The sequence below is a fragment of the Erithacus rubecula genome (assembly GCF_903797595.1).
Source record: "Erithacus rubecula genome assembly, chromosome: 5".
NCBI classification, from domain to species: Eukaryota; Metazoa; Chordata; class Aves; order Passeriformes; family Muscicapidae; genus Erithacus; species Erithacus rubecula.
This window is the reverse complement of record NC_136687.1, coordinates 9,165,805-10,300,789: the sequence shown is the minus strand read 5'-3', so window position 1 is coordinate 10,300,789 and position 1,134,985 is coordinate 9,165,805. Positions and strand designations below refer to the sequence as shown.

General features: G+C 38.5%; 10 protein-coding genes across 41 annotated transcripts; 7 read left to right on the top strand and 3 right to left on the bottom strand.

Annotated features, from left to right (window-relative positions):
- Positions 1-2,179: 2,179 nt before the first annotated feature.
- S100P (S100 calcium binding protein P) lies at positions 2,180-6,523 on the top strand. The gene is made up of 2 exons (XM_079307147.1): positions 2,180-2,521; positions 6,233-6,523. The coding sequence occupies exons 1-2, from the start codon at positions 2,384-2,386 to the stop codon at positions 6,380-6,382; spliced, it is 288 nt and encodes a 95-aa protein (XP_079163273.1). The 5' UTR covers positions 2,180-2,383; the 3' UTR covers positions 6,383-6,523.
- Positions 6,524-46,840: 40,317 nt separating this feature from the next.
- Positions 46,841-111,314, top strand: KIAA0232. Of its 8 annotated transcripts, none has more exons than XM_079306849.1 (9): positions 46,841-47,052; positions 64,731-65,234; positions 79,064-79,201; positions 92,015-92,081; positions 93,399-93,480; positions 94,739-98,036; positions 105,664-105,745; positions 107,615-107,712; positions 109,722-111,314. In XM_079306849.1, exons 2-9 carry the CDS (start codon positions 65,004-65,006, stop codon positions 109,737-109,739), a joined length of 4,014 nt encoding a protein of 1,337 aa, XP_079162975.1. In that variant the 5' UTR covers positions 46,841-47,052; positions 64,731-65,003; the 3' UTR covers positions 109,740-111,314. The 8 variants fall into 8 exon arrangements, with proteins under 8 accessions (XP_079162975.1, XP_079162974.1, XP_079162977.1 ...); XM_079306848.1 differs by having other exon boundaries at positions 108,689-111,314; XM_079306851.1 differs by lacking the exon at positions 107,615-107,712.
- Positions 111,315-117,732: 6,418 nt separating this feature from the next.
- Positions 117,733-182,651, top strand: TBC1D14 (TBC1 domain family member 14). Of its 2 annotated transcripts, XM_079307028.1 has the most exons (14): positions 117,733-118,055; positions 123,317-124,049; positions 139,099-139,219; positions 153,829-153,947; positions 156,534-156,616; positions 158,637-158,754; positions 160,269-160,375; positions 161,225-161,305; positions 162,719-162,813; positions 163,802-163,873; positions 165,138-165,266; positions 168,192-168,301; positions 177,882-178,140; positions 179,349-182,651. In XM_079307028.1, the coding sequence occupies exons 1-14, from the start codon at positions 118,013-118,015 to the stop codon at positions 179,412-179,414; spliced, it is 2,136 nt and encodes a 711-aa protein (XP_079163154.1). In that variant the 5' UTR covers positions 117,733-118,012; the 3' UTR covers positions 179,415-182,651. The 2 variants fall into 2 exon arrangements, with proteins under 2 accessions (XP_079163154.1, XP_079163155.1); XM_079307029.1 differs by lacking the exons at positions 117,733-118,055; positions 123,317-124,049; positions 139,099-139,219 and adding an exon at positions 149,664-149,820.
- A 1,226-nt stretch (positions 182,652-183,877) lies between these two features.
- On the top strand, positions 183,878-190,014 carry TADA2B (transcriptional adaptor 2B). Of its 2 annotated transcripts, none has more exons than XM_079306708.1 (2): positions 183,878-184,213; positions 185,419-190,014. In XM_079306708.1, the coding sequence occupies exons 1-2, from the start codon at positions 183,944-183,946 to the stop codon at positions 186,409-186,411; spliced, it is 1,263 nt and encodes a 420-aa protein (XP_079162834.1). In that variant the 5' UTR covers positions 183,878-183,943; the 3' UTR covers positions 186,412-190,014. The 2 variants fall into 2 exon arrangements, with proteins under 2 accessions (XP_079162834.1, XP_079162833.1); XM_079306707.1 differs by lacking the exon at positions 183,878-184,213 and adding an exon at positions 184,503-184,685.
- Positions 190,015-191,734: 1,720 nt separating this feature from the next.
- On the bottom strand, positions 191,735-197,702 carry GRPEL1 (GrpE like 1, mitochondrial). Its single transcript, XM_079306709.1, has 4 exons — positions 197,563-197,702; positions 196,630-196,798; positions 195,066-195,147; positions 191,735-192,642 (listed from the first exon to the last, which is right to left on the bottom strand). The coding sequence occupies exons 1-4, from the start codon at positions 197,631-197,633 to the stop codon at positions 192,296-192,298; spliced, it is 669 nt and encodes a 222-aa protein (XP_079162835.1). The 5' UTR covers positions 197,634-197,702; the 3' UTR covers positions 191,735-192,295.
- Positions 197,703-245,850: 48,148 nt separating this feature from the next.
- SORCS2 (sortilin related VPS10 domain containing receptor 2) lies at positions 245,851-775,982 on the top strand. Of its 5 annotated transcripts, none has more exons than XM_079307023.1 (28): positions 245,851-246,210; positions 417,776-417,843; positions 541,526-541,625; positions 663,072-663,236; positions 667,797-667,870; positions 677,516-677,580; positions 679,920-680,038; positions 683,261-683,350; positions 693,377-693,556; positions 698,701-698,847; positions 700,239-700,341; positions 709,136-709,212; positions 716,014-716,105; positions 717,569-717,676; positions 731,185-731,305; positions 732,590-732,723; positions 733,334-733,462; positions 735,119-735,290; positions 738,759-738,945; positions 742,767-742,900; positions 744,048-744,171; positions 745,898-746,010; positions 747,620-747,745; positions 752,314-752,413; positions 753,897-753,999; positions 762,782-762,927; positions 765,062-765,141; positions 765,478-775,982. In XM_079307023.1, the coding sequence occupies exons 1-28, from the start codon at positions 245,854-245,856 to the stop codon at positions 765,499-765,501; spliced, it is 3,438 nt and encodes a 1,145-aa protein (XP_079163149.1). In that variant the 5' UTR covers positions 245,851-245,853; the 3' UTR covers positions 765,502-775,982. The 5 variants fall into 5 exon arrangements, with proteins under 5 accessions (XP_079163149.1, XP_079163148.1, XP_079163151.1 ...); XM_079307022.1 differs by having other exon boundaries at positions 762,782-762,939; XM_079307026.1 differs by lacking the exon at positions 245,851-246,210 and adding an exon at positions 379,639-379,758 and having other exon boundaries at positions 762,782-762,939.
- A 4,302-nt stretch (positions 775,983-780,284) lies between these two features.
- Positions 780,285-892,443, bottom strand: AFAP1 (actin filament associated protein 1). Of its 3 annotated transcripts, XM_079305319.1 has the most exons (18): positions 892,335-892,443; positions 843,620-843,748; positions 838,457-838,554; positions 825,546-825,654; positions 820,477-820,688; positions 817,292-817,471; positions 807,947-808,039; positions 806,425-806,509; positions 803,037-803,186; positions 799,544-799,755; positions 798,006-798,151; positions 794,395-794,512; positions 792,701-792,958; positions 790,779-790,893; positions 789,538-789,702; positions 788,736-788,926; positions 787,863-788,024; positions 780,285-783,530 (listed from the first exon to the last, which is right to left on the bottom strand). In XM_079305319.1, the coding sequence occupies exons 2-18, from the start codon at positions 843,744-843,746 to the stop codon at positions 783,504-783,506; spliced, it is 2,448 nt and encodes an 815-aa protein (XP_079161445.1). In that variant the 5' UTR covers positions 843,747-843,748; positions 892,335-892,443; the 3' UTR covers positions 780,285-783,503. The 3 variants fall into 3 exon arrangements, with proteins under 3 accessions (XP_079161445.1, XP_079161443.1, XP_079161444.1); XM_079305317.1 differs by lacking the exon at positions 792,701-792,958; XM_079305318.1 differs by lacking the exons at positions 792,701-792,958; positions 892,335-892,443 and adding an exon at positions 891,618-891,729.
- Positions 892,444-902,180: 9,737 nt separating this feature from the next.
- On the bottom strand, positions 902,181-1,027,973 carry ABLIM2 (actin binding LIM protein family member 2). 11 transcript variants are annotated; one of them, XM_079305328.1, is made up of 21 exons: positions 1,027,801-1,027,973; positions 993,350-993,493; positions 981,973-982,156; positions 972,521-972,636; positions 968,581-968,707; positions 966,554-966,647; positions 951,331-951,418; positions 948,643-948,701; positions 945,618-945,695; positions 940,946-941,092; positions 936,308-936,428; positions 934,492-934,590; positions 929,021-929,122; positions 927,927-927,980; positions 924,412-924,464; positions 923,656-923,785; positions 919,458-919,516; positions 917,452-917,506; positions 916,079-916,143; positions 915,827-915,907; positions 902,181-903,907 (listed from the first exon to the last, which is right to left on the bottom strand). In XM_079305328.1, exons 1-21 carry the CDS (start codon positions 1,027,814-1,027,816, stop codon positions 903,794-903,796), a joined length of 1,986 nt encoding a protein of 661 aa, XP_079161454.1. In that variant the 5' UTR covers positions 1,027,817-1,027,973; the 3' UTR covers positions 902,181-903,793. The 11 variants fall into 11 exon arrangements, 10 of the variants coding, with proteins under 10 accessions (XP_079161454.1, XP_079161452.1, XP_079161455.1 ...); XM_079305326.1 differs by lacking the exon at positions 1,027,801-1,027,973 and adding an exon at positions 1,000,286-1,000,323; XM_079305329.1 differs by lacking the exon at positions 934,492-934,590 and having other exon boundaries at positions 1,027,801-1,027,943.
- An 11,864-nt stretch (positions 1,027,974-1,039,837) lies between these two features.
- On the top strand, positions 1,039,838-1,067,755 carry SH3TC1 (SH3 domain and tetratricopeptide repeats 1). 7 transcript variants are annotated; one of them, XM_079307019.1, is made up of 18 exons: positions 1,039,838-1,039,972; positions 1,045,031-1,045,282; positions 1,047,618-1,047,692; positions 1,049,824-1,049,951; positions 1,052,390-1,052,495; positions 1,052,702-1,052,845; positions 1,053,520-1,053,688; positions 1,053,997-1,054,070; positions 1,054,877-1,055,072; positions 1,056,032-1,056,159; positions 1,058,268-1,058,309; positions 1,059,865-1,061,550; positions 1,061,912-1,062,092; positions 1,063,983-1,064,133; positions 1,065,296-1,065,418; positions 1,065,726-1,065,876; positions 1,066,765-1,066,961; positions 1,067,180-1,067,755. In XM_079307019.1, the coding sequence occupies exons 2-18, from the start codon at positions 1,045,075-1,045,077 to the stop codon at positions 1,067,408-1,067,410; spliced, it is 3,990 nt and encodes a 1,329-aa protein (XP_079163145.1). In that variant the 5' UTR covers positions 1,039,838-1,039,972; positions 1,045,031-1,045,074; the 3' UTR covers positions 1,067,411-1,067,755. The 7 variants fall into 7 exon arrangements, 4 of the variants coding, with proteins under 4 accessions (XP_079163145.1, XP_079163146.1, XP_079163144.1 ...); XR_013774408.1 differs by having other exon boundaries at positions 1,039,873-1,039,972; positions 1,065,296-1,065,380; positions 1,065,731-1,065,876; XR_013774409.1 differs by having other exon boundaries at positions 1,039,873-1,039,972; positions 1,065,296-1,065,380.
- A 30,267-nt stretch (positions 1,067,756-1,098,022) lies between these two features.
- On the top strand, positions 1,098,023-1,122,855 carry HTRA3 (HtrA serine peptidase 3). Its single transcript, XM_079305316.1, has 9 exons — positions 1,098,023-1,098,728; positions 1,106,647-1,106,746; positions 1,108,426-1,108,648; positions 1,109,299-1,109,493; positions 1,112,015-1,112,047; positions 1,112,704-1,112,818; positions 1,119,239-1,119,287; positions 1,120,588-1,120,683; positions 1,121,883-1,122,855. The coding sequence occupies exons 1-9, from the start codon at positions 1,098,299-1,098,301 to the stop codon at positions 1,122,046-1,122,048; spliced, it is 1,407 nt and encodes a 468-aa protein (XP_079161442.1). The 5' UTR covers positions 1,098,023-1,098,298; the 3' UTR covers positions 1,122,049-1,122,855.
- The last annotated feature ends 12,130 nt before the right edge of the window (positions 1,122,856-1,134,985 follow it).

The following is a 1,134,985-nucleotide window of genomic DNA, read 5'->3' as shown; positions in this document are numbered from 1 at the left end:
AATAGAAAACTCTGAGCAGTACTGATGTGTGTGCACATGCATGAATACAGATAAAATACACATTAAAAATAAAGAAGCCCAGCCAGGCAGCACTACCATGGTGACCTTTCCATTAGTAGAAATTCAAGTCCTGTGGTTTATTCTGTGTTTTAGCACTTTTGCAGCCATAAAGAACTGTGAGTCACCTATGTGTGCAGAGGAAAATGTGTGAGAACACCTCTCTGCCATATTACGAGGCAGAGTTGTGGACACACTGACACATCCTGTTGACTGAAGCTGATCTCCCTCTCTGCCCTTTTGGGAACATTTCTTTCCTTCTGTATAGCTAACACAGATGTTCAAGATTCAAAGTCATAAAAATGCATGAAACAAACATTTTAATTTTTAATTTTTTGCTTTAGAGGAAGAAATTGATTTTTCTTTACTGGCCATGTTTAATATTCATGTTACAGGTGGATGTCAGAAAAGGACAAATAAAAGTCCCTTGCACTTGACACACACCAGTGACTGCACTGTGTATGTGTGTGCAAAGACAAGATCATGCTCATAGCTGACAAGGGGCAGTTGTTTGCTCTATTTTTATTTCTTCTTCTAAAGAAATCCCACAGGTTTCAACATGTACTTTAATGTAAAAATTTCAAACTTTACTTAAAACCCCTACCTCTAAAACACAAATCAGTTGCAACTATGTAATAAGGTTGAAGTCAGGAACAAATTATTCTCATGAACTGCTTGAATAAAGTATACAGCCTTAGGTGCTGCTGTGATTTTTTTGGAAATGCAAAATCACTTGTTGGAAAATGTAAGACAGGAAATCACAGGGGTTTTGCTTCAGAATAGTTCTAGATTTCTACATACATGGGATATGTAGTCTTGCTCTGAGATATTGTTGATGTTAGAGGACAGTTTTTCCTGGGGAACAGGTGCCTATAGGCATTTGGAAGAAAGGAGTTTAATTGTTAAAGTTTTTCTTAATTAAAAACCATTTTTTGCTAGCTTGTCCATAACATATGCATGAAAATTATCTGCAAGCTTCAAGGATATCCAAAGATATCCAAACTCAGGTTTAATTTTGGGAAACCATAATCAGGGTCTTCTGCAGAGAACACAGCACCCTGGGGTCTGTCAGCATTATTCATGCACGATGCCCCAGTTTTGATATATTGCCCCAAATAATTTGCTCAGAGTATGTCCATTCTGCATACCCTAGATGTCACCCACCTCAAATGAGCTCCTCCAGGTGTGGTGTAGGCACCTGGAATTGACCAAGTTACCCTGGGCTTGACCAGAAATCAGAACTTGTTCAAAACTCAGCGTGGCTGTAGCTGATGAGCTTCCACCAGCTGGGCTCCCACTGTCCTGGTGCCTCCCAGGTCCCAGCACAGAGCTCAACCAGCTCTGCCCTGTGGAGTGTGAGTCCAGCCAGTTGGGTGTCTGACAGTGGGGGACCTTCCTCTACAAGCAAATCACAAAGTTCATCAAAGGCCACAGAGGCACACAGGGCTTGAGAGCGACCTTTTGTTTTCGGTACAAGTCATTTTATTGTAAAATTTGTGCTGCATAAAGTAAATAGCAAGTTATTTTACTGCAAATGAAGATGGATTTTGATACTGGCTGTTTGCTAAGTATCAGATTTATTGCTTCAGATATCTCTGCCTGAGCAAGCTTTTTGTGAAGCAGCTCTGCAAGGCTCCCTTTGCTGGCCCTGGACAGATGCAGGGCTCCCTTTGCTGGCTGTCGAGAGATGCTGGTTCATAAAACCCTTTTGAGACATCTGCAATGGGCTGAGCACAAGCCCAGAAGGACAGTGTTAACTGTCTGCATGGCAGATCTCCACTTTTGCCCCAGCAAATCCCACCCCAAGTGTGTACTACTGATTTCTGTGGTATGACAAGGTCCTTGGTATGGCAGAGAGAGCAGTCCAAGTCTGCAGCCCCTCACAGTCCCTACTGTGGAGGTGAGGGAGAGGTGAGATGCTTGTCTTCCTCCTGAGCAGGATGATGCTGCACCAAAACTGGGCTGCCAATCCTCTGGTCCCACAGGGATATCTGAAAGAACAAATCTTGAGCAAACAGCCAATAACAAAATCTGATTTTCGTTTGTTAGTCACACTGTGTACCTTGAAGGAGAGGCTGGTTTCTACTGGTGAGCAACTGGTTGTGCCAGTCACACCAGGGCAAGAAACCTTTAGTTTGGAAAAGGTGTTGGCACAGAGGTGTGCACTCCAGATAGAGGTGTTTGTTAATGGATAACTGTCCCGTGGGTGTGCAGCCAGTGATTGGAGGGGACAGAAGCATAAAGAGCCCCAGGAGCAGAGCAGGCTCCATCCTCCCAGAGCCCCGAGGCTGTGCCTGCTCAGGAGAAACCAGGCTCCAGAAGAAACATGTCTCAGCTGGAAACTGCCATGGGGATGACCATTGCTGTCTTTGACCAGTATGCAAGGACTGATGGCAACAGGCAAACCCTCAGCAAAGCAGAGCTAAAGACTCTGCTGGAAAAGGAGCTCCCCAATTTCCTCACGGTAAGAGAACAGGCGGCACCGTTTCTGTGCAGTGGGTGGAGAGCAGCCTGCAGAAACTGCATTTGGTACATAATTAGGGAAATTACATACAAAAATATGCAATGGTTTGTAGGAAAATATGAAATTCAAAAAAGGTTTTGCACTAACTGTGTAAAGCTGGTTTTAATATGCAGGGCCATTCCCTGTTTGCTAAATTCATTACTGGAGTTATCAGGACAATCGCTTTGAAATAGATCAGGTTTCAACTTCAGATTTCACTTACTTCTGTTTATCCCTGGATTTATGGTCTCACTTCATGAGATGTCAGCAATAAAGAACCTTGATTATAGATGGGAATCTCTCTAAATTTGCCTTCTCAAGGTATTTATACTACATACATTGAGGTATTTATACTACATATTCAGTATGCTCATCAATGCATAAACCAGAACAACAGATTTTTCTGTTGCTCTGTTTCTCTTTTTCAAACAGAGCAAACTGTTTGGCATTTGTCTTTAATAGTAAAAGAACGCCTGGATATATATTGCACAACATAAATTTGTATGTAATCATAAAATGCATTTCAGTAGGTATTCAAAGTGCTTATTATGTTTTAGTAAAAGCTTTAGCTGCCAGGGAGACAATATAAATTCTTTTGTAAAATTTGTTTCTCTTCACTAAAAATCCAGAAAACACATTTAAATACATTGTTCTTTCCACATTGGAGTAATGTTCCCTATTTGTACTGTTTTGTTGCTGCTCTTAATGCTAAAGTCTAGAATCAAATGCTCCTTGTGTGGCTCTCAGTTTTTGTATCCAGCATAGTTTGGTGCTTTAACAACTATTTCAGGGCACTGCAGCCAGGGCATTGACACATTTCAGTGTCTTTCCATGCAAGCTGTAAGAATTCACCATATGACATCCATGCCTGCTGGAGTTATGTCTCACAAATTTAAGAGGTGCAATATTCAGAATAAGGACCTGGGTGGCTCAGGGTGGATGTATTCCAAAGTTTCTGAGAAATCTGTGTAAGACAGGTGGGTGCTCACAGAAGGGTCCTGCTGCTGAGCATGGAGCTGTGGCACCCACAGCACTTCCATTAAAGAGAAACTAAACCAACAACAAAACCACAACTCTACAGCAGTGTGGCAATACCCCAGGCACTCGATATTTGGTCTAAACAAGGCTGGGGAGCCCCTGCAGGAGGCAGCCACCAAATGGGATGATGCTCAGAGGTCTGTCCTCACTCTGTTTGGGGGCCTAGCACCACTTTTTCCAGTTTTTCACAGCTGCTCTTACTGGAATTTTCCAGGAAGATAATTAGCTAATTGTCCACTTATATTCCGGTCACCATCTCCCTTTCCTGCTTTACCTCTTTTAGGAAAAACAAACAAACAAACAAACAAACAAACACACAAACAAGCAAACATATTTAATGTCAAGATTTTAAATAAATTTAAACCAACAATGCTCCTTGTTCCTATCTTGCCAGACTGATAACTGCAGGAAAAGAACTGAAAACATAAGTCTGACTTACAAAAAAGAGCTCTACCTCCATTTTTCTGCCATTTATATCTGTATTTTTTCATTTTCAAGAAATTCTAGGGAAAAGTATTTTCTAATTACTCATGAATACTTTTGACCTTAGAATTGGTTATAGCTGACATAGATCACAACTGCCTGGAAAGGTCTTGAATCAATCAGGCATAAATACCACAGGACTGAAGGACTGGACTCAGTTATAAAGATTTTCCAAAAATTCTCATTTTTGCATCTCAGAAGTAATTCCTATGCAACAACTAGCTCATATAGATCCCTAAATAATTTGAAATATTCACTTAAAATTAAAGCAATGTAATTTACAAAGTGAAAATTAATTAAAGCTTCCAGACACGTTCATCAGTCAAATATAAGGAAATGGTTCAAATTTTAGTGATTTTAAAAGCTCTGAATTTGAAGTGAAGCATTAAATTACAGAATGAGAAATTTCATTAATTAGATCATGATCAAAAATTGCCTTCAGATTTAAATTTAGGTAGTAACAGTAGACATATTGGTGGACCAATACAAATTGATGGACATTTTCCAAAAGTTTATAACATTTCTTTCTATTATAGCAGATCTCTTCTACAAAGCCACACATTTTCTAGATTTAACAGGTCTGTTCTGCCATCTCCTGTTTAATGTTAAAATTGCAGCTTTGAAAATCCCTGTAGATTAGCAGCCAAAAATCCCTCCTCCTGTAAAATTATTTTCTTTGTAATATATTTTGGCAAAATGAGAGAAAACAAAAACAAAAACCAACAACGAAAACAAACAAACAAAACACACAAAAAACCAAACCAAAACCAAACAAAATAAAAACAAAACCAAAAAAACTAAAAAACAAACAAACAAATAAAAATCAACCCATCAACAAACAAACACTTTTTAATTTGATGATGCTTTGATTAACATCAGCCTTGAGATGTAGTGGTTCACAGAACCCCAGAAGCACAGAATATGCTGAGTTGGAAGGGACTCACAGAGATCATCAAGTCCAACCTCTGGCCCTGACCAGGTCCCTTTCTGGGGTGCTGCTTTCCAACATCTCATTTCCCAGTATATCTGTATATCCAGGGTTGCCCCATCCCAGGTGCAGAATTCCAAACTTTTCCATGTTCCCTTCACATGGTTGGTGATTGCTCAGTCCTCTCATTTGTTGAGGTGTCTCCACAGGGCCTCCCTGACTTCAGCAGATTCAGAAGCTTTTCCCAGTTTTGTATCATCTCCAGACTTGCTCAATATCCCTTCCAGTCCCATGCCCGAGTCATTTATGAAGTTGTTGAAGAGCACAGGGACAAGGGTGCAGCCCTGTGAAACCCACTAGTGACAGGTCCCCAGTCTGGTGTCACCCCATCATGTTCCACCCATGAGCTATTTTCTCACCCACCCCATGATGTGTTCATCCAGCTGTGTGCTGGATATTTTGTCCAAAAGGATCCTGTGAGAGACAGTATTGAAAGCTTTACTGGAATCCAAAAAGATCAACTGGCTTCCCTTGATCAGCTAGGTGTGTTACTTTGTCACAAAAGGAAATCAGGTTTGATAAGGAGGGCTTTCCCCTCATAAAGCCACTCTGGCTGTGGCTGATGACAGTGTTCAGTCATTCCATCAAAATAATGGCAATTTCAAAGAATAATGATAATTTTGAGAAAGACCTGCTGTGTTAACTCAAGCTCAGCATCGTGCAGGCCTCAGGAGGCACCTTCCCAGCCACCAGCTCTGTGAGCAGCTTCTGCTGGGCCATAAGGCCAGTGGCAGCACTCAAAGCACTTTGAGGCTGTTTGCATATTTTCTGGGGTGGAGGTATGCAGTGAGGCTTAAATTTGACATTTAAGGAAAGCATCTTTTTGCAAACTGCAAACTGCCTGAGCTTCAGCTGAGCCTTTCCAGGGTAATGGGTGAAGAACTCATGGCATTTAATTAATCTGGATAGTGTTCTCAGGGCTTTGTGCTACACAGCTTTAGTGGTGATAAATGCTGTTTTAGATGTAGCCTCTCTGTGTCAGTGCAAGACTGCAGCTCTCAGGTGTAATAAACCCAGGAGCACATGCCCTTGGTATTCACTGCTGCTGTGCAGACAGTGGGACTCACCAAGTGCCCAGAGCCCAGCCAAGGACCTTGTTCAAAGAAGTTGCTGCATTGGGGTTGTGCATCCCCTCACCTCAACCTGCTCTTTCTCTTTTGCAGTCTGGGAAGGACAAGAATGCTATTGATAAAATCTTCAAGAACCTGGATGAAAATGGAGATTCCCAAGTGGACTTCAAAGAATTTGTCATCTTTGTGGCAACTCTGACTTGCTGCTGTCACAAATATTTTGAGCAGAACGCAGCCAAATAATTGTCAAACTACTCACATAAGCTGTCTTTGTGTGTGCTCCATATGCTAGTGATATGGATCCCTTCACTCCTTCCATGTACTGCTGTGAAGTTTGCAAGCACACTGGACTGTAAAAATAAACCCTACTGAGCTTATTCCCTACCCTCAATGCTAATTTCTTCTCATTTGTGAAACAGCCTGGGTTTAACGACTCCCACTAACTCACACTGTGTAGTTTCTCCCTTTCTCTGGTTTTAAAATTCTTTTCTTAGCTAAAAGGTTCAATATTCTTCCCAGTGCAGAAGCTGCACAAGAATAAAGGCTGCTGGAGCCATGAATCAGCTGGAGGCTGTTTTTGTACATCAGCATCTCTGGGATGCATCCCAAATCCACACATGTGCCACCACAGCTGTACAGGACAGGCTCACAGGCTCACTGGCACTGCCTCTGAGCCTGTTTGGTACCCTCAGCTGTGTGGTTGCTGTAGGGCTGCCTTGTAGCTTCTTTCTTGGTTAAAACAACAAAACAACCCCAAACAAATTTTCTACTTTTTTTTTTTCATCAGGGATGATTCTGTGCAGTTTTGTGTGCTAATGAGCCTATTCATCCAGATCACATAGATTTATTTTCTATGACACCATAAGACTTTTGTACCAATATATTGATATTAGTTTAAAATAAATTTAATAGTATGCCATAGTGTTTTTGCCTAAAGCAAAAAATGGCAGCAACTGTTGCTTCCTTACCTGAAAAATGTCTGTGTGAGGAAGTGGAAGAATTTGTTTTCAGAGTAGACAGACATAGACAGACATCAGCTGAACTCTGCAACTAAAGCCAAACTGCACACAGAATCAAATCTTTATTTTGAAGCATTTTGCTGGTGATCATCCCACTGCAAACTGCAAAAGCATTAAATTTTGTCCCTTTATCTACAGAGCAGTACTATACTGTGCTATTCCTATGCTATGCCAGCAGCCAAATATTTCCCTGTCCTACTGCAAGTGCCAATGTCCTGTGTTGGCAGAGGTGACACAAGTCCCTCATGAAAGGTCATGCAGCACAGCAAAAGTGGGAACAGGAGCTCAGTTTCACTGTGTTCCCTGAATCTTTTACCCCATGGACTTTACCCATTCATAACCCCATACAAACATACATGGTTTAGGTGTATTCATCTTTTGGGGAGTTTGATGAGAAAATTAGGTCTTATTAGTTTATCTCAGCCTATCTTAACCATTGCAGGTATTGTTTCATCTACCTTGCTCTGGTGCTGAATAGCTGGACATGAATTGCAGCACATCCATTACACTTGCAGAAGTACCATTATCTGTCTTATTGACAACAGCAATAATTTTCTGCATTACCTGAGCATGAAAACTACTCATCACCAAAATGTGAATAAGTCTTTTCAATCTAGGGATCCCAAATCAGCCCTTTCTTCAAAGACTGCTCCATATTATTGCCATTTTTGGGATATCTTTACAGCTCTAATCCAGCATGGCTCTGCCCTGTGGCTGCTGTGCCACTTGTAAGGACTGATTTCACTATCACATCCCTCACTATTTTGTCAAGGCTATAAATGAGCAAAATGCTCTTCTTGTTGCAAAGCAAGCTAATTCTAAATACAGAGTCAAAATTTTCCTACAAAATGTACAAAATTGTACATTTTTCTAGCTAGTGGTTTTCATCCTTGGACAATGAAATCTTGGTGATGCATATCAAAAATTGTTTAGTATATCATAATTTTTTTAACATGCATTTTTACTTTTACAAAATTAGGAATAGTACCTAATGTTCTGCATTGCTTCAGAATACCCAGCTTCACTGAATTTTTTGTTTTTATACCACTACGTGGCACTAAATGCAGCCTTTTTATTGCTTGTTGAGCTCAAAATTCCATGTATCATTATTGAGTTAGAATGGAAAGAATATGTGTTATGATTAGAAAAAAAAAATCAGAAATGTTCATAACATCATTTTATGCCAATAAACTGGCAATTTTATGTCTGGACAAATACCATATGTCCCATCAAGGGCATTTTACTGATTGCAGTGGAAGCAGCAGGAGCTGAGGGACAGGCAGAGGCTCCATCTCGAGCTTTTGGAAAGGTTTAACTGCACCAGCCCAATCTCACCCTTGTGAAAGGGTTTCCCCTTACTTGTCAATTGCAAATTCCCTGTGCAATTTATTGCAGTGTTGTTCTCCAAAGCATTGCATTTTTTTTAAACACAGATCTTAAAGAGGATGGTGGTGAAAAGCCAAGGGATTCACTTTGTTACTCCATTTTATTTATCAGATGTTTAAAACCACATTATTGAGCGGTAAGAGCTGTGACATACCCCACATTTCACTCTCATTTCATAAACTTCCTGCCCCCAGTCCAGTATCCACACCATTTCACTCAGCCATTAATGCCATTTTGTCCATTTTCCTGAAGATCTGTAGGTTTTTCCAGTGCTGGAGGACTGCTCACAGCAATTCTGGTCACAGCAGCCCAGAGCTCTTTGTGACTGCTCCACCTCCCAAAAGGGCTCTGACTGACCATCATGAGCTCAGGTATCTTTGTCTCCTTGAGGGAGTACCAGGGCTGCCCCTCATTATTCTCATTGTTCCTGCAGCCCTCAGCCCTCAAAACTCTCACATTTGCAGTGACCCCTTGGCCCCACATCAGGGGACACCTGGAGAGCTCAAAGCCCTTGCCCAGAAGCACATGGATGCTGTGTGCTGCTTTGCTAGCCCAAGCTGTGCACGTTCAGAGCTGCATGAAGAGGGGGAAGAAAAGGGGTTTGGGGCTTTTTTTTCCTTTTCCCTACAGATTTTTCAAAAGTTGTAACTCTGTGATGAATATTCATTTCAATGTAGTACTGAAAACTCAACTTGATGACACCTCAGAGAGAAAATGATCCAGGAATAAAAGAAATTAACATATAGCTCCCACCTTACCATAGAACAAAAGTGACTTTTCAGAATATATTATTTAACCTAAAAACATCTGAACAGAGTCACTTTAGTGTCTTTCAATCAATTTTTTTTCCTAGTATTATTAATTTCAACTATAAACCTAGAGTTTATTTAGAGTATACTGTGCATTTCCTTCCCTCAGTAAACATTTGTAACTCAAAGTTCAAGCTAGAAATGGTAGACCTGGTTTTATACCTGCCATTTAATTTTAACTTTTAGGCCTCAATGTCTTGTGTATGATGAGATAATTTAAGAAATGGTATAGGCAACTGTAGGGGAAAGGAAAAGAACATAAAAGGCAGCTTAAAATATATAAGCTAACAGCTGTGGCTTGTGCATATTTGTCTTGGCTATCTGAAAGGAAAAAACATATGGGGAAATATATTACCAGCAAATGACTTTATGGGAAATCATCATTTGTGATGAGTTCCAAATTAAGCAAGTCTTAAAGGCAACAGTGAGAAAGTCAACTAAGCAGCAAATCAGCCAATAAATATTGTTATAATGCAGAAAAAATATCAATTTCTATTAACAACAGTTCAATTCTATAGATTAAAATACTTCAGTATCTGTAGTTGCCATTTTGAAATAGAGTGGGCTGCTATCAACACTCTTCAATTTTTGAAACAACATATTGATATCTGATTTCTGAGTGTATACACAGGAGAAAACAGTCATAATGCTACCTAATCTTTAAGACACTCATGGCCACTTGTGCTGCAGTTTTGGCTGGAAATATTCCTCATTATTTTACCTCTAAATTCACTGAGGTTCATCCAGTCAGGTACACTGTTTGTCTCCCCAGTAACTCCAGGGAGATTTCTTTCCCCAAACCCTCTGAGCATCCTACACTAGCAACGTGCACTTCCAACACTTGACCTGGAGTGTTAAGATCGAGCTTTTCACAAAATACATTTTAGCTGCTGGTTTCCTTGCAGAAGGCAGGCAGGGAGGAGGAGGAGAAGGAGATGTTACCTGTCTTTTATGTAACAGCCTCACTGAGAATCGCTCCTGTAAGAGCTGGGAAATTGTGTTCAAACCTTTCCTTGAGTGAAACCCACCCACACCAGCTGCATGCACCAAACAGCAGGAGCCCAGGGCACCTGGCACTGACTCCCTGCACAGGGGCAGAGGCTCGTGGGGCTGAGGAGGCCTGAAAAGGGGTGCAAGAGAAGCAGCACATCCCTCTAGCCTGGCAGAGGGGTGCATGGCCAGCCCTGCAGGTGTCTGTGTCCCAGAGACACAGTAAAACCACATTCGGTATCTTAGTCACTTGATACAGAGTATTTAATACAAAACACACAGCTGAAATTGAAATTTTCAGTTGAAATTGAAATTTTCAGTTATGTGTGTGAAACAGACAAATAATTGAAAAGGTGTTTCTTGCCATGTGAGTTCCCAAACCACTGAACAGTAGAAGTCTGGTCACTGCTCTGGTCCTCTCTCTTGGACAATGTTCTAAACAACAGGATGAAAAAGTGCCAGTGGAGGATGAGAGAGAGCATCTCCTCCATCATTTTCTCCTCCTCCTCTTTCTTAGCCTAATCTTCCTCCCTGAGAGAGTGTCTCCTGCTCCTGCCCTGAGGAGCAGCAGGGGATGCTCAGCCCCACCAGCAGATGCTGGCACATCTCCCCTGCGTTCACCACTCAGCAGTGCTCAGAGAAGCTTTTAAACAAAAAGTGAAAAGAGCTGACTCCTGCTCAGGTACCTGGAGGGAAGGACTGAGGTCTCTGTTTTGCTAAAAAAGGCTCATGAGTGCAGCCCAGGGGAGGTTCAGAGCTTGCCATGCCCTATTGACTGTGCCATAAGCCTCCCCAGCAGATGTGCTCACGCTTTTGGGTCCCTTGCTGAGGTACCTCTCTCACATGCTGGGAGCAGAGCCTTGGGGCTTAACACAGGCTTCTGCAGCCTGCTCAGATCCACCCACCCAGAAATTAGTCATTCCAGCAGCTAATTTACTATGCTTTTGTTCAACTTTTACAGGCCATTTTCTTCTCCAGACAAATTCCTTTCTTTTTCTTTCCTAGTCAATAATTTTTTCTTAATCCTGTACCAGCCTCTAAACCTCTGGGTCACAGCTCCATTCTGGAAGCTGTTCATTATTTGAAAGGAGAGAAAAATCAATTTTTTAAGCATACAGCTCTGCTACTCTCCAGCAGGTGATCAATAGATGTATACACTATATTATACTGCAGCACTAGGCACCAGAATATTTTATAAATGGGTTGGAGTTTGTCTTTTAAACTTTTCTATTGTATCCAAATAAATGTACTGATTTTCTTTTCCTCCTGATTTTATAACTGCAAAAATTTTTATATAAAATATATAAGATGCAATTGCCAACAGTATTTTCTTTTGTTTCGTGACAAGATGAAATAGGTTACTGTAGTATTAGGTAACTATTGACTGTTGCCTTCAGAAAGAAGAAAAGGTTCCTGGAAAGAAATGGATAAGAAAGCTGAGAAGAGCCAGAAACTTCCTTTCCAGGAGGAATGCACAAGAACACAGCAAGTGAAGCAACCTGTAGGTTCCTGCTATAGTTTTAGCCATGATACCTAAAAGGGTTTAAACCTGATGAGGGCTTGAAAACCAAGGATTATGGGTTTGTTTTGGAAGCATTTTAATGTTCAAGTATTTAGTTCCCTTAGCCTGCAAAATCCTTCTTTCTCCTCATTGCCAAACCCCACTCTAATTAAAGTCTTTGATGCTTTGACCAAGCAGTTTCAGATGGAGATGTCCTGGAAGTCACCAATACATCACAAAAGTCAATTTTGTGTTTCTGAATTAACTTCCTCACCTGTGCTGACCTCAGTCTCCCCATACTCGTTGTGAGATTTCCTATATGTCAAGTTAATATGTTTACAACACTGAGCAGTAAAATCTGCAGAACAGGCAAAAGGTCAAAGACCCAGTGCCCTCTTGCTCTTTCTGCAGGTACTAAGAGGGCTGTCTGAAAAGAATATTTATTTTTCCATGAGAAAACCAACTTCTTCCTTCCTATCACTGGCTTCCCAAATGAAATGGATGACAGAAAGAGAAAACCCAGAGTTGCAGCTGTAGGGGAACTGGAAAGGACCTAAAGTAAATAAAAATCCCAAGTAAGGCAGGGATGATGCTAGGCTTGTCTTTGTAGGTCTTTGTAGTTGGAGGAGAACATGTGTACCTTGCCTAAGGCTCAGCCTGGGGATCAGCCTGGGACTGGGTTTAGGAGAAAAGAAAAGCCCAGGCTGCAGTTTTGGGGTGCTGGGAAGCACCTTCCAGAGCTAACTTGGGGCTGCTGCTTGAATATTTGGTCTGAACATGCAGCTGGGTATCCAGCCATGTGCTAGCTAACCTCCCAAACTCACAGGGATGCTGAAAGACACACACTCCTTAGGCTGGTGGTGTTGCCAGCATCATCACAGGGGTAGGTTCTTTTCAGTCTGGTTTTGGCAGGGATAAGTGCAATTCCTAAAAACCCAGGTACTGGATCTTTCCATCAGGAGATTCTGTGAGCTCTCCCTGTGCTGAGGCAGCAGCAGATCCCTGCTGCCAGCCTGGCCCTGCTGATGGACTCAGCTCCACCAGCTGGAGAGGCTCGGGACCAACAAAGGGCAGCAGAAAGCCAAGGCAGAGGAGTGGGGTGAGGCAGCCCTGCAGGACATGACACATCCCCCATATCCTTGTTCTTCCCTGCTTTTCATGCTTTCCTTCTTCTTTTCCTTCCTATTTTCTTCCAGCCCTAATATGAAGGAGCCTTTCAGCAGAAAGCCACTGTGTGGTTTATTCTGTAAATTACAAACCAAAGTATTTCTGTCCTGCAAAGTCCTCCAAAGACAAGCAAATGAGCTGTCCTCTTCTCAACAGAGGCAGCTGCTGTTCTGCTCCCAATCCAGCCTGCACAAGGCAGTCCTTTCTAGTGAGTCCCACCCTGCATGGCAGCTCAGTCTTTCAGCCCTGGAAGAATGAGCACATTGGGAGCTGAATATAAGCAATGTGTGACTCCAATTTGCTCAGGCTATGCCCAATTACTTTATTAATGGACTGGTTTGCAGCAGGGGTCAGATAAAACAAAGCCATGCTTTGGGCTGGGTTTTGCAGCCCTCTCAGTTTTAGAGCAATAAAAGTGAAGCAATGTTAGCTTTTTTTCTGGAGGATATTGTCTAGACAAGCATGAGCTAAATATCCATGGGCAACCTGTCCTCTGCAGAGCTCAGTGCTAATGACAGCAGAAGAACAAACAATTTTATTTTCCTGATACCTTTAATTAGGAAATGATGGCTCTTCAAGAGACAGTTCAACAGTACTAAAAGCTGTTTAATCTTTATTTTGGGAAGTGCAGTGCCAAGCAAGTCCAGGGTCCATTTGGCTCAGTCTCCTCCTGCAGGTATGCTTCTGGATGAAGTTCTCCTCCACAGGAATGTTTTAGGTAATCAGGAAAGCTGGGGAAAGACTTCTAAGAGAGATCCAGGGAAGCTCTGGATCAGTTCCCTGAGGATTAAGAACTGAGTTGCTGACAGCAGCATGCAGGTAGGGCCAACCACATGCTCCAAATCTGAGAGAAGCTGCCAACCCCAGACAGGAAGGGGAGACAAGAATCACCCCCACCACCCACCTCAGATACGAGGTCTGAGTGCTGACAGGGTGACAGGAAGAGGAGGTAGGTTTGCATAGGTTTCTACTATTGCAAAATAATATAATTTTGGCCACATTAGTACTTTGCCTCTCAGAGATTAGAGCATCTCTGGGCTTTCACATTAACTGGGCTTGGAAATGTTTCCTGTAGAATCGGCACAGGCAGAGCCATCTCACATAGAGCAGTAGAAGACACAGAGCTGTGGAATCACAGACACCTGGAAGGCTGCTTTCCTGAGAGGTGATGCACAGAGCCCGCTGCCAGCTGCCCTGGACAGTGCTGTCCTGCCTGTAACTGCAGGAGGTCATGTACAATCCAAAGGTTTCAATGGTGCCACCAGCTGCTGCACTCTGTAGATGCTGGTATGACCTCACCCTTTCTTCTAAATCTACATGTTCTTGGAAAGAATAATCTCCAAATTAAAATAAACTGATTATTAGTATATTTTACCATCCTGTGGAGTCTTTTATTGTATTTTGGCCTTTAAAAGTTTTTTTAGATTTCAAATTTTTAAAAATTTGAAAATTTATTTCTTTTTTTAAAGACATGAGCTTCATATAGTGTTGTAAAATAAGTTAAAAATAGAAGTTTTTTGGCAGTTTCTGTGAAAATGGATGATACTGAAGCACATTTAAAAAAAGAACATTAAAAGAAAAACACAAGTACAGGCCTGGTAAATGTGTCACAATTTATAGTCACATGATCTTTCCAAACAGCATCAAAAGTCAACTGTTCTTGGACCAGAAGTGGTGACCTTCCTCTTGTCTGGCTGCAGGAATGCTGATATCTGGTCATCAAACTTTGAACCTTGGTATAAAGATGTGGGGATTAAGATTTTTGGTTGGAAAAGCCCTTAATGTGATTTTGGGGGGGGGGGGGGGGGGGGCGGGGAGGAGAGGGGAAGTGTTGGATCCCCAAATCTAGTGGATAGCAGAGAGTACTAAGTTTCACAGTTAGTCAACAATATGGGGTGATAGAAGACAATTCATGATAACACACAAAAGAGCTTTGCTGTAGGACATGGTTTGTTCTCTGTTTGCATGGTGCCTTTGTTTCAAAGTACAAGTGAAGAATACCAGTAGGGAAACAGAAACAATACTTGACAATGAAAGCAAACAAGTCATCAGCTCTGGACCTCAAGAGAGAACAATAGATTGGGTTTACAAAGGAAAAGAAAAGATAAAGAGAGTGGGAGAAGCAGCATAAAATGAAGGAAATAGATTCCTAAGGCAGTATTCAGAGCTGAAATTGTGAATGATAAGGAAATATGTTTTTGCTGCATCTCCTTGAGGGAAGAAGCAAAGACCATGTCTACCTTTCTTTTAGACCTCTTCTAGTGCTCTGCTTTGTTCATGATGGTGCCTAAGTCTGCAATGCCCCACTGAAATAGATGCTACAAGTTTTGGATTAACTAGAGTCTGCCTACCTTGCATGGATTTATCTGACATTGTGAGAAGCATTGTAGTGCTTAGCAAAACCATTTTAGCTTTGTTTTTGTCCCTCAGACAGACAAATTGCCCATGCCCTTTGCCCTCCTCTTCCACTAAGAGATTCTGCCTCACCCTTGTCATTATCCACCCTCCACTATGAGAGCTGGAACCCCTGTTTTCCTCTCCATGCTCTCCTGTGTCCATCCAGTGCTGCCTCTGCTGGGCTGGGAATCACAGCAGCCCCCAGGAGGACAGCAGAAGATGATGTGAGAAGATTAAAAAGTACTCTTAAAGAGAGCAGGGGGAAAGGATGGAGATGGCAGGGGGCAGGGAGGGGGGTGGTGAGAAATCACCTCTCAGGGCATTAAACAAGCCTGAAGTTACTCTTTCAGTGTAGGAAGGATCCAAACCCTTCACAGTTGTTCAAATAAAACCAGCTATATTAATTTCCATAGGGCATGGATAAAGAAATGCTATGAACAACCAGCAGCTGAAGGATTAACAGTGATGTCTGTGTTGTCTTGCAACCAGTTCTAGCCTTGTGCACTGGACAGAAGCAGACTCTGTCTTCCCCATCCAGCACGGGAAATCTTGAAAGCAAACATTTTGGGACATATGGAGAAACTTGAGGCCTGGAGATAAGTGAAGATTCTGCAAAAGCAAGCAATGTTAGCAGACACAAGAAGGCTTTGACCTTCTAAAAACCCAATAATTAAAATTATAATTAACAGCTGTGACAACAGGTTTTGGCTCCACTTAACATGATCCCTCCAACCAAAGCTTGAGCCTTCATTTTCTTCCCAGACTGGTTTCTGCAAGATCAAGGACTATTTGCTCCAACAGGCTGGCTACTGACCTACACAGAGCAGCAAAGCCCAATGAAATAGAAGGAAAATCCAAACTTCCTTTGTAAAAATAACCTAAGTTAAGAAACAATTTAGATGCTGATGTAGCTGTGTGTCTCCAGAAGCTGTGGAGCCTAAAGCCTGTGGTTTAATCCATACCTGGCTCTTGGCAGATCCTGTTCTGCTTCTGATTTTCCAGCTAAAAAAATACTTATTTAAGGATTTACTAGTTCTGAGTGGCACAGACATTGATGGAGGCACAAAGCAACCATATTTCTTAATATGTAAGAGTTTCTAAACATAGTATTTTATATTTATTTAAAGAGATCTGCTCAAATTTATGCATGGTGCCCAACTCAAAGGAGGTTCCAATTCCTGATCTAGGCCCCCAGGCCTAGATAAGTAAAAAGTATTAATAATATCTCTCATTATGTCTCTAGTTGCTTACAAGTATTCTAACAGTTTTCAGAGCTGGGATTTTCCTTACTCCTCAGTGTTGGTCTAATTCCAATATTGTTGCTTCCAGTGATTGAAGCATTCATTCAGAATAGATCCCAATATGAATATATAATTTGGGATGTGGAAATAAATTTATTTCTATTTTAATGGAGTTATATTTTGATGCTTAAGTCAATCTTCTGTCATCCCTCATATAATTTCTCCTGGTAGATCCCATGTTCATCTCACTGTTGTTGAAAGTAGTTGATGTTTGATGACCCAAGCAGATAGTCAATCGTATAATTTCTTAATTTGTATCAGGAGATTTTAGAAGTGCAACTCAACATATCTCAGAAAAAAAGCCCTTACATGTGACATATTACTGTCCATCTATTTAATGATTGGACACATAAAGCAAGATTAGTTATCATCTGTAGCTCAGCTGTTATTTTTACTGGGTTTTCAAAGCCCTGGGGAGGATTTTGTAAAGCTATTTAGCCTGAAGGAAGGGATTAAAGAGGTTTCTCTCCATGAAGCATCTGTTGCAAATGTACTTTCTAATATTCAGAACACAATGTTAAAATTAATCAGAAAGGGCAGGAGTGTCTTCCCTGGACAGCAGCCCTGCTCTCTGCTCAGCCACCCCACTGCTTCTTTCCCAGCCCAAACCAGAATCTGCCCCCAGCACCATGGACCACAGGATTTCTTTCAATGCTGTGGCTCTCAGTGCCTTGATGGGATACTTCAACTTTTTCCTCAAGCTCTCCTCCCTTCTGTCAATTAATGAGAAAATAGGACTTGAAGTGAATTTTGCAGCCAGACAGTCCAGCCATCCATGAACTCCTTTCCTTCCTGCCCTAATTCCCAGACTCTACACTCATGTGTTTTGGTATATGCACTTGCACACACTTTCCCCCCCCCGCAAACAGGTTCATGCTGGAACAGTGTACTACTACTTTGAGCAATAGCTGAATATTTTCCCAAATGGAGCCCACCCTCTAGAATCCCCCTGTGTGACCTGGGTGATTTTAAAACCAAAATAAGAGACTAGAGAATTAAACAAACTTGGGTACTAGCAGTTCTGACACTGGTAGGGCCCAAAAGCTGTTGTCTGTAGCTTTCTTCTCCTGACCCAGGGCTCTCTCAAGCCCTCTTAACTCCAGAATAAAGCTGTACTTCAAGGGAAAGGATAACTTTTTTCTCTAGTAGCAGATAGGACTAGAACCGTGCTGTGCTTTTAATGCTCATAGTATTGCTTTTATAGAAAACAGTAGAGGGGGAAAGGAAATATCTGGCAATGAGCAGGAATATTCACTACAGAGCAATATATACTGAGCAAACTCGAGTGCTAAAAGAATTTGGATAAAAACAAATTCTCAGTCATTCTCTTTGTTCATGCAGATGAGATTTCCAGAGAAATTGAGGAGACCAAACTTAGTCTTAGTGCTTTCACTCATTATTGAGTTTAAGAAAACAGTCAGGCTTTTTTTTTTTTTTTTTTTTTTTTTTTTTTTAATATAAGTGGGAAAAGAATTGCAAACTCAATTGTAAACTGAGGCCTCAGGATGGTGGGGGAATGGCTTACTGGTAGCATCACAGCAGTATCCTAGTCAGAGCCATAAGTGACACTGATCACCCTGCATTTCTGTCCTCAGTTCATCCAGAGAAGCTCTGGCCCCATTAGAAGCACAATATCATTGCTGCTGCTACTGGTGACTCATCAAACACAAGAACTGGAGGATCAGGCTATGGAGCAGAATGCTTAGCAGGACACAGCTGTCCTTGTCACCCCATGCCCCCAGATCAGAGGAAAGGACTGAGGACTGAAGTGCCCCAGTCCCTGGGCCAAGTCACTGCTGCAGGTGTGCTGCTGCCAGCAGATGTGAGTGCAGAAACAGTGGGATGCACTCACAATGCTTGTGCTAGGAAATAACAAAGCAAGGATTCTCAGGCAGCAAATCCTAAATCTGGATGCTTGGGGATCTCCCAGGAGGGCCCTGGACCTACACTCTGTAGTCATCTGGGAATGGAAGAGGTTTATTCTTGCAGGGCCAGCTGGTGCTAACAGAGTAGAACATTTTTGAAGTGCTGGTTTCAGGCTGATGTATGGAAGAGTCAGAGAGAGAATTTCCAGTGGTGAGCATGAGGATAAGGTCATAAATAAGAAGGCACACAGTAAAGCTCCAGCAAATGCCTGTACCTACTGCTACATTGCAAATTGCAACTCAAAGATTAATTGGCATAGGTAAACCAGCCAAGCTTTTCTGCTATGGCATGGACTTTAGGAAGTCCTTAGGCACATCAATTGCTTGAGGTTGTGCCAGAAATCCTGGTGAATACATGCTGAAATCTGATACAATAACCCAATGACCAGGACTGAGACAATGAGGAAGGGACGAGCATCACTTATAGGCATGGGTCATGCTGTGATAATTTGGGAGTCCTTCAGTGCTTTTTCAGACCTTGTGGCTGACAATAAAAAATTAGTGAACCATGTGAGGTCCTGCCTACTAAAGACTGGAGTAAATCCAGAGCAATGTCACAACAGGTCATAAACCAGCCTGCAAATAATCGCTGAAAACCTGAGCTGTATTAAAACTGGTGATATGTGATTACAAAAAGCTCTCATTCCCCTCAGACTACATGCCCACATCCAGGTGACGTGCTGCCCCCTCCATGGGGATAGCTGGGACACAACAGTTGACTTGGCAATTGCTGCTGTAATAAAATACTTTCCCTCTAGATCAGAAAGCAATAAAAACATAGTCACAAAATGCACCCTGCATTTTTTTTTCTCATGTAATAAATCTGCCTTTATATTTAAAGAACATGCTTTTTCTCCTGGGAGGACACAACTATGGAATATTTCTCTCATCAGAATACACTGCAGCAGCCAAATTTCCATGCAAAGGGGTGATGCAGACGTGCAAAAGAAAGGTTCTGTGAAGGTTGCTGCTGATGGAGGATATGTTCAAAGGATATCCATGGGCTTTGCTGAAGATTTTGCAATGAGCAAGCCATGATACAGCCTGCAAAATCAGCTGGCTAATGGGCAGAGCTCTGCCCAAGCCTTCCCTACCTTGGGAAAAGGACTAACACAAACTCTAACACACTTGAGAACAGCCCATGGCAGGTGAGAGCACTTACTTGAGCTGTAAGATCCCTACAGAATATGTACAGCAGCTGTGACCTGCTCTTAAAGCCTTTTGACTCAAAATATTCAGATAATTGCTTCTGTTGAGAGGTGGGTGTATGAGAAAGGAGCTAAAGCAATTTCCAGGAACATCTTGCCTTGGAGGGCTCCTGCCTGGCTTTGGGGGATATGGAGCTGTTCCCTGAAAGGAGGAATTAGAAATAACTGCAATCTTACATGGCATCTGCAGCCAAGTCTCAAACAGAGATGACAAATACCTTGCCTTTAATATATTCTTGGCTTTTCTATGTAATAGAGGTATCTATTCACTAATCATCAGCCAGGGTTATACAACCTTCCCAAGTACAGCAGAACCAGGATTTGTTGGATTTTTGCATGATTTTGCTACATTTTTTGCAAAATAAAGGCATGCAATGAAGCAAGCCTCTGAAACACACTTAATTAGATAAGCTGAATCTGCAATGCAGAATTTGGAAACTGTCCAGGTTCAGGATGGATAATTCAGTAATCTGGCTGGGTGATAGTGGACTCTGCTGATTTGTGTGTGAATCAGCTAGTGCTCCTCTGGCTTTCCCCTCCATCTCAGGAATGCATTTGACCACTCCTCCTCCTTTCTACACCTTGTGGGGTTTTTCACACTGCCATTCCTCTGCCCTGAAACACAAACATACACACACACAGAAGTAGAGAAGTGAACTTGTACAATATTATAAGTTGAAACTCAAGGTGCTTGTGGTCCTTGCCCAGGTAACTGCACCTCAACTATGGACTTGCAGGTTGAATTTAATTCACAGTGACCCCAGCCACCATTATTTAACATTGTCTGAGAAGAATTGGAAGTGGGTACATCCTCTGCATGCCCATTCTGGGGCCAGAGACAAAGCCCCATGGGGCAGAGGGCAGTGGGGAAGGGGCCAAGCTCCCAATGAGTACAGTGGTGGGTTCTGCTGCAGGAGGAAAGAGGGAGACTGGGATCTGGAGGAACATTTTCAAAGGAGGACAGAAAGCTCCAATGCTCAAAATTGCACAGCAGATTAAAAAGAGGAATCATTGACTGGCATTTTCTCTCTCAGCAGCAAACTGCTGGCCAGCTGCTGTGAGAGGAAACTCATCAAATTGCTTCCAGTGTCGCCTGGAGATCTAAAATAATTCCTAAATAGCTAGAAAATAATGGGACTAAACTGACTGTGGTATTGCTGGAACCCCATGGTAAATACGGTGAGGAAGTGGGAGCCAGGGCTGAAAGTGCAAGAACGTGCTGTGTTTGCACAGCAGGCTGCTGGTCCCTGGGCAGCTGTCAGCTCTCCCTGCTGCTCACAGAGCAGGTACTCCACGTGTACTCTGCAGGTACTCCTGCAGAATAACACAGAGTGACACATCTGTGCTCCAGAGGGTGCTTCAGCTGCACTGGCCTATGAGCAGGGATCGAGGTTTGTCTGACAAATGGAGAATTTTTAAATGACAGATCATGTGAAGGTTGATTTCAGAGGGCTTTGTGTGCTTGGCTGGGTTATTATGTGTGTAATAAGGTGCAGGCAGTGATTGAAACATTTCCTGCAGCTCTCTCCTCCCTCGTGTGAGTTCCCTGGCACTCACTAACACATTTGCTTTCACAGTATAATCTGCCTTGCTGTGAGGAGTGCTGATTTTCATCTGGTTCCCTGAGGAAGTTTTGCAAGGCTATGAAAGCAGACTATCTTTGAGACATCCAAGACTCGATTCCCCTAGGTTGAAAATTTTGGGGTTCCATTTTGGGAAAACAGTCGTGGTGTAGCTCCATTGCAGGAGACCTTTTTAAAAGCCTGATTCCTGATGTCTCTTTCAATTAGTTATACTTTCCAAGAAAGTTTGTTTAATGTGTCAAACAAAAGTGCACATATATCATGCAGATGAAAATAAATTACTTGTGCAACTCCAATAGCATTGAAGCCTCATGAAATTCCTTTGCTGGTAGCTGGATGGATTAGCTGAGAACATTCTGCATAAGTATAGCTCCTCAAATTAGAGCTAAACCCATTGTTTTTGGTGACAGGACAGCAAGGAAGCCTGTGCTTTACCAGCTTTAAAAAAGAACAAGAGCAATAGAGTTTTCTTTTTCCAACATTCTCCAATGAGCTTTTTTCAGAACCAATATATTTTCTTCCTTCAAGGTAAACATATTGCTCTTTTGCTGCCTGAAAAATGAAGCCAAAGAACCTATATTAGTCTCATCATTTTAAGCTGAAAAATGCCACTTGTGCTCTAAGAAGCTAACAAGAATGCTGGCTCACAGCATTAAGGTGTCCACTCTGGTTAGACTCTTGCTGTGTGTCTTCTGTCCAGACAATTCCTGAACTACAAAGGCCAAGGTGCACTTCAGCTCTAAGCAGGTTTAGCTGTGGGCACATACCAACCCCATTTCTTCTAAAAGAGATCTCCCCCTTTGTCTCCCCAGCACACACCAGCACATTTTCTGCAGAACAGTCACTGCTGCTGCTGGTCCTGTATTCAGTGACCATGTCTGTGCAAGACAAAGCAAAAAACTGAGAAAGTCTCAAGCCAAATTAAATGGCATAAATTACAGGTTCTGTAGGAATATGGTGAGACTGGAATAATTTAATTTACGGTGAACAGACCCAATTCTGGCTAATTTCAACCAAATCTGATCCACAGCTCCAGAAGTCAATGAGAACTGAGAGAGAGATGAACAAGCAAACAGAAGGTTCCCTATAAAATCAGAAAAAAAAAAATCACCCTGAGACTGCTTTGTCCTGATAGGCCTCAGCCTAGAAAACAGATACCACTCATATGCTAGTTCACAAAAGGGAAGGAAAAGCTTCTTTAGTAGATAGATATTCTTGCTGACATGCTGCTCTATGTGTACATCTTATTGCATGCACAGATCTTTACCAAAACACACCTTCCAGCTGAGTTCCTGTTTCTGTGTAGGATAGATGATTGGCCAAAGCAGTATCTTTTGCACAAAAGCCCAATTCTCACCCCACTTACCAAGGCTTAGAGTTCCAAAGTGTGTAGGGGTAAAGGCAGCATAAGACTTCTTGTGGTAATTTTTCTACTTTGGAAACAGGCAACTGTACAGAAAAGAATGGTCTTGCAATGTGTTACAGATGTTTTTTACCTCTTACACACAGAGTGTGACTTATAAAACAAAAATTTTAAGATTTTTACAGGTCATAAAAGGCAGGTATTAAGAGAAAATGAAATATTATTGAACAGATTTTTGTATATCTTAAATCCTTCCCACAGTCTCTTCTGCACCAAGACCAGTCTAAAAGCATAACGCCCAAAATAGATTTCTCTTAAAGTGCAAAGGAAAATCCTTTTATCACATCTGATGTAAACAGAAAATTCAGGGCAGCATGTTGTCCTAGACATTTTCAGGCACTAGCATCTCATTTACACTAAGATTCTGCTCAGAGTCTCAGTGTTGCACCTCTAGCAGTGGCATATTCACTGGGTTTGAATAGTTTAACATGACTTCAGGGAAATCACAGAGCTTTTAAGGAATATCAGCAAGCCAATGTAATGGTACAGGTTGTGTGGCACAAAGAGGCAACTGTGGAATTCAGCCTTGAGAGGATCATTCTGGCCACAGATATAATCCAGATTTAAAGGACAATCTATAGGAGACCTAAGACCCATCAGAATGAAATTAAAACAGATAGGTACTTCAAAGGAGTGAAGAGCTTAGTTAATTAAAAAAAAAAAAAAAAAAAAAAAAAAAAAAGGCAAGTTCTAACCTGATATCATGAAAAAAAAGGGATATTAAGGTGTTCAAAAGTTCTTCATTAGGAAGTACAAAGATGCTCTAATCAGAGGAGGCCCAAACTAATGTGCTATTAGCTGTTGGATGGTTACTATGTGCTTCCACAACATAAAATGATGCTGAAAAGTATCGAAAACTGTTTCCTAATATATTAGGATGGGGTATAGAAGGAATTATTTGTGTTTTAAAGTATGTAATGAAGAAATGGAGCTGCTAGTCAAGGTGATGACCAGCCCCAGCTGTGTGCCACTTTGTTTGCCTACTGTACCAGGATAACTTTAAGATTACAGCCTTTCCTCCCAGGTTAAAATCCACTGTGCAGGTGGACTGTCAGATTAGCCCCATTCCTGAGCAGATTTGCCTTTCCCTTTTATCTCTCAGGTTTCACTACTTTCTGCCTTTCTCCATCTGATCAGATGAATTACCAAAGCATATTTTTGCTGAGCAGAAAACCCCATCCCAGTGCAGCTTGGACAGATTTTCAAAAGAACCCAGTCTTGGTTTTGATGAATAGAGAAGATGAAGCCCGACAGCCCATGCAGAGTTCAGCAGGTATTCCTGGAGATTCACCAATGGGTTTAATTTCACTGAAAACCTCTAAGATTTTACTTTTTAAACTCAGGCTCCATCACTGTCACCTCTCTGTCTGCACAGCCTCCTCTGACCTTCCTGCTGCCTCCTTGCCCTGAGCCTGCTGCTGATATCTGCCACATTGCCTTATCCCACAGCTCTCCTGCAGTCCTGGAGCCCTGGTGGAGTTTATCAGCTCAGGATCTGCCAGCAGCAGGTTTGAATCCCTCTGGGGCTGGAGTTCCCTGGCACCAAGGAGTGTCTCTGCTGGCTGGAGCAGGGCAGGCACTGAGGAGCCTCAGTGTCACCCAGAGCCAGCAGCACTGTCCCCCCAGCCATGGCATGCTGCACCAGGAGCTCTGTACAAATAAATCACTACATCTGTGCAGGGTGGAGATCTGCCTGTCCAAAACATTACCTGTGGTTTGCAGTGGGTATGAGACTGCTGCTGCTCCAGGGCAGTGAGCACTTGCTCTCTGCAGGGCCAATTAGTCTGGGGAGGATGATGCCTTAATTCACTCACAGCACTGGCTTGTTTTCTAGTCGTGACCTTGTTTGCCTCTAATTTGGGTACCTTTGCATGTTGTCACACTACATCCTCAGACCTGGCAGCATCCATACCACTTCAGAAATGCCCCTTAGTCCTCTAGTTCATATGAGTTTTGTCATACTCAGCAGAGCTATACATAAATACATTTTAAACATCATGCACCAGCACACTCCTCAGGTGTTTCAGGAATCCAGCCCACACAGCCATTTAATGCCAACCTGGGAATGGCTAATTGCTGCTACATGCAAAACCTGGACTGACACATTTTTTGCTGTATCTATCACAAAAGGAACCAAAAACCAGCATAAAATACAATAATCAAATTAAAATTCTAGTGATCACCACATTGTTAGTTCATGTGAGGAGGGGACAGCTAGAATGGGCACCTAGAAGGATGAAAATCCACAGGAAAATATAAGTTTAGTGACAAGTCCTGAGAACTGACTACATTCATTTGAAGACTGAAATCCTGTTCTGCCTCCCTCAACTTGCTCACGAGGGAGGAAACTAACACTTTAAAGTTGTATATAAAGCCTCCAAGAAACATTTCAAATGAGGTGGCTGTCTTCAGTTTTACTTTCAAAATAAATTCCCTTACACTGGGCTCAAAGTCACAAGGCTCAAGGCAGTGATAGCAAAAAATATCAGTATACATTTAGTATACCTTTACTACAAAGACTTAACTTAAATCAAAAGAGAATTTGTTTTTTTTTTTAAATCATAAGAAAATTTCCCATTATATTTGCAATAACCTGAATTATTGTACCATACCCATATTTTAATTTTACCTAATCATCAAGGTTGAAATATCGTGTTATTGCCTTAATTCTCCCAGTAGCAACTGTATTACTAAAGACATTAAGGAAAAAAAAAAAATTACTGAAGCAGTGTAGCAGGACTGAAAAAAAAAACCAAAAAAAAAGAGAAAGGTTTTATTCAGTATCTTTGAGGCATAGACAGAACCAAATTTCTGTAAAATTGTCTCTTTCATCTGTCAGAAAATTGAGCCTGTAATTATGTTTTAGATCTTGGTAGAGACTTGGTATTTATATAATTGTTATCCAGTTCTTCTTTAGATGCATGTTAATGTGCCAATTTTTGAATTTTCATAATTTTTATGTATAGATGATTCATTTTCAGCAGCAGCAAAGGAATCTTGAAAATGTTCATCTCTTTTTTTCCACGCATTTTTGCAAATCCGGCCATAGCTCTGCACGGATGAGTTTGTAACCGAGTATTTTCAGGCTGCATATTTACAGGCAGAGCTCTGCACTAATGGGAGGTAACCAGGGAAGGCTTTGTACACCAGCAGTGCTGTAAGGAGCCATTGGAAAGGAGCTGCTGTTGGGAATAACTCTGCTCAGTAGCCAGCACAGATGTGGAGTGGGGCGTGGGCCAGGCCGGCAGCGTGGGCAGGCGCGATTAGCGGGGCCCGGCAGGGACGGGGTTATCACCAGCGGGGACTCCTGCCAGCTCACGTCACGGGGCAATATTTCCCTGAAGCTGCAGCACAAGCTGCGGGAGTTTAGCCATAATAAAACAGGATAAAGCGTGTTTTCGTAAACACGGACAGGCTGCACAAACAGCTGCCAAAACGGTCCGTGTTTCGTGGTCTGACTTTATCAGCTTCAGCACTTCAGATATTTAATTCTGCATAGAACATTTGAACAGGGGTCAGAGGGCATGAGTAGAAATGTAAGGTCTGATTGCAGGGAAAATATTTTCAAGGGAATATGGTGTTTGGGATTTTGTTTATGCAAAATCTGGTACAAAAAGAAGGAATTGAGAGGGGGGGAAAGAAAGTAAAATTTTTTTATCGGACACACTTTCCCACAGAATGATCAGCGAAGCACAGACACTTGTTTCAGTTTGTGCAATATCCAGTTTAGGGAAGTACGTGAATATCACAGGGGGAGTTTCAGAATTAAATGTCAGGATCTCTCAGACTCAGATTCTGCACAGAGAAACCAAAAGAAAAACCTCAGGCACTGCTGGCACTTCCAAGATTGCATCAATAACTGTGTTGCTTCACTCATCGCATGCTCGCTGCAGGGTGGTATTTTTGTCTACAGTTATAATGCTGCAGCACAGTGATAACACACTGGGAAAGTGTGTGGGGCTTCACTGTGTAGTTTCCCCTGGCCTTGGGCTGATCTTCCAGCTTGAGTCCTACCAGGTGCCTTGGCAGAACTCTGGGTAGCTGTGTTTCAGACTATGTCAATGCCTTTTTTCTTTTTTCTTCCTTCTTTTTTTTTTCCTTTTTCCATAAAAGGGTTCCCACATTTAATCCTTATTTTCTGCTCAAATTTTAGAGATTTGTTAACAGAGAAAAAAGTCGCATGTGGGCACCTAAATGTTTAATCCAGCTCTGTGTCTACTGCTAGATGACTTGGGCATTACTCATGTACTCTTGTGCAGCTCAGAAGCTGGTGCTCGCAGTCCTTGCAGGACTAGGGCCATACTTCATGAGTTAAGAACAGCTCTCCATGCTCAGCCATGTTTGGCCTTGGCATGTTGCATTTGACAAGGCCAGCTGTACTCATCAGGGTCTGGGTGTCTAATCAAGCAGAAAGAGCAAGCAGCTATCTCTGGCGGCCTCCCCCGTCCCCCAGCAGAACACATTTTTCCAGAGCCACTGATACTCTTGCAGCAAGCCTTACAGATTTTACAGTCTCACAGATTTATGACTTGTGCCCTCAGGAGCTACTGCAATGTTCCTACTTAATTTGATAGTAATAGTTACAGTAGCACAAAGCAGCACTGATAACATTTACAGAGGATCTTTCTGTAAATTACTTGTACTTACAGAAGGAAAAAAATCTATTAATATTTCCTTTCTTTCCAATATCCCATTCTATCAATACATGTGGTCCTGCATTTGTATAAAAATATCCTCAAGATACTCATGCCCAAACATCATTGTAGCATGCACATATATATATATATATAGATGTACAAGAGAAATACAGTATGATAATTAAAGAAAAGAAATACACTCAATATACTCTATCAGAGAAATGCACCAAATAAATACCTGTTTTAAAATGCTCATCCAGCCCACACACAGTCCAACAACTACATTGTGCAGTGGGAAGGTCCCCTCCACTACTTTCAGTTGAAGCACACAAAGCTCAATTTAGCAATTAGATAAAAAGGTTCAGCTAGTTTCTAATTTCCACATGTTCAAGCACATGACTCAATTAGCAGAAACATTTTGTGGATTAGCTTTTGCAAGCCCTGCTAGAGGGGCCTCATGTTCTGAGCCTTGCTGGAACTGCCCAGGGATGAGCAAATGCACAGGTGAAACCTGCACAGCCCCGTGCTGCTCACTGGAAACACTCTGCATTTGGGGGAGGGTCCCTTCTATTAACTCCAAATGTTCTCAGCATCCCAAAATTATTTGTTTGGTAGGGGGCAGTAGAGAAAGGTGAGAAGGGCTGTCCCTTTGACCCACAGTGTAGTGCTCTGCAGCAGCATGCAGCAGCCTGGGGTGGTTTTTATGGCCAGGATTAACAGGGATTGGGAAGGATGCCGAAGCAGCATGCTGAATCAAGGGTCAGAAATCGCTTTGCAGGGCGATTTTTCTGGGGAGATAAAAAAACAACGATGATTTCCAAGTGCAAACAAACACCCTAATGACTTATTTTCATAATTTATTTAATTTCAACTATCGTACAGTAAACTGTGCATCTAAGACTTTGGATGATCTGTGTTTCAAGGCACAGAAGTTTGGCTGCAAGTGACAAAATTATCAGAAATTTTGGGAGAAGTTAATGCAAATAAGTTTCTTAGACTTTGACAGCAAATAAGAGAGAAGAGAGGACATGTTTTTAATCAGAGACATCATATTATGTCCTCTTTTTCCCTTATTTTTTTCCTTATTAGGGAAAGCAGTGAAGCATTTCTGTTTATGCTGAACTTACTTCTGGTAATTGTGGATACAATTACTTTAAAATATGAATTATTTTTAAAAATCTGTATCTTCCAACTATTGAACTTCAACAACTACAACAACAAAGAAGAATTTCTTGCATCCATTCTCAGTCAGATGGATTTCTATCTCTGGCTTTATTTTTCCCCTATTCTCATTTTGACCATGTGAAAAAAATCAGTATTAGGTAAGGTGAAACTTTTCTTTTGCTGCTAAGTCCTTCCCTCATATAAGCATCATGCCTTTTTTTTCCCTCATCCTTCATTCTCTATGCCTTTGGTCCATTTCCTCTACACAGTGTCCAAGCATCACAAACATTCTCTTTACCCTAGGTTTCTAATAATGATCTCTTACTTGTTTCTACAATTTTTCTTCTATTATCCCTGAAGAAAGTTGCCAGTATTCTACAAAATGCATATTAAATAATAAACAACTATTATTGCAGGCACTATTATAGCTGTAAGCACACTCATGAATTATAATTTAAGTTTGATTGTGAATGAAGATTTACATTTAACCTTGCCTCAGATATATACATGTATTGAGAATATCAGTAGTATCTGTTACAGAAATGTCTCCAAATTTTCTGGGTTAAGAAAAAAAATCCTGTCTTGATTTCTTATTTTTCCTTAACTGAAGGACAAATTCATCATGCTGAGCTAATGTATTTATGGCCCAAAGAGTTCTCACTCCCAGACTTGAGGCTTACAGTGGAATCCAAGGTATGTAACAATGATATGAACATGATATACTTTACTGTAACCTGTGCTTCAGGCAGCTGTTAATGCCAGTCTAGCTTTCTGCAGTCTCCAGCCAAAGGAAATGTCTGCAGCACACCCACAGCTCCAGTCCCCAGCATACGTCCCTTGAAGTCAATGGCACACTGAAGTGGACACCACAAAAGCAAACAGCCATTTGTTGAAATTCAAGTCTCGGATGCTAACATATATTTGGGGTTATTTCCATGCCTAAGAAAGAAATTAATTTCCTTCCTGCCGTATTATAATTGTGGCAGTGTCTAGAGTCTTGCACAGAAACCCAGAGACACGTTCTGCTAAACTTTATGGAAACTCTGAGAAAGATGGTCCAGCTCCAAAGAGATAAAAGTCAAAGGTGGCAAAAAGGTCAAAACACAGAAAGGAGAAACCAAGAACTTCAGTGGGAAGGGAAACAGAGAAATACACCGACCTCTTCACTCTGCTGAGCAGATCAAGAACAGGAGAATTTGAACTCAGTCTATCGGCTCCTAGTCAAATCTTCTATTGTATCCTGCTGCTTGTGACAGCCTCGGTCAGGAGGGACACACCTTATTTTTCAATATTGCTCCAAATAATCTCTTTTAAAGTTGTTTTTGCTATGCAGACCCTTATATACCCCCAGTATGCCAAGTAAGTTTGCAGATGATGCTAAATTGGGAAGAGCTGTTGACTTCCAAGGCAGAGAGGCCTTGCAGGGAGACCTCAACAAATGAGAGGGCTGAGCAATCACCAAACATATGACTGGGACAAGGAAAAATTCCAGATTCTGCATCTGGAATGGGGCAACTCTGAATATACAGACAGCCTGGGGAATGAGATGCTGGAGAGCTGTGCTGTCAAAGGGACCTGGGGATCCTGGTCAATGGCAAGTTGAACAAGAGCCAGCAGAGCCCTGGCAGCCAGGAAGGACATCTCTGTCCTGGGAGGCATCAGGGACAGCATCACAGCCAGGCCAGGGAGGGGATTGTCCTGCTCTGCTCTGCACTGGCAGCTTACCTCAAGTGCTGGGGGCAGTTTTAGGTGCCCAAATAAAAGACATTAAACTATTAAAGAATGTCTAAAGGATTGCAATGAAGATGGTGAGGGGCCTTTAGGGGAAGCTGTGTGAGGAGTCACTGAGGTCACTTGGTCTGCTCAGCCTGGAGGACACAAAGGAGGAACCTCAAAGCAGCTACAGCATGTTCTTGAGGGGAAGAGGAGGGGCAGGCTCTGATCTCTGCTCTGGTGACAGTGACAGAACCCCAGGGAATGGCCTGAAGCTGTGTCAGGAGAGGTTTAGGTTGAATATTAGGGAAAGGTTCTTCACCCAGAGGGTGGCTGGCCACTGGAACAGCTCCCCAGGGAAGTGGTCACAGTGCCAGTCTGAGAGAGCTGAAGAAGCTTCTGGACAACACACAGGCACATGGTGCAGCTCTTGGGGATAGTGCTGTGAAGGGTCAGGAATTGGACGGGATGATCCTTGCGTGGGATCCTTTCAATTCAGGATACTCTAAAATTTTATGTTCTTAAATTTTCAGTCCCAGTTTATGGAAATCATATGCTGCTTTATTTAAAGGGAGATTTTTTTTTTATTTTTTTTTTTTGTGAGTGCAAATGCTTTCAGTGCATTCAGGTCAACAATATCCTACTCCCTTAGTTTATGAACATGCTACACTTATGTACATTATGTGGATCAAAAATGTGCATAGTGAGCTTCTCTGCAGCCTCTGCTAGTGGTTCTGGTTCTGAACTGTCAGGGAAGGGAATCAATCAATCAATCTTATTGCTTGTCCTTGGACTCCTGCTCTCATTCATCTGCAAAAAACAAGAATATTATCAATTTTGAAGTTTAAACATTCAGAAAGCTAAGTAGTGTAGAAGGATTATTTGTTTTTATTTACATAAAACATTTCTCCTATGACATCCTCATAGGATATTTATTTTTGTGCAGCAGTATAACATTGCTTTCATATATGTGCTCTGTTTCCCTTCTTAAAATATTTTTATACTGAACTGGTGTGGTAAGAAGTTTCCATTTTTGGATTATTAATTTTAATTTAGTAACATTACATGATGTTTATCAGTATCTAAATGTACCTCAACTATGAAAATACCAAGTGAAGTCTTATCAAAGGCTTCATTAACCTCATCACATACAGCTTCTCCCTATACGATTATTTATGTGCATACATTAGTGAAAATAATGGAAACATGTATTGATTCTACTGTGGATTAGTGTAGCTAACATCTTCTACAGATTAGATTTTAATTATTACAGTTCATAGAACAAAGACATCACTAAGTTCATGCAATGCACAACTGCTGGAGGATAACTTTACCTTCTTTGCAAAATCTTTTACAAATCCAGTTCCCTATGACATGACTGGCTTCAATCACACTGCCAAATTATAGAACATTGTTCATAATTCAGGTGTGGAACACCAAGTACATTTCCATTGTGGGGGGGTCTCAATAACATTTTGGAGTGGAGGGGCATCAAACACACTTGCAAAGAGGGCAGCTGAGGTATGGCTGCAGCTATCACCCATATCATATCTGAATTTCTCAATTTCAGTGCCAGCTATTGAGGCTGAATTTGCATGTGCACAGTGACAGGCATGCTTTGTGGACAAGTGAAGATAAGAAGTAGGTGCAAAGTTTGCAGCTGATCAATGTGGACAGCACAGACATGCTATTTATCTTCCCAAAGCTCCTTGGAAAGGGCTCAAGGCACCTTCAAGGACATTTCCTCTCACAAGAAAGAAAGTGAGCTCCTCTGGCTAAACTCCTTAGTGATCTATAAAGGATTAATCGTAGGGTGAAACAAGAAGAGCCAAAGTTGAAGAACTGATTTTTGACTGAGAGGAGCACTCAGACCTACAGATTTTGCAGCAGCAGGCAAAACTGATTTCTTGGATCTAGTGCTGCACCAAATTAAGGAAAGGGTGTAGACAGGAAAAGATGACAGCAAGACCACAGAGAAAAAGCAGAGAGTAGAAGCTGGCTGCATGTTATGAGGAGATGGAAAAGAAGGCAGAAAATATATTAATGTACATTTTCTTTCCATAAAATCAACACACTCTAATTTTTTTTTTAATTAGGCTACAATTTCTATAATGGTATTTGTTCATTCCAATAACAAATCTAACCCACAGTTTTTATATCCCATTATTTAATGAGATTTTGTAACTTTTGCAATTTGATTACTTGCACATTTCTATCTGATTATTTGCACGTTTCTACTAGTGTATTTGTCTGTGTGACATTCTGACCACATTCATCACAAAACACACTTGGAGTAAATGTAACAGTGTGGGGTTTGTCTGCCAGATCTTTTTAAAAATTGAAATGCAATTCCAAACCAGGACCTAATCTGCATGTGTGCCATCATAAGATTACTTTAGCATCCTTCAAACATGTTTGCAAAGAGCAAAATTAACCATCTGAGCATGCTGATCAAGGCATTGATTCTGCAAATACTTACTACCGGGCTTAATCCCTTTGAAAGCACGGGGACTATTCACGGTCAGAAAAGCTGTGCCTGTGAGTAAACATTTGCCTCTCTCAGCTCTTGAAAGCGATTGCAGGCAGTATTTTTCTTCTGGATGGACAGTGCTGTCTTGCTGGCAGTCCACAAGTATGAAATGACATATATTGTGATTGTGGAAATGACACAGGACTGTCCCTAATGACAGAGTGCAGCCAGCAATGGGCTCGGCGGCGAGAGAAGCGCTTAGTCACCCCGTGAGAGGCGGGCAGGAAATGTCGAGATGAACTGTCGTAATTAGACACGTGTTATTAGTGTTTATTAAAACACAACTAGTTACACTGGTTGTGCATATTCTGTAGGCAGACCTTGTGCAAACCTGAGTCATCTAGTCTTAGCTGTGCAATATGGACCTTGTTTACAATAGAGAGTTGTGCTGACCTAACTATATTATTACAGTTAAAGCTGTACATCTCCAGTTTAGGAGCTGTATAGCAATAGCTTATGTGTCCTTAGCAGAGGTAAAACCCCTGGCAGTGTAAAACACCTTCATACCAGTATAAACATATCTAGTTTTAAACAGTGTAATTAAATGGGATGTAAAAATTCACACAGCTGAGATAATATAGTTGAGTTGGTATATGATGTATGAAGACACAAGCCTTTCTATTTCACAAATAAAGGTCAATGGATGAATCTCACTCCTCTTGCATGTGAGAAGGAGGAGAAGTGAAAATAACCAGTGTTTACGATAGAACCTTTTTGTCTGAGCAACTTGTGACCTAACCAGCATTTGCAAACTCAGTGAAATGCAATGTATTCATCTGGTGGCTGCCTGTAAAAGTATTTGAATCAGTCTAAACTGATTCTTTGAATAGGAATGGAGAGGGAATCACCCTGGCTGGATGGAGACAAGCTGCTCATTTAAGAAAACAGTAAAAGATCACAGAGGCATGTTTCTGACAGCATAAATTTTATTCTAATATTCCAGTTTCTCATCTTGAAAATGGGAGGGAATTTCCATCAATTTTTTTTCTTCCATTTTCATTCTTCCAGTCAAAAAAAGTAATGTCTGTATATGAATAAGAAAAGGCCTGTGCTATGGCAAAAGCTGGTTAATATTCCCTGAAGAAGATTTCTGTTTCCCAGTGATCACAGATGAACACGATGGTGCTGGTGGACAGATGGCAGAACCAGGCAGGAGAGAATGGGCTCCTGCATAGGGCCCTGCCTCTGGCAAAGGTAAAACCTTTGGTAAACGACCTTCTCTCTCTGTCTCAGTTTTCTCCTTTACAAAATGAGAGGAAGTCAGTTTGCAAAGCAATTTGAGAAATAACAATGGCAAATAACTGCTCTATATTAGTTGGGTAGAATTCTTACTAGCTTCTATACCTTCTTTTCTTGTGCAAGAGCCACTAGATAATTAACTAATTTTGCATCTAAATCTAAATTCAAATTTCAAGTGAAACTCAAAGTTTAAAATTATTGAATGTGTTTTTGCAATTTCATGTTAAATAAAATACAATTTTAGTACAGAATATTTCAATAAAACACATTTTGTTCCTACTTATGGTTATGAGTATCAAAATGGAGGCAATAAATCTGCTCAGCAATGCTATCGCTTTTTGAAGATTCTCCTCACTATGTATTTATAGAGAAATTGATCCAAACACTACCAGTAATTCCATTAGGTTGAATCATTAAGCACTTTGTTTCTGACACTATAACCAGATATATCACATGAAAGTAGTGAACTGAATGCATCATGCACTGGGTGGCTGCTGAGAAAGATATACTGAAAGTTAGGAAAGAGAAAACAGCAAACAAATATGGGATCTAACAAACTAAGCAAAGGCTTGGAGCCAATTGTTCCTTTCTATATCTTACTAATAAACTTAATACAATTACATTGACAACAACAAAAAAGTTTTGATTTGCATAATTACCTGTAATGTGGCACATCTTTTACATAAATTCTAAAATATGGTATGGGGCATCCACTGCCTCGCTGAGGAACCTGTCTGAGTGTTTCACCACCCTAATCATAAAAAATTCCTCCCCTACAACTAGTCTGAATCCCCCTTCCTTTCATTTCAAACCAAAAGGTCCATGGCTTTCTTCTGCTGAGGATCCCTAGCAGAATGCAGCACTCAAGGTGGAGTCTCACCAGAGTGGAGAGTCCAGGGGCAGAATCAGCTCCCTTGACCTGCTGCCCACACTGCTCTGGATGCAGCTCAGGATACTTTCTAAGCCCCAAGTGCACACTGCCAGCTCATGTCCAAATCTTCATCCACCAGCACCCCCAAGTTCTTTTCCACAGGGCTTCTCTCAATCCATTAATCCCCAGCCTGTAATGATACCAGGGGCTGCCCCAAAATAGGTGCAGAACCTTGTACTTGACCATGCTGAACCTCATGAGATTGCCATGTGCCCACTTCTTCAGCTTGTCCAGGTCTCCCTTGCTTAATTGAAATTGTCTCTACTTTGTTTTTACTGTTATCTCAATTTTGTATATACTAGCTAAATTTATGCATATTGATCACATTTTATATTTGAAATATTTGTTATGTTTTTTGTTGATATAGCACAGAAAATAATATAAAACATACATTATAATACATTCTTTGTCAAATTATTGAATCAATTTCATAATGGACCACTCCTTTACTCTTTCATTTTCCGCACTTACCATCATTCTTTTTAAGTACAAGAAATTCTCTTTATATGTCATCAAATCTATTCATTATAATAATACATTATTTTATGTAATATAGAAACTTTGTTGATATGAAAATGGTCCATTACACAATTCCTGCAAAATCTTTCCAATATTTAAAGGTATGATCCTGAACATTGGTGATCCAGACCCCACTGGCTTTATCAGTATGAATTTTTGTTGAGCTGTTTGCTGGGATTCACATAATGAAATATGTAAATAGCTTTTGTTTTAATAGTCTTTTGGATATCATCCCATCATTTTCTGGTCATTCCAAGTCATGTTTACAAGAGATGGGCTTGAAGCAATTCTCCAAATTCAATGACTTCTCAGTTCAATTAAGTTCAGTGGCAGGCTCTGATGTACTCCCTTCTCTTACCAAGCTCTAGTTCTGCCCAGATCTGTATGAAAATAGATTTGTAAACACACATATATGGATGACAAGAGCAGTCTAGGAGCTAAACAGGTTGTGCTCTTCATGTCCTTTAGTTGTAAACTGTCTATCTTTCTGGCTGTAACTCAGGAAACCACTTTAAGCTGTGATTAAATACCAGTGAAATCAAGACTTAGCACATATTTAAAGCTCAGCCTACACTTCAGTGCTTAAAGGGGCAGATTAATAGCATGCATTCCTGAAAGAATATTTACCATGGTAAACCATTATTTCTCTGTGATTGGAAAATATGGGCAATCCGCCAAAAGAAATCTATGAGATCATGAGACTCTTGAAAATACATTAAATAACACCGAGACAACCTAAATAATCAATTTTTTGTGAGGTTTGATGTAGTAGGTTTGTAGCTCCACCCCTTCCATACACTGCAGGTGACTCCTGGGGTTATCTCAGGCCTCCACAACCCTCATTCCCTTATCACTCACCTTCAAGAATTCAGTTGATCTCTTGAAACATGCATGGATATTATGTACACTTATACTGAGAAATCCAGGGACATACCATCTACCACTCCTTGCTGAAAAATCCCTATAATTTATAGACATGAATATATAGTATCATATGCATGTATATTTATGGATTTTTTCTTACATTTTTATGCACATCTGCAACAAACTTTGCAACACCAGTATTTTCTTCTCTCCAGGGAAATAAGGACTTTGTGTATATTAACCAAGTAAACGTAGATTCATCTCTGTGTAGCACCTTATCTAACATCATTCTGAACTGCAAATTGGCTACATCAGTGTTATTCTGTGCTTTCTAGAAGTCCTCAACTAAGCTGTCAGCATGCTGAAGGTGAGAGACTATCAGAACGTTCTGTATATGCTATATCCTGTCAAAATATGGCAGAGCTCACATGATCCTTCCACAGAGACCTTCCAGGTATAGGGATTTTTCTGATCTGACAGAACCAAGTGTACACCACTTTTTTTTAATGAAACCTAAATATTTTAACTACTGCTTAACCTTCAGAAGCAGGTTTTCCAATCTCATATAAATGGAAATATTCAGTGGTGGCTTCTTGTCAAGTCCCTTATATTGTAGGTGCACAAATGGCTCTTCTGATTGTCTTATGACATGGAAAAGGGACTGAAAGTGTAAGAAACAACCCTAATGCAAGATGAAAGGAGTATTCACAGCAGTATGTGATAAAACCTTTCCAAAGAAATAAATTATGAAACTTTTTTTTTCAATTGGCATTTCATTAACTTCTTACCAAGACATTCAGCCACTGCAAACAACAGCCAGTACTGCCTGCAGCCATCATACACTACCATGGGTGTTGCTGCAGCCAAACACAGCCCACAAGACAATTCCTGTCATACCTCCATTACCACCTTGTACAACCTTGGACTGGAGATGAAAGAAAATTACCAACTCAGGAGGTGCATGAATCTCAGCAGAAGCTGCTGCTCCCACGTGAAGGAGTGATTTGCCAATTCTTGGCAAGGAGACACTGGCATGTTTGTCTAGCAGCTCAAGGGTTAAAGAAGTGGACAATGCATCAACTTCCATAAATCTCTTCACCTTCTAGGAATGGGTTGCTGCTGCAGTAATATTATCACTCTGCTCTGTCTGTAAAGAGTTCTGACACCGAAATGTTTTGGTACAACCTCTCTATTCAGCCCTGGGTAGTCTGAGAGCCTGGTAAGACCAGTGGAAAGACAGAGCTTTTACCAGCAGAGCAGCACCATACTATCCACTGAGCCAATGATGACATACTCTTGACAGGTGGTAAAAAAACCTCTAGAGCTGCTCTATTTATGGTGATGTTTTATCTTGCTGATTTTAAATATGATGTATTAACACATGGTGCAGAGTAATCAAAATGCAATTAAGCAAGTAATTGTAAAAGCCAAAATTAGGATACAGAGAACAATGTATATCAAGTTAAGTGGGAACAAGATCACTTGCTAGCTGAAAATAATGGCCACCTTCAGTGCCTTATATATATATACACAAATGATGTGTGCCAAAGGAATATAATCTCAGCTGACATTACAAAATCTACCACATCTTATTTTTTTGTGAAAAATAAGACCAGTGCCCTGGAGAATCTAATCATTATGGAATTAAAATAACCCCCCCCCCCAAATCCACATCACAAGCAAAGAAGAATGTTGATTCAACATGCAACTGCATAAACTCAAAACCTGCCTGCTTCCAGTGAGACATGACTCAGGTGAGCCCTTGAAATAGGGTGGTAAGCAATTAAAATGTTCTCAGCATCTACAGTTTAAAAATAATTACCAAATCATGGGAGCTTGTTATCATCTGTACATCTGTATCATAACTGTACATAATTCTGTACAAAGCAGGACAGTTAATGCAAACAATCACACACTCCAAATTTGAGACCAATCAGAAAAAATGCAAGCACTTATCATTGGCTTTGGATGAGACCAGCAGCAGCAGCAGCAGCGAAACCAGGCACTTACTAAATTTCAGCGGAGCTATTGCTAGGATTTTCTTTGCAAAACAAATGAGGCAGTACTTTTCATGTACATTAGAAGTACTTTCTATCACTAGCTCACGTAACAGTTTTCAAAACTCCCTTGTCACAAATGACAAGCAGTGCCTAGAAAAGTCAGTTAACGAGTTTGCTGAAAAGAAATTGCAGCTGAATACCTTTCACTGCATGATGCACTACCAGGCAGTTGGTGGGGAACCCATGAAACAAGGGACATGGACTGTAGTGACATATATATGGATAATTTCATTCACTGAAGGAAAACTGCACAAACACACAGAAAATGTATCAATTATCTCAGGGAGTTGAATCCAACCTACGGGAATTTACCCCCTCATTTAAAATTGGGTGATTGGAAGCAGGGAAACTGCCTTCTTTACTTTTCCAAATGTGCATGTTTTGAAGACAAGAAGGCAAAAAACATGTTTCAGTTATAAGAGCATATTTCTGCTCATTGGTCTTCCTGTCAGTTTTGTAATAGCTCCAGTCTGCGCAGTGTCTAAAATCCAAGAGAGTTCTTCAGGTCACCTAATATCCATGGAAGAGCTTAAAATTTTCTAAATTCTCCATATCCAACTTCAAAATTTTCTATACAGACCCCACCTCCCCAGACAAGTACCCCAAACTGAACTCTTCAAGCTGTAACTGAGAAAGAAATGCCTAAGTTGATCAACAAGGAGGCCATTCCCACATCTAGCATCCATGACTAGCTCTGAATTTAGCTCAAATTCCATTTAGCACTCCCAGTTGACATTAGCACTCTTATCCTGCATGTAGAGTGAGCTCTTCCAGAAGACTGCTCTAACCAGCAGTGTAGAGAATACCTTAGGATGAGGCTCACATCTCCCCCCTTTCCACTCTCAGTAACCTGCTCATGAGATAACGACAGTATTTGCAGTTTGCAGTGCAAAACTGGGTAAACTGCATACATATAAATGGAAAGAGTTTGAATCCCAAGACTTTTAGACTTGTCATTTCAAAGGAGGATCTTCAGCAACGAGATAAAGGGAGTTTGGGTCTGGTTTTATATTCTTCTTGGTTCTGTCTTTTCTTTCTGAACAATAACCTATCTGCAACAAGAGGGATGGAGAGTAGCATTGGGCATTCTACCATTTGCTCATTCCTTGGGAAAATCAGAATCAGTGGGTTCAGCCCACTCAAGACTGAAAAGGTCCTAGACCTAGACCTAGAAAAAACATTTCTGTCTTCCAGAATGCCCAAATTAACAGGTATCTCTGCACAGGACTACAAAGTACTTAACTGTTAGCACAGCTGGCCAACAACAGCTGCCTAGCATCATCAGGAGGTAGCTCAAGTAAAGAATCATCCCTGATAGGAAACCTGGGTGGAGCCCCACTGGCTTCAGGAGTGGGAAGAAAGAACTGTCATGTGAAGTGGGAGCCTCCCATGGCTCCTACTTACTTGTAAAAATGTCTTGGTGTCAAGAGTTCATTCTGGCAAAGCCAAACCTGCTGACTCTTCAGATGGTTTTCAAGAATGTTTTGCACTGATGAGCTCTAAGCAGTGCTCCATTTCAGCATGTGGGAGTGCTGGATCAGCTGGCAGACGTAGGCAGTCAGAGCAGAGAAGCTGGTGCCTCTCACAGGTGCCCTGAATTCCTTTTCACAGGGCCTTATAGTTTTTCATTGACTATGGAAGAAATGTTGTCATAATATTTTTTGCCACAACAATACTTCAATTCCAAATACAGAAATCACTTTTATGCACAACAGCGAAGCATGGAATTTTCATCTTGTTTCTTAAGGATATGATTTCTTACCTGGAAAAGTTCAAAGTCAAATACTGTTCATTGTACAGAAGCACGTGCATTTGTGAAATTATGCTCCCAGGAATAAAAATCTATAAAATCAAAACATTGCAATAAGCCAGAAAGTGATGCCTTTGGCTATCAATTCTTATTCAATGCTGTGAATATTGACATTTACATTTAGGAGGAAAATATTTATTCTGAGAAATAAACTATTCTCTTATTTAATGTTACTGCATTCATTTTACCCCTTTAACAAGTAATATTCAAGTGATCCATCTTGTAGGATTATACTCCCATCTGTGATCTGTACTTGTGGCCCAATCCTGCCATCTAATATTCCCCTGATATACCACCCTGCATAGCTTGATTAGCTTGATTAGTGCCTCCTCCCAATGTAAGGTAAACACAGTATGGCCTGCAGACAACCTCAGAAAAAAAATATTAAATTCTTAGGAGAAATGACCCCTATAAATGAATGCTCTACACCCAGCTGGCTGGGTTTAGGCATCTAAATGTTCCTTTATTTCATGAGCTTTTCAACTGCCAAAATATGTGGGGGTGTTTTAACACCAAGACAGCGATTTTTGTTCAGCCAGTTAAAGCTAAGCCTGCTTTTTTGTTTCTTTACAGTTGATATTGAAATACTATCAAACTCAAAAGACAACCCTATTTTAACGAAAAACAATCCTAAAGAAACCAGAAAACAAGTAGTTTTCATCTCAACAGTGATAACTCTCTTGAGAGAAAACACTTTTTTAGCATAAACACATAAACTGGCCTTGGAAAGCGAGGTAGTTTTCTTCCCATTAACAAGTTCCAAAGACTAACTCTTTAAATGGGCATCTAATCTAATGCAGTTAGAATTACAAGCCGAAATATCATGAAATATACTTTTGAGAGTGTATCAGTCTAGTTGCAAAATATTGAAATATTAGCTACTTCTTGACAGAAAAATACCCTCTCCTTCTCTCGTGCTGCTCAAATGGTTTCTATTTCAGGCTGACAGCCCTGTAGTCAATCACACCAGCTAGAAATCTCTTCCTAGAGCAGCTACAGCTTGCAGATACAGAAATGCAGATACTAGAGCTCTGCATGTACTGTAAATTTTTTCCCCCTCTAATATCAAAATAACAGTATATTTGGTTGGAATTCAATACCTGTTTTTGAACGCTGCTTTTGTCAAATTTGACTTTTCCCCCTATTGTATATGAGCTCTTTGTAATGATTACTGGTATTAATCAGACACTCTTAACAGTCCTTTGATATCTACAGAATTATTTCTTTCTAATGGCAGCACTTCCCAGCCTATCAGTTCTATCAGAAAACAGCAATGGCCATTTTGCCTTTTATTCCCACATATATAAAACAGTTCACACACATGAAAATATCAACATTTTTATTATTAAGAACAATAATAGCAATCTTATTACAGTAATCTGTAAGTCATGTATGCAGATTCCTTCACTTTCAAATCTCAGCTTTCAAACCAATTTTGAGGGTGTTTTTGCTTTTTTAAGCATCTGAAAACATGCAACCTTTTTGCTTTGCATTTTTTTACTATGGGATCAGATAAGAAAACTTTTTGATCAGTCAAAACACAAAGCCAAAGTGCCAGGACAATAAGCCATTAATACACAAAGGAATACTTTTCTATTACCAGGGTCTGCAAAAGAATATCTTGTTAAGAAAATGCTAAGGAAAAGAATAATACTTTCAGTGCAATTTCTTTAAGAACTCAATAAAATTTCAAGTGTTTCTTTCACCTTTCATTTTATGTAGATCACTAATAAAGATGGTAGCACATTCATTCCAAAAGCTGTGGTCAGATCATCAGCTATGAGAATGCATTCAACTCTGTTTTCAATATTTTCAATGACTGAGAATATGGCCAACATCTGAGGGAAAAAAAAAAAAAAAAGAAAGTGGAATTAGTATAAAACAATATTGTATCTCTGATGAGCAAGGCAAGGATTGGATGCTGATGCTGCAGGCTACTCAAGGATGTTTAATTGTATTCATGAACTATTTGTAAGACAGTGAGCTGCCAAAACCTCAGACATTTCCAACATGGTAATTCTGGAATGGCTGTAGAATATAGGAAAAACCAGATGTCATAATCTGTTTCAACTAGTTTAAAACTTAACATGTAATTAACTTAATAGCTTGACAATAGCTGATGTAGCAACAAATATAATGCAATTAAATTCATACCTCATTATGACATAAAATTCTTCCACATATGCATTACAAAAAACGATCAGATTTTGAGACACTGGTATATTTAATGGTGACTAACTGTCCTTAAAATGCAATTGCATGCAATACTTGTTTTGAATTTCATCACTTGTGAAAATTATTTCATTCTTGTAACACTGTACTTCCTGTAGTCCTTTCATTACGCCACAAGTGAAAGCTATTCCTTGGTGTATAGTTTCAAATGCTGCATCTAGGTACTTAAACCTTTACACTTATCATGCAGAGTAATGTTTTCACTTTTAAAAATCTTTTTGTACTGCTTCACTGTTTGTCCAAACTGCTACAGACAATTATTATGGTTGTTTATAATTTCCTCTGAGTACTTTTTACAATAGACCTCAGGTGGTCTGTTCTATGCACACAGCACTATGTTGAGACAGAGTCCTGTTCATGTATTACTTTGGGTTGCCCAAAGGCTTATCAAGGTATTATTAAGGTTTCTCAATTGTTAGTGCTACAGGATAAAAAAGGGTAAGAGTAGCACTGAAGCAAAATAATAAAAAAAGTAGAGTCCCAAAGAAATACCAACACCGAGCCCAGACACTTGTTACAGAAAAGCACTGCCTGATCCGCAGTTTCTGTGACAGTTTCCAACGTGCAGTTTGTGTTCAAAGAAAACAAAAATACATTTTGAGGTTATAGTGATCAAGTAGCATTAAACAGAAAATAAATTTACTCTGAATTATGTAATTGATTTTTTCAGTGACTCAGATCTTCCAAGCTCACCACGCTAGTGTGTTCCTATTAAAGATATTGAAACCTCTTTGAGATAAGTCTGAAAGAAAAAAGGTTGAACTGTGGCCTAATGAAAGCCCCACTAAAATTTAATGTCACATTCCTTTCACTGCAGTAGATGAGGTCCTTGATGCTGACAACAGAGTGCTCTTCTGATCCTGTGGGTATGTACAGCCTAGTTTTTTACTGCACAGGGATATTATTAGGAAAGAGGGACCAGTAAAAAGGAATCTGAAACCTGATCTAGTGCCGAGGAATGCCTTTTGAATGTGTCATATAAACCCAGTTATTACTTCTGGGAGGTGTGAACGTCTTTGCTCAAAATCTGAACTGGACCCTGAAAAGAAGTAAAAAAGTTAGGCAAACCTTAGTGGAATTAACAAAAGTAGTTCAAAACGGAAAATTATAATTTTGAATCTGTGCATCAAGAGTTCAAATAAAACTCATCATGAGTCTGTTGGTTATTCCCTGTTTCAGTTCACATTAACATCCATCCATTTTCTAGATCTTAGAAACACATTATGAATTATGTGTATATTTAGATCCCGCTCACTTAGGTGATTTTTTAAGTTCTTAAACTACATATATTCCCTCACAAATGGTACTATATCTTCATTTCTAAAATGCTGAATGGGCAGATTGTTTTGATCCAGCATTTCATATGAACAGTTTATGAACTGTGAACAAGAGGATTGTCTTCTGATTAGTTATCATGATTTTCAAAGCTAACTGATACATAATCCGTGCTCTGGGAAAATCAGGGGATTTTTATTGCACCTACAAGGAAATTTTAGGGAATATAATAAACTGACTGATTTTAAGGAAGTAAGAGCAATGGTTGACAATAAAATGTTTACAAGCTGTGGCTATGTAATACTGAACTGATGTGTAATTTCTCCTTCGGTTGGTTACTGAAAGGAAAAAAATTATGAAATGGATACATTTTTAGAAATTTATTAGAGACCCTTTCAGCAGGGATCACAAGGAAAAAGGGAAACAGTGCTACTTGCTGTGGGTGACAGCTAAATGCACAAATCCATCAGTCATTCAGTTGTGGTTTAGCATTCAACACAGATCATTTAGCCTTCATTTTCCAAACAAGTGCTGTCACCTACCATGCACACCCACATAGTTGTTCTCACAGGGTGCAGGTTGTCACACAGAGGCAATAAACAGAGTTTCCACAGAAAACTTTCATCTTTGATAGCACTGGAGAAAGGAAAAACCACTGATTGCAGCTCACGTGCTCTATCCCTCTGCTTTTTGGAGGAAAAGTTCATTAGCTGCTTTGCATGCCAAGGGACCAGCTGTCCTTCAGCACATGGAGCAACTCTGATTGACCACGAGGACAAGTGGGAAATAAGCTCACAGCAGTGCCAGAACAGCATATGGTCAAGTACCAGCTGTTTCTGAAATGCTTGCCAAATGGAGATCAGAACTGGGTTGGTTGTTAGGAAAATAAAACCCAACAAAAACCAACAAACAAACAAAAAAAAGTTCCACTGTCAGGATTCCTGAGATCTGACCACAAAACCAGAACTGTCAAATTGAAATGTCACACAGCAACTATGTGAATATTCAGAATAATCTGTCATTGGCCTCCATGCTCTGACTTGCTCCTTTAGGAGAACATCAGTGTTCTGAGCATCTGTTCTTTCTACAGAGCTTTCAGATAAAAAATGTTTAGAAAGGGTGAAATAGAATAAGTGGATTTGTATTGATGAAATACATTACTAATACATCGAGGGTGTGTGCAGAAGACTATGGAGATTCACTTAAATTGGTGCCATTTGTTACTACAGACAAATCCCAGGTGCCCCATATTTTAGTATATCTTATTCTACCTTGAAAACGGGAATTCGAATTCTGAGCTCCTGAACAAAACGAGGTTTGATTGTGATTGGTGCGAGTTTTGTCACAGGGGTGGTGAAATGCTTCTGATAAACCCGGGGAATGACTCAGCAGAAAACAGTCAGCAGGATTTTTCCCCCAAAGCTTTTCAGTTTCAGCTTTTTGTAACAAGAAAATAGCATGAACAGTAATAAATTAGTTCAGAGAACTAATTCTGTCCTTTTATCATACAGTTTAATGCACTACTTTCTCCTTAGATTTCTCCCAAAATACTCCTGCTGCAAGGTTTGGAGAAAGTAACTGATTAACTGCACGTTCATACGACATCAATTAGTGCCTCAGAGGCATTTAAGAGAATGCTGGTCGTTCATGTAGCTACACAAATCCTGCATACTTAACTTTTGGCTAGCCTAAATCAGATTTATCACTAAATTAGGTGCTAAGGATTTTCAAAATTGGCAAACACTAGCTAAAACAAAAATAATGTTGCTCTGTGTCAGGAAATGAGTATACAGGCTGGGAGGCAGTGTTTGCATTCATGTTTATTATGAGATGTATTTTTTTACATACAGACTTGACTTGTTGAAAGGCCTAAATGGGACTACATCCGGCACTGGGGGATCGTGTTTTCAAAGGCAATCTTGGTTCCAGTGAGTGAAGATGTGCACAAAAGCAGCAGTGTGAGCCAACATGGATGACATACTGCATTTTGGAACTCCAGGAGCCACACGTCGAGCAGTGAACAAAAGGAAGAAAACCCTCAGGATTACACAGACAGAAGACTCACTTTGACATCTTACATAATATTGACTTTCCTTAGGCCCGTATGTGTTCACGTATTTGAGAAATGTGGGGTGGTAGTGTACTCCTGAAAAGGGCATCATTATTTTCCCAATTAAGAAGCTTAATGAATACTTTGGCGTGTCTTGTCATATTTTCAGCCTTACAGTGGCCCATTTTCACCCATCTACTATGCTAAAAATGTTGCCCTTTCATTACTACACGGTTGTGTAAACAGTTGTGATTAAACTGGCATTTAATCAATTGGAACAAAATCTCCGTGGCTCCCGAGGAGCTCACCTACTAAACCCGACTTTCAAAGGCAACAATCTTCGAACAGACGACTTTCCTTCCAGACGGGCTTAGGTTGCGCAGTAAAGTAAACTTTTATTTGCTACCCTTGCCCTCGGAGTCGCTCAGGATTTCAAAAGGACCTCACATGACAAACACCGCTACGCTCCATCATTATCCCCCGCTCCCTCCCTCGCATTCCTGCGCCGGCCGTGCCCGGGTGTTCCCGTTCCGGGTGCTCCCGTTCCGGGTGCTCCCGCTCCCGGGGCGCGGTGGCAGCGGCGGCTCTCCCGCCGGAGCGGATCGGCGCTCCCGGCCGCCACTTCCCTCCGCAGGCGCCCGGCGCACAGCGCGGCGCGGTCCCGGCGGGCGGGGGCTGTACAACCAGGGCAAAGGACACTTCCCCTCCTCCCCCCGCCCTTCCTGCGCCGCGGCCGCGACACGAACGCGGCTGGCCGGCTCCCGGGCCCTACGGCCGCGATAGGGACAGGGATGGGTACGGGAGGGAGCGGAGCGGCCCCGTCACGGCCCGCATCCCGCCCACCGGCGCGGCGCTCCAGAGCCCCTTTCCCCGCGGCTCGGGGATCGGGGATCCGGGCCGCCCTCTGGGCGGAGGGATACGGGGCGGAGCCGGCGGCGCGCTCCGCCGGGGCGCTGAGTCCCGTTGCCGGGTGACGAGCGGCCGGCCCGGCCTCCTCCCTCCCTCCTTCCCTCCCCGTGGCGCTGGAACCGCCGCCGCCGCCGGTTTACGTAACGCCTCCCGGGGCAGGTCCCGGCTCCGTCCCGCCCGCCTCACTCGGGGACGGCAGCAGCGGGACGGAGTCCGCCGCCTCCTCCGGCTGCCAGAGGCCCCAGGGCCCCGCTCTGCGCCACCACGGCAGGTAAATGCCCGCCGCGGGCCCGGGGAGCAGAGGGAGGGGCAGGGCTGAAGGGAGGGAGGGAGAGCGGCAGCCGCCCTGCCCGTGGAACGGGAGGACGGAGCCGGGAGGCGGCGGCGGGCGCCCTTCCCCTCCCCCGCCTCCTTCCCGCCGCCGCGCTGGGACAGCGGGCGGGATCCCCGGGAGCGCCGGGCCGGCGGCTCGGGACCCGGCCGGGAAGGCCCGCGCATCCCTGTCCTCTCCGCTAACAGCCCGGGAAGAGGAGGAGTTCAGGGCCGGGCCTGGTCCCTCCGGGAGGACGGTTTCCCGGGACGGCGCGTCCCGCTCCTGGGCTGTGCCTGGCGGGAGCGTGCCGGGGGCGCGGGAGGAAGGGGCCGGGGAGGGGGTGACAGGAGCGCCGGGGGCCGGGCGGGGGGCGGCTGCCGGCCGGCGGCGGGCAGGGCTCGGGGGCGGGGCCGGGGGCCCGGCCGGGGTGCCCCGGTCAGAGCGCTGCCCGGGAGGGGAGCTGAGCCCTCCCTGGCTGCCGCCGGCTCCGCGCTCTTCCATCCCGGCGGGACCCGGCGCCAGGTGAGCGGCTTGCGCCGCGGCCGGGAGGGAGGCGGCAGCCTGGAGCGGGAGCCGCGGCTCGGTGCCCTCAGGCCGGGTCACGCCCGGGAGCAGAGGAGGGGAAGGCGGGAGGGGAAGGCGGCACCCAGCACCCACCCGCCGCGGGTGCCGGCCCGCGCCCGTGTCACCCGGCGCCGGCAGAGGGAAAGCCGAGGATGCGGCGGCTCGGGTCGCAGTAGGGAGATCCCGATCCGGGCAGCTGCTCGCCTGCCCCGCCTGACCCCGAGGTTGAGGTGGCGGGGATGCGCCGCTGCCGGGCCCGGCCGGTGCTCACGCCGTGACCTTTTATCCTGTGCGGGCGTTGAGAGCGCAGCAGCGGCCGCGCACCGGGGAGGGGGAGCCGGGGCCGATGGAAACCGCCCCGGCTGAGCCGCGGAGCTACAGCGCTGCCCCGGGGGCCGATCCGGCGGGGCTCGCTCCCCTCTGCCCTTTTTTTTTTTTTTTTTTTTTTTTTTCTCCTTCCAGCAGCATTGTCCTTTGGGGCCTATTGAAGGCAAAAGGCGGATAGGAAGGCTAGGGCTGCTGCTGTTTGAGGAGGCGGAGCTGGGCTGATGCGAGACTGACGGGAGCCGCATCCTATGGGCGCTGGGAGCCGGGCGCCGCTGGGGCGGGACCGCCGGCCGCGGGCGATGGGCGGGGTGGGGACAAGGTTTGGCGAAGGTTACAGCTGAATGCAGAAGTGACACGGGCTGGCACTTGGCTCCAGCAAGCTCGTTTCCATCTTCTGCTCGTGTCGTCTCGATTAAAAGTATACACGTATTGAGTCGTGTTATGAAACTTTGAGAAAAGGGAGAGCGCGGTGCTTTTTTTGCTGTCTTGTCTTTGTTTTAATTACTCATTGCAGTACCTGATACTGATCTGAAGGGTGAAAATAGTATGATTTGCTTGTCTTTTCTTTCAAATAAAACGCATTCTTGTATTCTGATGTTTTCTGTGTATAAGTTATTTGGGCTGTAATTTATAAACTTGGGATCAGAGGCCTCTGGTATGTTTAGTTGCTTTTCTTCATTCAAACCCTTAAAATGTTTGTGGTTTCTGTTGTACATCATATATTTCATCTGTGTTCCTGGAATTAAGCAGGAATTGCTGATCGACTTTGGTTTCTTAGCTGTCTAAAGTGAACTCGTGATGATTCAGTAGATAATTGTGTCAAAGTACTTCACTGCAGTGCTTAAACCCTAGGTATTGCAAGCTCCCCACAATCCATGGGAGCCTGTGCTTGGCATTTTTCTTTATTATTAAACACAAAAATATACCTTATAAAAGTAAATTGCATGGAACTTGATTGTTAGTTGACATGTAACGACATATTTTATTTTGTATACTAATCCTCCATCTGCTGTTTCTTGTTAGTATGGATATGCTAAAATGGTAGTGTACAATCCTTCTCTTCCAGTCAATAAAGCGTATCATATAGGTATCAAAAAATTCTCTTTTCATTGAGATATAAGAGGAGATGTAACTGACATAAAATGAGTAGTATGTTATATGTTCATAATGTAATTTATTTTCAAAGACTTGAGAGTTATAGGGGAAATCCTGAGACAGGCCATTCAAATCCTCAGCAGTATATCCCTGCCATGTTCTACCTTACAGATATTAGCACATGTACAGTGACAACTTTATCCATCTCTTTGGGGCACCACTGGGATTAAGATCCTTTGTGTCCATAGATTTTGCAAATTTGGATTGGGTATGTGGCCCTTCTGTATGTGACCTTTTCTGGTCATGAGCAGTAGAATTCGAAGGAAAGTAAGGGTCAAAGAGATCTATATGTGACCAGAGAAGAAAAAAACTGAGGCCTTGGACTTCTCTTGCCTTATTATGTCTGTTTCATAGGTGTGTTTCAGCAATCCCCACTGCTTTTGTTTTTGCTATTTGTAATTCTTCCAAGTAAGAGAAATTTCATAGGGGCAAAATGATCTCAGCATTTTGCTTTGCTCATTTGTTGTCCATTTTAGCAGGAATAGGGACTGAGGAAGATTTAGATACTGCTCAAAACTTCATTATTTGTCCATCCTGAGCATCTTGTTTCCAGGCGAATTGGGGGAATGAAGCAACCAAGAGGTTGCACAGATGAATTTTCTTGAGGGATTTCAGGTATAGTGTTGTGGAGTCTGAATAGGCACTTTATATACTTAGCTAGAATCCTGGCAAAATAATGTCTCAGATTGCTTCTTCTTTAAGCAATAGCTAATAACTAAAAGTAATAATTTAGTACTGTAATAGGACAGGCAACAATGTCTGGTAAAGCGGAATGTAGTGAACGTAAGACTTAGAATTCCTGTAGAGTTGCAGAGGTAACAGGAAATATTCCCATTATCTGCATTGCTAATGGAACTTGAAATACAAATGATCTTGTAGAAGCTATTTAATATGTTCTGTTTATTGGGATATTGTGGTTTTGGGATATTCTTCTATCTTGTGGAACAGAGATTGGAATCCTTAATTTTTGTGCAAGAAAAGTGACAGGCTAGTTGGATAATTTTTAAATGTAATTGCAGAAATGAGTTGTGTTGTCCATCTCCATAGTCCTGCACCAAGAATTTTTTTCAATAGAGTCAATTACATGATACAAAATTAAAAAGTTTAAATTAGTATTGGTGTGCTTAGTTACATTTCAATACAAAGACAAAAGGAAGATTGATTGGAAGGAAAATTTTGTATTTTTATTAATCTGGAAATAATCTACCAGATTTTTTCTAGTCAACTGCAGGACTGTCAGAATATTTTAGTAGAAAAATATCTAGATGAGCTAGTTATGATATTTTTACTGAAAAGCTTCTTGTTCTACTTTACTGAAAGTTGGCTGGGTACATTTTTGATTGATATTATGAGATTGAATGTATATATTTTATTGGCCCACAGAGGTGGTTGGGGGTGGGGGGAAGGGCTGAGTAGCTTAAACATTCAGTACAAAGATTATTCTTTCACAGACATCTTACTAGCAGCTGTTTCTGTAGCTCTGTTGGAAGCTACTGAGTATTCTAAATTTTTAATAATCTACTTCCTTTATAATTTCATGTGCAGGATGTTTGGATCTACCTGCATAATGCTATACATTATTTGTTTTGTTTCGCATTTAAATTCTGTTCATAACTTTGATACCAAAGAGGACATATGGAACCTGTCTTTCCAAGTGATTTATTTCTGATGCAGTAGTGTGGAAATTTAAATAATAAAGTATTTAAATTCATTTTTCACTCTTACTATTACATGTAATAGTTTAATTATATTAGTGTGGAAATTTAAATTATTATGTATTTAAATTCATTTTTTCGGTTCTGATATTACATGTAATAGTTTAATTATATCCTGCTAAGTCTGGGCTCAGGCTTGCTGTAGTGATTTTCATTTTTAATATAATTTGGGGAGTGCTTAAATTTCTGGGTTGTGCTGTATTGAGGAAGAAATTTCAAATATGCAGTCCATGCTAATGTTACTTGTGCCTGTAACTTTCTAGGCCTTATTCTAGAAAGGATTGCATGTTAAAATTTCATACTCTGTTCACAAAAGTTTGTTAATAAATAAATTGTAACAGGGATGAAATCTGAATAATTTTGTGGGGTTTTTACAGTTTTTAAAAGTCTTCCTCTAGTTACTATTAAATTTCCCAAAGGAACAGAGTCTGCTGGATAGAGTGCTGGGCTAGGATTGAGAAAAGAGACCTGCAGGCAGTTTTCTATCAGATGTATGACTGAGTGAATTCAAGTGAAATTTCATCTTCATGTGCTTGTGTTTAAGGTGCTGTATGGAAAGCAGTAGCTGTTATCCCTTTTGTAGGTTGTTAAATTGTGCGAGTTTGTTTTTATGGTTAGGGTAGATGGACTAGCTTGCTTGTAGAAGAATTCTGAAGGGAGATAGTTGCATTGCTGATGAGATTTTTGCATATATAGACTGTGGAAGAAAGTACAGAGAGAGAGAGATAAGGGAGTAAGAGACTGGGGGTAGCTGAAAGCCAGGAAAAATAAAGCAACCTGTCATAAAGTGGTACAGCTTTAACATCAGAGCAGCAGAGCAGAGTTTCAAGATCCATATCCTCTGCAGGGTTATTCCAGGTAATGTTACTGTAGTCAGGACTTAGATTGAGATAATCAACATCAGCAGTAAAATGGGAAAACATGCTAAAACATACACAGACTGATTTCAGTAAGTTATTTTGTTAATTTAGCATGTGTCATATGTGCTTTTTAAGAACACAAAATGTTTTATTAGCCTAAAGGAAAAGGTCTGCTTGAAGAGTCACTAATGAAGAAATCAGTAATGCATATTGCTGCCTCTGGATTAGCAATTAATTCTCGCTAGATCCTTGTAACACTGTAATGTGTTATTATGAACTTGAAACAAATTTGAAGGCTGTGGCTGGGTGGATGTGCAACTTTAAAACCTTGCATTGTATTTAGGACACTGGAATATCCTGAAAGAAATGGAGCCAGCTTGCAGTTATTTGTTGGATTTATGTCTTTACATTTAAAAGTACAGGAAAACTTTTTGCTGTTTCATGATATTTGATTCTGTTCTCTGAAGATTTTGAGCTAATTACTGCTACTAATTAGCTGAAGACTGCTGCTCAGTGAATTCCTCTTCTGGTTCTGTTTTCTGGGGTAGAAGTTCATTCTGCTGCATATTCAACTCTTGTATTTGACAGTGAAACTGAATTACCTTTAGTAATTTTTGTTTTATTGATGTTTTTATAGCAGTTTTGATGGATGCCCTGTCGAATTGCGTGAGGTGACCCAAAAGTTTGAAAATGTCTCTGTAGGTTCAGATATTAGTTTATCTAGTGTAGATTTTTTTTTCACCAGCCTCTCTAACTGAATATCTTACTGACTTCAGGGAAACCTCAGAGTTCCAGTTTTTAGTAACCTTGTTCTTGAATTGTGAAATAAATGCCTTGGTTAACAGTACAGTAACTTCCTTGAAGAGAATTAATGTAATGCTGACCTGCTGTTTTTGTAAGAGGTTTTCTGGTTGCATTTTAGTAGAATGACCTTTTCAGCAGTCATTTGAAGCATCAAGCAGCAAATGTATTATTTTAAGAGCAATATTAAACTGTCCTACCTATTCAGTTAGTATTTTTTTTTAAATATATAGTGTTTTTAAACAACATAGAAGTGGAGATATGGTAACAAATTTCACCACTGTTTTTGTGGAAAAAGGCAGCCTGGCAGCCTTGCAACATAAACTGAACTATAAATGCCTGTGCAAATTCATTTAAATGCTAAAATGTAAATTATTTTATATTGACTTGTTATTCTCTTCATAATTGCAGAATATCCTACTTTGGATCTCAATTTCATAAATAGATAGAAGTTAATTTACTAACATTTTGGAATAAAAATTACAGGTGGTGGAGGGGCAGGGAAAAAGTATCTGAAACCATTTCCTTTATAGGGCTACCATATTTTATGTGCTGTAAGGTCAGTATCTTCTCTGCTGGTTAAGTCATAGAGCTTGCAAATTCAACTTGTCAGAACTCTTTGTGGTTACTGAACCTCTTGTGGCTGACACATCTTTTAAGTTTATATACTCATATTAATGAAAATGTTGTCTATATATGGCTTCCTACTTAATTTATAGAAACTTTTAAAAATTGAAATAACTACTGAAAAGACTATGTAATTAGGTGAAGTTATATTTCTTTTTAAACTCTTTATGAGGTTATTTTAAAGCTTTTCAACAAGATAGTAATTAACTCCCTGAAATGCAGACCAATTATAGAAAACATCAATAGTAAGTATTCAGAAAAGACCTTCATACAAATTAAAGAAACTAATAAACCAGAGTAAAATATATAGTGTGGTCTTTAACTAGTTAGCTATTTATATACAGCTGGATTATTAACCTTGGAAGTATAAATAGCAGGACAAATATCATAGCCTTTAAATGAACACTGGTGGTTGAATCTTTGGCATTCATAATTCATTCTCCTTTTCCTTGCCCAACTGAAAGATGCAGTGTGTGCCTAAGAGTAAATTGTATATTAATTAAAATAAATCTTACATGGTTGTAGTACAAGAGTAGCCACTGGATTCCAGATATGAAGAGCACTGAATATTTTATCGGGTTGGTCCCACTGGTGGCCTGGGGGATGCCTTGGAGGATTCTGTGACACAGGTTGGGGTACATGGGTGGGTGCCTGTGTCTGCTCACTGACATGTCTGTTTTAATGCACACGTGTAACTTTGTTGCATGGGCCTCCAAGCATTAGCATCCCACTTGGGAATGGAGTTCAAACACAGGCAAGAACCTGTTGGTAGCAGATAGTTCAAACTGCTCTAAAAGTTGAATAAATAAAGGACATCAGGAGGGCAGAAAAGAAAATGATCAGATAGCCAAGAGCATATATCTAGTCTTTCCATTACTTGACTGCATCCTCATTGTGTTTTTAAGTGCTGCATGTATTCTAGGTGATTCTAAAGCTAGTAAATACAGTGAGACACAAATAGTAGAAAGCTTCCACAGTTCACCTGCCAAAAATCCTGAAGATAAATGTCTTGGTGAACTCAAAATATGTGCATCTGTGTGATTGCAGTTCTGTTTGGTTTTGTTGTTTGTTAACTTCATTTATGTTTCCTTAAATCTGAGGGAGTTGTTGAAGTATGATGGTAATCAATGATCTGTGGTCTATTGCTTGTGTTCATAGTAAAAGATACTACTTTCAATGAATAGTGTCCATGAGAAGATTCTCATGGGACTGAACAGAAAAGACTGTAGCTATCTCCTCCTTGAAGTTGCATCTAGAAAGGTATTTCTCCCCAGGATCTCTCATGCCTGTAGCATCCATCCAGGCAATCCCTGTACAATAGACTTGAGGTAAACAAGAGAGAGCAAAATAAGTGTCTCTGACATTGCTCCGGTTCACTGATAAGATCTGCAAGTTTAAACTGAAAAACTTAAATCCTACCACTGTCTTCAGTGGTATAAGAAATGTAGCAGAGAGGTCTGAAAACTGATGTTTGTGGTACTGAAATTACACTGATGGTTGGAGAGTAAAATATGAGGTGAGGCAATTCCTCAGTGTTTCTGAGGTCTGCACATCCTGCCTTCTGTACCACCACCATGTTCTCTTGGGTTCTCCACACTTGGGTGATCCACCCTATTCTTGGTTAGTTACTGCCTCTATTTCAGCAAATGTGAAGGAACCAGTAATTTCTTTGTCATCACAGGCTACTGTTTGAGACTGAATCTGCTGAATATTACAAGTACAGGGTATGGTTGTATGGGTGCCTAGTGAATTTCTGTAGAAATATTGGAAGTAAATATCATACCTGTTGAAGTACCTGGATTGATTTCCACACTTCACATTCCTAAGAATAATCATTGGCTGGAAGACTTGGATTTGAATTAGCTAAAATGTAGCTTCTGAATTCTGCCTTCCTAATGTTTTCTTGTTATTTTAAGTAGATCTAATAGTGGGTTGCTGCTGAAAGGGGCAACCCCACCTCCTGTCTTATGCCACATGTAGAAATTTCATGGCGAGAGAGTGAGTTGATCACTGATTTGTATTTTTTGAAGACTGATTTACCAGAAATGAAATCATTCCATCTGGAACAAAAAATTGATGCAGTTCATCTCTGTGACCACACAGTGGATGTGTTAAGTGCAAAGACAAGAGGGTGAGAACATGGAGGGGAGGATGAGAGAAGCAGTGGAATGTTTTGTCCTCTCTTGGTGCCAATGTGCGGAGGTGGTGCAGTTCCTGTTACACTAACTCACCTTCCAGTCATCCTCACAGGTTTTTCTGTCAAAATGCTGCTGCTGTTGTTCCCTTGAAAGTTAGTTACTACTGCTATAGAAACAATCACTTCTGATTTTTGCATGCTGGTACTTGTGCTGGTAACAGTATTAATTCCTTTAAGTTTTTGTGTGACATTGTTTTAATTAATTTTCCATGTGAAAAATATTTACCTAAATTCTTTGTCATTAGATGCTGATTTGTATATTTAAACATCTAAAAAGTTACCATACATGTAAGTTATGCTATATGTGTACAATTTTCTTTTTTCAGCTAAGATTTTTTTAAAAAGTGATCATCTTTAAACAAAGTAAAATTTGGTTCAAAACCCAGTGTAGACAGTAACAAACTAAATCTGAAAAAAAATTTCTCATGTCAGTTTATATTTGTTGTTTTTTAAGGATAGAATAGAATTATTAGTACTCTCCTGGTAGCTGGATAACCTTTTGGACAAATTCTTAATGTAATTGTGGCCATTGTTAATGGCAAATGGGCATTTGATAATAGTGAGGTAGCATTTCACTTCTTTAGATTCAGGCAATTTACAGATGTCTTCCCATTTTTAAAATCTGATCAATGGAGATATTTTTAACAGTTTTAAGTCTTTCTTAAATAGCAAAATTTTTTGAGCTATAATTCTTTGGGTTGAGGTGGTTGCAGGTTACAGATGTGTGGTACTTAAACTGACCTGGTGCAATTGCATAATCTGTGGTACCAGAGAATGTTTAATTTGTCATGTTTTGTTTTGTCAGAAATGCTCTGAGCTCCATTCTGTTTATTGAAATAGAAGTGATATCTATGTGCTGCATAATCAAGTGCTTGCTTTTGGGTTTTTTTGGATGCAGCTTTAATATTGAGATGACCCCTTGAAACAGTTTCTTGAGTGATGCTATGAGATATCTTGAAATAAAATATCTTGATATCTTGAAAATAAATTTGCTTCCCAAATTATCAAGACTCCCACTGAACCATGATTTGCAAAACTTGCCAACTATTAGGCTTATTAATGAATTTTTAGAAGTCATATTAGATATACTGAAGGACCACTTTGTAAGTCCCCACTCTGCAGAGATGATTCTTTACAAGCTTGCTGTATGTAATGAGAACCTTTCCAAAAGTGTCTTTTTTATGAAGGTGCATTCAAATCTTGCAATTGTGTGAAATGATTAAGTTTTGGGGTGTACACAGCATCTGCAGGTTTTGTTCTGAGGTCCTGATTTTCCCCTTTCTGTCTTGGTCTTTTTTCTTAGTTAAAAAGTTTTACATTTTCCCGTTTACATACATATTTATTTTGCAGAAGTGAAGAATACACAAATGACAAGAATTTGGGGTCTTTGTTATGCAACTGATGCCCTAGTGCAGGTGTCTCACCTGCTAATTCTGCCATCCCTTAACAGTTGTTTGCCAAAGCTCAGTTTTTACTCCCTGGCAGGATTGATGTTTGGACATCTTTTAACAAAGTTCTTGTGTGTTAATAATAAGCAGCCCTGCGAGTGGATCAGCTTGTTATGCTCCTCCAGCAACTGTTTTTAGAAGTGTTGTTCTTGCATGATGGTAAACATAAATGTTTTATAAGAACAGCTGTACTGGTTCAGACAAAGGCTTTGACAAACCCTGTACTTGTCTGCGACATCATCTCTAAAGGAGCAGTTAGGACAAAAAAAAATACAGGGAGAGCGATACCTCTCCTAAATACTCCCTCATCCATAGACTATCTTCAGCCTAGGGGATTTTCTGACCCTGATATGGTTTGTCTAGTTGAAAACTCTCAAGGGAACTCTTACTCAATTTCCATTGAAAGCTATCCATTTTTTTTTCCTTTGTGTTTGGTATCTTTTGCAAGGAATTCTACTAGCAATTCATTAGTACTTTCTAGTAACAAGAAATAGATGTTGAACAGTCAGTCTCTGTCCATGGAGAGACGTGGATTAGTAGCTCACAACTCATTGATTTATGCATGAATAACATCAGGTGGTTATTGCTCCTCTGCCTCATTTCAAGTTTTCTGTTGCTGAATTTTGTTTACCTTTTTATTGCCCAGTCCAGTTTCATAATGTTCTTCTGTATTTTTTCAGTTGCTCTGTAGTCACTATCCCTGATCACTTACTGTCCTTTGGTAGCTTCTAAACTGTGTCACCCATCTCATCTTCCAGGCCACATAGGAATTTATCAGGTAATGCGGGTCCCAGAGCAGAATCCTTCAGAACTGAGCTGGTGACTTCCTCTGGTGTCATCTTTATTATGTCTGTTCTTTTTCTTGGCTAACCTAAGTATCTGAGGCTTACATGGTAGCTCATGAATCCTTTGAGTAATTCCATTAAGCTTTTATACAGGATTAGCAGCTTCAGATTTTCATTTGGATAAGTGTTATGAAAATAAGATTGCAGATTTGCAAGGAAAAAAAATCCTGCAGTAACACCCACACACTGGTTTCTGTCTCCCCTGTGGGTTCTTTGACTTGAGTTAACCCTAGAACCATAAACCCAGCCAGTTAGATATCAATCCCCTCTAAGATATAAACCCACTGTGAATAGGACTGTATCACTCCTGCACCTCTTGATAATGCTTCTTAAAAAAAGATGAACCTATGTGTATTTAAAGTTGATTCACAGAGCTGCTTTTATGCTTCTGACCACTTTTAGTGCTTTGATTCCAGCCAGGTGTTCAATTTGTTTCTCATGGCAGAACAATATTTCTGTAGTTTCAGTGCCTTGGTCATGAATCAAGCTGCTGCTCTTGCTGTTTGTTGTGCAGTAACATCAAACATCACCAGTGCATAAAAAGCTGTCCTTGCTCTGAAGACTACACAGCCAAATTTCTTAGATTATCAAGGAATGTGGTTAAAACATAACAACTTCTCTTGCTTCTGAATTCACATGTCTTTTAAAGACCATGTGAAATTTATTAAGCACACAGATTCCATTGTTTGCTAGACTTTAAATAGGCTTGGGTTCTGGGCTTTGACAGTGCCTTTCCCAGTGTGTAGCTGCTTGATTTGTCTGTTAAGGATTTGTTCAGCATTTTTGTGGAAAGAAACAAAGGAAATTAGGGTAAAATTGCAGATTCTTCCATAATGTATAAGATCAAATTGAAATTCTGTTGCCATCATATAATGTGGTCATGCTTTTGACTATCAATTTTCTAAATGGGACTGAAATGTACTACACTGTGTATGTGATTTTAGTATGTTGCTGAGCAACTTGGTAAAATTTTTGCTTTTTTCTAATACTGATTAGAATTTCCATATTTTTTCCTATCTGTAGTTGCCAGAGAGAGGACATATTGTTTGCTTTTAATAAAGCCATTCTGTGAAAAAGCATTAGTTTTAGAAACATTGGCCTGGTTAAGATATGTGGACACTTCTATCCACATTAAAAAAAAAGTATAATCACATTTTTGTTCTCTGTTCATTGAATAAATGTTGTACAGTCAAAGTGGAGAAAAAAAATTTTGAAATGAGAGCTGTTAATTTAAACTTTGTAATGCACTGGTGTATTTCAAAGAATAATAGAGGAAACTTTTTTATAAAACAGCAGTTTCGACTTAACTATTGTATGAGAATGTGTTGGATCTAATTGTTAACATGTAGCAGTAGGCAGCATGAAACACTGGAAACACAGATGTTTTTGGGAATTGAAGGAAGGAAAAGTAGCGTCTATAGATTAGCCAAGAGATTGGTTTCTCTCTAGAATTCTATCAAAACGTGTGAAGACTAAATTTGAGTTTTTAGGGACTCGCAGGTTATACAAATTAGCAGCAGCATATTAGTTTTCATCCTCTTTCAGTATACAATCCAGTAACATTTTTTTTTATTGATAGTTTAGATACCAGTGTAGTGAATTTTAGCCTGCAGACAATTTGCTTCCTTTTGTGATCTCCAATACATTGTCTGTGGAGCTTTAGTTTACCTGATAAGATGATTGTTTTTACTCTCTTATTCCAATATCTTCTGCCGGTTTAAAAGTTGATATTGAAGAAAAGTTGAAAGATTATTAAATCACTGTATTGTTCTGGTGTGTTTTTTTGTTTTGTTTTGTTTTGTTTTTTGGTTTTTTTTTTCGGTTTACACAAAAGGTTGGTTTGGAACCTTGCTGCATGGATACACAATTTTCAGAGGCCTCTTGGTGCTGGTAAAATAGAGATCAGGTTACCTTAGATTAATTCGGTGGCTTTTGTGGTTTGGCTTTGGTTACTGTTTTCTAGACAATATGGAGAAAAAAACCTGTTAAATACATGTAATTTTCTTGCTTGGCATGAACTTTTAGTTAATCTTTCTGTTGATAGTCCATACATTAGCACTTTCTTGGTGTGCTTGTATCAAACTTCATTGAAGACTGATTTAATTATACCTTTCTTTTACTGCACTCTTCGGTGATCTCTGATTTTATTCTGTCATCCTCTATCCCATAGACACAATTACCACAAGAAGTTGTTTATTTTACTTTCATTATTGTATTACCAAGACACTTAAAAAAATAAAGTTCTATGTATTTGTTATTGCAGTATCCATATTCCAGTTATTTTACAAGGAAGACTAGATGACTTAGTCTTCAAAAAAGGTTATTTACCATGGAAGAACAACTGTGTTGTCAGGAACAAACCTGGAGAGTTGCAGCATCACTTTCCATATCATTGGTCCTCCTTTCTGTTGCTTGCTATAGGTTATGTAAAGCTGTTGCTTTGCCATAGCTGGATCTCAGACTAAGGCTTAGTTATTTTCTTCTGATGTCTATTGTAGATCAGAAGAGTATTTAGTATTATCACACTGAATAGAATTTCGAGAAATACATGTATTCTAAGATTGTCTTAGTTGAGAAATCTGAGTGTTTATACAATATTGTGTTCTCACTCATTTCCCTCCTTTAGAAGACTCTTCATAGATTGGCTCTTGTGCCTCTAGTGGTTAAGCTGCTGACAGTTTATCTAGTGTGACCTTCTTAAGGTCATTGCTTAGTATTGCAAAAACTGAAGGTTATTTAATAGGAAAAATTATACTAAAAACTAGAGTAAGGAGAAATTATTTTGAAATAATTTTAACACTTATTTTTTACCTGGTAAATAAGTAGTTTTCACAAAGTATTAATGCAGGTGTTTTAATTTTTATTTGGTAAATCTTGTTATAAGGCATATTTGTCTGTCATATTTCATGGCTGGAAATGGAGAATTCTTTCTGACTTAGTTAAAATAACTAGCCTTCCACTAATTATTTAGGCTGTAATGTGCTCCCTCTGTTCAGATTAGCCCTGGCCTTGTGAGGGTGGAAAAATTATTTTTAGTGAGACAGTGTGAAGTAGATTTAAGAGGGATAATAACTTATTTGACAGAAAGTGTTACCTCTAAAATCAAGTCACATCTCTCAGCAAAAATGTTTGCTCTTTGAGTGACTTGTATTAATTTGATATGGAAAGTCTCTCTAGTATTGTGATGCAAAAATACTCAGTATGAAATTTTGTTAATTCTAAAGCATAATAGAAATGTTTAAGACCATCTGTGAAACAAAGTACTTGAGAGTTGTAGAGTGAGAACTCTTAAATAATGCTTAGTAAATTTGTTTAGATTTCCAGGTTTTATATAATGTAACTGAATAGTAAAAGAGGTAATAGAGTATGATATTCCAGAAAGCTGGAATGCGAAACAAATTACAAAAATTTTGTGGTCTGATTTCACAATTCCTTTTATAATTTGTCTCTCTCTTGCTGTCTTTTCTCTTTCCTCCCCATCTAATAAAAGCAAGATACACTTCAGCTGGTCAGCTGCAGTCAGTCGGATTTTGTTAGCCTAGATGTGGAGAACTGAATTTCTCAAATGTCTCATTAAGTAAGTGTTAAGATAGAAGGGAGAGGCCCCATTATCATCTCATTCAGGGAAAAGCTGAAGCATAAACTCAGTCCTTACTAGGTTTAGCTAAGCCGCTAAACAATATGTCTAAGTTTTGATTGAAGTGACTCAGTATCCAGAAGCTTTGCCACATAGAATCAGAGTGGTTTGAGTTGAAAGGAATCTTTCAAGGTCGTCAACACTCACTTCTGTGGGTGTGGAGATCTTTCATTAATTAGATGAGGTTGCTCAAAGCCCTGCCCAGCCTGACCTTGAATACTTGGAATAGATCCTGCACAGCTCCTCTGGACAAGCTGTTCAGTGTCTCACGCCTTCAATGTAAAAAATATCTTCCTAATGTCCAATCAAAATCTACCAGTTTTTAGTTTAAACCCCTGTCACTACAGACCCTGATAAAAAGTCTGTCCCCATTTTTCTTCCAAGCACCTTTTAAGTTCCCTCAGTGCCTGGGGATGCATTTCATCAGGTTGATGTCCCTGGCCAGATTTAATTCTATCACATCTTTAGCTTTCCTAACCTGATTTGTGGCTGCTTGGACAATGTGTCTGTGTTCCTCCCAAGATACCTGGCCATGCTTCCATCCTCTATAGGCTTCATTTTTCTGCTTGTGTTTGTCCAGGAGTTCCTTGTTCAACCCTGGAGATGGCTGGTGTTTTGCCTGATTTCCTTTGGTAGTCATGCATCCCACCTGAATGAGGTGATCCTTCAATATTAACCAGTTTTCTTGGGGCCCTCTACCAGGCAGATCTCTGAGAAGACCAAACTGTGCCCTCCTGAAGTCCAAGACAGTGAGCTTGTGTGTACCCTTGCTGCCCTGAGGATCTTGAACTCCACTATTTCATGGTCACTGCAGCCCAGGCTGCCCTTGAGCTTGACATTCCCAGCACTCCCAACATTTTGGTGAGAAGGAGACCCAGCACAGCACCTCTCCTTGTTGGCTTCTCTGAAGAAGAAGAAGAAGGGGAAGGAAGGTATCACCATCATCACATTCTAGGTACCTCCTGGTCCTGGATTGCTTATGCTCTGCTGTGTTGTCCCTCTAACAGATGTGGGCATGGTTGAAATCCCCCATGAGAGCCAGGGCTTGTAAACTTGAGGCTGCTCCTATCTGTCTATAGAGGACTTGATAGCTCAGTCTTCCTGAGCACAGAGCCCCAGTACAGACCCCCAGTACAACCTGACCTGTCCCTGCCCTCCCTTTCATCCTGACCCAAAATCTTTCAGTCAGCTCCTCTTTCGTTCTGAGGCAGAGCTCTGTGCACTCCAGGCAATCACTGACACAGAGGGTAACATCCCCTCCTTTTCTCCTGTGCCTGTCCTTCCTAAACACCCTGTATCCTTCCATTCCAGCACTCCAGTCATTGGACTTATCCCACCATGTCTTAGTGATGCCAGTAAGATGATAGCTGTGCAGGCATGTGAATGTCTCTAACTTCTTTTTTTTTTTTTTTTTTTTTTTTTTTTTTTTTTTTTTTTTTTTTTTTTAATTTATCTTTGCTACACTCGTTTCCATAGAGGCATTTTAGCTGGGCTCCCAATGGAGCTGACTTACTGGCTGGAGAGGCAGAAGTTCCTTTGTGCTGCTCTTTTGGTGCTGTCCTGCTGATCTGCAATCCTTTCCCAGGCTCTGAGCATCTTTTGCTGGCTCTGGAAACAAACTGGTAGCTCCCATTCTCTTGAGCCTTTAGGTAGTTCTGCACCATGTCTCAAAAAAGATAAATGAAGAGCGTCAGTTTTCCCTATCTATGAAGGATAGGATTTGGAGGGGTGACAAGGACTGTAGCATTGACTTGGGGAGAGCATTCATCACAGCTGTGGAGAGTCAATAGGACTAAACAGATTTTCTGGCATGTTGTTCCTCAACAATTAAGAGTGTGGACTTCTTAATAGTTTGGACCTGTGGCTCTGGGATTTTGGCTACCTTGGGTCACAATACTACACTTTTCTTGTACTTCTGTTCTCTGTGGGATGGAGCTGTAACCTCCAGTGCACTGCAGCATGTTTCTACCTACTGTTATTTGTGCTTATTTGAGTAATTGAAACATGCTGCTGAGCAAGATTGAATAATGTTGTGTTATCCCCATTCTCAAAATGAACACTGCAACCAGAACAGTAAGGTCACTTTAGGAGAGGGAAGGGGTTTTGTGAGCTCGTTAGCAGCTGATCAGAATGGGTTTCTTTTTGGTGATAGTGCAATAGACTCAGAAAAATCTGGATTATACAGTTGTACCTGGGTGGTGGTGTAAAGAAAGCTCTTAAAAACTATCATCTTTTGTTGTGTTGATGTGTATCGACTGTCAGTTTTGTTTGGCCACCAAACACATGCTGCTCTCATGAAATGCTGCCCCCAGTATCTTGTTCAGATAGTTGTATTAGGTGATGTCTGTTGTGTGTTGGTTATCTTGCACTGGGGGTGAAACAAAACAGCCGATTTTGCTTAGTCACTTGAGTCTATTTTGTTTCCTTTCAGTGGAGGGATATTTCCTGCTTGGATTTGAGCTTTGTTTTCTCATGCTAAGAAGCTGGAGAGGAGAAAGAAGGCAACACAAATGCCAGATTGGCATGTGGTTGATAAGTAGACCAATCCAAAAATGCCTTTTTTGGGCTGACATTTTCTGCATTTGAGAGAAGAATGCTGACGTGTGTGGTGCTTGCACCTTCTGCCCCTTGCTTATCAAGATTGATTTGTGATTGTGGGTGGTGTAAGTCTTAGGATAGTTTGTCTATTTTAGGGCATGGTTTAGAGTTTAAGCTCTCAGGTAGGACAGGTATATGCTTTGTGTAAAGAGGGTTAAATGTTAATTTTTGGCACAAATAAATTATGTTCTGTTCAAATTTTTTGAGTTATTTCAGGGATTTACATTTTTATTAGGACAGATTTTGGATGATAAAATGTTTTACAGTCCTGGAACAAGTCAGATAACTGAAACTAAGAAAAAGCAACCCAAAAACCCACTACCACCAACAAATCTGAACCTGAACGTGGTAGTAACTATAGAGTAATAGGATTTATGAAACTCCTGGATGACTTTCATTAATTCAGTGCTTTATAAACAAAACACTTCTACTCTAGAAATGGGTACCACTGTGAAACAGTAGAATTATTTTGTCTTCTAGTGATGCAAAAGTTACAGTCTTTATTCAAACTAACATAGATTTTTATTATGAAAATGGTTTTTTTTCCAGCTGATAGTGAAAGTAATAAAATCTCCATTTTCCCATAGATCTAGATCAGACATACATTTCAATCGACAGATTGTGAAGTCTTTGATGAAAGAGTCTCTCTTCCTACAGTAAAAAGTACCTTTTCTAAAAGTCACCTTTAAACTTGTAATAATTCCTGTCACTCTTCAAAATGGCACTGAGTAGATGTACAACATGCTTGGAGTAAGCAGTATGTAAATGACTGCTTTCTACTTTGGATGTTTTTTTTCACTGTTTAATATTATTCATGTATGGATACATATTGTCACAACTTATCATTTTTTCCTCTTTATAGGTCCTGCTGGGGACTTGCATCTGGCCTCAATGTGAAATTAAGGTAGAAAAACACATCTACATATGTGTTTGCTATTAGGATTTAGTTTATTCACTGGTCATGCCTGAAGAGTGATGTTCGTCTGTAGTCGGCTAACAGCCAGGAAATATAAATGATTGTCCTAGAAGTCAAGCCTCTCTCCTATTTACTGGAGTGAAAATCACCTCCAGATATCGACGGAAAACCAACTACAGAAAATGCTTCACGTTATAAGGATGCCAACCACCTAGATTCATGCGCCCTATCTGTACAGTTGTTGTGGATGGTTTGCCATCTGAAAGCTCCTCAAGCTCTTATCCAGGCCCTGTATCTGTTTCTGAAATGTCTCTGCTACATGCTTTGGGTCCAGTGCAGACCTGGCTGGGACAAGAGCTAGAGAAGTGTGGCATTGATGCCATGATTTATACTCGGTATGTCCTCAGTCTTCTGCTGCATGATAGCTATGACTACGACCTGCAGGAACAGGTATTTACATCTTTTAGATGTTGTCCAGTGAAAGTGAGTTTTTGTACCAGTTATGTTTTGTGTATTATACCTGGGTATGCCTGAGTTGGGGGGGTAGTTGTCTTTAAGTGTGTGGGTGGAAGGAGGGTATAAGCCACACAGGAGTCAGATTTGATGGGTGAACTGAGATTAATGTAGTTAGGTTGCTGTATAGGCAATTACATTAAACAATGATTAGCTACAATTGATGTCAGAATTGATAACACTGGAATGTCTGTGTCCTAAATGGAGACCATCACTACTTGTGATTATAAGCTTGATTTAATATTGGAACATTAGTAAATGAATGTAATTCTTGTAACTGTGTCAAATTGCCCAGCTCCACAGTAGTTTGTAGACCCCTCATCACTTCCTGTGGAGTTCATGTTGTGCTATTTTCAGTAAAGAATAAACACCCCCCAAATATCTTTTAGTGTCCAGGTATTTGAAATACATTATTATACATACATTATTAATCTCTTTAATGTTAATGCTGAATGCTGATAAAAAGCATGCAAGAGAGTTGTGACACTAGAGCATACTGTTCAGTCTTGATACCTTTTTTCCTTTTTTTTTTTTTTTAATTTATTTTTTTTATTTTTCTTCATCATGAACCTGTGTAGAAATATTTTAAATAGTGGAGTTTGATGAATTCAGGACTCACAGAAATTACAGTGTTTTCAGAAAAGGATGGCAATGCTGTTAAACATAGACTTTATCTTAGAAGGTGGTTGTGGTGACAGGGGGAAGGGAGGAAAGCAGATGCCTATTATTTGATGGATTAATTATTAGTCCTTTTTCATTACTGTTGTTTTGGTTATACTTCAAACATTGCTACCTAACTGATTCAGAACTTCCATTGTCACCTAGTTTACCTTTTTAAAATCCAGCAAGACCAGAGTAGGTTATTGTGAGATAGATATAAGTGTAACTGAAGCACAAAAGATTCATGTCAGATGCTGCCAGTTTTTGAACTCTTAGCAAGCATTATTGTGCATAAAAATCTTCTTGCTTCCCTTGTGCAAACCAGAAAACTTGTATCTGTAAAAGCTTTTTTGTTTCTTTTTGTTCTAAGGTGTATCTGGCAGCACTAGGTGACATCAGCAACAACCCCATGATTAATATTAATAATATAAAAAACCCAGTGTAAGCACTTTCTGAAATGCACCTTAACATGTAGGTCTTGGTCAGGCATAAATGGCTATGTTTAAAACGGTGCAGGAAAAGGTTCCAAAACCTGTTTGAAAAAACATGTGGGATGAGGACATTAAAAATGAAACCAATTGAAACCACATGAGAACTTGAGGAGCTTTAGAGATAGGCCAGTGGCCTTGGGGAAAATGAAGATGTGTTTCTTTTCAGTCCATTTCAGACCACAGTCATAACTTTGAAATTGCTACTGTGATATTTCAAATTACTGAAGTGCCAAAATTAGTTTTCTTTTTATCACGCTTTGCAAGAAGCAGGGTAACTATATTATGAAAATCTCATTCAGTTTATTTCTCATTTTGATACTTTAACTGGATCCTTTGTGGGTTTGATAACAGAGTTTTAAGGAATGTGTCTGTTCTTTTTCCAAGTTGATTATGTGAACCTAATGAGCCAAAGGGAGAAGAATACCACATGCTGACAGGGTAGCCAAAACCTATGTTGCTGAGTGGGTGCTGTGGTGCAATGTACAGGATGTCTTCTGGACAACACTGGGCTTTGAAGCTGAAAGATTTTTTTCCCACCTCCTCCAATTTGATCCAGTTTATAACATACTTTACTGCATTTGTTCGCCCTACTTCAAAGAACCGTTTTCTCAGTTTTGAGACCTAATATCAGTTTAGTTTTGGGATTGTGTTCTGTAGTAATGATTAGATGCACCTGTTATGAGACATATTGCTCCCTAATTCCTTTTTCAAATAGCTTAGTCTATAAAACCTGCAAGTACAAATTTCTTACATGCAAAACTGGAAATCTTTAAACACATGTGCTTGTTTTGTTTTTTATTCATTATTGATTTAAAATTTATTTTTATTTTACTTACTGCTTACTGGTTCTTTGTATTGCCTGACATTTTAAATTACTTTTGGTTTACTGAAGTTACTCAGAAACAAGAAAATCTTTAAAATATGTATTTACGTATAAGCAAGTTCAATCCAGTTTTGGTGGTGGGCACAATATTAAGACAAAGGGGAAAAATATGTACTAGTGTTGTTTACAAATGGAAGTCAAGGAAGAGAACAGGAATTAAATACCTAAATTAGAAGTAATTTAGGAGTAAAATACTTACAGTTGCTGAGCTTCTTTAACCCAGATTAATTTCCATTGAAGACTTGGTCCTTGGTATCTCAGGAATTTTTTCTCCCATGTGATACCTTTAATTCTTAACATAGATAAGAGAATTTCCTTGGAAAGAGCTATTCTCAGTAGTGGGCTTATTGCAGTGATTTCTCTCCAACTTAGAGGACAGCTACAAAAAAGACTGAACTACTCTATTCACATGGAGAAGACAAGGGACAATGGGTACATGTTGCACTGGAGCAGTTTCATCTTGATATGAGATTTTTTTTTTCTTTTTCTTTTTTCTTGTAGTGAGAACAGTCATTCACTGGAACAACCTCCTCAGGAGTGATAGAATCCCTGTTGCTGGAGGTTTTTGAGATGCAGTAGGGTGCTACATAGTCTTGTCTATGTTTTCCCTTGGAAGGGCAGACCACATGATCTTTTGAGGACTAATTTAGGAAGTCTTATAGACACTGTCATCTTCATCAGAAATGTTAGTGACTGAAGCTAAGATGGCCATTAAGATCTTTCCACATCAGAATGTTGATGCTATCATTAGCACTGTTTTAATTACTTCAGGGAGCCTCCTTCAGTGCTTTCTTTATAGTTCTGGTGTCATCAGGTGTAGCAGGGAAATGGAACTCTGAAGTCTGGCCTGAGGTTCTGTCAGGTAAGTACCAAAAGATATAGTATCAAAAATAAGTAAAAAAAGCCATTCCCAATCTTACTAGGCATATCCAGCAATTTAAGGTATCACTTGTCACGTTATCAGTCACTTCTGTTTACAGTTAAAATAAGAATTTCAAAAGAATATGGGAATCTTGATTAACTATGGGAGTCTTGATTGATTAGACCTTCAGGGTTATTTTTTGAGAATGAACAGGATATTCCCTTCTGCTTTGTTAGTAATATTTAATATGTGGGTTTTGGTCTTGATTCTGATGCAGTCTTCTGTGGGTTTCTCCAGTGTAACTCTGAAGCAGATTTATGTGGTTTTCTCCAATATTATCTGGTTTTGTACAGTGAGCTAGTTTGATAGAAGATTAAGGATGTGTGTTGGGGGGGTGGGTTGTGTTGGTTTTCCTTCCCCTGTTTTTATGTATGTGAGGGTGGGGTTTTTTTGTTTGTGTTTTGTTTGGGTTTGTTACTGGTGTTACTTCTATACCTTAACCAATTAGAGTGGTCTGTGTTGGGTATTGTTATATGGATTCAGGCTTAGTATCACAAATTGTTAGATTGGTAAGTCATGAGTTTCCAGAGAGTTCATTGCAGATTTTTGCAAGTACAGAAAACATAGGTGGAAGTAAAACCCTAATGCAGTGCAACCAAATTTTACTGGAATGTTTGCAGTTTCTATTCTGGCTCATTGGCTTAAACTGAAATAGCTGTTAAAATATTGGGATAATTTATAAACCAGTATTTTTTTCCCAGATGTGTTTCAAAGGAATGGAGAATTTCCAATAAAGGAATCTTGTTTATGGTAGATTGTACTGAGGTATAGGGGTCTTCAGGACTGCTATGGGTATGCATATGTTGTACATACCAAGAATTGTTGTACATATCAAGAATTACTGTAAAATTCTTTAAATGCACACACTTTAAATGCATGTTTGTTTGTTTGGTTGGTTTGTTTTTAAACACTCAAGTACTGAAGGTAACTTAGTTATTGTTGGCACCTAGAGCACAATTCTTATCCAACCATGCTTGCTACTTTTGGAAGTGAGTCTAAGCGTTCAAGATGTAAAAATTCTTAAGATGTAAAAGTTCTTAAGATTCTTTTTTTCTTTTCTTAATGTCCCTCTCCCCTCAGGTTTTTTTGGCAGTGATGATATTGCTGGTGGGAGGGTTTAGGTGGGTGGAAGATGGAGTAGAAAATACAAAGATAGTATGAATTGAGTTTGTACATTTTCCTTGATTCCGGTGAGGGAGTTCATAGAAATAGTTTTGGGGGTTTGTGGTTAGTTGAGGTTTGTCATATCAGAAGACAAGTAAGGATTTCAGTGGTAGACTTGCCCTTTTTTTCCTACAACCAAAGATGTTGCTTGCATACAGTCTTTCTAGAGAACAATTCTCAAATTGATTTGCACATATATTAGATGTCTACATGGCCCAAAGATTGCTAAAGAAATCTCTTGGACCATTCTATAAAATATATTAATTATTTAGGTGTGTGAGGGGTTATTTGGTTCAGTTTGGTTTGGATTTTTCTTTAAGATTTGAGGCCTATCAATGGTCTCTTCAAAATGTTTGGAAATCACTGGTATTTGGTGCTGAGTTAGATGAGTTTTGGTCTATTAAGGAAAATCTCATAAAATTCATATGGGTTTACAGACTGTTTAATGTAAGTAAAGTGCAGAATGTTTCTGCCAAGTGTACATACTTTCATCATTTGCATTTTATTACTGAATTTACTTACTTTGTAATAGATGATAAATTAAGCAGAAAATCATGAAATTGTTGTCAAGTTTTTAACTTTTGGGGACCCACAGAATTGCTGTTGGTGCAGATCTGAACATTGTGAGACAGCCTTTTGACTTCACACTAGACTGATTTTTAATCAGAATATATTTCTCTTAGTTTCCTAGTGGCAAATCAACTAGGTACTTTTAAGATTTAACTGTTGTTAAAATGCTAATTAAAAATATAATTGTGGATGCATGTGTTCTCAAACCATTTTGTGATACAGTAAGTATTGCATTAAGATAGTATAATCTGTGTGAAGCAGAAGGCATTGCCTTAAAATATACTTTGTGTGAAACAGTATCTCATTGGTCTTTCTTTCTGAAGTATTAAAATCAGTGTTCTATGTGATATCTTTCACATAATATTTGTAAGCCTTTCTGATTTTAAATATAACAAGTTTATGGTTTAGTGCTATAGACTTGTTACTGTAGACTCTTCTCCCTTTTGAAGGGATAGAGCCTTTATTTTAAAAAACCCTAAAACCTAACCTCAACAGCTAGACACTCTGAGAGATAAAGGCTTTATTTGTAAGCCTTTGGTCATGCAGCACAAAGATTGAAATGCATTTGTCACGCATAGTTTTCAAATCAAGTGTCTTCTGTTGCTTTTGATCTACTTCTTTCAACTTGTTTTTGGAAGTTAGTTTTTTTCTGAACCTCAAAAGTAAAAATGCTTTTTATTTTTTTAAAGGTGATATTTTCCTAACTCTCAGAATTTATTGGCTATTGCACTGCAAACTCTGTACTTCTGTGACCAGGTTGAGATTTTTGCTTTTGAATTTTCAATTTTTAACAGGGAGGCTTTTTTTTTTAGGGAAGACTAATTATTTGTAGACTGATTTGAAGTAGTTCCATTCAGGTAGTCTTTTATATGGATGCATAAAAAGTCTTCAGAATGATAGTTAAGCTTCTGCTGACTTTGATCTTTTCATCATTTCATCATTTCATCATTTTCACTTACACATGTAAAATCCAAAATGTAGTTTTCTTTTTTTTTATTAAGATAGGAAGAGAGCAGCAAAAGAGACACATCAGCCCACATGTGTTATATTTTGGGGCTTTACCTTGTGATTTTAAGTCCATAAATGATTTTGGCCTATCCTTCTGCCCTGGGATGGGGATATCACTGCCAGCTTTAGTCTATGTTTGGCTTGCATGTGGTAATGACACAGGACACTTTGATGACTTGGGATGCACTTGCTAGGTTCCCAGATCCAGTGGAATGTGGGCTGTTTGTTCCCCTGCCATCCCATATTAACCCAGTAGAGGGACCTGATGTCTGGATTTATATTCTAGTAATAGATACTTAGTTTTTCCCGTGTATATTTTGGGGGGGAAGAGGATGTGGGGTTTTGTATGTGTTTTGTGTGTCTCATCCATAACCTAAAGAGAGGAGGAGAAATGAGCATTTGGTCCTCTGCACTCCACTGACCATGTGTTAAATGTTAATTTGGCTGGTATGTCTATTTGAGAAAAATAACAGTGAGGCTTCTAGTATAATTGCACCTATTCTTTTATCATCCCTAAGCAATACTTTTGGGTCACTCCAATACATTTTTTCATAACGCATTGCAATTTGTGGAGTGGGTTCAGCTACCGTAGGGAAAGCTGTGTGACTGCTGTACACAAGTGTCAGTAAATTTCAAAGTAGCAACGTGTAGAAATAAATTTCTTGAATGCAAAGCATTTTCTGTTTAGTTGTGCATTGTTCCTGTAGTAACAATTTTCTGACCATAGTTTTTTAGTCAGTACCCCAACAAAGTATGTAAATTTCAAATTGTGGGAATCAGTGTATGAAGAAAAGAATAGGTGGGGGGGAAGGAACTGTGAGACCAAGACTTTTAGCTGTCCTATTTTATATGACTAATTTGAGATCCTTAGATTACTCAAATGAGTATGTTTATAACCAACAGGAATAATCCCCTTGTTCTTCCCATACATAAATATGTAAACTGAAGCAAGGACCAATTAATCATATTTAGAAAATGGTACTATATCTTGAATTAATATGCCCATAAAGCTTATTTATACAAAAGTTAAGCCACATCCTAAAAGCTCAGATAACTAAATTTAAAAGTTCATAGAGGAAAACTTAGCTGTGGTCCTACCCTCCATCACTTTCTAGGAAGAGGGGCCTGTAACTGGTGACTATATAATTGAAATTTTGGGAAGTAATTTTTTTGTGTACAGCATTTGTTTTTTGAGAAAAACTAGGTGGATATGGATTCCTCTTCACTTAAGCAATGGAAGATGGCTGAAATACCTTTACTGTAAAAGCATGTGTCTCAAGAAACTTATTTATTGATTTTTACCTGGCATTTGGCATGTTAATTGTGCAGTAACTGTTCTGTATTTCTCTGTCCAGTGACTGTTAGATACAGGACAGGTTTGGAGTATCAAGGACTATGAGTTTGTGCTCTCTGTTCTGTTTAGGGGTGGGAATTGTGGTGGCAGGGATTGGAGCTCAGCAGTAGGTTTGCATATTGGTGCAAACTGTATGAGTTCCAGGGCAGTCAGCTTCAGCTCGTGTGTTAGTGCAGAAGAAAAGCATTTATTCTCAAGGACTTTGCTTATCTGAGAAACTTTATTTCCATACCTCTGTGCTGTGTTTGTGTTGGTGTGAGTGATCATGTTGAGCTGCTTGTTCCTTTTTTATGAAGTTGTGACTACTAAGGTATTTTCATAAAGGCTTACATAATACAAAGCAGAGATGGAAGTTCAGGTGCCAGGTTGGTGAGTCTTATTAACAGTGAGGATTTCTTTGCAGCCATCTCTGATACAATTGTACTCTTTGGATTTCTGGGGATAATTGAGCTATTTCCTTTGTGTTCTTTGGGTATAGAGTATTTCATGACAGTACTCCAAGCATAGATGTGTGTGGCCTGTATTCTCTGAAATCAGATGATTACAGTGGTCTGTGATGCTTGCCACACAACTTTATCTCTAAGGACAAGAAAGCAACCATAAATGCTATGAAGTAATTTCTCCAGTCATGACATGCCCCTTTCAAACACCTTGCCTCTCTAGTGACAGTTTCTGTTGAGTTCCTGGCTTCCTTTTCTGCAGTGTAAGTCAGACATGTAAGTGAAATGATGTCTTTACAGCTCTAGCTATAGCCTTGCTAAATTCTCTTCTCTTCTGGTTTTACTTTAATGGGAAAGTCTAAAGGCAATCTGCTCAGCAAACACAAGATTTTAACAGATGCAGCATTTGCATGTTCTTTCATTCTTTGGAGTGGGTGTGATAAATTTCTTCTCCTTACTTTTAGCCTAGATGTAACTTCTAATTAGTGAACATCACATAGACTGCCCTTTCAAACTGGTGGGATTATAAACAAAAGTTTATAATTGACAGAAACTCAGATTACAGGATTTTATACTTGGATTGATTAGTTTTGGTAAGTAGAATTCTTCCCTGCCTGCCATCACTCCTGAACACCCTAAGGTCATAGCAGTGGTCATTATGGGCTGTTCTGTCACAGCCAGGCTCCACAGGGTTATAATGTTCTGGTTGTGACATGTGGGAAGGAGGTGACCCTAGTGGCTAGATGATTCCCTGGTTTTTCATATAAGTCTAATATGAATTCTTTCCCTGATAATACCTGGATTTGGATTTATTATCTGACATTAAAGAACATTTCCCAGTTCTCTGTGTTCTGTGTTTAGCAATTCTTTTTGCCATGGAGAAAATGAAATGTACTCTTTGTCTGTATTTCCTTTGGGGCATTAGCTGAGTTTGTGCTTTCTTCTGAACTTTCTCACCTATGTTTTATCTTCTTTGTCTCAGTCTGAGGCAGCCTGTAAGGAATGATCCTAAGCTGATCCTGGCCTATCAGGACTTTTCTCAGTATTTATAATGAATTTCATTATGAAAAAGCATCCATCTCTGTGGCTTTAGGCAATCTATTAGAGTTTTTCCTGAATCTCAGTTTAGTGGAAACATTTTTTCAGGCAAGATCACTGAAGGTCTTTATATATTTTATTTAGTAATTTTAAAGATTAGGTACACTTGTGATCTGTTGCAATTTTCTCCAAATTCTCACTTGTGAAATCCTCCAGAGGCAGTGATGCTCCTTTTTGGATATAATTTGTCATGGAATCATTGAATGGTTTGGTTTGGAAAGTATCTTAAAGACCATCTAGTTCCTAGCCCCCTGCCATGGGCAGGGATTCCTTCCACAAGACTGGGCTGCTCAAAGCCCCTTCCAGCCTGGCCTTGAACACCTCCAGGACGGGGCAGCCACAGCTTCTCTCAGCAACCTATTAATTGTCTTATAACCCTCAGAGAAAGAATTTCTTTGTGATATCTAATCTAAACCTGCCCACCTTCAGTTTAAAGACACCCCATGCCCCTTGTGCTGTCCCTCCATGCTCTTGTCAGAAGTCCCTCCTGAGCTCTCCTGTAGGCTTTTCATGTACTGGAGGGTGTCCCTGGAGCCTTCTCTTCTCTAGGCTGAACAACCTAGAGAAAAACTCCGTGTCCATAGCAGAGGTGTTCCAGCTCTCTTGTGGCCCTTCTGTGGACTCACTTCCACATGTCCATGTTCATCTCATGTTGGGAGCAGATCTGGGGTGCAGTACTATGGGTGGGGTCTCATGAGAGTGAGAGGGCTAGAATCACTGCTTTGCCTGCTGGCCACACTGCTTTGGATGCAGCCCAGGACACAGCTGTCCTGGGCTGTGACTGCACATTGCCAGCTCATGTTCAACTTATCATCAACCTAAGTCCTTTTCTTTGGGGTTCCTCTTGATCCTTTCTCTGCCCAGCCTGGATTTGTTTGGAATTGTGTTGTAATAAAACAGCTGAGACTCCGTTTTCTTCATGTGGGGAAAACCCAATTCTTTATTCACACAACTCATTTTATAATTTTTACAGACCTCGTGTGCAGCTGTATTTGGTTAATAGCTTTCTTGCCAATTACTCGGTTAGTAAAAGGTATTTTACTTGTCCATCAAATCTCTCTGTGCTTGAATTGTTTACATATTTCTTTACTAATTCTTATATGCATACCCAAGTACAGTCGTTTTTCATCCTAGAATAATTTGTGTGTTAACAAACTCTCAATCCCATGGCTATTTTCATATAAGAACTTACAAACCATTTAACTGCACTTTAAAAAAGTGACAAGTGTCCAGGTAGTTGACATCACGTACTCTTCTCTCACCCACCAAAGCTGTTATCCTGTCATAGAAGGCCACCCAGTCTGCCCCCAGTGAAGCCATGTTGGCTGTCACCAGTCACCTCCTTATTTTTCAGGTGTTTTAACACAGTTTCCAGGAGGATCTGTGTCATGATCTTGCCAGTCACATAAGTGACACTGACTGGCCTGTAGCTCCCCAAGTCTTAAGATTTTTTCTTTTTTAAAAACAGGTTATGTTTTTTTCTGGTGTTGCCATTTATGTGGACCATGAGTTTCATGATGTTTTTATTTCAGTTGCATCTCAAGGTGCCACATTTGTTTTCTTATGGATAGTAGATATTTTTCTTTACAGCAAATGAAAGGGGAATCACTAAGAATCACTATCAAACTTGCTTTTCTGCTCCAATTTCTTGGTGGTTTAGAGGGAAGTGGTGGAATTGCTGCTTTTGCATAGTTGAATAGAATAAACCATTTCAAAATCTTTCTGAAATTTATGCCTATATCTTAATTTAAAATTGAATTGAGCACTCAAAATACTGGATTTCTTGAGGCACCATTAATATGAAGAAAACAGATACTTCAATAGCTTTTTAGCTGTATTTGTAGTTATTCAGTTACTTGTCAGGAAACTTTGCATTTTCAGTGTCTGCATGATTGAAAATCTCTAATGAAATTATCTAATTATGTAGTAGGTAGGGCATAGTAGAACTCTGAAAAGTAGATGTTTAAATAGCACTTTAGATACACAAACTTGGGATTTTTTCAGTATCCAGAAGGCATTGGCTTTCTATTGATATCTCTTTAATATTGGATTGTCATCTCTTGAAAATTTTGGTAATGGTAGTCTGGTTTAAATATTTGAGTTCTGTAAGCACAGTTTTAATTTTTCTTCTGTGTATAGGCAGAATTTTAAAATCTCTAAGTTTGGAGTGGCATTGCTTTTGTGAAAAGCACAGTGACTGGTGAAGAGCTCCTGCATTGAAATGAGCTTTATCTTATGATCTTGTTAGGAAACAAGATAAATGAAGGCATCTAGTAGGTAAAGAGATCAGAAGTCCTTGGTCATTCTTTCCATGTGGAGGAAGTAGTTTACCTGTCTTCATGCATACAGAATGATTTGCTGAGCTGCTTTCTTTCCTGTTTGTTATGGATCTGATACTTTCCAGTCCAAGGAGTAAACTACTAATGGGATCCTGACTGCTGAAGACAGAGAGAAAAAGAGAGAGGGGGGAAAAAAATTGAGACTAATTTAACTAATTTAAACTGTTGGGAACTACTGGGTTGTCTTTTTTTTCCCTTTTCCTTTTTTTTGTCAATTTAGTCATCGTAAAAGAAGAGAGTGACTGTGTCTCACTGATCATAAACTCACTCTCTAGGGGGTGTATTAAATTTTCTTCTTTCTCAGGCATTTTACTGTAATGTTTGGCTTTGTAAGAACTCTGTCATTGATCCAGAGTGGTTCTGATACACAAGAATTATGCTTAAGGATTTTTTTTTCTTCACTGTTCTGTAGGGTTTTATGGGTCTGGTGTTTGATTTGTATACAGGAGGTGCAAGATCATCAGTAATGTAGGCTATGTCCAACACTTACATAGTGCTGATAAATACTGATAAATAAATGTAGTTTAGATGAGGATTTTAAACTGCAAAATTTTGCATGGAATAGCTGTAATCCATGGTGTTTGCTAGTCTTGTAAAATCTGTGGCTGTAAAACATACAAGTTTGTCCAGGAAAAAAAATCCCTACCCAAGTTTTAGACTTGGCAGCCAGGTGTGACTGAAAACCATGTGTCCAAAATTTTTTTTTGTGTGTGTATTGTTTAAAGAAGTAGAAAGAAAACAAGGATTCTGTTGGAGCTGTGTCCTCAATCTCTGCATCCTGAAAGACAAGCTGTGTTGTTCCCAGAGTACACAACTTGCTCACTCTGGAAGGAGGAGGGATGAGACCATGAGACCACAGCTCTGGGTGGGGGCCTGAGCAGGAATTCCATTTGGCTTCCCTTCCCCCATTAAAAAATTGCATATCTCTTAAAAGAGATTTTGCAGTTTTTAAAAGTTGAAAACTGTCAAAGTTTGTAGACAAGTGTCAGGTATTTTTCAAATTACATGTGTGAAGAACTGAATGAAATGCTTTATAAAAATTTCTGTGAGCATGAAGGTTCTTGCTGCTCTGCTGACAGATAGTTGGTAAAGCTGTGATGTGTCAGTACAAAGCAAACCTTTGTTAGCATAGAGAAAAACAGTAATACATAGCATTTTGGGAATGTTTTCCTGCTGCAGATGTTGTTTTTGTGAACTTTCCACATAAAATCAGAATAAATGAAGTTAACCCAGTGCAGTGGTACTGGTGTACCTGGATTTTCACCCACACAGTTGGGTCTGTATTTACTATTTGCAGCTGTGCCCATCTGAATGAGCTGGAGGGGTTTTGGGAGCTGGTGGGGGTAGATGATTCTCATCAGTTTTCTGTGAATGAATATTGGGGAGAATTAGAGAGCTCTATAGCCTCGTTGGATAAGGAGATACATAAACTGCAATTTTAGAAAAGGCTTAAAAAATATTTTTAAAAAATGAATTGGAGATATGCACAGTCTTTTAAAGTTATTTTCTGATTTTTTTCTTATTTATTTCTATTATTTCTTTTGTTAGTCCTTCTAATAACAGTACTGTAGCCTGTTAAAATTTTTTGTTTCAAGTGAATCACTGGCACAAGTGCTAGGAAAAACAGTGACTGGTAGTTTTTGTTCTTTCAGCACTAAGTGCAATTCTCCAGTTTTGCTGCTCAAATAAGACTTTAAGCAGTAAATCCAGCAAATTGCTCTGCTCCTACATGTGAAGTCACAAATGACAGACTTTTGGTGGCTGCCTCTGAAGATGATTGGTCTCTCTTGGCCTCTGTTTTTTTCCCATCTTGCTCTTTGATTGCACAGGGACAATTATTTGCACCGACAACTTGTTTTTACTTTGTTTTGAAACCATAGGGAATTAGGAATTCTTTTAAATAAGGGTAGGCTTAGCCTGGTTTTCTTTGGAAGCAGTAACAGATGCATTGAAAGGGTTGGAACAGGTAGGCTGAAAAGCATCAGTTGTTTGTGACTCTCTGAAGAAGATGATTTTAAACAAGCATACATTTTAAAATGCTAAAGAATATTTTACTGATAGCCAAAATACTTCTTTCATGGGATATATATGGGAAATCATGATATGTATGTGAACAAGTAGTAAAGAACTAGCAAGTCTGGTAATAAATTTTGTAAATTCTGAAAAGCCATATAAAAGGGATGCTGCATATCTTCAGATGATTGCATATAATACAATAGCATTCTACTTTGATTTTATTGTTCTTCATCATTCTTACTTGTATTAGAAGCCAACCCCACCTACTCACTCTCACATCTCAGTTATTTGAATTTTCTTCTGAAATAGTTCAGGTTTATTTTATGATAGGTAGTGCTATCTCTAGCTGTAATCATATTCATTCTAACACTGAGTTGAAGGCTTCAGGATCTAACACTGCATTTTCTTCTTCCTCTGGCTTGTTTGACTTTCTCTTAAGTTTGATCTTAATTCAGAACTACTTAGTTTTCGTTCTTACTATTTCAGATATCAGTGAAACTAACACATTTTGTGTAAATTACAGTAATACATTCAAACCTAAGTTTGCCATAAAATTGCCTTTGTGGGTATACTTTGCAATTGGAAAATATTACAGTGAAGTGTGAGTTGCCTCTATGTCCTGTGAAAGATACATGTGCTTTTCTAACTAGTAAGTGCAAGTTTTATGTAATCAAACTAATCTTTAATTTGGCAAAAAGTAGTTTATAGCAGATAGAAAAGGGTTGGTTTCATTTTGCACAGTATGTTATTTGTAGTCCTGTTCTGCTATAGTACTGAGATATTAATGTTTTAAATAATGTAAATTCTTTATTTAATTTTAGGAGAATGACATCTTCCTGGGCTGGGAAAAGGGAGCTTACAAGAAATGGGGAAAGAGTAAGAAAAAGTGCTCTGATCTAACACTAGAGGAAATGAAAAAACAGGCTGCTGTCCAGTGTCTTCGCTCTGCATCTGATGAAGTAAGTTTGGACTATTTAGTAGATTCTTAAAGCTTTTATGTCCTTCTTTGTGCTAGATAAATTTGGCTTGTGATGATTGTATTTTAATTTGTGGCTTCTTAAAGTGCTAGTTCACCAAGAGTTCTCCAAGAATCATTTCTTTTTATGTAGGAAATTATGAAATCCATGTATGTTAGAATGATTTCACAAGAGATTCTGTACTATGTAGGGTCATGCTTTCCTTTCTGTAAACCCTTGCCTGTTCTTGTCAGGGACAGTTGCAATACACCAGTTTGACTTGAAATTATCACAAAGCTTTGCATAAAGATAATTCTAAAAATTCTAAGTTGACTTTGTGTTGTGTGTGAATAGAAAGGACTGGAATATGGGGGCAGAAAGCCATCTTGCTCTGTCTGTGCAACGTGTAATCCAGAATTCCTAAATAATAAGCTATGTATAGTAGCAAATGTTCACTTTCCAGATTACATGATTGAGTGGAAGTGAAGTGCACTGACTAGAGTAGGTGAGGAGAGGTGAAGGCAGCAGGTTGAAGGAAGAGACCAGAGGCAGAGATGTTGTATACTTGAGCAGAAAAGTGGACGAAGGGAGAGACAGTTGAAGGCAATGCTTAAAAAATGAAGAATGATCTGTAGCACAAATCAAAGGAAGCTCTTCAGGGAGTTTTCTCAGACAGCAGAAATGAGGAACTGCTTTTTAATTTACAGAACTATAAATGCTCTAATCTGTCACTGCTGTAAGAAGAAACTACCCCACCTATGCAGCCTGGTTGCATTATTGCTCTACACACCTTCCTAGTCATAGCTTGTGCTTGCACAAGCATTTGGGTGGTCATGTGGAGAACTGGTTTGGGAAAGTGAATCAGTTTCCTGAGATTAACCTGGTTGGGGCAGAGGAAATGTTAACCCAGAGAGGTTTCCTGATCAGATTTGTGGCACAGACACTCGTGCCAGCAAGGCTGTGGAGGAGTAGTGAAGGAAGTGGGGGAAGATTTGGTGGTTATTCCCAGCACCTTCAGCAGCATTACCATCACATTCTGGCTCACTGTGTAGCTGCTTGAGTATTTGTTCAGTTGCTAAATTGCTAATTGACTAACAGGGAGATTTCTGAACTCCCATTTTCCCATTACTTATTATCCTAACAAAGTGATGCAAACTACAGTTTTGTTGGTAATTTGCTCTGCTCTCATTGTTACAGAATATTGAGGTCAGCACTCTAACTACCATAGAAGTCAATTTGAATATGAAACAAATATGGAGAAATAATTGCAAGAAGTAATGTCTTTCTTGAGGATATGTTTGCCTTTGTATACTCATTTTATGAACAATAAAATGTACAACTCATACATAGACTACAGGAATACTGACGATTGATTCTTAACTTCAGAAATTACACTCTTGATGCATCTCCACACATAGCTGAAAATCAAGAATCATTACTTAGAATTATATTTATGTTCTATAGAGAAATTTAGTTGCAGAGCAAAAGGAAGGAGATGAATAACCTATAACAGAGAAGGGAAGAAACTATTCAACTACAGTTTTGAAAGAAGAAAAATACATGGGATCTGAAAGGTTGAAAAATAACTTCACCTTTGACTCCTGTCACCTTGTCAAATTTTTAGTGTTCAACATTAACTTACAATCTGCAGTCTGTAGACTTGAGTTATTTCAGAGCTATTTTGACTACTGTTGTCTGCTCAGACAATTAAGCTTGCACATTTGTTGTCACTAAGGAAATTGTACAAATTGGAATTGCAGGTCATATTCAAACACAGAATTGAACCTTTAAACTTTTTTAAAAAAATTGCTTTGGAGGTGGTTTAACACATACATTGTATGAAAGAAATACAGACTTTTATCTTTTCCCCCAGAATTAAAGGGAAGGGTGATCCTGCTTAAATGCTAGTAATACTTTAACTTGTAAGATATCTTTTATTTCTGATTTTTCAAACACATTTCTCATGTTGTTGGGTTTTTATATTTAAGTTTGTGTGCTGATCTGGGAATAATGAATAGATTTCAGACTGTGAAAGGTAATATTAAATACTATTTTTGCTGAGGTATTCAAGCTGCTCCATACAATGCTCATGGTTTCATCTCTACATCAAGATAAAAATACTCGGTGGATTGTAGTTGTAATTGTAGATCAGTTGTGTGTAAGGAGTATTTATAAGAATTGTTGAGATACAAATAAATACTTTTTTCCCAGTGTCACTTGAATTTTTTAAAATAGTTTTCTGAATCATCTGAAAACTGTTTACCTGTGATTTTTTTTTGTTGCCAGATGAGGTAGGTGTGTTCATTAGGATGTTCTCTTTTGGCAAGTGGCCTGATCAATAGTTATGGAACTTGTTCACAGTTTTATTTACCTTCTGTGGTCCCTTTTTTGATGCAGAAAGGCCAATCTGCTCACATGGATATGGAGCACTTGTTCTTCCAGCCTAACATGTTCTTTCAACCCTAGTATTGGAGCAAAACAAGCAAATTTGAGCCCCTTTATTGGAAAAAAGTCTTACTGGATTTCAACTTGAATATATTTAAATAAAATTGTCTTTAAATTACTATAGTATTTATCTTGTGTGTGTCTGTAGACAGAGTATATATATGCACCTGTGTGTAGGCACACACAAACACACAAGAGCCAAAATAGGGTGACAATTCAATGAAGGATTCAATTTAGGCTTTTGCAGCTGGATCATTTTAGAAAGTAAATGTGCAGAGGATGAAAAGGTAAAGAGGATCAATAGTAAGTTTTCTGACTCTCATAGGAAATTACAGAGATGTGGTTAATGTAATTTTAACTTTAGCATTTAATTATTTAAACCAATAACATGCTAAGAAATGGCAGACAGTCTGTCTCCCCCACCTACCAGTAACCAAAAGCCTTAAAATTGGGTGGTCACTTCAAAAAGGTGCTTGATGGAGAGAGGAAGTCATAAAATAGATTATATGAAAGTTGGCTTGATAGCAGTAAGCACTCTTTTGTCAGACTTTCATTTATTGGTTGAAACAATTATTTTGAAATCACCTCTTGTGAATTTTCATTTCCACAGTATTCATTCTTTGGGTGTACTTCATTTGGTAGCTTAGTTTTGCTTGAATTCAGTTTTTCCTCTCTTATTAAAAAGAATAATGCTGTAGAAAATTGAGACAGAAATCCAAGGTTCTAGTTTTAATTTCTCCTCTGACTTGAAGAAGCCCAAGTTTGGTGTTGATTTCTAAAACATTTCCTACATTGTGGAGAGTGATGAGTCAGAGAAGCTGCTCTGCCTCACTGTGCCTTTGCCATGGCAGAACCTGTTTTGGACTAAGTGTGTTTGTGAAGGGAGGCCTGATTTTGGCAGATACCATCTGGTATATGTAAGAAATCAAATCGTTAATATATGTACATTCTGAGGAGAGTATTTTTTGTGTGAGAAGCATTTTGGTGTCTCAAATTGTCTATATTCGTATGAATGAGTCTTTGGCTGCAGATGCTCTTGATGAAGTCAGGAGCAGAGGAAATGTAAGTACATTACAACTTGCCAGCAAATGGAGACAGAATGATGGTGAGAATGACTTTTAAGACAAGTACTTTAATGTAGCAATCAATTGCTATTCTTGCTGTAGTTCTGAAGTTTATTTTTTCTGACACACTTAATAAATAGCAGTTTAAAGACATGGTGAACAATTGCTCAGATTTTAAAAAGCTTGTTAATATTGACCTTGAGTAGAGATTTTGTCTTAATTTTTATCCTGCTAAAGTATGGAAGAAATTTTGAACCGTTGGTTTGCAATTAACTGATCAAGTAAGGATATCCATTCTAATGAAACATTGGGTAAAAAACCCTAATGTTTAGGACTGGGGAATATTTATATAAATGTCCTTTGATGAAAATAAGAAATATCCTGAAATTTCTGCCTCAAATTTTAAATAAAAACAGCTGATCTGTCAACATTAAATAACTTGATGGTTAGTTTTGTTGTTGTTGTTTTTAATTCCTATCTGAAACAGATCAATTTGTTCCCATGTAAGTGGAGATCATTTTTTCTTTTTTTTTTCATACCTCCTGATTCTGAAAGTACACTATTTTGTATTGGAATATTGAAACTTGTCTTCTTACTGTAAAAAGGCAGAAAGCACCATCTTTGAGACTCAGAAATTTATTAAATAATAAATAGGAGTTTAGAAATTCGCATGTGTTACTTTTTACAAGGTGGATGCTGTCAGCAAGGTTGGAATTAGAGGTTACTTATGGAGACTGATACATGTAAGGCTTTTCAATAGGTATATTTCCTAGTAATAATACTGAAATTACTTAGGTGCCTGTCCATTGGTCACAAATGCAAGCTTAATTAGCTTGTACCTGACTATTTTCTGCTCCAATGTGCTTTGCTCAATAGAGCCAGCACGTCTCCAGCTGTGTGACAGCTGTTCCTGCAGAGTGCAGTTAATTCACAGAATTGAATTGCAGTGTGACACGTGAGCCTGCACCCCAAGATGGTGCCAGAGTTTCAGTTCAAGAGCTGCCATGTCCTTCTGCTGAACTGTGTGAGGACTTTTTGAGAATGAGCAAAGCAGACAAGTTCCTGTGGATCCTACTTTCTGCACTGATGAAGCCAGTGCTCCAAGACTCATTCCTTCTCCCAGTGCAGGGGCCACTGTACCTAAGCTGTTCCACAGCACATTGTGACATTCCTAGTGTCCAGTGCTGGGGTTCAGGCAGTGTGGTCCATTCTGAACCAACCAAGCTCTCAAAATCTAACTGCCACATAAAAGAGTGTGCAGCGTGTTCAAAGCAAGAGCTAGTCTTGGTTGATAATTACGTGATGAATTTTGAAAGAGAACTGCTCTCTCATATATTTGACAAGAACACACAGTGCCTTCCATCCCACTGTTCTAAGAAATTACTAGTTGGAGGTAGCATGGAAACATAATTGGTGAAACTTCATAACAGTAATTTCTTTTAAATGTAGTCAGGTGTGGGCATGCTAACAGCATAGAGCATTGGCTTTGCTTACTTTGAGTCACGAGGGGGGAATATAACTCTTCTGATACTTGTGTTATCATATGGGACCATGTAGAAGAACAAGTGTGGCTCTAGTGAACAGTTTTGTTAAAAATTTAAAATGATAATTTTATTCTCAAATGTGCCTTGCTTTCAGCACAAACTTGAGATGTATCTAAAATAAGATTTTGTTGAAATTTTCTTAGTGTTTGTCATCTTTTTTACTTGAAGTGCAGAACTGTCAAACTTTCATAGAATAATAGAATCCTAGAATGGTTTGGGTTGGAAGGAGCCTTAAAAATCATCTCGTTCCAACCTCCTGCCATGGGCAGGGACACCACCCACTACACCAGTTTGCTTGGAGTCCCATCCATCCTGGCCTTCAACATTTCCAGGGGTGGAGCATCCATGCAGTTGTTACATTTCTGCACATAAACCTTCTTTGAGGAAATAATCTGCTAATCAGGCCAAATGAATCAATTGTTTGTGATTGCACATCTGAGTATGTGTTTATTGATGGGTTACTCTGGCCAGCTATTGCTGCCTCTGGGGATTATGGTATCTGTGTGCCATTTGACCAAGGCACTGTTACATAATCTGTCTTGCACTTTGCAATAGTGATAGGCAAGAACTGAGGAAAAAGGACTTCTGGAGTTTGTAGCAAGGGGACAGTCTTTTCCTCTTAAGTAGAATGGCATTGTAACTAGATGATTTTAAATTAATTTTAATCACTAATTTATTCCTGCTGTTCCCTGCTTCTCTAACATAAGCCAGTATTAATTAGGTAATACTCACAGACCACTACACTAGGGTACCTGGGAATCAGGTTGTAAACATTAGATAGTTTCTTAAGTGATTGAAGTTACATATTTTTGTATAACTAGAAGTGACATAAACAAGAGTGTTAATGTAAAGATATGGACAGCACAAGAATGAATCAAGTTTTGCAAAAGCCATCTTAACAAATCAGAAGGGTGAAGTGCATGTTGAAAATTGGAATTTATTAAAGCAAAAAAATGAAGTTAAAATCCCAAAAGAGCCTTAATGGTTCTTGAAGCAAATCCTGACTAGCTCAGTAGTAAGCATTTCTGTGTGTCTAAGGATTGTTGTTCAGTCTTTTACTGGAAAATGCCAAAGCACTTCACAAAGTCAGTGAATATTATCTTTCTTTTGGGTTGCATCCAGTTGCCTTTATTGAAAGGGATATACTAGCTGTTTTCAGAACACTCAGCATTCTTCAGGAGAGAATTTTAAAAATAACTTCAGATACCATATAGGAAATGAAAGTAATTTGTCTTGCCAAGGTAACCATCACAGGATAAATTAATTACAATAAATCAATTTCTTTTTTTTTTATGACTGTGGCATTAAACAGATATTTGTAGTGCCACATATCTGATTTATCATGTTACTAAAACTGTTTTGCTGTCTGTGATAGTAATATTAATTGAAGTTGACAAAAGTTTTAATTATTAAAATTTTTGTATGCATTTTCTCAATATAGAAAAGACATTGAACTGAAGAAATGCCTTGTGGGAGCTTAGTCTATACAAAAGTCACTTCATAGCATTAAGTATTTCTGATAGTATAGGTAGATTACCGTCTTGCAGGCTGAAAGTAGGTGTTCAGTGTGATTGAAAGTTGTATGTGCTTCCAATGAAAATGGGAGCAAACTGGGGCAAGGCAGATGTGTCCTCACAGCAGCTCTCTGATAAGCCTGGGACAGAAGTGAAGTTGGGATATGCATTTCTTGGAGAGAGGAGCAGCACAGTCTTTGAGGCACAAAGGAGTGGCCAGGAATATGTCAGAGGAGTTGGTTACAGAGCTCTCTGAATAATGCCTTGTGTTCCATCACAGAGCAGTGTTATTATAATTTTCCTTAATGCAGACCAAGCATTTTCACCAAAAGTTTGAGTTGGGGGTCCATTATGAATTCTTATCATACACACAAACAAATTTTAATGAGCACCTGCTGAGGAAAATTGAAGTGTCCTTTCCTAATTTCACTTGATGCAGAAAAGAGCTTTTTCATAATTGGTGAGAGCATATTTTAAAAGTTTCTCCCATTTCATTGATAATACAGATAAGAACATTTTAGCATGAGCAAGCTAAGTACTGTGATTAAGTGAAATCTCACAGCAGCACTGCTTACAAGGATAGCAAGTCTGTTGTGGCTTTGAAGTCAGTGTGTTTGTTTATAAGTGATGAATAATAATCAGGAAGAATAGTTTTTAGTGAGGAATTATCCATTCTTAGGGGTGTAACTTCTATTTCAGTGCAGCCTGCTATAGGAGAGATCTAAAAGAATTAAGTTTTAAATAACAGAAGTCAGATTAGCTGCTCTGGTAACCTACATTTAGGGATAGCATGTTCATTTGAAGTTAATTTGAGCTGGCAGATGATCTCTTTTATCTAGAATTAGTAAATAACATGTGCTATTTATTCTCATTTATTCTCTCTCTCTTAGAAGGTGTTGTGTGAAGTGGTGAATCAGCTCTGAAATCTGAGCCTGATCCTAGCTGTGTTCTAGATATGTAATTTTTCTTTCCTTATGTTGCTTTAATACCAAGAACAGAATTAAGAGAGTTGAAAGGAGAGTATTTTTATTTCCTTGTTGGAGAGCAATTGGTCTCATATTTCTTAAAATGGCTTGGATTTTTGTGACATTAAATTAGTTTGCTTGGAATTGATATTCTGAGGTCACACATTGATTGAAGATTACTTTGGATCAAGTATTCACAGGCCCCAAAAAGATAAGTTAATAAATAGAATCTATTTTTCTGATTGGTCCAATATCGTTCTTGTTAATCATGATGTATTCAGGTGAACAGATAAAGATCTAATTGTGTTCTTACTTCTAGAAGGTCAAAAAGGTTGTACAAGTATTACTCTTAAATGTTTCTTAGAGTCATCCACCTTATTATGATGGCAGAAAATTCCATAATGCAAGCTGGAACATTATTTTACTCTTTTGAAGTTCACCTGGGTTGAACAGTCCAGGGAAGCTTCTGTTTTAATGGATTGATTTCTTTATTCATTTATTCACATAGTGCTGATCTTGGGCCAAGACTTTCTTTTAGTCTTTTTTTTTCAGTCTGTCTTGAGCACCTCTTTTGAGAGTACTTGTAATCAGATGAATTATACTCTATAAAACTGTTAAAAAATGAGAACCTAGACTTCTAACTTTCTCTCATCATCCTACAAAATATAGAAATAGATGTGTGGTTGCAGTGAATCACATTTTGTGCCTTCCTCAGTTCACGTGGTTTAACAGCTGATTCATATAGAAAAGCTGTCTAATCCTGCACTTGGTGACAGGAGACATGCCAAGAAAACAGTCCTGGTACACTCAGAATACCATCTTCTCTAGGGAGCCCTATGGCCTGTTAAAGCAATGATTTGAAACTATGAACATATTGATTTACTTTAATTTCTAGATTGTTTGAATTTGTGTTTTTTGAAAGGAATGTCAGTGTTCTCTAGTTTATCCTGTTTTATCAGGGGTTTGGACTAGATGATCTCCAGAGGCACTTTCCAACCTAAACAGATTCTTTGTGTTTGGGAAAGGGAAATGAGGATTTGTTTTGAAAGTGTAAGCTAGAAAGCTCTCAAAACCCTAATAGCAAATGAGTGATTATTTTAGTTGTTCAAGTAAAAGGAATTGTAATGCTTTTGTTTTTCAAAATTATTTAAGAGGGGCAAGGACCTCTCCTCATACCTTATAGGCATGAAGTAAAAAGCCATATTTAGTAAATATTTACAGTGCACTGGCCAAAGCTTCTAGAGGAAGCTTTTAATGTATGTTAGACTAGAAGCTAAAAAATTGAACCTGCCAAAAACATAAAGCCAAACATCTCCCTAAACCACTTCTCTTTGAGTTATACAATCTGATGGAATTTTTCAGTTTCTGTATGTATATTTGTGGTCTGTCCGAGGTGAAAGATCTTCTTCTAAATACTATCAAAATCTTGTTTTCCTTTGTTTTGTCCAGAAGGCTTGGCTACTGCATATGTGCAGACCTGCAGGACAAAATACATGTTTGTATGGGGCATTTTTTTGTTGGAAATATGACACCCCTAGCCAGATATCATTACTGGATGATGGGAGGAAGTGAAAGCTCAGTGAAAATGAAAAACTTTGTTGAACAATCCCTGTCTCAGTTCCATAGTATGACTATGTGAAATAATAGTGGTGCTGTTTGTGATCAAATTCAGGAAAAACTTCTTAAATTTTCTGGGTAGTGATTGTGCTGTGCTTGTTTGCAACATTTGGAAGTAACCTGCTAGCAGAGGTGAATGTCAGCTCAGAATTCAAATGATTTGTCAAGCATATGAGAGGAGCTAATGTTTCACAGTTTTTTACTAAAAACTGTGAAAACATAGAAGCCAGTGCCCACTGTTAACATAGACAACAGTTTTTAGTGAATTTAAAATTGCTGCACATAATACAGGGTTTCTCCATGGTCCTCAATTTAACTGAATATTTTAAATTTATAAAAATATTTCAGAAGAAACTGCACTTACAAATTTAATATCTTCTGGGGACATTTTCTGCAGCTATACAGAGTTGTGAATGTGCATACGAAAGCAATTGGGCTGCTTTGGGCTAATGAGTTACCACTTGTCATCTCTGACTGCTCTACTTCCAAAGTAGACAGTGTTTAAAAGGTCTTTGATTTAATATTTGACATCATATATATGTATGTGCCTGTGTGTTTAGGGAAAAAAAAAATCCAATCCAAAAAGAAGTTGAAACTACCAGACAAGTTTACAAATATATATAAAAATGTGTGAGAGCTTTGCTCTTTTGGTTTTTTGGTTTTGTTTTTTTTAAGTAGTCTTATTCTTCATTATGCAGAACTGCATTAATTAGGCTCTGAATAGGGGCATAGTGGTCAGTAAGGAAGACAGTAGTTACTGCAGTCGTGTAACTCCAGCAGTCAGATTGACTGTTCTTGTTCATGCTGGGTGAGTTCAGAAGCTTAATTTATCTGTTAGCACCATCACTCCTATGCCAGTAACATAACACCTATCCTTTATGTAATCCTACCCTTGCTGCAGCCAGCTGATAAAAAGCCAAAAAGAATAACTTTTGGTGAAACTGGATGTACGTTAAAGTAGGGGAATGAAAGAGAAATACTTTTAAAACAGTAGAACAGAGCAAAATGTCTTTGATGTGCAGGAAATATTGTTACGCAAAATTAAAGATATGAATTTAAAAAGTATGCAGCGTCCTTTGCAATTCGAATGAGAGAAATAGGTTGGTGGAAGTCTGGGCCAGACAATTTTGAATTTTAAGCCTTTCATGATGAAGTTAAAAAAGCAATCGTAACTGGCCGCTAAAATTTCCATATTTCAAAATGTTTATAAGTGCTCCAGTATTTGTAGTCTGTGGGAGCTGTCTTTAAATTTGAGCATAAGCAAAGTGCTTCAAGCAGATCACCTGGTTTTGTTAGCTAGCTGTGTCCTGTTGAACCAAGCCAGTGCCTGGAACATGTTACTTTCAGGCCACGAGGTTGTTTCAGCTCCAATGCATTAAGGTAAACAACAAAAAAGGAGCTAAATGTCATATTCTGAGAACCCGAGTGTCATAGATGAAAGAACTGCCGTGGCATTAGTTGCATGGAGCCTGCGGCAGGTTCTGGTGTGCTGCGGTGGGAGTGAGGGGCTCCGGGCTGTGCACTGCGGGTCCCACCCCCGCTGTTCACAGCGCCCGCCGCGTCAGCTGACTCCAGGATTAGTTTCATGGGACAGGAGGAAATGAGGCGCTGGATTCCAAAAGTTTTCTCTTCTTCGGTGTAATGGTAAGCGTATTGTTGCTGCTTTGGGGCACTTTTTTAGCGTGATACTGTATTAACTCAAGGAAGTGAATCTGTATTCCTTGGAGTGTTTGCTACAGGTGCTTGTTCGATTAGACAGTTCGGGGAGCTGAGGAAAACCAAGGCCAGCTCCTCCTCTGCTGACCTTTTTGAGGGAGGAGGGGGAGTCAAGAGTGCTATAGGCATAAAGTGACAAATTATTACAACTACACAGCTTTGTCCGTGTTACTGTCCTGCTTGGTCCTTGCTCAGTGATTTAATTTGTACTGGTAAATTTACTGATCTAGGATATGCCTTCTGAAGTTTGATATTGCTAAGTCATCCTCGGTTAAGTATGTGGCATAAAGGTTTATATTTAGCACTTCAGTGCAGCAATGCAATTAGGAATAGAACATTGCTTTCTTTTTCACTTGACTGCAAATAATTAAAGTTCAGAGTTAGCATATAAATCATTGCTTCAGTGTATGATTTTTTTTCAAGTGTATTTTTTCTGACAGTGAATTAAACAAGCTAGTCTGACCGTATAAATTAGTATTCTCTTTTCTATAATATTTACTTGTGCTTTAGCAACATATATTCACATTTCTCAGCAATTTCTGGACAGCAATCAGGAGAGACAAGAAACTCTTAGATCTTGGAAAAATGTAATCTTTGTACCACCAGGGTGACACAGCAAGTCAGACTCTTTTCTGTGCATTTCTGTAACTTGATATTTGGTCGGCATTACCTTTAGAGAGAAAACATGCCCCATAACTACACACACAATAAGATCATGTTAAATTCAGAAGATAAGATGATTTTCTTTGAGGGTTTGTGTAAGTTTCTCCAAGTATAATTGGAACTAGACTTCCAACAATGATGGAGTTGATATTGAGGAAACAATATATATGATATTGTGCACAGGACACAATAAGCTGCATGGTCCTCCCTCATTACCACTTCCAGCTGTAGGGTGATGTGCAGGGGAGCTCTTGTGTCCTCCTCACCAGTTCCAGATTGCTGTGTTTAAATGTGATTCTGGTTCTGTTTGCTGTTATGGAAAGTGTGAAGTGCAATCCCTGAGCACAGTTCCCAAGCATTGGATAATGACAATACAAATATCCACACAGTGCCCACCTCACCTAGTTTTCCTTCCAACCGGATTGGTTATTTTAGGCTCTAAGTTGGTGTTTAGTATTTCACTGACTGGAATTAAAATTTTATTCCATTGGAATGAAATGGAGTTTTTCCTCTGTGGGTAATATATTGGACTGTTTTGTGTGTATATTTATTTTCAGTATTTCAGTATTTATGCAGAGGAATAAAGGAGGAAGTAGAGGCTTATGGGAATATTAATAAGATGTTTGTTTTTGTCTGTGCTGTGTTGTTAATAAGAGAGTGTTTAAAAAGAAAAAAAAATACCTGATCATTTTTTAAATTGGCAAGACTATGGGAAGTGTTTAGCATAACAGATACTGTGGAAGCATTTCCTCTCCCTCTCTGCCACATACATGGATATGCCTTCCTACTGTTCTCCTTTCCACCTTCATGCCTGATCTTCTGTATCCTTTTAACAGTCCCTTTCCCACAGGTATAAATTGTGCAGCCAGAAGCATCAGGCCTAGCTTTTTGAAATGCATCTTAGTGATCAGTGGGTCATTGAATTTCTATCCTGAGACTCCTGACTAAGTCTGCAGCAATACCATGCAGTAAATGTGACATGCTGTGTTTGCAAAACCTTGGATATCCAATGATGCAACAATGTGACCTGTAGTTTGAAACCTCTGTGTGAATGTATCTTCCTGTTCCAGGGAATCGTTTTGACCTCTAACTAATGTATTTATAGGATTGGATTTATACTAGTAATAATTTTTGTTGATTTTTCATATGTAGTTACTGTGCAAAAAGAACAATATGTCTGCTGAGATATGTTTACTGTATTGGTATATTTCTATGACATTAAAATTCTTTTTAGTAAGTTATGTTTTCCATTTTTTGACTTTTTTTCCCATGTGGTTTTGTTGTGCAGAGCTCTGGGATTGAAACATTAGTGGAGGAGCTTTGCTCCAAACTGAAAGACCTTCAGAGTAAGCAAGGTGAGGAAAAAAAATGTTTCTGCTTTTGAGCCCATGTACTGTATTTCTCAACTCTGCAACATTCTGAGATGGGGGTGGATGTGGGGGAGCAGGCTGTTATTTCAGTAGCTTTTAGTACAGGCCATGCAATTTTATAATACGTTTGAAAAATTTCATTCAATAATTTAAGCAATTTTGTATTGGTATACTTTATTTACCTAAGAAATAGCCAGTCACAAATGGAGTTCTCTTCATGAAAAGCTCTAACTATTCATATCCAGCTGTGTCTGCTTTTTTAGTAAATATTCCAAATTCAGCATTTGCCCCCCTACCAAAAGTAATGAAAATAAAAAAGGCTTGATTCTATTCCTTTTGTGTATTGATGCTTGCAAAGAGCAGATTTGCCTCAAAATAGTTATGTGGAAACTCTTTGTGTGAAAAGCATCCAAATAACATCACTAAAATTTTCTGGGCTATAAGGCACTTTATGATGTCAAGCTTAGGGGAGGGAGCATAATATTGTCTCCAGTGAAAGTTCATTGCACATAAATGTTTATTCAGGCACATAGCAGCAGCCTTGGACACTTAGAGTAAAATTAATATGCTTATTATATAGTGTAAGTAGCTGTAGATAAGAGATATAAACATTTACCTGCTTGAAGCATTGTTTTAGCTGTTTACATTCTTTTTTGTTTTTAAACAGTAAACATTAGTCAGCTCTTAATATTTCATAATGGAGTGGGTTTATTCCTGAGCCAAAGTGATGTTGAGCATTTATTTTGAAAAAATATAAATTGAAAGAATAGTATGTTTCACCTTCTTATTTATTCTAAAGGTTTTAATATAAATAATTAGAAAATCTTCAGAGTCATCTCTCCTACAGGAAATATGCCTTTACATCCACTCAAAGCACAGCAATTACTGCAAGGATATTTCCTTTTAGTGAAACACTTGAAGTTAGATGTGGCCAATGATAAAAACATTTAGTTAAATAGTTGATTTTTTAAGTGATATTTCCTGTGTGCGTAGCAATGCAAGAATGAGATAAGGATTTGGATATGAAACAAACGTTCAGCAGGAATTCTCCCAGTGGGGCATTGCTAGCCATGAGGTTGCATGGGGCTGCTGGCCAGTCGTGTTTGGTCAGATTTGCAGGTGAAAAACTTGAATCTTGGGTGGTAATTCATACTTTCTTAATGTTATTTACAGTGTTGTATGGAAATTTTGCTACTCTTACAGTTATACATCCTGATGCTTTTTCATTAAATACTTTTGTTATAAAGTCCACTGGCTCTTTTGAATTTTTTGTTAAACATTTGGAATTTTCTTCCAAAACAGAGGAGAAGATTCACAAAAAGTTAGAAGGCTCTTTGACTCCTGAGACTGATTTATCTCCCACAGCAAAGGATCAAGTAGAAATGTATGCATTTTTTTCTTATTATTATCTGAGATGCTTTTCTCTTTTTATTGCCATATTTTAACATTGTTAAGTTAACTTAATGGGGAATCTGGAGTTTTGTGGATATTAAGAAATACATTTATTTTCATGCCATCTTCTTTTGTTAATGTTATGTGTTTAAATATAAGCACTTGGTACCATGGGCTAGTTTAATTTCTCTCAAAGCCCAGATAGCTTTCATTTGACTATATACAGAACTCAAGCCATACTTTATTTTTAGTTTCCTGAAGACTAAATCAGGGACAAAAACCTTTGAAACAACATTAATTGACATGTAAATTTGCAAGGAGGGAATAATCTGTTTACTGGATTGAGATCTTGCTGTCTTCTATTGCTGAAATGGCAAACAAACTCTCTTATAACCTTTAAACTCTTGATAACCAAAGTGATTTCCTAGTTAGCCAGTACCTGAGTCCAGTGTTACTGAACTACCCAGGAGTTTTGTCATTGACCTCTTTTGGAGATACAACTGCTTCTGTATCTCTTACTAGTAGCAGCAGCCTAGTAGAAATGTTATTAAATGGATGATCTGTCTTCAGGGAACTGGTTGTGCTAATGTGCATTTCATTTAACTGACTTGTAAAAATTTTTAATAAGTTTTCATTGAAATATATGTGATTCAGTATATATCTCACTACCACCAAGCACATACTACTATAAATGTGGCAGAAAACTGTATTTTAGTCTTGTACCTCTTGCATAAAGCTGTAAAGCATCTTAAACTACTCAGAAATTAATCTTTTTTAAACAGGTTTTTCTTAATAACTGGATGGTCAAACTATGTAGAACTTAACAGATAGTGTTTCATTTCATAAAAGAGAATTTTAAAAACTGAAATTCAGGACTTTCTCATTTATAATCTAAATCAAACATTTAAGAAGACTGTAGTGAATTGCCACATGATCTGATAGATCTGGAGCCACTGTTGTAAGCATCCACAATTTCTCTCTACAGTGATATTTAGTAGTCTCTGAAAAGGAAACTGTTTTGCTTGTATGCAGAATATTTCTAAACATATATTAATATAAGCACTTTAAAGTTCATTTTAATTTTCCCTTTGAGATCATTCAGTAGTCCAGTGGGTGGGATGTACATATGTAGTGCAAACTATATTTTTAGCAATTAGACAGGTGTTTTCCTGTGTTTTTAGTAATGCTTTCTAATCTTAATGCTTATCTGAAGCTCTACAATCCAAATGTCACTTTTGTTTTGCTTTCAGGTACTATGAAGCATTTCCTCCTCTTTCTGAAAAACCAGTTTGCCTGCAGGAAATTATGACTGTATGGAATAAATCCAAAGTATGTTCTTACTCTAGCTCCTCATCTTCATCCACTGTTCCACCAACTAGCACAGATACATCTTCTCCAAAGGACTGCAATAGTGAAAGTGAAGTAACTAAAGACAGAAGTAATAAAGTATCTGCCACTGTACAGGAAAGAACCCAGCAGAAGAAGAGTAAAAATGAGAAAGAAAACAACTTTAGTAACAGCACTGTTGAAGAGAAGCCTGTTTTGTACAAAAAGCAAGTCCGCCATAAGTCTGAAGGGAAGATGCGTCCCCGCTCCTGGTCATCTGGATCCAGTGAGGCTGGCTCAAGCTCTAGTGGTAATCAAGGTGAATACAAGGCATCAATGAAATGTATCAAAGTGCGACACAAAACGAGAGAGGTTCGGAGTAAAAAAGGGCGTAACGGGCAGAGCAGGCTGTCAGTGAAATCTGCTGAAAAGGTTGATAGAAAAGTCCACAGCGGAAGCAGCAGCAGCAGCAGCAGCGGGTCCATCAAACAACTGTGCAAAAGAGGTAAAAGGCCATTAAAAGAAATTGGAAGAAAAGAAGCTGGTGGTAGTGATGGAAAAGATTTGTATTTAGACAGTAGAAATGAAAAGGAATATAAAGAAGAGCCCTTGTGGTATACTGAGCCGATTACGGAGTACTTTGTTCCTGTTAGCAGAAAAAGCAAGCTGGAGACTACGTACCGCAACAGAGAAGATATATGTGGAGTAACATCAGAGGCTGTAGAAGAGTTGTCTGAATCAGTGCATGGTCTTTGTATTAGCAACAATAATACTCATAAAACATACCTCGCAGCAGGTACTTTCATCGATGGTCACTTTGTAGAAATGCCTGCAGTTCTAAATGAGGATATTGACCTCGCTGGGACCTCAATATGTTCTCAACCAGAGGACGACAAGTATTTAGATGATGTTCATCTGTCAGAACTAACACACTTCTATGAAGTGGATATTGATCAATCCATGTTGGATCCTGGTGCCTCAGATACGATGCAAGGGGAGAGTCGGATTTTAAATATGATTCGACAGAAAAGTAAAGAAAAAACTGATTTTGAGGCAGAATGTTGCATAGTGTTAGATGGAATGGAGTTGCAAGGGGAAAGTGCAATATGGACTGATTCGACCAGCTCTGTTGGTGCTGAAGGGTGGTTCTTGCAAGATCTTAGTAATTTAGCTCAATTTTGGGAGTGCTGTTCATCTTCTAGTTCTGCTGATGCAGATGGGGAAAGTTTTGGAGGAGATTCTCCAATCAGATTCTCCCCCATCCTAGACAGCACAATGCTTAATTCACACATGCTTGCTGGCAATCAAGAGCTCTTTTCAGATATTAATGAAGGGTCTGGTATAAACTCTTGTTTTTCAGTGTTTGAAGTGCAATGCAGTAACTCTGTTTTACCATTTTCTTTTGAAACACTCAACTTGGGAAATGAAAATGCAGATTCTAGTAGCACTGCTAATATTCTTGGGAAAACACAGTCTAGATTGCTAATATGGACCAAAAATAGTGCCTTTGATGAAAATGAACACTGTTCTAATCTTTCAACAAGAACTTGTAGTCCATGGTCACACTCGGAGGAAACACGTTCAGACAATGAGACTATAAATATTCCATATGAAGAATCCACGCAATTTAATGCAGAAGATATTAATTATGTAGTTCCTAGAGTGTCTTCGAATTATGTAGATGAAGAAATTCTAGATTTTCTGCCAGAAGAAACCTGCCAGCAACAAGCTAGAAGTTTAGGAGAAATGCCCACTTTGATTTTCAAAAAGAAATCTAAGCTAGAATCTGTCTGTGGTATTCAGCTAGAACAAAAAGCAGAAAGTAAAGACTATGAAACTACACAAGGGTGTAGGGAAAGCAGTCCACATGGAGATGGCTACAGCTCAGGGGTTATTAAAGATATTTGGACAAATATGACAGACAGAAATTCTGCAGCGATGGTAGAAATAGAAGGAATAGAAGATGAATTGTTTTCAACTGATGTAAATAACTATTGCTGCTGTTTGGATACAGAAGCAAAAGTTGAAACCCTCCAGGAACCCAATAAAGCAGTGCAAAGATCAGAGTATCACCTTTGGGAAGGTCAAAAGGAGAATGTAGAGAAGAGAGCCTTTGTCTCAAATGATTTATCAAAAGTAGATGGTGGTGACTATACCACACCATCAAAGCCCTGGGATGTTAACCAGGATAAAGAAAATTCATTTATACTTGGTGGTGTGTATGGGGAGCTCAAAACATTTAACAGTGATGGAGAATGGGCAGTGGTGCCACCTGGTCACTCAAAGGGGAGCTTACTGCAGTGCGCAGCTTCCGATGTGGTGACAATAGCTGGTACAGATGTTTTTATGACTCCAGGTAATAGCTTTGCCCCTGGCCACAGGCAATTATGGAGGCCATTTGTATCGTTTGAACAGAATGAGCAATCCAAGAGTGGCGATAACGGATTAAATAAGGGTTTTTCTTTTATCTTCCATGAAGACTTACTGGGAGCTTGTGGTAACTTTCAAGTCGAAGAACCAGGGCTTGAATACTCATTCTCTTCCTTTGACCTGAACAATCCATTTTCACAAGTTCTTCATGTAGAGTGTTCGTTTGAGCCAGAAGGAATTGCATCTTTCAGCCCTAGTTTTAAACCTAAGTCGATTCTGTGCTCTGATTCAGACAGTGAGGTTTTACACCCCAGGATATGTGGTGTGGATCGAACGCAGTACAGGGCTATACGGATTTCTCCGAGGACTCACTTTCGCCCAATTTCTGCATCTGAACTTTCTCCAGGTGGTGGAAGCGAGTCAGAATTTGAGTCAGAAAAAGATGAGGGAGGTATTGCTGTCCCTCCTCAAGTAGATGTGTTTGAGGATCCGCAAGCAGATCTCAAACCTCTGGAAGAAGATGCAGAAAAAGAAGGGCATTATTACGGAAAATCGGAGCTTGAATCTGGAAAATTCCTTCCCAGATTAAAAAAGTCTGGAATGGAGAAGAGTGCACAGACATCATTGGATTCCCAAGAAGAGTCGGCCGGGATGTTGCCAGTAGGAAACCAAGACCCCTGTTTAGAATGCAGTATGAAGGAATCTCTAGAAGGGAGAGTGGTGGAGAGCTCTAAAGTAAACTGCAGAATAGTGGAGCCACGTGAGGAGACTGGCAGGTTTTGCAGTTGTAAAGCAGGGTGTCATTTCCCCACGTATGAGGATAATCCTGTTTCTTCAGGAGAGCATGAAGAGGTATGTGGATATATAAAATTGCAGAATTTGCAGCTGGCAGCTGATAACCAGCAGTTTGTCATGTGACAGTTCAGTTTAAATGTTTGTGATTGTATAGATCTCTAGAAAATACAGTTTTGTAGAGAAACTGGAGGTCTCATCTGAACATAAGAATAAACTTGCTAATTGTAAGGGTGACTGAGTGCTGGCACTGGTTGCCCAGGAAGGCAGTAGAGTCTCCATCCTTGGAGATTTCAAAAGACATGTGGACAAGTTCCTGGGCAGCCTGCTCTACTGGGGCCAGCTTGAGCAGGGGCAGTTGGACATGACGACCTCCAGAGTTCCTTTTGAACCTCAGTCGTTCTGTGATTCTGTGAAAAATTAACCATCTTCAGGTATTTTGGTGTCATCTTGCATACCTTTAGAAATATATGCATGTGTACACTCATGTGACTTTAAAAAATCTGTTTACCTTAGGTTTTTAGGTTATCTGATTTACATATAAAATGTTAAAATATGCATAAATTTTGAGTAATGAAATATTACTGATTTTGATTCAAACATATTTTTAAAATTCTGAAGATAAAGATCTGAAGCCAGTCTTTTCAATATAGTTTCTTCCAAGTAGAAGTATTTGGAGTTGAATTACTGGATGTATACTTCAGCAAAGAGAGACTTGTAAAAAGGCTTAGTTGTCTGGAAATTAAAGCATCCTCTTGTCAGCATAGAGCCAAAAAGAAATAAAACATGGATGCAAAGTATCCATCACTACCACAGTACCATAAGAAAGCCTCAGCATAGCTATGGGTTAAGCTCAGAGTTTTCTTTCTGGTAATTGTAGCCATAAGTTAAGTAATAATCAAGATAAAAAAATCCATTATAGCAAAAAATACTCTGAGTTTTTCTTGCTGTGAGCTTCTTCTGTTCTTGAGTAGAAACATTTAAATATCAAAATAAATTAAATGTGTGGCCAGCCTAGAGATATTGTCTGGATAGGTATAAGTTACATCTTATATTTTCTTTTCCTTACATCTTATATTTTCTTTTCCTCTTCAGCCTCCTCTTGCACATACTCAGCAGTTGTAGTATTTACATTTGGAGGAAGTTTTTCCATTTTCAAATGAGTTGCACTCCTAGCTTGTGTTGTGCAATTGCATATTTCTCAGCTGTAAGTTTGAAACACTAACTCATACGTAGGCAAGCTAACCTTTCTCTTGCTAAAACTAAAGCTCACCTTTTTGTTGAACAAAATCAGACCTCCTTATTTTCCTTCTTCTTTATTTGTTTCTTCTCTCATCTTCTTTAAATTAATTTCTTCTTTTCCCAGCATCACTAAGTTGATAATCTGCTGCTTGCACAAGAGAATCAAGTTTAGGACTTTGCCAGACCCTTTCTAGACATCTTGGTTCCTGCTGCTCTGTTAAGTTAACAGTGGCTTCAGAAATCTTTACTGGAGTCTGGGAAGTTTCTGTGTTTGTGCCAGGCCTTGAGAAAGAGTCATCAAAAACATTAATAAACTTAGGCTGTAAGTCAGAGCAGATTCTGGAATTGCCTTTTGCCAGGAGTAAGTGAAATCTAACTTCATCATGCAGTAGGGCATAATGAATGAACAAGTGATCATACAGTTATTTGTGGCAGCAAGAGCCTGAAGTTCCTTCCAGCCCTTTCTGGGTCTTCCTTCTGGATGTGGAATGCTCTGTGAGGCTGCTTATCCTCATCTTCACTTCAACCACTTATCCATTCAAGAAATTAGTAAGTGGCTGACAGTGGTACCATAGCTCATGGTAACTCTGTGACTTGTAAAAAGTCTTTTGGTAATGAAGAGTGCTCAGAAAGCTTTGGTATTTCATTTTATTGAAGTTCCTTGGTGCAAGAGGAAAACTTACTGCTTCCCTTGCTCAGGTCACATGATTTTTTTGGGCGTTTTCATAGCTTCAAAGTGATAAACCACTGAGAAATACAAAGGGCCAACAACTCTCTCAGAAGTCTAGACTCCAGTTTGGTTTGCAATTAAGCTCTTCCTGGGGGCTTGGGGAGTTGATTACCCCCTAAGCTCAGACAGCCTGGGTTAACTCATCCCCCTCTATCTGCCCTGTCTCAAGAATGTGTCTCAAAAAGGCTCTTCTAGTAGTAATAGTTGGAGTCTGAAGGTAATTGGCTTTTTATTTCAAGAGCATTTATTTAAATTTCTTACTGTGTCTGTAAAAGATGTGTGTGAGTTTTATTCTTTTTAAGAGTGGTATTTATTTTCATGGGCATTTAGAAAAATCAATATAAAATACTTAGAATTAGGACAGTCTAGGAGAAATTTTTTTTCATGGACACCCCACACATACTTACATGGGGAAAAGCAGGCACTATGGGCTGGACTGATTAGTGTAGATCAGTATCTGTAAAGATTTTTTCTTTAAATGAAACTTTCTGTGTTTCTGTGCTTGACTTTGAACAGAAATTAAAGTCATTGTTTAACTCAGTCATCTAATGTAAAGTTTGAGTTATGTTCTGAGGTACCTCCAATATTTTTGCATAAACAATGGACATGAAAATACTAATATAAACCACAGTGTAATAGTAACACATTCTGTTTTTGCATCATTTAAACTTGAGTTATATTTGTGCTGTGGAAACACACATCTCTGAATACCTCCTATTTATAAACAAGACTGTAGGAGAATCTGGTTCAGTTTCCTCCCTCTTACCTTCTATATTAGAGCATTTCTTTCAGAATTACAGTGTATTTTGCAGCAGGAATTTGCAAATAGCTCCTGCAGAATTTTTTCAGGCATGAATGATACTTATGTATCTAGCCATAAGATTAAAAAAAAACAAATTAAAATGAAACAAATAACAAAATGAAACAAATAAAACAATTAAAAAAAAAATGCCCAAACCAAACAACCTCTACAAAAAACCACCATCACATGCTACCCAAACAACTACATAAACCCACACAAGCACAGCTCCCTTGCACCCCCATAGTCCAGTTCTTTTCCTTCTGAGTAAATGCTCCTACTGTTTAGCTGTGGAGTCATGGGTAAGTACACAACCTGGACCAGTTAATGGCCTGTGAATATACCAACACTGCATCTCCTGTCAGCAAATTTTATATGGGCTCCAATCCAGCAGGTGTGCTCAAAGAATCCTCATACTGTTGGATCCTTGAGACAGATAAAAGGACCTGCAGGGTTTTAAGGCCTGAACATACTTAAGACACTGGTTTTGGGGATGAGGAAATTTTACTGACAAAACCTGTGTTTGTCTGTCTCATGACTGAATTGGCCTTGAGATTTGGTGAGGTTCTGTACTGGACTGGAGTGGTGCAGTGGAAGTGCATAATCCCTTTAGAAAGGGCTGTCAAGAGAGGAAGGGAGGAGGAATGCTTTATAAACATTGGTTCTGAGGTCAGCAGTGTAGAAGGTAAGCTGTCATAAATCCAGGTAATGATAAGAGTGAGACAAAATTCAGAGGTGTCTGCTGTGTGCCTTACAATCAGGGAAATCAAGTGGGAAAAGAAAATGTATAATCATCCATGTACAAAACAAAGGACTGACTAAATAGTGAGTAATTTGGGGACTACCTAAGACAGGACTGGTCCAGATAATCCTGGGTAAGTGCTGATCATGGCCAGTGATGAAAACATCTACAAAGACTTTTAAGCTCTGACCTTCTAATTAAGAAAACGTTATTTGCAGAGATATTGAAGGGCTTGTATGAAAGGACTTTAAAAAGAAAGACTTCACAATAACAGTTTAAAAATCATGAGGGAAAACCCCCGAGGTTTAAAGAAAGCAAATAAAAAAGATTTGATACACCTAAATGTTCTAGCAGTAAATCAGAAACATGACAGAAAGGTATTTGATAAACAGAACTAACAAGCTTGGAAAGCTATGAAAATATAATATCCAAGGTATTGATTAGTGCATCTATTGTCATTGTTAATGAAAATACAGATATTACACTTTCAGTTAGTCACAGCAGTACTCACCTGAGTATCATGAAGAGCAGCAACTACTTTGAGAAAAGCCTACTAGAATACTTATTTGAAAACACATGGAAGATAGAAAATATATAAAAAGCAAATTTTTATTTTAAAGAGGAAAATGGAACTCAGGAAAAATTGAACCAATGACCCTCTTAAATTGCCTAAACTCTACTCAAACTGTAAATGGCCCAAACATGTGAGTAACGAAGTTTCTAAGTATTAGTTTAGGAGAAAGATTGCACTCTCAAAGTAACAGTCAGTGGCTTACTGGAGGACAACAGAGATGATTATTTTTTCTAGTGTGTGGCTTGTTTATAAAAATCCCTGATAAAAACAAACTGGGAAGGTCTGCAGTTACACTGGAAGACAGGATTAGAATCAAAACGCTGTTAAATCTGAGCAGCATTTGAAACATGAAACAGAATCCTGCAGGGGCAAATAAAATTTCTGCAGAAAATAATAACCCTCTTTACAAGCACTGTGGTAGGAGTGGCAGGTGAGGAAGTGATGGGAAACAGAAAAGCATCTTCAAATAGATAATAGTTGAATGTAAATCAGGAATGATACACTGCAAAAGACTGCAACATTGAGATCCATGAAGGAATACTCTCCTCTAAGAGTGGAGTTGCTCTGCTGGAGTACCGAGCTCCTTGTATATCAGGAAAGATGTCTTGAGGAGAAAACACAAAAGTCACTACTTACAAAAACAGAGTGAAGGAACTGAGAGGTTTTTTTCTCAAATGATAGAGACTTAGAGCAGAGGCAGTGGTTTTGCAGAAGCCTTGTTCACAGTTAGAGGAGATAAGGGGAATAAAGCTCTGTTCCCTGTAGGCTCCTGTAAACACAAAGGAACTGGATGTGATGACCTTAAATCACACTGAGGGAAATTGAAGAATAAGAATTTTAACCAGACAAGGAGGATAATATAAGGCTCAGTTATTTTTTAGGGAAGCAGTGAAATTCTGCCTTGATGAGACTGAACATATGAATTGTAGTTGATTCCAGCTTCATGCAAGAGTAGAGGCTAGATTATCTCATAGAGTCCCTTGCACATATATTTTCAGTGAAATTCAATGAGGTTACTGACAAATAGGTTTTAAGAATATAAAGTCTAGACTCAGCTCCCTTTGTTAATTTGTGACTGGCTTCTTGAGCCAAGTGCATCTTCATTGGATGGCTGATGAACAAAAATTAGGACCTGGTCTTTTGGAATGGGACTCAATGGGTTCATTGCTGCTTTGACTTCTGAATTATTCATGTGTTATATTCTTCCTGATAGTAAGGAGTTGCAGAGCAGGTTCAAAGAAATACATGCTTACAGATTAATATGATTTTTTTCTGTCAGTTGTAACAGTTCTGATTATATTCATTAAGACCATACTGAGGCTTTAGTGCTTATTCTGTTCACATTCTCAAGCCTCTTGTCACACTTGTCAGCCGTGATCCTTGTCAGCAAGTGTTCTGAAGCAGTCACTGATGGTGTTTCCAAATTAGTATCTAATGGTCTGAGAGAAGCCTCAGTTACTCTATGCCTAGCTGTAAAACCAGAAAGGTAACCATCAATCTTCTCTCAGACCTGCAACAAAACTGGGAGTGAAACAGCATTGCAGCTGTTTTTGCCCTGCTGTCTGAGTTCAATTTAAGAATAAAGCAAATTAAATAATAAGTTTCAGAGAGGAGAGACTTCCAGTCACAATATTTAATATCAGAACAATTCTCAATAATAACTGTTTAGATGGTTAGCCAGAAAATTTAATACAACTTTTCATAGAACTCTGGAATTTTATATGAGTATGTGTGAGAGAGAAGACATAAATTGAAAATCCTCTTTTAAAAGGGAAAGTTTGCCAACAGAGGAAGGTAGACTCATGGTGCTGTTCTGGAATAGGTATTTTGTATTTATTGATTGAGAGTGTCTCATTAACAAAAAATATCACAATGTGTGTATTTCTAGAAAACACTTAAGCAACTGTAAGAAAAAACTTATCTTCTGCAAATGTATAAAACAGACATTAAAAATGTCTTCTATTCCCTCCCAAACAAAAATTCAGCACTGAGCTGGGAGCTGTCTGTGACCTGCTCCAGCTCTAGTGTGGGGGCTGTGCTGGGAGCACAGGGGGGCTGAAGCACCAGTGCCAGTTCAGTCAGGGAGCCCTCCCAGAGCAGGTGCTGAGCTCTGCCAGTGCCTCAGCCTGAGAAGTGAGGCTGCTGCAGCTTGTTGTGCCCTGCCAGACTCAAGCTGCCTTTGCCTGTACCTGCTGGGGTTCATCCAGCTTATCCCATGTGCAGGTTTGACAGCAGCAGTGGGAAAGACTTTGAAGTTAATAACACATTGTGCCTGTGGAGTTTAGATGCCTCCATCTATAATCAGCACAGAGTGAGGCTTCCATGATTGAATGTATTTGTAAATGCACATGTTTTTTTACTATGTCCTGCTTATACCCTTGGGCTGCTGCTTCTTTTTGGTTTTTTTTTTTTTTTTTTAATGTTAAAAAAGACACCAACTGATGGTTTAAGTTCCTAAGAACTCCCTTTTCTGGAATTAAGGGTTTGAACTTTTGAAAGGTGGTTCCAAAAAGACTCCTGGGTCTTATGACAGGAAACCTGCATGGATAAGTTCAAATAAGTTGAATCTAGGACATGTTTCTAAATACAGCACTCTTGAGTCACTCCTTTGGTTTGAGAGGGGCTTCTCTTTATTAAGGAGTAAGTGTTTGTAAGTTTAAGTTCTATGGGTGTGTAGTTCTACAGTAGGTTAGGGAGGAACAAAAGGATGCTCATTAATCTTCCATGTTTAAACATTCTCTAGTTGACTGAGGAGAAAGCTGGCAAGAAAGTCAGTGCTGAAACTCATTTGTTAATGTTTGTTGTAGGCATTTGCACTGTCATTTGTTTTTTGAGTAATTTTAATATCTATAGAGGATATTACAAGGCATAATCTTTTGAAGGCTAATGGGGTTACCTCAGGTGCAGCCATGAAACTGGGGTCATGTCTGTTGTGACAAGCCATTGTTATTTTAGCCATGTCCATCAATATCAGGAAAGGCTTCTGTTTAAATTAAACCAGTATTAAAACATGGGGAAAGGGAGAGTATTTTGGCAGTCTTAGCGAATGGATTACTTCTAGCATAAAGATGAATCATTGATCATCCTCATAACCTCTTTGTCCTAATGTTGACACATAATTCTCTAATTCTGTGTTTTTCCATTAGGTCATGGTACTGCTAATTCATCCTCCCAAACTTTAAACATGAAATTTTGTTACTTTTTGTTCGCTGTCTTCTCTGTTTTGTTTAACACTGAACTGTTTGTTATGTTGGCTAACATTTCACTGTACTTCCATCTCTCGGTTACCTCTCTCTAGATTATAAAGTGTAGGGCTGGAATTAAATTCTTTTTTCTGGATTTTTATAACTCTGTATGGGCAAAGTCTAAGCCCCAGCATTGAGTTTATATTGGCTGTAGGAGTTCAGAGAATGGATGTTCCACTGTAGTTTGACAGTCATTTCCAATTAGTGCTACAAATTGTGCAGTGTGACCTGTAAGACTTAGGAAAATTCATTGTAATACCAAAATTTCCTCCTTTACATGTAAGTATATTATTTATGGGAGAATGAAGTGTGATTATTGTCTAAACACTTTCCTGTATTGAATACTAATCTGCAGAGAATGAGTGGCAGCCAGGAAAAGCAGTGCTGGTGGGAAAAGGCGCTCTATTCTCCCCTTTTTCCTGCATCACAGTGTGAAGGTAAGCACCTCTGCCTGCTAGAACTAACTTGCTGTTGCACCCATGTTAGAATGAAATGCTCCTTATTATGGATTGGAGTTGCTGCAGATGAAATGGATTTACTGTCTGTATTTTAAAAACCCACACCAGTAAGCTTCCATAAAAAATTCTCTCATCTGAGAGAACTGGGATGCTTCAGTTACACTTGCAGTAGACCTCTAACATGTTTCTAAATTGGTTTTAAAACAAAGTGGTTTAAAAGTAATCTTAACATTTACACAAATTTACTTAATTCCAAAGCCTGCAATTAAATAAACAGAAAATCTATTTTTATGAAAACACTTTATTACATTTTTTAATGTTTCATCCTGAAAAATACTTATTAGGTAGGTAAGTTTAAAAGAATGTGAAAACATGATGATTACCTTTTATGGGTGTGCATAAATAACATGCCAGTTATGCAGTGAATGTGCGGAATCTCTCTGAGACTGGGAAGGAGAGGGATTTGCCACTTGGCCCCTCCTTTCACACTGACAGTCTGGAAATTTTTCTGTCCTGCACAGAGAGCAAGTCCAGCCTTAGTAGGCAGGCTGCTCGTGACCAGAAGCAGGTGTGCTTCCAGCACTCCCAGGAATCTATAGCATCTGACCATTGACTCAAACCCAGGTTTTCAGTGGATTGGCAAGAATCCAGGCAGCATGGTTTTTTTTTTTTTGCCTGTATACCAATTCACCTTTCTGGGGACAAGGCAAGAAGCCAAACAAGACCATGCTGTATCCTGAATTGACAGGATCTCTGGTGCTTTCTCTTGTTACATGCTCAGGGTGAGAAAGTTTTTATCAGAGACCTGGTTCCTCAATAATCTGAAAGAAGATTAGCCAGTTATTATTTTTTAAGTGTAACCAGCTAAACTGTGTTCTTGGTTCCAAAACAGCCTTACTTTGGTGTTTAGGACAGTTGGGTGACTTTCAAGAACATGTTAACTTTTATTTCACTCCCAGCTATAGAGCTGTGCACAGTGCAAGAGCAGATTGGCGCTCAGAGCCGTCAGTCTTCCCGAGGGGGGAATTTGGGGTCCCCCTGCGAAGCCGCAGTGCCGTGCCCGGTGCCGGTGCCGTGCCCGGTGCCGGTGCCGCTGCTGTCCCCTGGCGGCGAGCACCCGTCCCTGCGGCAGCGCTGCCCGGGAGCTGCCGCTGCAGGGCCGGGCTGTCTCCAGGAGCAGCAGAGCCAGCGTGTCTCTGTGCGGCTCCGATTGTAAACAAGACCGGGACGCTATCCTCACAGCCGATGTTACTCTTCCACAAAGCTTTTTCTGTATCCAGTTTTCAGTATGGGTACTTTTCATATGTGAGTGTTGATGCATGTGATCCATATGTGTCTATCTACATGAGAGATGTTGATATTATATATGTACGTTTACTCTGGTAAGTAGGAATCACAGCCATTCACATCAGCTGGGGTTTTGAGTTTCGGTGAGGATAAGGCTGCTGTTTCAATCTATACTGTGTGGTATAGAAATAGGAGTGTTGTGGAACACAATGCAATATCAGAATTGAAAAATTTACTGAACCATCTATCATAAAAAGGTTATTCTTGTTGTTTGGTATTTTAGGTGTTTTCATTAATTAAGTATCCTCTTCTTGTATTATTAGTTATCCAGGTAGGATTTGATGAGGCTTCCGTGAGGTATTATGCTGGTTTCTCTGTGGGTGTCAGACCATAAAAAGCCCCACAAGCTTTTACCCACAAGAGTTTACATGGCATTGAGTGTGAATTCCAAGAATACTTCTCTAGATGCTTTAATTTATGGTAAATGTAAATAACAGTGTTCCTCAATTCTGTTTTTTTTTTTTCTTTGCATCTGAAACACCCCCACAAAAACAATATAAGAGTGCTATACAAATGCCAAGGGAGAAAATGGTGTAGGAGAACTTGCAGATGTAAAGGAAGTATCCAATGATGATGAACATCTTTTAGATTTTAATATGGTAAGTTTGTCAATGGCTTTGGGGAGGAAGTTTTTTACTCATTTTATAAGGGTGGGCTACTGCATCTTTCATCACAATTCAGTCTACCCTCAAATGAAATTCCTGCAAAAACCTTCAAAAGCTTCTCTTCTCTTACTTTGTTTTTTCACCTGCCTGCATCTTGAGCATCCTTCTGAAAGTTCCTCAGGGTGTTGTACTTTGGGGAGTGCAACCCTTTGTACAAACAGCTGTACTTCTAGTAGATAAGCAAAGCCAGTTTCCTTTGGGAACGCTTGCCATTTGCTTGTCATGAGTGTTAAACATGAGTCTTCTTTTCCTTCAACTTCTAATTTCAGTGAGTGTAGAGTGAGCTGAAGTGCACTATGAGGGCAAAAAAACCCAGTAACTAAAGGCATAAAGATAATATATGCTGAATACTGTCCTCATTATAAGCAAAAAAACCCTGTTTTTTTTTCTCTAGGGAAAAAAATTCATGTACAGATGTATTTACTGATATATCTTTGAACTTCATAGTGATTATAGCACTTCGTTTAACATTTTGACATGCTTGTTATATAGCTTTACTCATTCAGATGAAAATACATGTAAAGTACATTTGCTTGAAGTTTAGTCAGATCTGTGCTGTGTTTTCTTACTATGTAATAGTTACCACCAAGATTTGGAAATAACTTTTACAGTAATTTTTCTAATGTGAACTGTGATAAAGGTACATCCCGAGTTCAACTTTGATTCTCTTGCTTTTTTGTGCAAATCTTAAAATTAAGCAATAGGAAAAAATAATAAAAGCCCCACCTTTTTTTCCCTGCTGTTCTGTAGTCCTTTCTACATAGTGGACTAAGTCAGGAAAGAGGAGGACTTGCCCTGTAATCATGGCATCTCTCTTGGACAACTACAAAACCATATAACCTCCCAGCCCAGAGAAAAGCAAGCATGTTCTTTATTGTTCCCCATCAACACTGTCAGTTTAAATCCTTAGGTTTCTTCTGTTTATGAAGCAAGATGTGCAGATGATATAAATGCTGAGGCAAAACCAAATGGCTTCAGGAAGAAGATCTACTCCAGTGATAGCTCCAGCTCTGAAGACACAGCTTCAGAAGGTGGAAGCGAGTGGGCTGATCCGTGTGAGGAGGAGCTTTTTTCTCGAACTCAACTGTAAAAACTGCAGAGTAGAACAGATGATTGAAAAGTAACATGAGATGGAAAACTATCTTTCTTGAGGGTCTGTAGCTCTAAAACAACAACTTGAGTTTCCTCTTCAGTTAATGGATTCAGATGTGTATTTATCTTTCTCTTCTTGCTTATTTTATAGATGAGGACACAGCTGTCCTGTTGAAGTTTTCCCAAAAAATACTGTTAAATTCTTGGCTATTTGAACTAGACTAGATTGTGTTGTCAAATCAAGAATGGATGTGCATGTGCTTGTCTTAGTAGTACCACCGCTTTTTTGCATCTTAATTGCAGTTATTTTCTTTCATAACTGTAGCCCTACCACTATTATGATCTTCTTAGCATCGCAGTGTCTACAACTACTTCTGCTATTCAGAGACTTCAGCTTTCTGCACATTAGGCTTTGTTCTTTAAGAACTGGGAGATAAATACTTAACACTGTAATCTATCAGTGCCTTTCTGAATGCAGGAGAAAAGCATGAATGACTTGTCCAGTCTTCATTCAGTAAATCTCATAACTTTGAAGTAGGAACAACAGGGTTGTGCTTTAGAGACTTACAGAAACTGTGTTTTCTATCCTATGATTCCCCCCTCCCACAAACCAACACTGAGGATACCATGGTTTGTATTTTTGCTAACTGGAGAAGCCAAGGATTTTTTGTAGGTATGGAGGCAATGTGGGGGTTTTTTTTCCTTTTTTTCTTTTTTTTTGTCCTTTTTAGCAATTTGCCGATGTGGGGCAGAAGTTCAAAAAATAACACCAAAAATAATAAACCACTGGGGTGATGTGTGGATTGTTGTGAATTTTGTTAATGAGTAATGAGAATGTTGTCTTGTTGCAGATGAAGGCATTCATGTAACCCGCAAAAGCATCCTGTAACTGAACTTGAGCCTGAATGACTGAAACTCTCTAAAATGCTCAATGTTTTAAATGCAAAGGGTCAGTGCTTCACTTGAAAGAAATCCTGTGGCTGCTGCAGTTAGCTGCTGTTGTGGCTGTAATTTAGTAAATCTCGTAGTTCATTTTGTGTTTCTGAGAGAATGTGTGGGGCAAGTTATGTGTGTGGTGGGTGGGGGTAGGGAAGGTGATGACTTAAAACATACATGTGTGATTGCAGTAGTGATTGTTGCTTTATGTGACTTGCTTTTAAATTTTCTTTTGTTAACTTAGAAAGTCAATACATTGTCAAGTTGCATCTGTACAAGACTATCAACTCCTTCTGCTTGTAACACATTATGCAAAACATATAAGCCAGGAGGAGCAATATTTGCAAAACTAAACATTCTAAGTTTTTACCAACTCCTAGTTTAAAAAATGACAACAACTAACTAGTCTACACGATCGCAGCATGTCTGTAACACCAGGAAGTGCAGAAAGTCCAATACTGACTTGAAAAGCTTCACCATTATTTTTGACAGGCAATAAACCTCACACAAAACAGCTGTTTGAAATGTGAGCTGAACTGCCTTTGAAATATGTTCTGCGCTAGAAATGCTTTCTGAGGAACTGGGTTTTGTTGCCTTTATTCAATTGACAGTGTAAGAATTTAAACACGTGGTTGGGAAACCATGCCAGTCTTCATGCAACGCTTTTGGTGAGACCCTTACTAAAACTGGCTTGGTTGCCCTTATCCAAGGACTTTCTTTAAGTCCTCCTCTTAGACTGTGTTTTAGGGTTTGTATTCATACAGCAAATCTTTTGACACTTTACAGTTTCTTTTCTTAATTTATTTGCAGACTTTGAATAGATTTTTATGTATTTTACTTTCTTCTGGAGCTTCCTTGAGAGGTTGTTTAGCACCTGCACTGAAACTAGTTAACTGTAACATGAAAGGAAAAAAGAACTTTACACACAAATTCTTCAAATCACTACAATGAAGAATTGAATAGAACTTCATCTGAGAACAGGAAATGACTAAGTGGACATATTTCAAACACAAACTTCAGCTCAGTTAATTCTGGCTAGAGCTTCTTCGTTGGTAAGAAAGGGCTCAAAACTAACAAAGGTGTTGCTCATAGTTACACTGTGGCATGTAATGATTCCAGCACCTTTGGGGAAAATAAAATCCTATATTGAGCTTGGGCAATAACAAATTGTCTTTACTTGTTTTCATAGTTTAATGGCTAAAGCTCTAAGGCTTTCAGTGAGAGTTGAAGTGTGGTTTTTAGTTTTTTCTATATGGATAGAAACACACACCAACAACAATAACAACAAAACAACAAGAGCATTAAAGGTTGGCATACGCTGAACCGCACTGGGATGAAGCGCATTGCATATCCATAGCATTGAAGTATCAGTTTTCCATTCCTGGGCTGAAATTTGTTTCTACTTTTTGCTTCAAGTGGTTGTATTGTTCTGATTTCACGTACACCAGAGTAACTGATTTTGTTTTCTTGTGGAGTTACTTAACACCGAATAAAATATAAAAGGACAATTGGATGGTGTGTGTGTCTCTTCATTTTCTTCGGCTGACGTGTATAACTTAGATACAACATGCAGTTAAGCATTAAATATTCTGGAGAAATAGCATTATGTACCTAATTTGGGAGTCTTTTTCACTGCTGAAATTTTTTAAACTATTTTTAGGATGTGGGATGTGCTGTAAGTCTGCAGCCAGAGTGACCTGGGATTCTGTGCAGAAAGACTCCAGCCTCTGTCAAATTAGAAGTTCAGTGAAAACAACACAGAAACACACACTTGGAAATAGTGGGAGAGTTCCTCTGTAAGGTCCTTGCTGTTCATACTTTGTAGTTGAAGCTTTTAAAGGCATGTATTATTTTCCATTATTTCTCAAATACAGAAGTAGTGTATTTTCATTACATTTATAGAAGATACTTGACAAAAGAGCTACATTTCATCAGCCAGGCTTTTCAATTCCTGTATCTGAATTAATATTAAATACACATATGGTAAAGAATTAGTTTCCAGTGTAAACAATGCTTCTGTCATGCACAAACTACCACTCTATACCTAGGCAGCAAGCACATCCCTCAATGGTAGAATATACTGACTGTAAATGCATCACACTGGGCCTTCATGGGAGTGTCTGATGTGAAAATACATGGGAAGGCAGTGAACTTTCCGGAAAGCCAGGATTCCTTCACGGTAACTTGTTCTTTCCCTGCCAGAACGAATACAGTTAAGTATTATCCCCAGGGAATTAGTCATTACTTTTTACCTACAGCATCTGACATAATTTTCTTTTATTACCTGTGAAACTAATAGCAAAAAGACTCCAGAGGTTTGGGACAAAGAAATCGTTACCGATACATTTTAGCTTCCTACTGTAAGACTTCTGTTCCATTATTCAAGTTCCTCTCAAAATGTGGTATTACATGTAAATGCTTATAAATTTTATGGTCTACCTCTGCTGTATGTAATGGATGTAATGGGATGAACAGAAGAAAGCAGCTGACAGGGCTGGCAGTGGGCCAACAGACTGCTGAGAAGCCACTGAGTGACAAAACACTGATGTCCCTGCCCTACTTCATCCATGGGTGACAACTTTACCTATTAACAGTGAGGACAGGCTGAGGTGAGAGGCTGCCATGGACGCTGCCTTCTGCCTGACAGCCTTCCTGCAGGGCAAATGCCTCTGGAATGAAGTGTCTGTCATTACTGTATTTGCGGTTAGTTCAAGAATGAGGGGCTGCAAAAGCAGTGCTGAGTCTCTGTCCCTCGGTAATGATGCAGGGTCCCTTCTGTTAACAGCGACAGCTGTTTAATAGTGCTACAATTGCTTGTCACATAAAGATTTCGGGATTTTCCAGCTAAGGGTTAACTGCCAATCATTTCTGCACAAGCCTTATTTTACTCACTACAGGCAAACAGGCACAGGAGAAGCAGCAACTTTCCTTGTCTCATAGAACTGAGAACTTTCAAATACTTGAATTTCTTTTAAAACCATTCTAAGCAATCATGCCTGTTAAAAATACTGTTAAGTATGGATGAGTACATTTTCAGATTCATCTCTGCTTTCCTGTTTGTAGCTACGGAAATGCTCAAGCAAAGAACAGCACAGAACAGTAGCAGTACTGAAAGCAAATTCATGAGCACTGCCTAAAAATGGGATGCCACTTCTATCACTGGAAATTTTTAGGAACATATTAGGCAAATGTGTCAGAAATTATATAATGACTGACAGAAGTGTAGTTTTTTACTTTACTGATCCCCAACTTACCTTTGAAAAAATGTACAGCTTTTGTGTTGGTTTCTTCTATTGTCCAAAGAATAATTTGCCTCATTAATCTCTATCTGCTATGATGGGCCAGCCTGATCCCTTACAGATATGGGACAGAAACTGGTGTTTTCATTTTTGCAGTTACTTTATTTGTGCAATAATGAATATAAAAAACATCCTTTATCTTTCCAATACCCTTTTAATAGGATTTTCCCTTTTCCCTTTTTTTCTTACATAACTTCTAATTTTTTCATTGATATTTGGCTTCTAATTGTCCTCACTTTGCAATGGAGTTCTAGCCCTCAATCATTTGACTCTGGAAGCCTCATCTATTTGACAAGTCTTCTTCAGGAAATATAAATTGTCATTCATGGGTTTTAAATATTTTTCTACCATTTTTCCTGTAATTGTATTCAGTACAAAAATATTAAATTCTTTGAAGCACTGCAGATCCATGGAGGCATAACAATGGGATGTTACCTGCCCAAACTGAATGTTACTTAATTTCATTCATTCTTACTAGATTTGGACAACATCTGATTTTTAGTTCAGTACTTCTTTTTATCTTTATAGTGAGTTCCAGTAGATATTGCCATGTTGGCAACTGCTACAGAATAAATCTGTTTTCTTTTGGAAATGTAATTTAAATTGTGCTTACTTAAGAGAATAAATCTGTTACAGAACTCCAGCATCACGCAGCTGTGCATGATAACAACCATGTTTCCTTCTCTGGTGTGATTTACTGATGAGTGAAGATCTGTAACAGAAGTACCATGGAGACTTTGATAGCAATTATTTATGGGCACTCAGAATTCTGTAATTCTGAGATATTATACAAGGAGTAATAGTTTTAGTTGATACAGTTTTACTCCTTCACACCTTATTACTCATATTGTCTTTCCTAACACCTTGTAGAGAGCGATAGAAACAATCCTGTCACGCATGGTGTTTCAGTAATACCACTTCAAAGTCTCACTCTGCCACTGCCTTTCCTGCTCTTCATGTTCTTGCTGTCTCATGGAGAGGAACCATCTCAGTCTGTTCTTACTCAGTGGTAACAGAAGGATGAACACTGATGGTAGTAGCCACAGACCAAGCTTCCTCATCCTTTATCAGGTTTAAATTCCTATAGGAAGAGGCAGCTTTTTGGGATAATCAAATGGCATGTTCTCCAGCTGTTCCTGATTCATCTCAAACCTCTTAAAATGTATAGATAGTCTGCTTCTAGTAGGAATGCCCATGCAGATGATGGCCATGCTGAAAACGGACTGCTATCAAATACAGACAGGCAAAAATTGCTTTGTGTGAACAAAATTAATTTCTGATAAATCTGAAGTAGAAGAGCATAATAACTTCTCAGAAACATCACCATTTGCTTCCAAGGTATTGAATTTTTCACAGAATTATATTCTTTTTCATTGCTACCAGTCAGTAGGAACCTGAATTTATTGTTTTCTTGTGCCATACAACATGCACAAATTATTTCACAGTGCCAGCAGTAATTCTGTGCAGCAGGGAGGAAAAGGAGCAATGTGTCCTGTCTGTGCTAACATTTGCTTTCAAGAGAAAGCTTCTCTGTCTCCTGGTATGATGGATAATAACTCGAGTATCCAGCACTGCCACACTTGATACCCTTGTACTCTGGCTTGGGTGAGCCAGAACTGCCTTAAATCAGTGATGGCAAGTGGAGGCAGGAGCTGTTGGTCAGCTCACATTCAGTGATACACAACTGTTGTTCCTTCACAATATGATAATCTTTGGTTAACTAAAGAAAAAAAAAATAAATTTTCCCCTAGCTTATGACAGAGAATTAACTGACTTTCAAGAGCTGCACAGCAGATTCAAATGAAGCCCAGTTTGGCTGGCTCTGAAAGCTGCTTGCATCACACTTGGCTTGTGATGAATGAAAATTCAATGTTCTCATCTAACTCTTTAAAAAAAAAAAAAAAAAAAATGAAGTTGTATCAATTGCAAAATTGCTGAAGCTTCAAAACAGAACTGAAGGCCTAAGCAGAGAATGCTCTCACATCTACAGGCATAGGAAGCATGACAGAAACTTGCATTTCTGCTCCTTGGCTCTAATGAAACAGAGGAAGGACTGGAATTTGGTGTACTTCTATAATATGTAGTATATTTTGGAGAAATCACAAATAACAGAGTACAAATTCTTCATGCTTTCGTGCAGAATAACCATAAAACTTGGATATTGGACTTTGCTGGCATGAATATGAGTCTGTATGACAGAGCTTTTGAACAGAATGTTTTTAAAAGAATTAAATTCTCTAGCATCAGTCTATTATTAGACATCTACAATTTTTTTTGCCCACTAGGTGAACTTGAATTACCAGTTTGAGGCTGCTCTATTTACCATTTCATTTCTACACAACAGCTGCAGGCAAGACACTCTTAAAACATGATTTTATACTAAGAGTTTTCATAACATTAAGTGTTCTACAGGTTTACCTGACCCTGAATCAGTGGCAGAAGACTGGTAATAATCATACTGATTAACCACAATTAACCATAATTAACTTCTTATCAAACTTCTGAGGATTTACTTACAACTCATGTGTTTAAACAGGAAGACTTGACTTCTGTGTGCCCTTCTCTGTGGACTTTAAATTTTGCACAGGTGCTGCAAAAGAAAAGTGCTAAAGGTCCTCTCTGCACTGAGTTATGCTTTTATACTTCCAGTACCTGGCAGTACCTGTTCTGTTTCCTTTTAGTAATTAGCACATGCCACACTTCATCAGAACCAGTGGTGTGACACTGCATTTAGTCACAATGTGAGCCTTTCAGCTTTTCCCCCACGGAGAGGAGTAATACACAACATTTGCAGACAGAAATTGACCTTATATAGGATGGAGAGGGCATGAGCGAACTGATGCTAACTGCTAATGCAAAACACCTTTTGGTAATGGCTCATGACAACCAGAAATACTACTTCTTCTTTCCTATGAGTTATACAGCCATTTATATGCAAAAGAGAGGTGGTTTTTAAGTATTGACTAGGCTGCAATTTTCTGAGACTTTCCATTTGCTCTGCTACTGCTGAAAGATTTTCTGCAGCAGGTTTTTCTAATAGCTTCTTTAGCCTAAATTATATTAAGCTGGGAGTATCATTATTTCCTGTGTGGGCACTCTGCATAATTGGAGAATTCTTAACCATTTCCATTCTATTATTTATCCTGGGAGTCAAACAACTGACCTAAGTTCAATGACATCATGATGACAATACTCTCTTTGGATGCTCCAACAGAAGAATTGATTCCCACTCTCAAAAAGAGAAGAAAAAATTTAATATGGAAAGAGTAATTAGTGACAGTATATTCTCCAAAAATCTTGCATATAAACAAGTTTACAGTGCCTCAAAATTGGTTTGCTTTTATTTACATTTAACATGGAAGCTCTCTTATAGAGATAACAGTCATTTTCAAAAGAAGGTATCAAGAAATTAGTGTGAATCTTAAATAATTTTATGTTGATACCTATCTTAGAAATACAGCAGATTCAGGACTGATCCAGTCACAGAAACAAACTATCTGCAGAGGTATGATTTTTGATTGATGGTAGATTTTCAGAACAATTTCATAATTCTTATCTTTATAGTATGGAATTGCTATCAACAAGGTCATGGTGGCAAGGTACAGGTTTACCTCAGCCTCTCACCATTCATTCAAATGTAACTTGCCCATATCAAAGCTTGAATAATCATGGGTTTGCACTGTTCAATAGCGAACCAGTTACACCAACACAAGTTCAGGTATTTCTACATTTTCTGCCCTCACACTTCCAGCTTCAGTGTAGACATGAGAGGTGTGAGTTGACGAGTGCTTGTATCCTCGGTTCAGATGGGGGACAACTTTTATCTTACTACCGTTCTAGAGGCATGATCACCGACTCTAGGTGCAAAACACATGACCTCTGCAGGAAAAAAAAAAAAAAATCAGCAGGGCCGAGTTTCACAGATGATAAGGAAACACGACAGCTCTGCTCCTGTCAGTCAGGTGCTGACTGCTCGGAATTTCAGTATGGGGGTAGAGCAGGCTGTGCACAGCTCCACCACGTGAACGGCAAAGGCCGCACTTTGAGACGGAAGGTGAAGAGAATGGAGCGATAAACACACAAAAATCGCAATTACCACCCTAGAGCCTCCACTTTTGGCATTACAGAACGTAATGCCAAAGATCCACAGAGCTAAGGACACACCTGCACGTAATGCCTCCACACGTTCCACAGCTCACTAAGTTTTGCCTTCCTCCTAAACGCAGGCGGCGACCTGGGTGCAGCGCCCTGCTCCCCCCGGGACGGCCAGGGCGGCCCGCAGGCCGGCAGTAACGCGGGACGGGCTGCAGCGCCCTCAGCCAAAGAGCGGCTCCCGCCGAGCTGCTCCGAACGAGCGCCCTCAGCCACAGCCCCGCTCCCCTCCGTTCCAGGGCTCCTCAGAAACAGTGCCCCCCATTCCACGGCTCCGCGGAACCAGCGCCCCCAGCCACAGCCCCGCTCCCCTCCGTTCCAGGGCTCCTCAGAAAGAGGGGCCCCATCGCCCGCCCCGCCGCCTCTCCGCGGGCGCTGAGGCGATTCAAAATGGCGCCCGGCGGCGGCCGCCCCTCGCCCCCCTCCGCGCAGGCGTTCCCTCCCCCGGCGGGCGGTGCTTCCCCCGGCGCGCCGGGCAGGGGGAGCGGCGGCGGGGCGGGAGGAGTCTGAGCTGCGGGGGCTGGAGCATCGCCGGAGGAGCCCGGCACCTGTCCCGCAGCCAGGTGTGCGCCGCCGGCGCCATGGGAGGCCCCGCGCCACGCCGAGGGGGCGCCCGGCGAGGGGCAGCCGCTCTGCCTCAGCTCCGCTGAACCCGGCGCTGCTCCGCGGGGAGCGGAGAGCAGCGACATGGACCGCCCGCCGCAGCCGCTGGCCGCCTCCTAGTCCCGCAGCAGCGGCTGTGGGGCGGGTCGGGCATGGCCCAGCGTGACGAGAGCGACGGAGGGCAGCGCTACCCCGGTGAGGTGTCTGGGCTGCTCGGGGCTCTTCCTGCTCGGGCGGCGGCGCAGCGCTGCCGGGGCTGCGGGTGTTGGTGGTACCTGTTGGTGTGAGGGGCAGAGCGGGGCAGGCACGAGCAGCCTCAGCACTGAGGGAGCCGCGCTGGCTGCGGCTACTGACTTGCCCGGCCCTGGCCACTGTAAAAAGTTACCAGGAGCAGGTGGGCTGAACCTAGGAAATATTAACCGAGGGGGTTAAAGACTGCAGAAAAGAGTGAACGCTGCTTCCTCAAGGTTTTTTGTTGTTGTTATTGTTGTTTCAGTTTCTTTCGGTTGTTTTGTAAGCGAAGGCCGCTAGCTCGGAAACCTTCGCGGAGCGAGTCGGGCTCAACCCGTGAGAAGGAAGAAACTTTGATCTCGCTGCCTCTCTTTTAGTTGAAATCTCCCAGGCAGTTCCTAAAGACCAAACAAAGCTGCGTCTCACATAGCTGAAGTTCTCCTGACGTTGCTGCTAATCTAATGTGGTTTACAGAGTTTTCAGTAATAATGCTGTGGGGAGGGTAAAAGCCCCGTAAAGCGCTTCTGGAGCAGAGGCTTTAGCAGAGCACTGTAACTTGTTTGTATTGCCGGCCTGACAGCGCGAAAACAGCCGAAAAGCGGTGAATGGCTTACTTATGAGTGCTCTCCGAATGCTGCGCTCAGAAACCAGATTTGTAAAGCTCACGCTTCTAAAAGGTCATCAGCTGAGAGTTAGATAACAGTCATTTAATTAAAATAAGAATCCCCATTAGTTTCTTTTCTTTTTGCCGGTAAGGTTTTGGCAGTACTTACATAGGTAGCCTTAATTTCTGTATCCCATGGTAAGTTTAAAAGCAGGCTTTTTGTAACTTCAGGAGTTCTTCACTGTTGGCAATGCTGTGGCTGTTAGAGCATGCACGTAAACAAACAGAACCAGGAAATCTTTCATAAACAAAACTGTGTTTGATGCTCCGGTGCACCAAGGTCACCCAAAGCTGTCCTTGGTAACAGCAATGTGTTTCTTGGTATATGCAACAAAAATATTGTTAAATTCATGGAGAATATAAACTGGTAATTAAAAAAAAAAAATCGTTTAAGAAGAAGAGAAAAGAAAAATGCTGCAACTTTGTAATTGAAAAAATTCCTTGTTCTTAAAAACTTAAGAGAAAATGCTGGCAGAAGTATTGAAGAGATAATGTGTGATGTTAACTCTTTGAGAACTGGACTGTATATGCAATCTTTCCTCTTTTCATTCCTGCTAAGCAAGAAAATATAAAGTTTTGCAAATTGTTGCCTTACTCTTGTTGCTTTCCTAAATTGCATCATAACTCCCACCAAACTTGGAATAATGGACCTTGAGTTAGCATCTTTCTGGTTTTATTTTACTCTAATGGTTTGGCATTGCTGTTATCTTTTTTAACTTTTATATCATGTGTGTTAAAAAGATATTTTTTGTAGATCTTAGAAAGTACAATCAAATATGACTTGTTCCCTTTGTATGGTTGAGTGATATGCAGAGCCAAAATCTATTTTAAAGCCTCTGGTTATTGTCAGAACATGCCTTCTTGCATGCTGTGATCAGAATTTGGGGAATGTGAGGCCGTGTGGACAGCCCTGCTTAGACAGATCAAAACTCTACCTGTCAGAAAAAAAGTTTACCCAGGAGAGGGTCTGAAAGCAGAATTAGTGTATGTTGGTGTTTTCATGAAGTTCTGATATTTGTGTTTTAGAGCCTTTCTTTTTGTTTAGGAATCATCAGTGATTTTTTTATTCCCAAGCTTAGATGTAAATTTCTGGCATCCACAGTGTTCTGTGGCAGAGCTGTGTGCAGAGTAGCTGCCCTTTGTGAGAGTAGTTGTGTCCTGATGTTAATTTTGAACCTGTCTGTATCAGGCGCTCCTTAGCACTTAAGTTGGAAGCGTTAATGAGTAAATAACATCTACCTGCTCCCTCATCCTACTTGTGACTTTGGCTGTATTTTCCTAACTCCCTTTTCCTTGTTATTTCTTGTGGTGTGTTCCCTCTTACAAGGTCACGTTCTCTAAAAGACATCAGATGTTAAGACTTTACATATACTGATTTTATTTAGATTGTAATATATTTAAATAAACAATGAGGATTATGCATTTTGTGCAGACAAAATTGCATACTATTTCTCAATCGTTTATTGTACTCAGATGATAATGTTTCAACATTGTTATGTTAATAAATGTTTTATGGGAAGAAGTTAGCATTGGAGTACATGACAGAATATTTGACATCTGTTGTCAGATTTTGCACTTACCAGCGAGGCAGCTAAAACAGAGTATAAATATCACTCCATCCTTAAAAACAATCCTACAAAAACTTAACTCAAAATGAATCAAGCATTCTTGACAGCTGATTGCATCTCAAGTTTTTGCTTAAAGCCCTTGATGGGTACACTTCAAAGCCTCCCACAGTTTCGCTGAACTGTGTAAAACCTTTGTAGCTTGCTGTTGCATAATTTGCTCCAGCAAGCTGTAGTGTTGTATACTTCTGCATTTCCTGCTTGCCCGTTTAAAGATCTCTTCCTGTTAAATTTCTTACTTGAAAAAATACCAAGTCAAATTAAAATAGCTTCAGTACCCAGCATGGAATTTCATTTTCACTTTTTAAAAATTCTTTTGTTTACAGTATTTGGCCTCTTAAGCTGCTGTAGTTATTGCCTCTGCCAAGGTCACTTGATTGCTTACCATTTGTAAGCTTGGTGGAGAAGAGCCGTGCAATTAAGCTAGGGACTGGCTGCAGCCTGGGAAAATCATTGAGCAGAAGTAAAGGCAGTCATGGGAGGAATTCATAATGGGAACATGCTTGCACTGTTTACCCAAACATCATCAAAGCTGGTGCAGACAGATTACATTTTTGTGTTTTGTGTTCTGGACTTCACTTTTTTTGCATTTATAAGTTTGACTTCTTATAAGTCAAGCCCCTTGGTTGTGCTGTTCTGAAGTGTGTATGTATATATGCTTAAGGATAACATTGGGTCTGGATGGGCTGTGGATTTGAAGAGCAATGTAATGTATATGAAGGAATAAAGGTGAACACAGGGAGAAGAAAACAGTCAGACTTTAGAAAACCATGTGAATTCAAATAAGGTCTGAGAACAGGAGATTCCAGTATATACGACAGTAATTAAATCTAATGTTCCATGTTATGTCTTATTTGTACACTTGAACTATCACTGTTGACTTCTTCAGTATAGTTTGTTGCCTGCGTTCAAGGATTGCTCTTTAGGATTTGTTTTTTTGCTGGTCCTTGTAATTTTAATTTAGTGAATAGAGAATTCATAATGTACACAGTTGGTGTGCCAACTATTTCAAGACATCAGTTTAATTGCAGGGGATGTAAACTTTTCAAACCATGGTAATATGAAAAAAAAGTTGCTATAGCAACTCTTTAAGAAAAGAGTTCACACATCTTCACAAGCTTTTTAGTCAAAACAATGCACTTGAAACCTTGCTTAGGCAGAGGACTAAGCAATTGGTGCATTGATTGTTTTGGATGGGTAGCATATAGCTGGCTGTTAAAAAGTTCTGAAGAAGTCTAAAACATGAAATAGCCAGGGTTGTTTTTCCTTTAGTTTTGTCTATGCTTAAGAGTGGTTTGAGCTGCAGTTTCATATCTGCTAGTGAATACCATTTGGGTAGTAAGTTAAAGATTTAGTGTACTATACAAAATGAAGTTGGATTCTTGAACTGTCCACATGACTGAAAACTTGTGGAAAAAAATTCTGTTTGGACTAGTGAGATATATTTGAAATGAGTTTTCTCTCACTCGTTGCCTGTTGGTATCACAATGCCAAACTGTACTTGATGTCCTCAGAACATGTTCTAAGAATGGACTGTGTGTCAGACTGGTGTTGGGCAGGGCTCAGGTGATATTAGCCAGGGGTTTAGAACTGCTGGGAGATAACCATTTTTACTGACGTTTGAAATTGAGAACTTTGGGTCTTCTTTTGGGGTGTGTGTGTATTTGTCTTTTAAAAATAGAATGTGGGGAGGACTCTCTAGTGCAATTGGCACCTTTAATTAAATGCTGTACTTGAAAGAGAATAGGAGACCAGAAGCAGTAGACCAAGGCTTCAGAAACTGAAGAAAAATCTGTGTAGAAAGCAGTCTGTTTGCAAGATAGAGTGTTCTTCACTCATTCACACTTATCCCAGAGTGTTTCAGAGAGAAGAAATTGAAGCAATATGTGCATATTTGTTCTGCCAACTGCTGCAGAGTAATTGCATTACAAACTTCAGAAGAGCTGTAGACAATTTAACTAGTCATATGGAAAGAGAAGATACGTGTGATGTCAGAGTAATGACCATATAGTGTTTAAAGGGTCAGCAGCAGTTCTGGAAGCCAGGCAGTATTCCTGATGGTGTTCCAGGTGTGTGAAAGTTGCCATTGAGTTTGGTGCATCCAACCTGTAGCTCCTATTTGACAGCCCTTGCTTTGCAGGTCATTGAGATTCAGACTGGAAGTGGGGCACTGACTGGATTAACTGACCTGCTAGCAGCCTCTAGGGAGACAGCTTGGTTGGATATTGCAAAGATGAAGGATCACAGTCCCTGAGTGCTGTAAATGCAATGTATTTGCAAATACCATCGTTACTGGATAAAGTGCATTGTGTGTGTTATCAAAACATTGACTACATGGGTAGTTTTATAGCTGTTTGGATTTTGCATCCCTTGCTTAATGCAACAATGATACATTATGCATTTTTTTCTGTGACAAATTTATTATCGGTTTTATGGTTTCCAGAAGAATGCTGAGAAATTCTGTTTAAATGAACATTTCCAGATCTGGTCTAAGTGTATGGAAACAAGCTGTTTCTGCTACCAGTAAATATGAGTTTTTGTCCGTATAAAGATAAATTTCATATATTTGCCTCAATATCACCAGGGATCATTAAAATACTGCAGGTTTTACAGTATGTAATTTCACTTTCAGGAGAGATGTAAGAAGCAAACATGGGCACACAAACTGCTTATGAAAAGCTTTTCATGCTTGACATTTTCTTGAAGCCTAATTTAAGTTGCTATTGTCTTGGTTATTCATGCTGGGGGAAGGGATAGTGATAATATGAGAAGACAAATAATTTTTAATTAAAAACCTAAATTAGGAGAGGATCCAGTGCATTAAAAAAACAAACAGAGAAACAACCATGAAAAAAAGCCAACCCTGCTAAACAGACAGTCAAGAAGAAACCACAACCTTCCTGCAAACTCATAATATTTTCTTTCTTTTTAACCAGTTAACAGCTGGACCAAGACAACCGATGCAAATTTATCCAACTCTTTAAATGATTTGACCTTTGTGGGAATTCTGGATGCAAGAGTGGGCAGTAGTTTCCATGGCCTTCAGAACCTGAACTCGGGGACCTCGAGAGATATCTCATTGCCTGAGAATGTACCTGGCCTGCTGTCCAGTGCTTTAGAAGATTGTCATAGCCTTAAATCAGTGGATTCTGGTATTCCAACTCTAGAAATAGGAAATCCAGAGCCTGTTCACTGCAGTGTGTTGAATGTGAAGAGAAAGCCATCAGAACCTGAACTGGTGCCTGACAGGGCTTTCCAGAGCGCGTGCACGCTGCCGCCGTACGTGCCTCCGCATGCGCTGGCTGCTGAGCACGAGCACGCCGTGCGCAAATCCTCCACTTTCCCCAGAACTGGGTATGACACCGTCAAACTTTACAGTCCAACCTCAAAAACTCTAAATCGAAGTGATGATATCTCTGTTTGTAGTGTGTCTAGTCTTAGCACAGAACTGTCAACAACTTTGTCAGTTAGCAATGAAGACATTTTGGACTTTGTGGTCACCAGCAGTTCAAGTGCAATTGTGAATCTGGAGACTGACGAGGCGCACTTTTCGGATGTTACCCTGAATTCCTCTAGAGACAGCAATGACCAGAACCAGCAGTATTGTCACGAGACAGACGTGGACAGTAAACGGAAAATACTGGGACCTTTTACAAACTTCTTTGCCAGGTAATGTTTCCATAAAATATATTTGGATGGATTCTGTAAGATTTTAGGAGAAAGGTCTTGTTTGGTGTTGTACTTTGAAAGATAAAATAGCTTGGTGTTTTCATTTAGATCAGTATTAACATATTTTTTCTGTTATTAGTAAATAGATAAATACTGCTGGGGTTGAAGGCTCTCCATTCCTACTCCGTGTTATGTTTATAGTGTATGAAAGGATCTTAAATCTTGAAAGATTCCTTCTGTATTACAGTAACAGGATTTTTGTACAAGGTATTTTTTTCTTCTGAACAGTGACTTCTCCAGTGATATCTTTTGTGATTTTGGCCAAGGTCTTTAATCTTGTGTCAGATAAATAGATAAATATAGGTAGGATCCATACCTGTATTAAAGAACTTTGACAGTAGTTTAGTAGTGGTGGAATATTTTATTGATCATTCTAAGGGTATGAAGCTTAAAGTACAAATACTTTACAAACACTTGGTGTAACTACTCTTGATCTTTCCAAATCTCAGTTACTGTTTTTTTTTTATATCCTTTTCCTTAATTTTTGTATGGGATGAAAACATCTGACATTGTCACCCACTTGTTGAATTGATAACATTGGCTACCCAAAGCAGTTTCTAAATTTGGCCTTTGTATGGACAATAAGGTTCTAACTGCAGATACCCCAGGGAAGTGGGGAATGAATGAGGAAGTGGACTGATCTGCGTGTGGGCGGTTGAGTTGTTTGGTGATGGGTTCTTTTTTTTTTTTTTTTTTTTTTTTAGGTTATGTAAGGCCTTCATAATGTCTCTTACTCTTAAGTTGCATCATCTGAAGTTTGATATATATTAGATAAATTGTTCTAGGAAGAAATTTTAGACATCAGGTGAAGTTGAATGTAAATAACCTGTTTTGCAATGGCTTCAGCTAATATCTTTTTCCTTGTGCAATTATGCAATTTTTTTGCATAAGTAAGCTAACGAAATACATCAAGAAGTGGCAAAAATCATTCTTTGAAAGGCTGCCTTATTTGCAAAGTTTAAGAAAATCAGTTTGTTTAGACCTACTAAGCTGGCTGAAGCCTTTGTTGAAAATTATTCTTAGGTTGAAGTACAGTGCAGCAGAACTCCAGTCATCAGTCATGTTTGAGATGCTGATGTTTTTGTGGACCCTTGTCTGTTTGTTGCCATGGAACCAGACTTAATTCTGAAGCATAAGGTTTTCAGCACTTCAAAGCATAAACTTTTGTTACCCATTCTGTTAGCACAACTGCAAACTCAAATGCTGTCCTTCAGCCAGGAAGGGAACGCAGTGAAACAGGCACATTTAGACCCTACTCAGAGTAGGTTGTTTAACCACTTCTCAACTTTTCCCATCCAACAAAGCAAAGCCATCTGTCCAAGTTCTGTTCTAGTGTAGTCTATGGTTTTACCAGTGTTGCAGAAACTGTAGGACTCACTAGAATGACTTTTTAACCTGAATCTGTGCAAGTACATTGAATGCCAGGAGACAAAGGCTGTCATTTCTACCTTTTAAATGGGGAACAGATAATCTTGGTCACTAGGTGATGTCATTGTAATAATATGAGGATTAAGTTCAAACTAGGTGATCAGCTTTGAAGTTCCAGGTGCTCAGTCTGTAACCTGACCTTGAATATCCTTCCCTTCACCATCCACTTCCTGCTCTGTTTTGGAAACAAGAGTTGCCCAGTTTTTGTCTGTACTTGCACACCACACCCCCATATTTAATGCATCTTCTCATGTCATGTGACCTGGTAGTGAGTTTCACAGGTATTGAACAAGCTGAGAGCCTCAGAGATTATTCTCTGCCACAGGGAATGCTGTTTATATTTTTGCTGTCAGCATTGTTAAGGTTCAAAACATGCCTTTGCTAGTTTTTGTTGGTGATTGTAAACTGCCATCCATGGGTTTGAAAACTCCCTTTTCCCCTGGGGTTCCTGTGAGCTCCTTGGATTCACAGAACTTAAACCAGTACTGAAGTAAATGTACCTGAGCCTTGCAGTGTTTTGATTGAAAGTAGTTGCTTTCTGGAGGCCTTCCTACCCAACTCACCCTGTGCTCTGTACTGGGGTTTGTGTGCAGTGTGAAATAAAGAGGAGGTATTTTGAATAGTATTGTTAAAGACCAGCTTGCTAAGAGGGAGCTTCCTAAAGCAGTTTGTTACAAGTGCTGGAGTGCTGGGTATAAACAGAGTTCCAGAAAGGAGTGTGTTCTTAGCAGTGCACTCTGTACTGAAAGTTGTGATTCAGTCTTGCAGGTTGACTGCATAAACTTCACTTTAGAGAACCAAGGGTGAGCCATGGCAGGAAAAAGTCAAATTACCTTGGCTTTGGTCAATGGCTGGAACACATGTATACAACATGGAGTAATGAGACCTGAGTGCTTTGTACACAGCCTTCCAGCCTGATGGTCATGGGGTAAGACTGCAGTGTGGAGACATCCTTAATCTACAGGTTTAGTTCTTTGAGGGCTTCTCTGGGTAATAGGATACAGGTTTGAACCACTGAGAGAAAAAATTACTCAGCTTAATTTTTTGCCAGGTTTTTGGTATTTGTTGAAAGGGAGAAACCTTGCTTCTTGAAATGGCACCTGTGCTTGAATTGAACCCCATCTGGCCTTTGAGGATGTGTCAGTTTCTCTGATCTTATCAGAGTAAACTTGGCCTTGACATGTCAGTTAAGATTTGTGGCTGCCTGTAGAGATAATACTGACAATAATTAGATGCCTCCAGTGCTTGGTCACATGTGCTTAAGCTACTTACATATCAATTAGGGGTAAATCTTTTGCAGTATCAAGAAAATGCTTAGAAAAGTATTTGCTTTAGAATATAAAGGTTTTGGCACTCTGTACATTTATCTTTTCTTTTGAGACTATATGTATGTGTGCATGTGCACTGTGCACAAGGTTGCATGTTCTGTGTCGGTTCTGTGGTGTGTTATGAAGTTTTGGTTTGAGACTGCAATTACAAAATGAGTTGTAGAAGAGATCAAAGAAAAAGTGAACCCTGTTGGCTCATTTCCTTCAGTCCTGGCACTTTCAAGATCACTTGGAAATGGAGTGCCCTGCCCTGCCTCCTTGAGCATTATGGTGAAGAAAGTTTCCTGGACTGTTCTGGCTCAGTTTGTGTCCACAGCAATTTGAGTATCTATAAGGTGTGGTTGTTTCCTCAGGCTGCTGGATGCATCTTTAGGTGTGAGCAGGAAGATCCAAAGTGAGAAAGTGGCTGCTTTCTTGCTGACACACAGCTTTTCTCTTGAAAGAGCTTAAGGCACCACAGGTACTGTGCTCTCATTAGGCTCCAGGTTGGCACATGAAAATGAATTACTCCTTCTGAAAGTAGCTGTAATGCTGACTGTTGACAAAAACACCTGACATGTTGGTTGTTTTCAAGTGTCACTTGTATCAGCTTTAAAAGCCCAGAGGTTTTTCACCTAAGCATGAGTTGGAATTAACTTCCTTCATTTGAATGTATGTAGGCACTTAGTTTGAAAACTAGTGTGAGCAAATAACTGGGTAGGAGACTAAAGAGTCAGTGGCTTGTCTGCTTATTTGCCTATTGACCCAGAGTACTGTGGGTTAATAAGTTTTACCTTTGGACTTTACTTCTGTACAGTACTGCTGAAACTTTTTAAATGTGTGGATCTTAAAACAGTTTTGATGAATTAGGACTATAGTGATCTTAAAAGTTTCCCTTTTCATTTATCATGAAGATTTTTGTGCTTACATGAAGAGTGACCATAAAGGGGTTAGGGCTATGTACAGTTAAATAATAAACCATGCAGTTTCACTTTAATGGATTACAAGTTGCCTAAGTCTTAGTCCACTGCCGTGGATGTTGTCTGTTTTCTCAAGAATCTGGATCTTCTTACTTTTCAGGCCACTCCTAGAAGTTTTTGATCCGAGTGTTCTAAGTATTTGGATCTCAGGAAGCCTATGAGGAGCATAGGGACTACACATGAAGTAAAGGCTTTAAGAAAAACATTACATTTTACTATTTGCAAAAAATCTCTGCCTTTCTGGAAGAAAATTTCTGAAGCAAAATTGACATCCTATACCATTAAAAACAGTAGCTACTACTATCAGTGTTAAGTCTGAAATCATGCGAATTTAATATGTTTATATCACATATGTACACCCGTGTTTTGAGATTACTGGTCACACATAATTTGTAGTCTTGAATTTAGGAATTAGGTCCATCGATGACAAAAGTCAGTCATCTGTGTTAATGGGTAGGACCCTTTCATAATGCTGCTTGTTGCTTTTATTGAGAGGACAGCTTATTGTACTTCTCAATTTTGGTGTTAAAAGGAAGATAGAATCACAAGGAGCACTGTAGCGTTGATTTCCCACTTTCATGTCTCCAAGAATGGGAATTCACTGACCACTGGAGGGAAGAAAAATTACGAAAATAATTGCAATTGACTGATCTGATACATTAGTTATGATGTCTTCCTTTCCATGCAAGCTTCTGTTCAATGAAGCCTCTCAGAGGCTGTTCAGGAGGAGATGGACTGAAGTGTGTAGGAGAAGGAACAGAAAGAGCTGGATGTGCTGTGAGGGCAGATATAAGTTCACTTCTTCTAACTACAAATGAACAAAGCCAAACTGGGCTGCAGGTGGAGTTGTACAGAAGCTGAGGGAAGGACTCCAGAAACGCAGCCTTTGAAGGAGGGAACCTGCATTGCCCCCAGCCCAGGCTGCTTCCCTGCCCTGCTGTGCTCTGGGCTCCCAAGCGCTGTAGTTGCCTGGCCCTACAGGATTCACTGCCCTGTTGGAGGGCAGCAAATGATTTAGTGGCAGTTTTGTCCTTCTCTGCTACTTTATCTGGGTGTGTTTCTAGGAAATTATTGTCACTAACAGGCAGCTAAAAGGGCCGGGAGGAGAGGAGGGCACACAGGCTTCTGCTCCAGTGCTGTGGGAAGCAGCATAGGCACTGAGGATCTGTTTAATACAGGATACTGGCAGCAGTACTTCAGCAGCCTGTGAGGCATTCAGGTGTGCTCATCTGAAAGGTGCTTCAGTCTGCACAGTGTGGTTTTGGATAGTTCTTATTTGAGAGCCACTCTGTCTACTGGAATTGACAGACTAAAAGTCCTCTCCCCACCTGTATTTATTACCACAGCTGTGTGTAAAACAGAAAAAATCAGTATAATTTACTGAAATAAACATTCTCTCTCAAAACAAATCTTCCAGAGGTGGAAACTTGGAATTCTACAAAGGTAACAGCCTTTGCTTTTGATAAAGGTTGCAAATTGTATGATACGGCTTTCAGAATTCCTGTCTTATTCAGAGAATGAAGTTTTGAACTTTGTCATGTGGCCTGTTCTCCACTAGGTGTTGAACTGAAACTGTCTAAATTAGTTGCAATCCTTATTTTCCCTTTTTGTGTGGGATAATGTCACTCTTTACAATTACAGTTTTTAGTTCTGCCTTAAACTTATCACTAAATTTTGAGATGTGACTCTTTAGAATAACAGGAAATTGCCTCAGTAGATTAAAATCTTAGTTTTGCTGTTGAATAACTGAAAACAGTTTTACATAAACAAGACTTTAAACAAAGAGGCTTGTTGAACTTATTTGTTCATTGTGGAAGCTAAATGAAAATCTGCTCAATGATACTTTGGAGTTTTTTTAGTAACTGTACAAAACTATGCAGTGAGGACTTAATGTGGTCTAGTTATTACTTAAAAGTCGGTGAAATGTGTGTGTTTCTTTTCTAGTGGCTGGTGGGAAGCATTGCAGAAGTCTGATACTGGCTGGTGGATGAAATTTGTGGCATAGATGTTGAATGTTGCTTGCATCATGGAGATGTAATGCCCCCCTCCCTCCCACCCCTTCCCTTGTGGGGTCACAAGTGCTGCCAGCAAACCTGCTCCAGCATGGGCTGCTGGTACTGAGGGGCCACAGGTGCTGCCAGGAGCCATCCTCCAGTTCTCACAGGGTCAGTCTTCTTTAGGCATGTCCACCTGCTCCACTGTGGGATCCTGCATGGGCTGCAGGGGCATCTCTGCTCCATCCTGGAGCTCCATGGGCAGCAGGGGCATCTCTGCTCCATGCTGGAGCTCCATGGGCTGCAGGGGCATCTCTGCTCCACCCTGGAGCTCCATGGGCTGCAGGGGCATCTCTGCTCCATCCTGGAGCTCCATGGGCTGCAGGGGCATCTCTGCTCCATGCTGGAGCTCCATGGGCTGCAGGGGCATCTCTGCTCCATCCTGGAGCTCCATGGGCTGCAGGGGCATCTCTGCTCCATCCTGGAGCTCCATGGGCTGCAGAGGCACAGCTGCCTCTCCATGGGCTGCACTGGGGGCTGCAGTGGAATCTCTGCTCTGGCACTTGGAGCACCTCCTGCCCCTCCTTCTGCACTGACCTTGGTGTCTGCAGAGCTATTCCTCTCACACAGTTTCACTCCTCTCTTTTGACTGCTGCTGTGCAGCAAATTTTTTTCCCTTTTAACTATTTTGCCAGGGAAGCTACCACTGTCTCCATTGGACTCAGCCTTGGCCTGTGGCAGGTTTGTCCTGGAGCCAGCTGCCATTGGGTCTGTTGGGCATGGGGGAAACCTCTGACTGCTCTTCACAGCAGTCATTCCTGTAGCCCCCCTCTACCAAAATCTTGCCATGCAAACCCAGTACAGCACTGCACACACTTGCTTTTGAATAGGATTGAAAACTACAACAGTTTCTCACAGATGTGCATGAGACTTTAGGAACTATTTCAGGTTAGTGAAATTGAGCTCTGTTTTCATTCTGATTCACTGGTTTAGTGAATTGATGGGTTAGATGGTCTTTGCATCTTCATTTAACCTGCAAGAGCTTTCCTGATGTTTTCCTTTGTTAAAAGGAGCTGTGAGGAGTAGATGACGTGGGGAATGGAGACTATCAGCATAATTACTGCTGTGTGATGCTCTGTCTCTCTCTCCATCTGATCAAAGTACTGTTTAGTGTTCAGCTGACTTTTTCTTTCCTGAAAAATGCAGTGAGCAAGTGGAATTAAATGGAATAAATATAATTTTTGCTCCCTGATGTTCTGATTTATACAGTATTTCTTCCTGTGTTACATAATCTGTGGAAGAGTTGGAATCAATATTAACTTTGGTTTTAAACACATTTAAGATGTCTCAAACAAGAAGTTATCTGTTGAAGTTTTCATCCTTACATAGAATTTTATTAACAGAAATGGTATATGAAAACTATACATTTTCTGAATCCATTCCTTATTTCTGTTAAGCCTCTCTTTCTAGTGATTAAATGCCTCCAGATTTCTCCAGCCATATCATAAGAATAATAAAGAAAAAACCCTACAGTAAATATTAGGGTCATTTACACCTTGGAGCTGACAGAATAAACACAACAGCTTGGCAGCAGTTGGAGGTAGGACAAGGCTTGTACTTGGTGTTTGGACTCCCCTTTGTGAGCAGGGAGCATGGAATCCCAGAGCAGTTCAGGTCCAAGCTGGGAGTTAACCTCCCTAGGCTGCACAATTCAGGATTTGTATTCTGCCACTATGATTTTTTTTTTTTTCCTCCTCTTTTATCTTTGTTGTAGTCCAGGAGCCCCGCATTAGATACAGATATGGTCTTGTAGGAACCAGGAAGAGCTTTCATTCATTTTTTCCTTTTGATCTTAATGCAGACAGGTCCATATTTAATCTCTATTACAGGAAGGTCTTAGAGTTTACTTGGTTTCACCTTTTTGCTTACGATGACATTTCATGTATTCTATTTTTTTTATTTGTGTGGTAATAGTACTTCAATGAAGAAATCTACTTTCAAATTCTAGGAATGGAATTTTCAATTACTCTGATAATATGAGGGTAACTGTGAGGTTGGTAAGCTGGGAAAGAGTCATTCATTAGAGCTGGTTGATGCTAATACATTAATTAGAAATTGGACCCGACTGTTGGTTTTGTATGACAGTCCTTATTTGCTGAGACTCCAGTTCCTGAGAATTCTTCTGTATTTGCGTGGTAGACCCGCATTGTGCATTATCCCTGTGGAAAATGGTTCTTGGCTTGCTGCTTGCTGCAACCAGTCCTAAAGCTAAACTCTGTGTTATTGCCTGATTTATCTTTGCATGTCTTGGATACTTCAGTGCAGTCAGCACTGCTTTGTTCCCCTGTAAAATGAGGGGAATCTGTAAGAAGAAAGATAAATGGAGAATACTGTAATTTTGATCAATAGTTTATTATATCCTGCTCTTTTTCCCACAAATCTAGAGAAATTTCCAAGTTACCCTATTGCAAGCTATAAGGTATCCTATACTGCTAATTTACCTTGTATTACTGTTTCTCTGAACTGTGGAAGTCTTTCTTTTTCCAGACCAGGTATCTGTTACACTGTAAAGCATTGCTGTTTTTTTATTCTTACTGAACTTACTGGAATGTTAGTGGTTGGAAAACTTTGTTTATAAAATGTGGTAGGAATTTATAAAACACAGTTCTGTGATTAGTTACCTCTTTCATAGGTTATCTTGTAGGCTGTCTGGCTCTATTTCTGTTGATTTGTTTATCCATAAACCAAGCATTGTTCTTCCTTCAGTCTGACCTTTGGCAATCTCCCAGAGACAAAATTCTGCAAACCCTGCTTTAGTATGTAATTTTGGAATCTTATTTGGTGCATAACTTGTTTATGGAGGTTCTTCACCACAGCCAAAGTACTTGGACTTTTTTGATGATGTTCTCTCTGTTGGTTGTTTTGATGTATAGCTTGACTGAGAGGTGATCTGGGTTTGAGAGGAAGGAATGTAAGAACTGCATCTAGTGAATTATTTCTAGAAACCAGTGTTACTGGGTCATGGATGCCAACTGTTGACTTTTCCCTTTGGAGAATGTAGATTTAGGGCATTTCAGGAGACTTTGGTATATCTCCTGATAACCATGCCTTCTCAAGTCCCCATCAGTTCTTCAGTCATCATTTGTCAGTCCTGTTCCTCCACTAATCAGGTAACAGAAATTCCTTTGATAGAATATGTTTCTGGTTTTTCAGGATTTCTCAGTCTCTGGAAATTGTTTAAGTGGGCAAATTAGGAACATCTAGAGAGGAGTCTTTCTTCTGTTTATTGGTAAGTTGCAAAAGTCATGATTAGTACAGAATAGAAAAGGTCATTGGAGGATGAGATGAAAATGATGTTATTGTTGGGAATATTTCCTAGATATTGTTAATTGAGTTAATACCACATCAGATAAGATGTGTGGACATTTTTGCTGACATTTCAGTAAATACTTAATGAAATTAATATATTATTTTTTGCTTAATAGGTGCTGTATGTTATTTAAAATGTCTCGTTTAAATGTAGTTTTCTGGATGCATTGTGCAGCAATGTCTGTGGAGACATCTCTTACAGTGCCTATGTGCTCAGTGTGGGTTTACCTGATTCTTATGATTAATATCTGCTTACTTTAGATAAAGTCTATACATGGACTTAGCCTTGGATAGGCTGAGGAGCTCAGTACCTTGGTGCTCTCTCCTTGTGTCATTTACAGTTATCAGGGCAGTTTCAGGGTCTTCCTTCAGAAGCAGCTGAAATAAACTTTGACTTGCCTCTGTTTCTTTCTTGCTTCTTAAGAACACATGCGAGTCTGATACTCATTTGAAAAATTGTCTTTCAAGATAAAATTGTTCTACAAATCTGAACCTTTTGAGCTTTCTCCACTGTCCTTATTTTGCATCTGTTCTGCTCATAAGACTGGTAAGTCCTTCCAGTAGTTAATTTGCATGACTATTCCACTTGTTTTGTCTTCTGAAAATAACCTTATTTGAAAGACTAAAATTTGGAGCATGCATCTTGAGAGCAGGAGATGACGTGTGTTTTTTAAAACTTGTAACAAAAATGTACTTGCATTTGCAAATTAGTGTTGGTTAAATGCAGATAAGAAATTGCATCAGTTTGCATGAGCTGGGTCAGTTTCTAGACAATTTTCATACATGTTGCTGTACACTAATTGTCTTTTTAAGAGTAAGGAACCCATTTACTTGAAAATGTAATCTCTGTGCTAGGTCTGTGTTAGTCTACCACACAGCAGCATATGCCATCTACTTTTCTATTGCTTGCAGTTGTGATTCTCTACTGCAAGTTCAAGTACTGCACAACTTCTTCTAAGGAGCCCTGGCAAAATAATCCCATCAGTAAAGTTGAAATTCAGATTTTCTGAATAATGCAAATGCTCTAGTTGTATGAATTCCTAAATCCTTAGCTCCTCTACCCCTTTTTTTCTTTCTTCCAGTAAACTTGGGCATTCTGGTAAAAAGGTACCATGTGGTGCCTGGAAGTTCAGAGGGGTGTTTGTGCACCACCAGGTGTCTGTGTGTGTGCATGTGCCTGCCTTGATCAGCTGAATCCTCTGACAGCTCCTGTGGGAGCCCATCCTTTTTTCCTGTTGTTTCAATGACATGTGCCAGAGAACCAGTTCCTTGACTGTCATGGTACCAAACTTCAGAGATATCTAAATGGGCTCAATGTTGAGTCTGCCTGGCTTGAGAAGACTTTGAGACTTTTCAGAAAGGAGCTTTGCAGCTGACTTCAAGGCTTGGAGTAAATGGGCAACAGAAACCATAGCAGCACTGTCTCTGCTGCTTTAGTGGATAGGTTTGCATACTGAATGGGAGGGATGTGGTGGAAAGGAATGACCCCTTAAGAGGTGACTTCACATAAGTGACTAACCTTGCTTGGGATAAAGCATTACTGAAATGTGGAAAAAATGAATAGCTGATTATTTGTGGAGCTGCTGCGCTCCACTCCTCATGGGGCAGTAATTGCTGGCAGTTGTGTTGCAGACCTCCTGTCTTTTTGGAAAGAATTGGACAGAACTAGATAAACTTTCTGCTTCATTTTAAAAGCAGAAGCTTGAAAATGCTCCAATAGATGCAATATGGATAGGTTTGACTTGATAACTTGTTATTGATGTGGTTCTAATATCCTTAGAACCACGTTTTTCAAATTTGATTGAGGCTTCAACCTGATCATGACAGCACACAAGGCTGCATTAAGAGTGGCAATATACACATGTGCAGTACATATATTAGCAGTGCTTAGAGAACAAAAATGGAATAGTTTCTTAAGTTTTATTAAAAAAATAAGGTTTTCCTGACACTGCTAAACTTGCCTCTTGTATTAACTTCCTCTTTTCCCACAGAAAAGGCAGCTGGGCAGATCAGTATAGACTGGTGATGCAATATCTGTCTGTTCAAGCTAGAGATTGTTCCATCTCTGTCCTATACCACAGAATGTTCTTTGTATGTAAAAATTAACCTTGGTGTTAGAGTTAATTCTCTTCAGGTAGGTAATCCCTCTCTACAGCTCAATTAAGATAACAAGGTTGAACAGCTGTTTGGTGCCAAATACTGTATTTAGGGGACTGTGCAAAAGCAGGGTTCTGATTGAAATTTGATCTCAGCTTCTGTGCTTGGCTTTTCTGAAATAATCGGCTGCAGATACTAAGTGTAAAATAGTGAGCACTTACCAAGGGAATGCAGATGTAACCCATGACACTTTAATGACTCCACACTAATGAGACTGCAGACATCATGCCTTATGTCAGATGTTCTTCTTAATATCCCTATTGTAAATCATCATGATGTGTTCTGATAGTTGTGAAGAGGACAGTGAGACTGAACTTGTGATGAGTGCGTAATCTTTTCTTTCAAGGCATGTCAGCCCTTTTTTCCATTCAAGATCTCAAATTTATTTTTGTTATCTTAAAACACTTGTAATGAAGCTTTGACATCTTTTACTCTAGAATTTCTGGGCTCATCTTCACAGTAAAGATGTGTTTGTTTAGAGTTTAGTTTTGTTTTTTTTTCAACTAGAGAAGTTTTGCTTCTAGTTAACATGTATTTTTCATTAGTAAGATCTCCTAAAGTTACTTTTAGTGAATTTGCTCAGGAGTGAAACGGCTTAGTGCTGTTCTTGAAAAAGGGAGCTGTGTAAAAATAGGAGGAAACTAATTCCTTTTTGTGCTGTAGCAGCAGGAAAATTAAAGGTTTTGTTATGAGTTATTTGCTCTGAAATATATATGGCAGAAACTTCCTCCAAGGAGTTGCATATTTTAAGGGTTTACTTTCACTTCAGGAGTCTCAAATAATGGCTTTATCAGGACCCTGTGGTGGTGTCCTGATCTATTGCAAAGCTCTATAGAAATTGAACCAGAGAACTTCTTTGTTTGGTTTGGGTTTGTTTTTTTTTTTTTTGTTGGTTTTTTGTGTGTGTTTTTATTTTGTTTTTGTTTGCATATTTGTTTGTTCTTCCTTAGGTTTTCTCAGAATAGGTCCAAATCAGGTGGCATCTCTTCTGCTCCTTCTGTGCCATCCTGTCATATATTACCTTTGGTGTGTTTCAGTCTGGGACAGATTAGGGTTTAATGCTGTATGTCCTCAGTCAAAGCAAGAACAGGTAGTAGTTTGGTCTTCTTCATCTTATTGTGCTGATTTGTGGCTGCTTATAATGTTAAGCCTTTGGGGTATATTGACACTTTCTGGAGTCTGTAAAGAGTGTGGATGCCATCCAAACATTGGCACTTAGGCCCAGGCAGAGGCTGGAGGAAAAGGACAGTACAGAATTAAATTTGTATATGCTGCTTTCAGTTCAATATATATTTATATATATATTTTAAATTAAAAGTGAGCTGAAAACCCTGACATAGTACAAGGGAGGAAGAGATGCCTGGTGCCCTAGAATGTAGGGATAGAGAAGAGTGAGCTGAACAAGTGTTGTGCCATCTGCTAGATAAGCTGTAGAACAGATTATTTATTATGACACTGCCTGTAAAGGGAAAGTAGATAGTTAGGATTGTGGAATTGAATTGAGAGGAAGTGTGTGAGATGGGCTTTTCTGATTTAGTTCATCTTATGCAAGCAGTTGCAACAGAGAGCTGTTACAATTTATCATTCCTATTCATATTTATTTTGCTCAGAGGGTAAAGACCTACTGCTGTTCTTAAAATCCCTTAGAGGAGACTGAAGAAGTTACTGCATGTACACGTGTGCTAGCAACTTCTAAAGTGGATAGAGACAGAGAAAATTGCTTTTAATTTTTGAGTTATTGCGTTGTTAATGAAGTGTGGTGAAAGCCTTTTACTTGCAAAAGGATTTGAATGTGCACAGAGCTGTCACAAAGATGTGCCTCCCTACAAGGCTCTTCCAGTGGTCCTGATGCTAGAAACTCTTGTTTTCTCTGAAGATGGTTGGAGTATGGAATTTGCTTGCTTCTGAAGTAATAATAATCTGAAAAAAAACCTCTTGCAAAAACAGCCAGTCTGTCTTGCATTGTGTATCCTACTTACATGCAGTAGGTTTTATTATGTTTTTTCTGTTATTCTTTTTTATTCTTAGATACATTTTAGAAATTGCTTGATATTTCTCCATTTTAAATGGACTATATATATATATAAATAAATCTCTTGTCTGTCTGTCTTTATATTTTATTTACCAGGTATCTGTCTCGATGACACAGGTCCATCCTCTCTGGCTTTAGTTACCATACAATCTCTGCATAGCTGAAGGGTTTTTGGAGAAGTACAGTTAGTGCTTAGCTTTGGCAGCAGTTGTAATTGACTTACATGATTTCTTTACATAAGCAGTTTGTTCTTACCTTTTAATATGATAATCTGTTCTTGGTTTGAATTTCAAGGTAACTGTACCCTTGTGATACAGAAGCACGTGATAATTTGTATAAATATATGCATATTTAAGGATGGCAGTGCATACTGTTAACATTATAATATATTTCAGCACACTTTGATGTTATAACCTCAATTGTTTTTCACATATGAAACATATCTATTGTATTCCAACATGTTATCTCTGTTGGTATAGCTATGGTATTGTTCATAGCATCTGACACAAAATGACTAGGAAAAACTACTTTGATGTGCCTAGGTTGTCCCTTTGCAGACTTGTATTCAGCTCTTCTAGAATGAGAAGCTCAGTGTAGTTTTATTTCCCAAACTACCACACTTTCTATGTAAGAAACAATCTGCACTTGATTGCCAACAGAGAGGGCATTAAGGTGGTAACTGTAAGAAAAAGCAGTTATGTCAGAATGTGGTTTGAAGGTGCTGGAGCTGCCTGCTGAGCAAAAATGCTTGTCAGCTGGAGCTGCCTGCAGTAGCAAAAATGCTTTTGTCTCACTGGAGTTTTATTTTTTTTCTTTTAAATAAGGGAGCAAAAAATAGTTTCCAGAAAAAATCTGCCCTGAGGTGAGTAAATAATGGAACTAACCTGGACATACTTGAATATGTGATAAACTGGACAGTAGGACAAAAGAAAAATTGTTGCTTTAATAATGCAGACATGCCATGGGGGTAGAATAGCTGTGCTCTTGGAGGAGCTGAGTGCTATCAAAAGCATGAAAACTGGTCTGTACTGCATGTCCAGTTTTGGAGCAAAGTAGTTGTGCTGTGAAGATGCAAGTCTGGCAAATTGCTTTAAAACAATTTTGTTTAAAAACTAACAATGTCAGTAAACATAATCTCATTTTAAGTGCCTTTACATCTAGCTTTATAACTGTTCCTCCAGTATTTAAGCTAGTATATGCTAGACATTTCAGAGAGACTTTAGAATTAATGTATTATGATAGCTGCTTTTAAGCTTATTTAGAAAAATAATCTTTATGAAAGCAGATCAAATACAGTAAAAGGATACTATGTCTCCAAGGTTTTTGTGATTTTTGGTAGCAGTGTGTTGCAACAGGTGGGTAAAGAATTTTGTGTCTTAGTCTTTTTTTTTTTTTTTTTTTTTAAAGACTGAGGCTGAATAATCTCCAGGAATGCTAAAAAAGGGTGTCTACTTTTAGAAAACTGGAAAATGAACTTTTTTATGTACTAGAAGTTATAATTTAACAAAGTCCATTGCCTGGTATGGTGATAATACTGCATGATGTACCTTTTGAAGCTGGGAAACAGTGTCTGTCTGTCGGCATAACCACAAGAGGAGTTGGAATATCTGATTAGGATACATGAGGTTAGCAAATGTTCATCCTTCTTTTTATTATAATTAATCATTTTTATTAATAAAGTTTTTTGGGGTTTTTTTTTGTTTTGTTTTTTTTTTTTTTTAGGAATTTGTTTACCAGAAAGCAAAGTGCAAGATTTGAAAAACAAAATGATGTGCGATGGAAGTTATTTGGAAAAGTACCTCTTGGAGAAAACTTACAGAAAGACCCAAAGAAAATGCAAAAGGTATTTGTTTAATTCTGTGTTAAGATGAATGATAAATGAAGAAGCCAGTTAAGTTTATGATCTGTATATAGAACTGTGCAGCCTGTTTGGGTTGCATACAATTTACCAGAAAAGGCTCTTTGTTGAAATTGTACTTGTGTTACAACAGTGCTGTTCAGAAGAATGTGCTCTACTTGGTCATTACCCTGAGTACATGAGGCATGAAGAGCCTTCCCTAGTGTGTCATAAGAGAATAAAATCCTAAGCAAAACTCACTTTTTTTCAACATTGTTGAAAGCAACATTGCAGAGAACTGGTTCTACTACAGATAAACCCAAGCTCTTGGCTAGTGAATCAAATGATTTGCCTTTCCAATGGGGAAAAATCTTGTGAAATCCAGCCATGTGGTCAGTAGTTCATGAGCTGCTCTTTCAGTGATGGGAAAACAGCCTCTTTCAATTTGTCTGACATGATCTAGGATTTTTGGATTGAATGTAGCCTTTTTATGTCTTTGGAGCTTTTTCTGTATTTCAGTTATCACTTCCTTGTTAAAATGACTGTGGGAATAGTAATGTTTGCATGGAAAGAGACCATGTAGTAAAACTTCAAAATCAGCTGCTATGTGAAACGCAAATGGTGATTTGAAGGATTGTGCTGCTTAATTCAGGGTAAAGTATTCTAGAAATCTACATCATGTGACTGTTCTTAGCTGTAGTTAGGCTGTTAAGTAAAAATGAGGCAGCTTTTTGAACTTGTCGCTGTACTCAACCATTTAGACTTTATCTATAACTTGTCTTGATACAATTAATAATTCTGAAGTGTTCACCAAAGATTTTTGATGATAAAATTGAAGAGGTTGCATTTTGAATAAGTGAAGTATTGAATTGAATTGAATAAGTGCAGTACTATGACATTTAGCAGTGTATTTTATTGTAGTGCCTGTTCTTTAATAAGTGGGTAAATAATTTCTTAATGTTTTGTCGTTGCTGGTGCTATGAATATTTTTCCTTTGCATCCAAACTATTTTAAATTGCAGCTTTGAATGGTGGTATTAAATTTTTTACAAGACAGTCACTATTAAGTTATTATGTGGTATGGCATCCAACCATTAGTGAGTTTCTGGCAAAATTGCAGTCTAAAACAATTGTCTCCAGTGCCTCTTGGGTAACAATAACTAATCTTTCCTAAATGATTTGGTATTTTTTGAAGTTATTTTTGACATGTAGACTTGGAGTCATGAATAGTGCTGTAAGTCACTAATTGAGCCTCACCAGCATCTAAAAGCACAGTTGATTTAGGTGACCCCTCACCAAAATAGTAGTTAGGCTCTTTGAGCACATGAGCCTTTTCTCAAGCCCTGTAAAAACTCTTCTGACAGCACTCACTTCTCCAAAAAGTGTATCCAACATAGCATCACACTGTATTTTGACAATGTAGGTATTAAAATCACTCCAGCTAAGATGTTGCTTGCCCTGTTTTTAATGCTGGAAATATAAGTGAGCTTTAGTCTTCTGATGAAGAAGCAGTATTGGTATATGCTCAGGCTGGGTTGCTTTACTGGGTTACTGAAAACTTTTATATAGTTTTTATCCAGTTAAATGTTTCAAATCTTAAAAGCTGTCAGGATGAGTAATTTTGGAGAAGCTGGAAGTGCATTTGCAATGGAGGTTTGCATTATTAATTTTTTATATCAGTTCTCTTCAGGAATTCTACTTGAGCAGAACTGGTTATGCCAGTTGCTTTTGCAGTTGATGTTTGAAAATGTACTAGGTCAGATGACAGCAACTCACCAAAAATAACCACCAAAGTTAAAATCTCTCCTTGTAGACTGTAGAACTGAACTAGGCTTTGCAGCCACTGTTTCTTTTAGAAACTCTTTTCAAGCTTGGCAAGCACAGAAATATATGTAAATACCATTTATAAATACCATTTATTTGCAACAGCTTCTCTCCCCCTAGTTTTGTTAATGAATGCTCTTCAAAAGAAATTTGTTTAAACATTCAAGAAGAGATAACCAATGTATCACTTGGTTGTCTCCCTCATGTGATCTGTCTTCACAGAACTTGTTTGCATGTGGCCAGTCAAGATTTTGTGTATTAAGAGTAAGGCCAGAGGAAAGAGGAAAACCAGATTTTGGCTGTAGTCTAGCGACATGTTACAGCTTTCTTTCCCAGTGAAATTAAATTACTTTTTTTAAAATTAGTCTATTTGTTTTAATTTTCTTTTCTATAATAGCAAAATCCACTTTTAATCAGCAAGTTTGAAAGTTTTTTCCCATCCAAGTGTGCTTTGACCCTATGAGGGTTGTACAATTTAACTTTCACTATGAATTCCAATAAGAGCTCAATGGAATATCTTCATATTTTTAAGTATCAGCATTGATAAAATTCAGCACATATAACACTTTGGGCCTTTCAATTACAGCCTTTACTCAAAATTTCAGGTCTAAATATTTTATGATCTCCTTTGCTGATATTTCATGTTGGAATATTTCAAAATTTTAAGGGCAGTTCATTAATAATTAAAAATAACCATGATTTTTGACTTGGGGATTGTAATTTTCCCAAATGTTTTTCTGTAATGAATAGGATATGGTTATATGTGAAGGGTCAGCATTCCAGTCAATTAAAATCAGTTGTATTGAAGAGGCTCACTCTGCACAACATGATAAAGTGAAAATGAGCTCTTGAAACAGGAAAATAATTTTCTTAGCTTGCAGGTGATGGATGAACAGTAAAGCTTATAACATTACTGTAGAAAAAACTTTGTAAGATGAGTTGGGTTAATTATAATTCAATTCAATTTTCACTTGATTTAAACTATAATCCTAGTTGATGAAGTCAAGTGATTTTATCGAAGTTTATTTTCTGGCTTGGATGTGTTAGAAAAGAGTTTCAAAGCAACAGCACCTAGCAAGAAATATGGAAAGAATTTACTACAACCCATGCTTGAGGCAGACAGTGATGAAATCTGCCATTGCAAGCAGTGCCTTTTCTGCAGGTTATACAAAGAGCCGAGTCCCCAGCGTGCTGCTGGAGGTTCAGGCGCAGCTCCGTGTGCCCAGCAGTGCGGCTGGAGGCTGTGCAGCGCAGCGCGGGGAGCCGCTGCCTCGCCTTCCGCATCCCCACATCTGCAGCCTCTGCTGCTGCCGGCCCGGCTAAAAATACACAGGCAGCCTTTCTGAGCGCCTGCCCCAGCCCTGCTTTACTGCCTTCACGTGGCCCGTTCGAGGCTTTCACAAGGGAAGTGCTTGGTCCAGGATGCCTGCCAGGAGCTAGAGCTACAGCTCTGGGTAGGGCACTATCCTCTGTTTATACTGAGTTTGTTTCTGGGTAGCCTGAGTAAGTCACTGTCACTGGTGGCTATAGCTGCCAATAGGGCGAGTTTTTGCACATAGACTTCGCTGCCACTTTGAAGCTAGAAACTGTTTAGTTCATTTTTTGTGTTTTGCATGGGAAGTCCAGGGGTGTAAATGAGTCACTTCCTGTGTTCTCTGCTGTTGGGTTCATTTCTATTTGTCAGCCTTCAGAAAGGCAGGATTTAGAGTGGTAGAGTTCCTTTTTTTTTTTTTTTTTTTTAGAAGAAAGTAAGTGCAGTGTAAGAAAGTATAGTTACTGTGGTTAGTCTAACCTATCCCTATTATTATTACATTTATAGAAATAAGTGTAACTTCCTTACTTAATAATTATTAACCCAAAACTTGCTACTTGCTTTAATTCACTGTTCTTTCGTGTCTTTCCTTCTGATCCAGTTATAAATACCTTTATTTTATTGTAATCATGTGTAAAGGGCATCCAACTTTTGTGAGGGTAAATAAAAATAAGTAAAGAAACCTATTATATCAATGATGATGTCCTTTTCTTTTTCCCCAACAAGAGCAGTACTAGAAAGATCATTCAGCAGTTCCAGTGGGCTGTATTAATCTACAAAGAGTGTGTTGCCCTTGTCCTGTCCTGAAAATCACCTGCCTCAAACAAAAATACTATCATATTTAAACAGATTCAGCAAGAGTAGTAGCTTCCATTCACAGTAAATGAAAGGGTGATTTAATACTATGTCAGGATGATTGTTCCTGAGTATTTTAATAATAAAAGCATTTAATATGACCCAGTCAGGTATCATAATCTAGAAGAGTGTAGCTGACAAAGTGCTGCTTTTGATGCTGTTGGAACTACTTCCTATATGTTAACAGCATGTGAAAGTACAGAATATGTTAAAAGCATCAGACAAACAGAAACAGTAAACTTTGAGTATTGGTTTAAATAGCTATGACAAGCTACAACATACTTTTGAAAGGAAGCGAGAGGTTCTTTCCTGCTTTTCCAGATTGAAAGCTTTTGTTTTAGCTTTCTCACTCTCTAGAATGCCTACTAAATTGTGATGATCAAAAGCCCTGGAAGCTGGAGGGATCCTGAAGAGGTGTAGCAGGCCGTGTTGGAGGACAAGTATCTGCTTTCAGGAGTAAATATACTAAATAGAAGTATGAGCTTGGTGAGTTGGTACTGCAGTTGCAAAGTCAGCTGCTGGTCTCTGCTGCAAGCTCTGTTTCAGCGCTGGTGGTATATTTTGGGGGGAAGTGCAGTAACTTTGAAGTTATTGTTGCAATAGGGACAGTTACTTTGTAGCCCAAGTTGATACTTAGCATTAACTGGAATATAAATGCTGATAGCATAAGACTATTTTTAAAATTCAGGAAGCCACAAATTCATGGAAAAATGATTGACTTTTGGGTATCAAGTACACAACTCTTTCTAACCCCAAAATTTCAAAGCCAGAGATTATAACTTTTCAGGACAGCTGATACATCAGTGAAAAATTGTTCTCATTTGTGTTAAAAAAGAATCCATCAAGCAACTGGTATTTGTGTGTCTTCCAGTGCTAATAGAAAGATACTTACACACTTGCTTCTTTGTGTAGTCAGTAAGCTTTTTTCCATGTAGCAACTTTCCACTGGTAACACACAGGAGGCTTTCAGATTCCTCCCCTCCTCCCCCCATGGACTTTTAAATGAAAATAGATGTCTACAGAGAGCAAGCCTGGAGATAATGCCATGTGCCTTTGGCTATTGCATTGCACAAACACTTGGCTAAGCATTGCTGTGAGGCAAAGCTGGCAGTAAATTTTTGAAAACGAGTGTGTAGCCCCTAAAAATTGTTGTGGAACTGCCTGTTCTAACTGGAGACTGGAACATTTCCATTGCTGATAAGTAAAATTGAGAAAGCTTTGCTACACTTCATTGTGCTATTTGTGTGTTAAGCAGAAGCAAATTCCAAAGAAACTTGACCCAAAGATTTTCTTTGTCTGTCTTCCAGTTTATATATCTCAAACTTCATCTAAAATTAAAGAATGGAGGTAGATACAGGTTTTGAAAGACTAATTCTTGCCATACTCACTAGCATCAACAAACAAAGTTGATGTTCTTTAGCTCTGCAAAATGGATGGAGGCACTGTGTGTTACTGGAAACCCTGATGATATGGATGTAAGGAAAAGCTAGACTGATGATTTTTTCTGAAATGTCTTTCTGAAGGAAGACTAGCTAATTTTATGTTCTCATTATCCTTCTCTCTCTGAGGACTCCTGGTCCTATTTTTTGCCTCGATTTTGCTACTATTTTGTCATGCCTGTTAGTACTTTCACCTAATTTTCTTGGGCTCTATTGAGAAGTTGTCACTTGAGCACAACAAAGATCAGTGGAAACAGCTTCATGAATATTAAAGCCTAAAAATAGAAATCACTTTAAATCACACTATGAAGGTATGTTGCCTTCCTTCATATATTACATTTCTATTTGTGTGTAGCTTTAAAAATCTACAATCTCTTCTTGTCAAGACTGAAGTTGTCACAATGTTAAGTTGTGAAGATGATTGTATTCAGGAATATTTACATTTTGATAGAGTTAGGTTTTTGTTTGGTTTTTTTTTTTTTTTTTTTTGTAAAATTAAAGAATGCACAAGGGTCTGGACAAGTGATGAGGGAGAAGATGGTACATGCTATCAGTATGAATACAAAAGAAGCTTTTATAAGGTATGTAAGAAATTTGCTCTAGTAATGGCTTCAAAGGTAATTTCAGGGATCAGAGAAGCAAATGTAGGTGGAAAAAAACACTCAGACGTCCTAATGCAGTAGACTTATTTCCTTATTTTTCTGTAATTTCCAAGGGCAGACAAGCATCAGATTTGAAGAGGTCAGAGACCCTTAAAGATATCCAAATCTTGATAAGGGGGCAAAAGAGAAATTAGCAGAGAGATTTGAAAACAGGGGAGAATTAGAAAATGGTTGAAAGTATCAAGTGAAGTACCTTTCCCTACTCTACTTCCATGTATATGCTGGAGTCATGGAACTAGATACTAATGTGCACACACTTACCTTCAAAGATAACTGTTTGCAAACCAAAACAGCAACTGTGATGTGGAGGGTCTCTGAACAGCATAAAATACAAGTTATGCATTGTAAAGTAGGTGGCATTCCTGGGTAAATACTACAAGGATTGGTATTTGCAACCGATTTGAGAACTTGCAAGATGAAATCTGATACTACTGTGACTCCATTCCTCTATATCCTGGAGTTAACTTGGATTTTTTGGCCGTTTCAGAGTGGTATCAGCATCAGATTGATATGGCATGGAGAGTTCTTTTATTTTAGTGTCTTCCTCAGAATGAGGGGGGCATGATCTGAGTTCTAACATAAACTTCAGCCACAGTAAGAGTGTTATTTGAGACTAGATAGGAAAGGTAAGTTTTCATCTGCAACATAAGCACTAACATGAAATGTCAGAAGAAATAGTTGTTGAGAGATTATTTGGAATGTTATGAGGCTGAGACTATACAGATAATTAAGGTGAAGACATGGGCAGGCATACAGATTAAGTAAAGTTATATTTTCACGTGAAGTCTATATCCAATGGAATTCCAGTCCTTGGAAGTAATGTTTATGGGATATGCTGAAAGCAGGTGTTTATAGCGTTTTATTCTGGCAGATGCTCACAAAAAAATAGCAGTAAAATAGAGCAACCGTTTAGTTTGTATTCTCTTGCTCAGACATTTCCCAGATGCTTGTCCTGCTGGAGGCATTTCTTGCAGATGTTTCCATTTGATTAACAGATGTGCAGATTAAATTGTGTCCTTTGCAGTGTTCTAAACAGGAGAGCATTGTTTTTTTTGTTGTTACTGTGACTCATGTTGGAGTCACTTGTAATAGTACACTGCACAATCTGATTGAATATCCCACTTTTGACAGTAAAAAGCTGTCTATAAGCAACATGGTTGATGATATGCTTTGTCTCTGAGTACTTAAAATATTTTCCTTCCTTTTTTTAAATGAAGCATGTCACTCTATATAACCAATACCCACTTAAATTATTTACATATAGCACAAACGAAATGTGAACCCTGAGGGTGAGAAACATCTGATACACAGCATGTTGAATGACCAGAGGCAACAGAATTCAAAACAGCAAACTTCTATTCTTTCTTGGAAGAATTTACCTGGCCTTGTCCATGCTTAGGTTTTAAATGTTCCTTAATCTAGTGCCTCCATTGCTCAAAATATGATATTGTAAAAATATGTATGTGGAAAAATTGTTAGTAGTCCAGTGGCTGGAGCACAGGAATATAAAACAGAGTATGTGACTTCTTACTCTTTTGCTTTACTCGTAACTTTCTGTAAGATATATGGATTATTTTATTCATTTAACTTTGGTGTGATTGCATGGGATCACATCAGTTGCCAGCCCAGGTTCTGTATCCCTTGTAATCTGAAAGGAAAAGTAGATGCTTCCCAGGGGAAAAGAGGCAAATTTCAGAGTATTTGAAGTGATGCCTACAAATAGTGTAAGGTTTTCCTCACAGCCTGGCCATAGTGTCTTGTCTTATCTTTTACATTGCTTAGGCATTCCTAATTTTTCTAGTATGGAACAGGAGAATACTGTGGTACTAAAGATGAGAAAGATGTCCTGAAGGAAGATAAAACTTAGCACATATGATGTTATTATAGTCATGTCATTGCTGTCTTCTACTCAGGTGTCCTTTCTTTAATGCAAGGTGTTTAAACATATGTGTACACATAGAGAGAGAGCTGTGTAAAGCAAGTAGGGCTGATGATTCTTGAACCATTAATTATTTGTAGAGCTTGGCAGATCACTAAAGTGTACAGGTTAAGCATGCAATTCTGATTTCTCTAGCTGTTAGATCAGTAACTAATAAGTTAATTGCATTTCAGAATAGTTCTGTACTGGTTTTAAAGTTATATAAAAAGTTTCCAAAGAAATTGTTTGAAAGTGTAATATCTGAACTCAGAAGTATTTTTTCTCTGCTAAGTTTTGAAGGATAGTCTCATAATCTAATCTTTACCTGAGGTTTCATTCTTAAATTCTCCTCAAATTCTCTTTGTTTACTGTATAAATAAGGGTCTTCATTAAAATTACTATATTATGGCCCAGTGCCACGTGAAGAATCAGATCTTAGTTTCCCAACCCAAAGATCGTCACAAATTTCACTATCTTGTGAAATCCTGCTGCATATTCTTTCCTTCCTTTTTCCTTTCAAGTTTACATTGTCCCACAGTAGGCATTGCAGAGTAATCAATCTAATGGAACAGAACAAAAGGTGTGGTTTTGTTATCATTTCCCCACTCCAGCATATTGAAAGCCACATGGCTGTGTAATGGTGGCACAGAAATGGTGTGAGGAGCCAGAAGGGGAGTGGGGGGCAGTGAAGTGCTGAATATTAACCATCTGAAATTTGTCTAGTAAACAATTTCATTTAGAAAAGGTAAAAGATTTCAAGATTTCAGGTGGACATGGATTAGACAGTAGACAGTCATGAAACAATGGAAAGGAACATTGAAGCACTGTTGAGATAGTGGTAAGAATTTTTTTTTTTTTTTTTTTTTTTTTTTTGCTTGTGCAATTCTGATCCAGTTCTTATTCCATATGCTGAGTGAGGCCAGCATATGTAGTTAAATCTTGCATATCACTTGTCTAAGTAGTCTCAGGTACTATTGTAAGTGCAATAACCTAAAAATAGTGACTGCTACCAACTGTAACATGTGGCTAGCTGTGGTTTGAGTTGCAGGGAGCACTTCACTTTTCACCCTGCAGGATCTTCCTGTGTCACCAGGCATCCCTCTTTCCTAGTCAGCGCTTTGCAGAAGAGCTGCAATATAATTCTATTTTCAGTGTGAAAGCACAGACATCTACTGCAGGAATATCAGTGCCCACCCAAGGGTGCTCGTCTGCAGGAGCTGCTTTTTGCCTGTGCTAATGGCCATAACTTTGCATGAATGGTTTTTAGATATTTGCGATAACAGTTCATGAGATAAAGCGTTAGCACTGGAGCCCGTAGTGTTTTGCATGAGCTGTGTTGACTTGTGCTCTGACGTGAGATGCTTGGATGGCAGGTGTCTGTAACTAATTGGCTGTGGTGGGAATGAAGCCATGATACTTTTGAGCAGTGAGCTCTTCTGTATTTGGCATCATATTGTTGCATCTGTGAAGTAGATGTGAAGTCACAGGTTGAAAACAATAGCTGATATATAACCTAGCAATTCTGAGAAAATTAGTTAACTCCTGCGAAGCCACCATTTGAAAGCAGAATACTTAAGTGACTGGTTATTTTCAGATCAGTCCTTGCTGATCATTTTGGAATTGAGGATCAGACTTTGATAAAGATCATGAGCAATTCACCCTGGCAGCTGCGTATCACAGTCGGTGATATTTAAGAATATGAAATCCTTAGTGCAGAGCTGAGAAAATGGCAACAGTTGCCGCTGAATAGATAATATTTTAAAATGCAAGTCTACCAAAGATGGAGCCACAGTAACTTGGGTATCTCCACTGAGTTAAATAACAGAGCCATTGGACAAAGGAGATTAAAGCTGATATTCTATCTGAATTGAGGCAAAATGTTTAGCAAGAGGCAATGTGGAACTTGTTCATACTGTAGGAGAGATTTATGTAGCTGTCTCTTAGGGCTGTCACAGGTGGACAGAGCATGAGTGGTACTGAAAAGATGCCTATGCTGTAGGAAGTATTTCAGCACAACACTGCTGCTGTTCCTTCGGCACTGATGTAGGGGTTGATGAGTTTTAGCTGCCCTTGCACTCCGGACAGATACCGAGGCTGTCTCAGCAAGGCACAGCAGCGGGACTCGGTACAAGCAAACGCCTGGCTTAGAGCCAGGGACGCGGCAGTTGGGAGACAATGGAGAGAGATGCCAGTGTTTGAGGAACGGAGCTGCGTCCTAAACCAGCGCCCGTAATGCTGAGCTGACAAAGACTGCGGCTAATGCAGCCGAGCTTGTGCGAGGCTTGGGTTGCCCGTCATGGACTCGGATCTGCACCGGGGCGGCCCGGGAGGCGGGCAGCGTGTGCCAGGCGGAGCCGTGCGTGCCCAGGCAGCGCTGGGCGAGGCGGAGAGCAGCGATGGTGTGCGGCGGCTCCGCGGGTGATTAGCGCGGCTGGCGGGGCGGGGCGCGGCCGGACCCACCCGCGGGAGGCGGCCCGGGCGGGGCGGGCGGGCGGCCCGTGAGGCCGTGCGGGCCCGGGCGGCGGGAGCCAGGCCCGCGCTGCGGGGCGGGCGATGGGGATCCGGCGCCGCCGCCCGTGAGGGACCGCAGCGTTCATGGTGAGCGGGGCGGCTGCGGGGCGCGGGGGAGGCGGCAGGGGCGGGCTGGGACTTGAACGTGCGTCGGTGAACCCGGCCTCGTCCGCTTCTCAGTCGCCTCACCGAGTCCGGGCAGAAGCGGCTCGCCGGGAAGAGGATTCTCTTTGTGCGTGGCGAGACTCCGCCGGGATGGAAGGCGGCGGCTGCGGCACCGCCGTGCCGGGTGTTGGGGGTGTCGGAGCATGGGGGATGCAGGCTGGACCCCCGGCGGTGCCGGCCATCCCTCCTGCCCCGCAGTGCTGCCGCCCGTGGAGCCTGGTGCCGCTCCGGCACCCTGCATGCATATTTCATATGCGCCTTTGTCAGAAAGTGGCTGCCTTTAAACACGCAGGGCCAAAACAAGATGACCTTGATGGAGCAGTTTCTGTTATTGTAGGTTCAGTTCTGCTGTGCAGCTCCTGCTTGGGGAGGCTCGGGGCGTGTGGGAAGTCACACAGCGCTCTCCGGGTAGAGCAGTTGGTCCTTCGGCGCTTGCCCTGTGTTCCAGAGGGTTATTTGCGTCTCTCGGTAGAGATTGTTGAGGTTCTCTTTGTATGTTGGCTTGTCTTTCTTGAAGAATCGCAGAGGATCACCACAGTCAGAGCTTCTTGCATCTTAACTGTAAAGCTGTCAGGTTCCACCCAGAATTAAACTTGGTTTTGGGAGGCGTGTTTCTTTGTTTGGTTTGAATTATTTAAATCAGTGCTGTAATCTACAGCATGCTCTTATAGAACATCTTCAAATCCTAGTTCAGCTCTTGGGAACAGCTAAAGGTGAAACCTGGAAGAAAGCCTAAATTATCCCAGTGATAAAGCTAAATTTTAAATCATGAACAGTCAACTTATCCCAAGTTGATCCTAAAATTAACTTGCAACCATATCAGGTTAGTAACCCTTAATTGCAGCATAGCATTTAAACAGATCCGGAGTTATTTGTACCCGTGAGAGATTTGAGTCTGGCTTAAAAGGAAAAGCTTAAAATGAGCTATTGTGTAGCTCAGCCTATTGCAGTATGCCTGTATGTGCAAATACTTGTATTTGCTCAGTCAGCAGATACTCTTAATATGAGTTTGTGGAGTCTTCAGTGTGTTTCATTGCTGTATCATATGTTGTGCTCTGAAATTGCATTATCTTCTCACTGGAGTAAAAGATAATTTTAATCAACTTTTGTTTTCTGTGAATTTTGGGGCATTTGGTTTTTGTGGTTTTTTTGGGAGGAACTGGGGTGGGAGGTTTCATTTGGTTGGGTTTTTTTTAATTTTCTCTAATTAAAAAGTAGTCTTGTAGATAATATCACCAGAGGACATTTCTATTCTTTTTTGGCTACCACTGAAAAAGATGAAATTGCTACAAAGGAATCATACTTGTAATCTGATCAAATGTGCCACTCCCATTTTTGTGCTGGTCTAGCTTTTTACTGTCGGGTAGTGCTGAGTAGAACACCAGTGAATACTTGCTGAAATGCAGGGTGGGCTTTGGCTCTTTTGAGAGGTTTGCGTAATTGTGCTGATACTGTAACTAGCTATCCATATTTAGAAATAAAGCATTTTCTTAACCAAGAAATTCTTGTAAGGAGATGCGTAGTGCTGGTATACAGGATTTTGTGCTTAGCTGAAAGGAATTTCCAAGTAAATTTGGATGTACAGAAAAAAACTCCCATTGCAGCACAGTGTGGACATTCTTTTCTCACTTTTCAAAAGCAATTTTGCTCTCCAGTTGGGTATGGTGAAAGAAGACCCTGAATATAATTTTCATAAGTCAAAATTAAGCAGCTTTTCTGGAACTTCTACTATAATAAACATTGGGTGCATATGTTTTCATGTCAAATTCTGGGATGCTTTAAGGGAGTAAGAGAGGTTAATATTTGACTATGTTAATTTGTCCTTACTCCTTAAAAAAAATCAGTCTCCTAATAGAAGGTGGGAGAAGGAAAAGCCATTTGCTTCATTCCTATCAGCACAGCAGATTTACTCTGCAGCTGGTGCAGCTGAAGCCCTTTATGATGGTGCACTTACACACTGGTCGCTCTCAGTTGTTTGCTGATGCAAGTGACCAGTGTAAGACTTCTGCCTGTGCTTTCTAAATATGCTCTCTATCTCAATACTTTTTTTACAGCATTTTTTACTTATTTTTTTCTGAATTTTTTTTTTAGTGAATGGTTTTGTCAGCATGAGCACTGTCCCGTTACTTGACAAAGCTAACTACTAGTCTGTAGTTTAAATGCATTTTCCTTGGTTCTTTTCCTTGTTTTAAAACTGATGTCATGCATAGCAGTATTAACTGGTATTAATGAGCCAGACATTCCAAATTCGTGACCATGTTTCCTATTACAGCAATGTAGTCATCATAGGATTGATTTTTTGAGGCAGTGCCCAGTTAATAGACAAGGAAAAATAAGGATTTTCTTTGTCCTGAGGGCTGCACAGACCTCTACCCATGAGTCCCACAGAAGTAGTTTGAACTAGGATTGAACCATACAACACAGAGTAAAAGACCAAGGCTGTGCTGGTCCACATTCATTGCATCATATCTTTTTTTCATTCATCCCCTTTTTTGAGGTGTGGTTGCAGATGGCCTTTCTGGAAGGGGTGGATCCTGTTTTAGTTGCTGAATGAATCTCATTGTGCTGGAAATGTATCTATTGCTGAAGGAAGTTTGGATGAGATAGAGAGGTTAGGTTGAGAGAGAAAGCAGAACTATCTGAGGAACTTCTTGTGCTAGCAGGAAAAGGTCTATGGCTGGAACATTCTTCATCGTGTTCATTGACAGTGTACATTGTGTTTTTCTATATTTTATTTTAATAGAGATGGTATCAAAAAGCTATGCATGAAAGCCTTTGAGTTTTGGAAGTAGCAAGAATAATTTTAAAGTTGAATGTACAAGTAACTGTAATGTGGATGTAATTTTCCATAGGACTGTTTGACCATGTTTGTTTGTGTATCACTGATACTTTGTATTCTTGATGTTTGCTGTAATACTTCAAGCACTGAAGTAGATGGAAGTTGTGTAAAGGTAGTTTTATCCCATTAGGTCATGCTTTTAGTGTACTTTTTTTTTGAACCAGTGTTTGTAGGAAAAGTAAAGATAAAATGGTACCTGAATGCCTAGTCCTCTCCTGTAGGTCATGGTGATACAGTAATTAAGGGTAGAAGGACCTCTGAGGGACTAACTCTCCTCTCAGGACAGAGTCTACTTAAATCAGGTTCTCAGGGCTCATTCACCTGAGCTTTGAATGCTTTCAGGGTCAGGAGTTCTGTCACATCTCAGGCGACTTGTCCCAGTGCTCACCTCCCTTCCCTACAAAGCCTTTTCCTCTGGAGCCTGAGCAAGCCTGGTTCCCTTTGCCTCTCTTCATGTGGCTTCATTGCTCCACACCCTGACATCTCAATGCCTCTTTGCTAGTCTTGCTCCAGTGTGTGCCAGTGTCTGAGTACACAGTTATGTCTATTGTGATTTAGGATTGTGCAAGGTGTTGTACCAAAGGTGGATTTTCTGTCTAACAACTGATTTTAACCTTTTTTTTTGTCTCCCCATTGTTGAGCTGTTGCATATGAAAACAGCTTGCATTGGAGAAATCTTACAATGAGATTGTAAGAAATGGAGCTTGTGGTAATTTTTGATTTTAATTTCAAAATCATGTAAGTAAAAAAAAAATTAAATAGGTCCTATTTTTGTACTTCAGATAGTGTCTGCTGTTTGTAAACTCCTTAGTAATACTTTGTAAAAGCAGGCTAGAGGAACTTGAGATGTTTTTACAAATAGAAAGAATGGAAAAAACATCACTCACTCAAAGACTCACTCCTGAAGAAAAATTTTGTCATTGTTTTCCATGTTGATGTTGCTCTAGCTGAAAAGCTTCAAAGGGACAGCAGTAGGGCTGAGATGTGAAAGCGTTATCTTGAAGACTTTTTTAGATCCCTTTTTAAATTCTCGAGTGTATCATCTTGGTGCTTTCCACTCCTGTAAGTTTCCCTGTCTTTTTCTTCTCTAGGAATATGAAGAAAAAACTGGACGAGCTCAGAGACCACTCTCTCCTAAACAGAATGTGAGGAAGAATCTTGATTTTGAACCACTCTCCACAACAGCACTTATTTTAGAGGACCGACCAGCGTAAGTTTTGAAAGTGCCACAGTGAAGGTCTCTCTAAAATTAACCTAGAAAAAATTTTCTAACTCAGTGTATTTGCTTACTCTTAACTTCAATGGATTATTTAAAATCTAAAGTAGATTTTTTTTCAGACTAGTGAATATAAAATTGGGTTGATTATGAGAAAAATTATTCAAACAGAAGGAACTTTATTTTATAATAAAAGCAATGACTTTTTTTGAAGGTAGTTTATTAGGATAGCAGAGCTTTAGTTTTGAGTAATTCTACCTCCTAAACATGATTAAGTGATTTTTATTTTCCGTGAGAGAACCTAAGCATAAAAACAAAGCTGATGTATGCTAAAGAAATTGAAAAGCAAGAATACAGTGTCCTGTTTACACAGAGAAAGACCACACCTCCATAAATAATGAAACAGTTTACTGATTGCTCTGCAGTGAGTTCAGCATCACATTTTAAGGGTTGTCAAGCACTTGATGAGTTGTTTCATACTTTTTACTGCAAGGAGATTTTTGCATGTGCAGACTGACTCCAAAGCAATTTACCAGCAGCTGCTTTACCTTGTTTTTCTCCTGAATTACATGAATTCAGTCATGCTTAGTCAATTTCTGATTATGAATGTGATCTGGCTTTATGGGCATGACATCTGCATTTTTAGTATAGCTGTGCGTTGGTGTGAAGAGCTGGCATAACACAGATCTGTGTTTCCATCAACAAACCTGCAGGAAAAATGCTCATATCAAAGGAGTCTATTTGTAGGATTACTTAAGCAACTTTCTAGCTTGACTGATGGACTGTGTGGCAAGATACTGGGAGATGTAGAAAATTTTTACAGCAGGCTTTATTTTGTACAACTGGAAAGAAAGCATACTAGCTTGTCTGTTGTATTTAAAATCAGTCTGTTAAAAATATCTTTATTTTTGGGGATAATCTGAGTAGTATGGTGTTCAGATAGATGGAATTAGTGTTACATTACAGGAAAATGTTCAGATTTTGTTTTCCTACTGTTGGTAGAGTAAGGAACTTCTAGTAGAGAGGTATTTTTAAAATTAAAGACAATTGAAACATTCTTTTCTCTAATGGGAGAACTGCTCTGGACAGCAGTACTGTCATCTCACTCTCACTAAGGAATCTTTTTTAATTGTTTACCTATAGTTTGCATACTATTTTTTTATGTTTACCTATTAAGCTTTGAGTAGTTTCTTTTTTAAGGCTTCAGAAGAAAACTGGAGTGAGATTATTTTATTTTTTAAATACCTGCTCTTGATTTCACACTGATTTGTAGGGCTTAGGTAAAAATTCATAGTAAGAAATCAATAAATATTCCATAGTGCCTCTAGCTTCAACTGGAAAAAATATTAGTTGAATTTAATAGGTACTAAATATCATCTCACATGTGTGTTGGTGATGTTAAAACATAGGGCAAATAGTTTGAGTAGTGGAATTTAAGTTAGCAAAACTTGACTTATTTAATCTGGTTTTCCTTTCCAAACTTCCCCTAACTTAAATAATTTCTAAAGACTTGGATTTAAAAAAAGATGCAGATGGATTTACCAAAGTGAAACGGGAAAAAGAATAGATTGGTCTCTGTGGTTAAGAAACCAACATTTCACCAATGTGAAAATTTACTTTCGTTTTTCTAGTGACAATCCCGATTTGGAAAAATACTCATAGGCCAGTATCTCATGGTTGTGTGTACATTGCAGACTGTGATTACATAAATAATAATGCATGCTAGCTATTAATGGTGTTGGGGGCTGTCACCTGCCTGATGTGTGACACCTTACAGGAATGAAAGTGAATTTTTGCTTAGCTTTTCTATTAACCAAAGATAACAACTGTTCTAGGAATATAATTCAGTGTTCTACAATATGGAGGAACAAAATAGTTAGTCGTTTCCTGTTTTGATGTTTTGCTGGTCCTGTAGTTGTAAGAGATACGTATGGTTATGTTATTTACAAATATGATTAGCTGAAAGGTCATGTGAACATATGCATTTGTATGGCAGAGTCTTAATCACAAATGAAAATGTTTTGTTAGTATTAATAAGTGGAGAATAGTGAGGATGTATGCTACTTGTTGGTCTGGAAGAGTGGGAAAGAAGTTAAGTCTTTAAAATAAAAATGAGGTTTCAGAGAGCAGAGGGAAAAGGCTGGGTTAGGGAGTCATTGTGTGTGGGTGAAGAAAGTTGTGGGTGTAACTGTTAGACAAGGTGAACAGTAAGAAAGAGTACAATCCTGTATCTTAGCAGTTCAAATCTAAACCAGTCAGCTTTGTATATACCACTATATTCTCTTTAGGAAGATCAGCCTGTGTGTTCAGTTGGTTTAATAATAAAAATGCTGAAATTACCAAATGTAAGGAAATTACTCAGCGTATTTTATGTATAAACGTAGTCATGGCTGGTCAGTGTTCTTCCCTTCTGCTGACTCTGGCAAAAAAATGATTCTTTCCAAGGATCTGTTGTTCTGCTCTTTGACTGGTTATTTTGACAAGAAACAGAGTGTGCTTTTCGTTTAGAAGTGTCTAGAATTTTATTTAGACAGTCATGCTAACTTGTAACTATTTTTTTTTTTTTTTTTTTTTTTTTAGGAATCTTCCTGCAAAACCAGCAGAAGAAGCTCAGAAACACAGGCAACAGTACGAAGAAATGGTAGTTCAAGCAAAAAAAAGAGGTGATGGGATTTCTTGTCTTCAAAGAAGAAAAATATAGGGGTATTTCTAAACCTGGAATGCACTTGTGTCAGCCTGTTGCTCTGTAATGTGAGGGATCTGTGCCTCCTCTTAAAGAACCATCACTCCCAAGAGAGAAGAGCAAAGGTAGTTTTGTTGAAAAGCCCAGCCCCAAGCTGAAAAGAAAATGGTCCTAAAATCCAGCAGGAAATAATTTTTTAATCTGTAACTCTTAAATGAGTGGCATCTATTTGTGGGTTTAAAAACTTAGTAGTATATTGAAGTAGATTGTTAATCAAATTAGTGAAGACTGGACTTAAAACTGCAGGATATTTATCAGTTTCATGCTGGAAACAACCTTTTCAGGCTGTAGCACATAAACACATAATTTTCCACATAGGAAAATGTACGCAATTATGTTCATTTGATAATCTCTCACTTAAAATTTACAGCTTTCTCAGGGATTTATTCAATTTCTTGCCTGATGTTTTTCACAGAAGTGTCTTAGTAACACTGTACCATGAACATGAGGTAGAGGGTGATGGTAGTGGTTTCTTTTGGCTGATGTTTTTGACCATCTGGGTTTTCTAATTAAAAACAAGCATTGCAGTAATAGGAGATTCTGACTTGAGTTTTGCATCCAGTGGGAGCTACGGGAAATATTTTTTTCCAGCTGGCGAGACTCTTGAGCTGTATGAAACAGTGAAAAGGGTATATGAACACAGGACTTACTTGCATTCTGCAGCTGACAGACTAACAGAGGTATCCTCTTGTGATTTTGGACATCATACACCCACCAGGAAATTCTGACTTCATGTGACTCCTATTCAATATATCTACTACTGTATGTGTAGTCTAAAGGAGTTTCCCTGTTCTTTCTTTGCAGGTAGGGTGGGTGCGTTGGGGAAAATGGGATGATTGTTAGGCAGTGGACCAGGTCCTTGTGCTGTCTTCATGGAACTGAGTATGTGATTCTGTCCTGACAAATACCATGACAAACCCATTTTCCCTAAAGCCACTCCAGATGAACAGCTTTGCAGAGTGATACATTGTCTAGAGGTCAGGAGATCAAAGACTATAAACACCCTGTTGTTGGTTAGAGAAAAATTGAAAGCCTGCATTTCAGCAGGCTTGCAAAGAACTTGTATCAAAGCTGAAAACATTATGAGGCAGTTGCTATGGTTCTTCTCAGGCACAGCTTCTGTGGGGCTTTAAAATGGACCCATCAGGTAGAATGTTTCTTTTCCAAAGACCCTGTTCATCATACTGCTGTTCTACTGTGAGTTCTGCTTGCCTGGTGAGCACCTCCTCATACTGTAGGCAGCATGTGAATGCACACCCATGTTGTGCTGCAGAGACTGCCTGCATTTGTCTAACAAAATTGCCGGTGGAAAAAGCAGTAGTTGATAATGCAGGAAGAAAATACTGAGTGGTAATTCTAAACTGCAAAATACAATTAAACTAGAACATGAAATATGTTTTCTTGTTAGTGAACTGAAGGTTTCTATTTAAGATGTGTAACATTTAGATTATCCATATGTGAAGTAGCATAAAAAATGTGCCTCTTGTGATTTCTTGACAGTATACCTAAATTGTAATAGAAGAATGAACACAAAATAAAAATTTGTGTTCATTTTGTCTGTAGTTTTGAGTCTGCCATAAAAGGGGTGGGGCTTTATTGGGAAATACTCTGACTTGTTCTACTAGGTGAGGCTGTTGGCTGCCTGAAGTGTTAATTAAAAGTTAATAGTGTGGTTAGATTTGAAGAGTCCAAGAAATTATACATTATCTAATTCCCTTTGTCCCATCTGTTGAAAATGAAACTTATAGTTCCAGTTTGTTCTTTATTCACGTTTGCAATCACTGCTCAAGCACTTGCTGTGCTTGGGAAATTTTCATACTTTGGACAGTCCACTGTACTTTAGGGTGAACACAGTGTGCTTTACATGCTGCATAGCCATGACTAACTGAATATTTGGTTTCTGGTTTTATTAACTTAAAAAGGTACTTCCTTTTTTGCAGAGCTTAAAGAAGCCCAGAAGAGAAAGAAACAACTGGAAGAACGCTGTAAACTGGAAGACAGCATCGGCAATGCTGTTTTAACTTGGAACAATGAAATCTTACCCAACTGGGAAACTATGTAAGACAGTATGTTATATTGAGTTTTAATTAAAAATTGCAGTCTATATCCTGAAAAGAACTTGCAAAATTAGGAAGCATAATTTCTAAATGGTCTTGGAAGCTTTTGTTAGGAAATCATTCTTGGACAGCTGCAAAAAAAATAAGCAACATCTTTATTTCTACAAGGTGGTTGGAAGTAATGCGGTGCTAAATCTTACTTGTCTTTAATCAGGGCTCAAGATACTCAGAAACAGAAGCACTGAGGAATGATGTGGTAGAGAGTGTAAAAGCATAAGGCATGGTACTTGAACATCATTCATTTATCAGAAATGAGCTTTCCTTGACTGTTTGAGCAGTTAATGTAACATCAATGTGGATAAAAGTATGGGAGTGGTTTATGAAGCCTCTTTCCAGAATGGAATACATGCTGGGATAATCAAATGTTGGAAAAAGAAATAGGGAAAAAGTTATTTATATAAAGTGCTAGAAGATTTCCTCCAAAGGCATGGGACAGGCAATTGATGAAGTACCTTGGTGGAGTTTGCTAGTTTTCCTAAAAAAAAAACAAAGCAGCTCTCAGTGCTCCAAATACAGCCACCACAGCAACATAGACTGTAAACCAACAGCACTCAGAATTGCAGTTTGCTTAACAATGGAATTCAGTTATCCTGGGAATATATATTAACAGTATGGACAGAATTTGTTGGAAAATGTGTTTCTGGAAAACTGAAGTATAATAAACAAAATCTAAACAAATTGTAGATTTACATGTTTGCCTTTAGTATTTGAAGATGCATCTGTTATGGTTGTTGTAAAAATTAGGTCACCTTTTCCTTTATTGGTTTATAAATTCGTAAGTTCCCCAGTGTTTCACTGTTTTACATTTTAGTTTTTAGACTCTGCTGAAAGATAAACGTTGTGGTTTTAGCACTTTTCATTGGTGTTTAGGTGCTATTTTGTTCCTCCTGCTGGGCTCTCAGATTGCTGAACATCCACTGTATCTATTTCAAAGCCTGTTTTCTGTTAAAAGTTGTTTTAAGCTCCTGCCTAAAAGTTAGTGCTTTTCACATCTTCATGCATTTTTCCAGAGGCACAGAACTGCAATGGTAGGTGGGAAGCTGCATGTCTTTGCACAGCAGGTGATGACAGTGGGCAGACTTCCATAATTTATTCCTGTGTTTAGTCTTGTATAGAGCTGTCCAGTCTTTAGCATAGGTAATGGCATAGAGTGGACTTCCTTTCCATTTGTTTACTTTTTTCCCATGATTTTTGCTAATGAAGTGTGGCTTCAGATTATGTGTGTTGTGATTGCCGTGCTTCTGTCAATATAAAGCCATTACATTGGAAGGAAGATTTCCTTTGCAGTTCAAAGCAGAATAGTACTAAAGAATGGGTATGTGCAAATTGTATTTGACTTCTTGGGTCGTTGATGTTCATTTTGGTTTGAATCTCATCAGCAGTGGTAGGAGGATATATTTGCAATTCAGCTGGCAATGAAGTATTTCTTAGACTAATCTGTCTTACTTTGAGCAGGTGCTGTTCCCGTAAAGTCCGAGAGCTGTGGTGGCAGGGCATTCCACCGAGTGTGAGAGGCAAAGTCTGGAGCCTGGCAATTGGAAACGAGTTAAACATCACCCATGGTGAGGCTGCTGGTTTTTTTGATGTTTTTTACAGAGTGAAATAGCATAGGATATTCTTGTATCTGTTGTGGTGTGGGTGAGAGGAAATGTTATCTAATTATGCTTTTCTTGTTCTGCTTTGATGTGTTTTGTTCAAAAATACAGCGTCTTTTAATCTTGTAGCTGTTCTAGGACTGCTGCTGTGAATTGTTTCTGAGTATTGCTGTCACTGTGCCTTGCTTTGATGTTAGATGGAGATGGTCAGAATTAACGACTCAAGTTTTGTTGTTTTTGGGGTTTTTTTTGAAACATAAAATTGTTAATTTTGAAATACCTATGAGTATGTGTATAGTGTGCTTCCTTTGATTTGAAGCAAGACAACAGGTTTTTAAGAAGTTAAAAGACCCTGACAAGATTTGTAATTTGTTTTATGAAAATAGAAATAATCTATTCCTTCTGAGTACAGAAAAATTCAGCTCTTAAAGATTAACATATGTAATTAATTCCAACATGGAAATGTAATAGACTGCCTGTAATCCTGCTGTATTGTGCTGCTTTTCTGGGCATTGCTTAGTTACCTTGGGTGTAATTCTTACATGTAATTTGCTAGATTTTCCTAAGACTGTAATTTTGGACATCAGTGCTCTGCAAGAAAAATCAAATATTTGAACATAAAATGCAACTTGGATTGTCTTTCCTTTTCACTTAATATTAAGTTAGAGGTGAGTGGAACACATCTTTCAAAAATGTAACCCAGTTAGAAGTTCTGCTACTGTTAATGCCTAGGGCAGCATTGCCAATGTGGTGGGTGGTTAATGGACTTGAGTGTGCACATATAGTGGACTTGGTTTTGTGTTTCTCTTTTTTCAGAACTGTATGATATTTGCCTTGCTCGGGCCAAAGAGAAGTGGCGGTCACTTAGTACAGGAGGGGCTGAAGTCGAATGTGAAGGTATGCTTTTTGTAAATGATTTATGCTGTGACAGAATGAGACATTTTGTAAACTAATTCCTTAAAATGAAATCATATATTTTAAACAACAACAAAAAAAATCAGCTATAAAGTTGTGTTCTGGTAAAAAGAAAATGTCTTTTAGTGAAAGCAAGGAATAGCTGTATTTTTCTCAATGAAATTCTGGTGTTGTACAAAACACAATTGTTTGGGTTTTTTTAATAAACAATTTCTGGGTACTGTTCTTATTTTGGTGCAAATTTGTAGGAAAAATATGAATAGTAGTTTGGGGAATGTATTTGAATTGCAACACTAAAATACTTTTCTGCATCTATAGTTTTAGGATTGCAGCTCAGATTAAAGCAGAAAATTGTATTTTAGTCCCTTATTGCAGCTTTGAGCTCAAGTAATTGATATTTCAGAGAGCAGCAGGTTTTTTTTTGGAGATGAAGTAGTTTGAGATTTACTAATTAATTGGAAGAGTTGACTGTGTTGGAGAGATTATGAAACTACATGCAAATGATTGAAATTGCCTTCAGTAAGTAATTATGCTGAGCAGAGAAAAAAAGGAGAACATACGTACTGGCATTTATAAGCAGAAAAATGTTTTTGATTGGAAATTCCCTTTGTCCCCTTGTTCCCTTAATATTGTTTATATCTTAAATAAGATAACATCTAGTATGTTTTCAGTTTCCTCTTGTACTTTATTTTCTGAGTGTAGATGCTCATGTGATTGATGCAAGCATTGCCTAGTGACAGCTTGCTCAGTAAACAGCAGTAGGTAATTCCCAGCTATACAGAACAGGCAGAATACCAATAAGACATCTTGATACCAGAAAGAAGACTAATGATATAGAAAATATACTTGGTATGAGATCTGTTCCAGTTATAGAGAGTGTATTACAGTGTCAGTAACAAGATCTGCAAGACTCAATAAACATGAATCTGAAAGGAGAGCTTTCACAGTAGTAAGGATAGGTGACCTCCATCACAGGCTGCTGCTTTAGGACTTCCCCCTTAGACCACAACTTTTCCACAGAGGCAGCTACTTCAGGATCCGCTGGGAAGCCTTGTTGGGGGTGAGGGGGTCACAAGTTAACAGGCTTCTATCTGGCTAATGATTTATCAGCAGATACAGGAAAAGTGCCTGACCTGGCTTGCCCTGCATTTTTCCCCACTTTGGCTCAAAACATCTTGAGGGTCACTGGGCACTGTACAGTTGCTCTAGGTCAGGACGTACTTTCTGCTTAGCCTGTCTGCTGAATTTGGGGAATTGTTCTGTCTGTGGCCTTATTCCCTAGCATTCACATGAAAATAAATTAACTGTGCAAAGGGTAAACCTTACTGGAAAATACAAACAAGAGCAAGTGTACACTGTCCTTTGTAATAAACATAGTAACTTTGGCTTTTGCAGATGCTGGATTTTCTGCAGCTGACAGAGAAGCAAGCTTGGAGTTAATAAAACTGGATATCTCAAGAACGTTTCCTAGTCTCTGTATATTCCAACAAGTAAGCAATGTTAACTTTTGTCCTGACATCTTGAGGAAATTAAATTTACATAATCTGGCCTGTTCCTTGGTTGGAACAGGCTGTTGAGTTTTGAAGCACACTTGAGAGGATGAAGTTACTAGAGATTGTGGAAAACTAGAAGTAGTCTAGAGGAGAGTAACATCAAAGTGCATACAAAACCCCAAACTGTTTGGTAATCATTGTGATTTATCTAACCTAGTTCATGCTGGCTTCTGTCTAATGAAGTGATGTAGGTGAGTGTTCCAAGGTGAGTGAATCAACACTGCTGGTTATAAATACACAGTAACAGAGAACATCTCAAACAAATGGGACTGGTTGGCCTTTTTTTGGTTTGATGCAAAACTGATTTAACTTGTATGGTTTTGGTGTGCTTTAGTGACTCCATTTAATTGGATTTTGTCCTTTTATGCACAGGTTTAAATTGTGATAAATCAACAATTTTAGGCAAAAAAAATTCTCCCTTTGGAAATTCTCAGTCAGTACTCAGTGCAAGATATAGCAGCTGTTAATAGAAATGTGAAATTCTTTTTAGCTGTTCATGCCCATCTCAATATGCTGTTTCTGTATTATGGCATATTTTTGTTTTGACTCTTTTCTTCTTGGTTGATTTTTGCTCCAGTCTCAGAGGCCGTTATGTGGTTTGCCTTATTGTTCTACTCCTTGGCACTATTGCCAAAGAGCTGCTGAGCTGTAAGGAATCTCTTAGGCTTTCATTCCTATTGTATAAGTATTTAATACCTAATCAATGTATTGGATGAACTGTATGTATTTATAATAAAAGGTGTTTGAAGACTTGTTTCATTTTGTTAGAGTAAAAATTATTTGGAATAGTTCAGCTGTTCCAAGCTACACTGGGAAAGAATGTGTCCTTTCTCAGCAGTAATAGAGACCATCTGTAGCACTGAAGGTTTTTTTAACATGCTTGTTGTATAATCAAATGTATTGTGCTGTTCTTGTTTAATTATAGGGTGGTCCTTACCATGACACGTTGCACAGTATTTTAGGAGCCTATACTTGTTACAGACCTGATGTAGGCTACGTAAGTGAAGAATTTATTTTTTCAGGGGTGGGGAGGGAGATATTTTTTAGGGGGAGGAAGGATTTTATTAATCTGTCATTTTTAGACTAGTATAAATGGGGAATTTGTGTGTGCATTTTTCTATTTCAGTACATGCTTGAGAAGTGTGTATCATTTATTTTGCTAGATTTAAGCTTTTTACAGGTTAAGTAATTGAAAAGTCTTACTTGCACTGAAAAGTACGTAATTTGAAAATTGTAAGACAAGGTATAGTTATATTCTTATTGTTAGTATCAGTCTTACTGAGACTGCTGTTGAATTGAAATGATTGGCATTTCTATGCCTTAGCATTGTGAGTTTCTGGACCAGTCTCTAAAGCAACGCCCATTGGAACTACACAAGCTCAGTCATAGTGTTTGAAGTAGTGATTATGAGAGGACCAAGTAGATTTCATTTAGTTTCTGTATGCAGAGCAGGATTATACACAGTCTTATTCTTTATTCAGGACCAGTTTTAGACAAGGTAAGTGTAGAGAGAGACATTCCCACTTTGTAGGTAGCACATAATGCCTGGCAAGAGCTGCTGAACATGACTGCTGGGAAATGAGACAAAGGGCAGATCAGCTGCTGTGCTTCATGGGGCACAGCAACAACCTGTTGTGTTGGGAAGGAGCTTGTTCCTCAGGTTTGCAGGAATGACAGTCACGCCTTGCTCCATGTGACTCACAATGGCAACACTGCACCCTCAGGGTGAGAGAGGTTTGCCTGGATTCTACAATAGACTTTGTAGGGAAAGGGAACAATATCATGGTCTTATGGTTAATGTAACAAGAGTGTAATGTTAAAATGGTTTTATTTATCAAATGAGTCAGTGCAGTTGTCTTTAACTGCTGGTAGTTTATTGAAAAACAAAAGTACAGGCTTTGTCTCTAGGGTTCAAGTCCAGCTTTCCACAAATAAGGATCTAGATGACCCATTCCTGAGAGAAAAGGAATTACTTTGAAACACCTTATTCTTCTTTATTCTGTATATTTGCAAGTGTTGTCAACCTCAGGTATCTTAGGAGTTCAACTTGGAGACTTTGTAAGAAGGTGACATGGGAATCGTTAGTTTCCATGCACTGAACATGTAATATCAAGGGGCATGTGGGTTAAAAAATCCTGCTGTTCTGAAATTTCTCAAGATGCAGAAGCTCAGTGAGTGCATCAAACACTAGTGAACACAAGGGAAAAATAAGGCAACATAATACTGTTATTGCTAAAGGGTAACACTTCTCCTTTCTTTAGGTGCAGGGCATGTCATTCATAGCAGCTGTATTGATCTTGAACTTGGATACTGCAGATGCCTTCATTGCTTTTTCTAACCTTTTAAATAAGCCCTGTCAGATGGCATTTTTCCGTGTGGACCATGGCCTTGTAAGTATACAAAAAACCTGTAATCAACATGCTGTGAATAATGTATAGAAAAACTTTAAATAAATATAACTTAACTATTTCAGCAGCTTGGAAAATAAATCAGAATTTATTTGAAACCAACACACTTTATAAACAAAAAAAACCCAAAACAACTCAACACAGGTATGCAGAATCCCTCAAAAAAAGTGAAACCCAAACCAAATATCCTCTTTGAACAGGACACATGAATGAAATTGTTGAGTAGCTATTTTATGATGCTCAGAGGATAGTTCTGAGAATATTACTGTAGGTGGTTTTCAGCGCTGCAGTTGAAAGCTGAAAACACCTTAATATCAAGTGTATTGAAAGTACTTTTTATCAGAGATAATAGGTTGCTAAAAACAGACTGTTGCACAGAGAACCAGATTTTCCATATCTTCTTGCAGCAGCTGTGTTTGAGTCCCATAGGCTTATTTTCAGAAAAAGAAGCCTCTGACCCCTCAAGTTTTCACTTGGAGCTGATTGCCTGATTTTCTTTAGAGTTTCTAAAATTCCATGTCAGCAAGTACACCAGCAAAATAAGACACATCTCCTCAAATGTGGTTTTAATTTACTTCAAAGTTGGTTATTTTTTTTGTAAAATGTATGGCATTCTGTATTTCTTTCTCACTTTCCTCTTAGCACTATGAAAATAGGATCTGCCTCTTAAGAGTTCAAATGCAAGAAAATAACGTAAGGGAATGGATGATGACAACAGTTACTGCTTAAAAAGTAGACACTAGAAATCCTATCAGTATTCCTGCTGGAAAAACATTCTCTGTTCAGTCCCTGAATTTCATCAGTTGTAAATACCATGGGAAAACGTGCCACAGGGCAGACAGCATTGCTAGGAGCAGTATCAACTATCTCCATTACAGTACTTGGAAAAAGAGGACACGCTCATGCATTCAGTGTGTAAATATGGTTTTTGTGAAGATGATTTTAGAATTGAATTGGATAGAATAAGATAAATATTTTTTTAGCTGAGCTGGTGGGGTTTGCAGTTCTTTCAGATAGTGCTGTTCGGTTCTGTTAGCCTGGCCAAACAGGGACTATGGGATAAATGTGTGATTACAGAGAGCAGAGATGGTGATACATGAAATATTAATGTCATGAAAGCAAACCCATGATTTAACAACACAAGGAAAATGTCATCTGATATTTCAAGAAGGCTAGTGACACTTGAGTGACATAATTTTTGCTTTCTGTGTGCATACCAATCTGCAATCTACCCTCATCTTTGTGTTTCAGCTTAATAAGCAAATGCTGATTTGTTGTATAGTAAATTAATAAAAAATAATACCAGCCTAAGTTAGTTGTGTGAATAACAGTAATTTACACAGGCTTATCTTGACTTCTTTTGTTGGTCCATTTTATTAAATGTTTTCTTCATTATTGCTAAGGAAATGTCTTGTTAAGCATACATTTGATCAAAATAACTACTGGAACTGCTGCCCACATTGCTATCAATAGAAATTACTGTAGCAGTTTTGTAAGGTCCTGCCTCTGCAGTACTTTTGAAAGTAGGAACTTCAGTAGAACTGTCTTAGAGTGGTGCCAACAGATTATTTTGAAAGTAAGACTGTCTGATGCATTACCTGCTTCCTTCGTTATACTCACAGGTCTCATAGGTGCTTGGATTTCATGCATTTAAAAATCCACACTGGGAAGCTGTTTCAGGGGCACTGTTCTCTAAAGTGGGTTCCTGGATTTCATGTTTGACATGAAACTGTTTCTCAGTAACTGATGGTTCAGAGATTTCAGTTATTTCTCTAGCATAATCCATCTCTGATTGACTTAAAGCCTTATACTGACTACCAAGCTCAGGTGTTTATTTGTCACTGTTAAAGAAAATAGTCCACCATCTGTCACTTCATTCAGAGAAAATGGGAAGTACTTCTGTAAGAACATGAAAAAAACCTGGAGAAGAAACTTTTCATCCTTTAAGAGGATTTCACACAGAAGTCTCCAAAAGATCCCTTTTCCCTTTACTGTCCTGATGTTTTGGGGAGAAGTATGCTGTTGCAACTTATACTTTGAAGGAATCAGAGTCTTTCTTCATTGCTTTTATTGGGATTTGTATTACTGAATCATTCAAGGACTTTGCTTAACTTTTTTCTCTGTAGTTTTAGGGAAGGTGATTAAATAACCTTTTGATTTTAACTCCTACTTAAATGGGAAGATTTATTTTTAACATGCTCTCTGTTATGAAATTTGACTAAACACCCAAATTCTAAAATAGGATAGAAGTCTTAGTGTTAAAAGCTGTGAAGTTCAGAGTTTATGATGTCAGAGTTATAAACTGTTTCTCTTGCATAGCTGTTTTGTCCCAGTCTTTGAATGTTTTGTGTGAAACTTGTATCTTTCTTTTTGCAAAATAAATGTCTATTATCTAATTGTAGAATGCATGGTATTTGTTGGTATTAGGCTATTAGAATAGCTTTGGTATTAGAATGTGACTTATGACTGGAACATACTGGACTCTTCACTGTTGCTGTGCACTATTAACATTACTTTAGTTTTGTATTTCACTATGTTCCATTGGGTCTTGGATTTTATTCAGTATAATATTAAATTACTGCTGCAAGCATAAAGCACCATTCTGTTAGAATTATTTTGAGAAATCAGCAAAAAACTTCTTTCCTGCTGGTATTTTTCTTTCAGCAGGAAGCTGGCCAAGACCCAACACAAACGTTACATTGTTTAGTATGAGAATCCTATATAGAGTGGATCTTAAACTCTTAGTGCTTGCAGATGCTGCCTTTTATGTAAATGTTTAGCTCTTTTTAGTATCATGTAACTCATTGATCCTATTTTTGAAGAGTGTTAATCCTACAACAGATACTACATTTAAGCTTCTTAATAACACAGCTAACTGTTTATTTTCTCCCTGTTATATTTTCCCAGATGTTGACTTACTTTGCTGCATTTGAGGTATTCTTTGAAGAAAATCTGCCAAAGTTATTTGCCCACTTCAAAAAAAATAACTTAACTCCAGACATCTATCTAATTGATTGGTAAGATGTTGAAAGTGTAATTCTTAATTTGTGTGACATACAGCTCCCATGACAGAAACTAGAATATTCTTACCTGGTTTAATATTCTTCTCAGTTAAAGGCTTTATTTTTTATTCAGTACTTGATTTGTCAATCCAAATCATTCCCACTTACTTCTGTGATGTTTAGCATTTGTCTAACCTTTATTACTGTACTTGTGTTAAATTGGAAGGTTTTTTTTAAATACTGCTGGATAGAAGTGTTAATCCATATTTAGTGCCTTTTAGGATTGATCTGGGAAGATCTGTCTGTTGTATGTGCAGGTGTGTATCAGGGTCATCTATTCAGAAAATATTGCCAGTCTTGCATTTGAAATGTATACTTTGTCCTGCACAGATCAGGAAAAGCATAATTAAAACATTCATCCATTCAGCCTAAAGCTACAGAACAGCTATTCCACTTAGCAGATAGGCAATTAGAGTCTTTTTATTAGATGAAACTCTCTTCCCTTTAAGTTCTAGTATAATCAGAACATTTTTCTTAAAGAGAAAAAAAGACAAAGATCTTATTTGTACTTCTGCCAAGTTTCAGTCATGAATTATGCACTCCAAATTGAGTGTTTGCATTTATGCCTATCAAACCTTGGTTTGGGGCAGTTAAAAAGTCTATTTTCAGCAGGACTTTGTTGTCAGTTTTGAGATTACAGGAAAGATTGTGAAAAATTGGTTTGCCTTTACATTGTTGACAATTTCTTCTTTTCTCAGGTATCTGACAAATACCTTAAGTAAAAGAATAAATGCCCAGTTGTAACAGTGAGATTTTTTTTTTTTTTCCTAGGATCAATAAGATGTTCTTTTGGAAAATAATTGTAATGTTAATGCAATTTTACATGAACACCTCTGGCAGTACCCTGATCTTTAAGTCCTAGTTGGTCTAGTTGGTAGCACTCAACATGTTGCTGATCTCTTAGACAAAAACACATTTAAAGTAAATCAGTCCAATACAAGCTCAAAGTTTGAATATATTAATTTTCATGAGATCACAGAATTTCTGAGGTGTTGGAACAGTCTTCTGAGATTATCTAATCTAAACCCACTGCTCAAGGTACAGTCAATTAGAGCAGCTGGCTCAGGACCTTGTCCAGTTGGGTTTTGAGCATCTTCAAGAAACAATACTCCAGTCTCTTAAGACAACTCTGTTCCAGTGTTCAACTACACTTGGTGGTTAACAAGTTTTTTATTTTCCTATGCATAAAATTAAATTTCCTGTATTTAATTTTGTGCATGTTGGCTCTTGTCCTTTCACTGGATACAAGCAGGAAAAGTCTGGTTCTGTCTTGTTTTCATCCTCCTATCAAGTGTTTTTAGATATTTAGGTCCAAGCCATCTCTTCCAGCTGAACAGTACCAGCCTGCTCAGCCTCTCCCTCTGTGTCCAAGCATCTCATCACATTCATGTGAGCTGGACTTGTTCCAGTATATCCATGTCTCTTGTGCTGGGAAGCCCAGAGCTGGCTTGTCAGTGCTGAGTAGATGGATGACCTGCCTTGGCATGCTGGTAGTGGTGTTTTCTTCTGCAGCCCAGCAATTTGTGAACTATCTTTGAACAGCCTTGCTGCAAAGGCACATTGCTGGCTTTCATTCAGCTTGGTGTCCACCAGAACCTCCCTGTTATTTTCTGCAAAGCTGCTTTGCATCCAGTTGGCTTCACAAATACACTTTAACCTGGGCTTACTTGCTACCCACGTGCAGGACTTGGCATTTCCCTTTGCTGAACTTCATGGGACTCCTGTTGGCTCATTTTTCCAGTGTCTTAACGTTGCTGTGGAGTGCTATCAGCCACCCACCCCTCCCAGTTTTAAATCACCTGCAATTGTGCTGTGGGTACAGTCTAACCCATCATCTAAGTCCTTAGTGAAGGCATTTAGAAGATATCAAACCCTGGAGTACACTACCAGTGTATTGGCTCAAAGCTATACTTCATGCCACTAAATGACAACCTTCTCAGCTTGACAGTTCCAGGCAGTTTTCAGTCCAACTCACTGTCTGTTTATCTAATCCATACTTCATCAGTTCATCAACAAGGATTTTATAGGATACAGTGTTGAAAATCTTGCTGACATCAAGATACACGATGTCCATTCCTCTCTCCTCTTCCACCAAGGCAGTCATCCCACTGGATAAGCTCTCAAGTCTGTTTGGGCATTATTTTGCTTTCATAAATCCATCCTGAGTTCTTGCAATCACCTTTTTGCTTGATAATACTTTGTGAAATGATCTTGGGATGACTTCTTACATTACTTTCTCAGAGATGGAGGTGAAACTGACCAGCCTGTAGTTCCCTGGATCCTGTCTCTTAAAGATAGGAGTGGTGTTTCAGGTCCTCAGGAATTTCCCCTGATCACTGGGATGTTTCAAAGATAATTGAGAGTGGCCTCACAACAACATTAGACAGTTCCCCCACATATCTGTATATGCCAAATTGATTTAAATGTTCCCTAATATGATCCTCTTCCAGCTAGGGTAGGGTTTCCTTATACTAGGCTTTTCCACTGGTCTGGAGGACCTGGGATTCCTAAAGGCAAGTCTCAGTAAAGACTGAGATGAAGTTGGCAGTGAGTACCACAGCTGTCTGCATATTCTTGGTCACCAGGTTTCTTGCTGTGTTCAACAGTGGGCTCATGTTTTCCTGAGTCTTTTTTTTTTTTTAACCCCTGCTGATGCAGGAAAGCCCCTCTTGTCCTTAACATCCATTGGTTGATTCAGGTCCAGATGGACTTTTTGTGCTCCCTTTGCTTGATTTGCATGGTTTGTATATGCCTGTTGCACAGAGGGTGGTGTAATATCAGCTTTGTGTGACTTGGCTGTTACACTGGGATTAAATTTTAATGCATCATGTGTTTGGGGAGTTGTTTGGGGTTGTAATGAATAGGCTCTTTTCTCCCAGCATTTAATGGGAGAAACACCATGAGAAGGATTTTATGACTGAAGGCTGAGAATATTAAACTGAAGTAGATCTGTGCACAGAGAATAGAAAAAGTATTAGGATAAGGTCGAAGGGAAGAAAGAGAGCAGAGGCTGGTACATTCATTGATAAGAGGAAAGATGTTGAAATTGTATTTCCTTAGTGTTGTGAAAGCCTGTGTGTGGAGAACAATTGAATAAGAGGGACATCAGAATAAGATGACTGTAAACATGTGGGAGAGTAACTGGATAGAGAACACTGAAATCATCAGGTTATTGTATTTTTAATGGACAATAATGCCAATAGCAGTCCAGAAATTACATCAGCCTGTCACCTTACCAGCAGGGAAACAGACAAGGCAGAGATACTTAATGCTGTCTTCACTTTGGTTTTTGACAATGATGATGTGCTTTGGGGGTCCCAGAGCTGTGAACTGGAAGACCATGGCTGTGAGGATGATAAACTTCCATCCGATCCTGAAGTTGTGTGGGATTTGCTGCTCCAGCCTGATGGTCTGTGGGTCCTGATGGGATTCATCCAACAGCTGGCTGATACCATCATGAGACCTCTCTCAATGATTTTTGCAATGAGCAGTCTTGGGAATCTGGAGAAGTTCAATTTCTCTGGAAGCTGGCAAACATTGTCCTGATTTTCAAGAAGGGTGCCTCTGGAAACTGAAGGCCTGTCAGTCACTACAGTGACTGGTAAAATTATGGAGAAGGTAATTCTGAGACATATTGAAAGATACCTGGAGGGTAGCACAGCTAGCACAGGTTCACGAGGTGAAAGTCTAGCTTCACAAACTCAATTTCCTTTTATGACAAGGTTGCCCACCTAGCTGGGTAGATGTGATGTTTTTAGACTTCAGTGAAGATTTTGATACCATATCTAATAGTAACCTATCCAGATTCTGTACCTAGGATGGGGCAGTCCTGAGTATTCAGATATACTGGGGAATGAGATGTTGGAAAGCAGCAACATAGAAAGGGACCTGGGGATCCTGGTCAATGGCAAGTTGAACAAGAGTCAGCAGAGCCCTGGCAGCCAGAGGGCCAGCCCTGTCCTGGGGGCATCAGGCACAGCATCATAGCCAGGCCAGGGAGGGGATTGTCCTGCTCTGCTCTGAGCTGGGGAGACCTCACCTCTGTGCTGGGGCAGTTTGGGGCCCTGCAATGTAAGAAACAGAGTTAACTATTAGAGGATGTCCAAAGGAGGGCAGTGGAGATGGTGAAGGGCCTTGAGGGGAAGCTGAGGTCTGCTCAGCCTGGGGAAAAAGAGACTGAGGGGAGACCTCATTGCAGTTACAGCTTCCCTGTGAGGGGAGGAGGAGGGGCAGGCACTGATACTTTCTGTGTGATAGTGAGTGAAGCTGTGTCAGGGATGATTCAAGTTAAATATTAGAAAAAGATTCTTCTTCCAGAGTGTGGCTGAGCACTGGAATAGGCTCCCCTGGAAAGTGGTCAGAGCACCATCCTGACAGAGTTCAAGAAGCTTTCAGACAATGCTCTCAGGCACATGGTGTGATTCTCAGGGTGGCTCCTGTGCAGGACCAGGAATTGGACTCAATAATCTTTGTGTGTCCTTTCCAATTCAGGGTATTCTGTGATACTATGGATAACTAGTTGGATATGATGCTGTCATAAATAAGGTGATTGCTATGTAGGAGAAACTAAAATTGAGAATCTTTGTGGTACAGGCATGTTAATAACATGCTATTGTCTAACATTACATTGTAAAGAATAAATCCTGAGAAACAATACCAGAAATTAGACATTGAGGAAAAAAAAATGTTTTCACAGAATGTTGAAGGTTTACATTCCCTTCAGCAATTTTGCTTTGATGGAATACTCTTTATTGTATTTTCTTGATTGAATATTTATGTTATTAGTTGTTCTCTTTTAGTATAAGGAAAAAAGCTAAACACAAAACCCAGATAAACCAAAAAGAAAAATTATGGACTTGTGGGTGAAGAACTGAATGATGTAGTCTGTGTTGAAGTGTTATTGAAGTGTCTTGAGGCATATCAGGTCCCCCTTTTGTAACATCTGTGGGTGTTAAGAGCACTTGAAGGAGACTTCAGTTAGTGCTTCTCAAGGTCTTCGTATCAGTGAACTGACAATTAACATTTCTTGCTGACTATCTGCATCCATATTCAAGCTGTTTATTTTAATTCCAAGGACAATTTACTGTGTTCCTTCCCATCCCTAGAGAGTTACAACACTGATCTTGCACAGGAATGTAGGCTATTTGAGCTAGACCTGCCTGATACCTTATTAAACATTTTCACACTTGATCTGCACAGCTCATACCCCTCTGTCTGTAATTTTGTTAGACAATGCACATTGTATTTAGGTAAAACATATATTTTACTTAAAGATATGTGTAAATGTATTCATATGTGTGTGCGTGCATACATATACATACTTTGTACTTCAAAATACTTTGATCCTATGGGAAGCAGATTTAGATTTTTTTTTTTTAAATTGCCACTAAGAGTGTGGCTGCAGTGTATTTATAGTCAGGGAAGAATATGGTACAGCATTGCTTTGAGTAGGCACACATTTTGCTTATAGGTAAAAATCTCTGTGAAACAGCCTTGCTCTAATTACTTTTTATTTAAATGAACATTTGTTCTGAGCTCCAAAGGGGTGCCTGCTGCTATTCTAGTGGCTGGTGTGGTTACTGTGCAGGAATGTGTGCAGTAAATCTCAGCTGGTGCCAGCTCTGGGAAGCTCCAGAAGCCAGTGCTGCACAGACCAGTTGCTGGGAAACCCTCCTGCTCCTGCCACAATTAGAGTGGAGACAGCTAGTCTGCTTTGTGCTTCTTCCTGTCACCCGTGCTGCAGGGAACAGCAGTAAAATTGGTGTGCTTAAATCATTTTTGAAGGGATGTGTCCCAAGAAAAAGAAATGTACATGAGCCCAGCTATGCAGGTTTTCTTGGAGCTGATAGAGAACTTAGGGAAGAGAGCCCCCTGCCAGTTTAGTTCCACTGCTGCTTTCTATGATGGGAAAGCTCCAAGGACTTAATAGTTTAATTAAAGGTACTGCTTAATTAAAGGACATGATTATTGGGGTATACCTGCCACAAGTAAGGCATCTCATTTAAAAAGGACCCCATGTGCTTTAAGCCTAAACTGCAACTGATAAGTCTTTTACAAGAATTCAAAAACGATGCACAGTTTAACTTTTTTCAGTGAGTATAAAGGGGATCAAGTGTGAAAAAACCATAAAGAGCAAAGTGCAGTCAGGTTCACAAAGAATAGGGGAAATAGTGCATCTGAATAGCCCAGTTTTGCCCTCTCACTTTGTCAGCTGATGCTCTGCAGGCTCTTGTGAGCAGAGTAGAATGTGGATTTGCCAAGGACACATGCAGTCTATTTATGGCCTGCTGCTGCTATACAAACACCTCTTTATCCCTTTCAGGAAAATGATTTTGGCAATAATTATAGCCAAGGGCTGTGTTTGTACGGATGGATTGATCAGTGGTTCTTTAGTTTACATGGACTGTGATTGTGCTTAGTGAACATGAACTTTCTTTTGACACCCTGTGCTTGTTACAATAAATGTCCAAGCCTCTTTGTGTGGCCGTTTTTAGTTGGTACTTCCAATTAAGTATATTTAAGTTTACTTTCTGTTACTTTGAGAAAAGCATAGTCCATGGCCCTCAGAAAATGCTCTTTTGCAGTCAGCATTTTATATTAAATAGTATTTGCTTTTCTTTTTTTCCAAATAAGAAACAAAGTGAACACTTCTACTTTTTTTTTTTTTTTTTTTTTTTAGACTGAAATTATTTTACAATTTACAGACACGGGAAAGGAATGTGTAGTGCAAGAATACCTAAGATCTGATTTGCATCAGTGTTGTGTGTGTGTTGCCAATCCAAAATCTGGCTTACCTGTCTGCATTGCTCTTGTTAATATCTTATATAGATTTTATAATTAGAAAGAAAAGAGAAAAAGGAGAGGGGGGGAGAAAACGCAAAGGGAGGAAACATGGAGCTTATGATTATCATGATAGCAGTGTTTTTCTTTCTTGATGGCTTTATGGTTGTATGCTTTTGCTGTGAGCAGCAAACCAGCCAGGACTTCATGCATCTACCTCAAAGTACACTTTTATCAGGAACAGGGGTGGGGAGGAGCAGGAGCAGCTGCTGCTTCTTTTCTTCCTCTTCCAAACAGAGAGAGGCCAGGAGCCTGCACCTGCCTTGCCCTGACACTGGACATCTCTGTGTGAGTTAGCTGTGTTGTCTGCACCTGTGACTTGAGTGGCTTGCAAGAGAGCAGCAGACAGGAATCATCCCACAGTGCAGTGGCAGCAGGTCGTGCAAGGAGTGTGCCAGTGCTGCTCAAAGATGCTGCTGGAGCTGCCTCAGTCTGGCAGCTGCTTTACTGCGGAAATAAATTCCAGCTAAGTTTCAGACCAGTCTAATAAAAAATATCTTTCAGTAGGAAATGTTTGAAGGGATGAAATTTTAAGCAGTGATTCCTACTGATGTTTCAGTGCTTATTCTAGGGGGCCCGGTCTCTGCTGTTAGGGCTTGATACATCAATTCCATGCAAATATTAATGAAAGTTAATTGCCTTGTGAGTTCCTGTAAATGGTGCTTCCATCCAAATTATGAAGAGCTCAATGGCAAATACCTGACTTTATGTGCCAGCTTTTTTGATGTGAGTGAATCCTTTCATAGAATTTAGAAGTGTTCTGCATAGTTGGAGATTTAATACAAATGGGTTATTCAGGTTAGATCTGAATCATGACAGAACAATGGCTTTTGTGAATAATAACAGGTCCATAAATTTGGCATTGTTACTTATCTTTAACAAGGACTTGTTTCTGGCTGGGTGTTTCCCTGCTACGTGTTGACCAGGAAAGGACTCAGTTGAATTGCTTCCTATTACACTGTTCCTTTTAAATTGAAAACCTGTTACTGTTTCCTGTGTGTATGTGTGTACCAGACAAAAGTCTTAATACTGCCATGTAGGCATTTACATGGTGTGTGACTATACAAGAATATTGAGTGTGCAATGTAAATGAAGTCTGCAGTGCAGGATCAGCCAGTAACCCAAAGAAAGAGTTTGTAGCACGTTTCTTACACCTTCATGTATGTGTGATGAACAAGTGTGTGGGGTTTTCATCCCAGACCAATACTTTTTTTATAATTCCAATTTAGCTTTTTGGAGAACAGGACTGTGTTTCTACTTCTTATAATAGGATTGCAATGAGATGTAAAAATACAGTAAAACAGTAAAATCCTAAGTTTCATAAACCTGCAATTCTCTTGTCACTTGAATTTGTGCAAATGTTAGTTCAGTTTCTTCAGGATGTTAATAAAATGAATATCTTTTCCCTTTTTTCTGAAGTGTGGTGATTCACACAGAAGCCATATACTTAACGACACATCATTCAAACAAATTTTTATACAGTAAAAAGCAGGTAATGCAGAAAACCTTAGGTTTTGCTGTGAAAATACATTACTTCATATTCTATACCTATATATGTGTGTGTGTATATATCTGTTCCATTTTATCTTTTTATTGTGAATCCAAATTTCACAAATTAAAAAAAAATGGAGGAGATAGATGGTAGTTTTAAACACAGGAAAACTGCTGTTCAAGTCAGCATACTTGAAAAGGAGCTTTTAGTTAAAAGCTGTGGGAAGGTTTGATTGAAATTTGAGTCTTTGCTGACCTCTGCTGGAGAGAGAATTCTTTGCAATTTTACAGAGATTTTTGTGCAGTGCATCTGTGAAAAAGTTATTTCTGAATTCTGAAAGAAAAAAGCCACTGTAACTCTTTCCCCTTATACACTGTAAAATGATTCCAGGAAACTCAATTCTCATTGCTTGCTGTTAGGTCATAGTTGGTGGCAGCACTTCTGCTCTGCTGTGCAGCGAGATGTTTGATAAAGGACAGAGCAACTTTCTGGTTGCAAGGCTGTCAGCATTTTGGTGAAGGAAGAAATATGCTCATGGTAGTTAATGAAAATAGAGTTTCAGCAGCTAGGAGGAAGCTGTTGATTCTGATATTACCCTTTCTCTTCAGGGATCACATCTGTACAGACACATTGACCCACCATCTTACCACCACTATCTACAGCTCTCTGGACATCCTGTCTTGCCTGTTTCTCTCAACTCAAGGGAATTCAAGTTGCTCCCTCCTTCAAAACTTAGGCTATTACTACTTTGCCAGTCAATCAAGCCTGGAACACAAGAGTTGATTTTACTCATCTCCTTTATCTGAACCACAAAATTACCATTGCGGTTTATCTTAACATTCAGCTTTTTGAATTTTTGCAACTAAAACTGCATCAATTCTCAGCTTGGAAGTGATGATTAAATAGGCCATTGATTATAGTTGTGGTCATTTGCATGCCTGTTGTAAAACCATGTATATTGTTTCTCTGGTAAGATCCAAGAAAAATCAAACTTAGAGAGTATGCCTTAATGGTTGTACAATTTTATATTGTTTCATGGATTGCTGTGCTGCAACTAACAGAAGTCCTTCTGAAATATAAAAAGAAATATTCAGTTACAAATACTTGAGAAGCCTCAAACTTACTGATGATTGGTATGTGTACTTCTGTGAGTACTTCTGTTACTTCTTGTCCAGTAACTGAACATTTTGTTCTGCATTCCAGGATATTCACTTTGTACAGCAAATCTTTGCCACTAGACTTGGCTTGTCGTGTCTGGGATGTGTTCTGCCGTGATGGAGAAGAGTTCTTATTCCGTACAGCTCTGGGAATATTGAAACTTTTTGAAGATATTTTGACCAAAATGGATTTCATTCATATAGCTCAGTTTTTAACAAAGCTACCAGAGGACTTGCCTTCGGAAGAATTCTTCACATCTATTGCTGCCATTCAGATGCAAAGTAGAAACAAAAAATGGGCTCAGGTAAGGAGGATATCAGTCTTTGGTAACTGATGATTTTACTTTACTCATTAAAATGTTTGGCAACATCTGGAAGAATGATTGTATGGGTAAGTAGCATTGTGTAGCTCACTCTGTGCTTTTAGCACACATGGAAATGAGTGGATTCCATCAGCTTAATCTCTTTTGGAAAGGGAGAGTTTAGTCAGCATTCAAAATTGAAATATTGAGTGAAATTTATGAAGTAAAAAGTCATACTACTTTGAAAATTTATTAATTACAAAGGCTGCTGGCAACATTACTACTTGATACTTAAAAGCAGAAATCCAATCTTTGGAAGAAGATGACAATTTCTCAGGATACTATTATACAGTCATTTTAATCTTCTTGAAGATCTCTACTCTAATTTTGGACTGTACAGAAGTGATTGCATCTCTGACTTCTTTATTGGGATTTAGCATGGGATTTCATAAATCATTTCATCTCTGTAATCTCAATTAAATTCCAGTTTAAGGAAAAAGGATGTGTCATCTGAATATGGAAATCATTAAGTGGCTGTAGCAGCCATTCATGATGGAGAGTTTCGCCCTTGTTTTTCCCTTCTTTATTCAAAGCAGCAATACAGCCCACTCTGTGAGTCATTCCATAAAAGAGCTCTGCCCATTTTATCCAATTACTTTTTTGCAGAGAAAATGAAAGGCGGTGTTAAATGTAATGGTTGGGGCAATTCAGCTGCAACTGAGTGTTTCTGGTTCTTTCCTGGGGTAGCAGTGCCTGTAGATGCTGGGGATTGCCAGCTTTGTCTTCCAGATGAGGATTTCTAACCATCCCAGCAGGAGTGGCTCCACAGGTTGTTCATTTGTCCCACCTTCCTTGAACTTGTCATGTGTGCATGAGGATTGCATTCGAAATAAATTCCCAGCCTGCTGCTGCTTCCCTCATGGGGAGGAAGAGACAGGGGTCCTATTCTGCCAAGTACCCCAAATAACAGGCTTCAAAAGTGTGTGTTGGGGGGAGATGGAGTTTAAACCTCTATTAAATCTGTTTCTATCCACCATGTAACAAGGACTTATGGGAGAGCTCTCTTGTCAGTGGAGTGATGCTCTAAATTCAATTACATTTGATAGTTAAGATAATATTGCTCAGACATAATTGGAAACTCTTCAGAATGTATTATTGAGTAATTTTAAAATCTAATGCTTTTCTTCTCTCTCATTTTTTGAAATATCTAGATACTGGCTGCTCTGCAGAAAGATAACCGGGAAATGGAAAAAGGAAGTCCTTCACTCAAACGTTAATGTTGGGTTTGCCTCCAGTGACTCCCAGAAAAAGAGCTGAAGTGGCAAAATTATTGATTACTGTTTGACATGTATGAGCCTGCAAATCAAAGTGTTAGTTCAGAGTTATATTTAGTAGTAGAATAGCCTTAAAGGGGAAAGAAGAAAAACAAGGAGGATGAGTGAAAAAAATAAGAAAGGGGAAAGGAACTTAGGGGATAAACCCCTTATAAATAAAACCTAGGCCTAGCCTTAACCTTTTAGTGGTATGAGCATATGCTGTGGGAGAGCATTACACATTCTGTACTTCTGATGAGGGCAGTGAAACAAAATGACATCAAGGGTTTGGGATTTTCTAAATTGTTTTTCTTAGATGTTTGAAAAGACTGGACATTCAGCAATGTTGGTTGCTTTGACAGCTATTCCTGTTTTTCTTAGGCAGGATATATTTCCAATACCTGTAACAGTAGCTGGATCTGGATTTTAGATAACCGGTGCTGGAATTTTAAATGATGTAAGGACCATTTCTTTAGAAATGCTTCTAATTTCATAGGCTGTGGGTCCCATTTACCAAAGAAATCATGTAGGCATAGAACTACATTCCTTTCTTTAATAAGAAAAAATTAAGTAAGCTTGGAAGGGAAGTCAAACTAGCAGTGCAAAGCTAATTATTCTTTGGGATGCCTTGGAAATTTATTTTTCCAATCTGGATGCATATAGAGGAAATTCCACCCATCAGACTTAGATTCCAACCTCACCAAGAGGGTTCTGGTATTAAGCTGGCATCATTTCCCAAGTGTACTCTCTTTCCTCTGTTTGAAGCTGAGGTCATATACTACTAAATGCATATTTCCATGTGTTCCTCTCCTGGGGCACTGCTGTTTTGGGATGGTTTTGTCTACCAGCTGCTTACTCATGTGCCATGTGTCGAGTCATGGAGATAAACTGGGCTTAGCAGATAAACTGATAAATGGTTAAAAGCAATTTCAGTAGCTACTTAAAACTCCGCTTTGCTCACTGGCAGAACTAAAGGAGGAAGTGTGGTAGGGAAGCAGTTAATGTTTGCCAGTGTTGCTGCTGAAAAGAATAGGTTTTGTGGAATCTCCTGAAGCTGCTTTTGTTCCCACAGTGGGAAAGTTATGTGGAGCTGATCCATAGAGTGACAAGTAAAAGAAATTTATTGGGAAGTGTGCCAGACCACCATCAGGATAGGTACAAGCTGTCATTTCTGAGCATTTTATCTGACCTCTAATATGAGTGAGTTACAGCAGCAGCAAACTGCCCTTACATAAATCCATCATACATCTTAGATCTTCCCTGCATTCAGGTGAATGTTGAAGGGCAAATCATGAGTGCCTCTGATTTACAAGAATGTTTATTGCATAGTGTATAGTGTAAAACCTATTTTATACTAATGATGATCATTGAAAAGGGAAATGTAACTGAAGCAATATTTGTGATGAGAGTGAACAGGCATTACTAAATCCTCCAGCTGTATGGTCAGAGGTTTCCCAGTGCTCTTCAGCTGGTTTATGCTGATTATTTTGGCATTGTCTGAATAAAAACAAGAAGAATAGTTGCACACTGCTCAGCCCAATATACAGTGTAAAGGACTGTGGGACATAATGAAAACACTGTCCTTTGGTACAGACACTTATTTCTATGAGGGATAATTTGATTGTAATATTGAGAGTGAGAACAAGATTCCCTGGTAAGTGAGGACTCATAATCACTTTGAACGATGTGTAATGCAAATGCAGCCTGCAAGTCCAATACCTCATTGACCTCTTCCCCTGTCCACTTTATGTAGCTGGTGTAATGGATGTGGATTTTTTGTTAGTCATCTCAATTTTTCCTCAAGACATCACCTAGGTCATCACTTACTGAAAATAGATGTTAAGATATGATAAGAAATATGAATTTGTACAGAATTTGTCCTGGTACTCGTATGCTCCATTGCTTTGAAGTGCAATAGAAAGCAGGAAGGTCAGTAAGTGTTTTTTAATATTACTTTTTCTATTACTACAACAAATAATGCCTTTCCATGAAAAATACGAGAGGCCTACCATCTGAAACATTTGCACTATGCTTTTTAAATGGTTTGTTGAACACAGAGATCACTCAATACATGTTTAGGTGGTACTGTAACTGGCTTTGTGATTTAAGTCTTCATTGCAACTACATTTGTATTTTCTTTTAAAGCAAGTCCTAAGTGTGGCTCATTTATCTGGTTAAAAAAGCATTTTTTAGCTACTAGGTATCTTGGCAGCCATCTGCAGCCTGTTCTTTTTCTCTTCTCAATAAGATGTTGAATGTAACAGAGACAGTGGGCATAGTTGTGGGGAAAAGGCCTGCTGCAACACTTGTGCACTGTTTGTTACTTGCAAATGTAACTACTTTGTTTTGTGATTTGATCTGTTCTTAGAAGTTGTATATATTTTCTAAATGATTTCTTTCTGTATATAAGGTATGTTCTTTAATGAAGAAACAGCAATGCAATAAGGAGCTTTGCACAGTTTGTTTTCAAACAAAATACATGTGAAAAAAATCACCTGCCTAAACATGCAATTATTTCAACTTCTCAGTAACTTGATTTGAAGGTAATGCTTGAATTTTGATAAAAACAGAGCTGAGTAGTAATGGCATAGAATTTTTTGCCACTGAGCTTTTCAAGTTTCTTGCAGTATACCAAATCTCTTAATTAGCTAATACAGAAATCTTCTTTAAGAAATTCAGGGAATTGCATTAAAAAATTGACAATTTCATTGTTCAGATACTTGAAAGTATCTGTAACAAGATGCATGAGATTTTCTTTAATGGAGCAAATGTCCCCATCAAGCATTCTTTTCTTCATGGGTTTAAAGAAAAATAAAACTGCTGCAATACATGAGAAGTACCACTGTACATGCAGCAGATCAGAGAAACCAGAAAACTCCAACCAGCTTTGGGATTCTTCACAATCTGCACTTTATAATAAAGCAGTTTTGCAACTTCAATCTGCAGTCAGTCATTAATGTTATTTCATTTAGTAAACAATTTCATTCGGGGGAAAAAAGGTACCTTGTAACAGCTTATTTTTGAATGTTTTAAAACAAGAATGATATATAGAGAAGTGTTGGTACATCTCCTGTACATCATGTTTAAATGGGGTTATGTAGTTACCACATTTGTTTTGTTTAGATATGTGTATCAAACTGGAACTTTTTTCAACTGTAAATATATGGTTTTGTTAAATAAAGTCATGTAAAGTTACCTTAATCATCTGTTGTCAGTGTAATTCAGATATTAGAAATTCCAGTACTAGTGTTTTTCTTCACGGGTGGCTTTAGCAGTTTTTGTCTGTTCAAAAAGAGGACTTTGGACCATTGAAGGTAGAGTACTTTTTGTGATACTTTACAAGTTCTCATGTTGAAATACCTGTTAAATTCCCTGAGACATTTAGAAGATTTGATACTTACTGTGCCTGTGGTTTATCCCTTTTTCATATGTCTTTCTCTGGACTAGGCCTGAGGTCTAGTAATTGTATTATGAAAAATAGTGGTAAATACATCTTTGTGACATGCACAGAACTCAGGAATATTTAAATACTTATCCTGGCTTTGTTGAAAAGAAGAAATCTTAGTTTATTTTAAGTTTCATAATCATAAAGCATTTTTGTGTTCACGACAATGTTATTTTAGTTGTGATATAGGCATAACTTCAGAACTTAAATCGGAGAAGCTTCCAGTTGCTAAAGTGAAAAGTAGAAGGACCAAATAAGAGGGGGGAGAGGAGGCAGTGCCTGTGCAGCAAGGGAAGGTGTGGAACGCAGGCACTGCCTTGGCTGCCGAGGGTCTGCTTTATCCAGGGGCAGCTTGCCCTTCCTTTCGCTGAACTACCTCCTGCTGTGCAGGACTAGAACGTGAAATCAGATTTGCCCTCTGTAACACCGATTCGGTACTGAAAGATATTTATATTGTATCTGTTACAGGAGTTGCACACCCGCTACCTTCCTTTTGAGCGCCAGGATTTCATACAGAGCCGAGCTCGCTCTTCACACGCCCAGTCCGTGGAGCCTTGACCAGTTCTCCGGGCAGTCAAGGTGCTTCCAAGCGTTTGGAGTTCACGCCTCAGCCTGATGTTTTCTCTGTGGGCCTAGAGGAATAGAACTAAGAGAAGAACGGCTCTGTTTCTGCGCTCCTCCCCTGCCGGGCAGAGGTGATTCCGTTCGGGATGTCGCGACAGGTCCGAGGCTGCTCCCCCGGCCCCGCCCCGCTTCCCCCGTTGCCAGGCACCCGCTCGGCCCCGCCCCCTGCCCGAGCGTGGCCCCGCCCCCTGGCGGGCGGTCTCTGCACGGCCGCTCCGCTGGGACCGACGCTCCCCATTGGCCGCGGGTCGGGCAGACGGCTCCGGCTCGGCCAATCGCAGCCGTCCCCTCGCGCTGCCGCCCCCGCGCCCGCCAGGCTCAGCCCCATTGGCCGGTGCTGGCCCAGGCCCCGCCCCTCCAGCGCGCTGCCATTGGCGGCGCGGGCGCAGGGGGCGAGGCCGCGCGCGCGCGCGGGCGGGGTAAGATGGCGGAACTGGGGAAGAAGTACTGCGTGTACTGCCTGGCCGAGGTGAGCCCCCTGCGCTTCCGCTGCACCGAGTGCGCCGACATCGAGCTCTGCCCCGAGTGCTTCTCGGCGGGCGCCGAGATCGGCCCGCACCGCCGATGGCACGGCTACCAGCTGGTGGACGGCGGCCGCTTCACCCTCTGGGGCGCCGAGGCCGAGGGCGGCTGGAGCAGCCGCGAGGAGCAGCTGCTGCTGGACGCCATCGAGCAGTTCGGCTTCGGCAACTGGGTAAGGGGCGAGGGGCGAGGGGCAGGGCGGGGCGATCCTCCTGCGCGCAGCGGCGGCACTGACAGAGCCCCGGGCGCTCCTGCGCCTCTCTCCGGCGGCTGCTCCGAGCAGCGCCCGCAGCTCGCACCTGTCGCTGCTCCGGTCCCGCGGCTGCCTCTCGTCAGGCCGGGTCACGCATCCTGCACCTGCCTCTTACCGTGCTCGGCCTTTCCCTTCGCTGTGTCCGGCTGCGGGCCAGCTGCTCGCATTCACTGTCACTGCACGGCCAGGCTTGGTTTTAAAAGAAACCATCATTTCGCAGTCACGGGATGGGTCAGGTTGGGAAGGACTGCAGTGGGTCATCCCAGAGCGCAGTGCCCAGGATTGCATCCAGACGGTTCTTGGCTATCTCCAGTGAGGGAGGCTCCACAGCTGCTCTGGGCAGCCTGTCCCGATGCTCAGTCATCCAGTCAGTGAAGAAGTTCTTCCTCATGTACGTGTGGGACTTTCTGGGCATCAGTTTGTGCTTGCTGCCTCTTGTGCTATTGCTTGGCAGCACAGAGCAGTGCCTGGCCCCCAGTCTGACACCTCCCTTCAGGTACTGATGGACATTGGTGGTGTCCCCTCTCAATTGTTTCTTCTTGAGGCTGAACAAGCCCAACTCCCTCAGCCAGTCCCCCAGTCATCCTCATTGCCCTCCGCTGGAGCATTTGAGTAATTTTTGATGTATTTGATTTGTTGTTACTTTGTTGTTTTGCTTCATTAAATATAAAGACTTTTTCAAAACCTTAAAATGTCCAATCATTGCAGCTTGTTTAGTTTTTAAATAACTAGAAAATAATAAATATTTGTTACTCTTACAGTAAGTGCTGTTTGTTTATTTCCATGTTGCTCCTGAATAATGTGAGATAAACAAGCAAAACCCAAGTTGTACAGTGCTCTTGGTGTTGGCTTGGGACTAGGAAAGCATCCTGGCTTTGGTCATGGTGAGCTGGTGTGGGACAGGCTGGCTTTGTGGGAGTGCCAGGGATGCTCAGGAATCACCACGTGGTGCTGTTTTCGTGGCTTGCCTGCCTCCGTGCACTGTGAACACTCATCCAGAGCTGATAGAAATACGGCTAGTATTGCTAGAGGAGTTTAAGTACTGGGAGTTGGCTTTTGAGGAGTAAGGAAAAAGGAAGATGTAATGGGAATCGTTTTGTCACTCCTCCTTTTTTTCTGTTTAGGAGGACATGGCTGCTCATGTGGGAGCATCCCGGACACCTCAGGAGGTGATGGAGCACTACGTGAGCATGTATATCCACGGCAACCTGGGAAAAGCCTGCATCCCCGACACTATTCCCAACAGGGTGACGGACCACACGTGTCCCAGCGGCGGGCCGCTGTCGCCCAGCCTGACGACGCCGCTGCCGCCGCTGGACATCTCGGTGGCGGAGCAGCAGCAGCTGGGCTACATGCCCCTGCGCGACGACTACGAGATCGAGTACGACCAGGACGCCGAGACCCTCATCAGCGGCCTCTCGGTCAACTACGACGACGACGACGTGGAGATCGAGCTGAAGAGAGCGCACGTGGACATGTACGTGAGGAAACTCAAGGAGAGGCAGCGGCGCAAGAACATCGCGCGAGACTATAACCTGGTGCCGGCCTTCCTGGGGAAGGACAAAAAAGACAAGGAGAAAGCTCCCAAGCGAAAGATCACGAAAGAAGAGAAGGAGCTGAGGCTGAAACTGAGGCCTTTGTACCAGTTCATGTCTTGTAAGGAGTTTGAAGACTTCTTTGAGAACATGCACAAGGAGAGGATACTCCGAGCGAAGATTCGGGAGCTGCAGCGGTATCGGAGAAATGGGATCACCAAAATGGAGGAGTCGGCAGAGTACGAGGCGGCCAGGCACAAACGGGAAAAGAGGAAGGAGAACAAGAACATCGCTAGTTCCAAGAGAGGGAAAGAAGAGGGTAAAGAAGGTGAATTTGCTGCCATTGAAAACCTGCCTGGCTTTGAACTCTTATCGGACAGGGAAAAGGTGCTCTGCAGCTCTCTGAACTTGAGTCCTGCACGTTATGTGACTGTAAAAACTATCATCATTAAAGACCATCTCCAAAAAAGACAAGGAATTCCTTCAAAGAGTCGCCTTCCTAGTTACTTAGATAAGGTACTGAAGAAAAGGATTTTAAACTTTCTGACAGAAAGTGGTTGGATATCCAGGGATGCTTCATGAAATTCAGCTGATCTGTAAAAGCACAGCAGATGCCCTTACAGCCTCAAGGACTCCGTTATTTTTTCCCTCCCTCCCCAAAGATACAGAAACCATGTCGCTTAAAAACTCAAAAGAGCAAATGCATAAACCCCCCCCTCAGTCATCATGATCCATGGTGGTTCAAATAGACTATTGCTTTGGATCATGAAAAATCCTTAATTGTGAAACTTCTACATTGGATTTCACTGCTTTTGCTACATTATTAGAACAGATCTTTTCTTGTGAACTTTCTCAAGTCCGGTAGTCCCAGAGTAGTTGCTTTAGTCCGTATTATTGGATAAATGTTTATCAGTGTAATCCTTGCTTTTCTTTGAAGGTAGGAGATAGTTTCCAGCAAACGAAACTTTCTTCACCCTTTGTTTTGTTTTTTTTTTTTGGCATAATGCTGGCAGCAAAGTGAAGCTTACAAAAGTCCTGTGCTCAGGAGCAGGTGAGCAGGGACTTTTGTGATCATTGCTAAGCTTTTGGAACATTCTCCTTAGTAACTACAGCCAAGGCGTGGGGACACCAGCATGAGAGTTCCTGTCGAGAATGCAGCAGGGGTGAGCCGTGGCAGGGAGTGGAAGGAAGGAAGGAAATGTGGTAGGTGAGATGCCTCCAGGGACTTGAGCTGTGGAGGGGGGTTCTTGAAGAGCTCCTGGCTCATCTGGGCATTGCTTTGACCTGAGTTTCCTGAAACAGGCCCCTCTGAAGCTTTGACGTTTCCTGCTTGGTACTGGAGCATCAGGAATCCCCAGCAGCTTTGGTGCACTGCTCCAGAGAGGGGTCAGCTACAATGAGGTACCTGATTTGGGCCAGAAATGGGGTTTGGGAGAATAGGCAGTGAGGTGTTTGGCAGAAGCTGAGAGCCTCAGGCAGCAAAATCACTCTTCTTCCTTGTTGGGGAAGGCTGCTCCTCCTCCTTTGGGATCTTAACTGCTCAGCTCATACGGGCTGAGGAGGTGTAGCTGCCTCCTGAATTTCATTGGGAATTCAGGCAAAGGGAGCAAGATTCTCAAATGGAGCCTGATTACTGAGATTGATCTTTAAAAACAAAAATAACAATTGATGCAGATTTGGTCAAAATGCACAAAGTGTCAATTTGGAGTGCTTAATCCAACCACTGTAGGGTTCTAATTGCACATACCTTGAAATGTACCGGCCCAGACACATAGAATCTGAGTTTACTGACAAGCAGAAGAACAGTGCACCTTAAGAGATCTCCTCCAGTTCTTACAGCTGCAACCTGGAGTGTGCTGGAGCCAGGCACCAGCTGGGATGTAACACAGGGGAAACACAAATGTCAGACCCACAGTACTGTTCTAGTAAGATCTGTTAATTAAGGGAACGATGTTGAAGGAGGATTAGAAAAAGATTTTTGTGCCCATTTCATCCTTCAATTCTCATGCTGGTATTTAATCAAATTAATAAGAAATGGTGCTTTCCATGTGGAAGATGCAAAGTTACTTGTGCATAAGCCTCTCTGCTGGCCCTGTCTGGAGCAGGAAGCTGTGGCTGGAGGCAGGCCGGGCAGGTCTTCTAGAGTGCAGGTGTACCAAAACTTGGAACCTGACTAGCTTCCATATGAGTGCAAGATCTGGAAATGTCATCTTGCTTTGGGCTGTGGTCAGTGAGGATACCACAAAATCCTAAACCAGTATTAATTCTACAGTTTGACAGAGGTATTCTGATCAGAACTGGGTTTCATTTAATACATCCAGCATTACCAAACTAGTGTTACCAGTGAGTTTAGAATAAAAGGGGTACAATTACAAAGCCAGCATTTCTAAGGAAAAAAACCCAAAACTCGAGTGCCTTTTTCTTTTGAGCTTATGATGTTATGTCCCTTCAAAAAAGGTAAGGGCTATGTCCTCTGGGATGTAATACTTTGGCCTATCTGTAAGTGGTTTGTTGTGGCATACTCGAGACAAACCTGTCTCTTCCTGGCAGCAGTGAGCTCACTGCAATGTGCTGAGTAGCTTTAATAACCACTTCCACCCTATATGCATGTACAAGCAGCACACAAGTTCATAAGGTATAAACCCTTGGTTATTTTCTCTGTCCTACTCCCGTGGGAAGGAAGCTCAGTCTTTCTTTTGAGCATTCTAGTTATGCAATTTGGTTCTTCCTGTAACTTGTTACCTTACTGCCATGCTGTTTTGAAGCCTCAGTTCTGCATGTAGTTGGGAGTTTGAGAATTGTTTTGGTTTTGGTTCTTTTGGGCTTTTTTCCCCTCAGATCTGTGATTTTCATATTTCTACACTGTTTTGGCACATCTAAGTTAAACTGAAGCAATAGTGTAAAGCCCATCTGAACAATAACTTAGGAAAAAATCTAGGCACCAATGAGTCATTTAAATGTTGAAGTGAATTCTGCATTTACACTTCGTAGCTTCTTAATTCCTCAACCTTTCCAAAATGTTTCTTTGGTGCTAGATGTAACTTATTGAACATCAAAATGAATGTAAAATAAAGTATTTTTAATGTATGCAATATGGATATCAATATTTATTTTGTACTTGCAAGCTAACTCAAGGTGGTAAATGTTTGCTTTAGCAAATACTAGTCCCTTGGAAAGGGCTTCCCCAGAAGCAATGTCTCATTGTCAGCTATGCTTTTAATTTTAAAGGTGACTTGCACTAGAGGATGCTGCTGTTCCATAGTTCACATGGAACTGATTTAGTCTTTGTTATGAGCTGCTGGTTTTCTGTTTGGTTGCTTATAAATTGAGATGCAGTTAATGTTAATCCAGCAATTTACTGCAGCTATGCTGCTTCTCTTCTATGGTGAAGGGACTGACATGGCAAAGAGCTCTTTCAACTTTGTATTTTGTGTTGATCTGGAAGTGCTTCCTGTACTGTACAATAACCCAGCCTTCATGTTGCTAATGACAAGGTGTTTTACATGCTTAATGCTCTTGACTTTTCTAATTAAAGTTATTACTAATGATAGTATCTGTCTTAACAGCATTGATGTGAGCCTATGAAAAAGCAGCACTCTGTAAGCTGTTCAAAGTGCTGATCCTGTGCTCTGGGAAGGGGCTATGCTGTGTCCCAGCCACAGCCCATCTGTGTGCACTGCCCAGTGCTGGGCTGGGATGCTGCAGTGTTCTGGCTGCAGCCCTCCTGCTCCCTGCCCATGGCAGGCCCTGCACAGAGAGCAGTGCTTGCAGGTTTGCACTGGTCTGTGACCATCAACTGCCTTGGAAATCACCCAGACTAAGCACTCTGCTCTTACTCTTGTGTGGCTGCTGCATTCAATTCCTTTGCAACTGGAAGAGGCTTCATGAGCCTTCTTCTTTACTCTTCTTATAAAATGTTCTTGTGTGTGCCCCAGTCACTCCCAAGTGATGACACATTAAATACTGTGAAGCAAGATACCCCATGAGCATGTTCAGCTCATCAGCTTCTTTCTTCTCAAGAAAGGGAATGTTGCATTCATTTGAAGTTTACATTTGTAGCTGTGCCAGACACACGAACGCCTGTGCTGAAATCACACAAAGCCTAACTGATGTTGTGCACACAGCATTTTGCTAGATTTTTGCATTGTGTATTGGTAAATAAACTTGTATTAAAGTTTCTTTCCATGATTGATTTAACAATAATGTAGCTTGGGCAATGAGGAAAATAGCTTAAGTCTTTGCAATAACAAGTGGAGATGCATTGTAGCTAAATGTGATGGGTGGAAATGCAGTCTATGGCACTGGCAGCTGGCATTGATGGTAGATTTGTTGGGTGCTCAAATTTCAGAACTACTTTCCTCTGTTCTTTGATTTCTTCAGTGCTCTTTCCTGGGGTATGGCAGAGTGCACAGGTGGTTGGAGCTCTCCATAGACTGACCCCCTCCGTGCCAAAGCCTCTCTGAGGGTGGGCCAGGGAAGGAGAACCTCAGTTACCAGCTTGGAAGATGAACATTGTGCTGAACATTTAACAGGACCCTGTATTTAATTAAACACCCCGAATGAATTGATAAGAGTCCAAAAATGACAATTAGTGTGAAGCACTGGGAAGCTCATTAACAAAATCTTTGTCTGCTAGGGAACAAGATGTCTCTATGTTTTAACTTCCTATTGGACAAATTTCTACACTAAGGACGTTACTATTACATTTAGTTTAGATCCAGAGGGATTGGGAGGGGACAAAACAACACATGACAATTCTTAGAAGGTATTTAAAATGGAACCTGGTCCCTTTTTGACATCAGTTGTGAGAACAGGTCCCAGTGAAAGTGCAACAAAACCATTTCTTCAATCCTACTTCACACAACTACGGTGTATATTTAAACCCAGATGGAGCAAAGATACTTCCAAATTCAACTTCAGGATATGGAATTCCCTTTTTTCCTGGTATTTTTAAACTCAGTCTTTGCATTTTTTCCCCTGTACTTGATTAGTTTAATAAAATTAACATTGTAGTTGTCTTCACACATCAGAAACAACTCTTTCCTCTGCCCAGTTGAAGCATTTTCTTGAAAGTTGAGAAGGAATGAGTCCTTAAATAGGACAAACATGACTAACCTCCAAACAGTTTAATGCACTTAGGCTGTTCCTGGTTAAGTGCTTAGTTCCCATGAAGGAAACCAGCACTGGGAAAAATGTCTCAACCACAAAAAATATAATCAATACCTGACTTCAAGGTAAGAAGCTCCTTAACCCATAATAACCAGAAACATGGTAAAAATTCACAAGTACTTAGTTTTTACAGGGCCTAATAAGTTCCCTAAGTTTGAAGATTCTGTCCTGTGTGTTAACAGTGTGGGCTTTCATGATACAAGAGGGTGGCTCCTTTGTCAGCTGTGTAATTTGCCAGGTTCCACCCACTCCTATCCAGGTGAAATGTCCTTCAGGTAATCATGTGTTGTATTTCAGCCTGATTCTGCAGGATTGGGAGCAGCAGGTGGAGTTGGACAGGGCAAGGGAAAAGTTCTGGTGCACCCTAAGATCCAAGTTGAATAAATGTAAGAAATAATGAAAGTAAGTTCACACTTTTGTTTGAGCCTTTTGTTTGAGCCACTTACATGCAATTATTTATGTAAATCTAAGAGAAATCATAAATCCAACTCTCAGCAACTCACTTCTTTGGCTGTTCTGGCTCTCAGCAGGACTGTAACTACAGTTTGCATAACAAACCAATTGCAAAGCTGGAAGTTACAAGATTATAAAAATTGTTTAAACCAATTTATATATTAAATTAAAAATCCAGAGATAGGATAAATTCTATTGGTTCTTCAATGCCATACAAATATTAGATGGTCTTCTTGATTCAATGTTAGTACAGGACAAAAAGGTTGAACAATTACAAAATAAATCTAATCTCCATTGCCATTTATTTACAGTTCAGAATTCACACAGGTTGCAGTTGTTCAGAGAGATTATTTCTGAATAGACAAAAGAGGGCATTTATCACATCAGTGTGTAAAAGCTGATGGGTACCTGCAGAGAGCAGGTTATTTATTTGTACTACATCACCCACTTCTGCAGTGAGAGATTCTACAAAACCAAAGGAAGTGTTTGAACCACTACCTGCATTTTCAATCTACACACAGTGATAAACTTGAAATTGCAACATTCTTGTGAGCATTTCATTCTTTCCAATTTAATACACTTTCTCGGGAGCAATAGTTTAAAAAACATTATCTAATCTAAAGCATCAGAGGGCTTAATGGCTCTTGTAGTTCACACCAAAGAAGAGCTTATGGAACAGTGATGTTGAAGGCCACTAAGCAGGAGAATTTCATCAGTTACTTAATTTTCACTGGGAGACCTCAACCAACTCATTTAAAGCTCTCAGGGAGCAGAGGAACGAGGGAAGCGTGGTGCGAGAGCCCATCGGCCGTTTAATAGTTGCATGGCATGTGAGGGTGCGGCTCTAAGCGTCCTTCACCACGCCCACCAGGGCGGGCCGCAGCGTGCGCCCGTGCAGCTTGTAGCCGATCTTGGACACCAGCGCGATGGTGCCCGGCTCCTGCCCCTCCACCGGAGCGTGGAACAGCGCCTCGTGCTCGTACGGATCGAACTTGGCTCCCACAGGGTCCACTCGCATCAGCCCATGCTTTTTGAACACTTTCTGAATCTGCATTTCTGTCATGACAAGACCTTCGTATAAGCTCTTCAAGTGAGGATTGTCATCCTTGATTTCTTCTTTTGGAACGCTTTCTGTTGCTTTCTCCAAAATGTCTGCAACTTCTAGTAAGTCCTTACAGAAGCTCTGGATCCCTGAAAATGTACAGAGGAGAGAATGGGATTAGTGAATGTTAAAACTCCCAATCTCACAACCCCAAAAGCTACAGCAATAATCACCACTCTCAGACTTTTAAGAAGGTATGTGATACTGTAATCAGTTGGGATATAAAATATCCTTTCCAGTTTTGGATGATAATAAAGAACTATTAAGGACACCTTGATATTACACCATCACCTCTAATTCTATGGAAAAAAAATATGATTTCAACTCAAAAGAGTTACATTATGGTAATGATCTAACAATAACAGTTTAGATTCTTACCAAAGTCACCAAAACCTTCAGATGACTTTTCCTCATGTCCCTCTCATCATCTAATGTCCAAAGCATGATGTTGCCCTATTCCTACCCTTGAATCTGATGTCATAAAAAGGTTTGCAGAAGACAAAGCATGTAATCAGACAGATGAGGATTTCAAGAGATGAACAAGGATCTTTGCTGACTGATAAGAACTTGCACCTCTCTCTCTGACTGCAACCCTCTTTTTTACAGTTAGCAGCTGTGCCTTGCAAATACAGAGTGATTTCCAAGTTAATCACACTACTTGTTCTGAAGCTGTTTTCTGGCTCATGCTAAAGAGAATCTGGACTAATCTCACTTAAGGCATTAGCAATCAAGAAAAAAATCAAAACAGTTGAATCAAATAACACATTTCTACCTAGAGGTAAGCAAAGGACAAACAGCACTGGGTTCTGATTTGTTTTTTGGGTTCCTTTTTTTATGCCTTTTAAATTTTAGCTCACATTTTGGATGTTTTTTTTTTCCTTACCAGGACTTGGAATGACCATTACTAGAGGCCAAGTCTTTGGTTAAAAAAAAAAAAAAACAACAACAACTCACAACTATGGAAGCATCTTACAAGATCTGTGGGGATCAGCTAGTTCTCAGAAAAGGGTCTCTCTAACAGCTGCACAACTCTGTAGAGACTCAAGCTCTTTACAGAACAGTAACTAACAATGTCCAAGTAGTTAAAAGAATCTGAAAATAAAAACTGTCATGGTTTTAAACTAAACTAAAGCTGTGGTTGGAGCTGGACTGTACCAAATGGATAAATCAGCTGTCTTGTTATCTGGATCAAATCAAGTAACCAAACTCTTAAGAAGGTGGTTTGGTTCCGTTTTCTATTGCGTACATTGTATTTGCAAATATCTCTGACTGCAACTCAGAATTTATTCAAGTCTCAAAATTAGTTTCTCTTTACAGAACAAGCAATTATGCACAAACAATAAAACTTACAGATTACATGTAATCTAGTTTTCAAGATAAATTCATTTCTATTGTAGCATCTCTGAGCTCTGACATGACTCCAAGTCCTTTGCAGTAAGTAGAACATTAGTGAAACAATGTTGATTGCAAATTAACCTCAGGATGAAGCACTCAAACATCCATGAGAAAGAATGCAAGAGAACTGTGTATTTTTCTTACAGTACACTTAACTGAAGACCCTGTACTCAGAAATTAGAACTTGAGTACTGAGAATTGAACTATACAGCTGTGTATGGTGTGTGGTGAAAAAGAGCAACTCATTTTTCAAGGCAGAGTATCAGTCAAACACCAGGATAAAACAGCACTTTGCTGCTGCAGCATTTGCACACAATTTCTGTTTTACAGATCTGTGCTGGAAATGTCAAAAGCTCAATCAGATGTTACTAGCCTGGCTCTTGAAGGAAGATGTGCTGCTAGCACTCCTCACAGCCAGCAATTGTGCATTCCTAGCACTGAAAAGAATCCATTCATTTCGAGGTGTTACTTCGATTTGAAAACTATTGCCTTCAACAGATAAAAGGCAAAAAAAAAAAACCCCAAAATATCACACAAAAATATCCCAAAATCAAAAAAGAAGCAAATTCAAAACAAGCCAAATCTGCCCCCCAAAAAAACAAAATAAAAAACCTCAATCGACCCAAAAAACCCCCCAAAAAACCAATCCACCAATCAATCGAAAAAACAAATAAACCCACAAAAAAACTCCCAAACAACCAAAAACACCCCTCCCCCCCCAAAAAAACCCAAACCAGAAGTCAAACCAATATTCCATACTCTTGGTCAGATTTGAGACCAAAATACACGAAAAAGGCAAACTTCAGGCTGCAGAACTTACTAAAAAAATCTACTAATGCAGTACACATTGTAGGAAATTAAACAGCAAATTTAAAGAAAATGTCAGCTGCTGACTTCAGCAGTTTAAGTCTGGCCCTTGGCTGGGGACATGGTCACAAATTCTGATGCAAGCTGAAGAACTGTTCAAACCTCTCTGCCTCAAATGCTTTTTTAAAGCAAGTAGTCAGAATCATTGGGAAGTACAACTTGTCAATACTGAGAGCCAGTCAGCTTCATTTTTCCAGGCTTTGCATTTCCTGGCTCTTACTGAGTAAGCACCAGAGGAGTCTCCACTGACCATATAACTTTGCTTCTTCTACCAGTTTCTGGCTTCTTTGCCTCACGTTTTCTGCATCTGCCAAGGCACGCTTGTACTTGTCCTAAAGAAGAAAAACCAGTAACAGAAGTTATTCCTCCTAGTCAGGCAGCTGACAATAATTCAGTATATTTGTTATAAAACAGCATTTTAAACAGTTTTACAGCCTAAATGCACCATTTAGGGTAATCTGAAACAACATGCCAATTATCACACCATCCCTCCTACCAAGACAAAAGTTTGCTTCACTTCACAAGGACAGAAAGGAGGGAAAGGAAATCAGAAGGTAATACTCTTAGTATTTGTCAACAGATTAGCTAGAAAAAAAATCACTCTACAGATATATAAAGTTTTATGAACCCAGAATTTCTGCTGTGTGCTCCCAGAAATCCTCATCAGTCATGAGATACACAGACAATACAGTAAATCAGATTCAACCCAGACATGACTTTCAAACCATCTCTTACATCTCCATACATACCACAGAGTGCCTTACAGTTTTCTCAGCCTTCACAAATTATGAAGCCTAATTCCTCTGTTGTTTAGGTCAAGTTTTGGTCTATTCCTAGAAATATGGTCATTTACCAGCAGATGTACTAAGATGTGAAATACACTAAAATGAATGAAATTTTACACTGAGTGCTTCACTGACTAATCCTGAATGGTTTCCACACTGAATATGCCTGAGCTTTGTATGCCAGTGAAGAACCTCAAAACAGAATAAAATTGTCAACAAGCTGCCTGAAGAGCTGCATTAGGCAACCAACAGCAAAGAAAGACATTAAATGACATCTCAAATTTTTCCTGTAGAGCTTTGGGAAGGGCAACAGAAAGCAAACTGAATCCACAGATGATCTGCAGGTGTTGGTTCTATAGAAGGTTCTGGGCTACCTCGTGAAGTCTCAAATGCTCCAGAAAGACATTTTATATAAAACACTCATTAATGTCTTTGCTTAATGCCCACCTCCCACATCTCAAGGCATCCTTCAGCTGCTGGAGTCGTGCATGGGAGAGAATGCAGGATACATGAGGCCACAAGAAGGGATGTGATGTTCAGCCTCGAGTCTGAAGGGCTCTCAGACAAGGTTTGAAACTTCTGAACTTAGTGCACGGCCTAAGTACACCATTGTATAAAAGCTAAGCATCATTAACTCTGACCTTTGGAAAGTGGGCAGCTGTTTCCATTAAGTCTACTCTTAACACACACAAATGCACACACCAGGGACACACACTCCCACCTTTCCATGGCTCCCAGAAATTACTTCACTGAGAAAAACCTATGTAAAACTCAGTAACAAATTTTCAGACTGAGAAGGTCCAATTCCATCCAGAAACAATAAATTATCCAAGATCTTAATTTTGGACCAGGGATGCATCCCAAATCTTGTAGTACATGAACTCTAAAGTTTAAAGAAATTACCGTATTGTGGATTTTATACAACTAAACAGGAGTCACATAACCAGACTGTGCACTGAGAACCCACAGTGCAGGCTCTCGGGCACACGATTTGTAACTTGTGCAACTCAATAATCCAGAGACACTTACAGTAACATCTTTTAGCTGTTCCTCCAGTTTGGCCTTTTCTTCAGCTAGCAGTTTCTCAGCAGAGCTGGGTTCCACCTTCTGTTCATTTTGGCTCTGACTCTGGTCCTCTTCCAAGTTCTGGCCAGTATTTTTCTGCTGTGTTGCTGCACAAAGCAGTCGTGGAGATGTTCTAAGGCAAAAAGATGAACATTACTATTCTGTTGCTTATTTTGTAAGATTTTAGCATTTTCTAGACATACACTTTGACACATAATTTCCACAAAATTCTGACATGAAAGCACGAAATCATACCATTCTAGGCCTGTGAATACTGCGTTCAGAACCCTCCGTCAAAACCGACATATTTCCAGTCATTAAACTGCAGCAGGAAATAACTACTACAAGAGATCAGCTTGTAAGTGTCCACTACATTCAGTTTACAGCCACAGAACTTTTACGGGGACGTTTTCAGCACTGTGCTCTATCAGAAACGAATTCCGTGATGCAATCGGCGGCAGCGGCGTCCCTGCAAACACAGCAGCCGAGCCGGGGCGCAGCCGGCGCCGCCTGTCCCCGCCGTACGGCGGCAATCACGGGCTGCCCGTGTTAACAGCGACTCCTCATCCCGCCTGACGCTCCCAGGGCTGAGCCGCCCAAGGCCGAGGCTGCGGGATCAGCGCCGCGCTCACACAGGCTCGTATCCCCGCATGGCGCTGGGGCCTGCGGCCCTCAGGCTCCCCGCACAGCCGGGCCGCTCTCCCGGAGAAGGGGAGCGGCGAAGAGCGGCGGAGGATGGGGAGCGGCCCCCCCGTCCCGGCTGTCGGACGGAGCTCCCTAGGGCTTGGGACCCCTGCGCGGCGAGACCGAGCCCCGCTCTCCTCCCGCTCCGGCGGTGAGCGCGGCCCCGGCCCGAACTCCCGGTGCCGGGCGAGCGGCGCGGCGCGACCCCCTCACCTCAGCGCGACGCTCAGCAGCGGGAGGCGCGGGCGCAGCGCACCCCGCACGCACTGGGCCACGGCCGCCATGGTGCCTTGCTGCCCGCCGGCCGCCTCGGCCCGCCCCCCTGGCCCGCCAATCAGCGAGCGGGCGGGCCGCGAGTGACGCGGCCGGCAGCCAATCAGCAGCGCGGACGCGCCGGCCCCGTGAACAGGCGGCTATTCCGGGGCGCGGCGGAGCGCCCAGAGCCGCGCGCGCGCCTCGCCACACCGTGACGCGCGGCGGGCGGGGCCGCGGGCGGGGCGCGTGCGCGGCGGCCATTTTGTCTCGTGACGGGAGGGGGAGGTGTCCTGTCGTGTGGGTGCCGCTCGCGTCATTCACGTCGTTCCTGCCCCAGCTGGGACTGGAAAAGTTTGAAGATTTTAGCTCATTTTAAGTGCTTTATGACTCAGTTACCAATAACAACTTGTATCACCCATCAGCAATTTGCACCCCTCCACACAGAGGTGTCCGTCCACACACGCTGCGTGTGACTGCTGTGTGCGCTCTTGCTGGACAATAATTTCATTTAATGTAACAATGAGCTTCCATTAAATGGGATAATGTTGCTAATCCCCTGGTTCCAGATCTGCCCACCTGTTTGTGCAAGTGTCCTGTGTAACTGGAGGCTATGGGAGCCCTGCTCCGTGATACTGGGGTAGCTGAACTCGGGCAATTGATCAGGTACTTTGTCAGTGTCTTGTTAAAGGAGAGGGGGAAAACAAACCAGGGTCGCATATTTATTGTAAAACGGTGAAGTTGAGTGCTAAATTATGCTCAAATGCCTGAACACCAGCTGTTGGCCTCATTGCCGCATGCGTGTGTGCACTCTCCAAGTGAAATCTGAAGGATAAAGACCCGAATTCCATAATGCAAATTTAATAGCTGTTATATTCAAGTGAATAATTAAACTGCATACTGAAGAAGAAGGTGTGGAAGCCGTTTTTGGCTTGCTGCATGAGAATCGTGTGGGACCTTTCTGAGTGCAGAGGCGCTTTGGCAGAGCGCTCCGCGGCGCGGCGTTACCGAGCGCTGCTTTGAGCACAGCCCGTGCAGAGCAGCGTGATCCTGCTGAGGACAGAGCCTCAGCCCGCCCCAGCCTTGGGTCCCTGTGACTCCTGTTTTGCCAATGGCAAATAAAGTAAAGATGCGGTGCAGAACACAGCAAAGGGGAAGGCTGTGTGCCATGCCCTGTCCGCGTGGAGTGGTAGGCAGTGTCTGCTCTCCAGAAAGTTGATGAGCCACAAGGTTCAAGCTTCATCCGCAGAAATACTGGAAGAAATAATTGAGGAAATAATTGAGAAATTACTGAGAAGGAATTGGAGAGAACAAGGAGAAAACCAATAACAGCCATAAAGGATATCCACAGAAAGCCACAAAGAAATGAGACAGAAAAGGCAATTGGATCTTTAGGTCTGATGTTTTTAAAATGTTTCCTAAAAAGATTATTCCTTAGACAAGCAGTCTGTCTGTCTCATCTTTCTTGTCGGTTGTTTTCCCCCACATCTGGATGTAGATTCCTATTTCAGCTTGTCTCCATTTCTTTGCTGCCCACCATCTTTGGAAGTTGTGCTTGATTAACAATTAATCACAAAATCACAGAATGAATAACAAAAGGTTGAGAAGAACCCACCAATTCCAACGTGTCTCTATAACTGAGGATGTATAATAGACTTAATTTGTCTGGAACAATATCCTTCTTGTATGTGAAGCCATTTACCCCAAATGATATTTCACTGGTCTTCTGCAAATAACCTTTTGAAATAACGCACAGTGAAAATGCATTTTGTTGTGAGTTGTGTAAATTGAGCATCTTTAGTGAAACACCTTCAGCTGGCTCAGATGCTGATGGGGCAAGACTAAGCAACATCTGCAGCTTCAGAAGAAGAACATGAAAGTTTAGTGGAGCTTGTTTGCATCATGGCAGGTGTTGACTGTAAGTACTGTCCCACTCAAGACTTTTTCATGTCTTTTGTTTTGGCTCAGGCTATTGCAGGCTGTTCTGGTTTTATTGCACTGTCAGCTCATGAGTTGAGTGTTTTTAAACTCAGCTACTGAGTATTCAGCATCTATTTCTGGACCTGGTTGACTGTCATGGTGTTCAGGAACAAGCACAGTTTTTTCTCATCCAGTTTTCTCCATATCAAGTGATCTTTAGTTCTTCACATAAATATTGGGTTTGAATATGAATTGAGGATAAGCAATGCTTAGTCTAAATTCTGAACAGTCAACCATCATCCCTATACAGGCCTTTCACTTAAGAGTTGGACTCAATGATTCGTGTGGGTCCCTTCCAACTCAGAATATTCTGTGATTCTGTGAACCAGCTGCTACTTTTCAGCTTGTGGTTTGAAAGTGATTCTAACCTCTAGTTTTTGTGAGCTGGTGATAGAATCAAATAGTCAGGATAGCATTCCCACTTCCTCTAGTGATTAACTTTGTGGTCTTGGGCCACTTAACCTCATTTCTGCATTTCTACAATTAAGGGCAGTAATGTTTCAGTAACTTATAGGAAAGTTGTGTAGTGAGCACAAGGGAATTCCTGTGATATTTTGAAAATTCAAAATATCAACTGATTCTCTCTTTTATTATTAATATTGCACTTACAGTAAAAAACCCATAATCCTTCAAATGAACAATGCCACAAATGTAAGATTTGTGCTTGAAAACTTAAATGAAAAATTAAGGCATTAAAAATTGCTATTTCTCTAAAAAATCTCCCCAAACCTTGTTCTGTTTCCAAATGCTGAGACAAAGTTTATTGATATTGAAGCAGCAAGCAGAATGTCATTACATTTGTGTTTCAGATATGAACTTCATTATCAATGTTTTGAGGGTAAAGGAAAAGGCATATCCTATTGTCTCCAATCAAATGTTATGTCCTAGCCAGAACCAAATATTGAGCTGTAGTGGGAGCAAACTTGGGGTGGGGAGGGAACCACTAAAAATATCTCTGTAAATATTCTTGCAGTGACCTTTCAGGCCAGTAACCAGGAAATGCCTAAATTAAATTTAAAAATATTAATGCAGCTGTAAGACTGTTACTGAACTTTATAGCAGTGAAGACAAACATTCGTACCTCTGCCCTTTAGAAAAGATCACAGATCAGACCACATAGCCACAGTATTCTCTAGTCTGCTCTGGGAAGATGCCTGGTGGCAAATTAAGGAATTGATTCTTGTATATAAAATAATGGCAATTTTTCTTCTGTAAGGGTTATCAAGACAGAATCAGATACTCCATGTGTCCATTTCAGATGGAGGACAATACGTATTAAATCAGTACTTGAGTTCAGAAACTTCTAATCCTGAAATGCAGGTTGGGATGTGTGTTTGTGTAGGGAGACAACTTTGCTTCCTTTTAATTAGAGCAGTACTAAAATAGTTAATCTGTACGTTCAGAATTTATCATTTTCAATGTAAACATTTGAAGAAAACTCTCCCAAGAGTGAATGTGTAATACTTACATTCTGCCCGGTTCCTCCTTAGGCTGAAAATACAGATTCATACATCTTGCTGTGATTATAAAGAGTACTTTCGAGTTCCCATAGCCTTTTGCTAACTAGTTTGAAGGGTGTATTTTGTAACCATCTTGTTGCCTGGAGAGTGTTGTCGCTGTGTTGGAAAGCTAATAGCTATAGCCACAGGGCTCTGAAGAGCGCTAATTAGAGCAATTTAGAATAACAAAAGTTCTGTTCCTGGGAGGACACTGAAGTGTTCCTTCCCCAAAGCAGCATGCCACAATTTCAGAGGCAATTTATTGTAATAAAATGCATAAGTCATCTGGTATCCCAAGGATTTACAAATCTGGCTATCTATTACAGTTCTCTTAGCCCTCATGTTATTAGGGACACTTGTGTATGCCTTGTAGCATTCCTGGAGATGTAAAAATGAAAAAACTCTGTCAATCAGGCATTGTCTATCTTACTTTATTTAGTTACCAGTCAGAACCAAGCTGTTCAAATGCACAGAAACAATTCACTGTCATGCTGATGTGGCTTTCCACCTTGAGAAAATATTATTGAGCATTGAGAGGAGAGTTGTCATATCCATTGTGATTCTCTGAGTGTGGTGTCATGGATTTTCTTGAGATTTTTTTTTTCATAAAAATCAATTGTTGCCTCTCTCTACTTACCAGAACAATTGGACAGAAGGGGAGATCAGCTCTCTGGTCACATTCAGTTTTGCCAAGAAGACAGCAGTTGTTGGTCTATTTCTGCACGTTGGCTAACAGTGGAATGGTGCTTTGACATTCGGATCTACATTTTCCTCTCTTAATTTTTCTTTAAGGTTTGATGAATTAGTTGCTGTGGGTTTGTTTCTGCTGCCCTTGTGTACAAGTGGTTTGTATTAGTCAAAGCAAGTGCTATACAGTGAAGGATTGCCAGGCCAGATGGCAGCAAATAGGCTGCCAGTAGCACCATAAAAATCTGAGGTGGCTATTTAGTGCTCAGGTGTCACTTCCTCCTTTGCTTATGACATTTTTTTTGTGGTGACTGACAGGATGTTGAACAGCAGAATTGTTTGGGCCAGTGCATGGAACTCTTTCATCACAATGTTGTAGGGCTCAGAATCCCAGTGCAGTCCCATAGGCTGGCTGAAAAAGGGGGAATGCTCATTCTGCTGATGCTGTACTATGGTTTTGAAAAGCTATGAATGAAAGAAGTGCAAAGCAAAATTTTCTGCTTTTATTCAACTCTAGAAAGCAGCAAGAGCTTTTAATTGTATTTCTGTGCTTAAATTAATGAGGGGGTGAACACTCACATGGAACCACTGCTGTGCTCCATTTAATCCTAATCTGGCTAGATGAGTTTGACCAGAATGGGGACAAGGAGTTCAGCTAAAAATAGCTGTAGTAGGAGGGAATAAAAAGCTTTCAAAAATTTGACATATAAATAAAATCTACCTAACACATTTTTGTACTTTGTGTGAAGATCACAGTCTCTGAAGCTGGACTTGAACCTGTCCCTGCAATGAAAGCTTCACATTTTGTTTGCTTTCCACAAGCATCTCTGAAGGTGCAATTTCAACCATTTCATAGGAGCTCATATCACTAAAGCTAGGCTCATGACATTTAAGTGTATGTTTTTGTCAAATTTTCCTCAAAATCATTTAGGTTCTGTTACTATGGTGTGTCTCCAGATTTTGGATATAAAATTTGAATGTAAATCTTGTGTTAGGCAAGTACAGACAGAACTGAGGGAAAACTCTTCAATTGCATTCACATTGTTTGCACCTTGTTCAGAAAGCAAGAACATGGCTGCTTTAAGTTTTTTAAAAGTTGTCACCCAAAATATTTCCACTGCTGTTTTAAAGGTCACCTCAGATTCATGAGTCACCTGGGGTTAATATGTTATTAATCATCAGAAACTGGATGAAAGTTACTGGTTAGTATTGTGAATGCTCTTGTGCTAGATGTTTATAAAATAAAATAAAATACCATGAAGGGAATGACTGGTGTTAAATAGGAGCTCTGCTGTAGCTGAAATCATGTCATCTTCCCTTCTGACTCCACTACCGGCTTCTGCTCCCTGCACTGTTCTCTGATCTGATCAGATGAGCTGTTTCTCATCGCCTCTACAACACATCTCTGGTCCTTGGCTTTTGTCCTTATGTTGTTTATTCTCCTTCCTCCTCTTTTAACTTCTGCTCTTCACTTTCCATCATTACATCTGCTGTGCTCAGAGTGGAAGAATCTCTTTAACACACTGCTTCCATCTCTTCTTACTCATTTCTGGGTTTTGCCAAAGCTATCCCCCCTTTAGATCTCACTCTGATCAAGAACAACTTCACCTTTTGGATACTGACCACTGCTTCAAGAGCACTGTGTTCATCCCTAGAGATGGTGTGACCAGCACCTCCTGCTCTGCTCCTTGATGTTGGTGTTGGCTGGTAATTATGCCTGTGCTGTGGGAAAGCATTGAGGTGGAGAATCCCTGCCCCACCAGGCTTCTCTTTTAGTTCATCGTAATTATCAAATAAAGCAGGCTTTCCGTTTCAAAGAAATAGATTTTTCTTATGACTAGTGATGTCTGTATTTTTATTAGACCACCTTTTTTTGCTTGTTTTATTTGTATTTTGACACTTTAAAAAATTATATTTCTATTGTGTCTTTTTTCATGTGTGTATAACTTTTTTACGATTTCCCAAGTGTTTTGGCTGGCAAAGTCTTAATGAATAAAATTACTGTTGTGTTACAGCTATAAAAATCCACTTCCTCCTTGGAATGGGACATATAAGTTTGAAGATGCTGAGGAAAGTAAGAATCATATAATCATAGAAAACTTCAGGTAAAATAAGAATACATGGAAAAAATATTTCTAATATAATCTTGCAGTTAAGGTCTGTTGAAACATTGGTCTTCCTCATTCTGCATTAAGCACATATACTGAATGGTGTGTTTGTGCTATTTTTGCAATGTTGTTGGCTCTATAGAGCAGATTCCCCCCAGACTAACTTGGTGTAAAGTCAGGAGGTACCAAAGAATTCTGTTTGAGCTAGAAAACCTGCTTAACTGTCCCAGTACATTGTCATGTTAATTAACTCTGAGCTGCTTTTGGAAAGCTGGAGTACCTGAGGCAACTTGTATCTCATGCAGCTCTACACTGCTCTGCAGATAAATTAGTAACTGTCTGCACAGTGATCTGACAGTTTTTCTGTTATTTGGGGCAGAAGGAGCTGTTTGGGACTGTTGGTTGTTTTTCAATAACTATTATTAATACTTTGGTACAAACCCAAGTGAATAAAATATGGATAAACAAGAAGTTGTGAATTCAGAGATAACTCAGAGAGATAAAGTAGATTATGTACTTTTCTGCCAGAAGACAGCATGACAAACTCAGAGGATCTGTTCTCATGGTCCTCTGCATTGCAAATAACTGTGTTTCAGAGCCAAATTTTCCATAAACTCCAGCTAAACTATGTAGGTCGTGTTAGCAGTTGGCCAGCACAGCTACAAGCAAGGTCAAGCAACAGCATAGCACAGGAAACATTTATGTGTTAATGGCAATTTCGTTGTTACAGTGTATGGTCTGTAAGGAATAATTTCCCAGCTGGGGGCAGTTCCAAGGCATAAAGCAAATTCACCCAGCTTTTTACTTTTCAGATATTACCTGCCTTTGTAAGGGCTCTGCAGATCACAAAATGTGTGTAAAATGCTGATAAAAGTCAAGTGATGACTTAAAGTCAGTCTCAGCTTCTCCAGCGGAGTCAGTGAATGGGAGAGACAGGATACATTTGTCTTCCTCTGGTGATAGAATGTGATGGGTTGACCCTGAGCAGCAACAAAGCACCCACCAGCTCCTCTCTTACATCCTCCCACAGCAGGGATGGGGGAGAGAATTGGAAGGGCAAAAGCAACAAAAACTCGTGTCTCAAGAAAAAAATAGTTTAATAAATGAAGATAAAAATGGAAAAGGCAATCACCACTGCTCACCTGAAGGCTCATGCCCAGGCAGTGTCCGAGTCATGACTGCCTTGGGAAGATTCCCTCCTTAGTTTCATTGCTGAGCAAAGCATATGGCATGGAATAACCTTTTGGATAACTTGGGTCAGCTGTCCCAGCCATATCTCCTCCCAGCCTCCTGTTTGCTGGGGGACAGAGAGAAAACCAAAAGTGGCCTTGGCACACTGTAATCACTGCTCAGCCTTAGCTAAAAATCAGTCTTTTATTAACAGTTTTAACCATGAATCTGAGATACAGCATCTTATAAGTAGCTGTGAAGAAAATTAACTCCACTCCAGCCAGAACAATACCTAAAATAATAGATAAGCCTGACCTTGCAGTGAGATTAACACCCTGCAAACTCTATTACCTGATTCTATTGATGTCTTTTTTTTTGTATTTTCTTTATTTGATGTGAATGATATGTATCCAGTTGTCATGAAGACATACCAGTATTTAAACTTCTAATACATTTTATGAAAGCTATAAGCAAAATTTTCAAATTTATTAGCTGAAATTGTGTATCTGATCTCTATTTATGCACATAAATATTTTGGTCTTCAGACATATTATTCACTTGTATTTCCAGAAAATTTGTATTAGGCTTAATTTTACAGTGATTGTGTTTTCATTAGTTTTTGTGTGCTTTTCATTACATATTTTCATTGTATATTTAGGTGAACTTCTAGTTAAGTGAATTGATAATGTAGATAAATATAAACCTCTGGTTTAGACAAACTTGTTCCTGTAGAACTCTGTTTTCTTCTAGAAAAGCCTGTGTTGCCCTGTGGTGAAATATCCCTTGTTTAGGGACTTTCTGGAATGTAATTTATAGCAATCTTCCATTTGACCTGTAAACCCTCTTACTTCACTTGAAGTCATGTTTTTATGTGAAATTTGTTACATTTATTTCTGGAATGGAGGACTACTTGAAGCACAGAAGCTGAGATGACATATAGTGTGAGATACAGGTGGTGTTAGGCTGGAAACAGTAATATTTTCAAAGCCAAGCAGTGTTTTAACATACAAGTGCTAAAAGGATAAGGCACCATTAGTCTTCATTTTGTTTGTCCAGTGAGAACACTGTGGAACTTCTGTATCTGACTTTTGTGTCCTTTCTACCATGTCAGTTCCAAATTAAGTGATGCAGGTACTAAACCTGTGCAGCCCTGTTGTGAACAGCTCATACCCCACCTGCCCTCCAGCCACTGTTCCAGCAGTGCACATGTCTTAGTAAGTCCTGTTCTATTTCCACCACTCCCATACTGATACCTTTACATATCTGTTTTTAGGCACCCATATCATTTTTTAAATATCAGTTCTAGTGGATAAATCTGCATAAATCCTGTAAGCCACAGTTCTACAGGTCCTATATCAGCCATGTCATTGGAGGTGCTGTACAGGCTCCTCTGTGCATGTCAAGAGAAGGGCCTCAAAAATATTTAAGACCCAGTAAGTTGCTCTCTGTCTTGCAGTTAGCATGCAGCTTTGCTTCATTTGGGTTTGTCTGCATGTGTATCCCCTGTATTTGTGTATCTGCTTGGCTTTTTGGCAAAATTATTTATGCTCTTCCCAGTCTGCCTTTCAGAATCATCCTGAGACCTTGGTTTGGCTTCATCTTCTGGTCTTCAGTCTGTTTTTCCTGGCTCTGCTCTCATCTGCTTCACAGCATTTCTTGTGGCTCTGGCTCTTGTCAGTGGTTTATTCAGCTTTTTCAGGAGGTGTTTTGAGTCTTGACTCTTCCATTTTGTGCTGTCTTGTGAGTTGGCCAGAAATGTGAGGGTCACCATACCCTAGGTCTGAGTCATCTGAGTGCATCCTTATGTCTCATGTTGAATTCCTAAATACTTACCAGCATGTTTTTCTTGTTTTGAACCCTAAGACAACATCAGAACACCGATTTTTCAACCAAGCCATTGGCTTATGAAGGCTTTGTATGCTCCTTAAGATCCTCCTGTAGCTTTGGATGACTCATTCCTTCTAAGTGAATAGAAAGGGAGATCAAATGTTTGGTGCTTGGACCATATTGAAAATAAACCCCATTGCATTTTGCAATAAATGCTGCCCCAAGTGCCACAGAGAAGTGGTAGCCAGCATACAGCAGATTGGAAAGACTTTCTATTATTATTTTTTTTAATTCTGAAATAAAAAGAACATGCCTGTGAATATATTTGAGTGATATATTCTTTTTATACTGCACTTTGTGTTCTGTAAATGCCCCTGAAAATCAATAAAAGAAAATTGTACCTAATGTATTCTATGTTTTGCAAAGAAACCAAGCCTTTCCTCTTGATTTATTAATGTTTGGCAAAAAGCCATTTCACATAAAAATCTTATATTAAAAATAGTAATTCATGATATTTTCATATCTTTTCCCCATTGTTAAAGAAGAGTAGGAAGTATAGGAGTATTTTTTTTGTTGCTCTTAAAGTATTTCTATTTTTTGACAATAACTGGCATCAAGAATAACAACAAAAATAATAAACCATACTGAATATTTGTCCCCTGATGTTTTATGTCTACTCAGAAAAGATAGGGTACAGACTATTCTTCAGCTGCAGTAAATTTCTCATTTTTATAGTGCAGAGCTAAATTTATCCTTGCTGTAATTTTTCTGAAATCAGCAGAGTTATTTCTGCTAGGCAGGAGAGTGACCTGCTCTGATTGTGTTGCTGTTCTAGGAGGGGTTACACTCCAGCAGAGTTTCTTCTCTTGGTTTGAATACACACATGCAGGTAAATTGTGCTTATCTGTCCAACTGCTTATATGACTGTAGCCAGCACAGACAGGGGAGCACAGGGACTTAATCTGTGCTTTCAGATGCAGGAGGCAGCTGCTGTTGTTTCAGGGGGAGGATGCTGCTCCTTATCACATGCTTCATCTGTAAAGCTTTACCATAGACATGATTAGGCAGAAGCCTTCTTCAGAAAAAGACTTGAGTTAGAATTTATGAGATGTCCAGACTTGATATTTTGTAGAGAGTTTCCTGAAATCAAGGTGGGGAAAACTTTGGTTTTTAAAATAAGCTTCTCATGTTGCAGCAGAATGTTTTGTGGTTATTTAAAAAACCAAAACAACAAAACCATACTGACAGGTGGGACAAAAAAAGAAAAAAACTAGGCAAAATAGGAGTTCTTCCAAAGCTTCTATTTTAATAAGTACATCAGAAAGGAATAGAGGAATATGAAGTTTAGAGAGAAGTAGAATCAAACTGAGATTTTTACATCCAAATTCTATTTTGACATTATTTCTTTTCTCCCTGTTAGAACTGTACAGACCCAAATTGGGAAAGTTCTCTGCAAACTGAAGATTCATAATTGACTCCCAGCATTTCATGTTCCAGTCCCCCTTGTATTGATTTGAAAATCTTGATTTTTAATTGAGCTGATTAAATTTTTTCACCTTCTCTGGAAGTATCATGTTTCCAGAAATGTATATGTTTCTTTTCTGTGCTTATTTTTATTTATTTTTAATGAGTTCTCTCACTCTCATCAGTAGCATATGTATGATACAGGTTGCCATGGTAAACAATGAATTTTTTATTAACATTGTAAATATTAATTTAAAACATGAGTAGCTGGTAACCAAGATGTTAACACTGCTTTGGAGATTTTCCTGCTCCTGAGGTGACAGAAATTATATATGGAGTTAAATATGTGAAAAGCAACGTGTCTTGGGAAGGAGGTTCTTTAGTGATAGTGCAGCAGCCTAAGGGCACAGAAATGTAGGATATTTGGACTATGAAGCAAAGGCAATAGAAGATCAGACATAAGCTGCTGAATGTTATAACTAGAGATGACATGGAACCAAGTTCAAGTTTTAAATTCCTTCCTTAAATTTCTGGACGTTTTGCTGTCAGTTTTTTGTGTCAGAGTGTGACCAAGTGGCTGAGCTGAATCCAGCACAAAAAAAGAGAAGAGAGTGTAAAGTGATGTGATCAGCTTCAATGCAGGGATGGGCACAGGGTAGGCCCATGCAGTTTCATTTATGATGTTACATCTAACTTGCTGCTTTAATTAAGTAATTTTATTACTTAACTTTTATTACTTAATTTTAGTATATTTAGGCACATCTTTGAACACTCCTAGTTACCCAAATTTCACTGAGCTCAGTGGGAGCTATCTGTTAGGACATTCTTGAAAATTCACTTTTTTAGACATAGGATATCTCTTAAACTCATGTCCTTCATCTGTTGTGAAATGAGTCCATTGGTGCTTTCTTTCTTGGAACATAAGGAAATGAAAGTATTTTTGGATAGGTGATAGTTTCATCCAGTGTCCTTTTTTTTGCAAAACCTGTAGTTCCTGATGAGTTTCTATTCATCCATTAAGTCCTTGGTGACAGAGTGTTAATTTTTCACATTTTTTTTTACATTTGCTTTTGGAGCAGAAAGTTATAGGGTGGTTGTTGTATTGCCTTGGGGCTTTCACTCTTATTTGATGCTGTCACTGAAGAGTGATTTTAGAAGAAGCTACATGATAAGAGGCACTATCTTTCAGCTGATATGTTAAATTGAGGTCGCTTCTGTCAATGGCCCTCTTAAAAATCACCTCTGTGTCTTGTCAGACATTCCATTTCCCAGTGAAATTAATTCTAAAAATCAAGGACTGTGTCTGAGATATTACAAAGCCCGTAATAGTGGCTCTGTTTGCCCCATCATCTTTGGCACTACTGGTATTTCACTTACTATTTTTGTCAGGACTTATATTAGAAAACTCAATTTTACTCCGTTCTGTATCACAAAGCAGCATATGTCACCCTAACTCCACTGAACAGAGTAAGATTACTGCATGAAATCTTATATCATCCTGTGATATATATGTACACACAAGATTACTCAGAAAATAACTTGTCACTATTGTAGACACTTCATGGTTGCTGGAAAAAACACTCCATACTGAAGGTCACATGTATATATACATAGGTTTAACAGCTCTATTCACCCTTTGCTGAACAGTGCTGCTAGCAGAATGACTAGAGACCAGTAAAGCTTCATACTTCCAAGGAAAAATTTCTGATCCCCTCTGTTAAAAAACTGAAGTCCATTATATTGGAAGGAAATAGAACTTAGTCACTACATTGTTTTGTGAAAGTCAAAGCACTTTCAACTCCATTTCACCTTGGACTCTGTTATAAGGACTCCAAATGTGTGACAGATGTTGCTGTACAAAACACCTTATTGATTTCTGCATTAGATTTGACTTTCAGAGTGTTAATTAATTTGAATCATGTTGGGGATTTTTTTTTTAAAGTACTGATAAACAGTTTAGCTAGTTCAGTGTCTTTTACCTGAGATGTTATAAAACAGTTTCTTTCAGATTCCTTGTAGACTGAAATCTTATAACCCATTCACAAGAACAGGACTTTGTAAAGCTTTGGTGCATCTCTCTCCTCTATACTTTGTTCAGTGTCCTGAGTGCTTCTCTCCTTGATGCAATACAGTCCTGATTTCAAAGGCAAGAAGGCTTCCCTTCTGCGGGTCTCAGGAAAAGCCACTTGGATTTTGCCATATTGTAACCTCTTGAAGTTGCTATCGTGTCCTGTGCCTTTGAGGTCGCTCTCGAAAGTCCAGCATTTCACTTGGTGTTCTGAGTACTGTGTGTCTAGAACTAAAGTTTGTTTTGCCTATGTGATGCTGGTTGTCTTAAAACATTTCACCAAACCACTAAGTTTCTTTTATTTCTGTGGGATGTATTGGATAAAAAGCAAAAACATTTGACATTCTTATTTTGTCCACAGAAATTATGTTCTGAGTAATTTGTTTGACTTCTAACAGACCCACACTCAGTTTTTCACAAGGTTGTGATGTGGCTTTATGTTAATTGATTTTGTTAATGGTTTCAGTGATATCTTACAACAGAAGAATGTTATATGTGGCCCAGTAATGTTGTGTTCTTTGTAGTCCATGGAAGACACCTGTAGTGTTCTACAGTTCTAAAATCATTAGTTATAGATACAAGCAAAGGTTGAGGTCACTCACTGTCAAATTTCTCTCCCTGTCCTATTTCTTAAATAAAGAAATTGCAAAGCAGCATGACGTTTATGAAGGCTAGTGACAATTATTCTTGTATATGAATTAGACAGTGCTTGTTCCCTTTTGGAAATCCAGTGGAGAAATTTCAGTGAGCAAAGTTTCCAACTTGTTTAATAAGAATGGAGGTCTCTTTCTGAGTTATGTAACAACAATAACAACAACAAATCCAGAAGCATCATTGTGCTCACTGTCAGTATCTCTGTGTGGAATTACTTCTTGATTGTTAAATGGCAGCTGACTCCCTTCACTTTTACAGCAGGCAAGCTGAAACCTAAATTAATATTCTACCTCTTTCATATGAATTTTAGCAATTATATAAAATAAATAGATAGACATCTTTTGATATTTATTCAAGTCCTGAATGTTTAATTAAAATGTAGAGCTTCCTAGTTATGTCAAATGCTGTCATGAAGAGTTCACTTGAAAGAAATTCAGCCATTACAGAGGACTGTATGGCTTAGTCAGCTTATTTTTCTTTCACTTAACTTGAGTTCTAATGTGAAATTTCTTTAAAAGCTTTGTTTCTTTTTAAAACTTTTTGTGGGCTTTCTTTCTCCACAGAAATTTTAGTTGTCATATTTAATTTAGGAATCTTTCCTTAATGAAATTTGTGTTTATAAAAGTTGACAGCCTTGTAGGCAAAAATGCTGTGTTTATTCTCAGGTTAGATATAGCATAGACAAGAATGTAGTGCTGAGCCTAGCTGGGCATGGTAATTTGGGTCAATTTGCAGTTTCAGGCACCACAGTATTAAAAAGACATTGAGCTATTAGGTAGTGAGTGAGTGAAAGAGGGCCACGAGGACAGTGAAGGGTCTTTGGGGGAATCCATGTGAGGAGTGGCAGAGGGCACTTGGTCTGTTCAGCCTGGAGGAGACTGAGGGGAGACCTCAGTGCAGCTACAGCATCCTCTTGAGGGGAAGCAGAGGGACAGGTACCAATCTTCACTTTCATGACCAATGACAGGACTTGAGGAAATGGCATGAAGCTGACTTGAGGGAGGTTTAGGTTTGAACCCCCAGAGGGTGGCTGGGCACTGGCACAGCTCCCCAGGGAAGGGTCACAGCACCAGCCTGACAGAGCTCCAGAAGCATTTGGACAATGCTCTCAGGCACAGGGTGTGACTCTTGTGGTGTCCTGTGCAGGGCCAGGAGCTGGACTCAATGGTCTCTGTCAGTCCCCTTCAACTCAGCATATTCTATGATTATTAATTCAAGTCATCCCCACAGCCCTTGGTAATGGCAGCGCTGTGTCCAATGCTCTGCATTGTGCAGGTGCTCTCAAAGCATCTCCTGGAAAAGTCAGCTGAGACATCCAGTTTTGCACTGAAGGAAAGGAAGAACATTTGCTTGTTTCTTCTACTTTCAAAGGTTTGGGGGCCTTCGTCTGTGGCAAGAGATAGGAACAAGCCTCTGCAAATAATTGATAACTGAGACATTCTTCCTGCAACCATAAATGTGAACCATTACTTGAACTTACGTTTTACTTGTTCAGTGATACTTCAGGTCTTATTTTGAAGTAGAACAACTTCCAGCATTACAGATGTGCTCATTTTGTTCTGCTACTTTGCAGTGTGACTTGTGCTGCAGGTTGCCTACACCAGTGTAATGGGAATGAAAAGCACATTTGCTGTGAGTTAATAACACTTCTGCCTTATTTTAAATAGCTGAAAATTATGCAGAATTATGATCTAAAGGGTTTAGAGATCTTTCCACAGTAGGGAAAGGATTTGTGCTATCTATATTAGAACAAACATGTAAAAATTTCAATGGCATGTGGTATGTTCACAGCCTGCTTTTCTATACCAGACATAATTTTGTTTGTTTTTAAGGCAGTATTTACAAGTAATTATCATTCTACTTTTTGAAATGTTAGCTTCTGCATAAGAACTGCTCTACCTGTTTTTTTTTTGTTTTTTTTTTTTTTTGTTTTTTTTTTTTTAATTTTAGCATAAAGTTTTCTACCAAAATCTGCAATTTTGGTTTGAAGTAAAAAAGCACAGTTGAATTCCTGTTTGAATCTGTGATTCTGAGCCTGTGTGGATGCTGATGAAGCGTGGGTAGACCTGCTATCCAGAAAGTGGGTAAAGGGAGGGACAGACACACTCTTCAGCTGGAGGTTGACATGGCTTATGCAGAGCATCAGATTGCTGAGTGTGCAGAGTGGTGCAAAATCAGCCACTGTAGCCCCAGCCAAGACAGGTAAGTTTTGACCTTGTCCTGAGGAAATGAGGAAATGAGGACTCACATATTCTCACTTCTTGGCTCTAATGCAAAGGGAGTAATTCCAGCCAGGCAATGGTAACATGCAGCTCTAGGGCAGTGACACTGCCTAAGGCAGTGTTAGGGTAGTAACTGCTCCAGACGGCTGCTAAAATTTTATTTTTCATTTGTTAGTTTTTACCATAAAAATATACATGTAAAGTCTCAGAAGCTCAAAGAAGCAGTTGTAAACAACATAGGTGTTAACCAGATTATATGTAGCACAAGAATGCCATAATATTCATGCACAATACTTCAAAATAGCATTCATTAATCCTATTCAAGTTACAAAGAGATTTGTGGGGAAGAAAGGCTACTACATTACAAAGATTAAGCCCCACTGTCTAAATCAACTTGGGCATTGAAAAGAATAAATGTCATGGAAAGTCAATAATATTTGGCTCGTGTGTGACCCATGTTATTTAAAATGTCATGCTCTGTACTAAATTGTGATTCATTTTGTACATGTTACTGATTTTTTTTTTTAATTATCTAGATTAGACTAAGATGAATTATCCTGTGAAAGGAACAGTCGGTCCCTGGCCATCCATTTCTGATTTTTTGATTCTTTAGTATTGATACTCTTGCAAAGGGTCTAAGAGAAAAAGTGGTTCATAAACTAAAGGTGACTGAAATGCCTAGTAAAGATCTGTAGCAAAGAAACCAAAAGTGTCAAATGCTGTGTGAATTCTGAGGCAGAAGTGTATAGAGAGGCAGACAATTGCAGCTGCTAAGTGTAGTTTGGGTCTGAAAGAGGGTTTCCCACGTACTTCAGATTTTCCAGAAAATATTTCACTGAAATTGTGCTTATGCTAAAATAAACATTTGTAATTTACTGAGGTGAAAACTTTAGTGTTTTCCAGTTATTTCTCTAAACTGTGCTTAAGTGCCCTCCATGTAATGCAGATGGTTTTGATTGTCAAATAGTTGTTAACTTTGAATTACAGATTGTTTTCTAGGAGAAAGTTGTTTTTTCTGGCTCTCAGAACAACTTCAAATTGAATATATGGTGGTCTCTTCCTTCATATTAGTCATGTATTCAGGGCAATCAATGGCTTAGCCTAAATGAACATACTGCAAGCAGGAGGAGGTATTCTGTTGTTTAGTAGGAGCTGGGCTTCTGAAAGGAAAAAAATCATCCTCTGAGGTGAGAATCCATTTTCCTTTCTGAAATTTTAAATATATTTCCTGACTTTTTAATGAACATGAAAGAGATTTTAAAGAAGCATCTTTAAGTCTACCAGAGAAGTTGAATAAGCAGACATATCTTGTCTTGTTTCTGTTCTAGCCAGATAAATGCTTGATTATAGTGTCCTCCTATATGACACCATGGAAAAGGTCTGGCAGTTAATAGGTCTGTTTCCATAATTGTGCTTTGGCTTCAGATTGCATTCCATGTGGAAAATCTGCACAGCAGGTGTCAGGTCAGGAAATTCAAAATTCTTCCTTTCTCTGCTGCTGCATCAGGCGCAGGAAACATTGTAAAGATTTTGTAGTTTTACGTTTTTGGGGTTTTTCATTCTAATTGCTTCTACTTTGCATCCAACCAATTGTTGCACAGGTGTATTAAATCAATGAGATTGTACAAAAATGTAAGCAGGGGAACTATATGAACTGGAGTCTTGGTAGCATCTGTCAGTCCTTGAAGAGATTATGGAGGAAGTCATGTTGAAAGCTACTTCTCAGCTATTTGGAGAGCAGGAAGATAACTGAGTACAGCCCTGATTTACCAGGATAAATGATGCCTGACCAATTAATTGCTTTCTAGAATGAAATGAATGCTCTGTTGTAAAGGAATAGCCATGAATGTTGTTTACTTTGACAAGGCTTCTGATGTGATCACCCACAACATCTTTGTAGCTAAGTTGGTGAGGCATGAATTGTGTAGTTTTGAAAAATTGGATTGCTTGCTCAAAGGGGCTTCTGTATGGTTTGGAATAAAACTGGTGAGTAACTACAAGTGATCTTCAGCAATCAGTGATGGGCCTGATACTGTGCAACATCTTCATAGGTTTATAGAATTATAGAATCATTTAATTTTGGAAAGACTTGTAAAATCATCATATCCCACACTTAAAACAGCACTGCCAAATCCACCACTAAACCATGTTCCTACGCACCACTTCTACATGTCTTTAAATATACCTCTAAGGATGGTGATTTAACCCCTCCCCCAGGGTAGCCTGATTCAATACATCAGCCAAAAGGGGCAACATGCATGCTCAGCAAGTTCATGAATAATGCAAAATTGTGTGTGTGGAACAAGAGCAGTTGGTATGCTAGGCTGGGGCAGAGCTTCAGCCTACAGAGGGACCTCAACAAATTGTAGGAAAGGGCTGGTAGAGTCCTCATAATATTTACAATGCAAAGGCAGTGTTCTACCAATACAGATTAGTACTGGGAGGGCTAAGTGACTAGAAAGTGATGCTGCAGAGACACCTGGGGGTTCCCAGTGGGCAGCGAGGTGATCATGAGTCAGCAGGAACATGCTCAGCAATGAAAGCCAGCTGCATGTTGGGCAGCCTTGTCAAGTCTGTAGCCAGCAGGTCAAGTGGTTATTTCCCTCTGCTCATTACTTATAAGAACCCATGTAGAGACCTGTGTTCAATTTAGACCTGCTGTTCAAGAGAAGGAGGAATGAACTGGAGCAGTCCTGCAGGGAGTAAGATGGTTACAGAACTGCAGCATAGGAAAAAGCAGGGCAAGGAAAAGTTGAGAGCACTGTGGTTGTTTATGCTGGAGAAGTTAAGGCTAAGGGAGGATCTAACTGCAGTCCTCCACTTCTCTAGGAGAGATGGAGAGAGAATGGAATTAGAAATGCACAGAAGGGCCAGATGTAATAGATACAAGTTTCTGCATAGGATTTCAAAGGCATTAGTCACATTTTTTAGATATTATGTAGTTTTGTTTTACTGGAAGGGGTTGGTGTTTAAGTAGTGAAATAGATTATCTGGAGAGGTTGTGGAGTCTCCATCCTTGCAGATGCTGTAATTTGTTGTAATTTGTTGCTGTTAAGTCTTTGGGCAACCCAGTTTTGCTTTGAAATTTGTGATGTTTTGAGGAAGAGGTTGATCTTAAGAGATCTGACTGACTATTCCATAATTGTCCCATTCTGTAAGAAGTCTTTACCTCTGGATATGACATTCTTCTGAAATGTAGGAGAGGTGTAAAATTGAGATGGGAAAGAAGTGTGGAGTTTGGAAGTTATTCTATGCACTTTCACAGAAGATGTTTTAGGTATTATTTTAGTCCTTGAGTCATCTTGCTTCCTGGTTTCCATCCTTAGAAATATCTATCCTTAGAAGTGTCACAGAGCTCAGGTAGTCATGGTCTCTTGTGGAAGTCTGAGCTGGCTTCTGGACTTGAACATACTGCAGCCTTGATAATGGACAGAAGTCACTGGTTTGTTTTCCTCTGCCATTCTTTCTGTATTTAGACTGCAAACCTTTTGGCTCAGGAAGTGAATTTTAACTAGCTGTTTAGCATACAGCACACCAGGGCCTCATTTTGGGTAAGCCTCTAAGTAAAACAGCATCTGAAAGTGAACAATATTGTAAAAATGCAAAATGTTATATCTGGATTTTCTGTCTGTCTACATTTGTTGTTTAACAGCTAGAGAAAATGGAAGTCCTCAGTATTGCACTGCTCCAGAGAGAGACTTAAATTAACTTGTATTATAAATGGAAGTGCTAGCAATGGTGGCTGGGAACAGATTGAATTAGAGTAATGTGGAGGAGAGAGGCTAGAGGACCTTGTTACGATTAATGGGGCAAGACAGGGGAGAAGAATCTGTATTTGCTCCCAAGACTCTGCTTGTATCTTGGCTCCCTTCCCTTTTCTCCACCCAAAATAAAAATAAAACCACAAGGCTTTATTGGAGACTGAAATCCTTATGTTACTTGGTGGAAGACTTTGTGTCTTCTGTAGTGTTAATTCCTGGAGGGTACTATGGACCTTTGACTTTCAATTAATGTTCATGCAAAGTGCTCACAGAATTTATGAGTTATAATTAAGAAGAATAACTGATGTGGGCTGCTGCCATAGTCTGTTGAGATTCTTTGTAGCCAACTTTGCTGCCACTAGAATTGTCTCTGGCAGAGTACTACAGCTTCCTTTGTTTCCTTTTCCAAAACAAGGAAATGGCTAATCATGCTGTTTCCTTGCAGATTCTTACAAAGGCAACTGGAACAGCTATTGAAGAGTTCAGAACCAGTGAATAGTTCTAGTTGTGTTGCCACCCATGAGGCTATAGCAGAGCAACCCTAATCCCACTCCATGGGCAGGGCCCAAGGAAATCACTTGTGGAAGAGCACTGTTACTACTTTCTCCTGGTCTGTGCAGCTGTGGGTACCATCAAGACATGATGTGATGCTTCAGTAGAGTTAAATAACTGAAGAGCCTCTTTTTAGTCCTACACACAGTATCTGCCACAACAATTTCTGACTATTGGCTAAGGAAAGTGTGAACTGTGTTTGCTGATTTCTTTACCATTCCCAAACTGAAAGCCTATATCTGAGACAGCTCAGGATGGGCTAAAACTTTTAAAAATATTAGTTCCCGGCAATTATTTTTCAGAATTCACCCTTCTCATTAAAACAGCAACAAGAATTCTTACCTACTGAGAGTATAAAGCTATGATTTGAATTACTCTGGAGGTGGTATTTCTAAAAAAAATACTCTTTTTGGGTTTATATTAACCTATCTTTTGCTCAGTTTTGCTCTGATAAAAATCCTAGGAACATATAACAGGTATGTTGAAACTCAGAAAGCTTTAAATTTTATTTTGTTACTTCCCCCACTTGTCTTTTTATTCCTTGTGAAGTTCCAGGATGTGATCTATAAGTGATTTGTTATTATATGCAACTAGAAAGGTAATGTTGGTCTTGCAGAAAATCACAGGATTTGATGACAGGAGATATGGGATTTTTAGCTTTGTTACCTTTGTGGCCTCCAGCAAGTCTGTTGGATTTTGGTGTCTCACTGTTCCTATCTGCATTAGTGGACCCTGTCAAGTGCAACAGAGACTCAGTGTTTGTGGTCAACTCTTAATGGACTGTTGTGTGAAAGTGTTAATTATATGATTTTGTGAGTCTCAACCCAAAATTTAGAGCTCACCCAGGCAGCACATGTCTGGTGCAAATATTGCTGTTCTCAGCTCTGTTGTTTGGAAAGTGGATTCAGTGTGTGCAAGGGAGGAGAGCCAGCAACAATGCCTGAAGTCTGTGAAGAGACTGCACAGCTTCTGCCTTTATGTGCAGCCACACTGCTCTCTGTGGTAACACTGTTTGTATGATGGTCAGTATGGGAGCTTCAGAGAGGAACTGAAATCCTGCTGAAATTAACAGGCTAGAAATTGAGTATCTAGACTAAATACGTAGGTGAGGAAAGGTCTCTTCCAATAGCAAGTCTTCTGACAGAAAATGCTTGATCTGTGAGAATCCTGGGAAAACTGATTTATAGTGTAATTCTAAACACAAAATGGGTTAATAGGTGGCCAGCAGTAACCTGATGTCTGTATCAAAGATAACAGTCCTATTAGATTAAGGCTTTTTTTAGATGTTCATTTTGTTGTAGATTATGATAACTGTTTTGCTTGGGGACACCTGACAAATAGCTAAGTAAAAGAGACCATTCTAAAGCATAATCTATCATCATTAATTTTTTTGTTGAAACACATTTGTGATAATAGACTTTATTGTTTTGTTTGCTGAAAAGGAAGTATCTATGCACATAATACTGTAAAATTCAGTTTGACTTCTATTACTAATATATTTTTATGTGATAAAGAGAGAGAGATAAAGTGATAGAAGAGCCAGAAGAAATGTTGAACTATACTGATCTCAAACTGTGTGCTGGAGTCATGGGTCCATTTAATTGCAGTATGAAGAATTCTGATTCCTGAATACATTTTCTTTGGTCTGATAATTTTTAAATAACTCTTTAAAGTTTCTGTGGTTTTAAGAATTTAGTAGTTGTCTTTAAATTGTGTAGGGCTAATGGATTGACTTGTAGCATAGAGAAGAATGAGTAAATTTTTTTTTCCTTAGGCTTATGATTCTGGCACCTAGAAGCCTACCTGTCCTTCCAGCTGATTGAAATTTGCATTGATAAAAGTTTGATTTGAGAACAAATACTAGCCTTAGTATTCTTAATATACTCACACTCTACGAGGATAACACCTTACTTCTGTTTTTTCAAGTGATCTCATTAATTTCAGTGGAACTTGTCACAAGAATCAAGAATTTTTATGGGTTTGAGGACTTTTAAACTGGTTCCAAATTGGACAGTTAGACATGAATGCTGTTCTAAGCTTTGACATCAAAAAGCATAGCTCTGTGCTGCTAACCAGCTGCTGTGTTCCACTCCACTGTTTGTGATTCCTCTGTCTCCCCTTAATTGTTTGATTAACTGGGAGGTATTGGTGTCTGTCAAGGGCTTTGAAATCCACATATAAGTGGTGGTGTAAAAGTGAAAAGCCATTCTTTGTAAATGCCATAAAAAACAGGCATTGCTTTGAATGTGGCCCATGGAGTTATCCTCAGTCACTCCCTTATCATTACTTGGCTGTATGAAAAAATAAATAAAACAATGGGGTGTGACTGTGCTCATTAAAAACATATTTTATTATTAGGCATCCTGTAAAGAACAAACTGTAATATCAATTTTTGGCTTCAGCAGTTTGGGAAAAGGGAGCATCAAAGTGCATGAGAACCAATATGCACCAATGGTATAGTCATTGATTTTCATAGGACTATGGGAGTCAAAAATGGAAATTGATATTACAGTGATGACCTGGGTAATTGACCATTTAAGTGATTCAGGAGTAGTCCTGTAGGTAAGGGAAGACATGCCCTTCTTTGATGCCTGCTCCATATTAATGAGTTTTGTACTTAGTCTTTTATGCTTGTTTCATTCAGAGTAGAGCTCTAAGTACCTTATCTTGACTTGAGAGTACTTGGCATCTTGCAGGATCAGGAACTGTGCTTGCTGAAGCTTGCTGCATTTAATTTAATTGTATCATTTTATTCACTGTTACTCACTCCATCTGTCCCAACGGGAACATAGAGAAAGGAAAAGAGAAAGGAAGAGTGCCAGCAAACTATAATAGCAGAAAGAAGGAACTAATTTTAAACTGCTTTGAAACATTTTTTCTGTAAGCAATGTTGCCCTCCCAAGTGGCAAAGTGCTTAATATAGAGGAGAGCTGCAATAAACTTTGGTTTTCTTCCAATAGGATAACATAGTTTATTGATAACACCTGCTTTTAAACACTGTCTAAAATGTTGGGGGTTTTTTTTGGTTTTTTTTTTTTAGCCAAGGGAAATTGTCAAGTGGATGGGACGCAAAAAACCACAGAAATCCATGTTTGATCATAAGTTATATTCACAATCATACAGAGGGTTAATAAAAGACTTCATAGATAGTTGGGTGAAAAGGAAAATCAGCAATTACAATCCAGTAGGTTGTTTATTATCATTGCCTTTAACTAAAGATTAAATCTTCTAATAGTATTGTCAGCCTTAGTATGTGAATCTTATACAAAGAAATCTATACCATCTTTATAACATTATGCTCATTTACCCTTTAAAAAAAGATTTGTAAGTGGAACCTAACTGTAAGTGAAGCCCATATTTTGTGTTGTTGATTTCCACCCTGCAGCATGCTGCTTGTTGTGCAGATCAATATTCTCTTATTGCTTCTGTGTATTTCTTCATCTGCCTATATGTAAGAAAAGAGGATTTTTTTTTTTCCTTTAGATTAGTATCCTATTGCTCCTCTGGAACTGTGCAAAGGTGTTTAATTACACACACAAGTATTATGAATGACTTCCAAGAGATCAGTTCAGGAAATGTCAGAATTAATATTACCTGTTCCAAAACAGGAATATGCAGCCTCAATGTGAAGGGCTGCAATCTCACAGTGGTTGAAATTAGGAGTTAAGCCTCTGTGTGGTGTTGTACATGAAACAGTGTTCCTTCCCTTCTTCCTGTGCCATGACATCCTACCATGTGGCAGGACCAGCCTGATGGCCTGGGTGGAAGGAAGGTCTGGGTTCTATGTGTCACTGGTGGATTCACTGCCAGCCCAACTTGAAGCAAAAGAGTATTTTTGAAACAGATCTCCCAGTTGTCAGCAGTTACCATGCATTGCTTTGCATCATAGAGCAGTCACAGTTTGAATGACCTAAATTGCTTTCAGAGGAAACTAAACCACAAGGTTTGCTGTGGGTATGTACCAAATATGCACCAATCCCTAACAATGATGACTGAAACCATCAATTGATGGTTTCCAGTATGAATCGAATGCACACCAGGAAAAAGCTCCTGAACATTTTTGGCACTTTGTGCAGCAGCCAGAAAGCACTTCCCATGTGCTCCCCACACTGACCTGGTTTTAGCTCAGTTGGGCAAAGCATGGCACTAAGAATGCCAAGGTTGTGACATCAATCCCTGTGTGGGTCGTTCACTTCAGAGCTGGACTCCATGATCCTTGTGGGTCCCTTCCTCAGACTATTCTGTGATAAAGGCCCATGTGGCAAATATGCCTTGATGTTTGACTCCTGTTGACCACCTTGAAATTTGCTCCATTTTTTCTTTCTTTTCTGGGACTACTCCTTCTTCAAGATTACTTTTTAAAAAATATATATAAGTATTTTCTTGTGTTGAGGTCTGTCTTTGCTGAACCTTGGTCTCTTACACCATATCTCTCTTTTTTCCCAGCTTGTTATTATTTTAGTCCACTCATATCTTATTGCTTCAGACTCCCAGAATGTCCAGCAAGGTACATGCTGAGGCCCCAGGAATATGGTAGTGTTAATACTGTGTGAAAATATGCTTCTTCCTCTTTCTTGGCCTGTGTGATAATGAAAAATCAATTCTATTAAGTTGTTTATCAAACAGGCTTGCAGTGATAAAGTAGAATAAAGACCAAGTAATTTTAAATTATTTTAAAAATTAAAAGTATTTTCTTTTGAAAATCCTTTTTAAAAAACTTCTACATTTAAAACATGAGTATATAGTAAGCTATGATATTATTAAAATATACGTTTAGTTGCATTTTAGTTATTTTCATTCCATAGAGGTTTATTATATTGTCAATACTTTTAGTAGTCAAACCACTGCAGTCACTGAGTAGGTGTTTTAAACTATTAATTACTGAACCTAAAATACAGGTTAATTTTTTTTCTGCAGATATAAAAAATGCTGCCTTATTTTTGGACTTTTCAGATAGTTCAATTCAATAATTATTTAATGCCAAGCTGAGAAATTGACCAGTGCTGAAAGAGCAGAAAAAGTTGGTTTTCTCTCAAACTCTTGATTGGATGATCAGATCTACTAATTAAAGATTTGGTTACAGCAGGAATAAGAGACAATCAGATTCGTTTGCTAATTTTAGATTAGAAAAGCCTTCCTTATCAATTAGGAAATTTTGTAGAAAAAATATGAGTTGACATTTTTCTTCAGGTATACAGCAGACTGAAGATTTTTACTTCTCATAAAATAGGTTTGAGTGCTCTGTTACGCATTTGGGATTAATCAGAATTTATAATCCTGAATTTATAATTTATTTTGAATTTATGTTAATATGAATTTATAATTCATTTTGACAGAAGTTACAAAGAAGCAGACATTTAACAAACAAGACAGATGCTGTTCACAGGAGTCTGACTCTAAGACCCTGAAGAGTCCAAACAATTGTGTATTACTTAAATAAGTTCTTACTTAATTTCTGTCAGTAAAGAGAAAAAGACAATGCATGCCAACAATGAAAATTAACTAAGTAAAGAATACAATTGCAAAACAAAAGTAATAATTATTTAAGGTTTTCTACATGTTTATTCAAATTATCATTAAAATCTGTGGCAATCAGCATAGCTGCAAATTGTCAGTAGTTCAAAGGCAACAGCATAGCTTTCTCTACTTTTCAGAGAGCCTCACTATTCAAAGATAGAAATTTCTGTGACCAGATGGGAAATAGAAGAAAGATTGAGAGGCAGGAGACTGACAATTATGTTTTCAGTAATTCCTTAGTGGCAGAAGGCTTACTCAGCAGTTAAAGCTGAATTGAAATGTTCTTCCCTATATTGAAATGCTAAGTTACTCTGCAGGAAATCCCATCCACTGCAGCCTCAGTTCCATGGTGGTTAACCAGTCTGTGACTGTCAATGTGACTGTCAAACTCTTGCTTTTTTTGGTATTTATTTCTCCTTACTCCTAGTAACACCCTCTCTCTATTTTTAACTATATGGACATAAAGTAAACTGACCACACATAGGGAAATTGAGCCAACAAAAGCAGCTCACTGTTGGATATGAACAATAATGAAAAAACAACAACAAAAGACCATTAGAAGCCCATTAATTTGGACTGAAAATGCTGAGCTGTGTTTTTAATTGTAACACTTTTAAATTCTGTGCTGTTACTTCAGGTTGTTTCACAATGGATTTAAATGGTTTGTGATGAATAAAATATAGATTGGTGGTTTTGGATGACAGATGCTTCTAAATCTGAACAAACATAACTAATATGAAATTCAAATTATGATCAAACAAAAAAATAATATGAATTTATTATTTTCTTGCTTTTAATAAGCACAGATGTCTTGCCAGTGGCTCAGGCGCTTTCAAGCATCACTGCATCACTTTTTGTGGGCTCAGACATGAAGGTGTAGAGCTCTTTCTATGGATGTGCCTTGCATGCAGAATCAAACTGATGGATATTCAAGCATAACTGATGTTGCCTTTCTTGAATGGAGATTGTGGTCCTAATGTAAAAATCCTGAAACACTTTGCTTTTCAGGTACAATATGTACTTAGTAATTTAAGACTAGAAGGGTCCAGCCTCATCAGTGAATCCTGTCCTGGTCTTGCAGGCAATTAAAAAATATAATCTCCTTAACAGGCTGATGCATCTCTGGACCTCTTACTGATTGACAATAAGTAAAAAAAGATAAAATTGCTGATATTTGTTTAATCTTCTGCCAAGTTGCTGAAGATAACTAATGCCCTAGTCTAAATGAACTATCACTTTAGTAAGCAATGAAGTATATGAACACAAGAATTGCCATGTATGTCAAAATACTGCATCTCTAGTCTGGTATCCCAGGTCTGACAATGGCCTGTTCCACAGTGAGATTTAAGAAACCCTTTTCTAAAATCACACAATAACCTTCCTCTGGGAGAGGCACTTTTGTAAGGGCTGTGAGAAATCCACCCAAACATGAAGTTAAATGTTTGTTGTTTTTTTTTTTTTTTTTTTCAATTCTGCTATAAAAGCTGTGTGTTTATCCTATTTATATTTTTCTTTTTTTGAAGATTTGCTTTTAATGCCTGATGGTGTTGAATTTCAGAGGTTAACTGACAATTTTTGTATTTAAAATGCCTTTGCCTTTTATCTTCACTACTTCCCTGATTGAAGGTATACCAAACCTTGGCTGATGTGGCTATACCACTGATTACATATGTCCATCATATGTCTCTTATTGTTGACATCTTGCTGAAGCACTTATTTTCAAAGATAATAGAGGAAAGTAAGATTCCCAGAACTAAATGCACTATTTCAGCTGAAGACATACTAATGACTAGAATAAGATGGCATGCTAAATTTTTTTATATCAATCCATTACAAAAAATAAGTCTGAGAATCTCAAGAAATCATGTTTTCCCTCCTTGTCCCATAATCCTACACAGTTTGCCTTTTTATTTGCAGTTGTGTGTTGATCAAAAGCTTTTGTATTCAATCTGTTTACAGTAGTACTCCTGTCTCTTTCCTGAAAGCTTCTAATTAATTTAGGATTTATCTGTGTCTATTTAATTCAGACAGGATTAATGTATAGTGAGCTGTGTCTGGATTAAAACCCTCACGTGTTGGATTGCTAAGTGGACTGGTGAAGGCATGCAATGCCTTTCAGTTCTAAGGCATTTTGATATGGTAATGAATAAAAATTTTCACCAATGGGAACAGAATTTGTGGTGGTATCATCTGGGCAATTTTTTCACAGCTGGTATGTTTTTAGGAAATCTTCAGCAAGAGACCAATGCTGGCATGAACCAGAGCCTGTGCAGGTGTCTTTGAGTGATGGGCAGGGAGGGAGAAAGCTGCATTATTGATTCTAAGAAGGCCCTGGGGAAGGGCACAGGAATAATATATTTTTTTCAGCCAGGGACTTGAAGATATTTCCTGCCTTCCCAAAGAGATGTCCTGACTGTGTTTTTAAAGAAATCGTAGAATGCTAGCATGGTTTGTGTTGGAAGGAATGGTAAGGATCATATTGTTCCACCCCCTGCCATGGGCAGGGACTCCTTCCACTAGAGTGGGTGGTTCAGAGCCCCATCCACTCTGGTTGCCTTGAACACTTTCAGGGGTGGGACATTCTCTGGGCAACCTGTGCCAGTGTCTCACCACCCTCACAGTAAAGAATTTTTCCCTAATACCTAATCTAAACTTTGTCTCTTTCTGCTAAGGTCATTTCTCCTTGTGCCATCACTTCATGCCCTTGTCAGAAGTGCCTCTCCAGCTCTGTTAAAGGCCCCTTTAGGTACTGGAAGGTGTTATAAGGTCTCTTCAGAACCTTGTCTTCTCCAGGCTGATCAGCCCCAACTTTCTTAGCCTGTCTTCATAGCAGAGCTGCTCCAGCCCTCTGAGCACCTTCATTGCCCTTCTCTGGACAGGCTCCAGTAGTTGATGCTCCTCGGGTCAATGAGTCAGACAAATTATGTTATTCCCTTAACAGCCTGAGCAAACTCAGCTAAAGATGGACTGGTGATCACAGCCATGGGCAAAGGATCCAGCAGGAATAGTACATCCTGATTAGGAAGCAACAGTGCCTGAGAATTGTAGCTTCATTAGCTGCAATTAGCATGAATAAGCAACATGCTGAGATATGTTCAAGAGTGCAGGATGAGAAAAATCTGAAGAAAATTGTATCAGTTTTCCTCAAAACACTTAAAATGGACAAAAAAATGTGTGTCTGTGCCAGAGCAATACTATTGCTCCTGCAAATTACTATAGATAATAGGCTATACACTATTACTTGTTTGAGTCCTGATGTGTGTATAGACATGAAAATCTCATTTCATGTCAGGAACGTGCACAGTGTGTTCAAAGAGTGAAAAAACACAATACACTGTTAATTATACAAATTAACAATATATGAGTAGTTACATATCAGAGAGAGCATATGCTTTCTGATACAGAGAGTAGATCTATAGTATATGCACATATATATGAGATACAAGAACAAAATAAAAATTGTTTTTGCCCAGCAGTATACATCTATCATCTTATTAATTGCACACATTTTATCTAAACTGCTGGATGATGTGATGGAAAAAAATAAAGAATTTATTGTTTCCAGAACTTTCAAGTGCACAGCAATTAAAAAAATCTGAGAGTTTATTATATACTTTCTGTGATTATAAAAGAATCTTCATCTGATGCATGAGTCAACCTGTCACAATAGGTCTTTCCACAGATCATAAATTATTACTTACAAATTCAGCATTCATCCCTGGTGTTCTCTCCTTGTAGCAGTCAGTCCATGCAAGACTCATCTGAGATAAACAGCACTGGAACAACATGAGTCTGTCTTGGTTCTGAGTTGTTCAGGACTCTGGCCCTGGTCAGCACTATCAATAATGTGTGTCTCACTTGGAGGAGCCAGAGAGGACCAGGGCTTTTCTCTGCTTAATGCTGCATGAGGCTGATAGCAAAGTGTCTGGCTTATATAGTCTAAGGTTCAAGTGGAGAAACATAAAAGCATTCTAAAGAAGTGACAATTCCATGTGTAAACTGCACATGTGCATGTATCTGGGTGCACATTTTTGCCAGAGTAAGTAAAGAAACCAACCATTTTACTTAATTACATGTTACCTCATTTCATCTAGACATCATGGCAGAGGTGGATAATGGTAAGAATCTCTGTATTAGGTATATAAATTGGAGAGTGCTAAACCACTGAAGAGACCTGCTGAGGTTAGGAGTGTCATTCCCTTGTCCCAGTCTTCTTAGGGTTTGAGTCCACAGAGGGACCTGGCTACGTTGATAGTTCTCATACAACACAAACTGGGATTTGTTCTTTCAGTGCTCATAACTTCAGGTACCCTGTTCACCTTTTGCACTCTGTTCATAATTAATTATACACATATTAATTATGAAAATAACAGGTGCCAAAACTGGAAATTTTTCATGACACTGAAAGATTTATTTACTATACTGAAAAAGCAAAATCCAGCTGTCTTTCTGCATTTCTTCTCCTTACATTGTTTCTGTCGCTGGTGCGTTATCAGCCAGCTAATACAGTTTTGTTTGTCTTGTTTTTTTGTTTGTCTTCAGATTAGCTCACTGCACAGCAAAGCTGTAGCTACAGTTTCTAGTGAGATATTTTAAAATTCTAGTTCAGTCTTGCTACTGCTCAATATGTCTGCAAACTGTCAGATTGATCATAACATTCACATCACTCAGTGGTCTTCTACGTAAGGACATGTTGCAGCACTTGAGCAGCTTTGATGCTTTCAGGGTACTCACTTCTGCTGATATACATTCTGCAAGGAACTCAGAATTAATTCACCAGTATTTTTAAAAAAAGAAAATAAAAATATTGGGAGAATTTTATTTTTATTTTGTTTATTATGTTCTCTTTTGTGATTATAAATTACAGAAATAACTGTTCCTTGTATCAAAGAATGGGGGTTTTAAGAAATGTTCTCCTGCAGTTTGTAGGAAAACTTTATTTTAAATGCATTTTCAGGTGGGGTGCATTTTTTGTTTGTTTGGTTTTTGTTTTGGTGGTGTTTTCTAGTTGTTGTTGTTGTTGGTTGTTTTATTTGTTTGTTTTTGTGGAATATGAGTTATTTATTACTTTTGTCTTTTCCTTGTCATGGAGTGTGAAGATCTCAAGGTCTTATGGAGCTGTATTTCCACAGTGTACCCCCAACAAAACTGCTTTTGATTTCAGTAGGTGCCATTGCAACAAGAATTGTCCCTTTGATTTTAAAACTCCTGGCAATGATTAGCTTTTATTCAGAGATTTGAAAGTCAAGAGAATGCTACAAATTGACCTAAGAGGAATGCCATAATGTGAAAGAAGGGGTGCTGCTGGTTGCATCTGACCAGTGGTATGTGCTCCTTCTGCTCCACTGCTTTCCTCACACCCACAGTACCTTTGTGAAGTGTAGGGACAGAGAATGGAGTGAAGCACCATGCCCTGACTTTCCTCCACAGCCACTCTGACAACAAGAAGCTCCTTCCTTTAGGGTCAGATTCTGACATATTAGAAATAACCTTTTCACCCCTGCTCCTTTCTTTTTTATTTCTTGCAGTTGTGTCTATTCTATTTTTCTAGACAATGGTGTGTTCTTGCAGATGGATGTTCCACTTGTAGTTTTATCTTCCTTTATCCTTTGAGCAGTATCAATAAATTTTTTTTGAGTCACTTAGTGACAATAAATAATAACAGCCTCTTTGCTAGGGAAAGACACAGCCAGGTCTTGTTTCACCAATAGTTATGCTTAAATCACCAGAATTTGAAAAGGAGTAGAAATATAATATTCCTGCATGGTTTTTGAGAACAGGTTGGCTGGGAGGAAGGTGTTTGTGTTGGAATAGCTTTGATTCAAATGTGTTCAGGCATCAGTGTCGATCCATCTTGAGTTTTCTTAATGCTACTAGTTGTTGAAGTGCATATTTTAAATTGGGGGACCTCACTGAAACATAGTTTGTTTTGATTGTGGTTTATAACAGGAAGACTTGGTCTGTGAATAACTGTATTTTCTGACACTTTTTCTGCTTAAACTAGACAACCTTTTGAATATACAGGAAATAATTGTTGAAATTGTAAAGGTTCTCGGTGTCCTTAAAAATTATTGAAAAAAAAATTCTAATTTATTTATCGTAGAGTTTCTACTGCAGGAAGCTGAAGGCAGATATCTCAGCCTCCCTAAGAATCCTGAGCTTATCACCTCCCACATATTTTAAGAGCATATTTTTAGATGTAAAACTCAGATCCTTATGTTAGATCCTTTTCCAAACTCACAGAAATCAGGTACATCATGATGCTTTCAGAATGTAAATATTTAATACACACTTTTTGAAAGAGATGGAATGTTATCCATCTCATGCTCCTAATCTTTACAACTTTGTCATTTGACTGAAATTTGAAAGCTGTCCTTTCTGGGGTTTGGTGTTCTTTTCCCATTTGTTCTGAACAACTTGACAAAATCCCAAACTGTTAGGACTTAATTTGTGTAATTCAGTTTCTCAGCTTTATTGGAACAGTGTGTTTTGGTTCATTATTAAAATAGACTGCACTCCCTAACTAAATTGTAAATTGAGAGTCCAGGTGTGAATGGAAAATTCTGAACTTCGTATTCAGGAGGTGTAATTCAACAAACAACAAAACAGATATTTTTCAGAAGAAGTAAAATAGATTAAAATCAAAGCTTCCAACACCCTTTCTATCTTGAGATTGTAAGGATAATAAAAGTTTTACTAAAGAGAATTAATTAAATGAAGTTATATGCAGACCATAGAACCAGTAACAGAACATTCACTATAACTGTGATGAGTGGGCACTTGATTTTAGTAGAATCTGCTGTCTTTTTATGTAATTATTATACATGTTTTTCATGGTTTAGAGCCAGAATTTTAATAGGTAGCAACTACACCTTACTTCTATTCAGATTGATAGAGACCATCATTTCTGGTGTTATTTGTTGGTGACAAGACTTTGTCCAATCAACTTGGAATAGACTTTGCACCTTGTTATAATGCAAAGGAACAGGTAGGTGCCATGTAATATTTTAGGAGTAGGCAATAAAGAGGAGATTGGTGTGGGCAAAAACTCTAAAACTGAAGTTGTCATCCTGCATGAGGCTAAAATGGAATGTTTAGAAACCTAATAGTTTGCAACTCCTTTTTACTGGTGAGCATTACTAGATTTTACCATCACTGTGCAATAAATTTAAACCAAAAAATGTCACTGAAAATGTCTAGTAACTAATAATAATCTATCCAGCACGTGCATGTTTCTTTCTACAGTTCTGTTTTTGCCATTATGTCCTTAATCCTATTTGTCCAGAACTCATACTCCAGTCTACCCTCACAATTTCTGAGACACTAAATCATTTCATTTTCCTAAATCCCTCTGTGTCTAGATGATTATTTCTTACAATTCACTAATCTTCCACGACTTCCTTCACTGAAATAGCACATTCCTTAAGAGGGAGACTTCAAGCTTGGTGCTTTTGCACCAAGTTTCTTGGGCCCCAGATGTTCATATGGCTGAATTGCTTAATATCTTGCAAAAGTCAATTAAAGGTCATGAAATTAATAGCATTTGGATAAAATTCAGGCAGTTGTCTGGTTAGTTTGATAATAATCATGTCGGTCATTGAGTTTTACATGCCTTCATTATTATTTTGTTATTATTGCTTTTTATCTGAGTGTAGTTCATAGAGACAGAAAGGTGTGCTTTTATAGTTTAGCTGCTTTGCATTTAAAAAGTTAAAATAATGATACAAACAAAGCAGAGAAATATAAATAGAACTCTTTCTCCCAACATCCAGTAACAGATGTTTGGAGAAAAATAAAGGAAACAGGGCAAACACTGAATAATCTTTCCCTGGTGCCATCCAGACTTTCTGTAAATGGCAATTCATGGACTTTCAGATCTGGCTGGATATTCCATCTGTATCATGATGCTCAATTGACTTTATGTGCCATTACCTGTCTCTACTGTCTCTTTATACTTCTGGCTTCTACAACATCTCATGTAGAGTTTAATTATACTAAGAAATGTTTATTTCAAAATGTTTTAGTCCTTCTTCCTGCCAAATTCATGAGCTACTTTCTCCCTACCAATTATTTCATAGAACTATATTGTAGTCCTCTTTAGTCAGCTAAGCTGAAGAGTCTGACCAACCTCTTCTGATACAGGTGTTGTTCATACTTTCAATCATCCTTGCACATTTCCTTCTTCAGGTTCTGTTATATCCTTTATGAAATGGCAAGATCAGCATGGCACTCAGAATTTCATAGAATTGTACAATTGCTTGGGTTGGAAAGGACCTTGTCCACCCACCCTTTCACTAGAACAGGGTGGTCAGAGCCCATCCAACCCAGCCTTGAACACTTCCAAGGATGAGCAATCCACAACTTCTCTGGGTAAAGTATAAACACAACAGTGATAGCTGTGTTTGCATCTATTCCCAATTTAAATTTTAACAAATGTTACCATACTAGGGGAAAATAATGTTTGAATACCTTGTCATTACATTTTCAAGGTCTTTACAAGGCATTGACCTTACAATCAGCTGTGCAGTTCACCCAGGAAGATGAGAATTTACCCCTTTAATCTCATCTAGTGCATCCTTTCCTACTTTTGAGGATTTTCAGAGCACCCAAATGGCAAAATTCTCTTCACTGGATATGACAGGTTCTGTAAGAGATACATCTTTAACCTGTACTTCCTTTAGCCCTTTCACTTCTGAGCTCCACAGCTGCCTCTGGCTGATTCTTTGGTGTAGCTGCTGCTCCCTAGGTTATGTGTGCAGAAGCCCTCCCCAGATTATACATGCCAGTACCTGCCAAGTATATGCCATATTCTGCTCCATGCAGTATATATACACACATCTACTCTAAGTATATATATATATATATACATTCATATACTGTATCTGCTCCTTCTCCATTAGTTTGTTTATCAAGTGATAACAATTACAGTCAAGATGATATTTTCTTGTGCCTTAGACTCACCTTCAAGTGAAGATGTCAAAAATCCCCAGGTCTCTGCAGCTACAGTAATAAACATACTAAATAAAAATGCTAAATACACAGTAAGGTTAATAACAAGCACTTCCTATCATAAGAATATTCATGGTTTTATGCACAGGAAGTCTTTTGTACTCATACATGATGAAAAATTATTATTGATAGTTGGAACATCTGCTTAAAAAAGCTACAAAATACTCCACTGTTAACAAACTTCTACCTAAGATATATTTTTCTCCTCATAATCTTAGGCCTGTATGTACAACATGTAAGGAGCTTTGAGAATAATAAATGAAAGTTGCTGTGGAAATAATACAAGAGTGGTTAAGAATGACTTTTAAATGGTTCGGTGAAGTAGATACTGGAAAAGCAATCTAAATTCTATCAGACAAGGTAATGGAGGGTAAAGAAGCTGGCAAGCAGAGTGACTGGAAAACTAAATGATAATATAAGCCTAAAGCATAGAACAGCTTTGAAAATCTGTATGCAAATGGGCCAGAAGGCCAAGGAATACAAGAAGGATTGTAGCTTGAAAGGAGTAAAAGGCATATCTGGTTGAAAAGTGGTAGAGGAAAAGCTGAGCCAAAGGTATTGCTGAGTACTTGTGCTCTTTTGAAGGCTGAATTCCCATTTGTAGTATTCTGGTTTAAAATAAAGGCCATGCACATGTGAAATATAGCTCGTAATGGCCATCTGGTGAACCTCTTGGCTCCAAACCAGGGTCATGTACCTCAGCTATTCTCCAGAAAGTCCTGTTCTACTGGTGCTTTAAAAAGTGCTCAGGGATCTGCACTCACCAGAGGCATTCTCTTCCTGGTGTTGGCAATCCACCTTATGGAGCATTTCCTGATACCTTACCACGACATTTCTTTCTGCTTTTCAGACCCTTTACTTTCAGCCACCTCCTCAGCTGATGAGAATGAGATCTTGTTGCCATATTAGGTGAATCTCAAACTTGAGTTCTCTGCTCCCCAAACCATCCTTAGTGTGTGTATGATATCCTTGGGCTCTTGTCTGGAGTGATCTGATCACCTCTGGAGATAGGGAACATGTGTCATCAACAAAATAGAAGAAATATTGTATTTCTGTCTAGTGTATTTTACACAGAAATATTTGCATATTGTCCTGATAGCTTCTTGTAGCTACTTTTTTGCCTGGATATCTAGTACTCAATTACAAATGTATGAATGTACCATATTAAGACTGGATGAAATGCCTGGCTTTAAAAAGAGAATGCTTCCTAGAGAAATCCTTGGGAATACAATCTGGGATGGAAACATTCATAGCTGGTGAATTCATCAAAAGTGTTGTGACAATAGAGTGATTACTGGTATTTTTTGAGAAATACATAATAAAATAGCAGAGAGACAAATTCAGTTCTCATATGAAATGGTGTTTCCAGTGCTTTTCTAGAACTAGACAAGTATTCACAGGTTTCTTTAGCAGTAAGAAGTGCTCTGAAAAGAAAGCTCAGCAACACAGTCCAGCCACATGACAAGGGATCCTGAGTGAGTGAATCAGTGCATCACATGCTTACCACAGGAGGATCCTGTGGGAGTTTCAGAGATTTGGTGGGTATTGATGGCCTTGCTGCTGTTGAATATGGTAAAATAACAGATGCTGTGCTTAAATTTTGTGTGAGGAGAGGACTGTTTGAAAGTATCTTAACCAATATGGTTCCTTGAGGATTTGGAAAGAAGGATGTTCAGACAATATGCCAGATGAATGCCCTTTCTGTCCTACAGCTGCACTCAGTCTATAACCAAGCCTAAGCTCAACACATATGTTGTTTGGAACAATTACCTCTGTTGACTTCAAAAGGGTTAAGAATTTGATGTAATTTGCTCTATTTTTACCCAGCTGGGTAGTGCCACATATTATTTCATTTTGATTAGCTTTGTCAATGCACAGAGCTAGTACATGTTAAACCCTAAAATTAATCATATAGCAGTGCCAGTTACCAATTCTGAGCATTCTTATGAGAAGAGTAGCCAGAAGTGCAGGTGTGCAGATGAGGACTGTGGCATCAAGAGCCAAACCTTTCTGCCTCTTACACCTGCACATGTTTGGAAAATAAATAGAGCCAACTAAATCTCTTCTGAAATATTGTCCAAGGATTCCCTACCCAAACCCTTGTGGCACACATATATCAAAGAGGCAGATGCTATTCTGAGAAGTGTAAAGCATGCTATTGCACAGAAGGTGATGTGATCTACTTATGCTCATCAGAACAGCAGGAGGTATTTGATTACCTGCAGTCTGGCCCTGACTCAGTAGACTGGTGTGTGGTCATCTAAATAGTCTCCTCTTGCTCCCTATTAAACCAACAACAGTGTTCTCATCTTGTCATTAAGGGGTCAAGTCTTGGCAATATTTCATGAGATTGTATTCACATTCATAAGCTTTCAACTCAAATCTTTGTAAAAATCTTCTTTATGGTTAATTTAAGGAAGACACTTAAACTTTCCACCGGTCCTCTTTTTTTTGTTTTGTTTTGTTATTGTTATTTTATTGTAGGCTAATCTATTTTAGCACTCAAAATTGCAGGGTCAAATTAAATAAAGAAATAAGTGGTGCATTTGTTGATTCAGTGGTAAACGCCTCATTCACAATCTGCATGGCAAAATCTGGTTTTTGCAAGAAAACTACTCTGAAAACTGTTGCTCTACTTTTTTGAAGATGTTGATTCAGAATGCTTTAGAAATTTGGTTAAGTGGATTTGTGGAAACAATAAATCCCATGTGATAATATTCTCTGAAAGCTGCACAGACCCTCATGAAAGTTTTGCTGCTGAAAAGCAAGGTCCTCTTGTAATACAGGATGCACAGATACCTAATACGTATCTTCTGGAGGTCTGGAGGAGACAAAAAGATAAATAATTATACAGAACATTTATACAGTAAACCTTTTATGAAGAAAAGTCAGATCCTGACTTGCCACTCCAGGAAGCTCCCTAAGGAAAAAGCACACATGGATGTGAATCTCTTCCTGGTGTCCAGTGAGGTGTGTGTCAGGGAGGAGTTGGTGCAGTTTCAGCTGGGTAACTCAGCATAAGCCCAGCAGCCTTGGAAACATAGCTGGGGCCAGCACAACTGACCTTAAACAGAGCTAGTTGGGTTGTCTCTTTCAACCCTATGTGTCAATCTAGTTTAATGTGTAAAACTTGGAGAAACCACAATTACAGGATGACAGTGATGGATAATACTGGCAGAACTCTTCAAAGTAATAAACTACAAGAAAAGAAAGAGTTAAACTTTTTGGAGAGATTGAAAGGATATCTAACTAACTGGAAATAATGGAACCTAATGAAAAAAACTGTTAGGAAACATACCTTATTTGCTTTATGGCTCTAATGGAATCTTTCTTGAAACATTTTCTTACACTTCAGCTTATTTAAGGCTTACATCCACCTGTAAAAGATGCCTGTAGGTTTGGTTTGCATATCACTAAGAGTGTCTAAGGTCCAACCCCAACATTTATAGTAGAAGAAGCAATAAGTGAATGGCTGTAGCTGTTAAGACATTATTAAATTTGATGTATATGTCAGAGGTGGTTAACTTCTGAATGGCCAGAGGCTGCTTTTATTCTCTGGTAGGTGTTTGGGGGCCAGAAGTAGCAGCAGTATTGCTGTTGCATTGACCTGTCCTAGATCAGCATCCTCTGTATAACCCATACACTGAAATAACCTTTAATTTGGCTGGTCTGTTGACCTGATGATGTACCTGGGATCCAGGTATGTCTAGGGTGTCATCCCTTTAGGACCTAAAAACCTTAGATTACTAAGTGGCTTCTCCCTTTAACTGTGCTGAAAATGGATCTCCAACCTGATTTAGGGATCACAGCATGAATAAGGCTGTAGAGTAAGTTGGAAATAAAAGGTCCAGATGGCCAATATGATAGCTTATATTGAGGCATCATTAGTATGGAAATACAACCATGAAGTGAATCCTTCTCTGAAATGCTTAGTGGATGCAATGGACATGAAGTCAGTATTTGCACCATTTTAACCCTTCTAAAAATTCATTAAAATTATTTAAAATTTAATTTAAACAATAATTTGAATTTATTTCAAGGGATGCAAAGGAAGATTTCTAGTGAAATCAGTGGATCCATTTGCATGATTTAAATTAAATTAGTTAAATATGTGCTCAAGGTCTTTGCTGTTTTGTGAGCCTTGATAAGGATCTTTATTTACCTTTTTTTTTTTAATTGCAAAATCAGTAATGTATTCAACATATTTTCCATAATTTATAACCTAACAGTGACAAGCATTGTATCAAATGCTGCTTTGGTGACTGATTAAACTAATGAAGTCTAGGAGCCATATGCAATACTCCACAGCTGGACAAAGAATTAGGCTGGTTTTGGAAATGGAAGAATACTTGGGCAATTTAAAAAGAAAATTCAGTATGCACCTGATTCACAGTAATACTCATATCCCTAGGGATTGCTACAGCTGAGGTGGAAAACCTAGAAAATTAAGGTGCTTTGAAAAGAAAGTGGTAGAAATAAAATGGGGATGAGGAAAATTCTGTATCAAGATATCTACAACTGAATCTCTTCACTGATATTTTCTGCTGACAACAGAGACCCCATGAGAAGCTTTTTTTTTTTTTTTTAAATTTTGTTTTTCCCAAATCAGAAGATTTGTGTCCTTTCATGCAGTTCTGTGCAGGCTGAAACTACAAGAGCTGGAACCTACTGCTGGAAAATTGGAGGAACAATGATTTATTCCTGTATCAAAAACTGAACAAGGGAAAACATATAAACACTGCACTATTTGGTGCAAAGGGTGATTATTTTTGCCACATAAAACAGTTTTAAAATTCATGGGGAAAAGTAATTTTTGACAGTATGGTGTAGGTGGTTTCAGTATTATAAAAAATAGCTATGGATGGTTTATTTGCTTTTCAGACTGCTATTTTTTGCTCTACCATTCAGGTATTTTTAATGGCTTTTCTTGAATAAGACTTATAGTAGTTATGTTTATGGATGGATGAATATATATGATTACAGCAGGCTAAAACTGCAGAATCTTTACAATAGCAGAAGCAAATTTGTGGGCTTACTGTATTTTTCTTGAGCAAGTTCTCTTGAAAGAAAATATATGATCATTCTGTTTGATTAGTTTTTTTTTTTAGCCATTGTATTTATTTTAAGTATTTTGGTGGATAAATGTGCTTCTCTGGCTACACTCTGAATCACATCTGAAATTAGAATGAGGTGTGGGACTTTAGCAGCAGTGTTGTCACTAAAATGTATATAAAAGTCATTCTCTGTTACTTTGTCAATTTTTACAGTTTAGATGATGCAAATTCAGATTTCAAACACTCTTTCATGAGCTCTAGGCAGATTTGTTTTGTTAGGTGTTTCAAATGTAATTTTCCCCAGATTTTGTGTCTTCTATAGTTCAGGGATACAGAATTATTGGCCAAAGATGGAAAAAAAGAATTCTAGCTTAAGTTCCTTTTTTATAAAAATTACTTCCCATATCCATGCTGGAGGGTGCTTTAAGCAATCTGATCTAGTGGAAGGTTCCCTGCCCATGGCATCTAGTCGAAAGCAGATGATCTTTAGGATCCCTTCCAACCCAAACCATTGTGTGATTCTAGGTAACATTTCAAAAGTAGGGACCTTAAAGATCATCCAGTTCCACATCCTGTCATGGGCAGGGAGCCTTCCACCAGGTTACTCAGAGCCCCATTTAGCCTGGTCTTGAACACTTCCAGGGATGGAGAGTCCACAACCTCTCTGGGCAAGTGAATTGTTTGCTATGGAAGCACATTTGCTCTCACTTACCTCTCACAGGGTCCTTATTGCCAAGTTCAAAGTGAACAATGTACCAGGCATATGGAAGAAACATAGATGTTTGCCAGGCTTCCCTGTTTTTGATAATTCCAGAGAAAACTGAAACAGCCACTAATGCCAAATTTCTAAATGCAGATTCATTTTCTGCTGCATATGGGCTCACAGCTCCCATTGCTCTTCCTAGAAATTAGGATCCAAGACCATTGAAAATGCCTACCTGCATTTTTAGACATTTAGACTCATGATTCTGACTGAAAGGAAACTTCACATTGGGCCACAAATGTTTGGGACTGGAGAGAAAATATCACATAGAAAACAAAAAAAGACAGAGAAATACTTTACCTTTTCATCCTTTGTGTTTATATGAGGTACCAATGATGGTATTTATAGAGGGCTGTTGAAAACTGTATGATATTTATGCACCAGTTTGGTTTTTCTTAAAGTAGTTGGGTCATCCTGTGTTCATAGGACAATGACAAAAGGTACCTTTTCTTTGGGAAAAATAGTATTGTGTCTTGATATAAGTAACCTGGCTTGGTGCATAGAACAAGATTTTTAAGATGTTAAAAATATGGCAGGGTTTTTGTTTTGTTTTGTTATACTGCCTCAAATGCAGAGCACGTGTGACTTAAAGGGAATGAATGCTTGAGTGGAGAAATGGAATCGATAAGGGGTGCCTTGGAAAGTGTGAAGTGCTCTGTATTTCTCCAGCTCGTGATTCCAAAGCCCTCCAGCCTTTTACTTACATAAAACATCTGCCTCCAGCTGTTTTGCTTTTCAAAAACAATAGTTTGTAGGAGAGGAATTGGCACCAGTTTTCTGTTGTTCTATTACTTTAATTTTCACTATTTCTTATGCAGCTTTTTTTTTTTTTTTTTAAATTATCTACTCCAAAATGTGTGGCAGTCAGGTTCCCTAGCATCTGATAGTACACATTTTTCACAGTGCTACATTATTTCAGTAACTTCCTTTTTTGGGGAAAGACTTATCTCTATCTATTCACCATGACCACACAGACTTTTATAGCAAGCAAACAAGGAAAAAAAAAAAGGCCATGAAAAAGAATAAGCCAGCTTACTACCTTACCAAAATTCATGTACAGTTCTGTTAATTATTCATAGAAGACACTCCTGAAGGTTGTTACTTTAAGTAAATCTATTTCCCAGCTTAAAAATAGTGTGGTTTTCTGATGTTTTAGCTGAATATGTCTTCTGCAGAAAACCCTCTCATTTTTCTTGGTTTGGCTTTGGACCAGCCAGTGCTGTATCTGCAAACCTCAGCCATGAGACAAAATTTAGCACACTCCCTGGAAAACTCAGAGCAAAAGCCCTCCCCATCCCTTGGAATAGGCATGCAAGACCACACAGTTAGGTCCCAGTCCCACATCCACTTAAACTTGCACTCTTGCAGCAGAAAGGATTTGCTCTATGGTCAAAACATATTAACCATAAATTGGATCCTACTCACATCTGCATTCCTTGCTAAGCTCTTTCCATGAAGAGTTGGAGGGGACTGAGGTAGCTGTAAACATGTCATCCTGACTTCCCACTAAACATCTACCAGATGGGAACGTCTCCTCCTAGAAAAGTGGTGCCTTTATGAAGTCTTCAGATCTTACAGCTTGAGCTCTGGATACTTTGCAAAAGACTAAAACTGATTTAGAATGGTTTGATTTTAGGTGAGCTTAGTATTTATTTTTTCTCACACCAGTTTCTCAGAAATGCAACTATAGCAAACTGTTTAAAAAATGACACTGATAAAAGAGCTGTTAAGATTAGGTCAGAATTCATTAACATTATATTTGAAATAAAAGGAACTTAAGTGACAAATATGAAGCTGAATTTAAATCTGAGGATTACATCCTTCACATTGCATTGTGATTATCTAAATACCCAAATATTTCTCAACTTTCCATAGTTTGCCAAATAAGCTCCATGAAATTTTAGGGCAGAAAACACGAGTGCAAAGCTGTTCTGGGAAAAACAGGTTCCCACAGTCTAGCTGGCCACATAAACAAAACACATTTTGTTCTCTTGTGAGATCTTAAGGTGTAGACAATGAATCCAATTCTCATCTTTTCAGAACTCTGCTCATTTATTGTTGATGAGAAATTATGAAGGCTGAAGACAGATAATCTTACAATAGCCACAACAACATTGCACTTCATCTTTTATATTCTGTTTCAGACTAAGCTACTGTTTCAGGGTTTGTGGCATAACAAATGCACAGATTAGTTGTTTTCCCTTTTGATTGATAGAAGATAAAACCTAAGGACATCAAGACAGCTGGTATTAATTGTCAGCCTGTTTTCTCAGTGACAGTGATTTTACGAGTTGTTTTCTCCTTTATTTTATGAGCTAGAACTAAACAAAATTATAATGTATATTTACCTACTCAGTAGTAAAACTGCTGAGCTGCTCAATTACTTTTGATTGAATCAGGGACTGCCTGTTTACAGGCTATTGGCCAAGGGCTGGTTGTGTCAGTTTTTTCTGTGTACATGCTGTTTGCTAACTTGATACTGGTAAAATTGGAAGCTATTTAGTTTTTCCTTAAACCACTTACAGCTCTTCCAAATTTTTTCTCATAAGTGAATGTCAGCTAGTATACCCATACCTGGAGAGAACTCTCTGTAATAATCAAAGATAATAAACTATACTGAAATCCACTCTTTTATATTGTTCAAATTTGAACAGGATAATTGAACATGTACTTTGTAGCTTAGTCAGTTCTTCATAGAACAAAGGTAGTTGCTCACTTTTTTAGACTTCAGAACTTCCCACAGAAGTAGAGTTTTTTTTCTTTGTGACAAGGAATGCTACCTATTAATTAGGCTTTCTTCTATGGGCATCTGGGCTGGCTGCTGACAGCAATGTTTCAATGAATTAATGAGGATAAAACAGCCTGACACCTGCTTCATTTTTTATTCTGTCAAAATGAGGAGCTATGGAGAAAAGTGCTAAGACACCTACATTTGTTGACTATGTAAAGATCTTTGTTTTGTAGTTACAGTATACAAATAAAAATAATTTTGGAACCTCAGAAGCATAGCTAAATAAAAGCTCTGTTGTTTGGCTTTGCTCTTTATTCACTTTTTATCTAATGATAGGGTCAGAATGAAGCATAAGGTGTTTTGGAGTTGAGCATTTTGATAAACATGTGAGATTAAGTTGCTTTCATGCATGAGCATTTTGTCAAAAAACCTTCAGGTCCCAGTGCTTATTTTGATGTGCCAAACATAAATACAATGTAACTGGAAATTGTTTTGTATCTAATGAATGCAATAAGGTGTCCTAAATGCACCTTGATACATTAATTTAAATCAACCTTTAAGAGAGGCGAACAATATACAAGGAGCTTGCTTAAATGGGTAATTCTTCTGTGATTTTCCACCATATTGTGCATCTGCAATCATCTTGATTTATCATCCTAAGGTAGCTGTGAGGGTGAAACATGTAACAAATTGTTATCAATATTTTTTATTTGCAAACAAAAAGAATATTAGCGCTGCATCTTGGTTTCTACCTGAGCAGAATTTGAAGCTTTCTGTAATATTTCCAGTATTTTATCAGAAATTAATGTGGTAAAAATGAAGGGGGTTAATTGACAGTCAGTAAAGATGTAACTAATAATTCTGCCATTAACAGGAAAAAACTTGCCTTCCATTTCAAGCCTTTTCTTTTTCTATTCTGGGACTAGAGGAGCTTAGAGGTTTGTGATATAGTAGATTTGTGATACAGGTTTGTGCTAAAGATTATTTATCTTTTTATCTGCACCTTTGTATTTGCTGAGCCAGAGTTTATAACAGACATAAAAAAATTCAGACATTTAGGGAAGCCTCTTTGCTTTAGGAATCCTTAAACTAAATCTAAACCATCCTTTTGACAACTCTTAAGAAGTTCTAGTTAAACAAGATTTTAGACTGGGAGAGCTCCTCACTTATCAGAGTTGGTCTCTTACATTGCTTAGGTTGCTTGGGCTTTCTAGACAAAATTATATTTTCTAGTCTGTCAATTAGCTTCCTTTCTTTATGAACAACCTTGATGCTAACAAACCCATAAATATCAGTAGCACTTCTGTTCTCTTGTGTTTGCATTTCACCTAGAGTTGTCACAACAGAATAAGAAGAAATTAAATATTCTTGACATGCTTTGGACTACAAGTATGTTGATTGTCCTTCACATAACCAACATTGTGGCTGGAAGCTGGATCAACTTTTGTTTCACTTTTTGTACAGTACCTTCCTAAGACAGTTGGGCTCTGATCTGTGACACAGTCGCCTGCCTTTGGACAAAACAAAGACATCATTTTATCTCTTAGGTAACTTAGCTGCAGGACTTTGAATGCATTAATGGGAGTTGCATAATGAAGCTTCTTTTACAGTTTTGCAAACCTGAGCATTCTCATCCAACCTGCTTGATACTCGTATTTTGAAACTCTACTGTCATTAAGTGTGCACCACAGTGAAATAATGCCATGTAGGTATTGTTTCTACAGCATCTCTTGTCTAGAGATACACTTCATTATTGTGAATTACTGATATATTAAGTTTTCATTCTTTATTAGATTGCAATATTTGGTAAGTATGTATTAATCTGGTTGATGTAAAACCAGCTTCAACAGTCATTGAGGAAGCCAGGCAAAAGCCTTTCACTAAGTGGCAGAGATGAGATATTGCAAAGATTTTCACAGTGTTGCCCACACATCTGTCTTGGTTATGCTAATCTCTAAAGAAGGGAAAATGTAGAAGTTACTTTGGGTTCCATCAAATCCATGACCTCTTAAAAGCCTGATACCAAGGGATTCAATTAGTGACAAGTACGGTTGTAGGTTGAGTGATTCATCCCCATGTTCTCATGTCTTACAATTCATACATAAGAATTACATCAATTTCTCTCAGCTTTAGCATTCTTTAGGTGAAATATTTAATTAAATTGCCTAATAATAAAAGGCTTGGTTAGTCCTTGTCAGTGAGTGGTTCATCGGTCTGTGGATCTGTCCATCCACCTTGATCAGAGTTTTCTGAGCCCTTAAGACAATCTCAACTAAATTGGCAAATTGGGGGTGATCACAAAAATAGATGGCAAGTTTTGTGATTGGGCAGATGAGGAGAACTTTATTACTGGGTTTGCTAGGTTCCTGTGAAAATCATGGAAAATTCTGACAGTGGGGAAAGACTTAAGCAGACCTTGCAGTTAAGTTGCAAGGTTGGAGGAGACCAGGTTTCATCAGTTCTGCAACAACTGCTTGGTTTTCTTTTCCTTTTTAAGTCTTCTTATGGGAAGTGTCAGTAACTGATGGATACAGAGAGCTTGACTCTTAGTAATATGGATGTTACCATCTCTTTGCTGCTGCTCATGGGAGCCCAACCTGTCAAACATGGTGGTGAATGCAAAATGGATGAGCATGACAAAGTCCAGCTGCATTTATTCAGATGAAGTATTCGATTTTGCATACTAGTTTTAACATGTAGGGTCTTGGGCCGTTCAATTTCTTCTGAATAATTTTAGGTTATTCTACAAACAGTGGGTAATCGCCACAGTTTCACAGGAGATATGCCATGATGTAAGAATCAAAATTATTGTATTCCTAATAATGGGCAAATGACTCCTTCATGTTGGTTGATACAGTTGTGGTTGGTTAATGTTTTCTTAACAATTTGGCATTATGTTTTTTCTCCTGTTCCTCTTTGTGCAAAGGTGCAAAAGATGGAAGGTGACTCACTCAGGATGGAACTGTTATTCCAACAGGAATCACCTTCTTCCTGTGTGTCTTCTGTGAACTGTTGAATCACTGCCCAACTTTTGTGTCCCTAAAGAACATGCCCAAACAGCAGTGATTCCAACAGGAGTTAGACCACAGCTGTCATTGAGACCAGTTTACAAAAGTCAAGAGGGTTTTGTCTGGAAAATTAGCTTTCTGCTCACTTAAACCCAGGTGGTTTTTGCTTTACAAGGGTAGTGTTTCAGAGGGATAAGACACTGTGTGAAAACTAAATGGATGCAAAGTCAGTCATGTTTCATGCTCCTGTTTCACCTTCCTTAGACAGCTCCCTGTAGCTTCTCCTCAGTCTTCTGAGCTTTTGATAATGTCTCCAGAATCAAGATCTGAGATCAAAAATTAACTTGCTCTTTACACAAGATGTACTTCAGAAATGAATTTGATACATGGCGCCTTCAAGAGTCCCAGAGGAAGCTACTGGTGACCTGGGTCATGTGGTGCTGCCTGCCTGAGTTTCTGTCACTGCCTGGGCCCCTTGTTGGCAGGGTGTTTGGAACAGAATCTCCATAACTGTCATCTGGAGACTCCTAGATAAGGGGCAATATCTTCTTTTGGTTCAGACACTGTGCTGGAAGATCAAGGGCGAAGGCTGAACAGAGGCTGTTTTGAGATTGTGGGGCTGTGCTTGGAACTCTGAAAGAGGATTTTATTGGGAGCCACAGAAAAAACACGTGATTTTTTAAAAAAAAGACTATTTTAATTTTTATTCTGTGTTTCTTTTGAAATGGAGAGTCATCCTGAATTTGAAACTGCCTTCTAGTTCAAGATATTACAGTAATAACAGGGCAGGTTACTGAAGGTGTACAACTAACACGTAGTCATATAGCTTGCTAAAAGTAATTTTTACACAACTTTGGTACAACCAGGTCACTTTAGGTCACTGTGGTAGTCATCATGGGCCTGTAAATGGTACAGTTAAACCAGTGGATACTATTTTTTCTATTAATCTTCCTAGAAAAGCCTTTGTAATCCTAATTTTCTAGGCCATTAGGGTAAAGGCAGATTACAGCTAAAGCTGGTTTATTAACTTTACTCACCTTGGGTTTAATCAGCCCAGATCTCTTCTGTTGGGTGCCTGTACCTGGAGTCATTACTTTCCTCAATGATATATCAAACTTGTTTTCTTAAATTTAGGCCTGAGAATCCTTATCTTACTGTGAAGTTATATTCAGCTTCAGCTGGACTGAGCAGCAGGTTGAACCAGGACTTCTCCAGTGGTCCATGCCAACCTCAGTTATTCTGGGTTTCTAACTTGTGCCCTCTTCACAGCATGAGGCAAACTGCTTCATAAGTCCCAATTTATTAATAGTTACACAGCACAATACAGTGAAGCAGGAAGAGCACTCAGACCGAGGTGGCTGAATCTTCTTCCACCACTTCACCTCTCAGCTGAGTGATGCCACCCTGCACAGATCCAGTCATTGTCCCCTTTGGCTGTGACCATGCCAGGAGAGCATTTCTTGGGGCTGCCATGGATCAATCCCAAATTACAAGGCACATGTCCCCACAGTGGGCAACAATGGATTAGCAGTTGGCTCTGGACAATGCAGGTGATGAGCCTGGTGTCTTCTAGGAACTATGGGGCAGAAGAATGGACAGGATACTTTTCCCCATGGAGGTGCTTGTCTTAATGACAGGAATCGTATTTTTGCACCGGCTTCATTTGCTCCTCAGCTCCCAGCTTCTGACCACAGAGCCCTTCTGACCGTTTCACTGCAGCCTCGTGGGATGGACGGCCGAGCCAAGGCCATCCCTCGTGTCCAAAGAGGCAGCGGTGGGTGCTCGCCCCCAGCGCCCCTCGGGCTGCAGCGCACCTGCCCCGAGAGGCTCCATGGATCCTGCTCGGGCGCTATCAGAAAGCCTCTCCCCGGAGCTCTGTGTGAAAGTTCACAAGCGGCGGGGCTCCGCCGCCGCCGAGAGACTCCCTCAGTGCGAGAGTGTCCGTGTCCGTGTCCGTGTCCGTGTCCGTGTCCGTGTCCGTGAGCCGGAGCCCGCCCGGCGTTTCGGCGCGGACCAGCAGATGGCGGCGCCGCCCCGGCTGGGCGCGCAGCCCCGCGCACGGCGCTGCTGCTGAGCCCCGCTCCGGTTACAGCCCTCCCCCGCCCCCGCCCTCCGCCGCGGTGTCTCCCTCCCTCCCCGCCACCTCCCCGCCTGTCACTACCACGCCGGAGAGCCACCATGGCGCACGGCGGGCCACGCGTGTCCGCCGCTGCCGCTCCGCGCGGGGCTGCCCGGCTGCCGCTGCCGCCGCCGCTGCTGCTGCTGCTGCTGCTGCCGCCGCTGCTGGGCGCCGCCGCCGCGCCGCGCTGCGCGGAGCCCTGCGGCCGCCCGCGCCCCGTCGCCCTGACCCGCGGGGCGCGCAGCCCGCCGGAGCCGCGGCGCGGCGGCGGGGCGGCGGCGGGGAGCGGCCGCTCCAGGAGAGCATCCTTGGCGTCCGGCCGGGAGCAGGTCTCCCTCATCAGCACCTCCTTCGTGCTGAAAGGGGACGCGTCTCACAACCAGGCGATGGTGCACTGGACGGGCGAGAACAGCAGCGTGAGTGCGAGGGGCAGTGCGGGCGGGGTTTGGGGTCCCTGCCCTTGCCGTCGCTTTGCTCCTCCAACTTGCGGGGAGCAGCAACCTGCGCTCCGCCGGCCTCGGTGCGGCCGGAGCGCGCTGCTCCCGCCTCCCGCTGGCCGGCCCGGGGTGCGGAGTCCCCGCGGGCAGCGCTCGGGATGCTGCGGATCGTGAGGTGCCGCCGGGAGGCGAAGCGCCGCCGCGGTCGGGCCGACCCCGCGTACCCCTCGCCACTTCCCCAGAAGTTTGGAAAGTTTGCGAGCGCGCATCTTGCAGAGGCGCCGGGTGCGCGGTGCGCGCCGCGCTGCGAGGAGGAGGAGGAGGCTGAGGAGGCGGAGGGAGGCTTAGCTCCGGACCGGCGAGGCAGTGTCCGTGTGCGGTCGGCGTGCCCCGGGTCTATGCCAGGGTGTCCGGGTAAAGGAGAGGCAGGGACGAACTGCGGTGTGGGGATTATCTCCTCCAGCCCCGCATGAAGTCCCAGATTAAATTGTCGAGGCTTAATCGATTCACCGCGATTCAGTCATCCCCGTGTAATCTCCCCCGCACCGCGCTCTGCCTCCTCAAGCGTCGGGAAAAGAAAAACCCGAAACAAACCGAAAATGAAATAAAACGTAGCTCTGGGTTTGGGGTGATGTGAGCAGCAGGAGTGAGAGAGCGGGACGACCCCGCCGGGCGCCGCAGGACGTCCCACAAAGGTCCGGAATAGCAGCAGCTTTCTGAGTGGGCTTTTAGAGCCACGTTGGTGGATTAAAATCTTGTGCTGGGACCAGTAATACTGCATAGAGCATCAGTGTTCACAACTTTCCACGGTTAAATCAATGTGTCTTGCCTTTATCGTTTATCTGTTTTAGACAGCAGCTCTCACGGTGGGTGCCACTAGAATTCTTTAAACTAATTTTCAATTTCAGTTAGTCTTCACTTCTTTATGTATTGATCTGTTAATAGTTGTGTATTCACACGGGTAGTTTCAGGGATTTGCTGCTTCTAATTTATTCTTCACTGAAACATTATATCATAACAGTGGGCGTCATGGGTAAATATTACATAGCACCTTACACTGTCTGTGTAACTTCATAGTCAGGAAAATATCGTTATGAAAGCTTAAGATGAACTTTATCCTGAAGGATTTTAGTGTTTCTGGAAATCTCTTGAGCGTTTTAACTACAGTTCAGCTAAGCTCTGACTCTGCTTGAACTTTGTGAATTTAGTATAAAGTTTACTTAAACTTGGCTCAGTTCAGATGTCTGTGTTATACTTCTCATAAGTATGTGAATTATCATCCTTTCTCTAGGACCTGAAGTCCTGGGTTTTTGCCTGTTTTGCTAGGGAGTCAGCCAGAATGTGGAGCTGCTAAGGCTCCACTGCTGAGGATGCAGTGACTCCCTGGAGCATGCTGAGCGCTTATGTTAATGCTCTTGTATAATCAGGTGTCAGAGTTGAAGTCAGCATCATAAAGCTTGACACTTTCAAACGCAGTTTTTGATTTGCTCAGGAAGGAAGGAAGATGATGGTCATTTTCTGTGAAAAGAAAGTGTTGCAAATCAGCAGCATCAGCTATTCTGATTCTGTGCTTCCTCCATTTCTCTGCTATTAGACTGCTGCCTTTTTTTGTGGACAGTGCTTGCAGGCTGTTAGGACAGCTTCCTTGAAGAATTCAGTATTAAAAAGTTGGCATAAGTTCATTTTTTGACATAGAAGGCAAGTAACAGCTTTCATGCAAAGCATTCTGCACTCTAAAATGAATATAGTAGAACCTTGCTAATCCACAGTTATGACTAGCGGTCTCGCCTCGCCTCTCTGCAAAGATTTAATAACAGATGCTGCAGTGAGGGCTTGTATTGCTAAAATGTTATTATTTTTTCACAGTATGCTACAGCTCACTTACTAGAATACTATCATGTAGTCTCTTCAAAAGCAAAGATAAATGGCAACTGTCAGAAAAAATGAAAGTGGCTGGAATCTTTGCTACAACTTAGCTCTTTTTTTGTTTGCTTAGTTGCAATCTACTAATTCAGTATTGCAGAATGCCTGCAGACGTTCTGTATGGTATTTATACATTCAAGAAAAATACTTTTGCAGAGTTCCTTACAATGTATGACTCTTACTCTGCCTGCCATCAGGTGACTACTGTCAAGCAAGACTGTTTGAACAAGTGACCTGTTAATGAAAGACTTTTCTGCTTTAACCCAAATGAAAGCAGCCAGTCTTTGCACTGGATGTTTTACAGTATGGCTGTCAGCATTTTTTCATCTTCTTTTCTTGTTAATTAGCTCTGTTTTATTGCATGCTTCCAGAAGAAGACCTGATTTTAACAAAGGCTTTCACAGAAAAATGATTTGTAAAGACAGTTCATAGAATCTTTTTTTTCTTAATTTTTTTTTAAGGAGTGGAAGAAGTATATTAAGCTCAAAGGAAACAGAATGGGCTCAAGGGGATTGGAGAGAATTTTGCTGCATGTTTGTATGTTATATTCAAACAGTTGAAAATAAGCACCTGATCGTATTTTAAGTAGTCTTGAATGTCTATTTGTTTAAGTAGATGTGTATTTATTTATATGACTCTGGGTTGTTTAGAGGCAGGAACACTACAGTCTAGTGCTTCTCAAACCCGCCACCTTATTCTGTGTTCTTAAATCTGTGAAATGTTTTTCCCTGTGTTGGAAGCACAGGCTTGAGTCTTGAAGCTCTGTTCTGTCCCAGGCACAGTGCAGTCAAGGGGAGGGCTGTCATTCCTACAGTGGGGTTTTGGATCAGGCCCTGCAAACCTCAGGAGGCACTCAGCAATCTGAAAGTGTCACCACACACATTTGGCACCTCATTGGAGGTACTCAGCACTTAGTAAACCAAGGAGCTAAACTAGTTTCTTTGCCCTTTACAGCTGCATGGCTGAAAATTTGACAGTGATGAGCTCCAGATGACCACATATCCTCTTAAACACCTCGCCTAGTAAAATAAATGAAGAAGAAATATGCAATAGGATTATTCCTTTGATGAAGAGACAAATAACTATAAAAGCAGAGGGGGTGGCTGTGTCTCTCAAGGATGTTCACCTGCATGAATAGTTCATTGAAAGTGCTGCCATAGAGTACTCATTTGTGTGGATCAAGGGCAAATACATAAATGTGAGAGGAGCAGGGATTAGGTTGATGTGCATATGGAGTTCTAGAAAAATAATTTGCGTTGTGTAAATCATCCTGTGCTGCAATAGTAGGAGCATATGATTTTTGGTTACATCAGATGTCTTGAAAGAAGGGAGGCTATAAATTAAATTGATCCTCTCTCTTCCCTCTTTTCTGTACTGTACAAGTCTGATGTTTACTTATTTTCCTCTTGCAATGCTGTTAATTTGGTGAGTTAGAGAAATGGTGGCTTTGATGGCAAACCAGAGGACACTGGTGTGGTTGCAGGGATTGTAAAGTGGGATTGAATCACTCGGAACATCAGGGTACAATTCCTTGCTTTGTCAAGAGAGAGCTGTAACAGGAGATAGGCAAATCACTTCCCGTTTTTGTGTCCTTGTGACTTTATTTTGTAGTTTAATAATTATTTGCAAATCTTATAAACAAGAAACATGTCCCCAGCCTTTCTTTGCAGTGGGATGTGTAGTGAAAACCATCACTGATAATGCAGGTCTTGTAAAGCTGATAGTTGTCACAGTAGAATGTATCCGGTTAGCAAATTCCAGCAATTAGTATTTCTGCTCTCTGTGTCCTCTGCCCACAGAAAGCTGTTGTGTGGTCTTACTTTCAAACAAAGGCTCATGCAAGTGGAATTAATTTTCCTGCCAGTCCTAAAATATCATAAACTGAAGACATGGCACACCATTTACTGTGGGAAGGGCGAGTAATTGCCGTCCGTGTGACTGATAAGTAACACAGAATTGGAATATATACAGGTAGCAGGCTAAAAGAATAGCCCTAGTGTCTTAAACTAAATATGCATGTGCCCAGATTTACTAAAAATATGTAAGCCTTTCTGATTTGGGTGAAAAATAGTCAATCATGACAGCTTTTAAAAATCGTACTTTTCCTTTGGAGAGACCTTAGTCATCCCAGGAGCTTTTTTTTTTTTTTTTTTTTTTTTTTTTTACTAGATAAACAAACTTTGTTTGCAAAACTATATTCTTTTCAACCCTCTTGAAGAATTCCCATTCTGCATTCATGCTAACCAATTAAAAAAAAATAAAAAATCAAAGCCAAAGTAGAAATAGGGGGAGAATGAGACTTGTATTCACAATTGATTTTGATTCAGGGGCTGCTCTTCATGCTGTGTGCAGACTGCTAAAGTAGTGTGAACAGAACTTTGGCCAGCTACTTCCAAGTCTGCAGTTTCATGATGCCAGTATTTCGTTTTTTTTGTTGTTAAAATATTAAGCCCATGCAGGTGCTTATTTGTCCAGTAACTTGGTGTCATTTCCATGCTTGTTATGGAAAATAAATATAAATATGCAGATTATTTTTTAAGTCCTAAAAAGCAGCGACTTACCAAAAAGGAAGATTTATTGCATCTCTACAGATATTGCTACACACAAAAACTTCAGCTGATCCAGACTTGTCTATATTTGATATACAGATACTTTGTTTGATTTAGAAACTTATTCTTTTTGATACAGTTTCACCATATGTGATTTGTAGAGGTTAGTGATCACTACATGTATTCTTCTGGCAGGTATTTTATTTAATGGGTTTTCTGTTTTGTTCAGTTTGCAATCAGTTATGAGGAAAACTATAAAAAGCATTGACTTCAACATTACTGTAGCAGTACCTGTAATAGTAAATGCAGTTATCTATGCAAACATGGGCTGAAGTCCATTTGTGGTAAAGTTTGGGTGCTGTTTCTGCAGAGTAGTCAGACTATGTTTTGTGAAACTAAAAGGAGCATGAGGTCAAAAATCCTGACAGCTCAGACCTTTGATAAATGGCAGATATATTGCAAAGTGAAAAGTAGATTTCCCATAGGGAGGGTTTTTCTTAGCATTCCTTAAGATGATAGTGTGATTATAAAAACAAACAGAAACCAAACCCAATAATCATATTTGAGTGGAACAGCAGAATCCCATGTGGACAACAGACTGATTTTAATCTGATTGAAGTAACTTAGGAGTTTAATTTTTTTTTTCCTTTTTCTTTTTTAATATTATAAAGTTTCTGTCTTACTTCATCTATTTGCTTCTACCAGCTGCTGTTTTTCCTCTCTACCAACCTTACATCTGGCTGCAAGTCAGATTGCTGCCTGCTGAGCTCTATTCACATTTCAACAAATTCCAGCTGAGGAAAGAAAGATAGCACCTCTTCTCATCCCCTAAGTAGACACTTACAGTTGATACATACTTTAATTAGTGAATGTGTATTTCAAGCATGCTTCAAAGTCCTCCTCCCTGAACCCTCCATACCTGCAGCCATACCTGGTTTTACCTGGTTTGCTGGTTTGACTGGCATTATCTGTTAGCAGTATTACTGTGCCTACATTGGGACAAGCTCAGTTTAAATCTAAGAGGGAAATGGAGCAATTGACTCTAAAGAGACACCAGATTGAAATCCTCCCTCTGATACTGCTGATGTATTACATGTGCATGATAAATGAAGCAATCCTAAGGGATGTGTTTAGGCTGGGGATAGCAGTTCACATATCACAGTGGGAAAATAATGCATTCTTCCCAAGTTTAGTCTTAGAAATCTACTGATATAGATCTTTGGAGAAAGAATTGAGGACATCCCTTCTGACTTTATTAAAATTCAATAGAGTAAGTAGATCTTTTTTTGAAGAATGGAAGGGGAAAATAAGCTTTTCATAAAAACAGTAATTGTTCTGCTAAAATGGGAAGCTCTGTAAGGTATGGACCACCTTATGAATTTAAAAAGTGAAACTGTCCAGATTACAGAAGATATTATGCCAAGTTCTTTGTCTGTCCAAATATCATATTTTATGGTTGTGTCAGTTAAGACCAAAGGTTGTTCACATAAAGGAGAGAGAATCTGCAGTACAATCAAATGAGATCCTTCTGTGTTCTGAAAACTCAGCTTCATTTACACAAAAACAGAAAGTATAGGTTGAAAGTATTCTGCAGTATATGACTTCTTACTGTAGCTCAGAATGAAACTTGTTAGCCTGCAACATCTTCAGCATTTTTATTCTCAAATTCTCACATTCCTTACCAAACATTCCCATTCCCAACCCCCTGTCCCAGTAATAATAGTTTAAAACTCTAACAAATCACCAATGACAAAACTGCTTTTAAGGAAATAATGGGTGGGATCCTTTGCTGTGCTTTACTTCTTTAGGAAGGAGAAAATTGTCCACTGCAAGGGTGGTGAGACACTGGAAAAAGTTGCCTGGAGGAGCTGTGGGTGCCCCAGCTCTGGAGCTGTCCAAGGCCTGGCCAGATGGGGCTTTGAGATACCTGGTCTAGTGGAAGGTTTCCTGCCTATGGCAGGGGGGTTGGAACTAGATGAGCTTTATGGTCCCTTCCAAGCAAAACCATTTTGTGATTCTGTGATTCAGCCATTAAGTTTAAGCTTGGACTTCTGCAGTAGGAAGAAGATGGAGATGGTCTATGGATTGGTGTCTGACAATCTTAACAGGCAAGCTTGAGAAAGCTGGGTGGATTTGCTGGCTTTAGTGTGATGAGTAGAGAAGTGCTGGGCTTACAAATCCTATTGGATGCCATCAGCCCTGGATAAGGCTGTTGTGGAAAAGGAGAGATGCTGAGGTGCTGCTGTCTTGCAGGACTGAGAGCCCTTGGCAGAGCTGGTGATGCTCTGCACAGCCCTGTCACCATGTCTGCAAGTTCTAAGCAAGAGTGGAGGTGCAGTTGATGCCCAGGGGAAATTTAAGGCTTGGCCAGAGACAGAGCATGAGATTCCAAATGAGCAGCTGTTGGATTAAATTGAAGCTGAATAGTAGTGCCAAAGAACTTTCTGCCAGTTACCTCACCAGTATCTTCTGAATACCACTTGCCTTACATAGGTGATTTTGCAGTTTCCTACCTGCAAGGTAGGAATAATAATAGTACTTCTCTATCTCTTGGATGGCTTTTGCCTAATAATTAGCTTTGCACTTTGATATCAAAGTAATAGTTATCACCATAGCCTTTAAAAGAAGCAGGACTATAGAAAATCACATCTGTGATTTCTTTGTTCCTTTGACAGTACAGCCCAGGAATTAGAGAAGAAAAGACTCACAGGTCATGCAAACTTGTCTTCTTGTTCTGATGTTTGTTTTGATCAGGGCTCCTTTTAATGTGTAGTCCAGTTTAATTTAAATGCCTAGACTCTTGCACTTCAAGACCATTGAACAGTCTGAAGATTATGTGACTAAAAACAGTATCAGTGAAACTTAACCTGTATTTAATATGATTTTTCTGCATTTGTTAAGCAGTTTATTGAAAGAATTATGTTTTTTTTCTCAGTGTTTGTACTTTTTCTGCTGTTGTAGACTAGTAATTATTTCTCTTCATAACATTTATTTTGACCTTATAAGTTTTACTTTTACAGCTCACTTTTGCTAGCTCTTTCATTGCACCATCTGGATAGGACAGTACCTAGATATAATAGTACCTGTCTATTGTGTATCTGACAAGCACATTTTTAGAAATGTGCTTGCACACAGAGATTATTGTTAATTTTTGGCATCCTTCTCATCGCTCTCATGATTATCTGTTTTCCTAAAAAGAAAATCACAAAACAGTAATTTTTTTTAAGGGAAGTCATAAAAACCACTGAAATAATTAGGTCATCTGCAAAGAAAGCTGTTTTTTGTGGTTTCTGTGCAGTAACATTGTTAAAAGTTTGTTCTAGTTAATGAAGTAGATATTTAATGTTTTTTTCCCCATTAACTTTATGAACTTTGTTTTTTTGTCACTGGAGGCTCAGTAAAGCTGCACAAGTGTTGCAGCAGTGTATTTGGGAACACCACCCCCTGTGATGTGCCCTTACTCCTATGGAGCAGCAGTCCTATGTTTACTGGCCAGTGTGTTAAGTTTCAGCAGATGGCAAGCTACACTTTGTGAAAACACTTTTTTAAAATCACAGTAACTGTCTCTGCTCTGGCCCCTGGACTGAAAGAGCCCAAGGAAAGAGTCTTCCCCCTGCATGTGTATGAGCAATAGGTTACTGGGGTTCTGCTCTGAGTTGGCAGCATTTAGGTGCTGTGTTATACCAATAAATGATGGTTGAGAATCGAGCTATTCCACCTGTAAATTTTACCAGTGCACAGCTTGTCCTCCCTAGCTGAGCTATGGTGGAGAAATGTCACTTTTCTCAGGTGGTGAAGAAGAGCCCGTTTATGATTAATGCATTCCCATCCTTCCCTCCACCAGCAATCGTCACTGCCAGACAGATGCCCAAGGGGATGGAACTGGAGAGTGAGAGGAGTATGTTGGAATCACTCTTTGAGCTTTTGGCAGTGTTTCACAGTGGTAAAAGTGACTGATTCTGAAGAAATAGTTGTTTCTTCACTGAAAACAGTTGTATTGGGGTAGTAAGTTGCCATAAAATCCTCAAGGGGTACAATGAGATATTTTCCCTGTGCTTGCTAGCAAAGATACCTTGTAACTTGGTCTTTTCAGAGGATTGGAGCTGTTTGTGAAGCCTAACACATCTAAATCTGCAGCAGCACTCATTAAATCTTGCCATTTATGGAGAGCAGAATATGCTTCTATCAGCTCTTGTTGTATGCTCTCAGCAATTGTTTTGGGTGTTCAGCCTAAGGAGGCACCAGTGTTAACACAGGTGGAGATAAGAGTTTAGCCCCGAGGAAACTCGTGAGCCCCTTTTGTATGGGCAGCTCTGTTTTATGCATGGTCTCTGAAGGGCTCCATGGATGAGATACACAAACAGAAATAAACCAAACAAAAGCAGCATGTGCCAGGAGCAGGTGGATTATTGGATTACTTTCTTGGTGCACAGATCTTTACTTCAATTGCCACGACCAGTCGATGGGGATCCAAATGGATGTCATGCACATATGCAATGCTCTAACAATCAGCCTGGTACAGAGCTCCTGAGCTGAATTCTAGGGAGATTTGTGGCAGCAAATGCCTGGAGATTCCCACGGATTTGGCTGGTGATGCTGGAGCACATTGGACTGCTGGAGCAGTTGGGTGTCATAGAAAGACTAATGCTCTTGTGCCCACCTTACCTCAACCTGCAGTGATCTTCCCAGTGGAAAAGGAAGTCAAAATCAGATTTTTAGGATCTGCTGTATGTTTGTGTGTTTGTACTTACTGGCTCTAACTTTGATGAGTCTTAAGTAAAGAAACCCCAGTATCCTACTCCATGGTTGATATCAATAAACTTCTAAGTCCCAGCTGGTTTTGGGAGGGATCCCTCTGTGCTCTTTCTGAGCACTTTGTAGGGCCCTGTTGAGAGTAGTACAGTTTCATATTAGATGTGGCTGCCATACACTGCTCTACACATGTGCAAAGTGAACTTTATTCTTTCTGGCCTCTCTCACTTGTAACCTGCACTAGTTTAATTGCTGTGAGTAAGGCTTGCATAGGGCTTTGGAATCTTCAGTATTGTAGTACTTCATGAGCTTAGAGCATAGAAAAAAGCTTTCTTCTCTCAAGCACAGATGCCTCCTCACAGGCAGTAGGAGTTATCAAAGTTGCAGGCTTTGATGTAAAAGACCATTTCTTATTTTGCTAATTTGTTTGGCTTTAAATCAATGGTTTCCTGTGTTTCTTTGCCTGTTACCCAACCACAAAATGGAAAGTATGTGGAAAGGTCTCAGCTGCCTTGAGAAGAGTCTTGAAACATGTTCTTTGCTTGAGAAGTACAAGCTGAACAGAAACTATGCAAAACATTTATGCTGGGAGTAGGGTGGCTCCTGAGTGAGAGCTGTGTCCTGAGCACCAGTGACAGATTACAGAGGACTGACAGTGAATTCTCTGATTGCCCTTGACTGTACTGGTGCTTGGGGTAGAAAACTGGGCAGCTGTTACTATTAGTGGTTCTGAGCTTTTCCTTCTCCTTAAATGAAGGAGGCCAATAACCAGCGGAGTCAGCTGGGATCTGATCCTCTTCTTCTTGTAGTTCCCCAGCCTGATAGAAAAAACAAATATGAAAGAATCCAGAGCTTTTTCTTTCATCTCTTGTATGTGGCATCCACCAAGCTGCTGCTGAGCACATGCAGGAGTGAAGAGGATGTGTGGATAGAGCAAAAGTGTCCATATTTTTGGAGCAAGCAGCCCACTATCAATGCACTAAATTTCTCTCAGGTCACAGATACTATTATTTAACACTGTCTAAAACCACTGTAAAGAAGAGAAGTGAAAAAATGTGTTGCATGTCAGCTGAACAGAATTTTTGTAGTTTCTGTGAAACCCACTTTCTGATTCACTGATTAAGATGTTGGTTCCTGTCAGCTTCTGTGAAGTAAGATGCAGAAGGACCACATTCCCTGCATATAGGCTGAATCAGGCACCTTTGCTTTAAAGTTGTAGGATGTAGCTCAGTGAACATATTTTTAGTTCATAATGAAATACATATGTTCATCTTCCTGCAGCATCTCTCAAGGGCTACTGGGCAGAGCACTGAGGGCCACTAGAAAGTTGTTCTTTTCCTTCCTTCCTTTCTTCCTCCTCTTTCAACTCCTTTAAACCAGATGGATTTTTTTCTAAAATGGGCTTCATTTAGAAGGTTTTGAACCTTTTAATAATATCATTGCTCCTGGAAAACCCTAAGAGAGAATTTTTAAAATTTATTATATAAGCACCTTGTGCCCTGTGTTCCATTTCTTGATTTAAAAACCCTTGGGAGGAAGATGACTGATATCAGACTACCATATATAATCTAAGTGAGAACTGGGCTGTTAGCTGGTAAATTATCAATATAAAATATTTTTGTGGTTTAGTTAACTGCAGAAAGGCACTTAAGCTGACATGAACTGCTACAACATAAGAATTGAATGAAAGACAAGTTTCCTCATCAGTGGGTGGACTTGATTTAGTATGATCAGTCTCCAAGCACACAGGAAAGTTCAGTGTGCTTTTGTGTGTGTTTCTGAGGCAAGAGATACTTTGTGAACACTGGAGCTGCATGAAAAGAAATGCCTCCACTTCCTGTTTGAATCAATGTGAGGGATTACATCTTGGCTCTAATGGTCATGACTGTGAAGAGGCTGCTCCTGAAGATGGGAATGTAAAGCTACAGAAGGATATAATTTTTATCTTGTTTGCAGAAACTGCCAGCAAGTCTGGTTATTGCATTGCTGTACTTTGTGAAGCACATCAAGGCTTCCCTGAGGGAGCAGAACTCAGCCCAGTGTGATGTTTCACAGGGGTTGGTAGCTCAGAAGTTGAGCCTATTGAGATGAGAGGACTGAGATTCACATTTAGGTGTAGACTCTGTGCCAGGAAATAATATAAAGAGTTCATCGTCTTTGATCCACAGTCTGTTGTGTGTGGATGGTTTGCACAAGGCAGGCAAGTTTTTTATTTTTTGTAGCCACTAAATAGACTTGTATTTATTAAGTGAACCTCAGTGTCACAGTCACTATCAGTCAGTCAGAAACTTTGTTCCCCTTGAGGCAAGTTCTGCAGCTGTCCTTTGTTTCTGTTACTTTCCTGTTTGCCTTAGTTTTTTTTATTTTTTTTTTTTTGTATGTCTCATTCCTTCTTCCTCCTTCCTTTGTCTCTGTGTGTCTCCTTTGTTATTCTCCCTTCATTTCCTTCTCAGTATTAAATCACCTTTCTCACGCCTGAGGGCTGGAATAGCATCACCTTCCCCATTCCATCTGAGAAAAAAGAACTGGAAAGACTTGGTTAGTTATGACACTGACATGTCATCAGTTTGCAGTTGCCATTCCACTGAAAATAGATGTTCACACTTGGTCACATGTCGTGTGTAGAATTGGACAGACTGCATGACATTGCTTAAGGAAACCTTGTGCTCATGACAGGATCTGTAGCTCTAGAGCATAGCAATAGCAGGTGATTCAAAAACAACTGTCCCCAAAATACATCATCTTAGTTGAAACCGGCCCAGGAGCAATATATTTCACATAGTGCCTCAAATATAAAGCTGTGAAGAGATCCCTTAAACTTACCTAGGGTTAGTTTTGGACTGGAGACATACTATGAAATACACTGCTTCTGTGTTAAGCTTCCAGGTGAGTTTAAATAATCATAACTAGAAATTAAATACTCAAATTTCCATTTCCAGTTCTGTGATGTGCACATGCCCATCTAATAAGAATTTAAAATTATTTGGTTGCTCATCCAGGTGTAATTGAAAAATAATCATAATCTATTCAGTGTGAGATTTAATATATAAAAGAGGTCCTGTGAGCAAAACACAGCTTCTGAAATGTCTATTACCGTGGATTTTATTGTCTGGATTAAGTTCAGATATTAGCACATGTCATTTTCATACTTGGGTGATGTCATTCTGAAGTGGGACTTTGCCAAATATGCCTCATTATTATTTTTGCAGCTGATAGGCAATGATTTCTTTTTTCTTTTAAATGAAATTAAATATTTATAAGCTGTTACTTATTGCAGGAATTTAAATGAATGAAGTTTTTTTTGAAAACACAAGCTGAGGAAAGCAGAGACAGCAAATGAGTTTGAAGTTGTCACAGGAGGCAACTTTGAATCTCATATATCCAAGCTGTCTCTTTATCAGAGCCCTGAAAACATGGGAGCCAAGAGCAGAAACATGTAAGGTCTTGATTTCTGGCATAGTTTATTCCTCTGATGCAAGTGCACTTGCTGTGTAGTCACTGAGGTTCATGGATTGAAAGAAGATGAACAGATTTAAGAGTGCTTTTATCTAACATGAAATTGATACTGTCTTGTGGGAACAACTTCTAAGAAGAACATGAGAATGTCTGCACTAGGCTAGACCTAGGATATTTAGGGAAGAGCCTCAGACAAACACTTTGTGATCCTTCACCAGACAGCTTTTCTGGCCAACAGCAATTTGTGGCTCAGGGATAACTGTAAAAACTTCTCAGGTACAAGGAGCACCTTGTTTGTAAACATGAAATGAGAGGGAAGATGAGCTTATGTGCTTGCTAGTACTGGATTTCTATTATCCTTTCCATAAAGCTAAATGAGTTCAAATTTTGGGGTATGTTGTCTAAGTGATTTAGATTTTGTGGATTTGTCTCTACATTTTAGAATTTAAAAACCATTTATTGATTCTATATTGATTTCAGTAGTATTTAGATTCAGAAAAATATATAAAGTACGAAGTATATCTATCAACACAATTTAAAATTATGGTTTTTGTTCTATTGTAAGTTTCTCACCAATTTGAGTACTTCAAAGAGTGTTATTTCTCTTGAGTGAATGTTGTTTCTGGACAGAAAGGTGCATGGCAAAAGCTGTTTTAGGTGTCTTTTTATTTCTATGGGATTTATTAAAGCATCTTTTTAGATGTGTGGATGATGGTGCTGCCATATGCAAAAAGTACAAAGTATCCCAAATTTTTTCCTTGGTTATTTGAAGTTGAATAAATGTTCATTAAATGGACAACCTCATCTAAGCCAGGATTAATTTTAAATTCAAACCATTATTCTTTTGCAACATAACCAATACAGTGCATGTTCTTATCAACAAGTGAGTCTCATTTTTAATTTATGAAAGTTTACCTGAGAGTATTCAAGTGTCTCACCCTTTGCATGTATGAAAATATGCCTTTGATGTTCAGCATTTGACTTTAAAACAGCTGATCTTCTGGTGTGCTGTATAATAAAGTTGTTTTGATACATACAAGAAATTCTGCTTGTTTGTTCCAAGTTTGCATGGCATAGTTAAGGTAGGTTTTTGTTCAGTAAAAATTGGTGATTCTTTTGAAATGGAAATCAATCCTTTTCTCTTAAGTTGCTTTAAAGGTTTATTAAACAGTCGTGATCAAGTTTCTTAGATTTTAAGAAGTGCTGCAGGTGAATTTTGAAAACCTTGCTCATTCTTATTTACAAATAGTTCATGATTTTTAAATAGAGATATCTAATGTTCTCTTTCCCTTTTAAATATTGTTTCGAAGGACATCAGTAAAAACATTTAATTATAGTGCTCTGTCTACAGACTCCCTGGGAACCCAGGCTGTGATTGTATTTTTCAGAATGAAGCAGCACCATTTCATTGACTTGAATTTCATCCATGATGGAAGGATCCTTGGCTTTCTCTCAGAGGTAATGGAAAATTAACAGTACTGGAAAGAAAGAGGTGCAAGAGCCTACAAAATGGAGAAAAGTAAACAGAAACAAGTAATAACCCAAGAATTAGATTTTAATTGTTGAATTCCACACTGTTCTTCCCCTTAAATTTATTTTCTCTAAAATTCTATATTATTGCATTTTTCTGGAAGAAACAAGGCTCTTTGCATGAGCTGAGAGTTGTTGTTTTTTGCTTTTCTTTGTCTTCTTAATCTCTCTTAGTCCTCTACCTTCCTTTCTACAGATTGGTTAATTTAATCTTTCTAGCTGCTGTGTGTTCAGCATCACCAGGGTCAGCATGTTACATATGGAAGACACATCAGCTGAAGGAAACTAATATCCCAATCAACTTACTACCACTGCAGATAGAGGGAAACCAGCTGGCATGAGTGAATTGATTTCTGCATCAGTCTCCTTGCACAGACAATCAGTTCAGCAGAGAGAAACGAGACCTGAGTCCTCATCACTGGCCTGTAGCAGAAGGCTCCCTAGAGTGGAGTTTCATCATCTGGGCTCACTGCTGCACTCACTGAACTGTGAGAGCAGGGCTTCTCTGATGGTGTCACTGAGCCCAAACCCTGTGAAAGGCCACAGCAGCTTCAGTGTGTTTTGGGTCAGATCCTTGGGCCAGTGCTGTACTCTACTAGTCACTGTGTTAGCTAACAGGTGTTTAAACCCCCAAAGCATTAGGTGGTTCTCATCTCTCTTTGCTAACAGCAAAGTTGTCATCCTGACAACAAAAGCACCAATTCTATTTGTATTTTTTTTTTTTTTAGTTTCTGAATCACATGCTAATAATTCTGAGGAATGACACACAAGTAGGCATCATTATTATAACTACATGGGGAAAAAAACTGGTTTTCTTCCTTCACTTTTTTTTGGTGAAGGAACAGTGGTGTAGCAAACCAAGTCCATTCAGTGCTAAAAATTTTATAGTACATTATACTGTGTAACTTAGATAATTGCTTAAATAGTCAAGTTAAAGAGAATATAATTAGAAGGCTAATTTGGATTCATCCTTCCCTATTACCACTTAAAGATGTTGACTGTAGAGTTCTGTTACTGCTTCATTTAGCTTGACTATTGCAATGGACTAACTCCTTGCATGTCAGGCTGTCCTTGTTCAGAGGTGAGGTAGGGTGGTTGAGTTGTAGGATCAGAGCATGTAGCACTTGTGGCATTCCTGGTACTGTAAAATTAGGAGCAAATAGGCTGACATTGACTTACACAAGGGAACAGGCTTGCTGTGCTTTGGTCCCAAAGGTGTCATTGATTGTATTTGTAGTACATGGTCAAATATTTGTCCATGGTGTCAGAGAGGTTAACAAAAGGTTGTCATAGGGCCGTGTTTGTCACAAATAGTGACAATAGGATAGTATAAAGTCAGCATGTCGTGGTTCAAATGTCATTATTTTGTGATGTGACAAATTGTCCCCAAGGACAGACTTTTTAAGAGATCCTAACAGATGTTGGAAAAATGAGTAAGTTTAGATTGATTTTATTTGTGTCATATTCAAGAACAATCAGAAGTTTAGAAAGCAAAGCTTGCAGCAATTTCTATCATTTTTCATTCTTGAAAGGTCTTTGCTATTGTCATAAACTTTAGTCTTTATATACACGATGCTTCCTTAGCAGGCAAATTTGTAGATACATCATGCTTCAAGGCAGTTCCAGAGATGACAATTTTTTAGTAATAAATGTGTTTAATTGGACTGTTCTCCATTTGGAGCAGACTGGATTTTCCTATTTTAACCACAAAATAGTAGGAGAATTTGGACGGTTTCCAGTCTGTCAAAATTTAAGTAGAATAGGAAGTAAGATAATTTTGTTTGTATTTGTTCTGTCCTTCATTCAAACCTTGTTAAGGGAGACAACTGTGAAGCATACTAAGCAATGCTACTCATACTTTATCTACAAGGCAAATTCAGCTGGGATGGCTGTGCTGTGTTAACACAACTAAACCCAACCTCACTCATATTTGATATTGCAATGTATTCCTGGGCCACTCCTGTGTATACCTGATACATACTGTGAGAAACTGGAGGAGAGGATGTTCAGTAGTTTCCAGAAGACATTTTAAATAAAATTCAGACATGCAACTTGCACTGAAATCAGAGCCTTTGAGAATGCTGATTGAGTTTCTTAAACATGAGGGAGATATTCTGGTGAGAATGGAAGGCTACAGCTTTTTGTGTGGAAATAGTAGATTTCCTGTTCTGTAGAAACAGGCTGTGTCCTGGCCCCTCCTCCTGAAGAGTTTGTGCTCATTCTAAACTGGACTTCAGATGAGTGATCTTGTATGAAACTACCTTCCCATGCATCCTGGTTCCAGCCAGGACAGGGTTATTTTGTTTTGCAGTATCCAGGAGGACACTGAGGTTATTCTATTTGTCACTGCTGGGATGGGGGAAAAGAGAATTCTGGGGAGAAGAGAATTCCAGAAGGAATCCCTTCTGGTCAAGCAAACATGGTGGAGGGATCCATCTAATATTGTCTACTATTGAGAGTTTTCCTGTATGAATAATTTCTTATACCTTTTGTTATTATTGTTGCTGTTATTGTTTGTTTTCTGATATTTTTCCTCAGTGCTATTTGCAGCAAATTGTTCTTGCCTCAATGAGTGCCTCCAATTGGAGGAGGGAGGAGAGCAGCATGTGGTTTTAGAGGGAGTACAAAATTGGAGAATATCATTCCTAAACCACAACAGCCTTATTTGGCAACAGAAATGACTGTGTCATGGTTTCACCCCAGCTGGTAACCAACCCTCATGCAGCCCTCAGTCACCCACCAGTTGGATTGGGGAGAGAACTGGAAGGGTAAAGTCTAGAGAACCTGTGGGTTGTGATAAAGACAGTTTGATATGGAAAGCAAGAGCCACACACGAAGAAAAACAAAATATTAATACTGTGCTTCCCATGTGCAGGCAGGTGTTCAGCCACCTCCAGGACAGCAGGACCTATCATGGTAACAGTGACTTGTGAAGGCAAATGCCACCACTCCAAATATCCCCCTCTTTCCTCCTTCTTCACCTCACTTTATGTACTGAGCATGATGTCACATGGTCTGGAACATCCCTTTGTTCAGTTGGGGTCACCTGTCCTGGCTGTGTCTCCTCCCAGCCTCCCATTAATCTCCAACTTCCCTGACAGAGTGGAGTGTGAAAAGCAGAAAAGGGTTTGGCACTGTGGAAGCTGAGCTCAGCAATAACAAAAACATCTCTATGTTATCAACCTGTGTTCAGCACAAATCCAAAACACAGCCCCATAGCAGCCACTGTGAAGCAAATTACCCCAGTCAAAACCAGCACACACTAGATATGAAAGATCTGTTGAAATTTGTGCTTTCCAAGTTTGTATGTTCTCAGCTTTCTTTTCACACAGAAACACATTTTGTGTTTAACAGTCTGCCTATATAGTTTGTAGATTAAAAGTTGGAGCTGCTGTTCTTTGAAAACACAGATTGATATGAGTAAAACATAGTATATTGGCTGAGTGAGGCTAGGATGGGCAATCCTTGAACAACTCCCCCCCAGGAGCTGGGGAAGCCTGTCCACTCATGTTGGCTTTAACTGTGATGCTCCTGTCAAGAGAACTGTGCTCCTGTGAACTTTCCTTGCTGTACTTGGCCAATACTGAGCTAATTCTCTGTGGTTACACCTGGCTGTAACTTCCTGTATAGGAGGAGAAATTGAATAAAGAAAAAAACATAGTGTTTGATGGCTATGAACAGTGTTGAGCAAACTTTAATCAGCTTTCTAATCAAGGTATTTGGACATTGTGCTCCTTTTTCAAACTATTTGGTCCAGAGCTGATGAAATCCAATCTTTCTCCTCAGTAAGTTCCTCAAGTAAGAAATTTTTGCTCAGATTGCCAACAGTGTTGTGGCAAGCCTCTGCTTCCATAGCTCCTGTCTCAAAAGCAGAACTTGAGGTGAGTTTTGATTTCTCTACAGAGGACTGCCTGGTTGCACCTTGATGTGTTCCTGCAGAAATGGCAAACATGGTGGGTCCAGTTGTTTTCAAATCTCTTGGGCTTCAGGAGAACCACTTTTGGTTTGTGAGGCTGTCAGAGGCTTTCTGTTCAACCTTGAGCAGGTAACTTGAATCTTTCTATATCTAAATAACAAATATGGAAGTCTCGTTCCGCCTCTTCGGTTATAAGGGCAACATCAAAGATAATTAAGTTGTTGGATATTCTGGAAGTTTATGTGATCATGTTACCATAGGTAAACAGAAGGGAAAGAGTAGCAATCTACACAGGGAAGTTATTTTTCTGATGTTAGTCTGATATAAGGGAATCTCATTTTACAGTCCCTTATCCAGAGCTTTTATGTGGCTTTACATCCTCCCCGGTATTGCTTTCTAAATGCTGTGCTGTACAAACAGTAGAGCATTGTGAATGGTTTTTCATTTTCATACATTTTTAATGTTTTATATTTGCATTAGTGAAAAATGCTTCTTATTTAACCACTTTTAATTTTGATATATATTATTTTCTCTCATAATAACATCTATTTTAAAAATCTTTGGGAAATTTAAACTTTCTTAAGGAATGTTTGGTATTTTAAATTTTTTTCTCAGCTATATTTTTTTTTAAAGTTTAGTTTTGTAAGAGTTATAAATTTATTAGAATCATTGCGTACATAATAATTTGAAATGTGTCTGGCATTAGTTCTGTAAAAACAATCTGGATGTTCTCTGTTCTGGATCTACAGGGTCATAAAATATATATGGCACTGTATTAAGTTTTATAATGCTCATTACTTCACTGTTGTACCTGTTGGGTAGAAAATCACTGAAGCGAATGAACAGTATTGTTCTATGGGCAGCAGAAATATTGGAAGTGCTTTTCCATGACCCTTTCTAGAGATGAGTTTCTGCAGGGTTCAGCAAAGAAATAATTAGTATTTAAACTTTTTGCTAAAGAATATGACTTCTGAAGAAGAATTACAAATCAGTGAAGTGCTGCAGAAGTTTTATTTGGGCTAAAATAATTGCCACATGACGTCTTCAAGTTATAATGAGGGGTATCTGTGGTCTAGGAGGCTGAGCTTATAACTCATTATAGTAGAACCTCGTTTTGATTCCTGAGTCTTTCACATGACTGTCATGGCAATTTGGGGCAATGCTTTTTGTTCCTGTTCCACTTCATAGAGGTGTATTAGCAATGTAATGTGTGTCTTTAATATTAACTGGACCTTCATATTTAGTTACTTTCAGGATCAATTGGTAAGCTACTTAGAGAACAAATTTAACCTACTTGCTTTGTAATTACTGTAACTCTATTCTGGAAGGCCTGAGGGGATTACATGTGTTGTACAACATTGACCATTGTACTCTAGCAATGAGCTCCAAAAGGATAAATATTTAGATAATGCTGGCCAACCTTCTGCTTATAACTATTGCCCTAATAAACTTCAGTATTTGCCTTGATAGCTTTCTATTTTTGAAAGAGATTTTAATTTATGTTCTGTAGTAGATGTTTTTATTTAATGACTATTGCGTTAGCATTGCTAATGGTCATAATATGTTTAGTTTCAAAAGATACTTGTTTTGAAATTTACTGCAAAATAGTGTAAGTGCAACCATTTACTTTGGAGTGTCTAGGAGAAAGTCAGGTTGATATTTTAATTTTAGATTATGTCATTGTAGCATTCCACTTTCATTACTGAACAGCCAGTTATTTGTTCTCAGGAGAGTTGTATAGGGCATGAAACAGCCCTGTAAGGATGAAGGTGCAATGATGTTAGTTTGTGGTGGATGTATAATCCCAGTGCAGTTTTGCTTGATAAGAGCTTGTAGTCCAGATCTCATATGTCAGCAGTTCCTGAGCATCAAGCATGGCATGCAGGCCCTATTTATGTGAGTGGCTGAGGTTCAGCTGTTTATTGGTGGGTTTAGATGCTTTGCAGTACGTTGAGTTTGCATTCTTCCAGGTTCTAGCCCTCTTAGAACAAACCCTTGGGTTTAGACCCAAGGTTTTTTTTAAGTGTACTGGTGCTTGGTGCAGCTCTGCAGCCACTGTGCTGATACAACCAAGATAGATGTGACACAGGCAAGGGGCTGAGAAAACGTGGCCAAAGCAGTAGAGAAACATGAACATTGGGGAAGTAGCTTCATTGCTGAATCAGTGTGTTGTGAAACAGATTCTTTAAAGTATAGTTTGGTACCTGTTTGTCTGGGTAGCAGTGCTGCCTTAAGCAGCTAGGGCATTTACAGACATACAAACTGTCCCAGATGTTTCACTGTAGTTGTTTGTGGAGAACTGAACTGAAGAGAATTTATTGTGATAACAAGAACCTGGACTGCTGAGTTAGACTATTTCTTTAATGTCTGATTTAAATCTGCTTTGCTTCAGTTTACTTCTTTCCCTATCCACTCCATATGGAGAAAAGTTTATTTCCTGTCTGTTTTAATCAAGCTTTAATATCTCTGAAAGCCTTTATTAGACTTCTCCTATGTATTGTGTCTTTAAATTTAATAACCTCAACTTTGTCCTCCTTTCCTTGTTGCTCATTTGGTGCTGCTTTTCTAGACTGCTCATCATTTTTATGGTGCTCTTCCAGGCTCTTTCCAATTAATCAGCATTAGTCCTGTGATGCTCTGGCAAGAACACACTCTTCCAACTGTGGCCTTCTAGGTAGCTTTGTTTATTTTATTGGGAAACTCTGTGAATTTAATTATTTTTTTTGCTGACGAAAATAATGTATAAGTAAATGAATATTTTAGAAAAATAGGAACTTTTGTATTTCTGTGGCTTTTACTCCTCATGGCAAACTCTGCTTCAAATTAGTACATCTACTTCAAGTCTTGCATAGTGTCATTGGGTTTTGCATGCTGTTGCCTGGATGTTCTTCCTTTCTGGCATATGGACACACAGAATATGTTCTCCCACATCTCCTTTCACCTCTACCTCACTTCACTTTTACTGCTGAGCAGTCTCCTGGTCTCCTGTAATCTGTTTTTTTTTCTTTATTTCTTCTTTTTAGTCTCCTGGCACTGCTGGAATTTTCTTTCTATCTCTCTCATCCTTAATTTTTTAAACTACATGAGCTTTGTAATACATTTCTGGATTATAGACATTTATAGGTAAATTTTGTATAAGAAAAGTGTACAAGTAAAAACAAGTTCTGTTAAAATTAGATCTGTATGCATGTATATATACTTATTTATGTCTCACTTGAAATACTTTATAGGTTAACCTCTGCTTTATTTTCTCCACAGAAAATAATTGATATGTTTACAAATAATGATCTCTATTGCCTTGGTTGAATATTGCCTTTTCTCTGTCACTTTTCCCATGTGGCCAATATGAAATTTGTGCTTCTGAAGCAGTACCTTGTATGTGCCTTAGATTTTGGTTTTGGAGTAGGGTATATAGATGCTACAGTAAAGCAGGTAATAATATTCAGCAGATGTTAATGCATTAAACATAGGAGTTCAGAGGCAGGATTCTCACTTTTATTATTATTACTGCACAGCTATAAGTGTCCCTGCATCTTCCTAGACAGATATCTGGAATTTATTGAGTGAAGTAAATTCCTTCAGGGTGTTTACAAGAAAAAGTGACAAATGTGATTTGAAAACACTGATGATTGCACAGTTCCCTTTCTGCTGATGAATTCTAAACATCTTCTGAGAGCAATATGAAATTAAGTGCTACCAAGACCAGACATGGAATTAAAGTAACACCAAAGATTGGTTAAACCCTCAGAACTGCAGAATTTCTTGCAGAGACATTCAGAGAACAGAAAAAAAAAAACCAAAACAAAACCAAAACCAAACAGAATATCAATATGCTTTACATCTATAAGAATTAAACTGATTTTTCAGATAACTAGATGTGCATATCTTGCTGAACAGAACAAAGAAGAAACATTGCTGGTGCTTCTACCAAGCCATTGCTACTGACAGGGCAAAGAAATTGTTGAGCAATCTGTTGAAGAATAACCAGTGGAAAATGGGACACCAGTGAGCAGAGTGTGTCTGCTCTGCTATGGTAACTTCACAAAACATTAGGTGGAGTTTTTGGTGCAGTTCAGGTGTAGCAAAATGCCTCACTGTCCTGCATGTTCTTCATTGGAAGCTGAGTAGGTTTCATAGGCTGCTACTGGCATCGGTTTAGGTACTAGAAGCTGAAAACTACAGGGCTTGCTTTGAATTGTGAGGAAACTGAAATGCTGAAGGCATGGAACTGTGTGTTTTCCCAATATTTTTTCTGAGGTCAATGAAGTTTTATCAGCAGTTGTGTATGCTGTTCTGGGGGACCTGTGTTGTGAAGAAGCACTATGAGTTGTAACATGAGAATTACCTCTGGTAGGGTCCAAGACTTAATAAGCTAAGGACAGTACAAAGCCAGAGTGCTAAAGGAAGGCTTAGCATCCTAGAAACAAGAGGTCTTGCTTAGATCTGCAAAAGAAATGGTAAAAGATTTGGTGTTTAGGTAGTTTGTCTGAATATTGAAGATTGCTCTGGATTTGACATTTTTACTGCTTGGACTGTTTTTTAATGCAGTCAGGAAGTTTTTGAAGCTCGTGGTGTTTTTGTTGTAGGAAGAAACAAAGGTAAATTTTTTAAATAGGTAACAGAGACTGAAAATAATTTGGGACCTGGAAACAAAGAGCAAAGGAGGTTGGGCCAGTGGGAGTTGCTATTGCAATTTAAAGTCTGCCACCTCTCTTGGGAGTCAGGAAGTTTAGCTTTGAGGTAGTGTGGGCTCATGTTGAATGTGTGGGTATGTTTAGAGATGTGGGAGTTTTGTGATGGGGAATAGTGATACTGTTGTCATCAGGCTCAGTTTCCCATTTTGGCTTTACTATGACTGGGTTGGATTTTTGAACCCTGAAATCAGTCTCTTTCTTGATTTGGATAATCTGCATTTTATTTTGATTTTGATGCTTTTAATCTCTCCAGATAAAACTTCAGGGAAAAAGCAGTTTCTTATCATGCATTTCTGTGGCACAAAGTGCAGAGGAATCCCAGATTTGAACAGAGTTTTGAAGTTTTGTAATGTGGAAAGCGGAGTTCACCAAAAGCAGAGTTGATGCTCATTATTTTGCCTGCAGAGCTGTAGCAGATCTTTAGAAAAAGTTTACAGAGAGAGCATTGGCTCCACTTGTCTAATAATCTATGCTTCAGTAGTTTGTGATCCCACATATGTTCTGCTTCAGGCTAGATAATTAGTGTTGCCAGTGGTTATCTCTTTCTGTGTAATAACTCATATCTGTCCTGGACTGCAGGATGATAAGCTTTTGTTGCATTCAAGGGCTGCTGTGCATCCTCATGCCACTGTATATACAGTACTTAATCAGTAATATTCTCTCTGGATTTTCTTGCTCTTGCTTTTCTGTGCCAGTGAGCATCTTTCAGGGTTTGAGAGAAGAGGGTGAGTGAGTGCTAAGTTTCACTGGGGAATGAGGACTGTTAAGAGCAGGTCATGCTATATCATGCTATGGTATTTTGTTAACTTGGGCAGACAAGAATTGTTTTCACCAGGAACCATATTTTAAACTTCCAGGGTGAGAAAAAAATGCCAGTGAATTTGCTTCCTGGTGAGAGACATGTCATACAGGGCCATGCAGCATGCAGAGCTTAACAGGAATATTTAGCCATGGGTCTGTATCAGCACACAGGAGATCAGCCTTGAGAGTTTCTGGTAGTGATGGCAGCTTGCAGAGAGCTTGTGTGAAGATGACCCTCTCTCTGTCTGGACAGCAGTGGTGGCATGGAGTGGGCACAGGTTTGACTCTATGCTCCCAGTTTTCTTGGGAGAAATGTCACAGCATCCAATTATGACTAAGGAATAGAGAAAAATGGGGAACAGAAGACCATTGCCACAACTTCTAATTGTAAATATTCCTTCAGTTAGTCTTACTCTGTACCGAATCTAAGTCAATAAGGAATAAACTATGAGGAATATACAGAAGTTATGAGTGAGATGTATGCAGTGTAACTGAGTCCCAAAATGTTTACAAGATCACGCTTTGATTTTTAAACAATTGCTTAAACAGATAGTTTATTGACAGAAGGACATTTCTTGAGCTTGAAAATGATTTATAGTTTATACAGTAATTAAAGTGGCAGTCACTTCATCACACTTAAGTTTATTGATTCCATTAGTACATTGACCTTCTTTCTGCTGAATCACCAGCTTGAATGTCTGTGCTGTGTGGGATAAATTGAAAGGAAAAGATGTCATTTTTCCTAACTATGCAGGATCCAGTTTTCTGCAGTAAATAAGGAAATGACAACAAGGAAACTAGTGGAAAAATAAACAGTGCAGGCGAAAACATGTTTTGAATCTCTCTAATATTTGATGGATTTTTTTGGAGTAACTTTGTGTCTATCACAGGATGACTTTTCTGCAGGTCAGTCATGGATGCTGAGTTAGCTTGCTCTGTTACAGTGGCCAGCATCTGTATTCTGGCAGCTTGAATACACAGAATTCCAGAAGAAATGAAAACTGTCATATGAATGGGAGTACAAGGCCAGCTGGAAAATTATTTCTGTGTGATTCCACTATGTATATTTTACATGTTAAATAACAGTTTCCACACTTTTATTTTTCTCCAGAAAGATTGCTCATAGTTGGGTGATGCTCAAAATTGCAAAAATAAAATTGGAGAGCACTGGCACATGTGAGCTGAAAGACAGAAATGACAGAAAGATAGAAATTGCAGAAAGACAGTAATCCCTCTTTGCTTATGTTCTGCTGGGACAGCAACTCCCCCCTCCTCTGGCCTCTTTAAGAGCGAGCTGCCTTCTGCACTCTTGCTCAATCTTATCTCTCCTTTGGGAAGATAGTGGTTTTCTGCACCAAACTGCCTGTAAGAGCAGGAATTGCTACCTTGCCAGAAGCAAGGGATTCTTTGTCTCTGTCCTCTCTGAGTTCCTGGCATTGTTCAGCTTGTGGCAGTTCCCCAGGACAGAGTGGTGTGAAAGCTGCTGGTCTGCTGACACTGAGTGCTCATCCAGCCTGAGTGTAGCACTAAGGAGGGAATATTTTGGCTTGTGCTGTGTGTCCCTTAGATTTGATAGGTTTTCTCTTTCTCCCCTTAATCACTGATGAAAGTCAGCCAGATTGAAAGGACATGTTTTGCTCTTTGTAGCTGGGAAACAGAACAAAACAAGGTAAAGATTTGACTCTTGGGATAACTGAAATGAGAATAACCCATCATTCTGTGTCTGTTGGAAGAATAGGTAATATTTTTACCATTGATAGTATATGCTGGGCTAATGGATTTAAAGCTTCAAAAGCTCCTGTAGGAAATTATGGTCATTTAATAATGCATTTCTGAAAAATTAAAGACTTTGATTACGACCAAGGCTCCAATAACACTATCTAGCTAACATTCAAGGTCTCTTAGTGGTACTTAGTTAGTGGTAGAAGAGGTATTTAGCAAAGTCATTGTGGGAGCACAGTATTTTTAAGAGCATGGTTGGGCCTGGGTTACCATGAAGTGGATTTTGACATGATTCCAGAAGCACCTTTTCATTGGATTTGGCCCAGGCATGCTGTGCTTTCACTGGAATAAGCCTGGAAAAGCTAAAGGGGAGAAAAAGAAACTGGGAGCTGTCATGTTCTTTCCAAAAGTCTTTTTTTAGCAGATTTGTTTTCATCCTATTGTATCCTATTGCAAGAGGGAAAGTTCTGGATGCAGAGTTTGATTCAAAAGGGATCACATAGTCTTGTCTTTATTAAATTGTGATGTGAGTTGGGCCATATGGCACAGAAGTGGAACAGGGAGACTGTGAAGGATTTTCTCCAGGGATCCAGCTCTCTTTCTGTGACTACAGCAGTTATTGCCATTTTATGGTGCAGGCATGCTCAGGTGCTGTGCTGAGAAGTGCAGTATAGGAATCTGAAGTGGATTGAATTAATTTCTTCTATATGAAAGCAAAGTCTCTGGCCATATTTTGAGGTTGGTTATATTAGTGTTGTTGCTCAGAAGTTTACAAGCTTTCTAGCAGCCAAGTAGAAAGGGCATTTCTCATTACTGTACTGATGCATGAGGGATTAAATGCTTGATGTTGTGTTCACAAATGAGTGTACAGATTTTTGGCAAAACCTAAGAGTTGTATTCAGTCATGCAGATTAAGGTCATATTACAATATCTCCAAGGGGGTTATATACACCCTGGTTCAACCACTGTGTCTTTCATGTGAAATGAGTTGGTTTTTGCTAAATGATACAATTGACATAATATTTTATCAGGCCTTTTTCTTTTCTTTTCTTTTCTTTTCTTTTCTTTTCTTTTCTTTTCTTTTCTTTTCTTTTCTTTTCTTTTCTTTTCTTTTCTTTTCTTTCTTTTCTTTTCTTTTCTTTTCTTTTCTTTTCTTTTCTCTTCTCTTCTCTTCTCTTCTCTTCTCTTCTCTTCTCTTCTCTTCTCTTCTCTTCTCTTCTCTTCTCTTCTCTTCTCTTCTCTTCTTTTCTTTTCTTTTCTTTTCTTCTTTTCTTTTTCTTTTCTTTTTTAATCCATTTGATTAAAGAAGAAAACAGGACCTAATTTAATTTCTCTTCCTGCTCCGTGTAAAAATCTGTTTTACTGGCAAATTAGAATTTCTGAAAATTTTATCATTTTATCCATCTGACAAGGCTGAAACTACAAAGTTGCCAGGAAACAAAAAATCTAGTGAGATATTAATTAGAGAAGATGGTCTGGCTTTTCTTTTGCCCCCTTAACTTCATTTTTTCATCTTTGCATAATTTCAAAAAGTTCAATAACAATTTTAGGTTTGGTAGCCAGCTGATTGTCTTTTCTTTAATATTGCACAGCATAAATGAAGAAAGAATTTATTTGGTGAAGTATAATGAAATAGTTGACTATTCTACCTATGAAAATAAAACCCTTTTTTTGGATTTTATGTGGCCTGTGCTTAAATGAGAAAAGGTGGAATAGTAACCAAAAGAGTGGCTAAGCACGTATAAACTGCAAGAAAAATCTTCCACTAGCTTATTGTTTTCATTTTATTAGAATGATTAGGAACCAGTATGAATACTTTGAATACAGAAAGGTTGTTCTTCCTACCTCCTGATTTAAGGAGATGCATAAGAATGAAATTAAAGCAAATATGCCTGTAATATACTGTTGTGTGCGTTCAGCATACTTTTGTTTGACAAGCATCCAGCTCTGTTCAGTGCCAGCTACTTCCTCACCAAGTAATAGATGAGGCTGGAAGGAGCTGCTCAGCATATTCTGGTTGAGTTTTGCTGCTGGTAGAGAGGTTTAAGGGAGCCAGATGCAGAATAAGCAAGATGAGGCAGGATGCTATAGGAGCATGGATGCTGCTTCAGCTGCTTGTTGTAGGCTTTATTTATTTATACTTCTTATTTTCCTGGAAGGATCATTGGTTAAAGTGCATAATAAGTGATTGTAACAGTGGATTTATTGTATACAGTTGTTTTGTATATACTTGTGTCAAATGAAGTGATCCACTGTCACTATCTCTGGCTAAGGATTGCAGGACTTTCTGGAGGAGGTGATTTTGGATAGATCTTTCATGTCCATGTTGCTAGCCCAAATATTAGTTACCTTTTATGACATTTAGCTTTCACCATAGTGGTCTCTCACCTTGTGAGATTTATGATCTGCAGTCAAAAAACCCAAACAACAAATTAAGAAATAAATATGAATTTGATCTGAAACTACTTTAGTCCTGGTATCACAGGGACTGACCACATCAATTGAGCCACAATGTAGATGTAATAGGACTGCATCTTCTTCAAGGAGAATTAAACCAGATATTAGGGATGAGTTTTGACCATCCTATGGAAATACTACAGGATAATGTGGGTTTAGACTGTGCCATAAAGTGTATCCATTTTTCATGGAAGTATTTATATGTAATTTTTTGAGAATTTTGGTTAGAAGCATGACTTGATTGGAATCCTTTAAGTAACAGTAATGGAGATTCCTTTGTGTTTGATGATGGATGCCATAGTCTCAGATCAACAGAAGCCAGATCAAAGTATCCAGTCCCTGGGATCTTAAGCTTCTGCTTTGACTCTGTAAACTGAGAACAGCGACGATTCCTTGTGTACATATAGTTACCCTGAAAATTAATTTATTAACCTCCAGCTGCTGGTGGTGGTGATGTTGGTATTGAGTGTAATTACATACACGCTATATCCATGGAATGCATAGTAATGTTTTTGAGGTTTTCTAAAGTTTGGTACATTGTAGTATATTGTAGAGATAAGGTCAAAAATGGACTTGGAAGTTCTTGTTTTTCTTGAAGACTACTCAACTCACGTGACTCTTCTTTGGAACCTGAGATTCTGTTCTTTCCAATCATGGTTCGGGTTAAAACAAAAGAAAAATGTTTTGCATTGTCTTCCAATAGGCATTGGAGCATGTATTGGATATGTGCATGTGCCTCGATTATGTTATAAAATCATGTAATAGCAATAGGTCTGGTTTGTGTTAGAGAGCTGAGTCCTGCAGTGTGCTGGACATTCCTGACAGTTCTCACTGCCCTTGCCTTAGAGTGTTCAGGGTGCCCCTTAGGACTGTGTAACCAAGCAGAAACACACTGCATCCACAGTATTCATGCTTTCATTCTACTGTTTTTCTTTCTCTCTTAACTCTTTGTCAGGCTTTGGACTCTGAATATTCTCAGTTCCATGGATTAACAAAGTTTTCCACTACCTGTCTACTTTGTATTCCCTAATTGGAGCCCTTCTATGTAAGAGTAGAAACCTTCAATCTGTGAAGATCTGGTGAGCTAAAAAGCCTTTTTGCAGCCAAATTAATTTTTAACAGTGTATTGATTCGGTGTCTGGCAGCTTACATGTCAGAGTGTATGAAAGTCACCCTTTGTCCCATCACTAATGCATTTCCTTTGGGCAGTCACTCTTGGTGCATCCTTTTGGTTTTCATTTCTTAAATTCAGAAATGCTCTGGTGCTGCCTCGTTGCCTTTTCTTTGGCAGGAGTGGATTGTGTTGGAGATGAGGGGAGCTGATGAGCACGGGCAGTTCAGTGGAGCTCAGCACAGCCCGGTGTGCTGTGCTGGGCTCGGTGCTGCTGCTCTCCCTGCTGACATATGCCAGAGTGAGGCCGTGTTAGCAGCGTGCCATACCTCACTTGACTTTCACATTTAGTGTGCTGTAACATAAAGCAGTCTGTCATGAGCAGGAGCTGACATTCCTGGGACTGGCAGATTGGTGAGAAGCTGAGATGCAGACTTTGGAATGCTGGTTGTCCTGCTGATTTGTTATTGCTGTTCCTTACCAGAGTCCCTAAGCATCCCAGCCAGGGAGCTAAACATCTTTGTTTTGTATTTTCAGTACACACTGCACAAAATGAGCTTTGGAGAACACTTTCCAAATTTGTATTAATAAAATTAAATCTCTAGAGATTATGCTCCAAGTATTAAGATGAACTTGACTCTTGGTTTGTTTCCAGGAGGGATATTCTGCATTTTCACTCTTAATAAAGACCAAGGACCTAGATCTTCCAGTAACAGAAATAAGATAGCAAAACCAAGTGGTTTATAAGTGATTAATTATAATTATAATTATGTATTTCCAGCTATTTAATTACTTTAAATATTGAAGATTTTTGCATACCCATTTTGAGGTTTTATTTTCTTAAAGGATCATTTGAGAGGACTGAGAGCACAATACTTTCTAAAAATCAGATCTAGTTAAGGTTGCTTAAAGTGAAGATAAGTGTTAGTTCAGCAGTAATTTTTGAAAATCTACATCTACTAATATTGACAAGCTTAATTTAAGATTCCTGTTTGGAAATAATGATGCCTTTTTTTTTCCCCAGCTTCATTTAATCACTCTGTGCAGGGGACTAAAGAGATGCACTTCATCATATTGTTGTCAGAGTTAATGCTTTTGTAAGACTCTGAATGCTTCACAAATTACACCTCTCAAGTATTACTTTGTATATTGTTGTGGCCCCGGTGGACACACACTTTTCCTATCTGTATCTCCCTAAAATGAGCACAGTGATATTATTTGGTGTTAATATATTTTTTCTGTGGAGAATGGAAGCTAGCTGATGGAGATAGGGAATTTTCATGAGTTTCCCCTTTGTAGGTTTTGAAGCTTAAGAGTTCCCTGAGCCACACTGCTAGCCCCTTAAGCTGAAATGTTAAGCTATTTCTGTCTCTCATTTTGATGCCTACTTTGTAAAATATCCTATTAACATCACTTTTGTATCCTGCATTATATCTGGTGCTGCTGTGTAGCTGAGAGATGCAGGCATTTCAATCCAGAGTGAGTCTGTGGCTTGTATTCATATTTAAATTTTGGTATCATCCAGCTATGAAATTATTAATCATATTCCTGTTTGAATGCTTTTAATGGTTTAATATGTTCAGCTGATAACAAACTGCATGCTCAAACCTAATGTTGCTCTTTTTAGACTTGATTAGACTCTATCCTTGATTGTGATTTAATGGCTGTTCACAAGCTTGTTCGCTCTTGCTGTTGCATATTAAGTACTAAAGTATCCAGCCAGGTCTGCCAAAGTCTTTCAAGAGACCATGGTTTCTCAAGGAGATGAAAAGCCCTAAGTAGGCTAACCTTTTGATTCAGGATTTGGATTGTTCTTGATCACCAAAGATTTTGTCCATAAATCTCTCTGGAAATGTTTGAAGTGTTCAAAGACCTGTCTCAGTGCTTAATTTTACTCTCCTAAAATGCTATCTAAACAATCAAACAAAATCCCTTTAAAAGCAATTAGCACAAGCAATAGCAGTCAAAACAATTCCAAATACAAGTTTTATTCACCTCTTTTTCCCACACGTGTATCTGAGCTATTGTGCCAGAAAAAACAGCATATCAGCTGTGAGAAGTCAGCTCCTTCTCACATACTTTGTGGATCATCCCTAACATCTCATAGTTGTGTATCATGGGTACTTGCATGGCTGTAGTTATACCAGAATCTTTACTTTTTAGCAACTTAGGTTTTTAATGTACTGACCTGGTGCCACTCTGGCTGTTTACAAGTACCATATCCTTGGTATTATAATTAATATATAACCATATTAATACACATGGAATTGGCCTAATACTGAACCTGGGAAAACTACATTTGTCTTTAGATCAACCAGGTGTGGTACACTAAGGCATCTGAAACTGCACTAAATACTTATTTTAATTCCAATTTGAATGCCTGGAACTCTTCTGGCTCTATCTATGCACAGTTAGCTCACAGCTGGCTGTGCACCTGTGCCTGGAAAAGATACCAAGCCACCAGCCTTTCATTAGACAGAGGTATATACTTAGAAATTAAATGCAAAATGTTGTACATGAAGGAATGATTTTGCAGTAATAAGTAATGTGGTAAATACCAGTTATAAGGGAAAAGCCGTAGGAAAGATGCAATTTCAACCCCTGGCAAGGTGCTATTGAGTTTTGAGATTAATCTTACAAGGAGGCAAGTTCTTGTATCCTACTTTAAAATGCTTCCAAAGAGTAAAACCTTCAACATGCCTGTTCCCATCCAAGTGGCTCTTTTCTCCTTGTATTCAATCCCATGCCTTCATCACTACCTAACAAAAGTCCTTCATTTTTCTGTGGGGAAATAATCACCAGCTGAAGTGGATCAAGAATTACTTTTACATGGATCATACTCGGCAACACGTTTAATTACAGTTGAAGTGGCAGATATTCCCCTTGTGACACACACTCCCTTTATTGGCACCAGAAGAAACATTTAGCAGTGGAGGAACTTCCAACTTCCAGGAGAATATTGTGTATTTCTGCTGCTCAAACCAAGTAGCTCTTATACTATTCCAGCTGCCTATTTCAGCTTCCTTTCAGGAGAGAAGCAATATATAACTTGTGTTTTAGTGTGTACCCATCACAAGCATAGGATATGGAATTTTAAAATCAGCAAAATATTCTTTATACTTTAATTACATGATAATACTTTATTAATGCAGCAACTCTGAATTTTTTAAGACTTAGTGTAGATATTTTAATTTCTTATTAATCAAATCCCAGATATATCAGGAACATGGTTTAGTTCCTACTTAATAATCCACTAAATGCAAATATTGGAACTCTTTAAACAAGCTAAATACTTTTTTACTTGAGCTTGATGAAGCTGATTAAGAAATATCTGCAATAAGTTGTTTTAGTTCCAGTGTAAACTATTGGTTTACTAAAATAAATTACCACCTCATGGGAGTATAAAAAGAAACAGTGGAACATACTAAGGGCAAGGTTTTCAGAAGGCACTTTGTAGTGGCTCAACTCTGCTCTGTGAATTTTATCCTTCACTTCAAACAGAGGAAGGTGAGGGAAGTAGCTAGTGTCCATCTTGCACAGAGTATGCATAAACATTTTTCCTCTGTGTTCTTTCTAAAATGTTTGTTCAGCATTGCTCTGAAATCCTAGTTGTCTTGCTAAAATCAAAAGTCTTCTGCCAAAGGCAAGGACAGGTTATACTAAGTGAGCTGAAAAACATCTGTTAAACTCACTGGCAGTACTTTATTGTCTGTGTCTTGTTAGCTTTTTTGTTGGATTTGGCTCAGTTCCTTGAGAAACAATCCCATCTCTTGAAGAAATAAACCTCATGTTACCACCTTAAAATAATATGAAAAGTACTTGATTCTTCTTGGTAAATTCCTCTCATCTTCTCTTTTTAAAGCTGTGTTGCTTGACTTTTTTAATGTCAGATCCTTTCAGTAATGAACCTGATACCTGTAGTATTTTATTTTATTGCTATGCCCTAAAATCTCTAGCATATCACAGGGCTTGCCAGAAGCCATTCAAACAAAACATTACCAGATTATGAAATATTTTTAATTAACATGCACATACTTCTGAGAAATAGGCAGTATTAAAGACTGTTCAGCCAAACTAAGCATTGTGCTGTTGTTTTTATCCCCAGATCTTCCCTCCTTTTCCTGAATCTCTGTTGAATGATAGCATTAAACTGCAGGTCCTTCAGAGGGTGATGGATTTGGGTAGTTTGCCATGGAACTGGGCCCCACCCTACCTTCTGGAGCCTGGGAAATATTAGACTGTGCTAGGGGAACAATGTGGTTCCAATTTGAAGTCTGAGAAGTGAGGATGTTCTGTGGCATATCAGAAATGCACGACTTTTAACTCGCTTTCTCAGGCCTGCTCTTGTCAATGTCCCTGAGAGCACAGCAGTCCAACATGACCCACAGCACACACTACCTCAGCTAACCACACTGGGGTAGGGGTGGGCAGAGCTCTGGTCTTAACTTTGAATTTTCCATGGTTTGGCCCTAGATGGAGCCTGGCTCGCTGTGGGTGCTGATTCACACGTGCATATTGTGCATTCTGAAAGGGAAGGCACCAGGGCTTCCCTAATGCTCCAGGTGCCTCTGGCCTCCTGGAGAGCAGGACTGGGTCACCAGGCAGCAGCATTGTACAGCTCATGAACCAGCAGCTGCTCACAGCCACCTCCTCTGCAGAGCACCCAGATTGCAGGTTTATTAGCTGCTGTTAATTGTCCTTCTGGATGGTGATGAAATATACCAAATGGTAACTGCAGTTTCTTTTCTTTGGATGCTGGCGTTGGATGCACACTGTAGGAGCGTGTGGAGTAAAGTGTCCACTGGAAGTTCACGGCTGGAGAAATTGGATATAATTGTCTTTGGGAAGTGGATGGATTCGTTTCAGGACCCTGCTTATTAAGCTTCAGTAGAGAAGGAAAGAGAGCTTTCTGTGCATGGTTCTTTTCACACAGATTGTGAACACCTCTGTAGAGCTCTGTCTTTTAGTTCTGTGTTACTCACAGATAGCTATGTTTGCACACTGAGAAGGCTTTGGTTAGGCAGAGGCCTAAGTGAAGTCCTCTGGTTCCATGTCCAGTCCTTAAGCCTGACTGTCTTTGGAGCCTTAAATAAATCAGTGATGCCAACATTTTTTGAATCTGAAGTTAGACATCCAAATCTGTAGTTAAGCATGTAAATAGGACTGCTCTGATTTTTATAGATGTTGACTCCCACTGTGTCTTTATGTGTTATGTTGTGTGGGGATTTGCAGCATTACTGAAAAACTAAATGAGAATTTAGGACTATATGTAAGTCAGCCAAGTTTGAGAATGTCAGCCTTGATGTATACACTGTAATTTTTTGCTCCTCTGTTCAGGTAACCCAATGAGGCTTGCCTTGCTGAAGAGGAATGCAGAAGGACTAACAGACAGTGTGTTTTGATCAATGAGTAATTGATATTTTCTAGTTTGTAAATAAGACAGTAATTGTTACAATACGAGGCGGGAGATTTCTTCAGACCCGTTGCCCAAACATAATACAGTTGTCATGTGCAAATGTAGCAATCTAATATATTTCTGAATATCAAGACTGTGCTTTTAAACACAGCCTGATTTAATCCACCCTCTACCAAAGCAGATGAACTGCAGTTTTGTAATGAGTAGTTAGACAGCTTCTTAGGGACATGTGCAATATCGTACTGATGAGATAAAGGCTCTTTTGTGGTACTCTGGATTCATAAACATGCTGGCTTGATGGGCTGGAGCAGAATGTTGGAGCATTTGATAGAAAAAACCATAATTTCCAGTGTTTTGGTAAAGTTTTGGGGCCACATTCCAATCTCATTTTCATGACATAACTCTGGCATAGAGAACAGAAGAGCTTACAGCTACACTGGGGTCTAATTTCCCTTTCAGCTCATGGGGACCAAAGTGTAGAACGCTCCTTTTAAATTCCTCTGGTCAGGGTGGCAAGGCCACGTTAATTTTGCTATTTTGCTGTACATTAATATAAAGGGAATGTGTTCTGTGGCACAGGTTTAAGGACTAGATTTGATGGTAGCATGTGAAATTGTAGCTTTCAGCTTATTACAGTTATGCTCCAGAGTGTGCATGTTAAAATAGAAGTTCCCAGTGAATATAGTATTGTTTGCAGGCAGAAGTGTCTTCAATTCTACTATCCCTCTCCCTTCCATTTCGTGAGGGCTGTCACAACTCTGCCCCTTTTGGGGACAGACCAAAGTCTGATGCCAATTTGTGTGGAACGTGTATCAAAGCCTACTTTTGTCTTGCTGAATTCAATGGGAATTTTGTCTTTAAATGTAGTGGCAGCCTTGCTGGATTTTTTCTGTTATAATTTATTCTTTAGGGAGTTGATGTCCAAAAGTACTGACTGTCTCTTCCTTCCAGTGACTTAAATATGAGCTGACTGCTCACTAGTCTTGGAAGGTACAAAATCTTCACTGCAGAAGATTCCAGTTTAAGCAAAGAGACATAATTGCCCAGAAAAAAAAATTCCCTGGACTCCTGAGAAGACTGTGTTAAATGCTTTGATGCAGAGGTGTGACAGTGCTTTTCCTGTAGTTGGGTTAACCCTGAAAGTTTTGTCTATTTCGATTATCACGGTAAAGTTTTTCTTTTAATGGGTGGAGAAAAAAATACAGAGACAATATCATTTTGATTTCCAGAAAAACATTCTTCAAGTAAATGGTTTTATCACATACTTGATCAATCTTTCAAAATCCAGATGTTGAGCAGAATCAGCACAGACAATTGTGTTTTTTGTGGTTTTAAATAATGTATCAGAAAGGACCTTGACTGTTAAGAAATGCACTGCCTACATTGTTTTTTCATTCTGAAGCGATGAAGCTGCTTTGCTCCAATTTGGATTCAAGTGTCTTGTGCAGCACAGGGCTGTGTGCAGTACACAACTGCTGGGATTGTTTCTTTTTTTAAACTAAGTGATTGGCAGCCACTTGGATGAGTCACAATTATGAGCCTAATTTTAGCTGGTATATATGTATTGGGAGAATCTACCAGAGACAGTTGCATCTGAAGGGTTGAGAGAGGTGAAGTCAATTTAGTTTTGAGGCTTCTTAGAAGTAAACTTTTTTTTGTCTAGATTATGTTTCTTCTATTTTGGTTTTGTACAGTCATATTATATGACCTTTCTAGTGGAATACACCTAATTTCTTCACCTTCAAAGAGTTTATCTGAAGGAGACAATTTAGAGTGACAACATCAATACTTTGATTGATGCTTGTTTGGTATGTGTTTGACTTGTGTTATGTTTTGAACATAATGAAGTGCAGGGTTTAAGCTGCCTGTAATGTCACATTTGTTAATTTGTCCGTATGCAGCCTCTGCTGGCTTCCTCCAGCTGACCTGGAAAATAGCTTCCAGGCAGGTGTATTAGTATGGAGTTTGAGAAGAGTTTAGTATATGCAGTCAGAGCCCTCCAGTCATGCAGGCTGCATAATCTGGCTGCCAGCACTTACACCACTGTTTAACAGCTGCTGTTGTTAGTTTAAATTCTGTTGAATTCTGCATTTTGCTCTTTTGGTCCACCTGTATCAAAGTAATACAACTTCTGGCAGGAGCTGGTTCCCATTGTGGCAGCCTGTCAGGAAAGCAATGTGCACAGTGCTGCCTTGAATGCTGTGTATATGAGGTGTGTGCTTTTCATGGCACCTTGTTGTTTCCTAATGCATTATTCCTGTTTACTATGAGGCAAAGGTGTCAGACTGGATTGTGCAAGGAGATGGAAACCAAGTTGTCATTTACTGCCTGTGTTCTGAAAGCATTAGTGGTACCCAGGTCCCTCCTCTGCTTTGTGTTCTGCTCAGCTTCTGTGTGTGCCTAGGTAATAAGCTACCATATGTTGTTTATAGAGAATGCAGAGGCAGTGTATCGTTTTCCACTTAATCAGGGTGTTCCTAATCGGGATATTGCCCAGAGAACTAATAAAGCCAAATGCACTCAATAACTACTGTTTAAGAGACACAGTAATTCTGCTTAGCAGGAGCATCCTCAGATGATTTACAGGTACCTGGCCATGTCCCATTTTTAACTTGAACGTGGCCTAATTTCTCCTAGGAGAGCTTTTAACATTTGTCTGAGTTATGATGCAGGGACTGTCTGTACAAACAACTTCTCTCACTGTCTGTTTGGTATTGAAATTCTGTCTTTTCTAGAGCAGGTAAGCAAAGTGTCCTCACAGTTGGTGCTGTGACAGGGTAGCAAGCTGGACTCTTGCTCTGGGCAGACACTTCTTTCATTGCCCCGAGGAGTCTCAGGCTGTGGGCTGGTGGTAGTGATGTGATGGTCCTGCTTAAGCTTTGCTTATGCTGAGCATAAAGATGTCCTGGCCCTGAACACATGTTCCTGATTTGTGCTGCTTCTTGTGTAGTCGTGGCAAACTATTTGTTCAGCTGTGCAGCAGCTAAATCTACAGCACAGCTAAATCTGCATACTGATCTGGCTGAAAAATAACTTACAGACAAAGGGAGGGGAAAGAAGAGAGGTGTCTCATCCAAATGGTTTTCTAGCCTGGTTCACGATGTGGCTACACAAACAGCTGTACAAGCACAAAGAAGGGAGTGGTGGGAATAAGTGGGTGAGGTCAGTGAGAAAGGAGGCTATTTAAACCAGTACTGCTGCCAAAACATTACTTGCCAAATTACTTTTCAGCTCCTCTGTTTTCTTGAACATTTCCTCACATCTGTTCTGTCACAGTAAACTCTTATGGATGTTACTGCTTCTGCATAATAACAGCTGTACTGGTTCAGACAAAGACTTCATCTAACCCAATATCCTGTCTACAACAGTGGCCACACTAAGTAGACCCAGGGGGTAAGAAGGGGACAAGCCTGTCTGATGTTTGTATGAATGTTCTCTCAGCCTCAGATAACATTTAGCTCAGGGGATTTCTTGAACCTGATAGGGTTCATTTACAGAGTAATTGTCAATGAATCTCTTATGTACCTGCCCAGTTCACATTGAACAACATGTAAAATCATGGTTTTCATGAAATCTTTTGGCAAGGAGTCCAGCAGGTTTCCTACTTGGAAGCGTGATCATGAAGTTCATAGGCAGGACAGACCTATCATTTTTATTAATATGTTTTATAAATAATTTTGATTCACCTCTACAACAGATAAAAATATTCAAGAAAAGACTTGTCTGAAAAATTGGAAGAATCATAGAGTTGGTATCACCTGCTTACTCCTGCTCAGTGATGGTGAAATGTTTTGGTTGTCTCAGTCCAGTATGGGAAAGAAAGATGTGAAAGATGCTTTCCATTAGCCAGTGAAGGGTAATTAAGTTCTTGGTGTGCTAACCCAAAGTAACTGGAAAGGAGTATCAGGATATGCATTACTGCTTTCTTCTGCACTGAGATGAATAAGTTGAGTTTATATCTAGGAACACACCAGTCAGTGGAAAAACTTGCAGCCCACATCAATTCTGAGGGCAAATGAAATTTTTTAACATTCTGATACTTGTCAAATTCCATTTAGATTCATAATAGATTATAAACTGGATAACTCTGAATGTCATCCTTCTCTGTGCACATCTGTGCTTTGTGACCAATTCACTGAATTGCAGTGCTGCTTGGGAAGAGTGGAACCACTGAGAGAAGTCTGTGCTGGCAAACTTTAAATATTTGTTTGGGGATGTGTTTGCTGAAGATTATAATTGTTCCTAGAACGTGCATACCCATTTATCAGGATGAGAGGGAAAATTATCCATCTCTTTTCCCCTGATGTTCATCATGTTTCTCACAGTCACCAGGCCAGGGATGCAGTCCTGATCTCAGCAGTGCTGCCTGAGCACCTGAGTTGCTTTGTCAATGATGAACACAGGGACAGAGAATAAAATTTCCCAGTATCTATTTGCACAGGGAAATTCTTTATGAATGGAATGTACATGTGATTCCCCCTCTGTAAGGTGTTCACCATTCATGTAAATGATTGTGATTGCTGAACGAATCAAACCAAGGACAAAAGCTATCACAGGCACTCATCTAGCATCCAGCCCCCACATTAGCTTCTACTTCATTAAAATATATATGACCCAATTCAAGAGCTAATTTGGACAAAACCATTAGGCTTCTGTCCTCATCACTGGTAGAAGTCTGAGGTTCATTTTCACACATGAGTGAGCAGTTGCAGCTTTAAGATGCATGAAGGTTATTGCTGTGTATGTGATGCATATGAAAGGCAGAGGGAAAGCAGCAGACGCTGGATGCACTTTTTATTTCTGTGACTGCATAATTTTATAAGGTCTTATTTGTGCTCCACCTGTGGAATGCTAGACAGGATATAAAAATGTATGGCCAAGTTAAACACAGTGAAGGAAAATCGAGCCTCTGAGAAGGGAGAGTGACAAGATGATTGTATTGCATTGTAACTGTTGCGTACCTGATACAAAAATTGGTTGTGATCTCAGTGGAGTCCTTGGTGGAAGATGTGTGGTTGGATCTCCAGAGCTGTTTGGACCAGGTACAAAGAATTTCTAGACACTCTGCAAAGTTGTTTTGTTTGGTTTGAATTTTTGGTTGGGTTTTTTTTGGTTTTTTTTTTTTTTTTTTCCTTTCATATTAGGTAGCTGTTTTAAATGCCTTCACTTAAAAGAAGCCATTAGCAGAGAGAGTTTGCAAAAATACTTTGAAAGTCCACAGATTCAGAATCACGATATTTTTAAATCCAGCAAATCCCAGTAATTTATGCCCATAATATCCTAGTCTTGGAAAGGATGCCATGACTAGATTGCATCACTAATATCTGCCACCATGTGTGGCTGGCAGGGGCTGCTTTCCTGGAGCTGCTATCTGGGGTATCAAGTTGCTCTCCAGACTGATGGATGAGTCACCAGAATCTCTGTTTTGTTTGTGGGTTTTATCAGAGCTCATCAGGTAGCCGTCAGTGTGATTGACTAACTCTGCACCAAGTGTCAGGCAGAAGGAGCTGGAGTGAAGTAACACAAGTGACAGCTGAAGAATAAGCAACAATCTGTCTTTTCAAATGAGTTGTTCTGTTGGCAATTTGACAAATTGTAAGGTGTAACTGAAAGTTCTAGTTAATGTGTTGCATTACTTTATTTCAAAATATTCTGTTATGAATTGCTTACATTTAAATTCTGGCAGATAGAATGCTTAATGAAATCAGTACAAATACAGTAAAATTGACATGAAAATACTGAGACAGTGCAAGTCTTCTGAGATTTATTTCTAAATATACTTCCAAAGTCCTGCTTCAGCATTTTTAAAAATAATTTGACATTTTTGTCTTCTACCAAATAAAATGTAATGGGATAGTTCTCAATATAAATGGACAATAGGGAGAAAGGGTAGGATTGGAAACAATTTGTTTCCCTGTAGAAAACCTCCTGTAAACTTTTGCTCAGCAGATTTATTTGGGTGCCACACAACTGTTTGATCAAATTTATCTGCCTTGCATGGGTAATTCACATTTTTCCCATTCTAAAAACATCTGACTGTCTTTTTTTTGTAGTTTGTTTGTTTGTTTTGGGGGTTTTTTTGTTCTTCTTTGTTTCATCAAAATTACTCTGGTTCCATGATACTAGGATGAAATTTTAATAGGTCATGTAAATAAGGAGTATCTTAATGAAATCAAATTTTGTTGTACAAATATGCCAGGAATGTTGAAAAAAATTATTCCCAAACCTTTGTTTTTCCTGTCTGATAATTCCTTGGGACAGTTCACAGCTCTTGTGAATGTCAGTGACTACTCATAGTTTTTTTTAAATTACTCTCATTGTATAAAAAAGTGGGAATTATGGTGGATTAAGCACTGGCTGCATTATGACCATGTTTCAAGGTCTTATAATTTATTTCTCACAGGCTGTCCAGTCAGTGTTGTTTTTACATGGCTGGCTTGTAAAAAGCTTTACTGGAGAAATTAAAGTGTGATTTTAAAAATTCCAGATTTACTGGTGTATGTCTCTCTGGGGATATCTGTATTCTACAGTGATCTTTTTTTAATTCCTTTTTTTTTTTTTTTTACACTGACAAACCAAATTTGTGACTAAATTGAAATATTCCCTTCTGATTCCAGAGGAAGCATTCCCACATGAAGAGCTGCTTGCAAGCAATCAAGTGGTCATATATTAAAAACTTACTGTGAAAGGACTTTATATGTCTTTGTTTTATTTTGTATTGCAAAGGATTGGGAGTGCATATTGTCAGCTACCATCCTCGACTGAGAGTGCTGAGTCAATCACTTTGATCATTGAAAATGTCCATTAAATTGCTGATACTCTGTTTTGGGCTAAGATTGTTTGGAGGTTTGCAGCAGTTTGCACTATCTAGGTGCTTTAGGTTTCCTGCTGTGCTTGGTAGTCTGGTATAGTATGAAAACATTGCTTCTCTTGGCAGGTTGCAGCTTAAGCACCATTTATATGGTAGCACACTTCTGGTTTGTCTTCCTCACTGCTGCCTGCTTGTGCTGTGGTGAAGATTTACCTAAGAGCAAGAGTGGACAGCAGGAGCAGGTTTTCATAACTATCACTTCTTGTATGAGACCTGGCAAACAGCAGAGGTATTTTTTTTGCACACAGCATTGCCCAAGTTTTAATGTCATCCCTCCTGGTAACTGCATGGTTGCTGGGAAGAAGCACTGAGTGCAGTTATCATTATGTTGAGGCTTGGGGCTAATGCAGAAGACAAGGGAAAGCTACTTCCTAGTTCCCCTGCTGAAAGCAAGACTGCATCTTCTCAGTGCCACTCTGGTGGGGCTGGTACTATCCCTGCTGATGCAGGAGGATGCTTGATGTTTTGGTATGGTTTGGTATGGTTTAAGCACAACTGGTATCAAAATGTGTGACTCATCTAGCATAGCTGAGATGACAAGTTTCTTCCTCAAAATGTGTGATACTGGAGTTCCAATAGCAGCTAGGTTGTCATGGCCTAGCATGGATGAGAAGGAGCAGAGACTTTTTAAATAGAAGATTACTAGCAAGTGCAGAGAATATAACCACTGCTTGCCCTGAAGATATTTATCTCTTCTCTAATAGCTGAATTTGCAATGACATGTTAATGCCCATGGAAACCAGAGCCACAAGAACCTTTTCTTTCAGATACCAGCTTTGAATCTCAGCCTTTCCAAGGCAGAAGATGGTGCAGTGTGTGCTGGGAGCAGCCAGGCCAGTCAGTGTCTGTGTGATGTCACTGCATCCTCTGCCTTGGGAGTACCTGCTCTGCAGCTGGGCAGGCAGTTTCAGAGAGGGGAGGAAGAAAAGGGAGAGCTCTCAAACTTCCCTCTCCCCTAGTCAGCCTGTTTCTCTGCAGGGCTCTCCTTGATAAGAGGGTGGTGTTTTTTTGGAGGAATGTAACTGCTGGCATCATTCCAGAAAGTGTAAGACATGACAGGGCTTTTGAGATCCATCATGGAGAGCTGTAGGTAGAATCTCTTGGGAAGAGCTTAAAAAAAAAGACATTTGTATTAACCTTGCTTCTCTATCCCAGTTTAAAAGAACTTGGATGTTGGCATTTTCTCTTCTATTTTCATAAGGATGAACACTGACCCAGAGGTGATGATGGTAATGGCTGATGGGTTTGCCTTTATTGTGTAGTGAGTGTTGTATTATCCTTTTGTTTCATGACTTATGATTAAAGTGAAACTGCTGACAGCTCTGAGAATGCAGGGGAGGTTTGGCTAGCATATCAAAATTTTTAAAAATTAGCCTGAAATAAAATCACATTCTTTATTAGTGAGAATATTTCTTTCAGTCCAGTTTTTCCAAGGCAGATAATAAAATTATGTTATCTAATTTCAAACAACTGTATTTAAAATATTTTATTACTTTGTTGGCTGCCTTTTTTATTATATATCCCCAGACTTTTGAAAAAGAGGTCATTTTCTTAAAGAATCCCACCATTGCCTTAGTTTGAACATTAGCTTCTTGAAATATGAGCTGTAAATATCTCGCATTTAAGAAATTAATATATTAAAGAAGCAAGAAATTGATTGTTCAATTACTGTGAATCAGGCACCAAACATCCTAGTATGTTAGATGAATCATCAATAAAAATCCATTTCATCAGCATTTCTTAGCAGTGAACTAGCTCCTTGGGAACAAAGGAGAGCACACACATGCAAATCCCTCTCTCTAAATGTTTTCAGATTATATGACTGAAACACAAATATCCTGTGCAGTAGATCTGTGTACAATAATGGAATTTGTTGTGTATGAAATGCAATTTGCATTTCACTCCTGGAAGAAGGTTATATACATTTATTTGTATTATGTATGTCTGAGTGAGAGATACAGATCTCACTAGTAACAAAAACACATTGTAAAATCTACATTCAGAGAAAAAAAATTAGTTTCTAAACACTAAAACTCTGTTGAGCAATGGCAACAGTCCAGAATCTAAACTGTCATAGTTTTGTGCCTGCCTGTTTCCTTCTTCTTAAAAGTTCTTAAATCTTTGCTTGAGAGCAGGCTCTTCCAGATAGTTCATAGAGAGTGCTGCCAAACACTTCTCAAATAGAAGCCACACAAAGCAAAACAAGTCTTTTCACTGGGAATTTATGGGCAGAGTGATTGCTGAGCACTTTGCAACCTTTTTGGAGGGTATATCTCAAAAATATTCCTGTTGCAGTTGATGATTATGTCTTACTATGTACTGCATGAGAATGACAATATGTGTTTATTTTGAGGTGTGGACAATAGAATACAATGAACTTGTCACTTTTAGCTTTCTGTTGCTCCATTTGGATTTTAGCATGCAAGCACCAGGCCATTGCTTGCTATTGTTAATGTCTACAAAATAATGATTGTGCTGGGCAGTAGTATAATTACTGCAGTTTTATTAGCATATTTGTCTAATAATCTGCAATTTGGATTCTCCAGGCCAGGTTTTGTTCTTCTAGGCAAGTCTCAGACCTTTGATCTTTGGCAAATGCTGTGGTTTGTGTAGTGTGCTGAGATTCAGGTCAGGACAGTGTTCTTTTCCTAGTGGCTTCAGTAGAGGTCCTTCCCATTTACACCTGAATGACTAAGATCAGAGCCAAGTAATTGGTGTTTGGAGCCTTATTTTTATTTATTTCTGTGCTAAAATCCATCTAATGGTATTTATCTGCTCGACAAATTTTGAGGAAACCAAACGAAATATTGCTTTGAAAGTCTTTCCTATGTTTGAGAAGTTTTATTTTGAAAATAAAATAATGCAAACTGTTTTTAATGCTTTTTGCATAACTCTGTTTGTGGTCTATGGTTTGTGTTACTGGTATATTCTCTTCTAGCCCATGGTCTCCCAGATACTCCTAGTTATAAAAGTAGAAAGATCTCTGATCCTCTTTCTATGAATCTGTAAAAACTATTCCCACCACCACAAATCTAGGCAGATGAAGGAAGCAAAGCAAGTTAAACTTAAGGCAGATTTATGTCCCTCTTCAGCCAAATATTTCAGCATGCATTTGACTACAGACATAACTTTAATCCATTTATAGTCAAGCAGTCACTTCAGCACATGATTAAATCCCACTGCGTTACTGTGAAAGGTGAGTGTGGGTGTGCTTTCTTTGCTGGCTTGGGATCTATTCCAGTGTAGCTGCAGGAGTCTGATGGGATGTGTGTGTGACATCTGGGCCATGCTAGTTAGGTATAAGGCCACAGACTGAGTGTGAATCACCAACATCACCACAGCAACACATTTCTTAATGCTCAAAACCTTTCTGTCTTGTGAGACACGATCTCTTGCTACAGGACCTTGGGAGAACTGTAAGGAGATTTTTCTTGGAACAAGCTGAGCAGGAGGCTTGCATGTGTTGAAGTTCAACCACCAACCCTGCTTTGCTTTGCACAGGACATCTCAGTAACTTCAAGTCCTGTTATAGTTGCCCTCTGGACACTGCCCCAGCATTCTCAAGCACTTGTGTAAAGCTGGGGTCATCCCCATGCTGATGGATGTGCAAGGAGAGGAGCACTGGAGACCCTGCTGCTCCCTGTGCTGCTTCTGCCTGCAATGCAGAAGGGATCAGACTTGGTTACAACTCATAAACTGTTGTATATCAGCAGAAAGTACATCTAACTGCTCCATGTAGGGCCATCCATGAAATTGAATTATTTGATATACCAGATTGTCAGTGAGATGCAGTGCCTGAATTAATTACAACGATGTAAACATGCCAAGGGGAGGACCCATCCTTCTTCCATTTGGAGAGTTTGTTCACTGAAGCAGACATCTGAAGTGTTGTTTTGTTGCTTTTTAAAAAATAGAAGCATAAATTGATTATTGTGTGAGAATGCAAATATTCAGAATGAACCATGTTTTACCTGTTTTGGGATTTGCATAGTCATACCAGAAACTGAGGCTGGTATCTCTTCTAGGCTCCAGCAGGATGAGGAGTTCAGTAGAATGAATCTGGTGATGTCCCACTCTCACAATCAGTGATACAAATGCTTCTGTGAGGATGCAAAGAGAAAAGCTACTTTTTCAACCTTTGCATCTATTTTTCAACTTGATGCTTTAAAATGATTTAAAAAACATGATGAGTCAAATGTTTTATAAGGCTGTTTGGCTTCAGTATTTTCTTGATATGGATGAAGGCACTTGAACTTAGAGCAAGAGTCAGAAGAGTGGCTACAATGAGGTGACCATCATGAGAGTCCTTTTTTGCCCCCATAGTATTTATTTTGATAATAAAGCTCTTGATGATGGCAGAGAAGAGATTAATGTCTGCTTATGAGCAGAAAGGCATTGCAGGCATAGCAGTTTTGGGTACCCATTTGAAGAGGTGGCCAATATTTAATTTATTGTGATAGTTCAAGGTTATTTTTTCTCTTCCTGAAAACCATTAGGAGGCAGAGAATATTAAAAACTCTACTGAAAAGACAAAATTACAGAACTGTAGAATGGTTTGGGTTAGAATTAAAGACCATCTCTTCTTACAACCCACTTCTTATGGACGATACATCTTCCACTAGACCAGATTGCCCAAAGCACCATCCATCTGGCCTTGAACACTTCGAGGGATCAGGCATCCACATCTCTGAGAAGCCTGTCCTCACAATGAAGAATTTCTTTTTCAATTTAAAGTAATTCTTCCTTGCCCTGTCTCTCCATGCCCTTGTCAAAAGCCCCTCTGCAGCTCTTCTGAAGGCCCCCTTAAAGTACCACAGTAACTATTCCCCATTTGCTGACTCTTGCATCTGTAAGCCTTACACTGTTCTCCACCTCAGCAAGCTTATTTGGAGGTAATAGAGACACTCCTAAATTAAAAAAAACGCAACAAAACAAAATCACTAGAAGAATTTGTTGTTGAATGTGGACAGAGAACGCAAATATCTGTCCAGCTCATATCTGTCTTTTTTTAAATGAAAGTCCTTGTCCTGGAGGTCTGTGGGTCTGACTATGCTGTTTTCCAAAATTTATGTCCATCTCTAATCAGAAGTTAATGTGGTAGAGTAATTCCAGTCCTGCTTCTGTGCTCTGTCTCTGAATTAAATTACTTGAGACAATTTGAGGTGAATAGGGTGAAGTGCTATCTAGAAGTTGAAACCTTCTCTCTGTCATTCAGGAATTAAGAGCTATTTTGTGGGTATTCCCATCAAGAATAAGAGGCTGCCTTCCCAGATGAATATAGTTCAGTTTAATGATTTCTGTTTAAATCAATATCTGTTTAACTATGATTTTGTGCCAGAAGAGTGCCAGCTAGGGTTGAAAAGCATTTTCAAATTCTCTGTCCATCTCTTTCAAATGTGCATTGTTTTAAAAATGATACTGTCCGTGGAGTTCAATGACTTGAAAGTGTCATCTGACAGTTCTTGTACAGTTTGTTATAAGCACATATCAGCTCTGAGCTTTAGTTCTGGGAGTTTGCTTAATGGCTATAGTTGATATTTTGAATTTTTAAGTACTACACTGGATGTGTTACACTGTGTGGTTGCTCACTATGATGAAATATCTGTAAAATTTGCTATCTATCATGCTTAGTTTTTATCAGTTAAAGAAAAAGAACACTTTCATTCCTGAGAACACTTTGTTCTGTGTTAATGGATGAGATAAAAAGGGTAGGAAAGACTGTATGGTATGAATCTGTTAATACACAAAAACACAGGAGATTTAAAAAACATTTAAGAGAACATTTTCCCCAGGTAATTTGTACCCTGTACCTTGTTGAACTGCAAAGCAGGTGATGTGTTAAGTGTAGAGCTCAAGAGACACATTTCCAGTGTAGTTTTTAAACATTTGAACTAGTCAAGACCCTTATGACTTCCCAGTCTTGAAGAAACAGGTTATTTTTTTTGTCTTGAATTAACCATTACATTTGTAGTTCAGCAATATTTAAATACTACATAAACTTTCAAAGCTTTTATTTCTCTTTTGATGTACAGACTTTCCATCACAGTATAAGAGTTGCTGATTAGTTCACATTATTTCCTGAAATGTTTATATTTCTAGGTATATTCCTGGAGAGATGGCAAATATAACATTATGGTTTTCTTTTCAGTCCACATGATTAATTTTTTTCTCATGATATGGATACAACCCAAAATTTATCAGTTTCAGTTTATCAGGTCATAATGGCCTTCTCTCCAGATGTAATATATTGAGCTCAACAGACAGCAGCCTTTTAACATTTCTTTCTTTTCAATTGCTATTTATGTGGAGAAGACAAGTCAGTGGAATCAGCTGAATTCCCATTTCCCCAGGTCTTCAGAATAGAAGACACAGGGGGAAAATAAACTTCTGAATCCCTTCTGGGTCTAACTGTCAGAGGTGGAATATTCTCTGCCTACACTAATATATCATAAGTTATTATTTGTGGTCCACAAGCTAATAAATTGTACTGTGTGCTAGCAAGGAGTGTAAAATATGACCTCAAGAATTTTATATCCTTTTATATTGAGGGCTAGATAAGACATGGATTCTTTATTTACCATGAAGATTCAGAAATAGTTTCATATTTAATGGCAGATATTGATTTACTAGGGTTTGGAAAGAGGAATTCTTTTGCTCATGCTTGAAGTCACAGCAAACAAAATTTTCAAATTCAAGATGCATCTAAATGTATATCCCTAAATCAGCATAAACTTTTAGTATTTAGATTTTTTGTATTGCTCTGTCTTTCCTGGAGAGGAGTCAGAGGAGATGGAGATTAGCTCCTCCTGTAGCTAAGGCACTCAGATATGTCACTCCTGCATCAGCCTGGCCCATGAAAAGCCTCCTGACCCCAAATCTGGGATGTGTAGCCAATCTCATAGATGAGATTTCATCACTCCCTTTTAAATAACCAAGTGACCTGATCTGTATCACTGCTATGCTCTTGTACCTTCTAATAACTTTAATTAAAGTTTCATGGTGTTCATCATTTGGAATCAAGTTACTTTGATATATTTTTCCAGCTCTAGGATGAAGTTTTCAGTATTTTAATGATTTGATCATAGGCTTCAGTACTATTTTCTGGAATAGTCTTTAGATGCATCATGTCTTTGGCTGCTCTTACCTTCCCTCCTTCCCTCTCCTGTCCCTCTCATCTGTGATCCCCTGGGCAGTTCCAGCTGCTGTTCTTGCACTGCTCTGGGTCAGCTGTTTGAGCACTGTCATTCCTCCCAGCACGATGCTATCCATTCTACCCACAGCTGCCTGGAGGAGCAGGGACCATCCGAGCAGCCGTGTCGAGGTGCAGTTAAAGTGTCTCTCGGCGTTTGCCACAGCTCTGGCAGCTTCAGGCTGTTGTGCCTGTGCTCAGAGGCTGAGGAATTACAGTAATGCTCATTTTGCAGCTTCACAATGCAGCAATGTCTTTGCTGGATGCATCTGCTCAGGACCACTCTGAGGCTTGTGTGACAACAGCACTTTGGATACTCTGGAGATTTCTGCTTGTAAGGACACCTCACTCATTCTGTCTTTTAATGCAGAGAGCACTGACTTTTGATATGTAAATTTGTTAAGGAGGAATTTACATTGTACAAGTAATAGTGCAGTGATTCATCGAAACAGGAGATTTTGTTTTTTGTATGTATTAATGTTACTTTTTGTCTTCTTTTTATGCATCCATATGCAAGGTGACAAAGTTAATTGAAAAAATGAATTTGTATAAAGTATTAATTTTTTGAACAAGTAATTTAGAGGACTAACACATTCCCAAAAAATGAATATTTCAAATACATTAAACAAATTCTGTGCAAACTTTGCAAAACAAACAGGTGAATATTTTTCAGTGAGCTTTAAAGTTTTCTCTAGCTTTGCTTAACTCATTGAAATGATCTGCTTTGTGATGTACCTGGACTCTATAAACCTCACAAGGAATTTAATCCACTCATGAAAGACATTCCTATTTATTAGGTAGCCTGGTGTATTCTTGAAAAGCAAACTTCAAGATGTCTGAGGAGGATTTGGTATATGTTGAATGAGTACATGATTTATATACTGCAGAAAGGGAAGAGCTGATTTATCTTCTGATCTCTTGCTTGCAATATGTTAACAAACTTGGGATATTGTTGTTAGCATATAGTGGAGAAAAGCCAAGCTACTCCTATTTGGCTTCAATTCTAGTAAGTAATTTTTGATTATTTAAATTAAAATACTGAGTTCATGTAATTCCATAATGCCTTGATAACACAGAGGCCTGTGCTGCACACCTGCAATGTCAACTTTGCAAAAGAGCAACTATTTGGGAGGAACATAGGATAAAGTAGAAGAATAAAAAAAGTATAAACTTGCTGGTTTTGCCTCTTGGTTACACCAGGAGTTTTACAGCATTTTTGTTCTCTAATATATGCCTCATATATTCTGCCAACACTCTCCAATAAATATAACAATTTTGAAGATTAAATGATCAATTTCTACTTAAATAGCTCTTTGGGATGTCTATTGTTCCATGTTGGGGCACTGGCTGAACTTAATGCAAGGCTGTAGCTGTTCCTCACAGCATTTCAGGACTGTGGTTTATGGCACTTGGGATGTGGTACCATCCAAATGCAAAGGCATATGGCTAAAGATGAAAAATATTTGTAATACTGGTTTCAGAGCATAGGCATGAGTTCTCTGTTTTCTTTTTGTTCAGAAACATTGAGGTCTCTCAGTGGTGCCTTTTCATTCAGAATAACCCTATTCTTCAACAGACAGAGTTCTGTAATTACCATAATGCCCCTGCTGGGTTTGCTGACAAGGCTGGTGTATCTGTAAGGGCTGTGGCTGGAATTGCAGCTGCTGCTGTCTTGGGTGAAGAAGAAAGCAATTGTACTTCTTACTGGAGATAGTACTGTTCTTTAATAGGGGAATTTTTTAGTGAGTCATAGATATTAATGTAGATACTGGTTTCTGATAGGATACTGCCCAAGCAGACAGCCAGGCTGTTGCTTTCTAAGCTTAAGATACTTGCATTGTTGCACTGTAAATATAAAGCTGTAATCAATAGGCTGATCAGTTTTCTGCAAGCAAAGAGAGCAATAGTGTCTGCAATAATCACTTTGTGGTTATGTACCTTGTTGAAGTGATTAGAAAAATGATGGCATCAGCCTTTTTATTACAGCAGTTGGATTAGTTAGGGCTTTGGTTTGCAGTATCATCTCAGAGATAGCAAGTAGATAAAGCAGCTGTTATGGAAGCTTTGCTTGTTCTCGTTTGCAAGGAGCTTGCACCTGTACTTGTTTGTTTTCCAGTGTGTGGGAAAAAATGCTGAGAGCATAAAACCACTAAATGGCCAGAAATGATACCAGTTCATTACAATTTTCATGGTTCATATTTTTTACTGTGCTATACGCAATTAATCCAAGCCACCCATGGAAACACACATAAACCATGTGCCTCGCCTATGAGAGAGTATGGAAATACTATTGTTTGCCTTGTTCTCTTGTGAGTGATGTATTCATCCTGATTATGCAGCCTTTTTCCATGTTTAACAATCCTTCCTTAATTGTGATCCTGGCCCAGCAGTAGAAGTACAGCTTTGTGTGCAGGAGAAGCTGCTGAGTCAGGCTGTGATTTTTGTTTTAACTTCCCAGGTGCATGGATTTCTATTGCTTATTGATCAAAAGCAGTAGAAATAAATACACTCATGCTAGGATTAAGATATACAGATATCATGCAACCCTTCCTTTCTTTGGTCATATATGATTTGAAAGGTAGGTTTGCAAGTTTGTTTGGTTTTGGTGTGGGTGGATTTTTTTTCAAAATTACTGCTTAAATCCTCCCTGGGCTTTGAAGTACATGGTTTGATTTTCAAAGCACTGAAAACTGAATCACCTGACATCAGACACTAAGTACTTTCAAAGATCTGTAGATGAAGATATAGAAATCCAATTTAGTTTCTACTGAGGTATGAATCTCAATATGTTTATTAAGCTTCATTTTAAAAAAAATAAGACTATTAGTACGCATTCCCATCAAGACTGTTATTTATCTACATTCACAAGGATATGAATGAAACATGCTTTTTTCTCCTTGTGGGGATGGTTTTTATCGATTGTTCACCTAGAGAAAGGTTACCCCAAAATGTACTTTATGTTTGGAGTTAAATACCAGTCTTTGGCAAATTTCTTTTGACAAGGACTTTAATATTTGGCATCCAGCCATTGAAAATACGTGGTCCTTGCTGCTTCACTCAAAGCTGCATTGTTTCTTGAGAACAGAGCTATCCTGCAAGACCATGGAAAATAAGGAGATTTTAGAGGAAGCTTGGTTAAAGGATTTGCAGATTTAAGACAAGGCTTTCAAATATTTTTGAAATTAAAAAGAAACATTAATGTATTGCAAAAATGTGTTTGTGTAGAGTCTTGTTTGCCATGTGTGTCATCAAAGTCATCTACCTTGTCCTCAGCGTAGACAGATAGAACTGTATCAGATCCATACAGAAACAATAGGCCACTGTTAAATTTGCTTCAGTAAAAATGTCTCACTGCTGATATTATTAATTAAAACGAAGAGGCTTCCTTTAACACAACACTCTGAGGAAGAAAGATGATCTTAAAAATAGCTTGGACCTAACCTTTCATAGCTCAGCATCAAGATCCTGAGCTGTTTTAGGGTTAACAGGGTAGATTTGCAGCCTGAAAAATTGTTGTGTTCTTTGTTGGTGGTTGCTTTATCCCTTGCTTGCAACTTTTAAGTGATCCACAACTGCACCACGTAAAAATCAATACAGAAATCCAGTCTGGAGGTCCCAAGATGTAACAGCAGTGGCAATTATGCGTTGACAGTAGACTCCTGGTATGGCTTCATTACAGTGAATAACTTTAAATATACTGGCAGGTTTCTGATGCTACTTCTGATGCTACTTCAGCCTGAGCTGAAGGGCAGATCTTAAATCAAGTCAGCTGCTCTAAGCAGCCCAAGCAAAAGTGGCAGCCAGCATGGTAGTGAAAATCCATTTGCACCTATTGGTGCAGGAGAGCTTTGGATGCCACAAAAGTTTATCTTCAGATGAATGGAGGCATTATGATTTATTTAAGGAGGCCAGGACAGATGGTTAAAGAAAATTATCTGTCCTGTATTTCAGGGGGTAGGAAGAATCAGATTTCTTCGTGCTGCCTGTGTTGCTTTTTTTTTTAATTGTCGACATTTGCTAAGATTGCTTTGAAGTGTACATAGCTATAATGCAATGCTATATGCAGAAAAGGAGTCTAACTTGCACATTTATCTGAAATACAGAGGATATTTAAAGCCATTAAGGAAATGAAAACATAATAATAGAAATAAGCCTGTATGGATATGAAATTATTACATTTGGTCTTCTGCCATTTACAGCCTTTGGAGTTGTAGTGTTTTTCTGTCTTTAATATAGAGATGTGGCCACTGACGCAGGTGGTCAGAGCTGGAAGTTACTTAAATCAGAATTCACTATTGCCTGTTGAGACCTGCAGTTGTAGGGGACTGTACTTTCATCGATCAGATCAAGATGGATGGCTGCAGAATTGGATCTCCAGCCTCGCTGAGCCACACTGCAGTGTGAAGGATGCAGGCAGAGGAGTTATGCTCTGGCTTGGCCATACAGCTCCAGCTGCAGCCCCAGGGCTGCTGCTGCTGCTCCAGCAGTGTCTCTTTTGGCCAAAGCCTAACTGGCCTATACTTGAGGAATTTAAGATAAAGGAATATGTGTTCTACTATTAAGGAAAAAACAGTGTTTCTAGCTGTCAGTGCAGTGTGTGTAGCAGGCCTTTTCTGCTCTAACTTTAGGTTCACATGGGAATTAAAAAGGTCAATCTCTTGCAAAGTAACTGACAAGACGAAGTTAAGTTGCCCAAACAGATATCCCTCTGTTTCTCTGAAGTGTAATCTATCAATCATTTCTCAGCCTCTTTCTTTGCTGTCATGAAATGATGGAAAATTAATTGTGTGTCTGAACATCAAACTTCTAAGTGCATCTATGTGCTCCTCTGCAAAAATATGTTTCAAATGGCTTGTCAATTATAATTCTAGTGAACACTGTCCTTTACCCTTCACCCATAATGCTTTGAATCTTTAGACAATCATGAAGAAGAATTTAACCTGGTTTTAAAAATCAATTTTTAAAAATTAGTGATTATTAACAGAAAAGGATGACTCCTAAGAGGCCTTAACTGTAGAAAATTCAACCATCTCCCTAAGAACTGAAATCTCTGTTGCCCAGATTTCTCTAGCAAGCTGTCCTTATCAATGGGGAGGAATTTTTTATGGAATTGATTCCCTTGACAGTGTAGCAGGGCTGCTTAAAATAAGTCAAAATACAGTATCACCATTTTTGGAAGGGCAGCAGGCTCCAGTGAGTTTGTGTGCCTCAGTGCAGTAAATGGGGGTCTTGGCTGCCTGTGCATGTGCTTTAGGATTCACCTACAGAAGTAGTATGGCTGTAGTTTCATGGGAAGGTGAGCCTTAAAAATCCCATTATTTATTGCTTAAACTGATTAGAAAGACCAGCACCTTTTGCAGGGCTTTTTGTAAATCCTAGTTCTGTTAAGATAAATATCTAGGTCAGAAGCTAGAGGTGCTGCCACCTGTTTTTTCAAAGGTATGGTATGTTTGAAAACTCTTTAATAAAGTTGGATTGCTATAAGGAATACAGTGGGTTTCTAAAGCCCTCATTGAATTTAACCTGTAAAACTCGACTTCCAGCAGGTTAGCTGAGGATTGTCTGCTGGTGCTTTCATCTTGGCTTAGCCTGACATGAAAATTTTGAGAAAAAGCAAAGAAAAAATTCACTGTTCTCTTTATCCTATTCACATGCTTTTGCTGCTCTTCTCATTTTACTTCACTTCCTTCATTATGCTGCAAAATCGAGCTTACCTGTCTGTCACCGAGCAGCGCAGGGCACTTGGCCCTGTGGCCCCATTCTGCTGCTAATGAGGCTATGGAGGGAGCTGTGCTGACAGGGCTGGGGCTGCTGGGGCTGCTGGCACTGGGGCACCCAGCAGAGCAGGAGCTGCCAGCAGCTGTGCTCATGGAGCTGAGCCTGGATGCAGCTTTGCCTGGCTTGGGCAGAAACGGGACACCCAGTTTGTGCTTGTTAGGGCAGGAAACCTACTTCTGAAATGAGCACCTTTGTCCTCAAGGACTTCTTGGGACTGTATGTACTTTGAGGGTGATGGTGCCTTTTTTTTTTACTTTTTCTGTTATGAAGTGATACTTGTTAGTGTGGAAGTCAATTTAGAGAATCAGCTGACTGTGACTTCTTCAGAAGATGCATCCTGCTGATATCAAAACACATGAATTCTTGTTTAGATGTTTTTTTTTCCTCTGGCTTCAAGAAAAGAAGTTTTTTTAAGAGCATCTAGTTACTTAAATATTCAGACAGAGGCCTTATGAAATTTTAAAAACAAACCTGTTCTTAGCCTGCAGTTACTACAGGTGCTTAAATGCTTTTAAAATCTGCCCTGTGGCTTCTCTACTCTAGATATTGCTTCACTAAAAAGAAAATATAACCAGGATTAATTCACTAATAGAAAGTGTGGCAGCTGGGTAGAGTGCTGAAGACAAAAACCAACTTCAAAGAATCCAAGATATCCAAGAAATGTGAAATTCTCACAATATCTTTATAAGACCAAAATGAAATAATAGGTCTGACATGGTGGAGGTAGTAGGAAGAAGAGATTTTTTTACATATACTCTTAAGAAACAACACTCCTTTAATGGCAGAACTCTGGGGTCCTTCTTTTCAGAAAGCAGACTGACAGCATCTGTAGGTTAAGTGGAATGAATTAGCGAACAACTAATTATATTTGCATGTAACTTCATTAAGATAATATCCTGTCCATCTCAGACCTGTCATATTAGACACATTTAATCTTTGTGACGCATGGAGTGTGATATTGTGCTCGACACCTTCCAAAGGAAGAGGGACAGGAGGCTGTAATTGGAATGCTGCCATTGGATAATAGTGATGAGCACTTCTCATCTTCAAAGGGCTTTCAGCCTCCCTGCTAATCCACATATCCGCTGACTTAGGGAGGCAAGTTTGATCGCTGTGTTACAGATGGGGAAGCTAAGGTGGAAGGAGTCACTGCATTAGAACTTGAAGTGCCTAGGTGCCAGTCATCCTGTGTAAAACCAAAATTTATGTTATTTGGGAACTCAAATGAAGTAAATGTGTTGTTTAGATTGGGCTTACATGGTTGATATTGATCATCCTGGCATTTAACCCTTCAGATATAAAGTTGCTATAACAATGTAACAAGTGTTCTCTAGTAATCATATTACTGTTGAGCTCAATAATCCTTACAAGTAAATTGTGCAGAGTTTCTGAATGTTTGCAATTGAAAGTGCAGATCTGATCCTGAAAGCCTTCTGAATATGAAATTTGTTTTGTAATTCTGGAACTTTGGACTCTGAAAATCATGAGAATATCACCCATTGCACTGGCAAAGCTCTCACTAGAGTGGGAAGCTTCCTGAGCAATTTTAGTTGTTGGATTTACATGTTAAGGCAATTTGAGTTTATTGGTTATTCAAATGGTAAAACAAACTCAGTTGCTGAAGTGGAATCTTCTTCTCCCAAAAATAATTGCTTTTGGTGTTAAACCACTAGTGGTTTAAAAGGAGCATTTTAAGTCTTTAACTTCTTAATGTAGAGTTGCTTATGGTGCCTTAAACTGGAAAATATTTTAAATTAATTTTGCCTACTGCTGTTCATGCCTTGTATTAGAATTTTCTTTAATATAAAAAGAGGTAAGTTAGTTATCACACATATTATTTGCCCGTGGTACATTCTGTTGTCCGAACACCTAGTGAATATGAATTAAATATTAGAGAAATTTACAGAAAATCTTTAATGAAAAAATAAATGCTAAAGTATTTTCTCCTCATTTTCAATTTAGTAAAACTTCCCTAATTTTATTGTACAGATGAGCCATAAACAATCATACTTATTGGAACCCAGTGTATGAACTTTATGCTGGTGAACAGACATGGAAATATTCTGACTCATGGCATTAATAATTCCTATCTATCTGGAGAATGCTATGTATATACAAAAACCAAAAAACCACAAGCAAAATTTGCAACATTTAAAACCTTCATCAATAAAACCTGAAAAACTGCCTTTTTCTTTTTCTCATCTTCCTCCCTCTTCATGCAACCATCCCTTTTATTTTCTTTACCTTATTTCTGCAGAAATTTCTACATGCACTTTTTAGTTCCCAAATAAAAGAAAACATTTTAGTCTTTTCCTGGGTTCTATTGGCTGAAATGACAACACTGTTAAAAATCGATGTATAGAAAGCTGGATCATTACTGAGGTTCCCCTTGAACACTTCATAGACACAGAAAACTCAGGGAAACAGCCTGAGTACACTGCATTGTGATTGATTTCAAGTACATCTGATGGACTATAATTGTTTACCCATTCATTTCTCTTCATTCCCCTCTCTACATGCTTCCTCTTTTGGGATCAGATAATCAGTAGCAATAATAAAAACCAGTAAGAATTAAAAAAAAAAAAAACTACAAAACCAACCAAACAAAAACCCCAACCAAAACCAAACCACAAACAAAAAACCAACCCAATCCCACCCCTCCAAAAAATCTCCATGAAAAGATTGCCTATAAGGTGTGACTGAAAACTAAATAGCAGTAGCTCTATATTTAGTTGTTAATTCTTGTATTCCACTATAAAAGCCTCACTCCACTTTAGGTTAACTTAATAAAAATGCACACTTGGGTTTGTATTAATGGTTATGCTGTTAGTGGCATTGAAACTAAATTTTCAAGCATGTCAACATCACCATCAACATTTTCTCCCTCTTAATTTCTTTTATAATGTAGCAAGAGAATCAATACTTTAAGGAGTTAGGATCTTAACATTTCTGGATGCTTGTTTGTTTGTTTTCTTTTCCTGTGTTATTATTTTTTTCATTTATTAAAACATTTTTTGCACTCAAATCTCCAGTTCCAAATTAAAAGAAATTGAGATTTTTCTCATGTTCTTAACCTTGTAAATTTACATTATCACAAATTCTACTGGAAACTCTCAATATGGAAAGAAAATTTTTGTTTATAATTACCTACCATGGGCCATAAATCTGTTTAAAAAATCACACCGTGCTTAAAATGTTATCCTAGAAATTATTTATAAATTGGTATTCTTGCTTTCAGGCACAAGCAAATATCTTAAGGCAAAGTTTTAATTTTTGAAAAAATATATAGTAGTACTGTCATCTTACTTATGTATAGGTATAAATAATACTGTCTCCTTACTTATGTATAGGTATAACATAGCTGAAGATTGCTGTTACTGCACTGAATGGACCTGTTGTCATGAATTTGGTTCCTCATTTACTCCTTGCTGTAACTGCTTTCATACCTTTTAGGATATTGTCTGAGCACTGTGATTTCTTGATGCTCTTTGCTCTCATGTTGTATTTTACTTTTGAGTTCTGTTTAGTTCTAAACTGCTCTCTCAAATAATGCCTTTGCTGGTGCATCCCAGTGTTCGATAGCTGCAACTTGTCAATATTTTAAGTTTACCAGTGAAAACTGTGCTTTTTTTTTCCTGCCAGACCCATAAACTCAATTTTGAATTAAGTTATGTCTCTTCCTTTTCTGTGTGTGTGCTTAAATCTATTTCCAGTAATAGATAAGTTGCTTGTGGCAGAAGGTTCATTGACTGTACATCAGAAAAGAAAAATCTACTTTTTTTAGACTATGCCTTCAGTGACCTCACTCACTGAAGGTGATGGAACTGTGCAGTGAGAACAAGGTTATGAGGAATGAAAGTTGTAATATTTTGTTTTATTCAGGTATCTTGCAAGGAGCAGATGCTGTGGAAAAGAAGGTGTCATTCTATTTTGAAGCACTTCAGACCAGAACAATACTTTCAAGTATCTGAAGAGTCACATCTACTGTCATTTTTATAGATAGATCACTAGACACTTTCTAGCTATTTAAATAGTTTCTCCTTTTGCACTAAATTTTGGGTGTATCTAAATCCTTCCCTTCTTTCTTCTTCACTTTTCACCAGGTTAGTTGTGAACTACATTGATGTTTCCTTCTCTTTTCTGCAGCTCATAGGTTTTGCTTCCTTTGCAATTTCATTGTAGGTGAGCTCCTCCAGCACTGAGGACATTTTGTTACCCTCTGTGAGAGCTCTCCAGTTTAAAACATCTTTCAAATACAATGCATGGAAGTGCTGGTTGGGCAACCAAAACTGTGTTAATACAGCCTGTCAAAAAGTGGTTTAAATGTTTTCAGCTGTGTTAATATGTGTTAATACAGGTACATTTGATTACTAAAATATTGGCAAATATTTTCTAGTTCTGTATTACACAAACTTTTCTACATTCTCTTCCTGTTTTATCTGTGACTTTAGGGAGTACTATTTGCTTTTGCAATTTTGGATGGATTCTTATATATGTTTATAAAAAGCATAAGATGACTTCATGGTAGAGAAGGCCCTATCCACACTGAGACCTTCAAAGATAGTGAAGTTTTAGAGAAAAATGCAATGAAATGTTTCCTTCTTAGAATTATAATTGCACTAATTAATTACTTAATTGTATCAATTTTAGAATAAAAGCTGACATTGTGCATCTTTTCATTGTCTCACAATGTGTTTTCATTAATTAAGTAAGATAGCATGAGGCATAACTCATCTCCAGTTTAAAAAAAAGGAAAATGTTTTGAGTCTAATCAAAATGTGTGGATTGTTTGAGTTTGATATCTACCTTCTTCTTGTATTCCCTTGCTTCTTGTATTTCAGGGAAATTCAGATGTATTGGTATAGTCCATGGAAAGTGTTCAGCAAGAAAAATCTGTGGAATTTGACTTAGAGTTCAAAATAAAATCCCACACACAATTCTATTCCTATATTTAATGAGATTACAGCCCACTTTTTATTTTATTTTATTCATTATTACTGAGATCACCTTGCTTTAGCTTATTAAAAAAAAAAAACAAACAAAAAAATCCCAAACCAAAAAAAACCACCAAAAAAACCCAAACAGCCAAAAAACAAACCAAAAAAATCACCGTATGTCACAAATAAACCTGGCATTAGAGAAGAGACTTTGAGGTGTGGTTCCAAAGTCAAAATTTTGGGCCATGATAAACCCCTTTAGTTACATATCCATAATCAAACAGCCAGTTGAATATTTGGGAGAAATATTTTTGTAATGTATCAGCTGATGCTGCACTGTGTGACTAATTCACAGGTTGGTTCCAATTGCATATTAAGGCACAGGAACACATACTTCTGATTTCATCTGTTTCCAAGCACAAAATTACACACTGTTCCTCATTAATAATATTCTTTTAAAAATAGTACAAGGATGAAAACAAAGCCTGGACTATCTCTAATAATGATATCGTGGAGCATTAGAGATTCTACAAACTTCTGATTTGATGCAAAAATAGTGAAGAAATGAAAAATGTCTGTGTGCTAAGAACGCTGTGAAGTCTCCCTGAATATCCTCATGTACTTTTTTTATTTTGGTGGATTTGGATCTATACCACTGAGGTTTAACTCTTGTCCAACATAATACATGAGTTTCTAATTACACTGCTCTTCAAACCAGTATAGTTCTCCAGGCTGATTTTAGAGGTGATGGTTTAAGCTATTAACACAGATTATGAATCACAGTAGTTGTTTGTTACTGAAAATACAGAAGCTGTGCTGTTCATAGGGAGGAAAGACTACCTTGTGCCTGTGAAACTTGAGAGACTGAGACTTATTTTTTTATCTTTCACAGATTTCCTGTGCTACTATGGGCAAGTCTTTTGACCTTATAAAGGGACTTGGGTCCTAGTTTTTATTTCTTGTGCTGCTTATTTTCCCTCTCACCATTATTTTTTTTTTTTTCTTTTTGAGTTGTAAATACCTCAATAGTCCCTTATATGGGCAGTAGAAGTATTAGAAAGTATCTCTGTTCCAATCTTTTTAATGGTCTGGTCAGTAGAAGACCTTCTATCCAAGCAAGAGATGCATGTTTCACTGTAGGACCAGAATCTACTGGATAAGTGTTTCCTCCTTGGTATTAATAAATAGAATTGTAAATAACTGAGAGTTGTGGATTACAGTAAACAACTGGGAATAATGAATGCAAGTACATGCATTACTGAATTCAGAATTAACTCCTTTGCCAGGAAGCTTTGCATTTTTGTTGTTGCTTTAGTTTTATTTCAATTTCCCAAATAAAACTTGTTCTGTGCAACTTCTAGTGAAAAGAGGAATTGGTTTGAACAAAAGTCTGTGCCCTTGGGATGAAGTGCTCTCCTCAGAGAGAGCACTTTCTCCTTGAGAAAATGGTTTTGGGAAATCTACCTTTTGATAGAGCCAAAAAGAAGCCATAGAGGGGCCATAACAAAACTATAATATCTGAAGCAAACAGAAAGACATTTTTGGAAAGTAATGCAGGAGGACTGAAGAGCAAGATACTGGGGCAACCTGTCAGAAGAATAATTCTCTTGCTGCCATTATGATTGTATGTACTAGACAGAGAGGTTAAAGACTAAAACTGAGTCACCAGTAAGGAAGACAGAAAGGTGCAAATCTCTCTGGCAGGGACATCATAGCCGATATTTCTAAATTGATGCTTTCAGCTCTGGATACTGGAGAGCTGTCAGGGCAGTTGGCTAGGCTGGGACTAGCAAAACAGATCTTTGTAGGGGAAATATATGTGATTCTTACACTCGGGAAACTGCTACTAAGAAAAATGCCTTCAAAAAAGAAGCATCCCTGCCACAAAGCCACTATCCTTGTCACCAGTTTTAAAGGCTGCTCAAAACTCCTTGGTTTCCTCTTCAGATCCTTTTTTTGTGCTTTGTTTTTTTTCCTCTCTCTGCCAAGGTTGCTTACATTTCATTGCTGTGTCTGGCATGTAGGGTATTTAGTCTCTATAAAGAACCTGTAGCAGAAGAAGGTCTAATAATGTGAGATGCTCAGTTCTTGTTAGTGCTGCTGCCAGTGGTGCTAAGGGAATTCTGCATGGGTGGCTGTAGGTGCGAATTGAAAAAAATGGGGAGGTGCTGAAGAAATCGAAGGTGTTGTGAATGTGAATGGAAAAATTGGATTGTTGAACATTTCTTGTCCTGTAGCAAAAAACAATTATTGATTAAAGTTTTACTCTGCAAAAAATCTGTTTAGAGGTTTGTGCACACGAGTGTTTTCATTTTGCATGCAAATTTAAATGGTATGGAGAAATACTCTCTTTTAGAAAGTATCCACTGATGATAATGGCACTAATCTGGAATTTGCTTCTATTTCCCGTGAGTTTGGCACAACTGGCAAGATAGGCACTGAGCATCCTTTACTGTTCTCACAATGAAAAGGGCTGATCTTTTGCACTGTGCTTTGGGCTCCTCTGACTCTGCCGAATAGATTATCTGTTGCTTTTTCAGGAAGAAGTTACAATAATTGTATTGATTGTCTTTCATTTGACTCTTGACTGAGAGGAATAAAAAGCTTCACGTTTATTGATTTAGTTTGCACTCAAGTATGTTACTTTTGTTTTCACTTCCCATAGGACCTAATCCCAAGGCCATTTATGCAGTTGTGTGAGGCCTTAATGCAGCAGAGGTAATGCAGCCTGGCTCTGCAGAAGCCTGAATCAGCACACATCATGTGTGCCTATCTCCTTGCTCAGGCATTTATATCATATCAAAATATATCTAAAATAGATTAAAAGAAATTGAAACAAATGAATTTTTTTATTCTTTTTTTATGAACCAGATTTTTCTCTTATGCACACAAATGACTTCTAGGTAGATCTTTGTTGTATCTAAGCCTGTCAGTAATCAGTACCAGAGGAGCAGGAACTCAGGGCTAGAGATTTTCAAGTGCCAAGCCTATCCTGACCTTATTGCTCCTAAAATGCTGTATCTGTCACAGTAGAAATGTGCAGTGCATTGTGCTTTGGGACACACACTAGCAGGACTTGGGCAATGTTATCAAAGTCAGCACTTATATTTTAGTGTTTAAATATAATTTTAAATATATTTAAATTAAATTATAAAATTACAAATTAAATATAATTTTCTTCTCCTTACACCCTATTTGTCATCCTCAGACAAAGCAGAGTTTTAGCAATACTGATCCAAATAGTTCTGCAGGAAAGGCTGTGAGCTAGAAAGGTGATGCCCAGTTCAGAGGCTGGAATTAAAAATAGTTTTTTCAGTCTTTCAGTGCTTTAGTGTTTAGGCAAAATTGTCTCACGGAGATGTGTTGAATTTTATGCTTAGTACGGATTTCTCCAATTCTTTAATTTGGAAAAATAATTAAATAAACATATAATTATAAGCAAATTTTGGTTGGCAGAAATATTTAGGTACAAAACACAGTAAAGCAAACAACTAGTACAAGATAAGCACAGAACTATGTCATTAAATACAAGTAAAACTTTCCTCATGGATTAAGTTCTGTTGAACTTAAAGGCTTTGTGAATAAAAGACCTCATGTTGAATCAACACAACTTCTTTATCTGGCAGCTTATGCACGTGTACTGCCAGTATGTTATTACTAAAATCACACAATCTTACAGTGACGCAAGTTTGTCTTAGACTTCTTGGACACCTTTCATCCATCACTTTCAAACACTTTCACAGCAGTTACATTGGTGATATATCCCTCTGCCACCTCATTTTCTTGATGTTGCAAGCAAGGTGTCTTAAACACTAGGAAATCCTTTGGGGCAAAAAGTGCATGTGCTTAAAATTGTTTCATATTAATTCAGCTTCCACTCCAATCTGAAATATTGCCTTATGCATATCAGAATTGTATGAAGGCAATTAAATATGTTTAAGTCCAGGTCAGGTATGGTCACATGAGCAAAGTCCTTTCTCCTAGGATGGTTGGTACCTAATAACAGAGTCAGATTCTCTAGTCTTAGTTTTCACTTAGTGGATGGCCTTGGCAAATCTTTTCTGTCTTGTCCTCATTTGAAGATAATAAGGCAGAGATCCATTGCACAATGCTTTGTCATTTCTTCATGAAAAATGCCATTTCATTTCCAATTTTTTTCATAGTTTTTGTTATCATTCAAGTGTAGTTGTTAGTGTTGTGTTTACTTGAGAACATTAAGCCCTCTCCAGCCTATGTTTTTTTCCTCAAAAAAAGCCTGTGTATATCCACCTTATGGTATTTCATAAAGACTGGAGGATAACATGTTCTGTTTTACAGCTATAACCATGAGGAATCTGTAAGGAACAAGATTCTTCTTGGATAATATACATCTTGCTCAGTGGTCCAAGTTCCTGTCTCCCAGCAGCTTTAATTGCTAGACAACTTTGCTACCCCTTGTAAGAGAGAGAGGGAGAGGGAAAAGCCCATCTGCTTGTGTTGCTAGGGAGTCACATGCTGCCCTCAGGTTAGATTGAGCCACTTTCTCTCACTTTTGTATTGGTTTGGGCCCCTGCTCTGTACTGAGCTGAAGTTAATTTAGCTCTTGGTTTTTAACTCCCCTTCCCAATAGTATGGCAACTGGACAATTCAAATGAATTTAAATTTATAAACTCTCAATACGCACATGCAGAAAGGGAGAGCAAATGTAGATTTTGTGAAGTGTTGCTCTTCTACTTGCATATTGTCTGAGGTATGGATGAGGAAGAAAACTGCTTTTACTGAAGAATACTCTCACCCAAGACACTGGCAGAATCCTGAGGTTTATAGAAATCTCTTCATTATGGCTCTGTGGGGAATTTCCAAATGTATTAGCATTTTTAGGTCCTCTTATCAGCACTTCAAAGATAAAGTGGCATAAGATGAACGCTTCTCCCTTTATGTGCCTTGTTTGACATACACTATGCACCCAAAATAGGTAGAAAAATGTGAAAGGGATTTATAAGCAGATGTTAAAAAATACAGTGGATGATTTTTCGGATGGCTTTTAATTATGGTTTGTCAGATGGCTTCTCATAGGAGCATAATCACAAGGCACATATTCACTGATGATTTATTTAAAGAAAAAAGAAGAGAAGGAAAGGCAGGCTGGGTAGTGTTTTTGTGAGGTACTGCTGTTGGGGGCTCTGTGTGTCTCCATAATGTTTATCTCCCTGCTCACTGTCGTCATGGAAGCTCAGAGCCAACTGGAAGATCCTGCTCTGCACGGGACTGGATTACTGACCCTAACACATGGAAAATTGAATGTATTAAGAAGCAGCCGCATTTTCAACCCTAAGGACTTCACAAGAAATTTGAAACAAAAGACCAGAGACCTCTGAGGAGATTTTCATCCCAGGGGGGAGTCTCATTTTTAAAAAACAAATTAGCATCACCATAGAGAAGCAGCTTCCAATGACCAAAAATTAGAATACAAAATGAAAGATTTTTTTCATTCTCCTGTGTGCTGCTTTCTATCTTTTTTTGCCAGCTGAAGGAGCTCTCTTGTCTTAAATGTAGCTGAGGTGAGCTAAGCTCTGACCTCAATGCAGTCAGTTGCACTCATATTGGAAGTGGGAAAACTAGTGACATCAGAATGTCTTGCCAGTCCATGGGTGAAAGATAAAAGAGACTCATTCTTTTATAGAGGGTTAACAACGGTGCTCTCTTTATTTATATGCATATAAACTCACTAAGGTCCATGAAAGGAGAAATCTGCAGGAATCAATCTAGCAAGGACAGATAGGTGGGTCTTTCCCCTCATTTTCCTCCTTGTGGCAAATATCACAGATGTCTAATAAAAGAGAATTCTGAAAAGATCTGTGAAAAAGAGCTCACGAGCCGTAAAAGCTTGGCTTGCATGAACTAGCAAGTGGAAAATGTGGATATCCTTCAGACCAGGGATAGCCAGGAGCTTTGGGAAAAGAGCTTAAAGGTTTGTGTTTGGAAGTGCAAAGGATGGAATTGCCAGATGGAAGGCAAGGACCACGCGTCTCCTTAACTGCAGTTTGCTGCTCTGCTGCACAGATTTGTGTTGCAGCCACTGGCTGTTGAGGTGCATGGAGAGGTTAATGGCAGATCTGTGTCTGTGTGTGTGAAATGGAGGGCACAGGACAAGCCTGGGAGGCTTGTTTTGCCATTTTGCCCCCTGGGGCGATGGCAGGATAGCTTCTGCCAAGGAATTCTGTGGGGACTGTGTGTGCTGAATTAATACAGAATGTGCTTCACCTCCCTTTTTCTATGACAGATGCTGTCCCCCGAGTTGATGGTATATGTTTTGAACTCCTCTAAGGAGCTGTTTTAGCCTTGTTGTAAATGGTAGCAGATTTATTAGCTAACAAGCTTATACTGATGAGTATTTTCACCTTAGGCCTGGCTATCCAAATGTAATAATACTCTGCAGATTTTTCCCTGAAGGGTGCCTGTGCAGCCTGTCACTTTAGAGGATGTGCATTAAGCCTGAAACAACACAAAGAATAAGCAGATTTTAATGATAGCTGTTGTCATATGAGATTTTGCAAGTGAAGCATAAATTTTTTGTGCAACCAAACCAAGACCAGACCGAGCAGTAGTCACTGTTTTTTGTAAAAAACCCTAAAAAAATTTACAGCCATTTATTTTTATATGCAAAACTTTATAATTATTTAACAACTAGTTTTCACAAAGTGTACACTCAAAGCCAAATTTGTCAGAAGACCTTCTCAACTCTCTGTTATCCCAGGATTATTTCTGCAGTGCTATGTGTTGATTTGGTTTTGATCGGATGGTACTGTAGTATAGTAACGAAATAGGTAGCTACATAATTTACTTTAAAATATCATATGCTACAGCATCCTTCAATATACTTGTGTCAAAGTCTATATGTGGGCATGTCTCTGTACAATTAACAATACTGACACAGCAGTTTCACCACCAAAAACTGTGGGTTTGGACACCCTGTTGGACATAATAGAAGTCTTTTATTGTAAAGGTGGCAGCAAAATACCCTATTTTGGCTCTGTACTCTGAACACTTGAAGATCGCACTTGTCAGGAACAGCAACTTTATTTTTGTAACATAAGTGAAGTGTTTTGTCCCCGTTTATGCATTTTACTAGGAGTGAGTTGTGGTGTTTGTAATGTGACTTTGCACTGTTCAAATTCAGTGGGGGCTCAGGCAGAGAGGCACCAAACACTGGCGTGATTTTGATAAAGAAAGATACTGAATCATTGTCTTCTCTGAAGAAATCTCCTCCTGCAACACGTTTAAAAGGACAGTAGCTTCTCAACTGTGATACTTAGTATTTTTTTGTATGAGCATGTAGTAATTGTAGGAAGTGGGGTAACCAAAACATTGCACAGGGTAACAGAGTAAAGGTAAATCATTATAGGGGAGAAAATGGAACAGAGATCGTTTCTCCAGTGCCAAAGGTACATGGGAACATTGCAGGGGGGAGGGAATGAGAAGGGAACCCCTCCTCCCAAAAAAACCCTAAAACAAATCCTAAACACCAAACCCACACTGTGATTAACATGGCAAAAAAGCAGAGATGCTGGCATGCCTGTGTGTGAATGAGGAGAGGCCAGTGGTGATAAATGGACACACGACAGACCCCCAGACATTTGCAGCTGATTAGAAGCACGACAGATGAGCAGCTGTCATGCCAATGAAATATTACAGAATGGAAGTGAACTTACAGCTGGTTGGGGTGACACCCCTGGTACTCCACTTTTATCATTACAGCTCCAGGCTCCTACTCTTTACCCAGTCAATGAGTCTCTCTATCACCCTGCCTGCATCCCATTTAATTAGGTTCACTTTAAATCAAAATGGGGCTCAATTCCAGCAAATATATGTTTAATAAGGTGGTGAGGTGTGGAGTAGACTTGAACTGTTCTTCTCAAGCACGGCTGAGATTGGGTAGGTTATCACTGGTACAAGAGTGGCAGCCAATAGCTGTGAAGGTTTGGAGACCACTAGCTTTCAAAAAATTCTGGTATCAGTCTGCTTTCTGCTCTTCATTTATCTTATCCTTCTTTTCCACACTCTTTTCCCTCTAGCACTGTACAGAAAGCTTGTTAGTATTTTGTTCAGCTACCAGCTAACAGAATGAGGTTGCATATAAGGGAAATACTTCTGAAGTAGCTGTATTCTTAAAAATATATGCCTATATAGTTAAATGCTGAGCTTTGGTATAACACATGTAAAATATATTTACAGATCATTTAGTTCAAGCCATAGTGTGAAAGGTAAGTCTAATTGACTGCTGGGAAATAGGAAGTGTAGCCTCTCATTTTCTGTTTTCAGTGTTGAGCTGTTCATAGAATCTACAACTTTTTATTTATTTATTTTTCAGTCTCCATTATTTTCCATTATTCTCTAGATTTAGCAGCTTCTAAATCCAAAGCAATACTCTGGATTTAAAACACTGCCTCCAGGAACAGAAGGTCTGTTTTCCTGTAGGATGGATGTTTTGCTCTTGAGTCTATTAATTATGGCCTTTTCTTTCAACAGGAATAATTGTGTTATTAATAGTCTTTTCATGAACAGAAGAAAGGCCTCTTTGGAAGGAGAATGCTTTTGCTTCACAAAAGGTTTCTGATAGCCTTAAGGTGGATTTATCTGGTGAAGCCTTGGCTAACCTTCATATTAAACAGACAGAAACAGTTTAGGGAATTTGGGGATGTGAAGCAAATTAGAAAATAAATTAAAAGCATTATAGCTCAATAGTATAAATTAATGCAGCTGGTGTAAGCTTCATCCTGAGAGAGTTGTCAATATCTGCAAAGCTCCTGCTATGGGGAAGAAAATTAATGTGTATTTTAACATTTGTGTTTTGCCCTACAAGAAGCAATTTGAAAGAGTCCCCTGTAGCTTTGATGGCTTTCCTTATCTTAACTCTTTCCACACCAGTGCCCTGGGTGTCCCAGGGGACTGCTGAGGGAAGGGACTAATTGCCCATCCCAGGCAAAGCATGTTGTGAGTAAAAGCTGTGCAAAACAGCTGCTGATGGCAACAGTGATGCCCAGACTTTCCTCTGCAGATGCTGCTCTGGGCTCCTGGCTGTGCAGGTTCTGGCAGGCTTGGTCCAGAAATTTATCTGTCTTGCAAATAAATATCTGTTGAGTCTGATGATTCTGAGGAGTAAAAATCTCTTCTGTTCTGCTAAGGTTTTATTAGTGTTGGTGGGAGAAAAGCACTAACCTCCCTCCCCCTCCTGTATGCCAGCCCTCTGCAGTGCCATTCCCTCTGCAGCAACTCTTTCTGTTTGCTCTTCCCAATAGAGATTTTACTGTTGTGTTTTTCCTCCCTGACTCCTGGGGACACCTGAGTGGAGGCTCTACCAGGAGATCAGAGAGAGCAGCTGTGTGCCTTTCTTTGCTTAGGGAACAGAATGATGAGTGCTGATCATCCTAAACCTGCATGAGACAAACCTCCCAAAGGAGAAAAGAGCAGGAATTCTATCTTCAGCATGAACAGAGTCATTCAGAGTGGTTACATGAGAATTGAGAAGAATAGAAAATACATGCTCAATTGCTGATTATAAAGAAGACTTGTATGGTATTTATTTGTCTGGTACTCTTAATATGAACAGAAACTGAAAACTGGTTGTGTTTATACTCGATTGTACTGGGCACTCTTAGTCAGATCTGGACCATGGTGCTCCAAGAACTGTGTAAGCACATAGTGGTAAATGAGAAATTATGTTTCAGGGAGTTTGTGATCTTGACCAAAATAAGATATTTCAAAACTCATGAAGGGATGGAAAGTTGTGATGACAATCATGATGTGTCCCATTGTTAGCTAGGCAGAAATCAGTCCCTGAGTGTTAGCAGAAGGAGATAGTGTCTGGCCACAGTTAACTGCAACCTCTAAGAGATTTGACAGAGGAACCTTTTGAGCTGGTCCTGAGACAGCATTTCTAGGGCTGGATGTTTCAGAGTTGTAGGTGACAGGACAAAAGGCTGTTTGAGGTTGCTGCCATTGGTGTGTTTGAGCATACTGGAGTGAGAGAAGCAGTGGAAACACAGGATGTGCAGAGGTTTACTGCAGGGGCCAAGGAGGGTGGCCAGTGGAGGGACTTCAGTGATAGCAGTGATGTGCCAGAGCTTTATGATGTCCCCGTGGAGATGAGCTTGGTGCTATGAAAATGCTGAGTTGGCATGCTGGGTGCATGCTCCTCCTCTGTGATGAGAAGGAGAAGGTGATCTGTGGCAGAATATGTCAGCAGAAGATCTGTAGAAAGTTTGATAGATGTATCTCATTTGCTGATATCTTGGAGGAGATATCCTAGAGAGACCACATTCCATGGTTGTAGAAAACACAGATGATGTTTTTCTGAATTTTAGCTTGCAGGGTCTTTTAAGATGTTTTTGTGTCCCTAAATTTTTCATAAAAAGAATGACTTGCTGTCTTTAATACATGCTGCTACTCTTTAAATTCTAATCCTAGCACTGTGAAATAGATTACAACATGCTTCTGGCAGAACATGACTTGCTTCCAGAGCAAACAAGGAAACTCATAATCTTGAAAATCCGACCTCTGCTTAATTTCTTCCTACTTCTTCTCTCTGTGTTTCTTCTGTAATTTTCCTCTTTATTTAAACTATAAGAAAGTGTGAATATTGGCTTTGTCTTTCTGCCTTCTTTAAGGTACTCAGTGAACTTTAGATGACTTGTGATTTTCTGTGTAAAGAGAAGGATGTGCAAGGAAGACAAGGAATTGCACATACATGGAGAAAGATGAAATAGAGTATTTGGAACAATGTTGGACTGAAAAATTCATGTTAAATGAAAGCTCACCTAGGCCTAACTTTGCATCTGGTATGCAGCCTAAGCTTTTTGCAGCCTCTGCCACAAAACTAGAGAAATGCTGTTTGGGCAATTTGTGTGAGCTCCAAAGAGTATGAATGGAGTGAGGAAGCCTCACATGTGACAGCAGGTGCTAATGTCTTTATTCTGCTGCACCTGAGACCCTGACATTCCCCTTCTAATGCTTCTGAAAATTCAGGTCAATTAATAGGAGCAGAGTTCTCATTTTTGATCCTATATTTAATTCCCTGAAGCTATTATTGCCTTGAGGGAGTGGGGGAAAAGTGGAGAAGATAATTATACTTGACCTTGTGCTATGGACTCATGCAAACTCTTGGATTAGCAGTGAACACTGTCAAAGCTTGGTTAGGAAGCAGTGGGGACAGACACTTTGTAAAGCATGTTGCTGAATATGCAAGTGACCAAAACTGAAATGGAGAGGGTAAGAGAGAAACAGAAAACAACTACTGAAGCCAGCTATTTAAGTGCTGTGCTGTCAGGAGTTAATGCTTTTTTCTTTCTTGTTGTCAGTGATGATCAGACAAAATGGTACTTACTGTAGAAAAACAATTAAGTTGGACCTTCCAGGTGATTAAAAAAAATTAGGAATTATACTACAGGAATGTGTTAGGACAGAACCTGTGATGGTGAAGCAGCCATACATCAAATAGATGGAGCAGAGAACTGATTCTTATCACCTTTGCTTTTCTTTACCCTTTCCCACTGCACTTTCTCTCACATTATCCTACTATTAGCATTACCAGATTCCATTTTGGTAAGGATTGTAATGTCTTGAATAAGCCTTTTTTGGGAACCATCTGGCCTCAGATGTCAAAGAACAGCTGTAGATAGAGCTGGCTTCTAATGTAGCTAAAGTTCACATCTCTCTGAAAAATAAAACAGAGCAGTGCTCACACTGATGCTGACATAGCAACACTGAGCCTTGGGGAGTTCTGTTTCTCCTTTTGGGTTTCTTTGCCTTCAGCCTCTTCCTCCACTAGGGATTCCCAGACAAATCCTGTTCACCTTGCTTGTGTGAAAATAGTTTTTCTTATCAGTAGAATTATTCACTTGCATTTTTAGACCATACAGTCTGTGTCCTTAATGTAGACACTGTTTATCAAATAAGGATGAAAAGAAAGTGATATGAAACCCCACACAGATTTAGAAATTTTGCTATGATTTACATTTTGCTTAAATGCAAATAAATAACCTTATTTTCTATTTGTCTGTATCTTTGTGGTACTGGCAATCCAAAATCAAAAGCAGTTAAGCAAGCTGAAAAACACCAGAAAGCACTTTGAAGAGTGAAACTGTAGGGCTGGATTCTGCTCTCATTTTTTGTGGTGTAAATCTAGAGCAATGTGGACATCTTACAGATTTATGTAGCTGTCACAAACTATACCCAACCTAGGAAATGAAAGTGATTATTGTTTTCAAGACTGGACTGTGTGCAGAAAGGAGAATTTGAGAACTTGACATGATTTATGAAAATGTAGTAATTTTCTGAATTCCTAGGACTTAGTAGTAGCATTACAGCTCAGCTGGAGCTTAACATGAAGTTAGAAAATTTCAAAAGCAGCATTAACAACCAGACTGCTTCCAGGAATGGGCACGTGGTTGTTGCATTCCCTGTGTGTGGGTACACAGAAAGGAGAGCAGGGCCACAACCCTTTCCTTTCTTTCCTGCCCCTGGGGCTTGGCACAGTGAGCTGTGCTGATCTGACCCAACCCACTGTTCAGGGGTGCAGAGCAGTACACAGGAGGAGATGCTGTCTGTGTAGCCTCTTCTGGCTTTTGAGAGTCAAATAGAATCTGGAAATGACCTGGCTTGCTGATCATCCCTTTCTACTTCCATTTCAGTAAGTAAAAGTACCTGTGGCTGCTGTGTACTTTGGTGCAAGCAGAATTGTATTTGTGTTATTGCTTTAATAATGGGCTGTGCTGTCAAAACAGAGCAAATGGGGAATGAGCAATGAGAGAGGAAAGTAATCCCCTGTTTATACCAAATCATTTTCCACAGCCCTCTCTGAAATAAAAAAAGAGAGAGTAAAGTCAAGGGAAGAGGGTGCTGCAAAAACATGTTTTGACTGCTTTATGAAGAAGTATCTGTTAACATTTGTCTTTAAAATTCACTAAGCTTCATTGATTAACACTGCACTTAACATGGGCATTTTCCTCCAGTGCAGCTAGATTACCCTACCCCTGACCTCTTTCCTTTGTTTGTTCTTTTATTTTTTGAGTGAACTTTTGATAATGAATTGCAAAAAAAAATGTGATTCACTGTTTTAAGTGCTTTCTTTACTTTTCTGTATTCTTTGGCCATTGAAGTAATTGCTTGTAGGAGACAAATATGTTCATGTTATGAAAACCACTCCCTATAAGTGTAGTGTATATCCAAACTCATGTCTTTACCCTGATCAGATTTATTTTTTAGGTAAAGTGCCCTTGCATGTAGTCTCACATTTAACAAAGTGCCTTGACCAATAAATATTCCAGTGAACATTAAATGAAATAGGTATCTGGCTGGATGAGTTTTAATATTTTGTACTTCCTCCGTGGAGTCCCTGAAAGTTAATCCAAACCCTGCTTCCCTTGGGCTGCCAAGTAATGAGGAACAGAAAAAAATGGGGAAAAAAAAAAGAAGAAAAAATCTCCAGCAAACTTCAGGGTATAAGGCTATTAAGGATGAATGAAATACTAAAACACTGCCCAGCCACACTGTAGGTTTATACCAGGATTACCTAATGAAAGCATGATGAGAGGAGCATGTATGATGTATGTAAGTGTGATGTAAATGTAAATTATACGATTATCATCCTACATCTAAGGATGTAACAGTGCTTTAGATTAAAGTTTATATACAAGATATATTTTGATTAAGGACTGCATAAGTGAATTATCTGACTTGCAGGGAGCTTGGGTGATGTGCTGTAGCTTCTGGGCCAGTTGAAGAGCTGAGATTAAGTTTGAGTAACCTCAGAGCAAAGGGCTGTGGTGTCCAGTGGATCCGAGAGCAGATTTGGAATTGGAGCTTCCCTACATGAAATGTCCATCAGGATAAAACTGCAGATCACACACAGCGTTCTGGTCAATTAAGGCTGAAAATAATCTTCAGCTGTTGAGGATTTTTTTACTCTTCTGTTTCTGTTGTTCTGGTATCTATCTGAGAACTTTCTCTTGCTGTGAGATCTCTCTGCATGTCTGTGGCCCTGTGGTTATACAGCAGTCAGTGTTCAAGATGTTTTCATGAGCTAACTTGATGTTGAGAAGCCAGGTTTCACACTTGTTCACTTCTTTCAAAAAGAAACAGGTCTTGATTCTGAATTACCCTCTGTAGACTTTCATCTTCTGGAGATTCTGTCATCCAGGGATTTATTTAAAATTTACTTTTTTTTTCCCCAGACCATAATTTGCTTTGTGAATGTCTGTCCAGCAGTCCTGTGTCAAGACAAGGGAAGGATAGGTACTGCCTTTGCTATTTCATCTTCTTTTGCTGGTATCTAACCAATGACTTCTGGATTTGAGCTTCCTGGGAATTGAGCCTCATTTTTCTTTGCACCATAGTTCTTCAGAGGACTCAAACTCACCATAGGTGGTGTTGTTGTTTAAACAGTAAATCAGCTGATCCCTGGTGACTTCCTGTGAGTGCACGTTCCTGAGGCTCATCCCTTAACTGTGCCCTGACTGCTCACTGAGATCTCCAGTGAGATGTCAGTGGCTTGACTGGCTGCATTAGTTTGCTATATGCTCTCCTTGATTTTCAATAGTGTATTAGTAATCTTAAATCAGAAAAATGATTGAAGTTTTAGTTCCACTGCTGGTCTTTAAGAAAGCTTATTTTTTTATTAATCCTAAAATTCAGTTTACTGTCTTTTTTTTTTTTTTTTTTTGCCTTTATTTTAAAGCAGAATGTATATTACTTGATAATTTGATAAACTCTGCAGCAACAAAAGCCAGCCAGTGCCTCATTGGATGTTGTGCCCTCTGGTTTGAATAGTAACAGCACATTTTCATGCTGAGTTTAGATGAATTGGCTCCTGCCTGTGTGTGCTGGGTAATGTCCTTTCATATTCTTGGCATTGGTAATGAATAGATTTTGAACACGGCTTGTAGATGTTAAGGCTTATTGTAGGAAAAAAGTGCTCACAAAACCTCTAAGCTTCTAGTAAATGCCTAAAAGCCAAAGAGGGTATCAGAATTATGGTACTAATTCAGTTGCTGTTGGTATCTTAGTTGATCTCTAATTGCCTGTACAAGCACTTAAACTCATTTCCTCATAGGTGTCTTCACTTTACAGTTCTCAGGGGTTTTTTTCCTGTCCTTTTGCCCATATGTAAGAGAACTTTGTCAATCTGTTTGCTAATATATCTGCATTCACTTTTAAAATCCCAAGTATCTTCTTGAAAATTAGTAATATTTGGCATCTTAATTAAAAAGAAGTTTGATCTGTTGGTTTTGGCCTGGAATGGAAAAAAAAAGAAGCTCTTTTACTGATACCATGGTTTGCAATAGGGAAAAAACCTCCATCAAGAACCCTACCAAAAACCTGATAAACCCCCAAAACCCCAAGACCCTACAAGAATGTCTTTTGCCTGAAGATGGCCAGAGTATTTGCTACCCTGTGATTTATTGTTTGCAAAACCAGAAACTGTCAAAACTGTCCACTTCTTATTAAACAGAGTGTACTTCTGAATAGTAACACAAATTATAAGCAGCTGACAAATATCAAAGCACCATTTTTGAGGAATTACTGTGATTTGGAGATCTTATTTGATTTTACAGCAGAGTAGTGCTATTGAAAAGCTGGATTTAACACAGGCAGTAAAGAGGGATTCTGTATGTTGAGAGGTTTTTTGACTGTGGGTTTGTTGTTTTTTTTCCAAGAGAGATGTTTATTTCAGCTGTGGATTTAATCCTTCCTTCAAAGAGAGCTGGAGGATAAAGTGAGTGCCAGAGCAGCACTGTGGGTTCCTATGTACTTTTGTTCTTTGCTACTGCAGTGTTAAACAAGTTTCTGTTAATGGGGTGCTGCAGGTGAAAATGCTGGAACTTCATTAACAGTCCTGCTGACAAAGTGGGAGCCAAAATAAAATCCAGTTCCTCCTCTGTTCACCGAGTTAGATTTGCAGAACGAGCAGGGGCAGAAAGCAGCATTCCCTACTCGTGTTATTCCACTGAACACATTTCACTGAGACTCTACAGGGGCAGTAGAGTAAAAGAAAAATAGCAATAAAAATGTGAAATCTTTATGCAGTCACATCTTTGAGTAAAACCAAACATCTGAGACCTTCCAAGTGAGACTTCACAGGCAAATTACAATGGGTCATCTGTGCCGTAGCAAAACAGACTGAGAAAAATAACTGGAGAATGACACATTAACAAGGAAAAGGTAAGGAAATGAACATATTGTTTTTACCTTGCAGTCTATGTAGTTCAGCTCAGTGTCAGAGAAGGGGCTCAGGCTCTGACACAGGCATCTGTGGTTCTCCTGCCTGATTTGCTGCCTCCTTAACTCTAGCATGCATAAAATGGATGGTTTTGTGGCCAATAACCTCTTTAGGTTTTAGGAGTAAATCTGAATAAATAATAATGATTCTTCCAATTTCTTATCTAGAATGAATTTTAAAAATTGGAAATCAAATAAAATGTTTTTAACCAGTTTAAAGCCATTGATTTTTTTTCCCTGCCAATTGTTCCCCAACTCTTATATGAGAGTAAATTCAGTGCTATATATGTACTGTTGCAATGGAGAGTTTTTATAGACAGGCAGTGACAAAGAAAGTCCTGTCCAATTACAAAAGTAGCCAGCTCACTGATGAATTACAGTAGATGCTAAAGGAAAAAAACTTGGTTTTGTTCTGTTTTTCATAATCTCCCTTTTAGAGCTATTTTCTAAACAATATTATACATAAACAAATTTAAATCATGTTAAAGAGTGCTTCAACATGTGTTTTAAGAGATGTGAAGAAATAAAACCTTTTTCAACAATGGGAGTGCATCTAACAATTCATTGTTCCTAAGTATCACAATATAGAGGAAAATGAAAAATAGAAAATCACAGTCAGGTGAAGGTGGTAACAACAGAAATTCTTTAAAAACAAGTGCTTCTGGTCTCTTGGTAATGCAATCAATATATTCTCTAAAAGATTTAAGACAGTAAGAGTTTCTTTAAATAGTAGAGTTGCTTTGAAATTCCCTTTTATACCTGGGTAAAGCAATATTAAATCAAGAGGCAGCATCATCAAACTTCCTTTGACTGATGAAAGAAAAGGGGTGTTGTTTTGGTTTTGGTTTTTTTCTGCAAGAGATCTTGCTAGCTGAAAGTAATTTATGACAAAAATCAGATTTTGTATCTCTGTTACCTGCCTAGGTAGATCTTTGCAGTTCTAACCAGTGCTTTGCCTTTATCCCTACAAATCACCAAAATCTTTACTTTTTTTCACTCCATCTTGTATACTGTATACTTATTTCCCAGGGCACACTTCAGATGATGCATAAAACTTAGGTCATGAGCACTGGTGGTAATTAAAGATCCATGGTATGTATGTTCTAGGTTGTTAACTCGGGTAGCTGGGCAAAATTCCAGTTTGGGTAATTATGTGCTGTCTCACTGACTTCTGTCATCAGCTGCCACTGGGTAAGGTATTGCATTCAAGTCCTGACCTACATGAGTGTGTAATGTTATGTGTGTTGGTTTATGAGATCCTCAACATGAGCTGGCCATGTGCACTCAGAGCCCAGAAAGCCAAATGTGTCCTGGGCTGCATCCAAAGCAGTGGGAGCAGCAGGGCAGGGAGGGGATCCTGCCCCTCTGCTCTGCTCCCCTGAGTCCCACCTGCAGTGCTGCATCCATCTCTGGGGCCCCAGCACAGGAGGGACAGGGACCTGCTGGAGCCAGTCCAGAGGGGACCCCAAGAAGGCTGGAGCATCTCTGCATGAAGGCAGGCTGAGAGTGTTGGGGTTCAGCCTAGAGAAGAGAAGGCTCCAGGAAGACCTTCCAGTACCTGAAGGGGGCTACAAGAAAGCTATAGAAGGACTTTTGACTTGGGCATGTATTGACAGGACAAGAGAAAATGGCTTTTAACTGAAAGAGAGCAGGTTTAGGTTAGATATTAGGTATTATTATCCCTGAGAGTGTTCAGGCCCAAGTTGGATGGGGCTTTGAGCAACCTGCTGTGCACTGGAAGGTTCCCCTGCCCATGGTAGGGAAGTTGGAACTAGATGATCTTGGAGGTCCCTTCCAGACCAAACTATTCTATGATTTCGTGATTCTATTGGTTGCTCAGTCTCCTGAGTGTGTTTTCTAGAAACAAATTTTCCCTTTGAAAAATCACTAAACTAATGGCTTCATATGTCTGTCCTATTGCCTCATAAAAACATCCAGTTCTGACAGAGAACATCATCAACACTTACTGAAAGTCATATCCTTTCAGTATTCCTTGTGAAATTAAGCATGTGAAATCACCAGTTATTTTGGAAAAAATAGGCTTTCATCAGAAATTCAACAATTTCTGAGCAGCTTTTTTTCACTCTTTCTTCCCTCTGTATATTCACTCCTCTCCCCCCAGTAACACTGAATTTGTCTGAGAATACATCTATCTTAGTGTCAGAGAAGAGTCAAGGAAAACTGCAGTTTGTTATGTCTTTATGGAAAACAGGTCCAAAGAAGTAGAAGAGAGTTCTTGTTGCTATTGTCTTAATGTATTTGTATATTTATAAATATTGACATTATGTTCCACTGTGTTATCTGAATGTTAGCTGAAAGCTTTTGAATATCTAAATTATTAATATTGTAACAGATTCTAGTTCAAGGAAAATAATGCCACTTTTTATTCCATCAAATGCTTTGTGAGAATTGTATTTTGTCTTGTTCATGCTCTGCTGGCAATTACTGCTAAGCAGCAAATTCCTGAAGATATTGGAGGCGTAGTTCTAACAGCATCTTATGCTGCTTAGAACAGAGGGCTAAATATAGCTCTGGCCATGTATATTTTTAAAACTGAATTTTATCATAAGAATACACTTCAGTAAAGTATCCCAAGGGACTACTGTGATGAAGTTAATATAGCAGAGATTTTATGTTTGATAACATCACCTGCAGCAAACTGTGCTGTCACCAAAAACATTCTGCCATTATGGAAATAACTTCCTCAGGCATAAGTTCTGTGGTTTTTTTGAATAACAGAAATGGAATGAAATGAAAATGAAAATTTCCAAAAAAAGATATTAGTGGGATTATATATCTATATATCTATATAATGCCCCAGAGAATAGGATACCCACAGACAGTCTCAAATCTGTAAGTCTGGTGCTGGGGCTGTTGACTGCTTACACAAACTTTCCTTTCTGGTGTTGGAGACAATCATAGCAGTTGGTGTCATGGATTCTGAGATGTCACCAAAAGCAGATTTTTTTCCCTTACTCCCCCCTTTTTCTGCTGCATTTTTTCCTGTTAAAGAGGAGATAAAAAATTGAGAGGATACAATGTATCAGCAGATGTGATCAGAAATTCTTTCCTATTGAGGTGGGACTAGCAGCAGTTCAGAAAAATTCTTCATCTTTTGCTGCTATAAAGAACATAAAAATATCATTAGATATTAGTAAAAACCTTTTCACCATGAAAGCCATTGGTGGTTAATTATTGCAACAGTTGTCCATACATGTTGTGGGATCCTCACTTTTGCTTGGTACAGCCCACAACAGCCTGCTCTGACTTGCAAGTTGATCCTGCTTTCATCAGGGCATGGATCTTATGACCTCCAGAAATCCTTTCCCTTATATTTTATGATTCTAAATATGCATCTGGATATTTGGAAGTGAATTTATCACTTGTTTTTCCACTAGCTTCACTAAATTCTAGCTAAAAGATCTGTCCATGTGCCATTGCAGCAGGTGGAGATATTAATTTTGACTTCAGTTGGAATTAGTACATGTTCCAAGTTTCGGTAGTCCTGTTCTAGTACCTATTAAATCAGACCTTGTGACTCTTACACATTTCTCTAATTTCTTTAATCCATTTATATATGTGACATCTATAATAGTGTGTGGGAGGCAGTTCCCCAGTATTACTGTATGAAAGAAGCACTATTATGTAGCCTAAAAGTTTAGCTACTGTTTTATTTGCATTCTTTCCATTGCCTTCCCTCTGAGGCTTGATACGAGTTTGTCAGGCCATTTATATGAAGAAAAACAGTAAGAAAAACATATTGAATAAAAGACCTTAATACATAACACTGGACTGGGAGCTGTCAACCATGCTAAGAGATGAAAGTGTTGAAATTTAAATAAGCATCCTGGGCAATGTATTTCTACCTCATCCTCAGCACTAATATGCTGTGGCTGTGATGGTAAGACATTCTGCATGCAGAAGTTACAGCCTCTTCTCAGAGCAGGATTGGTATGCAATGCATCACTTCCCAAAATTTGCTGAGTAGCAGTGAGGGCTCGGCTGGTTGGAGAGTATCCTTCCACCCAGCTGAGGAGCAGCTTGCTGGTGTTGTTGCTTCTGAGAGGAGCCAGATTTGAGCTGGTGACCTGGAGGTGAAAAGCTCTGTATCCCATTAGCTTTTCTCTGGGGGATGTTCAGTCTTTCCATTTTTAAGTGTTTAAGGTTTGCTGGATTTTCTCTGATGGCTGCATTTGGCAGCAGTGAACCGTTGATAAGAAATGAGATCACACATGTCCTCTTGAGGTTTCCTCCCTCACCCTCTCCACTTGTAGCTCCACAGTTTGGATAGTGAAGAAATCAGTTATTTACCAACAGTGTATATTAGCTGAGCAGAAAAATGTCCACACATCTCTCTAAGAGTCTAGCTCCAAATCATACAAGGCACTGCTTGAAGTGGCTGGAAATATGCATGACTGCAGCAAGACAATAAAGGTAATGGCTTTGTAATCAAGTCAAGCTGGGTATTGGAGCCTTCTCAGACTTGCCTATATGGCAATTTGCTGGTGGGAATGGGATCCATCATGTTTGTACCTACTTCCCAGACTGCTCTTTAAAGCAACTAAGAAATGGCAGGACCTCCTTGGGAGATGGGAGAATGTGGCATCTCTGTATCTATGCAGGAGATAATTGGAACAAATAAATATATTGGCTGTAATAAGCAAATATGGACTGTCCCATGAGCCTGATTGTTTATTCCTGGAGGGTTTATAGTATAGGAAATTATTTCGGGCATTTCTGTCTTGAACGATATTTGAAAATGAGTGGTCCTACTTGAAAGAGCATAAGATAAAAGATGAACAGTGAAAATGTTTAACAAACTAGCTAGGTTAAACTTTTCATATTCAGCATGCTGCTATAAAGAAACCAAGGAAGATGCCTTGTACTGTGTATGGAGAATCGATTTGAGCAGGAATGTGGAATGTGGGAATGTGCCACTACAGCCACCAGTGAAGATGGGTGACATGCCTTGTGGAGCCTGACAGGAGCAGCTCTGCCAGCTGCCTCTCTTCCATGGAGTGTAGCACAGTCCATTTACATTCAATTTTGTTTTTGTACTTTGATGAGTGTTTAATAACCATTTCCAAATCTCTGCACAGTTGGGAAGTGATATTATCAAGAACAGGTGCAGTCAGCTGAAATTATGTGGTAATGCTTGTTGTAACAGCCCTGGGAAGATGTAAAGCAGAAAAGTTTTATTTCCATCAGAGCAGAGTTGGGTAAATGGAATTGAGTTATCCCAGGATAAAATAATTAGCCTCTTTGTCTCAATTTCCATCATGAGAAGAATGGGATGGGATTTTTGTTTAGGGATAAAAATTCATATATTCTCATCTCAGCTTTTAGATCAGCTTGCTGGATGACATTTGAAAAATCACATGGACAAAACTTGAGTTTATTTCTTCTACAACCAGGTGCTTATATAAGCCACCTAGTTTCTTAATATAAACCCACAACCCTGCTTTTCCTTCTGGACACCCAACATTTGCAGCACTTGCTATTTCTGTAATTAACTGTATTTTCATACAGACGTTCGTGACTGAATGCTTTATGTTTGCTGTAGGAACTCTCTGGGTTTCCAGGAAAATTAGTGAAACTTAGTGAAACATAGAAGCATGCAGCATCTTCTGAAATAATTATTTTATTTCTTAGTTTGTTTTTTTTTTTTTTTTTTTTTGGGGTTAAATTACAGGCAGCAATTCACATGTCATTGCTTGTTTTGAGGCTTTTAATGAGAGTTGGGTTCTGCAAGATCCTGAACATTGTTGGCTCTGATGGACATTAATAGATGATCATGAAGAGCACCTGGTGCCATAAGGAACCTTAATATTTGCAATTGCTCTGAAATCTTTGCTTTGAGATGCTTTTCAAGTGCTCAGGCTTGTTAAGCTCTATTCTAATGGTAGGGATACACTTCTCTGTCAGTGGGGATGAGCTGTTTGTGGCAATGTTCTTTTATTCACTGTATGTTTCACTGTTTTTTCTCTGATGTTTTCCACTGATTGCTTCATATAAATGTTTTGGTGAACTCTGTGAGCACTCAAAAGCCTTCCTTCTTGAAACACTCCATTCTCCTTTTCTGCTTTCTTTTTCTGATGTTCCACCTTTTGCTTTACTTCTTCAGTGCAGCCAAACAGCAGGCACAGAAATATCTGTCCTTCAGAGCAAAGAGATTACAGGGTTAGATGTTGCAAAAGTATACACGGAGTGAATAATTCCCATTAGAAAATCAGTTTGTTGACAAAGGGAAAGTAGCTGGAGAGGAAGGGAAGAGATTTACTTGAAATTATTTTTCCCTGTTAAGTCTTTGTTAGTGTGAACAGCTGATGTCTGTGGGAATTCTCTAAACTCCTTGCCTTAACCATGAATTCCCTGTTCCTTGCATGAACTCCCTGTTTGCCAATAGATGGGTTGCCTCAGTAGATGGCAGTCTGTTTCCTCAGTGCAGGAGCTGAGGAGGAGCTGCAGGGCCATCCTGAGGGTGCCCTCTTTGGGAGAGGACACAAAACCCACACCCAGTGGACTGGGCTCAGTCAGAGTTGTGTGCACATTCCATGGAAATGCGTGTGTTCCACCCCAGCAGCCTACAGCTCTCATTAATTACATCTCATCTTTCCAAGTTAACAGCTGCTCTTTTTTATTGTACCATAAAACTTGGAAGCAACAGGGACATGAGATCCAAGCTCTGTCTCACTAACAGTAGCTTTGCATGGCTGTTGAACCTTGGAGCTGCTATTCATTCACACAGTGGAAGTGGAAGACCTGTCAATCCCAACATACTGTCTTTAGCAATATGTTTGTCCAAAAATATGAGAAGAAGCTCAAGGGGATAAATTATATGGGTAAAACCCTAAGGACAAATGAGATATGAGGAGGTGTACTGCTCCCAAGCAAAGCTTCTCACATAGAAAGATTTCCTCATGGAAGAGAAGCTATTTTCTATTTAATTCACATGATGATAGTTGCAACAAAAACTGCACTGTTTTTAGTATAACACAAAAAAAGTTTACTTTGTATTTTGTTAATAATACTTAGTTGTTAATATTTTATTAAAATATTTTAGGAAGAAATGAAATCTGATATGCATTCCTTGTTAGAATATTAAATTATTTTTTAAAATGAATTATTTTTAAAAAGTAATTCTTGAGACTTAAAAAAAATACAAAATGTAATTTGACATTGAGATGTTTTGGCTTCTGGGAGAGATTTGGCATGATTTTACTTAAATCCAAGAGAAACTGGTGTGGTTTTAAACAGTGCGTTTGGTTTTCTTCATGTTAGCTTTACAAGGCAAGTCAGCTTCGAGTCCCACACCCTCATACAATGGCAGAAACTCAATCCTGGAGTTTCCAGTAGAGAGTCAAATAGTATGATAGATTTGAAGATAAAAACTCTGATGGTTGTTTGGTGGTTTAGGGTTTTTTTGTTTGTTTGTTTTTTGGGTTTTTTTTTGTTTTTTTTTTTTTTTAATTGTGTTTTGTTTTGTTTTGTTTTTTGTTTTTTGTTTTTTGTTTGGTTTTGGGTTTTGTTTTTTTATTTTTATCAGTAAGTACAGTGTCCAGAGCACCAATGTGTTTGTGAGAGAGCAAACCCATTACTAATTGGGCAGCTGCCTGTTACACCAGCTGGAGTCTGTTAGACCTCTCCAGCTTTCAGTCCCATGCACTGTGTGCTGCAGCAGTCAGGCTTGGAGAGCTCAAATATATGAATGATCCTTGTCTCTCTTCCATTAGTACAGAATGACATATAGGCCTGAATGGATTAGTTACAGAGTTCACTCTAAAATGTCCTGGCTTATTAATAATTTTTGCCCTTTGAGCTTGAAAAATAATTTTAAAACTTTAGCTACTAAATAATACTTCTAATTTCGAAGCCTCTAAATAAGTTTTAGTTAAGTATTTTTCACCCTGCATTTTGACATACTGTATGCTGTTATAGTGTTACTACAACACCTGCTTCGAATTCCTCTCTCCTACCTGTCAGTGTGTCATTTCATGCTCCACTAAATGGTACAAATAGCAAACCCATCTGTTCATTACTCATGTAGCCATTGTGTGAAATATGAATGAAACATCTCATGTCTGAAAGAGTCATTGTCAACTGAGTCCAGCTGGTTTGGCTGTATTCTGCCCACAATCCAGAGTCCAGTTGCTTCCTGCAGTTGTGCTTAGTCTCAGCCCAGTACTATTCAAGCAAATGTTTAATCTGTTACTCAAAATCCTCAGTTTATTCACCTTCTCACCCTTGAAGTGTACTTTGGGGTTGAGATCCTTGCTAGGACATTAACTGTGGCATGAGGTCATTCTTTGATTTTATTCTTGTAGGCACAGATAAGTGCATAACATATGTGTGTATGCTTACAAATGAGGGAAAGAGATGAACTTGCTATGTACTAAGGGAAGTTAATGAATGCTTTAAAGAGCCAGGTTTTGCTCCAACACTATCTTTACAGAAATAACTTCCATTTACATCAAAAGTTTTCTCAACCAGCTCTAGAGTTCCATTTCCATCAAAGCTGTTCGAACCATTCAATGGTTTGGCAGAAGGAATTGTTCCTTGGGAAACCATCGTCAGTACTGCAGATCAGATGGCAATGGCTTCTAAAATAGCAGGTTAATATCCCTGTCTGACAGGATTAAATGCCTAACAGTGATTCTTGCTTTTACAGCTATCAGGGTAAGTGATGCCATATGCAATGATAAAGATGTGACATTGTTCAGCTTGTCTTTTGGAGAATGATTAAATGACATGCTTAAATCCTTTGTGGGCTCACAGTCTACAGTGGAACAGAACAGCTAAACTGTACGTGAGGAACAATGGCTGAGTTACCTACCTAAAACTTAGTTTTTACTTATAAGTTGCAGGCAGAACAACATTCACTGTTTTCATTTGTGACTTTAAAAACTGATCTCTTGTAAAATCTATCTCTGGTGCAAAGTTCCCCACACTCCTCATGAAGGCACTCCTCCCTTTGGGGTGGAAAAATTTGGACGACAGCACATTCAGTAAAACCTGAGCCTGTATCATTCCTCTAGACCTTAAGGTAAGATTCTGTTTTTGAATTTAAATTTCTGAATAGAGTTGTCTACATGTGAAGGAAGCAGCAGGCAAAAATTCTTTTACCAAGTCAGTAAAGTTCTCATTGTAGCAGTTTAAAGTTATCCAGCTTGTGAAGTAACACAGTGTAGGCCTGTTCAGCATTGTGTGCTGGTTGCTGACATCAGATTTAAAAGCAGTGTTTGGAGTGGTAATTTGGTCTGTTTCTGTATTTTTTTTTGTTTCTAGCACAGAATTAATCATTCACAACAGGAGATTGCAGAAGATAGTGCTGAGAAAGAGAGATGTCAAATACTAAAGCAGTCATCAAAACTCCAGAGTCAGGATTAGCTGTGCCAGTATATTTGGAGAAAGCCTTGGAAGGGTAGACCACTGCTGGTAGGTGCTTGGGAGCCTCACCCACCACTGCCATGCTGATAGTCCCATTGATCTGGATTCTGTTGCAGGTGTTTGAGGAGCTTCTCTTCATGATGAAGTTTTTCTCCAGTATGGAGGTGGGAAGAAAGTATTTTAACTTTGGTGTCTTTTGGCTGTTAGTCTGTAGTTCCTTAGTGTTCTTTTGAGAATCATGTATTATTTCACATATGGAAATGACATAATTAACCAAAAATATTAGGAATTTGAAAATTCTTTGATTAAATTTTAATATAAGATTTTGTTTATCTTTTGAAATGTGAAGTAACTGTCTGGCATAAACCTTCTGTATCAAAAACAAAACCGATGATTCTTCAGTCTCTCTGTTGTCTAGCTTTAAGAGATCCCCCTAATGGTAAATTGACCCTTATGGAATGAGGCTCCTAACAATTTACAGCAGGATAAAATATAACCTACAGGGTTGCATTATGTACAGTTTCCAGGCTTGTAGGACATGGGCAGGTTTGGGTCAGCCCTAACGTTAAAAAATGACTCAAAAGTTCAGAAAGCTGGAAAGTTGACAGTGTTTGCTTTACTTAACAAGGCAAACTGTAAGTCAAACATTTAATCACAGCACTCTGGTAACAGGGGCCCTGTTTTAATACAGCTCTTTTATTGGCCTCTTTGCACTTCAGAAATAATAAAGGCGATCCTGACGGATAAGGTGCTTTCAATGCAAGTCTCATGTGGAACTTTTATTTTCAGACACAGGCCTTGTATAACAATATGAATCACCGACGTGAGAGCTGTTCTGATCTATGGTGGTTTTTCCAATAGGGAAATAACCTGCTGAGTTTATTAATGTTTGTCTAATTTACATCATTAGAGTCATTTTTTAAATAGCTCTGACTGTTTGCTTTATTGCCGGCACGTGTGTAGGAAGGAGAGATGCCAGTGTGAGGCTGCTCCTTTCTGAGCAGGGTGGGAAGCTGAGCCTCACATCCTCCTGGGTGCTCCCCAAGCAGGGAAAATCTTTGAGGCTTTGAGCTCTGGAGGCCTGCACACCCCTGCAGATGTTCATATTTTCAGTGTTGTTTTCCTGGTTCATTAGTCCTTTGTGGCATCGGGAGGGGAGCAGGAGCAGCAGGAGAATGGGGCTCCTGCCCAGCAGGGAGACAACACAACAGCCGTCTGGGTTTCAAGATTTTAAAGGGGAGTTGGTGACATTCCTCTTACAGGTGTTTCACTTATCAGCTGGCAACGAGGGACTTTTGCAGCTCTTTGTGTGCTGGTCATTTGGCAGTGCCTGCAGAGCTCAGCAGGATTGTTCTGTGGTGGAGAGGGGGCTCAGCAGAGGCTTGGGGAATGCTGTGGTGTTGCTGAAATGCTTGCCCAGCTCCCACCCTCTCCTCCCAGGGGTGGATTGCAGGACACAGTACCATGACTGTTACTAACACTATTAGTAGAAATACAGGTGAGACTCTTTAGCTGAGAAGACTTGGTTTGCAGCTCAGACTAAAATCCTGTGGTTTTTTTCCCTCCTTGTTAATTCTTAAAGGGAAATAAAGGAAAAGGTAATTAGTACAGTTGCAACCTAGTAGACTGAGTTGTCATCTTGGTTATTCTTTGTTAGTGAAAATCTAGAATCTCTCTTTGGTTTGCTAATTACTCTGGAATTACTACAATGAGATAAGAATTTGATGAAGCTGCTATAATTTTTGTGATCTGTTAGTAATTGGTATCTGTCTCTATCTACACATACACAGGCAGTATGTGGACAGTTGCCTGTACTTCACTATGATGGTACTTCAGTGTCATAGTGGCAGAACTAATTTAATAATAGTTTCTGTGGCTAAATTCCTTTTTATCTGAGTGGGAAAACTTCAGTGAATTCTCCAGTCTGAGCTGTAATGCCTGTTGAGTTTGCCCCCAAGAAGCAGTGAGGTGCTCTGCCCCAAAGTGCATCTAGCCAGGCAGGTGAAGCACAGGCTGAGAGTTAGAAAAACCCTGATAATTTCTGTTTCTGAGTTCATGTTAAGTTTCCGAGTTAAATTAAATCTATCACTCGTACAGTGTTATAGAGATTGCTTGAAGAATTGTGTTTGAATGACTGATTCTCTTTGTGTAAATACATTGCAGAGTATAAGGCTTTGAGGTTATTTAGATTTTGGATAAAAAGGAACTCTGAAGGAGGTGTTTAAAGGTACACTGGCTGTACTTAGTTCTGTATTTGCAGACTGTAAGGAAGAAGTTATAGGCAATGTATTTTCTTCTTTTTCCTGGGTAGGAAATTTTTTCTTTACTTTGTGTGGACAGCTGCTCAGCTGCAGGTAAAAGAGTTATAGTTTATGGGACTGCCAGCTGGAGCCAATTAAAATCTAATGGACCAGGGCTGGCACTAAAATATCTTATTCTGCCCTAGCAATGTAGAGGTTTGTTCTGCTGCTTACACGTGACTTAAAAGGTTTACAGTGATGTTAAGGAAAAAATTTGCTTGCCATTTTGCAAACCAAATCATGTTTGAATTTAAAATCTGACACAGAATATTATCATTTGGGTCCTTTATTGAGGTCATAGTTCTACTGAACAGGAAGAGTTGTGATGGAGGGACTGTCCTTGCCTGATGTCCTCTTACAAATACATGAGATGGAAGCAGAGAGCTGAAAGACTTGCTTTGGTCACACCAAGGATCTGCTACCTGCCTAGGAAAAAATGTGGGTCTTAAAATAATCTGTCTTAGTTCTGACTGCCTCAAGCAACAGAAACCTAGGGAAAGATGAGGAGCTTGAGTTACAATACTGGAGAGCGAAAATCGTCATTATTGAGAGTAACATGGGCAAAGAGAGAGAAGGATCAGGTGTGCCAGAGGGACAGAATGGAGGGTAAGAGCTCAGCAAAAAGAATTCAGTTTTTGAAAAAGAATTCAGTTCATTTAAACTGGAAGGAGTTGTCATTCATTTCTGAGAGGTATGATTCAGACTGGGTACTTTGTGTAAACCTAACTGCTTAAAAGGCATTTTTTTGCCTTTTCAAAATTAAGTATTTTCGAAGATTGAATTGAAACTTTTTCACTTATTTTTGAAGGTGGGGAGAATTTTTTTTCAAAACATACAAAATTCACCAATACTGTGTGAAAAATGGCTCATGTAAACAATCTTTTTATCTGGCAACCTTTCCATTTCTTTACTTAGTGGTAGTTTGCATTAATTTAATTTCATGGTTTTGATGAGAACATTTCATCCAAGGTTTGTGTGATAAACAGGAACTCAATTGCATAGGATTGTTTCTCCATGTTCTAAAAGATTTCTCAGGGTACAAAAGATACCCTGATAACAAGAACATTGGTAATCCTGTAGATGCATGAAAAAGGAAAGAGATTATTCTTAAAGACTAATCCTGGAGCATATTGTCCCATGGTTTCTACAAACAGGCTGTGCATTTGAAAGAGTGAGAAATGTGAACAGTGGGCATTTGAAAGTATTCAATTCCTCTGTTTTGCTATTCATAGGACAGATCTAAGCTGCTTTTAAGCATTTAGTCACTTATTCAAAGACTCGTGTATTCCAGGACTGGTCAACTGTTGCCACTTTTAATCCTGAACTAACCATTTTTAACCCAGAAATGGGTTATTCCAAGCCTGTGTTCTTATGTTCTGCAGGTGGACAAGCTGCTCTAGAGGGCAAAGAGAAAAGAGGATTGGGAGGAAAATAAAAGAGCATGAGAAGAAATTGAATTTAGAGATAATTGTGTGGAACAGATTATAAAATGCCTGAAAAACTTGTCTTTAAATGAAGTGCATCAAAATGTCCGAGGAGAGTCACAAAACCTGGAGTCCATCTAGTGTAGTGGTATCTACAAACAGTGCTGTTTGTCTTGCTTTAACTTGTCACAGTGTTTCACTGCTTCCTGGGTGTCCACTCTGCTTATGGATGAAATACTTTCTGCTCCTGTTGGGATACTTGATGTCTTGGTGGAATGCCAGCCTTGGATGGGTTTGCATTGAGGAGCATTTTTTGTTAGACCACTCTGAGGTGAAGGTGCAGAGCTCAGAGACAGCTGGCCTCAGAGAAATGAGACTGGGGCCAGGCCTAATTCAGTCTTAATTTTCACTTTTCCCACAGTTCTCCTTTTTTTCTTGGGAAACATTTCTATGTATTTTTGAGACAATAAGTTAATTAAAATACAAGTAATTTCTTGGAGCTTTACACAGTTAAAACTATATCATTTTCCTCCTTATGATATATTCAGTTGCCCTCAATACTGAAACCAAGGATTCCAAGAGAAGTGAAGATCACACAGCTACAGTTTGGCTCTCAAGCACAGGATTGAGACACTCTCATGAAACCATTGAAAATACTCCACAGATGGTGTTTTTGTGCCTCTATCAAAACCAGAGCACTTCCTTCTCTGAACTTGTCAATGTGTCACTTAAAATAGACATTAGGATTTGAAGAGACACAAAACTTCATAGCATTAATAACAGCTTCATAATGTTAAAGAGAAATATATAACCTAATTGGAGAATGAATGTAGACATTTTTGGCTGCTTTTCAGACAGGAGATTTATTAGAAACACTGTAGTGTTCTAATTCCTAACCTATCTCTTTTCTCTCAGTTTGCAGTAAGGTTCTCCGTTTTCCTCTCTCTCTTGAAACTGGATCTTTTTAGATGCCATTTGTTTTAGGGAACATTGTGGAGGAAAAGGAAAAAGAAACCAATCCAAACAAGAATATGGATGATTCACAGTAAGAACTACTGAGGCTGTAAAAAACCCTGGTAGGGATTCTGACGAGTTGGCATATCTCCTTCCACATCGATAAATTTGTCACTGGTGCAACTGTTTATTCCTTCACAGTTGTATGATTTATGCTGGACCTTTTGTACTGCTTATGTGGACCTATAGCTCATCCTCAAACAGTAGAAGATGAACTCTGACTAATAGATCCCAGTGACTGTCCTATAATTTATGCAGGATCCGTGTTTTAAAAGGGTAGTGTGCATGATTTAAGTAGGCTTTGAGTATATAGCCATGGTTTGTCCTTTGCTGTCAGCAAAGCCATCCTAAGTTCATTTCTTTAAAGAAGCTCCAGGCCAAATGTCAGAAAAAATTAAATCAAGCAGTGATGTAGTCCCATAGGGAAAATGTATTTCAATTGTGAGGTATTCATGGGTATAATATGTCATCCTGTAGTCTGTGACTGTTGGGTGCACTTACAGGCAATGCAGCTTGGTAATTGCTACTTGTTAAGAAATTTGGGTATTGTAAAAAATGACCTGCCAGGGAGAGAGACAGTTTTGTTAATTTTATTTATGAGACTTTCATCAAAATTGGAATGATGTGTGTATGTAGCAGAAAATCCTCTCTGTAACAGCATCTTTTATTAAAGAACATAGTTTTTGTCTTCCAGCATGGAGATACCATAATCTTTTAGAGCTTTGGTTTTTGCAGTCTGAGAAGCAATTTGGACACAAATCTGTCTGATACACAATTTGCCCTTCCTGAGGGCAGGTGTAAGCAAATTTTCCATCTTCCCAACAGATGTCAGACAAAGCTAGGCTTGTTGGATCAGCCTGAATCCAAACCTGGAAAGAATCAATTCTATCTTCTGTAGTTTTGTTTTTGTAGAAAGTTTCTTCTTTTCCTGGCATATTCTAAAGAAACCAAGCCAGGACCTACAGTTCAGATTATTCTTTATGTGGATACCTGACCTAGGAGCAAGATTGAAGAGATCATAGTTGGAGGCCTGAGATGGAGCCACAAGCTGCCTGTCCAGGAGACACTTCCCTGCCCATGCAGTTGTGTTAGCTTTTTCCCAGCTTTTCAGGGGGCATAGGGACCTGCAGTGGTTTTCTAGATCATCTTTAATTGCAGATAGGTAACTCTGTGGTATCAGTAACACCAAACACTCATGTGAAGCATTGAAGCATCCATTTCATTCTTAGCCCTGTTATTTGATTATTGTGAAGCATTGCATGTGGAGCACACATATAATTTAGGATCTTTTCAGATGCAAATGGGTGTTTAAATCAGAAGAAGCTGATGCACTTTTGATAGCAGCACCCTTCCAGAATGGAAAGTTTTATCACCTTTTAAAGCCTTACAGAACAATAGACCTGATCTCTCAGCTGGACAAAATCATTGTATTGCTTTGGGCTTTAGCAACTCTCTGGCATTAATGATCTAACCCTATATTGCTCCTATATCTGAGGAAAAGGGTGATGAAGCCATATTTCACAGATTTATTTGAAGGATGTGAGAGGTGGAAGAGGCCAGATTCTGCTTCAGCTTGTGTCACCCTAAGTCCAGAAGAGGTGAATTAAAAACACAAATAATTGTAATCAGAGCACTTGTGTTATTCCACAGTAACACTTTCCTAGCCAGCAGCCTAAAACTAATGACAGAAAATGAATGAATCACAGAATTTCTGAATACTTTCATTGTACTCTAACACAATGCACGAGATGTTCTGGGTAAGGAAATAGGTTGCACAGAGTTTTGAATAGGAAAAAGCCCTCATGAACTTAACCCTTTAGAGTCTGCTGCAGGCAGGAAAATTAAGGTTGGGCTGTCATCAGACAGTTTCATCTGCCTCTTGCATATCTGGCAAGCCAGTCTTTTTAAGGAACACTTTATTATTCATGGCTTATTTCAAAAATAAGTCTTTTCACATCAGATTCAGCTTTATTGCTTTTTGGGTTTTCTTTGTGGATTTGTTGAATTAAAAAATCCATCTAAAGGAAGACAAAGTTTTTGTTGCATTTAGTATTCATTCTTCTGTGTTTTAGAAGAATCATGAATTACTTGAGTTCTCTTGGAACTATAGTACTTCAGGATACAGTTAATCAATGCCTCCACTGGATAGGAACTTGGTTCACAGATCAAAGTGCATCTTTTCCATAATAGTGAGCAAAAGATTTTAATCAAGCTGCTCATATGACCATAAAGAGGTGATGTCTTTTCCTGAGGAGTCAAGGCTTATTGTGAATTCATTGAATCTTTCCAAAGTGCATTTCATTACTGTGGCTATCCTTTGTTGTCTTGCTGGAATTTGTTGCATTGCTTGGATTTAGGACTTTTTCCCAGGTCATTTCAAATGTCCAGCCTCAGTGATGCTGTGCCACCCACAGACATCTGTTTTAACTGTTTAGATTTCTAATAAAGATGTTACACAAGCTATGGATTACTAACAGGATGGAAACATGTTTTTTGATTAATTTCTTACCACTGGTACTATCTGTTTAGACCAATACCTAATGTTCACAGCTCTTGGGTTGAGTAAGCATCCATTCCCATACTTTCTTCCCCAAGGTCTCCTTTGTTTTGTTTCATAGCAGTTTTCCTGTCTTTGATATTGCTGCTTGCAGTATTTTTCTCCTTTGTTTTGTCTCCTTTCCAATTATTTACCCCTTTCTTTACTGGAACCAATATTAATAATTTTTTCTAAATAATTGATTTTCTCAACTTTTTTTCCTAGTTACCTCTTTTTATTTTTAAAATATGTTCTCTCTGGTTTTGTTTATGGTGAAGTTCTTACCTCCATCTTAATTATGTTTTATGCAGGTAGTTAAAATATATTTCCCCCTTCCACCTTCATTGTATTGGACATGAGATTGTGCTCCTAGTAGCTGTTACTCTTGTACAGTTGATCAGCAACACCTGCAGGTGTTTCCTTCCTTTTTAGAGACTCATTCATTGCCTACTGACCCTGGCTGAGGCTCCTGAGAGATGGAAGCTCTGCTGAAAAAAGTGAGAAAAAAGGAGAAAAAAGATGAAAACAAGGTTTGTTAGGAAGCAAATACAGAGTATTCTCTAATTGGTAAATGAAGCAATCTTTCTGAAGAAGATGGAAGCCAGTACAGTTGTTGGCAATTGTGATTCCTAACTTTGACAAAGCAATTTATGTAGATGTTAGCAAATGATGTTCTAGTGAGGAGAGCACAGCCCAGAGCTGCCTGTGCTGCAGATGGCAGTGGGACTGAACCAGCTCCTCTTGGATCAGGCACACTGAGCTGTCCAGGCATGCAGCTTTCTATTTCTTTGCATTTAGCTTTTCAAAAGTGTGGTTAAATTTTTCAGACTAATTTATGTAGTTCGGTGCATAATGATAGATGTGCTTTTTTACAGAAGTCATTTGTAGCACAATGGTTATGTTACACTGTTATTTCTAAAGACTTCAGGGATTCTTTTCTGGCCATATGACTCACAACTTTGAAGTCACTGAGCAAAGGGTCAAGCCCTTCCTCACTCAATAGATGCTTTCAGCTCCAAGTGCTACTAGTACATTCAGGGCTAAAACTCTTGTTATTGGAACAGCTGTAGCTTCAAAATGTCGTGAAGCTGCACTAACGCTTCATTTCCTGCAGTGAATCATTTTACTTATGAAAGTATAAAAGCCAGGAACATTTAGAAAAAAAAAAAAAAGACAGAAATAGAAAGAAATAAACCTTCTGTGCTCTGAAATGGATCTTTTTTTTCCCCCATTGGATAAGTTTGTCCTATCACAGCAGTAAAATGCAATGATATGGAATAATTATATGCTCCTAAGCTTTTCCAATTGATCTACTGTTGTGAAAATATATTCAGTAAATTCACCTAAGTGACTTTGGACAGCAAAACACAAGGACATTATGAATAAAAGAAACACTAATTTGGCTGATACAATGGAGTATTGTGACCACAGGAACATCATTGTCAACCTCCATTCTAGATTAGAGTAGGTTTGTTGTCAGAAAAAGCAGTGTGTGGTTCAGAAGGTGACCTCAGTGATTACTTGTGGGCTTTCATATTTATTCCTTCCTTCTATTTTCTCTTCTTAAAATTTTATTTTGATTGGAAAGCCAAGCTCACTTATTCCTGTTACTGATATCAGGAAAGTGATTTAATTAATTAATTAATTAAATCAATCATTCATTTATGCTTTTGGCAATATTTCTGGGTTAGGAAATAGGAAAAATAGTCTAGATTTCTTCTCCAGATTGACTTTCTGATACTGCTCACATTTAAAGTACAATTTAGTTTTAAAAATGCTCAGATTTAAGAGAGGAGATGAAAAGAAGAATGTACCATTATTACTGATTTGCATCTATCAGTAACTGCATTGTTTAGAACCCCTGCATTAGCACTATGAACAATGAAAACAGAAAAATGCAATGTCATAGAGAAGAAGTATACTCATTACTATTCCCCTGTTTTCCTGAAAGTATTCATCTTCTGCATTTGTCAGCCATACTTTAAAATATGAGGCAAAAATTGTTTAAATGTTTGTCAAATGGAGATGTAGGAGTTAGGAAATGCTGTAATGAGAATACATGAGATAATATATATGCTTTGTAATATACACAGTTCAATATTATTAAGACATTACTGCAGAATTAACAGATTTAAAAAGGACACTATGTAACAGCCAATGAATATGATATATTGCAAATAAGGTCATCTTGTTATACAGCTAGAAGTAATAAATTTATAGTGCTTGTGATTGTTTCTCTGTGTACATTTATCCTTCAGAGGCATTTGAATGTTTTCCTTTGTGGCGTAAACCAGCAGAAGAACTTACAGTGAAACATCAGAAACAATGAAAATAGAATGAAAATTGCAAAAAAAAAAAAAAAGGTGGCAACTTGCTTTTTAGAGGTTGGGTAATAGAGGAGAACATTCAAAAATATATGTTTATATATTTAAATTTCAAGAGTATAATTTTAATGAGAGACTGTAAGTTGCCCAGACACTGAGCTGCTTTAATAAAAAGAAAAGCAACCCTTTAATGTTTTGAGTTTTTGTACTATTAAAAGTTTGAAAATTTCAAGAGAAAGTTTTAAATTTTGTGGTTTTATAATTAAATGTTTGAATTTTAAATGCCATTTTCATCTGTCTGCCTCCTACTTTTTGATTTGTCTACAAGAAATGTCAGGATCTGGGAAAAAGAAGGAAAAAAACCCAACTACAGAAAAAAAAAAAAAATAAGACCATAAGTTCTGTCAAAGTAAGTAACAAAATCTCCCAACCTCTCTTCCAAAATGTTGGGATTTTTTCCCCCTGTTTTTAATATGTAGAAGTCAATTTTTGTCTACAAACACATACTTTGAAAAAGAAAAACCTGACTAGTTTTATTTGTTAAATTATTATGGTAAATGTGAGCATTTAGGAGGTTTTTGAATGGTGTGACAACTGTAATTACCCACACAGGGAATAATTTTTGAGAGGATCTTCAATCCTGTTGTCAAAGACATGTTAAGAACATTTGGCTGAAAACCAAAGCGTGACAAATTCAACCAGAAGGTGAAAGCACAGTTTTTTAACTTGTCTGTGTGTGTGTTATCTATATGAACTTCTGCAGAGCTAATATTCAGAGTAACTGACAAAGCAGGGAGATGGGGGAAGAATTTTGCTTAATTTTCTTGGCTCCATATCACTTTGAATGAACCAATGACAAGAAACAGGGCAGTGTTACAGATTTGTAGACTAGGGTATTTAGCTCCCATTCATTAAATAACACAGATCATGGCTATCCAGAGGATAAAGCAAAGCAGTTTTAGGTTCATAGTGTAAATCAGGGAGATTGATACAACAATATTGGACCAAGACAGGGGCCTGTTTTATGCTATGGTCAACTGCAGTTGGCTCCAGCTCCTGGTTTGCCCAAAGTTGTGCCTTTGATGGAGCAGGCAGGGCAACATGCTGTCTGCTAGGTTCTAAACCTTTCCAAAGACAGGGGAAGAGCTGTTGGGTAGAGCTGAGGCTGTGACTCTCTGTCTGATCAAGGAGACAGGAGACTGTTTAGTGATTTTTTTTGCGAAGTGGTAGCAGGTTAACTTGTATGCTGCAAAAGAATTCATGAGTTGAATCCTGATAGATCAGAGGGTTTGTAGAGGATTAATCAGCATTAGTACTGGGCCATTAGGAGTTAAATTGTTTTCCCAGAGTCTCAGAAAGAAGTGGAATTGGAGCCAGCACTTGAAGCCAGGATTTGAAGCCAGGTCCTGTGGATGGACAATGAAGCTCGTCTCTTTTTTCATGGGGTACAGAGCAGCTGGGTAGAAACATTTGTAATATATGAATGCAGAATATCTGCACAATTGAATTGTAGCATTGATCCTTCAGCAGTTGCATTTTAGACCTCTGTGGATTAAGGAAGTCAGACTTTAGTAGATTTTATATTTTATAAACTGGTACTGTAATCATGCTTTTGCTATTTAAAATTTTTCTCCTGAAATACTAACATTTGATATACTTCCTCCATCTGTCTCTGTCCAGATTTGGATGGTTTGTGAGGTAAATTTAATCTCTCTGTTGCATCATTAGACTCAACAGCTTCTCTGAATTTCCATCCCGAGCCGTGTTACAGAAGTATTTGTAACTCATCCATGTACTTGTGAAATTTGGACTTGAATTGAGTAAGATGTGAGTGCTTTTCCCCCTGCTGCTTATGGGTAATTAAAATAAATTGGTGTGGAATGTTTCTTTAAGTTTGAGGACGACCTAATGTTAAGATAGGGAATTGCTTAGGAGGTTGTTTTTTGCTGCTTACACTTAGGTAACACCCACCTCATTAGTGCAGATTGCAATTATTGTTAATTAGTTCATGCAAAACAAACCAGGGAGATTGCCTAATTCTTTTCTAAAACTCACCTTTTTTAAACTTTTGCTATTCCAGCTTCTGTTATGGAATTACTGTAGATTTACACATCCTGAATAATGCTCTCCAAGTCAAATGTGTTTCTTGTTTGCTAAAACCTGAACTCTCTGATCTTCAATTGCACTGAGTAGTATCTGAGGTCAAACAAAGGTATAGCTCATTCCCCTGTGTGCTTCGGGCACCTCTGTTTTACTCCAGCTATGTGCTGCTGTAAGCACTCTGTGCCCAGAGGGTGCAGATTTACACAGCTGTGTACCCTCTTAGATGCCATTCCTTTAAGCTAGTTGCTGCACTGACACACAGAGAGGTAAAATGTTGACCCAGGGCTTGTGGCAGCACGATGTCTGAACTCTAGCTGGCATCTTACTCAAGTTATTCTCACTTGGAATAATTTCCAACTTTTGATCAACCTTTTTGTTCCATTGCATTAGTCTTTTGAAATCTAGGTATGCACAGTGTGTACCTTAAGGACATTAAATCAGCTTTTGAAGTCACAGTTTAGCAATCCTGCCATGTGAGTTGTGTGTGTTCCTTGGCATTATTAGCCCCATGCTCTAATCAGCTGAGCTAGTTCACTAGGAATGAGTAGAACAAAGGTAAAGGACATGGAGACAAACAAACAAGTATGGTAATTTAAAATGTGGTGAAATTAATTGCTCCCTGCATTAGGTATAGCTGGGAGAGATCTGTGGCGTGCTAAGATGGGCAGAGCCTGGACACATTGATGCAGAATGCTCAGAAAATAAATCTCCCACATCCAATGTTGGGTGAAATGTTGACTCCCCTGAAATCACTGGAGCCAGCATTTGATGCCAGGTCTTTCCAGTGCTCAAGCTTTCTCCTGCTTTGGGAAGGATTAGGATACCTCCGAGCCTCTGTACAAGAGCTGAAGATGAGCCCTCCCTCTCCACTCTAATTGCATGGGATGGTTATTCAGGAATAGTCCTGATATTGCCAGAAATATTTACTGTATATGCTTTTGATCTTATGCAAGCATAAATAATATTTCTTATTGTGTTTTCACTTGTCAGTCAGTTGCATGCACATATTGTAATCCAATACTCAGAGAAGTAGGAAGTAGGAAGTCTCCAAATTGCTTTTGGCTTTCAAGAATTTTAAGCTTTGCAAATAAAGTAACTTTTGGCATGTGTCTAGTATGAAGGATATGAGTAGAAAATAGCAGTCATTATATATCTACTGTCATTGTTTCTGTGTTCAGAGCTTGGCAGTAAGTAATGTTATGGTTGTGGTTTTGGGTTTATGTTTTGGTTATGGTACAGGCAAGAGTTGCAAAAGCACACTTATTTCAAGTTTCAGAGGAGAGGTAGGAAAGGATACTTGTTGAAAAATGAGATTACAAAGGTGTATAGGCTGGGACCACAAACCCACTCCTCTTCTTGCTTAGGCTGGTCCAGCCATTGCCTTGTGTGACTCGTAAGCACATGCACATCTGTTGGATCCATGACATTGTACTTGTGTACCAAACTGCTGCCTTTGGTGGTGGTCTTCCAGATTTGCTGAAGTATTAATAAATCTGTTTGCTAGAGTTCTTTTATTGAACCCCCTGAATTAACATCAGAATACAATGGGCTACATGGTTGCTTTGTGCTTGACTTGGTCTGTTTTATGAGGAAATAAAAACTAGGGGCTGAATAAAAACAACCAAACCTCTGAAGGGGTTTTCAGTGTCTCCAATTAAAATCAGTTGTTTTGTATTGCAGGCCTGCCCTATGCTGAATATTTTTTCAGTCAAATCAGAGGCATCTTTGCACAATATTTAATAGGTAAAGCTGTGTGAAAGAAGATGCTTCCTTAAAGCATAAAGCAGGGAAGCAGTAAACTTGGTGGTGATGTATCAGTTCAGCTGTGTTCTCTCCCTACAGGCTGAAAAATGTTATTATGTGACCTCCTGGTGAAAGCAGTTATCATTAAAATAGTTAAAATCAATATTGCTCAAATCAAGAGAGAGATTTTATGCAGTAGCCACGGAGGGTCTTTGCTGCTGCTGCTGTTATAAGTGTTTATGACTAAATAGCTTTATATTTTAGATGACAAAAAATACAACAGTAATCCAACAGTTCTGGCCAAAAAAAAAAAAAAAAAGAAAAAAAAAAAGATAAATAGAAATATAAAAGCTATGGATATGATGTATTAAATGTGACCAATATTTTATATTTAAGTAACTGAAATACAGCTTGTATGTGTGTCAACAGATTGGTGTCAAAAAACCCAAAGCTGCACAAGCTTATCTTAGTTTCTTACTTGAATTGTTTTCCCTGTTACCAAAATATTTTAGATAACTAATTCTAACTTTGTTTGTGGAACCTGACTGCATTTTTTGGTTTTGCTACTTTGTATGAAGCTTAAACTGCAGATAGGTCAAAAATGGATGAAAATGTTTTAACTGTCCCTTAATATTAACCCTGTATATGGATACTACTGGGGAGTCCAGTGAGAGCTGTGGCTCTGGGGACTTTTGGTGGAATAGGAAATTGAAACCAAGAGATTCTGTAATTTGGTTTAGCCTGAGGCAGTAAGCATTAATATTTCTGAGGTCTGCTGGAATGCCACAGGAAATTGGAACTGAGCTCAGTGTGGCATCGAAGGTGATGGGTGTCATTGTCTAAATCTTTCCTGTGCTCTTAGGAGAGGTTTGAAAGAGCTCAGAGACTCAGTAAAGGACATGCCAATGGGGCAGTGATGGGAAGACACTGCTTTCTTTCTATGCACTTTTAATTTGTCCTATGTTATTTGTTGGTATCACTGTTTTGATGTAGTGGAGCAACTCTTTCAGCTTTATTCAGCTTTTTCCAGGCATCTTTTTTCCAAATGTGTGCTTTCTGTCTGTGACAAATGCCAGAAGTTGGCAGCCTAAAGGAAGAGCTAGCAGGAGGTGGAGGAATTGGAAAAGAAAATACAAGAATTTGACTTCAGTGTGGAAAGAAAAACCAACAATACCTTGATCATTGCATTTTTGTAACTAATTTGACACAGGTCATTGGTGACTGGAGCTTAGTAAAGCAATGTGGTCACTTCACTTAGATGATCAATATATAAATGCAAAACAGATAAGAGAGAGATGTTTTTTGACTACTTGGCTGTTTCTTAACAAGTGCTATATGTAGTGGTCTGTGCTCTCCTTGCTGTTTTTTCAGTGTGTGTATATGGCTGAGTGATACTGAGAGGTGAAAACAAACTGTTTCATTCTCCTCCTTACACCTGTTTCTCTCTTTCATTCTCATCTATTATTCCTTTATTAATTCTCCTTTCACTGCTATATGACATCAAGGAATGACATTCACATTGGAGGTTTTTGGGAATTTGGTTAAAAAGGTAGGGAGTTTGACATGGGGAAGATGCAGATAGAAGATGTGTGCGTGGCAGATATTTCTCCTTGTGCCAGTGAGTTGGCTCCTGAGCTTTTGTATATATCAGAAATATAAACTCAGATCTGACTTGTCAAAGAGCCCCTAGCTCTTGAGCAGTTGACTTAAAACCTCAGGACAGAAATCTTCTTGGTTTCCTATCAGCTACAGCTTTGAAATGTAAATTAGTTCGTATTGATTTTGTGTATTTGTGTGAATGTGTTCATATCTACATACTTCCTTCTACCTCCCTGCCCTCCCCCAAGTATTTTAGAATTCTCTTTTCTTTAATTTTCCTTTCCTTGTGTTTCGTCCAAGGCCTTACTGCCACTTCAATACATGCAGGATGCTGTGGAATAAAAACCTGTGTAGAGGTAACACCTCTAGGGCAGTCAGCCCTTTTCCAGCTGTGTGGGCAGATGCACAGACCATTTGAAGGCACTGTAGTTTGAAAAGAAAGCCAGTTTCAGAGAAAAGATAATGTTTTAGAAATAAAATTCAACTTTCAAGGACTGGGGCACAGGCTGAATGCCATTTGGATTGTTCTTCATCTTATCCTTTCTAAAATTTTCCAGTTTTAGGTCAAAACCATGCTTCTTGCAGAAATCCAGCAACTTCAAAGTTATTCTGCTGACAAAAGTTTCACAGCTTGGGCTGAAGTTACTGATATGATGGAAACTGCTGTGGGCTTTGAGACCTCATGGGGTGTTCTAGCCAAAATTCTCTTTCATTAAAAACCGAAGTTAAGAGCTAAAAGCAAACCATAGGAAAGCAAATGTGAAGTTTTTAAAAGACTACAGTTTTAAAATTAGTGTATTTTATTCTGTTCTCTCAATGTTAAAAAATGTAATGAAACATTCAGAACAACTCATTTTACTATTTCTGTAATTAGATTTTTTTTATACTGGCGGCATCTCCCTGTTCCACCATTAGTTAGTACCTTGTCTGTTACAGAAATGAACCAAGAAACCACTGTGATTGCAAGAATTTGCAGTCTAAGTGTACAAATATTACCAGTAGACAAAGGAAACATTAATATCTTCTTGTGTAAATGCATGGGGTAATTCAGTAGTTTGGTTTTACATAATCTGCATCTGCTCAAGACCTGGATCCCTAGGAACAGAGCCCATGTTTTGTATAAGTGAGTGTGCCATTGAACAGGCCAGAATTATTTAAGAATCACATAGTGGAAGTCTCCCCACAATGTAATTTAACTGTTGGTTTTCTAAGCCCCATTTCACTGAAAGAGAACTGATAGAGAAGTGAAGCAGGTTTTCTATGGCATTCCCAAGCCAGATATCCAAAAGAAGGGTTATAAGGCTAATGTAGGATTTTCCTTGCTTTCACAGTAGTTCACCTGCTCAGCTTTCACCAATGAGGAGAATCAGTCTTCATTACTAAATGCCACTGATTAGTTAAAAGGCAGGTATGTGAAAGAGTATTACTGTATACTTATATGTGATCAAAGCAACTATAACATTCCACCACTATGCTGTATTAAATTTTCTTTAAAAAAAAAAGAAGCTGTATAATATTGTAATACGATAAATACATTTTTTTACCTTGTGATTTTTTTTGTTTATTTTTATCTGCTTGCAAAGATCAATCCTTTTTTTTTTTTTTTTTTGCCGTGAGCTCTGTCAGTTGACCTCAGATTTTTATACAGTAGCTTCTGCATCCTAATATTTCACTGAGTTTGTTTTGAGGCAAATTAAATTTACCTTTTTGACAGCAGTTTTCCTTTTTAGGTAATCATCTTTGACTATATAGCAGGAATGGTCTGAATGCTGCTTTTTTCACTAAATGTTTAGTTCATTTAATTTCTTATTATAAAAGCACGTTCTGTAACAGGATTGGCATTTATTTCAACAATACAAAAATGTTCTGTGTCATTATCAAAGTAACCACCTGGAGTGCTGTAAGTAATGCACATACATGGAACAAAACTGTGTTTTGTTACAGATTTTCAAATGCTAAGTAGCTGCATGTCAATTTAAAATAACTTTTAACTTCAGTAGAGTTTCTCAAGATTTATACACATGTAATTGAGAACAAAATGCACCTTCATGTGTACATCTAATAATGCAGCAGCATTGCAGAAGAAGTAAATCTAAACTTTATTGCTGTCTAATAAATTATCTGGTAAGCACTATAATTAAACTACAAACTAGTTCATTAGTTGCAGGCGACATCACTAAATTGGGTCTAATAGAAGCTATGTAGTTGCAGTATGTGAGTGTCTGATTGTGAATATTATTGCTGTGACAGCAACAGTTAATTCAAATAATGATGGAACTTTAATGAATGAGGTTGTGTGACAGGATTAGCAAGAGCAGATTTGCTGAATAATTGGTTCTTTCTTGGTACAGTAAGTCATTGATTTTTATTCTCTTCCTTTTCCTCCTTCCTCTTACAGTTGTTATCATCAATCTGGTCGTATGTGCACAATGTCCTGAGACCTCAGCCACAGCTGCAGCAGCAGCCTGGTGCCTCTGAGAGCAGAGCAGGCCTGGCAGAAGCAATGCCAGACCAAATCCAGCATCAAGCCTGCAGGCATGTGCTCCAGGGCTGCAGGTTGGGAAAGAAAGGGAGGGAGAGCTCTCAGTGGTGAGGAGCAGCCCCACTGCTCTGCTGCAGCCAGAGCTGGGACAACAGTGGGGGCTCTGCTGCAAAGCTCTTCTACCTGCTCCTCACTGTTTTAAGAAATGAAGTTGCTGCCTAATGTGGTGCTTTCCAAGTGTAAAGTGATGTGTCTGCCCTACAGATCTGATGTAACTGTTCTCTTCATTCACTTTTCCTTGATTTGATCTGTTGCTATTTTGCTTACAGATCAAACACATTTTTTCTCTTACAATGCGGACACTCATGCATGATCTATGGCAGACTGTGTGCTTGCCTATGAGCTCAAGAATGCATACATCTATCCATAGCCCATGCTACAGTGTTTGCAAAGCTATGATGTTAGTTTGCCAGCAAATGCTTTCTGGGTGTGTAGCATCATCTAGTACATGATACTGTTTAATACATTTTTTAATAGCACCAGATTATGGCTTGTACTGCCAGATTTAAATTGAAAGTAGTTACTGTAATAACCATATTAAGGAGAAATGAAAAATATGAACTAAACCACTGGAGGCAGTTGGTTAAGATGTGGCGTGATAGGCAGGTGTCCAAAGATCAGCTGTAGCTCTAGACTCTGTATTAAAATAAGTCAATTTTCTTGTACATTTCATTTTTTCTTAACATATCTCAGAAAGTTTAGATTTGGAGCTATATTTAGTCCCTCAAGGGCCCTGCTTTGATTTTGTTTTCACATGCTGAAAGCTTTGATTGGACCTGCGTGTTAACTTGCCATCACTTCAAGGAAGTGTTACATAGATTCATCAGGACTCATTTTCCCGTGCCCTGACTCCCTGACGTGTTCTGCAGCAGTGACAGCTCCCTGCTGCTGATGCCACTGCAGCCTCTGCACTCCTCTCACACACACATTCTGGTTTTTAATGCATGTAACTGCATTTTAGTGTTCAGAAATTTGGGACATCTACTTTGCAAACTCTGACAGTGCCAAAACAAGGCTCCTAAATAATTTGTAAAAATAACATTTTTCTGCAGGTCTCCATACACTGGAGTGACAGGTACAGGCTGTGCAGGCACAAAGAAAGCTGTTCCTTTTTTATGTGCTCTGTGTCATATTCTCACCAATATTATGTGTTCTGGAATCACAGATAATTCCATGCATTCCAGAAGTACTTTAATTTTGGGTTAACCTTTTGGGTTCTAATTTCATAGAGTAATGAAATAGTGACTCAAGCAAGAGATGTAAGTGCCCACAGAGCTGGAGGAGAGATAGAAATTATTTAGGTAACACAAATATTTTGGTTCCTCTTTTACTAGCATGCAAAATTTTTATTGGATTCTTGGGAGTTGAGAAAGTGAGGCTTTTTAATCTGCTGTCTGCAGGATTCTTGCAGATGCATTGCAAATACTTTTGTACTTCAAGAACTCTGGACTGATCTTCTGCCAAAATCCAGGAGGTGTTCTCCTGCTTTTTCTGATAAAGCAGGATGTCTTTGTTTGGTATCCTGTCAACCAGGATCTAAGTAGTATAATGAAATATGTGCTTCTGTATTATAATCTTTAGTGATTATATAACATTCAAAATAATTTTCAAATGGTAAACTTAGTTGCAGTTCATCATTATGGCCCCTAAAGGTGTAGGATTAGGTACAATGACGTAAAGCTCAAAAATATTGAGCTTTATTAAAACCCCATTTAAATATTATAAAATTTGAAGACTTTCTAAATCTGTAACTTTATGCCTTGATTCTGCAAAGAGTTGGGCATATATTATTTATATTGTGTGCAGACTTCTGTAATTTTTCCTTTCTGAGTAAGATTTTTAAATGACAATGATTTTTGTTTTGTAATAATTTCTAATATACCAAAGACAATCTGACATTTACCCTTTGGCAGCACTTTAATGCTGCTAAAGAGCTTCAGCTTTGACTGTGGCCATTTGTTGATAAAGCAATTGCTGTTTAAACAGGTGCTTAACTGAAAACAGTTTTCATTTACTTCCTTATGGACCTTTTACCAGTCCTCACTGCAGCTTCCTGCTGAGGCTTGCTGCCAGGAGCCACTGACACTGTGTTTTGATAGTTTACATACGAGCATTAGACATTCTTCATACCAAATTCTCTTCATGTTTCTAGTTCTGCAGCTCATAAAAGAAACGAGCAGATGTTCCCATTTCTTTTGAAGGTCATGGATTTGCCTACATTTTCTCTTAAGTTTAGTCTTTTCCTTCTGAAACAACATTAGATGTAAATTCACTAACAGAAGATATCTGAAGGAGGTTTTGGCCAGGTGGGGATTGTTCCCTTCTGCCAGGCAGCAAGTGAGAGGACAAGAGAAAATGGCCTCAAATTGCACAAGGGAGGCTTAGGTTAGATACTAGGAAATGCTTTTTTTATAAAAGGGTTGTCAAGTATTGGGACAGAGAATCCAAAGGAGTGGTGAAATCACTGTCCCTGGAGAGATTTAAAAAATGTGCAAAATTGGTGTTTTGGGACATAGTTTAGTGGTATTTTGGCACCTGAATTAATTGTTGGACTTGATAATATTAAAGGTCTTCTCCAGCCTAAATGATACTGTGATTCCATGAAATCAGGGAATGGCATGTTATATAAAAACTTTAAAGTGATTCATTCATAGGCAGCTCCTGAAGGATCTTTAAATTTAATTCAACATTTCCTTGCTAGATTAGCTTTCATCTCCTGTATCAGTATCATGAAGGTTTACCTATAAAGTTGTATATAAAATAATATCATATAAAGAATAATGTGTATAGTTTCTGTATATTGATAATTATTATCATTGATAATCCTTGAAGATTCATAAAGCTATGTGAAACAGGTATTTTAGAGCTCTACTATCAACATACTCTAGAGTCTAAAATTTACTTTATTTAAGAATGAGTGAAAAGACACAGATGTGTTTAAATGCATTCATAGTCTTCCATGCACAACTGTTTGTTCCTTGAAAAACAGTTACATCACTTCAATTTGCATTTGAATGTTTACTTATGGAAATTAAACTTATCTGAATCAGATATGTTTTTAAGGGTAACTGCATGGTGTTCAATGATGCAGTTTGAAATTGCATTGTATATGGTGCAGACACAACTGAGTGTGGAATGACTAATTAGAAGTTAAATTGATTTAAACTGCCTCTAGGGATGCTGCATATAAGTATCCACACAGAATGGTTGGTAAGTGGTAACTTCTTAAGTGATTGTAACTTCATGACTCTCAGCAGCTGCCAGTATCTTCAGGAGAAACTTAGGGCTCAGACTTGTAATCAGTTTATTAAAGCTTAATAAATGACCTTGCATCAGCTGAGGTACAAGAGTGAAAGCCCAGCAACATAATCTACCTTAAATCTCAGTGTAAGAGGTTTGAGCTCCATGGGATTACCTGGCTGTGGGCTGAGAGTGCATAAAGATATCAGAGTTGTGGTAAAGTGAATTTGAGATGATAATCAGGTGTGTTGGGATAAGTGTTTGTGTTTTTCCTCGTGCATTAAAATACCTCAGTGGATTATAGCCAGCAGTATGTAAATGAAGCATGTGTAAGATTCTTCCAGAGGTACTGCCCAAGGCCTGCAAATTAATTACATAGGTATTTATTAGAATTTTCTTTGCAAATTCCACTAAGTTTGTGTTTAGATATTTAAATTAGATACCTTACTGTTTTTCAAAAATCTTGAACTTTGAAATCATTGCAAGTTGCTAAAGGTTCAGTACTTTTAAAAAGCAAGCCATGTGTTTAGGATCTTAATAAAATAGGTGGGCCTGATTTGAGCACCCTCAGGATATGATCCATAGTCTATTACATTAATAAGAAGCCTTCAATTTATCTTAAAAATATTAACTCAATGTGTTATCGATTCTGAGCTATTACTACATATTTTAAAATAATTTATTTTAAAGACTGTCTCATTCTGCAATGGATGGACTTCTGGAGAGGTATTCACATACAGAGATCACATCTGTATAGCTGTACAAAACAAACCAGTGACTTGGCTTAGAAAGAATTGTTCAGGGACTGAAGTCTGTACAATACAGGTCAGCAGGTAAAAATGCAGACTCTGTGTAACTGGTAGTGGTTTTGTTATTCACAGGTGTAATGTTTCTTCTGAATTGTTCTAAAAGAAAAGATGTTGAAAGCCAAAATTTTGTCTTGGGTTCCTCTCTGCAAGGTGAAACAATGCTTGTACCTCACCTGCTTCCCTGCAGTGTCAGAAAGGAGTCTGAAGTATGTTCTTTCACTGGTGCTTGATTTAAAAAAGGAAAATAAATCAGGATGTCCAGACTGTGGGCATTGTCCCATTGACTTGAATCCAGTCATTTCAGTAAACACAACTCAAGCTGCTGTAGAGTAGTGGTATTTTCCTCATTGGATGGGTGTAGGAAGTAGGCATTAAGACCTGAGTATAATTCTTCTTGCACAAGCCTTTATTTTGCCTTACAATGATGTGGCAATGATGCTGCACCAACTGCAGGAACCAAACCCAGCCCTCTTCTGTTGAACACCCTTCAAGTGAGTTCAGAGGGTCATGGTTGGGCATGCTGGACCTGCTTTTTTGGTAGCCCAAGGATGGCAGGCTGCCACTCTGTCATCTCTGTCCATCTGGATCTCTGGTGTCCTGACTGTCTGAGTGATTGGGGAAGCAAGTAAGTAGAAATCTAAAGCACTCTTTTGAAGCTTCATTGATTTAGGACAACCCTCAGGTTTCCTGTTTCTTTGATTAAACTACTTTCCATGTGTTTTTAAAATTAAGATGTATAAAATCAAGATGAAGTAGTAAACTGGAATTACATTTTTTAGAAAATTAACCAAGTCGGAATGTTACCATCACCTAGTACAATATTCTTTTTAATGCATGTATACTGTCAAATTGAATATGATAAATTAATGATTGCATTTGATGCAAATTTCAATTCATTGTTCCTGTCATCACGTTCATGTACATTTTAATAACATCTGTGTACAGAGCTAGTTTGAAAGGAGCTCTGCCATGGAATGCATTGATGAGCATGCACAGTTGGAAGAGTCTTGGAATGAGTCAGAATTGTGTATTTAATAATGAAAGATTTCTGTGGTACTGTAGTGATCTGTAAACACTGAGCTTGAAACAGTAGCTTGTTAATGCAAACCATGCTGTCTTATGAACAACTTTAGATAACAGCCCCAGACTGGATAAAGGATAGGCTTTGATTTCATTCTTTATTTATTTCCAGATTTCACTTCCTTCCATTAATTATTGAGCAGAAGTATTAGACTGGAGGAAACATCATTGTTTTCTTCATGTTTTTCAGAGCTGAATATAATCTCAGGAAAAGAAATCCACATAGACATTATAACACATTTCTTATTCTGAGGTTAACAAATAAGAAAGGGATGACAGAATATCAAAGAACTAGTAGTTTCTTATCAATCCCTTACTCAGTTTTTGTTCTCTTTTCAGTTATACTAGTAAGTTTTACTTGAGGAACCTCCATATTTCAGTTCTAGCTCACATCTTCCCTGGCCTTACTTTAGAAGACAAAAATGTGCTTGCATTTTTTTTCTGTTGTAACCAGTCTTTCTCTTCTTTCAAGGGATGTATTTTATATTAGCATTACAATCTGTAGGAGAAAGGGTCCAAGACATTACCTGAAAGCACAGGTTTAAGAGTGTGTGCTGCAAGTGTCACAATATGACTCTGTTTGTTGATAAACAGTCTCTTTGTCGTCCTCCCAAAAGGCTGATGGGCTTATTTGGGTATTTTTGAAACTAAATTGAGGTAGTAGAGAAACCCATGTAAATGTTTGTACTGGAAGTGTAAAGGAACCCTTTCAGGACCCCACCTATGAATAACTGTCAGCAATGGAAAGAGAAATAGGACTGCTCCTATGTGTTTCCTTTCACCATTTATTGTCCTAGTTTTTCAGCAGCAAAGTAGAGGCTGGAACTGTTCAGTAGCACTGTACAGTGCTGTGGCTCTCCTGATGAGCTTTTCCAATGTTATCCAGGTATGAAAAAGCCTTTGAACCCTTTCATAGATGTTGCTGAGTGTGATCTTTTCTGGTAATTCTTTCCCATGTTTTCTTACTCAGAAAGAGGGGAAACCGCCTCTTTTCTAGAAGCCAAGATCTGAAAGTGGGTAGCTTCAGTAGCTGTCTTTCATCATTCTGCTTGGAGGAAGAGGTCAGGCCACTTCACAATGAGGGAGACTGATGTATCATGGACAGGGTCAGAAGCAGCATTTATTCTACTAGAATTGCATTAACTCTTAAAGAGCTGGATTTTGCTCCAACTTATGTTCTGCAGGCAATATCTTCACTGACTTGTGGAACAGTTTACAGATAAAACATCTACTGTCAAGCTGAACAGATTATATTAATCACTGCTTACATAAACCTGTTTTTCCCCACCTATCATCAATTTTTGAACAACTGTCTTGCATTTTCCTTCTTCAGAACTTTAGTTTTTTCTTCAGTCTGCTTTAGTCACTGAATTGCATAAAATGTCCTTCTTATAGCCCGGGTAGGAATTATCATAAAATTCCAGTGCATAAAGTTTCCTGCATTGCATAATGTGTCCATTTATATTGTCAAATTCAGTTGTGTAATATACACAGCATGGAGTCTGTTTTAAATCTGTCACTGATGGGAGGTTTCTCAACAGGCCCTTCCTGAATCCTTGGTAGAGAGAAGATCACATAGTGACCGTCATGAACCAAATGCTTGGCTAAACCTTGATTTTGCTAGGAATTGTCAAGGTTTCAGAAGACTACTGCTATGTGATAGCTAACCAGTGACCCATCTTACTGCTTAGTTTTTTTCAAGTCCCTTGAAGCCACTGCCTTGTAGAGATGTGTCCTTTAGTGCCCATTTGCAAGGCAAAGATATTGCTTCTCTAAAAACAGAAAGGCTGACATTGCTGCATCTTTCTCTACCAGTGCCATGGCTGTTGAGGCATTGTTGGTCTTTATGTTGTTAATGTGTCATGTTTAATAAAAGAAACTACTCCTGCTCTGATTTGATATCTTGACCCAGATCCGACAATCTTAGAATCATCCATCACACAGGAGTTTCCCTGTTCCTCTTGACAGGTTATGCTTTTGTTTCAGACAGTTGATCTCTCCTCTGATGCAAATGCACAACCACTTTCCAGACAGTGTATCTTGTGAAAAAGATTTATTAATTCCAAAAGTCTCTTTCCTTAGTGACTCTCTTAACCAATTTGTACTAGTACTGTATTTCTTATCCATTTCCTTCTGGAAAGGTTCATAAACTGGCAGTGTAGTTAATGGTGAATTGACAATGAATGCATAGAAAGGTGAGTCCATGCAAGTCCAGAAGGTCCTAATAGAGGCACAGTGTTCTTGTTGCAAGGATTTTGTTGTTGAAATCCAGTAAATTAAACTGGAGCTTTCAAACTGAATGTGGCTCCTACTTGTAACAGTTTAATCTTTTGTTTCCTCTAATAGGATAATGAAAGAGTATCAAAAGCTTGCTTGTCATGATCATACTCAGTTCATAATGAACCACAGTGCAGCAAATTTTGTGGGTCCATGTGAGGTGGTAATTTTCATTACTTCTGATCATGTTTTTATTGGAGATTCTCTCCCAGGGATTCAGAAATTGTTCTTAATCCCTATATATGTAAGTTTATATTTTCAAAACTTTCAATATAGTCTGCTCCCATTGGTTGCAGTCAAGGGCAGTTTTATTACAGACTTATTTATCACTGACTTCAGTGATAGAATTATGTGCCTACTTTATATGCTTTTAACAGTCAAGTTCCCTAGTTGTTTTGAGTTTGGAAGTACTTATCCCTGACTATTGTACTTCGCTTAATAAAATTATTTCTGGACTTGGTTCTTGACCATATTCCATGACCAGTATAACCTTGCTAATAAGGAATTATAATCTTGTAGGTGGTTTCATCTGACTCAACTTTCCATGGCAGTGCCTTTATACTCTCACTATTACTATTTGAAGACCATTTTGTCTTCCTTGAGAAGAGACTTTTAGAAGCATTACAAGTCTTATTGGAAATTCAGTGGCAAGGGATTTGAAAAGGTTTTCTTCTTGGACATAACATTATCCAAAGAATACATGAAGGGAATAGTTATGGTATCATGAGTTTTCATACAAGAGTAATTGATTAGGAAGGTAGTATTTTAATGTTGAGATTAGTGCTCTATAGGAGACTTAACTGAGAGTTGCCTTGCATTGACTACACTAGTAGGTGAGATCATCATTTAGGTGGTCACAGAAATGACAAGGAGTATCTGTCTGTTCCCTTGTTATTCTCTCCTTCATCCTCTTCCATTCTTTTCCTCTTGGTCTTCCCATTCAAGTTCACCATGCAGAACAGCTGCCCTGGGCCAGCTCCTGCTGAGCCAGGCTAATGGGAGATTTTTGTTGCTTTTCTGTGCTAAGTTGTGGGTGGATGTTGCATATATTAAAACCAGACCAAAAAAAAAAAAAAAAAAAAAAAAAAAAGTACAAAAACTGAAACAGAGGCTAAGGCACTTTTGGGGAGGGTGAGATGGTGTTCTGGGAAAATGCAATTGCTGTGTATTCCATCTGTGCCAGCATCTGAGAGGAACGGTTATTAGAGCAGGACCCAGAGCATCACACCTGCAGTCCAGTCTCTGTGGGATCAGTAATTACATGTTAATTAACAAGTCTGGAATGAGTGAGAGTTTGCATGTCAGCAGATAATCTGTATAGTGACTAATAAACTGCAGAATGTTTTCAATTAGCAGGCTTGAAAAGGAAATCCCAGTGAGTGTTTTGCTTGGTTGAGAAAGGACGGAATGAATGCACTCTGTTGTTAGTTACCCTCCAAATAGGAAAGTGGCAGATTTAAAAACTACATCGTAAAGATTAAGATCTGAGAACACAAATGCTTAATTTACTTGCTACTACTGTGCATTGATGAAATCATGCAGAGTAAACTTCAGTGAAATGAAATTTTTCACTTGATTACATAAGAGTAAACATGGAAAAAGTTCATTCTTGCATAGATTCTTTTAAACTTTAGAGGTATAAAATGTATTTTTATTGCAAGTTTTTTAATGGACTGAAGCCGGGACAACTCCAGAACCTGTTCCACCAGGGAAACAAATGTTGCATTCTTTCTTTGGCCGGATTCTGGGAATCATTGACTATATTCCACCTCTCTTAGGCTTTTTACTGTGATCTCCAGGTGTTAGATTCTCTCCATTATATGTTTACATAGTAATATAAGGAGAGTTTATTTCTTAGTGGCCTGGCTTGTCTGTTTTAACTTGACTTTCTGTTCTGTCCATGTTTGCACTTGGACAGCATTTGAAAAGGTAATTTCCAAAAGTGTTGGAGCATTTTATGATTTATAAATTTTTTCCCCTCTACCATGATATTACAAGAGCAGGCAGTCTGGGACCCTGCTTTTTAATTAACTACAAGTAAGGAGAGGTTATACAAGGGAAGAATGATGAAAAATTTGTTTGGGATGAACAATTTATAGACTTGAACTATAAAACTTTTGCATTAAGTGCTTCAGTATATATAGAATAATAATAATTTTGAATAGCTTTCCAGCACTGCAGATGGATGAGAACCATCGAAATCAACCTGAAGTCATTGTTTTTACATTAACTCTTGATAAATGAGTTGTATTCAAAATTAAAGTGAGTCAGAAGATGTATATTCTGATGGCCATGATGTATTTAGAAATACTGCTACAGAGATATACTCAAAATATGGATGATTTTCGGCCTTGTGAATATCCAGAATTACCTGTCCCTGGCTCTGTGTTGTACAGGTGCTGTTAATGTTTTGCCCCAGAGAGGATGCTTTTGGGAAAGGAAAGCTGATACAGATCTGATTTGTACACTCTTCAGCTGCATGGCTCATCCTCAGCTCCTCCCAAGCAGGATTGGAGCTGTGTGGAGCCCTGGCTGGGCTGAGCTACAGAAGCAGGATTATAAACTCCACCCCTGTGCTATTGCCACATCATATATCTCTGATAGTGAACATTTTGCAGCAAGAGATTTTCTTTTTAATCTTGGGACAAGTGCAGCTTGGATATGAATAATGTCAACAGTTGTAGCTTTTCTTCTTAACAATCATCAGTCTTCAGGTTGGCAGTGAACTGTTGGCCTGTCTGAAGTACAGAGTGTAGAATCCCCCTTTACATCCTGGGTGGTACATCTTACCCCATTTAACCACTGAACTAGTTGTGTTCAAGGCATGAACCTTCTGTCAACATCAATTTCCCTCCCTCACCCCCACCCCTCAGATTGTTGCTGCCACTTGTAGGGAAGCAAGGCAGAGGCACATGGGAAGGTGCTGGATTGTTTCCACATGGTGAGATGGGGCAGAGTTGGGCCAGTCACTTGAAAAATCCAGATGCTGTGAGAAGTTTTCCCCAATTTCTCTTCTACGTTTTCCTGCAGATCCCCTCCTGGCTGCTACACTGAACAGATTATGGATACAAGAGATCTCAGTACAATCTAAGGCATCATTTCCTTCATTATCTTTTAATTAATTTTTATAGTTCTTGGTAGCACATGTTAAGAAATAAAATTGCATCTGGCCAAGCCTCTTCTAGGGCAGGCAGGCAGGTTTTCTGCCATTTCAAATAAACTCTGATCTCTGACTTCAAGATTTTTCAGTTCTTAGGTTGGCTTAACAGTGCTCACCTCCATCAAGTGCAAGGTGGTAGCTTATGCTTAATTAAATTAATCTAGTTCAAGATCTTCCTCTCCTCCCTTCCTCTTTCCCCCTTCTTCCCTTCCTGAAGGATACCTGACCTTGTATCTCACTCACATCAGTTTGCAGATTTTTAAGTTTTCTCTCATGTTAAATCCATGGGTTATGTTTTTCACTCTGAAGACAGCATGCATCTAAGAATACCTCACAGGTAATTCAAGTTGCAGCTGTTGTACCAGCCACCTCTTTTCATATTGTCAAGGAAAAGAGGTATTGTGGAAGATTACTAGCACTTCAAATCAGCAGTTGGTTTTTTTAACACATGCAGACCTTCACATGTATTAGTGTGATGATTTGTATTTACAAATGCTGAGGTTGAAGTTAGGGGTTTCTTTGGATACAAAATGTTTTTGTGGTCATCTCATGTTGAGCATTTGGGTTTTCCACTAGTCTGATAGCTGTCCATAATTTAATGCTCTGAATGTTTGTAAAGGGATAACAAGCTGTATTTTTCCTCCCTTACATGACTTGTTTCAGATTGAATTGATCTAATTTAATTATTTTTAAAGTAATTTCTCTCCTAATTTTGGGTACATGTAGAAATGATCAAATTACTTGTGACTCCTCTTAGAAGTTTGTACTTTGACAGGTTATACTATACAAAATGCTAAAATAAAAGCATCAGTGAAACAATAACAGCAGGTCAGGACTTTTCAATTGCTGCGAAATAAAACCACATGGAAGTAGAGTGTAAAGGACTTGACTTAGGTTTTCAGATGTTCAGCCAACCTCATGGAAGTCATTTAACCCTCTGTACCTGTTTGTCTCTTGTTTGCCATCACCCATGTGATTTACAGTTTCTAGAAATTCCTCTCACAATTGTCTCAAAAATGCTCTGAGACACCTGGGTGCCAAAGAACTATAAATATTAGCAAATAGTTTTCCATTCATATTGCAGTCTGAACAGGGGTCGGTCACCACCATAGCTTTAAAAACAGGCTTTCAAACCATGCAGTCTCAAATTAGAAGTAGTTTTAAAAGCTGATGCTTTCCCCAAGGTCTATAAAATCAGCTAATCCCAAAGAAAAGGTGATTCCCTTAATTCATCTTGCTTTAATTTCTGCAATGTTATTGCCTCTTGTCCAGGCTGTCAGTGTGGCTCCATGGTGAATCCCTCTGTATCCTGTTTGTAAGGGCTGCTTGAAATGCTGTGGGATTCCTGAGCTGAGGTGCCTGGCCAAAATCCTGTCCTGCTGTCTGCTGTGTGAGAGTGCATTACCCCACCAGGCAGGGGGCCATGCTGAACCTGCTGGGTTTTTAACTAGGCATCATGAGTCAGACACTTTACTGTTAAAAGTGCAGGGTTTGGGCTATTTAATTATTTGTTAGCTGTAAGAATCTGAGGACTCACGGACCGTCTCTTTTGAGGAATGCAGTGATTTCATCAGATAAATGTTTAAAGCAAGGCTAAGATAGCAGCCAACCACAGCAGAAAAATATTTTTTCCTTTGAGATAACCTCTTAAATATATACATATTTAAAACCATTTTATCTTTTCTGTCTGATTCTAAGCATCCCTTCTGTCAGCAGCAGACAGAATTAAAAAGAGAAAACCTTCAGTGGATGCCTTTCCTTTATTTTTTTTTGTGAAATGTGTCAGATGATAAGCAAAATGTAACTGGGTATTTATTCTAGTTTTCATGTGCCCTGCAAACTGTGGAAGGCAGCAAGAGATAGAGCAGCAACAGCCTGATAAGCCTGGCTTTTCTCTTTTTGCTGGCTTTCTATTTACTTTACTTCCTTTGAGGGAACGCTGGGCTAGAGACCAAATGTCTTTACTCATCTGGGAGATTTTAGAGCTGCTGGGAATAGACTGGTGTGAAAAGCAATTCCTTGATTACAAGATTTGTAGGTAAATGTTGCCCTTGCAATAATCACCATTTCCCTTCCATCTCCTCCACAGCACATTCTGTTCTAGCAGTCCTTAACAAACAATAATAGCAAAAATAAGCCATATTTTTTTACACTGGTTATTTTTTCTCTCCTTACTGAAAAGGACACATAATGGAATGAATCTGGCTTCCCATCTGTTGCTAGGTGCAATTCAAAGTGGCAGTTTTGACCTATAAAGATTTGGCTGTTTTGCGTCATGCGTACCCTAGAGACAGCCTCTCCCCTTTAATTTCTCTGTGTCTCCATTTTCCATCTGTGAAAAATCAGGATAACACTACTCTCTACTTAACAGGGATTTTACAAGGACACAGTTATTAACAGGCACAAAGCATAGGCTCTGTATTAGACATCATGCAAATATCTATGTTTAAAAACTTGTTGCCACCCTGAGTCCCACAGAACCTGAGTTGATTGAACTTCATTATGTGTCAGAAAGTGATTTGTTGTCCTAGGCTGCATTATGGATGTCCATTTCTTAATCTTGCCATTTTTAAGCACATTCATAATAGGATACTTGCAAGTCATCCAGCTGAATTTGGTCTTTCCCATCAAATAGTTTGGGACATCCCAGGGATAGGAAATTAAACTGTCATTACCCTATTATTAAGTGTGTTTACATGTTGCACTTGTGGGTCCCAAATAAAGTGAGGGTCAGCGGGAGCCACAAAATATTGGACTGGAGGAGGTGTGTGTGAGAGATACTTACCTATTTGGGAATGATTTCCTCAGAGCATGTATCTCCAGAGCTGTGGTTGCCTGTTGTATTAGAATGGAAATAGTTCTTCAGTCAGCTCCATAAATCAGTAGTTCTCAGGTGCATTTTTGCAGTCACATGCAGGTCAGGTTTAAGCAGTTCAACATGCCTGTTTGAGAAAAGACATCTCCAGGGCATGTTGGTTGATCAAAGTGATACTTTAGACTTGTACTAAATTACGGACTTAGTCCTGCAAGAGTTCAGGGGATGGGTAGGGGTGTTTTGAGGAGCTGGGGCTTTACAGCAGCAATCCTTTAGTGCAGACTCAGGGTATTTCTCTCCTATTTCCGAGATTGTTGGAATGACAAAATTCAAGCTCAGCAGTGATAGTAGCTCTGTGACTGAACAGCAGACAGGGCAGCATCATTCCTCGTGGATGATTACAAGACATGGTCCATCAGCTAGATGGACTGACTTACTCATTGATGTGGGCTCTGTGCCTATCAGCTCTTTATAACCCTTAGTAAAATCTTTGGGGTCTTATTTCCAGGCTGTGCTAAGCATGGCTGGCACATATGATGTTAGCCCCCAGTGGGGATATTGGTAGCTATTCCCAGTCTCACAGCGACAGAAAAGATGCAGCCTGTGCCAAAGTAGCACACGGGAAACTGTTATAGGGCCTATTAAATATCAGTGCAGTGTTTTAAGTTTTTCACCATATTACATCCAAATATTCTATTTTTTCACAATATTATCATTGTAATAGTAATAAAAATTGACCTTTTTTAATAGAAACTGTTCTATTAAAACTCCATTATGTTATGAGTGTATGCATACACAGGCTTTGCAGAAGATGCAAAGTCTTCTGCAGAGAGCTCTACCAGCTTAAAAGTAAGAAAATTGGAGCTGCCACTTTACCTCTCTAACTCCCCTTAATTCTATTCTTTGTGGTTACGATAAATGTAGACTTTTATCCTTTTTAGGTTTAGCTACCTTTCAAGAATCTGATTGAGAGAATTTAGAATAAATTGATAAAAGGTAAACTGCAGCAGAGCTTTCTTGTGTTTAGGAACATGTTTCCATAAATGCAAATAAGTGGTTAATTAAAATTTAGCTTAAAATGTATCCACTTTAGTTCACTGAACAAAACAGAAGCCCCTTCATGTGAACATCACTGATGTGGAAGCTGCAGTTTTGAGGTTTGGCAGTGACACAGCTTCTGGGAACTAGAAAAGGGTATCAGGGAAAGATAGAGACAGGGCCTCATCCTGCAAGGCTCTACTGATTTGATAGCTCTTCTTACTTCCTCAGGGCGTTTCCCTGCAGCACTGCATTCCAGTGGAAAGGCTGTTAATGTGCTCAAAGGCTGGGGTCAGGAGGAGGTGACATCTCCCTGCCTATGAAGGAGCAGGCAGGTCGAGCCTCCTCCTGCTGCTGGGGCGAGGAGCAGCGCCTGGCCAGGACCATGGGAGCTATCTCACAGCACCTCGTTAGCGCGGCATGATGGCTTTATTGGACGAGCAAGTCATAAAAAAGTTTCCTTTGGTTAAAAATGAGCAGTTTTATTTTAGTGTGATGACAGCCTGATACTGAGGATTGAATTTTCACGTTGCAGCTCGTTTTGTGTGTGTGCAGGCAAGGGAAGGGAGCTGTGGGCATACATAGCTAAAAAGCAGCTGCTGCAGGGGGTGAAATCCAAAGAAAAACTTGCAGTGATTTTTTTAATTTTTATTTTTTAAACTTAAGAGGTTTTTGTGGTCCTGCCAGCTGAATGAATGTTTCTGAGTATCAAACTGCTTATGTGGAAATCCTGCATCTGAATCTCACTTAAAAGTGATCATTTGCAACTATGGGTGAGATAACTACCAAGGATGAAGGTTTCAGATGTAGTTTTTTTACTGCTAGTTATAAAGCAAGCATTTAATTGAGGTATTGCACAGTCCTGTATCTTGTCATCGTGGAAACACAGTCTACAAAAAGATTGTGTTACCTGTTACAGGGAGAAAGATACTGTAAGAAAATGTGTCAAAAAACCTCCCACATAACATAATACCAATGTTTAAAAATGGAAACTCACCTTTCATGTGAACATTCCGAAGCATTTTTGAGTTGGAGAAACTGGAAGCCAAATTAATGACAGTACTTCTGGTGTCCTATTATACTATTTTTCTTTTGCATGTTGTTACCTAGGGAGGCCAAGCCTGGTTCGTGTTAGTGGCTCACACCAGAGGAGTGCCCCCACCCCGCCCTGCTCTGGAGCTCTCCAGGTGCTACTGCAATGAAAATAATGCAGTAGCGTTATTTAGTAGTAGTCACCTGCAGGGGCAGGGGCAGAGCCAGCAGAACCCGGGCTCCAGGGCAAGTTCACCTGGCCACTAGACGGAACTGCCTCCCTAGTGTTGGTATTCATCACTGATGACAGTCGAAGGAAAATGCCCCAGAGTGGGAGCCAAGTATTTGCTGAAAACAAGGTCAGCACTATTGTTACATTTAGCAGGACAGTACATGTGTAACTGTCCCCAAAATACACGTGCTGTCTGTCACAAGCTAATATGACTGTCACTGGATAACCTCAGACGCGCACCATGAAGATTATGGAAATTCTTCAATACGAACAGGACGGGCCGCACCGGCTGCGGGGCGGCGCGGCCGATGGAGCTGGGAAGGGACCGGAGCCGGGACCGGAGCCGGGATCTGAGCCGGGATCTGAGCCGGGATCTGAGCCGGGATCTGAGCCGGGATCTGAGCCGAGCTGCGAGCCCGGCTCGCTGTGTGCGCCGGGCCGCCGGCAGAGGGCGCCGGGACATGCCAGCGGCTGCGGCGCTTTCCCGGAGCCCAAAGGAACCAGCCCCGAACCCAAGTGAACCCGCACCGAGCCCAGAGAAACCAGCCCCGAACCCAAAGAACCCCACACGGAGCCCAAAGGAACCCATGCTGATCCCAGAGAAAACCACATCGAGTCCGAAGGAAGCGGCCCCGAGCCCAAAGGAGTCAGCACCGAGCCAGAGGAACCCGCCCCGTGGTGGGACCCGACGCCGCCGATGCGTTGGTGCCTTCGCTGGCACGATGCTTTCACCCACCATCGCTTCGGGCTGCCCGAGCTGCCCGCAGGCAGATTCCGCTCTGCAGCACGTACTGTAGACATCGTGCTTCAGGTCAGGAGGTCTTAATCTGCCTCCATTGGCAAGCAGAGCCATAGTGCTTGTGATAGAGGATTTTCTGCTGAAATAGCAAGTAATATATGCAGATAATGAGTTGGGATATGCATGCATCTCTAATTCGGATATCTGTATGAAATATCCATATTCAGAGAGTAGGTGGGGAAGGGGAGAAAGTGTTACAGATCTTGTATATTTCAGCCACCTTGATTGGAGATGAATCTAACTGGAAATATTCTATTTCTGTCCTCATTGATGAAGGTTTTATGTGCAGCTATTCTCAGTGATGTTCCTACTTGCCTGGATGGTGTGATGTACAACTAACATACAGATATACTACCTGCAAGGGAGAAACTAATATAAAAAGAAACTAATTTAAGAGGTGTTTAGTATTGAGGCCAGATGAGTAAATAAATTGATCAATTGTATGGACTCAAATTCTCGTGTGAGATGCTGTGACCCTAGGGCTCTAGCCCATTCTCTATCAATATCTACCTATATATTTAATATATTTTTTCATGTCATGGCTCCATTTACCTCCCATTCTTTGTAAAATAACTAACACAGTAGTGCCCAGGTTATTATCATGTCATATCATACCCAGAGGCCCTGGATATTATCATGTCATGAATAACAGTAATGTAATTTCCACCTTTAAAGTCTGTCCTGACCTCATCATGTTGTTTTATTAGTATTGATCTTTTAAATGCTGTTCATTGTTACTCTTCATAAAAACTGAAAGAGGACCATCAGCTTTCCACAGAAAATACTGAATCCTAGAGCAAACAGATCAGTTATTACCACTTTGGGGTGTTTTGGTGCCTTTGTATTCTTCAGGGTAAAGTGCTATATATTCTTAGTGCTGCTGACCTGATTTTAATCCTAGCTAATATCTTGCAGCCACTGGAATGGAATATATTGAGTAGAATAATGAATTCAGTCTTAGAGAATGATGCTATAAGAGCAGTTTTAAAAAGGTCAAAGATGGAATTTATTTTCTCTGTGTTGTTGGAACTCCTGTGTTTGAGTGTTTAGAAACTTGATATGCCTTTCTAGCAAGTGAATAAATCAGAGAGAAGCTAGAGCCATTATATTGGCAGTTCCTGAGTAGCTTCTCCTTGGAGGGAAATCAGTGAGAGGTAAAAGGTGTTGAATGTCTTCAGCTATTTGTGGATATAGAGCAGATCAGAGCAGGTTAGAATAGAATCCATCCATGAATTAAGCCACCACAAATGATTTTCAGTCCACACACAGTTTCTTTATAATAATGAAGAACAGGGGTGGCCATATCAGAGATCGTAAGGAAAAACTGAAGTGTGTTAAGTGTTCACATCTGTCAATCCTGTTCTTTTTAGGAGGGGTGGAGAACAGCTGAAGAAATCATGATGCCTGTCCCCAATTACTTTATAATTCTATGGGACACCTCTAGGGATGGTATTTGATTCTGAACACACTATCTTTTCTCACTGGTCATCAAATTGGCATTGCATGCTGTTATCAACCTATTAGCCCTCTTTTTTTTTTTTTTGAAACACACAAAATCTTCTCAACAAGATAATCTCTGGGTGCAAATCTCCATGGCTCATAACAAACACTCCTTGAACAAAGCAAAATTAGTATTCTGGTTTTCTTCGAAATATGTTTTGAGCTGTGTACATTTAATACACAAACATAATAACAGCTGTAATCAAAATGAGAATAACACAGAGCCTAAAGACATGAAAATATTTCATGAAACCTGCTCATTTAAGTGAGGATTTTGTAGATTGCTCCCTGGAGCAGGAAGATCCACTTACATGTGAGTACTTACATGTGATTCCTGTAACTTGACAGGGCATGTGAAGCTGCTCTTACAGGACAAGAGAAAAGGCTTCCTGGTGGATACAGAGCAATTTCCTAAAAGGATAATTGGTGATTATAATTAGTTTTGGACAAATGTTTTCAACTGTGCAAAAGTACTTAATAATTTGATGATTTAAACAAAATGTTGATGACTAAAGATAAGTATTTTTATTATCTTTGAGACTGGAAGGACTATAGGCTTAATACTGTCAGATTTCCCTTGACTATGGTGCCAAAAAATATTTCTCTGTTTAAGGGGGAAACCACTTTGTCTTTTTGTCTAGTGCTTAGGATGTTTAACTTACTAGACATATATTTGCCTTTTGGTTTGTAGATCTATATTGTTTATCCTGTACTGATTTTTGACCAAGCTAAATAGACTTTTAGTTTTATCTTCTCTTCTCTTGGAGTGAAACAGGAAGCTTATTTTAAATATGGTATTTTAAATGGAATCTTATAAGAAGTATCAAAAAAGAAATATCAGAAATGCTTAACTTGCACAATTTTTTAAAAAGCATTTGTTCTTTATTTTTCAAATACTATGTATTCTAAAATAATGGCACTCATCCCATTTTAATATAGACACAGACAATATAGACCCAGGAAAACACAGACAAGGAAGGCAGAGAAATTATTCCATGTATTCATTAAGTTCTTACACTGAAAGGTATGATTCTTCTGGTGTTCATTTTCTACAGATGGTCTAGAGATTATATTAATGTACAGTGGGGGCACGTCTATGTAAACCCTCAACATTTGGAAACAAAATAAACTTTCTTATAATCTGACAGAGTTTTTAAAAAAGGACCAAATTCTCTTCCTTGCTGTTCAGTAGAAGGGGCTGTTTGCAACAGGAGGACAGCATTTCTAGCAGAACTTTGTCCCATATGTAGTAATGCCTTTGTTTCAATTTGAAAAGGCTTTGAAATGGCTTTTCTAATTCAGGATATTTTGATATTCAGTAAATAATTTAAAAGATTCTGGATTAGGATGAATGCCTTTAATAAATGTATTTTAAATTAAGTAGGATTAAAATATTTTTTTTTCCTGCCTGCCTCCAAGTTGCTCATCAAGGCATAATTTTGGTTAGCTCCACATTCTTCCCCATGTAAAGTCACAGGGGTCAGCACAGTTAATATATGCAAATGTTTTTGCCCAATGTCATTTTTGGTAACTTAATTTATGCTTAATTGCTCTACATAATTACAAAGATTACTTTAATGGTAGTTTATGAGAAATAATCTCAATGAACCATTGCTAACACCATGGCTCCACAAATGAAACATTGCATCTCAGTCTGCTAGTTCTGGTACCAATTTCTGTGATAAATAAATGAAAGGTGACATGAGTAGCTCAGCCTGCAAAAAAGAATAATTTCCCCCATACCACATGAAGATTTCTTGTTCCTTGTATAACTTTCCTGCCCTGAGTGTACCAGGATTCTGTTTAAGCCATGTCTAGTCAAAGAGTACCTGGTCAGTTGTATTCCTGCTTGGTATCTCTGGGCTATGGATGGGTTGGAATATTAACAGAGTGCTGAGCACTGGTGTTATTGTACTGGAAAGTCTGCTGCTTACAGGTTGCATTTTTTCCAGTGCCTGTGTTGCAGGGGGACTGTGTGTTTTAGCTTGGGAAATAGCATCTATTACAAAAGATTAGGCTGGCTTAAATTGATACTGCAACTCAGAGCACTAAGGAGAATGACACCAGCAGCAGCTGTGGAGTAGCTCATACCTACCTATCTAGAAATACAGCTGTCTATTAATAAATAAACTTGCAGTAGGTTTGTATTCTCTTTTCTTCAGCTAGTCACAATATTTTCCTTTATTTCTCTGTATTGCATGAAGATTTCCAAAGTTTCTTTCAAGCTATTTCCTTAAATATTTGATTTCATTAGTGTTATGTAAATACTAGGAATCTGTGACAAGAATCTGACCTGCTTTCATTTGCCAAGGTATGGAAGAACTGCTCAGCTGAACTATTTTAGACTTGTGTGGCAAGGGAGGTCATGGTCTGGTCACTACCAGAAACCATGAATTGCAGTCTCCCACCTGATTCATGTGCATTGTTCTCATTATCCTTAATGGATGTTGCAGACATATATGTTAGGGGAATAAGCCCTATTAGGAACTGTCTAAGGAGTGAAATGAAAATGATAATCACTTTGTCTTGGATGAGGTATTGTATTTATTCTATGGGATTTTAAAGGCTATTTTAGTGTTGAAATTATCTGGTGCATTAGAGAATGGTTTAGATAGGCTTTTGTTAATTGACAGTGGTGGGTATGTTTTAGAAAATTATTATACACATTGGGACTTCAATTTTGCTGTGAATTATATTATTTTTGGAGATGTAAATTGCAGTCTCTCCCAGGAGACAGAAACAATGTGCTGCTTATTTGATTTTTTAGCAATAATTAAAATGATGTGTTAAATTAGGTGCAGGTATTGTCATGAAACAGGACAAACCTGCTTGTGTGGGAGAGTGCCGAATCCTTGACAAAGCCATGACTCTTTTTGTAATAAAATAAACTGTGTACCTCATGGTTTGTATCCTAGAAATCATCCTTCTCCATGCATATCATCATGCAAGAAGGCCAAGTAGTCTGGCAGAGAGACAAGGCAACAGAGCTATTCACTGAGATGGAGGGTGGATGCACTCCAAATGGGAATTAAACTAATTGAAGTGGCATGGAGCTATTGCCTTTCCTGACACTTAGCTGACACAGAAGACTGTAATTTTGAATGCTGTTGATCCCTTAATTTTCATCCCTTGCCATTCAGATCAGATGAGGCTGTGACTGAGGCAGTAAGTAGCTATGTAAGGGCTTTGAGGGAGGATTCACTGCCAGCTGCACAGTGCAGAGATCTGCAGGTTGCACCTCACTTCTCTGATCACCAGCCTTTGTGGTAGGGCTGTGGGAGGGAACAAGGTTAAAAGAAAAATCATTTAGTCTCCTTGTTATTTGGACTTCATGGCTTCCTACCAGCAGCCCAAATTTAGTTAAGGTTGTTTTTCTCTCCCCTAGAGAAGGGAAATAAGTAACGTTGGTTACAGCTGATGGGGAGCAAATTGAGTGCAGTGGAGTGGGTGATCTTTATTGAGAACTAGGTGGCAATGTCACATATCACTATGTGCAGAGCCTGCAAGCCTAAAGATCCTCTTTCCTTCCTAACCAGAGCAGGGGGCTCTGTGCTAGATGGATGGAGTGAATGTGTGAGGACTTGAAGAGTTCTTTTGTGCTGTAATTGAGAAGAATCTTAGATAAACTGGTTATCTCCAAGAAACGGCAAAGAAGGTTTTATCAGCCAGTTGACAGCTTTGTTAAGAGCAAGAAAAAGACTAAAGTGTGAGTACTATCAGTGCAGAGTAAGTTGTTTCTAAATAGGGCTATGTGTGTCTGTGCACATCCTGAAATGCTCTAAGCACAAGGTGTTCATCTGAAGCACAGGTGTGGGATTTGGCATAGCACTCATGTAATTTCCTAAATTCAAGCAAAGACAAACCTACTATATCAGGGATCTATGGAATTAAGACTTAAATTAGTTTCTGTTGTACAGCATTGTCTGCAGATGCTCTATTTATAGTGAAACACTTTGCAATTTAACCATGCCACTTCTTCATGAGGTCATCCAGTGCTTTCAGATCACTTATTATTCAGATACTGGAAGAAGCACCAAGAATGATTCTGATTTTCTTACCCATTTTTGTCCTGGGCGTTAGCACAGAAGGCCTTTATATAGCTGTAATTACAAATCACTTATGTATTTTTTAAACCTGGAAATGACAATGTGTACTTACAACTTAGAATGTTAAAATTCAGCTGTTAGGAACCTACAGTCTCTGGGGTCTCATATTATATTTCTCAGTGTTTGTGAAGTGTAAGTTAGCAATGTGGTATTCAAATTCTGTGGAATTAAGGAGCATCAACTTAGGCATCTCTCTAAGCAGACTATGAATGCAACTGTCAACCAAACACAGGGAGGATGCAAAACTTGCAGTGTTGCATCAAAAGAAACTCTATGACTCCTATAGTCTCTAGTGCTAGGAAGTACTTGATTTTTCCAAAGACAGGGATAGAAAGTGGCCAGTAATATGTAACTGCCAAATAAATATAAATTTCAGCATTACTAAGGCTTATCATATGCAAATTGAAAAAAAGTAAGTAGTATTATGTCCAAAACATTATTTATAACATTAGTGTATTGATTTGATATTCTCTCAACTGTTGTTTTTATTGACTTTATGTTCATAGCTGTTCATCATAGGACTTATTCCTTTCCTTTTTTCTTTTCTTTTTCATACTTAAAGGCAGAAGTGTCATTTCATCTCAATAACAATAGGACTTGATGATTTTAGCATAAAAAAAAAAAAGCTGTAGAGGTTCCCCAAATCTTCCACATTCTCAATTTGTATTTTTTTTCTATCACTTTTCCTAGGTTCCTGTGCTTTCATATTGATGACCAGCTCCTTGGCAAATCAAAAAGTCTTCTTGCTGTCAGAGAAACTCCTTATTTCTTCTGTCCTTTGGAACAGTTTTTTTCACATCTCTCAATCACAATGAATTCACATTATAGACAGTCCTCTGTGCTTCACATTGTGTCAAGAGAGTATCTTTCTCTTTTTTCTCTGTACCTTCATTTTTGTGTCATTATGCTCTGTCTTGGTATTGCAGTCATTAAGTATATATACATATATGTATATATATATATATATATATACACACATGGTTAAAAAAAAAAGGTAAATTTTGTTTGAAAAACTCCAAGATGAAATTTTGTATTTCCTCTGCTCTGCCAGTTCCTGAGGCTGCTCTCTCTCTGCAAATATGTTCTGTAAATGTTTCCTATCACTTCCCAGCTCTGTCATGCAAAGTTGCATTTTGACATTGGTGTATCTGTGTTATGGCTGTGTAGAAAAGGAGGGTGAGCAGCATTATTTTTCTATTCCTTCTGCTAGACCGAATGATAATCATTCCTTCTCAAAACCACAGGTAAATATATGCAGCCATTTTCTGTGTAGCACATATAAGGAAAAGCCATCAAATGAAAATATCTTGACCCTGAAATATTGATACCATTTTGTAGAGCTGAAACTGTAAGACAGAATCACAGAATCATTTCGTTTGGAAACAACCTCTGAGATCATAGAGTCCAACCTTTGACTGATCACCACCTTGCCAACTGAACCATGGCAGTGCATGCCACTTCCACTTGTTTCTTGGACACCCCCAGGGACAGGGACTCCACCACCTTCTTGGGCAGTCTATTCCAATTTTTAGCAACTCCTTCCATGAAGAAACTCCTATTGATGTCCACTCTGAACCTCTCCTGGCACAGCCTAACACTATAACCTCTTGTCTTCTCAATAGCTGCCTAGGAGAAGAGACCAAGTCTCTCCCTGGGACAAGAGACCTGGCTACAGCCTCCTTTCAGGTACTTGTAAAGGGCAATAAACTCTCCCCTGAGTCTCTTTTTCTCCAGACTAAACACCCCCTGCTTCCTTAGCCACTCCTTGTAGAACTTGTACTCCAGACCCTTCACCAGCTCTGTTGCCCTTTTCTGGACTTGCTCCAGCACCTCAGTGTCTTTCTTGCAGTGAGCTGCCCAGAACTGGACACAGAACTTGAGGTGTGGTCTCACCACTGCTGAGTACAAGAGTAGAATGCCTTCCCTGCTCCTGCTGGACATGCTGTTCTGGATCCAGGCCAGGAGGTCATTGGCCTTCTTGGCCTTCTGGGCATGCATTGGCTCATGTTCAGTCACTGTCAGCCAGCACCCCCAGGTCATTTTCCACCAGACTGCTTTGCAGACACTCTGTTCCAGCCTGTGGCAGTGCCTGGGGTTGCTGTGACCCAAGCACAGGACCCAGCACTTGGTCTTGTTGAACCTCCTGCCATTTGCCTGCATCAGCCCATCGATCCAGCCTGTCCAGATCCCTCTGCAGAGCCTTCCTGCCCTCCAGCCCAACTTGGTGTAGTCCACAAATTTGCTGAGGGTACACTCAAATCCCGTGATCCAGTTCATCAGAATAGGACTGGGCTCAACACTGATCCCTGGGGAATATGACTAGTGACAGGATGCTCAAAAGATGTTTAGCTGAGAGAGCTGAAGGGAAATTTGAGCTGGAATAAACCCTGTTGATGAAAACGTGTTTTTACCATGGTGAGAAATGTTTTGTTCAATATAACAGTAAATGACCAAAGTGGCCAAAGAGACCAGGTCTGCCCCACCTGAGCTTGCTGTGTCTGTCAGCACCTTCATCTTTCCTAACTGCTCTGTAAACAAGAGCATCACTTGTCTGTCACCTCAGATGGCTTGTGTTAAGGAGCTGTGCTGTCCTGTAGGCAGGCTGCATTTCAGACAGTCTTGGCACAGAGGAGCTGTCTGGTCTTGGGGAGTGATGTTTTCCTCTGCTTTAGAGTGTATCATATGTTTTTCACAAGTGAATTTCTCAGTCTGAATGTGATGCCATGGCACGTGGATCAATAGTGTTCCTCTGTGGCAAGGTGTACTGAATGCCAAATGTCTTTGGCCGTCTGTTATTCTAAGACAACTCAGCAGAGCCAAGAAGCCTGCACCACCACTTTCATTAGGGGTAATTATCCTTGAGCAGCTGGGATAGGAGCCCCAGCCTGAATGGTAATTAGCTGCCATTGCTAGGAGATGCATCTGCAGGTTTCTGTATCATTTAACTCTCTGTTTAAAGAACAGACAGGGAATTGTGATAAATCTTCAGTCCTTGCTGTTGGAGAAGAGCTGCCTGCCTACAGATCAGCTTAAATTAGGATGTTCTTTGCATGCCCATCCTTGTGGTCTGCTGCAGTGAGAAATCATCCTGCACTTGCATGGTTGGGGTCTTCGCAGCAGCATGAGCATTATCCTGTATGTTTTCTCAACAGATGTGCTGCTTTACTTTTTTTTTTTTAATTTTTAATATATTTTTTTTTTATGTTGTAGTAAAGTGACAGCTACTGCAAATCTGTTTCAGTTTTGTTATAGAGGCAGAGATATGTATGCATGTCACCTGTGAACAGAATCAACAGACTGGTAGAACCAAACACAAACCTCAGTCCAACATAAGATTGATTTGTGTCTATCCATCAGTATTTTCAAATGGAACATTTTCAGTAGAAGTTTGGTGCTAGGTTTAAATAGAATAATAACTTCTATAACATCTCCATGGCTGTATTTGGTATTATGTTTTGGTATCAGTAAATAGCATTGGAAGAGCTTGACAAGTAGTATGTCTTTCCTGCAGTGTCTTTTCATGATATGGGAGAATTTTTAGTGATGGAAAGAATTTGTAAAGCTTTTTTTAATGCAAAACAAATCTGCTTGATACTCGTTCTTTGATAATAACAATAGTTATCCCTATCTACTGCTGTCCATCTTCAAAACTTTTACAGTTATTAGTTAGTGAACTTTAGCAGCACTATATAACAAATAAAAAGAGGAGGTACATGATGGAAAACGTAAGTAAAATGTTAGGCAATACATACAAGTCCTGTATTGTATTTCTGTGTAGGCAACACTTCTTGTTGGATTGGAAGGAAAGAAAGCAATCAAAGGATTGCTTCTGTGCTTCACTAAAGATCCCTGAAGAATTGTGTCAGTGAGAACAAGGGCATTCAGCATGACACTGCTAGATGCTGGGTCTGGTAGGATTTGTCCCAAATGTACAGTTGTGTTTTCTGGTTACCAAATAAAATTTTACCATGTCTGGCATTTTTAGTGTACTATGTAATTATTGATTTCTGTTCACATTTGTGTATGCGAATAAACAGTAACAATCTCTGTCTATACCTTTTATCCTGCAACTTAAAACATTTGAGTTAAGGTTTTTCCGTTTTCTGTGGGAAATCTAAGGCCAAGTTCATTTCCTCCTCCAGTTATATCAGAATTTCAATACAGAGTATATATGACAGTATTGAGAATCAGTGATGCATTGCATCAGTGGGTGTGGAGAGGAATTCAGCAGAGACTCAAGTGTTTGAGGGGATAGACACAGGTTTGATTTTTGCTGTATGCCTTGAGGTGTGTTTTTCAACTTTCTGAAAGCCTTTGTGGAAGTCTGCTGATCTCTGGAGGGGAGGCTGTGCTTGTCTATCTGTTAATCAGTAGCACCAGTATTCTTTGCCAGGTACATTTCTTCCTTTGATATTTTTGCTCTGCAAACCACAAAGTCCAGCAGTCCACATTCTGCTGTAAATGTGCATTGTTAGTGCTGGTATTACTTTGGCACTGCCTTTTTGTATAGAAGAGAATGTGGTAATAGTGAAGCCTGAAAGATGAGCTCAGTGGAGGGAGTAGAGTCCTGACTTTAAAATAATGATCCATTTATTAATAACAAAATCTCTTCACATACCTTCCCTTGCAGGAAATCTTCTCCCTGCTTTCTTGCCTTTTTTTGGCTGGTCTTCATGTCCAGAAGCTTATTGCTTGTAGGTTCTGTGAAGTTACAATTTAATAATTGAAATTTCCCTATTGTCAGTTACATATAGGCCCCCTGGTGCCTTGTTAAGTGATCTGTTACCACTGAATGTTCTCAATTATGTTACAGAAGATGTTGTTGAAGTCATAAGTCATTTACTAAAGGTTTGGGCTCAGCAGGTCAAACATTTTTAAATTAATTTCAGTTGCTAAATAGAAACAACTTATATCTCCTGAATGCTGATAACTTGCACTTTCAACAGAATTCTGTGGGAGATTATTTTCAGTATTTTTAAATCAGGCTAATTGCTGATTAAATGACAGAGTAGGTTGGTTCTAGTCTCCCACTTTAGAAAATGCTGAGTATGATTTTGCTAGAGAGAGGTGTCCATAAAGTCTCTGATTTGTGTATTGAGAAGGGACATCAATTATGTGTTAATGAAAACAGTAATCTCTAAAGTTCTAGGAACAACTTCTGATCATAGATGACTAAACACAAAGATGTTCTTTATCTTACCAGTTTTACATGAGGAAAACCAGTAAATCTGTCTGAGAATTTCCATCATTCCTTTGTGCATGCAGATATGTCCTATAGCAAATGTAAATCTAACCATTGTACTAAATCTACAATCTAACCATGTAGATACTAAAGGTATTTGTAGGTGAATGGGTTTTTTAAAGACCATTTTATATAAGGACATACCTTTTTTATGGGTCTTCACTTATATGTATTTTTTTCCTTTTATTGGAAGTCGTAGAATTTTTCTGATTTCTTTGGTGTCATTATCATCAGCAGCTTCCTCCTCTGCCCTTTTTAATTAATGAATGACAGCCACTAGAAACTGAGAAAAATGGATACAGGATTGTGTGTAGCATGCAGGGCAGGGCTGCACTGTTGATAGACAAGGAGCTTTGCAACAGCAGACTTTTATCAGGCCAAAACTAGATGCTGACAAATAATAGTGAAAAGTGTTCCCCTGCCTCTCATATCCAGGTGTAAATAAATCAATAAATAATGCTAGCAGAGAAGTAAACGAAAAGACTCTGAACAGATATATATCTTTAGCCAAGCCTAAATATTTTCATTAATTTTTTTAGCAGAGAAGAGCATTACCATGTCCTGCTGACCAAGAAGGGAATGTGAGATTGGAAGTTTGTCATGAACACAGCCTCAGTTTATGATGGAAACATGCAAAAATTATGAATATACCTGAATTTCCATAATCATAATTTCAACACATTTTGTGAGCAGAAGCATAGCATCTATTAAATGTTGTCATGGGTTTATGTAGCAAACTTCAACCTGGGCTTTCTTTTTTTTTTTTTTTTTTTTTCCCTGGAATTGGGGATTCCTGTTATTGTATCTTGAAATACATGCAGTTTTTTTATTCACTCTTGCTGTTGATTAACCTGTCCACCTTTGGGAGAACAAACCTGTTCACTTTTGGGAAAGCGTGTTAGCTCTTTTAATCTGACCTAATAGTTGTGACTATCAATACTTTTTAGTGCTATACTTCAGTTTCCATCTGTGACTTTGTTAGTATAGAACTACAGACTTCTAGCAAAGATCTTAATCATAGGAAGCACTGAGCTCACAGAAAAACTGTCAGCCATTTAAATTTTAATTTAATTATATAAATAGCTGTAATGCTATACTTGTTAAGATTACTTTGAGAAAATACCATTTCAACATACATCCTCATCCACCCACAGTAAAAAAAAAAAATTAGCTAGGTAAACCCAAGAAATTACTGTTAAATACTATTCAGATTATTCTGTCTGGGTTCATGAAGTAAAATCTCTTTATATGTAAGTGAATTTATAATAAATATTTGGATTTTCATCAATAAATCTTGCTGAAAATATATATAGGGCAGGGACAGGAGACATCAGACCTTGTGAAGTGCACAAGAAATACAGCCCCTGATTAACCTCTCCTGCAAACAAGTGGGAGAGCTGAGAGGCATCTGACAGGAAAGCTGTATATGGATAGGGTACTTAGTCATTGGGAGGTGGGTGGCTCTGAAAATAGGTTTGTGAGACTGGCTGTGTATTGAGATCATCCAGGCTGTGTGGGTATTTGACAGCTGGGTGTTGGTGGAACTCAAGGGCTCCTATTGGAAGAACACATAAATAGTGGGAATTTGAGCTACTTTGGACAGAAAAGCAAGTAAGTGCTTAGAAAAAAAGGGGCACTGGGTGTTTGAGGAGTGTAAATTATAGCTAGATTTAGAAGAACATGAGACTGCTAAGTCAGCAGCAGGCCCTTGAGCTGATGGTCATGCTCCCACACCCCTGTGGTCTCTGCTAGTTAAGTACAAGGCAGCCAGAGGGGAGGTCTCTGCCCTTTCTCCAGAGGTGGCTCTGGCTTGAATCTCTGGCTGTGCACTTGCTGTGTTCAGCAGGACTTGAGCTATGGGTCAGAAGTGGTTTGAGGTGTGGTGAGCAATTCTATTCTGGTGAGTGGCAGCACACCAGATTTCCCCAATTAAATGGGTCAGAAGGACAGGGGTCCTTCTTCAGTACCTATAGGCACTTGGATACATGGTTAGAATGAAAAAACACCTCAGTAGAGTTGGCAGGAAAGGCAAAAGCTGCAGACATTGTGGATGTAGTGCCTAAAACAGTTATCAAAGTGGAAACTGATTGCTTGATCCTTGTAATAGGGACTTCAGCCTTTAATTTTTAACATATGGAACATTCTGCTTAGTTCTCTTTCTTCTGAGGATGGAGAGATAATGTGTCTCAGTCAGGTTCTTCTGCCCTGCCTTTCTCCCAGGTCAATATAGATAAGAACTTCTTTCTTCTTTCCCACCCACTGATGAAATCTGTTTTATAAATAGTTCCCAAAATTTTTGCTTCCATTTGAAGTTCTGTTTGCTTCTGAGCAGCCTACCATTATGGAATTATTCCTGTGTACCAGATGCCTTTCTCAGTTGTTTTGTCCTGAAGAATTCCTACTCTTCCCTTTTGCTGGAGATGTGAGGTTGTGCCTCTGCCTTTCCTAAGTGACCTAGATCAAAAGGGACAGAGTTGACAAGAGTTATGGTAGCATTCTCTGTAGTATATCTGTCCTACTTGCCTGCTGATCTACACATGGTTTCCTCTTTTGCTAGTCTTTGTAATCGCTTGAGTGGGACAATGTCTCCTATAACATTCAAACATTGATATCAAAGGGTTTATTGGAATTCAAGAAGCAGCAGTTGCTCCTATGTATCAGTAGTAATTAACATTCTTTAACTCCTCATCCATAACAATACAACATCAAAGATCTTGAAGATAAAGGAGCAGTAGCCTCTAATGGTGCAGAGACTCTTTTCACCAGTTCATATATCTGCATTTTTAAGTAAGCATTTGAAAGCAAAACTAGAAGTTCTGTTATATATATTACTTAGAGGAATCCAAATATTTTAGCCCATCACATTTGCAGAAGGTGTGTATATCTGCCCACTTATATGGGAAAGAGCAAAGAGATCATGGACGGATTGCAAAGAGGTTGTTGAAGACTTCCATGAGTTGAAGCTCTTTTTTTTTCTGCCAGTTTTTCATATCTGCTACCCCACTGCTGTGAATGAAACACAACTCCCTGTACCCCTTTGTTGTGGTTCATATCTTTACTTTCAGAGAAACCTGAGATAGTTTTTGTTGTATGAACACCTCCATGTCTTTAGTCACCAAGAACAATCTAATTACATTCCTCAGAACACACCTGGTAGCCATTACCTGAATAACTGGAGATACGAGATCTGCACTGTGTCTGCATGATGCTCTCCCTGAAAAAACTTTCTGCTGTATTATTGGAAGCTTCCCTGGACTGGGGTGACCTTACTGAGAGCACAGTCCTACAAAACTGACAAACAGAAGCAAAACTGTTAACTAGACCAGTAGACTGCTATTGAGCTATACCAGGCTCAGCAGCATTGCTTTTCTTTGGTAGATATATTGATAAGCCAACACTAAATCTTCAGGCTGTTTATACTTCATGTTGTCAGAAGACCATCTAATGCTTTTTCACTCTCTTCTGGAGGCTGAGAGAATACTAAACTGTGCTTTTCTTTCCAAGTTAGCATTACACTGAAAGATGTGTATTCAGCTAGTTTCAGCTGCTCTCCTTGTGTTTCAATCTCCCCAGCTGTCCTTACTGATCACTTGCACTAGTTTCCCTTGCTCAGCCTTTATCTTTTTCCACCTGGCATCAAAAACTGGTGGAAAGAGCAGCCTCAGCTGGAGCTTTTTAGCCTACACTTGTGCTTCTGGGTTTACTGCAACAATATCCTGGAGGACCTGACTGGATTAGGCTGCATGGAGCTTATGTGAACCACCAAAGAAAGCAATCGATCACTTAGTAATCAAGCATAAAGGTCTGAGAAGCAAAGGTGACTGCTTAGGAAGGACATTGGGTGATACCACCTTCCACTTCACCCAAAAGTAAGTTTGCTCTGTCAATGCCCTATGGAGACTTGTGATGTGGTTGTCAAGGGGTGAGCTTTATTTTTAGTACAGCTGTATTAGAAATACTGTTTTCAAAATATGTGTGTATATACAATGAGCAGAGGCTTCTCATTCCATCTCAAGTAAATTTTTCCTTGTTGTGTGGAGGCTGGTGATGAATTTTGACTATTCTTTAATTTCTGGATAAGTAAAGGAAAAAAATCTTCATTCATAGTTCAGAAGTTTTATTTCATGCATAGAATTGCTTCAAGGCCTTGTATCAGTACATACTGTGGTTCTGCAGCATCTTGGAATGCTCAGCATCTCCATGTGTCTATATACCAGATACCAACAGGTATCAGAGCAGCATCTTCTGTAGGCTGCTGTACTAATTGCTGCTGGTTACTCTTCTGCATCAGCCCCTTCTCAGTTTCCTGGAACAACTTGACTCTGCAGTTCAATCTCTGGTGTTCATTGACTTCATATTATTGTTATATGTCAGCTGGTTGGGGAATTGCCTTGTAAATGATCTTTCTCATCTGATCCTAATGATACCAGTAACTAACTTGCATACAGACCTTTTAGATTTTTTTTTATCCACTTCCCTAGCAGTTGTTGCTTGAATTGTTATGTCTGGTGTGAAGTGGTTGCCCTGAGGCTAAGAATTAGAGCTAATATCTATAGGGAAAACCCAGATTTGGCATCTACTTTATAGGTCTGCACACAACATGGGCTGTAGGTTTGTGCAGTGTGTTTGCATTGCTCACCAGTGCATTAGGATGCTCCCTTAGTAATTATTTACAAACTGAATTTCTGCAGTCAATGTCTTATGTTTTACATCTGGGCACAGAACTCTGGCTGGGATGCCCTTGCCAGGCCTGGCACAGCTGGCTTCACTTCACTCAAGCTGTCTCTTAAGACCACTGGCACCAGGAAAACTGCATGAACCTATTTGCAGTGCATGCAAATAAGCATTCTGAATTACTCCTCCTGTCTGCTTCTGGCTTGCCATCCCTTTCTGTGTTTCAGAAAGCCAGTCTTAAATGCCTTCTCCTCTCCCTGGAAAAGCTGTAAGCTTGCACAGCTATCTCTAAGACTCATTGAGAAACCACAAGCAACAGGTTTTGGTATTGCTGTTGAAAATTCTGATAGATGCAATGCAGCTTTTTCTTTAGCATTTTCATATGCAGAGACAACAACTCTAAAATTTGAGTACAGAGATGCTTGCTTTGATCAATATGATCAGTAAGTTTACTCTCATGAAAATACTTTTACCATCTGAATCTGTTGGCAGCACTTACAATTACTTTGAAAGATCAAAATCTACAATTTCAGGCACAGTTAGGATGGATGCAACTATTTGTCACCTACTCCACAGTCTTGTTATCCAGCTTTAACTCTAAGATACAAATCCAGAAGGTTTTTGGCTGGGTAGGTGTGGTTTTACTTTGCAAATGCAGCTGGTTTGCTGTTCTAGTTCTCCCAGAAGTGATGCAGCAGATGATACTGGTTATCACAGCCAATATGGCAGAGAAAAGGTAAAGAATTTCAGAATGTAAAAGAAATGAGGGTAGAAAAATAACTTTTATAAAATATTGCTGTTTACTTCAAAATGTGATCTGTCTGTATTACAGAGATGAAAAGGCAAAGGGCCAAATCATCCTGGTGCTCATGATAGTACAATTCTGTGGCACAATAGCAGTATTTCCTCTTTATATGAAGAGGTTACATCCCAGTTGCATCCTTATTGCACTATGTATAACCATATAGAATTAGAAATGCTGCACTTTAGGCTCAAGAATGAGCAAAATAAGTAAGCCAGGAAAGGCAAGAACAGAAATATGTGTGTTGGTGGTAACTGCATCATTAGCAGTAATCTCAATTGCCCAGGCTACTTCTCATGTCAGGCAGATGAGCTGCATAAAGCAGTTTTGTAACAAAAAACACATCACCTTTTACAGTCCTAAAAACAAACTAGCCATCTATGGACTGTTGTAGGGTAAAATTTCACCATATGCTCGTGGGTTGTGCTAAACCCCAGTGCAGAAAATGAGAAAATGAAAAGGGTTTCTTCACCACAGCAAAGGCAAAGTAGGTGTTTGGAGGGAAGGCTGATGAAGGTAACAAAATCACTGCAATATTCTGCCATTGTAATGTGGCCTGGTGCCAAGCCTGACTGAGCTTCCTGGTCCCCTGTGCCCACACAAAACTGTGGCTCCTGCTGCTTAAGGACCCAGCTTGTCTGCACAGCCTGCCAGCATCTCACTGCAGCAGGCAGACAGAGGCTTTCCACAAAGCAATTTAGCCTTGAAAAGCTTCATCCTGCCTCCAGGAGTTCAGCTTTGGAGAGCAGAAGGTCTCATTGGTTCAGGATGCATTGCCAGTGCACGTGGCCTTGCTCTTCCTGTTTGTGAGGAAAGCATCCTGCAAGCCTCATATGTTCAGAGAAAATAAAAACCCAAATGTGAGCATGGTTTCAGCAGTGCACATCTTGATGCAATCTCTCTTCTCCTAAGCTCAGAAGCTGGTCCCTATTTGTGGGGTTAGCCCTGGGGGAAATGTGGGCAGTAGGAATTAGCAGAGGTCCAAACCACACCAATTGCACAGAAACTCTCTTGACGTAGTTTGCCAACATCTCCCCAAGGGGGCCTGGGTCATGTGTTGAGAAAAGCACAGTGTTGTCCATACCCAGTGATTTACAGTCTCTTGAAATGCTCTCTTTAAACAGATCTTTCATGCAAGCAGACACCAGTGATTTGAATCTGTCACAAGCTATGGCAGCACAGGACAGTGGTCCAAAGAGCCTGCTTGTTTAGACACAAAGGAGCTGTTCAGGATTTTTTCTTTTGTTGTTTTTTTGTTTTGGTTTGTTTTTAACTCATCACATGCTGTAGGTCCTAAATATGTTTTTACTCCTTAGAACAACAAACACATTTCTTAGTATTGCATGGCCTGGTGTTCTCAGATACTCTTACAGAGAAATTAGGTAGTTAAGGCCCTTTTAAAGCACGTGTGGAATTGAAAAAATTTTCGTTTTTGTTTTTCTGTGGAAGGTTTTATATATATATAAATGTGTGTGTCTGTGTGTATATGTAAGTATACACACACACACAGGAAAAATCACTTAACATTTCTGACTGCATTTTTTTTTATGTGTAATATTTGCAAGGACTTAGGTGAAATGGGAAGCTTTGAGAATTTTTTTTGCAAGTCTAAAGAGAACTGGTTTGTTTTGTTTTGTTGGGGTTTTTTTTGTTTTTATTTTTTTACTTATTGGCTGAACAGTGTTTCCTGCACATGCAATGAGACTTCCTCCTCCTGCTGGTTTTATTTTAGACACTGAGCGCACTCAGCCTCTACACAGGGGATGGAGATCTTGACTCCTTTGAATGAGAAGCATTGAAATCATACAAACAGCTCGTGCACATTGATTGCTCCTCTCATTGCAATTGGCCATGATCAAGTCCTTTTCCCAGGAGAGACAGCTTTTCCTGCTGGCCTTCAGTGCTTCTCATTTCAGCTGTGAAGTAAGATGCTTTGATGGGAATATCTTTAATGCAAGTTCCTCTCAAGTTCTTATCAACAGGAATCGAGGTTATCCTTGATCCATCCACTGCCTTTGAGAAAGCAAACAAATCACATGATCTGGAACTCAAATGTTTCTTGCTTTTCTCTTGAGAGCACTAATCCCTCTTTTTAATTGGGAGGCAAAACTTTACCAGGAGGATTTTATTAGGCTTCATGTTCCATGAAGTAAAAGAGCAATTTGTACAGCAGCAGCTTTGTATTCCACTGGTAGTGAAAGAAATATTTGAAATTGGCATAAAGGTTGAATAGAGATATAGTTCAAGTGTGTTAAACATTATTTATGAAAATGTTGCTGACATGCTGTGTTGTTGGTTTTGTGGGGAGAGTTTTTTAAGTGTCTTTTTGTTTTTGTTTTGTGTGTGAGTTTGTTTTTGTTACTGTTGTTTTCGATTTAGTTTGGTTTTGTTTTAATGTACCTTTTCTGGTGGGGGGAAAAAACCCCTATATATATACCTGGTATAGTATAAGGGCTATTTATTCCCTCTTGCTGGTTTCTTCACATTTCTACTTAAAGCCATAGAGATTTTCTATTCTGAGTGTTTCTTGAGGTATTGCCATGCAAATTATTTTCTTATACAGAGGACCAATACCTCTTGAGGATTTTCATGGGCAAAGAAGTTCAGTTGCTGGAATTGAAAGATAGTCATTACAAGGACAAACTAGAGTAACTTTGTCATCTTACTGCAGAGGAAAATACTCTGTTTTGGTTTGGGTTAATCTTGATCTGCAGGTTGGAAGGGTTGACAAGAACTTCTTAGAGTCTATGCTGTCAATAACTATCCTGCTAAGGCTGGCCTTGTTTTCTCCAATTTCCCTTCTAAATGCAGTTGTAATGGGCTCTAAACTTTTGAGCTTGAAGTCTTTCTGCCAAGCTTGTTGCAAAAGAGGTGAACTTTCAGCTGTGAAATTCTGAATGAGGGGTACTGCAGAAACACGAAACCCTGAGCTAATTTCCCCTCTTTATTCTTCTCCTCCTGAAAAAAAGGGATGGAAGTCTTATCTCATATTTCTAATGACTTGTCCAGATTCTACATCTCCCACTGCACCTTGCAATACAGAGTAAGCAGCTGTGACTGATTTTACTCTAATAGGACATATCTGTGTTTCCAGGGGAAAGGAGAATCTTGAATTTACTTAAATTCCTTAGCAGCTGTATTCAAGTAATTCAAGACTTAGCACATCCCCTGTAGATCTAATAGCTGAACTATGTGTCAGAGAAACACAATTAAATGTAATAAAATGTAGATTTGAATCACAGTTTGGCCTGAATGAACCCCTGAAGTATATGCCTTTTAGTAATATTTACAATAGATATAAATCATTGCAATTAGTAATAAAGCTAATGAGACAGAAGCAAAATAATAACCTTATTAAAATTCTCATTGCAGTAATGGAATGTGACTCAGACATTTGAAGTGAAAATGGATGCATGCTGATTAAATTTAAAAAATATTCTTTGAGTCTTTTTCTCGAGAAAATTCTTATTGCTTGATTGGTCACTAAGCTTTGCACTTACCTATAGTGAAAATGGAGAGTTCTGTAAAAGTAAATGGAAGCCATTCCTGGAAATGCTCAAGGTCAGTCTGGATGGGGCTCTGGGCAACCTGGTGTAGTGGAAGGGGGTTGGAATGAGATGATCTTTAAGGTTTCTTCCACCACAAACTAGTCTGTGATTTTGTGATCAGGAGAAAGAATAGCTGGAAGGTCTAGGCTTGTAGCAGGTTCCTGCTAGAAGAACTTTGATTATCATTTATCTCTGTGTTTATGTGTCTTGCAAGTTAAACACCTTTTGCACAACCTAAAGTTCTTAGGGATTAGGAATATTTATAGGCTCCATAAAACACATGATCATGATATTAGATGTATTCACAGCATCAGGTGTGGTAAATATGTAGTGTTCAAAATACTGAGTTTTCCATTACTTGTCCTATTGTTATAATCAAAACAGCATTATAAAATGGAAGCACTTAATTTATAATTGCTCTTATGAATTTTCTGCCAACTTAGACAGTGAAAGGACAAATCCTTCTCACCATATCTTAGCCAAGAAATGCATATTTTAAAATGGATTCTGACTACTTTCTGCAGCTTTCTGTGTTGTTCCTGCCAGAATTATTATCAAGTTGCAGTCATATTAGTAAAAATGATAATAAAAGATACTTGGTCTTCCAAGAAAATACCATAAGCAAGAGAGTAGAAAATTATTTCAGTGCTGTCTTGGGTTTTGCAAGCTTAACAATCTAAAGTGTCTCGTGGCTGCAATTTTTGCAAAAACACTTTTTCTCACAGATTCTTTCCCAGTTTTTGATCTTAGAGTCTCTCTGTCTTCTTTTTTTCCTTTTCATTTCAGCTTTCTTAATTGCTGCAAAACTCAGCTCACAAAAGTCTTATCTGGATGCATCATACAAAATCTTCTTGGCAGTAGCTGAAATATCTACCCTGCTTTTGGGGGTTTTGTTTATTTTTAAAGCCCTGCTATAGTAATTAAAGTCTTCCTTCTGCTACTATTGTAAGGGTTGCATACAAAGAAATTAATCAGCTTGTGTCTGTCAGTTGTAAAGCTTTATTTTCTCTTATTAAAACCATTTTCTGTATGAGGAAATGCTGCTGTTACCTGATCCTGTCAGTTTTCTACATTTGCTAAGCATAGAGAAGTACAGTTGGCAAAATTCTAGATAAACTTGGGTTTTTGTACCACTTTCTTTTGCTCTTTATTGTAAAGAATCTCTGTTATTCCTTGGTTTTGGTAAGATTCTAGCTCCCCATTCTGGCGTTTAGAGTCTTAGTGCAAAACTGAACACAAAAAAAATTAATTTTCTTTGGCTGGTTAAAATTCTGAGAAAGCCTGGTGAATGCTGCTTTTTCATGTCGCATCTGGGCTCAATATTTGATTTTGAGATTAGTCTTGTAGAAGGGAAGCTTTGTTTTGTTCAAACCATTAGCATGCTGGAATAATTGCTGTGGAATGAGGAAGAAGCCTGTCATCAGTCTTTGGGTGCTTCTGTCTCATTTTGCCAGTTGAATCCATAGATGTTTCATATTCCCCATGGGGATGTGCAGGTGGTGGCTTCCCTGGTCTGTGAATGCAGTGCACAAGAGCTGCTGTGCTTTTGGTGCCTTTTTCATATGGAAGTATTTCAGTATGGAAGGATTTCAACAGAAGATACTGGGTCTGAAAATGGGCATTTTTTTGACTTAGCAAAAACTGAGTTATTCAAAGTTATTTCTGCGTATGTGAAATGAACTTCTTTTCCACCCTGCCTCAGTTTATGGGTTGGGCACTCTGGCTCTGGGGTTCTCTAATATCGTTAAATCTGCTATATATACACTTTATATGGGCTTATCTAGACTTTTAAGTTCTTCAAACCAAGCTTGTACCAAACTCAAGTAGGTTCACTTCTCAGGAAATCTTTGCCTGTAAATAATTTCACTTAAATCAAGAGCAGAATGTACAGAACAACTACAGAAGAGACACAGATCTCCATACTGCTAGCCAGACTAACCATGCTGACTGTCTTGCCTGGCATTCCTATTTATTTGCACATGCTTTCAGAATGCTTTTATCCTTTCTCACTATTTGAAAATCAGTTATTTCCTTTTCTTTTTCTTTCCTTTTCTTTCCCTTCCCCCCCCCCCAGCACTTCTGAACTCCCAGGGTATTGTTAGGGCCTTGTCATTGTTTTCTTGGGTTTAGGGCTGTTTCCCTTACCCCTGACTTTCATTGCTAACGGGGAATTTGACTGATAGGAGAAATTATATACTTTTCTTGCCTCTCTTGCTGGTGGTTTGGAAGAGAAATTTCTGACCCATTGCCCTATGTCACATGAGAAGGATGTTTTCCTTGATCCTTAGTGTGGGGAGATTCCTTCAGTCCTTTGGTTTGTTGGTGCCCCAGGAAAGCTGAGTCCCTTGTGCCCAACCATTCTGTTGGTGTCCTGTGATAGAGCCCTTTCACTGAGCAGTGCTGCTGGGTCAGAGGGGGGTTTGACCAATTTAGGGACACTCAACAGCATAAGGGAGACCCCTCAATGGTCCTCCAGCTTATTTGACTGTTACCACTGCTGGTGACTACTGGTGGCCAGGAGGTTTCACACCAACAGTTTACAGAATAACACTTTATAAATATACAATTGTAACAGGTTAAGTTCTGAGGATTGCTGGTGATATTATCTGAATGCAAAAGCATATTCAAAGTAAGACACAGACAAACTCTAATCCCCATTAAGAGTATTCAGCATCTACACAGTAGGGTTCTTAACCAATAGATGTCCCTATAAGGGAGAAGAGATTCAGTCCATTGACTGATCCCAGCAGTTGTGATGGAGTCTTCCCTGACTTTTCCCATTCTCAACTTATTTTTGCTCTTTTCTCTGTTTACGTGGAGCTCTAGTGTTTCTAGTCATACATATCTTTGTTTCTGATTGGTGTAAAATTCTCTCACTTTGCTCCTAAAGTCAATAAATTCAGAGTGCATAATCAGTGAGAGGTGATTTGTACCTTGGAGGTGGGTAATTTTGGGATGGACGTTAGTATTACAATTAGGTTTTAATGAACCAAGTTCATCTGAGGTGAGCAATGTGAGCCCTGAGTTGCTGGCTCAGCAGCAGGATGTCTTTCTCCATCTCCCCTGGCTGCCAGGCACTATGTGATTATCAGCTGCAAAGTGCCATCCGGTTCCCCTCCCTGCAAAGATTTCAGAAGAGCCTGGCAGTGGTGCTTCTGCTCTTCTCCACCCTCCATCCATCCCCCTTAGCAGGTGCTGTGGTTGCACATTCTGTGTATGGGAAAGCATCATGGCAGAGGTTTTGAGCTGGCCAGTGCATTCCATCCAGGGAGCAGCAGCTGCATTTTATCCTGTAATTTCCGTAGTGTTATGACTTTTGTTAGAATGTGAGTATAACTTCTCAGTTTCCTCTAATTTTACCCCGAGCCATGTTTCCACATTCTCCCACTGGAGTTCCATATAAATTTGGTCTTATTAGTGCAAGCTTTTGTTTCTTGATCGCTCCTGCAAGTCATTCCCTCATGGGAAATATTTTGGCACTTTAAATTTTATTTACATCTGGACATTGTGCCTGCAGACTTACCAAAGTAAGATGCTGACTGATTAGAAATAGTCTCTTTGTATTCCTCTTAAAGAATTCACCATCTGTGGTCTGTAATCAGATTCTTACTAATTTGATGTAACAAAACTGCATAATGCCAAGTTTGAGGAAAAAATTATTAGAAATACAATGTACCATATGACTGATTTGTTTCTTTAAGTGCTTAATGGTAAACAAAATGTTCCTCTAATGACCCAAGCATCCAGTTTCCCACCCTTGTAGGCTTAAAAGAATCCTTTCAGCCATTCATGATAGTATGTTGGTTGCTATAGTGATACCAATTTCCTGTCTCAAATTATTGTACTTCAGAGGTACATGAGATCTTTTAATCTTCTTTACCCGTTCCCCCCATTTCACTGTTTGATTTTACAGATGCTCTTACTCAAGGACTGGAATTCCTATACTGTTGGTCTATTTTTTCCACTATGTGATGGAAACCAGAATAAATGCCTTTCCCCCACAGGACTAATGAAGATCCTTGCTGCCTTATTGGTACCCTCACTGAATGTTGTTCTATATCAAAACCTTATAAAGTTTATATTTCTTTTTGTTATGGATCACAAAGCTAGAGAAGCACAGGCTGTTCACCTTGACCAAATCAAGAACAGCTGCACCCAACCAAGTGAAATTCAAAGACTTAGGAAGAACAGCTTGTCAGCCATGATGCTACTAAAAACCAGTATGTGAAGCTGAATTGGGCCAAGCCTCCATAAGTTGATTTAATGGGGACTGAACCCTGATTAAGACAATTTGCTTTTCCTGTGATATATGTAATGGAAAGAAATCCTAAAACAATATTAGCTGATTAATATTCCCTTTATCTACCTATGATAAAGTTTGTGTGATGGTTGAATTTTCTGTAAGGTTTAGGGTCTTTTTGGAGGGTTGTCATTGTACTGCTCTATATTGCTTCCCCTTCTTAGTGTGGATACCTGTGAGGGCTGCTCTGACCAGAGATGGGTGTGCATTTAGCCTATTGGTATTTTAATGCAACATTCTTGTTGATTATGTTGTCTCAGTCCCTCTGAGTTTTGTTCTTCCCACAGTATGCCATGGCCACTGTAACCTTGATCATCAGCATATGCAGAATTTGGCATGGGTTGTGAGATGGGTAGCCCCAAGTAGTCTCACTTCAAAGGTCTGTATTGCTAAATGCCTTTCTGTTCAGGAATCACTCATACAGATGAAGCTGTTTCTGGTATAGATCACATCCTGAAAATTCTGCGGGACTGGTGGACTGCTAGAGTTTCTAAGCAGCAGGAAAAGAAATCATTACTGTCTAGATTCCAGATGAGATTACTGGATATCCAAATGGGCAAAAACTGTGTGGGGAACATGTGCATACAAAACATTCAGGAAAGTCAGAAAGAGATCCATGTGGCTGGCAAGCAAGTCCTGTATTTGTATTTTAGGAGGTAGTACATGCTAAAACTGAAGGAGAAATTGCAAATGAGTAAGATAGATGTGAGTCGATCCTTGGATCCCACAGTATTAAGCAGGTTGGCAATGGTGATTGTGTAACTGAGAAGGAATGTATAATGTGCTCTTCATGAATGTCTTTCTCATTTATGTATGTGCTATTCTAACCCCTTTCCTTTCTAATTTAGTCTCTCTTCTGATTTTTGTCCCTTGAGTGGCTCTCTAGTATGGTGGATTTATGCTGTTTGTTCAGCAGCATTCCTACTCTTCTGAATTCTGTCCCATGTGCATTTAACATAATCTTCGTTTGCATTTCCACTTGCCTGCTTGTTTAGCTTTTTCTCTCAGGCCATTAGTTCAGTTCTGGGTTTTTGTGGGGAAAAAATTTTTCTTAATATGGTAGAAGTAATTAAATCTCCTATGCTAAAACCATCTTCTCCAGGATACTCCAGATTTATTCTATTATCATTCCCTTGAAATCCATATATAATGTTTTGGATTGGTGATAGAAAAAACTTGGCTTCTCCTGCTCCTTTTCCTTATGATGGAAGTTTCTGTGACTGACCTGGTTGGCAGCAGGTGGTTCCCAAAGCAGTACCATTAACATCACAGGTGCTCCAGAAGCTTAGGCTGTGGTGTTGTCTTTTTATTTGTGCTGCACTTTCCAGTTAGCAGCTGCTTGCATCACTATCTGTTTTCAGCTGCCTGTGTGTGGGCATAAAATCCATACAAGGATCACTGTCCTGTGGTTGTAATAGCAGAAAATAGATGTATTTTCATCTCTCAAAAGATCTTTAGATCTTTTCAAAGAGAAGTGAACTGTGATTGTGCAGGGTGAAAAGGGTCTTGTGCTTTTTAACTTCTATATGATGACACAGGGGACAACTGAATTTCTTTCTTCTTTTTCTGCTCTTTTTATTGATGCTGGGAATTCAAGGTTTGTTTGGCTCGGGGGAATCCATAGGATTTATCTTTTCTCTCTCTTTTGTACTTATTTGACTTTTTGCCAATGATTGGTTTAAAAGTATTTCTATTAGCTTTTTAACATTAATTGAATAATGGTGCTATTTCTCCATCTCAGCTGCCAGTGTGTGCTGTAACTGCCTTTCCAAAACTGAAAGAATATTGTAAAACAAAATAGAAAGAGCAGGTCAACCAGGGTCTGAAAATCTGTGTCCTTTTAATTTTTTTTGCTTTTTAAGTTTGATCTGGATTAAAAATTATGGAGAATGAGTCGTTCCCTAGTTGTAGGGGAGGTGTTGAGTCAGGTCCAAAGTCAAGCCAGGAGATCTGAATGCAGTTCAGGAACATCAGGGGCTGGGATGGGCACACCCAGACATTGCTCAGGCCAGGACTCTGTGGCAGAGCTGAAATAAAGGTGGCAGGCTCTGCACAAAGAAGTGCATGGGTGGGGTCCAAGGTAAGGCTGACCATGGCAAATAAATCCTGTTGGTGCTCTCAGGACTCTGACAAATGCAACTTGCTGAAAGCATTTACTGAGAGAATTTTATGGCCAAAGTCACTGTGACAAATTAAAAGTGGCCAGTAGAGCTGAAAGGTGGGTGATGCTGACTGTGTTGAGAATGAGCATGAGAATCTCGTGTGGAGTGAATGGTGGCCTTCAAATGGAACCTTTACAAGGAAAGATGTAGAGGAGATAATATTGCAACATCAGGCTGGATGAAGCCCCCAGGGACCTGTGATTCCAGTCCATGCTCTTTTGTAACAAGACTTCTTGTACAGTAGGAAGAGGGAAGAGGAGAATTACATTTCTTAGAACAGATGAAAAAGATGATAATTGTAACTGATTTACTCTGAAAATAATCAATGGACTTAGATGATGCTACAAAGGCCTGTCTTTCAAAAATCTTTTTGTGCTTTCGATCTATGAAAGGATCTGCAGGGGATACTCAGATTCATGTTCATATTAAAATACCTGGTTTCAGACAAAAAACAAGTACTTAGAATAAAAAATAATTCAGACTGTGGTAGTATCATAGATGTAAAAAGAGAAGACAGTGTAGAACTAAGGTCAAAAATCAGACTCTTAATATTATCTGACTAATATTTGGTTTTCCAAGGCATTTGTCTTTTAAGTAGAAGACTCTTGTGGAATGGGTATTTTCTACACAATGCATTTGGTCTTCTGCCAACAAATGAGTGCTCCAGATGGATACTAATGAAAGAAATATTAATGCACCGTAGCATGTCAATTATCTTGAAAAGGTCTCCAGCAACCATTTATCACTTAAATTTCACATCTTATAGCTTGGGACCAAATTGTGTTACATGTCAGAATAGTTCTGCCAAATTTGATCCATCATTAACTTTCAATTGTTGATAATTTGAACATGAATTTTTATTCAAGTTATGCATCTTTGTCAACTTGATGGAAACATCCAGAGTTGTCATGCTGTCATAGGTGAGTGATGCTGTTTCCCAGCAGCAGCAGAGAGTGGACTGAGATTTGACTGTATCCTGAAAGGACTTTAAGGGTATAACCCCCTGGCAAAAATGCTGAGGAAGGGACTTTTTGTTGTATTTGAGAGGGATGGGGTAGGAAGGGAAGGAGAAAAATAGTTTTATGACTTAAATTTTATTCTCAGTTGTTGAATCATGCCCTGAAACTTAAGGTTTTGGTTGTTTTTTTTTTTTTTTTTTTTTTTTTTGCTAGGGTTAACAGGCTACCAGGCAAGACAGAATATTATAAAGCAGAAAGTTAACAGCAGAATAAACATTATTTATCTGGATGGGTTTCCTGAATTGGCTGACATATAAGGTGAAGGAAAACAAATAAACCCATTGCAGAGGATGTGATGCAGTTACAAGTTTAAGCAATAAGGAATATTAACATCACTACTCTCTGACTTAAGATGATGGCAACAACACAGAAGCATCTCTGCCCATTAGACTGGGGAAAATCCTTTGGTGAAGCAGCAAGTTGGACCTGTGCAGTATGAGATGGCTACCCCTACCTTATAGTATGGGATAGCATGTGGGCATTTGTATCCTTTTGTGTGATATTTCTGTGCAATATAGAGCACTGCAAAGCTCATCAACTTATTTTGCCTATATCAGGAATGCTTCATCTTGCCTTTTAAAAAGCAAACACTTACCAGATTAGATTTGTGCTGTTTTATTAAAGCTCTTAAAATTCCTAGTGGCATGCAGAATTCTGGCCAAGAGAAATCTTGGAGAAGGTTATATAGTAGTTTTTTAATTGTGGCTTAGTCATGGGCTCAGATACTGTTTTCAGGAGTGTGGCTTCTGTTGAATAAACAGAATGGAAATCAAAGAAAAAGTGCTTAAGCAGCCAGTAAATAATATAACAAGCTCAGGTGACACCATCAGATGGTATAAATTAAAATCAGCAAGAAAGGGAAGACAGAGGGTTAAGCAGAGACTGAAGCTATATGCAGCACCTTGGAAATGGAAGCAAAGCCCTGGCATTGGGAATACACATGTTGTTTTTTGGTTGGTTTTTTTTTTTTTTTTTGGTTTTTTTTCTGGAATTGCTGTGTCTGATCAGTGTCATTGCCTAGATAGATATCTAGATGGATAATGGAAAATAATTCTTCATGCACAGCTCAGGATTGCTGCATGTGTTGTATTTGTGCCTGTGTTTGATGTAATTTTCTCTTCTGAGAAACTGTAGCACTGTAAAGGCCTCAGGTGGCCTTTCTCATCACTTGGTATAGTGATTAGATCTGTGCATTGTAAGTCAAGAGATCATGGTTGTAGTCATTTCTCTATTATCCAGGGTATTGGGAGGTTGGTGTAGGCTGTGGATAATATCCAGAATATGCTTGGAGTGCAGTTTAATGACCAGTGGATCACTATTCTAAGCCCCCAGGATTTTGGACAGTCTAATTAGCTCAAGTTGTGAGCATAAAATACCTCTGCTCTGCTTCTAGACTAAACCTAGGTGAGAAGTTGCAAAGATGAGTTGTTGCTGCACCTGAGCTAATAAACCTTAGTTTGGTGTGCTCAGTGTGGAGCTGCATCCATCACCCAGGACAGTTAATTGGCAGCTTAACTAGTCTGACCATGGCTGGGCACAAGGGATGGAGCTTCCAGCATTTTGCACTTTTGTCACATTGACCTGGCTGCAGCTGATTGTCACCGTATGAATTGTATAAACTGTATGAGTTCTGAGTCCTCTGCAGCAGCCCTTGTGTGTAGGGTTGGGTTTTGCTTCAGTGTATAAAGTCCTGGTGTCTGTCAAAAAACATTGTACAGGGCAGAGAGTGGAGAAGTTGCATTTCTCAGGCACCAGACTGAATGAGAACCTGACCGTTTTTGTGGGGATTGTGGTGATGTCTCTTTAGGGAATCATGGTGCTTCATTGGGGAGTTCTTTTCTACTTCCCTCTGCTTCCAAAGCAGAGGGCAGTGTTGTTAGGGCAGGCTGGGTTCTGAGGGAGCACTGCTGAGACATAGGGTCAGTTATGGGGCTGCCACAAATGTTCAGGTCCCCTAAATTTCCATGTGTTAACATCCCCTGAACACTTAACACATCTGGTTTTAATTTTATGTTGCTTTAAAAGCACCATGATTCCTTAGTGGTTCACGAAGAAAATCACTCAAATTTGCTTGTTTTGAAGCAAATTGAATAGTGCTCTGACAGTGAGAAGACTTCTTTATCTACCAGTAGGTGAAAAATATCTGATACATGTCTTTCTTAGTATAAGACAAGCTTTAAATTTTCTTAAGTTATTTTCTTGTTTATGTCTATTATTCTAGAGCTTGTCTACAATTTTTTAATGTATTTTGTATATATTTGGTATATGTTTTTTGGGTCTCTTGATACTTACAGTTTATTACTTCTTTGTGTTAGAGTTATTAATTAGATGAGATACTATCTCATCTGCATAATAGCATTTTGAGTTGTGCTTCTTGTTTTGATTTGTTGGGGAAAAAAAAAAACAATATGGGCTATCAAAACAATAGTAACACACCAATCCTGGTAAAAGCCTTTCTTCCCCTTACTGAAAAAATGAAAAAGAAAATAAATAAGCATCAGACTGTATATTAGAGGTCTCTGCAATAGTGTATATTGTATAAAGAATGGAGGTGCTCCTTTAGTTCATGTGTGTCTCTGAAACAGGGAAGATTTGAGTCTGGCAGTCACAAGAATGATCTTGAGGATTTTTTTCTAGTGATGATGCATGTATTTCATTTAAAATAAGTGGGGAAGATTTTGGTGAAGCTTATTTACTTGCTAGCAAAAAATTGTGTAGTTCTAATGTAAAAAACTTCATAGTAAGAGTAAGTCTTTCTATTAACAAGCTAATTAGCTCATCACTGCATTAAGTGATGTGGCTCAGTCACCTCCTTCTTGCTGTACCATTGAAATCAGGTGGATGCAGAAACTTCTTGTTGGAGGACAAGTCATGGGCAGTCACCTCAGCAGCGAGATGCAGGGGAATTGTTGTGGAATTGATTTTACACAAAATATTCTGTAAAAAGGTATAACTTAAATTTCAATTGTTATAAAATTTCTGCTTGTTGCTAATGTTAGCAGATTTTGCAATTAAATTGGTCCTCAGGGAAAGCAAGAGTGGCGACAATCACGGTTTTACCAAACTTTTGCTTCCTATATCCCCGATGGAGGTTCTGCTCTCTCCCTTTACACACATTCGTGGTTCATGTTAGTTATTGATTCAATGTTGCTTTTCCTGTCTAGGAGACTTTTAGAAAAAAGAAATTTGGATGTTGGGGATCTTTGTTATCACCATAAAATACCATTTGATTGGATTCAGGAATGAGGTCCCAGACTGATAGTGTCTCAGTGTTTTCCACTGAATGGCAAACAACCTGGATGGCTTCTGAAATGCATCTGCATTTTGCAGCACTGTGACCCAGACTGGTCTGGTCAGAATTACACCTGTACACCTCTGTTCAGCCAGGGATGGCTGGGGAGCAGTTCACTCACATCTGGGGCTGTGCAGTGTTGATCAGTTGCTGTGAGGCTGTTTCTTTGTCCCTGTGTCCACTTTAAGTAAGAGAAATCCGACTGCTGCAGGTGCAAAGCAGTGAATGAGCTCTGACATCCTTCAACCCTTGTGAATGAGGTTCTCCTGGTGCATGGTGTGGGAGAAAGTTTGCCTGCAGCTCTGGGCATGGCTGTGTGTGCTCTGTTCCCTTTGGTCCTGGGCTCTGTGATCCCACAGGAGGAAGGTGCTGGTTCTCATGCTGTTCTTCTCTCCTCCCCAGGAGACCATTGCTTCTCCCAGGCTGGTGTGAATCAGAAGTAAGAGTCCAGCTCCAAGATTGTTAATCCCAGACCATGTGCTCCTTTATCATCCAGCAGACCAAGTGTGATCTGGAGCCCTGCTGTCAAATTAGCCAGGCAGCACGGCGTGAAATCCGTGCTGGCTCTGTGCCTGATGCTGGATGACAGATGTTACCTGATCCATAGGGGTGATTGGAGTGGTGCAGGCGGATAATACTTGAGCCAACATAAAGCTTGACAATAGCAAATTAACTTTTCAGCATTTGCTTGTCAGATTTGAACTGTCAGGCTGAGTTAATTCTGAAGCAGTGCTTTGGTGTTTTTTTAGGAGCCCGAGGGGTAGCTCTGCAGTTTTGTCAAACAACAGCCCAACTCTGATTCAACAGCTATTTATGTAAAGCTGCTGGTGAAATGTTGAAAGAAAACGAGGGGTTGTATTTCCTCAGCTGCTTTGGAAACCTTACTGTGAGAGAGATTTGAACACAGTGAGTGTCACAGCTCTTCCTAACCAGCAATCAGATTCTGCTCATCTTCGTTTTAGATGTAAAATAAACGGTCTGATCCTGGCAACCCATGTGCTGCCTGTGTGCAATGCACTAAATGAAACCAATGAGGCATAGTGCTGATTACTTTTTATTTCTTAGCTCTAAGTTTTAAAGGACATTTTAGTATTATTTTAGATTCTTTCTTTCATTCTTTTTTCCACAGCAGGATAAGGGGATTACAGTAAAATGAATTTTCCTTTCACATTATTAGCAACATGATTTTCTGTTTTAATGGCAATGTTTGTAGTCTAACAGTGTGTTAGATGTATAGATTTCTGCATGTTTCTGTGAAAGAAAGAAATGCTTTGACATAAATTTTTCCACCAAAAGAAGAAAATATCAGAAGTGCATGATGTACTGATTTATGAGTAAAATCTGATTGTAAATTCATGCAACTTATTTGTGCAATTTAAAGAGCTGTTTAATATTTGATAGCTAGTAAATACTCTTTAATACACTCACTTTGAAATCCTGATCAGCTGCCATGAAGCATCGTTCAACAGATGTTAATTTTGCAGTCCAAAGAAGAAGTTGCTGAGAAATCTTCTCTGTGAGATTGATGGTCTTATCAGGATCATACTGCTGCAGATAATTTGTGTAAATTTCAAGAATTATTCTTTGAAAATTAGTTCATTTTTTAGAAGGAAAGTACACCAACTATCAGAGCATTGTCTTAAGGAAATAAATTGGTCTTAAAGGATGAATAGAAGGCCTTTTCATGGTGCTGTGTACTATTGCAAAGCTATCCTAAGGGGAGAATTCTTGCTTTAACATATCTGGCATTATCCTGTTTTTTCTAGTGGCCTACAGTGCCTTTTAGTTACCAGGTGTTAAAGTAAAATAAATAATATTATATAAGCATATTTAAAAATATAATTTATAGGGATCCTGAATGACTTTTTAGAGGTTTTATTTTCAAGCCATCAGCATTTTCTGTTTAAAGTGAAATGATTTGTTTCAGAAAAAGAAATGCATCTTTAACAAGGTATAGGGTTTTTTTTTACATATTCATGTAGGATCTAAGGGAACTTATTCTGATACACAACAATGGACTGTATAAGTGATCACATTCATGTAGCAGGAGATATTCTTATAACACTGACTAAATCTCTAAAGAATGAAAAAAATTAAAATCGAACCAGACAATTTTGATTTTGTGGGAAGAATTTTATCCTAACTGCAAGTCTTATCTTTCACACTGACCAATTCTTGAAAGCAGAATTTCATTGGTCATGAACAGACAGTCATCCTTGTGGCATGAGAATTTGATGCTGAAATGAAGTATTTGGTTTTGTCATTGTTTTTTTTTTTTTTTTTTTATTTTTTTTTTTAAATACAAGCCCGTGACACCACTGATACTTACAAAAAAATTATCACAGCTTATCCAATTACATGTTAATACTATAAAAATAATTGGAATATTGGGGGCTTCCAAGGTGCTACAGATACATAGGAGATCATAATAAAAATTCCTGTGTTGTACAAAACAAATCTTACTCCAGCATCAATAGAATGGCACTGTTCTTTATTACAAGAAAATTCAGTCACATTCAAAGAATTGACTCTTACAGAATAAATATCAGAATGTAAAAATAAACTAATGAAACCTATACTTTTTGCAATGCATTTTTTCTTTAAATTGCACATGATCAATGACATTCTTTATCCCATTGTATGAATGGAATAAAAGTTGGGTTGGAACAAATTGCTGCTTTCTAGGTCAGCAACACAGTTGTCCTTTAGAAAATGAGTGTTAGAAAGTTGAGGCCTAATTTGATGAATACTTGGTATGTGCCTGGGTGCATTGCTGAATCATGGTTTCTGTGCTGGAAATGCAGGCTTGGCTCCTCCTCATTGAGTCCCCTTTGGGCTGGCTGAGTGTTGGCTGGCAGAGATTTAGATCCTGGGAATTCTGCACACTTAGAGCATTTTTAGTTGAGAGAACGTCTTGTGCAGTAGGAGCTATGTGAACTTCTCCCTTCTGTGGAACAACTAATATATTTAACTCCTCTTGTTAAATGGAAGTCTGTGTTTCTGTGCTTCCTAAGGTCATGATTTCTGTCCCTTCTGAGCACCCTGCACAGGGTGGTGGGGAAGGGTCATTTTAAGTTTATGATGAGTATTTGAGAAAGTCACCATTCAGGCTTGGAAAATGTTGCTCACACGATTGAACAAGTCCACACTTGTTGCAGTGAGCTGTGGCCACTTGCTACAGCTGCACTGCTCTTATTTTTTTTTTCCTAAGCTATGGGTCTTCTTGTTCTGAAAGGTTCTGAGTTCTTTTCTGTGTGTTTGTATGCAGTTTAACAATAAAAAAATACTTTTGCAGTGGCTTTTTAATTATTTTTTTTTATTAGCAGCGCTGATTAAGACAGCAATTCATGACAATTTGGCCATTAAGCCTGTATTGTGGTTTCCACAATACACCATTATCTTCTTTCTTCTTCATAGTGGGCTAGTAGCCCAGAATCCTTCCACTTCTACTGCAGTAACAGGATGGCTTAAAGGAAATCTCTGGACTAAAAAATAAAAGTCACTCATCTCCCCTTTCTCATTGCTCACGTACATCTATTAAAAATGAGTTAGATCATTTTGTTACAAGTGTCAGGTAGAGATTCAGTCTTAGCAGTCTGTTAAATTTTTCACTGAAATGTGTTCAAAGGAGTTGATGTTGTATTAGAAGCAGGGTCCTGCTGGCTCAGGGCAGGTTCTGCCCGCTCTGGCTGCTGCACCTCAGTGCAGGAGATGTGAATGACATGCTTTAAAGCCACAGCCCTGGTCGCTCGGGGAAACCAGGCACCCTGGCTAAAAATAGGCTCCTCTAAGTTAGCAGCTTTGCTTGTGAATGCACAGCCGTGAGAAGCTGATTTGGGTAATAAGTGATTTCCATGGACTGGAAACCAGGGCTAGCTGGGAGGAGACAGGCAGGAGAAAGAGTTGACAAAATGTAGTTTTAATCCTAGCTTTGGCTATTTACAGAGTGCTTGATGTTTCATCCTTTAATTTTGCTAACAAATGTGCCTTTCCCTAACATCTCAGTCAATGTCAGAGTTTGATACCGCTTAATGCTTACCTTACATGAGAGAAAGTGTTTGTCTTGGAGACTGCAAAGTTTTAGCAAATCAAGGACTGTGTGAGGAAAACAAAGAATTATTGTCTCTATTCTCTGGTCATGGGGAGTTAAGTGAAGGAGACTTCCTTGAGGCTGAAAATCCACCATCAGAGGAGTTAGATCTGAATTGTCTGTGTTCAGGATGTGTCTCTGGAGTAGTTTCCCTCTTCTCCTTATTCCTGTTTGGCTTGGCTTCCCCTCCCTCTGCAAAGCTCTCTGTAACCCGCTTCTTTTCACTTGTGCAGTTGAACTGAACTTGCCCCGCTGCCGGGGGTGGTTCCTCTGCTGCAGGGTGAAGCTGTGTGCATCAGTGTTTCATTTGGTAGTGGAAAAAGACTCGTTTTTTCAACTATGGAAGATTTTCAGCTAGCTAGTTTGTGGTACAAGGAAGAAAATAAATACGGGGGTTGGGAAATGCAATAGATAAAAGCTTAAGTGGTCACAATTTAAAGCTTAAATTGCCAATTGCATGACTGGCTAGAAAAAGGAAATCTGAGCAGAAAAAGAAGGCAGTAAACACGATGATTAAGTGGATCTTACTCAGAGTAAATTATAGCATTCCCAAATGAAAGTCTTCTCCTTTACGGAGAAATCATTAAATGTTAAACTCACACTATTATTTGCGTTTCATTGGGTAGACTTGCATGTGCAGAAATATCCATTTTAATTAGTGTTGAAAAGAAGTCTCGTGTACAGAGCACTGCCTGGTAGGTATTTTTATACTCTCTCTCTGTGAACTCATTTTATATGATGATGATTTCTTCTAATTTTTAATTAACATGTCTAAGTTAGAGTTGGGCAAAATGATCAGTGTTTCATTAACTGCCTCACACTTGGAGATCTATGCAAGCCTAATTGATGTGGTTGCTACAGGGTACTTTGTCAAAATGAGCCATCCTGCCACTACTTTTCTCCCCTTGCTTTTCAGTTGTGAATTTGAGTGAAAGGCATACTGCAACAGCATATAGTTTTACCTCCAAAATGACAGCACCTGATGTGGCGTTACCTTTCAGTGCAATGTTCCACCAACATTATTTTGAAACATTCTACAGACTGTATTGGAAGATTTTTTTGTGGATCACTGGTATATAGTGCCCCCCCTTTGCAAAGAGTCTATATAACAGTGTTTTGGAAAAGCAGTGAGAGTTTTTCTTGTCCCTTCTCTGGGAAAATTATTAGCTCAACTCTGAGCATCACAATTTAAAACATACTTGTTAGTGTATAACAAATACTCCTGAATTCATAATGTTTATTATCACAAAACATTAAAGCTTGTTGTAGCTATTTATTGATTTATTTAGCCATACATACAAATGAGTTATAGTGTCTAACTGGAAAAAATGTTGAGATGTGTGAAGGCTGCATGGTCTAGTGGTCAAGGAGGTGTCCTTGGCTCTGGTCTCAGCTCTGCCACCAACCTGTCCAATGACTGGCACCAAATCAGAGACTCTCAGAAGGGGCTAAGGTTGGAAGGGACCACAGTGGGTTCATCTGATCCAACCTCAACTGAGTACAACTATTGGCATACTAGAGAAAATAATCTTTATGGAGGAAGAGACTGTCATTAATCACACTCAGTAGTAAGTGAGTATATTTCTACTTAGTATTATTCAATGTAGCTGTAATGTTAGTGTTGCTGCAATGTGATAATGAAAAAGGATAGGAAAACAGCAAAGGCTGAAACCCAGTGATGCACTCTGTACTCTGACTACAATTTATACCTTGAAACTGAGTTAACAGTTGTAAAGTCTGAGCAGCAATCTAATGTCTGAACTTGCTTTTCCTAAGAAAACCAATACTTTTTACTGTGTACTTATCAGAGTGATAACAACTAATTGCTTATAAATTATTCAAATATTTTTTTATGAAGCCATTATTAAAAGAATGGAAAAAATTGCTTTCCTTACAAAGTGGTGAAAATGGTTATGATATTAAAATATACTTGGCTTCCTATAAAGTTTTGGGCTTAGAAATTTGATCCACAGATCTTTTAAAATATTATATTCACATAAGATATTAAGGCACATGAGATTAATTTAAGCCACGTGTGTGACATGGAACTGCAGAGTAATGGAGGGTGGGAGGAACACCTGGAGGTCATCTGGTCCACCTCCCTACTCAGGGTAGGGCTCATATCAAAAGTGATGTGAAGCTGGTAAGGGTGAACTAGCCTCAGTGGGTGAACTAGTACCTAACTACTCTCAGGGTGAAATTAATTTTCTTTTTATATCCTCCTGGAATTTACCCTCCAGGTTATTTCTATTGTTCTCAGGCCCTGGGAAGAGTTTGTCTCTCTCTTCTCTTTAGGTTCGCTCCAGGCTGTCAGTCTTTGTTGCAGCAGGATCCCAAAGATGGACACAGTATTCTAGATTGTGTATGTTGCTGTTGTAGGGAATTACTGAATGATAAATATCAATGAGAGGATCCCCACACCTACCTGGATGTGAGGGGACATAATTTATATGCCAGACTTGTCATGAGAAGCTGAATGCAGCCAGGAAGGATAAGTTACATAGATCTTTGTCTTTGCATATTGTATGCATATTTCTGAGGGGAAAAACCTACCAAAAAGAGGTAGGGAAGAAACCCAGTTTGAAAAAAGAGAGTGCTTGGTTATAGTGGTGATATTAAGTACAAATTCTAAAGCTTCATTTTCCTGGAGAGGTGACAAAGAAGCAAGTTGCAGAGAGATGAGTGAGAGTGTCTTTTGGCACATTGCTCACTGCAACACTGGAGCCACTTTAGAGCAAAGCATGATGTAATGCAGTGAACAGTTCCCGTTTTTAACTGTTTCCAGTTCTGCAATTAGGAATGTAACGCATTGCGTTATGAGAATAAAATTTATTTCTCCTAGTAGGCTTTTTAGTGTTGGGTAAATATGACAGTTGAAACACATGGTGTTTCCTTAAAAGCTGTGAATTCAAATGATGGCTTAGTGTTGAAAAAAGGATATTGGGTGTTTACGATCCAAGGCAGGTCTGTCAGCTACAGGAGTCAGAGCATGTTTTCCACAAGCTGGAATAGTCCGTTCAGGGCAAGTGCCAAGAAAAAGGAAAATCTCCCTTGGGGAAGTAGTGGGGATGTAATTCACAATTTTGTGAAAACTCATTAACTTAGTTTCTAAGCATTAGTTCTGAATCCAGTGCCAGTCAGTATTTCCATATTTTCAATCACCAATATGGATAGTGACATGAATTTGCTGATAAGTTTGTAGATAGCACAGAAATTGCTAAAATAATGAAGGTTGTTGCAAGCATAATCTGAAATGGTTGATTAGATGAAAATTCAAAAATGCAGACAGATGGAAAGCTGTACATGCAAAGTTATAAGGCTTTCAGGATGGAAGACTGCTTTGGGAATTAGCAGCCCTGAAGTCAATCTAAGGTTTTTGGGGTAGCTTCCTCAATGAGTACATCACCTGAATTGATGGGAAAGAGAGCTCATGAAGTTTGTTCTTCATGCTGATATTCTCCTATACATGAATTTGTGAACTGAACCTGCAAGATGTTCTTGCTTTAATTTTTCTTTTCTCCTTGTCTCCAGCTGCAGACTTTTTCTTGATAAACTTGCTTGCTCTTCTGCAGAAAATCAGTTGAATTCTGCTGGCAATTAGCCCAGGGAAGCAGAGACTAGTTAGAATAATTATTGCTGGAGGTGTAGGTGTAGGTCTACAAAGCCTAAGGCTAAACATGAGGAGACAGATTAAAAACAGCTCTTTGGAGTCTGAGAGATGAATAAAGTCTGGGCTTGGAAAGTTCTTGAATTCATGGGGCAAACCTGGTGGTTCAAAAATTGCTGATTATTTTTGTATGTACATGCATTCATTTAGTCCCTCCTCTGCATGGCCTGATTTTATTAGCCGTACTTGCCAAGTGATCGTTCACTTTTAGGGAAAGAAGAACAAAATGCTTTAACTTAGTTTTCCAATAGCAGCACTATGCTGGCTTATCCCAGAATTGCTGTTCCTGGAAACCTGTGGTGAAGTTCCTGTAAGCTGTTTGTGGGCTGGCTATCAAGGGTCTATCAAGAAAAAGCAGGAAAATGAACTTGGCTTTGCCTTTGGTAACTGCTGCTGCTGAGATCTTGTATCCTCACTTCAGAAATGTCCTCAATTCTGGAGAATATATTCTGAATATAAGGAGTGAGGGGTAGGGAGAGGACCCAAAAAATCATCCAGATGCTGAAAAGTCAAGCTTTATGAGGTGAATTGTAGGGAGGCCAGTCATTAATCTTATCAAAGAGAAACAGTCAAAAAGAAATGTGATTACTGTGTGTAAGTACTTATTTATGGAGAATATATTTGTCAGCAGAGGTCTTTTAATCTTCTATAAAAGCACATGACAAGATCCTGTAGATAAATGTTGAAGGTAGATAAATTTATTCAAGAAATATGTTATCATTACTTGTTTGGCTGCAAAAATAAATGTGGAACTCATTGCAAGAGGTAGGAGCAGTATATTTTTTAAAGTGTGGATAGCTGCATTTTGTGCTATGTGCTTCAAGTATGTTTCTGAGTTATATGGATTTGGGTTTGGAAGTGTAGGAGGAGAGGAGAATGGACAGAGAGGAGCAGGGGATCCTTTCTAGCTTTGGATTTAGCATCTGAGATGCCTTCAGTTTAATTCTTTCACTGGAGGGTTGTTTGTGTTTATAATGGCTGCAAATTTAAAGCAACATGATAATTACCTGACACTACAGAATGCCAGTCTGAAGGAGGTCACAAAAGATCCCTTTTGCTCCTGAACTTGTTCTTGGCTCCAGGTGCACCCCTCAACAAACTCATGTTCCTTTAGGGAGCTGAGGACAGCCACAGCCTGGGATGAGGCAGTGCCTGAGGTAATGCACACAGATATCTAGATCTGTGCCTTACCACCTCTTTATGAAGGGAGCCCTTTTAGGAAATGTAATTGTGTTTTGTGCTTTTTGAGGGTCATTTCCACTGTTCAGAATTATTTCTGCCTTATTGCTTTATTGAGAGACTATCTTCTCCTTATGCTTGTTTGCCTGTGTTATGGCAATCTTGACTATTGGAATTTTGTCTTCCCATCCCCATTTAAAAGCAAAATATCAAATTAATCTGTTAGAATAAATCAGAATGTTTCTGGCATTTAAACCTTCAGGAGCAATCATGGGATCTTACACATAATACAAGCAGTATTAGGGTAAGTTCTTAGATCTAGAACCTACCAGTTTAGAGAATCCAAAAGGTAGACTGCAAAATGCTTTACTGAGATGCCTAAGTACAGAAATCCTTCACTTTATAGTAAAAAGGAACCACTTCCAGGAAGCAAAAATACTTTTTTAGTTAGGAAAGAATTACCTTCTCTGACACCCTAGTATAAACACTTACTTTGTGGCCTTTATCCTCTCAGATTCATTCTGAATTTAGCCAGAAAACATTTGGCTTTGTGATCATTATCTGCATTACCTGCTATGAGGACTGTTACATTTCACTGTATGGAACACTATTGGAATTAAGGTTACAGTTGCAGAAATATCTATTTCCACAGATTGGCAGTTCAATTCTAAGCATTCTGAGTAGGAAACATTTAGCTCCAGGCAGTCATTTAATTTTTTATTTCTGTCTTTTTCCTTTGGTGTTGAAAATAAAATTTTCATCATCTTTGAAACTAAAATAAACAAACTGTCTTGGAAGCTTGCCAATTCCCACCTTCCCCCTCGTTTTTGCTTTTGTCCATCCTCCTACCTCTCTTCTACTGCAGTGGGATGGATGCTTTTCTCTGGTCTATCAGTGTGAAATAACCATGAGAGTCACTGAAGTGCTGAAAAGTAATTAATAATTAAAGACAGAACCAGAGAAATGTATCTATAATGCATTGATTTCTGGTGGGAGGAGTAAGTTGCTTTTTTCTTTTGAAGTAAAAGAAAGAATTAGCAACTAGTCTTCGTTTTGGACACAATTCCATTTTGCAGAATTCAGATTACACTTCATATTAATCTTGTTAATATATAATACTGATTTCTGGGACTGGGGAGTTGGGACTTAAGTTTTCAAATCTCTATCTTGGTGTTAGCCAGTCATACACAGCCACAGACTGTTCATGTGCTTTACTCTGAGGAAAAAAAAAAAAAAAACAACTGAAAGAAAGGAAGGAGGGACAGCTCTAGGTAGCAGGATACTAAAACGAAAACAAAAACTTGCCTGAGCTGTGATCAGAGACCCTGCATGTTTCTCTAAGCTATTTTTCTTAAGGCACTGAGGAGTAAAAATTTCTTAGGGACTGACAGATCTCCAAATAGCTTAATTCACAGAAAAAATAGGCACTGCTCTAGTTAAAATAGAAACCAAGAACTGAACAGATGTTTGACTATGTGTTTCCCCCTTCCTGGCTGATGCATTTCTCTGATAGCACATTTACTGCCTGTTTATTTTATTCATGGAGAACTTACACTATTTCCAGATAACTGATAATTCCTGCTTCTTTACTGTAGTCTCCTGACTTTTATGTCCATACACTGTATCTCTTCTTTCTTTTGTTAAAATTTTTTTGGATCATCACCTATTGGTACCTTAGTTAATAAGCACAACTGATTAAGAATTGAATATATTATATCTCCTTCCTGAGAAATGCACTTCAGGCTGCTTGTGTTGTGATTTGGGGAAGGGATGGATAAGCTGCAGAAATTACCATTTCAGGTAAATTGCTGTCAGTTTGTTGTCACAGAGATTAAAGAATGCTCTCACCTTCTCTGGACCAAGGAATATGGAGGGGACTTGATTTCTTTCCCTGCTGATATGGAATCAATGCCCCTGAAATTGCTTAGGTGTCTGTGGGTAGTGCTCTGAGCTGGGCAGTTTGTGAACACAGGTAGAAAATCCCTGAGCTAGAATTTCCCAGCACTGAACTTTAACATTTGTAATTTCTCTCTTCACATAGCAGTAATAAGGATGCTGTATTAATTAACTATTGTGATGTGTTATCCTTGCTCATTTTAAGTCTCAAAAACAAAGGCTGAGTCACTTTGCTCTGTATTTTTCCTATGTCATGCACAAACATCTTCATTGGGCTACCATTCATACAACTGACTATTAAAAGTCAAATTTTAGCTTAAATAAACTTCAGTTTATTTATTTTTAACATTCTATTTTCTGAAGAAATGTCACTGGTCATCTGTTTGGAAAAAGACAATTAATTGGTAAACTGGCAGGGAATGTAGAAGGCTTTTTGGATTACTTCCAAACCCCCTTCCCCCCCACCCAAACTTGGTCACTCTTGACATGCTTCTGTCTTCAGGAGGTGACTGAGTAGGCTTGAACAGATGTTTTATTCATTTTACTGTGTCTACAAAATAATCTTCTACAGCTATTTCTTGGGCTGCATTGAAAGCTTCCTTTCCCTTCTATTTTCTTTTTTAATAATATAGGGCTACTGCCTTGTCTAAGACAATGATGGGCTTGGGAGAGATTGGAAAATAATTTCTGCTGATGAAAAGATATTTTCTGTTCCAAAGTGGAGAAATGAAAGGAATTGAATGTTGTTTTAGACATATGGGTGATGCATTTTCCCCATGGCTTCTAATCTTATAAAATTCTTGCAAAATACAGTATTTAAAAAACTAACAACAAATATATGTAGTTGATCAGGGATTGACATAATAGGTCTGAGGTAATTTCCAGTTACTTCTGCTTACTTTCTCTTGTACAGTGAGTGAACTTTACTTCAAGAAATGTGTATTTAGAAATACCTTCAGCAGTGTAAGTTCCTGCTGTATGGTGAAAAAGCATTGTTAAGTTTAGCTCTAGCTATTTTCTTTCTCTAGTAGTCTCATGTCCATTATAACTTGCCATTTAAAGCCATAAATTTGTACAATGACATGCCTTTTGTGGAAAATACAATGTGGTTGTTTTTCCTGTGCACACATTGTGTGAACTTGCAAATACTGGTTCCATCAAAACTGGATCCTTCTCATCATGTAAGAAATTTCAAGATCTGATTTTTTTCCCTATGTTTAGAATGGGCTTAATCCATATTCTGATTGATTTAGACTTTGGATCAGACTCTGAGTAAATGCATGGGTGTGGAAGGGGGAGGAGGGAGCAAATAAAACATCCACTTGCTAGACAACATTGAGCTGAAAAGCTGCCATTGGTTTTGGGCTGTAGCTTCTGAGCTCTGGCTATTACAGTCTTTCTGTCATGGTATCAATTAAACCCCTAAGTTGAGAAAAATAATTTGCAATAATTTAATGGTTCAGGTTTTTTTCTTTGTTTTGGGATAAGTTGGTTTCCCTAAGAAAAAGACTGTTGACTGGTAAACAGAGAAGACTGTTCTCTAAGTTTCAGAAATAAAATACAAATAGAGAAGGCATTTACAATTCAAATATAGAAAAAACTCATTAGGAGAGATGATTGGAAAATAAATAGCAGTTCGAGAGAGATCCTCAGTATAATACAGGACAACAGTAAATGTCATGTACATTGTACAGTAGTTTTAGCTGTCTGATAGTATAAGGTCCTGTTGTAAAGAACCTTGGAATGAAGTATATCATGGTCCTACCTACCATTTTGAAGAAATGAAATATGGGGATTTTTAGTAGTTTAAAAATTTAGTCTTCTGCCCCTTCTGAGATGATATATACAATTTTACACATTTCTTCAACTCCTTCCACATTCTTTTATTCCTTGGTGGAAGGTAAGGGAAAAAATGAAGGTGTTTCCTCTTGAAGGTGTTTCCTCTTTGCACAGTTTCTGTTATGTGTCAGGGCATTGGTGGCACAGGAGCACATAACTACTGCAGACCTGCTCCAAAGGGTGGGTGTGTTGCTGTGTGTTGTGGGTAGTGTGATAGGAAAAGGGGACCCTGAAAGCTTTTTGGGAGATGTGGGAATTGATTCTGGGATCATCATGGATCAGAAAAGAAGATCCTTGGGGTTAGGCATTTAGACATGTCTTTTGATCCTGCTTCTCTGTTTGTTCTCACTTTATCTGATGTTTTCTTCTTTGCCTGGACTTCTCCTGCAGCTTATTTAGATAGGGATTCATCTAGTCTTTCTGACATGGCCAAGCTGGAAGTGTAGGTCCTCAGTATGATAAATCACTAGGAAACCAAATACTTCCAAAGAACTATTCACATATAGATGGGCAAAACTGATGTCTAGAGGCAGGTCTCTCTTTTCCAATCCTAAATTGGAATAAACTAGGGTGATACATCTGTCTCCATTTCTCAGTTGTAAAATAGACATCATGTTAAAGGGGTGCAAAAAGATTGAAATTACCACATTTCTACAGAAAAGAGCTGCAAGAAGGTATAGGTATAGAGATAACTGTTCAGAAATGTTCTAGGCATGAATTAAAAATATTTTCCTTCTACTTCTTGTGCTCCTTAACTGTTGTGCCTATCCTTAAATCCATGAAGACAGAAAAGAGTAGTGCTCAAAACATGAAGAAAGAAGTGCTTAGCATATTTCTAAAACAATCTGTGATCACAGGAAGAGACTAACCATGAAAAACATAAATCTTTAAGTGGGAAAATTTCACATTAAGAGTTTATTACTGAAACTGCTTTGCAACTCTAGCTACAGCTGATTAAATGCTGACATGCAAAAACTGTCTCTAAAGAATCTGTTGAATACCTGTCTTTCCTGGAGTAAAATAAAGAAATATAGCTCTCATTTATCAGGGCCTACAATCTTTTCCTGCCTGTATCTACTTGATCTGAGGGTCATTTAAAATGTATTGGAGATTTAAGATTGGAATGTGAGGCTAATTTGAAACCTGGCTCTAAGATGACTGATTATGTTATTCTGCTTCATACTGGTTAAACTAAAGCATAGTGTCTGTATGACAAGAGGGATCCAAAATGATGTGGCATTGCCTGGTAAAATAGCTGTTCCTTTTCACAGATAATGCTATATAATTCCACTTAGCTTTTTTATGTCCCCATGGCTCTTAAAGTAATGGACACCTAAGGCAGAGGTTGGGTGAGGAAACACAAAAAGCTGGCAAAAACTCAGTGCTCACAGATTGGAAATCTCCTGGTTTGGCTTCAGACTGAATGTGGAGAACTTTCCAGCACTCCCTCAGTTGCTTCCAATGTTTCTTTGACGTATTTGGCTCCTGACCAATTTTCCCAACTGCTCCCAAGCCCTTTCTAATAGTCTCCTAACCCACTTGGATGTTCCTTCAGCTCCTTTACACCCCTTCCATTGGCACGGATATGAAGTTCTGCTGCTTCAGGAATAATGCTGAAGATAAATGTGCTTTCATCCTTCTTCCCAAAAGGGTTCATTCCCAGTATTTCACAGTAGCTGAATTCTGTTAATGCCATTTGAGGTGTTCCAAATTGATGGTGAATGGGGCCATGGAGAGCAGGCAGGCTTGGCATTTGAGTGGGAATGGTTCCCTCTCACATTACACTAGGGGCAGTGTGTTAGTACTTCTGACATTAGTTATTTTAGCAAAATAAGTAGAGATGAAACAGTTAAAATGAAAGGCAGTCAGAGAGAGACCAGCTTCCACCCAGGAAAAGTGGGTCATGTTGGACCTTGTCTGTCCCTGTGTGAAACTGCAGAGTATGGTTCTTTGTTTGGAGAGGCACCCAGGCACTCCTCACTGGGAAGGTGATCGAGCTGGGACTAGAGGACATTTATTAGACAGCACCTGGAGTATCAGCCCAGATCTGTTTTGGGCTATTCCTGTTTTACTAGGCAACCTGATTTTTTAAAAATATTTTATTTCATTATTATTGTTCCCCTTCATTCTCTTCTTTGTGTCATTTTCCAGGCCTGATTTTGATTTTGGAATGAGCAGAGTTAAAGTATCCCTGACCATGTAAATGCTGATTAGTGCAACATACACACTCTACATCACAATAGGGGTGAGACAAGTTTTGCATCTGCCTCTGGTTTGTCTCTTGTCTTCTGACTGAAATATTAATCAGCATCATTCTGTCACTGCAGTAGAAGTGCCTTGGTCTTTAGCATGCTTGTTCTGGCAGAACTCCTTTCAGGTAGGAGTGTGCCCATGTTCCACTCTGTATACCCATGTTTACCTTTCTTGTTTCTGCAGCACAAACTCACACACCTGCAATATTCAATTAACATAAATTTCAGCCCTTATTCATGATAAAGAAGGATATTAAACAGTGTGATTCTCTGGCTGATCTTCATGAAGCATCAAAGTCCTTGCTTCCATGTACAGTCTTTATAAAGCCTTTTAATGACAGACAATTAGGTCTCATTTGAACACCATTAGCCATTTCAGAGATAATTAAATGTTATTTTGAGGTCATTGTAGGTTGATGACCTCTAGTAAATATGATGGGTTTTGATACAATCATACTTAATCCTGTGGTTCTGGTGAAGACAGAGCAGCTGTGAGGGAGAGTAACCAATGTGAACATGTCTGCCAACAGCCCTGTGTCAAAGGAATGCTCTGCCCAGCTTATGGCATCCTCTTCTGTAGCTATTTCCATATGTCTTGCATAATAATTTCATTTCTGAAATAAAAAGCATAGGCATTTTTATATGTAAATATTTTTCTTTTTTTAAAAAAAGGATCTGGCCTTGAGAAAGGATTTAGTGATGCAGATTAGAAGCTCACTTTCAATTTTTATATTTTACTATTGGGCAGTAGCACCACATGAGAAACTGGAAATATTTCACAAACTACACTTAAAATCTGATTTTTCTTTTCTGGTAGTGAATAGCTATATAATAGTGATGTTTGAGGTAAACAGCTTATCCATAATATTGGATTCCTGAAATATTTGGAAGAGACTAAAGATGTTTTACATATGCCATATTTCGATGTTAGCTCTGCTTCCTCTTGAATTTTCATGGGAATGAAAAACAATATTCACATAATAAGTTTGGTTCTGCAGGAAGGATTGTTAATTCAATTTAGAATACATTAGTAGGGAAGATAAGTAAAGCTAGTCTGTATTTAAAAAAGAATCACTATTAGGAGACTAGAGAGACAGGAAAAAATAGTCTTGCTTCATGCTTTAGAAATTTATTCTCTTGGCATGTTTGTAAATGTGGTTTTAGGAACTAATCAAATGCTATGTTAAATATTTAAACCTAAAAATTGCTCTGGTTTTGCAGCAAAAGGCAATGACAGAAAACTGGAGATTTTTGTGTCGGAGGTGACATTGTTTGGGGCTGTTTGAGAAAGAACAGGAAGTATAATTGAACAAGTCATTAATATATTACATTTTCCAAAGCTGCAGATTTTAGTCTAATGATTCAGTGGCCTTCAAAGTGAGTTCCCTCCCATTTGCTCATGCAAGCTCTGCATCTGCAGCATGCCCAGACGTCTTGGACCTGCATCTAAAGGTTCTAGAAAGGAGCAGCAGTGTAAATATGTTGAAGTAGTAGCAGTTCAGATGGGCTGACCAGTTCTATACATGCATGAATTTTTGGGGACTGACCATTAACAGTTACATAACAGCAGTCCCCATTCTTATATGTTTTGTACTTTTTTGCTTATTTTTGTTCTAGCTGCATCTGTGCTATGAACTTGTGGTATAAACTGATATGGCTACTTCAGTCATATGGGTATCTATTTCTCTGCTAAATATGATTGAAATCAGTCAGAGAATTTAGAATTAAAGGTAGGGATGAGAAGCCAAACCCATATATACACAGTGTCATATACATGTAGTGGCATCACACAAACATGATTTTCCTAGAAGCTTGCATTGAAAATCTGGCATGAGTTGGTAATAGTTGATGATGGTGATGTTGAAGATTTCTTGTACTGTAGGCTGCTGAGGGCAGTAGGCTGTCTTTGTGTTCTGTGTTTGTACAGAGCTAACAGAGTTTATTCCTGCTCTGTGCTAGATAGTGGATTAGATATATTTTATATCTCAGAGTTCTCTATGAATGTTTTCAGGGTCAATGTGTGAAGTACAATGTTTAAAATGGTTTTGAATCTGGAAGCAATCACAACCACTGCTTTCAAGACTGTGCACTTTTTCAGCTCTTGTGGATGGAAATACCTCTTAGAGAACAGGAATTGAGCCATTATTGTGTCTGACTTTGAATTATGAATTAATTCACTGTATGAATTATTACTAATGTTTAAGACAAATGCACTGGTATAGTCAGTGACTTCATACACAGTAAGTCCTCTTGTCTCCCAATACAATTTAGTTGGAAGAAATAGAAATCTAATTCTGTAAGTATTTCATATTAAATCATGTATTGCTTTTATGAACTTTATTACCAGAGAGGAGTAGAAACTTATACAGTGAATTCTTAATAACCCTAAGTAATGGTTTAAATGTTTGCTTTTTTTACCTTTCATCATAGTGCTGCAACAGAGTAAACCTAAATGCTCTTTTTCTGCTTAGTTTTCCCAGCATAATCAAATTATGATGTAGTTATTAATAGTGTATGGTAGTTTGTCCATATAATAGTCCTGTAGTAATGTACCTTCATATTAATAATTTCCTGAATTTTATTTTTCTCATAAGAATCTTTAAAAATGTGAAAATTAACATTGCTCTGAGCATGATGATTTAAGATCCTGCTGCTGCAAAAGTGGAAATGGCTTGAGGGATTGAGCAGTAGGTGGTTGCCTGTAATTTGATATGGAGATTTTTGATTATTAGTTGTCAAAAAAGTTCTGGAATTACAGAAGGTAGTAGTGAAAAATTAATAGGATGTGTCTAGAACCTCTTGATCTCCCCAAAATAGTTGTGGTGTACAGTGGAATAGTTAAATAGCTGAAAAGGTGAGTGAGGCTGTGTTTTTGAGCAAAACAGCAGCTAATGTTCCAGTCATAGAGAGTATTAAGTGCTGGTTCAAGTGGCTCTCATAAACACTTCTTTAGATTTCAGTGGTTCATTCACATGAATTAAATTAAGCAGATGTTAAAAAGTTTGCAGAAACTCGAATCTGTCTGAGGAGTTTATTTTCCTGGTAGCTCTGGCTGCCCAGAAGTACTTACAGCATGTTCTCACTTTCTAAAAACTTGAGAAAATGCTTGTAATTGTGCATTTGAAAGTATGAGACTTTTGCTATGAAACTTCTGAATACATGCCAAAAAAACCCAACCCAAAATCATAAATTTCAGGGGTCAAATAAAAATTTATCTGTAAGAATCTGCATGTAGGTAAAAAAAGAGATTTTTTTTTTTTTTTAAGAATTGTCAATGAAAAATAAGCATCATGGAGGGACCATGGGGAAAAAAATAAGTTTTCCAAAAGTTGATGTTTATCAAAAAGAGAATGATCTTAGCAAATCCTCCACAGAAAGATAAAATATAAACACACAAGTGACTGATCTAGAATTCATTCCTTTTTCCTTTCTCAGCCCTCTTAGCTGACATAGTGATGAAAAGAGAGGATTAAAATGAGCTTCTTAAAGCCAAAATTTTATTAGGAAATGATTAAATGCACATTGTGTCCTGTAAAGTGGTGCTCTTTTCAGCCCAGCCTTGCTGCAAAGCATTTTCAGAGGAAAGCAGCAGAAAAGGAGAGGGGATAAACATAGATAATTCTAACTTTCCTTATTCATGGGTAATAATATCTGGAATTTTCCATTTGTTTTCCTGGTCTGTTATTCACTGAAAACCCCTGAAAACAGGTCTATATCCAGAAAGAATTTTGGGTCAGAACTGCTTTAATTCCTTTGTTTGGAGAAGAGTTTTGAGCAGTGACTACTGTAGCAGTGAGGATTCACACAGAGAGGAATGAAGTTATGGAAGCCAGGGGAATGACGTGGGAGAATCAAAATTCCATCTGTGCACCCCACTGCCCCTCTCCCCCCCCAAAAAAGGAGGGGGAGGATGAGGTAGAGAAACTTCTGAAGGCCCAGTACAGAGAAAATGACTGGAGCTAGTTATTTCTTCCATGGAAAACTAACTTTTAATGCACATTGCAATTGAGTCTTAGAATCCTGAGGGATTTGTCTTCCATACTGTGCCACATAGAAATACTGGCTTTATGGAGAGGCCTTTGCCAAAGGCATTGGTAAAGATCAGGTAATAGAGTACCAATTTGGTGATAAAAGCTGAAAGATTTCACTTTCTTTTTTCCCTTGCAGTATTTTTGTCCAGAAGCTCCCCCAGGTGTTTGTAGGTCCCTTGCACACAAGAGTAATCATTGTTGTCACCTCCATTGTCATATTCTGGAAGGGAACTCAAAGAATTGTGGGTAAATTTAAGATAAATGGTTTAAAAGGTTTTCACAAATCTCTGTAAGTGTGGATGGAGATTTCTAGATAATCCTATAAATCCATCTTAAAGTAAAAATCTGATAAATCTATTTCTCCTTTATTGCCTAAACTTATTTTAACTGTAAAATAATAACAGAAAAAAGTTAAATTTATTTTGGCTGTCCATGACTGATGGTAGTATGAGCTGATTAAGAATCATATCCTTGATCATTGCTCAGTTGCTGCTGTGCCTCTCCCCAGCCACAGGCCACCCAAGCACTTTCACTAGGAGAACCATGTGTATGAACCACTGACTTCAATCCAGCCTGTAAAATGCTCATAATTATAGAGTCTCATTAAAATGAAATCAGTGAAACAGGCTTCTGCTCTTAAAAATGAAGGGTAGAATCCAGAGATCCTGAAGACATTTATGCTTTCATTGTGAAATAATTCCTTCTGTTCTTTGGATCTATCTATTAATTTGGAAAAACTACCAACAGGTTAGCAGGAACGCCTGAAAAGATGCCCACAGTCTAAAGTACTGTGCTGTAAATCTGTTAAATAGCTGGTCTCCATTATTCAGGTACTGGGATGAAATCCACTGGCATGGTTGAAATGATGGTCAGCTCCTCAGCAGCTTCATGCTTCTTAAGTTGTGACAAGAATCTGCTAATGGTGTTCAAGAGTTCAAAGATGACTTCTTATGGCTTTTGTTTCCAAAGTGCAAAATAAGGTGCTTAAATTTTTACATGAATTTACCAGTCAGATTGGAAAGAGCTCTGACTCAGTTTCAAGCACCAATTCTGCAGCATCAAGAAGATGTTTTACTGCTGATGGCTGTTCCCCACTCCAGTTTGCAGTTTCCTTTGCAGTTTTTTTGCAGAAAGCCCTTTAGCTGAAGTGTGTGGAACAGCAGTGGCTCTCTGGTTCAGTGTGTGCTCAAAGCACGTGGACTGAGGGTGACCCAACAGGATTTTCTGTGTGTGATTTCAGTCTGTTTAATTTAGGAATGAAACATCAGGCTTAGCCTGTGGAAGGATGGCTCCAACAAGTGTGGCCAAAAATTTTCTGAATTTTAAAATTCCTAATTCTAGGATGTACAGGATGAAAAAAGTTCAGGATTCAGCCTCCATTTCTGCATAAATAGAAGGAAACAAAGTATAATCTCTTGTATTTTTAGGTATTTTCTGTTTTTTTAATGTTTACATACCAAGTATGCATTCTCGTATCTCTTAAAAAAAAAAAAAAAATCCAGACCAGTGTTTGTGACTTAAGAGGAATTATACTTGTTTGGAAAAGCACAGTCTGAAACTTTTTCCTTACTAATTGGAACCAATAGATGCTCCCAGTAGTGAAGTTTCTTTTTTTCTTCTTAGTTGCAAGTGCCAGAGAAAGCTGTAGTTAAGACACTGACAATGCAATAAATAGCTGACCTGGTGGAACGTGCTTGGGCTGTAGCCAGGAATCTCATCTATAGATACAGTCTCCTTTGGGAAATGGTTCTTTCTCTTTGCTTTGTAACTCTTGTAGTAACCTATTAATTTTTTTTCTTTTCTTTTTTAAAGCCAAACTTTTATTTTTATAAATAATCAAATCCAAAATAGTGATCTGGTAGATTGTGACTCTTTTGAGAATAGGAGTGAATAATACTACATGTGAATTATGGATTGTTTCCACTTTTGCTTATATCAATATACATCCAGGAATATGTGTTGTGAATTTATTAGGTTTGGCTAACCCTGAGTGAGACTAGTATTATACCTCAGTTCTGTAAAACGCTGCATTATTTCCATGTAATAACTTCCTTGGTCTGGAATTCTGTTCTCTCACAAGCTCCAGCATACAGGGAGTGCAGCATAAATGTATCATCAGCATATTAATTATCTGACTAATGAAAGTGAATGCCTACAGTTGCTGTTTGCTGGTGATTTCATCAGGTGGTCAGGAGCAGAGCAGTGCCACTTAAATTACAGCTTGCTCCAAACTGTTGGAGGCTGGTGTTGACCCCACATTAAGGAAAGCCTCCAGTCAGGGAACCAGCCTGTTCTACCTCTGTGGGAATGTGGCCCTAAGAGTCATTAATATGGACTGGCAGCAAGTGAAAGAACCCTGTATAAGATCCAAAGATAAACCACAGTACTGAGTTTGATACACTGCTTGTGGACTAGGGCTTTACATTATTTGACAGTGAATTTGCCAAGTGTTGAGCAGATGGAAAGTATTTTTTGCTGACTCTTTTTTTATAGGGTGAAGATGTTTTGTGAATGAAATTTGCTTGTGTATTTTGTTGGCCCTTGCTGATGTAGATGAGTAATTTACTGAGCACAGAGTTGGTTCATGACGGGGAAAAAGTGAGTCTTCAAGAAATTAAAAGTGATAGCTGTGAAAGTTGCATTGCTGATCTTGTAAGAAAGGCCAGAGCTAATTTTTTTCCTGATTTTTTAAAAATCTGGATAATCAAAATTAATCACCATTGTTTAATACTTTGGATAAAAAAATAATTGGGTCTCTAGAGTTGCCTTCTAAATTTAAACCAGCAACCAGATTGTTTTTTCCTAATCAGAAAGTCATAAAGATTGTTTGGGGAATGTTGTGTGTTGATGGTATTTATGTGACAATTCCAACTCCACTACTTATATGAAATGGGCAATCTTTCACAGTCACCAGGTTTGCAGAAAACTTCAAGTGCTGAAATGACTCTTCCCAGAAAGAGAAATGAAAAAGCCAGGCTAAAAAGCAAAACTCTTAAGAGCTAAAAATGAGGTGCAATGCTGTTCAGATTATCAGAAGCCTCACTTTTGTATTTCCCAAATTATGCTGCCCGTGTCTGTTTCTGTTTCTTACATCAGTTTCCATATTTAAATCTATTTATTCTCATTTTCTTCTAGGTGATCCTGATCCTTACCAAGTATTATCATACTGACATGGGGAAAGTTCTAGAGAGCTCTTTATGGAGGTGAGTCTCTGTTTTTCTATAACCTTCTCTCCTACTGTTCTTGGAATAGATCCATCACTGAGGTGAGTTGGTAGCTGACTGATGCTATTGTAGTAAGATTATCCAGATTGTCATCTTAGTCCTTCTCTTCCTTAAATGCATTTTCTATAGTTGAATTAGAGTTTGTAATTAGTTGAATTAGAGTTTTAACAATAGAAACAAAGAATGATAGAGAATATAAGGTAACTTCTTGATGCCACTTTACAAGTTGCCATGTTTTTCCTTTTCCTAGAAATTCTGTATCAAATTTATGTAAAAAGTTTGAAATGCTTACTGTGTTGGGATGTGTCTTCTGGGAATTTTTTCTGCTTGAGTAGCGTATTGAGGTTAGTAAATAATCCTGCTTGGGAAGCAGTTAGGATTGTCTGGATGAAATATACCAGCAGCATGGGTCATATTGTGTTTTATGACTACTGGGAATAAATAGTACTCCAAATAAATTTCTAAGTGATTCTCATTGTCATAATACTTGTGAATTAAGATATCAATATGCTTGTTGCCTGTATGTGCACAGATTGCACGTTCAGGGATAAGGTAAGTCTATTTTATACTAGTCACACTGTTATCTTCTCAGATAACCAGTTGTCTTTTGCTAAGGAGACTTTTTGTGCTCTAATATTTTTTTTCCTTTGGTGTGTGTGGGTCTGTATAAATTTTCCACAACAAATTTTGGCTAGACCCATCATGTGCATTTGAAAAGCAAAAGTATTTCACTGTTATCAACAAATGTGATACTGCACCAGTATTTGCTCTGCTAATTTTGCTGGTTATCTCTCGCAGTAGAAATAAATGACAGGAGACTTAAGCAGTCATATGTGAAATTCAAATTTAGCTCATAAGCTTTGGGTCTAGAAACAGATAGTTTATCTAAAACCTTGTGGCTTAGGTATTTGTAAACTTCATGCTTTCCCAAGAGCTTCAATGGGGAGTTGACCTTCAGCTGTGAGTGTAAGGACCTTTACAGAGACAATCCAAGAAAAGGACTGGGTAAGGGAAAAGGGAGTGGGACATGCTGCAAGACAGCCTTGTTACCTATTTTGAAAGAGGTGGCATTGTCTTAACTGTGTGGGGTTTCTTGGTGACAGTGCTTCTACAATAACTTGTTGTCATACCAGTGTCTGACTAGTGCTCAGTCTGGCCAGTGGTCCATGCAGAGTAAGGGTATTTCTAGAAATTTCTAGTTGTAAGGAGGAGGTATTCAGGAAAGAGTAAGATCAAATGGAGACTGCTTAGCATTGGCTCAAGACTGGCCTTTTTAGGGCTATGACAGTTCATTTGTAACTATCCGTTAAACTGACAAGATGCAAAATTTTTTGCACATTTGTTTCTGTTTTAATTTTTGTCCAACATCTTGTGAAAATAAGACAACCACATGACAGTTTGGATACTCCCAACTGCATAAGCACACACTGCTTTCCTATTATTTGTCATTGGCCCATTCAACATGTGCAATGGATTTTAAGTTTTCCAATCCATACTTCAGGGTATCTATCATAGTCTTTTAAGCATTTTCAGTTGGATTCTTCAAAATAAATTCTTTGATCTTTTAAAATAAACATAAACTAGGCTTCAGATGATGTTTCTTTCTTTGGAGAACATAAACACTTAAAAGAAGGTCATCCAGACCTTGCTGACAGCTGGTGCGAAGAACTGGTGTGAACTCTGTTCAAATAAAATCGATACTAGCGTGCATCATCTGGGAACTGTGCCTTTTTACTTACAAGTAACAGATGTACCAGATGCTTTGGTACTGGCACAGGTCATGGTCCCACCCCAAGGGCTGGGCACAGATGTCCTCAGGGCTTTCTGTGGTGTCAGGCTCTGGGGATGTGCCAGGTGTCCATGGCTCTACTTTAGTGCAGCAGGGATGGGGCCTTGGGGGACTCTCCTTGGGGGTGTCTTGCAATTTCACAGGGCACAGCCCAGCCAGGGTCTGGACATCAGCGTTCCTTGAGCTGCCCATTTTGTCAAGAGAACCCCTGGGAGCTCACTCCCTGATGAAGGTCAGGACTTGTTGATGAGACATGGATGGGTTTTCAGTCACCTGGTCTAGTGGAAGGTTCCCTGCCCCTGGCAGAGGGGTTGGAACTAGATGGTCTTTAAGGTCCCTTCCAACCCAAACCAAACCATTCTATGATTCTGTGGTTTCTAAAACCAGGATGGAAAAGCTGAAAGGAAGTGAGTGAAAGCTTAAGGTGAGTGCTTGGGCCAGGGGTTACTACCTTGGTGATCCATGCCTGGATATGTTCTGGGCTCACCTCCTTCCTCCACCTCTGCCTGCTGTGACATAGAAGAGACACTCACAGCTGTCAAGCTGGAAGAGTTACAAAGTGCTTGGATCAGAGTGCAAATCACACCAACTATTGCAAAAGTATCAAACAGTGCCCCTCTCTGTTGAGATGTAGCTCACTATCTGTATTAAATAACTGAGTTAAGCTGAACTCCCTTACAGTCAAGGGATTTCTGTATTTTTCCTTGTGTAAAATGATTGGAGCTTCCCCAGTTTTCACCCATTTTTGTTGATGCAACTGAGTGTTGTATTCATATTGGCAGCCTGCCTAGTATGCATAGTGTATATATTTTCAACCTTTTTGTTTCATTCTGTTTTGCATTCTTCTTATTTATATCAAACAAATATGCTGTAAAACAGGTGTGAAAAACAATACAGGACTTTTTTTTTTTTTGTTAGCAGAGAAATGCCATTAATCTGTTTCTGTGCTCTAGTGGGAATAGATTCTCTCCAGTTTTTTCCTGCATTGGCCAAATGTTTTTGTTCCTATCTTGCCTGGCTAGATAATACCAGAAATAATATTGTCTAAGTCACTAAGTGACTTAGTTTTCTTTCACTTTATTTTCAATACATGAAAATAAACAAACTAGTTTTATAAACTGTTCAATTCTGACTAGGGTAATTTTTAACATTAATATCCCAGTTTCTCTTTCTGGTCAGTAAATACTAACCTATCTTTGTGTTTATCCATTATTTTGTTCCTTGAAACAGTGTCTTTCATCTTCTAAAACACATTTCCACTTCATCTCTTTCCTTTTCTCCCATCTCTCAAAAGAATTTTTTTCTCCTTGTTTAGTGGAACAAAGAATGAAAAAGGATGGTCTAGTGACACATGTTTGTTCTCAGTGACCTTGGAGCTGCAGTCAGACTTTTAAGAGTGATGCAAATGGTGGTGAAAAATACCAGTCAGAGGTACATGCCTAGGTGAGGGTGCTCTATGTGAAGAAGATTTGTGGGTGGATCTTGATGTTGCATATTTGTACCTCTCAGAGCATTGTTGTGTAGGTAACTTATGCCTGCACACATAAGTGAGATTGCAGGCTTAGAAGACCTAAATTTTAATTACCTTAGAATTTTTTCATTGTTAAATAAATAGGGAAAAGAGTGCTTTGTAATGAAATTTTTAACAAGGTTTTTACTCATAACAGCCATGTCAGATTACACTGAAGAGGTGAAGACAAAATCTTGATGGAAATATGCAGTTTAAAAATACCAGACTGTGCTTCTTTAAGTCAGCTACTTCTGATGCTTTCCTAATTTTCTTATTAAGTAATTGTCAGTGTAAATTGTATAATTATTTTACTCAAAATAAGGTAGGGAAATAAATAAAGATAGCATTGACTACCTCTTGAATATAAACGAAACTTTTTGAGAAGGAATAGAGGATTGTTTCCAGGTCTACTTTTAGAGTTTCTAAACTGTGGTACATATTGGGAATACAGGTTGGTTGTCATGTTGGAGCTCATTAGCATAAGGAAAAAACTGAGAATTCAAAATGATTGTCATAAGTTGTGCAGATATAGAAGATACTTTATATACTAGAGCTATTCATGTCAGAGTTCACACACATATTTGTCCAGCCTATTACAGTATAAAGGAGCTGAAACCAACTGACCATTTAGCTTGAGTGTGTGTTTTCATATTCTTTATGGACCCATTTGTGCACAAATATATTGGTGTGCATATTTTACAACCTTGGATATCTGCTTGCACCTGTTGACTGCCTGCAACTTAAGATGTATTACATTTTACAATCAAATATTTTAACTATGAATTAGTAACCACTATGAAATTAATGATAATTAATATATAATATATAATATATAATATATAATATATAATATATAATATATAATATATAATATATAATATATAATATATAATATATAATATATAATTAATGATACCTGAGTTAATTATTCTGGATAATAGTGGAAATATAGTTGATTATTATTATTCAGTTTTATAAATGGAACAAGTGAGATGGTAATATTGCAGAAGGTTATGCAGTGGTGACTCAGCACTATGTGACCATGGAATTACCTTCCAACCCTGTGCTTAGGCTCAGAGTCCTGTTACTGGTAGACATGCAGCCTTCCCTTTCTTAGCTTATCAAAGCAATGAATAATAGATGCTGCTGATGATTGCTAATAAAGTTTTGATTGGATATTATCAAACTGTAATGATACAGTAATGCTAAAGTGGTTTGCTGTGTAATTGCCATTGTTCCCAATGGCATCACCACGTTGTTACTGCTTCACCACAGCAAAACAAATGCTGTTTGTGCTGAATGCCCTGTTTTCAGAGCTTTTGGGTTGTTCTGCCTCATGTTATTGGTAAAGAAATACTAAATGAAGAAGCAGACTTCCCCACCTCCTTAAATATTTTTGGATATCCCAGCTGAGCCTCCTTACTCCAAAAGCAGCCTGAGGGGGAAGAAAAGTCAAAGCACTGTGGGAGTTTGGAAGTCCAGATCAGTGGCTGGTGGTGGTGACAACAGAGAGAGCCTCAGAAACAGCATCATGCTTGCCAAACCCCAGGGAGCCAGGAATGTCCTGTGTGTGGTGGCACAGACACCCACAGCAAGGGAACACCTATTCAAGGACAAGACTCACTTGTGCAAAGCTGCTGGCCATCAGGAGCAGGCAGGGCACTGTGACTGCAGGGAGCTTTGGGCATTTACACAGAGTGCAGACCTGCACTAAAGATAAAATCCAGACTACAAAGAGTTGGAGATTCTTTTAAGGTGGATACAGTGTATAACATATGGCTCAGGAAAGTCCAGGTGGCTCACAGAAGGTGTCAAAATGAATATGGACATTTGTTTCCAAAATCTTTGGACTTGTAGGTGAATCTCATTTCAGCTTTTTCCTGAAATTAAAAAGGAAAACAACAACTCCTAATGTAAGTTCATTGCCCCAGTGAAATTTTTGGTATTAAGTACTGCTTAATAAATGAGCAACTATATTCTGCAACAACTTGTACTTCCAAATGACCTTATATTGTGGCTCTGCTTTGAAAAGTGACTTTGCAGAAATTGCCCCAAGGGATGGAGTTATTGAGTCTGTGATTTTCATATCAAATTTTCTCCTTCTAAGTTAAAAAAGAAAAAGAAATGGCTTTCTAATTATTAGCCCAGAGAACTCAGCTTGGGATCTAATGTCTAGCTGTGCTTTCTCTAGCTAATGCATCATCATGAGTAATGCAAGTTCTGCAATCAAAATAGAGTGTCCTCAATTATAGCTGTGCAGCTCTTTTGTGCTCCTATTATATCCTTATTTACACCTATTCCACTGAGCAAATGGTTTGGCCAGTAGTGTTGAAAAGGCACTTACAATTAGAATTTTATTTCTCTTACTGAACAACAGATTTTTTTTTTATGCTCTTTGTTCATATTTCCATATTCATCTAGCAGTATTACAAATACTTTGCTGCAATTTGCATTGTCTCACTAATACTAAACAATGTGCCATTATGAGTTGAATTGTGCAGGAAAGCCTTTATTTTAAATTTATTTTGGACATTTAAAATGTGCTGTAAAACCGTAGTTAAAAAGTGGATGTAGTGGGTTTCAGCATACCAGCAATGTTTTATTATGGGTGTCAGGAGGAAAAATATGTAGAAGGTAGAGGAAATTAAATAAACATATCTTGACAAACCTTGGAATGTGCAAGGTATTGAAGAGGTGATTACTGATGTTTTTAATGGGTAGTGGAGATCTACCATGGACTGAAAAAAATATATCCTTCAAGTAAGTAAAAGCTACCAAATAAGCCTATCCAAATTTCTTTACTGAATATCTGTTGGTCACAGATGAGTGCTGTGTCATAACTACTTTTCTGTGTCTTCAACAACTTGGAATAGTGATGATGATTTTGAATATTAACGTGTTTCTGCACTAGTTTGTGATCATGTAGAGAATATATGACCTGTGAGTTAAGATCCAGTTAGAAAGCTGTGATTTATGTAGTTAGGACAGGGCTCCTGCAGTACACTTGTGGTTATTGAAGCTTGCTGAACATATTAAATACATCTTAGAGCATGAGAATTTTGCTGCTTTACAGGTTGATTTTTTTTTTTTCCCCTTAATCCTCCTTCTGGAAAATGAATTAAGTCATTGCAAGATATAACTCATAATGAGTGAGTCAATTTATTGAGAAAGAATAACCATTTATTTTAAATGGCTTAAGAATCCTTTTCTCTTGTTTGAGTAACTTGAGCCCAAGTAATAGAATTTCTGATTGCTTTAAGCAGTGCCACAGACTTTGTGGGAATTATACCACATGTTCTTGTTTTAAGTAGAATCTGTTTGGCCAGGACTGATGGTAACAGAATTGGTCTTTCCTTCCCAAAACATACAGGCTGGTAGCAGCAGGATGTTACTTTGCTGGTGTTTCCTCAGTTTTGTCATGGTATCTTATTAAATAAGCCTCCCTAGAAGAAATGATCCTTTTTCTTGCCAGCTTCAGCAGAAAGGCTGAAGGTGAGAAACAGGAAATGCTGTCTCTGTATGCATTAGTCATCCATGGGGCTTGTGATTTACTTTTTCCCTCCCTGCATAAAAGAGGGAAGTGTTGCCCATGATCCACATTTCTATATGAGCAAACTGAGAACAGCAATCTTGGAGATTTTATGGTGGCATGATTCCTCTGTAGTAAGTCCATATGAAAACAGTTGAGCCATCAGGTTTTTTGGTACTTGGCTGCATTGTCATTCATTAGCTCCCACTATCAGCAGGCTGGCACAGCAGGGAGGTGCAGGGCCCACAACCTGGGGCAGATAGAATGGCACCATCTCTTCCTCTCTCTGTCTCTCATTCTCTCTCTATATATATATATATATGTATCAATGTTTCCCTTGCCACTCTGCAAAATGAAATAAGTAAGAAACAACAATCAAAGCATTGCTCATTGCATTTTCATGATGATGAATGGGGTATAAAAACTGGGACAGGATTTTTTTTTTAAATCTGAAAAGGGTGAAGTCATGGTTTCAGGGGACTCGTGAAAGGTACATGTGATCCACTCAGCAACTAGTGAAACTGCTGGTTCCACCTTCAGCCTATTCTGGGACCTTTTCTGAGAACCTGCCATTACTTTGCTTTTCTTTGGTCTTTTGTTTCTTGGGAACATAATTAATTTGGAGAGCTTATTGTGGCATTTCCATCAGTGCTGGGGCTGTAATACTGCACTAATACAAATAATAGGAAGGAGCTGTAATGTTTATGGATGTTTGTTTGTGTCCTTAAAGTTTTTGGCCTGAGCCTGAGAAGGACAGGAGTCCATCAGAAATCATGGATACACCATGAGACTCACCTGAAAATATCCATATTTCCCCTATGAGGCAGCTGATGGTGCAGTGCCTTTTCATAGATGATCTTTGAAAATACCATTTTGCAACCCCCTGTTGCATCTCAGAGTTGAGCACTTGTGCACTGATGTGGAGTGTGGAATGTGAGCAGCTTCACTTGCTTCTGCAGTACGTGCAGTCTGCTCCAGAGCATCCACTGTGAACTGATTGCAAATTAATTTGGTCGTTGGGACTGAATGAATGAGCAGCTGCATGGTTAATTATGCAGAATGGTATAGAAAAATGTAATGTTAATGTTTTATACTCTCATTATCTCTGCAGTATGGAGTATATTTTTCAGTGCGAAAATAACAAAGGCAGTATTTCCCACATAACTTATTTATTAAGATCATCATATTGTTAGGCAGTTTTCTCTGCTTTAATTTGATAAGAATTGGGACAATTAAAAACTCGATACAGGCCAGTTTCTTAAATGTAAATATAATCTTACATGCTGCAGAATTTGAGGGTGTGGGTAGTTGACAAAAATGAAATGCATTTTACATCAAGATTTAAATGTCTTAATTTTTTTTTTTTTTTTTGCTTTCTGAAATGCAGAATGTTAGTTGAGGGTTTTTCCTCCCTCTCTCTGCAGTGTCTCATTGAAAAGATGACTGATAATTTGTCAATTAGTCAATTGAATCTCTGTTCCAGCTAATTTAAAAAAAAAAATATTTTGGGGGGGTTTATGTGTAAGTAGAGTTTGTCCCCCCCTGCTTTTGCTCCTCCTATTTCTCCCTTGGTGTATTTTTCTTCTATTGCATATAGAATAGGGATTGCAAGTTACTTTGTTTCAAGAAATACCTATTCTTGAGCTAACCTTCCAAAAAAGTATTTCACTTTCTCATTGATTTTCTCTTCTAGCCTTTTTTTGCTAGCAGTTACCCTCCTTCTTTCATAGAACTGGTTTGTCTCTTCTGTACATGATTGCTTCAGTCCAGACTGGAGAAGCTGCTTTTTAGATGAGGTGTTAAGTAAGTTTTGATATTTTGGCCTAACATATCAGCTCCAAACCTGTTTTTTTGAAGGTGTCCCAGAGTTGATATCCTTTTGATGGCAGGGCTTTCTCCTCATAGTTGCTTTGACAGACTGTAGATATTTCAATAACCAGTGAATAAATTTTATCCCAGCTTTCCATTATAGGATCTGTAATTGTCATTTTGGACAGGAGCAGGGCAATACTTGTTATCACCTGTTTGTTGAAAAGCATCTGTATGAGTTAATTTTTTAAATCTGGTATGTACCCTCTTTACCAAATGGACATAATATATCTTCTGGATATCTTTTTTCTTTAAGAGTGTGCATGCAGTTTACATTATACCCCTTGATAAAAAGACATCACAGTATCAGTGAAATACAACCACCCCTGGGCAAAAGCTAGAGAAACAAGTAAAGAGATATGTGGTAAAATGTGCTTTCTTAATATCAAAAAACTTAAAAATTGGTTTCAAAAGCATCTATGTCATTCAACCTTTTAAAAGCCTGGCTTCTGAGCTTTCCTTTCTGGCAGAAAGGGGATGTTTGATTTTGCTTTCTGTATGATTTAGAACAGTTTTCTGTAATGCTGATGTTTCCTTAGGATGGTTGGCTGTTCTGATGACTTCAATGTGAAATTATTTTAAATTTTACTCTCCTCCAAGAATTTGGAAACTTATAATTGTTTTATCTTAATTCTTAGCATATGCTATCCGGTCCCCAATTTTGCAATGTTTCTTTGGGATAGAATGAAAAAATTGAGTTGTGCTGTTCTGAAGTATTCTTAGTACAGTTTGAGATTTCTCTCCCTTTACCCTCCCCCTATGCAGCTTCCATGCTAAATACTGCTCTCTCAAGTATCATTAATATTTAGTTTTCTTCAGCCTGACATGTAAAGTTAGAAAATAAATAGTATTTTACTTTTTATCCCCTTTTAGAAATATTTGGAAGCAAAATATACATGTGATGGAATTATGTATATATGATGATTTCAGGTGCATGATACTTAAGCTTTTGATGCTATTTTGGTGCAGTTTTCAGTACAATTCAGAATGCCTAGTGCTAGTGGGCAGGATGCACCAGTAAAAGATTAAAGCTCTGCACTGTGGAAGTGCAGCACAGTGTGAAAGCCTAAAGTGAAAACTCCCATGCCTCATCTTTCCATGTGGCCTCATGTGAATATATTAATCTGTTGGTATTCCAGAGGGGAAAGTATCCAAGAATAATCTTTAAATAAAATTGAAGAAGAAAGCAAAGTTAATTATGTAAAGACCAGAAAAGTGTGTTACAAATATGCTTCACAAGGCACCATGACCTATCATAGCATTACTTGAACAGGTCCAGTTAGAGGGAATCTCTTAATGTGCCCTGGTATGGGAAAAGCAGGGTTGGAGTTCCAAGATCTTCAAAATGATAAGACTTAGCTTCTGAAAAGGCATGTAAACATTTCTAGGGTACATCAATGAATAAATATGAGTGAATGTTTAAATATCAAATTATATTTGATTTTCATACTAACTGGATGTCTTGGTGCATCCAAATGCTTGAGTTCTTAGAATTTATTTATTTATTTATTTTTCAATTTCATATTTGGAATAGATACACAGTGCTGTTATTATAATAAGAATCAGTATTTTTTTCTTTAATATGTTTGTTAGGGTTGGGAATAGGACATAAGTTTTCTGATACTGAGTTGGTCACTTATACTACTGCTTTACTGGCAAGTTTCTGCTGTATTGTGTCCATGCAGAGAAAGATTTTAGTTGCATGGGAGCACAATGGGCATCATGTACAACCCCTGCTCAAAGTAGGAGCTGCTGAAGAAGTTAATCAGGTCACCCATGGCCTCATCCTGCCTAGTTCTGAAAAATGTCCAGGTGGGAAATCTCACAGCTTTGCTGGGCAATGCTTTGCTGCTGTCATTGCAAGGGATTATGTCAGCTGGCACTTCCCATCTTGCAGTTTGTGCTTGCCACCTATTGCCTTTTCACTGTCTACCCTGACCCTGTCTCTTTTAAAACTTCTCTTTAGATGCTGAAAGAGTGAAATGAGATTCTCCATTAGCCTCATTTCCTAGGATGACCTAACCCAGCTCCCTCAGCCATTCCTTGTACATTGCATGCTCCAGTTCCCAGCATCTTAATGACCCTCCACTGGACTGGCTTCACATTCTGATCCCTTTCCTTGGGAAGTGACACAGATTTTTTTTTTTTTTTTTTTTTTAATTCCATTTGCACAACTGGGATTATCTGTTTTCTGGAAGTTCCTTTCTGCTGCTCTCACAATATAAAATAGACAATTCTATGGTGAATTGTTTTGAATAGTTACTTTATTTATCTGAATGCAAAAATAAGTGTGAAATGCTGAAATCATTAGCAGGGGAAATTCAATTCTTTAGAAATTGTTTAGACACCCAAGTCACTTCATTACCTGTACAGAAAGATAACATTGGTCTTGTTTGCAGTGAACCACTCAGTGTAAGAGCAGTGGGGATGCCAGCATTAACTTTTTGTCCTCACTTTTGTTATGCACTGTGAATTCTTGATAGGTTTTGATTTAGTTGCTGGTACATTATTTATGACATCTCTTGGCTGCAGCTGCTGTAATCCACAAACCAAAGCCAAGCCCATTATTTCTAGTAATAGAATTGTATTTTGTTGTAGAGCAACTCCCAGGTAATTAGGCAGGATGTACTGTAATTGGTTGTAACATAGGCTCTTCTAAATAAAGCATCAGTCAGACGAATGGCAGAGTAATGATTTTTTTTTTTTTCTTTTGAAGATTGTGACCAGAAACATTAGGTTTTGTAAGGAAAGGAAGGAGAATTTATGTTTTAATGATCCTTCACTTAGAAGAGTGTTAAATGAGGATATTGAAAAGTGGAAAGCAGAATTTTTTGAGGGCTTTTGGAATGTAGGTAAATCTAAAGTCTTATTCAAAGAGTGGACTTCATACAGTAGTTTTTATTGCTATTGGATTTGGGTTTAGGATAATTTTGAATCCTCTTTAGCTTAACTTATACTATTGTATATGTATGTTGTTAATTGACAGTACTTCAAGAGTCAATGTAGACACCTGAAATCTTTGGAGTAAAATCTTCTGATTGCTTTAAAAGGTGATAATAAGCTGAGAAGTAATTTTAAGAGGTGCAGTGTGGTAGATTTCTTGTCTCCTGGCATCTTCCCATCAAAGCTGGATTCTTTTGTGGACTATGTGAGGAATTTAGGTTAACTGAATATAATTCAAAGGAAATGGGATAAAAGTCAACATTAACTTTGAAAGTTCAAATATACAGTAGCCACTCCAGAACCTTTGAGAAAAGCTGATGGTTTTGCTTCAATTCATGTAGCAAAATAGTGAAACAGTCTTTGCCATGAAAACATTCAGAGCAGGGGATGGGTAAGGGAGTCAGGTTGCACTTGTTCTGTTGAAAGTTTTTCCCTTGAACATGTTGTTTTGTCTTAGTGTTTTGTTAGGAGAGAAATGAAAGAACAAAGGGCAAAACTTTTATGTGTTATGATTCTGTCTTTCTTTGAATGTATATGTTCCATTTGGCTGGCTAATGGGAAATAGTATTTATGAAAAGGCTCTAGTCTGTTCTCTTTCAGGTAGGTGAAGCAAAGTGAATGACTGTGTTACACATTGCAAAGAAAATGTTGGGATTAGCCTAGATCACATAGGGGTTGTTCCAGGTTTCCTTTTGGAACTCCACATTGTGTTATAAATTCACTGTTTAATTTTCCTCTGCACTCTGTCTGTAAAATTCCCATGAGAAGTAGCAGCTGTTGGTGCTGCTAAACTCACAATAAACAAGATTTCCCTTTCAGCAAGTCACAGGTTGATTACCAGAAAACAGCCACTCCAGAAGTGAACTGTATGATCTTACCCTTGGGACCAAGCTCACCTGTGTGGCCCTCCATCTTCTGTCCTGGAAAGCAAATTGTGTTTTAGGCTACAAATGCATGGGAGACACGAGAATAAAGTAGCCAAATTGGCATAAAGTACTCCATCACCTTTGGAACCACTGGGGCTCTATCAATTTGTTTGGGTTACAAGTCAGGTCCTTAAACTGTACCAATTGTGGAGTCTTTAGACTGAACATCTGTCCAGTGCATGCCTTATGTTATTTCTTCTGGAAATAGTAATCATCTGTTCCCATTCCTTTTTCCCTCTGCTTGGTCCCTCTGAGGAAGCTTTTGTTTGATTGCTGGAGTATGTGTTCCACAGATGAAGTCTTGCAGCAGAAAAAGGGTTAAACTCAAATTCAGCAGCAGGAATTGTCTCATCTTGACAGTTTGCTCAGCAATTTAAGTTTTTTTGCATCATAAAGAATTTTCAACTAGGCAGAAATGGGGTGATTTTCCTTGGGGTGGGAGAAAGGCAATAATTAATATGTAACAGTTTAGATTAATTTGAATAAAAACTGTAGGCTTAAAAGGCCTTTGGCTTCCTCTGTGCATCTGACAATGACTGAATCAGTTGGGCATCAAAATGGAGAAAAATGGTGTGTTAGAACTAACTCTGCTGATCCACTTATTTTCATCTTCCTGATCTATTCTTTGGACTGTCACAAGCAAGGATCTCTGTTTGCCTCATACTTTATTGCTTTCTTTGTCACTTAGTGTAATGGGCAGAAGGAGGAACACTGGAGGCCAAGTGGGTTCTTGGCTCCTGGTTTCCTTCTGCATTTGGTAGAAATGGCAAGAGTGCCAGTGTTGAACTGGGTCCCTCTCCCCCATTAAGTTAACCAGGCTTAACTCAGTCCTGCCTGGACATCTGAATGGCAGGTGGCTGCAGCAAGGCAGTAGCTTCTTTCACAGTTTGCTCACAACACCTTGGCTTAGCTCCATATTGAAAACAAGCAAATGGATCAGTCCCACCTCTGCTGAAAGATGTGAACATCCAAATGTAAGTGTAACAAAACTGATTGCCTCCATTTGTGTGGGGCCACTGCTCAGAATTTGGTCAGTGGTAGGGTACACAAGAGGTGTGGCTTCTGGTGGTCTTATTTTATTTTCAAATCATCATGTGACTCACTGAGAGTATTGTAAGACTTACCAAAGCTCTTGGCATGTGTGTTAAGTTGGTCACTGTCTTTATTCAAGTGCTAAATAAATTACCCAAACATTTCTATAAATGACAAGTACATCAGGGTGTGTAGAAAAAGAGAGTTGTGGGAGCATTTGGAAAGTGGAGAAAATGGCCTACTGTGAGGGATGCACAACCTTCAGATATTCATCTTATCATAGGTAAGTAAAGGGCTTTTTAAATATAAGGTTCAATATACAAGAGGGCTTGATGTTTGCTCTGCTCAACCCTGGCTGACCCTTGCTGTAGACAGAGGGCTTCAGGGAAGCAATGCATGTGCCTACACCTTTGTTTTCTCTTTCTGATATTCCCCATCTTACCTGGTTTGAGAAAAAATACTTTTCTGACATCGTGCTCCTTAGCCAGATTTCTCTATAAATTATTTTTGGTGAATTTCTAAAAAAGAAATGGAGGTAGTAACTGCTCAGGTGGATGGGTGTGTTCATTCTCCAGTTGTTTTTCTACAGATCAAGTGAAGGGAAGGTTGGTCAAAGAGTAGTAAGGCAAGTAAGAAAATCAGTACATGGAAGACATTGTCACAGTTCCTTACAAAAAGCTTTATAACATTCTGACTTGTCAGTAATTCTTTTAAAAATCATTAACTTAGTTTATAAATTTCATCTTATTTATAAATTAGTAGTACGTTGCACCAACTGTGCATTGGAAGAGCTGGTCATCTCCATCTGATTGCTCACAGCCAAGCTCTTAAAAGGGTCAGAAGCCCCAAAAGAATCTGTGTTGATTTATGTTCCAGTAGGGAGCTACTGCAGAAGGACCAGGAAACTGATACAAATGCAACTGTGAAATATGACCTTCTCTTGGGATATGGATGATTCAGACTGGAGCTTTGGCCATCAGCACAATGTTCAGTTTTATCTTCTTAAAAGTTTAGTGTCATAAATATTAAGTTTGAAAACTGTAAATGCTGTTAGCCAATTCTTTTAAAGGCTGTATGAAGTCAGAAGGCATCCTTACCTTTGTGCAACAGGGAGGGAGGAAAAAGCATCCAGACTCATTCCTGGGTGTTCACTGGGAGCCTGATTAACTCCAGTGTTTTAGCAAGGTGTGGTGTGTCCAGACCAGGGCTGTGTGCCTTTGGGTACCTGTGCACACTCAGGCTTTGGCATTTCCTTCTGAGAGCAGAGGCAAGGATATTATTCCTGTTTTCTTTGCTTTTCATCCACGTATTCTATTCCCACTTTGAATGGGAATGTTCTCCCCAGTGAGCATTAATTAAAAGGAAGCAAGGTAGTTCAGATTGAAAGGCTATCAGCAAAAGCTGCATGAATAAAAAACATTAAATGAGTGAATCTTCCATGTCTCTTATGTGTCAGTTCTGCTTAGAGGAACAATTCTGAAAAAGATAAAATACCCAATGCCTTAGATTGGTAGCATTTAACAATTTGAAATACTCAAATTACCCATGTACTCATTAGGAAAAGGGGTCGGTACTCAGAGGGAGAATGGATGACTTGCTGATTTATAGTGCTACTGAATCATGTAAATGAGGGTTTTGTTTAGCTTTAAATGGAGATGTTATGCAACGGTGTTAGACAGCTTGGATGTGGGGCATTTCTCTCATTGAAGATTGTGTGGTTTTGGTAGATTTTAATGGTCAATTTGCATGGCATCCATGCTGGGTAAGCAGTCTTGTATAATTTGAAAAATTATTCAAGTTTTGTTCTGAATTGCTCTATTCAATTTTAATGGATTGAATATTATTATAATTTAAAATAAATGTGTAGGAAGGGGAAAAATGAATCAACATAAAATCTTGGTTGGAGAATGTGGTCTCCTAAAAATACCTTGCACATGCAGAGGAAGCTATTTAGGAGGTTATTGTTTTAGGAACTTCTTCCTTTACATATTCCCTTTCTTGCCATTAATATTTCCTCCTGTTTTTTCCATCAGATGAAGAGTGAGGGAAAGTGACGTTAAATTCATTGAGTATGGTAAGAGTCAGGATGATGTAGTGCAAAACAATATTAAAGTTGTTCTCAGCTACACATTCATCATTTTCTGTCCTGTATTCTTTGGTTTGGAATAAGAAGGTTCTTATGAGTCAGTTCCAAGCACCTTTAGAAGGAAGACTAGGAGTAAAAATAGACTCTTCAAATAACATAACCTCCATTTATATCCTGGGAAGTTACACGAAAAGGAGACTCTCTCCCTGGAAAGCTTTTGTAATGTGAGAATTGAATTGAACTGGCTAAGCTTTCCGTGATAATAATCACACAGCTAAGGATGATGCAAATTTAATGGCTCTAATCAGATGAGGTGAAAGAAAGCAAATATTAGGTTTATGCTTTAATTTGCGAATTGCTCTACTGTTTATTCTTCCATGCAAGAAGAAAGCTGAGTTGTGTGTGCTGTTCTTTATTTTTTTTTCTTTTTTTAACCTTTGAAAAATATTAGTCACATTGAGTAGTCTTCCTGAACATAAATTGATTCCATCTTAAAATGATACACTTTGCATATTTTAAATAATAATTATTTCCTGAAAATTATTCAGAACATGGGAATGAGCATAGGTCACAACAGAGTACTGTGCTGGGCAGTCCTTTGTCTTTGCCAATTCATAGCAAACTGAACTGTCAGAAAAGGACAGAAATCTGTGGTGGAGTTTCACAGAATTGCATAATAATTAAAGGTGGAAGGAATCTCTCAAGATCATCTTGTCCAAGGCCCTTCTCAAAACATTGTCAAGCCAGGACTGTGCTCAGCAGGTTTTTGAACAATTTCAAGGATGGAGACTTTAAACCTGTCTGCGCCAGCAACCTGTGCCAGTATTTGACCCTCTTCACATTCAAAGGTCTTTTTTAAGGTATTTACATGAATTTTCCATCATTGGACAAACACAGAAAAAAGTCTGTCTCAGCTTCCTTAAATCTGCCAATCATGTGTTTATGCATATGAATAAGGGGCCCCTGAGTATTTCCTTGATCAGGATCAATACTCCTGGCTCTCTGTGTCTCAGTCAGGGATGAAGGTGAGGTGGAGGTGCTAAGATCTCCCCAGATCCTGCTTTTAGCCTTTCTTGAAGATAGGGGAGACCTTCATTCTTGCATGAACGTTCTCCTTGGCATTTTGAAAAGTGTTTGGGCACTTTTTTCACATTTTTTCCCCCACAACTACAGGTTTGGGGAAACACCTGTTCCACTTCACCTTGTAAGCTTTAGATTTTGTGGACACTGTTTCTGATCCTTGAAGAGGAGTCTTTTCACTTCTTTGCTTGCCTTTGTTTGTCTTAGGTGTATTTCTTATGCTTCCCTTGTGTCCTTGTTTGAGTTAAGTAAAGCAGTGTTGAATGTATTAAAGGTAAGGGCACAGTGAAGGGGCTAATATAGTGCTGTAGTGGTGGTTTCCAAACCTCTAGAAAAACCTGTTGCTTTTCTAAATATTTCTGAGGTTGTGTTTTTTGAATCACTGCTGAATGGTAGGTCGGTGGTTTTCATAGTACCCTGGATCATATAACTCAAATACCTTTAGGGTTTGTTCAAAAGCCTTAATTTTGTTTGTAATGCCAGAACTTCCCTTTTAGCTTATGTACTGTTGAATGTATTTTGCCATTTTAATGACCAATCACTCTGCATCATGAGGTTCATCTACAAACTTTCATATTTACTGTCTTGATATTTACTTGTCTTTGTTGTACTGCTTTGAGTATATAGTGTTATCAGCATACTTTTGTCACCATCTGCCTCATTTCTGTAATTATGATACGTTAAATAGGACTGATGAAGAACCTTATAGGACTCCTTTGAGGACTTTTCTCAATAGCAAAAAATTAATCAAACCTAATGCTTCCTGATTTTAGAATAATTATTCCTCCAAATGAAGACCTGTCCTCCTATCCTGTAGCAATGCAGCTTCTTGAGCACACTTTGTAGGGGATAGTTCTGAAAGACTTAGAGAAGACAATTTGGTTGACTTTAACTTTCTATATGTTCACTGATTCTTTCAAAAAAATGAGGACATTAATGAGTCATGCACTGCCTTCCTAAAGTCACGTGGACTCTCACTCAGTACCTTTTATTTCTCTGTCAAATTACAGAGAAAGAATAATTTGTACTATTTTGCAGACTTTAGTGCCCTGAAGTGCCTCTCTGAATTGCTGTTGGAGATCTTTAAAAAATTGTTCATTTAAAAAAATGTTCATTTCTCTAATACAAACATTATTTTAAATGAGAAGACACTCTGCAATTAATGGCTTAGTGATTTCATCCTTGAGCTCCTTTAGAACATGTGGATGAATACCATCTGGTCTGGGCAGATGAGTACTGTTGATTTGTGTAAAATTTCTTTCACTGACATTTTAAAATGAGACATTTTTTAATACAATGACAGCAAAGAAGAGTTATGACGTGGGAGCCTTTCAAAGCAGCTTTGGGATGAAGAGAGATGCAAAGCATTAGTTTACTTTCTCTGCTGTGGCTTTGTCTCTGGATGCTGTTTTCTCACCTTCCTCATGAGCCACAGATTGCTGTGGCAGGCTTCACATCTTTTGGGAGGTTGACAGAAAATTTATTGTTACAGTCTAAACTTTTGCAAGTTGTGCTTCAAAGGTTTTTATTTTGGCCTGTTGCATTATATGGTTATCCTTCCGAGGATGTTTTTCCCTGTTATCGTCAGCAGGTCAAACTCAGCTCATTAAAGTTGTGTGTCCTTTGAGTCGTGTTTCTTTTCAAGCCTGCCTTTTGTTTTCTTTGCTCTGCTTTAGGTAGCATGCACTTGCACCAAAGTTCAATCTCATACCTTTAAAAAGATGCTTCCCAAATTTTATCTTTTGCATTCGTTCTTTCAGCTTTTTGGTGCATTTTTTTTTTGTTTGTTTTTGTTGTTTTGTTTTTTGTTTTGTTTTGTTTTGTTTTTTAACCAAGCTTCCTCCTATTTGTGAATTCTCCCACATTCTCCTTGTGGATATTTTGGCATTCTTACTTATGTACAGATGTTGAATCTACGTCCATGCTGCTCATGGTTGCAGTGACTCACTGACAGCCCTGCTGAGACCCAGTGAAGAGTTGCTTCCCCTCAGTTTCCTGCATGGCTGCTCATGAATCAGGCTCTGAAAATTTGCTCTTGGCTCTGTGCCCTGATACAACATTTAAGCAATCTACATGGGGTCGTTGAAATCTCCCATTACTTCTGTGTTTCCTGATCTGGTGTTCACTGAGTTTGTGGAGCAAATCTCACAGCTCCCATCCAGGCCAGCCCAGTGGTGATATGCTAAATGCTGCATGCTGTGCTCCCAGCCCTGGGATGAGCTTCCAGTCCATGGGGATTCCATGTAACTTCCTACACTTATCTCATTTATTAGATTTAGTTTTCAGATTTTTCTGATGGACACTACCCTTGCTAGTTATCCTGGATTTTTTCTGTATTTCCCCTTTGTTTCTTTAATACCTAAACTTTATATATAGAAGAACACTGACTTTATTTATCCTTTAGTATGCTTTTCTGCTTTTTTCATGCTTGTTTAAATGGAATTTTTTTATCTGACTGCTTACAATTATCTGCAGTTTCAGTTTTACCAATCTCTCTCCTATTCTTTGCTTAACACTACACTGTTTGCCTTCCTTCTTCAAAAGATGTGTGTTCCAAAATGTGAGTTCTTCTGTGCCTTTGTTCTTCTGTGCTTTTTCTAGATGTCTTTTCTTAATTTGCTTTCTCATCATGTGACTATCAATGTTGACTTCAAATGTAAAAAAGTAAGTAGAATTACTTTTCAGCATTATTATTTCTGTTAAATAAAAAAAGCAAGGGATGCTAAATACTATCACATATATACAATGTCTTTACTATCAATATATATTTTTTTAATTCTTTTATTTTCTTCTTATGACTGTGAATTTACACATTGGAGATGCCAAAAATAAGGCAGAACTGTTTCTTTTTAGGGGAGAGGGTCATTAACTCAAAAGAATTTTTGTCTTTCTCCCTCACTCCAGTGGCTTCCCTGGGAAAATTCTGGGAAGCCTTTGTAAAATCCTTGGCCATGTGTTTTTTGTACATTTGTCATCTGGCTTGTTTTTCTTTTTAGTTGTACATATTTGTTATAAAACTAAGTTGAAACTAACCAGTATGCAGAGGCTTTGACTTTTCTGGTGAATCAAAACAGAGATAGTACACATGAAAAAAACAGACTGCAGCAGCTTCCCACACTACATCCACCAGGCAGCCAACACTTTCTGCTGGCTTTACAATTAAAGCTCTATGCATTGGCCATCATTTGAATAATTTAAAATAAAACTACTCTTTAATACTTTGTGGACATTACCTCCAGAACATCATTATTGGTTAATTTTAGTGTCTGGAAGCAGTTTAGTCATCTGGGTTGTAGTTTCACCACTGCTTGTGCCTGTAGTAGATCCTGCCTGACAGTGGTTTGAGCACTGATGTTTGGGAGTCCCTTCTTTGCTGTCTGTGCCTCTTGCTTATGCCTTCCACTTTACAGGGAGAACTCTGCATCTGTCACCTGAGAAGAGATCTCTCCATCCTTTGCCACCCATTTTTTCCAGGGTGTTTTAAAATACAAGCAGAAATGTTAATAACAGGAGATCAGCATTTCTAAGAAAAATAATGAAGAATTGCATTTATTAAGAAGGTAATTATGGATCACATTTCCTAGGAATTTCATTAGACTTCCAAGCCTTGCCAAATATGATTTCATATATTTTAAAGATAAGAGCTTTTGCTTTTGCAGTAGTAAAACTCTGCCTATGACCTTCCTGTACAGCACAGGGTCCTTTCCTTGCTAAGGAGCCTGTTAAAAGAACAAGTCTTTATATCAGAGCTGTCAAGAAAAGAAAAGGAGGAAACCTTGTCCTCTTGTCCCTAAATTTCTTTCATCTGGTCTGTTTTGTGTCTCAGGAAAAGGAGAGGATAGTAGGAGGGGAAAACTTGTAAAAGAGATGTGGGGGAAAAATCCTAGAAGAGTATTTCATACTTTCTTTCTTTCTTTGCAGAAAAACTAATGTGCAAATAAATGCTGCATGCCATCTAAAACTATTAATGCTTCTGTCATCACTTTGTCAGCTTGTGTATGCTGACATGACTGTGTGTATTTAGGGGAGTATCACTGAAGTGGAGCCTTAATCCTGGCAAGCTGAAACCTGGAGCTATGTGCTAAGTAGCAGGGAGAAGGAAGTGGGCATCCAGTGACTCATAGTGCTTGAATGATGAAAATCTGTGTCAGTGCTGTTTCTTTGATAAGGTGCTAAATACAATCATTATCTTTTGTTATCAGCAAAGCAGTCTTTATAAAAAGAGAAGATTTAACCCTGTTATCCTGGACACATTTCAACTTTGACATGCACATTTTTGGACTCTGTAGAGGTGTTGCTCTAGGGTAATGAGGATGTGATACCCTGTGTTTGTGTGTTTCTGTAGGCACCACGTAGCCCACTGAGGAGAAATCCAGTGTCCTCTCTAGCAGAGGAAACAGCAAGGACTGGAGAGCTCTAAACTCTAACAAGAAAAAGGCATGAATAAAAGCAATGGCTGGGAATTGAAGCAAGACAAATTCAAATTAGAATTCAGGCACACATTTTTAATTAGAAGCATAATTGTATGCCAAAACAAACCAGTCAGAGTGAGTGATAGATTCATCTAAGACTGGGAGGCTTTTAGAAAGACATGCATTGGGCAGATGAGTTTTTGTCCTGTTACATAGCTGTACTTGAGCAAAATGTTCTGGCCAGTTTTATGCAGCAGGTCAGGTTAGAGGCTCTAATGCTTGTTCCAGATTAAAACCAAGAGAATCTAAATTCACTAACAGTATTGCTGTAACGCTTATGAATTTAAAACTGGAAAAGAGCAAATTAGTAAAATGTAGAGGGCAAAGTGTTTAATGAAGGCACATGTTAAATTCCTCATTTAAATTTCTAATGTCTAGCTCTGTACTTTACATGTATTGACAAAATATTGAATGTAGAAAAGCTTTGCAAGTTAGGATGTAACTGGGTTTCAAAATGAACTTTCATCATTGCTTTGATTGGGGGATACTGAGATGCTTTCATTTTCCAATGAAGACGAAAGAGAAGCAATTTGAAATAGAATTTTTTTTCTTTCCTGTTTTTGGCACATTTAACCCTTTTAACATGTAGACATAGGAATAATTTTCTCAGTGCTTTTTCTGTTGTGCTGTGGGGACTGTATTCTTCTATTTATTATTAATTTGTGATTGCTGTGTCAATTAGAAGTGTGTATATTTGGGAGGTGTAAAAGGAAATTGGGTATTTTAAACTGCTTTTCAGTTCCTTCTGTACCTCTCACTGTTGTACCATTCCCTGGCAGCCAGAGAATACTGGAATTCCCTGGAGAGGGAGGAGAAATCCTGCCTTGATGTTACATGGATATGATCAGCTTTCAGTAGTTGCAGGATCTCAGCCACCCAAAGCTGCTGCTGTCATCCATCCTCTTACTTTCAAAGATTTGCTTTTGAGTGCATTTCCTTAAAGCTATAGAAAGACATTGTGTGGCTCTTACAATAGTATGCAATAATTTATTTCTGTAATAGCATGCAGGATTTTATTTATGTGGTATTCTAGGAGACTGAGAAATGTATAGAATCTCTTGGAGAGCAACTGTCTGTTTCTGTTTCATTTTTTTCTTTTCTTTTTCTTTTTCTTTTTCTTTTTTCCTGATTTTTTCCTTTTCTTTGTCCTGCGGTGTGCAAATTAAACAGGAAGTAAAAATACCCATTCAGCTGTTTTCCCAAATTTTAAATAGGTTTAGGTATTCCTATGAAGTCATCAGTCACCTAGTTACTACACATAAATGTGTTCCTAAATGTAACAGGCTTCAGATTTCTGGCTGAATTCCTCTGCCTGTGTCAGAAAAGCCCCACAACTACAGACAGCTGAAACTAAACAGAAATAATCATTCCCTGGAAGTGCCTTTACTGTGTTTGGCACGTGGAGCACAGTTACTTAAATGCTTTTTAGGTTTGTCTGTGTGTTTTTCTCAAGACTGTACACAATATTAAGATGGCTATAAATTTTAAATTGCCCTTTTTGCTACTTTTCTTACAGTCATGAGTAATTTGGAATTGAGGAACTTATTAGTAAGGGCTTGAAACCATTTGTTCTGCCAAGCAGAAGCAATCTAAAATATTTAGCAGTGCTACTAAAAACAAAGAGGAAAACAAGGAAAATACAGATACTTAAGTTTTAATGAGCACAATTGTAAATAACTCCATTTCCCTCTTTTCTTTGTGGAAAAGAAGCTTTTCTTTTTTTAAAAGAAGCTTGCTTCTCAATTCATCAAGTGACTGAGAGCCCCAGATATTCATATTAATTTAAATGCCTAAATTAAGTAGGTAGTTGCCTGAGGATGTATGTGCTGTTAATGGAGATGAGTATGGGTCTCCAGAGGATGATTGGGAAGACAGAGGTGGTGACCTCACCATGGCAGTTGCCTTTGTCTGTCCACTGGTTTCTGTAAGGTGAATGTTAAGTGTGATGAATCTGGATCATAAAAGTCCCGTTGGGAAAGGAGGAGGAGTCAGTAGGCACCAGCTCTCTCCAGTTCTCTTGGTTTGGATCTAAGATACATTTAGGAGAAGAGAGGGAACAAAAATATGACACAAACAATTCTGGGTTGGTGGGATTGGTGAAGCTGAGCTTGGTGCCTTGTTGAGCCAGAGTCAGTAATGGAGGTGGGGAGGAGCACAGGAGGAGAATGACTGAGTCGGAGTAAGGAAAACAGGAGCAGAAGAAATAGATCTTTTCCAAACACCATTCAGTTGATGCTTGTGTCTGGTTCACTTCTATTACTCAGTCTATTCAGGACAATTCTGGAGTAGGGAAAGATTGCTGCTTGTATATTGTATACTCAGAGGTCTTCCTAGGCTGGTGATGATAACCATAGTTTTTGGTTTTTTTGATGGAATAGGGATGTTGGCATCACTTCCTGCCACTTCAGTTCTTTTCCTTTGGAGAAGAAGTGTCCAAAAGAAATGGACACTACAGTCCTCCTCAACTAATTCCTGGCCAGCTTGGTTAGGAGATGGGCAGGGAGATTTCTTATGTAAAGTAACAGCTTAGTGTGGCACCTTGGTTGAACAGTGGCAGCAGGGGTTTCTTAACTGATTTCAGAAAAAATAATTAACACATGGGAAAATATAAGTAGGAAGGCAGTGTAATATGCACTGTAACCCTTATTGAAAAATGGGATTTAATCAGCAAGAGATGAAAAATTGCAGCCATCCCTTGGATGATTTAAATAATCTTTTATATTTTTCATGGCAGGGATATAATTATATTTATTAATTGCATGAGATATTACTGTGGAATATAACTTGACTGATATAGGCATATCAGTATATTTATACTACTAAAATATGATCAAATACACATCTTTACTTGAAGAAAACATGATTTGTTCTAAAATGCAACCTTATGCAAATTAATTAATTACATAAGCTGTATCTTTTACAAACTATGTCTTTAGTTTCTGACAATGTGTTTGATAATTTCCTTGTTATCCTTAGGGTGTAAAATGACTTAATTGCTAATGAAAATATTAATTCCACCTGAAGAAATCTATTACCTAAGTAGTTTTTGTAAATAATTTTCTGTTCTGTACAGAGCAGAGAGAAGTTTTAATTTTTAAACTGTTGGTCATTTAAGTATTTTTACTGTTGTTATATTTCACCATTTGGATTGTTCTTGGAGGAGGAACTTAGGAAATGTATTTTCCTTTTGAGATTTGACTACATAAAGTACTCTGAGTGGCATGCTGAGAACCTTCAGGGCAAAGGAATTTCTTCTGTGTCCCAATAATGGAGGTGAAGATTCAAGGCTTTCTTGAGGAAAACTAGAAAGCTGAGGAAGGGTAGAGGTGAGCTCTATCAGCTGGCAAGTTTTCTTGGCAGGGTGACTACAACAGTGTCTTAATGAAGTCCTGATCTCTAACTTTGAAGTTTGATCATTAAAAGGTGAATATTTACATATATTTAATTTGTGTGTATATTGCAAGTATTTTCTGAAGTTTAACATTTGTAACTTCAGTATAATATCACATTCTTGTTGTTTCCCTGCTGTTGTTTTCATCTATAGGGAAAGCAAAAAAAAGAAAAAAACCTCAAACCAAAAAACCCCAACCAAGCAAGAACTCCTTCTATCTTTCCTTATTTCCTGGGAATATGATTACCTTTATATACCTTGATATTGATAAATTTATTTAAATGTGGGGTTTTTTTATGAGTGGATGTGCATGTGATCACAAAGAGAGGCTGAGAGAGGCATGAATTTCTGAGCTGTACATTTCAATGGAAAGAAAACCAAAGTGATACAAGAGCAATTACTGTCAACATCTTCTCATGCCTGCTTTTAGAATCATAGTTTTGCATCTGGATATCATAGTGACTTTTTGATGGGAAAAACAGTGTGACTTAATCCTTTCTGAATTCATTGATTTGAAAGCACTGAGAGTCCTGTGGGTTTCAAATGCAAACAACATATATTAACCACACATCTGAGGACAGAATGTAATATTTTTTTTTTTTTTTTGAACTAGAGAGCTAAATTCAAAAATAAGTCAAAACAAAACAGTATGAGTATTTTAGCATTTTGGAAAACACTTGAAGTAGAGGACAGGATTGCTAACTAAGTAATAACAAAACCAAATTAAAAAAACTATTCTTGTAGGTATAAATTCAAAATAAACCTTTTGCTTTTCTTTATGTACCTCCTCTTCTAGAGTGGCAGGCAATATACCTAGCATTATATAATTGCAGCATGCAACATTTAATAGTTTGATATTGCTAGAAAACATTTCCTTATTATATGAAACTTTTGTAAAGTGCTTGGATTTGAAATCACTGATGCTTAGTTTTCAATGTATTGCCTATGAGAAGATCTTCAGCAGGATATGGGAAGGAATTGGTGTAAACCTGATCAGCTATTCATTTCATAAAAGCTGTTTGTCATTAGAGTTCCTTTCTCCAGTCTTTGACAGATTGTAAAATGTGGCTGGCAAGAATATGAATCGAGTATCAGAAGGAATTGCACTTTTCATGAAGTCTTCTGCATATGGTTGTTCTGATATGCATCCTATTACTCCACTTGAGTTTCTTTCCTTTGAGAGTAGACAGTTTTGCCTTCAGGACAATTATTTTCTCTCAGCAAACACACCTTCAATTAAGAGAACATTTCTATCTTAAAAAAAAAGTCAGCCCAATGAGTTTGAATAACCATTAGCAGCTGTGCAGTGTTTCCATTTTGTTCTATTAGAATATGCAGTGCATACTCTGGCACTACAGACAGAAGAATACAATACATAAATGAACTTTGAAGAGTAATAGCAGTCAACCTTTTCAAAGAGAAGTTGATTATATTTTCCCTGATTATGTACCATGACTAAGAAGATAAAAACCTGTTATTTGTTGCTGCCTGGACTGGTGGGAAATATTTTAGGAATGGTAAAGTCTGTGAATGTTAGGTCAATGGGCCTATTAGCAGGGTTTTGTGCTACCTTCCACTTCAGAGACACTGACTGATATTCCTTCTTCAGCCTTGCCTACAGGAAAATTAATTAAAAACTGAGAGCTTGTTGTATTGCTTCAAGATTTCATATCCTAAAAGCAGAAAATATATTCAAAGGGATCTGAAAGGATATGCTGGTATGTCTGCCACAGAAATGTTTGGGTTTGATGTCTTCCCTGAAAAGTAAAATTCATTCTTGCAATACCCCTCAGGCTTTGAACTCTTAAGCCATTCTTCAAGATGAGATTATTTGAACAAATGACCCATATCTCTCTAGGCCCTTCTACAGGGTGATAACATTGGAGAATTTTTTTCCTTTATCTTGGATTTGTTTCAAGCTAAGATATAGAGCTTTGGTTGTCAAAAAGAGGTTCATTGTATTTCACATACAGTATACCAGGTGCTTTTTGGAAACCCTTCTGGAGGGGAAGATCTAGCCCATATCAGGATTGCAGCTGGAATTGCCCACTTGTATGGAATCTGATGTCACCTTGGCTGAGCAGGCCACTGGTAGGATTCCCGCCTTTGGAAATGGAGCCTGAATGAAGAATGTGGTCACCAGAGGATAACTGTGTTACCTGGGTAAATTGCAGAGCTGATGTATATAGAGGAGTGAAATTTCTGAATTTCTTTCTCTGTTCAAAACCATGTACAATTCTCAAATTTCTCTTCTTATTGCTGCCTGTCCTTGGAAAGAATTGTGTGCAGTTTCAGATGTTTGAAACTGTCAGTGTTAACATTTTTATCTTGTGAATCTTGGGGACCTGGACCTCCTACCAGATGAGAGAGAGACTTCTCTGTCCATGTGCCAAGGAGCACAGTGGAGGCAGCAGGGGCCAGGATGAAGCTGAGCTAAAAGTGTCTCCCTGGCCCAGTGTAGGGCTTTAAGGGGAGATGGCATGGCACAGAAGTTTTACATCAGATGAACCTGAATTCCCTTTGTAAGCAGTAGAAACAGATTTGTTTGTTTGTGGTCTAGTCTCTGAGGCTTAATTAAGCACAGTTTAAAGCTCAGAGGGAGGGGTAAGTGAGCTGTAGAAGCAGGATCATAGAATCACAGGTGTGTTGGCTGGAAGTGACTATTGGAGATTGTGGTGCAGCCTCCTGTGACCTTTGCATTGGGCAATTTCCCCACCAGCAGCTGTGCAAACTGGGGTGAGAGATTATTGCTAACACATCTATGGGGCTGGGTATTCACCTTATACACATGAATTCTTTTGGTACTGTTCCTTGTCCTTGTAGTAAAGGTAACCCTTATTAGGTGTGTATGAGAAGGATCAAACCACTGAGGTGTACATACATAAGCAAGAACCATTAGATGTTTGCATCCTTCCACCTTAGTTGCTTACAACAGTGCCCTAAACAAGAATTTCAGAAGCTGGCTCCAAACATTTGACTTTTGAATGAAACTGGATTTTGGGAGAGGTTTGGTTTGTTTGTTTGTTTTTTGACAATGGCAAAATTTCATTGACATGTTAGGTGAAGATAGGCTGGTTGTAGTTTGGGCATATAAGTGCATATATGAAGTGATGAAGGAAGTAATCTGGAAGTGCAAATCAGATCTGCATTTTCATGGGCCACTCCAGAATTTATTAATTTCATTCACATATATACCTTACTATTATTTTGAGGATAGAATGTAGCTGAGAACTCCATCTTACTGTGTTCTGGAAATATCTTATGGTATCTAAAGGATAAATATTTAAGAAACACCTTGTGCTTTTGAAATATGAATCACAGTGTTGGGAAGTAAGGGCCACCTTTTATCTCCAGAAGGGGTTCAGTGAAGGTGATGGTAGGAGGCACTTCTCAGCTCCATGCTGTGGGAAGGTCCATCTTTGGCAGAGGGTGCAGCTCTGTGGCTGCTGCCTGTTGAGCCACTACCACCTAATGAGTGATTGGCAATTAGTGCTAATTGTGTCCCTAGCTTTTGTGAGTCTGGCTTTTCCAGGCCATTCATATTGCTTTCCTGGATCTTGCTGGAGTATTTAATGCTACCCACATTCTTCTTACCTTGTAAGAAGACATGTTGCACTGGCACCAAATTAGATGGTTTAATATCTCTACCTTGTTGAAAAGTGGTGAATGTGGCTTAGGAATACCTGGGTGAAAAGAAACACTGACAGCATCTAGGAATTATTATTTGGTTTTCTCTTTTTTAGTTGCAGGTTTTTGCACACAGCTGTACATAGGTATTAATAAGTCCATCTGCTCTTTCAGCATTTTCCTACTAACTAAAATAAGCCAATCTTATAATCCAATTGAGTCTATGCCTTTGAAGATGTGTCTGCCTCCATCAGATCTGATGAGTTTTACTTTCATTTATGTTTTCTAAGGGTTCATCTGGGTATGGTGTAAGGGGGGAGGGGGGTGTTTGTGTTTTTGTACTTAGTGCACTTGGGGACTTGGGCTGAGAAGTTAAGGACATAAAACTGAGATCCCAGAGTGGAGGGTGCGAGCTGTTAGTCTTTGGATTCTTATAGTACAAGATTTTCCCTGAGTACTGCAGGGATCCCCTGGCTGACAGGAGCACTCAGCTGAGTGCTCTGGCATGTTGCCATTTACTAACTTTCATGTGAGTCTACTCTGCAGAGTAATAGTGATTTCTCAAGTAAATGTTGTAAAGCTGCAGAATGTTCTCACACTGAAAGAAACCCCAGGGAATCATCCATTTCCTCTTTCCTGCTACAACAGAGGGGATTACTTCTGCCTCTTTCTTTCCATAGTATTTTTTCTAAGAGTATCTCTTGTCCCAAGCCATGCAGTAACCAAGGTATCTGGCACTGCCAGTCAGAAGTGACCCAGGAACTCAGGGTGCAAGTTGTAAGCAGAATGAAATATTTCCTACCCTTGGCAATACAGTACTGCATGGAATGAAAAATGCTTTGCTTTAGGAAGTGGGACTTTTATACTCCATAAGTTAACTTGCTGTGTATTCAGAATTTGATCTATTCTGGCTTTATGTCCTTTATAGTATGTGTAAATGACGTGTAAAGGAATGACATGTAAAGTTCTTATTCCATAGAAAGTTGTTACAGTAAGAAGTGAATAGCCTGTTTAGTTCATCATTGAAAAATGATATAATAGAAATATAAATACCCATTGGTGTTTATGTATGTATAATTTAAAAATTAATTAAGGAACTATAAAGCCATTGAAGTTTTTTGTTTGGACGTGTTCTTAATAGAAGTTCCTGTAGTGTCTATTCTTTCTGAGTAGTGATCTATCCAAGATGAAGAATTAACCTGGGATCCAAATACAATTTGTGAGCATCCTTTCTTATTCCTAAAAGTGACTGACATGATACCATGGCCTTAAAAATGTGGTGTTTAAGAACTGAGGCATGTTAAGAACATGGGCTTGAACCCAGAGAAGCACTGCACTATTGTCAGGTTTGACAACATCTAAAAATTTGCCTTGGTTAAGTCTTCTGTTTCTTAGATTTAAACTTGACAAAATTCTGCTTTTGTGTCAGGGCAAAAGAGAGTTAAAAGAAATTTATTACAGAAATAAGGGAAGAAAATGAAATTCTGCTGGCTGCCACTAAAGAGTTATGGACAAAGAACACACAGACAGTAATTACTTTTAAAGCCTCCCTGGAAAATATAAAATCTCTTGCTATTAGAGAAACTGCCTTTAAAGCTAAAGAAGTCATGTGCAGGACCTGCACAATTGCTTAGTGTGTGTCCATGTGTAATTCTTTGAAGACTTTTCATTTCAAGTCCCACTTTGCTTTCATTCCATTCAAGAACTTCTAATGCCTGCTTTGACACACAGAATCCAGAATTCTGTTTTTTTTTTTAAAATTATTTTTCACTTGACTATTATGTTTTATTATAAAATTGCATGGATATCTTGGTTAGCTAAATATATGTGTTGATTGATAAATTCATAGTGGGAGCATGTGAATTAATACAGGCAGTTCTTCCTTTGCAGACACTTTTGTGGTCACTTGCAGTCTATTTGTACTTCCCTTGGTAATATTTCCCAGAGATAGGATTTGAGGAAGGAAATGGAGTAAATCTAGATTCATATTTTGCATTTGGATCTCCTCTCTCTAGAGGATCAGAACAAATCAGTGAATTTAATCAGGCACTCAAATGTGATGAAAATTTGGATATTAATCATCAGTGAGAACCAGTGTTCCATGCTCATTAAATAGCAAATTTTGGTGAGTGCTTCCCATTCCCTTATGAGTTACCAGAACTGCATGTATATAAAAAGCAATGTCAGGTCATAATGCAAATTTTCTTGGAAGCAGAACACTGCATATTGTATTAGTTAGCAATGAAATCTCAGATTCCAGTTTTACTCATGTAACTTCAACATCATAAATATGTAAAATTACTTTATCATATGCAATACAGGATTCTCATAAGTTTTGTTAATGGAAGTCTGGCCTATTTAGAAAGACCAGTTGTTAGAGTCAACATGAGAATTAGATTGAGAATCACATTTCATGAGTGGGGAATAATAATTCAAGTGATATTAGAAATAAGTGAAATCTTCTGACTCACTAGTGAAGTATATATTTTTAATTAATTATATTTGCATGCAAGAAGAGAACATGACCTAAATACTGGGGGTCATAGAGGACTTCAGGCAATGTCAATCCTGTACATTAAGAATTCAGAAACAGGTTTGAGTTAATAAACTTTTAATTATTTTTGCTTGTCTTCTGGCTTTTTTTGTCTTTCAGGCTGGTATTTGAAAGTTTGGGTTTTTTTCAATGTTAACAATGAACAGAAATTTTCATTTGCATTGCTTTAAATAAAAGAAAGAAAGAAAGCTGGGATTTTTTTTTTTTTTTTTTTTTTTTTTTTGGTGATTATCTGTCTGAAAAGAAAGGCCACTTAAAGGAAAAAAAAAATCTGAAATCTCAGGATAATGCTCAGATTTGTCATAAGACCTCACAGTATGAAAAAAAAAAGATAATTCCCATTGCCTGTTCCTAGAAGAGGATTCCTTCTCTCTGTAAGTCAAGGTGTGTTGAGTTTTGGTGTAGGTATTTCCTATTTCTGTGGGCTCTCCTGCAGCAGGGCTGTAGGACACCTGCAATCCATCTCCCTTCCTGACCCCAAACAGGCCTTGCACCATGTGCTGGTGTGGGGCTGTCACACAGATGGGGACTGCAAAGTTAAACCTCCAAGTTTTAAACCTCATGGATGGTGGCACTGAGCACCTCTGTGGGAATGCAGGGCCGATGTGACAGCTCTTCTACCATGCAGGATGTCAGAGCTTTTCCCCTCCACTTATCCTTGGTTGACACTATAGCAAGCTGCTCAATAATGATTCAAGATCCCTGTGCAGCATCAGAAGGAAATAAACCAAACAACAAAACAAGAACATCAGGGATTTTAGGGCAATCAATATAAAGCACTTAGGAGCAAAGCAAATCCTACAGTGAGTTTAAATTCTTTTCTCAAACCACTTTAAATATGGAAAAGCAGCATCTATACTAACCCAAAGAATGTAACTGAAACTGTGTAACATCTGAAATTATTGAGTGCCAAGATAAAGCTGCATTTTTAGAATACAGTTATGAATTCATAAATACACATGTTTTAAAACGTGCTAAAAATCCCTAGATTGAGAAGAAGCAGTTGAATTCATGCTGTTGGATTCCCTGAAAACTGTAAGGATCACATGGGTAGGGTTTTGCTCAAGAAGATTTGGGGCAGAATCTTGTTTTCCTTCGTTTAGCTGGCAAGTCTGATGTTCCAGGTTGAGAGCAGTGCACTTCCCTGTGACAGCTTGTGGGTTGCATGCAAATACCACCTGCAGTCCCAAATGCAGAACCCAGAAAATTATAAACCAAATAATTTTTTAGCTGTATTCCCATTTACAGTACAGTCCATGTTTATAAAGGTTAATTGTTATAAATATTTTAAAAAAGTCAAGTTAAACAGCTATGCCAATTTTAATACATATTCTTTACCAGCTAATGTTACTTCAAAACAGATATTATATGCATATATGTAAGTTCTTTTTTTATTCATAGAACAAAAATTAAGTTTAAAATTAATTCTTTATTTAAAGACAAAATATCATGTTTGTATTTAATGTATTGATACAATGTATGTTATTAATTAAAAATGATGTCTCAAAAGATTTTAACTTCTCATTGTTTGTTACTGATCTTAGGCAGTGGTGCTTGAATATTCTTACTTCCCAGTGCTGAATGGGAAGAGATGGAATGGAATGGCAATCATTTAATAGCAGCACTTTCTAACAGTTTGCATCTTTTGGCTCTTTTGATTTAAGAAAGCAATGCTTGTGGTGGAAATAATTAGCTATATTTTTATGTTTGTTGTGGGTGATGAGCACATCTCCTTCCGAGACTGGTCCTAGCTTGCAAAACTGTCTTAACATTCTTATATTAATAAATTTAATATTAGATTTTACACAGTCTGCTTAACAAAATCCAAATGGGGATAGGCTATTCAAGATATCCTTCTAAATCCTGTTCTCTTGTGCTATTTCCCCCTGATCTATGTAATTATTAAATGCAATTACTTGCTCAGTTTGCATTCTTTCCTAAATGCCATCGTTCTGTTTACTTGCTGTGTAGGCAGGGAGGGCTTGGGGAGGCTGTGGCCTTATTTATTTTAACCTTATAATAACTCATTTTAGTTTACTTGTGTACATCAGCAAATGTATACTCCACACATTAAAGGAAAATATGAAACCTCTTTTTCCAGTGAAGTTGTTTTAGTTGAGTCTATATTTAAAAACTGAGATCATCTGCCCTGTAAACCCATTTGTCTGTAATTTAGTCACTACAAAAGATTGTAATTTTCTTGTCCTTCCTGTCCTGACTGGCTGGCTTGAATTTCAAGAGTAAATGAATTTGTGAGCAATGGTTTGTTCCATTCTGGCTTTAAGGCTTAATGAGACTGTAATGCATCCAGGCTGAGGTTTCTGTTTGATCTTGTAATAGTAGGAAATGGACAAGTAGATTGCACCAATCATTAGAGATTGCCCAGGCCTTTGTTTCTCCCTGCTCTGACAAAATGGCCATTGAAGGTGTGGGTTGGAGTTGAGCACATGGCAGAATCAGAAGGGTTCTATTATCTATCCTATGTAATGTCACTGCAAAAATTACTCAGCTAGTTATGGAGGAGGCTGAGCATCTTTCATGTCTCCTTCTGGAAAAGCTGAAGATGGAAAGGTCAGTGCTTTTTGGAAGAGCAGGATGGTTTTTTTGGGAGTTTCCTCCTTCTGTGACTTGCTCTGCAGTGCCAGTCAAGGAGTTGGACACCTGCAGTCTTGCCCCATGGGAATTAATATTCCAGAGCATTGTGATGGAACTGGTGGCAACATTGTTTTGTAAAAGAGTTCACATTTAGTGTAGTGACTCTGGTGTCCTCTGAATTAATTCCTGAGATTCAGTCCTTTTGTTCTCTCACGGGAGTTGGAGTGAATTACCTGTCCTGCAAGAAAAGTCTGAAATGGACTTCCTTTAGGAAAATTGTAAACTTAAATTAAAGAAACCACAGAATGCCTTTTGAATATTTAACTTAAACCTTGACTTTTTTTTTTCTTCCTCTCACTTGGCCTGCCTTGGGACAGAATTAGAAATGGGGGATGGAAATGCAGAATGGGTGAGCAGCCCTGAGGTAGAAGTTGGGTTATTTGGATGGTGGCCCATCTTTGGAGAAAGCCAAACTAAAAAAATTGCAGAGGTGCTAAAGGCTCTGAGCCCACTAAGCTTGAATAACTGCTGACCTGAAAAGGTATTATGAAATGTGTTGTATAATTTCTGTATGATGGAATAACATATGCAATGAAATGAGAAGCAATGTTGGCCTTTCCAGAAACATCTGGATATTCTGAGGGGTTTTTGTTGGTTTGTTTTCTTTTTTTCTCTTCATGTTAAATAGGACTTAAAGAATCTGCAATTATGAGAGCTGCAAATTCTCACCATGTGTTGCTGCTTAGTATAAGGATATATGTATGGTACATGCAAGAAGTTCTGTTTGTTTATTTATTTATTTAGCAGTGTCCGTGTGAATTGGCTGCTTGCTTTGCTTTCCCTTCTACCTCAGTTAGTGAAGGCTGTCAGCTTGTGGCAGGAGAGATGTTAAAGCCATTGCAGACAATAGCATGATGATCTGGAGATGGACTCAGAACCTGCCTTAAACAGACCCCAGGAGTTTAAAGTTTCCAGCCTAACTTGCCTGCCCAGTTCGCCTTCCACAGCCCCTGTCAGCAGCACTTAACTGTGGTGCTGATGAGTACTGTAAAATGTCAGGGATATTGTCTAGACCCAAATCCAGATGGTGCTGCATTAGATTTGATCTATATATTCTCTTAGAAACAGTTCTGGTATTAAAAATAATCTTTCTTGCATCAAAATTGTTGGCAGCTCTATAGACACTTTACAGTAACAACACAGATGACTTTATTTGCTTTTGGAAGGTTTTGCTGCCTGAGTCCACGATCCTTCTCTGCCTTTCTCCACCTCATTTTCTTCCTAAAACAGGACTAAATCAAGGCCCAGTGAGTTTTGCAATAAACCTTATGTTTTTTTGGTGACCAAACAGATAAGGAAGTCAAGTGTCTCTCTGCCATACAAACATTTATTGACTGAAAGAAACTGTGTGTGAGCTGTATCCAAACACTTGGAGAGAGAAGAATGGCTGTGGCAGCTGGGCTGTGTTTTCTAACTGTGATAAAGATAAAAACATTCTGGTGGTTTTTGAACCTAAGAAAATTATTTACTTGAGGAAAAGAAAGACATATTCCGGTGTAAAGAAAGAAAGCCATATGCAATGGCTACATTTCAATTCTAGTGCAATGATTTCAGGAAGCTGAGGAGCAAGGAGTGTTTTCCTTTCTACACAATGTTCCCCAGGGACATGAGGACCAGAACCTTGCAGCCCAGGGAGGCTGTAGTAGGCTCTTGGGGATCCTTATGCCTTGGCATGTCTTGTCCTCAAAGGGCACTCAAACTTAGGTGATCTGCTTTTCAGGAGTAAGTATTTAGCAACAGGCTACTCCCTTTCTCTGAAATTTTTTTGTATTTGAAACATGGATTAGTTTATAGTTCAGACTGTGTTATACACACCTTGGTGGCATGGTGAAAATATTGGAAGATGCCAGATGGGTGATATGGTACTGTGGACAGATGAGGGACTATGTCTGAGATTTGTGGACATCCAATCATAATGGAGACCATCAATAACAGTTGCTGGATAATTTTTAGTGCAAATGCAATGAAGAATATCTCCCTGTTATTCAGAGCATTAGCATCCTGTTGAGTAAGCAGATGGTTCTGGAAGTCACCAAATAACAGCATTAGCCACCTGTTGTATATGTGACTCTTGCTCATAATGGTTTATTAGTCTTAGAAACATTCACAAATTTTCTTTGTTGCTTCTTTTGAAAGATTTCTTTGCATGTAATGACTAAGGTTTTCTTTGCCTGGAGTTTCTTTGATATATCAGAGGATTGTGTCTAGCCCTGAATAGTGAATACTAATCAGGTAAGAACAAAATGCAGTCTTTGTACCATGGATTCTGGAACACAGAATAGATGGACAATCTTAGTTGAGGCATAAATCCTGGTTTTAGCTCTGCTATAAGGTCCATACCTCGTTCTCTCAGATTTTTCTAGGAGCTTTTTCTAGGCATCTACAGAGAATCTCAGTGCCAGGTTTTATGCATTTGGGAAACATGAGGCTTCAGGGTCAGTTGTGGCTCTGGGAATGTGACTCCCTGGGCTGAGTACTCAGCTTGTTTCACTGACAGACATATACACTGTGTTTCTCAAATCCCAGGCAAAGTGCTCACTGCAATCCTATCTTCCTGGATCTTTATTCTCTGTAATTGTCATAATCTCAGTGCAATTACAATCTCCACCAGGGCTACTCGTTACCTATTTTCATGTTATATCTTGGCATGCTGACAATCACTATGAAAACTGTGGAAGATATAACCCTTTACTTCACAGGGTTTCAGGTCCAAAGGTACCACTGGGGAATTTAGTTATTTTTTTTCTTTAGAGAAAATAATTTTTTTTTTTTTTTTTTTTTTTTAACTCAAATACCCCTTTATTCAGATTAAAGCTCTTTTGCCTTTTGGAGACTATTCCAGATGACAAAATCTCCCAATACGTGATACTCTTGGAATGACAGTGAATTTATTAGGTATGATTACATGAGTTCATCAGAAAAGAAAGTTCACAGCATCCTTTTCCTAGTGTTAAGTTTTGATTGTGTTTCATCTCTAATAAAGTAGAATAAACTAAATGGAGTCCTTTCTCTTCTGCCTTTGGAGTAGGTCTAGTTAGCTGCATGAAAGGGAGAAGATGTTGTTTCTGACCTCAGTGGGTGATTTTGGAAGCCCTAGAATATGGTGTTTCAGTAAAATCATCATCTTAATAGAGAAGAGAATTCAATCTGACTCTTTGCAGAGAATGGAAACTCTGTGAATGAAGGCAAGAACCTGTGAATGAAGAGAAATGAGCAAGAAAAGGGTTTGGAGTCTTGCTTTTATAGTCTTTCTGCCCCTGAAAGTCAAAGCATGATCTTTCCTGTTCAGTCCAAAGTGTGCTTACCGCAGTTAGTTTTTGCGGGGCGGGGGGAGAGAGAGAGAAAAGATGGATATATTCTAGAAGGATGGCATAATTTTCTTTTAAAGACTTCAAGCAATGCAGAATCCCCTGGTAAAATATTTCAATTTGATTTTCCTGTCTGTGGAAGTAATCAAAAGCTTCTTTCAAGGTTTAACTTTCTAATGAGATCCAGTGACTGGAAGTTAGTTGTGCCATTGTCTGCACGATTAACTATTTCCATCCTGTTAGCAGATAGCTTTTATGTGTGAAAATACCTGTGTGGTGAAGTCAGCTTAGAACATTCTCTTTGATGATCTGAGTATGTTGCACTTCTTAAGTCTCAGATCATAAATCATATTTTCTAGACTGGAGTAATTTTTGTGGCCCTCCTTTTAATGTTTTCCAGTATTTCCATGTGTTTCTTAAATTGTGGATGTTATGCTGGTATTCTGTCAGAGGGCTCACAAATAATATAAAATGGGGATGATTTGTTTGTCTAAGCTTTATATAGATATTTTTCTCCCTCAAGAACATAGTAGAAAGTATTTCAAGAGATTTTCCTGAAGTTCTCATTCTTCTTTTTCCTTTGGCTTATTTTTTAAAAAAAACTCACTTCCTTTCAAGCAGCTCTCCAAGTTTCCAGAGTGGGTGCTTCTCATGGCAGTGACCAGCTGATGACCTTCAGCCATACAACTCTAGCAGTATCTATTTCTTTTCTGTAATTCTGTAGCACAGGAAGCATAGGCTCTTATCTTAAAAGCTTTGACAAACATCTAAACTAAGTTCCTTAAGTAGGCAAGTCAAATACAATTCTGGACTTCCCATTCAGCACATAAAAACTCCATTCTGAATTCTCATTGTGTTTGGTTCTATTAGAATTAATTTGGTTCTATTATTATTCTTGCATTTGGTTCTATTAAAATGAATTTGTTATGTTCTCCATGTAGGCAGGAACTCTGTTTCTCAGACACCCCATTTTCTTCCCTAACCATGAGAAGCTGTCTTACCTACCACTGTGAACACAGGACATTTTACATTTTTTATGAAAATAACATCAGATGAAGAATCAATTCCTTGTCATTCCACTGGAGGAGGAATTGTTAGTATCAAGAACATTTTGAGACCTGTGAGTTCACTCTAACTGAATCCAACTGAAGTACACTCTGTTAATTCCACATCATCATTTTTTAATTGAGTTGTCATGTTGTACTAAGTCAAATGCCATGGAGAAATCAAGTGCACTATAGCATACAATTGCCTTTGTCAAGCAGACCTGTTATCTCTTCACGAAAAAACAATAGGTTTGTTTTACAAGACCAGCCTTCCATTAAACTAACTGATTGACATTAATTAGATTTTTAGCCTCTAATTCTTTGTTGATGAAATTTCAAATTAATCACTTCTTTTACTGAATGCTAAATTACTATTCTCGAGATCTGTGGCCCATCTCCTTTATCCTTGTTGAAATATTAGGTCTCCTTCGGCAGTTCTTTTTCTTTAGAATTTCCCCATTTTTAGAGGTTTGTTTAAAAATAAGATTAGTTATTCAGGGAAGCTCCTCAGCATGCCCTTTTAGCACTCAGGGGTATGTGTTATCCAGGCTTCTGATTTGAACATTGTTTAATTTTAGCAGCTATTGCTTAACATCCTTCTTTATTGCATATGGCAGACTTCCTATTCCATCCACAACTTTGCATGAGGTGAATGTGTCCTCCTGCTTCTTTCTGAATACAGAATAGGAAAAAAAATAGAGCATTTCTGTGTACTTTATGTTTACATCATCTTTTGCAGTTTTGCCACTCACTTCTTGCAGAACTGCTGTATCTTTCTTTCCACTATTATTTTTGTGCTCTTTCACTTAGTTTTCTTCAGCTTTATATATCCACATGCTCACTTTTATTCTCATATGTGTTTTATATGTTTTAGTTTCTTTCCTGGTTTCATTGCTAATTCCATGTCTCATTTTAAGCATGATACTTTCATGGCCTATGTTTTGTCCATCTGAGAAATGATGACTTCTTTGGAATTTAGAAGCTTTTAATTGTAAAGACATCCTTGTATTTTGTTAAAACTTACAAGATAATATTTTTATTTGTTTATTTTCAGTTTTAAGGCCAACTATTGTTTTAAATTTTGGAGAAATGATTCTTCAGAGTTTTCAAATCTCCTGTAAAATACATGCTTGAATTTTTAAATAGAATTTTGTTTCATTAAGATGATTTGCTCAAGGTAAGCACAGTGAAGTCATCATCATGAATATTGCAGTCTGAAGTTGCAGCGCATTTTTTTTAAATGTTTCTCATTCAGATATGTGAAACAGATTGTGGGTGAAGGTTTTGAGATTCTTATGTGTTGATTTTGTGAATGTATGAAGTCAAATGTTTGACTTTGCAAAGACTTCCTTTACTTTTCTCAGCAGAGCTGAACAAATCAGCTGGTGCAGAGCCCATGGAAAGCTGTGTCAGCGCAGAGACTCAATGCCACTGGCAAATTCCAGCAGCCAGTATCTGCAAATATGACATACTTTTAACAATACTCAGTGGTATTTGCACAGTAGTACAGTGAAGCTTTTCATTCAGGCCCTGTGGTGTGTGAGCTGTTATGCCACATGCTGCATCTCCTGCTTGCTGTCCCTTCTGTGTGACAACTGCAGTAGTATTGCTATGAGCCCCTACTCCCCGTGTTTGAGGAGGGGTAATTTTGGGTTTTATTCAACTGTACTGGCTACCTATGGCGTCTTCCACATGCTGTTCTGGTATCCATTCCTGCCCTCATTAGTGTTTGATCTTTAGGCAGCAAAGAGCTTTGTAGCCCCATAGGTTTAGATTTACATTTAGGAAATTCTGCAGAGGGAAAGCAGCCACCAGAAGTGTTGATGCCTGGTGTGAACCCAGGACAGACAGTGTGGCCATCCTCTGTTCATGATGGGGCTCTGATGGCTCTTCTGTCCATCTCCTCTATTGTTCAGTGAGCTCAGGAAGGCTCAGGGTGCTGCCATGGGGAGAAAGGTGTGTGGACAGAAGGTTTTGTGAGGCTGATGAGGAGACCTCCTCAGACATCTGTTGAGATTTTTTTAGGAAGCAGAGAGCTGCATAAGAACTGGGGTTGACAGTTGAAAGTAGAGGGCACAGGGAAGCTCAAGTGCACATGACTCTCATCTTGCAAACACTCCTGTAACTTCCCAGCAGGGTTGTTTCCAGTATCAGAGTACATGTATTTAACATCTGTTTCAATTAGAAGTGTCTCACATATCTGTACGTTGCTGTTAGCCCCAAGAGAAGGATTGGGGATAAAATCTGGAATTTGAAATGCACAGACTTAAGACACTGGAGACTTGATGTCCTGAGCATAACTGTGTCCTTCAGGATCTGATGTGTTTACCCCAGTATTTTCTATACATCTCATGCACCTCTTCAGATTTTCACTCTGAGTCCTGTGTTTTATTTTCTTGCTCATTAGTACTCTGCATATCTCAGAGCCTCCTCAGCTGCTCTGACTGCTGTGGTAAAGATAACTTCATTATGAATACAATTAGGAATGTTCTTTATCATTTATTTGACCCTTTTAAATCACTTTAATCACTTTGCTGGCTGCTTTGTTTTGTAGCTGCCACTGAATGTGTGAAAACTAAATAACCTTGTACTTCAATCGTATCTTCAATGTTTGTGCCTCTAATAGAAAAGTGATTGATCAAGTAATTGATAAAACCCAGCTAGGAATTCCCTAAAGTGGTTGTTGGCACCAAAGATGTGAGGGAAAAAATGGAAAACCTATTTATTCTAATTAACTCAGTAAAAAAACTAGTTTAGGAAACAATGCCTGCCACAGTGGTGTGGAAACCTACAGATATAGGCAAAACAGCTCTATATAGTGTTTCACACTTTATTAAGAGTGAGTTTCTGATTTGCCAGAGAGGGTCATTTTTGCTATACAAGTAAGGCAGAAGAAAAAAAAATTAAAACTAAATTCCTGGAAGCTTGAATGTAAAATGTACTCACCAGTTGTCTTTGTTCTTGCAACCCCAAGCACAGAATATTTCCTGTGCTGTTTCATTTTTTGCCTCAATGCATATATTTGAAGTAAGCCTGAGACACAAAGTCAGTGGTAAAATTCAGTATCTGAGACATGGGAGTAAAATGGAAAGGAGCTGCATTATTCTAAATCTGACTGATTTTTATCTCCTTCCTTGCCTGTTAGAGTTCAGGAGAAGCTTTTGCCCCTGCCTCCTGTGTTCTCTGTGAAAATGACAAAAAGTTTGGGTTGGTCTGTGAGTGCTTTGGTGTAGGAGTGCATGTGCAGGGATGGATAATTGAGTCACTTTCTACAACTCTTTGTGCAACTCTTAATATGTTGGGTTTTATTCCTTGGGTTAAATCTAGTCCTGTGGCTAAGCTTTTCTAAAGAAAACCCCAAAACAAAGCATCACCCCTATCACCAAGGAACATAAAACCCCCTAAATCTAACAACAGCAACAAAGAAACCCAAAACAAATCAAGCTCCTCTTTCTTCTGTAATTTCTTTTAGTTGTTAGAAATGCAAACCAGCAACTCTTTGCTTATCTTGTTTTTAAAGCCTGACTGCAAGAATAGTCATTAAGGAGTGTAAATATTTATTTCACTGAGATGTCAGAATTAAAAAAAAAAATAAAAAAATAAAAAAACAATCAAATGATACGGGTGTGGACACCAGCTCTTTGAAGTTTAGTTTGTTGTTTCATTGCCTAGATTAGGATGTGGAATAATTAACTAAATAATATGCTTGATTTTTCAAACTCAGACAGCTTCCTCATGTACCCAAATCTTGCAGTATTTCCTCTGCATCTGTCAAATTTTCTGCTTTCCCTGTAGCCTTTCCTGACAGGATTTATAATGTCTTTTTCCATTTTCAGTGCAAAACTTTATCCATTTTGCTAATTAAATATTCAAAGCCATCAAGTTAATCAAATATATTATAAAATAAAATATGGAAGTAAATGCAGACCAAGTCATTTTAGTTCACTGTAAAATTTTATTTTTCAATGTCCTACAAGAGTTTCCCATAAATTGCAGTAAACCCCTGACTCTTATCTTTGAATTGAGGCCTTTTTCCCTCAGCAGGTGGTGCTTCATGCTGGAAGGTTATTCTCCATTTGCAGGCCTGGGGTGGGCAGCAGTGGACACTCACAAACTTGAGCTGCCATTCACTTCTACCCCAAACAAGATTATTGCTAATCTCCCTTTGGCATCTTTAGCAGATGTAATTTATAGATCAGATATAAAGATATAACTGAGGGGGAGTGTATGGTATTTTCTTCCTAAAAATCTCTGATTTCTCCTCTTTATAAATTGCAGAGGGCTACTGCTGTTACTGCCAGTGCTGCATTGAGTGCAAAGAAGGTTATTCAATACACCTGCTGCCCATCTGAAAATGCTTTAATGGCTCTCTGGCCTGCTTTGGAAATGCCTGGCTATTGGAAAAACAGGAGAGATGTACTGCTTTAACTAATCTTTATTTAAGGAAAGAGGAAAATCATAATGAAATTTTTTAGATGTATATTTTTACATTTTTATTTTTTAAATTTTTTTGCAAGAAGCATTACTGTATTTTATAGCTATAGTACAAGTATGCAACAGGATTAGGTTTAAACAGAGAGATTCTGATCTCTTCAAAGAGTTTGCCTCGTTATGCTTCTGTGTACCCTGAGTTATTTATTGTCAAGCAAGTCTATTGTGTTGTGGAAGTTACAAGTTCAGTTCAGGATGTTTTAGCTCCAATTGCTGCAAACTGAATTGTTCTGGTTCAAGGGTCTAATAAACTCCTCAAGTCTGAATGTTTTAGCTCAAGATATTTATATCCCTTGCCTGTATGAAGGCCCAAGTAGTTTGTTTGTTCTGCAAAAAGAACAGCTTGAGAGCTCTTTTCTTCTTTTATACTTACCCTGTAATGTGCTAGTGCTTTTTGGGGTTTTCTGAAATATAATTATTTCTCTAGGTTTTTCATACTTTGCACACTCACAATACTGTTAAATAAGCAAGTCACCCATTCATGACTTCAGTTCAGTAAGGGTGGAAAGAAACATACATAAACATCAAGAAACTCAAACTAATTGAATATCCAACTCTAATTTGACCCAAGTTGTTTCTGAAGTCAGATATGTGTTGCTTTTTAGCATTGACTGTTTAGTATATAATTAAATCTGTAGTAATTCTAAATTAATTCTAAATCAATAGCTGTAAAAAGTAAAGATTGTCAGATACATCATACATTTGTCACAGACCTTGACAGCAATAGAAATGCTAGTCAGTTTGTAAAATGTTTATATTCTTTAAACTTACATACTGTGGACTTAGGGCCTTTAAAATAGCATTAATTTCTTATAACTGAAAACCTATCTGATATCAATATTTAACGGAGGAAATTCTTTTTGGTGTTTGGAGTACATTATGAATAACTGATTATTTTCAGAAGAAAATTTCAAGTGATGCTTGGGTTAACCTTGGAGAGTTGGTGTGATGTGTGGAGAGTCAGGTGAAAGCCAGTTCTCTGGGAGATGTGAGATGGGAGCTGCTGCCCTGAGTTCAGAGTGTTTGAGCTCACTGAAGACCTTTAACTCCTGGTGCAGAAACCATTGGCTAAATACAGCACCTAAAGAAAATTTCATTTTTTTTTTTTGGAAAGCCCCTTGTGAGGCAGCAGTAATAGTGAAAGAGGGAAATTCTCTTCTGCATGAAAACTTTTGCCTTGAGGAAATCCTCATTAGAAGTACAGCTCAGCATTTTCTGCCTTATTTGGGCATTTTGTGTAGCATTATTTACATGTGTTAATGTAATTAAGTTTACTGAGTAAAACTGACACATTTTCTTTCTTTTTAGTTTTCTGATGCTGTTTTCCCTTCTCCCTCTCTGTTCCATTTATAAAAAGAAATTAATGTTCTTGGGATTCAGACCCTAAAGGATGAAGTCAGTGTCATATCATTGCAAGTTATCATTATACATGCCCATATATAGTTATAGATTTTTATTATGACTCTATCTTTCTGATGTTCCAGCATTGTCACTGAGAGCTTTTGCTTAAAAAGGAAATAAAAGTAAAGGTGAAAATAGAAAGACAAAAGTTGGGCTTTGTCCTTTGATGTCTTACAAATAGGAAGAATGTATCTGGAAAATGACTGCCTTCTGAGGCCTCCCTCTGATACAACTAATCTTTTAAAATTGATGCTGATACTCACTTTTCTTCAAATCTGAGAATAAAACCTGTTCTTACAATGACCTGTGATCTGCTTCTGTTTTTCTCTGCTCTTTTCTCTGCCTCCTCCCCTTCACATAAAGCCTGCTTGTAGTGAAAAAAAGGTCAATATGCTATACACAGCTAGTTTTGAAAAAAAAAAAGTAGCTATGGAAAAATGGGTTCACTGTGAGAAAACTTGTTCAATGTTGATCTATTTCTCTATCAATGCCATGCCAGCAACTTAGTTGCAAGTCTCTGGCACTGAGGGTCATGCATTATTTTTTATCTTAGGTTTGTGGGTTGGAAACACATGGATGTTCTAGTGAATGCACACATATTATCTGTGACAAAATATGAATTGGACACAGATCAAGTGGAAACTCACATATCTGAATTCTAGGCAGAATTCTGAAGTGCACACAATTGTGTGCAAAAATGAGCTCCAAGTGGTGGCTGCTATTTATTTTGATTTCTTTGAGATTTGGCTGCTTGGTTTTACAGCATTTCAGGTGACAGTTGTTTAATGTAGTTGATGAAGGGGTCAGCATTATTGCTTCAGTATGTGTCCTTATCATGGCAAATTGACCAAGGACTAAACAATACAAGGCAATATGACAACCATGCAAGGACTAAAAATACCCTCCAGTATAGTCCATGAGCTGCATGTGTATGCTGGTGAATAATTCCCTTTCACTGGATTAAGTCTAAACAATCTTCTACAAGGAAGCCAAGCATTTAATGGAAAACTGCATTTTAATGTACAGACAAAGCAGAAATGATGTTTTGTATTTAATAGAATTTAACACCACCTATTCTTAAAAATTCTGCTTGTTTAACTCGCAGGATGTTGTCCCTGTTTCTATTAGAGCAAAGAGTCCTGAAGTTTGTGAAGATTCTTTTCCTTTCCCCCATTTAGTTACGAATGCAGTGGCTTGAGCCATTTAATTCCTTAATGGATCAGTCTAGAAGACAATACTGAGAGAACTCACAATATGGGAAATTGCCTGCTATGAAACTAGAGTACAAACATTGAAATTTGGTGTCGCTGGCTGGATGCATCCCTGGGAGGGGAAGAAGAAATGCTGTAGTGCAGTATGCACATTGAGATAGGCTTCCACAAAAACCACCCCACAACCCCCCAAAAAACCAACTTTAAACAAACAAAAAAGAAAAAAAAAAGTGTGTTTTGCATAGCTCAGAAGTAGCTGTATTTGGTAGCAGCTGTTGAAGCAAGCAGAGCATGAGGGAGATGGGAAGGTGGTGGAAAGGAATTCCAGGAGGATATTGCCTAGGAGTGGAGCTGGGCATGTGAGAGCACAGGATCACCTGGGCTGGGAATAGATGCTTTTACATTCCATAGCTTTGCATAAATGGTTCTGTTTCAGGAGTACCCATGCATGCTCTCAGCTCTGCTGGGAGGCAGAGCTCAGTTAGAAAATTCAGCCAGAGGTTAAGTTGAACAAAGTCAGATGATGACCTTGAACACTGGTTTTTAAATGGATGTTTTGGCTTGTTATTTAGTGTGTTTCTACAAACCATAGCACTTTCCATGGTAGTGTCTTCATTTCCCAAGAGTTAAAGAGTTATATGCCACAGTCCTGATGCAGGTAATGATAACCATGGAACAAATGCTTTCTGTGCTGCAGAAATTGCTCTTATGTCTCAAGGTAACCTTTCCCCAGAAAAAAGAAATTTCAAAATCAGGAGATGTGTCTTTTTCAGAGTCATTTGCCATACAGCTAGTGTTACTCTTGCAGAAGGTAATATTGAATAACTGCAGATATGATCACAGCTCTGTCAGTTTTGATCTGGAAAGGTGTCTTAAATTATTCTCAGCATTTTTTCTGGATCATAGTCTTGGTCCTTATAACAGAATTTTTGTCCTCATGATACTGTCCCTAACTGGTTGTAATACCTAAATGGTATTATATATCAGAAATTAAGGTGAGTGCAGTTTTCAGATTCATGGAACCACAGGTTGCATCAGGATTACTGCAGCTATTCAGGAGTTCTTTGCTGATGAAATACTGAGGAAGATGACCTGCAAAGAGCAAGTAAGGTTGAAGTCTGTTCTATGCACAACCAGGATTATTTACTGGCATAGGAATCTGCTGCCCCTGCTATGAACATATCTTTTGGAAAACTTTCCACCTTTTTTATGACCTACTTTGCTATCATCTTCTTCTCTGCATGTGAATTTTGCTGTACTACCTCAGTAAAAGCTCATCTTCCAAATCACGTTTTTCAAGAGAATTTATCTTTTCTTTCAAGACAAAGGCTTCTCTCACACTGTTGTATCCCAAGTACTTCATTCCTAGCTCTTCCAATTATTTGCTTTGATTTAAGACAAGATTCTTTATGAATTTTGTGGAAGCAGAGGTAATATTTTTCTCTAGAGAGGAGTTTAAAATTTTTTAATATATAATAAATACTGCACTATTAGGTTCACACTATATCATAATATTTTATTCATGAGCTGGACAAGTGAATGCAGCTTATAGTATAGTGAGCTCATGAAGTACTGCCTGAGAGACAACTTGAATTTACCTAGTGGTGAAAATTTGGTGCACAGCTGAATATCTCTGGCATTTCAGAAATATAGACCTGAATAATATTGATCTTTTCCCTTAAACACCTCATCCAAGATTTTTTTTTATTTTGTAGAAGTAAGAATATTTTCTTTACATCCTAGTGATATGTGTAAAGAAGTTGACTCCGATGGAATGGTGGTTAAATATTCTCTGAATTTTCCTATGTGATGTCAACCACCCTTTTTCAGGCTTTTCTAAGCATTCTTAAATGTAAAAAGCCCTTTGGTTCCACCAGCCTTCACTGTCCACATTGGTGAAAGAGCCAAGCTGTATTTTTGCTTCAGAACATGCAAGGGAAATAGTGATTTATTGCATTTATTCCAGGTTGAAGTACAGTGCAACAGGTTTGTTTTCATCATGTTTTCTTCTGGTCTAAAGCACACACTCAAATGTGTGCATGCTTATGACACAGAGGGAAAAGCATTCTCATTAAGGGGTGTGACTGGCTATTTGCATGTGGGTGGTGCTGGGCAAATGCTTCTAAAATTAACTGCTGAAATGTAACGAGGAAAACTACTGTTGTGCCATAAGGTTCCTGTAGGATCCCATTCTCCCTGATCTGAAATGTGGAAAGAATTTTATCGCTGTGTAAATGCTGCTGCTTCTATCTCACAGAGTGTTTCTTTTTTTTGATGAAAACATTTTTTTGAAAATTATGAAAATAGAGAATCAGAAAGGAAGATCACCTGCTTGTCTGGATGTTTTTAAAAAGATATTTATCCTCAGTAAATTAACTGAAAAACAGCTGTGCAATGAGTAAACAGACTGCTCTGGTAAATTAGTCAAGAAATATATTGTTCCCTATACATTATTCTAAGTTATGTCTTCTATCCAATCCTATCTTGTCCTATTCTAGCCTGTTTTTTTGTTTGTTTTAATAACACTACATTCCTTAAATTATACTAGTGATTTTAAATACAGCAAACAATGTGGTCAGGAATAGTGCAAAGCTGCTGCTGGGCCCATTTCTCTGTGCCAGCTCAGGGCTGAGCTACTCTGAACTGAACAGCCTCTGTTCTCAAGTTCTCCATGAGCAAAACTGAGAAATGTTTTAATTGTTGACCCTCAGAGTGAAAAAGCTTGTCCATTAACTTATAATGTCTCCTACTATACTGTGTTTATTGATTCATGGGTCCAGAAGTGCAGATAATAATGAACTGATGTGCTTGAATAGCAAATTACTATAGTAATCATGATTGTTTGATGGCATCCCTTCCCCTTTTCATTCTCTTCTTCAGCACTGTCTCATCTTCTATACTGTTGCTGCATCGTCAATCATCCATCCTCCTTTTTTAGTGTTTAATGCCAAGTTTTAATTCCTCATTAGACAATCAAAAAATTTTGTGTGCACCAGGACAAACCAGGTTTTCATAGTGGCGTATTTGCAGTTCTTCTCTGGGTCAAGGTCAATAGCAAAAAAAAACCAAAAACCTTCTGGATACCTCATTTTAGAAATTGTTTTGTATTTTCCAAGTAGAGCAAATAGTGTTTGTCTAAGAAATTAAGAGTTGGTGTGGACTGATTTGTACGTATGTTAAACTGCCTCTCTTTTATTTGCATCTTTGCTCCTGAATTTGGTCTTGGCAAGTTCAGAGCTCAGCAGGGAAAACTTCATAAATGCTCTACAAATCTTCAGTAAATTAGACTGTAAGGAACATTAAAGTAGCGTTCAGTCTCATTATCTAGAAAAGGCATGGCTTGCTGCAGAATTTAATGGTGATTGTTGAATTAGATAATGGGTTTTCTGCTGGTTACTGTAATCTCTGGTGATGTAGATGAATAAGCTATTATTCAACATGCAGCTTATAGAGATAGTAGATAGCTCAAACTTGGATGGGGAAGTGCTGAAGATATTTCAGGGGGAGAGGGGAAAAAAGAGATTGATCAGTGAAGACTTATATTCGATGCATTTAATCTTTCTCATAATGTACATGGTATTAAATGGATCTGGCAGGTTTTAATTTGTAGGTAAAATGTTTGAAGAGGAGAATGCCTAATTCATTAAGTATGAGAGGTCTAAACTCCTACTAGCAGGATGTACAAATGCATGTGAACTAAACCTTGAACACAAACACACTACAACAGGGAGTGACTGCAGCTGCTGTAGGCGACTAAGCCACAGTAGAAAACTGCTGTAATTGTTTTTTAAAATATAATTTCTGTTAGTTTTTGCCTCTTTACAATTGCTGATCAAACCAAGTTTTAAGGGTAGATTTTTCCAGATGTTGACAAACGCTTCTTTGTTTGTATTTGAAGCCAAGGCATTGGAATGTCCTCCCTATCAATAATACGAAAAAATCGCAAATTATTCTCTTCATTTCCTGACCTTTACAAGAAAAGACAAGGCAAACAATGTCCACAAACATGATAGGTTAGAGGAGACCTGTAAAGTAATTGAAAAGGTGATTTACTCACACTTTCAAAGAAAACATGACTTTCTGTACGTATAGCTTTCAGGCAAAGTTTGATGTATGATTTTGAAAACTGAACATCAGTATCATGATAGGCTAATGAAGACTTTAATTCAGATGGTAAAGAATGAATTTGAATTATCGAATTTCTGGCTAATGATTCCAGCATTATACAACATGTTTCTCTGAAGCTCTGCAGTGAAGAGAGTGAAACCAGCACGTCTTGTTCAAGTATGACCATTTGTTACTTCTGGTGCATGTGGCTGAGGTCAGGCTCTGGAACCTGTAGATGACCATTGTGTGCCCATAGGGATGGGTAATAAAGCTTTGCAGAGGTGAAATATGTTCATCACCTCTGGGCTCTACTGAAATCTCACCAGCACAGTATGGATTATGTTTCTAGTGCTGTGTGTAGCAGGATTATGAATTGATTTGTCCTGTGCCTATGTCACTTCTTGGTTTCAATATATCACTCCAGATGCAAAGATGGTCTGATATGTCTTCTAGATCAATTTTTTTGCAGTTATTTTACTGGCTTTTGAGTTATGCAGTGTACTGGAGATAATCTTCATTTTCCATGCATTACTGCAGAAGAAGATAATATTTTAGGACAGCTGAACTGCCTGTTAAACTCCTTGACTGAAGATGTGAAGTAGTTTTGCAAGACAGCAGAGAAGAAAATTCTGCTAATGAAGTATTTACATTAAGATTCCTTTTTTTTGAAGACTTATTTGACTAAGGCTGTAATTGTGTGGGCTTGGTCTCTGCCCAAGAGAGTGAGGGTTTTATTGGTGTGTTGTTGGTTACTTTTCTTTTAAACATGAGCAAAAATGCTTTAATCATTATAAGGAAACATGAGAAAACTTGACAATTCAATTGTCCCTGCTGTCATCATGCAGAGTTAGAAAAAAAATTGAAAAGGCTAAATAAAAAAGGGTGAAATCTAGAATCTGGGATTGAAAAACGTTTCCTTGGAAGAATAATGATGTATTAATTACAATCAGCAGTGGGAAAATGTTCTTTTTTATGTTGACTCACAGCTGGTTTTAACCTCACCTATCAATGTTCCTCCTGTAATTTGGAATGTACACATGCTTAAATATCACTCTGTGAGATGTTGTGGATGTTTTGTGATGTACTTACTCCTGGTCATATTTACTTTTAAGCATATAGAGGGTGTTTTTCTTAGGCCAGGGGGAAGAAAAATTAAAATGAAAACTTTTGCGTGGCTTTTTGCCTGAGCACAGGGCAATTACCTACTGTGTGTCTGGTTTTCCATGCCTTCTGTTCAGGATTGTGCTCAGGTGCACTTAGAAATGTTCTTTTTTTGTGGTCCTATGGCAGCAGGGTTTCATTGGCATAAGGCTGGTCCTTGAAGATCAGGTAGAAGTTGGGCTCTAAAACATCTCTGCTCCTGCAGAGTGTAAAGAAGGGGCTGTCCAGGGAGATTGGAATAACCTCTTCAGGACTGGAAGACATTAAGTCTGAAGATATTCTCTAGTATGACAAGCTTCTGGAGCTTTTCAAAATGTCCAAAAGGTAGTGGGTTGTTACAATTAGTTCACTAAGGGCAACTACCTTCTGATTGCCTCAGTAATTTGCCTAATGGACAAAATTGAGACTGAAAAATATCCAAAAGAGGATCAAAACCAAAACATGCTTTGAATTAGCCCAATATGTGTTTTCCTAATACAAAGCTTTGATTTTGGTGGAGGTCTGGGACGTTGTTGGCTTTGGTTCTGCAGTTTGAGCTCAGTTTGAGAACAGTCAATTATTGACTAAATGTTTGAGAGAATTTAGACTTAAAGCAATTTAGGAAGCCAAGAGATCATAAATTATAGTCGCCTATTTTCTTTAAGCTATTCACAAAACTTTTTAAAAGATGTAATTGAAATTGTCATGATATTATCCTTGTTGTCAAAATAATAATAATTTCCATTTATAGTGCTAACATGCAATTGTTACACTGTAACACTATTCTCTCTGGATCATAATTTTAAAATGTTTTAATCGGAAAAACTTTAATTCCACAAAGAATTAATAACCCCTGTAACTGCCTTCCTAAAGAAAGTATTCATAGCCCCATTTTTCATATAAAAGAAGTTAAAGACATTGACTCATTTGCCCTAGGTTTCAGACAAGCCAGTGGCAGAGTGACAGTGTAACCTGTGAGTCCTGATCTCCAAGAATTGAAATCAATCAAACACAGGCAAATGTTTTTCACTGCATGGGAATCCTTTTATATGAACAAGGGGAATAGGATAGATGGGTAGCTTTTATGAGCGAACACTTATGAAATTATGTACTATTTTTCTTCAATTCTTTCTCATAACTTTTTCTGGTGTTTCTTTTTGGAAGAGTAGAAGTCATATTTGCAACAGTGCTAAATAAGAATGCCTGTCTGCAGTATGGTATTTTCACTATGGTAATACAAAATGCAGAAGTACATGCAGTGGCTTTGTAAGCATATGAATTGCAGATTAGTTTTTAAATGTTCAGTTGCAAAGGTACCGAGCACTACCAAACAGGGCTCACACAAGTGATATGGAAATATAGAACAATGAAATTTTTGCATCTGTGAGGAGATTCAAATCATTAGACTGTGTAGAATAAAGCATATTTGAACAGATATCAGCCATATGAAAATAGACACTTTTAATTGAGTCAAGCTTATTCTTTGAATATAAACATTCTTTATTTACATAACCAAAATTACGCTACTATAACATTTTTTTCTGAGAAATTATCTATATTTAGAGCTAAAAAAATATGAAAGTTTAAATTACTGTTACAATTTTAGTAATTAACATTCTATTGTAAACCAAGTGTATAGCTTAGTTTGATGCCTTTATATCAGTTTCTTAAATAATAGCTTATAAATTAAGCTTCATATCAAAAGAAAAGAAACTCTATATTAAAAAGGAAATAGCTCTAATGAAGAGATTACGTGTCTGAAGCTTCCCTTTTCATTTAGTACAGGCCATCTTATTCTCAATTTTTGCTCAAATAAAAAGATTATTACAATCCTTCCTACAGTCTTTGCTATAACAAAATAATATTGATGGCTTTTTTGTATTTTGGAAGATAACCCCACTGGGTGGAGGATCTTCTGTCTTTGCTATTGAAGGGAGTCTGATGCTGGATTAGTTTCTAACATAAATCGTTCACAACTTCATTGCATTACATTTTATAGTGATATAGAAAAAACAAAGACTATCTATAGCTCCTGTGGAGAAAATAGCCCACTCTGCTCTTCAGGTCCTCAGACCTGTGCTAGCACTATATTTTTTTACTTTTTTCTCATAGTGATTTTGGAAAAGTTCTATTACTTTGCATTAATGTGATGCTTTGTAAAAAAAAAACAAAAACAACTGAATTTTAAAAATAAGTGTAATAATAAAAATATACTTAGTGATGAATTGGTCTTTTTATGTGGGGTTAGGTATCTTAATGAAATGAATCTATTAAACATACTATAAGTGTTTCTGAGCTGACTTGAACTGATGAGATGAGAGTTGTTGGTATTAGGATTTTCAAAATCAGTATTCAGTCTGCAGTGCTGCATGAAATTTTATAGATTGAATGTATTCTGAGTAAAGCTGTCAGATCTACTTCAGGAGAAGTAATTAATTTTCGTTGCAAGGCATGCTGTTGTCATGACAAAATCCAAACATTCATTTGAACACACCTGTCCTCCTGGCCACTGATCTTTGTATATCACTTGGAGCTGTTGTACTTTTGTGGTCCATGTCAAAATGGCAGCTGTTCTTTAATGGGCAAAAGAACAAAACATTTAAAACAAACAAATAAACTTTTAGAGGTATACCTGGGAAGAAAAATCAACTATTTAAGAGCAACAGATAAAGACTGTGGATAAGCAGAAGAAGAGAATATAAAAGGGTGATTTTTGTAGCAGTGCAGGTATACTGTCAGGTAACCAAATTCCTTTGTCTTTGATACAAGAGAATCTGTATGTTGGTTTTCAAGCAGCACATAGTTACTAGGGGACCAGTGATGCATTTAGTCCAGTGTGTAACATCTGAGTCCTAAATGCTTCAAGAAAAGAGCAGAACAGGGTTCTCTCTCAACAGGGTTGAGAGGTTTCTTTGGTACCTGAACTGGTTGAGACACTGAAAAATTTGGTTCAATAAGGTTTTCAGAATGTGATGGAAAACTTGCCAGTAACTCTAGAAATTCCTATTTCTCTAAATATCATTCCAGGAACTAAATAACATTCTTCTCTACTTGATTTCTTTATGATGTGACAGGGAAATCTGTGCATCAGTTGTTCAAAAAAGATTGTTTTGCTGGATCAGGTTTGATACATTCTTTGTTTTATTCAGAATACCCTTAGTGAGGACATTAATGCATGGTACTGCATTAAATAAAAAAGTGTTACATCAGCCCTCTGTAGCATGTGCTTTCCTTATACAGCATGCTTATCATGTTTCACCAAATTTTACATTTGTAAAATAATCTTTCAACCTTTTAAGCCTTTTAAGTCATATTTTTGAGGGAATACTGGTATCACTCTATATAATTTCTGTCCCCAAACCCCTTTTAGCTCTTTAATAAATGGATTTAGCCCTTTGGATTAAGCATAAAGCAGACTTATTCAGCTAGAAATGGATTTAAACTTGTACTTTTATGTTTTGCTGAACCTTGGCCTAAAAGAATACACTGGTTAATTCAGAAGTCTTTCTTAAGTAGGATGCAGACACTGGTGAATGAATATTAATTCCTTCTTAGTTATTTTTGGATTAGGTTAATAAAATTACTGAGCATTTAATGAAGGACTGTTTTTAATAGTTTTACTCTTGTGCACTGCTATATAAATGTGTGAAGATTTTTTTCAGATCCTAAGTTTTCCTTTGCTCCATAATGGATCTACACCACATTTCAGAAACACACTTGCATTTACTGTAGAACCTAGATAATACACTGCTAAATTTTGGCATATAAAGGGTTCACCAGAAAAATCCTCCACTTATCAAAGGATAGAAAATAAACTTTGACTGACCTTTAACGTTAATGTCATAATCATGACTATATAGCATAGAACACCATATAGAATTTCAGGTGAAATCACTGAATTTGTTTTAAAACAGTTATGAGACATTGGAACAAATCTGTTCCCTTTGATTCGAACAAGCCACATGCTGTAGCAGCTTTGTTAATCTTCCAATATATGTAAGGCACACCACAGTTTAAATCTTTGTGAGGGATAGGTACACATACACAAACAATAAAATGATTGTATGAATTAGGTGAAAAAATTTTATAACATGGATTTGTTAGGATTAACTTCTTTCAAGGCCTGAGCTGTGGGAGTGCAGTGGGAAATGTAATATGGTTTGGCTGATGAGTCTCCTCCTCTCCCCCACCCCCTGCCCTTTTTCTTGTTTCCAGCCCGAAACCTGAAGCTTTCCCAAATCCACGGTCAATCCGCAGGGATCAGTTGCTGAAGTCAGTTCTCCTTCCAGTGAAATGTGGCTGGTCTGGGGCACTGACATCTGTGGCCTTGACCTTCCTGTGAACCCTCCAGCAAGTCTATTGCTGCTTCTCTGCATTTCATTCAATATACAGGGCAAAGATTCACTAATTGCATTTACTGGGCTATGCTACCTTTAAAACATTGTTTTTACAATGTCCTTTCCCCTCAGTCACTGTTTTTTTCGACTTTTCTGCAGTATCTGGAGAGGATCAAATTGATAGTTGCAAACAGAATGTGAGCTTTTTGAAGTCCAGATAGTTGCAATATTGCTCAGCTTTAGTGGTGAGAATAAGTATATTATTGAGAAATATTAAAGACAACTGGAGTGCTAATGATGTCACGCCTGAAAAAATGATTATTCTATCAGAAGAACATTTAATTTCCAAAAATGAAATTATGCATAATTTCCACATTTGTAATAAAATAATTAGTGCCTGCCCTTCCTTATTATTGACTGATTTGCTCCAATTTCTTTGTATGAAAGGGGCTTTGTCATTGAATGAGGAATCATAATACAGTCAAGTTTTACACATTTTATTGTCTCAACTTCAGCTCCAAGAATTACATGTGTACTTGGGAAATGAATTCACAGTACCACAGAGGCTGGCAAGCTTCCAGATTTTAATTGCTTACCAGTGAGGCTCAGGGCAGACTGTTCTTCCTAGGGTGGGAAAATGAAAAAGAAACAAACCTCAGTTGTACTAAAGAAAATGGAAATTATCTTCTTGAGACGAGTACTCATTGATATTTGAAAAGAACTGCATTGAAGTTATCATTGCATATTGAGCTCTGTGGCTGAATTAACAAAATTGGAAAAATAAGGAAAGCTGGAGCTATCATAGTATTTAGCCAAGTCCTACTTTTTTTATAACTAACCTCTTTTAGGCAGAGTGAGGTAGCTGACAGGAAAAAGGGACTTTAGATCAAAACTGCATGGGAAATGTTTACAGGAAGGATGGGCTGAAAAGCTCAGGTGTAGCAAACTGAAGAATTACCCTGAACACAGCTGCTTCTATGAAAAGATACTGCATGAGGAGGTCAAGTGATGATATCCTGTTACTGAAAGCCAACAAATCTGGATTCCAGGCTCTGGCTCCACAAGAAGCTCCACTCAAGACATTGTTTCTGGTGTGCTCTGTCTGAAACAGGGAATAGTTTTTCACCTTTTGCCTTAAGATCTTTCTTTTTCAAAGAAGCATTTTCCATTGTATAACTTCATGTCATTGCTTTCATATCTCCATCTTGTAAGTTTGCAACCATCATGATGCCAAAGAACTAGTGAGAATAAGGAAGTGAAGGATAAATATCTGAAGTAAAATAGTAACTATAAGTGTAATAAGATCTTTGCAATTTACAGCCATCAAGCTGTCTAGATATTATCTATAAATGTTATCTATTTAATGCTGCTTCAAAAGGTATTTTGAGAAGGAGAAATGAAGTGTTTCACTTGCTGACAGTAGTGCAACAGCTATATAAGACTGCAAAAGGGGAAAAAGAAGGAAAGAGGACACTGCTGGATGGGCTCAAACCTGAGCTCTGTTAGGCAGATTGATTCTGATGTGAAGTGAGTTTTGTGTTTGCTACAAAATGGATAGAGAACTAGTGGTACTTTATTAGGAAGAATCTTCATTGCACTGTGCATAAATAGATGAAAAATAACATGCTTGAATTTGGATATGAGCAGCTTGGGATACTGTGGAGGAGGTGAGATGTGGTAATCAACAGCTGTGGGCAAACTTGGTGGCTGAGTTGGTGTGTCTTTGTTCCAGTTTTATTTACTTGGGGCATGGACAGCCTGGCATCTGATTGTCTGCTAGTGGGACTCTTGAGTTCAACTTCACTCATTCTCCTGAGCTTTCCTTTTGTGACTATTATTGGCTTATCTTAAAAATTGAGCCACCCTTGTATTTTTCATTGTTCTTTGCATTGCCAGCCTGATAAATGACAGGAATGTCAGTTCAGATTAGCTGCAGGAAAGACATTTCCATGCAGTACAATGTGGATTCTAAAATATATTCACCAAGCAAGAGGAAACTGCTTACATGACTTAGGATCTCTTTATCTGTCAACAATTACATGCTCCAATAGATCTTGTTTAATCTCAAGATACTGGTAATAAGCATGCTAGAAAGAGTTCTAGTTTTATTTGTCAGATCTGAAACTTTTTAAGCCTTGCTATTCATTCACTAATGTTCACACTTGCCAGTGTTCATGCTCGTTAAATGTAACATTCATTAAAATATATAATCCATATTCATAATTTTAGTTATCCATCACTAAATTAGATTAATAGATCACCATGCAATTTTACATTCTTTTTACAACTTAATGGAAATGATCCGTTATTCAGATGTTGAGCACTACCCATCTGCACTTTTCATATCTTTTTCTCCAGTTAAGTCACCCATTAATGAGTGATAAAATGAGAAATGTTGACAAATGAGTTTGGATATCTTCAAGTAGCTGTTGCCAATACCCCTTGTAGGGTTTGGTCAGATTTCTGAGTCATTGCTCTCTGCTTCTGGCTCCTTGTCCATCCTCAGGTGGGGTACTCCTGTTTTGGCAATGCCTCTGAAAGATGGCATCTCTGATTAGATTAATGGATTCTCTTATTATGTTTGATAACTTTTCATATTTTGCATTTTAATCCATTTTTTAAAAAATGGACTCATTTTTTGGTAGCTTCTTTCCCACGACAGGCGGTCTGTTTCCATCAGAAAACTTATATAAAAGGGAATTTTTGGGTAAATATTGCATTTGTTTTGCCAGTACTGCTACCTAAATACATGTATCATTGTGCATTTTAAAATTCTGTATATCTGGGGTACGCAGGATATTTCGTGCCTTTCTATTCCAGTCTGTGGTCTCTAAGTACACTAAGGGAGCAAAAGATAATGACATCATATTTAACTGCAATATTAATCATGACAATAACTAACTACAAGTACATCCCTCACTGATTTGTTTCATCTGGATTTAGCTCAAGCAAAGCCTTAGCTTTAAGGGATGTCTCCCTCAGGATTTCCCTACCTGTCTCTGTTATTAATTCTAATTGGTTTTGTCTTGAGCAACACTTCCAGAGGAGGTGGTTGCTGAAAGCCAGTATGTAGCAGTTGATCCTGAGACTGCAGCCTCTGTCTCTCAGACCTGTCACCATGAGGCTTGTGAATAGGGTCTGGAAGCTTCTGAAAGTGTTAGCAGCTTCTCAGCCACTGTCAGTGCTAAATGGTGCAATTGCAGGGGAAACTCTTGGTAATATGTTCTCCTATCCAAAGCCAGCAGTCAATAGCAGATATAGAGCATGCCTTAGTTTCTGGGCAGTTCATGTCACTCGGTACACAGAGGTGAGTGATTCTAGCCAGGCTTAAGAGTTGCATGAGAATTGCTAAGGGAGAGGGGTGAAAAAGGGGTGGGGGAGAGGTAAAGCTGGTTTTGGTCATTGCAAGCAAAAACTTCTCATCACTTGTGAAAGATTCTATTACTCATGATGAGTTTTCTCTCTCACGTTTTTTATGTGTGTATGTAATTCCTTTGGACAGGGACTGACAGGTAGAACATATGATATAGTCTCTTCAAAAGTACACTTTAGTACATCCAGCACATTACCCTTTGTCTTCCTTTATCCCTAATTTTGCCTGAGAGCTGCTTGTTGAGGCTGCAGGTGGTGGGAGTGCTGGGTAGGTGATGAACTGGGGGAACAGTGGGAAGCACCTTTTGTTTCTGGCCTTCCCAGTGCCCAGGGGGGCTCCCAGAAGCAGTGTGCTGCCCTCTTCAACCTGTTTCCCGTGGGGCTGGTGGCCTTGAAAGGCTGTGCACCGAGCCAGGTCTTTTCTGAAGCTGCTCTTTTCCTCCCAGTTTTCCTTTTTCTTTCTTACCTTGTTTTCCTTGTCTGTTCTCTGCCTTTTCTCCCAAGCTGCATCCCGAGGTCTGCTGTTAAGGGGAGTGGGTGCAAGCTGGGCTTGCTCTCTGTGAGGTGTTTTCAGAGAGGAACCTTGTAAGAGGCAGAAAGGTGAAAAATTTTATCCTTTTCCTCAGGAAACACCTGAAAAAAAACAGCTTTGGCAATGAAATAAGCCTTCAAAAGCGATACTATAAATAAAAGTGAAATTTTTTCACAGTGTAGAAAACATATCATGGAATGTGTATTTTAATTACAGGAAAACAATCAAAGAAACCTGTGAAGGCTGCAGTTTTTGTGATTTGATGATAGCTTGCTGAGAGAAAAGTGTTGCCATGCTGTGAAATCATCAGATTCTCCCATGCTTGCCCTATATCTGTAAGGCAAAGCAAACTCCACTTTATGTGTTTAGCTAAAGCTTACTTGCTGTGGCTGTAAGCTCCTTCACCAACCAAGACTGGATCTAAGTTACTGATCACTCAAGAGGGAGCTACTTTAATAAAATAAAGAAAACAGTGGTAGATCATATATCAATACTTTAAACATTAAACAAATGAGTTCCCTACACGTTTCCTAATCGTGCATTTCACAGCAAGTTTTTTTGCTTGTAGGTTCACTGATGCAGTTTGTTTCACGTGTTGTACAACATTCAGTTTCACCTGTGTATTTCCAGCTCAGGAGAAGTGACCAGATAACCTGGACAGATAGGATGTGAGCTTTGTCCCATAGCTAGAACATGATGAATCAAGTTGTATCTAAGTATTTGGATAGGCTTTTAGCTTATGAACATTTTTTTTCTAATGTTCAGTGATTTGTTAAGATTAGTATTTGCATTTCCTCTTCTCATCTACTCTGCCTGCTCTGCCTTTGTATTTTCTTCTTAAACATACTTTTTCTGTATGTTCTTGTGTCTTTTTCTGTATTTTTTTTCCCCTGTCCTTTCTAACTTGAATTCCTTTGATATTTTTTCAGCATCAAATAGCTTCACCTGCATCCTTACCATACTCTGTAAGGCATTTCAGGGCAAACCTCCACTGAGATTCCCTAATGACAGAAATTAAACAAAGCAACAGAAAAAAAGAGTCCAGCTTAATGCATCTTTCTCCATTTCAGTATTTAGCCCATGTGTTTTGTTGGGGCTGTGCGCTTTGTTCATAGAGTAGAGAAACTTCCTTGGAGAGCATAAAGGCTGAAAAGAACCACTGGAGAAAGCAGTTGGTCAAAGGGGTTACTATCACATGCAAGCACAGCATGTTAGGCAGAAAAAAACCCCAAAACTATTAGAAAAGGAAGTTTTATGGTTTTTTGGGGTTTTTTTGGCAGTTTTGTGCGGGTTTGGTGCGGTTTTTTATTGGATTTTTTTGTTGTTTTTGGGTTTTTTTTTTTTTTTTTTTTTTTCTTTTTTTTGTTTTGTTTTTTTTTGTTTTGTTTTTTTTTAGTATAGTGTAAATGGCAGTAGGGGGTCTTCAGGAGGGATGTGAGCAATGAGAAATCTGTAGATGAATCATTTGCTTAACAGAGCTTCTCATGTGTAAAAGAGGCATTAGAAGGAGGAGTGGGAAGTCACACTGTCAGTGAAAGAAAGAGGCAGGGGGGCAACTTCATGAGAGATCAGGACAGTTTTCTGGACTTTTTGTTTCAAGTTCAATGGAGCTTCAAACTGGAACAAAGCATTTTGGATGACAATCTGGCCTTTTCAAAAGATGAAGGGGTTGTATCCTCCTTAAATATTTAAAGAACACAGGGAGCACTTTGAAAAGACTAAAGCATCAAACTAGGCAATTAAAAGAGAGAAGATTCTGCTGAGACCTTGTTTCTGAAGATGTACTGAAGAGGTAAAATACCAGTCCAAGTGTTTAGTACACAGAAGACAGCAGACAGTAATTGCTTAAGTAAATGTGTGCTGTAAAAAAAAAAAAAAAAAAAAAAGAAAAAAGTGTGCAATGCAAAAAAGGCCAGTATTCCCAATTTGTTGTTGAGAACCTGAGCACAACTGTTCATGTTTGCAATAGAAATCCATGGACATGCATGGGAGTGTGTAATACCCTCTGTACTGCTGGAATTAGGAGCCTTCCAGCATTGTCCATCCCTGGAAGATTCAAGGCTAGGTTGGATGGGGCTTTGAGAGCCTGGTGGAGTGGACAATGTCCCTTTCCAGGGCAGGGGGTTTGGAACTGGGTGTTCTTTAAGGACCCTTCTAACCAGCACCATTCTATGATCCTTCTACTTGGACAAAATTCTTTCATTCAGCCTCTGCCATCCTGTAATTGAGAACTGATGGGATATCCCAAGATACAGATCATTTTGTGGGCATTTAAAAAAGAATGGATTTTTCATGGCAACAAATCTCTCCAAAAGAGTTAATTGTAAGATTTATCAATTGGAAGCAACCCCACCATTCCCAATCCCTGCTGCCACAAGGAATTTAATCCTGAATTAGGGGTATCTTTGATATTGCTAGTAGTACCTGTAATGTGCTTTAGAGAAGCATAAATGGAAAAGGCATAGGTCATTCCATACTGGATATTCACAATTGAAAGAATCCTAGGAAAATAATTGGCTTCAGAAGACTTTTGATTTCTGTTTAATTATTCACATCACAATTTCTCTAGCCTATCTTGATCTTACACTTTAATCTCTTCAATTTGTCTGGCTTTCATTGGTTTTATTTGTAAGTTCATTAAAATTAATCTTTCTGAAAAAGAAGTCTGAATATAATGTTGCTTGTGCAATGAATGTGGGTATTTTGCTTTGCTACATGCATATGTATTTTATGGAGCTGCATATGAAAGGGTGGTCATGTGGGTTAGATGAATGTGCAATCAGTTGTCTCTGAGCATAATATGTTATACAGCTTCTGTTCTAGAAGACAGAGCATCTGCATGGACATGTGCCACACAGCAGCACTGCCTTCACACTGCTGTATGGTTTGTGAAAAAGATGAAAAAACCCACTGTGAATGGCTTGAAATGATTTCTAAGTGGACAGCAAGTGCAAGGCATGGGGTATTGTGGTTGTGTGCTGGGCTGGATTTCTTAGTCCTCATTACATCCAACACATATCTTAAGGCTTGGAGTTGCACAATTTAGTGATCAGAATCTCCTCTGGTACAACAAGGGGCAGCTCATTTCCCTCTGCTCTCCCAGGCAGAGGACACCCATCCCTGTGTCAGGGGCTGATGGGCAGGGAGAGCAGGCAGGGCACAGGCTGGCCAGCAGCCTTGGGCACAAGAGGAGGTGACAGCCGGGGGTTTTTGCAGCACTTTCTCTCTCTGACTTGCTGCTCTTGCCCGGGCTTTGGTATGAATGTGGGAGCCATGGCCTGGGGCAGGGGAGCAGGGCTGGGGACAGCCTGAGCATCTGCTGAAGGCATCAGCAAGCTGAGTTATAGGGGAGTAGGACAGCAGTGCAGTTTGCCAAAGGTGGCTGGAAGGGACAACAGTGTGTTTGGGACAGCATTGTTGCTAACCAAGTTAGGTACTCATTAGGATTGGTGTATCATTTGCTACAGCGATATTTTAATGTATTGGCTGACAGAAAAGAAAAGGTGAAATAATGCTTTAGCACATCATCTGTGATGTATTTGGCTGTAAAGGGGCACAGGATCCCCTCTGATTTGGGTCTCTGTTTTATAGCTTTTTGTTTGAATTTCATGTGCTTTCTTTTGATCTCTTTGGAAGTATTTCTGTACCCCTCAGCAGATACCTTCTTGATCAGGTAATAGCGTTTCATCTGGGCTTTTTTCAAAATTATAATGATGCTCTGCTAGTTCCTATTCCAGAAGGAGTAAATATCACTTTGCTTTAGTCTTTATGAAATTATTACTGGGATTTTGTCCTCTGTATAGATTTTAAACAAGCTTCACAGCTCAGATGAATACAGTTGAATTTGCTTAGCCCTCTTTTGTGAAAAAATAATAAGCCTGAATTAATATTTCCTAATTAGCTGTGCCTAGTCTTTTCTGATAAAAGTCACTTTGAAATGAATCCAGCTAAGGTTGCTATAGTGCTAGAGATACTCATTAGGTATTTCTGCCCATAAGACTGTTCCAGATGTTCCCCTGGGTTTTACTGCTGCTATTTGTAATGATTGGTAGCAGATGGGAGGAGTTTGGGGAGTAAGTCCTCAAAATAGATCTCCAGTTTTGCAGTTGGCCAGTTTGGACCAGAAGCCAGTGAAAACAGAGTTTAAGTGCCATTTAAATGTGAGCTGAGATTTGAGCCCTTTTCCCAGAAGGGCTATTAATCAGTTTTTGCTGGTAAATAGCACTTGGAGCTTTACACGTAGAATGTAGCACATACTTTCCTTCTCTTTCTGAAGTTAATGTCAAAGTTTGTAGCACTGGGAGGCTGAGGAGGAAGCTCAAACCTTAAACCCTCTAGAATTAGCCCAATACCTAACTCAGTATTAATTCTTGGTAATTGCAAATGCCACCACAATCATATGGGACCACAGATTAATCCTAACATCTATTTAATTTAACATTTTGATTTGATTGCTTTAATACTGACTGTATCTGGAATACCAGCAGATTATTCCTAGTATTTTGTTCTAACAAGAGTAGAATTATTAACTTTTTCAGAGATTTGGCTTAACTCTTAACTTTTTAGCTTCCAAAAGCTTAGCTGAGTATAAGGTCCAGAAAAGAGATGTGACTATCAGCTACTGAATTAGTTTGTTACAAAATATAGTTATCAGTTCAGCCCTTAGCATATTTTCAATGTAGTGTTAAGTAAATATTTAACTTCAGGAATACTTGCTTTGCTAACTGCCTTTATGGAAAATACTTTTAAGCTGGTCTATTCAAAATTTTACAGATTTGGGGAGTTTTAATTTTTGAGGGTTTTGTGTGGTTATATGTCATACTAGAGGTTGCTCTAGAAGACTGCAGCATCCTTTGTCTAGGCAGCTAAACCTGCTTTGTGTGTGATCATGTTTGCAACATTTCCTTCTAATGGTACATTTGAAAAAAACCCCATAGATACTGGAAATTCTTGACTATCCATTTTGCTGACACTTTGGCCTTTAGATAGTAGGTGGTGGAAGAATGGTGGCTGTTCCTTTCCTGGTCGATGGCTTTGTCTCCACAAACACATTGCATGTGAATTGCCTCTCACCATGTGTCCCAGCCAGTCCAGCCAATATCATCTCCTTCCAAGTGGGCTGAAATTGGGCAGTCAAATGGAAACTCCTATTCACAGTTTGTGATGAAAAAACTAATGAAATGCTCCATTAATCATTTACTTTGCCCTTCATTCTCACTGCAATGAAGACTGAGAGGCAACATTAGCCCACCTGAAAGGTTTAAGCATTTAAGATTGATCTTGATTAGGATAAGACCATCAGTGATATGATGCAGGATTAATAAAGGCTTAAATAAATAACTCATGTCTTACAGTTGTGTTAACATAACAATCAATCATGCATAGTACTTCCAGGTATTGTATTTAAATTTTGTTATTGAAATGCCTCACTGCTGGGAGTTTTGTGTGCTTGCTGAGAAACTTGGTAAGGCTGCATATTTTGGCTATTTAGGATTTTATTTCACTACTTATAATGCTGTGAATGTTAATAGTGCTAAGTGAGGCAGGAATTTTTTTTTTCAATACATGTGAAATAAGAATACTGTTGCTATGTGCAGAGTTTTCTCAGTCAGTTTTAGTAGCAGTCTCCTCTTTATGCCAGATGATCCCAGAATGAAATCCCACTTAAATGCATGGAGATCAATTGTCTCAACATCTTTACGTGGGGTCTGGTGTTTTGTGTGAGATGTTGAGCCATATCCATTCTTGAAATGCAGAATCTGAAATTACAGGCATGGTATATAGAAACTAGAGGAATTTAGAGTACAGTGTAATTTTTTTTTCTCTTTTGTTGTACTTCTTATACAACCCTTAAAATTAGGAGAGAGCACCTATGGGAACATGCATTGGTATTCAAAGGACTTTGCATTATAAGTGTCTCCATTAAGTAAATAAATGTAGGAGTCATAGCAAAGCAATTTGTTGTTTAGCTGTATAAAACACCAGTGATTTGTGCTTATTGAATTTTAAAACAGTGCAAAAAAAGTTAGGGCAAAATTTAGGAAATGGCTATGCAATTCTTGTTCACTGTTACAAAAAGTTGAGTGATGCATACAAATAGCACTAATTAATTTTTCAGTAGGGAACCAACACTTTGTGCATACTGATTTTTCCAACTCTGGCATGAAATTGGTTACAGTATTGCTGCACTGGGAATGAGTGGCACTGCTGCAGGGGATTATGAGTGTAGAAAGGTGTCAGGCAATCAGCACTGCTTGGATCCACAGTCTCATTGACTGGAAGCATTACAAGTGGGAAAATGCATGATTCTGGTTTTACTAGTTCCTTACTTTGAAAATGTATGAAATTGAAATGCAATTTTCTGATTTTTTCTTTAGGTAAATTAGGCTATGACCAGTGTGTAACAAATGGGAGGATTACCATGGTGCTTGAGTCAGGTTGATGGCAAGCTCTAGGCAACACTAGACTCCAAATGAGCTGAACTTGTTCCTTGTCAAGCAATATTTGTCAGTAGAGCAGGTTTAATGTGAGACTTTTAATAACAATAAGATTTTGTGGATTTGTAGAATGCTGTTTGAAGATCTGTGGAGTCTCTTTTGTTTTACTAATGAACAAGGCAAATTTTTTTTTTTTCTTTTACCAGGTTGCAATATTCGACATTATAAGCATTTAAAAATCTGTAAAGCTGCAGATGTTAATGCTATTCAACTTTTCCACAAGCAGGGAAAAGAAACATTTGTGAAATTTCTGTACAGGAGGAAGCTGAATGGAGAGAGTAGGAATTTTCTGGAATGTTTTTACAACAGAAAATGTGTTAGAATTATAAATGAGTCATGATAGCTAAAATTTCAGGCCATTGTGAGGCAATACCTCTGCATATCCATATGGGGTCTTAGGCTATTTTCAGCTTTGGATGAAGAAGCAAAGAAGGTGGAAAAGCACTGTTTGTGTCAGAGCATAAACTGTTAGTGCAGGGCTTGTCATGGTTGCAGTCACTGCACTTCCCTTTTATATGATCCACATACCTTTTCTAGGGCAAAAGTACAGTCTGCAGAATTAACAGAGGTTCTTGCTTTGCACCAAAGCAAATATTTCAGTAGCTCATGTATTGAAAAAACTGAACCAATTTAGAGTGGGTATGTTTGTGGCTTTATGAATTGACCATATCATGCTTAAGTCTTTGCAAAATGTCTAAATTATAGTCCATGGCTTGGCTGCAGTCTCTGAGATGACTAGTCCAGACCTCAAACAACTAGAAAGTTGTTTTTTCTCCTGCCTATGTCAGAGTCCTTTACTCTTCAAACTGTAACTCATGTTTCATAGAAAGGGGTGACTTGCTGTTGGTATATACCACAGCTGACATTTGGCTCAAAGACTTGAGGATATTGAACAGCTCAACCACAGAACACAACAGCAGCACTGTAAAATTTTGGGTACAAGATATTTTCTATAAATTTCACTTAACATTGGGAATTTAGAGCATGATACAAATATCAATGTTAACATTTTTACCAGTCTCTAGAAAAAACAGTGGTTTCTTGCTCCCAGCCTTTTTCTGTGTCTTTTTTAGAAAGTTCCCTTAACCAGCTGATACAGAATGGTTTGGAGTGTTTTGAAAATTTTTTGTAATTGTCTCTGGCAGTAGCAATTCATCCTGCCAGGCAAAGGGCTCGAGCATTGTCACCAAGTTGATATATTTGGAACATTTGTAAGTACAGTGTTTCTGTGAAGCTCTGGAAGCCTCAGGATATTTCTTTTCACAGGTCCGGTGCTCTAATGCGTGTCTGGGGCCATTTCAATAGGAAAAGATCTTTCTCCAACTGGAAAATTTGAGCCAATCTGAGGATTATCAAAGTGTTTCTAATGGTTTTTTCAGCCCTACTTGCTTTGTAACAAGACACCCAACTAACAGGCTTACTGTATATTGTTAAATTTCTTGTTCTGCTCTAGCAAATTTTGGGTGTGTTACATAAGTTAATTACTATTCACTCTTTACACTACTCAGAATGCAAGATGCTCTGTTTTGGTTGGGCACTTTCTCCTGATGTAAATAAAGGTTAGCGGAAGAGTATCATTCAAATCCAACCTTGAAGAGACAACAAAACATTATTGTTACTTTTTGATTGGACTATTGTAATATTAGAATGATACAAACTCGGTGTAGTACAATTTTTATCTGAAAGAGGAAAGGGAAAACACTCCAGAAAACCCAAACTAAAGTTCATTGTCAGATGATAAGGATGGACTAAGGTAGCACTATTAAAAGTGATATTTTATGGTTGATGCTAGAGCCTTAACAGAGGTATTGCACTTAAAGTATTCTCAAGAATTCGTATCTGTTTTATAAATACAGTTTTATTTTCTCCCAAAGCTTTTGGTGAAAATAATTATTACAGCCAGGTAAAGGGGGGTACCATTTGTGAGAGAGGCAGATTTTGTCATTTCTCACCATACCAGGCATGAAAGTATGCAGAACAAAATGTTTATTACAGAAGAAGTGAATGTGGCCTGGGGGTTGCCCAGCTTCCCTCCCATCCCTCCCTCACTGAGCCCTATTGGTATTTTTATGCCCCAGTACATTTTCCAATACTGTGTTTTGCACCTCCCCCACCTGTGAAATCCTGCTGCTACCTGACAGTGTGTTCTGTATGCTGCACAGACCAGTCTTTGTGTAGAGTGAATCCCTCTAATGTCTTTTGTGGCCAGCTTTTCCCCTCCTTTCACAACATGTCTCCTTTTATTGAGGATGGCACTGATTCAGACTGTCTGATCTGTTCCTTTCAGACTTTTGTCACTTAGATTCTTCTCCCCGGTGTCTTGTGGCAGATGATTACTAAGGTTATTCTTCCTTCTTTTTTTTCATTTCTTTTTTCTTTCTTTCTTTTTTTTTTTTTTTTTTTTTTTTTAATTGTAACCTAGGCTTTGTAGCTTGAGTTCCTCTGTAAAGTATAGTAGAATATCCAAAATGCCTGTCTCACCATGTCTCTGTATTTCTAAGTCATTAATAATTTTGTTACTGCTTCCATTTCTCTTAACTTCAGGTTTACATTATCAGTAATTTTTAAAACACTTTGTAGCTTTCTTCTGAGGCTCTAATATTGACCATTTTTAGATTCAAGCTCTTTCTCCTTCTAGGTGTCTCTTCTCCATTCCTTACCAGAAGGAATTATTCTTGAAAAGTGTACTCTCACCTTTCCTGCCAGGTATAAACAAAGCATTTTCACTCCCTCGCCTCTGGGCTTTGTCTTTTCAACCTGTTCATTGTTTTGCTTGCCTACCTCAGATTTTCTCTCATTTATTAATGCCCTTTTTGTAATAAGTGCCCAAACTGGCATGCAGTACTTTAAAGCATTGGCACTAAATAATTTATTTTCTATGAATAATTCAGTCCATGCTCTGTTAATGAATGATCCTGCCTCCACAGAAGCATCCATTGTTCATAAGCATGTGCCAAATTGTTTGTGCAAACAAATGTCAAGTGAGGTGATCTTGAATAGTTCAGCTGTTTGATTTTGGTGGTATAAGACTATTAACATAAGGTCTTGTCTTAGCAGAGTCTTAATTAAATGGGGGCAAAAGGCTTGTGTCTTAAGAAGACTTTAACCTGCTCTGAATGTTGGTAGTGTTACAGGTTCAGCTCATCAGCTCATTTTCATCAGTGGAATCTGTGCTCTTAGTCCATCACAAATGTGAGATGCGATTTTTGTCTCCCTTTTAGAAAGGTTTATTCCAAGGCCCTGAGTACAGCTGCTACTGCTCACAAGTTTTCAGCACATATATCTGTATTCTTACTTGCATGTCTAAACTTAGTTTACCTTCAGTGTGTCCCTACTCAGCTTCAGCTAAATTGAAATAAATACCTGGCTTAAACTGAAATGAGAGCAAACACAAACACCTTGCAGAAATGCATTCTGCAATCCAGTCCTGTCCATATGCCTGGATTCCAAGGGTGAAATTTGTCAGTGTAGAAAAATATAATTATAGAATGCCATTCAGTTCAAAGAAAACAAGTTAGGCCTGCTGAAACAGGCAAATACAGGTTAATACCAGAATCTTTCATCTCTTCCAATACTCATAATAGTAATCATGTTCAAAGAACTAAACCAGAAGCAACATGTAACAACATAAGCACAGTCTTTCACAGGTTGTCAAGAGTAAAATTTGGAGTGGCTTCATTCATGATTATATTGTAAAATTTGGAGTGGCTTCATTCATGATTATATCATTTTTTAAATCCAAGATTTAAAAAAATTATGTATCTGGGACCTCATCATTTGTCAGTGAAGGATAGCAATGAAGGATAACTGTGCATTATGCTTTCAGTTATTAATCTGCTTGCCACAGTCTGTAGGATTGGAGACATGAAATTTTGACAGGGACATTGAATCTTGTTACAAGAATATTCTAGGAAAGTATCACTTAAAATTATTTAATGAGCAATTTGTTATTTTGACTTCATATTCAATAGCATAATTGCCTACACTGCAAGGCTTTGTGTCCAGACCATCATCCTCTTCTCTGCTGTCTGCCTCAGGCTGGATGATAGAGATAATGAAGGACATGGACTCACAATCATACTGACATTCCATATTAGTTTAGTTCTATGTTTGTTTGTATTTTTTTTAATTCAGCCACTCTTTAGAGATTTAAATGTTAAACTATACATTTTTTAAAAAGTCTCACAGCATGTAATTTACCTGACTTCAGAGATGAATTATCTCTAATACTATATTCTGAGGGAAAAAAACAGCAGGCTTTGGTCCTGAATGTTAGATTTCAACTGGGCAAACCAATTGTAATTCCTCTATCTACAAATTGAAGCATCACCCCAGTCTTGGTCACTATCTCTGATTTTAGGATTTTTCAACTAAGGAGCCTATCAGATTATGGGTTTCAAAAGTAGTAGAAAAATTCTATCCTGTCCCTCATGAACTGTTATAGGAAATGGTATTTCGTTGACTGATGGGCTGATTTTGACTTCTAATAAAAAAATGGATTGCAGCCATAACTATGAAATCTCTATTTCCAGTTCCCATAAGTGCTCTTCATTGTATATTAAGGACATGAGATCTGAAAGAAGGTTTAAGAAGGAGGGCTATAATTCAAAATTAATAGAGTATCTGGAGTTATAGCAAAGTATTTGATTGGCTAGTGTACAACATTACTTCTTAGGAGTTCATTTAAAACACATTGCTTCAAAATAACCATATGTCCCTCACATTTAATTTCTTTTATGACAGCAGTAAACTGAATACAAATAATTTTTGTGGTATCGATTGTCAGCGAAGGTTAAACATCCCAAGAAGTACCTTGTGTCTCAATTATTGTGCCTGAAAGAGGTGTGGATAGCTTAAAACTTTGAAAAAGTGTTGACAAGTACACAAAAGTCTGCTCTCAGCTGTAAAGATGAAAAACCATATCAATGAGAAGTGGGATGGAGCACAAAGACCTATTCACATTTGGAACAACTGAGAGCTGCTCTACAAATAGTTCCTGGGAAACTTCAGGTCGGTGTCATGAAGAGCAAGCACATCAACACTGAATGTTAGCACAAAAGTGTATCTTGGCTTTATCATGATTTGGCAACTAGAGAAAAAGCACAGAAAATTGCACAAGAAAAAAGGTGAAGCTTTAAAGTATTCAGAGATGTCAGAAGTAAAACAGAGCAACATAAAAACCCCCAAAAGAACACTTCAAACATTTGCTTTAGTATATATGTGGTGGCATGCAGCTCCCAGCACACTAGAATTCAGCTTTTTTTTTTTCTTTTTTTTTTTAATTCTTTGTTTTTGGTGATGATAAAAATACTGCTAATGCATAGATTTGTGATGAGGATTATTTGGCAAACTGGTATAAGTAGGTGACAGCAAACTGGCTAATGTACTTGTGGCAAAGTTATTTTCTATTTTTTTGCCATTGGGCCCAATTCTGTAGTCTCTGTGGAATGTAACTGATTCAGTGTCATTTGGAGAGTCTTTCAAGAGCAGTTGAACATGGCCTTTCAAATGTGAAATGGTATTAATGCTAGATTTTTCTCTGATTAGAGGGAGTACTTACCTAATACCCCATGATTATGTTTTAAAGGCCTATGGACATAAGGGTTATTTTCAGAACAAGGTTTTTGAAATTTTGTACTGATTATGTTAACAATGAATTGACAATAACAAATATTAGCATATCCTGTAGGAAAACACATATACCTTTTTTCCCCTGAAAAATGATATATTATAAAAGCTAAGCAAATGGATTTCTCAGATTAGATAGATGTTAAGAACACAGCTCAGGAAAGCATTCAGAAGATCTTAAGTACAATCTCCTTAATTTTCAGTGTTTTTAAATTCAAAATGAAAATTAAACTGGCAACCAAACCCATTCAGCTCTCCTGGAACTGTGTGCACTGAAGGCACTGATGGGCTTTGGTGGCCATGACCAAGCTCAGTGGGGATCATCATGGCCTGAGCCACACCATGGCTGCAGCTGTCTCCAGCTCTGCTACCACACCAGGTGTGCCTGTCTGGCACGTGCTCCATGGTCTGGACTCCAACACGAGCCTGATGTGGCTGGAGCTCAGACCTGGCTCATCACCAGGACATTGCCTTGTCCTCTGGGATCACAGTTGGACCAGGCCACCATCTCCAGCATGCCCAGCTCACTACACTTGATGTGCTACAATGGAACACTGGTCAGTGAGGTTCCTGGCCTTTGTGGACCAGTCACCCCTTGTTGCACCTTGACAAATTAAGGATAATTCTGTCTATTTTACAGCAGGAAAAATTATCTCTGCATGAATACAAACACCACAGCACAGTGTTTTAGCAGTTCCATTATAAATCCTGGTGAGGGAGGAAAGGAGACAAAATACACAAACTATATGCTCTTCTGCCTGCTTCCAAGAAACAATTTAAAGGGAATGTCCTGTCTGAAAACCCCTTTTTCTTATATTCATAAATAACTTCCTGCTGGGAAAAGTGATGTGCCCCCTCTTAATTTTTGAAACACAAATGTGAGACCAAGCAGTGATCAGCTCATCCAGGGAGAGAGAATACACTGGGATGAACTTTTTCAGAAGATCATAGTCGCAGATTTATTTTTCAGTGTTGAAACTGCAGTAAGTAGAAAATTATATGTGTTATGTATACACACTGCAAGGGAGAGTTGAAGTTTATTCTTTACAGGGTATTTTGCCTCTAAAAACTACTTGGAAGGATGAAGGGGGAGCACTGGATAATGTGTACCTTGACTTCAGCAAGGCTGTCTCTTGTCAAGTCCTTGTAGGCAAATTCAAGAAGTGTGGGTTGGGTGACTAGAGAGTGGGATGGATTGATAACTGGCTGAGTGGCAGATCCCAAAGGGTTGTGATCAGTGGCACGGGGTCTAGATGTCCCCCAGGGGTCTATACTGTGCCCAGTATTTTTAACTTGTTAGTCAGTTACTGGGCTGCAGGGGAAGATGTTTCCTCAGCAAGTGTGCTGATGACACAAGGCTGGGAGGAATGGCCATACCCCAGAGGGCTGTGCAGCCCTTCACAGGAGCCTTGACAGGCTGGAGAGATGGGCAGAGAGGAATCTTCTGAAATTCAGCAAGGGCAAACCCAGGGTCCTGCACCTGGGAGCAATAACCCCAGACACAGGCTGGAGGCTGACCTGCTGAAAGGCAGCTCTGTCAAGAAAGACCTGGGTTTTACGGTGAACAGCAAGTTGTTCATGAGCCAGAAGTGCCCTTGTGGCCAAGAAGGCCAATGAAATCCTTGCTTTTACTCTTTTTTCTTATATTCCCAAAAGTTTGGCACCCAGGGCACTGGCACAAAATGTAGTAGAGCTTTTTAGGTAGATGTGGCGGCTCTTCCTGGATGGATGTAGCTGCTGAACAACCTTGTGGTAGCAGTATAAATTAATCAGTGTCTTCTCTCAGCTGTCTCATTGTTTCTCAATGTGTGCTATCACAGCCCTTGTAATAGCAATCACTGCTATTTTTGTAATGGAATTGTTTTATACTTTGACCAGTTTTCCTTTTTTTAGTCATGAGATGGGTACACAAGCACCTTCTCAAGCACAGTAGTCTGCCATGCAAGGAATAAGTGGCTGGGGCTGAGGAAGATTGGTTAAGCTGCTGTAGTCAGTACTGCTAGTGAGTGTGTAAATGCAGCCTAGCTTCCATAGCTTCAGCCCCTGTCACTTGTGCTTATAGAAATCTGAATCATTGTGTACAGCTCAGGAATAATTCCTGCTGTAGACTTCCAGGGTATTTGACCTGAGTACTCGGCATTTTTAACTGAAATTCCTGACCTCTTTTTGGTGTACTTATTTTTAAGTGACCCCCCTTAGCTGACAAGGACTTACTTCCTCTACCACATGAAGATTGAGATACATCTGTAATTATTGGCTCACACAAACATTTTGGAGGATCTGAGCTGTTGTAAACAATTGCATTAGATGAGCACTTTCCCAGCATGTGAAACCATGTGTAGTCACTTATCACAGCCTGCTCTCGTTTCTCCACCTTGGAAGAACTGACTTCTTGCACATTATTGCTGCCTAACAATTCTCAATCTTCTTTTGGCTTCTTTGTCCCTGCTCCAGAGGGGCCATGATCCATAGTGTAAGATTACATTCGCATTCATGAACTGAATGTATGAAATGTGTAACTCAAAGTGAAATTGAAAAGAGGAATATGAATTTTGGAAAATGGGAAAAAAAGCCTTTCACAGTCATTTAATCTCTTTTGAACTTCATCATTATAAGAGGATACCTAGAAGAATATGTTTCTTTTATTAACCTGAAAACCATATTACTTGAACCTTATAATAAAAGTCATCCTCTTGCTTTCACTGGGGCTATTTAAGAGAGAACATAAGTCAGTATAATGTTGTTAAATATTGCTGTAATACTTTAAAATGTATTTCCAAGATGTTTTCCTTTGCTGACTTGGGCTGCCTTATTAACATTTTTTTTAAAAATCAGAAATAAGCACTTAATGTGATTTACAGCTATTGAAGCTTGTCATATGACCCTCAAGCAGGTTTGAGACCACAGTAAATAACTTTCCCTGTTTTGTTCAGAAACTCAAGGTGGGATTGCTTATAGTAAATATCCAAGTATTGTTCTGTGGTTTGCTTTATGATCTAAGAAAGTTAAGAAGCAATATCTCAGATATCTGCACCAAAAAAAAAAAAGCATTTATCATCTTAAATGAGTTCAGAATTTGTTTGTTAATATAGAGTTTTTCCATCACTTGCTCTCTGCCCAGTGTGGGCAGAGGCTCTATCAGCCAGTAACAATTAGCTCTTGACTTTACAAATTAGCATATTTGTATTTTGAGCTGGATAATGCTTTGGTTCTCCTTTCTGTAATTTCTTTTAATTGTAAAAATTAGATGGAATAAACTTATTCTAGAGATGCCTGGAATTTAAGAGATCCAGCTAGTTCTTCATTATCACATGCTCTTACATTACACTTAATGACAACGAAATACATAAGCCTCTGTCAAGGCTTATCTTTCATTCTCTTTTAAATATACAGTTCTGCTTTGAAACATAGCACTGAGAGTTTCTCATGAGTCTGACTGGAGTGTGATGGCTCCCTGTTGTCTCATGCAGCAGATAGCAATGGAAATCTTCACACTTTTGTCTTGATCCTGGGCCAGGGCCTTCAGCCATAGCAGCCACGCACTGAGGCAGTGCATAGTGCCCAGGGAGTTAAACAAGCACTTTAAAACTAAAGAAGACTCTTTCCAAGACTTAATAAAGTCTGGACTTGATCCTAAATAAACATCAAAAATTTGGAAAGGGACATAGTCTCAAGATGTACTTCATGTTTATGAGCCACAGATTTTCATATGGGCCAGAAATAGATTTTGATTAAATAAATAGCAGTAGTTCAGCTGGTGGTGCTAAGAAATACATTGGTGGCATGTAAGCAAATAAATATGATTAATATGTGGTTTGGTTTTTACATAGTGTCCTTCAAGCCTTTACATCAGTTATTGACAGAAATATTTCATGCCTCCGGTATATTTTATCCTTTAGTTGGAAATGCATTTATTTGTGATCTGGTAATTAGATATGCCAAAGTTGTCACATATATTTTATCATTTTGAGGGAACATAATGTATGTGTGAAAGAAACCACTTTTTATGGTGTGGTAGAAAGGTAGATGAGTTCTCTAATTCTTATTTCTATGAAAATATTTTATGGGGCTTACAGCTGAAAGCCAGTCTCCACGGCTACTGTGGATGATAGCTGCTCTGCAATAAACTTACAATGCTGTCACAGGATGGAATAGGTGTGGGCACACAGTGGTGTTGTTGATATTTGATTCTGTGTTTTTTCAAAGACTCACAGTTTGAATCGCAGGCTTTGTTGAATTTCTTTGCAGATTGTATTGAGAGTAAGTTGATTCCACATTATACAAAAAAAACCCCCAAACCAAAAACCTTGGGAGGAGAACAGAGAGTGACTGAATATCAAGCACAGAAAGGTTTATAGCAAACAGTAAAAGGAGGAAAAGCAAGAAAAGAAATTATTAAGAGAGGGAGCTTGTGATAGTCACTCCATCAAACACTAAACCAGACTTGTTCTCCTTCAGCATGCCTGCTCAGTCTGTACTGTTTCAGGCTGCTGAATCCTGTACTCTGTCAAACTCTTGAGGTCTTTGGTTTGTCTGTTAATTTTTTTTCTTGCCATTCTAACAAAGAAATCTTCTCAAGAGGACCATTGTGATAAATGAATGAAAACAGGGACATCCATCTTAGTTATAATTATGACCTTGCAACTTTTAAGGAGTATTGGAGGGATTTCATGCCCTAAAATTCCCCAGGTACTGCTTTTTCATAGTAATAGTGTTACAAATGAAACTGGCAAGGAGCTGTTCATTACACAAGGTCAGAGAATTATCTAATACTACTTAAGTGTGGAAAAAGGTATTCTCTGATGTAGATGACAGTGTTTTTCTAGTTTGTATTTGTAAACATGGCAGTGAATGTTCAATATCCTCTCTGGATTATAATTTAACCTAAATATAAGGGGAAAAAACTCTTCCCTCGTTTTCTGTCTTTGTCTTAGTCATTAATAGTGTCCCCCAGCAGTGGAAGGTAGACTGGGGCTGTGCAATATTGAAAGAGACTGCATCCCTTTATAGTGCCTGGGCATGCAGCAGATTTTGCTTTAGAACTGTGTATCTGCAGCAAGAAGCATTTGTGCAGGGAAGTTAAATCCTCCTTGCTGTGCAGGAGCAGCCTCGATGCCAGCCTTGGGTCCAGCCTCATCACCAGACACTTCAGAGCCTCAGTGCCTTCAGGGGTGTCTCTGAGCAGGGTTTCTGGAGCTCCTGTTCCAGTGCACACTCGAGCTGTTTTTATTTATTCCTGTGCAGTCTGGCATCCCCAGTGGCTCTGGCACACAGACATGCCTGTGGTACTTCTGAAATGACCATCAAGTTTATTTGCCAAAAATGTAGATGGATTTCAATGGTAACAGGGGTTCAGGGTGTCCATATAGAAAATGTGGAAGAATGATGTAAGCCTGAGAACAGGAATAGCCAGAGCACCTCTAGTGGGGTCAGAGACTTTGATGAAATAGAAACAACAATAATAAAGAAGGAATTGGTCCAGGCCTTGGAGTATAGAGGAAATATGAAAAGGTTCACGCTAGGCTATTGCTTCTCATTCCTCTTCTTTTTTTTTTTTTTATAATTTTCAATATGATGTGTCCTGTGGATTTCCACATCCACCATCTCCCTGCCTTTGTAGAGTTTTCCCAGGTGTATTGTCTCCAATCATTTTTCTCTGTATTCTTCTGTGGAGCTTTCCTTGCTATCTCTATTATTTGAACTACTTCTGGTCAAATATATTGGTCCAGATAAGGGAATTACTTCATGCCTCAAACCCTAAAGTAGTAATAACAAAGGAGTACTGGAGAGGGAATTCAATCTTTTCCCTTACTCATCTTACCTGCTAACTCTTCTCCAAGCCATCTTTTCTTTATAGACATAGCCCTATATTGGAGTAACTGGCAACAAGAAAAAAAAAAAAAAAAAAAAAAAAAAAGGCAGAAAATCCCCTGAATTGAAAAATTCAAACAGAACAACACACAAACTCTTCTTGTTACTGATAGAAATGTCTCCAAATATATGGCATATGCCTGCCTAAACAATAGAAATATAGGTAGTAGCACAAGAGTGAGAGCAACATGTGGCAACAGGTGTACCTTGCACTGAAGCAACCAGAGGTCACATCACCTACCTTCCCTACAATCATTCCTATAGCAGGAGGGCTGGCTTGGCTAATTGCAGCAATCCTTAAGTGTGCAAGAATACAAGGACAGAGAAGAGAAACTTACTAAGAAAACACATCTCTTAATTGAGCTGGGACTGAAAGTAAAGGAGCTCTTATGAAAAAAAACCTCTTATTATCTCTGCATCAGGTACAAAAAGTGACCTGGAGCACTTTGTGTTAGAAATATTTTCCACTGTTAGCATAAGCAGAGCAAACAACAGCACAGAAGTCAGGCTGCAGGTGTGCATTGGCAGTATATGCAAATGCTCTAAAAAGAGGTTTCTATTTATTTATATACACTGCCAACAGTGTGGTGGGAATTGAAACTGATAGCATCTCAATTGCTTAGTTGTTTTCTGGATAAATGAAAAGCATCAAGTGTAGGAACTTGATAATATATATATCAGTGTTTTAGATGTAGTAATTTTAAATTGGTTTTAGATCTTGTATTCTAGAAGGTGCTTTGCTGAAGACACTTGCTCTGTTCTCTGAAGAATTGCCATGCTAAATGAGCCTCTGTTTATTGAGATGTTATAATTTCTGTATTAGAATATGGGGTGTTCCTTTTCTAGGTACTTGAAAGCTTTTTCTCTAAGGAAGGGTGTCCTTTACTCAGGGTAGCTCTCCCATTTCCAGCATCATTTTCTTAATCTGAGAACAAGTCTTGAATTTTGAGGACAGAAAAAAAGAAGGATTGATGCAGCTCAAGCAAGACAAGAAGGAATTAAAGCTTGGCTGCTTTGAAAGATGGATGCCTCCCAGCAGGAGCTGAGAGAAGAATCGCCTGTAAGAATAGAAAGTGGGGACAGGTTGCTGGGAAACAGATTAATGAGCTGGAAGATAAATTGAGAGGAGAAATTAAACATCAGATGGACCCTGCTTTTGGTGTCACAAAGACTGATGTCCAGTTCTGTGTAAGAGAAGAAGCTGTGAGTAAAACTGCCATGTTAAACCCTCCTGCTCTGGTTTCCAGACCAAAATGTTTGTAATCCCATGCTGGTGAGGCAAGCTGGGTCTGTTGCCTGCTCACAGGGCCTTCAAGAGCTGCTGTGCTGCTTGGGCAGGGGCTCTGATGGCACTACAGGGGAGAAAAGCCAAACTGGGCCCTAAAATGAGAGGAGTTGCCAAGGGCACTCTGTTAAATCACATTTGTGTGCATAGACCTTACTTATGAGCAGAGGAGAAACTGTAATGTTTTCTGACATGTTTTTGAGGAGGGAAAAATGCTTTCTTACTTGATTTAATAGTTTGTCTCTAAAAATGAACAGAATATCTAAGTGATTGCTTTTGAAAACAGGTTATTAAGGTGCCTGATGTGCATTCATTGGTACAGAATCAATTTATCATCATTTTGCATTCTACATATTTGCATCTAAGGCTGAGTCAGCCTTGGATCACTAGGGACACCTTTTCCTGTCACAAAAGTCCTTTGTATTTGGTACAATTATGGTGCTTGTATGTCATTATGAGTGAGCCAGTGATGGAGCTTGTAAGAGAGAAGGAATATTTTGGATATGCATGGGAGACCTGCTGCAGATTCTCAGAGAACAGAAGAACAGATCCCATTTGGAGAGACAACAGTGGAAAGAGCAGATTATGGAAATGGGTCATGCTCTGCAACAAAATGCAGCGCCTGAGGGAGTATCCATGAAGAGTCTAAGAGCTGGAAATGTAATGACACGGTTATGGATGAAGCAGCTCTGCTCATCCATTGGAGCAGAAAGCAAATACATCATTTTTCCAGGGCAAGTGAAGACAGGTGCAACAAGAACTGAAGGCAATTGCAAGTTACACACTCTGTAAGGCTTCCTCTCCTTTGCTAAGACCTTAGTGTGGAGTCCATTTCCCGAATTTTAAATTGAATGGATTTTCAAGTAAAATCTTAAAAGGTCTGGATTATGCTTTCAGTGAACCTGATGCAAATTTAGCCTCATCCTGTTTAGTCTGGTAGAGTAACTTGGAGTTTTTAATAAGGCAACCAAAGTAAAGTCTGGTCTCAGTGGATTTTACACATTTGAATGCAGGAGAGAGCAGTGGTGTGAAATGATGCTCTTGTTAGAGCCTGGGAACAATGTTAACAGGAAGGAGCTTGTCCTTTCAGTTCATAAAATTGCATTAGATTGTGTTTTCTAAAATTTTGGCCTTTACACCAAGCAAAGACTAGGGCTGGATTTTATAGGCAACCCATGTGAAAATAGGCTGAGATGACTGTGTACAGAATAATCTCACTGAGTTTTAACATAAATTAGATCACATTGATGTCACTGTTTCAGTGTCTAGCCCACAGGAGTCTAGAGATGGAAATATTATTAAAAGTCTGGGCAGCAGCTAAGTTGCCAAATATTTAGGCCATATGGATCTAGTATCCAAAGAGAAACAAAATAGAGGGAAACAACACCTGAAGTATAACAATTTTAGACAACATGAAATATTTTACTGCTCTATTTGCACATCTTGGTGAGAGAAGGAGGGAAAATATAGGGAGTTCATTTTATTGAATTGATATACACGAAGTAATTTTCGTTTTTTGTGATGCTTTGCCACTTGTCAAAATCTGTATATGAGCCCTACTTGTTCTCCATGTCCTGATGTTTCATTTACTACAGCAACTGCAGGCAAAGGTGGGTGATGCAAAAAGGTTGGCTTTCAAAATGTGAAAGCAAAAAGATCTTTGTTTCAGCTCCCCCAGCCTCCTTCTGGAGTCCAGCAAAAGACTGGAGATCAACTTTTACAGGGTGCTCTCAGATTTCTACTTCCTCATAATGTCTGCTAAGTTATGACAGTCATATGCCTGGTGAAGCATCTGGTTAATCTTTAATTCTGTAGTGAATAAATTCTCCTGCCGTTAGCACTGATGTGAAATAATGGATCTGACCTTTAATTTCAGACCTTGGTCTTGTGGGATAAAGTGAAGCATAAAGCTTTTTTCACAGCTCCAGGAGGTTCCCAGTTTAATTTTGGCAGATGTAAAATAGGATCTCATGTCTCCTTATTGCTGGCCAGTTTGAGGGATTTTAGTAGAAGTATTTAGAACAATAACAAGACATGTCCTTTGCAGAAACTTGTGTGTGAAATCCTGATGAAACTTTTCAACAGAGGCTCCTTATAAAGTGTTTCAAGGCCTGTTAGGATGGTACCTTTCTGAAGTCTGGTAACTGCACCACTTTTTTCTCAGTATATCATATGTAAAAGTCCAAATAACCCCTCTTGCTCTTCACTGTTTCTGGGATTGTTATTATATTCTTTTGTGGTTTTTTTTATTAACAAAACTGATAATACATTATTCACCTTGAAGCAGATGTTAAAGAGAAGTTGAGATGAATGTAAATTTACAGACATAATTCAGAGTTCTAAGTTCCCAGATCTCTTATTATGAAGATTGAATTCCCCCAGTGCCATATGAGGAGGTATGGTATTAGGAATAACTTGAAAATGAGAGAGATGCTCAAAGAAAGTACCACTGTACTAGACAGTAGGAGGAAACCCTATCAAAGGATAAGAAACATGGCCTATAAATTTGTTTTTGAATCTGTCACTATCCTAACAAGCTTCAAAAATTTTTTCAAAAATTTCGAACTGCAGAAAATATAAACTTCTTGTGTCTCCATTTTACCATTAGGCAAGAAAACTTGAATTCCTATGAATCTGTAAAGGTAGATTTTTATATTTTATTTTCATTTTCTCTTCATACCAATTCACATTTTCACATTCCCAGTTTTACATTTTTCCTGTTGTGTAGCTTATTGCCTGTTAAAAATGCAGTAATTTTCAGTAATGCTGATACTGGTAATGTAAATATCAAGTGTAACCTATGTACTGATAAAATACCTTAATCTCAACATATCTGCTGTTAAGAAGTCACATTGCAACTGTGTTTGTATTTTCTAGTGTTTGTGGAGGTTTCTTTTGTTTTCTGAAATACACTATTAGACATCAAAATAAAGAGGAGCTGACAGTGCCCAACCCTGATGAGTGTGTCCTCTGCATTCCAAACACAGTGATTAAGGGAAAATACCACTTTCTTTTGTTCATGTTTTTAGAGATAGTTTCCCTTATTTCATGTCACAAAACATACCATTCAACTTCAATTAATTTTTCAAAAATATATAAAAAATATAACATATATATATTCTACTTTATTGGAGTTTGCTGTAGAAGGTGATCATAACCACAGAAGTCCCATTGCTTTGAAGGACACCAAAATGTCATGTTTGTGGAAGCACATGGGAGCCAACAGAGAAAGTTGTCTCAAAAATTTTATTTCCTTTTCTTTTATTTTAGATGGCTGTTAGATAGAATTTTCAGTTTCAACTTTAGAAGAGGTGGGAGAAGTGAAAATTTGTGAAGAAAATGAAACATTAGAGGATTTTTTCCCTGAAAACCAGTTTTAGTGTGTGTATTCCATGAGCATGATCCTCTTCATAGTTCCCCTAAATGTCCCTTCCATTATGAATGGAAGTTTAAAGACCACAGATATAATAATTTAGTAAGAAACATTGACATTTCCCAATAATTTGGATGAAATTTCAAAAGAGTTTATATCAGTTGTTATATTGCTAAGGCTTTGCTAATTGATTAATTTGTTTTCAATTGCACTTATTCTCATTTATAGATGTTCCCATTTGTTTGGCTGCCGAAACTGGGGGAGATGCACTTTTTAAAATGTGTTGAAGTCTATAATAAATCTGTCCTTTTTAGAAGCCTAAAAGATTCCTCATAAGTTTTAATAGGAATCATGCTGATGCAAAAATTAGTTTGCTTTAAGGTTAATTTCTAGTTTATTTTAAGTAGCACATATCATGAGCTGTACATTTTTTATCATACTTCTCTCACATTAAAACCCTCACATTGTTTGGAAAGAGAAGATCTAATCATTGTGTGGTTGGAAGACAGGATTCTTCTTCTCAGCTCTTAGTAAGAAAAATTTCTGTCTGAAGAGTCTCATTTGTCACCTATGATGACACTTCAACTTTGTCACATTCAACAGTTTCAGTTAATATTGTTCATTCTATTGAATTTGTATTTCTTTTCAAGAAAAGGAATGATAACTATGGGATGCATAAAATTGGGAGCTAGAAAGCAAAGAACTGAGAAAACAGTTGTAGAGTGTTAGGGAAGGACTGGAGTGGACATTTAGAATTTTGGGTCCTTTTAAAATACATAAACAGATTACTGATTTCTGACTATAGTTTCTGAATGGAAAAATGATTGTTCTCTACAGAGTCTGCTTGCCTTAATCTAATTTTCACATGGGTTTAGAGTCACAACACTCAAGTTTCAAATGAATACATAAATTGAACTAAAATCATATCTGTCTTTTAAACAATGAAAATGTAAATCACATTCACTCCTTGGAGAGAAGGGAAAAGTCCATGAAATGTGGGTGGTCAAAAGTCTGTGCAACAGACAAGAGCTCTAATTTATACAGGGGTCGTGTTTATAATCCCAGATGGGAAAAGGTTTTAGAAAATAATTTCACAGTCATGGGATTGCCACTCAGAGAAGAATTACTTTCTTATGAACATATCTTCAGTTATAATTCAGTTAAATATGTGTATATACAGTAGTAATAATTTAACAAATTCCTTCTGTTGTGTCTCACTGTGATGAAGAAAGGCTTTAATTCATCAGTGAACTCTGTCTGTTTTCCCACCTCCATTGGTTCTTCCAGATGTCTGCTATCGATGCCATAAAATGATAAAAGGATTAAGGTTTTAAGCCATCTGTTGATGTAAGTCTTGCTAGAATTAGGAGTTCTAATTACACATCTCAGTGTAGCACATATTTTCAAGCCTCCCTTTATTATCAATGTCCTCCTTGTAGGATCATTTAAGACATAGTTTTATTTTTTATCCATTTGAGAGATCAAGCAAGAATTCAGTACCTTGTTTGTTTGGCAGCCAAATATATAGTATTTTCACTGACATGTCCTTACAAATAGTAGACTATTTCTCCTATCCTTTTCATTTTAGTTGTGAAGCATATTTATTTATTTCATATTTTAGATTCTTTAACAGCATTTGAGGTAATCTGCCTTTTTACTAAAGCATCTAAGGTTCTGAATTTTTAACTTTGCCTCTTTGAAGATCTAAACATGATTCACTGCAAGGTCTGTAGAGCTTGTGCAATACAGTGTGATGGAAATGGAATGAGTTAAGCTTCTTACACAGCACTTTGTACAGTTGCTTTAATAAGCCAAATGCTCTCAATATAACTGAATCAGGCAGCTCACAAGTGGCTGAGAATTGTAGTTGTAAAATTATCCAGTCCTTCAATGTGGATCTTCATTGCAATAGCTTCTGAGAGAACAAGTGCCTGTGGATGGACTCTGGGGAGTTTGCAGACGTGCACTGTGTTCCTGTGGCTCTCTGTCAATTCCAGCCACAGTTCTCACCTGGCTTTCAGAATGGTGAAGAATCTCATGGGTTGTGATGATGTAGAAAGACATTGCAGGCACAGGAAGTTTCTAAACATGAAATGCTCCAAGTTATTCAAGGCCATTTTTTAATTTTTTTTTTTTTTTTTTTTTTTTTTTTTTTTTTTTTTTTTTTTTTTTTACTCCAGCTATTTAATTTAAATAAGTAGGAAAAAGTTGGCAATATTGGCCAAAACCTGTTGGTTTTTTTTGTTTTTTTTTTTTGTTTTTTTTTTTTTTTTGGCAGAGGACTGTTGCCCTAAGATACCCATTCATAATAAAAACGGGGTTGACCTGCATGAAATTCAACTGCAGCTGGAATGTCTAAAGTTAAGAACAATGTTGAGGGTAAAACTCAGATACAGAGGAGTTTCTGGAGGACCTTTACAAAAGTAATAACTGATAGGTTTTCCTTGCTTTACTACAGCCATGTTATGTCAGTTGCTATATTCTGTACCTGGGCTCTTTTTCTTAAAACTGATAAAGTCCTAATCTGAAGCACCTGAAGTCAATCTACAGTGAATTTTCATCCCTTCTTCAAAAATTCAAGTGAAACCATTATCTTGTTAGACACCTTAAATTCTTTTCACCTTTATTGAATAAATTCAGCCAGGTTTTTGTTTTTGGAATGCTGACTTTTTCTTACCTAAATTGTTCTTGCCTGGTCAGTATCTTTTTCTACTCTTAAGGTTTTTATCAGATCTCTCTATTTTCATTTTCGACTTTAAAATATCATTCATTCCAAAAGGCACTGGATGTCTCATTGCTGTAATTAGGAATACAGGGTTTTGGGCTGGAATTTAAATGCAACCCCCGGTGACTATCAAAAAAAAAAAACCAAAACTCCATAGATTTGTAATCTCTTTGGGAAGAGGAAAAAAGTTTAAAGCATCCCTGCTCAACTCTTCAAGAGTAAGTCACTTCAGGAGTTTCTCTATACTTAACACCCATAAAGAAGAGCCTAGACCTGCATGGGGTTTGTTAATAAAACTGAAATATCAGAAAGCATGTTTTAGAAAAGTATATTGGAAATATGAATGACTTTTTAATTTGGGCATTTTTGCAGTTTCTAGCTCAGCTGATTCTGTGCCCTATACTGTTTCTTGAGCTCTTTTTTATAGCTGGAGAATTTGTGTGCATTCATTAGCAGTAAACTGGGGTAGGGCTTGGTATCTGTTTTCTTGGCCTCAAGTTTGCTTTTCTTTAGAATAACTCTACTTTTAAAGGATTTGCATGTGATCTGATCTATTTCAGTAAATTGCAAAATCACTAGCAAGAGCATTGGCCACATCCTCATGTTTCCTAATAAATCTGGAGGAGAACAAACTCTAAGCAGCCTTTCTCTTCAAAATGTGTCTTTTTTCTTTGCTCAGGATGTCCTGATTTTGCCCAAGAAAGAACAGAACAACTGCTGCTGTGATCAGGGCAAGGGTCCTGCCAGCCCAGTTTCCTTTTTTCAGGAAAGATCAGTACCTTACAGAGAAACAGAAAAGATGTGACATTGAAAAGTATCTTTAGAATAGATTAATTGGCTGAATTTATTCTGGCCACTAATCCAACTAATATAATTCTCCCTTAGCAAATAGTAGTACTCTCATATATGAAATAGACTTTTTCATGGTTTTAGCAGCCTTACACAGCCAATAGCTGTTCTATGTGCAAGTTTAATAGGTACTTACTAATTTTCTCACTAGATTTATCTACATTTCTGTATAAAATAGAAAATCTTGATAAAAATGCAAATATAGCCCGTACACACCTATGTTCATTGTTTTTAATTTATTATGCCTGTGTACCATAAATCTTAATTTACCCTGTGGGCTAAATACAGAAAATATTCTCCAGCTGTTGACAGCAAGTGTAAATAATGTCAGGGAAAGCAGAAGCTGACATGGATTAAGTGACCTTTCTAATAAAAGGTGCAATAATTGTAAATTAAAGTTTCAATTACCCAGCATACCTATGGATCAATATTTACAGATATGTCTTATATTGAGGCAATAAATACTGAGGGAAAGGACCTCTATACAAAAAGAGTTTGTTTTTAAGAGTCTTCTTTCAGACTCTGGGATTTTTTTTTTTTTTTTTTTTTACTGTAGTTTGTTGTATAAAATTGTTGTTCTGTCCCCAAACTAGAACTACTTTTTTCTTATTTTAAATTCTGTGGATGTGCCCTTTGTCTCTATGCTTTTTATTCCTCCTGCTGCCCTCCCCACTGCTCACTTTCTTTTTTCCTGGATCTCTTTGCTGGCAAAACTAATGTCATCCATTTTTATGCTGCTCTCTGATGCTGTTTACATTTCTGATTTTCTCACCTATTTCCTTAGCATGCTCCTCATATTCAATAATTTATTTTTGGTGTTGTTTTTTTTTTTCCAGTCTGAACTTTGATCTCTTATTTACACATGGAAGATTTTCCCCATTCAGTGGGGAAATAAGCTCTGTTCATACATACCCTTTTCTGACAATTCATCTCCTATGTGTAATTGATATTGATAGGGCATACAAATGATTTTAGATCTTCTTAAAATGATTTACAGTTTAAGATAAAGTTGTCTTCAGCTCTGCAATGTCTTATGGGTCTCTGTCTCATGTGTGATTATAGCTGCCTTGGGGCAGGATTCCTGTCTTCTTTCTTTTTGCATGCAGCTCTGAGCATGTTCCTATCACTAAAGGAGTCATGTTATTATTGACTAATAGATAGTGTTTCACTTCTATGTTTTCTTAATTTGAACCTTTGTGAAACATCATTTCCCTTTATAATCATTTAAAAACTACCTTCATTAACTTTTGTTCTCAGCCCAATGGTATTTTCTCAGCAGAAGCATCTTAGTAAAATGTACTGTTGGCACAACTCCTAAATCTTGATTTAGAAGATTTTAGAACATACATTTTGATTAATTTAGTAATGAAATGCAGGGACTGATGTGTTGTGTTTGCTTCAGAGATTGATTGACATGTAATCTAAAATTTCTTCACAGTTGTGTAGCTACTACTTTTGACTTTAATGTGAAATTCAAGTCTCCACTATCAATTTGATTAATGGGGTAAGACAACTTGTGACATTAAAAAAGTTAACATTGATAAAGACAGGAGTTTCCTAGGAAGTTGAAAATATATTCCAGTTGTTGCTGAAGTTAAAAAATCTGGTTACTTGAAAATGTTAGCATGATTTTTAATGTTAGGACTTTAAATAAGACTTGACCTCTGAATATTTGTGCTGTTCTTCATTCCATAAAACTTTATGCTGAAATCTTAATCTCTGCAGGGATGAGGAAATTTGTTACATAAACTTTGAAGACATGAAAAGAGCATAAACTGACACATGAATAAGCAGAAATGCCACTCTTTGAAATCCACTAAATAGAAAAATTCTCAAAAAATTACATGTGCAACAAAAACATGAAAAAAGATGTGTTGGCCTTTTTAATATTTCTTTTTTTGTGTGTGTGTAATATTTCAATGTGTAACATTTTGATTATTTTTGACAAGTGCAGTAACACAAAATATTGTCCTTTCATAATCAAGCACACTGTTTTCTGTACAGGTAAAGTAGGAGAATGCAATTTGAGAGGGAGTGAGTAGTGGCAATATGTTAATTAATTTAATATTCTTTTTGTTGTGTAGTGGAGCAAAACTGTAATCTGAGAAAAATAGTGTTGTTAGCTGTGAAAACAATGTTGATTGCCACGTGCTAAGTCCATGCCTGTTGTTAATATTTCTTGGTTTACACTGGCATGAAATGCTTCTCTGTGGAGACAAGTCCTCGCTGTCAATGTGTAGGTGTGTGCAAGCATTATGAGTGTGTGTCTGTGTGCAACTCTGATTCTGTATCCTCTTTGGGTCAAGAGGAGTTTTGTTTGGGAAAAACAAAAATTTTGCTCCCATTTACAGCCAAAAAGCTGGAGAATGGAGAAATGAAGCAATTTGGGACTATAGAACTGTGCTCAAATGACAGAAGTAGGACCTGCTGAGCCCAGAGCTTTCCTCCATAGCAGGAGCATTATTGCTGTTCTACTTCCAGCTCTCCACTTGTAGAAGAGTAATCTTCTCCATGAGACACACTACAGGGTTATTAAGATTAATATCACAAAGTACTTCAGCTTTTAGGAAGCACCATTGTCCTCAGTTCTGCCATCTTGCCTCCCATCTCTTCAAGGATTTGATTAATCTAAGCCTGTCTGTAAAATTGGTATTCCTTACAGATTTTGTGGTTTTAATTACCCTTGTTTAGGGAAGATTGGCTTGTTTCAGTAATCATGTAAATTCTTAATGGAAAATAAGGAGCCTCAAATGGCATAGATTATGTGTTTTATCATCCGTTTTCTTCAAATGAATTGACAGTTTCAGACACTTAAATACTTACAGCTTTACTCTCTGTTAAGACTGTGAGCAGGCCCAAAGGGATTGATGACTATTTTTGAATAATAAGATATTGCACAGAATGAATGAAAACAGCAAGTGTGAGCCTTCTACTGTTATTAAAATGTTGATGCACCAGAGACATACAAAGTTGTAGCTAAAAATGGGTTTTGAGAGAAAAGGAGGATAGGAACAACTGTGAATGAAGCTTTAAAAGGAGAAAAAACATGACCTGAAAAGAGAGTAGATTTATCATACATCTTGCAGAATGAAAATTTCATCCCTCCCCTTTTCACCATTGGTATTTTGCCCACATGTTTTTAGAAATAAGCAGTGACAAGTTATCACTTTAGACTAATTAACATTTCCTCTATAGAAGACTTTAAAGTTCCTGCATTCTTGAAGAAATCTAAATTGCATGGTAAAATATTAAAATGGTGTTTTTAAAATTCTGTCATCGTCTTCTGCTTGTGACAAATGAGAACCCATTTGCTTCCTTATTTTCACTCATTGGCTGTCAGTTCCCAGGCCTGGTAAACTCAGAGGGCTTTCATATGATGTTTTGAATATGGGCTAGTCATATCAAGTCCAAAATCCAAGGTTGAAGCAAAGATGTTGCATTAATTTAATGGATGTATTTTTTTTCCTGTCTGTACAATCACAATTCAGTGTCCTGTGAGGTAGATTCCCATCTTTTCAGTCCTGTATAAGAATTTCTCTGACAGCACTCAGTCTCGTGTCTGTCCCCAGACAAAACCCATTCCTCAGGGAAGCTGTCAGTGAACTGACTGATGCCATGTGTATGTTCATTTCCACATGCTCTATGAACTTATGCCCTGAAATACAAAAGTTTTCTTCATTATATAGATAAAATCAGGAGCAGAGATATGTGGAAATATATTGCTTTTCTTGATGTATATTATTCTAGTATAATGAATCTTTATTTTTGAGTTCACTGTACTAGCAGCTAGTGATAAAAAAAGCTAAAAATAAAGTGGAGCACAAGTATGTTTTAACATAGCAGTGAATCAGGTTTTACTACTGAATCTTTGTATCTAAATGATTTCTTCTTCCTATTTCTGTTCTTGATGTTCTGCATTTTAATGTCCAGATTAACCAGTTTTATGGTTGAGAGGTTATTTTCTAAAACAAATGATGAATGTAGCTTTGCACAAGAATTTTAATTCAACAGATGCATTCACTTATAGAATAACATCAAAGAATCTTTGACAGCAAATGAAAATACATTAGTTTGTCATTAAAGGAATTTTGAGTTTCTTACTAACTTAGATAAATGCAACAAAATATATTTTTGACATCTCATTAGTTAAGTTGATTCCAATGGAGTCATACATTGTTAAACATGGTAAAACATAACATTAAGACCATTGACTGGAAAATCTGGATTTGATTTGGTTTGTGTTTTTTTTCTGCACCTTCGTTTTACGTATGGTCCCCAAGAACCAGGGAATTTGAGGGTTGATTTTAAAGATAAATTAGTAAAGATGGTAGTATACATAATAAGATAAGCAGATAGAGCACTTATTAACTGGAAAAAAAGATCAGTGGGAATGACTTGCCTGTCCCAGAACCCCATTTATCCACATACTGTGTTTTTGAACTTATGAATTTGACTAACATTTATTTTACCTTCACCTATTATTGTGTTCTTGAAACAGTTTTGCATCTATGCAGATGATTTTGACTTGCACCTTCTGCAACTGTCTCCAGTCAGTCCTCTGCCTACCCAGTAGTTTTAGCAGAAGGATCAAAGAAGAATTAGGTCTTCTTGGGGTCTCCTTGCATAAGATGTGCAGGGAGACCAGTATATTCAATTATTTCATGCCAATTTCTGTTTGTAAATAAAGAGGGCTACTCTTTGAGTTTGAACTGTTCTATGTGAATATATGAACACACTGACAATATGTGGCTATTACTATTTTATATTTTAGCCTTTTGCCAGAGGTAAACAGAGAATATCTAGCTCCAGACAACACTGCTTGTACTCGAAAAATATTCTATTATTCATCTGATGATTAGATATTCCTAGGTTCTTTTTTGTTTTAAATCACAGGACAGCCAATATCTGTTCCTTAATAATTGCTGGTAATATTGTCCCCTGAACATCTTTTCCCTCATTCATAAAAATTGGTTAGGGGAGAGGTTGGTACATTCTCTCTTTCCTAGGTTGCCCACACCACTGTGGGTGATTGCTCAAATATACAGTTTCCTGAAGAGCTTCCAGACTGGAGGGTGATGGATGTTATCTCCTGGGAGCTGGCTTCCTTCAGGGGCAGCTCAGGGCAATCAAAGTTGTGACTTCAGCATCACATTGCACAAATGCATCTGTACTTCTTGTTTTTTGAGAGGGGGATCACTATAGTACATGGGTGGATGGACATGATGCCTGACTTCAAACTGGTCAAAGATGGATTGGAAACTGCAAATCCTGATCATACTGACCAGAAGAATCCCTTGTGTCTGCCCCACATCCCTGACCTGGGGCCTTTGACAGGGCTGCTTCTTGCCTTTTATAGCCTCTCCTTTTATGATGCATGACCCAAATCCAGGTCATTTGTGAGTGTTTCTGCTTGCATTCCTGTGCTCCCTTTTCTAGGATTTGCTCACTGCCATGATACTGTGCCTATGGTAATGAAATGCAAACACCTGAGCCAAGCTGCTTCCTACAGACTGGTGCATTTATTACAGGAATGAGTCAAACCTCCCACAGTGTCTGATTATTTGGGGCCTTGCCCTTTTGAGGAGTGTCCCAGTCCCCTTCTTTGCCTTAGATGATAATTGACTCATTGAAAATATCCACTATCAATGTAGACTAGGGACTCTTTCAGAGGTGATAAAAGCAATTACTGATACTGGCATTGATTTTTTTTCCCCATATTTTCCATTAAAACCTGTAGATATGTGAAACGTGTCTAAGGAGGAGTTTTGTTTGTGTGTGTATACATTTTTCTTTCATCAAGAGTATATTGGGGACAAATTATAAAACATGGTGTTGAAATGTTGTTTCATAAAATTCAATTTTTCCAATGCAGACAAGACTGGATGCTCCTCTAATACATTGTTGAATCTTCCCAAGATGACATAATGTTCAACTAGTCTTACTCATTATGTATAAAATCAGAAAATGTGCAGAATTACTAAAATGTCTATTGCTGAAACAAAGTGTCATTCCAGGGCATGAGTAAAATGCAGATCAGTCCAAACTTTGTAAAAGTACTAAATTTATTTTTATTCCTATCCAGTTAACCCTTAGTATAATTAACAATGTGTGCAGGAGCATGGATGCAATTCCCTATAATACAATTCAATTATTGTATAGGTAATGTTTTCCATATCCATCCATCCATCCATCCATCCATCCATCCATCCATCCATCCATCCATCCATCCATCCATCCATCCATCCATCCATCCATCCATCCATCCATTTCTAGAAACAAGAAAAATGAAGAAATTTGAAGTGGCTTAGGCAACAAATTGGCCAAAAGAAAGAAATCAAGCAAAGTAGAGAAACATAAGGATGCAGAAAGACAGGATGAACACTAGTACAGCAGTGACAAGTTTATGGCAAGAGAGATAATGAGCAAGAAGAAATGAGGCAGATAAATGATAAGGTGGGGAAAAGTAGATGTGGAAAGACTGATATAAAAAAAGTATGCTGTTTGGCAAGAGAGGAATTACATGATGGTCTATGAAATTAGAGAGTAAAGAAAGATAAGATGAAGTGAAATTGGATTTAATGAGGTAGAAGAAAGGTGATTAGGAACAGAAAAAAAAAAATAGAATTTAGTGATGAGAAAATCATATTAAATTATCCAATAAATCTTCTTTCCTCTCAAGCATTTTCCTTTCTCCTCCTTTCCTCCAGGATAATTTCCAGGATGGTTGTATCAATATCTGACCATAGAGTAAATGCCCTTTTCACCATTCTCTCCATAGAACCAGGAAAATGATACAAGTGTGCTCCTGGCATGTAGTCATATTCTACATAGTGTGTTAGCCCTTTTCCAAGACCATGTCTTTCCAAGGAACTGGTATCTCTTTTTCAAGGGCTCTTTTATTTAGGGTGGATTTTGATGGGCATTATGTCCATTCATTATATGGAATACTCTGTATAATATAACCATATTTCCCTGTTTTTAAAATAATCTCCAGTGCATTAGTGAAATTTCTGGAATATGTGCCATTGACTCTTTTTAATACTGTTTAGCTCTCTATTACAGCTTATTTAAATCCAAGTATAGCAGATAGGAGCAGCAATGCATGTGTCATGGTTTAATCCAGGCAGCAGCCAAGTATTTCATTGCTGATTTCTCACACCTTCCACCTTCCCCTCCCATGGAAGGATGGAGAGGAGAATCAGGGTAAAAACTGTGGTTTGAGATAAGAATAGCTTTATAATTGAAATAAAATCAAATAATTATAATTTTAATGAAAAGGGGCACAACAAAGAGAGAGAAATAATCTCACAAGAACAAACACACTGCAGTTGCTCCCCACCTGCTGCCCAGTGAGTCCCTCAGCAGAGACTGGCACCTCCCAAACAACTCCCTGTGTATTTCTGAGCATGAAGCTCTATGTGTGGAATATCCCTTTGGGTCTTACAGGGTGGGTGTGCAGCCCCCCTGCTCCCTGCTGGCTCCTTGTGCAGCTCCTCACTGGCAGACTTGAGCTGCTGAAGAGTCCTTGGTGTGGGATGAGCACAACTGAGCAACAGCCAAAACATCAGAGCATTATCAACGTTATTTTCATCCTAAATCCAAAACATAGTGCTGTGCCAGCTTCTAAGGAGAAAATTAACACCACCCCAGCCAAAACCAGAACAGTATAGCAGATACCTTTCCATTAATTTAACTGAATTCTATTAAAAAGGTAAAGTTCACAGATTTTGTACAGTTTCTTTTTTCATTTTTTTGGTTTGTTGTTTTTTTTTTTCTTAATGAATAAAAAGGAACATTCAACATTTAATGCCTCATACTTCATACAACAATCCATCAAAACAACAATTGCCTCTATTGCATTCTTAATGTGTCACCCTTCTGCCTTGGTGTCACGTCACTGGGACCTTGTTTGGCAAGAATTTGCCTATAGGTTAAAATTCAATCTGTTTGGACAGTAGGATGGAAATTACAGCAAAACTACTTATTTCCTACAAAAAGTGGTTTAACAAAACAACCCTGGACAATTCACAGTTTGCTGTTCTGAAAAAGGCCTCCTTTCAAGTCTGTGAGCTAGTAGAGATGAAGGACTGTTCTAAAAGCAGAATAACTAAACTACAAAGTAGTTAAAAAAGTACTTTAACTTGCATATAGAAAGCTGTCCTGTGCAGTTACAGTAGGTTTGATGCACCAAATAAGCTTCAGTCTTTCAATGGTGTGTTTTACAGAGTGGAAGGCAATTAAATTGAGCAGGAATTTTGGAATTGTGATGTTTTAGTGAAGACTAGTCACCTGTTCTTAAGTTTTTTTTATTTTTCCTTTCTTTGAAGACTGTTTTACAGAAAAAAGAAATCCAGGAACTAAAGTTAATGCAGTTGTCATTAAAAAACCCCCCAAATTTGGTTTAGTCAAATCATACACAGGAAGTGTACTGTATGCTTTTCCTACAAACTTGGGAATGCCAAGTGGAAATAACTCTTCCACCTCTATGTCCTTCATGGGAAAACATTCTGAGTTCTGCAGTTTCACAAGTCTATTTGTTCAGCTTGAAGTACATTTCAAAACTGTTCTGGTCAATTAGATAAGCCTGATGGTTGCTCAGCAAAGTTCTTAATTTTTAGTGCTGTAAAGTTGCAAGGAAGTTCCCTTAAGTGGTAGTCCCCTTGACATGGAAGGTGCTGAAATCCAGCCTGAGCAAGCTGCTTTGCTTTCCTGTAGTCTCTGGCTGATCACCCTGTCTCCATGAATTTGTGTTACTTACCCATCAGCTAAAGCTGCAGCGGGCAGTATTTAGTAAAATAGAATTGTTGCCCTCTTTTAAGAGGAGAAGCAATATCCAAACAAAGCCTGTCTACCAGGATTTTATAAATCTGTGCAAATGTTAAAGTAAGAGCATTCCTAATGGCTATGAAAAAGAGAAAAATGCTGAAGTAATCACAAAACATAATGAGTGAAATATGTGTACGCTTGTAGCTCTGTGCTGTATCTATTTTTTAAATACTTCCCAAAACCTCTCTTTCTGGGGTGGATTATGCACACAGCTGTTTTTCCAGTCATATGAGTACAGTCTGTGTCCTAGTGATGGACCAAATACCCATTCTTTAACTGGTGATTCTTGCATCAGGCTCTGAGCAGGTTCCTGCTGTGTGCACCAGAGTCAAATTGTTTGTGAAGTGAAATTTGAAAGGAAGACAGCATGAAAGGATTTCATAAGGAATATAAAATAAAACAAGATAGCTGTTGAAAGGTACAGGAAGCTTGAACTGGCAAGAAGAGAGGAAGTATTCTAAATTTATAATGAAAATTAATTATGCATTCATTGCATTTGAAGAGGTCAGACATGATGAATTTAAATAGTACATGAGAATGAAGGCCATCTTTTATATTAAAGGCAGTATAACAGGGTGATGTGAGGAGAGGCAAAGAAATAAAGGAAGCAAATGGGGAAAATTGCAAGACTGAGGCAGTAAGGAACAAGAACATTTAATCAAACAGATCTGCTTTTTGACTAAATTGATTCGTGATTTTCAGACAATTCAAAATAATGATAATTTATTGGTCATAAAATTATACTGAAAAAATGCTTAAAGCTGTCGAGAAAGTTAATAAAATAGGAAATTTCAAAGTGGATTTTCTCTGGCTTGCAACAACCTTTAAAACCTTTTACAGACTGGAGTAATTTTTTCTTAAAATTTTATTCCTTTCTTACATATAGGTGCTATATATGCTTCTTGTTCTTATGGGGGGAATGCTAATTTTTTTTTTTTTCTGTTTATATGCTCCATCACATCTTTCACATGTCACATCTATCGTATTTCCACTACCCTGTTTCATTTGTGAATGTAGTATCTGAGCAAAGGGATTCAACACAAGCCTGAGTAAATGTTCTATGGGATGGCAGGCTGTAGGGCTAAAGCAGAGTATGCTGCTCCACTTTCTGGGTTACTGGAGCAGACACTTACTCTTAGCAGGGATAGACTATACTGAATAGTATGGGCAGAAACTCAGCAGAACCTTTCTACTGAACACTGTTTAGTACATGTATTCTGGGATGTATGAAGATATCACACTGCTTGACCACCTTTCTGTTAGAAAGTCAGATACTTTGGAGCTGGGGACCCCATAATCTTTATATGAATGCGGGCAATATTTTTACTGATAGTTAACCCTGCTGTCAGATCCAATGATTTGGTTTGAGCAAGGTATTGCTATGGAGCTTGAGCATACATAAATAGTTTGTCTTTTGGAGTGTGACTGGGAAGTCAGAAACTTGCTCTGCTTTTCCTTTACCTTCAATCATGGAAATTCCAGGTCAGCTGAGTCCTTCAAAAGTTTAATTTCTGTGGCCCTGAGCTGAGCATTATTAATGGCAAATGAAACCAGACAGGCTTGGTGCTAAGAAGGGTGAAAAAAAAGTTGGAATGGAAAACAGTAAATTGTCATCTGAGTCTTTTACATAACAACACATTAGAGAAGTAAAGAGTTTTTCCCAGAGGGTGGTTTCATGTACCTTGGTGTCCATGCAGTGCAAGGTTATCAGAGAAGGAAAGTGTGCTACAAGTTATGATTCACTGGTTTTAGGAGTGTCCTCAGCTTTACTTGAGGGAATTCTCCAGGCAAGCTCCTAAAATGTCACGTGGAACCTAATAGCTTTATTGTTTTTATTTTTTTATCACAGACATATTCTTCATTTGCTTATCATCTTAACTGAAAATGGCACCATAATTCTTCTAGCCACAATTAGATAGCCACAGTTAAGTTTAATCAATACTTACTCTCCTGAAGAATATTATACTGACGTTGTGGAGTATATCTCCCTCTGTCCTGACAAATACAATTACCACTGGAACAGCAGCCTAAAGTCTACCTAATTAATGTAATTGGTTATTTCCAATTAAATATTTAACACATATGTGCTGTCCTCATAATTTAGATTCCTAGAAGTTCAGTGTGATTATCTATTAATGATTAGTTATTGCACATTGTATTTGGTGAAAATCCCAACAATGTTGGTGGTGGGCTTTTAGTGTGTAGGATTTTTGACACCTTTTAAGGTGTGCTGGGTTTTTATGCTTTATTTCCTTTTCACTTGTATTTTCCTTATTATTCACCCTAGAAATGAGTAGTTGTATGATAGTTTTATGACATTTCTTGTTACCCTCACCAAAGTGCCTGGGGTTACTGTGCATTTGCCCCATGAACAAAGTTCAGAGCACTGAGTAAATTGGAGGTAATTCGCTCTCTTCTCCATGAAACTCACAAGTACTAGATGGTTATGGGAAAAGTTTGTAGATGTCCATGAGAAAGACACACTAACAAGAATATGATGGGCTATCAGCACACCAGATCAAGCAGAAGTTTTGCTTCTTAGAGGAGCAATAGATAAAATAGGATAATAATCTCCTGTTTTCAAATTACTATTTTAATGATCACTGAGGGCTTAATTCAGTTCCAGTCATGACTTAAATTTTGCTTTAAATTTAAAATTAAAATGTTATGCTTTTAAAACTTCTTTGAAGTATTAAAGTGTTTCAACATATTTTCTCTAATTTCACTATCTCTGTTCTGAAACAAAAGTAGATTTTTTTTTTTTTCTTTTAACAAAGACACAGCAGGGAAAAATCCTTCCCTGCTAGGATCCAGTCAAATTTTCCTCATCAGTTAGGTTGACAGCAGGTTTAGTGCATTTATTAATTATGATTGCAATTTGTTAGAATAAACAAGATTCCAGCCCTTTAGGAAGCCTACCTAGATTATAAATAAATAAAAACCTTTGAAAAATTCTTCAAGGCAAGAACTAAGCAAAGAAAAAGAAGGGATTCTACTTTGACACAACTCCAGTTAAGTGGAGAGTACCTTCTTTTGGAAAAATATTCCAGATAAGTTAGCAATATGTTAATAGTCTACAACTATATATATATGTATATATATTTGGTGAGGGTTTTGTTGTTGTTGTTTTGTTTGTTTGTTTTTTGGTTTTTTTGCTTGCTAGAAATTTATCAACACAAAATGTGTCAATGTGTCATAAACTTGAACTTGTATATGAGTCTCCTTATGAAAATGTGAAAATCTGTCTTCAGGACTGACAGTTGTTCTCTTTCTTGTGAATCTATTTGTATTTGTGGCTCTGGGGCACCTTGTTTTTACCTACACCTCAGCAGACAGAATTCTGCTACAACAGTGAATACTGTGTATTGTGGGTTGGCACATGCTCCTCTTTTTTTTCAAGAGAATGGATGCTTGCCAGGTCCTTAAAGAGATCTCTGGACATCATCAATCTAGTCAACTCCCTCCCCAAGAAATTCAACCATCTTCTTCAAAATTACCATCCAAAAATTTAACCAAAAGGGAAGATTAATTTTCAGACATCATTTTCCATGTGGCATTGGTTACTTAGCAGACTTCCTGAGCAGAACTCAAATACTAATCCTAGGGGTATAGTTGTCATAAATTACTACAAGAGCTGCTCTTTGTGTGCCAATAGATACAAGAGATTTCGATGATTATCAGTTGTCATGGTCACTACTGTATTTAGAAAGTCTAAACCATTGTGTTTGAGGCAGTGTGGCAATTTAGTTGGGTAGCACTAAGATTATTGATTTTAGATTTTGAGAGGCTTGTTAAACACATTTTGCAGGCCAGTACCCATTCATTTATTTTTTTATGAATGCTCATCAACACTGAAACCTTGAAAGTTGAGTGTACAGTAGTGATATGAATAAATCTCACATTAATGTCCTCAAAAGAAGCAAATAGCTGTTTATAACAAGGAAAGTCATAGTTCCTGTGCTGTCCTGGCTCATGTTTCCCTATTTACCAACTCTTATGATTTTAATGATTTCCTATTTCCTATGAGTTTTCTATTACTCATCCTGTGAACAGGGCTGTAAACACCCCATTCCTTGATACAAAACCAGTATGAGCAGTTGTGTCTTGTCTCACTGTCTTGGGATCAGTATTTCTTAATTTTCATCCATGGCAGGAATTTGCATCCAATAGTTTACATGCCTCTACCCATTGCTCTACCGTTGTCCATGAGAAGCAGAAAATAATATAATGCAAACAAATAATCTGCTCATCACTGGCACTAGAACTTCGGAAATGAAAATGTTTTTCATAACTAACCTGAATTAAACTTTTTCAAGGAAGTGTAAGAGCTCTTGTGCTCTAAACTGGACTCACCTCTTTGTTATTCTGATGATAAAAAAGGTTCTTTAGTTGCATTTCTGGGGCAGTTCCAATGAAAATCAGGGACCTAGTCCAGCTAAACACATTGTAAAACAGAGCTGAATTTGAGTCATTAACATGTTTTTCTTCAGATGTAAGATCTGGTTTCACCAATGTGCTGCTATAGTGGGTTGCTTTTGTCACTCCATTCATCTTTTGAAGTTGCAGATATGACAAAGATGTGCTGTCAAGGTAGGTCAGACCCACAGAAGTATATGAGATAGTCAGGAGAAGGATATTGTGGGCTGTGGGTGTCTGTGACCCAGAAAGTAGCACAAAGTGCATTTACTCTGTGTGCTGATGACGTACTCACTCTGTTTTTTCAAGAACTCAGTTACTCGTTTTCCCACTCTATTATGTTTATTGGACAAGTGCCACATAGTTCATGATCAGTAGAAAACTGAGGTCACACCATTACCATTTTTTGGCATTCACAGCTAGACATTTTTCCCCCTTTTGAAATAAATAAATTAAAAAACCTGAAAGCTAATTGTAGTGTCTTATAGGTCAATGAGTTGGTTTTCCAAAAAAATGGTGCTGTCTGACAATACCTGTTGGCACCTTCTCAGTCATTCTGAAAATAAAAGCATTTGCTTAGGTAAATGTAAATGTAACTGTCTGCCACTCTCTGACCTGTGTTATTTGGCTGGATTTTTTTCCACAACTTTTAAGTGGCTTGTAATATCTTTTCCTTGACAAACAGTCAAAGAAAACAGAATTGAAAGAGGCCCAGAGTGTGGACACTTAATATCTGAGCTGTTCATCTTTGTACATCTGGGAAGTTGCTGTGGGATCAGTTGAAAGGCTGATCAAACTTATGTCACTTTTTTAAAGCCCTGAATGCTTTGTGTAGCCACTCCTGTTTTTTCAGTAAGATGTATTCTTTTTCTGAATATTTCTCTCAAAATTCCAGAAGGATCAAATGGTACAGGATTCACTTCATGATTGACTTTCAAGTTGAGCCTGGACTTTATAATTTGGGATTTCAGTTCTGGTTTAGCTGTGACCGTGTGTGGCTTTATCCCATCCCCAATTTTTCCTTCTCTGGCCTCTTCTTGCTTTCCAGTGACTTGTACTGACTTGATATGGGAAGGACGTTGTTCCACAGTTGGGTGGTTGCAGCTTTTATTTCAGGGGCAAGATGTGACCCTTTCCATCTATAAATGATTGTTCCCCTCTGCCACTGACCCCTCACATGGGCTGTGCTTCAGGATGTGCCTCAGTCTGTTCCAGGAGCTGCTTGCTTTCATTACCTTTCCTCTCATTATGCCTCAAAGCAGAAAAGCCTCATTTCAGCTGCTGGCTGCCCCTGGGCTTCAGACATTGCAGCACAGGGAAGGTTTCACAGGATTTTTTTCTGTGGACAGCTGTATTTAATGAAGATCTCCTGAGGATTTTTGAACAACACTGTATTTAAAATTACCAAAATTCAGTCTTTACAAATGCTTTTGTGAACATTTCATAGCCATGCCCAAACTGTTCTCTGTGTTTTGTGCAGACAAGAAGAAATTATTTCAAAGGAAACATTCTATGCCATTCTGGATGACATCCTGCTGCTTCCCAACCATTTTTTTGTTTGCCTTTTTTTTTTTCCTCTCTGCTCCATCATATATTAATTCCGTCTCTTCCTCCTTCAGAGACAGATGGTGAGCTGGTGGTACTAATGAGCTCCCTGCTGCCCAGGGAAGGCAGATTGAAATGCTTTGTGTTCTGAGAACTAACAGGCTGAGCACCCTCACTGAGGATGTAACACATGTGATGAAAGGTTTGATGCACAAATACTGTAGTAGACTTTTTTTCACAGGCACCTATGAACCGTGTTTCCCCAAGAGAACAACTTCCCAAAACAGCCTTCCTAATAGTGCAATCCTTACTGTGTTTATTGGAGTATTGCTCTGAATGGTACAATAATCTCTCTCTTTTATGGAGATGGAGAGAGCATTAGGTTGTGGACACATGGCAATTGAATGCCCTGCTTCTCTGGCATGAACACACTGAGAAATAAAAACAAAGAGCACCTGCTGTTCCTTGGAATGAGTCTTTGAACATTTTAAAAACTTTCTTGGCAGAAAGCCATTCTCTTCTAGGCTGACTTTAAAAGGAATGCAATTAATTATAGGAGCCACAGACCTCTAAGGTAACAAATGTAATTATCCAGGGATTCATGATGGATTCTGTTATGTCTTGTTTAAAATGTAACAGGATTGTCAAAAGTGACTTGTACTGAGGATGCAATTAGAGACAGATCCAGTTGGCTGGGAAGTCTAATGGCTGTAGTCGTGTGACCAATCCAAGGCTGCCTGAAAATTTTGGAATGGTAGTTATGTGGATTCAGCATGATCATGATGAGTATTTAAAAACCTAATCAATTACGATTCTGAGAACTTTTCTAATAGATTCATTAAATGTACTCTCTCCTGCAGAGACCACCCATCCCTTTCTCCATACTCAGCAGAAAAACTTGTGAGACAGGATTTCTAATTGTGTGAATGTGAAATTTGGGGTTTTGTGTTTAAAACCAAATAAATAATAATATCAGAGTATCTGTCTTTTTATGAGATGTCTCCATAAGAGAGACAATTTTGCAACTGAAATGAAGAACATTAAAAAAAAAAAATCAAGGCTTTCTGTTGGAGTCAGTGAGTTAAATTATAAATTTTAAATTACTACGTAGGGATAGATCACATATATTTAGAGGATGGATAGTAAATCTAGCTCTAACCTGAGCAACTATTATATCTGATAAGGAGGTATGTGACTCTTATCAAAGCAGGTGATTTGATATCTGTTGATTCAGGATAGTACCAGCCCACATTTAAGTTAATTACTGTATACTAGCAAGTAACAGATGTGATACAGATGGCTAGGGTGATTAAAATAAAAAAGCTCATAAATAAAGATTTTACAGGTTTAGAAGCTAACAATAAATACACAAGTTAAAAAGGACCATATTAAAATGCAAATATTTTACTAATTGAACTAAAACTATACTTATTTATTTCTTATCAGTCTGTTGCTGTGAATAGGATTGAAATAGAATATTGAGTTAGACGCTCATTCACATTTGACTTTACTTTTATTCTGCCAACAGTCCCTCTGGGATAAACTGTGTGTACTCTCTTCCTGGTTCTGTGCTTTCACTAAGAGCATAAAATGTTGGTCTGAAAGTGGCTGGTGGTCTTTTCTTTTTGTTTTTTTGGGAATGCAAATTTACGTTTATAGAAATAAAACTTTTTACAGACCTGTACTGGTTTCTCCAAGAATTCTTTTATCAACATTTCTGGTTTATGGCTGGAAATTCTATGGTGAAGGGAGAAGGAGACACACATAGACAAACATCTAAGAAAAAGCAATGTGGTCCTGTAGGCAGTGCAGGGTCAAGAAGTTTAACCAAGGGTTCCCACAGGACTAGTGGATATATTGAAAAAAGGCTTTTGTTTTGTTGTTCTTTTACCCTTATTTTCATCCTAAGTCATACCATAGCAGTATGGAATCTCAAAAATTTTATATGACAAGAAAATGCTTTCCTGCTCAGCTGTGAAGGGAATCATTGTAAGGTGAGAAATATTACAAAATATTAGTAAAGGAAATTATACCATCTCAGTAATATAAGTGTGTATGGATAGACTTACCCAAATTCCAAATTAATAAAAAAAATGTATATCACCACACACATATTTATGTGTGTGTAGCACAAGATGCACTACAGATGGATTTCCTTCTCTCATGCATTACATTTGCTTCATATTAATGCTTTCTATTAGTTTGGAGTTTTGGATATGGTAGAATATTATCAAGTATAATGCAATACTGTTCAAACATGTTTTAGGTTTGCTTTGTCACAGACACACCCTTAAGGAATTAGACACAAAGAAATAATGTTGCCTTTACCTGGATTTGCATTATGAAGCACCTTCTTAGAAATCACTTTAAATTTCTGTCATGTCATATTAAAAAGTTCTTTCTTTCTGTCTCTTTCTGTTTCTGAGACAAATACCCCATGCCTCACTCAGATGTAGAGGAGATGTAAGCTGAAGAAATATTTAGAACTGATTAAACTTTCTTATTTAAGCATATGCTGCTGGCACAGGGGAAACCTGGGAAATTTTCTCCCAGTAAAGCCAAATTGAGAGGAAATGTCTTTTCAGTGCTGAGTAAACCAGCTGTGCTTTAAGAATGGAGAAGCTTGATTATTTTGCACCCAATGAAACCTAAACATGTTGATACTGGAGACTGTTTCCTTTTGTTAAACAGTTGTCATACTATACTGGCTGTCATTGTTAAATTTGCTCTGACAAAGTCTTCTGCAACTCATTGTTTCCCAAGCTGTATGGATTCAGCTCTTCAGGTCTGCCTTCATATTAGGTTATTATATTTAATTTTAGGATATACTATACCTGCTCTCTTTTATTTTTTCAAAATTCCTTGCTGTTTCTTCTTTTACCCATCCTACAGGAATTTATATATATATAAATTACTGTGGGTAATTCTTTTGAATATAGTCAGCACAAGAAAAATGAGATATTTGGAATGTGAGAAGTAAGCAGTGGAAGTCTAGCACAGGTAGATACCCTATTGCATCCAGATCATGTTCAAATTGCTCTGAATGTCCAACACTATAATTCTTTTGGCTGGGGGCACAAGGTTGTCATGCATATAGACCTGGATTTCTCTGCAGTCCCAAATCTGAAATCTGACTTTGAACTCTAGGGGATTATACTTGTTACAAATGACAGCTCTATAATCCACTATCTGATTTCTGCACCAAACATAGTACTAGTCACAAGGCCTACTCAAGTTAGTGCCTAAAAACAGTATTTTATCCCATGCTGCTGTAGTTTTTAATTTTTCTTTCTGTGGGTAGCATGCAAATGACTACAGTAAATTATCTCATTTGTTGTTGTATGGTATATCTCACTTGTAAGTACAGTGTCAGAATTATGATGTGAATTGTTAATATTCCAATGCTGAGCTCTGAATTTGATGGAAATCTGGCATGTAGGATGATGGGATTATCAGTGTGAGTTCAGTAAAAGGCATGTACATTTTATTGCTTTAATTGGTCACTTTCCATGAAGTAATTTTAGAGTATCCAGTTCTTTATTTTTGTCCAAAGAATTTGATGGTCTCATGAAAAGCAAACCAGTATCTAGGGGTGAATAATTGAATGAAGCTGCTACAAAGAAGGTGGAGGGCTGGTCTAAAGACTTCCTCCCAGTCAGCTTTACTGGAAAAACAGAAAAGTAAGATGAAGGAGGTTCTATAGACAACTCTGTGTTTGGGGTCTATCAATTTTTATTACTGATCTGGTGATGGACTAGACAGTGTATAGTATATCTTGAAATCTGAAAGGTTTCTAAGTGTTGCTGGAAGACAAAACTGGAATTCCATGATGAAATGATGGGAAAAAGAGAGGACATTAATTATTAGGTCTAAAGGCAAATTGTCACACTTTGGCAGGAATTGACAGCTTCACAGCTACCAATTACGTGGAAATTTTACAGAAATAAAGCTTGAATTCTTAAAATTCACAAACTGAACTTCAGTACTGTCCTTGTGATGCAGAAAAGTCAAACCTCACACTGGAATATATGTATGTCTTAATTTATGTGTAAAAGACACAGATTAGTCCTTCTGGTCAATTTGGCTTTGTAGGGCATCAGATGGGAGTGAGCCTGAAGAGCATCAGGGGTGAAGGAGGGTCTAACAATTGACCTGTGACAAAGACCAGAAGAATGTGGGGGTCTTATTTTAGAGATTACCAGTCAGCAGGCAATGTGTTAATCAAATATAAGTAAAAATACCAGCAAAAAGGATGCAGACTCTAAATGCATAATGCTAGATAGTGACATGGCTTACATGTCAGCAAAGAAAACATGAGTTAGAAAATAGGGAAAACTTTATAGTGATATATTATTTGCCTGAGAAAGTTCTAAAGTCTTCATAACTGGAGGTTAATAAATATGCAAACATCTGTTAGGGATAAAATATCATTTACCTGCCTTGGTAGTGATAGAAATTAAGTAGGTGTCCTTTGAAGAAACTTGCAGCCCTGATGTCTGGATTTCTCTGTGAGTTTGATTGTTTGTTTGCTTTGATTCTAATGGAAAATTGATATTATCAGACAAGAAATTTTAGGCTTTAGTACTACTCACTGCTTTGTGTACTTAAAGCCTGAAAAATTTCACCTACATGTAATATTGCTTAAATTTACAAGATAAGAGTTTCTTAAGTTAGGCAGATCAATACTATTATGTTGATCAATAATTATTTAATGTATCTGTGGTAGGCTGAAATCAGATGTTCTTATCCTTTCAGTATGTGGTAAATTGTGTCTTCCTTCTGAAAAACTTCTTTTATAACTATGCCTAAAATAAACACTTTTATGTGCTCTGACATCTTGGTGGTAAATGAAACATATTGTTAGCATTTTGTCTTTTTAAAAAAAATGTCAGAGTTATTCTGGTAACTCTTCTGACCTTCTGAAAGTGGTAATTTGGAAAGCACAAGAAGGTTAATCGACTCCACAGGCACATTGCCCTGTGTGGCATTGGGGTTTGTTACCAGCTTCCATAGCAATGGTGCAATAAAGCAAAATTTGCCTCCATACCTTCAGTCTCATTGTTATTCTATGCTGCTCTACATGGCATGATGCTGCTGTATAAAGTGCCATAAACTCAGATAGAAAAGTAGTGTGGCATTTTTATCACAGAGAGGAATAGTTGCAAGCCAAGACAAGCCAAGCAGGAGCTGATGGGGGTTTGAGGGAGGCAAAGGATTCAGTTTCTTGTATCTCTGGAACTGCCTTTGCTGAGGTGGAGATGAGCATGGCAGAGCAGGCAGGGTGCCCTGGGCTGTTTGAGGTGGATGGGACACCTGAAGGAATCCTCTCCAGAAGTGAGTGGTTCACCAGTAATCCAACAGTTGGCAGCTGTTCTGCCTGCCCCCAGGATATTTCATTTTTCATAGAGAAAACATGTTTTTAATCCTGAGAGGTCTTTCAATGTGGATTATAGGCATGGTGGAAATGTGTATTTAGATCCACTGTTCAGTAATGGAATGAGTGAAACACTTTTGTTGAGTAGAATGCTATTTTTGCAGTACTTGTGTACAAAAAAATATTATTGTATACAAAAATTTAATATTTTTAGGCACTGCGACAAGAAATTGGAATTTGACTGCTAATTATGACTTATGCTCAAATCAAGAAGGTTCCTTTAGATTTTTCATACTTTGAATATGTTCGCATTTCTGCCCTAATGCATTTTCAGTCCTTCTTGTTATCTGAAGAATCTTTGAGATCTGGAAGAAGGAATAATTTCTACCAGATTTGTTTGTTTTGAGTTGCAGCATTACCTCATGCATTTATGCTGTCAAATAGAGAAAATTGTTAGCTCTGTTAGCTCTCCTGGATTCTCATGAAAAGTTCATAGAATGGCTTGGGTTGGAAGGGACCTTAAAAATCATCTTGTTCTCAATCCTGTGGCATGGGCCAAGTTGTAAATGAATTTGATATTGTACACAGATGTTAGCTCCATAATAAAGGCAGAACACTGGAATCAGATCCCTTTCTTGCTGGATTCAACAACCATTTTTTAGAAAAGAAAATCCATTGATGTCTTTGCTGTTCAGAGTAGCCCAGTGTCATTACTGGAGGATGTGAGCAGTGTCCATGGCAATACATGGAGGCTGGTTTACATGGCTGTTATGTGCTACAGCCTTTTCCACCTGCATGCATTTTCAGACAAATCTGATTACTCACCAGATGTAGGTGAAGAAGAGGAGCTAAGAAATGTTTGTGGTACTGAATGATGGCATTTCTAATTTTCCACAGTGAAATCAAATCTTTACGACAGCTGAAGTATTCCAAAACATATTAACCAAGTAATTCCAAGGTTAATATTGAAAGTGGGATGTTTTCTAGTGGCAAAACACTGCCAAAAAGGCAGAAGTGCAGACCAGCTAAAGAAGCACTTCTTCTGTGAGTAGGTTTGTTGGGACAGGTACAATGATGGTTCTGCATCTCCATGCAGCAGAAATCACTTTTGTTTTACAGTTCTGTTCAGTCAAATTACCTCTTATACTTCTGTTCAGTCACTATTAGTTCCAGAGAGGAGCAGTGTGTCTGGGGAGTGCTTAGGCAAGAGAGCATTACTGAAGGCATATGCAGCACACAAAGAATAATTGAGTGACTCCTTCAATGATACAATATGAAGTGAACTAAAAAACCTCTTGAACTGCTCCCCTGCACGCTTCTGTTGAGATGGAATCAAGTTGGGGAGGAGAAACAGTGATTTTGATTATGGAAATGACTTTTGCTTTGGATGGGAACATGTTCTCAATTGAAATGATTTTTAACCACTTGGACAAACAGATTTCAGGATGAAAACCTGTACTTATAGATGCTTGTCTCTAGTGAATGGCAGTAGGAAATTAACATTTGCATTATGAAGGACTCTTTAAAGAATGAATTGTTAAATTAGAAAGTGTTGTTGTTCTGCATCAGCAGGGATAGTGACAGAGAAATGGAAGAATAATGCTGGAATATTTACTTGTCTCTGGATGAACAAGTGGTTTTCTCTTGACCACAAGGTGTCTGGGGGCTCTGGCTCCTGTGAAAACCTCCATGACTGAGAAGGTCAGCTCTCATTTGATCTTGTCTTCTGCAAGTTCTGCCAAGCTCCTGGGTGTATTTGGTAGTCTCAATGTGGCATATAAACGCTGTCCTGATAGGAATTGTTACCATGTAATTCATGGCCTGTAGACTGAATTCCGTTTTCCATACCTCTCATTTTCTAAACCAGTTGTTTCCTAGGAGCAGACTGGCTCTCTGCTTCTGTCTGCAGGTATTTATTCTGAGGTTAGGAGCTGGCACTGTTTTGTTCTGTGGATGAAATTTGATGGACAGTGTGGTAAGATTACTCCCACAGTGAGGATGAGCTGACAAGCCAATACCATCATGGAATCAGTGAAGGTGCAACCCAAGAGATGGTTGTGGCAGTTAATTTTCCCTCAGAAGTCTTCTCTGTATTTGAGTGTATTTGAGATTGCAGTTGAGTTTGATTTCAAACAGGAAGCACATGGCAGCAGGCTGGGGAGCCAGGTCTTAAGCTGGGACACAGGACATTAAGGAAGCCTCAGGCCTAATTTAAATTCTTGTTCTGCTTGAGTCAAGCAACAGAATATTGTTTTTCTGTGAATATTAGCTCATATTTGAGAATTAATTTATTTCAGTCCTGTCTAGACAAGTCTTTTGTTCATCTTCTACAAATAGACTTCTGCAAATGGCAAAAGGATTTTCCAAATCAACAGATTTTAACTATTTTAACAGAACTCTTGAGGATGGCAGTCAGAATTTATAATCACATACATTAAGGGCAGAACTCTGATTCTCCAAGTCTCCAGGTATCAGGGAAAACTTACCTGAGCTCTGACAGGCCATAAGGAAACATTTCATTTTATACCAAATAAGATACAGGTCAATAATTACTTTACAAATACTCTGAAGCAACTATCATTGATACAGAGCAAACAGTAGAGTAATTTGTCTGACTAACACAATCCAGTGATCCATGATATATTGGTGTATTGAGATGAATTTAGTGTCCATATACATAGAAATCACAAAGTTTGATTCCAAGTGATTTTCTTAGGTAACTTCCTTTTTAAAGGCGGTTTTAAAGGATGGACTGTTTTCTGGCTCCTAACATCTCTTCCCTTCCTGTATACATCTTTGAAGAATATTTATCCTTTTCAGGAAATGAAAATTATCTCACCATGTTCAGTTTCACCTTTTCTCAATGACAATGGAAACTAGGGTGGTAAGAGTGCCAAGTGAGGTCTGCAAGCCCATGGGCCAGTGCTTCACAGCTGAGCTGTGGAACTGCATTGCAGTTGTCTTGTTTTCAATTTGCAGTGTACAGTGATATTTGAAATATTCTGACAGTGATCCCCATATGTAACATTTTTGCAAACAGTTGGCTGCAGACAGCATACCTGATATTTAAAGAATTTGTCTTCTATTTTCTGAGACAGGGCAGCAAATTGACACCAAGTGTTGTTATGCTAAAGGAGAAGATAATAGAAAATTCCAAAGGAAATGCAAATAGGCCGTCTTGAATGTGTCCAAGGATGCCTGACATTGCTATCAGTACTGTTAGTGATGCTGTACTGGCAATTTAGATTAAATCTGTGCCTAGCATGTCCAGTTTTCAAAGTAAGGACTAATGCATTTCTCTCTCCTTGCTCTCCACACTGTCTTGTGTAATCACTACCAAAAACTAAGAATGAAATGAGAAGAAAAAGTAGCAAAAAACAATGCTATTATCATGGGGGAAGCAAAGCAAAGATAGGGAGAAAAGAAAGATTGTATGTGCAATTAGTGCTGTGATAATAATTGGAAATGCAGTTACTAAAGGTCAGCCATCTCCAAAGGCAAATTTTGCTTTTCTGCTCCTAGACTTTGTAGTGGTGGGGGAGGAGCTCAAGGGAAGTAACAAGTAGGGGTAGGGTGGGCAGCAGAGGATAACAGATCATGTTTCCCTCCTCAGGACCTTAGCTCTTCTGATGATGAAGTCCCATGCATTTCTAGAATTGTATGCCTTGCAGCTTATTCACTACAAGGCATGAAAATGCCTCTCTCTTCTTATTTCATTGTACTCTGCCTTTGTGTAACTTGAGGGATTGAGGAACAGCGGAACTAATTCCCTCCCACATCCTTCTCTGCTTTTTTACACATTTACTAAAAAGATAAGGTATTTTTTTCTTCAAAATCTGTACCTAAAGATTTGAAGAGACAGCTGTAAAGCATAAAACTAAAGCCTGGAAAATCTACCTACTATGTGCATAACCCAAGCTGTATTTTCTTAAAGACATTTCATTGAATATGTATCTTAAATGTTCTTCTTTTCTTTCCTTTTATACTTGACAGTATGTGTGTAAAGATGTGAGAGTCTGAATGTGGTGTTACTTATTGTTGTTATTTAGTAAAGCCACAGAGCTGAAATGATAAGTAATCCAAACCTCATAATAATAAGCAGGCATGACTCATGGATTACTCCTAAAGTATTTGTTCCATTAATCCAACTCCACTGTGTGGTTTGAAAGTAATTACATTTTGAATATCAGTGTGAATAACTTAAAGGTTTGGGATCACTTGAAGTTTCTTATCAATCATCAGCTAATACCCCTTACTTATAATTTGCATTCTTAACAGAATAAGTGACTCAAAGCTACTTCTTATTTTATTTCTTTTTATAATTATTTACAACTTCTTTTGATTGCATGGTAATATCCTTCACATTTACATCCTTTTGTGTCTTAGAAGCTACAAGTATCAAGTTTGTTCAATTTTATGCTTTATTGAGGCAAATCCAGAAGTTTCTCTGACCTTTTGTAATATTTGAGGGAATATGCAGCATCTGAAGCTCAGTTGTACTGAATGCATATTTATTTATGTAAAATATGCAAAATATTAGGGGAATCTGAGACAGATCCAAAAACTATAATAAAAAAAATAATTTTTAGCTTTAAGCACTGATCAGAATACAATCCACACCTAGTGTTGATAGCCCATACATGGCCAATACAAACAGGGATATGATATGACTGTTCCTTGTTATGCTAGATTAGTCAGTTCCTGAAGACACAGGGCTTATATGGAGGAAAATTTCTATGGTATTTTATGGGTCATCTGATTGTCATATTTCATATTATTCTTACTAATCTCATGCAGTAGAAGAGGTGGATTTCCAAGCAGGTAAATAAAGAGAGTGCAACTATATTCACACCCAGAATATTCTGACTTGGAAGGGAGCCAAAAGGATCATCAAGTTCAACTCTTAAGTGAATGGCCCATACAGGGTCAAAGCCACAACCTTGGCATCATTAGCACTCTGCTCTAAATTGAAGCAAAAGAACAATTTTTCTTCTGAGACACTTATGCAACAATGCAAATATTTAAGAATCACAAAAGAAAATTACTGCCATATGTAATTTTTTTAATGTAATAATGTTAATGAAGAAAGAAAAGTATTACCACTGGAAAATATTTCCATCCTCCATCATACTCCTTAAGTCTAGCTGTCTCATTTTGTGACTCTGAAGTGCAGGAATGCTGGTTCCATGCTGGTGACAGAGGGAAAAAAAAATCAGTTCTAAACATTGTACATCATGATGAAAGAGCAAACCAGCTTTGAGGCTGCTTCGCAAACTTGTCCAGAACTTGCTCAGTAAGAGGTTAAAAAAAACCAACTTTTTAGATTCTGTAACTGTTTTAGAAAGTGTTTTGCATCTGTCTTCACCTTAAGGTGGCCTGTCTTGGTCTCAAAAAATAATGTTCCTCAGTTCAAAAAAAACCACCCAAAACAACCAAATCAATAAAAAAATCACAGCACAGTTTAAGAATGGTTTTACTTGTCTCTAACTATGAAGTTGAAGAATGAAATTTGTCTCTCTTTTTAAAAGTACATTACAGATGACCCTACTGTCCAAAATCATTCACTATTATTAGATCTTTCCAAACTTGAGATGTGCTGACATCCTGTCTTTAAAGCTCTTGTAAATTCTGAAGTAAACACATTTCAAAGACACTTGACTGTTGGTGTGAAGACAAGGTCAAAGAGTTGAACGAGGTATCCTCCTTGTACAATAAGACTACCTATCAATCAGTTTTACTAGCAAATTCTTAATAAGGAAAAGAGATCAGAACATGACAAAAGTGTGTCTTGGAAAATATATGTGCATGATGTCCATTTTGGTATCCTTGGAATAGTAGCTAATGATGAACAATCATTACATATGACCTGGAAATATGGTTGTCTCCTGTAGGAGAACCTCTTCCGCAGTTTATTACTTCTGAAAATTAGAAATAGAAAAAATCTATTATGTTAAAGTGGTCTGAACTTTTTAATTTAAGTAACTAAACTTAAATGTGTACTGAACACATTTAAGTAACTAAAGTAAGCTTAAATTAGGAATTATCATGTTTTAGTGTTAATAATTCAAGGATGGCAATTTAAAGTCATTAAAAAATATTTCAGTTATTGCATTCACTGACAATGCGTTTGAAAAATACATGCTCAGAAGTTAAGTCATTTTTGTTTTTCAATATGCTGAAAGATTTTGGCATTTTTAAGCTTGGTGTCACTATCTTTAATTTCCCTAAATTTTCTGTAGCACTTTTTCTACAGGGTTAGATGTAGAGATGGGTTAATAAATGGTAATGTTAAATACAGCCAGTGTCCCACTTTAATAGTAGGACACAATCTAAAGTTAGACAGATGGCTCTGCAAGAAGGAATTACCTACTAAGTAAATATATAGAAACAACACAATTGTGACTTGAATATCTCATTGTTATAAACAAGGATATTAAAAATCAGAGAAAATATAAAATGCCTGTGTCATAAAGCACTTCAGGTGCATTCAACAAACAAGGAATGATATATGTGTCTTTAAGATCTATAGTGAAGGTTTTTCATTTAGTCATTATCTCATGATTATAGTGAGAGTTTGTCTCAGTAAAAAGAAAACAATTCATACCTGGAGATCCAGTCTGATCCAGTCTGCACACAAGATACATTTACATATAAATTTACACATATTTATATTACATTTAAATTTATACATATTTATATATGTAAATGTATCTCGTGTGGTGAATTTGGCAGTGCTGGGTTAATGGTTCATTGGTTGATAATCCTTAGAGGTCTTTTCCAACCTAAATGATTCTGTGATTTTATGAGGAGAGGAGATGGCACTGTGTGGTTTTCCATGGGATTTTCCACAAATGTTGGACAGTAGGCATTGAGTGACTCCTTCTGACCACCTTGCTGTTGTTTTCCCCAGTGATAACTGGAACCTGGATTTTTTTGAAAAAACTGCCCTGGAGTGGATATGATTTGGAAATAAGAACAACAAATGTGCCTTAGTCTCTTCCCAAATGCTGGCATGTTGGGTTTTAATTTACTGGTGTAAGATAAAGCTGGTTTCCAAGTCACGTGTAAAAGGTATTTAATAACACGTCTGGTAGAACTAGTGGCTAGAATTTTGGGATCTGTGCATTTATTTGTAGAGTGATTGTGTTATGCTGAACTTTTCCCATGAACTGGAGGCTTGACTGCATGTACCAAAAGCCAAAACTTCCATAGGTTAAATTCCCCAAAGTGGGGATTTAGCGTGGAACCAACAACAACAGAAAAGGAAAAATAAGCTTTCCTTGGACCAATCCTTTTTTTTCCTTCTTTTCATTTAAGCTTGGCTACTTTGGGCAGTTGATCAAGACTGAGATATATGACTGCAAAATGACATTTAGATAAAATGCTTTTGTGCCACTTTTCAGACTTCAAATGTAGAATTTGGATGCAACTATAATTTCAGACTTCACATCCAAAGATTGTGCAGGCTCTGTGTTGTAAGCACTTTTCTTATCAGTAAATGTGAAGGTTTCTTTTGTTGGCTTAACCAACAGTGCTGCCAGTTAGGAACTTCTTTGGAACAAGCACACTCCAAGCACAGTTCAGTTCTGCTGAACTTAAAGCAAAATAACAAAGTTTTTGGTTTTGGTTTGTGAAGTTGGGGATACCCTAGAAAATATGCATTACATTCATTCTCTTTATGATTTGGTGATACTTTGACCGTGTTGGTTGTCTACAGAAAATTACTTTTGATGCACAGTATCTTCAACAAAATCAAGTTATGTAATTTAACTTTTTTAACTGCAGAATCACAAATTAAATGATGTTGGAAGGGAGCTTTTTGACATCACTGAATCCAGCCCCCTTGATCATAGCACGGTAATCTAGATCTTGCCCAGTTGTATTTTGCCTGTCTCCAAGGATGGAGATACCACAAGTTCCACTGTTCATCCACCAGGCAAAAATTTTTTCTTATGTTTAAATGGAGTTTAATGTATTTCATTTTATGTCTGTTGCCTCTTGGCTTGTCACTGCTGCCAAGAAGCATCTGGCTCCATCTTTACACAAATCAATTATTTATATGTATTGTTAAAGTCTCCCTAAGCCTTCTCCAGGCTGACCAGCCCCAGCTCTCTCAGCCTTGCCCTTTGTGATGGATGCTTCACTCTCTAATCATCTTTGTGGCTCTTTGCTGGGTATACTACAATATGTGCCTCTCATTCTGAGGGGCCACATCACTGCAGCTGTATCTCAGCAGTGCTGAGTGGGAAGGATTCACCTTCCTGGACCTGCTGGAAATGTTTTTCCTGATTCAACTTGAGACACTGTCAGTTGCCTTTGCTGCAATGGCACTTTGTTGGCTTAGGTTTGATTTCATGCCCACCATGACCTCCAGGGCTTTTTCTGCCAAGCTGCCTTCCAGCCTGTTGGCCTCGAGGATGTACTGGTGCGTGGGGTTATTTCTTCTCAATGTAGAACTTTCTACCTCACTTTGCTGAGCTTTATGAGATTCCTGTTTGACTGTATCCCACAAGATATATTACTGATTTATCAGCCACTCCTCACAGTTTTGTATATCTATAAACTTACTGCCATCATCCCATGGATCTTTTTCCAATCTTCTTGGACACTGTCAAATTTCCTGGCCTCCATCTGCAGCTGTGTTCTTGGGGACCTTCAACAACCACAAGGCTCGTGCAAGGAAGGAGCCCATCTCCAGCTGACCCAGCCTCAGTGAGAGCCCAGACACCCCAACAGCCCCAGAGCTGCATCCATAACTGGCAGCTCCATCTGAACATCTGAGTAGATGGTAGGGAAAGCAGGAGAACAGGTAATAACCTTCATTCCTAAGAAAGAACTCCTTTTAGACACTTTTTTCTCTTCCTACTCTCCATTAATGTCAGACAATAATGTGATTGAAGTTTTCAGCTTCTTCAGTACTTTGAGTTGTTTTGAATGCTGAGAATTATTCTTATTCTGCGGGTTTAAAGCTGCATTTGAAATTACATCCCAATAATTTATATTGGACCAGGCTTCTGTTAGGGGCAGTTAGTCACCATCAAGTGAACAGATGTATCAGCATGTCACCCTCGTGTATGTCAACCTCCTCTCCCATAAAGCACAGTGGCAGCTGTGGATACACTCTTAGTGCAGCTTTCTTTTAAGAAAATAGATCCAGCTAGGCATGTATTCAGAAGATCCCTTCTACCAAGGATCATTGCATTACTGATTTATTTTTGGAATGGTCATTAACATGGCGTGGAAGCACCATAGCCCCACGTGGAGGTGTTAATGGCCATTAAATTGGCTGCTTCCTGTACTTGTTGCTGTGAAGTGTGATCTTAGTTTGGAAACTCCTGTGTAAATGCATGTATTTGTCTTAGGATTCTGTTTCCTAGCAAGCTGTGACACAGTGCACAATGTGCTGCATTTGCTGTGGCTGGCCCTCTTAACCTGTCAGCATAATTTATGGGAGCACTTCCCGACACCTTCTGCTGCTAATGGTCTCTCAGAGTCCTGCAGAAAAGGCTAGGTCTGCCTCCTAATTTTAAGAGCCATGATGGTGGCACTGTTTGTCTCTTTTCTGGATCTATTTTGGATTTATGTCTGGCCAAGGGTTTGAAAGAGCTGCTATTAAAGCAGAAACATCTGCTGGGGCTTTATGTGCTGCTGGCTTGCCAAGTTCAACAGCAGGCCAAGCTACAGCTGATGGGCTCAGCCCCCCACAGGTGTCACTGCAGTTACAGGAGAGTGACTGTGAGGGAAATTGGGCTGCTGAAAGCTCTAAACAAAATAAATAAATAAGTAAATAAAACCCCTTCAGCAACTGTAGAAGGCTGTTAGGAGTTTATGGTTGGGGTCATTAGCAAATAACAAAAACAAATCTTGCTGAAGTGGTTGGTTGTGAATCTCTGAATCCCCTGGTGTCCCTGGTTGCTGCAGCACCCTGAGATGTGCCTCCTTCCATTCCTACCTGCAGGCTTCCCACTGTGTTCTGCAGCCCAGGCAGCACAGACACACAGTGATTTTTAAATGCTGTTAGGAAAATCTGGTTTTGTTTAACCATCTGAGTGTTTACAGGATTCAGACACATCCTGGCAATCTTGTTTACAGGCAGACATGGGTGAGGCAGATGATTGTTTTGATTGTTTTTGAAGGAGAGGAATTCAAAACAATGCTATAAAATTCCTTGTAAAGGTTTTGTTCTGGTGCAATTGTAATAACTTGAAATAATCACTCATTTGACAATGGGGACATGGGAACTGACACCTTGGATGAACTTGAGCTGCATCTGAGCACTGCCCAGCCTCCATCCCGGGTGTGCACTCGCAGTTTCAGAGAAGCATGCCAGAAAACTCACAACAGGCAACAGTCAGTCTCTAAAACATTTCCAGAGTCTGTTTCTCTGTATTTACTTATTGTTTAGAATTTTTATTATTTTAAAAAATGTCCAGTTATTCCCTTAAGTTTTGCCAATCATTTGGCTTCAGGTGCAGAATACTACAGTCAAATTACTGACAAAACATTGACTTAATTTACCTTTTTATAAAGTGCTGCACCTGGCCATATAGTTCATTTTCTCTCTCACCTCCCCCACAGCAATCATAAAATGGAGGTCTGAACTTTAGCAGCAAAAGCTAAAACTGCTACAAGTGGAGTTAAAGAAGAGTTCTGCTTACTGAGGAGTGAGTAGAAGACTCTTATAGTTGGCAGAGCCCATTGCTAGAGGAATAGGCAATTGCATGTGAATGTGCATATGCAATTTATTACATTATTATCAGTTCCTTTTAAATTTTGTAAATGTTCCTATTCCAACCAGTTCTATCCAGTGATTACAAGAAAATTTGCTGTTCTGGTCAAAAAAGCACAAGGCCAAATTCTCTCATATATCCCAACATGTTTCTTGCCTTCCAATAAGCTGCCTGACTGAAAAATAAAGTTGTTTCAGAAATATTTCAGCTGTGTTTAGTGGTTTAAATAAAAAAGCCTGGGCTATGGGAAATGCCTAGCATTTTTCCATGGTAGAAAATTTTAATGTTCCTTGCAAACCTCAAGAAAATATTCTTGAACCATCTCCTTTCCCCAAAGAACACAAGTATGTGAGATAAGAAATAATTCCTTTGTAATTACTCATTTCCCCTCACTACAGTCATAAAAGAGAAATCATACTGGAAGTGATTTATGTATGTTTCCACTTCTGGCAATATAGTTAGTAAGCATAATTTTAGAAAACTGCATTTTAGCAACAAAGACTTATTTTTCTAAACAAAAATAATCTAAACAAATAATACCCTACCAAAACTAAACCCAACCTTTTTTTCCAAAGATGGTTGTCTAAATAGATGAAAGGAAGTTAGCCTTATGTAGGAAGTATTAATTTGTTTTGTAGGTAGTAATTGCATAGTTAAGTAAATAGTTAAGTCTCTCAATAGCAAACCTCCTAAATGCTCCATGATAGACTCCATTCCTTGCTGAGTGCTGGACTTGCAGCCGCTGAAACTGCATCTACACAGGGCTGTTTCTGGGCATAAATGCTTGCATACTAACTGTTAGTTTCACAATACATTGAATCTAGTGAAGAAAGTGTGGTAAGAAATTGATCTTTCCTTTTTTCCCACAATTTCATTCTTGTTTTCTACTCCCTCATGTAAGTCACTGGAACTGATTGTGGGAAGGGACTGTAAACAGCATTACTGAAATTATCTAAAAGCAAGACTTCAAAACCACTAATTTGACTGTGAATTATTTCAATAGGTTTGCTTTTAACAGGAACAAATGACTGGGGGAATTTTAAATTTGCCCTTAATGTACCCCTGTGTCCCTTGAGGGCAGCGTGATCCAGCGCATGCCCCAGCTCTTCCATGGCTGCAAAGCTAAGGAACAAATAACCCAGAGCTTTTGCTTTTTGCAAAAGTAAGACATAACCCTGTCTTGCTGGCGGTGTCTTGTCTGCTTTGTCACTGTGACACTGCTTGTTTCATGGCTGAGTGGATTCATCACGAGTATCTGTGTACTGTGAGCGTGGCTACAGGCTGTACCTTCCAACACGTACTGTCAGCAAGTGCTGCGTGCTGGTGATGGAATTAATGCACCCAGGCAGTAGTTTCAGAATAGGTGTCTGACCTAAACTAACACGTTCTGAGAGGGAAGGAGATGGCTGCAGCTAATAGAAGCTAATGTGATGTTTTGCCAGCCTGTAGAATATAAAAGCTAATTGTTGGAGCTGTGCAGCAAAGTAATGAGGGGCTTGAAAATGTAGCTGATAAGCAAAGTGATTATAGGCTAATGAGCAGGATGTTTGTGGTATATTGAAGGACTAATGAAGGTCTGCAAAAGATAACTGTGATGGTATATGGTGAGATGTGCAGAGTAGGAATGCTTAAATACAGCACAGAAAGGTGTGTAGTAGGTACTAAAGACACAATGCTGCTCACTATAGGAGTTTGAGCATGTGTGTGTGTGTGCATTGTGAGATGAAGAATTAACCAAAACCAGCACCTGATAAATGCATGACAGAAGATACTAGTAAGGGAAAAAGTAATATGTGAGTACACATTGTATAAGGCAGGTATCTCCATCGAGTAAAACCCCCAAAGAGCTCTATTACTGTCCATGTTCTCTCAGGAGAAAATGTGAATGGTTGCTGTCCTTGTGCAAAGCATTGGGTCCAGACAGCTCTGAGACAGGATAGTTTCTGGAAAGCATGGACTTCAAAACACTTTCTTCAAAGGTGATTGCAACGGGGTAGGAGATTGGAGGCTGGTGTGCCAGTCAGGGGGTACCCAGTCAAGGTTGGTACCGTGTGGTGTCAGAGGCTGGGCACACTGCAAAATAGGGTCATGTCTTATTCATCACTGTGGTATTAGCAGTTAGAGCTCCTGAGGAGAGATTTGACTCCCTAAAGTCACCTGCCATGGTAATCCTGGCTTTTACTGTTGGCTACAGAGCACTGTTTTTCCCTCCACTGTGGCCAATTGATTTGGTATGTTTAAAGCTTTGAATTAAAGTCCAGTTCTAGAATATGTGATGTTTATGATCCTCCTTGAGTCTTCACTTGATGCAAATGCAGTCTTTTGGGTTATTGTTTTTTTCCCTGTGGAATTTTTTAGGTCAGCAATTTGCAGTCAAATATATATGGACATTAATACCTGTAATTATTGGAAGAAGTCTCTATAACTGTATAAATGCAAAGTGGCACCATGTCCTGTGTACAGCAGAGCATTACATAATAGGTCAGTTCAACTAAAAAGGCATTTGTGATTACCAAGAGCTCTTAAAAATATCTTTGATCAGAATGTGATCAGTATATTATATCAATAACTGATAAGTAAAAATGGGACATGTTCATCTGTAGTGTTTTTGGGAAAAGAAGGTAAACTGTCTATTGCCTAAATTGGAGTAGCTAAAATATTTATATGTTACCTCTTGCCTACACCATTGACTCTTTAGTGTAAAACTGGATTAAGGAAGAAGCATTTCTGTATTTTTGGTTTTGGGAGGAAAAACATGTAATTTCCAAAAGGCTTAATTTCCTGGAAAGTAGAGAGAGACGTATTTCCAAAAAGTACTCCAGCAAAGCTGATAGCTGATTAGTAATCTGTTAATTGGATTGCTGGGTGTTAATTGGATTGCTAGGAGTCCTACTCTTCTACAGCCTTTGAAGAAGCTTTCATCTGCATGAATTCCTCAATATATGAGTTGGGTGTTGGAATCCAATGTTAGAATGTGTTTGTACTCTGAAGAAAGGCTTTGGGGTTTTGGAGGTTTTTGGTTCTGTTTGAAAGGATTTTATGAGGCTAACCAAAGCCTCTGCAATTTCCATGTTGGATGTGTAAAAGCACTTGAAGACCTCTGTGCTGTTTAAGTGAAGAAGATGTGAGTTAGTTTTCCATTTCTTTAGTGATGCTCCTCTGGTTTCTTCCCTCCAGTAGGTTTGTTCTGGTATTTGTTGTTGGGAGCTCTGATGTATCTGTTTTAGATACTCCATCAGCCAGTTCTTCATTACTCTGCTGTAGTTATCTATTTTCCTTACAGACATTTGAGGTATAGTCGACTGTGCTGTGTCTATTATTCAGGTGAGGGACCAGAGCACAAAGGAAATCCTACTGTTAGATGTAAGTCTGCCACAGACCAAGAACCTAATGTCATTTCCCCTGCATTTTAAAGTTCATGCTGCAAATCTTGGACTGTTTTGCTGACTGAAAGGAGGGGAAGGTGGGAAGATACATTTGCAAGAGTCTGGAGAAAATTAAGTGGGAAGCAATCGAGTGAATTTTATGTACAGATCCACTCTGCCTGGATTCTCTAATGTGCATCTCAATCAGATATTTTTTCAACATTTTTCAAACTAATTATCTAAGCCAGCAGATCTGCTGTATCCTTTTCTTTCAAAGAATTTTTTTGTTGTTTCACCAGTTTAGTAACCCATGAGTCATTTCAAATCTCTTCATTGTTGTCTTCCAGGATTCTAAGTTAATGGATCTTATACAATATGACTCATTTGACTAGAATGAATCTTGCTTGTGTAAGTCTTCAAAAAGAAAAAGTGGAGGAAATCTGATGAGCATGTGTGTTAAGTGCTCCAACCATTCTCTTTCTAGTGTCTCTTCATGAAAAAAAAAAAAGAAAAAAAAAAAAAGGAAGGAAGCTTTTATTCTTTTTTTTTGGCAGTTGATGTGCTCTTTGAGTATTACATTTGATTTGGGAATGCAATTTGCATCTCTAAGAATCTTCATTAACATCTTACTATATTGATTTAAATTTTTCTTATATATTTTAAAATATCTACTTGTAAATATAACCTGGGAAAACAACTAACAATGAGCAATGTTGAATCATAGGTGTGAGTCACCAGGGGAGAGCTGTATAATGATAGTGAAGTTCAGAAAGGCAAACATTTGGTTCATGTCTCTTATGGTATATGCTAAATTTCTTCTTTCTCCATATTTCTGTTGGAAGATATCCAGATCCAGTGTTTAGGTACAGTTTCAAATTATGTTAGACATAGATTTATTTTAGGTCAGATCTAAAAAAGTTACATTTTTGAGGATGAGACCCAAATTTACATAGGGACTTTGAGACTTTTATTTCATCAGGGTACATTTCTCTACCACTTGAAAGTTTTCCCAACTGTTTTTTTGAGCTCACAATATTAAGCTAAAAAGACCTAATTATGTCTGTGCTGTAATATCATTGTATGATTTTGAGGACTCTTATCTGAACATGCTGTTCTTACAAGGAGAACTGTGGTTTTTTCCCATAAAGAAAAAAGAAATATAGAAGACTAGCACATATTTCAGCAGAAATATGTACATTACTTCCAAAGAATCTCCTACTCAGCCACAAGCTGTCAGGCTCAGGTTGTGTGATGTCTGCATCAGTATGTGAAGTAATCATGTTGTCTCACCATCCAATGGTTCTATCACCTGAGTACTGGAAGATGTGTTTCCTGTGAATTCTCCACTGAGTTTTGTTCAATGAAGAAACATCCTTGTGATCTGTAGCCTGTAGTGCACAGGTGGATACACAGCAGCAGGAAGCAGCCTGTGTATAGCTTGCTGTTTCTGCTGCAATGTCTCACATAAAGCCAAAATCCTAATTAACTGTGTCCAGATCACTTAGAATTGCAGCTCAGACACTTCTGTACAAAGGCAGTCTGTACACTTGCTCTGGTTTATGGAGTTCTGCTGTTGTGCTGCCACTTCAAATAAACCATGGTATAGGAGGAAGTTTTACTTTTCTCATCAGGTGCATGTATATCATTTTCCATCATAACTTGAAATATCTTTTCATGATTTTTAGGGAGGAAAATGAATATGTTTATCCTGATAAAAACAGATTACTCATGTGGGCTTTTTCTATCTCCTTAACACTCTTGACACAGCATGAGTTTGATTCCTAACAGGAAAAAAAATATCTCACTAAGGCTGGAGAACTGTAAAGGACTCCTCTCCTTAATTTTGTGCAAGTACATTTTGAAATATATATTGAAATAGGCATGCACTGAGATCATAGAATTCATCCTCCCCACCCTGTCTATAACTCAGTGGTGCAATTAAAGGATGTTCTGTTCTAGCTGCATGCTGCAAAATGTTAGTTCTTTATATATGCAGAGTCAAAACTTGGAAGTTATATCATAGGTAAAAAAGTCAAGGTGGCCTGCTTTCTCTGGATTACAGTACATTTGGAAAACCAATTATTTTGCACAGTGTCTCCTTTGAATGATGTCCTTGAGCTATGTCCTCTTGTGTATGAATAGCTCAAAGAACAGCTGACATTCCTGGGCTCTCTCAAGTCTGGACTATAGTAAAAAAAGATTTGGAAGTCAGAATACATTTCTCCATAGATCCACAGATCTTCTTTCAGTCATGGTCTTCCTGCTTAGGCATGGTGTACATTTTTTGAAGATACAATTGCTTATTTTCTCAGAATTGAACTGGATTTTTTTTTCCCCTTGATATTGCTAATTCTTACCTAAAAAAAAAAAAAAAAAAAAAAAAGATATTTTTGACCGTATAGTTTTATTACATTTGTCTGGAAATACCATAGTTGTCATAGCGCTCTCTTGTTAAAACCTTGTTCTTTCTTTGCAGTACTTTCTATAAGTCATGAGAATGAGAAGGGAAAGTTTTGGACTGGAACTTTTTTATCTTGGAACTTACTTATCTTTTTTGGGCTTCCTGCCTGTACTCTTTTCACATACTGACACAGTTGCCATGGTGTCCCTCACATGGTGTCACTCTCCAGTGGTCCCATTGTATTAATCCTGGAACTGCCTCTTCAAAGTAAATTGAATCATCTTCAAGGTTCAGAGAATTATTCCAGGCTGTTATTACTGGGCTAGCCACCGACCTGATATTCTTCCCTCAAAGAGAACAGACTAAGTTATATTTCCATCATGCATTCTTGTTCTGCATGGTTTCAGTACATCTGTCTGAAGTTGGTGTTTTAAGTCTTTGCTTGAATTTCTTTCTGTCAAATACCACTGGCAAATTAGGTTTAGCACTGTCCATTCTATTCTCCTTAGAATTTTAATTAGTTCTGTGCTGAATGCTGAGTTGTACTGCAGTTGAATGTGTTTGATATCTACATATTTATTTATCAAAATTTAATTGCTATGGTTTAGTTAATTCTCTAATGCATTGCTGTATACCTGCAAAGAAAGCAACATTGGGGGGGGGGGGGGGAACCCAGATCAAATCTATTTAAATAATGCTATAAAATGGTTAAACTCTCACCTTTAGGCTGTGAGGATGACCTGAGTGTCATAGTCTCATCACCAACTGGGTTTTTTAACTGGTGGAGAAGGTAGAAAAATAAAGTAAACATGAACCTTTCTTGGTATTCCTTAGGACCAGTTCCAGGCATATCACAAGCCCACTGTGCTTGCTGATGCCAAAGACATAGAAAGGTGCTCCATGGCAGCAGCTGAACGTTCCTCTATCTTGTGGAAGGCTGGATTGGTGAAAGCAGGAGGTGCCTCTGGCTTCACACAACATACCTTCCAACTTTAGTGGTATTCTGGGTGGCACTGGGACGTAGGTGAGATGCCCATGGCAGCCCTCTGTGGGCATGAGTCCTTCAGGGAATAACCCACTGCACATGGCTTGGAGAAGACCTCAGGCAGTGGCTTCTTTCAATGTACCAGTCAGTGAGCGATTTGGGTTTTCACTGTTCTCTCATTGTACTCAGTCATGCTCCTACAAACTTCAGCAGTGCCCTGGGTGAGGAGCATGAGGCAGCAGAGCCTGCTGGGAACAATGAACAAGGTAGAAAGGGGCTGTGGGGCAGAAATCCCTGCACAGGCAGTGCAGTGTCACACTGGGAGGGACAGTCTTTTGAGTTGTTGAGCTCCCAGTTGTTTGAGTGATGAGCTCCTGGGCAGGGTACCTTCAGCCCTGTTTGTCATTCCAGGGAGAGAAAGGGCATACATATAGAGGGAAGTCCTTACACCAACTCTCTGTCCTAGGGAGTGCTTCTTGGTGACAGAGGGGCATGTGCCTTAGATGTGTCTGAGTCCCTTTGCAAATGCAAAATGAGTAACTGCAAATATGGAGAGGGCGTATGGTACAATTTGATCCTAAACAGAACAAGCAAGGCTTCAGCTGAAGTGATTTAAATTTGGATGTGACTTGCTTTGAATTTCTCTAACTTTTCTTTCCACTAACATTTTGTATGTCTGTTATTTTTATAATTTACATTGGCAATACAACTGCAGAACGTGGATGTCATTTTTCAGTGCTGGCTTTTCAGAAATATGGAACAAATTCTGCAGAGTGCCCACATTTGAAATACTCATGGAGACGTGTGTGTGACATACTGATGCCCACATACCGACTTTTTTTTTTTTCCTTAATTCAAAATTTAGTGATCCTCTGAAAAAGAGCTGGGGGAGTGGATGGGTTACCTTTATTTAGTACTAATTCTGCTAGAGGTCTAATGTGAGTCTTCCAGATCTCGGGCCAAATTCTTCTCTTATGCAACAGCAAGCTCTGAAGTCAACTCTTCTTTTTCTGCATAGCTGAGGAGGTGCTGTTGTACTTGCCAATGAGCCTCTGCTCTTCATAGCTCTTTTTTTCCACCTTGTGGGTGGTGATGGAAAGGTATATACGTCAGACTTCTGTCACTGCACAGAAAAAATTAAACTAGCACTGCAGAGAACTTCAAAGTACAGACAGAACTACCCAGTTTTTTTCAAACCTAGAACCTAGTTTTCTTAATAGTAGTAGATTTCTTTTAGTATCTAGTAAGCACTGAGAAGAACAAAAGGCTGGCAGAGAAGCATTGAAAATGGACAATTGGTGCACAGAGAGGGGTTTATTTTTTAACAGTTTCAATGCTGAAGTCTTTAGAAGAAAGCACTTACAGATGTTTGATTTCTTTCAGGTCTTCAGATTTTGGGACATTATACACAAAGTTGAATCTACAGCCTGGGATTGCCACTGTTATTGACAATTTCTACATTTGTTCCACCAACAAAAAGAAGGTATGTGGCAAAAAACCCCATTTTTGTAGTGCAGGTGAGATTCTGTGACTATTTGAAGTGTGTTTTACAGGTTCTCAGAATATAGAAAACTGCTTTTCATGATGGTGATGATCACCTTTGGTGCATTTGTGACATACAGCAGTGGGATATTTATTGTTCCTGAATAGTACAGATGAAAAAAAAGTGCCTTGATGGATGTGGAAACCCTATGAGGTCATTGACTCATAACACTCCTGTAAATCAAGCTTTCTTAGTGTTTTCCATGCAAATGAAAAAGGAAATTCTGTAGGTATTCACAGATCCCAATGGATTCTGGGACTAACAGATAACTCTAATATGAGTTTGAAACTCTTCATCCTTAATGCACAAGGTTCTTTGCACCTTCCTTAGTATAAAATATAGGGATGGGGCAGACTGTAATTGATAATTATGTTTGCCTTGTGTAGAACCCTCTTAAATAGATTTTAAAAATCCCTCTCCTTGAAGCTTTCTTAGGAAATGTTCCTGCATCATTACTAAAAATCAAAATGCTTTTCCTGGAACCTGGGAAGGTTAAGTGGACTTTATAAGTGAGAGTGAAATTGACCCACTGAGTGTATTTACAATGGATGTTACATTAGAAGCAACAGGAAAAGTGATTATGGGAAAAAAACACAGTAACAGCCCTTCTGTGTCTCCAAAGTACCTGTGATTTAAATGGCAAGAACTGTAAAGTACAATGGGAAACACAAGCACAGCGGGTCTTTAATGAAATAAGAATTTTCTCTTGATAAGGGCCTTTTACATCCAGTGTAATACAGAAACACTATTTCAGTAGAGGCCACTGATTGGAAGAACAATGTTTGTTGTGTTTGTCTGTCTGTTTTGCTTAATTAAAAATCAGTGGAACTCATCGAGGCTGCCTCAGTGGATAAGTACATATTGTATTTCTCTTGAAATTGTTGCTGGAATTTTGTGCCCAAACTGTGCTATGTCTGAGATTGGTAATCTATTTTTAATCTACTGCAAAGCCAGAAATTACTTTTTGTTTCTTGAGGTGGAACTGCCAACAAGTACAAAGTTTCTTCGGATTATGTTTCTCAGATATACAATTACTGGTTGTTTTAAGTCCAAAAGAATAAAACAAAAAATCTTTACCCATCCCAGTTTCTGGAATGAAAACTAGAAGGAGGAGATGGATGAGAGCCCCATGGAGGATCTTTGCCAGCTCAGTCAGCTACAATATCAAAGCCTGCCCAAGCACAGGGGTTCAGTGACAATATGATTGTGCCAGTTGTGCGAAAAAATAAACAACTGCTAACTTTTCAGCCTAAATGACACACCAGTGTTCACAAGAACCCTCATGTTAATGCTGTCCAAGCAAAATCTATATTCTACTGAATTTCACAAGTCGAGACACAAACCCTGCTTTAGCACTGTCCATACTAAACTAATATCGTATTGAAATCCATCTGATACAGAAAGTGCCTTTGAGTCAACATAAATATACTATTTTTATGAAGATATTTGCTTTTATGAAGATGCTGTTTATTAGAATACAAACAACAAAAACAGCAGAGCAGAAAGGATTGCTAGGGCCTTTAGATGATGCCAGAGGGATATATATTAATACATTGAAATATACATACATGCATATGTAGCACAAAAATGATGAAAGCAATGAGGTTGCATGCTTTAGTCAATGACTTCAGACTAGTCTGGGACATTTTACAGTCACCTCTGGAAGGTAAGAGGAAAGCCTTCAAGTTTTAAGAGCTTTTATCTGTTGCAATGGGAAGTTTTAGGTGCTGGACCTTTGATTAGGGCACTAAGACTAAGTTGGTCTCCCACAAGTTATTCAGAATGATGGAGGAACATATCTCCCTGTTTGTCTATTTCAGCACAGTTGCACTGAGGTGGAATAGAATATTAGAATTCTGACTCCCTTTTCTGAGCTGAGCAGAAGTCTCACTTGTTCTTGATGTTACCAGACTTCAAATCATTATGGTGTGAGTTTTCTTCAACCACACATCTTTTAAAATGTGCTGAAAATGGAAACTGGAGTGCTGACTGTGTATACTGAAAATGAGCATGCACTTTAAAGCATAAGTAGTCCCATGCTACCACTAGCATTTGGTTACAGGGAAAATACCTGAAAGCAAAGATAAAATACATTTATAGGGATTTTAATACTTTGCATATTAAAGTTTTCTATGATTTAATTTCATTTAGCCATTATAGTCTTCATTTGTGGGAGAGCAGATACTGCACATATAAAGCTCATCATTCCCACCTCAGTGTCATCACATCAGTTCTGTAGAATTAGGTATATGGTCAACTCTCTTCCTCTACAATGAAGGGAGAAATGTATATATCTCCAGGCAGTTCATGCTGTTAAAATCTTTGTTCTTATGAAAATAAGGCTGAATTATCTTGTGGAGGTCTCTGTAACTGACTGTGTGATTGTTGTGGGTTTGAACAAAATCAAACTGTTCTGCAGAGACACAAAGGGATGAGTCATGGTTTAATCTCAGCTGGCAGTTAAGTACCACACTGCCATTGGCTCACTTCATCCACCAGTTCCTTCAGGGCCTGTGGATTCCTCTCACCAAGTCCCAGGGACTTGTGCACATTCAGGTTCCTTAGACAGTCTCAAACCTGTTCTCCTACCATGGCAAGTTCTTCATTTTCCCAGTCCTAGCCTCTGCCTTCTTTGATTTGGGTGCTGTGACTAGAGCTTTAATGGACCAAGAAACAAACATGAAGTGGAAGATAATTCATTTATTTGTTTTGAAATGCAATTAAATGAAATATGTGCTAGAAGGTTCCATTCTAGTTCTTGGGCTGACATAATTTTTGCAGTTCATAGCTTCCATTGTACCAGCTCCTGGAGTGCCTTAGACTTTCACTCAACTTGCCTCCACTCTGTGAGCTTCAATAATACCAGACAATGGACTTCTAAGTGAGCTTTATACAGTAAGTATGAAATTGTACTGGAAATTTTCAGTGAATTACTCCAGCTAGCATTTTCTTAAGATGTATTGAAAATAATGCAGTTGATCAAGAAGTGTGTTAGCAGATGCAAAAAATAAAACATCGTTTTCACATAGTAAAATGTGGAAAAGGGACTGTATAAAGTGCCCCACAAGATTATAAGGTAAAGTATAGGAATATAGGAATTCAACTGGGGACTGAATTACTGGAGGAAGTATGAAAATAATTTATAAAACCTACTACATTCATTCAAAAAGTGGCACATTTGATTTTCCTCTTAGCCTTCTATGGACAAGTTGTGTTGAGTACTGTTCATAGGCTAAGTTAAGAATCAGGAAGGGGTATCAAGGTCATGTCTAGACAATCTTTTGACAGTTGGGGTAAATTCATTCATTCTGTGTCTTTTTCTGGCTACAGGCAGCAGAACTCTAATGCAGAAATCGTGTTGCTGCAGTTACCAGAGGATTCAAGCTATGAAACCTAGTTTTGACAAGGAATGATAGCAAATCTCTGAGGGTAGAACTTTAGAGGACTTTGTTTGTTGCTCTGAATGGACCTTTCTGATGAAATCATGAGATGGAGGTGTGAACTGTGGCTGTATTGTTTGTAAGGCAAAGTTGAATTGCAGACAGCCAGCTGCACAAGTAAAAAAAAAATTCACCTACCTGAAAATGACCAAGTAGGATCATAGATCATCACCCCAAATGCTATGAAACAGCAGAGTAATAGGCAAGGTCACACTCTAATTGAGAGTTCCTGCTTCCTAAGGATGCATTAATATTTGGTTTGCATTCTGTCTGGTTTTAGTGTAGTATAAACCAGCAACTAAAGACTATGATATGGTTTTGGAAAGCTGTAGAGTAGTGAAGGGGGGTCTGCTGTGTAAGCTCTCTGATGCTACCTTCTCTGTTTGAAGCACTTTTTCACTGATCTGTGTTATAAAATAGCCTTTCCCTACGCAGCCATGAAGTGTTGTGCAGTGACAAGGGCTGTCCGTGCACTTTAAACAACAGAATTTATGTAATTATCTCCTTTTCAGTAATTAGCACACCCTGATAAAGTCAAATGGTGCAGGAAACCCATTAGGTGCCATGTGCAGGAAATAATTTGCTTTGTGTTCTCTGTTTTCCAAACCAACTTTTTAATTGTGACTCAGATGTACTTTACATGATTTATAGAGCATGGGATTAGGGTTTCCATAGTGTCAATCTGGAACCAGGTGCACAAAGTAAATTCTTTCTACAGAAGAAAAAAGTTAGCAGAATCCAGTTTCACTAAGCTAAATTATCAATAAAATAGTTAATATTTTGGGGGGCATATATGCTGTTGGATGTAGAAATTGCATATTTGATTTTATGTAGTGTTGCTGGGGAGGAGTTGAACGAACACAATGATTTTTTCCCTCACATTCTTCGCATATTTTAATTTTAATTTATGCTAATGGAATTGGTGCATCCGTCCTTCCATTTACATGCTTTTGGAAAACAGGCAGCTAAGCAGTTTATATTCAGGCTTTTGATATTAAGAGAAAATAAATGTTGATTTTGCATACACTAACTTATTAGTTAAATGGGTTGAACACTTACATTTCCCAGCTGTCACAATAACCAATAGCTGCATGTTTTTCCAAATGTGACAAACATGTATTCTTGCTTCCCAGACAAGGCAGAACACTTGAGATAGTAATAAAGATATAGGCTTTCTTATACACTATTTTAACTCTTGATAATTTAAATAGTGTGAATTACAGTTTGCAAAAGAGTATTTGCCAGATCTATAAAAGCATTTCCCAAGATGCAATTGGCTTAAGCAATGTTTAAAAGCACTTAGAGGGAAATGCAGTTCTACATCATTTTGACATTTGTCTTTCAGAGCAGAACAATTGGTTATGGAATTTGTCAAAATGCAATATGACTACATTTACTTGTAAGGAATAATTCTACTTGAGTATCAGTTTCCTTAGAGACCATGCCAGAACATCTTCAAATAGAGAGAGCAGAATTATCTTACATGTTTTTTGGTAGTCAGCTGAGGAATATTCCTTTCAATAAGTTCAGTAGTTACTTCAGGAACATTTCCTTGTGAAATTACAGAATGGGTTTGTATGTTGAGATTTCTACCATGATGTGTTCTTGCCTTATAAGCAGTGTCACCATTCAATTTTATTCCAGTGATGCACCATCAGAGCACTAATATGACCTGACATCATTTTGCTTAGGACTTAAATCCATGACTGTTCAGTTTGTCTTCAGATATTCCAGATACTACCAGAAATATGCCCAATAATTGACTCTCTTTTCTCCACCCACACTTTGCTAGTTGCTAGATTGCTGTGAGAGGCAGTCCTGGGCAGAAATCCCAGATTTTATTCACACACAGTTGATGAGCAGTTGCTTTGTTGGCAACCAGGAAGCTGCAAAATGCAAGTGGAGCTCAATAGGTTAAAACAGTCAGAGCTTTCATTGAGCTGTTAGCTGAAGTCACAGTCCACAGCAAAGGTTCATCCAGCACCACCAAACCCATGACATACTTGGGGAGGATTTGATGGATGATGTTTGATGGGGTGTGACTATGTATATGTGAAAAAAATAGGATAAAGCTTTGAGAAACAGATTTGAACTGTTGAAAATTAAACCTGTGGATGAAATAATGGCTTGGGATCTGGCTATTAAAGAGGTATTTGAGTTATTTACTGGCTAAATGGAGGGTAGGAGCCATAGCTTTCCAGCTGGAGTGATTACTGCTGTGATTGAGAAACCAGCGCTTTTACACATTTTGTATGTAAACAGGTCTGCTTAAAAAATATGTAACTCCCATGTCATTGTCATATTCTAACTCCTTGCAATCCTTTCAATAAGTGGAAATTTGAGAATACCCTTTATCCTAACCAGTAGATTATGAATGCATTTTCCTATGTAGTGTGACAGAGGAAGATGTAATCTAGTTTTGTTTCCATCAAAATATTTCTGTGCATTTCTCCATCCTGTTCTTGTATGTTCAGAGCTAGAAGGAATCCCTACCTTTTGTTGATCATGACAGGCTTGTCTTTGAATACCTTTTTGAATGCATGTCCACTAAAACATTGAACAGTGCAAGCTGAAGCTGCCTCTGAAACTTCTGTCAATTCTCCTCTCTTGGAACCAACAAATGTTCTGTAGTTCAGCACCTGAAGTACTAAAGGCTGAAGTACACCTGAAGTACATTAAAAGCTACACTTCATATTAAAAAAAAAAGAAAGGAAAACAGCCCACAAGAAACAGCCAAGCCAACAAACCTGACTAACAGTAGAAGTGAACAGTAGAATGCCATGACCAGCATGTAGGTTTCCCACAGTATGTAGGATAATTGCTCATCAAGGTAGAAGGTGTGTGAGCTAAATGGCTGCATGCTTGAATAGACATTCTGTGTTATTATTCTATCCTAGAATTCTTCTGATGCTTAGAGATCTCAATTGAAGTTTTTGAGACTGACCTTCCACTGTAATTTTGCAGCCTAATGTGCAACTTTTGCATTCTTTTGTGCTCATGCATACAATGATTCTGAGGAAAAATAGGCCTGTCTTTACTGTATGCTCATTATAAATGCTTTTGTTCTGTTTTTATGAATGTCCTGTCTAAAACTCATTAGTCATAAAAGCACACCAACAACTACCAAAAAGACGTAATGTTAAATTAAGTTTACTGTAGTGAAGCCAAAAATAAAATGACTAGTCAGTGGGAGTACAACATAAAAAGATTTATGTGAAAATGGAAAAGACCTCCGAGCAACTGTTAAGAGACCATTGTGCATATGATTCTGCACTTGAGAGACATCTATTTCCCTCCCAGTAATTCTGGAAAGAGAAGGATTCCAAGCAGCGTATTTTCAGCAAGGTTTTATTTGCTATTATGATGAGCAGGGGTCATTGCTCGGAGAAATAGGAGCAGTCAATCAGGAGCATGCAGCAGAAAGCAGGTCTGAAGCTGCCCTCAGCACCTGGGGAAGGATGTGCTGCTCAGGGGGGCTGCTCAGAGGGAATGGGAATGTGCAATATTCCCTGCTGGGAGCGTTTGAGATCTGAGATTTTGATTTGCTATTTCTAAAAGTAAGGGTAAATTTGCAAAAATTTAGACCACGTTGTTATTTCAAAGCCCATTATTTCAAAATGTAGATTCTTATGCCCAATTCTGTATTTGAGCCATATCACAAAGAAAAATATAGAGGGAGTAGAGGTCTCTTAAGTGAGACCTGAATTAGGCTCTTCTCCAGCATGGCAGAGAATTTCTTGTGTCCTAAAAAAAGCTACAACAGTCTTCTAATCAGTTGTTATGAGGATCACGCACATCTTTTTTTAAAAACTGTACATTTCCAGGCAAATACCATCCTGGAAGATTCTCTGATGCAATGTGGAACTCGCAGCATTGAATATAATAAGGAGGCAAATCATAATATATATGATAGCGTCCAAAGGAGAAGGTGTCCATATGGAGAGTGAATTTTGTCACAGGTAAAACAAGAAAGGAAGATGTGCTGCATTAGTGGTGCTGGATCTTACTTAGCAAGAGGAACCAGGAGAAAAGAGGAAAGAGAACTGAAAAGAGTAATGATAAAGGATTGATAACAAACCTCTAACTGTACTCAGTAACTATTTGGTTGGTTGCCAAATCTGCTTGGATGAAATGGGTACAGGTAAATCTCTAGAACAGTCAAGTTTCTGGCATAGGCAAGATGAGAGATTTCTGTGAGTGATTTAGATTGTTTGTATCAATTATAATTATCCTGTATGTTGAGATTAATTCTGTCTAATTATTTACTCAGTATCACAACATGCTAAGAGGCTATATCATGTTCTTCATGTTGCAGAAGGGAGGGAGTTTCATCTTAACTTTCATCTTAACTCAGAGTCTAACAGCAGGAACCAGTAGGTCCATGTTAAGGAGATTATATGAAAACTGCTAAGCTGTATTGGACAAGAGATGAGTACCATTCAGGAGGTCTGCAAGAACAGTGTACAGTAGGTGTATTCCCCAGACAGCCCCAAGAAAATAATGATCTAGTGTGTTTGCAACTACAGCATTATTCAATATTCATCATGCTTGCTGATGGATTGTCTGCTTCTCCTGGAGACCTGTGTGTTTCCTTCTCATTTCCAAGTGATGGAATGGTGGATGAGTCCCAGTTTCCATGCTTCACACTATGCTAGTGTTGACCAATCTTCTGATGTGTCAAATCCTGCTTCTCTTCACTGCCACTGGTCAACTTCCCTTGTGCTGACCACACAGGTTGTTCTGGCTCTCTCAGTAGTGGAGATGCAGCAGGACATTTCCCCCAGAGTTGGTATGGGAGCACAGTGGAAATGAGCAGGGCTTGAATGGTGGCCATGGCCATTTTGCAGGACTGGCAGTGTGCTCACTTCCCTGGGAATCCCTGGGGCTGCTACCCCTCTGGTCTGCCAGGAGTAAAACTGTTGTAAAACCAGTCAATTTCTGCAATCCACCTGTGATGGCACAAGCAGGACTTCTAAACTATTGTGGAAATTAAGTGTTCCAGTGACTTTGTTTATTCCACTCTCTTTGTGGCATTTGCTAGATGGGATGGATGTAACTGTCTGCTTACCTGTTTCTAATTCTGAAATGAGCCCTGACTCCCAGTAGCCCCAGCACCCTGCAGCAGCAGCAGATATCTACTGAAAAAGCAGGACCTGTGTGGCAAATATGTTCTAATGCAGCCTGCACCCATGTGCTTGAGCACAGTCAGCAAAAATTCAGGCAAAGATAAAACAGAATTTTATTTTTTTTATTATTTTTTTCCCCCCACACTATATGTTTCTGTCAGAGAAGGATTCTTCCTCCTGGAATCTTGAATTTCACATTCAACTAAGCCACCCCTGAAGCCTCCTTGATGTGGTCTCTCTGGGACTTGTCCTAGAGACAGATTTTTTCATCTGTGGGAATAATGCACTAGATTGCTGCCATCCCTTCATAGCAGAAGATTGCCATGGAATGAATGGTGATTGTCCTTGATATTGCCTGTTTGGTTTTGAGGAGGGATCTTCTACAAGCTTGTTTAAGTTTGTGACTAGCAGATATTTCTCTCTTCACTGTTTTTGGTGTGTTTTTTTTTTCATTCCTAATCTCTTTCTGAAACTCTCTACTTTTCTTTCTTCCGTTTCTCAGCCTTACTTCTTTCTACACCTCACACATGGATTGTGGATCAAATTTAAGCTTTTTCTTTCATGGTTACAATGACTACAGAAAAATAATATTTAGAAGAATGTAGCTAATAGTCTATGTTTCTATTCAAAAATCACAATATTCTTGGGATAATAATAATAAATCTGCTGTCACATCCATAACTATCATATATAAACCAGATCTCTTCAACAATGGAGGTAGGATGATTCAGTCAGGGAGCTGTTAGCCAGGAGACCTGACATCAGTTTCTATGACCTTGAGCAAGCTGAGCCTCCCTGAAGCCTGACTTCCTATTGCCTCATACCCTGTAATAGCATTTGCCTGGTGCAAAACCACTGTGACATGACATGATTTGACAGCCTACCTTGAGATCAGATTGCAAGGTAAGGTTTTGCAGAAAGTACAGAATTAGTCTGGCTTAGTTTCCTTGTTTATAAACTTAAATGGAGTCTCTAGATCACCTATGATCCCTAAATAAGTGCTAAGTATTTTTATGGACTCATTTCAAGACAAATGGACATTTATCAGGTATTTTTTGTGTCACACCCCTGCAGTATTCAACAGCATTTTAGGATTTGCAGTATGCTGAAAATAATTGTTATAAATATGTTCCCATGTTTAAAGATTGTTTAACATTTATTAGTCATAGTTGGTTCAGTACATAGGTAATATTTTGGATGTGGTGGTAATACTTTTTATTCTCACTGAAATGATGAAAATCAGCTTTTTGACCCAAAGAGAGCAGGATTAATTTTTTGCTGCAATTTCTGGATATGCAGTTTACAGATATATTATTTTATTCTCAATCCTCTAAACAAAATTAGCAGTCTGGATCTTAAAAGGGCTTTCAGATTTGATTAAGATGCTGTCATTCTCTTTTAGAAGGAACAGGTTTGTGCAGGGAGGGTCTGGGATGGAAGTGTGTGAGGTAGCACTGAGGGATTGCAGTGTTTATCTTGTAAAATTCGATGCCAAAAATGGACAACTGCAAGTTGCATAAAAGCTGTGCTTTCAGTGTAACTATGACTACAGGAATCAGCCTGGGATCCATGGGAATAATAAAACATCTCATATAAATTTAAAATAGTAAATACACTAGTAGTTTTTTAGTGCTGATATATGTCCTGGTTTTTTCATTCAGCCATACCCATGAACTATTTTTTATTTTTTTTTTTTTTCCAGTTTGCATCACTTTAAATGCTTTTACAGCTTGTTTGGGATGCAGTGCTGGCTGGCATAAATTAGTGGGCTTTGGCTAAAGGTTCCAGTCTTTCCATGAGAATACAAGTGTCTCACACTTTGTTCTTTCTGTGGCTCCAGCAAAGGCAATGATTCTCTTACCTGCTACTACTGAAAATATCAGAAATGCTTCTGTAGCACAGGAGCAGGCAGTCTGGGTCTGTATTATTCTTTTTATTATTTGCTATATAAGTCTCAGGGATGCAGGGTTTGTGCTGGGCTTTGGGACTGCAAAGGCTCCTCAGAATCTCCCACATGCTGTACATTAGTGCAAGGTCCAGCTGTAACTTTTCACTTGACTTAGGCTGACAAAGTCTATAAAAGTGTCTGTTCTGGGCTGAAATTCCACTCAGGAGGTACTCATGTATTCCTTGGTATATTGCAGGACCATATTAAAACCACTTGTGTGCTGTACTCTGCCATAAGATCTCAGAATTTTATGTGCATGTGGATGACTTGGCATCTCCTGTTAATAACTTTGGGAATTCTGGAGAGGTTGTAAGATTTCCCTCTTACAGATGTGGAAACAGAAAGATGTAAATTACTTGCATGGGAAAGAAATTAGAGAAATTTAATAATAAGCCACACATCTAAACCAGTCTCTCAAGTTGAAGTCTTAAAAAGTAGTCTTTTCCATCACAAAAAATATTAGATTAATTAAATAATATGCATTATTACCAAGTTACAGAGTAGTTTGGGCTTCTGAAGGTCTATCAATATCATAAATATCAGTAGTCAGATATCTAAAAGTATATTTTAGTGACCAAAAAAACCAAAATAACCTGAAAGCTTATTATTTCCACAAACAAAGACTGAAATTTAGGAAGTATCTTCAATGTTAAGATCATAATTAGCTTTAAGAGGGATCAAATAGATTAAATAGAATAAATTAGATAAAATATTAATCTGTTATCTAAGATAAAATATCTCTAATACTAAAGATGTGACTTCTGAGTCAAATTTCTTTACTTTGTAGAAAGCTATTCTGTGAAGATAATAGAAGTTTTAAAGCTTTTCTAAAGTGTTTGAGGCAATTTGAACTACATCTTTAAAAAGTTATACTCAGAAATGGAGAGTTGAATTCATGTCTAGGACCTTAATTCTAGATGCTTGGTTGGAAAACATTGCACTGTGTTTCTGCACAGTTCACAGGATTCAATTTTTAATAACACTTATCTTCTATAAACCATTTACCATGTAAAGTACCATTACCACAAGACTTTGAAAAGTTCTGAGAAAAATATGTATGTCTTGACTTCCAAATTAAAATAAAATGCTTGGAAAAGTGATAATGGAGCTAAGGTAAGGAAAACCTATGAGATAAAGTGGAATATTTTGTTTAAGTTGTCACCCTTTTAAATGTAGTGCTTTAAAATTTTGTCAAGGTTTACTTATAAAAGTAATAAATTCTCCTAATTAATATTAGCATTTGGCTTGGGAGACTAGTCAGAATTAAAGCGTGCATTGTAAACATTGCCTTTGCCACTTCAGCATTTTCAGGACAAAATTTATTTTTTTCTGAAAGTGCCCTGACATTTTAATAGTCTGGTAAGTGCCAGAACCTTACACATTTTTTTACTCTGATAGCTGGTGAATTTTTGACTTATATAGTATTTATAACTCTGAGTTTGCCTCCAAGCTATAAGAGATACTGCTTTACTTATGTATTTTTCTTTTTTTTTTTTTGATTCATTAGTAAGGGTATTATCCTCTTTCTCCACTTTATTTAAACTAAGAGCTTAAGGAGCAAATTCATTAGACTGATGCTCATAGTCTACAGGTTACACTACTCTGGTTTTCTGCCTTGTGTTCAGTGGTCCATGATTTAGGTAATTGCCAGTTATTTATCTCTTTTGTACATTTTGATAGCACACTATGTTTTGTTTGTGGTGGTTTTTTACCATCTCTCTTGTCCACTCTCTGTCTAAAGAAACCACTGCAGCTTGTCAGTGTTTGAGGTTGGACTCTTGGCTGTTCCTTAACATGACTCTGTCACCCACCACAGTGTTTAAGCCCTGTTCAGAAATGTAAGTTAAATATTACCCAGGAACAAAAGAGACAAAGTCTAAGTTTTCATGATAGCAGATTAGTTTATTTAAAAATCAGCAAATTATATAGGGACAGAATGCCAGATCCCCCCTTTCTACCTTCTTGCAGCTTCAGCTAACAAAATTGCCCTAGAGAACATTACAGCTATACACTGGTATTGACATCTACTGTAGCTTTTACCAGAAACCTCACAAAAAGGTCTGTTCTCAAGGCTGTAGACATTTTTACTAGATCTTAGGAAAAATAAGAATAATGTAAGAATGCAGAGTAAATTTTTAGTTTACTTTTTAATCCAGTAAATATACATTGATTGCTGCACACTAAGATGCTATTGTACATCCCCCTTGGAATTTCCAGCTCATTTTCCTTTCTTAAGGAATTGTAAACATCAGGAAGAAACCTTCAATTTAGGTTTGCCCATATCTGTTTTAGTGTATTATAAGGTAATCAGAGGTACTGCAGTTTGATGACCTTTCATCTAGGCTTGTTTAGCAGTGCACAGTGCTGCAATCTGGCCTTTCACGTGTTTTGAGTATTGATTTTTCAGATAGCAAGAACTGGAATAGTAACCTGGGGAGGTCTGGCATCACTGTGACCTGGTTTGCTTTTATTCCTTGTGACTCTAGTCAGCTTCTGGGAGCAGTGAGCTGATGGAAATGGAATGTCTCTCCCCACTTTTCTTTTGTGAAAGCTCCAAAAAAGGTGTTTCCTTGGTGTTTCTTCCTCTCTCTTTCCATTCCAGCTTGTTTCCATTCCAATTCTCTTTTTGTCCTCCCATCCTTCCAGCTGCAGATTGACCTGAAGGGGACCTGTCACCCTCACCCCAGGAGCAGCAGCAGCATTCAGCTCAGCCTGTATGGCTGGGCAGCCTTGCATGGGCACTGCTAATGACTGCTGCACTGAAAGTTGAGGCAGTTCTATGAGTTGGATGAAAAATTGCACATCAGGTGCAGTTTTGGTCAAGAATCACCTGAAATTTGTGCTCTGCTTTTGGAATGTCTTATCTCTTTGCTTTGGACAAAGAAATGTCCTGGCATTATTTTCTTCAAACCTCTATATAGTTCCAGGGTATGAATCCCCAGTTCATACTGGGGTACCATAAAATCACAGAATCATTTATATTGGAAAAGACCTTTAGGAGTATCAAGACCAGCCATAAGCCTAATGCTGCCAATGCCACCACTAACCCATGTCCCTAAGTGCCAGGGGCATGACTCACATGAAGGGATCATGAGGGCTGGACCTGGAACTTTCCCCTTGTTAAACCTCTTGGAGTTGACCTTGGCCCATCAATCCAGACTGTCCAGATTCCTCTGCAGAGCCTTTCTGCCTCCAGCAGATTAAACACTCCTGCCTACTTGGTATTATCTGTGAATTTACTGGGAGTGCACTCTTTTGCCAAGACTAGTTGGATCAGATGATTCTAGAGGTCCTGACCAACCTGGTATTCCATGACTCCATGATTCTATCCCCGTCCACATCACCTGATAAGGATGTTACTGGTCTGGATGAGGGGATTGCATGCACCATGGTGATGGGTGGCTTCCAAATTAAATGTGTGATGTTGGTTCCTGTGAGAGTAGTTCTGTGTGAAGAACCCATTATCTGGATGAAATGCTCTTCATGCCTGGGGAATGAGAGTATGAACAGTGCCACAAAGGGGTTGAGTTGATGACTGATGTCAGTACTCAACATTTCTAAAACAATGTCACCAGACCTCTTTGTAATCTTGGATATACTTTCTCAATCTAAAAATCTCTTCCTAAATGGATTTCTCTTGTGGGAATGAGGTTCCTTACTGACCATTTCAGAATACAGTCTGTTGTCAATGTTGGTTCATCACATGTAATGGTGTGTGTACAATATTTACAGTCTTTCCATGAGGACTGCTATTTGGAATAGCAGAGTCACAACTAATTACTTCAGCTGCTGCTTACAAAAGCCAGCTGAGTTATCACACCTGAGTTGTAATAATCTAGCCCTGTGTTAGAAGTATATTATCCAGCAAACACAATGCAGTTGATGCCTGTTTGCAGAGACCTCACTCATTTCAAAAGTCTCGGGAGACAAAATAATTTATTTCTGTGTCTGATTGCCTGAGCAAAAGAGAAGCTGTTTGTTATCTGAAGTAACAGGACAGCATATGCTTCACTGCAGTGTGGCTGGCAGCCTAGAGCCTTGAAAAATATGTTCTTGTCTTCAGGGGAGCATAGATATCAACTTTGTGCATCTCAAGAGGTGTTAAAACAACATCTGATGAGTCAAGTTGCAATCAAATGAGCCTTGCTAGGGAAGAGCAAGCAACGAAGTCAAGGTTTTGGCAACTGCCATTTTATCTTTGCCTTTAATAATCAGAGAAAAATCTACTGTGGTTTCTTACAAACTTTCTTGAGCTTTACAATAAAGACATTGTGACTCTATTCTCTCTGTCACCCAGCTACCTTGAAATTTTAACCTCAGAAGTGAAAACAAAAAGTTAAAGTACAGTTTGTATTTTAGCTTCTATTCCCTTACCTATTAAAAATTACTGAATCTGTCATCTAAGACTTCCTGAGTTAGTCACCTGTGGAAATTGTCTTTATTCTGGAAGAATAAATTGCAAATTTTCATTTTTATCATTTTAGAAAATACTTTGATGCCAAACAATTATCTTAAAATGTCAATTCTGTAGATTTATGTAGTCAATTTGTTATGTTTGTGCTCAGATATGCCATTCCATCTGTCTTCATGATTATTCATATTATATGGCCATTTGGTCACTTTAAAGTTTGCATTTTCTGGTAGGAGACATCAATGTTGGCCACATTTTAGCACACTCACACTAATAAACAAGGAAAATACGGTAATCATTAAAGGCTTTTTGCACCCAGCAGCTTGCAAAGCCTTTGAAAAACAGTCCTTGTACAAGATAAAGATGAAAGTTGTGTGAAAAGGTTTTCAAAGTCCATGTGTTTCTAGAAGGTCAGGCAGTTTCATCACCAGTCTTAGGCAAAGAGGAGCGATTTAATTTGCTGGAAAAACAGCCCAAACAAAAGAGGTAACACTGAAGCCTGTGGAGGAGTTATGTGCTCTGATTGGATCTGTATTTCCATTATGCTGAGAAAAAGGAGTTTCATAGATGAGCCTGAAGCATTGATTCTTCTCTGAAAGAACAGGGAAAGTAAAACCATACTCTGCCCAGATTTGTTGGGGTGAAAGTGGAAACACAGAATGGTTCCATAGCATCTAACTATGGATGATGCACTCCAAGAGCCTCAGCTGGGACCATGATACATAAATTAACAGAGAAATCCATGATCATGTCAAAGGCTCAAACTGTTCTGATCTTCTGGAATAATTTAGAGCTTCATCGCTTTACCTTGTCCACCTAATACTGAACAATCATTACCATGGTGCCATGAGAACTCTTGCACATCCACCTAGCAGCAATTGCAGCAAAAGGGTAGATAACATAGACACCTGATCTGTACATTTTGCTGGTTCTCATCAAAACTATTGTGCATAGTTTCCTACCCTCCCCTTTGCATTAATTTGCAATTATTGGTTCTATTTGCTGAACAGGCTGTAAGCAAATGGGGAGAGTTGCCTTGAGTGTAAGGTCTCTACTTTCTGTTTATTTTTTTACCTCCAAATTCCTCTTTCCTCACAGAAACTGTGTTTTTAATGGAAATTAGAAAGGACCTAAGTAAATCCTTTCATCTTCTCTTTGCTTGCCATGTTGAGGAATTATTACCAAAAGTAGAAACACCGACCTTCTCATTATTCAGAAATAAAAGAGAAAATTAATTCAACCAGTAAATATTATTTCAGTACATATAGGACAAAACTATGTTGTACTACACCTATTACATCCATGGGAAATTGTCACATTAGGATGGCTAATAACTGCCTTGCTGAATGAACTTCTATTTTGTTGGCAAACATGCTGTTGCATGTTTATTGCAATGTAAGAGAGAGGGTTAATTTACATGACATTGAGTCCTTTTTGGTATCTTTATATTAATACCTGATCACATTCTCAGGAGCAGTGGTTTTACTGGTTCATGGGTGACAGTGATTAGTAAGTAGAACAGCATAAAGATATCTTCTGAATATTTTTACTTCATTTTTTGGATTTCTCCATGGCTGTAAGCAACATTGAGGAGCATCACAGGCCATCTATTGCCCCCAGTGCTGCTACAGGATCAAACCTAAGTTTGATAAAATGTAAATTAGCTGAGTTTACTCTTGAGGATGTAAGTGAAGGGGCATTTATCAAAATATTGTACAAAACTTATGCTATATTTCTTGTTCCACTTCATTTGTCATCAACCTTCTTGAAGCATCAACCTTTAGTCTGGCATTAGAACTGGAGTGTTGAAAATGGTTTCTTAATTGTTCTATGTGCTGTGAGTTTATTACCAGATTATATTCTTATGACACAGATTATAGTTGGAGGTACATGATATACAATATAAATATGATGTGCCACTAAAGCTCATCCTTGATTAAGATTTTATTTTACTCTCCTCTTAACTAGGATTGACTGGATCACAGGCCATTTCATTTAAGAGGCTCTATGTGAGAGCTTTGTTGATTTTTAATTTTCTTCCATTGATTTTCAGCATCCAGAGAGCACTTGTTCTCTAATGGCTCTCTGTGTTGGTGTTTGCTTGCAAATTGAACTAAAAGATAAATGGCTTTCAGGGTAATACCTCTCCAAGGGCTTCCACTTGAGGGCTGGTGGCTGTTAGCAGAGCTGCATTATGTTTAGAAAAGTTCTGTGCTCAAATAAAAGCATTCTTGAGCCTCTTAAGTGTGGTAAAATTGTTTTAGGTCTGGTGTGACAACAGTCTCTAGCTGCTCTAGAAATCTTTGCAAGGAATAGCCCATTTGTCCACATTTTTCTATGAAAGTAAAATTCTCTGCACTTTTGGTTTTTTTTAATAAGAATTTGAATATGTTCCTTACTTGTGTTTTTCGCACAGCAAATAATTGGTTTTTCAGTAAAAGAAAAGAATAAGAGTTGCTGGTATTTGCTTATCTTGTAACAAGTGTTTGTGCTAAAATGCAGTACTAAGTTGGAAGTTTTGGCCGGCCTATTGGATTTTTGAAATGACTATAAATTAAATTTTCAAAATCTTTGCTTGCTTAGGAAAGTTAACATCATCAATAACGTAAGTGGCTTTACATTTGAGTATTTCAAGCCTTCTTGTACACTGTTGCTGTGATACATCACTGCATTGAGTAATAATGCTCTCTTATAACCACTGCTAATGAAAGGGTCCTACTTGACAGCCCTTGCCCACTGCCTCCTCAGATCAAGCTTTATTACTTGGGAAAGACATATCCTTATTCCAGGCTTGTGTTAGAAAGCCATGGAAAAAGAAGTGTGAGGCTTTAGGAGCTCCAGGGAGATGATCCAATGGCAGTATTTCTTCCCATCATCTTCACTAGAAATCACTGCTATTCATTGCCAATTTTGGTGTCAGGTAGCTCAGTACATACAGCTTGTACACAGAGACTGGTGTTTGTGTTGTCGTGCCAATTTAGCAATTGGGTTAATAAATTTTTTAAAGGGAATTTAGTTGTTAAACATATAATGCTTATATAGAATCTATGCAAGTCTTTTTAATTAGGGTTTAGTCTCTTCAAGTGTCCTGTAAAATCAGTAAGGATTAAGTTTAAGGATGTAATATGTATTTGTTTTTCTGTACTTGCTTTTCTATACTACTTGTCAAGCTTAATTCAAGCTTCAGCAACCATCTAAAGTAAGATTTGTACTCAAATATCTTGATCAGGACCGAAACAGCTTAACAAACTACATTAGCATATGGGTCTGAAAAATTAAAGATTCAGTCTGAAACAAAGTGAAACTGCAAATCCTGGGCTCTTTTCCCTGTTCTGCTGCTATGTCATTTTGTATCTCCAAGATGAACATTAGAACAGCCCAAACAGTTCTCCTCACCCTGCAGAGCATTGGTCACTGTTTCATCAAATCTGAAGAATTTCAGAGTTCAGATTGGTTTCTCTGTTCTGGTACAGCTGGAGTTTAAACTGTTCATGTTGGCACTAGGGGATGATGCTATTGACTTCAGTGCAGTGCTTAAGGTTAAGCATTTGCACAATTGTGTTTGGGAACTGGGGAATAAGATGGAACATGCAAAAATTAATCTTTAGCATAGGAGTGGGAGAGGAACCTCTCCATATCTTAATTTATAAATGAGAAGTAGCTTTTTTTTCCCAAGAAAATCAGGTCTCTGTTTTTCAGCAAAATGCAGTTCATCTGAAGCCTTCTCTTAGCTTCTTTTTAAAAAAAAATATAAATTGCTGGTGGCTGTGTGTGTCACAGGGCACACAGAAATCTTTTGCTGGAGGCTTTGTTTCAAGCTTGGGGGGCTTTTCCTTCTCAGTAGTCAGGCACATTACATCAGATGTGCTTTTGTTTTGTTTCTTCAATGCAGCTTTCAGGGTGACCTCTGCTGAGATAAAAGGACTAAAACCACTGTGGTTTTTCCTGAAGCAACACCTTGCACAGAAATTCCGCATTGCCCTGACAGCAATTGCACACTTCCAAAAAGAAACCAAAGCAGACCAAGAGCAGACCTGGCAGAGCCACTGCCTTTCTGTTCCCTCTTTTATTGCTTGTGAACCAGAGCAATGTTAAGTCTTGAAATGCAGTTATATATGTAATGACCACAGTAATGATTGAGAAAAAGCACTCTTGTTTTTTTCTTGAGGAATTAAAGGAGTATCATATTGCTGCTACTTTCCTGGTCAGCTATTCATTGGACGCTCTTCTGGAAGAGCTTGAAATTTGGGCTATATCTTCACTGCATGGTTCAGTGCTTTTTAAACTCAGGCAAATGTAGTGTGAAGGGGTTTGAAATTCTGCCAATAGTAAGAGTTGGATTTAAGCTACTGTTATGGAAAGCACCACCAAAAGAGGGAAGATGTCCAGGTTTAGACCACACAAAGGGGACACAGCAGCTGGCTTGTATTGGAGGGATACATATGTGCTGGGGATCTGTCCCAGAGCCTCATTTCCCAGTGAGTGAATTTAAATATGGTTTTAGGCCAGCACAGAGCTTCCGAGCCAGATCTTGTCCCTCTCCCTCCCTCCTAAAAAGGGAGTGCAACAGGCTGGCTTTCAAGGAACTCTTCTTACAAAGGCAAAGTTATAACTCCCAAATGATTGAATGGGAAAGACAGCCAAGGGACTTAAGTGAATTGAGTCCTGATGGTTTTTTTGTTTGTCTTTCAAATAGTCTGGTGCAGCAGCCTTCCTGCAGGAGAGGCTTGTCACCCAGGAGGCTGTGAAGGAGGATGGCTGCTCTGCTCATGCTCTAGGAGCCCCTGCTCTGTAGGGATGCAGTTTTGGTGAGAGTGCAGGCTTGGGTGTGTTTACCTTTGTCTACTGTGAATGGCTAATTTGAAAGTCAGGGAGTAGAGAAATGAAACCTCCATCTCCTGTGAAAGTCACAAATAATAATCTCTGTTGTGAAGGTTGACTCTGTTTACTCTCATTGCAATAGAAAGTAGGAGATTTTGTCAGTGATATTAGACCTTAATACCACAATCCATGTTCTTTGAAATGGAGTGTGGGATATGAGGTGTGTGCCTGTGTGTGCTCATCAGCAGTGGACGCCCTAGAGCATTTCATGGGAAACAGCTAAGAGTGATAGCAGAGAATAGTCCTGGAATAAAACTCAAATGAATAAAATTGTGAATATTTTTCATGATACTTGTTTTAATCAGATGCCTAGCAAGGGAGTTGAAGAAGGCACTGGAGTGGGTTGAAGCTGGAAATCAAGCATTTTTATGGAAATAGACTCATTAAAACTGTCTCCTATACAAGGGCAACTGTTTTTCTGTGTACATGATATTTGTTAAATAATTGAAATATGTTTCTAGAAAAGAACTATACAGTTTTCTTTATTTTCTTTTTTTGTTGTTTTTTTTTCTGGTTTTTTTTGTTTTTTTTTTTTTTTGTTTTTTTGTGGTTTATTTTTGGGTTTTTTTTTTCTTTCTTGTTTTTTTGGTTTTTTTGTTATGTGATTCATAAATGCCGTTTATAAGTAGACTAGATGCCTTGCCCCAGAATACCTTGAACATATCTACCTGTTTTTTACTGACCTGGTAATGTAACCAACCCAACCTGCAGAATAAAGGTTTATTTCATTACCTATAGATAAATTACTAATTTGGAGCAGTAAGTAGAGATGTGTTTCTACATCCCAGCATGCATTGTCTGATGTTGATGAAGTAAACTCAAGTAGCTTGAAGCTATTTCCATTATTTAAAATACTTCATGTGATCTAGTACACTTTTTTACAATACCTTTTAAAATATTTTAAAGCAGTTCTTTCACTTTGAACCTTGTCTTATACCTGAAACAATAGCCCTTGTTACTGCATTTGCATATGGGTTTAGGGAAGCTACTTGATTGCTTATCATAGTAATACTGTCATCTTTTCAACCTTTCTATTAATTCTGAAATTCTAGAGTGTTATTTAGTTTTTATTTTCACCACACAGAGTGACAGCTTTGGCTTAAACAAGTCTATTTAATTTATTCCAGCTTCAGTATTTGATGTCAGAGGGTGCAAGGCAGGACAGCTGCTCCCTGTGGGATGGGGAGCTTGGGGCCAAGGGGAATCCTGTGGCCAGTGGGGCAGAGATTGCCAGGCACATGATGGGGCTGCAGCTGGGGAGGGGGGTCAGCCTTGACTGTGGCTTCCCCACAGGGTATCTGTGAGCCTCTTCTTCCTTCTCGCCCCCAAATTTTTCATAATATTTTCAACCCAAGTTAGCTGTTGTACTAACCTCATAATTCAGCCCCCAGGCTGGTCAGCTTGAGCAGGGGTCTGGGGTGGAGACCTCGGGATTCTGGGGTGGCTGAGTGCCCCACACATTCAGAATTCAGTTTCAGGGGTCTTCCAGTCAGACAGTATGATTTACTTAATGTGTTTTTAAGTTTTTAACTTAAATTCAAAACTACGTAAGACTCTTTTTCCATATGAGTGGTGTGAGTCACCCATTTATGTGTATAATCTGGTTTTATATTGCAGAGTCAAAGACACCATGGGAAAGGAAAATGCTGTGCAATCTGCAGTATAATTCCTTAAAATAGATCCTCTGAGTCTTGAAGTTACCAGTTTCACACAGCTCACTGTACAAAAATATGTTGGTTCAATCCTCCAGTTTGCCAGAATACCCATTTTAAATATTTATTTATAATTTCCTTGATATCCTTTCCCTTTTGTAAGTATCTGAACTAGATCTTTCAAGGTTGTAGCATTTACTCCCCCATCCTGCTCTGATGGGACAAAAAGATTGCTCCTGTCATGTCCCTGGAGCCTGAGTGAGACAAGAATCACTGAGAGCATCCCTATTTCTCCAGGGATGGAAAGCCATGCTGTTGTAAGCAATATGACTCAAGTTCACTTGGTTTGGTTGCATTATGTATATTGCTATTGGTTCTTTGTCACTAGGCTGACTTTTCCCTTAACAACCCTCCTGTTTTGAAGTCTAGCAGCACACTGGAGACCAGCTGAACCTGAGAGGTGATCTATTGTGTGGGAGTTAAGGGTGCCTGAAGTTGTGGTTTGCAGTTCAGTAAATGCTCATCAGCTCTTGTGGCAGATGCCATTAGTTATGTTTTCCCTTTAGGCAAAAGGTTTGCCAGCTCCTCTTGTAGCAAGTTCACTGATAAAAGAGAAAGTGTACACGTGGAGTATTCACCCCCTCCAGAGCCACCCACTCTTCTGCAGATTCTTTTCTTTTTCTACACATTGCATTATTTGCTGTTTATTGATGGAGGTTTTTTTCACCTTTTCAATCTAATTTTGTTTACAAAATGTCTATGTAGGTAAACTGGTTTATCCTTCACTTCAGGTGAAGTTAGACAAATTTGTGTAACTCATGGTGAAATTGCATGTGAGGTGCTGGAAAGCAATTTTTCATGGAAAAAGATACAGAGGAAGGTAGACACCATTGAGGTGGGTCACACTTTGTGTATGACAGCATCAGGGATTGCTTTCAGAGTGCTGCTTGCCTTCCAGTTAAGTGAGAGTGTTCTCAATGTGTAGTTTCCTAGGCATAAATCCTCACTGTTAGTGCATGAGCTGCTGGGTGTTTGGCTGTGCACACAGGGTATCAATGGTAGAATTTTATAGGACTTTATTTTTTGTGAAGTCTTTTTAAAGCAGACAAGCTGTGAGAATCTGCACCATCCCTGTAGACAAAGTATACTCTGTACAGAATATCTGGTGACCCCTTTCAGCTCTCCCCATAAACCATAGAGCACCCACTGGTGGCCTTTGGGTTGGCATTTTCATCAGGTTTCTGAAGAGGCAACATTGCTGCCTCAATCAATACCACTCAGAATTACTGATTGCACAATTCTCTTTTCCCGAGACAAACAGCAAGTTTGTAATTGCTCAGTGTACTTTATTTTCTAGCAGTTATATCCAACCACACCTGTCAGTTTGCATGTGTCACATGAAAGGATTTAGATCACTTCAGTCTCCCCCACTGTTGTGAGCTGGTGGACTTTCTCCAGCAGAAAAGGAGAAACGTGATTTTCAGGATCTGAGCCTTCCACTGCAGACTTCAGAGCAATGACCATAATGTGAAACAAATGTTTTGAGATTTTCAGAGAGCACATTCTTCAAGCTGAGTGTGCTACTTTAAAATATAAGACTGTCTCAACATAGTGTACTAAACCTACAAATAAACATCAAACAAAATTATTATAGTGTGTCTAACTGACCTACTATCACTGATTTTAGTTTTATTTCTGAATGCAAACATATTTTTTGTTGTTTCCAAGACTATACTTGGAACTGAGAGTTCTATTATGTGTTATTACCTCTCTAACTGTGTACCTGCTCATTTCTTCTACATTGACAGATATGTCAGTCTCAAGTTTCAGGAGTTTTAAGTCTCCAGTGCACGTTAAAACTTTAGGCTAAGTGTGAGTGTTGGGCCTCTTGAGCAAACTGTATGCCAGTCAAGAAAAAGCAGTAGTTAATCTACCCTGTCTGGATATCTGCAAACTCTGTGCTCCATGTTAATGGGCAAGTCTCTCAAAATGCTTTTTTCTCCCTGGGTTTGGTAAAGCAGTTATTTTTCTCTTTGAAAATGCAGGTCTTCTACGACTTGGAAAATATGTGCTAAATAACATAAAATAGTTAGAGGAGACCTATCATTCCTATAATCACATTTTCCTCAGAATTGCGCTTGATTTTCAGTAATCTATTTACTGCTGTAAGAATGCTGCAATTACTGGACTCAGGAGTACTTACTGAAGGACTTTCTAAGTAGCTCTGTTAGAGATATGTTATTCTTCAATTTGGCTTCCTGCTAAGAAATTACAGCTATTCCCTTCCTGTTTTCTTCTGCTACACAGATTCTCAACTGGCATGAACAAAGTTTCATTGATAACAACATTTGATTTTGAGCCCTTTTTCTTCTATACCCTCTCCCATACTTTAAGTGGTATTGCTGCACGAAACTCTTCTCATCAGTTTGCATAATGTGTTTTTGTAAATATGATGGCTTGACCATCCCTTTTGCTGGGGGTGCTAGCCTGATATTGATGGAAAATCCATGCAAAAAGAAGGGAAGGATTCAGTGAGGGTGAACTTATGTATGTTTTTTTTTTGGTTTTTTTTTTTTAATTTTGATACGCAGGGGCTTGAGTTTCTGTTGTCCTCAAACCCATTTCCCAGCTTCTAAAACTGTGAGGAGAAGCTACAAGCACACTACTGTACCAATGCAAAATGGAGGCAGCAGGGAAAACAGGGCTGGTTTTACACAGCAAGCAGAAAGGATTTGAGGAACCTAATACTGGGGTTCATAAATACTCTTGAGGGTAGAAGCAGCCTGAGTTTCCTAATGAGTATTCTATTGTATTTTAGGCAACTGTTTCACAAAAATTATCATCTTTGTTTTCTTTGAAACCAGACTGACCTGCAGCTGAACTGTGCTGGGAGTTTTACCAGAATTATACCAGCTGTTAATAGTTAAAAAAACCCTGTGCTGGACTCACAGCTGGTATAAACTGGTGCAATTACATTGTGTTCAGGGGATCTCTGCTTGTCACATCAACCTGAGGGTCTGGTGTTTTTCTGAGACATGTTTTCCTATGCTGTGCTGTTTTGCTTACTCTGAGGTGGGGAAAATATCAAGGTTTAGTCTCAGTCCTTGCTCAGAGCTTGAAGAGACCTTTTACCACCTCTAATGCTTCCCAGCTCTCAAAGAGTGCAGCATGTCAAGGTTTTCCTAGCTGGGATCAGCCATCACTGCTATGGAACCTCCCTAATGCAGGCAATAATATATATGTGAGACTTTATTTCACAGCATAGTGCAAAAGTGCTCAAAGGAGGTCCAATTTTCAAGGAGAAACTGTTTTGTTGAAGGCATTCCTGTGTGAGGAGTATCTGCATTGCAGTCTCAGCCACTGGCTTGCAGAGGTGCAAGTAAGGGAATGAAATTGGTGGGCTCATCTTTTCCTGTTTGTCTGCTTCTTAGGAAAACTGTAGCTAAGGACAACTATAACTAAAGCTTTGTCCTTTATACAGATTAATCTCCTCTAGAAGTTGGTCAGTTGGTTTTCAAGATCAGATAAAAGTTTTAATTAATACCTTAATCTCTTAATCTCTTTCAGTAGTTCTCTTGTAGTGCTTTTAAATTACAAAATTCCTAGGAGATGGGTGCTATTTAAGTCCACAGGAGCCCAAAAGAATGCTAAGCTGTTTTTGTCCAGAGCTGCATCTTCTGGTAATTGTCTACACTAATGCAATGTCTGTGATAGGATAAGGTTTTTCCATTGTAATTTTGTCACCATGATGTAATATCTCTATGATATAGGTGCTGTTTAGTAACTCTTGCTTACTCCTATGTCTTCAAAAAAAGTAAAGGTAAATAAATATATGTTGAAGTAATTTTGAACATCTTTACTTTTTTGGATGTTTAAACAGAGACTTTTTTTCAGATTATTACTGCTTTGCAGTTTCCAAAGAAAGGGAATATCTCCAAGTGAATGTGCTGGAATGAGATATCAAATCCACTGTGTCTTTGCTCCCTAGGTACCCTGTTACAGCTAGAGGGAAGGGCAGCCAAATGTTAAATTATATGTCTCAGGCCATAGATATGCTGCTCAGAGACAGCATTAAAATAGTGAAAACAATTAGCACCCTTCCTTGGGCTGATAGCTTTCAATGGAAAATAACCACCTTTCAAAAATCCCCCATAATTCTCCTCCCTTGTAATGCTTCTATTTTTTTTTTTCTTGTATCTCCTTTAAATTCATAATGACCTAAATTAATTCTCTCTGCCTCCATAAAGTATTGCTTATGACCGAAGGGAGCTATCCCTTATGTGTAAGATATGTGAGTATGAATTTCTGGTATATTTTAATATGGTTTAGCAGGTGAAAGAGGGAGCAGAATTTCTTTCAGGTGGCCAGGTACTCCTTGGTGTAGCAGCAGCAGGTGAACTGCTGGCCCCTAGTGGTAAATGGGAATTAATTGGAGAGTCTGAGTGTTCCTTGCTCAAAGATGTTTTCTGATGTAATGTCATGTAAGTTGCACCAAGATTTGATGTATAACTGAGGCTATGGCTGTGATTTAGTTTCAGTTACATGAATTATTTAGTATGATTCAGATAATCTTGAAATTAAATATTCTTCATTTTCACTAAATGAAAGAAAGCTCAAGCTGTGTGTGAGCACTGAAAGAATAAGATTGGTGTATTAAGGGCCAAGGGTAGAGTCATTTTAAGGGAACAAGCAGTCAGTATTTTATAATTTCTGTAAGGAGGAAAAGCTTCTGTCAGGCTGGTTGGGACAGACAAATAGTTGTCATTGTGAAACGTAATCATCTGAAGGTACTTATTTTATTTATTTTCCAAGTGAATCCACAAAGAGATACAGTTCTCCCTGAGATATATGGCCAGTTCATGTTGAAAATAATATAAAGGCCAGTTTGGTGGCCTAAAGGTAAGTGCTGTATTATAGGGCTGATCTCTGCCACCTGGGACAGAACCCACAGAGGAGACAAGATGCAACATTCTCATTTTTAATGCATTACTGAATTGTGCTTCAGTCCAACAGGTGTTGCAGTAGTGCTCATGTGATGAAATCCAGTAGTTGTCACATGGAAACCACAGCCAAAACATGCTGAATCTATGCAGAAGTCCGCAGGAGAAATGTTCATTATAGCAATACCTTAGAGGGATTCAAAAAAGGGAGGAAAATGCAAACCTTTCAGTTGAGAGGAGAAAAGCCTCCTTAATCAACCCAAGAAACAATTACTGTGAGAAGTGAGACATTTAGTCTTACTAATTTGTGTGTTGCCAGATGCTTTTACATTGCTTTATTTTCTTTGATTAATGTGTCTGAATTCAAACTTGCCCATTGCTCAACTTGTATTTGTACCAGACATTGTTACTCTCAGCTTAGTGCAGTCTTTTTTTTTTTTAAGGCCAAAAATAATGGCCCTGAGTTCTAATCACAGAAACTGGTGTAATTCAGAGGTTGAAGCAAAAGATCTGTGCCAAGATAAAACGAGAATGGAATTTGATTTCCTTGCTCTGAATGGGGAGAGACTTTGGCTTTGAGGTTGAGCTACTGTTTTCTGGTTAGGCCAGACTAGATGCCATTTCTGCACAGATATTCCCTTCTGTAAGACCTCCTTCCTCCTCACCCCTTTTTCCTCTGAAGTGACAGAAAGGATCTGCTTACGCTTATGTGCACCTCAATAACAGCATTTCCCAGACGTTCCCTGGCAGGACATTTTGTAGTGACTAATAGTTTCTCTTTGTGTATCTATTTGCTCCCTCTTCCCTGCCCTGTCCCCCCTTTCCTCCCCAAGACCAAGGCTGTAGAGCCCAGCTTCTTGCCTGCCTGACTGTGGGCTGGCTGGGGGGATTGGGGTCGTTAGGACCTGAATGAAGAAAGTGGCAAAAGGAAATTTAAAAGGCCATAAACTGCAAGAAGCAGAACAGACAGGTGTTGTTTATTCAGTATAGCCTCCATGAAGTTTTTAGCACTGCAGAGATTTTAATGTTGAAGATTTGTCTCTGAAAGTGTCAATATTTCAGCGGTTCCAGAGTCTTTTGGAGCTTTTCTCTGGGTGTCCCCACCTTGGAATAATGTATTGCTTTACTGTAACTGCTGGAAATCAGGCTTTGTGTTTGGTTCTTAGTGCTGTTCCCTTCATTCACAGGGAGCAGTGGCTTGGAAGAAAAGACTGATGCCCCTTCTGGCATTCATAATAGGATTTCCTTCCATTTGCAGGGCCTTAACATTACTTACTCAGCTGTGCAGGGGTTGATGTCAGTGAATAGCTGCCTGAGTAATTTTTGAGTTATTTAACATGTTGAAAATAAGCCTGAAGCTGTCAGACAAGTAACATCTACATAGGCTTTTTCTATCAGCAACCATTCTCAATTTCTCTGCTATATTAGAGCTAAGCTAATAATAGCACCTTGGGTGATACTTTGATGGGAAGCTTTGTTAATGCACTTGTGAGGGCTAAAGAGACCAGTTAAGTCAGTGCCAGAAGTGTGAGAGAGGCAATGAAGCTAAACTGGAGATTGAAGGAATAGATGGAGCAGCTAGTTGTTTTGCTAAAGCAAAGTATGTGTGTAGATCTTTGCAGCACATTAACTAGAGAGGAGGTACAATAGCTACATTGACATAGAGCTTCTTTCTTTCTTTAAGAAATTGTTCGTTAAAAGGTAGGCTGATTTTACAAATATGAGTACAGGTATTCATTTCCTTGTTCTATGTTAATAATCATTCCCACACTGAATCTTTTTTTCTGCACTAGCCTATAGTTTAGCCCGAGTTAATTAGGAGGAAAGTGAGTGGTACATCTTTTTTGAGCTGTCAGCAGATGAAGTACAGAAGGCACCCGTTCTGTGCAGCAAAATAAAGTGGGGCCATCTGCAAGATCATCTGGGGACTTGTAGGTCTAGAGAAGAGTGGTGGCAATGAGAACTGCACCAAGGATGCTGTTGTGGCAGAGTTTTGTGTCAAATGTGTCTGTATCTGGTGGGCCAGACCCCTGTTTGGTAGCACTAATGGAGTCACTGGAACTTGTTGACATGCTGCCTTTGAGGTTTTTGTCTCAAGTGGGACTTCTGTGGGCTTAGAGGTGTGGATTAGCTGACATCCAACACTGTCTAATTGGAGTAAGACATCCTTGTTAGGAAAGTAAGATTAGGATATCTAATAATAAATACAACAGTCACAGCAAGACTGTGACCCGTTAGAAATCATAGATTTTATTTTTCTATTCAAATCAAGTTCAAAAAAACATGCTTTCTTAAAATTAATGGTTTTATAATTGTATCAATAAGGTGGTAATCAATATTGTATAATATATGTTTACTTCAGTGGCTGTGTGTTTCCTTCTGTGTGGGAAGAGTTGTAGTGTGAGATCTAAGCATATCCTGCCAGAGTTATTTTGTTTAATGTCTTGGTTTGCCTTACCCTTTTCTCTCTCCCTGTGGAATAACTGTAATGTATTAGATAAATTCTGTTCATTCTATAAAATTGTACAGATAAGCTTGAAAACTGTTCTAAAAAATAATAAATTCTGTGGAAAGGATTTTATTTCCTTTTTTTTTTCCATATTGAATAAGGCTCTAGGGGAAGAATTGCATAGTATATGGTATTGTTTGGTATTAGTGGCAGAAGACAGCTTTATATATTTGAGTACAATCTCCTTGTCTAAGTCTTGAAAGCATCAAGGGCAGCACAAAGGAGCAGAAAAGGGTAAGAGCAGGAAACATACTGAAAAGGGTGGTGAAACATGAAAATAGGTTTGAATAGAGACACTAAGCTTGGGACAGCCTTTTGCTGCTTTCCCCATAAATGCTTGCCTTTAAGGGTTAAACCAGCATGTGAAGTCCTGTGGCAGTGCACATGCACTTGTTGCCAATTGCTACTGTCAGCTTGTTACTTCCCAGCAGAGAATTTTGGTAAAATTTTCGAACATTCTATAAAGAAACACTGAGCCAGGTTAGCAGGCTGGTCTGGGCTGTCCAGGGATGCAAAGCAGCTGCAGAACACAGCACATGGGAGGCTTTCTTTGTCTTCCCCTGCTCAGCTCAGTGTGGCAGCTTTGTGGTGGGAACCACAGCACGTTTGACTTTCAGTTGCATGTGTTGTTTTGATTGCAGAAAATTGGTCTGTGTAGGGTCACAGAAATTCCTTTAAATTGCCTCCATGGAGAGTTGTGGAGGTCACCAATGCATGTTACACTGTGGGAGATACTGTCTGTAATCTATATATAATATACAAAGGGAAAAAACCCAAATCTTCCCACCTAGGAGTGGCAAATTTTCTGTCCAGATTGAGCCCTGTTTTGGATGTGAGGAAGATGATGGAGTCAATGCTCCATATTGCATGTATCCCCCTTTTTTCCAAGTGTGCATTTTGCTGACAGCACGTCAGCAGATGTTCTCCTTTCCTGTATTCCCTTTGTGATCTCTTGCCATGCTTTGCTTTTCCCCCCCTCTCCTTGTACATGGACCAAGTGAAAAAAGCAAATGTGCAAGAATAAACAGGTTCTCCATTCCCTGTATCCCTTACAGACAATGCAGACTTTGAAATGCTTTTTGTTTGGCTGGAAATGTCAAAATAATCACAGGAAAGCTACTGCTTTGCATTAAGGGGAAATGCTGACACCATTTTCACTTGCATCAAGGCCCTTAATGAGCAACTGTTAAGGAAGAGACGACCAACACAATAATTGTGTTTCTCTTTGGGATTACCCTGTCAGCTACAGTTCTCCTTTTCAGAAAGGCAGAATAGTATTTTTATGCTAATTAGAAATGTAATATAAGATATATTGAGGACTGATACTCTTTTCACACCTGGAATATGAAGCTTCCAATCATCCTGAAAGATTGAATAATCATTTCTGCCACTGTGTGTTGAGAGAATGCTTGCAGATGTGAAGTGGGGCTGTTAATCAGCCAATGGTAGATCATTGTCCTAACCTTGTCTGGCCTTCTGAGTCATTCAGTGTCAATATCTTTGGATGGTGTAATTGGATAGGATGCCTCTTCTTGAGATTTCTAAAACTCACTTGGTCTCTTGCCTGGTACAGATATCCTTTCAGGGACAATGGAAGAGGGAAAGTTTTAGCAGTTAAAGCACTGAGAAATGAAACTAAGGGAAATAGTCCCTCTTTGAGGGATTTAAACATGCAAAGGCTATTAATACCAATGGTGCTAATGCCTTTAAATTCAAATATTCAAATGTAAAAAAATATGCTAGTTCATATAAAATATGTATCTTTTTTAGCCAGGATTGTCTGAAAACTGACATATTGCTGTTCTAGATTTTGCTGAAATCGCTTTTGCTTTTATGAAGAAATGGAGCAATCAGAAGCTTTATTAAATGGATGTCCTCACTCACTGGTTTCTGTACTGTGTAACTGTGATATTTTGTGCTTTCTCTAGTGATTCCACTGTTACTATTCCAGGTACAAAGACTGTTCATGTGTAATCTGTGCACAACATTGTTTTGTTTGTTTGTTTGTTTGTTTTTTAATACACAGGTCTTTATAAGATAATTCTGTATTCTGGTTTAATACTGGGCCAAAGTCAAAAGAGAATGCCAAAGTCCAAATTCAGGTTTCTAAAGGCTGTAAAATTTGGCAGGGCAACTAGCTTAAAGATCTCTTTCTTTCCCTGACAAAAAAATTGCATCTTAAGTATTCAGAAGCAGTATTTGTTGTTATTATTATGGGATTTTTTGTCATTGTTAGTACAGAAGCAGATTTTTGTGTTTAACCAATGCTGATATTTTAAGCAAGACAAATAAAATAACAAGGGGCTGGATTAAAAAACTCAAACATTACTTTCTCTGTATTCTCTCATTACTTTTAATCTACTTCCTAACTTATATAATGATTTTAAAGAACTGTCAACTTGTCAAAATGTAAAAAATTGATTTGCTTAAACACATTTTGGAATATTTACTTCTTTGTTGTTAAAGATTTTGAATTTATTTTGCTTTGTAATTATATTATTGCTGAGGGTCTAATTATAACAGCTATCATTTTAACTGTGTTTATATTTTCACTGGAGCCTCACCTCTAAAAATTAGATTTAAATCTTATATTAGATTTAAACCTCATATCATTAATAAGAAGTGGCTTGTTTGCTCCTGAATGCTTTGATTTTATGTCCTTATCTCTAGGTCACAAGTTCTGGCTGTCCCTCAGTTTTCAAACAAAATGAGATTCTTTAGATGCATTTTATGTTGCATCCTAACACATATTTGGTTATGTACTTAATGAAAAAGATTGCTGGTGATGCTCTTGTGCTACTTTTAGTTGTTATCTGTGCTCATTGATCCATGACAGCAGTTTAATTACACAAAAAATGAATGTTGATGGATGAAAGAAATAAATCTTTTAAATCTGTGCAGCACAGTTCACTGAAATTACTGAGTTTACTGCACTTCCTTGGACTATCTGTAAGAAAGGTTGTAATGGATCTGTAATATACTGTGTGCCTGCATCCTTCAGCACCATGTTTGACCTGTCTCTCACTGCTTTTAAAATGAAGGCCTGAAGCAATAAGCTGATTTATAGAGGAAAGCTTTGTAGACTTCAGGTGATCTGTCTTTATGTGATGTCTCATGTTTATATTTGGTTGATTTGCTGTGGATTTATTTTAGCCACACTTAGAATGGCAAGAATTACTATGAAAGAGTGGGAAGCAGGCTTACCTCTTACCCAGATATCATATCAAAAAGAGTTATTGGCTGAGCTTAGCTTTGTCTCTTAGCTATCAAGTGACAGTATTTTGGTTGAGTGGAAATTACAGACTTCATTCTGTTTTGCTGCAAGGAAGTGCATTCTGGAGATTTTTTTTTTTATATAACATATTGTTCAGCCATCATGAGCTGTGTTTTTATTATGGGATTCAAGACATTTATATGTCTGTGAGAAAGCAGAGTAATTGGTCTTTAGGTCAGTGTCTTTTAATGCTCTCTGAAAATAACACAGTAGTTGTGTGAACTGGTTGTTGCTAATCTCTTTTCCCAGTCTAAAAATTGTTTAAGATTTTTGGCTGCATTTTCTGGCAGCCTACTGAATTGCTGTGTGAAAATACAGTAATTTAGAACAATTCACATTTCTTTAAGTCTGTTTTGTAAGTGAATTTCCCAAAGGGTTTGCTAAAGCCTTTAATTACAGAGTAGCCATGGGATAAATATCCATAGGACAATGCAGGTACCATTTAAAGCTCAGCTCTATCACCTTTATGGCAATCATGCTTAATGTCAACTAATGAGTGTGGAGCTCATGAGAGAGTAGATATTGGCAGGATAACACACACATTGCTGCAACTACAAAAGGTCATTGGATTTTTAAGTTTACAGTTAGCAACCAGCTACTTAAATGGGCAGCAACCAGGACTGATATTTCAGCCATGGCCACAGTAAAGTCATTAAATACATAAGTATGAGCAGTGGAAATGTGACAGCTTCCACCTCCATGGCAGCAGGGAGAGAGCAGACCTGACCTTGGTGGCTCTTACCTACCTCCCCTCCACTGAGTGCAAGGCAAGCACTGCTCCAGGTAATTCATGTTTATCCCCCACCCATGCACTCATTGACTCCAGGCATTAAATCACAGATCCAGCTGTCCCTTCATTTCAAACAAAACCCCAGACATTTCTATTAAGTAGTAATCAAACCATTTTAAGACAGTGTTTTTGTCTGCCTCTCTTTTAATGTTATGGTGCTCACTTTTTAAACTGAGACTGGCTGAAGTGATTTCCCTGAAATCAGACAGAGGTTAGGACGTGGAAAAAGAAATCATAATTTGGGTCTCCTGGCACTGGTTTGATATTTTGTCCCTTGGGACTTGCATTTTATATGAGTGATATGTGGCCAGTATTTCCAGCTTGTTTCTGTACTTGATTTTATAGTCACAGTAATGAGTATTGCTCATCTTGGTTCCTGATAGACCATTTATTGTATTAAAATCTGTGTGCTGTGTAATCCTCAAGTTGAACTCAGGGGTTGGTATATAACAATCCAGTGTTTATGGCTCATTTAATATTTCAGTTTTTCAACAGTTTTTCATACTTCTTTGTCCTTTATTCAGAATCACTGCAATGACTGAGAGGTGCTAACTGAGCAAGTGTATTGCACAAAGAAGTGGCTTGTAAAATTTAAAATAAAAAATGTATGCAGAAAATGGAAAATTTGTTTGTAAAACTGTACCTCTACTTCCTCATTATTTGGGAAAAGGAGAAATTCTTCAAGTGTATATAATTTCTTTTTTAAAGAATGGCATTTCCCCCCTCATAATTCTTCAGTCCTTTGGCTTTTAAAAAACACCCATAAAAAGTACTGCTGCTGTAATTCTGTAGTCTTTTATAGTGTTCTGTTGTATCAGAAATGATACAAATGTTGGTAGTAATTATTAGTAATCTAGTAGGGAGGAGGGTCTCACTTCCTTTCACTGTAGCAATCTAAAAATGTAGGCATTTACTACATATTATTTGTCAAATTAATGAAAAAACCAATGAGACTTCTCACCATGAGAAGTCACAGAGTTGGAATGAGAGATTAAATGTATTGTTGATATGGCTATAACCAGATTTGTTTACAGGACGAAATCTACACTGAGAGGCAGATTTTTAGAAATAACCAGTGAAGAAGATTTAGAGTTTGGCCTTACATTGTCATTATTGACTTGCTCTTTGTGTGTGTTTGCTGTTAGAACCTTAAGCATCTAATCCTGTGTTAAGTTTGCATTTCTAAATCAATACTAGAAAAGGAAACTTTTGTTTGCAGAGTTTTTTCTGTCTCTGACACAACAAATGAAAACTATTAATGAGGAAGTCCTAATTTCCATCTGCATTTCTGCCATGCATTATAAAATTACTTGAAGCTATAGATAGATGTTATTGGTTGCTCAGTCATCTATGCCTCCTGGTATGAATTGCTTAAGAATGTGTTAAATGGGTGACTGAGGTCTGTTGCTGTTGATACCCCTCTTTGCACCAAGGGGATTGCTGAGCACCTCCCAAAAGCAATAAAATGTGACTTCTAAAGCTGTGGGACTGTGGTACAGACTGTGCATTGGCTAATGAGAGTACAGAAAAAATAGGCAAACTAGAGGGGTCCCAAGATCACAGGATGCCTAGAGATTAACACAGCTGGGGATATCTTTTCTAACTTTGAGTTTGTTAATAGCTGATCTCCTCACAACTCATGTCTTTTGCCTTTGGAAAAGCTGTGTTCTTTCTGAATTGTGCGTGCACTGTTAACCCTCAGGAAAGAAATTCAATTCAGAATAATTTACACATGTGACAGATTTAAGCTCCATCTCTGCTGAAGTGTCTTTTCGCTCCTACTAATAGTAACTTGGTTTGGATTAATTTGGAAAATAGAAATAGAAAATATGCAACTAGGTATGTGATCATTTTAAACAATCTTCAGTGTCCGTGGCCATTTCCTGTTGGTTATTTGGACCAAAGTGTTTGCTGTGTGTTCCCTCAGATAAGCTTTACTGAAGTACAATAGGTGTCCTGCTCAAGACAACAGCTGTATTAATATTAGGCAGGTTTTCCTGCAGACATGGGACATAGGGGCAATAACAGTTTTGTGTCTAATGTTACTCAAACAGATATGCTAAAAATGAATAGGAGGCCCCTGAATAAGGTAACTCGGTATCTGTAGATCTAAACCACTTTCAGGCCATTTTGACCTAGGTAAAATCAGTGGTGGGCATTGTTTTAGTAGGGTATAATGAGAAAGGTGGTAGTTCTGGCAGGAACAGCAAAGTATGATTGAAGTAAATAAATTCCTTTAGAATTAGCCCTGAATGAAAGTCTCAGTGTGATTAATATATGAAGTCTTTATGAAGTTTTGTGTTAATATTATTGATGCATATGGTGTACTGAAAATTTCTGATGTATTTGTAGAACTTGAACATCTTCCTCATTGCATGCCAATACATGCTTTCTGAAATACATAATCAGAGACCTCTTTCTGTGTGATACCAGTCAGATTTGACAGCAGGTGTGAATAGCATCTCTGAAGCAAGTTAATTATCATTTGTTCAACTTAACACAGGTATTTTCTGCTGAATGGGAAATATCAGAGTGCTACCTGCTTGATGAGGATATTTAGACCATGGCTCTTTTAGTAAAGGTGGATTTTTTTTTCATTCATTGAGAATGTGACCTGCTGAAATCTGTAATTGTTAGGCATGTTCTTTAGCTGTCAGCTGTCACTCTGTTGTAGAAGCTTCATTGGCCCTGTATGTGACTTAGAAGCCTTCTGGGGTGAGCAGAACTGCTGTGTTGAAGTATTGCTAATAAAAATGTAGATAGCAAAAGACACATTATCCAGGGAAATTCAGATCTGCAGAATGTGCAGATCTCCATGGTGAACCTTTATGAGGAGCAGTGACAATAGAAATTTGGGTATTGAGACAAGCAGCATTGGCTTTTGACTCCTCAAAGTGTCACAGATGGCAGGGAGGCAAATTAACAATTCTTTGAGAAAACATTTGTGTGTGTTACCAGGCTTTTGACAGATGGGTTTCTGCAGTAAGGCCTCAAGCTACAGTTTCCACTGCTGCTGTTGACTTATGAATTCAGGGGAGTTAGGGTTGGATCAATAGGGATTTCTGAACCTTTCTGAAGGCTTGTACAGGGACATGAGTGAGTGATATCCTTGGATATTCAAGAGGTTACTTGATAATTAGTCAGGCAAAGATACGAATTTCTGCAACAGTGTTATGAAAGAATGAACTTTTAAACTTGAAATATATTAATTTTTCTCCCTTCAGTAAACATGCACATGACTGATAATCAAGTTGGCTGAGTTTGGTAACTGGGTTAGCAGTTTCCATGGTGGAGCCTGACCACTGGACAAGCTGATTATAATAGCATAGTTCTGTTATTCCTCCTGAGAGCCTCAGACAAAATCCCTTTTGTTGCAGTTTTCCTTGAGGTGGCTGAGCCTATCAGTGATGTCCCTCTGGGTCTGTGGGACAGCCTCTCATGGATCTGCCCTATACTCACCCTGTGCCACAAATTTTGAACCATCTGAGCTCCTGGAGCAGGGAAGGAGTAAAGGCCCTAAGAAGTCACAAATTGCTACTGATTGGTTACAAAAGAAATCAGAAGATATCTAAATATTTGATAAAAACTAGGGAGTCAGACCAGGGTAGGGTTGTTGCTATATGCATGGATGCAAACCTGCTCATCTTAGAGGAAGATAGGTGTATACTGATATAGTGTCTTAAGCTTCTTTTCTCAGATATCTTCAAGTATTTTCTAAAAGAAAAAAAAAAAAAAAAAAAAACCAAACAAAAAACAAACCCAAAAAAACCCCCAGGCTGTATTAAACTGATCTCAGATCTGCTACACAAAGTCATATTTAACATAGAGTAAAAGTAGGTCTTAAAGAGAATTAAGAGTGTTTATCTGGATGGTTGTAGAAATTCTTGTCATTTTGGATAAGAGCCAACATGCAGAAATAAAGAATTAGGATCAAGGAAAAGGCCAAGTGTAAATAGGCTTCACCCAGAGGGTGGCTGGGCACTGGAACTGACTCGAGCAGTGGTTACAGCACCATGGCTGACAGAGTTCAAGAAGTGTTTGGACAATACTTTTGGGCACACTGGGTGACACTTGGGGATGGTGCTGTGCAAAGCCAGAAACTAGACTCAATGATCCTTGAGGGTCTCTTCCAACTCAGGATATTCTATTATTCTATAAGAAAGAAACACTATGATTTATTTGTGTCAGAGATTTCAGTAAAAGGCACATGTCATTTCAGGAGGCATGGAGAGGATTCCATGGTGGGGTATTTGGTGGCATTTCCTCTAGGATTAAAAGTAGTAAAGCTAATTCACGCCACCTGATAGGAGTTTCAGTGTGAAGAAAACAAAATCTTAAAAATAATTTTGCAGAGGCAACAGGAGCAGATGGGGGGCACAGCAAAGTGGTCAGTGTACCACCCTAGCTGTCCATGTCTGTGGCAGGTGCAACATTCTGTATCCGTTTTCCAGATCACCTGTAAGTGGCCAGAACCTCTCACTTCTCAAATAAGTAACTCAGCATTATCCTTTGAAAAACCTTCCTCAAAGTCTCAGTAGCACAAGATGGGAAGGCAGATCTATTGGAAAGCAGTGATTTTGCACATTACTGCATGACTGTGTTGGATTTGGGAGCCTCCCATGTCAAATTTTAACTGAACCCTAATTGCATCTGGACCACTATCTCTAAAATATAAATGCATTAATTCTAATCTAAATAAAAGCAGCAGCTGCAGATGGCATTAAAATCTTTAAGAAAAAAAAAAAAAGTTTAAAGAATAACTGTAGGTAAATTTTCATATTTTAAAATTATTGAGTTTTTAAGTAACTTTCCAAAGATTTGTAATTCTTCTTATTGCACTGGATCATTTAGCAGAATGTTTAATGCCAGGGAAGGAATGCTTCACACTGACAGGCTAAAGGAGTGAGGAGAAACTTAAAAATTCCTTCTGACTAAGAAGAAAGACAATTCATTGCTTGTAGTACTTCAGGAAATGTTAGGAAGAGCCTGTCAGGTGCATGGGTGGGAGCATCTTCTGGGCATACTGATAGACAAGGCTAATAAAGCCAGGGCTCAAGAATATGAAAGAAGGAGTGCTTGGCAGGAAGCCATAAGCAAAAAAATTCATCATATTTAAAAATGAGTAGAACTGCAATTGAAAGGAGGTGGAAAAAAGCAAGGCTAGATGTGTAAAGAGCAGAACCAGACTACGGTGCTAATAGCACAGGAAACTGTGCTGGGGTAAGATTCTGTCCCAGTTCCTAAATCTCATGTTAACATGGACAACACAAAACCATGACCTTAAAATCAGTTTATTTTCACTTCCACAACATCAGGTGTCCTTATTTCAGTTTTCAGCTGTCATATCCCAACACACATACAGCATTTAAATCGAGCATTTCTCTTTCATTGCATCTTTTCCTTGTTTAAGTAAGAGCAGTTTGCTCTTGCTGAACAGATTGAGCTTGGAGGCTTTACATGGTAAAGCTGGCTTTTCAGCTCTTAGAGCATTTTTATGGCTATTTTTTACCTTACGGATTTGTGGCATTAAAAAAATTTACATTTGAGAAAATTTATTTGCTAACTATTCTCTGCTCTACCTACCTGATATTCTGTATTGGTTTTTTGTCCCGAAAATCTCCATGATCATTGATGATGATAAATTTCTGGGAGATAAGGAGCCCTGAATGGTGCTTCACTTATATAAGCTCTAATTGGAGCAGCTGGCTATTTCTTGAGTTGTTTACAAAATATGTCATTGTAATTGTGGGTGAGGTTGGCTATTTGAAGGCTGTTTTGCTGGCTTCCTGCTGGAGATCATAGCATACTTCACTTCTTAGCCTGTGGGAGCAAAGCTAGGCAAGAGAGCTTTAGAAAATCCCACCCTACAATTACAACCAAAAATAATTTTCTAGCAAGTAGTTGTCACTGTTTCCTTTTCTTTTTAAAGCTGAGCCACCCACTGCGAGTTTGATTCCCTAGAGCTCTGAAGATGATTTGATGGGGGAATTCAACTTAAAAATTATTTAGAGGAGCTCTTCAATGCCTCAACAATGACACAGTTGTAAGCCTGTCATTTCTGGACCACCAGGTCTTAGAAATAAGTGTTGGATGCTTTGGAAGGGGAGGATTTACATCTAAACATGTGCCTGTGTGCTCTGCACATGTTCATAGAAACCCAGAAGCTTTGTCATTTTTTGCTATCCTTAGGTGATTTAGAAATGTGTGTTGAAGAATCTGGATTACTCTCTTTTCAGCATTCTTATTGCCTTATTTTTGAAGATGTAGTACTCAAAGGACTACAATTCTTTAAGACTATTGTTAGCTAAGTTGTTGAAAATCTTTCAGGTACAGTTGATAAAATAGCAAGACTGTTGGTATAAGCAAATGAATCCCTTTCAGCAGAACTGCAGAAAATGTGGATTTTCAGAAGAAATCTAAGGTGCTGCTTTGTAAATAGAGCAGCAGATGTGGGACTCTGTTGTTCTCAGCACTTACACCAGACTCAATCCTGATCAACTCCTCTGAAGTTACCAAATCCATGCTAACTTCATGGTGAGAGCAGACTATAACCTGTGGTGTGCCCTGGCTTGCTTTGCTCCTGGGGGGATTGCCAGGGTTCAGCACTCAGGCTGTTGCTGACTTGTGACTCCAGCAGTGCCTGTCCCCCTGGCTGCAGCCTTGCAGAGCCTGATGAAATTGTCACTTGGGAATGAGATACCCAAGTTCCTGTGTGTAAAAGACAGCTGTTTTTTTCATCCTAGGAGGCTGTGTCATTTGCTGGTTGCTTTCACTTTTCAGACTCTATCTGAAAATGTACAGAAAAGGTTTTTTTCTGTATTTGATGTAAACAATTTGGGAATCTTTCAGCTTTTCAGGGTGGATATTGTTGGTCCTGCAGTGCTCTGCTGCTGCTCTGTTGGAAAAGTAAATTGAAAAACAGAAACATTGCTGATCCTTTCTAAGTTCTTCCACAATGACTTTGTGTTCCCTCATTTGTTCTGAAATGTGATTTTTGCATTTATTTTACTTTGAGCTCCAGTGACACCCAGCAAGCCTGATTATAAAAGGGTTTGCAGTCAGCTACTACTCAAGAAGAAGGAAGGATATAAATATTACTGCTTGCTTCATAAAGAAACATTAATCTCACTCTGCCAGGCCTTTGTGAGCCTTTGCAGTGGATAAATGATACTACAATTCTTCAAGCATGTAGGGAAGGGGAAAGCTGGTTGCTTGACTTGTGCTGTCAGCTATCATTGGAAACATAAAGTCTGTGTTTTTATGGCTGCTGACAGTTTGTAGAAGTAGTGAATAAAAATATGCATTCTTAGTCAAATTGTGCTGCCTAACCAGAATATGCTGTTAGCCTGATATCCTATTTTTGGGTGAAATGTAATATATTTGATTGAATAATTCTATTGTGAGTTTAGTTTTTCATCTTTCTGTCCATATTTCCAAGGCTATAAATAAATTCATGAGACCATTTTGACATTATCTTACAATAAATATCTATGGTAATTCCTGGATCAGAGATAAGAATTAATTTGTTATTTTTATCAGTCTATACTTACATATATTAATCGTTATAATATTTTAGTCATCTTATTAAAAACTTAAAATGGTTACTCTTAAGGCTATAATTTCAAGGAATGTCGTTTCTGGTAGTCAGTGTTAACTGTGGCTTTGAAAGGTAGATTTAAAAAAGGATTCTGTTATTGTTTTCTTGAGGTCATAAATAGAATCATAAATAAACCACAATAATGCAATCTCTAATTCATATTTCTGTGTAATTATAGAAAACACAAGTGGTTATTCGTCCTCTGTAATTTTCTGGCTGTATTTCCTGTAAATGCCAGCTCCACCATTTTTTTATATATTTTCATTTTGCTATCTGAAGGAAAATGTCATTTCCCAGTAGACAGAATCAGAATCCTCTGTAAATAAAGTAAAATCAGAAATGTAAAATGTCAGCAACTGTTTTCTTTTAAAGAAGGCCATTTTCTTTGTGTGTTTGCATGCAGTGAATAGGGAAAAGAAGTTGCTTTTTTTTTTTTTTAAACCAGTATTGCCAATAAAGATGATATTTCAAGCAGCATTTTTAATTTGTTCTTCTCCAGGGGATGACAATGAATTATTAACAGCTTTTAACAGCAATGCTGCCAGTTCACAGTGTGTCTGTAATCCAAGGTTGAGTCCTATCCTCCTAGAAGGAGCAATACTTTGCTCTGTGAATTCAGTGTGCTTCACCCTGGGTCAGATGACCTTCAAGAAATACCCATAGATGGTATCATCCCTGAATTGTTCAACCCTTGCATTGGAGGTTTTGCCAGAAGGCAGCTGAGGTAGCAGACCAAATCATCCTAGTGCTTTTCAGCATCTTTTGTGGAAAATAACTATCTTTGTTTAATCAAGGCTCACTAGCTATCCAAGTCAAGCCACCCAAGTCTGTGCTGAAGAAGAGGGATCCTTACACAATCAATTCCTCACTCAACAGCAGGAGGGATGGACTTTGGCCAAAGCATTATCCAACAGCTTATACAAGAAAAAGGCTTATGCCTTGTAGAAACATGGAGCCACTGGAGCTGCCAGCTTTCAGTTTTTTCTTGGTTTACTTTAATAAGGGAGAAAAAAAGTTGGGAAGGGTGAGCTTAGTACGTTGGGCTCCAGCTTAATTCCAAAGCTTGCATAGCTATCTTTGATTGACCTTCCTGTGTTCCATCTTAGTCTTGCCTTATGGGGGGGCCTGGCTTTTGGAGGGTGCATTTCCTCCCACCTAGGCTGTGAATAGCTCAGTGTGAGTCTCTTTACTCACTGCAGAAAGACCACAAACCATGTCATGCGCACAGGTTAAGTATGACCCTTGCATGTCTACAGTTGGGAGGGATGAATTTGATGTTAACACCTCAAATGAGCAATCATGTATTGTGTCTGAAAAAGTCATGTAAATATCTTTAAAAACTCCTCACTGTGTATTAAGCTGTAGTGCATTCATTTGTGCTTATTGTGGTCTAAGACTGCATACACTGATGGTTGCCATGGGCTAGGCAATATTTGTTAGCTCAATAAACTATAATAACTGAATTTGGAATCTAATCCCCAGCTAAATGTGTGCATAGACTATAGTTGTTATTGAATTTCTTTATTAGAATATTTGTGTGCAAAGAAACCAATGTTCATAGATGGGAATCTAAGGTAGATAGATGTGATCTGCTTAGTTTAATATCCTGTCTCGAAGGGAAATTTGTTTAGGATAACAATATCTCATAACAAGGAGTGAAGAGGAAAGAGTTAACGTGTCCTTTTTTTAAAAGTATACCACTAGTCACTTTTCTGAAATGACTCTTCTGTCATGAGACAGAAAGCTAAAGTTCCCTCTCATTATAACTTATTATTTTTGGTACATTAATTATGAATCTTCTTGTTTATTTCCCTTCTGGGATAAACACTATCAATGTTTTCAAATCCAACTTCAAAGGAAGAAGCTCTGTTTACAAAGAATTCCTGAAAATATGGCTAATCTTAAAAGTAAGTTCCAAATACAAGCTCTTTGTTATCATAGTAATGTTATATTTATTAAAGCAGCGTAGAAAAATATGGAATCAGAAAATAATGCCCTCTCTGTTCATTGACCTGACACTATTACCTTTACACTGAAGGTAGCTGGAGTTAGTATGAGAAAATCATGTTTTGGAGGATAGAAACAATGCAACATATTTCTTACAAAATCTGCAATTTATGTATTTGAGGTTTTGAAAGCAAGTGCTGCCCAATTCCACAGCAGTACCTTAGAAATGGATAACAAAGGGAAGCATAAACCAGGCAGTGCAGTCACTGGAGGAACAAATATAATCTACATATTTATGTGGATAAATAAGAACAACTACTACTTTTTGTTTTCTTGGTTGCTTCTTCGAGTTATAGCATCCTTTTTTATCTGTCTTAATGTTTTATCTGTCTTAATTAGTACTGGTGGAGTCATCTATGTTGTCTAGACATTTTTTATATGTAAACACATTAATTATTTAAAAATTTATGTTTCTTATGACCCCAGTGTACTCTGAGATGACCTGAATACCCCTAGTATTGTTTGCCTGAGGCTGTATTTTGTGTACTGAAGACCTGTAAGGTAGATATGGGCTAGATATAGATATTGGAATGAAGTGCCCAGGGAGATGGCTGTGTTTGGGAAACCCCTATCCAACCATCCAGGAGCCACTCTGGCATTCACACCCACACCACCTGAGCTGGGACACAGCCCACTCACCCAGACAGACCAGGATTCCCATAGAACAGTCTCAGATGTCTTAGTTGTTAAAATAATTCAATCTTGGTGCAATAACAAAATAATAGTTTGAGCTGGTGCCTCCAAGGAGGGACCTGGAACAAAGACCTTTCCCAGTCTAAGCAAAAAGTGTTGTGAGTCCTTGGTTCCTGCCCAAGTGTCCAGTTCCTGGCTGGTGCCACAGGTCCCTGGGCCCTTTGTTTTGCAGAGGGTGGCATTTCATCTCCCCTTGGCTGGGGCTCAGCCTGCAGCTCACACTGCAGCTGCTGGCCCAGCTACCTGCACTGAATGTGCTCCTCAGCTGTGGAACCACCATCCCTGGAGCTGATCAAGAAAGGACTGGGTGTGACACTTAGTTCCTCAGTTGACAAATTCTGATCAGTCAAAGGTTGTACTCAAAGTCCTGGAGGCCTTTTTCCTCCTTAATGGTTCTGTGATACTATGAATTGGAGGACTGGAGTTAGAACCCAATTTTCTATGTAATGAGCAGTGAGAGCTATGTGACCTTGACTGTAGATGAAGAGGGGTGTATATCTATATCTATCTATCTACATCTATCTATACCTATATCTGTATCTAATCTATATCTATATATCTATCTATATCACCTAGATCTATATCTATCTAATCTATCTATCTATCTATCTATCTATCTATCTATCTATCTATCTATCTATCTATCTATCTATCTATCTATAACTAGAACACAGAAGTGTTTGTTTCCTCTGTAAAAACCTCAGACTTTTTCACATCTCAAATCTTTAACATTTCAATTAGGAGTCTCTTATGCCAATGGCAGCCTTTCAGATGAGTTTTTTATTTCCTTGAACAGTGGCTCTCAATTTATTATTGCAGGTGACAAAGAATATTCAAGAACATTAAAATTCATGTCAGGATGTTCTTCAAACCAAAGGATTTGTTTAGTTTGCCATTGCACAGGCACAATGATATTCTGAAAGGACCAAAGCATTAGAGTAATTTTAAATTAGGTTTTACAGCTTCATGTATTTCCTGCATAGTCATAGATGACTTGTTTTACAGTACAAATAAGATATTTGGAATTTGTTTAGGGATATAAAGTTAAATATAAACTTGCTGATTCCTTGCAGAACTGCAGTCTAACAATTATTATATCCTGGAAAATTATTAGATGTAAGTACATCTCAAAACTTGTTTTTCAGTTTAGGAGATATATCTGAGCTGAGTACTTGATGAAGCATACTTTATATAAAAATTGAAAAGCAGGTTTGATGGGATCCATTTTTTTCCATGCGTCAGCTTTCATTTGGAAAAAACCAAAACAACAAGGCCTTCTGATTGTCAGTTTCTGTGTAATGAAGTCTTAGTCAAAACGTGGTAGCTGTTACAAAAAGACAGGTCAGAAAGAGGCAACTCATACCTAGCCTAGGGGCAAGTCAAAAGTTGTTAGTAGCTCTGCCTATATTTTGCTTAATTGTTGTTTTTCAAGGAGTCAGAAGATGCTGTGAGGGGATGTTTATAGCTGATGTTTCTGCTGCCCTACCATAACTGCAGAGCAGTTATGAGAGACTGCAATATCATGACTGAGGAGTCTTTACATAGTAAAGAGAGCAAAGGACTCAATTTTTACTGTCTTTGAGTATAAACTCGCACCTTAATGAGCAATGGGTTGCTTTTGCTACTGTAGAATAATAATAGAGGTTGCTTGAATTTTTTATTAGGTCAGGGAAATTCAGGTTAAATGGTTGCAAATTAGACCATGTTCAAATTTATGTTCTGTAAATACAATTCAACTTTTAATATGTGTTTTGTAGACTTTTCATCATGGTTATATTTATTAGTATTATCTGTTTGCAAGAAAATAATTCTTGAAGGATTACTAGAGGGCTTTCTCTTCTGTCAAGGAAAATAAAAGTATATTCAAAATAAGTTTGACATGAAAATGCAAAATATATGCCCTTCATTTTACATATAATGGCTGAATAGGTGCCAATTTTGCATGTTCCCTAATTAATTTCAATTTAACAAATATTCATTTACTACATCATGCATTTCCTTGCTTATTGATATTGTGAATAGGCATGTGAAATATGCATTTTAATCACTACACACAATTGAACAAACAATTTAATCCATACTCATTATGTGGTTGTGCATTATTTGGGAAAGAAACCAGTCCCATCCCTATTGGTTCACATGTTTGGGCCCAGGATTTGGGATGACATAGGTGGTGTCTGGCTGCCATTTAAATTGAAGGGTCAGTGTTCCATTTTGCAATTTAAATATGAGCAATAATTGCTATAAAGATCCCGAGGGCAACAAAAGAGCTTTTCAAGGGGACTATCTCCTGTTAGTGCTGGAGAAATAATTTCAGCTCCAAAAGTTTCCCCTGATTGTCTGAGGTTTTGTCACAGTTCTCTCAACTGCTCATTTGCTTCATGTTTTTAAAGATAGTAAAGCTGTATGGAAATGCTTATTAAGTTAAGTAACACTGATAGTAGGAGAATTCAGTTTTAAGTTTTTTAATAAAGAAGAATGTATTTGACATATTTCAGTATTATAGTTAAGATATTTAAGATGTCTAAGGATATAATTCTCAATTGTATTTTTTTCTTTTTCTTTTTTTTCCCCCCAAAGACTTCTCTACTCTTAACCAGCAGCTACAAGAATTGAAACCTTGGTAATACTTTTTTTGTGATTATCATACAGGGAGAAAACAGAGGAATTTTTTTTGTTTGTTGGTTGGCTTGTTTGTTTTTTATGAAAAAGAAGAAAGACTACAGCAAGTAGTTCAGCTTAGAGCATTTCCTCCACAGCTGGACAATTTTAAAGTGGCTGAATTCATTTCTTTTAGTAAAAGTGAGATGAAGAGAGACCAGATCAACAGTGCAATCTGAGTATGAAAAGCTTAAACCTGGTTTAAATAGACAGTACTTGGTAACCCCACAACAGTTTGCTGTTTTCTGTTACTCTACTCACTATCTCCTGTGTATATGAAGTCTTGATTCTTTCATCAAAATTCTCTATAAAAAGAAAAAATTCCCTTAAATCTTGATAATATATGGCTACTTTTGTTTCCTCTTTCTGCTTTTGGTTTTTTTCATTTCCATTTTTTTTGCATTACCTTGTATTTGAGATGATGCACTTGGCCTTCTTTCTACTGAACTTGGTCAACAAGATATTTGAGATTGCAGTAGATGTTTGTTGCATTTGAGTGCATTTTGCTGACCATATATTGCTATTTATTCTATTCTAGAAGCAAATGCAGGCATGGTTCCTTGAAATCATATTTAGTGGCAAGGGCTAGTGACAAGGCCAAGCTCCCAACCAAGTCTTCTGAGCATCTCCTTGCTGATGGCTGATGCAGACCTGTGAGTTAGAAAAGGGCTGTGTCTGTTGTGAGCAGTGTTTGACCTAAAGTTGGCTTTTAGAACTGGGAGCTGCAGTGGGCACTGTGCTGCCTGCTGCTTTCACATATCCAAAGGTGTTACAGTACAGACCATAAACGTGACCATTGACTGTACATCATGATTATGTCATATAAGTGCAGCTGGAAGAACATTTGTCTGGCATTAAACCAAACAGCTCCACTCTTTGAGACAGCAGCACACACATTACAGTTTCAGATCGTTCATCCGTCGAGTTTTTGATATACTGTGAAAAGAAATGCCAGAATTTATGCACATGGCCATGCTGCTGACAGATTCCTCAGGATACTTTGAAGAAATCTGACAGCTCCAATTTAAGTTTACTAATGTGATAAAGTGTTTTTTAAAGGGTATAAACATTTTATATGGGAAGCTGCAGTCCTGCCAGTGAAAGTGTTTGGCTTTACAAAAGCATAAAAAAAACAAATGCCCCTCTATAAAATAACATGGCTTTACAGTAATATTGTTAGAGAAATTTATATAGTTAAATCTGCAGAAGGAAGTAAAGAATTCCATAGGCCACTGGATTTCTGGGGCAAAAATCTTGAAAGAACATAAATATTTTAACAGAAGTAAGGTTAAATTGTGAAATTAAAAACCTAAAACAAAATAGCTTCTCGGGTGTTTTTCTGTTTGGTTTTATTTTTGGTTTTTTTGGGTTTTTTTTTTTTGTTGTTGTTGTTGTTTGTTTGTTTTGTGGTTTTTTTGTGGGTTTTTTTGGTTTTTTTTTTGTTTGATCTTCTAAATTAGACTTTGTTCTTTATGGAAATACCTTTGCAAAAGTCAAATCCAGTTGTTTAATCTTTTTAAATAATACTCCTCGGTTGATATTAAAGTTTGGACCAATTTCCTTAATACTTTTAACTTTGCATGGATGCAATAGATTTTCAATTTGAGCTTGTGATAAACTTAATTGCTATTCAGGGTAATTACTTTATTTCTCTTGTACTGTACTGCATAATGTTCTTTTTGCAATAAAATCACATCCTAGAGTGAGAGCACTTAAAAATAACAATTACTCCAACTTTATAACCATCAAAGGAAGGTAAGCATCTTGTTTCCCACTTCAGAGTTGCACAGTGAAAATAATCAATTGGTTTGATTGTGTGAGGTGTAAATTTGAAACAATAAAGACAGTGGAATAAATTTCTACAGTCTGCGTTGAGTCAAGGGGTCCTCCTACCATCACTTTTGCTCACAGGGAACATCTGAAGTGACAGCAGAGAAGATATTAAAATGTATTGCCAGAGGCTGATGGTAATTACCTAGGAGAGGAAAAGAATTTAGGGATGAAATAGCTCTGCCTTGTACCAGTTGCTGAAATTTGATGTGCCACCAGAGCACTAGAAAGTGTGCAATATGCCTCAAAATTGGAGGGGAAGGAGAGGGAAAATGTGTGATCAGTGAAACTACCCAATAAACCTAATATTCAAACTAATCATTAGAAACAATGTTAAATAATAAAAATAAGGAATGAAGTTTCTATTGAGGGGATTCTGAATATCAGAAATATGTCAGAGGCGTTTCTGAAAAACCAACTAATATGTAAAAGAGAAAGATTTGTTTGATAGTCTGGGTTTTCAGGTGGTCCTACTTTCCTTCTTCTACAGCTGCTTTGTGTGTTTCACTGTTGGGACAAGAGTCTGTGGATGCCAAACATTTGCAATGATTAAAAAATGGATTAAGAAATTAATGGAAGAAATGGACACTTATGGTCTTAAACATAAAGCTGCACACTCTTGTTTTGAAAAGTAATGAAGTGTGAATTGGTGGAAGATTGCAGTGTAGAAAAACTGTGTGTAGGGCAAAAATCTTGGAGCAGAGATTTACTTTTCTATTGTAGTTTTTCTCAGAATCTATTCCTGTCCTGTCATGAAGGAAAGACATTGATGTGAACCCTCTGTCATCACTAGTGTGGTTAATCATATGAATATCTGAAGAGCATAAAATTGCAAAAGCCCTGTTAAGCATCTGCATCTTCCTCTGGCCAGTGCTTCCTGTGACAGTGTTATTTTTTGAAACTATTAAATGATAAATTCACCCAGTATATTTTAAAGTTCAGTATTGTTCTCTAAATAGATTACTACTGAATATTTGCTCTTCTATAACTGAATATTATTAATTAAAAACTGCTTTAGTAGTATGATACATGTATCACACAGTAAATTATTCTGTTCAGAACGAGATGTACAAGAATGCATCTGGATAGTCCTGAAATGATTCAACATACTCTTTCTCAGCCTTCAAATGGAATTCCCTTATAGCTTTTTCATGTGATGTTTTCTATATATTGTCTTTGTTAAGAGATGGATTCAATGGATGAACATGATATTGGGTGCTAAACTTTCTCATCACTTTCTAAATCTTCTCATTTCTTTCAGCAGATAGACAAGGATACGTTCTTCTCTGTGAATGTGACACCCATCTCTGCCCAGCTACTCATTCCTTTGTTGCCTCTTACAGCACACTCACCATTTTCGCCTAAGCCTAGCTCAAAATTTACCATCGAAGTACTAGTTTGATGGAATCAAAGTACAGGAGATTAATCCTGAGAATGTCACTGAGTGAGCTGCAAACCCTGCAAGGCCAGCTCCTTCACTAGTGGGGTTCAGGTGCTGGTGTCTCACTGCCATGAGAGCCCAGAGGTGTCAGGCTCAGCTGAGTGGAATGTCCTGGCTCCTGCCCGGTGCCCGAGGCTGTGGGGATCAGGCAGCTGCACTCACTGCTCAGCCTCCCAGGCAAATCCTGCAGCAGGTGTATTTAGCACATTGTTGAGTGTGTACTGTCAGTGCTGCAAAGCTATGGCTGCTATAGCTGCTAAAAATGGGGGTCAGTCCTTATACCTGTGAGTTCAGGCAGTGTAAAACAGGATCATAGGACTGCTTTAACTAGAGGGAATCAAGCCAGAGCTTGAGATTTTCAGAGAAATCTCCATTCCTCTAGGAGAGTTTCTACTTTTTCCTCAGTGATCAGTAGTTATAAAGTTGCTTGTGAAAGGCAGGACCAAATTCCGGACTTTCCTTTCCCAGATGATTTGTGGAAGGGGGGATCTAGAGACAGGTCCTACCACTGCCCCTTGCCTCTCTAAATCTCTTCTTGCTGACCCAATGAACAAGTGTTTGTGTATGTCCTTATCCAGTTTGGCTTTAAGCTGGTATGTGTCATGGTCTTTAACCTAGTGTCTAGCTGATCACAGAGTGCAGTAAATAACAATTCCTACACTCCTTCCTCCAGCTTAAAAACAAAACAAACCCTAAAACTACCTATGCTACTTTTGTCCGTATAAAGTGAAACACTTAATTTTGGGGGAAGCTGACAATTCCAGTCTTCTTTCAGTATCAAGCTGGAAGCTTTTGCTCAGTGTACAATCTCTAGGAGGAGGTGGTATTTATCACTATTTTATGTCATTTGCATTAGGTGCACTCTTGTTCCTCTTCTTTTCAGTGTACCAAGAGGAGTTGAATTCCACTTCATATCCCTCAGTCTTTACATTCATAATACAGAGTGGATTAAAAAAGGAAATGATAATAACAGTAATTTAAAAGTACAAAAAAAATTTAACACAGACCCAGAGAAAAACAAATATACACAAGTTTAGCTTTTTCACTCCTGCAATCAATGCAATACTCCTGCAATCCTGCCTGTGCTGGCATGGTAGGTAAGTGTGTCTTTTTGTCATGCTTCTGCTTACAGGCATGGCTCAGGCATGCCTGTCAGGGCAGTTGGTTAGACAAACTTTTATGCATCTCAAAAAGCAGGGTTGTTTACTCTGCTTTGGCAAGTAGGTGTCTTCTCTTGAGGATGTGACTAGAGGAGCATGTTGATAATTATGCTGAAATTCAATACAGGTTTTCATCCCCTTCTGCATTTCTAGCCTTTTCCCTTCTGCATTTCCCAAGCCTTTTCTATAAGGAAACTAAATTCAGCTGTGGAAGTTTTAGAAGTAATTACATTGAAAATGCCATGTAGTGGGAAGAGGATTTGAAAACATGGTTCAATATTTTATTTTAAATGGATTTATAATTACATATGGGAATTCTTTGCTTCCACAGTCCTGAATGGGACAGGAGGAGAAGAATGACAGCATGCGTGGGAGTATTGATTTTAAATAACTAGACTATTAAATGATAGCAAAAAAATGTATCACTCAGTAGATACCTCTAAGGATGAAATCACTTTTATCTGTCACTGTGGAATGGAAATAAGTTTTAGACTTTAGCTTTTGATATAGATTTTATGGACTTTTTAGCCTGCATAATTGGATTAGAATTGCTGCACTTGTAACCTTTTTAGTGACTACTCATTCAAGTATCGACACACGTATGAGTTTTATCAGTATCACCCTTGTGGCTCAAAGGCTTGGTCTACAAACAAATGAGTATCTGTCTTCTCTCAAAATATGTCTCTCAATTACTGGAAACTTCTAGAAAACATATAATTTATAATAATATTGATTTTCAGTTTTTCTCCCTAACTTGAATTTAGCAACATCTCTCCAGGCTAACAGTGCTGGCTAAAAAATCCCTTTGTTTGAGTCCAGATGGAACCATAATTCAAAGAGTCTCCCTGAATGATACTTAAGTTATGTTAGTCTCTCTGCAAAGTCTTTTATGTCTGTTAGGAGAGTTGAGAGGCATTAAGTTGCCTGTAAAAGCTAATAGTGAAAAATGCAGAAATTTGCTTAATAAAACTACTTTCAAATATATGTTGAATTAATATCATTAATACACAAGAGGCTGAAAAAAAGTGGTTATGATATTGTAAGGTGCTGGATTTTTAATTTTATTTTTAATCAGAAAGCAGGAAAATGCATTGGGGATTTTATTAAGGACAGTTTCTAATATATTTTTCTTTAAATATTTTAAAATAAAGGATAATAAATAAATAATAAAGGATAGTAAATAAATAAAAAACAAATATTTTAAAATAAACTTTTTCCTTTATTTGAAAATAAAGGAAAGGTTCTAGTCTTAGAATATTTTTGTACAGAACTTCTAAATCTCTCTAATTTAGAGAATCAGTAATTCATTATTAGGAATAACATCACATAGATGCAAAGCCCATTGGGACTGGAGAGCAGATACATATTGCATCAGGAAATATGATGACAGATAGTCTGAATTTTCATGTGGTTCTGGGATATATTTGAGTTGGTAAACAGTTTCCAAAAGCAGATGCAAACCTTTCACCTAAAATGCTTAACAGATAAGAGAGTAATGTTGATCCAAAGGTGGCCTTTGTCATCTCAGAGTAATTTCTTTAATCTCTATTCACAACATGCAATAACCTGTTTTTAATCAGTTTTGTTTTGGTTTGGGTTTTTTTTAGGTTGTTTTGTTTGTTTGTTTTTTGACATGCAGAAAACCATATAGTTGCCATGTATTACAAGCATGAGGACTTAGATTATGTACAATGCCAAAAATATGAGAGTGTTAACTTAAATAACAATTCTGTTTCTAATTTTTTATTCTAATTTTATTGGAATTTAATTCTAATTTTAAATAAGACCTGCTTCTCAACCATAGGGATTTTTTTTTTTTTTCTGAAAATACCTGAGCTCAACTGGGAAAATCCTATCCAAATTGAACAGTCCTGTTAACATAAGCATTTGGGGCTAAGTGAGCTACAGAGTAAATGAACAGTGGTACAGATTTGTTCTCAGGGAGTTCTTTAGGGGTGGGAAGTACTCTTTGATTTTCCTCTCTTCATTAAATTCTCTCCTGTTTCCAACGGCTTTTGATGGTTGGTTGAGTTGGTTTGGGGTGGGAGGATGGTTTTCAGCCTTCCTTTAAGCTCTAAATATGTTTCCTTTTTGTGTAAATGGAACTTTACAGACATAAATAATCTTTTTTTAATTCAGTGGGGACTACCTGTGATTTTAAACTGCAGATCACCCACATTCTTTAGGGCAGGGATTACTTCTCATGAAGTGCAGAGCATATTGTCAGCACTCAAAACAAGTAAATTACAGATAAAATATGAGGGTTAGATTGATGAGTATGCAGAAAAGTGCAGAACTTAATTTTTTTTTTTTCCATGAAAGGCACCACTATTTTCTATCCTTATGCTTGAATACTCAAAACAGGCTAAGTAAACTTGTCTTAAACTTTCCAAAGTATTTTCTTTTGAAAGGAAGACCAGGCAAGATCTTACCAGATGTACGCTTTGAGGAGGAAAATATGATGGAAAAGACCCAGTTAGAAGTAAAAGAGACCAACTTGACCTTGAACATCAGATGATGCTCTGTGAACAGCTCTGGTGGTTTTCAGTTTAAAAATCTTGGTGTCCCCTAGTATCTGGCATGCTAAGGCTCTCTGCAGTCCACATTCTCCTTCTGGCTGATAAGTTTCTGATAAAAGAGGCTTTGGACAGAAGTATGCTGGCAGAAATTCTGGCAGTGGTGCTAGGGATCTGTATTCTCATGGGGAGAGTCAGGTTGTGCTTTTTTAGTGGAGAGCAGAGGTTATTCACTTGGGAAATGTGGGTGTAAGTGTGACTGTATTTGTCATTTTTGTCTGTTTAGTAGCATTTCGAAGGTGTGTGTCTCTCTCACAGGAATCTCTCCATGCTGCACACAAACCAAAAATGACCTCTCACTGAATCAAAGGCAGGTTATGTCCAGAATAATCACAATCTTTGTACACTAAAAATGCTTTTTTGAAACAAGTCAGATAGGCAACAAAAAGATGTTTTCTGGATCCTGATGTGTTGTTCAGATGGATCTTTAGTGCCCTGAGCTTCATCTGCTGCTTTGGGACCCTGTGGATACAAACTTGCTTGGATTTCTTGCAGCGTTTGGTGATGGTAGGAGCAAGCACCACTGACCTCTCTTTTCCTCTCCTTCCTGGTAGCATTCCTAGATTATATACAACTGCAAACTTGCAGTATTGGCTGAAGAAACTCGGGCTAATCGTTTAGGACCTTCATGGGATAATTTTAAAATCTTTCTCTTAAGTTTGTTTTCATGTTACAGAAGGTTGTAGCAAGAGGCAGACTGGGAGTTCAGCAGCAGATGATTCCTGCTGCAAAGGGGGCTGTGGACATGAAATGGGGATAAAGAGAAAAGCTGCAAGTCCCTTTTGAAAGCTTTTGAAGCCATAATCCATCTGTACTGTAGGTTTTTGTAGTGGTTAGAAACCCATGTCAATGCAGCTTTTTCAGCTTCGGGTACTGGTAATGGCATAAGGCTACATTAAAAAAAAGTGTGAAGTTGTAGTAACTTTAGTAGCAGAAAAAGTTGAAGCCACAGGGGTGAACAACAGCTAACATATCAAAGTGTAAAGTATGTTTTATCTCAGTTCTCTGTCCTTTTGTAAGATATTAATGGTTTATTTGAAATGCAAATGAGAAAGGATGAAATTTTATAGCAAAACCGTATTTCCCATCAAACTTTGATGTCTCATTATACATAAAGAGCTTCTAAATTTTTTGTAGTTTTTAAAATCAGCTCAACATATTCTTAAAGGGTCTGCATTTAAGATAAGAGATTCAGTAAGCAAACAGCAGTTGCTGTTTTAAGTGCACGTTCCTATTCAAAGCATCAAGCAGGGGAATCGTTAAGTCTCCTTTGTTTAAATCCAGTTGAAGGAGAGGGTGGAAGGTGAGTAAAGACATTGTGGTAATTTTCTCAGAGACTCCTTTATACAGTCCTTTTGTACCACCTGACTGGGAATCAATAGCACTTTATTGGAAAACAAGTAAGCAAAATGAAAACCCAGGACAGCTCTTGAGCACAGCTGCTGTCATTGCCATTAGGAAACAAAATCTTCCTCTAGCTTTCAACATTTGCACAAAAGGACAATGATGCTGTTGGAATTTGACTTTAAATTTCACTTCTTTTCATGACTTTTCTAAGATGTTGTTTTGTTTTTTTGTTTTTTTTTTCTTTGTTTTTATTTTATTTTTTTTTTTTAACAGAAAGCATTGTCTGCTATTTTTGTGGAATATAAATCCCACATTCTTGTAAGTGGTGCACCAACAGAGTAACTTCTACTGGGAAAGATTTAACTTTTTCTTTTTTTTTTTAAGCTCCAGGTTCTTGCTTTCTTCCCTCTTTTCTTCCTCTGCTTCCATCCCCAACTTCAGTTCTCTACAATGACATAAATTTCAAAGAAGTGGAGAAGGGAATTCTTAACTGTAATTGTCTCAGAGAAACTCTGATTTAGTTTGCACATTGAGTGTTTTACCTGTGTGCTCTCCTGAAATCTGACCATGAAACCAACTCAACAAAGTAGCAGAGAATCCAGCTCTTTAATTCAAGCTGGAAGTTGCGAGAAGAAATAGAAGCTTTTTTCCTAAGGAAAAAAAAGAGAAAATTGTTTGACAATTCTTCAGAAAACGTGATGAAGCTGTGAGAATTATGAATGGAACAACATTGATTTTGAAATACTATCATCAAGATAAGCACTTTTGACCCATTCTGGTAGTCCTCTCTTTCTTTGCTTTGGTAATGATTACTTTAAAAAACTGCCTCCAGGCCGGGGAGGAAAATCTGCTAAAATTATTAAAATTATGAATTACGGTTGTTATTTCAAAAATATGAATGCATGGAATTGAAATTTTAAAATGAATTAAAATGAAAAATGATTAATTGGGTAGGATTCCTCAGGCCTAAGTGTAGATGTCCATATCTCAGTTAATTGTAATTGGTGGAAGAAACTGGATTTTTAGGATGCAGTTCAATTCATGGAATGCATGTCTAAATTCATTCCTTAAAGTGCCTATTTCTCTTCATTATTTAGAGATGCTTTGATAACTATTTCAGGTCTAGATATTCATGCAGATGTTTAAATTTAGAAATTAATTTTATGCTCTAATTTGACAGCATCCAGTCAAAAATAGATCTTGGCATCAGTGTAGATAGCTACATTCAGGCTTCTATGTGCAACAGCTGCCAAGGAATAAAAAAATATTCAAAAGTTGTGACAGTGAGGGAGGGGAAAATGCTGAGAAAACTATGACTATGATTTTATTAAAAACTCAAGAAAAATGAGTGCTTTGCCCTCACCTGAGATTCTGTGTTGGGTTCCAGTTGCTGCATCAGAAAGCCACTGGAGACAGGCAGAGAGGGGTTTAGAGGGAAGATGAGGATGAGGTGTTTATGGAGAAATGTATCATATGAAGAGCCTTGCACTGTTTAAGGAGAGATGAATAAGAGGGAAACAGTAAAATTAGCCAAAGGAGTGATTACAGTAAAAAAAAGCAGTATATGAATTTATATTTTATTTTTGAAGCTTGAATAGAAGAACAAGGGAACGCTGATTGAAAGTGGAAGGGGGAAATAAAAGACAAGACTTTTTTCAGATGTATAATTAACCCATGCAGTCGTTTCCCTAAGATGGTATTGAGGCTCCTGTTTTATCAGACCTGGAAAAAAGGACTGGAGATAGATATATGGGAACAAGTGAAGCATCTACAGCTGTGAAAATATGCAACATGCCCCTCAAAAATGGGAGTAGCTTTGAGTGTTTTCAAAGTAATTTCAGAACACCTGGACCAGCCTGGCTTTGGAATGATTTCAGATTTCACCACTTTTGAACCAAGTATAAAGTAAATGATTTTGAGGATTTTTTTTTCAACAGTTAATTTGTTTATGCAAAATAGATATACTGTTTGAAACCATGAGATTGGATCTTGCTTGGTTATCATCTGCTCTCATTTATTCAACTTTATGCAAAATCCATTGTGGCTCTCTGTCAGAATGAAGGCATATTTTTGTTTGTGATATATTAAGAGCAAAATAGCAGTGATATTTCAAAAAGAGTGGGCTAAATCAGTTTCAGTATATTGTCTGACTGGGAGATGAGCTCAAAGGAATCTCAAAGCAATTCAAGCAGGTTGCAGCCTTTAAATGCTAATTGGGTTTGTCTGCAATGTTATTGATAGAGCCTCTGAGGAAGAGAATGAGAATTCATTACTCTTATACAAATAACCAAAGGAAGAGGAAGTGAATTAAAGGGAGATGTATTTTTTCTTCCTAAATTTCAAATCTATCAAACCTATTTCAGTCACTTCCATCTTGTGTCTAGTGGCCAATGTAATGTTTTAGATTTAGTTCTGCTTATAGGTCATTAAATATCTGTTGCAAATATCTGTGAGGGTTTTTTACTTAAGCAGCTAGCAAATCTGTGAGCTCTTGTTACTGCTCCAGCTGTGGGATGAAATGTAGCAATGCAGTTTGCTTCTGTGTCAGCTTTGGTCTGTTACACAGGGTTTAGAATAGATATTGGGGGGAAAATCATGGAAAGGGTTATAAAGCATTGGAGCAGACTGCCCAGGGGATGTGTTGGAGGCACCATTCCTGAAAGTGCTAATGGAACATGTGGATATGCTGCTTAATAATCTGATAATTTAATGATGAATGATGGTGATGCTATGTTGATGCCTGGACTTGGTGATCTGAAAGGCCTTTTCCAACCTCAGCAATTCTGTGATTCTAGGGTTGTATGAAGTCTTGTTTCTCTGAGTTAAAAACTAAGTTTTGTGAAAGCCCAAGGATAATTTTAACTTGGACATGCCATTGAGAGGCTCCTTGAATCCTTTCAAGTGCCTCGGTGCTTTTTTTTGACCAAGGAGACCTGGAATTCCTGTTCTTGCCTCATTGCCCCCTCCTCTGGGTGACATTGCATTCTGCTCTGTGATTCCCTGATTCTCACTTAACCTGGGATGGGTTTGGGCTGTAGAGGGTTGGTGTGAGGAGGCAACAGGCAGATTTCTGCATTCATTTTGTTGTTCATGGGGAAAAAGAATGTGTAGACCATTTCCAGATGGGTATGACAAATATGCAAGGAGCAGAACTCTCATTAGAGGTGGTGGGAAGCAGCAAGAAAGGAACTGCCTGGAACTAAACCATGGGGGTTTTTTGCTTCCTAATCAGGAATGACATTCTGGCTGTGTGCATGTCTCTCCCCTTTCTCTACAGTTTACTGTGGTCCAAACCTTAACATTGTTATCAACCCAAAATTTCCAAGAAGCTGCTGCTGCTGTGAGTGTCAAATTGGGTTGGAATGGAACTTAGAATGAGCAAGAGGGAGTTTAAAGCTGGGAGCCATGGGCTGTGTTCATTAGTGCATACCAGCTGCTCTGTTTTGATGTGAAGGGTATAAAAACATCATAAAATCAGGAGGTGAAACTGTTTATGGTTGCTTTCTCTTACTTTCAAAGGGACTGCCATACTGGTGAATCCCTGTAATTTTGAGACTGGTTTGAAAAAAGGCCATTCATCTTTTAGATTTATTTTGTTAAACCCTGAGAAAATGGATGTCCTTGAGAGGACTATTATTTTTCACAGACTTGCAGTAAAATCTGGAGAGCACCTGTAAAGTCTCTGTTGGATACTGTATATGTGTACCGTGGGTAACTGTGCCCCCAAGCATCTCAGGAACCATTTGTTGAAATTAATTTTATCCCCCTTCCCCCTAATTTCAGCAATGTTCTTTGTATTCACTTATTTTTTTTTTTTTCATAAAATGGATTTAAAACAGAGACTTTACAAATTATCAGATACTCACTGATTAAGTGTGTTAATTTCTTTTAGCATTCTTTTTTTTAAAGAAAACATTCCTTTTTTTTGTGGCATTGGAATAAGGAATATAATTATGCTCTCCTAAACCAACCCAAAGAGTATTTTCTTGTGGCTGGGCAAAATTTAGTGGCCTTTTCCAGGGCACTGTGGACCAGAGCCCATATGTATTTCTTGGCACATTGTCTTAATCTTAAATTTAAAACAGAAGAAGTAGAACAAAAGTTGTAGTAGTACAGATTTTTTTTCTGAGTGATTCTAGTTTCCTCCTTGTTACAGCCCCTCCCAGATGCTCTTCTGGGGTCTCTCCAGCAATTCTGGCCATATTTCTTTCTTGTATGTTTTCATACTGTTGATAAAAAGTATAATGGGGTCTTCCAATGAAAATCAATCCAGCACAATAGCTCTTTATATCTGTGCATTACAAACCTGTCATTTGGGGCCATGTGTTAAATTCCTTAAATTCTTTTGTGGGGTGGATGCACAGTAAATAAAGCCTGGATTTGCAAGGGTCCTGAAGAGGTCTTGTTTCTTAGGATTCCATGGGATGTAATGCTGGTTATCTCCCCTGAAAATCAGCATTGTCTTTCCAGACCATAATGCATTTTTGTTAAACTTAGTGGGAATTTCTGCTTGATGTATTTTAACCTTCTTGCCACCAGATGCATATTTTCAAAGGCAATAATGGTGATGATGATGATGCTGATAATAATAATAATCTTATCAATTATTACAATATATATTTAGTGTACTTTTGTCTATTATGCTCCATTGTTAAGTACTAAACCTATGTCATTACTACATGAAGAATGATAATTTAATTTAACAAAATGCAAAAATAAATTAGAGTATTTCTGCATTCACATCCCAAGTGATGGATATTAAATATAATCACTATGTAAGATATGATATTTATTTTGTAGCTGAGAAATGAACAAAGGGTGCATAGGTATTTAAACTGAACTTGGTTTGTGCAAGCATTGAACACAAACAGCCAGGTTCATTGCAGCTCTTCATGTTAGTTTCTGAGGAGAAACTGTGCTTAGATGAAGGAGGAGAGAAAGAGGGTTATAAGGTAAGGTTACAACTCTGCATGAAACCAAACTCCCTAACTAATGAGGCTACTTGACCAAGTTTTTCCTGTATTGAAGTATAGGCACATATTAATAGTGGATCAAATCTGTCTAACAGGCAATCAGGAGTCATCTATAATCAGCTTGTGAGTGTATTTGTATGTATATAAATCTATAAAATGTTTAAAATTTACATCTGTAGCAGAAGAAATATCCCAGAATGAAGATTTTGGACACATATATTTATAAATGAAAGTTGAGTTGAAATGAAATAAAAGAATAACCCCATGTAATAACTCGTGCTTTGCTCTAAGTGTGCTGAGAGGAAAATGTGCTGTGGCAATTGTTTAGAATTAGGAGATGATGAGTGGCCTGGTTATCTTAAAATGTTCCTGTTCCTCTTTGTATCACTGTGACTGGCAGGCCCCAGGGCAGGGCTGCTCAGTCTGCACAACCAGCAGAACATCTGCCTCCCTTTTTTCAAATGCTTGTTACTAATTGCTATTGAACTGAACCCTGGCACAGAGTTTCTCACAGGGTTTTTTGGGAAACTTAATATTGAAGCTTTTGGATACTGTCTATGTTCCTGCTTCATGGATATGTTTTAGTGTTCCTTTGGTCCAGTTCACCAGCCACTGGACTTACAGAGCACATGCTTTTTTATTTTTTTAAACACTATTTCAAAATATATTAATGAAAATTAAATGAGGAAGCAGAATATTGCTGTATCTTCTTAGTGCCCAGTGTGCCAAGGGGTGCAAACTGAATGCAAGTCAAAGAAACTTATTTCTGTTGTCACCAATGGAGTACCAGTGATTGTAGCTCTAAACTTGTATTATATTCCTTTAAAAAATAAAAACAATAATATTAAAAAAAAAAAAAAAAGAAATCATCCTAGGAGTGAAAGTATCATGAAAAAATCCTTTACTTCCTTTAATAGTTAAGTATCAAGAATCAGCAGAAATAATTATAGATATGTTCATGGTGGCATTAATGAAAATTTCAAAATTATTGTTTACTCTCTGAAATGGATGACCAGAGCTTTCCTTTACTACCTTTGGTGTTATCTGCAAGGGAGATAATTTTTTTTTCATTGCTTTCCAAAGGGAAACATCACAAACTAGCAACATTAGGTGAGAGGCTCATTAAATGGGAATATGATGGTGTTTCAAGGCATTCAGAATTAGCTGTGTACACATAAAGTGACTATCTGCTCTCTGTTATGAACCATATACTGCAATTAATTGTGTGGCCTTTGAGAATATTTTCAGCCATCTGGATGTCTACAAAATGGTGGAAGAGCTTTATATCTTCAGGTTAAAAAAACAAGGTAAACTTAATATCAATTAGGGCTTTAACATTTGTTTCTAGAACTAATAGTCCATGAACATTGGAATTCTCAGTATCAGATGTTAAAGGCTGGAACGTTTCTGGGTTGCTGTTGGCAGTATATTATGCATCCTGTCCTAAAATAAAAGTCTAAGATGACTGGTAAAAGTTGTCCTTTCCAGGTGTCTGTCTCATTAGAGAGAAATGAGGGGTTTTTTGTCTTTCTAGATTGCTGGGGTGAAATCAGATTGCAGTTTATTAAAAAACCAAAAAAGAAAAGAAAAGAAATAAAAGGTAGTGTGAAGTAGCAATGGATATCTCATAGCAAGTGTAAGTCAGGTGAAAATCTTTTAAATCACTCTGGCATTGGAATTGTTGCTGGACAGGGAAAGGGGCAGAGGAAGAGGTGTTTGGAAGTAGTTCAGTTAGACAGGCAGCTCTGACTGGAATGCTGCATTCTTAGGTTGGTTTGGATTCTCTCACTTGTTCCATTTAGGTCTGGACCCCAGTGAGCCATGCAGTAGGGACTGTCTTGGCTGTTTAAGCTGAACCACTTTTTAGACTGATTTTTTACAGCTCCTCAAGCAAAGATGCTGATGATTCTGTGCTGCAGGGGTAATTACCACTTTCTCACCTTAAGAGAACTTTCTCTAAATAAATTAGAGCACTTCTATATCCGTGTTTCTTTCTCAGTGATTTACCATATCCCCAGTGTATTTGAATTGTTTATTAACCAGATGCTACCTAGATTAGAAAGGAAAAGGTAATCTACCATACAACATGACCCAGTACTGGCTTAAAAATGAACTAAATTCGTTCCAAACCATGGGAAACAACGTAGGTTTGTCCCTTGGGCTTTACATGGAAAATTTCACACAGAGCTTATAAATGCCATCTCTGTGTCCCTATGCAGTTTGTACATGTGCTGGCTTGTATAATGAGCTGTCTTGTCAATCTTGGACTAAGCTGAGATAATGTTGTAGGGACAAACTGCAGCAATAATTTCCTTCCTTTTTTTTTTTTTTTTTTTTTTTTTTTTTTTTTTTTTTTTTTTTTTTTTTTTTTTTTTTTTCTTTTTTTCTTTTTTTCTCTTCTTCCTTGTCAGGAATTCACAGGGAATCAAATAAATAGTTCAATAGAAATTCTGGAATAAGATCTGGCTCCCTTCTGCACAGATCTCTTATGTGTTTAAGATTTCACAAAGCTTTAAGGTCATGTGAATAAAACTGCAGACCCTGATTAAGGTTTATAAAGAAATTAAGAGACCAGAGGAAGCAGGCAGACTTCTTGTAGAATTTGCATAAATGTTTAAACAACTTGGTGATTAAAACCAAAGTTTAGCTTAACCATTGTAGGCACTGCTGGAGCTCATTTTAATGACGTATTTGTATTTGAGTGCTTTCAGTATCTTCATAAATATGACTACAAGAGCTAAAACCTGCAATAAATGTAACATTTTGGGGAATTTTATATTAATTTTTTTTCATTTACAGTCCAGAGGTGCATGCAAACCACTGGAAATGCTTAGGAAAGAATGGATGCAAGGTCAGGAGCCAAGACTCACACGGTCACTTGTATTAGAATTTTAATTTCCTATGGTACCATACAAAATATTTCAAGTTTATACTACAGAAGCTACAGGAAAGTAGTAGTGCTACCCAGTTCCCACTTGAGCAATGTGCAACATATAATAAAAAAGCAAATCAAATATAGCTGCTATAGGTTTAGGGTGATGACAGTCTAATAATAACATAGTAGTAGCATAATACAGACCCGAGACACCCTCTTGGTATTTGTGTTTCATTTTAAAAAAATGCTTGTAGCCTCTGTGCCTGTTTGTTGCAAAGCATAGCTACAAGCTCTGAAGTTCATTTTTGTTCTTATTGCCCAGTGTTACTCCTAATGTTTCATATATTTCCTTTGATCTTTTCTCCTCTCTCTTAAAAAGCACATAAAGTGGTGCTGTGTTCAGGATCAAGCCAACACGATGGAGAGGATTCAAATTTGGTGAAAAGCATTCACTTGTTTTCAATAAAGATAGGGAATCTGAAGATAGTTATTATTTTTGAAACTGCTGTATGTATATATCAGAAAGGCTGAAGTATTCTGTGATTTTATGAATATTAAGTATTATAAAGCAGTGTTTTTCTTCCTGGTGAAGTTCTTGTCAACATGCTTTTGTGATGTTACAAGCTTGTGTTTTTTCTGTGGAAGACCTAACAGATGGGGTTTTTTTCAATTTTTTTATTCACAAAGGTGTTCAATTATTTATATGCTACTTTGCTTCCCATCATAAAGCTGCTCATTGAACAGATTATGAAGGCTTTTGAGTTTGTGGAACAGAATTCTGTTCAGTTTTTCTGTTCTTTTATCTCAAGCCTCTCTCCTCTCATCTGTCCCTACTACTGCTGCTTCTCCTTTGTGGCTCATACCTTTCTGACCACCCTTTTCTGTCCTCTGCTGTTTCTTTTTCTGTTTACAAAATTTCTTCTAACCTTCCACAGCCTAAAGTTTACACATTTTATTTTGATTAATGAATTTGCATAAAAATGGCATATTTTCACACACAAAAATTGAGAGACATAGAAGTAAAAATCTTGTTCTCCATTTAACGTAATTCCAGATATTCATTCCCTCTTCATCCCTCTGCTGAGTAACTGGACATTCAGTTTTAATCTCTCTTTAGTACTGGTGTTTCTTTGCTGCTGGTAGATTTAAGCAGTTTCTTTTTCCCGTTGGCAGAAATGTTCAATTCATATATTTCTCTATTATTTGTTTTCTTTCTGCAGTTTGACATATTGATTCTCAAGAATTTCCATTGAAGAAATTAAATGTCTTGTAAGGCTCTACTGACCTCAAAATTAATGAAGTAAAAGCATTGATTTTACTAGGGATAGTGCCATGCCAATTAACAAACAAATTGCTTTGTTATATAGATAATCTGAGGATAGTGAGAAGATCTGAAAGAAAAGCACAAGTTGGTGATTTCTTTCTCAAAACAGGGTGTATAGCAGTACTCACTAATCAGCACATTCATTTTTTCTCCTACTGCAGTACATTGATGCAGACTGTTGAAATATTTATAAATGTGACTTAATTTCTGTTAAATTCTGAACATCAAGAAGGTTCTATTTGTGGCTATCTAGAATCTATGTGATATTGATATTTAGAATCTATTTGATGCTAAAATGTTTACACTCATTAATGAGAATGCCCTTTTAAATGTGTTACACACACATTAGGCCCTCTACTGTATCTCAGAGTGTGGGAGATAATTTCAATGAGGTGCCATTGATATTCTGTTGGCTTTTATTAGTGATCCATAGAAAAGATTTGCAGCAACATCACATATTAGCATATGGGTTTGCTCTGGTTCTCCTTGTATTGAGAAAACCTGTAGTTCACAGTTTGATCTAAAACCCATAAATTGTTGACAAGTTTTCTCTGTTCTTGTGAGAGTAAATTACTCAAGACTAATCTTGTCAGACCAGTGTTACTGGTTAGAATATTTTCTGAGTGTGATGGTTTGATGGTTTTTTTTCCCCAAAGACATTTGCAAAACAAGATTGGCTGGCTAGAATTGGGAGTAGATTTCTCAGCAGTCATGGAATGGTGAAAGTTGAGCTAAAGGTAGTAAAAGGAATCTACAATAATGGTTTGACAATGTAATACATTGAAAAGAATTGAATAATATGAGAGGAGGGTCATGATACACAGTGCCTACAAAATGCAGGTGCAGGAAAGAAAGGTGCCTTAGGGGAAGACTGATTATGAGCCAGGATAAACCAGTGCCATCTCCTTATCCAGAAGCTCTAAAATTGCTGACTTGGAATTTTATTTAATAAAATAGGTATTTTACTAAATAAGCTTGTTACTTAAGTGAGGGTTTAGTTGGGTTAAGCATGTATACAGTTGAGATTTATAACAAATTAATGAGATCAATTTGAAATTGATTCAAGTAAAACCAGTTCAATTTCTCATGAAGACTGAATTTCAGATGGGTCAACTGCTGGAACAAGGGATTAGGACAAGGCTTTTACACAAAGAGAATTTCCAGATAGTGGGCAGTTAGGAAAATTAGGCTTCATATTAGTGGTTAAATCAAAGGTACAAACTTTGTTTTCTTTTTCTCTCTTCCTCTTAGTGACTTGCCCAGGGTCATTCTGTGAGTCAATGTCTGAGCTGGAAATAAAACTGAAGAATTATTACTCCCAGTCACAGGCACTAACATCTTTCTCCTCATTTCCCTTTTAATGGACTACACTTGCATTGAGCATTCCACACCAGTCAACAGGGGAAAATTATTGGCTATAGTTAGACAAGCGTACTAAAGAGTACCTTGGAGTTTATGGATGAAAACAGCTATAAAAATGCTCTGTTTTATTATTATTATTTATTGTTTGCAAACATGGAGATTCAATAAAAGTTTACAGATAAAGGAGGCCCAGTGCTGGACTTAACTTTCCCATTATTTCTCTTTTGTTCCAAAAGCAATATGCATTAAATATTTAGTTGAAAGAGGTTGTTGCCAATATTTTTTTTTACAATTATTTTTGAAAAAAATGTTAAAACATGGAAGAAATCATTATGAAAAATGATCCTAAATTATTCTGTTTCCATTCTTAGCTTCTCCACCTAGTAATTGTTACATGGTTCTCTGCTAAGAATATAAAACAAGACCTATTAATGAAATTAAGAGTACCTGTAGTCTTGAATAATCTGTGAAGGGTTTACTTTCACTGCCAGATCATTTTCTTTTGTTCAAATGCCAGCTCAGTTCTCCTCACTGAGGTTAGTTCCCCAGGTTTTTTAGTTGATTTGCCTTCCTGTTGTTGCCAATCAGTAAGAGTGAGTGGTGAAAATGAACTGTATTATCAAGTACCACTCAACAGGGGCAACTCATGCTTTTGGGCATTCTATTAATTTAAATGTGATTCATATTTGGCAGCAAACATTTACACAATGAGTGGAAATTATTGGGAGGGGAGAGGAGAGGAGAGGAGAGGAGAGGAGAGGAGAGGAGAGGAGAGGAGAGGAGAGGAGAGGAGAGGAGAGGAGAGGAGAGGAGAGGAGAGGAGAGGAGAGGAGAGGAGAGGAGAGGAGAGGAGAGGAGAGGAGAGGAGAGGAGAGGAGAGGAGAGGAGAGGAGAGGAGAGGAGAGGAGAGGAGAGGAGAGGAGAGGAGAGGAGAGGAGAGGAGGAGGGGAGGGGGAGGGGAGGGGAGTGGGGAGGGGAGGGGAGGGGAGGGGAGGGGAGGGGAGGGGAGGGGAGGGGAGGGGAGGGAGGGGAGGGGGGAGGGGAGGGGAGGGGAGGGAGAGGAGAGGAGAGGAGAGGAGAGGAGAGAGAGGAAGAGAAGAGAAGAGAAGAGAAGAGAAGAGAAGAGAAGAGAAGAGAAGAGAAGAGAAGAGAAGAGAAGAGAAGAGAAGAGAAGAGAAGAGAAGAGAAGAGAAGAGAAGAGAAGAGAAGAGAAGAGAAGAGAAGAGAAGAGAAGAGAAGAGAAGAGCAACCTTCAGGAGGTGTGTGATAATGGGGTTTGAGGACAGCTCTTCACCATTCTCAAGAATTGCAAATGAGTTTCATGAGGAGCAGACCTACCCCCATGCATCCAGGGTTCTAGAAGATCACAGAAGTTATTAGAGAAGTGGCAGAGAACATCTGTTAAGTTGCAAATCAAGGTGGCAGAGGTATAAAATATTATTGATGCTTCCAAGGGCCACATGTCCCTGCAGAAGCCAGTCTGTCAATTCAGAATCTCAGTAACTTTGTGGAAGCATCTATGAGTGAGCCCAGGGTCATGAAAAGGGGAAATAGTGCTGATAATGGATAATATGCTGGTGCTGCTAAGAAAAGATAAATAAATTAGCATGAGCAAGCTATCCAGCAGTGCCACTGTCAAAGTGGGACAGGTACTGTTGAATGCTCTATTATGCTTTTGGGGTCAAAATTGCAGTTTTGTGAGGAACAGTACAAGTGTGTTTCTTGCCTGGAATTACATGGAACTTCTTGTCATCTATCATGTCCACCCTCTGTTTTTTCAACTTAAAGGACTTTCTTCTCTTTCTGTTTGTTTATTTATTTATTGCAAAAGGATTAAGAGTATAATTGACCTCAGTTGGCCAAGAAACAGCAATTATAAAGCCTTCTACTCCTGGGTCATTTGTGTGACTCATATACTTAAGTTTTGTTTATTCTTAAATGCTAAATCCCAGTAGAGTGAGAAAAAAGCAAGCAAGCCTCAAAACTTAACAAACTACAGACAACAAGTAGCAGAATCCAATAGCAAATTTCAGGCTTCACTTGACTTGACTAAAAATTAATTCTGCATTCTAACTGTGCTCTCTGGTTCATTAACATTCCAATTTCTTTTGTGTTTTCTGAGCATTGCATTTAGGTCTAACACATCCCTGTTTCTTTCTGCATAACCTCATTCCACCACAACATTCCAGTAACAGGCACCAGGCTTAGAGAAATGCAGCTTTTTTTCTCCCTTCTATTGCCTCCCTTCCAATATATTTCTCATCAAAGGAGCAAGTGAGTTTTGCCATCAGATTCCATAAGGTAATATTTCACCAATCATGCATTAAAAATAAAGAGTGTGAGAATATTATTAAAAAATAGTTTTCCCCCCCCCTCCACTCAATTTTTTGAAATTTAATTATATTTTATTTGCAAGCCATTTGATTCTTTCACTTAAAAGTCATTAATATTGTTGTGGTACTCTCTAGTCTCAGTAAAGAGACTTAACCTATTAAATAGACACAAGGGGTGGGGGAAAATCCTTGAGGACAGCAGCAAAACGAAGTTTGTTTTTTAAGATTCATCTTTTCCACCCCTTAGAAATGCTTAATTCATAATAACTGATCTGAAAATAATGTGGCAAATATTTTTAATGTGAAAATGAGTACAGTAAAATTTATTGAATGTGAAGCCTTCATGCACACTTTAAATATAAAGCACAAATTATGTAAAATGTTGAGCTTTGGTTTTGCAAGCTGATCAACTGGAGTTATAGAAATCTCCTAATCTCCAGGTGCATGAGGTTTTATGCATCCCTCTAAAGCATTAGATCACAGCTGGAAACAGATGATGATGATCTGTGGCACTTTTTGTAATGTTTTCCAGAAAAAAATGCATTTAACATTTTCAGCTATGAGATGAGTGCATTTATTTAATAGATTTCTGGGTTTTTTTTGGACACATGGTGTTCCACAAGCGAAATGTTTGTCAGATTGCAATATAGAGTGTGATCCAGGTTTTGTGTGTGGGGAGGGTTTTTTGGTTATCCTTCAATAAAAGGTAAGTGCTGCAGTGTAATTCTTCCACTCTTCTCCTTCATGCACCTCAGTCACAATAGGAATGTGTAATAGGAATGTGGTGTGACTTGTGTCTCCTGTGCAAGCTGCCCCAGATGTCAAGGGACTGAGACCTGACTTCAGAGCCCTGCTCTGGGCATTTTCTGTTTGCCTTGGCTGGCTGTGTAATGTACAATGTATAAACCAAGCAGGGTGCATAACCCAGTTTCTCCCACTCCCACTGAGTACTCTGAGTGTGAGGCCATAGGAGCAGCTCACTGTCTGCAAATACTCTGCCCTCTAATGTGCAGCCATGAAATGCATCCTCACCAGACTCTCCTGTAGGCTCTGGACAGGCACTCTGACTTGTTCTCCTCCCAGTAAATTCTAGGTGCTTAATTGACATGCCCTGAGGTGTTCAGGATCTTACTTCAATAATGAATGGAAAGAGAGAAGCAGTTGTTCATCAAACATATTTATGGATAATTTGCCCATGGGATGTAAACACTCATCTATTCTCTCTCAACTTGGAGAGATATGCAGCAAGTTTTCTCCAAGTTTGGGAAAGCATTTGGAATTAGTTGGAAGACTTTCTTCTCTGAGGTGCCTGACAGGTTGAATTTTCTTCTACCCAAGGAAAGATTCTGACCCCACCTTTTCCATTCCTGGCTATATATGTTAAACTACAGCGTACAGTGGAAGTGGTTCTTGTCACCCTCAATTGGATGTGGCTTTTAGGTACAAGTTCTGCCTCTGGCACCTGGATCTCAAGTGGAGGGAGCCACAAAGCCCTTACTCAGATGCCTTAGCTTCAGACTATTTCAGGAATTTATAGACAATCCTCTTCTCAAGATGTAGGATTCTCCTTGTTAATATTGGAACTTCCTAGGCAGTTCTTTAGTTCATCTTTTGATACTGCTGTTTTTAATTATTTATTTTTATGTGGGGATGCAGAGATCTTGGATATCAGAAAGTGTATATTACTGCCTCTCTCTCTGAACTGCCTTATGTCACAGCCTTTGCTGGATTGGGCAGGTTTCTGACACATCCCAGACTCCTTCGAGTCTTTGGTTCCATTAAAGCTGTTCTCTCTCCTACTCTGCAGGATAATGAGTAATACTCTTTTCACTCCTTCCTGTTTTGGATGAAGAGAGTGTGAGCAGGGCTGATTGCACCCACAGGAGATTACTAAGCACTTCTGGCAGCTTGTATTAATATACCCATCACAGCATCAAATCCTCGTGCTGTGAAAAGGAAATGCATCTTCCTAAAGCGCTTAGCCTGGAAAACACAATTTTGTTGCAAATAGGGATATTTCTGCTAAAAATATAATCTCCTTTGCCTGGTTTTACACTGAAGACAGTCACCTATCAGCTTTTATTTGCAGTTGTAAGTCTGTAGTAAACTGTGTGACTTAAGCATGTCACATATCAATTCAAAACATAAGTCATGGTCAACAGAAAATAAGCCAGATCTTCGCATACATAAAGATGTTGCTGAAGTGAACAGGAAGGTCATGCTTGCATGATCTTTTATTTTCTCACAGTGTAGACATTGAAGACTAAGGGAAATTCCAGTTGTAGATAAGCAGTTATGCCATTTAATAGTGTTAAATTTTTCAGGGTCAGTCTAATTGAGCAGGTTTGCCAGAATTAATTTTTTTTTCTTCAACTGAAGATGTAGTGGGACTGTAATGGGAAAAGAAGTTGCAGCAGGATTTTGGTCAATATAGTATGAGGTGCCTTGCAGTAAATTGTAGTAGAATGTGTTAAACATTCTCTGTCAAGCAGGCAGTCAGGGCTTGCTGTGCAAGGAGATCCTGAGGTAGGCAATTGAAAACTATCTGTTCCTTCTCTTGATGTCCTTAGTTTTGTTTCTTAAATATGTAAGTGGTGTTTGGCTTTGTTTTTAAGTAATGTGGAAGTGACCTGTCTCACCACATTTTATAGTAACAAAATTCTACTGACATCTGTTTTGTACAGCTCATTTGCAGATCTTTTAAATAAAGCAAGGTGAGCATTATCTCTGTTAAGTGGTTAAAGCTGATACAAAACATCACCTGAGCTACTTCTTCCCTCTGTTCAAAGCCATGGTGTGAGAACAGCTGTTGGGTCTGCTGTAGGGCAGAAAATACATGTGATCTCCCTTGTCTTTTGTGCTAGTGCTTCAAAGAATGTCCTGTGATTTGTAAAAAACTACAGTAATATAAAACTCAGTGAAATAATCCATTAATGAATTAAAAAATTATTGGCTACAGCTTGCTGAAACCTGTGTCACTGAACACTGGGTAAGTTTTTGAGTGTTATGTTTTTATTATTAAATAAGTGAAATATTTGAATAAGGTCATTTTCTCTCAACTCTGTGTCACAACTGTATTTCTAAGAAGAAAATATTCTGGTATTAAGAAGCCTAGGTATTTTAGGTTGCATGAAATTTGAATCAAGCTTTTAAAAGTGCTATTTGTTTTGAATTAATAGCTGATACATCCATTCTACTCAGGACTTCAGCTATTCAGCGATGTTTTTTACATACTTTACTTCAATTACTGGAAAAATGCTGAAAGAAGTCACTCAAGATACCTGTAAGCACCTAGAAAAATAAAAGAGATAAAGGAATAAACACACATTTGCCAAGAACAAAACATGTCAAACCAATTTAATGTTCATCTCATGTGGAGTACCAGGCCTGGTGGGTAAAGGACAGGCAGTGGGAGTCATATTTTGACTTCAACAGAAGAAATTATTGTAGTTGGATAAAAAAGTGTTGAGAAAGCTATAATAGGGGAATGTTATTAATATTTCACTGTCAAAAAAAAAGCCTTTGTGTCAAGAATGTGCTTATTAAATCTGTAGATGACACCAACCTGAGCAGTACTGTAAGCACGGGGAAAATAGTGAAGCAGAAGATCAGGAAAAAAGCTTTTAATGTGATTAAGCAGGGAGAGGTACCTGGAAAATGTAATGATGTTGTCATGAGTGGGGAATGCCTCAGTTTTGCTAAATTTTAAAATAAATTGTGGCCGAGTTCAAAGCAGGGCATTTGCTAATTTTCTTGATGATTGCAATTGAAAAAGATTTTATTTTCTGCACCCATTTTATCCCCTGAGGTGTGATATGTCCATCTAATGTATTGGGTGAAAGAGTCCATGCAAATGAAAATATATGTTTCAGAAAATTGCAGATTTTTATATGAAAATTAAAACTATATCATATCACAGATGTCTAGAACCTGTGTTTCAGCATTGCAACTGCTTTAAACAACCATAAACTTTTTCTTGTACTGACTGATGTTTCATCATTTAAGTAGGAATATTAGAATTTATTTGATCATTTGAAATTATCAGAATAAAAACTCTGTGATGAGGCAATTTTTACCTCTGTGTAACGAGAAAACAAACATTCTTTGCAATATTAATTTAGCACATATTTGAATATTGTTGTTAAAATTATGTTGTCCCTTTTGGTTACTTTGTTTATATACCCTATATTGCTTCTGATAGAAGGATTTTAACATCTGTATGTATGTCCTAATACACTACCTTGACATACATCCCTATATGCATGTTAGTTTTATTTCAGAGCCTTACATTTTACAAAATCTTTTCCTTAAACACTCTTTTAGGGAGCTACTATTAGTTTAAGAACATAATTTACTTATATTCAAAAAAGGAGCTACAGGACTGGAACCCAAATCCCCTTAATAACATAGTATCAACTTCATTAAAGGAATTGTATTTTGTGTAGGAGCACTGCACTGTGAGGTAAAGCAAACACTTGCCAAACAATTTATTTATATCATATCAAAATTGTTGTTCCAAAATAATCAAGTGTCAGAAAAATAAATGCTTTCAAAATTACTTTAACTTAAAAATAGCTGTGGAGAATATTTTAAATAGTTTAGTTATCATGTTAGCATTTCATTTGTGGTGTTTCCAGACAATAAGTTTTTAAGATTAATCCCATTAATATGTTATAACATCTATTTCTTATTTTATCTTCACTGAAATCATTATATTTTCTTTAATAAGATGAACATTTAATGTGCTCTTGGCATGAATTAATTTTTAATAAACCATTAAGAAGTCAGATCTGTATGGATTTCTTTCCCATGAAAATCAAGCCTCTTCTAGCAAGGAGTTTTTAATAGGTTCTGACATTTGAATTTATTGTAGTGTTTTCAACATTATTCATAAGAAGAAGAAAGGAAAAATTCTGGTCAGTCAGACTGTAGATTAAATATTTTTTTCCCTTTAGACGCACTTATGAGACTGTAAAAATTATTTTGCTAGAGAAGCTGAGATATTCTACCATGTGTTCTAATTTCCTAGCAGAAATTAGTAAAATTGGACATTTCATCTATTTATCTACCTGTCAAAATATTTGTGTCCAATTCAATTCACTCTTTAAGTGGTTGATGAGTTCTGGGGATAGTTTTTGCATTGATGCTTCAAAGATCTAAGTTGCAGAACTGACATGGTTCAAGTACAGAAACAGGAATTGTAATTAGAACTTGAAAACCTACCTTGCCTTAGGCTTCTCTCTGCTTTCCAAGACTTACAAAGAGGTAGATAGATTGGCAGCTGATCAATGTTTAGTTGCACTGACCATAAAGCTGCAAAAAGCTGGGCAAGCTTTTGGACTGGTCTCTTCCAAACTGGTAAACTTGAAAGAAAATGGTTTGCCAGTATTTAGCTATAGTCATACCAGTAATGCTATTTGGGAGAAGATAGTCTGGTACTCATGGATGGAATGGAAAAGACTCAGATGTTCTCTCCAAAGAGAAGGAGGTCAAGACTGTAGGAATGTAAAATATCCTTTTGAAAGATTCAGGAATCTAAATTCAGGAAATCTGTCAGTTTTATCTGCTCACAAGTACATGACACTTGTACCAGAGGCATTTAGTTGTTCTCCAGTGGGTTACTGCCCCTAACTGAAGTCAGTGACTTTCTCCTTTCAGTGAAAGTTGGAGTTGTAGCTCTGTAACCTCTTGTACATAGTCTGTAGTTACTCCTTCTTTCTGAGAGGAGAACATAAAGTCTTTGAGTTGAAGACTTCTCTTGGATCTTTTTGTGCAGCTGTTTTGATATGAATTTGATGTAAGTCTTGCAAGTGTTTGCTTAAAATTCACAGAAAAGTCAGTTTGCTTTGAACTTTTGACTCTGGTGAGTTTAGTAGACAAGTGGGTATAAAACTAGGTGGTCGAGATCTACCCTTAGGGAAGAGCATCCATTGGTTCTGCTTGCTCACAATTAATTTGAATGAGATTTGCAGGGCACTAAGGCTTCTCTGGTATAGCATGGAGTCAGCAGCTCACTCCAGCTGTGCTCCCAGGGCCCATGAGCTGGCTGGAGCCACTGCCAGCCTTCCACCTGGAGTGTGCCCCACAGCATCAGAATATCCATCAACAAGGATTTCTCTGCTTGTCTGTTCCCAAGATCTCTTATTTTCCTCACAAATAACTGTGTGTTATTAATGAAAGTGTGGTGAATCTGATCTAACTCCAGCATTTTAAACAAACTTCAGCATTTTTAGGGGAACTGCAGTGTAGGCATTTCTGTTTTCTGCAAAGCAGGTGTCGTCCTTTCTTCTTCCATTAAATTATAGAGACAATGTTTTTTTAGTTTTAGGTCTTTTTCTGTGATTCTCTGCCTGAATTTCAGAGCAAGATATGTTCCTACTCTATAGTTCATTTTAGTTGTGTTTTGGAGATGTTCTCAGCCTAATCCATTAATTTAAGAGGAAACTTTATTTTTTGTTGAATTGAAGCGAAAAGTTTTTAGAATAGACTTCTACAAGGAATGGATAAAACAGCCTGAAGACCATATAATTGTCCTGGGTTTATAAACTAGGTATCTATTTATATGTTGTGGTTACTTCCAGGAAACTTGTCAGCTTTTTGCTTCAAGGGTTTACAGTTTAAATAAGCCTGCAAACATGCAAATATTAGCAAGATAAGCTCTTGCTAACACTAGAAACCAATTGATCAGCTGGAATGACAAAGGAGTCCATGCAGAGCTAAACCAAAGTCTGGAGAGGATTCTTATTGCTTTATTTGTATTCATTTTCTTTGCTGCTAAATCCCATATGTATAAGAGGAACACCCACAGGCATTCCCATGTTGTATGGTTCTGTAATAACAATGATCATGTCTTTTGCAAGCATCTTTTCTAAGCACTTGCTGATGGTTTGTACCTTATAATAAAGTAGTTTCTATTATTTTCTATCTTAGCTACAATGTTTGTCTATGTTTGTGTTGCCTACTTACCTTACTTACCTTGCTCTACCTGTACTATTTCTGTCTACCTAAAATAAGGAATAATTAATAGCTTCCATATACTTTCATTTTGATAAGTGTAATCTTCTAGTTTTGGTTGTGATTTTTTTGTTTGTTTGCTTTTTCCTTTTAACATTTAAAGCAATCCAGCATAGAAGATGATTATAATGATCAGAAATTTGTAGTGTGCTAAATGTAGTAAGTTTTTTGTCACTGTTAGGAAGCAAATTAAAAGTATGATTGAAGGATACCATTAAAATATATTTTTGTTGGAGGAAGAGATTATGTGCTTTTTTTGACATTTAACTGTTTCTCAGGTTCTGCTTTCTTAATGTGGTTGCTGCTTTGTATGTATGGGTACATTGAGTTAGGTATGTATTAGGAAATTAATATTGTATTATTCTTATAGTAAATATAGTAAATATGAGGAGTGAGTAAGCATTCTTGCAGTTATATTTTCAGGCACACAGACTATGTCAGTACATGGCCTCAATCACTGTTTTTCTAGCAAGGTGATATCAGTTTTGCTGATATAAATGAATTCGATACACTAGGGTGAAAGAGAAAATACTGTTCTAAAGAGATTTGCTAGGCACTAGGATTGACTTTTAGAATATCTATGTATAATGATTGAATTGTTTTTAAATATTCTCAGTTATAGTAATTTGGACAGACACATAATATGTGGAACCTTATTAGATACTAACACTCTAGGAAGATGGCAGTAGTTTGGAAGGGACTTCTGAAGATATTAATGTCCTGTGTTAATGTAATATTTGCTTAGGAGGTGAAAGAGACCATCAGCATGATGGACTCTGGCTCTCCTGTCCTGCTGAAACTGTCCCCTTGTGCCCTGTAAGGCACAAGAAGTGAGAGAGGTAGAATACAGAGGGGTGGTGTGGATCCTTGTGACTCAGCTTCTGTACTAAGCAAAGACTGTTTGCTATAAAATACAAGAGTGGTGTTGTAAGAAGGGCTGAATAATCCCTGTTCCTCCCTGCTGGGCCCTCCCAAGAGGTAATTTCATATCTAGAGCTGCATTGGATTTGAATCTTTCCAGGCAGAGGAAAATGTTGGAATTCAAACTTTTACCCTGCCACTGCTGCATTTTGTACAGGTCTTTATGCTGGAGGTAAATATTACTCATACTTTGAGAACCCCTACCAGACTGAGGCTCTGTAGGCATATAGACAAGAAATACTCCAAGCTTTTTCTGAAACTGGCTGGTCTTCAATGGCATGATAGTTTTTAAGCAAAACCTGATTGAAAAGGGCAAACATAATGACATCTGTTAAAGAAGGGAAGGAGAAAGAATCTTGGCATTACAAGATTGTCAATTTAACTAATTTTTTAGAAAAGCATGGGAAGAAATAAATAATTTTATTGTGAGCAACTGGAAGATTATAATTATGCATAATAACTGCAATCAAGAAACCAAGGTTCATCAAGAAAAGAAAAAAGTGCCATAAATTCACTTCTCTATTCTGACAGCTTAACAGTTCTGATAGATAGGTGAGAAGCTGTAGATGTCTATACACTTATGCATTAGAAAATCTGTCAGAATGGACAGATAAATCAAATGGGATTTTTAGGAGCCCAATTGGTATTCTATATTTTCATTAAATCCTTTGAATGAAGAACAAACACTGCTTATTCAGTCTTCAGGTTGTTTTTGTCTTCTGGTCATGACAAAAACATTATAAAACATACAAGGATGTTTAGAAGACAAAGTCTGAATCCTGTGAATATAAACTAATTTTAGCCATTCTGTTACTGAAACTGTATAGGAAAAATAAAATAAGCATTTCTATGTAGAAAGGACAGATTTAAGCTTCTATATTTAGATCAGAATAATTAAGTGTACAAGCAGAGGGTGGGTAATGATTCCTTAGGAATCAGCCATACAAGAAAAAATGTGCACTAATAGTCAATTTTACCTTGAACTTAGGTAAACAATCTCTTGTCAGTGGTGTCAAACACCATCTGGAGTGTGTGACAGGAACACAGGAATATTGTGTTAAACATCAGAAGGAATTCTTTAGTTCTCCTTGATTCTCCTAAGGTCAAAAAGGATATGGACCAATTTAGGAGAGCTCAGCAAAAAACCAAGAGCCCTCAGAAGTCTTTTAAGAAAAACAAAACCCTAATAAAAAAAGGTTGAAGGAATTGGATTTTATGATATATTTTTTTAATACAGAGAAGGTAGGACTAAGATGTCATGATACAGGTTTCAAATATATAAAAGGCTCTTGCAAAGAGGTAGAGAATGCATTCATGGTCTTTTATAGGGAGATCAGTGAGAAACAGGCTTGAATTGCAGCAAGGAAGATTTAGGTTATACATCAGAAAAAAAATTTCTAACAATAAGGAGGGTGAAGCCTTGAAACAGGTAGCCTGGAGACAATGTGAGTCTTCCACTGTTTGAGGTTTCAGGAGCAAGTATTTGTACTTGGTATTGAGGAAATACAGAGGGAGCAGGGAGAGCTCTTTGACCTAAGGTAATAGATGCATACTGTGCATTTAATAACATTATTTATGTTGGATTCTTGGAAACAAAATGTTTTTAAAACAATGTATTTGAACATTTGTTGTATGTTACTGGTAGGTGGAAGTACTAGGATGTAATGTAGTTAAATCTGTGTTGAACTTGGAAGAGGAGGAAACTTAATCCCCGGGTCTCTCATTCTTATGTGCAAAAGCATTTCTACATTCTAGTTTTCAGAGGTGAAATACAGAACAAATTTTCTTCCAGATTATTATCCTCCTGAAATGCTGTTTCAGCACTCAGCAGCTCAGAGCACAACATTTCCACTGGAGAGCTGTAGTTCAGCCCTAACCCAGTCCTAATGGCCCCACTGGGCTCTGCTCCTCAGCCTGGGCTTGTTACCATCTTTGATTTTGCAGAACCTGACAGCAAAGGTCCTGCAAATTTCAGCCTTGTTATTGTCTTGTTTCTATGTCTCATAATTGCTTCAATGGCATTTTTCTTTAACTTTCTTTTAAATTGTTTTATTTTTGTTTCCTCTTGCTAATGTAACCCTGCTTGGGATGGCATTAGATGCTGGTCCTAAGCATCAAGTCCAAAGCCACCTCTGCTTTTTCCTGCTTTTGTTGAGAAAACAGATCTTTTCTGGTTTTGTTTTTAAACAGCAAAGGGCTTTACTTCAGGTCAGACTGTTTATCTGAAAGGCACTTCACAGATAAAAAGAAGAATTGCTGTATTTATCTTGCAGTAACAGCAACATTCAGCAAATAATGTTGCCATCTCCCTTGGCTCTGATGCCTGGGACACAAACAAACCCTCTACAGAAAGCAGCCCATGTTGCTTTGACTCAATTCAAGCACTGTCTATTAAAGAACATCTACATGGCCAATTTTTTCTGGATTTTCTCCCTTAGGAGGAAAAAAGGTCTAGCTGTTTTTCAGTGACAAAGGTTCTCAGTCCCAACAGATGGAAGAGCTGTCATCCCTCTTCTCCTGAAGTGGAAAAAGGACGTTCATCAGCTCTTGGTGCAGAAATCAATAGCTCCTATTTTTATTAAAGCCATTCAAAGCTGTAGTTTTAGCATATTTGTAAAACAGCTTAAAGCAGTGAATAAAAAAGAAAAAGGCATCACAGTAGGAAAACCTCACTAATTTCAGTATTAGCCAGAATATTTGCTATTAGCCTACTTAAATATTAGTATAGAACCAAACTCTCTTTTTTTTTTCTTCTAATCCAAAACAGACTTAGTTTTAAAACCCAGAAAGAACTTCTCACATTTCTTATCTTCTAAATACACACTTACTTCAAAATTCAATTTGTCACTAGCTTAGCTAGTGCTGTGTGCATCGTAAGCTGTGAAGGAATTGCTGGTACAACCCAGGCTGTTCAGAAGTGACTCAAAGGCAAGAAAGAGCTGAATGGGGGCTGCTTCACTGACTTCCTGGTTTTGAATGGATCTGTAGTATGTACTTGAGCTTCCCCTGCAGTATCCTCTATTTCAAGGCACTAGAATTAATCTAGGATAAATACACTGAGACTTTGGCAAATACAAATTTTTGTTGCTCAGGCAAGGTGAGAGCACTTGGTCACACTCAGCATGAAGGTATTTCCTGATGTTCAGAGGAAACCTCCCATGTCTCAGTGTGTGCTCACTGCCTCTGGTTATGTCACTGGGCACTACTGTAAATATCCTGGCTTCAACTTCTTTGCACCCTCCACTGATAGGATCTCCCTGAGCCTTCTCTCCTCCAGGCTAAAGCATCTCATTTACAGCATCACTCTAATGCTGCATCACACCAAATTTTACTATATTCATAAGAACTCATTAATGTTTCTGTTTATATGTCAGATTATTTACTGACCTGAAAGAAGTTGCACTTCTAAAAATCCATTCAAAGCAGGTGTTTTGGCATCTTAGTAAAGACAGGGTTGGGTACTGTGTGTTTGAATAAATATAAAGTTATTTAATACATGACACTGTATTTCTGGTTGTGAGAAACTTCTGAGCAGTTCAGCTTGACTTTGATCTCCCATATGGAGTTTGGAGTGAAGGACCAGTAAATAGCTGTGAAAAATCTCTGAAGGAAAATGTCATCTACTATGATATTTTGCAGTCATATTTATGATGCAAATTTCACTAAATTTGTGTACTTCAGGATAAGCAGGGATGATCTTTCTTTGTTCAGACACATTTATCCTATGCTACAGGGAAATCCCTTTATCTTATCACAGGCTTTCTTCTGTAGTAACAAGGTATTATCACTCTCATTGCAATGACATCAGATTTTGTTTTCTGCTGGAGAACAAATGCAGTTGCAGTAGAAGATCTTATTCAGTTCATTGTTTCAAGGCAAAGCCTTGTGATATCCTTCTGGTAATGAGAAACCTGGAATCCTTAGATCTCATTATTACTTAGGTCTAGGGCAAGTTGTGTTAATATTCAATTTTGTTAATAAAAATGGTGAGTTGGTGAAATAATTCACTCTAGTAGCTATGGCATCTCTAGAATTGCACCTTTTTCTTGTGACTTTAAAGGTGACTTCTTACAAGTCAGTTTCACAGAAAGCTTTGAAGAAAGTCCTGGTCCACTATTCAAAGAAGACACAAAATTAATTCTTTCTTTGATGAAGTCCACCACTGTGATATTTGGCACTCAAATCCCAATTGTATTTGTACATGCATGATGGATTTTTGATAGTATGTGCTGCTTTCTCATCTGGCTCCATGTGTGTTTACATGTGGGTATTTTAGAGGATATTATGACATCTGTATCCATTCTTGCTGTCAATGTTCTCAGGATAAATAAGAGAAGGTCTTCTGAAAGTTTTATTGCATAAATTAATTTCTAGATAAAAGATTATTTTGGTGGTTTTTTAGTTGAGAAATATATATATATTTTTTAAGTGGCAGTAGTATTTAGAAATATGCATCCCTAGTCTTCTCAGAATTTATAAAATTTTCCTCAATGTAGATTTTCCCCTCTTCTTTAATACTTTTTAATAAACATGCATAATTCAGTTTTTAGAAATTGATATGTGGCAGTTAAACATAAAAATTAACTAAATATAAAAATTACTAAATGTAGCTTAGTTAGATTCATCATAAGATCATTAAGAATCTTTTTCTGCAGAGTGGAAAAAATCTGATAATGTTTATCATGACTTTGCCTTACAAGAGCAGTGTTACAGGTGGGAATCAATCTCCTCAACTGAAGAATTTTTTACTGTGACTTCTGCATCTTGTTCTTTTTAAAAAATGAAAAGTTCAGTTTAAAAAGGCAGTTCTCTGAGACCAGTATGTTAAATGATCCTTCTGTGGCATGTACTTAAAAATACCAGAGTGCAGTCTTGTGCTTATGGCTTATATTAATGTTGTCTTCTTTCAGACATATTGACAGGTTTTTTTATTTCCTCTCCTCTCTTAACAACTTTCCTACTGGCAGAAGGTACAGCTTCAATTAAAAGGAGTGTATTGGAGAGAAGTCAAAGAAGTTTCAATTCCTTATGGGCATGAGAATAACACAGCTTGTATGACATCACATCTGCAAAAGATATGTAGGAATTTGGATGCTATCTGATTTGATTTTTGATTTGGAATCTGGATCCATAATGATAGGTTAATATATCAGGTTAATATCCTGATATCAACCCTTATATCTTCAGCTGGGTTCAAGCCACATCATACTGAACATCGACCATTTTTGCTGATGGATTAGAAGAATGGGAAAATGTATCACTATGCTGGAGGGATATTTTTACACTTGGCTGCTGATAGATTTTCTGTTGGGCCTTTGATAAGGCAAGAGGGCTGAGAGAAGACAGATGGGAACAGCAGGAAGAATCAGAACCTGAGCATAGCCAAATCATTTATCAGGAAAATAAGAACTGATGAGGCAAGTGAGCGGTGGGTGTGTGACAGCTGCAGCTGTGGGGCTGTGGGAGCTGCAGAGAGGAGGAAAGGTGCTGGAGATGTGCCACGTGTGTGCTTGCAATGTCCAGCACCAGCTCAGAGGGCAGGTGAAAATGAAGTGATTCAGCCCTGTCAGGTTAACACTCTCCAGTGTGTTTTCACTGAATTCTGTGAGTTGTTACTGGGATTTCTAAGCATACACCTTCATTCACAGATGCTGTTATGCATCCTGGGGATGGCTCCTCAGCAAATGCTGCACTAAAACCTTATCAGCATTTAATGCCAGCAATTAAAGGTTGTACCCAATATGCCCTTCTCCTCAACCCAAATAATTTTATATTTTTTTTTCTTTCACAGCCAGGAGAGATTTTCATCTCTTTTTTTTGCATTTGACTAAGACAGTCAGCGAGAGGTACATAGACTGAATGCCAACATTTTTTCTTTAACTGTAGAGGTAGACCTCTCAAATGAGTAAAAATCACAAGTAATCTCTGGTAGTATCTAATGGATTTGTCATTTAGATGACAGTTTTCAGTTACCTGTGGTTCACTTTGCAGCTCATGAGTTCATGCAGAGCTGGATCCTTTTGCAGCATAGTAAAGAAATCCAAATTGTGACAAATTAGGCAATACTTATACTGAAAGCTGCATATTTGGGGGAGTTTTGAATATATATATTTTAAAGAATTTTAAGTAGTGCAGTCTTTTTTTTTTCCAAAGAAATACTAAGATATCATGTGACTGTGGTGTAACTACAATTTATGTATATGGTAAGAGGAGGTATTTTCCAGAAATGCTTGGCCAGGCAATTTAAATTTCAGATTGCATGCAAATTTTAATGGGCTGTGACTTTCACCTCTTGAGATGCCTAGTTTGAAACTATTGATTTATTCTATAATGTAAAAAATACTGTAAACTAATACTAGCTGAACTTGTGAATAGTAAGTGATATCACATAGTCCTTACTGTGCTGAATCCAGGCTAGGAGTTGTGATGATCCTTTCCATTAGAAATTTGTGAATCAGTGATTCCTCAAGTAATAAAAAAAAAAACTCTGGGAAAACTAAATTAATATTGATGTCTCAAATTCTTATTGAAATTAAATTGGCAAAGTTAGACCAAAAAATGACAGTAAACTTTGTTAGCAGAATGAAAACCTTCAGTAGATGTCCAAAAATAGAGAACTTGAAAATGATAAACTTTTCTTGATATCTTAGCAGTTACATCTGGCTTGTCCTATGTTTTGCATCTGAATAAGCAGTTGGAACATGATCTTTGTTTGAAGCCATCTGTGCCACTATTGCTGGACATTTTCCCAAACTTTGTCTCCAGTTCTTTGGAACTGACTGAAAGTTGTGTTTTCAGTCTTGGTTTTCTGGTTCTAATGGTGGACTCTCTCTTACTCTTCATTTGTTTTCTCTCAGATTTCACCAACTCTGGCTTAGATATATGGCTGAAAATTTGTCTGAATTACCACTTTTAGAAAGTATCTTCTTCTGGATCTTTTCTGAGCTAACAATAATGTTAAGACTTGATTGTATAATAGCATGGCTGTCACTCTCACCCCTAGGTGTTGGACCTGATCTCTTCCTTTGGACTTAACTTTCCTTTTTCTTTCCTTATTCTAGAACAGGCCTGTCAATCCATCAAGTTTTGGTAATTTTCTGCTATTCACTTGTGTTTCTTCATATTGATCACCCAAAGCAGGGATATTTCTCCTGCATACTATTGTAATACTGTTGTGATTTATTAGTTGCCTGTTAATTTGTGAATGGTATTGAACACCAGTCTTTACTGTCATCCCAATCCAATGCTTTTCACACCATTGGGAGGACCTTTTTCATTTGTAAAGGTTAAGAAAAGTGGTATTAAGTGAATGGTAAGAGCAGAATATCCCAGGAGATAACAGATATAAAGGAAATTTCATAAAAAAATGCTTGTGCCGAAGAGAAAAATCTATCCAAAGAATGACATTAAATGACACCCACTCAATAAGATATCAAGAAAAGAGGAGGAGGCTTCCCTACCATTTTTATGCTATGTATTAAAAAAAAAAAAAAAGAATACTCTTATGAAGTGTGACAGAGCTGTCTCTTTTTTGAAGGAGGACAGCTTTTGACCACTGGAATTCACCAAGTTATCGAGTCAAACTCAAACCATTTTATGGTAGAGGGAGTGACTTATGATTAATGAAGAGTATGAGACCTAGAATCATGGAATTATAGAATTATTAGGGCAAGAAACGACCTCTAAAATAATCCATAAACCATCCAAAACCTGCCTTTATCCAACTATAAATCTACCACTTCCAGGTTCACCACTAAACCACGTCCCTAAGCACCACATCTACACATTTGAGCCCTTCCATGGACTTGATTCCCCCACTTCTCTGGGCAACTGCTTGATAACCCTTTCATTGAAGGAACTTTTCCTAATATCCAGTCCAGACCTTCCCTGGTGCATTTTGAAGCCATGCCCTCTTGCCCTGTCCCTGGTTACCTGGGGAAGAGACTGGTGATCACTGCCCTGGTGCTGCTGGCCACACTATTGTTGATCCAGGCCAGGTGCCATTGGCCTTCTGGACCACCTGGGCACACCTGGCTCCTACTCAGCTTTGTCAACCAGCACCCCCAGGTCCCTTTTCTGCTGGGCCCTTTCCATCCACTCTGCCCCAGCCTGTAGTGCTGCCTGGGGTTGTGATCCAAGGGCAGGAACCACCACTTGGCCTTGTTGAACCCCCTAAAATTGGCCTTGGCCCATCAGTCCAGATCCCTCAAACTTGAAACAGTTTGGAGAAAGCTGTAACTGCTTTTTAAGGGAAGTCCATAAATTAGTAAATCTTAGGCCTGAAGGTCCACTGAATGTCTTTGTAGAATACAGATCTCAGACTGTCAGCAGTGAGCTGAAGAGAGCTTGTCTGGAGTCTGTAGGCTGTTTGCAAGATGCTCTGAGCATTATTAAAATATTAGATTATTAAATCAGAAAAAAAATACTAAAACGTGATTTATGAGCCATATAATATATAAATTGTAGAACTACTTTGGATAGTACATATAAAGATTAGAAGACATCAGCTGAAATAGATGAAATAGTAATAGCAGCTATTCTTCAGTAAGGGGTATTTCCTGCTCATTGCAGGCATTTTGTTTAGGTTTTAAAATAACTTATTTTAATGTTGAAATGTAATTTTATTATAGAGATTTCTGTAACTCAGCATATCTATAATTTTAATGGAAAAAAATAAGTCAGTAACAACCAAACAAGAAAATACTTATTAAAGTGATTTCCTGGAACTGTTAGACTGTTATGTCTGGAAGTTGTCTATTTTGGGACAAAGTCTAGTACTAAGCTATACATCTGTACCAAAACATTTTGTGTTTTGTTAGTTTGCTTTTTGAATTGATACTGAATCAGTGCTGCTCCCTCTCAGTGCCTTCTTATTTTTCCTTTTTCCCCTTCATCATTGCAGTGCACAGCACTGACATTCCTTTAGAGAAAAGGGATGCAGCCTATAACTTTATCCAAAGCTTTCTTTCCAGACAAGGCTGAGGAGTCTATTGCTACATGATTGTGGTTGGTTTTAGAAATAGTCTCCATCATTTTTACACAACAGTAGAACCCAAAATGCCTTCATGTTGTGGACTAATTTAGTGAATTAAGACAAACAGGTGAGTTGTAAAGATGTGTTGCTGTGTATTTTTCAGGGAGATATTCTAAAATACAACTCAGAAACAGTCTCTTTGCAACTCTGTTGTGCTTCAAGGCAAAATATTTCTATGGGAAACACTGTCAATATGTTTGCTGAGGTATATAATTCCTGATTCCTGAGCTCCTATTTTCAGCTGGGCTCAGGGTTTTATTCATTGTGACTCACTTGGGAGGTTTAAATAAATATGGGCTCATCTCCCTTTCCTCCCCACCTGTCTTGTCTGGCCCTTTTCTCTGACTAATCAGTGACTGAGATGTTTTTATTTCCTTGAATTTTGTCATCATGGTGACTCTGCTGGAGACAGTGCTGAGTTCAGATAATCCATTTCAATTCTGAGCTCCAGACAAGTGCAGAGGAAGACAGCAGGGAGTGATAGAAAATGGCATTTGGAGGAATAGAAAATAAGCAATAAATTTTTAAAACCCAAGTGATGAAGAAGTGGGGAACACACAGGAAAAAAATAGCAGCAAAAATATTTCCAGAAGTAGGACACATTTTCAAGTCCTGGACTGAGAAACAGTGGGTTATATTATGATATCTTAAATTCTTATGGCATCTTTTAAAGAGACACTGCACACATGGCTTCAAAAAAGCACTGCAGTGTTATGTCAGTAAATTCTTAATTAGATTGGTTTAATTTTGGTAAGCAAACATCTATTGCTAGTGATGTTTCACTGGCAAGTTCATGAATTCAATACAGTCAAAGCAGAAACCTAGAATATTTTCCTGTACTCAGCTTATTTGTACACCATAGTTTGCACTAATTGAAATTTCTAAGTTCAGAATGTAAGTTTAAAGAAATATAGTGATTTAGCTAGTTGGAAATTCTGAATTCTAGGGATTGTATTTGTATCTTCTAGCAGGGTGCAGTATGCATAATTTATAAAATCCAAATTTCAGGAATGTGCTCAGTCCTGTAGTAGGATGGTGTTGCAAGGTGAGCTCAGATGATGTCATCTCCAATTTTCTTTAAGATCTGAGATAATTTTACACAGTTGTGTGCGGGTTTTTTTGTTGGTCGTTGTTGTTGGGTTTTTTTGGGTTTTTTGTTTTTGGTTTTGTTTTTTTTTTTTTTTTTGTGTCTGGGGGTTTTGAGGGGGTGAAATGTTTGGCAGTTTTGTCGGTTTTTTGGGGATTTTTTTCTTCCCCAAATTAATTGGATGAATCACAAGGAAAAGTTGTGTAAAGTAACCCAGAAAAGTTCATTGTCCAGTGTCTAATTTTCTTTAGGCTTTCTAGTGTCTGCTATAAGTATCTGATTGCATGGTGGCAAGAACACATAGAAATCTCAAAAGAAAAAACTGCTGCAATTTGGAAAGTTACAGTGGCCAAATGTTAACTTTTAACATTAAACAGAGGTCCAGGGGCTTTCCAGGACTTTTATTTCAGGAGTAATCAGTAAAAGATTGCTCAGTACTCAAAGTGATAAAAGCAGTTGTAAGACATAGCTAAGTGCCTTTCATGCAGTTCCTTAGTGGAGGATCTCTGAAATACAGGCTCTGCCTCCCCTCTTGGATTACTATTACAGCAGTGACTTGAGGAAAGCAAAAATTGATAATGATGTTTTGATTTTAAACTGCAGAAGTTACTTAGTGGTACAGGACATTAACAGTGCTTAATGCATAAACACAGTGGACATATACAAACATATCCAACTGTGAAAAACTCAGCTGTGACAGGCTTTGTACCCAAACCTTCAGAAGCATGAGAATAATTAAAAGTTAAAGGACATCTTTTGGTAATCAAGGTGATGGCACTCATCATGGGTTTGAGTGTTTCATGTATTTTTGAACATGGAAATAGCATATTTTCTTCCAGTTTTATTTTTGTCACAGAGACTCAACTCTTTGCTGTAGCTGGTTTTTCTGTACTGAGAAGGGCAAAAATTAATGTATGTGTTTGCTTGAGAGAGGCCTGATCCACCGTTGTTGAGGTCAATATCAAATAGCCTGTTCAAAGAAACTGTTGTCATTACAGTTCTTCCTATTGAGTGCTGTAAAAATGGGAGCAGGTCCCTAGCAGAAGAAACACAAAAAAAGAGCAGAAAACCAATGCTCATTTTAACTTAAACAAGTTTTGAATGCCCTAAAAGGGCAGTGAGGCATCCTCACCTTCATTCCCTCAAAACCTTTTGTATCACCCAGCAGGTCTGAAGATGACCTGGGCTCTCCCAGATTTAAAGTACTGCTGAACATCATTGCAGCTGTGCTTTGAATATGCAGCTCCAGGAATGGAGCCCACAGTCTCACCTTCCTCTTTATGAAACAATGAGGACTGTCAGGTGTGCAAGATGTGGGCTGTGCTGGAGTGTCTGGCCAGCTGAAAGCAGGAGCCAGTTGCCTGGGGCTGCTGGAGGTAATGCAAAGGTGCAGCAGCAGCTGCAGACTGTCAGCAGTGTCATGGGGAAGTAAGGGCAGAGTGAGACCCCTGAAGGAACATGGTTTGGGGGAAGAGAAAGAAAGAGATCTTTAACCATCTGCAGCCCAAATAGCTGTGATCCCTGGTTGCTCAGAGCCAGCTCCTCCAAATCAGGCAGATCCCAGTACCTCCATCCTGCTGTTTGCCTTTCACACACAGTCCCCTCCAGCTGCTGCTGCCCTTGATAACCTGCTGCTGCCCTTTCTGCAGTTCCCAACTATTGGTGTTGCCATTGCAAAACTGAATTGTGCTTAATGCTATTGAATTGCCTGTGAGCCATTTGTCAGGAAAATGTGAACAAAGCCTGCAAAAATGTGTCTGTGGTCTGACTGGAGTGTTCCTGGGATAGACATTTGTCTGGCAGGAGAGAGCACAGCTCAGACATCACACTGCAACTTCTGTCTGACTTTTCTTTATGATTTTATATTCCTATTCTTCTACAACAATAAATAAGTAGTTTTCAGGAAAAGAAGTAGTATCAGGTCTTGCACTTCCCAGGCAGAGTGCTCAGCCATCACATGCTGTTAGGAAAATGTGAGCAATACCACTGTCTTCTGCTCTTAGTTTTCCACCTTTTTGAGCTTCTTGCTGTCCATGCTTGGCATGGACATCTCCCAGATTAACAGATACAAATTTTAGACCCATAGATGCCTGACTGTGAGTCTTAGATGGAGCTGGTGTGCATTTACAGACAGAGCTGAGGAAGGTCAGCAAGTGTGCAACAGCAAACTCAAAACCTTTACAGGTTTATTTTTTCCGCAGGAGAAAACTGAAGTTCTTAAGGGACCATGAGATATGGGAGATGTTGCAGTGAAAATTGCTTACATTTTGCTTACTTTGAGTTTTGGATGCCTGGGTGCTTTTTTACCTCCCTAAATATGTCTGGTGAAATATGTCTGGAAACTTGAGGAACACATCATTAGTACTTTTTAGAATGTTTTATGTTAGAAAGTCCTTCTCATATCAACAAATGAATTGGGTTTTTTTCTTCTTATTTCATTAATAGTGTATTAGGATCCAAAGGAGTTAATGATCTAATGATGATCTAATGGACACTGAATTCTGAAAATTAGTGAATAGAAAAACTCAATTTTTAAAAAAAGAAAAGATAATGCAACTCAAAATATATTTTAGTTCTTTATTTGACAAATGTAAATTAATATTGAATTAAAGGCTTCCTAGGCTACTAATAAAAATTATTTGACAAATTTAAATAATGCTGGAGATTCATACGGTAATGTACAATTACAAATACAATAAATTGTAAATCTCATTATGTTGGTCTTTAGAAATCCTTTCTGAGAAGAAAGTAGGGGATTATTATAATGCAAATTGTGGTGTGAAAACTAAGTATTATCTAGTAAGGTGCTATTCTGTTTAGATTTTATGATTCTTGTTTTCTCAGATAAGTCTACTACATTAATTTTAAAAATAAATAGTGCTATTGAATTTCTGTGCCTATTGTAGATTAGGTTAAAGTACTAATTCTTTTGTTCATTTGTTTGTTTTTAATTTGTTGTTTAGTATTATATCATTTATATGTGGAAATGCAGGAGGGTGCTCTCCTGCACTCTCTCCCCCTGGTTTGAGATTTTTATTTTCTGCAGTGATTGTTTACTCTGGAGAAGTGGGAGGAAAGGAGATTTGAACTGGTGTGACATGGCTTTCTGAGCTCCCTGGCACCCCTCGTGGCCTTAATTTCATTAGACCAGTCATGAATTTCCTCTGGAGCTGTTGTCCCATCTCTTGCCAAGGTGCTCACAACTGCTCTGACACCCCTTGTGATGGAGCAGTTCTCAGAAACACAACTTGGTAACTTTTCCTTGGCATATACAGCACAGAATGGAACTGTCTTCATGTCCAGGGTGGATTCCCAGGGCAACAGCAATGTGTTTGTGGGAAGGTTAATTACAGCCATGCTGGTAAATGAAGAGCTCCAGGAACTGTGTAGTAACTAATGCCATCTACTTGTACTTGTCACAGATGAGATGATGCTTGGTTTGGGAGAGAATATCATTCCCTATGGTTTTGAATTATGCAGCCCATGAAGCAGCACTGTTTGTAACATTCAGGCCAGAGGAGATTTTATCAGGTATTTCAATCAGGTTTGCACTGAGGCCACAGTGCAGGATGCTGCCCCACTGACCTGTGCTTCTACAGACCTGGGGGCTCTGGTGCCCTTGAAGAACCTCCCAGGGTATTTTCCTTGGTCAGCTTGGGAACCTGGCAGCAAAAGTTTTTCAATTCTCACTTGATATCTGTTGTGAAGGTTTCATCTGAATTCATTAGTGCAGTAATGTAATGTCAAAATTCAGAACTATTCTCGAAAATAGATAAACAGGGTTTATGAGCAGCCAATGTGTTATCCCTTCCTCCCTGGCTGGGAGGAGACTGTAAGGAACATCAGGGAGACCCTGTAATGAACTGGGACAGAGTGAAAACTTTCAGTCCTTAGACTTACTAGAATCCATGTTATTGGTATCTGACAACAAATATGAGAAAGAGTAATCTTTGTATCAGCCCTGCAAATGCATGATGAATATATTGAGAGAAAAGCTCTGAAACCCCTTGGAGGGAAATCTACAGCTGTCATCTTTAAGCTATAACTAAACTTTTCAAGGACAAAAGGAATTGAACTGTCAGGTGAAGTTTAATAAATGCATTTTTCAGTTAGTTGCTTTTTCCATTTTCACTTGTTGAGTCTCAGAGTATGTCCCAAGTTGAAATGGACCCATAAGGATGTTGAGTCCTTGTCCTTGCTCCTTGCAGGACTACCTGTATTCAAAGTCTTGTTACACTGCTCACCATGATGAATTTCTACAATTCTTTTTTTGGAATCAAAAACTAATTCAGTGATTTTTTTGGTTTTATAGTCTAAAGTGTAGGTAAAATCCTTAGTCATGTAAGAAATAAAAGAGAAGGGGTTTTGAGGCAGGAGGCAGCCTGGAAATGTATTCAGATATTCACTGGGATACTGTTCCACCATTTAGTCTCAGCATGGATGATACCAGAGAGAAGTGTATATTGCAGGGTTTGTAGACATTGCTGCCCACCTTTATCAAGCCATGACTTTATTTGCAAAGAAATGTGGAAGGAAAAGCAAATATAGTTGAGACAACAAAATGTGTACTGAGCTTAGGAATGCTTTTATCCATTCTCTTTTTATTTCTTTACCTACTTTGATTTTATGCCCTTCAGAATAGCATCCATCTGTCTGTAGGAAGTGCATTACTGTTTCTTTCTGACACTGTGTGAGTGATAAATACTAACAATATTTCCCCTGACCTGCAGTGAGAGTCAGGAACGTTTAGAGAAATGTACTTAGCAAAGCAGAAAAGACCACATATGAGGATTGGAATTTTAGCCTTTGGAAGAATGTAATCACAATTTGCAAATTCATTTGCAATTTTCCTTGTGAAATAATTGAGAAGATGCAGAATGTTAAATTGGATGTACAGAAATGTTTTATTTTCTTTTTTTGGTTTCTGTGTTTTGTTTTTTGATTTTTTACAAGGAAATCTTTCTTATAAAGATAATTTTTTAAATATATCTCCTATTAAATAAGATGTCACGGTGGTTATTTCTTAGTTCAAGCTTAGATCATTCCAGTGATAGATGCAGAATAATTAGATATCCTATTTCTTGTGTGATGGAGCCTTGTGAGATGTGATAGCTGTTCATCAGCAGGGATAGCCTGCAAAATGTTTGAAGGACATGACAGAGGTCATTTGCTAAAAAAATCTGTCTACAGTCAGTCAGTATTTTTGTTTATCCACTTAGTTTATACTGCAGCATTTGAGTTTGCTTTGTTTTAAAAAAAATAAATAAGAATGAAAAGAGGGGGAAAATTAATATAATTAATAAAAGGTAGATACAGGGATTTTTTTTTTCTAATTTTATTTTATTTCCCCAATACCATGTTTCCTTGCAAAGCACAGAACAAGTTCAGGCAGAAAAGATCCAAGTCAAAGACCACAGAAATATCCAGGAACTGGGTGGGCAGTCACTATTATCAGTAATTGTTAATGCACTAATCTACATTAGTCTCATTGCAGATAAGCATCTTGGCAGGGTGCTCCCATCCCTTGTGAACGGAGTCAGTCTGATCTTTGAGAGGAAAGGGGGTGAACAGTAATAAATAAGACATCTGCATGTGAATAAAACGTGTGAATGGAATAACACCGTTCTCCAGCTTGGGTTTGGTGTCTGGAGAACAAATGTAAACGCTGTGTTGAAACAACCTGGGCAGGGCACGCCACGGGTTACTGCTTTGTGTGGATAATGTAGATGCAGTGTTGAAGTAATGCTTTTGGACAGCTAAACCAGTATGTAAAAAAATTGTGTATGGTCTGTCTAGCAGTAATTTTATTTCCAAAAGCCTTCAAAGTTTCCTTGGGGGGACAGGAAATGTCCAGGGGTGAGAAAAGCACTATAGCTGTGTGCTGTTATGATAATAGGGAGTGACTTCAAAGGCAGGGACCCGCATCAGCAGGTTTTGACCCAAAGCTCCACTTGCCCTTGGTGAGGTTTAGTCTCCAGACTTATATGTAAAGGCTAGAAAAGCACATATGTTTATGCAAAAGACATGAGCATTGGCTGCTAAGTAAGTGTCTGGCCTGCTGCCATCTTTGGGAAATCTACTACAATAGCGTATGTTGGTGAAAAAACATGTTTATGTAAATGGCCAATTTGTCGACAAGGAATGCTGAGTGGGATTTGTCTCTCTGAGCATGCCTGAGGTTAGAAGACTGGAAGATTAGCCTTGCCAATAGTAATTACCCTGTCTTCTTCCAGCCCTTGCAGGGAAAGAATGATACCCCCAGGTCTTCACTGCTCACTACCTGCTGCCATGTGATAATTGCTTTGGCTCAATCAAACCTTAATTAAAATGTTATTGATAATTTGTCTGGAAAAGCAACACTTGCTCACATTTCTTAATGGGAGGTCAAATCATGTCATCCTATATCTTAATCAGCTAAAACTTCAATAGCAACAAATAAAAATTTATTATGGTCTTTTTGCTTTCCCGTGGAGGTGTTGGTCAGTAGCAAAGGGTACAGGATGATATGCAAGGACATGCAGGGATGACATGGAGAAAAGATGTGTATGTGTACAGATAACACTTTACAAGTAAGATAACATAACAATTGCTTAGCAGCTATAGCTGAGCTGAGCTAGCTCAGTGATTTTAGTTCTACTGCACTTTCATTAATTGCTTTTAGTTTTTGGTTCTGAACTCTAACAATAAACAACTTTCATGTGGTGTTCCACTAGGGAAAAAAACCAACCCACAGATCCATATAGTAAAACTCAAAAATGCTCAATTTACCTGAGTTTGCATGAAATAAATATTTCAAGGGATTTTAAAGAAAAATCGCTGAGGTTGACTTCATTCAGGCCACTTCATGAACAAAGGTTTTCTAAATCATAGCCTGTTTCTAATGTATCATACTCTGTTTGGACCTTACAATGTGTAGAGTTAATTAAATAATTTGTTTCAGGTTCATTTGATTTGCTGAAAATTGTAGAAACGTGTTTTTTTAGATAGCCAAGAAAGAGCAGTGCCTTCATTATGAGCTTGATGGAACTGCTGGGTTTGGTTTTGTAAAACATGGTCAAGTAGTATCTGATTAGCAAAGGTACAAAAAAATATTATAAGAACACTCTTAAATTTCTTCTAATGCTTACACATAAGGGACTGATTCACTTAACCACAGTTGTCCACAGGTACATTCTTATGTGTGTAATTTTTCTTTTGGGGAAAAAAGGTCAAACTAGCACATTACTTCAAATTAAGTTAATTCAGAGCTTATAAGCAGTTTCAAAAGCTTATAACAATTGTGCCCAGGAAAAGCATTGGCTAGGTTCTTGTCTGAGACACCATTATCAATCATTCATTCTGTATTGATTTTAGAAATTTTTCCAACTGTTATTTTAGAAGGCATGGTTTTTAATTTGTAGAGTGATTTTCATCTTAAGCCTCCATCTTCACATCAAAGTCTTAACATTCTGCTTGCTTTCATGATTGAGGCAAATCTCTCTGGGAAATTTATCCCAGTATATATCTATCAGATAGGGTGGGGATTTTCTTTGCTCTCAAAAGCAGATTATGTAAAAGGCCTAAATTGAGTCTCATTAGTGATGGATATTGGAAGGCCAGTTTCCTCATTCTCTCTCCACCAATAATTAGCAAAAATTGTTCCTGCAAGCTCTAATGTGCTTTTGTGATCTATTTTTTGTAGCTGACATAACTGAAATGCACTTTACCCTTAAATGTTGCTCCCCATTATATCAGAATGTTGTATAAATCATTTGCAGCTCTTATCATTCCCCTTTTTTTTTTTTTTTTATTAAAAAGGTATTATTGCCATCATCATCATCTTTACAGAAAAGTGCAATAGACAGGAAAGTGAAGAGGCTTCACTGTGATTCCCTGGCAGAGAGTCAGCCCCAGACAGTGCCAGCTCCTGGGGCAGGATGGGCTCTCACTGGGTGCAGTTTGTGCTGCTGGAACTGCTGCCTTGCTGGGGAGAGAGGGGAGAAAGGGTTTAATAGGATCTGCTTGGTGGCCAGAGGCAGCTGCTTCAGGAAATGGGGCAGTATTTATTGCAAGGTTCATATAGCTGTTGTATTTTCTTGCCAAAGAAGGGAAAGCATAAACGTTCAGCCAGATTTCTGTTTATTTGTATGCAGTAAAGGACTCCATGCAATCTGTTTGGGGCTGAATCTCTGTGAACAAAATGGCCATTTTTAGTTGTGAGACTGCTTCCTCCATCATATTTCTGTAATTCCTCATTGCACCAGGCCTACTTTCCTGCTTTGAATCCACCTAGTAGGTGACAGTTTCCAGACAGATTTTTAAGTGGTTTTGTTTCAGCTATAGTGAGTGAGACTCACTTTTTAAGTAAGAAAACTGTTTACACATTAAACAAATTTTGTGACCCTAGTGAAATCTTGCTTCAGCATTTCTTCCAATATCCACTACAGTATTGTCACTGATATTTGAAGAAATAAAGAAGTAAACACTAATGATAAAACAAAGTCAGGCACTAGAAGTTGGTATAAAAATTAAACATTGGCTTTTATCCCTTCCTGTAATCTTCATTTTGGCTATAGTGCATTTTGCTTTTTAATGAGTAACTTTTATAGTCTCACTAATATAAAACAATTACTCCTCTTTGAAAGCAGCAGTATTCCATCTTCTCCTTAACTCTTCTGTAGCCTTAGTAGCTCATGTTCATTTGCTGTCCTGTCTGTTGTCTTGTCTGTTTTCAGACTTAATCCCACTTGAGCCCGCCTAACCAGTTTGCAAAATTTTTTTCTCATTAGTTGTGTGATCTAAATTATTTAACATTTGAAATGTGAAGCACATGTAGTGTGCCTTGGGCTCATCTGGTATAATTTGTATTTCTTTGTGATCTTCTTTTTCCAGCTAAAACCAGATGAGGAAAAACCTCAATGTCATGTGTGTCATTGAACAGGAAAGTGTAAATGGAATCCAGAACTGATTTCTTCTTTTTAGCTTAAGCACAAATCAAGCCCAGGCTAAGATGAAAATGACCAACCCTAAAGGGTTGGGGGTTTTACCATTATTATAGTACCTATTTTTGTATCAAATACACTAGTGATAAAGAAAAAATATATTATGTAAATGGTAGCTTAGCATAAATGCTTTCCATTTAGCCTGTTACTTTAAGATTCTGTATTATTAGTCTGACACTTTGTGTCTCATGATAATTTGACCAATGTGACTTAAAAGTATTAGAAAATTTCTTGAAGCTGCATAATGTTCTTTTCTGTAAAAGATAAGCCTCTCAAGTGTGTACCAAGTTAATACAGAAGATCTGAAGGAGAATATAAAGCTGTGCATGGTGTTTTGGATTCTAGTAGATGAAAAGTCCTAAGAACTTTGTATAGTGAAATTTTATCATAAAAAAAAATATGCAGCTGAAATTCTTCTCAATACCATGTAGCTGCAGTTGTCAGATAATACAGCAACCATCTAGTTCACTCCTTGAGAAGTTTGGATGCATGAGAAAAGTCAAAATAAAGTGAATTAAATCAAGCAGAACCTCCTACCCCTGTGAGGTTCCATAATTCTGTAGCTTAAAGTCAAAGCTGTTGTCTAAAATTGCAATCCCGTGTTTGTGCCAGGACAGCATCTTACACTGTGAGTCAAGGTCATCCAATCTGCCAAAGTTCTGTTATAGACAAATTAATAATTTTCTTCATGGCAATATGTGAGAATAAAATCTTAAACTAGGATTTGCAGGGGGACATCAATCTACTTATTCAAGTACTAATCAAATCAATTTTACCAGCTGCTCAGAGTTGAAAGTTGCCTTTATTGATATTTGTGATACAGTGTTTGGCTTGCAAATGATGTATATGAGTTTTTCAATAAATCCTATTATACTTTATGGTCAGTTTTTTGTGCTCCTTCTAATGAGCACAATTCTTTCCAATGAGTCAGAAATACAGATCGTCCAACAGAAGGATTTTTACAGCATGTTCTTCTGCCTAAGCCCCTTACCTGTTGTATAACTGTGTACTGGAGAAATTTCAAAATTTCCCAAAACAGTCATCATGAACAAGAAGGGAATGAAGAATTGTTGCAATAAAAGAGAGTAGTAGGAAGAATGTGCAGAAACAGACAAGCTCTTCTTGCAAAGGTGTTTTATGTTCCTCCAAATATTTGTTTCATTTTCAAACCTGGCCTCTAGTTGAAAGTTTGTTTTGCATAATTGGATTTTTTGGCAGGGAAACCCTAGATAACATGGCTTGTGTTTACTGGAGGACTCTGATTGTAAGTTCTGCTAGAACATTTTAAAGCATTTCAGCTACCAGGTGGCTGGAAGAATTTCCAAGAGAACCTTTTCTTTTTGAACCTGAGCTCAGGTTCTCTCAGTCCTATTATGGTTCTTGAATTCCAAAAAAGGCTTTGGGGAGGTACAGAGGGACAATACTACTTAGTTTAATGCACATACTAATTGAAGTTTTCCTCTTCCTATGTACTAGTATTTAAAAGAAAGAGTCACAGTGGTCTATTTCAGGATGGGTTGGGTCCCTCATGATTTTTGAAGTTCGTGGCAGTTGTTTGGGAAATAAATGCTGAATTTTCAAACTGAACCTGAAAAATTTAACTATATTTGGCACAAAGAGATATGCCTTAGCAAGCATAATCAATGTCTTGTCTTTGTGGCCTTTAAGAACAGGCTGTGGTTTAATGGAGTTTTTAGAGTGTTTTTATGCTAAGGATTTCTGCCACTGGAATAGTTTGAGTTAGAAATTAGAAAGGGCCTTTCAGATCATCTAATTTCAATCCCTCTACCATAGGCAGGAAAACCTCCCAGTAGATCAGGTGGCTGAAAGACCCATTCAAACTTGCCTTGAACACTTCCAGTTATATTATTCCTTTTATAAATAATTAACTTATCATAGCTTTAAAGAAATAAGTCTTTATATTAAGTCCTAATAATTTAAATATAGGGTTCATTTTGAGTTTTTAAAACTTCATTAAGTAATCACAGTAGAAATAGCACTGAGTTGCACTGATTTTTCTATTGGTCATTTTAATTAACTATAGCTGGGATAATTTTTAAGGTGACTAAATCACTTATAAGATTATGTATTGATGGAAAAGGTATGCTTTGATATCTTAGAAAAATATTATATTCTGTCCTTACTCTGTACTCTGTGACAAAAATCAGCTTTAGAAATGAATAGGTTAAAACATGCTGCAATCAAACCAAGCACCCTGGTCCATTCAGTAATGATTTTGATTAAATCTTCATTTCTCAGAGCATAAGCATTGTTTTACAAATATTAAAAATGGTTAGATGAAACCTTAAGGAGCCTTGAACATCTTGTCCTCTCTGTGAGATTTGCTGTAACACTGGCTGTTGTAAGCAGAAACAGAAGTAACAGGAATGTTTTAAACAGCCAGAGGAGTCGGAACATCCGTAAACAATCGAGAGGATGAAACTGACCTTGACTGAAGTTTGGGTTGTTATGTAATCTTATGTTAAACAGAATCTTATGTTTTTCTTTACTTATATGTGAGCCTGATTCAAAGATGAATCTTCCTATATTCTCCACTGGGATTTGAATAGGTTTCAGATGAATCTCCCATGGCTATTATGAAGGTTAATGAGTTAATGTTTGTGCAATGCATAGAAAATGTGAGGTAATCCCTACCCAGTGAATATGTTGAATTTAGATGCAGCTGTAGTCCAAGTACAGATGGACAGAAGGGAGGGTGAAAGGTCGAGGCAAGTTACATATCTACACAACAATGACTGTGTCATGAAGCACAAATATACTGCTGTGTCTAGTGGTAATTGAAAAGCAACAGCCTCTTTAATCTTCCTTATCCAATACATCTATCTCATCTTAAATAAGCCTTCCAAAAAATTTAATGAGCAGTAGCCTCTAAGCAGACAATTGTTTCACGCTCCTTGTACCACATGAGTGTGATCCTCTGTTCCTTAATAAGAATTAACTTCATCTTTGGAAAAGAAGTGACACTCTTTGAAAAAACATATAGGTAAGATATTTTTGAATTATGCTAAATATTAGGGATTCCAGGTGAATGCTTCCATTTTGGTGCTTTTTTTACCTGCATCTAGGTTAATGATGCTAGCATGTGGATTTTGTCTCGCCTAAACTATTCTAGACTTGAAAAATTTGATTATTTGTCAAAAGACCAACTGTACGAGTAAGGCCACATCATGGAATGAGATACTTTTGGTAAGTTCTTTGAAAAGGTGGTTGATTTCCTAAGTCAAATAAATGCAATCCCATTGCATTTGGGTTCCCAGTTGTAATATGTTTCCTTTGAACCTGAAGGATTGCCTTTAGGGGAGGAATCCAAGAAGGAAGGATGATGAAGATGGAGAGGGCTGGGCTTAGAGAATATTCAGAGGAAACTTGTGCTTTCACATGATGATTTTGTGTTTAGAATAGCAAAACCTATTAGTATTCTTGGCTGATAGAACAGTCCCTATAGATATGTTAAAAGAGGAAAAAAGCTTCACATTACTTTTCACTTAGTGAGTACCTTTAAAGACATTTGGCTTCTTGCTTTCTCTGACCCTTCCATGTAGAGAGCGCCTTAAGAATCTGTAGCATCAGAAAAATTCCTTGTTTAAACAAATTATAAATATGGTTTTGCCTGGAAGCAGACATACTGTTAAATTTTGCACTAAACCATGAAGTCCTTCCTTTTTGTTGTGGATTTTTTTTTAAAAAAAGAGAATCTTGCTTCTGAAAGGTTGTTGCCTTATTTTATTACCTGACATTTCCTTGCCTCAGTTTTTCAGGGAAGTTACAATTGAGATCAAGAAGGGTAGTGAACTTTAGAAGTAAAAATCAGGGACAGCTGCAAGGTATACTTTACAGCCAAAGAGGATCACTCATCATCTCTGCTTCTAAAAGCCATGGGGTAGCTTCTGTCTACATGTCTTTGAAGAAAAATTTAAAGATAGCCAAAGATGCTGAGAAGCATTCTTTTAATCCTGCCTCTTCCACCAGCTATTGAACAGAAGAGCTTAGGGAATGTACTGAAGTGCTGTAATAAATAAACATATTTGGCAGTGGATGAAGTCGACTGGACACATCTCCCTCCAGAGATGAATAATACAGCCCTGTGTGGCAGCCAAGCTGTATTACAGTTAAGAATGATCTGAGCTGTTTGGAGCCCCTGGAAGATACTAGCAATTGCATTTAATGCTTATGTAGCACTTTCCCAATATTTAACTGGATTACTTGAGGCTTGTATCTTAAAGGCTTCTGGTGACTTAAAACACAAGAAGAGCTGAAATGCATTGAAGTAAAAAATGTGCAGGAAGGATGACAGCATTCCCTGCCTAAGCCTCCAGTTCTGCATCAAGAATATGATAAAGAACAATTATAACCGGAGGGCAGAAAGCTCCTCCTTCCTTTGGACACATCTTAGGGCAAGAGCACTCAAACAGGAGCAAAAGAAGAAATAGGTCTTCTCCAATTTCAGCTTCACCAAATGTGAAGCTTGTTATGTACAGTGTCCAACAGGTCATATGCTAAGCAATCAAAAAACCCTCAAGATGACATCATATTGATAGCAATTGATAGCAAGAACTTTTTAAATGTGATAGTAAATTAAACTCCAGTTCTTTTTATTGAAAATGTAATCTGACCCTAACATGTTTGTAAAAAAGGCTGATAGGGCAGACATGAAATAAGGCTGAAATAAAGCCAGTTGATGTGAAAGGAGAAATATGTCATAATCTGTAAAGCTGGGAAGAGCAGCCAAAAATTTACTCTTCTGTTAAGTGAAAGTGAAGAAGTTGGTAAAGGATTTTGGTGGTACAAAGTAAGAATCCTGTCCCTGGGTTCCCTGCACGCTGATGCAGCTAAGAATTATTTAGTATAAAACACCAAGCAACAGATGCTTAATAAAGCTCCTGCTAATATAAGTTACAGAGAAAATAGAAGAGGTTTGAAGCAAATCATATCAGACATCTTTCGTAACCCATTAATAGCAATGCATTATTGCCAGCAGATACCATGGCAATAGAAAGTGAAATGCACAGATAGCAAAACTGTAGGATCATGCTGCATGTGTTGTCAAAGAGATGACCCAAGTATTTGTGGTTGTCATTAAAGTTCCCTAGTATTTCCTAATGTGGAACTTTTCAGTTGCTTATACTTCTGGCTGGCTTAGGCAAAATTTGGACTGAAATTTTGTTTTCCATATCTGCTACTTGATTATTTTAATATTAGGTAGTAAATGGTCTTCAAAGGTTGGGTATTGGTCTTTTGGTATTTATGGCTATATGCAAGAAGGAAGGGAATACATGTTTAAAGACTAAATTGAGATGAATGCCTGGGATGCTGAGCCAAGACTGCACAAACTTCAGTGTAAGTTTTGGCAATTACAGCTCCAGCATTTCTGTTCTGCATCTCTGGGACAGGAGTGCTGGAATACTAGGAGATGAATAAACACACCTGTGAAAACGAGTGGGGTTTTATTGTAAACAAACACCATGTTGGAGCCAAATTTCAGTGACTCCACTTGTGTACATTAGCATCTAGCTGCAGCAGTAACCTGCTGGATTCACTGGTTCTGCTCATGCAGCAAGAGATCTCTCACTGTGAGTGAATGTAGAGAAGGGTTTCTGTAGCACTAGATCAGACAGAAGATCTGGCAACAAGGAAAATTAATGTTTTCATAATTTCTTTCTGTTTTTGAGTTCCAGCAAGCTCTGCTAAAGATAGTAGGAAATCATAGAAATGTGGAGGGTAGCAGGTAAAGATTTAGTTTCTTTCAGTGATGTAAAAAAGACAATGCTAGGAGCACACTGCAGGTACTGCCACACACAAATGTGAGCAGGTATATGTATGGCTGACCAAACAAACAGAATTGTGCTTAGTCAACCTGATTAAATGGTGACACATTGAGTGTTTCTTTCTAGCTAGACATGATATGTGGTTTCATCATACCAGATTACATGGGCTGTAGTCAACATAGAAGTGCTTTTGGTAGAAGAAGTCAAGAGGTTCTGTTGTATATACTAAGGAAAACGTGTTGTATATGTATTTCTTCTTGATATTTGTGCATCTATTTTTCTGTTAGGTGAAATATATTACATGAAATATATTTTTATAAGCATCAAATCAGTATCCTATCAAAAGCCCATTGAAATTTTCTATTCTAATCTCATTTGATTTCTTAGCTATTCTTCAAAACACAAAATCAGAAGACTATACTTTGTTTCCAGCAACAGTCTTGAGTGGCTTTATTCATATGTTTGGAACATGTATGTATAAAAGTGTATAAGATCTCTATAAGCACAAAACTCTAACCTGTGTCCATAGTGATGATAAAAATTCAGTGGTTGCTTCAGTAAACATGTACCTGAGATGCAGTCCCATATCTGCATCTACCTGCATGTGTAATTATGCATGGAACTTTTTAAAAATTAAGTCATTAATTATAGTTACTCTGTCACTGACAAAATGGTCATTCATCTTAATATTTCGAGAGCCTGCTTGACAGTATGTCCATTAGTATAATAGAGTTAGCAAGTTTGTGATTACAAAAGCTCTTCAGTCCCCAGGTAGCTGAGAGAGATGATAAATTGTAGATAGTGCAGGCAGCACTGGAGGCATAAGCACCTATGTCTTTCTGGGTTGAATTCAACTGCTGGAAGCTTATCTGTCCTTTGGAGAACTGGTATTTGCTTAGTTTTGGACTTTGGATGTGTTTTTACATTAAAAAAGTGCAGAAAAATAACATTTCCATGCCATACTCCATAATCAAACTGAAAACAAGGTTAGGATGCTCTTGGGTTTTCTTTATAACTGTAGAAATTTTTTTTAAAAGGCTGAAAATAACCAATATTTTTGAAGAGTCATTTTTTACTGAATAACTTCCCTATGCTATACATCAGCAATCTTCAAGACTTATCTTTGCTTAATTTTTCCAAGCAAAGTAATTTGGCTCAAACATCACACGGAGATATTTTCACACTTCTAAGATATACTTGCAATTTTTGGGATTTGAATCATACAATACATTAAAGATGAAAATATTTGTCTTTTTTTTAATATATCAGGTACTGAATTCAATGTTTAAGTTCCTCATATTGAAAATACTCTTAACAGTGTTACGACTGAGTCATTACAATCAGGTATCTTAGTTGCTTCTGTGTATTATTGCTGCTGTGTATCAGGATAATAGACTGCAGATTTATTTTTTCAGTGATTTTTCAGTCTGTTTAAGAATATGAAGCATTTTGCATGCTAGACAGTCCAATTGCTTTCTTCTGAACTTTCTTCTGATTTGTAGTTATTATACAAATCCAATGTGAAGTTCACTATCTGCAAGATTTCTGAATTTGTGCTATTTTTCAGCTTGTTTGGTGTCAGATACTTTACTGAGTCTGGCCTTTCCAGAGAACTATTTTACAACATCATTAGAAATTAAAAAGAGGAACAAAAATTGTACAAATACCCAGTGACTTGGTGGAGGGTGTGCCAAAGTTATGCTTTTCATTATTTTTTCTAGTAAAGGTTTCTATTCTATGGTAAAACCTCATAACAGATCTCACTGGGAAGAGGTTGGTGTCTTAATTTTCATCATCCACACTAGTCCTTCATATTGTGCCATATTATATAAGGTACAATATATAATTTTACCATATTATATATGGTACAATATGAATATTGTATATATTCATGTATGTATTGTATATATGTATATATATATGTCATATATAATAAAGGAAGATATCTTGCCCACTGCCAATTCCTTTTTCCCTTGCTACTATAACATGGTGTTAAAGTTAAGGATGGATTGCAGGTTGATCTCAAGCCCTACATGGAGCTTATCAAATGATGAATTTTGGTGGAAAAATTTGGTTTAAAAGTTTTAAATCTATTTCAGAAACAGGCTTCAGGCAAAATTCATGCTTCTCTTCCATCCTCTTAATAGCTACTGAAATGGAACCTTATTTTCATGTCTTCAGTGGGTTTTTTTCTGCCACCTTGATTAAAACTGTGAAATAGCAATGAATTCTCACAGAATGTATCTGCACAATGTTTGGTAGTAATCATGTAATCTGTCTGATTCCACAGGCTGATTACAAAAGCAGGTGTTCAGACTGATTACATGAAACAGCTTCCCTTCTGCAAATAACTGTCATCAAGGAGCCAATTGTGCAAATTGTGCTCCATGCTACTTTAATTCCAAAGTCATTCCATTAAAATTAATGGAACATTTTTGGATTTCAACCAAGATAAGTTGTTTAGTGAACAGTTCAGATGGAAAACTGACAACCATATATATTTGTGATCTTTCTGTGTTTTTTTCTCCCAGCTGTTGTCCTAAACCCACAGAGAATGTTTTGGTTGTGCCAAGCTCATTTTCTGAGACAGACTAAAGGAAGGAACTGTGTAAACTGGAATTTTTGTTTGTTTATTTTAAAGAGTGGTTATTTCAAGTCTGCTATTTTACTTTGTTGTTATAATTGATGACACTGAATTTCTTGAAAATAAGCTTCAGGCAAGAGATACAGCGTACTCCATGAGCCCAATTTATTTGCCACCACTGCTTCTGCAATTCCTAAGGTGGTTAATACTCCTTGACAGCTGATGACCTTTCTTCAGCTGAAATAGGATTCCATTAATGTAGAGATAAATGGAGGCTACTTGGATACTGATGGTGTCCCAATATCCCCTGATAAGAGCTGAAGTATTCATACACCTCCAAATGGTGGATTTGCATGATATGATGTTGAGTAGGATGGTGTTAGTATGACTCTCACCAGCCCCTCTTGATCTTTGGATTGCTTTTTGGGATGAACTGTATTTTACAGCAAAATGGGACATGTGTAGTGAACCCTATCTAGGAAATAAAGTTTTCCCATTTTGATGGTAATATATTAAAGAGGTAATTAGCAGAGATCTGGGGAAAATCCAGCAACCCAGCAAAATTATGCTAGTCTGAAAATGATGCTAGAAATTTACAGTACTATCACATGTAGTTTCAGCAGTGTTTCTCCCATGAGAGACTGTTGTAGTGGCTTTTTCTAGACTTAAAAGGTAAGAAGCTGTGAGGTTTTTATAGTTATGAAAAATACAGCAGTTGCTCTGCCTTTTTATAGTAAATGAGTGCTTAAAATTGTTTGGTGTCAATAGTTTAATGCATGACTGACTCAGCTGTTTACATATCTGTTGCAGGCTGCCTTTTAGATCAATTCCTCCAACAAATGAAAGCCTCATAATAGATGTATTTGAGCACTTTCAGGTGCTCAAAGTTAATATTAAGACACGCAGCAGAATTTTCATGTTTTTAATAGGGTTTTATTGTCTTTATGTCTCAGAGATAAAAGGTTTTTCAGTTACCTGGCCTTCTGAAGCATGCCCTGCATTTGAACAGGAGCACAGCTTAATGCTATCACATTGCAACCCCAGCTCACTGCACTGAGACCAGCACTGCCATGCTTTGAGCACAGCTGAGTGTGTTCTGTTGTCTAATCTGTAAGTTCACAACCTGCTGTACAAGTGATGGCTTATCAAAACCTGATTAAGAGGTAGAGGCTGGGGAGGCAGGGTAGGAATTTCAAATGTTACAGCTTTTGAACTCTCTTGAAACCCCTGGTGGCAAATATCTGATAGCAGAGGGTTGCTATCACAAAGCCTTGGACAGGTCCTGTAAAGGGCAGTGGTGCTCATCTGTCAGCTGTGTATCAGCAGTGATGCCTGCCTCTCAATTTAACTTATCTCTGAAGTTTTATAGGTACACAACACCCTCATAAAGCTCACTAAGCTAGAATGTGCCATGCACAGAGCTCAGCAGAAAGTTGACTGTCTTGCATGATGCTGTATTGGAAAGTTACTGATGGAGGATCTGTAAAGGTGGGGGGTGAGAAGAAGGGAAGAGAAAAACACTTTAATAAATCTGCTTGACTCTAATGAATGTTGATTGACTGTGTAACTTTTATGTAGGTTTGAGTTGGAGTAAATGTCAAATATAATTCAGTTCACACAGCAGTGTGAAAAGAACTGTTACTTTCATTGGAGAAAACCTGACAGCCCAACTTTCTTAAAGGGCTTTTCTGTCTTGCTCATTTGTTCTCTCTTTTTAATGAAGCCTTTCACAGTTGACAGTTCCCTAACAAAAGGTAACACAGGTCGTTCCATTAAACAGAATATTCTCCCATCAGCGACATCACAGCTGGAATCTGAGATCAGAAACTGTTACTACTTTTTCTCATCTGATGGAAAGGATGAGTTGTTACTCATAAGAATAGGGTGGTGTTCTGGAGTAATGTCACTATACTACAGTGACACATGTTGAGAACAGGCATTTAGCTGCCATAAAATATATACATACATGAAACTCAGAAATATGTGGCATCAAGTTCTTGAGTGAAACAGAAAATGCAGTGCATCAATACCCAGCTCTGCAACAGACTTCAAAATCCTTATATAATTCATTTGGGAACAGATTTGGGGGATAGTAGGCAAGGATAGAAACTATCAAAATTGCTTAGTGCCTAAGAATAAGACCAGATTTTCAAGGGCTTAGAGTAACAAGTTTTGACATAATTGGAAAATTCATGGGGTCACAAAAGGAATTGCTTTATTCTCAGTGTTTTTGAAAGCCATGTCTTTGTTTACATGCTGTAGTAGAAAGTAAGAGGTTTTTCTAAAGCTGATCTTTGGTTTTCTCCATGACTTCACAACATGAAGAGTAATGGTAATATTTTTTCCTTTGTCCTTCAGTCTATTTTCATTTTACATTAGCAATGATAGAATCTCTTTCCTTCTCTGCATTCACATTTCTGAGCCACTGTGGTTTGTAAAGAGTTATAGAAGAAGTCCTTCAGATACATCTGTTGTATTTTAGTCTTCTAGGACAGGATCACAGAATCCCAGTATGGGGGGGGGTTGGAAGGGACCACAGAGAGTCATCTGGTCCAACCTCCCTGCTCAGCAGGGTCATCCCACAGCACACGGAACAGGTTTGTGTCCAGACACTTCTGAAGCATCTCCAGTGAGGGAGAGGCTTCACATGCTCTCTAGACAACCTGTTCCATTGCTTGGTCACCCACACAGTAAAAAAGTTCTTCCCATTATTCAGGTGGAACTTCTTGTGCATCAGTTCCTCCCCACTGCCTCTTGACCTAGTGGTTGGCACCACTGAGCAGAGTCTGACTCCGTCCTCTGCACACCTTCCTTTCAAATATTTCTTTACAGCATCTCACTGCTTTTAATTGTGAGTATTTCTGAGCAGACAGCTGATACATTTGACAATCAAAGTCAGAAGGAGCGGGAGTGTTCGGTTTGTACCTAACAGGGAAGGACAAAGCCAAGTGGGATTGAAAAAAGATGAGTATCTCTCCAGGGAAAATCAAGACTGGTACAAGAGCAGGGAGAGAAAGGAAGAGCAGCAGCAGAAAGGTGTAGGAGCTGGAGATTGCTTTTGACAAGGAAGACTTTTTGACTCAGGAAGCAATGTCATGTCAATGATTCAGTAGTGTTAGATCAAGGTACCAAAAATGCTGCTCCTTGTTGAATGTTGGTATGTGTTAATTCAGCACTGTAATGAGAATAAAGAAATAAATGTGTCTGGATAGTAGGGAGCTGGGTTGAATTACTAAGAGCCACCATTGAAATGTAAAATGATTTGTCCCTGTAAAATGCAGCAAGTTCTGCTGTAGATGTAATTAAATAAGCAAGACTGAGAGTAAAGAGATGATGAACAAGGGAAAATATACCTGTATTGTTCTCATGTGAGGCTGAATTTATATAGAGAGTATGAATTGGGAAGGAAAATTGTGTCTGTTACTGACATGTCTTTTTTTATGCATCTGTTGAGGTGGTAAAAATGATTTTGGTAGCCCAGTACGAAGATACATTTTCACATTTTCCAATCATTCCTTAATTACAGCTGTTTGTGACTGAGGACTTGCTGGTAATGTGGTGTGAGTAATGCTGGTATTCCCAGTGATTATTCAGAAGGCAGCATGACTGTTAAGGTTTCCTGCAGTTTTTGTCTACATGAATTGCACAAATGCCACATTTTAATGAGTTTTTAATATTTTTCAAGCAGCCAAATACTGTTCTTCAAAGATTCTTAAAATTACTCTAGTAAATAAATACATTTGCTCTGTAAATAGAAAGAAAATAATTTAAAGCTTAGGATTATTTGACATTTTTCTTTGCAATGGTATATATTCACTCTTGTATTGGAACATGCTCTAATGTAAGACTCTTACTTGATTTTTGTTCATTTTATCCATTTGTCTTTTTACAAGATTAAAATTTCAGGTGAAAATCTTTGTTAAATACTTATTGTTTTCCAAATTGCTATTTGGTATTTAAAAGATATTGGGAAGAAAAAATATTCTGATAATCGAGCAATAGTTGTAAAATATTTATTTATTTATTTATTTATTTATTTATTTATTTATTTATTTATTTATTTATTTATTTATTTCCATGGGGCTCCATGGGTATTGTAGTTCTGCTTTCCTTTTACTCCCTAACTCAATGAGGAAGGCTGTCCTTGCAGAATACAAATCTTTTTTGGGGTTTGGTCTAAGGGAATGCTAACAACTGCCAGCAACCTCCACCTGCAAGGGGCACTCACAGTTTTGTATTCTGCAGATTACAGAAGTGTGTACATTTTAATAAAACATCAGATCAAGACTGTGCACAAATGTTTCCTTGAAAAATATTTTTAAGAGTCTTTCTGTGATCAGACTGTATCCAGTCTGTATACCATTAATTCCAATAAACTGACACAGAACTCAGCACCCAGGAGTTCTCAGTGCTGATAGATTGACCTTTTCCCGAGTCAAAGAAAGGTTTAGACCAACTAACAGTCAACATGTTTTGACATAATTTTTCATTCCTTTTTATTGAGTAGTTCCAGTACAGTCCATTCATATTTTTTAATATAATGGTGAGCGCTGTGATTCAGGTCTTTCTTCAGAGTGGTGAGAATCTGAAGGGTGGTAATTACTAGAACTAAAAATAGGGATATTGGCTAACTTTCAGTCAGAACAGGTAGGATGGGGAAAATGGAGTACTAGTAAAAGTGTTAACTTCTCACACTGAATTGAGCACTACTTGAAAAAATGAAAATTACAGAGTGCTGGTGTGGTATGGAGGATAAGCCAGCTCAAAGACCTGAATTCTTACATCTCTGAAAAACGAGACACTCATGAGAAATTGGTTTATTTCAACAGATGGTCATGGCAGATCTGATTCTGCAGCCTCACCTTACATAAGGAATGATTAGTTATTTCCCTAAAACACCTCCTTGTATTAAAGTGAAGAAAGGCTGTATAGACCTCTAACTCTGTTTTTCAGAAAGGTCAAAATGCATCTAGACTTTATTGTTTTAGCCACAATTTTTATAATGGCAAATGTGATTAAAACAGATATTATAGGAAGAGATTTTATTTCTCAGGGTAAAGATTTGCATCTGTTGGATTGAGCTTCAACAGATTTAACAGTTTTCATATTTGGCTCTGTCATTTCTACAGGGAGCTATGAAGTTGAATGAATAGAAGATTCACTTACTTTATGGAAAATCTGCTTTTGAGACTGCTTTGAACAGTACAGATGTTTATTTTTCCTCACAATAGTTTTTGTTTTCTTGTTCAGTGATTACTGTTTTGATCTATACTATGCACATTGCAAAAGAAGTTTTACATTAAATAGTCAAAATGCCAGCAGAGAAAATGAGAATGAATGCACAGAGGATGAAACCTATGTAGTTATTTTTTTGAGAAGTGTAAGTAGATATATTCTGGAGTATTTAAAGCAAAGGAAAGCTTAATATTAAAGCATATTTTTATTCCATCACATTAATTCTGCAATGCACATAAGCATTTACCTACATTATGTTGATGGGTATTATAAAGCACAGAGAGATGAGTTAAACACTCCCCCAAGTCTTACACTGAATTACTGAGAGAATATCAAATACAGCTTGGGATCTCTAATGCCTTGTTTTCCTGCCTGTGCATCACAGCACATCTTTGTTGGGTTCCAAGGATCATATCCTGGTGAATCTTGTTTAAAATACCAATAAAGCAGTTTATCATAATATTCTGGTGTATGACCAGGGCAGGCCTCTTTACTGCTTCTTTTCTTGAGTGTAGCCTTCAGCAGAGAGACTGCAGAGACTGATCTCAACATCCAGTAGAGTTGGCATAGCTTTAGGGTCTTGTGTTGAGATGGAAGGCTTTGTGGGCATGTAATTTTATTACAAATCTTCTGTTGAGGAAAAGCTACGTGGTTTTTGCCGCTGGGATCTGTGTTTGCAGAGTGCAGTGTGCTTTGGGAAGCAGTTATTGTACCTTGTCAGCTTCCATTATGTTACACCATCCACAACAAATTGGTTTTTTACCATAACTACACTGCAAAAAGTACCCTGAAACTTTTGAAGGTGCTTTTTCCCTTTATACTTAGCATAGTGAGTATGGATTAACAAAGGTCACAGTTGACTGTTTTGATTAAAAATAGCAGAGGATTTGGGAATAGATTAAAAAAAAAAATCTTAAGTCATTCCTAAATTCTGAAGACAAGTGTAGACAGAATATTGACATAAAGCCAAACCATTTTTTCATGGGAAGTTGTAGTATCACAGGATTACCCACTGCTATCAAACTACCTAATGAGAACTGCAGACAATCAAATGCTTCCCTGGGAGGCCCAGATATGCTAAAGATAGAGGGCAGCAGGAAATCACTTTAACTGCAACTTTTGATGGAGATGCATATTTAAATTGCCTATAACCTACACTGCTCATTCTTCTTCTTCTCTTTCTCCTTCAGTAATAATTTGTCAACTTGCAGTTTCACTTAGACATGAATAATGGAGAGAAATCAAAAGATTTATCTGGGGTTGGAGGAACAAAATATAGAAATTTCCAGCCTGAGCATGGTAAATCTTGGACACCAGTGACAATATAAACTTGAAATGCATATTGTAGCATGATCTGTATCTCATGAATATTTCCAAGGCTCTGCAGACATGTAAAGACTGTTCATGTTCATTTTACTGGTAGAAACCAGAGATAACCAACCTCTGGTTAATGAGTTACAGTGTGAACAGAGGATAGGCTGCAGAATTTAGCTTTTGCCTGTTTCTGAAAAGTGTCTCAATATAAGACAGAGTTTTGGGTTTTTTTCAGTGGAAAATTGCTTTATTCTTGAACAAGTTTTAGTTGGAAACCAAATCTGTTCTACAATGAAACTAAGGTACCAGTTCCCTGCAAAGTGTCTATCTGCAGGAGATGTATGTTCCATGCTCTGTAAGAATCTATGGCCTAAATCTGAATTCACAAATTGAATTCTCAAAAGTGAAAGACTAAAAATACTCACTCACTGTAAATTTGAATATGGATAAGAAAGAAGTAAACAATTGTTTTGTACTAGAACAATATTGGCATTATGCTGTAGCTGCCCCACCTGGTTGGATTTCTGTGGAATGCTGTGCCCTGTTAAGCAGAGGGACCTGACAGTCCCTCAATGACACTAAGAGAGATGGCAACCAGATTAACACATCTTACTTGAGGTTTGACAGGTTGGGTATGTTGTTGTTGTTGAGAGAAAGAATTTAACATTCCTCAGAAATTATACAGGCCACTCCAAAAACATAACTTCAACTTCTTGTTTCATGCTGTTTCAACTAATGTCAGTCTGACATTTCTCACTCACAGCATGTTTTCCAGGGGAGCAGTTCAGCTTCTCAATTGCTTGCAGTGATTATTGTCTGTTAGCACTTCAGGTTCTTGGGGCATGAACCTGTGTTGTTCCCTTTTGCTCCCTTTCTCCTTGTCTGCAGCTACTCTAACAGCCCAAATCACAGTGAGCCTTTCATTAATACCCACAGCCATGGCTGTTTGTAAAGTTCACATTTGTAGCTCCAGGATACTGAAAACTCCTCCTAGTGATAAACCTTGGAAAAGATGCTCAGAATAGGAGGCTAAGCTGACCCAGGCTTCTCTATAGGCATAGATTTTAATTCTCTAAAAATTGTGAAAAGCATAAAAGATGCTGCAGTTGGGAATATCTGATGCTGAGCAGTTTGCAAATCACACCACTAGTGTATCAGCAGTAGTACAGTGAACAAAATTAGTGGAGCTGCTCTCTGAATATGACAGCAGAAATGAAGACAGTGTGCAGCTCATTTGAATTAATTTGCCATAAATAATTGCTGTTTCTTTAAAAATCATTTTCTCATTTGAGATTAAAAGATAAAATACTACAAAAAACCTCTCAGCTGCTCTTAGCACTGGGTGTGACCAGTCTGGTTTTTGCAGCTGTATTTATTTACTTTTATCATTATTGCAGCTACAGGCAAAGGTGTGATTGAGCTCGGCACTGTCCAGATGGGAAGCAGGGAGAAAGGCTTGCCCTGGGCAGCTTTTAATCAGCCTGACAGAGAAATGGATGTGCTGAAGCCCTTTGAAAACCTAGCTAGGACTACAGGCATGCTGAGAACATTTTAGATGGTGGGTTCTTCTTGCTGCTTTGTTTATGAATTCTAGCAATGGCATTATTTTTGTATGCCAAATCACCATCTGTATCTATACAGTTAAAACTCAGAGAAATTTTGGTTATTCTTCCTGAAACATTTTTGTTAGTATCCTTTGTATAAACATAAAGTATATTTTTAGTTATTAAAAGCAAATTATTTCACAGACCATGAAGGTCTGTTCAGAGGCAATTTGGGAAAATTAGCCATCCATCCACCTGGGCTATCTTTCATCTTGAATGAGGCTTAACTTTTCTCTTAGTTTTTGTGAACGTTTGTTGAGTGGAACTTCTTTTTGTTTCATTTTTCTGAGGGGAGGTTGGGGCATTTCTTTGTGGGTTTTTATTTTTTGTAAATATTTCATCTTTGATGCTTTCTGAGTTCTATAAGCCCTTTTGATTTTCAGTAACAATAAATAATTTATAGTCTATTTCTCTACAAACTTTTTCTTGTCCACTTATTAATTCTCTCAAAGAAATGCCTAGGAGCAAGCTGATGAAGCGAGGTAGATTTGAGTGTGAGACACTGTCAGGCAAGAGAATAAATAACTTTTTCCCCCCTTTTTTTTCCCCCTGCCTGTCACTGAACTGTTTAACTTGCAATCAATTATCAAGAACCCTTATTAAATTAGCATGCCACCTGGGACAGGCTGTTGATTATTTTGTGATTTCTGTTTACTTTTCTGGAATGGGTTGCAGTCTCAGATGAGTGCTTCTTTCAGGAAATGGACTTGAAGAAATTACAAAAGGCCATTTTTTTCTGGATACATATTATATTGGGGGTTTTTAATTAACTTTTAATTATGTGAAAGAGGCTCTTTATATATCCCAGTGTTTCATATTTTATGTCTCATCCTTTATGGCTTGATCACACTAGCCTCCACCCAGTTAATTGTGTTGTATTATGGTTACAAGTTTTTAGAAGCATGATCTCAAACACAATCAATAAAAAGTCTGTAAGTATTCTTACATTTTTCATCAGTGTCTAGCTGTGGTCCTGGGCTGCAGTGGCTTAAAGCATAAGAGGTGAGGAACAAGATGTGCTGGACAAGTTATACTGGAAAGGATTTTATGAACATAAGAAAGTGCAGTGTCATTTACAGGGCTAATGCCAACAGGAAAAAAATCCCAACAATCACAACAAAAAAGCCCCAAACCAAACAACAAAAAACCCAAAACAAAACGCATAAGAAAAGCCACCAATTTTTTTTTTTTTCCCTGGCTTTTATGACATTAGGCAGATTAAGTTCTAGCAGGGCTTTGGCTCTTTCTGGTTTTCTCCCTCCATAACCTTATGATGTCCTTGTTGTCCTCCTGAGTTGCATGCCCCTTCTTCCCAAGGACAACCTTTTTCCAAATGCCATAAATGCTTCCCCAAGAGCAGCAAACTTGTATTTTTGTGATCACAGCAGTTTCTCTGTTCCTAAACAGCAGGTCCAGCAGGGCACATTCCCTGGGTGCCTCCCTTATCTTCCAAACACTGCAGGAACTCATCTTTTAACACCACTCAAAGGACTTATATTTTTATTCCCACCTTGTTGGTGTTGATGGGTAATGCAGAGAAACACTGGTAAATGTAAAGTCCTATAAGATATTCATGCTACAGCCACAAGAACCCCTGCAAAATCTTGTAAGTGCCAAAGCAGTGATAAGGCTGACACTTTGCTTGGATTCTGCTTTAGATGGCATCAGTCCCAGGGTTTGCAAAATGGTCAGTTTGCAGAGTTCCATCTGACTGGGATCAGAACTGGAACTCCAAGACTAACCTTGGTCTCATGTTTTTAGAGCTCTGTGTAGCTGCTTGTCTTAGAAAGAAAAATAACAAATGTTGCCTGGATTTTCTTTTTCCATATCAGCTATAATTTGTAGCTGAATCTCTAGCAATGTTCTTGGCAAGAGAGAAAGCTTCTGAAATCTTCCTAGCTGCTTTCTGTCTCTAAACACACTGCTAAAAGCCAAGTTCCTCAACTTCCCATTTCCAGTAAAACATTATGTTAAAACCAAACAAAATAACAAAGACACAAATGCCTAGTTTAAATATAAGCTTTTAAGAAGTATTAAATGTTAGCAAAAGGGAGAAAAGGGTATTAGTAGAAATGTTTGTGCATTCATTTATTAATGCTTGTATGCACTTTTAAACTACTCATTAAAATGTACTGGAAAAGAGTCAAAATAACATTCTCAGGAACAAAAATAGAAACAATAACACTTGCCCCTAAATTTTTCCAACGTAGCAAATGAACAAGAGCATGTTATTTCTATTTCTGGTTTGGTTTGGGTGATGTGCAGCCTTTTCTCTCTCGTATGTGTGAGAATATGTACAGAATTGCCTAAGGTTGAGTAATAAAATCATTCAACTGGGATGAGGCCAGGACTTGTTCTTGCAATGATGCATGTAAGTGCTCTAACAAAGACAGTATCTCTATCCCAACAAATATTTTCTAACTATGTGCATAATGTGGAGCATCCCCAAAGGGAGCTGTTCTCTCCCCAGGAGTCCCTCATGGGCCCTAGGAATCATACTTGTAAATCTGATTTAAGTGTTCAGCAATACATTTCAGTTATGGAAAAAAATTATGCTTTTCAATAAAAAAAGTATTTTAAACATCCTCTTCCAAAAGCACCAATCTACACCACTCCCAAGTACACCCAGAGAAAACTAGGACAACCACCACCAGGTATTTGTATTTACTGAAACCCTACCTCAATATCAAATGGGTATTTTACAACAGCGAAAATCTAAGCCCCAGTGGAGAAAGGTTTATTATCTGCAGTGCTGCCAAAATCAGGCACAGCAGTACTGTATGCTTCAGAATATAAAAGCTCTATTCTTCAGTGAAGTCCTTTTTCTATTAATGAGATTCACCCTAATGGGACCAAAAATTACTTTAAAAGACATTTTCTTTCTGCTTTTCAAGGGGTTTTTTCCAGTCCATTTCGACAGGATATCAAAGATAAGGGGAAATATTTCAATAGCAAGAGCTTTTATAATTAAGCTTTGTAGCCTACATAATGGAGATATGGCCAAATTCAAGTGAAAAATAATTACTGTTTTTCCAGCACTTGCCTCTGCTGCTCTCCCTTTTTTCTCTGTCTGCTATTGTCCTTCAAACCCACATAATCTGTTGTGAACTAGACTTGCTCAGAGCAGCTCTTTCCCCCAGGTTTGTGTTTTTCTTCATGGTCTAGGGGAGAAGGGCTGTTCAATCTTTAACTATACCCAGACCTCCTTTCAGAGAGTGCCTACACTTTTCAAAAGGAATCAGGTGCTTCTTGAAGGATAAGGACTTTATCAGCTCATTTCCTAGTGCCAGCTACCCCTTTAGATATGGAAATAGGCAAAAGCAAAATACATTTGAGACACATCTGAAGCACTTTGTAAATTATGTTTATGGTTTTCCAGGCTTCAGGAACTTCTCCCAGTCACTGAGCCTTCCAAAGCTCTCAGTGATTAGAGTCAGCAGCTTCAGCAGCTTTGGAGGTGGCTCATCTGGTTTCCTGACCTTGTTTGTGTTTGCAAATCTGTATATTCACATACACACACACACACACACTTCTCACCTACAAGTTTGGAAAATGCTACTTATTCTTTATAACGTGTGACAGAGTCATTAAATACCTTGATCTCCAAAGGAAGTGCTCTATAAAACTTGAGAGGAATGGATGTGCTTGAAGTTGGTGCTCAGCTGATGTTAGGGATGTCTCGGGTGCATTATGGAAAGACCTTTGCTTGTGGAAACACCTGATGAGTATTTGGGGTTGGAGGGGGAAAATTGTGCAAAGTGAGATTCTCCAGAGCAATGTTTCGAGAGCTCCTTTTTGGAGTCTTGCCAGAAATTTCTTATACAGCCTTATAATAGAGCTGAGATTCATAACAAAAGAGCAAAAGGCATAACTTCAGTGTTTTTAAGACAGAAAAGTGTTTATCTATTACAGAAGATGCTGAGGTCCTGATCAATGCTATATGAATGATAATTTTAGTCACCACAACTGTCTTTCTTTCCTTCATGTTTTCTCCCTGTCACTAATTACCATCCATGTAATTTCTCTTTGAGCTTAGTGCAGATTTTGCTGTTGACAAATTAATGGCTGGTGGCTAGGAACTGTTTGAGCTGTTCCTTCATTAATTTAGATCAAATCACATATGCAGTCATTTGTTGTGCATCCATTATCCTGTTTGGAAAGCATTGTTTATATTTTTGCCCTGTGATGTGTTCAGGCAGAAAATATTTGCAGTTTAGTTGGAGGTCTACAAAATAACTTCTTGAATTAGATTAATCTGTGAATACCTAAGCTAAAAAGATCAGTGTGTGCCTGTTTTGCCCAGTAAATAATAATATTTGTGGAAATATTGGTGGGGGAGAGTGAAACTTGCCCATTTCTCATTTTAATGCAACTAGAGGTTTTTTTAGTTTGTTTGTTTTGTTTCATTTTGTTTTTGTTTTTTTTTTTTCCCTCAGACACAGAAAATGTTCTTATTTTATGGGCAATATAAAATCAGGTTGGGGAACACTCCCCTGCTGTGACAAGAATTGGTGCTATGCCTTCCCCAGTACTATTCCCCACTCAAACCACTGATTTAGGGCATACTGGAAAAAACCATCTGATTTAGTTCTTGGTATAGCAGAGTGCATTAATTTAAACCAAACTTCTGAATATGATTTTGAAGAGAGCATTTCTCATGAAAATTCAAATTTGTCATTGTAGTCAAGTGACAATGATGTTTTGGTTCTAGCAGGTTATAGATGCATGAGGTTTATTCCTGTGGAGGAATCAGTAAATGGTCAGCTTGTGTATTCTACCCTTCTCTAAGTAAGGAGACTGATTAATTGAGCTGTAACTGGTATCCCCTAGATACCATCATCAGCCCCTTTGAGGTGTTCAGTTGAAAAGATCTGGCTGATTTAGGAAGATATGGGTTGCCAACAGGGCAGAATTTTCAGTCTGTTCATCAACACCAACCAGAACATCCTGTTTCTCTCTGGGCATTCATTAATATGATATGTAAGCACCCTTAAACTTGATTGCACTGTGGTGAATGCCCTAAAGGAAAGCCAACTATTTCTAAACTATTTTCTTTTATGATCTGATTATATTATTTCAGGCCTACCTAGGTGTAGTGTAAGCCAACTGTTCTCTGTCCAGTTACTCTGAACACATTTTGCTGTTAAGGTGCTAACTGTGATGTTCACTGCCTCTTCAGTATGCCTGATGTGTTACCAACTGTTCCAGTTGCTAACCAGTTTTTTTTTTAAAGATTCTGACCTCTAAACATTCATTCCACATCCTAAAGTGCCTGATATGTTGCTGATACGAGATAAAAAATATTGCACCTTCCTTTGTGATACTCCAAATGATTAATGAGCTGACCACAGCCCAGGGGAGAAGAAACTGTGATACATGCTTTCCACTAGCTCCACCAGGATTGCTTCAGATGGTCTTTGATTGTGTCCTGAGATTATGTGATCAGTGTAGCAAATAATTCTCAGAAATCATCCTTAATATTCCCATTTTCCCTTCCCTTGTGGTGGTTCTCCTAGAGATTAGTTGCTGTTTTGAAATGCTTCTGTGTGACAGCTTAAAAGGGATTCTTCAAGAGAAAGTTATAATTCTAGAGGAAGCTATGAATGCTTAACATAAAAAGTAAAATACTGTTCTGGGTTGTATGCAAATTCCTTTCTATATGTATTCCACCCAATTCAGTTGGACACAGAAGCAGACTTATTAGATGCACTTATAACCTACATTTGTGTGGAGTGATTTTCTAATGCAACTTCCAGGGAAAATCTACAAGATTAAGTTGCTGTCTGGGAGACATTTTATTTTGTTTTCTGCTTGGAATTACCTTGGGTTGATTTTTTAGTTGTTTTTCACCACTCTGAGAGTAAAGAGACTATAGTTCACTTTCACTTAGCCCCTCTTGAGTTATCAGGTCTCTCATACCATCCAAAATAAAAATCATAACCCTTTGCAGTCCACTTTGTGTGTTTTATGGATGCTGCCTGAGAAGCAACATCTCATTTACAAGTGGGACCAGGTGCTTTAGTCATCTCTCTCTCAGCCAAGTGTATCTAATAGCACATGAATAACATAAATTGTAAAGCAAAGAAAAATAGATGAGTTACTTAGTCTTAAAAATGTTGAGGGCATGACTGCAGTGCTGTGCAACTCTGTGAATGCTGGCACAAAGACCATTTCTTTTCAGAACTGTGTAGGCACAGATGTTTCTGTGATGGTGTCACCAGGTGATGCCCTGAGCTCAGCAGCCTTGTCTCCAGTTTAGTTAAGCACCTTCATCTAGGCATTAGCACTGCACATTCTTAATGGCTTTAATGTGAAGGAGGGTAGATTTAAATTGGATGTTGGAAAAAGTTCTTTAGTGTGAGGGTGATGAGATGCTGGAAAGATGATTGTTCAAAGTAATTGTTGATGACCCCTCCCTGGAATTGTTCTGTGCAATTATTTGACCTCAGTGTGGATGGCTTGTAAGTTCACATCATTAAGGTTTTTTTCCTGGAGTGGGTCCAGCATTGTTTAGGATTGTATCCCCAGAGGTGAATCCTCTATGTCCAGTGGGAGTTCTGCCTGCTGAGGTTCCTCCTGGCCGTGCTTGGCTTCTCAGTGCCTATCTGCTGTGAGCTTAAATGAAGAGTCTCTATATTTCTTTTCATTTCTTACTCTGCCCACAGGAGGTTTTTTCCTTCAGGGTCAGTATAGAGTGCTAAGGAGTGTCTTGATTTCTGACCTGATGGGGGATTATAGAATTAAAAAATAGTGTGTCTCATCTCTCTCACCACTTACTGAAGAAATCTCCTATAGCAAGTCAAATGCTGTGAGTGTAAAAGTTTATTCATCATGGGCATTTTTACTTTTTTTTTTCCTTTTGTAATATTAGGGAAATAGAAAGGAAAATAAAAGCTACAATTAAAATTAAGATCAGTTGCTGAAGCTGAAAGAGACAGCACAATTGTAATATGTTAGAAAATTGCCTTGTTTTAGAGAAAGTGCTGATTAAGATCAAATTTGTCTTGAGTTTAAATTTTGATTGGACTTAAACTGAGGGGAGGGGGGGTTATATTTCAGACACAGTGCAAATGATGCATGTTAATATCCTCTGTTTATTGCCACTTGAAATTGCAGCATAGCTTTGAATTGCTGCCAAATCTACAGTTAAGACTCCCGAGTAATCACTATGATTATTCCAAATCTTCATGGTAACAGTGAAAGAAAAAGTCTGATACACAAAGAATTGTAGCCTAAGCCATCAGAATCTTTTCATCCTTTGGGGCTCAGATTGTGATTCCACTCATAGCAGGAATGGTTAGACATGCATAGTGGCCAATCAGTCTTGAAAAAGAGATTAAACAAGTGGATTTAATTATGTTATTTTCAGATTTATTTGGTTTTTTTGTTAACTCCTGCCTCACTGACTTTTCCTGAAATGAGGAAAAGCATGGCTTTTCTTTAGTTTTGCAATGGTTTTATTCCTATATTGGCATGATGTAGTATTTTTCTTTTTTATTAGTTTTTTTTTCCTTTTCCCTTTGTTAATCTATAACAGATACTATTTTTACTATTTTTCTTTATAATCCATTGTATGGTTTATCTCCTTGAAATATTTTTTAACTTCTGTGTAGGTACTGAAAGTTGTAGACCTACATCTGACCTAAGTGTACACATGTGTTATTGTGGTTTATTTAGCTAGATGGAGATTTAAGTACTGCAATCTGAGATAAACAGAATAATATAAAGTTACAATTTACAAAAAAAAAAATTAGAAGAAACTCACAGGGGTGTGAAATTATATGTAAAATGTTTAAAAGGAGCTCAGATGTATCTGTGTTTAAAATCTGTTCTGGTTTTTATAGTTATTCAAGGAAGTAGTTTATTTTAGTAGTAGTTTATAAAAAACCCTCAGCCATCACTGCTAGTTGGCTCTGCAGACAGTGTGTCCCAGTTGCATCCCTTCATCAGTTGCTTGCAGGAGGATTTTGCTACTTGTTCTGCTTACAAAGTAAATAAAACTTGTTATGGAAAGCATCTAATGTGGATACAATATTGACTCTGGAGCGTTTTCCTAAATGACTTGTGTTAGCCAGCAGGCGAGTCTGAGCACCCGGTGTGTTAGCTGTGGGAAGGGAATCTGTGTGTCTGGCACATAATGATCAGTTTAAATTATTGAAATATAAATCACAACACTGAGTGAAATTCAAAAATATTTATTTAAATGAAATATGATGTGTGTGTGAATAAAAGAATAGTTAGCAACCCTGCCATATGCTTACAAGTCTACAATCTTTAGGCTATTTTAAAAAATAGATTTAGCTCCAAAAGATGCATAGTAATTTGAAGGACAGAATTAGCAAATATCACAGTGGGTTTGCATTACATTGTAACAAGCATTTTTCTTATGATTTCAGTGCTGTTGAGTCCACATTATGAAACTCAGGCATGCCTATATTTAAGCCTTATTAACAGTGAAAACCGCTCCCTATTTTATAAATTTCAGTCCTTTATTATTTTGAAGCCATAATTGTGGTATTTTTGGAAGTGTAAGATTTATAGGGTCAGAAAAAACGAACAAAAAAAACCAAACAAACAACCAAAAAAAAAAAAAAAAAACCCAAAAAAACAAACAAAACAAAAAACAAGACAATATTAAGACAGTATTGCTGTATTCCAGAGCTTACTGTTCTGTACAAGTGCAGTTCATGCCTTTTGTGGGGACTAGGTCCTTCTCTCATGTTCTGGTCAGGGAGCAACTCTCTCAGCAGGAAAATAGTTTGAATTTATTTCTTTCCAAGAGAAAATACATATTTCAAGCCTAAGTCACAGATGGGAGTCTGGCAAGAAAGTACAAATTTCTGTGCTGGGCATAAATGCTTCTTCACTGCCCCTTGAGATGCAGGCACAGGGACAGAGCAGCACATGGCAGCCACATTCAATTTTAGGTTCATGCCATGCCAGCTGCAGAAAACCCAATAAATGAGTGTGTTACAAGAATCTTTAATGCTGTATCTAGGCCACCAGCAGCTGCTGGTGGACTGTAGATAGTAATGAATTAAATAGACACTATTTGAAGCACTTCCCAAGAGAGAGAAAGCCATTGGATACATAGAAAAAAGAGAAGGCATTTGTGAAGGTGTCATTTACAGAGGCTTTTGAATAAAAATATCAGTTTCCTACTCTTGAGTAAATTATATAATTAAAAAATACAAGATTATAACAACGTAATGGATTATTATTTTGCTCTTCTTACTGACCTAGTCACGAAGCTAATGGAGTAGATTTGCTTTAATAAATGCTTTAGTGTGGAATTTCAGCACTGGACCATGAACCCTGAAGTATCTGCAGTTGTCTCTCTTTTTCAACAATGCACTTCAATAAATGCCCCATTTGAGGCATATGAAAGCCCTTGAAATTAGTGCCACTGTGTATGTGCTTCAAGGACAAGTGCTCATGCTTAAGTTACTTGTCATATTGGAGCATCTATAAATGTTGAATTTATGGTTTTCCCCCCAAGACCAATTGCAGTAAAAGCTCAGCCCAGCTGTCATAACTGTATAATTTATTAGAAGTTTCAAAATTTTAACTTCAGCTCTGCTCTAGAAAAGTGACTACATAAAAATTATACTGGTTTTTTCCTTCTCTGTATTCACATTATTGTAATTCTGTTTGCATAACTCATTGCCATTTATCTCTGTAAGCAATTTACAGTCACTGTATCACAGTGATCAGTATTCTGTGGTGGTCTTTTGCAGCATTTGCTGAATATTCTAAATACATTTTGAATTAAGGATTTTTAAAAATTGTTTTTGAAGCATGAGCTACAGAGAGCCCAGCTGGACATTAAAAATCCAGTTTGTTTGCAGGCTATCAGTTGATAAAGGCATGTTTTTGAATGCCAACTGGACCCTTTTGATCTAGAAAAACAATCAAAATGGATCCTCACATTGGCAGTTTTAGAACCATGATGGTAGCAAAAGGTGAAGAAGTTGAAATGAGTGAAATTCTGACTAAATTATGTGGGGAGAATTTCTTTGTTTGTTAAAGCTTGACATAAAGGTCACACAAAGAGACAGCTCAAGATATTATCTTGAGTCAAGGCATTGTCTGGGCCTGAGAAGGAAATAATGGATAATTTATTGGCATATTCTTCTGCATCAAAGTGAATTGCCTTTTTATTCAAAATATCTTAGAAAGGGGAGAATGGTGAAATGATGGAGAGATACCATAAAGAATTTGTTTCTCCTCAGTCATTCTGCTATGGCAATGATTATTTTTATATTTAGTAGCCTCATTAGATGAAGAGATGGATTTCTATGGACATGTTAAAATAAGTCATTACTAGTATTTTATTTTTCTTCTTGGTCTGGAAATTTTATCATGTGGCCTCATGAACCTAGTACAAGCACCAAAACCCAAGGCAGTCATTCTGAGTAGAGATGAGGAGCATAATCAGTTTGATGTGATTGCAAGAGAAGTTATAGAATGTAACATTCACAGATTGGGTCAGGGAAGATTAATAAATTCTTGCAATCCCTATCTCTCAGGTGACTTGAATTTCTTGTCTGCAGAATTTTGATATGTGAGGTAAGGTATGTACAAATAATTTACACACACACCACAAAAATAAGGCTGTGTTGTCTGTTATGGAGAAATCAGGCTTTTGAAGGTGTGCTGCTGTTTTTGTCTTTCAGATCATTCTTGTAAGTTCTTCCCATAATGACCGTGACCAAAGCCTTTTCATAAGCACAGATGAAGGAGCCACTTTCCAGAAACAGCCCATTGCTTTCTTTGTGGAAACTCTCCTTTTTCACCCAAAAGAAGAAGATAAAGTACTTGCTTATACCAAGGAAGGCAAGGTAAGGCTTGAAGATACTGCATTTCTTTGAAATTTAAGAATTCCTCTGTTAAGATTATATAAAGCAATTCTGACATGCTGATTTGTCCTGGGTTTTATGAAATACCAATTGCCCAGAAGGGAATCATATAGTGGTTTAGAGATTTATTTAAATATTTATTTTATTCATGTCCAAATCTTTGTGATTATGTTAGTTTCAATCCTGGCATTTTCAGTTGATATTAATATTGGGAATATTTATCCTTCTGCATAATACAGTATAATAATAATGAAACATGCTCCTCCCTAGAAAGTGAACCATAAACAATTTATAGTACAGTAGAAAGTTAATGAAGTAGAAATATTGCATCCAAAGGCTGTTCACAGGATATAAAATAAAGTCATACAAAATGAGTTGCACACACATATAGCAGAATAAGATTTGTGGAATCAGTGACTTTGTAGAAATGTAGAATAATTATCTCCCTTATGATAGTTTTATGCTCATATTCAGGAGCTGTTCATGTTTGTAAATTTTGACCCTCTTTCAGATTTCTTCTGGTTAAACTGTGAAGTCAGTTTTCTGAGTGGGTTGGGCTAAGCAGTGCTGAGTGTGCACACCATCTGTGAGTGTGTAGCTCATCTCTTTTCACAGTGCCAAAACTGCAGCTGCAAACTCCCTGTCATTCTGGTCCTGGTAGCAGCTTTAACTCTCCTGTTTTAAACCTAAATTGTTAAACTCCAGTCCATTCTACCCTCATCATACCTCACAGAAAATGTATATTTAGGTGGTGAGATAAGTCAGAGAAATTGAACATACTGCAGCCAAATGCTGCCCTGATTCCAGTGATGCTGTATCAAGTCATCCTTTTGGACATGTTTTTGAATATATGGTAACAGCTGATCCCAAAGTAATTCATGTTTACAGGAGTTTTTAAATAAGGGTGGAACTAGAATAAAAAACATAGCAAACCAAACTAAGTCACAAATTACACTAAATATTTTACTTAGCTTTGATTTCAAATTCCAACACAATTAAAAATAATTTGAATGTATGTTATGTAAATAAATACTTCAGGGAAGCCTGAAGTAATGAAAAACCTTTGTTATGAAAATATTTTCTTTTTTGTTTGACTTTTGTTCCTGACAGTAGATAAAATTACTCGATTTTTATAGTTGCAGAGGGGCAGAATCAGGAAGTGTAAGAGTCCAAAGTGTACTGAAAAAGTTGTACAGCCCACAACAAGTGGGTAAACAGAAGGGAACAGAAGGTAGAAGTACAAAGTGAAGCAGTTGGTGTGTGTTTTGATGAATTAAGCATGTTAGGAAGACTATCGGACATGTTATACTCGGATAATCTCCCAGAAGGAGTGATGCTACTACTTATCGTGCTTAAAATGTGACTGGTCAAGAAAACCCAAAAAAAAAACAACTGTGAAAAAAGATTTGGTAAGGAATAGTTCTGCAGGAGTAGCTGGAAGGGTTGGGTAATCTGATGCACTTTTCTCAGGCTTTCAATGACATTAGAAAGAGTAAACCATAAAGACTTCCTTGATATCTTTACCTTATGTTATGTGGGAATGAAGGATGCCTTCAACTATAACTGGGTCAGTAACCTGCCTATGTTTTGTATGAAATCTGATATAGTTGGCCTAGAAGGGAGAGGAAGATAAAGTGATGCTGGCAGAGGAGGGAGTTGAAAATCAAAATTGCAACTTGACACAAGAAAAGGTCGCTGTACTAAAATCAATGATCTTGAGAGATAATGTTGATCTGAAACTGCTCTGAGGAGTCAGTACACTCTGGGTAAAGTTAAATAACTTCACCTTCCCTAAAAGAAAGTAGTATCAGAATGCAACACAGTCTGAAACTCAGGAGAAATCATTAGCTCCAGTTACTCAACAGATTTTTTACGAAGGCACTTCAGAGACGGTAAGGAATGCAAGGAATGAGGTCCTTCATAAATATCAGTCAGCAAGGCTTCTCTGTCTTCTGGAGCATCATGGCCTTTTTCACAACTTTTGATTGGATTTAGAGCTTATTTCATATTGCAAAATATGCGTTGTTCTTTCATTTAGAACCCTAGATTCTGTTTAAAAAAAATCTCTACCCTCTAGCTGGCACTATAAATGAATGCAAATCCAGTCAATGTGGTTGGATTAATCCATTTACTGCCTCAAATCTATATGCTCTTTTTCTGGCTACCCCTCAGTTATAATGAATAACAATCATCTGTTTCCTGAGCCTACATAAATGCTTCTAGATTTTTTTTTAAATGTTCAAGGATGCAATAGATTTTAATTGTTCATTTGGAAGCAGAAAGGATGAAATAATTGCAAAACAGAAAAATATTTTCAATATTTTTAAAAAATCTTTTCCACACATTGATCACACAAGTGAGAATAAGTGGAATTATCAGACATTTTAGATTTGTTTGCTTCAGCCAGAGGTTTTAGCTGTCTACTAAAATAACTGGTTTTTAATAGTTTTGTCATATATGCTCGTTGAAAAACAGAATACATACGGGTCACTTGCGTTTTTTTTTATTACAGAAAGTTCTATGTGTATGTAAGTTAGTTACATGTTATTTTTTATCTGTTTCAAATACTGTGTCAGTTAAAATTTCATTTCAGTTTGAATGTACCTTATTAGTCCTACTTCAAGCTCCCAGACTTTAATCTTAAATGTGTGTATGAGCAGTAGTTTGGGTTTGAGGGAGAGGGGGTGGACTTGGTTTGGCCTTTGGCTTCTCTTGTTCTAAGGGCGAGAATCTTTCATTTTCTTCTGAAATTCATTGATGACAAAAATATATCCCGTTGTTCATGTGCCTGTGTTGTTCCTTATCCTAGACAATTCTCTTCCCTCTTACCAGTAACTTCTGAATTCTTGGCTTTCTTTGCAGCTTAGACAGCAGGGTTAGGATAGTGCATTCAATGATCATCTCTCCCAGATTTAAGCAGTCTGCTGAGGGAGGTTACTTGGTGAGCAGGGACGTTTTAGGAAATGTAAACCCAATGGTTATCTTTTCTGCAGTGCTTGTGGTGACAAGTATTTGAAGCAGTAAGCAGCTTAGGTTCTTCACCCTGCACAGTCCAGTCCATTCACAGCCACATCCATCCCCCTGAGGAGGTTGCTTAGAGCAGGATGTTATAAAATACCCTGGTTGCAGCAAATCCTAAGCCACATAAAACTAATATCAGAAATTTAGCAGGCAAATCAGGGGCCTGGCTCTGCATCCCCATTATTTGGCTGTGAGGATGAAGAGATTTTGATCCCTGATCATTTCTATCAGTGCATGGACTGGGTCAATACTACAGCAAGCAGTCTGAGTCCTCGTTATAGTTTCCTACCCTGTGGTCTATTTACTTTAATCCAGTGTGCAATGGAAGGAAGCCCAGTCATTGTGAAGTGCAGAGTAACTACACTCTTCTATCTCTAATTCTCTTCTATCTCTAATTCAAACTTCAGTAAATTTACCCATGGAGTTTATGCTATATCACCTCAACCTTTATGTATTAATATTGCTGTTTTCTATAGTAAAACATAATACATAACTGTGGGAGGTTTTTATCTTTTGTCATTGAACCTGTCATTTTAAAACATAAACATTCCTTATTACTCCTTATAAGACACTTTCCCCCAGAACACTATTACTGAATTGCTGACTTCTACGTCAGAGAACAGTTTTATTTGCCTTTTTATCCCCCTTATTAGAGATACCAAGAGAAAACCCATCTTATGTAAATTGGATCAAATAAGAAATGCTTGCATACAGCAGGGGGCTTTAAATCTTTAAATTCTGATAAGACTTCCTATTTTAACTAGAGGAAACACATTTTGAAAGCAAATGCTCAAGGAAGAAGATTTCTTAAGAGCTGTTTTAGATCCCACGTTATTCTGGGGAAAAACATCTTTAATCTACACTCTTGATATCCATCCATATGATTAGCATTTGTTTTTTTACCAGAGGGGAACTGTTCACAGAGAAGGTGGAGCTGGAATCCTTCTCCTCCAGGCCATCTTCTGCCTCTGTGCTGAAGGACCACTTCTCATGGGTTACAAATTAGTGTCTGTGGAGCAAGCCCAAAAGTGCATCTCTCATCATCTCTTAAGCATTTCTGTAATATATTTTGATCCTATTTTAGCAGAGTTTTAAATCCATTGGCTTCCTGACTTAAGTATTTTTGATGGCATTAAGGCTTGAAGCATAAAGGAAAAATTAGTGCTTCTTTGGTCAATGAACAGGAAGAAGAAGTGCCCTTTTACCATCTCTTTTGTGTAACCATGCTGAGGTAAAAAATAATCTGACCCCAAATGAATTGTTTTTTCACTGTAAACAAAAAAGGTAATTGTTGTAGAATTTTCTTTATTATGGATGCTATTTTAAAATAATTTCTGTATGAAAGGCTGTTACTCTGAAAACAAGTTCCTGAGTTCCTGGTAATGTGTTTTTGGGTTTGTTTGGTTGGTTTTTTCCCTTTCAATTTGCATACAATCTGTCTTTCTAATAGTGATACAGGGCCTGTCTTTGAAGATATGCAGTATTATCAGTTTCCTATCACCTTTTTTTTTCCTTTTCTAGATTTATGTATCTGTTGACTTGGGGAAAAAATGGAATCTTCTGCAGGAACGAGTTTCTAAAGATCATTTCTTTTGGTAAGAAGTCTGTTATTTTTGAAATAATAAAATGAGCTGAGAAAGAATGTCATTCTAATCCAAAAAGAAGTTTACAGAGGTATAGATGGGGCCTGTCTGAGCCTTGGCATCCTTTGCAGAGGATGGCAATGTTTCTGTATCCTCTATTGCAAACTCATACTCATGCCAGGGATCATACAGAGTATCAGCACATGGAAGGTCTGGATCTATGGAGCCCAAGATTTAAAGAAAACTGCAGTGTTGAGTGAAATCACTTTCAATTTTACTGGTGAAATTGATCTTTAGAAAGGAGTCTTTTTGCAGAGAAAGATCTATAAATTTTTTTAAGAGAGGCTGGATCATACCTACCAACTGGAGTATGTATACACTTGCACTACTAAGGAAACTGGTGAAAATTATGACTTTATTGAGAACATAAGTCTAATTTTTTTATTTTCAGCTCAATTATTGTGCAGGCATTTCATATTGTGTATGTGTCTCACAAAGTATTTAAGAAGTGGCTTAAATAGGTTGAAAAATGTTTGAAAAGTAAATTAATTTTCCTTATTTTAACAAAGAAAATTGTTTTGAAAATGGCGTAGCATCTTTAAAACCAAAATTATACATTTGATAGTGTTTTAATTAATTTTATTTTTCAAATTGGTCGTTTTCACACTCACTTCCACCTTTCACATTTAATTTCAATATGTATGTATGTATTTTTTTATTACAGGTTTAAATCATACTACACTAGACATTTGTGTTCCCTAAATGCTTTTTAACCTCTAAATGAACTCTCATCTTTGCCAGTTGTGTAAAGTATAACTTTCCATATGTCTATGGAAACATATCTGGCTTTTGGTGGTATTTTGTGGTTTGCTGGGGGTAGTGCCAGTATTGCAATAGATATCTGATCTGTGACCCTCTCAGTTGTACACCCACTTGTTTCACTTTTATGTTGAAATAAATACTCATCGTGGCCATACTTGGTGTAAAACAAAGCACCAAACAAACTTGTAACTTGTGGTTACAAAGCCCATGGAGGTGTTATGGTACCTGCAGATACACTGGTCACTGCCCAGAGCAGAATTTGGTGAGTCCAAGGGCGTGGTGGCTCCTGTGCTGCTGCAGGGGAGAGGTTGTGATGGACATGGACATGAACAAGGACAGTTCAAACGCTGTCTGAAAGGGCTGGCAGCACAAGACATAACCTGCCCTGCTGCCCTTGCAGGTCTTGTTAGCCCTGGGCACAGCACACGAGCATTTTCACACTTCCAAGTGCCTCATTTTCAGTGCAACCTACTTACTGTCCATAATTTTAGAGCAGTAGCCTGTGGTTGTAGAACATTCATCTGATTTATTCCAGTTTGCCTCAACTTTATCTGTTGAAAGAGTTGAGCAGACACTTCCTGCTTACCTTCTCCTGCAAAGTACAGTTTTGAACAGCTAATTGAACAGTTTATTTCTGCACAGCAGGTGGAGTTTCATAGGCCATACACTTTGCAGGTCTTTTAAGTACCCTGTGGAAAGGCATAATTGTTTTTAAGTAGCACTGTGTGTCAGAAATGTCATGTCTGCCTTATAACCAGTTGTTCTTCCTTAGCAAGATACAGGAGATGTAAATCATGAGGGCATGTGGTTAGCTGTCTTTAATATAAGTACATTAAAATGCATGAAGTCTGAAAGCACCAAGTCACTAACAGGTAAGAAATAAGAGTGACAGCCTCTCTCTGACAGTGTTTATAGGAGTTTTTTCTCATCTGACAGCACACTTAAATTATGAAAAATACACAAAACCACTGAAATGTGTGTCAGTTTTCCTCCAGCCCAAATAACCTGTCACTGTTTTCTGTATGTAAGGAGTAAAGTCAACAAGGGCATGTTTAATATTGTCTGTATTTTGCTGTATTTCAAAATCCTTATGTTTCCTTATATAATTTGATAGGAATAACTCCAAAGTAGTACTTCAAAGTCATGGTTGTTCATAAATGTCACATTGCTCACAAATAAGAATTATAAGGTTGAAGAGTCTGTACATTCATAACTGGTAGAAATGTTTTCTAGGGGGTTGTTTTCCTCTTTTCTATATATAGACTGGAGTGATTTCTCTCAAAAACTGTATCAGCCAGCAAGAGAAAGGGTTTGGAAGCAGATGTTTAGTGCATCACTACCAAATAATCCTTCTCATAAACTTACATAAAGATATATATTTTGCTTCTATGTCACATGGAAATTTGCAATATATAAAGAGTGAGCTGTGAGTGGAAAGTTGGACATGATGGCTTTCCAGTGGGAGTTTGTCTGTCATGTGAGGCTTTCTAGTATTTTATGGCCTTTATCACCCAAATTATCTGAGTGCTAGATATCAAGAAAACAAATGTTTGTGTCTTTTTCAACAGATATAGGAATTGGGCTTTGTAATGGTTTGACTGTAAGGACACCGAGTTTAGTGTTGTTTTCCTGTCATTGTACATCTGATGTGTTAAAAACATTGTGTCAAACTAATTATACATCTCCTGATAAATGAGGGCATGTCTCTTGCTGATCATGGCTGGTTGTGCCAAGAACATTTCACTGGGCAGATCTTTAGCAGATGTTTCCTCTTTGATTTCAATTTGAGCTTTGCCACTGAGGTTAATAATATAGCCTAAGATTTTTATTTTAGTCTGGTAACTACAAATATTATCAGTCATAATATTTTCCTGTGCTTTGTAAAACACAATTTTTTCTGTGCCTCCAGAAACAGCCAGATCTTCATGCATTTCATGAAAAAGCTTTTTTGTTGTTGTTTGTTTTGCTCAATGAAAATCTAAATACAATTAATTTAATGGAATGTGTTATGTATTTGTATTAAGGGAAGGTCAGTAGAGATTGAGTATTTTAAATATTTATGTTCAGATATGTATTATAGATTTATAAGTAATATTAATATCATCTTCTAGGGTTTATTTGCTTTCCAAGTGTTCTTATATTTTTAGATTTTATGTGTGGAATTCTATCTTTCATGATAGTGGGACAAATGAAAATATTATTGGCAAGAGTGGAAAGTGTATGTATCTTTAATTTAGATGCACAGAGTATTTTCTTTCTTCTGGGATACAGTGTGATCTTTTCTTACACCATCCTAGATGATTTTCCTATTTGTTTCATTTATTATTTTGTAAAAGAAAGCTGACTAAGCCTTCATAAGAGTTTGTCTTCTCCAGAGAGCTGGTTGATGCCCCAGTGCCAAAATTTAAAGTTAGTGGTTGATGGCATTGCCTACATGTCTGTCAGTGTTTAAGTGATATTTGGCCAATGCCATCAAGTACTTGCTTTAAATTTTGGTCAGTGATAAATAGGTCAGGGAATGGGACTGGAGAATTGTTGTTGGTGCCTTCCAGCTGAAATTATTTATTTTACTCTATTCTGAAACCAAAAGAGCTATAAAGCAAAAGTATGAAAGGCAGATTTGAAACTAACTAAAAAATAACACTGAAATTAAAGAAAACTGTGTCAACATATAGAAGATAAATATTTTATTTCTGTATAAATACTAATTAGCTTTGGGGGTTTTTTTAAATTTTGAGCAACTTCTTTTCCTGCAAAATTAAGAAACTTTGCTTGCTGTGACCAGTTTTACTTCTGCCTACAAACTGCATTTGCCCCAGTGTGCTGATTTCTGCTTAAGAGATGTTATAGCACCCATCCTTTATAAGTGCTTTTTTCAGTTCTTGTCACATTTGTAGCATGGAATGCAAAGATATGAGCCAAACATCAAACACCCACCCATTACATGGTATATAACGGCTTTTGTGTATGAAGCCCATTTTAAAATAAGTGCTGTATTATGTAGTAATCCGTGATAGGAAGAAAGAGTAGAAGAGTTTGGGATTCCTCTTAGGTTTGCTGCTATTCTTCTCAATCCCCAAGGCTTTTGCAGCATTGAGAAATCCTTTTGATTTCTCAAAATAGGTCTTAGTAATACATTAGAAAAGAATAGATTGTGAATCAGCTGTCTACACCAGCATAAATATACCCTGGGACAGTAAGAAATGAATTGGTAATTACCAGAGAATTAGGCCCAACACATTTCTTTTGTGACTATCTAGAGCCTTAGGAATTCTTTATCCTTGACTCACTCAGATATTTGGATTCTATGCTATGGGTGTCTGTTGCTCTTATTTTTAGCTGCAGGTTTCCATTTTCTTGAGAGGTAAGAACATAAAAATAAAAAATGGTGAGTTTATTTTGATGAAGTAGTTGTTCTCAGGGGACAAAGTTCTGGTCTCATCATGAAATTCTATGCAGATACTCAGTCACTGCTGTACCCATTTATGTCAAATGAAGTGGGTGGCTGGCTATTCAAGTGTCAGGTGAAAGAGAAGATTTCAGCCATGTTATGTCCTGAAGGAGAGAAATGCAAAGAGGATTTCCCTGAGCCTTTGTCATTGAATTTTTCACTTGTGTGTAAAGCCAAGAATCTGTATGGGCAGTTATGTTTGACTTAATCACTTGAAAAAGGTTTTGTTTCTATTTCTGTGTGATGATGTGTGTGGCTGGTTTATGTGGCAAGGTTTGGTAGCAGGAGCATTCAGGGCTTCTGTGGGATGAGACCAGGAGCTGCCCTCATGTCAGCCAGAGCCAGCTCCAACCAGCTCCAAGGAAAACCCTCTACTGGCCAAACTGAGCCTGTGAGTGATGCTGGTGGTGCCTCTGGGATAACAGATTAAAGGAAGGATTAAAGGGTGCAACAGATATGAGAGGAACAGCCCTGCAGACACCGAGGTCAGTGCAGGAGGAGAGGGAAGAGTGCTCCAGGTGCCACAGCAGAGACACCTCTGCAGCCCCAGTGCAGCCCATGGTGAGGCATTGTCCTACTCTGATATTCATCTGCAATAAATTAAATTACTCTTCCCCACGTCTGTTTCACCTGTAACAGGAATTCATGAGTGACCTCCTTGTCTTTATCTCCACTCTTGAGCTTTTCATTAAATTTTCTCCTATCCTGCTAAGATGGAGCACTGAGAGAATAGTTTGACTTGTGGCCAGCCAAGGTGAACCCAAGGCAGGGACAAACCACTGCAGCTCTTCTGTTTGGACAAACATGGCAGGAAAACCATTTTTGTTTAAAAAAATTCAGGCATAGGGAGTGAACAAGTAACAGCAGCCGTTGGCTGTGTAAGGCATGGCTGAATCATTAAAGGTGTGTCTTTTGAAGTGGATGTGAAGGCAGCAAGGCCTGAAACACAAATCAGTCATAAGCAAATGTATTTTAGGTTGTATGAATCAAATCATAATTTTTCCTGAGTAACCAGTTTGCCAAGAGTCAGTGCCATTTTATGCTAGTCAGTGAAAGCATTTGCATGCTTTTGACCTGCTTTCTAAGCACGGCAGTGCCCTAGAAATCAGTCAGTATAAATGGGGAACGTTACTTTTTGGATAAACTTTATATTCTGAAATTGTGAGAGGGGCAGATTGAGGAACCCTGCAAGTTTTCAGATGGCCTTTGATTGGAGGCTCCTGCACATCAGCAAGCATGTTTGTCTTGATTTGGTTTTGTTTTCAGATGTCCTGTTGGAATTTGTCTCTTGATTAATATTCACCCAAATGAACTGCATCAAATGTTTAACAATAAAGGGATCCACTGGAGGTAGGGAAGACATATGTCCAGAGCAGACTGTACTTGATTAGTGTTTGCAGACAATTGCTCCCCTACAAAATGACCCTGGACTACTGGAAACAAAGGGTATCCTGCTTGAAGTAAAATTGAATCATAATTATCATAGAAGAGACTGATGCTTATGATTCACATTTTGAGATGTGTACTGTTACATGTCACTGGTAATTAATTGAATCATGTATTCATTATAATAATAATGAATATTGCATATCTGTGAAATTTCAGGTGAGTATTGGTGTTTTCCTAATGGTGCTCTGAACTAGAGGAAGAAAATATTGGCACATTTAGGGAAAAAGACCTCAATAAAAGAAAAATTTTAATTAAAAAAATTCCAAAGGTCTCCCATAAAACTTAACAGAAAATCCTAAATTCTTAGAATTTAAGTATTTTTATTTAAAACTACAAGATATCTAATGGTTGTATCATGAAATATACATTTATGCACATACTAAGACAATTCCAAAGGGCTTTTCAATCACCTCCATTGCACCATTTTCATGCTGATGTAATGCTGTTAGCTCAGTAAAATTACCTGGTAAAGCACTAATGCAAAAATTATGAAGAATTAGGTCATACAAGAGCTAATCTTTTGGGAGAATTTCTATAAAGTGTAAAAACTCATATGCATAAGAAAGCTAATCCCTAAAAAAAAAAAAAAAAAAAAAAAAAAAAAAAAATTGAAATTTACATTCTGCAGAACTATTTTTCCCAAGTGGCTCAACAGGGTGTCAGACAAGCACAAGGGAGATAATGGGAGCTTGTGTTCATAGGAAAGGGAAGAAGGCTGCTTGTATTTACACCACCCTGCAGTCAAGTTGAGCTATTTTAATTCTGAAGTGTTGCAACCACCCTGTTATGTGCTCTGAAGTGTTGCTATGTTGCACTTGCTTTAGCCTGCATGGTACACTTGGTCAAGAAATATTTCTTTTTCTAGAGGAAGACGTGTCTGATCTGAAAGTTATTCTGAATTTCATCGGAAAACTCGTGGTTGAATGTAAAACATTAAAAAGTCAACCAAAAAGCCCTGAATTTACCTAAGTAAAACTACTAATCAAACAAATGGTCCCAGACTGCTGAAGTGTGAACATTGTAATTGCAAAGTACTCTGAGAAGAATGGGGGAATTTTAATCAAACAAAAAAACAACCACTACTGAAATTGAGAAAAACAGGGAGTTCCTATGAAAGTGCTTGTTCTATTTGGAGGGGAAAAAAATTAAAATTTATTCTGAAATGTCAACCAAAAAGGGAGAAGCTGACTGATTATTCGGGTCCATTGCATCTGTGCTTTATAAGACAGAAGGGGTTCTGTCCTAAAGCCAGCTGGGGAACAAGAAACTGTCCTTGTGGATGGATGTGTGGACACAATGCTCACACTGGTGCAATGCACTTGTGTTGTGGTAGTAGTAAGTTTGTGATGGAAATGCAAAAAAAATCCCAATAACTGTCTTGCATTTCTCCCTCAATATGAAAAATATGCAAGTGAGCTTTCCTTTTCAGAGGACCACATAGTGTTTGTGCTCCTGTACCACCCTGTTTACCTGTTATTTTCAGAAGCTGGGCAGAGGGCCCTGCTCTGTGTTTAGCCTGCAGAGCCTCACACGACTTTTCCTCTGGCTCATCGTTTAGGCACAAGTGAAATAACAGTATTATCTTTTAAGTACTGTTGGCAGAGGAGTCCACTGAAATGAGATTAGTTTATTCTTCAGGGATATAGCTTCAAATTCTCTATATTAGTTATACTCTCTTCTGGAGATTTTCTTAGCAGCTGTAAGAGATTTGGTCTTCTTTTCAATGAAAGAAGAAAGGACTATTCCTAAGTGTTTGTAAAACTGGGTAAAGGGACTTTGGGGTTCAGAAACTCTTCTCTGTAGCTGACATTCAAAAATAGACTTTGAGGATGTAACATCTGCATTGATTGAATAGTGTCTGCTGCTAGAGTTCATCAGGACAATTAGAGTATTGAAAAACACAAATAAAATTTTTAAAATATTCTGCTTAATTTATAATTAATAAATAATTATAACTAATAAAAGTCTAAAGAAGACAAGTAGTCTGAATAGGAAAGTTTCATTCTGCAGTTTCATTCAAACAGATCAGTTACATCTTCTTTCACTGAAAAATTACACTGGAAACAAGATTAGAGTCTACATGTGTCAGCTGCCACTGTTGGGAGGAGCATGATAGAAGTGAGATCATTGTAATTCTGAGCTGTTGAAATAAAGATGAGAAGGTAAAGATATTGACAAATACCTCAAACTGTGCTTATGAAATCATGTGTGATAAATTATAGATACAAGAAGTAATTTCAGAAGTACCCAAAAACTTTCTTTGCATTATTGATGCTTATTCACATGTCAGGCTTAGAAAATACAACCCTAAAGTTTCTTTCAGCTGCCTGAGGTCCAATACTAAAAGTAAAATATTCAGCAAACATTTTCTTCCTTCAAATTGCTGACTACAGAGTTAAAACAGGTTTGATTTTGTATTGTGGCTATCTAGAAACATAGATAACAGCATGCACAGCACAAAAGTTCACAGTTCCCTTCCCCCTGCTCAAATATATATTCTCATCAGACCTCAGTGAGTCTAAAATCTTCTCTAACCTAATGTATTGCCTCCAAAATGCTAAAATACTTTATGCTTGAGATTCTTAATAAATACAAGATTTTTCCATGCATTTGCTAAAAGAAAAAAAAAATTAAATTAATCCTACTATAAGTTTCTCTGACATCCTATGGCTTGGAGGGGGCTCATCCCTTCCCCTCCCTTTCCTATTTTGGACTGATCATTTATCTTATTAGGGAAAAACAGCATATGTGATTATTTCTGGTTGTTATGCAGCAGTGGAAATCATCCAGTTTCTTCCCCCTGGCCTGTGTTCCTGAGGAGCCACCAATTACTGAGTCTGAGTTTTAACCATTCCTCATAAATCACTGCTACTAAAATCATTAAACAATGATGCAATTTCAGTCCAAAGTATAGCTTTATTGCATTTGATTGTTAATAATTGTATCAAAATGATCATTTTCTCATAAGTATCTTAATGGACCTTTTTAATATCTGCATCCAGCTGCACTTTATCACTCAATGTATCTCCTTTGTGTGTCTTCAGCTCACATTTTCTGACTCCATGGACCTTTGCCCTGGCAGTGAAGGGCCTTGAGGAAAGTGATGTGGGAGTGGGGCCAGATTCTGCTTCACGTTGTGACAGCACAAGTGCCAGCTCAAAGCTTTCTCTGCAGAATCTGCCTGACTAATGACAATGGAAGGGCCAGAAAAAAGCACAGCTGGGGCTGCCATTCCCAGGCTGGGATAGAAGCCCTGAGGGCAGAAAACTCATCTTTTGGCTGAGCATATTTAACATGAGAGATATTGGGAGAAATTCATCCTGTATTCCCATTACATCTTTAGAGAGTAAACTGTACCTTGATCAACTCTGACCTCTCAGGATATTTTTCTCAACATTATTATTCACTTTCTTTGTAAAAGCAGAATGTACTCGTTTCTTGAATATGCTAACCAAAGATTTATCAATTTGTTATGGAAACCGTGTGTCAAGTTTAAGATATTTCTAATAAGAAAGGAATCTCTTTTTTTTTAGCATTAAATCTGCCTTGTAGTCTGAAATGTTAAACATAATTGCAAAAAGATGCTGTAGTACTTGCCAGTGCATGTGAGTGTCTGCATATCCCTGTGTGTATACACAATTTATGATTATGAAGGGGTTTATTTCTAATTTCATGCATATTTCTATTATTTTTTCAATTTATTCTATTTGTATGCGTTTTTTAGTAGAAGAGATTCTAAAGAAATTTAAGAAAAACATAATGTAGAGAAAAATAATTTCCTTATAGATGTTAGTAATAGGAAATTATAAATGTTTTTTTTTTTATTCCCAGCCAGAATTCCAATACTGGTTAATATGAAATCCTCTCTTTACTCCCAGCCACATAACTGCTATTCTGTCACTGGCTCAACATAACTTGATTTTATTATGTTTCAGGGCTGTTGCTGGAGTTGATGGGGACCTTGATTTAGTTCATATGGAAATCCAGGACCCCAGTGGAGGTATGCAAATGAAAATGTTGTCAGTTGATACCCTAGTATACAGCAATTTCTTTTTGGTTTAGAGGTACTTTTTGGATTGTTTTTAAAACTAGTCAGAAGTGTGCAAGTCAGATTCTTTCTCTGTTTATTTGTAGTCAGCAAAACTGTCCTGTTATATAAAAATACAGTGCAATTTAAAATCCACTTGTTTTTTCACTTTAAGAGGAATTGACATCAAGATGCTATGCTCTGTTAATAATGTCCATTAATAGTGCAATTTATCCTGGCATTTAACATTGAACAGTTTTTCCTGATTTGCAAATAAAACTGGCAATGCAGTGTTAGTGCTGGGTAAGTGTCTGTTAATGTGAATCATTGCCTGTGTCAGGTCCAATGCACCAATCACCCTCTCAGAATTTCCTCATGTTACAGTATCCAGTATACTTTGAAACTTCAAAAGGAAAATAAATGGAAAAGCAGATTAGTAGTCAGAATGTGCTTAAAGAGTCACCATGATTCCAAAAGCTTGTATAGTTTCTTGTTACCAATCATACTCCTGAAAGATAATTTAATTCCTTGGATCAGATGATCTAAGTTCCTGTGCAGTCTTAAAAGTGAGTAATAAAGAATGCACAGTTTGACTTGCCCTCTTCCCATAGCTTTTCTTCATTTCAGCCCTATTAAAAAAATCAAAGTTACTGTGTTAAAAGCTGGATGAAAAAAAGTCTAAATCTTTTAGCACTGAGATTTATGAGACATGGTGACAGCTCCATCAGCTGCTTTCTTTAGTGATAATGTAAGATGATTCTTCAGGACCTGAATGCAAATGGGTTTTTGTTGGTGATGGATTTTATGTGTTTTTTTTTTAAATTTGGTTAGTTTTGGTTTAGGGTGGCTTTTCTGGAGGGGAGTGTGGTTGGTTATTGGGTTTTTTTGTTTGTTTAGTTGGGTGTTTTGGTTTTGTTTGTTTGTTTGGGGGATTTTTTTTTTTGTTATGGTGTGAGTTTTTGGCATTTTTGTGGGTTTTTTTTAAATTTTATTTTATTTTTAATATTTAACTGAAACAGCAGAGAAAGAAAAGCTCTCATGAAATGACTTTATGCAATTATTGTGAATAAAAGCATAGCCATTGATTTTAGTGGAAAGAGCATCTTTGCACTGTCCATATGACAAAGAACTGTAATTTTTGTGTTTTGCACTGTGAACACCTGCAAGACTTTAGATGGTCCATTGCTGCACCACACTCCTTGTGGTGATGATTTGGACATAAGCAGGGGAACTTGGATTGACTCTAACTTAAACAGATCCAGATTTTAAAACAAATAATTGCATCCAGTGTACTGGTTTGTCCTTCTCTAATAAAAAGTCATTAAATGTGGGATGCATTTCCCCTCACACTGCAAAAGTAGTGAAGGACATGGGGGTACATTATTTGCTCTCTCACTCTGTATTTGAATCGTGGGAAGCCTTTGTGATCTGGGCACAAGATTGTGTAAATAACATTTTCCTCACTGTGCTTGGGCAAGTCACTCAACTACTTTGTGCTCAGAAGCTTGTGACAAAGGTTGAGCTGTACAAGAGCTTAGGGAAAGTCTTTAAGAATCCCAGGGAAGGTCTTTAAGTCACAGCTGGTGTAAGATAGTGATTGTTGGCTCTGCTCTCTCTGATAAGAGCAGATTGTATCAAAGATGCAGTGGTGCTGTTCTAAGAACTCAGGGAGAGAAGATAGTCCTTGCTAACTGGAGAGGAAGAGAAAGGCCATAGCCTCCTCTGATTATAAATCAGTCTGGGCTTTTTCAGCAAGGTATTAACTCTGAATATAGAAATCCTGCCCCAGCAGACCAGCTCCAGTAGTGTGCTAATAGTGTGTCTGAACATTCTTACAGACCTTTGAAAATAGACTTTAAAATTCTGCACGCTGTCTATTAAACGGAGCCTGATTCTTTTCTCATTCATCACAATTTTATACTGGGCTTGATCTATTGATTTCAGTTATGTTGTGTCAGGCTGCCATTTCTCCAAGTGAATAATTCAGCTCTGTGCATAGGTAAGTGAGAAAAGAGGGTCCTTCTATTATCCCCGCCCATGAATGGCTCATTCATCTAACCCCTAATCTCTCTGGACCAGCAAAATTTGGATAATAACAGGCTGCCTCCAGGGAATGATCTGAACTGTAAGCAGTTAATATATTCTCAGTATGCTGGAGATTGAAAAAGTCTTACATGAGAGTTTAATATAATAATTCTACAACTAACTCACCCGGCAAAGGCAGCCTTTTCCCTACATGAATAGCATTTAATATTGCTTGCTTCTTTTTCCCCTGATAGCCCTGTCATATGTTTCTGTCTCTCTTCCCTCAGGTTATCGCTACATCACTTGCCAGATTCAAAATTGTTCTGATAAGACAATGACAGTCCCATTTGCTGGCAGCACTGATCGGGATTCCCTGACTGTGCAGGATGACTACATATTTCTTCAGGTACTGCCATTTTTGGGAGAGACAGCTTGTTTCCAAATTCCAAATAAAGTTCTAAACAGTGCAGCAACACTGTAAGGAGCAGGGAGGAAGTAATGAATGATGATTTATGATTTTTTTCCATGGAAAAAAACATTCCTTTATTAGTCCAAACAAAAAGGAAATTTAAAAAATAGGCATCTTTAGTTTGTGCAACCTGTTCCCTTTAACTATATGAAAATTTTCAAGTGGATTATGTTACTTTTCATAAATACTCTTGTGTGTTAGGTGAAATGCAAACCTTGTGTTCCTATGGTTACAAACCCTTCTAGATCCTTTCCAGGACAAAATACAAAAATGTTCCCTGGCAAAAGTGTCCAAGGACAACCACTGACACAGTAATTACACAATTTCTCCTCTGAAGAGGTGTTGCCTGGAAAGAATTGCTAACATGCTTAGGAAGCAAAAGGGTCAAATGGCCATAGCTGGGCAGCTTGGAGCAAGTTTGCATGGAATCATAGAATGATTTAGTTTGGAAAAGACCCTTAAAATCGAGTCCAGCCATGAACCTAACACTGCCAAGTCTGTCACTGAACCATGTCCCCAAGTGCCACGTCTGCAACTCATGGTGGTCCAAATTACACGGGGGTTGTTTAATTCCCAAACTACAAGACCTGCCTGCAGAAATATGGGCTGGAACTTTGTCAGCCATATGGCACCAGTACAGCTCAGGCACACTTTTAAGTATTGTTTTATGTGCTTGGCACTGGTTGGGGTTTGAATATATCAGAGCTGCAAACTTCTCAAGGAGCAGTTATGTCCTCTTTGTTTTATTAGATTTTACTAGGGAAGTTGCTTGTGCTTTCCTATCATTTTTCCATTACTTTGATGAGATTTGTTTGCTGCAAGGCTTATCTATTTATTGACTTTTGCAGGAAAGCTATTTCATGGCAATGGATACTCCTCCCCAACAGCACCTCAGATTGGCTCCTTTCCAACTCTTCCCCATTGAGTTTGTTTCTTCCACAAGAACCTGTAAATTAATAGGCTCACAAAGGATCTGTTCTCCTCTTGTTTGGCATAGTGGTTTTAAGGACCCACATGGCTTAGAAGAATTAGTACTAAAAAAAAGCCAAACAAAAAGCCCAATCAATCAACCAAAAAAAAAAAAACAAAAAAACAACAACAACAAAAAAAAACCAACAAAAAACCCAAAAAACCACACACCAACCAAAATAAAAAACAAAGCAAGCAAACAAACACAACAGCAACAACAAAAAAAACCAACCCAAAACAAAAAAGAACCAAAAAACCCCAAAATCCAAAACTAAAACTAAAACCCAAAACTAAAACGCAAACAATGGCATTGGGAAAGAACTTTTAGACTAAAGTAGGCATTTTTCAGATCAGATCTGGCCCTCATGGCATGCATTTTGCTCAAGGCTGTTATTATCTGTGGTTCCCCCCAGGCACAGTCTAAAATCCATTTAATGGTGTGTAGATGCTGAGAACTGCTTCTCACCATGCAAACCTCCAGACTGCTGTGCTCAGCAAACACTGGCTGCTTCCTCATCAAACATTTTGCTTTGCTGGATGTTGTGTGCCACTGCATCCTGAGCTGTTACTCTCTTTCATGACAGACATGAGCAGATACAAAATGGAAATGCAAGGTGGAAATATAAGTAATAGACAGTTGCTACTCAATAATGCCTTTGGTAATTTGGTCTCTGTAGATCTGAGACATGTCAGTGCCAGCAGATGAGATGTTCCTGTGTTCCACATGAAGGGGAAACATCTCTAGTCTTTTTATTTTGGACTTCTCTGCAGTAAACTACAATGTGTAATGCATATCTTATTGCTAAATTGTTTTGCACTTAGCCATGTCTGTATTACTGGAGGATAGAAGGTGACTCTGGGATCCTGTAGTCACATCTGAAGCACAGCCACCCCAGAGGTGTGAGGCAGGACAGCATTTACCTGTTCCAGTGAAACCTTTCCAGTGAAACCACACAGCAGCAGCACATCTGAGAAACAGCATACTTTAGAAATCATGTAGAAATTATTTTATCACTACATTAAAGTACAGACCAGAGACTCCTCATGATATGACAGCAATGCCTTTCAGAAAGAGGACAGGACAGAATCCTCTGTGCAAAAAGAGAGGAGAGTTTGAGATTGTCTCCCTGCTCCTGGCATTGTTGATATTCCCTGAGCTGTGCAGATGTGAGTCAGAGTGCTGCAGGTCTGCACTGCTAATCCCAGCCCAAGTCTATTTTGTAGATTTTTGCCATCTTGGAGGAAGATTTCAGCCACATTTCTTAGTATATCTATATCCACAAAGATCAGAAACTTTCTAAGACTCATTTTTTTCCCAGTTTGCACTGACAGTCAGTTTCTGAGGTGATTTTAGTAGGAGGATTAAAGTTTAAATGCTGTTCTTAAACACTGACCAGCCTTTAATACCAGTGAGGCTTGATATGACTAGGTGTTTCAACTCCAATTTTTCTCTGCCTTGCATCATCTCCAGTCATTTAAAATGAATGATCTTACAACATGCATTTAAAAAAGGCTGTGAACAGATGGGTAAGACTGCCATTTAGCACTAGTTAAACTAATGATGAGGTTTTTGGTTTGATCCATCATCATTTAACAAATCACATTCCTAAAGGCATCGCATTCTTTATACCACAAAAAATGTGTGCATTATTAAATACTTTGTTACCTTTAAAATATTCAGGCAGGTGGACTTGCTTTCATGCATCAACTTTATTTTTACCAATCTAAAGCTAGTTTTCATTTTTTAGGATAGGCTGTCTTTCAAAGCAGGTTTCCTCTTTAGACACAAAAATTTAGGAGAAAAATAGTGGGATTGGGTAGGATCTAAAATTAATTTCCCAAGTCAAAGAAAGAAGTTGAGTGTCAATGTGAAAAAAAAGTGAAATATTACTAAAGGCTAACTTTTATTTACTAATATGTTCTGGTGATGCTCAAAAGTTTAGTTGGAATTATGCCAATTTATATATCAGTATGTTGGTGTTACATTTCTGATTAGAAAATCCAGAGATGTTGCAAGTTGACTATTTTCAGTGATGTTTATTTGGAATATTCCTTTTGGTACTTTGGAACTTTTCATTAAAAGTAATGACTACATATTTCAGCTACAGGTTAAAAGCAAAAGAGTCTTCCATCTCAGGTTCTTTAAATTTACCATAAGCTGTCACAGAGTTCTGTTTCTCCTTTGTGTAGACAACATCAGCAAATCGGACCAAGTATTACGTGTCTTACCGTCGGAATAGCTTTGTGCAGATGAAGTTGCCAAAATATGCATTGCCAAAAGTAAGTGTGCATGTTTTTTGGTTTTTTTTGCATTTGTCATCCTCTCTTTCTACCTAAACTAGTTTTGTTCTGCTCTTTTTCAAACCTCATGATTCTGAGTTCACAATTTCTCCTTGTAAGAATTTTTGAATCTTTATTTTTATTTTGGGTACTGCTTTTATTTTTATTCCATTAATGTGATGCTCATTTACTCATAGTAGAGGGGAATAATGTACAACAGCTGATTTGCCATCAGTTACTGCAACAGTTTTTGAGCTTTGCTTCCATGAGGCAGTCTATACACCCAAAGGCAATGGAATAATATAGAGCAAGTATTCTTTCAAGAATCAATTAGATTTTAATTCCACATGTTGTTTTCTGGTGTAAGCATGAATACTAATATAAGAGAATTTTGCTCCTTGGTGGTGCTCTATTTCATTAAAAAATCCCAGTGTGGACTTTGATTGCTCAATGAAATTGCAAGACTTGCTAAGAGGTTCCTTCAGTCTTCCTAGTGATATTTTCCCAGTCATAGGGTTTCTGTATTTCCACAGTAAATCAGCAATTAAGCACAGAAATTTAAATATCTAACTGATGCAGTTTTTTGTTCTGCACACAGTGTATTTCCTAACTTTACAGTTAGAAGGTTTCTGCAGTCCTGAAGAAAAATAATTTGGAAGTTTGAAGGACCCAGCTGAATAAAACCCTCAGTAACCAGCTCTGGCCTTACTGTTCACCCTGCTCCCAGCAGGAGGGATCTGAGGTCTCATGAGGTTCCTGTTTTTTGATGTGATCCTCTGTGATTCACTTAGCAGACAACTTGTTTTCTTTGCATGCCTTGAATTTCACTAGTTTAATTCATTGTTCATCTAATGAAGGACACTAGAGTGCAATTTATTTCCTTTTGCTCTTATTATTATAAAGCAAGCATGCTAATATCAGGTTTTTTTATCTTAGATTTTTTTTTAAATGTGAGTATAAATGTGGTCTGAAGACTTCTCATTTTAAATGTTGAACATATTACCAGAATCTCAGATCAAATCCTCAGGTATTAGTTGAACAGGAATCTGAAACTTGGATATGCTTTCAGTAGCACTACAAAAATATCTATCTATCTGTCTATCTATCTATCTATCATCTATCTATCTATCTATCTATCTATCTATCTATCTATCTATCTATCTATCATCTGTCTACATCCATCTATCTATCTATCTGTCTATCTATCTATCTATTCTATCTATTCTATTTATTCTATCTATTCTATCTATTCTATCTATTCTATCTAATCTGTCTGTCTATCTCTCTCCATCTCTCTGTTTTGTCAAGAAATGTACAGTCAAATATAGGTATATAGACCAAGCTTCCACAAAATTATTTCTGTGGTTTTCAGGCCTTCAAGGCAGCCTTTATGCTTTCTTGGGGGAAATTGTAGTCAGGAAAACAGCAGTAGAATATCTAGTTTTTGAATGTTAAAATATGCCAAACATGTACTCCTCAAGGGACTGCAATCCATTGGACCCTGCTCTGGGACACAAATAAACAATTAAGGAGCAAGGCAGGGAAGCAGAGTGTAAACAAGGAGCTTCTGACACATTCATAAAGTGTCAGTCACAATTCCCTGGTATTTCTGTCATATGGAGTCTGGATTGTTTGAAATAGTGCTGCATGCTCAATTCTTTGCCTTGGAAAATATGGCTTTGGTTAATTTTCCTTTTTTTTTCCTTGCTAAGTGGATTACCCCAGGCCTGAATGAATAAATAAATTAGAAGTTAATTGTTTCATTTTGGATGGAGTCTATCTAGGAGCAGGTTGACTGTGTCATTTTGAAAGGGATGTTTTTGTGCTCCTCATAGTTCAGGCAATACCCAACAAGAGGAATGAAGTAAATATTATCTCTTCAGCATTTTGACAATGCTTCTAGAATTTTCTTTGGTATCTGCACAAAACAGAGTTGAAAATTTCAGTAAGAGGGCCTGGAAGCCAGATATAGCTTTAGAACATTAGAATAATGGTGAATATGAAAGATTTTAACCTTTTTTTGAGAAAGTGATTTTTTTTTAAAGTGATTTGATACCTTCACATTAAAATAGAAATGTTACATACTGAAGTAAATAAGAACATAGCTCTGAAATTTTTCACTGCACTGTATTTCAGTGAGAATCATTCAACTGCAATAGAATTGAATCATGGCATTTTGGAAAGGCACAGGATATCAGCAAAGACCCTGGCACATTAAAAGTACATCCAGAACATGTTACTGTGGAATTGCTTCTTTTATGGTGGTAGGAGATAAACAGAATGGATGAATTTTTCAAAGGATTTTTTTTTAAGATTGATTAAAACAAATAGCTTTTGAAAGATCTCAGTCTCAGAGAGTTTTAAATATTAGATTTTGCCTAACCAAGAGATGAAGCATGACTATAACAGGCTATATTTCATTTTTTTCTCAATAGTATGAAATGAGGTGTCAAAAAAATCTCTTTCCAAGTGGTCTCTGGACAGAATTTTTGAACAGTGATTGTATACAGAGAAGGAAAACTGCAGCCAAGTCAGAAGATGCTGTAGACTGGTCAAGGATGTGTTGTACAACATCAGGAGAGCTGTGCCAAAATGCATCCTCTAGCCTTAGGGAACAGGACTGACTTCTTCAGATGTTGCTCTTGCTGCATAGGTTCCTTTCATGATTATTTTGCATATAGAGATAGAATGAGTTAGAATAGTTAACTATTTCTAACTGAATAATTATAAAATGTTTTTGTTGTCTCATTTTCCTTTCAACATGAAAAGGTTGGAAATCTGCAAAGGAAGTTATTCTCTTTTTTTTATATATTGTTTGCATTTGCATTTGTGCTTCTATTAGTCTAAATGCATCCCCAAAGAAAAACCTAGAAAAGAATAGTATGTCTTTGGACTTATCTACAGTCCTCCTTACTTGTGAATGAAAGGCTGCTAAAAGCAGCTTCCAGCCAAGCTTTACCTCTGTTAAGTTTCTGGGCTCCAGCTCCACTGAGATCACCTTTTTGTAACACATCTTAGCTCTGTGTGTGTACAGACAGAGGAGCCATTGGGGGCCATCAGGATTCAGATAATTTTTTAAACCTTTTTTCTGTGCTGCTGAGAGATTTTTTTTCGTTATTCTTTTTCTAACACTGGTTTTGATACTGACATTGCCTGAAATCCCACAGCTGTCTCCTGCATTTGACAAGTGCTGGCTGCTGCCAAGAAGGGAGGTAGCAAAGGCTGATGAGACCATATCAGAAGTGGCTTGTATGCTCCCCCAAAAAAGAAGAGGAATTTTCAAACTGTTGTTTTCAACTGTTGTTTTAAGATTGAACTGTTTTTTATACTATATTCCATTTTAGCAAGAATGCTTGTTCTGTGTTGCTAAAATAAAACAGAAGTTAGCAACTCTTAGGAAGCAAATACCAAAATCAAGCCAAGAGCAGCAAGACTGCATTTGTGTGTCAGCTTGGCTGGTTATGCATCCAGCAGTGTCCTGGGGGAATCAGCAATCCCCCTGGGCTGTTCTCAGCCTGGAGCAGAGGTTCAGCTGCCACTGCTGGGAGGACAAGTCTGCCCAGGGGCAGAGGCTGAAGGCTCATCCAGACTGTCAGCACACAGTGTTTGCTGCTCCTGCAGCTCTGGTTGCCCTTGCCCTGAAAATGCAATTTGGAGAGGGAAAGGGGGAGGAGTACATTGGATCTGATCATTATTCAGGTATTTGAGTCATGCTTTGATGTGGGTAACAATAAGACTGGGAACTAGTGCATTATGAGAGTTTAAGCAAAAAAAAAAAAATTAGCTAAATTTTTTACTAAGCCAAGGAAACTGCTACAAATTACAGCAATTTTACTACTGCAATTTGGAATAATTTAATTATTCTCCATCGTCTTCCCATCTCCCTTAAATAAATTCCATTGATAATGATCTCCTTTTAAGAACTGATACAAGGCATTGATTGATTCTGCATGCATTCATGCCTCCTACAAAATCCTAATGATGCAAGAGCTCTATTGTCTGTTGTATCCTGCTGCAATTGGGAAAGTTTAGTTCTGAAAAGATATGGTGTGAAAAATGCTTCTTTCATCTTTTTCAATTTCTCTATGTGTTTTCAATCTTGTGAAATAGACAATAAAGTAAAACTTTCAGGTAACTAAGATAAATGGATGTATAGGGGAGGAGCAAATAAACCCAAAAAACCCAAAAGAGTAAAAAATCCCATTGCCTTAGAAATAGGTTGAAGTCTGTACTTTATTCACAGTAATATAAATCTCCTATAGACATCTTTTATGGGATACATGCATTCTTTTTGTTTGATTATGACCAATTCACCTCAAAGCATGCCCACCTCTTCCTTGCCTCAGTCTGAATATACATCACTGTTTTAACCATAGACTTCTGAAATGGTCTGTATCATTCAATAATAGAAATAAAATGATCCTTAAATGGCCTATCCATCAATGGCAGAAATGGTAGAAGGTTCCTGAAGCCCTTTCTTGTGATGTTCTCTACGGATTTGGCTGCCTAATGGGTGGATTGCAAACTATGGAGTCTATGACAGTTCATTTAGCAAGGCTCTTTGTCTCCCAATAATTTTTATTCTACTTGGGAAGCCCCTTCACCACCTCTGCCACTTACCCTGGGATGCTTTGGCTGAGGTTGTTCCCCTGCACCAGGCAGAAGAGCAGTTTCAGCTGCAGCTCCATTCTTCTGACATGGCTGGAGTGGCTGTTGAGCAAAGGAAAAAAAAGGGAACAAAGTAGAAATGCAGATAGCACTGGTATTTGATGCAGGAGAAATATTCCTTTCCCAGGCAGTGTCACCACAGCAGCAGTGAACCTGAGCTATAGCAGCTGTCTGACCTGCTGCTTGCACAAATCCATCTGAGGAGGATTCAAGGAACTGTTCTTTTCTTCACTGTGCAACTTATTGATTTCTCTCCATGAACTTTTTTAACTCGGCCAGGCAAGGAAGATTAGGAGGATTATCTTTGGGATATGTGCCATCCAGTTACCTTGATTGTGCTTGTGAGATTACAGGGGTATAAATGTGGTACATCTGGAGGTCATGACTGAGACTACAGAGCCTTGAGTGCTTACATCTGTTCCACTACTGATACATTTACTCCTCACCATTCTCTGTTTAATACATTCCTTATTTCATGTTAACGTTTTGCTCAACCACAGCACTGAAAGATTGCAAAGGGGCAGAATTCTGGCATATGACCAAAAATTGGAAGATTTAAAATCCAAGAATGTTGAGGTTCTCTTTTATATGCCTTATTGACTGAAGCACCACAGTCCTTCCTATGTATCATTATATTGGCCTACAGTATTTTCACTGAATGATACTTTCTATGTCATCAGTACATTGTAGGCAGAGGAGCACAGACGGGCTCTACAATCTTTGCCATCTTTTATAGCTTCTGTCTTCAAGCTGTAATTGTACTTATTTGTGTCATAGAGTTTCTTATCATAGGGTAAACCATACTGAGCATTTCTTGAATATAAAATTCTGTAAAGTATTTGTAGACTTACAGGCTCATCAGTTACTGAATGTAGATGTTATGTGACTGTATAAAATGAAAACAACTCATTTCTCTTCCCTTCCTCATTTAAACTTCTTTCCTTCTTTCCTGCTATCCACAACTCCCCTCTCCCCCCCATATCCCAATTGCTTAATAGCTTTGGGCTGGTTGGACCAACTTTTGATTTGGTCTTCATTGAGATTTATGTGATAACAGACTTAACTACATTAAAAGCAGGTAATTAATTATGGAAAGACTGATCATGTTGTTATCTCTGTGTTAGAATTCTTAAGCAGTGTTTTCAAGAAGAAATATTTGATTGTGTCTGTACTTGCTGGAAAAGTTCTTGGATGCCTGTGCTCCAGGTCGTGGCTGAACATGCACAGTTCTTTCAATGCCTTGTGTGCACCCTCAGATTCATTTATTTATCAGACTGTATCTGTCCATGTGATATGGAGTTTCTCTGAAGAGGTGCTCATCTTTTGGCACAAGTTGGCCTTCTGTAAATGCCTAATTATTTTGGATATCACTTTGAAGCTGTTTTTGTGTTATTTGTTTGCTAATTATATTTTCTGTTATTGATGTAGTACCAACATAGCAGCTTACAAATCTCTGAGAGATCAGGAGTGACATGACCAATCACTGCATGCCTAACTTAATCATGCCAAATTTTAATACAAAGTCTTTGATCAGGATTCATTTAGCACTTTTTATAGAAAAGTAATTCTGATTCAACAGTCTCCAGCTGTCCATAATTCTAATTCCATGGGCTGGTTCACTGCCTTGGACCTATGAGTAGTTTCACAGATTTTTAGTGATAAATATACAGATTTCTGTGTTTAGTGTGGTGTAACATGTCCCAGTGAAGAGGGAAGGATTAAGGAAAAATTGTGACAAAGGAATCTGCAAAATACAGTGCACAAGAAGCACCTTAGTAAACTGAACAGAGAAATCTCATGGGGGCTCACAGAACCTCAGAACTGTGCAAAAGCTTACAACCTAGGAAGAGGAGACAAAGGGAGAGTACTGGTATGTGGGAATCACAGTCCAGGGCTGATACCAACTGACATTGGTGAGCTTTGCAAAAACAAAGAGAGAAAGAGGAAAGTGAAAATAGCAAGAGCATGGATACCTGGGTCAGCAAGAGGTAGAACAGAGCAGGCATGGCAGACTTGAGTGGGCAAAAGTAAAGCAGCAGAGATAAGAGAAGGATGCCCATGGAGAAATGAGCATACCTCAGAGGAAACAGCATGGCTGCTAAGGCAAATTGGAGAGAAGGTTTTGCCTTGGGACATCTGGAAGGGCATGGATTCCCATTTCAGCATGGAAATGAAAGAAAGCCACAAGATCTTAAATACTGAGTGAATATGAAAATACAGCCTGGATATACCAAAAATCTGAATGGGGACAATAAGAAATGTTCCATACCCTGCAGATATCTAGCATCAATAAAGAAGGCCTTTATAAATTAATTTGAATAAATTGTGTGTGAATGGCATAATTACAGAAAAATGAGATGATCAATGGCACTTTGAGTAGCTTGTAAAATGTAGAGAGAGATAAAGCAGGAGGACCAGCAAGAAGGCAATTGCTGTAGTCCAAGCGTGAAATCATAAAAGAATAAATGCTTTTCTTATAGGATCTGCTGAGGTTACAGCCTAAGGTTATATGTGTGTCCGTGAATTAGATAAAGCAGTAAAAACGTGCATTCCCTCCATCAAGACTTTTTTTTTCCCTCAGACATCCTTTCTATTAACTCTTGGGTGACAGACAGTAGGTTCTGTCTAGCAATATTTGCTGATGTCTCCTCTCCATGTGCTTCTCACCTATTGAGCAGTGGGTAGCTGGGATGAAGGAATGGACTTGGCACACTGACAACCCATCCCCTGCATTTGGCAATTATTTTTTTCTTTTTAAATTCACTTTTCAGTACAGGAATACTACAAGAGTGACATGAACATTTACCTTCGTTTCAACTAGATTTTTCAGCAGTTTGTGTCATCCAGGATTTTGAAAGATGAGTTGAAGAATTGGGCATGAAATCTGCAGTTTTCCTCACATTGACAATTACTTTCCCAAAGGATTGTATCAGAAAGCACTGGGCAGGAAATACTGTACAGGGCTGTTGCAAGGCAGTATAACAGAAGGACTGATTTGTTTCCTGAGGGGAAAGAAATCACTGTGAAAGGAAAATAGCTGTAAGGCTGAACTGGAAATCTGAAAGCATAAATTCTAAAAGGAAGGAACAAAGTTCAAGGCAGTGCAAGGGCAATTTCACTTGCTAAGACCAGGATCTGTTAAGCTCTTGCCTCAGCAAAGTTGCCAACCAGCAGCCTGAGTGAACAAACATCTTTATTAGTAACAGCCACTGCCAAGAGAAAAGTGAACTCTCATTTGCTGAGCAAACTTTTGCATCCAACCCCTCTTTCCCTCACCTGACCCCTACAGCCTGTCCAAAATTAATCTCCCTGTCCTTGTGCGCTGCCTGTTTTGGGTCTTTGCTTCTGATGGCTGAGCTGCTCCTACCCCACCCTGGGATGGGAGACAGAGCTGAGCCCATCCCCAGCTCTTACCTGTGCCACCAAGGGCCACCCCTGCTAGCTCTGCCACCTCACCAGGGAAGGCGTGGAGTGGGAAAGCACTGGGGTATGGAAAGTGCCTTGCCTACATTCCCTGCAGTTTTGCATTTGTCTGTGGCACTGTAGAAATGTTTTATTGTAATAATGTAGATGACAATTTTGCAGAAAGCTTCTGGCTTCATGGAAGATTAAGGGTTTTCTAGAGGTTTTCACATTAAAAAAATGTTCTTTATTCTTTTTGACTCTGCTTCTCTTCCATCCTTATTATCAGATAGTAATGGGAACTTTCCACGTGGTAAAATGTGGGCTACCAAGCCTCATGCTGCCCTGGTTTAAGGCAGGAGATGAAACATTCTGTATACTAAAGAGGCTTTTAAAAGAACTGTTGTGATCAGTTGCTGTGTTTTGCTGGCATTTCTGCCAGACTTTCTGCTTTGGAATAATTGTCAGTACCAAAAAAAAAAAAAAAAAAAAAAAAAAAAAAAAGGAACTATTCCTGGGTTGCTGGACAGAAATCTGCTTTACTACCAAGTTCAAATGAAAGTCTTTGGAAACAGCATTGAGCTGTCATTGATAGGAAATTTCACTTAGATTCCTTTGTGTTGAGATGTCACAAATGCAAAAATACTTTAAATTTAACTTCATTATTAGTATTTAATAACCTTCCTCTGTTCATATTAAAAATCTTTCCATTGCATTATTTTACTTCTCCACATATCTTTTTTAATCTAAGTGCCTCAGCCACTGTGCATATTGCCTACAGTGTGACTGCCATGATTTGCTGAGTACTGAGTGTTGCTCTGTCACACTTTCTTCAGTCTTAACTGGATTCTTACAAATTCAGTTTATTTGTCTCCTTGAGTTCTACAAAGGTACTTTCTAGATATCTTTTTTTTTTTTTTTTTTTTTTTTTTTTTTTTAAGCCAATTCATCCTAAATTCATATAGTCTTGACATTCTGGCTACTTTATTTAATATTCACTCCACTTCCTTAGTACTTTTCCAGTAATAAGGTGACCAGAACTGAATACAGTATCTCAGTTAAGTGCAAAGGTCATGAAGAGTTTACAAGTTTTCAGCCTCTGTGAATTAATGTCATTTCTCACATAGCCCCAACATCTGCCTTTGTGCTGCCATATCGTGTTGCAAACTCATGTCTCTTAATTCTCTTTCCTGAGCTTAGTTGTGTTGCTCCTTCCTGATTTATTTCTTCTGTTTAATATTAGAGTTAAATTATTTTCCCCAGCTGTGCTTTATTTGTCTGAGACATTTGGAGTGAAGAAGCTGGAAAAACTGAAAGCAAGCTGTAGCAATATCCATGCCTGAAATTCTTGGGAAATGAATGCAGAGCACTGTTACTGTTGAATACTGTTACCACTGTTGAATATCTAAGTGGTTCTGTAGACATAGATAGACAAATTAATGTAATCTACTGTAATACACATGAGCTGTGTGCAATTCCTGTGTGAACTGCTGTACATTATATCTGATTCTCTTTGTGCTATGCAATTTTTTACCTAATTTTCATTTCTCTATTACTTAAGGTTGTTTTATTTTTATTTTTTTTTAATTACCTTTGTAAATGTTGTTTCAGTCTTCCATTGACTCTTATCCAAATCTTGGAAAGTCAGTCACTTGGTTTTTGTTTTGTTCCTTTCCCTATTTTTTCCTTTCAAGAAGTCATTTCCTGCAAAATTAAAGCAAATTCAGCTATTACACATTTATGATTTTTTTCTTCACTAAGGTAGTTTGCACTGTCAGAAGGCAGTGAGGAACCACCTTGGAGCAGTGGGATGATTAGTATTATGTTGAGAAATTATTGTTTTTATACATTTAGATATTTCCCCTCCCCCAGTACTAAATTCTCCTGGCCGATGTACTATTTGTAAAACAGAATTTATGTAAAAAATTAGTCATTATGTATCTTATTTTCCTACAGGATTTGCAGATAATCAGTACAGATGAAAACCAGGTGTTTGTGGCTGTACAGGAGTGGTACCAGACAGACACATACAACCTGTACCAGTCTGACCCACAAGGTGTTTATTACTCCATCCTGCTGGAGAATGTCCGGAGCACGAAGCAGCCAGAAGAGAATGTCCTGATAGACATTCTGGAGGTAGATCTTTATATTTTCCATTATGTGTGGCCTGTGTGAAGGGCTTTTAAAACAAATTATGAGTATAATTAATTTTAAATTAATGTATTTTCACAGTTATATTTAAATGAAGTAAAAAGTCTAGGATTTTTGTCTTATTTGTATGTTTCCCTCTTGCCCTACTAATGTGTTGTTCACTCTAACTAAATACTTGGGATGAGGTCCTATGGATGTGCAAATCTAAAACTTGCTAAGTTTTTTTTAAGGTATTGAAAAATGAATCTGGCAGAACAATTTATTATTGAAGTAAGAAGTTTTGCAGCAGTCTATGCACAGCTTTTTTCTTCTAGGTGGCTCAGTGGTGCATTTCCTGACTTAAGAGCAGGACATTTTTTAGCCAGTAGAGTTTTAAGTAGTAATCCTGCAAGCCATGTGCTAGGTTTTGTCAGCTCTGAAAGGCAAAGAGCCAACAAAATTAGATATTGGACAGCAAATCCACTTGCTTTCAGTACGTGTCTTGTGCCAACAGCATTTTCTGTGAGACAAACTCGGCTGTAAACAAATCTATCTTGTATTTTAACATCAGTGCACTTGGCAAAATAAAAAGTTGTAGTGTTTTGGAAGAGTATCACAGACTGTTATCAGTTCCATTCCTGTTTAGGGAATGGAATTTCAATGTAATGAATTTCAATGTAATAAGGTGTACATTTGCTCTGGTTCTGTTCTTTCTGTCCATTATCAGAACATTAAATTGGCAGAGGTTTGCTCTGACTCAGTTTGTCCTATTACACTGTAATTTGCCTGGTGTTAAAAAAAAACTAATCCAAAACTTTAAAGGTGCACCAGACTTCTTTGGCAAAATTTTGTAGTAATTCTGGATACAAGGCACACACTGACAGAACTGTTAAATGGCTGCAATTAGACACTTCTTGGTGGGGAAAAATGATAGTGATTTCTTCCTCCTTATCTCCTCCATCTTTCTTTAGCTTTTTCTTTCTAAATGGCTCTAGTAAAACAAAAAGGTCTCTCATTACCAGTGATTATTTTCTAGACTCTACTTTTTTAGAAATGAGGCTTCCTAATGGGTGAAGGTACACATTGTGTGTAGCCACGTTCCCACAGGGTGATTTATTGACAGCATTAGTTTGCAGCATTTTAATCTTGGTCTCCCCTGTGATCAAGGAAAGCTAAAAGACAGGCAGGTGCAATCTCTACTCCTTGCATCACCTGTAGTATGTAATTTCAGATAAGTTGTACAGAGATGCTACCCTTGGCTATGATTTTGTCTACAAGAATTATTAACTTAATTCACTTACACTGATTGTTTCATAATTTCTCAATGTTACCAAGGGCATATTAGATAATGCAATAGTAGTTCATTGTGTTCTGGATCAATCTGTAGGGTTATATTAAAAAAGAAATGTACACATGATAAGGAAAATACACATGGAACGATACAATTCAATTTTTAAAGCTATTTTTGAAATTGAGTTGCTTTATGGGAGAGCACTGATGGTTTCCAGATAGCTTACATGATAAATAATTAGTGCTCATCTTGTTTACTAGAATGGGATCAAGTGCTCATAATGTGTGGGTTGTTTACTCAGTATAGAATTGCTAATAAACGAAACATATATTGCAGCCCTTGAGGATGGGATTTTTTTGGTCTTATCTGGGTGTTCTTTTTTGGATATTTTAATGCAAGTATCCCATCTTGGGAAGGGGAACCTTCAGTGCAGCAGAGTCCTCTGGGTGGAAAATTTCTCTTTCTGTCAGTGCATAATTCTCCTTAAAATTTGTACTGTTCATCTTTGTTATCTTCTGCTGACTACACTTCATCTTTTACTTGTACATCTGCTATAAAATTTTTAATAGGTGTCTGCCTGTCTGTATTCATTTTCTTTTATATGCTTTATCTTTTTTTTACACTGTATTTCTTCTCAAGTTGCAATGTAAAAGGGAACAATTTCCAAATATTTATTTAAAGAAAAGAAGAAAAAAAAGGTTAAGTACTAAATGACTGTCCAAAAGGAGCATGCCCTTGAATGATGTGACTGTATACAAGGAGCATGTCCTTGAGATTGCTGCAAGTGCTGCCAGTGTAAAGGAATCACAAATTTGACAAAGGCATATTTACAGAATGGTCATATTAATGCAATACCTCTACATTGTTTGCTGCTGTGACTCCTTATGGAGATGAGTTACACAAGTTGCACCACACTTTCTTCATGCCTTTTTTTCCCCAAGCAACAAATTCTACATATTGAAATTTTAGTCACAAATATATATTATATAGCACTAATTTCTACATTTCAGTCACTGCTGCTGATAAACACTTGTGGGACCATCTGAATTTGCTTCTTGCTACAACTAAACAGAATATTGTTGGGATGGAATATTAGAAATGTAACAAGGAGTAATTAATAAGTCACAGCAAAAAATCTCAGAAAATAATTTTAGAAGGTACAAAGTGTTTTACTAAGTGTACTGGGGAACAGCTATGCCCTGAGCTATTTAAGAAAATAGGTACTCTGAGAACTAAGCTCCAAGTTCAAAAAAATCAGCAGAAAGGTGCTTTGAATTTCCTCATGTTCAGCTGCCTTGAGTGGCTCCTGGACTGTTCATCAAAGTAACAGCACTGCACAGTGTTGAAATGTCTTCTTTTCCATAGCAACTTATTATTAATGTGAATCTTTTCCTTTCTTGATAGAAAGATAGTTATCTTGCAATTTTAGATTAGGGAGCTAAGTCAAGGAATAGAATGTGCAGAAGAATTTGGATGCCTTATCACAGTCTAAACCTGAAGGTAAATTTGACACACTTGATTTCCAGTATTTACAGAGTCAGGTGTGTATTTGTATAGGCCACAGGACAAATGAAATGGAAAAGGCTACAGCAGGGGTGGGATGTTTTAAAGATGCCATTTTTTACACACCATAATTTTGTGTTAGTTATTGGGGTTTAGGCTAATGCACCAGTCCAAACATGATATTTCTGAACTTGCTCTACAGATAGATGCCTGAAACCTATTTATTATTTCAAGCAGGGTTTATGCTTTTCATTCAAAATACAACTGCTGTGAAGTGCTGGTTGGCTTTTATCTTTTAAAGCACCAGTGAGAGTAGTTAACTGAGACTCAGGAAAAAATGTTTTCATAACCTTTCAATGTTTGAGAGATTCAACTACTTATGTCCCATATTCTAGAGAGGAGAAGTTACCCTAGAGCTTGGTTAGATTAGAGATGGGAGTGGAGAAAAATTTTAGCCTGACTCCCACTTGATGATTATATAGAATTATTAAATTATTAAATATTCATTAAGGGGGGTAGGAAGGGGTTTTGCCATCCACAAATGAAGAGGGAAACCTCAGTTGCAGTCCCAGATCTAATTATTGTTTAAATATTTAATATTGTGTTCACTGGAAGAAAGACATGCACAGAAATTTTACCCCAAGTCTGCCTTCCCACGTAAATATTTGAACTGCCAGGCTTTTCATGGCTGAGCTGGTAGACTATGTAAAAAATCCACAGCAAGATTAAAACACTTTGAAACTAAAGAAAGCAGGTTCATAATTTCTTCCCTTCCTTTCCTTTTCTCACTTGCGATGCAAATTATTTGACTGTTATGGCATGTTTTACTTGGAGGTGTTTCTGAGCTTTCAGCATCCTGGATAAGTAACTCAACCACATATGCATAGGAGAAGAAGTTTGTGAGAGAGTATTTAAATGTTTGTGCAGTTGGCTTTTTTTTTTTTAATATAAACTTATATATATTTCCAAGTTGTAGGCTGTTACCATAACCAGCAGAACATTCTTATTCTCTGTAGATTTGGATCAAATCCTTCCATATTTATAAACAGTCAAATCTGTAGCCTGCTGGCAGGGATGCCTTTTTTTCACCTTCAGTGCAGACTTCTGCTAAATGAATGTTAAATTGAGTTAATAAGTGGGAGTTGGAAAAAGAAGGGAACAGTAAATATTTCAATTGCAAAATAAAAGTTCAGAAGTGCATCATGTTATCAGGAGGCAAATATTCCTGATCTTTCAGAGATCTGATTGTCTTGTGCATTCATTTGTAATGAATGGTTCAGTTTTGTTTAGAGTCAGCACCCAAGGAGATGAGCAAGCTGTACTGTGCTGGAAATGTTCATCAGTTTATATATATTATCCAGAAATTTTCAAAAATTCAGAAAGTCTCAAAAATAATGGCAATGGAAACAAGAGCACTCTTAAGGAAGCATTCACTTTTGATAGAAGATCTCATCTCATGCCCTTAGGTGGAATATACAGCAATATGTTAATAACATAAATGTTAGGGCTAGAACTAAACATATTAAGGTATAATTACTGTCAGTTTGGTTCTAAAATTATACTCATTAATTTTAACATTTTGAGTTGTAATAATTTTCAAATACAAATGAAATAAAATAACAGCCCAAGAGAAGAAGGTAATTTTTTTTGTTATTATTTTCTCTCTAGAGGTTAAATAGGTGTAGGGTGGATAACTGGAGTCTGGAATGATTTCAGATGCTTGGGAGGGTGATTCAGCCCTCAGTGTTTCTTCCTCAGATGATCCATCTGTATTTATTTTCTGTGAAGGACAAAAGTGCTTCCCAATTCAGTGTTATTTTAAAAGATATGATATTGTATTGTGTGATTGTAGTCTATTTGTGTGATATTTATATGACATGGGCATAGAAATTCAGTGTAGAAGTTAGATGGTTGTTTAAAATTGCTCACATAATTTGTAGAATAGCATTTTAAAGATGCTCATATTTAAAGAAAATGCAATGGGAAATTTTAATGGCAAGGCCATGCTATCATGATTTTTATATTTTGCTGTATAAACTATTGTGGTTTGCTATATTAAACATGTAATTTGAATAGCCTTTTGACATGGAGATAACTGCATATCCTTTTCAATTACACTTAGAAATAAAAATTAGCTTGTAATTGTCCTCACCTTCCCCCTTTCTCCCTTTCCTCTTATCTTTTTGCCTTCCTCATATATTTTTAAGGTATCATTCACTTTCCTTTTAGTTTCCAGGAGAAACTACCTGACATACACAGTTCAGAGTCACAAAAGAACAGCTAATCAGGGATAATCCTTGTTGAAAAAAAAAAAAGTGTATGTGCTGGATAATAGCTTTTCTTCTCTATGCTTCAGGTCAGAGGTGTAAAAGGAGTCTTTTTGGCCAACCAGAAAATTGATGGGAAAGTTACAACTCTGATAACCTACAACAAAGGCCGTGACTGGGATTTCCTAACCCCTCCAGACATTGATATGAATGGCAAACCAACCAACTGCAAACCTGTAAGTGGCTCTTTTTGGTGTATCCTCCCTCAAAGTGTGCAAGAGTTATCTGCATGGTAGGATGGGCAGCCCAAGAGCTTAATGCTGAGTTTACCAGCCAAACTAGCAGGCAAATGTACTTGCATTGCATGAGCTGTGGTTCCACAGGCTCTTAGTCCAGTCATTGTATAGAGTGGGTAGTCAGGGCTTTCTGTGCACTGCATTTCATATTTGAGATCCCTTTGACACAAAAAGGACACATTTTTTGTGTCTCAACCACACAACCCACTTCAGAATAACCATGACAGTCATTTGTGTTTGGATATATGGGGCACATCATAAAACAGAGATCACCAATAATTTTTTCTCTTTCCATCTCTTCATGGTTTAGTTTCTTAATAAACCAAGGTAACCCTTGGTTCCTTGTTAAAGGGAACCTCTGGCATTTGCTTGAAAATAAATTCCACAGCTTGCATAAAATACTCCTTTTTCTTTGTAAGATTTTATTATTTCTGTTTGTTTAGTGCCCATAGTATTTGCCATAGTATTTGGCCAAGTGCCCATAGTATTTGGTTATTTGCAAGGATGTACTGAAAACCTTGCATTTTTCTCACTGAATATCTGCTCCTGAGGACTCAAAGCTCTTCATTGGTGGGCAAAAAAAAAATGCTTGTAGTCCTTCTACTGCCAGAAATGGAAGGGCTCCTTTTACTCCCACTCCACATGGCAGAAGTGGAGGGCTGGAGCTGCTTGGTCCCTTTTGAAGAGTTCATGGCTGTGCTGCAGGGTTCCACCTGCAGGGTCTGGTGCAGATCAGTCTGAGATGAGTGGGGTGATTGCAGTGGCAGCAGCTCCCTGGTGGTGCTGACACCTGGCTCCTGGTAAAGCTCCTGGTCACAGTGCTGTGAGCAATATGACCTTGGAGTGCACTGCACCAAGGGCAAGAGGCAGTGAGTTGCTTAGCAAGGAGGCATAATGTGTCCTGAAGTCATCATGCTATTTTTCATACCACTTTTTTAACTAAAAAAGGCATTTGAGCCCAAAGAGTTGTTCTTAATCATAATTTTACATTTACCTGGGACCAACAAACATGCAATACTTGTTTCTGTTAATTAATTATTTTTAAGCAATTACTCTGTCAGAAGGGGGTTTATATAATAATGCTGACTTCTGAGTTTGGAAATCTTTTTGTTGAGTCAGTGGCACATTATTCAGACATCACCAGGGATTCTTGTAATAAAGTGAAGACTGATACTTCAGCCTGGAATTTGGCTCCATGGGAAGCAGCAATTCTTTTTCTTTATGAAGACATGCATTGCTGAAGCTGCTCCCTGTCTGGGCTTTCACTTATGGTAGGAGCATAGCTGGCAGCAGTGATTTTTACACCTGTTCTCTGTCTCTTCCCCCACAAGCCTGATTGTTACCTGCACCTCCATCTCCGGTGGGCAGACAATCCCTATGTGTCAGGCACAGTGCACACCAAGGACACAGCTCCAGGGCTCATCATGGGGGCAGGTGAGTGCATCACATTACTTTTTAAGGCCTGAAATGTGGCAGGGATTCTTTGAACATCTAGTCTTTGGATTTGTGAGAATACCATGCTACAAACATTGCCAAAATAAGGGTTTCCTGAAGAATAATCCTTGATGGAATCTTTTGGTCAAACAATTCAATATAAATTGATGGACAGCCCAGAGCTGTGTCTTGTCAGGCAGAGCTGTGTCAGTCACCTGGGCACATGATGCTCTGCTGTGCTCTGCAGTACCTCCTTCCCCAGCAGGGTGCTGTGGAGGTGTGGTGATGACTGATGGACAGGTCCTGCATTCTTTTTCTCTGGAAATGATTTTTAGGCACTTCAGCATCTTGAATAACCCAGAAAAACTGATGGAAACTGGTGGTCAAGCCTTTGTTTTTTAAGACTGGATACAGATAATTTGTATTGTAATTTTCGTCAATTCCTTTCTGCCTAAAGAGGGCTGGATTAAAAGAGGCAAACGTGTGGCTGTGTTGGGAACAATGCTGGGTGTGGCTTCTCCATTATAATTTACATATGGAGTCGTGTCACTATGAAGTGAAATTTAATAAAGAAAATTTCATTGCAGTGTTGAGCACTCATCAAGAAAAATATTGACATTACTCAGTTTTCATTTGTATTTTTGTAATCCATCTATTCATTTTATTTAATCTTCTGTTTCTTTGTTTCAAAATTGTCTAAATGTTTATGATTCAAGAGCTTATAAAAATTGTATTATTTTATTCCTATGTTATGGGTAATGTTCAGGTGAAATGCACAAATGAAGGTTTCTCTTTTCATAAAAGTGTATCTGTTTTTTAAGTTGAAAGTTTCCTGAGAATGTCAAGGTGATAATATTTGCTATTTAAAGAGACAGCTGCCAGTATGGTAATGTTCAGTATAACTGAAGACTTCAAGTTTTTCTGTAATGCAAAGAGAGTTTAAAGTCTTTTACTGGAGACAACCTACCTGCTGAAATGCTGCTATGTTTTTATTGGTACAAATGAGACTAAGAATTTATGCAGTGCCCTAGTAGATAGATTCCTAATATGTCTTCAGGTCAATCTTTAAGAATTCAAATGTTTCAAAAAAATCTTCCATTTCAAATGTCTCATTTTTTCATGAAAACACTCGAAATGCACACTCTTAATTTTAGCCTCATCATATATCATATTATATCATATCATATCATACTTAAATGCCTTCCTGTAGTAAATTAAGCAGTGAGATTTAATTACTTGGTTATTCCTATTACATTCTTCTTTCTCTTTGCACTATTCTCTGATGTGTTGAACAGCTATTTGTTGGATGTTGGGCTCTTTTGTTTGGGGTTTGTAGATTTTTTTAAGTGCACTGTTCTCTGAGATCACATTAGGGAGGGCAGATTGTAGAAGAGTATTTTGCCCTTAATTCCTTTCTAGAATGGGGTGACATTGTATCACTGTGACATTGTCTTACTCTGCCAGGTAGAGATCTTGTCAGCAGCTTTCCTCAATGTGATCAGGAGGGAGTGGTTTTGATAATATCATGATATCATGAAGAACTGAAATAGTATGTTAAATCAGACTTGCTTGTGGAGCAACCAGCAATGTGGGGATGGTAGAAGGCACCCTTGCTCAGTTGCAAGCCACCTTGCTTTTAGCTACCTAAAAACTGGGAGGGGTGGTGTGGAAGTGGGAAAAATTTGCCCAAGAGAGTGCAGTGTGTACTTTTACTGGTAGAAGAAAAGCTTCTGTAGCTGAAAAGAGAGCAAAGGGATCTATTTTGGAACTTTAAAAATTCTATAGAGCAACTACATCCCCTTGCCAAAAGATGACCTGAATCAACTCTGATTTTGAGTTGCATTTACATTATTTGGATGCCCAGATCATCTGGATTCAGTGCATATGTTCAGTCTTATCTGACAAACCTGATACCTTTGTAAACTTATACTTCTTATCAGAAATACTTTACATAGAGTGAACTTGAATTTCCTTTGGCCTGCTCCTTGAAACTGATAATCCTTTACAAATCAACATAAGTATTAGGTTCTTAGTACATCCAGGAATCAGATTATTTGGGCCACATCACACACTATTGGAATTTTGCTGTTAGATTTGAGGAAAGCACATCTTCTGGAAATGACTGAAGAGGATAAAGATCCATGAATGTCAGTTGATCAGAGCATGTCTAGGAATCATCAGTGCCTTGTGCTGTAAAAAATAAAATTATTCTCAGGTTGAAATAGGTAAATAATTGGGAACAGAAAGAGGGAAATATTAATACTCTGCAAAATATTGTACAGTGACATTAGGAATACAACTGTGTGCAATTCTGATAATCAATTTTCAGGACCAGTGAGCAGGTGCTAATAAGGCCTCTTTGGCAGTTGAGGGAAATAGAGAATATTTGCAAGAAAACCCCCATTAGCTAAAAAGCTAAAGGACTGTATAGAATTTTTGTTTGTTTGTTTGTTTGTTTTTTTGGGTTTTTTTTGTTTCCTGGAAGTGTAACCACAGGGTAGAAACAAGTGATGCAAACAAGTGCATAAGAACTAAATATGATTTCTAAGAATAAGAACCCTATTGATTTAAAAAATAAAAAAAAATCATCCCTTTAAAAAGTGGATTTTGGCTTCTTTCTTGGAAGCTTATCCAACACAGCTGCTTGTGGTAATGGAAAAGCTATTCTAAGGGTTAAGTACAATTTTGATATGGAAAATGCCAGAAAAATCAGAGATCAGGGACTACTGAATATTGTTTTAATTTTAAAGAGGAATAATTAAATGGTGAACTGCATTAATACCTAGAAAATTGGGAAAATTTAACATCTTTAATAAGATGTTAAAATTGCATCCTTTTAAACAAATGTTTGCAAATAAAAATCCCAGTCTGTTAAACTTGCATAAATAGTTCTCAGGAATGCATATTTTTAACTTATGTCTACATATAAATTGTTCAGACAGAATATTAAATTTTGTAGCTGCATGGGAAAGTGGTATTTTAAATAACTGCTTTGCTCTCTTTAAGAAATGCAATAGGATTTTGCATTTACATTTCATTTTTGTGCATTTTAATCTTGGCAACTGCTTCTATTTCTCACAGCATCAGCTATGAAATGTGTGTCAATTGATGTGTAAATTTTTGTTATAAACTTGCTAAGGACTTTTCTATGAAAAATGTTTAGAGAAGTGTAGCTTTTTCAGGTGCTAGTTTACAATAATTGCCTCCTTAGCTTCCAATCCAGATGGCAAATCAAGCAAGCAGTAAATTCTACACATTCAAACAAACTGAGGAAGTGTTAGAAAAGTTCTGTTTACTTTTTGTCATATCAGGACCAAATATAATTGCATACATTGCGATGTATGTCTGTCATTTTTCACAGAAGTAGCATACTAGGATGCCTCTATAAAAATGGGATAAGGGAACAGGGAGATAATTGAGTGTTCTCCAGTACATTATGGAGCAAACATTCTGAAATTCCTTTAAATTTTTGTTACATTCCTCACTTCTGATTCCTTACTCCCTCATCTGAGCACATCTTCAGCTTGCCAGGCAAAACTGTTTGTCTGGGAGATTTAAATACAAATTGGTTGTATGTTTGCTCTATACTGTGACTACAAGACTGCAAACCATGAAATTTTAACTTATTGTGCATGGCCAAAAGACATGTCACAACTGTATTAATTACCAGTAATCCAGGCAAGGCACATCTCTCTTTTTGGAGTAAGTGTTTGCCTGTATGCTAAATTTAAATGACTGGAAAAGATTTTCCATATTAGAAGGATTATCTAAGCATTGCATATGGGGATTATTTCTTTTTACTGTAAACATGTCCAAAGTCACAAAAATGTGGGTGAACACAGTGATAACTAGCACTTAAAACATATAAATTGATGGTAAATTTTAAATTAAGTAATCTTCCATATATTTTGTGACCCAGTAAGAACCTGCCAAAATTCCCAACTCTTGAGACCTGTACTGAGAGCTGTTTCTCACAGCTATACCACCTTTCTAGAGAACTTTGCTGGCCACCAGACATCACTGGAAAACATTGCTTTCTTTCACATCCCTGTGCTACCAGCTGCTAAACTGTCATGTGCAGAGTTTCAGGAAGCTTGGAGAACTGTGTTAGTGCTTCTGTATCCTAGTTTTTGGTACTGGCACTCCTGCAAAGATGGAACATGTGATTTTAGGCAGTTACTTAAAATCAGCCTTTACTCAGGACAAGTGAAGAAGCAGAAGAAGATTTCATGTATCCTAAAACACAGTTTGAAAAGGTTTCTAAGAATGCAAGTAATGGAATTGAAAAATGGCTATTCTTAATCAAAAACTGAATAATGCAGGCCAAAATGTTTGCTTTTGGTCCATGAATAGAAGCAGAGCAAAACTGACTCAGGCTGAGTCTATCTAGTATCCTGGCTGTGTTGGTGGCAAAAGCCTCTGGGAGAGTGTTTGAGGACAATTCAGGTGTATATTATCCCCCAGGCATTGGAGAAGACATGAGTCATTGAGTTAGAAAAAGAATACAAAAAAATGTAAGAAAAAATTGAGAAATGTCTATTGTTGTATTACAAACAAAACTTCATGAAACTGGATGGCAAACACTCTGTGTCATGTGTCAGAGGAGTTTTCAGGACACTCAGATCAAAAGTCATGTTAGAATGGTACTATTTGTAGCTGTGGCTAATATAGATTTGTCATGATTTAAGTCCAGCCAGCAGCTCAGTATCACACAGCTCCTTGCTCACTTCCCCTCCAGGAGGATAGGAGGAAGAAATTGGGAGGGTAAAAGTGAGGAACTTCATGGATTGACATAAGAACAGCTTAATAACTGAATAATAATAATAATAATAATAATACATTGTAATGAAAAGAAAAAGCACAGATAGAAATGAAACCCAAGGAAGAGAAGTGATGTAAATGAAAACAATTGCTCACCTCCAACCACCAACCAGCCTGTCCCTGAGCAATGCCCCTGCACCAACCTCTCTCCCAGTTTATTGCTGAACACGGTGACACAGGGCCTGGAATATCCCCAGGGTCAGTTGTCCTAGCTGATCCCATTTCCAATTCCTTGTGCAGCCCCTCCCTCCTCCATCAACACCCTTTTCAGTCCAAAATGCAGCCCTGTACCTGGTGCTGTGAAGAAAATTAACTGTGCCACAGCCCAAACACCACATGCCTGCAGCTGATTACCCTTCCAGTTGCAGTAACTTTTTCAGTATGAACCTGAGTTGCCTTCAGTGTATTCAATTACATTTACTGTTCCCCTAGATGGATTTTGAGATCTAATACAGACCCACTAAAACAATATAAGTTTCTGTGCTGTAGTGGCACACCTGAGGAGTTACTGCAGATATTTACAGCTCTAATATGAAGGACAGATTTTGGTATGGCTCACCAGGCAAGGTATTGCACTGATATTTGGGGGGTATGGTACAGTTCAAAAACTTCAGGACATGGTGGGAATGGTGCTTAAACATTCTTGGCTTCCAGTCTTGGGCTGAGGATAATTGCTTTTTTCTTACCTTCTCATGACACTTCATCACAATGTCAGTTGTGCTCTCATGTTACTGGCTGCCACACTTAGCACAAATATGTTTTTTAATGCTCCTCAGATATGTCATGGAAAGGTTTAGTGCTTTGAGTGCTGCTGTGGCTCTGCAGTTGTTTGTTTGCAGTGTTATTAATGTCAGGGTTTTTTGCATTTCATTTGATGTGGATTGGAGCTGTTGTAAAGGGGTTTATGGAGTGCCATTACACCCACTGTGTTAAGTTATCTGGCTTATCCAGTGACACAACACTCTGAAAGGTAGCTGGAGCCCAGAATTATGCACCTTATTTTAAATTTCAGGAAGAAAAAAATGCTCCAAATTTTTGAGGTTATTTTTATTAACATATGGAAAAATAGAGTTAAAACAACCTAACTTTTTAACTAGAAAAAAACTCATAACTCTTGTATCACACATGTTAAACAGAAAGGTTTACTAATAAAAGGGGGGGGGGGAGTTCACTCAGATCTTTGAAGGAGTTCCTTCTGTCACATCTCAGATTAGGTTGCATGGGTGCTTCCCACTGCATTTTGCAGGACCCTGCCTGTCTCCCCTGGTGCTGCTCCCTTTTTTTGACTTGCCTGCTTTTACTTTCTGAATCCACTGATGCTCTTTTTCAGCAAACCATAGTCTGCAGTACCCACAGAGCAAACTCCAACTGCACTAAGTCTTATTCTTCATTACAGAAATGTGTTTTATTCTTGTTTTCTGTTTAAATACTTCATTTTACAAAGTTTGCAAAATTATGTCATATAATTGTGTGTCCCAAAAAATCTGGAAGTAATGAAAATTACTTCCAATAATGTCTTCAATAATGACACAATTAAACATTGTGTCAGCAATCAGCAGATCCTGCATGTGCCATTTCTGAGCTTCCACCCTTGGCCCATGCATGCACTGTTTTCAAAGGTCAAACATCACTGAAGTCCTTTTTCCCAAAGCAGTGTCCCAGATTCTGTTCCTGTTGGCATCAGTTGTGTTTTAGGCAGAATGAAAAGTCTCTGGAATTATAACTGAGCCCACCAACTCCTTTTGCTCCTTTACCAAGAAAAGACAGTAAAGGTAAAATCAAAACTAGAAGTCATGTCTGTCTCTTGACAGAGATGCAATTACAAAACTGTTGTGAATATCATTACTAAATCAGCTGGATAGAAAAGGCTTTTTAATGAAGCACAAGTAAATGCTGTTTAGTTTACAGACTAATTTTCCATTACCAAGGCAATTTACCACTGAATTCTTTAAAGTGCAGATCCCTAGCAATGCTCAAAATAAAGACCTACTCATGCAAGTAGAACTCAGTAAGTGGTGACAAGGGGTAAACAGCATTTATTCAGGAGAAAAACTAACACTGCATTCATTAAAGTTCTCTGTGTAAAGAATGTAGACTGACAGCAGTATGTTAGAATCTAGGAAGCAAATAAATCTGTTTTCAGCTGTCCTATAGAAAATATTCTGTGATTACCTGCAGAAGTTCAAGAACATATGCATTCATGGGTGATATAGCAGTGAAAAGTATAACAGAGGAGAGAATAGCAAAAGAAATGTATTTTGTATACACAGTTAATCAAATCTTCCTTCCCTTCCTTCAGCCCTGAGAAGGTGATTTCTCATTCATATCTCCTTTTAGTGATCAGATTAATCATAAATCTGTGTTTGGGGAGAAAGTATAACCAAATTAATGTGTGAAGCTTTCCTTTTGGAACTATTTAATTTGGTTATATTTATGGGAGGTGTAGGTTAGATATCAGGAAAAGGTTTTTCACCCAGAGGGTGATTGGGCACTGGCACAGCTCCCCAGGGAAGGGTCACAGCACCAGCCTGACAGAGCTCCAGAAGCATTTGGACAATGCTCTCAGGCACAGGGTGTGACTCTTGGGGTGTCCTGTGCAGGGCCAGGAACTGGATTCACTGATCTTGATGGATCCCTTCCAACTCAACATATTCTATGATTCTATGACAAACTAAATCTTGCTGAATTATCTGATAAATGAGAGAGTGTGAAGTGTATTGGAAAAATGAAAATCCAAGAAAAGCCCAAGAATGGGAAGTGGCATCTTCTGAACTGTTAGATGCAATTTAAAGGAATTAGCTGACTCCTATAAATTCCCTGATTCAATATTAATATTCCAATCTTGTCCAGGATGCATTTAGGGTTAAATGATGTAGAGTTTTCCTGTTAAAGAGGGAGCACTTGCAACCTTGATGGTCCAAATAGAGTGTGTATTTTGGGCAGTGGGTGCTGTTGTTCCTCTTGGGAACCTTTCAGCATAAACCTCTCTGCATAAACAGATCTGGTTTAGTGGTTAAAAACCAGTTATTTATATAATGCACAAGTGAAATTTCATAGTGCTATTCTAATCTCAAGTGTTTTCTTTTAGTGTCTCTTCTGCTTAAGAGGATCTGATAATTTTCATCTTATTTCTACTGTGAAGACACACAAACCATATATTTAAGTCAAAATCTCCCAGGAGGGTATCATTTAAAAGGAGTATTGTGCAATGAATGATTCTCCCCTAGAACACTAAGCTGTGTGGTGGCTCTAATAATTTGCTATTTGAAATACTGCATGTTAAAAGATGAAGATCTCTATTTGGGACTGCATCTGCTATAATCTTCTCCAGTTTTAACACTTCTGTTAACTTTGCAGGAACCTGAATTCCTCTCAGTGCTATTTGTCAAAATATACAGTAACTTTCTGATTAATATTTAGATAAATCAAATAATTCTGCTTTCAATTCTTTTATATTTACTCTTTTTCAAAAGCCCTGTCCCCTCTTTTCATGGTGCATATTTCACCAGATTCTAGTCTAGTTAGAGCTTCATCAAGTCTTAAAGATTAAATATTTCATTTTAACAGTTTGGGTTCAATATGAGTAACTTCACAAAGTATGCTTAAGGTTAAAACTTCTGAGTTTATGGATGTTTCATACTTACAACTTAAATACATATCGTTTCCTAATAATTTTTCAGCATGCAGCAACAGAACTTAAACATTGGTCTGACTTCTGCATTTGGTATTAGAATAAAGCCTCATTGCTTCTACCTATAGAAAACCCAGCAGTGGAAAGGAAGACTCTGAAATTGTACATATGTGTTTTTGAAGGATTTTGGTAGTTCTACCAGAAATGAAGTAAGCCTGTTCAAATGTGATTAGTTCTTGCTCTGACCTGGAAAATTCTTACTCAGACTGGAATCGGGACTAGGTCTAATCTCTCTTGCTCATGTGGGTGCATCCCTTATTTTCTCCTCTTTTTTTGTGACAGGTAACCTGGGGTCCCAGCTGGTTGAGTATAAAGAAGAGATGTACATAACATCTGACTGTGGGAAGACATGGCGTCAGGTAGGAGGCATGAATCATCAAAGGAACCTGGAAATAATTTTAATGTACCAAATGTGATGGATTATGTAATGCTTAACTAATCTTTAGATACTCTTTTGAAGGAGATGTTTTTATCTCCAGTTTGCTTGGAAACTAAGAGATTAAGAAGGTGATTTTCTAAAACTCAAATTGATCAGGCTGTCAAGTTCTGCTGAAGTTCAAATATTTTGGTCTCTTTAAAGATCTTATAAGTATCTTATGCAAAAAGTGTAGTGTCTGTTTAGGTTTTTAATAATTTAAGTAATCTTCCTCTGCTAATGATGAAGTAGACCTTGTCTAGATCTTGCAGTACAAACATTCTGAGCTAAAAGATATAGCTTAGGTACAAGAGCAAAAATTCTTCTGCTTCATAGTCTGAAAGCTGTTACTTAAGCATAAAATTTCTCTTAATTGAAACTCAGACAGTGAATAGAGATTTGCAAAAAATAATTATTTTTTAAGTTTTTGGAGTGATTTAATTCAGGGACTACAAATAGTAAATTATTAAGAAGAGAACAGTGATATCACAATGCTATTTGAATTCTGGCTGGCTTTTTCTTTCACTGACTAGTGTCAGTTAAAGCATTCCACCTTTTTCATGTTCTGCTTCCCAAACTGCTCTGCCTCAGTGTGTTGGGTTTGTCCTGGCTTGATGCCAGGTGCCCACCAATCTCTGTCATTGCTCTCCTCAACTGGATGGGGGAGGGAGAATATAGCAAAAAACTCCTAGGTTGAGATAAGGACAGGGAGAAATTGGTCACCAATTACCCTCACAGGCAAAACAGACCCAACTTGGGGATATTTATTTGATTGCCAATGAATAACAAAGTAGGAGAGTGAGAAATAAACCCAAATCTTACAATACCTTCCCCCACCTCTCCCTTCATCATGGGCTCAACTTTATTCACTAATTCTCTACCTCCTCACCCTGAGCCACACAGGAGGATGTAGGATGGGGGCTGTGGTCAGTTCAACACATGCATTTGTGCTGCTCTTTCCTCCTCACCCTCTTCACCTGCTCCAGTGTGGGGTCCCTCCATAGGAGACAGCTTTCAGTGAACTTCTCCAACATGAGTCCTTTCCATGGGCTGTAGTTCCCCATGAGTTCTCCAGAGTGGGTGCTTCCCATGGGCTGCAGCCCATCAGGAACAGGGTACTCCAGCCTGGGACCCCTATGGGATCATAATTCCTACCAGCAAACCTGCTCCAACATCAGCCTCCTGTGGAGTCACAGCCTCCCCCAGGCATCCACCTGCTCCACTGTGGGATCCTGCATGGGCTGCAGGAGCATCTCTGCTCCATCCTGCAGCTCCATGGGCTGCAGGAGCATCTCTGCTCCATCCTGGAGCTCCATGGGCTGCAGGAGCATCTCTGCTCCATCCTGGAGCTCCATGGGCTGCACCTGGGGCTGCAGGGGAATCTCTGCTCTGGCACTTGGAGCTCCTCCTGCCCCTCCTTCTGCACTGACCTTGGTGTCTGCAGGGCTGTTCCTTTCTCATATTCTCAGCTCTTCATTCCTGCTGTAGTTGCTATTGTGCACTTATTAAATACATAATCCCAGATGTGCTACTGCTGTTGCTGACTGACTCCACCTTGACCAGTGGTGTGTCCATCTTGAAGCTGGCTGGTGTTGGCTGTAGGATGTGGGAAAGATTCTCTAGAAGTGTCTCAAAGAAGTCACCCCAGTAGAATAACCTGCTACCTAAACTTTGCTGTCCAAACCCAGTACATTTAGCATAGAGATATTTTCTTTCTCTATATATGTATATAGCAACAATACACAATATCATATAGATTATGATATATATCCAGGATAAAAAAAAAGCATCCTCAGTCAAAGTGGTTTCAAAAAATAATTTGATTTCAATTAAAATAGTGTTGTAGTGTTCAGCTGAAATAAAATTTTGCTATTTTCTTAGAATCATTTGTGTGGAAATGTTCTTAATAGTGTTTCTGAGCTTGGGGAATTTGAGGTTAAAAGAGCAAAACACAGTTTCTTTCATTCCTATGGTAGAGTGCCATTAGTACTCCACCAAACACTTTATATTTTTCTAATGATAATGTCCTTTGATGTTTAAAAGATAAAATTTTATACCAAATTCCATCTTGAAATCTAGCATACAATAAATTGGTGTTTAAATACAAAAGCCTTACAGGATTTGCAGTGGGTACCGTGATGTTTAATACTTCTTAGAGGACTCTTATAATTTCTTGTCAACATTTGCCAAAGTTTTGTAGTTTTTCAAGGATGAAAAATAAGAAGAAAAGAGGAATGAGATCAAATTCCTGTTTTCACTGCTTTTTATTTGTAGAGACACACAGGTAAATTATATGTGTTGCAACTTGACCCTAAGGTGCCTAATTATGCTGTAAAATCAACCACAAACTGATCCCTCATTATGACAGTCAAAATGGCAAACAACATTGCTGGCTTTATTTTAATTAAAACTCCTATGAAGCCCTTGAAAGAGCTTACTCAATTCTAATATTTGAGATCAGAATGAAACTGTAGATTATTCTATGTATTTTATGGCCTCCCTGTTCACAATGAAACAATTCTTCCAGAGGACAGCAGCACAGTTCCTTTCTCTGCTGGAGTTCTTACAACAAAAGAGAAGGCTTCAGTCAGGTGATACAGGAATTTAGATAATTCAGTAAATTGCAGGTCTTGTGAGCTGGTGAAATCCTGTGCTTTGGCACAACACTTTGTGTTTAAGTCTCTTTGTGCTTGTCATTAATGAGGGCCTGGCACCTTTCTCACAAACTCACATGATGCTGCTGAGGTGTTTACACAGGAGAAGAAGAAGCAGGCTGTGCTTGTGGATAGAGACAGAATGAAGAAAAGAAAACATGAGAGACTTAGGGGAAAATGTAGTGCAAGGAACTGATTAAACCTTTCTTGAAATAATAGCAGTATTGGTTCATAGGACTGTGGATTATAGGACAGTGGGAAGGTCAAAGATCCTGCAATTAAATGGTGTGCTCTGAGACAGCATCAAACCTTCCACAGCTTGCATTTGATGTGGTCACATAAGGGTTCAGGAAGACTTACCTATAAACACAGCCAGAGTTCATGGATAGCAATGAATGCCTAAGTAAGAGGTTTTGAATTTAAGTAAATTCTTGTGATTAAAGGAAATATTTTGGAAAAAAAATCAGAAGGTTGGTGAGGAGGATTGTAAACATAGTCAAGTGATGTGCAGTTCAGCTGTCAAAACCCACATGTATCATGCTATCAATTTTTGGCCTTCTATGTTGGATAAGTCGAGCATCTGTGTTTAGATAACATGGGCCTGTGATAGAGGCACAGCACAAACATGCTTGAGATCCCTGCCCTGCTGCTGCAGACCAAGGCAAAGTGGTTTATGCTTGCAATACAGTAGGCTGTGTGATCCTCTGGCATGGACTGAGCTCTTCAGTCTCTGCATCCCCACTTGTATGTCTCTGCCCAGGTGCTGCTTCAGGGCTCCCCCAGTTGGCCAGAGAATGAGAATAAATTTATTATGGCATTTTATCTGTGGATTTGTGGTTGTTCTATGTCCTGTCTGTGCCAGCTCACACAAAAAGCAAAACTAAGAATTATTATTATAAATAACCACAATATCACTTGTGCTGGTTCCAGTTGTTCTTCTAGCTTTCTGTTGCATGGCTGAGCTGCTTGTTGGTGTAGCTTGAAACCATCTCTCTTTGTCTGAGGAAAACTGAAAATTGTGTCTATTTACTTTACAACACTGCACTGTAAATAGCAGTGCTTTAGGAGCTGATTGGGAAATAGCTTAAACATCCATGCCATGAACTGGACTGTAGAAGAAAGGAATCTCACCTTGACATTATTATGAAATATGTGGCCTTAGAATCATGGAATCAGTAAAGTTAGAGAAGATACTTAAGACACTAAGTCTAACCATTAACCTGAGTGCCAAGTGGACCATGAAGATGTAGTCTGAGGTGAACTCATGTTTATTTGAAGGATTTCTCTGTCTATTATACCAGGAAAGCAATACTATAGAATGTATTAATGAACATGAAATATTAGGATACTCTTAAGTGTTAATGGTTACCTTATGTATACATATGAGTGTTTTTATTTTGTTTTAGTACTGATTTCTGTTCACTATTCTGATTGCCATTGTTATTTCAACAGCATCTGTACAACACTGTACTTGAAATACAGCAAAGTATTTGTACAGAAAAGAGTAAGAGGAAGGTCTGGCTTTCAAAAAAAAAAAAAAAAGACATAAATAAAAGAAAAAAGTCAGCAACAATAAAGCTTTCACATTTGATCTGCTACCAGAGGAGCTCTTGCAGCAACAAAATGTTCAGTTAAGCTAATGAGGTTACACAGAAAGCCTTTTGGATGTCTAGGAGCTAAATCTAGATCTCTGGAGCTTTAGTCTGGTGGTTTTTTTTTTTTTTTTTGTTGGAATATTATTTATCTGTGTCAAATCCTTGTGTATCAAAGCAACTTGGAAAACCTTCAGTTAAGTGAGAATACATGTTTTCCTGCAGGCATCTTAGGAGATAGATGGTAACACTAAGCACAACAAAAAGATGCAATTTCAGCCTTCCAGCCCTAAAAAGGTCCTACCAGCTCATTCTGTGTAGAAAAGCTTCTGTTGTCAGATTTGAATTTAGTAATGGATATCACTTAATGAAAAAAATGTAATCTCAGGAATTTTTATTTAGTTTTACAACTTCTGTATTGAGAAGTGAAATTGTATGGCATATATTTCCCTGGGACCACTTAAATATGCTCTCACTGATTTCATGGAGCTGTGACAATTTCTTCCAACAGTTATTCTGACCTGAAATAGCTGTTGAAGTTGTTGGGACAGACATAGGAAGAAAAGCATTTAGAACAGAAGGAAGAGGATAGAATAGAAGCTGACATTGTGATTATAAAGCACAAAATGTGCACAAAAAATTACAGAAATAGGCTATACAAATCTTTTTCTGTAGTGGCTGGCCACTAGTAAGGATCTGAATAGATTTATTGCCTGCTTTAGTTTGTGAAGAGATGTATATCAGAATTCATGGCTTGCTGTGAACTCATCATCCTAAGTCTGAACTTCATCTCTCACACTGGGACTACCTTTGCCTCAATCCTTAACAAACTGTTTGTTTTGGCTTTGTTTCAAGAAAGTAGAGCTAAATATTTGCTTTTGTGATAAACAGGCATGAAACTATTCATTCTTTTCAATGCATTGAAGATGAAGAATTGTTTTCATAAAGCTTTCATACGTTTTGTTTATAAAAATTTGAAGTGTGTGCCAGAAGAGCATGAAATAACAACAGCATTAATATGCCTGCAATGTGTCCTCTGTGCTTTATAGTGTGCTAAAGCAGGGTTGTTAAAATGGCACATGAATTCCTACCATGGTGCTTTTCTGGGAAAGGCTGATTTGCATTGAGGGGTATCAGCTTCCTTTATCTTTGGTGGTGAAGCTGTGGGAGACTTGATGTCCCAGCACACTGTTGCATTTTGGTTTGAGGGAAAGTTCAAACAAAGTTTAGAGGAGGATCAAAACTCTGCTTGCTGATCTGACTCCAGCTGATCTCATCCTTTTGATGTGCATCTAAAATTAATGTCTGTCCTTTACTGGATTCTCTTCTAAAATAATACACAGCTGGGTGAATGAGTGGATTGGACCATAAATGCCTCATATCAGGGCTTGCCTGTAAATTGGTAACACTGAAAAACTGATGAGACACTTGATGCCTTAGGATTCCCATAAAATATGTTCTTACTAGATGAGAGGAAAACTGAGTTCTCAACCCAAATTAAATGCTTCCTATTTTTGAAGTAATTGTGAGTGTGCTGTAAGATACTTTCAACCCAGCTCTGGTTCAGTCCTGCTGAGAAATCTTCTAAATCTAGCATTTAGTTTTGCCAAAAAAAAAAAAAAAAAAAAGTCAGTATTTTTTTAATTACAAGTCAAAGTCAAGCTAACCTTTATAGTTTTCACCTTTGCTTTGTCAAAGCATACAGGAGACTGTATGTTTGTCTTAAATGCTAAGTGTGTATAATTCTCATGTATCACTTGGTCTTATGTTCAGTGAACTTTCACAGGTTAATAACATAAGTAAATCCTGTCTTAAACCAGATTTTAGATGTAAAACAGGAAAGATGTCTACCTGTGCTTTTATTTTAGCACTGCTGATAACCTCTAGAAAAGGAATTAAAATAATTTATGACGTTTTTAATCCTTTATACTATTATATCAATATTACATGCATCTTGGTTCCACACTCAGAGTGGCCTCCATGGGATATCACATAATATTTGAACTTAAACTCACACTGGAAATGTGGGAAACATGCTTGCACCAATCATTTCACATTCTCTAGGTTCAGGGCAGTATGTGAGAAAGTCACAGACAGCAGCATTTTCATTTTTTTTCTTAGAATTAGACTACAAAGCATTTTATTCTGCAGGATACACAGAATATGGCATACAGCAAAGTAAGGTGATGGGTCACTTGGTGATATATAACAGGAAGGAATGCAAAATGCATACTATGAGAAATATAAGCTTGGGCTAAAATCACTTTAGGCAGTTTAATCTGACTGTGATTTGAACCTGAACATTTTCTGATTCACCTGCTTAACTTTCTTTTCTTTTACAGCTGGGAGAAATATAAGAGTTAACCAGACTTTTATGTCCTTTTCAGTTTGAAGTGTGGACATTATAAAACATAAGTCTCCTAATTCTTGTTTGCTTGTTCATTTTATTTCAGCTGTTTTGTACATTTACTTAGCTGGCCTTTCTTTGTCTACTTATAGGTCTTTGAAGAAGAGCACCACATCTTGTACTTGGACCATGGTGGAGTTATTGTGGCTATCAAAGACACCTCTATCCCCCTGAAAATACTCAAGTAATTCTACAATCAGTTAGAGTAAAGCTGTTGTGTATTCAAGACCTCAGACAAAGTTCAGAGTTTAAGATAAGCATTTCAATCTGATCATATATGAAACACAGGTGGAGTCAGCTTAATTTAACATTCATTGAGTCAACAAAATGCAGTTGGATGATTACTTTAAGATTACTTCATGGTGCTGAAAGTACCATGGCATCATGCATTAATCATAATAAAATTATGTTGCATCAGTGTAGGCATTTTTTGCTTAAAAGACTGTTCTGGATCTCAGCAGTAGCATAATTGTTTATCTGCTTCTGGCTGGCACCAGCAGTATGTGCCAGTGATGCTCAGCCTGTGCTGTGTGTGTGGCTTAGATGTGCTGTCAGGAGAGTTCATTGATACTGTAGAGGCTCTTTCCTCTCCAAGGGCCATAGGAAAATTGGAGAATCGCCCTGTGTTTCTCTGGCAAGAGCAATTGAATGCAGAGTTTGGGAGCCAACAGGCAAAGGACCTATTTGTGCTTATGTGCTGTGCAATTTGGTGTGCCAGAATCACAGCCCATCTGAGATATTCATGCACAAATTAACTGCAGTGTGCATGGATCCTCTCATATAGTGACAATGCAGCAAATGGCCTTCTCAGTTTGGCAGAAAAGGTTTGTTGCAAATCATTTTGTTATAAAATATCAAGTTTTAGACAGGATGATAGTGCAGCAACACCTTGTGTAATGACACACAGGACTATAATCTTCAGAAAAAAAAAAACCAAAACTGTAAGAAATCTTTATTAGTTGTGATTGGCTCATTTTTGTAGAATTGTGTTACATATATATGAATTTTGTTTTATATACATGAATAGGAACAAAGCTGTATACCTGGTTATCTGGACTGAAAGCCATCATTAACCTACTGTTCAAAAGACCTGGAGGAAATGTACAGGAAAAAAGAGACCTTGACTCACAAGTTTTTGATGTACATTTGAAATATATTTTAAAGTATGTTTTGCTGATTCATCAATATTTTTTGCAAATGTTTAAGTGGATGGTAGCAGCCCTGAGGGGCCATCCTCATGCTGATGCCTGCAGTTAGTGCAACTCCCATGTTTTAGCACTTGGCCTCTCATGTTTCACTGGCCTCTGCTAAACAGGTCTATAGCTCAGAGACTACTAGAAAGAATGAAATGTGAATCAGCTTGCTTTTGAATCTTCAAGGTAGCAAGATAGTTTGTTAACAGAGCTCAGTTTTTAATTGGCCTGAGGAATTTTATTGTTGTGAAAAATTTATTGCACCTTCTCATAAGGATGTGAATCCATGGATAAGTTGCTGAGGAGAAGATCACATTAATATCATGCACTGTCTATGCATATTATATTTTGTGATCAAAAATCCTCAGCTTTAGTAGTGGTGGGATTTTTTAAAAGTTCATTCTGCTTTGTGTACCAGTAGCTGTAAATGAAAACCTTTCCTGCTTTTTTACAGGTTCAGCATAGATGAAGGCCAGACCTGGAGCACACATAATTTCACCAGCACTTCTGTCTTTGTAGATGGACTACTCAGTGAACCTGGAGATGAGACACTGGTCATGACGTAAGGTTTTGGGTTCACCTCTGTTTTCAGGGCTCTCTGTGTTTATGCATTTGCATAGATTTTCAGCTGTGCATGCTTGAGATGGTCCTTGAGTCAGTGACTTTGCTTCTCACAGTCTCACAGACACACTGATGTCTGAACCTCCCTGCTATGTAATCTATCTTTGAAATCATCTGACTTATTTCAGGTCTTAGAGAAGTATTATGTTCAAATGAAATCTTGCAAAGTTACCACTGGGGAGAGTGGAATAATAGGATTACTTTACAAATCTGAAAGAATGCAGGGAAAAAATAACTATTTCCTCTTGGGTTTTCTTTTGTTTTCTACAGATTTTTAGTCAGACATCAAAAATGTTAAACATCTATTGTCTTCACAGTGAAGATAACTATAGAGTTGTCTTAGTAAATAGCACTGCAGTACTTGGTGTACTATGCTATCAAATATTTGTTATTATTCTGTATAGTGACAGAAGCAGATGCTGTGAATAGAGTTAAAAATATCCAAATTCTGCAACTCAGAATTGTTTATCCTGTTTATCTGTCTTTTTCCAAAGGATCAGGGACATCTGGATCTGAGCTGCACATTTTGCTCCATCTGTAGGATAAATGCTAGTATTTTAGATGTGTCTGAGAGTAAAAAATGCCTGTCCAGTCAGGGAGAAAGGCATGTGCTGCCTGCAGCCAGAAAGGGAATGCACTCAGGGCAATGCATACAGGTTCATGGCTGTGTTCCTATTGCATCAGTTTGTGTGATTCCTTATATTGGAGCTTATATTGCTTGTGACAAGCTTTTTCTCCAAGAAGTTACAAATAGAGCTGCCTTTGGCATGCACCAGTAGCATTTTCCTCAGGGAAAAATAAATTAATAGCCCAGTATAAAGGACCCTTGGCACAACAGAAATTCTACCCAGTGTACTTCAGAGTCTTGTGCCAAGTTCATAGTGCTGCACTGTGCAGAGGGGGACTTGGTCTGTTGGTTATTTCTCTCTTTCTCCTCTGCCCCATTTATCCTCCATTATACATCTTTGACCTGAGAACAGTATCATCCCATCATCTTCCCTTCTCTCAAATACAGGTTTATTTATTATATATGCCACATGGAGACACTTATGCCTCTGAATGAAGGATTTCCATTGATTTCACTAAAATTAGGCAGATCAAAAGCTTATTCCAAACTGTACTTACTGGAATATAAAATGATGTGTGGTGACTGTATGCTCTGGGCTTGGGCTTTTTTCTTATTAAGTATCATTAAAAACAGTGATTCTGTGGAGATGTGCTTAAATATCTGGCTGAATGGGCTAAAGAGCTCTTGTAAAACATGATGCCTTTCTAAAATAATCTATCTAAAATGCATAGAGCTGCAGCTATATTTGGTACATGAGCTCAAATTGACAACAAAAGCATCATGTGACTTGTATATTTCTAAAGGTACAGCAAGGGTTTGACTCTTGTATAATGCCAGGCTTATATGATCTTACATTTTAGCTAGTTTTACTGAGCATGGAGGGCATCAAACATTTAATAGCACAGACTGGCCCTGAAGACACATGCAAATTTCCTACCAGGTTCCAAAAACAATGAGAATAAACCTGCACTGTGGGTTTAATCACTGCTGTTGTATCAACTTCCTTGTCTCTCCTGCTGCTTTTGACTCTGTTTTACCTTCAGGGTGATGCTGTCAGCCCAGTGGTGCCCTGTCTGACTTTATGTCAAGACCTTTTGTCATTCTGTCTGGCTTAGTTCATTTTTCCTGCAAACTTATTCTTGTATTAAGTTATTGTGCTTAACTTAATCTACAGTGATTTGTTGCTTTTGAGAAATATAAAGTCCCTGAAAAAAACCCAGAAATCAACTATGCCATCTTTTCATTTTGTTGGATAGAATTTTCTTCCAGGTAGAACATGGTATGATGAACTTGTAAATGGTAGTGGAGATAAATTAGTAGTGCCTTTCACCTTGAGGAATCCCCAAATCCATTGCCAAGGACATAGTCTGACATTTGTTACTAGTACAGGAATTTTATTTTCTTCCTTTGGTATGGAATGTGCTTGAATAAAGACTTTGAATAAAGAGTGCAATGTCAAAATTAGGAGAGATAGCATAAATCTGAAGTGGGAAGGTAATAAATGAAAAAAATGTGCAGCAAAATTAAGGAACAGATGGTATTTCATTTAAAGTTTCTAGAATAAACTCACAAAAGAGTCAAAGAATATTTTACGTGAACTGAAAGTAATTGTTATGGTAAAATCCTGGTTCCACTGAAGTCAGCCTGTAAGAGACTTATTCTCCAGCATGGTGTCTGAGATATTGACCAGACTTGTAAGTGGATTGCATTTGAACTCTATTTCTGTCCTAATTTATCTAAAATCACAGGATCATAAAATCACAGAATGGTTTAGGTTGGAAAGGACCTTTGAGGCCATTTAGTTCCACCCCTCCTCTCATGGGCAGGGACATCTACTAGAGCAGGTTACTCAAAGCCCCATCCAGCCTGGCCTTGAACACTTCCAGGGATGGAGTATCCACAGCTTCTTTGCACATGGTCCAGCACATCCTTTTTATGCTGGGGATCCCACTATGGGTGGGGTCTCATGAGAGGGGACAGAGTGGCAGAATCCCCCCCTTGCCCTGCTGCCCATGGTGCTTTGGATGCAGCCCAGGACAAATTAGTCTTTCTGGGCTGTGAGCACACACTGCTGGCTCTGTTGAACTACTTGTCAGCCAATCCTCCCCACTCCTTCTCATCAGGGCTGTTTTTAACTCATTCTTCCACCCAGCCTGTGTTTGTGCTTGGGATTGACCCAAAACCAGGTGCAGGACCTTGCACTTGGGGTTGTTGAACATGAAGTTCACACAGGCCCACCTCCCAAGCCTGTCAAGGTCCCTCTGGATGGCATCCCTTCCCTCCAGTGTGCTGACTGCACACAGTTTGGTGTCATTGGCAGATTTGCTGAGGGAGCATTTGATCCCTCTGTCCATATTCCAGCAAAGGTGTTGAACAGCGTTAGGCCCAATACGAACTCTAAGGAATGTCACTCATGACTGTTTTCCATTCCAAAATTAAGAAGCTTTACTGAAGAAACAGAAAAATGTGAACCTGGTTGCTTCAAGTCTTCATTTCAGAAAGTTTTGTGTTTTCTCCAAAACAGAGAGGAAAGCCAAATGTTGACTTGTCAAAAATTTTCATAAAACTCAGTTGTCATCTGTCAGTCAACATTAATCTAAATCATTCATCGAAATCCCCTGCAGTATTTAAGATATGTTCATACAAAAGCTAAGGAAAATATGTTTTATCCCATTGTTCTCTGCAAAAGGCTTAGTTAAGATTTTTAGGAGTTTTAGTGGTAAAAAACTTTAGAAAACTCCTTCTGTTTTCAATGTGTATAGATTTCCATTTCTAAAGAGACCTAGTTAGGAATTTAGGAAATATAAGCAATAAAGTATTCATAAATTTTAGGAAACTTGATATGTGTAAAAATCAACTTCTAATGAGGAGCTCAAATCCAGTATTTATTGCTAAATGAATAGGTAAGGTTTGCTAAGAAATTTTCTCAACTAATATATTTTCACCAAAATAGTGCATGGACTAGTAGGTTTTATTTTGTTCTAAATTTTAACAATGAACATTACTGCAAACCAGTGTTATATTGTACAAAATTTTGTTGTAGAAAAATTGCTTGCTAATACTGGATTGAGTAATGGCCTAACTCAGTGCAAAAAGAATAATTTTTGTGTTCCTCTTCAGAGGAAATAGTTAATGTAATGAAAGTTTCAAACCTGTTGAAATTGCTTCTAAATCACATCTCGGCTTCTGGGAGTGTTTCCCAAACCAGGTTATTTAGATTGCAGTGTAAACCCAGTAGGCACAATAATCATAGTACTACAGACCATAGCCCCTTTTAAAAGGCCAATAAGAGGGTTCATAAAAGAACTGCTTTTCTTTATGTCAGGTAGAATCAAAATCTTCCTTGTGGGTAATTTCATTTTTTCCAGAGGGTTATTTTTTTGTAATGTCTTATAGAATAACAACTTTGGATGCTGCTGGGAACTTTATGACATCTCTGAACTGCAGAACTCCTGCATACATGTTTTGCTGTCTTGAATGCTCATTGTCGTGTTCCTTTTGGGTTCCTGGGTGATCATGAAAACAGGGAGATAGTCTAATTTAAACTTACTGAAAACCAGGTGATTATTAACAGTTTTAGATACTAGGTAGAGCTGTCTGTATTTTGTAACTGTTGATTCTGCTAGGAATGTCAACCACACATTTAACAACATCAATAATAGTCACCATTACATTTACTTTGTGGAGCTTATTGTCACACATGGCAGCACACTCCTTTTGCTGTTCTCTTTGAGTATCTTATTAGGTAGAGATACTTCTCTGTGTTTTGAATTCTTCTCTGCTGACTTTCTCATACTGAAACACTTATAAAAGGTAGATAAAGCCTCGTTATGTAGGAGAATAGCTGATTTCTGAAGGCAAATACTAGGTTTTCTTTTCAGTTAGTTAATATATAAGAGTCATTGCTCAGTTATGAAATGGTCGTTCTGCTCTCTGCATGAGAAAACAGAGCAGGTAGAGGAAACGTGGTGAAAAAAACATTGGAAAAGCAAACTGCTTCTTCTATTCCAATCTAATCCAGATATCAGCTAATGCAGATGTACAGATCTCTGTTTAGTAGCATGCCTGATGCTTTTGCTGTCATCTCTGTGGACACAGATGTTAGCAGAGCAAGTCAAAGCATTGCATTATCACAACCAACTTGTGACCTTGGAGTCAGGACCTGGTACTACCCTGGTCTCTCCCTCTGCTCAAAAGAAGTTTGGTGGGTAAAGTTTGGTTTTGTAATTTCTTTCCTTACAGTTTCATGTTGTAATCAGAAGCACAGGAACAGGATGCTTTCAGTGTCACTTTAAAGCCCATATTTAATACATTTTTAGGACAGATCTGTTAATATATTTGAATAAGAGAACTGAAAGGTTAGAAATCCATGTTCTGTAAGAATCAGTTATCACCTTGTCCCTATATTTACAGGATAAGAGGACAGAAAAAGAGTGATGTGATTTTTTCAGAACAGACTTTGTGTCATTTTGAGCCCCTGTCACAGAGTGAGTGCCTGAAGCTTTGGTCCTCTAACTATGCTTCTATTTTTATTTTCTATTTCAAATAAATAGCCATTACAAACTTATTCAACGACTAAACTTTTAAAACACTTTATTTACTTTTGACTGGGGTCTTAGACTATATTTTGCTCTCAAAATGAAGGAACAATTTAGATCACTGTAGACTATTAACTCTAGCTCTGCCAGGTGAAGTCTGAATGAAGAATTTCTAATTGTGATGACACTTGCTTTTTAAATATTTGAGTAGGAGAGAGTATTAGCTAAAGAATTATAAAATTTTGCAAATATCCCAGATTAATTTGATCTTCAAGTAAGCTGAAAATAGAGAGTTGAATGAAGTAAAAGCTATCCTCTACAGTGTCATATGTTTCTCTTTAAACAGTTTTGTTCACTGACCATCTTGTATTTACTTCTACATAAGACATTAGGCTAGGCACTAAATATGCAATGTTTTCCAAACAGCATATGTGTTAAAAGGTTGTTCTTGGACAGGAATGTATCAAATAGATGGGAAAAAATATTGGATGTAATTCACAAATATCATGGAGCCAGTGAACTCCTGGATAAAGTGGAAACACCCTAATTCTGCTTTCCCCAGCACTCCTCAGAACCTAAGCATTCATTTCCATTCCTTTTCCCCAAAAGGGCTAAAACCAAGATGTTTTGGCATTAAAGAATGAATGGCAATTATTAACTTATGGGAGCAGGAAACAATGAAAAAACATATTTTGGTTCAATTTCAACTAAATTGTTTCCTCCCTTCATTTTTCACTTTGGCAGCCGAAAAAAACCTAACCAAAACAAAACAAAAAAAAAAAAAAAAAAAAAAAAAAAAAAGAGAAACAGCCCAACCAAGAAACCCTACTCTTCTCTTCAGTGCATTAAGTATATGCATGTGTTTGTAGTTTAAGGCATTTAAATCATAAATGTCTCAGCATATTTGCACATGATCTCCTGTATACACAAGCACTTTTTATGTGCAGTTGCTGTATGTAGGCAGGTGTCTATTTTTGCACATGGAAGCATTCATCATTTCTGTAGTTGCAATTTAGGAAGGCCACTAAAATGTGACCTCTGTTATGTTCTTTTGGAGAATTAGAAAAATATGCTGAATTATAATCTTGATGTGTAACAGACTTCAGCTTGAATCTCACATTACTTTCATCCATTTTACCAGAAGGAACCCTCTGACTTATCTTGGTTTTGTTGATTTTACAATGGTGTAGGGAAAGCAAAGATAAGTGTTGGAAGGAAAGCTCATCTAATAAAGATTCACTTGTCATTTTCTCTTTTGAAAATAGTAGGCTTTAAATAGCACTGTAGTACATAATCATGGCTAACTGTCTCTGCCAACCCATATCCCCCTGGAAAATCTTTCATTAATAACATTTTTCCTGTGAGTTAAGGGGAGCACTACCCTTTGGCAGTGGCTACACTAATGTACATCCTTCCATGCCACCATCTCATCACTTTACTCCTCAGCTAGGTAATTTCTGCACAGATGTGGTGTGTCTTGCTGTATGTTCAAAGACACTGTAATAATATGAACTACAATAGGCAGAACAAAAAGAAGATTGTCACATTTATTTGCTTTTTCAGGGATATTGTCATCATTTATAGTAAAGGTCTCCTTGAAGCAAAGGACTCAACTCTTTGAACTCACCATAAATTGACAAGAGACTTCTAACTAATCCTTTTATGTAGAAGACAACTGAGAAATATGCTTTTTTTAATGTAAATGGCTTTTGATATCTAGTGAACTGTAAGGTAGATTGAATATTAAATCTGAAATTGCAATTGTGTTATAAAAATTAGCAGAGAGGTTTGATAGTTAAAATTTGACAATACAGTAAGTTCACCAGTCATTCTATTTCCTTCTAATATGATTTTTTACTGGAAAGGAGACTTCATATATAGAACAAGGTATAAATATAACTTTTTGACAAAGCTCTGTGACTGTTTCCATTTAAAAGGAGACAGAAATAATTGTTAAAATAATTAACTAGCATCTCTGATAGTGCGATTTCTTTTCCCAGCTTGATAATATACTCACTGTTAGCTACTGAGGTTTAGATCTGTAAAGAATTTTGGGTGCATGCTTGGGCAGCTTTGCTTAGGTACTGTCCAGAGGAATTTAGACAAATTATCCAAGAGAAAGCCCTTGAGATTGCCCACATCACCTGTATATGGGGCCCTCAGCTGCCCCTGATTCAAATCCTGGGTTTTACTGTCAATAGCTCTATACTTTTGAAGCCTCTTTTGAAAAAAACCAGAGGCTCTGCTCCTCCCCCAAGTGATAGATGAAGTTATCAGAGTGTGCCAACGGGGCAGCTCATCACTGTGCAGACACTGCCAGTGTCCTGCTTTGAACATCACAGTTGATGGCAAACTCATGGAGAGGAGAGCAAAAGCCAGTGCAGCACTTGCAAGACTAAGGCAGTGAGTCTAGAATGAAAGAGGCTTCTGATTTCAAACAAAAGTAACTGAGCATCACACAATTGTCATCACTACTCCTCAGTACAGCTGCAAAACTTGCACAGTTTTAGTTGCTACATTAAACATCGGAATAAATTCCTCATGTGACCTTTGTGACCTTGGTGGGAAAATGCTGCAGGATCACTCCCACCACTCTGAGGTCTCTGAGTGTTCTCAGGTATTCATGGTAAAGCAAAACACACAGACAGGAGGTGACACAGCCACTACTGCTCATCTGAGCAAGGAGTCTCTATTGAACAGGTCTTGTCTATTGAACTGAATTAACTGAAAAAGATTATCATTGCATATAATTTCTGTTAAATTAACTCTGCCTGATTATGAGCTTTATCAGGAACAGAAATAACCAGCAATCCTACAGTAAATAGTTTAAATGAGTTAGCTTAAAAACTGCATTAAACTGTCTTATCTATCAAATGATGCAATCAAATTAAAAAATTATGTGCTCATAAATGAACTAGGAACAAATGTACAAAGTTGTTATGGCAACTGAAACACTGAAGTTAAAATTATGGATCCTAAATTCTTGCAAATAAAAGTAAATTAATTTCCAAGGTAATTGGAGTTTCTTCCAAAATTATTTATCACAGCATCATCTTTTATAGTTTCTCCAGAATTGATTTGATGTCTTTCTAATGAAATATAGTTAATCAAGAGGAAGGTTTTAGTAGCTTATGAATTGCTATCATCTTGATATATAACTTCTAATCATCAGTTACACTTGCTGCACCATTCCAGTTTTTTTCATTCATATGATTTTATTCACCATATATATTATATATTTTGCACCTGAGCAATTATATTGTGATTGCTGTTATGTATTGCTTTATTGTAGTTCATATTTTTGTCTAATCCATTGAATCCTACTTAATACATGCCTTTGTTACTTTGAAAAAATACTTCTTTTTTATTCTAGTGATCTTTAGCAGTACATTTGAATGTGCCCATGCAAGGTGTCTGCAACACGTGCTACTGCAGCAACAGCATTAATAAGCATTAAGATTTTTTTTTTTTTCAAACAGTTTGCTAAAGTGAATGCATGTAAAATGCTTCATTCCTTGAAAAATATACCCCAGGAATTACAAAGCTATATGTCTGCATTTTTAATGGAGCTTGTCACTGTACTGGGACACTTTCTTAAATCTTGGGATTTTATTTAAGCCAGAGAGTGTTGGGAGCACTGGTGTCATTAGTGTGCTCTGTGAGACCACAGAGTGGTCTTCAGTCTGTAGAATCAGAACAACTATAAAGAAATTAGTTGGGGGGGGGGGGGGTGTTGGTTTGCTGGGTTTTTTTGTTTGTTTGTTTTTTCCAAGAGGCTGGACCAACATGCAGAAATGTTGTTTCAGTCTTTTGCTAAAAATCCACAGAGGAGAATGTTACAGTTCACCCCCAAAGCAGTGACTTTGCTGTTTGTGCATATGGTTTGTACATAGCTGCTATATTATCCTAGTAGATTTTGCATAATTTCCAGAGTAATTTCAATAGTTTTTCTATCATTATAGGGTGTGGAACTGGGCAATATTTTCTAATCTCTATCTATAATCCTGATATTTTCTAATTTCTCATTGTAGTGGGTCAGAATAGGCAACTTCAACATCTTGAATCATTACTTCTACAGAACTCTAAAATCATGGAATCATTAAGGTCAGAAGTGACCTCTGGAGATGATCTGATCAAACCCATTTGCTCACACAGACCCACCCAGAGCCAATCACACTGAGCTATTCCCAGATGGCATTTGAATATCTCCAAGGGTGGACACTCACAACTTCTCTGAGCACCTGTAACAGTGCACCCTCATAGCAGAAATGTTGAATTCTGGTGTTCAGAGAAAATTTCCTGTGCTCAGAGAAAATTTCCTGTGTTTTGTTTGGAGTCTGTTGCCTCTGGTGCTGTCACTGGGCACCACTGAAGACCTGGCTTCAATCCTAGCAAAGAATCTTCTTTGTACCTTCCCTCCAGGTATTTATAGACTTTGACAGTTTCCCCCAAGCCTTTTCTTCTTTGGGCTGAACAGTCCCACTCCTCTCCTCACTCCTCTCCTCTCTCCTCTCTCCTCCTCTCCTCTCCTCTCCTCTCCTCTCCTCTCCTCTCCTCTCCTCTCCTCTCCTCTCCTCTCCTCTCCTCTCCTCTCCTCTCCTCTCCTCTCCTCTCCTCTCCTCTCCTCTCCTCTCCTCTCCTCTCCTCTCCTCTTCCTCTCCTCTCCTCTCCTCTCCTCTCCTCTCCTCCTCCTCTCCTCTCCTCTCCTCTCCTCTCCTCTCCTCTCCTCTCCTCTCCTCTCCTCTCCTCTCCTCTCCTCTCCTCTCCTCTCCTCTCCTCTCCTCTCCTCTCCTCTCCTCTCCTCTCCTCTCCTCTCCTCTCCTCTCCTCTCCTCTCCTCTCCTCTCCTCTCCTCTCCTCTCCTCTCCTCTCCTCTCCTCTCCTCTCCTCTCCTCTCCTCTCCCAGGAGCTGCTCCAGCCCCTTCATCCCCTTCACAGCCTTTTGTTGGACTCCCTCCAGTTCCATCTCTCTCTTTTACCAGAATTGAACCCATGTAAACTCACCAGCACTGAGGAGAAGGAATTAAAGAATCGTCTTTTAAGTTTTTCCTTGTCCTTCATCTTTCTTGCCCTTCCTCCAGGTCTCTTTGAAGACAGCTCTTTAGTCTATAACAAGACTCTGCATATATTTTGTTGTACTTCTCAGCTTTATCTATTCCAGTGAAAAACCCAATTCTTTCAATCATTCTTCATTGATTGCATTTTCTAAGCAGCTTATGAGTAATTTTGCCCCTCTTCAACTTAATTTTTAGTGGGTCTGTAAATATGCATATGACATCCAAAATTAGAGACAATATTCTTCCAGAGGCTTCACCAGTGCCAAGTTTATAAAAATAATTACCTCCATGTCTTCTATTTTCAAGTTCTGAATATAATCTAGAGTTAGTCTTTCTTATGTTGCAGCAAGACTGCATTCTTGTTTTAATTCCACAAAATTCCCCAAGTCTTTTATTTGATATTTGAAAGTTGTTTCCCATTTTTGTTTCCACTTTTTATGTGGATTTGGGTTTCTTTTTTCCCAAGGAGTACTTTCTGCTCTTGGTTTTGAAGTATTTAATCATATTGATTTCTGGATATTGCTTCCATCAAAGTCCACTCCCTTCCTTATGTGTTACTTGCAAAATTTTTTGTCTTTTTTATTTGACCACAAGTGTTAATGAAAATATTGACTGTGGACTTGTCATATCTTTGTGATACAGATCTCCAAATATTCTTTATTTGATAACTACCTTTTGAAAATTGATTCTTTTAATTCAGTATGTATTTCCATTCCTCTTCACAGTGATTTTATCTGCACTGATGTGTCCTTTTTTACATTGAGAACAATGTCAGCTAGAAATGTGTAACAGTTCTAAAAAAGGTCAAAATATGCTACATTTTTTCCTTTCCTTTATCCACTAAGCCAGTTACGCTGTAAAAGGAGGAAATTACATTAGTTTGACATGATTTGGTTTTGATAAATCCTAGTAGCTGTTTGTTATCATTTTAATTATCTCCAAGGTGCTTAAAAGTGGATAACTCAATAATTTGTTTGATATCTCTGTGGATATCAAAATTAATTCTCTACCTCTCTGAGCTCTGTTTTGCTGTTTTATATCTCTGCTCATATATACACACATAATAAATAAATGTGTATGTGTGGTCGTGTGTGCATATTTGTAAATATAAGCAGCATGTTTCCATTGCCATAGTTATTTGGAATCTCCCTCATGAGGTTTCAAAGATCATTAATTATAGTTCAGAGATTATGTTTTCAGGAGAATGTCATTATTCTGTTCTGCCTTGAAGTTAAAACATTGTCTCCTCTCTTCCTCCCTCCTTGACTAATCTGCCTGAGATAGCTAACACAAATGGAGAAAATTTCATTTGTTCTGTAGAAAATACTTTTCTTGAGGCAGGAGTGAAGCTTTAACAGGACTTGGACTCTTGCACTTGAATGTATTTTTTAATAAAAGAAATGTAGTAAATTTGTGGAGTTTTGTGATGTCTGGAGGAGCAGTCACTGAGGAGGTAGTTGCATAAGCACATGATGAAGTCTACTTTATGTTAGTACCTTGTATGGAGAAAAAAAGATTTTAGGAAAGAAGTACAGGTATTTTGCATGCAAAAGACACTTCATGTCTGTCAACAAACCCAGTCATATTGAAACAGGCGTTATGGAAAAAGCAAGAGACCACCTAAGTAGACACTTTATTGAGTATGTAACTACTCAATAGTGAAAAAGATTATATGGTGACAGCAGTTCTCAGGATCCAGCTCAACCAGAAAAAGGAACCAAACCCTTAGGCTCAGTGAGAGAAATGAGACCACACACCTATGTGCACATGCAGCCAGTGACTGAGCCACATTTTTTAGTTTGTGTGTGTTGCTTCTAATTCTGAGCCATGGGTTCTTTTCGAAGGAAAGGAATGGGATGACCCAAGTCCTTTAATCTCAGAGCCCTACAAGAAAAGAATGAGACATGCAATGAGTAAATGCATGTGTTTGTGTTTAATTAACTGCACTGCTGCTGGTGTGGTTTCCTGTGAGCGTGGGTTGTCCAGACATTATAATGAGAGCAGTGTGGGCAATAACCTATTGCTATCTACATCTCTCTGCTCTGGAGGAGAAGTAAAGACATCAGAAAGGAAAGGGGGAAATCTTGTCTCTGTGACAAGCCTTTTTGTTAGATTTCAGGGCTGTAAGCCTTTTACCAGGGAACATGCTTCTTGTGTTGCCTCTGTGCTGTAGAGAATCAACCACTTCCACCCCAGTTCCAATCTGAACCTGGCATTCAGGACAAGAGAAATGATGGGGCATTGCAGAATGCTTGTAGTAAAACTGTACTGTTCCTGCTATGTCTGGATTTGGACAAAACTGAGGGCAAAACAAAAGGAATTAATTACTTTGGAGAATGATACTAAAGCTTGGAATATGAACTCTGTGTAGTATGAACTGCACAGAAATTGTTGGCTTCAGAATTAACCTTAAATTCTTTGGCAAGTCAGTCATATAAGCCTGATACAAACCACAAATACGTTTTCCTTTTGCCCGAATAGAGTCTTGATCCTTTCTAATTTGTTGCTGGATGTCACACGTACCCATTTTGTTTTGGAAATAAAAATTCTGACTTAGAAAATGTTGGCTGCTTTGAAAGTACAGCTTGGTTTTTAAAGCAATGAGATTTCTTTCCTTTTTAAAAATTTTTTCCCCCACAAAAAATTGTACAGTTTGTGGCTGAGTTTTGTTATACATTGAATTATGTGATATGAAGAAGAGGCTCTGAGTTCTCTAGCACAACATGGCGACGTAGTGTATTCCTTAGAAATTAATACAGTATCATGATAATGCTGTGAGTTCAACAATAGCATATTGCCATTTGAAGACTGAAGGAATTAGCACAAAATGCTGCAGCAAAAACAGCTGAAGTAATTGTAAATCATAAGGAATGAATGACTGAGCTGGAATGAGTGACTCTGGTGATTCAGGATTCTGCTCCCTGATCTGAACTTCCTGCCAAAATCTGAGAGCTCTGTCTGTTTCATATAGCAAGATAATAGACAAAATTTTTTTATTCTAAATTAGAAAATATTATTTCCCATTAAATTTCTGGATAGTTTTCTAGGGAAAAAAAACCTACAATATATGAGTTATATCTCTTCATTGTAAAGTTTCCTACAATTGACAACTATTTCCTAACTAGACTCGTTGTACATAGAAGAGGAATAAAAGTGGAAGAAAAATTAATCTGGGACCTTTTAGCAGAGAATTATGACTGTGTATGGGAAAAGATAGGACTGAAATTTTGAATCTCAGCTGTATGGTATTTCTTAGCAGTAAGAGTTTACTTTTGGTTTTTGTTCAGAGTCTTTGGACATATCAGCTACCGTTCGGACTGGGAACTGGTGAAGGTGGACTTCAGACCATCCTTCCCCAGGGAGTGCACTGATGAAGACTATGAGTCTTGGGAGCTCACAAATCTACAGGTATTCATGGTTTTATGTTAAGTGACAAAACCTTTCCATAGCTTTCAGATTCATGTAGAGTTGTGTGCTGAGAAAATGTTTCCAAATTGAATTTGGATGCTGCATCCCCGGCTTAATTTCCTTATGCTGATTTCACAAGAGTATAAAGTGGGAGAGGATTTTGTGTTCCCTTTGGTTGTGTGATCTGTGTCCCAAAAAAGGTGGAAGTATATCTGGGGGCCTGCCATAGTAATAGGTGGTCCTGCTGGATTGGGAAGTATATTTCATAAATTGAAGTGTGTAATATTGATTGAAACAATTTCAGCATGCTGTTGTGTTCTGCCAACTTCCTGACCACATACCATACTCTTATATAAATTGCCATAAGTAAAGTCCATTCCAGAAGTAGTTTAGGATCTCAGTGGACCAATCACATAATGGAGTCCAGTTGTTTTGGGCAATACCCTTTCTGCAGTAATACACTAAGGCTGTGCTAATCCTGATGCTCTGGCCAAATCCACTTTTCAGAAGCTAAATTCTCTGTACAGTGTACTGATTAAAGAGACCAATATGAGGTGGATTTGTTTTATTAAATGGAATATATAATATTTATTCATAATCATTCTAACTATTATGTTCTGCTTCTTCCATCAGGGTTGGTTTATTTTTTGCATACTACTCAGTGTTACTCGAGCTCTCATTTGCTAGTTCTCATGCCTAATTTTGCATCTCTTGTTTGTGACTGCTGTGTGTATACAAAAAATGTTATGCAGATCTGAGCCTAAAGAATAACAGTATCTTGGGATATTAGCATTGATATGTCTTTCAGAAATTAGAAATTACTAAAGTGATTTTGACAGAGTACTTGCAGCTGCCCAGTTACCAGTGGTGTGTGTATGGAGGGAGTTCATTCTGTGTCTGCATGGTTGGTGCTTCTGGTGGACAGGCAACACGAGATATGATGATTTAGAGAAATTCAGCTATCTGAATTCACAGCCAGATTAAATATTTAAATGGCCATTCAGAGCTTTGTACACAGGTTGAGCACTCATGAAAAATAAATTGCACTTGCATTTTCATGTGAATCTTCAGATTTGTGTCCTGGAAATAGAGGCTACATTACAACTCTGTAATGACCTCTTAGTAGACAGCAATTGGTATGAGGGCTTTCTATGACTATATATCTGAGGATCAGAGGGTTGATCAAGTTTATAGTCTTGGCAGCAAGACCAGCCTTTCTTGGGACAGCACAAGGCCTGTGTGGTGGAGGTTCCCTTGCATTAAGTTCAGTGCTTTGATATTCAGGGTGATCGTTGCATCATGGGCCAGCAGAGAAGCTTTCGGAAGAGGAAGATTTCATCATGGTGCATTAAAGGGAAAAGTTTCACATCAGCTCTCACATCTAAAGTTTGTGAATGTGTGAACACTGATTTCTTATGGTGAGTCTCTCTGTGGGCCTTTTGACTTATTGCTAATGAATATTTACTTAGAGTTTGAGACGGGTTTATTTTCCTCATTTTGCCTCTGTTCCTACTTAGCCATCTACCATCTATTAGCAAATAGGCAACCTGATATTATTCAATTTCTTTTACACTTGCATTTGTTTAAAAATGTTGCCATTTTTAAGTATTTGCTTCACCTGACAGAAAAAATTGTTGTTTTTCTCTACTGATCAAGACTTGAAAAATTACCATTGAATTAGTTTTAAAGGTAAGCGAACCCTTTCCACTTAAAAAAAAAAAAGAATAATAAGAAAAGGTTTGTCTGAGTGTCAAAGATGTCAAAGGAAACCTTTTAAAAAAACTTCTTTTTTTTTATCAAGGGAGGTAATTTTGCAGAACTGACAAAGTAATTGCAACCAGTTTTTCCCCCAAATTTGCACAACTCCCATTGAAATTAGAACACAATTGGCTTCATCGACTTGTATGTTCATCTAGTAGAATAACACTGAAAAATATATTGACTTTGAAAAATGTATTTTCATTCACCCCAAGCTGGATTGCAGAGTGAAGTGGGGATAGTAACAGGTTTGGTGTTGATGTTTTTCAGTGATTATGGGTTCGAGCGCTCTGCACCTCTGAAGTCAGAGTCGAGCAAATGCTTTGCTGACTTTTGGTTTAACCCAGAAGCACCTCCTGAAGATTGTGTGTTGGGGCAGGCATACACCAGCAGCACTGGGTAAGCTGATTTTGCATTTCATGGGCTTGATGAGGCTTCCAAAGAGGGGGACAATATTTGAACCAGCAGCCCCACATGTGGTTTGAAAGAAGTTGGCATTTAAATACTTAAATGGAGTCTACAAGAGAGATGGAGAGGGACTTTATACAAGGACATGTAGTGATAGGACAAGGGAGAATGGCCTTAGACTGAAAGAGGGAAGGTTTAGATTAGATATTAGGAAAAAAATTATTTGCTGTGAAAGGAGTTGAGACACTGTCACAAGTTGCCCAGAGAAGCTTTGGATTCCTCATCTCTGGAAGTGTTGAAGGCCAGATTGGATGGGGCTTTGAGAAACCTGGTCTAGTGGAAAGTGGCCCTGTACATGACAGGGGGGTTGGAACAAGATCATCTTTAAGGTCTCTGCCAACCCAAACCAGTCTATGATTCTATGAAATGTAAATAAGGCAAACTATAAAAACTGGGAAATGGAAAAGTTCTTATTCTGACTTAGAGCATGAGCAGAAGCTTCTTAAAGACTAATGAAAGAAATATAATGCTCTGCATGCTCATGGCAGTTCAAAAATGAATCCATTTGAGAAGAAGAGGAGCTGTCTTTTCAGAGGTTTTTTTTTTGTTTTTTGGGTTCAGAGTAATTTTCAGTTTGGATCCAATGAACTACTTTGAGGAATTGGCAATATTCTCACAGAATTTCCAAGTTTTTCACTTCCATAGGGCAAGGAGGTCTGTGGAGAATAGATTCTTTTCCTGATCATATGGGACACTCATAATCAAAGGAAAGCTTCAGTAACTATAAACAATACTGCATAGAATATACACTACAATGTAGTCTGACGTCTGTGCTGAGAATAACTTGCAGCTGGCATCTATTCTGGCTTATCATAACACCATCACAGTAGGCTGTGGAGATGAGAACCAAATGCTGAAATGTCCATTCTGGCAATAGAGTCACAGTCTGTGTATATTTACCTTACTGAGGAAAATGCTGCCTTTTGGGTTGTGACTGACAGCTGTGATATACAGAATGGGAATTCAAAAGAATGAAATATGACTCTGCTTTTAAAGGATGTTTAAAAATAACACACCTGTGTGAAAGCAATCTGTAAATAATTACTGCACACATCCGACTATTTCATTATTAGCACTTTAAAAGTGTGAGTCCTTTCACTCCTTTATACTGTTATATTAAACAAATGCTTTAAGTGTTTTAAGAAATGAATAGATTTGAAAGCAGCTGTTAAGCAATTAGTTCTGGGTTAACGCAGAAGCTGTTTGGTCTAATTTCTTCCTGATCTTTGGGATTTGAAACAAGAGCATTGAAGACTTGGATGCTAGAAAAGGGGATGGCAGAGAGGACAGCAGACTGTGTAGGTCCCCAAGGGCCAGTCAGGCATGTTTCTAAGTTGGGAAGCAACTCTTCCAATGCATTGAAGTGAAATTCTCATGCTCCTGTTTCTTCAGCAGGTTTCTCCCAGTAAAGGCAATGTCCCCAATGAAAGTACTTGCATTGTGAATTGGCTTTTATCATTTGCAGTCTTGTCTGTCTGTGAACCCAAGAAAATGCAGTAGCTAAAATCCCACATGCATTTGGTGCCTTTGCTGGCATTCTTTTGCTTACCTCCAATTCACTGTGTCCACTGCTTACTGTTTTTGCAGGTACAGGAAAGTTGTTTCTAATGTGTGTGAAGGTGGAGTAGACCTGCAGCAGAACTTAGCACACCATATGTGTCCATTGACTGCTCCCAAGGGACTTCAGATCAGCATCAGAGGAGAAAGTCTGGCTGTTAGGCCTGGGGAAGACATCACCTTCATTGTCCAACAAGAGCAGGTAGTAATGACCATTGGCTACATGGAAGTTCAATCACTGATTTTAGGGTTAGTTTCATTCCTACCTGTTTTGCTGCTGAATGAAGAATATTTTGTGCTTGAGACAAAGATTAACAGCTTTCTAAATACTGAAACTTGATTTCAAGTGAATAAGACAAGCCAGTAAACTCAGTGAACCTCCAGATTCTACCCACAGAACAGGATTTGTCTCCTCAGCAGAAAAGTCACTGGTTTCTTGGAAAGTCAGAGTAACTGGATTACAAAAGTCTTCTTGGACAGAAAATTTCAACTGCTGTATCAGAGAAGAACAGATATGCAGAGAACATTTAATACTCAGGTTTAGATGTTTTTGAGAATCAGCCTTTCAGAGAGGAATGAGGCAAATCTTTATAAAAATCAGCAAATAGCTCAGCATAAGAATATTTATTATATATATTGTATTGCCACTAGATATGGGGGTTTTTCTGTTTATTGAGAGGCAATGCCCTAAGGCCCTGACCAACAGCAGCAAGTAACTTTTGGATGAATTTTTTGCCATGGGTTTGTTTTCTCGTGCTTGTTTTTGAGCACTAGGCTATAACTGCTCTGCTCAGGTTACCAGAGTATTGTAATCCTGGCTAACCCCACTGGTTTGCAAGAACTTGAAGAAAGTTCACACATTCTGGCAAACCTGTGCTCTATAAATCAAGCACTTGGGATTTATTTCTGTAATAGAATCAAGAGGGTTACGTGCAGAACACTGGGCTGCTTAATACTTCACAGGCTCTGTGTCCCAGTGCGTGCAGTGCCCCAGCAGTTTGTGTGGCAAGTTCTGCTGCCTTTTCCTTTTAGAGTTTGTTTGGAAATGTTTATTGTAAGCCTAGAGCATTTGGTTATAATTTGGAATCTAATGATTTTGATTGGCAGTTTGACTTTTTTCCTACTGAAGCTTTCATGAATCACTGTGGCAATATGAAAAACATTTAAAATTATTCACAAATCTTCAGAAGTAAGGGATTTTGAAGAGAATCCCTTGCTGTGTTTTTTGGTGTAGTCTTTGCTCCATATATCAAAGATGAAGACAGATTTAGAAGAAATGTAGCAGTTTGGTGCCCCCTATGGCTAAGAATATTATTTAAACTCAAATATCCTGAGCATTGTTTAGGACTTAATCTGTATGACAAAGTCTAATGAGAATTCATGACAATTACTGAGTTTAAAAAACAGCTCTACTACAACAAACCAAAACACATTACTTTCTCTGGTGAACAAAATTAATTTGCTGGTTTCTGTGAATACATGTTTTTAGGTGCAAGGATACCAGACATCAGAGAGTAAAGGAAGCAGGCTTCGGGTGCATTTGGGCAGTTTGCAACTTTCCTTATAAATAATAATAACAAATAAATACATATCATGATCATAATTTTTCCCAAATGTTGTTGGATAAATATATGAATAAATAATGTTCTGAAAATCTCCTATTTTTTATGGAACTGGAAGCCCCAATTCCTTATAGACTTAGCTGTCTTTTCCCTTTGTCTCTGTTTTGCTGGCTCTCCATTCTCTCTGTCTTTACTGGTTAGGAAATAGAAATACCTTGGCACCCTCATCTTTACACTAGAGAAGCTATTAGAATAAAACACTAAGAGACCCTTCCTCTGCTGTCTTTCAATGCTGATTTCTGTCTCAGCTGGGAAAAGTATGCATGTATACTTGTTAGCATAAGAGTGAACAAGAACTGTATGCAAGCTAATGTCATCTAAAGAGATTCCACTTACTAACACATGGCTGGCAAGGAGATAACGTTTTTGCTTTAAACTTTAATAAGATATTATCTCCTCTGCAAAATTCTACTCTTCTGTTGTCCAAAGAAAGATGTTATTTGGGAAAACTATTCATAGTGAAGAGGCTTTCACAGTCCTTTATGTGTCTTGAAATATGGTGCTTAGGTATTTGATAATACTACAGGTTTCTTATAATGGGTATTTTTTACATTATAAGCAATGCTGTTTCATGTGATGAAACATGGAAGAAAATCAAATAAATACTGCAAACTAATAAAAGGAGGATATAATAATATATTTTCCTTTTTTTTTTGTAATGGAAGGGTACATAGGTCCTAGGCATGATACCTCTTTTGATTTTCAAAGAATCATAGAAATATAGACTGACAGGTTGGAAAGGACCTCAAAGATCATCTAGTCCAACCTCTCTTGGGAAAGTATAGGACAGGATACCTGTTCTGCTAAATCTTAGAGGTGTCCAACTCTGAGTAATTCACCAGTGGGGAGATTATTGCAATCACTGATCGTTGTCATTGTGAAAAGAATTACATAAGTGCTGTCTTTTAGGATTAAATTTTAAAATAAAGCAATTTCAGAGAATGGTTTCGGAGAAATGAAGTGGTTTTTTGAGTACTTTAATGTCAATCCTTTTCTGCTTTGACGGTCTTTTATGTCACTTGACCAGCGTATGGGTGTATACATTCCTTTCCTAGAGCCAGGGAAGTTTTTGAAATCAATACTTGTTTTCACAACAAAGAGGCTTTTCTACGAAGGCTGGTCCTGCAGCCTGTCTGAAGTGCATGGCTGGGATGGCCATGATCCTGCAAGCAAGCAGGAACATCCACACTGCTGGGCATAAGGAACCAGGGACACTCACTCAGGCAGTGCTGCCAGTAGTATTGAGAAAGTGTTGCTGCTCACAGCTAAAATGAATTTTCCTTTGACTACATCCAAATCACCAGTCCATGTGGCACAGGCCTGATGTCTCTCTTGAGCAGCCATGCCATAACATGAGTGATGGTCATGTTTGTCCTCTGACAGTGGTATCAGTCTTGTGGTACTTTAGGCCTGAATTTAGGAATACAGTGTCACTTAAAGGAGCACTTAGCAGAAGTGTGATTAATTATAAAATTCCATGAGATGTTTGACATGACAGAATTATTTGACTGGACTTTTAAAACTGTTTCCAAAACTCAAGTCAGTGATCTGTTTCATTAAGCATGCATCTAATTTTGCACTAGAGCTTGTTAGTTCTTGGCATGCTTTTAGCTTGGTGTAATGCTCTACCCCTGTGTGAAGATCCCAGCTTAGGTCTTAAAGGCCACATGTTTAACACTAAGAAGGTGTGGCTGGAAGGTGCTGTGAAGAATGTCTAAGCCAATTAATTTTATATTATAATTGCAAAGGCTAGAACTCGTGGGATGAGTAGTAAATTGCTAAATTGCCATATAACTTGATTAGTGGTCTGGGGTATATAATATTAAGGTAGCACCTCACTCTATGAACATGATATTATCTCTATTAGTGCACACAGCATCTGTTGCACTAAAGTAATTGCCATGGCAGTAGTGGTTTTGCTGCAGCTGGGTCACGATATCTGGCTGGGACTGAAAATACCGTTGTGCTTCCATAAAAGGCTATGAACCCGTGTCCTGTCTATATTGCTTGTGGCCATTTCAGATATCCTTGGTGCGTTTTCCTTCCAGGGTGACGTATTGAGCACCAAGTACCAGGTGGACCTGGGCGACGGCTTTCGGGCGATCTACGTGAACCTGACGCTGACGGGGGAGCCCATCCGGCACCGCTACCAGAGCCCCGGCGTGTACCGCGTCTCCGTCCAGGCGCAGAACCTGGCTGGCCACGACGAGGCCGTGCTGTTCGTCCAAGTCAGCTGTAAATCAGCTCCCTGTTTCTCACTTTGCCATTGTGGAAAAAAACTCATCTCAGCTATGAAGTAGGAAAGGGAATTGCTAGTCGCAATTAGGAGAAAGTGTATTTTTTCAATATCTCCCGCAGCCTTGCAGTGTTGTGTGTTGTTAACGCACAGGTTCGTAAACCTAATCCAGTAGGAGGTCAGAATTAGTTTTGTTTGGATTTGGCAGAAGGATGGTTTATTAATCCTTTAAATAACAAGCATGCCTCAGTATAAATTTCAGATTTGATCCATCTTCCTGATTCAACACCCCTTGTCAGCCTTAGAAGTGAAAATTTAATACTTCAAACTATGTCTTTGTAAAGCTTCCAGGTGCAGTATAAAGCAAGTTAGCAGAAGTGTTGGGAAACGTATGAGCTCTTGTGTTGTTTTAAAAAATAGTCAAAATTTCAGCGGTTCTAAATCTAAACTTTAGGCAGTTAATTCTCACAGAGTTTTAAATGGTGCTTGGATATGACTTCATGTTTGCAGGCAGTATTACTTGACTTATACTTCTCTTCCTTTCCTTAATTAAGACTGAAACAAACCAATCAAACAGATATAAAATAAAGGATAGCACTGCCCAGGGAATATCATGCACCATTGCAAGCTTAATGTACCTCAGTCATCTCAAAACTGCAATGAAGAAGAGAACTCAAAAGTGGAACTGATTTTTTCTCTTCCTTTGAGAATCAAGATAGCTGTTGCCTGTTTTCAGATGCATCAAAAATTCAGAAACTAATAACATCAAAGGAAAAGATACTCATCTTGCATTCTCCAGGTGTCTGTTTCCCTCTGTTGTGAGTGGTGTGTCTTCCATCCTAATCCCAAAGCAGTGGAAATCACTGGAGCCATATACCAAGTTGTGCACAGAGCCATCTGCTTTATGTCAGCTTGTCTAGTGACTGCTGATATTTATTTATTTTGCTAGTCAGTGTCCTTGAGTTCAGACTCTCTAGTTCTTCTTTGATTAGCAGGTGAAGGCAAACACATCTGTGCTAAAGACCAACCTCCTGTTAATATCAAGCAGAAAGAATCAGAATCAAACTTTACACCTCGGTTTCATTATCTGTTTCTCTGTTTTGTTTGCTTTTTAAATCATTTGACAACTCCAGAGAGCTCAGATAAATTACTAAGGGCTTCACTGTTACTTTTTAGAAACTTCTAGGTGCTGAGAAGTGGAGTAGGCAAAGAAATAGATCTGTACAAGCAATGAATGGAAAAAACTCTCTGTGACATCCTTCTCTCCAACAATAACTTCTAATAACAAAAATAACTTCAGAGAATGACAAGCAGTAGCAAGCCCTGATGGAAAGCAGAAGACTTACTCAAAGTGTGCTTTTAATATGGCCTGTGTTAGGATAGACAGTAAAACTAAAAGATGTTGATTTTCTTTAGTGCAGCAGATTTTCAAATTGCAGAAAGCAGTTATTTTACACAAGTAAAAGACTGGTGCCTTAGGGGGACTTGGGTGCTGAAGTGCAGAGGCAGCAGAGCACTGAGGCAGATGTGATCCCTTCCTGAGCCTGCCTGTGGGTGCTGCACAGGGACTAGCAGACTCATGGAAGTGTGTTACACAGCCTGCTTGAGTAAATGCTTTCCATGGGATTTGCTCTGTTTAATTTTTTTAGGTAAATTACAAGATTTGAGGAAATTAGTTGGCAATAATTAAACTGCAATTTCTACATTTTAGTGAAACACTAATAGCCATTGAGGGACATTTTTCACTGTGGAATGCCATGAAAGCAGAAATCTCTATAGAATCCTACTTCCAGGACTCAGCAGTCTCCAACTGATGTATTATTCCCAGGGAATTTTTTCAGAGGCAAATGGTAGAGGAAATACTTTTCATTCCTGCCAGGTTGCTATGGGATACTCTGTAATGCAGGATAATTATAAGAATTTTGGCCGATCATCCAAATCATACTTTCTGATCCAGATTAAACAATCTACAACTTCCTAATGAACTGAAATAGAAATTATAAATTAGAATTAGCATAAATGTGAGTAGGCAACTGAAAAGGCCCAAGAACTCAGAATAAAAATAACTGAAGAAGAACTACATACATTAATACATGTGCTGCATGCATTTTATTTTTCATGGAACCATGACCTTTATAGTATGGAACTTTGAAAACTACTGAAATTTTAATTTAGTTAAATAGAAATCATTTAACTTCTGTCTTAATTGTGCACACTTCAGGGTACAATGAAGCTTGTTCAGATGCAATTATGGAATTGTGTGACAGAGACAAGCAGTAATTATTCTCAGCTCTTTAATATATAGAAACAATAAACTTAAGATTACAGTCATGATTCAAATACCAAAAAACTTGGCCTCTAAAAGTTTTGGAAAAGAAAGTAATCTTCCTCAGGAGCAAAGCCATATCTCAAAGTGATCAGTTTCCTCTGTGGAAACACAAATTTACGGCAAAAGCAAAAATGTTTCTCAAATCCTTCCAGAAGAAAATCTATGTCTAGGAAGAAACAATTTAATAAAATTCCTAACATTTCTGAATTTTTTCAAAACACCATCACTGGAGAAGCATTTTTATTCTTCTAGAAGCTACTGGAGAAATTATTTGGTAAAGCATCAAACATTTCTTGAATTCATATAGGTGGTTAAAGAGTTATTGGAGAAAATGCAGTGAAAGTAGAGCCTTACATTCAGCTGAAGCACCACACAGACCAGGTGAAGTGAGGTGGAAAAGGAATTTGGGCAACTTGCTCTCAGAAGTTCAGTCAGTTTAGTCAAAGTGAGTTAGAAGTGAACAAGCAATGACTCAGTTACTGATACAAAAATAAGAGAAACACTTTAAGACCTTTAAGCTTGCCCTGAGATGAAAAATGAATTAAAAGATATTTAGAATGGAACAGAAATGGATTAGTATGCATTCTGTGTAATGAATGAATGTTGAGCTATACAGTGTTGTTTTTTTTCCCAGGTGGTTGGTACAGGTGAAGAAGAAATTCTAGTTATCACATTTACTGTTAAAAAGCTTTTACCTTCAGACATTCTGATAAAGATATACTGGGAAACCTCTGAGGGAAAGATTTTCTTTCAACACAGTTATTGTACTGTGAAACAGCAAAACACTAATAAACACAACACTTACAAGCAGATAAAGCTGCTGTAATGATGCATTTCTTTTAAACAAATAATAATGTTTATGGTTTTGGTAGTTCAGAAAGGAATAAACTTACTCTAAGGCACATTTTGGAGTCCAGAGGTTATCCATTTTGATTTGCAAATAAATGCTCCCCTGATGTACACATCTATTTTAAAGCATGCATTAATGAGATTTTTTGTGTGGTGTGAGCCATACAGCTGATATTTTATAATGAAAATGAGTAGTCAGCAGCATTCTTTTTCAGTTTTCTGCTTTTCCCTTAGCAATTTGAGATTTGTTAGATTTCTATTCACTTGATCTTTTGTTACTAAGTTAAAAAGGAAAAAAAGCTGAGATTGCCTTTTACACTTTTTAACTGGAATATTTGCTTATGTGTTCTAGAATTGGACATGAATGAAAAGAGAGGGCATGAGAAAAGTGCATTTTGTTGATCTGTCTTACTGCTTTAAGATTTTGTTTGAAGGGTCTGGGTGATCTGGGGAATGTTTTTTGGTTGAAATTGGGTATTTCCAATTATGTCCATGGCTTTCAACATGGATGTAAAAGAGGCAGGAAAAGAAGGGAGGGAAAAAGAAATTCAGGACCTTATGGTGAACAGGTGGGAGGTTTTTAGGGAATGAGATGTTAATAAATGAATTATTATTCAATGATACTTTTGGAACTTTGTTCAGCTCCACTCCAGGCTTTAAATTTAGAAGTGGTTCCAGTCATTGGGAGAAACCAGGAGGTGAACCTGACAGCCATCATACTGCCTAAGAACCCTAATTTGACAGTTTTCTACTGGTGGATAGGAAACAATCTTCAGGTACACAAATGGTTTTGACTGAAATTATTTCAATATCTTTCCAGTTAAGTTTGTCCCTTTCATTCAATTTCTAAACTGCTTTCCTTGTGGGGGAAAACAACAATTTATTCTACTTCATTACCTGTGGAAAAAACCCAAATACTAGAAGGGGATGGATTTGGGATCATAACTGGTGAATGATGAAATTTGGATTTATGCAGTTCCAAGCTAATAACATGATGTAAATTAAAATGCTAAAAAACCCCAAAAAATAAATAGATTACTGGTTTGGTTTTTTCATTGTAGAAATATTCTTTGGAAGTCTAAAATAGCTGTCATATAAAAAAAAATAAATGTGCTATCTTAAATGGTATCAAAACATTGGGAGCACTCAAACAATCCAGTTTTATTCATTTGGGGATCAAAGTCTATGTAAACATGTCCTAGAGCATTAAATATCCAAGTATTTCTATTGGGAATATTTATTGTATAGCTGGGTTAATTTCTTTTGAAGTAATTTTTTCAGTAACAGATTAGTAAAATATTTTTTTTTATGAGACAGACTAAGTGTGACAGAGAAATGCTTCAAATAAGTGCAGTGGGCTTTTTTCTTGTGAATATGCTGTCTGCCATAATCCCAGCCTGTATCTGTTCATCATTATTGACTTTGCCATTGCAAGAACAGGCAGAGGATCTTGTGAAGGGTTTTGTGATTCTGAAGGATGTGATAAGGGAACAGAGTATCTCAGCTCCACCTTAGAGGTTACTGTGGGCTGGTGCTCTAAGTTGTCAGCATTAATCCTTTTGACCCTGACATAACCTACATTTTTGAGGTGAATTACTTGCTTCATATAATCTTGTAGAGATTGTTGAGTCTCCCTCAGACTCCATTAATTCTAGTGGGATCTGACTGAAAATGTCATATTCAACCAATTACTCTAAAGTAAATATTTTCCTCATCTGGCTGCTATTCTGATTATATAGGATGCTTTTAGGGAAAGAAAAATTCGATATTGAAAATTTTATTTGATTAATTTGATAAAATATTGAAAAAATTAAATTTTTGGGGAATTTTTTTAGTGGTATTTTTAACAACAGTCTCTTCCAGCACTGTTCTCATGGCTCTTGCTGAAGTTCTGTTTTTAACTGTTCTTTGTGTTTTTTAAAGCCACTGCTTACATTGGAGAGTTTTCTGGTGACAACATTTGCTGAGACAGGTGATGTCAGAGTTACAGTACAAGTTTCCTGTGGGAGCTCTATGCTTCAGGACTCAAAAGTTGTCCATGTTTTTGGTGAGACATTTGGCTTTTCCCCCTTTTTTTTTGTTTCATATGTATTTTTATTGGACCTCTAAAACCAGCCCTACAACAAGTGAAACTACTGTAAAATTATATCCAATGCTAGATTTAATTGTTATAACTATAGACATGAATAGTCACTAAATAACTCCACAAAGCTGAACAGTGGGATTGTATGGGAGGTTCGATCTCAAACATTTTGTTTCCATCACTTATTTCAAATGTTACTGTGGTTCCCAGGTGCTAGATATGTTTAAGTAGTAATATTTTGGCCTGTGACTAGTAAGTTTCCCAGAATTTGTAAGAAGGTAGTCTAAATACCTCTGAAAAAAAAGAAAACTTAGTTGGGTATATGCTGTCAGCATTGAAAACCACATCAAATAATTGCCTTTTATCACAATATGTCACTGTTACCTTGATGTTTATCTGATATTTTGGATCAAATATAGCTCTGCTATAATTATTAAATAACTTTTCAGCCCTTGTTCCACACTGTGCCCTGGTGTGGCTTTTTTGTGTTTTATAATGTGGTGACAAGGCATAATATACTGTGGAAAATGTAGTGCTGGGAAATTATTTGCATTTGTATTTGTGCTGTCACATGTGAGAATTGTGATAAGTATAAAGAGCTTTTATTTTAATGCAGAGCTAAAAGCCTTCAGATATCATGCAATACAAGATGTGATACATCTCTATTGTCTGAAGAAGATTCTGTTATTTTTGCTTTTAGTACAATTACTAATTTGAAATAATGACAAAACTCCTACTTATGCTAAATGGAGCTTTTATGAACCTTCTCCTTTTCCAAGATAAATGGATACAACATTTATGCTGCCACTTATAAATACATCAGCTTTTTTAGAAATCTTTAGAAATATAACCCTCTTAGTGTGACTACATCAATGGCTTTATCATTTCAGTGCTCCTTTTGCCAATCCTGATATCAAGAGCATGAAAGTTCTGGCCATCAGGAAAATAAAGCAACTTTTGAAAAAGAAAGCCATTTTAAAACAAAATTCTGTTGGAAATACTGGGGGGGAAAGCAGGTTTGACTTGTGCATTTCAGAGGTTCTCTATCCCTGCTTTGCATTAAGTTCCCTAGGTTTTCATCCAAGAATAGTGTAGGGAGAAAGGGAAGATTTTAGACAGTACTTTCTGAGGATCAACCCATTTCTGGTATTTTGGATTTTTTTACAATATCCAGAGAAATATTGTGGGCGTACCTTTGTTTTATTTTGTCTTCAAAGAGGGAAGATTTTAGTCTTTGTCATACCATTTCTGTTCTTGTTTATGGAGGAACGTATTCCTTTTATATGGAAAACAGAAACATGTAGTGAAAAAAACCCCACATGCTTATGATTCAGCTAGAATAAAATCCATTGGTACATTATCATTTCAAATAAAAGACTTCCTTTTAATACTCCCTGATTGACCTAGGGGAAAATTATTGGGAACATTATGACCCTAGAACATGTAAGTAAGTCTGCTTTATTTCCTTTTCTTCCTCCTTTTTTAGTCTTTGGGCACAATTTTGATGATGTTGGTAAAAATACAGAAAGAAATGGAGTGCCTGACAACAGAGAGCAGCAGGGGTCCTGGATACTGCAACGCTGCACTGCAAAAAGTGCTAAATAGAGACTTTTACCTTTTAGCTCTATCAAACCATCAAACCCCTTTTGCAGTCTGGTTTATTTCTTGCTGTTTCTGTTTGTTTTCCTAGATCATTTTCATGTTCTTCCTCTGAAGTTTACAAAGCACCTGGACATGTACAACCCCGACATCCCGGAGTGGAGGGAAGACATCGGGCGGGTTGTGACGCGACTTCTCGCAAAGGTGCTCTCTCAGATTGGCCCAAATGTGTTCCCTCACCACTCATAAAGACTGAAGGTTAAGTTAATACCTTCTCATTTAGAAGGTATTTTAAAATGGAGGCAGAGCAAAATAATAAATTGAACCTCATGAGCCACGTTTCAAGCAAGTTTGAGCCTAGTGTCACCTTTAAGTGCAAGCTGTCGCTGATGATGTTGAACACAGTTTAGGTCTAACACAGCCTAATTGGCAATTAATACTAAATACTGCTCTCTGGGATTGGGGATAGACATATTAGCAAACACTGCTGACTCCAAAGCAAGAAGAGTTAAGTAGATTAAATGTGATAGATTTAGAAGATAAGCAATGTAATATAAAAGACATCATCAATGTGTAAAAACAAAGCAAAAAGAAAATATTAACAGTGCTTGTTCTGTAACTTTGAAAATTATGTATTATATATAGGCACACAATTTGTACAGCTGTTTTTGTAGAGCATGTTCACAAAAGAAATGTGGATTGGGAACAACTGAATCCTGTAGGTTAAATCAAATGCAAACTATGCCACAGTAGTGCTGTGGCAATAGATCAACTCTTGGAAGCTTTGAGCTCCAGAGTTGTTCAGGTACACACCCTGCCAGCAACTGAGGGTGCACACGTGGCTTTCATGAGGGCAGTAACACTGAGATACAGCTTGATATTTTTTATAAAATATTTGAATTTTAAATCACTTTGCTTTTCCTGGGTTTGCAATTGTGCAAATCAGGTTCTAAACTTTGAATTTATAGCAGTTCCTGCTTTTATTTTTTTTTCGAGATTCTTATCAAATGTCAGATTAATTTCTTGCTTTTTTTCTACTTAAACTCATTCCATAATGAGTTCCACAGTGTCAGTCAAAAAGTATTTGATTCCTCCTATAAAATAGCTCTCTCATTTTGATAATTGCTAAAACATTTACCAAAGTGTATGAACAATTTAATGGAGTTTCAGCATCTGTTTGAGGAAGGTTAAGGAAAAGGCCCAGGGTGTGGTTTTTAGAATTGTGTGGCTGCATTGTACAAAACATGGAGAAATTTGGGACTAAAAGCCAAACTATTTTACAAAGAGATACACTTGTCTTTCAGCAGAGAATGAAGGTATTCATTACAATTTCAGGAATTGAACCTGAGTGTTAGTCTCACATTGGAAAACTTCTCTCTGTCCATTAAGCAGCTTCTTAAGTAACCTTCAAAAGCTAAAGTTAGCTGTAATGAATACATACTTCTAAGTCTATCCTATGTCTGAGTGGCCCACAAAGGATCCTAAATCACTTAGGATTTTTTTTTATGTTACCTTAGAAGTGTTCAGCCATTGCAGAATTTTGACAAAACCTGAAAACCTCTTTGTTTTGCTTCATTTTGTGATGCCACTGAATTACTTTAATGTGATAACAACACTTAGATCTTTCAATATTCAAAGAGCAGCTCACATTTCAGTACAGTTATGTTTTGTTTATATGCTTTGTTCATGTTTCAGCTTCTAGTGGAATTCCCTTTAAATATTGAGGATCTGAACACCGAAGTCTAAAAGCCTTATGTGGAGTTATTTCTGTATTTTATATAAAACACAAAGTGTGCCTTTGTTGTCTTCACAGGAGACCAGTATACCCGAGGAAACACTCATGACAGTTGTGAAACCTGGTCTGCCCACAACTGCTGACTTGCATGTGCTACTACCAGCAAATCAACCAAAAAAGAAGAGAAGCATAACTAGTGATAAGGTAACCAGAGCAATGCACATCTGCCTAGACCAGTCTTCTTCCTGTTTTGCAATAAGTGGCTGTGCTCTCATTGTCTTTCTATGAAATTAAGAGGTGATCCCTGCCTGTGTAAAGATCTCACTCCCACCTGACAAGATGCATGTGAATGCTACAGCAGCTATGTCTGCTGTGTTTGACAGTGTACAGGCCTAATTCTTTCTGGAATTAATTTCTTAAGAATATTTAATATTGGTCTGTGTTTTAAACAGAAACAACAGTGATGCATGTCATTCTAGGAAGATCCAGTAAAGCAAAGAGTCTCTGCATTGTCTTCAGAAGGAAATTAGATTTCAGGTCCAAACAATCCCAATACCTTAGTCTTTGACCCATAATGTAAAGACCATCAAGTATTTTCTGCCCTTGTAAGAAAATGTCCTTTTCAATTGGAAAGAAACAAATTTAGTAAACACAGGATTGAAAATCAGACATTAGTTTCTCTCTAGTTGTTTTCAAATCATGTTTCTTTCATAGCAAAATACTTCATGGCAGTTGAAAACCAGAAGACTGTTTGGCACTTACAATTTATTATATTTGTCCTTTTGCTGTGATAGAGAAGAAATAGATCCCAGCTCTGTGCCTGTACCTTGCAGTTCATGTCCTGCCAGTTACAAAGAATCAGTGTAAGGTATTATCCTTAATTTAGAAGGGCATTTTACAACTTTTTAAGACCAGGTCACAGTTTCCAAACAGCTGGAGAAGCAGGTAAGACAAAGCTCTTCATATTAACATAAACCAAATAAATTGTGTTTGGAGTTCATGAGAACCTTTGGAAGGTCCAAAGAAGTATGTTGAAGTTGTCCAAGTGCTTGAACAGGAGGTGTCAGACATGAAAATGTACAGACTGTGGTGTGGATGCACAAAGTTTTCTGCTTTTTTGGCAGAAACCCTTACTGTTCTCTTGTGTAATCACAGTGAGAATTCGTGGGAGTCTGAATTCCTGATTATGTTGCTGGAAATATTTAATATTAGCAGGTTGTTTCTTTTGTAGAGATCAATTAATGAACTAAGCCTTTCAGCCAGGGGAATATTACTGCTTCAAAATTATTTGAAAATTTCCATTTCTTGAAGAAGCAAGGTGAACCTTCTGAAAGAAATTCCTTATTCTGAGCCTGTGGGGAATGGATGTGTTCAATAATTTAAGGAAACTAATGGTGTTAGATTCTTTTGGTTGTACAAACATTTTATTTCAGTGTAAAGATTAGTTCCCTTTAAATCTCAATTTCTATATTAGTGCTGTCCTTCAAGGCAGCTTAAAGAATATCAGTTAAAATCAATGCTGTCTCAAGGTTTTTCTTATATTTGAAACATCAAGTGAGTTACTTTGAAGCATAAAGAGGAGTAATCACATGCTGGAAGTTATTCAGTGGGATGTAGGTATGTCACAGTAGTGTAGCAGGACATGGTTTTGTAATTAGTTCTCCAGTAAGATCCTACAAAAGTTTTCTGGAACTAGAGAAGCACAGGGAGGGGAAATTAATTGTATAATCTAGAGAATAGGTGTACATTTCTGACATTGCTAGGATGAACCAGGTCAGACCCAGGTGTCTGGGGCTGGAGCAGGAACAGGAACAAGGGAGACAGCAGCCTGTGCTATGCAGTGATAATGAGTCAGGTGCACCAGTGTCACATCTCAACACCAGTTGTTTTATAGACTACAGTGCTGTAGAGATGTACAGCCAGTCTTCTTATGACTGCTGCCTACATTTCTGGTTTTATATTATTGCTAATGGACGTTGTTTTAGCTATTGATATGTGCATATAAGTTTGTTGGTTTAGACTTGAATGGCAAAAATTCTGATTGAATGTGTTATATCTGAATCAATTGTGACTTGAGAAATATCCTGAAAATATACTCTATATGAATAAACTTAGAAGCAATAGCTTCTGGTAAGTCAACTAGAAAATACTCATATTGTCATATGTTTAAAGATTCCTTACATTCCCTTCTGTTACTAGAAGAGAATCTTGAAGGATTTTATCATAAATCACTGGAAGGATGTGCTTTCTCTCACTGCCCGTACCAGTTCTCAAAGTCAGTGTTGTGACACTTTTGTGAGGACTCAGCAGTGAACAATGTTTTCTCCACATTGGAGAGGTGTCCCTGATACCCTTAACTTAGTTATAAAATGCCTTTTCTTAAAGAGAACCTCTTTGTTCTCAGCTGAACACCTTTTATATTTGGGAATATTACATTATTTCAGAAAGATTAGATATTTCTTGCTCAGGCAGAAAACACCTGCTTGCTGGAGTTTTTATTGGTGCTTTACAGGGAGTGTTGGGATGTGATACTGTTTATTAGGTCAGTCATGTAGCATATGAATCATTACTGATAAAAATAGCCATCAATAACAAAGATGGTAACTAAGCTGACAGTGCAGTAGGAGGAGCCCTTTGGAAAATTCTGAAATTTTATTCCATTCTGACAAGAGCCCTTTTTATTTCAAATATATGCAGGGAGAAATAAAAACTGACTGTGATTTAACCTGCTTTCAAGAACAGAGAATTTTCAAAAGTATTCCATTCTAATTATTGACTCCAGAGAAGACTTGGTGGCTTAATTTATGCACATCTATTGCATATCTAATGTCAGGTGGGATAAGTCCAGTTGAAAGTGTCAATTAAAGTGCAATTAAACTATAATCTGGAAGACAGGGGCTCTGAGGAAGATTTCTATCCAGACAAACTACTTCACAAAAATTCCCAGTGAGTTGCTTTGGCAAAAAGAAAAATTCAGAACTCAAGATGTGTAAGTGGGTAAGAGGTTGAATAGAGTCATTAATTTTCATTCTTTTAAATCTTATACCACAGGAGCCATTGTGTCCACATTTTCAAATATTGTCATTGTAAAGGATGTAGAAAAAGAAGGGGGAAAATTCAAATGCTGGTATATGAACCTTAACTTAAGAAGTCTAGATAGGTGCTTCAAAGGCCACATTTGTTTTTTAAAATGCTGGAGAGGTGGCAGCACCACACCCAATAAATACCTTGGGGAAGGGAAAAAATAAAAGCTATGAGCACTGAAAAAAACATCAGTCTATCAGTGAAATAAATAAGCCAGAAATTTGGTTGGATTCACATGAGATTGAAATTTTTGACCTGAGGACATGTTGTTCACATAGATTTGGGTACCAATCCAGCAGTGGGGAGTTAAATAACAAAAAAGTCTTAATGACTTAAGCAAAAACTACACCAAATATTGGGCTCCTTATGAATCTGCCAGGAAAATATAAAGAATCAAAAGTTATGGATCTCAGAAATTAGATTTACTGGCTGTAAGTCAGATTAACCTAAAGCAGTTGTCTCACTTACACTGTACACCATGAACCCATGAATGGACCTGGATCGATACAAAGAAACTTTATTTCATTGATAGAAGCATCATTTCAAAGCCTCCTAATCAGTGGATTTGTCATATCCATTTTCTATTCAGGCTTTGGGCAACAAGATAAATACTTAGGAGCTGTCTGCTGTAATTGTCTTGTGATATAACTGAAGCCATGATCATTTCACTCTTACATTGAGTCATTCTCACATTAAAAATTTTAATAAAATCAGAGCAATAACTTCAGAAGTTAGATATTCCTCAAAAAGAATGATGATATTTGAACTTTTGTATAGTGTCTGCCCATAATAGGAGAGGGACTACAGGGATTTTTATCCATTATACTTCAAAAGCTTGTCAAAGATGAGCACCATAATTGATAATATCGTAAAAGGAGTTACTTGTGAATGTTTCATGGATATAAAGCAAATTTCTAATTTGGCATCCTTTGGGAAGTTGTGTCCCAAATTATAAGGCATAGAGTATAAAACTATCTTTGATCTTTTAGAAAATTGACCATGTTGAAGACACAAGCAAGTAGAAAGTATAATTCAGACAATTTGTCATCTGGGGTTAGGATGTGAGGGTATATTTAATGGTTCTGCTCCATAAAAATATGAGAGACCATATTTCACTATGCTCTATCCACTGGAGGAAAATGGGAGGAATACTGATTTTTTTTCCACATGGGTGAATGTATATATTTCTGGGAGTATTGTTAAAAATTAGCTATAAATGGAATTCATTCCATTCTGGGTAAGGAGGTAAGGTAAATTATGACATGCAGTTCATTTTTAAATAGTAGTTACTTTTCATGGCAAGAAATCCAAAGTGACATCACAGGTTTTCTTCTGATAGGTTAGAAGAATGGGAGGTTTTTAATATGGATTATGCATTGTGTGAGTTATGACCCAGGTAAACCAAATAGTGTGTGCAAATTGCTTACTGTCTGTGACATACTGAGTAAATGTAAAGACTTGGATAATCCAAAAGAAAGGTTTGCCTATAAAATTGTGACATTTTCAGCTTATATGTCTTCTGGAGTTTTGCTTGGTTTTTAAATATTGAATTTCTTTTGAATTTCAGCTCATCATTGACAAGTGCTTTTACCATTTAAAGAACCCGAGGTTTTCTTTTTTAAGACATAGGGTGCCTCAAAGTGGAAGAGAGCACAAGACAACTGACATTCTCTCTGTTGTATTTTCAGAGAATAGCAGCAATAAAGCAGGCCCTGAATGCACACAACATCAGTTTCTTTCTGAGGGGAGGATACTGGGTCTTAGTGACTTTAGCTGACTCCAGTTCAGGTAAATATATCAAAAAGCCATCAATAGATCAACTTTTGGATGCCTGTTCAAGTTCTAATAATTTAAGGAGAAAATCTTTATCAATATATGTGTGTACATATAACACATATGTATATACTTGGTACTTGTTCCATATAAATAGACACACATATGATTAAATATATGTTTGTATATATACTCATACATGTATATATGTGTACATCTTTGTTTGGTCATTATTATAAATATATAAAATAATTTTTTTAATGTTTCCATTTTGTCATATCTTGTGATTTGTACCACAAGCTCCTTGTTTTTCCTGTGTAACCACACATAAAGTAAATACCTCCATTGTACAAAATAGTGCCCTGAAGGAGGAGCCAATTAGGCTTCACAAACTCATGATCTGGTGATCTAAAGGCTCTTTAGGCTGCACTGGCTGCTAAGAAAGCAGAACTTCTTTGCCATATATCAGCCATTAACTGCTGCTGTAACTACATGGGTATAACACAAGGCTTGCTGCATCTCTGCCATGTGTCTCTGATCTTCTGATCAACTAATGGGAAGGTTGCTGCAGGGTCTCCACTTTGCTAGTCCTGTCCTGAGATAAATTATGCTTTTTCTCTGTTTAATCAAATGGAAACAGCGTGGGGCATTTTTTGTGTGCATTTCCTGCCTCCCTGGATTCACTGTTGATGGAAAGTGGTTGAAGAGAGTTAGTGTGCATACATGTGTGTATTTTGATCAGGGAGACATTAAAATGATGTTTTGACTTGAATCCAGCCTTGACTTGAATCTTTTATGAGAATGTCCTGTAATTTTTGTTTGTGTATTATCTCCCATAATGTATCCCTCTTTATTTATTTCAGTGTGTTGTGGGAGAACAGCTTTAGCCAGCCACTATCAATTTGTGTAAATGCTGGTGTGATATTTTATCTGTCAGCTCTCTGTAGAAGACAAAACCCTTATCTAGTTGCTAATGTAGAATTGTGCTGCAGTCTCACTGTGGTACCTTGTCTGGTGTAAAGGGCTGACATTCCTTTGCCAGCACAAAAGGGATTGAAAGAAGCCCATGTTCATTCCAGCCTTCACCAATGCATGACCTTGATGAGGCCATTTGTTGTTCAGAGCCTTAGTTTCTCCATCTGTGAAATTAATACAACCCTGCTTTTGCAAAGCATGTGCTGAGTAAATGTGTGATCATTTACTATGATAACTTCAGATTCCCTGAAAAAAACCCAACCAGCCACTGAGTATGCAAATAATTAAATCTTCAGGACCTTGGGTCTTGATATTTGTTTCTTTCTTTTTTTTTTAAAGAGTAACAAGTCACCAATTAATTTTGTGGTTTTGCCTTCCTGAAGAAGCCACAGAGTGAAAAGTGCAAAAATAGCAACCAATATTTTTGACCTGGAAATTAAGTAGAAAAGAGCATTGAAGATTGTGAATGATGTGGAAGGGGACATGCAAAACTGCAAAACTGTTCTTTTATTTTGTTTTTCAGACTCTCAGAGGATTGGAGGAGGCAGTGGCTACTGGGCTATTGTGGTTCTCTTTGTTATTTGTTTAGTTGCAGTTGGGGCTTTCATCCTCTACAAGTTCAAAAGGCAAGTAAACTTTAATCAATATGTGCATTTAAATAATTAGATTTATCCAAAGATAAGAGGATTTTTTATTTGTACGGAAGATTTCTTGAAGAATTTAAAGAAGTATACCACTTTTTCTGAACTTTTCAGACATCAAGGTGTTGCACTGATGCTTGTTTCACTTGCTGTCCTCCAAGATAAATATCAACAGTATGGGAACTATGGAGAGTTTGTTCATTTTGTCTAAATAACACCATCAAGAATCAGAGCTGAACTAAAATATTATTCCTGATTAATTCCCTTCTCATTACTCCTAACACTTATGAATAAGGTAAAACTATCGGGACAGGGAGTGAATCTGCAATGCTGATTTTTTATAAAAGTAGTTTTATCAAAGCCTGTAATGCTCTGGGGCTTCTCTGTGCACACATTAAATTTTAATTGCTGAGGCAATGCCATGGAGAATGACTGACAGGAAGAGATTAGTGTTAATTTGGCTCCAGAGTGTGTGGGGGGAAGGAATATTTCTGCAAGTGGCCCTTGTGTGGAGCACATTCTCAAATCTGACAATTCTGGCCTTGGACAGTCCAGTGTGTCTTTAGTCTGCAACTGATTTTAATCCAAGCTGCTGAGCAATTTAAATAATTTGTTCTTGTTCATGAGACAGTGCTATCATTGTCTATCCTACTGGCATTTCTGTATCTCTGGGGCATTCAGAAGCTGTTGGGTTTGGGCATACTGGAAACAAGCCATCATCATCATCATCATCATCATCATCATCATCATCATCATCATCATCATCTCCTGTTGTCCTTCCTCAGGGACGATTCTTAATTATTTGCCTCATTTTTAAATGGGTGATTTTTATTTAAAATAAATATAAGTTTGTTGAACAAGGAGCAGCATTAAGTTTGTGACAGCAGTAAATGTAGCTAGCATTAAGTAAGAGTTTGTTTAGCTGAAGTATTTTTATGTCAATAGAGGAAAACCCATTTTTCTTCAAGAACCTATGATTTTTAGAATTCATGGTGACTGATTGCTTTAAAGGACAATGCACAGAATACTACATCAGACTGTCTACAACAGAATAAAAATCCATTTTGCTCTTTTAGGTGCCTGAAGCAAGGAAAAACATAAAAATGGTTGATGTGATGTAATTATATTATTTCAATAGCAATACAATGGAGGAATTTCTGTTTATGGTTTTGATAGTAAAACTTCCTTGTGATATCTTTTAAAAGCTACCTGATTTATATCTTTTATTAGCTCTTAAATGAGAGCAATTAAATAACAGACACAATTACTGCATGGTAGAAGGAGTATAAAATATTCAGGAAAGGAATAAAAACATAATCTTCCTTGAGTTCTTTCTAAGATACCCAATGAACCATTTTTTTTTAAGTAGAGCTTTTATTAAGAAGGAAAATATAGTTCAATTTCCAAATTGTGAGCTTTAATGTCTCTCACACTTCTATATATAATTTGTGAAAATCATTTGCCTTTACATTTGGAGGTGGGTGGTAATTTAGATGCAAGTGAGGACTATTGTGAGATATATTCAAAAGTTTGTCAGTAGCCTAAAAACTGTTGTTGGCATTGATGAATGACCATGCAGCAGTATTCAATTTTAGTCTGTACCTTATCTGTTTCTGAGATATTTGACAGAATCCTTTTTAAATATTCCTGCTAAGCTTTTCAAAATTGACTTTTTTTTTTTTTTTTTGGTTGCATCCTTCATTTGCGATTTCTTCAAAGAATATTGAGTATACCTAATCAGTGCTATGTTTCAAAAATGACTTTTTCCTCCTGGGATCCCTGTGAAAACTCCTGTCCCACCAAAATCTTTAATCCCTTTTAAAAAGTCTTTCCTGTGTTTGTGGAGATGGTTTGCTGGATCCCCATGGAATACTTGTTGGGAGTACAGGCCCTTTAAAGTCAGTACAGTGAGTACATGAGTTTACAAACTGGCCCACAGGGGCTGAGGCTAAGAAATGAGTGTCCTTTATAGAACTAAAAGTTGCAAGTTATAATGCATAAAGGCAACTTTTCAATATTATGTGCCTGGGTATTAAAAATTAATTTGCTGAAAGAATGCCATAGGCAATAAAAAATGTGCAATTTTAGGTGGTAATTTCAGAATTACTCTGGCCTATGGTAACTCAGATAACTTGGGAAAATAAAATTATGATTTAATTCCAAACAGAAATTACAGATGTGTAAAGTTTTGAAAACATAATACTGTCCTTAATTATAATGTATGATTTACAAATATAAAGAGTAGATTAGAGATATTTGGTGGTGCTTTCCCTTCATTCATATAGATTAATAGAAAGGTTAAAACTCCTTTTTCCCTACACCAGTGAAATTTTTTTCTTGATCCTAGTTTTATCACTACACTGGTTGGGTGTACAGGACCTGGCATTGGAGCAAATACAAAGCAGGTGGTTTGCAAGAGATTGTATGAGCATGTCTTGGGTTGCTCTCTCTTTCTCTCTTTATTTTCTCTGGCTCAAAGTTAAGTTTGATACATGCAAAGATGCAAGATGGAAAATCTGGCTTGCAAAATCAGATGGTAACTGGACTGGCAGGGAGATTACAGCTTCATACATGAAAGCATGCCATCTATTTGCAATGACAGTGTTCAGGACTTGTGATGAGAAAAGAAGAGAAAATATCAAGGTTTTGTGTAGACCTACAGCTTTGATAGAAAATGGCAAAACATGCTCAAACTGCCCCAAGCTTTCTGAGTTCTGAGGCTACTTGTCTCCAAGCATGGTCACCTGCCCAAATTATTCCTGATGTGCATGTCATAAGAACTTGGGTACTAATTTACACTAATTTTTGTCAGACTGAGCTGGGAAATGAAATATGATGTTGACAAGACATCAGTAACTAATCCAATACCTCTTTCTTAAGTAATGAAACTTGCTGCCTCTATTTAATTTCTCATTTTTTGAAAACTGCAATATTCAGTATGAAAAACTGGTGTCCTTGACAAGTACATCAAACAAAATTAGTTTGGGAGAGAGCTGTGATGTAAAAATAACAATCCTGCATAAGATTCTTTGTTCAATGCCTCATATGCAGAAAAAGAAAATAATATTTATTCTAATTAGACAGGGGTGGGTAGGGGAAAAACAGTGGCAGATTCATGTAGAGGTAGTGAGATTTTGGCTGATTAGTTACAAGCATAGTACAAACCAATGCCACCTCATCCCTCCTCACGTGATGCCCATTAAATAGAAAATATGTAAAGGGTATAATTGCTCACTGCTCTGATGAAGTTTAAAATTTTATGATCTGCTGGATAACCAGAGCTGTCATGGCTGTCTAGCTGGGTCACATCTATTCTTATATGCCCTAATCTCAAATACTTAAGCATTGACTAGGAAGACTGCTGCCCTCTGTTTTTACATGCTGCAAAATTGCAAGCATTTATTGTTTCATGTCCCCGTTCCTGAGCCTCATGCACCTCCCACTTTATCTGATGGTTTCTTTGTGCATCCAGCCACTTCTTGAAAAACTGGTGCTGAAACCCCCATAGCTCATCAAGTGACTCATGACAATCCCAAGCATGGTTCATCTTTGCTTTAAACAAAAGAAGAAAAAAATAAAAGGAAGAAGCGAAAATGTTTTGAGAAACACAGGAGTTTGATCCTTTGTGATCAGAGTAGATGAGGACTTCAGAATAGAGCTGTTTTTACTCTGTATATGGCAAACAAATTTTAAATTATAAATGTGATGGGCTTTATAACTGTAATGGTGTTCAACAAATGAGCTGGATTTTTTGCCTGAGCTATTGGTTTGGATGGTTTAGGGGAGGAATTTTGAGCATGGCAACAAGGAGCAAGGGGTCATTCCTCACAGGTGAACCAGCTGTGGCTGAGCAGGAGGAGCAGTGCTGTCAGCAATGTGGGTGGTGGGCAAGCCATGAGTAAAGAGCCTTTGCTCTGCTCTGCTCTCACCAAGCAAAGGTGCCTCCAGCAAACAACATTGCAATGCTCACTAGTATGCTCCAGTTGTTTAAGCATCCAGGTAAAATGGACTGCAGCTGCTTCTTTTGCCCACAACAATATGAAGCATCTGGAAAATATTTTTGAAAAATCTTTATGCAGATCTTGGATCTGTGCATATTTTTTCTATACCATACCATCTTTACTAGATTTGGTTCAGTAAAAACACACTTTTTCCATTCAGTTTGAAACAATGTTTGTATTTTTTGTGGTTTTTAAGCTGCCTTCCAGAAAAGATTTCTTCATCCTCTCAGAAGAAGCTTTATGGTGTGGGATCCTGGGCAACAGTATAGAGAAGGGAAATAGTACTGCCTGCACCAGGAGAAGTAGAGGAAAGGAAAATTTTATTTTAGCCACATCAAAGTTGCCATGCAATCATCATGCTGTTAGTGAAAGATCTGAAATAATCACCATTTTCTTATTTTTCATTTCTGTATGATAGCAGGATATTAGAGTAGCCAAACCAGAACAAATAGCTCACTCTTTGGCTTATGTATTTTACCTGGTTAATTGCAGCAAATTTGATTCTCTGAAGGAGTATAAAAATCTTCATCTTTTAATTTGTATGCAAAACTACTGCTGGTATACTTTAAGCTGCATACATTGTTTTCACAAATCACCATGAATCCTCTTCACCCAGATTTATACCATTTTGTGTGTATTCCTTTTTTCCTGCTACTATCAAGTACCAATTTTGGTAAATGAGCCCCCTCCTGGGTGTTTTCCACAATCTGGAGCAGAACTGTGTTATCTTTCTGCCTCATTGACTTACTATCTCATTTCCAGTCTCTGAAGAAAAGCTATCTTTTTTCCCCACCTTGCTTATACTACTTTTATGTTCCATGAGAGCAAGCTTAGTCCCAATCCATGCCTTTAAGTGATAAAAAACCAGGCACTAATTTAATGTTCCATAATATTTTGTAAAAACATCCTCAGAAATCAAAGTAATAGCATGCAGAAAAGATTTTGGAAATGAAAGAGGCGAGTATATCAGGAGTGCCTTAAAGCACAAAGAAGTCAGTCATCTGAACATTAATCCAAACATAATAAAGTCAACACCACAATAAAGTATTCTATTTAATGGATTATTATTGTTGTTATTTTTATTTAAGTTCCAAGAGAATGCTACATTATTCCATATTCTTTGCCATGTGAATATGTTCGTATTTTTTTATACTAAGCAGAATTTTAATCAAGCCTCTGGAAAATAAATGAAGTTTCATAAAGGCAAGCAATTTTTTTTTTCCACAAAGAAGGAATTGAAAGCCAAATAAACTAGAGTTTAAATGAGTAGGAATCAATATCTCATCCCCCTCCTGCTGTTCCTTCCTGCTGAACATTTTTAAGTGCTAACAGTTTGGGGTATGAATTGATTAGAATTTGTGAATAAAGGAAGGAAAACAAAGTACTTCCTGGAATATCTTCTAAAAGGTGTGGGACCTGGAGAGCTTGGTGAAAATCATGTGCTGTGATATTCTTAAGTAGTGCTGTGCAGAATTACATTTCTAGCTCATTTTTATGGTCCTCAAAGCAGGCATAGTATTTCTTCTTTTTCATGATGGAAATAAAATGTTACAGGAAAAACAAAAAGAACTGAAAATGTAAACCATGGAGTGCTGCTCAGTAGAGCTAATTGTCTCCAGTGATGGATGTTAAGCACATGCATTTTGCAGATGAAGAGTAAAGCCCCAAAGAAACTATTGCATAATCTCCTTGTCTGTTTTTCTAAATGTGCTTTCAATTTTCCTATTGCTGATACAAATCTCTTGGGTCAAATTTCGTGTCTTGTCATGTTTTCGCAGTGGTCTTTTATGTAGACCCAAGAATTTCAGCTCTGCCTACTTCAAACAGTTCTGCTGGACTCAGCAATAACTGCTTCCTGAAGAAGAGCAAAGCACATCAGGGTACACTAGAGTTTTACTCTGTGTAAGTAGGGGTAGCAGCCTCCTTCCTGCATGTTAGAGCAGTGAGAAGCAAAAGTGCCAGAATCAGGCCCATCTTTAGTGAGCTCCAGAATCCACATCCTATTTCATCCCACAGTGTGGCTGTCCCTTGCAAACAGAATATCCAGCATGTGTGTTAAAAATGCCTCTTGAAAAAAGCTCAGTCAATACAAAACACAGAGAGTTCTCTGTAGTGTATAAAAGGTCTAGTATTTACAGTCCTTATCTTCTCAAGGCCTGTGATATTCTCCTTCCTCCAGTCCATTCAAAGTCTTTCCCATGTAAGTATGAGGAGCAATGGAAAGTGTGGAAGTACTGAGTACCTCAGCTTTATACCTTCCCCAAGGGATCTGTTCTTAGCAGAATTGGGCAAGAGAAGACAAGCAAGAAATAACAGCTCACACTTTTTTTTTTCCATCTTTTTATTCTTAGAATATGAGGAAATGCTCTCAGCAACAACACATTTAATAGTTATTTGTGAATTTGAGAGGTTTCTTCATTCTTCCTGAACATGTTTAGTATGTGTTATGCTCATGGTTGTCTCTAACTAGGAAGTCATGCAGGAGCTGTGAGTTGAAGCCTCAGGATTGACACCAAAGCCACACTTGGTTGAGCTGGTTTCACACAGGTCCAGGCAGCAGTCACACTAGCAACTATTCTCACTTTACTTGACTGCAAAGGTCTGATGTGCCATATGGGTTTGAGATGCTTAACGTTTTTATTATGTCAAAATTGTTTTGATAATGCCATTGATGCTTCTCTAATCTGTCAGAAATAGTTCTGAGAAGGTTATTATAATTATTGTAGAAACATATGTGCTAATTCTGCAGATGTGTTACAGAGACATTCTTCTGGGTTTTGTCTCCCTTAGGCATTTGATGGTGGACTGAAAGTGAGCAGTTTGACAGGTTTGATGCAGGTCTGATTGAGGGAATAGTTTTCCACATGACCAGTTTCATTACCAGACACATTAAAAAACAGTCTGGAGTTACTGGCCCTAGAGAAAAAAAATCAAAATTAATTACCTAATGTATTTGTTTTGGTAATGAAGAATGTCCTTCCCTCTTGCAAAATGGCTTTTTATAATCCATATAATGACAGTGATGCAGGGCTTGGCTTTATGTGTATTTCTGTTGGAGGAGCCCTCAGACCTGTTGAGTGATCATAAATAGCACAATATTGTGTCATAAGACCTTCTTTCCATCCTTGTTCTTTTCCTTTTGGTTTTGTACTGCTTATAAATAATGGAATAAAATACCTAATTTTTATTTAGAGATATAATTGTGTGTGTGTGTGTGTGTATGTATACACATACCTATACAGATATGTGTGTTTGTGTAGATATATAGGACTCAATTTATCTTTTGGATTGCTCTCTTCATTCATCTTTAGTTTCTTTGTAATTTCCATTTATTTTCATTACTTTGATGCAATGGAAGTTGTTCTTCAGAATAGTTTGTTGCAGTAACTTTTTTTTATCTCAAACTAAAATGGTGCCCCTTGCTAAAGAAACCTTCTTGTGAAATGGCATTTAAAACAGATCTTCAAGAGCCTAGAAAAAATAATCTGTGTATTTATCCAGCTTTTAAACTGCTGCCATAGTATGGAGCAGGAGATGGTTGCTTTTAGACAGATGCCTAAAAATTAGTGTCAATTTTTCTATTTTCTCACTGTCTAAAGGGGCTCAACAAAAACCACAGCTGTTCAACCCTGTTTTTCCTTTCCTTCTTGTTGTCTGCCCATTGTAATAATTGGCTTTAAGCACAGATTTTGACAGCCATGATCTGCTGTCATGCTGCTCAAGCTGTCAAGCAGCTTCTGGCACTGTAGGAAATGGAGCTCAGAGCCTGCAGCTCCCTAATCTGAAGTGTCTGCTTGGTGCTTGGGAAAGGATGTACTCATGTGCCTAAGCAGACTGCAGGTGAACACAGCTACAGCACAAAGGGTATGGCTGTTGAGGAATGTTTAAACCATAAAATCTGTTGCAAAGCTAGCAGTCCTTGATTTTTTTTCCCTTTGAGTTTACAAAGTCTAATTTAAATTAATCTAGTTAAGAACCTTTTATCAATATTAAGTCGTAAGCCAGTCTCAGCCATGGTGCTAATTGTCCATTAGAGGCATTTAATAAGATGCTTTTTGTTTCTCTAGATTCCAGAGTGAGTGAATTATTGTAGAGTTTGTCTAAATCATAAGTTCCCAGTCCCAAGTTTATACTGTCTCCTTCAGTGCTGCCTGCTTACCTTAACCAGCCTCCCCTGTCTTGCACTATTATCAGTGCCTGTTTACCTTCTCACTCCTTATCCCTGGGTCCTGGCCTTCTGGCTCTTCACTCTCTGCTCCTTTCCATTCCCTATCTCCTGGACTTCTCCTGACTTTTTTTCCTGATCCTGGTTGATCATGAGTGCCATCTGATAACATTACACTTCAATGTCAGCCCACATGCTCAGGGAGATGTGATGATGATTGCAGCCCAGCTCCATGTATGTGAAGGCACCTGGGGCCAAGAAAGAACACCCACTGGGCCCTTTTATTGCTTGAATAATTAAGATAGGTTTTCTGTGGCTTTAGTAATTTTTTTCAATGTTGCTCATTGTCTGTTAAACTTAGAAATGGATGCTTAAATATTATGTTAGTATGAAGATCCTGATAAGGTGGGTACATAAAACTATGACAGAGAACAAAGAGTGCATAAGTTTAGGTTGTGATCACAAAATTAAGGAAGGATGGGATTCGTAATGATTTTTTATTCTGGAACAACTTTGCCCTGCTGGAGCTCTGCTCTGATGCCAGTGTATGTGTGACACAAAAGAATTCCATCCCCAAATTTTTCTTCTTGTCCCGTTGTAGGAAACTGCCAGGCAGAAATGTCTACGCCCAGATGCACAACGAAAAAGAGCAGGAGATGACAAGCCCTGTTAATCACAGTGAGGACACCCAGAACATCATCCAGGGTGAGGAGTTTATTGATGATGATCTGGACTCTCAAACACTAGGTAACGCAAGAGGTAACTTCGTTTTTAGCTTATACATTTTCATTAAATTGATGTTTGCTTTCATTTTAGTTCTTTTTCATTTTCTGTTCAGTCTCGAGAAGATGTAAATGGTAACACCACTAACAAGGGATTATCTCAATCACCTTCTTTTGGCTTGCTTGAGATGCAGGCTAATGTATGGATGATGTGCTATATAGAGCATGAGTACAGAGATGGTAGGTTAGTGTCAGGAGACAGACTTGGACAATTTTGGAGATAAGTTATATTTGGTAGAATGGGATATAATGTGCAACACTTGAGTTCACTCAATAATCCCCTAAATTAGTGGAAAATTGAGTTCAGGCTGGAAGGATTTGTAGAGTCAATGCTTCTGTGATTTCAGATGGATTGGATGGGGATCCATTGTTTTTTTTTTGCCTTTATATTCCACTGGCATTTAAAGTTTTTGTGATTAGAAACATTAAATTTGTTCATGTATAAAAAGTATCATAAGTCTTCCTTAATTTAGTTGTTGATTTTCTAGAATTCATGAGATGGTTTTAAAGAACCCATGAGGGAAATTTTCTGTAAGTATCTCTCAGTGCAAATGATTTCAAGTGGAAGTATATATATCCTGGCACCCTGTGGTTAGTTTTAATGCAACATGGACTTCTGATCTGTAATACATCGTCTTCAGACTGCTTTCAGGTCACAGTCTGAAAATTGTAGGACAATGTTAGAAACACCCAGTTCCATTTCTGGAAATTTGTGAAAATAAATCAGATGATCCAAAGCTTTTGGGATTTGTAGCATTAGTTTGATGGTGTGAAAGGCAATTATAATATCTTAATAAACCCCAAGGAAGAAGATGTGTGTTAGCTGCACCCAAGGTAGCCTGGGCAAGACAGAACCTGATCTGACATTTCTTTATCTTGGGTTTCACCTTTTTGTTTGTTGTCTATGTCTTTATTTTCATTTGCTGAACTTTGTGCTGCTTCTAGGTTCTTGGAGGAGTTAGCTTTGAACACAAGGGAAGAATCCAGCCTCTTGCTTTGCTTTGTGTATTTCTATCTCTTCTTTGACAACCTTGTGTATCACTGCTTTCATTCTGATTTTGCAAGACAACCTTTGTTGCTCTCCTGAATTTACCAGAGTTAGTTCCAAAAAAAAAAAAAACCAAAACCAAAAAAAACAAACCTGCAAAAACAAAGTCTGTGTTAAATTTGTTTGGTCATCTTGTCTCTAGGGTCTTTAGAGGAGAACCTGAATGCTAACAAAGTCCTTGCAGACATGCCTATTGAAGTGGAGCATTCAAACACCTCTAGTAATGTACATAAGCTTAGCTTTTTTTAATGATAGGAAAATCTCTCAGGGTTTATTTGAAAGAAGGCAGCTTTGGATGCTCTAATAAAGAAATGCTATCTTGATTTATAACATTTAGAATTAATCTCTTCTTGCACTGCACTTGTCACTCAGAGAAAACAAAAATCTTCTCACCTAAGCAGAGCATTATTTTTTGTTTAAAGAGTACAAGATCATGATGTTTTGATGACATAAGAATGTAAATGTGATTTCGAGGTGATTTGTGCTTCAGCGAGGTTGTCTGCAGCAGCAGACTTTCCAGGAGAGTGTATAAAGCTCATTTTTGTGGATCATAATCATCCATATTTGTCAGCTTAGACAGAAGATGTTATTTAATACATAAAACTACACTCCTGCTCGCTCTACTGTTTTGTTATTTGCAATACTTTCCACTAGCTCCGGTATTGCTCAGTACTGCCAAGAACATATTCCTGTTAATGATACTCTATTTTATCTGGCTGGAGTATGAAGCCTGTTATAATCCCTGCTTTATATTAAATTCTGGTTTACAACATTATTTGCAGAAGGTTCCTATGCTATGGAGATCCCTTCTAGTTCTGGTGAGCTGTCTCCCTCCCTCTTGGGAGATGTCAGGAGCCGCCTCCGCTCCATGCGCAGCAGGGAGTTGCAGGCCTGGGTTTCTGTTTGTTCTCTCTCTTCTCATAACTTTTGAATTTCCACAGTACAGTATTTCCAGACTCACCCATCCACTTTTTTTGTTTTCTATATATTTTATGTTGCCTACTTTATCGCAACCCCCACCTTGGGACTCCTCAACACCATTACCTTGCAGTGACTCCTTCTGGGAGAAGTGGCAACTTGAGCAGCTACAGAGTTCCCTTATTGCTGATGCCGGTCAGTGTCCAGTCCCAGGTCAGTGGCATGTCGAATGGACGCCTCAGGTTCCATTCTCCTCCCTCACCTGCACCCCTCGAGACAACTACACCTTTATAAGCCACAAAGAGAACCAACTTATGCTGTCACTGGGATAGAAACCCTAGGAATTCACCACAAAACCACCACCATGAGCAAAAGCTTTGTGCAAAAGTGTGCTGCAGGTACATGGAGCTGTTGCACCAACCTTCACCTGACCTGTTGTTTGATAAAGACACTCTCTTATGCAATTTACTTGTCTCTGCAATAAAAGGGGGATTTATTGTGGAGTGCCTGAAATGCACTAATGTTGGCCTTTTGTTTGTATTTTCCTAGGCAATCACTCAGGCGTGGTTTTGAGCATCAACTCCAGAGAGATGCACAGTTACCTGGTTAGCTGATATTTGCAGCTGAACACAAAAACCGAAAGACTCTTCTCTGTACCATTTTATTTTTCCCTGGTGATGTCCCAAAATTGCAAATATGGCTGTAAATGCTGATGGAGAGGAGGTTTCTTATCAGTCCTGTGGAAAAAAGCATCCATCATCAGTTGCCAAGGGTGAAGGATAACGTGTCTGGTATTCACTCTATGGCCTGGGAACTCATTATGATTGAAACTCAAACTGTAGTAGCAGATTTGTAGCCCTAGGCACCTTCAATGCCACCTTATTTCTTTTCTGTATATGCTCAATTTCTTTATGTTTATTTTCAGAATGATTGACTGTAACTTTTTAATTATATTTTTAATTGAGGTATTCAGTGGAAGGCTGGGAGTCTTCAGCCCAAAAAGGTGACTTTTACACAAGTGACTAGACCAGAAGAGATGGTTGGTTGATCACAATGACAATTTTTTTAGGAGGCCAAGTGTTTCTGTACTGGAGAAGGACTGAGCGAGAGACAAATGCACTCCTAGTTTGGACAAGCTCTTAACTTAAACATGTGTGAGACAATCTAACAAATTTAGTCTTAGGCCCTTCTGAGGAGTAAAAGAAGTAAAATGCCAGTTAGGATATCTTGTAATATACAATAATGCTCTTGTAAGTTTAGCAAGTCCTGACAAATGATCAGCACCAGTATCTCCCCCAATCTCACCACATCTGAAAGAAAAACACCAGCTTGATGCTATTCCAGACCAGGTGCCTTCACTTGCAGACAGTCATTTTAGTTGCTCTTTTCTCCTGAGCGAGCCCCTCTAGGATGATGGCAGCTGCCAGATGAGTTATCCTGTTAAACCCTAGGCTGGTGGCCTGACTCTTTTTAAATTTCCAGAGAGTGTAAATACCTCTTTTATGCAGCTTTCTTTGTATGGTTATTTTTTTAAAACTTCCTATGAGGGCAGCTGTGCTGGGTGGGTCAGAGCTCTGCTCTGGGAGGGGCTGGGTAGCACTGCCTCTCCTTCCCACAGCATCCCTGTTTGGGATTTCCTCTGGCATCTGCCCTTGCTGGCAGGAGTGGGCAAACCCCAACCTGACCTTTGCTGCTTGGGTTGGTTTGACAATGCAAAGGGTCATGGGATGATGTGAAGGGATTTAGGGCTTCCTGTTTCCTTCCCATCACCACAGGGTGTCTCAGCCTCTACCACCACTGTCCCTTTTCTGCAGGGAGGGCAGGGGAAGGGCTTCTGGAGGAGCTGCCTGCAGAAAGGCTTGTGAGTCAGGTCCTTGTTTCCTAATCCCAGTTTTGTCAGTTGGCTCAGCGTTTCCTGCTCTCATCCTCTGCATCCCCAGGGAATGGCAATGCAGTGAATCCACACTCTTCTTGTCTTTTCTCTGTGGTTTATTTTAGCCATGTAGGAAAACAAGAGTAGTGTGGTGAGTTTAAATGTCTGTCATCCTGTGTGTATCACAGCTGCCTGGGATTAGGATGCTTCTCTCAGAAACCTATATAATCTCTTCACTTTTTGCCTTTGATAGAGAATAAATAACTCTGTACTCACTGAATGTCATACTAATGCTAGTGATAAGCTTGCACACCACCTTGTGTAAGAAGGATACAGATAGCTCATTGTCCAGAATATGCAAACAGAAAACAATGAATACTAGTCAAATAGGAAAGAACTGTCTTAAAATCAGTGTATGCACTGGAATCATTCTTCCATGTAGCTGTGAATACAGAGCATATTATCATCAAATGCAACAGATTGGGATGTAGTAATTCAGTGTAGTACTGTAGGCTCTCATGAACCCCATAGGATGTATGTGTAAAGCACAAGAAAATTTAGATTATAAACTTACTCTAAGTAAGAAACTAGGTGGAAAATTTAGAGTGAAGATTCTGAAAAGCACTTGCAAACTGCTCAGGAAACGAATTACGAAAATAGTTGAAAAATTTCTGCCTATTTAGTTGTATAGTGCCATGTAAACTTATTAACAGAGAAGCAATTCCCTGGCTGACTGTTGTATGCCAGACTGTGGAAATCCAAGGTCTTAAATGTATCTGAGTCTGGATTTCTTGAAGAGAAGTGCATATACAAAACATGCTGTGAATTGGAAACTCTTGGGATCATTGCACCAGGGGCTTTCCCTCCTCACCAGCTCTTCTTGCTTTTTCTAGTGGAAATGAGCTGGACCAGAGAATAAAATAAAACTGCTAACATCTTACTTGTTCCTGTGAAATAAATCTGAAATAGGTTGTTGTATAGGGCAGGTGAGTGGCAAACCAGCTTCATGAACAAGGAATGGGATGGAAGCTCCAGCTTGGGGTTGTTCTCACATGGTTAATTTGATTGGCAAAGGTCACACATCTAATTTATGCTTTAACAGCTACTTTTATACATTTAATTCAGGGTGATTTGTGTCTCTGATCACAGGAGTCTTTTGGAACATGGTAAAATATTTAACTGCTTCATACTCTAATTAACACTTAGCACAATGTAGTGCCTGTAATAATTTTTTCTGATGCCTATTAATTTGATTCATGCAGCACTCCTGTGAGGTTGGTTTGTCATGTCTTAAAAACACTGTTTTCTAAAGATGTGTTGTATTGCCATAACTGTATTACTAATACCCAGCAGATAATAAAGGAAGCCTTTGATTTCCTCACAATAATAACTTTAAAATGAATTATTTTAAAACTGAGAAAGTACTATTACCATTTTCTCATTCATGGTGTCTTGGTTTATCTGTATGAAAAGACTCACTAGCGCTGGTTCTAAAATCTCTTGCACCACATCCATGATATCTTCACTCTTTATCTTTTATATGTATCTAAAATCCTGATACATGGGTGTTCAGAAACACAGAGTTGCTTCTATGCACAAGTGCTAGTCACACATGTGTGCATGCACTCATGCAGTATTTGTACATTTTTTAGTGATGTTTTTTAGTGGGGAAGGGTGATGTGGTGGCTAAGAAGCAGAAGATGACTGTCAGATACCTGGATACTGTACCCAGACTTTGAGCAAGCTACTTCCCTTGTATGTGCTCCAGTTTCCCCACCTATGAAATAGGTCTGATAATAATTACCTACCTCACAGGGGTGTTGTGAGGCTAAATTAATTACTGTTTGTTCAGGATCATCAGAGCCTAAGAATTTTGTGAGCATAAATTATTAATTTATGTTTAACTCTCTTTGTTTTACTTGAAATTATCACTGATCTTAAAAGTTCTGTACTGAAACCAGCTGCAATTATGTATAAATGTAAAAAATGTATAATCCAAAAAAGGTGCTTCACTAGTAAAAAAGGAAAGAAAAGGTACTTTTATTGAAACACTGCTATTGCAACTGTTATGTGGTAGCACTGCAACATTGGCTGTGATTTTGCTGTTACACACTAGAATTGTCAACTCACTTCTCTTCATTGTTACTTGATCCAAAAGCTTATAAAAATGGGTACAGTGATATTTATCAGCAGTGATATTGAACTACACTGAATCCAAAAAATCTGGCAGTGTACTGGCCTCATTGGCCTCTTTTTGCCTTCTTGAAATCTAAAGTATTTACAATTTCAAAAACACTTTGTACTTTTTAGAGTGCTCCAAGCAGTGTGATCTGAAGCATTCTAACAGAACCATCAAGATTTACAGCTGTTTTCTTTGCTTTCTCTTTTGACATTGAATGTTTTATATGGCTTTGGAACAGCCTCCATGTAACATACTCAGAAATGCTCAGAGGACAATTAGGGGAAATGCACACAGTGTTGATTAATTTTTCAATTATATAAGCAATATAAACCAGTGTATATTTTTGTACTCTGTTGAAAAGGGTGGTGGAAATGCCTGTGAAGAAATAGAAGGTATCAGGCTGAGGCGAGATGTTGTTATTCACAATTCACATCCAATTTCTTGGAACTCTTTTATGATATTCTCATTGAATTATATCCTTCTTGATGAGTTTTCTTCTTTCAATGACTGATGTAATGAGGAGTAAACTGTTTATTCGTATAAAGTAGATGATTTATTAATTAACTGTCCTGTAGACAGGAACAAACCAGTGCTTTGCCATTACTAGTTCTTAGTGCAAAGCAGGTTTTATCTGACATGATTATCAAGGTTAGCTGTGTTTTCAGTCCAGAGACCTTCTTTTAGTGGGGACACTCTACTACTGTATGCTGAATCTTTAATAGAGGTCCACAGAATGGAACTGCAGTAATTTCCATCCTCCTTACACAAATACATGCTCAAAGAAATGTGCGGGGAAAAGAACATCTTTATAAGAAATTAAATACAGGCATTCAGTTGCAGTAGCTTTTTGATGATGAACCAGAGGTTCTGATAAGTTTTGAATTTCTAGTGTTTTTTCAAATCAATGTTCCTAAATAGATAGAATCAATGGCAATTTCAGTCATGGATTTTTCCTATGTTTCCTATTAAAAGAGTTTTGTAATTTTTCATTGATGAGACTTTGGGGGAAAAGAGAGACTAAACATTTTATTTCATTGCACAGTTCCTGCCAGTTGGAGTTATTATAGTTGTTTTATTGTATATTGATTGATATCACTGTATTGTTTTCAAATTCATTTTTATTTCAGCATTTTAGATGAAAGTAAGTGCCAATTTCTCTCAAAATATTGGATTTCCACCAGGATGAAATTTATAAGTATTTACATTTATAAATCTTGATTTTTAAGTTGCAAGATTTTGTTTTGTCCTTTAAGTCCATCCAAAAAGCTGCTTCCTGGCTCATTTTCTCTGTTTTAGTCCCAGTTGCACATTGCTTCTACAACTCTCTTCAAGAGACTGGCACATAGCCAGTGCTAGTCTGAGAAAACTTAAAACTTTCATTAGAATGGCATTTAATTCACTATAAGTAAGGTCTTCTTAGATAATTTCTTAGTGCTAAGTTTATATTTTCATGTTCTGTATTTCCTTTCAGTATCTTAGCATTTGCCCCCTCAGTGCCATTTAAAGGCATTTTTATTCCTGTAATGTTTTTTGACTTATTTTTAGACTATAATCATCAAAGTGACAAATAACTCAGACCCCTGGTTAGCTTTTGTAATTAATAGCCTAACCTTGCAGTCTTTGGGAAATGCCAAGCTGTGCCCTCTGAAATGTTTAATCTTCTGTCCCAAGCCAACCCTTCTACCAACAGATCACCTCAGGAGCATTGCCTCCAGTTGTGTGTGCATGTTCAGACTGGAGGGGCTGCAGAAGGGTCATAAAGTCCACAACAGCCCATTTCCCAAATCTGATGGGAATGTCATGCAAAGTTCTTATTTGTTCCTTCTTTTCAAGTATGCTGCATAAGCAGAGAGGGTGTATATTGCTGGGGAAAGAAGAACCTGTAATGGTACTTCAGGCTGCTCTGGAGGCTAAAGAATGCATCCTCTTGGAATATTTTTTCATTGAAATCAATATGAACAGTAAGTTAGTTTCATGATTTTTAATATGAGATCTCATTTCTGTAAGTCTTCAGTCCCAGCTTTTTTCTTCCTGTTAAATGGAGTAGCAAATTACTTCAACAATGAATTGTGGAGCCATGTATGACTTGCATTCTTTTCATCCCTTTTTTTCCCTTATGTGAAGCTTGTCAGCATTACTGTTTCCAGCTAGTTTATATGCTGGTAGCTGAGATGATCTTCTGTAAGATGGTATCTAACATAAGAATTACTGGAAAGATTAGAAATATATACTCTGAAATATGACATAGCTGTGTGAAAAAATCCTTATCAAAGAGCTGTTATAGTTTGCATTAAATACTTTCTAATAGTATCTCTAAAAATACATACCCTTAATTGCAAACTCTTTGCCTCTCTTTCAGATTGATTTTCTTTCAGAACCAACATTTACTGCCCATGAAAGGAAGTGCATTCTTTCCCTCACACAAGTAATTTTGCTTAATATTTTTTTCTTACAACACTTCCATTTCACACAAGCTTCATCTGTCTTGATCAGCCTTGATTTCTGAGTTTCTGTAGAATTTGCATCTTTACAATAATTACTTGCAATACAGTGGACATAAAGCCTTGTTGAGCAGCAATAATACAACTAGCAGTACCTGGCACTGCTTAAATAATATGCCTTTTTTCATGTATTTTTAATGGTATAATAAGTATATTAATCACCAGAAAGGCCAGGCATTCTGAATAACTTTCTTAGCATGTCTTATATTTCTATGTTATTTGCTGCTAATTTTAGCCAGCTTTTGATACTTATATTTAGTTCTTACTGGCAGTGTCTGCTTCTGCAGATCAAAGCAAATGAATTGGCTTATTCACTTTTTAGAAAAAGTATTAATTCACACTGCTTATTGATTTAAAGGGTTTAAAAAGGAAATCTTTCTGAAATGGTGAAAGAGATACTTTTAATGAGGACAGTTCATACAGGAAAACATCAGGTTTATATCCATGTGGCTTTTAAGATGTTTTTGTTATGTATTTTGAATAGAAAGGACTGTGAAGAAGAAGCCTAACCCCAAACATCAGCAACCTGCACATAGGCAGTTTGCAAATGGTAAAACTAGTCCAAAGGAGAATATTGTAATACACCACCTCTATGTTGTAGATTCACATTAGGACTTTGAAATGGTTAAAATTATAGAATATTTTCAAAACAATATGCCCAGGGAATTCCCAAATTCACAGGCTCCATTTACTTGTGAATACACTCCTCTCTTTGGGGTTAATCTTTAGAGATGCTGAAGTAGCAAAGCAACTGTTCATTAAATCACTTGCATTGTTTAATGCTTCCAAATATTTGCCAAGTAGTTTGTGAAACTATAGAAAAAAAGCCTGAATTTCCACTCTTTTCTGTTTCTCCTCCTTTCCCCCCCACCTCTTCTTTTGTAGCCTTTGTTTTTTCTTTCATTATTGCTTCTGTTTGTGGCTCTGTCTTGCCTGGCTTCTCCAGATGACAGTTCTCTACAGTCCACTTTTTCTTCCTTGCCTTTTGTTCTGTGTTATGTTTCTGTCTGTGTTTTTATTTGGATATGCACCCTACTGTGTCCAAACTGGTACCCAGAAGAATCACAGTCTCTTCCCCATTCCTGCCTCCTCTCTAAGCTCTGCTGCATTATCTGAGTCAATGAGGTTTCCTGTGCTTTGTGTCACTGCAGTCCTTTCAGTTTCTTTCCTACTTTAGTATTTTTAATCCTTTCATCTTCAGTTTTGGCCGTTATTTTCTCTCAATCTTTCTGGAACTCTTATCTTTTACTTTTCAAGAACTTCTCTCAGATGTTCATCCCAGACAGCACATGCTTCTCATTTGAGAGAGATGTGGATGAGGATTATACTCCCTGAAAGAGTAAAAACCAGTATTTCCTCTCTCATCAATGTATATATTGATTTTGCTGATGATCTGTAGTGAAATTATGTATTTAATTGGCAGAGTTAGTTATCTGTTTTCTCCCAGATATCTTTCTCTGCCTCTTTCTGGGTTACAGGCTGAGACATGGTGTTCCTATGAGATTCCTGGAGCACAGCAAAGGCTGGCTTGCTTTGCCAGCCCTGGACTCTGGCAGGTACAGAATTGCAGCAGGGCTGGGTAGAGACACCTTGCCAGACCACTGTAATGCATTTGTATTCCAGCATGGGAAATGCTGAGACCCAAGCTCAGACACAGTCTTTTAGAGAAATTGTTACAACCCAAAGCTGAAGCATAGGTGAAGTAAAGAGAATTCTTTGTTAATAGAGGGTTGGGAGCAATTTGACTTGACAGGTTTATGGAATGGGTCTGTATGAAACCTCTCCTAGAGGCCAGGGAAAATGGCTTGGGTTCAAATTCCATAAAATACAAATTTAAGCAAAGTCACCAGATGGATTTGGCAGAATGATCATGCTGGAGGAGTTTGGAGAATTTAATGGGAGTAAAACCATTGAAAAGCTCAGCAGTATCCTGGAAGGGTTCAGCCTGTCTTAGGGAGTGTACATGAGAGAGATGTGGGAGGGAGCACAGAACTAAACAGGACAAGGAAATGCAGGGAGAAAGTCAATGTTAGCAGTGTGTATGGTTTTACCACATGTTGTTGATTTTGTTTTGCTTAAGTCTTGAAGCTTATTTTAATTTTGTAATGGCAACGATTTTATTTTGTTGGTTGCATGCAGAGACTTTAAACCATGGGCCTAAAGTGATGCAGCACAAGAAACATGCAAAATTATCACCATCTCTGCCTATAATTTAAGACAGATCTGACTGCAGCAGCATCTCACCTGAGGTGCATGGAAAAGATGTTGCTTTCAGAGCTGAGATGCCTGTACGTGTGCTCCAGATGATTGTGGGTCATTTACTAATGGTGTTCCTCCCTAGCACAGCACTAAGCTAGGAGACAAGGGAAAAGAATTATTTTATAGAGTCTGTGTCTTGCATTTATACTGCTTAAATGTAATTTGCTAGAATGCCTCTATGAGCTGTAATTTTATAATGTATAAAGAAGATGAATGGAGCTGGTGTAGTATTCCTGAGGGTAAACAACAGTGACTGGAATTTACTGAACATGTGACTAGAAATTTTAATTTTAGGAACAGAGAGTTCCTCCATTTCATATACACACCAGGCCTTTGAGTACAGATCCTTTTTTCCATTTGTCACTGACAGGCTGTGATTTATTTCCTCATGGGTGTAAAGTCATGGGTTGCACTTGCTGCACTGCAGAAGGCTCTGGAGGGAAAACATAATCAAATGGAGAAGTGTACTTGAATTCTCTCTTGATCCCAGTCTTCTCTGAGTTGCTTTTCTCTGATTATCATTCTGCCAATAAACTGGGTTGATGTTAAAAGGTGATTAACTAATTTTCATCCTCTTCCAAGTGGCTGAGGAAAAATGAATACAAGAAGTTAGCAGAGGAATAGCAGATTGGAATAGGGTGGGAAACTTGATCATCTAGCAGAGTGCTTTGGGAAGCTTCCACTTTTTATGTCTTACTTACCACTTATTTTTACAAATATGTACAGCACCTGTGATTTACCTTTCCATTAAACTTTGATAGGTTTCTTTGCAGAAGGTGGTTTTAAAGAATATTGCCCTAGTGCGTTGCAAGTGTGGGTTTAGGAGGCTTCAGATATTGCCCTTCCTCACCTAAATAAAATTACCTTGGTGCAATTGCTCTGTATTTATGAAGCAGCACTAGGAATATTGCTTCATCCTAGATTAGAGGAATATTTGGAGAGATGAGAATTGGAATGGGAGAATTTTCCCTTTTAAGAGTAAAGGATGGGAGCCAGCTTATTTACAGTGCATCTGTGGCTGCTCCAACACAGATAGGTGCAGTCTCTTAATTCAGATACAGATAGATAAATATAGATTTTGCTGGCACTACCCATGAAAACAAAAGGGAAAAAATGGTAATTAAACTAAGCCTAATTAATATTTTGTGGATAATTAGAGCTGCAGGTCTTGGTAAGTATATGAAAGCCTATAAAATAAAAACTTGACATATGCCTTGTGAAGATTTACAAAGCGTGTCTTGCTACCCTGTTGTTAATGTGGAACATCATTTATTTGGCATTGTATGGCCAAATTCTACCCTAACTTATGGCCATGCAGTTCCACAGACATTATCAGCTCAGTGTTGTTCTGAGTTACAGAATTTCATACATGGTGAATTTGAAAAGCGACTGCAGGTTAAATTCAGTCTTCTTCTCAATGCACCTGTGCTTACACAAGTTACTGACTGATTTTCACCATAAATTTGGTTCCCACTGCTAGCAAGAGAGTTCTTTGGATAGATGTAAGGTAATTACAACCAAGGTAGAAGTGAATTTTTAAACTGCTTTATAACTGCTTGGTCAGCAAATCTTAACACTGTATCCAACCGGATTTTTGACTAAGGAGTTTTTGCACTCCATGTGAGGGTTCTTAGCAGTCACCAGTATTCTATAACCCCTACCTTTAACATACACGACCACACAGCCCTCTCCTCCTGCCTTTGCACATTCTAGTATTTGTGAAAACAGAACATGCCTTCTCCTAATTTTGTTTCAGGTGACCTTGACCTTAAGCAGGTTACTTTGTATACAGTAACAGGGCTCAAGTGCAGAATGAAATAAATCCATAATTGGTGCATTGTCATAAATGGGGAAAAGTGTTATTTGTATATTTTTGTAAATATGTAACATTTAATGGCAGTTTTGTAGTGACGTGCTGTTTTTGAGAAAAAGAAACAAATATATGTTTGAATATGCTTGACGTAACACTTAACTGTGATTCAATTGCACAAGAAATAGCATAATCAAAAAGTCTTGTGCAATATGTAGTGCACACTCATAACCAAGTATCTGTTAGCGATCCACAAGCAAGTTTTGGCAACTGTTAACAATGGTGATGAACTGTGCAGTACAGATTATCACGGTCTCTTTCAGCTTCCAAACATGTAGCAGGCAAACTACTGTATACGTACCTGTGTACTCCACTGCATCCAAAGGTATGCATTTGTCCTGAGAACCTGCACTCCAGGTTTTTCTTTAATAAAATTTGGTTCTAAACTCTTGATTGCTTTGTCTTTCTTTCGAAGCTTTTCATGGGGGGAAGCTTTTTGTGGAGGGGAAACGGTGTAACCAGTCCCTAGAGCTTGTGTGTGTGTATTTAGCAGCAAACTACTCAGCAACACTGAGCTGAAAGGCTGCAGCAAACCTTCATTCTCCTCCTCTTCAGCCACTCCACTCCATCCTCCTCCACTGCTCGACTCCATTCCTAGGGAAGAAGAGAAAGTCCTTTTCCCTTTTCCCTGGAGCTGAGTGCTGCAGTGAAACTGGTGGAGGGTGACATCCTGCGGTGAGACAGAAGCCCTGCAGTCACTAAATCAGAGGCTGAGTAGTTCTGTCCAGCTCAAGAATTCCGTAGGTCTCAGCCTTGATCTCCCTATGGCAGAGCGCCATCAGCAGAACAAAGGTATGTGTGTGTTCTTCCCGTTCTTGATTCCAAACTCTTATTTTATTTTTATTAATTGTCCTTCCTTTATCCTACTCTTTTCCTAAGGAGTTGTCAGTGCTGTAGAGGCTGCATTCCCTTTGCAAAACTGAGGGGTCTGCAAGTCAAAATTAGCCCTTAAGCTGGATGTAGCTGTGTGCAAGGATCAGACCCTGACTCAAAACTCAGCTCCAAACTACATTCAATCATATACAAAGCCAGCAAAACCAAAATCCTCAGAATTACGTCCACTGGACATGCCCAGCTACTACATATGATACTTATTTCACTCTGCCTACAGTCTTTGGAAATGACATGCAAAATTATATAGTGTATTTCCATAAAGTCTTGGCCCTAATGTCCCAAACAATTTCTCCTACTGGTCCTGGCAAGTGCTGTCTGTCTTTGCAAATGTCACTGATTTGCTAAAGTCAGAAAATGCCTTGTATCCCTGCAGACTGGGCATTCCTTCCTGCTTCAAAGTTTAGAGGTGAGCTGCTTTTGGTGTAGCTCATATTTCAGGCTGGAGCAGAGTTTATGGTTTGCTGAGAGGTGGTTGCTGCTTGGTGCAATCCCATGGAAAGCGTATGTTTATTGTACACTGGTACAATAAAAACCTGATGGTTCTTTTCACTGCCTGTTGCCCACAGGGGAAGGACAGAGGTGTTGCCAATTGTTGTGGTTGTGGATGTGCAATGTGAAGTCTTATTAAACCTCATACTGGGATAAAGCAGCAACATGAACTATTATCTGCTGATTTTTAAATTAGCTATACAAACTTTATAAAAGTTTTAATAGGACCACAAATGGATTACTTATTCACAGAGTGGCTGTATTTTGAGGATCTAAAGATGGACAATTAAAAGGAAAAATAATTCAGACAAGATTAAACTGAATTTTCTCAGCCTGCCCTGGTTCAGCACTTTCTCATGGTGCCTGTGAAGGAGCTGGCAGCTGGAGGAAGGCTGTGGTGTGGGAATCTGACCCTACACCATGCTAAATGTGAGCCTGGGTGCAGGAATTAAGCTTGAGGCTTCCCCTGCTTGTGCAGCTCAGCTAGGAAACATTGCAATTTGTAATTTCAGCTTCTCTAATCCTGTATTGTGGCTAGCTGAGATGTTAAACTGCAGATTATCTCCAAAAAAGTGGAATCTCAAATGACATCTCATTTTCCAAATTTAGTGCTCTGATATAAATAAAAGCAAAACTCAAAGAAATTCTTAAGTCTCTGATTTTTAATGATGTTCCAATAATTCTTTCCAAGCAAAGCTCCTGATTTGGAAGGTCAGGAGTGAGAACAGACACAGCCAAGCTGCTCCCATAAATGAGACACCAAATAAAATTTGCTAATACTTAATCTAAAGGGCTATTTTACTTCAGAAACAGGTTTCCATGGAAATAAAATAATAATTGTTGCACTTCTGCTTCCTTTGCTGGTGCCATCAAAGTCATATTAATTGCTATCCTATTTTGAAGCTTAACTGGTTTCAATATCATCACAAGTCATGTCTCTATAATAAAACTTCTGAGGCATAAACAACAGCCAATATTTTTTCTTGTTTTCCATTAAGACACTGATTCTTTTTTTTTTATTTTTCTTTCTGTGATTTATGCCTTGAAAGATGTTTTTCTTTCCTATGGATCCAGCTGCTGTGGAGAAAACATTACTGTACTCTGACCCTCTTGGTTTTCAAAAACTGAAGCAAAATAGTACAAATGCTACCCAGTGTGTTTTGAAAGTGAGAAAAGGATCCATTCTTGCCATTACAGCATCAGACCAAACGCTGATCTCAAAAAAAAAAAAAAAAAAAAAAAAAAAAATTCAAAATCAGCAGCACATGCTAAAAAACAGACTAAGAAAGTAAAAATTGTTAGGAATAATTCAGTGAGGGCAACTAACAGTCTATTCAAAAATTAGTAATTAAACCAGGAATTAAGCTTATGTTCAGCTCAGCACCTTGTAGCTGTAACTCTACTGGTTCTACAAAATCTAATAAGAAAATTAGTACCTCATAATCAGATTACTGACAAGGAATACCTTGGTAAGATTTTTTTGCTATCTAATAAATTGTGAAAGAATAATTTTGCATTGCCTTGATCTTAAAAGAGAGATGCTTGCTTTAGAAGTCAAATTGAAAAAACTATGATACACTGCTTTGTAAAAGGGAATGTTTTTGTAACTACTGGTGTGAAAAAATAATATATATATTTTTCTGTGAAAGAACACAATTTCATTTATCAGTAGCAATGTGTCAGGGGAGCAGGGGAAGCACACAAGGAAACTTAAACTAAATACCCTTCCAGCCTCCAGCCTCTGGACTCTTCTGCTTTGACACAGGGAGCTTTGTGTTTGATACTTTAGGCAATTACTTTCTGACACGAATTTTGTTTATTGTTTATGGACCCATCTAAGCTTTTAGCATCAATAAAATGCTGGGACAAGTTCTGCAGCTGAATTGGGCAGTTGTTTTGAAACTGATCATTAATTTTGATGCCCTCAGTGTTGTACTTTTAGTGGCAGGGACTATTTTGTTTCCCCATTTTTATAACCTATTAACACAGTGCCCTCCCCAAGATGGTTTTTTTTTTTTTTTTCCACACTGGAATGACCTTATCTTTGGTTTTCCCTTGAACTTCATAGGCACATGAATAGGATTTTCCTTGTCTGGAGGAATTGCTGTGCCCCTTGTACCATCACCCACAGAGTTTATCTATTTATGACAGTCAGTGCCCAGACTCTGGATAATGTCGTAGAGGTACAAAAGCAGATTATTGAGACACCAGCAATGCAGGTGGTTTTTTGTTTTTTGTTTTTTTTTTTTGTTTTTTTTTTTTTTTTTTTTTTCCCATTTGCTTCTGCAAGTTTTCTGAATCACACAGAGCTAGAGATACTTGCTGCATTTTAGACCACAGAATTATGTCAGGTTTGTTACTTTTATTTTTCCTGTTGTGTTTTAAGGTTAATTTTTGTTTGTTTTCATTTATTTTCATATATTTGTGTTTAACTGTTGTTACTACACAGTACACAGACCTACCTATTATAACTCCATTATGATCTTGGGGACTGTAACTAAAGAAAGAAACCAATTAATTACTTTAGAATACTGCTTCCCTCAGTTTGAGAAAATGAAATGTATATTCTATTTAAGCTTTCTACTTCATAAATTTGGTAATAATTGTGGTATAACAGGAGCAAGAGCACAATCTAAGAAAAGCAGCAAGGAGTAATTACAGCTTAACACTTCTCAATCTCATCTGTCACTCATCTATAAGAAATTGCTACATTCATCTTTAAGCAGCCTGATAATCAGCTCAGTTTAATTTTAATCTACTTTCACTTCTTAGAGATAATTTTTAATGTTTTACATATTGCATAATTTATTAGTGGAGTTGACATCTAAGCAAACTTTCAAGAGGCAAGGGAGAAGTGCTGCAATGAGCTCTAAATACACCAAATCCCACATTTCCATTGCCAGGAGTCCTCAGGCTGCATTCAAGTTCCAGGAGGTCTTTGCTCAGTTAAATAGGGATACAACTGATACAAAAAACCCCTTGTGATAATGTTCAAACATTTTTCAGCTGACTGGCACAGAAGAATGCTTCTCAGCTGAGGCTATTGCAGGAGACCTGCTAAGGTGCCACCTTAGCACCCTAAGGTGCTTCTGGAACTGACAAACACCAAGAAACAGCAATACAAATCCTTTTTTTGACAGGCAACTTTATTATTAATAATGGTCTCGGATCTGTCGCACCTACCAGGTGCCAGTCTTTTTTCACACTTTGCAAGACTTTCTGAAGAATAAACTAGAAAGGCATAAAGTTAGTTGAAGCTACTAAGACACACATTTGAAGGTGAGTCTATTTTAACTTTTTTTTTTTAACAGAAATGTCCATGAATGTGTGTCAAAAAAAACTTAAATACACTGAGAAATACAGTAGAAAGGCTATATTTACAGTCAATTATAATGGGCACTGCCAACATATCCAATAACAAAAATAAAACAAAACCTTTTTTTTCCATGTTTCTATCATGCTTTTTTTTTCACAGAGATTTTTTTTTTTAAATATGATTTTGTTTTTTAAAAAATACAATAAGGAAATAATTACATTCTTAATATGAGAACATTATCATACAACATACACCCTGGGCCAATTAATTTGAAAGTGTCTAACAAAACTTGATACTAAATTAATATTCTCCATTTGAAAAATCAAATTGCCACAATCATCTCATTAAAAAAAAATACCCTTGATCCCCCAAAGTTATGATCTGGGTTTTTTTTTAAAAAAAGCATCACCCATTTAAAAAATACCAAACAAAACAAACAATTTTAAAAAAGCACCTGGTACAGTAACAGGCATTTGGTGAGGAAGCATAAGAGTAACATTTTCTTAGAAGACATAGAAATGGTTCAAAATACGAGTTTTCCTTTAAAACAAAAGTCATGCTGCTCTATGGCTGAGTTTGCCTGGTGATCCTGAAATCTAAAAACGGTGAAAATACAAACTCTGTCGCTCTTTATAAAAAAATTGTGCAGCAATAGTGCTATTCAAGGCAACAGAGTACATTTCACAGCACTGAGAGTGGTCTGTAGAGAAAGGTTATTTCCCAAGCTTTTTGGTTTTCCTCCTTTCAAAACCTTGGCTGTTGTACAGAATAGACTAAAGCAGGGGTGGCTTTGTGGAGCCTCTGCTGGAGGAAGAGTGAGAGGTGTTTATTTTGGGTGGCAGCCCCTGTGCAGCAGGCACTGAAGGGGCCCAGGGTGCTACAGGTGCTGAGGGACACCTGCACCTACAGCAGAGCTGAAAGAAGCTGCACCACACAATTTCTGTTTGCCTGGGCAGAGATTTATACACATCTACCTCAGGCATGGACTAAAACCTGTCCTTGCCAAGGTATTTTTCTTATTTTTTTACCATGGGATAAGGGGGTGGAAAGAGACAATGCCAATATTGGGTAAACAAGACAAGTGATCTGGCTTTTGACTACTCTGCATTATTTGATGTGGGACCACTTCTTAATGGCAACTGTTACATCATTGCTAACGTTGACTAGAAGCCTAATTTGCATTATAAATATGTACAGATATAAATTAAATATTTATTGAAATATACAAATAAATAACTTAATTTGAAATAAAAAGCCTAAATGAACTTACTTTTGCTTCAAATTTGTTTCTGCTATTATTTATGGGAATTTGATGCTGTTTAGTCCATAGTCATACAGTACACAATGTGCCCTCTAGTTAGAGAGTTAATAAGTAAGTGACCTAAACTAATATAGAATTGTGTTTTCAATGAAAACCACACTGACACTTCCTTTCCTTCTGTATCTGCATTCCTGTGGCACTTTGCACCAAGCACAGCCACAGGATGCAAAGAGCCTTTTCTCATGCTGGGCCCCATTTCTGCACTGCTCAGGTCAGTGGGATCCCTGGCCCTAAATGCATTTGGGAACAGGACACAGCCCTGTCTCCTGTCAGGGCTTTTTGACAGCTCTGTGCCTTAAAACCCCACAAGCTCCTGCAGAAGTCCCCTGGCACCCAGCTCAGCTGAGAATCCCAGTGTACCCTCCAGGAGTTGCACAGACCCATTCCTAAAGGAGAGATAATCTGCAGGCTTGGCCATAAAGGGATGTGATCCTTGATAACTGCTGTCTTGCCAACTTCTGTGATTTTAATTGCAGTCTTAACTAATTATCAAGACTCCAGCCCTAATATCTGTGATTAAAATCCTACTCATATTTTGAGGTAATTTTTAAAATTAATTTTCTACTCCTCACAGCTGAGGAGGAAAAATATCTTGAGAGGATGATTCAAAGCTCTCCAAAGGCCTAAAAAAAACAAAAGAGAAAAAGAAACCATCTTATTAGATATTCTCCCCCCTCCCCCTCCTGATTTTTTAAAACGAATCTTGAGATTTTGAAGGGCTTCAGTGGCAATTTACTGCATGTCATTTCTTGGGAATGACATGGATGGAGACAAAGAAAAACAGATTTTTTGTAATTTTACAGACTAAAATGCAAGAGGCTGTTTCCTACTAAACAGAAATGGACTCCTGTTTGAGAAAATCCCCAATTATTTGTTAAACTGTTTATAAAAGAGTCTGAAAATTATCAGCTTTTCAGTCCATCTTCCTCAAAAATAGTAGCTGAGGTCTGAAAAGACAAAGGAAACAAAGTACAGCAGTGTTCTATACCTCAAGTTTAACAATACGATATCATAAAAAACAAAACAAGACTGACTGCATAAGTTATTCTGATTTGCCATTATCTGTTGAGGACTAATTTAAATTGTTTTCTTTTTCTTCTTCAAAATGTATAGAAAAGAAGCAGTATCTAAAAATACCTGTTTGCCTTTTAAAAAAAATCAGGAACAAGTCATAGTTCAAGAACATGACCTTTGAAAATGACTGGTGCTTCAGAACAGCAATAAAGAGAACATACAAAAATGCATCTGTCTCAAAGTTTGGCAGCTTTTTATCTCCCAACAAAAGCATCTGTCTAAAAATATCCAAAAAACACTTCACCAACGAGCCATTGTCATGCCCTGCAGAGCTCCTGGGCTGAGCAGGCACTGCTCATTTCCTCAGTTTTGTTTTGCCATGAGAGCAGCTACCAGCACAGCCTCTGCTGAGGAGTTAGACCTGCTCTGTGGCAGTGTTCAGAGGCAGTTTGAGCTGTAAGAGTCAAGATTTCACACCAGTCTACAGCAGCGTTCCGGCCGTCTGATGCACTACAATTAACATTCCTGGTTCTCTGCTGGCTCAGCAAAGTAAACTTTCAACTGTGACTTTATGCTCCTTTTTAATTCCTATGGTTGGGTATTTTTGGTTTTCACTTTCTTTACCAGTGAAGTTGGAAACAAGGAGTTACAGCTAATAAAAAGGGGCACACAGAGTTACACAGCAATACAGTAGAGGGAATACAGGCAAATAGCGCCAAGCTACCATAACTTAACAGAGTTATAAAACTTCCTATGTTTCATCACTTGATGTGACCTTTCAGGTGAGTCCTTTGCAGCCTATGTCTTGGTCTGTAGTAGGTAAGGCCTTTATGGAAAGTGAGTGGCTTTGCTAGGTTTATGTCCCGTTTTTCATCTCCCATTCCTGGAAAAGGGATGAAAAAAGATACAGAAAATGTTAAAAGAAATCAGGATATTTCACTGATGTCATCATATCTGCTAAGACACAACTGGGATCAATAACAGTTTTTCCATTAACTTTGCTGGATTCAGCCCACAAGTCAGGGAATGCTAACAAGTATGTTCTGATAGTCCGTGCACAGCATCCACCCTTCCACAACAATATACAGCAACCTATTTTCTAGTGCAGTGCAAATAAGCCATGTTTGTACTCTGCAGAGGGGACTTCTGGAGCAATTCCCACCCCACAGCTGGTGCAAAGCACTCATCCCTCCCTGAGTAAGGGAGAGGCTGATTTAAGCACACAGGGCTCTCTAAATGACTTGTGTGAGACAGCAGGAAGCTCTCAATATATCTCAGAGCTGACAACAAGTGATTGCTTTACTGCTCTTCAATTTTTTTATTAATAGACTCATGGCAAACACATAATTCTATGGCTAAAAAGAGCAACTTAGCAGAGAGACTAACAGGAGAGGTTAAGAAAAACAAGTCAATTTGCACTGCATTTGTTTGCCTTATAGATAAAACAATTTCTTTAACTTGTTAGAAATAGCTCAATTTGTATTAACTTTTTGTGCCTCAATTTCTCCACCTATTAGCTGAGGACAAGAACACAGAAAACCATGTATATAATGCTTTTGGTCGTACGTCTCAGGGCAAGGTATTGACATTTTTTCTGCCACATATGTGAAAATCTTGAGGTTGCTGCAGGTGAACACCCAGTTCAGTAAAAACTGTAACTACTGAATGACACCTACAGCATTTCCTAACAGTACATAGCAGCAGAAGGGCTGAAGCAGGATGGGCTCACCTTAGGACATGCACACTGTACCCTCCCTGAGCCTCACCCTTACAGCCATCAGGAACTACTGGAGATCCACAGGTGGCCTCTGGCTCCAGCAATCCCAAAGGAGCAACCCCCCAGCTGCTCCTGCCAGGCACTGGGGGCTGCAGATCCCTCCCTGACCCATCACTCTGCAGAGACACTCTGCAGGCAGCCTGCTGGCTTGGCTTCCAACCTGAATTCCTGAACTGAACACTCATTCCACAACATTTAAGAGCTCTGACTGAAATCCATTACTTATGCACGTAAATGGCTGTTTCTGCTGCAGTAAGAGCACTAGTTTGGCTGAACAGCTGTATGACCATGACACCTCTTCAGCTGTTGTAAAATAACAGTAAAAGTCACACTTGATGGGTGCTTTAGCAATGTAAGAAAAAAACCCCTAGGTTTCAAGGTAGACAATAATTTACTTTGTTTCTAAACTTGTGTTTACTTGTTTTTTTCATTTAAATGGTGCTTTTACTAAAACGCAGTGTATTTTAAATATTCAGTTTTACTCTTAAAATTAGGGTAATTCTAAAGCTAAAACACAGTACTGGTAAAAATCAGATTACTTTTACAACTCTATTAAATGTATATTCGCTATGGATATGCTACCAAATCTATAAAGGAAGTCCTTGGCTAAGCAACTGGGAGGAGAATTTTTTGAAGTGTTAAATAAGCCTTGAAAGCAGAAACTTCTTTTGCAGGTGCAAAAGGAACTTCTTCTTTCTTTCCAAGGCTCCTGCAGGTTCACACCAAGGAAAGAATGTCTATGTCAACACTGACAGCCTGACTGGGAGCTGGGAACCCAGTTCCTTTTCTTCTCCAGTCCTTGAACATAAGCAAGATGTAAGATGCTGACATTCACCAGCCCACTAGTTTCAAAAACAAATCAAAAATTCTAATTTCAGTTTTCTTGCTGCACATAACCATTTGCTTTTAGAAACTAATTTGATATTTAAATGAATAAATGAATAAATGAATAAAATCTTTAAATAGTTGCTGTGCAGCAAAGATATTTGAAGCTTTTTACTTCTCTAGGACTACTGACGCAGAATATTGTTTTCTGTATTTTAATTAGAGTCTCAATTTCTAGCCAAGTACAGATTACAAAACTGCAATTAAAATGCCTCCTGGCTTCTTAAAAATGTATCATACTTTCTGAAAAAAAAAAAAAAGTAAAGATACCTTCAAAAAGAAAAGTTAAAAATTTCAAATGTAGGTATGCATATATACGTGTGTATGTATAGAGTTGTTCCAAACAGCCAATCCTGAAATTGCTGTTTTCTTACACTTGCATAACACTAAATCTTACTGCTTCTCTCTGTATTTCCTTCTAATGTCAGTGCATCTGAGAGGAGAAAGGTTTTGGAGGCAGAGCTCCCCAGCCTGCTGTACCAGGTGCAGCAGCAGCAGCTGTCCCTGCACAGTCACTGCACTGCAGCCTGGGGAGCACGGCTGGGACTGCCTGTGAACACAAGGCTGGCAGGTGACAGGCTCAGCAGTGCAAGGAAAAGGGCAAGAAGGGAGGCATTCAATGCATTCAAAAAAACATATTCTGACATTTTGAATGATTATAGAACTCCCTCATAGCATTGGGAGGTGTGCCAGCTGCTGGAGATGCAAGTGCAAGCACAGACATGGTCACTCCCACAAACTGCACTGACATCCATGTGTGGAGAGCCAAGCTCTGCTCGGGGATACTCACGTGTGACACCCTTCCCTGAGCCACATCTACAAGGCCTGGGCTCACTCTCAACTGCAAAGGGCCAAAAGAACTGAGAGCCAAATTCCAGCCCCACAATATAGAGCGACCCCTGAGCGTGGGGCGTGCTGCAGATGTGCACCTGGTGGCAGCTGTGGCTGCCAGTGGGCTGAGAACACATTGGGCTGCACTGTTCAATTCAGCAAAATTTCACTCTTAATATTTAGTGCATGAAGTTTTAGGGAAAAAGCTGTTAAAGCTGAATTGGATACTTTGAGTTGTTTTTCCCAGCATGGGAAAAATATGCTTAGCTGCTCCATATCCTTTTTGATTAGCCTAATCCTATATCCTCTGCCAAAAAGCTTGACCAACTTACCGTGCCATCCAAAGCACACTGACATCAAACAACACAGCAGGGTTTTCCTGTATGGTATATGCTGAGCATAAAAAATGTACTACAGGAAGGTATTTTTTACACCAAAAATGTTTAGGTTTTTATAATGCCTTGGTTTCTCCAGCTGTAATGATTAGATGTCTGGATTTTATGTGCCTGTCCAGCAAAAAATCCATGTTCCCATTTGCATGGACTGTTCTCTGCTAGACCACATTCCCTGAGTATTGCTGAACTAATATCTAAGACAGAGTGTACAGTTAGAGATGGTATCATTATGGCACAAATTAGGGTATAATTGGAATATGCAGATAAGCCTTAGAGCACATAAATCCTTCCTCAGGTTTGAAACACAAGCTGCAAACTTCAAAGTTGATTATTATGCTGAGTGTAATTATTCTTAGTTGGATTTAAATGAATCAGACTAACTGGCAGGAGAAAGCAGTTCATGTCCATGCACAGGGTGAGAAAGCTCTCACAAATTGTATATCAGGAAAAACAATTCTGTTATGATAATTTAATAATAAAATAATTTTTGAGACGCTGATTTTTCAGTATCCACTACATTTAGGTTCCAGCCTTATGCTCAGACACTGGAAATTTATATAATCAATGAATACATGCAACAAAAGTTACTTGAAGAAATCCCAGTACAGAAGACATCAATGAAAAAAGGAAATAGCCTTCATGAACAGTAAGTGTTTATGATTATTGCTGTTTATAATTACAACTAGCAGTGAACTACTAAATAAACAAAAGCTTGGGCCCAACACTATTATTGTCACCCTTGGTTATGTGTTGCCCACATGCTTATGCTGCCAGCAAATTTAGCTCAGAAGAATTGTAATACCAATCCCATTTCAACTAAACCACAAAAATTAGAAAACTGTAACAATACAAGAGGACAGCAAATTTCAGCCTGGTACTTGCAAGACAAAATTAAAGCAATTCAACTTTTACTTTAAATGTACATTGATACTTGCACAATGCATTGTCAATAATTATAAAGTACATCTATTCTGTTCTTGCAGTACCTGGAAAAGATCAGACCCAACCTTGTGCCACTTTTAATCACTTACTATAACTGCTCTTTTAACCACTTCTCTGATACACAGAGTAGTGCACACATGGACTATCTACACCACAGACAACTTACTTTGCAAATTAAGTCTATAAAGAAGCAGAGAAAAACATGGAATCAGAGTAGAGTCAAATCTGTCTCCCAAACTACTTACCAATTCTGCAAAAGGTTCCCCAAACCAGCAGTATTTATGAAGTAATATGAATGATTTAGAAATTCTCAAGGCAAAATAAGACTTTGTAAGAAAGCATGAAAAAGCGCAGAAAAAGAAAATTTAGACATCAGTTCTCTCACCTTTGCTTTCCTAAGGACATGGCCTCTACATGGAGAACTGTTTGATGAGGGAGGTCGCTTCAGAGCTGCAGCACTGTTCACAGGGATGGAGCATTCAGTATCACTGGTATCACAGCTGGAGATTGGAGAGTTTTCCAAAGTTCGGTGCTTGAAAATCGGAGACTAATAAAGAGTGAAAAGCCTATATTGAGTTTGCTTCAAGTACTCACATGTGAAGTATTTTCTACTTTAGATTCAGAACTGCAGAACTCTCTTTTAAAGAAACTATATTCATAATAATTATGAGTAAATGAAAAAGAGATTAAAACAAAAGAAACAAAACAATGTGCATGTGTGTTCTGTGATGAAAATTGAAGTTTCTTTTCTGTTAAACAGCGATGGGTTTGATTAAACAACTATGGATAATCCAGAGGAACTGATGCATCCCACTCTGATGTTTCTGTGATGGCTGCTTCAGACACAGATCTATAGCACAAGCCAGGACTGCCAAGCTCCACCCTGAAGGTGAGATGCAGTCCTTGCCAAGTGACACAACTGACAGGGGACCAGCACAAGCAGGTCTCCATCACTGCACAATGACTTGGTGCATTTAAACCTCCCTGGGCTGGAGCAATGTCTCAGTTTGCACTTGTACAACCACTGAGCACAAGGTGTTGGCTTTTTGCACATTATCCTAACACATCCTGCTGTGATACCCATGTCTACCTGCTCCCTGCTGCTGTAGGAAATGTAAGTAACACAGAAAGGTATTTAATTCTGCTCTTATTTCTTGGGCTGAACAAACCATTATAAAACTCTCAGTTCCTGCTCATTTTTGCTGGAGCATTCCCAGCCCATGGTACTGGGATTTGCATGTTCAATGGCTTTGCATACCTGTGGACTTGATGTTCCTGATTTGGGTTCAATAGCCAAGCCCAGGGTGATGCCCCCAGCCAAGGCTTTCTTAAGGCTCTCCTTCACCTCAGTCAGTTCTAGCTCCAGGTTTACACGCTCAGCCTCCTTCTGCTTGCATTCCTCTTCCAGCTTCTTTAACTTGTCTTCAAGAATCACTTGGGTCTTCCTGCCTGTCATTCACAGCAATTTTATTATTTCAATAATAACAACGTTAAATTGAGCCTTAAAGAAATTATTTTTTTTTCTAAAAAGTAAGGAAACAAGGTCTCTACATATCAGTGACACAAAAAAATAATAGGTCTTTTGCATAAAACACTTTTTTCATGTAAAAAGTTTAGTAGGATAAGTTAAATGCTTTCTATCAAGTGACATACCTAGATACCTAGTCTGGTTTCAAATCAGTATTTTTAGATTTTTTCTTTTCCCATATCATGAAAATATAATTAGCTAGTGACAAAAAAGTTACTCCTATGTTCTGCTTATATAATTTCTCACCAGTGTAATTCCTCAGGTATGTGTATATACACACAGGCATATATAAAATAAGTATATACATACACATATATATACAAAACATATAAAAGTATATACTTACACATAAGTATTTTTATTTATACATTTTGTATCTATACAGGAAGCAAATACAGACATTACAGAGTACTGCTAAGCATCAAAACCAAACCTTGTTTAGCGTGACATGCCTTCAGCACAGAATACAAAGCTGTTTGCATAATTAAGCCTTATTCTCAGGTGAAAGCTGAGCACAGAAAGCACCTCCTACCAGCATTGACTTCAATGGCAGCACGCAGATCTTTCCTCTCTTTCCGGAGCTGGGCCAGCCTGTTCCGCAGGGCTTCCTTCTTCTTCAGCAGCTCCTCCTCTTTGCTCTGTAATCTCTTTGCATCTGCCTCCACACGATTCTTGCCGTATTTGTACTGCTCTGCATCTGCATGTATCAGATTGGAGTTAATGAGGGTTTAAACTAACAGTTTAAACAACTGTGAACTAGTCCCTCAGACTAGACATGATATGAGGCATGTCATGGCTCCCCAAGGCAGGGGTGTTGCAATGGGTTGATCTTCAAGGCTCCCTTCCAACCCAAACCATTCTATAATTCTATAGTTTGAGAAAAAGGTTTGGCATTCCTCTTCCACTGGCTCTTTCTCAAAGTCCATGATTTCTGCCAAGTTCTGCAGCACAGCTACAACAATGATATGGAAGACAGTTTGTTCTTTATATTTACATGAGGAAAATGAGAAATACCAGTTGCCTTATAGCACACTGGTTTTGAAAAATGTCCTCATCTTTCTCTGTAGTTCAGAAGATGGAAAGGAGGCTAATCTCTAGCTATGAACCCTTCATTTCTAATTGAAAGGGTCAGAGGAAAAATCAACTGCTTGGCCTTTTGCCTGGCTTTCATTCCTACTTCAAGTGCACATCTTTTCTCACCTTACATAAGAGAATACAAAGATATTCACACTTCTTTGATTCTTGACAGCTTTCTTTTTTATTTCCCATACAAATGGTTTCATTTCATAGCTCACATACGTTTGTGGTCTAATTCATATCACAGCCCCTCTATAGCTCTGCTCCAGCTGCAGACTCAAAGATAGGTCAGCTAAGAGGTCACTTTGTCTGTCACATATCTGAAGGCATACTCTCTGATACGAAGTCATTTCTGACAAAGAGTTGTTAAAAGCCAGTTTTAGTCAGTTAGAAGCTACTTACTTTTGTCCTAAAATCTAGCACAAATTTCTCTTGTTGCCATTAAATCCATGGCTTCTTAAATAAGACTTCATTAGTAAGTCCACTTTAGAGCAACACAGTGCTCTTACATCTGCACCAGCTCCTCATCCTCCTTTTCCAACAGGAAGATGCAATTCCTCTCTGCTCCAAATGAGGAATCATTTTTCTCTTTTCCCTGCTGTCCTCATGACTTTGCAGCAGCCATGGGTCCACATTTCACATTTGCCATTCCTGACTCCAGTCCCAAGGAAGGCAGCAGTGAGGACAGATACTCACTGGATGCAGTGCGCTTCACACAGGAAACTGTTTCAGATTTCTTCGGCTGGCTGTTTAAAGTTCTTGCTTTTGCAGTGATCCCATTAGTAGTCACAGGAGGCTTCTTGCCTTTAAACTGTTTGAAAACAAAAGGATAAATGGGCTCCAACTATTCCCATGCCACTGGCATTACTTTCACCCTTTCATCAAGGGCAGAGCTTGACAGAAAGCAGCTTGCTACATCAGAGAGCCTTAATAGGGCACATTGATTAGGCTGGAGACAACACTTCCTCCAGAGATGCCTCTGGGGGCTGCCTGCTCAGCAGGAGCTGTGCCAGCAATCACAGGATAACAAGGGGATGAACTCCCTGGATCTGGGGGCATCATGGTTTCCAATGAGTTTAGAACCCTGGCATTTACAGTATTAAGAAAGCCATTGTAAGGCAGAAAAAAATGTACCTTTGAAAAAATTTTTACAATAAAGACTCTTGAAATACAAGGTTTTCAGAGTTAATTTCACACAGTAAATCCTACCAGGGTTTGCCACACAAAAAGACAACATTGTTTCTTATTTACTATATGACCTTGCCATCCTTGTGGTGTATTTTTTTTTAAACATTATGATTACTACACGTTTTTAAGTGCTAGGAATTAACATACCATTTTCTCCTTGTACAACTTCTAGCTACTACTTAAAAGCTTTTCTTACTTAAAAAACCCTCTCATAATAGCCAGAGAGGCTCACAAGGTTCCCAGGAACAGGATATCTGATGTTCATGGGTTTCCATCCAGAGAGCTCATGGCAGTGAGCTGTACTCAGGGAAGATAACCCTGTCCTGCCTACTCATAGTGTTTCCATGGAGGATGCTCCAGCCAAGCACAGGGAATATGTGTGCCATGCTCTGTTTTCCTGCTTCCAAAATTTTGTGAGGACTTAATTTGGAGTGCATCGAGAAGCTTGCTGCTGCAGTAATTTATTGCTCATGTTGCCCTCCAATTCTGCAACTGCATTGAATTCTAATATTCCAATAAGAGGTTTTTGTAAGGGTTAAGCGAATTAACACATAGTATGAAAGGTACCTTATACAATGGAAACATTTATCTTAACTGTTTGATGTCAGACTAGATGGAAAACCACCCATCACTGTGATATATTCACACTGTGGTATCTTGGTTTAAGCCAATGACCACCTTTCAGAGACCAGCTAAGGGCTCTTAGAAGATTCCTGGCATGGTTGGAGCAAGGCTTGCTCTGCTCCCCTGCTGGGTTGTGCCCATCCACACTGAGCTCACAGGACTTCATCTGCTCTCTAGTTTAAGATCTGTGGTACAAAAGCTTGAGCCACCCTCAGAAAGCAGCAGAGACGTAGGCTTATTTTTTTTTAATGGGGAAGAAAATAACAGGCAGCAATAGAAAGATGGTATATATGAATATATACAACATAATTTACTGAATATATAACAGCAAGTTATTATACATATGCATATTCACATACATATTCATATTCAAAATATATATAACCATAGTATGCTTGATATATAGGTTAGTACAATTCTAAAGAGCCAAATTTGCTGTCACAGTCAGGCCATATGTCACCTATCAATTCTGGTTTTTTTTTTCAAATACATATCTGCTTGAGGAGCTAGGAGGTAGCTAGACATGCATTCAGGTTAAGTGTGGAAGGTCACATTTATTTTTTTCTTGTTATTCACAATCTATAAGTAATCAAGAACATGTGGGGCAAGCCTTTCCCAAGTACCTCTACTTCCACATTGGAATTTATAACTTTGCAGACCTGCTTCATTTGCAGTGGGCTCATAACTAAACTCCAGGCACTTCAGTGCTAATACCAAAGGACTCTAACAGTCCCTTCAGGTAACAACCAGATAAACAGAACAGCCAACAAATAAAAAGCTTTGTTAGGTATTAAACAGTACAGTACCTGTGAGCCAGATCCCCTCCCCACAGCAGAGGTATTAGTGACAGACTGAGCAGAAGACAGATTGGATGAGACAGGGTGTTTGTAATGGTTAGAGGACAGTTTGTCAGCAGATAACCTATGGGGTTTCCTGTCAGCTGGCGGATAGCGCGCAAAGATTTTTGGAGACGGCAAGTTATCGTACAGGCCTGCGTTATCATAAAGCATTTCTTCTCCCATGTTCCTGCTACGAGAGGAAGGAAAGCCATCTTCTGGTTCCCACTGCAACACACACACCTCAGCAGTTAGTGAACAATGCACCATGCAGAACCTCCCAGTGAAATTAAAACATTAGTGATGCTTTGCCCTTCAGCAAGCCCCCAGTGCTTAGTGAGCACACACTTACTGCTTACACTTATTTAGAAAGTGGGGAGAGGACACTGTGTGGAAAGCAAGCATTGCATTCCAGGGCTGACAGCCTCAGCCCTGAGCATGTGACACTGTATAAGCAAACCTGTCACCCTCACTGTTTCATGGACCTTCAGCTGGCAACTCAAGCACCAGGCGGGCACAGGCAGACTGTGTTAGCAGGGGGATACTTGCAGTTTATAGATCCATGGGATTACATATGGTATATGAGTTGTTAAAAGTAATACAGCCTAGGAACTATCAGAAGCCAAATTTTTCTAGGGTTTTTTTTTTCTTTATTTCTTCAGGCTACATGTCTTTCCCATGAATATCAGCTGCTGATGTGTTAGCATATTTTATTTGACAGAAATTTATTATTCTGAGAACTAAAATAACTTTTTTTCTTTATAGTTTTTAAAAAAATGGAAAGCTCAACATTAGGCCTCCAGTGATTCATCTGATTAACCTTAAAAAAGACCAACCTGACTGCTAAATATCCTTTCTTAACCCATCCTGGTCATGGTAGTACATTACTCAAACAAAGGCAGGAGCACAACCAAGCACTACACAGAGATTGCTCTCCACACAAGTGATCACGCACTGTTCTCAGGAGGGGATTTCTAACATCTTTTGGACATTACTGACACACTGGAGGAATGAATGTCCAGTCCATTTCATACTTTGAAACCCTTAATTTCTCTTGAGTTCGCCCTTAGTGAGGCCTTTATACAACAGTCCAAATTAAGAGCTGACATGGGTGGTAGCTCCCATATAAATTTTACTGAGGAGCCCATATTGCTATTGGTTAGCATAAACTAGCTGTTAAATCCTATTACACATCTGCCTACGATCAGGTTTGCAATTTATGAAGATGGAAGTGACCACTGTGGCTCTCCTTTGGGACAAACAGCACCTACAGTCCTCAGGAATGCAGTTGCAGGGACTGAGAAGTGTCTGGATTTTGGTGTTTTTTCAACAGACATCAAAAAGTACCTGGTCCTTAATTTTGCCCTTTCCAGTGTAATGTAAAACAATTCCTCCTTGACCGAGTATTATATTCAAGGACTTGGCAACATATCATCAACAGGCAACTGCTTTCTAAATGCACATTGGCTCACATGCAGGTTAATGTAAACAATATGTCCCATGCCCTTACATTCTACAGGCGTGAGAGGAGTTTACAACCCCCAATCAAAAAACCATGAGTCAATCTGGAAAGTGCCCAGTGAGGATCTTTAGGTAAGAGAATTTTCAGATGTGCACGCATCCAGCAATGCCCAGCAGGTGCTGTGTGCAAGCCCAGCTCTTACCGATCCGTTTATGCAGGGAACGTCGTCGTAATGGAGCGCCGTCCCACTCGGGCAGGCGTAGCCGTTGGCAGCGCCGCCCCGGTACGGACTGCTGGATATCACCCGCCTGTTCATGAAACTGAGCCAGGAAAGCAAGAACAAGAAAAACAGCACTTAAACCTCAGCATAAATGATGGTTCAGTGATGTATTCCCCGTGCCTGATTATGTAGCTTGGAAGCACAGAGCTTCTCGCTTTTCTTTCTTTGCTACTCACGCATTGCTGCTACAGCCAATAACACAACATATGTTCCTGCTCTCCATTCTTACAGTGGGGATATGACTGTGTGAAGGCCAGGAGGGCAACAGCTGTAACTGCTCAGTGGCATGTTTACACAGGAACCTGCTGGTCTCTGTTATACACCAGCCTGACAGGGTCCCAGAAAAGTTCCCTTGTTGTCTGCACCGGGGAGAAGCAGGTGTTTGTGTGCACGCATGCCCAGGGGTATGCAAACTTAGGAAACGAGAGAACAAAGAATAAAATCGAGCAAAACTTTTAAAAAACCCACATAATTTCAATGAAATCCAAGTTAACATATTTATCAAAATTTCCTGAATAATTACTTCCTCAAACCCTGAGAATTCTTTTCTATATCAGGACTTTTGGCTGGCTATGGCACTATGCTTCCCAAATCTCTCTGGGTAATTGTACATGCAAATCTTCTATACCCTCATTCTCATTCTGTTACACATGGTAGACCTGAGTCCTCTGGAAACTTCAATTGGTATATATATATACATATATATAATATATTTTAATTTCTTTCCCCTTATCCTGTCCCAGTCAACATTGTTGCTTGTTTAACTGAAATTCTGCAGAAGATACATGAGATATCAAGAACTACACCAGGTTTGCAAAGGTCTAACAATGCAGAAAATGGCAGAGTCATGCCTGACAGCAATAATGACCCCAAGGGTGAGTTTTCTTTTGTAGGAACTGCTGGAATTGAATAAGGTACAGAGTGAGATCCAAAATAATTCCCTTCCCACAATTTCAGGTGTACGTGAATGGGAAAACAATGTTTTCCATCCTAAACAATAGAACTATTCAGAGTCTGTGCTGACATTCATAAAATATGATAAAGCACTGCTAAAGCAGAGAGGGTCTTCTGTAGTGCTGGCAGGAGCTCAGGAATGCTGTGGTTTCAACAGTTGCTTTCTTTTGGCTTTGGAATAACATGGAGTTCATTGAATTTCTCATTCAGAGGGAGTACTGAGGCTCACCTGAGCCACAGGAAATGGGCTCACAGGAGGGACAAACCTGCCCAGCTCAGTGTGAATCTTTCAGGGCAGTGTGGGGATGGAAAAACCATTAGAAAGCAGCTTTTCTAACTCCAAACAAACTAACAGCAAAAAGCCCAAGCAAAATTCCATTATAAAGATATTTTTAACTTTATTGTAACTCATCCCTTGTTAGACATTATTAGAGGGCTGCATTTGTTTGCTGTTCTTAAAGAAGAGAATTATACAAGTGTTTCTGGTTGGTCTGAAGAACTGAGTTTGTAGTTACTGCTTTTCAGTAAGAGCAGTAGGGGCTCCAATTACAGCAATATATAATAACCATATCTGAAAATTCTGATATTCATTAGTGGCATCTGATGCACCTGTAGTTACTATTTCCACTACCAAAGGAAGGCAAGATTTATCTCAGTAGTTGCAAACAATTCATTATTTCAATAATCTCATTAATCATGTTTTCGGGTGCATCCAAGCAAGTTAATTGTATTCAGAAACTGCTAGAAGCAAAATGGAGAAACTTGCCTGGAAGCACTTTTTCTTCAACTTTTCCTCCATACCTAATGATTTAGATGAAGGAAATTGATGGGACTGTTAATGAGGAGCTGATAGTTTTGCAAAGCATCAGTCTTTGTAAGTGAATAACCAATAATCTAAAGTGACTGAGCTTTAACGATAACTGCATTTAATTTGGAATACTGATATTCATTCTATAAAGGGCAAATGTAGCAGTTCATTAACACTTAAGCATCATTGTAATTTCTCCTCATTTTCTAGCAGTAGCTGAAAATCAACAGACAGTTATGCTATTGCTTATCAGCAAGCCCTCACAGGCTCTTAAAAGACACCCACTGAATTTTAATTAATTCTTAACAGGGAAATTCTGCTATTTTGCAAGTTGTATGACATTACTTTTTAACATGTGGTCTAGTTGCATATGTTTTTTCACTTGGCTCCAATTAGTACCACATTTGTGCAGAAAAGGAAAGCCACACTGAATTCAGGGGGAGAAAGGTTACCATTCTATTTCTCTTAAATGTGGTTATTGCTAGATGCTGACTGAAGCAAAAAATACATGTCAACACAGGATAAACTTTTTGAGCCCTACTAACTTCTAAACAAATATTAACATAAGTCTGCACACTAAGTGCATTTTAATTCTATGAAAATTATTTGGTTTTCACAAAACTGAGCTTGTGTTAACATTGAGTCACTTTGATTTCTATTAGAAGTCATTCAAACCAGACTCTGATTGAAGCTGGGCGTTGTCCCTCGTTAACTTCTCTTGGCAGCTTGCTAATGGCAATAGAATCTCCTTTTGGAAAACTCAAAACTTTCTTCCTTTTTTTTATTTTTCTCTTTATTTTCTATCTGTTAAAAGTCATGATGGGCATATGGGATGTAACTTTGTAATGTATTAAGTCACACACAAATTCCAAATTATTCTAGGGAGTGTCATTTTGCAGTGGGATGAGGGATGATGCCTTTGCCAGTTGTCTTCTCAGGCCACCCACTTTCTAACCACGAGGAACAACTGCAGCAGGGCATCCCCCTGTCCCCACTGTCCTTTCTCTCCTGTTTCTAAAAACCTGATCTAGCCAAGGAAAAATGATGGTCTTTTCCCACCAAGGACTGTTTTAATGCCTCAAATGATTTCAACATGTAAATCACTGTATCTGCTAAGTGTGCATTTCTCCTTTTAGCACAGGATCAGTAATGGGGTATTCACTTTATTGATTTGTAATTTAAACAGTTTCCATGCTGCACCCTGTAGACACTTTCCCAGTTTCCACCTCCTATATTAAACTCCAGGAATTAACTGAACTAGGGTGAGTTTGATGAAGTTTTCAATTAATCAGAAAGAATTTGAGAAAGAAACACTGATTATGTATGACTGTCCAGGATTTAAATTTTCTACACACTGTATGCACCATGTATTGATCAATAATATGCTGTATATATCCTTATATGCACAGCAAATAGAGCCAATAAATGTGAATTACATAGCTGCATATTTCAGAATATTTATTCTCTTCCAGGGAGACCTGGAAAGATTTTGACTTTAGGCAAAATAGAAGATTAAAATATACCATTTGATAACAGGACTTACTGAAAAAAGTTAATAAAGATCTGAGTAAAGTTGGATAGTGCCTGCTATCTTTTAGAGAACTTAGCAGGATTTCAACACAATAATAATAACACATCTAACTTGCTGCAGTGCTGAAACACTTCAGGGGGCCAGTATCTGGCAAAGGGGGAGGTGGGCTCTGAGAAGCTGTGCTGGCAGTGGGGTGAAGACATGGATATGAGTTCCCAGAGCATGGGGAGCAGCCCTCACCAGAAGGTTTGCTTTGCAGCCTGGATCACGCTGGCCGTCATTTCCACGTCGATGTAGTCGTAGTGCAGAGCTCCAGGGTCTGTTGAAGACCCTGTTTCTGCCAGCAGGATTCCTATCCACCTGCCCATGTCTTCAGAGGAGGAGGCCTGTGGGGAGAGGGCAAGAACACAAGAGGTCTTTGCTCTGCCACTGGGATGAGCATTACTGCAAAATACACATTCTGAATTCTCTTAAATACTCCAGGATTTTATATTAAATCTGGTTTGCCAGAAGGAGGGCATTTTAAGTAAACTATGTGCTCATCAGTTATGATGTAATACAAAGTGGGCAATCCACCAAAAAGAAGAAAATTAATCATTTAAGGCCAGTGGATTTAGAGGCAAGTAATGCTTATTTTAGAATTCAGAATATTGAACGCTTTAACATCACTATTTTCCTATGTTAGGCTAGGGGATTTTTAGATAGCATGACTCCTGAGAAGAAAGTGTTGCTTTAAACAGAAACAAGAGGAAAGAGGGAACAAAATAGTTAAGAGATTTTGACATTACTTTTTGAAAAATTTTGCTACATTTGTCTAAATGATGGCATTCATCTTCTTGATAACACAAGCAAAAGCATTAATACTATTAAAGTAATGACAGTTTTTTTTCATATTTTGCTTCAAATAACAAATTCAAAAGTTAAATAACAGCAAAAGAAATATTGGATAGAAGTAACAGGGAAAAGGCAACAATTTGTCATTAACAAATTTAATGGTTTCTAAATTTCTTATTTTTATGTATTTCATTGCTTTTCACAGTTCCTTGAGCTATTTTCTAGATTTTCATGCTCACTGAACTGCTCTCAGAGAACAGGCCTGGTTGCAAGGACAGGAGACATGACCTGTAGGCAGAAACCCAAAATAGTCAAAGTGCCTGTCCTGCCACTGAAAGTGAAGGCTGGCTCCTGCTCATTATACTTGGCTTTAAGTGTCTTCTCATTTCAGGTTTGAAAAATTTTTGAAAATTAGAAAGCCTCACCCTCCTAACACAGACAAAGGTGTGTGCATGTGAGGAGAGTCAAGAGACACAACAGGCTGCTGGAACACTGCCTTTTCTTAAATTAACTGTATTAATATAGACACAGACTGAGCAAAAGGAGTTCCTATAAATAGCAGATAAATTAAAGTTAGGAGTTTTGGAGCTCACATGAACACTGATCCATTGTTTAATTATTGCTAAGTTATTCACTCAAAGTAATTATATCCCTGATACAAAAATGTGCCTAGAGAAGGAACAGGGATATTTTAGTACCAGGCCAAGGGGAGGTCAGTGCAGAGAGAAGTATTTTACTGAGAAGATTTCTGAACTACATTTAAATTCAGTTTTTTCTTTGTCTACAACACCTACTATTTTTTCCTCCTTCCAATATTTATTGTTCAGTTCTCCAACAATATTACTCCAAAGGTATTTTTTTTTTAGAATGGACAGGCACAGTTTGCATGAAAGTGCTTTTCTAATTCACCTTGTGGGAGCTGCTAAAAGTCAGAGCTGTTGTACCTCGAGCACAGCGACCTCCTGCCCGTTGCGGAGCAGGCGGAAGGTCAGGGGATGCTTCGAGTCCAGCCCCAGGATGACTTCACAGCCACGGAGAGGGATGGAAACAATGTGAGTCTTCAGGTCTGTCCTGTCCTTGTGGAAAATGAGTTTATTGTCCTTCACTCTGCACCAGCGCTCGCGCCAGCGGTTGTTAGACAGCACGTTGAGATATCCTGCAATAAAATGAAGTGTGAGATGTTTTACCCCTCGCTTTTTCTGAAAAGAGAAAAAGAAATTTGCTTCTCAATGTAATGCTAGCCTTTAAGTAACTTGTTCCTCCTCTAATAGAAAGTCCAGATGGATTTTAGGAAGACAAGTAAATGACCCTACCCCACTTCTTTTAATGAAAACTTTCACTGTGCCAATAACCTAGAAAAAGCATATAAATATGTGTTCCAGCTCATGTGCAAAGGGCTGTTCTGTGTCAGTCCCTGCAGCAGCTGGATGTGCAGGAGCACACAGGTCCCCAGGACCTCAGTAAGAATGGGAGAGGGACACTGATAAAAAAAATTTGCATACACATCTGATGTGCTCCTTCTGCCTCTCTGTGGGGAATGACTTTGATAACTGTGGCTGACCAAACCTCTCTGGGAAAATCACAGCTCATATTATATGAGTATGTATTGAGCTACCTTGTGTAACATCCAAAGGCAGTGTTTAAAAGTCCTACTAAGTGTTGCTGGTCTATGTTCTAATTACATCTGGAAAGAAGAATGCACATCTGGTTTGCAGCACTTGCAAACCAGAACTTAAAAGATTGTCACCTATGCAAATAGAAATAAAATTCATATTGGTTTAAAATTCAGGAAGTAATTATGATACAGTACCCTTACATACTTAAATATCATTAAAAATTTCTTTTCAAACCACCTGCTTTTTTTTTTTTTTTTTTATCATGCTCTGTATCAAAATAGTGTCTAGGAATAAAGCAGCATTAAACAGAGAGAGTTTTGTGGTTTTCCTTCTCTGTGCCATAGCAACAACCATTCCAGACTCAAACATTACAATCAAAGCAATGCCCATTTTTCCTGCCTTAGTATAGTTTGGAAATAGAAAAAATAAAACAAACCAAAACCTTTTTCTTCCACACTACAAATAATACATGAATTCAGCATGTAGCTGCTTCCAAACAGGCTATGAGGAGGGAAATAGATGATATCTTGCAAGAGCCAGAAGTGAGGTTAAAAAGTTGTCTTCTATCTCAGACATGATTTTCATTTAATCCTGGTGGAGAGCTCTCCCTTTGGTTTTCATTAAAACTATGACTTATTATTCATTTTTCTGGGGTTTCCTTCCAACATTGTGTTTCCAATGTCAAAGTGTGATCCAACAGGATATAGCAGATCAGAATTGTGCACATCTTGGAAGGTGCTATAAAAAATGAGGATGTGCTTAATCCTCTGGTTTTGGCTCCTTGTGACAATCACACTCTTCAGCTCTCCTCCCCCCTCCTTTAACAAAACCTTGTATCACTGTGCATTGCAATCCCTAGAAATGAAAAAACCTTCCTGTGCAATCCAGATACAGCTTGTTTTGGAGTGAGAGACTTTTATTTCAGAGCTTTTTTTCCCCCTCTGCTCCCAGTGCACCTCCCAAAAAAGCTCTTGCAAAACTTCCTGCTTGAGTTGAACTATGCAGGATCCCACTTTCCCCACATATCTGTGCTTAAACCTTCACAAGCTGACATGACCCAAAATGTCTCAAGTGTGTTCCCCTTTGGGGCATCAGCAATTCAGCTCAGTGCAGGCAGTCTAGGAGCAGTGATGTAGGCAAGAGCTTTGCCATGACTCCAAGAGTAGATGGATTTTAGTTTCCACACTAGTTGGGTGACACCTGCAGCCCTGCTGGGATTTTCCCTTTGTTCATGGGAGGTAGAGCCTTCTAAAGTGTAAAAACTTTTAGCCTCCCAGAGGGCACTGAACTGAGCCAAACTGCTGGTGGTGAGAAACTCCTTCTAGCAAAGACTTCCTGCAATGACCAAAGCCCAGACATTTATATATTTTCCTTTAAAATCTGCAAGTGGTGTTGAGTAAAGCCAAATGCAGGCAAACAGCAATGGCTGAATCTGTATTTATGTCCATACCCAAACTAATGATAGAAATATGAGGAATTAGATTGTACAGCTGTGGTTAATGTCTCACATAATGCAGAATAATCAATGAGAGCCCGGATGTTTGAGCCCTTATGGAGGCCAGATGCTTTGGACAATGCATCTGGCTGGACACAGCTTTTCCCAGCTGTTCTTTTGGTCAATAAATCACATCTGTACTTAGCTGATGTATAGACACATATACATACACTTACTTAATCAAAGTTTGCTTATGTGACTGATTCCCAAAATGTGGCCTGAAAGCCACCTGTAATCTATGAAGATCTCTCTGGTGGTCCAGGGACCTGCTCCCATCACCTTGGGCAGGCATCCATCACACTTCATGCTCCATCAGTTCTGCCAACTGCTCCCTAATCACAGACTTCTGGGTTTCCCTAAGTTTTTCTAGTCAATTAAAGGGTAAAATCCAAACTCAGAATCCGGTGCAACTGCTTCAAAGCTTTCTAAAGAAATTTGTTTTTTGAAGAGATTGGGTGAAGGGTGAGTTCAATCTAATTAATGTATGGAAGTGTTGCCTAATACTGGAGCACCAAAAGATAAACTGGGAAATGTAAATACATTGCATTGTTTTACAATAGCAAAGCTGTGAGGACATCAGCAAAGTACATTACACAAAATACTTGCATAGCACTAAGTCTTAAATTGTGAGCAAATCTTAATAGCAATAATACAAAGCACAACTATTTTCTGCATGCCTTTTTATACACTTCCTTGCACACTACAGATGTCATATGGAATGGTCAAAATTAAGAGTTAAAAAAGCTTACTTTTTATTTACTTTTAAACTTTACTTTTACTATTTATTATTTACCATGTTACTTTTAAATTTTTTACTTCATTTTGTTCAATATGTACCACTTTAGGAACCCATTATTAAACTGGAATAATTTGGTTGAGGCCAGTTGACTGCTGTCTGCTATTCCATAAAGCTTTAACCACAACCTACTATAAAAGACCTGACTACTTTCCAAGAACCTTCCTCTACTTTTTAGATTCCAGTTTATTTCATAGTTCAGCCTAAATTAATTTTGTAACAATTCCTTTGAGAACAGTACTTGTTTCTTTATACTTCTTGTTCACATTTCTCTTCCTCCTCACTTCTGCAAAAAGCAGTGATACCTGAGCCTGTGTAACCATTATTTTTTTTTTTTAATCAAATTATTTTAGTCTCTTTGCAAATGACAGACTCTTGATTACTCCTCTTGCAGTCTGGGTGCATCCTTCCAATGTTGGTGGAAGAATTATTGCAATAAAAGCAATTTTAGAGAAATTCCTAGGCTAGAATGCTATGAAGTTTTAATAGCAATGTGAATTTAAGACTCAAGGAAAAAAAAAATCACTTACCACATGTTGGAACATCTTCTTCAGCTGATGAGGTCTGTTCATCTGTTGATGGTTTTTTCTTTCCTAAACCAATGATCTTCGTTATTTTTTTCCCTGTTACTTTAGTCACAGTGCCCTTGGCTTCTGTTTTTGAACTCTTTTTCCTCTTCACTATCAAGAAAGCAGAAGTGTGTATTTAGTAGTGTGGGTACACCAACCAATAGCAAGAACCTGAATAAAAACAGAAGTTCAGACAAAAATATCCCATGCAAGACAAACATTTATACAAAAGTTGCAGATTTCAATGACACAATTATATGCCCTAATATAATTATATATTTATATAATTATATATAATTATATATATTTATATAAAATATATATAATTATCTGTGTTACAAAAATCATGGCATTCTGAAGGATAATAAAAACAAAAATCAATCTCGCAATTTTAATCTAATCAATCTTCAAGTCTCTTTCCACAGCAGTCATCATATAATTTAAGAGTATGCATGAAGTACCTGTATATAAATTTAGCTCACATACACAGCAACAAAAATCCAGTCAGACATTTCTTCATTGTTTTCTAAAATGTTCCTAAACATTTTTATCAAAATACTTCAATAATTTCAAAAAAAGACAGAATATGCTTCCTTAGCAAAATTACTTCTATGTACAGTTAGGTTAAGAGATCTTATCATAATGGACATTTTAGAAAGACAATTCTTATGAAGTAACTACTAATTTCTTTCTTATGAAGAAATTAGAGGAAATGGTGTGAATGTTCAATAGCTGTAAGTTGGCCATTTTTGTGACCACTGGAAAGAAGAAGCTGTCCTGCAAAGGGGTATTTTGCTAACACCCAGTCTATGCTTCCACCAACTTCATTAGATACCAGGAACATTACCACTGTGAGAACTGAAGCATGTTCAGCTGCTGAATGCTATATGGCAAGGACTGTGGATACAGTTTTTTAAAGTGCCTACTTCATAAAAACCCTAATTTATTTTTTTTAAAGAATTTCTAAGACTAAAAAGATTCAGAAAAAAAACCCAGGACTTTTATTTGCAAAACAGAACAAACAAACTTCAGAAACCATATTCAGTGCTCTAAATTGGATTCTAGCAGTAGAGCAAAAGTCTCTGCTAACTGGTAGCAAAAATTCCATCAACTTGCCCTGATATGTGATTTTGATGAACAATTCATTTAAAATATTTATTAATTGAATTGCTCTATCTTTATCCCCAACATATCAATTCCTTTTGCAACAGGGAACACTTAGTGGTTAAGGACTTGCACAAACTGAGGGAAAAAATGGGCAAAATGTTCACATGAGAAATGACTGCAAGAATGATGAGCTGGGAAGAAGAATGCCCAGAAAATAGAGAAGCAATTTGAGACTCACCATGGTATAATTTATCACATTTAGTTTAATTGTTAGCAATCATGGAACATTATTTAGAAATTGCATCTGTAGCCAAGACTGTACAAATTTGCCAGTGCTGAGGGGAAAGGCAGCTCTGCAAGTGCCAACAGCTGCCCCCAGCCAATTCCAACACATCCAGGTCCAATTATCTCTTTCAAGGGAAGGGTGTTCACAGCTTACACTGCTCTCTAAACATGCAGCAGGCTCCCTTGCTGGAGGGAGGAATCCCATCCCATCCCATCCCATCCCATCCCATCCCATCCCATCCCATCCCATCCCATCCCATCCCATCCCATCCCATCCCACAGGTTTCCATCCCACACAGCAGCAGCCAAAGGCTGACTGTGGCTACTGAGAGCCAGATGAAAAGCATTGAAAAAACCCAGAGACAGAAAATCTCATTTTTGAGAGACAGAAGCCCAAAGGAATCATTCCCACAGTGGAATAAGCTTGTTCTAGTGTTCATTTTTCTTTCCTGTCTTCCCTTTTACATTGCTGTTTGTTTTTTTTTTTTCCTGCAGAACTGACAGGCAGCAGAAAAAAGGCCTTCATGACTTAATCTTTTTGAGTCTAAAGAATATACTAATTGCCCAATTGCCAGTGATTTTTGTCACAAAAGCCTTTTATTCCCATTTCCTTCCCCACAGCAAAGCAGCTGGTTAGAGAGCAGAGGCTGGTGGTTGGTGCCAGCTGGAGATGATCATTCTCTGAAGCCTCCCTTCACCACTTCCCAGCCTTTTTAAAAACACATAGCATAACTTCATCAAGGACACATCAGTCTTCTTGCAGTCATTAATGTCCATTATTTTTACTGCTGTGTATTGAAAGTCAATTTTCTGGTATTTTTAATGACCCTGCTCAAGGCACCTAAGCTGGGCTGCTTTTCCAGCTGCATCATCACACCTTCTGCAGGGTACCTGAACCACCAGGTACTTGTGGACATCGTGGTCAACACAGGTTTTGGATCACAGATGATTCTCCACAAGTTTCAGAGTTTTATGAAAGCTTAATAGAAGATTAAAAAAAAAAAAAAAAGCAAAAAGTACCACGACTTTCAGGAAACCACAAACCATGAAATTGTTCCATACTGTTCATAGATCTGTATATCCAGGAAATGCTGGAATATGAGCCAGGGAGGAGATAAGGGAAATGAGTCAAAAGGTGAGACAGTTCTGGCTCCAAGGCCAGTATTGACATTGTGCTCACTGCAGCTCACATTACCCTTCACTTGACAGCAGCAGAAAAATGCCTTGTCTAAGGCACCACTGCTATATGGCAAGATAATGAAGCCACAGAATTTCTTCTGTTTTGTGGAGGAGGGAAGGAAATGGGGAAGGCAGTATAAGGTTCAGTGCATTAGATATAACTTGGCCAGAATTTCCTCTGGATTTGGGATTTACCTTTGTTAGATTATAAGGAGTACAGAACACACAGCTCCAAAGTATCACATGCAAAATTATACACATATGTACTCAAAAACTCACTGATATTGCATGACCATATATTTCTTATTTAATATAATCATATGTAGTATGATAGTTTATATATGAAGGTATCTGTGCACACACACATATATAAAACATATATACAAATATTCATGAATCTTTTCTTCTCGTATTTAATGATAGCTTTTTTGCTTAGAAGATTTACATCACTATTTATATTGCCACTACACAGTTACTAAAAAACCTGTTACTTGCCTATAGTGGTCGCTCAAGCTTTAAAAAACTGTACTTTTGAACACAGAAAAGGCCAAATCAAAATTTCTATATTCTGTTTTCCTATACAGATTATTAATTATACTGATTTTACCTGCACAATGCATTCTGTTATTGCCAAAATTTAATGAAACCTTCTTGATATAGTTCAGCTTTAAAGTTAAATTGAATCCTAATAAAACCATTCAAAAACATTACATTTTTGGAAAGATAGAAGTGAGGTATTTCCCTTTCTCTAAGCACACACTACTTACAGCAGACATACCTTGTTCTTTACCATTGCACACAGTAGTGATGCCATTTTCCACAGCACCTTCCCCATCTGAGCTTGGCCTCTCAAATGACAACTTCTGCAGGGGCAAAGAGATTAGCTGGCACACAATGTTTGCACCTTCATAAAATCAAGTGTCATGAGTCCCTTTAAAAATATAATTACTATGAAATAAAGCACACCTTCAAGCTCTCATCCACTTGAAAGAGAATTAGGAGATAGTAAAAACTTCAGTTTTAGAGGCTTTAGAAAAACACAGAAACAATAAAATAATATATATTTGAAAGTGTATTAAAAACAGTGAAATATTCATAATTTGCCATATATTTTAATTAATTTTTAGACTCTAAATGTTGCAATAAAGAATTACATGGATCAGATAGGAGTAGGGTAAAAGCTCTATCTTTAAAGAATGCTTCATACATTCATATGCAATTACAGCTTATCAGAAAGCAGTGCATTCCTACAAGGTGCTTCAGTACTTTCAATATGTGCAAAAAAGGCTTTTGAAATAAATTATTAGCACTGATTGTTCTGTAATAGTTATGCATGAAGTCTGGGTTCAAGTCGATAGAGCTTATGACAGCACAGTTTTGATGACCACATCACTCAGAAGTGGTGAAGCTATGCTGATTATCACAAAAAAGAACAAATGACAAGATACATTACACCTTTTCATGGAATGCATTTTAGAAAAAAAAAAACCCTATTTTTCAACACTTGAAGTTACTTTGTTACTACTGTGCAGGTGTGTGCAAACATGAAAACACAACAGCTTTTGCCTGTGAAACCAGAAGTCTGGGCTGTCCTGGAACAGTTCCCAGGGTCAAAGCAAGAGAACACCACAGGCAGAGGTGCCCTGCCACCACAGGGGTGGCACTTGCCATCAGGAACTGGGTGAAGAAGCCTCTGCCAGTGGGATTTTTAAGCAGGGGCTGCAGAGAGATTTGCTCACATGGATGCCTTAATGGAGCGGGGGCTTAAACTGGTGCTGGTAATGCACCAATCATTCACTGCAAAGCTGCTCACTTCCCAAATTCCTGCTCTCACATCCTGCTGAGTCAAGGCAGGGGAGTAGCCAAGAACCACGTGTGAGTAGCCAAGTTTCTCTATTGAACAGGAATGCTTGGAAGTGTCTGCCAAAACAGTGACCTCACCATGCCCAGGGAGCTCTTCAAGGACTAAATTCCCCAAAATAAGAGACTTTCCCTTAAAACCCTGGTATAATCTTCATCCATTCTTCCCCAAGAGTGACACCCCTGCTTTCTCTTTGTGCCATGGACCATCTCAGCACATGTATCAGATCCATTAATCTGCACCCTTCTTTGGCCAAACACTGACATGGCAGAAACCTCAACTGCAGGATGTGTGCACATATCCAAACAAACCAACACAACACAGAGACTGTGTGCCTGAAACAGCAACACAAGGCAGCAGGAGTTAACACCCACTGCCTACCAGTGTCTCTCTGAGTAATCATAAGGAGTTTTGCATCCCCCTATTTTGATAACTTTACCTTTTCCAGCTCCACTTTGTGCACTGGAGAACCAGACAAAGGCCCATCAGAGTCTACAGCTCCTGTACAGCTGCTGCACACATCTTTGATAACCTTAGGAGACAAGGCCAAACTTATTAATTATTCACAAACACAAATCAGAGAGATTAGAAATTAGAAATTAGAAAGGAGATGGGAAGGAGAATCACACACACATTTACTAGGTGGGCAGGTGTCAGGCAGCCTGACACTACAGCAACTTCTCCATGTTCCCTCCCTAAGTCATTTCATACATGACCTGAAGGAGACATAAAGTCTAGAGGTGGAAGGTTTCAGTTTCTAGACACACTAAGCTCCAAGGCTCTCCTAAGTAAAGGAATCAAGAGCACTGCTCATTTCCATGAGCTAATTTTGCAATATGAACTCAGCTGACACCACCAAACTAATTTCATTACAACCATGAGAAAACAGGACCTGAGGTACCTCAAGCCAATAGACAAGAGTTTTGTATAATACACTACACAGATGCTCTTTTTCTTCTATCTGACAACTAATGAAGTGCTGATCAACTTAGAGTTAATAATGCACAGTGCTATTTTGTGGCATTTTTTTATTATAATTGCACATTAACTTAGGAGTTAAAGGTCAAAGTAATTGTAAACATGTTTGTAGCAAATGGAAATGGCACTTTGTCTTCCTAAAAAGTTAAAGAAAAATCTTGAACTGAGAATTTCCTGATATTTTGATGGAATCTGAGAACTTTAAAACCTGAAATTGCATAAATGTAACAAAATACATGAGTAAAGATATTTGATGATCCCCCTTGGCCATAACCAAGGTTTTTATCTCTTTTATGTATTTTATTTTTATGCAAGGTTACCACCAGTCCATTATCATCCTGAAATTGCTCGTGCTGATGAGAACAGGCTCTCGACCCAAACTCATGCTGAGTTCCAAATGGAACAATTTTGATGTGGAAACTACTAAAAAGAAAAGGATGGCACTAAACAGTCCTTTCCTAGCACTTAAGCTGCCTTTAAGGGTGCAGCTAAAACCAATCAAATGTTTATGGGCTTGGAAAGATCCTTATGCTACTCAGGAGCACATCATAAATTACAGGCATCATACACCATAAAGAAAGGAAGAGCACCAGCCCCATTTTACAGAGGGAGAATCCAAGAACAAAAGAATGATGAAATCACTCGCTCAGTGACACATAAAAAAGTCTAAGCAAAGCTGGGAGATGAATCTACACTTTTATTTCTGAGCTAGAATCTCAGAACACTTCAGCATCCTTTCCTGACTGTCTGACCTACTCTATATCTTGTTACAGAAACAAAACCAGCATTTCATAGCACTTCCTGCTTTTTGAAACACAAAATGTAGATGTATCTGTGGCAGAGCATTTGCACCTCAGATTTAAACAAAGCCCTTATTTCCCTAAAATCATAAGAATTTTTAATGTGTCTGTTGTTTTTTTTCTCAATTGCTGGTCCCCCGTATGGTGTAAATACACTGCTCTTTTCCTCCTAGAGAAATGTGACTGTACAGTTGTTGGGAACATTCATTTCTGTCTCCTGCATGACCCTGATTCAATGGCTTATGTTTTCAGCATCTGCTCACACCACACAGTTAGTTAATTTTGGCAAAGGCAGATTGTAATGGAAGTTACAGACAGAACAGAGGGAAATGATTTGGCAGCACTAACTCAGCAGTATGTGCTAAGTCATGCACTCAAGCAAATCCGGCTCTTATCATACCCCACATATTTAAGGAGAAGCTGAAGTGTTTAATTGGGTTGTAATTAAATTTTGATTTTAAAAATGACACATTGTCCAAAGGGAGTTGGTGGAAGGATCTAAAGTAAATGCATATTAAAGGGTCCAACACTTCATTTGGGTTCAAAAGGTTCACTGGCAAAGACTTGCTCATCACCTTCTATGTGCAATATAATTGTGTTCAAGGCACAGCACAAAGCTCATTCTTCTCCACCTCACCAGGATGAAATGTCTTTAATATATAATGGCTGCCTGGATGCACTCTCTGTAATTACGTTTGCAGACAGCTGCCATTAAAAATCTGGTTTTCACATGCATATAGCTTTAGCTCAAAATTTTAAGGATAAAACATTCCACCAGTATTGCCAACTTGCATAATTTCAATCATAAGACTCAAAAGTTCTTGTCAGTTTTTTCGATGTTCCATCTTCTGGAGCCATATGAAAACAAAAGATCACTATTTTCATAGAAAAGTAATTGTGAGTGAGAGGGAGGAATGGAGTACAGCAAATTTTTATCCATTGCAATAAAAGGTGTAAAAATATGAATAAATGTATCCCAATAGCTCCAAAACCATAAAAGAAAAAAGAAAGGAATCCCAAAAAGTGTTATTTTTAATAAAATGGCATCATGTGGAAGGCTGCACTGAGAATACCTCATAATGGCAAATATTCCAATAATAGCTTAAGTTTTCTCACACATTAGAGGAAGGAAATATTTCTCTTTCCCTCACCACAAATGCCTTTGTACATTAGATGCACACAAACACAGTGTGATCTGCCAGGAAAATCAAACTGAGATCATAAACAGACTATCTACTCAAATATTTAACATGTACGAGCAAATGTAATCAGAAAACAGAGGACCCTGTATTTTTTTGAATAGCCTCAAAAAGAAATATGTTTAAAATAATCTTTTGTTATTCCATTGCAAGAATCTTAAATACTACAATTGCCATTACAATGTCACTATTAGCAGACATCAGAACAGCCACTTTCAAATGCAGACCTGGAAAAAGCTTCTGCAACCTGAACTGTACTATTATTCCTTATTTATAGAATTATAGAATCATTTAGCTGGAAAACACCCCAAAGATCAAGTCCAACTGTAACCCAGCACTGCCAAATCCACCACGAAACCATGTCCCTAAGTGCCACATCTACACAGTATTTTAAATATCTCCAGGGACTGACTCCATCACTTTCCTAGGCAGCTTGCTCCTTTCAGTGAAAGAGTTTTTTCCTAATATCCAATATAAACCTCCCCTGATGAAACCTGAGATTTTCTCTTTTTCTGTCGCATGTCACCTGGGAGAAGCGACCAACCCCACCTGGGTGCAGCCTCCTTTCAGGGGGCTGTAGAGAACACAAAGGTGCCCCCTGAACCTCCTTTTCTCCAGGCTAAACAACCCCAGCTCCCTCAGCTGCTCCTAACCAGAGTTGGGCTTTAGAACTGGAATCCCTAGGTGGATCAGGATGTGTATCAGAGTACAGCACTGAGTGCAGTGTCATAAGGCACAGAGGGGAAATATTTGCAGGTAGGAAGCTGGAAAGATTCCCTGTCCTGAGCCAGGGGTGAAGTCAGTGGAATTTCTGCCACATGGTGTGTCTGGAATAGTTCTCTCTTTAAAACTATCTTACTACAGAGACACTAACATTTAATATAAAAAACTTCATACCTGCATTCACCTACAAATTTCTATAATTCTTGTATCTTATTTTAAAAGACACACCAGAACTGGAGGCAAAATACTTGCCCAACATTTATCCTTTCTACATGTGAAGTCAGAAAAAATAAAGTAGATTATTCTAGCTACTTTAAAGTTTCAAGCTCCAGATAAAAAGCACTGGCTCTGCAGTAAAACCAGTAAGCCAGCTGCCTGTCAGCCAATCCCTACCACACAGAAACCAAATTCTGAGTAAAAGTACATTTGTAGATAGTTCCTTTTGGCTGATCTCTTTGGCATCTGTTAAGGAATAAGCCTAGAAGTTGTCCTGTGCTCTGGAACTTGCAGACCTCTCTCCTGGTGGATACCATGGATGAGCTCAAGCTACAGCTTCCCTACTACAGGGATGTGATTACAGCATTTTGTATCATCTTGGGTTCTCATGGAACTCACATGAGAAACTCACACTTTTAATATGAACAAGTTCAAGACAGAAAGCTCACAGCCTGACTGCACATTTGCATTCTTTCATGTAATCAGGCCAGAAAGCCAGCCAGCCACCCACTCATCCTCCTCTGCCCACATATTTAGCAAATAGTGGAATTGCTAGAAATGGGATGGGCTGTATCCCTTGGCTCTGCCACTTCACTCTGGAAATAGGAATATGGCAAAGCTGAAATCTGCTTAAGTACAACACAGCAGAGGGAAAAGGGTTTGGTTCCAGATGTAAGTCAGTATTTCCCTCTCCTGAAACACTCCTTTTTCACTGCTGGAAGAGTACTGACCTTCTGGGACTCTGTCATTTTGGCATGACTATTCTTATTTTCTCTCTCGTGGACTGTTTCATATGACACACGTTAGTGTCAATACCCTCCTCCTTAGGAAAGCAGCAAAACTCTTCTTAGTGTTTCACAGAGAAGAAATGCCCCAAGGAGTTTACCTAGAGGAAAATCTTAGGCAGGAAAGGTAGAAATTATTCCCATCATAGCCAACTCTTTAAGACCCAAAAAGAAACCCCCTTTACCTTCTGTACTGGAAAACATTATTCTCAGGTATCCCTTAGTCTGGAAATATTAATCTTTCTGCCTTACTGCCATTTGTGTGAGCAAAGTGATGGTGAGATTCTGGCAGACAAGCAGTCAGTAAGCCTGTCCTTAGTTCCTGTGCATCCCCTTAGAAATACTTTTCTGACTTAACCAAGACAAGCCCTGTATCATTTCTCCTGCATTATTGCCATGAAGCCCATTGCCACAGATGGCCACTGGTTGAGGCAGAGCCCAGGGAGGAGGCACTCCCCAGAGGCTGGGAGTGACAGCAGGCACTGCTGCTCCAAGGGCAGAGGTGCCAGGGGAGCTGCATCCCCAGTCTGGGTTCGGAGATGCACTTCTCACTTTAGGCTGAGTCTGAGCCAGGTGTGATTTAAATGATTTTCCATCCAAAGCTGTGAGTAGGAAAGAGGAGGAATAGTATCTAGTGGTCAAAGTCCCAGCCCTCTTGGGTTCTGCTCTGACTGTGACAGATAGAATTTGTGATTTTAGCCAGAAAAAATCATCACTTAGAACACAATAGGATGTTTGTGGTTCTGTATTCATGGGTGGTTTGGTTGGGATTTTTCAACTTACATATACATCTGGTTCTTTTAAATAATGTATTGTTTTCCATGTTGCTGGTCACACACACAGACCCTGGCTCACAGCCAAACTGGGATGCTCTGGCTCTGCCCACTGGCAGAGTCCTGCAGACTGAACAAAACTCCCATGTGCAGCTTGGTCCATCATCTCTGCAGGTGAGGCCCTGAATAGTTCCTATGCAAACTCACTGACCCTGTGTCTTGAACTGAGCTATTTTAAACCATCTGTTTGAGACAACAGGGGTGTAATTCCTGGCAGGTTTAATTCAGTTTGCACAGCCTTCACTGCTGGTGATGATGGGCAGTGGAGAAAGAACCTGGCCTGACTGCCTTGGGTCAGAGTACATTCTTTAAGTTTCTTACAAATTAACAAACAATGCATGGAAATCACTAGTACCAAGTATGCATCCCCAAAACCATTTTTTTAGTCAGTTTTAAGGCTTGGCCATCCAGCACTTGACTCTTCTCAGCTACAAAATGGAGATAATAACCTCTTTGGGGAGCATTACATAAGCCAAGAAAGCAATGCCTGAAGTGTTGAAGATCTCTAGCTGGAAATTCCCATGGAAAGCAAAAACAGACACACAAAGTTTACAGTTAGAAGCTCAATTTTATGCTGATATAAACTGGCTAAAGAACAGCTCTGTCAGTAGTTTACTCTTCAAGAAAACTGTCCACATAAAGACTGGAGGCCAGAAGTTACCTGACTCCTTTCACTAAGCTCAGGGCAGTGAAAAAAAAGATTTTTTTCACAGACTTTCATGAGAGACAACATGCAGTTAATCAGAGAGAAAAACTGGGTAGGTGAACCAGCTAAACAGCCCTACAAGGAATGCTGCAGGGCCTTTGGATGACTGGATACAGTCCCAGCCATGATTTTATTCTCTCTTCAGGGCAAAACACCCCCCTTATTATGACAAGTTCAGAACTGACTGAGCATTGTCAGAATGACAGATGAAGAAATGTCTCCCTATGGCTGGGAGATTCACTGCTCAATTACAGACCCTCAGCTGAAGGAATTGCTGCACAGTGGCAGAGCACCATAAAATGAAGAGAAGTTAACAAAGGGTGCCTAATGTTAGGGAAAAATGAAAATCAAGGCCAGTACTCCAGGAATGATAGATTACATGTCGTGCATGATAAATCAGAAGCACATTTTTGCAGGAGGAATATTAGGTGGAAGAGAAGGCCTTGGGACCAGTCACTGTGACCATTTCCTTCTTTTACCAGTCTTCTACAGCAAGTTACCTCAACCTAATTTCTTTGGCACCCATGTATTTTTAATATTGATGCAGTTTTCTGTGGCCTAGTCTGAGGGTTCTGCACAGACCACATTCATCTGTACAAATGAAGCCTCTGAACAAGCATCTTCTTGTCATGACTGGTCACAGTCATACTAGTCCTTTTATTTTTAATGCAGCATTTCCCAGGGATGGTGACAAATAAATGCAGTTTTACCAGTCTGTTAGATGTGCTGAGACAAACAGGAAAATTTCAGACCTCACTTGACCACAAAAGGGTACACAGATGCACATATACTCAAGCACGCATGGAAAAAAATAAATTTTGGGTCAGAGTGTGTAACTGCACACATTTTTCTCATGTACATTTTTGTGGGAACATGTTAGGACTCAAGTCTGGAAAATTCCACTTTTTGTTGCCCACCATATTACTGAGATGACCTCAGCTCTAACCTAAATTTATACTAGCTTTGCTCCTTCCTCTGAAATCTTGACAGGCTCTTTGGTGACATCAGCTATCTGTTTTCATCAAGCAGTTGTTAGCTGGTCAATCTGAAACTCCCTTTGTGGTTTCTAGTCTAGACTCCAATTTGCACTGTTTATCAGCTGGGGTTTTCTTGGTGTCATCTTTACAAAAAAAAGGTCTAAAGTATTCTGCATCAATTAAGAATTTGTCTTCCAAAAGTATTTTAAAATTATTTCTTTAATAAATATATTCTGTACTGATTACACACATGAATTGGGAAAAAAAATTTGGTTTAGTTTCCAAAGGACAATCTGGCCTCCAAAAACATTTTGTGATTTTTAGGATCAAGTGTAAAGCTCTAATGTGATATTTAACATTTGAATTCATGAGAACCCATTGCTCCTGGGTGATAACCTGCCTCAAGTGGCACATACTGGTGCAGTATCTTTGACCAAGAAGGCATCTCATGCTCTAAATATGTGGTTGCAGATTATTTCTCATTGGCAGTCCCTGGATCTGCCCATTTTATTAACTACAGAAATCACATGTAAGGGATAGAGTACTAGGAATGACCCTGGCCCTCTGACTGACAGGCTGGGAAAGCTAAAATCTCCCAAGATGAAGCAGTGACCTCTTTTACAGTGTAAGAATGTCCTACACAAAGCCACATATGACTTTCAGAAGCTAGTTCTGAGTAAGGCATGAATTATCAAAACATAATTGCTTACATAATTAAAAAAAGCCTTAAATTTTGGTGCATTTTAACAAATACAGAAAGCAATGCTTATTTTATTTCTTCAAAGACCATACTTCTTTTGGAGGTGTTGCAAGAGCTGCACAGATAATTTCTGGTTAGCTGTGGGACAGGCAATTTGTACTGCAGGAGTAAAGGGCTGAAGCAGCACTGAGGACTTGGAAGTGAGTACAGTAACTCTGCCATGTACTTGAAAGATTTCATTATTAGAGAGCTTTGCAGCACGAAGTAGCTAAATAAAGTGCTGTCAGACTGCCTCCAAATGCTTTGCAGACACACAGAATACACAACTGTGTGAACATGCAACTGCACAAAATCCCTCTTTTTTTCTCATTTTGAAGCAGCAGGAATGCATCTGGGATATGGAAAAATCTGGTGCTGCTCTGTCTGCCTGTGTGGGGATGCTTTATACACAATTTAAAAAATAAAGCAATTTTTATGAAAGAACATCTGATAGATGCCAATGAATTCAGTATTACTAAACCCGAATTTAGAACAGCACAGGAAATAAGGGTGCAGTTACTATGATCTAATTACAGAGGAATTCCCCTGGAAGGGAACATGACTGATGAACTTCTTTTCATTCCAATCAGTAGTTTTGAAATGCTAGCTGAACTAGTGGGACACTTACATGGCTTTAAAACTTAGAACAAGATACTGATGTTAGAAGAAGCCTAACAAATACATGGCTGGGATTAGTTGCCATTAAAATGACAATAGAGAAAGCATTTTCTAAGCCAGGATACAAAGTCACAGTCAAAACCAAACACACATAAACCACAAATCCCCAAAAGGTATATTCGAATATTGCAAAATAGGAAATTACAGATTAATTTTCCATTTAGTACATTAGCCCACAGCAGAATTTATACCATTTAAGCTGCATTTTATGTCTCCTTCTTCTGCTGAAAAATTATCTGCCATCAGGAAATTCCTATGTGTTTAATTCAATTGTATTTGGAAAAATACAATTTATTCTCAGAAAAATAAGTACCATATAAGGCTAAGGCAGAGCACAGCATGGAGAATGCCTGATGAGTCTGATGCATTCAGACTTACACATGAATTTAAAAGGCTGGATTTAAAGGTCTTAAAACAGTTGCTGCTGCAACTGCAGTGATAGTTTCCCACACTACTTCACTGACCTCCACCTTTGAGACTGGCAAAGTCCAACATAAATACTGGCAATCTGGTTAGGATCTGTAACTGCAGCCCTTGCCTTGGGATTTTCCATGTTTGCAGACATTGAACAGAGAGGAACAGAAGACAAAACAGAAGAAAACAAAATCATGTTTTCTCAGAAGTCTGCATTCCCAGGACAAACCATAACAGATGATACGTTGCTAAACCAGAATTAGGAAACCTGAATGGCCTTCAGGAAGCTGAAGGGTTCTTCTCCATCCAGAGCAATTCAAACAAGTATCTCCTCAGAGAATCTTCTTTTTAAAAAGGTGACACCATGCCAAAAATAATATGGGTGCCAGATGCCTCCACCTGAGGGAATTTGAACCTTCCACTGCCATAAACACCAAATCTTTCTGGAAAATGAACCGGAGAAGAAGATGGAAGGGAATTTGCCACTTCTCCTCTCTGTGCCAGATTACTGTGCTATTAGAAGTGAAAACCATCACAGCAGCAGCACTGGTTAACCCTGAGGAATTATTTCAAGGCCTGAACTTAAAGTCTGTATTTCTGCAGTCCCAAGTTAGGTGGGATTTAAGTGGTCTGGATTTGGGTGGAAGCTGCTGTCTGTGTCTCAGTTTGTAACAGCAACTCAGCAATGTGAGCACTCTGTGGGTAGAAAAAGTCCTGGCCAGAAAACCCCCCTTACCTTTAGCCACTGTTCTGCCTGCTCTTTGCTCTGCACTGCCAGAACCAGGGCATCTGCTCCTTGGTGAGAGATTTTCAGCTCATGCTTCTTCTTTTTGCTGTCTTTGGGAATATAGGTGATACTGCAGTCATTCAGGAGCAGCTCCATCTGGGGCTGCTGGTCCTTGGAGCTTTTGTAACACTAAATAAACATAAGGAAAGTTCCAGGGTTAGATATTACCTTTATGAACCTTGGGGGAAAGCTCTTATTACGTAGAAATAATATAATTTTAATTCATAAAATTTTGCATATATTTTACGCATCCCTTTACCACATACCACAGAGTACAGCCAGAGCGAGCTCATCCACTCTGTAAATCAAAATTACTTCCAGACTGACAATAATAGATGTCTTTTATTGCAGGACAGGTACAACATATGGAGAGCATTAAGTGACTCTGCATTATCCTTATGACTCAACCTTGACCTTGCTCAGGTAGGAAGAGGGTGATTTAGGATATCTGTTCACATGCAGCACCAGAATAAACTTGTAACTTAATTTTAAAGCCCAGATGTTTACCTTGCCCTTCAGTGACATACCAGCATATGAAGGCAAATCTACAACAGTACCTAGATACTGCAATTTCAAAGATGCCTTACTTAACTGTTCATTTTCTTGAGATAAGTTTAAAAAACAAATCATAAGAAGTGGGTAAAATCACACTTTTCCAGTTAATACAGTCAAATATTCCCTGCACAAATTTCCATGTCACTTTATTCTGTAAGCTCCTGGCTACAATGATGTACTTACATTTTTCCCCTCATTAGTAAATGCTGTCAGTGAGCAGCCATTTCATTCTGGGTCACTGATGACCTGTTCTCTGCTGGAACTGGTGATCTGAAGACAGAGATCACCTCTTCACATCACTTGTGCTACAGACCCAGCCTCCATTCCACCTTCCCAACACATCAGTACAACTGATGCTCCCAAAGCTGCAGCAGTGCCAGACTGCAGAGCAATGTTTAACTCTCCATATGAATGTCCAGCTATTTTATATACTTGTGTAAATTGGGCTTTCACTCACACAAATATGCACTAAGGCTAAAAAGACATCTGATAATAAAGAGTCTCTGACAATCAATAAGATTAACTAGTATCTGCATATAAAGAATAGATGAGCATTGATGTGAATAGAGAAAAAAACATGAACTTCTGCATGTCTGCAGCAGTACTCATGCCAGGGTGCAATTGTCAGGAAGACAGTAGCTGATAAAATTATGATATAAACATTACAGGTTAGGCTAGCAAATACAGCCAACTCTAAACCAGCTTCTGCAGATCACTGACAAACTTTCCCTCTCTGAAGCCCATGGTAGAAAAGTTTCTGAAATTTGGTCACATATTTTAAATTTGCAACATTTAAAAAGTACTAAGTTTTCAAGCTATGAAATCTTGAAGATAGACAATGTTACTCATTTTAAGAACCAATAAACAGCCTGCAATTCCTTTTATATTAACCTCAATATTTTATTTATAATTACACATTGCTAAAACTGAAGTATGTATATATTAAAATACTTCAGGTGAAAAATGAGTCCCTAATGGATTTTAAGTGAAAACCAATTTCCTACTAAAAGTTATTTCTAATGCCTAATTCTAATTAAAATAATTTTGTTTTATGATGACAGCTGCATTTATGACACAAGCAATTAGCAATCCCCAAGAACACGTATTTGTTTTACTTGCATATCTCATAAGTTAACTGTCCAAGTCCTCCTTCAAACAATAAACCAATCTTGTGTAACTTGGTCGTTAGACTCCTATTGTGATTTTTATTTTCTTAATCCCCATTATAGAATTACTGAAAGACAATCCCTGTAAGGAAAAAAAAAATCTTTTCGGACCACACATGTGGGTAAAGGAAATGAAAATATAAAAAATAACATATTTTTATATGGAACAATGAATGTAATTGTAGAACAAATGCTGTATGACTTCAGGGAAAAATCTGTTTCTCTGTCTCTTTTTTTTCTTTCTTCAAGCTGTTATCAGATGGTCCTGAATGCTGATATGATACTGATATATGGGGATAAAAATATGCATAAAGGATAATGGCTTTATAAGAATATAATAAAAGCTCCATCAAAAATAACTTTTTTCAACATTTAAATACAACAGGATACAAAAATGAAAGCTACTGCAAACTAGCAAATTAATTCCAACTGTATTTTCAGAAAGCTCTTACCTCTATTTCATATTCTGCTATTTTCTATACTGCCATAAGCACAAATGTACTTGGAGAGTGAACACACCTAAACTACATTGTACCATTGTAGGACAGAGAGGTCTACAGAAAATGTTCTGTGACCTGTTAACCAGCTTTTAATATTTGGGATATTGCAGTAATTGTTAGCAATTAGGTACAATGGCTGGAAGCATCATATAGGAAGGCAGGAACACCAGTGACCCCAACTTATTGATTAATATAAGCATAAGCTTGCTCATAATGACACATAGTAAGTGTTTCCCCCCTTTAAGGCCTCTTTTCAGAAAACAAAAATACATTTATGAGTGGATAATTCACGGAATCTTTCACTGGTGGCTCCAATCAGAAAGAAGCACAACCAGATTTGCTTAAGGAATAAATACATCCACTTGTTTCTATCCCTTTTATAATGCAGCTGTGCATCATGTGAATACTGCACCGTAATTACTGCAGAACAGATGGCAAAGGTTTAGTTTAAAGTGTATACATTACCACAGCATATGCTGCCAAGTGAATTCTCAGTCCAACAAGGGACTTTTCTCTCCAGCAGTCTGATCCAACAGTTCACACACACAGAGAGCTCCCTATGAGGTTTTTTGTCCGCAGGGAATGAAAGATTGGATTTACAGTTTCAGCAACTTTTTTTTCCAAATTAAATATTTTAGAAGATAATGGGCCAGATGTTTTTTCCAGTACCAGAGAACTGCTGGGGTTCAAGCTTAAGTGAAATAAAAATCAAAGTTCTAAGTAGCTAAATGATACACTTATAGTTTCAGTGCTTTTCTGCTTCCTGGGTAAATCATGACTGAGCTCTTTGGTAAGGTTACTGCAGACTTGGCCACTGTTTGCAGAACATATTCCAAAAATCAGATTCCTGTAAAAATAAATACATCATCTAAAAGGTACAAAGAAAATATAGCTAGCTAAAAATAAGAATTACCAGTAGTTTGTTTTCTTTGATAACACACAGTAGTTTGGTCCATTGCCCAAATCGTTTTTTTCTAAGAAGGAAGGCACAGATTTTGGCATCCTTCACCAGATCCATAGAGGCTTCCTCAGAAGGCCACTGATGTCTCATTTTCTTCCCCTTTCCATCCTCTTCCTCTTCATCATAGGATTCGTAAGAGCTGCTCATAGCATCTGAGTCATAATCTTAAAAAAAGTGCAAAAGTGTTGGGTTAAAACACGTAGCCATGAAGCACATTGAAATAACTGAAAACCTCAAGCCTGTTCATTTTAAGTGAAAGCTTTTGACAGTCAGCCATGAACAAGTTACTGTTTCAGTGCTCAGTAACATCAATGCATAAAGTAAATTAAATTAAAGATACTTTGCCAATATGAAACTTGGTAGAAGACCCATACAGACACCTTGTGATTTTAATAAAACAATAAACTGGGAATACATAGCTAGAGTTTCAGGTAGTGTTTCATGATTTTTGAAGAATTATGTGACAAATAGCTTCACTTTTTGCAGTTTCTGAAGAGATACATCTTCATCTTGCTTTAGCACATCACATTGAGAAACAAACACCCCATATGGAAAAGGTCATAAGAATACATTATGGGGCAGTATCAACCCCACCATAATATTTCATATAATTCTTAAATTCTTCTATAATTCTTCAATTAGCACTGAACAGACAGTGCTGTCCCCTGGACTACAGGTTCTGATGGAGGTAAAAGCATTGTGCAAAAATCTTTTGTTCCGTGCTTAGCTCAGCTGCTTAATCCTGCTCCAAGTCTGCTGATGAAATGGCAAGCTTCCACTTAAATGAAACAATTTTTCTTCAGGCCTTTCATTTTCAACAATGTAGGTAGATCTAGCAGTACTCTCAACTAGAAAATCATTTTCCCATTATCACAGAATCCTCTCTTCCATATACTTGGTTATGTGGGTATATGTATGTAAAGCCCTTCAGGTAACACCAGAAATCCTGTTATCCACTGGCATATGTCCACATGGAGGAACACTGACTGGAATATTTTTAAAATATAAAATTTTATCTAAACATTTAATGTAGACTTTGAAATATTTTTAGGCCAGAAGGTGGAAGAAAAAGTCTTGTTTGCTTTAGCTAGGCAATCAGGAAAGTTGTGAGATGTAGGAGGAGAATTGGAAAGACTGGGAAGAGGACAAGAGAGTAGACTGCCAGAAAGTTCATTCTGCACCAGTTCCTCCCCTATGTGAAGTCAGAATGGAACATACATCTCTGAATCAAAATTAGATAATCTGGTGAGATTTCTGTTCTCATAAAAGTGGATGAAACAATATATCTTCATTCCAAAATGAAATGAAAGTAAAACTTAAAGCCCTGGAAGCTTATTTTTAAAATTGAATTGCCATTTTCTGGTGAATTCTGCTACAGGGTGTTTGGTTTGGGGCAGCTTCATATGGCAAGTGGTAAAAGCCTCAGATGATTATCAGTGGGAAAACACTCAAATTTTTCACTTGCTTCACAAAAATCAAGAGGAGGATGGAAAAACTTTAGACAAATATTTAAAGTGACAGATTTGGAAATGTTTATTCTGGAGTATTTATTTTTGCATGTTTATTTAAAAGAATATATAAGATCTACTAGAACTTGCTGCCTCATCCTTCCTACTCCTGAAGAAGGCAAAAAACCTAAACAAAAACCCCTCAAATCCAGAAAAACTCACTGCTCATATGCTGGGTGCACTATTCTGGTGGAATTTCTCTGTATCACTACTAATGAGATTTTTCCATTAAGAAACTATATTTTGAATGCAAACGTGTCTGGGTGTTAATTTTATCAGATGAATTTGAAACTTAACTGTACAGGAAGGACAATCTTCAAGCATATTCTTCCCAAGAGAGTGGAGCTGGGTCATTTTTCTGCACTCTGAAGATGGGAAGTTTGCATGACAAACACTTTTCTATCACTCTTCTAAGTGTATCAATCAAAAGGATGAAAAAATTGAATCTGTTTCAACACACTGTTTTTCTTCCCTGTTAGGAGCATGATTTAACTTTTTCATATTGGAGTAAAGAATGTTCCACCTTGGATAAAATTACAGGTCATCCCTTTGCCCTATACAGAAAAGTTGATTTTCTTCTATAAGCCCCATGCAAAAATCTTGCCTTATTATTAACAAATTTACTTGGTTAAATCCTTAGTTTTGCCTCACAACATTGAAACCTATTATTTATTTTTTTACAGCAAGTTCTACTAGTTTCCAGAAAAAAAAAAAAAAAAAAAAAAAGTGTGGAAAGTGCTGATTGGGACTTCACAGGAGAAACTGAAATTCTGCATGTTTAACACCCTACAGGTATTTCCTCTGTGGCTTGCAAGCATTCCAAGTGCAGATTTCCTGCTAGCCATAAGCTGTATGCTCAGCACAGGGACTCTGCTGGCACTGCAGTTGCAGTTTTATCCAAATCTCTGTTTCCAGGAGGCTGAAAGCCAACAGGAGCTTCTGAGACTCTCATCCTGACCCAGGCTAATGGGATCTTTGGGGACCTGTTGCCATATCCTGCCCATTAAATACTCCTCATGTCTCTCTTCTCAGCTTGTGGGACTCTGGTGTGACTCACAGCAGGAAGGATGCCCACCCTGAAGTGCTCATATCAACCCTGATGAAACTTGGCTCCTCTTCACCACATCCTGCCTCTACTGCTCGCTCTCCAAACTGCTCTATCACATCCAAAACAAGGTTTCCAGCCTCTCAGACACAAACTAGCAAGTGGAGAAAAATGTCTCTCTCTCCAAAACAAAGTGCATTTATTAAGTTTATTAAAGTCTCAGAGGGTAAGGATGCACTGACACAACATGTTCTAATGCTGCTAATCTACCAGGTTTTACATTTTCTCATTAATCTGACTTCTTTAGATATTTGCTTTTCACCTTCGTGTTCACAAAAGTTTCCCACTGTTATGGGGAGAAAATCACAGTGGACAAATTATTTGCAAAAGTGTATTCCTAAAACTAGTCTGTATTAATTTAGGCATATTATACAGATCAGTAGCTTTTAATACAGAGAGTTAGCAGACAAGTCATACATGCTCTTGCTTTCATCTATATGCAAGAAATTCTTTACAAACCAATTAGAGGCACTTGGGAAAGTTATGGATATTTCATTTTCATGACCATGTTCTGCAATTTTTCCTCAGTGTTTGTTTACTTCTACAGGTAAGACACATGGTATGTAAGTCTCCTTGCTGTTAATGACATTACAAAAATATTCCATAGAATATTTACTTTAAATAATTGTATCTATCTCAATAGATGCATTCTTGCACTTTGTCTACCTCAGGCATATTTTTGTATTGTCTTTTCCATCTCAAATACTCCAGTCAGCTAAGCTTGTATCTTTTAATACACTATGGTAGCTGATATTAATTACCACACCACAGGATTTAGTGGATGTTTCACATGAGCAAGGATGTATTACTAATTGCATATTGAATTTAAAAGCAACTTCATTACCAGTGAAGAGAGGAATTCTTTTAACACAATTTTTGAGATATGATAAAGTTCAGAATATAAGAAAGTACAACAAAACCTCACAAAGTAAGATGCTAATTCACAATAACAGAGCTTTAAATGTCTGGATATATATTTATATATATGCATATATATATACACACATATGTACTTAAACTATGGGATTATTAATTAATTAACTATTTTAAAAAATGCATTTAAATGCTTAAGTACAGTAAGAAATCAGCTTCATATTTTGTCTTGTTTTTCTCTAGGTTTTTTAGCAGTGCTGTTAATGTTTGCACTATTAATATTTTTCTGCCTGAGCATGGCTCTTGTTTAAGGACAAAACCCAAGTCAGAAGCTCACTGGGTTCCAGGGTGTAGCAGGACCACCCTGCAGCATTTTGAGGAAGGAAATAGAGGGAAGAGTGAGTCTGCTGCTCTTCTAAGTCCATATGTTCTTTCATCTGCTTTCCAGTACATGAAACTCTTTCTTACCTTGAATTTCTCAGGTTACTTAAAAACTGCTAGATAACATCAGTTTGTGCAGTGTTCAGATGAATAGTATTTTAGTTTTAAGGTAACTCCTATGCATGTTTTAAGAACAGAGAGATAATTTAAAATAATTAAAATGGCTATAAAATAGGGGATGATAAGCCTTTAATCTTCGGACCATAGAAAATAATGATTAGTGATAAATCTGCCCTACACAAGTAATAAATTACCCCAGCCAATAAAAAAACAGCAAAAAGATGGTACATAAATGCTGTTAACTGCCCCTGTGTAAAGGTCAGAGCAGTCATTTCAGTGCTTCATCAGGGTGCTCTCAGCACAGCTCCACTGAAGTGCACAGGTCCTTGGGGAAGTATTTGGGTGTGAGAAAGAACATTTGGGAGTTGCAGAAGGACATTCTGGTAGACAGTCAGAGGCAGCCCTCTGCCTACTGCCCTGAAGTCACAAAAATACTGTCATGGGCATCACACATGGCTTCTGGGAGCTGCTGTGACCAGTTCATCCCTTTCCACAATGTGTCATCAGAAATGCTGCAAATCACATCTTTCCAATATTTTTTTGTTGTTTTTGCTAGTCTATTTTAGCAAGCAGTTCAGTGCAATACAGGCACAGCAGGGAGATGTGAAGGTCAGTACCAGTTTCTGAGACCTCCACATTCACAGTATGATCAGTTTAGAGGGGTTTACTCTGGGCAATATTAAACTCTGGACTCCTGGTCCAATGCCCCCATTGTCTGTGGTTCAGTGCAGTCTAAAAGGTCAATGGCTAATTTGGACTTTGTCTCCAATAGCTGCTGAGACCTGTTAATGTGCTTCTCACTGAGCACCAAGTTTTCTGTAAAAGGAGCATGGTTTGAGCACACCAAAACAGTTCTGCAAACCAATCCAATGCATGGCCAATGAGAATAACCAAAACTGGCCCAAACTGTCAAAGCAATACTTATGACACATCAACCACAGCACCAACAGAGATGGAGTTCTCAAAAACTAAAAATTCTGAAGGACACTGGAATTACCAATTGCTCAGAAACTGCCTGGAAATCTCTTACTCACTGGAAGTGATGTACTCAGGAGCCTTCCCAGGACTAAGGGGCACTGCCTCTTCGTAATAGCCTTCAGGAAGGGAGGATGTTGGCAGTGGTGGAGGCCCATTGTCTGGTGGCTACATGAACAAAATGGAAAAAGTGATTACAGATCAACAAGGTGTTCAATTAAACATGGACAGAACATCTGCTCATGATCAGTGCCAATGCAACCAGCTTCATAGATCCTGCTCTTGTGATTATTTATGTTAACTATCTAAAGGCAAGGCTCTGGAGGGCTCAATTAAAAGTTCTGCAAGGTAGTATCTTTTAGATGAGAAGCAAATCAAAATCTCAAGTTCCTCATATGTTGTTATTATTAAACAATAATAATTAAAGGTTGAGACTTGAAGCAGTAAAGAAACATAATTATGCTTCATAACATACTGATGCATTTTTAAATCTATCATTATAACCCAGACCTTTAAAAAAACATAAGGAAACAAAACCTTCTTACATGTCCTCCAACCAAGTCCTTTGCAGATTGTAAACACTGTAGAATCCTACTTGCCATTGCTAAGGATCAAAATCAATATAACAGCTACATTAAAAGAATTTTTCTCTTCAACAACAATACTTCCCCATTTAAGAACTGGAAATCTAATGGGTCTATGTAAGAAAAAGATTTATATGCATAGACCACTTTACAGTGTTAAGCCTTATTTATTAGTGTTTTCCACACAAAATAATTCATGTTACAGCAGCAAGCATCAGTTTAGTTGGACACTTTAGAAAAGTTAAATAGCCTGACAGAGACTAAGGACAGAAAACTTAATAATATTTTCATGATAGGTGTTTTTTCAATGGCTAATCAATTCCTAATATACATATTAATGTTTATAATGCTATTTCTACATAGTGACAAGTGAGCTACAAACAAAAGTTTGAAACATCAAGAAACTATTACATGATAAACTAAACATGTCAAATATTAAGGAAAATTCTAAAACGCTTCTTTTAAATATAAACCTGTTTTAAATTTAAAACTGACCAACTGTTGGTATGTTGATATAACAACAAAGTAAATTTAGTACTCTGACTTCTTCCTTATGACTTTACTGTTCTATTTCCTTAATGAGTACCAAAACAACTGTTTTTTATGGAACCCATTCATATTTGCCACAGGTTTTTAGTTTCATATTTATGTGTTAGAGAAAAGCCTTTTTTCAGCACCAGTAGTTTATTGCATGATTACAAAAATTTAACTTGCAAGCAGAGTCGCATTTCTGCAATAACACTTTTTCAAAACATGTTTTTTTCAAATTTTTTTTTTTTCATGTTTTGACAGAGATGCAGTGGTGTTGGTCTGTACTGGACTGATCCAGTGTAAAGGGAATGAATGGAGATACTGAAGTGAGAAACTGGTCAGACACAGACACTTTTGGACTCAGGTGGGCTGACCAGTCTAGCAGAGCCTCCTTCCACACCACACAGATGAGGCCACAGGGACTATGCTCCCCTTCTGCTGCAGACCTGAAGTCACCTGGGAGGAGCCTGAGCTTTAATAACATGTGCCATTAACTGCAGTGAAATTACTTCTGTGGGCACTTTCAGGGCTGGATTCATCTTTGAATATTTCAAAGCTAGACATCTCCAAATCTCATTGCTGATTACACACCTATGCCAGACACCTGATTCTTAACAGCATCACTAAGATGAGTCCCACCCTTAGAGTGCTGTGTAGTTAAATTTGTATCAGGTAGCTTATTACACCTTGCAGGTAAGAGCTTGTGCATTCCCAGTGTGCAGGAAGGCAAGGAGCTAGTGACTAACCCTGCCCTTCAGCTCATCCAGCATTGACTTTATCAAGTAAAACCAGAAACTTTTTTCCTGAACAATGAACTGATTCATCACTGAACACAGAAATTCCTGGTCAGATTGAAATTTACACTAATAGTACTTCTATTATCAAATGATACAGCCAACTTCTTATGTCACAATCAAGTCTAAATTACAGTTGCCAATTACTGTTACCTACAATGTGAACCAAATGAGATTTCCTCACAGACCAGCTTTGCTAGAGAAATTGGCTAGCAAAGAAGAAAAATAAAGAAAAAATATGGCTTTTAGTGTAGTGACCCTGTAGTGACCCTGTAATTTTGCCAAAAAAAAATCAAAATGACAACCTGCACATCATGACAAAATAAATGAGTCTTTCAAGGTTAGCTGCTGCTGCACAACAGGCATAAGGGACATTAAAAATTATTATATGCTCATTACTGTTGGAAAATTGACAGCAATTATGAATTGCTCTACACATATCACCTCTGTGTGAAGTGCTAGACACAAGAGGAGGAACTTCCCCCAGAGAGTTGATTTTTCCCCTTCACAGAAGTGGGTAGAACCTTGTTCTCTTTAGTTAGAGTCACAGTTTGTTCCTGGGGCAGTACAGATTCATACCACCCTTTTCATTAGACAAATTAATTTCTTGGTCTAGCCTTAAACCATTTTTTCCATCAGGTGCATATAATATATGAAATTCCTATCATTATTGAGCCTCATTCACCCAGGAAATATGTGTCCTGAGTCATTCCAATTTTGACTTGACACAGCACTGAGATTTTAAAGCTGTATTTTATCTGGGGACAAATGAGAGATTCCAATAAAGATCAGGAGAAAGAAAAAAAAAAATCCTTGTTTTTAGACAAAATGTTATTCAGAAAGAAAGAAAAAAGGAAATGAAACACAAATGGTGCTTGTCTGATTTCGACCCTGCTGGAGCACCAGTTACTTCATGCAGCTGAGGCGGGCTGGGCTGTGCAGCCAATGTCAACACAGATGGAATCCATTGCTGAATTCACTGGGCCCTCCTCTCTGAAATGTATTTTGCAGTGCTTGCCATAACAAAGTTGAAAACAATTATAAAAAATATTTTTTTTTAAAGGCAGAAACAGAAACATCCAACATTAAGTGCTTTCTGAAAAAAGCATAGCTGCTTTAATAGTTAAAAAAACCTGCAATTGACTAAATGGAAAATAAAACTATCTCATTCAAATCTGTACCATAAACAACTACATCTTTTGGCAGCTATGGAGTATACAAGTTTGACCACCAAGAAACATAAAAACATAGATGTGTGCATTCTGGTATTAGTTACTAATATTCATCATTCTTTGATAGTTTTACTATTGCTAGTTGTATTGTTTCATTCTCTCCACTCAGCAATTTTTACTGGAAGAATTTTGATGAAGCTATCAATTATGAATTAAGTCTTTATTCAATAATTTTTCAATAGTTTGCCTGAAAAAATAACAAGGCCATAAACCCTACAATATTATTTACATATTCTGTAAAAAGATTAAATTTAAAAGAACACTAGAACATGTGTAGGTTGAGTGGCATCAGGAGGAAAAACCTGGCAACTTGCAAGAAAGGCATTAGCATGAATTTTTCTCTTTTTTCCTTTTTTGTTTTGTTTCTGTTTTGTTTTAATGACAGACAACAGAGAAGAAACCTCTCAAGATTAACACCCCTCTAAGTCACAGGAATAAGAACTGAGAAAATAAATTGACATTGCTTTTATCTCATACTGGGAAAACGGACAAAGATGTAGCATGTTGTTATTCAGAATAATAATAGCAATAATGAAACAGTACTGATGAAGACATTTTTTAGGTCCTGGGTTTGAGACCAACTGAGAGATGCTTTAATTGAAACCAAGAAGCAGATGAGGTGATCATTACACTACAGAGTTGAGACCTCTAATGAGACTGGATTGTGCATGGGATACCAAATTCCAGTTTACAGGATTGATGTTAAGAGAAAGAAACAAAATGGTAGAATAGTTATCCTACTGGACTCTGAAACAGACTTACATGGACATTTTAATTTAATAGTGTATTATGATCTTCCCCTCCACCTGCCCACCTATATTCCCCAGACCACAAATAAATTCTTTCTTCCTTTAAGCTAAGAAGAACGTCTTACACTATATATTTAGTATAAAAAGGTATCTTAAAAGTATCTAAAAAGTATCTAAAGTATCCTAAGATACTTTATTTCCCCTTCTGTCTGAGTACTGAGCAAGATGGACAGTAACTTTTATTTTAATGATGGTCTATCTGATAATCTGGTGACAATAAGGAAAACAGCCTGAAACACAAAGGAAAATGCCAATGTCAGAGGCCTGAGAATATAAAATCTCTTTGAATCCCAATGAAGACTCAAACTCTGTAGAAAACAGAAGGAAACCTCTCCCTTTATGCAATGATTTAGGATGTGGAGATTTCCAGTGCAAAGCAGAGTCTGTCAGTAACCCATCTGGCAAACACTGCCACTGCTCAAGTGCCACACTTACATGTGTGTTATTACATCAAGCCCAGTTTGGATCCAGCTGGACTCAGAGGCAGATGATGCAGCTGGTACAAACCTTCTGTGCTGAAGGCAGCAGCACCAGAGCAGAAATGGGGTCACACACTGGGGATGTCCAAGAAAGCTGCTCAGGAGCCAGCAGGCAAATCTGGGCTGTCAAGAAGAAACTTTGCCATGGGCCAAGTCATTTGTTCTGGAGCAAGGTTAGACCTGAGCTCTGTACAACCCTACAGCATCTTCAGCCTGGATGGGGGGTGGAGAGCTCACACACATCTATGATCCCATCTCCACGTGAGAAAAAATGGATGTCCAGAAAGCAAGATGAACCAACAAATTGAGTAAAATACAATTCACAAAATTACTGAGCATACATTTCAATCAGGCTGTTTATGCAATATTGTAAGGGTTGGAAAGTGGGTATTAGTACTTGCCATGCACTTGGTATGATAGCCCTTAAATAAATTCAGAATTTTGCTGAAGAGAAATCACTATTTATTGCCAGAAGTTGAGGACCTTGGATTTATTTAGATGAAAACTGATGACTTCGTGGGACATTAAGACCATATTGAGCTGTGCAATACTAGCCTGAGTGTACACAAGAAAAAGCTGAGAAATACTCTCAATTTGACCTCTGCTTCATATTCTATGGTTATTATTTCTGAGCTTGGCAGCTGGAGCCCACAAAACCAGGAGCCAAATAATGTGAAGGAAGTTTAACAACTGATCTATCCAGCTTCTGAGCACAAAAGACAGCAAAACCAGCCAGACAGCTACAAAACTCGACTTTTCAGTATGGAGTAACCTGTCAGTCCCAACAGAAGGGGGTAACAGGGCCACATGATGGGCTGTTGGTGTAGTCCCATCCAACCATCTCTGACTGCCCATGCAATTACAGCACACACCTCTACAATGCCAGTGCTACCAGCAAAAAACCAGAAGGAATTCCCTGAAAGAACAACAATCAGAGTTTGACATGATGGGAGTTTCAGCAATATGAATGCCATGAACAGCAGAGCAGGTCACCCACCAGCTCCTGCAGTGCTGAACAGATGAGGGCAAGGGGCAAAGCAGTGGGAGTATCACCAGGCAGAGGATGAGTGTCAGCTCAAGTAGAGCTTCCCCTCAGGGGTGATCCTGAACAGGGACTTGAGCAGGTTTAAGGTTAAGAAGAGAAGGCACACACTTGGCACACTGTCCTCCAGGGAGTGGAGGAACATCTGACACAGCCTGAGAGCGCGTCTGCTGACTGGGGTGAACGCCTAATTAGAGATATCACTGGGAAGTGCTTACTATGTACAGTGACCACAAACACAGCACAGCCTCAGAAAGCACAGCCTGATGATGGGAGAGAGATCTGAGCAGACTTGCTCACATTAAAGAATGAATCAGGGCATCCTATGGCTCCACAGTGTGATCTGAAGATTGTCTGGAGAGCATTTACACATCTCCCTCACCAGGAGCTGAGTTACTATTTCATGAGATACAACACTTCTGCTCAGGTACCTGAATAACCCTTTCACATAAGAAACAGGAAGGCAAAGATGGCAATGAAGAGGATCAAGTGGAAATAGTAACAGAACACAGTACATTGACCAAGTAGAAAACTCAGTTTCTTGCACCTCTGATGGCACTGTCAGTCTGTGTCCAGACACAAATTGTCTCAGTTCTTGCTTCTGTATGTAATTACACTTCACATAGTAAATAAAAGCAAAAAGACTGAGCATGGAATACCCTACTGAAAGGACAAATAGCTGGAAAGAGTTACACCCAAACTCTGTGGAAGACTGAGATGAAAATAAGCACCAGATTCAATGGAAGGAACAGAAGATCTAACAAAATAATTAAAAGAGAAAGTGAATGAGCCAGAAACAAAAACAAGGTATTTCTGTTCATTCATAATTTATAATAAAAGATTATTACACAGCCATCACTCAGACAAAACAACAGACTTGACTCACATCAAGCAAAGGGTCTGTGTGTACCAAGAAATGAAATGGGCTTTAATTAATGCTAGGGAACATTTTCATACATATTACATGAGAAAGATTAATCTGAATTTTAAGCAGCATAGGGCTCTCAGTCAGAGTTGTTTACTGTGACTGTGCTTAAAGAAGTGTCTCTATTTCCCTGAAAAAACAACATCACCTTTCTCTTCCAGGAGTTAATAAACTCATCCAGGTGTGTGACATGGCAGTGAGGACAAGGTAGTTCAGTGATTAAAGTGTAGGCAATCCCATTTCCACTGGAACAATATTGTCTAAGGGCCTGAGCACTGCATCAAATTAAAACAAGAGGTGACTTGGTACTTACTGCCCTAATTCCTTCCCCATGTATTTGTTCACAGAACATGAGCATGATCAGGAAAGCAAAAAATCTGGTCCCTAACACTAAACACAGGGAGGGGGTTATAAGGACAGGTATAGCATGGAAACAAGAAATTAAAAATCTGAGGTCAGAAGTGCAAGCATGCTACAGTAAATGGTGGGACAATACCCTATGAAATCTGTGGCATTAGTAATTTAATACATTTCTTATAAGTAATTTTAGTAATTTTCTTATAACAAATATCATCAGCATCTTGTTAAAAAAAAAGGCATATGGGCAAATAGTTTCACAATGATCATAAAAAGATCTTGGTAAAGAAGCTCTACTCAACTCATCCAGTTTAAATGTAAATTCCACTTAAAGGCAGCTGAGAACAGCTCATTCTGGCAGCTTACATATGAGGAAAGTTTTGAAATATGGTGATGTGTATTGCTATAAAGGTATACTATAAATTAATTGAGAAGGTAATTGCATTAAGTAAAAGTTTTCTGTGGCACCACTTGCAAATGTGAAATAAACCATCCACAGAAATTCACCAACCTCAACCATGGAAAATGGGAATGGCTATTAGAGTGTCCTGCAAGACATTGTTAACACAAAAAAGAGGTGGTACACATTTCTTCATCCTTATTCATTATGCAGTCACACATAATATTCCACAATTCCAGTGATGGCCAAGAAGGCCAATGGCACCTGGCCTGGATCAGGAATGGTGTGGCCAGCAGCACCAGAGCAGTGACTGTCACCCTGTACTCACCACTGGTGAGGTCACATCTCAAATCCTTTTGGGCTGCTCACAACAAGAAAGACCCTGAGGTGCTGGAGTGAGTCCAGAGAAGGGCAAAGAGCTGGTAAAGTGTCTGGAACACAAGTCTTAGAGGCTGAGGGAGGTGGGAGTGTTTAGCCTGGAGAAAAGGAGGCTCAGGAGGGACTTCATCCCTCACCTGAAAGGAGATTGTAGCCAGGTGGGGTCAGTCTCTTCTCCCAAGTAACAATGAACAGAACAAACGTGACAGTCTCAAGTCAAGCCAGGGGAGGTTCAGATGTTAGAGGAGTGGTCAAACACTGGAACAGGCTGCCCAGGGAAGCACTGAAGCCACCATTGGAGCTATTTAAAGTCATGTAGATGTGGCACCTGGGGACATGGTTTAGTGGTAGCTATAGGCAAACAGTTGTACTCAGTGATCTGGAGGGTCTTTTGCAATGTAAATGGTTCTGATTCTGTGTCCAGAAGATTGCTGCTCTGGTCACTTATGATCAAAGCACATGATCCTTACAGCAGGAGCTTGGGACAAATGCTGGTATTGCCCTCTAGCACTAAACCATAGCTCAGAATGAAACCCACAGATACACACATTTCTTATACACAGAGGGATGAAATGAAACCTGAGAGGAGTATGATTGGGATTACAAAGGGCATCTGAAGCACGTGTACTATGGTGAAAGGAAGGTGACTTACTTAAACACGCAAAGACTGGCAATGAACACCAGCATGGTGGAACAACTTTAAAATTGAAATAGTGGGTTAAAGAAACCTAAATGCTAGTAAATAGATTTTGTTAGGTTTCTGAAAGGGTTAATATTTTATCACTGCCTGCAGTAAGAGTAACTGCACTGATAATTTTAAAAGGCCTCTTTACTTGTTCCTTCATTAGGGAAGAACTTGCTCAGACCTGTTCAAGCTGAAGGCATAACCAGCTCTGAATGAAACAAATGAATATCTGTTAAATTTATTTTTGTGGCTTTTGACTCTTCTTTAAGGAAAGAATCTGAAAATTAACACTGTCTTAAGATCATCTTAAAGAAGAACAGAGAATAACAGCTGTTCTTCAGTGTTAGAAGAAAAAGGCAGATTAAACAGAGACTCCCAAGTATCCATCTGACACATGGACCCCTTGCTTCTGCTATGGTATTTTTATCAAGGCACACTTTAGAAGAAGTATAAAAACTGGCACTTTTTTGGTTGCAAAGAATGATTAATATAATTGGTGATGTATCACCTCAAGAATCCTTTTGATTTCCAGGTGATTTTTCTTCTCCAAGGACACTGTCTCTTTCCAGCATTTTCTAATAAATATCTAAGAGTTTACCTGACAGGCAGTCAGATAAAGGGAGGCTCTCAAATAATTTCTCAATAGGAAACCCATTTATATGAAGCACCCCTACAGAGTGACTGTGTATTGTGCAGGAATGGGTTGGAGGAAGATGACCCATTCTTCTGATTCATATCTGCAGGGTTCTGGAATGATGTTGAACATTTGTTGCAGTTAAATAATTATTAAATTGTCAATATTCCAAGAAAAACAAAACATACACTCGATTTCACCATGAAAACCATGCAAAATAGCTAAGAGTGCTGTTAGTGTTTGATTTTGTTGGACAGCACAGTGCAATGAAATCACCTACTGTCAGATGTAATATGACAACCAAATGCTCAGAGGCTGGAAGTATTCTGTCACTGTCATGCTGAGGATAATTTATGCCATTAATCCTCAGGCACATTTGAGCAGTGGGACATGCTGGGTATTATCCTGCTTCAAGGCAACCTGGTGATAATAGTGCAATGATGGGATCCCAGGTGCTAAACCACCAGCAGCACCTTGGAGCATGCACAGAGCCTTGGCTCTGTTATTCCTCCAAAGCCATCCCTGGGCACTGCCTCGTGCCTGTCAAGAGCAGGAGAGAGCCACAGAGGTAGCTGCTGGTGTAGAGGTGGATGGGGCAGGATGAAGACAAGCCCTGGCAGTGAGCAGGTTCAGGGAGAACAGACAGGAGCTCATCTCCAACACAGTGACCCCCTGCTCTGCAGCTGGCACAACAAAGGCTCAGAGCTGCTGGCACTGCATCCCTGCTGGCACTGCATCCCTGCTGGCAAGCTCAGAGCCATGCACCAGACAGGCAGAGTCTCAGCTCTGCAGAGGGACTCAATGCTGCCCTTCCTTCACATCCTTTATCTGCAGCATTTACTTCACCTGATGCCCAGAAGAGCTGCACACACTTTAGCTGATTAAATCAAGAGGGAATAAGTGCTTTCTACACCTGACAGAAAGTCTGCTGGACCAGATGTAGCCAAGGAAATGTATACAAAAGAGAATTAACTAAAAGATTGTGTGGTTAGTGATTTTCTTAATTCAAGAATACCTAAGGCCCAACTTTGTCCCTCAGATTTGTCCCTTCAAAGCCCACTGAGTCTAGGAAAACTCTCCAGGCTCTAATGTGTTTTAATAACTGGAGACTTTGTTTAAACTGTTAACAGTCTGTCTCTTAATAAAATGAATTTTATACTCTTTGTTCACGGGCTGATGAATAACAAAACCGATAGATTTGGCCTGAGCAAATATGCAGGTCTATTTACAGATTTACAAAGGAAACCTTGCACAGCACCTGCCCACACATAATTCTGGCTCCTGGCACTACTTTAAGGAGTATTGAATTCCTTCCCACCCACACATCTTTACATAAGTAGAAACTTAAACACCAATTCAGACTAAACATTTTTGAATGCAGAAATCCTTGAGTGACATAAAGAGAAACAGTGGTGTAAATGAACCTTTAATTTTCATCACATTCAATAACTGATGGGCTAAACCCAGAGATTTTAAAACAGTGTATAGTTTATTTGAAGTTATTGATTCCCACTTTCAGTAAATTCCTATGTTCCATCAGCACAATGTGTTTTCATTGGAGGCTGAGACAATCACTAGATGTTACTTTGCAAGTAGAAAAAACATTCTGTCCTGAATAGCTGTCAAAAAGAGGTGCCATACAGAATGACTTCCAATTTGCCATGTGAAGAAGGGCAACCAGCAGCTGGACATTCCAGCCTCTGGTGGGCCCAAGGAATTTTTTTCCATTCAGCTATGAAAACACAGCCTATGTCTCACAGTCTATGAGCAGTGTCTAGGAAAGGTAGCTCACTATTTATAATATTGTGATTATGTGCAGCTTTCATACAGACTGGCATCAGCTACAAATTTTTAGGACTCCATTGATTCAGGGTGGATTGAAAATCACCACACAAGAGCAGTAATGGATAGGAGAATTAGATCTGGGCCACTGTCACTAGTGCCCTGTGTATGAAAAGAAAGATAATATGACAGTGTCTGAACGTATCAGTGATAATAATAAAGGTCTAAAAAAGAGACACTTTATAATGAAAGGTTTCCAAGCTAATGATCAATTCCATTATATCAGTGTGACTTTAGGAGGGTCTGAGCTTACCATAGTGTCAAAAGGACAAAAAGATGATGATTTTGTCTTTCCCTTTTGTTTCCTCTGTCATCTTTTTCACAAAATACAATGAGCTACCATATTAAAATATCACTGCTCCTAACCTGCATTTGGATATTGCAAGACATTGAGAGGCTTGGGACATCTCCTGGCTCATCTCATAGTGGCACTGACACCAGAAAGGGAGGTGAAATGCACCACTGCCTGACAGCAACAACAGAATTGCAGGAACACTGACAAAAATCTGCTTCTAACACTATGGAAAAACTTAATTAATTCACTGAGGTGAAAATATCTGCAGTGTTACAGGCAGATCACAAGGGAGGGCCATATTCAAACTCCACTTTGCCAGGCTCAGCATGGGAAGACCACACCACAGACCAGCCAGCTCTTACTGTGTCAACTTCCATAGTAATTCCCACAGTATCTCAGAGAAATATTTTTGTTACTAAAAAATCCAATAACTAACTGCAAAAAATCAGTGCTGACCTTCTGGACTTAATTCATACTTCACACCATTTAACTTGCTGCAGCTGTACCAACTTTAGGGGAATTTACACATTAGTGTATGAGAAAGGAAAAGGAGAGGAGTCGTCCTAAGGAAAACAACTTGGATCTTCAGAGCCAAACTGAACCCACACAAATATAAAAGAATTTGGTTTCAGTTTATGGAGGTGGTACCTGAAGTCTACATTACAAAGGCAAATGCATTTTGCATAATTTTCCGGCCTCTTCTGAACCCTTTCCCTTCTAATTTATGCTGCATGTATTTTGAATTAAATAAAAATAATCAGTTTCTGGCACTGTTAACTGTGAAATTGATTATTTTAAGTTTCACTGCATAATAATAGGAGTTCTTTTGCATCCATTAAATATATGCATAATTCATTTACAGTCACAAATCTAAAGCTGGCATTGCTTAGAGAGAAAGTAAAATGAAGGTATTCCATACAATATATGTTTGTTGTGTTTTTTTACTTTTTTCTGAAGTCCATAGCATTTAACAAAAGGCTGGCCAGGAGCTCAATTTGATAAATTAGTTCTTATGTTCATAAGATGCTGCTAGCTTACATTTCTCCCGGGACCAGGCATAAATGTGATAACAAAATTATGTACTAAAATGAGGCAGAACATCCAGTTACTCTGACCCTATGAGCTGCATCTGTCCTTCCTGATTGAATGAATCTGGGTCTCCATGGATGATCCTTATCATTGTACACAAAATTTTCCACACGAGAAAGAAGAGAAGGATACTTTATCAGTTCAACCTTCAACAGGATAAACCATGGCATGCTTATGCTTACACTTCTCTACAAAAATGTTGAAAATGTTTTCTTCATCATATCTACTGTAAGGTCAGTATGAGAGAAGCACTGAAACTTGTTTACAGTTTTTTTTTCTATAACAAGACAGCTCCTCCCAACTGGAGGATTGAGTTACAGATCTCAATCAGTATCTTTGCAATAAACACCTCTAAGTGTAAGTGCATCTGCTTGATCTGAAGAGAATTTCCTACCCAGAGGCTGGGCAGGAAAGGCACTACAGTCTTGATTTAAAAAAAAAATAAAGTATTCTTCCTTCATTTTAAAACTCTGCCCCTTCATTTTTCAGCTACTCAAAGGAGTCTTCTCCTTAGGCTTGCTCCAGGAAATGTTAAAAGTGTAAGAAACAGTCTGGGACCTGTGGGCTTGGCCAGGGCAACCTCCAATACTGGACAGGTCAGCCTTTCAAATTAAGGCTATGCTGCTCAGACTTTTTTCTAAATTTTGAAAATCTCCAAGGATTGCCACTCAACAGCCTTTGCAGGTGACCTATTCCCAGGCTTACTTCACCACACGGAATTTTTTGACATCTCTTCTGCAAGCTGAACCAAATTCCCTCAACCAAAGTAGAGGTGAGAGGAATAATTATTTCCCTGGACCTGCAGGCCCTTTTACCTTGTAACCATTTCTGTTGGGACTTACCATAAATACATTCTGTCTTGTATATATTTATATAATTAAAGATAACACTCACCAGCCACTGCTGAGGTATTTCTGGCAGAGGCATTTGAGGAGGTGCCGGCAAACTGTTGGCAGCTTCTTGCTTCTGGACATGTTCTTTTATTTCTAAACCTGTGGAAGAGCAACAAACATCACTTAATACCTTGGTGGATGCAAATGGGATGTTTTTACCACATGTGGATCCCATGTCTGACTGTCACACACTGAAATCTGGCATGCAGTTCTGATCACAGCCCACCTCCCAAGAGCAGTTACTGAGGCAGGACAGGAAGAATGCTGGGAATTCAGGAATTTAATCAAGCAGAACAAACACATACTTGCTCTATATGATAATGACATATATGCTGTTTGGACCAACAAATACCAGACACTGAAAAAAATTACAGGAAATGATTCTAAACTGCCCATCCATCTCAAACTCAAAGACTTGAACAACATTCAAACACACTGCCAGGTGCCTGCCAGATAAAAACATTTATTTGGGGAATATACCACATTTGAAAACATCTCAGTGGCACCATAGACTGACTAAAACACAGCCTGTGGGCAGTATGTGACTGGCTGCTTCCTTTCAATGGAGATGACCAACAGTTGCTCCTGTGGCACATTTTGGATGGGCAAGGCCAACATGCAGAAACGAGCCCCAAACCATCTTTCATGCCAATCAATGGAGAAGAGAGTAGAAGAAGAGCCCCTGCCTGCCTGCTTTTCCTGGAAGTGATGGTGAGAGTTCCCTGGGCAAGCCCACAGTGCCCATGTTCCCTGGGGTCCCTGCTGCCACCAGCACCTCTGACCATGGAGCTGTGGTGTGAGCCTGAGTGCCAGGGGGTGCAGGATGTTGAGACACCCCAGCCTGGAGCACTGCTGAGGGGCACTGCCCCAACCAATCCACCATTAACAGAAATGCACACTGAGCACATTTTCCCACCATCTCTTTCTCAGTAATTTATTTATTTTAATGACCTTGTAGTTTTCCAGGTAAATTTGGAAAGGGAAAAGAATGAATGTCAAACCTGCTTTGAGAGTCCTTTGTGTCATTGTTGCAACTCCCCACAGAAGAAAAGAAGAAGGACCAACTCACTCTGTGTTTCTGGCACAGTAATTTAAATCCCAGCTGAAATCCCTTCATAGAAACAGGACACTATTTAATCTTCTAAATATCAAAAGAAGTTTAGGGTGCATATCCTCAATGTTCTGGAAAAAAATCAGTCCATGGATTGTACCCTGCTTAACCCTAGACTGAATTTAGTTCCTAGTGTTTAGCTGCACTTTTAAAATATATATTTACATAGTCAAATGGATGCCTTTCAGTCGAGATCATGTAATTCTCAAAAATGTAATCAATGATGAAACACTTCTTGTCATAATATCCCAGTCCCACTGGCTATGAAGGCATGGGTTGAACACTAATACATTAAACTGTCTCTAAAGACTACAGATTCTTCTTCCTACAAATCAAGAGAGTGATTAGCCTTGGGAAACATTCCTATTTTCTTTTTTTTTCCAGTATAACTTTCACTCGCTGCTCTTTACATAGTATGAGTGATGAGTCCATATCATGACTGCCATCCATACCCAAATCTCCCATGCTTTCCATAACAACCAGAAGTCATACATAAAGGGATTTTTACTGAAAAAACTCCAAAATATTTCAGGTGAATACTACTGACTCTGTAAAATTAATTTTCCCCCAGTTTTCATGTATGTGTGTTTAAACAAGAACCTGCTCTAACGTTTAATTTCTTCTACCAACTTACACTGCAAAAGGAGTACTACAGGTTTAGGGCATCAAGTCCTGTTAAGGGAAACAAGCAATGTTGACAGTCACATTAAATGACTATATCCAGCAGCTTCATCCAAAATAAACTCTTTGTGTCTTTTTTTTTTTTAGAAGAAAGTTTGAGTTTTAGAATGAAATGCCAAGTGTTTTCTTCAGACCTACAATCCACTGGGCATGCCAAGGCTAAGGAAGAAAAATAAGGTTTATGTTTTTATGAGCTATTCAGAATAAGCACTGGTTTGGATGCAGGGCAGGTTGAGGCCAAGCAGCTACAACCTGAAGAACACATCTGCCTGGCCCAGTTCTCTCTGCTTGATGAAGAGAACAGTGTGCATTTAGGGGAGATGGAACAAAACAAGGCAAAAGATTTCTAAAGAATTCCCCAAGTAAGAACTCACACAGTTTTAAGTGTTTTACTGAAACCCAACCAGCCCATCATAATAATTTCCACACCTTCACAAAAAACCCCAAAATTGTTCATTTCCAGACATTCTAATGAAGCCAGCTAGTTCCCAGTTCCCCAAATCATTACCATTCACCATTGATCTTACATGGTTTTCTCATGCAATCAAAAAATCCTGTTGAATTCACTCTGTTGATTTTTGCAAATGCAACTAAGGAGCTTGAACTCAGCATAGTCCTCAAGCCTCTTAAACTGTGCCAGCAACCCAAGAGCTCTCGTGGAGTTGCGTGGGTGGAGTAAAACAACAATTTGAAAAACAGACTCCAAATGATAGTTTGTCTTCGTTACAGAGCACTGTGGGTTTATGCATCTTTTATTGCTTTTAATTTTAATGAAGGAATGAATAGTTTCAAAGGGATGGGAGTACTGAATGTTATAACTGATAAAAAAAAGCAGCAGGGTCGGCTCCAGTAAAGTACATGACTCCCTGGGTAGTTTCACAAATGCTCAGGGCCAGGATGTGATGGCAGAGCTCCCAAGGAGGCAGCTCCTCTCCTTCCCTGCCTTGTTCCTGTCCCTACACCAACCTCAGCTGTGAGCCAGCATAAGCATGTGTGTGGCCCTAGGTTGAACCAGACCAGGGAAGTGACACTGGTTAGGACTAAACCAGCAAAAAAAAGCAAATAATGTTTGTGCTAGCAGAAAGGAAGAGACAATACATGAGTAGCCTGGGGAGAGAAATTAGATGCTTTTTTAGAGGCCATGCTGGCTTTAATCCTATTCAATTACATAAACTAGAGTTTACAGACATATAAAGCATAGTCCTATGACCTCTTATTTAACTGAACTATAGGGTTTCCTTAATTCTAGTTTGAACTAGAGCATATCTTTTAGCAAAATATTCCATCTTGATAAGATGCCAGCAAAGGCATGCAGAGCTTGCTAAGTTCTTCCATTAGTTCATAGCTTCAATGCTCAAAACATGTGCTTTATTTCCTCTTTGAAACATTCAGCCATTGCACTTACTGTTGTGTAAGTCTAGGAGCTTGATCTCAGTCATTCCTTTTCTACATAAAGATTAATTATGACACCTCATTTTGGATAATATGAAGGCATATTTCTGGATCCTTTAATCACTTTTACAACTTTTCTTTGAAATGTCTACATTTGGTCTCCTTGAACGAAGGCACTAGAGGTGAGTAAAATGTTCCAGTAACAACTGCACTGAGCAAAGCCCTACCACTTAATACATGAATCTCACAGGGATCTTGGTGATGGATGGATCCTGTAATTGGATTAAATGGATCTTGTTACAGAGCCTGCAATAGGCTTTAAAACCTAAATGGTAGGTGCTGAATAGTGGAAAGCTATGGCTCTGGGGTCACCATATGTAGAGACAGACTGAGCACACCTAGGAAGGTGCCCTGGCACACAGAAGTTGATATTCACACAGTTAAGGCCTCTCACCCTCAAAGTGACTTTGAACTGTGCATTGGAGCAGGTCTTTGCCTGAGCTAACTCCCACATCGTGCCTAGGAACTGATGGAGGAGACAAGACAGCCCAGGCCAAAGCAATGCAAGGATCACTCCACACCTGAACAGCATAAATAATTGAGCTCTAGAGTTCAGTAACATACTCAGCACTGAAAAAATGAGTGTTTTTCATACTGCAACACCATCCACAATCCCAAAAGAAAGAATGTGACAACCTTTCCCAATGTTTTCAAAGTTGGCAACAGAATGACACCTGACTTCCTGAAAAAGTCAAATGTTTTTCTTCATAAATTTAGTTCTAAAGGTTGCAAGAAGAACATGCTGTGTCAGCTCAGCATTGCTGAGGTTATTTTGAACCCTAGTAAAATACAGCTGTTTCTAAGCATATAAAATTGCAGGTTCACACCTATAAATTTTTGGGGGAGTTTGGTGTATTTTGATGGCCTTTTGGAGCATGAAGACTCCTTCCACAGTATGAGAAATTAGTATCTACCTTGTACTGTCAGTATGAAATTGAAATAGTCACGGGTCTTTAAGAATGTTGAAATGGAAAAGAGGACAATCATTATTTTAAAGATCACCTTGGAGTTGAATCCCATGGCAAAAACTATTTCTTTAATAAATGGGAGCAACACTGCATCAAGCAAGACCATATTCTTCTAGCACCAGAGAACAAGCAAATCATGAGAAATACAGCTGCTCACAGTGTAACATTTTTCCTCAACAAACTCTGGTATTTTTCAAGAATCTAAACTGGGGGTTTACACTGGCAGTACTTCTGTCTAATGTAGTGGAGACAGGTCTTAGACCCCAGATGTCACAGCATACAGAAAAGTGTGCAAAAAAATGTAAGGGTAGTGTTAGAAAAAACAGTGAGGAATGTTGTTCAATAAATCTCTGTGGAAAGGTTCCTGCACACAGTGAATCACTTTTGCTGCACTCAGGTCCATAATCTTGATGGAGACAAGCAATTGTGTAATAAAAACAGTTTTAGATAGGAAGAAAACAAGAATGTGAGTCTAACTGCAAAATGCAATCCAAACATTCTGACAACCATTTCCTATCTCTGGTTTGGCACTCCTGTATCAGTTATGCACCAGACTCCACCTCAGTATCAAGCCTTTTGATGGATTTGGGGCATCTGACACGGATGGAATGGTGCTGTGGCCAGCTCTCCCTGACATCAAAACTCACAAGCAGCATTACTGGCACAATTAAATAAAGTAGCCACTCTGCCAGCAGAAGTGAAAACATTCTACCTAGGAAATAACTCTTTGGCTGGGCTCACCCATGTGCACCCAGCACACTCTAAGTGTACCTCTTGCTGTATTTTACTGCTGGACACAAAGGAAAGCATTCAGGAAAGTTGCACTTTGGCTTCACTCTGTCTTTCTGTCTTTCTTCAATTTAGGGCTTGTCTTCAGCTCTCAAAGTTATTTCACTGAGCACAGACTTAGTCTGTGCCTTCTGCAAGTGAGAAAACACACCCCAGCACTGACCTTTTGATGACTGTATCCTCAGGAGAATGTTAGTTATTACTGCCTTCTTCTCCCTGACAGTGGAAGTTAGATATTCATGGTCCAGAAGTTCAAGAAACAGGCGCAGCTCAACTATTAACTCTTCCATGGCTGAAAGACAAAAAAAATAGAATTACTTTTCCTGAAAAGTCCTCTCTATCCCCAGTGCTTCTCAATTTTTTTAGCAATGAACTTCATAAGCTGAGTTCTACTTTTGTTCCTTTCAAGTTATCCCTAAAGTCTTGCATCACTATAAGAACTGCAGTAGCTCAGACTATACATAAAACACTTTTGTTACAGCCTGATCATATGATATCTCTTCAGAAGGTTTATGAGGAAACCCATGGTACTGAACCACATTTTCATGCTTCAGTTTTCTCATAATTCTGAGATTCTTTGGTCCCTTTGCTTGAGGGGATGTACTATTTATAGTTTTGTATCCTCATTCCAAAATGCCTCCACTTAAATTTTTCTCTACTTAATCACATTTGTTTTTATAGTCTTTTCAAGGCCTAACTGGGCAACTGCTGCTAAGCCCTTCAGACCTCTAAAAGGTACATTCTTTGCTGCTTACTCCCTTACCAGCTCTTCCCTACTCCTAAAATCTTTCTGATACAATTGTTTACCCAATGAACCTGGAATCCTTTCTTCCATTTGTGAGAATGTGTCTGGATGTTTAAACAACCCTTATGTGAGATGCACTTGCTTTATCCCACCTTTGACAACAGCACAGTGCAGGGAAGCCTGCAGATGTCAGCTACACTCCAGCAAGGAACTCTTGGCCTATTCTTGCCTCCAAGAAATGCAGATTTTCCCATGCATTTGGAGACTGTACCTACGCTCTGACTGCTCTGGCAATGCAAACAAACCAGCAGCAAACACAGAAGTTGTGTCAGTCAGCAATACCAGGGCAAGAAAACATCTCAACAAAGAAATTCCTGAAGAAGTATGCTTGGGTAAGTATTCTCATAGAATCATTTAGGCTGTAAAAGACTTCTAAGATCATCAAGTCCAACCACAGCACTGTCAATGCACCACTAAACCATGTCCCTGAGCACCACACCCACGAGTTTATCAAGGACAGTGGCATCACCACTTTGCTGGGCAGCCTGTTCCAGTGTTTGATCATCTTTTCGTGGAAGAAATTTTTCATAATATCCAATCTAAACATCCCCTACTGCAGATTGAGAGCATTTCCTCTTGTCCTGTCACTTGCTGCTTGGGGAAAACACTGGCACCCACCTCCCTATAACCTCCTCTCAGGTAGTTGTGGATAATGGCCACCCTGAGTTTCATTTTCTCCAGTCTAAACAGTGTCAGCTTCCTTAGATACTGCTCCTTAAGACTCGTGCTCCAAACCCTTAATTTTCTCAAAGACACTATTCATTTGTACCTATAATTCCATCCTGCCCAAGTTATTCTTGGTGATGATATTCTTTTATTCAACTGAGCAGTAGCACTGCCATTGCATAAACTGTCCACATTTTCAGGAACTATGCTTTCCAAAGATTTTCACAATATATTGGCAGAAAGAGGGCATTTAAAATGACAGGAAAACTGTCTGCATCACTTCACAATGCAGCTCATGAAAAACACCCCACAGCTAGAATGGTATTTTTTTTTTGCCATCACATTTGTAACTGTCTAAACACTCTAGAAGTCTGTCAGAAATCCAAAGTATTTCACAACAACCCTATTACTTCCAGAGTTGTTCAAATGATGAAGCAACAACATATATACAGCATACAGCTTTCTGAAGCACAAAGGCATAGGTTCACATTTGCAAAGTGGTAAGTGATCATGAGACTCTAGGAGAAATAAAAAGGCCATATAACAAAAAATACTCAAATAACCAGCTGTTTTTTTTTTTTTTCTCAAATTATACAGTTTAGAGAGAAGATGTATATTCCATTCTGTGTACAGTGGTCTCCAGCTTTTAAGTATGCTTTGAATATAAAATGCATTAATACTGTTCATTTTAGTTACAGAATATATGAATATTTTAATAGTTACTGGGTAGGATATATGCTTTCAAAAGCTATCATTAGCATACAATCTAGGCAATCATGAAACCTAATCAGTATGCAGTACAGGAAATGTATATTTTTCATGTAGTTCTACATCTGTATTTATTGCTAGTAATTGCAATTACTGTTAGTAATTGCATATATTACTGCAGTAATATTTCTTTGCAATGCCATGTTTCCTGATTTCTTGAAAAAGGCAAGTGACTGTAAATACGCTGAAAGAGAGCTCTCCCTTCACCTCTTCACCATGGAATTCCATATGCCACAGTCACCTCATTTCTTTGCTGAGAACCTTGACTACCAGGAAGAGAAGAAAGGATGAAAGCATCAGATACCTTTGATATGCAAAGTGTACACAACTGTGTTAAGTTATTAAAAATTATCTGATCCTTTATCTCAGGATCTTATAATCTAATATAAACGGATTGCACAATGAGAAATGAAAACAGAGCAAGAGGGAGTTACCAGGGAAGGAGACAGGGAAGCAAGAGGACAAGAGATAGGAAACCACTGTTGGAGAGACTTCTGGGAGCTGGCACCAGCCCAGATCTCTCCTGATTATCTCCATAAACGTGTGGCTTTTCTCTGTGTCTTTGGAGGAAATCTGCATTGCAGCAGTCCCTGGTGACCCCTTCCCACTGACCTACAATGACCAGCCCACCAAAGGTACTGGCAAAAATTTAACTGCCCCAGCAGAGGATTGAAAAAACAAAGCTTTGGTTGGGATGGCCAAGAGGATGGGAAGATGAACCTGATACCAATGAGGCAATGCTTGAAAACTTGCCAAAACAGAGCCTTAGCAACACATTCACATTCACTGCATGTGTCCTGGGCCTGCTGTCCAGCACTGAGGTTCAAGGGAATCACCATGGAATCACCAAGGAATACAGAGCATGGCCAGACTTGCTCCTCCTGCCTCGCAAAGCTCACAGGTGTGACCTTTGTCAGTATGGCACTCACTTCAAGCAAGCAGCCATGAATGCTGATCCACAATTTTAGTGTGACAACAGAGTGAAATTGTCAGCAGCTGTTAAAAATTGCTAGATGTGAACATGCAGATGTTGTTTCTACCAGGATTAAATTAGGAATGTATTTTCTTTTGTGGGAGTTAATAACATCATAAATAGCAAAGTGTGAAGGAAGAATTTCACTTCATGTATGTATTGATGTCAAATATCCAAAAGGAAAAAAGGGGAACACTGCTTCCAGCTAGCCAGAAACACTCTTTCCACGAAATCTTAAAAGCAGACTTTCCTCTATTAATATTATTGCTGCTTATATAATGAGCAGAAATATTGCCACAGAGTGTATTGAAATAAAGTACTGAAAACTCTCTTTTCCAAGATGGCAACAAATAAACTTGCATGCACAGGGGAAGAAACAAGTTTCCCTGTTGTCAATTTTTGGCTGATTTTCTGGATTCAAAAATCTTATCTTCTCCTTCCTAGAAAAAAATTGATGATGTGGTCACAAAAAAAAAATTAAAAATTGAACTGAATAAGAGAAAATCTACATATTTTCAGTAAGCAATCATTATTTCTTAAATGGAGACTCAAAAGGAGCGGGTGACGCAAGTCCCAAAGAAAAACATACTCTTCCAGTGAGAGATTACCCTTGGAAATCTGACATCACCACAAAGAAAGAATAATAATCAGAAGAAGGCTCTCAAAAAGGGGCCAATTTATTTGACAGTTTTGGCTGTATTCTCATTGCCAAAGGAATTACTGGTAAGTGGCAGGTGGTGAAAGGCAGGGTGGAGCCCAGGGATGCTAATCACAACAGTAAGAGCATTTTAGCTTGACTGAGGAGCAGAATCACATTCCATATTAAATCATGAGAAGTCCATTCTATGCTCAATAGGAATTACAGGCCCCTAATGAGCTGCTGTAATTGCCATGCACAAATAAAAAAACAATGATAAGTCCAGAAGGGTTTCCAAGATCAGCTCTCAGGAGTTTGAAAGTTTTTCAAATGGCAGCACATAAAAACTATATCATATGTACAAAAGCCAGCAACAGAATACACCAAGGTAAAAAATAATCAGGGGAAGGCAATTACATCACACTGCAGATTTCGTTCCAAACCAGAACTAAAACCAAATGGGACTAAAATGCATGATGATGCAATTATTCCAAATCTATGTTTACGGGTACTAATCTAGAACTATTTTTTAAAAGAATATCGTTTTCACTTCCAGTTGACTAGAAAAAAAAATCACAGGGGCAGTTCTATACCACATATATGATCTCAAGGTTGCTTAAACCAGAAGAAATGTCAAGAATGAGCTCATTAGAAAAATGATCAGATTGGTTTTGGTCAGTCCTAGTAATTACAGTATTTCTTAACCTTGCCATAGCTCAAATGACCTGAAAGTGATTTTTCAGTTGACTAATATATACTAAAGAACTTTTAAAGAAAAAGAAATGCAAGTCCAGGAAGGAGGAGAGGAAGTATGTTTATTAATTGCTGATTTGTCCATATAGCACAGAACTCCCACACAGGGTAACTTTACTTCCATGTCTGTTATGTATTTTCATAAATGCAGTTATAAGTATACAAATCTATCACAGAAATATGAATTTTAATTGAACTACAATTTTTGGAAGATTCTATTGATCAGTTCCTTGAACATTGCTGAATTATATTTCTCTGTGCTTACATCTTCTGTTCTGTTTCGTTTGTCATTTGTAGAAGTGGAAGGCAAGAACAGAGACCCACTACAAGAAATCACCTAATCTGAGTTTGTGTACAATACAGGCCAGAGACTTTCACCTTGCTACCCCTCTGTTTGTGGAGAGATGTGTCTTTTCCTGAAGTGCATCTTTCAGGAAAGCAAAAAAATATATGTCAGCCTTTTGAGCCCCACTTTCATGGGAGGTGATCCCACTTGACCTCCCCAAACAAATTTGATTGGATTAATGGGTAGTATTGGGTAATCTTCAATCTATATATAAAAACTTCTTGAAACATAGAAACTCTCCCAATCTTACAAAAACCCTCATTGGTATTTGGGTACACAAGCAACATTATAGAAACCAGACATATGTTCTTATTTAAAATCAAAACCAGAATGTGAACTTCATGTTTACATTTATTTATCTTGAAATAGTGTCACTATCCTTAGTTTTGGATGCTGTAATTTGAATATTTTAATGAAATGCTCATAACAGACTACTGCTGAGGAAACCATGGCTGTTTTTTATAAAGCTATAAATATCAGGGACACTACAATGAATGCAGAGCCACAAGAAGACAAAAATCTTTATGAAGAAAAAACCAAAATCACTTTGACTCAGTTTCACTCAATCCTATAATGCAGTAACAAGTATCCTGTATCCAGTAATCAATAAAAAAGCTCCTTTCATGACTATTTTATCATAATCCAGGAAAAGATTTTCACACACAAGCACATACAATCTGAAAGCAGGCAGTGAAAGCATATTTAGCAGAAGGAAAAGTTTTTATTTTTTTCAATATGCTGCCAGAAACTAATTGACCTATTTGAAAATTGTATTGAAATCCCTTCCCCCAAGAAATTAAAGTCATGCTGCTTGAGGAAGACCCAGGGATGAGACAAGACTTGATGAACTTTCTCTTGGTTGCACTCACCCTTCTCTGCTGCCCTAAGAACCATCAGGTACAAGGTGTGATGGATCCTACCTGAGAAATATGTTAGATCCTGCTTCAGAAAGTGATGATCAGCTTGGGGATGCATGGCATTACATTAAAGAATGGTAGTGTGTTAAAAAAGGGTGAACCCTAAACAGTAAATGAAACCCTAGAGATGAAGAACGAGTATGAAGCAAGTAAAACATATGTAAGGATTTCCATTAGAATGTTTTAGCATAAAAATAATTACACCTCTCTAAAAACTGACATAAACATATTCTCTTTAAAATCTGGCCTGTAACAAAGGTTCTTCCCAGATAGCTTGGGGCAAGAGAGGCAAAACTCATCTACTAGAAAATCCTACTGTCTCATGCATATTTATATCAACCTCAATGAATGTCAAGGGATCACTTCAGCACATCCCACATGTATTCCTCTTTCTCCTTCTCTCTGCTTCAGTTCCCAAGGAATTGCCTTTTTAAAAAACTGTATTTCCAACAAAGCTATCAGAGTTCCAAAAGCTACTGCTACAATACCTGGGTGATAAAACAAGAGGTGGGAAGGCATTAAGGAATGCTTGGACAAGAAACAAGCTGCCAAAAATCCTGTTCCATCAATGAATCCTACAGCCATGCGAGTGACAGCAATGCTGGGGTGTAACCATTAGCACAAGGTGGATGGATAAAGCATTTATTTTTTTAAGGGGCAGACCAGTGTTTAAGCAATGCCACAGACTTTGGAGTGGAACATCTAAGAAGTTCACAGACTCACAGAAAAAAACAGACCTAAAAATAAAACAGAGAAGGAAGAATGAAAAAAGGAGAAATAAAAGAGAAAAAAATAAATAAACAAAAGAAGAACCAAAACAAGAAGAAAAAATATTAGTGTTAAAGGCATATATTTTTGTTTAAGTACTAATTATTACATAGAACTCAATATGCTGGTCAAAAAGAAAAAAAAAAAAAAAAAAAAAAAGAACTAATAACCAGCTATATAAAGTTGCAGTGGATTTTATAAAGTTGTTCAAGACTTTATGTAAAAGTATGTTTTCCATATGAGATTTCCTTTGTTCCCAAAATAAATGTAACATACTTTGTAAGCACATGAACATGGATTTTAGCCTCACTGCATGCCCAGCAGGCTGAGAAAGTCTGACCCTCCTGCCCCTGTGCTCTCTGTGGGCACTCAGGTTGAGTTTTCTTTTTGGACCTCATTACCCTTTTGCAGCAGGACAATGAAATTTCTTGCATTTAACCATCTCAGAAAGTATCAGCTGACATTGTCCCACCAGGACAAGACATTCCAGGTCCTGCCTGCTGGCTCCTGCATTATCTCATCCTCCCTCTCCCCAAACCACAAAAGATAAGCAGCCACTAAGAATTAATGAACAGGCTGTGATTCCACAAAAGAAAAGCAGTTCTCTCTGATGATGAAGACAGAAAATCTGTGGTTGGAGGTGAAAGTCTCTGCCTGGCTCCAAATCTCAGGGGAAATGGGGCTCAGATAAGGCTGAGACACACAGAAACAAGTGACCTGTGGCTGTAAAAACAAAGAGAAGCACTGCAGCACCTCTTGGGAGTTCTTCACTTGAGTCCTCAGCTGAACACAGATCCCTTCTTAGGGTAGAATCTCTTCCAAAGTTATGAATAATTACAAATCCAGAAGAAATGTGAGACAGCAAATTAAGGAAATTAACAGAATGGAGAAACAGAATAGCAAAACAATGACAGAGAAATACCAATATGGCAATGGTAGGAACCACACATTATAATTTGGCATTTCTGTATTGAGCAACACAACTTCATTATCCACGTCAAACAGCAAACTTATAAATTGTTCAAGTCTGGAGGCTGATCATGTCATCCATATGAGCAGTACAACTGAAAGTTTTCACTTTGTGAATCTGGAGCTCCAGACTTCCAGTGTGCAGCTAAATTAGAGCCAGAAATGAGATAATATTGCATTTTATAAGAACAGATCCAGAAGTTCTCACATTTGGATGTGAAGATGGAAAAGAACCCCTTTTTTTCTGTCCTACAACATTTTTTTATATGACAGCTCTCACTGCTGGGTTCATTATGCAATGAGTAACTTCTGCCATACATTGATTACTGTCTGATGCTTTCCCCAAGGAGAGAAGCATGTTCTGCTTTTTCTGTCAGGCTTTTGAAAATTTCTATTAATAGATGTACACTGTGATACAGATGACACACATGATCCATAAATGCATGAAATATATTCTCTAATGAAAACAGCAATATTTACCTTTCAACAGTGGATTCAGCTAGCTGTGATAAAGTGGGAAAGTTGTAATTCTAAAATGGGGAATTTCAATTCCCTCTACCCCTCAGGTTAATTCTCTGAAATACACCAATATCTCTCTGATTTTTCCTCCCCCTCGTTCTCCTTCATGATTACTATGAAGACAAGAACATTAGATAAACTTTTAATTCTATAGTTTCTGAAAATAAATAAAAAGGAAATTAAAAATAAAAACCCTGAGCTCAGTCAGCCTGAAGTAAATTATTCATTTCAGTTCCTTCAGTCAACACACCACTTCAGCATGCCAAATGAGGCTGACCAAGGTTCCCAGTGTAACCCTCCCTGCCAAGCACAGAGTGCTGGAAGCCTGGATGTGATCCAGGTGCCCCTGGGCTTGGACAGGGGCTGCTGCAAAGGAGGGCAACAGCAACACCCTGAGCACAGGGAAGAGATCAGCCAGAGGGACCCACATTGATAAAGGAGCTCCACAGAGCAACCTTCAAGGATCCTTCTTTGTCTCCATTTGTTAGCCAGTGGTCAAAGGTTACACTTTCCCTCTAAAATATAAAGTCAGAAAGTGCATTTCAGAAAGCTATGAAAACCCAGGCCCCTGAAACTAAGTTATATTTTCTTACAATAGGAGAATCACAGCTCAAACAACTGCAATTTCATGTATTTTTTAGAAAAGAAGAGGCGCTAAAGAATATACTAATAAGTTGGTCAAGTAAGTCAAATTAAATTTTGCCACTTGATCTACAGACTGTATTGGAATTCTAAATGCTATTTTGTCACAAAATCTCATTTTCCTGCCTTTAAAAATATACAGAAACCTCATCATTTAAATATTCTAGCATGGAATGATGGAAGTGACAGTGACAGTTTTAAGCAATGGCAGCAATACATGAGAGGCTCATTGCCCTGGCAGGACATGGGCAATAACACCACTGTGACAGGACCTGAAACTGAGCATACTGCAGAGAGGAGCACAAACACTCTGGCACAATTTTTGTGACTGGGTTTAGACCCCGTAAATTTCATGTAAGAAGCTGTCATCATGTCACCAATGTACCATTTGAAATACACTAATTGGAAAGCTGAATTATTTTCAATAATCCATACCATTGATAGATGGCGATTTTCATCTGCAGTACTGATCAGCTACAAAAACTTTGGTTCTTTATCTGGCACACTTTGTGCAATTTTCACTAAAGCCCAATTAATTTACTGCAACCCTGGACATGCAGCAAGTACTTGGATTTTACAGAGATTTCATTTTAATTATGGCTGTGCTCTGAATTTATCATGAAACCAGAAAACATATGTTTAAGAAACAGTAATAAATTCCTGTCAACACCTTTCTCTCAGGCTGCTCCAGCCACCTTTCCTTCTCTATCCAATCAGCCTTGCACCTCTCTGGAATACAGCCTGTGCTAGACAGACTTACCTACAATGTCCCAGGGAAAATTTACCTCCATGACTTGCACCATTTTCTTTTTTTCTGGACATTATCTAGTTTTTTTGCATCTGGTCACGCTGCCCCATATGTTTGGAACAGCCTTTCTTTTCCCTGCCAAGCAGCCTCCCTCTCTCCCATGAAATCCCTCTTTCAGCATTCCCTTCAGCAATAATCCTCACATTCCTCCTTGACCAACAGTTGCACCATGTCTCGTCATGCAGCTGGTTTTTTTATCTACCTTTGGGTCAGACCCTGCAAATGTTTTCCCATGGTAAAAAAACTCCCAATCCTTCTGATTAGTTTCACTAGCCAAAGCAGCAGGATGAGTTCAGAGAGAGGAAAAAAAAAAAGTGTTTTAGTCATTAACATCTAAAAGGCACTGATTTCATTCCTATGCAAAAGGAGCAAAGCAGACAAACAGTCAGAGCTCTGTTCCTCCTGCCAGCAGTGGGACAATGCAGCTCTGAGGATGGGAGACCAGGGCAGTTGGCAGAACATATCCTGGCACCAGCATGGGCACTGCCTGGCCAGCTGTGCCAGCTCTGTCCTCCCCTCACACCTGGCCCTTTCCAACAGAGGTGGTATTTGCAAAAATTAAAATTATTATTCCACATTCAAACTATATTTCTAAGCTCTGAGGACATATGTCCAAAATGTTACCATCACCAGTGGCTCTCACTCACTCTGAGTCTGGCTACATTTCTTCAGGTCAAGGAGATAATTTATTGTTTGTAAAAAGTGCTGCCATGGGACCAAACAGCACAAGCAACACCAGCTCCTCACTGCTACAGCATCAAAACTTCTTATCAGGCCATATGAAGGAAGAAAAAAAGCACTTTACCTACATCCTCAGCATATTCTCTCCTCATGACTGCTCATTTGTGCCAGTTGATGGATATCACAAAGACAAAAAATGGACCATTGGGTTCAGAACAAAACCCTATATTCCAACTCCACAGCAAGCACAAATTATCTCTGCACTTGGGCAGGGAAGCTGCATTTTATGACTGAGAGGTTCACTGCACATCCATTTGCTCTCACCAAACTTCTGTCACAGCTGAGAGAATGCCATGATCAACACGAGCTTCACCAAGGGTTGGGTGTGCCATCAATCCAGTGCCTTGTCTGTCTGGATGAGATCCTGGATGGTTTGTTTAACCACACTTGCCAAAAGGTGTTCCCCAACTCTTCCCGTATTCCTGAGTAACAAAGAAGATGCACTGCCAAATGTCCTCCCACTGACACCTCCAAGGCAAAATCCCAGCACCCTCCCTCAAGGAAAAAAGCAACACAGCAGTGATTAGAGTTTATAGCAAGTTTGCACATTTTCCTGAGTTTATGTGTTTTGTTTTTCACAGACTCATAACCTAACTAGGAAACCACAGACTGATGCATCTGCTGGTCTCGGTTATTATCACAAATGTGCTGACTCTCTATAAAAGCTATCCCATTGCATCAGAGCACAAAGGAGTGGTGTCAGGCCCGTGTCTGGCAGCTGAGCCCAGTGAGGATCCCTCCCAGCCAGGCTGGGACTGACCAGCACCCACTGCAGCCAAAGCACAGAGATAAAAGCTGCCCATGGCAAGCATTTGCATCCCTGCCTCATCTCACCATCTGCTGCTGCTGCTGCTCACTTCAAAATTAATACAGTGGCTGCTTGAACCAGAAGCTAATGCTGCATCTGTCCTCATTAGGTCATTATTAGACTACTCATGCAACCCTCTTTGCAACCCAAATGGGGTGACAGCATCTGTCCTCCATCAAGACAGACCAAATTGCAGACTCTGAAACAAATTGGACTGAATCTTCCCCCTAGTCTTCCCTTACTTTCCCTTCTTCTTTCCCCATACATTTTCATCAGAGTTAACAAGTAAATTAATAAAGTGCACATCTATTTCAAAGAACATAAGGTCTTCCCCAAGCAAAAGTACAGAAAACTCAGGACTGGTCTTGCTTGTGTAAATTACATCTCCCAGTCCAATTTCTAGGTGCTGTTCATGGCTGTTAAATGAAATTTCATTTTATCATCTTGATCTTTTACTCCTAATACTTTCCTATTTGCATCTGATTTACACTGCATGAAAAAAAGCAATGTGTGAGAAGAATCAAGCATATATATTGATGTTTCAATTCTCATACAAATCTTAGCTCTGTGGCCTTTAATCCAGAGAAAGTCTCAGAGAGACATTCCCTACACATAAATTGCAGAATACTGATTTTAGAGAAGGATTAATTTCACAGGCTTCAGGGGCAATAATGTGAGAAAGAAATCTGTTCACTTCTTTTCCATGGAAGACACATTAGACACTTCTTACAGGAACATCATAAAATTGAGCATTTTTAAAAGCCTTCTAGTGAAATTTATTTTGCCCTACATGTATTTTTCATCATTCAATTTAGAAATTATTTACAATAAGAAAGCAAGCAGTCAAATCCACATTAGCAGGATTTTTAAGGGAATTCTAGCAAAATATATCTATCTACAAAAAAACAAAGCCCAAACCACTTTCTTTCTGTTCAAAGCACTTTGAAAATGAAGAAACTGTTAAGATGAATGTTTGCAACCATTTTTTTTCTCAAGCTACAGTTCGAGAACCATGGCTATAGCAAATCAACTTCTAAAACTAAAAAGGAAAAAAAAACCCCAAAAAACTAAAAATCCAAACCCAAACAACATTAGAAAGGATAAAATGTTTCATCATGTCCGAGTTCTTTCTACATCTGTTCCCATATTTGTAGGTTGCTCAGGACAGATATATACATTAGCAATAAAATAATACCAGGTAGCCTTGTTCATGTCCTAGAAGCAAGAAATGGACAGACAATTGGCAAAAGGCAGAAAAGACCAGAAGAAAAATAGAAATTATTTAAATAAGCCCTTGTTTTAGAGCATTTGAGAATGGCAGAAAGGTGGTTCAAAAAGACCAGGTGGTCCTGATGAAACAGAAAGAACATGAGAAGAAAAACAAGAGAAAGATGGGTCATTCACAGTCCATGAACCTTTACAGCATTCCTTGAAGAAAAACAGAAAGATTTATCTCAGTTAAATGGGCTGTTTATAAGAAAGAAGCAAATGTGTGCTTGGGGAAAGGCTTTTTGTCTTCTTTGCTTCTTTAGTCTGTTTTTTCATGATTAAACTTTTTTTTTAACCACAATTTTCCTTAAGAGAAATGCAAAGAAAGGCAGAATCAGCTTAGGCTTCCTTTTCACTCCAGATGGCAAAGTGATGAAAACTGACTAATAGCTAAATCAAGAAATTATGATGATGAAGGCATGGATTCTAAAAAAAGCCTTTGCAATTTTTCAAGACAGAGAAACAGGAGAGGAAATATCTCCTAACTTTTAGAAAGCAACATTCATTCTCAAGGCACTGGAGACTACTCCATTTGCCTACCCTCTTTTTGGGTTACAAAGCAGCACTCTGGTTTACAGATGGGAAACTGAGGCAGCTCAGTACCACAAAGACTCACAGAGTGTAACTTGGCACTGCCACCCAAAGAAGCAGCCATGGGCACCCTTCCCAAACCACAGCTTTCCCCAAACCCAGGATGTCACTTCTGCCTCTCCTCTGGGCTGGCTTGTGCAGCCACAGGATGGACTGAAGCAGGGTCTGATAGTTTTTAAGAACAATGCCCACTCATGATGGAGTAACTTTATGGTGGAACACAACCATAGACATAACTGTACCTACATTAATGCTCCATAAGCTCACAGGGCTGTAGGGACAAACTCAGGCTGTTTTGAAATCCCTTTTACCCTAGGATCAGGCAATACTGGGGTAATGAAAGAATCATGCTGTCCTTTGTGTTCTGTTTCCTGATAAATCACAAGGAGTGACAGACACCTTGAGGGCTGTTGTCCCAACCACACTGCATGTTGGGGCAGTTCTGTGCACACCTTGGTATTTCCCTCATGGGGACATCAGTGAAAAATGGGAAAAATTTCATGTTCTGCAGTTCCCTAAATCCACAAATTTGGTGTCAATCTAACTGCTGTGCTATAACACCAAATTAGCCCAACAGACCAAAATATACACGTTGAGTGTGTAACACTGAATGATTGAGACACAATCTCAGATCCAAAAATCCTCTGTCTAATGATTCCCATTAATGGTAAAGTTCTCCCAGTGTCAACAGCTGCTGAGATAATCTAACTCTTAGCACATCTGAAAATCCAAATCAACTGTGGCCCTCTCAAGACTAATTTTATCCTTTTTTGACAATGTTGTCTATTTTTGTCTTTGGCTTTGTAATGAAAATGTGGATCTAAATCATGTGACCTGAATGCAGTGGAAAGTTCTTAATGACCTATTGAAGAGAAAGTATTTTGTTAATCTTAAAAAAGCCCAAACTCCTATATAGTAGATCATTAACTAATTACCATTATTAAATCATTAAATTTATCAAATCATTAACATAACTACTATGCTATTAATAACTTTAATGACATTAAATTTTACTAAGAAGTTTCTACACAACTGTGCAGGTTTTCCTGACTTTGCAGCCCTGTGAATGGAGGCAGATCCCACTGGCAGGAGCTGCTCCACACAACCCACAGCTTGGCCTGACCAGATGTGCAGATGTCAATAAATAATAATAACGATGATGATGATGATGGCAGAACCATGTAAGCATTCATGACTTTCTAGTTCCCAGCCCCTCCTTGATGCACAATGCCAAAGCTGCTCAGATGGCTGGCAAGCAGTCAGGGGCTGACAGCCATCCTGGCAGGGCTCTCAGCCCTGGGCCCCTCACCTCATTATCCTGACATGGAGCAGGAGGATGCTGAGCCACTGCCAAGCAGGAGGTGTGGGCTCAGAGGGACACCCAATCCCCCCAGCCCCAGGAGTCTGGCCTGGAAGGACAATCACAGGTCACTCCAGACCTACATTCCTGGCTTGCACTAGTCTGCAGGCAAATGGATTACCTAGGTCCAGGAGCAGGGAGGAAGAGGACTGGATTGCAAGCCAAGGCAGAGATTATTTGCAGCATGGATTAATTAAAACTACTCGGATTTCATTTTTTAACCTCTCATACTGAGAAAGAATAAATGCTTCAGAATAAAAATACTCAATCATGCCAACACATCACACCCACTGGTGGCCTGGTGGCTGCAGCTGCAGGGCACAGCCTGGCCATATGTGGCTAGTGTCACACCATGGCACTAGCAAAAAATTATATTACAGTCTACAGTGAAACTGTATCCGACTATAACAGTTCATCCTAAAAGCCTGCAACAAGAAGAACATGGACAAATAAAACAATAGGTGAAAATTATCATCATATTCAAGCAAACTGCATTCCCAGCTCTGAAATGTTCATTATGAAATTCCAATGGTCTCAGTTCCACAGCCCTGAGAGACTGTATGTAGAAATAATGAAAGAGTAAGGGTGGAAGGGAGCTTGGAATAAAAGTCAGCAGGTGTAATTATTATTTGGAAAATTCTTAGGCACTTACTCTTCAGAGCACTGCATGAATATTCATTAAGCCTCCCAGCTTAGAGAGCTTCAGGTTTGAGCACTGGTATCTTCCCTTTATGGATAAAAAAACAAGGCATAAAAGCCCCTTTTCAAACATCTAAGTGGAACTTGAGAATTGATCTTTCTCCATAGTCTCATCAAGGCTTTTACCAATTATCCTTCTCTAAGGTAAAAAGAGCAACAACTAAGTGACTGTGGAGAAAAGCAATTGCCTAAGACCACTAGAAAAATAAATGGCAAAAACAGAGGTGAATTCAGAACTCTGAAAACTTATCCAGTACCCTGCTCCTTTGGGAGCACTACTTAAGTGTAGCAAATCGTGAGCTAATAATATCCCTCTTTGGAGCTCTGCTAACAGCTTCCCAAAGCTTGCTCTGCAAGGCCACAGTTCAGTGATCCATGCAGCAGATCAATGGAGCACTGCTGTCAGCAGAGCTTCAAATTAAAAGCTAAAAGAAAAGGGTTCATTGAGCTCTTGACATAAATTTTAGGTTCAGCAACGGTGCCTTAAAAACACTGTTCTTTGGCAATCAACACAGTCAGAAGGTATTTTTCAGAATATATATCAACTTTGGAAAACAACATTTCATCAGGGAGTGTCTTGCAAGCTCCATACTTTCTGATTTGCAGAATTTGCAGCTGAGGACATCACAGCAAACACCTCCTGGCACATAAGTTAGAGACAGGCACCTATGGAAGGGTAAGCTAGAGAAGCTTACACACCAGGGAAACAGTTTTGTCTCAAAAAGCTTCAATACCATCTCATTCCATACCAGAATACCATCTAGAATACCAGAATTCCATATCATCCCATTCAATACCAGAATAAACAATCCTGGCTACAAAGCCTGCATGGACAGCCTAGGCAGCAGACAGGTAATATGCTGTGCCCCCACACCTCTGATCCTCCAAAATTAGAGGACCAGAAGAAAGACACCAGAGACAAGCAGACATGCTTCTGGTTCCTCATGGGCCCATGAGATGCACTGAAGTGAATATTTCCTCTGGGGCTTTTTATTGCCTTGTCATTGGAGATAAAAATGATATTGCTTGTGTCTTTTAAAACACATATATGAAAGCAACATAAGAACTCTTGTGTATGCCATCCAACTGTTAAGTGGTTTTTCAGTTGCAGAAATCTGAAAGCAAGACAAGAAGTGAAATGTAGCTAAGCAGAGTATGATCCCAAAAGTCTGACAGCAAGCAATCCAACCTGCTTAATTTGTTCAGACATTTCTAACCTTCCCTGCATAAGACAATAAGGAATTGTTACTTATCCTAATTTATAGTATATTCCTTTGAGTAAAGGACACAGGACAGGTCACTGGTACCTTGGCAGGGTTTAATCTTCTAGGTGGTCTAAGTAATGGTAAAGTTTTTCCAAATGAACAAATAAAAATGTATCTTCTAGTCTTTCCCACTTAAACAATATGAAGCTAAATAACATAACAACTTTAAAGAGAGTAAATACAATTAAAAGAAAACAACTGATATGATACAAATGGTAGAAATTTGAAAAATGCAACTGAAAAGTATAAATATAAAATTCAACAAGGATTCCAAGAATGTATCTTTTTCTAATAATTCTGTCCACAGAGTAGGACACAGATCAGACAGGGCTATCTTTCTCAGGGGTTAGCAAGAAACTTCCCATAAGTGGTTATTTATGCCAAGGTGACCAAAACAATGAGATGAGGCTCTTTTTGTGCATCTGTTATAAAGCTGGATCTCTGGCACTCACAGTGCACTCACACATGGGCAGGCAGGAGAAAAGGGTTGCATTGTCTTTGTCAGGATCTTAGCAGTATTTGACTCTATCATCATGAATTGTCCCTGTTTCTGCCCTTACATTGGAGCATGTCTTGGTGACAGTGAACCAGCAGAAAAGTCAAGGGTGAAGCTGAGCTCAAGGAATAGTCTGGGTCATAGTTTATCTGCTTATTATTCTGGGTTTCACTTAATTCCACGAAACTATTTTCTAATTTATATGTTTTCCAAGGGCATTGAATCTCCATGTTTTCTTATAGGTTCAACACCTCACTGCTGCCTTTTGGCTTTGGACAGGCTGCAGCCTTATCTGCCTTCTCACAATTTTATTTATCCTCTTTGCAAAATCTTTTTTATTGTTGGACACTGGTGCTGACATCCGCCTCCTCAGAACACAAGTGTGTATACACAGCCCAAACCCCTGCAGAGTTCACAGTCCAAACATTCCCAGCAGAAAATCTTCATTAGCTGTGTTTCATCCCTGTCTCCTATCCCCTATTTATTTTGGCATTGTATAAGAATATGCTGTATTCCTCAAAACACAAGTCTCCTTTATAGCAGGATTTAGGTAAAGGAAAACTGTTGTGAACATTAATGTAATAGTCTGGTGGGAATACAGCTGTCCAGCTGTGCTTTTCACAAAAAGATGCTTAACTGTGTTGCCAGAGCCACCAGCTTCACCATGACAGCAAGAGAGGTGGAAAAGAAGGAGCTCCAATCCCAGAACTGAAGCTTCCCTGTTTGTAACATCCCATTCCTGAATTAACTGAGCAGTTGTGAGAGCCTCCAGTGAAAGGTTTATAGGAGGACACAGATCACTGCCAAAGTCAGTCTGATGGAGTTATGTCTTGGTGCACTCTTACTAGAAGGAGGAGGTTGTGAAGGGTTAAATGGCCATTTCCTCAGCAAGAATCAAATGCTATGATGAAGATCCAGTGCATTCTGCACATCCTCAACCATTCCTCTCTTCTCCTCAAGACCACAAGAAACTGCCACAGCAAGAGGTGAGATCTGCAATATGCAGCACGAACACCACTAGTGAGAGATCCCCTCAGAGAACCAAAGACCTGCTCAGGAGCCTTCTATAAGAAACAATGTCAGTGTCCCACCAGCCTGAGGTACTGAGATAAGAGCCAGAAGGTCCTCTCATTTATAGCCAATGCTTCTTAATGCTTTAAAAGCACAAGAACATTCTATTATACCTCAGAATAACACGGTGTTGTACGGTAGAAAAAGAAGCTCTGGAAACTTACCATGAAAATTACTGGCAAATATCTGCTTCTTGGCAGCCTTGAGTATTTGGAGAGGTCTTTTATTTAGTTTAAAAAAAAATAAATTACTAAATAAACATGCACGTTATTACTCACATCCAGGAGGAAGTGTGACTTTTCAGGAAAAATGAACTTTCTGCTCAGGCAGAAAGAATGAGTATAATACAAGTCAGATTTATTAGAAGTAAATTAAAATCATCTGTCATAGGAAACTTCTCTTTTTCTCCTCTAAACTCTTGTTCTGAAGTAGAGATAAATTCCAATTGCATTCAAAACAAAGTAAAAAAAGCTTTTGTAACTTACACTATCTTCTCAATTGTAGTATTTATGATGAACACAAGATATTTATTTTTGGAGGTTAAAAAATGAACACTGCTATTATTTTAGCCTATTTTGCGCCTTTATAACAGTTATGCATTTCACTCTTTTCAAATGCCTATTCATTTTTGGAATTAGAAATCCTTAAAGTAATTTTGTAAATAGAAAGACACTAAGTCTGTGTCTTTACATCATTATTTTACATACGTTTCCACACAAGAATTTTGTTGATTTGTTTTTAAAATCCACAAAACTTCAAAGTTTTCAGCACTTTTTAGAACTGGCCCCTATTATCAGTTAAAATATCATTGTATATTAACCTGCTTGGAAACCAGAGCCTCTTCACTTAATCATAAACACAACAGCTATAATCTGACCAAAGTTATCTGCCAAATGCTGTGCAGGAGCTGGTGCCAGTCAGGGTGACAATTTAATTCTTTCTGTTTCCAGAGCTGGATTTTATCCAGGGGACCATTTTTTCTTTGGGCTATATTTTTTTCTGAGCTACTTTGGGGCCTTTTGCCTTTGGCTAGGAACATTTTTCAAATAATACAAAAACAACAATTTGGATACAGTGTCAATGCCATAATGTACTGCTTTTATATGATTCCATATGAAAAAATGTCCCCATTATATCACAGACAATTGTAACAAAAAATACAGTCCTAAAATGCCTCTTTGCTTTCAGGCATGTGGGAAATGTCACTGAACGGACCTGCAGAACCTATAACAAACACAAAAGCTAACCTGGATCCTTTTCCTCTGGCACATCTGGCTAGAAAATGTAATTCCTTGCTCCTACCCCAGTGTGATTTTGGGTTGTTGGGACAAGGTGGAGCTGCCCTGTCCGCACTTTCTGCAGTGGGTTTCTGGCTTTTCCCTCCATCAAGGATGAGACTCAGCAGTGCAGTGCACCTCAAATGAGTGCAAAAGGAAGGATTCCTTTTTCCTGAGTAAGAGCCATCTCACCCTGCAGCTGCACAACTCTCAGATCTGGTGCATTCATCATGAATCCAACCAAGTCCCTGGTAAAACAATCCAGTCAGGTGCTGTAATCTTCGGGCTGCTGACTTTAATTTTAAAATTACTCTGGAGTAACTCAATTTCCAGCTGCATTTTGTTCTTCTTGCTAATGTCCTACTCTGAGTTTGAAAATACAATCTTTCATAGTCGGATTTAATCACAAATTCCATTTATACATCCAACAAGTCATTCTTATTTCAAGAGAATGTTTTGCTATCATTAAGATATAGAAAATTCAGATCTGTCTCCATGAAAGTGACTTCTAGACTTTCATTAAATATTTCCTGCTAGTGCTTTTATATTAGACCAATGTCTCTTGGAACTACAGACCTGATGATGGTACAGGCTGCACTTCCTGAAGCACGAAAAAACTCCACTGGAAGCTGAGCCTCTCTCCAACAGACCCTTATGAGCACTTCAGAAAAGAAGATATTTCAAAGTGAAAAACATAGTTTCAAAACAGTAACAGAATTTGATCTGAGAGATTTTGGGAGAGACTTGCTGCAGGGTAGATGACACCTGAGGAGCCTTCAGCCTTACCAGGTGTTAAGGTTTGCTCCTACAAGATACTAAGCTAAATACACCAATCACAGCCATAATAATCTGAATTCATGGGAATAGTCACTTTTTTCATAACATGCTCCTTCTGGACTCAGAGATTCAGACCTTGTTTTGGGTCCCCACAAGGCTGGTACATGTTCTGGCAGAAAGGCATTCTTTCATCCAAATGCAGCAGGACACATACTGACAGATTCATTCCCATTCTTTTCTGCAATCATCCTGCCTGCTCCTCCTCACTCAAGGAGGCAGAGCTTGATGTTCTACACGAAGGTTTTCCCCATCTTCTCTAGTCTTAGTGTCTGAAAAGTGACATGAGACTCTCACATTCTTTTGTCAGAGAATCATAGAATGGTTGGGGTTGGAGGAGACCTCTGGAGATCATCTAATCCAACTCCCCTGCTAAGCAGCTTCCCCTAGAGCAGGATGCACAGGGTTGCCTTTCTCCAGAGAAGGAGACCACAACCTGTTTCAGTCCTCTTTCAGCCTCAACATAAAGATTTTCCACATATTCAGATGGAATTTCACTCTGTGCCTGCTGCCCCTACCCTGTCTCTGAGCACCAATGAAAAGAGCCTGATCCCATCATCATGACACCTGCCCTTAAGATATTTGTGTGTACCTGTAAGATTCCCCTCAAGGGAATCTTAATTGTATCCTCAAGGCCCAGCTCCCTCAGAAATGCTCTATGCTCCAGGGAAATGCTGTATGGCTGTAAAAGATCCCACCCTGTTAAATGACTTAAATTTCTAAAGACATTTAATTCTACATTATTTTTTGCATCTACAATGGCAAATGTGTGGGGTGTTTTTAAGTTTTATACATTTAAGTTAACTGGATTATAAACAGAGAACTTTCTGCAGAACAAGTTTTTGATGACAGTTACAGCATATTGACAACACATTTACTATTTTAATTATGCTAATACCCAGAACATTGCAAAACTATGTGAAATGAGCTGAGGTTTTACTACAGCTACAAAGACAGTACCACTACTTGCAGGACTAGATGCTCAGGTTGGCTTTTCCACATATAATCTCATCTGCCTCTAAATTTATCTTAATGTTAGGAGAGACCCAGTTCTTATATCCTTTCCCTTCTAGATCAAAGCTACATTCATCTCAAGGTTTCATCCACACACAGATGTTGCAATTATACTGAAGGTTATTCTACCATGTCTGAAATACATCTTGGTCACGAAAACTGAAGTCTTATTTCTAAAAGTCCAGCAGGCATATCACAAAATGTAAGGGAAAACTCCAAAAGATACTCTCTTCTAGAAGATTTCAAACCTAATACAGACAAAAATTTTTCTAAGTAAAAAGAACTTTTTTACTTCCTGGGAAGTTACATTATTTGTTATTTATACACTTAATTATGCCCACTACAGATATATTTTTGGCATTAGTTACAGCAAAAGCATTTTACTATAGATGCCTACCAATAATTAGATAAGACTTCCAGCTCATTTCACATTAGCTAGAAACAGCTTCAGTCATGTTAATGACTTTGAGGTTGGCTGAATTTCAACTAATAACCTAAAGATGAATAGAGGTACATATCCAATTACTTCAAATGTGTCCTTTCAAATGAACACTAACAGAATACTTATCTTTGTATTCAAAGAGCAAAAGGGAAAAAATTAGCCAGGCTGGCAGAAGCCATTTATTTGGCATCTGTCTGAACTAAATAGTAGATTTATTAGTTTCAAGAATAGTATGAAAATTAGAATTGCCATGAAGTCAAACACACATAAAATTGTAATACAATTCCAGATTTCTACTATAATCCTTGAAATTGCATGCTTGACTCTACTACCAAATTCTAAAAGCCCAGGAAAGTCTTGGTGGCCAATCAAAAAGATACTTAGTAAAAGCAAGCTGTTATACAGGATAATAATCCTAACAGATGCCAGTGGTGATTGTATGGTCCAACTTTCCTTTCTTACTCTTCAGCATCTACTGAAAAAGTACACAGACTATTTCACATTCTGTTTTTATACAGGTAAATAATTTATGAGTAAATAGCTTTTAAGAGAAAAAAAATGTGTTTGGCAAGTATGAGCTATAACAATTAAAAACCTGCAAAGATTGCTAATGATGTGACTGCTAGTTAAAATAACTGCTGATTTTATGGCACGAAAAGTGGAGAAATCAAACCTGAAAATAAAACAAAAAATGAAGAGATTATGATCTACAAATATATAATTTAAATGACAAATATTGAAGTGAGTACAGTTTTCTTTAAACACTGGTAGTCTAAGATTGTTTGCTCTTGTTTTCCCTAACTTAATTTGTATCAAATTTATGAAAGTTTTGCTATTAACAGATGCATTGTCTTCTTATGCTCCAGTGAGAAACAAGCTACCTATCCTATGTGAAGATACAAAAGAGCACAAAACAGTGAATAATTAATAATTTATCATCATATCTGGACTAAAAGCATTAACAATTTATGACAAAATACAAATATACTGAGTAAATATTGTTTTCCCCCAGAGTTCTGTTAATTTTAAAAAAACACAAATGAGATTGCATAATTGCATAATTGTGCCCACACACATTTGCTGCTCACAAAAGCCAGGTCCCTGCTGCCTCTGCTGTCCCTGGCAGATGGGACACCTGCTCTGCAGAACAGTGTTACAAGTGTAGTTTAATCACAGTAGCACATGGGAAGATGTATTAAACCCCAAAGGCATCCCATACGTGTCCCAGATATCAGACAGATACTGCTTAACAAGAAAATCATAATCTTAAGGTTTTTGCTCAGTCTCAAGGTCTAAGAGAGCCAAACAAAGATTGTTCCTCTGCTGGTAGCCAAGGAGTGACCACAGTGACAAGGACCCAGTGTAACTCCAGCTCTGTGAGCTGATCCAAAATGGGAAAACCCTGCTGAGCTCCTGGTGGTTTCCAAGCTTCATTCCACTGTAGGTCAGGAACCAGTGGCTTCAGGGATCAGATAGGGGAAGCTGGAAATTTAGATTGCAGCATTTTAGTCTCAGGTTCTTCATGTTCTTCCAGTACAGCTTATGTTTACTTTATTTAAGGTCTCAGACAACTCTGACATATTGACACCTTCTTTTCACAAGTGCTGCAAAAAGCTGAAGTCCTCTGATTACAGATAGAAGTGGTCAGACTGCCAAGGTGCCTCTTCAAACCATCACATGCAACACTTAACACAGCCTGATTCTCAGGAAGGACACCAGAACCAAACCTCTGACAATGTAACTTCTGCACAAACAAAACGATCCAACAATTCCTGTACAAATTCCCATAATGAAGTTAATACACCAACACTTTGAAGACGATGATTTTAACCACTTTCTGTTACCTTTCATGCATTTACTCCATACTTTACTCTGATTTACAAGAAGATCCAGCAATATTCCTAAAATACCTAACACAACACTGTGGCAGGAAGAAATCAGTTCCTTAACTCTGCACTTGTGTGTTCTTTCATTCCTCACCTCAGTCCTCCTGGAAAAGTGCAGCATCAGTGACAAGATTCTGTTTGTTAGGAACTGTTAATGCTTACTGCCAAAAACCCACACACATATTTTGCTAGGCAGCAAACTTAATAGAAAAAACATCACATTATTTATGCCAGAATCATGTAGACCACATTAAACATTTTGACATGGTGGTTCACACTGACATCTAAATATTTAAGAAAGAGGGGTGCGATTTTTTTTCATGTTATTACTCACATAATTTCCAGGGAGCACTAGGTACATTATTGGCCCTTATGTTGAACATAAAAACTCCATCCTACATTGTCTTTCTGTTACTTCCCTGAAAAACTATGCTTTGATATTAGAAAAGATGTAACCAAGATGTATTTATAACTGTTTTTCTGTAATTTTATAACGAAAGGGACCACCAATTTTTGCAATTATTTCTTAACAATTTTATCTAAACAAAGCTATTAACAAAATAGGGCAGTCCATCTCTTTATATCAAATCAAACAATCATCTCCATGCAAATACAGAAAACAGTCAAAAGGTTCCCCTTGGATGTCTCCTTCCTTACAGAGAATCTATCATTTGAAAAGCAAAAACTACAGGAATATCCTAGAGAGTGAATATTCTTTAACTATTCAAATAAAAATTAGAATCCTACTTTTTGCAATTAAAAATTTATTACTCTTACCTGATTATTACTAAGACATTAGAATGGCTTTTTCTAAACATTCCAGTGGCCTTCCAAACTGCAAAACCTGCCAAATTCTTTGACTCAGTTGCCATAAAACATTTCTAAATTGCTGGAATGAGATTCAAATTATGTTTTATAAAAGTATCAAAAGGATATGAGTAAAACCGTGAGTTGATTCATTGTGAATGTAACATATGTTAAAGGTTTTCCGGGTCCTGTTACTCATTAGGAGAAAATAGCAATCCAGATACACAGATATATTATGGTGGCTCCACAGATTTAGTCTCATCCTATTGTTTTTGGTGCTTTTCCCTATCATCTAATCATCTGCATCTGGATTTTCCCTAAGTAAACCCATGTATTCCAAAACCAAGTAAATGAAAGCAGTTCCCTCAATAAAAGTGTGTACTTTCTCTAGTAATATTAACCACACACTTTTCTCTTTGTCAACAGAGCAAATTGGACCACAGAGAAAACAAACCTCTGGAATTCTCAACAATTCAGCTACATTACTATGAAATTTGGACTAGTTCTATCATTTGTGAAGACAATAATGTAAGTTACAGCTGAATTTATACCCAGGTTGTACGAAGAGCTATAGAAGATTCTCAAGGGTTTTTTTGAAGCTTATTTTGAATATTTTAGTTTTCTGTGAGTTTTACAGCCTAGCAAGTATTTACAATCTGTTCAGTAGTTAATAAATTCCATATAATCAATCAAGCAACCATCATGATACTCACACTTAAATATTTGACAAAACATGTCTTTTGCAGCAAGTGCTCAGCAGACTAACCCAGTTCAGGTGTGGGATCTCTATCATGTACATATAAGATAATTCCTGCCTTTCCAGATAAGCTTTGCAGGAGATTCTGGGAGTTTATCTCCATAGGTTCACAGTCTGCCTTCAGGCACACATAGGAAATTCTGGGAATGCACAGGCAGAGTAACAACTCTGATAGGAGGAAGAACAGCAGCTCACACCAGTGACCCCACTCAGCTCTTCCCTTACCTGCCCCTGTTGAGCTCCCTGCCTACCCTGAAAGCAGCTCCAAGCTCCACTCAGAGGGTTTTGGGAAGTGTATTTGGGAAGGGAACTAGACAATAATACCTGGTCAAGTGTAGGAGTGAAGCCTGCCAAAGGCTCAGCAGCTAATTCATGCTCATCTGCCCTTCTGGAGCCTCAGCAGTCCCAGAGCTGCAGCTTAGTGGAAGGTAACACAAGGCTTAATATTTGTTTGGCACAGTTGTTGGGCTTTTGTTTTTGTTTCTGTTTGTTTGGTTTTTTGTTTGTTTGGTTGGGGTTTTTTGTTTAAACTAGCAGCTAGAATTACAGACAAGTATAAAACAAGTTGAATTCTTATTACAGCTTGTGATGTTCATGTAAAGTGGAACTGTGTTTTCTGAATTTCAGGAAGAGTCTTCCAGAGAGTTCAAGTTTGGGTAGTGCTGGGGAAGTGAGGGCTGTTTTGACCTCTTTTGTACAGAACAGCATTTCCATGCTTTTACTCTGTTTTCAAAAAAGCAGAGGGAACTTTTTTTTTTTTTTGGGGTTAGTATTTTTAACTTTCAAACAAAGCCAAAAGTGATCCATTGCTTTGGAGAACTGTGTGGGAGGGAGGGGTTGCTAAAAATTATCCCAAGATCCTCTTCAAAATAAACGCTGCAATCTCTTCTGCCCCACCACTTGTGGGTTTGTTTTTGCCAGCACACTGATTTTTTTTAATGATTTTTAGGTTTTTTTCCCATTTGACTGTAATGTAGAACAAATATTTACTCTCAAACAGAAACAACATTCTTTGAATTGTTTTGCTGACTCTGTTCCTTCCACAACATAGTTTGGTTTTTAATGCTCATCACCCATATCAAACTGCCTTTAGGGAACAGTGCAAGAAACTTAAGGATTTCACTTAATATTCAGTATTCCTCTCCCTAAGCAATGGTGGTGGTGTCATGTTTCAGCTTTTGCTTTGTATTTCCCATTGTCATGTGTCTCTGTTTTTTTTAAGACACAGTTTAGGCAGAATATATTTCTGTGGGGCTCAGAGCAGCAAAAATGTGCTTTTAGCAAATAGAAAGAGCATGACAACAGGGAAAAATGAATGGAAGAACCAAAAAAGAAAAATACTAGCAAGCAGGGTGTGATTGTCACTCCAAATTCTAATTTTCAGTCTAAAATGTTTATAAAAAGTGGAATCTTAGCCATTATAACTGGGTGTTTTTGTTTTTGTAGCTAAGTGATTATATTTGACACGGCTTGAAGCCAGTTATGTTTATACAAGTGCGTGGGTTTAAGATGGAGAACTGAAGTTTGCCAAAAGCAATTGAACCATAAAAGTCACTGAAAGTTTTCATATTACACCAGAAGAGGAGAAACACAGATACTGGTGCTGTGCTCTAACCAGATAGCTGAAAAAGAAAGCTGGGGTTTTGCTGGTCATATTTTCTTAGAAATGGTATTTCCACGGTACTTCAAAGCAAACTCTTTTTGTGCTAAAGCCACTTCTAAACAGCAGCCATCAGAGGAAGCAGGATGAGACAACAGAAGGGGGAGGAGGGACAGACCACAAAGCCAGAAGGAGATGTCTGCCCAGCCAGAGCCTCTCCTTTAAAAATTCACTTGGGTATTTTCCTCCTGAAGACTCAGGCTTTAACAAGCTCAGACTTCCACACCACTCTGAGCAGACTGGCTTGTGCAAGTCGTGTCCTCCCAGGCTGGGTCTCAGGAGTGTGGAGCTGACCCAGGACAATCATGGAGAGAAAAGTGCCAGCAACTACAAACTGGAATAAAACAGCAAGCACGTCCCAGCCTGACAGCAGATGGTTTTCAAATTCTGGCCATTTGAGAGGCAAAGGGGAGGGAGAGAAAAGAGAAGGTATTGCTGTTGAGAAGAGGTCACAAAGCAAGCAATTCTGCAGCTGCTTTCAAGGGTGAATAGGTGAAGTACATGTGAATTTTGCAGAATTGAATTTAAACACAATAAAAGAAGAAAAGAACAGAACAATTCCAAATATAAACTTCTACGGAAGAGCAGCTTTGGGTGAGCGTGAAACTAAGATTTGAAAATAACTATGAATATGGTAAGTGAAGCAATGGTATTTTAGCATTTAAAGCTTCCAAGAGGTCAAAACTATTTTTCATTAGTTACTTACTGTAGGACCATCATACTGTATTTAAGATGGAAAAACAGAAGCTGACAGAAACTGTCAAGTCACTGAAGAGATCAGCCAGGAAATCCAAGCTACCCTCATAAAAAATGTCCTTTACTATTGTTTAAGTTTACTTTGTTTAGATATCATTAAGCATCAGCATGAGAAAAGATCAATCTTTTATGTGGGAGAGGGTTAAAAAATATGAGAATGCACACAACATAATTAGTTCATGTTCAGTCAAAAAATATGGCTGAAATTAACATTGAAGAAGTGATGCTGTTCATCATCCTCATCCTAGGTGAGACCAGCTACCTCATTCCTCATGGAGATCAGTCCAACCTTTCACCTGGCAATCAAATCCAACCTTCGCTCTGTTGACCTAAGAAGGAGTGCTTCTGATATGGATTATCAATCTTTCTTGAGTCTTACATCCTCTCTGGTTCTACCCACAGAATACATGGGGAACACTCTGATTTTCTCTTTACTGCCAGCTTTAACACACCTGAAGACTACTATGATGCCTTTCCTCCTTTTTCTCTCTGCTGAACAACTGAAATCCCTTCCCCAAGCTCTCACAGGCTGCATCCTCAGAACTTTTGAATATTCCTCTTCCTTTTCTACTGAAATCTCTTTTATGGTCCAAATTATCCCTCAAGTACAGTGCCCCTCATGAGACACTGCTCTAGATGAGGCACTCTCAAGGTTATTTGGACCCTGATGGTTATTTGACATCTTTTTTCAGACAACACTCTCAGTAAAGTGTTTGCCTGTTACCCTGCCAAAGGCTTGCCATCAGTCCTTCAGCCTTGGCCACCACATCTCAGACCTTACAGTGCATACAGTTATTTGATTCTTGCTGTAGGTAATGCAACAACATAAAAGGTAATGCTTTTAAATTATTTCTATTACTTAAACATGGGTAAGGGAGGGCAGGGATAACATTTTATAATGTTACTAGCTTTCAGCCTCTGCATAGGGAAAAAAACACCATTAAAAACTCTTCAAGGTTTCATCACCAAATTTATCATACCAAAGATGAAAAACAAGTGGGGAACATTCATCCTAATTGCCTATAATAATAAACCTTTCTGTCATCTGGGCATGAGACAAGATGACAATAAGCTGCAAACATCCCAGCTGGTGGCTGCCTGAGGAAACTGCTTTGCTCCAGGCTTGGAGACCCTTTCCCACATACCAAGATTCTGCAGAAAGCTTGCCAACTCCTCCTCCATGTACTAAAATTCAATTTTATGAGAAGCAGAATGATGGAAAGGGAAGGATTTGAAAGTGGATGATACAACTGATGTGCTCAAGAGTCCAGGAAGAACCTTCAGCCTGGACTTGCTACACTTCTGCTCAAGCACTGTTTGAGTAACAGTGTCAGCACAGGGGGAAAAACATGACATAACCCAACCCCTCTGATATTATTGCACATCACTTTAATCAGAGCAATAGCTCTGTGTCTGCCTGAAGTATTAGCAGTGACAATACAGATATAGTTCAGATGACCTTATCCTTTCATGATAAAAAGAAGTTGTGATGAGGAAACACAGCTCTGCTAATATGACAAATTAGGAGGTTGTAAAGAAGTGGACACACGACAAAGCCTAATTATGGAGGAGAAATGATGGGCTATTGGCTCCCTTCTGTCAGTCCTGAATTGTTACTTAAGCTCAGGCAGGAGAAAAAAAAGGCAGAAGGAAGAGACACTATACAGGCCCTTCACAATCAGCTCATCCCAACAGAATGGCACGGATCTCTTAGGGCTGGGACATTCCTTGGCACTGCTGCCAAGGATATCCCTCTGAACCAGTCTTATTTCATCTGCTGAGCCATTGTGACAGGAAGAGTCATGTTAATGCAAAAGATCGCTGCTTCTTGTTAATATTTAAATGCCAAGCAGCTCAGCAGCTGAATCACAAGTAGTTCAGCCATGAATTAACTTCAGCTGGCCAAGAAGGGCACACCAGAGCTCCTAACCAAGCATTTGACAGGCTTAGCAGTAAAGAAGCCTGTGCAGAGCTTGTCCTAAGATATTAATTTTCTTTCTTCTTAGTTTATCATTATACAGTTTTCACAGGAAATAAGTGATCTTCAATAAACATTTAGATCTAGTCATGCTGAGTTATATTTAAGTGGAAAGAAAATTAAGTTCTTAGGGAATCTCTTTGATGCATGTCAAGGAGTAGCAGTTTAACTTAAGAGAGTTGCTGTAGCATGTAAATATAATAAAAATAATAAAAAATCTGGAAGTCAGAACAATTCTGACATTGTTAAGATTTTAAATTCCAAAGGTATTCCTCTACTTCTCTTTTTAGACTGGCATGAGATAAATCATATACTCTGTGAGAGAACAAGATGTAGAATTGAATATAAATAAAAAACTCCTGGTGATGTTCTCTCTACTTCCCCCCTTCCCTTCTCCAAGATGCTCAAAGGGTGCTTTCAGCTTAACTATTTCCTGATTAGAGAACTTGCAATCCCTTAGGCCAGGCTGGATGTTCTCATTGAAATGAGTCACCAACACTGAGAAAACAATAACTGGACAGTCACTTTCTGGGATACTGAGATGACTTTCAGTGCAGTCTGTACAAGTGAAAGAAGCACACACAAGTAAAAATGTGGGTATTTCAAATCAGATGGTCATTTCTGGCTTTCTCTTTTTCTTTTTTCTTTTTCCATCCCTGCCTTTCCTGAAAGCTGTGGTTTTACAAAAAGTTAAAGTTAACCCAGGCTGCTGCTGAGAGGGACTGATGTCATCCTTGATCCCTCATTTCCATTACTTCCTTTGGGCCAAAATAAGCATTTCTGGGCCATGGGTGAGCCAGAGGAGGGCATGGAGTCAGCTCACCACGTGCCAGTGAGAGCTTCTGCTGGTGTCTCTGCAGGGCAAGAGCAAGGAAGGGACAATCCAAGAGCTGCATCATATCTTGTAGTAAGCAGCAGCCTACATTTGGACTTAAAATCACTGTGAAACATCTCTGGTGTAGATGTCACACAATGGTAACACCACACACACACACACACATATATATGTGTATCTCCACTGTGGGTGGAAGCATGACAGCAACCAGAGGACAAGGGCTGGGAGAAAACATCTCTGTCCCCTGGGTCAGGCACTCAGGGTATGGCAGGAAGGCTGCAGCTCATCCCCAGCTCCTCAGAGAACAGCCCCTATTCCTGTGGGGCTTCCCTTGTTTATCTGAAGGACTCAGCAGCTATGTGGGAGCAAAAACTAGGCTGCTTTTATTATGCAGTATGCTCAGCTTCATGCAGTATGTCTGATTTAGACAGAGAAATTTGGGGCTCCATAGAACATATTGTAATAAAACACCCGAAGGAAAAAATGGCAATTATTAAGAACAAATACAAAATACTTCTGTGTATTACATGTGAAACAGACTCAGATGCTGGAATTATCAGAGGCAATGTCACCAATAGCCTAAATGTGATTGTTTTCAAATGAAAGCAAAAGCTGCAAGCAGGCTCACCTTTAGCTTTCTCCTCCCTGGGGCAGTACATTCCTAGCAGGGGTGTTATCCTGCATCTCTGTGGAAAGCATTATCTTCTCTGATAACAATGCTGTACTGAGCTTTTAAAGGCAACCATGCAAAGAGTTGGAAAGTTCATTCTGAATAATTCTGTGAGAATTAAACAGCCCTGTAGTCTTTCATGTTTTACATTAGGGACTTTGTTTATTTTGCCTTCAGAAATTTGGTTTAAGGTCAATAAATACAACAGCAGCAGAGACTATATTTTCTTACATAAATAATGAACCAATGGGCTATCATAACTACCCTTTCCTTTTTATATTTTTTGATTTGTGCTCCTACCTGATAATTAAACAGAAGAGAGTGCAACTGGATACGTAAAAGTTGTAACAGAGCAATGCACACAGTTATCTTCATCTCACATTCCAAAGGGAACAATTTAGCTTTTTGATGTATTTTAACCTGCAGGACATTGTTCTCCAGGTGAAATTGAATACATCACAATTCTCAGTTCTACAGTCCCTTTTCCTAGAAGTAAGATCCAAGCATATTATTCAATCCTTACAGAAGCAGACTATATAAATACCCTTATACTGAAAGATTAATTTAATAAAGCTCACTGATGAATTTAATAAAGTTCATTGGAAAAATAGTTGTCAAGTATTTTGATTTGTGCTGACATGACAACCAAGAGGAGTGACTAATTTTAAAAATACATTCTGGCAAGGTTTTGAAATCCATAAGCAGCATGGCAAATGAAAGTAATAAACAAAAACCAAAACCAACCCAAACCCCCTCCATCACCAATAAAAAAACCCAAAAAACCAACAAAAAACAACAACACAAAAAAATAAGAATTAAAAAAACCAAAACAAAACAAAACAAAACAAACCACAAAAAAGCCCCAAAACAAACCCACAAAACTAATAAGCCCCAACACTCAGTTTAGAAAGAATCCATACTCTTTAAGGATGGAGTATGGAAAGGTAGAAAGTTTTGGTGTTTCCAGTTTATGAGAAAAATGGAAATGCATCTGGAGCAATAGGAAGAAATCTCTCCTGCAGGGTTTCAGAATTCCCCTACAATGGATTACATGTATTGTATTTCTATTTATGGTATATATAATATACAATAAAGGTATAAATACATTTACTGTATTTATATATATTCAGATATACAACCTGCTGTCCATAACACAGCTTAAGTACCTTTGTCTTTTCTACCCTACAACTTGCACTCAGCTAAACCAGTTCAGCAACTGGAAGCACTACCTAGTTTACTTAGTGTTTCTGTTTCTACAGCAAAATCCAATAGCCCAGGAAAAGCTGAAGAGCCTCACCAGGACTCAGGAAAAGTGGGCAAGCTTCCCTAAATTAAGCAGAGAAGCACCAGGTCCCCTGCAAAGACCCAGGGGTACGTGTCACACAGAAATTTCAGTGCCAGGGATGAGGCAGACACAGATTTGAGTGTTCTTTCACAGCATGGCTTCTTTGAGACATCCTCCACTGACCCACAAAGAATAACTGGTGTATACTTAGATATATATATATATACACACACATGGCAAGATAGATAAATACAAGCATATTCTGTAGAATATCAGAATAGCAACAAAAGGAGTGATGGGCACCAGCAATTCATATTTAAAAAAGTTGGGGTCAATTCTCTCCAGATATATTTGGAATCAGCAAATGAGATTGCTTGAATTAAAAAATTTAGAAGTTTACGCCATTTTGCAACTGAGAGCTTCTCTCAGTGTAGGCTTGTTGAACAGCACGTGGTTTTATTCCAGAACTACACTTGAAATACATTTCACTAGATTAGACTAGATAGTAGTGAGGTCAGACCTCACTACTTTGCAGGGGAGAAGACTAGTCACAAATCAGTTTTAAGTCAAGAAATCCTATCCAATGTTGCATTTGTTAATAACTTTGTGAAGAGGTGTAAGTACCTATGTGCTACATGGTGACTAGTTCAAATCAATTTCTTCTAAATCAAGATCAATAGTGAAAGACAGGCATCTCCAGAAATTTGCTCCTTGCACTTAAAATCCTTAATGCCTGCCCAGTTTTTTATATTTGGTTGCATTTAAGGCCTTTAGCTCTCAAAGAAATCAGCATTTCTCTGGACAGAAATGTAAGGAGAGCTGTGTAAATGTGTTTACAACCAAAATCTTCCTACCCACGCCTGCAGCACCTTGTGGTATTTTGCAAAGGATCCTGGATACAGTTTTGAAGAAAGCATAGAAGTATTCACCAAGGCTTGATGCTCTCATTTAGCTCTACTTTGCCTTTCTGGTTAATATAGAAAGCTAACAAAACTCCAGCTGCTCAGTGTATCACAGGCCCTTGTAAAGAACACATAAATGGACACTTGGCTAAATTAAACAGCAACCACGTGGTGGTCTGCACTGAGTGAATGTCATGTGTTTATGAAAGCACTTTCTAAAATACACTCTACCTCTCCAACTTCTAATAATATTTAACTTATCTCTTTCTTTCAACAAAAACTATTTAGGTAAAACAATACAGGAATAATCATCATATTCCAAACACTAATGAATCTTTCTGGGAGGTCACCTACCATACAAGCAACATGCAGACACACAGCAATTATTCAGCCTGCAGCACTGATGAAGAACTACATTCCTTACAAAAACAGCTTCAGCTTATTAAGTCTTTGAACTATGTTTAAGACTTAAACAGCAACAAGGAGTCAGACAAAGGCTGATACAAGTAAATAAATATCAACAAAGAAACTGAGAGCATGGGTTGTGTGCATTGTCTGCCTCAGGGGTAGATGAAGGAGCTTCACAAGGTGCTCTGCATCTTCACAGGTCTGCAGTTTCACTGGGACTTTTGGCATGGCAATAGACATATTTAAGTCTCTGAAATTTTCCACTGGATTCAATGCAAACACATGTGTGTAATGACCTCTGCCTGATTGCATCTCATGGACAAACTCATTTTTATAGGTGTTCATTTCCCACTGGAGTCATTTGAGTGCTGCTGCAAGTTTACAGTTTCCAGCCATCTCTATTTAAATCTCTTCTGCATTCTATGGAAATTATTGCTCTATTACACTACCTCAGAGTGATAACTATATTAAATGTATTCAATATATAATATGATATAGCATATAATAAAAAAACCAAACAACTGAGTTTGATTAAAAAGCAGCCTTTAAGGAGATCACCTTACAACACAATATTTTGTATATAGATTTCTGCTGAAGAAAAGTATATTTTGTTACTATCTTTATCTCTACTTCCTGGCTAAACCTGAAATACACTTTTTAAAATAATTATGTTTTGAAAATAAATCCAAGCCACTAGTGTCCTCCCTGGGCTTCCTATCAAAATCCAAAATCCCTGCTATTGTTTAAATTTAAGATTCATCTTTGAACTGATTAGTAAATTATTAGTTAAATCCAGATACTTCAACTTCCCAGAAGTTATGAGCTCTAGTGTGCACCTTTTTCAAAGATAAGGAAAAAAATTTCCCAAATACTATCTGTAGTTTCCCATGTGATGGCTTCCAAGCCACTACACAATCAGTTGATTTTCTTTTCTTAAGAACACATTTTATTTTGATGGCACTTTATTTTTGTTGTTTTAAAATTTTAAAATTGGCAATTGAACTAATTATTTTTAGTTTACTGAAGATTAAGAACCTCAGTTACTCAAATGCATGACCTCTTAATTAGTTAGGCACAGAGAGTAGCAGCCTAAATAAAAATCTCACAGCTGAATGAACTCAAATTTGATATGCAAATAATTTTATATGTGACCAATATGACAAACTACTCATAAATCTAGTTAGAAAACTAAAATTATACAGCAATGCCCAGAAGTACACCACTAAGAATTTTATATTATAAGCCTCATTTACTGAGAATCTGTCTCCGTCATCCTTCCTGCATTTCCAGTCTCTTTCCAAATATATTCTCCCTGAATGCCATAAGCCATCAAAGCCTTGAAAGAGCCATGAAAAGATGTTGTGACAGACCTTTTTGTAAGCACTAACTAAACCCAAAGTAGGAGTACACTTATATATGCAAATGCAAAGAATTATTATCTTGTTTTAAGCCTCCTGAATAAATTCCTTTAATTCAGAAGAATGATTCATTTTATAGGGTTGAAAGCTGAGGCAGGCCATTTGAGCTTTAGCAGTGACATTGCTCTGACTAAATGCCAGTGCTTACAAAGCACTCATCTGTATCTCAGCTACTTGCCCTAGGCTCAATGCACAGTCAATGGAGAAATTTAGGCTTCCTAAAATAGATGTCTAGAATAGATCAGATTAATTACATCCTAGAGAAGCTAATTTGTATCCCCTGATTGTACAGAAGGTCTACTGGGAAGGAGCTCAGCTGCAGACCTGCTCTGCCATGAGTGGCTCAAGTCAGGCAGAATGCATCCCACTCTAAGTGCCTATCAGCTTTCATGCCTTTCATTCGGAAATCTGATCCCATGTTTACTAAAATGAAAGTGAAAAACAGCTTTCTCATTACAGTAGCATATTTAAATATATATAGGAAGTTGTTTAGTGATATGTCATATTCACATATATTTAATTGTGCTGTTATTATTTATCATTTTTATGTCATCTTTTAACCGCGCTTAACCAGTTCTGCTGAGAACAGAAGTGGGAGAAATATCTATATTGCCTTTTCTGAAGAACCCATTAACTGGCTCCACAGAGAGCCACAGTGGAGATCCCAGAGAGCCTCCTCAGTTTCAGACTCACTCAGCATTCACATGAGGCTGCTGTTACAAGCACCAGGGACAGGCAGGACTTGTGAACATATGATGACACTTAGTTCCATACTCCCCTTTTCTCAACAGATGGTCTGAGTGAGTGCTTTTCTTATTGCTTGCAAGTACCAATAGTTGAGTCCTAATTTAGATGTGAATAGATTAAAACAAACTGTTTATCCTCAGTTAGGAAGCACATTTCCAAATGCTAATCTTCAAAATTGGTAAATGTAACATAACTTCATTAAAAATACATTATCATTTCACTTTAACTTTGGTTTCCTCCTGTCACAGACTCATCATGGTCTTTTTCTCCATGCCTGAAAAAATGGTATGAAAAACGTAACAGATGTGATGTATATATGAAAGATTTCATCTCTGTCCTAAGAAAAGGGGAGACAGAAAGCAAGCACTTTTGGCTCATAACCGACACCCATCTATCAAGAACAGCAAACGTGACAGGCCAGCACAAACATAATGAAAATGTTTTTAACAAACAGCATGCATCTTCCCTCAAGTCCCACAGATAAGCACTGCACTCAGTGCCTTTGCTTTTCCTAACCTACCAACAGCAGTTCAGCCATAGCAGCTTAGTTCCAGCCCCAGAGTACACTGAATAATGCAGTGAAATATCCCTTTACTACTCCTCTGGATCCCACTACTGCTCTTCTACACCTGATTTAGATAAGCATCTTATTTCACAAATCTTACTACCATTTGCAGTCATTCATGTCTTTAATCAATGTCCAAGTTGGTTGCCTTCTGTTTCACTTTGCCTTTGGTTGCACATGCCAAGTTGCATTCTGTCTTTGAAGGACAGTGATTGAAATGAAATCCTCTACATAATTTCTACTCATGATCTGATAAGAAAGAAGACCCAAATAAGTTCCCATCAGCAAGATTCTGTATTGAGGGACTGAAAATCTTCATGATGGAGCACCTTGGTCCCATTTTTTACAACAGGGACACTTCCTCACCATTTGTCTTCTAAAGCAATTTGTCAGGATACTGACCCTACCCGAAACTCATCACACATGAAAATTAACAATAGATACAGCTACTCAATCAAAGAGTAAGGCAAGGATAAGAAAACAGGATAGCAAAAGAGAGGATACCATTCAGGTGTGGATCCAAAATACCTCCAGTGTGGGGCAGACTGTTACTTAAGAACAAGCATAAGCATAAACAACAACAAACATGGTTGTTTTGGGTAGGATATTTTCAAGTGAAAAAACAGTTTAATGTTTTTCAAGTCCAGCAGATATATTGTCATCTTTGGACTTGGAGCTAGATTAAGGTCATTCTATGCTGCCAACAGCCCTGTATGAGTAGATGCTGATACATGATTATTTGGTAAAGCAGCTATCAGTCACAATGAATACATCATTCTAAATCTTCCCTTCAGAAGTTACAATTTTTAATCTGGAAAATGAAACCAATCTGACCTAACAAGTGAAAATCCTATAATAACTATAATAATAGCAAAAGAGCAGTGACACATTATTTTTCCAGTTCTTGCTTTGCGAGATTCTGAAAATGGATGCATGTATGAAGAAGGTAGGAAAAAACCCTCTGGGAAGATAAAGAAGGTGGGGCAATAGGAAACTACCTAATTAATCCACTTGCTAATCTTAATACACATTTTATAGTTGTTTTGCTAGCTAGCTTAATAATGCTGTTTCCTAGCCCTCACACTGAGCAGATAGGATGCAGCCCTCTGATCCTTAATTTAGAAACTATGGAACTTTATGCTGGCAAAATGTTTAATCATCCAGGACACAAAGTCTACCACTGTGAGAATTTGAATTCAGTAACATAATTCCATTGTGTAATCAGATAAAGAAAGGAAAATATTGGGATTTTCAAAAGCCCAGATTCTCGAAACTTTTGTTACTAGTAACAAGCTGGTGGACAAGAAGAATGTAAAATAAAATAATGGCAACAAACAATGAAAATTCTCAATTCTCTCCACTCAAAGGGCTCTGTGCTGGTGTTCAGTGTTTCCCAGCAGCCCTACTATTAAGATCCCAAGACCCTGATCTTTCTCATATCAGTCAATTACAAAAATACACTTGCCTACAGGCAGACAAAGAGTTAACTGCAGACAAGAAAGTTAATTCTTAAGCACAGGAAGGAAGAGGCATCACCTGGTTATAATGCCAAATTAAAAACTGAATAAAATTATTCAATTCTGTATTGGGTTTACTACAGTATAAATAATAATTCCATAAGAAAATGCACTTTACATGCAAAATCAGCAACCAATGAGCACTTATTTTTCCAGGTGGCCTTTATTAATTCTGTACTTAACAGTTTGAAATGGCATTTTCCCCTTCTGCTTTGGAACACTTCCACTGGTGTGTGCAAAGTTTCCTCCTTACAAAAATCTCACCAGGAAGAAATTCTCACTTTAATAAAGAAACAGTGGCAAAAGGAATTAAATATTTTCCTAGGCAGGCTGACTTCAGACAGTCCAACAACTACAATTTTGGAGAATTATGCCTCTAATAATGATTTCTCCAATCCAAACACAAAAACCTTCTTGCCACGCCCTTTCTCTGCTTTTATCTAGTTACACCTTGGCAACTCTCATCACAAGGTGCAGTTGCTCAATATTACTTTTATATTACTGAACTACACAAAAATGCTCTTTATTGCTGATTGCAACAACTCAGTGAAGTGCTGTGGTACACACAGAGCCAGGCCTCACTCCACCCCTCCTAGAGCTGCTAAGAGCCCTCTGGAATCATACACACACTTTCTGTTGCTTCTATGCCCTGTGTGCAACTGGACTGAACAGGGGAAGGATTATTTTGGCATGAAATGAACTGATCCAGGATGGTCAGCTCTTACAGCTGACCCCAGTGCAGGAAACCAAAGAGAAGTGCACAAAGTGTGGAGGGTCTCAGCAAGTCCCACACCATGAGAAAACCCACACAGCTTTTCTCTGCTGGCTCACTGGGAGAAGAGCACAGTCTGTCATTTCAATAGCAAACAGCAGAGCATGCAAGGAACATGAAACAGCAGGTGAGATGTTTGCTGTAGACTGCTTGGCACAAGGGGCAGGTGAGGTAACCCTTGCAAACCACAGTTCAAAGGTCTTAGGGATGTAAAACCTGGCATTATGTCCAAAAGGTTTCCAAGTAAAGTAGATAAAAGCTTGTTTATCCCAGAATTTAGGAGTGTTCCTAAACTAACAAGCACTGCAAGAGTTAAAAAGAAAGCTTTAAAGGTAGGGGTGGCAACACAAATAAATGGAAAAGATGCTAAAGGATTCCTACAGGCTTCTTTCCCTTCCTTGCACTTCATTAGAGAAGATTGTGGGTTTGTACTGAAATCTCAGAAGTGCTGAAGCACTTGCAGGGCTGATGAGAGAGGTGACCAAAAACCCTTACAATTTTATTATGCATTTCTTTCAGCCTGTCAGTTCTCCCCTTCACACCCTGAACATCTGCCATTTCCAGTTCCTACTGCTTGTCCAATTTCATGAAGTCATTAGATTTTAATGAGTTATTAACATATAAAGAGCTGCTCTAAGGTACTGAGTGCTTTATAAGTCACTGATGACAACTTGCTAGAAGGGGTGTGTGTTTTTTGCTCTCCATACATAGCTCAAACTACAGCTTGAGCAAGGGCATGTTCCTGCAGGGCTGTCTCTGGGCACCTCTGGTCCTGGCTGAGGATGGGCCCCATCCAGGTGACACCTCCTGGCCAAGAACCACTCTGCAACCACACCTTGGAAAGCAGCATCATTCCATGTACCTTTACTGTCACATTGTTTAGAGGCAGGTGTTGCTCTGGGTTGTTCAGATCCTATCTCACAGAGGGAAGCACTTAGAGCTCAGTAGGAAACAGCCCTTCCCTACAGCAATGTGCAGGGAAAAGGCCAGACTCATTCACAAATACTGCTTCCAAGTTATCTCCCTGAAGCAAAAGAAGAACTTAATTAGTGTCAGTGCAAAGACTGAGACTACTTAAAGCACACTCAAACCAAGCTAAGGTTTGATCCCTATTTGGCAAGAGTACTTTTCTTTATTTGGTTGTTTTTCTTTAAAGCTGGCAGAAAACCCCAGAACAGCTGGGTTTTTTTGTAAGAGCTGGTATGTCAGGAAACCTAGCCCAAATGACCCCAAGTCTCCAAGATGGATTTCACTCTTTGTTCCCATAAAGTACAATAAACTTCAGAGCAATCAGAGTTTGCACTTATACCCTGGAGCCTGTAGGTGTGCTGACCCTAAACCAGACAGGAATCCCAAGTGCAAGAACAGCAGAACTGTTCCATAATGCTTAAAAGATGTTATTGTGGCAGAAAAAAAAATTTTTGAAGGATTTAAAAAGGGTTGAGGAAGTCTAAAAATCTCCAAACATCATACCTCTTCAAGACAACTTTTGCTTTCCTTTAAATCTAACCAGTATTTTAGTTGTTTCTTTGGAACAGTCAGTTAGTTGGGCCTTCTACATACACATCTCTTTGCCCTTGGGTTGTAGAGAGAACTACTGTTTACAGAAAAGCCTTCACTACAATTTATTTTTACACTCAGAGACCACTTTTAAAAGTTACATAGTTGAACTATAAGCAAGAGGACAGAAAAATGAGAGATCTGAAAAAAATGAGGTCAAAGGGTGGACAGCTCTCAGCAAGATTTTCCACACATGCAAAATCTAGACTCAGAGTTTTGCAAACAACAATGAAGAGGAAGATCCAAAGGGATGGGAAGGAAACTGCAGTGATGAGAGGCTGTGAGGCTCAGTCATTGCAGAGACAGACAGGAACAGTAGTCAATTGGAGACTAAGAGACACTTGAGTCAGATTAAAATTAACTGTTGCATTTTTGAGGCTTGTTGAATACAGTTTGCTCCAGATTAGCTCTGGAATAATGTCCAGGATGTGGCTGTCACAAGGGGAAAGGTGTCTTGATGGCCACAAACTGCAGGAGTAGAGTCTGGTGCATGCTGAGCTGCACCCAACCCCACTGCCCATGTCACTGGAAAAAAGTCAAACAAGACTGGTCCCAAAACCACCCCCTGAGGAACAGCACTTGTCATCCATTTACTTAAAGTCTAGTGCTCACATAAGCACTTTTCTGGGCTCCAGGGAAAGAAGACCAAGAAGCTGAAAAAAGCAAAGCAAGGACAGCAGAAAGCCCCAGAGAAGATGAAAAGTTCACAAGCCACAGGAACAGACAAACTTTCCCAGAGAAGGAACAACTCTTCCTTTCCCCAGAGGACACTTGTTTTGTTTATCTGAGGTTCTTGGTGTGTGCTTTCAGCTGTCTGCATGTTTGGGGGCTTGTTTTCATTAATTTCTGAAGTGAGAGACTTTTAGACTTTTGATTTGAGTTTGTTTTTTTAAGGTCTCCAACTGTTTTTTTTTTTCCTTTTAAATGAAATCTAACTTGTTAAATATCCCCTTTTTCAGCAGAAATAGCTAACCTTGGAAATAGGATTGTTTTTGTAACCAGGTGGGGTCCCACCCATCTGAACTCAGCATTATTCATACTGGCACTCACCCAGAATTTTCCCCAAGACTCTTCAGGGTGGATTTCATTCCTGTTAAGCTCAAAACAAAATGCTGTGGCCTGACCTAGCCCCTTGTCTCATCTCAGCTCTCCTGGTTCTTCCTGCAGGACCCACCATGCACCCATCATTCCCTCTCTAAGGAGACTTTTCATGGTACTAATGACAAACACATGGTGCAGACAAGGGGGATCAGGCAAGAAGAGCTCTGTATATTCTCAGAAGTATGAATACTCTTTCCCCCTTCCAAGAGCCAGATCTTTTAATTTTCCAAAGGGTATTCTTTTGATAATGCTATGTATTAACAGAGCTGAGAATCACTGAGCTTCCTAACATTTTCAGGTATTTACTTTCTTCAGCCTGATCTTTTACAGCCAGTGACAAATCCAGTACTCACTCTATTCCATAGCATGGACTGCATTACATGAATAAATCCCACTCTCCAAGGGGCAATTTCTTTCTGTTTGATCTATGCTAAGATACAGCAGCAGAGTGGCCCCTCTGCAGCTCAGCTCCCACCCATCACTGCCCAGTGACACTCAGCAAATCCCTGCTCCTTAACTCATCCCTCTCCCTTCTGCATCATCTCTCCTATTTTCAACTCCTGACATTTTATTACCTCCTCATTACAGCCCACCTTGTTTTCAGGGCTGGAACCCTGTCTTTTTGTTTGGTCTGACCCACAGCCAGCTGGTTTGCTGCATCCCCCTGAAGCAGGAGCCCCCAAACAATGACACAGGACTCAGCATCTCAGACCAATTCCTGCTGGCAGCTTTCCCTCTCCTCCTCATCCTGCTGCTGAAATGGCACTGCTGATGGCTTTGGACTCTTCAAACTCTCTACCAAGTGTTTGTGCAGCTGTGGTGCCCAGCTGCTGGATCCAGAAGAGGCAGTAGAGTTTTGGGCAGGGACTGAGCAGTGCAGCCACTGCCCTGCCTGGTGCCAGTGCAGCAGCCTGGGACTCCAGAGCCTGTCAAACTGACAGAACACACCAAACAAAAACACAAAAGTCATTATTTCCATCACCACCTAGCCAGCTCACATGACTTCTTTTTTCCTGACAGAGCAGATAACCTTTTGCTAAATGTATGTCACATTTTATGCCCATTTTCCTTGCACCTGCTACTGCTCATTTCATATGGCATTTCAGACTTCCCTGCCCAGATCTGGTACCACGATGGCTTCAGCCAAGAACTGGCTGGTTAAAAAACACAGAAATTACAGATTATACCCTGCTGTTGGCCATCAACATTAACAGTTTGAAGCTCAAGGTCTTAATCTATTACTCAAAAGTATAACAGTGCATTTATTTATTAATTAGCAATTAGCTATTTTTCTCAGAAAACCTGTGTGACAAAGGCAGTTCTAACATATCACCTACACATATACACATCCTTTATTCATCTATGTACATCTACATATGTTGGAACCCAGAAGCCTGGAATTTTGGGCTTTCTGTGCTTTCTGACACTGACCCCCCAGGAGAACATTGCTTTTCACTTGAGGCCTTGGAAAAGGCTTCCAAATTTGAGTGATGGAGTTAGAATCACTGGTGTGTAATTAGAATGGAAGTGTGTAATTTCAGATGGTGAAAGGTTTTGAATTTGGGGTTTCAGAATATAATAATAGGTATGAAGACAAGATGGACGTTCTTAGGCATTGTCTCTTCCTTCTTTCTGGTTCCTTTTTCTTCATGATTTCAGGTAGTTGTTTTTGGATTGGATAGTTAGTACCAGAGTGCAGGCCACAGGTGTTTAGTTATTAAGTCACAAATATAAATAATATAGATGTTAGCTCTTAATTAAATAGCTAGCCTTTAAAAACCCTTATAACTAACTAAATACACTTCCATTTTGTCACTTTGAGCTTGATAGCTAGAAGTGTTGCAAAACTTTCTGTACTTCAGATAAGATTTAATAAACAACCAAGTCCAAACAAGAAATCCATCTCTTGAACATTCAATCCTAACTCTGAGTAAAGGCAAAAGAAAAAAGTTAACCACTTTCAAGATACATATTAATTTGTGTATATCTTATATAGACACAAACATATCACCATGAAGGCATCTAGAATACACATACAGTAGCAATTCTGCCTGGCCCCACTGCTTCTTGCTTTCCCATCTACCTGTCAACAAGGATTGTGCCTGCAAGCAAGTCAGGCATGAAGTGACAACCTGTCAAAATGTCACTATACTGAGCCCAGGAAAAGAAAGCAAGAAAGTTTTATCTATTGCAGGTGGCAAGAAACGGAGAGCAAAGGAATTTGAAAATGGCAGTGAACTTAGTGTAAGAATAAAAAAGTGTAAGGACACGAAATGTTTTAAATTTTAGCAAACTCCATAACTAGACCAAGGTCAATAGGGAAAACCAACCCAACCAACCAAAAAACAACCCAGCCACTTACAGTGTGTTAATAATGTTTTGCATGCTGAAAAGCAATGTTGCAGCTGATCAATTGACCTTGACTGTTGCCTTTGAAAGGCACTTAGAGTAGCCTGCAAAGGCACATATGATCCCAAAAAAAAAAAAAAAAAAAGCATACTTAATCTCAGAAAGCTGTTATTTCATATAAGAATCAGAGAAGTCTGAAAATGCTTATTTATTCTCTAACATTTACCTGTGTAGAAAACTCCCAAATTAATCTAACTGCGTGAATTCCTTTGTAAAAATAATGTTGAGGATTAGAATGGGACTGAAGAACATCACCTGAGAAAGGCTGAAGCTGCAATTGCTTGTGAATGAGATGCAGTGCCATTGAAATGTAGTGAAAATCTCTTCCACTGCTTTACAACCATCATCTTTTATTAATCAGCCCAACAGCACACGGCAAAACCAGAAATCTCCCTACAAAGCTGGCACATATGGGAAAAGCTCACTCCTGGTTGTTTATTTTAAACAAACCCTACAGTAGCTCCCATTGTTTGTTTGTTTCTCCCCCCAGACTAGACAGCATGTGGCTTATGAGCCACACTGATAGATGTGATAAAGCTCCTGCCAGATCTGATTGATGACGGCACTAGGAAGTGCTGTGAAGGTCACAGTGTAATTCTAATTCTCTCTTTGCAGCTGCTCCTGGCAAAAAATGGTAGAGGAAAATAAAATCTTGATCTGCTAATTGCCAGTAACAGGGAAATTCCATCCTTACCTCGCCTTCTCCTCTCTTTCCATTTCTAACAGGAATGCCATAAGCATGTGTAACTGATGAGAGACCAGATAAGTTTCAAAGAGATACTTAAACATCTTTTAACAGACAAAAAAAAAAAAAAAAACCAAAAAAAAAAACCCCACCTAAAAATCTATCCACAGCAACTGACCAAATATTGAGCCTTTATACTTTGAAGACAGTGCAGAGTAGTTTAGCATGAAAGCTCCATATGAAAGAGCTTTTACTATTTGCTCTTCTGCAAAACTGAGATAACATATCACTACATATTCCTGTGAAGGAGTACTATCTCTGATAATGGGAATATATGAACTAAACTACCTTTCCAAAGTCTATTAATTTTAAATGAACAAGGCAAGCATGTTCACTAGAAGTGGCTACTAGCAAGCCAGAGCATCAGTCAGTCAAGTGGGACACCAAAATCCTCTTTTCCATAAACGTTGAGATGTGATGAGAACACTGATAAGAGACTTTGGGGAATTCACAAGCATGATATAATGACAGTCCCCTAATGAATAATATATATTCAGTGTAACTCATAGCAATTACCTCACATGCAGTGTTGTATTTCTTGGGGGAGAGATGTTTTTATCTTTGAGACATCAGCTACATTGCAGATTAAATTTGAAACCACTTGTGTACTCTTTTCTGGCACTCACTATTAGTGGATGGAAATATTTTTATTCAGCATTTTATACTCACAAAGATTTTGGCACAATAAGGCCATTACCAACATCTCTCTTAGAGAAAGATAGTCTTTATCACTCAGCTCAGAACTACATAATGGCAGAGAGATGTTGGCACCAGAAATCCCCCAGATAGTAAAAAAATCCCACCACTATGTCATCATAAAAGGAATAATACAGTGATTTTTTTTGTTTGTTTTTCAGTTTAGGAAAGAGATTTAAAAAAGACAGGTCTATCAGTTTGCTCCTTTTACTGCCAAACATACACCATCAATTTTTAAAACACCAATACAAAGCGCAGTATCTATACAAGATCCAACTGATTAAAAAAATCCTCTTAGGACTTTCTCTCCTAGATTTCTTGATGAACACTAGCAAAATACACAATAGATATTGATTTATCCTTTTCACAGCCTCCTGTATTCTCCAAGGCATACTCTAAGAGAGGTAACCACCAGCAACTCATTTGGACATTGCTGTGTTAAGGGAGCTCAGTGTCTTTGGCAGCCAAACCTCACTACATACACTAAGTCATCAATGACTTTTTGCTGGGATGGCAAAGGGGAAACTGATGGCAGCTCTGCCATTCTGGTTTTAATTTGCTGCCATATCTCTGGAAAATAGAGATTATGTCCCAAAAGACTGCTACCTGCTATTCAATATCCCCACTGTACAAACCCAAGTTATGTTCCTGCAATACTATCCATTACCATTACTCACAGCAGCATGTCTTTTATGACCTGGAGAGTCAAGAGTTCACTTCTAACCACAGAATATCATAGAACAGTTTGGCATTGGAGGGACCTTAAAGATCATTTAATATAAGAGCAATTTAATCTACACATAGTGTTTTACAGCACTGATGCACTACAAAAGGCAGACTTCCATGTGTGCATGGACAGGTTGGTGCAGTGAGACAGTCGTGCAGGTGTAACCCCTGCACTCTGAGCTCAGTGCCACTGCAGCTACGTGTCTTCCTACCTGCTCATAATGTGTTGACAGACTGTTCTCAGTATCACCTCATGCAGACACTCCCCAAAAAGACATCTGGTATGGCCTTGAAAACTTAAATTGCTCTAAGGTCAGCTTAGGTTGCTTCATAGTAGGAAAACTAATTCCTAAAACTAATTCCTCCTAGACAACCCTTATAGACAGAGGAGTGCTTTCAAGATTTAGCTTTTTCAGTCCTTCACTAAAAGCTCAGAGTTCACAGTACCTGCAGTCCTCTGGCTGACTTCCACATTTATATTACTCTTGTTGGGTTTGACTATTAAGAATTCAACTGTGAGCCTAAGAACACTTTACATTAGAAGTATATTAATCTGGAATAATACCTACTGAGTGTGTAACACAGTCACCCACCCAGCCCAGGCAGACAGCTTCTATACCATATGAAACATTATTTGTCAATGAAGTGATGAGTCAGAGAAGTCAGATCCATACCAGTAGCTAGGTGTCATTCGCACCTAAAACCAGTACAACTGCATAGCTGGAAGGGATGCATAATTTTTTTGAAAAATTGCCACGCCTTACTGTGATTAACCCCTAGCAGCACAGAGTGGACTAAACTGTACAGGAGTTTGAGATGCAAGTCCTCGCATCCCACTCTCCCACCTCAGCAGGAGATCTCCTGCAAATGAATATGAAGTACATCCTTCCTCCTCCTCAGGAAACAAAGAGCACAGCTTTGAACAAAGCAGTTAACCAGGCAGGCTCCAGGATACCACACTCCCACTGCCTGACCTATGAGACACAAAACTTCTGAAAATGGATGGAAATTAAATCGGTGGACTCCAGATAGCATCAACCAGCCCTGAACGCTGGCTCTTTGTCCTGAGGCAATGTCACAAGGGAGACAGCAGCAAGCAGCAGGGCAAGACAATTCCTGGTCTTACAGCAGGTTGTCTTTGCACCACTGAAAGGAATAGCACAATTAGTCACACGTGTACCAAATACAGCCTGTCCCACTGAGACTTCAATATTTGATTTTGGCTTTTATGTCTCAGGCAGTATCTATCCAACTCTGAGAGCTTTAGGAGAGGAAAAGAAAGATCATTCTTCACTAAGACTGCAAAATTTTAAAATAGTGTGAGTGGCTGACCTATTGAAATCTTGCATTCTACCCTCTCCTCGCTGGCACTGCTTCAATATTGCAATTTCAACCTCGCAGACCTTCCAAGTCCTTTCATCTAAAATCTACCCAAGACACAGGAACACAACATAACACTTTGGATGACAAATCTCCTAGGAAACACCAAACAGTGCCACATATCACCAAAGGCAGTATCTGCTCATTGTTCTGTTTGCCGGCTTGTGACTGCAATCACTGGCTGACACACAAAGAAAACTGTAGATCCTTCTTTTTCAAATCCATTTAAAATTCTTCTTAAACCCATGTGGTGCCCTGTAGCCCCAGAAAGACAGGATGCTCTCCCTCTGGCTCTAATGTAGAATTTGCTCTTCTTTCATGCCAGTCCTAAAAGGAAAAAGGGTTTGTTCAAAACAAGTAAGCAATTGTGCAGCTCTTCCCATGGAAACCACCAGGAGGCATAAGGGAAGGAAGGGCACCAAGTGTTCATACAGGAGAGCACTGATGGATAAATCCATCTGGCTGCCAAGCTGTTCCCTTGTGCCCCTGCACTAACCATTCTCAGAAAGGCACACAAAAAAGGTTCATAACACTATTATATGAATGAAAAGAATGGCCCTGTTACACCTGGAGGAAACAGTAGCAGAGCACATACAAGGGCAAGACACTAGTTATGGAATAATCATTAATTGTTATGGATACCTCTGAGAATTGAATCAAGGCGTGCCATGACATTTTTTTCCCTATGGAACAAAACAAAAAGCTGCACAAAGAGCAGCAGAATCTGTCGTCTTAAGAAGCCCTGGACTGAAGTACATTATTTAATTGGATCTCTTTGGCTTTGAGATTTATCATTTCATTGCTGGATCTTGGCCACAAACTTCAGTAATACAATAAACAGAACAGGCACAGGCACACCAAGTGTTTGCATCAAACTGATCATAAAGGATCCAGAGAAGAGATAAGTTAAATACTTCTCTTTTTCTCGCATGAGCCTTGTCTTGCCTTTCAGAGTGTGCATTTACTCAGCTGCACTGTCCTTAGGGCAGGTGAATGTCGAGGGATGCTTGTCTGAATCCACTCAGCTCCTGGCACCCCAGAGCGCTCAGATTGTGGAGCAGCTCCTGCTTCTGGCTCTTTTGCCGCCCATTATTTTCCTACCGCCTAAATCTTTGGCAAGTTTCCCCTACACAAGACACATACCGCGCGTAAAACCGACGAACTTGAGTTTCCAAAAAACCTCTCAGTGGAAGAAATCGAACCACGTCGCTGTGACCTGTCCCCCCCAGCCTCCAATGGCAGGCTGCTCTCAGCTCGAACCTCCGTTCCACAGGAAATCAACGAGCGGTCGGCCCGGGAAGCCAAAGGATGGATCTGGAAGGATGGTTCTGTTCCCTCTGCCCTGACCGACTCCAGGACTGTAACATGATGCAATCTCTTGGCTATGATGAAATAGGATCAAGTGGCCAAGCCCGCCGGGAGACCACCGCTGCCCACCCCAAAGGCAGAGAATGAGGAAGCTCAGGCTGCACAAAGCAGCGGGCGGCTGCCGGGCCGGTGCCGCTCCCGGGAAGGGATGCGAGTTTGGGGATGGCGGACGGAGGGCAGCGTCCCGGAGATCCCAGCCCGGCTCCTGCCCTTCCAAAGCCCGGGCAGGAGCCGCCAGCGCCCGACAACCGGGATCCCTCCCAGCTCTTTCCATGTGCTGCTCCCAGCCAAGAAAACGAGCCAGACATTTTTTTTTTATTTCCCCCAGTAAGCCCATAGCTCTCCTAGCATGGAGCTGCCTGGAGCAGCAGCGGAGCAGCAGCTGGGAAAGCCCATTTCTGCATCCGACCCTTCTCTTCCCTCTCCTTCCCTCCCGCGCTCGCTCTCCGCCCGCGGAGCCGGCAGGGAGCGGCGGGCCCGGAGCCCTCCTACCTTTGCGGCCGTGCTGCGGCGGCTGCCGGCACAAAGCGCCGAGCGCGGCTCCTCCCGCGGCTCCCCCGCAGCCCCGCTCTGCCGCGGAGCGCAGCCAGCGCCGGCCGGGAGCGACGGCGGGAGGGGACAGTGGGGCGGGAGCAGCCGGGCGGGGAGGGGAGCAGCCCTCCGCTCCCACCGCCCCCAGGCCCGCCCCGCGGGGAGGGGACAGCGCCGAGGCGGAGCCAGCGGAACAAAGGCGGGGGGCTGCAGAGCCCCCGGGTGCGGGCAGGATGGGGCAGGGGAGCGCAGCAACCCCCGGGCAGGATGGGGCAGGTGTGCGCAGCAGCCCCAAGTGCGGGGCAGGATGGAGCAGATGAGAGCAGCAGCCCCCGGGTGGGCAGGATGGGGCAGGTGAGAGCAGCATCCCCTGGGCAAGGGCAGGATGGGGCAGGTGAGAGCAGCAGCCTCCGGGCAGGATGGGGCAGGTGAGAGCAGCAGCCCCGAGTGCGGGCAGGATGGAGCAGATGAGAGCAGCAGCCCCCGGGTGGGCAGGATGGGGCAGGTGAGAGCAGCATCCCCTGGGCAAGGGCAGGATGGGGCAGGTGAGAGCAGCATCCCCTGGGCAAGGGCAGGATGGGGCAGGTGAGAGCAGCAGCCTCCGGGCAGGATGGGGCTGGTGAGAGCAGCAGCCTCCGGGCAGGATGGGGCAGGTGAGAGCAGCAGCCCCGAGTGCGGGCAGGATGAGGCAGGTGAGCCCAAGTGCTCCTTGCGAGGCAGATGCAACCTGGGCTTCTTGTCCCAGATTAAAGAAAAGCCTCCCTGGAGTCGGAGGCTTGTTCCCCTAGTAAACGCTGGAATACCGCTATATCACAGCAGGAGCCTCAGTGCATCCCTTGCCCTCCCAGTCCTGCACAGGGAGTGCTGTGATCTGGGCACTGAGCAGTGGAGGAATAACATGGATTTGGGGCATAATGAGCATGTCTGCATTTATCTATAATTTAACCTCTTTTGTTGAAATGGTGTAAAATAATGCACAAATCCAACAGGGATTAACACCTGGAGCCATTATTTTAGTTTAGCTTGATACAAGCCAGATCTAAACCAAGGTGAGACTAAGTTTTATATTAATTAGACCTGTAGACTTCAGTTTGTAACAAAATTGCTAAACCAGTGCAAGTTTGCATAGGGGCAACCTGGGAAAACGTGTTCCAACTTTGAGAAATTAATTTATTTTCCTCCCTGTCCATACAGAAACTAGAAATCTGGAAGTCACAGAAGAATGTCACTAAAGGAAGAACATTAGTTCAGGCAACTTTGTCTTTAGTCCAGCTGGGTGTCAGAACTCCTTTAACTTCAGCTCTAACAGTTGGATGCACAAGTGTGCTCTTGTGAGAAATAGTTGGGAAACATTAGACATGCAAGTGCATAATTCTGTAAAAGCTCATAGCTTAGCTTGTACCACAGTCTGTGCAATTTTTAAGCACCTTAAATTTTGATTAATAAAATTTGGTTTGTTCTGGCCATATTTAATATGCTCTTCTGTCCTGGTGTTTCATCATCCTCAGTTATTCCAAGATGGTGATACCAAACGTAACAGGTTTGACCAGGGAAAATTCTATTTAGTCAGCATGTACACTGTGTGGCCACTTAGTATATGCATGAGATCTCTGTAGCCTAAAACAGGAGAGCTGAATTCACAGCCAACCTTTTCAACAAGTGTTACTTAGCCTAAAATCTCACTTTCAGCTGTTCTCTTTCTTGTATGCCTTTGGGTATGGGCAGGGAAGGACTTGCCTACTGGATGAGCTATTGCAGCAGCAGCCTGCTCCTACCTGCCTTTTTTGTATTCTGCTTCTTGGGAGTTGGCAGGGAGAGCTCTGGAGTACTTAGAAGTAGTGATATTTCAGGCAATAGTAAAGTGCTTAGCCAGTCTTGAAAAAATTAAACCATAGCTCCTCTTCTCCATGGTTCAATTGCTTGCAGCTATTGCTCTCTTTGAGCTACTTAATTTGTATCATGACCTGTAAAATATGATCTCTAGGGAGAACAATCCAGTACATTGCTGTACAAGCACAGCCCTTGGCTTCTGTAGCACATGCAGTGTAATCTGACAGTACCATTGATTCGTATGCTAGCAGTGAGCACTTCCAGTATTTGCTGGCTTTACTGCCTCTAGTTTTTTGGGGACTTTTTTTGGTTTGTTTTTTTTTTGTTTTGTTTTTTTTTTTGGTTTTTTTTTTAATTTTAATGCACACATCACATTAAGTAACACTTCAGTCTCTGCCTGCCCTAAGACATGCTGAGGTCTGTAAACAGGCTCTTGCTTCTAGCAACAGTTCAGAGTATTTCTTCCTGAAGAAGTTAGGAAGCTCATCAGCAGAGAAACACATGAGAGAGGATTATCACAAGACCATCAAGAAAATAAGCACTTTATGCCCTCTGTCAGATATGAATGTGAGATAACCTAAGGGTTTGTCCTTAGGCTGTTGGAGAGATTGGTAAAGACTTCATGTCTTGTGGTAACTCCACAGGGACTAAATAATGGGCTGTCTATCATGAAGACAATCATCAGACAGCACAAGCTGTTCCTCATGGAAAAACTCTCTCTCAGGCTGAAGGGCTCAAAAGGACTTTTTTTTTATTTGAATTCTTAGTTTTCACAATGCTACACTTCAAAATGGCCTTACTCCCCCACTTTTTAGTTTGTACATATGCATTCCATAAGCTACTTCAGCTGTAAAATACAACTTAGTGATTCATTGAATTTCTTTCCCATTAATCTCTAACTCACTACTTAAATACAAATTCTATTTTGTAGAATTAAAAGGAACAGCATATAATTCACCTAGAACACAATATCATCAAAATAAATCAAGTGATTCCCAAGGAATTGCTTGCATGGAAACTGAAGTCACATCATTAATAGGAAATCTGTGGTCCACAATACTGTACGTCATACTTTGCACCCAATAAACTTCTTAAACTAATCATCTTTTAACACAAAGTACCAGAGAGCCAATGTCCCCATTTGAAATAAATGTTCTCCAGCTTGAAAAAGCACTTTTTAGCTTTAAGACAAAATATCCATGTAGTGTTCCAAACTTCCTTTATTCCCAATAACTCATTATACAGTTCCACCCTATCAAGGGCAACTTCATTATTGTAGAAATAATCTTCACAAGCTTCAGGCAGGACTTGGTGAAGATTAGTCATACAGATCCCTTATCTTCTTGTAATCTTCTTAGCACTGGTTACCACAAAAGAAAAGAAAAGAATCAGACCAAAGAAAAATAAAATAATCAAATAGTCCCAGCAGTAAAGTATCCAAATAGAGTTGTTTACAAGACTGGGACTTTAACCATCAGATAATCTGTAGTGTGTTGAAACAGAAAAGTCATGACAATGACAGACCATATTTATTATCTTTAGGATGTGCTTAAAAGAGTTATTTATGTCCATTTTAAGATATTTTTTCCTCTGGATAATCAACATTAGATGAAATCTGAGAAACACGGGCATGAGAAAAAACATCTCCAACCATTTGTTGTGATTTATGTCTTGTAAGGTACTCCAAGCAATTTGGATTTGGCTCACTTAAGTAATGTAAAAAGGCAGGAAAACAGTACTTTAGGCATTTAGAAGTATGGGTCAGTTTTTAAAGATACACTCAATTCCACTTCAAATCTGCCTTGGATTGAGTCCATAACCTGACAACTCACTAGTTTAAGAGGCCCCAAAAACTCAGCAACATCCTAGTGAGAAAACAAGTGTGAGAAAACCTATTGGATACTGTAAGTGATGACTGGTATTCCCTGAAAGTTTGCTCAATACTTTCCAAGAAGACCTTTCACCTTTCAAGGTGCCTGTACAAGATTATGTTATTTTTATTTAGTACCTTAAAGAGAAATGACAGCTGTAAGGAAAAGCCTGTATATTCTTGATATTTGGTATCAGAAGGACTATAAAATACTGTGCAGTCAGGACTGGCAGGAGATGGAGTGACATTACAGCAATTGCCACTCCTGTCAGTAAAACATATTGATGGCAGGATTTCAAGAGCAGGAAACAAGCTAAGGATTTTTGGAACAGAAATATTCTGCTGTTACTTTGAAACCATCATTTTTCAGTAAGGAAAACATCACTGTTTCTGCAGTTGTCTCAGATACTCAAGGCATTTACAGACTAGGAATAAATGCATTTTACAAGTAGAAAAAATCTCTTGATGCAGATAGGGTCTTTTTCCCTTTCTTATCTATACTGTGATGCTGTTAAAGCAAAACCTATTGTTATTAAGAACCTAATACTCAGCATCTTTGTGATTCATGAGTTATTCCTTCTTGGGTCCCACACAATTTCCAGGTCCACTGGGAAAAATGTAATTATATTTTAGACACACATGAAAAACTTGTTTCAGGAATCTTACAGTACATATATGTCTTAAAAGGACTTACACAGCAGATATGCCATTCACCTTTGTGCAAAAAGCAAATTTGAAAAAGTGCATTATAGAAACTACAAGAACAAGGATTATGCTGCTTTTCTATAACACACAGGCCTCTCCTTACTCTCCACACAGATAGATCATCTGTGTAAGAAATCTATCTGCAAGCAAATTCACAGAGATGTAAATACCTTAAATTAGGTTCTTGATTTTGAATCAGGGCAAAGGAAGGAATATATAAAAAATAATGATATACATTTTACAGAATCTTAATGTGCAGGTAAAAATAGTTACTTTCCACTTATGTTCTTCTCTTTGAACCAAACATAAGCAAACAATCCTTCCTTCTGATTTCAGTTTTGGAAGAAAGTCTGTATAACTTGACCTTTGTGTTCTGGTGCAGGTATGAATGCCAGTGATTTCAGTGGGATTAGCATTTAGTTGCTGACATTTTCAAAATACTATGCTAACATCCTTTTATTAAATGCATATTAAACCCTCAGAATCACTAAAAAGTAGCTCTGCCTTTGGGTATTACTAACTTTAAAAAAAAAATCCTATTGTAATTTTACTTCTTATAAATTGAAATTTTATATTAAAGTTTAATACAATAGGGGCAGATTTCCTCTAAGTCTTGCCTCTTTGCCCCTGCTTTCTTTAAATTCAAGGAACGTTGGGCCAAAAATGGAATCTTACTGAAAGATAAATTTTAGCTTCTATTCTGTATTTATATTGTCTCCTGTGCCATTTAAAATGGAGCAAATTATTTCAGTAGTCTTTGATTTTTATTGCACTATAAAAATAAACAGTTCTCATACTCAAAAAAGGGATTAAGACAAAAAAAATGCAGTTTGAAGAATTTGATCCTTATACAGCAACTCATACTGTCCTCCTGGCACTTCCATCTGTCAAAAACTAATTGTCAGATGAAAAATGTCTAGTACAAAATTGAGAAAAAATGGGGAGCTCCAAGTGTTTATGCTCCACATCCACAAATTAAGAGATTTTTTTTTTTTTAAATCTGACTAGCAAAATTATCAAGTGGCATGAAGTGTTTTAACCCTGTTCCTCAAGTGAATTATTACAGGTCAGAGAACTGAAAGGAAGTTCAGACAGACCATTAACAACCTCAGTTGTTTAATTTGCTATCAATCATGGTGCTTTCTTAATTATCAGTCAATAGAAAAAAAAATTATAGTAGTAGTGTGAGAAATAATAGTGACTGGTGTCAGAGTTCAGAATCATGTCCACTTGGATGGAAAAATCCACCAGCAATTTGCAAGAATGAGCTTAGGTCAAGCAAGGCATCAGCATAATGTAAATTTGTAATAAAAAAGTCAGACATTCTTAGCTTTCTTCTTCCACACCTCCCCCAACCAAAAAAAAAGGGAAATAAAAACTTCATGTGCTTGACATAACATGGCAAATAGGAAACTTTTATTCTGTCAGGCCATTCCTGAACAATGGGTACAATGGGCTGAGAGAAATTAGCAGAAGAACTACCAAGGGCAAAGAAAGGTTTTAATCTAGAAGAAATAAAAAAAAAATTGCAATTTTTAGTGGATGGATGACTTAAAGAATGTAATAAAAGAATGTATCATTGGAAATGGAAGAAACAGGTTAACAGCAAAGCATCCGTGACACAAATGTAACCAGATTCAAAACCAGAAATCAGCAGTGACCAGACTTGCAACAAAAGTGAATACATAATATCTGGGACACTGATCCAAATTATGACACATTTACCTGTGTGGCCACCTTGCTCTTGCCTGGTTTTGGTTTCCTCCTGATGGCTGCTGCTTGTCCAGCCTGGCAGGGAAGGACTGGCAGGTCCCAGCTCCTGGTGCTGCAGACAGGTGTCCAAGCACTGCAGACACTCCAACTCACACAAACTCACACGAGCAAATGTCACACCCCGAGGGGAAGGAACACAATGTCCTAAACCATGAAAAGCAGCAGCATTTAGAACTAACTCTCTGAGCTGTAACTCTGTAAAGAGGGAGCAACAACCTGCTGCAATAACACAACAAACTGCAATTTGCTGTGGGTGTTTCATTACCTGGGAGTTAAACTACTGATATCTACTTTCCATGGCCATGCACTTTTGCTGAGTACCACCTTTTCTAACATGGCTTTTCACAAACTACAAAAAGTGAGAAGGAATACAAAAACTCAAAAAGCCTGAGCCAGCACCTCCTATGAGCTTTTAAAGATTTAGCCATTCCTCAGAGCCAGCTTGGATATGAAGAAGGGATGCAAGTATCCTGTATAAATTTACATGTACAAGAGAGTCACATCTGTCATTGTTATATTAATAACTGTCATCATTTTTTTTTTTTTCCAGATACTCAAGATACATGAAAAATGGTAGCCACAACTGAGACCTATCAAGTAATCACATTGGTCAAAGGTCAGCTGAGGTCTCAGGAAGCTTATAAAATAACCCTGTCCTTTTCCTCACACACAAATCAAGGGGCAGGAGAATATGAATATATGGACACTCTGAAGCTCATGCACCAGAGTGCCAGACACAAGTGCCTGGGATCTCATCTAGCTCATCTTCAAATAACAGAACAGCATTTTCCTGCACATGTGTGAAAAAGTTAGTAAAATAATTGGTCTGTCTTGGTCACACTTGGGAAATGTCAAATAGAGAGCTCCTCAAAATCAAAATGCAGAATATAAGATCAGGCCCCTGGTCTCTCTTGGTCTGAACTATATCATTTTTTGCCCATGTAAAATTAGCCTTGTTTCAGAGGGTTATTAGATTCCAGGTACTGTCTCACAACTATGTATTTTCTTGTTTCTGCAATTACAGGTTTCAGAATTCTCCCCTGAACCATAAGGAAAAGAAATACCAGAAGGTTAGACAAAAATGTCCAGCCTTCTCAGACAGCTATAATGGTAACCTGGCATGCCTGATTTCCTATCTGGAGTTCTTGGTCAGATATTCCTTCAGCAACCACAAAACCCCACATATTCCATTGTCTCAAAGACTGTGATGATGAAATGCTGGCTCTTTCATTGCTCACTTTGAGACATCTTCTTTAAAATACATGAGATGAGAATTAGGTCCTGCATAGGGTTGGTATGAGAAGCTGGGACATGCAGCTCAGATCAAGAATGAAAATGAAATCACTGACAGAATTCCCCTGCTTCTTGTATACATACCAAAATAAGTTTCTCCAAGAGCTGTATTGATCCTTTTGAGCTGCATAGTCACATCCATACTTACAAAAATGCTGAAAAATGTCCTTGAAAACAAGACTATAGAATAGTAACTTAATAACTCTAAAGAGTATTATCTGAAAAACAGCCTATGAGTCAAGACTCAGTTTTTTACTGCCAACACCAGACCACACTATCAGATGGAACATTTTGGCAAAGTCTTATCTTATTATTCTGAATGCCTTTTCCATTTCGTAATACTATATAGGATTAGCATATGGAACCCTATTAAAATAGACCTGAATATTTACTATGCATATGTTAGTCTATCCCCTATGACACTCAAAGTTCCTGAAAGAAAACTACATGACTAAAATTCCAATTTTGCAATTTTTAAATGGTGAAAGCATGATAGATTTTAGAAATTTGTATTCCCTGGTATACAAAGGTCTGTTTTATGGAGTTTAGATGATGTACATGACAACTTTGTAGAGAAGTAAATTACAATGCTACTCATTTTATGGCCCTTTTACACTGGTATATTCGGCTGGTGCCAAATCCAGCACACAATATGATATTATAAATGTGAATTTAGTTAGGCTGGAGAGCATAAATGAATAAGTCACTGCACATAACATGACACAGATGCTTTAAATATAGAGTGATACACTGGCATGTGTCACATGAAAAAATGAGCAGCTTTCCAAGCTGTGCCACCTTTGCACAGAACAGACATCTACAGACCATTTCAAACTTTCATGGAAATGAAATAAGGACACACAAGAGTACTTGTTCATCTAAAGTCAGCAAAGGTTTTGTGTATGGAAGCCAAAATTCCTTTTTGGTTTTGGCTAGTAGTAGGAATGTAAGTTGATAAACTGAGTGTCTTCTAAAACATTTTTGCGTGTTTGGCATTGAATGCATGCCTGTTTAGTGAACAGTATAATGAGCACAAAAAATTACTATGTTAGAGAGTTTTTTGAGATCTGTGTAACTTAAAGTACTTTCCTGATAGCTTGAAAGTGATTTGGTAACATGGTCTAGGAACTGCCAGTAATTTTAAGACTGGTATTCCACTGACTGGAATATTTCCCCCAACAGACTGTAGGCATAGAATTAATTTCATCCAAGATTAGATAGCCTGCAATGTGTACTTCTGCAGAGGGACTGCTTTCTTTATATTCAGTGGACAGGAATATGATAAGAGAAATTCATCTCACATTTTGAAAATTAGGATCTGAATGAAGAGGTTTTTTTTCTCTTCACTGACCATAAAAGGAAGGACAGAATGACAAAGGAATTTGTCAGCAAATATAGAAAGGAAGGACAACTCCTAACAGAATTGAGATAAGAACTGATGCTCATGAGCTAAAAAGTCTAGATTGAGATGTGTAAAACAAGAGTTGTACCTGATTTAGCTCAGGTAGGACAAGGACCTTCAAGAGACACTTTTTAAGGCTGGACATTGTAACAGATGAAATGTAAATGGTTCAAACAGCTCACATGAGCTCACTATCCTCACTTTCTGCTAGTGAAAGCAGTAGAGCAGCACAGAGCTGTTGATTGCCTGTGGTGCTCAGTAATGCACTTTTTCCTTACAGCATAGGTTGAATTCCACATCAGTACAAAAGCTGCTGTGGCTAAGAAATTTTCAAATTATTTATGAAAATCCACACTGAACCTGATTTGCACCGATACATGGATTTCTTTGATCAACCTTTTTAGTTTTTGGGGCTGAGAAGATGCCTGTAAGCAATGTGATGTCCCAGAAATGTGTGGATGACAAGAGTGGTCATTGTCAGCATCAAACTTCCTCATAATAGTTCTCCAACCAATTGTTCTCCTGGATTTAGTTTTTCATGGTTGCAATGGACCCTGCTGGTCACATTTAGGATTGGTCCATTTCAATGGGTTGCCAGTTTTCACAAAATAGTGCAACAAGTTCTTCTGAGGCTGAAGAGCATTATGAATGTGGTCCACATGGGATCAGGAGCTCTCATTTGAAACTGGCTAATGGTTCTCTACACAGGCTGAGGGTTCTGCACATCACCAGGGAAGCAACCTTTGCTTGGTGAGGTGTGACAGTTGCTTGATGCATTGCTTAAATCAAGACCAACTTTACAGTAACTTCACATTCACTCTCCTCAGTGAGCAAATTTAATGCAAATTAGATATTATTTACATTAATATCACAGGAAGACCTTATCCAGAGCAGCAATATGATCTAAAAAATTATACACACATTAGCAAAGTCATTAAGTTATGTCTTTGTTTTAATGAATTTTTTTAAACATTTGTATCATCAGACAAAACATTTAGGTCATGAGAAAATATTTATTTCCAACAGCATGGACTTTGAAAGTTAGTTGGAAGAAGGCATGTTCAATGCTATGATTTTTCCAATGCTGGGTCAGTTGAAATAGTGTGTTGTAGTGCATATATTAACCAGTTACCTTAGGGAGATGCAAAAAGACATAGTGAAGTAGGAGGTGAGTACAAACATCCAAGGCAGTAAAAATGCAGAATACTGACACATGGCTGAAAAATGTACTTTTTGTAATGCTCATTTAGTATCACACAAAACTAGCAACTCACTTTAAAACATTCTTTGTCAGCAACCATACCTCTGACCAAATGAAACTATTAAATTTAATGCAGTCTTTCAGCTGGAAGAGATATTAAGGTCTAACACTTATATCAAATGCTTAGATTTTGTTAGCTTTGCTTGTTATTTAAGATAGTTTCAAGGTACTGCACCGGTATCACATAGTTTGGTTTTTTTTTTTTTCAAATTGACTTGTACAGAAACATGCAAATAGTAATGCATGAGGGTTTTATGTATTTGATTCTAATTGTCTGTATTACTGATAGAGCACACCAAGCTTTTTTTGTTACATTTTATGCTGAACTGTTCCATTTCCACATCTATCAAATGCCATCATGGTGTAATTACTGTGTAAAGCTGAGAAAGTAAGAATGCCTTCACTTAGAACATATATTAATGAAAATAATTATTTTATAGATAGATATATCTATCTACATAGTAATTAAGATTACATGGTATTTTATCAGCATTAAATGTAAGAAAAACCATTCTTCAAACACCCCAAACTAGTAGGAAACCACAGTCAACTGGAACAATACACTCTTAAACCAGTTTTGTATAAGGCTTCAGTTTTCCTGATGAATGGAACTAAATCTTAGTAGGTCTGTATACATTTTAGTAATTATAACCATTTTATGTCACAATATATTCTTAACAAAATAAAAACTCTGGTGTTGTAATTAAAGATAGCAAGTTACCTTCTAGACAAATATGATCTTTTAAAGAGTACGCTGTGTTTAAATATAAGAAGTAGAATTAAGGTGCTTCCATATTTCTGCTTTCATTCTTAAAAAGTACCACAGATAAACAATTGCAATAATTGCTTGCAGATATGCTTTTCTTTGGCTTTTACCATATTTTCAACAGCATCTGATCCCCCGCTGGAAAATTTCTATAATAATTACTTACTTGATTTTGTAAAAATTGCTTTATAAAACTGAATGGAACAAAATGTTGGATGCATTTCCTGTGTACAGCTACACTTTCTTCTCTTCCTTTCAGAATTTCCATTTGCATCAAGCAACAAATGCAAGCAACAATAAATTTAAAGCTAAATTTTTTGCACATTGTAAGGTGGGTAGGACCAGGAGTTACTGACTTAGCAAATTGTCTGTATCCCAACACATTACCATCTAATCTGTCTTGTTTCCCCAACACATACTAACACAATGAAGCTGGACAATGGTTCAACAGCAAGTGCATGTGATAGTTCTGGCAAGACTATTTTTGTTTTGATTAAGCACATATTTCATCTGGGAGGGTTTAGAAAAGCAGGGCCTTTTTCTTCAGGTCATTCCGCTTCCAGAGTGCCAGACGATCAAATTCCTCAATACTCATTTTGAAGACTTCCTGGAACTCTTCAGGGGACAAATGCCTCTTGAAAATGAAAATACAAAAGATATCATTAGGCTTGTCTGTGCACAGGAATATTTCTGCCCTAAGTTTTAAAACCCACCACAAAATAATGCATTAGGGTTTGCATTTAAATTCCAAAATTGTTTCTGGAAAAGATTGCATTGAAATCAAATGAGCTCAGAGTAGCTGGGAAATTAAATTATTGATGGCAGTATGTTTGAAAAACAGTAATATTTTCAATATTTGACCAAGAAGAAGCTGTGGTTTTAGGGGCTCCTGATGACAGAGCACACTGAGACAAATTTAAATTATTCCAGGACTTTAAAGAGATTGATAACAATGTAATTTTAGAGTTGGATTTGTTATGCCTTGATCTTTAATGACAACAGTGGACACCACACTGGTCCACTAATAGCAACCTTGTAACAAAGGAGAGAACATACTGCTAAATTCTGAAATCCAAAATGTGCTTATCCATGGGGAGAGACTCTAGTCAGAAGTTCAGGCTGGATAAAGTAGGGGGTTTTTAAATGTCAAGAAATACACTTCTATTTGATGTTTTCATGCTTTAATATTAAAAGAAAATAAAAAAAGAGATTGAGAAGAAGAGAAGAAATCTAACATAAAGAATTGGAAGGAGGAAGGATAACAAGTCCCTAGCAATTATTAACATCCACACAGAAAAGGTAGAAAAGGTGAACACGTGAATGAATTTGGAAGCAAAATTTCACTTTCCATTTATTAACATAGACTTAACCTTTTTATTGTAATTTACTTAAGGAAACTGAAGAAATTGTAAGAAGTCATTATGTATAATTGCTTTGAATGGCTATCATGGGTCCTTGTTTCTTAAGAAAGGACAGCCTTGGGGTTTTGTTTTTTTCCCTTGAGATTCCACACATTCAGAACAACAGTGACTAAGATCTTGGAACTGAGCCTTCACTCTTCATTTAACAGCTACCCACCATAGGGGCTGCTTGTAACATGGAACAAACACACCATGCATATTTACCAAAGGAAATCATTTTTCACATGAAAATGAGCAACACCTGACAATGTATTTTAGAAACAACTTCTCATTGAGAGAATTTAATTCTGTTAGGCTCAGAAAAAAAAGTAACTTCTCTCTGCATTGGTTTTTAAAGACAATTTTACTGGTAATCCAGTGGACAAATGCACTTAAGATTAACTTTAGCAACTGCCCACAGCAAGGAACATGTCTGTAGGCTGTAGGATTGACAAAGAAGTCTGGATGAGCAAAGTGTGGAATATTTTATTTTATTTTACTTTCTAGATTGTGGGTAAGACTGATGACATCTCCTCACTCAGGAGAAAGCAGTGGCAAGCTGTAGTTCTTACTCAAGGAGGAAAGGAGAAAGCCTATATACCCTTGCAGGTAAAGCTACCTTGCCAACCTTCCAAAACCACAGAAAATTACATAAAACATTAAAACAACTATGTTTTCACCATTTTTCTTTTCCTGAGGTAATTTACACCATGTACTATGAGAAACTGCTGCAATCTCATCAGATCTGTTCCAGTACTGAAGGTCAGTGGAGGAAAACTCAAGGAGCCCTAAGTCATCCCTTTCCTCCAGGGTGCCAAATATTTGCTTCATCTCCCCCTCCTAAGGAAGCTTGCCACTCATCTCAGCCCAAGCTGTGCAATTCCTCCTTCCCTCTCCAATGCTGTACTTTGCCATTTATCCTTTTGCTTTGCCTGAGGCTTAGTGAGCTTTCAATCCACATGCAGCTATCCAAGCCAGAATGAATTAGTTGTGCACTGTGCTCCTCTGCCTGTGCTCAGATGACACCACCTTTGTTCTTTGCATACACTCATCTTCTATTTCTTACACCTAAGTTTCGTATTATAGCACCACCATTTTTTCCCTCCTCACAGAAGGTCTCATTTGGTGCTGTCTGATCCAAAAGGAATTGACATTTTCCAGCCCAGGGACAAAGTGACTGAGATGGGGAAAGCATAAGCTCACTTATTTCCACATCCATTCAATTAGAGAGTTTCTTTGCTTTCAATTTTCTTCCACATATGCCCTCATCTCAAGGACTAACAAATTGACTTCCCATATTGGCAGTTACTTACTCCATCAATGCTTTATCCACATGCAAAAATAATTCTGGTAGGAGGGAACATTTTCCCTTTGGTCTGAACTCTCTTTGAGAATGCCAGCCTGTCCCCAGTGTAACACATTTTCTGTTCTTGTCCCTACATCTTAGAAGCCTTCACCATACCCTTCTTAAGCACCATGGGCTCTGGATTTGGGACTGACCCTAGAAGCAGCAATTAATACTGTCTTCAATTTTGGAATAAAACCTTGGTCCCAGAAAGATGTCATCAAACTGGCAAAGCTTCAGATTAAAGCAATGGAAGTAATCATGGGTTGCAGTTTGATTTATGAGGAAAGACTACAAAGCTTAAGTATGTCTAAGCTCAGCCAGATGATGACTAAGGTAAAATATGGTAATACCTACAAGTACATGAAGGGTCTAGACTCCAGGGGAATACACCAGTCAGAAGTTTATGGTCACACTTTTCCATGTTTATGTGATGCCAAATTTTGCCTGCACTATTGTTGGACTTTCCTAACAGTTTTCCTTAAAGCTTTAAAACCTAGAGCTCTTCACCAATCTATAGGCAGAAAAAAAGCTTTAAAACCTAGAGCTCTTCACCAATCTATAGGCAGAAAAAAAATGCATCAATAGGAAATCCTGGATTGATTCACCTTTCTTTTCAGAATACTGGAATATTAATTTGTCTTAACTGAAGCATCACCTTCTCTCGTTAGTCAAACAAAAGAAGGCAAATTGAAAACTGTGAGCAGGGAATATGAAAGATATTCATCTTGAGCTGTGAGAGAATATGTGTGAAGCTATGCTTTACAAGGCCAAGAACATAATTTCCTTTTTTTTTCAGTAATGGAGCAGCTCAAAATATCCAGCTATGTTAATAATGCATCACTGGGCCATTAAAGGAAGGAATGGCCAAACTCACTAGTAAAAGCAACATTAATTCCTTTTTTTAACTAGAGTTAGCCTTGTTTACATAGGAAGTCTGTGTGTTTTACAGTATGCTAGTAAGTGATTCCTAATTCCCTTTGTGACAGATTGGCCATATTCAGGCAGCTTAACTCAATCTCCTCTGCTCTGCATCCACAGCAAGGTTGGGCACGTTGCAGACACTGAGGAGAGTAGAGAGGACCAACTAAGGTCCTGTCCTGCCCTTACTCTGAACTCAGTGTAAATAAAGTCATTTTGGAAGCTACATAATGATGTTAACATGATGCTACCTGAAAACCTTGCTAAAAGATAAGGGAAGCAGTTTCAAGATGATTTTTCACAATGACTGCTATACTGGACCTCACAGCATCAGAATATCAGCACTTGTGATATAGTTGTCTGATATTTCTACAACAAAAAAGACTATGGCATAATATTGTTTTGATAAATTTTCATTTGTATTAATCTGGGGCTTTTATTAGGATATACAGAACTAAGCAAGGGCTGAGCTAAACCTCTCCAATGCATTGCAACCACTAGAACAGAAAATCATCATCCTCTATGAAACATGAACATCAAATTGAGCAGAACACACATTATGTCATTTTTTACTCTCAGAACAAAGGTAATTAATTGCACATTCAAATACTTGCTCCACAGTGTTATTTCAGAAAGAAGTGGTCCTTTTCACTATAAATTAATAAGGCTTTTGTCTATTTCTGTGACCTGCTGAAAAGCCAGTAATAATTCTAAATAGAGTTATAATCTTTATTTAATTCAATGAGATTTATTTTCCCCATATATAATTTAGTTTTCAATGAAATTCAGAGATGCTCAAAACTAATACACAGTGTCATGGTTTTACCCCAACTGGCAACTGACACAGCCATTTACTCACTCCCCCACTAGTGGGATCAAAGAAAGAATTGGAAGGGTGAAAGCTGGAAAACTCATGTGTTGAGAAGATGACACTTTAATAGGGAAAAATAAAGCCACACACACAAGCAAATCAAAACCAGGAATTAATTCTGTGCTTCCCATGGGCAGGCAGGTGCTCAGCCATCTCCAGGACAGCAGGGCCCATCATGCATAGCAGTTATTTAGGAAGACAAAAACCTCCAAATGTTCCCCTACCCTTCACTTATGTACTGAGCATGATGTCACATGGTCTGGAATATCCCTTTGGTCAGTTTGGGTCCCTGTCCTGGCTGTGTCTCCTCCCAGCCTCCCATTCATTTCCAACTTCCCTGCCAGAGCAGAGTGTGAAAAAGCAGAAAAGGCCTTGGCTCTGTATATAAGCTCTGCTCAGCAATAACAAAAACATCTCTATTTTATAAACCCTGTAGTCAACACAAATCCAAAATACAGCCCCATACCACCCACTGTGAAGAAAATGACCCCAGCCAAAACCAGCATTTAGAAACATGGCATTATATGAATAAGTCACATAAGATCAAACTGCAGTTCAGCTGCAGCCACCCTGCAGTTCATGGTGACCAGGGGCTGCTTCACAAGCATCTCTGTTCTGGGTCAGTAACTGGATGGGAGTCCTCACCTGAAAACCTGCTGATGTAGGAAACTCAGAGGATATCCCACTTCCTCATGAGTCAATACTGAACCTATGAAAGAACTCAGTGGAAATCAAGTAGAAAAATCAAGGTCCTAATTCCTAGAGGAATTTAAAACCTCAGGTTTGTTTCTCTTTTGCTCTTTGTTTTGCTATATTCATGGGAAATGACAGCTGAGCACTACACTGTCTTTGCTTGAATCTGTAGTCATTCTTTCAGCCAGTCTCTCTGAGGCACTATTGTGCACACAGTTTTAAAGAGTGTAATTTTAAGTAGCTGTCTGCTTCAATTTGTTTTATTCAAAGTCCTGCGACACTTCTAACTTCTGATCCACAAAATCCTGAAATAAAAGCTACAGAATCTTCTCCAGAGATTTCAGGATGAGAAATACTCAGAATAAACAGGGACTTATTGAGAAAGGTTTATTCACCTTTTTAAGGTTTATTCAGGTGAGTGTTCATGTAAATAACCAAACCTTAGCTCTTCAAGTTGGTGCACAAGCTTTGCTGGTGAGATACAATCTTTTCCTGCAGTAAGATTCAGGATTGTGGAAGTATCTCAACACTTAGAAAAGAATAGCTTCTTTCCCTCTCCAGTTTGTCTCTTCTTCACTGCCCTTCCACTGCCTTCTCTCATGCCTCTCAAGGTCAGCCCAAATAAAACTCTCAGATGACCCATCAAAATTTGCTGGAATTTTTTTATCTATTGACTTCTGAATCCTCATTTTGCTTTCACAAGGTTTGCACTCTTCACCCCTCTTTCTGTTGCACTGCTGGAGCTCAGCAGGCTTTTCAAAGGTTTCTTCTAAGCCTGCTGCATGGCTAATTACAAAGCTGTAATTAGCCATGTGCCACATTCCCAAGGGAGTATTGAATGTTATGCTCATCTACAGCTTAATTAAGCTTCATGCTCAATAAATATTTGAAACTATTAAGTAATTATGTGATTGGGGAGGGAAAGTTAAGAAATGGCATGAATTGCCACCTAATGAACTTTAAAAGGTATCAAAAGATCAGTAGGGCAGCTCTGGTGATCAGAGGATAAGGCAGCAGGCACCTGCAGTTAGCCCAGATAAGGACAATTAGTGGCAACACAAATAGTTAGAGCCCTGGCACAGCCAAGCCTTGCAGGAGCTGTAGATCCCCCTCCACACAGCAATGTGGGTCCCAGCAAGGTTCCCAGGGAAAGCAGTGGAATAGAAGCAGTGAGGAAAGGAGCCTGAGACCCTTCCCCATGCCCAGATCACCCCAAGCAGCCCTGCAAGGCTCCTGCATCTGTGCCTGTATCTCATCCAGCATTTCAGGGTACCATGAAGTCTCTCAGAGAAGCTGCATTCCACTCAGCACTACCAGTACAATCTAACCTCCTGGGAAATACCACAAGGCACACACAAAATCTTCAGTAGGAAGATTGTACAGTCAGTATTTTTCCCAGCAGAGTCATCCATAAAGGTACAAAAAGCTGGGATGATGTATATCTCTCAGGTATATAAATATATTATCTAAGTAACATGCACACAGAACATCTCTGATGATAATCTATGTCACTATCCTGTTATTCAAACAAGCTTTTTCATTACTGACATTGACATAAGTCATTGCCTCCAGCTGATGGCTGATAAAAATTTTGGTATAATTAAGAAAATAATTCATACATAAAAAGAAAACTTGGAATCAATAATAAATTATGAAAATATAAAAAAGAGAATGCATTTTAAAAAGTTCATTTATTTTAGGCACAAAACCCCTTATTCTTAAAGCAGATTTCCAGTTTCCCTTAGTTTGGATTTAGTGCACCTGTAATATAAATATTCCTCATCTAATCTCTGTTCACTCCTACAGTGTTTCCACTCACATAGAAATTACTTTTCACATCATATCACATCAATTCTAATGTGTATTTCCATTTTATAATGGCTCCTTTTGTAAAAAGCTTTGAAATCTGATATAAACATGCTTCACTGATCACAACACAAGCATATGCCTGGAATGAGAAACACCACACATGTATTTCTCAAGTTAAACAGTGTGAAGTAGTTCTGCTGAAGTCAGTGACCCACACTTTACCACCCCAGGTTATGAGCTTTATTGTGAAGTGAGCCTGTAGCTTCAAACCCAGCCCCAAACTGCAAACTGTAAAACACACAGCATTCCAGTTTTGCCCTTGTTTTCCCCATCTGAGCTCCAGAGGAGCTGGGACACACCATGCTATTTGTATAAATGACATCCAGGAGCCTGGGCTCTTAATTCAGGCTCAGTTACTGGAAACAAGTCCTAAAATGCTTGGAGCCCAAATGGCTGGAACCCAGGGTGATGTTGAATGAAAACTAGTGGAAAAAATGTTATCCCTAAAGCAAATCCAGACAAGCAGTTCCAGGAGGAAAAGCATGTTTGACTTAAGAGAGTGCTCTGTTCAAATAAGACCACACCCATGTTTAAATCTCTCATTTCTGTTTATAAGAGAACAAGGTAGCAAATTAAAGTTTGCTACTTAACATTCCTGAGTACTTTTTCCTTGTCTCAGTTAAACAAAGAATGAACAGGCTCAAACAAAAAGTGGAATTATTTACTTTCTACTGCATTTGATAGGCATGAATGAATAATGCTTTTAAGCCTTGACATTCAAAAGAAATAGCTAGAAAAACTAAGATACATTAAGATAAGGAAATCAAATGAAAACACTAAAATATGGTTTCCAAATGGAAGATTCTAACTATATTGACTTTCAAAACTACTAGTCCGTGACCAGAAAAGAAATCTTATACTCAGTGATGAAAGCAGCTGCATTATGAGAAAAAAATAAAAATCTAAGCAGTTGGGCATGAACTATCAATTTAAATGTGCAAGCCCTGAAGCACACTGTTGTGACTGAAAGAGGCAAACAATATCCAACCTAAGATAAAAGTATCAAGTGCATGCTGTTAGGAGCCCAGGGCTCAAATGACAAAGGTATTCAAGTACTTAAAAGAAGTTCAAAATATTTGAAAGTGTTTGTAAGCCCAACTTCCTTTGAGAAGCAGCAGGTAAGGAATGTGCCAATGTGTACCATCCAAAGGTGATGTCTTAGTCCTGAAAACTCAGAACTTACATTGTCCAAAATGGGGAACTTTGGACTGGACACTTATATTTTAACTATTGCATTAGAAAAACCCCAAAAAAACAAAAACAAACAAACAAAAAAAAAACCCCAAACCTGGTAAAAAGTTCCAAGATAATCTAAATTGTCTATATATTTTTTTTAAATGCTATTGCAGCAAACTCACCAAATAATCATGTTTCGTAATTATACTGTATCTTCACAGAATACCAATCTAGGCAAATTAGAGATTTACAGAGGTCTTCAAAGCAGGGCCAGTTTTAAAGACCATGAAGACCATAAAGATAAAACAGACCATGTTCCTCAAGACTTTGTCCAGCTGTGTCCTGCAAACCTGCAGGGGTAGAGACTCCACAGCCTCTTGGGCAAACTGTTCACTGCACTACTCTTCCAGTGAGGAATGCTCCCCTCATATCCAATTGTAATTTCCTTTTCTGAAACTTGTGACTGCTGCCTCTTGACTTTCCAGTGCCACCTTCAGGGAAGGGTATGTCCTGCCCTACAAACCCTTTACTACGAAGGTGAGCTGCTGACTCATTTTCAGCTTGTTTTCCATCAGCATCACCATGTACTTCTCCTCAGAGCTGTTCCCCCCATCTTGCTCTGATGAATAGCATTTCTTGGTCACAAATGCAAGAACGTGGATTTATTTTCACTGAATTGCATGAAGTGTCAGCCATTCCTGCAGCCTGGCCAGGTCTCTGACCACAGACTCTGCTCACCTGAGCATCAGCTGCAGTTCCCTCGAGTTCATGTTATCTGCAACACTGTGAGGGTGCAACTCCTCTTCTACACCAGGTTGTATAACCCACCCCTGTGTTACTGCTTTGCCGTTCTGCAGTGTTATGTGAATGAACTTGTTCTCCACCATTTCCTGCTAAAATAGCTCATGGGAATGCTGCTCTGTTCATCTAATGTTACAATAAACAGCACTGTGGTAGAGAGAAACTCCTAAAAAAATTCCTTGGCCAAATCCTTATCTACTGTAAATTCCTTGCATTTCTAACCAGCTTATACAAAAGTGAGATCCAGACTATTTATTCAAAAACCAAACTGCCAGTAATATATTTAAAAACCAGCAGGCTGCTAATTATAACCAGTTCTTGGTGCTGCATGCATTAGTTCACTGTTGGCACAAATATCTCCTTGGAAGAGCACAAGGAGCTGGGTACTGTCTCACTGCTGAGTTAAGACAGGAAAACAAAAACATGCTGAGTGTTTTTATGCTTAGTTACATGTACTTTTGAGGAAAGAATGACCATTACTTGAATGCATCTATTACCAGTTGAGCCTTCCTAATCTCTAGATACCCCTTGAGCTTAGAAAAATATGCATTTTGACAGGAAAGTATTTTTTGTAATCCTTAAAATAAAATTTCTTGCACAACAGTGTAATCTAAAAAATACTCACAATGGGAGTGAAGTTAGGAAAACATTGCCACCCATTAAACCCCCACCCTCCTGTGATCCTGAACATTAGCCAAGGTTTTGTTGTAGCCTCCCTTAGTTTGACCCCAGGAGCTAATACCATTGACTTGAGTTCACTTTTCATGAGGAACACTCAGTATAAGAGACTTTCCTTGGAAAAGTGAATGATAGACAAACAATAGTGCCCCTTCCATGACATCTCTGATGGATCACACAAGTTCACAACAAACTGTTTCACAAAGAGCAGGCTGCTTCAAGTGAAATTGTGAGACAGCTGTTAAATAAATCTACCTCATGTAAATTTAGTCAACCTTCTTGCTCCTAAGTGGACCAGGAAACCAGAAACATCACATGTGTGAGAGAGATTCTGTTAACACCAGACACATTTCAGGTTTGACAGCTGATATGAAGTACAGAAAGTCTAGGTCTCCTTTCACTGACACCACCTGTACCCTGGCCACAGCCATCACACCAGGAACTTGCTCTGATCTGCAGCAGCAACAGTAAGGTGAGGCTTCAGCTCACACAAATAATCAGAATAAAACTGGTGTATTAGAACATAGATTTTTTCTTAGGAGATTTTCCTAGATATATGACTCTAGAGCCTGGATAATACATGGACTTAGTGCTGCTACCATTTCCATAGGCAAAATCCAGCCCTTTCACAAGTGACATTGGATGTACAGGATGGAAACAGAACATCAGCTGGAAACCAACTCAGATTGGAAAGAGCACTTGCCTCTTATGGATCCCAAGCACTGTATCACACCCTCTAGCAAGTGTGAAATTGACCTCAAGAAAGGGTGAAATACAACCTTGGTACATGCTTTCAGTATTCCCAGTGCTATCCTCAAAAGCTTGAAGATAGCAAGATATGTTAAGTGGGCCTTGTACTAAGAGACAATTGTCTGTATCCACATTTCTAAGCCTGGTTTTATTCTGTCTATAAACCCACACAATCCTGGGCTCCCCCAGTCCTGGGTCCTGCCAAGCCTGAAATCTGCTGAGTGCACAAGTCAATAATTAGGTTACTATCTTCTACTTCTGCCACAAAAGGGAAATAATGATAAGCTGCTTTTCTATGCAAAGCTACTTATTTCCAGGAATTCTGTAATGCAGAAAGGGTCAGGAAAGAGGGGAAGAGGCTGACAGGGAAGGCAATGCTTTGTGCCTGTCACTCAATGCTGCATGTGGTTTGAATGTGTGGATGAGCAGCTGCTTCTGTTCTTACAGTAGTTACAGTGCTATTAAAATTCTGCTAATTCAATTGTTTAAAAAACTACCAATCTGTATTAAATGTAAAACAGCCGACAAAGGATTGTTCCTACAGACACATGTGTTTAGCATAGTGCAGCAATCAGCAGGATTGGCCTGGTCCCCTCACTGCTTTTCTGGTGCAGGTTTGGAGCATATCTTGTTTATTGTTCTTTTTTGCAAACCTCTGTTGAGATCTTTGAAGTGGTTGGGCTCCTTGAGCCAACAGGCCCTGTGCTGCACCTGGTGTGAGGCAGACTGAGCAGCTCCAAAGTTAAACAAACAGCAATCCCAGCTGAGGATGGTGTATGAGTTACAGATAATGGCAGCCAGGGCAGGCAAGATCCATCCAAAGCAAACTACAAGTTGTCTTAAAAAAGCAATTTAGAGCTGCATTTGCTATTCAGACCAGTCTGCTGTGTTTAAACAAAGACTCTACTCTTTAACACACACAAACACACATATGTGTACATATGAAAGAGTCCTTTACAGGATATGTCCAGAGGAGCATCCCTCCAACTCCCTCCTCCTTTTTCCAGACTAATCATGCTTTTCAGTATTGCTACCATACCTTGCTATAAACCACACCTAAAGCAGCACATAATTTAGGCTCTCTTTTCCTTACAATCAAATCTACTTGTTGGGAAATCCAGTGACAAGCACACTCAAATATTCATGAGCATAGAACCAATTTCAAAACATACTACACGTATGCAAATTTGGGAAATTAATTGTTTTTAAAAATTGATCTTTAATGAGGAACTTTCTGCTCCTTCAAAGTTTCTCTTATTTTTTTTGTTTTAAAAGTGATTTTTCTTTCTTCTTTTCTTGTCATATTATCATGTTCAAAATACAGTAAATATATTAAAATATGAATCTCCCTAAAAGCCCAATATTTTTATCACATATTTTTTATTGAGCTGTCTCTTTTTCTTAATAGTAGTTCACAGAAAGATAGGTTAGTTAAGGTGAGTCTTTATTCAGTCCTGTAATTGATCAGTCAAAAAAATAAACCTTGGGAATTTTGCTTGAACATCAACTTCAGGGTTTGATCTTTGGAAACTCAGCTTTCTCTTATGATAAATTATATCTGCATTTCTCTACCTTAAGTGAGATATGGATGGTACATCAAAGCTGTAGTAGAGTGACCACAGATCACACAGCCAAAGGAGAGGCTGAATAAGACAATGGACCAAACATAGGTCCATGTGTTTTCAGGATAAATGGAGTATTTTTGTAGCATTTAGGTTATTCTATGAGGATGTTTGTTATATGAATTCATACCAAAACAAACTCCACATTTTCCCACTACTCACCTGAACTTCTAATACCCAGGAAAATCACCCAAAACTGATGGGTTTCATCTGTATCTTTGTAGAACACCATTTGGTCAGGCATTTGCCAGGTTTCTTGCAATTTTTTAATTAAATTGTCTACATACTGACTTTAAAAAAAAAAATATATATAATACAAAATGTTATTCCTCTCTTCTCTGTTGATATTACTGAGGCACAGGGATATCCAGCATATAAGCAAACAGGAGAAATGCTTGCAAAACTGTCAAGCAAATATCAATCCTACCTCCAGCCTGGTCCTGTCCACATCCTTAGGCAATTTCACACGAACTCGGTTTGTTACAATAAGTGTTTCATAAGGATAAATCTGTTAAAAAGACAAGAGCATATGAACTCTAGCTGAATCCAGTTCTGAGGCATGGAAATGGTGGTGTGGGGAACTTACTAAAAAATGGTACATACTTGCATCCTGATTTGACATATATGTCACTGGGACAAAAATTAACAAAATAAAATAAAGGAAAGGAACCCATGTAACCTTGCTAGGAAGTGCTGAATCTGATTGTTCTTCCAGTGTTGGAAAAGCCCTTCTTACCTTGTATTCTGCAAAAGAATGAGAACAGGTTCACAGTTTAGAATTTATAGCTGTCTTTGTGTCACCACAATGAACATTTAGGTACAACACAAATATGCTATGCTACTACATTTCTCTCTTCTCAGCAGCTGTTAAATAACTGCATGCATAGTAAGAGTTTGACCCCCATGCCTTGAATGCCTATAACACTGTCTATTACCAAAGAAATTGTCCTGGAAATCAAAGGCTTATTACAGAAAATCCATCTCCCGATGCCATTGGGTTACACGGTGAGTATGGCTGGCAAAATTGGGTATCTCTTTTTACAGGAGGCAGAGTTAAGTCAGTCTGTCATCCAAAACTCCTGCCCTTATTGTTCTTTACTGAAAATAGTTAAAATATAAAATATATGGATTATTAAAGGCATGTCAGTTTGGAAACATATATGAAAACCACTGAGATAATACAATATTACAAGATGCTGACACCCTGCACTTGGGCTGACTGCTGTGGGAATAACAATAGGGAAGAAAAGATGATTTGGGGATGTGGTAACAATGACTCCTGGATCTATACTAGCACAAGGGAATTCTAGTTAGGTCAGTGTATGACTATATGACTACCACAATATTATCTATTCACAATGGTGATTAAATGTGACCAGGATAGCCAAAATGTTTTCAGAGACCTCTTTATGGTCTAAAATTAAATCAGAGATTGAATCTACTTTTCAAAACCTGTACTTTAACCTATTCAAAAATAGAGACAAAGACTTTTATCAACACAGAGTCTTGAAATGGAGCATTATAGTAAGATTTTTTTAAAATGAATTAAAAAAAATTTTCAGCTCTTTTGAAACTTCCCACCCAAGATCCACATTAAGTGCACAGTTGACTTACAACTTCAATAAAAGACAACACTGCAAATAAATTCTACTTTTTGAACTCTGCACATTTTAATCACACTCTAGCATAACCAGGAAGCACAATGGACTTTTTCCAACCAGACATGAAGGAATGATTATCTTAAATTTCCCCCTGTCTTTGATATGAGACCAACACCACAAGGCTGTTGCCACATATCAAGGATCCTGCTATTGACTCAGCCTGGCTGCACCACCCTATGATGCAAGACTTCTATCAGGCCTTTAGGTTGGGCCAAGTGAAAAGGAGATTCTCTGTGATAAACATGATGCTGAGCTGTGTCTCTGGCTAGTCATTATTATGTGAACTACAGGAAAAGCTCAGAATAGTAACATGTATGGCAATATGTTGACTAAAATCCTCAAAGGGTGAAAAGACAAGGGGAGTGGAAATGATATTGCAAAAATCATGTACCTTTCATCCCCCAGCTTGCCTCCTGGTCCGTTTCATATTGGCCCATAGTTTCAGGCTGACAGAGAAAGAAAGAAGCAATGTAGCAGCAAAATACACAAAACCCCCACTCTGAACATTATTGAGAGAAAAAAGAAAGACATAGAACCAAAATAGAACCTTGCATGAGAGAAAGAGAAATAAGTCTCGTTCAAAGTTGACCTAATTACTCAAGTTAGCAAGGTAACACTGAAACTGTCACTTTTCTGTGATGCTGATGTGTTACTGCCATCATCACAAATCACTTCTGCTGCACTGCAACTTTTCTCCTTCTGCCTTCTGCTTCACACTGCTGATGCCACTGACCAGGGAGACATCTACATGTGCCATATGTGCTTTGTTTGAACCACTGTCTTCTTCCTTTGCTGACAAATGCTATGATGAAAAACAGTACAGGAAATCAGAAAAGCACTATTACATGATTTTTTTTCCCCAAGTCTCATTTTTGCCCACTAGTGTATCAATGGTGTGCACAGCTATGCCCACAATAACCTGCAAAGCTACTTGTTGTTTGCTTTTGGAGTTTTATTTATGCAGCACTAGGATGGTTGATTAAAAATAACAAACCACAATCCAAACAGAGGACATCCATTCTGAGAGGAATTTTGGCCTCTAGGATTTGACCATGAGCAACCTTTTCAACTCTTATACAGGTTTAGGATTCTTTATATGGGACAGATGCTGCCATCTGCTGCTTTCCCATCACATTGCAAGGCATCCTCATCTCTGGGAAGCCTTGGGATGGTTTTGGTGCCTCACCAGTGCAGTGGCTGGGCACTAATCAATGTCTTGCTCACTTCAGCCTACTGGCAACACCTATTCTGAAAAGTCAGAAAAACTTTTCTGGACTCATAGGTGGGATTATTTTCATATGGACCCTTGAAAATTCCTAAACATTATGTGATAAAATTTCAGTGTCATTCCTTTCTTCAGAGAAGAATTCAAGAAACCAGTGTCATTCCTTTCTTCAGAGAATAATTCAAGAAACCAGGTGTTGAAGCAACACAGGCATAATTAGTCCTGTAATATTAACTCAAAAGGGGTGGACATTTCAGCAGCTACCAAAAAATCCATTTAGCTACTCCTTGACAATTTCTTTCTTGTAAGTCCTTCCATATGACTCTCAGTTTGACTCTTGTCCCTGGGAAAGTTTAATCTTCCTCGTGTGGTTTTGCAGGTTTCACATCTTCCTTTGGAGAAAGCAGGGAATTTGAAGGAGGTCCTCTCCATGCAATTTGGACAAATCAATTCTTCAAAACCGAGGTGCACATGCATCTATGTATTGACAGCTCATGACTATAAACCATAGTGGTTTTTCACCTTATAGTATAAGCCATGAACTGAGAATCCATAATGCTAGATGCCAGAGAGAGAGAGAGGCCACATTTTCAAAGCTTCCTTTATATTAAAGACTAATAAAAGTTGCAAAAAGGATTAAAAAAAATAATTCCTAGTCTCTTCTGATCATAATTTTGTTAGACAATTTTCTTTCTAGATTGCTGCTTGTCATTCAATTTTCATTGACACCTCCCTGCCTTAAAATGACAATGGCTGTGTGTGAATACACATACCACACACTGACACACATTCATGCTAGAAAGAAACAGAGACAGTTCAAGGAATGCAATGGATGTGAGCTGTTCCACCTTTGCTCTAAGATCATTACTTGCCTAATTATAGGCCTGTCTCCATCATTAATTCAAGCTATCCTATAATTAATATGTGCAGCCTTACATTTTAGATCTTGGTAAGATTCCCAATGCTCACAATGCACACAATTAAAAGAAGACTCAATCAGTCTTACTCTTTCAGAGAGACAAACTGTAACTCATAGGAAATAAATCTGTCAGACAGGGCTGGCAGCCAAAACACCTTTGAAGTGTTATTACTGTGTAGATTTTCAACTAGTTACTGAGTTGTCTATTTATGAGTCCTTATTTCCTGGAGAATGTATTTAAATGTGTACCTACCTGATGTAAGCCATTCTTTCCATAGCCAGGTAGAGAAGCAGACTTAGAATATGGAAATCCTGTAAAAGACATAATATACAGCTATATTTTTTGCAATTCTATTGCAGCCTACTAAAACAGGGAATCCAAGAAAACATCCAGAAACAGCAACTACAAGATCAATGCAAATATTCTAACAATGAGATGAAATATAACTGACCTATGCTCATCTTTTCTCCATATTTCATGCACAAGAACATGTGTAACAATATCCAGAAAGAGCAGCATGCCAGGGGCACAACGTGGAGGGAATTGTGGGGCTTATGGAAGCCTCCTGCACCTATGTGAGGCAAAGCTTGTGATTTGAGAGATTGTGAAATCTCTGCCTTTAAACTTGGTGTTAAATCATGACTTGAAATTGGGATTAAAGGGATTTATATCATCACTTATGAAAGTGTTGTATGAGTTCTGGGTTATGGTTTCTTTTCTTAAAAAAGATGGGCTGATACCCACTTAAAAAAATAAAAACCTTTTTTTTTTCTTTCCATAAAACTTCTCTTGGGAAAAAGCAAAAATGAAGATATATCAGTGGATAAAGTAAATCAGTCAGAGTATATATACCCACGTGAAAGAAAGTTTGAAGATGGAGAAAATTGGCAAAGTGGTGTTACCATGAATAAATGATGTAACATAGTGATGAAACTGTGTGTGGTTATTATGACACAACTGAAATGTTTTAATTTTAGGACTCTAATAAGAAAGTTTAAAGGTCAAACAGTAGAAGAACAACCACATGTATAACAATAATTTCTCATTCCACTATAGGAAATTCTGAAAAACTGCTGCAAAAAAACGCTACAGAAATAAGGTAGCTAAAAGAACTGAATATACAATACTTCTTTCTGTCAAAATTGTTAGCAGTATGTGTCCAGAGAGGAATGCAGGAAGGGAGTCCAGACCCCACTGGATTAATAAATACCCTAAGGAGATTATTAGGAATAAACACAGAGAAAGAAAAAAACAAAAGATGGATCAGCAGAGAACTCAAAATGTGCTGAGATAAACTGAAAACTGCCAGAAGTCAAGCTGAGTTAAACACTGAAAATGATATTAAAACAAATATCAAAAGTTTTTCCAGCTATCCAAATAAAAAGAGAACAAGAAAAGAAGAAATGGGATCACGGAGAGTTGCACTGTGTCAGTACTCAGCACTCAGCAAAGGTGAAAGACAACCCAGGGCTCGAGCACTGAAGGAATACTTCATCCATGGAACAGAAAGTGGAGTACTGAGCAAGGATGAAAAGATAATGGAGTAAGGGTAGGCCAGTGAATCACTGTGATGATGGAAAAAAAAATTCAAAGCACCTAATGTACTTAAACAGGGAGCAATAAGCTCATATTGAATAGCAAGCCAAATACCTCTTACCATTACAAATGAGCAACTACAGCTTTTATATTTAAGAGAGGGAAAAAAAAAACCCCAAAATAAAAAAACTTTAATTGCCTGTTATGTGAATGGCAGTGCCACCAGAGAGCAGAGTGCAACACCTGTGCAACAGAATGCTGTATCTGCAGCAAAGCTGTCCTCTCTGCTCCTGCCTGGAAAAGCTGCTGTTGGACACCAGTGTGGGGATCAACCTCTTGGCCTTTTGGCCACAGAGAAGATGGGCCAGTGAGTTTTGTTCTGTCACTAAATAATACTCAGTCACTGAGAAACAATGCCCAAGGTAAGGACATTTTGGCAGCACAGACACCCAGTCAGGTGCTGCCAGGCTGAGCCATGCCCGTGAGGCCACCTTGGAGAACCAGAGTGCAGAGCAGAGCCTGAACAGCCCAAACCTCACAGCAGTGAGACCACTGACCCCTGCAACCTCCCTCTGCAGTCAGCACTGTCTGAACATCAGCCCCCCTCTGCTGGGCACAGCTCCTGCTTTGACCAGTACAACATTCACCCCAATCTGAAGCTGCCCCTCAGCACATCATGGGCAGCAGGGGTTACATGCCTTCCTAAATGTCTGCTTTCCTAAACACACAGCACTTAAAATCATGAATTATGGTAAATGATTAACTACTACACATCTACATATACAGAAACAAGACCCATTTTCACAAGTGGGTGTAAGGAGTTACAAGCTCCACTCTTCCTGCAGACTGCACAAGCCTCACATTTGTGCTGTGCTGTCAGTTGTCTTCTTCTGGGCTTTCAAGTAATGTCATGTGGCAAAACGTTTTCTAGAGCAAAACAACCCTTGTCTGGTTTGCTCAGAGGCTGGGCAGAAAAATGCAGGGCTTTTTGCTCAGTATATCTGGAAACATGACTACCAATTCACAGCCTGATAACTCCTTCCACTCTGCATGTAACCACTTGGCACCAAACCTATACCTAACAAATTTATTTTCTTTGATAATCACTGACTATGCAACAGGGATGGGGCTGAAAGCCAGAGTTCTCAAGCATCAGTGCAAAAGGTAGAGATGCCACTCTTCTGTGGCCAATGGGGGCCATATGACAGATTATAAATACTCAGAACTAAATAGGGAAACACTGAATAGAGAAGGAATTACTTAGGATGTCCACAGGTATTAAAACATTCAGGTAAAGAAATAAAACCATAATGAAAGGAAAAACGTAAACTTCAGGAAGATAAAACTTCCTCAATGTCATTTCTGTGTAGCTGCCAATTGTGTAATGGAGTCAACTTTCATAAGGGACAGAAAATGTTGATAAAAAGCAATGGAAAATGAACTATAGAACCAAAATTGCACAAATGTGATACTGACCCTGACACAGAGGTGTGAATTATCTATGGCATTTCTAGTTTTAATAGTTCCACATTACCAAGATAATAAAAAATATGAGGGAAGTGCTAGTATAGCTGAGTGACAGGTATAGGAGCATTCTCAGGGGAAAAAATAAACACCATATGTTGTTCCTGTAGAACAGTTCTTAGTGTGCAATGGTCTTCTCCCTGCTTAAAATCTGCACTTAAGGACCGGTCTCTCAAAATGTGTAGGAGAACATCAGATCTACTCCATAAAGCTTCCAGACATACCCATGTGTGTATGACAATGAAAGGTTTGGGTGCTCATTCCTGGGCAATGATTTATGATGTTAACTGTGTGAGGACTTGGTTTCCCCTGCACAGGGAATCCTGCAATACACCTTGTGCACATGTTTGTGATTTCTAGTGAGGATTAAATTACCAAATCCCTTTAAGCTAGACCAGTGAGACTGATGATCTAAAATAAATGTTCTTCTTTATCTTGTTACAGCCTTGTGACAGACTTTGTAGCATCTGTTTTCCCTCTTCCTTGCATAGCTAAGCCATAATTTCCTTAATACAAGTTGATGGAGCCAACTCTTACATTACCATGCCCACAAGACAGACATCTTAGCCCTGCTGCCTGGCATGCCTTGCATTGGGTGCATTCTTTTGGAAAACTGCTTCCTCAACTTGTTTACCCTGGATGACCTGCTACTGTTGCATATGTAAAGTGGAGGAGGCAGGGAGAGCAATGTACCAGTTATCTCTTAAAATTCATTAAACTTATTTTTTGTCATGTATGTAACTTACAAGTAAAATTCAGGCCCAATACTGATGCTTCTGACTTGCTGAAATGTGTAATATGAAATGTGTAGAACATGCTTTTGGAACTGACAGCTAGCAAGAGCATATGATCTCCAGGCCAGTATTAAGTTACAAAATTATTCCCTTTCCCACCTGGAATATTTCTGTGACCTTATAACTGTGAGCGTTAACAAAAAAAAAAAAGCTTAAATTAATCTCTGGACCAATTAAATCTTTATGCATATCATGATACAGATGAAATGGCTCCATCAACATTCAAAATACATAGTTTGTGTCAAGGACTAATTAACACAAATGAAATTGATACTGCCACCCTGTCTAAAAGAAATAGGTATCATATAATAAATGGGCACTTTTATGAGGAGAGGGTTTTTGTGGTAAGGAATCTCTGCTCTCCAAGGAGACAACAGTTCATTTACACAGTGCTGGTTCCTTCACTAATATGAAACTATAAATAGGGTCATCATCAAAGCCTGGAGGCACCGCACGCTCACAAGCCCCGGCAGAACAAAGTGAGAAATGGGTGCAGCTAAGGCAGAGATGAAGCACAGAGGCAGCTGTGGGGTTTCAAACCAAGACAGGGGCTGCAGCAGGGTCCCCCTGGCTGTCCCAGGGCAGTCAGCACTCACGGGAGCTGCCAGCCGTGCCCTCCTGTGCCCGGTCACTCCCCGCAGCCAGGGACAGCGACCGCGTCTCCGAGTCCGGCGAGTTGGTTCTGGTGTCCAGCTCCCCTTTCAGAATCAGCCAGCTGGTCTTCAGCTGCAGGGGGAAAAGCCTGTTACAAGGATTGAACACCCGAAGGCAGCTCTCCCACCTCAGCTGTCTCAGGTGCCTTGTGAACTGCTTTTCTGTTCCTGCTCACTGCAGCTTGTACCGTCCTTTATCAAATTATAAAAACAGACTATGTGATTATTATGATATTACTACATGATTATGTGACTCAGACATCACAGCTACCAGAAACTTTCAATTTTTAGCTGGGCTGAGGGTAGTTTCTCTGTTCATGAAGCTGCCCACTGCGCCCCACTTTAGAAGATGCCCTATGTTATTTTCTTATAATTAATCTGCTCTTGACATTTTTCTTCTAGGTTAATATGCACCCTCAGTCTGCAGGATTAGCTGCATCACCAGTGTAGATACTGAGACCAAATGAAAATCCACGAGTTTATTGCTATTAATCCCAATATCCCTATTTCTCTTTACTGTAGAATATACATATTAAACCCTCTGGGTGAGAGATTAAGCTTTTTTGTGTCTTCTTGGAAAGACCTAGAAGTAGTAATGATTATTTCAATTATTTAAAAGAATACCTTTACATATTGTGTTTTAAAGACCAGTTACTTCAAGAATGTTCAATACTTCCTTTTGTTCTTTCTGATCATTACCTTCTTATTGTCCTGATCCAAGCTTCCATCCTCCCCTTCTGATCTTCTTGCTGCTGTAAGATTAAATAAATTTTAAAAATTTGAACAGAGTATATCTTATTTTTTGTCTTCTGTTTTGACTGTAGTTATGTTCCAAATATTTTTAAAAGGGATAGAAAATCAATTTTAAAAAATAAAGTTTTACAGAAAATTTGATGTGTAGAGCTATGGTTTCACAGAATCAATTAAAATAATTTTGACGTTATTACAGTAATACTCATCCTTCACGTATACAGTGAATTTAGAGGATGTTTTCCTGCTGGATTTTGAACCTGCATTTTCAGGAAAAAAGTATTTTTGGGGAATGATTGGTGGGAAAAAGAATTGTACATCATAACCTAGGGGCAAATTTCTGTGGCCACCTCTCACAGGGAAGCCATTTCCCCCTTCTGTGTAACAATGACCATGAAAATACAAATAAGTCACATGTATTTTGTAATCAGCACACCTGGATCTCCTGGGTTCCCAAAGAGGGCAGACAATCATGGTAAAAAAAATAATGAACAAACTTGGCATTGCCATGTTATATAAAATCTGCAAGAGAGATTGTGTCAGACTCTAAAATTCAAAATTCTTTACCAACCAATTTTTATGACTGTATTTTTTTCTCCATATTGTCCTCCAGAAGAGTGTTCCCCCAAAAAATTGCTGATGTTTTTGGGTTTTTTCCTTGTAACTTTCTAACTCTCTGAGAAGAAAAGTGAAAACCTAAAAGCTCATTAGATAGTTCCCAACCTTCAAATGTCTTTTTCCTTGTCTTTTATTTTCCAGGGGATTGTTCCAGACACCGAGTTACACTTGAGAATCTTACAGAAATTTTTGTGCCAAATTTCACACAATTTCAGGTAAGTTCTTAAAATTTGAGCCCTATTTGCCTGTATATCCCTTTGGGTAGTCTAGGGAAGAGTTTTAATGGTGCAAAACTGGAGTAATGCAAGGACATAGCATAACTTTAAGCCCATGAGGAATGTAATAAGAGGGCTGTCTGCAATGCCTGAGAAAAATGGCCCTGTGAAATGCAATGCAGACAGAAAACATAATTATTATTAAAAGAAAGAGTATGATAATTCAAAAGTTAAGGCTCAGATGAGATTCTCAGAGACACAGATGGAGAGCAGATTAAATTGCACCATTAGAAGTGCTGCAAAACTCCCAGCAAGTTGGGAAAAACTCTGCCCTCTCCAGTTCCACAGCAATCATGTCTGCAGAGGATCTGCCCTGCATCTAAACAACACAGGTGAAAGGCCACCACCAAAAACATTTGAGTTATTCTGATGCAATTTCTGGTGCCATCACAAAGCTCACATCCAGACCTTAACTGGTTTTGCTGAGGAGGTGGTAGTTAAAAAATGACAAATTGTCATAAGGAAAATATCTGTAAGTTAGAGGTGAAAATCTAGAACTGTTGAGGGTTTGGCTCCTTCAATTTAGTGTGGGGAAAATTAAAAAAAAAAAAACTGGGTTAGAAAATATGAACAGCATTATGAAAAACCTCAAGGTTTTCACAGTTAGCTCATAGCATCCTGACAAGGGTATTTTCCCAAGATGGCAAGCTGCTTCTCTGATGAATAAATAGGAAGGAATACTCAAATATGAGAGATGATGAATAAAACCCCTACATTACAGGAAGGACCTAAACCTGGTTCACAGATGTTTTAGGAGCACACTCTAAACTGTGAGTCAACAAGTTATTTCAGGTTGTAAGTATGGATCTTGCTCTGATTAAATCAGAAACCCATGTAGAGGATCTGATGCTTTTTTTGAAATTTTATTTTTGTTTCAAGACATTGATGCTTTCAAAGTAAAAAATATCATGCTTGATTCATGATATCTATTCAGAAATTTCAAAAGTTCTACAAGATCTTAAGAGCATCTGACTTCACAGAGATGGAGAGGATTTACAACCAAAATCAGTGAGGACCATGAAGGCCAGCCCCTCCCAAGTTTCCAAGAACTTCATGTAACACACTGCTGGCAGATAAATCCAAGTGCCCTGAATTTCATCAGGAGTGAGCAATACCTTCACCTCTACAAGGGATACTTGGTTCTGCCATGAATCCCAATGTGATTTCAACATTTTTTTACTAACTCTAAATGAAGTTCAAATATTTCTAAAACACAAACACATACACACACAGCCATGTAGGCTCCTACACTCTTTCCAGCTCCAGCTCTGAGCCTGATCTCTTGCATGTCCCATTTTTCCTCCACCTTTTTCTCATTCTGAAGTTCGTTGTTTATAATAGAAACACAGAAGCTGTAGCTACAGCAAATCTGTTGGGTGCTGATGTAACTAAAACCTTTTAAAGCCAAATGTTTTGAAAGAGCTTCTTGCACCTCTTGTTTTAAAGAACATTTTTGTGTTGTTTGTTCAAACTTGGTCTCTTCAACAAAGGAATGTTCTCTGGCTCCTTTTCAGCATGAATTAGTTCAGTGTCCCATTAGCTTGAGGAGCTGAATCATCAGCTGCTCATGTGTTCATGCTTTAGCTAGAAGCCCTTCCAGAATAAAAGATAAATCTTATAAAATTTGATTTTCATTTATATTATTTTTATTGGAAGGAAAGTTTATTGATTTTTGTTTTTGTTGTTTCTGGATTTTGCGTTTTCTTGGTTTTTTTGTTATTTTGGGTTTTTTTATTAGAGTAAATTATGTTTTGCCCTCTGGAAGGGTAAAAATAGTATTTACAACACAATCTTTCAGAACATCTATAACCCAGAAAAGGAAGTTTAAAACATATTTTCTTGCTAATCTATTGAGATTGCTGACTTGCTAGTTTAATTCTCTGCTCACTTCAGTGATTAGGACAACTCCATACAGCAGTGCAAAACTGACATAATCCAGATTTCAGCAGACATCAAGCTGATAGAAAAATGCCCAGCCTGCAAATATAAAGCTGTTGCTTAAAATCCTCTTTGCAAAGCAAAAGTATCTATAAAATTAAATTACACAGCCCACAGCCAGGATACAGGATATCAGAGTCCTATCATCAGCTTCTATAAGTGAGTGAAACTATGCTTACACTAGATGATTGTTACTTTGCATTTGTTCATGATTTTTCCAAACACCATTACAATATTCCACACTTTTTATTGTCTTTTTTTTTTTTTTTTCCTCAGCCTGAGAAGTTGTGTCTAATGACTTATCTTGAGGAGCAGGCACAGAGGGGCAGGAGAAAGCAAACAGGCCATGGAACAGCAGTCAGGGCACAGCACTTTATGTGGCACTTACTGTCAGCTCTGCATCATCACAACATATCAAAATATCAGTATCCCAGTTCTGGAGAACTTACTGCATCCTTGGACATCATGTTAAACAAAATGCTATTTAATTTTCATGTTACTTTTTTCTTCTTCTATTTGACGTTATAGGTACATAACGAAATGCAAAGACTACAGTAAACAACTTGGGAGTAAATACACATTTTTTTGCAAAGACACACAGATAAAAGAGCAAGAGAGAAAAGCAGACTGTACCATGCTGTTTGTAGATAGGAGGTTTCCTATAGATGTTATCTTTTGCACCAGTGTCTGAGGAAGAGGAAAGAGAAAGGAAAGAATGAAAGAGTAAGCAAGCAGTTCAGACCACGCTGCTCTTGTCTCCTCAACAGTACCAATGCAAGAACTTCAGCAAAGACTATGCATTCATCCAGTGGTTTGCTATTCACTGGTTATTAAAAGAGAATGGAACTTTATCCATCCTATGCTGAAAACCTTTATACCTACCTATGAGCATAATCCCCCCCTAGGTCCCTCAAAATGCTCTAAGAAACTTTTCTTTGAATTCTATAGCTAAGTTGGCCTTCCAGGAATTTTCTGGAGGCCCTCAGAGCCTCAGTCTAGGGTTCCCATATCACATTTTACAGATACCAGATTTACTCAGTACTATGGACCCAAGCAGATACAATTCCTAATTGTGGTCTGTTTACAGAAACATTAACTACAGAAGCTAAATGTGAATAGACAATTATAGTGAAGAGTTAGATGTGTTTAGAAGTCAAAAAGCTAAGCAGTGTGCATGTTAATTCAATGTGCTTATTTACTGAACTTGAAACAGTACATATTCAAAAATAGCCACCATGCTCCTGCAGTTCTGAAGTCTTCCAGCTTCTTTTAAATTTTATGTTAATATTACTTAAATTCAGATAATAGACTAATAAGAAAAACAAATAAACAACAAGAACCCCTTCAGTGATTCCTCCTGCACACAAATTCAATACATCTATGCAGTTATGGCACTATAAATCATGGGATCTTAGAATCATTAAGGCTGAAAAAGAGCAGACCTCTATGATCATCTAGTTCAGCCACCAACCCAGTGCTGCTGTAACTTTGTGCTCTTGGTAACATCCTTCATTCTGTGCCTTCTGTAAAGCAATATTTTTAACATATAAGTTCATGAGCACACAGCTCTCTTTTATTTTGGAGATTAAGTTTAACAACAGATATTCACACAGTATACATTTTCTCTTTCTGCACTTCAAAATTCACAAAAAAAAAAAAATCACATTCAGAAGAGAATAAACAGGTGCCAGAAATTGAAGATCAAAAGCTAAGCAGTTAATGCCTACCTGGAATATGGAAATGCCTAGGAGCCTGCTGATAGACAGAAGGTGAAGATTTGCTGTCAGAGTACATGGATAAGCTTGGAGTGCTCCGACCACTTTCACTGCCTCCAAGGGGAAGAGCAAAGAAAGCAGATAAAAGAAAAATGGAAAGCAAAGTAGAGTATTTCAAGCATAAAAGCTTGTTTGGAATGACTTGTTAATCCAACAATTTTAAATATATGTTTTTGTAAAACCCATTATTTTTCAGCATAGTACATTGACTTAGACTCCAAACACCTCATCAAAAATTACTATCTGATAGATATCAGATTAAGATGCCCTACTTTGGAGTGAAAACTTCTCTTTTAATGATGCTTTTAAAAAGGAAATCAAAGGATAAGAACATCCAGAATCTTGCAATGTGTTTTGCATAGCCTTAACGGAATAATCCACTGATCAAGTGTTTTAAAAGTTTAATGCTATGGCTCGTAGCCTGCCTCTAAAACTATTAATATATAATTCAGTAGTGTTTAAATTATCTCAAAGCAGGACTAGACCAAAATATAAACATTATGGTTAAGTCAAAAAATCCTGCATATATCAGTGAAAAAATGATGTTGAAATTTGGCTTTCAATTGCAAACTTTTCCAACAGGTAACATGCCACAGCATTTTTATGCAAACAAGGTTGGATTATCAAGTCATGGATCTATAATGCCATAGTCACTTCACCAAATTTCAAGACATACATAGGATTTTTCCATATTCATTTTTCCACTTGTTTTGTCAAATGTTTATTAGGTGCCATTCATCTCCTCTTGGCTTATTTCCCTGAAGCACACTCTATGGCATTATAGTGCTGCTTGGCAAACAAAAAAGTAAAGCTCTACTTTTTTGGGACTTGTAAAATCCTTTTAGTTTACAGCACTGTTAAGCAACTGGAAGCAAACATGACATTTATTCTTACATCAAATGATGGTTAATTTGCTGTTATTGTTGTAGTATGGATGAAGCACAAATTTAATGGCCGGTAACGATGAAGTTGTAGCAAGTTTCTCAGGGCAAAGAAAGTGCAGCAGCTCAGGGCATTAGACCTGCAACTGAGTTCTGCCCTCATGAAAGGGATTTCTCATAACCACAGAGCTCCTGGGCCCCAGAGCTGTGGAGGCCATGCCCAGGGAGGTCTCTGCTGACAAGCAGTGGGAGCATGGCCAGCCCACTGCCACCACAGCCAGCCTTGCCATGCAGCACTGAGGCCAAGGGGACAGTGCCACCGAGCTCAGCAGCAGCACAGACAGGACAGACGAGTCAGGAGAGCGTGCTGTGTTATCCCATGGCAAAACACTAACCAATCCATTTTGTGTCTGCAGTGCTCACAGGCGATGAAAAATTAAAACTCAAAAGCTATTCAGCTGCGACCACTCAGTACAGTGATTTCTTATTGAAAAAGTGTAATGTGGGATGTTGAGAGATTGAAATCCCAACCACAGGTACTGATAGCCTACAGTCCTTCCAAAATGTTAAGAAAAAATTATGGAATTACTAAGAATCTGGTGCCTCACCCAATCTTGCAGGCAAGAAACTACAGAGTTATTCAGTTTCTTGAGTCCCACTTTACTTTTGGAAGGAAAAAAAGTGGAGACAGGTTTTCACTCCACATTTATGAATTCCCTCTTTCTTTGCTGCTTGCTGCCCAGATTCCTGCCCATCCCTATTAAATAGAAGAAGCCTCAATGTCACTGGTAGATACTTACTAAAATAATGCCTCTTGGAACTCCAAAATTCTTAAAAATTTTGTAATGTCCTTTACTCAAGTAAGATATTGTTACTTGAGTTTTCTAATTTAAACAGAAAATGAAAGTTCTCAAGACGTTTCCACAGTGTATTAATTCCTCATTTATTTAAAAATTAGCATATTATTAAAATGCCTATTCATATATGATCTGCATGAATAATCACATGGAGCAGTGACCCAAGGTGCTGGTATTGTACACACACAGAAAGTCATTCTTAAGTGATAGTGTCAGCAAGGAATCAGGATGAAGCATTAATTAAGAGGAACAAAGATGTAAGTGCAAGTACCAGGGGACAGGGAATTTAAAAATTGCTCAGTGCAAGGATCATCTGTGTGGAGCAGTTTGCAAAGCCATTACCTCTAACTTGTTCAAAATGGAAGAATTAAGGATTAAATGATGGAAAAAGTTCTTCTTGGACCCTGCTCATACAAACCAATGCACAATTGAACTTCAATTCTGCCACTGATTTGGACAAATATTGAGTAGTTGTATTTCACATTTTTTATACAAAAATAATTGTTTAATAATAAAGCAAACTGAAGACCCATGTAGAAACTTAATGAGTAGGAACTACAAACAGCTGCTTAAGCTAGGCTATAATTTAAAACACTAAAATTAGACTTTGCCAATAAACTATCTCTTTCTCTTAGGTTTGCCCAGTATAGACTGAAGAAGAACTTCAAATAAATTTTCAGAGAAAAGAGAAAATTGCTCAACTACCAGAGCAGAGCAATTTTTCAAACTTTTGGTTTGCCTTCTGCCATAAGCAGCCACAGGCTGTGATCTCTGCTGATCAGTGAAGAGCAAAAAACCAGAATCTTGAACTCTTCCCTGGATGTTGTTTAACTTGGAAGGAATCTGGGAAGGCTTACTTTGAACTTGAGTGCAAACCACAAAAGCTTCCTTGTGTTTTCTGGCTGCTGACAGGGCAGGCTGTACACTTTTAACCCTGTGTGCATAGACCCGACTGACCAGGGCTCAGACCACGCTCCATCTTCAAGGCACTGTCAGGAAAAGTGTAATACTGCTCATATCTCCTACTTAGTCAGCTTTTATCTTATCTGTGAGGATGGGAAATTTTATAAGTTACAGTAAGAGCTGTCTAAATTCAGGACTGAAGAATAAACTGGACTGGACTGAAGATGTCACTGGCTGAATGAGGGAACTGTTCAATCCTACTCACAAAACTGGACCCTTTAATATATATGCCCATGGTGCACTATTTATAGAAAGTTTTTTGAAGTTTGATGACTAATTCTTTTCAAGTTTTCAAAGAAAAAAAAAAAAGGGCTTTGGAAGCTGCACTAGAAAGGCAAGATAATTTCCATGTTTTAAACAAACATTTTTTGGCAGGGCTCAGCACAGTCAAAAACTCCATCACCTCAAGAGGAACTACTACACCAATATCACAGAATATTACACCTATCTCTTGCAGTGGCATGAACTGTGAGGCTTTCTTTAAGTGAGGTTGTCACAGGACTTATTTTGAAGACAAAAGTCCTTAAAAGAGCACAACCAAATCATTTTCCTTCATGATAAATAACAGCTCATCCCATTACACTTCATGGGAGCTAGACTGCAGAACACTGACAGAAGAACAGGAACTTAGTAATCATATTTGTCACTGGAAAAAATTATGAACCCTGTCATTCTCAGGAAGAATATGAGGCAACCTCAGTGAAATCAAAAGGAAGATTTTGCTTGTTTTAATTTCCCTAAAGTAGTAATGTATCTGTCTACTGGAAACATAAAGAATTTTTTTTTTATGACATATGTGGAGTGCTGTTTTTAAAAGATTACTTCCAGTATAGTAAAGCAGTGTAATATTTTTGGATCTTATATATATATTTTTTATTTTTTTTTTTTTAATAAGCAGGATTTCACTTTTATAAAACTGAAGTGGCAACGTTAAGGTTGGTCTGGATACAGACCAACTATTGCTACAATCCCACTCTTCCCACACTAACCACTTAGAAGAGAAAAAAAGAGCACATCCACGCCATCAAAAGGCTCCTTAAGATAAGGAAAAAAACACATTCTGGAACTCTGAATTTAGAGACCTTGAAGAGGATGAAGCAAATCTTCTGACTCATTTTGGACAGAGACATTAACTCAGTGTAAACCAGTGAATAATCAACTTTGGAAGGGCTCAGGATTACCTATTTAGGAAAAGTATAAAAAAGGTTGACCTGTTTCACAGAAACATTGTAAGGTACTGTGTGAAAAATATTTTAGCTCCTTAATAAAAAAGTGCTGCAGAATTGCAAAATACTATATTTTCATCACATTACTAGTAATTATTTGGGCACAAGGAGCTACCACTTGACAATTTCTTCATCCAAACAGCAGCACTTAATAATTGGTGCTGCTCTGAGAAACAGCAGGTAGCACTGAGCAGAAACTCAATTACCCAGGAGTGCTGCCAAGCAACTGCCAACAGGACTTTGAGAAACATCTTTCCATACACTGAAATCGTGTGCTGCAGCACACCAAAGAAGTTTCTCTTAGTACATCAGGTTGGATAATACCATCCAAAATGGGTGGACAGATTAAAAACCAGTTCAAGCACTGCCTCAGAGAATATCAGGGATTTTGCTAAGCTTTCAAGAAATGTGTGGGAGGCTGATTGCTTCTGGTCATGGAAGGGAGCTTTGCAGGTAGCCTCGAAAACAAGGAACAATTAAATCTCATCACTCTTTCCTCCAAAATTTTCTCTCAAGGATCATATTTGGATGTCTCAAGCTTGGTTCTGTTCCTGTTTATCCCAATGAAACTCAGCTGGCTTTGGGCAGCATCAGGGCCCAACAAAGATGTAATATTTATTATTTCAAAGGCAAAGAGTACCTGCTATTCATTTGAATGTGCAGTCTGGCTCCTGCACAGGGTCATTCCCTTTTCTTTACTGGTTACAACCTCAAGAACAAGTTTTACTTTATATCAGAGAGTATATGAGAGTCAAGGAAAAGGCACTGAAAGTGTTTGCCATTCATGTGGCCTCAGCTCATATTGTTACTAGAGAAGACAGGCTCAGGGAAGACAAATGTGGTGAGTGAATGCATTCTCTCTCAGATATTTAACCAACTGGTGAGAAAAAAGCCTTTGCCTCAAAGGCTCTTGGCATTCTTTCAGCACTGTCTCATCCACAGCATGAAGGCTGCTAGAAGTTAAAATCCATTGCAAAAAAACTAATGGCAAGGAGAACAGATTCAGTTACTGTTTATAAGATATGGCACAGATGAATTGACAGTCAGTGCAGCTGCACTGATGTAACCAGCTGTCATATTTTTTAGCAATGCTACATTACAAAGAATGTCTAAATGTCGATTGCAAGGTTAGATAACTGATCACCCTATGTTGTATCAAATGTGCAAGCTTATTATACTATTTAGCATCACCAAAATGGGTAAAGGCATTTCAGAACTAACAGACTTTCAAATATTTCCCTTCCTCAGTTTCATTATGAAAGCTAATTCCTTCCCTCTACCCCTCTGAAAGACACTGAACACTCACTGAAAAAGCAAAAATAAAACACCTCATACCCACTCAGTTTGTAAAACTTACACAGTACATCAAGGAAGCACTTGCACAAAATTAAGACAATTTTATCCAAGTGGAAGCCATGCTTGCACAGACATAAAAGTGAAACACAGCTGAATAAATCTACATTATCACAGCACGGTTTTGCATTCTTGGACCTTACCTTTGAAGAAAGGGATGTAATGATGTCTGAATGTAGATGAAAGGCTTGGGTGTTGGGGCAGGGAGATGCAGCTACTGGTACCAAGACTGTGAGTACCAGCTGGGGGCAACAGAGAGTAAGTGAAAATAAACTATTTAGTTCACTTACTGAAAGCCACAAATTACAATGCCATCCTTTTTTTTTGTTTTTTTTCAGGAACATTTTCCTCCTGATGCTTAGAAAATATACAGTTTATATTTAAGTCTTCTTCTTTCTCTGGTTATTGCTAAAAACATGCCAGTGGCCACGCTCTGGAGTCAGCCAAGGGACAGGAGCTGTCTGCAGACAGACAGGGCATCACCCAAAACGCTGCAACGCATCAGAAAATATTCCAGAAAAGGCACCACAAAAAGCATGGCTGCACTCAGGGGAAAACCTGCATATTAAAAAGCTGCAAGAGGGAATGAGAAATGCTCATAATGGATTTAATGGAATGAAATGGGAAGAGCCTTATCTCTGCAGAGAACTGAGCCTCGAGCAGGTCCAGTTCTCACTGTCGGCGCTGCACACTGACAGGATTTAGTTGACAATGCACCAGGGCACTCCAGTGCATGGTAATTTAAGTATTTGAAGAAAAATCCTGAAGTTATTTGAGCTCTGAAAGTTAGACATGCGATTAAGTACCTTGAAAAATATTCTCAAGTCATCTCTGCTTTGCTGCAATAATGTCCTGATAACACAGTTTGGAGGACAAGTGGCAATTATTAAAAATGGTGATTATGAAGATTATCTTCTGAAATTGAAAGCATTAGAATTTATTTGGAATTCCTTTTGTCTTTCCTCCTTGCTTTAACATTGTGCTACTAAGATTGGGCATGACAGCTACCAGGCCTTCAGCAGAGATTAATGTCACTCTACTAGATATTTTTATACTCCACCTCACTTCCATTTTGTCAGACTTTGTGTAGTACAAATATTCAATTCCTGTAAAAACTGCTCTTGTTACTTCTAAAATGTTCATTTCCCCGGAAATATTAAGAACTCACAAATTCCAAACTAGTTTAGAATTATAACGTATCCCAAATAAAATTAAAAGACAACAAAAAAATAATATAAATGCTCTGTGTTCTTCACCTGAACTATGGAGTAGAGAAAAAAAAATACAATTAATTTTGAGGAATTCCACTGATTATTTCCAAGGATAAAACTCTGTACAGAGCCCAAATATGAATGAGGTTTTGTAAAGCATTCCCACACAAAGGTCAAAAGGAGATGATCCCTCCTTTCTGTGTGACAAGAGCACCAACACAGCTGCTACTACAGCCCAAAGCTGCAAAAAACACTCTGTTAAACTTCTCAACTAAAGCAACTTGGCCTTCAAAATCCAGCCATCAGAATTAATCAATCCTCCAGCTCTTGCACTGTGGAGAGGGGACATGAACCACGACCTGTGGTACAAGAACATAACACAAAGTCACTTGATGACTCTTTTGGCTTTGTGTGCATTCACTGCTACTGTGCCACCCCTTGCAACAGCTGTGGATTGAATGTGTATCTTCAGGCAGGATGAGACCAGGATTAATTTCCTTAAACCCTCTTATCTTGTGTCTACATATAATCAATTTTTCTTAAATGCCTTGTTTTGTTTTCTTGGATGCACATTCCTGAAGCACTTGTTTCCTTTCTCCCCACGGAACTCGCTTTTCACCAAAAATAAATCACTGCAATGAACTGCTATTCCACCTTAAAATCCTGTCTGCTGGAGTCAATTCTACTTACAATATAACACAAAGTAATGGAAAAATCTAGAGAATAAGCAAGGCTGCTTTTGGATTACCTGGTCTGCTGTAATGCTGAGGAGAATGGGAGGTGGGGGTGTACCGACCATAGCCCAGGGAGCCAGCAGAGCTAGGACTTGATGTCCTGTACTGCTTGAAAGATCTGTCATCCTGGTCACCCTTAGAGGAAGAGAGGAAATACACATCATTAGGGAAGAGAAGTAACTTCTCAAAAAGGCAGAATTCGCCACCTCATGTGTTTCTGTGCTGTGTGGATGGGAGTCCATGCTGCCCTAAGATTCCATGCAATCCTAATGAAATGAGGTGGCTTTCAGCACCTCCACCCCCAGCGTGACTGAAAGAGCTCTGCCAAGCACCAGAGAACGGTCATGTTGCCAGGAAAGTCAGCACAGACATAAATTTAAAATTACAATTTAATTTGAAAAGAACTGTGAAAGTGTTGTTTCAGGACAGTGTAATTTCCTGAACAAATAAAAGTAGGTGGAAGATGAGCTCAGGTCAGCATGACAGTATCATGGTGACTTTGTACCCATATGAACAGATGCATAATGGTTACAGACAACACAAAAATCAGCCTTTGCTAGTTTCACTACATCATGAAACTGACTGTGTACAAATTGACCAGTGTGCCACACTGTAATATGGTCATTACCCTGAGAAACCCAATATTCCAATACTAACACTCGTGCAGCATTAACATTAATACTGCACCCTTGTGCAGAGCCAGTCATACAATCCAATTCCCACTGAACCCTTGGCTTCAACCAGTTAAAACCATGTACACACATTCTAAGCCTTTAATTTTCAACAGCTAAACTACAACTTGCAATTTGCAAGTAGGGTCTTCTTAACAGTAAAAGCACTACTGAGTTAAATAAATGGGGAAGTAACTTTGTGTAAACTAGCTATAAAAGAAAATTCAAATTTCCACTTTTTGAAGACACGTAAGAATTGGCTTGAGTTACCAACTTCATATTAGAATGAATCAACGTAACCTGAAGATGCTCTTTTATGGAAAGTCGTACTCAAAAAAATGCTCTCTCTCTCCTATTCCAGTAGAAAAGCATGAAGATATGCTATAGTGTATCAAGTATCACTTATCATGAATTTGGGGATGCCTTTAGGCATCTGTGTGATTTCCACTGGATCATTCATCATTTAAACAAACCGTACATCTGACTAAGCCCTACCACCATCTCCCAAATTCTTATCAGAACAACTTAGTTATGTCCATACTTTCATCTTTAGATGAATTTGGCTTCTCTGGGACTACCCTTGACTCTACAGAGATGTACAATATTCTCATCATTATCAGGAGGTTTTTCCTGTGGACAAGATATGCCCTGTCCCTTCAATGTTACCCCAGACCCACCAGCTGCATTTTCAGAAGTGGAAAATCAGTTTATTACAGTGGCCAGATTGAATATCAAGTTCAGAAGCAATGATACAAAAAGCAAAGAACAAGTGGTGCCTTCCCAAGTGTGCAGTGTTCTGCATTCTGCCACCAACTCCTCCATGTCCAGCTCGAGATGTTTCCTTCCCAATGTACCTACACTGTGTAATACTCACTCTAACCTTACTGAAGAGAATTACAAGCAGTATTGCAATGGCTTTACAAAGCCTTGTAATAATATTTAAATATCATATGAGTGTCAGCTAATGGTCTGTGATGTGTACAATTGCAAGACACAGTGGAACTCTCCTCCAAAAATCCCTGCAACTAAACTGGTGACAAGTTTGCAGATGATGATGCCCAAGCACCTGATCATGGACTCCTTAAAAAGAGACAGCAAGCACAGAGAAGCTGGATAACATGGGAGTATACACAAATCATGGCAGTCCCAACCTCCACACCAGAATCACTTTTGGAACTTAATATTGGCAGTTTGGTAACTGAATTTAAAGGATATTATTATAATCTTCCAAAACATCAAATTTTCATATTGTTTCAGACCTTACCTTTGTGTATCTTGTATCTCTGCAAGGAACAACCTAGTTCATGTAACCAAATATTACATAAAATATGCTTTTATTTTTAATTTATCAAATAAATTAAATCTCTACTGGTTAACTTGTCTGTTGACCAGTTCTTAAAATGATTGACAATCCTTAATTCTTCACGATTACCAAAATTTTGCCATACATAAAATTGAGACCCATGATATGTAATTAAGTAACTGTCTGGGACAATACATTAAATGCTTTCACTGCTTCCAAAGCGATGTTTGTTGAACAATGACTATTATTCATTAATAATTGACTATTATTCATTAATAATTAAGACACATCAAAATACACAGACCTAGAAGTTCAGGTATGTGCAAATGATTTAAAAGTAGGTGCACACAAATAGTATAAGTAGCTTAACTATTTGTGGAATAAAAAAATGAGAAGAAATAAAGAAGTGAAATCTATGCCGAGCAGTAATTCGAATCAGCTCACATGGGCAGCTTTAAATGTGAACATAAATCATATTTCCCAATATAATTTATTTAGTAGAACTTGAAGAAGTGACCACCATACAACCTTTATTTTGGAAAGCAGAAACATGGATGACAGTGGAGACAGATGCATACAGATGACAATCCAGAAGCAGAGCACGTATTGGACACAAGTAACACTGAAAATCATAAATTATAACCCCCATGCACTGTAGAGGCAAGGGGTGAACCCCACATTTCAGACACTGCTGGTTATCAATGTGACCAGGATTATGCATCACAAAATGGGTCAGAATAGGAGAACAAAGGCATTGGGGATTACCTCAGTAGGTGTTGGAGAGAGCAACTGAGGTGACTGCAAACAGCAACACACAACAAATTAGTGATACAAATTCATGCATGATGTTACTTGTGAGAAGAATTATTCTTAAAATATCACTATCCATGTATAACACATGATACAGTTAGGAAAAACACCTGTCAATTAAGTTAGGGCAATTTGTCTTATTATCTGTTTTTAATTAAGTACATAAGGACTAATATAGAAATAATTTCATATTAGTCTTTGAGTGATTTCTCTACTGCAAAATCCTGGAGTGTGGTGAGGCCAGTCCTATGCCACAAAGAGGGGCAGTAGTGAAGTCCCAGTTAAATCAACTGCCTGAAATTACACACAGGCCATAATTAAATCTGCATTGAACAACCTCCAAAATCTGGACTAGAACTGACAATTTTAAAGGAAAGAGAAACATCTGCACTATTTATTTTCAATTAAACATCATGTAATTTGACAACTTGTTGCTCATTTTCCTTTCCAAATCAAACACTATGTTTGGTTAACTGAGAAAATCAACTGAAAGTATTGCAGCTGCAGGTAAGAAGCCAGGATGCTGAAATTTGGGAGACAGGATTTTTTTTTCCCCTGGTAACATCAAGGATAATAAATATTTGGAGCTCTGGGAAATATACATGTTGGATTGCAAACACAGTCCATGCTTGGTCTGTGCACCTCTACCAAGTCTGGATGTCACCAGGCACTTGAGGAGGGTCACAAACATCATCTTCACCAACAGATTTTGACACAGAAAGGAAATGATTGTGCTCCACAGGTTCAGGGTAAGGCAGCAGCTTTTGATTTGGTGAAATCAGAAACCTGAATACATTTAAATCCTTTACCAAATACAATTTTACTATTTTTCAATGCCTTACAATGGAGCTACCATGGTTCAGCACTGTGCAGAGAGAGCTTGGAAGAAAGTCTGCAAAACCTAACATATGCACTGCACTTCACCTGACAGTGGCACTGAGACCTTTTGTGGTACTGATTAAGTGTAAAAGGTGCAAGGGATAGCATGACTAGGGCTATTAAAAACATCATGACTATTAATTATAGCATTTATTTGTGTCCTTTACACCTGCAGGAAACAAAGCAGACTTCCATGCTGGATGGTATATATCTTGGTTATATCAAGCATACAGTAAAGGTTTCATTTGTAAAAAATTAGCTAAATTTATAAAAGCAATCAGAAAATCAAATGAAATGTAGGTATGTTCAGAGAAGGAAAGCTAACTTGCATGACAGGAGTTATATACAAGTGTGTTTCACAAGGCCCAGAATTAGTATTAGTTATTAGTTTGTTAGTATTATGTTGAATTAGATTTCATTAGCACAAACTGTATCCTATTAGTTCTGCATGTGAAAAGGCTCAAGTTCATGCATGACATGAGGATGAAGTTAAGTAAGGGACAGTTGAAAGAAATTTGTACACAGGAAAGTGATACCATTGTTGTGTTACCAAAATAACATGGTACACTGATTAAAAAAAAAAAAAAAAAATTGTAAGACATTTGGCTTTGCTTCTCGTTTTTGCATTTTAATTAGCAATGGCTCCTGTTTTGTTCTGCATGCAGAACTGGTCCCATGGAAAAACATTTTAATTACATGTCATCTTTTTAAAAAATGATCACAGAAAGCAATTTTTAAATTTCTACAAACTAAAAAATGAAATGAACAGAAATGAACATCTTGGGTTTGGTTGTTCTTTTTTTTTCTTCTTTTTTTGGAAGGCATTGTGAATGAATGGATGACATGACTCAATCAACTAAAGCTATAAAAGTTACTTTTTTTTTTTTAAAAGTTATGCCCGTGGTAATAGCTTTTGGCAACATGTACAATGATGCACATAATACCTGAAACTCATAGTAAAAAAAAAAAAAATACCCATGTTTCAGTACCTCCCCATAACTATGCCTGTCATCTGAAGAGTAACTGATATATGGAGAATAGGAGATCATATCTGGGCGGTCAATGTTATAGATGGCTTTATTTTTAGGAAGAGCAGCCAAGTCCCTGTAGTCAAGAATTTCATCTCCAAGCTTTGCCTAAGAAAAGGAGGAAAGAAAGCAGTGAGAATAAGAAAGAATATGAGCAGAATGCAATCAGACAAGGAAAGGTAAATGTAGGTAAGAAAGTCATAATCACAATAAACCAACTTTTTGTGTTTGTGAACATTTAAATCTCTTGTATTTACTACATAATGTTAAATATTACTGCTGTTTTCTTTCATATGTTGTTGCTTTCTATCTTGTGATTTGCATTTGGCTAACAGGAGTAGCATGGCATCATTCCATTTCCCTGGTTATATCCCACTCCTTTGGATGCACAAATAGATATAGGGAACAGATATTGTAGTCTTTTTCAGACAAAACATACTGAATTTTGGTTTTGGTGTGCAGAATTCCCCTGCTGTAAGCAGTAGTGAATAATCAAATATATATTTCCAGCATATACTCTCCAGATGCTGAAAAACATCAATCAGCTCTTTGATCATTCCCATTCAGTCTTGTCCCACAGCTTTACCTCCTTTCCTGACTATGTCTAAACACCCTTAATTATGGGTCACAAACCAGCAGATGATGGATTTACACCACGGTGGAAGATCACAGATGCCACTCAAATAAAGTTCAAATCCTCCCATGAGACTCACACAACCAACAGAAGGAAAGGACTGTGCTGGTCCCTGTTCTCCTCCTACTACACATATTCCAAAAGCCTAACTTATTATTAAACTGCCACATTTGCACAGATTATCCTTAGGATAATTGCACCAAAACTGTATCCAGCACATACTGTGTACAGATATGATGACAAGTTGGCCACATTAAGAATGGAGGAATGGGCAGTATAATTGCCTTGTTCCCACTTCAAGTTTTGCAGAATGATAAGCTCTTTGTTGGCAACAAAATGATGAGTGACTCTTGCTGTGCTCTGAAAATCTCAGTATGATCAGCTTTAAAACCTTAATAATGTTTTCCACATGCAAAAGTACAAAAATATCCAGGATTTACGTGTGCAGTAATTCTGTTTTTCAAACCAGGACACTTAGTATGAGCTAAGAAAAGTTCAATAGATTTTCCAGGGGAGTTTTCTATCAGGTTAATAATGCAGGAAAAATTAAGTCTGACAACATTCAGTTATCCCTTTTTCTAAAACAATGCATGGATTTGTGCAAACATAAACTACAGGAAAAGAAGGAAGATTACTCTTAAATAAGAAAGTAGAACCAAGCTGCCATAACCATCACATATTCCTATTCTCAAAACTAATGAAAATATGTGTTTTAACCAAGCATGTGACTCTTCAGCAATCTAAAGATCTGACTTTGTTTGCAGCTCCTTTAAGAAGCTAAAGAGCAGTGAAATAGTCCCTTAATGAAAATAAGTCCCTCCCTACTGAGAAGCCAGTGGAGAGCTCTGATAAAGAGACAGGTAATGCAAAGGTAAAGATGTGTCTGTCCCATCTATCCCAGAAATACTTTGGGCAGCATTTCACCTACAAGGAAGGCCAGAGGCTGTGATTTCAGTTAAGGTATCCAGGCTTTTGGCCATTATACTAGTGAATCCAAAGTAGCTCAGAATTGGGAATATTTACATGTGAATTACATTCATTTTGGCTCTCCATCTAGATGTGCAACTTCCCCTTAGATTTCAGATCTTTCAGAGGAGTAAAACTTATCTTGTTATGTAATTCCTTTCAGTTTAAATGTAACAGTGTGGGCAAATTTGGATGAAGAAACACCTTAGGGATAGAGTTGCTTTCTAAACACTCAATTCTCCAAATATTGAGGCTACACTGTATTTTTATTTTATTTGTTTCACCTACATTTATGTGAATGGAGTTCAAATCTACTCAGGAAAGCTCAAATTACAGCTGAGAGGCTTCAAGCCATTTCTTCAGTAATTTGGTATTTTGGACTCTGGTAAAACCATGCTTTAAGTATAGAGTATCTATTTCATTTGGAATATGTAATTTTACAATCCTATAATTGTGAGTATGATCTGTATAAAAATATAGTGTGATTTCTATTCCTTGTATGAGAGGACATATAACATAGCTATGTAAACTAATGTAAGCCTTCCAGTTAGATATATTAGTTTGTAACACCTAATCATGTCTTAATAAAATTAAGCAAAATATAAAGTTGCTTTAAACCTTATTTAAAAGCATAATTAAGACATCAATGCATTTTTAATTTGGGACTCTGAAGGTTGCCAGCACTGGGGCAAATTTCAGTCTGGATATGAAGTCATCCCAACAGGTCATGAAAAGATGCCCATTACCTTCAAAAGGCACTGGCCTGTGCCCTTTCTCTGCAAGAAGACACCAAAGTCTGTTATCAGTAGATGAAGAAGAAGTGGTATGGATTTAGTAAATCACCCATATGAAGCACATTCACACTTATGTAAAACAAACCTTTTTTCCCCTTTCCCTGAGTGACCACTCCACCATGACCCTGCTGGTGTCCACAATGATGTCCAGCATTTCTGGATGGCCCTGGCAGTGTAAGCACCACCAACTCACAGTTACTAAGATTCAACTGTTCTCTCCAAACTCTTTTCTACATTAAGTATTTCACAGAGCTCAGCAGCTGGTAAGGCATTGATTTTACTATGGGTTTCATTATCTGAATCTCTGCTACTGCTGAAAGCTGCTGCCCTGTGTGCACCATCCCACCCTGCTCTGCCTCCTACAGCACCATTACAGGTCACGTAGACAGCTTGGTATTTTTATATTTTTTTTGCCTCTTTGGTTGTCTGGAGGTTTTTCCTGGGTTACTGTTTAGTTCAGCCTCAAATTTGACTGCATATCTCTGTGTACACACTATTATTTGCAGCAAAGAGGAGATGGGAAGACATGGTCAGAGAGGAACAGGGCCACACATGGGTGGGACCCTCCTTTCAGTGGTAGCAAGAATTTAGGTTTGGCAAAACCAGCCACAAAAACCCACAAGACAAATCTTGAGCATGCCTGTATGTCATAACACCCCTGTAAACAGAAAACACATGTAAAAACAGATAGCCAAGGGAGCATTGTGACAATATAGAAGTCAATAACATGTTTTGAATTCTTTTTACTTTCCTGTTTGTGAAAGCCAAAATAGCATTTAATCTATCAACTAAAATCAAGTTTTGACTATTAAGCACTGAGTGATGGGACAGATAGAACAAGAACTTGCACTTCTCTGGGGAATCTTTTTTTCTGACTGACTCATTTGCTAGACAACTTTGTATATTTGCAGTAACAAACATCAGAGTTGTGTGCTGATTTAATTATAGCCTTTAAAACAAACAACAAACAAAAAAAGAAAAGGAGAATTGAGGTTTGTCCTTGACTTAAGAGCCAGTGAAGTGTATTTAAAGTTGTAACCACAGACATCAATAAAAACAGTACCATCCTGCAGTTAGACAAATATCTCCAAAAACATATAAATCTTAGGAGATTACACATGCTTAAAAACACAATGAGATGGTGCATGCCTGAGAAAAAAGAGCTCATCTGGCCAAGGAAAGTGCTTACATGATAATAGGCTCCCAGCACAATGAACTGTCTTCATAATGACATTTCTTGGCTGCTAATGGACCACTGGTATTCACCAGCACTGAGAACCACTGATAAGCATTTAGAGAAGGGGCACTTGTTCAATCTTACTCAGATAAAGTGAATATTGTAGTCAACTTTTATTTGAGGAAAAAAAAAAAAACAACAAGTTTGGATCCAAAGCACCCTTTTGCTCGTCTCAGTGTAGGAGATAAAAGCCCTTAATATTTGTGTAATAACCTCTCTGGAAGTCAATTGCATCTCCAGCAATTTTCTCAATACATGGCTCTAACTGATGAGGATGCCCTGACTACCTGAGGGATACTTGGCCAGGAGAAAGAAAAGCCCTGGAAATGCTGAAGTCCTACAAGAGATATCTGTATAGATCACACCACATTTACATTTTTTATCTGTTGCTGGTAGCCTTGAGAATTTGGCCAAAAACATCACACTACAGCAATTTTTGATCTTGTATTGAAAAAAAAAAAAATTCCTAAGATTTTATTATACTTGTTATTTTAAATTCTCTCAATGAACTTCCCAGAGCACTTCATAAACTATGAACACATCAAAGGTCCTCTGAGTGAGGGACTGGCATTTGGCAAGGGCAGAGTCCTGCAATCACACACATCAGTGTTTTCATAAGCAATCAGATGCAGGCTCAGGAGCTCAATTTAAACAAGTTGTGTTCAAATCTAAGCTTGTAATCTACCTGTGGGCTGTACTGTTTACTTAAACCTTTCTTTTCAGAAAGAAATGTGGTATTCTGCATGCTTTGGTATAAGCCAGCTCTAGCTGTAGTGTAAGTGCTACAAATACTCCATAAAAAATAGGAAGAAAATGCCAGAATTCTGTTACAGAAAATGCAGTATTCAAATATTTCAAACGTGAGAAAATAATGCCATTTTAGAGGAATCACCAACTGCTGTGGTTTGGAGACACTAACTTTCCATATAATGTGCTAAACTGTAGGAGGAAGCACAAGGTTTTCCACATCCCACAGGACAAATTTCACTGGGAAATACTCACATAGATCACACGGCTTGGGGAACCTGATGTACTTGAAGCAGGTACAGAAATAATACTCTCAGAGGAAGTTCTAGTTTCCTATGGCAGGAGAAGTGAAATAGATAGGAAACACAGGAGAGTCAAAGATAATATAACTGCTATTTAAAAAAAAAGCATATGAGACATTTAATTAAATTACCCTTTACCACTCAAAAATAACATATTATACAGAGCTCAAAACATGGAGTTAAAAATAACATAACACTTCCAGACAATAAATTTAATCTTTCAAAAAATATAAGAATTGTTTTACACATGGCTTTCTCATCCCTGCTCTTCAGAACAAAACAGCCCAGAGCATTTCTGGGGTGCCAGGCCAGCCTTGGGGCACTATCAGAGACAGGCCAAGTGACAAGAGGATACAGGGGCAACATTTTTACTCCAAGGTTGTGCCCTCAAATCACTCTACATTGTGTCTGACACATGTCACACTGCCATGTCATTCACCCACAGCAAACACAACAAGGGAAAGGACCTGGGAAATGATCATTTAAGACAGACAGTCTAAATAAACACTTCTTCTGCATAATTAAAGCACTTTTCAGTTCTTCAGAACTTGTGTAAATGACAATAAAGTGTCACCAATACACTGATGTAATGTACGAACCATATTTCTTTTTCATGAGGTCCCTACAGGACACTCAATGCAAAAAAGAAAAATAACTTTAGAAAATTGTGCTATTCCAATGTTTTGAACCCTGTTAAAGTCAGTTTTGGATTACACTCAGGATTCCCAGATAAACTTCAGAGCTTCTTTCTGTGTCCTGAGCAGGTCACGGGTGTCTGACCCCAGGCAGCTGAGTTTGAGCAGAGGGGTGGACAAGATGACCTTCAGAGGATCCCTTAAAGCTCTGGCTCTTTCCAAGGGCAGACAAGGGGTGAGTCCATTTTTCCCCTTGGAAGAGCCCAATTAGGGCATTCCCTTGGCACCAAGGTTACTGGATTCCCAGTAAGAGCCTTGCACATTTTCAGTAACTGCTCTGAACTGCCCAGTGGAAGGCAGTACCAAGGGGGGCTCCCCAAGGGTCTGCACTGGAGCAGTAATGATTAATATCTGTACTCATGACCCAGACAGTGGGACTGAGCACATCTTGGCAAACCTGCAGATGACATCCAGCAGGAGGGAAGGGATGTCAACCAGAGGGATCCTAAAGGATTGGGAAGTGGGGCCATGCAAACCTCTCAAAACTCAACAAGGCCAAGTGCAAGGTACTGCACATGGGTCAGGGCAATATCCAATGACACCTCCACAAACTGGGTGGTGAAGGGAGAAGAAGGACTTGGAGGATACTGATGGCTAAAGAATTGGATATGAGCCATCCCACATCTCACCCATGTTCTTTATTCTCTTCATGATCCATTACTCCTTTTAGCATCTCCATCCATGCCTGCTCCATATAATCTCCCAGTTTTTTCAATGAAACCTCACACCTTTGTTGACTCTATTGCCTCTGTCAGTGTATTTTCTGTACTATAGATTTTTCTTTTTCTTCCACTTACCTCATTTCCCTATATGCCTTTATATAAACTTATTTTCCTTTGCTGCTTTGATTTCCCCTGTCTTTTCCAGTTTCCTCCCTTCTGCTTAAAATCTCACTCTCCCATCATCTTTCTCTATGCTGTCACTCTCTTTCACAACTTCTTTTTCCCCTCTACTCCATCTCCAAAGATTTGGAGCATGCTGCCACTTTCTCCTTTTGCCTTTGTCACCTACTTTAATTACATGCTGTTCATATATCTATATATAGGAAGATAACTTAAAAACAACAAACTGCAAGGTCGAACCTTAAATTTCTCAAGCAGTAGATTCATTCCAGGCTTTGCAAGTTATGTTGAAAAGTTCATTATTACTCTCTTTGAAATGACATCCTTCCTTCTGGTTTGATTTTTTTCAGTAATGAACATAAAGATCAGAAAATATGAAAAACTCAACGGAAAAGAAAAACCTCTAGGCTCAGGAAAATTATTTGATATTCAGAGCTTGTCATAAAGAACATCAGAGCAATCACTTCCCAAACACATGGGCACAAAAACTACAGCCAAGATCCTTTAGGGTAAAGCCCAAACAAATTTTATGTTTTTCAAACTGTAATTTAGTTAAAGTTGGACTTTCTAACACACCAGATTTAACAATCTTTTTATGGACACTGCCTGCTGTTCTGACTTGTCCCATGTGCCTTCCTCCAAACCTTGAACCAATGCAGAGCTTTTTTCAACAAGGACACCAAGGGTACCACTTGGAGCATCAGAGAACATCAGAAGTGAAAAACCCACACTTGGCCCCTGTATTAGATCAGATAGTTGTAACTCATTCCCACCACTTCAGAAGGATCATTAATTCTTCATGTCCTAGAGGTAGTTTATTTATCTGCTTGTCTTGTAATTATTCAAGTTGCCAGAATTCCCCTCTTTTCCCCTTGTACACAGAGAGGTGCACAATCATCCAACTTAAGGAGGTACTTAAAGCCAGAGATTAAATTCAGTTGTGGCTGTCTTGCCAACATTTTAGAAACAAATAATAAAATGGAAACTCCAAGGAGATTTCTTTCTTGTAAAAACAAATAAAGTGAAAGTCCTCTGATCTTTTAAGTTCAGAGCCACATGAAAAAAGAAGAGGTCATGAACTGATAACATCATAATCAGACAGAAGTTAATTTTTAACTTTTTTTTTCCTTATTCATATGTTCACATTTTTCCTTATTCAGCTTATATATATATATATAACTCTTAGGTCAACATTATCCTTAACCTGAAGCTTTAATCACTGATTAAAGGCAGAATATTTATATTACATGATTACACTTCATAGCCAACTAGATTCCCATCACTTAAAATTTAAAATTACAGCAGTGAAAAGTTTCCAAACCCTTCCATCCATGCCTGCTGCTGCTGCAAAAAAAAAAAACAAAAAAACCAAAAAAAAAAAAACCAAACAGATAGAGAATATGTCAATCAAATAACATTGGGTAAAAACACAGTTTTTTACCTTGTTTTTTTCTTCAGCCTTTGCAGCCTGTCTACAAACTGGATGCCAAATGGATGTTCCTGCAAAGTAAATTTAAAGTTCTGCTTAACTCAGTTCCATGATAAGAACCTTAAAAAGTTCAAAATAAGAACCTTATAAAACCCTCCTATAAGGTTTGATAAGACATAGGTTGCTGACTGCTTCCCCTGCTAGTGCAGGACACTTTCAGAGGTCAAGATGACAATCTCAGTGCAACTGAGCCTGACCACAGGCATTTGCAAGGCTTCAGAAAGCTGCATGTACATCAGTATGGCAGATCAACATCAAAATCTGAGTCCTCAGAAGTGTGATGAGCCTCCTGCTCAGGGCAGGGCATTACAGCAGGCAGGGCTGGGTCCAGCTGGGCCTGTCTCCGAGGATGGGGATTCTACCACATCTCTGGGCAACCTGTTTCATGGCATTTTTATTTCTTTATAAATAGTTAGAATTTTCTTCACTCTTATAATACACAGTTTTGCAATATTCAGGTTTGGGTGATACACAGTAGCACACTGGTGGGATGGAATAGCATTGTGCCATGTAACCCTAGCTGAAAATCCAGCCTGTCGATCATTGATTCACTGTTCCAATCTTGCACTTCCCATATTTTGTCTCTTGTAAGTCACCTACTAAGGACCTGCATAAATTCAGGGGAATGTCCATCCTGGAGAAAGCAGGAGATACTGAATGAACCTCTTTTGCATACAGGTATTGAAATGAGGATCTTTAGAAGATATAAGTAAACAATGAGTGTGAGATACAAACTTGAATAGTTTTGCACTAGTCACAAAGGAAAAAAATAATTTCAAAAAGTTGAACATGATGTTCAAAATAGTGTTCAGTAGAAGCGGAATATGTACAATGATATAAAACAAAATAATGATTTGCAAGTTTTAACAGTAAGAAGGAATCTTTCTGCCATTGTGAGCTCAGACATGCCACAGATAAAAGCTCCAGAGTTAAACAATGTGAGTGCACTGCAACTTCTGCCTGAATAAACTGGAATCTGAGAACCTTTGCATGATAAATATTTAATGTTTATACTGGGTGGAGAGTATCAAGAAGAGTTACTGGAAATGCTTTGTTTTCACAGCAGTTTGATAGTTTTCTAACTAGTGGATTTTGGAAAAAAGATAGAAACAGAAAGTCTATTTCCCAGAAGACAGATGGAGATCATTAGAATTCATTTCACAAAAATAACCCAAATGAACCCAAACTCTTGCAGTAAAAGAGTACCTATAAGTACAGGCCAAATAAATTATGTTTACTAAGGTAATGATTTTTGTTTGTTAGGAACATTTTTATAGCACCTTTAAATTTAATGCTAAGTTGTTTTCCACTTACAAGGGATCTGAGCTTGCCCCATTTGTCCCATAAATTGCTTCAAATTGTCCCTATGGATTTAGGCCTTTAGATCACTTTTTTTTGTTGTTTTTTTTTGTTTTGTTTTTAACTATTCCTGTCTATAGCCAAGCAACACTATCTGGGAAACTTTTTCACACTGAAGGAAAAAAAGTCCTTTCACCCAAAAGCTGTCTGTTGGATGATCACTGAAGATTTCTGCTAAGGAACATACAACACCTAAAGCAACTTTACAGTACTTTATTAAGAGGATGAATAACACATTATAAAACCCTGAGCTCCAACATTTTCTAATATTTTTTGAGTTAGGCAGTCTAAATAAATGATCATAGATCTTTCATGGCAATAAATCCAGGTTCTAATGGAAACTGCTCTCCATGTGAAGACAAAAAGGGTATGACAGTAATCTGATGTAAACATTCCATGGAGCAGAAAATGCAGTAAGATGGATCCAAATCAATAGAACCTGAGTATACCTTGCTATTATTTAAACTAATAATCAGAACAACACCTTACAAACATCCACCCTTACCAAAAATGGAACTTAAAAAGAAGCTTGACTGGCAAACAAGTTTCAGAAGGTTTGAAATCTAGAAACAAATTTTCAGTTTGATGTACTTTTTAAAGCATTGATTTCAGATGGGATTTTAGAACTGCTAAGATCCTTTTCAACCAAAACTGAAGCCTTTTTGGTTCCTGAGGGAAATTTCAGGAGCACAGACAAGTATCAGTATGTTTTTTAATGAGCTAGTTCTTGTTGCAAACCAAAGTGACAATAAAATTGTCATTTAAAATAAAGTACTAAACCATAATTGGATCTTACTGAGACCACTGTTGTATTTTAAATAAAGTCTAACTTTTCCAGCTTAAGGAAAAAATTTCAAAGTATACTTGTAGAAAACTATGGACAATTGCAAAGTTGTAAACACAGACCTGGGCAGGCATGGGATTTTAGGATAATACACCAGCCTTGCAGTTTCCACATCCTACTCAGTTTCTCTTTTCTGTTTTCCTTTGAAAAGATACTGCCAGACAAAGACAGATGCAACAGCTTTTATTTTCTGTGGTGCTTTCCCCTGTATTTAACTGGGTAAGCAGTTTTCTTTGATCAGTTTAGTAGAGCTAGAAGTTACTACATAAGAAGACTTCAGGTCATATTTATATTAAATGACTTTTTCTCATTGCATACTTTATTGCACAAGTCCTCCTGTAACACTGAATTTCTCCTGTGCAAATCTATGGTGTGGGCAAGCAGGTGAGGGCAAGAGAGACAAGTGTATCTGTTTGTTTTTTGTTTGTTTGATTTACCTTGAAGATACATTTCTTCTCCTTCTGCAAACATCTGATTGCACCTGACACATCGTGCACAGGTTGGGTGATAATGCTTTTCTCCTGCCTGTTTGGAAAGAAGGTACAGATGATTAAGTATATTGATCAATTTAGCAGTTTTTCTTTCGTCCTCTTGAATACAAATAATTAGTTAATGACAATTAGTTCAACAGTTTCCTACAACCACAATGCTAATTTTTCATCTAGACAATTCATGCTTCAAAATGTAATTATGGTCTTGTCTACGAAAGTTAAAAAAAAGTTTCTGTGCAATAGCTAAGCCTCTGAATTTACAGGATAGAAACAAATTTATGCAATGAACACATTTTCCCTGTAAACCAAGTGCAGGGTAGCTTAGGATTTACCTGCAGGAATTTGGGAGGTCATAACCTTGAGCAAGGATTTGCAACTCAACCATATATTCATCACATGTCAACTGAAAACATAATCCTAATGCTCACCAAAAACCATCCTGTGCAACCCATGTTTGTAGCTGCTTTGAAAGTGTCCTGCAGCTACCTTGAACTGAAGAGTTTCCATGAGGAATGTGTGCAGCCTGCCTATGGGACTGCAAGTCCAGAGCAGGCAGTTTGGGGTACTGGGCACTGACACCCTTGCATGAACAGACCAAGAGTTTTGCCATCTGTTCAGAGATTACTACACATAATTTAATACCAACGTTTTCAGTGACTGGAATGAGAGCAGGACTGAGCCCTCAATTTGCTCAGAACTGCTCAGTAAATTGCCATTTTTCATATATTTAAACTCTCAATTACCTGCTCTGTTGCCTTGAGCTGTGACAAAAAGAGCACTTGTGGAGTTGTGCTCTGCTGAGTGAACAGAGGCCAGGCCCTCCAAACTGTACTTTCACCCCATCTTTCAGATGGCACTCAAAAAACAGAGCTCAACATCCCAAAGACAGCTCTTGCACATGCTCCCAGCACTCTCCACTCTTCAAAATCCCTATGGAACTGAAAGCCAGGTCTGGGCATCTCCCTTCTCCTCTTTGACTCTACACTCCTCCATGCTAGACAGAACTGCCCATGGTTCAGGTGGCTCAAGGTCAATGCCATTTCCACTAGGAACAAAAGTCAGGACACCAAGTAACTCTACAGATTAGAGCTAAAGTAAACTAGGTTTAATTTAAGATTAAGCTAATCCTCTCTTCTGTAGAAATTCTCCTGAAGTCAAAAACATGAAAATTTTGGTCCATGTAGAATGTCTCATAACCTGCTTACCTGAAAAACATTGGAAGTGCTACTAGGATTATGGCTACCTTTAAGAAACTACTATCAATTATTGCCCCATTGCCTTCAGCATGTAAACAGGCTCTCATAGTACTGCACTGTAAATCCTCTTCCATCAATCTAGAAATTTAGCCCTGTTACTACAAAGATGACTTTTTAAACTCTTCCCTATTCACTAAATTTCAAAGCTTTCAGATGCATTTATAGTAAAGAATGCAATCTGTGTATGGGGGCTATTTTGCCATTCACAATACCAATTATAGGAATGCAGTAAATCTAGGTTAAAGCATCTCTGATTTTACTGCATCAGTGTTAACTTGATTCCCTCCTGAAAACCTGCTGCAGCATTTCAGATTGGCAATAAAGAGCAACACATCATATCAGGATTGCCATTCTGAAAACAGCTCTACTCCAGTTCCCTCTTTTTATGTTATCATTAGTACAGATTTCAGAGTGATTTTGGCCATTTTAGACATGGAAGATTGGTCACTACTATTTGTGATGATACCTTTAAAGAACCAGACCACAAAGTATCAGTATTGAGCTTAAACTTCAGAAACTTCAGGTTTAAAATTGCTTGCCTTAGAGCAGGTGTTCAAGCACAGAAAAGTATTTAGTTATCACCAGATAAACTTATGTCTGGCATATCAAATTGAAAAGAAATATAATTTCCCTTGGAAGTGCACAAGCATTGCTAATGGAATGAATAGCCTCAATAATTCAACTGATTTAGCACAGATGATACAATTCCCTGGCTAACATTCTCTAAGAGAATTCAATTACTTCTTTGCTAAAATAAACTGCCAGGACAGATTCTCAGATAACCTGGATGCATCACAGAACAAAGTCTATTTCCCTAAATTTAACAGTACAACCAAATATATTATTATAGTTCACTTAGTGAATTCGCTTGCACAGTCAGGAGCATCAACTAGGTATAGAATGGCACAGAAAGACCTCTTTTATGATATAGACAACCTGTAATAGAAAAATTAGGAGAGAAAAGTGTAGTCATCCTGTTGCTGATGATCACACCAGGAAAACCCAAATGGATACTGCATAATTATATCTGAATTAAAACGGCACAAACTCAAAAATTTCCATATAAGTTTAAGTGCTGACAATGGCTCTTGTTGCCCCTTATTTTTTATTATTATTTATTTTGTTTTTCTTTTAATCAAAGCACTGAAGACAAGACATAGCAGGCACTTCATCACTTGGAAGTATTTTAAAAAGACCACACCATAATTCTAAATGAGAGATCTAGCTGAACCTGAGGCTAGGCAGCTGATGCAGGAATTAATTAATACTATTTATTGACATGTATATGCAGTTACTCTGATTAGATAGCATAAATTACATTCAAACCTAGGACCTGAGTCTGAATCATAAAGTCCCTTGGGTAAATGCCAAGGAGGTTTTCATCAGGGCTCCTTTCTCCTGTCCCCTCAATTTCAGGGGCTTGATGTCACAGATGAACAACTGGTTCCAGCAGAACCCAGCTATTTTACAAGCTTAGGGCAGCATATATTGTATGGTTTAGGTTTAGCTGTAATAAAAGCCTCATCATTTTTTCTCTTCTTGCTTATATTGATGTGAGGTAGTTCACAAATTTCTAACCATATGGTTACTTTGCACAGTTTGAAAACCCGGTTTGACAGATTGTTGTCTTAGTGTTTAATAAAATACCAACACACACACAGCACAGAAGAAGTGACATTCATCTCTGAGAGATGTCTTACAGTTGAAGTGGTAGGTTCTAAAAAGCCTTCTCAATATCCTACATTTGCTTCAAGACTGCACCAGGTCTTTGTGCCCAGGAATCCAGATGTGAAGCTAGTATTATTGTGAAGATCAATTTGAACACTAATTTTCAGCTGAGACTACCTCAAACCTGCAAAGTGTGTCCTTAGTAATACAGTATATTACCAACAATTTAATTTTTCTTCAACTGACCATGAACCAGCTTTCCACAATCACCAAGCTGCACTCCAAGAGTGTAATTTACATGGAGTCAAACAGTCTCAACACTCTGGGACTCAGTGCTATGAGCTAATTCTTTCCCTTTAGGTATAAGAGACCCCTTGAATGTGAAGCTTCCTCTGCAGAGAAGGAAGATCCTTCTGGGCTGATCAACATAAGGAATGTTTTATCAGCATGAGGAATGTTTTACCAGGGGAGCCATGGACCTCCTGCAGAGCTGCCCTGAGCACAGGGACCATCACAGTGTTCAGCCTGTCCCACAGCACAACAGACAAACCCTTGCTTCACTTACAGCAGGACCAGACAGCTCTGCAACAAAGCACATGCAACCTCTTCCCATTGCCCATAACCTGAGAGGTTGAAAAGGAGAATAAAGCTGATGTGGCAAATGTGAACTAAATCATTCAAAGCACAATTTGAAAACAGTAAGGGGTGTTATTCAAAAGTCTTCAGAGCAGTATGATCACCAGGCCTGGAAAACATGCAGTGCTAGCAAAACTAGAGTAATTCATACCAAAAGGAATAACCTTAACTAGCTAAGTTTGAGTTTTAAATTAGCTGTCATCACCCAGGAAAAATATATTACATTACTGCAGACAGCTCAGCAAAAAACTCTGCTCATTTTCAGGCTATAGCTGCCATAACTGATGAAATGGTAGAATATATAAAAGATGATATGCACAATAACTGTAACTCTACCACAATGACATTGCTTGTCTGGTCTCTCTTGCTGTTTCTAGAAGTGTGATTTTGATTTTTTACTGCAGTTGAAGAGTGACAATTGCTTATGGATTGACACAGGAGAAACTGAGCAGCTTAAAACTCAGGGTCTGAGCTGAGTCCTGGAATGAACAATCATGATTTCTATGTCAGTGTGCTTATCACTGAAGTCCAAGCACATCTTATATCACTGCATTACTCAATGAAGTAGTTAGTAAAGAGAAGACAAAGTACAGAAAATCATTCAATGTACTAGATACACTTACAACTATTTGATTATTTTCCTGAGAGTTAAAAGCTATCAGTAAACTTTTTCCTGTAAAAACAATAAATAATAACAATAAAAAAATTGATCGTGTTATCAAAATGCATAGGGGTAATTGACATATTTTATTGCTGGGAGTAAAGAGTTTGTGGAAGTAACAAAAGGTTAGACTGCTGTAATGCATATCAAAGCACATTTTCCATTTTGAGTGTATAATACAATATAGTTGCTAAAATAGTTCCTCACTACCACTAAGTGTTGTCAATTGAGGTAGATCCAAATCCTGCCAACCTCATACTCTAAAATCCCCAAACCAAGTCCTAACTGTACCCTACCCTGAATAGAAATAATGAAAAACAGACTACAAAGCACTGAGCTGGTAGGTTTGCCAAGGCATGGTGCAGCTGCCTGACCCACAAACAAAGCCCACAGAATAAAGCATTCTTAGTTAAAAGCTTTTCACACGGAACAAATTTGTTGGAGAGTTGTGTCATCACCAGACAACCACCTGCCCAAGCAAATGGAAACAGAATAAAGCACAAAACCACAGTCAATGAGCCTTCCCACCAGGCAGCTTCTCAACCTGAAATATTTAAGATCTTTTAGAAGACATTGGATTTGACTACTGCTGCTTTTGAAGTGGAGGGAAGTTACTATATATGGGATGGGAAGGGGAAAAACACTTAGTCAATGTAGGGATGGGAGAAAGTGTAAAACTTTGATTAGACAATAAATTATTCTCTTTTGTATATATTTTGTCTCCATTTCCTTAGTAATGTTCATTCACGTGGATATTCCCATTTGTTCATTAAAGGGCACTGATTGTCCTTCAGGTAAACTTCATAGTACAGGCAACAGAAATATAATTCAGTTTAAAGCCAGGAAGTGTGCAAGTGACCACAGGATGATAGAATAATTCACTTAATCCAACCTCCTGCTCAAAGCAAGGTTGATACTCAATTCTGCCCAGGATTTTTTTCAGTTGAATATGTAAACCTTCAAGGATGGAGACTGCACAACCTCTGAGAATATTGCTCTAATGGATAGCAGTTATTCTTAGAGATTTTTTCCCCCTTTTTATCCAGTCAGAATCTCCCTTCTTTAAATTTGTGACAGTTGTCTCCTGCCCTCCCACCATGTGCCTCTCAGTAAGGTGCTTGTGTCCACATCCTCAAGGTATGGGAACACTACAATTAGGTCCCATTAAAGCCATCACTTTCCTGGGCTGAACAAGTTCAACTCCCTGAGCATCTCCAAATCCTCAACCATCATGATAGTCCTCTACCAAACTAACACTGTTAGTTCTTGCACTCAATAGAAGACTTCCTTAAAATCTGCTGGCTCTGTTCTGCTGCCATTTTCTATCATTTCATATCTGTTTTATTACCTATCATTTTAAACTCAACATTGAGGAACATGTACTTTCACTGGGAATATTTTTTTCAGAGTATATAAATAAAAAAGGTGGAAAATCACTGAAATCCTTTAGTGGAATTTAATTCATTCTGTTTACACTTAATTCATTTCCCAAATGATTGTTTTTACTGAGATATTAAGCCATTATGTGAATGAACTGTGCTTTTTCTTATGTGCCAAGAATGTACAGGAAACTGCTAATGAAGCACAGGTATAAAAAGGAACTCCACACATTTACCTTTATGAAATTTAATAAAGTTTTTGAATGAGATACAGCACTTTGTTGTTAAAAAGCCCAATCAGTCACTGCATTGATTTATAAAGGCAGATGCATAATTTCTGTAAGTAAATGCAGTTCCCTGTATTTAGCTGAGATAAGGTTTTAATCCTTCTTCCAGAACTACATAAGATATTATCCAATAACTCTCTGACCTAACAGCACAGAACTGGCTTAGAAAAATTTTCCTATCAAGTTATTCCACCAATTAGGCAAACCCAATCAGGGGTTGTTCTTGCTTATTCCCACGTGTTAATACAATCCTCCTGCTCTTGGCCAGTGCTTCAACCCACTTTTCACAATGTGCATTCAATCCAAAAGGCTGTGTAAAATCTAGGGCTAAGATGTTTTTCCTGCCTTTCTCTCATGGAGTAGCATGAAGAAGGTGCACAGCACTGCACCATCAAGTGTTACCAATGGATGCACACACTGATAAATCTGCCACTGCATCCACATTGTGGCATATTGCAGGGACTATACTGGCTTCCATAAACTGAAATCTAAGGGGTATATTCAAATCAGAGTGATACTATTCAGAAAATAACCTTTGTGCTTGGAATAGGACACTCTGCTCAGTTACCAGCTTTAAGTGGAATCACATAAAATCTCCACTCACATTTCTAGCAAAGCCAGAGTTTTGCATATGCAACAGAAGGACTTGAAGAATTACTCAGTAATAGTTGTACAGAGTAATGGTTAAGTTAGTAAACAGCTGTCATATCATCTACTGGGTTTGAAGGGACAGGCAGCATTGTCAAGGCAGAGGTATTTGGCAAAATATCTATTGTTTATGTCATATAACAGTGTTGAGGAGAAATAAGTGTGAGAGCCACTAATTCTCTTAGTCACAGTGGACCTGACTCACCACTGACTCACTCCAACAGCCTGCCAAGGCAAATGAACCCTTTTCATCAGGATTTACACCACTGTAAATGCAGTGTAATGGTTTGTATCAATCATTCTCTTCATCTTCTCCTTACTGGATTCATTAATCATCCTACTGCACGCCAAGAAACAGTCACATGAAATGTTCACTACACACACCTGCAGCATTACCTACAGCTCTAGCAATCTCATATGTACAGTTATTTCATGTTGTTTTGGTTCTGGCTCATCCTGCTGTGCTTTCCAGAGCCTTGAGAATTCCCACCCACATTTGAGTCATTTTAATTGCTTCCCACACTTCTTATTCTTCCAGGTATAAGGTGCAGATCAAATGTACCAACAGGAACATTTATCTCAGAATGATAACAACTTACTATAATACTGGACTCTCAAAGAAGTTTCTAATGCTTGTGGGAGAAAATAAAATTAATTAAAAACCATAAGGGGGATAATTGGGGGAAATAAGTAATAGAAGGGAAAATAGCACTATTACAATTGTAATCTCATTCTGTGACATCTACAAACAAGTTCTGGTTCAGGAGCAAATTCAGCCCCACCACAATCAGGTAAAATCTGGAAAAGGACCAAAGTGCGTTTTATTCTACAGAATTTGGGAAATGTTCTTGTAAACCAAAATGGTCTGTCATACCTAAATCCACTGATTTTGCACTCAGTTGTTTCTGTTATGGAGCGAGTGATCTGCCTCTTTTGTCTTCTCAGCTTTGCAATTTTTCTTGCCACCTACTGAGACTGGAAGAGGCTTCTGTTTTCCATCTGCTCAACAAATCTCCTTTATTTCTTTTCCTCTTTCCTTTCCCACTCCTTAAAACCCACCTAGGGGCCAAGACAAGCTGCAGCTGGCTCTCACTTATGCCAGCTCATGATAGGAGAGAGGGAGTACAGAAGGAGACAGATGACTTGCAGACATATTCCCCTTAACTTTCAACTTTGCAGCTGTGTATTTAGCACACCCATTTCAGATGGGAAGAATGAAGCTCACTGCCTGATTTATCAGAGGAAGCCAGCACAGCTCTTTTCAAGCTGAATTTGGTGATCTGGGCTGTAAACATCAGAGAACAGAAGCTGTCTCTCACTCTGTGCCTGAGTAAGGACTGCTGTTCTGGATCACTAGATTTACCTGGGAGTGGAAATGCTGCTGTCACACGCAGAACTGACATCAATAATCTTTCCTTAAAGTAGGAAGTTTCTACTTTCAAATCTAATCCACATACTTCCAACTCAATGTACCATTCAGAAGTTCTTACTTGTGGAGAAGGGAGAAGAAATTTGAAAAAGTACAAAAAATGCTGAAGGTTACTAGGATGAAAAAATCCTAAACCTACAAGAAATGAGTCACAGGCTGCTCTCCTGCTATTAGCAGACACACTGAGCTGTTTTCACACGGGCCAGAGCATCCTGGAGACATTTTAGCAACAAAAGCAACTTGCTGCTGCACCACTGCCATGGTTACAGAGGCAGGGGCTTGTGCTGCTGACTGGATCAGGGGAGGTCTGGGGCTTTGCAGAGCTGCAGCATCCCCCTGGTGTGGGCCAGAAAACCACCAGGAACAAAACAATACACCAAATAATTGGGGGAGGAACTGAAGACATCCATGAGGGGGCAATTTTTCACATTGTAAGAACACACAAATGCTGGCAAATAGCACTGGGCATTAATGTATCACCACAGCAACACATGGCTTAGAGAGGCAGTGTCACTGGCAGAGTGTGTGTGCTGGGGTCTGAGGCTCAGGAGGTACCAGGGTGACTCCTGGAATCACTCCTTTGACCCCTAAGTCAGTCAATTCAGGTAATGTAAGACAGTTAACTTATAATATATTTTTGCATGAGGAAAGGCAATGGACACCATAAGACTGCCAGGCTCAAAAAACAAACTGTGCACTAAAACTAGCACATACAAACCCACACAAGCACAAACGCACAGCAGCACTACTGAGGACTTTCCTCACACATGTGGGAGGAACTCTCAACAAAAAAGCAAGTAAGCAGCTAAGAAAAGAATTAAAAAAACCCCTCACGAAACCTGCAACAGTCATTCTTTCTTCTTTGACAACCAGTTTCCTGCAAATCTAAACTTTTGGATGTTATTCAGAAATAGTTTGCAGAATGCCTTACTTTGGTAAAAATGTAAGTCTTAAGCTATCATCAAATGATACTCAGTGCTCTTCAATAAACCTAACAAACTATCTACAGGGTAAAAGCTATGCAAAGAGTTTGGTTTAGTGTATAGTTTTCTCCTGACACATGAACAGTTTGTGAGTTTTTAGCAGTTCAGATAATAAATACAGATAGGCGTAGCTCTATTCTGGAGAGAAGTGGCTAAAAATGAAAAGGCTGAAAGTGGGAGAAAAATGAGTTAAATTAATCTACGCCAATTTAACTGGGCTACAGAAAACACTAAAAGATAAGGAAGAAAATCATTTGCATTGCTATTTATTTGCTTCCTGATAGCATTTTTAATGATGCCTGTTTTAAAGCAGAAGGTTTAAGTCATCTGTCAACACTTACCCAGCCAAATTCAGATACAATGCACTGATGATTAACCTGTCTTTGCAAGCCAGCAGCCCCAGATAAATGGAAGTGGCAACAAACCAGAGACCATTCCCAAGCTGCAAAATGCCTTGCATCCCAGCAAACATTATGCATTGAAAGTGCTGCTTAACGTTTCCTACCTTAGATGGTCTCCTTTTGCAAAAGCTAACGCTGATTTATTTGGATGTGTCTTTCCAACAGTTTTCTTTCTTCTCTGCTGTAGGGAGAAACCTGGTGTAGAGAGCAGTTTCTCAGGAAGGCAGCACTGACACTGGATGCTCTGAGAGCCCTCCCGAGGCTGCCCATGCACAGGGAGCCCTCTGCCCGTGCAGACAGAGCCCCTTTATTGCATGTTCCACTATTAATGCCTATAGAATAAGCTGCTCAAGGTCCTTTCACACATCAGTAGGTCCTGTTGTTAATGAAACAGCAGGCTAACAGACATTGCAGAATGAACCATTCTTCCACACTGCAGGCAGAAATTTGTACTCCCTGCTGCAAAGAATTAGTATCGTCTCTCTGCTGCACTGAGACTCTTGCAAAGGGAAAGGCAATCGATTTACAAAGTAGATATGGCTGCAAACAAAACCAGCTAAACCCCAGGGCAAAGCCAAAAACAAACTATGAAAAATAAGATTCATGTTTCAATTAATAAGTCACTGAGGTATAAGTGACATTTAATTGACATATAAATTACTGACATTTCTGGTCTCATTCATGGCTAGTGCATGCATTTTTTCCCTTATTTCAAACTAACATATGGTTGAGATTAATAGATTTTAAACACACATATTGATTAGGATTTTCTAGACATTTACACATACATGTAAACTAGTAAAATGGTAACTTTCCTCCCCCACATAAACTGAGTGCCATGCTGCTTGTTAGGGTGTCAGATACTCAACATAAAGATGGTTCCAACTGCTCTAAGTGATTTTCAACAGCACTTGTAAGACACATTTAAACCACAGCCATGTAGCTGTGAATCATGGGACAGTTGTAGATAAAGTGGAGTGCTGAAAATACCCCTGTGCAGTATTTTGGCCACTGATGGGATGCAGTTGCATATTCAAGCAAACACAACCTCCTCACAGCCAATATTAAAACATCCCCAGAAGGTTATCTTTGGATATGGAGGCTTCCTCTAACAATGTAGGAAACCACCAGCTGAAACAGCAGATGAAGAGAACCCCTCCCCTCAAAGTACTCTCTTGCTATGGGCTGTCAATGTGAAAGAACTCACAGAAAAAAATTGCACCAGTGTGGGATATAGCAGGACAGTGCTTTCTTTAGAAATAGTGGAAGGGGTTGCTATCAGTACACAAGATTGTGGTGAGGTGCTCTCTGGAGTACAGTGCTCACCCATGCTGAGAGAAGGTGGTTCCAGCTGGGAACCCACTGTGAAAGGTCTGCCAGCATCACCAGAAAAGCCTGGAGCTGACTGCATGAGCAGAGAATTGGGTTCACTCAGTTTTGTAAAATAAAAGTTGAGAAAAAGTAGTCTTAGTTCTATAAATTCTCCTTAGAGTTCATCAATTAAAGGGGACAACATTAAAAAAAAAAAACAAACTAAAAATCAATCTCATCCAAAGCATTTTCAATTATTTTAATGGGGACCACTTTAAAATAGAGAGATGCTGGAATTGAGATGATATTTCTAAGTGTCAGATGTTAAGGAAATCCAGACATGCCTCCCAGGAGAGGACAAGGAGGAGTCATTGGCTGTCACACAGTTTTGTCATGCACCTCAACAGCTTTCTAAACCTTTTACACAACCTGCTGTGTGGGAAGGACTGGGAGACAGACAACACATCTCTGCCTCCCCAGCAAAAAGCAGCTATAAGACTGATTAAAAATGAGGAAACAAATGGGAAGTTTTTTCTTGAATGAAAGAGGTTTGAAGCAAGCTCTAAATTATCATCAGAAATATAGTATTTTTTAAAAAAAGACAAGAACTTTTTTTATGATATATGCTCAATAACACAAGCTGAAATTTTAACTAATAAATTACTGCTTGTAATAGGAAAAAAAAGGAGAAAAATATTTTTAGTGCTAAGTGCAGAGAAATAGATTGCAACATGACAAAAGGGAAATGGCTGGTCATAAAAATCAATGGGTTGTTATTTTAAAATGTGTGTTATTGCATGATCATAACTATTGCAGGATTGGCAACAGAGATACAGCATAAGCACTCAAGTAAACCCTTTCTCTCCCTAAAGGTTTTCACAGTGCATTTTTAGTCAAACTATGAAAGTAAACTCCAGCAACCTCTTGCTCCTCACTTAAGCTGGCAGGTTTATCAATATACATGGTCAGGGATAAAATAACACAACTTCTAGGAGACGACTGATTTGTATTTAAGAGAGTTCTGTATGCATCACAAACAAAGCAAATCTTGTCCATAAATGCACTGGTGGGTAGTGTTAAAACAAAAATCAAACAAACCAAGAAGCAAAATCATTGCTTTCAAAAGTAACAAAATTTATCATCTCCATAAATGAACTGCTCAGCCCCTTGTACAGCTTTTCCAGTACAAGTTCCCTGGGAGAGTGAGTGCAAGCCAAGGTGGACTGGAGAGGAAGAAAGAAACTAGAAAGGAATTATAAACAAAGCAATCTTGTGTTTAAGCCCATTTACTACATGGAATTAATCTGGCCCCCAGAAAATAGGCTGAGAGAAGAATTTAGGTAACTAAATCATCATTGTATTTGGCTGACAACCTACAAAAACAGCCATATTTTTATAACTTATCAGTAACTCACACTAGTTGACTCTCCCTTCCTTTCTGCTGAATAAACACTTCAAATGAACAAGTGTTGGAAAGGGTGACAGTATTATAAAACCTGGACAGAGAATAATTGTGGAAGCAGCTGTCCTCCTGACATTATCATAAAAATCAGAGATGGAAAAAATCCTATTAGGTCATATAGTCCCTCCCTTTGTCATTGTAGAACTGCTCCCTAACACAGATTCTCCAGTGCCTTGTCCAACCTTGTTACAAGACTTTCTAAATGACAGCTTCCAGCAGCTCCCTTGGGAGAGTATTCCTCTGCCTAATAAGTATTGCTGTCAAGACTTCCCCCCACTTTAGGAGCAATTTGCCCTATTATTTCTGTGTTTCTCTAGATAATACTCAAGATGGTAAAAAGAAATACTGAATGAATACATTTGGGAAATGTGCCAGTATTCCAGACAGTTCCACAAATAATAATATGCCCTACAACAAAAGAACAGGCATGACAACCCTGTATTTTTTCTGTGCTCCTGACCAGGAGATACACAAACATATCAGTGAGCCTGCTGGTGACAAACAGACATTGAGTACAACACCAAGACCAGAGAGAGAGAAAAGATCAGCCCCAGTTCAAGCCTTTTGAACAAGTCCATCTGCTGCACACAAACAACAAATGCCTTAACCATGTTAGCTACAGACACATTCTCTGCATCCTTTCCAATCTGTTTGCTCAGCCCAGGACTTTTTGCTTGGCTTCCTGCTGAAACAAGGTGTGTGTGTGCATTGCCTCCTCATCCAGCTGCTCTCCATGGTCCACTCTGAAACTCAATGGCTGCTCTAAGTGATCCCTTAAGAGTGCCAAAGACTCATGGAAATCCAGGCTGATCACTGTGCAAGGCTCACAGTGTGAGCCACTGCTTGTAAACAGGCAGTGGGAACTACAGAAAGCTCTTGAGAAATGTCATGGAAAACAGAGGGGATGGGAGCAGATATACTGGGAGATGTCATGAGGAACAGAACCTCCTGTGACAGCAGAATGACAGGACATGTGACATGAACTCGTGCTCAAGCTCCATTAGCTTCCTTGCACACAAATCAACAAATGCTTTGTACAATTCTATAGGAAAAAAGTTTACAGATCATAACATTTCCAGGTTGTTCCAACAAGAGTCCAGACATTAAATGTCATTGCAACCATTCAAATCCATTTCCTGCTCCATCCTAACATCAACCTGTTTCCTGTTTCACAATGATGCAATCTGTGCTTTTACACAGATTTTTTTTTTTCTCATCTATTTTTTAAAAAGGTTTCAGAATCTTGCACCAGTTTTTCCACAGTTAAATGCCACAGACCAATGAAAGCAGCTCCCAGCCTGAACCAGTACCAAAGCAGGATGAGAATCAGTGCTACAGAGATGTACTGCTGCTTAGAGCAACACTGGGGAATGGACAGGAGAGAGACACACAAATACACCGACCAAAATCATTATATGTAATCTTTCATGGCAAAATTCTTACAATAGCTTTCAAAAATTAGCTTTTCCCAAGTTTGTTACTGGCCCACCTACAATAAAAACAAGGAACTGTCTTCCTATTCAGTACACTCTCACCAAGCAGTCAGGAGAATCAACCGCAGTCACACGTGCTCCCAGGTCCCATAAATCACACTTGGTACTGTTACTGTGAAGACCTTTAAGACTTTTTTTTTTCTTTTTATTACCCACAGTGACAGTAATGACCCAGTTCTTAATCACACCACACCACATGCTATTGTTTAACCAGACTGCAGGTAAAATATTACCACATAAAAAGAGCATTCTTGCACATATTTCAAGCCAAGAACCAGGACAGAAAAACAATACTGTGAATCCAAGAGTCAGTCCAGAAACTGGAGCTTCTGTTCTTCTCCTATCTCAGCATTAATCACTCCTTGTAAACTGCTCTGAGTAAGAGCACTCAAAATTTGCCACAGTTTTAACTCTTCTCTCTGCATTCACCTCTCCTAACTACCTTCACATTCAAATCACCCCCTTTCACTCCTTTTCATTCAGTGTCAATGGTTAACATCTCTGAAAATACATAACAGCTGCCACTGGTCACCTTTTACATTTTTGAAGGTTTTAAGATAGTTTCTTTTGTTTTGCCTCTTCCAGCTGAGAAAATTGTGTGCAAAAAAAGTGAGAAAGCTGTCTTTATACTCTTACAAATTCCCTTTTAGAAATCTCTTTTCAGAGAGATCTGCAAAAACATTTGTCAGTGGAATTCTCTCATGTCTATGTTAACACCACATCACCCCATCCAATACACATTCCCATCTAGTATGGATACTTGCTCATCAGTCCCTAACAAGTTATAATTATCCACCATAATTGTCCACTTGGGCAGTTAGGTCTTTGTGTGACTCCAAGCAGACCTTTCTCTGATGGAAGCCCATTGGGACTTCTCCAGGCTTTCCTGGCTGATGAAAAGAGTGAACTGAGCACCTCTTCCTAACTCCAGTACTGCTTGAACTTCACAGGGAAAAGCAGAAAGAAAAAGCAGATAGTTGATGACACTGACAGGGTAACAATACACTTAGATCCAAGGATAAATCTTATTCAGATCAAAGGAATACATTCATTTTGTGACACTGGGTCAGTTATATGGGAATTGTTGCATAATGCATAAACATACACCTCCACTAAACAACCTCCTGCTTCTTAGAACAACAAGCACAAAAAAAATATCTGTCACATGGTTCATTTATGGGTGCAAAAACAGTTCAAATAATTTATTTTACTTTCCAACAGCTTCATCCTATCTTTGGAGAACATATAAGAGAATCAAATAGCAGAAATTACAAATTACCTTAGAGCAAGCTTTAAAATGTGCCTGATAACACATTCATTTATTACTTCTGCTGCCTGAACATTTTCCAGTACCATAAATATCCATTTAGGGAGTTTGTGTATTACCAAACCATTAACAGAAGAAACAGAAAACCTAATTACAGAAAAAGTTCCTGGTATTTAATAACAGTAACTTTAAGCTGTTGCATTAACACTCATTTGTGAGCAGAGGACTAAACCCAGCAGAGCTACTTTTTTTGTTTGGAGATGTGCTTACATGACAGGCTCTCCTTACCTCGAGCACTCTTCCTGTGATGTACTTGTCACAATTGTCACACCTGATCCCAAACTTGGCATGATAGTCCGTTTCACAGTATGGAACCCCATCCCTAGGGAAGAACAACAGGCTGTACAGATGTTGCTTTTTGTAAGCTTACACTTTACTAGGAGATTATGCATCCAAAATTTGTCAATGTTTCAACACTTCATAGTGTATTTATGGGCTTTCTTGCCTCCCAAGTATCTTGTATTTATCAATATTGTAAAAAGCTGAATAGTAACGAACAGCTACATTTGACACTTTTCTCCTTTGTTGCTAAACTCATCCATCAGCCCTGTAACAACACTCAGTCTCTGAGACCCTCACACCAACTTTTAAATCCTGTTACCCATTCACTTGTTTCACATGTTTTCCCTTCTGTGGAAAAGACAGTTAATTTCTACATATTACTCTTCCTCTCTTATCATCTAATTCCTCCAATTGATGCATTATCCAGTATATGTATGACCTAATCCTTTAGCTGAGCCTGCAGAGAGTAATTTCTCAAATATCTTGTCTGTAAACCAAGTTTTGATAAACATTTAAATCTACTGGCACTCTTGACTGGACTTGCTTACAGTCATGGATCAAACATCTTGGGAATGTGCTCCACAGAAGCCAGCAATGACTGCAAGAACTCAGCCTGAGCAGCAGTGTGTTCATGCACAATGTGTCCATCACCACCAGCGAGTTAAGACACAACTTAGAAATATGAAATAAAAAACCTGGAGTCTCAGTTTTTATTCTGAAGCATCAAGACCAGAAAATCTGGACTATTGTCCTGAGAAGAATGTGTTAATTTTATATTTTACTAAGTTGTACATGTAGACCATTAAACTGATGAATAAAAAGAAATTGCTCTAAGAAGAAACTGGAGCCTCTTCTTGTGTCTCAAAGTTCAAGTTAAACACAGTTAAATATGTTTCATTTGTTGTACCAAAGCAGGCCATGATCAGACAGATTTGTTAGCAGAGGCATAATTTTATCAGACATTTCCCTGGAGAAACATAGCAAATAATTTTATAGCATGGAAGTTGGATTTCTTAGAGACTAACCTATAAGTTATCACAATAATTAATTTAATTAATTAAAGGCAAGATGTTTCTTCTCTTCAGTTATTTTGTTTGGCATTTAGCCTTTTTAAAAAGATTTTGCAATAATTAATCTACAGTTTATGGGAGGGGTTGTATTAAAATAAAAGCACTGTGCTGAAATACAGGACACTAACACAACATTGAGACAATGCAAAACCTTATTTAAAAACACCCTTTTAATAAAAATTGCTTTCCAGCATAAGCTGTGAAATTAAATGTTGTACTTGTGTTAATGGAAATCCAAAGAATTGTTTAAAGTCTGTGGGACAAGGCTCTGAAATTTCATCATCTCTGGGCACTGGGGATTGAGTTACTTTGCTGCTTAAGAAAATTTCAACATAACACACTTCTCTGAAGCAGAAATTAATCCCAGGTGCCTTGGCCAGTGAAAGGCCTGCATGTCACTGGCCTGATGAAAGTGGTGACATGGGATGTGGTCTGTGTGCATACTTTGTGCTGCTCCTTAGTGCTGTCATCACTTGCAGCCCCAATCTGGCAGCACGAAGGTCTGGAGCAGCACAAAGCATGGTATGTACATCATTATTGGATTCCTGGCTAACAATTCTTCTTATGTAACACATACAGAAAGGACAGTTCCTGCTTGTTGACATTACAGCATCACAGACAGCAAAACCACAGGTAAAAAGAGCATACAGTTGGGTCTTGGAAACACATTCCACCTGCTGCCTCTCTGTAGCATAGCTACCCATTCCAGGTAAATGGAAAAATGTGACTTCTACTTTTCTCCATACCATTTTTAAATACAATCCTGATAATAATTTAGACAATACTCTCTAATATCTTATATACCTCTAAACATATATATAAAAACCAATAAAGGGTATGCAATGATAAATTATTTTGCATTAAAAGAATGCTGAAAAGAGGTGAAAATACTGCTCTACTTACTTGCTGATATACTCTGCATTCAGTAGCTTGCCACACGTATTGCACTTAAAACAGCCCAAATGCCAGTGCTTGTCCAAGGCGACCAAGGACTGACCATTTTTTATTTCTGAACCACAGCCCCCACAATCTGCAAGAGAAAAACCCAAATGAGTGAACCTGTTCTTCAGGTGGTCATGCAGCAGTTGGTTATGGCAGAACAAGTTCCATCAGTGTCCCAGTAACAGCTCTCGAGGGCTCCACAGCTCACTCACTGCTCACTGGTGGATGGCAAGGGGGGCTGCCCTTAAAAAGCTCTGACATTGCTACAAGACATGCATAATTCAAAGAAAAAAAGCTGATGGCTTCAGTTTCCTATTGACTTAGGCTTTATTTGAATTCATTTATACTCTGTTTAAAAAAAAGTAAGTTTTGCTGATTAATTTTTCAAGCATTGTAAGTCAGCCCAATAAAAGAAATGAAAAAAACAAAGAGTAAAATAAATAACTGATTCTTCACATGAGCCTTTGCCTTTATATCTATATCTGCAAGTTCTACTTATTTCAAAATTCTTCTTGCAACTATGAAAAAAAACTCAAGCTGAAATTCTGGTACCAAGTTTCCTGTAACTAGTAAGAACACACCAATACTTAAGAGACATTAGTGACATTTCAATATGTGAAAGTGATGGCAGTCTATGTATTTATTGTATTTATTCTCTATAAAAATTCACTTATATAAAGCTCCAAGTAGTGCTAACAAAAAATACAGGTAAAACATGCAATAACTGGGTAACAGGGGTCAGTCTATGATGGTTAAACAGTCTGTAGGTGAACTAACTATCCTCCCCAGAAAGAGTAACTGAGAACAGGACTGTCTGGGGGTTTGGCTGCCTTTTTTTAAACAATGGAAGATTTTTACTAGGCTAGTAAATGCCAAACCTACACTCAGTTTCCATGTGAACCATCCACCAGTGAGTGCTCTCTTTAGAGATGTTACACTGACATGGGATTTGGATCTGGTTCTCTATATCCTGAATGAACCCTCTAATACCCTACAAGCTCCATCTCTCATCCACTCTTCACTCTACAGATTTCCTGCCTATGTATGATTTTCCTACTAAATGTTTAAGTAGTCAGAATATGTGGCAAAAAAGGGATAAATGCCACTGATAAATTGATTCTAGAACCAATATTTCATTAATCCTTCTAATCCTCCATAAAATATTTTCTATCTCATGTGGAAAAATATATAGCATTTTTAGGAACTCTTCGGGTATACCAACAATTTTCTAGAGAAAAACATTTAACCATTCAGAAAGGTGAGGAGAGAAAAAAAAATATAACAATGTCTTACATAGAAGAGAAAGCCATGCAAAAACATTAAAAAGATTTATCTAGCTATTAAGAAAGAATTCTCAACCTAGGAACTCATTAAAACATTTAAACAGTCCTCTTAAAAACTTTCTGATTTAAGACTGTATTTAGTTGGTTACATGACCCTAATGAGACAGTGTAAGTGAAATTGTAAATGTTTCACATCTGAGCACACAATGATAAAGCACAGTTTTTATTTTCCTTTAGTGATTTGGAATGTATTGAGGGAGTAATAATGTGTCTATTTAATGTTACCCTCTCGAGCACCAATACGTGGAAACAAGCACAAAAGCATGTGCTCTACAGATCAGAACATTTGAGATTTGCTAATAAAAACAACATTTGGGTGTGTGCCTGGTTTTAGTCCCTGCAGTATTCTACAATATCTGTTGTTTAATGGCAATCTGAAATTTGTTTGTGATCTCCCCTGTACTGGGGATTCATCTGGAAATCTAATTTAATCTCATTGCTTGAGGGTTTATTTCACAAATTGAATACAACATCATGTGCTCAGATGTCATTCACCTTTCATCTGGTTTAAGCTTGGGTGGGCATAAATGCAGCATTTTGTGAGCTGCTTTTTTTCCCCCAACTGCTGTTTTCTCTGTAAAGAGCCAGATAATTACAAACAAATATTGTGGTTGCTATGCCAACAGTGCCTACTAATGCAGTGTCCTTGTCTTCCTATCTTGGATGGAGCATCCTTTGGTGACTCAACTAATTTCAAGCAATAATTCTGCAGAACACATCAATTTGCTGCTACATGTTGATATTTTTTCCTGAGTGCTCTCTCAAAATCAACATTCACAAGAGGTCTTCAGAGCTACTGTTTTATAAAACCAAACAACACAGAGAGGTAGGTACTTATATAATAAGAAATTCAAGGACTCGGGAAGAAAACAAATATTTTATATTCTTCATTTCTTCCAAATGGAATGCATGAAGGAGGTGAGAAGCAAAAGGGGAGGATGAAAATAGAAGCACATGTCAGAGGGGGGGGCAGTGATGTTGGGAGCTCAGTGAGTCCCCAAGAGATGTTCTGAAAGCACTGCTGAGATAAATAGAACAGCACACATGGTACACATCAGACACTTCTGAGACAGGAACAAGCCCAGTGTTCCAGTGGGTCAATGTACTACTCCTTCCTTGAAAGGGCTTGCCTGAAGCATATGTTTTAAACAAGAGTTGTTTGTTTAAAGCATTAAGGTCTATTCCAAGAAAGCTGTTTTCAGGAGATACACCATTCACTGCTCTATAGAATTTAGGGAAAAGATAAATTTTATTTTCCAAGGTCAGGCTTTGCCTCAAAGATGGGCTCCCAGTGCTGTTTACCTCTGAGGCAAGTGGTTTGCTGAGGTTTGCAGGTACCTCTGCTCTGGGAAGGCTCAGTGCAGTGACACAGGAGAGCTGGGGAAGTGCAATGACAAGAAAAACTCTCCACGGTGTGCGTGGGCACAGAAAAGGAAATGTAAATACATTAAAGGATTCTGTATCACAGATAATCAAATGAACTTGTTCTGTCAGTACTCAACCAGACAAATAATGTCCATTATAGCCAAAGGCACTTCACATATGACAAGGAGACAGCAAAGATGGCCAAGGAGGATCCATCTCTGGAATAAGTGACAACATAAAGCACCTAACAGAGGGGGCCAAGCTGCCCCAAGAGAGAATGGCATTAGCAAGAGGAATCAGTAGAGCATCTCACAGAGCATCACAGAGCAGCTTTGCTGGTGAAAAAAATAGAAACAAGATGGTGAAAACTTTTGTGAAGAAATGTGGGGAAAAAGAAATAATAAAAAAAGGAGAGATTTCTCCCAGAAGTGGGCTAGGTTCCTTATGTAGGAAGAAGAGCAACCCATGGGCCCCTCCTAGCTATGGTGAATCCAGCTTCATAGAACACTCATTAAATATTTTTCTGTCTTTGCTGTTTCATTGAACTGCTGCTGCTGTTTAATTACATAAAGGTGAACTGCTAAAGCATGGCAGCACTTCATCAGCAAAACAGCAGAGGAACGGAGCACAGAGCAACACCACCTCTATGATCTACTGCAAAAAGGTTGGTGTAAGAACACATTTCTTTCCCACAGTGTTTGTATCTTTTGATAGTGTACAATAGTCTGAGGAAAAGGTAAATTTCCCCTGTGACATTTCACACAATAAACCCCTGCCTGTGTAGTATTTAGCCATGCAATTCTGCCACTGATATTTCTGAAGCAATATTGGAACACTTACAAATCATTAAATCTCACGCTGGATTTTATTTCAGCTGGACTTGGACTAAATCCTAAAAAAATATTAACATCTATATTATGTTTTTCTCCAAAAGATTTGATTTAGTTCATTTTAATCAAATTTTTGAGAGGTTTGATGTATTGTTAATCCTATAATGATACCATCTTTGTTTTTTTTTAATATCAGACTTTTTTGAAAAGCCACCTTATACTTTTACACGTGGCTTTTTTATGACACCTCTTATGCAGCAGAGGAGTAGAAGTTCCAGGTGTCAATACTGGTGTAAAATTCTGATTTTTAAACCTGTGCAGACTAAGAAGCAGTGACTGAGAAGAGCAGAAATCTGTACTTACTCCGCAGGTTCTGCACAGGGAAAGAGCCAGTGCTGCTGGAAGGGGGCAGGGAACATTTCTGGCAGATGCATTCCTTCCCATTGAAAGTTACCCGGTCACCCGCAGGGAAAGGCAACCTACAAGAGCAGAAACAAAAGCAAACTGGTTACAGTCTCATGCCTTTATCAAAATTAAGTATCATTCTATAAAGGAACTGATTATACTCTGGCTTCCTTTCCTCTGCTGCCCAGCTCTCATTCAGTTTTCCAGTCACTTACAGGCTTAAGTATCAAAGGGATGCATCAAACAGGCAACTTCAAATGCAAATGGTTACAGCTTCTCAGGGAAAAAAATAATATCTAAGGATACAAAAACACAGTGAGCACTCAAGTCCAAATTGTTGTGTATCTAAGAAATGTAGTATCAGCCAGAGTTCATCACTAACAGGATCAGTTACAGAAAGAAAATAAAATTGGCATTACAGGGAGTTAAGTAGGGGCAAATGCTGCTGCTTTTATGTTGTTAAATAGCTGCACAAGAGTGATGACTTTAATGTATTAAAAACCAGCACTTGTCCTCACAACTTTTTACCATATCAAAGTCTTTCCCTTAATCTTTGTGCTCAGAAAACAAATGTTATTGAATTCTCAAAGGGAAAAAAACTATCCCAGTTATAAAACCCACAGTATCTACATTACTTGCTTTCCCTACCCAACAACAGCTCTCCTTATACTTGATTAAATCTTTCCTTCTTATCAATGTTCTTAAAACAAAAGCTCTCTGCTGTGCATTTCCTTGTCTGGGCACAGAAACCACTGAGGCTTTTTCTCTCAGGGAACCAGATGGACAAATCACTTCACATGCAGCGAAGGATGGTGAGGATTTAGAGCACATCTCACTCCACCCAAAGCTCATGTCCAACTAAATCCCTGTCCAAGCTATCAAAATATGGCTTAATGGGGCACAAACACAACACACACCCTCTGCCTCGTGTTGAAGTCCATCTGATCACACTATTTCATTAAAACTCTGCATGGCATTCTCCCTCAAATGCTATCAAATTCATACCAATTGCAAGGTTGTCTCCACTACAAAAACTACACTGATACTTTGTGCTAAATTTAAACATTATTTTTCTCCCTAAACTGACTAGAAGAAGTTTATGCTACACTTGAATTACATTTAAAGGAATTTTTTTATTACTTGGAAAAAGAACAAAAGCAATGCTGTCCGTTGTTTCTGTATAATGTTACTAAAATACATTTGAAACCAGCTAAGTAAATATTCAACACTGCCATCCATTCTGGACCATTGGTGATAATTTAAAAAATCACAAGGACACACAGTGTCAATATTACTCTCTTTTTTTGATATCTCATAGTGAATTCTGCATTTCACTTTTTTTTTCTCTTTCCCAGGTTTTTATAGTCCAAAATCTTCTTATCTTATCACTTACCTAAAGTTATGATACAGAAAAATAATTTATGGAAATAGCCTTTAATACTGCCTTACTCTCTGACCCAACTAAATGATCTGTGCATGACTCTGGTACAACAAGGTCCAACACAGTATAGATCCAGATGGAAATATAAATTTCCATCTGTTTCAAAAAGGATATTGTACCATGAAATTTACTCAATAACCTAACCAGAAGACAACTGTCTCTACTGTGGCAGACAGGATGTGATGGAGCTGCACTCCAGTGAGCAAACCTGTCCTGTCTAGCACTAGCAGCAATGCAGCAGCAGCAAACTTCTGTGTTATATTAAAAAAAACCTTTCCAACTCTATCTTTTTAGGTCATAACTGTTGTCTGCAACAGATTTTGATACTTTTTGAAGTCAGAGATACTTCTAATACATAGAATAATAAAATGGTTTTATGAACTCACGGAAGAATTGAGGTTGGAAAGAACCTCTGAAGATCATCTGGACCAACCCAAAGTTTATTCAAATGAACATACATCTATTTAAATAAAAATTAGTAAATGTGATACACACTATATAGTGACTAACTACCAAAAATATCTCGAAAATGGAGTGATGATTTAAATGATATCCTGGTTTTCTACTGCAAATGTGAAAGACACCATTTAATAATGTTTTCATTTTAACAAAATATTGCACATCAAGACTAGAACTTAGCACTACTAATTGACTGGGAAGACATTTGCCAAGGGATTTCAACCATTCCAGAACTGAAACAAGAACTTGTACTTGATCTCCTGAATGTTTTCAGGAAGACATCTCATCCTGATTTACAGATAGACACAGGCTTATTATAACCACTGGTTACCTGCTCCAAAATAAAGCCTCATAAAACCAGCACCCTGCTCCACTGATGCATCACAGAACCACCCTCACTGCCACACAACTACCCTGGCATCCTTCACTCCTGTGCACAGTTCCATGCCCTGGCAGGACAGAAACTTCAACTGTGTTTGGCCACAGTCTCTGCAGGAAACAAGGCTGGGCTCAGCTCATGACCCAGCTGGGCTCTCTTGAGATGTCTCAGTAAAACTGCAGCCTTTGCACCATTAATAATCCTGGACATGGTGACATGCTGGAGCACAATTCACTGCTCTAAGGAATGACTGTGAGTAAATCTTGTAAGTAATATATAAGGAGCAGTAGGGAAAGGTAAGGTAAACACATCTTCCTTACTCAGGAAGGTATTTATATTAGGTATATACTATTTATATATGTTTATATATTTATATATGGCACAAGGACAGAACCAGGCAGATGACACCTCCCAACATGCCAAAGCTCACAGGCACCACAGCATTGACAGAGCCTCCTTAGATGGGAGGGCACATAGGGAATAGCCCATAAAAACCCTGTCCTGTTTACTTTCTAAGAGTTCAGTAGCTGCTCATCATGTCTTTCCATTCCAATGGGAGAGGGCAACAATTCTTTATTGTTCTCCAAATAAGCAAGACATCTTGCTCTAAAACCCCAGAGAGATATTCCTTGGAGCTGTCCACCCCAAGAGCAGACAGATGTTTTCTCCCCTCACAGGTCTTCTAAACCATAAATAAGCCTCAAAGTTTGTTTTGCTGTCTTTTTCACTGGGAATTCATACCCAACACATTTGTCAGTGTTCCTGTACCAGCTGACCTCTCCCTCTCACAAGCAGCTCTGCTCAAGCATTTCAGTGCCAGTATGAGTGAAGGCACAACAGAAGGTGGGAGCACTCAATTAACAAGGTTTCAGTTTCTGAGCTTTCTAAGCTGTGAGCAGGACTATATATAGAACTTTAGGCTAAGAGCAGCATATCTGCCTTCAAATACAATGATATCTCACCACCAGTCACCCACTGAACACTGCTAGGTATTGCAAAAACCAGGATAGGGTTTTAATTAGCTACTTATCCTTTAATAAATATTCAGTGAGATTTTCACAGTTGGATAATCTATTTTTAAAATGAGAATTAGAAGCATTTTTAAAGCAGCTCTCTCAAATTACTTGTAGAATTTTAATACATCTATGATTCGTCTCCCAAGAAATTTTGTTTTATCCACCTGCCTACAATATTTGCAAACCCAGAAAAAAATCTGAAGGTGGTCAAACTATATTGTAAAACATCAAATCACCATCAGCCTAATCCAGGTAACCACGTGCTGATACCAAAAGGTCAGGTCCTGGTCTTGTCTTCCTCTGCACCACACCTCAATCTATGCAGCTGTGGGCAAGTCATTCAAGCTTTCTGGGAGGGACAAAAGAAAAATTTTTTTTTAAATTTTTTTTTTTTTTCAAAGCAGATGGATGGCCATTTATTCTTTAAATTGCTGATCCTACTCTGTGGCTGAACATTCAACAAAATTTGATATATGAAAATTAACAGAGGCCCATAGTCAGGTTGGGGAGAGAGCAAAGCTATTCATTTCAGTAGCTGGCTGCAGTTACACCAGGTCAGGTGTAATGTCAGACTGCAGCCTAAGGACCAGGAGGATCAAATTGTGCTCTAACTTGAACCTGGTACAATCACATCCCTCAAGGTGCTCCATAGGGATGAATCCTCATGGATTAAAATGATGATACAAAGTGGACATTGAGTGCTATCTACACAAATTTCAGCGAGGGAAAAGGCTAAATCCTGCAAGCAGTGAGGAACAGCCCCATGCACCAGTGCACCACAAGGGTTACCCAGCTGGAAAGCTTAAGAAGGTGTGGAGGTCCCAGTGGACACCATGTGGGACATGGGTCAGCAGTGTGTCCCCACAGAACTGAGCAGCCACATCCAGAGGCACCTGCAGCAGCAGAGCCAGGGATGTGATCTTCCCTGCTGCTCATCCTCTGAGACTGCAGCAGGCACCTCCTTGGGCTCCTCAGGACAAGATTGTCTGGAGGGAGATGAGGGAAGGTGGCCAGGTCAGAGCTGCAGCACAGGACACACAGCAGGCAGGGGCTGCAGGAGATGCACCTGCTCAGGGAGGTTGCATTGCTGTCTAAAACACCTGATGGCATCTGCACAAAATGGGAGCCATGCCATTCTCAGAGGGAAAGAGTGAAAGGACAAGAGGCAGCAGACAAGCTGGAACATGGGAAATGTCAACTCAATATAAGGAAAAAAAATACCACGAGCTTGTTGAATGCTGGAACACACTGTTCAGAGAGTCTGATGAATCTCCCTGGAGTTATGTTAAAGGAATCCCATCATCTGTCTACTCAAACTGGACTTGCTTTGAGCTAGGGGCTGGACCACAGGAGCACCACAGATTCCCTTCCATCCTACATTATTCTAGGGCTATGGAGATGCTCCATATAGACAAAAGAATCCTAGAATCACTAAGGTTGTAAAAGACCTCCAAGGTCATCAAAGTCCAATCTTTGGCCAAACACCACCATGCTCATGTCATCACATATTGCCACATCTACTGATTTCATGCACACTGCCAGAGATGGTGAACCCATCACTTCCCTGGGCACCCTCTTCCAATGCTTAACTTCCCTTTCAGCAAAGAAGATTTTCCTAATATCCAATCTGAATCCCCTTTGGCAAAGCATAAAGACATTTCCCCTTGTCTTATCACTGGATGCCTGGGAGGGGAAAACACCCCCCAGCTCACTACACCTCTTTTCAGGAAGTTTAGAGAGCAGTAGCTAAGTGCCTCCTTTTCTTCAGATAAACAACTCCAGTACTCTCAGCTGCTCCTCACAGGATGTGTGCTCCAAACCCTCTCTCTGAAGAGCAGCAGACCTAACCTGAAGAGCACCACACCACCACCCTTTGTTCAGAAAGGACCACATATTGATAAACATATTTGGTTTAGAATCAAAATGCCAAGAGCACTCAGGCTGATTTCAAAACATTGGGCTCAACACCCATTGTAGGTTTCTACAATACCTAGCAGAGTTCAGTGCAAGATGACTCTCAGTTCTTTGCAGAAGCAGTAGTGTTATATATGTAGGACTACACAATCTTTTGCTGAAAGAAAGGAAAGGGTTTCAGCTTTCTGATTTTTGTATTCAACTGCCTGGCCAAAGTGAATTACCTTCTTGAAGACAGTAAAAATACAAATGGATTGAAAGAGGTTTTATAGCTGGGTTTGGCAGGCAGACCCTTGAAGAATATGTATCTGCCTCTTTCCCCTCCACATACTACTCACATCTACATGACACATATTCCATTTCTGTCAATATACTGTTTTAAAAGAAAACTTCCTGAGTTCAGAAAAACTTAAATATAAAAATTCTGTAAAGCAAACACAAAACTGTTTCCTTATTAATCTGGGATGAATGTGCAAATCTATCCTCCACCCAAGGGTCAAGTTGTCCTCTCTTTATCATTTACATGTCAAAATTTCTTTCCAACTTTTAAGTGTAAGAATACTGAAACTAAAGGGGTAACTATTGCACACACTCCTCCAACTGGGCACATTAACACCAACCCCTCCAACTTTATTAATTACGGTAATACCCATAAAATCAAACCCCAGATTTTTGATATTCAGTGAACACACAGCCCACAAGTAACAGAAATTATATTCCAGGTACCACATTAGACAGACATACATATGCTTACTAAATCAATGTGACTAATCCAAACACTAAGACATTGCTCGAAAATAATCCATTTCCAGAGTATTACCACAGGTATGACAACTCATTTCTTTCTGAAAGACTCAATGTCCTGCCCTTTCCCATCCTAAATAAGAGCCAAACTCTCCTGACTATGACAGCCATGTAAGAAGTACATGTAATTTTAATTTTACAATTTTAGTGAAACTAAGCTTCTATTACTACAGTCAGCCTCAGCTTTCTCCCTCTTTCTATTTCACTATTACAAACACATGATGTTTCTGAAGGAAATGTCTTTGGCAGCTCTCTGGAGAACAGAGCTCCTTCCAATTACTGAAGCTGTAAGAAGATTGCTCAGCCACTTCCTGGGAACTCAGAGTAAGAATTTAATCTGCAACAGTTTTCAATCTATGTTGTTATTGTTTCAATCATTCTTAGTTTTAGGCATTATCATCACAAAACACAACAGCAGAAGAAAGGTTTCACTAGACTATGAACAGCAGTGGAAGAAGAAAGGATTAAGCCCTCAATCTTTACTCCAACAGAGCAAACACACAACTGAAACCTGATTTTTTTTAAGAGCCACTTAGTTAACACAAGACATAGAGAAATAATCAGATAAGATGGCACAATATATTATACTTTTAACAGTTTTTCTCAGAATACTAATTCTTTTTTCAGACTTTAGCTTGTGGCAGCACTGGGTAGTAGCATCTGACTCCCAAGAGATGCCCAGGGATGAGCTGGAATTCTGACACTCCAGCTTTTTCACAGAGGAGGGCAGCAGGTTACAAGGGCAGCACAGAGGGTACAAGGAACACAGTTCCCTGTGACACTGGGCCATGTGGCACCCAACAGCAGTAAATTCAGTAAATCCAAACTGGGCTTGGAGTGCTGACTTTTCCCCACTGCTCTGCTAGCTAGGCTTTTCACTGATGCTACCACACACTTCCCACATGTTTCTATTCAAACCTTATCTTCTCTGAAAATAAGGGGTAAAAGGAGTTGCTACTGACACTGGTTTACTATGCAATGTAGAAACAGTTTAGAAGTGTTACTTCAGCAGCTACAGAAATAGGGGTTGAAGAAGTGCTCATTTAAAAGAATTTAACCATTCTGCAGCATTCTGGAGAAATGTGTCATGAGTGCAAAATGCCTCCTGCTGCCAGTGAAGATGTAAGAGCCTGGCTTAGTTTCTTTCCATGGGAGCAGGATCAGCCCCTCCAGCAGGCAGGCACCACCACTCAAATTCACACCATTCTGGAGGTTAGATTTCTAACACAGCACCCACATTGAAGTCTGGCTGTAAAAGGTAATGCCAAATACAGTTGGCACCATCCACCAGCTACTACTGACAGTGTGCTTTGGCCCAGTATTTAAGGTTTCTGCCCATCTGTAAGAAATGAGGGCACAAATGGTTCTCCTGACACTTCCCACCAAGAAAAATATAAAGGTAGAGAGCTTTACACTTTCTCCCCCATTTATTATTACTGTTTTTTAAATTAACAGAAAACGTTCCTTCGTTTGGTTTAAACAACATATCCTTATAGTCTACCAACCTTATTTTACTGAGGACATCACTCAATAAAATAAATACTGATGATGTTTAAATAGGACACTTCCCCATAAAAAACACAGGTTATGTCTGGCCTGAAATGACAGGGGTAATTGAAGTTGATTTAAAGCATATAAACACATGACAGGATTCTTCTGCTGCTCTGCACCACAAATCAGTGTTACAACCCCCCTGGGAGACACTAATTGAATCCTGCTAGTCAGCAGGGCATTAGCTGCCTCTGATGAAGACAATATGAATTTGTGTGTCCTTCCAAGAAAAGCAACAGAAGCAGATCAGGGTCTCTCTACTGAACAACGAGAAACGGTGAAATAGCATTTAATGCAACTATTTAGTTACACAAAAGGTCAGGGAATATCTCTGATTTTAATTTTTATATGATATATTGTTGTATCAGGAACTTAACTTTTAAAATCTTTACCACATCTTCATCACACATAGTATTTTCAGCATGAATAATTTCACAGTCCTGCAATTTAACTGACCTGAATTGTTAGGTACTTAAGTATTTTAGTCACAAGGAAAATTATTCCAAATATCTAAGGAGACAAACTATATCACCAAGCTCCAAACTATCATCTGAAGGAATGACTAAATGAAGCAGGAATTGGCATTTCCAATGGCCTAAAACCCAATGTATGGAGTTTCTAAGTACAGTAACACAGTTAAATATATTTCTAACCTCTAGTGGTGTGACTGAAGATACAAGCATGTTTAGCCATAAAAATAGAATCAAACATTTTTTTGATTTTTCTTAAATTGAGAAGTACCTCACTTTACAGAAGGTACTTGTTCTGAGAAAAAAGGTACTAAAAAGTAGCTCTGCTCATCTCTAGAAGACTGTAATACTGCCAAGCTGAAGGCCAACAGCATGTGCAGCCAGCAGTTAACTCATGAGATACACTTGAAGTCATTTTCCTTACCATTAAAAGAAAAAAAAAAATTAGGATTTTTTCTTATCTTTACTCTTCATATTTTTTTAAGTATCCAAAAGGAAAAACTGCCTATTAAACAGTGCAAAACTTAGAATGAAATATAATAAAGGCTTGTCCATCTCTGAGTCTTCCCTCTATCACAGCTTTTATTATTATTTTTGGAATTGCTTTATTTAATTTAGATTCTGCCTCAATGGATGTTCTGGAATCTGTTCCTGCTTCAGCACAGGAAGATTTCTGAGCTCAGCAGCTCCATGGGCAGGGTAGGCTGGGCTGGCAGACAGCCACAGGGACAGGGACATGGACATGCTGGTTTGGGGCTGCAGAGTCAGCAGCACACAGAGCATCTGAACTGTGCTGCACCACTGCCTTTGGGCTTTGAAACCCTTGGAAAGTGGGGCAGCTTTTCCTGAGCTCCTAAAAGCTCAAGTTCAGCTGAGAAACTATGGCAGCACTTCCATTTGGTCCAAACTGCTAAAATGGTGAGTTTTCTGAAGGTTTAGTGCACTTCAAGCTTTTTCATGAAGTCTTCAAGAGAGATGTTTGTGTTATTTCTACACAAGAGGATTAAGATGCAGGTCGAAATGACATCAGTTCCTTGTATTGCTGAGTTTGGGAGCCATGTGGGAAATGATCCCTCTGAACTGCACTGGGCTTTAGCAGCAGCCTGCTGAGGACTCAGCCACTGCATTGAATCCTTTGTAACTTCAGGCCAACAAATGACAAAACAGTAGAGGACTAAAGCAACACTTGGGGCAAAATGTCTTACAACAAAGACAGTGGCAGCTTCTAAAGCACTTTGAAAACCTCACATGTAAGATAACATAAAAAAGAAAAACACATTTGGAAAAAAGGAAGGCACTCAAAATTACAGACTTTTTTTCCTTTTTAATTCTGCAATTTTTTAAGGAGTAACAGAAGCTTCATGTAGAAAACTTACCTGCAGACAGCACACACAAAACAGTCTGGGTGATAGGTTTTGCCCAGTGCTGAGACCACTTCTCCCTCAATGAATTCATCACAACTGAAGCATCGTGTGCCATAGAGTCTCTGGTAGTCCAAAGTACAGATGTAGTCTCCCTGCCTCACAAAAAATCCTCCTTGAGCCAGGTCACATCCACAAGCTGCAGAAAGAGAAAAGGCAGACTCAGAATTCAAGAAACAAATGCTCTAAGATTAGGCTGATTTTCCACCTGTGATCTGAACAGTTCCTATGGAGCATTTAAGCACTTCAATGCATGGGCTTGTGATCACAGAACAGATGTGCATCTGAAAGATTGATTTACTCTTACAGTAAATTACATCAGTCATGTGTTTTGGACACTAATAACTGGACTTATTTAATGTAAAAATGTTGACCTCAGTGCAGCAGCTGTGAGTACAAAGTAAAAGTCTGCAGGAGTTGAATTTGGGGTTACCACATACAACATCTAACATATTTAACAGGTTAAAAGACACACAGAAAGCATATAAACCTTTAAAATCTAAACCACCAGTGTCACAAAGAAACATCTCTAACAGATTACAAGTGTTTGATATTCCTCCTGGACACTAAAGGAGTTTAAGTACTGCTGTCTCTAACCACAGGGGCTGATTGATGGTCATGGCAATTCCTGCAAGTTTTCACAAGTTAAATCAGCTCTCATGTTTACCTGATGAACATCACTCACCATGCATGAACTGGAAGCATCTCCAGATTCATCTGCTCCTGGCAAAAGTAAGGTTTTAGTCCCAAATATCAATTTCTACTTTTTAAACTAAACCTGTGGGAAAGGGTTAAAGTAGATTAACCAAAGGCTTGTGAGACTGTTCAGGGGATTTCTTCATTGCACCAGGGATGGAGCTAGGCTGGAATTTTGAGAACATATAAGAATGGGAAAGGGTAGATAAATGGTCTGGTGAAGTCATACAGAAATAGCAGACATATAGAACATGACCACCATCCACATTGACCAGCATCTTTGAAAACAGACTTGACTTGATTTAAAAAAGAACTAGACTTCAAAGTGGTGATTTTGCTGCTGTGTTCACTACTGCAGATCACAGCACCACACTTGTTACTACGTACTTCTGCTCCTGGGGATGTTCATGTAGGAATGTGTTCCCATCAGCAAATGGTGTTTACAGTCAAACTGCTGAACCACAGCAGTGTCACTACTCACATACAGCCCACAGAAAAGGAGTGGGAATGTTGCTTATTAAATTTGGGTTACATTCACAAAACATTGCAGAGTTGCTTGGCCTCAAAATAGCAGAAGTATCCACGCTGCTAAAATTCAAGACTGAGATTTACACTTAGGTACCTGAGAGTCCACAGGCACTGTGGTTTCTAAACATAAAGCATGGTAACTCTCACCCAAGCCTGTTTGCAGTGTCAGAATCAGTCATCTTGCACCTGAACTACATGAAAAGAGACCAACAGAGGTGCCTAAGGCACAAAGTAACACATACAGCTCAGAAACCCCAAGAAAGCAGATGATCCAGATCATTCATTCAAAATTACATCCAATCCTTTTGGATTTGGATCCTCCCTTTTTTACAGTATTTGTTAACTGTAGCACAGGAGACCTGGGCTCAAGGCCCTCCTTGAACCCTCTGTGGGCTCATCCCTGTGTGGGATTTCTGTTCCCATCATTGTCCCTGGACATGGCCCTGACTGCTGAGTCAGAAAACAACAATCATATTAAACTGTATTAGTGCATGGTCAAGAACTGAAGAACTATGGGTTCTAATCTTTCCTATAATTCAAAGGAATTACACTTATATTGCATGTGTCACGGACAACATGGATTAGATTATTTATATTTCAATACATTGTATATGTTCTCTATCTCACAGGCTTAACACATTTGCTTTAGCATTTCTCTTTCCCACCCATGCTCTCATTTTATGAAGGACAGGCTTTTTGAACAGACTTTCCAAAAATCTGGCACAACTTGCTGGATATCATGAGTTTCTTTCAGCCTATGCATTTCAGCTACTTACTAGTGTCACAGAAGCAGAGCTCAGCTATGGATTTAAGATGATGCTGAGCAGCATGCTGAGCTGATGCTGATGTCCTAGAGCAGTTCTAAATTGTATCATACAATGTTTGAACTTGCAAAGTGGATCATAAGAGAAAAAAGTTAAAAGGACATAACTGCATTTCTAAGAAAAGGAGGGAGGGTTTATGTCCCTACATACATTTCTTACATTTTGCACAATTAAATCTCTATTTATTATATAAATATAAGCCCAGCAGGCTTTGTCTCATTGCAGCTGAGAGCTCTGGTGCAAGGTTTGGGGCACATGGGTCAGCAGCAGTCACCACTGGCATTTGGTGGCACTCTGTCTCACCCTGGGGATACTGGCCTCTCTCTGCTCTGCCACTAATGTCACAACTACCACAAAGTTGTGTACAAATCCAAAGCAGACTGCACTAATGCACTTAATCTTGGATTCTCAGGAAACCCTGCAGTGAAACTGCTCACACAAAGAGCAACAGAAAAACAAGTTACTGGGACTTCGAAATAAAAGTGAGCTCAGCATCCTCTCACCAGGTCCCTTCCTGCATCACCATCACTTCAGCCTCCTCATGGCAGAGAGTGGCTGAATGAACATCATTCATTAAATACTGGCCTGGATATTAAAATAGCCACAGTTTAAAACTGAGGACAGTAGCTCTGAAAATTCAGAGACCCATTGTCCTCCTCTCAGGTGAGATGCTGTTTCCCTTGCCAGCTACCTTCATGGGCAGAGACACTGCCCATCTGAGATGAACCTGCAGAGACAAAAAACCAGGAAAGGAAAGCTGGAGGAAGTACAGAGAATATCTGAAGGCAGCTACCAGATCCTACTCTCCTAGGACAGGAAATCAGCATTATGTCACACCCACTCCTACCTAGCATTTGTCTTCCAAAAGGAGTATGTGGAGGAAGGGTTATTTATAACCTAGAAATAGTTTTCAACAGTTTCTGGAGTTCATCTTGGTAATAAAAGCACTGCAAACACAGCAATTATATTAATGAAGAGACTAACACACAGAAATTCATCTTGGTATTACCCCGCATATAAGGCAATGCCTTTTTCTGAGCAGTTATACCTTTAGGAGGAAATTGTAAGTAGTGAATAAGTAAATGTTTGGCTCTTCTTGTGGTATTTAGTAGCAAGCCAGTACTTGGATGTGCTATGGGACTTGAGAGGGACAATTTCCACACCATTTTTAGGGGGGGTACCTCAGTGTGGCTTCTCTTACAGCTGGATAATTCCACTCTTCAAGATGGTTTGCAGGTACCTGACACCACAATACCTCATATACATATATATATACAGTTGAAAAGGGTTCCTCTACTGGTTTAGCAACTTTTTCCCCTAGCATGGTGTCTGTAACAGCACCTGAAGCACTGGAATTTATGGAGTGTGTCATGGTAATGGTTTTAAACTAAAAGAGGTGCAATTTAGAAAGGATATATGGAAGAATTTTTACAGAGGCCAGCAAGATACTTGAACAGGTTGTCCAGAGAGGTGGTAGATGGTCCATCTCTGGAAAAATTTTAAGTCAGGTTGGACAGGGCCCTGAACAACCTGATTTACTTGAAGATGTCGCTGCTCATTCCAGGGGGGTTTGGACTAGATCACCTTTAAGTGCCCCTTCCATTATTCTGTGATTTAAAAAAAAATAAATAGCAGTAAATCAATTAATCAATGCACTTTAAGCATGTTGCTATTCCACTACTGTATGCATCAGTATTCCATTTACAGTGTACAAATAAAAAATGCATCTATTTTCTGTGCTGGCAAATGAGCCTTCTGAAAGTAGATAATTCTTTTGGCTGCATGCTGGGGCCTAAAAGCCAGCTGTGTCCTGACTGCTTGGGGGATGCTGCACTTGTGCTGCTGCAGATTACACAGGCTGCAGCACTTGCACTGCAGGTCTTGCCATCCCAACAGTGCTGTTCTGCTGCCAGACAATCAAGTGGTTTGCTTACATGCAACTGCACGTAACAAGTCTATATTTTCCCCTCCTATTTCCTTCCTGATGTAAGTTAAATAAAATTTTTCTTGCTCAGCACTGTGGTTTTATGTCCATTTCTGGTATTTTTCTCCATCCATGAGATGGATGTTGCTGGCTAACTAAGATCCCAAGAATGACACTGCTAAATTGTATGTCTTCATGCACCATTGATGAAGTCTGGGATCCCACTCTCCTAAAGCTCATAATTATATGTGGAACATTTCTCCTGGCCACTATGCCTGTGAGCAGGAACCACAACCACCTGGCAAACTTCCATTGCTACAGCTTTGCCTTAAATTCTAATTGAACTGCAATTAATCTGAAGCAGTCCAAGCCCATTTCCAGCAGATGGCTGTGACTGTGATACGCCTTCTTGCATGGTCTGGTAAGCCCAGATAAGCTTTTCACAAAGCTTTTAGGGAAGTCTTTCCCAGCTCCAAGTTTGCTGGCCATGCAAGTATTGGCATGGGAATATCACCTCTTAGTTAATTCACACCTGAACCTCCAGTTGATAGGTGAGCAGCAGTGAGACAGAAGGAATCTTGCAGTGGGGTATTTAAACCACACAACTGAATCCCCACCTATGCATGAGTGATCATATCAACTGTCTGTCCAAACACATCTGTGAAATCAAGAATACTCAAGCCTGTCAGCCACTGGCAGTGTATCAGCAATAATATCAAAAACACCATCTATAATCTCAAGGACTTGAGTGACACCTCATTTTGTTACCATCCAGGGCAAACTGAAGCAGCGTGCAGCCCCAGAGGTCTTGGACAGCCCTGCTAGCTCCTTCTCCACCTTCCAACCAGGAAATGCAGGAAGGCAGACAGGTCTGATGGAAGAAAACCAACAACTTTTGGGAGCAGAGAAGATACAGAGAACTGTGGGGGTATCTCATATCCTGCAACACCTCACCAAGCACATGTAGCACTGATAAAGTCATAAAGGACACAGAATGCAGTGCACCTACACAAGCTCCCAGGCTACACTGGCCATGATGCCCATAAATAAATTTGTATAGTAAACACTTCTGTGCAGGAAAACCCTTTGAGATTCAGAATGCTCTTATGAGATTGACAAAACATCAGAGTATACCCATTCCCATTAAAATGAAGAAGACCTTGGGAAGTTTCCTGCACACTATGTACTTTGATTCCTATATTAAATGGAAACTTCACATCAAGTAATTTTTCATTAGAAAGTATATTTCCATTTTCCTTCTGGAGACCATAGTTACCCAATAGCTTAGAGACAGTGTTACTCCCCTATAAAAGCTCTAGTCTTAGAGGTGAGCAAGGTCCTCACAGCATTAATATGGGGCTGTTTCAAACTATCAAAATAATCCCCATGAAAACATGTCTCATTTATACTAATTCCTTGCTTTAAGGACTCAATCTGGTTATTTAAAATTTACAAGTATGCTAAAGAAATTTAAGGAACAGAGTAATGTGCTTTGACCCATTTTCAACCTAATAGCATCTTGAGTGTTTATGATAAAATATTGCTGTCACTTGCCAGACTAATTAAAACAGGTTTTTAAAAACAATACAATAAAATAAAACCTACAACCCAAAAAAACCCCCAACATGCAAAGCAACACCACAAAATATTTTCAGAATTTTTTTTTAACAGTGCTTTGGGTGCCAGTTCCACGTTTGCAAATTAAGTCCCTGCTCTATTCACAGATATGGCAGATGGTCTTGTGTTAATGAGTTGCAGAAAGTGGGAGGTGGAACAACACCACTGTGGCAGTGATGAATTTTATGCAACTCTCTCTGGGTCTCAGTGCAGGCATCACATCACCTTAGTGCACTGAAATGCCCAGTAGCTCCTCCAGAGTGCTGCTGTATCCCTGCTGTGTCCTCAAGGGAAAGAGCATCACATAGTCTGGAGGTCCTTGCACAAAGCATCCTTGCTCTGGCTTCTTTTGCACAGGGAAAACCTTATCCAAAAAGAGAACTTGAGTAATTAAAAAAACTTACAGACTTTTGTTAATAATAATAACAACTCTGTGACATCTAATGTGAACCGAAATTATGTACATTCAAAACTTCTTTATATGAATAGTATCTTTACTGCCTGCAAAGTTTACATAGATTTGAAAATCCTATCCTCTAATGAGCACTTAGCTTTCTACTATAACTCCTTAGTCTATGGACTAAAAGAATGCAAATAAGGAGTAAAAAAATTGGAAAACAGAAGCAACATAAGTTTGGCTTCCTTTGATGGTTAATTACCTTAATTAGGTTAATTACCTTTTATTGAATGTTAATAAGATATTCCTTTACCAGTACTCATAACCATGATTCCTCCCTGTCCATTTTACCATGCTTTACTAACATTATATATTTATGAAATTTGTGAAAGATACTCTTAAAAAAGGATTCACCAGACTCTGGCTGAAATATATGCCATGTTGCTAGAGTGCTGGTGTGATGGGTATGTGGCCAGGACATGAGGGGCTGCAGAAAATTCTCAATGAATGCAAGGAAAAGTTGCAACACGAACATGATGATAGAAAAGGAACATTATCCATTACTTTGTGATAATGCAAGTTAACTAACTGACCAAAATTTGTTCATGCTTTAAATAGTGAGGTTTTTCTTAGAAAATTAGTGATTAAAAATTTTAAAGTTTAAAACTACAACATAGAACCATTTTGCTGCTACTTTTTGCACTAGTAAAAGTGATTATTATTATCATCATCACTTGAGTGAAATAAAAATTACAAGCTCACTGATATAAGCTGATAAGGCAGCTCTAAACCTACTACTCTCTGCAACCTTGGTGAGCATTACATTGGGAACAGTTTTTCCTGTTATACTGCTCTGGGATTGCAAACTCCTGAAGGACTCAGGAAGTGTGGGACACATTGCTGAGAGTGCCTGATGAATCAGAGTCCCTACACTAATCCCCAGTGCCCATGACACCATAAATACCAGGAATTGCTGCTGCCTGGCAAAAATCTGGGACTCGGAAATCTTACAAACGAGCTTCCCGTAAATGACTCCCATTTTGAAATGTGAAACCCTGTAGGTATGTTCAAATGTGAGTCCCTCAGATTGCTCAGTGTGGCTTTGAACATATTTATATCCTAGCAGATACATTTGATCTAATAAAAGAAATAACTCCTATTGCCAAGTTATTCCATTTTTAAAAATATTCTCACTGAATATTTTGTCTTAGTCCTTCCCATTAATAGGACTTCCTGATAAATGATACAGCTCTGGGTTCTGTTGCATGCTCTCCTGAGAAAATGGTATAGAAGTGATATATCCAGAGCTGGGCTTTTTTCCAATTCCCAGGACACTGCAGGGTCACAGAAACACTGATCCCCAAAGGCACATACCCCATTCTAAGATGAAGATGTGATAAATTCTAGCAGATTAATTTAAAAAAACCCCATGAAAATTAATGGAGGAAAAGTAAACTTGCAACTGCTAGCTGGGCCAGCAGGGAAGAGTGCATGTGCTGCACCCACAGCAAGACAGCAATCTGGAGAATTTTGATTAGGGGTAAACCAAGATACATAAGAGATAGGATGAAGCACATGGGTCTTGTTTTTACCTCTGTGGCTCAGACTGGAAGCTTATTTCCCTTCAAGACAAACCAGGGAAGGACACAGATGTGAGCTACAGTTCTCACATATGCACAAAGAACACTCCTTAGAGAGTGTTTAGAGAACACTTTTTAGATGGTATGGATCCTCCTGCTGAAATTGGTCACTGCCACTTTTGAAATGTCAGGATACTACCAAAAGACAGAAAATTAAATACTTGCCAAATACCAGTAAAACTGGGTAATTTCTATCCTTATCAAATATCTGAGAGGCTACCCAAGAAAATATAATTACAGCACCTAAATGCCTCCTATCTACAAGTCTAGTTCACCTGTCTCTGTTGGGTCTACTAAATCACACTGTTGTAAACAAGCTCCAAGTAAATATTTGTTTAATACCATCCACTCCTTTAAGCACAATCCTAACCTGACAGACACCCTTAGAATAGCTTATATTCCACACTTTTTTTTTTAAATTTGACAGTCTAAGTCATTAATATTGTATCACTTTAGCAATTTTCCTTGGTGCTTTTATTACAGTGGTAACAAATAAAAAAAAAGAATTATCAAACATGGGAATCAAAGCCCTTGAAGTCTAATGAAACTTTGCCTTGCTATATCAAACACATCTGATTCATTATAACAGTACTTTTGTAAAGCCTGATTAAAATGGGATATATTTTAAACTTAAAATTAAGTAAAAATTTGAAGTGAAGTTAGATGGGATTTTCCTGACAGCACTTTATTAGAAAGATTAGATGTGAAGATAAACAGGAAATAACACATACAAATATAAATCAGTATAAACCTTATTTATAATGCTTATTTACCTCCCTAGGTCCTATTAAACTTTGATACTGAGCAAAACTAGCAGATGCTCCCAGTACTGCTGTAAAATTTTTTATCTGGCTGTGTCTCAGTCTTGAATAATAAATAAATTGTTCTCCTTTAAAAAACTTTGAATTGTTTAGAAACATTATCTGGGGAATGTAAGAAGGACTGGATGGGAATGAAAGAAGAACTGCATGGGAATTAAGACTTTATATTAACCTTCCTTGGTTATGCAATTTAATTTTAATACAAAAGGCATCTATATAGTTGAATAATCAGACAGCAGCATGGCAATACATAAAACTACCTTTCTATCCCAAAAAAAAAGTAAACAATTCAATATATTTGACCCTCATAATTCATCCAAAACTATTGAAGAAATATTTTCACATTTCACACATGTTCAAAAAGGTATGATTTCTTCCAGTGTAATATCATCTGTCACTGATGAGATCATTCAAACAGACCTCAAGTACCTCTAGACACGACACCATGGTCATTTCTCATTCTTATCCACGGGCTCTTTGTCAGTTTGCATTTTCCATCACTGTACAGCCATGTATTCTGTGAGAGGGACCCAAATCTCCTGCAGCTCTATAAATATTAAATGTTTTCTGATGCAGGCTACAAGATGATTTAACACAGGCAGTGAACCAGGCATCTTAGCAGGGCAATGCAGCCAGCCCAGACAGGGGATTATCTGTCCTGGACAGTCCTGCACTGCACACACAGCACACACAGCCTCTTTCCACGTGCCATCTTTGGTGGATGAGCTGAGACAGGACAAACTGCACTGCTGAGTAGCATCAAAATAAATGCACCACAGGGAGGAATCAACAGTAAGATAAATACACTCCCAGAATCATCACTCTGCCCACGCACAGCAGGGGTCATGGCACAAAACTCTCCTCCAAGGCTGAAAGCAGACTGACTGATCAGAGCTGAATATCATTTTGTGCTATATTCTAACACATGATCTGCATTCTTTCATCCATTCATTTAAAAATCTAAATCACATTTGCCTAACCTGATTTTTCTCTTTTTATGTAGCTAGTGAAATGTATATTTAGTGCACTATTCTGTTCCACAACTCTTCTCATGTAGCAACATGGCAAACCCATATAATAAAGAAACTTATGCTCCTTAAGTAGCAAATAAAACCCAGAAACAAAACAAAAAACAGCTACCAGATAAATGCCAGAAAATTGATGCAAACCCTTGAAAAATGATAGAAGAAATTATGGCATTTAAATAATGAGAGAAAATCCTCAAACCATCTCTGTGTAAAAACCCAGCACACAGCAAAATGATTATTAAGGAGGAGTCCAAGAGCCCTGACACCAAGCAGCACCTCTCTGACACTCCTGTGCTGACAGATGCTACCCTGCTACCTCGTTAACATTGTGATTTTTCCCTCATTTTATTCAAGATCTGCCAGAACAAACTCCTCCTTATCTCTTCAGACAGGGCAATGCAGCTTCTACAGTGCATTCATCATCCTCCTCTGCATGGGGGAGGGAAAAATCCCTCAGCACTGCCTAAATTTGGGATCAGGGAATCAGTTCAGTGACCCCATGCTGCATTTGATGGTGACCTGGCATCATCTAAATGGAGGTGACCTATAAAACCAAAAACTGGATGTATCATTCTGTCTTACTACTTCTGAAGGATTTGTCATTTCTCAGAGCAAATCTGTTAAAAATAAAGGGGGCTTGGATTTCATTAAGATAATCATATGAAGCAAATACCAGAATGTTACTGAGGCTTCATGAAAGAGACAAGACTCCTGAATAAGAGATCAGCTGCTCTTTTCCTGAGTTAGGTCTGACAAACTGATTTAATAGTGAAATTTGCCATAAGAACAGTTGGCTTTAAAAGAACTTAAAAGATGTGTGTATGGGCTGTGCTCTGCCCAAAATACTAATATCTTCTGAATAGATGACAAAATTAATTTTTGCTGTGTAAGAAAGTGCAGTATGCTTATTTTGCTTGCTGTGCAATTTTGCAAAGGACACAATTATTGAGCTGAACATTAAGTCCTGTCTGCCTAACTCATTAAAGATTGTTTCAGTTATTGATAGTATGTACTGAATTCCATGGGATTTTTAAAAAAAATCAGTATAGCTAACAGATAGTGACAGATCTCTTTCTAGTATTAACTCTAAAGAGGAGTAGAAATAGATACAGTAACACATCTGGAATAAGAGACATGCACATGTTTCTAGACTGAGCTACAAGGATTAATAAATGTCATTTGAAACACTGGTTAATAATGGAGCAAGCAGGCTGTTCATTAAACATCAGTTAACATTTATGTGCTTGTACATTTAAAACAAATTAGATATTTGCAGCTTCCAGATAGGTTTTCAAATAAGCAAGTATCTACAGAAGGGGTGTTGTATCAGATAATTCCCTTTTCCTGTGACATTCTGCTATTCAGGTGACAATATTAGATCACCAGGCACCAACCTGGAGCAAAACAAGTCATTCCCCTCAAAGAATGGAAATGCACAGAGGGTCACACTGGAATTTAAAGATCACAGTCTAACACTAGAGAACCTGAACAGATGTGGCCATGGCTCAGCCAGGGCATGAAATACAGAGCTGGAACACAGAGAACCTCTGAGCTTCTTTGCAAATGTAAATTCTCTCCTAGCCCTGCACTGTTCTCCCAAACTGCTCTTCCTCCTGACATCCCAACTCTATAATAAACTCCAATATGGATATAAGCAGCTTTATATCCATTGAAAACAAACTCCAGTTTGGGGACTTAATTATTATGTTTATAACCTTACAGTAAGGAGTCAGAGATTTCACAGTAAATCCTTTCAGGCATGGATTGGACTGTAAAATATGCTTGTAAAGTTTGCAGGATCATTAAGTCACACACCATTGCTAATACCCTACTCACAGAAGCAGCAGTCACACTTACCTTTGCAAACAAAGCATTTAATATGGAAATATTTGCTCTGAACTCTCAAAACTTCTCCTTTGCATGGTTTTCCACAGGTGTTGCAGAGAATTGCAGTACTGGATGGCTTCTCCAGCTGGCTGTGTACAGCCTGGGGTTGTGAAACTGCAAACAAAACAGAAAATAGAGCATTTTAAAAGCCATAGGTGCATCTTCTGTAAGATACACAAGCAATGATAATTAACACCTAGGACAAATCAGGTCAAGCAGATTAAAATTATAACTTCAGGGATTGGCCAGCACAGGAGAAAAGATCTGCCAAAAGGAGCTGAGCCAAGCCAACCCTGATATTTCATAACTTTGAAAGCTTTTGACTGAACACACTTCAAAACATAAATCAGAATTCCTTCTACACATGATCAAGTCTTGAGAGCCTCAGCCTGAATTTCAAAAAATGCTTTGTCATATTTTCTCTTCAAGAAATCAAAAACTATAGATAAAAGCTATAGATTTTATTCAAAATATCTTTAATGGGACTTGGTAACTCTTACACACAAGCTACTGATCTTTAAAGTTTATAGTAAATGCTTGTTTTTACTGCTTTTATGACAGAAATACAGTTCTGCAGATATTTTGAGTACTTCTGAAACATTAACATCCCTGTAAATAGCACATATAACTGATCATTAAACAAAGTTTTCTGTCATTTTGTAAGGAAACCACAATTTCAAGAGGTTAGGTTAATGAAAATGAAGTGAATTTAAAATTTGCTGCCATCTTGTGATGTAAATTAGAAATTGCATTTATTGTGCTGTTGATAACATGAGATAAGTTGGCATCTCAACGTGTTATGTGGAAAAAGTGAGACATGACCTTATTCTTGCAATCCTGCTGCAGCACTGGCATTAATTTTTTATCACAGTGTACTTAGGAGTCAAGAGAGGAAGCATCAAGGCAGTTAATTATAAAGGAGCTGTACTGTAACTCAAGAGATCTGTTTTTTTCCCTGTGTGAAGAACTAATAAACAGGAAAGCACATAAAGCATTTTAAGTAAATTACATATTTAATGACATTTTCTTTTATAATGTGGCATGGTTGCTCAAAGGCTGGAGCGCTTATTTCAAAGTGATTTTGTTTAAATTTTAGCTACAAAACAAACTTGCCAGCCAACCAACCAGTCAAGCTGGAGCAACCTCTCCTACACCAACAGGCTTAAGCAAAAAAGGGCTTTCCACATCCACTGAGCTGGAGTTAGTATTTCAGGAGATGCTAAACTTCCCCTCCCACACACTCCTCCAGGGGACTTGCTGCAAGTTTTACCCAAAACATCACTTTCTACTCCTGAACTGAAGTGGTTTGATATTTTTTTACCCAGAAGATACATGTGCTTGAGCTTCTCATGGCATTATTCACCACCCACTAGCATTTTGTCTTGTCTGCTAAAATTACATGTTCTGTGATGGTCAAAAATGTCCTGCTCAAGGCATTGTGAACTTTGGAGCAATTACTGAAGGCCTGGTTATAATTAAAGACATGTCCAATAAAAACAACATAAGCACTACAGGCAACTGGAAGTTTATAGAAAGGCAGATTCCCAAACTTACACAGAGAAAGTAAAAAAGATCATTGAGGCTACTATGAGGGTCTGATTTATTCCTCAAACAAAAACAGAGGAAACTTTGCAATACTTTTCTTTTGACACAAGAATCTCTCTGTACTGCAACCTGCCCAAAACAAACAACCCACCCTGAAAAAGAATCAACCCTGTAAGAAACCCCACATTTCCAGAGAAAACACTCTCTTCTAGTTCCTTTCTTGCCCCTGGGAGCCCAGCATTGCACTTTTTGCAAAGCAGCAAACATAAATTGTTGCAAAGTTGGGGTTTTTTTTGGTTTCTGGTAACGATTGCAAACTGAAAATGTGGCAGAAAACAGAAAAATTTGTTTTTCACAATGTATTTGGCACTCAGTGTCTAGAGTTACAGGGCAGAACTTCACATGTTTCCTTCTCTTAGGGTCTCTAAATCAAGATTCAGAATTTTAAAACCTCAGAACTCAGCTAAAAAAGAAATTAAAACAAAAAATATTTAGGGTTTGTTTTTAAATTCTTCTTTGAAATTTCCTTTGGAATTTTCTTACTAATCTTGAAGTAACACAAAGCATATTTAAAATACACACTGCAGACAAAGAAGTAATTCTTTTTCCTTTCTCTCAGTTCAGAACTAAGCTACTAAGTATTTCACACAAAATCCCAGTGGGAATACAGTGCCTCTGATATCTTTACAAAGAGTTCCTTTGAAGACAGTTTAAGACACTTTTCTATCTAGCACAACAAAATTATATTATTAATATAAATAATATTTATAAATATATAAATAATATAAAATGTAATTAATATAATTAATCACATATTAGTTTATATTTTTAAACTCTTACACTTAATATGATTTAAGTTGAAATTTCAACTGCTGACAATTCTGAGAAGCTAACTCTATTAGGGAGCTTTACATTTGCACTTATGTTTCAAACCATATTTAAGGAGATAAGTTTACATGGCAATATTCAGTATTGTCCATTTATGTATCAAAATCAGTCTCCTCCAAAGCAGTAGAAACAATCAACATATTAATTAAGTGAAATAATGAATTACTGATGGAATTTAATGATCTGAGACAATTCATTGGATAATAACTAATTAAAGAGCTCATTATAAATGAAATGCCTCCAATATATCACAATTTGTAGAAATTTCCTTCTTAACTTCAAGTTACTTTTTCTAAACCAACATACAACTGAATACCTGATTCTCTAAATTTGCCTTTCTCCCAGACTACCTTCTGCTCCAGCAGAGGCATCCTCATGAATCCTTAAACCCTAAAAGGATCCAACTGTGCTCACTTCTTGACAAAGACAAAAACTGGCAAGGAATGAAGGAGCACTTTCCACAGGACTTCTTTGTGCAAGACTTGTCTGCTGGGGCCATCACTGCCAATGTTCTTGCCAACTGTCCAGTGCTCACACATCTCTGATGTCAAGACTCAGCCTGTCTCCACCAGGCTACACAGTAGATAATTCTGCTTGGTTCTGGACCAAATAGGGCACATTAACCAGCAACAGTTTGCTGGAAAACTTCTCAAATTTACTTCTACCCTGCTTACTCTAGATGTGCACTTGCTGCATGTACCACAGGGAAGGAGGGACAGTGGCATTGTTTATTATTAAAGCTGCATTGCACATCTTATGGCCACTGCCAAATGCTTTTTTGGTGTGCTTGTAACTTCCACAGATTCACAGAATACCCTGAGTGGGAAGGGACTGACAGGAACCATCAAGTCCAACTCTTGGACCTACCCAGACCATCCCTAAGAATCACAATATTTTCCTGAGAGCTTTGCCAAACTTTAACCATTCACATGAACAGTACTTGCATTTGATGATCTCAAACTCATTTCTGCAGGGAAAATTTCAGAAAAAATGTCTAAGCTTTTTATAAAGGTGAAAAAATGTTGGCATACAATGTATTGGTTTTCAACATCAAAAAGAAAGAAGAAGACCTTGCTTTTGGAAGTATTTGGATCAAAGGCTGCAGCCTGACTTTGGTGAACACTGTGACAGGTACACTGGATCCATGAAAATCCACAGCTTGTGGTAAAAATCCCATCCCTTTGACTAAACCCAGCTCCTGCAGCATTGCTAGAGTAAGCAGGATTTAACAGCTGTGGGGACCAGGATAAGGTGCCAGAGACAAGGAAAATATTTGGCTGAGACAGGAAGGCTTTTTTCCAAAAGACAAGCTGATGGTGGTAACAGAAGGGAGAGGATTCATAAGTCCCTGGTCATGCTCTGCTCAGGAACCTGGGATAGAAAATGTCACCTTTTCTGTGCTGTGAGTGAACTGGGAAACCAAACTCTTGGCAAAAGATCCAGTCTAGGATTGGTCTGTGCAGAAGATGACAAACCCCTTTGCTATCAGGCTCTCCAACAGCTAAATGAGAAATCTTCATGGTAGATCCAGACCTGATGAAGAAACATGTCCAGAAGCTGCAGAATTTGACACAGCCCTAATGCTTTTTCCAGTTTTTTTGTTTTGTTTCAATTCCACACAGCAACATACAGAAGCCATTCTGAGCTTGGAAATCAAGTACTGAAAATTAAGAAGTGTCATGCTTAAAAATGCATTCAATCTGGAATCAAAACTCAACTAAAAGCTTAATAATAAAGAATTCCTCTTTTTTTTATTACACAGACACAATTAAGGCCACATAACTCATTTGCACCACATTATCTAATTCTGTTCTGGAAAAAAAAAACCACAACAGTTTAATAGTTTTACTGTTCCTGGTGATTAAAGAAGCCCAAAATGATAAAGGGCCAAATGACACAATTTGATATAATAATCTCAGAATCTTTGATGAATTATTTGGGTTGGAAGTGTCTTTCAAGTTCACCTAGTTCCAACCCTCCTTTTTGTGGGTTGTTTTGGGTTTTTTTTATTGTGTTCTGGAGGCTGGGTTAAAAAAGTGACAGCTTTTCATTTCAGGCTCATACAAATACAGCACCACTGGCCTGCAACAGCAGCTCTCCATCAGCAAAAAAGATACAATAATTTTCTTTAGTAACTACAGGCTCCTCTATAAATCCACAACATTTTGCTTCATTAAATGAAAACATACTTTTGAGAGGAAAAGACATCAATATTTAAACTATAATTACCAGCTGTTTAGTTCATAGTAATGTTCAGCTTTTTCAACAAAGGCAAAGGCCACATTCCAACTCTGAATCAAAACGACACAGCACTGGTAAGGGATATTATTCAGCATGAAGGAATTACCAGCAAATTATCTTTGTGTCGACACTGAAACCTTTAGTCTCTATAGCTAGAAGTGGTTACTAAAAATCAAAATAAACAAATATGAGACCCAAATGCCATTTACTCACTTAGCATTTGAGAAACAGGACAGCATTATTGATTGCTGACATGCTGTATCAAGTGATTTGGGGAGGGTGAGGCTCACAGCAGCCCAATGGGGAATTAAATTTGCAATCTTCCTGGAGCAGGATTAAAGGAGACGCACACAAGTACTGCTGGAATTAGAGACTGGAGTTTAAATTCTTGTTTTAACAAACCCTTCTTGTGTCGACTGAGTCAAAACACTCAGAGCTGAATTTAAAAACATCCAGATGAAAACATAGGAAGGAAGCATTTAAGTGCCTCTAAATATCCCAGTGAAGCTTTATTCCCACTGTAGGGCTGGCCCCTGCTCTCCCCCGTCTTGTGTCTGTGTTTAAAATCCAGTGACAAGGAGCTGTGCTGATGTGAGGATAACATAGAAATGCATAATATAGTAATGCATGCAGTGATCAGAGAACCACATGTCAGCTACATTTAATATAGATAAGGGGGTTGATTTTCTTTTTTTTTTTTCCTTAGAACCAGGGGTTCATTATGGAGCTTCTCAGAGTCCTGAGACCTCACTGGTCTTTTCCACAGAAAAGATGAGAAAATGAGTAACTGTGTAATGGGAACTCCACAAGCTCTTCCCACCCATCCTGCCAACCCCATTCAGCAGTGGGGAAAAGCAAATCCCTGGCCCCACCCTGCCTGAGGAGGGCACGTGCTAGATGTTCTAAAACAGAATATTAAATAACTGGTGGTGACCTGGTTTATCCTACTTCTCAATTAGCACCTTGTGTTAAATGACTTTACAAATGTGTTTCCCTGCTTTATGGCACATTCTCACTATAATGCCCTGTTCTTCTGTAGGTCCCACAAGAAACCACAAGATCAGGAGGATAAAGGGAAAGAAGTTTTGCTGTCAATGTCCATATTATATGGTCCCTTGAGCCCTCCAGCTGGCCACACAGAGGCCAGCACACAAACTCACTGCCTTTCTTTCCCAAAGGTGCTTTTCTGCACCAAGAGGGTCCAGGCAACCCCCAGAAATGCCCACTGCTCTTTCCAAGACCTCTGTGGTGGCTCCTACAGCAAAGCACTGTTACTTCTCTCTTTAGTTCCTGTATTGTAAGAGAAAATATTCACCATATTCAATAAATGTCTAATCAATAGGTCTCAATTAAATTCACATTGTCCAAAATTACAAAGTAAAATGCTTCAAGAACTGTGCTCCTTTTTGAAATGTATACCTGTTTCTACTACATACAAGCAACCACTCCTACAGTGCCTTTCCAAAGCATGTCTTTCCCAGCACTTCCTACTCATCATCATCAAACCAGAAACCCACAGCTGATACAGGGCACACAGCCAGCTGAGGCGACCTCTGCTTTTACTGCCAGTTAAGAATTTATGGGACCAGAGGCAGAAGAGAGGTGTTATCCAGCAGGATGTGAATAAACCATGTACAAGAGGTGCAACACAGCCTGAGAAGTCACACAAGAGCTTCATATCTCACCACATGCTCTGTGTGAAATTCACATCACAGAAACAAACTTAGCACTAGCTAACCTCCTGCCCTCGTTATTATAATTAAATATTTACCAAATTCAAACACAGAAAGTTCATATAAATCTCTGCTGAGTTGGAGTAACTGTTACTGCAGCATTGCAAAAGCTATTTTTGTACAGGTTTAGCTAGATTGCAGTGAGATACAGAAACAACAGCCCAAGATATCTGCACGAAGAAATACAGAGGGGTTTCTTTCCCATTATAGCCAAATATAAACTCTGAAAACAATTTCAATTTAAAAGAATGAGGAAAGTTTTCAAATTGAGCTGTTGGCTAACTACCAGAGTCATTATCATTTCTGAATCATCATTCATATAATTAAAAGAACACAAAGCATAATTTACAATAACTGTTTAACCATCTTTCCCTCTCTGCTGCGTTTCCACATAAACACAGTTGTTGACAGCATCAGTGATTTAGTTACCACAGCCCCAGGTGCCAAACAAGTCATTTCAGGTCCAGGCTGACCAAAATGTGGAGTCATCACACTGTACCTGTATCCTCAGGCATTGCTGCGCTCAGTCCCTCCCCGAGGGGGATCTCCAGGAGCTCTGCTGCCAGCGGGGAGCGGGATCCTCAGGGTGTGCTGCCCCAGCCCAGCCGGGCTCAGATGAGTCCCGAGCAGCCCCGCACAGAGGGAGCAGAGCCAGCCCCCGTCACCGCCGGCAAAAACAGCGAGCGACAGCAGCGGCAGCGCTGCCACGGCCGGGGGTGACACAAGGGGTGTCCCTGCTCCAGGTGACACCACGGCCACTCCAGAGTGCTGCTGGGCACCTGCGGACACAGGCTGAAAGGACTAAACCCTGCTAACTCCCTGTCATGAAATAGAAATGCAGGCTGAGGTAGCAGGGAAACCCCTCCAGACGTCCCCCAAACACAGCACTCCTTTCCCCTGGTGCAGGAGGGCACAGCACGAGGAGATGATGTAAAGCACTGAGATGCTCTCACTGTGTGATACCTGGCAGCCAAAAACCTCTCCTGACTGCTCATATGGAGTTGGCATGTGTATCACTGGAATAACAGTGATGTGTTGAGCTATTTAAAGCACTACATGGGAACAGAATGAGCGTTTCTATAAGGACTCTGACTTCAGAAATCTATATGGTGAGTACACCACTGCTCTGGGCCATGCCAGACACGTTCTATAACTTTAAATAGCCCTCAGCTGACATGGTCTAAGACCTAGAGCACAGATCTGAAGGTCCCGGGCTCTGAATGAAAACTATGAGCTACTCAATTTTAAAAAATCTTCTATATGCATTATCTTGCAGCAACTGCCTTTTGACATGAAACTCCTTTGCCAGTTTTTTGTTTTGTTCAGTATTGTTGTGCTGCCTGCATGAAGCCAAACCCATCCTCACACTCTTTTGGATCACCATCAGCCACCCTGGCTGAGCTCTCCAGATATTTGCAGGATTTGGCCTACTTAGGTTTTCCCAGCAGCTCCTTCAGCTTGGCAGAAACACAAAAGGCACTTTGCTAAAAGGCAACACTCTGAAGGCACGTAAATTAATAGGCAGGAAAAAAGGCTTTCACTCTAACGCAGTCTTGCCAGGCTTCCCAGGCTAAACGCTTGGTAACTTGCATTTTAGGGCTGTATGACCATGATGCAGTCACACAGTGATTTGTATTTACAGCTTGAGGTGTGATCCCTGAGCCTCCCCTGCAGTCTCACCACTTGGATACAGCAAAGGAGAAATCTCACCCGAGGAGCTCAGAGGGTTTTTGTGGTGTTTCCCAGAAACTCCATCACCACTCATGAGCTTCACAGGCACAAAGCATGAGGCCGCTGCACCTCAGCAGCAAGATGGGCTGACTGGGAGAGTGACAAGGGACAGCCAAGAGAGCAGAGACCCCTGCTGCAAATGATCCAGAGCATCATAGCTTTAACCTGATTTCCCAAATCAACACAGACAAACACCTGTAACTCCACTGTTCCAATAACAGCACACTGCCCTGGCCACAGAAAAGGACAGGGCACTTGGCTCCTCTTAAAATCCCAAGTGAAGTCCTAGTAGCCACAGCAGTGCTCTCGCCCATCCCGTTTCAGGTTTGCTTTTTCCAAGGTTACGTTACCCAGGTCAATGTTGTCACCAAGATCTTTGCAAACAGCAACCAGACTGCAGTGAATTTAGGCCACTCTGAAAGGATCAGTTTGCTGCAAAATCTTTATAACCTGTGGTACCATGAGTTATAAAGCACATTTTAAAAAGATTTCAGACCCCTTCCTAATTAACTCAGCATTTTCCTGTACTCACTGTCATCTTCCCCAGTGTAAGCTAAAGTGAACGTCAGCAGTAACTGGACTGGTTATAGTTTAGTTTTAGGTAGTTCCTGCAAGGAAAAAGGAGTTAAGACTTGATGATCCTCATGGGTCCCTTCCAGTCTGAGATATTCCAATAGGATTCTGTGACTCTAGGAAGATGAAAGTACATCTACCTCCACTCCTGTTCTTCCTGCACTTCACTAAGCCTATTTTGAGCTTTTTTCACAATCTGTTTCTGAAAAGTTTTTGGAACAATTATATTATTAAATGTAGAAGAATGTAGTTTGTTCTTCACAATAAAATATGGAAGCATTTTTCTAACTAATTTTTTTAAAATCAGAGTTATAACACCACCTGAGATTCAGGGACTTTGCAGTATTCAACAGATACGTACCTGTTAGCTTGCAGCAGCTCTTAAATTGCTTGGGATTGGCATATTGGTTTAAATTTTAGGTTGCCTTGTGTGGAGTCAGGAGTTGCACTCAACAATCTTCATGGGTCCCTTCCAATACAGGAGCCCTTGTGATTTTATAAAACTATGTCCCTGGACTTTAAGTGGCTCATCCAGTTTCTACCTCATTGTATATATATCTATCTCAATACTGATTAAGATACTAAATTTCCATAAATAATATCTAATTAATGACTTTTACTTTGAAAATGCTGCAAAATACAAGTAATCATCATATTTAACATATTTTCTCAGTACATTTTTAGATGTATTTTCTTCTAAGTTGCTAAAACTGGTTGCAGTGCTACTTCAGGTTATTTTTGCTTTTGCTAGTTTTGATCCAAGTAAGTGATAATTTGGATCTTCTACTGGGGATAATATGATCAAAAAGAGCATTGCTGTCCTCTGTGGTGACAGTGACAGGAACCCAGGGAATGGCCTGAAGCCGTGTCAGAGGAGGTTTAGGTTGGATATTAGGAAAAGGTTCTTCACCCAGGGGGTGGTTGGGCACTGGAACAGCTCCCCAGGGAAGGGTCACAGCATCAAGCCTGACAGAGTTCAAGAGTTTGGACAATGCTCTTGGGCACACAGTGTGACTCCTGGGGATGGTGCTAGGGATCCTTGTGTGTGTCCTTTCCATCTCAGGATATTCAATTATAATAAAAAACACAATAAAATTAAATATACCTCTATATATAATGATACAGATTTTGGTAATACTTTATCACTAGGACAAAAAAAAAAAAAATAAATTAAGTAATAGATGTTTACTTTCAACTATCACAATGTATTAAGTGAACTGATGTATTCAGCTGTGTCTGAAGTTGGAACCAGTGCTGAATGGCCCATGTCCCCAGGCATTCGTGACAGAAACAAAAAAGGACAAACCCAAGGCAGAAGTGAAAACAAGCAGGAAAAGTCAATGAGTTGGGTAAATAGTACCTCTACAATTAAACTCATGTCTTCCAGCCTTCTGCCCAGCCTCTCTTGCATGAATCCAATTTCTGCTGGGACTTGCAAAACCACCCAACTCTGCCCTCAGTGACCTATTGCATGTTTCAGTCCTCAGAAACAGCCTGAGTTTGAACTTCTGGCTCTCAAACACCTCCATCCCCAAGTCCATAAAGGAGATAACAGTTCTCATTAACTGCACAGCAACGAGCCATGTGCACAGTTATCTTTAATTGAAACACAAGCAGGTCAGAGACAGTGGGCTCTTGTACATGGCACTGAAGAACAGAACCTGCCTTAGCAGGGAGCCTGGGCTAGATGAACTCCAGAGGTCCCTCCCAACCTCAACCACTCTGTGATTCTCTGAATCCTGCACATTTATGAAGCAGGAAAAATCAGGCTGAGAACTCTGAGCTGTGACAGAGAGCAGGCAGCTGTGTTTGCTCCAGAGGTAACTGGGTCATGAGTCCCACTCTGCTCCTTGCTATCTCCTGGGAATAAAGAGCTTCCTTCAGCCCAGAAATCCATGATGACAGCCCTCGTCTGCTGGCCAGCAAGTTGGATGAATGAAAGCAGAACTTCTCCCACTCCCAGCTCCTTTTTCCAAGGGGGACCTCTCTATGGCAGACCTGGATCCAGACCAAAGCTGCCATTAGCCTTCTGTGCTCCCCTAAATGAAATTAAAGCATTATCTAACATTCTTCAGAAAACTGTGCACGCAAAATAGTGAGCAGAAATCAAACAGAAAACCTACAAAGCCTTTAGCAGAGATTTTCTAATGGGAAACCGTGGTGTATCAAACCCAAAAAAACAGGGTGCAAGAAAATGCTTAAAAAACTGAAAAAAAAAAAAAAACCCTGCCCTGTGATGAGGTGAGATCAGGTCCAGAATTCAAAGTGACCCAGAGGATAAAGGGATAGGTCTGGTTAGCAGCAGAGAGACAATGAGAGCCACAGCAAAGGTCCCACAGGTCCCACACCTTCAGGAATGAACCTGCCACACAGGGACCCTGCTGGCCTTGGGAAACTCATGGGGATTGCCAGACCTCAGATAAGGAAAGATCTGCTCAAGTAGAGGTCACAGACTGCAATTTAGCTCAGAGAAAACCTGTTGTGTAATAAGGATATGGCAAGCAATTAACAAAAGGTATTCATTTCTAAAAGGTCAGGCACTACAAGGGACCTGTCACAGAAAGGACTTCAGAAAGCAAGAGGGAAACTGTACACCCAGTGGTGAGCTAGGATAATGGGATGCATTGTAATAAGGGAAGGCATCCTGGCTGCAGCAGAAAAGGTACTGTAACAAGAACCACCCAGAAAAAAAAACTAGGATCCAATCCCAGCATTTTATAGGAGGGAAATCAAAAATGAACAAAGCAATAAACGCCAGTTGGTCTGGCCAAAAATTGCACATGGTAGGCATGAGAGTTAGAAAAACTCATTTATATATTTGAATACAGGAAGATTTAAATTACAATGTGAATTTAGCATTTAGGGGATCATGAGTGGTGCAAGAAAGATGACAGGCACAGCAAAGATGCCAAGAAAATTTTGGGGTATTTTTTTTGGGACTAAATGAAGGCATAAAGAAGGGTTTTAAGGGAGGATTCTACTGTGTGGGCTGATGCTTCATGCACACAAAGAGAGAAAGAGATCACTAAATTTTAATTTATCACTGTTTTATATATAAAATTAAATTGCCTGGATTTTTAATCAATGAAAATTTCAAGTGCTCAAATAGAGAGTAAACAGAAGTGTAACCTAAAGATTTAGACAGACTTAAAGGTCCTTCACTGCACTGCTGTCTTCTGAGAAGTTATGCATACAATTGTCATAAATCTGCAATCACGAGCTACCTATTACACAAAATTATCAAATGATGATGTGAGTTGGTGCTATCCAGAAAATAAAAAAATATTCAACCTCTCATGTGTTTTAATTAGAATTAATAAATTTAACTTTGAAGGTTTCTTACAAAAAAAAAAAAAAAAAAAAAAAGCACACATCCCACTCCCATCACTCTCCCCAAAATGGGAGATCCTGGGTCTATGTCTGAGAGAAGTCATATGCCTGAAATGCCACACACATAAGCCCAAAGCTGCAAGGCTGCAAACTCCTCTTGAACACATCCAAAGGCAGGGCAAGCTGATTTTTCACTTCCCACTTCCCAGCTGTCCATGGCTGACTGTGGGAAAGCACCTTTGGCTTCCACATGTAGTGGGAACAGCTGTGTGTGCTTGTTCACAGCTTGTGTCCTTGGTGAGATTGGGGCCACCTGAACGAGTGTCAAGGTGAGTTTTACACCAATAGATCCAATAGAGAACCACGGGTGCAAATTCCTCTTGCTCAGAGGCTCAAGCAGCTGCAAGTCCAACCCTGGTGTTTGCACAGACAGCTCTGCTCAGGTTTGTGAAGGAGAGAGACACTGAAAGTCATATTTAGGATCTGGACCTCAAATCCCAAGTGAAAAGCCATGAAGAAGAAACCTGTCCCAGAGGGGAGTGGGGATTTCAGACCCATTCTCATCTGCAGTTCTGTGTCCTGCACACACACACAGCTCCCAGCACTTTAATCCTTGCCTTCAGCCCACACTGACCATGCCAGAGAACATTCTTCTGCCTGCTTTCCAAATCCCATTCTCTATGAAGGGATGTAGCTGCAAAGCAGCAGGTCAGATCCAAATCCTACTTAAATACATTCATTTTGGTTGATAATCACTGAGGAATTCATCAACAACGTTGAGCACTGTTTGGAAAATAAAGAAGTCATAATGGGAAATGTGACGTTGTTACTTAATCATGCTCCCAGTAAGGGCACCAGTAAAACCACTATTGAGCTGGGTGGAAGACTTTCATCAGCATTCATTTCCTAATTCTGTCAAGTTTTGATCTTAGCAGTTGACTCATCAGAACCAGAAAGTTCAGCCCTTCTCCTGCTTGCCTGAGGTTACTATTTCCCATCATCTGAAATGCAATTATGTCTCTGAGTTCACTTGAATACCAAGAAACAAAGCAGATTGTCTTTTTTCTTGGAGCGTGTCTAAATTAATGGATATTCTTTATTGCTTAGTTCTACTGTAAGCAGCTCCAAAATCTTAAGAATCAACTTTAAGGAAATCATTGGACTCTATATCTGTTACTGTTCTGCACTCCCTGGCTGCCTGATGATCACTTCTAGAACCTCCACCAGTTACCCAAACCATATTCCTGCCAATCCCCTCATCTTTAGGGCATTCTTTTTTTGAGAGCTGTGACCCAATACCAGAAGCTGTCACTGTGGTGCTGCTTCCTGCCCCCAGGTCTGTAGCACCTGCTGGGTGCACCCTGCTCTGCATCACTCTTCACACTGGCATCTGCTCCATCTGCATCCTCAAACAGGGGAGGGGACAAGCACATTCCCAGGCTTGGAAATGAGCAAATGTTTGCAACTGGGGAAAAACAGTGTGGAAGGAATTTCCACGGCTCATTTGTCTTTCCATTCCTTGGTACAAACAGAGTAATAATAACAATAATGATGCCTGTTTGTTACAGCAACACCAAAAAGCAGAAGCAAGACAAAAATACAGAAAGCAGTAGTTCATTTTGCTAGCCAAGCTGCAATCTATCACCCCCAATCATTATTAATATATTTTAATATAAGTTTTATATATTAATTAATATAATTTACTAATTTTTTAGACATTTTTATGTCTAAAATAATTACTTTGAAATACAAAACTGAACTCCTGCTTTTACTTGCTCTGCTTAATTTGGCATTAGAAAGGGATTAGCTTTTGTTTTATTGCAATCATAGAGTTAATTCAAATATACATAGATATTGATGTGACTGAAGTTCTGGTGCTAAATTCACACTATCTCAAACAGTGCAAATTAGCTATCTTTGGTGAATTTTTCACAGTGTAAGAATTTCTTCTTAGATTCAGTTACACCCATACAAATCTAATTCTGCTTCTTCCCCATCAGACAGACCAGCACGCTGCCTCCCTTTTCACATTCAGGCTACACAATTTCTGCAATGGATTATTCCTTGACACTGCATTCATAGCAGAAACATGTTACATTCACACAAACTTGACCCCAGAGCCCTCAGCTACAGTGAAGTAGCTTGCACAGTTCTACTACTAACAGGAATATTTTCGGGGTATTTATACAACATGCTTTGAGACCAAATTTTGAGGTGTTTAATGCAAACCAATGCCTCATTCAAACAGCAAATGAGTTTAGGTTCAAAACAAATATTTTGTTCTGAAGCTTTATATTCATCTTTTACAGACAGAAGGGGAAGCAGCAACACCATCTGATAAAATCATGTCTTATTTATAAAAAGAAAGATAGTGTACAGCATTGTACAACATTTTCCCCAGAAATGCAATTCAGTGAAGGACAGATGAAAATCCAGAGTCAAATTCCACACTAACCTCTCTCCCTTGATTTCAAAAGGGCTGAAATATGAAGTATCTTTATTGTGTCAAGTGAACAGTAGTGTGGTCAGGAGATCCTGAAGCACACTATTCCCCATCCAGCCTCTGAACCTGGCTAGTTCCTCACATTCTACACAAAACATACAATTAATCTAAAATTGTAGCCAAAGCCTGGTGAACACTGAGACCCTTTACTTCCCTGTGTCTCAGGAGAAGCCTTTACCTCTGTCCCTAACAGAGAAAAGCCTGGCAAGTCACTGCAATGTGGAGCCTGACAGCCCCTGGGCAGATGTAGGTCACTCCTCCTCCTCCCAAGGGCAAGGAAACCAGGAGTTCCATCCGCTGCAAGCTGCTCCAGTCGCCAATAATCCCACCAATTCCAGTCTAATACCAGCCCCCAAGAGGGCAGTGACCCACATCCTGCTGCAGCAGACCAGGGCTCCTGGGCCAGCACAGGCACAGCTGCTCAAGGAGCCAGCTCGTGTCCCAACACACTCCAGCACATCCCCTTCTTGTGGCTGCCTCCTCTGAGGCTGTTTGCACTCACAGTCCTCCCACCCTGAGCACTTCAGGCTCCCTCCCACCACCCACACCTGATGGTTTGGTCTTTGTGACAATGACTGCTCTTCGGGCAGCTGGCTCTATGTAAAGCAGGACAAATTGTGCACAGCCAAATCTGGGGGACCTTGGGATGTAGGGATGTGCCCACACATAGCCAGCAAGGAGCCCAGTGCAGCCCCACCAAACCCTCACACAGTTTAAGAACAGAGGACAAGCTATGGCCATGAGGTGCTGGGCTCATCAGAGCAGGACAATACCCCATGGCCAATCTATTTACAACCAGGTCTTTTTACTTCTAACATATTTTCCCACAAATGCTCCTCCCTGACTGACCTTAACATCTCCTTTTCCCAACTTCAATCCTTCTCCTGGGCACACAGTTTCTCCAAACGTTCCTTCCATCATGTTGCTGGAGGAAGTGTCTCCCTTACTATTTCCCAGGGCTGCAACACCTCTGTGCTGTGTTCACCCTTCCCCACTGCTGACTGTGTTCCAAAAGGGCATCAGAGCACAGTCTGGCACTGCCCTACACCCAGTGCATCACAGAAAAATAAGTTTGCATTAAAGAGAAGCCCAACTTTAGTTTAATGCAACGCATTAAAGAACAAGTGATCCATGGTACCACAGCACATTTCCAGTGTTTATTTCCAAAACAGAAGATAAACAAAGATAAATCTCCTCCCAGTCCAAATACTCCTAAAGCAAATGATGACTCAGACGGTAAATACCCTATCACATCCCACTTCTATCACTTGGAGTGACAGCCCTGCTCTCAATGAACTAAAGAACAATTCTGCTTTGTAATGAATAAAATCAACATTCTCTCCTGTATGACTTGTTTTTCTGTACTGCTAAGCACTATTATTATCTGGACTTTAAAACTTCATTTTAATAGTGTTTCTGTAGAAACAAGCCTGAATTTTAAAAAGTTATTTTGCTTTACAAGGTGCTTTCTTAAAATGTGATGTAGCACTGAGAGGTACCTAAGGAAAACATAGTCTAATAAAGTTACACAGACCAAGGTGGAAGCAATGAGTATTAATTTCATATTCAAAACACGATATGCAATTCCATGAAAAGACTGATGGGTTCCACAGGGTATAAAAAATTATATGATGAATTATCCCAGCAATACAGTTTCTTACATAAGAGCTAGGAAAAGCACATAGTAAGGGCTAACGTGCTAAACAAACAGGAACAATTCCTTAATGCAATCCAATCCTTACCTCTGCAGTAATTTTAGCTACAACTGTCACTGGGGCTGTGGAAAACATGACATCTTGTGGAAATGCTTCTCTCTATGACAACCAACTAGCTCACCCAACCAATGAGACCTTGGGTGCCGAAAGCAGAAAACTCAATTAGCCACCATGACTTGCAGAAATCCTTAATCTGACCTAGCTTCCAGACTCATTCACTCTGACAAACATTTGTCATACTGTCAATCACAAATCAGTCCCAACTCTTAAAGTGCCTCTGTTAGCAACATTTGCTGTATCACTAAGCATAAGAAATTCTGCTACCTCAATTTTAGTTCCCTTCCCACGCTGAGCTGAAACAGAGTTGAAAACTCTGGTCTGAATTTCATCCTGGCACAGAACAATGAATTCCACTTATGCTCCAAGTCATACAAGCTCGATGACCCCCTCATGTCACAGGTTCTCTGCCTGACACCCTGCTGGAGCCCAGGGCAGGCAGGTTTTGATGCCTTGCATTGCACCACTGAGCTGATAACAGCAATGCTTTTATGCACCTTCATATTTCCACAGCACTGTAAGACTGACACGGCATCTTTTCCAGTGGAGCTTTAATCTTCAAAGGAACAAGTTTTCAGTTCTTCCCTCTATGTAAACATGAGCTTTATACAAGAGAGATCAGGTAACAATTCACCTTTCCATTGTTTGCTACAGTTTCCTGAAATGCCAACAACAATGCAAATTTTATCAGAAGAGTTAGTAATTCCCGAACAAAATCACTCAGTGAGAACACTGTATATGAAACAACGTGCAAATATATTCTATTCAAAGTAAAGGTGTAATATTTAACAGTTCAAGCATTTCTCTTGGGCAAAAATTAACAATGTGTGGTATTGCATAATAAAAATGAAACATCTTTAATCTCTAGCTTTAAAATTAGGCACTGCAAGAAGAAATTCTCTTTCTGATTATTTTCAAAATGTTACAAACTCTTACTCCCAGATGTTCATTACACAAGTTCAGGATATAACTAAATATTAAATAAATGTGCAAACTGTATCTTTAATGTAGACTCATATAAAAACTTCACACGCTAAGTGAAGAACAAAGGAAGAAGAAGAAAAAACAACAGAGCTGCCTCTTTTAGGGGAAGATTTGCAAAACAATAGAAAATAAAAAAAAAATTGTATTTGCATACAAATACCTGGGAACTGCTGGCCAACACAGATGTGGTACTGAGGAAAGAAAAGGACTGGGGGAAACACAAACCCCACCAACTAATATTTTCAATAGTAGAACAGCAACAGGTTCTGTAAAGTGGAGAAATAGCAGATCTCTGCCTGATCTTGGGCCCTGCTATCCACACAAAACAGGCCTTTCTTCATATTATTTGCTTGAGAAAATGTAACTTTGCAAGAAATACCTGCTGTCAGTTCTTCCTCTTAACCAAAATAATAAAAACTGCCCCAAGGACTAGCTAACGACTTGGAAAAAAAATAGTAATAATGTGTCATTCTACAACTGACATCTAAAAACACAGGATTTCTTTGATAAATATTCTTTTGTAAAGATAGTGTCATGGAGGTTTTCTGTACCCAATATAATATTATCCTGATTTAGCAATGCATCACTAACACAAGACCATTCAGTATGGCTCTTCAGAAAGCAGCAGAATCCCTGCATCTCTGGTTCAAGAATGTTTTCTACTGCACTTCACAATTTGCTTCTTTTAAACCTCTATTTAACTTTCTTTCCAAATGCAGGTCAAATTTCCCACCCAAATCCTGCCTTGAGCCCCCTTACTGACAGTCTGCTAGGGTGGTTAGATCCATACAGGTGTAATCAACACTTATTTACAAATTGATTAAGTTAATTTCTGCTGTGAGTTCCACTTAGCATCAGGTAAGGGTAAAGGAAAATTGCTGGAAGTCATCTCTGTGTGCTCCAGACAGCAGCCCAAGTGTCCAACTCCACAGCACTATAGCAGCAGTCCCCAAAGATGCTCCAGCAGACTGACAGATTTCCCACTTCCACATTTGGTCTGTTAATAATTACCAGAAATTGAAAAAAGAAAATAAACTCATCATTATCACTCTGAAACCTACTGAGATGGAGTTTTTCATTCATTTTTTATGTCCTCTTTTCAATCAGCAAGATTACATTTCTACAAAGGTTGAATTGTAACAAAGACTTGAAAGTTTATTATTCTACTCACACAGTAAGATTTAATTAATTTTATTTAAAAGTACTGATCCAAACCTTTCAAACACATTCAGACCTACTCAAAAGCCTTAATACTCATATGCTAAACCTCAACTTTGGCACATATAAATCCATTTATTGGTTGCATGATTAGTATGGACAAAATTAGAAAATTTAATAAAAGAAAGTTTGCTTTTTTAAAGTTGAAATTTCTCTGTCTTTAAATATAAGCTCCTTTTTCTCAGTATGTTTTGCTATCATTTTACAGACAGTTTTATACTACTGAGATTATACCTCTCTGATCTAAGAATCTCTTATATATTTTACATTCACTCAAAAAGAAAATAAGGGTCCCAAGATTCAATTTTAAATCAAGACATTATTTCAAAATTGGCCTAGCTGTACTAATAACATATTAAATTATAATGAGAAGCTGTATACTCTGCTGTGCAGCAAATCCACAGACTATTAGAAATTTATTCTCAGGTCAGCTGTACAAGAGATTAGATCTTTTAATTATCTGTCACAGAATGGGAGTTAGGAGCCTCGAATCCATTCAGCTGTTCAGTTTGTGACCTCTAGAAATAAATCTGACCTCTTACAAAGCCCATGTAAGCACTACACACACTCTGAGGCACAGCTATGGTTTTAAAGGCACCATGCAACTCTGGTGTAACCCTGTGCTTCAGAATAACTGAGCTCCCACTGGAAATGTGTGTGAGCCTGTGTTTTTTGGAAGTGCTGCACAGGAGTCCCAGGAGCATTGTCTTGCTGTCCTGCTTTAGCTTTAAATGCAATTTCAATCATGCCAAAGTCAAATTTAGCACTCCCACACGCTAAATTTAGAAGCAGAATAATTTTGGTTGGAAGGCACCTCTGGAGGTCATTCAGTCCAGCCTCCTCCTCTGCACAGATCCCACAGATCAGGTTGCTCAGGGCCTCATCCTGCCCAAATCTCAAACCCCCAAGGATGTAAGGCTGCCACTTGCCCTGCTCCAAGGCTTTACAGTCCTCTGGGGAATTTTGTTTCCTCTTGTACCTATCAGAACCTGCCAGCTGGAAGCTGCCATGGGTTGATTCATCTCCTTCCCCATGCACCTGAGCAGAGCCTGGGTCCATCCTCTCCCCAGCCCAGCAGACATGAGGACAGTGATGCTCTCCCCCAGCTTCCCAAAGGATCCTGGTTCCTGCAGAGCCCCTTGTACCTCCAGCCTCTGCCCATCCAGCCTGCCCACAGCTCAGCTCCACTTCTTCCCAGAGCCAGGACCCTGCCACGGCAGCAAAGCAGATCTCTCTAAAATCCCCCTTTAACATGAACACCATCACAGGTCAGTGAGGACACAAATTTTAAGCAGGGTGACTAAAATTAGCCTTCCAAATCCATATTTTGTATCATTTGAAAGCTGAGCCAAGGTTCAGTGCTGCTGAGCACCTTTAACTCACAGCATCTTGTCCATCCAGGCTTTTTTTACACAGCCACCTTCCATCACAGTATCATGTATCATAAGTAACAAAGCAAACTCTTCTATCTGCACCTGCCATAAGAGAACTGAGGGGGGTGTCAACATTTCTCCTCTGAACATGTAGCTTTAGACCCCTGGATTCTAAACTAATAGCAACTAATATTACACTCATGCTTAAATGGCTAAATAAATGCCGTTTTTTAGATACAAATATCATAATTAATCTATTTTCCCACAGCATTATCAGTCACAACAAATATGCAGATTTGCAGCAGCCTAACCTCAGGACTAACCCTACAAACAAAATATTAGACACACATTGTGATCCCACATCAAAAATTCACAGCAGAATAGAGCAACCGAACAATTTTTAAATCTATGCACAGACCAAACATAGAAAGAAACCAAGGCAGTTAAAAAGTTACACATTCAACATTGTAATTTGCCTTAGAAGTAGAGATTTTGTTGAAACAATAAATACCAAGCCCCAGCTAACAATATATCCTCAGGATCACAGGCATTACTGCACAGGTATCCAGTTTCCAGCCTCTACACCCTGCCCAGGTTTCTTACAATTTAGAGAACAGGCAATGTGATTAACACTGCTAATCTGGCTGCACTGTGAATTTTGGCTGACTCTTCCATATGGGAGCTCTGGGAGTTATGACTGCAATATAAGAAGTATTGTTAAGCCTCAAAGTTCTATCACAGCCTTGAAATACTTGTTGTTTTAAATTAAGTACCATCCCTCAGAGATATGTGACTGTGCAGCAATCTGTTCTTTAGTTTTTTATTAGATTAATTTGGTTCTAGTTGTCATAGTTGCAGAAAAAGGTTAAAAGTTTTTAACATTCTGGAAAGTCTTCTCATCCCTTTTCAGTATGAACAACATAAAAAAACATGCAAATGGTAAAAAAGAGGCTCCAGTTTTTTTTCCAGTTTATGATGACGGATGGCACTGTTTGTGATTTTTCCCTTAATGCTCTTGTGCATGTACATGGCCTAATTTAAAGATCTCAGGTATATGCACAAGGGTTTGGTTTCTGTTTGTATACTCTCTAGTAAATCAATGATACCGTAGTATTTTTTAAAAAAATACAAAATATTTGTATGTATTTATGTATAAGTCCTAGAGATACACTATAATACCTTGCTTTGAAGAAAGAACACCAATAACATGAGTTTTGGTCTGAAATAACCCTCCCAGGGTGTTGGGAAGAGCTGACAGGCAGTTCCACTCACCAGTACAGCACCCAAGGAAAGGAAAAAACATTCAGGAAAAGAGAAGACAAAAAAAAATAGTACCACAGCAAGTGCTATTCCTCTTGGAAACAGCAGAAACCACCTCCTGGTTCCCCTCACTGATTTTATGGCTTTGGTGGGGGAAATAGGGCAGAGGCAACAATGCCACAGCTGAGCATCTTGTAACAAACCAAGGCAGGGGCCAAAAGCATCTCACCAACATGGCTGGTACCAAGGGATCCAGAATTGGCCCCAGTCCATCACTTGGAGCAAATCCTGAGCTGCTGGATCCATCTGTGTATCTTTTGCTATAATACTTTGTTTTCCAGCCCGTAGGCAACTGACAGAGCAGATGTCACTGAAATGAATTAACGTATTAAGCTGCTATTTGTTTAATTCTGATGTGGAAAATGTGTCACACTCTAAATAGTTTAGTATGTTAATGTACCACTGCAGCAACCTACAACAACCTTTTTTCATTTCATTTTAGACTTATTTGCTTACTTTACTTTAAATCATAATTAAAATATGTTTACTTGCTTCCTTTTAAATGTACTTACTCTTAACTTCACCTCCAGTTTCCTCAAGCTGAATAAACAGAACTATTATCACAAATAAACATTTAATGTCCTAAGATATTTTATCTACAAGTTATTTGCATTAAATTACATAAGACAGACAGAGATAAAACTTTCAGTATAATATATTCCGTTAACAATCTGCAGCACAATAATTCATAAATGAGAGGGCTCTGAGGGTTTAAGGAATAACTGATTAATTTGTGTGTCTGCATTAGAAAGCTGACCAAAACTATAATTGCAATGTATCTCTGAGTAATAGTGTTAAAATCTGAAATCTAAATATTCTTATTTGAATCAAACTTTAAAAATTTTTTTTCAGAATTTAATTCTAAGGGAAGAATAGATTTTAATAACTATAGAATGAAGTTTTATTTCTTATAAAAATACACAGTTCCTTGTGCTTCAATTGGATTATACATGATAGTACAGCTAGTCTTGAACCTGAAGATTATTAATCTCAAAAACTTTTATGGAATAAATTTTAGAATCATTTTTAAAACATTATGATGAGCAGTACAAATGAGGAATTCCAAGCTGTAAAGATGAACGCTGCACATTTCAAACTGGAGGAGCAATATGAAGTCTCCTGAACTTTTCTGTGCATTCACAAGAGATGTTGCAAAGCCTCATTAACCTAAAAACTCTAAGCATGTATTAGTAAAAATAATCTTCTAGCATGTAGCTGCAGCCCTTTGATAAGTCAGCATCCCTTGCATTAGCTCTTCTGGTTCCTTGAGACTCTGGGCACGAGTAAAACACATTCAGTTTGCCAGTGCCCTACCCTGTTGACCTGGGTTAGGCACTGCTCTGACAGACCTTCCCTACAGGCACAGCAGGGCTCTGCAAATAACCCTCATCAACTTCCTAAACTGCAATGTCAAACCAGAATGGTTAAATGTTAAAACACAGCTTCTGAAACATGCTTCTGTGCCTGTACACCCAGTCAAAGGATGATGCTGTATGACATGGAGGAATCCCTGCAAAGAAACACCTGTCTGCATTTTCCTGTACAGCAGGCTCATCTGGCTTGATGGTGGGCAAACACTCCCCACTGAGACTGCAATGATCCATTGCACAATGGGGCAGGCACAGCCCACTGTGAGACTACCCTGGAACAAAGGCCAATGGCATCAAAAGCTTCTAACAACAAAAAAGCTGGAAGGAGAGTGTTCAGAAACAGCTCATAACCACCCTGTGCTGGTCCCCAGCAGGCACCCCTAATGTGGCCTCTGCTCCTCCTCTCCTTGGAATAGTTCTCATTATGCATGTGCTCTTCCCCCCACAATTAAATTATACCAGCAGTGACACTTCTGCAAGGATGAAATGATCAAAACCTGCTGACAAATAAATGAACACAGCAATCTGCTACTTCCAAACAGAGAGTAAGCGGCCACAATTAACACCATGCACTTTGGCCACATATTTTTAAGATGGACTTGTTTGTCCCAATGTCTTTTGAAGAGGACTGCCATGTGTGGCTTGCAGCAGGTTTATCTAGACAAACATACTCAGTAAAGAAGCTTGACTCAGTACCAGCCTTAGAACTGAAATAATCATCACCCCAACAATTCAGTTGTCAGGTCACTGGGGAATACAAAAGCTGACATGTGCTATCAGTGTGACCTGGAATGGGTCACAGATATTTTCTAAATTCCCTACTGAATCCATGTGATTGCAACCGATGAAAGATGCAGAAACTGAAAAATTGGAAAGTTGCCTCAAACCCCAGCTTCTTTACCCAGCTGGGAAAGGGAGATGGATGAGCAGAGAGAAACCCAGAGCCTTTCCACTTTGCTGCACTTAACCACAACAATGGCCTTTGGGGAAATATTAACTTAAGCCTGCCTCTGGAGGAAAAAGCTGCACGTTATCTCTTTGCCACGTTATGGCACCTTTAAAGAGGTTTAAAGAGCTGGCAAGTGACAGTGACAGCTGCTGGCAGGGGTCTGCTGGGACAGGCGTCACTGTGGGCTGCACAGATTCCTTGGTGGGGCTGTACACTCACAGCCTGGGTGCCAGCACAGGCTGCCTTTTCCTATCATGCAAAAATAAAATGTAAAAAAAAAAAACCCAGAAAACTAAACTTTTTCCACGGTTAGGTTCTAGGATTTTTTTAAGTATTTTACATGTGAAGTTTTATCTGATGGGTGACATCAGCTGCAATCTTGAAATGAAAACTCCTCATGGATATGATCCAAAGAGAAACAAAAATCAAGGGCAGGAATATTTAGGCTGCCAGGGGCATGAAGGCAGCAGCAGGAAACTGGCTTTGTTGCAGTTGGTTTTCTCAAGCCCAACTCTTCCCTCCCTCCTTGAGCCACTGGACAAGCTAAAGACCAGACATTATTTTCAAAACTTATAGAAAGATGAAAAACAAATTAACCTTTCATTTTCCTTTCTTACATCTACAGACAAATGTCAGCCCTTCATGCCAATGCCAAAAATAACCCAAAATGCATTAAGTCTTACACATGTAAAGTCAGAGTGACCTAACAGAAGGAACATTTAATTCAGACATTGGTATTTCAGACTCTTCCTCTCTTGACTAATCCTACCCAAGTCACAAATCTCTTCCCAGTTCTCTGTGCACAAGAAAATCCCCTTCTCTTGGGAGAGATTTGCAGTCAATTGACAAAAATACTTTAAAATGCTAAATACATTTACAAAAATATGAGCACTAGCATAGCATCATGAAAATCTACCAAAAATAACCTGACATCAGAGAACATAAATGTGACACATTCTATCAAAAATGCAGGATCACAAAAAAGGGGTTCCTACAAAATATGGCAAAATTTTCCTAAAGTTAAGACATTATCTTTTAGTTTGGGATTAAAAATAGTGCAACTGTTTATCTATAACACAAAGCAAGAGACAACATCATCTTCCAACAGTTCACAAACTATATGAACTGCAGTCAATAAAAACACAGGGAATATTAATATAACAGCAATTATCATAATAATTACATTATTTGTATTTTTAAATTTTCAAATAATTTACTGCATTATTGCTCTCTTTAAGCCACACCACTTCAGAATGCTTACAGAGAAGTATGCAATAAAAAACTGAAATAAATGGATAAAAAGAGATTTTAACACAGACAGTGAGATTCAAGAGCCATGTTGGAAGCAGCCTAGAGACAGGAAGGAGTGGAACACGTAGGGTGACTTTTCTATGAGTCAGTTCCATGGTTTGTGGATGTGCAGCTCCCACTGCCCACCCAAAGTGCTCCCTCCCACTGCTCCAGAGCTGCCAAGGTGAAATGCCAGGCAGCCTGTGACTAATCTGGTTCTTTAGTAAGTGTTGATTCTTCATGGTACCATAACATCTATGCAATGGAAATAATGTCCATATAATATTTTTTTCCACAGCACAGTTACAATGATTTCCCTTGAAAATTCACAGGGGCTATCCAAATTTCAGTCCTTTGCCTTCCAGCACAAGAGACATGATCTGCCTTCCAGATCCACAGCACAGAGCCACAAGGCAAGCTAAGGGTAGGAATCTTTAGAATGTCAAGGTTTGTTGTTTACCCACTGCTAAGGTCTCCCTAAGCAACAATGGATGAGCAACTCTTAAAATAGAGTCACAGGTTCACTTAGGGAAAAAAAAAAACCTATTTTTTTAATTACACAAATGTAAAGCAGTACAACACTTTATAAGCACACAGTGTAACTAGCACAGAAATGGACTATCAGGAGAAGTGACAGGTCCAATACCTTTCATTGTCTTGAAAGGACACACTTGTGCTCTTGAAAGCAACTCAGTATTGGGATACATGAGTGAAAACAACCACTTCTACAGAGAAGGAGGAGAGGATTAGATGTTTTAGCAATTGAATTTGACCCATAACTTAGGCAGTGTCTCATAAATAGTTTATGCAAGTAACTAGAATTAAAGACAGAATTCAGACTGAAATATTTGTGCTTTTTGATGCCCACAGTGCAAACAGCTATACTGAAAGCATCCACCACTCTAATAAATACATAATTACCGACCATATAAAAGACATGTATGATAGCAAAATTACTAGGATGGAAACTGGGACTGCCTCCAATATATAGGATTTTGATGTATTTCCAAAAATACTATTTACCCTTATATTTAGAAAAGGTCTGAGAGGCTTTATCTTTCTAATTCTTAGCAGGACAGGTAAATCAAGCATCCAACCAACATTGTGGCAGCTTCTGACAGCTTTAGCTTAACAGCCAGGCTTCTTCTGCCAACTTAAATTTGCAGCTCGTGCTGTTTGCTGCTTTCTAAAATAGGCACCACTATGGCACACTTCTAGATCTATGTAGACCTTATGTGCTTCAGAGACAAGACACAGAAAGCTCAGCAGAGCATTCCCTCAGAGCTGGCAGCACTCCCCTAATGTCAGTCTCAAACTTCACAGGACACAGCCTGAGCTGTTCCCATCAAAAGTCAGCTTTGACCTTGGGAAAAAACTCAGGCGTATCACAAGTTAAAATTATAGATCTATGGAAAGAAATGCAGAATGTGCCTATTGCTTCAGCAGTTTTTCTGAAAATTTATGATATGACTTCAGACCAGAAAGATGATTTAACCCCAAAGTTTAGCAGTAAGGGAAGTTAAGGGTTCTCAGAACAACCTAGACTTTAGTCTTAGGTCAAATCCTATTAGTAATATAGACAACCAAATCTACAGCTACCCAATCAGTGGGTAGCTCTATTAAGATATAAATAGAACTTTGTTAAGCTGGCTTTCTGCATTCAATGAAATTTAGGCCACCCTACCAAAGAGAAGCTAAAATTCATCATCTGAGGTGATGATCCCTTAGCACCATCTTGAAAAACATACAAGACCAAGATGTACACAGCCACTGCCATCCTTAGCTCCCAGGTCAGGACAATGGGCACAGCTGGAAACAAACTACTGGGCCACACAGGCATTCAATCCAAGCTGGTACAGTCCAATGATCTCAAATAATAACAATAAATGTCAGCAAATTGAAGCACAATCTATTGTGTTTTATCATTACTAAAGGTCCCATGGCTCATACAGACTGAAGCCATAAAGAAGATGCTAGAAAAGCTTTGGTTATGCTCTCCCTGACAACACATTAAGGCAATCTGTGAGATGCATGTTACCTTAGTTTGGTACTATGAAAACCTGTGGCTGTTAGAACAAAGATGCTGAAATGATTGCCCCTAACTCTGTACAAAGGCACATAAATAAATGCCCTGGTTTCAAAGAGACAAAACACTGCAGTTCACAGTGATCCCACCCATGGGTGATGATACTCAGAACTTCTCAAAGTCTCAGCAGTGGAGAAACCAGATTTTCTCGCTTGTCCCAGATGAGGAGGGGCTCTGCAGCTGCACATACATAACACCCAGCACAGGTCTGCATCTTTAGGCAATTGTTCAACAGATTTGTGATACATAAACCCTGTTTCTCCATGGGGTCTGGTTCAGGAAACCTTATCAATCCTCATAGCATGCAGCTGACACTAGTTTGTCTCCAATTTTCCAAGGAAGGAATGAGCCATCAAAACATGTCCAGGAGGACTGGTTGGTAAATGGCCACATAAAACATTCAAGATTAATCTGCCTGTGGATCTATAGCAGCACAACAGATGCTCTGCAGTCATGGTTAAGGACAGTTTCAAATACCCACCAGATGCCCAGAGATCCAGCTGAATGCAGGTCTAACTTCAGTTTAGCAAGTGCTGGAACAACCTGGCCTATTAAATTTTGAAAATCTCAGAGGCTGGAGATTTCACAGCCCCTCTGCCACCCTTCTTGGTTCAAACACTTTCACTGGGAGTTCACTTTTCCTTGCAACCAAGCACGAACTCCTCCTGCTACCCCACCTGATTGTTGCTTCTTGCTCTTTTTCTGTGCCTTTGTGAGAGGAGCTTGGCTTCACCTCTCCTTCACCCATTCCTCAGGGGGTTGAAAAACACAATTCAATTCCCCTCTATCTTGTCTACTCTTCTCCAGGTGGATCCAGAGCAGCCCTCTCCAGTCCCTCTCCCTGCCTGACACACTCCCAAGAGAAGTGCCCAGCAGCTTCCACCATCTGCTCACTGCACCAGCCCTGGTGGGTCCCCTCTGTTGACCAAGTGGGTGGGAACATCCCAGCTGAGTTACACTGCTAGTCATGGGAAGGTCAGTGCAGAACAACTCTTCTCCCTTATCACCAGTCTTCACCCATCACCTGCGCCCAGGAATGTTTCTGTCAGAGCAGCAGAGCACAGCACAGGGGTCAGTCTGAGCAGGGCAGGAGCTGCAGAGCAGACTGAGGCTCAGAGCACAGGCAGGGCTTCTGCCCTGCAGTTGGCAGCCTGACTGGCAGCCAGGTTAGCAGGGAACAGGGAGCATATGTGCAAGGAGAGGTGCAGAGCCAGTGCCAGACACGGCACAGACACAGCCCAGCTGCCCCCACTGCTCCTGTCCCTGAGGCATCTGCCTGCACACCCCTTTCCATTCCTATCGCCTCCATCAAGGGGCATGGTGGCAACACTATTTCTATGGTTTCCTTTGGTGTCAGCACACAATTGTAGGTGTGACCTTCAAGATTAGATCCTCTGTATCTGTGCTGCATCTAAAACTGTAACCAAGTGATTGCCTTTATGCTGCTGGTGCTGCACAGCCAAAGGAAGCACCACAAAAACCCTACAAGGCTCCACAAAGCCAAGCTTCCCAGCTGAACTCAATCAAATATCCTCAGTGGGCTCTTACAAGGTAAAGAACAGAAAAAGCCTGTTTGACTCACATGTCCCAGCTGAGTTTGCAATACCAAGAACACCAACATGAAAAAAGAGGGGAAGAACTTGTAAACAGAGCAAAGAAAATGAAGGTAACTGAGACAAAAACAAAAAGGAAACCGTACAAAGTATTTTTCATGACTTTTAGAGCATCCACATTATTTTAAACTACAACACCTATAGCAATCTAGGATTTATAAATGTACCTCAGTAAACTCTCTTGACTGAGGTAAAACTAAGTCCAGAACAAAGCAAAGTGGTCTCTGATCAAGAACTCTCCAAATGAATCCCTGCATACAAGGCTGCCCATTCATTCAGTCTCACTCAGAGCTGCTCAGCAGAGAAGAGCCCAGTATATATTTAGATATCAACTGGTAAACTGCCTTATGAATCACTTCTGAAATTCCCTTTATCCTAAGTCATACACTCTATGTCATATAATCTCTAAGTCATATACTTAGGAGGAGGAGTAGTAGATGACCTATTTTTTTAAGTGACAAGAGCTCTTGCCTGACACTTAAGCAGAACAGGTTCTGTGGCTTTTTCTTCATATGATATGAACCAAACTTTAACTCTTACTTCACCATGAATTTTACCATACAAACACTATCACAGAAATTCAACCTTATTATGCACTGCCTGAAACAGACTTGAAGGAACAAGATTACTGAATGCTTATTGCTCCCCTTTTGTACACCATGCCCAGATATTTCACTCCGTAAACCAATACAGGTGAGGGAATTTTTTCCCACTGAAGTGCAAATGAACTTGGCACAAGGGAAGAGGAAGAACCACATTTCATCCTCTTCTGAAGTATGACAGTGCCTCATGCTAGAAATTGCTAAAAATGAAGAGGTACCTGAAAATTTCCCAAGGATGCTGTATTTGTGAGCAGCTACTATGCAGTAACAACTAAGATTACACACTTGCTCTTCACAGCCACCATGAGGAGCAACTGCAAGCTGTTACTGTTTCACAATGACAGCATTACTTAAACCTAAAAATAACAGTTTCTAAGTAGACATGGACAGTTTCTAAGTAGACAAAGAAAACAACATGTATTTAAGAACATTGAAGTATTCTCAAAACATCACTAGTGATCTCCTGCAATTCAGGAATGTGTATTTTTCATGGCCAACTGCATTTAGACTTTGTTTTCTTTCATCTACAGACCAAGAAACTTTTCCTATAAGATCAGGGAGATTTTTCAAAATACAGTTAATGATCAATTTGTCCAATGCCAGTCAAAGGATTTGATTTTACACAGAAAGAGGAAAAAAATTGCTCCTCAAGCTACAGAAATATTCACTGAACAAAGTTTTTATTCATCCCACATTTCTCATCTGCAAATGGAAAAATAAATAACCATGCTTCATGCAAAACAATACTCCATCTAGATTTCAGTGCATGAAGATCAACTAATAAGCTGTGAAAAAAAACATTCCAGCATTTCAGATGGTAACAGTTATGGACCTTGACATGCTGCTAATGGACCTTGACACAGGGAATATTCTAAATTCAGAAAAGTCTGCCTTAAGGTTATATTTAAGCATGCAGAGAGCAAGCCAGCAAATTGTCCAATAATCTCCAAGGCCCATGAACCACCCTCCATCTGATGCTGGGCTTGTGCAGAGACCCAGCTCTGCTGCCTGGGCCCCCTTTCATGCTGGCACTTCCAGAGCTCTGTTTCTAACAGTCCCATGCAGCACAAGCCCTTTTAACACAAATATGCTTCATTCATTATTAATGCTGGGTGCTTGGTTGGAGAACCCAAGGTCCAAAGGTGAGTTAATGGCACCAGCAAACCCCTACAGGACTGGAAAATGCAGCAGAGAGCTTAAAATTAACAGTCAGGAGAGAGGAGTTTGCATTGCTAAAGACTTAATTTGTGTAGTGTAGAGGGGAATTGTTTGTCAAATCAAGCAAAACTAAAATCAGGATTTCTTCACTTCTCCTTGAATGTTGGCCATCCCAATGCACAGAAGAGATAAAAATTATTAATTACCTCAGTAGCCACGCTTGTTTTTCTCAATTTTCTTCTCGACATTTCTTAGCCCTCTATGTTTTTATGTCAAAGATAATTATGGGTGATTAAGTACAAAAGGAATAATGTCCTGAGGAGTAAAACTGAAAGCACAGTACATGGTACTGCAGATGTGAACAGCCCAGAAGGGTGCTCAGTACTGGACAGAGCTGCACTGAAAACAGGCAAGTGGGCAAGAAGGAAATCACCCTCAGAAAGCCAAATATCTGGATTTTGTTAAGCAGAACTAGCCACCTTTCCATAGCTGGGCTGTAGCACTTGATCCAATGGGATACAGGATGTCCTCCAGTCAGGAGCTGCCAGCTGATGTGACAACACCTGAGAATCTCTTCTGACCTACTTCACCTTCTCCTAACTGTGCTGGGTGTTTCCACCATCCAAGAACATGCAGCCATTTAAAATATACATACACTGAGCTGAAACCACTTTCATTAGAGCTGTGAAGAATCCCCCAAAACTAATCCCAAGATACAGCTTCCTGTTTTTCACAGTCTAAGAAATTAAACAGAGTCTGCAATTCAACCTCAGAGGAAGAAAATACCATCAGGAGATATGTGTCATTGCTTATTTTTTTCAGGGAAACTTGGCTAAAATGGCAATGAAATTAAGTAATTCTGCTTTTGTTTAATTTGAAACACGTGGGATTGCATTTTATAAGGTGAACACATTCATTAGCTGGCAAACTCCAAAGCAAATCAATCTCCTGGTGCTCCTGTCTAGTAATTCAATGCTCTTTTAGAGGTGCTCAGAATGAAGGGGTGAAAGAAAAATGCTGCATCTAAGTACAAAATATAGCAGAGTCTGAAACAATCATAACTACTGTCTCTAGGGAGGCTTCTTATCAGCACAGTTGCATGTGAACTTTGAAAAGGAATTAATCATCTCCAAACTGAGCTGGACCCTGTGTGACCAAAGTGAGAAACCTCTTTTGTAACCAGAGCCACTACATTCCTGCCCCATTTGGGCTGTGACACTCAATTTGCTGTTCTCTGATCCATGCAGTCAAATTGTCCCTTTAATATAATAGTTAAAAGACTAAATAGCTGTGTGAATTTGTGTCATGACATTTAATTTAATCTAATCTAACTCACCTAGTATGTAATTAGCTCTGTGATTCCCTTTTTTGCACTTAAATAGTAGACATCATGTTACCCTATTTCTGAGAATTGAGGAGAACCTCATTTTCACAATCTCAAATACTTAACCTATTCTGTTCTTCTTGCTATGATTTCAAGACGGCAAATAACTGAATTATTAGACTGAAAAGCATATTATAAACTCTTAAAAGTACCTTTAGGATACTAAAAGCACAATTGTTTCACATAAATCTCCCAGTACAAAAAACTATTAATAGTCTCTTTCCTAGAAATAGTTTGAGCCAAGATCAATGGTATGTATATAGAAGGCAGCTGAAGATAATCACATGTGGAAAAATCTAATTAGAACATATGTAATAATGCATCTGAACTGTGTTATACTATACCATGATCATATGATTTCTAGATTTAAAATTATGAGTCTGCAGTCCATTCATTAGGACAATAGCTCAATGCATGTACTATTAAAGAGCTTCAAATTGTATTACCTACATCAATATATTAGAAACCACATTATGTTTACCAAATATTAGCATTTCTATATCTAATGGCAAATATTATGGTTAAAGTGCAAAGCAGTGTCACAGCACTGCCTGAGACCCTCTTGAAACAGACAGAGAATGATGTGATTACCCTGGTGCAAGAGGGGACACAAACAGCAAAAGTTTCTGGAGCAATAAGGCAGATCCACAATGGTTTGCTCCATCTCAAGAGTGAAAGAAACACTGTGAATTTCTCCTGCAGTACTAAACTATGCAGCAATTAATTGGATCTTGTGTTTGGCTGATTTTAACACCCCACTGCACCCTTGTTTTCTTTCCAGAATCAGAAATATCCTTCTGTTACAGTAAACAGCAAACTTTAAATTAAAGCCTTTCCATAGTAATTTTGGTGGAAATCTTTTTGGAACAGCAATTTTAGACAAACTGTGGCATTGAATTGGTTGTACAATACTTGTCCCATCAATGTTAATGGAAATTTTCCATTGATTTTACTGAGTAGATATGGGTTCCTCACATTTAATTTATCATGAGAATTGATTGCAGGTTGTTTACACAGCCCAGACAGACACACAAAATCAAAATCTGGAAAGATCAAAGCTAACCCTATACCTAAAACTAAAACTCCTAAAACTGCCAGTTATTCTTTTAAATGAGACATAAGAACTCTCAGGGTTTTTTTCCACTCCCTTTTTTCCCAGGATGTTATTTTTATCTTGGCACTGTTCATTTTTGCTATTTAATTTACACCGTGTTTGGAGCAATTACTGAGAGAGAATTGTGTCAAGTCTCCTCTGCACTTACTTCTCTGTTGGGTTTACAGGTTTAGAATCTATTTAATTGACATTTAAAATATTATAGAGAGAAAGATTTGGACTCTAATATTTCCTGTACCAGGCTCAATTCTACCACAACAGAATTTAAACATTTCCCAGAGTTTCATATTCTTCAGCTCAAAATCACAGCCAGGCGACCAAGGAAAGGATTCTGTAGTGGCATTTCACCAGTGCTAAAAGAGATGTTACCAGTCCTGTGAACTGTCTCAGACAGGAGACAGATTTGGGATTTCTATCGTAGATCAAACACCCTGCAGCCCATCTCTGCTCTCACCTGCACACCTGCCTTGGCCTGGGCACTTCCACAGAGAGCACGGACGTGCTGGCAGGACACGTTTCACCCACAGACCGTGTGAGAACGTGGACAAGCAGCACACATGAAAGCACTTACACCATCAACAAACACGAGGAAACGCCAGACTAGGTTTTCAGCTGAAACCTGCAGCAGGTGCGTGACCCCAGGTCACTCACTGTCCCAACCGGGAGCTCGTTCTCTGTTTGCACCAGGCTTCCCTCTGGCTGGTGCAAGGATGTGCTATGATTAAGCATGTTGACACACACAGTCACCACATAATTGTAGCTATTCAGCCTCTCCCTGTTGTTGTGATAGAGCGTATATTTAGCACTACAGCTACCCTCAGAAACGAAATACACAACCAACTCCCACAGTCCCCCCTCTCCTCTGTGCACAGCCCTGCATTTGCCTGTAATATTTTGCAATCAGCTGTGCTTGAAGTAACCACCCCCTGCCGACACACAACGCAGATGAATACTGGAATCGCTAAAAAATACAGTTCCAAGTCAGTTCTCAAATCCTGCATATATCACAGGATAAATTACTTTTGTATTGCCCTGGGCAACTGGATTCCTCCGGGCGGCAATCCTAGCTTGGGCTCCGCGGCACATCCTCAATAATCACCTCCTTTATCACCACAGTATCTCGACCAGCAGAAAAGGCCGGGCTTTTAACCCAAATATCCCCGCCTGAAAAGCCGTGTGCTCCCACTCGGGATGCCGGGCTGGCCGGGGAACCAGCTGATGCCACCAATGCCACCGGCTGCGGGGCTGGCGAGACCGCCGAGCGCTGGGTACCGGCGGGGGATGGACACGGGGCGGCCGAGCCGCGGCTGGTCCGGCCGGATTTGGGGCTCCGGCCGGGATTTGGGGCTCCGGCCGGGGTCTGGAGCGCTGGTCCGTCCGGCAGGGCTCGCCCGGGGCGGAGGCGGCTCCGCCGGAGCCCCCGAGCAGGGTCCGCAGCCCCTCCCGCCCGGCAGCGCCCGAGGCTGCGGCAGCTCCCCCCGCGACAGGCGCACACACAGATTCTCGTATTTTCGGGTGGCTTTAGGTGAGCAATTTTTACCCGGCTGCCGCTGCCCGCACCCCGCGCGGCAACGAGCCGAGCTGGGCAGCGGCAAAGGTGTCCCAAAGCACGGGTGGTCGCGGCCGCCCCCCGCGCCCGCCTACCTGTGCCGGTGCTCATGGCGCGCAGGACGAGCCGGAGCCGCCGCCGCCCGTCCCCAGCCCCGCGCCAGCCCCGCCCGCCGCGCAGCGGGGCCGCGCCGCGCTCCGCCCCCGCGCCAGGTGCCGGCACCGCAGTCCCGGCCCGGCCCGGCCCGGCCCGGCTCGGCTCGGCTCGGCTCGGCTCGGCGGCACCTTGGGAACTGTAGGCAGCTCCGCGCCGCCGCCCGCGGACTACATCCCCCTCCGTGCCTTGCTGCGGCCGGGGCGGCTCCGGCCCCGCCGCTGCTGCGGGCAGAGCTGCTGCGCTCCCCCCGCCCCGCAGAAACTTCTGCCCCGGTCTGGGCTGGAGCCGCAGCCCGCTCCCATCTGTCCGGCCTGCCTCGCCCTGCGGCTGGGATCTCGCTTTGCGTTTTCCCGTCCCGCCTGTGCTCGGCTCGTGTGATGCCCGAGCAGAGCGGTCCGGTGCGCAGGTGCTCCGGCTCGTCCCCGCAGCGCCCGGGCGGTGCCCATGAGGATGCTTGCGCTGTTCTCCGCGCCGCCCAGGCTCCCAGGCAGCGCTGCACCGCACCGCAGGTGCTGGCAGCAAGTCCGGGCGTTCAGCAGGGCAAAGCTGTGCTTTCTGGATCGGGTAAACTTTAACCGGTCCTTTGGATTTGAAAGTACAAGGACACACAATTACTATTAAAGCCATTTGTTTATTAAGTACCGATTTTTTCAGTATTTCATCAACCCGAAAACCTATTTTATTTCTGTGAGAATTAATGGGATTCTTTAAAAAAAACCAAACATCTGTTTCAACAAATACAAAAGCAGCCAGCGTGGTTGTGTAAGCATGTTGTACTGCACAGCTGCTCTGATGCTGATTTCAGACTGGGCTCGGGGCAGCTTGGGGTTACAGTAACACTGTGAGGAAATGGGATGTGAAGACTCGATTTGCATTAGTATGAGTCTGCTGATTACTCTCTACTCCACTGACAGTTGCCTAAAAGTAATATCTTAATTAGCAGTTGTAAGCATAAAACCTACACAGCTTTCCCAACCTACACCTGAAACTGAAGAGACATGAGCTGTGTAGCAGTGCTTACATGTCACACTTTGATAGAGACATGGTCCTTGGCCCTGTGTAGGGATAGCAGTACCTTATGTACTGATGTGCGTGGTTCCTGGACCTAAGCACTGCTATCAGGAAAGAATGTGGACCTGCAGTACAGATCAGACAACCCAAACAAGTAACATCCCATTCCCATAGCCACCAATCAGTGGGGATCTCTGAGGGGGTTACCTGAGCCAGATGTGTGTTCTTTGTTTAGAACCTTCTGTGGATTTTCTTCTGTTGTCTTGTCCAGCTGTAGCTTGTTGTCCAGTGTCCAGCATCCTGTGAAGGGAATTTCACAGCCAAACTGTCTGGTGTGAAGAACTACCTGCTCTTTTTTTTTGAGCCTGCTGTTTGCTGGTTTTACTTGATACCTGCTCATTCTAGTACTATAAGAGAAAACAAACATATAATTCCCTGTTCTCTTTCTCTGTGTCATTTATGAATTTACACTGCTCTGTCAGATTGCATCCTTCACTCCTACTCTAGTTAGTCACTCTTTAAACTGGGTGACTTGTAACTTCAGTACCATGCTACTATCTGTCACTTTCTGTCATTTGTTCTGGAGTTTTATTGTTTGATTATCAACTTTGATTTTAGTCATGAAGTGTCTTTGCATATAATAATCATCATGAGTTCAAGGCAATCTCTGAGTGATGTTAGTGATACAAACCCTGTGGCTATGCATAACTGTTGCATTAAAAGCTAAATTAGACAGAGCTCTTGAACATGGTGGGTGTACAGTCCATATTGGAGGTAATGAAGAGGAAACTGCCTTGGGCTTGAAGTCTGTTAAAAGACAGTTTGACCCTTCAATTGGGTGGCAGTGCAAGAGGAGAATGCATGCTAAAGCCTTTCATAATTCATTGCAGTGAACACCCGAGGCCCATAAGAGGTTTTTGGAAGTTTTTCCTACAAGTCATAGAGGTAACTTAAAGGTCGAGGTTGCTACACCGATGCTCAAAGTGCCCACATGATGCCACATCTTGGGGAACACTGTGAGAAACAGGGCATGGACTTCAAATTTGCCCTTGCCACCTACCACAAGCTTGATTAGAAGCTCCTGTGAGCCACTGGAAAAATCAGTCTGCTTCTGGTAAGATCCCATTACTCCAACCAATGAAAAAGGGAGGAATCAGCAATTAAAAGGTCTCCTGTCTATAAAAGATCTCCAGGCTTACCCAGGAAAAGCTCTGCTTCAATGACTTTTGGATGGATGACACAGATGACCCAAGCATTACTTGGGAAGAGGTCACATCTCAGTGCATGAGATCTATGGCAAAAAATAGTTGCCAGAGTTTATTATGAATTCTGTTGGATTTGATGCTATCCTTGCTCTGCAGAAAGACATTGCCTTTTTCTCTGAGAAGTTGGCCTTGAAAGAGTTTATAGCAAAAGTGTGGTGAAATTATTGGCTTCACAGTCAAAGTGAAAGCATCCAGAAAGAGTTGCCAAGAAGGCTTTTACTAAATAATTTAAACTGAGCACCCAGTCTCATAGAGGAAATATCTCAAATCTTCCAGGACCATGATCCATCCCAAGAATGGGCAGATACACTCTTTGGAGCACTCTAATATTCAGCCTCTTGTTACCAATCTCAGGCTCGTGAGCAGTCATCTCTTGATTTTCATTTTTAGAAGCAGTCAGCTTGTTCAGAAGTGAAGAAGGCTGAAAAGTCAGTCTTTGACCTGTCAGCACTTTGCAACACTTCTGTCATTACTGGGAATTCAACTGGTACCTGGCAAACCTGAAGATCCTGTTTCTTCCTTTAGGTCCTCAGTGTTATCCTGAATTCTTCTAAGAGCATTTTTTTTTTGTTTTTTGGGGTTTTTTTATTTTATTTTTTTTCTTTAGGAAGAAGAGCTTGAAAAATGCTATGCAAGACAGATTTACTTTTTAGCTTAGAAATGTGTCCTAAAATTTCTCCACTAATATTATTTGGACAGTGCTATGGAAGAACTTTGCATTTTTCTCTTCATGTGCATTTAAACTGTATGTCTCAAGTACATTTTTATGTCTTGCTCTATTGTATTGGCTGTATCAGGAAAATAAAATCTTCACTATCTACTGAATCTGTAACCATCCCAGTTATCAGAAATGCATCCTCCTAACATAAAGGAATATATCTTCATTCATCTTCCCTCAAGTAAGGCAATGTGTTTTCATGTAAAGAAAAAAAAGAATGAGCACTGTAAATGTAAAGAAAAAATTCAATATAGTGTGTCTTCTGTTAAAAAAAGCTTCAGCTGAAATGAGAACAAAAGGATTGTTTCTAATATTTCTGAAGTTTCCCAATTCAGGGTGGTCATGGTCTTCCAGGACAATAAAATTATTACTTTTATTGGATTGTCTGCACAGTTTTTTAGGTCATTGCCATATGAGAGGGGTCATATTTTAAAAGCACCTCGGTGATGAAGGGTCCAGCAAGAGAGAGAGAAACTGGAACTTCTGCATTGGGAATGCACCAGAACCTTTATCACTTCCCAGAAAAATCCAACAAAACAAACCAACCAAATATACAAACAAAAAAACCCAAAACAACAACAAACAAACAAAGTGGGGAAAAAGAAGTAGTTATCCATCCAGCTGCCAGAAGTGATTAACATGCTAATCCAGACTATAGAAAACTACAAATCCAAGCATCTGTTTAACCTGGTGAAATTTTCCCTTGGCTTCATGTTCAAAGCTGATACAGTATCACAAGATTTTCAGGTCAAATACCAACTTGGAGTGAAACTTAAAAGGACAATTTGTTTGTGCCAGCTATGCTATTAGCTGTTGAAACCCTTCTGAAGTTGTCCTAAATAGATATCTCATGGAAAAAAAAAATCAGAAAAAATTGCATTAATTAGACCTGCTTTTGTAAATCTTATTGTGCAGCTCTGTATTTAATGCCATTAAGTTCTATTGTATAGTCCTGAAAACTGAATTTAAGCTCCTAAGAATCTAAAGTAATTTTTACTTTTTTAACCTGAAATCCTCTTTATAAGCTGATTTTCAATCTAAGATGCTCTCTTTTGACAGCTATTATGTCTTCTGGAAGACAAAAGAAAACTGGCAATTTACAGTAATGTATTTTGAAGTCCTTATGTTTTCAATGGCAAATTATTCTTCAATCACATTCTATAAATTTACAGAAATATGTCATTTTCCTATTGATTGAAAAATAGAAATTCTTTTGTATCACAGAAGATTAGGAACCTGACGTGACATGCTGTCATGACCCCTCTTTTGCTTTTTCTGATTCTCTTTTGTGTGAAGAAGGCTTCCTAAAAATCTATGTGCTAAAAACATTTATACTTTTATTTTTTCTGGTGTCATACCTCTTATGAATTCAGGGCTGGGATACTTTGTCTGGGTTACAATCCTGTAATTAGACTTGAACTTATGTACTTTTATGACTAATTCCATATGGAGTGATGAGTTTTTGACATCAAAATTACTTTATCACAGAATTACTGATACTGGGGCAGATGCCAAAATAAGCCACCCTTGTGTTTGCAGCCAGTGACAGCAGTTACCTCTCCACCACCTTACTCTGTTGTATTGGACTGACATTGATAATAAATAAAATATAGGGCATGTCTGAAGTTCCAGAAAAGTAACAAACTGGGATCTTAAAATGAGATTCTGGGTATGGGAATAAATTACCAGCTACTCATGGAGCCAGAAGCACACGTGTTTATAAATAATTAATTAGTGTGAAGCAGCCATAATGAAATAATAACATGGCTCTATATTAAGATGTCTGAGTTGCACTATCAAGATGTCAGTAATAACTTTTGCACAAAGCTCCTCTCACACTGTGGGAAGAATATAAACACTGCATCAGCAGCAATAACTTAGATATCCATTACCCATCACAAACCTAAATGCATTATGATCAGTAGGTCAAATAAAACTCCCAGGCAAACTTTGCAAACAGAAAGCATGAAATAACATCAAAGGGAGCAGTGGCTGAGGATGAAAGAAATCTTTGTTACAGTGAGACAATCAAGGACTGTTCTCTCGTGTCAGCAGTCAGCTTTTGGAAAGTTGGTCAGAACAAATAAATTTTTATATCTCAGGCTGCTGCACATGGCAGGAAGTCTAACAGGTAATGGTGAGCATCCATATAGAATTCAGACACCAGGATGACAAACCCCAAGGTTATAGCAATGAAATGGGCAGAAATACAAATGCAGAGAGGGGTTTGGGGAAGAGCCAAAACAAAGCCTGGATGATATAAAAGTCACTACACTTGCAAAAAACATTGGCAAAAATTTAATTTTAATTTGGGAATGGCAGATGAAGCCTGCAAGGATTTCAGTGTAATGTCACACAGTCTGAGCAACCACTGATATCAATACTTATGACAGTAAATGTGCAAATGTTTACATAATGTTGTGCTTTCTGTAGTAAACAGGAAGAAGGATAATGTGTCCCTTTTGTTGCAGAGAGGTTAACACTTATTAAACATGTTGTGATCTCTTGCAAATGTGACTCCTTGGAAAACCACTCCTGATGTGAAGATACAGCTTCTCCTGTGGAATAGATGATATTACAGTTCAAGGCCCTGAGTCAATTTAACTCTGTTTTGCAGCCCAGGCTGATGTGTGCTGATTTCTCATTCCTTACCCTACACTGCATATCTAACACAGTTCTTAAAAAAAAAATATCCAATACAGCCTCATGCCAGCAGAAAGTAAACTCTTCTGAGGCGATAAAATTCTCTGTCTAAGTGAGGCTTTGCCTGGGAAGATGTGTGACAGTTTGCAGGAGCTTTCAGCCCACTCTGGCAGGGAACATTCCTGGGACATCAGGCCCTAGAAAATGCAGCTGTGACTGATACTTCTCTCTGTGACCCCAGCTGTAACAAACCTGTCCTGTACTATCAGTGTTGCTTTCCAGGCTTCACTAGGGGAAGGTCTCAGTCAATATGAAATAGCCTGGACCAAGTCCTACCTAAAAGAGAATTTAAAGTTTACATGGGATTGTGGATAGCAGGTGCCCAGGTGTCAACTAGGAAAAAAAAAAAAAAAAAGAATGGAAACTTTTTTTTATTATTATTATTAAAAAATGAGAAAAAGTGGAAAAATATCACTGAATATAATTAATGAACATGAAACATTCTGTGCATTTATTGGAGTGGGTTTAAAATATGTTAATTCTTATTAAAATTTTTGTGTTTAGCTTCACTGCCTTAAACTTAGTAGGAATCTTTTTATAGCATCCCCCCTCCACATTCACACCTTAACACCTTATTGTCTGTGGTGGCCAGTGCATGTACATTTATTTAAACAAATATCCAGGAATGGAATTGTAAGATGGTTCCAACACCAAATTTCAGATAGAAAGCATCTAGAGTTTTCATGATTTTCAGATCCAATTGATGAAAGTTCCACTGTCTCAATAAAGAGAAAATCTTTCCTCATATTTCTCAAGACTGATGGTTGCACTATACCCTTTAAAGACTTTATTCTTCTTGTAAGAAATACTACCTCAAGCATACAAGGCTGGATACTTCAGCATAAAATGTTGTGCTTGTTATGTTTATAAACATCTCTTAATATACTTAGTTCTGGTAGCTGTGGCCAAATGGTCTAAAAAAGATAAACACAAGAGGAAAGTTGCTACTAGAAATTCTAATTTAGATCTACAGATAAAGCTGCAAAAAAATGGACATATTCAGGTCTCAACTAGAGGGCAGCAATAATTTGGAAAAATTCCAATTATTTAGCTAGTTTTATATGAAGTCAGATTTTTATAGTTATTTGTTGAAGTGAAAAGTATCACTATGAGATTTTCTCTGCTGTAGACATTTTGGTGGCTGGAAATGCTAATCCCAAACTATAGGAAGACAGCATTTTGGGCTACCTTGATCAAAGGGAAAACTGCTGACACTAAACCAAGTTGCACAGAGTGAATGGAACAGAGCTCGTAGGATGATAAATTGAAATTCTGTGATTGTTTCTATCCTGAAACATCTATCCATTTCATCTATATCTATGGCTATCTATTTGTTTTGGTCTTCCAGTTATTCCTTCAGGCATGTTCTTCCATGGAGCATTAGGAAAGCCAAAAACAAGCCTTCATTTCTATTGAATCCATATCAAAATATCTTTTCTCCACTTCTGGAATGCCTAGGGAAGTCAAAATTTACTTTCTCAATGCCAAAACTAGCTCAGGAGATATCTGTATTCCACATATATTCAAGCTCCTATAAATAAATTTCCATGGCCCTGCACTTTTTAGCACTAAGCAGAATCACCAAACAGATGGGTAAAATTTCAGTTCTGCAAATTAATTTTTTCAGTGTGTGGCTAAGGATTGTAAGTGCTTCTTTCTTGAAAGTCTTTTAATCCATCCCAGAAGTGCTCTGGCATGCTAGTAAAGAAAAGAGTTGAATATGCATATAGAAATATAAAAATACATTTCAAATAGTACACATTTATGCAAATCCTCAGAAGGGAGAAGGAATTGAAGCAGAACTAAATATTCATTGCCTCTGCTCCTCCCCCTTCTTTTTTAAGATCAAGGAGCTGTGGCTTTCTACTCCACTCCACAGAATAAACAGTTTTAGATATACTGACATAGTTTTCTTTGCTTTAAAGGAGAGCAGAAAAGCTGTGACAACCTCAGCAAGAAATCTTATTCCAGGAAAAAGCCTTGAGTGGTGCCTTTTTCTAAATGCTTAATGTGGGACTAGGTCTTGAAGATCTCTTCCAATTTTGATGGACATGTGACCCTGTGAAAAGAGTCCTCTAAAGGAAAAGAGATATAAATCCATTTGAACAGCATAACTAATAATCTCAGTATGTGATTACAATATATAATTATATCCTAGCTACCTATAAGAAGTTCTCCTTAAGAATAAATTCTTATTTCTACCTGCAAACTTCAAGCAGCTGAAAATTGTTAACCTTTAATTAAAAATCACTTCACCTAATTATAAAAGGAAGCACCTATTTTTCTTTTAATTCCCCTGTAATGCTGTGAAAGGTGGGGATTTAGCCTGTCAAGGGTAAAACAAAAATTTTTTTATTTTAATAAAAAAGTATGTTCTGTGGGAGTTTAAGTGTAAAGTGCCTGGAATACAGATATTTTTTCTCCTTTTAATAGTTGGAGGTTTGCAGATTAACAGAATTATTGTTTCCATGTTAACATGTATTTCCTAATTTCTTGACACTTGGATGTTTTAGAGGCTGTATTTGCCAAGTGATTTGTTAATTCCAATAGATAAGAGGAGTTTAATTCCTCTTGCAAGATGAAAGAAAATTAGGGAAAGCTCCTCTCCAGTGCTGAAGCTTGTGAATACAAACTCTCTCAGTGTATTTGGTTTGGGGTGATTGAGAAGTAACATGCTTTCTGTGCTGCAGGGAGCTCCAAAGTTTGTGCTTGATTTGGGGAGGCTATTATTCCTATGGGGCAGAAAATAAATCCTGCTCAACCATAAAGTACAGAAATGAAATTATTAATCTAAGTATTAGTGGTAAGTGGTAATTGAAATTTTTATTCTGAGCTGATGAGACACTTTTAGAAGTTTTCCCTTCTCTGCTGTGGCTGAGATGGAATTGTGACTCCAGTCATGAGTGGACTCCTTTCTGCCTGCTGAGGTTTGAATATGGGCTCCCTTGTTAGGGACACATTGGCTTTTTGGTCTGCAGATAAGTGTTTTCAAGAGAGGAGGAAGCTCTGTCAGGTGTGTACCATGGCCCTTCTTGTGCTTGGGAATAACAAGCTCAGTAACATCTATTATTAGCACTTGGTAACTGTAAGCAAACTTAGCCATTCTGTATGGGCTGTGTAAATAGCTCAGGAACTGTGTGAGTGGTGTAACAGCTGGATGTTCTGACTCTGCATTTTCCTGCAGACTGTAAGGCGACAGCATTTCCCTACAGATGGGTGCAGTATATTTATCTTCTCGTGTTTTCTGTTTTTCCTTTCTGAACCTGGCTATGGAGCTGGGATGGTGTTTTTTCCAAGACCTGAGGGGAAGTAAAGCTATCTGGGTTTCAAGCAGGCAGATGCAAAGATGACAGGAGACCAGAAGAAAGCACTTTAGCTAGTTCTGTATGCAGTTGCTGTGGAGAGATAACATGCTAATCAAAAGGAAACATGTGGCTAAACCTATGTCTGTGGAAGTTGTGTGTAATCACATAGCATGAACACAACACAACTAATATCCATCCATGCTGATAATCTAGCTAGAATTAATATAAATGGGTCAGTTTGCTAAAATGTTACCACTGTGAGTTAGTACTTCAGTTGGAATGTTTTTTACATCTAGAGGCTCAATTGATTTTTTTTTTTTTTTAACTTTGCAATACAGATTTCTTTTTAGGGGGGAGTTCCTCAATTACTAGATGAAAGAGGAACTAACAGAGTAATTTAGCCAAGACAGCAGTCAGTATCTTGTGTGGTTTAAAATTTGACATGCTAGATGCAAATAGTGGAGAATCTGTTTGTTTCATGTTTTGCTGAAACTAGAAATCTTTTTATGATCAGTTCCAGCAAGGGGCAATAAGCTTGTTAATATATATTGGACTTGGGATGAAAGAAATCAGACAGAAGTTTAGTAAAATGTGTAGAAAGATCCCTTCTCAGCTAAAGCTGGTATTTCTGTCACTTATCAGGGAATAATCAAATTAGTTATGACTCAATGTTTTTACAAGTTAGAATTGTCCTTTTGGCAGTGGACTGTTCTTTCATAGGTATTTCCCCAACTGTGCTGGAATAATAGTTACACTGGAAGGTATAACTTGTCCTTAATATTAAAATGTGTTGTTTTCCCTAAGACAAGCTGCTGAAGTAAAAAATGGTCAAACAAACATGCAGTTGCAGAAGGACAGACAAACAGGATGATGGAAAGCAATGCCTGAGAGAGACAATTAGAGGAAGTGTCTTGTGTGTGACACAATGTCCTCTCCAGCCTCCTGTCAGCTTCTTTTAATAATCCTGAAGAGATCAGGGACAGCCCAACATAATCAGGATCATCAAGTCTTCATGTAATTTTACTAGTTAAAGAACTGACTAGAAGAAACAACTTTGAAGCCTATTTTTAGCAAAAGGAAACCTGAAACAGGTAGCACAATTCACAGTAACTAGAATGTAGCGATTACTAATATGGAAACCAATCTGTGCTGCCTCTGTTTTTTTCCTGTTTGCTGCAATATATTCTCTGGAGTTATTTCATGAGAGCAGCTGTCCAGTAAGGTTATTCACCTAGATTTTTTGTAATGCAGATTAGTACTGTTCAAATAACAAAACAGGAAGTCCAGGGCCAACTTTTGATGTCATTACATTAAAGTTGAAAGCTTTTTTTTTTTTTCCTGTTTTTACCTAAAATACATGTCCATATACATCACCAAGAATGGAAGTACTGGCTGTGGTGTGATGAAATACCATGGAACATGACTTCAGAGTAAAATCACAGAGAAAGCTGAATATTTCTGATCTAGTTGAAGATTGCAGAAAAGATTTGGAGGACAACTTTTAAAGGTCCCTTCCAACCCAAACTATTTCATGATAGTATGGAAAAAGGAATTAAGGAGCCTGGATTTCAGTTGGTGATATTTTGTTATGTGTCTCTTGTAGTGAATTGCATCTCTCTTTAATTTCAGTACTTTAAAATAAAAGTTAGTTGTATCTTTTAAGATTTTAGGGACAGTGGTAGATTCTACAATGCTTGGGACTCTAGAAATAGAGACTAAAATATTATTATCCATTGGTAAAAATACAGGCTTAGATGACTGAGGTTTTTTTAAAACTACTTTGATTCACATAAAAGAAGAAATACCAGTGAAGAACTGATGTAATAAAAATGTAACCAAATATCTTAAAATATACATATAAAATAAATGTGATGAAAAGACTTAGAGATTTTTGAAACTCGTGGAAAATTAGTCAGTGAAGTGGTGACAGAAATGTGATATTTCATGGTGTTGGCATAGTTTCTGCACAAATTGATTGCTCCTGAAGTGGTATGCTTTGTGTACTGCATTATAGTGCAATATTAAATTAGTTCCCTCTGGGATGATTGGTTGGTTGTGATTTACACGTTTACTTTTCTACCTTCCAACTTCATAATTTCTGGTAAGATGGAGAGTCCCCAAGTACAGGGACAGAGCTCCCTCTCAGTGTGAAGTAGCATTTATAATTCATGTTTACGTGGTGTGATGGGGTGGAGAAAGGTAAACAACAGCATGATTTATAATTAATACCTGATTTCTAAGATTTGAAAACAACTCTGAAATGCATATTCCTTGAGATAAACTGGCAGGAGTGATAACTAAGGCAGTCTGAAAGGTCTGGTTTTGGTGCTCCTGCTGGTGAGAGCTGTAGGAGGGCAGCAGTGCAGTAGGGACAGCCCATCCCCTCGAACCCCACTGCTTTTCTGGGTCATTTAGGACATGGCACATGGATCAGCCTTGTTACACAGAATATAAACTCTGTGTGCATTCCATAACAGCCTTGCTTAGCTCCCCAAACTGATATTTAGTCCTGCAAAGTGCATGATAGGTCTACTAAGTAATACACTTCTGCAATTTAACCCTGAGCATATTGGTGTACATTTCTTGTAAAACAATTTTTCTTTTTTTTTTTTTTTTTGCAGCTGTAATGATAACAAGAAATCTAATTTTGCAATCAAAAGCAAAGGGGTGACAAAGCCCTATACTATATCTGAAGGACTGTTTGTTACTTTTTTCTAAACAATAGCTTTTTTTAACACAATGGCCTGAATGTGTCCCTTGGAGCCTTTTAGCCACCAATGCAAAATGCCACAATGAATTTTGAAAAGCTGGAGTGTATGAACGAACCTTCCAGCACACTTGATACTTTTCTGCTTTGCATAATGAACTCATCTCCATTCTCAGGAATGTTTCTTTCTCTAAAAAAAGAAAAAAGTTTTGGAATTAACAGTATTGGTTAATAGACAACTTTTTGTACTGGCCCCATCCAAGCCAGGCTGTGCAATCAACAGGAAAGATAAGAAGGTCAAACAGGAAGAGCTGTGCTGGAGTCAGTTTTGAGCAGAGCTGAGAAAGGCAGGGATCTGCCTGCTCTTTACCAGCATGTTACAGTGGATCAGACCTGGAAAAGGTAGGGAAGTCCTGTGCTCTATGCCTACATCTCCCTCTTTTGCTCTCTTTTAGGTTCTTCTGGTCTGGTATTTGACTGTGGGTTTATTGTCAATGTGTTGGAATTGCAGCCAGTTAAACAGGTAATTTCGGTAGTATTCTGTTCTTTGGTGTGTCCATAATGAAATCACTGGAAAATATGTGTAAATGTGATCTGTCACAGTTATGAGAACCTGCTGGGATTTTCTGTGCTGCTCTGTTTCCCTCTTCTAGGTAGTGTGGTGTCAGCAGAGTGCAATTCAGTAGCAGCAGCTCCTACTTTATTCCTCTGCATTATCTGCCACAGGCCAAATTCTGTCACATCTAGCACTCAGAATGAAGTACTTGAGATTCACAGATGCCTTTTATAGCTTTCTAACAGAGATCTGATTTTTAAGGCATAACTGAAATTTATGCTTATTTTTAAGCAGTTATGAGATTGAGGATTTTAGTCTCTAATTTTCCATATCTAAACTTGGAAATTTTGGACTTAAGGTGCTTTTTAGAGCTGTGTTGAGGAAGGAATATATAAATTTTAGTGCTACTGAGATAAAAAGAAAATTAGTCATAGAGAGGGCTAAAGCTTTGAAAGGCATCTATTACATCTCTGAATCTTGCTAGGGCTGTTTTGTTTGTAGACCAGCTGGGAACAATGATACCTCTTGCAACATTGTTTACTGAGAATTGCTAACTAACCTGAAGTTACTTCCGTGATAAAGGAGTCAATCTTCCATTTTTGGAAAGCACTCAGATTCCTAAGTTTGTTTATCCTGATTATAGATTTACTTACCTTTATGTGGAATGCATAAAAGTTGTTCTCTATACAGAATCTTACACGGGTTTTTTTTCTTACATTTTTGCCTGTGACTGAATTTCATAGAGATCAAGTCTGTGATTTACTCTCCAAGGAAAGTGTTTGTAATGATCTTGGCTTTCAGATGTTTTTAGCCTAATATAGAGGATGTGATATGCTAGTTGAAACTGGAAGGAAGGAATAAAATAACTAAGTCATTAGTACATTGTCCTGAGGCTCCTAGAGGGAAGAAGATGAATGAAAAATATATTGTGTTGCATGCAGGTTTTGGGCAATTACTTTGAATAAAGCCCATTCTTGTATACCAGGTCCTAGTCTAAGAAATATAACTTTAGAAGGAGAGAGAGAATCTGCTTCATGAATGTTATTATTCATCACTCTTTAAATGGGAATGAATCGGTGTTCCTGACATCCACAATACCTCTTAAAATAATAAAAAGCAGGGGAGAAAAACAACACTCAGCCTACATGGAAAATCTCAAGCTATATGTTGTTTTTCTGATTAGCTGGGATTTGAAAACACTCAGCCAAAAGGAAGCAGCAACACACAGAAAAGCATGATAAAGGAACTACTCCATTTAACTTCCAGAAGGAAAAACAGTGTCTCATTTCCACCTGATGTTTAACCACTGATGGATAGTGTCCTTTCCTGCCTGCTGTGCCCTGAGAAGGGACAGGGAAGGTGGAGTGACCTTCTGAGCCTCACAAGCCTGGACAGGGCTGTGGGGCAGCACCCAGAGCTGTCAGACACACTCCCAGTGTCCAGGGAGCTCGGGCCACAGAGGGAGAGCACCCAGGAGCACTCCAGGTGCTGAGCTGTCCAGCTCCTGCTGCTCCTCCCTCTGCTGCCCAGAAACTGAGCGGCCCCTGAGCAGTGGGGAGTGCCCACCTTCACCACATGGCTTTCATTTTGGGTAGAGGTTGGCTCTGGGTCCAGAAAAATAGGAAGATCATTAAGTTTTATGGCCAACATCCTGCACCAAATAGGAATTTTTTGGTCAAGCCTCAAGGAGCATGAGAAAAATAGTTTTATCTAAATTACAAAAAAAAAAAAAAAAAAAAAGCTTAGTCAGTACACATAATTTACACATAAATGTAGATTGTAGGAACAAGTTAGAGATTACAAACTTTATATAGTGAGTGCTAGATCTTCAGTCTTGAAGATCCTAATGTTGTATTTGTTGCTATCAACAAATGGTAAGTTAGCAACTAACCATTATACTTACTAGCATTATAGGTTTATGAAACATCTCTAATAATGAAAGTGACTCAAGCACTGCAGTTTAATATTTTCTAAATCTGTTTTATATTGGACAAATGTTTTTCTCTTGTTCTGTGCCATTAAATCTGCTTTAATTTGTGGTGGAAAAGTTTAATAATTGAGAAAGCATCAGCATAATAAATAGGGTAATTACACTGTAGCTTTGCTACAGTAGCTTTGTAAGTACTTTGGAGTATTTACATGATAGTTAAAGGCAAATAATAAAAGTAGAGATGTAATGTAAATATCTATGAAATCTTTATCTCTTGGGACCCAATTTGTGTCAGTTAGGATACACTTAAGTACCAGGTGCACATTCAGAAGGTCCTAGGTAGATGAGGGCCCTAGCTACAGGGAAGTTGACTGTTTTGTTCTCAGTACTTACACAAAGCCACATGGGTTGACATTTGGTGGTTAAGACAAACATTAAAAATGGAAAAGAAATCTGGAGAGGAGAACAAGGCTGCTAAAAATGTTTGAGGTTTGAGTTTTTCTTCAGTGCATCTTGGAAGAGCCCAGATAAAACAAAAGGACATTCTGATTTTTTTTTTTTTCCCTTGGCTTAGGCTCTATGACTGAATCTTCTTAATAAACAGATTATATCCATTTTGATTTGCTCAGATGTCCTGCTTGCTCTTACAGCATCAAATTTTCTAAGTTCATTCACAGACCTGCATATATATTACCCTTAACAGCAGATGCTGAAGACATGAACAGTTTTATTAGTATCTCTTCTCCAATTCAATTGAATCCTAATAATTCCAGTCAGAGTACGTTTGTTTTCCTAAATTTTGTGAAGGATGATAATTTTGCTTGTGGATAGGAGCTTATGGAAAAAAAATGAATAATCTGAACACTGAATTTCATTTCTGGGATTAAGGATAATCCTGATCTAAAAATAGCAACTGGCTTTGGATTCATAGAACAATGTAATTTAAACAACCTCCTTTGGTATTAAATTGTCATTAATACCAATACAATACCAATACATCTTCATCAGCAGGAGATACTATTTGCAAATTATGTGGAGAAAAGTATTTAATTCCTAAGTGAGAAAGTTGGAATACATGACATATAATGCAGGTGCAGTAATGAAAAGAATGATGTTACCTACTGTCATTACTTCAAGGAAAAGATGAGCTGTATAAATAGGAAAAACGAATCCCTGGCAAAGTGAGTTTGGCCTTTGGCAGGGCCTTCATTTTTAATAATTCATAACTAGGTCATCAAGTCTGATAGGCAGTTTTTCAGTGCCAACCAAAGATGTTAATGAAAATGTTCTTTTGTGAGAGAAGGAATAAAAATTACTCGTGTTTGAGTTACCACCTGTGTTTTGTAGGTGCATATATGAATTTTTACACACAGCTTAATATAAAGAACTGTGATGCAGCACCAAAAGCATATTTTGAAAGTCAGCCTCAGCACTCTGAAAGGCACTTTTAGATAAATGGCAAAATGGGACAAAGAAGGCATTAAAGCAAAATCCAGCCTAGATTTCTTCATACTTCATTAACTTGTGGTAGACATGGTTTGATTTAATTCTGAGCTGGTCATACAACCTGTAACTATACCTCATTAATTTTCTATAATTGCATAACTTGCCTCAGTCTATATATAGTTCACTGTTTTTTCAAGAAGTGCTCATTTGGGGTAAAGGTTTCACTGACTGTAAAAGAGTGGAAGGTTGTGCAGACAGATCCTGCCTTGTCCTGTGTGCTTCCCTGCCTGCCCTGGCAGGCTGCTGGCAGCTGATGGTGCCTGGTCTGCTCAGGTTTAGGGATCTATGATGTGAAGCTTGAAAGGCAAGAAGTGTTGGAAGGTGGGGTTGTGAAGAAAAAAGCCAGAACCATGTACTTTGGGAAACCCCATTGGATGGTAAGTGGAGAAGCAAGACATCTTTTGACCAGACTAAAGGATGATCATAAGTGGATACGAAGTGACCAGGCATTAGTCTGAGGGTTTTACAGAGCAGAAGTGCATCTTTCATCTACAGCTTCAGATTTAACCAGTTTCTGCTGGAAAACAAATGAGATGAAACTTCCTGAAGATCACAATGTAGCTTGTTAATTATTATGGCTGGAGTATACACAGAGGAATTTAGATTAAATCCAAATGACAGGATCAAAGAAACATCATTTAGAGACATGTGAAAGCCTACTGAGGAAAAGGGTGTAAATATCAGTGGGCATGTTCTGGCTATGTGAATCATCTCCTTTGTGGATGCTTTGACTGGTGGTCTGACTGCATCTTTCTGGCCCTGAAGTATCTTGTTCCCAAGAAGTGGGATTGCAGGATGCCTCAGCTCAGTGACTGGAGGGAGCAGTGAAGCTTGCAGCCCCTTGTGCTCTACTTCCATTTCTATTCCTTCTTCCTGATCATGCCAAGTGGAGTCTTGCTGCCAGACTCAGCCTCTAGCTTCAGCAGGGCTTCATTTTTCTGCTTTGCTGTGAAGTAATATTTGGATTCTTGGATGCCTGTCTTTCTGAACAGTAGGTTCCTGTGGAGGATCCATTCTTTAGCTGAATTTATATAAATGCTCTTTGTTGTTTGAATTCAGCATGCAGTACTTGTTCCATTCTTGTCACCTTCAGAAAATGATGTTTTTCCCCTTCAATTCTTCTGTTAATGTGAATGATGTTATTCCTGGGAGGCTCTGCTTTACAGCTGGCCAAGAATGAATAATTAGCAGTGGGCACAAGTACATTTCACTTCAGGCCTTGGATTGTTGCTGTTAGCCAAGTCTATTGCTTTGTTCCTAAAGCAGTGATGCCACCTCATTGCAGGAGCTTTTTCTGGGATAAATTTGGGTGTTACACAACAGTTCTCTGAAATAAGCATATAGGAAATTATCTAATCCATATTGCAATTACAAATAACTCCTGCAGGAGAGGGACAGTTCTTGAATATGATCATCTTTTCTGATGCTTTCTAGAAAAAAATATTGGTTTTTTTTTTTCCCCTTTCAGGTTGTTGATAATGCTAATTGTGTCACTGTGAGGAACTTCAAATTATGGAGAGTTTGGCAGTGGCAGGTGGCACATCTATGGTCAGCATGAACACCATTGTCCCTGCTCTGGAGGGAGAGCAAGACAGGAACTTGGAGAGGGAAGAACCAGAGCAGGGAATGTGCAGGTGTGACTGTAAACATGTGGAGAGCAAAGCTGCCATCAGCACTCTCAGGGATGCAGCTGGGATGGACACATTGCAAGAACAAATGGGTAAGACCTCAAACAATACATCCTCTGCTTCCAACTTCTCCTTTGCTTGAATTACTGTGGTTTTTTAAATGGTGCACAAACTGAGAGCTGCCATGTGCTTTTCACAGAATCACAAAACCTAGATGGCCTTTTTTTAAAATGAAATAAACAACTATGTTTCCTCCATAGAAACACTGAATAGATTGGATAATTGAACAAACTACACCAAAATTCACTTGGGGCAGGCAAATGGATTATCTTATAGTAAGATAAAAGGAGATGAAAATGATCAGAACCCAATATCCAGGGTACTGAAATATAAGTTCTTTTTCTAGCACTTTTTGCTGTACCTGTAAGAAGCCAAGTTTCTATTTTAATAATTTTTTTAAGTTCCTTTTTCATGTAGTAGTACTGCATGTAGTAGTACATGATGTAGTACTGTCTTTGTGCAAAAGAAATCTACTTTGTGGGGTAAAATCATACAAGTCAGAAGGACCCTTTGGGTAGAGGAGTGGAGTGACATAGGTAGGTGGCAATGGCCAGGCTCTTAGTTTACAGTAGGCTCAAGAGCTTTTTTGATGTGAAAACACTTCAAACAATGACATAAAAAAAGTATTTCATTTAAAAGTACATGCCCTATGACTTGCACAATGTGTTTCTGCTCACAACTGCAATATTTCTGAAATCAAAGACCAGGTACAAGCATCTCAGGACAGTATAAAGTTGCTCTTTAGCTTTCCAAGAAGTATGCAAGACATACCACTAAGAAGGAGCTTGTATTAAGTTTTTGAATCTAGTTATAGTATTTTAAACAGTTTAAACATATTCAAACTGTATTTGTACTAACTTTTACCCTTTTACTCAAACTTACCAGCAAACTATTATTTTAAATTAATCTGATGAGTAATTCAAATGCTTGCTGGTAGCCTTTGACTTTTAGGACAAGTCATAGAAATGGATGTTAATGTCTTGATAACTACCTTTCAAGGAAAGTTATAGTTTTTAATATCAAAATAATAGTGATAATAGTTTACATATCAAAAACATATAATAATTTATTGTCCTTGTCAACTATTAAATGATAGCATGTTCTTAAAGTTTTGACAACTTCTGTGATTATAATTGTGAGTAAAACCAGAAAAAGCAGAACTACAGGTAAATCTAATTCCAGAAGCTCTAGGGGACATAAATTAAGAATGTTTCCTAAACACAGTCAGCCTGCAGTGCAGTGAGAGTACTATCAAATTTATATTTAGAAACAAACATCACAAAGTTCATATTAAGAAAATAAATAAAACCCCAACCCCAATGCTTCTGTCAAACACCCAGCTAAAACCCTACAAAACTAAAGTGTTTGGGATTTCAATTTCCAATTTTAGTGTGTGCTAGTAATAGGCCTTACAGACATTGTTTTTAGTGCTTGTTTGCTTTCTTTGTGATGTGGGGAAACTGTTTTAAGTACCCTTATTTATTTGTATTACTTTGTCCATACCTTCATAGATGCACTTGAGGAAACGTGCAAAATGTTTGGAAATTACCATGCCCTGCTATATTAGACTTTTTTTTAAAGCAGAGCTTCATAGGCTAATGTCTTGGGATATATGAAAATTGCCTCAGAAATTTTCTACTAAAAATGAAAAATCTATTTCTCCTGCTTTTATTCTTAGAAATATGAAGCCTTGTCTTCACTGATATTTGCCCAGGGAGCCTTGAGAACATGGAAGTGCTTGCAGTGGGTGTTTTATCAGCATGAAAATATCATTCCCCAAAGGACAGGAAGAAATATGGGCAAAGTAAAAAAGCAGATTGCTACTAATAGAAAACATACCTTATTTGTGATATTTTTCTGAAGCTTCAAATCATTTGATTTTACAGTACCCCCTCACAAGTATTACATACACATGGAACAGATAAAGAGAAGAGTCATTTTTCTCCATGTATTAATTAATACATAGTGCAGCAATTTCTACCACTGAAGCATCAGTGGGAGCCACTTTTAGTACAGGTGCAAGGGAAGAGAAAATTAGATCTGATCCTTGCTCCCTCCTAAATGAGAATTCTGTTTCCTGAAGACCTGCCTTTCCACCAATTCTCCATCTTGAAATTTCACATCAAAATGGTGCAATAAAGATTTAACTTCCCTCTCTACCCCAGGAGCAAAGAAATATTCTGCAGATATTTTTTGTGGAGTTTGGAAATTATAAAGTAAGAAGGGGAGAAAATATTCATTTTCTCTTAGAGATTATCTGATCCATCAAATGCTTTGAAAGCATGGGGCATTTTGTTGGTTTTTTTCCAGTGTGATTTATATAACTGAGAAAAGGCACATAACCATTGCTTTCATTTTTCATAATAGAGTGTTCTCCAAGTGAAAAATGTATGAATGTCAGTTCAAGGACCCTTCCCAGTCAGGGAGAGAATTTTCCAACTGGTAAGGAATTTTTTACCCTCATCCTATCTTTATATTATAATGCTTTTCTCATTGCTTACTTTTTATTTTTGAGACAACTCAACTATGTCAGCCTTTGCAGTCATCACTCCTGTAAGGTTTATAATGCATTTTGTAGTAGCTGTGAAGTGACTAACTTGTACATAAGATTTGTTGAGAATTTCTCATAAAAAGAGGGAGCAACTGCTATAAAAAAAAAGAAATAATTTATGTAGTATATTGTATACACATTGCAAAAAAAAAAAGAGAGAGCTCTAAGCAAATAAAAAGTTAATGGCTTATTTTACATATCCCTTTCAGTCCTTTAAAATTTTTAGCTTTTAAAGTTTGTGGCATTTCAAAGTATCTATTTTTATTGTTTTTAATCGTGTATTTTCAGTGAAGTGTCAATTGGGTGCAGTTCTTCAGTAAGTGGGTTCAGTAGGGTTCACCTCTGGAGGGCTCATGGCAGGCACTGTGAATTGAGGGTCTTGGCACATTTCCCTTCTTGTGCCATCAAAACCAGCACTGAGCTGTTCCCTGCTCTCTGGCTTGACCTGACAAATCACATCAGTGGCAGATAGCCTTCCCCAGGCATATGCTTATTTCTAGGAAAATTATTAGTGCTTTATGTATCTGCTTGTCTTGACGTGTACAGAATTTGGGCTCTTTGTAACTGGAGGTGTGGGTCAAGGCTCACAGAAGCAGACAAGAGATTATAATGGGGTTTTAGATCATATTTAATCTCCAAAAGGCATTATTATAGGATTTTTTTTTTTACAGAAGTAGCTGTTTTTCTGTTGTTTTAATTCAATGTAATAATTATTTTATTAACCTTCTATAAAAGTTAGATTGTGTGCCTACTGTTACGTATTTACCTCAGAACCAATCTGATTATGTAAAATGAACATATACATTTTTAAGTTAGTCCAGTATGTTTTATGTTTTCAGATAAAATGAAAAGGTCAATAATTCTGCTCTAGCAGTGATCTGAGCAACATTCAGAGACTCTAGTTTGTGTTCTTTCAACTGACAATTGACTATATGACCACAGCTTAAAGGGAGAGGCCTTGTAATTCAGTAACACGGGTTTATATCTCTGAGCCACCTTCTTGACCTTAAAGTAATGAGTAATTTAGGTGCAAGCCATGGTAAAACTCCTGGAGACATGCATAGGAAGCCCTCTGAAAACAGATTAAGATACAGCATATTAAACTAGAATGTGAAAAGCATCTATTTTACCAGATTAAAATATGAAACTCAGAGGAGGCGGAATATTTTAGTATGCACAACATCCCATATTGCTGGAAGTGTGACCTAGTTACATACTTTGCAATTGGAATTCCTCCTGACTGGGTATTATTGGCTTATATGTGCCCATCTGGGTGTCTGAAAACCTATGATTTACTGTTATTGAGCTAAATTAATGGAATAATGTGGAATGAAAGCAGCTTTATCAAAGATCCTCTTTATGTGAGAGGAGCTGGCTGGAGCTGCAGCCCTAGCTGTAGTAAAAGGTTCTCATGAACAGATGCCCAGAGCTTGGGAATAGGTATCTAGCTGCTTTCAGATGTGCTGGGAAAATCATCTAAGAGAGCTCTTAGTTGGACTATTTAACTTGGTACTGTTCAACCAGCTCAGCTGAGAAACAGCTTTTGCAATATTTGATGTATAGAAGCTTTCTGAAGTAACGTGGGTGACATGCCAGATAGCTATCAATTGAAGATTAGTATGAAGGATTATAACATGCTGCACTATCTATTCTTGTTCAGGGCTTTTTTGGGGGATGACAGTATCTGTTTATTTTGATTTTTGATATGCATGGATTATTTGGAAATCTGGGCATGTTTGCAATGCCCAGAACTGTCTAAATTAACAAATGACCAATCTACTTGCTTTTTTCTTTTTTTTTTTTCTTCTCCATTCATAATTATCTGTTGTCTCTCAAAATTGTTTCATGCTAGGCTCCTGTGCCTGTAGGATAATAAAAACATAAAAGAACCATGCAGTAGATCAGTGTTCTGTGTGCCTGTCTCTGAGGCTGAAAAAACATACCTGAACGTGTATTCTATGATTGTGAGGCATTTTCTGGTTCTCCAAAGCTGATTCACAAAGCTTGGATATCCTCCTCCAGATATCTCCTTGAAGTTAACAATGGTAAAAAGAAAGAGTGGATGTCCTGATCCCAAGCTCCAAAGACAGCTCAGAGGGCAGCTCCGACTTCTGGAAAATGACAGCAAGGAGGTGATGACTGTCTTCAGTGTAAGTCAGCTGCTTGGAAATCGTTTTATTTATTCAGATTATATCCCCTGTGCCACTGAAATAGTCTGCAAGATATTTGGGTCCTATTTCCATCTACATGCTGGGTGCTTGAATTTGAGTCACCAGTTATCTGTGGCCCAAAAATATTTAGGGACTATATAAATATTGAACTCTTGAAAAAGACTGGAACATCAAATTGATGCAAAATAAATAAACCTACCTTAATATGTAATTGAACAAGTTTATTTAATTTCTTTTCTGCTTTAATTTACATGTAGGGAAATAATAAGGATTTGATTTATTTTAATTTGCCCTTGTATTGACTCATCCTTTCAGTTTCTAGACACTCGGAGTTACTTGGCATGCTAATTTCCTGGGAAGCTCACTGCTAAGCCAAAGAGGAAGTCTGAAAGAGAATAGCCTAAGCACTGGACTTCCTAGGGCTAAACAGCCATAACTTTAGATACAATTGTTGGCCAAATTTATTAGTGTCTTTAATTTTTTGTGTATGGGAAACCTGTCCTCTACAACCAATGAAGTTTACTTTGAATAAATGTTAGTCTCCTCCTCCCTCTTGAAGAAAAGATGAAATCATACTGTTTAACCTTTAGTGTGTCTTTTTTTTTTCTGTTTGTGCCATGGGATCCAGCCTTCTTCACCAGCAAACAAAACTACTGAAATCTTAATTTGTTATGGTTTTGACTAAAACAGACCCATGTTTCTGCACCATTTTCCTTTCACATGTTGTGACTACCCTGCCACCAGGCTGCTGACTCTGTGGCTGTGCAAACAGTCTGTATTTCTGCTTCTCTGCTCTCTATTATGCTTAGAGGGAGATGGAGGAAGGAAGATGGGATTGAGAGGCAAAGGAAAAGAGCAAACAAATGGCCTTAATAGAAACAGATTGGAAAAGGTTTTGAAGCAAAGATTGATCATGTTTTGTTAGAATGTTGTTTTGATATCCGGCAGAGCATGAAGCCCCTGAGGCTGACATACTTTAGCATGTGTTGCCAATTTATTAATAGATTTCAGGGTCTCATTAATATGTAATCTAGTGTAGAAAGGTGCATGCAGAAGATCAAAGCAGTGATGAGATATGCTTGCTCAAAAAACCTAGGTTGGAATTTTATTTTAATGTGCTCAGATTGTGTGAGTTGAAATTATGGATGTTGAATAGAATTAATTCAGAGATATTTTAAAATTGTGCTGTAAAAATTATAAAACAAGTGGATCAGCTCCATCTCATTTAGATAATAGAGAAAGTATGAGGACAATTTCTTGAGTTAGAATCAATTTTTTGATCAGTCCTTCAATTTTTTCAAGCTGCATTTCAGTTTTAATGTGATGGCAGCAAGGGTACAGTAGCTTCATACCTGTTAGCTTTACATTTGATTTATTCGCTGAGACAGTGATTCAGATACTTCTCATAAATTACACAGTTCTTTGTATTTCCCTGAAAGGCAATAGCCAGCATCACTAGGGAGCCCTGTTTTTAAGCTACAAACTGGAGTGCAACCGGACTATTACCCCTCTCTGTCTAGAATCCATCAAAATGTGTATTTCTTTCACTTATTTGAAGGTTTATGTAGTTGTTCCTTTTAGCATTTCTGGAATAGTTTAAAATAGTTTAAAATTCATCATTACCACAATGACCATTGCTTATCTTTGTTAAAAGTGTAATTTAATGCTATTCCAGCAATGGGAACCAGTACAAATGAGATAAAAAGACCTTATTGCATCTTTAAAAAAAAGAAAAATAGTACTTCAGTATATTTGTTTTAACCCAAAAAGAGTGAACTGGGAAATAATTATTCAATATCTCTCCTGGATAAAGACAGAGAATACCAGAAAGCAGGTTCAAAGTTGCATCAAAAGAGCTGTGTTTTTTGTGTGTGTACAGTGCTCTCAGAGGAATCTACATAATGAGGTTGTAGAACCTAAAAATTTACAGTGATCAAGTGAGAAGTTTCAAGTTAAATAACCCCAAACTAGCTCCTTTCCACTATTTAATATTAATTCCCACGTCTGGCAAAGGCATTCCCAAGCTATGAACCACTCTGTCCAGAGGTTATTCTTGGAAACAATTACTATGTGCTTGCCTGTATATATACATTTGACTATATGGTGATATGCATGACTATACATAGACACTTCTGAACTAGACAAACCTTCAGTCCCACTCAGTGTGCTCTTTATTTTCTCTGTAAATTAACCTCACTGAAACTGTTGGGACAATTGCTAAGCAAGAGCCAGATGAAAATTTGGCTCCCTGTATGTTTTAGTTTTATATTAAAGAACAGATATCTCATACAGATAAAATCCTGGATTATTTTTTCAATCCTTCTTAATGCATAGTATTTTAGCCTGAGTTTTGCCTAGTGAGAAATTGTGCTTAAATCTGGTGTAATTGTAAATAAAGTATTGGTTTTGATTTTTAGGAGCTTTCTGCCAGACTCCTGTCTATTCACAGTGATCAAGATTTAATTGTGGTGACATTTAAAACGTTTGAAGAAATATGGAAGTTTCTAACCTACCACTCACTGGGTAAAGTTGTTTCACCATATAATAGTTCAGGATGTTAATTTGTATTCAGCTGCATGCAATTTCTGGAAAATTGTTGAACACAATTTTGTGATTTATACACTGTGCATTAAGTAATAATGGAGTAGTCTCTAACTCTCCGAAAGTTTTTATTTTTGTGTAATATTGTAAAATGGCAAAGAAAACATATTGGATTTTCTTTTTCCTAGGTTTTATAAATCATTGCATGGAGAATTTATTCCTAGACCAGTCTTTCTGGCTATATTCCCAAGAGGAGGAAGACACAGGCATTGAAGTCTGTATAAATGAAAAATGGCTAAATTTGATGTACAGAAGTCTGCTAGTACAGGAAGGTAAGTAAGATTGGACATGCTAAGGCTGGGTTCAGGGAAGCATCTTTATTTAGAATCCCCAAATCAGACACTAAAACCTATTCAAATACTTAATGAAGTTGAAGTTTAAATTTACTCACTCCAGATGTACATTATAAAGAGAAAAGAAAGGAACAAACACGGATTAGGTTCAGTGAGATCATGAAGGGATTGAAGAAATTAATGTGCACCTGGTACATAAATGGATACCAAAAGGATTAGGGAGCCATGTACATTCCAACTCACGTGATGTTATTGCAGGCTCTGGAGATGTGCAGGGGAAGGATTATAAACAGCTGCCAGGCTCATGTGCTTCTCCTAAACAGCATCACCTGCTGGTGCTGCCAGAGACAGGATGACAGGACAGGTGAATGATTTGTTTCTGTAATAGGAATATGCAGAACTGCAGCAGAGGCTTCATTATTTCATTAATACATCATCTTCTTTTTTTCTTTTTTTTTTTTTTTGTTTTGTTTTAATTTTGTTACTCAAAGACTAGACACTAGACAGAAATGTATAAATATCTGATGATCAGCAAGAAAATTCTTGATTGATTTCTATATGAATATTACTGATGTTCTTGAAGCCAGTTTTAAGGTTTATATGGCACTAAAACATGACATAAAATGACATCTGCTCAACTGCTTTTGTTTTAGGATCTTTTTTTGTTATATATCCTGATAATACAATACGAAAGGTGATGGTTACAGATAATGAAACAACTTCTTTTGAAGCTTTTACTGAAGATGTAACAGGTGGATCTGTGGATAGTGACAGACCCTTGTGGTCTAATGCATCTCTGGAGCCATTGGAGCCTTTCCATCAGTAGGTACCTGACTCCACCTATTTCATCTACATCTGGTTCATCTGTCTGATTAGAGATGCCTCTACCTGGGGCAGGCAAAACCAGCATGACTTTCTCAGTTTGGTTTTTTTTCCTGAGGTAGCATTATTTTAACTATAATATTAATCTAAGCATAAGTGTGTCTGAAGTGTATGGGCAGTCCTGAAATTGAAAGCTAATTGTGGGAGAGACAGATCAGTTTTCATTTATATCTTAAATATGACTGTACTGTCACAACATTTACTGAAGTGTTCTATACACTAACCTCAATTTCTTTTTCTACTTTCAGATGGTTTCTTAAAGGATACTCTAATCCCATTGATTTTTCCTATAAAAATGAATCTAAATCCATCAAAAAAGTTGGTAAGAAACTTCATTCAAATATCAGCATTAGAATAATCCCAAATGTACTCTATGCTTTTGCTAGAACAGACTTTAAAAGTTCAATAACTTTTTTTTTCCATTGTATTGGAGCAGGGAAACAGCTTTCAAAATTAGTTTACATTAAAATTAGTGAGAGGTCTAAGATTAAACTCTAAAGAGTCAAACTCTAAAGTCTTGTCTTTCCCCTTTTTCCTCCTAAATACTACACAAAGTACTAAGCAATTGAGGATGTCTCAGAAAATGCACCAATGTAATTCTAGATCTTCCACATGTATGGCTGCTTTAGCTCATACTACCAGAGAAATAAAACTTATATAGATGATTTGAAGTTAGAGAGTAAATATGGCTTATTTTCTTCCATGATGTCAAGTTTAAATGCTGTACTGACTGGTATATACCCATATTTATCCCACAGGGATCATTCAAATTGGTTCAAAAGCAGTTCAAGTGCTTCACTCTGGCCCAAGTTCAGAGGCCTTTTTAACAGGGAAAGTAAGGACTTAAAGCATTTCTTTTTGCTGCTCCATGATAAAATCTGGTAGAATTGTGAGAATATTTTAAGCTTTGCTTTCTAATGGCTGGGAAATGAGGATTTTCATGCTATTTATGGATCATCAAATCAATGAGGTTTGGATGCTTTAAATCTTGCCACAGCAGATATTCAACTCACAGGTTCCAGGAATGTCTTTTGCTAAATATATTCTGCTGAGTTGCTATTCTATTAAGTGCATTTCTATTGTTAAATGACTTTATCTGCAAATATTATTTATCTCCTTATTACACAGCAATGGGATCCTGTCTAGCTGTGATGAATTATGAAAGTATTGTGTTGGAAGAGCTGAGTTTCCAGGAAGGGGACAAAATTGAGATCCTTGGTTACTTCATTGAATGCATGGAATGGTTTCTTGGAAAACATGTGTTTACTGGCCAAATAGGTTTTGTGAAGACAGGTCATGTTAAACTGGATTTATCTCAAAATAAGTGAGTGATACATATTTATATCTCATAAACAAAAAGCACCTAGTGTCTTTATCCCAGTTTTAAAATGCTGAACATAAAATTCAGGGTGTGGTTTTGGGGTGTTTTTGTTGTTGTTTTATGGTGGGTTTTTTTTTTTTTTTTTTGGGTTCTTTTGGGGTTTTTGTTTGGTTGGTTTCGTTTGGGGGTTTTTGTTGTTGTTTTAATGTAAATTGTCTTAACATATATCGATCAAAACTGCAAAAGAATTGGAGTATGAAGTCTTAGATGTATTATTAGTCTGTAGCTGAGTTTCTTCCTGGGAAAAGAGGTTGCTGGGCTTTTTATATTGGTTCAGTTTCTATTCTTTGGCTCACAAGATCCAAGCAGCTTTATCCTTGCAGAAGGTTTTCTTGCTCATGTCTCAAGATCCATGTTAAAGCATCCAAGAACTGTGTTTTGTTTTTTAATAGTACCCTCAGTTATATGCCTTAATTTAATTTTAATGACTGCTAATAAAGCAGACTGAAACCTCTAAAAAGGGTGTATTTCATCATGCATTGGCACCATGAAAATAGGCTACTCTTATTAATATGCCTGAACTGTTTTCATGCTGAAACAAGGAATCCTTAAATGCTGCTTGCAGGTCCATTTCATATGTAACTTTAAGCTTATATCAGAAAATCAATACCATAAAGTCCTTCAAGACTCATGCTTCTAACAAATACTCTCATAAAATGCTATACAAAGACACTGACATAAAGCTTACTTTGATATGGCAGAAACTGTTAGCTGTAAGCATAGTTACTACCAGTTTATATGTACATTTTATAAATTGACTGAAACTAATTTTGAATATACCACAACCTATAATGTAAAGATTATATTGGTTTCTCTTACAAGTTTATATTTGACTGATGCAATGAGCTCCTCAAGCCAAATCTGCTTTCAGGCACCTTCAAAGTTACTCCTTTCCTTGCTAGACCACAAGATCTGGATTTTCTTGAAGCAGAAGAGTTTTCATTTTTTTCAAAAGAAAAAAATTTCGAAGAAGTAGTAAACTTGTTGAAACAGACCTCCATCACAGATGTTTGCTCTGTGTATAGAATAGGTAAGTATTAATTTTATTCCTTTTTACTGCACAAGATACATGTGGAATTCCTATACCCCTGTTAGAAAATTATGTTTTCAATGACATCCCAGCATTTACACCTATTTCAAAATATCTTGGTATTCAATTGGATCTTTGACATGGCATATAAAAAATTATTTATATTATCTTTGCTATTTTTCTGCTGTTTCAAGACTTTTCCCAGCAGAGGATTTGTAAATCTTTATTTTCTTCTTTTTCCTGAGGGAATTTAAACAACAGGCTTTTAAAAACTCTCTTATTGAGAATTCTCCAAGCTTTTACATGACTGAATTATAAATTATAATGTCACATGGTTGCATTATAAAAAGCAGTATGTTCACCCAAACACTGCTGGCTTTGCATCTTGGGAAAGGCAGCACAGCATAATAATTATTGACAGCTAATGCAAACACACACCTCTTCATGCTTGATTTAATTTTCAAAGGTATAGAAAAGTAGCAAAATCTAGCTGTAGAAACATCTCTGATAACAGCTGTTATTTCTCTCTGCTGTGCATAAGCAATTGGGATAACTGGGGTTTCACCTTTATAGACTCACTGTGAGGCAAGGTGATGTAATTGTCTTGCTGAACTGAAGAGAGGCAGTGATTTTTTTTTTTTTTTTTTTTTTAATTCCACCACAGTCTGTTGGTGATGCATATGCTTGTCCAATATCTGACAAAATTTCATCTCCATTAGTGCCACCCTGAGAGACCTGTGGGCTCCAGGTTGAAAGGATGCTGCTGTGTAGGTTGGAGTTGGGTGTGTTGGTTTTAATTCTGCAACTCAGAGTGTGTGTGTGAGTGTGAACAGTAACTAGGGCATGTCACACCTGCCCTGGCAATGTGCAAATTGCCTCCACATCTCACCTCCTGTGCTCTAATGAGAATCTGGGAAAAACAGCTCAAACCTCTAAGGTACTGCATGGGCTTAATGGAGACACTGCTATTTTTGTGGCTGTGCATTTTTCACTACATCTCCTCTTTAATCTTTGTAAGTAGCACTTTCTTTTGCATCTTCCCCAGCCCATTGTACCATCTTTACCACTTTTCCCTTAAACAGCTCAATTGATATGCACTTGGTACTTCACTGACTACTTGGATTTTCAATTCTACATCAATCTACTGAGAAGTATTTACTTATGAGCACTTCCCTGATTAGATATTTAGAGTATTAAGTTACAACTATTGTAAACATCTGTGGCTTTTATCCACCAAAGTCAGGAAAGCATTTATAAAAGGGAGGTCCAGAACTAAACAGTCAGTGAGAGGTCATTCTCAGAGGCAAATAAAGTAGCTTTCCACCAGCTTAAATGGAGCTATTCAGGTCTGTGAGCTTCTGCTTTTGTATGTCTTTCATACCCTCAGTACCACTTCTGCTGCATCAAGGGTATGAAAGACAGAGAAATATTCCTGAAATGCAGCATGACAACTGAGAAATATCTGCTACACAAAACAGCAATTCTTAAATGCTCTACAGATGTGCTATGTTTAAATGTAAAGCTAGATCTATAGTTATAATGTCTACAGAATTAAGATAAATATTTTAAAATAAGTGGTTTTTTTGTTTTGTTTTGGTTTTTTTTTTGCCCAGTTACTATTGGAATGCCTACAAAAGTGTGATACTTATCTACACAAACAATGCTAAATAACTTCCCTTCCCACCCCTCTCCCCATCACTCAGGGAGTGACATTGAAAATATTAAGGGCTCCTTATCTCACTTTATGAGTGGGTTGTGGAGAATGGTCATATCTTTGCTGCCCACTTGTATTTAAATGCAGCAGAAATGCCTCCCCCCTGCAGGAGGGTTGGCTTTAATTCTGACTGTGATTTGCTCCCCACATCACTGAGCAGAGGTAGCTGCTTGATGCTATATAGCCATGTAGAAGCAATGAATTGTGTCAACAGGAGGGTAAGTCCCTGTTAGCTTTGGGTCTAAGAGTACTTCTTTCCTTCTAAATTTCCAGAATATATAAAATTTTTCTGACATAAAGAATTATCAACTAAATAAACCCTAATTTTAGGAGATTTGAAGCTGAAAAATAACCAAGATACTATAGCTAATATTATTTTTTTTCTTTCTTACAGATGAATTAGAAGAACCTGAATTTCAGAAACCCCATGAATGTGGTAATACTTCATACAGATACAATTTTTTTACATAAAATTAATGAGACTTCTGATATTTTGGTGTCTTTGCCAGCTATTCTTCTTCTAATGTCTCTTCACATGCTAATTTTCTTCTCTCATTTTTTGCTTTCTGAGATTTTGCTTTAACCTCTTACTAGGTTTTCTGTTAGACACTGTGAGTTTTCACTGATATTAAATGTCTTTCTTAGGATTTGCTATCCAACTGCAAATTGCATGACTTACTTTCACTGATGTGGCACACATGCATCACCTCCCAGCCCCTCCACATTGTTTATCAAGGCAGAATACTGCTTATTGGGCACCTGGCAACTGCTGAGCTTGAATTCCAGCAGATTTTTTTGTCTACTAGAAAACTTCGTCCCAGAAATAGATTTCCCAAAGGAGATATTTTGTTGAGGATGCAGAATTATTTCCCTTTGGCATTTTGTTGCAAAGCTGTCACTATCATTACTCATATTGTACTACATTTTCCTAAACAACAATTTTTGTATTTATGATTCTGCTGCAGTTTCAGAAATGATTCTAAGGGAATTGAGCTCTAAATCTGTAACTTCAACAATCTCCTGTTGATCTCCATCTGTAAACTTTAGAACTGACTATGACTATATACTCCAGCCCTAATCCCTGCCCTATTACTGGGCTGGAAAACAGTGGGAGGACTAAGAATTGATGGCATACCTTTCTTTATTATATCTGTAAGGTATTCAGTGATGTTTTCACTAGGAGAATTTAAATCAATGGCCACAGCACATTTGCCAGTTGCTGCAAATTAGTAATTTTGTGAAAGATAATCTGTGCCAGCAGAGAATCAGGGCTGATATTTGATTGATAGGAGAAATCTTATTACACAATACACAGGACAGGACAAGAGAACAGAACTTTTGCATGCACCCATGTGAAACTTCACCAGCTCAAACAGCACAGTCCTACTCCCATAGGCATACCCTTACATAGGCATACCCTTACTCTGCTTGAATGGTTGAATTCCCATTTCCCTCACACCTTGAGTCCAACCAGCATCTATGCCCTGACCCTGGGCCCTTCACCCAGCCTCCACTTCAGATCTTGGATCTTACTAGATCTCCTTAGAGATCTTACCAGCTAGTCTGAATTGTATTTTTTCTGGCAGGTCTCTTGTTCATATACACATGGAGAGAACTGAGAATATACACTGTGTTTTTGAGTATACACAGACAAAAGGCAGTTTGAATTAATGCTGAGCTTCATCTGGATTAGTGTTGGATCAGGCCCAGGGCCTGGCTAGACAAATGTACTGATCACTAACCTGCTTAAATGTGGCAAGTTCTGTTTATTCCCACTCCTCCAGTTTCCTACACTTCTTCACCCTCCTTGCTATTTTTTACACCTTTGGCTTGTCTCCTAGACATATTGTTAAGAAATCATGGTATGTTTACATAATGTTTTTGTAACAGCATCTTCACTGAAAAATGTTGTAGTTGGTCTATCAAAGGTCTTTGATAGAGTGTGCATGCATACAGGAAGTTGTGATCTGTAATTTATTTTTAAATTTCAGAAATCCTATGCTCACCTTCTAGCCCAGGATCCACTAGCAAGAATGGCAAGATAGAAGAATTGCTGAAGAACTTCAAGAACTTGGAGGCCCCTCAGGCTGAAGATGCAGCTGCTGAAAAGAAGGAATCTTCTGACCCTTCAAAGACTGAGATATTGCCTCTACTTGAAGGGCCTTGTTTCCACATATGTAAAGAAGATATTCAAGCATCTGACATGTTTGAACCATTGTTACTCTTCTTAAATAGGAAAGAGTATGAGAGCAACTTCAAAAGCCTGTATGATTTATCTTATTCATTTACCAACCGCATGTTTTATGGATTTTTAGAAGAAGAAGAACTGGTTAGTTTTTTAAGTTCAGCAAGGGAAGCAGCAAAGAAAGCAGGCCTGTCCTGGGCACTAGCAAGGCTGTGCTTTCTCTTAGGCAGGCTCAGTGTCAAAAAGCTGAAGTTTTCCCAAGCTCGGGTGTATTTTGAGGAAGCATTGAGAGCAGTAGCTGGAGAGTTTAGTGATTTGTACTTTGTGATTGCTCTTTATACAAATCTAACCGTCATCTACTTGACCCAGAAGAACAAAGAAAAGTGCACTCATATCTTTGACAAGGCTGCATCTCTTCTGATGGCAATTCCCAACTACATTTGCAGTGCTGACCTGGAGTCAGACATACTGAAGTATGCTCTGAAGAGGACAGTGCTAAGCCAGAGCAAACATGCAGAAGCAAGGGCTTGCTTTCTGCTGGCAAAACATTACAGTGCACGCAAACAACACCAAGAGGCACTGCCCTTCTTGGAAAGGTTTCAGCTCTTGCTCAATCACCTGGGTTTACAAAACAGTTTATCCAACAACTGTTACTTCAAACTGGCAGAGTCCTACCACGAAAAGTGTTTGCCACACATTGTATTAAGTTGCATAAAGGTTACCTCTCCCCAGAGCTCCATAACCTTAATGGATTCCCTGAAAAGGATTGATTTAGTCATCAAAAATGCTCCCAAACTATATGGCCTGAGAAAAGTCAGACAAATATTCCCATCCCAAATTGCACCTTACCTCGTACAAGCACTTTCTTCTGTGTTAACTGATGAGGAGGAAGGACTGTGCAGCACTCTCTATCTCAGCTTAGCAAAGCTGTACAGCCACCACAAACAGTACAGAAAAGCCATTGCTTACATGATGAAAGCACTGGACTCTGCTTCTGCTAAGCCAGAGGAAACCATCAACTATTTGGTTTCACTTGCTTGGCTATACATTCTTTACAAGCAATATGATGTGGCTTTAGCCATTTTAAATGCTGTTGTAGGCTCTGCATGGAGCAATCCTCAGCAACTCGGCATTGCTTATAACATGCTTGCCATTGCCCTGAAAAAGACAAATAACACCAAAGCAGCTGCTGAGAGCTACTACAAAGCACTGTGTCTGTCAGAAGAGACTGACATGACTCATAACCAAGCCATAGCCCTGGCTAATTTTGGGGCACTCTGCCTGCATGCAGCAGCCAGCAAGCTGGCAGAACATTATTTTATCAGGGCAGTTAAGCTATTCTCCAAGCTTCCAATTATGGACTGTGGTCAAGACTTCATCCAAGTCCTCCTTCAGCTGGGATGTTATTATGTTGGTGGAACTGAAAGAGAGAAAGGAAGGTTTTACTATGAATGGGCTCTTTTAGTTGCAATAGAGACAAATCATCTGGAGGGTGAGTATATCTTTTATAAGTCACAAAATGTACTCTGTTTGGGAATGTTAGCTATGCATGTATGTTACATCTGTATTTAGAAGATGCATTTATTACTTTGTTATTCTTCCTACCATGACTGAGGCAGCTTATGCAGGTAAGGTGACTCTTACTATTTTGGGAATGAAGATTGAAGCAACCTCTAACCTTTGTTAACTTTGGGGCTGAATGAAAAGGCAGTGGGACATTCTTGTAATGGTTTCTATATTTTTCATTATCTCTGCTGTAACTTGAAAAATGGTGAAAATGAATAATTTTAAAATTAATCAATTTTCATTTTAAAACAGAGATTCATATTCATATTTCCAATGCATTCTCCTAGGTCAACTACAAGCAATTAAACTTCTGTGTCAGTTCTACAGTACAGTTGCTCCCAATGAGGCTCAGTGTCTCATCTACAATGAATATCAACTGTCTTTAGCCAGAAAGATGTCCAACAAAGTTCTGGAGGGACAAATTTTGGAAACCATTAGTCAGCTTTATTTGTCTTTAGGAACAGAAAGGTAAGACATGATCACTGACTTTCCTTTCATTCTGATTTTAACTTTTCCATCCTGCAAAGGATCTAAATTTGTGCAAAAGCTGAATGTGACTGATTTTTTTTTTCCCTCTCTGCCTCTCTGATCAGAATTGAGAAGTCCAGTGTTAATGGAGAAATTTCTTGTTTCTTTGTAAGTAACTATAATTTCTCAAGAGAGACAAGATGTTCTGCATGGATTAGCACTACTTCAAAAACCAACTCATTTTTAAAATCTATGCAAATACATTTTAAACCTATTGTATGTTATGCAGCTCTGGATGCCTGCTATATCAGGTGATTTGTTTTCAATGATTTTTGCAAGACCTTTTTTTACTTTTTTGAGACACCAAAGCACATATTCCAAACAGGTCAGGCATTAAATTGCTTCTATGTAAGTGTTTCTCTTTGAGGAAGGTTTTTTTTTTTCAAAGCTTACATAAGTATGAAGCCAATGTGCAAACCTGCATAGTTTTACTTTTCTGAAATTTCTCTATTGCTCTTATTTTCCAAATCGCTATTTTTTGCTCTGTTCTATTGAAACAACAAACTGCACACTTTAAATTATAGTAGCAAGGGCTGAGGAAACTTGGTTTTCTCTATGAATGTTTCTCTAAGTCTGTTTTTAAGGCTGCTTTGTCTGATTTTTTTCTGGCTTTTTTCTTGCTTTTCTAACTTCAAGGAGTTACTTTAGATTCAGATCAAGATTCAAGCTTGCTTCAGTAAGGATGCAAAAAACATTCTCAGTCATGGAAAGAGAACAAATGTCTATTTTAGATTTAAGTGGCTGTAGTCTGAACATCTTACATGCTTAGTAGGTCACCCAATATATTTTGTTTTGTTAGGGCTTTGTAATGGTGTAGTTGGTGACCATCCTTTGGAGAGACTGAAGACAAAGAAGTTGGTTAAGATTTCAATCTGCCTGGAATTTGCAGAAAAACTTCACTAGCTGGAGAAGCTGCTGCTTTTTGTGCTTGTAGTATACATGTGCTTGTATAGATGGAATCTGTATATCCCAGGAGCCTGGCTCCCAGATGTTGTCTGTATAACCTTAGCATGCTACCAGATAATAGCACAAACTCAATATGGTATTAGACCACAGTATCTCAGTATTCTTTGTGTTAGCTGCCCTCAATAACAAGGAAACTCAGCTCTTCTGATACCATAACTGTGCAGGTCACATTCTATTTTAATATGTTTGTGTCTTGTGCTCAGAAGAAAAAGCATTGGGTCAAGGTGATGGGAGTCTAGTGCAAGCTGGAGAAAGATTTAAGACATCCAGGGTTTCTATGTCTGGTATAGAGCATCATAACATCAATAAATCTGGTAATCCAGTTCTCCTCTCCCTACAAATCTCCTCCCAGTTTCTCTCTCTCTTTTTTTTTTTTTTTTTTTTTTTTTTTTTTTTTCCGAACAATTGCTGATTAGTCTGATTTACACTTAGGTCAGATGTCTAGATGGTTAAAAAATGCAATTTCTTTGATATTTTTAGGAAAAACCCATAAATAATAGAAGACTTAAAGCTGAGGAAAGACTTGCCTACTTTCCACAAGTTTGAGGCAGAGGAAGGACACATAAACCATCTTGAAATAATATAAAATATAACAGGAAAAATGTATCCATTAATAATATAATTATATATATATATATATATATAACCTATTTATACAATGATATAACAGGTAACAATCTAACAGGAAACATAGATGGTATATAAAAAGAAAAAAAAAGTCCTTTAGTTACTCGTGTAATATAGCTGAGAAATTATAATCGTGCCGTTAAGTAGGGGAAACAGAAAGTAACATTTCTTACTATGAAGAATGCCATTTGCAATTCTGAAGAACCCTTCTGTGATTAACACTTTTCCCTGTTTCAGGGCCTACAGGGCAGCTCTGGAATATACCAAAAGAAGCCTTGGAATATTTATAGATCTCCAGAAAAAAGAGAAGGAGGCATATGCTTGGCTCCGGGCAGGAAAAATATATTATGTTCTGAGGCAGAATGAGCTTGTGGATCTTTATATTCAGGTATGCTGTCAACACTTACAGGCATGCACATGGTATCAGTGTTCAGTGGCATGGAAAGAGTAAGTAAATGGATGTAAAAATTCCATATATTTTGCCAATTGATGTTCTGATCATTTAGTGCCACCGTTCTTGTAATGCTCAGCAGGTGAAGGGAAAGTCTCAGCATTTTCCACTGGTAATCCATTTTAATCCGTTGCTTGATTCTGGAAGGATTTTGGGCAGTGACCTTTCTTAGCTCCTGTTAATTCTGAGTGTTTCTTCAGCACCATTGAAGAAACAGCTCTACAGCACCACAGCAATTATATAACACATGCATGCTACATGCTGGTTGGTAACAGAGAATAATCACCTTAGCATGCTGGCTTCTGGGCCAGATTCCCAGGAAAACAGAGCAGCTTCTTTAGGAAGCATTTCAGAAGCATCTGAATCTTTCCTTCTTTGGCCATGCCCAGCATGACACAGAGCCAGCTGGAGCTGCTGTTGTCTTTTCACCTGTGAGAGCAAAGAAACGTGTCCCACACCTCTGTGCTCAAGTAGGAAGAAGGACTTTTATTAACTGAATTCAATTTGAAAACTAAAGAAGACAAAGCCAGAGCAAGATTCTTAACCTTTGCTTACGTAGAAGGCACATTTTCATTACTATTTTCTCTGTCAATAACTGAGGACCCTGGTATTCTTGCTTTGCATGATATCCTTCATTAAATCCTTTTTGCTAAGAAGACATGTATTTATCCATAAGAATAGTACAGTAGACTTGCATTTATTTACAGAAATCAGTTCACAGACTTTTAAATATGAAGTTAGCAATATCTAACTTGCAATTTGAATTTATTTCTATGATATATTTGATCTAATTTGATAGTGGCAACTATCAAATACACTGTTTTTAGAATGTCATGTGCTGACAAAGATAGCAGGATGCTACTGCCAGGAAAAGGAAACCAGGCTTTTGTTTCTTCTTCAGCACCTGCCACTGGCTTGTTCAAAGACAGGATACCAAAAAGGAGCATGTTCACCTCAAATATAGCCTTTCTCATCATTATATTAGGAAAGATAATAAAAAGATTTTTTAAAAAATTGCTAATACTTATGATTTTTTAACCATGAAGTAAACAAGATTTAATTTCTTTCTTTCCTTCCCCATTCCTTGTTTTCTTTCCAGGTTGCTCAGGATGCTGCTCTTTGCACAGGAGATCCAATTTTAGGGATGGAATTGTTTGAAGCTGCTGGAGACATATTTTTCAATGGTACTTGGGAAAAGGAGAAAGCAGTGACTTTCTACAGGGTTTGTGCAGTTTTTCTGCTGCATTGATAGTTATGTACCTCCTGCCATAGCAGGTATTCTACAAATGCTGAACCAAAAGCTGAACCTCTCAGCCTACTGTTTATAACCTGTTGCATGCTTTGTCATGATGTTAGTAGATATTGCTTGTTTCAAATCCAAATCACTTGTTTCAAAATTCTTCTGGTTGCAAGAATTTTTAAGCAGAGAGCAAAATGAAACCAGAAGTTAACTCATTTGATAGAAAAGAGAGCCTGTCAGTGCACATCTTGGGGTTCAGCCATACCTAAGCTGATGTTGTGTGTTTCAGGACAGGGCTCTCCCATTTGCTGTTCAGACTGGCAACAAAACCACTGAACTCAGATTATGCAACAAGCTGGTGGAATTGCTGATGAATCTGAAGGTTTATGAGGAAAGTCTGGAATATGCAAGAGTAGCCCTTGTCCTCAGTGTAAATTTAGGTAAGAACAATTTCCATTATAGCTGAGTATGAGTGATGCCTCTAAAAGCACAACAGAACTCTAAAGGTTTTTTCCCTTGCATTCAGTAATTTCTTGCCAGGATTTCATAACACTGCTATAATTGCTATTTTTTGCTTCTATTCAAGAATGAGCAATTTCTTGCTTCCTCTTCCAACTTAGGATCAAATGGAAAATCTTTGGTAAAACACTGAATCAATCCTGGAATTTTAGGTTCAAACTGAGTGTGCTTCTAAGAGCTTAGATACAATACTCATTAATAATATAGTCCTAAGAGGCTTTTGAGTGTCATATACTTTCAGATTTGCCCACAGCCTTGATTGTGAACCAACATAAGACAGAAAAATCAAAAATTATAGGTCTTGTTTCAAAATTACTGTTCTTCAAATGTGGGAGCTGTTCAACTGATTAAGAGCCTTCTTAACCTTCAGTAGAAGCACAGACAAGTCAACTTGATCTGTCTGAAAATAATCTTTTTGCAGTAAATTTTCATGTCAAATATGTATTGGGATGGCCAAGAGAGTCTTTAACCCCATTAACTTTCTTTCTTTAGTTTCTTTCATAATAATCTATTTGTATTCTTTTTAAGTATGCACACTGTGTGTGTGTGTGTGTATTATAATACATACATGAGAGATAAATGTAGTTACTTCCTAAAATCTCAGATACTGTCAAATCCTATGGGAGGAAATTCAGAAATTCCATAGGATTTTTCTTGAATTGCAGGTTTTTACCATGTATCTTTTCAGCAAATGTGTTTTTATTCAATAAAAGCTCAGCAAATTCAATACAGATTTTTTTTTTAAAGTAGCACAATTTTGAGTACTTTGTCTCTTTGTTTTTATCCTGACTCATATGTTATCTCATTAGGAAATCAGCTAAATGAAAGAATAGCTTACCATCGCCTGGCAGCCATCCATCACCATTTGGGTCACTGTGAACTAGCTGAACACTTCTATTTAAAGGCCTTGTCCCTCTGCTCCTCTCCTCTGGAGTTTGAGGAGGAAACAGTCTATTATGTTAAGGTGTACTCAATTTTAGGAGACATCATATTCTATGACCTTAAGGTAAGGAATTTTAATAACTTATTGGCAAATTTTTAAACTGAGTAATATTTCATAGAATCAGATTTTGCCATTTTCTGGTTTTATGGTTTGGAATATAAACTGTAAAGTGGGAAAACCTCAAAAGCTCAGAATCTGTATTATTCTTGCTAGATTCTCACAAACCTGAGCTCTGCAGTCCTCTTGCACTGGTTGTACTAGCTTTGAGCCTCTTATTTCAGGATCCCTTTGATGCAGCTGGCTATTACCACTTGGCACTGGCTGCTGCCATGGACCTGGGCAATAAACGAGCTCAACTGAAGATTTACACCAGACTTGCTGTGATCTACCATAACTTCCTTGTGGATCGGGAAATGTCTCTCTTCTTCTACCAAAAGGCAAGAACCTTTGCAACAGAGCTGAATGTAAGGAGAATAAATTTGGCTCCTGGTCAGTGTTATAAGAGTTCATAAGCATTTTTGGAAAACGCAGATCAACTACTGCAGAAGTACCTAAGGAAATACTGCACTGCCTTTGTAGGAGGATGCAGGCTGCATTCAATGACTCATTATCTGTGTGCTCCTCATCCCAGACTAAATTACCAGTTTATATGACAGTGAACTCCATTTCATTGTCTTTAAGAAACTGCTTGTACTTGTTGTTTAAGGATCAGTCTGTGAACTAAAACCAAAGCCTAAGCCTCTTTTTTAAACTACAATTTTCTTTGCTATAATTTTCTACCTTGATGGATACTGGAAAATGATTAATGCACAGATGCAATGAAAAATATTTAATAAAGTGTTACAGAAGAAAAACCACTCAATATGAATTGTGGCTTCCTTTGCCTGACCTAGCTTTATTACTCTTTTTGACAAGTAAATGCATTTGCACAAGCATGTTAGATGGGTGTGAGAATTGGTTTGACCCTGCTCTGCAGACACCACTCCTCATTTTCTGTCAAATTCATCTACTGCAGTACTAATGGGCACTAGCTAAGATTTATCTTCTAATTCAAGAAAACTTACATACCTATTGTAATAAGAACTAACTGGTTTGTAGAACTGAAGGCTCTCATGTGAGTAGCAGTTTTGTGGATTTCAGTGGTCATGTGAAGGCTGTCCTTCCTTATTTTCAAACACAATTTAAGTGCCCTTTTCAGAACTGTTGCTATTGCCTGCTATGATTGTCTTATTACAGTTTTTCCTACTGTGCTACATAGAACAAAATATTTTTCAAGAAAATTTATCATTTCTCTTTAGTTCCAAAAAAAAAAAAAAAAATTATTGTTAATTTTGATACTTCTAAATCTTTTCTAAATCTTTGTCTCAGAACATTTTTGTACTGAAGCTATGGTAGAAGTGACAGATCAAATTCATTTTGAGATTATGCCTTTTCATTCTCTCAAGAACTCTCTACAGAAACTGCTGATTTATTTTATATTTAAGAGATATTACAAAGAATGGAAGTATAGATGTTTTTGGAAATTACACATAAAGTCTCAGAAACCAGATGGGGCTGTTGGCTATGTATTATGTTTGTCTATATTGTCAAGTCTGGGGAAAGGTAAAAAACACACCTTCATTTTTTTTTTTCAGACCTCTATAGCTATTTAATCTCATTGCCTTGGTTTTTTTTTTGCCTAAGAATGCTACTTTTCCTAAAATCTATCATTCAGAGCATGCTCTGAATTCTTTCTATGTTTACATTCAGGTATCTGATTTTTGTCGTGTTTTTGACCTTTAGAATTTTTTGTCAGTTTTACTTATTTCCTACAGTAAGACAATGAATATTCATATATACATTCATACTTACATATATATATGTTCCTATATATATGTGTATTACATATCTATGTCTGTAAATATATAGATCTAGATATAACTGAGATACTCTCCAGGGAAAGGGGAAGTGCATCTTGTTAATTGGTCTTCCCATGGCTTATATAGCAGCTAATTGCCACTATCATGACAATTGTAACCTTTTAATTACCTGGAACCAGTGTGATGACTTAGGTAGTCAAGGTAACTCACTATTGTCCTGCTCTTAGCTCAAGGTACAGAAAGTGAAGTAGCATTTCAGTGCTATTCCTTTGAGATTAAACACTTTGTATTTGCTATTTCTAGAAGACTCTTTGCACATTAAGCATTTGGTTTTCTTGTTTTCTCTTCTGACACTAAATTTGAAAGATTTATTGTAATGATGTCTTAGGAATGACTTGATTGCAGATTCATGATGATGTCATATTGTCCCATTAAGCATGGGAAATTAATTAGCCCATATGCTCTTCATTGTCTTGACCTGAAAACTCAACAAAAGTCCTGTATGATCTTTGAGAGCTGTGAAAATTGTGGATGGTGCTCTCTGTTCATTAACTTGCTTTTCAGTGCTTGACATTCTATTTTCCATTTGATTTGGTTTTCAGAGGAGCTAAATTTAAAACCTCTTGCTGATTCTGACTGCTGCAATCATAGGCTGTCTGTATTCTGGGACAAGAAGCTGCACTCTATCTGGAATTCAATTCTGCTGATAAGGCCTATCTTTTTTCTTGCATGGCTACTTCATCTTGTTGCCTTGATTCCATGGAATTTTTGCTTTCATAGCAATCTAGTTCTATGTTATTCATTTACCCTTTAGTCTTAAATTGTGCTTAAGCAGTGTATAGTGCATGGAATTTCTTGACCATTCCCTTGAAGCCAGTAGAGCAGCAGTATATAAAAATTAATTTGGTTATTGGAAGGCAGGATCTGAATTCTCTCCTTGCTCTGGTGATGCGGGAATTCTGTTTTGCTACTGCATGTGGTTAAAGTACATGACAGGCAGAGGATTTCAAAGAACTGTATATATATGGCATGTTTAATTTTTTAAAGCTGCTTCAAAACCTTTAGATCTTTAAATACATATTTTTCTCTAGGGAGCACAACATCATTTTATGATTCTGAGATAACAAATACAATCAATGCACTTGAATAGCAAATCTGGAACTGACAAGTTCTGTGAGAAACTGAATCTGGATAAAGTGGTTGCACTGATGAGTCTTGTTCATCCCATCAGGATTCATCTTTCCTGCAAGAGACACTTGTTATGTGGCCCTAGTCTCTTTTGCATCAGAGAATGGTCTGCAATGTACACCAAGCTGCATGTAGCATCCAGAGGTGCATGAGATGAATCTTACCTGATGAGTTTCCTGGTAAAAGTCTGAATTAAATGGAAATCTGATTATTATAAAACTGTTTTCCCATAGTTGTTATGCAAATGATCAATTTTGGCCAGATAACTGGTAGAACATTCTTCCAGCATAATGAAGCAAAAGGGCTGAACAGCATGGAGTCAAGATGCCTCCTAGATAGGGTATAAAATCATACCTCTGTAGAGTATCTTTATTAGAAAAGACAGTGAGGAATAGGATGTTTGAAAGAGAAATGACAAACAGACCTAGGAAGCACTTAAAGATTCAGAGGGCTTCTACCCAGAATGAGTTATGTAGCTGATCAGTAGAAAATTTTGATACTCTTAATGAGCCAAAAAGTGCTACTGAGCTGTTAAAAGCTCTGCAGGAGCTGACACACTGTAGGTATTTCTGCTTGATTTGAAATAACAATGTTCTGCTTCCTGAACTGGCACGAACTGGTGCCTGTGAGCAGTCCCACATCTAGAATTTTGTCAGATACAGAGCCAGATGCTTGTGGTGCTCTCTCATCCAGGAATGACATGTTCCCAAGTATCACCCATTCATTTTAAAAATGGGATTGCAGAGAAGGAAATTGTAGTGATGGTACCATGGTACAGAATACCTAATTACTGAAAAGGATGTCCTCCTGTAGAAGCTCATTTTTCCAAAGAGAAATACAGAGTATTGTACTCAGGCAGTTAGGGGGCTGTCTTCTGCCTCTCTCCTGGTTCAGTAAAAGAACATTTCAAACTCTGGATATTCTGTGTGTCTGTGCAAGGGAGGGCAGTCCTGTCCCCTCTCATGGATAAGTAGCTCACTTTGGAGTAATAGATGCCAGGGTTACATGTCCCCATTTTTACAGCTTTGGCGTGCTTGGAGAAGTTGAGCCCCCTTCACGTTGGCTTTTCCAGGAGCCTGAACCTCTAACTTGGTCTGAACACTCCAGGCTTTCCTAGCCCAGCCCCAGCGCTGGGCAGCCGAGCGCCTCTGGCCACCGGGTGGCAATGTCTAACTTCGCATCGGTGCCTTCCCTCCTGCCAGCTCAACAAAGGCGTACACCAACTTGCAAAGTTATCCCCCTTTCTCCATTACCCTTCCCGGCCAGCTGAAATGTCTTAACACAAAGCAAAACCGACCCTAACAATCCCATGACCCACTCAAATAAACCTTCCAAAAACGGATGAGCTTAAAACTCTTCAAGATCCTTTACCAGGGCAAGCAAAACAGACCTTTCATCAGCCAGCCTCTATTGCAAAAGAAATAAGCAAAAGAGCATTTGCAGGGAGTAAAAAAAAAAAGAAAGAAAAAAAAAAAAAAAAAGGAAGATAATAATTCTAAGTTACTTTGAAATGCCTTTAACTGACTTATCCACAAACAATCTAGAGTAAGTTGGCTGCTCTGAGGTACTAGGCAGGTTTATTTTGTAACAGGAACACTGCTGTGGTCAAGAAGAAACCGACTAAATGAGGTTGGATGCAGGCACATGCTCAAAACTCCTGGTATGATTTTTAAGTGGTCAGCTTTTGACATCTACTTGTTTTGCCAAGAGAAATGCCCCATGAATTCTTTGTATGAGCCTGGTGCTACAGTACTCTCAGCAGTGATATTTAAAATACCTAATCTAACGAACTGAGAACTTTTTCTGAAGCTGTACCAAAGATATTAGTGGTTAGTAGCTGTTTTCCCAGTTAATACAAATTGCCTGGCTGGTGTTCTTCTCTGCTGAATGCTCAGGAAATATTACTCTAAATATTTTGCTCCTAATGATTTGCTGTCTTCATTTGGCCACTTCAGGTAATAAAGGTAAGAAAAATGTTTAATTTCATGTATACCTATCCTGTTCTGACATTTTAATCACAGGGTGGAAGGTTAAGTTGCTTTAGCACTGACATACTAAATGGATTGTATCTTTCCATGAAAAAGCAAATTAAACACAATTACTCTGATTTACAATATTATGAAACTTGTATGCCATTTAGATGCTGAATTACTCTAGAAAGTTATGTGCTGGGAAACTCTCAAAAATTGTCAGCAGGTGTTTTTCCTGATGTAGCAGATGTACAAAATCTGTTCAAAGTAGCTTTACTTTGCCAAATCAACGGAAGGGAATTTCACTATTGCATGGAAAATATCTAATTTTCCGGAAGTTGGAATGAGCATAATAAATGGAGCATTTTTGCTTTTCTTAAAATAACACTGGTCCTTTTGGACTCTTTCCTGAAGTATATTTAACACTGGAGGCTGGTGTTAGATACTTGTGTTCTATCAGTAAGGTTATACACTGAGGGAGAGAGAAACTCCTTAAGATCCAATGCATTCCCAAGCTGGGGGAAGACTTTACAAAGAATCATGGATCACTATCCTTCTGTTTGTATTTTGGTTAAGATGAAGACATTTTTTTGTGCCTGCCTTTGCTAATATATGCCATGGGTGCATGTTTGAGATACAACACAGATGCTACTTTCTCTCCCTCAGGAAGAGGATTTAAACCAGTATCAGTATAACAGTGTGCTTTTTGTAATATCAAAAAGGAGCAAGAGTGTTATGGCTATTAGGAGGTGCAAGTGAACACCTAAGAAGTGACTGAAACTGAACAGGAACCCTAATATTGGCTTCTTTCCTGGAGTTCTTGTACATTATGCCCTTTGGTCATGAATGGGTGGGGGTGGATGTTTTAAAGATAATTGGGGACTTAGGTCTAATGATACACCAACCCCCCAAGTTACTTTCTACACTTTTCTAGAATTTCCCTTTAGCAATTCTTATCCATATAACAACATACAAAACCTTCCAAATCCAGATATGCTTTTCATCAGTGGCCATGCAGCAAAGCATCTGTGTTTCCTTGAAATACAAGTGTAAATTAATCACTTTTAGTCTACATTCCTTTAAAAAATACCTTTAACCTTGAACAACCTATTGTTTATTGAGGCAATTTTACTCCCAATTCACAGAATCACAGAGTTGGTAGGATTGGAAGGGAGCTCTGGAGATCATCCAGTCCAACCCCGTGCCAAGACAGGGTCACCTAGTGCAGGTTACACAGGGACACGTCTCTGTTTGGAATGTCTCCAGAGAGGGAGACTCCATGACCTCCCTGGGCAGCTGTTCCAGTGCTCTGACTCCCTCAGTCAAGAAGTTCTTCCTCATGTTGAGAAGGAATTTCTTGTGTTGTATTTTATGTCCATTGTTCCTTGTCCTGTCACTGGGCATCACTGAAAAGAGTCTGGAACCTGCCAGTGAAATATTTGTGTGCAGTGATCAGATCCCTCCTCAGTCTCCCTTCTTAATTTAGACTTAAAATGTAAAATGTGGTTGGGATTTGTGTTATGTTTTCAGAGTTGATAGTCACATAATCACAGAATGGGTGAGGTTGGACCTGGGACATCTGGCCCAACCTCCCTGCACAAGCAGAGTCAACTGACAATACATTGCACAGGATTGTGTCCAGACAGTTCCTGAGTATTTCCAGCAAGGGAGACTCCATATCCTCTCTGAGCAACCTATTCCAGTGTTCTGAAACCTTCACAATAAAGGAGTTTTTCCTCATGTTTCGATGGAACTTCCTGTAAAATTAGTATTAACCACACAGAAACACCCAAATTGTCGAGACACAGGGTAGTAAAATTAATACATCCACACTCTCCATAAAGCTATTCCTTAGAGACTTTCCTTTGGCTTTTTAATTCTTGGCATAAATCTGTAGCTATTTCCTTGGTAGATTAAAATGATATGCACTGAAAATTCCTTTAAATCTTGAATTTTTGTCTCATATTGTTCAAGACATATGTTGTATAAAGACATGGTTAAAATAATGCATTTAATACTGATGAATTGAACTCAAGAGAAAACACTTGTAAATTGTTTACTAAGTAATCTTAAAACTGGTTTTCTTTTATGCTCTGCTGTAGGTCTATCAATTATACACTGTATAAAAGTTATTTTTTCTGTTCTATCTGCATACCAAAGATAACAGCAGTCTTACATGCAAACATACAGCTGAGTAAATAAACTGTTCAGCATGCAATGATGATAATTAGATGATTATTCTTATTTTTTTATTATCCAAGATATCCTATTTATTTTAAATTATTGGTAACTTCAGGTTTCTTAAAACCTAGAAATATTTGCAACTACAGGAAATTTCAAGAAAATTGAGGTATGTGTCAAAAAATATCTTAGCCTAAAGATCTGTCCTTTACTAATGAATTTTAATGAATGTCTTTGTTTCTGACATATTTTTTCTTTTGCAGTGGAATTTTTATGTAGAATCACTTTGCTGTTACATACTTTCATTTTACCATTTGATAAATGTGCATAAAGTTGCACGTGTGACTTTCTGGGTGATTAAAAAAGATGGCACACTTTTTTACTAAAACAGAGAAAAGTTGTCTTTATTGCATCATTTGCCAATTATGTTTGCTCTATTGCTTTCCTTTTTTAGACATCATTTTTACTTTTATGTCTGCTAGGCTTTTCAGCACTCTTGCTGGTTCCTGGGTGTCTGCCACATACCAGTTGATGTTGGAAAAAAAATCAATCCTATTTCTAAGAATGAGTCTAGAGAAAAGTGTACTAATTGGTCAATGTTTATTTTAGACCAAGCAAAGTCTGGTTACCTGTTCACTATTAAGCTTTAGTTACCAGGAACAATGATTTGCCAGGAAAGCAGAGGTTTTTTTAACAATGTGCTTTCTTCTATCAAAAATTATTCCTGTCATAAGCTTTTAAAACATTTTAACTAGTGTGGGAAAGATGTTTTGAAGCATGCTACCAAAATTCTGTGCCTACTGAGCAAGCTTCATCTACTTGCATCTTGCAGGGGTGATCAGGCTCTGCCATGTGTATACTCTGTGCCCTGAAAAGGGTGAAGCAAAGAAACCTACAAGGCTTCCAAGAGAAAGTGAGAGAAAAGCTGTTAGAAGTATGAACAAGACTTATCTTCTACTTAAACTGAGGAAAAATGCCATGGGAAGTACATTTGAAGATACTGCTACATAATGTGCAGTCTCCCATACTCACAGCAGTTATACAGATTCAGGATTATTTGCTGGTTTTTGTTAGACACATCCTTTCTAATTGGCAAGGGGTAAAATTTAAAAGCAGTGCACTGAGCACATTTCTCTATGGTTTTATTCTTTGTTAATGTACAAATACCTGCAGTTTTGCAAGCTGGTTTTTTTAGTGCTCATCAATTTTACTTTAAAATCTGCACCTGGATTACCCAAATGTATTTGTTGATGTTTTCTGAATTGTGTTCTATTTTAAAATTATTTTTTATTAACTAATCCTTTATTAAATATGCTGGATATGGTTTATAACAAGTTAAATCTAATATAAACTTTGAGTATTTAAAAATATTTATATTGCTGCCTTTGGACCTCTGTGTTCACAAGTTAAGGTTTTATTTTACTCAGTTGCTGAGACATGGAATTCTGATTTGGACAATAAGCCACATTCTCAGTTCACATAAATCAGCCAAGCTCCATTAAAATAAAGCCCTAGATCTGGGTCAAATTAAGAATTTGAGATTGGCTAAAGGTCTGTATGTAGCACAACATTCCCTTGCCATGGGAGATAAAAGCTGAATGCTGAGGTCCTGCAGAAGGGCTCAAGTTGAATGGAATAATGGAAACAGTGAATGTGAGCTGAGGCTGAAGCTTCCTCCCATCTGGGAGCTGCTCTGGTGTGTGTTTTCCCATGTGAGAGTCTGGAGAAGTGGGTTACGTGGGCAGGGATGAATGGGAGAGATTTCCTCATCCTTGTGTTTGCACTAAACCATGAGGAGCACTTCTCCACAGGATGTAAAAGTTTTGGCATATTCCTACACATCCTTCTTGTTTGTCCTTTCAGTGACCTTCCCCTCTCCTTTACTGCTCTACAAAATATTAAAGGTTCTACTGGAAAGTGGGTTGCAGAGTTGGATGAATTTTACAGGATTTGGTTTATAAGACCCATTAGAGAGGTCTGATTTTGGAAGAAGATCACAAGTGCATGCTCTAAAACCCGTCTCTCTCTTTCTCTAGAGTTCAAGGCATTACAGCTTTTATATCTTAAAAAAATCCATTATCCTTTAGTGGCTGATTCATATTTCTGTAATTAGAGTCTTCTCCCACAATTCCTAAGCCAAGTTATTGTCTGCTTTCTTTACACTTCCATGAAGCTAATATTTGCATGATTTTTCTAGAATATGAGTTTGAGAATTTCTGCTTGGATTCTCCCTTAATTTGTCATCTTGTGCAGAAACCTTGCACAGTTAGTCTTCATGAGAGACTATTACTGAGAGGATAATTTTAATTCTTTACTTAATTTTCAGTACTGAAGAGTCAGGAAATTTTAAAACAGAGCCTTCAGTTTTCCTGAAATACAGAAAAAGATAAGGGAAAGTGTGAATGATTTTTATTTCTCAAAAGTTGTATCAACCCATATTTTCACTCATCCTTTCATAATTTCAGAAATTGTAACTTAAAGCTGAAACACATTAATATAAATGTTTTGATTAGGCAAGCACTTGTATTTTCCATATGACTCAGGTAATATAAAATACTCTGGAAAGATCCAATTAAATATGCATCTAGGTTTTAATTTCAATACCAGTGCACATGGGATATTCTCCACTATGGTCAAAGTAGTTTGGAGAATTCCAGCATAGCAGAATCAGTGTCATGAGACTTGTAGATCTTCTTTTTTAGCATTATTTTTTTATCTAATAGAGTGCTACTACACTGCTTTTAATGACTTTATCTCCACTCTGCAAGAAACCCAGCCATAATCTCCAGAATAAATTATGCAACCAGTTCTTTCAGAGAACAACAACAGAAAAATTAAATCTGTGCACTGGACAAGGACAGGACAGCAATGAATTGTTAGTATCTTCATTGCATCTTCAAAAGTTGTTCTTTGGTCATTGCATTGATTAGTTGTGCCATAGCAACTAAAGATAAAGCCATTAAACTCCCTTCTGAGCTACCAGTAACACATCTTAAGCAAAGAGTCTCAAATTAGTAACTGAAGATCTGCATGCTAATAAGATTCAACAATTCATTAGCTACATTCCCATAAGTACATTCCTTGGTAAAAATTAAATGTATCAAAAAAGTAATAAATGTACATGAAAAACTACCAAAAGAATTATGAAAAGATGGAAGCTTGCAGAATTAAAATTTTGTATAATATGCCTATTTTACATTTCTTAGGTACCTTTATTACTTTACTGCAGATCAGAAATTCTTTAAGTTACAGTTTTTTTCCAAATATACAATTCATGTTGAGATTTTAGCCCTACATTTATTTTGCTTAAGTGGACTGAAGAATTTATTTTCACACAATACAAGGAGGATTGGGACACTATGGAAGATACATGAAACAGAGATAATTACTTGTTAGACCTCATGGAGTAAAGTACCAAAGTTACAACCTTTGAGTTCCCCAGATCCATAGGTTCAGTGAGCTGAGTATAAATGTCTCAGATATGTTCACAGTCTTGGCAAATATCTGAATTCAAGCATAAGAAAGAAGAATCTGTTAATTTTTACTATTGTGTTTAGTTACTGTGTCCTGTATTACAGGGTATGGTATAATATTAAAGTTTGAAATAATTAATATCTTGAGGCAATACTTCTGAGTAAATAGTGGAAAACAAAATGGGTTAAATTCATCCAACTTTAGAGAATATTGGAAACCAAACTGAAGCTATTTTCTTCCTTTCAAATTCTCAGTCTCCTAAGGGCAGGTGTAGCTCTTTGCTGGGTGGAGTTAAGTATAATTTTTCATTTGGTTTCTACTCCTTTGCACATTAAAATCATGTTCATTCTTTTAATTCATCTTTCACGAATGAAAACAAATTAACAAAATCTCTGGAATAAAGCACCATAAAAATAAATTTTCATTATTGCAGAGGCTTAGATCATGACTCAGAAGTAGGTTTATGTATTTATAATTGAACTTATTAAATGCAAAGATCTTGTAACAAATTTATTTCACACATCTTTTTCCAAAGAACATATAAATTTGGTTCAATCCTAAGACCCTGCTCTTGAATGGAATTCTTTGGTATTGAGAAGAGTCCAGGAGAAAAGCACAAAGTCTCTGTAGCTTTGATTTGAGAACAATTTTGCAATTCATGGATTGTCATTGTCTTTGAGAAACCTGTAGCAGCCAAGGATCTCAGACATGGGATTTAATAAAACAAAGGCAGAATATCTGCCACTGGCATAAAACTGGCAGTAGGAAGTACCCAAGATGATGGTAAAGTCCTTTTGAACTCTCATGTCAGAGTTTTCCAGGTTAAGTGCTTTAATGAGGCAGTGGATGGAGGTGAAATAATAAATGACAAATTTTGTACAAGTGTCACTTCATACATGCTCTTGTACATGATGTAAATATGGGATTTATAAAGAATTTAAAAACAAGTAGCTGGGCCTTCATACTATGAAAATGGAAAGGATTTCAAACATCAACCTTCTGTTGAAGAAATCTGGATGTATATAATTTGCCTTTAATGGCAAATTGGAAGGGGCTAAATGGAATACTGAGGCAGGATCAGAATTCAAATCTCTTTCTCTTAAGAAAGGAACCTTATGTTAAAGACCTGTGTTAAGAAAAATAGATGTAGACTGGGTAACAGAAGTGGATGGGGGATTGTGATGGGTGACAAGTCAGACATTAATAAACATTCTGGCTCTAGTACAAAAATGGCAAACTTCAAATCAGTAGAAGTGTCATGGACAAAAGAGATAAATTTATTCTCTGTCCAGCGAGATCTTGGGACTGTATCCAGTTTAGGCACAATTCAGTACAAGAAACATGTTGACAAATTAGAGTACAAAGAGGAGCAATAAAACTGATAAGAAGTTTAAAAAATATGAACTTTGTGGAAGGAGCAATGTTTGTTTAGTCTAGAACACACTGAGAGCAGATGTAACATGCTTGACAATGTAAAAGCCTTTTACAAAGAGGATGTCTCCTCTCATCTGCAGGGGAAAGGAAAACAATTTATATTGTATATTTTCATAATAGAAGGAGTACTTAATTAAAATACCAAGATCTATCACATACTGATGGTCTTGTTCATTGAACTTGTTAAAAACAAATTAGATAAATATTTTTTTTAATATTTGGTGTCCTGGCTGTAGGTATTTCTGCCTCAGGGTTGCACTAGGATCTCTAGGGATCCTTCTGATCCTTTGCATTTGCATGCTTTCAGGATTTAATTTGACAAAATGGAACAGCTTTAGCTGGAGGGATCAAAAGCCTTCCATCTGTAAATGTCCCAGACTATAGTGGATAAAAGCCAAACATGGTGATTCAGATTCTTTCATGTCTAGTTGTCCAACCACTAACTAAAAAGGCATTATTTAACTTGGTTGTGCTCTGTAGGAATAAACCATGATTACATCACTAGAGCAAGAGATAGTAGAACCTGTTTTCTTTCAGATTTTTTTAGGCTATAGCCATATCTTTGGCACTGTCAGTCCTAATGTGCTTGTGACCAATGACAAAGCTGTAAGTGTCACGGGATTTAATCAGGTTGAAGAGTTCAGGAGAGATTTTGAATGGTGGTTATACCAAAACACTGGATAGATGCTTAGTAAGGAATGACGTATCCTACAGTGACTGAAAGGGCTTTGGTAAACCCAAGCTAAACAATAAAAAATCTTTTTGGAAGATTTAACTTCTCCATTGTATTATTCTTGTGCTCAGACAAGCTTAGTGCTTCTGGATGAATATGACAGCAAAAGAGACAGACATAATTTCTTTATCTGTACAGGCACAGCACAGGCAGAGTATGAAATACATGATGCTAAAAGGCTTTCTCAGTTTATTGGGAGGATAATTTAGTCTTCAGGCTGATGCAGAAACAATTACTTATCAAGCCTGACGATTCTGCTATGGGTGCCTGTCCACTTGGAAATGAGATTGGGAGAGGAGTGTAGGCCAATGAACAGCTGTCACTAACATCTTGGACTATAAACCCATAATTTAGAACAGAAATGTTACATCAACTGCATGTTACTGGTCTGCTCAGAAATTCATTTCCACTACTAAAACATTTTTATAGGCAGAATTGTTTCATATGAAGATTTTTATTTCAGCTGAATGTAAGACTCCCTAATAGTAACTGAAAAATGAAGCTACTCTCAAAATTTTACAATATTTATCAGGAAGAATCAGATGTAATAGTGGGTGAAGCATGACACAATCTTTTCCAGTAATTTTTCTTGTTACTTGTTTCTTCTGGCTTACATTGCTTTTCTGTCCACTGCCCTCAATGAAAATACTTTGAAGCACTATTATGTGATCAAGACAGAAGAATGGCCAGATATTCGGCACCTGACACCAAAGGTCCAGAACAAACTCATGCTTGTCAGCTGCTCAAAGCAATCTGAAACCCCTAGACACTTACAATTTTGGCCATTGGATTCTCTTGACTGATGTTCTTCCTGTGGTAGTTTCTATATCATGAATAGCTCAAACCTTAAATCTAAGTCCCATCAGAATCTGCTAACAAGATATTCCTTTGCTAATTTTGATTGACAGCTCAATCCAGAAAGCAGTTTCAAAGTTCCTTAACAAATCAGTCTTTTTAAAAGAGTAACAGCAACAGGTTGCCCTCCCTAATCACCAGGCACTATTAATTTTAGGGAAGATGTAATAGAAAATGAAGAAAGTTGTAACACAATGTTTCAAACAGGTCAATAAGACTGTAAAATCACACAGGGCTTCTCTGGCTTTGTGGTTTCCCACAACCTGATGGATACAATTAATGAATATCCTAGTACTTATCTGAAGGTCCCAGATAATCATGTGTGGGCTTTGCAGTTCCAAAAGTAGGTCCTTATTGGAATGAAAGTTTTCTACTGGAAGAGGAAGTCCCATCTGTAAAACAGTGGGGTGATTTCCATATATGTGCTTTTGCTGGGTCTCAGTTGTGTGTGAAATAAATGATCCCAGTGTTGGAAACTTCCATTACACATCCAATTGACTTGTTGATTGTGCTATTTTGGCCTTTCAGCTTTGGGCACTGTGGTTAAAAGTTGAGGAAAACTCAGGCAAGTGCCCTGAAGACTAAAAGACAGCTGCTTTTCCAATGACTACAGTATTTCTCCAGCAATACTGCAAAAGTTACAAAGGTGCACACAACCATTCCATGGTATCAAATCATTAATATGTGCAATAAATTAATTGTATCACTCCATAAATCCAAAAATCCAGATTAATGAGAGCCTTCTCATGGTTAATTGGCAAAGTTCATGCTACTGTGCTAATTTTGTCACCTGAGAGATTTGTTGTGATTGAGTTTGGTGTCCTATTTCAGCTGTAAACCAAGAAATATACCCTAGAAATATACCCATTTTTAGCCACTCGTTTTATCACTTTCATTGCCAAGGATAATATTTTCAAAATTGAAAAACATGCAGGCTTTCTCTTCATACTTGCTTAAAAAAAATTTCCACTGCTACACAAACACAAACACACCAGTGAGTACAAATCCTCAGTGAGGTAATGGCACAGCTCAGAAGCAACTCTGCAAGAACTGGAACTTGCTTATGTGAACAAAAAATGTTAAATTTATAGGCTGGGTGCTGACTGCTGTCTTCCACAGGTGCTAGTCATAATTTAGCAATTGAATTCTTTTAAATGACAGCACACATTTTTTATTTCTGTTTGCTGTTATTTATAGAATATGCCAGTCAACAGGCCTTGGTCCTAATTACTATCTTCTGATTACTCTTTCTGAACAACTTTAATTTTAATGGATAGCCATATTAGTGCTTGAGACTAGTGGACTGAAAAGACAACACTAAGGCTGTGGTTTCCAGCCCTCATGTTTGCCCTTATATGCCATCAGGCAAAATGTAGTCCTGGTTCTGTTATTAAGAAGAGCCAGCCCGTTAGTATAAGCACTATGGATTGGAAATTATCCTTAAATATTTTTTAAATTAAAAATTACTTTCCTTTTGGTGAAAAAGTAAAGAATATAAAATACTGGGAAAATAAAATATTTGGTATAATTTTTAATTTTGGAAATGTGCATAATTTTTCCTCTTTCTGTAAGACCACTGAGTTGCTGAGGAAAGAGTGAGATCAGTAAGTTATGTTTTTTGTTAAATTTCAAATTGAATATTCAATAATTCCAAATGCACCTCAAGGTGAAATGGCTATTACCATGCACACAAAGGGAGATGACTTCAAGAATATTTTGTCTGTGGGTTTCATAAAAACAGATTTCTGAGGTAAATGTATCTCTTACTAATGGAAAATTTCTGTGAATTTATAGAGCCATTTTGAGTTATGAAATGGTACCAATGCTGATTGTCCAAGGAAAATCTTGACCTATGTCATGAGACCTAAGGGAAAGAAAAACAAGTCCCATTTTTCTAGGAGAGAAGTAGGAGGGAACTATGAAGCTGGTAGGGAGAATAACAGCTTGTGTAAATGAGTTTCTAACCTCTCACATAAACAGCTTCTGGGATCTATACCAGTAATACCCAGACTGTAACAGAGCAGACACCACAAAAATCATATCCTCAAAGCCTGTAAAGAGAACCAAAAATTGCCCCAGGGAGGTCTGAAAATGAATTCCTTCACACATACCTCTATATACTCTCATGTGTGTAGACAAAATCATCTCTGTGGAATGAAGACCATAATCCTCAACATTATAGTCTAATAGAAAAAGTGACAGAACAACTAAGAGTTAGAAACAATAGGTAATGATAAATGTAGGACACAGAAAAAAATGACACCATACTGAAGCTTCTAAACAAGTAAAAAACCACATAATTAAACAAACAAATTAAAAAAAAAATCCAAACCGTAACAAACCCAAAAACATAAATCCCCCCACTTCCCAAAAAACCAAACCAAAATAAAAACTCATAAAATTATCATCATACAGAACTATTTCACAGGAGTTTTCTGGCCACAGAAATTCAGTTTTGTTCTGTCTTTCCATTCAACAGTCTGGACATCTTTGACCCAAGTTATGCATAAATATTTTTTTCAGGGGCTCTTTGGGAAGGAAGCCAAAGACTCTTTCCTGATGACCTTACACAGTTATGTCCTAAAAATACTTCCTTTGAACAAAACTGTTACACTATGGTTCTTTGGGAGATGAAATATCCTACATGGTAAGAGTCTGGGGTGTATTGCCATGTAACCATGTCTGACTGGTTTTCTATCTGCAGGAAACCAGCACATATATTGACTTAGATATGTGTTGAATTAAAAGTAACACCCTACCAAGCCCACCTGAGTGCTGCTTTATCAGACTCTGAGAAATGAAGAAAATCATTGCCAGTAAGTTAAGAATAATGTAGTTCGATTTCTTTTTAAGATAATCTCTGCCTTCCTATGAAACCTATAGTGATAGCACTGGACTAAGGGATAATAAGACTAATATAAAAAAAAAAATAGAAAGCATACTGAAAACCAGCTGCTTGAGCTTATTTCAAGCTATGTATACAATCAAAAAATGGTAACAATTTATCTTTCTATAGCATGTCAGATAATTTCTAGGTCAAAACCAAAATGAAAGACTAGAATTCCTACTGCAGCAAAATTTTCTGCTATGCTCCTCTGTAGCATGGTAATTTCTTTGAATTACTATTGCATAGAATATTCTCCTGTCTATGAGGCATCATTGAAGAGGCCTGACTCACTGCCAAATGGAAGCAGTGTAAAAACTATAACAAACTTGAAGGAGTTCTTGAAAAAGGAAGCCTGTTGTGAACAAAGTTGTTTCCTTTTGGTATGGCTTCCCTTGAATAGAAGCATATTTCCACAATTAGAAGTTTTCACGAACTGCTACAGGCCTTAGTGAAGCAGACAAGCTGAAGACCCTATATTAGCTTTGCTACATGGCAAAAGCATGGTTGCTAAATCTCATGTAATCTGCTGTTAACTACTTCCTGAAGGACTTCTAGTAACATTCCTGAAAGAAACAGTGAGAAAAGAAACAACAAATATTTAGAATTAAAATGTGTATCAATGGATATTACACTGAGGGTATTCAAGATAAAGTTGGCAAAAATAATGCAAATCTTGCTTGTGTTTAGTACAGGAGAGAGATCTGAATAGTTCAAGGTCCTTAATTTCATACACATACACTGAAATAATTTTAGGTTCTTCCTTTCTGAAATGATACTTTCTTCCATCCCACAATCTGATTGGTATCATCAGTTTGGTGTTGGTGCAGTGGAATGGAATTGATGACACAGAAGGATCCTTGCCCAACCCGAATGAGTCTATGTAAACAATTTTTAGCTAAAGCAGATTTTTCTGCCTCTCTGCTAATCCTTGTATGCAGGATATGTTACTTTCTAAAGGAAAGGGATATTCCTTACATTTTAAAAAACACAACCCTTTGAATGCAAATACAATGACTAATGTATCTTAAGCTCACAGTGGTTCTATGCAGTAACTTAAATGAGAGGCTGTTAGTTCATCTATGACTGAAAACCAAAACCAGAAGAATTAGCTTGTTAGAGTTCTCACAACACATAGCTATGAGTTATGATCGTGGTGGGGCATATATTTCTTTTTCAGTTGCCTTCTTTTAAGCTTCTCTTTCAGCTGTTTCATTATATTGGGATTTTAGAAAATGATTGCATCTAATCTTGTTCTAAAAAGTCTTACTGAGAAAGAGGGAAGGAGCAGATGTTATTTTCAAATGTGAAAATCTAGCTAAAAAGATGAAACACAAGTTTGCTAGCAACAGTCCATAAACCCCACATTCTTCTACTCTCTTTGCTCTCTAAGGGAAGCCAAATTTGAAAAGCAACAGGAAAAAGATATACTGGTCTCCTTCTAAAAGCATATTCTTTGCATGAATTTAGGATAAATGTATTAATATAAGATGCCTGCTGGTCACTGCTCTCTGTGTGTACATGAAATGCCTAGTGAAACATACTCATCAAAAGAATTTGACATAAAGATACCAACAGTGTGGATGGTCATGGGCTTTACTGGAGAGCAGGTAACTTGATACCCAGCTTGGGCAGGACAGGACAACTGTATGCAAAAACCAAGAAGCAAAGCTTCATATGTGTAAAGAAGTTTTAAAAGGAAAATTATACATATTGCATTTCAGCTCATAAATGCACTGGTTTTTATTGTAAAGAGCTTCTGCTCTGAGAGTTCTGGCAGCAGAAGTTTGCTTTGAGTCCCTCTCCTGTTGATGTTGGAGTCAGCAGGAACACCTCCACTGCTGTGAAAGAAAGGATATCCTGGATTGTCCAGCATGCTTTAGGAATGCTCTAGACCCCACTCCAACCTCTTTGAATCTGATAAGCAGTGTGGATGCTCAGTGCCTGGCAGGAATTCCTGAAAATGTTCATCAGGACCCATCACAACAAGATCTTTGCTCTGTACAGCATTTCTCCACTCTAACTGCTGTGGTGACTGCCCAGCCTCAACCCCCAGCTGCTGGGCAATTTCCAGATCTGCTTTGCCTTTACTGGGACTACTGAGACTACAACGTAACTTCCCACTGCAGAGCTCTGGAGCTCACTCACTGGATCAATCTTCTTCAGCAGTATTATAAATTCTGGATCTTGGATACATATTTAGTATCAACTTCACCAGTTTTATCAGGGATGTAGATATCTATCCAAGATAAAAAACCGCCATTTGATGAGCACAAGTTTTGATTCTGACCAGCTTCCCTTTTATATGAAATGAAATCATGCAGTCTGGATAGTGTCAGTTTGGAGGGCTATTCAGTCTCCCAAGCTGTTGCCTTTACTTTATATAGCTTATCTGATTTCCATCTGAACCAAGGGAAAAATTGATAGTGTCTTCTGTGAAAGATGAACTCAATACTTTTCAAACTCTCAAACGAAACAAGATACAATGCATGTGATCCCTCTGCCATAACTTCAAGGTCTGAATTCAACTAAGTATCAGTGCAGACTTTGATTTTCAGCTCTTTAATATATTCAAGACGTTTGCAAGGCTGCCAGGAAAAATGGGATGTATGAGAGAGCTATGCTCTTCTGCAGTGCCAGTGCCCTTTTGCAGGCCAGATAGAATGCAGCTGAGATGGCAGCAGATCCATATATGTGCAACTGGATTGAGCCATAAGTGGTTGCAAAGGACATGTTTAAATGTAAATCAATTATCCAGGCTAACCTTAATATCAATGGAGTTAATGTGTCAGTAAAATACATTGAATTATTTCTCTAACCTGAAAGTAGACATCCACATTTAATGGAATTAATGGCACCTTGAATTTAATGCATGATATTCATGAAATGAACTAAATTTTCTGCTTGTCTTGTGTTTGATAACCAACACTGACTTGAAATTTTCATTTTTCTGCCAGGTTGACCCATGAGGGTTTTCTCTCCTCAGAGAACTGTAATGGCTCTCCAAATCATATAATTTTCTATATCTCCTGCAAATTGTGTAAAACTGTTTCATTGTAACCATAGACTTCAGTATCTAAGAGGGAGCATTCAGACTGAAGAGGTGGACTTTCTAACATGACATCTAACTTCCCTATACATTTTTTACCTTTTCACTAGCTAACTCAGTTTGATCTCTCTAGTTGTGTCTTGAAAGCTGTACTTGTATTCTGGAAGTTGTGTGTATTGTGGAAATTTTAGCCTGCCTGCATAGTGAAGAGCCTACTTATCAGATTTAAAGATTTCTGAAATTGTGATGCGCTTTCAACTCAGACACTACACAAACTTAGGTTATCATCTCTCCATATTTTGTGGAGCAATGCAGGCTCAGAGTGGCTAAAATCTGGATGGCAGCTGTGATGTCAAAGGACTGCTGGATGCTGCAGTGAAAGGGTGGAAGTGATTCAGAAGACAGCAGTGTTCCTCCAAGTGCCCATTGTACTTCAAAGAGGCAGTATTATAAAAAACTGCTGAGAAAGATAAACCTGACTCTTGGTGGCCTGTGGTCAAAGATCTTATTGAACACTTCACAAGGGAAAAGACACTGACCTCAGTGTCCTGGACAGGTTATATTACACTAGTAAAACCAAGTCCAGAACATTTTGGGTCTAGTTTTGCATTCTTCACTCAGTGTTAGGTGCCAGTATTTCTCCTGATGTGCTCTGGATTCAAACAAGCTCTACAAACCAAAAGCTGTGTTGGACTTAGCCCCAAGTTCAGCTCCCTTCTAAATCTGCTGTCAGCTGCGCATTGGGAAATTCACCCACAGCAGATGGGCTTTTGTTCTGGCTTGGTTTTGATGCTGTCAGGTGAGTGGGAGTAATTTGAACTCCAAAGACTGAAGTGGAAATCAAAAAACTAACCAAAATCCCAAGTGATCCTGTTAGTGAGCAGATGTTTTTAGACTGTAGCCATCAAAAAGCCTGTAGAAGAAAACATTAGCTACAAAAGAAAAACAGACTGTTGGCACTTTGTGCACGTCAAGAAAAGAGAGTTACAAAAATGGGGGAAAAACATTTTGGTGTTGCTAAATCATACTTATTTACTAAATATTGATACCACATGACTTCCCATTTGTTAATAAAACAATAGGATAAATGCTTTCATCTAAAAGGTTTTTTTGAAACATATTAAAAGGTAGGGAACACTTAACAGGAGAAAAAAAATAGGAAGAGCTGATTAGTTTATATAAGAAAAAGCAAAATGTCAAGTGTGATATGTAGGGACAACTTCATCACAATTCACTGTGGATACAAGAGACAGACTTGACTGCATTCCCAATCCAAATATGGGTTGGAAGGAGAATGCATTGAGAGAAACTCTTGTGGAAAAGATTGGGTATATCTTGGGGAAGGGACCTCTACAACTTGATAAATTATATAGTTTATGTGAGTGCAGCTCATCATATCCAAATCAGATGTCTGGTATAAGAGTCACCTCTTTAAAATCAGGGGGTGAATGAGGCAGGGGAAGAATGGAAGAAACAAGGAGCAAGAAGCCAGATGAGAGACAAAGGTAACATTAAACAAAGTAGTTCTGATGAGAGAACCTCTCAAGAACTTGTTGCTATTGACAGGTTAGATGGAGAGAAAGGAGAAGGTCCTCTCACCCTCTAGGTGAGAATGGCACCCAGTTCTTTTCCTTGCTTTCAGGATGATGATAAAATATGATTAAATTTTAGTCTCCTTCAGATCTTCTAAAGAGAAGGTGTAGGCCAATGTGCAGTCAGGGATTATACCAGATGCCTCAGTGCAGAAGTTATTTCAATCCTGGGTCTGTTTCACTGCAGTGACTCTCACCTGGCAATGTCACACTTGGCCCGTTTCAGGGATTTTCACCCACTTGGTTGTGATGAATTCCATCCCCTTCCCATTGCTTATGTCTTTGTAGCACTGTGTAACACCAATCACCTCATCTACTGGCTTGGAAAACTCAAGCTCATCCTAATCCTACTAAGAGTGCAGTGCCTTCTTCCTTCCCTAAGGAGAGCAAGAAGGCTAAGGAGAGTGAGACTGGAACTTGGAGGTTCTTAGACCTGACTGAATGGAGAAAAGTACATTCCATTTGGGACCTGAGTGGTTCACTGGTGCTGTTGCTGAACACCATGAAACTGGTAGAACCATAAAAGAACTGCTATTGCAACTCAACCTGCCAAAAATGTCCGATGTTAAAAGATTTGTCTGTGGAAAAGCTTCATGAGTTTGTGCACCAATAGAGAGGGAATTTTTGAATCCCTGTTCTCCCTTGCAACAACGAACATCACATTACTTGTTAATTTTCAGATTTGATCTCAACTGCAAATACTGATATATTTATTTTGTTCTCTTCCATATGTAGTCACTGCTCTTTCCTAACAACTCTGAAATGCAGCTGCTCCATGACAAGTAAAGGATGAGGAAACAGGCATGCATGACTCCTTGACTAGTAAAATTTTCCAAAGACTGAGCCAGGAGCACAGAGAAGTCCTGGGGATAGCAGTAAATATACATTCCCTTGGGTTCTCTGGAGTGGAGAGAAGACAAGCATCTCTTCTTTTTCCTCCCTCATGTACAAAAAAAAAAAAAAACAAAAAAAAAACCAAACCCTTAAAACACTCACGTTTTATGCTCCAATTTCCCTGTAGCAATATGATTCTGTAATTTCATTATGCAAATTCCTCTAATTTAGAGTGCCTATTAGTTATTCTTTTTTTACCCAGTCATCGCCAAAAAAAGCCATGATGGTTTTAACTTACTTGGATAAATCACACTGATAAAAGAATTTGTGAGAATACTGATTAAATCCTTTATTTTTTCAGCATGAAGCATTGTGGGAGGTTTCCTATACAAGGCAGTTCTTGGCCCCAAATGGAAGATGAGTGTGAAGCAAGCGTGAAAGAGGTACAGCTCCCATCTGTCTTTCAGTGGGGCTTTGATAAGGACACACAGAATTTCAACAGGCCCCCATGTGGAGGGGGTGGCAAGCAGAAAGCCCTGTTGTGAGCACTGGTGAGTTTTCACAGATAGTCATGCATGGAGACAAACCAGAGAAAAGTGATTAATGAGCTGGAACACAATCTTGAGGAGTACTATAGTTTGTGCTACAATGTTTCTTCACACTGTACACATCTGTCACAAACCAGCTCATGAAATCATTTGCTGTTTGCTTTATCTGCAGAAACATTCTCTGTGTGCTGACATCACACAAAACGTGCCAGGGTAAGCAAATGCAACCCCGTGGCAAACAGCTCAGACCAACAGTAACATCTGTCTTCTTAACTTGCTCTGGCCAGTTATTTCACAGGGCTGAGCTAATAAAAATGCCCATAGCTTGGGTGAGAATGTGCAACAACCACCTCTGCAACCAGCCCTTTAGCTCAAAGCTATCCTGAGTCACATGGTTGGGCTGAGAGCTCCAGTTTAAAACAGTAAAGGCAGGAGGTGAGAAAACTGCTGCTTCCAAATCAGCAGCACCACCTGCCATGGGAAGTGTCACTTTCTTTACTTTCTTCCAAGGACCTGTTTTCAGACACCCTAACTGAGAGAACACTGGCCCTTTGGACTGACCTCATCTTCTCCACACTTGTCCCCATGTTCTCTTTATGGTTTCTCTCATCCTATCAACCTCCCACCCTGGCTTTTGAGTTCTGCTAGCTCCTCTCTTCTGCCATCATTCCATCTTTCAGGGAAAACTGAGGCTGCTTTTTAATTTTACTCATTGTGCCTATGTTGCTTTTTCTTTAATTCCTCAGAAGTAGTTCTACTTATCTTTAAGTTTTAGGCCTCTGACTTAACCCAAAATTTCCAGCTCTTATAATTTTATGGCAAATCTTGAAAATGTGATATTTTTCTTCAAATATTAACTACTGCAGTAATTGGACACTTTCTGTTCCATAATAAAACAATTTTCCAGTTCTCATTTAACAGAAGGAAGCTCAAGAACACAACTCCCAGGCTTATAAAAAGAAGACCATAAACACACTGTCCCCCAAATATCGGTTATTAATTTTTAAACTCAGAAGTTTGAAAACTTGAGGTGGGAAAGGCTCCTAAACCCACCTTTCCTCAGCAATTTTCCTTTGGACTGATCGTTTAATTAGAAAAATATGATGAGAAAAGCATCATATACTCTAGGCAAGCACCATTTTTATGGTAAATCCCCTAACCCTTTCCAAGTTAAATGGAACAATTTATCTTTTCATGAATTAAAGGTTTCTTCATAAATTTAAACTTTCAACTTTGATTTCTAGAGTTAATTCTATATTTCTTTCTCTAATTTATTCTAAAATTCTGTTTCAGTCTTCCAATCCCCATCCCTCTTGGCACCCACCCTGCAGACACTCTCACAGAAAGATTGGCTGATATCCAGTGACATCCACACCATCCTTCCACAAAGCCAAGCCACCATAAAAAGATTCATAAAATCTGCAGGCCCCTGAACCTTGTTACTCTGCCAACAAGTTAAAAACCAGTCACATAAAATGGGATGGTATCAAGAAAAAAAGGCATTAGGGAAGAGATGGAAAACATAAGAAGGTTGATTTTGGGATGTTTTAGAAAATATTCATAGCTATATACTAAATACAGAGTGATACCAATAATGACAGTACAAAAGGAGCAAGTTGGGTTAATACATAGAATCTGCATTTCTAAAAGAGAAACTAATCTACAACAAGTCTTTTCTTACCTGCTAAATAGAATTTAATATAATACAGTTAGTACAGCTCCATTCACAATATATCCTCCTCTGGGCAAGATTCTCTAATCTTGCCAATCCTTCCAGGAGATGATACATGTCATCTGGAGGAAATGTTTCTCTTTCCCCCACCCTCCCATCTGTTATATATTTATCTTTGATCCCCCCCACCCTCATCACTTTATCCTCTCATCATCCCTAGACCTCAGACTCTGGCTGTACAACCATTTTCACTTTCAGTCTCATTGTATTTCTCTTTGGGTTTTGCCTTGTGGTTTTACCACAGTACTGAAACTCCTAGTCTGCAATAGTCTTAGTGGAATCCTCCTTCATCTCTAATTCCAATCTGTCTCTTTCTTTGATCTTGAAAATATCTGTGGGCTTCCTGAACTCATTTAAGGACTTCTGCTCTTCAATCATATACTCTTTAATCAGGCTGATTGTCTGCATTATGGTGACACAATCAGAAATAAAGTAGGGAATTCAAAATCCTACCTATCCAAGACACGATTTTTTCTTCCTATAGTAATTTCTGAGCAATAAATATATAAGCTTTCTTATAAACAGGGTCTTTAAAAACAGAGATCCCACATATTGTCCACAAACTGAGTTCCAGTCCTTTGCTCTCTTTATACTTAAAAGTACACTTTATACTGAAGACAATCTTTATAGTACCAGTTCTAAAATTCCCTAGCAACTTTGATTCTTTTTCTTCTTGACCCACCCCAGTGAACACAAATAACAGCTTGTTACTCTCTTTCAGCAATCTTTTACATATCTGGATACTCTTATCATGTCCCTTTTCTGTATTTATTGTCCTAGACTAAACAATTTCAGGTCTTTAAAGCTTAGCTTTGTCATATTTCTAAAGCTCTAATTATTTTAGTGATTTCACTCTTGTAGGTTTTCTCCAACTGATTTATGTACTACATTTTAAGCAACAAAGACAAATCTAGACACTGAATTCCAACTGAGAACTTAGAAGAAGTAAGGAAAGAAGAAACAGGAGAGATTAGGTAGTGGGGTCTCTCACAGGCTTGCAAACTTATATGGGGAACTGTACTGAGACAGTCCAGTCAGTACAGTTCACTTTGTTTCACTACTCAATTGCTCATTGCTTGTGCCAAACTGTAGTACTCTGCAGTTGCTCTTGTTGAATTGCATCTTATTTACTGAAACCATTTAAGTAAACAATTGCAAATTTCAATTTTTCTATTATTTTGTCTTGCACTCAGCCGAAGGAACCATAACAACAGTGCTGGGCTCAAGACATGTTCCTATGGAAGTATCCAACATAATTTGTGATAGACTTTAAAAAACTGATGACTATTTGGACAACAGAATTCAAAGAAGTTGTGCATTGCAAAGTTTTACCCAAATTTTAATTTCACTGTTTGCTTACAAAAATATTATCAAAGATATTAGTAATATCAGTATGTAATTATGTGACACCCACAGCTTTTACAGTCTACAACACCTATTATTTTATTGTAGATTAAATTAGGCTTGTGAGACAAGGTATGTTCTTAATTATAATGTCTGTTTCTTACTTTATGGTGTTCTGAAGGCTTATAAGCTGATTTTATTTTCACTGTACTTTGAACTGCTCCTCTAGGTTGGTTCTGGCAGTTCATTAAGAGCATCCTAAGGTGAAACATACTGGCCTAGCCAAATAGACAACGGATAAAGTGACTCCTTTAATTCCTTAGAAATTATGTTCCCTTTAATGCACTGTATCCTTTCTGATGAGCAGGATATTGCAGGACATGTATACACACAAGGATATATCAGGGATTAAGTTATATGAAGTTCTAGGCAGTTGTTCAACAGCAAAGCAGCACATGGAGCAGAAATAAGCAAATTCCCATTTATGTTTGTGTTTTCCTTCAATTCACAGTAACCATTTATGACAAGAATAAGGAGTTTCTATGACTCACAGCCATTTCCATGTCACTGCTGGTTCCACAAATCTTACACACCCAAATCTATGAGCTAGAGCAAATGCAGCATGGGCCTGGCAACACTTCTTGTCTGAGGAACGCACAAAAGTTAGACTTGAAGGAGATTCCTCTTTCTTCCAGACAGCCCTTCACGTACTGAACTGATAGTAGCTGGTGCCCCCACACTCCCTTTGTAGGCCAGCAGGAGGTAAGGACCCATAGATCAATCAGTACTTTTAGAGAACTAAAACTTTGGTATTCTGCTGAGCAGTGACTCTGCCTTAGGTTTGCAGAGCCACCTCAAGCTCCCTCAGCAGCCACACGAGCTGCCCCAGTGCAGCGAGGAGAGAGGGCTGCAAAGCAGGAAACCTGCACTCCTAGGTGGGTTTGATCTTTTCTGTCTTTTTGCTTCTATAAAAAACCAAGAGTTTCTAAAACTATATAAGAAAACTGAATTTTCCAGTGTAGATAGAATGTTTACCTGCAACACAAAAACACCAAAGCCTGTTCTTGACCAGAAAGCTCAGAGAATTGAAATTGTCTCCTACAGCATATGAAAAAAAGCCTGAAATTCTGCTACTTGGATTTCATGGAGGGAAAAAAAAACGAGGTCTTTTCTTTCCTTCTCCTTACTTCCCTCTTCAAACACATATTTTAACCTATCCTTGTCTCCTTATAAAGACCCTCACACATCAAACAGATCTTCAAAACACAAGTCATCTCGCTTTGTTTCTCTGGACACCTTTCATTTTTATGAATCAGTATTTTCCAATAAAAAAGCAGATTCTTATTTTGTTCCCAAACACCTGCTCAAAAATACTTATCTTTTGACTGCAGACTAACTTAAAAATAAAGTTTGAGGTACAATTCCCCCTTCCACAGCTACAAAAAAATCTTGTAAAGACTGACAAAATGTATAGCTTATGATTTCTAGGCCAGTTCTGTTATTAACAGTCTCAATTTCCTCTCCTTAAACCTAGTAACACAAACTGTTCTTTTGGCTGGAAAGGGAGTGAAGAACAGAGCAGGCTGTGGCATTTCCTTCAGATCATCCTGTCTCTGTGCCAAAAGCCTACCTTTTTTTCTCCTGCACCAAATGCAATGAGTTCAGAATAGCTGAATACATGCAAGAAGAGAAAAAGCTCAAGATTTTATACTTTGCTTTCAGTATACTTTCTGAGCATTTCTTGAATAGACTTTTGAATTCATTAACATTTCCTAAGATTATTTATTGGCATCAGTTTCAGGCAGAACACAAAAAAGAAAAATAACCTCTCCTTTTCAATTACTATTGGGGGATGGAGGAAAGACAAATAATTTTTCCTTAGAAGTGTATTTACAGGGCACAGCTTGCCTTGCTTATGGAGACAGCTGAAAAAGTTCTCACTTTGTTTGAACTGATGTGTTTGTGAAAGTCTTATTTCTCCTCCCACCTCTTCTTTTCTTCTGCAGTGTCCAGTTTGAAAACAAACTGACAGATGTGCTCTTGGATCAGCTTGTGAGACTTGCAATGTCAGGAATACAAACAGACTTTTGCTGTTTAGTTCAGGAAATGAGATGCAGACAACCTGATAAATAAACAGTGTTTATTACTCCAGTTTAAAGTGTGCTTTGTATTTCTTTTCAAAATATTCCTACAAGGAACTGAGGATGAATATTAAACATGTGCTCCTAATTTAGAGACCTCAATGGCAAGGTCAGAGGCTCTTTAAGTTACACAATTTGCATAGTTAGGTTATAACAGCAGTGAGTGTTTCTGATCTTTAACCATACTGAAGAAACAACAAGAAATATGAATAACATAGAAATTTACTCCAAAGGAACTTACAAGACATGAATACACCAAGATGAATTAGAAGAATAGGATTTAGGACTGTGTGGGAATTGGAATGCTTTGTGACTTTATCTAAGAGACACATAGAGATTTAAGGAGATCCTGTATGGGTTGGGACAAGACAGAGTGAAAATATTTTTCTACTCAAGCAATTAAATATGCATTTTAATGGTTATGGGCTCATAGATTTAGATTTAGATATCATTCAAATGGCACTTCCATTGTCAGCAGCATCTAGATCCCCAGAACAGCACTAAAGTATCATTTAACTTTTAATTCTGTGTAAGGTCATGTGCCACCCTATATCTCTATCATGGCAATGTAGCCTACACAGCACAGAGGAGCCCAGGATCCATGGCTCTGCTGCCAGGAACAAGTAGGAACAGAGAGGGACCTGCCCTGCATGTGTGCCAGGAGATGCAAACAAGCAAGCACAAAACCACAATTAGCTTCATAAAAAGGCAACAAGAATTTCTTTCCTATTGTGAGAAAGAAAAGAGGAGAGTTCAGAACGCAGTAGGTGAGTTTTAGAGCTGACTCTTGATATTCTGTTAAGGACATGGTGACAGCATGCTCTGCTGTCCTTTGGGATTTGCAAAAACAATTTGGCCCTCAAGAGAGAAAACAGAGACCCACTGAGTCACCAGTAACATTTGCTGCATTGCTTTGGATTTGTCTTGAGGCACCTCCCTTCCCTTCCAGTTCTGCAGTAAAGCATCACTTCCATCAGACAGAAGTGATTCAGAACCCATTAAACAGTAATTTTTCCAAGTCTTGGAGAACTGTTACTGAATGAGTTATCATTGAAACAGCTTTTTAGTGCTACATTTGAATTCTGAATTAATTCAAATTCTAGTAAAAGGTGTTCAACAAGTGTCACTGAGCCAAGAAACTTTACTCACTGTTCCCAAGAGGAACACACCCAATACTTGTTGTGAGTTTCATTTTCATTCCTATCCTTACTCTTTGCACCACTCTCTTCTTTTTTGGAATAATGAGTTTTGAGGGGAAAGTATCCCATACTACACCTATGCTTATCTGAGATAAATAATTTCTTCTGTTATATTTTGGTTACAAGACATCAGTTAGCAGAAGACGCCTTTCAGATTTATTCATTTTGTTTTTTTAAATCCTAAATGAACAAAATGTAGACTGATAAGTTAATTATGAAAGAATCTGTGAAACTCCTTACACCCATCCTATTCTATTTGCCACACTCTCTCCAGTTAAGGTGGCTGTATTTACCTGCTGATGTTCACCTGTTTTCTTATATTGTGTTTGAGGTCTCCAAGTGTGACTACAGAGGTAACAATAGGAATCAAACAGAAAGATGAAATAGTTTGTAGTCTAACACTAATACCAGCAGCTCTTCACAGACTATTTTGTATTTACTATTTACTACTTTGTAATTTGAAACATTTTCCCCAACCTCTTCCTTGCAACTGTCATTGTAAATAACAAAAATACTCACTTTACCTACACATAGTTCTCGTTTCCTTCTGATCCAGGCCAAACACTTTTCACTTCTAGTAGTTTGTTTACTTAAAGGGCAAGTTTATATCAAAACACTGACATTTTTCATATTTTAGATATTGCATTATAAAATCATTTAGGCAAACCTTACCTCTTCAAAGTGTGGCAAAATGTGTGCTACAGCAAAATCTTAAAGTTTTCTTATCACGAGACATCTTTAGCTATGATGTATACTTTTTTTATCATAAGTGAGACTGCTGCTGTTTGGAAAATCCAGGCTTGGACCAACTCCACCACTATAACAGAGGGAACAACACAACACAACGCTCACTAACTGTAGTGGGGGATTCTGGCTGCTGCATCCTGCATCAAGAGGTCATTAATTAGAAGACAGTAGGGTGATTTCAAACCTATAGCCTGATTACAGCTCAGTGTGCCTACTTAAAGCTAGCTCACAGGATCCCATCAGAAGGGCTGAGGCAGTACCTTGCAGGGCTAGGTATCCCTTGCATGAAAAAGAGGGAAAGGGGAACTGCAGGCAGAAGGTTGGATGTGTCATGTGTAGCAAGTTATACTTCCAAAGTTTGGTATATTATCTGGGTGAGCTATGCCAGAGGTGCTTTTTCTGAAGTCATCTTAACTTTTTTTAAGCCCGCTCAATCCACATTTGGATTACTCAATTTTAAAGCTATATCTAGGTTGTGATTACCTTAGAGCAAAAGTGAGTATTTTCTTGATAAAGATGGCATGCATGGTCAAGATTTACTCTGCATGTTATGAAGACTGTGGAGGTGACTAGTTGACAGAGCTCGACAGATGCTCTCTTCCACCTGACAATCTTACTGAATACATTGTAATTAATAATGGATTTTAAAACCTCCAAACCTCAAATATTAAGGCTTTGGCAATATTCTCAACTACTGTTATAGAGAAGCTGCCAAATCTTTTGTTGAGGCAAATGATGGTGGGGAGCCCAGCCGATCCACTTTGGCAGCAGGAAAGTGCAATGTGCCATGATACAATGCAGAAAAAGTGGCTACAAGGACTATGTTCGGCTACTTGGGTCTCTGCTCCGACACCTGCAAAGAGGGATTTGTGTCCTAGAGCGTGTTTAACCTTACAACAGAGATCAAACTAAGAGAGGCCAAACTTCGATGTCGCATTGCCTTCGGCGGCAGGGGCGAGAAACGCCTTATTACCGCTGGCACTAAAGACACGTATGAGGGAAGGCAAAGCTGCTGCTGGTTTTCTACCCCTGCACCCACAGAGGTCACAAGCGCTCACATACACACATCCACATTTGTTTATGCCGCGTCGGGCCCCACAGCCCCCGTGTCCCGGGGGCACATCCTCAGCCTCAGGCCGGGGCTTTCCCGGCTCGGGGCGGTGATTTACCAGCACACGGGCGGCTCTGCCCCGCAGCGCCCACATGAGGGGAGCGGACCCTCCCGCTGTGTCCATCTGTCCGTCCGTCCCGCCCGGGGTGGAGCCTCCCGCCCGAGGCTGCCGCTGCTGCTGGGGGCGGCGGGCCCGTCCCACATAAAACCCTGCCGCGCCGCCGCCGCCTCCCCACAGCGTCCCGCTCCGCCTGCCCCGGCGCTCCGTGCCATGGCTCGGCGCCTCAGCCCGGCCAGCTGAGCCCCGGAAGCCCGTCCGGCAGGGCCCGCGCCGGCCGTGACTCCGCGGCGCTGTGCTCCGGCCTGCCCCGCCGCCCGCAGAAGCGCTGCCGGGGCAGAAGGCGCTGTCCCGAGTGTGCACAGAGCCCGCCTTCCCCTGCCCTCGCCGCGCTCGCACCTTCCCGCCTCCTGCCCCGCGGCCGGGCGGGCTCGCCCCGCGCTCCGCCGCCGCTGTCCCCGCCGAGGATGCGGGTGTCGCTGCTGAGCCCGCTGCTGCTGCTGCTGCTGTCCCTCAGCGCCGGCCCGCACGCCGCGGAGCTGCAGCTCGGCCGCGCCAAGTGCCCGGTTCGCTGCGATGTCTCCAAGTGCCCCAGCCCCAGCTGCCCCAGCGGGTACGTCCCCGACCGCTGCGGCTGCTGCCTCATCTGCGCCGCGGGCGAGGGGGACTCCTGCGGCCGCAAGGAGGACCCGCCCTGCGGGGACAGCCTCGACTGCCGCTACCCCATGGGCAAGCGCTTCGCCAAGGGCGTCTGCCAGTGCAAGCTGAGCGCCCAGGTGTGCGGCAGCGACGGCCGGACCTACGACAACATCTGCCAGCTGAAGGCGGTGAGCCGCAAGGCGCTGCAGCACGGGCTGCCCGCCGTCGCCCAGGTCCAGAAGGGAGCCTGTGAATCGGGTAGGAGCATGGTGGGAGCTGCCGCGGGGCGGGGGTGGGAGACCTGGCTTCCAGGATGAAGTCATGATTTTCAGTGGCCTGGGTGGCTGTAGGGACTCTAAAAACCTCCAAGGACATGGCACATCACCCAGCCGCTGATGACACCGGTGATGTGCGGAATAGATGCTCAGGTGCTTTCTGAGCAGCAGAACCTCTCCTCGATGCTCAGTGTGTGCTTGGGTTGGGTTTGGGAGGTTTGGGAGGTTTCCCCCCGGCAGCGTGGCTGCGGGTGCCCCGGTGAGGTGCAGGTTGCTCCTGGGGCAAGAGGCGGACGCGCTCGGCAGATGGAGCGAGATGGGCGGAGGTGGCTGGGCGGGCAGGGCAGGGGCCACGTCCTCAGCCGTGGCCTTTCCGAGGCAGGGCGGCGGTGCCAGCCTGCGGTGCGAGCCTGCTCCGTCCTGCCGGTGCCCCCTCCGCCCTCGCATGGGCGGTGCTGGGCGGCATCACCGTGCAGGGCGCACGGCAGCACGAACGGAGCACCTGAGCCCGGGACCCACCCGGGGTAATCACATTCACCCGGCAGGACAATCGGGAAATGCCTCTTAAAGCCTGTCAGGGCAGAAAAACACTGAGTGTTAGATAAACCACCTAAAACATAGTCTTCTGCCTGGTTTGCTTTCTCCCCCTAAGGGTTTTGTAGTCTTGTAGAGCCCTAAGTACAGACAAAAAAGCCTGAGAACCTCCTTTATAGTATAAAATATTGATACTTGGGTTATCAAATGGTCTGGTTGTAGTAATGTGTTGAGGCTTTTGCTCGGGTGCTGTGATATGCTATGACAACTCCAGGCTTGGTGATTTAACTTTGGGAAGTTTAGTAATCTCTTAAGCTAGTGATTTCCTATTAGTATTAAAATTTGTCTCTATGGAAGTGTTAATGCTGGCAGTATCTTTCCACATACTTACTGATACATTATTCTAAGGGTTTGCTTCTGCTGCATTTCCCATAGAAGAGGAGTTTTAAAACATGCATTAGTGTTTCCATTATGTCAGGTGAGCCATTCACCACCCTGTTTATTCATAGCAAACTGGTCAAAATTATTGGGAGGGCTCAGAAGGGAAAAGGGCTCCTGTTGCAGGCTTTCTGTGAATAGAGTACCTTTCATATATATCCTGATCTTTGGAAAGGGTAAACCAGTTCAGAGTAGGAGGATATTCAAATTATATTCCTGGAGTTCCTTCCAGGGTATCTTGTCAGTGCCAAGAATTGTTCCAGGTGCCAGCCTGAAGCTGCAATGTTCAATCTCTTCAGTATTTTGTAGTTATAAGTTGTTTTTTTGCCTGTATCTTTTCACATCAGCATCTGTTAACTTTAGTACTCCTAAAACTTGGTTGAAACTGATCCACGTGAAATAATCAAAATGTTTAACCAAAATGAGTGAGCTGGTCTGCATCTGAGAGCTTGCTGACTGCTCAGCATTTGGTATAAATGACATTTTCTTTAAGGAATCCTCTCAAATCTAATGTTAATAGGCATAGGAATTTGGAGCTGTGAGGCACAGGAGCTTCCCCCCCCCCCAAGCAACTCTTTTAGTGTTCACTTTATTTTGGCTTTATTTTTTTTGTCTCAGAAAACCTCAGCTTAGATGAAGCATGTGGTTATCTGTTAAAATTTAAATTTTTACTCAGTTCTACAGCTGCACAAACTGAAGCTCAAAGAAACTGAGTGTCTTGCCCAAGGTCAGACTGAGTTGGTGGTTGAGCCAGGAATAGAACTCAATTATGGTATTTTTTTTTTTGTTTGTTTTGTTTTGTTTAAACAATAACATGCAATGGCTGTAATGAGAGGCTTGGAAGAAAGTTGACAGTTTAAAATTGCTGTCAAATTTCTTTCTCCTGTTCTTGCCTGGCCTCAGATGACTCAGAGTTTGAAGGGATAAGCTCATTATGAAGTAAATGCAGTTTTACTTAACCATCTCTATATTGAAATAATCTCAGATAACAGAAGCCTCACATAATATGGCTTGGGCCCTATTTAGAACATGCACAGAGCTAGAGTTGCTCCTGAAATGTGTTCTCTCCATTTTCAGTTGTTTATGTTGATGCTGAGTTGGATTCTGGCTGTGATAAACTCAGGCTGAGAAACTTAGCCATGGTTTCCTAGTGACAGCAGTCTGGTGAATAGGGATGCATGAAACATGGCAGTAAAGGATGCAGGGAGGAAGAGAGGAATGAGGTGGACAGGCTTAATGAGTGGCAATTTAAAAATTGTCAGAACTTAGAATATTTTTTTCCTTGTTGAAGTGCTGGATTAGGTTGAAGAACACCATGCCAAATTGCAAGTTCTGCACACAGTGAACTAAATGGGGTGTGTACTGTATGGAGGTCCAGGAGCTCCACAACTGATGCTCTGCAGAATTCCAGTGCCCAGGGGCTTCTCAGAGATACTAATAGGAGCAGTCTACAGAAATCCTGAGCAAAGTTAAACTCCCTACTACAAATACTGGGTTTTTAAAAAACTTTTTTTTTAACACTAGATACCTTTATGTATGGGAATATATTGTGAAGCAGTTGTTCTTTTTCTGCCTTCTGTCACTGACTGTGATAATGACAAACTATTACAAGCTAGCATGTAAGTAATTGAAGAAATACTTATGGAGGACAACCTCTGTAATTAAAGATCTATTTTTACAGAGCCCTGTTTTCTCAGGGCAGCAAGTGTAAGTTTTAACAATGCCACGTATCAATCTGCTGAGATGTCAAACATCTCAAAGGATTCACTTTGTCACCTGCAATCTACAGTCAATCTACTTGTTTCTTGAACAAAGGACTGGTTTTGATCTCAGTACAACTTTGTGCAGTTAAATTCCCTGCAAGGTTATTTTGCAAATAGCTTCTGTGAAGAGAGTTTAAATGTCAACAGACTTGTATTTTCTTGCCTAAGATATGGAAGCAAAATTATTTTTTTTTTTAATACAGGTTCTCTTTTGTCGACGGAACAAGGAAAATAAAAAGCTTAATAAGAAAACCTTTAAGGCTGGACTTGACACCATTTACTGTCCTCTGCACTGTTAACCTGAGGTCACTCTCAGAGGTCATGATGATAATACTCACCCAAGTCAGTCAGATCTTTGCAAGATTTGAGCCTGAAAGTTCATTTTCCTGAGACCACATGTGAAACACAGTTAGTGTATAAGCAGGATCATTGCACACAGTTCTGTGTGGGGTGTTCAGAGTGTGCCTGTACAGAACCTTGAAGATACAACTTGAGTGTATGATTACTTACACTTCTGAGAAATTGACCTAGTAAGAAATAGAAGTCTCCTGCTGGTGTTTTTTTCATCAAAGCCTTAAAGCTGCTTGCAGCTGTATTTAGGGAAATGTACTGCAAGGTATTAGCTGGAAATACAAACTTCAGTCACATTCCTGTACTGGTTGTTTTCCTTATGCCTGAGTTGGTTTGAGTTGCTGCAGGTGAGGATGGTAGTGTACAGTATTTGGAATACAATTCAGAGTAGACCACTTCACTCCTTTGTAAAGGATGGGCAACAAGAAATGGATATTTTATTGCATCTCCTCATGAGGGTCACTTGGAAGGGAGGAATACCAAGCATGCAAAGCCAGAGTGGTGTCTGTGCTAGAAGGCTTGTGCCAGTCTGCTGCTGTCTGGCCCCTGTGATTGCTGAATTGCACAAGAAAGCCACTTTGGTGTTGGTTCACCAAATTGTTTTCATCTGTGCACGGTAGACATCCATTGTACAAACAAGTTGCCTGAACCATAATGTGGCATTAAACTCACCAAGGCTTTATGGTCAGTGCACAGCTATGCAACTTGATCTTAATGCTGAATTCATCAGAAAAGCTGCCCATGAACCTATGTTTCCAGCAGATGTTTCTGTTTTTTAAGCAGAGACATTATAATCTTTTATTTGTCTTTCATTTCTTTCCATGAAAGCACAGTAGGGACAGTGTTTATCCCTGGTGATCAGATCTGCCAGGTTGCAGTCCTCCCTTAGACATAATAATTTTGCTGAGTGCACAGATCTTTTCTGAAGCTGGTTTTAAAAGGGGGATGGGGAAACAGCCTTAAAAGAATGAGTTTCCCAGGCTCACAAATTCTTAATGAATATAAAATTGTGGATTTTAATACAATGTATTGTCTTTAAGGAAGCAGTGAATGTGATTTGATTTAATTCTACAGGGATTAAGTTGGCAGATAGTCAGAAATGTTCAGTCTTTTGCAAATGTAAATTAGTCTGGCTTTATTGTCTTCAGTGGGATTATAATGATTATTTCTGCTGAATTTTTTCCAGTTCTCTTCATACTAGGTTAACTCTACAGATTTGTTGGCATTGTTCCTGGTTTACAGCAGTGTTAATGAGATTGGAATGGGTCTATTGTCTCTGCAAGGAAGTAAATAAACCCCTATTAAATGAACCCATAGCTTTAGATAACATTGTCCAGGAAAAATCTTAAACTGATAATAAGACTACTCCTACCTGAAAGGCATTTAGCTTTTGCCATTTGAATTCAGTGTAGTTGGAGCCCATGAAATGGGAAATGTAAGATGACATTGTAGAAAATGAAAATCTTCAGCTCCAGTTTATGCACTTACCCTGAAATCTGGATTTTGAGTGTTCTGTGAGGGGAGCTGGAGGCCTGAAGATCTAAGTTGAAGTGATAGGCTCAAAGTTCAAGGTTGCTGAAAATCTGGTTCATTGGTGACTGTGGTGCAGATTGGGGAAATCTAGGGTTTTTGACTAAGAAATGCATAGATAGCTAAGCACTCATACAGCATAAATTTGGTTTTATTTCAAGTACAGCCTGGTTGCAGCACCTTTGAAATCTTGGTTATGCAACAGATGGCTAATTGGATTAAATTATGTCTTTTTGCCAAGATAAATTAGATTTTCTTAGTGTGAGATGATTTTGAACACTCAGTAATAACATGGGAAATAATGCATGTTATTGAAAGATCTTTGAAGAAGTATGTGGCAAATCTCAGAGGGTCAATGGGTCAAAACCCACAAAGGTGCTGTGAGCTCAGAGCTGGTGCATGCTCAGGGCAGCAGAGGTCTGGGGGCTGTGTGGGGCTCCACAAGGCAGCAGAACTATGAAGGGGGGAGATATGTATTTAACTTTCTCTTTTAGTAAGGACAGTAGCAGCAGCTAGTGTTTAGCAACTAATGCAAATTATAGGGTAGATTCTATCTTTACAGTTATAACACCCGTGTTCAGGGTGACATTATACATTATACTCAATTTTGAAATTGCCTCCTTCAGCTTCCCAGACTTCTTCCCTTTTGAAGTGTATTGAGAACTTCTGGTGAAAACCATCAGTTTAATAATTATGCATTAAAATGCTGTTAATAACAACCAACACTTCAACTCCCTTAAATAGTGCTGTATATGGGAGCAAATGTGAGTGCAGTTACATCTTCCATGTCCATAGTTTGAGTTCCTGGCACATCATATAATGTGTTTAAAGGTTTTTATTACTGCCAGCTTGCAAAAAATGATTTTAGAAAGATCAGGTTCTATGAAGGCATCTCATCTTTGTAAGTCAGTTTTCACCAGTGTTTGGCCTCCACCACAAGAGGAAAAACAGCTCATTTCTGATCATCCCAGAACTTCAGGCATGCCTTTCATACAAAGCCTGGGTGTCTGTTATTCTTGATCCTCCTTTGTTTCAGATTTCCCTTTAATATTGGTGTAGATTTGGATTTTCTTTCAGGTTTGAGCATTCTTGTCTTTTAAACCCAGCAGGGAGGTTCCAGGTTTCTTCTCAGACAGAGAAGTGTTTTCACTGTGGTATGAAAAGAGGACAAGCATCGTTTCAGTTTTAGTCTCTTCTGTGTATTGCTGAATTTCATTTTCTTCACCTTTTTTCATGTTTCATCCACTGCCTCTTTCAGATACTTTCTCTCTGCCTCCACCAAATCCCACCTGGAAAGCCACTGCCACCCATGATGTTTGCCTGGTGGCTACTCAGGAGTGGTCCAGACCTGAGGTTTTTGGCAGCCATGCTCCTGTGCTTTTGACCATGTACAGTGCTGTATCCATTTGGCCTGAGCAGAACAGTTGAGCACTTAGAAGATGTAAATGGCTTTAGCTGCCCTGACTCACAGAGAGCTATGCTGATTTACACCAACTGAAAGGCTGCATTCATCCCCAGTTTTTCCCCAGTTCTGTGCTAGTTCATCAGCTGCCAGCTGATGCATGGTCATGTCTGTTAAGATCAGTGTGATGGCAATGTTATATCCTGTCAGTGAACACTTGCTGTGTAGACAAGTGTTCAAAGTCATCAGGCAAGCTGCTTGGGAACTGAAGGTGAGATAACTCTCTTCAGTGGCCTAGTAAGCAAAACAAATAACAGTATATTGTGCTTACATTTGACTGTCCTCTGATTTTTTGTTTGTGGTGTCTCTTTTAAACTAAGCACTGAAACAAGCACATTCAATTGGCTGGAGTGATTTTTCAGAGTGCATGAGAATGTACATAGAAATAATAGACTGAATCTAGTCCTGCCAAGCTGTTCCTTTTGTTTATTTGGTATCACATAAATCTAGCTTGTTAAATTTAGGCAGGGTTTTGTTTCATTCAGAAGTAAATCTCATGTCCAGTAACGGGATAAACAACTTGCAGGCTTCTGTGAAGAGATTCCTAATCTTCTTGGTCTGGTTTCTTCAAGTCATTTGCTCCCTTTGGTAGATCCCATAGTTAATTTTAAAGCTTCATGGTGTGAACATGAAAGTTTGCTCTTTGAGTGTGGTGATACTTGCCCTATCATATGCTTTGCATGTGTGCTGATATGGCTCCATGTATTAGGAACCACAGAGAATATGATTAGAACAAGCAGTGCTATCTATTCCTTTGGTGCTAGAATGCAGGAGGCTGTGGGCTTCCCCCCCTGCACCTTTAAGATCTTAATTTCACACTATAATATTCACTCTTAATGAATGCAGTGTATAGTGCTGTTTAATGTACAATACCAACTTTTGTCAGATGTTTTAGTAATCTATTGCTAGGCCCAGCTTGAATGTGAATTTGCAGAAGGTTTTAGGTGTAAATATTCTAATTTAAAGCAGGTTTCTGATGTGTCTACATAAAAAAATAGAACTGAGGTTCTAATTGTGGCTCCCAAATTCTGCAGCTGTGTTACTCTGCACTCATTAGACTACATCTGGAATTCTGCATTCAGTTTTGTATCTCAATACAAGAAAGGCATTGACAAACTGGAGTGAGTTCAGACAGATGTGAGGATGGCTGGGGGGAACTGGACTTATCTCCTGTGAGGAGAAACTGAGGGTACTGGACTACTTAAACCTTGGGAAGTGAAAGCTTCAGGAGCATCTGAGAGCAGCCTGTCTGTGTCTTGGATCCATACAGAGGGACATAATGGGAGGATGAGACAAGGGGCATGAGTTGGAGCATGAGCTCAAGTTCAGACTTGATGTAAGAAAATCTTAGACATCATGGGGGACAGTGAAGCAGTGGGACAGGTTCCCCAGGCAGTTTCTGGAGTGTCCATCCTTGGAGTATTACAGGTCCCAACTCTGTTTCCCTTTGTAGCTGATGTAGATTTGAGCAGGAGGCAGAACTAGAGCCCTCCTAAGGTCCCTTCCAGCCTGGCCTACCTTATGACCTTATATGTCTTGGATAATAACAAGTAGTTGTCAGAAAAATGCTCAAGACAGAGCTTGTAGACTTCCAAAGAAAATAACTCATAGCTAAGTGATGATTATGTTTCATTTTCTCAGGATCTTGCAAAATGCAAGATAAGTTTTGAACAATCTTAACGACTTTGATTCCTTTTCCAGTACTGTTTGGAAGCTGTTCTAAACAAACCAATTCAAGGCAGGTTCATCTTGCCTACTTGATAAAAAAATGTATTGTCTTATTAACATATTAACATATTTAACAATTCTTTCTGCTAGTATAGGTCACCTACAGTCCAGCAGCCCAAGATACAAATTCAACTTCATAGCTGATGTGGTAGAAAAGATTGCGCCTGCAGTTGTGCACATTGAACTTTTCCTCAGGTAACACACTCTATTCTTTGTTTTAGTTACATTGTTTAACAAAGCTCTACAGTATACTAAGTTTCCTTTTGAATTTGTGACATTCACAAAGTATTCTAAAACAAAAATGCGTTTCTCCAGAGAATCTCACATTTGTGTGTTTTGTTAATGTTCAGTAGATCTATTCTTACAGTAAGTACTATACAATGTATGCTGTCTACCCTAAAGCGGATCTATCTTATATTTGGAGGTCTCTTCAGCCTTCACTAAAATGTTTTGCTTGTTGAAATACATACATGCATATATATATATATGTGTGTGTGTGTATGTGTATATATACATATTCAGATGGTAAGCTGGATAAAAATGGCTTATTGTTACTTTTTCAGCTTTGAATGAGAAGTGATTTTATTTTATCAGGAAGAGCATTAAGGGGTAGAATGTCAAGGAGATGTAGCCTATCTAAACACAGAAATGATTTCTGATAGGAAAGAAATGCACTAAATTTCTTGACCAGAACACTATCAATATTCAGTATGCTGAAGCTGCAGCTGAGGTGGCAAGATCAACACTGAGTGCTCAAAACAATCTAGGAAGTTTAAATATGAGTCCTCAGAACAAACTACTGTCAGAACAAATTACTGCAAATATTGCATGTCCTCCATTATGTGAATACCTTTCTTCCTGGAGTCCTCTCAATTTCCACAGATATAAGAATTTCTTGGAGAACTTTTGTTGGCTTTTTTAATATGCAAAATCAAGGTAATCAAGTATATCAGAAGACAGTTTTATGCACATGGTGATTGGTCCTTTGAGAGGATGTTACAGGTGAAGATGCTTAAGATTTTGCATATGTAGTTAAGATTGTTTGTTCTTTTACTGTAAGTAAATGTTTGCCCTGCACCTTGCTGGGTTCTAATTTTGGTATTTTTCCTGGGATTGGCTCAAATTGTTCACTGTTAAATAGCCCAGAACATTCAAATAATATCCTAACCAGGACCATGTCTTGGAAGAAAGACTGTGGGCCTTTTCTTGTCTTCTGCTATGCAGGCACTTTATGTTCCCCTTACATTCTAAGCTCATTACAGCAGCTGTTCACTGAGAAAATTTGTAATGCCTTGAACAGTTTGTAAAATCTTACTTGCCTGTATCATAGCACGTGTTGTTTCCCACCAAGTTTTACCCATTGTTAGGGTTTTTCATATTTTTTCTTTCATATTCCTAGTCATTTTGGTTTCCAGACATGCTTTTTCCAGCCAGTCTGCACTTGGGCTTCATGGTCCACTTAGATCTCATCTCTTCCTTTATGCCTCTGTCCAGGTGCAAAGTTCCTTCTTCCCCTTTTCCCATTAGACAATCAGCTCATTTTTTCCTGTCATGGTTCTCTTCCAGTATAGAATCAATAACCAGTGGGATCTGATGGGCTCCTTCTCCTTCCTTTATCACATACCCTCTGTGCAAGGTAGTCTGTAAGACAGAATTGGAAACCAAAGGAAAAGGACCCTGCTGATTGTCTGTAAACCTCTGTTCCTATCTCCTTGACTGACTAAAACCAATCACCACTTTCAGGAAGGGATTCTTTCTATGTAATTAAAAAAAAAAAAATTATTCTCAGGGTGAAAGGTGGTAAATGATGTCTAATATAATCTTGTCTTAAGTTGGTTTCCCTTATGACACAGAATTACTTGATTTTTGTACAGGCACCCTCTCTTTGGTCGAAATGTCCCCCTTTCCAGTGGATCTGGGTTTATTATGTCTGATTCTGGTTTAATTGTGACTAATGCCCACGTGGTGTCAAGCACAAATGCAATATCAGGGAGACAACAACTGAAGGTACAGCTCCAGAATGGAGATACCTATGAAGCAACCATCAAAGACATTGACAAGAAATCTGACATTGCAACAATAAAGATTCACCCTAAGGTGAGTGACATAAACAAGAAGAATGACTTCATTTGGGAACTCTATTTCACTTTCACATAGTACAAAGTGACTGGCTAGAATATATGTTTAAGGATTCCTTAGAAATATCTGTGGAAAACAATGTACTGAAATACAGGCCTGGAAATTTTTCATATCTTGGAATTAAGTTACTTTGTCTTCTGAGCTAGAAACTGTAAAAAAACTAGGAAGAAAAAAAAGACACTCATTTAATATGTAGCAAAATTTTGCTATCTTTTCCTAAATACCCAGGCTAATCTTTCTAAGCTTTGTACCAGAATGGACTGCAAGGTGAGACATAGTGCAGAGAGAGTGGCAGTCAACAACTGGTCAATGATTGGTTTGTATGCTGTTTTTAGGAGGAGGGAACAATCTGCTGGAAAACAGGGAAATTTTGATGTCTTTCTTTTTCTCAGTGAATTTGCAAGGAACATACATACTGTTTGTTTTTGAAGACAGTTTAAAACAGCAACCTTGCAAGCATAAATTTTGGGTTTAGGATAGTGAGTGGCTCTTTCATTAATGCAATGGAAAGTGTTTGTTCCCTAACTTTTTGCTAGTTTTTATCTTTATAATCACGTAATTTTCAAGTATGAACTAATGTTATTTCTTTCTCTTTGTGTTTACTTAAGAAAAAATTACCAGTATTGTTACTGGGACACTCTGCTGATCTGAGGCCAGGAGAGTTTGTGGTGGCAATTGGAAGTCCATTTGCCTTGCAGAACACTGTGACCACAGGTATTGTCAGCACTGCTCAGAGAGATGGCAAAGAGCTGGGCCTGCGGGACTCGGACATGGATTACATCCAGACAGATGCCATCATTAATGTAAGCATGACATGTGTGGGTTTCACTTCAGTCCCTCCCCACACAGCATGGAACTGCCTGCCCTGAGGGATGAGCCCAGTAAATACAAGCAGCTTTGTTTAATGTCAGTGAAACTCTTCTTTTTTAAAAGCCTATGCAGTGTCTGTAATTTGTGTTCAGGCAGTGTTTTGAAGGGCATGATAAATAAAAGTTCTCCCTTAGAGGTTGTCTGTGAGGATGCTGCATAGGCCAGACCCTTTTAATTCTGTAAATCTCATGCAGTAATATGATTGTATCAACCAGCAGTAAATCAAAACATTTCTATGTCTGCTTGCTGAGTTGCACTGGTCAAGGAAGCTGTAGAATAGAGCCAAAATTTCTTTCATCTCTATCCATTAGAACCAGATGGAGTAGTCAAACTGAGAGTATGTGCTTCAATTTAATTACAGGACACCCAGGTAAGAACATAAGAAGAGGACTGGGGGTTCTGTTGCTGTTCTTGTTTTTCATTTGCACATCTCATAATCAAAACGAGAATCAAGGTATAAAATAACAAAGTTTGAGGTAGTTTGGAGCTAAGGGTCCTAGCATTTAATGTTGTATAGAAATGCATTAAAATAATGTTCCTTCAGAGCAGCTTGGAGTGATCCAAAGAGCTTAAGTGAAGTCTTTGGGTGTGTGTTTAGCTAGTACTGCTTCCATAAAGAGCACTGCACGCATATCTGAGATGGAAAATGCCCTGAAATTTTATACCTTGAAGCTGTTACACATTGGTACAAAATATTGTCAGGATTTACTTGTTACACTTTAATGTCAAATTTGACATACCAAGAAATAACATTGAGTGTTTTACACTCCAAGTGCTTCACAAATAGTTATAGTCACAGACTTGAGAGAAATTGTGTGGGGAGGAAGAAAGAGGGCTGTTTTTGTGCTAAGATATGACAAAAAAATGAGCTCTTTCAAGAAGCTTTTATATGACCCCAGGACTGAACCTCTCCAGATATTTAATTGGAATTATTCTCTTCAGCTGTGCAAGGAGAATAAGGAAGACTTAGGCAAGATGAGTTAGTTGGGAGCACATGCTGAATTGGTGGCAGAGACAGAATTAGAGCATGGGATTCTTGACCTCTTGCCAATATACATTTTTCAAACTCGGACTCCTTGTGTATGTACTTAGACGTTTTCTGCCCTCCAAAGCTAATGAGCAGGTTTAGACAAGGATAGGAGAGTGTGTCTGAAAATGCTGGACCAAAGGAAGAGTGAGGAAAATGGCACTAAGTTTGAATTGCTTTGCCATCTGACTACAAAATATGAAGATGGTCCCTGGCATAAGGATGCTTTGTGCTTAGCTAATGCACTCATTTTCTCCTGAGAATGGGAGGAGTTTGAGAGTTGGTCTGTTCAGAGCATTCCTGTGGCTCAGCCAAGACTTTCCTGCAGGAATGTGCATGCAGCTGCCTTTTGAGGAATGTTGGGACAGCATTAACATAGGGCAGGAGAAAAAAAGGCCATAAGGTTCTAAATGGAGTTATATAGCATGTGCTGAAGGTCTTTCACATCCTTCAAGCAGGAAAATGAATGAAAGATGATGTGCTGAGGAAGGCTGAAAAATCATTATCTTGGTTTTAAGCGTGCAGCCTCTGGTAACTGGAGAGATCCAATATAAGGAACTGATCTGTTTGTTTAAATTTGAGCTTTGAAGCTGTTTTATAAACTTTATTGTCTGTTTTATTCTCCTAAGAATCTATAAAGTTTGCCCAGTGCTATCTAAGTGTAAACAGTTTGTCTCACTTTTCTGTCATACATCACTTAGCTTTTGTTTCTTTTGAGTGGTAAGTTGCTGCTCTTGGCTGTTTTGCAAACCTACTCGAACTCTGGCCTCACTCAAAAACAAATTGTTGAGCCAGCATGAAGATGGACAAGCAACCTCCCCAACTCTCATTTCCTGTGGTCCTGTTGCATGTTTCCTTTAAAGGCCATTAGGTATTAGGTAATTTTGGGCTGCTCAGAGCTGCTCTATGCTTTCCCTAGAGAGGCATATGTGTCTGTGGTTACTAAATTAATCCTTATGTAGTAGCTACCTCATAGCAATATGCTGTGATTAAATATATAAAGCACTGTGTTCTGCTCCAGTGGAGAATGAGAGACTGACAGTGTTACAAACCACAGTGATGAATAAAACAAAAACTGTAGAAACACGTCACTGAAGTATAACTTTAAAGAACAATTATTTCAAAACCTTGTTCTGACAGGCTTTAGGAGAATCAGAATACTAATTTTAGCTATTCAATGTCTTAAACTTAGGGTCTGACTATTTAAGGCCTGCTTCTGGCAAGAGAAAAACCTATAATCATGAGAGGGCTGAAGGGGTAGGATAAGATCTACTTGTAATCTTCTGTAATTAGCAGTGTCTGTCAGTGCTGCCTAAGAAATTACCTCCTCTTTCATTTTCCCACAAAAAAAAAGTAATGTTTCTAATGAGAATTGCATTTCCAACAGTGAAGTATTAATTTATTGTTCCCTTATGTCATTTTTGCAGTATGGCAACTCTGGAGGACCTCTAGTTAATCTGGTAAGTCCATGTCACTTGGTTTTGTTTCAAGAGCTAGTGTCAAGTTAGTGGGAGAATGTTGTTTTGAAAAGATTCATAGGTCATTGAAGCTTCCAGTCATTTAGCTAATGGTAGGCAGATAGCCTGAAGCTAACTCAGAATATGCAAATTAGGTCAGTTCACACATCATAGGAAAATATTTCCCCATTGAGCACATAAAATTTTACATAGCAGTGAGGAATATGGGATCTGCAACGGGCAGCTACACTTGTTCTTCACACGGTGAAACCTGGGATGCACAACAGAGATGGGACCTGGTGAACCTGCACAACTTTTTCAAAGTAGACTGCTTTAAATCAGCACTGGTTTTGCAGGTCAGTGACTTGTGGCTGTACTGGTAGTAGTGAATCCACTGCCCACTTGGCAGAGGAAATCTCTTCTGAGTGGTGGGATGGACCTTGGATGAACACACTGTACTGTAATCTCTCTGGCCATCACAGTTATATGTGAAATGGATCATGAATCAAAGCCCAGATCCTCCCTTATAAGTAGTGTTTATTTCTTGAGTGATTACAACACACTAAAATTTCCTACACCGGCTTTTAACATGAAATGCTAGACAGGGAGCTGAATCCTGTACTTAGGAACAAATTTAATTGGGTGTTGTCTCTCAACAGGATGGTGAAGTGATTGGGATTAACACCTTGAAGGTCACAGCTGGAATTTCTTTTGCTATTCCTTCTGACCGTATCACTCAGTTTCTCACAGAGTCACAGGACAAACAGAGTAAAGGTAAGGTCTGCAAGAAACAGTGACATCTTCCAGTTATTATCCTGATCCAGGTGAAGTGCCAAGAGACATGGGTCTGGGATCCTGTTACTGAAAGGAGGAAGCACCCTTTTCCATTACAGAGAATCACAGACTGGGAAATAGAAAACAATCTCACAGAAGTGGGAGAGACTTTTTATTACTCACACCCCCAAAGACCAGACAGTATCTGTATAAACATGGGAAATAGGGCCTCTGAGAATAGTGAGGACACAGATGAATCATCAGTCTCAAATGATCTTGGGAAGAGATAACCACTTGTTTAAGGAGTTTTATTCTTTTTTTTTTCTCATTTATTGTACAAGCAAAAAGATTAAGGTATGCTGTAGAAAATGAGGTAAAAATCTTTTTAAGCACCTGTCCGCAGATGAGGTGTAGTCCATACAACCTGACTTACATTTTGTCATGGTTATGTATGCCAGTGCCATATAGTTAGACATTGTGACAGACTCAGGCCCTGGTGAAAGAAGAGCTGTTTCTAACTCATGAAGAAATACATGGGAAGACGGAAGAGAGACAGAAAGAAAGAAAGAAAGCCCTCTGCACTAGAGAGCATATAAATCTAAGTATATTGGCAATGACAACTGCAGTATTTCAGACTTTTTTTTATGTGCTTGCACCATATCTGTCACCCTGTTCTAGATGTCATTCTACAGGCTGCACAGCCAAAGCTGATCTAGCAGCGCTGCATCCTGGCCAAACCTTCCTTACTCTTTTGCTTGCCAATTTATCTGTCCACACCCTACTACTCATCCTTTACTATTAGTGTTGGCTGCTGCTGCTTCTTCTCTTCAGTCTTTGTTATTAATCTTGTCTTCTCCTGAGTTCATCCAGTTCCTGATGCCAGGGTTGTTTTCCTACACTATTGTCTTCTCAGATACTGTTGTGTCAGAAACTTCTCTTAGTCAGCACTTTGAAGTGAAGCATCTGCTTGTATATATAAGAGCATCACAAATCTGATGGGTCCCCACTGTGTTTTGCTGAATTCCACAAATTATATTGTTTCACTGTTGATTTGGGGGCAGGGGGAGGAGTAGATGAAAAAAAAAGTTGTTAATTATATGCTGAGAAGTATATTTTAAAGTAGCTGATGTGATTTTTGCTTCAGTCAGCATGTCAAAAAAAACTTTATTCACCCTGTTACTAACTTACTGTTGGTTTCTGAAACAAATGGGTGTTTCATTAGTGATGTTATTCTTTAGAACCAAACTGCTCCTCCCAATCCAGGGAGGAGCAATGGCTCAGCCTGCAGGCCTGGCCTAGAGGCATGAACTCAAGCCTTATGCAGAGCCCACCATCTCCTGGTAACTGGGGCTGGAAAGTCAGTGAAGCTTAGAGATGTCACCACTGAAATCAGTTACCTTGCTCCTTCAGGCATCTTTACCTGCACAGAATGATGAGCCCAGCTAAATTTTGCCCATGCAAGAACCCGAAGAAAAACCTGAAATATTTACATTTATACTGTGATTGTAACATACAAAATTTTTAAAAATCATGTTACATAATTCCCTAATCGAAAGGATTCACATTTTCTTAGTGTCAGTGTGATTGTCACTGCTTCAAATATCCTGAGGCACAGGCAATTTTATTATTTATTTAATTTTTAATTTTTTTTGCTTCTCTGAAATACATCTTGTCATTCTGCTATGGCAGAACAGCCATTTATAGCCCTTGATGCATAGAGAAAGTTTCTAGGAGATATTTTCACCACATATTTGAGACTTAGTTTGCATTTTTTAGGCCTTTAGTAACAGTTGTCAAGTTTATTGTATAGTTGACATTTTTTGGCATAATGAACTTATGTAAGCAGAATTTTAGGATTGTTTTCTTTTCTTCCATTTATGTTTCAGTATTTTCAGTGGGATCCTCCCTTATGGTACAATTAGGTCATAGAAAGACATTTATGGGTATTAACATTTTTTATTTTAATATCATATTGCCTGAAGATAACACTCCCTTAGGATACCACTCTTTCCAAATTTATTCTGGCATAGTAGATACTCAATTATTTAATAAGCTGGACCCTAGTCTTTTGAATCTCAGTTGATCAGATAACTCTTTAAAAAGAAGGCATATATTTTTAAAAATCTCATTCATTATATATAACTGCAAATATCTGATCTATTAAATAACAGGAGCGGAGAGCAGGGAAAAAGAGAATGTAATTTAAATGAAGAATTTGTACTGATTGTTATCTATACATTCTATATTACCTAATGCATTGGTAATATATAATAGCACCTAATGTATTTTTGATGTAAGATTTGCCACAGCCTTCATGGAGATGTCTGCTGTATGTTCTGAAAGTCTTTGCTAATTTTGAGGTTACCAGTCATAAGGTTAATGTCCTCTTACAGTTAAAAGTCTTAAATTGCTGCATGAAGTCAAGTGTCTCCATCTGTATATCAGTTTTAACCAGCTGTGTATTCTGTGTTTATGTCTGGAAGTTACCTACATACTTAAGTGTTGACTGATTTTTTTTTTTGTTGTTTTTTTGTTTGTTTTTGTTATTTTTATGAGGAATTTCTCCATTTTGATCTTGGCTCTATCTATTCCTAGTTTAGACTTGAGCAGAACAGTAAAATTATGAAGTCTTTTAGACACAGATGCTTTAAAATAGAATGTAATAAGTCAGCAATTTGACAAAATATTAAAGAGAAGATCCATCCTAAAATGTCAGCTTGGCTTCTAATGTAGTGTAAGCATAAGAGTGAATAAACCTTGTTTTAGATGGACAAGGGGAAATGGGTGAGTTCTGCATTGGCCACACCCAACAACTTATTTACATGAATCCTCATTTTATATCCCCAGGACCTGTATTAGTTGTGTTGAAACAATATTGTAACCTTTGTATTTGAGTGATTATTACTCTTAATAATTACTACAAATCATGAGGGTTGCTTAGGAGCCTTGCTGAGTACAGATTCAGACCACTGATTAAATTCAGCTGTGCAGTTTATATGAAAGGGACACTGCACACAGTCCAGCATTATAAGCTTGAGCTGTTTTCATGTTTTCTGCTTGACAGTAGAATATCTTTCTTAAATGCTTTCAGGGCTGCTCATGTAATCTGCAAAATGAGCTAGGTGCAAAAGAAATTAGCAGAAAAGTAGAAGTTTTGCCTGGCACTTGGATAAGAAGTGCAGGATCCATTTCTTCACTTGGAAGTCCTGGTTATATCTTGGCCCCACTGAGATCAGCTGCTTTGGGTATAATTTTGTACCAGAGTTACTCAAGCCCATAGGAGTTTGAGTACATGACCCCTTAATTTGGATTTATCAGTAATTTTTGCTACAGTTTATAAGTCATAAACATTTCTGCCTTCAATTGGTATTTATCTCTCTGGTTTGCATCTCTATTGTTGCACACATCAATAAATTAAGTGTAGCAGTAAGGCAAATGCTTTCCTTACTGTGGAACAGAAATTTTTGTGAATAGTGAACTGCTTCTAGATACTTGGGGTTAGCTGCTTGTGACTTTCTATTAACACTAAGCAGATTTAAGTTTAAACTTGTGGTTGGGGGCTGGTTTGCTTGATTTTGTACCTCTGGAATCAGTGCTTAACCTGGCCTGGTGTTTACAAAAATTAGATGAGATTTGAGTCTTTCTCTTCTGTTCTGTGCTCCAGCTTTAAGCCACAATGGTTTCACATTTGTAAAACCTGATTCTTCTAACATATGAACCTTCTTTTAACTACTGCTGGGACTTCACCCATGTGATGTGCTTCTTAGATTTACGGCATTTTAGATTTACTTCATTCTAGTTCTCCTAATTATTTTTTCTTTTACCTTGTGATTACACAAATTTCCAGAATGACAGATTTTGAGACTCTTTTCACAGAGCAGATGTAATATGACAGTGGTAGTTCCAAGTGCCAAATACTGTTCTGCCAATGTGACTTAGCCCCAGCATCACCTTGCCTATGCTTTGGGAGTGATGGAACACTACTACTGGTTGTCTGTGCCTGTTCAGTCTGATACTTCTAATAAGATGGAAAATTACATTGACACTAATCATTGTTGCTGAAAACTTTGGTTTTGCTTGAAGGTGTCTGACTTGGGTTAAATTCAGTGGAATGGACTTCAGTAAAACAAAAGGACTGTATTTTTTTTACTTTACACAAAATATCTGGAGAGGGGAAGGAGAGGAGTGTGTACTCTGCTGCCAAAGTAACGCATGGCTCATAGATTTTAGTTTTACTTTATGCAATAGCCTGCTATTCTTATGTTATGATTTGCTATTTTCAGTATGGCAAACTTGCTGCAGAAAGAGGGCAGAAGGCTTTTTTGGATTCAGTGTGTGAATAGGAGTGAAATAATACTTCAATGTGCCCGAAGCTGAAGGTAGAATTAAAATTTTGGTTAGCAATAAATCTGTAGTTGCAAGATTTATTTTTTTCCCTAAAGCTTTATGTTTACATGTATCTTTAGCCACTGGGGAAATAATTCTCTTTATCACTAGTGTAATTTCTCTTGTGGTTTTTCTTTCTTGCTGTTTTATTTCTTTCAAGTCAATTTTTTTTTGTCTCTTCTTAATTGTCATTTTTCATTTTTCATGTAAACATTCCTAACTCAGGCTCTGGAGTATCTTTGTGTTTCTGCAAATTTCTGCATCACAAGCAATTACCAGTGTCAAATTGTTCAGTGCAAAGAGAAAACTGTCACCAGAGATGCTGTCGCTGACCTTATGAAGGGAATTTCATTATTTAACTGTCCACATTGCTTAGACAAGGGGATTATTTTCAGATGGGAGAATTATCATTTCTGTATATTTTTAAAAAGTGAAAAGTTGCATTTCTGCCACAGGAACTGGAGGAGCACCATGAGCTAGTTCATGGTCATGCCCAAAGCTCTTCAGACTTCAAATTTGAGCAATTTAACTTCTTGACACCCTTACTATAGCTGATTTTGGTCTTGCAATTTTACTTTGAAATAGAGGAGAGCCAAACATTTCAGGGCAAAGTATGGATGACAGTTATAGATACAAGATTTTTTAGAGTGTAGTAAATCCAATGTGTAGTAGTCAACATTTTCAGTTCCAGTGGGAATATTTAGCATGCATAATATTCAGAACTAAGTCTTCTACTTAGGAGTATTTTTCTTGGAAAGAATGAGAGCTAGAGAAGACTGTGTACATTTCCTTTTTCCTCATATGAGAACCTGCAGAAACTCAAAGATCTTGTGAAGTCATTGTGCTGGAACAAGTAAGGGGAAATATTGTTTCGTGCCGGATGTAACTGAGTACTGCAGCACTCACTTCAGGAAGTCATCAAACTGCATTTTTTTCAGAACACAGCTGTGCAATATCATGACTTACTAAAAGCCAACTTCAGAAATGTGGTGTTCTTCCTAGAGGAATAGCTTCTCACCATTAAAAATTCCACAGAGCCCTGGTGAATCCCAGAAGTATAGAATAGTTTGTTGGAAGGGACCTTTTAAGGTCATCTAATCCAACCCCTGTGCACTGATCAGGGACACCTTTTATTACATCAGGTTTCTCACAGCCCCATCCAACCTGAAAACTGAGTGTTGACAGATGGGGCATCTACACTTCTCTGGGCAGCATTTTTCAATGTGTTACCACTCTCATCATAAAAATTCTTGTGATACCTACTGCCAATCTACCCTCTTTTAGTTTGAAAGCATTACCCTTTGTCCTGTTATAAGCCCCCTTTAAATACTGAAAGATCTCATTAAGGTGTTCCTGGAGCCTTCTCTTCTCTAGGCTGAACAACCCCAACTGCCTCAGCCCATCTTCATAGCAGGGCCCAAAGCAGTGCTCCAGCCCTCTGAGTGTTTTTGTGATCATTTTGACAAAGGTCTACATGGTTTTTTTGTTCTTTCTTTTGTTTGTTTGTTTTTTTGAGGTTTTTTGTTTTGTCTTTTGGGTTTTTTTTTTCCTTTTTAACTTTTTATTCTTTGGGGTAAAAATAACAAGCCATTTGCATTATAATTACTGTGGCACTTTTGATTGCCCTTTCTCTGAAAAGTGGAAATTTTAATTTGTTTAGATTCCATTTCTACATTTTAATGAGAAAATCATATGTTTAAATTGTCTTGTCCAGTTTCAGATTAAATGGTAGTTGGTTATGAAATTTTCTATTTGCTGAATTCATGTGAGACTAGATCACAACAACTTCCTGAATGAAAAACTCTTGTAGAGTGTAAATGAGCTTTCTCTCTTACCCTTAGTTGCAGGGACAGAGATTGTCATTCTGGACACAAAGACTAATAAAAAAAAACCTTTAGTACAGATGTGCATGATGTTTAGTTTTGTTAAAATCTGATACACTTTATTTTAATTTTTAGGTATTTTGGTCATCAAAGCAGTTATTTTTGTCAGTGTTTCCCTAAATTTCTTAAATATCCTCTGTGTTCTTTTCAGATGGGAAGAAGCGTTTCATTGGCATCAGAATGCTCACAATAACACCTGCGTAAGTATCTCAGGTGATTGTTTGTTCATGCACACAAGACATGGTCAGTAATGGTTCAGAGCTTTCATATTTCATCACAAATCTCCAGAGATCCAGAAGTGGGCACTGGCTTCTAGAAAATCTGCAGACATTTAAATGATGTAGGTGACATCTGTATTCTGAGACCTGGAAATTCTCTAAATGCTGATAGTGGGAATGTTCTGCTGATAGCTGAGGGGAAATAGGACGAGCTTGAACACAGATTTTGATTCTTGACAAGGACAACTGGAGTTACACCAGGTTTTAGGTGACATTTAAACAAAACAGTGCTTTCAGATGACCAAGTGCTACTGACAGATCAGCTGCTGGCTTGGTGGTGTTTTATCAGTACCAGTGGAAGCCATATGGTGTGAGGCTTAGTGCCTAACCATTAACTTCAGAAAGTTGCTAAAGTTCCAAACTAAAGATCTTTGCCTCCATGTGCCTTCAAAATCAGGGATGGACACCCTCCTCTGGCTCTTTACTGCATTTTCCCTCTGACATTGCTTTGTGTCTTGCTGTTGCCCAGATTTATTCTTGGATAATAAATGAGGGCTCTTATGCTGATGTTCTTTCCCAGCAGTAGGCATGTTTCCAATGTGGCAGTAGACTGCAGAATTAAGCAAGACAATTTCCAGCTGGGGTTGTAGTAAAACCATCTTTTTTTCTTGAGTTACACTCCTGCAGTCCTCCCTGAAGGGTCAGATCCTCAGCTGGAATGAATCAGTGTAATGGCAATAACATCACTGGTGGAGAGAAACTCAGAATGTTTCTCTGCAGAATTGTGAACACTTTGTGAGATTTTACTGCTTTTGGAGAATCTAAGGAAGCCATGTAAAATGTCTGCAGGCCTGTTTTCAAAAAAAGACTACTTCTCTTGTTGTGTTGCTTTAATTATTCAATTGTTAGCTTACTCAGTACTAAATCAAGTGAAGATAAGCTGTGCAGCCATGTTGCTTTCCAGGTTTTTCATGCTAGACAGCTCAGTAATCCATCTTTGTTTAAAATCTTTCTTTCTAGAAATGAGTTTTAACCCATACTGTACACAGGTGTAATCACTGAAATGGTGTCATCATCTCTGAAATGAGGGAATGTTTGTAGAGGCTCTATTTTGCAGTGGGTTCCTGTCTTCTTTCTTTAGAAAGTGATGCAAAAAAATTTGCACTTGTGGAAACTGATATGTCTCTTCTCTGCAGATGACTTTTTGTCACAAAAAGCTGAAATAAATAAGAATATATGCTATTTTAGTGCAGTCAATTTCTGTATAACTTCGTTCTTTTAGCTTGGTGGAGGAACTGAAGCACACTAATGCTGATTTTCCTGATGTCAGAAGTGGAATTTATGTACACGAAGTTGTTCCAAACTCACCTTCTCATAGGTAGGTAGAACACATTATTTTCTTTGCTACAAATAAGCCTCCAGGGAGGTACTAGAAGGTAATATTTTTTTTATGTTCAAGTGTTTTCTCAGGTTTGATCTGAATTTAAACAATTAAAAAATTGTGCCTTTAGGTTTAAAATATTTGTGCTAAGATTTTGCTCACCTCTACAAAAATGAAGCATTTCAGAACTATTTAAATTATGGGATTGTTTAGTTTGGAAACGACCCTTAAGATCAAGTCCAGCCATGAACCCAGAACTGCCAAGGCCACCAGTAAATCCTGTGCCTTAGTGCCACTTCTACCCATCTTTTAAATACCTCCAGGAATGGTGACACTACCACTTTGCTGGGCAACCTTTTGCAGTGTTTGAAAATCCTTTCTGTGAAGGAATTTTCCTATTATCCAATCTAAACTTCCCCTTGGACAACTTAAGACCATATTTTCTCCTGTCACTTTTTACTTGGTAAAAGAGACTGCCACCCACCTCACTACAACCTTTAATGACATTGTGAAACACTAACAGTGTGCAAATAAAAAGAACACCCCAAATACAATGAACTAATTTGAGGAGTTTTGTGAAGTATGTTGAATATTAATAAACAGAAACTTGGATTAAGTTTAAGCAAGAAACAGAATAACATTCACATAAGGCACTGTTAGAGCTGTTATCTGAGACAGTGCTTAATCTTAAAGGAAGAGGCTGTTCTACAGAACAGTTGCAAAAAATTATTTTAGGAAAATCAAAAACAAAAGTAATAAATGCAGCTATTGAGGATTACATTTGAACAGCAAGATAAATAATTTCCCAATACTTTGGCTGGTGCACATCACTTGTTTTGAAATGTTGAGGTTGTAATTTTCAATTCTTGAAATATGTATTGGTGGCATAAAACCATGGTCTTGCAAATGGACTGGGTAAAGTGAATCAATTTCTGTTTCTCAGTTGTAGTTTTATAGAAGACATAAGAAATCTTTTCTTGTTCAGGAAGAAAATCCTTAGTGAAATAACCTGAGCCTTATTTTGTATTTAGCAAGCGCTACCTGTTATTCTTTCACAATCAGAAGGCTGGAATTTCTCTTCAGTGGAGACTAAAACAAACACCAATTGATTGTATTTGCAAAAGAGGTGGTGAACAGCCTTTGTGCTTTTCCTCTGCATGAAATGCATCCTTACTGCCATTTTCTTGTCTTTGCAGAGGAGGGATCCAAGATGGAGATATTATTGTGAAAGTCAATGGGCGTCCTTTGGTGACTTCCAGTGACTTGCAAGAGGCTGTGATGAATGAATCACCTCTACTACTTGAAGTTCGAAGAGGAAATGATGACTTGCTATTTAACATTGAGCCTGAAATTGTCATGTAAATAGAATTGAGGAAGCTCTCACCATAATTAAACTCACTTATTCTGGAACACTAGATACCTCCTTTACAGCTACAGTAATTATACTTCCTGTTGACTAATGACAAGGTGGACTAACTTAATTGCCTGAGCCATTTCTGTACATAGTAGCTAGAATGACTTCAAAGATGCCATTTATAGAAGATCTAAATTTCAAAGAAACTAAAAACTGTGTTCTGGGGAGAAGGAGAAAAACAAATTTTGAGTAGCTGGTAGAAATGGGTCCAATTTCCTGTACCTGCAGATGCAGAGCAGATTCAGTTCTGCATATTGAAAGATCCAAATACTACTGGAAGTGAGCAAGTATATAAAAGGGGGAATTATTCTTAACCTACAGTTATGGCTGCAGCAGACCCAAGCTATTGCAATGTAAAATTGAGCTTTATTTTTTTCCATGTAACTTTTTCAATGTGAACCTATTATTGGCAAAGCTTGTATTTTTTTTTTAGTGCTTCTATGCTCCATGTCAATGCAGGTAGATGAAATCTGTAAATATTGAAAGGAACAAAAATGGTATCAGGCTATAGAGTGTTACACCTAGGTCATGCAATTTTTGGAATATAGTAAATGATTCTTATAGAATTAATGCCTTATATATAAATCAAAACGATGTGCTGAACAAAGTTAAGTTTGAGAAAGTGCACAGTTTTTTAAGAATTTGATACAAAATTGTTTTGCATTTTTACTGGTATGCTTTGCTGTAAAATTGTTACACTACTTTTGGCTTTGTGTATGTTTCTACTGTAAGGAGATTAAAGTTTACACAAATAATCTGTTGATGTAAACCTCTTTTTAAACAAATACATCTTCCCTGCTTCTTCTGTCTGACTGGAATAGGCTTTCCCAAGAGAAAATTTTCTTACAGAAAATTGGGTCCTGATGTTATGAAAACCCTTTGCATCCTATGATATAATTTTTCTGCCCTTATTTGGACTATGTTTAGAAATGCTTTGTGCACAATTCATTTATTTACACTGTGTTTTTCCATATTTATGAACTGTGCTTTGATGTCACTTAGAGAGTTTCAAGTTGAGATCCTGTTGTCCTCAGTTCTCCCTGTATGTGATGAGAAGCAGAAAGGAAGCACCAGTAACTTTGTTGTACAGCTAGAGCATGTGAGAATTCTGTGTAATAAACCCAGGAGAGAAATTGCTAAGAGCTAAATCCAGATCTCCTAGATCCCCCAGACCAAACAAGTATCTTCTCCCTTATCGAATATTGCTTCATTTCCTAAAGAGTCAGAGGAATGTTTTTATCTGTAGCATTTTCCACATCAAGCTTTCTAGACCTGTTTCTCATGTCTTTGTTACACTGATGCAAAAGAGAATCTTTGGAGCAATTCCCTTGAGGTTGCCATCATGCCTAGACTTTCTTGTTATACCAACTCACTTGTGTGTGACACGCCTTGCATCTTCAGATTTGTGCAGTGCCATACACACAGAAAAGCTCAATCTGTTCCCTGCTTGTTGACTAATTGTGACTGCAGCTATAAAGTTCAGAGGTGGAGGGGGTACCTTCCTCTTAAAAATGACCAGTGTTACTTTCTGTCACAGAAATGTGATGTGCCTGTAATGATGGCTTCATCCCCCTGTTGTCACTAAACAAACAGTTTTCACACCGCAGACCAAAGATGCTTAGTTGTACCTGTTGAATATTCCAATTAATTTGTAAAAAGCCTACTTGTGTTCTGAACTTAGGGTAGCTGTGGGTGCAAGAAGGATGCTGTCTTGGCCAAAGTTAAACCCTATCCATCCATGTGTACCATGTTAGTACCAACATTTTACAGTTTGTGAGGGGTGTCTGTAACCATTGATTAATACAAAAGAAATGAAAGTATTTCTGGGTTTGTTGCTAATTTTTCAGGTCTTGGCCATGAAATTGTTTGCTAAGAAAGCCTAGAGAGTGATTAGCTTATTTTACTGTAAAAGAAGCTTTTTTCTTCCAGTTAACAAATTTCTGATTTTGAAATAAATTGTACAAAAAACTCCTAGTACAGCAATAAGGGATGAAGACTGGAAGTGACACAGCAGTATTAACAATTGAAAACACTGTTGTTAGTGCTTGCCAAATGCCTTGGCCTTTTAATCAAGTCACTGTGTAGGGAGGGAAAGGATATTTCCTTATTCATCAAAAAAGGTTGCATTCCACGAGCAGTCCCTAGTTTTTTTAATTGTCTGTAAACCTTGATGAACTCACACATCACATTCAGTGGTCTGCAAGTGCTGCTGCACCCTAGCAATCTCCCTCTGAGGTAATAAAGGCCAGCTGAGGTGCTTTAGAAAGCATTGTCATTCCCTTTGGCTGCAGGAGCATCTGTGTCATATCAGCTGTGGTGTGACCCTTGTCTGCTGAGATAGGAGTAGACTTTATTAATTTCCACTTGTCCCCCTGACATCAGCCAGAGCTGCAAAGGGTAATTACTCAAAGACAGGGTCAGCATCTTCTGAAGCCAGCAGTTAGCATTAAGTTTATGACCCAAACTTGATATCTCCATTTCTTGGATAAAAGGAAGTAAAATGGCAGGTGGTGTCTTTTTAAAGCAAAATATTCTGGCAGTCTTTCTGCCAGAAAACAGAAAGACTTCTGTCTATGCCTCTTACGAATTAAAAAAAAAAAAAAAGAAAAAAACTGACCTTGATTTCTCAAATGAACTGGCCTGGCAGCTACAGCTTTTACAAGTCAAAGTGGTCATTGACCTCATCATCTCTGCAAGGCCTAATCAGCAGAATAAGGAGAGACCTCCAGTTGCTGTAAGAAAGACTCATGAGTATTTCAGGACATTTGTATGCTGCAGCCCAGCAAGGTCATCTGTGGCTGCTGCTCAGCCCTAGCCAAGCTAAGCCCTGTGGGAGAGCTCCCTCTCACTGTCCTGCTCGTGTGTGCCCACTGTGAAGCTGAGCAAGGCAGTGACAACTCTTCATGCTTAATGTGTGGTAGAAAACAGGAATAAGAACACACCATGCACAATAAAATACCATTTAGAAACAGAGATTGTGGCTGTTAGGAAGACAAAGTATGGGTGGAACAGACAACAAAAAACAACACACAACAGAAAGAAAATAACCATATCCCGAGGAAAAAAAAAATTCTTTTATATATGTTATATGTTAATTTCTTTTATATAACTAGATAGGCATAACACTGGGCCAGACTGCTGTACAGCTGCCAAGGACTTGAAGGCCCCTTTCTGCAGGGATGGCACCTTACAACTCTCTACCCTCAGAGCAGTATAAGATGGGTAACATCCCAGAACATCAGTGACTCTCCCCAAAAGGAGCCATTGATGGAGAGAGAGCTTTTAGGGTGAGTCAGTGTGCCACACACTTTGTCATCTTCCCTGAGCCCCACAGAACTGCTCCTGTGGCTGATTATTTGTAGCTCTCTGCTCCACCACTCTATGAGTGCTCTAGCACATTTGTACCTCTGGTATCAGCTAAAAAACATCACCGGGAGGGGAAAGAAAGGCACTTTGTATTTGCAAACAAGGAAAAACGGGAATCCAGCACCTGTGAAGGAGTTGTATATGACTCAAGATGTGCATGAGCCTCAGGGTTGGCCAAACTTTTACACTTGGTAATGTGTAACATAATGTGTGATGTGTAACAGCAAGCTCCTGATTTGTAGGCTGTGGCTGCTGTGCTGTCCAGAGCAGTTGTATCTGCTGTAACTCCAGGAATTTTGGACTGTGAAGATCTGAAAAGGCTTGAAAATGAAGCAGAAATATGAATTACTGGGGAACCCCAGTGCTCACAAAGAAAATTAGAGCAAGGCAGCACTTCTGCACAACCTGCTGTCTGTGTGCTGTTGTGCACATTCTACATAACCAGGCGACAGTCCCTCCTTTCTGTGCATGTCCTGGGACTGCCTCACACTCTTTAAAGTTTGTTTTTACTGCTTGCTTCTTGCTTGAGGCTTTGTTGTTTTGGCAGGAAAAAAAGGAAGAAGGAGGAAATTTTATTTCTTTCTTCCCAAGCTCTGGGTCTGAAATGCTGTGCTGAACATTTCAAGTCTATAGCAAAATACTAAGGCACTGGGTTGATGAGAGGTTTATTTAACCACAAGACACTGCAGGATATAGGTGATGCTGCCTCTGTTTAGGTGCCACCAGGCAGGAGCTGGTGTTTGTAGATATACAAGGCTGAGGGCATACCCCAGGGAGGGTGTGTATGGACACTATGGGTGTATTTTCTGTGCCCACATACAGGACTGAAGTCTGAGTGTTGCTTTGAAATAGGAAGAAAGCTGAAAAATGGAAGGAAAAGGCTGTTTAGCATATTTTTAAAAATACTATTCCCTTTATTTACTTGACTGTCTGTAATCTTTATTTAATTGGATGTGCCCAGGGAAAGCCTCTAGGTCTGTGTTTATTCTGAACCTTATTCCAAGAGTAGCAGATTATTTTTGCAACTTTGCTGTTCTGTAAATAGTAGATTTGGTCTTTTATCCAGGCTTTCCCAGTGTCAGCAGAACAGCTTGGTGGACTTTTTCTGTAGAAGAACTTTGCAGGTGATGCCATGACCTACTGTCAATTAGGGCTGAGTTTCTTAGGAGACCTTGGATGGTCCAATTCTCTATCCTCTGTCAAACATTAGAGAAAATGCTATTTTGCATTCTTTTACTCAAAAATGCAGATTATATTTACTAGCAGTGAACTAATGCTCATGAAGAACAGAACACAGATACAGGAGAGGAACTTCAGTCTGCAACAATCACAAACAAAAAACAAAAAAGCAAATATATATTTGGGTTTTTTCCTCCTTTGATTTTTATCCTCTGGGGAAAGAGGTCAGACAGTGCTCCCCCCATCCCCCCTTCCTCTTCCCCTCCCTTGCTCTGTCCCCCAGAGACTGTGAGAATATGTCAATATTAAGCAGCATTTTCCCTATAAAGATCTCTGGAGAATAACAGAAGCAACTTCTTGCTCTTTCTTTCTTCAACAAACACCAGCCAGACCTTCACAAACAGCCAACTGAAGCATAGTCAGGAAAAAACAAGTAAAGGCAGCAGCTGCCAAGGAAAATAATTGGGCAGCACGAGGGTTTTGGTGATGCAGCTGCACAGCTGCTGGGTTCAATGACTCTCCATTGCCTCCATCTGAAGTTGTGCTCCACTCTTGAAATCATTTTTACCTCCATTACTATAAATAGCAGGGCAGGATACTTTTCTGCTTGCAGTCCCAGAAGCAGCTTGGGAAAAAGCAAAAACACAGCCAAACCCTAACAACTGACCCAGCACACAACAAGAAAACAAAAAGCCTTCAAGCTTCTTCTCAGTCAGTTCCTAAATGTCAAAGAGACATCATGAAATTAGACAGTACAATGCTAATGCTTTTGGTGGTGATTTTCTGACACCTTTGTTGGTCAAGATGTGCAGCACTACAGGAGCAGTGCCAACTGCTCTGTTCTCCTGCTGTAGGAACAAGTTCCCCTCAGGATTGGTGTCCCATGGACTGCTGGTCTTTCCCTCTGAACTACCTGCCTAAATGCTCCCTAAGATCAAGAGAAAGAAACAGTAGCTTTCCTGTTCTTAGAAAGCAGAATTCAAAACAAGTCCAAAAGGTTGTATCCTAAAAATATTTACTATAAAACCTCCTTCTCTGAAGTGGCCTCAGATAACCTGAACTGATGTACATGACTGCACTGTATAAATTCCAGTTAGATGACATGACTTTCAATGAATATAATTCCTTATAATCATAAAACAGATTCAGAATAATAAACATTTCACCTTTGATTACTAGCTTATGTTCAATACTAATTTTGAATGAGTGAAAAAAACAAAACCTCAACTTTTTTTCTTGTCTAGCAGAGTAAGACATAAAGTTCTGTAACAAGGTAAGAAATGTACTTTTTGAATATAGTAACAGGTGATTATTCATGGTATTGTGTAGATTTATCTACAAGAGCAATGGAGAAGGTTTTTCTACTGAAGGCAGCAAAATGTTGGTTCCTGACTTGTTTGGATTTAAGCTTACTGACGTGCCCACCACAGCCACCTACCTAAAGTTATCTGATCAGTGTTTGAAATGCATTAATTACACTCCCCTTTCTATCTATTTTACCACCAAAGCTGTTTCTCTCCTGTCTATAAATCTGTCTTTACACAGCCCCATTCCCATGGCATGTGGATGATGTAGGTGGTATTTCATGAATACCTTACAGATGACATGACTCGCTGTGTGTGGTACTTTATATCCTAGAGACTGGCCATAAGACAAAATTTATATGTGTGTGGCAGTATCTAACACCACAGCACTGGTTTGTGTCCTGATTTAGGGGAGAAAGTAGCAGAATGTAAACATCTTTATTAGAGGAAAGACTTCCCTCAGGTTCATCTCGATGCTTCTAATTACAGAGGCACATTTTGAGGTTCATTTATCTCCCTAAAAACACATCAACAGGTCAGACAGAATGAAAATAAAATATTTTGCATCACAGGGTACATAGAGTGTCCAGAAGCTGTCAAGAAGAAGGAAATTTTTCAAATTTGTAGTGGCAGCTATATGTAACTAGTTTTAAATTGTGTGGTTTGCTCCATGTTAAGTATCTTTAGCTAAACTCAGGCCATTTTGAGAAAATACTTCAAACAAAATAGGAAAGATCTGCATGACATTAAGGCTAACTGCTTTGTGATGTGTAGCAGCAGCTTGTTGTCACTGATAATTCCCCACCTCTAATTGTGCCAGCTTTATCAAGTAGAAATTCATATTAATTATAATGCACTACACATTACATTTTAGGTTTGCCCTAAAAACACAAAAGAAAAACTGAGCCACTATAGGTAATTTAAATTTCTTCTGTGTGTGCAGAGATTAGGAGAATTAGAGAAGGGGGTGTTAGTGGCATAGAGGATGTTCTGGGTTAAACCCAAAATCTAATCCCATGGCTGTAGCAATAGTATTTTGAAAAAAAATTTTTCAGCTGCTATGATAAATGTTTCTAAAAACAGAGGAGAAGTTTATAGTCTGTTACAACAATGAATCAGAATAACTCTGCTCATTTTCCATGCTAAGTCTCAATGGCTTTGCTAAACACCATATTGGCTCATTTGAAACAGGAGAGTGATTGACAGTGTAAGGTAACTAAAATCCTGACAGAAAACAGGTAGATTAATTATCCCTTAAACTAATACTCATCTGCTCCTCAGTTCCAGGCACAGGAGCTGTGTCTGCTTAACAAATAATCTGTCTGTAGATTCAGAACAAATACATCACAGAAACCCAGGGCCTGATCCTGAAATCTGGGAAAGAAAACATGTGCTTGAAGTTGAGCACATAATTAATATACTGGTGAACTCTGAAATCTGGTCCATGCTGGAATTCTCATGTGTCCAGTATTAGAAAATCCCTACAAATCTTTTCAAATGAATAATCACAATTTGCCAGTCCAACATGTGTTTCATCTACTATTGGTAGCAAGTTGATAGCAGCCCTGATCTTATGAGAGATGAAGACACAGCACACACTTCTAATGAGTTCCAGGTTATATATACTCCATAATACACATGATGCATTCATGTTGTGTGTGCACATGCAGTCTGTATAAACATAAGACATGAAAAGTAGAAATTAATATAAAGGAGAATATAAAAACTGTAGAAGCATTCACCAGGGAAATCACAGATTAATTTTGTGCTAGCAGACATTAAAAACATCTGATCAGGAATGAGAATCTCCCAGGAATGAGAATCGCGTGGCAGGAAGAGGGCAAGAGAGGAGGTGGTTGTGGTAAATAAGCCCTGACTTTATACAAAGTTTTCTGCAACTTGCTTCAAAAGTAGGGGAATTTTGCAGTTTAAATCTATTCCAGACTGTGATTGATGGTGGTCTGGTTGTTTAATTCCTCTGCTTCAGTTCCTGCATCTATTAGATGGAACTGGTAGCAATGCTAACACAAACCATTCTGAAAACTAAGGAAAATAAGATTATGTTATCAAATTGCAAATTTTGTCTCTATGTGATTTAAAACAACACCACTCAGTGAGCCTGCAAGAAGACAGGACTCAATGGCCACTGGCTCCTCTCTGATATTCTGCCACAGAAACCTCAGCTCATGGATGTCAACATGTGCTTTTATAGATGTCTGCATTCAGTGTCTCAGCAGGCTAAAGACAACATGCCCAATTAGTCAGTGTTGTCTCTAAGCTTCAGAAAGTTTCATTTGGATTGATTTTCCAGCTGATGGTTTGTATTTTAATAATTTTTTAATCCTGATAAATTGCCTTCTATTCTCCAACACATTTTGATTTTCTGGGTTAAAGTCATACTCTGTTTCTCCTTTATCAGAAAGAGTCAGTGCTGGTGGTTTTCTTTTGTTTGTTTGTTGGGTTTTTTTGTTGGTTTTTTTTTGTTTTTTTTTGGTTTTTTTTGTATGTTTTCTTTGTGTGTCAAGTCTCAATTAGAACACTCTTTTAGGAATTAAGGCTCTTATAATGAAAAGACAGAACAGTAAATATGGCATTAACAGATAATTAGATGCTTTCTTAATAAGTTAGGGCCATACTTCATACCATAGGAAAAACTCAAAGGTAATATATCAAAACAAGACTAATCCTGCCTTGCTTTTACCTTCTGAGAGGAAGTGCTTGTGTCAAAACTCAGAGAAGTTCAAGCACAAGGATGCTCTCCAGTTTTTAGAGGGACTGGAAGAAAATACCCCAAATGCAAAAATTGTGCCTGTGCTGACAGATCTTAACTGCACAACTACAGCAAACATTTTTCTGAAAGGGTCAGGGTTTTTTTGGAGACAGCCTCCATTATCAGCCACCTACAAATTAACTCAACATTACAGCAACTAGGAACAGGAAAAATCCCCATAAACACCCTTGTGCATTAACAATGTGCTTGGTTCTGGAAGCTCTGAAATATCTGGGAGCTGTTGGGGTGTTTGAATATGAAAACCAGCTGGGGGTTTTGAGGTGGGCTAGAAGTGGCTAACTACATGCTACCTGTCAGCCTCCTTGTAAATCTGTCTGAAAGCAGAATCTGCACAGCCTGGCTAATATTCCCTATTTTTAGGCATTCAGTAATATAGCAGGAGGTGATTTTAACATAAGTCAAGTAATCTGTGCACTTTATACAGTATAAACTCATCAGGCAGCTATTTGAATACTGGCAAGGCTTCTGAGAAAGGCACTTTTGAGGGGGAAAATAGAAGACAAGATTTATTCCATTTTCTTTGATACCTCAAGATGTAAAAAAGCATCCAGCTTTTCTGCTACTAAAGCCTTCAGAAGACCCTTTAGGGATCATACTAGTGCTGTGTGTTCTGTGCTCCCCCACTAAGGTCAGCTTGTCAAATTAAATAAACTCAATCATTTTTTTTCTGTCTTTCTACTCCCAGCCTTTGCTTTTAGCCAAATTGACTTTTCCAAATAAAGGCAGTAGACAAGCTTGGGGAAACATCAAGCAAAGAAAAGGAGGATTTATGAACAGAAAAATGAAAGAAATTCTACCTTTTTACAAGAATAGCTACATTTTTATTATCTATATGAAATATTGTAAATCCCAGCAGAGAGATGTAGTGAGGCAAGATTTATTCATTAGCTTATCATGAAATGTAGGTAAATAAGAAAGCTTTTTTACATGTTGGAAACCAGTATTTTCCTAAAACTAAACTTTTACTATTGGGGAAAAAAACCCCATTATCTGATAAATATTGGTGGACTTTATTTTCAGTCATGACTCTGAGAAGGAGTATGAAAAAGGCAAGGAATAAATCAAGACACCAGCCAATCCCTTCCATATTTATTGGAAGTACAAACAAGGCTTTGTGGTAAGTTACAAGCTGGTGAGATCTGGTCTAAGAGCAACAAAGTCCTTTTGCATTTGTCATGAAAAAGCTATAAATTTATGTTAAGGAGTGACCTGGATTTGAGCCAAGTGGCCAGGTGGAAAATGTACTGCCAGTTTTAGGATCTGTATAAACGACTAAGTTGATTTCTTCTGAAGAAACAAAGCTAAAAGTGTTCAGATTCCTTTGAAACATTGCAGAATCCAATGACAGGTATATCTAACAGGTGTATCAAATATACATATATACAGGTATATCAAATATACAGATACAGTGTCTCAAACCAAATGGAAGACAATCTGGTTCTGGCATTGCCTGATCTGGCTTTGCCTATCCTATTCAATGCAATCCTTTTCTATTTTATGTTTTTTCATTCTGTCCTCACCTGACTTGACCTTACTGTGGTAATAAATAAAAATATGACTATGCAGTCACTGTGTGCTATTCTCTAATGCTCTTCTCAAGGAATGCACACAGTTGGTAAAAATAATGGGATTATGTAATGGTCTGTACTTCTTAGCTAAATAAAACAGAGTAAGTTTAATGTCTAAGAAAATGTTATCCTCAAATCAGAGTTTTATCCTGAGCAGGATGAATTTCAGAAAAGCTTAGGCATATCCTAAATTTTAATCATAGATTCAAAGGATCACTAAGGTTGGAAAAATCCTCCAAGACCATTGAGTCCAACCATTAACCCAGCACTGCCAAGGCCATGAGTGCCACATCTACACTTTTTTAAAGTACCTCCAGGGATGGTAACTCCCTGGGTAGCCACTTCCAGTGCAGATAACCCTTTCCATCATGAAATTGTTCCTAATATACAAAGTAAACATCCTGCCTTAAGGCTGTTTCCTCTTGTCCTGTAACTGGTTATCTGGGAGAAGGGGCTGAACCCCCATGGCTACAACCTCCTGTCAGTGGTCTTAGTCAGTGACAGGATCCCCCCTGAGCCTCCTCTTCCCCAAATTAACATCCTCAGCTCCCTCAGGCTTGTGCTCCAAACCCTTCACCAGCTCCTTCTCTGGCCACTCTCCAGCACCTCAGTGTCTTTCTTGTTGTGAGGAGCCCAAAACTGGACACAGAACTGAGATATGATCTCACCAGTGCTGAGCACAGAGAACCAGCATTCACTAATGGTGAAGGCTGTTAGACTGAATAGAGGGCCTATGCTGCTGTTTAAGTGAGAAATACAAAGCCACAAGAAACTGTAATTCCTTGAAAGAGAAAACAGAGCACACAGATCTACAGAAACAGCCTAGATGTCTTTAGGTTAATGGAGGAATATCTCAAGAATCAAAATAATAACCTTCAATTCAAAATACCAGATCCAATGTATAAATAGAATAAGATGCAATAGAAAACTCTTGCTGCAGTCTCTAATATTGTGAGAGTTTGCCAGTCTACCTCTGTTGTATAAATACAGTACTAACAAAATCATATTTTCAATACTGATGCAACAGTAAGATAAAATTTTATCACATGAAAGTTAGTTTCATAACATTTATTTTGTAGCTGGATGTACTGATAGAAACATCCAACTTCAGTGTTGCCCCTTGCCTCATATCCTGGAGACACATTTTTTAATACACAATGAAATAATTATTATAATATCTCTTGCAACTATTTCATTGTTCAAACAGGAATTGAATATGAAACAGATATCTCTTTTTAACTCTACAAATTGTGGCAACTGTTTTGTTACAGCAGATATTTTGCTTCTCTGGGAGAATCTCCCAATTATGTGGTGGCCTTTTGTAAGAATGTTTTTTAAAATCTTTGGCTGAAAACTGAAAAAGTAACCCATAACATCATAGCCTTGAATCTTGAGCCTGTACTTACTTCTGCAATTAGATGAGATCTTTTTCCAGTTACTTTTCTAAATCCATTTATGGTGATACAGAAGGTAGTATGACCAATAATGGAAGTTTAAGAAGACTCCAATAGAATAGTTTTAATCCAATCTTCAACAGCAAGTAATAAAATTCTATCTTTTAGTAAAGAGTTATCAGATCTCACAAAATGCTCCTCACAACTCTACTTTCCAGTTCCAAATAAAGTAGACATTGTTCTGATAAGACTATTATTAGGATTTTCCTTTCTAGGGCATAAATAAATTTAAATTCCCTTTAGAAAACTAAACATTTACTGCTTCATGTACCATGGTGAATTGGGTCTCCTTTCCTACTGCGGACTGGAACTGCTTCAGAGCAACAACTGACTCCTCTCTCTGTGTGCACAGCCTGTAGTCCAGCCTCTGCTGAGCTCTAAATAAGTGCATTGACTCACACACTCACTCTGACTTAGCCTGGGTTTGTGGTTTGATAGATTTCCCAAAAGCTTCGAGAATTTAGTCCGAGATTTTTTGCCTGCCTGGCATATGGCTTAATGCACAAGCAAAAGTGTTGGGATACACTTTTTTAAAAAAACTATTTCTCCCTCATCAATAGTAAAAGACTTCATCTGTGAAATTTTCTAACAGGCTGGAGTGCAACAGTGGAGCCACAGAAGTCAGTGAAGGTGTCAAGTCAGTCATGGACTGAGCAACTCTGGGGTCAGTCCCATGGCTTGTATGGAAACCCTCATCTCCACCTCAGCCCCCTTGATCTCTGTCCCAGTGTGGGCACTGTTATCCCAGCAGTGTCTGCCAGACCAGCCCATCCAATGTGCTGCACTCTGCCTTGTGCTTACTCACTAATAGGAAGAAGAGACAGCAATTGCTTCACTTTTGTACTTACTGGAACTTGGATACTATGGAAAGGTTCAGGGTTTTTTGGTTGGTTTGTTGCTTGTTTTTTTCCATGTCTTTTATTTCTTCCTTTCCACATAGGGCAAGAATTTAGTTCCATTCAGACCAGTTGACCTTTAAGCTCTGAACAGATCCCTCTCATGAATTATAACTAATACATTATCTAATTGTACTGGAAATAAGAATTGGGAAAACTGGATTTTCTTACTCAGTGTACTATGATTCCTGCCTCAAGGGGAAAACCCAAAAACTTGATTGAATTAAGAGAATTGGGGTCTGAGAATCTATTTGAAAAAAAGTCTTAACTGAGACTAGATACAGGGGTCCAATACTGCAATATTGAAATGCTTCTCAAGCACCATCA

Coding starts and splice junctions, on each gene's coding strand:
- S100P (XM_079307147.1), top strand. CDS start 2,384: ATGTCTCAGCTGGAAACTGCCATGGGGATGACCATTGCTGTCTTTGAC. Junction 2,522..6,232: donor AGCTCCCCAATTTCCTCACG/GTAAGAGAACAG, acceptor TCTCTTTTGCAG/TCTGGGAAGGACAAGAATGC.
- KIAA0232 (XM_079306848.1), top strand. CDS start 65,004: ATGCGCCCTATCTGTACAGTTGTTGTGGATGGTTTGCCATCTGAAAGC. Junction 92,082..93,398: donor AGACCTTCAGAGTAAGCAAG/GTGAGGAAAAAA, acceptor CTTCCAAAACAG/AGGAGAAGATTCACAAAAAG. Junction 107,713..108,688: donor ATCTTTTAGATTTTAATATG/GTAAGTTTGTCA, acceptor TTAAATCCTTAG/GTTTCTTCTGTTTATGAAGC.
- TBC1D14 (XM_079307028.1), top strand. CDS start 118,013: ATGGCCCAGCGTGACGAGAGCGACGGAGGGCAGCGCTACCCCG. Junction 168,302..177,881: donor GACATCTATCTAATTGATTG/GTAAGATGTTGA, acceptor TCTGCATTCCAG/GATATTCACTTTGTACAGCA. Junction 178,141..179,348: donor GAAACAAAAAATGGGCTCAG/GTAAGGAGGATA, acceptor TGAAATATCTAG/ATACTGGCTGCTCTGCAGAA.
- TADA2B (XM_079306708.1), top strand. CDS start 183,944: ATGGCGGAACTGGGGAAGAAGTACTGCGTGTACTGCCTGGCCGAGGTG. Junction 184,214..185,418: donor AGTTCGGCTTCGGCAACTGG/GTAAGGGGCGAG, acceptor TTTTCTGTTTAG/GAGGACATGGCTGCTCATGT.
- GRPEL1 (XM_079306709.1), bottom strand. CDS start 197,633: ATGGCGGCCGTGGCCCAGTGCGTGCGGGGTGCGCTGCGCCCGCGCCTC. Junction 196,799..197,562: donor CTGCTGAGCGTCGCGCTGAG/GTGAGGGGGTCG, acceptor TTTTTGCCTTAG/AACATCTCCACGACTGCTTT. Junction 195,148..196,629: donor AACAGCTAAAAGATGTTACT/GTAAGTGTCTCT, acceptor TTTCTTCTTTAG/GACAAGTACAAGCGTGCCTT.
- SORCS2 (XM_079307022.1), top strand. CDS start 245,854: ATGGCGCACGGCGGGCCACGCGTGTCCGCCGCTGCCGCTCCGCGCGGG. Junction 735,291..738,758: donor TCATTGTCCAACAAGAGCAG/GTAGTAATGACC, acceptor TTTTCCTTCCAG/GGTGACGTATTGAGCACCAA. Junction 762,940..765,061: donor AACACTAGGTAACGCAAGAG/GTAACTTCGTTT, acceptor ATTACCTTGCAG/TGACTCCTTCTGGGAGAAGT.
- AFAP1 (XM_079305319.1), bottom strand. CDS start 843,746: ATGGAAGAGTTAATAGTTGAGCTGCGCCTGTTTCTTGAACTTCTGGAC. Junction 825,655..838,456: donor AAATACCTCAGCAGTGGCTG/GTGAGTGTTATC, acceptor TTGTTCATGTAG/CCACCAGACAATGGGCCTCC. Junction 783,531..787,862: donor ATGTCCTTAGGAAAGCAAAG/GTGAGAGAACTG, acceptor TCCCTTTTCCAG/GAATGGGAGATGAAAAACGG.
- ABLIM2 (XM_079305328.1), bottom strand. Junction 948,702..951,330: donor AGAAGAAATGTATCTTCAAG/GTAAATCAAACA, acceptor TTTACTTTGCAG/GAACATCCATTTGGCATCCA. Junction 945,696..948,642: donor AGGCTGAAGAAAAAAACAAG/GTAAAAAACTGT, acceptor CTCCTGCCATAG/GAAACTAGAACTTCCTCTGA.
- SH3TC1 (XM_079307019.1), top strand. CDS start 1,045,075: ATGGAGAGTTTGGCAGTGGCAGGTGGCACATCTATGGTCAGCATGAAC. Junction 1,058,310..1,059,864: donor TCAGAAACCCCATGAATGTG/GTAATACTTCAT, acceptor TTTAAATTTCAG/AAATCCTATGCTCACCTTCT. Junction 1,066,962..1,067,179: donor TCATATTCTATGACCTTAAG/GTAAGGAATTTT, acceptor CTCTTATTTCAG/GATCCCTTTGATGCAGCTGG.
- HTRA3 (XM_079305316.1), top strand. CDS start 1,098,299: ATGCGGGTGTCGCTGCTGAGCCCGCTGCTGCTGCTGCTGCTGTCCCTC. Junction 1,106,747..1,108,425: donor CACATTGAACTTTTCCTCAG/GTAACACACTCT, acceptor ATTTTTGTACAG/GCACCCTCTCTTTGGTCGAA. Junction 1,120,684..1,121,882: donor CCAAACTCACCTTCTCATAG/GTAGGTAGAACA, acceptor TTGTCTTTGCAG/AGGAGGGATCCAAGATGGAG.